This window comes from Neopsephotus bourkii, unplaced genomic scaffold, assembly GCF_033783945.1.
Source record: "Neopsephotus bourkii isolate Nb327-2 ecotype Australia unplaced genomic scaffold, CSIRO-AGI_Nbou_v1 NB_730, whole genome shotgun sequence".
Taxonomy (NCBI): domain Eukaryota; kingdom Metazoa; phylum Chordata; class Aves; order Psittaciformes; family Psittacidae; genus Neopsephotus; species Neopsephotus bourkii.
Window position 1 is genome coordinate 1790229 of NW_026901228.1, and position 1153433 is coordinate 2943661.

The 1153433-nt window shown below is 37.7% G+C and overlaps 1 protein-coding gene across 1 annotated transcript; it reads right to left on the reverse strand.

Moving 5' to 3' along the window:
• Window positions 1–178175: 178175 nt before the first annotated feature.
• Window positions 178176–917778, reverse strand: LRP1B (LDL receptor related protein 1B). Its single transcript, XM_061354354.1, has 90 exons — window positions 917513–917778; window positions 623301–623438; window positions 534217–534336; window positions 532763–532891; window positions 525344–525601; window positions 502849–503011; window positions 464741–464963; window positions 461677–461848; window positions 459557–459700; window positions 456221–456457; window positions 447086–447266; window positions 444053–444272; window positions 440632–440821; window positions 435833–435955; window positions 434071–434211; window positions 430661–430786; window positions 428652–428768; window positions 423399–423479; window positions 421417–421584; window positions 420196–420378; window positions 413353–413553; window positions 409476–409721; window positions 404309–404500; window positions 402576–402780; window positions 399088–399252; window positions 397929–398173; window positions 388061–388192; window positions 386783–387010; window positions 383281–383455; window positions 382880–382974; window positions 378297–378446; window positions 367421–367561; window positions 365304–365429; window positions 364102–364233; window positions 358897–359031; window positions 358346–358475; window positions 354904–355030; window positions 354598–354749; window positions 354182–354306; window positions 350635–351006; window positions 335170–335359; window positions 333542–333746; window positions 321340–321532; window positions 320759–320884; window positions 315106–315234; window positions 312485–312604; window positions 311378–311491; window positions 311035–311184; window positions 303774–303896; window positions 301878–301997; window positions 299492–299620; window positions 298412–298534; window positions 294399–294539; window positions 293095–293282; window positions 292687–292870; window positions 290637–290722; window positions 286425–286547; window positions 282923–283104; window positions 280679–280878; window positions 269555–269743; window positions 268857–269005; window positions 266020–266113; window positions 264314–264430; window positions 264025–264144; window positions 261237–261356; window positions 255199–255315; window positions 247233–247339; window positions 246394–246523; window positions 245932–246038; window positions 245019–245151; window positions 239671–239793; window positions 238994–239116; window positions 238598–238735; window positions 237967–238101; window positions 236817–236936; window positions 234320–234561; window positions 228372–228595; window positions 228009–228115; window positions 224580–224696; window positions 221996–222169; window positions 221390–221515; window positions 213113–213277; window positions 203484–203645; window positions 200960–201134; window positions 200270–200374; window positions 186542–186618; window positions 184164–184254; window positions 183636–183780; window positions 182486–182584; window positions 178176–180055 (listed from the first exon to the last, which is right to left on the reverse strand). Exons 1-90 carry the CDS (start codon window positions 917592–917594, stop codon window positions 179915–179917), a joined length of 13668 nt encoding a protein of 4555 aa, XP_061210338.1. The 5' UTR covers window positions 917595–917778; the 3' UTR covers window positions 178176–179914.
• Between the last annotated feature and the right edge of the window lie 235655 nt (window positions 917779–1153433).

The following is a 1153433-nucleotide window of genomic DNA, read 5'->3' on the forward strand; positions in this document are numbered from 1 at the left end:
CATTTGAAAGATATGGTTTCTGTACATATAGTCATAATTATCTTCAAAATTAATATGCATCAGTGCTTTTCTCCTATAGAAACAGGACAGTCACAGTTTCAACCAGCAGGTTCCCTCAGTCATGGTGGTATTTCAGGGGAATCTTGTACATCTAGCCCCTGTGTGTCTAGCACATGAATGATATCTGTTGTTGCCTACTCATGCCATGAAAGAGGAAGGCTTTTAGCTCCTATACATTAAACCCTCCAGATAATTGCATTTACTATTTTTATTTAGACAAATTTAGTACGCATTCATGGTTCTAATGTGCTAATTTTTCTGTTTGCTTAGGGTCATCTCTGCTTTGGTTGCTTCACAGATCTCTGCTTGTTTACGAGTAGTAGAAGCTTTCATGAAAATATCGAGGTTTCAGGAATCAATAAGGACTTCAGCTATAAGCTGCTTTTTCATAGAAAAGAAAATCCAGTTCAGCTGCTATCAGATGAGTGTTCATTACCTTTACAGCTGCTACCTGCCCAATCTTTTGGGATGTAATTATGATAATAAGAAAAAACATCTCCATAATTATATGTGTGTGAAGCAAAATACCTTTCTCTGGCCATCCAGCTAGAGATGCAGATACAGATATGCATGCTTACAGAGAACACAGGGGATTAAGGAGGCATAGAAATAAACATGAGGCAATTGTTGCCGCATATGGTGCATATTATAGGCAGATGTGTTTTGATCGAGATCAGCTATGCAGAAGATAAAACAACTGAATTTTTCTCATTTACACTGAACTAACTTTGATCACAGTGTAGTATCATGTGTTTTAAAATTTATGCTCTTTTGAAAACAACTCCAAATGTGCTGGAGGGATTTGTGTCTTTATAAAGTCGTCTGAGCCAGGAAATGAGCTCCACCCCTCAATAGCTGAGCAGGCTATGTGGAGAGTTTCTCATGCAGGGATGGGTTGGGATGGGATGGGGTTTTCCTCTGCCAAAGTCAGTGTGGTGCTGGTATTTTTTACAGCAGGTGTAGCAGTGGCACTTTCTAATCCTTTGGCAAATAAATAAAAGAAAACAAGATTACCAGACAGATTATTCTTAATGGGAACTATTCTCTTTCCTTCTTAGACACTGATGATGCAGTATAGGTAATTCTCACCAGACAAGATTAATCCTAGTAATTTTTTATTTCCGTGGAGCCATTTTCATGCTGAGCTTTCAGTTCTACTCCTCCACCTCCTTCCTGCCTGGTAACAGTGGGAATAGACTTTTAGTTTATAAAATAGTTATAACTTTTATTGAAAAAGATGGTTTAAAACTAGCATTACTGAAGGAGGAATTAACCAGAACTTAATTCTTTTGCTGGGGAATAATTCAACATAAAATGTTATAAACAAAACAGGGAGAGTACAGGAAAGCATGCATGTTTCAGGTTTTCTTCTATCTTTCTATTATCAAAATCAGACTCAGTTTTGCATTCTTACTTGGTAATTGGCTAATAACTGTAATTTTCATCTTAAGAAGATAGGCTAGAAACCGCTGTTCACAAAAGCCCTACAACATAACAGTTGATCAATTCTTCATTACACTTGCTGTATTCAGCTTACCACAGTAATTTCGTTTGCAATTTAAGCTAAAAAAACACACAAAAAAACAAACATCAAAAATCTAGTCAAGCAATTTCAGATTGGAAAGCCATAACACAAATTAGTACACAAAGAAACAGCAGGCAATCAATTTATCATTTGCTACTTTATTCTAGAGCAATTTGCAGTCATTGCCGAGTTGCTTTTGAAACTTGAAAAATTTGATTATGTGAAACCTGGTGAATGACAGGCTTTGGTCAGTTCTGTGTTGAGTTTTATGAGTCATTTAGAGAACAGAAAGTTTGTACAGGTAGATCTGTAAGGCATCTGCTAATATCCTGCACAAGCACATATAGCTAAACCTTAGAATGGAAGCCTGGCAGCTCTACTTCTTTTGTTTTCCAACCCAGTTTAGTGAAAGCTTACTTTTCACTAAAGCAGATATATGGCTTTTCAAAAGACACGCTGCAGACCTACATCTCCAAACCAGTGTGTGTCAGCTGTGGTCCCATGTGCAAGACTGATTATTGCATCTCCCACAGTATCCACTGCATGGGTGAATATTACAGAAACCTAAAGATGTTTTTAACCACATGGTTTGAACAACACACCTGTCAGCCCACTAATGAAAACGGGTTTCCTTGTGATAGACTGAGAAGTGGTGGTGACACATGCTGCTGTGCAGACCTTACACCTGCTCACATTTGTTCACAGGTGACCTCAAGAAGGCTTTCTATTTTTTATCCTCTACTATGTTCATCTTTCTGCATTTGGAAATGAGGATCCCCTTAACTTCTTTTAGCCTTTATGTTGAATTGAGTTGTATAGATATTGTTTGCAAGCAGTGGGTATGCTCAGAGAGGCACGTGCTCAGAGCACAGTCTGCAGCATAGACCAGGCAGAAGAGCAATGAAAGGCAAACAAACATGAGAGGGCAAGTGACTTGGGAACATCTTCTGCTGGGTTTGGGCTGTACTGGCAGATCTGGAGCTGGCTGGTTTTCCCTGACTTGAAACAAGGTCTGGCATGTGCTGGGGCAATGGCCTGAGCATTTGGATATTCTGTGACAGATTCCTCTCCCACTGAAAGTGCTCCCTTTGTTATAATTTTGTTAACTATGCATTGTTAACTATAAATAAGGATATGCCAACTTTTCCATCTTCCAAAGCTGTTTGCCTCCCTTTTTATTTTCTTTGCACTGATGCGTATTCAATTATGTTTACAAAATACATAATTTCATCAAGAAAACCTACAGGTCTGATACCAAAATATTCTGCTGCCTCATGATATCCCTGCAGAGCAGAAACAAGGGAGCAGGATATTAAAACCAGCTCTTTGCCACAACTTCTGCTTATTGATTGTAATAAGATGGAAAACTTTTTTTCCTAGGCAAGAGTTTCTGACAGAAGCACTTAGCTGTGGGAGAGTGTTTCACAGATGAGACTTCTGAAGTGGATAAGATAGGTGCAAAGTCCCTAAAAGGAAAGGTTTACCTGCCATCACCTGCTCCCATCAGTGGGAATTAAGACGTATCACTGCCCAGCCTCCCAGTTGTGGTGGCCTGTGCCCTCCTTCCTTTCTAATTCGTACACTGTGCAGCAAAGAAAATTGCTCCTCATGGACTATCAAACTGAACTGCTTTGCATAAGTGCATTTACTTGTTTTAGAGGTGGACCAGGTATGAGTAAACATCCTTACTTGACTCTCAAGCCTTGTTATGTAAGCAACCTTTACACTTAAAATCTCATTTGTGAATAGAGTTAGGAGACAAAGAGTAGTCAAAAATCATATCATATTTTCGTGTGTATAGTAGTATCAAAGTAGCAAAGTATCACAATCTCAAAGAATTTTCTTACCAGCATGATTCTTAAGTAATTCTGTTTCTTTTGAAAAATCATCACTGAATTGATCTTTTGGGTTTTAGGTTAGTGTTTGTGTTGTTTTTTGGAGTCTTTTCCACTGGCTAGACTAATTCTGCAGTTGATCATCTTTGGCATATTTCGTTCTCAGTGGTCCAAAAATCAGCTTTTCATCACAGCAGTATGCAGCATAAGGCTTATTGTCTCTCATTCAAAGCACACTGTGGACAGGTCTGTGTTTCTGTTTGACGAACACCAGAAGACCCAAAGCTCAAGCCTGCAAAGGTGAATCACACTGGTATCGCCAGTCTGAGATTAGCATTTTCTGTTTTCACTTCACCCTCCACCCTTACCCTGCCTCTAACTCACCCTTTGTGCAGGAACTGCAACTCTTTATTTTACCCCACATATTACTTTCAAAAATGGTGTGAAAGTAAAGTCAGGGTCCAAATTTACTGTGAAGGTCTCTGCTAGCTATATTTTAGCCTTTCATTCTTTTTCTGTTATACCACTGCAAAACTGTAGGCCTTGTCCTTAGAAAAGTTTCTTTCATCTGTTCTATTATTTGCTGAAACAAGTGTCTAGTGTAAAGGAAAACACTAACATTTAGGTTATTTCCTTACAGAACATGTAGGTTCAGCAGCATGGCTCAATATTAATAACAACTGAATGGCTAAATCCCTGCAAACTGGGATAAAAGCTTGCTCCTAGGGATCCAGCAAACACACGTAAACCACTGAATTATCTTAATTCTAAAATAGCCTTCCAGCAGTACCATGTGGGCAGGCTACACTTTGAGTTATTTTGCTGCATCTAGAATTTTGAGGCTATTCCAGAGGCAAACAGGCACAATGAAAAGCAGAGTTGGCCAAACATGTGAAGGCTTGAGGTATAAAAGGATTAACAGACGCTAATGTTCTACATTTTTGTGCTGCAATAAGTACAGACAGCACCCAGAGCTAACCAGAAAGCGAAGACTGCATGTAGGAGGAACAGAAAGACACAGCTATAACACTGTGCTGTAGTAAATTTTAAAAAGGCAACTGTTGAACAGATGTTACTGGCACATAGAAAATTTAGTGAGTAGATGATTTGCAATTCACCAGTCCATGAGGAAAAGCAACTTATTTGAATCTAAAATTAAACCTTTCAGTATACCCAGAGAAACAGAATCTCTAAAATCACCAAAAAAAAGACTGATAGTAATCAGAAGTCAGTCTAAATTCCTCTTCAACCTGAAATTAAATATCTTGGAAGCAGGAAACATTGAGTCATTTCATTTGCAAATGCACTGAAAGAAAATATTTAACTTTTAGAAAAATAGGCTTCTTTTTCTCTAGGCCAAGTTGGTCATGTTCAAAATGAAACTACGGTAGATCTTGCTGAGTAGAGAAAAATGTTGCCAATGCCATTTTAACATAAGCTCTGCTCACCTGAAACGTGCTCCTGAGGGTGATCAGTTCATGACGTTTGCTCCAAGGAGTACAATTTCTGTGCTTTTCCCTATCTCAGCTGCCTTCATTCACATGAGCTGCCCTGCATGACGATCCTGTATCTTCTATTTTTTTTATTCTGACTGTGGGACAGGCAAACCCAAAACACAGGTCTCCTTCGAAAAATATATCCCAATCACATTACAAGCTGGAAGTTACACAGCTGCTATTGCTCTGGTGTCAGGAAAACAATGCATGCACACAGCATAAATATATAAAAGAATGACATATGTCTTGGCATGGCACTTATCCCAACCCTGATTACCCAGTGCAGATCACAGAGGCATTTTGGCATAAACAGTGCTAAAAAGAGGGTCAGCCTACTGCTTTTCATGATAATCCTTCTTATCTCTAAACTGTTGGTATTGCATCTGCATGGGAACATTAGGCGGGGAGACTGCTTCAGTCTCCTGGTGGTTCTTCTGCAATAGTCATTTTCCTGCCCTTTATCTCAAGCAAGGATGTCTAATTCTGATTTATCTCCCATATTCCACATGAACAACCACATAAATAAATGACTCCCGTTACTGTGCATCCAAAACACTCTGGATTCATGTTTCTAGGTCATGAAATATGTCTATCTCAATGTCTCTACTCCATGTGATATTTCTATGTATTTCTTCAACAGGAAGACAGTCTTCATCTTCATCTGCTCTTAGAGATAACTGCCTTTCCTACACGTTTGCACCTTTTTAGTTTGCAGTTCTTCTTAGTTACCATGCAAATATGTTCATGTTGCCAGCAAGTCTGATCTGCCATTAGGGCCTCAATCACTGGCATGGATAACACAATGTAGGTCTGACTTGAAGTGGCCATCTGAACCAGTTAATTTCTGTACTTCTCTTGAACTTATTTCTTGGTATTTGTTACTTATTCATTATGACTCCTTGACTACAAAGAGTACATCAAAGCTGAATATTTCTCTTTAATCAGGGACCAAAAACATTATCACTCTGATCACAGGATTACAGCTTTCATATTTTCTTCTCAGACCTATTCTTGGAATGTGTCCAATCATTTAAAATCCTCTTCTAAGGAAGGAAAAATGACCTTTCTCTTTCGAGGCAAACCTTTTCTTAGGATAGTCCACAGAGTGCATGGGTATATGCCAAGAGTGAGATAGATTTTTATACAGATTGAATTTTATTTGCAATAATAATTTGCAGTATTTTTGCATTGCCAAAATCCTTTCAAAGATTTCTTAGAGCAGCAGGTTATTTTGGCTGTGATTTCACAAGAAACAATGCTCTAGCTCTTTGGAAAAGGCTCTGAAAATAGTCATTAGGCTAAGTCTCCTCTTCCAGGACAGCAGGATGTAAAGAACTGAGATGTCATCATACATTTGTGTGCATATATGTTGAAGCTCTGCTTTTCAGTCTTTTTATTAGATAGGTGTATATATATTTATAATAGCTAAAATAAGAGTTTATATTTTTCTGCCAAGTCAAGTAGGAGTTGGAGGTATTAACAAACAAGATTCAGATTAAAGAGAATAAACAAACCAATTAATCATTTATTCTGGCCCAAGTAAAATTAACACTACAGATGAGTCAGCCCCTCTTACACTGACAGGGGGAAAAAATCCTGTCTATGGGAAAAAACCTTGCTAGAAGGAGAAAGGAAGACATACAACTGGGAAAACAGACTTTGTGTCCCTGTTACCGTGAGGCCTAGCCTGAGCTGGGGGCAAAGAACTACATGACATTTGGGCAATGCAGTCAAAGGTCAAACCAAATAAGGCAGGAAAGGACTGGGAGGGTCATGTAATCCACATGCATTCAACAACATAGACCGCAGATTATACACAATCCCATTTTACATATACAGGATAACATTTGTGAACCTTAGAGACGTTACCACTTCTTGGTCTGTGCGCTTAGCAGTGTGATGTTTGATGCAGAACTTATCTTTCTGAACAGCTTCCAGAAATTCCCTAAAACCTTTGCAAACTCTTTTGCATTGCCGCAGGGGAATATCTTCAGGGTCCTTCTGAGAAGAGGCCTCTGAGCAGTCCCCTGATTCTCAACAACAAGGGGGAGCTTGGCACCCTTGTTTAGGGCTTGGCATGGATTTTAGATGTTTGTTTTACTCTCTGTCTACTAACAACTTGCCCCTGAGTATTTGGAATCAGTATAAAGTGAATAGAGTGAGATACCATATGTTAATTCTGGTATGTTTTTTGGATGATGAAAGTGAGAAGTATAAGCTTTTTGTGAAATTATTCCATATAAATGAGTTAAAGCAATTGTATGGATAAGCTAAAAAAGCAGTAGCTTTACCCATTAATATTTTATCTTAATGATCCAAATGTTATGAAGGAGGACAAAAAAATTGGAATGTTGGGTAGCAAGATCAAACTACCTAAATCTTACCTCTGGTCATGCAGAGGTTTTGAATATTATCATTTTTAGTAAGGCTAAGAGATGCTTAGTATGTGGTGGTGCATCAGAACCGTTACTTACTCTCTCGCTTGGTGGATGTGTGTATTTTCCTACTGCATGTATGTCTCGGGCAAACAAATAGAAGTGACAAAGGAAAGGATGTTATTCCTTGATGCAGTTCTCTTGACACTTCATACTATGAAATACACTGCAAATTTCCCAATAGAAAGAGACTAAAATTATGAGGAATAAGATTGACTGAAATGGATGACAGTGTTTAAAAAATGTTAGCTAGTATTGATGTTTTGGAGAAAAAAAATACTCTGAGAATGCTGCCCTGAAGAGGTGATTGATGCGGCTGCCACGGGGGCCTGTGTCATGCTGGATAAGTCACTCCAGCCATGTCAGAGGTGATCATTACTTTTATGCTCCTCATTTTCTGGGTGCCTGACTGACGACCCTGGTATGCAGAAATATGAGGCACTTAAAGCTTAGCTGCTCCTGAAATCTCAGTGTTGGAGCTGACTGCAAACTTTCTGATGAGAAATATTTATGTTGGAAAATGTTGACTTGCCACAGCTGAGATTTTCACAGAAGTGTGTTTTTCCACTGACGTTATCGTTGTGTGATTTTTAGTATGGAATTACTGGAGGGAAAAAAGGGAGCAAGTTAAGAAGCTCTGTGATTTGGAATAACCATAGCACACAAAAAGCCATAAAATGAGAGGCTTGGGCTCTGCTCTGGGTCTGCCCAAGCAAGACTTCCCAAATCAGTGTTGTTATCTCTTCGGCTGACCACTCTTAGGAAATGGAGGAAATGAGAAAAGGATCTTTCTCTCTTTCCCTCTCTTACTAAGTGCTTTTACTAAACATTTTAAAGGAGTTTTGTTTCAGCATGAAAAAAAAAAAAGGTTTCTGAAGGGGAGAGCAGTTACATGCCTGTCTCCCCTTTAGGCAGCTCTGGATTCACAGATCAGACACCTCAGCAGACGAGACACTTTTAACCTCATTTTTCTGCCTCTGAAACCATTAACTTGTTGGCCTTGAGATGCTGGTGAAGTCAGGATATACCACACCCCATAATCACCTTTTATTTACTAGACCAGTAACTGTCAGAGAAGAAAATCGGCTCATACAGTGCAATTTGTTCTTAATAATCTGTGTCAGCTCCCCCCCCCCCCCCCCCCCCCCCGTCACTTTATTTTGCCCTTTTAAGGCAGGATTTAATGCTAAACCACCAGCCTGTGGAGTTTGACTATCCCCTTCTCAGCTCCAGGTGAAGGGAGTTTTGTGGACACTGATCTCCCCAGACAAGGTGTCCCACCACTTAAGTCTCTCATGAAAGTGCCCAGCCTTCACCTCTGGTGAGGTCTGGCTGGTCTCCCTCTTCCTCTGCCTTACATGGATATGGGGAATGACCAACTGCTGCCTTCTCTGTTGTCCATGCTAGAAGATTAAATGCAACCCCTTCCAGTTCTCTTTTCTCTATGATAAACCTATTTCTTTTAACTTTCCTTGCAGGTCACTTTTCCAGGCCCCTTGTTAGTTCTCCTTTTGAACTGCCTCTAATTTGTCCAGCTTTATTTAAGTATGATGATCAAAATTAGACATAGTACTCCAGCTGTGGCCTCTCAAGTCCAAGAGCACAGGTTTAACGAGTTGCTGTGCTTTATGTGCACTACCCTCAGTAATAAATTTTATTCTCGTTAATTTTTCCTAATAACTCTGCCAGTTGTGATTCATTACGAACCTGCATTGAAGGTAGTCTGGAAGGTTTGTAGGTTCTCAAATAATCCTTTCTTCACTTTTTGATGTTAAGTACTGAGTTTGTACTTCTGTCTTTGTCCTTTGGACCTCAGAGGCTCTCCATAAGTTTTTGAAGATAATTTGATTCAAGTAATGATTTGACTATTACTCAAGGTGGATTGGCAGTTACCGACAAACTGGATATACCCATGTTTAGCTGTCTCACTTCTATTTGTGCCTTGTGTTTCTACTACAGCCTTGAAACTAACTGTGCTAAATAACTGATTGCAATTAGAATTTTCAAAGAGTTAAGCAACAAAGACTTCAAACGCATCTGTATTCGCTGTCATTTTACCTGCTCTTCTCCCCTGTTAATGGACTTTACTACTTTTCTTTGTCTGGAAAACATAAATAATATCTGCCCTTCACCCCACAAGGGCTGTGAAAGTAAACGAATAATTGTCCATTAAGCACCCAGTTGCTATAATAAAGAAGGAAGACAAGGTCCTTTGTGACCTGGTTTAGCGGTCAACTTGGCAGTGCTGGGGTAACAGTTGGACTTGACGATCTTAGGGGTATTTTCCACCCTAGATGATTCTAATGTTCTTTCAGGAAATGAATGGCACTTCCAGGATGGTTTTTGCTACTTTGTGGCATACATGCATTAAAGCCACGTATTCACAAATAAGAATGACTCAAAATACTGGCTCACTGCTTGGTAATGCAGTGCCATTTATCCTGGGCATCAAAGGAAGAGCCAGTCCTCAAGTAAATCAGTGTGCGATCTTGTCACAGAGACTAGATTCGAGTTTTCAAGCGCAGAGAGCAAAAAAGGCATTGTAAACAACCCTAGCTCTCAGGTTTCCTGGCTTGTGAGGGCTTCCCATCACAACTTTGTGTGTTTATAGATGGAAGGTGAGGTATTTGACCTGCCGCAAGAGCTGGGTAGTGTCCTGACGGCTTCTTCAAGGTGCTAACTGCTTCCTCACCTCAGAAGAAATGAAATCTTTCATTCCTGCTGGGACTGTAAATAGCACCCTGTTACTGTTCTCTGCTTTTGAAGTTCCTTTTCCAGAGAAGGCAAGTATAATATCCTCTTAGTAATTACATAAATCTGTGGCAATTTCTAACACCCACTTCTATAGTGTCTGATGACTTCATGATTTTACCAGGCAGTCTTGCTGTCTTCTGGGAACATTTGGAGATGGTAATTGTGACTTGCACAACTGTGAATGTATGCAATGATCTAACTTGTCAATGGAAATTGCTCTGAAGTGAACTCAGGCCTCAAGCCAAAACAGTGCCTGAAAATGAAAAACTGAAATAGCACCATGAAGATGACTACCAAAAGTGATTTTGCAAGCTGTTCCCCCAACATATTTGCTTGATATTATCGGGGACCAAATGCCACCCTGATAACGTTGTGACCCACAGCAGCCTCTGTACCAAACTGCAGAAGTTTCTAATGATTTTTTATGGATAATTTATTGTTTGGAGAGCTCCACAGTGCTGATACCCTGGTTGCTCTATGACTCATTTGACCAGCTGTTTTGTGACTTGTATATAGCATCATTCTACCTGGAAGGAACAATTTAAGGTAGACTATGTTTTATTTGTATCAACCAAGATTTCCTACAAAAATGATATTCTTACCTCCTAGCTTGTACCAAAATTAAGACCTTATTTTCTGCTGAAGACGTATGAACAATCACCAGAGTGGGTCCAGAGCTAACTCCAGTTTTCTCTCAAATACTCTCTTCTTTCTTCAATTCGCCAATTTGGCTGCTGGGGATTTTATTCACAGGCTGTCATCTGACCTTCTGCCCAGGACTGTATAATTAATTAAACATGCCTCTCTCCATGCATGCTTCCTAAACATTACAGCAGTAGTTAGTACAGCATTTACATCAATATTAACAGGGAATACCTAAATATGGAACATGAAAATTCTGCACTCTGCCTGCTGTTCAAAGCAGCTCATTGTACATCTCCTTTATGTGTAGCCTTTTGTCTAGTGTGTCCTTTCAACTTAATTTTAGGTTACCCTCTGCTTTCACCTCCATTACTGTGTTATACATGGGCAGTTGGCTATGTGACCTAATCATATCAGCCTCCTCCTGCTGTTCTGTTTCAATCATCTCCAACCTTTCCCCACTGAGCTGACAAAGATACTTTTTTCTGCACCATGAAAAAAATGATCTAAAACAATATGGCAGTGTTAGAGTTCTGCATGCATAGTTTCGATAATGTAACCAGTCACCTGGCTGGGTTTTTTAAATGAAATTGCTCTTGTTATCAGCCTGTTTTCATTTAGTTCTCACAAAAGGACTGCTCACAGTGTGAATCATGCCAGACATTTCAGTATCACTGTCAGGAAGTATTAAAGGTAATAAAAAGGTGTACATGCAGACAAATCTCTGGAAATGCAACATTTAAGAGCAGTGATGCTGCTGATAGCTTTCAGTCATTTTGCAGAACATTAAGGAAAAAAGAAAACAACCCTCCAGAGTAACATTTTCTTCATTAATACTTTTGTATTGCTCCCCACCCTGTTTATTTGCATTTATGTAACTCTAAGGTTTCCAACTTTATTTTTCATTTTAAGGTCTTCTGCTCTCAGAACTTTTTCTTGATAAGAATAATAGAATGCTCAGCAAAGTGAGCAAAGTCTCTCACCTAATCATGTAAGGCTGTGGATGAGCCTGCTGATGGCTCCTGCGTGGTGGTGTAAAAGGGTTCATAGAAATGTGCTGTCCTGTTCCTGCTGCTGCTCTTAGGTGGGAGGGTGAGCACTGATACCTCTGGCAAGGGAGCTGCTTTCTGGTCTCAGTCCCCTCCTGTCCAAATAAGAAAGGGATCAATACCACCTGCACATAAGTGTACACTGAGATCATCTGTTGTTTTTTGCCTACAAGTTTCTCTCCTGAAAAGAACATTTTTTTGCAAAGTCAGTTGGCAATATCTACATCATTATGAAGCTTTCCTGGCACTGCATCTGCTGATTGATTGCTGTGAAAATGCAGCATATTTCTTTTTATTTTTTGTTGGGGGTTTTTTTGTATGTTTTTTGTTTGTTTGTTTTGTTTTTTTTTTTCTAGACGTGAAGCCAGCTTCTAATGGTTCTCATAGGGTGAAGCTGGCAGCTGCAGGATCAGGTCTCAAGGCTCTAAAACGTACATTTGCTGAAGAGCCACCAGGGCTTTGGGCTGCTTCATTACTGGTCATTACTGCTCATAAGAAGTGATCTAAGCAAAATGGGTGCGAAACCTGGCTGTAAATTCTGGGTTTTCATTTGGGAAACCACAGTAATTAGCATTCAGATGGAAGTGATCTCAATGATCTTGAAACCTTTCTGTATGCTCCAAAAGCAAAAATACGATCAATCAGAACTTTCCTTCCAGGTAGGAAAGTCCTGTTTGCTTGATTTCTAAAAAAACAGACAAACAAACAAACAAAAAAAAAAAAAACAGAAAAAAAGAAAAGCATTCATAACTGTTAAGCAGCTGAAAAGTGTGCCTAGAGTGTACATCACTTTCTCCTATGAATCTATGTGGGCTGAATTCTCTCCCGTCAATGTGTGCCACAGAGGCTTTAGATAAGGAACTGGTGAAGAATAGCTGAATAGTGAAAGCAATTATCTGAAAAGACTGATATTTACTGGATTCTTGCTTTTTACCTTTCTACCTGATTCACAGAATTTCCTTTGTTGCTAGACATTCTTTTTCCTCCTTTCTCTAAAAAGTGCTATTGAATTGAGTATGCACAAGTCTAACATACTGTTATCTAGAATTATCTCCAAAAGCCCTTTTAAGTCCTGTTCGCATAGAAATGAGACTTGAACACTTCCAGGGCAAAGCAGTACATTAGCAAGCGTAAGAATTAGCAACAGAATTGTGTTAATAAAGGAAGGATATACTATCTGATCACAAGGTACTGATTCCACTGTAATGTGAAAAGCTACTTTCAGTGCTGACACTACAATAGAGCAACAGTTAACACCACTGCATAGAGCTCATTTGGATCACTGTGTACACGTTCAGTTTTGTGCAAGCAGAAACAATGGCTGTTAGGATAATCAGCAGAATGAAGAGCTTGCTGTTTAAGTAGACATTAAAATTAATTTGCTTAGCCTAGCAAAAGGGAGACTGAGGGTGCTTTTCATGTTGCTGATACGTACTTAGTGGGAAAGGGAACTCTGTAGGCCGAGGGAGAAGGCTGCTGTTAGAACATCCGTTTTAGGAGCAACATCTATACACATATTTGGGGTAGAAAACAGGTAATTTCTACCTACTGAAATATCTATGTGACTTGACCTATTTCTAAGATGGATATGAATGCTGCCTCTATAACAAGGGACTTGGACTAAGCAAGAGGACAATTGGAGAGACTTTTATAATGTAACTGAAGGAGCTCTGCACGATGATGTCTGCCAAATCCTCTTTCCAGTGTATCTTCCCAGAACCTGGGTATGCCCTGCAAAAAAGCCAAAGATGCCTCCAACTACACTGGGTGGACTGACAACTCTAGCCAACGATCCCTTTCTCTTGTGGATGTAACCCCTCAAAAACCTTCTGGAGGCTGAAAATGTGTATGATGCATAGAATCTTCCCTACAGGCTATTTAGGTATGTTTGATGAAGGGAAAATATCTGCATATTACTGCAGCTACTGAAGCAGCAAAGCTGGAAGGTTCTGGTTCAGGGGATCATGGAGCTATGAAAGCTTTGAAATGTTATTCTTGCTGCTCCCACTGCATATAGGATTTAATGCCTACAAGCCATATTATTGTTTATAATATTTCACTTTTTTGATAAGCTTTTTTTTTCTAAACTATTATCTATTTTTTCACTTGATCAGCAATTATTGTTGGGGGGGTTACATTCACCATCTTATCGTAAATATCCTGGAATATAAAAGGTCTGATTTGTAGACTGAATAAATCAAGTTGGATTTATGAGACTTATGGTCTGTTCTTTCTCTGTTCTTTGGAGGGTTTTATGAATCTGCTATGAGAGTTCTTATTTCTTATTATGGAATTTTATCACTACTGTGTAACTGGGTTAATACGAGAAGTATAAATAAGGATGTGCATTTGCCTGTGAGATGTTTTAATACGGAAAAGAGTATCTGAAGTTCAAAAACTATGAACCGGAGAACAGAATGTATATCTTACTCCATAAATAGGAAGAGAAACCATTTCAAGTGCTGAAGAAAGAATGTTGTATGAGCAAATTTTCTCCTAGGAAAGACAAAAAAGTAATCTCATTTTTTTAGGCTGTCTTGCTCTACTCTGAGACTACATTTTAGCAAATATCCTAAAATGCTGCAGTTGTTTCCTCCTGCTGGTCTCCTGCACAAACTTTCATAAAGTGAAAGAAAAGGCATAGAAAGCAAGAGGAGCTGGAAAGGTTTAACAGCCAGGGTATTTTGCCTTAGAATAGTTCTCTTCGTTTTGGTCTGCATGAACTTGGATGATGTTAGCTCATGTAGACTGAGAGACAGGCAATAAACACATCCTACTTTTAAAAGAACAACATGAAGCACTCTTTTTAGTGAAGAATACAAGCCGAATCCTTTGACTCTCCTGTGCATGAGCAGAAAACATTCTTATTTGTTCCTGTGCCATCTTCTCAGATTTACATATTTTGATGCTATTTTAATAGTATTAAGTCCACAAGGATACAGGTGATGCCCACACACAGAAATTAAGGGAAGGCAGAAGGCTGCTGCCAGCAGATGATGATGGAGCCGCACAGCTCTGCCTAAGGAGGTAGCAGCTGGAAAGAACTTAGGTGGCTACCAAAATAGAGAACAGCTGGAAAATCAAAAAAGTAGGTTTAAAGGAGGCACAAACAAACTGTCTCAACTGAGAGAAACAGGTCTTGAGTCTGGAGAGGCAAGACTGTCTGGGTAAGGAACAGTTACAGGAGATGGAAAGAAGGGGGAGTTTATGCTTCATACGGGTTGGGGAAAATTCCTTCCTGGAGGTTATGCAGCCTTTGGACTGCAGCAGTAAAAAGTCACAGGGAAGGAGTTTGGCATAAAAGGTCTTTTTAGTTTTCTATGGGTCCACAACACAAGAAGCACATAGATCAGCTGAAGGGAATCCAGAGGAGGGTCACAAAGATGCTCAGAGGGCTGAAGCACATCTCTGATGAAGACAGGATGAGAGGCTTGGGCCTGTTCAGCCTGGAGAAGTCTCTGGGGACAACCTAGAGCAGCCTTCCAGTGCCTAAAGGAGGCCTACAAGAAATCTGGAGAGGGACTTTTTACAAGGGCATATAGCAACAGGACCAGGTGGAATGGTTTTAAACAGGGCAAAGGTAGGTTTAGATTAGATATATAAAAAAAAGTTCTTCACTGTGAGGGTGGTGAGGCACTGCCCAGGTTGCCCAGAAGTTGTGGCTGCTCCATCCCTGGCAGTATTCAAGGCGAAGTTGGATGGGGCTTTGAGCAACCTGATCTAGTGGAAGGTGTTGCTGCTTCTCGCGGGGGGGGGGGGTGCAACTAGATGGTCTTCAAGATCCCTTCCAACGCAACCCATTCTGTGTTTCAGAAGAAACGACTGCTGGAAACCAGCATGAGGCTGCTGCTGCTACCAAAGGGCAACTGTTGCACTTAGTCCTCCTAGGCAGATTTCCTTCTGCTGGCAACAGGATTTGAAGTGGCTTACTGTAGGCACAGGATGGAGACAAGTTCACAGGCCAGGTGACCTTAAAGCTCAGTAGTTCATAGTAGCAGTTCATTGCTTTTTGCACAGTGCTATAGGTTATAACCTTTTTTTCTCTTTTTCAGGGTTGACAGACCCATCTTCCTTTGACTCTAAAGTGAGAGGGGAACAGGTATTCAAAACACAAGAGATATTTCATTTAAAAGATTAAAAATCACACTAACCTAGAACAAAACTATGTTTTCCCATTGTTCATCACTGCTGTAGCCACCTCTGCTGCTCTGTGCTGTTAAACAGAGAGCTAGTGAGTTATTACTATATTATGTTTCACTGTGAATTTCAGTCAGATTAATGACTTTGGGGTCACATGAGATTTACATAATTTATATTGATGACTTGCTGTTTAAAATGTGTTACAAAATCAGGAAATGAATTGTAGATTTTATAAAAATATAATTAAAAATTGACTTGTACTAACTGTTGGCTTCAGGGACATGCATGAGGTTCAAATATGATGGATTGTTTTGCTCCATGAAAACTGCAAAAAACAGAAGAGACTTATGATGATAAAAAGCATTTTTTTTTAGGTGGATACATTATCAATATTTATATTGAGCCAAATGCTGCTTACATTTCTTCTGTGCATATTTTATTGACTTCATTGTGACCAACTGTGGAAGGAGAGCAATATTTGCATTATAGTGAAGAAAAATGATGTTCAAAATCAAGATGTGTTTTCAAACCAAGTATAAAACTCCAGAAGCCAGAAATCAAACATTTGTATTAGTTATGTCTTTAATATGACTTAATCATTTCAGAATTTAGCAAGCTGTGATAAATCTTTATGCTATAAAAACCAAAAGAAATTTTCTTCCCTTTTCTCTGTAATGGATGGGAACCTGGCTGAGAGTTGATTCCCACTCATGACTAAGAGACTGAAGTATGTTTTTTTTGTCAGAGTGTATTCTGTAGAGTATATATGTTTATGTTCATTGTGACTGTGTCAGAAAGAGGCAGGAAAACGTAGGTATGCTACTGACGTTCGTACTTGGCCGCACCAGGGGTGCTTTGCCAATGCTCTCGGCATAAACAGTGAGATCATAAGAAACTACACAGGCCCACAAGTAAACAATTACAGAGCTAGCATAAAGATGGCTGTTTCCCTATGGGTATAAAACTAAGACCCTCTTGTAGCCGAATCTGAAAGCCTTACCTGTGGGTAGTGAACTTTCCCAATTGCCTGAGATTCCTGTCATTGGCTGCAATGGGGCTTCCCAGCCTGAGGTGTGGGCCTGGATGATGATTCATTGGTGACTGGTGATATATTTCTTCTTTGTCTCTGCTCTCTCTATGCATTAATGATTTGATGCATTCCTAATTTTCTTCTGTGCTTTACTTACATATATATATATCTGATTTGCTTTATTGTATTTTTTCACTGTATATGGAGACATATATACCTGATTCATGTTAGTGTATGTGTTTACTTTAGTGTGCTTATTTGCTTTAGAGAGCTTGTTTAATAAACTGTGCTTGTTATACAGCTAGTGTGTGGTCATTTTTTGAGTACTCTGCCTGTTAGCAGAATATCCTCACACTAACAATCAAAATATTCAGATAGCAAGTACTATCTTTTAAATAGTTTGTTCTGGAAAAAGCAGTGCAAAAATTATGTAACAAGAATCTGTGACACATGAGGTTGTTGTTGTTTGGTTTTTCTTTTAATGAAAATGGCTTTGAAGGCAGCCTGAATGAGCCAAGCTCTGCTCACAATATGACTGCTCTACTCCCAGTGAAAATGGACAGGACCAACAGCTTTGAATTTAACACATTATAACAAGTTCATAACATGAGATCCCTAAGAAATTAGAGGCACTCTTCCATTTTATTTGCTAATAAACTCAAACTCAGTAGTTTGAGCAGGATACTGAGATGTGCAAAAGTACTGCTAAAAATGTAAAGTCCTACCTTGTTGCTACAATTAGAGATGAACCAAGGAATGCTTTCCTACCACTCCCCTCTGGAAGAGGAGTGCTTGGGGAGACAAAATGCCCAAGCTCCAACCACTGTCCAGGAAAAGACCAACAGGACTGGGGGAAAGCAGAGTCCTGGGACAGTGATAGATGGCACAACAGCATCAAAACATCTTGCTATAGCTCATCTTACAATTATTAACTCAAGAGGAATGTATTGGGTAGACAAATGTCTCTTACTTGTGTGAGACATACCATACAATTGCAGAAGCAGAGTAGAGCCATCTGGAGACTCGCCCTTTTTAATCCAAACCTTTCTTGTAGTGCAGCACTGTATGCACAGCAAGGAGCGCTCTCTCATGAAATTATATGTTCAAAAAGCTACGCCTTGCAGTCACATTATATAATGGTTGCACAGGCAGGGAAAGTGACATCTTTCTGATGCACCCTTATGAAATGGGTCTGAAATAAGTTTTGATTTGTATGCCAGGTATCTATCATAATAAAAATGAAATTCCACTTATTGGCTGCTTTTCCCCTTGTTTTGCAACCTAATTCTGGTTTGCTTCACTATCTTACTTCACTGAGAGCCCTAAGAGAAGCCATAACATGATGGGAGTTTCTGTGAATATCAAACCAGAGTGTAAAGCAAAAAGGAAAATATGGGAAGATACATGTAAAGCTTCTTGATGGTAATCACATAGTGTTAAGTGGTATGTTAATTCCCAGAGACTAATTTTACACAGTGTCTGTCCTACAAATCCTCTTCTGCTGTTTGGTGCTGACTGTTACTGCCAGATGACATGTTCCTTCTCAGCTTCACTTGGGTTTCAAATGATCAATCACACGCTGATAAGTTTTCTGGGCCTTTATTTCCCAGTTCCCTGAATTATGGGCTAGTGGCAAAATCACACTGATAAAATCTTCCAGATGCCTTATCTGTGTTTCAGAAATAAATAACTTGTTGGGTTCACTCTTGAACTCTCTCAAAAAATACATCAGTGGGGGCCATGAGAAATAAGCAGAACTTTGTATTTAATCTGGAATGCTTGTAAAATTATGCAGTGTTTTTCACCTAATCTTTTAGAGGGGATAATTTAGTTTTCAAAAAACAAGACAAATTATTTTTCTACAGACAACAAGTATTTCCTACTAATGAAAATGCCATTATAGAAGGCACATTTAGAAAGCAAAAAAGGCTTGTGTGCAATTTCTTGCTCTCATAATTGCATGCTGATACTGAAAAGGCACTGTGATGTGAAATTTTACTCCAAGCTAAAGTAAGATGCTTTCCCTAATGGCTTAGTAACCTGTGTTAGAATACTAGCTAATACAGCAGTATGAATTTTAATTTTTCAGCTGGGCTTAAACAAAGCAGCAGTGATTCAGTTTTGGTAAAAAATCACTGCAATATCTTCAAGTTTTTAATTGCAGAAATATAGGTTACACTTTTTTCTGGATTTGCTCCAGCTCTATTTGCAAATCTTAAAAAAAATATTGCATGTGGTGATGAGAAGTTTGTCCAGGGATCATTGAAAGGACAGCCTGCTCAGATAGAAGAATATATTGGTATGTTTGGGGAGAAAAGAACAAAGCATGGGTGGAGTTCAGTGGGGATTCAGACAGAATTTTTTTCATTGCTCTTCTGTTCATTCTTAATGCTGACCAAATGCAAAATTTCCCTGTGAATATACAACCAATGGTCTGTTCGACTTTTACAAAAACTGAGAACAAGTCAAGGAACCTCATTCTGTATTTTGCCAGTGTCTTGTTGCCTGCCACAGGAGAGGCCAGTGTGTTCCAGGAGTGTTTGGATATAGTGAGAGCAGAAATCTGCCTGCACCCAGAAAAGCTGCATGGTTAAAACTTCTGTCAGTGCACATTCATGCATACTCTTCCATGCACTGTCTTGTCCTGCTTCAGTCTAGGAAAAACTGACGTTGCTTTACCCAACCTTCTTGATTGTATATATTTTCTAGATAATGAAAAAGCTCAGGAAATATAACTGTTCTTCGTATTGATTTTGCTTTTATATAGTGCCTTTTCCCCAGATGGAAGCCAGAGCGCACTCTTAAAATCAAACTATATAGAACAATAATTTCTACTACAATGGAAAAACATGGCAGCAGCTTAATAGTGCACTTTAGTGCTAGACAACATTTTAGGAAATGAAGGTGGCTTTAAATAACAGGAATAAGCTTATGGTTGTGAAGAAGTTATTAGATATAGTTATGGGGCAGGACCCAGAGCAGCTTTTCTCACTCCCACCTGCCTGCACTGGAATGTGTGTGTGGGAGAAATGTCTCACTAACCCCTTCTTTGAAACCTCTGATATTAGAGAATCGTGTTCCCAGGCATATAGAATCATAGAACCATAGAATAGTTAGTTGGAATAGAATAGTTGGAAAGGACCTTAAGATTACCTAGTTCCAACTGCCCTGCCATGGGCAGGTACACTTCACACTAAACCATGACACCCAAGGCTTCGTCCAACCTGGCCTTGAACACCATCAGGGATGGAGCATTCACAACCTCCCTGGGCAACCCATTCCAGTGCCTCACCACCCTTACAGTAAAGAACTTCTTCCTTATATCCATCTAAACCTTCCCTGTTTAAGTTTTAACCCGTTACCCCTTGTCCTATCATTACAGTCCCTAATGAATAGTCCGTCCCCAGCATCCTTATAGGCCCCCTTCAGATACTGGAAGGCTGCTATGAGGTCTCCACGCAGCCTTCTCTTCTCCAGGTTGAACAGCCGCAACTTTCTTAGGCTAAAATTCTAATATCTACATACCTTTTAGTTTGAAATACTATTTAAGCTACAAGGGCTCTTAAGATGCCAAATTTCAGTTCATGTAACAAATAGTGCAACTGTCCCCAGGCCTTCATGTAGAATTTATGCAAATATACCTCTGTTCAGATTTCTGCTCTGTGCCAGTGAGTACCTGCTGTCCCAGGCTCTGAGGCCCTCATCAGAGCATCTCAAATTAAGGACTTCTTTCTCTCCAGTAAAATTATTATTTTTTATAAAGTTCACTTTGTCTTGTTTTCTTTATGCAAAATATGCCTTCTCTTAAGTGTAAAACAACAGCAATACAGGTTACTCAGTGGCTTTATTTTTACTGAAAAGGACCTTTGATTAAACATAAGGTTGAAAAACAGTGTGTTAGAACATTGCTTCCTAAGCACAAATGAGCATAAATCACTCCTTTCTGCACTGTTGAGGACTCCAAACAAGTGTAATTACTAATATCAAAATTTACTGCCCCTTTTATTTAGCCTGTTCATTCTTCTAAAAAATATATGCTTGGGTTAGAACTGTTCAAGAATTTAAAGTGTTTATTATTTTAAATGCTGTTAATGAATTTTTATGGAAATGTACAAGTTTGGAGAAGACCTGTCCTTTTTCTGGTGCAGGTTTCACCTTAGGAAAGGAGGCATCTGGAGTCTCATGCACGTGGGCATATGGTTTTGAACAAAAAAGCCCCCATGTATTGATCAATTGAATGATCAGTCTATCTACCTGTCTAACTCTATACTGGAATTGCTTTGTTTTTATTTTTTTATAAATAGCAAATATATGTTATGCCATAGAATGAATGAAGCTGCTGTCCATCACTGCTATTTACACCTGTGCAGTAGATGAACACATGGGACTGTGTTCACAGACACAGACTGACACTGGGACACTTATTCCAAGATGTATTTAATTACTAATAGAAAGTGAAACAGTTCAAAGAAGAGATCTAAAGATATTCTCTCCAGTATAATCAATAGACTAGTTCTGAGGGCATTTATCTGTGACAGAAGAGATTGATTAAGCTCCTCTATCCTATAGCACAACATCTTTCCTGTCAGAAGTGATTAACAAAATATCAGGCTATCATTTAGCACTTTGGGGGTTTCCTGGTTCTGTCTCAGTGGGTAAGTTAATTTTTAATTGTTTTCAATTGTTAAAGCAATCAGACAGGAAAAAAACTTCTTGTGTAGATCAACAGAAGTTACTCAACCTGAAGTAGGTTATTTTTTGAGAAGTTGTATAGTCTATAAACTGTTGTGCAGACAATCACAGTGCAGAGTTGGGCTATAACAGCAGTGAGCCCCTGATGGAGTTCAAAGGCAAAATTCCCACTTAATGGATGGATTTGTGTGGTGCATTTTTTTGTGACAATCATATTTTTTTCTTGCAGCTTTTCTACAGCACTAATTTTAGCAATGATTACATGAACCATTCATAACAGTTGAGGCCAAAATGATGTTTCCTATGCTTATGTACATGTATGGCAACCTGTGCTACCTTTTACAGGATTGTAATGCTTTAGTGTTATCATCAATTTAGCCCCACTGAAAGCAACATCAGGATTAATGTATGTTAAGGTTGCCAAAGGCATACCCTTATTCCCGCGTGCTGACCAGCTGCAAGGTTTTAAATCTGAGAACCTTACAAAAGGGTCTTTCAGAAAGCCTGTGCTTTACTACCAAGGAAGGATTTCTCAGCAAACCTGATTTAAAGAAGCCAGAATAAAGTTGTGTGCATTAGAGGTCTTAAAAAACCAAAATCCAATACCACTGCAAAAACCAGACTTTCAGAAGCAGCTTGTTTTCCAGATAATCATTGTACATTCAAGTACTATTTAGCGTCTCTGCCACCAGCCTTTCTGAGTGGTAAAGAAGATCCTTCCAGTGCAGTTTTTTGGCCATGAAAATACTTCTGTGCCAGGGTTCACTGGTTGTTGCATAAACCTGACAAGGCACAGCTCATCATGTTACCTCGCATCCTGCTGGCACATAATGAGGATCCTTGGTATTCTCAGGAGGCAATCTGCAAGCTCAGACCTAAGAGAGAAGATGAAATTGCTTTGAAACAGCAGATGGATAGTATTATCAGGAATGTATTAATGAGAGAAAGTGTCTACACACCCGTGCAGACTATAGGTAATAGTAAACAGAACAAGAAATGTTAGTGGATGACAGACATTACGAAGCAGCAGGAAAAACTGTGGACGATTTTCATGACTAAGATATCAGTTGAGAAAATATGAGAAAAAATAAGTAAAGCAAAGGGGTTGGTAGTAGATTTATGATTTATGTCAGAGTTATTTGTATTGCAAGGCAGCAATCATGTCAAGAAGAGAAAATAGTTATAAAATTCTTCTGGGAGATGTGTAGCTTGTGCTGGGATCATAGTCTACAACTGAAATCCAGCTATCCTGAAGTACATTAGTATCTTTAAGACTAATGTCCTTATAAAAGCATACTCTGGGACACAGGGATTAAGTCAAACCTCAGCCCTCCACATCTGAGCATGAGTGCTCCCATGTGGCACTTGTCTTTGACTATGGTAACTTAAGGATATACCAAATGTTCACTCCTATGAGGTGTGTTGCAGTGGGCAGGATTACGCTGGTGCTGTGCTAGGAGGTAAGTGCTAGGCAGGCACAAGTGAATCCTGCCTGTTGCTGTTTCAGTATGTGCTGACACACCAGGTAGGACAGGTCATGTTCCTGCACAGGTACCCCCACTCAGGGAGTGGAGGTTGAACAAAACGCATCTTTGCTCCAGACTGGGAATGCTAGGAGCTACTCCAGCATTCCCAGTGTAACTGTTCACAGTGGTTTACTATGGATTTGTTTTACAGGATCTAATGGTATAACTAGTCCAGGCAAAGAACTGAAAGTTGCTTGAAACTGGATGATTTCTATATTCAACAATTATGAGTGAGACTTTTAAAGGACTTTATAGGAGAAAAGAAGCCCAGATACTTCAAGAGTTTATTGGGTATGGGTGGCTGAGTCCCACCGTCACATACAAGACTTTGTTGGAGAATAAAACAACTTCTGGGGTGATTATGGGCTGGCTCAGGGAGTAGGATAGGTTTCTTTTACCTATATTTTTATTCTGCTTTGTACATATTCAGAAAATGAAATGTCCACATATTTTAGCACTTAAAGAATGAGTTACAAGTACACTGGGGTAGGAAATAGCTTCCTCTTCATTTACCTTGTATTTCTTACAAAAGAGAAACAAGGAACTAATTCGATTTCACCCTGTTTATGTCTTTGTTGCTAGCTCTAATCTTAACATCTAATAAAAGAACAGAACAACTGGCTCTGTGAATTTCTATACTTTTTTTTCTCCAGCCCATTAAGAAACGAATAGAGCTGATGATAAGGTAGCCTGAGTGAATCAAAGTATCTATGCTGTCTTATTGAGGGAGGCTGAGTCACAGTCAACTAATTTTATAGCATACCATAGCTGATTATAAAGTAAATAATTGGAGAAAAGGGAAAAAGAAAAGTTTTAAAAATAATCTCTGAAAGGTGTTTGTGAATCTGCATGTTCTGGCGGCTGGACCAGTCAACAAATTACATATGACTAATGCAGTGAGGTTTAATAATGCTAATTCTAAAGAATTTATTAAGTTATGAATAACAAAACACTAACATAGCTATTAAATAAACTAGTGACTGAGTTTTACTTCCCTCTGTGTTTCATATAGGTCTGGAGAAAATCAATGAGATAAAAAATTTGCATGATAGTCAAACATCAGCAAAAGACAACTTTAAACAGAGATGGGAAGCAAGCAGGAGACGATATAAGACAGTCTCCTTCGTGTGAAGGAATTGTCTAGATGAGATCTCAAGTCATTCTCCATATTTACCATTAAATGAATTATAGAGCTATCAATTCAGGAAATTCTGAGAATCCTTTTGTCTCTGTATCATCTAGATTTTTTTTTTTTCCATAGAGTTTTTCTTTCTGAGACAAAAATAATCAGCCATTTCAAAAATTAAGAGCAAGTAAGACTGTGAGTCTGAGATGGGGAACGCCTTTTATGAGCATAAGGAGGAGGAAAGGTTGGGGTATCCACCAGTTTAGGGAAAGTGCAAGGAATACTGAACTGATGAGGCATTATCAAGATACTTCATGAGGGATCATTTATGGAAATTGTCAATACACAATGCTGTCAAGGGACAGTTGAGCTGTAAAATGCTCCAGCTACCACAGGAGAGGCAATACATTATTGCAGTATGCAGATAAACTGCTATCGAGCTCATGGAAGCTGCTTTGTGAACAAAATACAGGAATAAGATAAACTTGCTCTCAATCGATGAATTAATATAAAACCAGCAAAATGAGCAGAGCATACTACTACAATCCTTCAACTATATTAGGCAATCAATTTTTTTCTTTCAATATGTAGACTATTCCCTTGCGGCTCCCTGTGGATGCCATGCAGTGTGAACACAGCAATCAAAGTAATAGATGTCAGAATAATCAAAATAATATGTGTCAGAAAGAAGCAAATGAGTACATATATTCATTAAGTAAATCTCCTAAGAGCTTAACACACCAAACTCTTTCCAGAAAAGCTGTACAAACAACTGCATGCACTAATACATGGGTTTACTGCTGTTTCAAATTCAGATGAAAAAATATTCTTCAAACTAATCCACTTTTTTTCAGATTTATAGAATCATGAAATCATAGAATGGTTTGGGCTGGAAAGGACCTTAAGATCACCAAGTTCCAACTCCCCTGCCATAGGCAGGGATGGCTCTCCCTAGACGAAGCCCAAGGTTCTGTCCAGCCTGGCCCTGAACACTGCCAGGGATGGAGCGTTCACCACTTTTTTGGGTAGCCTGTTCCCGTGCCTCACCAACCTAACAGTAAAGAACTTCCTCCTTATATCCAATCTAAACTTCCGCTGTTTAAGTTTAAACCTGTTACCCCTTGTCCTATCACTACAGTCCCTAATGAAAAGTCCCTCTCTGGCATCCTTGCAAGTCCCCTGCAGATACTGGAGGGCTGCTATGAGGTCTCCACGCAGCCTTCTCTTCTCCAGGCTGAACAGCCCCAATTTTCTCAGCCTGTCTTCATACGGGAGGTGCTCTAGCCCCTTGATCATCCTTGTGGCACTCCTCTGGTCTTGCCCCAACAGCATTTCTACTGAGGGCAAAACACATAGTGTAGATGCCAGAATGAAATTAATAAATGTCATAACTGAAGGTAAAATACATTACTTTGAAGAAAACTTAAAAATCATGAAATGAGCAGTATATCCTGCCAACCAAGCATTAAAGACAATATCCATTCTTGTAGTGGATTGGGCATCAGCAATGTACAACACTAAACCTCCATCTGTGAGGTGACAAGAAAATTGCCTCATCCAGGAAGAAAGTAGCCAAAAAGTCAGAAAAACCCTGCAACTGTCCAAGGAAACAGATTTGTAGATAAAATCAGACAAACCAATAATCTGTCTGCCTTGAGAAATTTCCCAACTTTTTAAAGAGGTACAGTATAAATCAGTGAAAACTTAACAAAATGGTACTTCTTACAATATTCTCAGCCTTTTGAAGCAGTAAGCCTATGTCACCAAAAAAAAAAAGGGGGGGGGGGGAGGAGGGGAGAAATATATTGTCATGAAAGAGCCATTTCCAAAGCCAGAAACATTTTATTAGGCTAGAGAAGTGGTCTAGGAAGAAGTAGCAAACAGAAATGAAATTCTGTCCTTAGTGAGGTTAGTGCAGGATAGACTTTTCCTTCTTCTCTTCACCTATATTTATATGATAAAGAAGGTGTAACATTTTGGAAGTGAATGGATCCTTAGCTTGTTGAAACCAAAGTGTGAGATTTCAAGTATTGCTCAACTAAAATACAAGTAGTCTAAATCCCACCAGCAATACCTTGTATCCACTTGAGTCTGTGTGTGTAGTCATTTGACTTCAGAGTTTACAGGGAAGATGGAGAAAGATTCAGCATTTTTATTACACTCCTATTTCCTATATTGGCTTTTGTTCCAGTTATGAGTTGTACTGTAGTTAGTGGGTCTGGATTGTGAGCCATGAGGTCTCAGTACAGATCTCAGCTCCATCAAAACATTTTCTGCATGACCTTGAGCCACTTCACGTCTCCGTCCCATCAGTAAAACAGAATGATGATGCTTCCTCTCTGCAGCAATTTGTCTTGTCAATTTAGGAGCAAACACTGATTTGTGTTGACTACTTGCAGCTCCTATCGATTGCAAAGGAGGTTAGATGTATACAATACTTCTTCGGATTTGGCATTTGGAGACAAAATAACTTTGAAGAACTGGACCTGTAAAGCAAATATTTTGGCCACAAATATCCTTTATATACTGTTATGAACAGTGTCTAAGAAGAGGATCCTCAATTTTAGTACGGCACAGAGTAATAAATAGCTGTTAAGGAGTTTAAAAAGGACAACAGTGTACACACTGTTGGCAGGTCAACTGGAAATAGGCAGATCCTTGAGAGATGCAGTAGAAAGGCAGCTCTCTTACACCAAACACATCTTGTAAGCTGTATAACTTTGAAAACAATAATTAATTTTCATCAGAAGATTTAAAGGCAAATGCTAAAAATTATTTCCCTGCTAAATTTCAAAGTCCAAAAATCCAGTACTGACATACTGATACTGCTCAGGAAAGTCACAAACATACCCAGTTCTCCCACCTGCAGGCTGCAATAGTCGCCCACCTCTGCCTTCCTTATGAAAGAACTATCGCTGCAGTTCATTACTCTGTTGTCTTTAAGATAAAAAGGAGTGGAACAAAAAAGTTATCAGAAAACAGAAATAATTGTACAACCCTGCTATTAGCTTTGTTTTGACAGCACAAAATCAGATGAAATCAGACTTCACTTGTTCAAACAATATAAACTGGTTTAGTTCCAGACAATGAGGCCAATGGAGTTATTTGATTTTGACAAAAATGTAAATAAGGAGGAAATAAAATATTAACCTGTAAACAGCTTTTGGTAATTAAAGACAATATTGAGAAACATGTCGTAAAAGTTATGCCTCTCCCTTTGGGAGCTGTTACTGCTTACTTGCCATAGCCAGGGAGTGTTGGTTTTACTTCTGCAGGAAAGCATTCAGCATGGTATTCTTTGTTTGCACAGTGCTATGAGCACCTGTTCTGCTTTCCACAGAACAAAGATGTGGAGCCAGCATAAACCCAGTGTGATTTCTAAAGACACAGGAATCTCTGTGACCCAACCCAAGGCCAAGAGCCTGATCCCTGCAAGCTGTTTCCAGACCATGGCTTCCCCATGTGGGTGTTTGCACACCTCCTGTGCTTGGGGACCCAGAGGGTGACAGGTGTCCTGGGGTGCCAGGGGGTTCCTGGGAACATGAGTGTCATGTCTGAGGTCTGACCAAGGGAGGGCTTGCTGTCAGTTGTAGAGACATGAAGCAGGGAAGTGGAAAGGTCCTCAATTAGTCTTTTTGAAATACTCATGGGGAAATGTTTTCTCAGCTCCAGTAGATTTTTGCTTAAGGCATGGACATTCTAAGGCATTCAGACTTGTCAGCAGAAGCTCTGATTGAGATCATGGGTTGATTGCGGGCAGCACAAGCAGACAAAAGAGATTACATAGTGAAGGAAGACCAGGATTTACAAAATCGCAAGATACATTGAATAATTTTTGCCATGCTAGACTATTCTCATTTACTTTTTTTAATCAAAGTAGACCATTTGGATTGTTTGAAAATGAACTGTCTTTTCCTGCTGGCTGTAGGCACCTAGTCTTCTCCTCACACCATCTTTTCCACCTCGGGATATGCTCAAATATTTTCTTATGTGTTTCAGATTTGAGGAAAATCCAGTGGAGTGAATGTGCAAACAATTAATTATATCTCATTTTACTCTATATGTAACACCTTGCAGTGAAGCTCCAGGGGATTTCACTAGTTCCAAGGGAGGCTGGTACCTTTGCAGGAAGCTCATATCCCAGTGAAAAGCTTTTTCAATTGTATGCAGTGCAAAGGCTCCAGAGGAGATGGGGAGCAATTCCATCTTGAAGGTGATGTTTCAAGCAACTATCTTTTTAAGATAAATACTTTTGTCTAAAATGCCTCTGTAAAAAATCTATTGTCTTTTTCTTTTGATTGACTCGTTTACAGAAATTCTTCTGAGAAAAATCTGACAAACTCTATGTTGTTTCAACCCTCCCACATCTATGATTCACTGAGCTGCTTTTGTCCCTGATGCTTTACTTTATCTTCTACGAGACAGCAGCTACAGACATTACTGGCAACACTTTCATGTTTCTCAGTCACAGGAAATAATGTAAAACCCCCAAATAATGAGAATACCCTCTGTCATTGGGAGCTTCATTCCCTAAAACAAGACTGCAGAAGATTATAAAGTTCTTCCTTGGTCTTTAAAGGATTTTCTCATCTTCTCGTTCATAATAAGGCATCTGCAAAAAGCTGTTTGGTCAGACGTTCCTTATTCATGGTTAAATTCTTATGGGATTAGTAGGTTTGTTAAGAGTACAAAAGTAAACAGCATATGGCTCTGTTCATAACTTTATAATGTCACAAGACAATCTGTCAGAATTTAAACTTTATCTGAGCGGTTTCATTTACTTCAAGTTCATATTATAAAAAAAAAAAACAAAAACCCAACAAAAAATCCCCAAACAAAACCCCAGCCTTATGAATCCTTTTGCATCACCTAAGAGACAGCAAGCTATGTCTTAATTCTTGTTCTATGTTCCCGTCTTAATACCTACACATAGTACATTCAGGAACAAAAATACAGTGGAAAATACAGTTACTTAGCTACTAGGAGCTAAAAGGTCATTTCCCCTTGATGAAAAGCTTGTTCTATCAGATAAGTAGCTGCTACACTCCCTAAAACTGGCAACCCTTCAAAAGGTTTCGGAAATTAAAGGTATTGTCTGAGGATAAAGGGGATAGGTCATTTGCTTTGTGTTTAGTTCTGCAAAACCTCCTAGGTGACCCTTTGATATTGAAGTGAAGAGCATTTTAAATAGTGTTATCTTCATAGAGCTAACGAGTGTTGGCTTACAACCACTTTTAAGAGTCTAAGAAACTCCGCTGGAATTAAAATTTGTAAAATATTGCAATGTATTGCCATTAAAGGGGGAGTGCCTCCACAGAGTTTGCCAGAGCTGTATCCATAATCACTCACAGTACTATTCTCTGGTATCACCGCTTTTCTCATGTTTTCTTTTTTGGTTTTTATTAAGTCTGGTTTTACTAATTGAATAATGTCTATTATTTTACTAGTTTACTAATGATTTTCGATGTATTCCTGCAGTAGATTAATAAAGCTGTATAAACAAGCTACACATGCAAAATCTATGTCCTCTCGAACTCTGTGCTAGACTGAAATAAGCCTTACATTTAATGTGTACAATAGTAGAAAAATTATTCATGAACTTTTTATTGCCAGAGACTGTATAGCTGTGTATTATTATATGTGTAATTAAATAATCTATAATATTGCTGTGATATATCATGCATATACTTATGTCCTTAGAGGAACAGATTCTTAAAGTTTTTTCTGCTTTTATGCTTCACTTTCTATATCCCATTTTTGGGAAAATGCTATGAGTAATTTCTTGATTAAAAAAAAAAAATAAAAGGAAAAAAATCCACTAATGAACAATAATCACTGTGTGCTGTAAGCATGCTTGGTTATCACTGTGACCTTCTTCATTACCTTAGCTGTTTATTAACATTACTTCCATTCTATATTGGAGACTCCTTCTAATAATAGCCCTCTATCCCTCTAACCCACATTCAGAAGTTAATGTAAACAAGATCATCTCAGTTTAAAATACACATGAACTCTATCTCCCAAATAACTATCAAATAATTAAAAAGTACAAAAACCTTACCTAATGGAGCTGACTCAGTGCTAATGGCCAACAACAAAATCCAACAGAGGTAAGCAACAAGTTGGAGATGCTGAGGGGAAGGAAAGGGTCGCTTCATAGTGTCCAGGATAGGTTTTATCCATGCATCTGATGTTGCTTAGAAGTTAACTTTTGAAGTACTAAACTTTGCATGAAAAGCCATCAGCCTGCCTCTTTTTTTTTTTTTTATTTTTTTTTTTTTTTCCCTTTCATTCTTTTCAATCCACTTTCTTGGAGGGGGTTTAATGTGTCATTAATCCCACAATTCCAAGACGGAAGTCCTCCAGCCATACACAAACCACATTCGTCTGTCGTCTCCCCCCCCCCCCCCCAGTTCCCCCATCCCCCAAGCAGATCAGCAGAGACCAGGTGTCTTTGCAGCTGCTCTGGCTGCAGCTGCTCCGATTTACACACCAGTAACACACCCGAGCGCACACGCAGAGGATGAGGACATCATGTACCCTCAGCGTAGGTGGCTGGAAAAGGTCTGAGAGAAATTAGGCTGCTAAACCAGGCATGCCTCCTCATGGGGATTTTAAAGCAGTCAAGACTGACTTCAGAATATTGCAGTCATATCTGACATGTTTACATGAGAGGGGTTTAAAAAATGCTAAAATAGAAGCTTGCAAATTGTTTTTTGCGTCAGATTCCTGGAGGTTACACACATGCAAAATTGATACAGAAGTGGTCTGTGCAGTGCAAACAGCACCTGAAGGTTTGTATCTTGGGTGGCTGGCTGGTGAGAACAGTCCTTAGCTGCTGGGATAAAGTGCAGCAGCATTTGCTCTGCCAGCCCACCCTGAAAATGAGTTGTATGTTTCAGAAGGTCAGCTCACCAGCAACAGTAACATAAATAGAAAACAAGGTAGCAGCAGTGAAAGAATTCAATCACTCACGTTGCTCAATCACATTTTTCTGAGGTTTAGTCTCATTGGGAAATGCACTGTTGCTACCACGTGGGTCCTTTGTGCTACTTCTAGTAGGTGTGAACACTGTTAGTTGTCTGACAATGCATATTGCCAGTTTAATGCACAATATGAAGAATTTGCTATTAAATCATATGCTAGTCTGATATTCATGGCGTTTTATTTGGAAATTATTGTATCCCCACTGACTGTTCAGTGTTTTCCATAGCTGCCAGCGCTTCTTTTCTTTGACTTGTCAAGTTTGATTATTTTGTGTTTGCTTGTTTAAGTGAGGATATTGTGAATTATCTGATAACGGTGTAATACACAAGGCTGTAAACATTCCATGCAAATCACTGCGAGGAATATTTCATCTCAAACCATAAACAAAGCCATTAAAAATATTTTGCAGTACAGCCAATGAGTTTCAAATGTAGTTCATTTGGCATAACTACATCCCTTGAGGAGTTATACCACTGGATTCCTTGAGGGACATGTAGGTTATTTAAGAAGAAACTTCTAAAACTTTTTTCTTTATTTTGATTTTGGATTTCGATGTTGTAAAATCACTTCTTTTAGTAGTCTCATTAGACTAGCTGTGTCACAGGCCTGACTTGTAGCCCTTTGAGAGTCTCTGGGAGTCTTTACATTGATTTTACTGATGTTTAGATTATATTCTTTCAAAATCATTAAGACTCCAAGGCTAGTATTTCTGATATATTTTTTTTCCTGGGAGATCTCCATCCATTTCTTGAGTACAAATGTATGACAATGACAAAATTACAGTTTATTTTAAACAGGACACAATTTCTACATTTATATGGCATTCGCAGTTAATGCTTGAATTTATTTGTGGCAGTACCTACACACTGATAGGGGCCTAGTCTTCTTTGACTCTTAAGTTTTAGCCTAAAAGGCATAGCTTTAATGTTTAACATAAAGAAGACTGAAATCTGCTGTGGCTTGATATTTATCCTTGCCAAAATATTGGCAACCTAAGGCAAGACCTTGCTGATGTCAGAACAGCAGTGAACAATACCTTTTCCCTCCAAACATTAAGCTGAAGAAATCATGGGAAATTAAACCCATGTAGAACCTGCATAAAAATGCTGGAAAATACTCTCACAGTTTTCACACTGTTAACCTCAGTATAAGGAGAACCTGAAACTCCCCCCAAATTTGGTGTAGACAAATGTGGCTAGTGAACAGTTTAAACAATTAGCTTCACTCTACAAAAAGATAACACAACACTGAAGGCCTAACACCAGTCCATCTTCTATTAAATTAATTTTCAATGGTAAGGATGGATATGGTGGGTCAAAATAAGTCAAAAGACAACAGCTGGAAGTTGGCAGCAGCATTTCAGACTTCGCCAAAAATTGTCTGATGGATATGCATGTTAGGTATTCAGAGCTCTTCACTTTATAAGAAACAGTGTCTGCCTGAAATATCCTACTTGGCAAATTGGTGCTGCAATACTGGTGATGAGCTAGAGAAGCTGTGCTGTCTTGGGGCAGAGAGGAATGAGCAGCCCAAGGGGAACTGAGCAGATGTAGGAGGGTTGTGAGAAGAGTATTAAGAACAACAATCTTTGCTTTTTACTTCAGATGCAGAACCAAACCTCAGGATGGGACTGCATGATAGCATGATGATGAAATGCAAGTACCTTGAAGGCCTCCAAAGACTTGACTTTTTGACACTTTGTTCCAACAATGAAAAGCTCAGGCTTCTGAGTCAGTGTAGGAGGTTTAAGAGTTGCATGCGTAAGTCCTGGGATATAGTAAAGTTTTGAGGGATGAATCCATTACTCAGGTATCTTCTGAAGGTAATGTGGAAGTGTTCATCTGCCTCAATGTCCCCAGGAAGGAGAAAGGTATACCCTGTTCCTCTTCTTTCCTTTTGCACTTGAGCCAGCAAGAAGTTGTACAATCCTTTTAAGCTCTGACACACTCCTTAGAAACTGATCTAAAAATGACAGTCCAGGTTTATTTCCTTCTACTTCCTCTGAGGAATACCCTTGTTATGAGATTGTCCCTTGGAGTGGCTTTCTAAATAGAGAAGAGATTTATTATTCACGGGTGACAGAGAGAGAGCATGACCCTGCCTGTACACACATTTTCCTAGTAGTACGGAGTCCTTCAGAGGCAAAAGATGTCTTCACTAAATAGTATAAAATTTTATGAGTCTGAGTTTACACATTTATATGTGCCAAAACCCTCCTCTGTGCTTTTTTTTTTTTTTCCTTGTTTTGTCTGATCAAAAATAATGTGCCAAGTCCAGTGACAAGGAATAAACATGTCATGCTCCCAGGGCAATCCCTTCTCTGCTGATATGGAGCAGCTGTGTCCACATCTAGCAATACTTTCTGCAGATTCTGAGAAGGTGGGAAGGTTGGTATAATGGATTTTAGCTGAGTTCAGGCATCTCACACAAGATTTTTCTTAAAAAGGTTGAGAAGGAGTTCAGGCCTGGGATTCTTTCTCTCTGCTGTTGGCTTCCATGTTTTTTCAGTCATCTGTGTCCATATATTTTAGAGACATGCCAAACACACTTACTATAATCAAAGTGTGTTTATATTCATACACCTTGTTAGCCCAAACAACTACTCTATTTTACAACTCTCATTTCCATACTACTCAGCTGAGTGACATTAAATGGGAAGAACTTCATCTCAGTTTATGCCTAGTTTGGGGAAATAAAGAGTGGTCACAAAGTTATTAGAGTTTGGTTTTTCCTCTGTTTTGTGTTCTAGTGTACAGAGCACAGTATTTCTGTTTCTTCATAAAATAATATGAGAAATCCACATGCCCGCAGGGCTATGAACTTATTGGCATCATGGAGGCAAGGTGGGATGGCTCCTGTGACTGGAGTGAGGGAACAGAACGATATATGCTCTTCAGGAAGGACAGGCAGGGAAGACAAGGAGGGGGTGTGTCTCTCTATGTCAGTGACTATCTGGAGTGCATGGAGCTTTACCTGGGGATGGGTGAGGAACCGACTGAGAGCTTATGAGTCTATTACTCTGTCACCTGTCCCTGCTCTCCCTTTAATCCTGACTCATTCCTTATACAAAATCATAGTCACCCCAGCTCTGGGAGAATGGAGAGTGATTTGTACATCCAATCATTCAATGTGTTTATTTTTCAGGTTTTAAATCCCTTGTGGGAGAACTCTGATGGCTTTCAGTGTATCATCTCTCACTAGCCAGTGAGCCTAATAATGGGCATTCAAACTCTGAAGCAGAGATTAAGAGAAGAAACCTATTCATTATCTCCAGGTTTTTTAAGGATATACAGAGCATGAGTGTTTTACTCTGAGACAGTCTTAGTGAACCTACTAGTGAAATTAGATCAGTTCCTTGTTATTATGCTGTCCTTGGTATGGCTCAAAGTTGGATGTGACCCCTGATCTGATGTGGTGCACCCATAGCTCTGGGTGAGCAGGGGAATGAATGTCTGTTTTGCTCTCCTGACTGTTTTGCCATGTGTGTTGTCCTGCCCACCTGAACTTTAGCTGTGTGCAGCATGCCTTACTAAATTTGCAGCTTGCACCATCTGCCATTCTCAGGTGGAAACCTCTGGCAAAGTAGTTGAGCTATACATGAGCCAAGCACCCTGTTAGACTCGTGTGCTGGTGCATGGTCATGACTCATGTGTGCATTCTTCATACAAATTCCTTTCTTTGTTAGAAAACAGCAAACTATTGCAGAGGTGTCAATATAAATCGCATCTATAATTCACTTCTTCTCCAGAGTGCCCCAAGACATGTTTAAGAGAATGATTGTCATTGCTCAGCAGCTCAAACCAAAAAACTACTTTTCTATGTGAAGAGAGTGACAGTTAGCAAACAGTAATAAAAGTATGACACCTATGTCCAAACAGTGTATACTGGAACTGGCTTGAGATTTCTCATCAGAATCCATTTTTATAAAAGTATATGTTTTCCACAAAATCAGGAGGAAGGAGATAAATTTTTTAGAAATCTTTTTTTTTTTTTTGTCCTTAGATCCTTTAATTTTTTGTGAGGTGCCTTGGTGCCTGAATCAGTCATGGTCCTGTGTTCCACAAGAAACTGCTTCAGCTTCTGTGAACATAATCTATTGTGCAACCTGGGTAAAATGGACTACTTGATTTTTAAAAAGCCCTACATTTTTACTGTTCTGCTGCAAAATGCATATTAATAAGTCTGAAAGCATCAAAATGCTCTAATGGAGCGGAAAGTGTCAAAACACTTTCACATTGGTGGATTAGTCCAATAAGAGAGGATAGGAAAGAGGAAATGGACTTTTTCTGAAAAATTTCTTTGCTTGTTCTCCGGAAGTCTTGGCTTATCTTGACTGGATAGTAAAAGGAAAGAGTAAGAAATCATAGCCTTGATTTTGGACACATAACACTAATATGAAAATCACTACTGCCAAGAAAGAATGCAGACTGAATTTTCTCATTGAGTGAACTTCCCCATTTAGGAAACAGTTTCCTTTGAAATGACAGCAAAAAAGGTATTTCACAGGAGTATTGGCAGTGGAAAGGCAGGAAGTGGGAAGTTGTTACTCCTACTTTGAATCATTCATTCAGTATTTTCTGGAACTTTTCTTTTTGAAGAGATGAAAATTGTAAAGGGCAATCAGTGCAGTGTCTGTCCTTGCCCAATCTTCCACTCAGGAGTAATAATGAGAATCAAAGCAAAACCACCAAGTTTAATGACAAAAGTTGGGAATTTGGCTTGGATTACAAACAGTGTACAACTAGCATTAAAACTGACTATCCATGTATCTGACATTTCTTCTTTCATCCTCCTCCTTCTTGTCCATTACAATTTGATCTTTCAAGAGAGTCCATGTGATCAGGTATCGTAGTCAAAGAAAGCTGTATTACTGCAAGCGGCCTAGGCACTCTCGAATGAACCTGACAGTTGCTTCTGCTTCTTCCACACAGATATTGCCTCTTCAAGGCTTTTGGATTGCTGAACAAGCAAGGGATGCTAGAAGTAAATAAAAAACTATATCTATACCGAAAATCCGATATAAATGGTGCAAAAATGTAAAATCTGGCTAGCTAGTGAATGAACTAAAATAAGTGGCAGACAAATGTGAGTGATACAGCATAGATCACTTCCTTAATTTGATTCAATTGCCTTTCTGCATTCATTCAAGAAAGAAAAATATTACAAATATTAGTTGTTTTCAGAGACGATAGGTTAATCTAAGATTAATGCGGCATTTATAACTGTCAGGTTAACTCTAAAGATCAGTTTTAAGAGAAAGGCATTCCTGCAGATTTAATAAGGACAGTTAGATTTCTCCATAGGATGCTCCCTATAGTATATAATTTTAGGGTCTTTGATAAATTCCCTGGAGAAACCTCTCTGCATCACTGTAAAGAAAACCGAGGAAAAAAAACCCACAATTTTTTTCTTTTTAATTTTAAAATTCCCCCTTTCCTTCACACCATCAGTCTCATACATAAATAGGAAACGAGTTTTAACTGTTTTGTTAAAACATTTGCAGTGGATCAGATAAGAATTTTATTTCAAGTTCCCGGTAACATATGTTTCACTCTATAACCTTATCACAGGGTAGGTAGCTTTGAAGCAGACAGAGATTTATTCTGAAACATTTTTCTTTCATCTCTTTACAGTTCTGTTGATGATTTTAAATGTTTGTGCTATTGGTACTTACATACAGTAAATGATAAATGATATATTACAACAACAACACCATGAAGCTGAGTTGCTTTTTTTAGTGAATTTAGAGAATTTACTGCCTTGAAAGGTAACAGATTGATAGTACTAGTGAATTAAATCCTCTCTATCAGCAGAACAAGTATAATGTGGGCGTAGCAAATATTTTCGACCTATAAATCAGCCATGGCACCTCAACTATCATCCACAGGGACCTGCTGCTCCATGTGTTTCTCTTCTGTTTTTCGTTTGTTTCCCCCTCCCCCCCCCCCCCAAAAAAAAAAAGGTTCCTCTAGGGATCCAGATTACACAAATTTCAAGAACAGAAGGGTAGTGGTACATTACATGAGCTTCTCTTTTCTGTATTAAACAGTAATTATCACTTATTTATACAAGAAAAGGTATGTGGGAATATCATGTGTTGGTGGTTAGTGTTGCCTTGGACAGTGGAACAGGAGCTGCTGAAATACAGGTCATAAACAGTGAGCTTTCAGCCATGGATGGGACACTGTACCTCTTAAAGAAACTCTTTTTTTCAAAATCTCAGCTTTTTTACTGCTAATATTGTCATAAACCCTCTAAGTGCCTGATGGCATTAGCCCACCATAAAAATAAATGAAACTAGAGAAATGTTGGAAATACACGGCTGGATTATCTTGGATATATTTACTCGATTCTCTCAGTGGATTTATACACATCACCCCGTGGGAAAAGCATGTTTCCAACAGAGCTCAGAAAGACCTCACAGGAGTTACAGGCTAATTTATAGCCAGTCCAGTAATTTATTTTCCACAAGGCTTCCTCCATTCAGTATTCTCAACCAGACATTTTGCAAATTCCAGGTTTTCATCTTCTGATATGGTTAAAAATCAAGTAATTACTGAATTTTTCTGAAGAACAATGGAGGAAAGAGCAGGTGTGAAATAAAAACAGAAGCACTTCAAACACATTATTTCAGCTCTTATAAATAACAGTTGTCTCATAAATTCATCCCTTGTGAAAAGTTCACATGGAATACTAACCATTGAAAACCTAGTAATATAAAATTAATAGAATACTACTTATTGCTACAGACTAGTAACATTTTAGAGGTAAGGAAGGTTCTAGAATAGGTTTTATTTTGTCCAGGGTTTTTTGTTGTTTTTTTTTTTTTCACATAAACTGGAATCATAACTCTGCAAGCCTGTGTATCTTTCTGGGAAGTAGGTAATGGGATGCTCTTTTATATACATAATCTATAAATAGACTTCTCAGGCTATTTTTTTAATGCTTCTTTTCTTTTGGCCCAACCTTTTCTGTTGTCATCCATTTCAAGAAGCATGGATATTTTTATGACTTTACTTTGGATTAGTTGTTCTTAGGTGCTTTTTAAAGGGACATTTCACCTTCAGTAGAACAGCCCTTGGCTTTTGATATTCATAAAATTCAGATCTTGCCTGCAGTCAGTTATTCTCATTGTTCCTTTCTACTGTTGCTTTTTTATCCTTTCAGTTTTGCTGGCAACCTGAGATTTGCTGTTAAGCACCCAACAATTCTGCAATCACTGCTTCTTGAGGTTTTTGAAAACAGTATAAATGCAGCAGAGAAAATATTTCATTTTCTAGTTTTATTTTTTAACTTGACACAAACTAATGCAATGCAGGTATTCTAAATTAGTCTATCACAGCAAATCTCATACAAGCATTATTATATCTGTTTATATAAACCCCAGAAAAACATTTTTGCTTTGTTGGGGACTTTAATCACATTTACCTGTTTGGGTTTTAGAGCATCGGTGTCACATGATAGGTTTTACACAGCTCACTGCCTATTAATTGAATACTCTAATTCAACCTCTAGTTCTACCTTTTAATGGTTGAAAGCCCATTAAAGCAGTTATTTCTCTAATAGCTGTGTAGAAAAGGTGATGTTGTTGTTTCATCCTGAATAATTCTTCTTCTCATCCTCTGACTAATCAGCCTGATGGACTTGCCAGGCTCTTTCAGTTTGACTTCAGTGCCAGAGCAGCACAAAGCATTTTTTCAGAATTATGCTTGCAATGAAAGTAAGACAGATTTGCTCTGTGTACATTATCCACAATTAAACGTTCCTCTGTTTTCTGTTAGCATATACAATTAGTCTAATACTATTAACTAGCCTAAATAATAGGCTACAAGTCTCTTCTCAACATTCCATATACTTTCAGAAAATTTGTGCCAAACCCTTTGTCTACCCATCTGGGCAGACTGGATGAAGCTAAATAAGTTTGCACAGGAGCAAGGAAAGATTTTTTTCTTTCCCCGTCATGCAGAGAGCTTTGTAAAACTCTTGTCCAAGTTGAAACACATTAAGTTACAGGATGCTTTCCCTCCTCAGCTATAAAAAAAGAAGCAGGCATTTGCACCTGCCAAATTTGCTTTTGACTTCCATGCTGTGAACCTGTTATCACTGCAGGTAATGTCAGTTTAGTGAAGAGTTAACTCAGTAAGTAGCATTAAGGGACATGTTGCTTATGATTAATTTTGTTATGCACACAGTAGAACTGACTAAATATCAGTGGCTAAATTATGACTAAATACCAGTGGCTAAGTTTTCAAGGTACCTGATTTTATAACTCTATCTAAATGTTCTTTGCTCTTTTTTTAGGCTCTCTAATGTATTAGAAATTGTCCATTTTTAAAAATTATTCAGCAATATGTCAGCTTACATTGTTGCTTGGCTTAAAGTCAAATGCAACAAATGCTTTGTTAAACAATTGATCTAAGACTAGAGAACAAAGTCATCCATCATGAAGTAGCAGATTTTGTTTGTTTCCAAAATTGTTTGTCCTAGTTCTGTCTAGGATAGAGTTAATTTTCTTCTGAGTAGCTGGTACAGTTCGGTGTTTTGGGTTTAGTATGAGGATAATGTTGATAACACACCAATGTTTTTAGTTGTTGCTAAGTAATGCTTATTCTGATCAAGGTCTTTTCAGTCTCTCATGCTCTCCCAGTGAGGAGGGGCACAAGAAGCCAAGAGGGAGCAGAGACAGGACACCTGACCCAAACTAGCCAAAGAGGTATTCCATAACACAGCATGTTGTGCTCAGTATAGAAACTGAGGGGGAGTTGGCTGGGAGCTGCCGGTTGCTGCTTGGGGATGGGCTGGGCATTAGTCAGCAGGTGGTGAGCAGTTGTACATCATTGGGTCTCTTGTGTTTTATTTCTCTCTTTTTCATATAGTTGTTATTATTATTATTATATTATTTCAATTATGAAACTGTTATTTTAACCTGAGTATTTTACCTTTTCTAATTCTCCTCCCTGTCCCACCAGGAGGGGTAGGGGATCAAGGGAGTGGCTGCATGATATTTAGTTGCTGGCTGGGGTTAAATCACAACATTGTTTCACTGCCATTTCCTTTGGCGATACATCTTAAACCTGTGACATTCAATAGCATTACACAGCACTGAATCTACTATATGTGTTTAAATGCAGACTAAATACCTGTATGAAAACCAAGAGCTTACACAGACCTTTAACAGCATTTTTGAGTGTATAATGGACATAAATTATTTAAGACATAAGCCAACTACTGTTCAGTTGAAGAAGAAACTTCTGTTATTCCCCCAGTGCTCATTATCAAGTTTGCTGAGCTTTCCTCAGGAGCAGCTGGTGCTGGGCTATGCTCGACAAAATGAGCAACAATCTGGCTTGTTGCATTGCAAATAAATCTCTGAAGTTTAGAGTGGGTCAAAGAGCAGAAATTGGTTGTTTCATGGTGTAGGAACTGTTGCATTAGCCATATTTTTAGCCTTTGGATTAAAAAAAAAAAAAACCAACAAAAAACAAACAACAAGACAAAACTAGAAAACATTATTGCCCCTGACTGTGGATCCTGGCTCTAAAGAGCGGTGTACTAGGTGCTGGGGGTGAACGAATGAGGAATATGGCAAATCAGTGATATAAAGAAAATTCAGCAGCCATTTTGGGAAGGCACAGCCCATTTTTTTAGCATGACTCAGTAAATCTAATAATCTGATTCCTATTATATTACCCTTCTCTTATTAAAAAAAAAAAGAAAAAAAGAAAAAAATTACATAAATTTTTTGAAAGGTGAACTGACTTGTAGAGGGTTCAGTTTCACAAGCTCACAGACACATGAGAGTCCCTGTGATTCAATAAATTAAACAAAAAATGGAAATACCTTTGGGTATGTTCTGGGTTTCTCTATGTTTTAAAATGGAGGTGAGTCAAATGTTAACAAAGACAGTGAAATTTTGCAGGTTTTTTGTCAACATTCTTGAGACTTTTCCAGGTTCTGTAAGTTTTTTTGGATGAAATATGAAGACCATTTTAAAACAAGTTTTTTCTAAGACTGCCTTGTCAAAACTGAGTCCAGGTATAGCTGGAAAAGCTTGAGATTTTGTCCTAAAAGAGCAGTATGGATCCATGTTTTCTTGCCCAAAACCCACTAACAGTGCTACCAGGATGTGATAAAGCAGAGATATGACTCCAGAGAAATACATGACTGTCAGCTCTATGGATGTGTGTACAGACAGCTTCAAGCCTTTTCATGAGATTTACTATTATTTTGTAAGGTGAAGACAAGATATACATGATATCTGATACCGTGGCAGAAGATCCAACAGCATGTCAAAAGCAGTGAGTAAAGGCATTAACCACTTAAAAAAAAACCTCATCAGGAATTTCTGGAACACCAGCAGCTTTTCAGCAATGCTTGCAAATCAGAAATGTGACATTGTGATAGACTTCAAATAATTAAAAATGATTAAATATGCTGCCTGTAAATGGGCTTGTTGAAAACTTTGATCACAGACAGAAAGGAATCTTTTAAAAACCTACTGTTAACAGTAGGTAAAAAGTTAATGAGAAACATGTAAATAATTAATTCTTCCTCTAGAGCCAGGAAAGATTTGTTGTTGCTGCTAATGGCCTCACAATATAGGTTGTGTTGTCTTTTCTGAAGTAAGCAGAAAATAATTTATTGCACCAATAGCTTTATTAGTGTTTGTATTCCCAGTAAAGGATATTTCCTGGGTTAACTAAAGCAGCTTGCCTTGATGATGTACACAGGATGGCAGGGCTAAATTGACACTTCAAAATAAACAGCATACTTCAGATCAAAAAAACATTGAAGGAAAATATAAAAAAAAAATGTCTGGCACTTTGTGTTTGCAAGAAAGCAACTGCAAAGCACACAGAGCTAGTTGAGATGATCCAATTGTAATACTGCATTAAAGCATGTCGCCTTCATGTGATGTCCTTTGAAGCAGTATCGTCAAGAGAAGTAATGCCCTTCCTTTACTTATACATGTAGAGTATGCAGAGTTATCACAGCTTGATGTCACTCAGGTAAAAAATACTTACATGATCCCGGGTGTTCAGACATAGTTATTTCACAACTGAACTGAAAATATACTCTCCCTATATTATTTGATAAATATTTTGGCAACATTACAATAATCTCTCCTTTGACATTATGATACCAAGTAATGTGATAGCACTCAGCTGTCCTATTGAAAATAATTCCTACTTAGTTCTGCTGAACTTACAAATTTCATTCAAGCTTGCTGAATACATTCTCTGCATAGTGTTAGAAACTGTACTGTCTCAGGGACAATAAACCATCAGATAGCTTGGGGATAGGTAACAAGTTTAAAAAATGTGGAAAAATCATCTTCCAAGTTCTTTCTGTATAAGGTAGACAATCAGCTCCTGGCATGGCTTCATTCAAGTGTGACAGACACTGATAATATTTAATTATAATTAATGCACAGTTTCTACTGTTGCTTCTGCTACTGATAGAGAAAATGCACCATGGCTATCTGACGCTATTAATTTGTAAATATAAGTGAATGAATATATTAGAAAGAAGGATTTTTTTTTTTTTTTGAGGGGTAAAGTTGGTTTCTGACACTAGTGATTTACCACCATTCAGCTGTAAAAATATACATGAACATTAAACAGAATCTAATCTAATAGCCACCAAGAAAAAAACACACCCTTAAGTATCCCCAGTGAGTCTTTTCAACTGTGCTTGCATGGATCTTTACAGACCTGGCCTCTGGCAAGGCCCCAGCAGGGATGCTGCAGCCACACCTATGCCCATAATGTAATAGGACCTGGCCTAACCTTGCACCTATCCTCAGCCTTGCATTAATCAGCATTCCCCCAGTCTTCATATACCCTGTGACAAAATGGCAAAGTTCTTTATCCAAACTCACAATCCCCACCCAGCAGCATGTTGTTGTGTGTGGCACTGTCCTGTCTCTAGGCAAATCTTCGCAGCTCAGGTAAGAGATATCTCTTCTGGATATTTCTTCCTGAAGCAATTTAAAATTCAGTAGCACCCAGCAGGAGCACGAGAAGCTGAATGACTTCATCCTTTTTTTGTTTTACCCTGTAGGGGTCTGAAATAGCTACAGGCATTGATAGTTTTTATAACTTCATAAAAATTCAAAAGGATGATGGAGTTGAGGGAGTCTTGAATAGCTCTAGTAAGTCTTTCTCTGCAGAAAAAGGAAATCTCACAGTGTTTCATGCGAGGGCTGCTCCTCTTCTTCATTTAAGGGACAGTAACAGATTGTCTCCCCACATCAATGGATGCATGTTTAGCCTTGTTTCTGAGTCCTTTGAAAGCTATTCCTCTACTGATCCAATTGTTAGCAAGTCTCTGGTCATTTGGAGGGTGGAGGGCAGAAAAAATGCTCCATGTGATACCAGCCACATCATCCTTGTTTGTGCCTTAGGCCACAAAAAACGATATGCCTTAACCGTGTTTAGCTGAGTTGATCAGCTTGTGGCTTTTCAGCTCCTTTTTTGCAGAATGCCATCTATGTATCACAGACACATTGTTACTGGAAATGATTTGTATCAGAAATAAGTGTGGAAGGAGGCTACAATAAGTCTAATACACCCAACAGCAAGAAACTCTGCAGCATTTGTACTTCCTGCAAGAAAAAATTCTCCTTCTTTGTCACATGCTGTTTCCCACATCTGGCCATGGCGTGCATCTCAACTTGTCAGTGGACGTTGCTATTTCTAGGTTGCTGCTTTGCAGGCTTGATGTGGAACTGTGTGTGACCTAGCAACAGATCTGTAAGAGCAAATAATATCAATCCTGATGAGAATAAAATTAACACATCTTTTACAGGGCACAGCTGCTATACTGGTGCTGCTTCCTGCACAGAAATGTTATGAAAAATATTCCCTTTTTCCCTATTCATGCCGCGCAAGGCAGTCACTTTTTATTATGTATGTACCTATCTATTACATAGAAAGCAGCCTGGAAAAGCATCAGTCAACATTAATAATAAAAATAATGAAGAATTACATGGTGAGGGCTTACCAACCATGTTCTAGTATGTACCAAAGAAGCTGTGGCTGAGAGTCACACCCGCTTTCGTCTGTACAGCCTCTCTGATCACCGTATTAAACAGCTGTCCAGTAGATGGTGGTGTTATTTCAACTACTTTGCTCTGCACTCTCTGGGAAAGCAGTCAGACTGCACAAAACAGCTATGGGAAAAGCTGCTTCAGGATTTTGCAGCTCCTAGGGTGGCACTTACAGGTTGTTTCCTGCAGCATTGCAATATTCCTTCTTGTAGAAATAAATGTTACTGAGATCTATACTAAACTAAATGTTCTTACAATTGTATTGATGAAGATGCCAATGACAGGAGGAAGGGTGCCATCTCACAAACAGGAAGAAATATTCCTTTGAAGAATCTCTTTTCCAGAATTTTCAGTCTGCTACAAGCTGCACCCCAGCCCTGGTCTGGTAGTGTAATTGCCTCCTTCTGGGATTTCCAGTCTTCTCCAAAGTTTATGTGAGATAACTTAATTATTCATGCTCCTTTCAAGCAATACCCTCTCCTTTCTTTCTCAGTTCTTGTAACATTTTTATTCTTCCTTGCTCCTGTCCCCTCCTGAGCAGATACTTCATTAGATTTTCTCACTCTTGCGTCCCTTTTTGCACTCTATACTGTGTCCTTTTCCTTGTCAAGCTGCTGGCCACATCTAGATATATAATACTTCAGCTCCTGGCTCTTTGGCTGTCACGGAATAAGATCTCATGAAAGAGCAGTAAATCCCATCACAGATTTGACAGTGTTTCCCCTTTGGATGGGAGCTTGAGGGGTGAAATAGCATTTTAGGATGGAGTCTCTCTCTGCAAGCACTACAAGCACTAGATCAAGTTGTACTTAATCTTTTTGTTTACTTTTAAAACTGTCATAGCTGTTGCAGCATGACAGGGTCAGTCATCAGCTGGAAGTGATCATCCAAAGGCAGTTTGATATATTTGTGTGCTCAGTGGATAATATTCAGTCAATTGCAGTCTGACATAATATCTGGAGACTAGCTTATATTTGCGGTTTGGCATAACTCATACATTCAGTGCATACTTTTTGAGCTGTTCTGTGTATTTAGCTAGCTGGCATGTATCTTCATGAATACATAACATGAGCTCAAAGTCTGAAATACCATGCAAGTAATTTTCCTGAACCCAGCACAAGTGGGTATTTTTTATACTTGTTTAGGTCTCAGTGTTTCCATATTGTAATGCTAAAAATCCAATAACTGATTACAAATATTATATACTACCTAGAAAACTTAGGACCAAACCTGTTTCTTGGATATGGCAACACCTATAGGAAGACCTAGGAGTCCAAGCAATTTTTGACACTAGTGCCCTTGACCTACAGTAAAACAGAGTTAAAAAAAATGTATATCTATATCAACATACTTTTGCTCAAACTCTTTAATCATGAATTGAGCTGCTGCACTTCTTACACCACCACTAGCCCAGGCAGACCTGTGGCTGGGTGCAGGGGGAGGCTGGCACAGGTTGGCCCCCCTCCAGCCAGCTGGTCTCCTGCTGCTGCTGTATCCTGCATCTCCTGGGAACTGCAGAGACATGATGCACACCAAGATGTTTGTACGACAGACCAGCATCTCCTCAGTGTCACATACTGCAAACAGCAGCTGATCTCTCCAAGACAGTATGGCTGTTGCTGTGTGGCTGCAAACCTGTCCACCATTGGGCTGTTTCCTCCAAATGGTGCCAAAAGCAGGAGTCACCATCCTCTCATCATTCTTTAGGGTCTGACAGCTTCCATGGAGGAGTGCTCCTGCAGTTGCACTGCCTCATAGAGCTCCCACAAGCTTTCATTCCCATTTCCTGCCCTTCCCAGGGAGTGAAGAGATGGCTCCAAGTCAGCAGCTCACTTGCAGTGTGCTTTGCCTAAGGCTGCATTTGTTCCCATCAGCCAGGTTGCATGGAGATGGCAGTGGTCTTGCCACCTCTGGCACCTGTGGCCCTAGTAGGAGCTCCCAGAAATCTCAGTCTGAGGGCACCTGCAGTGGAGACACAGCTTAAATCTGTAGGCAGGACCCAAATTTCTGTTTCCAGTGTGTTTCCTCAGCCACCACAGCCCACACACAGTCAGGGGGCAGTTGTTAGTGTAGTGCTGTAGCTTGAGTTGCTGTTATCCCAAGAAGACAGCCATTCACATCCACTTATCCATGAAGGGTAAGGTATAAAGATGTAGAACAGATGAGAATGAGACTGCTTGAGAAGAACAGAATATATTTTTTTTTAATATGAGGAAATTTATATGTAAAATATTGGTAACAAAAAAAGCCTTAAATACAATATTCAAATTTTAGCAATAAAAATCCTGTATCTGACAATGATAAATCAGAGCATTAAAAACATGTCAGTCAGAGAGCAGATGGTTTTTGCAGGGGAAACAAGTTTTGTAATGTGGAGTTAAAACAGTGTTGACATAAACAGGATCAGTCATGTACAGCTGGTCGGTGTCCACAGCAGTGCCAGGATGGGAACTGAGGAGGTGCAGAAATACTTCACACTGCAGTGTGTTGCTATGGACACAAAGACTTCACCAGGGCTGCCAGGATTGTGTGTTTGCAGGGTCGGACCCCATACTGCCCTTAAAATGATGGGAGCTACTTGCTGGTCCAGTGGTAAATTCTATTGAATTGACTCTAATAGGAATATTCTAAGTATTTCTTTCTTTTTTTTGTGTTCCAGGACCCAAATTACTTCATTTCCAAATAGTCTAAAATAATTCATAAACTAAACAAGTCTTACCTAATTACCTCAGCGTACCCCTATAAGAAAATAGTCTTTGAATCACGTGTCCTGGTCTTTTGGATGGCTTTCCACTGCACTTCATTTCTACATGGATGATCTGAAAGTAGCTTTTCATGTAACCTGAGGAAAAAGAAGTGAAGAGATCTCTCAAAGTGGAATACATAAACACTTCCAATGCTTATAGAAAAAGCACCCCCAAAAAATCACTAAAGAGAGTAGAATAAGTGTATACCATACAGCCACAATCTCAGCCTGAAATGAACTTTTGGCAGCTATATAGGAATTGGGAAATTTCACTCATACAATACAAAGAACATTGTCAGAAGCTAAATTTCATGGGAATTAGACTTTTAAGTATTTTAAGTTTTGCTTGCTTAGAGAACTGGGCTGAAATACAAAAGGTTTCCTAGTTTCGTGGTTTTGGTTTTGTTTGTTGGTTGTTTCTTTTTTTTTCTATTTTTAGTTAAATCTATTTCTAAAGCAGTGATTTGGAGGGTTTAGATGCTGGAAACCAGCTATGACATCAAGCAGTCTCAGACACAGAAGATTTAAACATGTAATACAGTGTGCAATTTAACAGGATTATCAGAAAGTAATAGTTAAGGTTTTGTTCTACTAAACGTTCACCCATCCTTTGTCAAGTATTTCTAATTACCAGGATTTTAATGGTAATATTTAACAGCCCCAGAACTCTAGGGTCTTTTAATATCTGCCACAACAGAGTTTTTAATTATCACAATTCTGTCCTAAAATTCTGTCATCATAATTATCCTTCATTACAGCAACATTCTTAAATCTAACTCATCAAAGCAAATTTTTAACTTGTTTCACTCGACTTGCAGCTCAAACTGGGATTCAACCTCCTAAACAGTCATTTCACCCTAGTTTCAATGAATGAAAAACCCTGTCATGGTTTAAACCCAGCCAGAGAGCTTGTTCACTCACTCCCCCACCTCTTGCCCTCCCCCTGCTCCTGGAGGAATTGAGACGAGAAACGAAAAGAACACAACTCCCACGGGTTGAGATAAGAACAGTTTAGTAACTAAGGTATAACACAGATTACCACCGCTACCAGCATTAATAGTAATGATAAAGGAAATAACAAGGGAAGAGAATACAACACCTCAGCACCAGCCGACCGATAACTCGCGCCCCCCCCCCCCCTCCCCAGCCCGACCAAGCACCGACCAATACCTCCTCCAACCCCGCAGTCCCAGCCCTTCCGGGTAACTCTCAGTTACATCCTGGACATGACGTGCTGTGGTATGGAATACCTCTTTGGTCAGTTTGGGTCAGGTGTCCTGTCTCTGCTTCCTCCCGGCTTCCCCTCCTCCCTGGCAGAGCATGAGGCTCACAAAGTCCTTGGCCAAACCAAAACATCATTGTTATCAGCACTGCTACCAGGGCGAAAGTCAAAACACGGCACTGCACCAGCTACCAAGAAGGAGAAAAATGACTGCTACTGCTAAACCCAGGACAAACCCCTACTTCTCTGGTTTATCACACATGAATGAAAATTGCAGTTATCAGTATAAGGGACACACTCTACTTTTTGTCAAAACAAAGAGTCAAAGGATGAGTATTTATACAATTCTTATCATAATAACAGTAACAATACAGGATAGGAATCACTAATACTTGAAACAGTCACTCATACCATAGCATGGCTGACCTTCAGAAAACCTAACATGTTACAAAAAAGGTATTTGTAGAAGATAACAGCCATCTCTCCGGTAATTCACCTGTCTTAGAAGAGCAATCCATTTGATACGCTATTAATTACATAAAAAATACTGGAATACCAATAAGCTACAGATCTTAATTTATTTAAATTTCTTATATGCAGTTCACTTCAAAGTGCCTCAACATTTGCACTTGAAAAATGTGATCAGCCTACAAAAGATGTTCCCAGTGTCAGATGTTCTAGCCTCCACTGGCTCTGACTGACCTTAGTTTGATGGCAAACCAAGATAGAGTCTGTCTTCCTCAAAAAATTGCTTTCAAACCCACTGAAGTAGGATCACTGTAACCAGCAGTGCACCTCTGTATTGAGTTATTCCCTACCTCATTCTGGAATTACTGAAGTCAATTTTATTGCTGATTTTGTGGGAACAAATTCCAGACCTCTGTGTCTTTGCCAGTGTGGTTCCAAAGTCCCTTCTGCAGTGCTTTATCCAAGAATTCAATTTAACACCTTTAGACCAGGACTATAAAACAAATATAGCTGAAACAATCAGGTCATGGTAAAGGGTTAGCTACATTATATTGCTTCAAGTACTTGTATGGTATTTTCTCTCTTAAGTCTGTGCAGCAGCCTCAGCATAGAAAATTTGTGAATTAAAATCAGAATATAAGAAATACTACATCATGGGGCTTTAAAATAACTGGCAGTCTCACTGTCATCTTCTGTCACTGCCCTGTGGGAGGATGTGCGGTGTAAGGAGATTGTGTGGCATAATAGATGAAGCAAACCCTGGTAGTCAACTGAGACTTGGAGTGGCTATATAATTTTAGACAAGTCCCTTGACCTTCTTTTGCTTCACTCAAGGCAGCTGGAAAATTGGAGGTAACATAGAGCCAGAGTGAAAACTGGGCATTGCTTAAGCAGTATTTTCTAGAAAAATAAATTGAAAAAACAATTTCATAATGCTATTTTTTTCAGTGCTGTTATGTCTGTAGTACATGCAACTGACTGTATATATGCAATAGAATTGTATATAGTGTCTATATAGTGAAATAGAAATTTATGAGTCTTATAAACGCATGCTCTCAGATTTTAGCTATGTGTTATATACTAACGAGATCTGGCAACTGTCTAAAATCTACAGATAATAAAAAAGTAGTCCATACTCAATTGCTAATTAATCTAAGACCTTCTCTTTACATTTTTATTAATTTTAATGTAGTTGGTTAGTGGGCAAAAGACATGATCTATATAAATGCTGCAGTTAGTTTGTTGCAAGAGGCTGTCAGCTACAGCAAAAGAGGCCTGGAAACCTATCATCTGTATGCTGGCTCTCATTAATCCAGTGTCAACTGCACAGTCTCGCCAGAAGGAGGCAGTCATTCCTGTTTGACTACAGGTGGTATACTGGTCAGGCTCTGTTGAGAGATCCTGACTGAAAGGTGTAAAAAGTTTCAGCCTGAAGTGAGCATTAAAACCATTTCTTCATGTTTCACTGAGAAACCTGAAGCTGTTTGGGCACTTTGTGCATGTTCTCATATTATTGTGGCTGGTGGCCTTCAGTACCCACCTCTGTCTTCCTCCTCTGTCTTCCTCCTCTGCAGAAGCTCAGCCATCTCACCTTCCTCTCCAGCAGAAGTGGACTGCAGCTCCTCTTGCAGAGGTTTTCCAATATTTTACCCTGGCTGACCTCGTCCGGTTTAAATGATCACCCTGCTTCAAGCAGGCTGGAGTAGATAACCTCTAGATATTCCTTCAGCTGGCGTATCTAGGCTCTCCTGGTCCTGGCTGCTCCGTAATATAAAATCAGCTTAGGCACAATAGCATCTTCTATAATCATGGGCAACAGCTGAGCTTTAGGTGCCTCATTAACCAATTTAAGAGGTTGTCTTGGAAATCTTCAAGAGTTCGCATTGATTTGCATTCTCACATGAATTCTTCTGGGTGTGCAAGCCTGGATTACTCATAGTGCCTCTCAAATTATCAAATTGCCTTTGATCCAAAGTCTTCAACTGATGTAAATGGGAGATGGTGGAACATGTTTCTAAAAAGAATCGTGGATAATATAAAATGTATTGTCAATCTAAGATGATAGCTGAGTTATAATAAACTTTTCCATCTCAGATAACTGTTCGTAAGCAGCTGCTAATGCAAGAGTAGCAGCCTGAGAGTAGTTTTGTTCTTCCTTTTCAGTAAAACTCTTTCAGTTGTCACAAATGAAGGTGTAGGATAATATTAGCCTCAGGGCTAATCTAAATTTATCAGATGTACATGATTTAAAGTCTATATGTAGGTACTCCATTCATAACTATAGAAATATATATATTTAAAATCAAGTACAGTAAAGAAATATGGCTGGCAATAACTAAAATAATATATGAAGATACCAGTAATACCACATGTATGCATATGACAAAAGAAGTAAGTAATTACAAGGTACGGCTTATATAGTATTACTGTACTGGAAATTAGAGCCCTTTTATTATATTGCAAAGCAAAGATGTGTATCTTTATTTCCTGTTGGTATTTTGAGAACCACCCCCCATACAAGCTGGTGACCCTTAACTTAATATTGTTAATTACCATCAAGACTAATATAAATTTATGCACATGAAAAGACAAGCAAATATATGTGCTTGAATTTACATGGTTGTTTTCATTCAGTTCCAATTTAACTGCTTTTTGTGCCCATAACATTAAGCAAGATCATGACTTGACTGTTGCCCATTTAAAATCTTCAGAAACTATTAGCTATTTAGATGATGAGATGAAGAAATGTCATTTACATCTAGCTGGTCTTTGGACCCTGGTCTTCGGATCCTGGTCTTCGGGCCAGTTTTATGCTGGAATTCTTGCAATGTAGTGGAATGTATAATGAAAAATAATCTTATTAATTCTTTAAAAATATTTACTGAAAATATTTTTACTCACACGATGTTACCTATTGCTTTTCAACTTCGACTGCTAATGGTAACATGCTGAAATTCAGTGATGACCAAGAGAAGCAGCAGAAAACAGTGTCCCAAGTGAAAGCAAATTTATAAACAAGTTACATGTCCTTCATGAACTATCAGCCCTTGCTAGGCATTGAACACACAATTCTGGGTATGGACCACCTACCATTTAGCATGTTCTACCCAGTATCTTCTGTATGATGAAAGCAAAAAAAAAAAAAAAGCCAGTCTTTGCTTAGCCTCTACTGAAACACAGTCAATGCCTCATAAAAGCTCACAGCCTCGTCTGGAGAAGGAATCTGAACAAGCACTTGGAGTTATCTGTGTCGGAAAATGGTTGCATTTAAGAAGTCTTTCACAGCTGGAATTTGTATCTTGTCTAGTGGACCTGAATCTGTTAATTTCATCCAAGCAGTAATTCAAGCCCCCAGGTGAGCCAGGCAAGCAAATTCCATCAGAGAATTGAAATTTGGCTTTGCAAAAAAGACTCTGTCTGATCTTGAGTTACCTTTACATATGTAAAATATGCACATACAAGTGCATATTTCAAACTCTGAAATCATTGTTGTCAATTAGGCACCCCCTGACACGTCTTCAGAGTCAACAATTACAGTATCAGTAACCTTTGTCTAGGTAAAGAACAAATACAGTAAAGTTCCTTACTTAAAATTATTTACTTTGTTTATCATTTACAGAAGTCCAATCGTGCCATCATTTCACCTAATAAAATAATGTTGAAAAACCCATGACAGGTAGGTAAGAAGTAACAGCAAAAGCTCAACAAGATATTTTTTCTGTACTTTGATTACAATAATTTACTGGCCTGGCACAAAACCATTAAAGAGTATGGAAAACATTCATCCTGTTCACTTTTCTGTTAGCACAACTCTGCTTTGCCTTTTGTTTCCTCAGTGTCTTACCATAGAATCATAGAATAGGCTGGGTTGGAGTGGACCTTCAAAGACTATCTAGTCCAACCCCCCTGCAATAGCCAAGGACATCTTCAACTAGATCAGGTTGCACAGAGCCACATTCAGCCTGGCCTTGAATGTCTCTAGGAATGGCACATCAACCATCTCTCTAAGCAGCCTGTGTCAGTATTTTACTATTCTCATTGTAAATTTTTTTTTCCTCACATCCAGCCTGAATCTCTCATCTTTTAGTGTGAAACCATTACCCCTTGTCCTATTACAACAAGCCCTGCTAAAGTCCTGTATACTCTAGTCTCAAATGCTCCTGACTAGGATAATTCTGAAATAATTTAGCAATAAAATGGATACTACTGATAAAATCTCTTTGCTGTGTATTGATATTTGCCAGACATTTCATTCACTAACAAGAAGTGAATAAATGTAAAGCTTAACCACACCCTACTTCACAGGGCGTTTTTTATTAAACACAATGAAAACACAGGTTTATTTTAAAGTCATACTAAATTTAGAATTTTGTTATTATATTGATTTATGAAATTTAACTACTTTCATTTGCAACCTTTGAGCCAACACAAAAAGGAAGCCTACAGAGGGCAGAAGCAAGGACAGGCAGCCTTGGAGGAATGCAAAGAAATTTTCTGAGCAGCCAGGGAGTGGATTAGGAAAGCTAAATCCCTGATAGAACGGCCAGGAGTTAAAGCTGGCCAGGAGCATCAAGGGCACTTAGGAAAGCTTCTATAGGTATGTCAGTAATAGAAGGAAGACTAGGGAAAAAGTGGTTCCTCTCTGAAAGGAAATGGGAGACCTTGATGATCTTAAAGATCTTTTCCAACCTAAGCAATTCTATTCTATGAGAGTTGGCAGATTTAGACTAGATATTAGGAAGGATTTTTTTATTGTGACTGTGTTGAGACACTGGAGCAGGTTATTTAGAGAAGCTGTGGATGCCTCATTCCTGGAAGTGTTCAAGGCCAGGTTGGACAGGGCTTTGAGCAACCTGATCTAGTGGAATCTGTCTCTACCCTTGGCAGGGGGATTGGAACTAGATGAGCGTTACAGTCCCTTCCAACCCAAACCATTCTATGACTATAATTCTGGGATAATACCCATCTAATAAATCATATTTTTGTGTCCTTTATCTCATATTTCTATAATTGATAAGAAGTATCTACATATGTTAGCCATCAAATCTGTTATTCATAAGCATGTTTTCATGCTTATGAATGAAGCTGTAATGAACACTTTCAATGGCACTTTCTTTAAAAAAATTAATTGCATTTTTGCAAATTAAATTATGCATAAACAAAATAAGGGTAAAGGCAAATATGTCAAGCCACAGGCCAGTCAGTCCTGCCCTTGACTGACTGAGGGAAAGCTTTCTACTTTGGTAAATATTAAGAATAGAATTTAAAAAACACTAATTAATGTTCACAGCCCCTGTTGACTCTCAGAAAGACATGACTTTCAAGGTCACTTAGCTATTTTTAATTATTTCATCCTTAGCCTTAAACAGGAGACTCACATCACCATGGTATTCAAGCAAGAAAAAAAAAGAAAAAAAAAAGAGGTGCCATATCTTGGAAACTACTCTAATGACTGAAAAATCTAAATCCATTTTATTTAACTATTTAAAACCTCTCATTAGAAGAGATTTGCCTGGCATTTGGACAGGGGGTTCCAAATATTCCTTGAATGTTCAAGTGTATAATTCCCTCTGATAGTGAATGCAAAACAACTAATTTTTCTCTGACAATGAAATACCTTTGCCTGGGCACAAAGTGAGCTGTCATCAGGAAAAAATATCATAAATAAAATATGAGTTAACTGTACACAGAAAATAACATATATAACATGTATAATTTAGTAGCAACAGCAGACTGAATGACTGCTTGTAGAAAAAAAGTACTGTTATTACAATCATCATCAGAGTACACACAAGTGTCCCAAAATGGATTCCTTTTTTACTTGTTATTGGATAAAAAAAACCACTACCTGTCCTTCTCCAGGAATCCATAGATTGTTTGTTTATAACAGAAAAAGCCAAATGGCAATAAAGAGGAATCATACAGTCTGCCAGCAGTGCAAACACTGAAAACTGGATATGTACATTGCATAATGCTTTGTAAGCTGGCAGCTGATACTGGTAAATATCATCAGACCACACCTCTGTCCTCTCTCTCACTGCTCATCTTAATCTTGCCTAAAGAACATGGGAGTCTAGTCATAAGAACACAGAGATTCCTTTCCTGATAGAGTGGAGAGTCCGTGGTAGAGGGAAATTATGAGCTAAAAGTAGGATTTCATGAAAGAGAATTATTTTTATTATAATTGCATAAAAAGAGAAACTTATGTGAGTATCAATAGGATTTTTTTGAGTGGAAACAATGAAGTTTCAATTCATCCATATGATGGAGCCTTATAAAATCCTAATGTGGAAACACCTGTTTGAACTAATTGCCCTGTGTCTTGCTTTATAATCTAAACCAAAGGTCTATTTCAGCTTTGCAACTAGCACCACAGTGACTCAGGATGGGCCATACACCTCTCCTGTGTTTGTCTCCAGCTGTGAAGAATGGGTTAATAATTCCTATCTCACAGGAAAGTTGTGAACTTGCATTTTTAAGCCAGGCTGGGGATGGTAAGAAAGAATGTTGAGGTAATTGACTGATACTTGCAAAGTGTTTTGAATGCAAATATCAAGTAGCTTTTATTCAGGTTCTCTTATCTTTACTTTCCCATTTACAAACCAGTGCACATATGGCAAGATTCTTAGTTACAAAAGACATTTTTTAAGGAAGTTTACAAGCCATAATATATCAGAAGGTCTGAACAAGGTGTTTTTGTTTTGCTTCTTTCAGATTTACTGTTTACAGCTTTTGCCATTGAAGTTTGAAAAGTGCAAGAAAAGATCTATAAATGCCTATTTGGCTTTAAAAGCATTTGGAAGACTATAGCATGACTGTTTTCTTTACACACTGAAGAACCTGGTCTCCTTTGGTGACTTTAGCTCTTTCTGTTTCTGTCTTAATCTTGTACTTTGTTTTCACCTTTTTTTCATTTCTTCCCTTGAAAGCACACACACTTACCATCCATCTCTCACTTCCTTGTTCTCTCGAGGTGTGAAATGCACTGTGGCTGTCCAGTGCAACAGTTCTTATGTTGCTCAAGGTCAAAGTCTTGCAGTTCCCACAACTTGTGTGTGTTTTATAATTCCTCTTGTGTCCCTGAAAATGCTAATGCTGCTGCTGCACTGGGAGGCCATGAGCTGTGAGTGTGAAAGCTTCTGATGACAGCAAAAGTGTAACAGGTACCCCCAGAAAGAGGGCACAAGGTGGGACCCAGCAAAATCCACTAGCACCAACAACAGCTCTTACCCCACGGAAATTCTCCCAGGGAGCATCTGGTCTTCCTCATGGATTTTCAGAAGTGGGAGCCTCCTCTACCTCCTCCTTTCCCCAAGAGACTGAGCTATCACCACTGCCTCAGTTCATACAGGTCAATCTATGGATTTTGCAAAACAGAATGACCTGGCAGGTCTGGCCTTTGAAGAGTTGAAATGACCACATGGAAGTGCACTGAGGATCTTATGTGAACCTCATTAGCAGCAGCCTGCAGCCAGCACTGGAAGGAGCGGTCCTGAAGTTCACAATGACTTTCATTTTAATTTGTTTTCTAATCTGCTAAACAGTGTTCAATATGACCTGGGTTATGCTCCTGAATGCTTGCAGCCATTTTTGTTATTAAAACAACTACAGGAATTATTGTACTGATTAGTCAAATATTGATTCGCGTGCTGTTCCTCATGGATAAACATCGTACAGTCATAATTATATTTACAGAACAGGAGCAGGACATGTGGATCAAGTCCATTGCCATTCTACAGGCTGCTGTGTTTTCTGAAGGATATAATATTCCCTTTCGATGATCTACGACAAACTTTTAGGGGGTCTAAACAAGAGGCCTTTATAGCTCTAGTAGTATAAAAGACCCTTTTAAATACCCTACTGTTTTGTGGGCCTGATTCAAACATGTAAGTAAAAACCTATTAGCTGCAATAATAGGCCTCACCATGCTGAAGTACATTGGGTCTTCAGCAAAGCTCATAATTTCTACTGTATTTGCAAGCTCCAGAGATCTGAATTTCTGTCACTAGTTGCACAAACATTTAGCCTTTGATTTAAAATTGTAATGTTTTTTTTTGCTAAATGGAAGTCCTTTTCAGACAACTGTGTTCCTACCTCAGTAATCTCTGCAGTCACTTATTTCCACTGAACAGCTTTCTCTGTGCTGAGTGATTGAAATTTCTTCCAGTTCAGGAGCACTGGTAAAGGTAGAGACTGGTTAAAACTAGATCTGACATGCATGAAATTCTGATTCTTTTTTTCTGTGTGTTACTAATCGTCTTATTTGGTCTTTAAAACAAAGGTTCATTGTGCAACATTGTTCCAGAAGGATTCAAAGTCATTGATCAAGAAATATGAATCCATCACAATGTGTAACTGGGTGTGAACTTTCATCATCCCACAACAGGCACTTTGGAATCATCAGAAAGGATGCACTTTTACTTAAATAGTCATAGCAGGATCTTGTCTCTTGGTAACACAGCTTTTACTAACTAAGAATGCAGAAGATAATTTGACACAGCTGCTGAAAAAAGTTAGGAACAACCTTTGAGTGTATTTAACAGTCTCTCATGATACTGTAAGTCTTCTCCATTATTAAAATAGATGAATACATCGTAGTGTTTAATAGCCAAGTACTCACCAAATCAAAATCACTGCAGAACAGTAACCAGAGCTGTTAGCCTGTTTTCAGTTGGGTCTCAATGAAGTCGCATCACAGCAGGTAAACAAATATTTGAGCTGACCAGCTTCTGGGAGGAAGAGAGCTGCTGTGGCAGGGATATTAGGTGGGAATTTGAACTTGCTCCTTGAGAGAGGATTCTTCCTGGTTTTCTGTGAAAACCTGAAACACTGTCCTTTCTACTATATAGATTTTAATTCATGGTTTGACCTTCTTAGGTACACACTAAAAGTTCAGATGCTGTCCCACACTGAATTCTGTCTTATGTGCTCTATTGCTGTGCTGTGTACAGTGAATGAAGGCAACTGGTACGTAAACTCGTATTATTCCTTCTTTTTATTCCCTCTCTTTATCCTTCTTTGCTGTGAGATTTGCAGTTGAGAGAATGTATTTCTGAAGTGTTCAGAAACCATCACACTTGTAGGTAATGCTGCTGAAAATTAAATAGAGTAAAAATGGAACAGAGATTATTTTCAAACCCAGCTTGGTATACTTTATTGGCTCCCAGTAATCAATAGGATGTGCATGAAGAAATCATGTATGTATGTTATGCATACAGATGACATCAGAAATGGGAACATATAATTGCCTTCTAAACCAAGAGTGCATATAACTATTTGAAGTTGCATTCAGCTGGCCTGTATGTTTTAAAATGTACCTTGAATTCTTTTGTAATGTGAGTCAGGTCAAGTAAGGGTAGAGACCACTACTTTCTCTGATTTTAGCATTATTTTCTGGACAAAGTATTACCAAAATGCTATGGCAATGCATGGCAGGCTTTATATAACTGAGATTTAGAATGGATTTGCTGATGGGATCTTAGTGCAGCACTAGCCAACAAAGCTATGATAAAGAGCTTTATCTGGGATTAAAGCTTCCGGAATTACTCATTAATTGGATTAATGAACTGTAATTCATTATACATGTCATTCCTCTTTAGTCTAACTACGTCTTCCACATGTAACATTCATCCAAGGAAGACCTCTGTTCTGGGAAAGTTCAAGAACAATATTGAGACTTCCGTGATTTCACATTCATTTAAAATCCTTAATGTGATCAAAATTCCTTTTATTCCTTCACTCTATCACACCTCTGTAATTTTTCTTAATATAATACTTAAAGTATTTTTTAAAAACCCTCATTTCAGAGCTCAGGTGTAAATGATTGGGTTTTTTTAGATATTTTTAAATTTCAAGGCCACAGAAGTGTCTTCACTGGTCTTTTTCTTTTATTTTTTTTTAGGAAATTAAAACACTGGAAGTGCTTAACTTTGATTAAGGGTTTTTGATTGAAATGCAGTACATTTAATTAAAACATTTACTTAAGTAGAGTCAGAGATACAGTTTAAAAATTCCAGTAGTTTGTGGTTAAAAATTTTCTTTGTAAAATATGGTCTAGGTTTTATTTCCTCCCATTTTTTTCCCATGTGTTGATAAATGACCTAAAATTTTAAAATGGGTTTTTAGCTTTTTGCCTCAGATAAGGTATTCCATTTGCACTTTCAAATGACGCTTCTTCATTGAATATACAGAATACCAGTACTCAAGTGATGGCACTCTGAAACAGTAACATTTAGCCCTGCCTAGCTGTCAAAAGCTGAAAAACAGATTCTACAGATACCACTCCTCTGGAGTTGTTAATAAATTGCCTCAGAGTCTGGTTACAGAAGAATATGTGCATGGCAGGAAGTCAGAATTTGAAATGAAAATGTTTCTGAAGTTTGGAAGTTACCTAATTGCACATCTTCCCATTTGCTCTGTGTGTGTCAAAGCCCCTTGGCCTGAAACTCAAAAGGGTGAGGAGTTCTCTTTTTTCATATCTTGGTGGAGTAAAAGAGATGTTTCACATGCATATCCCAGCAATTCTCAGTTTTCTGCAGACAGAAGTTCCTGAGGGAAAGGAACTATCTACTGCCATTTATTTGTAGAGTGGAAGTCACAGTCACAGAGATGGTTTAATTCACATACACTTTCTATACAGAGCATTTGCTGTGAAACAGCAGGACTCGCCCTGCCTAAAATGAGTGCAGAATAGACTGAGGAGAGGAGCAAAAAGAGCTTTTGCTACTTTATATTAAGGACCTTTTTCTCTTCTCCTAGCCCCTTTGTGCTGGTGGGAGGATGCTTTGATGGGAAGTGGTGAAAGACTGCATCTCACTGAGATGCATTGTAAAGCCCTTCTGAAGGAGGGAATGTCAGAGATGAGCCAATGCCGGCAAGATCTCACCAGCTTCACCACTGAATATGAATCATGTCATTAAAGCTGGGTTAAGGTGCCTCAAGAGAGGGCCAGGCTCAGCAAATGGACTGGAAGATAGGTCAGGCTGGTTGCACCCAAACTCTACTATTATAATATTCCCTGGCACCAAAGGAGGGGCATAGCTTAGGCAAGGAAAAAGAGGGGGAAGTGATATCCAAAGTGACATTTTCCCACTTGCTTTTCACTTGGTCTGGGAGAATTGAGTTAATGAAATATTGACAATGTTTCTGGGAGTGAATGCATTACTTAACATTAAGAGAAATAACTTTTATGAGGAAAGGTAATGTCCCTTATTAAACCAACTAATTAGAAAACAGATAGACTTTCAAGCCAGAGTCCCTTTGTCAATCTGACAAGAAGAACAATATTCAAGCTAATGTAGGTCAGACACAGTAGCTCATAATTCAATCTAATTCTGTTAATCACTTTGTGGCGGAGAATGGAGCTGGCATCTTGGAGCAGCAAGGGGTCCTAACAGGGGACAGGGACCACCACCATAGTCTGGGGGAAATATGAAGGTGCTCAGTGTTGTGGAAAGGAAGATTGTAATGTAGTGTAAAACAAGAGCTCTTACAGATTTGTATTAACCAGTTGGCTTCTAAACTTTCAGTTCCTGGCTTGCCTTTCTAAGGTATTTTCCTGGGTCTTGTGTGTCAGCTCTGAGATGGCTCAAAGATCTGTTCAGAGGAAATGCCCTTCCACTGGAAAATAGGAATTGTGATTCATATGGCATTGTTGCCTTCCTAATAGGATTATTCGCTCTTTTGTATTCCTAAGTTTCCCTTGTTCTGTACACAAACTCATCACCAAAATTTAGCTGCCTTATATATGAGATAGCCATCACCCAGTTAAGGCAAAAACACTCCTCCAGAGAAAATTTCATGTTATTTACCTTCAGGAAAGGCTGATACTGGATTAACTTAATGCATTTGACAGAAAACATTCAATAGCTGTCATGTCATCTATGGTATCCTACAAAGGGGCAATGGCTCACAGAAGCCCTAGCTGGGGATGGAAACCATGGAGGTTATCCAACCTAAATTATTATTGATAATTCAGATATATTTTACAATGGGTTGGATCAGCCTTTACAGGTGGTGAAACAGAGGGCATCAAGGTAGCTTTAACCAGCCACCTTATCTGTGTAGCCATCCCAAGTTTAGGGCAATTATTTCACTGTTTGTAAGTAAGGTTTAGCAAATTACTATTAATCCAAGGAATTAACAGAGGCTGCTCAAGACAGAAGTAGTTTAGTTTTCTTTTAAAGATATTAGCTTGTTATTTGAATCTGGTCTTTGCTGCTAACAGTAGGATTTGAAAGATTAGCTATAAAGGCAAGAAGACATAAAATATTTGAAATAAAAATTATGGTTTTGTTTTAGCTTTTTGGTTTTGGTTTTATTTTTGTTTCGCTTTTTGTTTTTAATTTTAATGTTTTGTTTGTTTGTTTGTTTCTTTAATTACAAGGATAAAAGCTGGTTGGGCTGTGTCCAGTTGAACCATCTTCTTTAAGGCAACATGGGAAACTTACCATTGCTCTGAAGTTTCTTGACATGTGTAGAAGACCCAGACGAGCACAGTGAACCAACAGGATCCATTAAATATAAAAGACTGCACTTTCTGTATCAGTTAAAGGTATTTTGTCATGTTTTCTTCCTTGCAGGTGTAAACTGGGTTAGTGACAGATTGACATTCCCATGCCACAGATAATGAAGATAAAGGAGAGAGCCCAGGACTCCTGGGAAAATCAGCCTCTTGTAATGCAGGTTTCAAAACCTTGCTAAGCAGGTTGCAAGGTCTTGCAGTAAAGCACAAGAATGACTGCACTAAGCCTAAGCAACTGCTGTCTGAGGCTTAGCTGCAACCAAACTTGGTCTCATGTCTAGCCTGTGCAGTTTAGGTCCCACAGATAGCCTAAATGTGCAAATTGAAAACTGTGTGTTTTTATAGCTGCTACTAAAATCTTGATTTCCCTGTTTGTGAAGCAGAACACTGCAGTGAATAGATGTGTGGTTTGTTCTTATATATCCAGTACACAAGGTAATAGAAATACAGATTTATGCTATTGGTTATGCCAACATCTTCATGTCAAGAGCCAACATTGATTTCATGCTAAGGTGAAGAAGCATTGTGTGGGCTGCAGTCAGGATAGACATGTCTGAACTACTAAAGGCCCACAGAGATTAAAAGCTGTCTACAGTTACTGATAACAGTATCAGATATCCTCATTTATGAGCTGCCTTTTTGTGTCTGCAGACTCTAGGGTCTGTCTCTGATACCATCCATGCCAGCAGTGACTTGGCATGTGTCCTTGAAGCAGCTGACTCAAAGGCAGTGTCATCCAAGGCAAAACTGTCTACATCAACCTCAAAATCTGAGCAATTTATATGAAGTTTAACACACACCATTCAGCCTGTAAGCGTGACAATAAACAAGGATTGCATGGACACACTGCTGCATATATTAATATGCCAGGAAAGCATTGCACTGAATTGAAATTGTATTTCTGGCTATAATCACCTTAGGTGAAAATCGGGGTTGCACACCTCACAGGTCTACTCACAGTGGTAGCACATATCCATCCCACTTATCAGTGTCCTCTCTTTTGAAACCCTCATACAGGCTATGTAACTCTTTCTATCTTGAGATAAATCTCTGTAGCTTGTCTTTTCTTTATTTGAAACAGGTCTGGGGGCTTTTTTATAGCACAATATACAAGCAATACACTCTGCATCTGTTGCAATTGATCTCAGTGGCTTTGCTCTCCTAACCAAGTAAGCATTGATCTCATCCTGCTCCTGGATCACTTCTCCTCTTAGTTCTGTTCTGTGCTTCAGAGAGCCCTGATTCCCCATCCTAGGCATTACTCCAGTCAGATGATAACACTTCATTTTACTTGTATTTTAGGATGTAGTTTGAGGGCTAAGATTACTTCTATGAAAAATCCCACTTCTTCCACCTTTGTTGAGATTTTCTTCAACATAGCTGGCACCAATTCAAATTGAACATTTTTAGATGACTACCACAAAAACCATCAAACCTTCTGTTGAGTGTAAAAGTCAATGTCTGAAGCCCAGGAAAAGCTACTAAAATTGTCATTTAAAATGTCAGCAGTGGCTATAGTGAAAACTGAATTTTCACCTACTCCAAGAAGCACACTTACAAAGGGATTTTTCTAGAGTTTTGATAACTGTGATGTATGAGGGAGAAATCATCATTATATATATATAAAAATTAATTTCCAGAAGTACAGATTATACTACATTATTATTTTCTTAACACTTAATGAAAACTATGCTACCAGGAAGACGACAGTTACTGCAGTTTTGCAAAAAACAGGTGAGCCTAGCAAATAAAATTTGATTTTCAAATACTGCACAAGATAAATCACGATATGTAGTTTTACAAAAAGGTGGATGCCACAATATTACAGAAAGAGTTTATCACAGATAATTGCTTGCTCTGTTTATGCTGTTCCTGTAGAACTTGGCTAAGCAATTTAAGTTACAGAGATTTATAACAGTTTTCATGAAGATGTATGAAACTAAAAAAATTTCAAGCCTTTTTAATCCACCTATAAATCATTTTATACATTTAATTTCTTCCATATACATTTTATGGGTTCATATATAAAATAGAAGTTAAAATCGCTGCATGCTTTCAGATGAACCAGCTTTTGCGTTTATTTTCACCTATTATTACCTTATGTACTCTCTTCAAGTAGAATACATTAAAATTCCCACAGGTTACTTAATATTAAATATTTAATAGCTGTTATAATTCTGCATTTAAAAATATTTTTGTAGGGATGTCAGTGGTCGGTACTTGCATATCTTTCATCTTAATATTACTAAGTAATGTGTTCATTAGTTTGGAAACCAGAGTAATGGTGAGTGAGCCCCTTTTTGAAAACTAGCCAAAGCTGCTACAGAGTAATTGCTAAAGCAGGGGGAAACCAGGTCAGGAATGAGCAAGCCCCAGCAGCTCTGAACCCCAGTGATCTTGGGTCAGTCTAGTCTTCTACATTTCCCCTGGCTGATCCCTGACCTTGAGGCAAGTACTGGGGAGCTGCCACTTAAAGATTTTCTTTTTTCAATCTCTCTTGGAAAGATACAGAAAATTTCCTCTTTTTCTAACAAAGCTCTATGGATTTTATTTCTCAGCAGTGTGCACTTTCAGCCCAGAAAGCCAACCATGTCCTGGGCTGCATCGAAAGGAGCATGGCCAGCAGGTCAAGGGAGGTGATTCTCACCCTCTACTCCACTCTCGTGAAACCCCTCCTGGACCTGCATCCAGCTCTGAGGCTCCCTCCTTCTCATGGACATGGACCTATTGGATTGAGTCCAGAGAAGGGCCACAAGGATGCTCAGAGGGATGGAGCACCTCTCCTATGAAGACGGGCTGAGAGAGGGAGTTGTTCAGCCTGGAGAAGGCTGCAGGCAGACCTTAGAGCAGCTTCCAGTGCCTAAAGGGGCCAACAAGAAATCTGGAGAGAGACTTTTTATAACGGCATGCAGTGACAGGACAGGGAGGAATGGCTTTAAATTAAAAAAAGGTAGATTTAGATTAAATATTAAGAAGTTCTTTACTGTGAGGGTGGAGAGGCATTGGAACAAGTTGCCCAGAGGAACTGTGGGTGCCCCATCCCTAGAAGTGTTCAAGGTCAGGTTGGAGGGGGCTTTGTTCAAGCTGGTCTAGTGGATGGTGTCCCTGCATATAGGACTTCAAGGTCCCTTGCAATCCAAACCATTCTATGATTCTATGGTATAACTGAAAGCAAGTGGCAGGCACCAAGGCTCTTTCTCTTCCGTGCCCTTGGTAGCTCACACTGTCTCTTGGTCTCCCCCTTTCTTCTTGTTATACCCACTGTTCAGCTGGCATGAGGCCAGACCTGTTTCTGCAAAGTTTATGGAGGATTTGCTGTAATTTCAGTGGAAACAGGACCTTAAATTGTGAAATCTGCTGAAGAGCTTTCTATTAGTCTGCAGCATGACCATGTCACTTCTATGGCAACAACATGTTATTGTTCACTCCTAATTGTTCTGATTGCTTATTCGTATGAGTGGATTATTATGCACATTTGTGCTGAGAACCGTTTTCTGAAAAAATACCATTGAGGAAAGTAGATTTAAAATGTCCATTTAGCATAACATGCTACAGATAGGCCAAACACATACAGAAAATTTTAAATTATGTTCTTTATGTGCTTTTTATTTAACAATAGCAGAAAAATTCTGACTTCAGAAATGGGAAGATCTGATCATCAAGGTTTAAAATTTTTAAAGAATTAGAGACACAGTGGAGATAAAGTGTCCATTTCCCACAGAAGTTCAGTAGAAGATATCCAAAGAGCAAATTTCAGCTAAGCAGATCTAGCACAATTTCTAAGTGTGAAAACAGTTGGGACATCCTTTTTATTTTTTGTACAGAACTCCTTTTTTTCACTAAACAAGGGTAAAAATTGATCATACAGTGGAAAACCCTAGTATTGTGGCTACAGGCATGGTACCGAGGCAAGCAGCCCAAGTTGTCTTTTGCCACTTGACATCCAGCTGAAGTTCTGTGAAGTGTCTGAGCACCTCCTTCACATTGTACCTTCTCTTACAGTTGTCTCCTGATTATGTTGCTTGATGTTTCCCCTTGCTCCTTTTGTAATTTTCCTTATTTTTTAATTGTGTGTATGCATGTGGTTTTGGGGGTGTGCATGCAATATACAAAACAAATAATGCAAGGTGTTCCTTATTTCTGTGAAGGAGCCCTCCAGTACTCCTGTTTGCTTCAGCACTTCATATTCCAGCTGGTCCACCACCAGCTTACATTTTATTCTACCCTCCAGTAAACCCAGAGTCCTTATAGGTTATTCAATGATTTTTCAAATGACTTAGCAAGGTTATTGCCACTAATATGGCAGAGGACTGAGAAAAAGAAATACGCAACATAAGCCACAGAAGTTTACAAAGTGTTTGGAGAAAAATTGTCCATGAATTTTGGCATCTGGAACATATACCTTGATGATATGAAACTATTACCTATGTGCTGCTACATATATTCCAAATACGATAAGATTTCAGTTATAAATTACTTGTTTCTGTATTGTTTTGCTTGGTAGTTAAGAAGTTCAAAGTAATTTCATTACTACTGCAAAATTTATCTGTGGGGACATTAGAATAAAAAGTACTTATTTGCTTTGTGATTTGAATTGCACCATTGTGGGGTATCAGCTTGCATTTTAAAGCTGTGAATTCGTAAAATTACGTTATGTTTATAGTTGCATCAAAATATAAAAAAGAATATTAATCTCCTGAAATTTAATTTTGCCTGAATTTTAATTCCATTGTTTATTACCAGAGGGATTTATAGACTTTTTTTCTTAATATCTCTGACTTCACAAAGTTTATGTTTGAAAAATATTATATGGTACAGTACTAAAGTAATTTTCTAGTTGATAGCTTTAGTATTGCCCTTTTATTCTCTAATAATTTACAAACAAGTATTACATTACTCCATTTTTGTCCCAGTTCAATAGAGATCTTATGCCTGTAATATTTCAGGCCTCAGCTGAAACACAGTGCTGGGAACAAGGTCAGAATTTCCCAGGTTCTGCATCAACTGCTCACAGCTCTGCTCAGATTAAAGGTGAAACCAGATGCCCTACTGACAAAAGATGCTCTGATACTTCTTTTAGCTGTGAAGTTGGTTTTTCTTTTTATCATTAGACTGAGGTTCCTTTTCCAGCAAACTTTACCTTCCTGATATTAAATCTCCTCCAGTATGGGCTGGGTGTTGCTGAGGTGTCATACATCCCTGTGTGATCATTCATCTCAGTTACACAAATTAAATGAAAGAATAGAATGACCGAGTGCACATCCTCCTTTGAAAAAATAACATTGTTCTGTACTGATGCAGTTCAGAATAAATATAATTTGTTAATACCATGTTAATATTTATCCTCTATGAGAAAAAAATGGGGAATTATTTTTCCTTCATTTCTTTTCATAGGCAAATATTTTATTGAGCAGATGGGACTCTTGTACTCCTTTATCAGACAAAATATGTAAAACGTAATAACCCTGGTTGCCTTGTTCATGTGGAAATGACAGAAGCTCATTTTTTCCCACAGTTTTGCATGTCTTGCAGGAGATGTAAGTTGAGAAAGGTGTGCAACATGGCAGATGAACATTTATTTGTCTCATGACTAGATGTGGGAAGAGTAGCTGAAGTAGTAAGAAAATGCTACAGGAAGATGCTTCAACAGTTTAAGCTTGTTCTAGTTTTAGGTTTCTTAATAAAACAAAATAAACCAAGAAATTGAGAGAAATTACTTGCAGTGCTCATTGTTTGGTGTATCACTGAGGAAAACCCCATAAGTTACATTCCTTCTGGGGAGTCTGCCTCTATTTGCTGTGACTTCTGGGGTTGATCATTGTTTGCTGCTAAGCATCATGGCAAAGAGGTCAACAGTTGCTGAACTTCCCATTTGGGACAAATTTCTGATACTGGAAATTACTATGAACATCTAAGTTCAGGGGAAAAAAACTCTTTTACCTCTAATGAGAGAAAACCATCTTCTATATTATGAAACATTTTCACACAAGGAAGCTTAGACCTTCATGTGTTTCCTTGTGGATATTGGTTTTTCCGTTTTGCTCTACAAAAGCAGTCAGCAGATCCAGTTTCCAAAAAGCATGGTTCCGATGTTTGCTAACGTGCTTTGAGACCAGTTCTTTTGGAAGACAATGAATTACTTGCAGATATTAAAATCTCAAAAATTAGACTGAGATGTTAATTTAATAAAAGTCAGAACTTATAAATATTCCATGTGCTTGCGATTGTATATTGAATTTCTGCAGTTTTCATACTGTTATTATTTATTTTTATTATGCGCTTTATTCTATCATCAGCTCTGATAACTTCATTAAGAAGCTTATTTAAGAAAACAAATCCAAAAAGGTTTTCATTGTAGACAAAGTTAGTGGATTTTTAGACTGTCCGTCATTCTTATTTCTAGTTGGGATTTATAGCCTGTTTGTTACTTGTAGTCCACAGATTATACTTATCAGTAAACAAAGACCTATCTTTCATTATAGCTTGTGCATGTGAAGGATGATTTTTTACTTAGCTTAATATCAGACAAGCCAATTTCTGAGTATTATGCACCTCTGGTCTTTCAGTTCATGGGATGACATGACACCCCTGTTGTCATTGTTGAGGGTCTAGCTGTATTAAGTATTGTAAGTTAGTATCTAATTCATGAATCTGTGATGGAAGTTATAAAAGTGAACAAATTGTGATGGGTGGCTTGGTTATCATAAGTTCCTTAGGATTAATATGGTTTGGGGTTCAATTTAAACTCAAAATGAAGAAAAATGTGGTTGATTTCCATTTCAAGAGTTCTTTTTCTATGATCAGTTGCAAGACTATGTGTCAGGGAGGGAAGCTAAACAGGGAGATAATTCAGCTCTCTAATAAAAAAGAAACCCAGAATCTTTCTACTTGCCTACCTACACTGGTTAGAGAAGTTCCCTCTGAGGAGGAGGTATTTGCATGGTGCCACATCCTTCATATGTGTTTCAATCATACCAAATAAATAATACATCCATTACTAGTGTCTAAGCAGGGTGATCTTTCACCCTTTTGCTCTAGTCTCCAGGGAGCCATTGTAGTTACAGTTACAGTCATGCTCTTCTCATTTTTGAAAAGGTTAACACAGTTTTATCTCTAATAGCTGCTTGATCATTGCAGAAGCTAACAAGTCACGTTGGAAACATTAGTCAGGGAGACAAGGGAATATAACTGGATATCTTACACAATTATACAGAGAGTTAGTCTCTTGCTATTTTCACTACGTTACCATGGCTGGTATTGAAATTACATATTTATTAGGGAAGGGTATAGAAGCTTTGGGTGCCAGCCAGTAGTGGAGTGGACTCTGTCCTCCATCTGGTCATCTGCTTGTCCATACCATCTTGAGAAAATAGTCAGTCTATTGTTGCTTCTTCTATGTTCAAGGATCCCATGTTAGCACTTCATTTAAAAGGTATCGCCATGCTCACTGCCATAGTGATTTGATTAAATGACAGGGCACTGTTAAGTAGATAGCGAAATGAAACATTTTTCTTTTTTTTTTTTTTTATAAAGAATGTACCTAACTAAGCATATGCACCTCTGTGTAAATTTTCTTTGATAGATGAATTCAAATTTTTTGTTAATTTAAAAAAGTAATCTTGACAGTTTTCCCATGTATCATCTCTGACCATATCTAGGAAAGCTCTCTCTTTAGGAGGAACAAATAAAATCCCTCCATCTCTCCTGCTTTGGTTCTCATCTTCTCCGGATGGTCTGGTCAGTTGGGACCCATGCAATGACTTGGAAAATCAGAAGCTGTCATTTCTTCCCTGCTCCCCCAGCTCAGCATTCAAGGGCAGCCCATTAAATTTTGGCTGAATATAGGTTAATATTGCAGCATCTTTGTTAACAATTTTCACTAAAAAGTAGTATTTTAGTGGCAATATTTGTAGATAATTTGACATAAAACTACTATCATATTGTATTTAAGGTATTTTAGTGGCTTAGCATTACTACTGGACAATACTAGCTAGCCACAGTAATTGCCTGAAGATTCCATATTACATTTAAATGGGGAAAAAAAAGACTAATGAAGTTATACAATTAGAGTAATCATAGCTAATGGTTAAATAAGGATGTGAATTGTGTCTATGGAGCTGTTCTGGGTTCTGTGATGCCCTGGATTTAAGTACAGCTGAATCTGAAGAGCAGAAGCTTAAGAGAAAATAAACGTTCCCCATCTAGAGCTGATGACCTGAGAATATGCAACAGCTTAAAAAGATTAAAATTCTAGCTGAAAACCCAGCCTACATTTATTATAACACAGTTATTGCAATAACATTTTGATTTTTACTATATTATCTGAAATGTAATTAGGAAAAATCTATAGAAAAGGTAAAAGAGGCAGAAATAAAACTCTTTAGCTTGCACAATTTCAGGAGAGGTTTCTGACCTGACCTGGGGATACACACTTGGGGCAAACCTGAAGATTCTGTCTTGTGCTCACTTCCTGGTATGCAGGGTGAGAACCTGGCATTCCCAAGCAGATCTACAGTATGGAAGGTTCCTGAAACACTGACAACATCTCAAAGATGTTAGAAGCATCTTCACTAAAACTTCTTAGATCAATACCACTAGGCAAGAGAGAAATGCTTTAGCCTGAGGTGTCTGGAGGAAAGGCTGTAAATATTCTGGGCAGTCTTTGCAGCAAAACTAATGGCCAAACCAGAGTCCTGAGGAAAGAAGGTAAAATTGATATTTTTGAACATTTAAAGTGAGATCAAAATATGAAATTTTGAGCTAAAGCTTAAATTTATGGAAGATACTATTTTTTTTCCAGCAAAATACTATTTTTTTTCCAGCAAAACCACTCTCTTAATTTGGTTTATATAGACTGTTTGCACTCTCATATTTTGCAACATTGCAATGCTGTTTAATGTAAACATGGGGCAACATCTCGGTTATTTTATCAAGAGTGTCAGACTAAAAATGAATGTGTCAACATGAATAAACCTGGAAGAAATCAAGATAATGGGACAAGTAGCTTCTACTGAAGTTTCCAGTTGAATAAACTACTAGTAAATGAGAATGCCATGCTGAAAATTTTAGATGTACAATGCAGAAAACACATGAATAGCTAAATGATGATGAGGTTTCTTAATTATGGGACTTGAAGGAGGTACAGCAAGCATTGCTTCTCACACAGGCTTGTAGGCATTCATAGCACACCTGTAAAAATGTTTCAGGTTTCAGGAGGCCCACTGAGGAGCTGCATCCTGGAGGTGGTTTTATATCCCATGTATTTTTGGTACTGCCTTGTCAGAGAAGGCTCAGCTAGCACTAAGTTACTTTTGTTTGGTTTTGCAAGGAGAACACTCTTTAGCAGGATTATTCTATATTTTCTTTAGGACGTTTTACTCATCACTGCAATGTGCAAGAACTTCAAAACACAAAAACTTCAAGCACGTTTTATGCTTTCTAACATTGGTAACAATGCAACATTCTGGCAGATAATAATATATACAGAACTAATTGTATCAATGATCTTTAACTACAATGTCTGTATCATCCATGGTATCAATGATTTTGTGATCATCAATGAAGAATCAAGGAAAATCTGACACCAAATTACAAAAGTGGAACAAAACCCAGCTCCAGAAGAAGGAAAATGGAATGATGACAACAAAAACCACTGCTGTAACTTCTGATAGGCTTTGGCCATAATACGCCAACTAAATCTGCATGTGTGTCCAGTGAATCTTTGTATCTTATCCAGCGTGATAAGATACAAAGCCCAGCCTGCAGAATCCAAAAGAACAACTAAGGTAAATTAAATAAGTGGCCGCTTCTGCCTTTCTCAACAGGGCTGCTGGTACAAAAGCTCTGGAGCCACGTGAAACTTCTACCAGAGAGCAGAACCAGTGCTAAGCAGCTCACAGCCTGAGAAGAGGATCTCAAAAACTGTCTGCAGCTACCAAGACTGTCACTAAAATGGCTCTTTCAACATGTCAAGTTAAAAAAAAAAAAAAAAAAAAAAAGAAATAGGAACAAACTTCCAACAGATGTAGCTGTCATTTAAGATTAAAGCAAAAAGCTGTTGATACAAAACCTTCTGATGTGTGCAATCACGCTTGTTTCTACCAAAGCAAAAGGAGCAACATCTCTTAAAATATTTCAGTTAAAAGTACAGGAACAAAGTGCGCCAACAGTAAATATATCAGGACACTGAGTAGAAAAGCTCCACAATATGTCCACACTTGCATCCCATAAGCACCTCAAAGCCCTGTCCTCAAGGACCAACAATCCCTCCAAGAAATCATCTGCTTTCCTTATCAAAAAGCATGCTGAAACATGAAGTCATAAGTTTTCCTTCTGACAAGAGGAAAACATACCTGCTGTAAAAGTGAGAAAAATATAGAACAGGAATGGTTAACAAAACTCACATCACAAAGTGTCAAGTCTGGGCAGAGGAAAGCTGCCAGAGTCCTTGGCCCAGGATCAAGTGTTTAGAAAAGAAGCAAAGAAGATAGTTGTTTTAGGAAAATAGCCCCATTTTAAACCAAGCAGTCATCCTATCTAACACAAATTAGTAGCACTTCCAAAAACAAGCCTCCTGCTAACCTGGAAATAAAGTAATCTTCCCATATCAATCTGTACTGTGTCCAAACACTCCACATGTCCCCACAGCCAAATGTGCAAATGGTACAGATAGAGCCTCGTGTCATCAGGGCCTTTTTCAGCTTCTCAGGAACAGGGCGAATTGAAGAAATAGGCAATTGCATACACTAAATGGGGATAATTGCTTTCAGGTGAAAGAAGCTTACAGTCATATGCAAAATGCACTTCTACTTGACTAGAGCCAAGCTGTCTCTCTCTCTCTATTCATACGGGGGTGGGATGGAAGGGATTTGGTGATGCCTGGTGGGAAAAAGGTTTCATGGAAATGTGTCTAAACTCTTACGTATTTTCCTTAACTAAAAAAGACAAACCCGTAACTTTTTGCTCAGATTTATGTTTCAGAAATATCTTTCCTCTTTCCTGTGGTTTTGAGGTATCCTTTAAAACATTCTTCTATGCTGCTTCTGCCACACATATTAGAATTTCTTCACAAGTAAGTGAGATATTAATTTTTAAGAGCCTATCCAATTATTTATATTTTAAAAATCATCTTGGCTAGTCACTGACAAGCTGCACTGTACAACAAATCAGTTGAGTCCATATTTTTTAAAAGTACTACATAATCAAGACATTTAACCGAGCATTTTGTGTGTCTCAGGACAAAACAAACCTCTGTCAATAAAATTACAAGGCATATCACAATCTACAGCAGATGTTTTATTGAATTCTTTAAATATATTACTCCATTAACATCAGTTCATGTCACTGTTACACTTCAGGTGAAATATTCTTAAGTGAATACCAGATAAAGAATGGAATTGCAGCAATAGATTTACAGTTATGGATTTAAGAGGTCTCCACCGTATTCACGTTACTTTATTATCATTTAGCACATTCTAATTAAAAATAAAAAGACTTCTTCCCTTTGCTTTCTTCCCTTGTGCATTTTGAAGTGATTTAATTCAAAAAAGAAAGAGCAAATGACAGATCAAAAGAAAATGTTAGACTATAAATTACCTGCTTCCCTGGACATATGGACTATTCATTAAGTACAAGGTTGAAGGCTAGTTAAATTCCTTGCCTGTCAGCTATGCTAATTCCCCCAAGCCACTTTACACATCATGTAAGATATTCCCGTGGTGTGATTTAGGGAATTGGTTCTCAAATGGAAGTTCCCAGAGACTCTCCAGCCACATTTATGCTGCTACAGCAAAGGCTGGCACCAGTCACTTGGAAGGGCCACCCCCACGTTTAACTTTTAAGAATGGGAAAAAGTCTTTGTCCAGGAGTCCAGTGCCCAGATGTGGCTGCATCACCATGCCTTTCCAGCACAGCCCTGCAGACCTGCCAGTGCAAGCACCAGCTTGGGCTGCACCAAACACAAAGCAAAAGTCCTGGTTTTTGTACTGTAAAGACAGTAAGACATCCTTCCAATGAAGGTCCTTGTAAAATGGCTCAAGGGAAGAGAGGTGCAACTGAGGCATCAAAAACACATCTGCCTAGGCTACAGCTGGGAACCCGGGAAGCTGGCTGAGCCCAGACCTCCTTGGCGTGTGTGCAGATCAGGAAGGTAAGCCCAGGTAAGTGTCTGCTCTACCATTACAATTGAAACCCTCAAATTAACTTAATGAGCATTGTATCACATCCCAAGAAGGTAAATAATCACAGCAGAAAAAATAACAAAAAAATCACTAGGAATAGAAATGAGAGGTGTATGGAATTGTCTTTCTCTTGGAAAAACTTGAGTCTGCCTATATGGGAGTGGCACCAGTCAAATACGCAGCTCCCCCATATCTGAAAGTGTCCAAATATTTAAAGACAGCTTGTGTCCAGCAGTGCTCCTGTTTTCTACAGTTAGTTAAGGTAGGGAAATTGTATTCAAATAGAAATGGTATTGCAGAAAAACTGCTTTGCTGATAATCTAAAAGCATATTAATGGGAGAGTGTGCAACCCATGCCCTTTGTATATTGGGAATGGTTTGTAGTTAAAAAGAAGCACATAACCTTGATGCACATATAAAGCTGTAAAATACCTACATCAACATACATTTTATTATTTAATTTTTAAAAGGCCTATAGAATTTGAAATATTTATGCAAAATTCGGTTTGGCAAAATTGTATTTATTTATGGGTGAAGTCCTGAATGCTCATAGCTGCATTCTGTTTTAAAATGTTGATGATTCTTAATATTCACAAAAATAAAAATCCTAGCAAAACCCTGCCAGAATCAAAATAGCCTTCTCAGCAGAGCTGAGTGAATGAAGTTTAGAGTTCTTCAGCAATCCTTAGCACTTCCCAGGCTTCTTTTCATCAGAGACTTGACAAAGTATTTTGAACCACTTGCTTTTTTCTGACTTAGATAAACATCTTGTAGGAAATTAGCTCAATACTAGTTCACAATGGCAAACCCCTACAATCCTGTTTTATTACTACTGCTCAGATCATCATTCACATCATAAATAAAGATATAGAGCGCTGCTTATGAAAATACATTATGCTGCTAAAAGACTGTGCTGTTCCAAGCTACCTTTGCGTTGCTGGAAAGAAAGGAGTGGTGTTGAAGCAGGGTGTCTCAAAAAGCTTTCTCTGTTGCTAAAGTGAGACACAACAGCGAACTTCCAGAAGGGTGCATGACTTGGTGCTGGTCTCCAGCTTGCACTGGTGGATCAGGTCTGGTGATATCCTGTGTTTTGCTGGTACTGAGCTCACTTTGGCAAGGTGTGCTTCACTCAGCATGAGGTAGAGGATGCATAAACGGAACTAAGGTTATAAGAACAGGGACAAAGGCAGTCTCACTCCTCACCCTCTCTCCAGAAGTGCCAGCACTAAATGGCATAGTCTAAGGAAAGGAGATATTGCCTTAGACTAGATTTTTTCCTTTAAGTTCTTTAATAACATACCAGAGGCTCAGAGACCAGAGACTCAATTTTTTTTTCTAGTCATTAGACAGACAGATTAACATTGTACTTCAACATGTTTTTTCATGGGTGTATTTCCAAACTGAAGAGCACACTGCTAAAATTTATTTGGGCTGTTTTCCTGCACAGTAAGTTTACCAAAAGGAAGTCATTTCTGTGACAGAAGAGAAATTTTCTGTTAGAATTTTTCACTTTAGTCATTTTAGTTGTAATGAAAAATAAGTTATCCAGCTTCAACTGGATAGGCACATCAGAGAGTAGATTTTAACTATTAAGCAAGAATTTGGTTGTAGAATTCAGTGTTCTCACTGTCATTTTTGTGAAAGACACCACTGATAAATCATGTTGTGTCAGGAGTCACCAGGCAATTTTGTTTACAACAGTCTTAAAACTTGCTGGTTTGGGGTTTTGGTTTTTCTGTTTTTTTTTTCTTTTGGTTCTGTTTTTGTTCGGTTTGGGGTTTTTTTTGTTTTGTTTTATTTTGTTTTGTTTTCTGAGAGAAGGTAAAGCAGAATTTTTGTCTGGAAAAACAGCACAGTATTGTTGTTTGTTCTCCTAAAGAGCAGTCCTCAGAGAGAAATCATCAGATAGTTGAGAACTTGTTTTTTCTCCATCTTTTAAGATTTTATTCTCCATCTTTCAAGTCAACTCCCAGAGCAGAGTGGCTTTCTCTGTACTGAACCATGGTACATGAGTTAAAGTTTTCAAAAAAATAGATTGTGGATTGCCTGCATATGAATTTTTCCTATTATGACATTGGTGTGCATATGTACAAAGTAAGTTAAACTCAGACTATAGCCAGACTCTGCTTCACTGATTTCTCCTCCCTGACTGCTATTCTCAGAGCTTCTAAGAGCAGTTCCAGCCCTCAATGTACATGACTTATTAGAACGACAGTGAAAGTCTGGCCAATTAGTGACAGAATAAATCTGAATTAAAATTTCCAGTTATGAGGATTTTTGGTTGCTGACACTATTTGCAATCACTTTTGTTTATCACACCTCAAGAAGGAAATCGTGCAGTGGGTTTGCATGGCTTTATTTGTATATAACTGATATTGTGTCTTGTTGGCAGTGGGTACAGAAGATTTACAGTACTTGGAAACATAAGGGGAGAAGCCAGCAATTCACACTTAAGTAGTCAGAGCTGCTAAACTTGAAATTCAAACTACATTCCCATAAACGTGAAATATAAGGATGAGGACGGGACTTAAATTTATGAACAGGGAATAATGTTCTCCCTCTCTAAAACTCTCTTGTCATTTGCTGTAGCTAATGATGGAATGGTTTGCAAATTTACTTTGTGACTGACATACAGATTTAACAAATTCTGAGCTTTTAGGATATAAGAGTTGGATAGCAATTACAATAAGATATAATTGTCAATTATCACAATATATCCATAAAGACAAAGTCATTAAGCAGCAGTGAAACTGCAGATGGTTTGAAAGGTATCTAAATATTTCTAAATTTAGCCCAATTAAAATGATGGACTAGTGTAAAAAATAGTGTTTTAAGGAGTCTGGGGGAGGGAGAAAATGAGACTAGTGATCTAGTAGTCTGTGCTCTGTATAAATAAAGCTCTAAAGATTCAGAGACAAGAAACCTTAATTGAAGTCCATTAAAATCAATGAAGGAATAAAAACTAGACAGATATAGAACAGGAAGGAAAACATGCCAAGGGAGTTTCAAAGTACTGATTGTACCAAGGGAGTTTCAAAATACTGAGTTCCCACCTATAATTTCTACTGAATTAGCAAGGGTTTTTCATGATCAAGAACTCAGGAAATCTGTCTGCTGCTGAATTTTGGGATGAACTTCTTCTCTAAGGATGGTATTCCTCTGACCTCACTTAGCGTTTGATTTCACCCCTGCCCCTCCATTTTTCTTTTTTATGAGGTTTGAACTATAAATAAGTCTTCATGCTGAACCACACTCTTTCAGCACTGCAAAATTCACTGATGTGCTGCATTTGCTTCATCTGAAAGGGCAGAGAAAAATACTTGTGTCTGTCCCTAGGATTGTAACTGAGTACCCTGTGAGCATGCAATATCTCTAAAAATTTAACTGTCATTCAGGGAATACTTGTTTCCACCGTGTCCTCCTGTTTCTTGTGGCTGTGAGGATCCTGAGAAGTCTTGCCAAGGTATAGGGAATATATAACAGCACTGCTAATCTTCATGATCTGAATTCATGAGCCAGGCTTCAGCAGCAAAAGATTTTAGTTTTATTTATGTTTTCCATTCGTTTATTCAGCTGGAAGTATCATTTACAAGAGTTTCTTCCCATCTATGAAGAATGCCACTTTTCCCATTCAGGGAGATCCATTTTTAAAGAATGTGATTCTAAGTGTTGAAGCTTTAAGAAAACATTAAGTAGCATGAGATTTATAAGATATAATTAAATGAGATTTTATTCATGTACCTGATCAGGGAGATCCATTTTTAAAGAATGTGATTCGAAGTGTTGAAGCTTTAAGAAAACATTAAGTAGCATGAGATTTATAAGATATAATTGAATGAGATTTTATTCATGTACCTGAGGGGAAAATACCCCTCATTTGCCTGAATCTTCTTTGTATTAAAATAACAAAAAACAAACCAACCAACCAACAAATAAACAAAACACCAAAAAACCAAAACAAAGCAAACCAAACCAAACCAAAACATCTGCAGTATACGCATATAGTCATCATCTGAATTTACAGTGCTTTGGTACCTAGATGACCCATTAGTGATTATTGCTGCAGCCAGATAGTGATTATTTCAAGAATATCATCATATTTGATTATAAACTGCAAAATACACATAATATTAATATGCTATATTGGCCAGATTAACCAGCTCTTCTTATTGCAATATAAGTAGTAGCATTTATTTCAATATAACACAAAATTAAGTTAACGAAAAAAATAAAAGAGAGAATGGGTCAATTGAATAGTCGGGAGGCTGCACAGCCTGCACCACTTTCTGCTTCATTCAAGAGAGCCTGCTGTGATAATTTTAACTCTGCCCGGTCAATGATGATGCAAAATGGAAGCCAAATGCTGTACACCTTGTTAATGCCAGCAGTCCTACTGAACCCCAGTGTTTATAGCAGTTTCTGTGCTACACCAACCGGATGCCATGAAATGAAGTAGGATAGTCCATTAATTTCTTTTAGTGTAGGACTGGCAAACTGATAAGTGTGCCAACAAATGTGCTGAATAGGGGGCTGGGAGGTTAGAAATGAACATGATACTGAATATCTACAAAACAACTACAGTAAAAATTATCATTAATCAAAAAACAGCCAAATATATTTCTTTGCAGAGGAATATTTTCCAATAAGAAATTAGCTGCTAAAATGGTTGTCATAGGTAACATAGAAAAGGCTAGAAGCTTTCTCCTTTCAAGCGAGATGTTTGTATAAATTGGCTAATGAACAAAAACCCCAAGATTATTTGGCAGCCACCCTTAAAAGAAATTTTAGGCCCATCAAACAAAGAGGCGATGTGTTACTGTGACTATGAGTGCATTAACTCAGAATTTCCTTTACATTCATTTGATAGACTAATTAATTCCCATTCATGTTTAAGTAAATGATTCTTTGCAGCATTCACTGACTAAGTTCTTATGGGATAAACATAAACAAAATTTATGGGTAACTAAACCCAAGTCCTTGGACTGCTGAGAGGACTGTCTTGAGTTTTCAGCCTTCAATTTCTAACTTCTTAAAAAGTCCACAGTAAGTAATGATGCTCAGTATATCAGCCTGATACTGCCTCTGCACATTAGTGTTGGTTAGATGGTGTCCATAACTCTTGCAATGCTGAAACTCACAATAAAAACAAGTACCATCATGAGGCTTTTCTCCCTCAATAAAGATGTTTCCTTAAGTGTTTCCTATAAGTTTATATCAAAAGAACTTGTATAACAAAGTAACCATTTGCTCAACACGCTCTGAGGAGCAGAAAGGCAGTAGTTTCAGTGATCTGAGCTGCTCCTCTGGATTTCTTTCCTTCTGCTATCTTACAAAATGTAAGACAAAAGTTGGCTTATGTTTTATAAGTCACAGGAACTTGTACCTATGTATTATCGCAATTAAGCAATCTGGCATTTAAAAAATATCAGCAGGAGTGAAGTTTACTTTAGTAACATTCTTGCAAGGGCTTGTCTTTAGATCTTTAGGCAAGGACATAAAAAGTAATACTTATGAAATAAAGTAACAAATCTCTAATATTGCATCAATAATATGTAGCAATTGCATACTTCCCTTGCCTTTGGGCAAGTAAACTGAGAAAGGACCTGGCTGATACACCGCGATGGTGTGAGAAATCTGCTTAAGAAACAAAAGCAGACAGGTTTTTAAAAGAAACAATCAGGTAAACAAAGCTACATTTTCACTTAGAAAAAGAATTAAAAAAAGAGAAATGGGAAACAGGCTCTGAAAGAACATTTGTTCTTAGCGGACAGGCAGGCATTTTAGAGAATATCCAGACTATAAGGACAGTAAAGTAAAAATGAAGCTATTTAAAGAAGAGGACAAAACATTTCAAGATCACTGGAGATCACATTTTACATAATGAAAAATTCAAAGAAAAAGGAGGAAAAGAATGATTTTTAAATACCATTTTCAGTAGTAAAGTCCCTAATCAAAAAATGAAGCCTTTATACGGAGCACAGCAATTATAGCTATAAAATACTGTATAGTAGTTTCTTTTTTCTTTCATTTTTATTTCTTTTTTTTCTTCCCTTATTTCTGCATTTCTTTCTTTTTCTCTTACTTGCTGTCTTCTCTCTCATATGTGCACTCCATTCTTTTTTTTTTCATTTATTTTGAATGTTATTTCTAGAAAACTTTAATGAACATTTGAAGTGAAAGATGACAGTGAAAAAATGTGCAAAAAGCACTGTTTACTTGATTTCTTAAGGGCTGTAATACAGCCACTTTCTGAAAGTGTGTTTGAGCTTTGCCTGTGAATAATCATATTTAGGAACCAATTAGGTAACATGACCACTGTTGTGGTTTAAGCTCAACTGGTAACTCAGAACCATGCAGCCACTCACTCACTTCCCCCCCCCCCCCCTTTCCTCCCCCTGCTCCTGGGGGGATGGGGAGGAGAATCGAAAGAATGTAACTCCCACGGGGTGAGATAAGAACAGTCCAGTAACTAAGGTATAACACAAACCACTACTGACAAACCACTACTGCTGCCACCAATAATAATAATGATAAGGGAAACAGCAAGGGAACAGAATACAACCGCTCACCACCCACCCACTGATACCCAACCTGACCTGAGCAGTGACCTAGCCCTTCCGGGTAGCTGCCCTCAGTTTATATAGTGGGTATGACATGCTGTGGTATGGAATACCTCTTTGGTTAGTTTGGGTCAGGTGTCCTGTCTCTGCTTCCTCCCAGTTTCCCCTCCTCCCTGGCAGAGCATAAGACTCAGAAAGTCCTTGGTCAGAGTAAACATTACTGAGCAGCAACTAAAAACATCGGTGTTATCAACGTTGTTCTCAGGCTGAAAGTCAAAAACGCAGCACTGCACCAGCTACTGAGAAGGGGAAAAAAAGACTGCTACTGCTGAACCTAGGACAACCACAATGAGGCAATGTGCTTTGTCACCTGCTAAAACATGTTTTGTAGACACAAGCATGTCTCACAGACAATCACCAAAGTGATTTGCCATCAGAGTTTTGGCAACAAGGTAAAATAGGAAATTATGTAGATGAAAAAACAATTATACGTAGGTGGGCTCTATTTCCTGGGACTGCAGACTCTGAAATGGAGCCTATGGTTGTATCACCCTCATCAGGAACGGCATGATGATGAGAAGATGTCTAATAATATAAATAACGCCATATTTAACTACTTGCCAACAATGATTACAACCAAGAATTTCAACATCACACGTACAGCATATAGCCCTCCAACAAAAAGTCTGTGAAACTTTAAGTTATTATTCATTAGAGTGTTTTAGTTTATCATGCTCTGTTTGACGTTGTATCTCTTTCTTTTTTTTTTTTTTTAATTTACATATTTTTTCATTATAAACAACTGGGAATGAAAATGCCTCATTAGAAAAAAACCCAAACAAATAAGGCAGAAATTGTTGGTTTTTTTATTTGTGGAGCAGTGGTTCGGTAACATGAATTCTGATTTTCATGAGGGCCTGCACAACCCAGGATTAGAGCTGAGTGAGACAGCCTTGAACTCAGCTGAGCCGAGGAGGCCTGGAGTCGAAGAAATGTAAGCAGAACATTGAAACAGGAGCTTGCTGGCCACAAGGAATGCACTGCTTATCGCAAGGTATGCACCCTGCTGTTGCAGATATATGTGTGTAAAATTTATCTTAGCCAATAGCAATGTATAGACAGGCGGGTGGACAGGTTTATGCAGCCAATGAAAGATGTACAGCTGTCATGTAAACTATCGCCAATGGTATAAATTAGGTGAGCTTGTGCAATAAATGGAACAAGAAGCGTAACTCATATTGGGATTGCCTTCTTGATTCGGGTCGCTCCTCCGACATTTATTGTCAGAACTTACGGAAACACCAAAATCACAAAAATAGAAGGAACTTTTAAATCTCTTACCACTGCCCAATTTGGTTAAACAAAGCACAAACACAAGAAAACTGTGGATGGAAGTAGAAAAACTGCTGTTGTACAATTTAAAATGTAAAGAAACACATGCACATCTCACCTTTTTTTTTTCTTTTTTTCTAAATGAATCATTAAATCATAGAATAATCCATCTTGAATCTCCCCTCTTTTAGTTAGAAACCAGTACCCCTTGTCCTACCACAACAGGCCCTGCTAAAAAGTCTCTCCCCATCTTTCTCATAGGATCCTTTTAAGAGCTGAAAGGACTCAATAAGGTCCCTTGGAGCCTTCTCCAAGCTGAACAACTCCATTCTCTCAGCCTTTGTTTTTTGAAATAGCACATCTTGCTAGACATATCTGTATGTCATGTTACACAAAAAATTTTCTATAGAAGACAACCTAGACTGCTGCAACATTCTTACATGAAAATAATTTCTGTTTTTCTGCTATTATCAGGGCAGATGATTTTTTTGATACACACACTAGTTTCTAACATGGCTGATATGGGTAACACTATAAGCAACTCTGAGGAAATATGAAGCCTCAAAATTATTAATGCCTGCTGCATAATATCCTTTTCAAGTGAAACCTTAGAAATATTTTATAAAGCTGATACACTGAGCTTTTAAAAAGGCACTGCTTAAGACTAATGGTCCTCTATCTCTCTCTTGTCTGTAGCTTCGAAGTCTTCCAAACTGTTCATTTTCATCAAGATATATGAGAGAAAATTAAAGTTTTTAAGTTGAGTGTAAAGATTGTCTGATTACAAATAATAAACAAATTGTGAGTGCCTGAATACACTAAATTATTGGGTTTTTTAGGCTCACCTACATAAGCTTTTCTTTTATTTCTAATTCTACCACTTCTAGTAATTAAAGATTTAACCAGAAAAACATAAATCCATTCCTTGAAAAAAACTCTTGTAAACTGTTTTTTAAATACAACTTATATGTTTGTTTTTCAGCAAGATGCTTGGTATAACACATTTTTACTACACAGGTGTCAGTCTGTATCTTCCTCTATTGGGAAAAGACTTCAAAAAAATAATTATATTGCTTTAGTCTTTCCTCAGGCCTTAGGAAGCATCCTCATTTCCATTTCTTTCATGATACCTGAAGTCCCCAAAAAAGAATCACTTATGAGAGAAAAGAGAAGAAAACTAGAAGATGTTTTCTTTTAGCTTCTGCAGGCTACACCTTAAGTGAGAGTTGCCTCCATTTTTCAACCAGGAATCATTTTCACTCTGTTATCAATACGGACAATTTCACTTATTTAGGAAAGACATGATTGGTTTTGACAGGTCATTGCAGAGGGTGCACCAAATTGTGTGCAGCTCCCAACCTCTCTGCCTTAATTCCCATCCCAGAACATTAAATTTCTGTTTTTCTAGCCAGTCTGATGCTGTCGTCTTCTCCTGAGGAGATCAATTTCCTTGATGCCAGTAAATGAATGAATGAAGACACTGCTGTGTCAAAAATCGTTGTTGGATACTGGTAGGTCACACTAACAGGAGGAGAAAAGCTAGTGGGTGATTCCTGCAGTTAACCTTCACACATACACGTATGGGCCTGAGCAAAGGAAAATAACACATAGACCTAAGCTGTAAAGGCTTATCAGAAAGACAAATGTTCCTGATAGAAAACAATCTTTCACCACCAGGTCATTGGTTCGAATTTATTAAAAAACTGTAAGAATAACAAAGGTTAAAGAATTGAAGTTACTGAAAGACAGAGGTTTAAAAGCATTTCCCTGTCTTTTCTGTGTATTTAAAAAGACAAACACTAATACCTAAGTCTACCTAGTAAAAAATTCAATGAAACATGAAGAATGTCCTTTTAAAACTACAGAAAAGTTAATACATCTCTTAAATGGTCAGGTAACCTACTGCTAACAATAAAGAATTACCACAGGAAATAAAGGAGATAGATAAAAGTTGATTTAGAAAATGTACACTGCTTATAGTAACAATGTATGTTAACAAAGTAATGTATAGAAAGCAGTGATAATATTAAGTAAAAATTAATTATTGATGTATGCTTCAAAGATGATCCGAGAAGTGAATAGATAGAGGAGTGGTAGATGTAAGTAAAATAAATATTCATGATATAAAACTAGTATATGCTGCAAGGTCACCCAGCCAGCATATCAATTGCACCTCACACTTGAGCACACACTTGCCACAACATTCAAAACCCATTGGTGCTTAGACAGGAAAAGAAAAGACTATTAGAGATTGTCTATGAAAAATATTAACATAAGCAATATGAACACCTTTAAGTATGCCACTGAGAATACATACAAATAAAACCTGCACGGGTATCCACTTAAAATGCTTTTTTTACAGGAAATCCCAGGAAGTTAAAATGAAGTGCTTTTTCAGGCTGTTTCTCGTCTACTTATTCAATGCTTACTATCCTCAACATTCAAAATATCTTTAGTTATAGAGTTGGTTATAATCTTGTCTTTTCAAAAGACTGTGATTGCTACATCTTCTATACTGTTATGTCTGTCTTTTAGTAAGATTATTTCTGAAGCACCTGTATTAGAGAAATTTTCAGAATGTCCTAGACACGCTTAACCTGGGTAACACCTACAAACTGCATCAATTTGGGTGGCACAGGTTATAGCATATACCTTAAAAAGGAAATAAGTTGCATAATGGTAGTTACACGTTTGAGTCTACAGAAACAGAAATATCTACTTTTGCTTTGGTGCCTTTGGAGATTCTGAACTTTATGGCATTTTTAAATGTTGCCAATGAAATTTTTTGGAAAACAAATGAGAAAGAATAAACTTCCCATGTCAGATGTTAGTAAACTGATTAAGGTACTTCTGTAAGACATGCAGTTGGTATCAAATTAAGCTCATATAGGGACCTTTGCATAACAATACTTAAGCTCTTTTCCTAATATTCAATAATAAGTGTTCTCCACATGCAATGATCTATTCCAGTATTCACCATGTTGAAAAGTTATTAATTTATACCTCTTTTTTCCATTAGCATGAGGTTTTAATGTTGAATCCTGAGCTATGATGCATGGCTTATTGGATAGATGACAAACCCCAGCATGGTAATTAGCAAAGACAAGTATGAGGGAGCAGAATCAAGCTTTCTTGGCAGGTCAATGAGTGCTATGCCCTGATGGATGCATTTTCTCGTTTGCTTGAAAAAACAGCTGCACTATTTCCTCAGTCGAGTCTCAGTTAGAATTTAGGAGCAAATGTGGAGAAGCCATTGACAAGTTTCTTCCAGCACAGAAAGTTGATTTAATTTGCTAGTAGACTGGTTTTCATGCAACAGCATCATGACATCTAACAAAGTATGCTTTCTCCTGTGACTTAAGTTGTTTTCACGAATTCTTACACAATGATTTGCTTCATTCTCCTTAATAGTTCAGCTACCTAGTGAGGTAAAGTACTCTCATATCCCTTTAAAATGTCCAGGAATAATTAACCTTGAAAATAAACTTTTGCCCTACTTTTGAGGGAATCATAAAACAATAATGTAAACAATAGATTTTAAAATTAAAATTAAATGGGGAGGCAATTCTGATATCTGCTGAGTTCATAGGATGCCTTGATAGCATTTTCTAGTTTTGCTGGCATTTTACTACTCTTTCTCCCTGATTCTCCCTGAACTTTAGCTTTATTTTGGAAGTCGTGATGTTGACAAAGATGTTCCCAGCAAACTGAATTTTCGTCTCACTTGCAGATATTTTCTGGCTGCTAGTATCACCTTGTGCACTCCAAGCGCTTGTTGTTTGCTTCCTTTCTTATCTCAAAGTGGTGAATCAGGGAGTAGGGTGGGAAACATCCATCCTTTATTTTTTTCTTTGGGAGCTCCCTGCTCTTATTTTCTCATGAACCTGACTTCTCCAGGAGCAAGCCAGATTTCAGAAAGTATTTCCACTCTATTTCAAAGGGATAATCCCTTGAAATTTGAACCACCATTACTGACCACCTTACCCTCTGTTCATGGAGTGATTGGTACAAAATAATGCTTTGATGGAATCAACCTATAAAGGATCTGATGGGTAAAGGACCAGTAGAAGAAACACCAACACCAGCAACTCTAGATTTTCTCTCTTTTTGAATAGTCTGTTCAAGAGTACAGAAAAAGCAGATATATAGATAGTAAAAAGTGGACCAAAGAGGTAGATCAGTAAATGAAGATGTTTGAAGCAGTAAAGCATGATGGGTTTATGAAGTCTGTGTTAGACAAGTGTGATGCTTGAAATGAAGGAAAAAAAAGGTGATACATAAGGACACGTACTAAAAGAGTGGTTAGAGCTGAGCCTGTATTTAGAGCTTAGTGAGGGTCATAAGGTGTTAATAAGTTTTCAGTGTCTCAAAGAGTGAAAACTGGGTTTCGGGAGCTGAAACAAGAGAGCTCACACATACTTCCTAAAGGGAAAATAAAGAGGACTTATCTTCCATAGTGAATTTCAGTGCAACAAAAAGACAAATATTCTGCCAAACCATGTCATGTCAAAACATTTGCAAAGGCCCAACAATGAAGGCACTAATAAAAGTAAGTATCTGTTAGTAGCATAGCTCTCCTGAAAATTCTACTGCTGATTTCTTTGAAGTCTTGGATAGGCGATACCAGAGGCAAAGTCAGAAACAAGGGATACACCTCAGGCATCGTGAAACAGTTAGGCCTTCATCCCCAATCCAGTAAAAGAGTAAGAAAAGACCATATAAAGTCCATATGGGGAAATTCCAACCTGGGTTAGAAGATATGTCAAGATACCAATGGTAGAAAGATAAAAGGAAATGACTAAAAATTGTATAATTATATAATTATGAAAAGTGAGGTATGCATAATCTGTAATTGTCTGGATGTGCAGAAAACCTTGCCTGCAGAAATATCCAAATGAAACATTACTGTATTATGAAAACTACTTTCATAAGATCAATGCATATTTTAGCTGTCATATCCTTTTTTATGGTTATCCAAAACTTTCAGTTGCAACTCGTCCTTTGCACCTACAGTAATAATTGAAAATAAACTGGTGTTATCCTCTTTTACCACCTACTTAAAGAATGGCATTCAATTCTGATATAATAAATACAAAATATATAAATAATATGTTTGGGATTTTAATTTCAATTAAGAAAAAATATTTTGTTACTTGAAAACTACAGTTTTCAAGCACCAGGGCCTTAAATTTCTGATTACATGATTTTAATGGGAATCACATTGGACTACTGCCCTGCATTATAGGAAAAATATGCTCCTAAGTGTCTTCATTAAAATTACAAAAACACTGCAGTTCAGATAAATCTAAAAAACTTAACCCTAAGTAATCTTGCCAGGACTTTTCATCATGGCATATTAGTTTAAAGCACATATTGAACCTAGGCCAAATCAATACTTGATTTAAAAAGGAAAAATAGTGAGTTGTGTAAAACTCTAGAGGTGTCAGGATGTGTACATGACTTTTTTCCAAGAACCACCTACTACAATAATGGAATTCCTACCCTCAGTTATGTCACTGAGAAAACATTTGATTGGCATTTTCTACAGTCAGAAAAACAAGCCCATAAAGAACGCCTTAAGATAAAGTCTATTAATCCAGCTGAGAACCACAGCTGTATTAAGGTCATTTGAATAGCAGAATAAACAGGTGACCATTTTCTGACTGACCTGTTAATTTCTCAAGTGACATGATTTGATAAGGGAAGAGTTTTCCCTTTCAAACTTTCCATCGTCAAAAGTGTACCTTACAGAGACTGATCTAATGCTCCCAGGAGTGAATTTGCAGAGTTCAGCAAAATGTTTTCTATTTTCATCTTCTGTTTATAATATGAGCCTTTAGAATGGATTTCTAAGAATACAGCAGTTTTTGCATTATGTGTTTTTGTAGCTTATTCTAACATCTCAAATATTTTATTTTGAAATTTTGTTTTTATGCCTTTTCCAGTAATGTTAATAAATATTAATATTAAGTAAAATATTAACATTAAATTAATGTTAAATATCTGCATGATTTCTACTCTGAACTACACCTGCAGCCATCAGCATTATTGTCATATAACAGATATCAATACTTGGGAATTCTTGGGAGAAAGTTCAGTTTTTCTTCCTAATTTCTCCTTTACGCATTTTTTACTCTCAGAGTCATTCTGTGGCCTTTTGGGAGAATATTCTCCGTTCTGGACATATGTGTTACAGTGCTGTGTCCATGGAAACTGCAGTCCCAAACAGGCAAGAAAAACTAAACAGCAGTTTTTGCCTCCTCCAAGACTCAGCACTTAGCCCCAAATGATCTTCTGCACTTTCCTTATCTTCCAGATAATTGTTTGGTTTAAACCACCTTTTTTTTTTTTTTTTTCTGAAATGGTTTATTTTTTATCTTAGTTTTCAACCATTTTTAAAGGTATAAAGATTGATTACATTCTTCCCATTCCTTTTTTAGCTGCCATTTGTCACTGTTGTAAAAACATCAAAATGAAGGCTACTTCTATTAAAATGGAAAACACTATAATTCCCATGCAATTTGTCCTTGTATAAGAAAAAAGGAAGAAATAACCTTTCCTCCATGGCTAGATTTGATTTCCCCACATAAATTTACACCTTCACACACCCCACCCATGCATCATTTCATACTTGCTGCAAAGTTAGTGAAATGCCGCAGACTGCAAGCAAATATTTCAGAAACAATTACATTTATCTTGTGAATGGCACCCTCTGATTAGCTTTCTCACAATCAATCAACATTGATATCTGATTCACAGAAGTTCAATTATGCCTCTGTACAAGCAATTAGATGGAGACCTTAAAAGGACAGATTAAAATGTTGAATACTTGGAGAGTGTAATTTAAAAATATTAAAAGGAAATTACTTTTTAATATCATGTATTCATCTATTTGTAAGTTAATGAAATTAATGAGGCAAGAAATGAAATGGAAATTCCACAACTTTGCATTTCTATAGTTAGCTTGTTTGCCAGCAGCAATCCCAGAAAAGCCATATTTACTACCAGTTTACTGCTAAAAGTAATAAATAGTCTAATTGCAAGGGTATTTCTATCACGCATTTTGCCTTTTTTCTCTCATATAATCTACAAATATCCCAATGTCTCCCTGAAGGAATCTCTGCTGGCCAGCATGATGCTGAAACCCTATTGTAGAAGGGTGTAAAGTGACCCTGGAAAAAAATATGCATTGCTAGATTGTTTTTTCCCTTCTGCAAAGAATATCTGCTCAGCTTTCCATGTCAACATAGCTTTGAAATGTATCATTTGAAAAACTGAAATCTGTGGCCTAAGAACTGTGAAAAAAAACCCAACCCTGTTTTCAGAAGGTATCTGTGTACTTGAAGTGTGCTTTTTTCTTACTGCTACAGATGGGGAAAGATTTGTTCTTGTCTTTCATCTTAGCTTGGAAAAAATCACCACAATCAAAATAAATATAAGAAATGAGATGAAACTCAACCTGCAGTTCCTTTGCAATCATTGAACATCTGTAAATTTTGATCAAGCACCCAAGGATGACTTCCAGTGGCTGATTGGACCAGGTATTCTAGTAAGATAGCTGGCAGCATCCCCTGTTGCTGACATTTTCTTGATCTTTTTCAGTCTATGGATAGTTCTTGGTAGGCTGCAATCCTCAATCCTTTTCCTTAAAGAAAAATAAATTGTAATTCCCAATCCCAGCTATGGGACACACCAATATGTACAAGGAATTAATTTTTACAGTCTTAGAGACATAGGTTTGGTTATGTTGTTTATAGCTAGTTTTGCTGTAAGCAGGACCACTTATCTGGGTTAGGGTGGGCTATGCTAGAACATAGGAGGCTCCAATCAGGCAGTACCAGAAAGTTTTTGCTTCCTTAGGACCTAAAAACCATTGGCAGTGAGTGTAGACCCAGATTGAGGGGATAAAAACTGACAGCACTGAAGTGAAGCAGAAATGGTAACCACTGCTCTTGAAAATTCTCCTCAAAAATGTTAGGAAGGCTATTAAATAAAACCTTATTCAAATAGGTATTAATATCTGATAAAGATCTGAACCTCAAGATCTGATTTGGGGTGAATGGAATTAAGAAACTTGGGGTTTAGATAAGCAAAATATTACAATTCATTTAACACCTCACATGTATCAGAGAACTACAGAGTTTGGCTGGGCAGAAATCATAGAATCATAGAATAGTTAGGGTTGGAAAGTACCTTATGATCATCTAGTTCCAATCCCCCTGCGAGGGGCAGGGACACCTCCCACTAAACCATGTCACCCAAGGCTCTGCCCAACCTGGCCTTGAACACTGCCAGGGATGGAGCATTCATAGAATCAAGAATACCAGTTTGGAAGGGACTTCAAAGATCAATTTGGACTTTCTGCCTATGGCCTTAACCTCTAAACAAGCCTCTAAAAATCTGGTTAGAGCCCTGGTGACTGTTAATGTCTTTAATATTGAATGTGTATGTTAGCAATTGTAGAATGTAATTTAGAAGTAAAGAAAGACTGGAATTCTCAAAATTCTTCAAGCTTCCAAGATCATTTCCTAAAGAATTTGAAAGAAAAGCAAGTCTGATGCTACTGATCATGAAATTCCTGGGAATCACTTGGTTGAATCCTAAGCTCCTTTGGGAGCACCCTTGGAAGGAACAGGAAGGGGAACATGCAAAGCATCAAAATCTGAATTATTGTATCTAAAGTAAAAGGGATCCAGTAGAGTTGTTCAAAGAAAGTGATATTAGTAGCCTTTAGCTCTTGTGAGGAACAAAATGAGATGAAAGTTTTGAGAAAAGTAGTTAAAAATACATCATCAGTGCTGGTGTCCCAAACTAATATAACACCAACTCAGAACGTATGATGGAAAACATGAAATATTTAATTAAAAAGATCCTGTTGTCAAGAAGTATTTTTGTTAGCTATATCTCATCACAAGCAATTACTGTAGTATTCAGCATATAACATAACAAATGTGTCATTTGTTATGAGCTCTATTTAATAATACCAAAATGGTGATATAACAATAATGAATAAAGCATCAGCAGGAAGCTTGTGAAACCATTGTTCCGCTTGTCCTGCATAGAAGAAATCCATCTGGCAATTCCGGATCTCAAAAGGCACTGTTAGGGCTCAGCCAGATAGACAGTCACTAAGTTGCATCATTTGGGTCTCACCCCCATCAAATATGAATGTTTTAAAGCTTCTCTGTATCAAAGTGGGGTGTGTGATCAGCTCCTGCTGGATACTTGCTGTCAGTCCCCATCCTTGGAAGCCAGGATGCAACATGGGCTATTGCGTGGTTTGCTATAAAAGCATCTTTTCCAGGACCCAGCTTCTTCTCTTATTTTAACAGCTTGCATAGTTGAAAAAAGGCTGCCCATGGTTAAAATAGCCCTTTTTTTTTTTCTCCTCCAATCTAAAGCTTTTTTTTTTTTTAAATGCCTCACATTTAGAAAAAATGATTCTTACAAAAGGATCTTTCTTTTTATAATTTCAAGACCAATTTAAAAATAATACCAAGATCACTCTCAGCAGAGGAGTTAAGTGTTCCACTTCAATTTTGTCCCAAAGCAGCATGGCTATATTTCAGGTCTGATGGTATTCATGTGCTTGAATTGTCACCAAGCTTTAACAACTTCCTATTGTTTCTAGACAAAATTACACCAGTGTCAGACTGCATGGACTGTATATATCAAAGCATCCAATTAAGGGCCAATTTTAGACCTCTGTCCAGAATTCATAAATTCTGCATAAACAGATTCCCTGACCCATCACTGCTAATTCAGCTGTGAGTGTATGTGGGTAAGTGTAAGTGCTTGTGTAAGTGCTTATGTAAGTAAAATAAACAATAAAGTAGCAGATTACATTATAATTTTATTAACAGTAAAATAAATTTTTAAAATAAAATATGGATTCACTACATATTTATCTGAAGACAGAATTTGGCCTAAGATGTTAAAAAAACTTTAAGCATATTGATAATGCACAGCAGTAAAATACTTGATTTTCTTATTTGCAGCAGACCGCTAGCCGTACCTGAAATTTCAGGCTCTGCTTTGCAATTAACTTGAATTTGAGAGGGTTTTGGAGCTGACTGGAGTCAGTTGCAAGATAAAAATATGCTACCAGAAGAAGTCTATTATTGTATATTTTATTTTAGATTTGAAGGACATGTCCTTTAAAAGTTTAGACAAATTTTATACTTTCTTCATGATAATACTTTGTATTGTATTTATTATATTTATTAATTATATATTTATTAAATATATTTCTAGGAAGTGATTTTGATGTCAGTGTCTTTAAACCAACAAACCTTGATTTACTCACCTGCCCAAAATGCTATACATAAAGTCATGCAGTCTCCTTCGATGCTTTCTCATTGAAATTGGCATCAGTGGTATTAATTATATTGGCATCTTCTTGACTTAGGTACATTTGTGCATCCTCAGGTATTTATTAGTTTTGTATTTCTCATTGCTATCTCATGTTTTTCTTGGCAGCAGCTTTCTCACCTCTGCTGACACCATTGTCTAATAAAATTAATCAACAGGAAATGCTGGTCTGTACAGTCACTGATATAAAAGCTCTGTCATTGCACCCTGACAATATCAAAATAATGATATAAAAATGTATTTTTATTAATCATGCAGTTAGTTTTGTGGAACAGCAAATACATCTTTTCTTCACGGGTAAAAAAAAAAAAAAAAGACCTTTTTGGTAGAGTTTGATTTCCAGAGAAAGAATTTACTGCATCTCTCCAATTTTGCTTGTTCTTCATTTGCTTCATGGATAATTACATTCAGCATATGGATATTGTAATGACTGAGTCTTCATTTCAAAAACAGTTTGAGATGGAACTATCTGGATCTGCTCAACAGAAAATAAATTCACAGTCAATAACAAATTACCTTTGTCTTACAAATTAAAATAAAGAATTCAAAATGTATTGAGGAGTAGTATTGAATGTTTTCAAAATGTTAATTTTGAAAATTGGATGCTTACATTTATTTCATGCTTTTCAGGCTGATCTGTATTTGGAATCAGTTGTTAACCAAAGCAGAACAGAGAAGTAATAAATTTGCAGAAATACTCAGAGTAAACCTAAGCAAACCCCCCCATATTTTTCTCTCTAAAAATATTTAGTAATCGGGGGAGGAATCCATCTCAATTCCTGCTTTTCTGTTTTCCACTACACTGTAATCTTTTCCAATGTGATTTTAACCACATTGAAGTCCATAATAAAAAAAACCAGAAACTTCTCACTGGAGTAAAATCTAGCACTTTGTAAAAAAGTTGGCACTCTCAAAATTAAGACCTTGAAAACTGAAAACACTTTTTCCTTTGTCCTATTTTCTTATTATAGATCAGACATCTTGACAAATGCAGAAATGTACCTGTTCCATCAAGGTCTCAAAGACATCTCCTCTGCACCTTTTTGCTTTACCTCTGAAACTGGCAGATCTGACAGTGTAAGACTGCATCTGTAGTTTCTCTGTTTTCTGAAACTTTCTGCGTCCCAGAGCTTTTGTGTTCACAAATCTACAGTCTGATGCCATAAAATACTCTCCACCTTTACCTTATGGAAATCAAATATATGCATGTCTTAAAACTGTATTCCTTTCTCTGTCATCTCAAGATGGTCCAGTTGAGGTTGTTGCCATGAAATCAAATTATTCTTGGATTATTCACCTTGACAACAGAGAAATCAAGCTTCATATCTAGGCTTCCTATTGTTGACTACAGCTAGGTTTTAAGACAGCTTTTCTTAATGCTTATATCAATGAATCATAATTACTCTTTTGAGACAAGCTGGGTTTTGCTGTTCAGCTCTTTCATTTTCAAAATCAGCTGGTTGCCCTTGACAGTCACGTTTTCAAAAAGTTTGACAGATTTGCTTCAAATATTTGTTAAATATTACCTTGATTCATATGTGACACAGCGGAGTCCAGTACCACACACAGAGCAATGTTACACTTCACTTTTCCTTGCAAAGTGGTAATTTAGTTAATTATTGTCCTTAACTTCTGTAGTTTACTCCTGTTTTGGCCTTGACACAGTTCTTTCTCGCAAGAAAGCTGTTTCCTACACACATGAGATAAACAACTACAGAAGAAAGTTCCATTCATATTGGCAGAAAAATCAGTCAGTCATAGTGTTCCTCACTAAGTTTTAATTACTCTTTCAGATATATGGGCTTAAGTTGTCCTGACTACCTTGAAAGGAAACTCTAAAGTTTTAAATTTCTTTTTGTTTGCTTTTCACTGCAGTAATTTGAGGGTGGACACGTCTGAATTGTAGAGGAATCCTTGCACAGCTGAGAATTTAACTATTTGTACAGAAAACAATGAAATATTTTCTGAGTGCAAAAGCACTGCACATTTTTATCTTACTTGTTCAGGAGAATATAAATGAGTGGGTCAGATAGGAATCTTTATTCTTTCTTTTTAAATATCTACTATTAGAGCAATTGTCAGAAAGCTGAGTCATAATGTAAATGTGTTTCTGACCAAGGGTCTGACTATTCCAGCACACTTCAGAGTATCCAGAAAAGTACATATAATCTGTATCCACTTCAGTTATTCAGCAGGCTCCAGTAATTCTCTCCAGAGCACTGTTGGAAAGAAAGGAGCACACAGTGGGAGTTGGAGTAAATTTTGACCTAACTGAACTGAAGCTATTGCTTCTTTTAAAAGAAGAAAGATTCTTCACAGAGGCCAAAAAGCAAATACAATAAAAAATACTATAGTTTATTTTTGACATCAGAAAGATAACTAATGAGTATTTTCAGCATAACAACTGACTTCTAAAAGGATACTTCAGTCTATCCTTCTTGATATACTGGAGATGGAAAAGAGACACCGAAGGAGAGGTAAAAAATGAAGGAGAAAAGAGTGATTAGTACAAAGGAAAACCGGGGCATTTGGATCAGAGAGTTTAATAAGGCGTAAACTAACACAATTGTGTGAGCTGCAAGTTATATTTGAAATTATTAATACAAAGAGAAACCATGCAAGACATACGGCAAGAAGATTTAGCATTACTAACTTAAGTAGAAAATGTGTCAAGAACTACAATGTCCATTCACCTAGAGAGAATGTATCATTAATAATTGTTACTCAAATTTAAAGGATTCCATATAATTTTCTAACTACACTTTTTCCAGATGCATGGATGAAAAAAAGTCAGAGGTCTAATAAGTACATAAGAGAAGAAGGTACAGTTAGCAAACAAAAGGAGCAGACAGTGATGTTAAGATGTTAAACTAGTAAAAAGAGAGACTAGGATACTTAGTTGCTTTTCTCACCAATACAGAAATAGCTTGAAAAAAAGTTAAAGACCTTACATAAAAGTCTTTTTCAGAAGAAATGTATATTTGCGATTTGATCAAATCCTGAAATCAATCTGTACTTTCTTGTAGGTCTACACTTCTTTCCACAATTTCAAAAGGTATTAAAAAAATATCCTCAATATCTATTTCTTTAATGTTAATTGTTGTCGAAGTCTCTGATCTGTTTTGACAGTCACTGTATATTTATATGCAGACTCTCATCTGGAAAGGAACTGAAGCAGAATGAAGGATTTTTCTAGACCAGACTGCTAGGTCACAAGTTTTTGGTGTGCAAACAAGCAGGCTTTGATTCTCAAGTAACTATGCACATGTGCTTGCACAGTGTTTCAAATATTTTTAGCTTTGGATTACCACCAGCCTCTAAACTTCCCATGTGCTTGTGCACATTGATTCTTTTCCTTATTGTAAATTTCCTCACCTTTGGGCAAAAGAATGGCTTGATATTATATTAGGAAAGTAAACACACTTAGCCCTAGGTCTAGGTCAAACATTGACTCAAAGAAACAATAATCGTGTCAGTAAATTATTTCTGGCACAATATCAGTCATCTGTTTCAAAAGAGTTGAAGGCAAACATGCCCATTCCTCAGCTTAAACAAATCTGGCCTCCATGCTGCTGAGCTGGCAAGAGATAGCTACATTTCCTTTCTTCCTCTTTTTTTCTTTTTTTTTTTTCTTTTTGATCAAGTTTTAAAATATCCTTGTTGCCAGGTTTCAAAAACAGCCATTTTAAGCCCCAGTTTTGGTTGGTTGTTTTTTGTTGGGTTTTTTTTTTTTTGTTTTTTTTTTTTCTGCCAAATTCTGGTTTCTTCTTTGTTTTCTGAGGTGGGAATTTGTGGGCTCTGAAGAAAATTGGACAGTCACTTCTCTTGTGTTCATGGCTGATCTTCTGATGGAAATCAAATGTCTGGGAAGGATTTAAAACTTGGGGAATCGGTAATGACTAACAGTCAAAGTGCTCAATACAAGTATTTGTGTAAACGTTAGGAAATGATAATCCTACGTGTTACTAATACTGTTCTATAGGACAATTTTAATATTGAACAGATGTATCTCCACATCTGTTCTGGAGAGCTCACCTTAAAAATGTAGTTCAGGACTCTATGAATGCAATGACTTCTGTTGGTGCTTATATTAGTTTGAAGCTTAACTGCAGTGTTATTTTTAGTAGTTTTCCAGTTTTTTTCTTACTTTTCCCATTTCTGAAGTTTTCTAGATCTTGTTATTTTCCAAACTAAATGAAGACAACCAGATGGACAAGGTGAGTTGCAGACAGCCTTGAAATTATGCTGTATTCTCCAAGGAAGGGATGCAATCCTGCACTTTTATCGTTTACGAGTGGCTGTTTACTTTTACTACTTCATAACAAGACCTTTGGATTTATCAATGAGTAAAAATCAAAGACCCTGTAGCAAGCATTTATATAAGCCTTAGTGAGTAAAAAAAGAATCATATACATCTTATTGTGTAGGAGAATAATAATATCAAATAACCCAGAGTATGCTGCAATGTAAATGTATCAGCTGCAGGCCTGCATAAAAATAAAGAGACACATAAAACTTTTTAGCTGATGTCATTTTAATATTCTAAATTACCACATAAGTGTCAAAAATTACTTTGCCTATGTCCTGCTAGCCAAAGAGACCAGAGGTCTAACGTGTTATCCTATAAATTTATTTTAAGAAATAAAAGAAACTGTCTTTGAAAAGTATAGTGATGCAAAAATAATGATTACATGGAAAGCCCTTAGCATAAAATTAAATTAGAGAAGAAATAAGGGAAATGATACAATACTATTTGAATGATTAAATCAATTTAGGCTGGGGTCATGCTGCATTAAGGAGAGACATTATATAGGTAGGGCTATATTTTCCCTTCCTCTCTAGAGGATTGAAGTTCATTTGGCTCCCACACCTTAACAATATATGTAACACAGGGGAATGTTATTTTTCACTGCCATTTTAGTAGGAAATTAAAAGCTGTTCTTCTTGAATGCAAAACCTTGCCACTGTGACCCATGTATTCTTGAGTTTGGATTATTTTAAAGGGCTATACCACTAGTCACCTTAGCAAATTAAATTATCAAGGGCAGTCGTATCTCACCCATTCAGTGCTTTTGCAAAAAAAGTCTGATTTTGTGAACAAGCTTTCCTCATCTGCTGATCCACTTCCCCTTCCCTGTACCTATTCCAGTCTGGATTCACCTTATCTGAAGATGGACAACAGGCAATGTATGCAGCAACTCACTCCAGAGTCTTACTCAGTAATCTAAATATTTCATTATCTTCACTAGAGAGATGCTTCAGCGGCAGACCCACAGAACAGCTTATACACAGCATGCAGCTAAATACTGTACGTTATACTTTTATATGTATCAAACTGTTGACTTCATCTCTATCTGAACTAAAAATTTCCCTCTTGTACCAAACAAGATCTTTTGCTGAAAACCAAAACACAAGATATCCATTAACTTTTGTTTTTACTTTTCGAAAAATATATGATGTCTAAAAAAATCATGTTGATTTAAGTATAGTAAATTCATAGAGCATTTTACTCTATTTCCTTACATTGATTTTTTCATTCCAAATGCAGATGGAGGCGAGTTTAGCAGAAATATGGCAGTGGTTTCACATTTTGCTTCAAACCTTTTTTTCTCCAGGCCTCCTTCTACGAGTTGAAAAGGCTACATCAAAATGTCTAGACAAAGTTTGCATGAAGTTGCATGTCAATAGATAACAATTTAAGAATTTAACTTATTGTTTTGTTACATGGCTGGCATCACTTTAGTCATGAAAAATGCAAACTAAAATTAGGCTAATGAAATACTGCATTTTAAACCATGCATATGCAATTTGTTGAACTCACTGCTGTCAGATATTATGCAAGGAAGGAGTTTAGAAGGATTCAAATGAATGATTAGCTGTTGCTACCAATGGAGTTAATGTTGACTGAACATCAAATAAGGACATAATGAAGGGGTATAAGCGTTAGTGCTTCAGGCCATAACAGTTAACTGAAGTGTTCAGGAGGAAAATACTGGCATGACTGGGTCTTTCCATCACCAACAAGATTATTGTAGTTTCTTCTGAAATGTCAAATAATGCCTAAAGGAGCAGAAGATGCTGCAGTGGATGGACTGTAGGACAATTGTATTACAAGAAACAAACCCAGAAAAACAAAACTCATCATTTTAAACCTCTTAATCTACTCTATCATTTATTCTGCCTATTCTGCTTGTAAATTCCATTAAAGTGCATTAACAAACTATAATACTGAAGGCAGACAAGAAATCTAATTATCTTTTGTCGCAAAGCACCATATGCTTCTTTTAACTTCAAATAATAGACTGAAGAATAGCCTGTATTTTAAGTGAATCTTCGATGAACTTGAACAAGAAAGATGACAAAAATAGGTAAACCAATATGTTCCAGATACATTGGTTTTTACTAGATGGGTTTACCTTTTCACATACTTATTTTGAGCATACCAATGGATAAATGAAAACAGGTGACATGGTTAGTAGTTTTTATATCAGACATCATTTTGCTTCCAGCTGTGGCCCCTTGGAAGTTTTTGTTCAGGATTTTTTTTATTATTATTATATTTTTGGCATTCTTATCTAGTTGCAAAAGCACCAGGTGTGTTCATTGACTTTTTGAGTGAACAAGCAAACTAGAAAATACTAATAATTTTAAACCCTTCATAAATTGCACATATAAGGGATGGTCCTGTTCTTTGGGATTAATTTTTTACTCCAAAATGTTAGCCTGCAAAAAACTATAAAACAGACAGCACCGCAATCCAGAAAACCAAAACAACCCCCTAAATCAATACCTTCTTTTGGCTGACAACAGGTGTGGATCCACTGAACTGAAGATTAGTTATTTAAAAGTAGTGAAGCCAATGCATCCCCTCTCCATCCTGCTGGATCTCTGTGCGAGACGAGGAAATTGAGGCCATGTGGGTGCAAACTGGGGGCATCAGCCCACCCTAAGCCAGAGTTCAGCCAGGCCCAGCCAGGATCGCACACACTGGATTTGTGCTCTTGACAACATACAAGGGATTTCTCTAGTCCATATTTCAGAAGTACACACATTGCCCAAGGAGCCTGAACAGATGCACACAGAGATGCACAGAGCTCACTGTACTTTAATTCTTTTTCCAGTGGGATGGTGATCCATGTGTCAAATGCACAGCCCATTTCCCCAGGAATGTCTATAAGGAAGTGAATCTTGTTTTCAAATCGCAACCCTTCTGGTGATAAGAAAAACAGTATGGAAAAATAGTTGTTTAAAAATGTTTCTAATACCCATCTCTGAAATTTTCCTTTTCATCTTCCTTCTATGTTCCTGTGTTTTATATGAGAGTTTCTGAGATAATCAATGGAGCTGCGTAGCTCTTTCTATCATTGGCAGCTGCCATAAGTTTTTTTAAATGCATGACTCTTTTATTGAGTCTCCCATGAATAAACTTAAAAGATAAACAAATGTTTTTTACAGTATTGAAGTCAGAAGGAAAAAAAAAACAGCTATTTTTGATACTTGTCAAGACTAATGTACTTTGTTTCCAGCTAGAAAACAAACAGAAACTATTTGGTATGTCTGCAAGGGTAATGAAAGCATACACATAAAGCAGCACTGCTTCATGAACAGGTTGCATGCTCTTCCGGGTCATTAATACAAGCATGTAACTTTAACAGCGCATTTGAAAGGAAAGTGAAAAAATTGTTTGGATATTTTGGTGCCAGCCTTCTCTCCATTTCTCTATAGTTCCCAAAACATTGCTCAGTTTAAACTCATTTTATAACCCTTAGTTATGTGTGCTGAAATTACACTCCCATTTAGGAAAGTGGAGATTTGGTAGAAACCTCAGTGGGCTGATAGTTGCTCAGTTTTTACTCCTCTGCCTGTTTTTCGCCAGAGTTAGAGGCCATGTGTCTTGTAGGATCTAAATTTGTTTTCTATTTTAAACATATATTTCATCTTTATGTTACTGCTGTGACATGATGTGTCTTTGCCTTGATGTACAACACTAACAATCTACCTTTATACTTGAAATTTAGGACAAAGAAGAAAATGGTTTTCATACATGCACAGACATTCTCTCTGTTTTTTGTTGTTTTCCTTTTTTTAAAGAATTACATTCTTTCCAAAAGAAGCCAGCAATACTTTTTCTCAGAAAGGAAATTAATTGTAACAGCAACTTCTGCTTTCCTCAAATATATTAGCATTTTAATATTTGATACTGGGTTAAGATCTGAAAAGAGAAATAAAAGCTGTTAAATCTTTAACACATCACTTCAATTTCCTCAGAAGGTCTGGGAAAGCAATTCCATCTATTCTATTCATTAAATAACGCAAAAGAAGATTATTTTAAATGTATTCAGAGACCTTAACTATGCAATATCCTGGTGGAATTCACATGTAATGAGCATTTTTGACCAAATTCTGCTTTCATATAAAGCCATATTGCAGGATGGATTTGACTGAAAGCAAAAAGAGCAGATCTTGACCTGCTCTGTCAGGTTTTCGGGCAATGTCTCCTTCCCTGCTCAGAGAGCTGTTCATTTTGGTCAATTCTGCTCTGAATGGAGGCTCAGGTACCACTAGTCATCTGCAGTATGGTCTCATTCTGACTGCAGTCAGAAGTAACTGAGTAAAGGAATTTGGAAACTAGATAAATAAATATAATATTGACTAGCTAAATAAATTTACTCAAAGCAATAATCCATAAATTAAAATGTTTTTAAACAGTCTTACGAGTGCCCTTTTTCAGTTTCACCAACAGAAAGAGAGGTGCAGGTGGCTAATATAATTTCCAGACTGAAAAGAAATATTTTCTAGTGAAGCATTTCATTTGGATCCTGAATATTCGTTCAAATCCTTTGGGTTTTCATCTTTCCACTTCAAGTATATTATTCCAGATAATAGCTACAGTATTTACCATTTTTATCTCTTCCTTTCAGTGGTTCTATGGAAGTGCTATTTGCATATATTGGTCTAAAGTGTTTCTTGCAGGGGTTTTGAGTGCACTGAGGAGCACTCCAGCCAGCTGTGGCTGGAAGTGGGTGCTTAAGACAGCTTTTCCTTATTGTTTTTTTTGTTGGATTTGTTGTTTTTTGTTTGTTTGTTTATTTGTGGGGTTTTTTACCCTGTTATCAACTGCACTTTCATATACTAATTTTAGAATTAGTCCATCAATACTTGTCTTGATTGCGTTTCTTGATTCCTTCATTCTGTATTTGGTGATTCCTTTGCAGCTGGCCTTGTTTTTTTGGGCTGTATTTTCAATTTTCCTGGAATAATTAATCTTATATTAATTCTGAAATGATGGATAGTGACTTCATCCTCACCAAAAGCTGCTGAGAAAGACATGAATTTCATCCCAATTCTGGCTGAGAAGGTCTTCCAAACCCATCCTAAGGCTACTAGTCTAATCTCAGCCTACTACTAAAAAATGCAAAACTATCCCTCTTCTAAAAGTTCTGTTCCACATTTATCCAGGGATGTTGTTCTTAAGTAAGTCTTCATCATTTCCCCAAAAGAGAGTACATAGATACTTCCTTTCATTCAGTACTGTTAAGTGAGATACACATGGGTAACATCACATCTCTGGCGTCTCCAGTGAGAAACCTGTGCTGCAGTAGGGACAGCATGTAAGGGATTTTCTTTTTATGTCTTCCACTTACTTAAGTGAATATCTCCTTAACCATAAGGATGTGAATCCTAATAGTGGAGGATGTCTCCCCATTGCACACTTTTGGTTCCCAGATCCCAGATAATTTAGAGAAAGAATAGGATGCAAGTAACTGAAATCTACTTTTATTGCCATTATTATTTTCATTTTTTCTTTCAGTTGATGATCGTTGTAAGTCTCGTCCAACTGAAAATACTCTGTTCTCTTGTCCTGGGTTCAGCAGTAGCAATCATTTTTCTCCTTCTTAGTAGCTGGTACAGTGATGTTTTTTACTGTCAGCCTGGGAACAGCACTGGTAACACCGATGTTTTTAGTTATTGCTCAATAATGTTTACTCTGACCAAGGAATTCTTCAGTCTTATGCTTTGTTGGGGAGGAGAGGAAGCCGGGAGGAAGCAGAAGCTGGACACCTGAGCTAAACTAGCCACAGGGGTATTCCATACCACAGCACATCATGCCCACTGTATAAACTGGGGGCAGTTACCAGGAAAGGGTTGGATCACTGCTTGGGTCAGGCTGGGTATCAGTTGGCAGGTGGTGAGCGGCTGTATTCTCTTCCCTTGTTGTTTCCCTTATTATTATTATTATTGGTGGTAGCAGCAGTGGTTTGTGTTATACCTTAGTTACTGGACTGTTCTTATCTTAGCCTGTGGGAGTTCTTTTGATTCTCCTCCCCATCCCTCCAGGAGCAGGGGGAGAAAGTGGAGGGAGGGGGAGTGAGCGGGCGGCTGCATGGTTCTGAGTTACCAACTGGGCTTAAACCACAACATCTCTATTCTGTTCTTTTTAATGGCTTATCTTAAGCAACATTTACAATAGTATCTCCCCATCCTGTCTTCAGGCAACAGCTTTTCTAAGTTTCCTGTCTTCACTTCAGGGTGATTCTCTGATCACCAGGAAAGAAAAGACAAATGGACAGTCTCTCCTGAACCATAATAAATATTTCCTGCCAGGACCCTCATGATAAGACGGAACTAGTAATTTGCTTTTGCAGCTGCACCACAGAATGGGAAAAAGTAATCATACGGTGTTACAGCTTATAGAGCTCATAAAGCCCTAGCAAGATCTTTGTCTCCACATGCCCACACTAAAGAACAGATATGATAAAGTTTGGCTATCATCCAAACTCTGCTTTCTGTCTCCAGTTTACTGTTTTCAGCAGCCAAGCTTTTAAAATTTATACTAGAATAATGTGACCTCAGGAGATCTTTATCTAAACAAATAGTATTAGGTTGTATAGCTATGCTGCTAATGACAGTTCCTGAAACACACTGAACAGCAATTTGACGTTGTTATTACTATGGCTAAGTAGTTTTCATAAGGCCACAGTTAAATATTTCTCCACTAACTCATCAAGACAAAGAGTTGACCTCAACTTTTTCTCAGAGTCCATCAAAAGAGCTCCTTGGGAAGCAGAGGAGCCATTTAAATTAAAAAAAAAAATAAATTTCAAGAACTTCCACCTCCTCCTGTTCCATATCAACTAAATACACTGAGCCTGCAGGGCTGCCAATCCCCTGATAGGTCTGAAGAGCCATTTTCGTTCTATTTTTAATGGTAACGTTCTTCATAAAGGTGGGCTGCTTGCTGGGCTCCTGATGAATTTAAGATTGTGATATTCAGATTATGGTGGAAGTAGCTATAAAGGAAGGAAAATACATTCTAGTCTTGCTGTTGTGTTCAAGACAAGTCTAATTGCATTATCTTTTTTCTTAAAAAATAGCATTATTTGTGTTTAGCATTCATTACCACACCTTAGATTCAGAAGCCTGTTACAGTAAACCTTACACAAACTGGGATATGCTTTTTTTAAATGAAATACCATAAAAATCTCTTAAGCATCTCTACAACAGTTCCTAAGGGCTTCATATTTATAGGGATGCATGAACAGGATTAGAAAGGAAAAAACACACATGCTTTTGTGTGAATTTAATTTATATGAATAACATGAAGCTATTAGCTGGAAGGAAAAAAGATTCTGCCTACAAGGGAGTGTTACTGCACTTTGTCAGCATGATGAAAATGTTTTTTTACATGATATTTTCTTCAGAATATGCATATTGCAAAGCTCACCACTCCTGACATTGCCCTACAGTCTGGGCTCAGTGCCTCTCACGTTCAGAGGCATATGTTGCATACTGCTTTGTGCTCCTTTTAGTGTGGTGACCCTGGAAGAGCTCATTTGCCTGCTTTTCCTGTGAATAAGCAGCTGAGAAAGGACACCAGAAACACAGACAAATATTTCCTTCAAAACACAGCTACAAGAGACCTGTATGAATTTTTGAGGATGTCATACATATTATTTGGTGCTTGATGTCTCTGGTCTTAGAAAGCTCTCCTGAGTCTAGGGAAAGGTCAGGGTTGCCAGGCCCTCTGGTATCTCAGAGGTGGCCAACAAGTTCTCAGAAAGGTTTCTAGGTTACCTGAGGTTTGTATACTGCCAAGAAAAGTCCTTCTACCATGTGTCTTGCTGGCAGTAGCACTGCTGCTCATGTCAGCCTGCTAAGGTGTCTGTTATCCTGGATGTCCTTGTGCATGCCTTCGACTTGCCCTCTATACTTTTAAGCCTGAACTAATGTAAATGTACATTCTCCAAAACGTCAAGGCTCATTTCCTTCAATCTTCCTGTGCATTAACTCCTAAACAGCACGGGATACGTACAGTTTCCTGACTGGCACGCAGCTCTCTCTTCCAATTCCAGATAAAATTAACAGAGTGAGCTGCTCTTCCCTTTATTCAAGGACAGACTTGTGCACCAAGCCCTTGCAGTCTGGAGGCTAAAAAAGACATCAGAGACTTCTGGATGCAGTGCCTGGCTGCTGGTGGTCCAGCGACCATGTCAAAGTCTGCCGCAGCCTCTTAAGCATATGGCAATGTATCAATAAACAGAGCTGATGTAACAGCAGGATGAGTTAACCCAGCAGGACACTGGTATGGGAATTACCAGTTGCTCTCAATTATCTAAAGAAATAACTACATAAAAATAAAAATAAAATGCTTTAAAATTGTTTGAGATATGCTTGAAACTGCTCTATGGAGAATTTTAAAGCAACCAAAGGATGATACCAAGGCAGGGGGTCGGAACTAGAAGGTACTTTCCAGCCCTAATCATTCTATGATTCTATACTCTGAGTTTATAAGCAGGCCACTGTGTACTGCCTAAGACTGAGTCCTTTCAGCATCCACTGCAACGATGTGCATGTGTTGAAAAGTGAATAAGCAACATAAAGATTTTCCCTTTTGGGGAAACTCTAAAAGTACTTTTTCCTCTTTAATATACTAAGTAAGTGGTGTAAAAGATTTCATGATAATTTCAGATGTCAGCATCAGGTGAAGATGTGAAGACAGAGGATATAAGGTATTGCTGGACGGTAAAATGCCTCTGGCTCCAAGGAAATCTGTCTTTGTTAACTTTATCTCAACCCTATCTCTCTGATTTGTCACTGGCTCTGAATTCTTCAATTCCTTCTCTTCATAAAAATGTCTAGCTGTCTCTTAAATTCATTTATGTCATTGCCTTTTATGACCTTACTTCATAACTTACTCTTTGTGTTTTCCATTCTGAATAAAAAAAAAAGCCCTGCATGAGCTAATTTCTTCATTGGCCTTAATTTTCTAATTTTTAAGTTGTGTGGATGTCTACTCTAGTTATTCAATTCCTCACCATTATGAGCACTATATGTATGGGTGCTTATTTTGTCTCACTAGCTAAAAATATTGTTTTGATTTGGTCTGTGTTTAAATTACAGTTTATTTAGTAAAATACCTGTGGGCATTTTTCACATTTTTATGCTAGCTGTAAGTTTGAAAAAAGTTTTAAGGAACCTTACTTTTACACTATATATACATGTATTATAAATATAACAAGGGCTCATTCCGAGGGCTGCATGTGGGCCAGATAAACACAGCCCTGAGCCAGGTTGCTAGCTTTGGTATATTTCTTTCCCAACATACTAGTCTTTTCCCATTTCTGTAGGTTCTATATTTTAAACCATCCTCCCCTATTACGTTAACCATCAAAGAAATATGAGAACACAGCTTCTACAAAATCATTCCTTCAGGCTGTCTTAATAAATTTTTGCAGTGCTTAGAATATTAACAAACTTTAAGAAACAGTATTAAGAATACTAATTTCACATATATACCTTTACTCTTCACGCCTCAGCCTGGGTTATTTGTAAAACCCTCTTCTATGCATTTTCTATTTCGAGACTTTGTGCACCACCACCAGACTTTCGCCATTTTATTTCTGTGCAGATTTCATTGCCCGTCATGGTCAATATATCTTCCCTTAATCTTGACAGAGTCCAGCCAGGTAGGTCATGACCAGATTCTTCTATAATCTTTTTATATATTTAGACACTGTAATGAGATCATCATCCAACCTGCTTTTCCTTTCAGGCTAAATACGCTACACTTTTTGAGTCTTTTTCTCATCTGTAGCATAAATTTAACTCCTTACTTTAACCACACTGCTCTAAAGACTGACTAGTGTCAAAGCTGTAGGTGGTATTTCAACCTTTGTACTTTTGAGATAATAGATGATTTTTAAAATATGATGGGTTCAGTGTCGTTACAGTTCTTACATCTTTCTTAAGCAGAGAGATCTGCTTCCATGACACTGCTGAGTATTACAGAAACTGCCATTAAGGAGCACTAAGAAAAATAAAAAAAAGTGGTTATCCTTACCAGCATTCAGCCCACCAGACAGAGGGAAGGATAAAAGCTCAAGGCATTCTTGTTCCTTTATCATAATCAGACGACAGAGATTTAGTAAGAAATGAAGTAAATCTTCAGCAAAACAATACAAGGTCTGGTCTGGAACATATATCATGCTCTCTTACAAAGGCATTTTTTTGTTATAGATGTATTAATGAGATGAAACTGTGAAACAACTGAAGCCATGGATTCAGTGCAGCATTAAATAATAATCTGTTCTTCTAGTGTTATCTGTGGGCTAGTAATGAAATGACTATGTCCTTCCTCTGTTTAGCAATATTAATTCTTATGTCCCTGAGTTATGTGGAAAGTGTAAGTAGACAACCCAGAGGAAACGCTGCATTTATTTTTCAACGCTGTCTACAGTCTGGCATGGTTTGTACCAAGGAAAGATAATAATTTGTTCTACTTTCAAGGAAGTAAAAAAATAATGAAGGGAGGAGGGTATTTACTGTAGTTGTAAAGTCAGAATATTTTGGTGTTGATTTTGGAGGTAGATGTGATAGGAATTGTCAGATACATAAGAGTGCTGGAGCTGATACTCAATAGCTGGACAGGCAACAGCCACATGAAGGACAAGGTCACAGAAGCACAAGAAAGATTGGCTGCTGTATGTCCTTCTTTGGTGTTTTTACAAAAATAGAAAAATTTTCTCAGTGGAAGAGGACTATATAGTACATAAAGACCCACGAGAAAATATTTTAATATTAGCCAACTGGAGCTAGTCACAGATGATAGTTATGAGGAAAAAATGCTGTCATTGGCCTGATTTGCTCAAATGTGGCTGGTCGTATGTGTATAGAGTTACTCTTTCTCACATCCTCCACAGAATTCCTGAGATCTCGTCCTGAAATTGCATCCAAGTGCTATTCAGTAACAGTTTTGCCATGCATATTTATTTTGCACTGCAAATGATAATGTGTGAATGACACATTATGGAGGTGCAAGTAGCAGCTCTGTAGTTAAGAGCAAGTTTATGTTTTCATTCAAAGCCACACAGCATTTTCTGCTCCAAAGATTTGTCTGCATGATGTGTTTGTGTAAAATAGCAGACAGAAAAATTGGTTCAGGAAATTTAAATCTGAATCAAAGTAATTTCTATGCTAGTTAATAAAACATCATTTAAGTATCATCTTGCACTGTGCTTTTAATACAGATCTCCCACATTCAAGAAAATAGCTAAGGCAGAAGCAGAATTTAAGCCTTATCTGTCTCTACAGGAGTCAAACGGCAAGAGATGTAATCTAAGCAGCTCCCCCTGGAGATGGCAGAGCTGGCCAGATTTACAGAGATGACGTGTGTTTTGTCTTTGCCTGCCTTACTTGAGCAAAACTTTGGCACAAACCACTGTGCCAGGATCTGTATCAATAAGTATGGAAAGCCTTCAGGCCTCCATACAGCTGTCTTTTCTTTTTCACCACATGCAATAACACTGATATATCAGTTGAACTCCCTGGGTTTAGTAGCTCACAACTGCATGAAGAAAGGTGAGATTTTTTGAAGGAAATAAAAGCCATGCCCCGGGAAAGAAGATCTATAATGGCGCTGAGACTAATATGAGAATATGAAGAGGCAGGAAAATGTTAATATTTTACCCTAAGATGGGTCTGAAACCCATTTTTAAGGAAACAAAGATAATCAAAGAAAGTTAATATGCAGTTTTATATAGCCTTTTTTTTGTGAAAAAAAAAAAAAAGAAAAAGAAAGAAAGAGGCTGCTTGTGTATTTGTTACACATTAAAACGATGTATGTGCCTTGGGCATGCACAGGCTCCCTCGGTAATACAGCAGGAGCTGAGCTGTCCTGCCTTGAGACAAGAGCTGGTTGGTGCCACCCAGCCTTGAGGACTGATGGCACAAAGAAGGAGGCTGTGTCAGTACAAGCCACATTTGGGAATTTTTTTGACAAAAGGAATTGCTGTCAGTGGGAAAATAATTTATGATAGATGGACCTTTTTTTTTTTTTTTTTTGTTAGAAAAAGCAGTCTGAGCAAACCCTTTTGTCAGGAAATACTTTTTTAGCTGCAAGTTCTGCTCAGGATGAGAAATGCCTCCCCTGAAGTAACCAGCAAACTGATAACTACGATAATAGAGATGTGCAAGAGAAGGTCCCTTTTCTGGTGAATACACTTGTGAGGCTCAAAAAAAGATACTAAAAGCCCATTTTCTGTGCAATGGTCAATAACCCCATGGTGAGGGCTTGCTCTTGAGTTGGAGGAATAGCAGTGTAAGGACATCAGTGTGTGTCCTAAGCCTCCAAACACCAGATGTCAGATTTCCCTGGGAAAATTATTTATATATTTCTATGCACCCTAGGAAGGACAAATTCTTCCCATGAAGGAAATGCTTCTTTTTAGGAAAGAAGTGCTTGTTCCGTTGTACTTTCTTAGCATTGCATTGACACCTTTCAGCAGAACTTCTCAGGAGCCATTTAATCTGATTACTTTTTGCTTGTGCCATGTGCGTTTGCAGACTTTCCTCACCCTCAAGATAATCCACGGTGTCCTAGAAACCCTCAGCACTGAGAAAAAGAATTCCAGGTTGTTTTGTTTTGTTTTGTTTATGAAATACTGCAGTTTTCCTAATGATATAATAAATGAAGCACCTATTTAAACAAAAGGACAGCTTTCATTTTCTGTCTCTTCTCTCCAGCATGTTACAGTCCCTTTTCAGACAGCAGGAATTAGCTGAACTCAAATGAAACAACTGGAGACTTTGTGATAACTAGACAAGAAATAGCTTTCTTGTCTCAACAGATTTTTTCTGTCTTGGACATTTGTGGCTGCCAGGTGTGGGTGAGGTGACAAGGCCTCTCTCCCTGTTGTAAGAGGGCTCTGAGGCTGAGGGAGTTCTTGTGGTTCCAGTCAAAATTTTCATTTTTCTCAGGTTTCATTTCCGTTTTGATCTTCTGAAGTTTACTCTTCAGTAAGGGGTAATAAAGTATGAAAAACAGAACTCATTTCCAGACTTCAGAATGCAACCATGCTGGTTTAGAAAAAGGTTGCAATGAAACACTCCGACAACATGCAAGTCTTCTTCTCTGAAGAGTTTTGCATCAGTGTCTTTGTGGAAACATTTTCCTGATTTCAGCAGGCCAGTGTTTCTCCTTAAAATACCTTTCAAGTTTCTTGCCTAATTCAGACTACTGCACAGACCCCAACTCCTAGAAAAACTCTTTCTTTAGGGTTTTCAAAACCTCCTGAGAAAAAGCTACGATTTTCCATTCAATTTTCAGAAATAGGAAGACCTATGAAAAGTTGTAAATGTTTAACATTCACTGGACTTTTGCAGCAAAGCCCCAGACACAACAAATAGTTTCTTCTCAGGTTCTCCAAAACCCTACACTTCATTGTTGCGTGTCTAGAAGAGAACCAGAGACATTTTCTCAGTGTCCCCATCTGGTACTAGTGATGAGCACAGGCAAAAAGCTCCATGCAATTGGAATTGTACTCTAAAACCCAATCACTTTTGTGGGAAACTGAACATGCATCATTCAACTCCACCAACAGAAGGAAGGCAGCTTATCCATGAGCCAGCAGCTTCCTCATTTCACTCCCAGTGTATTCCTAAAAAGCCCAGTAAGTAACATAATTCTTGCTTTATTACCATCCTTCTATGTATGGATTAATACATTCACTATAGCCTTTTAGCAAGATGCCGAGCGCTCGCCTGCTCAAGTAATAGACGATAATGTCTCTGATACTTACAAGGAAACAACAGAATACAATTAAAACCAGAATATGTAATATTCACTGAAATAAAACAGATTTCCAATCAATTAAAGCAGACTCTCCTTCCAATAGCAGTGGACAAACAATAAATTTTAAAAACTAATCAGTTCTACACAAGCTCAGCTAATGAGTGTCATTTGGGTCACATCCTCAAATTGCAAATAAATGTTATCATTTATCAACCTAACACATTACTCAATAAATCTTCTGCACCATTGTTCATACTTATCAGCTGTGTCATTTAATATTCCTTTCTGGTTTAGAAAACTACTTTCTCTGGTGCCTGACCCCTTGTAATGGAAAACTACTGAAAACAGATAGTAGCTAATTCAAGAATTGTACAATTTAGAGCTAAACAGAGCTGTGGGCAGTGTTGAAATGCTCTAATATTCATTTTTTCAGTGAGTCTCCTCCCACCTTGGAAATATTACAGGCTGTTGAGATAAAAGCTTCATTTAAATAAGGTCAGACTGCAGGCAATGCAGTAAAAGCTTTCATGGTGTGTAAAATCATGAAAATGATTACACTCTGCTCAGACAAGGAGATCTGTTTTCTCATTTATGCAACAGAGAAATGTGGACACTCACAATTACAGGTATAAACCCTCCCCATCTCAGCCATCTATTTGATGTGCTGCACACTACCTTGAGTCTACACCAGTGGTTTTGGTGATTTCTGCATTTCCCATTTCAAGATGGGAATGAAAAAGGGGGGAGATCCCAGGCATTACCTGCTCACGGATACCTCTCCTCCCCTGCTGAAAACCACAAGCAAATAGCCCCCAGAGATGATGCCTGGTGGGTCCTTTTCTTCATCCCAGACTGCTTCCCCATCAGTGACATCCTTTCAAGGCTCAATACAGGCTTCTCTGTAGCATAAAGAAAGACCTTTTTCTGACATACCCATTCCAGAGCTAAATTACCTAGATTCATCTTCTTCATTGCAGACACATAAAAGCAAAAGCATACAGCCACTGGGACACATCTAAGAGGGACATCTTATGACTGACCTTCTTCAGAAATTTGTTTCTGTGTCTCAAGAGCCTGTTTATATTGACTGTTAAACAATAAACGAGTTATGAACTGCAGTGTCTTCTGTGCGCTTGCTTTACAACACACCACACAACTGTACACAGAATATGGGTGCAGGACTATATTTTACCAGAAGGGCCCTTACTAGCAGTGAATTTTACATCAGCTTGAGCCTTGTTGTGACAGAAACCCCAAAACGCAAAAAGATATGACTGCTCCCACAGCTGGAGGCATAACATGGGCAGGCTGAGGCACCCTTCAGTAGGAGAGGTGCGAGTATGGACTGTGCATGCCAAATACAAAGCTTTGCAGCAACGTTTTGCCAAGCTGGGGCACGCTGAGGTTTGCAAAGGTTTTCCTTTTGAGGAAGTCTGTATTAGAAAATCAGCAAAACCCACCTCTGATACAAGAGAATTCTGCCAAATAGCACGTTCTCATGGGTATAGCAGAAGAAATACAAAATACTGTGGCTTAAATTATGTAGCTAAAAGCAATCATAAGGGTGGGGACAGTAATAAGCAACTGAGGTTGATTGATTATGGGAACTGATAGGAAACCTTAACTTGAACATTTATATGTAATAAACATAAATATTTCTTCTAGATATGGATCCCATACTACTTATGATGAAATCTAAATCTAATGAAATACTCCAACATAAAATATTTTGCAATCCACATGAACTGGACATAGCATATTAAGTTCTAAATAAGCAAATCTGCCATTTATGATTTCCATACCAACAGAATTCAGACAAACACAGCAACACTTCAACTGCTTGTTTGACTTCTAGTTTTGATGTTACTGCTTTCAGTGAGTCTTCAACACTTAACACCACTGGAATATTCAAACTGGTCTTTGCTGTGCAGATCTAAGATGGAACTTTACACTTGACTGTTGCACCTACTTTAGTGGGTTTTTTTGTAATTTAAGAAATACGGAAGTACTATTGATGAAATCTAGCAATGTGTAAATACCTCAGAAATAGTACGCATAACATTTATGGCACAACATAGTCATAACATATCAACCACTATTAAAAGCACATTTACTTGAATTTTAGGATTGCACTTCAGACTGCAAAATGTCTTAGACATGTTTATCCAGCCATTTCTAATGTAACATGCAACGTTAAAGTAAATGCATTTGCAGTGCCTGTTGACCACTTTAACCAGTTTAATAAACTATTCATAGTAAGATGCATGTACTGAAGAGTTACATAAATATTGGATAAATCATAATTATCAAGATGCTAAGCCCTCTAACTAAGATAAATGCCTTTTTTTGGAATGATAATATGTTGAAATGCATCTGAGTTATAAAGTCTCTGCACTTTGAGTAAATATTTTGCTCTGTGAGCCTACTCCATGAGTCTTGTGTGTGATTGAACATTTCAGATTAATATTTTCTGGCAGTATTTGCATTCCTATATGCACAAAACCTGTAATGATAATCAACAGTTGTTAAGCATCTTGCAGAACTTTGTTGTTACTCTGGATTTCCTCTTGCACATAGACTGATGTTTCCCTAACTAACTGTGTTTCAGCATTTAGAACAAACAGCTTTCTAACCTGGAAATATTTTTATTCTGTCACGTTATCTACTTCAGGCAGCTTTTAGTTAGTCTCACATAAGGTGAACACACAGGCATGTGTCTATTTTCAAAAACATAGAGGCCACAGCTGAAAGCATTCACAAACCACACTTCTAGTATTTGCTATTGCACTCTAGTGCATATTTTTACATAGAAGTAGCAGGTAAATGTTCACAGGGTGTGAACTTCACACAAATCCACTGCCTGTTTATTCCATGAAGATATGTAATATATCTTTATTCTTTTGCTAAAACATTCCTCATTTAATGACCTCTTTTTGCTACGCGTACATTATACCCATGCACAAGCGATTTTCTCTTTGTGGTTTCTGTTTGCTCTTCTCCTATTCAGTAGTGTTCAGAGCCCCAGTCATTTTCTGTGCATATCACTCCTCTTCCTACTGCAGCTTCAGTAAAACCTAGCTTGCAGGCTGAAGAAAAACCAGTTTCAGAAAAAGAAATAAAAAAATTACCAACTGTTTAACAAGACTTTGAACACCAGTCATCTGGATTTACTCTGTGGGTCTTTAAGGTGGTATTGATAACAAAGAATAACTCTAAAATAGTAGGTTCTGGGCAAATAAATAGGAACAGCAGAGAGGTTTTTGTAACCCATGCTTCCAAGTATATAACGCTTCATTATGAGATTCACTCTGGTTTTAATTCCTCTCCTATCCTAACTTCTTTCTACTGCTTGCTGTTTTCAGTAAAACCAAATGAACAGTCTCGGTAAGGTTTCGTTTTCAAAGAGACAGAATAATGGTTGTAACTTCCCTAAGGTGCTTGTTCACCAGGGTTACCACGTCATGTTTCTGAGAGCTTTAGACCACAAAGATGTGGGCTGAAGGAGCCCCTATGAGGACAGGGAAGCAGCTTCTGGTCACCTAAGGCAGCAAAATAAATTAGAAGGTAATTACCACTGTGTAAGTAATGACGATTATTTACTTTTAAAAAATATACTGTAAGCCTTAATAAAACCCCACCCTTGGAAAGCCAGTCATATTAACTCAGATAGGTATGTAATAAGTTTCATCCTACAGTTGGTGGTAGTTATTGCAAAACTTCTGAACTTCCCCCCCCCCCCCCGATTTCAAAATTTTAACTCTGAGCTCTGCCATTTCTTAGCTTTATCTTTCTTAAACAATATTTATTAGATTTTAAAAAGACTTGCTCATTGCACTAAGAAGAAATCATAGGATGCAGAGTGAACTTTAAAAGTTGCATGCAAATTAGAGAGAAAAGAATGCATCAATATGCTACTGTTCTGAGAAATGACTGAAGTCTATCACCAATTTTATGGTTGTAGAAGTCTGACTTGTATGAAGGTACTATAAAATTATTTAGTTATACCATAGAGCAGGATGTGCTTTATATAGTGTAGTGCCTGCTGGATGAGTTTAAAAGATTAGTAAGTATTCTCTAAAGGTAAGATTCTGAAAAACATACGTCATCAGTGTGTTCTCTTGCCATGGATTTTATTACACATGCTAGTTGGCATTAGCAGTCTGTTTTACTTCAGGCTCTGAAACATTTTGGACATCTTTTGAAGTAATTTCAATAAAGTTTTGATAGAGAGCTCTGGGTGTTAAGCACATGTTTACCACTAACAATATTGGGAGTCATACACATACTGCTGTCAGGACTATGTTTACTAATTGCTTCCAAGGCTTTATATTCTAAACCAAATACATTAAATGCGGCATTTTCCAGAATGCCCTTGAGCTATTCAGATAATTAATCACACTCAGTATTTGTTGTGCATCTTATTATTATGCAAGCAGATTTCACACAGCATGTAGTTTGTTATCAGTTTGCAAGAAAACAGCTGATTACATTTCCCCTCATATTAACCGCAAACCCAGTTTCCTATCTCCATATACCTGTGACCACATGAAATATTTCAGGAAAGAGTCATCAGGAAAAGCAGAACAAGTGCAGTGAACCTGCAAAAGTAAAAAAAAAAAAAAACAACAAACAAAGCGAGTTTGGGACTCTCGTTTGGGAATGTGTTTTCTTCTTCCAGCCACCTCACAGCTCCCTCTGTCCTTTTAGTGTTCCCATCCTTGGCTAGCTCCATGTGTTCTCTGAGTAAGACGTAGGTATTTATTTCTGGAGAACCTAAAATAGAGGTGGGCCCCATTTGGACTTACATGCTTGAGATACAGCCACAGTTGGGCCTTTTAATGATGGGTAAAGCTAAATAGTTTCACATACATTTATTCTGCTGATGTGTATTTTTTAAAATGAACTAGAAGTGTTAGCTGGAGACTATTATTTTAATTTTATCTTGACAGAAAGTGTAATTTTTTTTTGTCATATTAGATTGCATGAAAATGAGCATATAAGATTTTAGCTTTCTTTTTTGAGCTCCCATAGTAGATATTTTACTTCATATTGAATCTGCATTGTATTATTAATAATTACGCTTTTTATCTGATAGTTTCCAGGAAAAGGAAGAAGAGTGGCTTAAATTCTATAAAGAAATTAAGAGCTTTGCTGGCAAAAGATTAACACTGTATTGATCCATTATACTGATCTTTTTAAGACTAACATTAAAGGAGAATTAATCATCTAACAATATTGAGCATTAGCCTGTCTCAGATATAGAAAAATATTGCTACTTTTCTTAAAAGTAATGGTAAACATAAACCACAGAAAACTTTCCTCAAGATGTTCTAATTGGCTTGATCCACCGAAAACAAACATAAAACTGCTTTGTGTGTGTGCAGTTTCTGCTGACTTCTATATATGGCTGACCAGGTAGATTTCATTCACTCAATATTTTGATAGGAAGGACTGCCAATCAAGCATTCATTTCCAGGAGGTGGATGAATCTATGCTAGTAAGGGTTGCTTAAAGGATATGGTTTCTTCTAAGTCTTTACAAGAATCATAGTATGACAGAATGGTTTGGGTTGGAAGGGATCTTAAATATCATCTAGTTCCAAACCCCCTTCCATTGGCAGGGACACCATCCACTAGACGAGGCTGCTCAAAGCCTTGTCCAATCTGGCCTGGAACACTTCCAGGGATTTGGCATCCACAGCTTCTCTGGGCAACCTGTTCCAGTGTCTCTCCACCCTCACAGTAAAGAGCTTCTTTCTTCTATCTAATCTCAGTCTACCTTCTCCCAGTATAAAGCCATTACCCTTTGTTCTGTCCCTACATTCCCTCGTAAAAAGTCCCTCTCCAGCTTTGTTGTCATGCCCTTTATGTACTGGAAGGCTGCTATAAGGTCTCCCCAAAACCTTTTCTTCTCCGAGCTCAACAACCCCAGCTCTCTCAGCCTGTCTTCATAGGAGAGATGCTCCATACCTCTCATCATCTTGGTGGCCCTTTTCTGGACTTGCTTGAGCAGATCCACGTCCTTTTTATGTTGGGGGCCCGAGAGCTGAACATGTACTCCAGGTACTCATGAGAGCAGAGGGGGAGAATCACCTCCCTTGACCTGCTGGGCATGCTCCTTTTGATGCAGCCCAGCATATCATAGAAACATAGAATCATAGAACAGTTAGGGTTGGAAAGGACCTTAAGATCATCAAGTTCCAACCCCCCTGCCATGGGCAGGGACACCTCGCTCTAAACCATAGTACCCAAGGCCTCGTCCAACCTAGCCTTGAACACCGCCAGGGATGAAGCATTCACAATCTCCCTGGACAACCTATTCCAGTGCCTCACCACCCTAACAGGAAAGGATTTCCTCCTTATACCCAATCTAAATTTGCCCTGTTTAAGTTTTGACCCATTTCCCCTTGTCTTACCACTATAGTCCCTAATGAAGAGTCCATCCCCAGCATCCCTATAGGCCCCCTTCAGATACTGGAAGGCCTATGAGGTCTCCACGCAGCCTTCTCTTCTCCAGGCTGAACAGTCCCAACGATCTCAGCCGATCTTCATATGGGAGGTGCTCCAGTCCCCTGATCATTCTCGTGGCCCTCCTCTGGACTTGTTCCAACAGATCCATGTCCTTTTTATGTTGAGGACAACAGAACTGTGCACAATACTCCAAGTGAAGTCTCACGAGAGCAGAATAAAGGGGCAGGATCACCTCTTTCGACCTGTTGGTCACACTCCTTTTGATGCAGCCCAGGATACGGTTGGCTTTCTGGGCTGCAAGTGCACACTGCTGGCTCATGTTCAGTTTCTCATCGACCAGCACCCCCAAGTCCTTCTCTGCAGGGCTGCTCTGAATCTCTTCTCTGCCCAGCCTGTAGCTGTGTCTGGGATTGCTCCGACCCAGGTGTAGGACCTCGCACTTGGCATGGTTAAACTTCATGAGATTGGCATCACCCCACCTCACAAGCATGTCAAGGTCCCTCTGGATGGCATTCCTTCCCTCCAGCGTATCAACTGAACCACACAGCTTGGTTGGCTTCTGGGCTGCAGGTGCACATTGTTGGCTCATGTTGACCTTCTCCATAACCAACACCCCCAAGTCCTTCTTCTCAGGACTACTCTCAATCCATTCTCCAGCTTGTGTTTGTGCTTGGGATTGCCCCAGTCAACGTGCAGGACCTTACACTTGGTCTTGTTGAACTTCATGAGGTTGGCATTGGCCCACCTCTTAATCCTATCAAGATTCCTCTGGGTGGCATTTCTTCCCTCCAGCATGTCAACTGCACCACACAGCTTGGTGTCATCAGCAGACTTGCTGAGGGTGCACTCAATCCCACTGTCCATGTCACTAGCAAAGATGTTAAACAGCACCAGTCCCAATATGGACCCCTGAGGAACTCCACTTGTCACTGATTTTCATCAAGCCTTTGAGAGCAGCCATCCAACCAATTCCTTATCCACTAAGTAGTCCATCCGTCTCCAGTTTAGAGAAAAGGATGTCATGTGGGACAGTGTCATATGCTTTGTTCAAGTTCTGGTTGATAGTATTGGTTGCTCTTCCCTTATCCAGCAATGCTGTAGCCCCATCACAGAAGGCCACCAGATTTTCAGGCACAGTTTGCCCTTAGTGAATCCATGTTGGCTGCCACCAATTACCCCGTTATTTTCCATGTGCCTTAGCATATTTTCCAGGAGGATCTGCTCCATGAACTCACCAGGCACTGAGATGAGACTGACTGCCCTTTAGTTCAGAGTTTTCCCTTGTTTTCCTTTTAGAAATGGGCGTTATATTTACCCTTTTCCAGTCAGTGGGAACTTCACTGGACTGACACTATTTCTCAAATATGCAACCCAGCCGCAGTCCAGGAGGTTCCTCCAGTGTATGGATGATAACTTCCTCATGCAAATGGTGGATGAGCCAACCAGGAGAGGTGCGCTGCTGGATCTCATCCTCACTAACAAGGAGGGTCTGATCGAAGCAGTGAAGGTTGAGGGCTGCCTTGGTTGCAGCGACCACGAGATGGTAGAATTCAGGATCTTGTGTGGTAGGGCCAGTAGAATAGCAAATAGAATTGCAACCCTGGACTTTAGCAGGGCAAACTTTGGCCTCTTCAAGCAATTGCTAGGGGAAATCCCATGGGCTAGGCTGCTTGAAGGTAAAGGGGCCCAAGATAATTGGTTGACGTTCAAGGACTGCTTTTTCCAAGCTCAAGATCAGAGCATCCCGACACGTAGGAAGTCAAGGAAGAGGGTCAGGAGACCTGAGTGGCTAAATAGGGAATTGATGGGTATGCTGAAGTGGAAGAGGAGAGTTTACAGGTCATGGAAGGAAGGGCTGGCCACTTGGGAAGAATATAAGGCTGCTGCTAGAGGATGTAGGAAAGCTGTTAGGATGACTAAGGCCTCCTTGGAATTAAAGCTGGTGAGAGGGGTCAAGGACAGCAGAAAGAGCTTTTTCAAATACATGGCAGATAAAACTAACACCAGAGGCAATGTAGGCCCGCTGATGAATGGGACAGGTGCCCTGGTGACAGAAGATACAGAGATGGCTGAGTTACTTAATGCCTTCTTTGCCTCTGTCTACTCTGCCGGAGGCAGTCCTGAAGAGCCCTGTACCGCTGAGACCTCAGATGAAGACAGGTCAACGGAGCGGTCTGCCTTAGTCGATGAGGAATGGGTTAAAGACCAGTTGAGCAATCTGGACATCCATAAATCCATGGGTCCAGATGGGATGCACCCGCGGGTGCTGAGGGAACTGGCAGAGGTCATTGCTAGACCGCTCTCCATCATCTTTACCAAGTCTTGGGAAACGGGAGAGGTGCCTGAGGACTGGAGGAAAGCAAATGTCACTCCTGTCTTCAAAAAGGGCAAGAAGGAGGACCCAGGTAACTATAGACCAGTCAGCCTCACCTCCATTCCTGGGAAAGTGATGGAACACCTTATCCTTGGTGCCATCTTAAGGCATATCAAGGATAAGAGGGTTATGAGGGGCAGTCAACATGGCTTCACCAAGGGGAAGTCATGCTTGACCAATCTTGTAGCCTTTTATGAGGAAATAACACGGTGGATGGATGATGGCAGAGCGGTGGATGTGGTCTACCTTGACTTCAGCAAAGCGTTTGACACGGTCTCCCACAGCATTCTCGCAGCTAAATTGAGGAAGGATGGTCTGGATGATTGGGTAGTGAGGTGGACTGTGAACTGGCTGAAGAAGAGAAGCCAGAGAGTTGTAGTCTATGGGGCGGAGTCTAGTTGGAGGCCTGTATCTAGTGGAGTGCATCAAGGGTCGGTACTGGGACCAGTATTATTTAATATATTCATCAATGATTTAGATGAGGGAATTGAGTGTACTATCAGCAAGTTTGCTGATGACACTAAGCTGGGAGGAGTGGCTGACACGCCAGAAGGCTGTGCTGCCATTCAGCAAGACCTGGACAAGCTGGAGAGTTGGGCAAGGAGTAACTTGATGAAATATAACAAGGGAAAGTGTAGAGTCCTGCATCTGGGCAGGAACAACCCCAGGTTCCAGTATAGGCTGGGGAACGACCTGTTAGAGAGCAGTGTAGGGGAGAGGGACCTGGGGGTCCTAGTGGACGACAGGGTGACCGTGAGCCGACACTGTGCCCTTGTGGCCAAGAAGGCCAATGGCATCCTGGGGTGTATTAGAAGGAGGGTGGTTAGTAGGTCGAGAGAGGTCCTCCTTCCCCTCTACTCTGCCCTGGTGAGACCTCATCTGGAATATTGTGTTCAGTTCTGGGCCCCTCAGTTTAAGAAGGGCAGGGACCTGCTGGAGAGAGTCCAGCACAGGGCAACTAAGATGATTAAGGGAGTGGAGCATCTCCCTTATGAGGAAAGACTGAGGGAGCTGGGTGTTATAGTTTGGAGAAGAGGAGATTGAGGGGTGACCTTATTACTGCATATAAATATATAAAGGGGGAGTGTCACGAGGATGGAGCCAGGCTCTTCTCAGTGGCAAACAATGATAGGACAAGGGGCAATGGGTACAAACTAGAACACAAGAGGTTCCACTTAAACTTGAGAAGAAACTTCTTCTCAGTGAGGGTGACAGAACACTGGAACAGGCTGCCCAGGGAGGTTGTGGAGTCTCCTTCTCTGGAGACATTCAAAACCCGCCTGGACACGTTCCTGTGTAACCTTATCTAGGTGTTCCTGCTCCGGCAGGGGGATTGGACTAGATGATCTTTTGAGGTCCCTTCCAATCTCTAATATACTGTGATACTGTGATAGTGGCTTATCCGATTCATCTGCCAGTTCCCTCAGGACCTGCAAATGCACCTCATAGGGTTGCATGGACTTTTACACCTTCACATTCTTTAGATGGTCTTGTACCTGATGTTCTCCCACAGTGGGCAGTTCTTCATCCTCCCAGTCCCTCCTTTTGCCTTCTGCGACTTAGGCAGTATGGCTGAAGTCGCAGAAGGTGAAGACTAAGGCAAAAAAATAGTGTGTACCTCGGCATTCTCCATATCCCAGGTAACCATGACTCCCGTTTTGTTCTGTAGAAGGCTCATGTTTTCCCTAGTCTTGTTATTCCTGAACAGATTCTTCAGTTCAATTCTGTCCCACAGTATATTTACAAATTCTTGTTTCTTACCACTCGTCTACTTTTGTTTGAAAAACAGAATGCTTGAGCAGTTAATATGCTTATTTGCATATGGGCATTTCACAGCACACACCAACAACCCTATGCCCTTACGTAATTATATCAGTTCAGCTTTTTCCTAAGGCTTTCTTGCTCTCATTATGCCTTCACCAGCACTAAACTTCTCTATGTATGCCTCTGTATTTTATTCTTGGCCCAATCAATGTTTAGAGCTTTAATCAAAGTCAATTCAGACTCCGCATCCTTTCTCATTAGTTTGGTTACACTTAAAAAAACTGCAGAGACAAATAACATTCATTTCAATTATGCTTTGAATTGCTTCTGGGATCAAATTATCTTTCACACCTGAATGAAGCTGTTGACTTCACTGGGATTGCATATGCAGATATGAAAATAGAATACAAGACCAGTAGATGCTTAATAAAATACCACTTTCAGAAAATTAGCTGCCCTTTTTGCTGGGATAAAGCAGTGGGACAAAATCAGCTATAAACACATATTTATAACTCAAATGCCTCACATATTTTCCAAAAGGATAATCCTTATTTGTCTGTAAATTTACTGTGAGTGTAATTCCCTCTAGCAGATCTTATGAAAATTTTATAAACCTTTTATTTTCTTATTAATGACTTCCCTCTTAGAATCATAGAATCATAGAATAGTTAGGGTTGGAAAGGACCTTAAGATCATCAAGTTCCAAACCCCCTGCCATGGACAGAGACACCTCGCACTAAACCATGTCACCCAAGGCCTCGTCCAACCTGGCCTTGAACACTGCCAGGGATGGAGCATGCGCAACTTCCCTGGGCAACACATTCCAGTGTCTCACCACCCTAACAGGAAAGAATTTCCTCCTTATATCCAATCTAAACTTGCCCTATTTAAGTTTCAACCCATTACCTCTTGTCCTATCACTACAGTCCCTAATGATGAGTCCCTCCCCAGCATACCTATAGGCCCCCTTCAGATACTGGAAGGCTGCTATGAGGTCTCCACGCAGCCTTCTCTTCTCCAGGCTGAACAGCCCCAACTTTCTCAGCCCATCTTCATGCGGGAGGTGCTCCAGTCCCCTGATCATTCTCGTGGCCCTCCTCTGGACTTGTTCCAACAGATCCATGTCCTTTTCATGTTGAGGACACCAGAACTGCACACAATACTCCAGGTGAGGTCTCACGAGAGCAGAATAAAGGGGCAGGATCACCTCCTTCGACCTGCTGGTCACACTCCTTTTGATGCAGCCCAGGATACGGTTGGCTTTCTGGGCTGCAAGTGCACACTGCCGGCTCATGTTCAGTTTCTCATCAACCAACACCCCCAAGTCCTTCTCTGCAGGGCTGCTCTGAATCTCTTCTCTGCCCAGCCTGTAGCTGTGTCTGGGATTGCTCCGACCCAGGTGTAGGACCTTGCACTTGGCATGGTTAAACTTCATGAGATTGGCATCACCCCACCTCACAAGCATGTCAAGGTCCCTCTGGATGGCATTCCTTCCCTCCAGCGTATCAACCGAACCACACAGCTTGGTGTCATCAGCAAACTTGCTGAGGGTACATTCAATCCCACTGGCCATGTCAGCGATGAAGATGCTAAACAAGACCAGTCCCAACACCGATCCCTGAGAGACACCACTTGTTACTGGTCTCCAGCCGGACATTGAGCCATTGACCACAACTCTTTCTGTGCGGCCATCCAGCCAGTTCTTTATCCACTGATTGGTCCATCCATCAAATTGATGTCTCTCCAATTTAAAGACAAAGATGTAATGTGGGACAGTGTCGGACACTTTGCACAAGTCCAGGTAGATGACATTGACTGCTCTACCCCTGTCCATCAGTTCCGTAGCCCCATCATAGAAGGCCACCAAATTGGTCAGGCAGGATTTCCCCTTAGTGAGGCCATGCTGGGTGTCACCAAGCACCTTGTTGTTTTTCATGTGCCTTAGCATGCCTTCCAGGAGAATCTGCTCCAAGATTTTGCCAGGCACAGAGGTGAGACTGACTGGTCTGTAATTCCAGTAAGTGAAGGTATCTCATTAATTTTGAACTACTTTGGTATGTCATATGTATGTTTAAATACTTCCTGCTTACACATACGTATTTCACCACTTGCAGCAAACAGGGAAACAAAACTTTCCATTAGCTTTCACAGTGCTAGGTTTTGTCTCATCACTGCCTTTAGACTTCTGTGAGGAAAAGAAATTGGTTTTCACTGTTAATTTCACATATTAAGGAGAATAGCCTTTGAAATGTCGACATGATTTTTGTACATATTTGCTATGAGCATGAATGCGTGTCATATTTTCACTGTTTAAATGTTAGAACTTTTTCAGATGGCAAATTGCCCACAGATTTTATTCTTGCAAACAAGAGCATCATTATTTTCTTTTCTTTTCTTTTTTTTTTCCAAAAATTAGTATATGAAAAGAACTGAAATCTATGCCCTCAGATAATTACTCAAGTAAACTAGTTTCATCTTATATCAAAAGCAAACCAATAACTATGTTGCAAGAAAAGACATAACCTAACATAAATAAAAGGCTTTTTAATTACTCTTATGATTATATGAGATGAAGGTAAAATTACAGCTTCAGTTTTCTGATGTGCAGGAGTTATATCTTGTCTTCTACTTGTTTGTGTAAATCCAGGATGTTTCCAGTTATGGCATTTTGGTTTATTATTTTTAATTTCAATCTTTACTGTTCTTTACCAACTATTTTACTAACAGCCAGAATTTAATTTCTTTAGAAGCCCAGCTTAGAGCAGTTTACTACATATGTGTTTATACTCTGGCCCGCTTTGAAAATGTGAGATGAAATACTATTGTTCACTTCCGATACTTCCTGGGACACAGCATTCTCTGACAAATACCATTTCAAGCTCAAATTATGGTATTTGAATTAGCAGAGTTTGCTGCATCCCAGAAGAAAAAGTCAATCTGAAGGTATCAGAGACATGTCCTCCTCTTCTTGCTGTGTCAGAAGAAAAACCTGGCTCAAAGAGTCTTGAAACCAACCAACCAACCTTGTGATGGAAGAACAGATGGACATCTACAATTTAAAATCTCTCTGTAATTCCTCTGGAATACTTAGCAGTTTTTCTTCTGTTGTTGTTCTTGTTTTATTAAACAGAACTAGATTAAAAAGTATCATCTTACTGAAGAAACTGAAAATTGTAATGAGTTTTGTGGACAGGCAGTAACTATATTAGCTTTCCCTAAAACTGGATACATTTAAACTCTCATCTAATTACATTTTCGAAATGAAGCAGAGGAGAGAAAGGTCATAGTATCTTAACCAACATATTTTGTTTTCCTCTGCAAATAGTACAAGAATATTTTCAATGGAAACAGTTTGAGACTATGCTTGATAATTTGTAATTAACTCTCCAGGGTGCTGTGAGGTCTAATTAATTACTTATTGGAAAGCATTTGTAGATCTTTGGATGAAAGTTACTATAGTAATGCCAAGAATTGTTACTGTTATCTTTAGGTATTTTCCATCCCCAAATGCAGTTAGGTGGAAAATGTACCTTTATTACCTTATAATATCTTACATCTAAGACTAATCTGATGAAAAGCAGTATTTAAAAGCTGACAATAATCCGTTCTGCAGGGGGAAGCTAAAGATGCTTATTCTAAATCTGTGAATATATTTATGAATAAACCAGATAGTTAAATTGCATTCATAAATTCCACAGTAATAACACACTTTATATTCTCCATCTGCAGATAAGCAGGTACATCTATTTGTAGAATTTGTCTTATGTTATGAAACTGTCTTCAGTGCTATGCAACTACTGTATCACAAATGCCTCCGTGTGCTTACCATCCAGCATTGGTTCTCAGTTCTATCTACACAAACATGTCACCCATGCAATTAACCCTAATAAATATAATACAGACAGGTCATGAAGATATTAGGACTCTTATTCAATTCGGGATGATAGCTTGGTGGAAAACATTGAGAAACCAATCCATTCCAATTTATTTTTTAAAGCACTCCGGTTTGCAGAGTAGAAGAGCTAGACATGTAAAAAAGAAGACAGGTGTTAGCTCTTCTCCCAGAACTTGCAGGAAGTTTGACTGGAGGAAGGAGTTTGCTTTTGCAGTATGGACTCTGCTGTTCAGCTGAGCTCTGAGCGGCAGAGGAGGGAAACTGTGAGCAACGGAATGAAAGTTATGCCCAAGGAACTAAGCGCTTTTTTTCTCCAGACAGAACTCAAAAGAATTTAGTCTTTGTATAGAAAATAAAAAAGCTATAGAGAATTTTCTCAAAATCACATAGAGACTTTTTTCTTACTCCCCCACCTCTTCCCCAGGTCTTGCTGTTTTATGGTGGCTAAATCTAAACAAATTGTTAAATTATGCTCTGTGACCCAAAACAATATCTATCAACCCCCCTTGAAAATACCTGCAGTTGTAAAAAATGGTTTGTGTTACACCAAGGAGTCCAAGGGTTAAGAAATATTCACGAGGTTACCCCATTGTGAAGAGCTAACAACTGAAGAGTCTAAGGTAGGATGCTTTGCTATACACTGTTTAGGCAAAGAAAAACCGAAGTTTGAAGCTAGTGTGTGTCTTCCAAATACAGACCTACCGTGGAGGAACTCTGCTGTAAAAATGTGGGCAAAAACAGACAGATAGGCATGCCACCTTTGGCACACATGATAACTATCTACAGAAATACTGCTTACTAATAGTAACTCTCCCTACTTTCTTCAGAAGATTTCAAAATTTATTGCTTTTAATATTTTCCCCGTGTTGTAATATATTTCTGAATAAATCTCAAGGTGGGCACATGATAAATATATAACACTATTTTTTATGGTTTTGAACTAGTGGTACCCTCAAGCATTAGCTCTCTCTAACAAGCAGGTTGTGGTGGCTCTCTGTTTACCTTGTCAGCAGTATTCATTTCTGTTATCACTCTTCTGGAAGAAAAAAGGTTCTAGCTATGCCTCAGAGGTGAACATAATTAGGCTGTTTACACTGTTAATCCTACAGGGATCATAAAATATCACTTAGAACAATGTTTACGATCATCAGTGAGGCAAAAATCAGTCTGTACATACCAGAAAGGCAGAAAACAATACTACGTGACTAATTTCAAATGGGACTGTGCTGAATAAACATCCCCCATCTCACATATGATCTGGGAGCAGGGTAGATTAGTAGCCTGAAGAGTCCAGCAATTACTCTGCTCATCAAATCCAAATTTCTCTAAGCTGTTTTCTTTTCACCAGAGCCCTGCAGATGATGTGACTTACCTAACTTTGTTCTCAAAGCAACAAAATTAGCCAAATGAAGAACGTCCTAATGCACCAAAATGCATTCTTCCTCAATGGCAAACATTTCTCTTTTTGCTAGGGTCAACAGGAACATTGAGTGAAGCCCATAAAAGAGTTTTCTTTAACTTCAGCATGGTTTCTACCAGAAGGTTGCAGTAGGGCTCACACAACACAGTGCGGTAGAAATCCCACTGCAGTGGGATTCACATGAAGGAAGCATGACTACTTGTCCTGCCCCCACCCTGTGAGCTGCCTTCCTCTGTGTGCATGTGTGCATTGAAAACAAAGCTACAGCAACACTTTTTAAAGTTACTTCTGTAAAATGTACAAGAAATACTGGTTTAAGACAGCATATCAAGGATAATTTGTGCATTGTTCACAGATGACAACTCAGAAGCAGCTGGGTTTTAGCACAGAAATGGGTATTTTCCTTATTTCTTGATTGCTAATCACCAGTCAGTCTGTTCCATTCAACATAAAGTAACTGTGATGTGATCTTATATTCACAGTGCTCCTATTGTAATATTAAGCTTTTCTTTGCTGACACTTTACATTCATCATTTGGCAACTTGGTAGTCAAATATCCTTGCTGTTTGCTGGAGGAAGAGGAAAGGTATCAGCTCCATCGCACATCCACGAGGATGTCAGTGACAGAAGTTCAAACTAATCAGCTAACATCATCAAGTATGCGTCATAACAACGCATAAGCTATCATTTTGGAGAGAAGAAAAATAGCAAAAGAACTACAGCATATGAAAAGCGTCATGGATACAGCAAACCCAATTTTTGTGGGAATCACTGGAACTTGTCAACACAGCACCATGTTTATGGAGGCAATTATGCTGATATAAACATATTGCTTATATTAAAGTGAAGCTTTAGAAGCTAACCACATGGAGGACATACTTTTATCTTGCTTAACCTGAACAGCATAAGGGTCTGGGGAGCACTGTGGGACAGTTGTGCCATGTTGCTGGCCCAACATGGGCACTTGTTGGTCACACTGAAACTGCAGCTTTGTACCATGAGGCTGGAGCTGAGGTGGACAGAGCCTCCCAGAACCAGGTTGGCAGTACAAGGACACTGGGGCACTATAGCTCATCTTGAGTACATAAACCATGCATTGGAAATTGCTGTCCAGAAACAGAAAAGAATTTTGAGCGGTTTGCAGTCATTTACAGGGTGGGTTGTTTTTTTTTTTTTTTTTTTTTATTTTAATCTGTGTATGGGAACTGGTGAAGTCATGGAACACATAATCATGCATGACAGCAAGGTCAAGGTTTCCACCAAGTTGTGGAGCTTATTTTTAGCGCAGCACTTCCAGCTGCAGAACACGGGCCAAATTCAGGGTTATTGCTGTCACACATATTTAGGAGGTGATAGTAACGAAAGAAAGGGCATAAGAGTCTGCCACAGGTACAATACATACATTATCAGTTCCACAACCCATCTGTTAAATCGTGATCTCTTTAGACCTATTTTCAGCTTGACAAAATAAAGCTCTAAGAAGACAGAGGCATATTCTAATCACTCAGAAGACTGAAATAAAACATTTCCACAGTATGGTTGGCAGTATCTTTTTTTGTCATTTATATGGCATGTTGCAGCTTCAGTTACTCTGATTTCTGCTCTTACTCTGTTTGAACTGAGACTGGAGCCAGTAGTGGCTGCCTTTCTCTTCAGAGTTTCAAACTAAAGACTTGTCAGGTCTCAAATACTTCCATATTGAATCTGTGTTCATATTACTACAAACAGGTTGTTTTGGTGTTCTTTTCTCTCCAGAATATTATTCGTATTAATCTTGCAAACGAGGAAGTATTTAGGAGCCTGCACAACCTCTAAAGCATTGACAAAATTTCTGATTTTTTTGGCATACATGAATTTTTTAACTATTTCTTATTTCATCTTAAGATCTAAATGTTCCAAGTTCAATAGCTATTCACAGATAGGTCATCTCACTGATTGTGATGGACTTCCTTCTGCATCTCTTAGTAAGAATGGATAAATGCTTCAAATTAATTATGTAATTAGCTATCCTCAGTATAATTATATAACTAGATTATGAATTTTTTAGACATCCATATTAGTGTGATTTAGAAATTAAGATCCACAGATTGAAAATAACAACTGAAAAGGAAAAGAAAGACAGGAACTGCACACAAACTTTCAGACACATGAAGAAAATGTGGCTGGAATCTGGGGGTAGCAAAGACAGAAAGCTCCAGCCTGGTGCTTTCAGGTGTCCAATATGACTTGCCCCTTTCTCTGGAGACCCTTTCTGATTGGAATGACTGCTTTGTTATGGCCCTGACGGCCCCTCTAGCAGAGCTAGCAGTGCTGATTAACCTTCAAGACAAAATGAGCAGGAGCAAGCAGCAGCTGTGCTCAAGTTTGTGGGGAGGCTTATGCACAGATTATGTCTGAGTGCCATGCTGATGTGAGGGGTCATGTCACCCTGACATATGCTCATCCCAACAAGGTCATCACCTGAGATAACACCTTGATGGTACCTGTTTGCATGGCTTGTCTCCCAAAATGAAACAAAATACCTCATACATGCAGGTGTTTATAAACATGTGCCTTTTCAATCCCTCGACAATATTTGCATATTAGTCATCTCTTAGTCATCTCTAAATCACCCCACACTTGTTTTTTTCTTCTCCGCCTTCCAAATGTTACCAAAATAATTGCACCCTTCTCACTGATCGTGTTTCAGCCTCTCTTTGCACACATCACTACTCCCTAAGAGTGCTTTCTTTTTTTTTCTTTCTTTGACACCAGAAAGGACTTTGGATGGATGTATCTGACCTTCCATAACGTGTATCAAACACCTGTCTTCCAGAAAGGCACTCATCCTTGAAATAAAGATGTTAAAATGAAATTTGTCATATCCATTGTTGTTTTCAATTGTATCTTACTTTCCTGAGTAACACCCTAAATTTATTTACTGCAATCATATTTTAATTTGTATATTGGTAAATTCATGCACAGTTTCTTAGGTGGACCAGGAAGACTAGAATATATTCAAGGGATCTGTTTCTGGGAAGCTCTAAATTACATTAGCAATACATTTTAGTAATAACAATCAAGACTGGCTCATTTCTTTGGGATAAACGACTAGCTGGGAGAGCTGATGGCCCCAAATAGTAGTCATTATTTTATTAGAGAATTTTTTTTTTTTTTAATTAGGCTAAGATCAGAAAAAATCCTTTCTTCCCTGTGTGTAAGAGGAATGAGAGTATCACAGGAGAAAAAGTATAATCACTCAGAGGGAAAAGGTCTCTATAAAATGTTTGATAACATTTGGTAAGATCTCCAGGTTAATACTTTAACACACCGGTATTTTCTGTGGGTTTCATCTGATCTCTTAGCGTTTGCATTTCTCTGCTCCCAGAGGGCTTTTTATTGATGTTTTGAAAAACAAAGCATGTAGATTTTTGAAGAATATTTGTAAATATATTGAGCACTTTTAGAAAATGTTTTACAACATAATATTCTGTGATGTGTGGCTCTGCCTGACTTCGAATCTGCCACCTGGAATGCATAGAAAATGGGAGAGGAAAAGGAAGACTGGATATGTCAAAGACCTTTAAAGCATAAATAACCCGAAATCCAAGGAAACAAACAAACAAACAAAAAGTCCAACCCAAAAAAACATAAAATAACAAAAGATCCAGAGGTTTCCAAAATCAATTTAACCTCTCTTACCAGAAAGATATTGGAATAATTGAATTAACTAATTGCAAACACCCAGAAGACAGCAGGGAAGTGGTTAACAGACAAGACAAGTTCATCAAGAACTGTGACGCTGTTGTGACAAGGTTTTTCATCAAGATTGTTGTCAACTATTTTCTTCTCCCACATTGCAAGAGGCTTGTGAGACTTCCAAAACATCTTCTTATGCTAACATGGCTCAGATGAGCTTGCTAGCGTGAGCAGTCAGAAACTGTCAGCAAATCCACACTGAAAAGGAAAGCAGGAGGGGCCTGAATGTCAGAAGGTGAGGACCTGGCAAGCAGCTCCTGAGAGAGCTGCTGCACCCTCAGCTTCCTGCAAATCCATCATGGTTTAACCCCAGCTGCCAGCCTAAGTACCACGCAGCCGCTTGTTCATCTTGCCACCCTGTGTGCTGGGGGGAAGAACTGGGAAAATGGGGTAAAACACATGGGTTGATATAATAAAAGTTTAATAATTGAAATAAAGCAAAATATTATAATAAAAATAACAACAAAAATAATAAAAGGTAAGAAAGAGAGAGAGAGATAAATAAAACCCAAGAAACCCAAGCAATGCACAGTACAGTTGCTTACCACCTGCTGAAAAATAACCAGCCCGACCCAAGCAGTGATCAGTCCCTCCAGGCCAATTCCCCCTGGTCTCTATTCTGAACATGACATTTTGTGGCATGGAATAGCCCTTTGGCTAATTCGGGTCAGCTTTCCCGGCTGTGCTCTCTCCTGGCTTACTTGTACCCCTCTTCTCTGGCACAGACGGGACACTGAAATGTCCTCATTGCTTAGCAACAACTGAAACATTGGTGTGTTACTGGCATTATTCTCAGACTAAAGCCAAACAACAGCACTGTACCAACTACTAGGAAGAAAATTAACTCTATGGCAGCTGAAACCAGGGCAAAATCCATATTTCACCAGTGACTGATGAAGGTCAAAGCACAGACTTATAAAATTTATACTTAACATGAAGCAGAAAGGAACTGTAAGCACACTAGAATATGAAAATACATTAAAAAAATCAAACTAGTCTTAATGAATTATATAGCTGATCTGGAAATAAAAATATAAGTGCTATTCAATAACAACAAATTTCAAGTTTAAACAGGAACAATCAGTTGCACAAATACAGGATGGTGAAGGGCACTTAGTTACAGGTGATGTTCATCAGAAGATATGGAGCTTAACCAACAGGCTGAGAAGAGCAGAAAGTGTGACCAGAGGTTTACAAAAATGTGCAGCTTACATAGGCACATACATGCAGCTACCATCTTTGATTTAGGGGAAAGAAGAGGCATGGTACTAAATGACAAAAGGATACAGACTGTGATTCATAGGTAAAGACAAGCGTAAAAATGAGATCATACTGATTCTGAGGACCAGTTTTTCTAACCATACCTGTCCAGGTTGCTCCTGGGTTTCTTTGCAGAGTTTGCACTTACCAAAAAAAGTTTTCAAGAAAAGGGAAACAGAAGAAGCCTTCTCAGTGTTCCTGATAAGCAAGAAATGCACCTCTTGAATAAGAGAAACCTAACACACCATACAAAAATCAGTGTGCAAAGTTTGACCCTCATTTTCAAAACAACTTATAAATTACCATCATCTTGTGGGTTGTCTCTCTCTTTAAATGTTGTAGCTAGAGAGAATTAGTGCCTGTGACAATGTTGTTTTCAGTTCAAGTAGACTCTTGATGACTTCATCTTTGTTAACTTATTTGTCTTTGCTTTGTGAAATTATCTGCCATTTACTCATCATGTTCTGTAAATCCTCTGCAGTAATAACTACATGCAACAGCCATTCTGTCTAGTCAGTTGAGATTTGACAGCCTCTGTTTGCTAAACGTATCACGTCACTGAGACTTTGGAACACACTTTTCCTCTCTCTACATTCTCATTATCCAGCTAAGGTCCTTTTAACATATGGTCCTATTTTCCTAATTGCATTCACTGTTATACGTCAAATCAAGCTAATCTTTCAAACCGTCAGGCTAATCAGTACAAAATGCATGGCCACTGTTTGCACACATGCTGGTAACAAGAGGGGAACAGGACCTACACAAATCAGAAGATGCCACTAAGTCCCAACTGGTTTATTCCTCCTTCATGAAGACCTTCACTATAAGGTTCGACTTTGGCTAGTAATTCCCATGAAATGGATCTTAAGGTGAAGAACCAATATTTTATAGTATGTTCTTATTATTCACAAGAAAATGCAGCATGTTATTTAACCACCTTCAAGGCAGCATAACTGTAGAAGTAGTGTGGTAATTACCAGTTGTAGGTTTCTTATTTGGCAAAAATAAAAGGTAACTTGCAGCCCATAATCTCTGACAGAATCACACCAAGACTGATCATTCCCCTAAAGCAGGTTAGCTGGGAACATGCAGAGAGAGGTTAGAGGAGATATTGATTTGTACATTTAAAAATACAGCTGTAGATTATAAGAAACAAAGACAAAGAAAAAGGTCCATGCTTGCATTTTAAAAACATTTTTGGTATCTGGTCCAACTGATACATCATAGACAATTCCATCAAAGCTGCATGAATTCAGTAGACCTGACCTAGCTTCTAAAGCATCTTCATTAAATGACTGAATTTCCTTTGATCTTGAATAAATGCATCAGAAACCTTAAGCCTGTGCCATCAGCACTCTCTTAAAAAACCTACATTAGCTAGATGCTTTGATTTAACCAAGAAAATTCCAACAGCTAAAAGCAGAATACGCACAAACAGAAGAAAGGAATACTCGCTGGGACAATTAGCAATTTTCTCTTTACAAGAAATTTTTCCTAATTCACCTTTAAAAATATTACAAGTTGTCCAATGCAGTAGCCCAGTGGAGGCAAGGCTGCTGCAACTCCGTGGGCTGAATTCCAGCTGGCAGTGAGGCTGAGCATGTATTTTCAACAGACACACCACAGACACACATATACAGGTGAGCACAGTAACATTCATGTTAACTCAGGTGGTACCAATGGTCTCATCCATATCTCTGGCTGATATGGATAATGGGCCATTCATGAGAAGTATATACACACAGCAGTGTGGATCCCTCCACCAGCTGGACTTAGACGCATAGTCTACCCAGTAGCTAGCTCCAGATGGTTCTCATGCTACCCTTGCACACAGACACACACGCATGCATACAAACAGGTCCTCAGTCAGCCTCCAGACATTATGATCTTCCCTGTGGCTAGTGTGAATCCCTGTCTCTTCAGTAGCCATCTCACAGATCTGCTGGTCTCCAGAGCCATCCCTGACACAACTTTCCACACCTTTGGTTCCACCCCTGCATCTTGTGCTCTGGGCCCCTTCAAGTGTGCATGAGGCTGAGCCTTTAACACCGCCCACAACAAAACCCAGCAATTTTTAAAGTTCAGTCCGCAAGCACTGCATTCATACCTGTGAGCAGCATTTGTCATGGTGTTGCTCCATTGAGCTTACATATATGCCAGAGGAACACCCTGAAAACATCTCAGTAGGCTGCATAAGAGATATAACCTCCTCTAAATTAAAATCTGGGTGCCAGGGGATGACTGCTTTATAAAATCAGATTAGGAACAATCTTAAAGTGCAAGTAAACATTTCAAACATAATTTGTACAAATCCTCAGAAGCCTTCTTGGAAAATTAGTACCTGTAAAAGCAATTTAAGAGGCACTTCCCCTTCCCACTCCCTGGACAATCCTGTAAATTGTTCCTAGTTACACAGATACAGGGTTAGGTGCTTTTGCAACAGCAAGGTATGTTGCCCAATCCATAATAATGAGCAGTGAACAAGGGAAAGGATTGTATCTTCTCATATAAAAGGAACAAATACAGAATTTAAGGGTCCTGCTCTCATACCTTGCACGTCTCAGACTTACTTGAAACAGGAATTGTGGAACTGTCTTCTGTCAAAGGAACCGGAGTACTGCTTCATGGAAACGTATGTATTCACACTGGGTCCCTATTTAGTGCTTTAGTTTGATCTCTAGTCTAAAGTTATATCTGAAGTAACATCAAAGCCTGATTTTAGAACAGTTTTTCTTACATGTATTACATAGAGTTGACTTTATACAATTCAACTGATACAGCTCAGACTAGAAACCAAGTAGGTAGCTATTTAATGTGAGATACGTGGTAGTGCTAGGAAAAGCATATAGAAGAAAGCTAAAGACTGTTAGATATAGGGAGCAGCCTCCATGTGGGGAGAGATTGAATAAATTTGTATGTAATCTGTTTGGTAAAGAGGTGGCTGAGGTGGGATGTCACAGGGGAAAGTTATCAACAACATAGGAAAAGTTAATAGGGAGCAATTATTCAGTATTTCTTATGACAGAATAGTTTGGGGTGGTGCACTAAAACAATTTATGTAATTTAAGAACAGGCAAAGGTCTGCTTTTTTCATGCATTCACAATTAAACTGTGGAACTGATTATTATAGGGTGCTACAGATGCTAAAAATCATAAAAAAGGTTCAAAAGCAATTAAACTAATACGGGGAAGAAAGGCACTTCTGGGATTAATCTACAGAAGAAGCTGATAAACCATCATTTCAAATCCCACCAAGCTATGAGGGTGAGAGCAGAAGTGCTACACTGCAGGTGTACTCTTATTCCTTAGCATTTGCTGATAATCACTGCCCAAGATGAAACTCTAAACTGGATGGCTTTATAACCTAGTCTGGGAAAGTCAGGTTTTTGTTTTACATTCTGAAATTTCTCTGTGCACAGAAGCCTGTCAGGGAGTAGTTCTCACCCTGGCCTCTACAGAACCCCTAGGAGGAGAGGGCAGTCATGTCCCTCTGGCAAAAACCGCAGGGTGCAGTGCTGAGCAGGCAGCAACCACCTAGCAATAATTAATGCTGGTCACGTAAACTATAAAATTACTTGCTTCTAAACACATTACTAAAGTTAAGTTAATGGCTGAAAGAAAACGAACTGTAATTAAGAAAATTATGTACTTTTCTGTATTTTTGAGGCGCTCACAAGAAGAGGAGGAAAAGGACGCTTAGGAGCTTGGATTTCCAGATTCAGATAATGAAGTTCTGCATTAGAGGTTGATTAAAATATATTGCCCAAGAGACAACAGAATGCAAAATGGCTGGGTACAAAACTCTCACAGATAGAGAGAACAAAGCTGCAAGGCCCGAATGACCTTTTACTATTCCTGAATATCTTATAATGTTTGAAAATTATGATTGTGAAACGGAGCTGTTAACTGGTTTACGAAACAAGAAGACATATGCTCTGAAGAGCTTTAGGAAAAAGCCTGCATTTTGTGTGAAATACTGTGGGTCACTTAAGGTTTGTTATTAACAGCCAGAAGATATAAAATCATGGTTTCAAATCAGCTGCGCCTTTTGTTCATCCAGATGATATTCCCCCACTGGCTGTGGTGGAACAGAAAAGGCTGCATATGTCTCAGAGAAAGGGAACTAAAGCTGGCAGGTGCATACCAGAGCTAACTGCAATGGTTTATGCCTAAATAAGTGAAATCAATCAAATTAATAAAAAATCTATGGATATTGCACCAGCAGTCAATAATTTCTTAAGAAAACAGCACTAGAAATTCAGACTTCTGTCTGAAAACTAAGTGCCTATGTTCAGTGCAACTTTTGAAGCATATTTTCCATGAAGAAAATTCAGCAAACTTTCTCTCCTTCCAGTAGAGTACTAGAATGTGTTTAACTTAGCTATTTACTGCTCACTGGAAAACACAGTTTTCAGTATGAAAACTGGTCTTAGGCCCTTTTAATTTCGTTCCATCCACCTGGAGAGTAACTTCCTACATCTTGGAGCACAGTAACTTGCTACACAGAGGATTGCCCAAGTTGTTGCTGTTACCTGCTGCTCTGCAATGCGTCCTCTCTAGCAGTGCATTTAGCTTTCTAAGCAATGCAGTTATCATGAGATCTGTGTCACCACAAAATCCATGATTGCCTATTGTACTTGCATTTAGGAAGAGTTTGAGGAAACTTCTCTGCTTATTTTTCAGGCTGGTCTAGCCTTGCAAAATGCATTTCTGGACAACAACACACAAAGTGGTAGCATGCTTTCGTGAAATGAAGCCACATACCTTATTGTCCCTCAATATCCTGAGATGATCTTTTATTTTTTAATGATGTTAGTATTTGATTTTATTGACTTCCTATAAGCCATTACTGGCAATTTTATTAAGTACAAGATCGAGGGGATCGGGGTGGAAAATTATAAAGAGGCTGCTTTCACAGCCACTGGCAAGGAGGATTGAATTCAGGATTGGTACCCAAGCCCCTGTGGTCAGTTAAGTTTATCTGCTACCAATTTCTTATTCAGGTTTATTTTTTTCCAAACTTACCATTTCACTGTATTTCCTTTCCCCTGGCAAAGGTTCGTTTGGTTTAAACCGCTCAGCCTGTTTTCCATGGTTGGAGAAAAACCTTCAAAAGGTTGAAGTAGTTTAGGGTCCCAGAAAAGTCTGGGTGAATGTTACTTTTATGTATCTCAGGTATTAAACAGTCTGTGTCTCTACAAACTGCACCTGACAGAAAGGTTAGACAAACTTTCGGTTACATTTCATACCCACCATACGCAAAATATAAATGTTAATTTATTAACATTTGTCATTAATATTTCAAAGTCAAGTATTCATAACCCAGGTTGTCTGGGCAAACTAAATTTTTGTTCTTTCATGCACTACAGGGATGTAATCTGTAATTACACTGTGACATCCTATTATTTCCATGGAACCTTTTACTCATTTGGTGCATGGATCAACCAGGACTCCTTTAATGAGTACAGATAGTCAATATATTATTTCAACCTCACTGTTAATCATGCAGGTGTAACATATTTCTAAGCACTGTTTAAGCACTGTGCAGAGGACAGATCTGCTAAACCCCTCACTGACTATCAAACCACATTCATTATTTCCCGAATTTTCTGTGGAGCGACAATTTGATCTTCCCATCCACATTACAATCACAGAATCGTAGAATGGTGAGGGTTGGAAAGGACTTTGGGTTCATCTATTTCCAACCCCCTGCCATAAGCAGAGGCATCTTCCACTAGACCAGGTTGCTCAAGGCCCTGTCCAACTTGGCCTTGAACGCTGCCAGGGGTGGAGCATTCACAGCTTCCCTAGGCAACCTGTGCCAGTGTCTCACCACCCTTACAGGAAAGAATTTCTTCCTTACATTGAAATTAAATCTTTCCTGTTTAAGTTTGAACCCACTCCCCCTTGTCCTGTCTCTACAGTCCCCTGATGAAAAGTCCCTCTCCAGCATCCTTGTAGGCCCCCTTCAGATACTGGAAGGCTGCTATGAGGTCTCCACGCAGCCTTCTCTTCTACAGGCTAAACAGCCCCCAGCTTTCTCAGCCTGTCTTAATACAGGAGGTGCTCCACCCCCTGATCATCCTCGTGGCCTTCCTCTGGACTTGTTCCAACAGTTCTATGTCCTTTTTATGTTGAGGACACCAGAACTGCAAGTGGGGTCTCATAGGAGCAGAGTAGAGGGGCAGGATCACCTCCTTAGACCTGCTGTGCCACACTTCCTTTGATGCAACCCAGTATACAGTTGGCTTTCTGGGTTGTGAGCACACAATGCCAGCTCATGTTCAATCAGTTTTCAATGTCAATTTTATTGTAGGAAACCAAAGTACAACCAGATGAAGGTCAGAACAGTTTGCTAATTTTGGATGCCTAGTCTGGGACCCCTGGGATCTGAATTTTTAGAGTGCTCAGCATTATGTGCTATTACATATGTGCAGTGCACCCCTGTCCTGGGTTCAATACAGCACCTCCCATTGAAATCAGCTGTGTCTGCAAGTGCTCAACTTTTCTACATCTACAGATCACACAAGAGAGTGTTGAGCTGCATACCTAGAAAACATTGGTACTGAGTAGGGCCAGCAACTATAATGCCTTATGAATAGTTTTGACTCATCTTCTACCTTTGTCTGGCAAAAACACAGAAGAGATACCTGAATTGTTTTCTCATAGAGTCTGGGGCAGAAGTGCCCTCAAATTTTCACTCAGATTTTATTAGCTGTGATTTGTATTTTTTTTTAACTTAGTGAAGTATTTTGGAAATATTTAATTTCAATACTTTCAAAAGAAAATATTTCTTTGGGACAAAACCCTGTTTTTCTTTCCAATCTAAAAATGTAACCAAAAAAGTAAAAAAAAAACCATAACTCAAAAATGCTAGAAGGCTTACCACATTAGGTTGAATTAAACAATTTCGATTGTCCGAATTATGTTGTGTTCAGTCTTGTTACTGTTTTGTGCTATTCAGACTTTCTTTCTCATCCCCTCATTGCTGGATCACCCCAGAAAACCAGAAAACTCACCCACTTTTGAAATTATCACCACTTGTGTTCAGGTGGGGGTCAGGCTTGCCTATTACAGGAGGATAAAACTCTGGGCACCTCTTTAACAAGAAGAAAGAAATGAGAGAATGAAAAAGGAAAAAAAAAATCAAACTCTTAACAGTGCGCTAGTAAGTTTTGGTTTGTTTGGGGGGGGTTTGGGTGGTTGTTGTGAAGGGTTTTTTGTTTGGTTTTTGTTTGCTTGGTGGGATTTTTGTGTTTCGTTTGTTTGTTTATTTTTCCAGTATAAAACCACTCGGTGCTCCAAGGCTTCTGACCATGCAGGAGCATGGCTGCAGCTTACAGGAGGTAGTTGACAGTTTCTGCATCTCTTACTCCAATGCAGTCTCATGCAGTTATATCCTGATATTCCTTTCATAGAAATATTCAGCAAACTTTTCAATGCTTTTAACAGAGCCAAGGTTGGCCTGAAAAGAACAATATCTAATGTTTTGTTCAATTTGGTAAATAATCTTATCTCATGATACTGAAAACAGGGATGAACTGATCCATGCAGTGACCTGTGTCCTCCTTCTCTCATTCCCCTAAATTCTGCGATGAAGCTAAACACATTAATACAACTTCAAGGCAACCAGGTTCAGAAAGGACATTAAATGGTGTATTCTCTTCCAAATCCAAAATAATCTACCATTGTTGCAGAACACCACCAAGAATCACTTTAATCTTTCTTTTCTTGGGGTATCTTTTCTATAAATTCCATCCTTCCTCAGCTGAACAGTGTCCATTCCCTTTGCATTTGAAAAATCCTTACATGAGGGTTTTAGTAATTTGCTTTTTATGAGTAATTGTGCTCATTTTCAGCCAGAAGACTGTTAACCTTTTGAGACAGTCAATTGCCCTCTCTATGTACCTATTGCTGTTCTTACTGGTAGTGTAAGACTAAAGCTTAATAACCTAGAAAAGATGAAACATTAACTTCTCTCTGACAAAAGCTCATTCTGAGTTTTAAGAAATTTTCAAGGGAACCTGAAGGACTTGGTTCTCAGGGAACTATAGTTTGTAGAGTTGGCAACCTGAATATTTTAGTACCTATTAAATCACAGTCTGAATGCCTCAGAATACATCCATAGTACCTTTTTTTTTACATTTGATTGCAATAACTACTTCAGTTCTAAAAATACTACTGAAAGAGATCATAAAATATAGGGAATGCACGGATGTATATATCCCTTTTATCAGTTAGAAAATCTTGGTTTGCTTTAGAGAAAGAACCCTGTGTAATTAAACGATAGGAATCTTTAACAAACACACAAGGAGACTGTGATTATCTATAAGCATATTTAACTGTACATATCTTTGTAAAGATTCCATTAAAAGAATCATTATATGCATTACATGTGCAAAACAAATGTTGCAACATTACACTCTTAGAATACTACATTTGATAGTAGCTTAATAAACTCCAAGACATAAAAGACTGTGCAAACACAGCAAAGCCATAAATTTTTAATAGCTTATATGCAAAACTCTACTCAGCTTTCTGGAAAGGCTCACAATTATCCAGAAGAAGCTCAAGGTTACCTTTAAAGATGAGAGCTGTAAAAATCAAGGGAGGGGATAGGCTCTACCGATGTGTTTGTATTGTGAGATGGGCTTTAAGCACCTACATTTCTTTCTGTTTTCTCTCCTCTTTACCCTGGAGGGCCAACAGAAGTGCAGACACCTGGAACAGAAAGAGACAGGAGGAGATCAGTGTGTGATTAGAGCCCTCCAGCATAGTGATGACAAGAAGGACAGGAGAGAACAGGAAAGATGGGAAAAGACCAAAGCCTGGCCTGGACAGTTACCTTGTGTTAGTCTTGGACTTCTAATACAGCATGGGCATAGTCAGAAATTCCAGGAGGTGGTTTTCAGGTGGAAGAGGTGGGAGAAAATGATGCTGTCTATGACATCTGGCAGGAGACACACTGGTAGAGTTCTCTGTCTGAAAGTAAAAGAGAGAAAAATAATTAGTTTTGGCTTTAGGGACTCTGTTGGTTTTGCTTTTATTTCTGCCTGTTGTATGAAGAGGGCTCATGGCGTTTCCTTTGGGTTTGGATGTAAAATGGTTCTATAAAATCATTCTTCACTTGACAGACTTGGTCTTCTGGGTGAAAATGGTGAAAGCTTTAAGAGATGGTTTGCAAAAAATTCTCCACCCCACTCCCCCCCCCAAAAAAAAAAAACAAACCAACAAACTGAACGCCAAAACCAAAACAAACTACAAAACCCCACAAAAATCCCAAGCAAAAGCTGCTTAAGATCTTGTTGAGTGTAAAATCTAACTGGCGCCATGTGAAGTGTGCTGACATTCCACCCCTGGCCAAGTATGCTAATGATGATGTTGCTGTCTCAAAGAGCAGGTGTAGAGCTGCATAGTGAAGTGACTCTCTGACTGACATACTTCGTTATTCCACTGTGCATCATGAAAATATCTGACACTAGGAGTATTATCTATGCTGTACAAAGCAGATGTCATCCTGCAGTTCTTCAGCTACTCTGGTCTTACCTCTGTGTCTTCTCACCTGCCGTGACATGGCCACCAAGCAGCCTGTGGCATGGACCTTGATTCCCTTCCTGCTCCAACAAGAGAACTGGCGTGCCCATGGCTCTTTCCTCATCTCCATTGGCAGGAAAAGATCTCATTTCTAGAAGAACTCTGTGTGAGTTTGAACAATTAGAAATAAAACTAATCCTTTTTTATAAGCATTATAAAGTCTTTATTCCTCATATGTTTAGAACATTTACTGCTGAGAAGTGTTTTGTAGAAAAAGTTTCTCACTGCAAATCCATCTGCCTGCTTAAAGGTGAAAAATCATATATTTCTTAACAGCCCCAAAATGAATTGTTCTTCTGACAAGTCTATTTTCAGATGTTTTGTGTTTTGCTGCAATCAAAATTAGAAAACTTTAAAAAATAGTAGCTCTGAAAGTTTTATTTTCATGTCATTTTGTTCTTCCTTCACCTGACTGCAGAGTCAAAAAGCTAAAACCCATTAATATTGTTTAAGGAGTCATTATCTGGAAATTTTTATGCAATTTCCCTGCCAAAACTAGAAAAAAATATCCCTACAAAGATACATAAAAAGAAACAATACCTGCTTTGGTGATCCTTCCGTTCACAGCCTTTGTGAGAACTGAATTTAAGAAGACATGCTTAAAGCTGGAAGTCTTTCTTTGTTCAAATAAGAATGAACCAACCTGAAACAGCATTCTTGCTCCTTTTCAAACCCTCAGACACTTAATGGTGTAGCTCAAGAAATGTCTTGTATGAAAAAATAAAATGGAAACTTCTACAATATTCAGTACTTTCTGCCGAAACAAAGGACATCAAGCTCAGTAAAAATTATAACACAGCTGCACATGTTGCAGCATATAAATTAATCATGACCTGATCCTGCTGGCATGGTCATTCTATGGAAACACTGAGTAAATGACGAAACAGAAAAGGAGGATTTTTATCAGCCAGTGCCTGGCAGAGGTAGTGTCTCATGCTGTGTGATATGTGGCAATGTCAGGTGAGTGCAAGTCCCTGTGTATAAGGGAGGAGTACGGCTGATACCTCCCAGCCCTGGCTCCTGAGCAGCAGAGATATCAGGACACAGCCTTGCCCAAACTTCCCTGCTGTTTCATCTGCCTTTTTTTACTGGTTTGGAAGAGGTTGAGTGGACCCAAGCTCTGTCAAACAGTTACATGCTAATGTGCCTTGTAATGCTTTTATGGAATTATTAGAGAATGATTTACGATAAAATATCATCAACTTATCTACCATACACTTCTCCTGTCTGCTTGAGGTAGGAGTACACAACCAGAAAGGAGCTGACAGTTAAATTGATAAATGTTAAGAAAAAGCTTTTTGCTATTTGCAATTGGAAGTTTGAAATTTCAACCTATTTGGCTGTTCTAAAACACTGCTTCCAAGACCTCCTGAATAATTGTTTTAATTATTTTCTTTGATTCCATAAGATTTAGTTGACTGTTTAACTTCGACCAATTCTAAAATTGTTTACTTAAAATGGTTTACTATATCAATAATAGTTCCTGCATCTTTACATGAAACTGTTCTATATCTTTATAACCAACTTCAGTTTCCTCTGTAACATCAGGGCAAGACACTCTGCAGCATAAGCCATTTTGGCCTTGTGTCTCCAAAGACACATGCCTGGTCAAGCACAGATCCACTAGGAAATCTGCAAACTTTGTCAAAATCTGTGCATTAAGATTCTTACAAAAGAGGTGGTAACTGATGTAATGTTTGCTTTGCTTCTTTTTTCTTCCCTATTGAAATAAAGATATGACTAGATGGATTATGCTAAGGTGGATCAAAGAAACAGAAGTGACCAAGGCGCATTTCTGAACTTTAGATAAAGTGAGCATTAGGATGAAATCTACCACACTACTCATGCATGTAGTGACATGACCATTCTCGTGAGTTGACCAAAGTAATGAAAAGGCTAAGGGTATAATTTCATAAATCATATGGAAACCACTGGAAATATCTCAGGCTTTTCAGTGTTGACCTGCATGAGAGAATTTGGCTTAGCTGTGACCATGCCCTGTAGCCACAGAAAAGTTTGTGTAGAGCACATTTGCTTTGCATGTTCATTGGATGAGCTCACAGATATGGCTGTACACTGAGCTCAGTGCAAGCCAGGGTCTTTTCTTGGTCCAGGGTACAAGATGTTGCTTGGAATGTAACAGCGGTGAAACTCAGTGCAAACAATCTGCACATGAACATTAGTTACACACTCTAAAATGCACAGAGATCAAGGCATCCATTGCATGCAATATACTTTGGCACAGCTGTGCAGAGGGTGTTCTTCAGCTCTGAGGACATGTGAAAGGAAGCTGTAGAGGCTATGTCTGCCTGTGCTTTCACAACCTGGGCATGTATTTCTTCTTGATGCTTTCATGTTTCAAATGTGGCAAGTTTATTTTCCATTCAGCACATCATCACTCTTTGAAAACCAGTAAAAACACATATATGATTTCTTTATGATCAATCACTTGCTCTCTGCTTTCTTAGATACTAAGAGACTATGGCTTTCTATAGGGTCCTTGTGTTAAGAGTCTTCAGTGTAGTCACATTTTTTATCATTATCTGTTGGGGTTTTTCAGCTACTCCTCCTTCAAGAAACATGAACACACTTGATTCTCCTAAGAAGCTTCAAATGCTTCCCCAGATTCCCAGCAAACCAAGCAACAATTATTATAAAATTTTCACAAATTTTAGAATATTCTAGAAAATCTTGCTTTCTTAACATAGTCACGATTCAAGAGAATGTTATCACTGCCAAGCCTTATTTTAGGGCTGCAGCTTTAACAGAGAGCCACTGTGATTTCGTTAGTAATCAATAAAAGAAGCAACAGAAGCCTCCCCTTTAAGCAGCCTAGTCACCGTGAAGGAATCTCCTAGTTTAAGGCAGAAATGTAATGTGAATGGATGATGACAACATCATTGGAAAGATCTACAGGCATTTACATATTTTTCTGATTCCAAAACCCATTAGAGATGTCAGGCACATTTTGCACTCACTTTTGAGCACTGTGAACACGATGAATTTAACACTAAGAGTTCCAAGTCACTGCTAGTGTAGTGTTAAATGCAACCTATATTTCTCATAGGTTTTTTTTCCTAAGTGACAATCTCAGCAAGTCTGGACAGACTTTTTCTTCCACATGCTAACTGAATTCCTCCCATTTCACTACTAAAAAATTTCCAGCAGCCACTGCAGTGAAACAATGCAGCCAAAACCAAACATATAACTGTGCTGTAAACCTTCAATGGATAGTTGCAGGGAAATAGTTTTTCTACAAAAACTGTATTTATAACTTGAGCATCTTGCTTTTCTATATCCAAGTAAAAATAAACTTATTCCCTGATGGTATCAGGGAATGGCTTGCAGCTGAATAGATACTGCTAACATTTTCCTGCTAAGACCATGATAATAGCATTGTAATAGCTGCGGTGGTCGCACAGTATAAGAGAGACAAGGTTTTCAAGGGGATAGGTAATACCTTTTATTAAACCAGTTGACATAGCTGGCAGAATGATGACTCTGTGCCCCTGGTAAAATTTTTATGTCTGAAAATACGTGTTGGTTTTTTGTTTAGCTTTTTTTTCCTCCACTGCAATTGGTCTTCTTCCTACACGTTACAATTCACACCAGCTGTGTTAGGGAATCCTCTAACCCTCGCCATCTCAGGCACTGCCACAGACAGACAATAAAAATCTGACTATAAAGCAACACCCAGAGCTTCTCCACAGCCTTTAGGGTGAAAATTGTCCGGAAAAGATGAGGAGGAAGACAGAAATGCAGTTTTGTGTCCTGGCTTACCTACTTGTGGAGGTAGGTGACACATAAAGAGAAATAAACCCAGACACAGGAGACGATAACAAAAAAAAAAAACAACAAACCAAAACAAAACAAAACAAGAAAGACAATGCACTGTGCAATCTCTATGTCAGTGTGTAGACTTAGGCTGAGTGAAGAAGCAGTCACAGTTTCTCATAGAGGAATCACTGACATCCCCAGGTCCCTTGCACCAGCTATGTCCACAGCATAGAGCAAGAAGCAGGATTGGCATGGGGCTGTGAGCTGGGGAGCCAGTCACCCTGGCTCATGTCCTGCAAAAACAAAGCAAGGTCAAAGAGAGGATAACCCACTTGAACCAGCAAAGCTTTCCGAAAAGGAGCGGTCAATATAAAAAAGACCAAGGAATTGGCTTAGTTGTCAAAAATGCCATCCCTGGCAAGCACAAAGTCACTTATTTTTCATGTATTATGTGGCAACACTTGTCTTGCAGTCAGGTATCACAGACATGTTTTCAGCACTGGTGTTTTAATGAGGTGCTTGATCCCTATGTAAAATCAGCACCACAGCCCTTATCCAGCACACACTAACAAGGAACTATAAATGGCCCAATTACCAGACTGAAATGTCATTCACACATTTGTTATCTCCCACACCAACAAGGAAAAATAACACAGAGATGCAGTAGCTGAAGGCAAATTGCAATTACTGTCAATTGAACTAGAACTTGTGAAGTTCTTCATGTAATTCAAAGCTTTAAAATTTAATGTGAACTATATTTAGTTTCAAACATCAGTTAGGCTCATTGATATCTTGTTTTAGGTTTGCCAAAAGTCACAATACCCTTATTAATCATATCAGCAGCTCTAAGTGTTACTTACATTTGTTTTTTAAATTGCAATGATACTACATTGACTTCTTAACTCTTTAGAGAAGTTATTCTGGAAAAAGCAGCAGTCGGGAGGGAAGATTTCTGTGATATGTGGTCCTGGATCTCAGATGCTCTTCCCCCAACTCATCAGCACTTCAGTGTAAGGCATGATACTTGAAGAAGAGATTTTGTGTGTCTTTAGTTTTTAATCTCAAATTTTTCATCTCAAACTTTAATCATTCTGTTCCTAAATCATATGCTAGTAGTCTTGGAAAAACAGATGCTAAGCCCATCTAATTTTTACATTTATATTATCAGTACTGCAATACTGGAGCACCAAAATAAAACCACTTTCCGTAAAAGAGGCTTGCTCATAATATCATAATCTTTAATATTATAATAGCATTATAGTAATATGAGCTATATCAGATAGTGGGAGTGACATGATCATGGCATGGTAACACTCAGCTCCTCCCAACTTTGCCCATTTCTCAGGCACATCATCTGATCCGAGAACTCTGAAATAAGACTTTTCTTTTAACTATCACAAGCAATTCCCAGTGAGTAGGCAGAATACAAACCCTTCACCACTTTCAGAAAAAAGTTTTTTCACTTTACTTTTCTGTGAACTGCATTATTACTGTTAGATACCTGGACAGGTATCAACAGGAGATGATGTGATCTTAGTAGATTTTCTAATTCTGGCTGCAAAATTGCTCATTGTTGGTGTTACCTGAAAAGCAAACAAGAGGTAGGGATAAGGACAGGAGCAGATCAGGTGCTGAAATGGAGGCTGCTGTTATGTGATTCACTCGACCCTAGACAGATCTTATACAGGTGTAAATCAAATGTTTGCAATATATTTTTGTTGACATCCAGCCAAGAAATATCAAGCAGATCTCAACACATGTGCTTAAATCTGCTTGCAAGAGCATGCTTACATTGCACTTTATATAAAAACTAATTATGGCAATACGTGTTGCTGAATGCAGAGAGCTATAAGCATTGAAAAGAATAAATATGTCATCTTCTCCCCTTTGTGAGTGAAAAGACTTCAGGGCTTAATAGTGAATAAGCATTTTTTACCTTTGGCATAGCTTGTTCATTCACTGGATTTCACTGAATATTGTTATACAGTATTTTTTGGTAAATCTCACTTTACCACCCATCTTCCAGAAAATACTGAATTCTTTTATAGACAGATCATATTATGGACTCTTTTGACTCCAAAATGCATTATTTGCAAATTAAAATTTGGGGAGTGAGGGGAAAACCAAACCAAAAAAGCTGGTTTCCGTCAAGACCATAGATAGCATGAAAGTTTGTCATGAGAATATTGCAATAAAATATAAGTAACTTTTATAATGCAATTAAAAAAATTCTCCTGAAATGTTGTTAATTTTGTTATTTTTGCTATTCTTAGTATTAAAAACACAAGAAGCCACTTACTGCCATCTAGTAGATCTTTCCTTTTTATCTTATGTTTTTACTTTTGTTCTGTTTTATTTTGGTGGTTGTTTTCTTGAGGCTTTTCAGGTGGGGGAGGTATTGTCAGGGTTTGGGGTTTTTTTTTGCATTGCAACTATTAGGATGAAAGATCAAGATAAATTACATTTTCTACCCATCATTTTTCTCCTGGAGTATCCTTAGTATCAGCACTTCCCTCAAGCTAAACTCATGCTTCGCTAGTTTTTTAAGCACAACAAGCAATCTTGGAGTTGCCATCTCATAGCAGAGTCAATCCAGCTCACAGGAGAGGATATTACATTATGTTTTCTACCCTCACACATCACTATTTGAAGTATATGCTCTTTTCTGCTGTTTACGAAGTGAAGCTTTGGCCTTTGGAGTAAATGCCACTTGCAATACCCATTGGAATAGTAGTTTGTTTATTATGGATTTGCTACAAAATCCACTATATTATGGAAATTTTTCTTAGGAACACAGTGGTCAGTGATTCCAGAAAAAAAAAACCAATAAACCAGAGACAAGCACATAGACAACCACTGGAGTGGACAAAGATACTTAATTTTATTACATTTTAAATATCACCTGAATGAAGGTGCCTGGATTTGGCTTGGAATGGCTGAACACTGCGATCAAGCCAGACTCAACAGCTTCTTTCTGCTGTCACGTAATGTACTGGCAATGGAAAGCTATAGCCAAACACTAATCCTGGCAGCACATGTTGCATGAACATCTGCTGTAAGTAACTGCTATAATTTACTCTCCTGATTCATCATGTAGTCAGGGTAGCAAGCCACCCCTCTCTTCCACTCCTCCTTCCCATGAAGCAAAGAAACAGAGTTGTCCAGCTTCCAAGGCTGTAAGTACAACACAAAAAAAGTTTCTTCTCTCCTCTGTTTTGCAGGTTTGTTGGGTTTTTTATAATAAGAAAGTTTTGCCCATTGTCTAGCTTAGTTATAAACAAATGAGCAGCAGTGTTTAAAATGCATCCTTACTGAACTCAAACAAGAACTTAATTGCTTTGCAGGAGTGGTCCCTTCATTACAGCTTTACTGGTATACAGGACAAGAATTTTCAAAGGGAGTAGATAAACCTATGGATATTCAAGGCTCCAAAGAAGCTGGAAGGAAATTTAAACATTTATGTTTCAGATATTAGTAGGCTGGATTGTATTTTGTATCTTTGCATCCTGAGTTTAGGGGAAGAGCTTCATTTTATTTTCAGGCATCTCACTGCTGACAGAGACAGATTACTGAAATAGATGGTCCTCATTCAGTTCCTAATCACTTGATCCTGTGAAGCAGTCAGCTAACATTTTTCTGTCCAAGCACATTACAATTTGTAGGCAAACTCAGTAACTTGTTTAAGATTTCTAATGTAGTTGTCATCTGGCTTATAAAATGTTTACCTTTACAGTGGTTTTCGTGTTCCTCTTGGTGAGTTTATTCTTTGGAAATTAAACCTATCCGTGATCCTGTGCAAAGATAATGCCAGTGCTGCTGACCAGAAGGAGTACTGAGTATCTTGAGGCCACTTTATAACTCCATTTTGGAATACAAATGAGTTTACTTCCTGAAGAAGATATTTCATTTGAATTCTTCGCAACTTAATTCCTTTTTTAAACTTCAAGATCCAGTGTTTGCAGTCTACCCACAAATTAAATAGTATTTTGTGACTGCTCGAAGTAGTTCTGGTGTGGAATTCTACCACAGAACCCAAAGCCTGTGCCAAGTGCAAAGTTAAGTTGTGCATCACACTGCAGTGATACCAAAATTGCAGATTCAGAGTCCCCGACTTGCACAGCTGTGAGTCAAATAAAACAAAACAGGCAGCAAAATTCAAGCGGATATTATCTCAGACCTCCCAGAGTCCCTCTGATGGAGTAATGCTGGAGTACTACTGTCAAGTTGTGACAGTTACTATTAAAGCTGCCCCACTGTGGGGATTTGCATCAAAAGTCTCTAGAAATGCCAGGTTATTCCCTATTTTGTATTATTCTTTTGTGATTCTGAAAGGCCTGAATAACAATACCCCCAACAGTTCAAAAGGGAGACTTACACAGCCTAATATATGCTCTGCCAAAAAAAAAAGGTTGCCACAAATAAATGGTGATTCTCTCCTTTTTGTATTCATACATTTTCTGTTGCTTTTTTGGTGATATATTCCCTTCTGTAACTACTAAAACACACACGCATGTCACAAGAGCTCCTTTGGTATTTCCCCCAGCACTGTGATACCCCAATCACCCCCAACTGGCCACCGTAAGCATCTGAAGAGGGGTTTTCCACTTTTTCCCCACATAAGCTGTGTCAGCACTTCATTATAGTTTTAACACACGGAATTCTTCCATTATCCATGTTTATATTCATTAAAAATTTCTAATCATGATATTCCAGCCAGTCTAGACATTGATAGCTTATTTTATCTCTCTGCACAGTGCATGCTTTGCTGACCTGAAAGCCATTTTTATAGCTTTTCTCTAAACTCCCTCCAAATTAGTCAACATCTTTCTGTTAATGATGCATTTGGAGTTAACATAAAGGTGAAAAAGCATCACTAAATGAGATCCTTTCTAGATTAGCAGTGGCTTGCATGAAAGCAAGTTCAAGTGAAAAAGCTGACTTTAATGGTACTAGCAGCTGAGTAGAAGTCTGCTTAGACTTGAAGCCACTAGGCAGATGGATGGTTACATTAGTTTCAACAGACCAATATGCTAATGTGTAGATGCCAATAAACAGAACCATTCAGATGGATATTTGATGGATTCAAGAAAGCTTCAGAAGGATTTCATTAAAGAAGTCTTGGAAACTAGAGAGAGACAGAAACATATTAAGAGTTTTAAACATGTATTCAGGGGAGTGTGTATAAGGAATATTTTCTTATGCATTTGAAAGACAGAGGTGGCTAACTCTAGCACCATATGTTTGTGGAAGCATTACTGCAGTCAATTATTTTATAGGAGAAACAGGAGGTGCTCTTGAACGATACTTCCAAGCTGTAGTGTACCTGATGCATGGAGTAAATTCAGGCAGTTGTAGCACTTGAGTACATCACCTCATTTCTGAAGAAGTGAAGGCTCCGAGGAGACCTTGGAGCAGCCTTCCAGTACCTAAAGGGTCTGACAAAAATCTGGATAGGAACTTTTTGCAAGGGCAAGTAGAGATAGAACAAGAGGTAATGGATTTAGACTGAAAGAGGGAAGATTTGGATTAGATATTAGGAAGAAACTCTTCACTGTGAGTGTCGTGAGACCCTGCCGTAGGTGGCCCAGGGAAGCTGTCTGCCCATCCCTGGCAGTGTTAAAGGCCAGGTTGGACAGGGCTTTGAGCAGCCTGCTCGAGTGGAAGGTGTCTCTGCCTGTGGGAGGGGGGGCTGCAGAATAATCATAGAATCATAGAATAGTTAGGGTTGGAAAGGACCTTTCCAACCCAAACCATCCTGTGATTCTTTGTTCTCTTCATGTTGCTTAAAGGGAATTGTGGTGTGTTTTTTCGATCCAACAATACAAAATTTTTAAGACAGTGAGTATGCAGTCTCTGTACTCAAAGAGGGGTTTAAGGAAATACTGAAATACTGATTCTGACTGCAGCAGAAGGGACATTTGGAGCAGAGGGCTTGAGGTAGAGAAGGAAGTTTTCAAAAATACTATCAGGGAAAACAAAGCATTGTGATGCATGATAGCTACATGCTATTCCTCTGCATCCATAGACGGCCATACAACTTTGGTGTTACTAGTGAACAGCAACATGGAATTATATGGATTTGCCCAGGTTCTTGTTGGTTGTGTAGAGAAATTGGTTTTAAAGTTAAATTTGTAAATAGTTCTGTACATGCCTTGCACATAGCACAGTGCAGAAATATAAGAAATTAACTATCCAGTTCTTAAAACATTCTGCTCAAGAAAAACAATAAATAGAATGATAAACATTAGAAAATATTCAATGCCAGAATCTAGATCCACAATTGCTAAAGCAAATTTTGTACCTTAATTACATGATTACTAATTCAATTACAAAGCGTCTCTGGCTGAGATAAGAGAAATATATGAGTAAAGCAACTTAGATTAATATCAAACCATGAGAAAACTCTGGATGCTTCCTGCAGCTGAGGTTTAAGCTCAAAACATTTATGGACATTCATAAGAAAATATAACTTCTAATGAAAAGGAAGAGGATCTTTGTAAATTTTTAATATGAAATATACTGACAATTACATTAATAGGGCTTAATTATACCATAAAATATTTAGTGTTTTTCTCTATGCTAAATATTATCTTGAACATAGTTCTAGAAAGATTGGAAAGTTTAATAGATACCTGGAAACAAACCAGGAACAAGTATTTAAAAAATAATGTTGACAGTGGCTTGACAGTATAGAGCAATGTTTCTGTCTTTCCTTAGAAAAATTTAAATATTTTGGTCAGCCATTGCCTTTTGTTCCCTTTATAAATAGAGGCATAACATAATAAATACTTTGTGCAATATGTTTAATTAGTAGAAAAGCAGGTCACATATTATAGATTTCATTTTAACGGCTATATCCCATCATCTACAATTAACAGAAAAGTTTTGGCAGAAATGCATAACTATTTATTAGAGTCTACATTTACTTTGCATTATGCCAAAACTAATCAGCCATATGTTTACTATCATACATAGTGTGACTAGCTAATTAATCCACTTGTGAAATGCTATTTCCTAAATTGTATGCTATTGCTGTCTTTTTATATGGCTCTTCGGTCTAACATTACTTCATAATTAATGGATGCCAAGTTTCCTGCAGGAAATACACTGGTTTCTCTTCATTCTAGTCCTCAGCACTGATCTTGCTTTAGTGTAGGCTACATTCACACTGACCCACTGACTGGGATCCTGTTCCCACCAGAACACTTGCCTTGGGTTCCCAAATGCCTGCCCATGGGTGCTGGGACTTAAAACTGTAATTTAAGTGTCACCAGAAGCAATGGAATACCCCTAGAAGCAGCTGTAATTGGATAAGCAGGTTATTATTCTTTAAACCAAACATTTCTCATGCCATGTCAGTCTCCCCTGCAGCATCTGAAGCACTGGACAACACATTTGTGTTTCATGCCCACTGATTTCTCTGAGATTCATCAGAATAAGGTGTTAGAACACCATCAGGTAAGGTTTTTCACACTAGCATGAACAAAATACATCATGTATTCAATACAGCCAATGTTCAAGTTTTATCTGATGGTTTACCTGGCTTCCAGGCGAGCATTGGGCAGGCAGAGCTTCCAAGGCAGTGTGCTGGAGGCCTGCCATCTCATCCTGGGTGGGAATGAGTGCTATGGAGCTGACCCTGAAAAAATAGGCATTTTTTTTTTTTTTTAATGGGAGTTCTGCGTTTACATTTAATACCATTAATCCACCTACTGGATCATATCTGTACACATTTTTAATATGTATATGCATAGCATATATAATTGCACATGCGTACACATCTCGCTATATATGCCTGCACACACACAATCTGTACAGAAGCAAAGCCTCCAATCTCTGCTTCCCCACACCCTCCAATTCAGAAATACAGATTATTCTTATTCCTGCAGGGAATGATCACCTTTTGTGGAGGAAAGAGGAGAGGATTTTGCACCACGGCTTGGCACAGAAGGTGTCAGTGCAAAGAGGATCTCAGCTGTCTTCCGGCCATCTCCACCTCGAGGGCACTGTGATCTAACTGCAGTGTTTGCAGCCTGCTCCCCTGCACTGCGGGGGTTTGACATACAAAAGCCGGAAGTGGTACTCAGCCCCAGCAATTCTTAATGTTTTATGTAATAATTTGTCAGAGGATGAGGTGCTACTGTTAATTTTCAATACAAAATGTACATGCCTTTTCACTGCATCAAGCTCTTTAAAAGTTCTGCTCGTAGCACACACAAGCTGTGATTTCCCACTCATCACAACCTGCCTGCCTACCTGGTCTCACAACAGCTGGGTCACCACAGCTTCTTCAAAACTTGCCTTTCTATTCTGTTTTATGGATTTTCTTTGTACTTTTCCACCACTTTCTCATGCCTCTCCCTTTTTTCTTTTTTTTTAATTCTCTCATTTTTATCTTTTTTTCCTTTTGCCCACAATACCTCATTAGCTTTAATTCTCTGAATGTAATTCTGATAGGCTGCAGTTTTGATTTATTTCTTTTCCATTTTATTTGGAGGCTAATAAAGGAGGTAGTAGAGCAAGCGGACCCACATGCAGAAAGGGCTGACACATTTGAGCTGCCTGCCCCACACGCCTCATGGTGGAGAGGCAGGAAAGAGAAATATTACAGACAAGCTCAAAGGGAGAAGCTGTATTAAAGCACAGGGAGCCAACAGCCTGGCCTAGGAGGAGATGAGCAAATAAACCCGCCCACAGATGAGAGATAGAACTGCACAGTTTGATGCAGCTCAGAAACTCTGAAGTAACCAAAACAAATCCCACAAGCCAGCATGGACCTGCAAATGCATGGCAGGGAAGTGAGGAGGAGATGCTCAGAAACCCTTTTCTGCTGTTGTTCTGTCTCAGCTCAGTTCTTTGAGGGTTTTTTGTTTTGTTTAGAAAGTAACTTGGTGAATTTGAACTTTGGGGGAAAAAATATTTTTTTGTGAGTTTTGGGGGGTTTTGTTTTGTTGGTCCTCTTTTTTTTTTTTTTTTTTTTAATTTTGAACACTCTGCTCTTTCTTGGAAACTCACAAACAGGAAGAGGCAAGTGCAGACCCCTCTCAGACTGAGATGGTTTCGGATATGTGGGGGACAGAGACAAGTATGTTCAGAGCTGGTTCCCTGGGTAGTGCACAGGACAGTGGAAGACATCCAATTTTGTCAGAGCAGAAAATAATTTAAACCTTCTCTCTATAAGAGAATATAACCCTATGAGGGTTATGCTATAAATTCCTCAAACTTTTGCATACTCAGGCAGCTTGTGGGGCACTGTGTCACACCTTGTATTTAGTGAAAGCTATGGCTTAGCTTTAAAATACACTCCCCACTTCTATTTCCAGTCTTCCAAGTGGTAAACAGGGCACAGTAGACCTCACCTTTTCTTTGTAACTTGTGACACATGCATCTCTCCCCACTGGCACGCAGCAAAGTTGCCCCCTTTGGACCAGCAGCCTGTGCAAATAAAAGGTCACCCACTGTATACCACAGTCTCCGTCAGGCTTTGCAACAAATTTCACAATATTTGGCATGCCTAAAGCTTGCAACTTCTCACCTCAGGCACACCACCATGTACACGCAAGCCTTTTCTAGAATGCTAACTCCTGATATAAATAAATTGAGTAGACGGGTGTCTGTGTTAACATTTCTGTTCCTTAAAGGAACTTCCATGGCACTAGATGTCTCCCATATTTTGGGAGATTATTCTCATTGCAATCATACCTAATCCTTAAAATGGGAACTGTCCTCTCTCAGTGCCTGGACAGCCATTTTAGTGGTGACCTCAGCTTCCAAGTTCTGTCTCTAAATACTAATACACATGGTTGTGTTTTTATTTATTTCACATTCTATCCTTAAAAGTCATCATCACTGCATCACAGGCTGATGTTTCTCCATCTCACTCAGAGAAGATAATCCTATAGCTGTGCCTCAGCTACATCTTCTCTGGCTGCTCTGTCTTAGTTGCATAGGGATTTTTACATGTAAAAAGATTAACCAAAACAAAGCTGCAGCAGAGAAAAGCAAAGAGAAAACAGAGTACCCTGCTGACAGCTTAGAGTGTGTCCACCCAGAAGGCCATGATAGTCTACACTTTTGCTGGATTCTAACAGCAGCTAGAGGATTTTTGTCATTAATAAAAACATCTGTAGCCACACCATGGAAACAAGGATAATAAAGGCAATGCAATCCCATGCTCCAGGCAGTGCAGAAAGCTATGGGTGCCTACCACTAACCCATGGATCTCTGCCAGGGAGGAAACCTGGAAGGGGTGAGAGGCTCTGTGATAGGACGGGGTCTCACCAAGCACAGCACATTTTGTGTTCTGAAAACAGAGGAAAATGAAAGTCAGTCAAGTGAAGAAAGAAGAATTAAAACCAGGATAATTTTGCAACTAGCAGAGGATAAACAAAAATAAGATTTGGCTAGAGATCAGCTTTAACTCGGAGGCAAATCCATCAAGCGCTAGTGATAGCATTTAGCTATTATCCCTACAGTGACAGAGGAAAACATCAAAATAGATCATTTCCTTTGTGTCTGAAATAGGCTTTTGTCCTAGCTCCACACACGTACAACCTGGACTGGATAATACAAGCACCCTTATCACAGCGCTGATGCTCTGAAAAGGAGTTTTGTGAGTAAAGCAAGGGAATGTTTATCACCACAGATCTAGTTATTCATCCTAAGAATACTTCCCATTTTTGTCTGGTCATTAAGATGGATTCACTCTGAAATTTTTCCTTAATACCAGGCTAAAAATAAGTTGATGTTTTTCCTTCACCCACACCATTTCTGTTCTTTGCATACACTTTTCAATAGCATACCAAATAGTTTTGACACACACACATATATACAAAATGGCATTTTCACACACAAAAAATTAAAGAAATCTCAGTTCTTTACAGCAACACCTGAGAAGCCCAAGATAAATATGCTGCTTGAATTTAGTATTAATTCTGCCATAGTAAAAAAACTTCCAGGGACAGATGCTCAGGTAAATCAGCATGGCTCTTCCAAACGGAACCATGACTGTGTACTCCAGCTACAGATTTGTCCATAGCAGATGCCTCTGCAAACTCATCCTGATCCTAGCAAAGTCAGCCATCAAATCCCATATATTTTCAGTAGGGCAGGACTGGTCCCAGTGTATACAGTTGAGTTGCCAAAAAGATGAAGGAAAAAAAAGAGATCGTAAAGTTCCTGGTTTGCTCAGCAGATGGGAGAAGGAAGGCAGATCATAGCGTAAAGCATCATTTCACTGAAAGAAGTGTGAGTGCTGGAAGAGCTCTCAACAGAGGGGATTTTGCTTTGCAATGGGTAGTCTCTGGGAAACAAAAGTAAGGGTGTGACTGAAATGAAGACAGGCAGAATGCAATATTTTCCTTTGATGTGTAAACAGATTTAATGCAACAAAAATCAATGAGGAAACTCTCCAAAGAAGAGTATTTTAATGTGTTATAATATTTCACAAAGATTTCATGAAAATTCAATTTCAATTATAGCACAGTTTACAAACAGAGGAAAGTGCTGTGCCTCCCTGGAAAACATATGGCCATCAAAACTTCAAACAAAATACTGCCAAAGTTGCTCATAAAAATAAATAGCCATAAGCCAGCATGTTGTTGTCCTTTTAATGGTTGTTGAATGCCTATAATTCTTCTTGTGTCCGCCTCGGCTGTCAGCTTTCTGACACTCAGGTCTCCCATTTGCACACCTCCCCTTGAAGATGTCTTGGAGCAGGAGCTATATTATGAGCAGTGCTTAATTATTTTGGATATTATCTTATGTCTCCAGCTGGGTTGCTGCAGAAAAAGAAATCAAACAACCACACACAGCCCCAAAATAGTGGTGTAACAGCAGCAGGGAGAGGCTGAGCCGAGACACGGGCCAACACATCAGCAGATGCTGAAAAGGAGAAATGGGCTCTACCCCAGACAGCAGCAAATGGTTTCCTGAGAACTCTGGACTCCATCCACCAGCTCCTGCTTTGAGAAATTAATAAGCTGCTCCATGGGTTGTTTTGCCCTAGTCAGGTGAGAAGGCTTGGCATGGGACACCTCATCTCCAGCTCTGCTACAAGAGGCAGGACAGAGCCTGGCTTTGGCCCTGTGCAAGGTCAAAGAAAGCATTATGCGCACAGGTAGGGACCTATTTTTTCACTTTTCTCAAAGGAGTAGATCAAAGGCAATTGTTAGCTTTTGCAGTGCTCGGTGCTGCTTAACACTGATTTTGAGCTTTTGCAGTGCTTGGTTGCTGCGCTGTGCAACAAAAGGACATTTACATCTTACAGAGAAGTTGCTGAAAATAGACCAAAATGTTCAGCATTGTCCTCACAGCTGGCTCTCTCACTTGGAATTGCAAGCTGGATCTGAATGAGGGTAAAAGTGTGGGCAGGAAAGCAAAGATGGCTTAAAAGCATCACACAGTTGGCAGAAGTGCAGTTTTGACGGCAGCACAACCTGTACTGTGATGCCCTCTCCTTGGATATGTATGTGACAAATCCCTTCTCATGCAATGGGATACAGGTACAATTTTATGGAAAAGAAGCAAACCCTTATTTTCTCACCTTTAACTTGAAGAAGATGTCACTGTTTTTCTGTGCACTTCCCAACTGAGCTTCTTCCATTAACAACCAAACCCTGCCCTTTTCTCAACAGAGATAGTTTCTTTTTTGTCCTTTAAGAGCTTCTTGCAGTTGGATGGAGACCAGTATGGACAAGTAAAATGACACCATGGCTACGGGAGAAGGCGTTCCATCCGTCACTGAGCTTTTATGCCTGAGCAGTTCCTGCAGAGGGTGAAAGGAGGGGTAGGGGGAAGCAGGACAAAGGCAGCCTTCAGGGAAGAGCCACCCTCCAGGGCAACATGAACTACCACCCTTAGGTCCAAGATACATTTGGGAATATGGTGGGGAGCTGATGGTTATACAGGTTTTGCAGTGTGCTGGGGCCAGAGAAGGAAGCTCGGCATGGAGGGAGGTGAATATAGAGCACATGCTGATAAAATACCAGAAATGCAGCAGAAGAAATGAAAGAAAGAAGAAAACAAGTAACCTATGGAAGAGGCAGGGCATTATTGGTAGCATTAATAAAGTGTAAGTGTGAGGGAAGAAAACACGATATACGCTGGCAATGGAGGAAGAGCTCACAAAACCAATGTATTCTAGCTGTGAAAAAGAGGACAGTGTTCAGAGCTATTATTTTTCCTCAGTACACACCTGTATAGCAAAGACTGTGTGATGTGATGGCAGGCAGCAGTGCCAGCTGCGCCTCTGCAAGGACGTTACAGCTGGTACCCACAAATTTTGCTCTGCTTTCACTGGAACAGAGAAGAGACATTCTACATAAGTATAAAGAAGAAGAAAATAATTTTTCCTTTCTTAACAGTAGCCTACACCTAGGCTAGAGATTTTTTTCAGAAAGGACAAAAATGTATCATTCCTACCCTCCCACTAGCATTAATGAGTTGTCTCAAAATATGCCCAATCCCAGTTTAGGATCTGTGCCCCTTGGATTAAAGCCAAACATCCACACATCTGCCATAAAGATTTTACAGGAAACCACTTAGCAGCAATGTTTTCCCAAAAGTAGTTTGTCTGCTCACTAAATAAGCCATTTTGACAGCTTCTCAACATTCTTTCTAGGTGAGCTCTTACTGGCAGTCTGATAGTATGACTCCTCAGCATAAAGAGCCACCAGCTGTGTGGCTTTGGTCACTTCTAGGATAATAAAGACAAAAAGGAAAAAATGAGTATTTTTTCTGTTGTTTTCCTATTACAAGCAGTAGTAGCTAACTTCACAAGAAGTTATCATAGGAATACTAAAACAGACCATTCCCCAAAGGCCTGAGAAAGTAGCAATAATTAAATGTTAAGTATAAAAGCATGACAGTTTCAAGGTAGTTCAAACCAGCTTCATCAATAAATATCGTTATACAGAAAGATAAGTCTCATAGCATTTCTCAGAACTTAAAAACTATGGGAAAACTTCAAACACAATTACAACAGCTATAGTATCATGGTGCATAAGAATGTACATTACTGAATATTAAATATTCTCCTTACAATCTACCATCTGGGTCATTCCTGTGAAGGCAAATTTATTCTGATATTTTCCAGGCATCTGTGTAGAGATTTGTAATGTCAAGTTAGCTTGAGCCCCTAAACCACAAATTCACACTGAGATGAAAGCCCTGGAGTGGGCATCGACTCAGCCACACCAATTGTCATGGTTCAAGACCAGTCGGTAACTCAGAATCGCGCAGCCACTCACTCCCTTCTTTCTTCCCCCCTGTTCCTGAAGGGATGTGGATGAGAATCGAAAGAATGTAAATCCCACGGTGTCCTGGGGTTGAGATAAAAACAGTCCAATAACTAGAGTATAATATAAAACTACTAATAATAATGATAATGATAAGGCAAATAAGGAGAGAGATTATAAAGCTAAAAAAGGAAGGGACACAATAAGCATAAGTGATACACAGTACAACTGTTCACCACCCGCCGACCAATACCCAGCCTGATCCAAGCAGCAATCTGGGGCTTCTGGGTGACTCTCCCTGGTTTATATACTGGATATGATGTGCTGTGGTGTGGAATACCCCTTTGGATAGTTTGGGTCAAGTGTCCTGTCTCTGCTCTCTCTTGTCCTCTTGTGCCCCTCCTCACTGGCAAGCATGAGAGACTGAGAAGTCCTCAATCAATGTAAACATTACTTAGCAACTAAAACATTGATGTGTTATCAGCACTGTTCTCAGCTGAAACACAGCACTGCACCAGCTACTAAGAAGGAGAAAAATAACTGCTACAGCTGAACCCAGGACAGCACTAAACACAAAACGCTTGAATCTGCAGCAGTTTTTAGGTCAGACATATATTTTTTTATTTTGGTTTCCTCCTATACTGTGGGGTGGGAGGCTTGGGTGTCAGGAGGGGAAGGGTTTGGGTCTGTGTGCTGTACAATACAACATGCACTGATATAGTGCATATACAGGAAATATATACATATGCATCATACAGTGATCTAGTGCATATACAGGAAATATATACATATACAACATACAGTGATTGAGTGCATATACAGGAAATTATTGGGCTGGTATCTAAGTGCTCTTAAATATTTAACAAAGAGTTGTGAAGAGGAAATTTGTCACCTTGCTAACCTATAAGCAGCCAGGCTGTGCTGACAGATAATAACAGTGAGTGTCTAAAATGCTAACAGGAAGGGAAAAATTAGGAAAAAAAAACATGAAGGTAATGGAGGCATGAAAGCATCTTTGTCAGAAGATAAATCAGTGGCCTTGCTTTGTGTGGGAGGTGGGACTGGAGCACTCCAGGGGACTGTACCATGAGCTGTGAAGAGCAATGGTGTTTAGAGGGCTCTTCAGAGAGCACTGCCTGTCCTCAGGGCAAGGCTGGGGGATAGCAGCTCAGATATGTCACCTCCAGTTTTCTAGCTGCTTCTGGCTAAAGAAACAGAGAAATATATCCTTTTCCCTTCCAAAAACTCTCCAAGGAACCACAACAGTAAAATTAGAAAGCTCTAACCTGACATTTATAAAGAGGAATACAAAATACTGTGCTGGTGGGTAAGCAGTTGGATAAATCAGGCTGAAAAGCCAGAAAAATTACATCCCATGTGATGAAGCACAGCCAGGAGGCCATATCAGTGGGCAAGAGGAGTGTGGAGCCCCAGAGTGGTGTGGAGGGAAAACCCACTGGCCGCCTGGAATGCTCTGGCATGCTTGAACAATACACCTCTGCCTTGGACATGCAAGGAGGGAAGAGAAAAAGGAGCAGAGGATGCAGCTGTGGACCTCCAGGCAAAGCAAGGGGGAAAAAAGTGGCTTTGCAAGACCAAGACAAACTTGAAAGAACCTGCAAGCTCTCAGGCATGCCCAGGGTAGACATTGCACTACCCTTATGGGAATTACTGGGGTTGTCTCCCTGGCATGAGACAGCTTTCAGGGAGCTGCAGTAACATCAGAAGAAGGTTGTGTTGGTGAGATCAGCCCTAGGCATGATCCCCAGCAGAGGAGAAAACAAGTTTGGGCAGAGCTTTCCCACCCCAGCTGAGGAGGTGGGAGAAATCACCGTCTAAGAAAGGTGTGATGGACTTTGATGAGGCTGCTTAGGAGCAAATGTGAAATAAATAAAAGACAGTTGATGGAAAGTAATTATTACTTAAAAAACTTCAGTACAGATGTGTTTAAGACACAGTTATGAAAGATGGGATTTAATATCTATTCCAATAAAACCTGTGTAGAATGACAGCCAAGCCCAACACAGTTAATTGAAGCATGGTGTTGAGACACTCACGTATAGAAAGCAATAAAGAGCTTCTGCAGTTGATTAAACTGCAAAAAAAAGCAAAGACTGGGACTTTTAAATTGGCACAGGAGATATCTGCTGTAGGTACACCTGAAAGTCACAGGTATTACTGCCCCAAACAGGAAGGTTTGTTCAGCTTACCTTCCCCCAACCAGCAGCAGCAATTGTGTGGGCACAGGCAAATAAATTACCATCTCACTGGAGCCTTGGTGAGGGTTGCAGTGGTCATAACAAGTTTGGGAAGTGTTGGTGCATGGAGAAAAGATGAGCTCAGCCTCTAAAAGCATCTAGAAGTCTTTGAAAATAGGCACTTGTTTCACTGCAGTTGTTTGGCTTTCCCTCTTTCATTTCACAAATGCTCCTGTTGGTTTTTAGACAGAGAAAAACTGTGCCAGATCTGAAAATTACTTTGGGATCACAGAGGCTCATTCTTAGAGTGCCTGGCTTCCATAGCTCATAACTTTCAGTCACTGCCCTCAGCAACAGCCAGTTGTGCTGTATGATAGTCAGGCTACCCATATACAATAGTGAAGTGCCTTACCCCAACTTATTTTTATATAAAAAAAAGGAAAAAAAAAAAGAAAAGCAAGAGGAGCTTTACACACATTTCACAACCTCCTGCAGCCTTTAACCCTCAGCAAATAGTTTTACTGAAAAATCTACTGGGGCCACAGAGAACTGAAACTGGGAGTGGGTGAACCTCACGGGGTTCACTAAGCACAAATAATCATCTACACAAGAGTGCCACCAGCTGTGCCTTTACACTGCTCTATCATCTGTGCTGCCACTGGTAGCCCAGGATTTGTGAGCATAGTTCATATTACTCATTGAGAGTCCCACACTTACAGAATGTACACATGGATAGGATATAGACATCCCAGATGAAAAACAGTAAAATGATAATGCAACATTTTTGTTATGCATTTTCTTCCCTTGTCAAGTGACAACACCATGTTTACAGTGGAACAGAACAGGACAGAACAGACAAGAACAGAAGAAAATAAATATAATGCAACAATACAGTGCAGTGAAATGCAGTGCAATGCAATCTGCATACTGTTCTGACAGCAAAGACAAAAGGTGCTGGATACAGGTCTCACCAACAAAGCTAATGATCCCTCATGAATGGATCTACCTATAAAACATTATTATTTGTATGGGATCTGGATTGCTGAAGGAGGATAAAAGCCTGGTTATGCCAGGAGAAGTGAAGGGCAGGGTGGGTGCAAAAGAAGGGGCACAGTTTTAATGACCTTGTGATGCTTTCAGCTAACAGCCCAAGTTGTCCAGGCTTGTGAACCAAGCAGGACTACATGTCAAATCTGTACTGAACTTCAAAGCAGCAACTCAAAATGAGTTTTAGTAATGAAGCTGCACTTAACTTTTCATAACAATGGATATTTTAAAAGGTATGTCAAAGATAATTGAATTTGCATCCATGAATACAACAGTAAACAATGCAACTCAAGTTAATTAAATTCTCTATCCCAAGAACTACATTTTTCCTTCTTCTAGCAGCTATACTCTGTATATTGTAGTTTTGGTTACATCTAAGCATCCACTTCCAATGTCTGAAAGGGGCCTACAAGGATTCCGGAGAAGGACTCTTTAGCAAAGACTGAGGTGATAGGACAAGGGGCAGTGGGTTTAAGCTTAAACACGGGAAGTTTAGGTTAGATATAAGGGAGAAGTTCTTCACTGTGGGGGTGGTTTGGCACAGGAACAGGTTGCCCAAGTTGTGAATGCTCCATCCTTGGTGGGGCTCAAGGCCAGGCTGGACAAATCCTTGGGTGACATGGTCTAGTGTGAAGCATCCTGCCCATGGCAGGGGGTTTGGTACTAGATGATCTTAAAGTCCTATCCAACCCTAACTATTTTAGGATTCTATGATCCTATGATCAACATGTTTTTCTAGTGAAAATATTCTGAATATGCTTTGAATATTTAAATATTCTCATGAGCAAAAGCTATTGAGAATTAAGATGATGGGAAAGCAGATACCATGTTAATCACTTTAAATTCTTTTCTGTTAAATTTTGGCATATGTATTAGAGTACTCCTTGCCACAACCAGCCTGTCTTAGCTGTGTCCCAGGAGGTAGGGTATTGCCAGTCTCTCCCCTTTGGGCAATACTAATTATGAGACAGCAAAAAGCTCCAGCAATGCACACAAGAGCCCATGGGACCAGTAAAAAGCCAAACTCTTACTTGAAGCTTTAAATCACAGAGTTTTGAAGTGTACATGGGATAGATATGATTTTCTCCAGGCTTTTTATAGAAGATGGTGCCACTCTGACAAGCAGCTCTTTTTTGGCCTATGGCCTGTGAGTATCACTTCACATCCAGATGCCCATCAGCAGTGTTCAAACAATGTTCATTACAGTGACATTATTATTGTTGTTGTTGAAAAATGAAAGTAAACAAGATGCATGTGTGTATCAGCAAACCATACGGCAACAGGGATTTACAAGCACTTTAAAATACATAATGTTTCTTTTTTTTCACTTGAGTACTCTCAATAGCAATATTGTAAGTATGTTCTTACAAGGGTTTCAGATGGCAGATTTATGCTTTAGTGCAAACTGCATTGCTACCTTCAGCAGTAAACTTGGTTCAGGAAAAAGAAATCTCACGTGTCCTGACTGCACAGGAAACCTAAAAACCAACCAAACAAAAAACAACCCAAAACCCAAAAATATACATTAGGACCAGGTTTCCTACATGGAAATCTGATCAGTCTTTGATTTGTGCTGTATGCTCTTACACACACTGGATGGTGAGCTCCAAGCTCACACACAAATCATCCAGAGACAGGATTTTAAATCATAGAGCACAAAGAAACTGATTTAATCAGCTCAAAGCATGCTGATAAAATAGTTAAGTAGGTTAGATGAAAATTTCACAATTGCAATGTTTCACAAGTAAAGCTGTTTAGTCCTACGGGTGGAATTTTTCTTTGCCATAATATCATTGACGCACCATAACTGCAAGGCTGCGGTAGGTTAGGTCAGATAGCATTTTCACAGGAAAAAAAAACAATTTCTATAAAGTCATAGCAATGAAAACTGAAATGCAAGATGCCTTGAGTATCTTAAACTTCTATGTATTCTGTGTAACACTATGTATTCTTTAGAAACTTGTCAGGGATTCTACTACCTTATAAGTTTACCATGATCTCCTGATCATCTTTGAGCAAATATGTATGTATATTTGCACAAAAAGCATGGGCAGCCTGCTCCTCGCAAGGGAAGTGAGCCAGACGAGCCAGCCATCCTTTGTAGCTCGTATGTCTGATCCCTGGAGGAGGTCAGCATGAAGTGGAAGTGAGAGTGAACACAAGAGCCACCAGGAGGAAACATGGCAGAATTTAAATTCCTTGGGGCCAGGAAACAGCGAGAGTCATGGTGAGGGTGAAGAGGGAGAGGAGGGAACTGGAGTGTAACTTCAGGGCTGCCAGGCTGCCAGAACTAGCTGGAGAGAAGAGTGTAATCGCAATGAGACTGAACAGACCTAATGCTTTATACAACAGCATTCACACAGAAACATTTCTCCCCTTCATGAAGGAAATGTGTGGTTGAGTCCTTCCTGGGGTTGCGCTGTATACTAGCATTCAACTTCTCTTGTCTTTTCTGACCTCGGAAATCCTCTTTTTAGCAGTGAGTGAAAGGGTGGGTGAGGGGAACACCCCCTAAAACTAACAAAAAAACCCCACTTCTCTAGAAGACCTAGGAACATGACAAAACACCAGCTATTTTAACCATCATCCTAGAGGGAGACTCTGTTTTATTCCAGCTACGTTATGGCCTGAGTTTTTGAACCAAATGAAAAATTGAGTCATTACCAGTTATATAGGAAGAGTAATACAAATGGTTTGGGGGGGTTTGGGTTTTTTTTCTGGGTACTTTTTACTTTTTCTTGAAGGTTAACATTATTTAGCCAATTCCTAAGCACCTTCCCTCTCCTCCCCCCTCCCCAAGCACAGTCCAGTGGTGCACCAAGCTCCTGGTATATTTGTTAATTTTCCACTGCCAGCAGCCCAATGTGCTCGGTAAATATCACAGATTGCTCTCCCTTAGTCTTCTTTTCTGCAGACAGTACTTGTACTTTCCAGTCAGTTGTTAGTGCTAAATTGTTAATGGACTCCCTCATCTCAGGAACTACAAATGGAGCACATCATTGCTTTCTTGCTGATGCTGTGAGTATCATCAGACAACTTAATCACACATGTACGTGTGGCCCTGCATTTAAAATTTAGTTGAATAATGTGCCCATTAAGTGCAGCCTGTTACATGAGTAAAATATGTGACTTGTAGATTATCTTCAGAATTGTTTATCCTAGAAAATGAAATGGTACTGATTTGAAATGAAACGTGGAAATGAATATTACTGGTGTTTGGTGGGTGGGTTTTGTGGTGAATTTTGCACCTCTCCAGAGATTTTCAACTGCTTAGGAACTGGTTTTGTAATGAGCCCACAGAATGATAGTCCCTGTGGCCTGAACATCATGAGTATTTAGACTGACCCCTTGAATAACGTAAGAACCACTTGAATTAAATCTTGGCTGAATTACAGCCTTATCTGCTTAGAAAAACATTTAGTTTTTATTTCAAGAATTGCAGTGGTGGTGACTGCAACAACAACGACCTTTTGTAATTTGATTGCTTGATAAACATCCTCACTGATAGAAAACAAAATGTCGGAACTAAACAAAACCACATTTCTACCCCAAACATCATAAAATTTCACTCATCTGATTCTAAATTAATCCCATCTATACTCCTCTATCCTGACTCATGGAGGGCTCTGTAAACTCTGATCAAATGACCCATTAAGCTGTTCCTTGTGGCAAGAAGTTTGCAAACCCGTGGGTATTTATTTAATCAATGACCCATTGCAGTCCCACAATTAGCTATGCCCTTCCTTCAGCAACCCCGTTCAAGATAATTTCATAGAGTTAGTATTTCAATTTATTACACTTAGATGTTTGGTTGCACTATTGGCTTTCCTGATTCATTATCTGCATTACTGACCTGGTGTTTTGACAGATACAGCCTGCTGCTGTAAAATAAGGCAGGGCAGGCCAGTGAGCAAAGAACCTCCTTCTAGCTAATGAAGCTCAGCAGTTTCTCTGGCAGACATGATTAGGAATTCTTTGTAGGAGCAAGTCTTGTTCTTATAGGTATAGACCTAATGAAATTAGATATATTGTCATATTAGATATATTAGATACCGAGTCTCTGTCCAGAGCTTTTCAGAGAAATTACCTCTTGCTTTTTCTAGAAATGAATGTATCCTTGGGTGGGTTTTTCTTCTGCTGAAATATGAAGATATTTTCTTGCTGTGCCACTTCAGTTTGAGGATTACTTTCTTACAGATTCTGCCTGGCATTAGCAAGTGATCGATGCATGCCTTCATTTACAGAGTAAGATTTACAAGAAAAGAAGTGTCAATTTAGAGTTCTTGGTTAATTGGATTGCATTAATAAGCAGACAGATAGGAAAGTGCCTCCATCGGTCCCATGTCACCCACCAGTATCTTCTGATACCATGCAGAGTCTACAGCTGCAGAGGACATCATGACACCTTCAGTCTTCATCCTGTCACCCATAGTCTGGTTGGAGATGCTATTCTAGTAGTCTCCTTCATGCTCCTGGGACATGAAGCAGGACCAAGATATGCACACCACAACAGGGTCATCTTCTCTGCTTCATTTTCATTTCAATGAGGATAGAACAAGCAGCTTTAAACTTCAGCAATGGAAACTCAATCATATGCTTGACAGGGAAAAAAAAAAAGGACAGCAAGTGCTGAAGTTGGTTGTTTCAGTACCTCCTTGTCACTCTTCAAAGCAGAAATGTCTATAGAGGCTTTCTGAGCTATAGCTGGTGCTGTCTGGGAAACATGGACAGGACTAGGCGGCCCCCAAGGTCCTGTCAAGCCCTGTGATTCCATATTTGTTATTCTTGCTTAAATAGACTTAGTCCTGTCTACAGGGTTTCTGTCATCTGTGATGAGTATGACTCTGGTATTGTCATTCAAATCTTGCAAAGACATCTCAAATTTTTAAATTCTAATGCAAACTTTAAAAATGTAATAAGTACAAATAAAAATAACAGTTCTGTACAAAGAATGCTGTTTCATATTATCTGTATCCATGGAAATCCAGTTAATTTCCGTGATATTTTTTTTTTTACCTCCTAGTGAACTGTTTCATATAGAGTAGAAAGTATAAAAAAGTCTATGAAACCAAAGAACTAGAAACATATTTGGGTACTTTGGAATATAACCAAGGACAGATTGAAAACAATTTAACAAATAAGACGCTGATGATGACTGAGTCCTACAGACTTTAGATAAACATAGATACTCTCTAAAATACCTGAAAACAAGAATATTATTTTAATATATATAGCATATAATGTGATTTACTGGCTAGACTCCATTTCTTGTTTAAATAGTCCAAGCAACTTGAAACAGAACACCCAGTTAGCCAAAATTGCTCACTAAATAGGCAAGTACTGCATGGAGTGCCTGGTTGTTATCTTGTTCCTTGACCTCCCTCTAAGCTCTGGCCAGCAAAGGGAAAATCTAAACAGAAGTAATTTTTCATAACACCAGCATTCAAAATAGACCACATAGTTACAAACAACCCCTAAAATCATAGTCTCATTGTTTCTCCTATGTTTTAAATTTTAGTTAACTTGCATGTAGCCTTCCACACACCTTCTGGAGTCTCCATCTTCCTGCATACCTCTGAAGTGACATCTTTGGAGACAGTCCCTTCTAGCACACAACACTTGCTCGTGTATTTTTCAAGTTCCCCAAAGGCTCATCCCAGATTTAAAACTCTGAAACTTGATATTATAAGACAGTGTATGTAGGTGGTGTTTTTAATTAATAAGCACATCATTTCACTACCTCTGAGACACAACTGTTACTTTGTTAGGTCAAGAGCCATCTCTTTTCCTGGTGGACCAATAAACTGCTCCTTCTCCCAGTGACTGGTAATGCTTCCTACACTCTTCCCTTTGGAGAATCGCTGAGCACATCTCATCATGAAGTGTCCTTTTCAGTGAACTTTCCTATTTTACATCACGCTGTACAAATAAACACACTTGGTGCAGCATCTAAGTGGAGTTTAAGTGTTCAAAGGTTATTGCTTGTTCCTGGCTGCCGTGGCAGCCATTAACCGCTCTGGAGTGACAATGAGTGACTGACCTCAACATTCTTCTCTTTAGTGAACTGTAACTATTGTTCGCAATAAATAGGACCTAGTACAGTGATATGTTACAAGATTCAGGCTGTCATACTGTATTTATTTGATATGACTATTTAAACAGACAATATAATTGCTGCTTTTTTATAACATTGTCATTATGGTCAATGTTTTGCTATTTCATTAAGCGTTAACGTACTTGTTAAACTATATTGTTTTAGTACTTCTTTAAAACATTAATTTTTCAAATAATATATATTTAAAAGTGTGTTTTATAAGGTATGAGAGAAGATTCTAAGTTGTTTTAAATTATTGAAATATGGTATTTGCATTTTAAAATACTAACATATAAAATAATTAAAAATGCTAATGGATGTAAGAACTTCTTAATATGAAAAAAATCGGTTTGCCCTACTGTTTGTTTAGATATTAGAATCATAGAATAGTTAGGGTTGGAAACAACCTTAAGACCATCAAGTTCCAAAGCTCCCACCATGAGCAGGGACACCTCCCACTAAACCATCTCACCCAAGGCTTCGTCCAACCTGGCCTTGAACACCACCAGGGATGGAGAATTCACAACTTCCCTGGGCAACCCATTCCAGTGCCTCACCACCCTTACAGTAAAGAACTTCTTCCTTATATCCAATCTAAACTTCCCCTGTTTAAGTTTTAACCTGTTACCCCTTGTCCTATCACTACAGTCCCTAATGAAGAGTCCCTCCCCAGCATCCCTATAGGCCCCCTTCAGATACTGAAAGGCTACTATGAGGTCTCCACGCAGCCTTCTCTTCTCCAGGCTGAACAGCCCCAACTTTCTCAGCCCATCTTCATATGAGAGGAGCTCCAGTCCCCTGATCATCCTCGTGGCCCTCCTCTGGACTTGTTCCAACAGTTCCATGTCCTTTTTATGTTGAGGACACCAGAACTGTACACAATACTCCAGGTGAGGTCTCACGAGAGCAGAGTAGAGGGACAGGATCACCTCCTTCAACCTGCTGGTCACACTCCTTTTGATGCAGCCCAGGATACAGTTGGCTTTCTGGGCTGCAAGTGCACACTGCCGGCTCATGTTCATTTTCTCATCAACCAACACCCCCAGGTCCTTCTCTGCAGGTCTGTTCTGAATCTCTTCTCTGCCCAACCTGTAGCTGTGTCTGGGATTGCTCTGACCCAGGTGCAGGACCTTGCACTTGGCATAGTTAAACTTCATGAGGTTGGCATCAGCCCACCTCACAAGCGTGTCAAGGTCCCTCTGGATGGCATTCCTTCCCTCCAGTGTATCAACCGAACCGCACAGCTTGGCGTCATTGGCAAACTTGCTGAGGGTGCACTCAGTCCCACTGTCCATGTCAGCGATGAAGATGTTGAACAAGACCAATCCCAACACCGATCCCTGAGGGACACCACTCATTACTGGTCTCCAGCCGAACATTGAGCCATTGACCACAGTTCTTTCTGTGCGGCCATCCAGCCAGGTCTTTATCCACCGAGTGATTCACCTATCAAATTGGTGTCTCTCCAATTTAGAGACAAGGATGTCATGTGGGACAGTGTCGAATGCTTTGCACAAGTACAGGTAGATGACATCAACTGCTCTACCCCTGTCCATCAGTTCCATAGCCCCATCATAGAAGGCCACCAAATTGGTCAGGCAGGATTTCTCCTTAGTGAAGCCATGCTGGCTGTCACCAAGCACCTTGCTGTTTTTCATGGGCCTTCCAGGAGAATCTGCCTCAAGATTTTGCCAGGCGCAGAGGTGAGACTGACTGGTCTGTAATTTCCCGGGTCATCCATTTTCCCCTTCTTGAAAATGGGGGTTATATTTCCCTTTTTCCAGTTGTTGCAAACTTCACCTCACTGCCATAATTTTTCAAATATGATGGCCAGTGGCTTAGCAACTTAATTCATCAGCTCCTTCAGGACCCGTGGATGGATTTCATCAGGTCCCATGGACTTGTGCATGTTCAAGTTCTGAAGATGGTCTCAAACCAGATCCTTTCCTACAGTGGGCCCAAGGTCTTCAATCTCACAGTCCCTGCGTCTGCCTTCCAAGATTTGGGTGGTGTGGTCAGAGCATTTGCCAGTGAAGACTGAGGCAAAGAAGTCATTAAGAACCTTAGCCTTCTCCAAATCCAGGGTAGCCAGTTCTCCTGATAGCTTACGGAGAGAGCCCACATTATCCCTAGTCTTTTATTTGCAGTGTACCTATAGAATCCCTTCCTGTTATCTTTCACATCCCAAAGTTTAATTCTAACTGGGCCTTAGCTTTTCTAACCTAGCTTCCCAGACAACATCTCTGTATGCTTTTGAGGCCGCTGGTCCTTGCTTCCACCTTTTATAAGCCTCTTTTTTTCCAGGTTTCCTCAGCAGCTCCTTATCCATCCAAGGAGGTCTCCTGGCCCTCCTGCTGCACTTCCTTCTAGTTGGGACGCAACACTCCTGAGCTTCTAGCAGGTGATCCTTGAATATCAACCAAGAGTCTTGGGCCCCCCGTGCCCTCTAGGGCTATATCCCATGGAACCTTACTAAGCAGGCTCCTGAAGAGGCCAAAGTCTGCTCTCTTGAAGTCCAGGCCAGTGAGCTTGCTGCACGCTCTTCTCACTGTCCTAAGGATCTCAAATTCAACCATCGCATGATCACTGCATCCAAGGCTGCCCTGGAGTGCCACATTTCCAGCGAGCCCTTCCCTGTTGGTGAGCACGAGGTCACGCATGGCACCTCTCCTTGTCAGCTCCTCTATTACTTGCAGAAGGAATTTGTCTTCCATACAATTGAGGAACCTCCTGGATTGCTTGTGCCGGGCCGTACCGTCATTCCAACAGATGTCAGAGTGGTTGAAGTCACCCATAAGGCTTGTGAGCGTGAGGCTGTTCCTATCTGTCTATAGAGCGCTCCATGCACAGATTCCTCTTGATCAGGCGGTCTGTAACAGATCCCCACAGTAATGTCTCCCATCGCTGTTCTCCCTTTAACCCTGACCCACAGACTCTCTATTGACTGCTCACCTGTCCCCAGACAAAGTTCCATACTCTCCAGCCTATCCCTAACATAAAGGGCAACTCCCCCTCCCCGCCTGCCAGGCCTGTCTTTTGTAATGAGCCTGTAGCCTTCCACTCCAACACTCCAGTCACAGGAGCCATCTAACCATATTTCTGTGATGCCTATTACATCATATCCCTGTAGACATGCACATATCTCTAATTCCTCTTGTCTGTTCCCCATGCTAGGGGTGTTTGTACAGAGGCATCTGAGCCTAGCTCCAAATGAAGCCAGCTCATTGGCTGGAGCAGCTGGAACATCTCTATGTTGCTCCAAGCATTTATTATAGGTGCTGGCAACTGACTGGGTGTGTTGGGATAGAATGATGCCCCCCTCCCCCAACACATCTAGTTTAAAGCTTTCTTGACCAATCTGGCAAGCCTCCTACCAAAACTGCTCTTTATCAGACCAGCTCCACCAGCCCCTAGTGGACATGGCCTACTAAATTGAGTCCCATGTTCTAGATACCCAAACCCCTTTGTTCTGTATACCCCATATAGATGTCTAAACCCCATGTTCTAGATACCCAAACTCCTTTGTTAAGAAGTATATTGATACTCCTTAACAAAGGGCATTGTTGTTCAATCATATGTCACTAATTAGGACTTTTCAGGGACAAGTGATGCTGTTCAATCCTTATTTTTTAATTTTATAGCAAAATGTGTGATGAGAGCAGTCATATAGTTTGACAGATATTCTTAAAACTGGGTAGACAAACATTTTGTTTAGGCCTATGGACAACTGTAACTGTCCAGTGTGATTCAGTTTTGCAAATAACAAGTTAAGCATTTTGCTGGTCCATAGAAGTAGGATCAAAACCACTGGTGTTATTGGTTTCCCTCTCCATCAGTCCTCCCCTTAGCACAGTGGGACATGATGACAGAATCCATATTTCTTGCACAGTCCTTCAGTGCATGACATTACTTCTTAACTGTTGCCACAGTAGTAGGGGATTACTTTCAGCTGTTCCACTTGGTGTGTCCCACTGACCTTGCATATTTAATAATAATTGGAAGTCAAGTGACTTTTATGAGACATGAATGTTAATTCATTTTCAAATTGCTGGAGAGGGTACTTTGTCTGGAGTTCCTCTGATGGTGATAATTAATTAGTTGTGCAAGGTCAGCCCCCTGTCTTGCACAGTTCATTGAACAGCATCTTTTCAAATATTTATAAAGATGTTTTAGTACCTATCACTGAGAGCTACATTAATGTTTCAATTTTAAGCAGAAAAAAGGACAACCTAATACACTCAGACACGACTTTAGTAGTATATATGAGAGCAATCTCAAATTAGCCATTTTATTACGTTTTATTTTATTCATGTCCATTAAGAATAGGTGAATAAGATTTTTGATTCTGCAAAATAGGCAACAAACTGAAAAAAAATAATTAAAGCAACAATTGTAGAATAATTTATATTAAAATACTTGTTCAGGGCAATGAACTATTGGGACTTCAGCAATTTCAAGATTATTAAAATAGCTAACTATATTCAGAAAATCATCACACATCTTTCACAATGGCTCAACATCTTCTGAAAAGGGTCAGGTGAGACACATCAGAACAGTACAATGTTTGAACCCAATCACACACTCACACAGACAAAACCCGAAGAAGGTCAATGTCTTACTAAAATGGACCTATTTCCAGCCTGCCTATTGAACTACAAAACCCACCAGGGTAGATATTTTTTTTTGAATCACGTTAGCTCATTACAGACAGTTGAAATGCCACCAAAAGACCATGGGATCTCCAGCCTGGGGAAGCATGGCACACTAGCCGTGGGGAGCTCAAATGAAGCACTGCTTTTACTGAACAGCTACTCTGATTCATGCTGTACAAAACACCCTGTTACAGTGTTATTACATAAAAGAAGCTCAAATGACTATCAAAGATCTATAACTGGAATATTGTGCCTCCTCCAGTAAAGACAGTGGTGCAGTGTTCCATACTTTCACATCTTATGATATTTCAACAAATGATCAGTGGAGGGATGCACTGGTCACCTTAGAACTACCCGGCTGCTACAATCCTCCAATGAAAAGTGGCAAGTAGAATCAGGTTTTTAAAGCTGAGCATTTATAAGCATACACGCTTACAGGTGCAGGATATGAACACATTATGGGTTTTGGGTGGTGTAGGAGGAAAAGCAAGGTGTTAGGGTCTACAGACATGCCTGGAGAAGGGCAACCTTAACTTGATACTCAAGACAGACCTCCCATCCTACTTCATTCTCATGAGTCTATTCTTCCTTAAGGACAGCTCTTCCAACATATTGTTATAAAATGTTGCAGCCCCCGTCCCTGTAACTGTGAATGTTACTTGAGCATTGCCTCCTTTGCCTTTTAAAAATAAAAGTGCTCGAGGACCTCTATCAGCTCAAACTAATAACACCATTCTAGCTACAACACTTACACTTCTGGAAGCTCAGGGTTCCTGATTTACAAAATACTTATTTTCATGATATTTCACCAAGTGTGCAGAATTTCTGTTGGGCAACTCTCAAACTGCCACTGAGCTCCTCCCTTCAACTATTTTCAAGGCTTCCAGGATATTTATCAAATTGTCGTGCCTGTGGGATCTAGCTCCCACAGGAGGTGAGGTTTGCTAACCATATGGCATCAAGTTCTGAATAAGGATGTCAGCTACACAACTCACACCAAAACTCTTAACAAGATCTGTCCTTCAGAATCAACAGACCAAAATTATTTTGTTGTTGTTTTTTTTTTTTCCTTTCTATTTTAATCTCACAGTGGCAGTAATTCCAGCAAAGGTCTATTTGCTAACATTGATAACTACCATTTGAAATTCAGGACTCATGTGAGTCACCAGGAATGATGTATCTCAGTAAAAAGGGCCACCTACAACCTCTGCAATGCCACTTGCTGACCTTAGAGGACACCTAAACTGAGTTATCAGCATGCTGCTGTCAGACACTGTGAAACAGCCATCACTGTGGTATCTCAGGGAAAGCTCTCTCCATTAAATCATCATGATACCCTCGGATACACAGGCAGAAAACCATTTTACAGACTTGCTCCAGCAAAGCACAGTGGGAAACAGACTCATTTTATCTAACAAAAACATAAGTTCCTGCTGGAAAGGTCACTTACATGGCACTGCTCCTCTTTTAGATGTTTTGCCTGTATGTATACTCATACTGGAAGCATGTCTATATACAAACACTGCAGGCACAGTATCCATAAAGTCATGTCTAAGCCTTCATTGCATTTATTTTTGAGATTTCATGAAAAGGGGAGTAAACCTCTTTTACTCTCAAATGAAGTCACAATGTTTTCTGTATCCTGTTCCTTGGCAGTGAAAAAAAAAAAAAAGGATGGGTCTGTGAACTACAATATAGACAACATGGCCCAGAGGAAAACCAGAGTTTATCCTCACCTGTATCAATTTCTCAGGGAATGGTGCAGCCTGCTTACCTAAATAAAGGGGAAGAGCAGCCTCCTGGTTGAAGTAAGACCTGCAACAAGTGTGAATGGTGCTCCAAACAGTGCTCTAGCCATCATGGGAGCTGACATATTTCGTTTGAGTCTGACACACCAGCCCAGATACAGTCAGTTACCCAGGGAAACAGTCTCTGGGTTGACAGTGCACCTCCCAACCCCTCAGCTGGAGGTACAGATGCTTAGTTATACTTTCTGAACAACACGAAAGAAAGGCACTGAATAGTAATGTCCACCAGTAGGGCATGATGCCTGGGACAGAAGACAGAAAGCTGTCTAGAATCATAGAATCAAACAGGTTGTGAAAGACGTTTAAGATCATCACACATGCTCTCTGCCATGACTTCCTTATCAGTTCTGTCTGCTCTCACACCCAGCAATGATGTACTCTCAGAAAGTTAATTCCTGTCATTCTAACAGACCAGGACTCCACCACCCTTATAGTGGGATATCCTACTAACCATGTGGGTGATGCTCAGACCTTACAGTCATCAATGGAATGAAAGCTTTGTATCTTCAAATTATCTCCTGCTCCTTGGACAGAGCAAGGCTTCTGGCCCGATTTAGATGGTGGCCTGTTACACAGCTCAGTGGGCAGCACAAACATGGGTCACCAGATTTAGACATCAGTACAGGCACATTGGTGCTGCTGGAAACCCATTCCCTGAAGCTCAAGTGTGACACCTTCATAATCTCATGAGCTATTCAAGTGGCTGAACACTGATCTGTTGAGTAGATCATCACTTCACCTAGAGCTGTCATGAATCTATACATGCTTATCTTATTCTGTTTAACGAATCATCAAATGCCTATTTCTGTGACACAATATTGCTGCTTGTGCATTACTGACATGAAACAAAAGTGAGAGACTCTTTGACTAGACAGCTTTTTTTTTTCCCGATAATCTTCTGAGGTGCCAACTTCAGTAACATGCAAAATTGTTTAATATTCAGAAAAATACAGTGACCAGCTTGTATAATTCTTTTTTTTTTTTTACTCCAAGTTGAACACTCACTTTTAAAAAAACTAAACAGTAATAGTAAAATAATATAATCGCTTGAATTTCAATGTCAATTTCGGACTTTCTTTTCTACTCACCTGTGAAAATGGAGTTTTTTACTCAGAGTATTCATATACTGAGTTATTTTCATGACTATATTTATGGAACCACACATCACTTTGATACTATACATCTTTTGTATATGTACATACCTTGATATTTAAAAATGACTTTTTTTTTTTACAAAAATGGCTTATTATTAGGTTTAATAGAAGTAGTGGAGGTGGTAGTATCATTATTTGCTTTGCAGGAAAACCTCATTCAATATGCTCTTGAGGCCAGCAGACAGTTCCTTCTATTCAGGTTCTGCTTTGAAGACCATTGTCAGAGGTCATGGGAGTCACTATATGTACTAAGTGATGTGCAGCTAGCCTAGGGAAGCAAAAAGATGCTTTATGCTTCTTTCATCCTTTTTTGTAAGCTTATAATTCAGGCAGTAAATTAGAAATCCTTATTTTCGTCAGATCTGTATTTCTCACATGTGGAGATGGTAAGCGCAATAAATTAGAGAACTCCGATGATAAATTATCATTCCCTCTATCAGCCATACTTCTGCCCATCTAAGAACTGAAAATTTCCAGTGTCTCAATATCTTTGTAGCGATGCCCCAGGCTAGCTAGACAAGATTCACTGTTGATCTCCTTGTTCTACATGAAATTTTTTTTTATTTTTACGCCTTGAGGACTTTTATTAACACTGACATTTCCTTCCTTTCTCATCTTCTCATCCTCCAAAGAGAGGGATACAGGAGAAGGTACTTGGTTTTATTCTGCTTTATTCTGTTTTATTCTTGGTTTTATTCTGTTTTATTCTATTTTTATTATGCACTGAAACAATTTTTCTGAAAAGTGTTTACACAAAATTTTATTAGATGTGTGACTACTCTGATTCTGGTCACTAAGAGCTTGATAAAAAATGTTATATTAATTATATATAATATTAATTATTCTGCTATTGATAATAAACGTGGGTAGAAGATTTGAAGGCATTCCACTACAGAACTTTCCTTCTAGAAACATCAAATGCCATGACTGTCTTGGAAATGAAAGACCAATTAAAAAACACACATCAAAAGAAATATTCTCAAATGTACTTCCTACTGTGTTTATCAACAGGATTGTTTTCACATTGTCAATCTATCTTAGTTGTGCAAAATGACTAATCAAAGTAGCAAGAGCATCATTGCGGAATGACAAATCAAAGTAGCAAAAACATTATCCATCTCAATTTGCTGTTTTGAGCTTCTATTGTCAAAATTTAGAGTTTATGCAAATTCTTGCATAGAACAGGAGGCCTATCACAAGGCAGAGACTCCAGTGCACTGTTGTTACGTGTGAATAGTATAACCTCTGAGGAAGAAAAAAAAACAACTAGACACAATTACATGAAGTTTGGCACAAATGCCTTTTTTTGCATGCTATGCATGAAGATTCTCCATTCAGCAAAGAATTTAAGAACCTAGTTTGTGGCGGAGCACATCATGTCACCCTTCAAGGTTATATGTTGTTGGCTTTTTTAAATGTAAATATGGGTAATGAAAAAAAGAGACATAGACCTGTATGGTGGCCACCCATGAACTTGGAAACATTCCTTAGCCTGAGAGTAAAAAGTAAATGAACAGTGTATTTGAGGGTTAGATTTGTCGGAAGTTATATTTTCCTGAATAATTTTAATACCTGATATTTATGGAACCCACAAACTGCTTCACACTGCTAAGAAAAACTATTAGTACTGTGGAAGAAAAAATTTACCCTGATGAATAGAGTGAAATAGTACACTACTGGCATTTCAAATGAAAAAACATTAGTATCTTCAAGAAAGCAACCAGAAAAAGCCTTGCAACTATACCTTGAAGAGACAGATGTTTTAATCAGAGATACAGGCACATTTATCCGATTTTTTTTCTTCTAAGCTTATGTCAACTTAAACCACATATGAATCTTTGGCATTAGTATCAACAAGAAGGCAGTGAAAAGTTAAAAATTTTAGTTGTTCCTTGCAAACGTTTATAGAAATTCCTGCCCAAAATTATTTTACTGAGCTTATAAGGATGCACATATAGGTTATTGATCAGGTTCTCAGTCCTTCCCCCCACCAGACCCTTGTGTGCACAGCTACGAAGCCTGGGGATTCTGATGAAGAAACAGTTCCTGCAGAGAACCTTGGTAAAGTAAAAACCAACCAACCAACCAATTCCACTGGGGATTATTACACCAATGTGTGATTTAAAGATCTTTAGGCATGGCAGTGGTAGAGCTCAATATCAAAACTCTGCCTATAAACTTAAGACTAGGTTCTGATCTACTATCCAGTATCTAATAGTTCTACTGATATCAACTGTGTATTTGTAAGAAAAGAAATTAAGTTCATGTTTTAAAAAGTAATTTACACTAAAGCAAGTGTGAAGTAAATAAAAACATCTCACTGAAAGGGAACATGAGACATCACAATAAATAAATTCCATTTGGTCTGTGTAAGAGTTCATGATTCAAACTCAGGTTACTTGTATAGCCACTAATTAAAGTTTAGCACTACTTGGGTATTAAAAGCATGAGATTCTCTGCCACAAAACATACTGCAATATTTCTGAAAAGCCCAACTACTTACACTTCATAAAACCTGGAATTATGCAAAAATTGAGGGCCAAACCAATCTCTGATGGTCAGCAGAATAAAAGCAGATCCTGTGGAATCATACCTGCATGGTATGAAACTATTTAATACAGTATTTTTATAAAAAATGAAATTATTTTAAAATTCTATTTACATAATATACAGCTATACACCTAAGTTACCCAAATGTGCAGAACTGCAAAAACATTTAAATAGAAGTTGTATAAAGGCAAAAATTGTCATTAAAAAAAAAAACAAGAAAAAGAAATTTAGGCATTTGTACAAAGTAATGTCCTTTCCCTTCAATTTGCTTTTGTCTAGTTTTCATTTTATAAGTTAAATTTAAAAATTAGTCAACACACTGAATTAAGTATGTAGATCTTCATTTAAATAAATCAGTCAACAATTTTTTTATAAAGTATTTAACACTTCATTGTAGAAACATAGGCAAAATGACTATTATAACCAAAATGAAAAATACTGTTCAATTTAAAAAAATGTACTTAAACAAGAACCTGAAAAAGTTTATGATATGCATAACATTGTTCAAGCAGAATTGCACTAGTATTACATAAATCAAGAGTTTTATAAAGGCCCCAATATGGCAAAGTTTAGAAATAGGTAGTATGCATGCACAATAGTACAACAAAAATCTTTTATAAAACAGCAGTTATTTTTGTAATGTTTGTACAAAGGGAATAAAGAGCAACCACAAACATATTTAATCTGTTAGATTAATATATTATGATACCTAAAAGTCAGTCATGTCTCACAGAGGAAAGGAAGAGTCCTCCACTGTATATATGTGAATACATCTTTTGTGCCTTTAAAGTTATGTATAAAATATTTTGATTCAGTTCAAACCTGAAAGAAATTGTATTCTTTATTCCTATTAAAATTAAAAAAGTTGAACCAGATTTTTTCTCTTAGCAACAACAGGAAGCAGACCAGGTCAGAGCAAGTGCTAGCAATTGTTACTGATGCTTTTCATTTTTGATAATTGGATTTTCATATTTAACCCAGAATACTGAAACTTAGTCTTAGGCAAGGTTTCCCTAATATACAATTTAGCTATGTTTTACCTCTGCAGCATCACAGTTTATCTTCATTTAGAGAAACTGCAGTGTTTTTTTATTCTTTAATATCATGAGTATGACTTTTTTGTGATTGTCAAAACTGAATGCTGTGATCATCTGTGTGTGCTTAAGATTTGGGGTTTGGTTTGTTCCCTACTGCTTGGCATGTGTTGGTGAATTATTAATCCATAAGTAATGAGTATGATTAAGCGAGTAAACATATAATGCATGTGGAGGCAATGCCCTCTTGTGCTCTAGGGTGGCTACTGTCCTACAGGACTGTTGGTGTTCATATGCTTTGTCCCACAGCAAGTAAGGTTTCAGCTTCCAAGATATACCGTTACTATGTTCTATAAGGTTTTAATAAATACAAAGCTTGTTTACATGGTATATATGTTTAGTATATCAGGTACAGTCACTGAATTTCTGAAACATAATCATTGTGTTCATGCAGATCATTAGATGTTTCATTTCTATAGTCTTGCTTACTTCTTGGCGACCTAAAGCTAATTTAAAAGCAAGTTATGTTTGTTTGTGAAAAGTTATCTAGCTTTACCAGGATCTGAAGAGAAATTCTAATGGGCACAAAGAAGAGAGTAGACCATTCAATCATTCTTTCACCATTTAAAATAAACAGAATTACACACTGTACTACAGCTTCCAGACTACATAATGAAAAAGTGCAGATATCATCTTCATCAATTAAGTAGAACCAAAAAAGTTCATAGAAAATAGATTGCTCATTTTCACGCTACAAATGAATATGTTGTTTGCAATTTTAACAATTTTAAAGGTGTGTTAATTCAGCAGCATTGTTGTAAATTGTACCGTAGTGCAGTTTCTTTTTCATAAAAATACCTTACAAATGGTCAGTCAAAAGTCATCAGCAAAAGAAAAACCCAGAAACCAATCAACCAAACAAAAAACAGAGGTAATGCTGATGCTGAAACAATTATAATACTGTTGGTACATAGAAAAGTAATCCTTATATTTTATACATTTATACAGAGTATAAAAGGTAACAGCAGATTATGCCACAGTCTCCCTTATCCCAATATCTATTTTCTTTGGAAGGAGTTCTCTTCTTTCATCAACACTTGCTAAGGAGTTTCGACAGTTTTGTCCATCCATATATAACTTTGCATATACTGGATTGGCATAATTTGTTGGCTGCAGAGAAATTAAGTATAAATTAGAGCAGTCAGATTAAACCAAAATTAACATTTATGGAAATGGAAATGGGTTTGTTAAAGCAAGACCAAGTACATGTAAAATATAATTGGCCATATTTAATAGATACCTGGACTTCTGAAAACCTGATGAGTTAATTATTTAGTTAAAAACTAAATTCAGGATGAGACATGCTATTAAAAGAATCAATGACATGACATGCAGGATATTATGATATTCAAACCATAAAGAACAATGATGAAAATTAAGACAAAAACCTTGAACAATGTCTCTGATGTTGACTTGTCCACCTTATTACACGGTAATATTTCAGAATAGGTATGAAGAAGTTTATAGAGAAGGTGCACTGTGAGACCATGTGACAAGTTTAACAGTAGAAAACTGCAAATAACAGTTTCCATATATTACCTGTTCTAAGACATCAGCATCCCATCAATAGCTGACCATGTTTTCGAATTCTGTGGCCCAAATATACAACATGATTTGACCAAAAATTAAATACTTCCAAAATGTAAATTTAACTTTAATAATAAACCAACATAATTGTTAATATATCATAGTAGTTACAGATTGAGAAATATTTTCTCAATAATTTTGGTAGTTTGGACTTTAACAAAAAAATCTATTGAAATTAACATAACTTCAGTACAGGACAAGTCCATTTTTAATTCTGCTAAGTACTTCAGTATGCGAGAAATCTCCTGAGTATGACAGCACAGAAGGATGTCTATAACATGGATGAAAACTTACTCTCCTGTCACTCATGCTAAGGATAAAGCAAGGTTTATCTTATCTATGTCTCCACTAATGCCTTCATACTTTGTGTCTTTATAGACTCCTAGAAGACCTTTGCTATCCAATTAGATGTTCAGCTTTTTACCTATAATAGCTGGAAAAAACATCCTGTATTCAAAATCTTCCTTTCTTAAAACTAACGAAACAGCACAGCTTTGCTCACACAAATACTGAGTGGAATACAAGCTACAAAGTGGGTAAATTAGTTTGGTGTACATAAGTGGCTAAACTTTAAATTACCCAAACCAAAAATGGATAGGTTTTCCTGACTTGCAAATATCCTCAGTACATTCTCAGCAACAAGGAATGAATGATGTCTAGAATCTAGGTCTTCCTTTCTCTGTTGATCAATATTTCTGGGCCCAGGATTCAGATATTCCTTAGGTTTGCTATCTACAGCAGCTACTCATTTAGTTAGTTACAAGCTAGTTTCACACCTCCCTGGAATGGAGGCAGGAAAGAAGGAAAAGATGAGTCACATTAAAAAAAATACTCTTTTGTATTAATGAAACATAAATATTCAATCAACTGCTGTAGTAATTTATGACAGCAAACACCAGTGACACCTGTCTGTCCCAACTGAATTAGAGATTGTTACATTTGTTGTAATGATTATAATCAGAAATTTAGGAAAACAGAAATGTACTTTTATTTCAATTGATAGGACTTCTTATTTCATTGACAATCATTATTAAGGATAATAACCACAACAGAAGAGAGCACTTGGCATCTATATAGTGCCTTATAGAGTTATTAAAATTATATATAATAGTAGTCTCTGTCTCATGATACCTCTTTGACTGGGTAATAACAGCATATTGCAGGAGCTACAGAAAGTAACTTAATTGATTTCTAATAACAGAAAGAGTTAATGTTAGAAATGGGCACATATTCTAGCTTTCATACCCTATACAAATTGTTAAATTTCCAAATACAGCATATTTCAACCATGTAAGAATGCAAATGGCACAAAAGGTGAATATATATATATATTGAAGCACATGAAATGTCATATTGATGTCCCTATAATACTTTAAATTTCAATGTTTGCAAACATCATGTTAAATTGTAGTCAAAATGTGATGTTTTAAAGTAAATAATAAAAATTGATTGAAAACTCAATAATAAAAAAAATGCACTGCAAATATTAAAGGAAATTGTTCATTTTAGTTTGTATCAAGTTTCTTTAAAATAAAAGCACTTGCTTTCGCTTATTTGGGAACTTCTTTCACTTTGACAAACTTCACTAAATGCCTGTAATTACATATAAATTATAAATGTATCAAGATACGTGGCGTGAATGTTATGGTAAACTTAAATAATGCCATGGAAAAGCACCACATTGGTTACAGATCTTGCATTCATTTGCAAAGACTCATTTGTAGCTTTAGTTCATGCTACAATCATGAGTACAGATGAAATTCTGGATGCAGAGAGGAACCCTTTATTTCAAATAGAAAGAGTATTAATGACTGTCATTCTTCTCTCCATTAAAAGAAGAAAACAAAACATAAAACTACACAGAAAACGCCTCTTATTTAAAAAATTAAAGACAAACTTTCTTTAGAAAGAGGCTGTGGTGGAATGAAATGGATTTGATTCATCATTTCTCACCCCTGTTGACAGTGGTCCTTTCAAGTCAGAGTTTAAGTAGATTGGTGGAGCTGTGTGGGGAAGCTTGAATGCAGTGGGCCCTCCCCCTATGTATCTGGCCTGTATAAACAGAAAAATTTAGTTTCTGTGCTGATAAAGCATTTTCCCTGTGTACTTATCAACACTGTTAAACAAACAGTGCATTGATTAAAAACCTTATTTTAGAGTGATTTAGAAGTAAAAAAAAAAATTAAAAAAAAAATCTAGTTACAGCTATTTTTCAATATGAAAAATTCTTACATTCAATAGAAGAATAAAATTCAGCATTTTAAAATAATTTTCCATTAATGATTAGAGCCAGACTTCACAATAAGCGTTGGTTCAGTTACTCTTCCTCCAGTGAGTAACTTCATTTTCAGCTTACTTCTTGTATTCAGCACACTGATTCAGCAATGACATTCCTAGAGCTATCAATAATCCGGTTATTGCTTTGCCAGAAATGCTACAGAATGATGGCTGCCCTTTGGTTTATGTCTGATTACAGAGCTCTAGGAAAGATATCACAGCATTACCCTGTTCATCCCATGTCATATCACTCAGAGAGTTCAATCACTGAAGAGTGGTGCTGCAGAAATGACAGCATCTTTTACAAGAAAATGATAATACTTACTAGCTTTAAGTAAACATTTAATCTATCTATCTATCCAGCCAGGACTCTGAATTCTTTATGCCTTTAGAATTTTTCATATAAGAAATAAGTTAGCCTCATATGTATGCATATACCCCTTCACACTTCAGACGGTAGACTGTACAATAACATATTTCCATTCAGTATTTGCAACTAGACTAAACCAATAGGTTGTAGTTTGGCGATTTAAGGCAATGTGTCTATGACAAAAAACACATTTCACCATTTAGTTCTAACTCTACTTTGGAAAAATACAGACACTGGGGAAAATATCCATCAGGATGCATCAGACTGCAAAACAGCTGTTGATATACACATGACATTTATTCTAATCTTAGATAATTCTAATCTAACTTGCCTTTACATTAACTAAATCTAAATGTCTTTATGTTTCTACTAATTACATTCAAAAATGTCAAAACCTTTGCAAGACATAAAATAAGTAGTGGCTTTGCCACCAGAAGAAGAAAAAAAAAAAATTACCTTTTCTGCATTTACAGTAAAATCTGAGGCTAAAAGACCACCTTCACTGTGATCGTGGCCCACCTCATACATGTTATATGATGGATTGCCAATTTCTACATTGATTCCTCCATTTATAATGGGTTGTCTTCGTATTGTTTTTGTCCTATTACGCATAAACACACACACAAAAAAGAAAACAGTGGGTTTTCAATTTATTTCTTGGATTCTGATTCCAATGACATACATTAATTCTGTTTAATAACTTCACTAAGTCTCTGGTTAAAATTATTAACACTTATATAGCCTTGACAAGTTTGAACAAACTGGATAAGAACAGAACTACATTTTTCTTATCTAGTGTATGTGGAATATAAGTATAAATAATAACTAAGTCACTGCAGCCACAAACAAGTTTGGTGCTGTTTGTTGCAGTGTTTTTTAAAAATCTCTCCTCAACATACATGAAGTGAACTTTTTATGGTGAAAAGATGCACATACTTTAAATATTTACTTTTTTACTTCATACATCAATATGAAACTACTTACCTTCGTTTCCTTTTGCAAAGAAATAATCCAATTACCAGAGTAGTGATCAAAGTCACCAGTAAAACAAGAGGAACAATGATTGCAATGCTTCCTAAACCAGGAAAAAGAAGTATCATTGAATACTCATGGCTATATCAAATAATTTCTTCACATGTGTAGAATGGTTAAATTATTAATGAAAAAAACCGTAAACCCTTACCAACAAGTGCAATTTCATGTGATGAGCTTTACTGATTGGAAATTTTAATGTTTATGAATAGTAAAAAAGAAATCATTATAGATAATGGTGTACACACCAGTATTTTTATCAACAAATCAGGATCTTCCTCCTTCTGGATACCAATATACTTTAGACTAATAATAAAATAAGAACCATGCTGCTCTCATGTGTAGTGGTACCATATGAAGGTATGTGGAATTGCTGAAAAATCAGGAGTGGCATGGCTACTGACTTTATCACCATCATCTTCAGTAGTATGTTTAAGTCACAGAACTATTAATTTAAAATATTCAGTAGGCATACCTGTGATTAAAGAATTCCATTATTAGCATTTATATGTATTTATTACTTTTATTTGTGGGAAAATGAAAAGTAATAAGCAATATACATTTTTAGATGGTTGGTGCATTAGAATCATAGAATAGTGATATCATTCCTGTATTTTACTGCATTGTACTCAGGAGCCAATTATTTTGTTATGTTGATATAGATAATCAAGGAAACTACAATAACGCTTAATGTAGCAGAAAAAGTGCACAGATCAGACAGTGATGTTAAAGGAGAGGAGGGAACAGGGAAGAAGAAAACAGGCTTAACATTTTGGCAGATAACTTCTGAAATCACACTACCTGCAAAAATAAGGTCAGCAACTGTACCCCTCTAAGAATTTCTCAGATTTAATGTAAGTATCTGGCAATAAAGAAATACATGTAACAATTTTATGTTATAAAAAAATGGCCCTTATAAACTGCAGGTCTTCAGTATAAAGCCAATACAGAATGACCTGCTTTTCCTTAGATATCACTGGTGGTTTTTCACTGTTTTTCACAGTTACTGACTTGTTAAAAAAAATAAGCTGTTTGCAGTCTCTGTCATACATTAAGCACAGTCTAAATAAAGGATTGAAAAAGATGCCTTGAATTCTGCCTGAAGGCTTCCTGAAAGCCAAGTCAGGTTGTCAGTGGCCTGAAACAAAGTACTACTAAATAAAAACTTGAAGCATCCCGAGTTCACTCCAGCTTATGAAGATTCAGTATGTAAATGACATTACAGCAATGCTATTTTAAGATAACATTTGGTAAATGACTGGATGAAGTTCTAACTTAAGAGTCAACCCTCTCCCCAAGAAAAGAAAAAAATAAAAAACCAAAACCCAAAACCAAACCAACAAACCAAAACACCAGAAAACCACCAGTTCATTTTGTCTTGGCAGGTAAACATTCAAGAAAAAAAACAAGCAACAGCCCACCATAGATGAATTGCCATCTAGTGCACATGGTGTAGCCTGGTCCTGTAGGAGCAGGCAGAAGATGAACACGCATTTCCCAAATCATAGGAGATATTCCCACAACATGAAGCACTGGTCTAGGTTCTGGCTGCTTTTTTGCCCATCTCCATCTTGTGCTCTTTCACTTATCTGGATCACTAGGAAGATTTCATCTAAGCATCAAGCCGACCTGAATAGAGGGTGATTCATTTTATTGCTCCAGTTGGGTTAAATGCGACCAAGAGACATATAGAAGGGTACCATCAGCATACTCTATGCACCACAGGGAACCTTGTCCAGTTTAAACCGCCAACAGTGTAGCAATACCATCCTTTTATGCTTACAGACATGTTTAAAAGAAAAATATGACTGGAGCTATTCTTACTTTCTGGGTGATTTTCACAGTAGGTAAAATCCAGACCTCTGCAGACAGCCAATACAAAAGTTATGAACTACTTACAATTCTATTTTTGATGCTTTCAGTAGGACTTAAATGGTCAGAAATCCCGTACTAGGTATCTACACGGCAATGATACCATCACTTTCTATTTAAGAAAAGTGCAGGTTAGCCCTTGAACCAGCGAGTGTATAGTTTATGGCTTGCATCCAAACCACCTCATGAAACACTGAATGCCAATCAAAAAGTTGGGACATCCCTACATTTACAGTTGTGGGGGGTTTGTGTTTGTGGGGGGTTTTGTGGGTTTTTGTGTGTGTGTGTGTGGGGGGGGGGTGGTGTTTGTTTGGTTGGTTTTTTTGTGTTTTTTTTTTTTTTAATAAGTATGGGTAAACCAGCACATTTCATGACACAGACTCACATTCTATTATCAGATCAAAATTTCTAAACTGAGCCAAATTTGACAAGCAACTGCAGTTATCTGAAGTACTTACTTGTACTGATATTGTCAGACTTGCTGCTTTTGGGAGCTGGCCTCTCACACTGTGTGCCTGACCAGTTGGCTGAACATCTAGAAGGATCCAATTAAGATGGTAAAGTTAATGTAAGTCATCTATTAACACACTAAACTATTAAAAAGACCATCAGCATCTTCTCAAGAGCTATGAGAATGACAACAGTGATTCTACTAAATAAACAATAAGCTTCATGGAAGGAGTCAGGAGTACTCTGACATGACACTTAAAACATTCTGAGTACATTTTTAGTTTAAAACTATAGCTTTGTACAGTCACATCCCTATCCACAAAGCATATCTGACTACATGCATCCAGTAAACTGCAGCCTCCATGCCAAATAGCTCCTTCCAAAGTTCTGCTGTCCCCCATTGCTCTGAATAAGGCTATAATTCCCCTTTTCTTTGCTTTCAGATTTAAACACTTTCCTGAAAATTCAACATTTTGATGGCTTTATCTTTTTCAATTCTGAACTATATAACTATGTTTGTATTTGAAGAAATAAATATGTGTGTGTAAGTAGGTGACAGAGTTAAAGCATAAAGAGCTGTCCTGAAGGGATGGGAGTATCTACTGGCTTCAGAGTGCCCTGAATACTGTTTATATTCTGAATGTACACTTCATGAACCAGATGCCTGGACGGGTACACAGTTATTCTGCTATAATTTCCCTCTAGGAATATCAGTATTGGAATATTTCTTCAATTTGGATTCAGAAAGCTCTCCATGAATACAAGCAAACACAAGGAGTCCAAGTATGCAGACTCAGCAAATCTGTCAAAAAATGGAAACAAATACCTCAATGAAAATCAATCGCTTATTCACCTTGCTGTAAATATGATTAAGTTTATTATAAAACCTCAAATTCTCCTTTTTGGGGCAGCGGGAAGTAGTCACTTTTTCTCTCTCCTGGTGCATATTGTGCAATGAATTATATCTTTTTCTAAGTGTTTTTTAATTATTTATGAATTTAAACATGGGTTATCTTTAGGAAAATGAAACAGAGCAGCACACTGCATTGCAGCTGTAAGAACTACAGTTTCCCAATGCCTTTCTAAAGCTTTAACAAATTGCAGAGGTGGACATGCTTAACAACTGACATTGTTCCATAGTACAAAAAAGTTTGGAAAGGTGCAAAATATTCCAGACAAAATTGTGGAATTCTTATATGAGAGCCCTAACCAACTGTGCTGGTGATGCTTTGGACTCTCTCTTTTCTTTGCAGATCACTGCAGAAGAATGGCTAGTTTCTCTTTTTGCTCCTAAGCCTATGCCAGCACAATCCTATACTCTAATGGAAGGCATCCCTGTCCATGGCAGGAGGGTTTGAGCTAGATGATCTTTAAGATCCCTTCCAATCCAAGCCATTCTATGATTCTACAATGATTTGGATAAAATTCTTTACTGGGTTTCATATTAGCTTTTAATTTTTCTGGGGGGACTCTTTTGGTTTTTTTGGTAGGTTATGTTATGAAGGTCATTAAAGTGAGACAGAGGTAAAGCAAAGAGGTAAGGCACAGATGGTCTTTAAAAACATGTTAATTAATTCAAGATTTTTCATGCAATAGATAAAACTGTAGTATAGCAGGCTCTTCATGTTTATTCAAATAAGTTTGTTTACTTAAACATGATAAATATACACTTAAATTTTCTCACTGCAAAGAAAACTACTTACTAGTTTTACATACTGATTGCATCTATATGATTTTATATATTTTAAAACTGAATCCACCGACATTTCCACTCCTGCTTTAGAAGATGCACATGTTCAATTTTATTTTTTTTTACAATCACTTTTTAATAATTATATCAAATGAAAATGATTACACTGACAGCATACCTCACTGAGATACTATTCAAGGAACTTGTTTTTTTGAAAGACCACTATTCAGCATATGGCTGCAAAATTAATATCTCCATTTTTTGTAGAGAAACACCATAGATCTTTATACTTAGAATATTCTACTGGGATCCAAACTGTTGGCATGTGACAACCATGAAATAAAGTCTTTATATTTCTTTCTGGAAGTTCTGCATCATTGCTGTGGGGATTCAGCTCATACAATTAAAGCTTGTTATGAGAGGCAATTTTCATCTAATACTACAGTATTGAAATGGAAAGATTTCTTTGAGTGATAGACATATCTTAACTTTGTGTCCAAATCCTTATATTGAAGGTTTCAAACACTTCTGCTGTGTAAGAGTACCATTACTATAAATCTGTCTTGAAACAGTTCAAAGAATATAGGATAGCATGACCAGCAAAAGAATCACTATGAAGCATGCAAACATAAGCTTATGAGAAAATTGTGTAAAATGTACAATTATGCTCTGCTAAATCTTTTTTTTATCATTACAGATACTGACACCATAACAGTTGGTGAAAAAGAAATCCTAGAGCTATACATGTAGTAAACAGAGGAGCAGATTAAGGTAAGAATATTAGAAGTTTTTTACCTATTTTGGCATTTTAACTGTAAAAGCAATATTGAAAAACTTCAGAGGCATTTCATAAGTCTCAAAAATGTGATAGCTAGTTGCCACTTCATTTTCATTTTTTCCAAATGCCTGCTGTCTCAAATAAACACACGAGGGACTGAAGCTGACAGGATGGCAGTCATTTCCTTCTGTCCTTAAAGGTAAAATGATTACCCTTTGATGGTTCATCACGCTAGTAAAAACGTGTCTTGGGAAGACAGAATAGAACAAGAAATATAGCCCAGGGGAAAGGTATGCTGTCTGCAAGGGAATTTGACACAGAAAATTAGCCATGAGCAGGCATATGAATAATGATGGGGTTGGGACATGGACAACTAACTGTTCATGAAGGAACATTGGAAATGAGCAGGACTTAACCTGTTTCCATTGTCTTCAGATATTGTAGACATAAAATGTTCTTAGTAAAAACAGTACCTATCATGGGTACTGACTTTTGGTTCAATCCGATGAACAGCGTTTTGTGCCTTTCCAAATCATTTGGTAGCAGGAACTTCTGTTCTGTACCATTCCCAATAGTTGCATGGTCAGACACAAGAGATTTGCAGTACAAGCAAACAAAAATGTGTTACTGAAGCAGAACCACAAAAAGACACTGGTTTTATTGGAGACATTGATACTGGCACGAACTGTGAACAGGAAGAACAGTGATAATGCCTGCTCTGAGCTACACATAAACAAATACAGATGGAAACAGATGGGGAGATTGACAGGGAAGGACAGGTTGGAGTCAGCTAATGGTGCAAGGCACTACAGTGAACATCTTACGGTGAAAATCTCCAGTTCTCCAACAGGAATTGGTGAACAGATCAAAGAGCAACAATACCACAGAAAATGCCAACAGAAAAACTGAAAAATGAATGTAATAAATAAAGGTTGTACATTGTCTGCTGCCAAGGTCATTAATAAAACTATGCTACAGCTTTCTCTATTACAGTTTAGTTCCACATTTAGAAAGACACTGCTTGGGAAACATGTTCTGAGATGCAGAATGCCTGTGTGACAAGAAATATTTATTTGAGGAAACAGTATTACAAAGAGAGAAATTTAAAATATTTGAAACCAAAAGGAGGAAGGTGTCCCACTTGTAATGAGGAATATTTAGAATTAAGATGTTTACATTCCAGAGACTGATCATGCTGTTGTTACAGAACTTATTCATGACAGAAAATGTCTCTCTCCTCTGTTTTTGTACAACCCTTACATATCAGTGCACTGAAACACTCGAAACTCAATTACCTGGGCTCTTAACCAAAAGGAATCAGTTGACTATGAAATGTCTGAACAAACAGAAAACAAAATAGTGAAGAGGCAGTGCGCAATGTTTTTATTTTTTTAAAGTTTGTTCCTTTTTTTCCCCACAGGCATTGTCATAAAAATATCATATAGGAAGCATAATAAGCAGTTAAAAGAGCTTTTTTAGACAACCTAATACACCAGTATGTATAAAAAAAAAATGACAGAAGGCAGCATTGAAAGATTAGTCTAGAAGTATAACTGAATCTGCGAAACAGCCATTACAAAATAGAGGTGGAAGGGGAATTGAAAATGTTTCTTACCTATAAATGATATTTCTTCATTATACAAAGTAATTTTCTAACTGCTTTTCTTTTTAGTCATGGCATGACAGTAATACATAGAAAAACATCTTCATGAAAATATCCAGCCTCACTATTTTATGAACACTTACACCAAAATTTGACTGGAACACATCATTACCATTACAACTATTTGTAACACAGGAGAAGAGAACATCTGGATTATAGTTATTTAGTATCTGTACTAATTTGCATTGGAAGTCAGAAAACAATGTAATCCCCTTTTCCTCAAAAAAATATGTAGGATGACACAGACCAACAAAATCCTTGCACTAAACCAAATCACTAAAATACTCCTCATATTAAATATAGCAGTACTTTTGGAAGCATGCTTTCTTCATAGAGGGAGCTGATATTATATAGCTATACCCACAGTAAAACTTCAAATATAGGAAGAACTTTTATAACAATGGAAGTAAAAAAAAAAAACACCCCAACTTTGATCAATAGCACATCTAGTACTTTCTCCTACATGGTAGGGCCTATTTATTTTCAAATAATAACAATAACTTTTCCATAATTATCTTATACATAAACAGACCACATTTTAGTATTTGTTTCTAATGAGCATCACTTGCTATCTTTACAAGGGAAAATGAAGTGAAGGAATTTGATTGAAACTTTACAAGATTCCTTAAAAAAGAAATACAGACAACCCTGCAATCAACAAATAAATAATAGGAAAACAAAATTCAAAACCAGGCAAAACAAAAATTACTTTTAAGGAACCCAAAGAACCTTGAATTTAGCTACAACATAAATGAAAAAGTAAAATGTGACTTTAAACATGATTTTTAATTTTAACATTGCGTTACTATATGCAAATCATCATTCACAACTCAACCTCTTATTATCCCAAGGTGAGAAAAAAAAGTAATTGAAGTCATTATACACCATGCTGTCAGCAATATGTGTACAGTACATATGCTATACAAGTATTAGTATTAACATAGAGCAAATATATAAAAATGAAACATGTCTAGATGACTGTTACTGTAGCTGAAAATACAGAGAGCAACATAGCAAAAGTAAAGAAGAGACTGAAATAGTAAAAAAAAAAAACAACCAAAACCAAGACATAGCTGGATCAATAGGTATATGACAAACTGTTTTTCTTTCTTTCTCAGAGGCAAAGTAAGCAGTGATGTATAATTGCAGCTAGTATGCAAGTTTTATCAAAACATTCTTAAACTCTTGATCAAAGGATATCCGCATTACAGCCTAGCCAGTAAATATTCAATGAAAAGTATATATACTCCTCTTTTGCAGGGTCTTCTCATCTCTTCCTTTGACAAACACTCTTCAAACATTTGTGCATTTAATTCTTGAACTACTACTAGTTTGAGATACAAACAGAATGAATGGTCTTCTATAATATAAAGTTAAAACCTGCTGACTTTGTTCAAATTCAAGACATTTATAACAAAGGTATTTCTAGTTGAAAAAGAAAGCTCTCATAGAACTAACATAATACTGTGAAATTCCTCTTGTAATAAAACTTGGGGAGCTCATTAAATACACCAGGAAATCATATGGAAAACATTTATGGCAAGACATATTGCCTGTCATGGTTACAACTGCCTTCTACTTTTAGGCAGTCTTCTCAATGCTCCAATTACTCTATGCTGCAGTGGGTTTTTTAATCAACCTTCAGCAAGTGCCAGTCAGGGGATTGCATGGTAAAGTCTCTTTCTTGTCCACAACTGGACCATGGATGTACCTTAACCTTTTCTTGAATAGAGGTTTGCTATAAGTTTTACATTCACTTATGAACTCTCATGTACTTACAGCATCTGTACAAGTCATGCATGTACTTACATAGAAACTGTTCATATTTGAAGATATTTCAACACAAAAGGAATGTCACGAGTAAGGTATAGCCTCACAGAAATATGAGCTGCAGGGAAGTTCCTCCATCAAGAACATACCCTTTTCCTTAAAAAATCCCATGACAAACACGTACACATGTGTACATGCTTTTGTACCACACAGACATGCACACAGTGTTTCTCTCCCGCCTACTGAAAATAAAGCTGACAAGAAAATCTCTCTTACTTATTTCACTCCTACAGGATTTATTGTTTCTAATTTATCCATGCCTCCACTTGCAAGTTGAAGATTTTTTTTATCACTTCTAGAGCAGTTCCATGACTTGTTCTCTCCCCATTTGTTCCCTACAGTCTTTAATCCTTATTACTGCACCAAAATTCTCAGTTTAGAAATGAAACAATTTATTTCTTCTGTATCCTTCACTTTTCAGTTTCCTCTGTTACCAAACTTACACTTTCTTTCAACCCATTGTATTATGAGCCTTTTAATTAATCTGCAAGACCACTGATATCTGTCTAATTTGCTTTTGAAATCATGCATCTGTTTACTGTGAGCAATTAACTATGCAGGATGACGTATTCATCATTATAGAAGAACTGATATTGTTCTAATGTAGAAATACAACACACACAACTTGAAGTCCTCAGAACAGTCAACATATCCAGCCTCAGGCAACTAATTTAACACTGTACATTGTCCTTTGAATTTCTCTTTCTGGGGACACCTAGGAAACGGAGGCTCTGAACTGTAGGCACACCGCATTGCACAAAGCTCTATGCAGAAAATAACCTAAGAAGAAATAAATTACTATCCTTTTAATTAGGCATCACAATGTAACCTTGTTTCTCCTTAAAGTTCTCAGCCATAGTCATGCAGCATTGCTCAAAAGCTCACTGAAGCATTTAAAAGCTCTCTATAAATTTAGTTGGCTTTAGATAAGGACCAATACGATTTATGTCTTCTACTGGTTTTGACTGTAAACTTGTAACAGAACTATTCTTCATTATATTTCTATAATGCCTAGTGTAAGGAGGTTATGACTTGATCACATTTATTTGCAGATGCTCCTAGTACTAATACACTAGACCACATTTATGAGCACAAAAAAAAAATATTACAGTAATACAAATAAAAAGATGGAATTATGACAACATGTACTTGTGATGAAGGTATAAAAGAAACAAAGGTGAGAAAGGGCAATATTTTGTACTAAAGAAATTGATACAGCACTGCCTATGTGACAATCAGTGACAATCTTGTGTACTTGAAGGTTGAAATTTTTTCCAACTTTCTTCATTGGTATCAGACAAGGTATAATCTATCCCTAAACCCTGCTTCTCTTGCATGAATGTATATGCAGTTAAGCAATAAGTGAGAAGGAAACAGAGAGGCAAATAAAGGTAATTATTAAAACAAATGACAGACTGATAGAAGAGATGGAACTGACTGTGAAACAAAAAGCACTCATTTCCCATGTGAATCTGCTATCCTGTTCACTTTGTTTTCAGTGGATTTGTTAAGTTACTGGAGCAATTCAGACATCTCTCATATGCTTCTAGTCTTATACACATCACTCCCAGACCATTAGTGAGTAGTACTGAATATATCCTTAAAAAATTTAGTATGTGAACGCTTAAAAGACAGTAACTATCTGTAAAATAATACTTCTTTAAAAGATATGCTCAGTCGTACATTTTTCAGAAAAGATCAGCACCTCAAAATACTAACATTCCCATAGTAAATTGTCTCACAGCCTTTCTTACTGAGCAAGAAGGACAATAATGGCGAGGGGGAGGAATGTTCTTTATATTACTAAAAATAATGCTAAGAATTAATAATCTATATTGTGTAGGACCTTATCTCCAAAGACAAATCATAGTATATTCTCTATCTTTTAAAACCCAACAAAGCATTAGTTGAAACTAGAGACCAACTTCACAAAACCTTCCTTTTTAGATGGCTTAATGACACAGTAAGGCTGTAATCCATTCCTAAACTGGTTAGCTGGAAAGCACAAGTTCTATTTCTAATATGCACCTAATATTTAGCATATTCAAGTTTAGAAAAAGTTTAAAATAAAACCCTTGAGATAGGAAGATAAGTGGAACCTAACAGTACAGGTTGATAAAAGGAGAGCATGTTCTTGCAGGCTTATAGTTCTTCTGTGTAATTATGGCTTTAGGATTGCCCTTTAGAACAGATAAACCTTATTCTCTATTGTCTTTACTGAATAATAATAGGAATTGATTATGTAAAAAGTTAGCATTCTCAACTGATCTGGCTGCGAGAGAGACAGGTGTTCCTGCTAAATGATAATAAACTCGGCCATTTCCTATTTCTTCTAAAAATCAGCCACTGATGAATTACAGACTGCTTTAAAAATATGTTAGCCTTTAGGTAATATGCCTCTCAGGGACCAGAGACAGACCTCATACATAGCATGGCCACATATGCAGGCTGGAAGGATAAAGCCTTTTTCCTGACACAGCAGCAGAACTTTTAGAAAAAACCTGTGAGTCTCCTGTTCCCTGAAACAATGAGTCTCATGGAGCATGAGATTATTTCACTCCTTCCTGAGGTCTTCTACTTACCAGTATCAGGTTGATAAAAATTATAAAATTATAAATAAGCTCCAGTTAAGAACTAATTTGGCACCAGAAAACCACAAGATATAGGGAACAACTGGACCTTGCGCTGAGACTGGCAAGGAAAACTGGGACATAGAGAGTTACACTTCTTCCTCTCTATCACCGTAACTGTCTTCAAATCTATCAAACAACTACTTGCTTCTCTTTCCTTTTCTCTAAGCCACCTTTGCTTTGTAAAGAAACAATTTGGAGGATTCTCTTAACAAAAAGTGGTGGACATACTAACCCAACAGTCAAAACAGACAACAGAAACACTAGTTCTATAGAAACACTATATTCTGCATGTGAAGAAATTCATTTTCTACTAAAGTTTCACTTACACTTCAAGTTCTGTTCTCAGTTTACCTAAAATGCTTCCTCACACTGAAGAGAAACTTGAATTTAATCTTTCTTTACCACCTTTTCTTCTGTTTCTTTTCCACAATAGATTTAATTAAAAAAAAAAAATCCCAAACTATATTCAAATAACTCTGCAAGATGAAAGTGAAAGGAACGTTCATTTCTGCTGAAAGGCATTATATTACGGATGTGCTTTGCTGCTTTTCCTTTTACTTGAGCTTGGATTATTCACCCTACTGTACAGCACAAGTGCAGTAAAAGCAGTATGGGGGATACTGTCAAAGTAAGAATAAACAATAAGTAAATAACTTAATCACTATGTTCAAAATGTTGCAATTCCTTGTTCATTTTTTTCTGTGGAAGACAAGTTTCTCACAGGGAGGAATCAGAACTGTTATCAACAAATAGTCTCTTTTGGGTATCAGCATTTCACTTTTTGGAAGGAAAAAAATGGAGACTAATACTACTTCTGCACAAGGCCATCTTTTCCTTTTTTGTTCTGTCTTCTTCAAGCCTTTTTCTTTTTTTTCATTTTTGTGTAATTCTATCTTTCAGACAGAAAGGAAGAGTCTCACTTTGTCCTAGAAAGCTAATACTCTTCCTTGGATTTTGGAAGCCTGTTTCATTACTTCCTACAGATGAGACCAAACTTTGACCAATGCATGTCCTGGGCAGTGGCTTTAAATATTTCTGAAGGAAAAACGTAACTTCATCTATCCAGAAGAAATGTTTAGCAGCACAGCTTTTCAGTATATTCTATTCTAACAATCCATCTCCATGCTTCACTCAATTATGCAGATAGAAAAGTAGGAAGAAATGATCACTGGGCCTTTAAATCCTATGAATTCTTGCCACTGTTGGCATCTGGCCTCACACAGAAACTCTGAGGTTAAAATTCATGTTATCACTTCAAAGACTAAGTAAGAGATTCAAACAAGATTTAAAATCCTTTAGCTTAATACTTGTTTTCGACAGTAAATATAGTTAGTCCAGATCAAAAGATCACATGAGGACAGGCAATGCCACAAACCCAAATATCAATGCTACTGAGAAAATTCCTAATTCAATTCGTTGAAATCCTATTGTCAGTATATGTCAGTCTTGGCTCCAGGTGAAACAGAAATTAAGCCTTATTGGCTAAAATTTCTTATTGAGAAAAACCTCCACACAATTATTTTTATGTATTTTTATGTAAAAATCCATAAATATATAAAAATGTTTACATAGAATCATAGTATAGTTAAGGTTGGAAAGGACCTTAAGATCATCTAGTTCCAACCCCCCTGTCATGGGCAGGGACACCTCACACTAACCCATGTCACCCAAGGCTCTGTCCAATCTGGCCTTGAAAGACTTTTAGCCTTACAGACTCAGAATTTTTTCACGTAAATCATCTGAATTGTGCAAGTAAAATTCAGAAGTGATTCCCTATGCTGTAGTTTTAGACTATTTTACCTATTAGAACGTATCACAAGAAATGTTGCACTCTTACCTTCTAGAGAGCATGTTAGATAAAAAGGAGGAAAGTCACTTGCAATACATGACCTTATATGAAGCAACAAGTTCTTCGTTTCATTATTTTGAAAATCCCAGTATGATACACAGAGATAGAAACTGTTCCAAACACCCATGTCCCATACAAACCACTTCATACTCTTCAAAGTTTAAGTAGTAGTCAGAACACTTATCTAGTTTCCAATGGATTTATAAAAGCTCAAGCTGTTGTTTCATTGCTTGAGGATGCTGAGAAAGGAATTGTGATAATCTTTTCTTTAAAAATAGATAATTATTCACCATACCTAGGCACTGCCATTGCTACCAACCAGACAACCACATCACACACAGAGCATTTCATATTTTCAGAAACCACACATTTACATGAGATAAGATTAAAGCTCTTCAAGTTTTTTACCCCAAGTCTAGGTCCTTGGATCTTGATTCCACTTCTGACTTTTACATCACAACTGTTGAGTAAAGCTATGTTCATAAGACTGCTATTTCACATCTCTCATTTTCAAAGACTACAGTTATTTCTTTTCCTGATGGGGATAAAATTTTCTGTTTAAGAAATAAGCCTAAATTCCTTTAGAGAAATACAGCCTACAAATACAACTATTTCATACCTTATTTTTATCGGAGAAGAAGTCAAAGTTATGATGTAGCTCGCATTTTTTATTAACAATTTCTATTTTACAGTATTATTTCTATAAAGTTAACAATGAGACTTATGAATACAAGCTTAACTCCTGAAGTGGTACCTAAATAGCTCCTCTGTTCCTTTACCAGTACAGATAAGAAATAGGAACTCAGGTTTGGACTACCAAACATGTTGCTAAGCTCTATGCTATGTAGGATTAACTTGGTAAAATATCTTAAAATGTGAACAATAAAAGCCAAGCAGCATTTTTAGTATTTTCAATTAGCTTATTAAAAGTAAAGCTCTTTATTTCTTCCTCCAATGATGCAAATACTCCAAAAGTATGTTTAAATAACTCATCAATGCAACTATCAAAGGGTAAGTGTGTATTATAGAAATGAGCCCCCAGATTAAGGATATATTGCGAAATGTATGCAAATGTGCATGACTTGAACCAATGAACTGTGGCCTGAAATGATGTCACAGAATGTGCAGCATTAAGTGGAAGGTTAAACCTACTTGCATCTCGGTTCATTAAACGTGGTTAAAGTGCAAATTCCCTCATTCTGACAGTAGTAATCACAAGGGTTCACTTTCTGGTCACAGCGCTGATTTTTAAACCCCACAGAGCATCTGCAGAATTTCAGTAAAATAGACCTATATAAATATTCTGCCTTTTGCTGAACAGAATTTAAACGCATTACATATAATGGCAAGACACACACACGTACACAGGCACACACCCACAGATAACAAAATTAATACTCTTTTTCACAGAAGGTCCAATCTGACTATGCTGAAAAGTTTGCTCATCACTCATAAAACAATGTGCCTACACTAACTGAGGATTCAGGAATCTAATGTTCTTAATGAAGCATTATTGGTAAATGTACTATACATTTGTATTGATTGATCCAGATTGCAATGGCCTTAAAAATGCTCATGACCTTTTTCTTGGCATTGTTAAGAGTGTTGGTGTATGCTGCAACATTTATGTATTGTAAACTCACAAATTAAGGTATTAAACTTTTTTTTACCTTGAGATCTATGGTGTTCTATATGAATTTTAAAAAGCATAAGTCAGTTTTATAAAGAAAAAGGGAAAATCACAGCTTCCAAAACAGCCATTCTAGATGTTTAAACAAATGAGTCACCAGGCTTAGTCATCATCTTTGCACTTCATATATTACATCTGTGACATTCTCCTTTTGCTGAGATTTTTAAGTCCTTCTAGTCCTCAACTAAAGACATTTAAGGAGATTCAAAGAACAGGTGTTAAAAGGGCTGGATCAAAATAATAATGAAAAAGAGGCACAGGCAACGAAAGCATTTTCAGCTGTATAAGGACTGCCATGCAGAACTGCATTCAACTGTCTCTAACCCCAAAGCTGCAAACATCTATTGACAACTTCTTTACAGTAGTACAGCTCCTACAGTTTTGCCCCTTTGCACATTCAGAAGTGCTTCAGCTCTCACAGGGAGGAAAAGTTGGTCCAACTTTACAGTGGTCATACTTTAAAATCTACGCAGTTCCCTAACTTCCCCAAGAGTCTGAACACAACAAGCACTCTCTTTTAAAATCACCTACCTCATACACATCAACAAAAGGAAGGGATGGCTGTATCTGTATTTACAAAGTTGTAATGCCAGATCCCTTTGGACAATAGCTTACTTATGTGACCCTAGACACTTGAGTCTAACTCTCTGTTTCAACACCTCAAATCTTCCTGGAGGATGCTCTGACCTCCAGGTTTTTCTGAAAAGTGGAAGACTAATCAACAATGAAGCTTTCCAGCAGTGCAGAAACAATCATAATGTTTATTAGGCAAATGTAAAGAAAAAAAAACCCCAACAAGGATTATGGCTAGGTAGCTCAGTGTAACTGAAAGCAGGAAAGAAATTAATTTCTTGCTACAATGGCTACTTCTGCATTTTATATTTAGCAGCTGGAAAAGAAGACACACCATAGCTCTCAAAAAAGGACTAGAACGTACGCCTTTCTACCTCTTAAAATGGTATTTCACTGTGTATAGACTACAGAATCACATTTCCTTCGGTATTTGACATCTGGGTTTAAGAAAAGCATCCTGAAATATTCTTTCAACCATGTTGCAAAAAGAGAGCAATCTTACCCCAGAGCAGCCAAGCTACTGTGAGCAGTGTGAAGGTTAGGGCAGAAACACGAGATATATAAGCATATCCTCAGACCCATAATGGAAATTAACACTGACATTATTCTTCCTATTTCCTAGCCACCAGGAGTGTATTTCCCGCTCTTCTGACCACCTTTACAGGAGAAAAAACTTAACACACCTTTGAAAAGCAGGGCAATAAGCCATCCTGTACCTCCATATTCTGTTCTGGAACAAATGCCTATATGGGTTTTGGATCTGGCCTGAAATTACTGTAAGTCTTAAACGATGTATCTTTGCATCTATATGCATCAAAATACATACCTTAGTTATATATTTCAGTATATAACATATTGCAAAAAGGCAAACGAATTATAGGTCATAGAACTAGCTAGAAAAAATACAGTAAGTTATGACTACAACCAGCCCATTATACATCCTGGAGAGAGAAAAAATACAGGCACATGCCTAATAATTTTGTTATTTTTTGGCACGCAAATACTTTAATGAGCAATTCAGGATACTCACAGACAGACAGGTATATTTGTCTCTGGATCCAGTTGACATGTACCACCATTGTAACAGTAGCCATCACACAACTGACAGGTAGAGGCAATCTTTCCATTAGTGCAACTGCCATGGTTAAAAAAACCCAAACAAATAACAATCAGTATTTTATTAATCTGGTGAATTCCTTTATAATTATCTATATACTAAAATAGTGATTTTGTGATGTGTGTGGCTTCCACTTTGAAAAGTTCCAGCCAGCAAGCTTATTACAAAAAATATTTTTTCTCCTTCCTTTTATGAAAATGAATTATACAAAATAATCACTCAGCAATATAGAAGTACATCTCACTACATGTTTTCATTAGCATAAAATCTATCTCAATCACTGTCATAGGCAATGCAGAATAAACAGATTTTGAGAGGCTGGTAAAACTTGGCTGTTAACTTGAAAGATTTCAGTTCTTCCAAGCAAAGACCCATTCAGTATCTTCCTACATTATGCTTCCCCCAGTGAGAAGTGCTCCAAAAGTTGGTTCAAAAAAGCAGGAACCAGAGAGTTTTGCCTGGGGAGTCACCAAGAAAAGGAACTGTTCTGATGTGATCAGTTCAGGAGCTAGCCACTGTGTAAGAGATTCAAAGGATAATGCAATATAATTACTATTAAATATATGATTTTGAACACAATCACACACACACCCCCTGACTTACTTGCATACTATATCATTACTGTCCTTGTTTATTATGCAGTGTCCCCCATGACATCTGATACACTTATCCACTTCACATTTTGGACCTTCAAATCGTACTGGACAGACACATTCTACACTTCCATCATCAGAAATGGTACATGATTCAGAATTCACACAATAATGGTGGCAAACATCTGTAAGCAACATGAAAGCTAATTACTAAAAGAAATTAAGGATTATCATAGAAAAAATACCTCACTTTTCTTTTATAAAGGTACTTTAATAAAACCAAAATGATAAATTAAGCTGGTGGCTCACGGGCAGCTACAAGAATCAAGAACTCTGCATAAACAGACACATAATATACTAAATGATGCAGTCCTGTGAAGTTAAACAGAAGGATAAACTCAGATTGTATTTCTTTCCTTCCAGATGTCTAACCATTTACGGCATCATCCCACATATTATAAAGACTACTGACAAAAAATGCAGAGCAAAGTTAATATATCTAATGGGACACTGGCTGAATAACAATCTTCTGATTCAACCACATTACCATTAACAGCACTATGCTAAACTGAAACGGAAACTATTTTGAAACAATTTTTGTAGTCATTTATCCATATATTAAAATTTCATTAAGTTCTAGTAACATATAAAAAAATAACCCATAATGTCTACAAAACCTACACCCCCCCCAAATTTACATTTAAATGAATTCTTCAAATAAATAAATAAATAAAAATGTTTGCAGGAGCATTCAAGTAGGAACAATTTTTTTGTTTGTTCTGGATAATCCTCAAGTAAATATTTTTTCTTAATCTATGTGCCTCTGCATGATTTACATATTATACTGTTTTCAAATACCCAGTTGTGTTTGCAGATAGTTATTTGTGGATCTATGCAGTTTGTTTAACACCAAATGGGAGGGAAGCACAATTATGGCTGGTTTTCCATTCAAAGGTTTCAATATATTTCATAAGTTTCCCAACCTATACATTCAGTTTGCTTCACGACAAATCCTATTTAAGATACACTAACCCTTTCCTTGTTTGACAGACAGACCATACAACTAAATACTTTTTGCATCTTGTAGATAATTCTAAACCAGATGTTTATATTAGCTGAGTTTGCTTCTATTTTGCTTAAATCTAGCCTTCTTCATCATATTCACTGAATTATGCACAAATGATGGCTTTTACATTTACTATTCTATTCTATATCAAGCAGTGTGCCAGTCCTTTATTTTAGAGTGTTATAGTCAAAGCAAAGCAGGAATAGCAAAAATAAGATTAAAATATAATTATGATCTCAGAAAAATATTCAGGTTTAGGTTAGGGTTGTGTCCTGTGTTCAGGAGTAGCAGTCATTTTTCTCCTTCTAAGTAGCTAGTGTACTGCTATGTTTTTTGACTTTCAGCCTGGGAACAATGCTGATAACACCAATGTTTTTAGCTGTTGCTTAGTAACGTTTATTCCAACCAAGGACTTTCTGAGTCTCTTTCTATCAGGGAGGAATGGAAACCGGGAGGAAGCAGAGACAGGACACCTGACCCAAACTAGCCAAAGGGGTATTCCATACCACAGCACGTCATGCCCAATATATAAACTAGGGGCAGTTACCCGGAAGACCCATATTGCTGCTCGGGTCGGGCTGGGTATTGATCAGCAGGTGGTTAGTGGTTGTATTCTCTTCCCTTGTTATTTCCGTTATCATTATTATTATTGGTGGTAGCAGCAGTGGTTTGTGTTATACCTTAGTTACTGGACTGCTCTTATCTCAACTTGCGGGAGTTACATTCTTTCAGTTCTCCTCCCAGTCCCTCCGACAGCAGGGGAAGGAAGACGGGGGGGCTGGGGGGAGTGAGCAAGCAGCTGCATGGTTCTGAGTTACCGGCTGGGCTTAAACCACGACAGGTTGCTAGTGAGTCACCATGTTGAAGAGATATGAGGAAGACAAACTGTAATTTTGAAATCAGTGGCCAAAAGAAGAAACTCAGGATTATGTTCAAATGTCTTGAATTAGTGATCCTCACTAAGACAATGCATGGAGAGAAAAGAAAGATTAATGGAGTAAGAACAGAAGGCCTGTTGGTTGATAATCTTCTTTTTCTCCTCCTCTATAAAATAAAAAACTTAAAGAAAATTCCAAAAAGTGAGAAGAGCTTTTCTGAAGGCATGGAAACTTTTGAATAACTATCTCAATGAGAGTGATGCGTCATTGTAATGAAGAATTAGGAGAACTTCAGCTGCAGAAGATAGAATCTTGAGAATGAAAGAAGAATACTACTAAGAAATCCTGACTTTTAATACCAGGATGGAGCAGAAACCTTACTCAAGGTGATCACTGATGGAACAAGATGAAGGAATATAGAGGTGTGAAATTCTGACTCCTTTGTCAGTATGAATAATTTTGGAGCTAAATTTAGCAACGTATGCCAAAAAAAAAAAATATTTAAAAAATCATTCTACTCATGTTGAACATCCATTTTGTAGAACTTTCATAATAAAATCCAGATTTAATAGTCTGTGGAGATTACTTACAATACTGACATCTGTCTCCAGTGTACTCAGGCAAGCAGTTGCAAAAGGGTTGGTTCCCTGCAGTGACACTGCAGGTCCCTCCATTTTGACAAAAATGCCCGCAGACCGTCTGATTGCAGTTAGGTCCTGTAAAACCCAGCGCGCAATTGCAGGTAGGCCTCCCTATTCAAAACAAAGAAAACTGTTTTATGACAAAAAAAATCAATAAACATAACCCAAATAATCACTTTTAAAATGATAACTTTTAAAAATACGGACTTCTCAAAAACTGCATTTATGCATATTACACTTGTGAATGTATGGTCATTTACTCTATTTGGAAATTATTTTAAAACAGTCTTAACTAGTAATTTAAGATAAGATTAAGCTCTTTATATCCTCCTGCCAGGTTGGGTTCCTCCACTTGCAGGGGATAAACATTTGTATAATCAACATTGATACTCTTCAGAATAATATTCTCAAACCTACAAACCTTTATATATCATCACAAGAATATACAAATACTTACTAAAGAGCCAGCTTTACACAACAGTTTTTAATAAAACACAAACATCTGGGCCTGTTTTGCTATCCTATTCCCTCAGTTAGTAAACACTTTAACACAAAAATTGCTGTCTTGCATCAAACCAAACATGCCTGTAACTTCAATATAGTGTCTGAAAAGTACTGAACACTCAGGGATGACCATTTGCACACAATGAACTCCTATCTTGTGCTTCTTTTCAAATGTTTTTTAAAAAGTGTTTAAAACCTGATGCATTGTCCTATGATTATTCCCTATTGCAATTTTTCTTTCCTTTTTTTTCCCCCATGTCTAAAGGATTTATAGCTTTGTTGCAATTCCACTGTTTATTAAACTCTTCCACTTTGCCCTGACCTTTTTCTTAACACTTACATAGTCAAATGAATACACATTTCAGAGTTACATAAAAATTCTCTCTCATCTTCACACTGATTACCAGGAAATCCTAACTGCTGCCTGATGTAGTGATGCAATATGATTAGGTGATTCCTTGCTGTCTTTTGTCTCATTGTTTCCTCATTTTAATACAATGTCTGGTGTAGGTATCCACAACTACATTCACATTTGCCTCCTGATATCTGTTACCACAGCTGCATCTAAACCACTGAAATGTGTAGCCCTTCTGACCTATTCTTTTAATTACTTCTCTATTTAGTTGGCTGCCTCATTAAATTAATGTAGATTATACGAAATATTCCATAAACCCCACAAATTAATTTTCTTCTGGTCTGGTTTCTCTTCTTTGTTTTCATACTATACAATCATTTAATGTAAATGAAGCACCTCCATTTTTCCTACTCTTTCCAATTCATGCTGAATGATTCTTTTCCCTTCACTTACTTCTTACTTGTCTTATATGAAACTCTTCACGCAATTCTTTTCCAGATTTTCTATTTTAAGCTATGCTAATTTAAAGTGTTTTGCAAATCATTCTAAAGGCCATGAGATCAGTTAGTCTCTTCCTCTAATGAGTACAGCAGGAACAAAACCATTGACTTAAAAATAGCTCCAACTAGTTTAATATGCATCAGCCTAGTTACTCATATCTGCCCCTTGTGATCTAAACATTAAATCAAAGATGTTGAACTCAGATGTTAGCTCAGAACTCTTTTTGTTTTTCCCCTTGTATACACTTATATTTAAATTTCTGCCCCCAAGCCATGGGGTTTCATATAACCCTGCATCTGAATCAGTGTTTCAATACAAAAGATAAAATAAAACATTAATAGAACATAGATCTGGAGGTCCAAAATCACTTTTTATTATTCATACTGCTCTATTTTTTAAAATGATGGGGAAATCATGTTTTCCCAGTTTATAGAAAAGATTATTCTATTCTTTGCTAATGCAGGCTTATAAATATGCCAAAGTGATGACCGTTATATGAAAATTTAATACAGTATAGACTAAACCCCATTTTTGTCACTCAATTTAACATAACTTTTAGTAATGTTAATAGTTCATTGCCTATTTATACACAGACTGTTGGCATCTAAAAAAAATCTATTACTGACATTTTAATCTGCCTTATAAATTATTTTTGATACAAAATGGTCCCAGGAACAGTTTAATAAAACTGGAGTATTAAACAATGAGAAATAATGCCATGAGGTTTTGTATTATATCAGAATATAGATTTATGTTTGCAAAGGAAATAGTGATGTTAACCAAGATGTCGCATATCCTACCTAATTACTATTTGTAGTCTCAAGCACAACACCTTTACTATGAAGAAAGGTTGAGAGAATTTGGCTTGTCCACCCTGAAGAAGAGATGACTCCAGTGAGATCTTAGACTAAGCCCTCCGGCCGTCTCTAAAGGGTGCCTGCAAGAAATCTGGAGAGGGACTTTTTACAAGGGCATGCAGGGATAAGACAAGGGGGAATGGCTTTAAATGTAAAGAGAGTACATTTGGATTAGATATTAGGAAGAAGTTCTTTACTGTGACAGTGATGAGGCACTGGAACAGGTTGCCTGGATGCGTGGATGCACTAGAAACTGTGGATATCCTATTCCTGGAAGTGTTCAAGGCTAGATTGGATGGAGCTTTCAGCAACCTGGTCTAGCGGAAGGTGTCATTGCCCATAGTAGGGGGTTGGAACTAGATGATCTTCAAGGACCCTTCTAACCCCAAACATTGTACGATTCTGTGATTTACACTGGTCATGAAGTTTTGGGATTAAAGCTATATAGGGACAGAAGTAAAATTGCCTAATTCCTGACCTTCACCACAGGAAAATGTTCACAACACATTACATTATAGAAAAATATTAATAAGGAAAGTGATTTACGGAAAGCTAAAATGCTCCAAATTCAGCTGATCATCTTTTGGTGTACTTTATGCAAAACTGAGCAAAATTATTTTCTGAAAGAAAATACACCAAAACATCAGGATTGAGCCCTTCCTTCTTAAGTGCAATCCTCAACTGGATTTATTGTATGAGACAGTCTTGTTTTTCTCTGCCTATTATAGATCAGGATCCTACCTCTCACCTATCCTCCTCTTTAGTTTCTTCCCTAACCTAATAATCCCAATGAAAAAACTCTTGTTTTCATTACCTATGTTGAAAAATGTTGACTGCCAAAGTGTCCAGGAGGACACGGTGCAGCACATTTTCAGCATCTCATGTGTAAATGTTTAATTTCAAAACCATAGTAATAATATCTAGAGAAGCAGCAGCACACCTTGTTTTTTCTATTCAGGATTTCTCCACTTATTCGTTTACAATGAATGTGCATGCATTTAGCTATTTACTGTCTCTAAGTTAGTTCTTGGATACCCTGAGTTTCGCACATTATATATATATATGCAAGTGGAAATACAATGCATGTTGGTCCTTTATTGATGTCAACATATTGAATATTTTATATTTAAAATAATTCTATATAACAACTCTAAGAAGTTGTTTGCAGAGAATACATTAAAGGATTTCTGGTAAGACATATAAAACAAGTAGCAAAAATAATAATGAAAATTCTGCAGGGAAGCTATATACTTGGAAGTCATTATTATCTCATGATTCTCTGTGTAACCTGTCTCTTAAAAAAATATACAATTTAATCTTAATTCCAGAGCTGATACAAATTGAAAAAAACTTACAAGATTCTCACATATTTTTTCAAATTTAGTAAATATATTTACAGAATTTAGTAAATTAAAGGAGAATACTTTATGGTGGCCCTTCTATGAAGTTATTTTGGCAATAATCCAGGAACAAAGTAAGTTTTTGGCATGAAGATGAAATGCAGTTTCCCCCTTTCTTACAAAACAAAATCATCCATAAGAAAATGACAGGGATAAAAATCCTATAAAGTTCAATTAGGTTTTGATTACAGAGGCTGCGGGTACTCCTGGTTTGTCAATATAATTTGCTATATAATAGCAAATAACTTTTCAAATAATCTTCAAAAATAGTTAATAAATATTTTAGTGCATTCTCTCATCTAGCTGCTTTCTTTTGAGAATCTAATAATATATCTTAAACTCCTATTTACATTTTGTAAAGAACAGAACAATAAGGAGATAAGCTCTGATTCATGCTATTCCCTAAACCATGTATTTTGCATGACTGCATATGGTATTTTGCAATTAAAATAAAAAAATAATAGGGGAAAAAAGCTCTATTTTTGTCAGCTTTCTGAAAGTTTTGAAAAAAACATCTTCCATATGAATGCACCAAGACACAGATTACTTCTTCCAGTCAATGGTAAGTTCACTACCAGCAATGTGTGTAAGTTTTTGTGTGTGAATTTAAACGCATATTTCCCTTGATGTCACTGTTAAAGAAAATAGTGCGGCAGAGTAACAGCCTACTATATGTAGTATCCTGTCTTCTGGAGTAATTATCAGCAGCTTGTAGGAATCACAATTATTAATTTCTGTGAACCTTAATTAACTTTACCAAATCAACAACATCATAGAAACATCATCACAGAATAGTTTGGGTTAGAAGGGGCCTTAAGATCATCTAGTTGCAACCACCCTGCCAAGGGCAGGGACAACTTCTACTAGACCAGGATGCTCAAGGCCCTGTCCAACCTGGCTTTGAACACTTCCAGGGATGGGACGTCCACAGTTTCTCTGGGCAACCTGTGCCAGTGCCTCACCACCCTCACATTCAGAAGTACAGAACTTCTTCCTAATATCTAATCTAAACCTTCCCTCGGTCAGTTTAAAGGCATTCCCCCTTGTCCTATCCCTACATGCTCTTGTAAAATGTCCCTCCTCAGCTTTCTTGTAGTGTCTCTTTAGGCACTGAAAGGCTGCTCTAAAGTCTCCCTGAAGCCTTTTCTTCTCCAGGCTGAACAAGTTCAACTCTCAGACTTTCTTCACAGGTAAAGTGCTCTAGCCCTCTGATCATCAAGGCCTCCTCTGGACTCGCTCCATTAAGTGGAGAGAGCCTGTACTACTGTACATAATTAGGAAGTGATCTGATTGAAATCAATCTCAATAGATATACATTGTCTCCATGTTGTGAAAAACAGTGAGGAAAGAAAAATCTTTAAATATGCTAGAATAGTCTCAAAGGCCCCTCTTAAGAGGGCTGGTTCTGGTGGTTCTGTGGGTTACCCTGAGATCAGCTGTGCACTGGTCAGACAGACCAACTGTCCTTCACATCTGGCTAAATACCAGCTCTTGCCCCTCCCCACATTCCCTGTCCCAGTAAGAAAATAATGTAGCATCCCCCTTTGAGACTACTGGGAATGATAAGACGTTAGCAAAGCAGAGTTCTTCACTGCCAGTGTCTTCACTCTGTGCCATCATGCCCCCAGATCAACTTGTTTTGCTTATAAAATATAAATATAATATATATTAACATATAAAACCAAATATATAGAGATTATATATATAAGATAAAATAATATCTACTTTACCTAAAATAATTTTTTGAAGAATATTTTATCAATTTTCATTTAGTAGAAAGAATTTTTTACTCATTTTGATACAAACATCACCAGTTCTATACGGTTAGATATACTCTTCATACTGTAACTATAGTACAAATATGTATTCATCTAATTTTGTAAATTAGTTAGATCTAGTTATTGTTTTCAAGACATTTTGTAAACTATTGCCCCAGCATTTTCACTTTAGACCATAAGGAAAGTAAGTGCATTTTTATGGTAACTAATTTTTTTTCCAAATTCCCATAAATTTGGCCTAGTGGAAAGTGTTCATTATTATACCCCAAACTTTTAATTACATGTCTCAGATATGTACATTTAATTAACTGATGACATTATTTCTCTGTCCAATTATTGTATTTCAATACAACTGTCATAAACTCACAAATTTTAATTAAAGTTGCCCCAATCTCTAGCTATATAATGTTAACATAGGAATTTGCCAAAAGGCTTAGCAGTGAATAAACCAACAGTGAATAATCCCTGAATTGCCAGTGGGATTTGTTTAACTAATTAACATTTGTGTGCAGATAATGAGGTTCTGCAACTTAACACATCCAGTGAAGATTTAGCACAATCCTGTTTTAAAAAATGAGTAATACTCTGCAATTTACTTAATTAGTTATCACATTACTATTGTGTATTAGGTAGTGAAAGAGAACAGCATTTACACATTGACTAGAGCACACACACTCACTAGAAGTGTATTTCACATGCTGGATCATTTTATTGACATCAGAATATGATGAAAATTTTGTTGTGAGGATACCTTCTCCTAGCTTTTTAAGCCAGAAGTCAAGAGTAGGGCTTTTGACTCCTAGGAAAGCCTCCCAGGAGTGAGGACTCTCAGAAGCTCATCTCCTTAAATTTACTGGCAGTCCCAAAGTTTTCTGAAGGGCATATGTGTAGAATGACACTCATTAGACAGACAGCATCAAAGCTGTTTGGGTTGAATAACATATTGGAATTAATGAGGGCAATCAGAGCTTCTAAGAAAGAGTCAAGCAAGCTGCAATTATTACAGGCCATTTATATCTTGCAGACAGGATTTGGATTGGTACTTGCACACATATAGCTTCTGCAGCTTCCAGAAGGAAAAGCTTCAGCATTTTGAACAAAAATTAATTAAAAGAAAAAAAAAGAAAAAAAAAGAAAAAAGACATAAAATTGGGAAAACAGGTGCAACCTGATTGCACAGTTTAGCAGGACAGTTTGATGAGCCTATTGTATAATGCATCAAAAGCTTTTGGAGGATCTGGATGTGAGCACTGTAGTACAAAAAGTGGTATATGCTGATAGCTTTCTACAACCATTAAGGAAAAACCGAGCAATTGCTGGTAATAGAGAAACTTTTTATTCCTACATGTAGCGATGTGGATGAATAAAGGAGCATACAATAATGACTCCCATATGAACCTGACAAAGCAGAGCAACTATGCCTTGAAGCCTGAGACAACGAGAAGGATGCGCGTGAATGAGTGCTGCTCTGCTCTGGATTTCACATCCTCAGTCCAAACCGTGAAAGATTTGCACAGCCCCTGCAGCTAAACATGTACTCACTGAATCCAGTAAGTGAATGACATGCTTTGCACAGTGCTGTATTTGACTGGAAAGAGGAAAGAGTTGTGGCAAAAACACTAGAGAAATTCAGCTTTGTTGACTTAATTACAGCTTTCAATGCTTTGGGGAAGTCCAGTTTAGCTTCCTTCTATAACATTTATAATGGCTTTAGTACATCATGGATTAGATTAAACTAGGATAAAGGAACATCTCACTAACATGCTAGTTTACTTCAGTAACATACTATTTATGGCCAGATATAGACAAGAAACACAGTCTAATAAGAAATACAGATTTCTCTTTAATAGAATATTTACAGGGTCCAAGAGCTAGGCATGCAAGGAAGATGAGATGTGGATCAATTTGAAAATTTTATCTGGAATGCTGGATGGATTCATATTGATTTAGAAAGATATGCAGTCATTTTCCACAGCTCCAGCACATGAAAGTTATGGCAAAAGCTTCAAGGCATGGCTACTTTCAAGAGCTGGAAACAGCAGATAGGAAATCTGGCTATTTTGAAATACGAGTTTTAAAAATTTGATGAAACTGGGAAAGAAAGCACAGCAGAAACATATTCCTATCTGCAGGTATGAGTAAGAGTCATCAGAACCAGTTCTGTGTCAGTCTTGGTTCATAATGGCTTGGCACACTTTGGCCATGTGTGGTACAGTAAACTTTAGTTGCAGTTAAAGGTCTGTATTCCCAAAAATCAGACAATTGAACAATGAAATGTGGACTGTGGAGATACCCACACTGGCTCTCCTGCTGCATTTTTTGTACAGGCACATTATCCTAAGACCAGCAGAAGTAAGGCTAATGGCTGCATCTCCAGACCCTCTGTAGCAGCTAGGCCATTATTAACTATTTGGACGGAATAGTGAAAAACCCTAGTAGACTACTTATTTCAGCAAGGCTGAGAGATTTCAGAGCCTGGATTTAGCAGGAAAATAAAAAATAAAAATATCCAGGAGACAGCACAGCTGTGTAAGCAAGCCAAGTGCTAGCTGCCTGGTAAAGAAAAAAATGAGCTGCTGGAAGTGAATGAACCCTATGGCTATTGCCAGAAGAAAAGGATTAAATAAACCCCTGGGGTCTCTGCAGGATTCAGAATGGAGCTAAGTTCCAGGAGTTAAGTTATTAATTTTATGAAGCCTTTTAACCCCACAAAAGAATCAATTAAGTGCCAGACATATAAAGATGTGGGAGTAAACATCCTCTCTTCCTCTCTTCAGATGACAAGGAAGTTCTGCAAGTCATTTAAATCAACCAGGACTCACTTTCATACAATTGCATGTCCTCACTAAGCATGCATTGATTTCACTTCCTGACAAAAGTCTCTGCTCATCGTTTGTGTCAATAGCTCCATCAGCTGCTAGAATCACTTTCAAGTATAATTAATGAACTTCAACGCAAGTAATTTTCATTTTCTAATATTGAGTTATTGTTACTGATGATAACTATAAACATTATTAACGCTCAAATAATCAGAACTGAAAAATCCTTTTTGGCATACAACAGGTTACTAGATTTGCATTCACTTAGATTTTTGCTATCACATCTCAATAAATGAGGTTCCAGAGAAGGCAGCAAGTGAAGCAAAACTCCTAAATTACATAAGCTAATTAGTAAGCAGTGATGAGGAAAACATTTAAGATCTAAACTCCCTCTGTCACAGAGACTAAGAAACATAACTCTTCCTTACAGGGAGCTCTCTCTGTGCTAAATAGTTAAAATTCCTCTTTTAAAAGTCAGGTGTTTGTACTTTTCTGTCAGAGATCAGTGTTGATCACTTCATCGCACAGGACAAAAACGATTCACACTACATTCAGCAGTTGACAGGCTTCTGAGAAGAGACTAGGCAGCAAACTGATTCAGCTCTTCTAATTTGAATCAATATTTAAATATTCCTTGGAGCAGAAAACAGAATCCATCTCCTCCTTTCTCACAGAATTACTAGATTTTAGAGTACTTCTTATCACACTTTCCCTCTCTAGCCCAAATACTGATTGCATTATACATGCTAGAACAGCTTATGTATTAGGGACAAAGATCAACTGTCAGATACCCACTTTTTGACAGCTAGGATAATCTCCCTGAAGATAAGAGATGTATGTTTAAATTCCCTCAGGACAACAAAGGATCTGAGTTCTGATCAACCAAATCTCCCTGAGAATTAGACGAGTAAAATGCCTATTCCATGAATCCCAGTAAGACAAAGGTAAAAGATTGAGGTCACACAACTCTATAATTTAAGGAAATATCTCTGTGTATGCACAAAACAGTTTAGAGAGAGAATTGAGATAAAGAGAAAACAAGATGTGTGGGATTGTTCCAGACAAAGTTTGACTGGATCTTATGTTTTACAATTCCATTACTACACCTCAAGGTTTGCATCTTTATACCGAATGCTTATTTATATGCTCCCTTTCTGGAATGCAGCTTAATTCATCTAAAACACCAACACACACAAATGAAAAGAACTAATGATTATAAAGTACATACACGATCTATACTGCTATTTTGCACATGGCAAGCAAGTAAGTTACAGGGAGAAAAAATATCACAAACAAGGAACAAATTGAAACATTTTAATTAAGGCAAGTATAATAGTAAGATACAGCTGCTCAGAAATATTTACCTAGGAGAGAGGCTCCACAGGTTCCTCCATTCTGGCAGTAATTGTAGCAATGATTAGTTTCACACTTTTCACCAGAGTAACTTGGCCAGCAGTGACATCGGGGATCCCCCTTCTCATTTATAATACACTTCCCTCCATTTTCACAGGTTAATTTACAGCTATCATCTGCAGCAAGAACACATACATAGAGGTGTTTTCAACAATCCAATTTCATGTAATGGGCAAAAGAGAACCTTGCATCTTAAATTATCTCTATTGATGGAGCTGGGGGAATCACTCTTCAAAATGGAGAAAGTATCACTTCTATTTCTATTGTGCTAGAAAAAAATTATACACTTAGGAAACCATAAGCACTGGATAGGCTTTCAAGAGCTACAGGCAGTGGGGGCTGCGCTACATTGTACAGCACGGCTGGGAGCTTGCACCCTACCAAAGTGGGGGCTTCTGCATAGTAGTTATGCTTCACCAATCATGGAATGGTTTGGGTTGGAAGGAACCTTAAAGATCAACTAGTTCCAACCCCCCCTGCCACAGGCAGGGTCTCCTTCCACTAGACCAGGTTGCTCAAAGCCCTCTCCAACATGGCCTTCATCCAAATGATGCCCCAGAAAAGGTGAGCTCCTTAGAAGGTAAGTTATAGAACCATAGAATAGTTAGGGTTGGAAAGGACCTTAAGATCATCTAGTTCCATCCCCCCTGCCATTGTCAGGGACAAGTCAGTAATGACTGTATGAATTCTGGTTTGAAATTGTCATTCTTAGTTAAAGAAATGAAAAAAATGAATCTCCCAAGTAATTTTCTGGTGACCTCAGCCTTTTTCTATTTTATTTTTTTTTGATCCTTCCTCCAGTGTCTCTATTAAGTAACACCCTTCTTAACTAAACCCTATCCAAAATACCAAAAAAAAAAAAAAAAAAAAAAATTCAGCCTTTAAACCCTCCTCAAAAAATATAGTTCCATACTAACTTGTTGTTTCTAAATTATATTTTCTGATTTATTTTTCTCATTTGCACAGTCTGCAAAATCACGGAGATGCTCTGCATTCACTAAGTGCTTACAACAGCAGTGCCACCGTCTTAGCTGTGAGGTATGAGGTAAGACAAATTCTGAGTAGGCCAGATTCAATCTTTCTATGAAACTATTTTGCAGTTAGAATTGTGCCTGTCTTGGAAACACTTTGAAAAATAAATCTCTACTCATTTCAGTGAACAAGATACAAAATCATTCAATGACACCAATAAGACATTAATTATACACTAGCACAAACAAAATGCTCAAACATCCAAATAACTGTAATCCTAAGGAAATAGACAAGCATCTTTCCAGCCCAAAACATATTTTTGGCAATAAGACCTTTCATTTTTCACACAGCAAAACAAATCCTGCAAAGCCAGACTGCTTCCTAACTAATTCAGCATTTGAGCACGCATGGCTTTCAACAAAAGAGATACCACAAACACTAAGAACTCTTCAGTAATATATTCACCAGCTGCAGATGTTTTGCTGAATTACCCTGTTTTAGTTAAATGGCTAATTGAAAAGAGCCAGTATTCCCATTTGTCCCATACTTGTTGAGCTCTAACATTGACTGACACAGGCACACCAACTCTTTGTTCTTTAAAGAAATACATTGTATTGTAAATGCAAAACTTAGGAACATCAGATATAGTTTCCTGCCTGTGTAACACACCTTGTTGTCAGGTTCTGGCTGCCTCCATTGACAGCCAGCTCCAAGATGCAGACATGTAACCTGGGATCAAACCTATCTAAACAAAACCTCTGGGAAGTGTTCATCATCTCTCAGGGAATTGCACCTCTCTTAAATTAAGCTGAAACTAAACAAGAAATAGAAAATTTCTCGTGGGGACTGAGTGGCACATGACTATTTCTGTTGTTTTACAATGAAAAAATGAAATACTGTATGTGTTTATTTTTTTTATATCCACCCTGCACATATAACAAAGCTACTTTGTATTTGGGAGTTTGAGGATGCGTCCATGTTCTGTTTATTTGGGTGGTCCATTAAATCCTTTGATGTTCCATGAACCATTCTTCAGTTACTCATAGAAGTTGTTTAAATAGTTTATGTAGCACATCTTATTGGAGAGAAGGTTTATTTTTGTTTTACTTATCTGTTTTACTTATCCTTAGTCATGAGTTTATAGAGCAGAACCTGGTAAAGATGGGATAAATAATACTGCAGTATTGACAAGTGCTCATTTTTATGAACCTTTCTGCTAGCACATCAAAAACGTGGTATTTCTTCTCTAGATCAATTCTGTGCAATTAAGATATGAAATTAAAAAGAAGAAATTATGAAATTATGACAGACTATGACTTTAAGAGAAAAACAGACTAATCAAAAAGCATATTTAGAACTACAAAACATGAACTACAAACTTGAAAGTTACCCTAACCACACCAAGAAATATATGCTTTCATATTTTCAGGAAAATATACTGAGGCAAAAAATGGCCCACAGTAGCAATTTTCTAATCAAATTGACTTTTAAAGATTGGGACACTCAGGTCACACTTTTAAAATGCAATATATGTTACAATTTAACATAATGGTCAACTGAGAAGGTTCCTGAAAAAAACATAAATGTTTGTAATATTTTCTGTCATCATAAGATTATTAAAAATTGTCTTTGATTTTGTTCTCTGTAAAACATTAAATTCAAGAGTTTCAACACAAATCTAATGTGAAACAGAGAAAAGTTACTACAACAATTTTGGATTCTAAATAAGCTAAGAAGTAGGATTGAAAGATTCAATAGACAAGCCAGTTTTAAAATACTATGGTAAACTTTTAACAATATAGGGGTTTTAATGCTGCTGCTTTGTTGTCTGAAGGTAAATACAATCTTGCTGATTCACAGCAACTAAGTACAAAAAAGGATCAGATTCTTTTGTATGGGAGACACGAACAGAATTATTCCATAGGAAGAAGAATAATATAGGAGAAAACCACAGAAGAACTGATACAGAAAGGTGAATACTCTTAATGTGAATTACTGAATAAAGGCCTCTCTGAGAAGAGCTGGGAACAACTCTAGTTAAGTACCCAATCTTGGAACAGAATTTAAAAATAAATAAATTCAGAAAGTTTCAATCTGGAGTCAATTCAATACTGCTTTGAGCTTGCTGGAACTTGGATTCAAAGACCCCTCAGCTACTCTTCATTTCTGAAATTACAGCAGTAAATCACTTCACTTGTTATCCCACTCCTAGTCTACTGGATCTAGTCTCCTAGTCTACTCCTAGCTATTTGATAGTGCACTAACATGAAAGGAAGGATAGGGCACAGGTTGTGTTCTTCCTACCCTGGCTATGTAGTCTTCAGCTGCCTTGATTTGTCTATTTCGATCTTAATATATTTCCAATAAAGAATCAAATAGCTTTTATTTTCAGGTTTTCTTCTTGATATGACTGCATGACACAATCATTAATGGACTTCTGCTCCACCTCTGACTCCTTCAAGTGAAGGTAAACGAAAATCTTACACAGAACGCTTTGTAAGCTCTACTGGCTTTTTTTTCTCCACTCATTCAATTCTTTGATATTCCATCCCTATCCCTCCAATCATACAAGCACACATCTTTTATTGGCATTTCTGTAACAACCCTTTCTTTCTTGAGAAAAATGAATCTTACTTTTTGATACTTTTTTCACTTTGAAATATCCACTGATTTCTGGAGTAGGCAGTTAAATGGAGATGACATTACAGAGCACAAGGATCGTGAACTACATTCTCTGGGACAAGAACAGTTTCCCTTCCAACACTGGAAAATACTCAACTCATGGGGCATAAATACATTTGTTCTTGCCTATGCTTCAGACTAGGGTGTAGATCATCCTTCCAAATGCAGAGCTCTAGCGTTACATTAAGGTCACATAAACGTTTCAGTCCCTCCAGGTGAGGGTCTTACTATCAGCCAGTTTTCCATATGCTGAGATTTATTAGAACAATGTGTAATCCCAAATTTTGCCTGAAAGCTGTAAGATCGTCTTCTTTGTTCTCCCTTCACATTTGTTTTCTTTTTCAAATGTTTGCTTTACAAAGTCAAATGGAAGAGAAGGGCTAAGTAAAGGATGCACAGTGAGAAAAACTAACCAACACCTGCTGCAATGTAACCCATTTTCTTCTGTTCTGGGAAATATCAGTCCCAATGGTAACCCTTTTGTAAATACAGAAGATACTGCTGTAAACAAATTTTTTTTTTTACAACCCAGAAGCAGATTTCTGTGTGAAGCCTGTTCTATTTGATGTCTAAAAAGACTGAAAGCAGGACAAAACCCAAGAAAGCATTGATTGAACTGCCATAGCTTCTTCTAGTACAGCTCCCCAAGGCAGACTTTGTGGGTGAAAAAGAAGGTATACAAGGATTAACCTCTACATCCCCAGCTAAAACACCTGGTCTGCCACCTAAGTGTGCAGTGGGCAGGTCCCCATAGAAATGTGCTGTAAAAAACACCATTAAACGTTTCTTCTCTTTTCATAAGCAACATCAGATCTGAGTCTTTGGAATTTTTCTCAGGCTTTTCCTTCAGCCAAGAGAGCACAAATATTCCCTCTTAAAATGAAAGTGATAAACATGCAGCTCTGGAATATGGAGCTCATCGAAGTGTTCATTACTTTTGCTCACTCAGCTGTGACGCACACTGTCTTCCTCCAGTACGTCTATTTTCATCCTCTTGGTACACTTTGAAATTCATTGTTTTACAGACAATTAGATGTAATAAACCTATCAGATGCAAATCCAGCGGTCTCTCTTAGGAAAATTAAGTGGTACTCTATCCATTTGAAAACTAAAAGTTATCTTCTAAACTGAGAAAGTCAGGGGCTGCTGTAGTCAATAAATAAAACAGAAATGAACTATGCTTTGTCAATCATAATAATTTAAGGAGAAATGAGATGTAAGTTTATCTAAGAACCCATAGAAACTTGCTTTAATTTTATTATAAAAACATTCTGAATGATACAACATGCATGTTGTGATAAGTCCTGCTTGAAAAAGCCAGATCAAACCCAAAAGCTGTTTCTCAGCAGTTGTGTGAGATGCTGGTGAAACAGCTGTTTGAAGCAATCTGAACTGCATCTTACAGAAAGCCCCTGAGGATTCAATATTTAGAATTCCTCACCTAGGACTTATGAAGAAATATCAACTCAATGGATCAAGCCAGTAGTACTATTTTATGCAGAATTTCAAGACTTAGCTCAGTATTCTTTCTTTAACTGCCACCTAACCCCGACCTCCCCCAACAATCCAAAGAACAAGACTGAGTAATTTTGTGGGATACAGTTTAAAGAAAAAGAGCAAGACTGGGATTACCTCCCTGTCACCGACCTTAAGGTAAACAGATTAATAAGAAATTATACAAAGCATGCAAGATGTCTTTACAATAGTCATGCCAAAACCTACCAAAACAAAGAATGTCATAAAAATGTTGAAAATAATCATTATTTGTTTGAAGGCATTTTTCAAAAGGATAGAGACATATGCATTGTCAAAAGAGAATCTTCAAACATAGACTCTCCTGAGGGCACTACTGAAGATGAATGGGAAGTGGAGATGAATGTCCCATTTTGGCTCTTTCAAGTCACGGAAATCTACTACTAGCTTCCTTACTGCATTTTAAGACCCAAACCATTTAAAAGACATTAAAAAGTATTACAAATGTTCCATATACTACTGTTGACTATTTTAACTTGAATTATATATCATTCAGAAAGTACAATTTAGTCACACTAGTTCTTGATATCCACAATTACTACCCATTTGTGACATTAAAAGTCTTCTTTCATAACTTGAAATAGCTACTGTGCAAATATAGAACAACCGGTATAGCTCACTTCTATTGTTACATGAATGATGTAAACTGAAACAGAGTTTTAAACTTTTGAGGTTTCAGGTGTATAAATTAGTGGCAGTACATTTTTGAACACATAACATACAACATATGTAAATTATTGTAACCTATCTAGTATACCAATATTGGATTATGATAAACCCACTTACAAAGCCAAATTAATACATCAGCTAAAAAGTGTTTCACAGATCCTCATGTCTCAAATAATAAAAATTTCTGGATTTCATTCTTTTAGAGACAAACCAAAAAACCCACCAAAATCAACAGGAATATTTAAATTGACTTTGAACCAGCATTTTACTGCAGGCAAACAAAAACCCCACCTATATAAACTCCCTTTGGATTGTAAGGTAACTCTTCTACAATATACAGGTTTTGACAGCCACGTAAGGCAGGAGTTGCTGGTTTTGTTTACTGACATCCATAACTGTGCCAAAAATGCTCTGAGACAATGAAGACTATATAATGCTAGATTAAAGCAAGCTGAATGAATATGGGTTGGAATATTTAATATATATTCTCTAGCATTTCCTAAGAAATTTTCCTAAGATTATATATATTTTTTTAATTGTCCCATATTATACAAACTCCTAAAAGAAAAGAACTTGGTTTAGAAATTGACTTGTCTTTTGCTTGCAGTGTATTGGCAACCTACTTGAAATATAACTGCAATCAGAAAACTAAGAAACACTGTTTCAGCTGCTGTTTAAACAGGTATAACAGTTGTGGGACAATACTGAAATCTAGCAATACATTAAAAATGATTCTCTAGGCATTTTCTGTCTATCCATAAAAATTTATAACCCACAGTGAAAAGAATTTAAAAGTTTCTTCAGATCTTTAATAGAAACATAATTTCCTCAAAACTATACAATGATGTAATCCTTTGCCCCCCTAGTAAAACTGTAGCATTACTGAAATGATGGGTTCAAATCACCACCAATCACCAGTGAAAAACAATATTCTTTTATGTCCTTCCTTCAACACCAAAGTAGTAACTATGGGCCATTTAAAATATTTTTAGGTAGTATTGTATCAGCAGAAAATCTTGACAAGAATTCATCTCAGATGAACCAAGAGTTGACACATGGAGGGGCTGGGAGGCAGGTTGTTCTTTGGAGACAGAAAGTGTCGAGACTGATTAGTCTCAAGAGTTAGAAGCCTCATTAGAAACATATACTAATGATTTCTATTACATCTACTTCAGTGGTATCGCTTCTACCCTAACAGTGGAAACTGTTGTAAACCAGCTGTAAACTACTTTATATACTTGCATAACTATTACATATATGTGCATTGATAGGTATTCAGTGAAGAGTGCACAGCAATAAAGCTTTATTTCTTCTATTTTTGACAGAGCATGGTGTAGTACATATAAAAGCTGGGTTAGTACTGTAAATACATTCCATACAATGTACGTCTACATAAGCAAAACCCATTAACAGGTTTGTTATCTAGTACAAGTTTCCTAGTATAGTTTTACTCTCTAAAATAAATATCTTGAGAAGACGGAATGCTGCTGGACAGGATAGTTTTATTTCATTAATACTAAATCATAAACCACTAAACCAGAGCCGAGTTAATTCAAGATTTAAAGACTAGACAGTATAAATAGGTGAGATTTCCTCCAAAGAATAATGACATTTCAGGTAAATTAAATTAATTGCTAAATTGAGCATTTTTAATACTGAGGATCTCATAAAAAAATGTATTACTTATACTTCTGAGCCTGGAATTAAATATTAGAAAAACATCCTACTACGTTCTGACTTCTCATACACATAAGAAATCCTATTGTATGATTTCTAGAACCTTTTAAAAGTCAAGCTCACTAAGAATCCTTTCCCCCAGTCGGACCACCTTAGGTTTGGCCTCAATTAGAGTGGAATAGTTTTAGACTATTTAATAATCTCTTTGGAAAAGAAGATTCCTCCTCACCCCCTCTGTGTGCCCTCGAATTTAGCAAGAACTTAGCACGTTTTTTACAAAGAAGTCTGCTTTCACATGTCTTGATATTAGTCATTATAAATGTTATTGAAAGATACAATTTTAGATAAAAATATTTCTTTTTTTTCCTTTTTTTTTGCCAGTTACTTCAAAGTCTTCATTATTATTTCCTATGTTGCTGTTATTGTCTTTTGACTACTGCTGCAGCCTAAACAGAGGTGTTTCTTGACAATCTTTAAGGTTAGTTTTGTTTTTTTTTCTGAATGGCTAATGTGTAATTTGGAATCCAAAACACTTCAGAGTTTTACAAATTTATTTTGATCCATACATATTTGTATTCCCTTTTAAATATCATCTTGTATCAGATAACTCTTGACTTGCTGACAGCCTAGTCTTCTGCAGAGAAAAAGTGACCATTTGTTTATTTTTTGGTTCTCATGCAGTTTCCAATACCTACCTAAGAGACTCTGGTCAATGCACGTTCCATTCACCAGTGATTTTCCTTCTGGACAAGCACATGTTGCACCAGAAGGGTTGAGTAAACAAATGAATTCACATGTAAGGTCCAAGCATGGATTTGGCACTGTTTAAAAACACAAAATATTAAAAATACTTATTTTTCTTTTAGAATTATGCTGTGTTCTAAAAGTAGGAAAAAATAAATAATCAGATTCAGACATTTTGATACACTTCTAGTTACCAGGATATCAAGAGCCTGAAGTCAGCGAGCACACTCATTTAACTGGCAGTGCAACACTCAATCAGGACAGAATTTATTCCAGTAACAAAAAATTTATTGGTAACAAGTAATAAAAAAACCTCATCTGATTGTGGCTAGAGGTACTTGTATTTAGCAAACATTTGTCCAATGTCCTTTCAAATGAGAGAAAATACATTAAAAAATCTAAATCAAAATTATAGAAAGAAATATGATTAAATGTATTTCCACTTTGTACGATCAGGTTCTGTTTCATACTTACACAACTTGGTTACTTCCTCCCCCTCCCACCTCCCCAAGGTGAACTTGTTCAATATTGAGTTTAAATTAATTATGCTTACTCACAGTCCATTTGTTTGTAGCGGTGAAAAATCAAGGCACTTTTTGCTTTATCAACATCCACACTTAGATATTCTACAAGGCTCCTGCCAAATTTGTGTACTCTAAATGGACCATTTTTAGGACCTGCTCCATATATGTAATCTTCAAAAATGTCAATTCTATGTGGATGCAGTAAACCTTAAATAAAAATGAATAATAAATACAAATATATATTCAAATGATCAACAACTTGGGTTTAATAATAACAACTTCAACTGCATTACTGCAGTTACCACCCAAAAGACATCATTATTCAGACAGCTTGTTTTGTAACCACAGAGATTGCCTTTAAAAAAAAGTCTGCTTAAAAGAAACACTTCTCATACTACAAGTGAAATCTAAAGCTTTGTATTAGCTTTCTACACAATTTAGCTTCAGAAACCAGTTGATTATTGAAAAGCAGGGAAAATCCACAGTAAACACTTGCTAATGAGAATGTACACTTGAACTAGAAATCTGCGCGGAAGAAACAGATTATTTTGCTGTACATAAAAGAAACTATTCTGATAAAACATTTCTTAAGCTCTTTCTTACTGTATTTCAAAGGTTAGCTTTCATGCTATGATTATTTTAATTCATAATGATTGTAAATTAATGCAAAATAAAATGTTAAGACTCTACCAGTGCCTCATTTTTAAGAGCTACAACTGCCGATTAGATTACATAGTTGGATTTTCCATGCACAACTGGCTGCGGAAATTCACACTGTTTACCCACATAGCAAGGCAATAGCTTCTTGACTAAAACGCTTTTGCCAGAGACATATCTTTTCTTGATTTGAAGCTATAAAGTAACAGAATCTATCATTCCCTGTGATACCTTGTTTTTACTGTTATCCCCATTTACTGTAAAAACAGTTTTATATTTCACTTCTTTTTCAGTTTCAATTATCAGCCTTTATTTGTTCCTATTGTTTTCCACTTATCAATACTTCGTAATCAATGAGAAAATATTTACGAATTCTAGTTCATTATTTTATGCTTGTTTAATCAAATGAGTTGCAGTGTTTAGTCTCGTTGCTAAGCAAGGTCTAATCTCCCCCAATTTTCCTTTTGTCCCATTTCCCTATTTTTTCCATAGTTACTACAAATGTCAACAGAAGACTTTGCTTCAGTTATCCTGTATTTCAGTATTAAGTGCTAGGTATGGAAGCAACAAAGACTCTACATTCCACTTTCCCTTTTATAAACCCCAGATCTGCTGTGTTCGGCAGCCCTTCATGCTATAAAAAAAAACAACAAAAACAACCAAACCCAACAAAACAATAAAACCCCTTCATGCTATAAATATTCTGAAAGTCATCAACTTAAATGCCTTCTATTCTGTAGCACTGCTGCGTGGTTGTTTTGGTTTTTTGGTTAGTTTTTTTTTTTTTTTTGAAGAATAACCTCCCATTTATTATTAAAATAAAAATAACTACTGACACACATTAAAACACAATCTAGGATACTCTGTCAATCTTTGTACCAGTCACAAACACTGAACATGAGTACGAAATGTGTGTTTTGTGACAGACTACAGCCAAGCCACAACGAAATACTACAACCGAAGGAAGTGGAAGCAAAGTCATGAGGAGTTACTCTCTTCTACAATCTCTTGTCAGGCATCTGTACAGAATGGTTCAGTGTTACAGGAGGTTTTAGTCAGATCCCTGCACCCAAAGTGATCCTTCTTGAGATGACTACTTCCCTGTATATTGATTCAAGTTGTGAAATAAAATGGTATTAAACTGGAGTAAGGTGATTTAAATCTTGTCCTGCTCAGTTTGAATTATGGCATATTTTTTTCCTAGTATCTTCCAGACCCCCCTGGTGAATTCTAGATGTTTAATTAACAGATTCAGTAGCATTAAATGTAGTATCATCCTGATTAAACTGTGTACCAACTGCCCACAAGCAATCCTCATAAAAAAGTCTGCTTTCAAATTTATTTTTTTTAGTATTTCCTCTCATTTCAACACAAATTTCATAAATTATTATATATATTATCAAATCGTTGAAAAGTCAACATGCAATTCTATAAAAAACAAAGTTTGCTTAACCAGAATCTCTTTTCTTATGAAAAGAACTTTCCTCATTCACATTCTGTTAGCAGAATTCTCTGATTACTTACTGACCTGAAAGCCAAACCCATTATTTTTCCCAGAACTTATTCAGATCCACTTCCTATAAATGATACAAGCCCTGCACAATGCAGACAGCTCTAATTTCTAACTAGTCAAAGTGCTCCTGTTGCTATATAACTCCAAGTGAAGCCAAGTTTAAATATTAATCACAATGTTATTTGATAATACCTAAAATATCAGATTAGTTAACAAACTTTTCACTTATCACTGAATCTTTGTTCCCCTAAAGTAAATATGTCAGATTATTTTAAAGCTAAAATTATCCTACCTTACATATCTGATTAGATAATATTTGAAATGTTATCTAACAAAAGCAATGAATATTACTTAATCACTGCTTTTTTGTTTATAGTTTCTCTGAATAGTGAAATTTAATTAAAATAAAGTAAAATATAAATCATGTTATATAAAAGCTATCCATACCTTGTTTAGAGCTCACAGACACAACAGAATCAGAACCATCAAAAAGAACGCTGCCAATAACAGATAACTCAAAATCAGCCCAAAACAAACGCTGACTGAACTGATCAACTACAAGACCTACAAAGAAAAAAAGTTCAAATCAGTATATAAAACCTGAAAAACAAATAATATTTTTCTATAACTGTACATTTTTATGCTATTCATATTCTTATGAATACAAAATATGGTGACAATGAAAAGACATGACTGGAAACTAAGAACAACAAAATTTAACACCTGCTGCTTTTTCCTTCCCTTTGAGCCAACTGCCGTTTTTCACTTTCTTTAATTTACTCTTCCAAGGTCAGTACCTTCTCAGACCCATCATCCTCAGGCGGTAGATATATATATACCAGGTGAAAATTAAACATAGACTCTAATCTGGTAATTTGCTCTACCAACAACAACAAAAAATCTATTATGACGGTAGATTACTAAGCAGTAGCACCATTTTAACCAAGTAGTAGCACCAGTTTGTGTGTTAAAAACAAGTCATTCAGATTTCATAGAGCCTTCCTAACCTATCCTGTTTTCACAAGTATATAATTGTGAGGTTTCTAATAATCAGTATTTCACAAGCAGTAATTAGTATGGAATTAAAAATCAAATTATTTTAATTACATTAATGCTGCAAGACTTAAAACAGCAGTGTTGACAGATGTATATATTCATATATATGAAAAGAAAGTACAAGGGTGATAGAGCTCAAATGAGAATAGCAGATAATGTGACTAACCAGCCTCCAGACAGTAATTAAATAGTTAAATCAAGCAGTCCATGTTTCATAGCAGATTATTACAAGATTAATATGCCATTTTAGGTCATCTCAAAAGTTTCAGCCTGAAAAAACACTGATTCCATAAAATAATTTAATTCTGAGCTTTTGAAGTCATAGTGTACTTTTAATAGGAATGGGAAAAAGTATCTTTCTATTTATGTAAGTAGGTAAATTCAGAAAAACTACATCAAAAGAAATTATACATAATAGCAAAAATATTCCTTTTAAGGTCATAAATTAATCAGCCACAGAGAGATGATGTACAGACCAGTGAAATATGCTTACATTTGCAACTCCATTAAAAAACAAAACAAAACAAAACAAAACAAAACAAAAACAACAAAAAAACCAAAGAAACAAAAAAAAAAAACAAAAAAAACAACCCACCCTCTTTAAAAGAAACAGTGGTATTCAGGCATACATGAGAATAATTTCTGGTAAAAGATAATCACAAGGTGTCAACTCTGTGTGATACATGGTACCGATAAAGGAGAGTATTTTAGAAGCAGTCTCTACGCGCCAGCTTTGAATCATTCATTTCATTTCAATAAGAATATTTAAATCTCAAATAACAAATAAGTAACATTCCCAATGCATCTTTCACAGTATCAGAGATAACATAACGTAAAAAAGTAGCTATATTTTGGTTTTTATGTATAGCAGTCCTATGATAGCTGTTATAATGTAAATCCTGTGAAATCAAGCCCAAATGCTCAAACTCTCATCCTCTCTTACTTGAAATAGGAAAGACATACTTAGTGATACATTTAAGAGCAGCGGAACACAGCTGTTTAGTAAAATCTTAAACTTCATCTAAACAATAATAGTAAAGTCTCATTTGGGAGGAAATATTAAAGGCTTGGGCTCTTTCTCTGCATTCAGTTTACAAAGACACGAACCTGTGTGAAATATAAGAAAAAAAAAACCAACAACTCCATAAACATCTGCTTTCTACCACAAAGCAACAGAAGATAAACACAGAATTATGCCACAATTGTGTTTTCAGGCAGAAGGGTTAGGAAAATGCAATACTGTGGCAAGGTGTTCCTGAAATTCTCTCTTTGCAAAGACTGTTCACTTTTGGTAACTCCGCTAATTTTCTTAATCTTCATTTTGTTCATCCTTGTAAGGAGGTAGAGGTCTGGCTAAATGCTTATATGAAACTTTGCCATGTAAAATATATGAAAGAAAATTCTATGAAGAAAAGCTTTTCATTTCTGCTTCTGGTAAGGTAAAAAGTAAATACTTGCATTTTCAGGTAGGGTTGATTCCCTACAAAATTCAGTAAATTCACTAATGCAACACTGATAGCCAAAAAAAAAAAGTAAGTGGGGGGAAAATGTTCAAATGCCTTTTTATGTTCATGAAAGTGATGGCTGGCTCTGTAGGACATAACCTTGGCAATAAACTAAACTATGAGACAAAAAAAACCCCAACAGTCCCACCAATTAGAACCAAATCTCATGATCTGATATGTTCACATCAGCAAAAAATATGTAACAACTCTGATCAACATAAATTTCTGTTGCCTTTCAATTTGAATAATCAGAAGTGTCTAACTAAATTTACTATTACGTATTTTTTATTGTTATTACTGTTGTGCTTCTTACTTACCTAAGGAGCATAAGTTTCCTATCCTCAAAGCTTTTATTATCACATATGTAATTTCTTAAATTCCTATATTTCAATCTAATCCTATCAATAATCCCCTTTAAGAGATGAGGATAAATTTACATACACCACACCTTAAGCCCACCTTACCATGGAACTTGATCAATGTTAAAATATTACTTGTTTCTGTGACAGTGGCAGTTTCTGAGACACCGAGATATTCAGACCTCACCCTCCTGAAAGAAGCCTATGTTTCAACAAATATGCGTACCAAAGTTGGAAAACCTCTAATTTGCAATGCAGTAACAAATTGTCATTGTAAGCCTGAAGAGACATCAAATACTGCATGAGAAAACAGGTCAGGACCAGATCAGTCACAGTTTCAAGGCAGGATGCTGCTACTTAAAAGAGATGTATTTCGTTCTGGGTTTATCATTTCCTTTGTCATATAAATTACTTTTATCCTGCCGTTGAAGTCTTAATGGTAATTCATGAGATCTCAACATGCATTGTCAAGCTTAAAAATAGTTTGGTAAAACACGGAGATAATTGAGTTGTTGCTTCTGTGAATACCTAAACCTTGTCTTATACCATTTTGCAGTGTATTCAGGAAAGTAACTAGAATAGGCTGTGAGATTTCAAGTACTTTCTTAAAAAATGTGTCTCACCACTAACTGGTGTTCCTTTAATTGATTTCGCTTGTTCAGTGTTACTGAAAAAATCATATTTTAACTGATTATATGTAGTCCTTTGGTATCACTTTGTAAAATCATCACATTAAACTTTGTATGAATTTTCAAGTCATATTAAGGTGTATTGTTTGAAAACAGAGGTAAGAATTTGATTAGTAACTGCCTATGAATAACCAGAATACATATTTTTTTTTAATTTTGTTTTTGTTTTTTTTTTCTTTTTTTGCAAACAGAGACACTGGAATTCCGCCAACAAATCTACATGTTAGGAAGTGCCACATAATTAGGAAAAATGGATAAGCTGTATACCTGTAGGTCTTTGCAAATTCTTTTGAACCAATATCCTTCTCAGAGTACCATCCATAGATGATTCCTCTATGTGAGAGCGATCTCCAATAACTGTCCAGTACATCATCCTGAAAGTATTAAACGCAAAAAATAAGCAGGATGCCTATGGAGAACCTCAAAACACTTCACTGATACTAAATTATCATGAGCCTTTAAACCTACCTGAAAGATGGCAGAGAACTGATCCTGATTTACATACAGGTAAATTGAGCAGAAAAGTTAAGTAAATGACTTGAAAAAGTTTAGACATTTGTAGACATAATTTTGTCTTAGTATGCTTTTTGTTTGGATTGCCAAAAGAGAGTAATGTTGACACATACATACCCCTTTTTAGGATTTACAGCAATTGCATATGGTTCTCCTGCCATGCTTGTAAGGAGTCTTGTACAGTTTGGCCCATTCAATTGACCTACGTTGATGGAGTATCTCAGACTAGTCCAATGAGTTGTATAATAGCTGAACCAATGCATCCTGGAATGATCAGTCCAGTAAACATTTCCAGCAATCCAGTCAACAGCAATACCCCTGGGTCTTTTGAATTCTGGACACTAAAAGGAAGAGATGTTTAAGTTAGATTTATGGAAATGATCTTTCACAGCAGCTGCAAAGTTACACATTTATGTAACTTTTTGCAGTTAAGTAACTTTTACCTTTAATGTGGTGAAATATCTTAAAATGCTGCATTGGAAATACATAAATTCTATCTGTAGAAGATAAGCTGTAAGTGATCTGCTGACAGTTCTATTCAATGCAGAAAAACAAGTCACTGTTTTGAAACAGCTTCCTTGAGTCTAAGGCTACCTACATTAAGAAAAAGGCACTTAGGCATGAACTATTTGAACTACAGATAATGAAGCAAATAAATGATACATACTGTAGCTCAAAAGAAAAGGAAAATCAAGAATTAAGGTTCTGCAGCTATTTTACTCCAAGCAGAACTATGCTATAATGTCCCATCCCAAAGCCTTAAGTAAAAATGGTGCTTGAGAGCATCCTGAGGTACAGCTACTCACAATGTGCCAAGGATAAATAAAATCACTGAGTTTAGATAACCGCAGTGAAGTACCCCTGTAATCTGACCAATACTAGTATGCAATTATAAGAATTTTTTTTACTTGTTTCTCTTCCCTTGCTGCTGTTCCCATGTTCCACCACTGTTTGAAACTAGTTAGTGCAATATTAAGCTTTACATGTCAAAGAGGATTGACTGATTGTAACTTCAAAATCATAAACTGTGGTACCTCTGTCTTTATACCCCAAAAAAATGTTCCTATGGATACAAGTTCATATTGCAAATAGGAAATATATATATATATGAACATGTTTCTCTAGTAGAATTTCTGCAGAGGAGTAAAATCTGTAAAATAGGACTATCCAACTATTTCTAACATGAATGCAGAATAACAAAAAATTCAACACCTGCATGAACTAAATACATATGCAATTGTTTGCCTGTTTATCTAGAATGACATCAAGTTAAATTATGAACAAAAATGTCTATAACTTGGCAAATGCAGTAACGGAATGCTACTAAGCTATGTTACTAAAAATCAGGGAAGAACTCCTAAAATAACTTGTCTTCCTCAGGTGCCAGAATTCCCTAATACTGCAAGATATTTGTACACTATTTTAATCATAATATAAAGGTCAGTTCATTCTCTAGGTGAAATAATAGAACTGCAAAGGTGAATTTAGATACTCCATTGTTCACAAACCTTTATTCTGCAAAAATGTCACAGAATGCATACTCTAAAGACATACAGAACCCTGACTTTCTATTTAGATGAGTATTAAAGAACCAAAATCAATCACTGCATTTAAAAAACAGTATTTTTTTTTTTATAAACAGGGTCATAGTCACTTTTTAATCAAGTAATTCTTTGTTATGATATTTGTAGCATATGGTTCCAGAGATACCACAAACATTTTTTTTTTTTTACATTATCCAAGCAACATTCATGTAAAGGACAAGATATCGAAAAATGTGGGTATTTGCAGATAAGGACAATTGTATTTTTAATCCAAACTCCTTTTAATTCTAAAAAGGTTAATGACACTGGCCTACAAGGAGGAACCAAACATTATTCTAAAGGGAAAACAGCTATCATGGATAGCACAGCCCCTTGTCCTTCTGTGGACTGTTAAAGAACCACTGTTGACAGTACAACTACATTTTCTGGTATCGGGTAAGGACATGATGGGAGTTACCATACAGAGTGAGAGACAGTTCCCCAAAAGCTGGTCTACAAGCAAATAAGACAAAAGAATGTCTTAAAAAGATTCCAGAACAAGGTTGGGCTGCTTATTAACACTGACTCTTTTTCATTCTTCTCAACAATACAGAAGTGAAATTCCAGTAATACTGCGGTGCATATTAAAGATCAAATGAACAAGGATATAACCAGAACGGTAAAGGAGCCATCTGGTGTAAGACATAAAAAAAGAGAATAAAAAGCACTAGCTGATGCTATGGCTGTGTAAATTCTCAGTTGTATTCATTAAATTTCATCCTAGCTACATCATATTTCTGATGTGTTATGCATCTTCTCATACTGTCTAGGAAAATTACTTACTGTAAATGAGCTTTTACCTAATGGCTTATTTGGATTATGCTAATTTTGAAGAATGTATTTGCATACAGAACACGGACGAAAACACATGAACAAAATCACATTATTATTTTCTAGTTATTTTAGCCCACTTTGATGCTGAATAAAATGTACTATAACTTATTAGAAAAATATGGGCTTGAAGCCTAATTGCCTTTTACAGTATGGTATATTATAGTCTAACTAAAGACTCTGTCAGCTTGGTGACTTTTGATCAGAATTGCTACCTATTGTAAAACCTGTTTTAAAGATAAAAAATTAAAAAAAAAAAAAAGAAAAAAAGATTATAATGAAACAAAAGAGGAAAGTAAAAAAAAAAAGGCAAAAAAAAAAGCTTGAAATTGGGAACCATGCAGATGTAACAGTAGATTACAGAAATATTTTCCACCCCAAAAGTTGAGTTTGAATGAAGAAAATATGTCACACATGCAGCAGAAACCCATCATCTTGATGCTTAGCATTTTAACACAGTAAGAATAAATCTACAGATCTAATTTATACCATAAGCAGGTGTTAAGCAATATTTTGTCTATTTACATTATTGACATTTTTGGTATGACATTGCTCTAGAATAGTAAACTAATGATTTTTTTGTTGCTTAAAATACCCTCATTAAAAAAAAAATGCATTATCTAATGACATATTATTGGAACGACAGAAAAAAAAAAAACAACCCAGAAACAATAATACTGGAAAACTTAGAGGCTTTTACTTGCTGAAACAGAAAATTTTCCTCAAGAGATGAGCAGCCCAGTAGATGCAATGCTTCATTAAACCATCATTTTTATTACATTAGTAGGATCATTTTAAAATCCCAACCAGCTGATTCTAGAAACAGACGGTTTCCTGAGAAAATAAAATTAATCCATACAGAACTATAGCTTTAAGATAAAACCACAAATTAGTGGTATTTAGAGAAAGCAGTCTAGAAATTGTTTCCATTCACAGTGATGCACTGAATTTCACTGGGCCCTGGGACAAATGTGAATATACATGTGAATATATCAAAGGAGTGGTTAAGGGTCCTTTTTAAGCTCTCAGAACACTGAGACTGGAGGAAGCTGCTAACACAGTGACTGGATACATTACAAAACCTATATTTTTCTTCCTATTATATGATACAATTATTTTAAAGTTCAACTTTATGTCCTCTTCCACGAAAAACAGCCCTTGAGTTCAAATGGCAAGGCACTCTGTTTTGAATATTGACATCAGGTAACTTATATCTCCTCCAAGGATTATTCCAGTAAACAGCTTCACCAGTTATCAGCAATTCATTTATACCATCATAACTCAATTAGAATGCATTCCTCTTCTGCCTCTGTCAATAAACTCTGAAGAGTTTATATTTACTGTTTCCTTTAATACTTCAATTTGTACCAAGCTTAAACTCTTTTTTGCAGAAAAATACAAGAGATACTTAAAGCTATTCTTTGAGGAAGGCTCTTGATATGCTAATTCCATGAAGCAATTGCAGTTGAGATGGATTTTTGCATTAATGTAATTACCTGAGAATGCAGGTGACTTTGCTCAAGTTTGTTGTCCTGATTTACATATCAAAGTGTAGATATAAAAGTTACAATGTGATCTTTGAAAACTTATCCATTAAAAAACTTGGGTTAAAAGTAAGGAATTCTCAAGCTTTTCAAAACCAAACCTAAATGACTGTATTAAAGCAACACTATAAAACCAATTAACCCACTGATCAGTTATATATATAAGGTAATAATATTTGAGTATGAATTAGAGAATGCTGAGAAAATATCCTGAATAGTTTAACACAGTGAGAAATAAATACCTCACAAATATAAATGAAATCTATCAAAGACATATTCAGATACAGTCTGTGCATTTTCCACATGCAGATTTGTAAAAAAGGTTTGTATGCCTTGGATCAAGAACATTCATGAGCAACTACCTGCACTGACAAAGGAAAAATAGTTTATAATGAAAATCATATTTTTTCCAATAATTCTGAATTGAGGGAGTGACTAGAAAGTATTCTTGCGTAATACTGAAACAGGGATATAAAAAGCAGAAAGTATTTCAGTACTTCAGGAAAATAACAGTAATTCAAACAACATTTTATTAAACAGGAAGACATTGTCACATCCTTATCCTTGCAGAAGGCATCTGCATATTAACCAAAAAGAAATGAAATAAATAACAATATCCCCCCCCCCCCAAGTTTAATATCACAAGACTTTACAAGTTCATTACTTTCTAATAATGAACTTGACAGAGATGTGTCTATCAGGATTTCCTAGGCACAGGTACATTTCAGTGAGAAAAGTCACAGTAAACTTCAATACATACAGAAGAATCCTTCCCCAAAACTCAAATGACATACCTGACCTACCAGACATGCTAGGAATAATTTTCTTAGAATCATAGAATAGTTAGGGTTGAAAAGGACCTTAAGATCATCAAGTTCCAATCCCCCTGCCATGGGCAGGGACACCTCACACCATGCCATGTCACTCAAGGCTCTGTCTAACCCAGCCTTGAACACTGCTAGGGATGGAGCATTCACAGCTTCCTTGGGCAACCCAGTCCATTGCCTCACTTTCTACTTTAGTTTTACTTCCATATACTTTCTATCAATAAAACCTGGACCATCTTGTGCTGGACAGGTGGAAGTGTTGTTTTTTAACCTGTCTTCCCATACATATGCCATCACAGACATTAGATATCTTCAGTCCATTGCTGTCTACATCCTCAGGTTTTTTTGCCGTTCTGGCATTGAAGGTCAGGAATGTCAGCTGTTTGCAAAGGAAATACCTCTGGATGAAAGGTACTTAGAAGTGCCTTCAGGTGTGTAAGAGTTGAATGATAGATGACAGCTTAGTCTACTGTTGCTACTGCTGTTTATTCTGCTGGGTATATACAAGTATTCATGTGATGTAAGGTCATCACTGCTAACTCACTGCTACCTCTCCTAAAGGAAACAGCCAGAAAGGTGATATTTCTAATCTGATTTATTACTGACCGAAAACTCTGCTATGTCACCACACCTAAGTAAAAAAAAAACAACCCCGAATTTACAGCATTATAGAAACATGAATTTAAAGAATCATCACATTGTTCTCAACTATCAGCCTGCATCTATTTTCAAGTAAAGAACACTTGAAAATACCCTAGGTTATAAAAACCCTAATTTCTGTTGTAAAGTGCAAAATTACATCAATGTTTATTGAAAAGAAGATACTGTACAGTTCAACATATAAAGGAATAAATACATATTGTTATAATTTTTATATGTTTGTCAGATCTTTCTTAATATTATTGTTTACATGGTCACTATAGAAACCAAGCTCGCTTTTGGCCTATCTGCATTTTCGGTCTTCCAAGCATTTTGCAACTCATGCCCTTCTTTAAACCATGTGTTGCTTACATACATCTATAATAGCATCTCTTGATGGTATAACCTTTCCAAGCTTCTCACATACTATTTCTCTGTAGAAAACTTTTTTAAATACTACAGTTGTGTTCTCTTAGAGACCCACATCTGTCAGTCTTCAATGAAAATGCCTTAGAAGATATATACTCCATTTGAATAAAACTGTTCTCAGGTAAACGTTTTAATGAGCACATATTATAGACAATTAGAAAAGAAAAATGTAATAAATTTGTATTCTGTAATCTTTGATTTTGACCACTTACTATCAAGCCGCTGTTACTTTGCCTTCTCTCCTGGTCATGAAATTTTCTGTAGAAAATCCCTCCTGGATTAAACTGAGTACTCCAAACGATCATGTCCCCTTGAAAATATGCATCTATTCCAGTTATCCTTGAATTATGTTCAATATGTGATATTTGCTGGCGAACATCACTATAGTTGAATGGATATGCAAAACCCACGATGTCAGTGTCATTAGCAACATAGAGAACTTGATCTTCAGAGCCTAGGGATTATTGTAATGAAACAAAAATAACGTAAGTATCAAGCAATGCAAAATCAGTAGTTTTCACTCCAGTAGCTTTTTGATGTTTATCTTATATAATTTGTGTTATAATTTCTTATGTTGAAATTATTTTCTGATTGTTGAAGACAGCAAAACCACTCACACTCTGGATGATAAATAGAACTCTTCATACTATGTGTATTATTTCAGTGCTCTCCAAGTTCACACTGTGACACTTAAGACTAAGTTTTGAGGAATATATAACAATTTGATCAACTTAAGCAGTATACAAAATTGAGGATATTATACATTAAGCCCAATATGAATCGCTATATATTTTTATATACATGCTGTGTCTAGAGGGTCCAAAATACATATTTATTAAGGGAACACAAAGTTGCAAATGAGCATTATTTGAAATTGCTTAATTGGAAATTAGAATTTGAATGATCCTGTATTTAGTGAAGGCAGTGAAATTCTGAAATTGTCTGCAATATGAGCAAATTGGATGAAAGTTGCTACAGAACATAGACAGTTGTGTCTTACATCTCCTTATATTGCAGATTGTGAACATTTATGGATACCTGTGAATGGATGGTACTAGTGGATACCTAGCTACTGTCTTGATTCACATGTTGTAAAGTATGTTATTCATTAAAAAATGCTCTCCAGTAACAAGTTTTGAGAAAGTTTCAAATCTGATGTAACCATTAAAATGTACTTGCAATTTTGTAATTTGCCTATTTATATCACATTTATCTATAGATAATCAACTTATAATAATGTCTGTCCAACACATTTCCTCCTTAGGAACATGAAATATCAAAAATAATTTGTTCCCTCACTCCTGCTAAATACAAGAAAAAAGAGGAGTTCATTAAAGCAAGTATCAACACGGGAAAGAGGGAAACATTAACTGTATTACAATGGAAATGAAGCTGTGAAAAATTCAGATGTAGGATAATGATTCCCAGATATTCAAATTATAACCCCTAGGAATTATGTCTGTATTTCTATAATAACAAGCCACTATCTACAAAGCTTGTTTGTTTCCATGCCATAATCTGACTGCTTTTGCCGCAATACACAATGATGCTATGTCCTGAAAAACCCCACATTATATAGAACAAATTACTAACAATTTAATGATATAATCTTCCCATGGTAAGTTTGATTCAAGAGAATGTGAACAATGCATGTTAGAAACCTATCACCATCTAACTACCCAGCATGGCCATACCTACATTACTGACTCGTGTGTTACAAAGATGGAAGAACTGGATTTAACATGATACAATCTATTATGGCTGTAGGATGCATGTCCACAATATGTGCTTACTGATCATAAGGTTCAGATCCTGTACTGCTCATAGCTGTGTACCAGTTATGCACAGAGACATATGAGGAGCCACATCTTCTAACTTCAACACTCATTCTGCACCGAAGACTCCAAGTGTAGGCATAAGTCAAATTCACATCAAAATCTCACTCGATTGCAGGTGAGACATTATGGTCATATTTACAGTCATTCAGATACAGATCCATAAAGATTAACTTTACTCAGGCAGCTGGATTATTGCTTGTTTCATTACAATTAGCAAGTTACCTAATACCCAGTCTTAATACCTCTAATACCTCTTAATACCAGTCTTAATACCTCTACTTTGTGCAATACCTCTGTCTTATGAAAGGCAGAAGTAACCTCTATATGTGTGTACTGCTTCACTTTCACTAGACCATGATCTAGGCAGCTGATTTATATGAGGAGTATATTCTTAGGTGACTGTACTTAGAAAAACTCTACTTAAATGACTTCTATATGATTTCTCAACAAGACAAAGCAAAATATATTAACTCCAAATACTACTTAACTTATTTCTAAAGTCCTAAAACATGTTTCTATGAAAGAGTTAATTCTTCTTCTCAAGCTCCTGAAACTTCACCAAAATGTTCACATGCTTGCCTATATAAAATCTCTGTTTTTCTTATCTATCTTTTTGAAAATAGAGATGTAGTAGAGATGAAGTTGGAAATGGACTTTCATATTAGATATGCTCATTTACACAGAAGTGCTAAGAATTTACTGCTTACTGAAATGAAAGGTAAACCTGAGTGGTTTTGGGAATTATTTCTGTGCACTATTCAATAAATATTTATATAAAAATAAACCATATATACAACACATCAGTGTTACCAATCTTGTTCATAACAAATTATTTAGTACTATCTCTCCAGTTTGATTTTTATAGCCTTACCTTTTGCTATGCAACTGTTATTCCTCTCCTTGTAATTTTTCTCACATGCACATTTGTATGACCCTTTAATATTATTGCAGTGTTGGGAGCAGGCACCGAATACCATACACTCATTGATATCTATGAGGAAAAGAATTGTAATTTATACACTTATAGTTTAATAAACTATTATTTAACATGTTCAGAAAAATCATGGAACAAAGCAGATGAACAAAAGGAGTCTCATAAACATTGGTGTTATCTTGCAACAGTATAAAGAAGCCTTCTGCAGTTATCACTGTTATTTCCACTGCAATCAAAGTATCCCAAAGATTTTTTATATTATTTCTTCATCCTTCCTACATCAACCTATTATCATCAGACCTTGAAATCAACTTTGAGAATGAAAATATCTGCTACAATTATCTCCAACATACCTGTCTCTGGTACTGTGAAAGCTACATGGTTATCCCTTACTGGAAAAAGCTCCTGTGTATACCTTTTGCTTAAGAGCCAAAGATGGAAATTTTTGACTGCAAGTATACATTCACTTTGATAGTCCCACTAAAGTGATGGCCACATTTTTTCTAAGTTTTTGATGACCAGTAAAGAAAATAAATTCACAACCCATTCTTTGGGAGAGTAGATTTATCTTGCCTTTCTGATAAGCTCTTTCATTATAACAACTGTGCCTCTTTTTTCCAACCAGTGCGCCATCATATATATTAAGACTACATTTTCTAAGGAATTTTACTTTCAATATGCTTATTTTTATTTGTTTTCGTTTATGCACCTTCATTATTTTAAACATCCCAAAATATTCTCATATACCAATTTAAACATCCCAAATTCTCAGTTAAATAACTCACTAGTTCTTAAACCATCCATTTACCCTTTAAATCATAAAATCACTTTACAGTCTACCAAACACCTTTAGACATTCCCAACCAATCTTAATATTTGATAACCTTTCATGATAAAATGCGGAAATCTACATCCTGTAAATCCTTTCCGTTTCTTTTCTTAATGGGATTTCTTAAACCCATAGCTATGAGTTTTTACTCTATAGAGAAAAACTATGTGATATGTATCCCTTTCTCCAGCATAGAAAACTGACAGTGCAGATGATGTTTAACACTGTACAGCAGGGGATGAAGGAAAAGACCCGTACCTTCACACTGCCTGTTCCTCTTGTTTCTCTGAAACCCAGGTTTACACTGACACAGAAGGGATGTTTTTGTTTGATTACAGTATGCATCATCTCCACAAGGATTCACATCATCTTCACATGTATATTCAGCAACACCTAAGCATAAACAAAATCTAAAAAACTGCTACAGATTTGTTTAACTGGTAAAAATGAGACCTAAGATAACAACAAATAATAATTTTAACTATCAAAAGAGTATCAGGTAAATTGTACATAAACCTATGATATTACAGTATATACTTACATATATACATAAATTGACTGTATTTAATTGAGATACTTCATTTCTCACCAAGAATTCACTACTAAAATTGATCTTGTTTCTAATATGAAATAAAATGCCATCAACTTACAGCTAAGCTATTTCAAAAATGCAAGAACTACTCTAAAAACTACTACTATCTCAATTGCTATAAAATTTGCCCTCCTCTTGCGGTAGGTCAAACAGAATGTACTTTTTCTTTAACTAAAACCCCCACAACTTCAACTCTAATTAACTTCTGTGTTGTTGAGTAAATTTTGCATGGATGAAAGTATCAGTTAATTATTTCTTTTCTGCTGCAACCACAAAAACATATCTTGTCAAACTCACTTATTTTGCAGTCTTTCTCATCTGAACCGTCTCCACAGTCATCAAACCAATCGCACTGTAACTCCATTGGAATACATTTCTTATCATTACAAGCAAACTCATCTTTTTTACATGGTCTTGCTTTATATGTGATTTTATCTATATAATTGCAAATTAATGAGAGAAAAATAAATCAGTATTTAAAAATCTTACATTACTTTAGATACATACAAATGGGAATGACCACAAAGCATTAAGGAACTGAAAATTATTTCAAGCTTAATTTGTTTCAATTTCAAATTCTGATCTACTAACCTCCAGTTAAGCTTTACTGAAGGACAAGCAGATCTCTGTAACACAGTTTGCCTTCAAGTTGTTTTCTTTGATCTGAATGCCTTGAAAGGTAATGTCACCTACCGCAGTGATCTTCATCCGAGTTATCACCACAGTCATCAACTTCATTGCAAATCTGCTCAGGTCGTAGACAAACCCTGTTGTTTTGACATCTGTATGGCCTTGTTGGAGGGCATGGAAACTTTACTGTACATTAAAAAAAAAAAAAAGAATCAGCTATTAAAAGCTAGTATTCTTGACACTTCTGTAATGTCTCCTTCTCAAAGTAATATGCAGATATGGGAACACTTATACATGGCATATGAACGGTACTTGGTTTTAACTTTAGTACCTAATGTAATAGCATTTTAATAATGCTTACAGTATAAGTTCTTCATTTAGAAAATGAAATTATTTTGTGTGATAAGCCTAATTACACTTCTTTTTGAAAATCAGCAGTATGACAGAAATAAAACAAAGGAAGTAGGAAGCTTAATGATGATCAGTATTTCAATGTAGAAGTGACTTTTTCTCATCTTCTACAAGTGACTTTTTCTCATCTTCTACAAAAAGATTAATTTCTCACAAAATACCTTATGTGAAATTACTTGAACAGCAACAACAGAAAGCGATATCCCACATTTCAAGCTAAGCTTCTAAAATAAAATAAACTTAGACACTGACGTCCTTATACATTTATGTACATTGAGTGTCAGTTCTTGCTTAGGCACATAAAAACACCGAAAAACATAATGTCATACCACACATTTCAGCAACTTCATCAGAGTTATCTCCACAGTCATCCTCTCCATCACAAACCCAAAAATGTAGTTTGCAAAGGGAATTGTTGCACAAAAATTCATCAGTTCTACATATATTTCCCCCTGGGAGGATGAAAAAACAGAAAAAAAAAAAACCAAACCAAAAAAAAACACAACAAACCAACCAAACAAAAAAATCAAACCAGAAAAATGAAAGACAAAAGAAAGAATGTTAGTTCTTGATAAACCCAGTACAATCACTTATCATATACTATCTGCAGAGAATGACACATTTAGCATAACTAAATGTACGAATACCAAATGAAAAGGTTCGAAAGGGAGAGAGGAGTTTTAATTCAAAAATGTCTTTCTTGACCTTACACTTCTTTCACTTTCTTTTCATGACTATCAGCTAGGAATTACCTATTTGGCCTGATTACAAAAAGCAGTTATCAAAGACAGACACTCAAAACTCAGTTACAAAAAAAGAAAACAAAACAAAACAAATCCACCCCCAAAATTCCATTAATTTGTGCTATTAAAAAGTGGTACAAATCAGAAGACATAATGTTGTGGTTTAAGACAAGCTGGTAACTCAGAACCACGCAGCTGTTTGCTCACTCCCCCTTCTTCCTTGCCCCCTGCTCCTCGAGGGATGGGGAGGAGAACTGAAAGAATGCAACTCCCACAGGTTGAGATAAGAGCAGTCCAGTAACTAAGGTATAACACAAACCACTGCTGCTACCACCAATAATAATAATGATAAGGGAAATAACAAGGGAAGAGAATACAACCACTCACCACCCACTGACGAATACCCAGCCTGACTTGGGCAGCAATCCAGCCCTTCTGGGTAACTGCCCCCAGTTTATATACTGGGCATGATATGCTGTGGTATGGAATACCCCTTTGGCTAGTCTGGGCCAGGTGTCCTGTCTCTGTTTCCTTATGACTTCCCCTCCCCCCTGGCAAAATATGAGACTCAGAAAGTCCTTGGTTGGAGTAAACATTGCTAAGCAACAACTGAAAACATCAGTATTATCAGTGGTGTCCCCAGGCTGAAAGTCAAAAACACAGCACTGCACCAGCTACTAAGAAGGAGAAAAATGACTGCTATAGTTGAACTCAGGACACAGAAATATGGTTAATCTTGTGAAAGACCACTTCAGTACAGGTTTGTTTTATATGAATGTCTGATCTTGCAGCTCCACCTCTCTAAGCAACAGCTTGTGCTCAGAAGAGACAAAGTGATTGCAGTCCCTTAGACATGGGGTAGCATCTTTTTCTTCTGAGGAGTAATAGGCTTGTCCAGACTTGTAACATCCCCATCAACTATAAATTCTGTAATTAGGGAAGATCTAGTCATGCAGGCACAGAACAGACAAAGACTAGGTGACCTCTAACAGTCTCTTCCTTTTTGTAACTTCTGAAATTTCTCGTTGGGATATTTACTTAACACAGAAGGCAGCTTCCATGGAAGAAAAAGCAAAGTTCTTCCATGTAACTTCAGAATTGATCTGATCATCTAATAAAATGAAACAGAGGGTGAGAGAAAATGCTTTAAGCTGGAGTGCTTAAGCTTTAAAAATTTGTTTAAGATGGATTCAGTTTTAATATGTGCAGCAGTAAGAAGGCATTTTGTTTCAAAATTATGACTAAATTTTACCGTTACCAATCAGCAAAGTTATGGAAACTTCTTGAAATAGATTTTCTGTATTACATATTTTCATGGTAACTGAATTCTCAGTTTCCTGAGAGGAGTGTAAAAGAAATAAAGCTGTGTACCTGCAGAGGAGGAAACAATGAAATTTTATATGTTAACACCAAACCTCTAGCTGTGGCTTACCTCAGTTGCATTACACCCACCCCAATATTTACATTAGGCTCCAGTGGCTTTTTACTTATTTATTCAGTGCCCTGTTCACACCTCATTAAAATAAAAAAAGTCACTTGTTTTACTATACAGAGTTCAGAATGTTTTAATTCTGCACCCCCCCCCCCAATATTGATTTGCATGAAATACCCACTGTGTAAGAGAATGTTGGGAACTCTCTGTTACCAAATATAATTAACTCCCATTGCAGATATAACTCAGGAACATTAACAGAAATATTCTTCATTATTATCCAAGAAAAATATATAAAATTCAAGTATTCTTCATTATGAAAGACATGAATATAAATAAGAGTGTGTGTGTAATGACAATATAACCATAATTCTAGCTGTATAATAAGATTGAAAAGAGCTAGGTTTATAAATATGAACATTGGGCTACAGATAAATATCATGGAGATTGTTTTAGAATGCTATAGAATGAAACTCCATTTGTGTTTGCTGTATTTCCAAAGACGAAAAAAATAGTTATCAGTGAGATAAACTGGCATTTGTTTCTTGTGATTGCTCTGCCTGTCATAATTCCTTTAGAAAACAGATTTCTGTAACAGAAATCATAATTGTGACATAAATACAAAGTATTACAGCAATAATCAACTAGGCAAAAGGCTTCTTATTGCATTATGAGCAATCTGTAGTTCACAGAAACTCCATTGTGCTAGCCAAAGAATAATGTGGGCTTCAGATAAAATGACCACTTTTCTATTTACTTACACTTCATTGGTTTTTAAAGAGGTACAGTCCAGTTTTAAACTCTAGTATAACTTTTTTAAAAACTTTATCTCAATCTTCTTAAAATAATTCATTCTTCAACACTTCAAAACATGATTTCTCTTTGTATCTAAACATATCTGGAATATTCTTCCTATTTTCTTCATTTTCTGATCTGTTTCAAAATTAATCATCCCATATAACTCCTTTTTTTCACAGTGGTAATTGTTGCTTAACAAACTTACAACAAAATAAGCAAAAGATATTTTACTTGGTAATTGCTGCTTCATCTCTGATTATTATTCTTACTTATTATTGTACTGTGCAATGCTTTTGAAGTTACACACATGTGACTGTAGATGACTAACACAGAGAACTGCTCACTCACTTACTTAAAAGAAAAGGAAATGAAAAATCTGGAGAAAACTAAGAAGCTGACAAAACACCGAGACAAATTTTGCTTTTAAAAAAATCTAAGAATTTCTGTTTGCCACAATTATCGAACTATGAAAATTAGATCAGGAGATGTATTTCTCAAATACATATTTGGAAGCTTAATCACAAGCATGAAGGTTTAAGCATAGTGTTTAATGTCCTATGAATGAACTTATGTGCATAGTTCTCTCTAAAGAGAGTGAGAATTCAAACTGCAGTTTTATGGGCTCTTATTAGTTGCAAAATTTCATTTCCCTAGACAAACAAAATAACATCCTAATGTCTGCTAGGGGGACAACACAGCAGGGCATAAACAAGCCAGAAGGTTCCTGGAATGTGTTGGTACCATCACCCTTCTCCAAGTGACAGAAGAGCCAAAAAAGCAAAGGTGGCATGCTAGACCTTGTTCTCAGCAACAGGGAGGAGCTGGTGAGAGATGTGGAACTCAAGGGCAGCCTTGGTTGAAGTTACCATGAAATGGTGGAGCTCAAGATCCATAGGGAAGCAAGGAAGGTGAAGAGCAAGCCCACTACCCTGGATTTCGGAAGAGCAGACTTTGGCACTTTCAGGCACCTGCTTGGTGAGTATCATGGCATAAAGCCCTGGAGGAAAGAGGAACCCAAGAAAGCTGGTTAATATTCAAGGATTACCTCTTGCAAGCTCAGAAGCGATGCTTCCCAACAAAGAAGCAGTCAGGCAAAAAGGCCAGGAGGCCTGCATGAATGAGCAAGTTTTCCCTGGACAAAATCAAACACAAAAAGGAAGCCTACAGAGGGTGGAAGCAAGAAAAGGCAGCCTGGAAGGAATATAGAGAAATTGTCCTAGCAGCCAGGGATCAGGTCAGCAAAGCTAAAGCCCTCATAGAATTAAGTCTGGCTGGGGACATCAAGGGCAACAAGAAAAGCTTCTATAGGTATGTCAGCAATAGAAGGAAAACTAGGCAAAATGTGGGCCTTCTCCAGAAGGAAACAGGTAACCCGGTTACCTGGGAAATAGAGGAACCTGAGATACTCCACATTCTTTTTCTGCCTTGGTCTTCACTGGCAAGTGTGCCAGCCATACTGCCCAAGTCACAGAAGGCAAAGGCAGGGACTAGGAGAATGAAGAACTGCCCTCAGTGGGAGAACATCTAAGGAACCTGAAGGTGCAGAAGACCACGGGACCTCAACAGATGCATCTGTGGGTCCCTGAACTGGGAGAATTGGGTTAGCCACTTTCCATTCTATTTGAGAAGTGGCAGTCCAGTGAAGTTCCCACTGACTGGAAAAATGGAAACATAATCCCCATATTTTAAAAGGGAAACAAGGGTAAAAAGGAAGACCTGGGAAAACTACAGGCCATTCAGCCTCATCTCAGCATTCAACAAGATAATGGAGCACTAAGGCACATGGAAAATAAGAAGGTGGTTGGCAACAGCCAACATGGCTTCACGAAGGGAAAACTGTGCCTGGCAAATTTGGTGCCCTTCTATGACAGGGTTACAGTACTGGTGGACAATACTGGAAGAGCATGTGAGGTGACCTACCTGGACTTGTGCAAAGCATCTGACACTATCCCGCATGACATCCTTGTCTCCAAACTGGGGACACATTGATTTTCACAGAAGAACCACTTGGTGGATAAGCAATTGCCTCGATGGTCACACTCAAAGAGCTCAGTCAATGGTTTGATGTCCAAGCAGAAACTGGTGACAAGTGCTGCTCCTCAGGGATTGCTACTGGGACCAGCACTGTTTAACATCCTTGTCAATGACATGGATGGTAAGATTGAGTGCACCCTCAGCAAGTTTGCCGAGGATACCAAATGGGTGACATGCGGGACGGAAGGGATGCCATCCAGAGGAACCTTGACTTCAGAAGCTGGCCCATGCAAATATCATGAAGTCCAACAAGTCCAAGTGCAAGGTCCTGCATGTGGGTTGGCACAATCCCAAGCACAAATACAACAAGGGCAAAGAATGGCTTGAGAGCAACCCGGAGGAGAAGGATTTGGGGGTGTTCGCTGATAAGTTCAACATGACCCAACAATGTGCACTTGCAGCCCAGAAAGCCAACCATGTCCTGGGCGCCATCAAAAGAAGCATGACCAGCAGGTTGAGGGATGTGATTCTTCCCCTCTACTCTTCTCTCTTGAGACCCCACTTTGGTACTTCAACCAGCTTTGGGGCCCCCAAAATCACAAGAATAAGGTCAAAAGAGGTCACAGAGCTTTCATTTCATCACTCAGAATGGCCAGGGCACCACTAAATTACAATGTGTGTTAATATAAAAAAAGATAAAGTAAGCCCTTTAAAGAAATGTGTCTCTTGCCTTGGTGACAATTTTCTTCATCACTGCCATCCACACAGTCATGGATCCCATCACAAAGCCATCTGACAGGTATACAGTAAGCCTTATTTTTGCATCGAAACTTATCTTCTTTACATTCTGTTACACAATCCATCTGTGTGAATACAGATACAAATGAAGTATTAATGAACAAGAGCTGCAACATACTTAAGACAAACTGAACAAAATTTACCAATGCTGGTTTTTATTGCATTGTGTATTTAATACAATAAAGTTGTCCCTGACAATACAATGTGCAATTTAAATAATTTCTTAAGTCCAAGTGAAACTGTAATCACAACTTATATGTGTTTTGGTATTACTTCTTTATCTTGCTTAATATTAGCAATGGGAACAATGGCTACATTTACATTTCTGAAGTCCTACAATAAATGATCCTTTATACTCTAACTGGCACCTTCATGGTTCTGAGAAATAACAGAATTGGTATTTTTTTTCCTGAAGTTGTTCATGAAAGTGATAATTTTTTTAAAACATATCAACAGTGCAACAGTAGAGCATGGCATGAAGGCCCATGCAGTCTGAGGTGCCTGCTAGGACTGTATGAAATGAATCTAGATGACAGAGGGAGGCAATTGTGACACAAATGTCTCCACTCTGCCAGTACAAAGCATTTCCTGAAGTAAACCCCCCCAGAACCACCATCAGGTTTTGACCTAAGGGACACAATTTTCTTTATTATAACAAACATAATGCAGTGTAACTACCAATGAACAAAAATCATGGGACTGTTATCTGGCAGTGTTCAACGATGCAAAAAAAATCCCAAAACATTTACCCTTTTAATTATTTTCAGATCTAAAACTGTTAACAAATTTCATGTCAGAGAGTAGGTGAGGAGAAAAAAAAAAATCAACAGAAATTTATCACCTACCTCATCAGATCCATCAGTACAGTCATACTCTCCATTGCATTTCAAAGATGCTGAAATACAGCCTCCACTTGCACACACGTACTCACTTGAAGAGCATGTTGGAGATGCTGATTACAGACACATATTTTAGCATTAAGAAGAAGACAATTTATATATAAGTTGTTTTATAATGTGTTTTCATCCGGTTAACATACTGAGTAAACATTATTTGTAGATGACCAGAGCTTTCCCAAAATATTTCGTAAACTACAACATATTTGACAAAACTGGATTGTTGCATCATAAGTAAATTGTATAATGATAGTGAAAGGATATTTGCATTTTATCACTAAGAATTGTTTTTTGCACTCCTTGCTACTTCTAGTGCCTAAGAAAATTTGATTTGTTGATTTTGTTTATCCTTATTTCATTCTGATTTAGTCCTTACTAAATTTTATTTCCGAACATTATTGAAAACAATACCTGGTTCACAATTTTTCTCATCCTCCCCAAGTTTGCAGTCTTCATGACCATCACATTTCCATTTTGCAGATATGCACTGACCGTTGGAACACTGGAACTGATCTCTAGAACAGCTTGTTTCACAATACCTCTAGTACAATTAAAAAAAAAAGTACATACAAGATAAGGAGTTTAATATAAACATTGGTAAATATACAGTTTATCACAGAAGCTACAGTCAATATTCCAGCACACTATGAAATACAGCCAGCCTTATTTAAAAATGTGTATTTATAGATACGATTTAAGAAAGGTAGCTTGCACTCTCTAAGTTGATGGGAAGCAGCTGAGCATGAAAGAAGGGACAAAAGTGACAGGAATGAACAGAAAAATGGCAAGGGACAAAAGTGACACGAATGAACAGAAAAATAGCAAAGTCTTATCTAGTGAATATATGCTAAACAACAAATAGTCTATATTGTTTTCTAGAAAAAAACAAAACAAAACCCAAACAAACCCCAAACAAAACCAAAACACTGCTATGTGTAGAAAGAACAGTTCCCCAACCAGGTCACAAAATATTTCCAGGATGGGAAGAGGTCCAAGTTATTGCTAGGATAAAAAGATGCAGACTATTGTTAAATGACTTGATTTTATTTGTACATTCTCTTTTTAGGATAGGTTCTCTTTTGTACATTCTCTTTTAGGTTTAGGTTTAATGAATTAAAGATATTTGTATATATGGATTGTGTAGAATCATCATTGCTGCTTTTTTTAAATATTCATGTGTGGGAATCCATTCTCCAAAAATATAAACCTAACTATATCCTAAAGAAGTATTTTTCCTGGAAGAAGCCTACCTCATCTGAGCCGTCTGCACAGTCATAGTCTCCGTCACACCAGAATCTTGCTGAAACACAGTCTCCATTTGCACAAAGAAAGTCTTTCAAAGTGCAGGTTTGAGGCTCTGAATAAAGAGAAGTAACAACCCTAGGTTTATTAGCATTTCCATAAAATATTTTACACATAAAACCCTGAATTACTTAATGAATGACTACATCAAAGTCAAAACTTGCAAACTGTGAGGGGTTTTGTTTCTTTTTTCTTTTTTTCCTGTAGGATAGAGTTTCAAATCAAAACCTGTTTTCCAGAAATCAAGTATGGGAGGAAGCATGACAATATTCTCCTGACTTAAATACTGACAAAAATGTTAGAGAGATTTAACAGAATGAGAAATTTGTAAAAGTCAACGGATAGTATAAGAGAAACCACTGTTGTCAACTTGTAAGAAAACAGAAAAGGAGGGAAAAAAAAAGAAAAGGTAAGGATAAGGATGGAATTTTCAAATAATTTTAAGGAAACAGCAGATGTTAAATTGGAAACAAAACAAAACAAAACAAAACAAACAAAACAAAACAAACAACACAAAACAACAAAAAAACCCCAACAAAAGAAAAAAAACCACCACAAAATTAAAAAAAAAAACCAAAACCCACAACAACAAAAAGCAACAAAACCCTAAGGAGTTTACAGATGGATAGAAGGCAGTAAAGATTGGAAGGTATGTAGGATATTTTGTAATAAATGGGTATGTTGTTCTACTCCCTGGGAAGAAACAAAACACAGGGAGGTCTGAAGTCATTATAAAAGGCAGGTGCAATAAATGGGAAGAGTAGGCACAAAATTAATTCAAGATACAGGCAAAGAAAACAGAAGCAGGCTGCAGGGAGTAAAGGAGTAATCCTGAGAAGGTGAGATTGTCTGTTTCAGCCTATTTACTTCACTGCACAACTGTGCTATTTTGGTATTGCTGCCACAAAAAAAGTGGCAAAGGGACCAGTGTGGAAGATTCCCCAGCAGAATAATATGTGCTTTCCTCCTAAAAATTAGGACAGCTACTGAAGACACTGGAAAAAAAACGTAGTTGATATCTGTCTGGACATTGGACCATTAGATTAAACAAAGGCAGAGAAGTAGTGGTGACTGAGTAGAACTTAAACTCTGCATGCAATTTAAACTTTGCCAGTCAGAGACCCTTTGGGAAAGCAGAACTGAAAAAGCAAACAAGGATTATTTATGGGATTATTTTCATTACAGTAAATCTTGTATTATGTAAATAATGTAAAATCAAGAATAAGGATCATTTAGTAAGACTTCAACAGAGAGATGGGAAAAGCTTCACGCATATAGTAAATGGCAGTGCCTAAATCAGTGGAGCAAGAGTAAAAAAGAAAGAGGAAAGATCTGAAAGGAAACAGTACCAATGGACAGTAATGGACTAAGTAATGCTAAAGGGTCCTTTGGCTTGTTATGGATGGTGCAAGTATGAATGCTTTTGAAAAATGCACCATTAGTGATCAAGGAAAGCAAACATAACATTAAAAGCTTCCAGATGAGATTTGTTAAGTACCAGTATGAGAAGATACTAGACACGAGTTGCACAGATCTAAAGTAAAGTTGAACTTAGTGTTTTTCCTGCATTTACAAAAATCAAAAACTGTTTCTAGAAAGGAACCATTTTAAAGAACCTTTCAGTCATTTTTCTTTTCTCTTGACTTCATAAAAAGTGTCAAAAGGACCCTGTTTGTTTGAAAGTTGTTGGGAGAAATTTCTTTTTTTTTTAGGTAGGAACAACTTTTCATTTTGAAGCTGTAGGAAAGTCACAATAAAGCAGATCTACAGCAATTGCATCAGTTCACCAGCAATATCGTATTTAAGTAAATCAAAGGCTGCCATTTATACAGATTCTTAGATTATACACATACTACTTCAAATTACTTTAAAAGCAAAAGCTAATTGTATAAGCATTATCAAATCACTGACACTTGATTCTTTTTGTTGTCAATAGGCCAGGAAGAGAAAGTTCACAATATGATATATTATGTAAAAGAAATAATTTGTGGGGAAAGTAATTCACATGCAAATACCTTTGTTATGTTTCTATACTGATTTGCAAAATATAAGCAAATACATTTTCTACACTGCTAATGAATTATTTATAAACAGATCTGATTCTGGAAAAATGTACACAATGAGCTAACTTCTCAATTCTCTGCTTGCAAGAAGTATTTCTCTGCGGCTGAAATACTTCTCTCTGATTTACATATGAACACAGCAGAGCACTTTCCCGTCATTGCTCAGACTTAAAGGAATAAGTATTAATAGACTTCTGTATAACCAATGAAGGACAGCATCATTCAGCTTTTGCTTTATAAAAACACTGAATCTCCTTCCTGAAAAAAAGCATTTTTGAATTATGAGAAAGAATTTCATTTGAAACACAGAACGTAAGATGATTGACTTCTTTCACATTTTAAAGTCTGAAAATAATCTGTAGTCAATAGACATTTGTCATCAACTTAAATGATAGCAAGAAAAGGATCTCATAAGAAACATTCAAAATGATTTCATATTTGGGGTTCAATTTCCCATTTAATAGACATAGATACTGCACTAAGTCATGAACTGAAAATAGTTTTTAGAAGACTGATGTACTGATATACAAGTCTAAGGGGAAAAAGACATAACTTTTTTTTCTTAAAACATGAAGTTTGAAGTTATAGTGTAATTTTTACCTACATTTGTACAGGATAAATGTGTTTGCTCCTTGTGAGCATTCTATGTCTTGTAACAGCTGTTATAAAGCAAACTTTTCGAGAAATAATTTGTATAATAGGAAAGGTACATAGAAAAAGTAACAGCAATACAAACATGGGATATGAGCACCTCAGCCAAAATGAGTAAGTGTACATTGACCTCCTGATTGATTCCTGCATTTGGCAGGAGATCACAATCACTTATAGAAACTGGGGGACATACATAGGCCACACTTTCTTGCGATGAATGAGCATTCATCAGATTTACTACTAGATAGTTGTGCTGGCTTTGAAATCTTTCAGTAAACTAAGCCAGAGTATCCAGTATGATAAACATAACAGCGAAACTGTAATATCATGAGTTAAGCCCACAGGGCAGCTAAGCCACATACAGCTACTCAGAAGGGTAAAGGTTTGAAAACTTTTTTTTTTTTTTTTTTACCCCTCATAAGGGTAAAGGTTTGAAAGGTAAAGCAAAAGTTGTGTGCACAAGCAAAGCAAAATATTCATTCATTCATTACTTCTCATCTGCAAGCTGGTGTTTATTTGCTTCCAGAAAAGCGTGTGTATGCTTCATCATGTATTACGGTTGAGAAGATGAATGCCATCATTCATCATTCATCAGAGTTCTGACCATCCCCCCTTCTTCCTTCTGTTCCCCGGCTTTTATTGCCAAGTGTGACATCCTATGGCATGAAACATCCCTTTGGTCTGTTGGGGTCAGCTGTCCTGGCTGTGTCCCCTCCCAGCTTCTTGTGCACTCCCAGCCTACTCACTGGTGGGGTGGGGTGAGGAGCATAAAAGGCCCTGACTGTGTAAGTGCTGCTCAGCAATAACTAAAACATCAGTTTGTCACCAACACTGCTTTGGTTACAAATACAAAACACAGCACCACAGGAGATACTATGAAGAAAATTAAAACTATCCTAGCCAAAACCAGTACATATGACAAAATAGTAGAGGAGGAAAAAACAAACCCACCATTCCTTATTGGAATTACAATGCCAGTAGTCTATTAGAATACTACTAAAAACTCTAACATGGACAATCCTGAAACATGAATGCCTGTAAAGACAATTAAAGTGGTCATAGATGTCTTTTTCACACACACTTAATGTGGCATTCAGTAAAGATTTTCTTTACTTCTTTTAAGTAACTTGCATTTATCATTGTATTTCACCAAAACAAAGACAACGCTTGTTCTTTGTTAATCTAGGCATTAGACTGGTAGGTGTAGATAAAAGAAAAAAACTTTGGTACACATCACTTTCTGATGTGAAGGTGACACATTCGCTTTTGGCAAGGTGACCTTATGAGACATTACAGGTTAGTTTCTTTCAATATGCTGGTTTAAAACATTTTCAATTAAACATTAAATAATTGCTAGTTCTCATTGCATTTTGGGATACAAACTTATTCCAGGATAAAATTAACTAATATGTTTTCTTGACAACTTGTAGGAGTAACACAAGAATGTTGAGAAGATTCTCCAACAACAGTAATATTTTTACAATGATTGAATTAATGTCTGTCTACAGCATTATTACATTTGCTTTGCTTCAGTGTTTATAGTATTATATTTTCTTTAATTATGTTTAATAAAATATTACTGCTGCTTTCTTTTCAGCAGCAATAAGACATTAATTACTACGGAATTTTCCTTTTTCCAGGTTCCCTGAATACTATTTTTGCTCTATTTTATTTCAAAAAATCCAAATAATCTCTGAAAGCAAATTTCCCCTCCAAAAGGATACTACCTCAGAAGAGTTAAAAATGCATTCTACTGTGCTTAGGGCTAACAGTACGGACCTATAACTTTCCTTACCTATTCAGGAGGGTCCAAATAGAGTTAAAGAACAATAGACTGTAAGACAACTACATTTAAATAACAAACTCATAACGGGCACAACTATTTGCATTATATCACTAATATTTTTTCATACCTATATGTGATACTCTTTAACATGCGTTCTGCTTCATTTCTGATAACATCAGCAGGAATCCGTGTGTGCATGTAAAGAAACTGTGTAGAGATACTTGCACTGAATTTCTATAATTCAATTAATTCAGTCTGCATTATTGAGAAACGACTCATTTTCAGATGTAGTTCCCTGACAACCTTTTGCATATTCATGTATGCTATGAACAACTTATCATAATGCACAATGTAATATATTTTGTCAAATGCTTTTGAAATTCTAATTTCATTTCATTACACTTTATAAGTGGCTTGACAGCCTATAAAGAATTTTATACATCCATTTCAAACAGCTAAACGGTATTATGTATTTTCACAATGCTTCTAAGATTTTAAATTTTACAGTTGTGTCAGTAAACACCTACCGTATTTACTCTAAACAGCAGAATATGGAATATTAACAAAAGTTAAGTGAATTATGCATTTGACAAAGAAAAAATAAAAGTAAAATTAAAAAGTCATTCTAGAGTTCACCACTCTGGCCTTTAGTCTGTTGCACCAGCTGTGTCTGTGTACTCTCAACTCACTAATTCCATCCATTGTAATTAACTACAGATGCCTTTATCTCCAAGTCTAGAGAACAGCCAAGAACTGAATATATAACTTAATTATTAATGTGAACAAAAAGATGGCAAGCTTAATATTTTTTTTTAAAAAAAGGAAACCAGGCAGATGATTGCTCCCTTGTTATTTTTTTTTTAAACTCACTTTCTACTATAATCTTAAGGAAGAAAATTATTAACACTGGGTGATAAAAGTAAATCCCATGTCACATATGACAGAATTCAAAGATGTCTGACACTTGTCCCTGCCCATGGCAGGGGGATTGGAACTAGATTATCTTAAGGTCTTTTTCAACCCTAACTACTCTACGATTTTATATGTTGTATTTTGGTATGACTTTTTTCTTCAAATTTTTAAAACATTTTCTAGACATGTAGATTAACACTGCTGCAGCAAAATAATGTCTATTTTACTATTATGTAAGAATCAAAGAATATGAAATAATTTCTCAGTATTTTAATATATATGAAAATCAAAAGAATACCACTAGCACTAATAACAAATTATTAAGTAAAATCTCTCACAAAGTTAAGAAATCTTGTGTGTCAACTCTACCCCCAGGGGTATAACAATAAATGGTTCTGAGTGAGTACTGAACCAGATGACATTTTCCCCTTTAGATGACTTGCATGGGAAAACTACAGCACTATTGCTTGCAGTAACTCACAGCATTTCAACCGTAAATAGTAATTAAAAGTGTCATGGTTTAAGTGAGTCAGTAACTCAGCATCACGCAGCCACTCACTCACCTCCCCTCCTTCCCCACTTCTGGGTGGGATGGAGAAGAGAATCGAAAGAATGTAAACACCAGGGGTTGAGGTAAGAGCAGTCCAATAACTAAAACATAATATAAAACTACTACTACTACTAAATAAGGGAAATAACAAGGGGAGAGAACGTAAAACTGAAAGGGGTAAGGAAAAAAACCCCAACAATAAATGCAAGTGATGCACAATACAATTGCTTACCACTCGCTGACCAATGCCCATCCTGACCCGAGCAGCAATCTGCCCCTTCTGGGTAACTTCCCCCACTTTATATACTGGGCGTGATGTACTGTGGTATGGAATACCTCTAGCTAGTTTGGGTCAGGAGCCCTGTCTCTGCTTCTTCACGACTTCCCATGCCCCTCCTAAGTGGCAGAGCATGAGACTGAAAAGTCCTTGATCAGAGTAAGCATTACTTTAGAAACAACTAAAACCACTGGTGTGTTAGCAGCGTTCTTCTCAGACTAAAGTCGAAAACACAGCACTGCATTAGCTACTAAGAAGGAGAAAAATAACTCTTGCAGCTGAACCCAGGACATGCCTTTTCCTCATTGGCAGAGCATGAGAGACTGATCACGGTAAGGGCTGGGTAAGCAACAACTTCAACATTGGTATTTTATCAGCACTGTTCGCAGACTAAAGCCAGAACTCAACCCTACACCAGCTACTAGGAAGGAAAAATAACGGTTACAGCTGAAACTAGGAGAAAAAGGAAGACAAATCCACTTTAACATTTCAAGCAGAAGAAACTATCCTTCAGACATCTTGTATTTATAGATACTGTATCTCAAATTGGAGAAAGGGACAGACAGCACATACTCAGCATTAGAATGCCTAATTTATTAAGATTTTTAGGTCATTACCTTCGAGACACTAAATACGCATTCATGGTATACTATTAGGAATATACATTCAAGATTATCTACACAAGAAGATATTAATTTATTGTATTTCTAAGTACAAACGAAATAAGGAACAGAAATAATCAACTGAAGACACTTGAGAAGTATTTTTAAAATTTCTCCCTTGAAATATTTTATAAAGGCAACAATCACGAGATAAAACCATGAAGAATTTGCCATTTCTTCCTGAGAAGCAGATCTAAATTAAATCACTGAAAGTGATATTATAGAGATTTATTAGGCATTCGGGTACTTCACTGTTAGGAGAGGACTAGGCTAACAGGTATGCTGAATAACAACTATTTCTTAATGCAGTTAAGTATTATAGAAATGAATGTCTTATGGTACAAAACAAAGCAAACCATCTCAGGAATATAATTAATGTAGGCCAAGGGGTAATGGCTTTAAACTGAAAGAGAGTAGATTTAGATTAGATACAAGGAAGGAATTCTTCACTGTGAAGGTGGTGAGGCACTGGCATAGACTGCCCAGAGATGCTGTGGCTGCCCCAGGCCTAGAAGCGTTCAAGGCCAGGTTGGATGGGACTTTGAGCAACATGGTCTAGTGGGAGGTGTCCCTGTCTGTGGCAGGGGCATTGGAACTAAAGGATTGTTAAGGTTCCTTCCAATCCAAACCGTCCTATGAATCTATGAATGTAAAGGGCAAACAGAGTTTGATTAAACTTTATGGTTAACACATGTTTATCACCTTATCACTGAGCAGTTTTTTATGATTCTTATCCAGAGATTAGAAATGTGATGCATAACTTACTGACAGATTGAGAAATCTTAGGTCAGGTGTTTTTCACTGCTAATATATAATTATAGCTCTTTATAAGAATGAATAAAATTAAAGAATTTCAGCAATGGTATTTTCTATTCTGGTCAACTGATTTTCAACAGATGAGATGACATATCAACACATACAAGTTCAGTTTATCAAAACTGAAAAGCTTCCTATTACACATTGCTAAACTGACTCCACTCCTTATAACATGCACTTTGGTAAAAGGTACTTACTACAGTTTTCTTCATCAGAATTATCACCACAATCATTTTGGCTGTCACATCTCCAGTGATCTGGAATACAGTTGTTATTTTTGCACTGGAATTCATGAGGCCCGCAAGTTTTTTTATCTGCAATTAAGATGAGTATTATTTACATTACTGAGGACAAATAGTCAAATTGGAAAGACTGCTACTAAAGTGTGACATGATAATATTGCTAAACACACTTAAGAAGGAGCAACCATTATCCTTGAAATGTTACTTGCTGAAACAATTCTCATACCACATTCTTTAAAATTCTATTTATCCATTCACATCAAAAGAGATAACACTTATAAATGTGATGATAAAATTAAAATACGGACTATATATACACTGTCATTTTAAGTAAAAAATTAAGAAGTGATCTCAAATTATTTTGGAGAGGGTATTATTTCACTGAAACTTAAAAATTGAATTGACTTTTCCTTGGATTTATCTGTAAGACTGTTTTACAAAGGATCAGATCACATTAAAACACAAGAATATTTATTGCAATATATACAAAATATATATTTCTAGAATGTTATGTTTAAAACTAATCAAACCTGACAGAAAACTTTGCATTTGATTTACATTTTCAGCTTCTGATGTCTTGGACTGTAAGTCTATTCATACAACGTAAGACATTATAAAGCATATAAAGCTAAATAGATTAATTTTCACAATGCCATCAATTTTCAATTAGCTTTCCTGTTTATAGAGTAGCATTGTAGCAAAGCCTCTTGGAGATGCACGAACATCCCGTATTCCTCCAGTAGGAAGGAGCTGCCTCTGTGTTTTATTTACAGCATCTCTTGAGTAATTTGTTCAGGTTTTAAGGACTGAGATAAAATTAAGTAAATTAAAAAGTTATCAGTGACATTTTCTTTGAAGAAAAAAAGAAAGCTTGCTTTGTAAAAGTCTCAATGACATATTTGAAATTATGTGTCACTGTGATGAAATTGCAATTAGAAAATTTTTAAATTTCTGTTAGGTTATTTCATAACATGTCGTGTTATTATCATAAGAACTCAATGTGTTCTAATGACTGACAGAATGAAGGAGGAATGAAACACTAGCTTAAATCAACCTGCATTCTCAGCCTGTGAAATGGAAAGGACCACAACCCACAGGTATTAGATTTGGTACTATGGCCCAAACTGCTGCTTACTGCGCTTTGTTTTGGGTGTGGTTCTAAAACTAGAGTGTTAAAACTACATTTGAATATTAAGAAGATGATGCAAATGGTGTTGCAGCTCAGTTGTGTGCACTCAAAAATTTGGTCATTATAATAATTCTTTCTGTATTTATTCCTTATGCACTGCCAATACTGTGAGTGTAAGTAGTTTTCTCCCACAGTAGTTTTTCCTGTGATGTTTTTAAGATGACAGCCTAAAATTTCAGTCATGACATTTCAAGCACGCACATTGGCAAGAACTTAAAAAATATCTAACATTACAAAACATGAAAAAAGAAAAGACACTGGTAATTTTTTTCTGTAGCTTTGTAAAAGATCAAGTTTCAAACCAGAAATCCTAGAATGGATTGAAGTACTAGTGATTGAAGTACTTCTACTAAAGTCTAAAATCTCCCATAAACATATCTGCCCACAAAATGAATCCTACAGACTAATGGCAGATTATATTATTTTTATCTTTATACATTCAGTAGAAATACCAAGATCTAATCAGTAACACACAGAAGCCTGTGATGAAGGATCCTTTTATTTCAACTACCTGCTAGGATGAAGAGAACATGAAGTATATGTTTTCTTATTCTGCATGAAGTATTATCTAGTCTCAAGGATGCATTTTCGAGCATTGCACCTTTACATTTGTGAAGAAAGGTGGATTTTATTTATTTTTTAGTTTACCCAAGCGCAGTTTAAACTTATGATTACCACTTTAACATTCATCTTTCCTTTTTCTTTTTTTACTCTATTTTTACCAAACACCAAGAAATATTTACTTTTCTTTCTATACAAAATATTTTGCATGTTTGTAAGGGTCTCTCTTCGTTTTATAAATCTGAAAGCTTCTTTTGGGTTGACTGATCTCTCATAGCAGCTTACACTTGACAATGCCTTATGAACCAGATTTGCTTCTCTTTTATTTCCTTCTTTACGTTAAGAGACAAGGAAAAAACTAGAATACTGGAACTAAGATATAACAAAGCTGAAGATTCAGGAACTTCTGTAACAAATGTCTAGTCTTTGAGAAAGACCAATTTACTCAGCTCGAAGGAACCAGAGCAAGCATTGTTTTTTTTTGTTTTTTTTTAATTGTGGAACCCTGAAAAGCATGCACAGGCCCACACACATTTTCATTGCTGTCTTCAGTATTAAACTGCTTTCCATTTTTCTTAAAATGAGACCACCTTAAAACATGACAGTTCAGGTAAGAATGGTACAAAGGCAAAGAATTTAACTACTGATAACTCAATTTTCATATTTCTATCTCCAAACTGTTATTAAGAGATTCACTGATCTACTGGAACAGACAAAGGCCGCATCTCAGAAATTTGTGTGACTGCCTGAGGCAGCAGCGGTTGGGGTTTGTCTTCCCTGCATACTGAACTGGGATTGTACTTTAGATAGTACAATCAAGATTTTGACTGAGTATGAAGAAAATGGGATGAAGGCTTAAAATGGAAAACAAAACACACCCCCAAAATTATATATGCATCCTAAAAGCATTTTCATTCAAACATAAATTGCTATGAATTAAAACATTATTTTGTCATTAATTGCACTGCATTACTGTTTGGGGATTTTCATTCCATACACATGCACATTTGCGCATTTGTCTGTGTGTGTGCCTCAGAAGGATAAAATCCAAAATGAGAAGAAACTCACTCTTGATCAAGGATCAGCTACCTATTCTAGCACTGGGCAGACTGTCACTGATGCCTGATACAGGAAATTATACGTCTGCTGAGGAAAGTTTAACTTTATACAGCATCCTCCATCACTAGGAAAAAACCTGCTTTGGCTCTTTAGGTTAAAAATAAAATTTTTTTTTTTTAATGTGAGGAAGCAGGATGCAGTCATACTAATGTTGAAAATTATGCTAATAAAGACCTGAAATACATAGAAGTTTTAAAGCAGATTATAGTAACTTTCGATGACCACACACAGCTTTCTTCAGATTCTGACTCAAACAGGGACTTTTCTGATGTAAAGTATTAAAAGTTGTGACCGAAGAATACCATAATATAATGTCTTCTTTTAATTTAATTACCTAGACAGAAAGCATGAATTAACTCTACCTACTGTTCTTTGAAAACCACCATACACTAATTAATAAACACACATTTCCTAATTCTATTACAGCTGTCTGAGTTGGAAAGTAAACACGGAAGACAAATTTACTCAACATAGTATCTCCAATAACATACAACACCATATGTTGACTAAGCAGAGTACATGTGACTATGTAGCACTGAAGCACAAAAGATTATACAAGTTTTGCATTGTAAGCATTCAAAATTAACTAGAGATGATACCTAGTACTACATCAACGTATGCAGATCTTTATTACACGTAGATCTTTATTATACTCAGCTTGCAGCTTCAGAATTTGATTCAACCAAAATTGTTCATTAAAATAGCCATCTGAAAAAAACCCAAAACAACGCTGAGGTCCAAACAGTGTTGGAACTACTGCTATAATTAGGTCATTTAAACAAATGCTAAAATTATGGGAAACTTTAAAATGTGATTAAACAGACCCCATTCTTGTGAAGATACGTGTACGTAATTATGTGAGGCAAAGAGATTGTGAATATGGATAAATTGTTCTGTTTCCTACCAACACAAAAACTAAAAGCATTACATGCAGCTAGCAGATTCAAAATAAAAATTTAGGTGTTTTTTCAGGGAAGTGTGTAATTAAGCTGCAGAACTCCTTGTTGAAGCATGCTGTAGAACTTTACAAAGGTTAAGAAAGGCTGAAATTCATCAGGGGTAGTTGTATACAGGGCTATATTTGACTCACAATATCCAGATTCTTAGATTGCTAGAGGGTGGAATAGTATGTTAGGGAGGTTTAAGTACAAGCCTGCATGGCTCACACATTCTTCCCTAGATACTAGCTTTCAGTCACTGCCAGAGACAGAACAAAAGGCAAGATAAGCCTTAGATATGAACCGCCATAAAACTAGTTGCATATATTGTGATTGAAAAAGTCTGTTTAACTTGGGGTTGCATGCATTGCGCCTCTATACCATTTTACTGTTCTTGGAAATTATTCTTTCTATTGACTGAAATGATGAATAACAGTGAACTATCTATTATAAATACACTTTTTCCTCTTCAGCATTAGCTTTGTTTTTCTGATTTTTTGCTTTTAAACTTTGTGTCTTGATGATATTATTAGCTTAATTATTTTAAGACTCTTTGTGTGGTGTCAGTTGGGCTTGCATGTGTTACTCAAAATACAAATTCATAGTTTGGAAGCGTGGAATGCTGTCCAAATCAGAAGAAAAAATATGTTGGGCATCAAGGTGATGGAAGACAGCACAGGAGAAAGCACCACTTATGAAGTAGATCGGAAGGTGAACAGTGCAAGGCTGGTTTTGTAATAGCCACGAAGGGGATATAAAGTGTATCTATGGCAAACGTTCATCTCTCTTGCACACACTGTTTTCTCAAGCCAAATGATTTCCTGGATTGTAACTTCTCTCCAGTTGATATGATTAACTAGTTTCCCCTTCTTGATAATTCAAATGATGGTCTTCTGATTTTCAGTGTTGTGGAAGAGTTCAGTTTCCTAGGCATATTTACCAGCTCCAACATTTTCATATATGTGCTCATGTCAATTGCTTGAAACATATCCATGGAAATTTGGCGCTCTCCACACTTTATTCTTGAATACAGCCTGTCATTTCTGCATTTGGTGAGTATGTGTCTTGCACTGACATCCATGTTCAGTGATTTTTCCAACAACACTGATCCACTTACTCCAACTGATTATCTGTAATCCATTTCCCAGATGGGTATTTATATTTATTATTTTATTTACTGCAAAAGTTGACTCAGTACTTTCCAACAACACAAGCAATGAATGACTGAGAACAGCTACTACTACTATACAGTATAATACCTTTTTTTTCCCAAGTGACGATAAATAGCATACTAGGTGTATACAATAAAATATCATGTACAACTTTGTGAGTAGTCTTAGTAATTTTAGTTGTTTCTGGAGAAATAGAATTAACTGTCAGTGAGAAGCATACTGAAAACTGTAGAGTTGTACTTGTGATCCAACAATGAATCTTCAAAAAAGCAATGAAGGAAAGTCTTGTATTCAGAGCTAGTACTTATGTTCTAAAAAATCTTAGCCAGTGGGGTAGAACACTGTGGTTCTGAATATTGTGCAAAATCTGACCAACATTAGGTCTTGGTTTGGTAATGGTGCAATTCTGTCCTTGATCTTCTCTGTAGAGTATCTGCCTCCTCAAACTATCAAATTTAACTACAGAAGTTTCATACCAGTTTCATTGGCGGTTCTTGGAGAATTCCTACAGGGATGCCGAGTTTGTGGGGTGGTGTGTTAGGGCATGTAACTACCTAGAGCTCACAGAAAGAAGCAGAAGTTGGTCATGTCAAGTTGGAATCTGCTCTGGACCCTTCTGCACAGTTAGTCTTAAATAACATAATTTACAAATTACTACATTTTTCACTATTTATGAACTCCGGCAACAACAAATTATGCAGAATAAATTGACAGTAGCTGAATAATACGGTGACAAGAATCAAGAATGTCATCCTATTATAATGAGATACACATTTACAGCTCCTGAAAATAACATAATAGTATAATATGAAGTTTGATGGGACTATATGAGACTACTTATATAAAGTTTTCCATTCAACAAGAACTGCATGAGCCAGACAGAGCTATCATATCAGATAGGTATTACCATATACTGAAAGAGGACATATTGAGGGGGTTGATTATATCCTTTCGTTAAGTTTTTTCAAAAATGCCAAGCTACAGCAATACATTCTAAACAACTGGCATACTCACCACAATTAGCTTCATCTGATCCATCAGCACAGTCTGGGTCTTCATCACATACCCACAGCTTAGAAATGCAGTGTTTTGTTGTTTTACACTGGAAATGGTCTGGAGAACAACTGTTTTCAGCTTTAAATAAAAGGATCCCAAATTAAAAATAGAAATTTCTGCTAATAGAAAAAAATATTTGTTTTAAAGAAAAAAATATTAAGGATTCAAAATTCAGATACTGTATATCTCTAGCATCACTTAAGTAACATCTGTGAGAAAATAGCATTCAGGTTTATCTTGTTTATAATTTTCTCCTTTTTAAAATGTATTATATTGTATATTACAGTAACGTCAAATGAATCTAATAAGCAAAATGTCTGTTGTGACTTTTTTTCCACAAACCACTTTAGTAAAAAGAAGGCATAGTTGTTTTTTTTTTTCTAACTTCCTAAAACACCAGTTATCAATTTTTAAAGTCAGTTTAGCAGAAAAATGCTTTCGACAAATCCTAGAGCAAGTTAAAGATGCAAAGATGCGGCTAACATTCATCTTATTCTTTCAGGATACTCTAAGTTAAAGCTTTAACTGCATTAATTTTAGAAACAGACACTTGGCAACAAAAAAGATCCTCAGTTCTCTAGATTGTCTAGAGATTGTTCTCTAGATTATATGTGGGATCTTACCGTTCCTTAAACTCTCACAACTGAAAGTATAGAGGCAAGATGAATACAGGACATGCAGGTGGACTAGACTGTGAGCAAGCTATTCGTGGTCAAATGCATAAGGATTTCTTTAGAGATATGCATAGGTACTAAAACCTCAAAACATTTCTAAGCTGAATTGTATTTATGTGGAAAACATTATGATCTATTCTTTGATAATGTTTTCCTACATGAATGTTTGTCCCACTTTTACCAAGGGAACTCCTTAAAGTTTTTAACAAACTTTTCCATCCTGATGTTTTGAAGTCATTTGCTTCTTGGTACTATCACTCTTGTTTCTTGTGTTTGGCAAGATGAAAAAATTTTACATTTGTTAGAAGTCATTGTATTATTTCATTAAGTGTCACGTTTCCATAGATAAATTTACAGCTCTGGAATTAAACAGCATTTAGACTTGGCGATGCTGCTAACTACACTTATGAAAAAATAATACTAATTCTCAGCTAGGACACCTCACAAGGGGATTTCAAAGTGTTTCCAGAGAAGACCAGCATAATTACCTCAATTTCACATATGGAAAGCCTTAACTATGAAATGTAACTTTTTCAAGGTCATTTGATATATAAAATCAGTGGTACGTCTGAAAAAAAAAACAAACCCGTATTTTATGAATCCTAATCCAGAGAAATTAGAATAAAATAGATAATATCCTCTGTTATCTGTCTTGTGACAGGAGCACAAGTCAATATGAACTTTCTGGCAGACTTACTTAAAACCTCTCCTTTTCATAATCTCCGCAAAGGCATCTGAAAAATTTTCAGAAGCCACAAGTGAGGTTATATTAAAATATAAACTAGCACACTTAACTTTCTTAAAAGAGAAGATAATAAAGTCTAGGTAAAAGAGAACAGAAACAAAAAATTAACCTCCAGCAGTCCTCACCGCGTCTTTGCAGGTGGGTTAACGGCTGAGTTCCAGACAATTAAAAAGCTTCCTTTATGTCACAGCAGACTCTCCAACCCCCAGTAATCCCCAGGAAGTTTTCAACTCCATCACCACTGATCCTGACCCCATCTCCCCACCACAGTCCTTAAGTACTGCTGTTCTGTAGGCTCTACTATTCTGACTTCATTTGTCAGCTACACCTCAAGCTTTTGGGAACCTTCCATGTCATGTGCAGTTCTTTATAGTGAAAAAGGCAGTCTCCCTTATCTTTCACAGGAGTTTCTTTGATCCAACTTAAAGTACTCAAAGAAACATTACATGCAAACCAGCATTTGATGCTGTTTGCCTAAGGCTATAGTTCTGCCAATATGTTTAGAAGATGGCCATTAAAAATGACCATCAACAAAGCTTTTGTGTCCTCAGCAATCCCTTGAAGGCCGTGTTCTTTGCAGAAATGAAGCATATACAAACCTTGAGAAAGCTAATTCAGAAAACAGAAGCAACCACATTAGATCAGCAGATCTGAATAACTGAACGAATGACAGAGATGTATTTCAAGGCAGCACCACCATTCTAATTACAAAATTATCAAAGCCACAAGCAACTCAATACATTTCCATTCTAAATCTGAAAATATTTGCTCTACTTACATCTAAGAAATAAGGAGTGAAAATGAATTTATGAGATGTGTTAACAGCTAAATAAATAGAAATCAAACTATATTGGCAAATTAATTCAGAAGTCCCCAGAAGAGAGGGAATAGAAAAGGTGAAAAATTCCATTAAAGGATATAAAAGCAGCTAGGGATCTACAACTTTTCCAAAAAAAGACACATAAAAATATCTTCCATTCAAATATGTTGCTGCAAGGCATGGCAGATGAAAGCCTCAAGAAGATGAGTCATCTGTGAGTTGGTTAACAGTAAAACGGATGTTTCAGCCTAAGTCAGAAACCCAATTAAATGCTTGAAATGAGCTGTTTACACACCTCTCCTCTTTGCAATGACTTTAAAAAATGAAGTTAGTACATGACATTTTAGTTTGTTCTTTTCTACATGAAGCACTGGACATCAATACATCCGTAAATTAACTGGTTTGCATGTGTTTTTTTACATAGAGGACATTTACAGTATTCTACTTCAGTTTCTTATTTAAAACCAGCTACAGTTATCAGCACAAATTTCTCTAAACATTACTTACGGCAGTCTCTTTCATCTTCTTCATCACCACAGTCATTCTGTCCATTGCATCTCAGATTTATTGGAATACACTTCTGATTCTTTGTGCACTTGAATTGACCTGACAGACACACATGTGTCTCTGAAAGTTAAAAGAATAAGAGTATCAAGTTAAAAAAAGTTAAGGATTAAAAGATTAAAAAATTAAAAAGTAAACAAAATATAAATGCAGTTTCTTGACATAATTTAAAGGGTGGTATTTGAATCTGTTTACCATTTTTCTGAAGTCTACAATGTCTATAATCGCCTACCACAGTTCAGTTCATCAGAATTGTCCCCACAATCATTCTCTCCATCACAGATGAAGGCTGGAAGAGCACAAAGCCCAGTGCCACATTGAAAACGTCCTGGTTGACATCTGAATTCAGCTAAGAAAAAAAAACACACATGAATACTGCCAGAGTAATGGTTAAAGTATCAGTAGTGTTGTTCTTCCTCTATGGACTAATCAAAAGAATTTATAAACTTTTGTGTTTGATTCTATAATCTCAATCTAAGTAGATATTAGGAACTGAAAGTACATGTACTATGTTAAAATTCATTTAAAAGTCTGAGATGTTAAATTTGTATAACTATAGTTATACCTTACTAATGATACAGAGTACAACCCTCTCCAGGTTGAGGCTTACTATTAGCGCAACAGAGACTTGCAATTTAGGATCTAAACACTTGAGTTAAAAGTCTGTGTTTAAGAAACCCACTATCCCACTCTATTTTCTATGAAAAGTCTAACACTGTTCCTTCTCACAGCCACTATTTGAGTGAATGAGCAATTATGCACCTCTATGCTGATACAATACATAAACATAGTGTAGCTTAAAATATAATTTAACGTAGAGTGATTACATATGCTAAAGCTTGCTTCAAAGACCTCTGCAGCAGAAAAAGAGAACTAATTATTGAATTGTAAAAATACAGATGAGAGATTTCAAAGCAAAAAAAAAAAAAAAAGTTAAATTAACTGTTACTTAACTGGAAGATTACAAAACATAGTATTTTATGTGTATCAGCTTAAGGGAAGAAGGGAAGAATCTTTTATGTAATTAATATAATAGTATTAAAGTAGTCAGGGACTGGGACTGAAAATTAGCATCATCAACATATATTACCATTACACTAGAAAGGTACTTTTCTAAGTAAACCTGCAGCCAGTTACCATTACAGCAACCAACCTTTAGGATGCTAAAAATACAATTATAATTGACTTCCAATTGTCTACAGTTCAATGGGAAAATACTACAGTAACCTACCTATTTGGACTATGTATGGATCTCGAGAAATACGCTGTATCTGCACCACCTTCAGGTTAGTGTGTCAAAGTTACATAAGATGCATAAAAAATGTTCATCGCATAAAACTGTTCACACTGGAGGGGTGTGATGTCACTCTCCAAACTTTTCTTTGGCAATATTTATATAACTAAAATATTTATATAAAACATACTGTGAGAAACACAGAAATGCTTAGTAGGAACCACATGGAAAACACTGTTGTTCAGAAAACTGCACTAAATAAGAATGTGTAGCTAAATTTGTATAATTGCAATGAAAAGCAAGCGAGATTAGAATTCCACATTCCTATTACGTACGAAAATAAACCTGGCAGAATTCTGTATTTATATATATAAAATAAGCAACCTCAGAACAGAGCTTTGAAATAAAGACCTTTAGCAAAAGCATAAATGGGATAAAGTACAGGTTAAAAACATAAAAAAAATGTTCTTATGATTTTCCAAAGACCTTAAAAGAACCTTAGTAGACATGAGTTAATGAAAATCTTTTACAGGCTGAAAAACAACAGCCTGTACCCTTGGCAAATTTGATGGAGACCAAGAACAGAAAACAGCACTGCAAACAAAAGCATCAAAAAAATCCATCTTCCTAATATCTATAAAGCATTATATTTTAGACTTTGACCATACTGACAAAATGGGGTTGCAAATTCTGAATGCACTTACGGCATTCCTCTGGCTCATCAGAGCCATCTCCACAGTCATCCACAGTGTCACATTTCCACCAAAATGGAATGCATTTGTCAGTTTTGCAACGGAACTGTAAAAGGAAGGAAAGAAGGAAGAAAAGCTTTGATATGAATATTTATTTATTTATCATTAAACAGAAAGTTTATGAGAGAGAAGACTGCTTTAAGTCATTGTTCTGTTAATCAACTGTGGATGTTAACCTCATAAAACTTAAAAAAAAAATTATTTTCTTTTTTTGGAGATGTTTGCACTGAGAATTCCATGGATACAAATGAATGTCATTTCACTGACATCACTATACTGACTTACAGTGCCCCTGATATAAACCACTCATTGGATTTTGCTGCATTCTATGATTTGATACCTTAAGATACTATTCAAAACAATCACTTCAATTCTTAAACAGTCTTTGTAGGCTCTTGAAGCAGATTTGATACCATTTTTCAGATACACCGAAAAGCCCACACTTACAGAAAAGGGCCCCTAATGTGCAGTGTTGTATACAGTACCACTTATATTTTTTTAATTAAATGAGGAAAACAGAAGCTAGGCCTTCCAATGTTTCAAAAGAAAAACCCTTTGTAAGACCTCGGCAGTTCCTTTACTCTGAACTCAGGCAACATTGTACCTTTGTTCTGACTGAAAGAGGAATGCAAATAAAAAAAGGATTAAAAATTACTTAATGCAATCTTTTCTGGCTAAATATAAAATCAGAGTTCATTATGTTGCTAATGCAAGGGAGAAAAATGCTGACAGATTATTAGCACCTTTTAAGAAATGTTGTGTTTTCCTACCTGGTGTCTATATGATCACAGAAATAAAAAAAACATAAAAAAAAAAAAACAACCCAAACCAAGAGGTTTCAAAGTGCAAGACACTTTATTTTTTGGGACAAGGCATAATTTTTTAATTCACATTTTTTAAATCATATTATTCAATAAAGCTGTATTTGAAAGCGAAATTAAATTTGGTGCAGTAGGTCAATTTTATCTTTTCCACCAAGAAAATTTAGGGTTTCATGGCCATTTATTTAGTAAGACTTATAGTTGGAACTACGTTCTTCTACCATGTTGAGGGACAGGCTGGGTTTGGAAGGCAGCTATTCTAAACTGTTAAATTGTTCCACAAAGGTATGCACAACAGAGTAGCTCAGCAGAAGGCCTCCAAACGTAGGAGGCAAACAAACTCAGACAATTCCCTTTCTTGGTATTTTCTACTTGCTAGTGAAGCCTTCCTGCTGCTTAATTGTTTTAAGGTACCAGCCTCACTCCGCTCACCACAAGGGATTTGATGCTGTTAAAATCACATTATGAATTTAATTATAGGAAACGGATACTAACTTTTAGATGCTGTTATGCTCTGCATGAAATGCATTCCCTTCTAAACTGGGGAGCCAGATACTTTGCAAAACCAGGGGTCAGAGTCATACGAGTGTGCCTGGAATGGCCTGAGTTTTTGGTGTTCTACAGTCTCATGTTTTGCACTAAACAATTTATTACGTCAGATTAGCCATCAAGGACACCTGAAAAGTCTGTAGATGTGCAAGACCAGCGTATCAGACATCCAACTCCTTTTCCTCAGAAATAGCTAATAGTGGGTATGTCGAGACTACATCACAGGAACAGCTCTGAGTTTACAGCTTTATCTGAAAATCTTCAGAAGCAAAGTATGTTTTTGCCACTGATCTCTGCATCTGATGCCACGAGACTGATGAATTATTAAACAGTAAACAGATTTCAAAATTGGAAGAAAATTACTAAGAACCAATGTCAACTTGTAACTATTTGAAGCAGCTTCTTCTATTTAACTCTGCTTTCCCTCATATGGAATCCACAAGTGATAAAAGACTGCTCCTTGAGGATCCAGGATACGATGCTACCCTTCAATTCAGACTAACAGTAAATTATTTGAAAAAGAATAGAGCCATTTAGTCAACTGGTAGCATATAAATTCACTGTGGAATAAGCTTCCAATGCCATTTGAAGAAACAAAACAAAACAAAACAAACCCCCCAAAATAAATAACACAACAAAACAAAATTAAAAAAAAAAACAAAACCAAGTGCTTTTTTTTTTTTTTTTAAACCAAACAAATCTGAGAAGCTAGATATGGGAGGAAAATAAGTAAGACATTATGCATTTTGCAAATGCTTTACTCTTTCTTTGTGTTCATCACTTAATGGGAAGTAGCAAACAGACAATCTAAACAGAAAATAGACAATGAATATAATAAAATCACACCAAAAACTACAATGAGGGATCAGAAGAAACTGAGGTTTCTTAAATAACAATATTACTTGAATGAAATTGTATATAATTTATTAATATCATCACTGTTCCCTAAAAATTAAGAATAAAATCCTTTCCTAGATGAGTACAGACATCATGATGTAGAATTTTGTAAGAGGTAATAAGCATTATATAATAAAAGTGGACTACTAGTAAAGCATAAATATTCCCAAATCATTGTTATATATACTTTCTGGTTTTATATTTCATATTTCATACAGATGCTTTTTTCAAAGCAATTTTTATGGATTTAGTAGCAGTACTTGTTCTAGTGACTGGCAGAAACATCCACATTTGAAAGGGAACAAGTTCTGCATTCTCTGGAAAAAAGGCATTTGTAAGCCTATTTTCAACTTAGAGCCTTGAAGATGAAATGCTTTAAAGGCACCAGAGTTGACTAGTCTTCAGCTCCTTTGACTGATGCTTCCACATTTTGTAAACACCAGCATTCCTTATTTAAAAGCAGGTGGGAACACAGTAAAATATTATCTCCACTCCCACTTCCCCCCCCACATATGCACTTACCTGACTGGCAGTGCAGTTTGATAAGCATGTCTTGTTGTCAGCAGCAAGGTAAAAGTTTGTGGGACAGGCACATGTATACATCTTGTCAGGGGCTAGAAGGCATAAATGACTGCAACCACCATTGTTTAGTGTACATAGATGTTTAGACACTGTGGACAGAACAGGAAAAGTGTATCAGAGCCCATTATTTCAGTATACTTCAGGGTATCTTCTTTATAGAGGAATAAAAATGTATTACCCATACTATTTTTACAACAAAACATCTCAAATAAAAACCCATAAGAGGCAAACTTTTCCTTCTGACTTTAAGCTCTTCTCTGTCGTATGCAAAATTACTACCATGAACATTGTTTCTTTTCTTTTTTTTTTTTTTTTTATTGTTCCCACCTTGAACAGTAACTTTTACTGTAATGCAATGTCAGATCTGCACCTCCGGTCAGTATTTGGGTTAATTTTTAAGCACTGAAACTGGTATCAAGCCACTGAACAGATATATCACATTTATTTAACCAGCTATACTTAGACCTTCAAGCACAGATTTAGGTTTAAATATGGTAATTTGAAAACTTCCAAAATTGGAAACAGAACAGAAATAAAAATAAATCACTGCAAATAAATGTGCTTCCATTAAGTCAGCAACTGGCTACTAAGTGAAATACATGAATGTTCTGTACAGAAAGCATAGACAGAATAATTACCATCAGGTTGCCTATAAGAGTGATACACCTGGATGTCTGTTATGGTATGCCATGAGTTAATCAGTGATAGTCTGTCTGATCCAGAGGTTTTGTGGGCACGGCTGAGTGATTTCGTCTTCCCATCTGTCCAGTAGATGTAGTCTTCAAACAATGTTAGTGCAATCACCCCTGGAATATCCTGATTAGGTACTGTAAGAAGAGATGCTAAGATTAATGTTCACTCTTGGAAGACTGCCAGTTAAAATATTCCATACTGCATGGGTTGAGAGCTAGAACTATTATATAATGTCTTGAGAATAATTGTCATGACAATATGTCAAGCCTAGGTGGTTCTTTATTACCATTTATGATAAAGATGGATGGGCTATGAGTTCTGCTTGCTTAGAATTAGCTGGGCCAATCAATGTTAAGGAAATGAAAGGATTTCATTTAACAAAAATCACCTATTCTATTAAACTAATGATGTGTTAAGCTTTAGAGCAGTATGCAACACAGATATAAGTTAACCTACTCTTTACAGAAGGCCAATATTCATTTTACAGTTTAGCGAAATAAAAGTTACTAGAAAATATCCGAAACAGATGCATCTCCAGATGCAATGTGTTTAACACCCTTTAAGACAATAGTATTTTATTTCAGCAAAATATACTGACAAGAGAGATGGGGGGGAGGGGAGGGGGAGCTTTGCATTAAAATAAACATAGCAACAAAAGGGCTTACTGCTTATTCTTGGCATAACTAACAATGTAATTTTAAAATATAAACAAAGTGATGATGATAACTCATTGTTACAATATCACAAAACTAGGAACCAACATAATTTTAAAAAGGATGGAAGGACAAAAGGAAGAAAAAGCTTTAGAACATTCTCTATTTTACTCTTTACTCTTAAATTGAACTATTTGTTCTTGGTAAATGTAAACTGAACTCTTTTTTCTTCTTTTAACATACATAGCTGTTATAAAAAAATGTCACAGGAGAATATCTGACTACAGTGATCAATTTGTATGTGCTAATTGTCACTAAAACATTCTAATTACTCAGCTGAAAAGGAAGATCTGAGCAGCTGAGTGTGCATTTTTAACAAGGAGATCCTTTACACCTTTACCTTGCTTTCTTAGATGATAATAGCTTAATCTTTTAACCTGGAATGTGCTTAAGTAGAGTAGGAAAATCTCAGATTCCAGTTGGAACATTTTGTAGTTCACTAACAACTGATGACTGACACTGAGCCTATGGAATGACAATTTAGCAAATTCTATTTTGCATACAATAGCCTAGCCTTGTGATACTTAACTTCAGTGGACAGTAAGCTGACATCTGGTCAAAGAAACCTTGCATCTCAGACCTGAAATTTTCCCTTCTTGTATGTTAACATATACCATAGCCCATCATACTGAAATAACAGTATGATATTCTTTTAAAAGGCGTCATAACAATCCCAAGAAATTAGTCGAAGTGCAAAGAAATCATCATTTCGGGACTTACTACATAGGCAGCTTTCTCATGGCTCCTTACACAGCATAGTACCCCCAAGAAAAGCTTTTATAATTGCCCTTATTTGTAGAATCACATTATGAAAAGAGGACCTACAAACTAGAAGTGAATCACATCCCATGGCAATTGTTTCTATCCTGTTCATCTGAGCAAGGAAGAGAAGTACTATTTTAAATTTGATGCCAAACTAACATATCAAGTACAACAAAATAAGAATACAGAAACTATAAGTACAGTTATTTCCATTATATTGGGTTTAACTCTTCCCCCCCCCTTTTTTTTTCCTCACCACCAGATTTATCAGAATAAATTGCAAAAAAACCTCCTAGATTAAGGAAAACACCCAAAGGCTAGAGCAGGAATAATTGCTCTCCTTTTCTTTGGTAAGCAGTGTAAAAATAGACTACTTTCTGTAAATTCAAAGTGAAGCCAGGTTAGTCATAACTGATAAGTACCTCTGCTTCTCCCATGTTACCTGTTTGAAAACATTTAATCAGGATGTATACTTGACAAAAATTACATTATACCAAGAGAAGGGTCAGATCTCAATCAGCAAATTCATGGAGAATTTAAATAGTTCTATTTTAACACAGAGCCATGAGAATTGCACTCAGTATTAATTACTTTCTAGAATTATCTATGTATTCATTCTATTTATTTCTTTCTTAAGGTTTGTCATAACAGTGTCACCCTATGGCCTCTATGAAAGCTTCCAAAGTTGGGTTAAGTAAGCTGAAGCACTATTGGTATTTCAAAGCACTCAGCAAAAATAACTACAAGAACACCTCACTTGCAGACCAATAACCTACTGGATACAGCTCTAGCAGTTTGTAAGTATTCCAGTAGACCAATAGCTACTACAAGTGCTTTTTCTCCTCATTGTTACAGCATCGAATCCTCAAAGAATCCCTTGTAAACCACGCATATTACTTTTTTCTCATATGGAAAAATCTCAACAAATACAGCTGAAGTGCAGTTCAATCAGAAAAGGAATAACTGCCCAGCTGCCACAGGACTCAGACTCCAACATCATGGACATGCACACTGGATAGCTTAAAGGAAGAGGTAGGAAGTGCCTTCAGCCTCTTCCGTAAGTCCTTTCCTGAATAGTGTTAATCAGCTGGCTGCTTCTACTGAGTTCCAAATAGTTATGTCAGTGACTCAATTTTCTTACAGCTTAGACATCGTAGATCTCAGAACACAGCTTTCATATAGTACAACATAGACTATGTATTACACAAGTAAAAAAATGTTCTACATTGTGCCAGCAACAGAATTGTATTGATTCAAACTGATGCTTCCTTTGATTTCCAAGACTCTACTCCTCTTATTTGCATAATAAAATGCATTATGGGAGCATATTCAACAAGTTACTCGACAACTCTGAAAGACAAAATCCATGGAATGCAAAATCACTACCCTAAGCAATTTCTGAAGAACTGAACCTGAAATTTGCTTTTGTGAGTCTTCTTCCTACCAAAGATGAGTGAATCCCTTGAAATCCCTCCTTTTCTAATAGGCCTTCTACTGCTACCTCTAGGTTTCTACTGGTGTTTCATTTTATACATAAACCATGGGTTCCTTCACACTGAATGCTAATCCCAAACAGGAAGATGACATATGTGATGGGAAGAGAAGGCAGAAAAGAGAAGGAATACATAGGCCTATCAGAAAGCCTATCATAAAGGAGTAATAAATACAGGTAGGTGGTGAAAGGGAAAAAAAGGGGAGGCTTGCAACAGATCAGAAGCAGTGAAAAATAAAAATTATTAGATACTTTAACAATAATAAAATGCAATAGATAACATAATTTAGGGAGATAAAGTGCTGCAAAACTTATGGGAAGAGCCACACATCTCCACAGGAGGGAACACCATTATGCAGACATATGAGAAGCATGCAGATATTTAAGATGTACGTCCATCTCTCTCTTGCACTTTGTACTTATTTGGATCTGAGAATATAAATTCATATGTTGGAAGTCATATCTGTGACAAAAATGTGAACTTTTCTCTTGTGTGAACTCTTTTTCCCTTATATTTTCTGAGTACATTTACTTAAGCATAAAAAAAAAAAAAAGTTCCTTTTTTTTTTCAGGGGTGGAAAACCTGCCATGTGGGATTACTTAACTACAAAATATGCTTCTTCAGAAGCCATACAGAAGAAGTGAAGCCCAGTCTCACTTGCCTTTTACTGAAACACAAATATTTCTAAAAGTAAAATCATATAGTGTAACTAATGTTAAGAAAAAATGAAAAAGTCTCATTGTCAGCCAGTAAAATTCATGTGCCAATAAGTACCCTTAAAAAACCCCAAAATGCTAACATCTTCTAACCAATAACCACTACAAAAATATCCATGCTCTATCATGTCCATGAAGGTTAGATTTTATTTGGTGTTCAGCTCCTGTTCAAGCTGAAGCTGACTGATTACTTCCAAGCTAGAAAGATACCTGCTCCTTCCCTTTCCAAAATGAAAGGACTACAGTCTTGCTATGCCCTTGTGCAAAGTCTACAAGAACAGAAGCGGTGAAAAGATTCCTGTCATGCTCTTCCCAAAAACACATTCGCAAAGCCAGAATTCCAGTGCTGGTAAGTAACTACTAAAGGTAATTAATGACTGCTAAGCATAATTTTAAATGGCCACCTTTCCCCTCTCTGGCAGTAGAGCAGTTTCTGTTTAAGAATTCTGGCACCCGAGGACAGAATATTTACATTGGTGATTAAACCCTAAAAACCAGGCTACATTACTTTGCATTACACTCTCTGAAACTCTAAATTGTCTGAACTGCAATAAAATAAAAATATAAAGCCTATTGACATCATGACCCAAATGAAACCAGTGATAAGCTCTTTTTTAACAATTCAGTACCCCTCCAACAACAAACAGCATCAAGGAAGCAAAACACTAAAAAAGAAAATAGCCATTATACTTACAATACTAAATGAACTTGGAAAATTGCTCATCTTCTCTTGGGTGGCAATTACTTGCCCATACTGTCCTCTTTCCATTTGAACTTCCTTGTAATAATTTTTATCTCATTTTACATTCAGCTTGTAATCTTTTTGAGATACAGTCAATCCCCTCTCTGCAGGGCTGCTCTGAATCTCTTTGCCCGACCTGTATCTGTGCCTGGGATTGCTATGACCCAGGTGGAGGACCTTGTACTTGCCATGGCTGAACATCCTGAGGTTGGCACTGGCCCATTTCTCAAGTGTGTCCAGGTCCCTCTGGATCCCATCCCTGCCCTCCAACGTATCAACCAAAACACATAACTTAATGTCGTTGGCAAACTTGCTGAAGGCACATCGATCCTACTGTCCATGTCACTGACAAAGATGTTGAACAGGATCTGTCCCCACACTGATCCCTGAGGGACACCACTCGTTACTGGTCTCTGCCTGGACATTGAGCTGTCGACCCCAACTCTGCATGTGGCCATCCAGCCAGTTCTCTAAGCACTGAGTGGTCCATCCATCAAATTGATGTCTCTCCAATTTAGAGACAAGGAAGCCATGCAGGACAGTATCAAACACTTTGCACAGTGCCAGGTAGATGACGTCAACTGCTCTACCCCTATCCATCATTCTGTAGCCCCATCACAGAAGGCCACCAAATTGGTCAGACAGGATTTCCCCTTACGGAAGCCATGCTGGCTGGCACCAACTACCTCATTGTTTTTCATGTGCCTTAGCATGCTTTCCAGGAGAATCTGCTTCAAGATTTTGCCAGGCACAGAGATCAGATTGACTTGTCTGTAGTTCTCCAGGTCTTCGATTTCCCCCTTCTTGAAAATGGGGCTTGTATTTCCTTTTTTCCAGTCACTGGGAACACACCTAACTGCCATGATTTTTCAAATATGATGGACAGTGGCATTAATATATATTTCCTTCTGCAAAGGTAATATATACATCACACATTAATACGGTAAGTATGGACAATACAAGTCCTAGCACTGAAGAGGCAAGATATGTTACAAATCAAAGAATGCAACTGAAATAGTAAAAACTGAGAATATTTCAGTATAAAGAAATCACACAGAAATTGTTATATATCCCAAAACTACTATCACAAAAGAAGTAGGAAATTTAGACTTAATTCTAAACATTTTAAGGTACGAATGTATCTGTGGTATTAAAGCTCTTACATATGACTTATAATGATGTCTCAGGAAGAGGTGGATAAAGTTTAAAAAAAAATCTACCTTTAAAATCAGCTGATCAGACCTAGAACTGAAATATTTTACTATCCCACTTTAAAATGCTTTATTGACTTTTGAATTTCAGTGTGAGCACTTGTTTATATGCCAGTTACTCTGCAGCAGTAGACGGCAGCATGCTCTCACACAAGTGATTATTCTCAAATATATACAAATCATCGTTTGAGTAGAATGACTCAACAGTTTGCTAATGAGTTTCAAAGATGCTTTAATCATTTTTCAGACTTACAGAGACCATTTACTTGCCTATCAGCCCCTATACCTTGGACTCATGTCCTGTTGCTCTTTTCAATATTCATTCATTCGCACTCTGCCCCGAAGCAACCCCTTCCTTTATCTTCGCCTCTCCATGCTCCTGCCTGTATTGTTGCCTGCCATCATCCAGCTATGAGCACATGAACTGTTAAGCCCCTTTGGTTTATCTCATTTATCATCTACTGCAATCATAGAAGCTGCTCAATACTATGCAACTTTCTTCATCAAAAACCTCCTGGTTTTGACTGTATTGATATAAACCAGGGGAGACCTTGTGACACAAGAAACACTGTATGCTCTCTTTTCTGATTACTTTCTGACAGGAACAACTGCATGGAAAGTAATGCCCATCCTTTAAAATTTTTGATGGCACATGTCCAGCTCATATGGAAATATGCATGAATGTCAGCTAAGTTCCTCATGAGTATGTAGAAAAATTATTTTCAGAAGTTTATAATCTAATCAAATTTGGGCATATTATCACAAGAATAGCGGAAGACACAAAAACCAACCTGTTGGCAATCTTCATAAACTGGGCTCCATAAACTGGAGACTGTGGAAGCTTACAGTAATGTAACTGTGTGAATAGCCTTTAATATAGGTATTTTTCCTGAATATTATCCTTTAAAAGAGATAGAATACAATAAAATAAAATGATCAGATTTAGGAAGACACATGAATTGGAGAATTTTATCTGAACAATTATAAAAACTGAACCTAGAATGCAATATTGGAATGAAGCAATTATCAGTTTGTGTTATCAGATGTGGCTACACTGAATAATTCTATAGATTCCTCAAAAGTTGGGAAAAAATCTCTCAATATCGGAACTACTGTTTATTCCTCATCTGCTGTGAAAAAGCTTCTTTTCAGGTTTCTCTAACTTTTGAGCTATGGAAAACACAGTATAAATATGGAACGAACTGGTTTCCATAATCTCTTAGGACGATTTCATTAATAACTGTATTTACTCTTTTAAAAAACTCTGGTGGCAAAGTTCAGAATTAGACATAAATACCCACTCTTCACCTACAAAGCCTGTATGAATGGAAATTTTTTAAAAAAGGTCATAATCTCCAAAGCTCTTATACTCGATACTTTCAAACTTGCATATATGTACACCAATTCTGAGGTTTGTAAAGACTCTGGCAGAAGCCAATCATGAAGAAAAGTGTTTTTCAAATTGAGATGCTATAGGGAAGTTTCTCTCTGCTAACCATATTACAGTTAAAGAAGTAATTTATGAATACTTAATTCATTAATGGTACAAACACCTTGTCATTGCTTAATTTTCCCACAGCTGTAAAATGAAGCAAAAAAGGTCTCAACTTTTGTTTTTACAGTATAAACATCAAAGAACTCAACACAGTTAAGGACTAAGCTCAGAGAACCTTCTTTATTTCTTAAACATTAAAAGAATGCACTTTTATGGTTTAATTATACTTCAGTTCTCATCTTCAAAGAGTGAAATGGGAAAATGGTAGGCACCTCTGGGTTTTAAGAGCTCTGAAGGATAGAAAAACTGCATGAGGCAATCAGATACCTAGGGAACTGTGAAGCTTACATCTCCTCTGGGCAGTGGGAACCAAAAGTAGCTGTAAAGTTTGACAAAAACTTAAATGCTGGGTTGCTTGGTTTTTTTTTGTTTTTTTTTTTTTTGAACACTCACAGAAGCAAACCAGCTTAGTGCTTAGCCAGATTAGTGCTTCAATGCTTGCTTAATCATTTACTGTGCATAACATTTGCAAATGCTGCAGTGGTAAACTGGCTAAGCTCTTAAAGAGTTTACATAATCAAGAATTAAACTTCAAATAGATAAGCAAGGTCTTGATGTTGCCCCTAGCATCAAGAAGAGCTCCCAAGTACGGTAAGAGTTCTGGCCTAGTTAGCATGTTTTCAAAGTTCTTACTAGGACTCTCTTGATAATTATAAAAGCCCATTTCTCTACTGAATTGCAGAAACTTTACAAGAGAAAAGCAGCAGATGTTCTCTTTTCCTGAAAAAAATCTGTAAGATTCATCATAAAAAAAAAAAACAACCAACACCAAAACCAGAATAAACACCTTGTTGCAAAGTGTTAATGCTAAGATCTAAATACATGTAAACTCCCATTGCATGGAAAAAATGGTCCTTGGTCTAATATACAGGATGTCAATAATTAGCATAAATTTGTTCTGTTTGTCCCCAAGAATTATTTAGTGCAGAGAACAGCACACTGCAGTCTATCTCATACAACAGTACCTCTTCAGGATATGAGATCAACCCATTCTGACAAGATAAGTTATTTGCTGAGTCTTGTGACATCTCTGTGACATTCTCAGATACGTTCTGTATCAGATAACTTAAGATCACAGGAGCATGTTCTCAGAAAAATTTGCCTTATCCTCAAAGGTCACAGAAACAGGCGGGAAATACTTCGCTTACAATAACTAGCAATACAGATTGCATTACTCACATGATTACCATTTATACTTTTTTTTTTCTGGTCTGTGAGTATGTATTTTATGGTCAGCATATCTATGCCTTTATGCTTCTCCATTTGAAAACACAAACTCAACCATCCTTTAGTTAACCTTGACAATAGTGTGTGTCTGAAAATGGGCGATGAAATCCACGTGAACAAAATGTCTTCAAGAAACACATCACAACATATAAACCTAATCTTTCTCATTAAGTGCTTATCAACATGGATTACAATTTCCTGTATCAGAAACCTAAAAGGGCTCACAGTTTCACTTCCTCTAAACCCCAAGCACTGCTGAACTCCCCTGAGTTTCCCTTATTAAGGCAATTAGTTTGCAGTGGTTAAACTGTATCTTCCAGAAATATTTTGATTCTTGTGTAGAAATATAAAGACATGCAAAATTCATTTGGTAGCTTGCTCCAGGAGAAGCAGGGAAAAAAATCTGATTAAAGGCAAATTGATCATTATGTAGGAGCTTTGCAAAATTTGCAAAGCACCCTTTGGAGTACCTACAAGCATATTCCATCCATTTCAGGCACCAAGAATACTACTGCTTTTACTGTAGAAACTTTTATACAACTTGATTTTGTTTTGATAACTACATTTTTGGTGCAGATTCTGACAACAGAAAGTGACAAACAGCATTAGCTAAGGAGAAAATCTTCCTCCCACATCATTTAAATACTTCAGGATTCCTCTCCTAAAGCGTGTTTCTTATTGCTTGAATATTCACAGATCATATTTACACAAAAGTAGTACGATAGCAGGTTTACACGAAGTCACTGTCACTTTTGGAGCTTGCCTGAGATATTTAACTGGTACCAAATATTTATAAATTTTCATTACAAGTGGAAATGGTAAAACTATCAGCTGTGAAAGCCTACAGAACTTCCAGTAATACCTGACACCTTGAGTGTAATACCTGGAGAGTTAGACATGCTCTTTAACAGTCATGAATGCAGTCAGCTGTCTAAAACTAGCAGTGGTGCTCCTCTCCTGAAGGAGAAAGAGAATTTGTTGTATGAAACACTGCTCTTCACTGGTACCAGCTGTGGCTTTCTGACAAATATTCTTCTTCTCTAGGTTCACATATCCTCAGGGGAAGACACTAACTCCATCAATATAGAAGAATTTTAAGCTAATTTTGCCACCTCAGGCAAAAGAAATCCATAGGCTGGAGATAAAAGCAGTGGACACCAAAGACAACATGACTGTAATTCTGCAGATAACTTCTGAAATTTAGTGATAGAAGAACATTTTCTAAGAAAGAAATATCTGAGACTTTCAGGCTGAAAGAGTAAATTCAGGAAAGGTTTGACCACTGTGGTCAGGGTGGGGCTAAGAGAGACACAGTGGCTATTCTTTCCTAAGAAAGATCCAGAAAGAAGAGTAAGAGAACAAGATAGCAGGATAGCAGCAGAGAGAATAACATGAAGAGAAGTACAAAGCTTTGCTTCATCTGTTTGACTGCCAAGAGGAATCCAGCTGGCACTCAAGGGTATGTCTTGGCAAGTACTGCTTAGGTGAGCAGGTTACGACTGTCCTGTGTTCATTAAAAAACCATGGAAGTTAATTCTGAGGTAAACAGGAATGTTTACAGCTCTCATAGCTATTGCTGGAGTATCTCCAATCTACTATCTCAAATAACTGTCCTTGAATTGTTCATTATGTTCAGCATTTATAACTTACTATTCATGAGGAAAAGGGCTAGAACTTTATTTTTTCCCTTTATTTCACAGAGAAGCTTCAATCTGAAAATAAAGTAGTTATTTCATGGACTTTGGTTTTGAGAAAACCTGGAGGCAGCCAGCAGGGAAAAAAAGCCTAAAATAAAGCCCAAATGTAAGTTTTACCAGGATAGACACAGTCCTGATGTATTGGTAAGGATTGTAGAAGGGAGTTTCAGTAAGAGATTCATCTCAAAGAAAAAAAGCACAAACAAAAAACCCTCAAAACGAGCACACTGATATTGAGTATTCCATATACTTGAATTAAAGTGAAAGATCTTTAATTATACCATTTGGAATATGAGAGCTATTCATCATAGTGTAAAACTTTTCTTAAAACACTTTATAGATAAAAGGTACCAGCTTTTTAATTATCTGTCACGTGAGAAGCAGAAAACAGGGATAACGATTACTTCACTACATACGCATTTCTGAAGTTATTATTTTCCCATCTAAAACCCCCAAAAGGAAAGCCCCAAATTACATCTGCAATACTGATCTCATTGACTCATGCTGAGCAGACTAATTGGCATTTCCAGGCCTTCTCAGGCTGGACAAATGGTTACTATTAGCCACATTCTGGCACAAGGTACACAGGGTTTATCTCTCCCCCTTTAAACAGCCAGGTTTCACTGGCTTTGTAACTTGGTTGAGAACATGTGTTGTGAACATACACTAGAGTACAGAACTGATGGTCCGACTGCTCAGTCTGTTCCTAGAGTTGCTATTTTCATTTGACAATTTTTCCATAGACATGTATTATTGCATGTTTAAAAAATATTCATAGTCACAACAGAGAAAGAATGGGAAAAGCAGCTTTTAAAATATTAATAAAAAAGAGACTGTATCAAGCCTGCAAAACTGTTTTAAAATAGTTGTTACATAAATACACTTAACATGCACACCATCTTCAATTTAAAAATTATGAAAAAGAAAAATAAATAAAAAAGCTGTTGACTAACCTTTGTGTCTGTGAGATCCATCCATGTCAGAAAACTCAATATGATTTTCATCAGCCCAATACAGTCTGTGGTTGACATAATCTATTGTAAGAGCCGTAGGTCTAGATATCTGTGTTTCTATGACAACTGTTTGACCAGAGCCATCCATACCAACACGGCCAATGTGAGGATACTCACAGCAATCAATCCAGTATAAATATCTATAAACAAAAACACAACCGCTATTTTGTTGACAGATGCAAAAATAACAGCAATTAAAAAATCAACTAAGTAAATTAATCTCAAGAACAAATCAGTAAATATTCTATAATGTTTTCATATTCCAGATAGATTTTGTGATTTTTCTAGATCCGTGTGCTAAATGAGAAGGATTTGACAAGGAGTGTCCTTACATTAGATATAATTTTGTCATATTAATTATGAACTAGAAAAAATGAAATTTAAACTGCTTAGTCTTGATACCTTAGAATGTGAAGTACAGCCAGACTGAATTTCACAAATCTCATATCCTGCAAAAATGGCACCAGTACTAAACCTATCACAAATACTGTATTTCAGTTACTATTTTTTACACATATTACAAACCCTCATTTTGTCATTAACAGTAATCTAATGCAAACTGTTACTTCAAGTACTAGTTCCAAAACATTAGAACTGTTTCTCACATAAAGGGCTTAAAAATGGACAAATCGCTGAGAAATAGCAATTTTCTTGTCTACGTTATTTAGCCACAATACAGAGCATGTTTGTCATAAAGAAGAGAAAGTCCTATTACATGGTATACGGATGCATGTTGCTATTGTATACACCATTACTTAGAACCCCAGGGCAGATCTTTCCAGCTGGGAAGCTGATGTGCTTCTACACTACAGGTTTTGGGCAGGCTATCAAAAACCCAGATGCAACTTATATTCTTAACAGCCACCTGGAATACTGTTTATCTGCAGGAGAAAATAGTGGCCCTAAGAACAGATACAGCTATCCTACAAAATGCAGGTGCAACATGTTGGCGCTTAGCCTGCTTCACATAAGCAGTAGAGAAAGGGAACTTCTCTCAGTGACTCCAACAGAAAACTTTATATTTGAAACATACCATTACTATTGAATGGCATCAGCAGTAGAGTTGATTTAGCATTTCTCATTTACAAAGAGAAGAAAAAAAAAAAAAAAGAAGAGACAATACTATTCCAAATGGCTGGGCAGCAGGAGGACTTAACTGTGCTCTGTGCGTGTGTCTGAGTGCTGAGAACTTCCGGGGACTAATTATAAACCCAAGATTGTTTAGAAACCCATAAGATATATCAACATTTTGCAGGCATGATTTACTTGCTGTGTTGCTGCTATTGATACTGAATGTACAGTTCACTGATTTCCATAGCTCCCTCACCAGTTAAGAAATCAAAAATGGTGGTGGTGCCCAAAACTGCATTCAGAATAACTGCACAGACTTTTATTAATTAATAAATAAATTATAAATCATGCAATAATTAACAAAACTAGCAATTAAAAGTATCAGTTAAAATAATTAAACTAACTAGGCATTTCTCACTTCTTATCACTGTGGTTGCAATAGATTTGTCAAGTATATCGATCATTTCAAATTTCTGAAAACTAAAGTTATAAACTAAGTCTCCTAAAAAATACCCTTGTATTCTAATAATTAATCAGTCCAGTTGTTAGATCTGTGTAAAACCCAAAACTTTAATTTTATAAACTAAAAAAGGTAAAAGCTACCTTCGAATTACATGGGAAAAAACATTTTCACTCCGATTATTATGAGAAATTATCAGAGTTTTCAAGTATGCAGTAGTTTAATGGCCTAAATTATTCTGGAAATCAGTAAACACAGAGAAGAGTACTAACAAGATAACTTACTTCAGTGAGCAAACAAAGCAAGATGTAAGAATTGTCTTCCATGTAACATGAACTTTTTGATATTTACTAACACATTTATTAAAACAGATGGTGATTTTTTTTAAATATATGATTTCCTCCTACCAAAATAAAACATTTGCAGAGTAGTAAATATAACAAAATGTGGTTTAGTACCTGCATTCATCTTTCTATTACACCAATTTTATATCTAATGATGAGACAGTAAGCATCAGTAATGCATTTTAGACTACTGACATCCAGTGTAGCTGAAAGTTAGATAATAAAAAACTAATTAGTACTTCCTATCTTCTGGTTTTAAATATAAAATTAGGATTAAATATGAATTAGTACAAAATGGCTGCTTCATACCCAGCCTGAGGATCTAAGGACAGATCTCTAGGAAATTTCACTCTTTTGCTCACAAGGACGGTAGGGTACAAGCCATTTAGTTTCGACACCTCAATTATTCTCTTCTCAGTATCAGACCAATAGAGATTCTTCCCAATCCAATCAACAGCCAGTGCATTAGGAACAGCTGTATTGTGGACAACCTAATAAAACAAAATTTACATAAATTACTGATCTAAATACTGGAAAAAGGAAAAACAATTCAAGAGTTACTAATACCAGCATATTGAGCGGTTGGATATATGATACAGTGACATACAAAATGCAAAGAAAAAAAAAAGGTATTATTTCCTGTTAAACAATTATACTTCCAAAGTAATGACACTTCTTGTGTAACTGAGACAACTTCGCTTATAGTAAGGGAGAATGGAGAATACTGTGATGTAGTAAATACCAACTTTTGAACTTCCTTGCATTATCCTCTAACTTTCTTTCATTTTATATCTAAAAATGAAAAAAAAAAAAAAGACTTTTTCATTTACTATTCTGTTTCTTTTTCAAAGAACCAAATGGACATGAGGCTTTTCTTGTCATAGCATGCTCTTGAACACATGTGTTTATTAGCTTACCATTTCTCCCACCAGCCCACATCAGCAATATCTTTCATTTTAATATCACAGTAGTGCCATGTCATCATGACACATATACCATAAGGGCACTCAGACAAACAGAAAAAAGACTACCTAGGTGGAAAGTAAATACTACACTCTTATTTCCAGCATTCATGTGGCAGAAGAAAGATGAGCTTTCCAAGAATCAGTTAAGTTTCAAAAAGACTGCGATATTAAGGAATGAACTATGGTACAGAAGCAATTTAGTGACCTACTGGAAAGCTTGTGCTCTACTGACAAGGATGTGTTAATCTCAAGGTTTCTGACGACTTCAGTAACTCTGACACTTAAACACCTCTAGATATACATGATTACAAATCCCATCATGATTGTATGACTCAGTCTTGCTTGGCTGGGAGTACTTATGTCAAGTGTCGAGTAACATTTGAATATTCTAAATCATCAGAATCTAACGTCTAGGCTTAAAAATCCTATTCCTGATAAAGTCTATGTTAACCTGTTCTATTCCTGATTAGGTCCTGGTTAGGTCTGTGCAACTAGAACCTAATTAAAAAAAACCACCAAACAACAACAAATAACAACATAAATCAGAGAGAGCAATACTTGGAAATATTTGAGATTTCTTAAGTATTAATGATGGATTTATTACTGTAGCATACATTCTAATTTATTGTCATCTTTACCACTAATAGCATGTGCAATAAAGTATAAATTTTACAGGTAACCCTGACTGTGTGCAACTGTGCTATTTCTAATTTTATTTACCATTTGAAGATACTGGAAAGCCTTCAAGATAAGAAGGGATACTGTGAGATACTTTAAACCAATTTTATAGTTATGAATATGTAAAAGTACCCTTTCAGGTTATTACATTATTTATCACCTTATAAAATCTTCTAAAAAATCCAGGCACGCAACAACTTCTTAATATGAATAAACCACTTTATTTTCTAATAGTTCAGCACTATCAGCTTCACTGTTTTATAAACTTGTAATTACAGTAAACATTGCACTGTAACATGGGACGTTTCAAGTAGAAATGGACAGCTCTGCAAACTTAGTGGTTTAGCTACACGATCATAGAATCATAGAAGCATCAACAAAAATAACTAAGTCTCTGATGGCTTTTCCTTTGAAGAGTCACTTCAAGCTTATGCCGGTAACTGAGATCACTAGTCTGACATTTCACGTACACAATCCAGCTTACTACAGCATTTTCCAATAACAGATTTTAACTGAATACAATACTATACACGAAACACTGTGCTAATGTTTGAACACATTATATGGACACATTAAGTTGAAAAGTTGTTGCTTCAATGGTGTAAATGTCTCCTACATGATCAGATACAGAAAAAAAATTAGATGTCATTAGGTTTCCCAGAGCAAGAAATCTTGGGCTGGTATGCAAAAAAGATGCTATCTTCTAAAAGGGAATTCCTAGGTAATATATCAAATATTATCGTTTAAGCAGGTTTGCTGGGAAACTAATTATTTGTAACAGTGCTAGGGTAACCCATTAAAATTTCAGAGAGATGTAAAGTTATCTGGCACCAAATAAAAGATTAATATAAAAATATCAGATAACTACAATATATATAATTCTTGATAAATTTTTCCACGTATTTTTAGCTTTCAGAAGTTAAACCTGGAATAAGTTTTTCAGTGAAACAAACCAAATATTCTTATGAAAATTAAATGCACTTCCCCCTCCCCCAATTTTTGCTTTGAATTTGGCATCTTATTTGAATAAAATCTCCATCAACATGGCACTAGTTCTGTAAATTGCAAAATATTAATGAAGGAAAAAAGAAATACCCTCTATGCCTCCCAACCTAAATTTCTTTTAATGTTTGTTCATAAAAAAATAGATTATTACATCGTTACAAAGCAATACCTGGTAACTACAACTTTTTGACTGGGAAAAGCATTCAAGGATTTAATGGATTACGGATTTTGAACCTCACACTTGCCTCTCTCCTATTTTTTTAGGCTTTAGTTTTACCTCAATGGAATCAGAGTGCCATAAGTTATGCTCATTCGCATGTTATTAAAGTTCTGAGAACAATTACTTCCATGTGAAGGATGCAAGCAAGGTTCACTGACGGTAATCAGTTTCACACTTAGCCCTTAAAAAGACTGAAGTTGGTGCGCACTGAGTATGTGCCAGCTCATGTACCAAACTGCAAATGAAAAATAGAAATCTTTTAATCTTTTCTCTCTCTGCAGAATTTGCTGGTGTACAATGAGGGTACAAAACTCCCAGGCTGCGTTTCTGCTTATTTGTTCCGTATTTAAGAAGGTCAGGTATAAGTGAATAAACAAAGAAGAATTCTTTACTGCTTCTCACAAATTCAAAGAAAATGTTTTGTGAACTTATTCCACTACAAAGAAAACAATAAAAACAAAACAAAACAAAACAAAACCACAACAAAACAGGCTGTACAGAAATTGGAGCACAATTTTGCTCTATATTATTCACAGCAAAGACATGGAATTATTTTCATTATCAGCATAGTGGAGGTGAGACAAACTGAAGACCATGGAAAATTGTATACAAAGAAATGATACATATTTAGACAACTTATACCTAATTATACCTCTTTTTTCTTTGGCATCTGGTAAACCGCACTGAACTGCCAATTCACTCAATTGTCATGTTCATAAGGAATTTAGCTTATAAATACAGTCCTCTTAATCCTTATCTGTACTTCAAATAAGAAACAAATGCAATTAAATTAATTTTTACTAGTACTTGCTAGCTTATGCTGTGTTTGTATGTATATACCAAAACCTTATAATTTGGGTTAAAAGCATGAAGGAGCATTTCCTCAAATTTGCAAAAAAAAAAAAAAAAATTTTAGTAGGGAAATTATTAAATCCCAATTTACCTTGATCTCACTTCCGTTTAAACACATTCTGTTTATGCGACTGCCATTTGGTCTGCTGGAATCAATCCAATAGATGAACTCTTCTCTATAGTCAAAGTCAATTGCAATCACATTGTTCAGCCCCTAAAACCAGGAAAAAAAAAAAAAAAAGACCATTTATTCAAATGTTTGAATACCAACTGTTGGATAGCATTCAGAATACAAGATACATTGCATGTAATACTCAAAATGCTTTATTTTACTGACTGCCTATATTTGAAGTATCTCTCCCATTTTCCATACGTTACCTGTAAATAATTAGAGTGAGAGAAAAATGTTTAACAGAAATATGGTGATGAAGAACTATCTCACTTCAAAAATGCAGATGACATGAAACTAAAGAAGCTTCTCCATTTTTCCTTCTTATTTTTAAATTGAACTTTAGCAGTAAATGCTTTAACTTTTGCTGCATTACTGTTAATTACTACCTTTGGTATTCCTTTGGAAAACTAGGTAGTATTCATTTTGTAACAAGAAACTTGGAAATTTATGAACTTTGTCTAATGACAACATTTCATTGTTAATATAAATTAATCAGGAATTCCAAACTGTGATGTTCAAAAAACTATTAATTTTTATTTTAAATTTAGTCTTAAATTTTTAGATGCTATATTACGGGTAGTGTGCACATATATATGTGCATATACACACACAGAGGTAGCATATACATAAAGTGTGAAAGTTAGGAGATCCAGGCATCTCGAAGTCTCCTATGGCTAAAATTACTAAGCCAAATCATTGCATGAAAGAGCAGTGATCATATTTGAGGTATTCCTATAGGTCAGAAAGAGCAGTCATATAATAATGACTTTTCATCTCAAATTGCAGATAAGAAAGGAAGGGATTGCATTCAGTCAATGGTTCTTACTTTCTTATCTAAGAATAGGAAAGCCTTGCCCCACAATCTGCTTAACATTCTGATATGTAGCGAAATCTACACTTAATATAAAAAGGTGTGCCTATCAATGAAAGTGGTAAAAAGAAGTAATACAGTTTGCACTCCTTTTAAAACAGCAAACTCAGTTAATCAATACCCTTATCAACTCAATGACATTCTACTCGTGCATGGATCAGAAACCTCCCTTGTTAATGCAATTCATAGCTGTAGAGGGGACTGTAGAGTGCTGGACTAGCAACTCTAAAATGAACAACTAAGAACAACAATATTTAATTGTACAGAAAGTGATGCATGGCTTATCTGCCGACTACTACTGTGTAATAATGTATATCTACCTTTTTATCAAAATGCAGAGGAAAAAGAGCGATTAGACTGCACAAATTATTATTAAAGAAAGGCTGAAACAATACAGTGTTGAAGGACCACTCTCATTTTCAAAACTCACACAGGATCATAGAATGGCTATGGCTGGAAAGGACTTTAAGATCATACAGTCCCAACCCCCCTGCCACGGGCACGGATGCCTCACACTAGACCATGTTGCTCAAGGCAAGGGGTAATGGGTGAAAACTTAAACGGGGGAAGTTTAGATTCCCCTTAAACAGGGGAAGTTTAGATTGGATATAAGGAGGAAATTCTTTCCTGTTAGGGTGGTGAGGCACTGGAATGGGTTGCCCAGGGAGGTTGTGAATGCTCCATCCCTGGCAGTGTTCAAGGCCAGGTTGGACAAGGCCTTGGGTGATATGGTTTAGAGAGAGGTATCCCTGCCCATGGCAGGGGGGTTGGAACTTGATGATCTTAAGGTCCTTTCCAACCCTAACTATTCTAAGATTCTGTTGCCAGGTGCAGTGTTCAAGTTGTGAATGGAGCATTCACAGCTTCCTTGGGCAGCCTGTTCCAGTGCCTCAGAACTCTGACAGTAAAAAACTTCTTCCTTATATCTAACCTAAATCTCCCCTGTTTAAGTTCGAACCCATTGCCCTTTGTCTTATCACTATAGTCCATGGTAAGAGTCCGTCTCTGGCATCCTTGCATACCATGTTTTAACAAAATTGACTGCAGCTCTGTCAGTCAAAACTGTGCTCCAAAATATTCTTCTGTCTTTTTTCTATTGTTAGCATAAATACACCTACAGATATACCCTAACTCCAAATTCTTAACAAAGGAGAAAACAGAGCAACAAATACAGAACACTGTAACACATTTATAACATACTAGAAATCAAGTCAGTAATTTGTGAAAAATTAGCTTTATATCTGTATACAACACTATAAAAGTTTCTTAAATATTGATACTTAAGAAAGAGAACTGACTGCCTGCAAGTCTTTCAAGTATTTTCTTTTAGTTCAGTTTTATTCCAGTATTTCTCAGGACATCAACTGTGGGTAAAATTATTTCTGTATATCTGCAATTGAGTTCTTTGTCTAGACATCTCGTCTTTGTGATCTACATGACACTTTAAAGTCCTCCTAGTATAACTGTTATTTCTCATATAATCTCGTTTTCAAACAACATCAGCTGCATTATTCTCTCATCTTAAACCTGTGGTTTTATTTCTGTTACAAATGGCATATGGTATCCCAGGCCACGTTTTGTGTTGTCCTGGTGCCCCAATTAGAAAATGGAGGTAAAAATCACAGCTAATGACAAAGAAGATTCTATCTATCTACTCTGTGGAAACCCTAAGGATTTTGATAATTAGGAGTGAAGGAAATGGAAAGCAAAGAACACACACGGGGCACAACTCAAACACTTGTACTGTTTTTGTATATTTGGAAGAAAAAAAAATCTCCTCAAAAAAGAAAACGAAAAGGCTGGCACATAAGAACTCGGCAACACCTGAATGTTCATATCTTATCAGCTCCTATACTCTTGAGTTTATATGCACAACTGCTAGAATGGCAAAGCACAGATCAAATACACAGAGAAGGGTGGGTCTGCTCCTTTGCCAGAGCAGCTCTCTTATTTGCTTCATCTGTTTAACTTCTAAGAAAGAGCTGACCCATCATAACATTGCAAGGACAAAAAAAGACGTCCTTATGATGAAGACAGTTCACCTGTTCTGCTGATATAGCTCCCTCTTTTGCTTTCAAATCTAGATGCTTTCAAAAATGCCTTATTTGTAGGATCAAAGGCCAGTAGGTTCAATAGCAGAGGTATTTATTAGACTCATGAATAAATATGATATGGAAAACACAGATTCTCTTCCATGGCTGGAGCTACATGGCCTCTAATATACTGAAGAGGAGACTATTAAACTCAAGACTAATGAAGCTCTGAGTCAATCTGTCAGCACCAACCATAAAGAAAAATTATTTTTGCTCCCCTCTTTTCACAGGCTTCTATCAATAGATATACCAGCAAAAGAGGAGAGGCAGTGAGATGTAAAAATGAGAGGTAGTCAGAAGGATTTCAGAAGAACAAACAGACTTTACCATAATGCTTGCTATGTTTAAATAAAGTCAATGTTTAATGCAAGATGGTTAATTTTGTAATTACTGTTGTGGAGACCTAAGTGTCTCTATTGTGACATTAAGATGCGCAACGTCCTGACACAGAAGTCACAAAAAGCCTCACGATATTCATTGGCAGTAACTGATTTTTCTAGTATTTCTACAATCGATTAATTAGTATTCAAGGAAGTAGATGTTTTTATTAAACATATTTTGGAACTTTTATCTATGGTAAGTAACTACACTTAGGTGAAGCATAGAAGCAGATGAGAAACTGCTAAAATGACAGCTCTGCATTTACTGGATGACCTTGCAATTTTTGTAGTTTTTTTTCACATTGTTTTTCCTGTCATAATAATTTAGAAAATGATTGAAAAAAACCCCAAATATTTAGCCAAAGATATAAATTCAAGTATTGCAATACTGTAAATCTTGTTATTGTCTATCTAAATAAAAAAAAAAAAGAAAAAAGTTGGGATTATGACAGTAAGTAGCCCAAATAATACAAGGCCGAATAGGGGCTTTTCTGGCTTTTTTTCTTTTTTTTTTTAAGTGAAATATACAAATTGCACAAAACATATTGTGACAGAAGAGGATCACAAATAACGTAAGTTTTTTAGTACATCAGAATGACTGATTAAACAACTGCCTGAGCTTTCACCACATCAAATTAAAATAAAATATTACAAAAACTGTGAAGATACTGCAGTTGTTCTATGGTGCATACAGTGCCAATTATAGGATGATGTTTCTGTCAGCTGCACACTTTAGAAAAGAATAAAAGTATCGAGTTAAACTTAGAGCATGGTACTATGATTATACCTGTTTCAACAAAGTGTAGTTGGATCCATCAGTGCTAATTTTTCTGATTTCATGATGATCAGCCAGAATTAAGAAAGGTTCCTCATCTAAACCCCGGGAGAAAGAATACATTAGACTAGCTTTACGTTAATTTATGGAAAATCAGGAATACAATGCTGAAATACAGATGGTTTGAAAAATAAATGTTACATGCTCTGATCAATGTTATGGATTAAAAGAATATTTAAAACATTCAAATGTTCCAAGAAAGATCAATGATGCAGTAAAAAAATGAACAAAGCAATCAATTAGTATATCTTTCAATGTAAGTTGTTTGGGTTCTTTTTTGCCTTTGTAAGATGGGAACCGTACTGTATTTTATCCTAACTTGATGTCAGAGATTGAATTTGAAATATATTTCATATCACTTGTTTTAATTTCAACATTTACTTTGAAATTTTCACTAAGGCCATTTGTTATGGCTGGAAACCAAACATATTTTGATCATTATTATTTTATTTTTTTAAGATTTTGACACCCTGAACAGTATGGACATAAAGAAACAACTGTTTGGACAAACCTCGATTCTCTAATTCTGAACTGAAATCAGATTCCGCTTTTTTTACCCCTGGCTTTCTAGCTTAAAAAAATATTTCTTTGGATTCTTATTCATGCCATCACTTACTTTGAAACAGCTCTGACAATGATATATGTAATAGTAAAAAGAATTAAAAAAACCTCTGTCTTTATTTGAGCTCTCTTAACAAAGACCTCAGCTAAAATTAATTAAAAAAAATACCAATAATAATTAAAAATGTGTAGTTTGTACCTACTGCTCATACATCCAGGAATGTAATATGTTGTCCAGCCTACTCTGCTCTTACATTGAATACATTGTATCACTGTGCTTGCATTTTATGTTCAACTCTTAAGCCATTCGGTTCTTAAAAGATCTGAGACATCATCCTCAGCACTAACTTAGTGTTTTGCAGAGAATGGCTGTAACACTCTGCTGTGTTGTAAGGATTTCAAAGCAATTTATGTCAGAAATCAGCATTAGGCCAAAGACCCACATGTTGGCACCTCCTTGCAGTATAACCACAGCATGGAGTACTTTGTCATGGTCATTTCTGAAATCTACTATATTACAACTCCAATAAACTCTATTCCAGCTCCCCTTCACGTTTGAGTGATCTATGGCTTCTAAACATAGAAGTGGCTTACAAGGTGTGACATGGGGAGCAAAGGAAAAACCAGATACTATATTTCTGCCCTCTGCTGTGTTTCCTCTGGTTACTTGGGGAAGCACTTGAGACAGAAATATAAGGTGGGCAGAGGTTCCAGTTTTGTCATTTAGAAAGAAAATATAAGGGGGTTTTACATTTAAAAAAAAACCCACCAAACAACTTTGTGCAAGGCTAGAATAAGTAGGAGTCTTCTCAAGCCAAAGATTGCCTGCAATATGAAGGAAATCCAGCAGAACACAGATATGGGGGGTTTGTTACTTTCCTGTTGACATTTTACTCTTCCTTTCACTGATCTAGCAAATCTCACTGGCTGAAGCACATAATAACATCAGTGGTATAGACAGAGGGGTGAAGAAGTAACCAACATTCTTATGTATCTTGAACTTCACTGTGTATTATATATGTCTAGTGGATTTAATATTCTACAGGAATAACAGATTTTGCAATTTCTACTATTTTTTCCTATTTCTCCTTTTCATACCAGGAAGTCTGAAAGTACAGTCTAATTTCTAAAGTTGATGAAATAAAACAACACGAGTATTTTAAACACTTATCATAAACACACTATTATGTGACCCATTAAGTGATGTATTTCAACCTTCCTAATACTTTTTCCTAATTAAGTTCCTTAGACTTTCATAATACACTGTAACTATCCACTACAAGTGATTAGCGCAGCATACGTACTAAAAATAGAACTTATTACTACATTCAGACATTGAATCATATTCCTATTGTTTCCTGAAGTAGTGCACTTCAAAGTAACTGTTTATCCTGCATAAAAGGGGTACAGAGACCATGGGGCTATAGTATTTCACAAATACCTGAAAGGGACTTGCAGCCATTTAGGTTATCAGGTTGTATTTCGTACCCATCTGCACACAAGCATTTGTAGGTTCCATATGTATTGATGCATTGCTGGCTGCAGGGAAATCCAGATGAACATTCATCAATATCTACACATGTTTTGCCATCATCCTTCAGCAGAAATCCGGGCCAGCATTTGCACTGGGAAAGAAAACCAAATACATACAATTTTAATTAATAATTCATTCTATTTGTTATCTTACGTACTTTCTTCTGAATATGCTACAATAATAAACTTTTTCATCTAGTCTCAGTTTTTCAAGTGTCATCTTAATTACTTTGCTGTTTACACTGTTTACAGGCAGATTCAGTAATTAAGAATTAAGAATTTGCATTATATTACACCACATTTTTTAATTATTCACCTTGTATCCAACAGGAAGATCCTGACAATCTTGAGAGCAGCCGCTAACTTTCTTACTGAGGCATTCATTAATGTGGCAGCTTTTCTCATCAGATCCATCACTACAATCTTCTTTGTTATCACAAACATCACTTTGAGGAATACATTTACCATTTTTGCACATGAAAAAAGAACTGTTACATGACTGCTCTGGAAAACAAAAAAGAGAACACAACTTGGTGTGGTCTGTTACTATTTGAAATAACCTTTCTCCTGGAACAGCTGCAATGTGAGCATGTGAGATGAAACAACTGTGTAAATTTCTTATTGATATTATTATAATACCATTTTACTTTGCAGCATTTTTAAAGGTTATCACTCTCCTAGAGAATGTGTGAATATGTCCACATTATTGCACCCTCCTGCACATTTGTTTTTGTATAATTGAGAATCCTCTACCTTATCTCTGCACAAAATATAATTCGACAGTTTACGAAACTTAAAAACCATGGCTTCTGTCCCCTGTGGATGCTGAGGGGTTCAGTAACGTGTCTGAGAACCACGCATACATGTTTTTTCCCATTTGGCAAAACTTGAATATGTCATTTCAGCTACATTCAGGTTCTTCAGATTAGAATTAGAATCCTTAAATATAAGGCAGGCATGTTGTTTTTCCTCAAAGCAAATGAGTGTTTTCCATCAAAATTAGTATAAAGGACTGGGCTACTGTCCTTTATCCTTCTTTTTGTAAGATTTAGACAAACTTCTAAATCTTTTGTAACAGTAGGTCTTTCAAAAGCTACAGAATAGAGTATTATAAGCAGACCAGGATTCATTTACCTCTCAAAAACCAGTCAGACCGTAGCAAACTTATTCATGTCATTAGAAAATACCAATAAGACCAATCATGTTTGGCCAGTAATTCACTAATAAAAATAAACGAGTGTTTATTATTTATAGAAAGAACAACTTTATGCCCCCTTTTGTATGATCTCCTTTTGTGTGGAGTATAATAAATATAGAAAACATTCTCAGGGCAAGCTACAAACTCTGGCAATCATTACACTAATATAATTGTATTTTACTACTAACAAAATTAATGCATTAAGGAAACAGCAATCATCTTACGCCACAGGAAATAGTGGCTTGATCTTTGTGAACTGAGGTTTTGGATGCTTAGGACTAACAACACACTCTTCTTGCAAGACATAAGGAATATCACCATGAAAGCACTGGAGAGTTAAGATACACGCTTTTACATATGCCTATCCACAATTCTAAACCACATATTTTTTTTTTTAAATATTAAAAAATTTAAAAACAAACCTGAACTTCTGCATTTTATGTTTATAGGTCCTTCATCAGAATGGTCTGGACAGTCAAAATCACCGTCACACTGCCATTGAGAATTCAAGAGGCATCTTCCATCAGCACAGGTGAACTCTCCAGGATGACAGTGACGATACCCTAGAAATACAGCAATCCATGGCTTCGTGCTTTGCTTCATACTTTTAGCATGAAGTTTTGCACATACCAGGCAATATAAGTATCTTTTGTTCCATAAAGAGATACATATATGCTTATACGTAAGCGTCTATCAGTGAGAGGACTCAAGCGTCTCTTATGCAGCACAGCATAGTCATGAAGCAATACCCACATACATAAAATGTGTTCATGATGCTCTCAATCATAAATACATTTTCTTTTAGGTGTAATTTAACTTTCTGCTGTTATTAGGACATTCTAGAAATTACTACAGCAAACGTTTGCCAGTATTCTTTACTATATGCTTTCCCTTCAAAACATGCAGAACCTTAGTATTTTAACCATGCCATACATGCATTTTCCAAGATGGTCACAAAATCGGTATGTATAAAATGCATACATTTCAAAAATTAAAGTGGATTTTTAACAGAAAATCATAATATATAATGAAGTACAGAAATCACAGACAGGCATTTGCTTCTTAGAACACAACTGTTTAGCCTGAAGTTAAAAAACAAAGCAGTACAAAAATTAAGAAAAGATAGCACAAGTTTTTTTGTTTTGTTTTTGTTTTTAGTTCAGTATTGAAACATGAAAGTTGAAAAATTCCCAGAGGGAAAATCACCTTCTATTTGTAAAACATTCACTTGTAAAATTCATCACACTAGACCAACTACTAAAAAACCTATGTTCCTGTTTGGGAAAGAAAAGTATAGCTTTCCCTGTATTCTATGTATATAAATTCTGCCTCAAAAAAATCTGTAGTCCTTTAGAAGATTCTTGAAAAGAAACCTTGATTTAGTTTAAAACTCAAGATAGTATCTCTTGTAGTTCAGTATTCTGTCTCTAACAGCAGCAATGGGGGATGCAATTTATGGATAATGTATTTTGTTCTCATGTTCACCCTAGCTTGAATCATTGATTTTTTGTTTGGGTTTTTTTTTGTTTGTTTACATGTAATTATTAAGATTTCAGTTAAAAGACAGGATTATACAATAGAATCAAAACTTGTATCAAAGAAATTTTGAAGGATTAGAATGACTGTGAACTTTCGAAATCTGTTTAGCTACAAATTCTGTAAAAAGTAAAATCTTGTTACTCTAATCACCAGTCCCAGTTTTATATTATATCTGAATAATATAATGATAATATACCTTTAACGGTATAAATTGGAACAAACAAACAAGCTAGGTTTGAAAATTGATTCCCTTAATTCAGCTTTTAGGAATGTATTTCAAACCAAATTTCATCCCATTCAGTAAACTGGCTGCTGAAGGGTATCTTTTTTCTTTTTTTTTGGATATCAAGATGCAAAGGTCTAGCTCTAGAATCTCACAGAGCTATGATCAGTTTGCACAGTCTGCAGTCAAATCAGAAATGAAAAGTTTAAAATCTTGGTAATTTTATACTTGTTGGTTTTCACATCCTGACACCTTGAAAAGTGCATTTTGGAATTTGATTCCTAGTCTTTACAAGCAGTTCCCTTTCTCATAAAAGAATGTAACGAGTTTACCATACTAGTCACACACTAAGATCTGTATTTGATTACCAGCTAACAGAAAATTGCATTGGAGCCATGCAACACGTAACAAATGTTGCTGTAGATTTCAGCTTGCTCAGTGGAAATTAAATAGAGACAGTGCCTGAAGGCAGGTCTATACCACAATTAGATCAGAGATTTGTACATCCTCTGCTTCTGTTGCTGTTTCCCCCTTTTGTCTCTTTTCAGAAGTATGTCAAACTATCACTATTTATTTGTCAATATTTTAAGAGACATCACATGTATACAATGTTGCAGTAAACAAATGAAATATACCATCAAAAAAATTACAGAAAAAACAACAAAACCCCCAAATCCCCACCTATATAAAGTTAGTGACTGTTTCATTTAAATACTTATTTAAGAATTACAGCCTGCTTCCAAGCAAAATCTCATCATCTCATTCTCTTACTCCCCTCACCATTCAAGTCAATCACATTGTAATAAACAGATGAACAAACCCAGGAGTCACTTTCTGTAAAGGGTTCTGGCTCGTATAAACTATTATTAATGGAAGAAATAGTTTACAATTTCATTATTCTGTGGATCCACACTCGGATCACACTTTTGGCAAAAGGGCCTGGAGAACCCATCTGTTAAGACAGCAAAATATAACTGCATGTGCCTTGAACCTGTCAGGATGGGCACTTCAAGTGGAGTTGCCTATATAAGCTCATGAGAGCTACAGCCTTCTGAGGATTAGTGGGCGCACATGCAAGGAATCCTGTGTCTTGGGTTGGCACAGCAGGTGTACTTAACTGTGCTCTGTGTGTGTGTCTGGGTGCTGAGAACTTCCGGGAACTAATTATAAACCCGAGATTGTTTAGAAACCCATAAGATATATCAACATTTTGCAGGCATGGTTTATTTGCTGTGTTGCTGCTATCGATACTGAATGTACAGTTCACTGATTTCCAAGTAGTTATCTTGCATCACTAAATCAACAACCTCCTTTGATCCTGATTTGGTTTAAACTACATGAACAAAGCAGGTTTTCCCTACAACAGCCTATTGTTGCAAGTGCTCCTTTCAAAACACCAGGTAGTTTACAGAAGTAAAAAACAAATGGAGTTTCCTAGGAGACATGTGTTTGTTCCCTTCTTTCTTCAAGGATCCAGAAGTCCATGCTGGCAAGTGGTGTGGCACAGTAAGAGAGAACCAGTAGACTGAGACAGCAAGTAACGAGAACCCACTATCCACACTGGATGTATTTCAGGTTTTTACTTCATAGAATCATAGAATGGTTTGGGTTTCAAGGGATCTTCAAGATCAGTTAGTTCCAATCCCTTGCCTTGGGAAGGGACACCTTCTATGAGATCAGGTTGTTCAAAGTCTCATACAACCTGGCCCTGAATACCTCTGCAGCTGGGACAGCCACAGCTTCTCTGGGTAACTTATGCCAGTGCCTCACCACCCTCACAGTAAATTATTTCTTCCTTGTATCTAATCTAAACCTCTCCTCTTTCATTCTAAAGCCATTGCCTCTTGTCCTGTCACTACCTGCCCTTGTAAAAAGTCCCTCTCCAGATTTCTTGTATACCCCTTTAGGAGGAAGGTTGCTCTAAGGTCTCCCTAAGCCTTCTGTTCTTCTCCAGGCTCAATAACCCATGCTCTTTCAGCCTGTACTCATAAGAGGTCATCTTCGTGGCCCTCCCCTGGACTTGCTCCAAAAGGCCCACATCTTTCTTATGTTGGGGCCCCCAGAGCTGAACACAGTTCTTTGGGGTCTCACGAGAACACAGTAGAGGGGGAGAATCACCTCCCTCGACCTGCTGGGCACACTCCTTCTGAGGAAGCCCAGCATACTGCTGGCTCCCTGGGCTGCAAGTGCACACTTGCCGGCTCATGTTGAGATTTTTATCAACCAACACCTTCTTCAGCAACCCCAAGTACTTCTCCTCAGGCCTGTTCTCAGTCAGTTCTATACCCTGCCTGTATCTGTGCTTTGGATTGCCCCAAACCAGACTCACATTAAGCTTCCTCTATTGTGGATTTCGTGCACACTACTGGCTGAAGTGTTTTAACTGGCTCGGCTTCAGAGGTTTTTCAAGGTTTGCAGGATATTTTTTCCACAGCAGTTCACTTGGCTTGGCACTGCCTATTATTTGAATCAACTATAAGACACAACTATAGCAAATAGTTTGTCACTGTAGCTCTAGCTCTGTGTTAACACCATGTTGTATTTGGTAATGCATAATTTAAAGTTGACTTTAAAACAATTTTAAAAAGCAAAGAGCCTTCTTTTTCAGTAGCAGAAGGTCTCACAGTTAACAGTTTGAGATTTGTCAATTTACTCTACTTTTGTTATACTTGCCACATTCCAGAGATTCATCTGATCCATCTCCACAGTCATCATCATGGTCACATACAAACTGTTTGGGAATGCAGACTTTGTTATGGCACATGAAAGCATTCTCGTCACAAGTGTTATTAGGAGCTATGGAAAATACAGTACATAAAGATAAATGAAATTGAGAAAAGTAAGATATAGACTAATTTTCTTACAGAAAGCTGAAATGAGAACTAGTTAGTCTGAGTGGATTCAATGGAAATAAATGTAACTTTTGAATCATACAAAGAGCACCATAGAATTGAATAGCAGACAAAGCTACTCATCTCCAGGAAGACAGTTAAAAAGTAAGATCTCATGTAATGCAAGACAGAGGTGTCAGAAGTTTATGCTGTCTATAAATAACCTAAAGTCTCTCTCCAAAGAAAATAACTTGGGAATTACAGATGTCCTTACTGTGTTCCTCTGCTCCTGAACAAAAGCTCTTTAAAATCCATAAATACTCAAAATATAACTCAGCCTAGAAATGGTATGTGATAGAATATGTATTCAGTGGTGAGAACATATTTCAGTATCTTTAACCTATACCATTTTTATAGACATTAATAAAATAAGCTCCCTAATGAAATTATTACTAAAATCCAGACACTTTTAATAGGAACATATCTCAGAAGACTGGAAGTAATAGCTTATAGGGCAAGAGATGTCAAGTTCCTAACAATTAGCCAGAGTAAATTGGAGACAGAACTGTGTCTCCCTTTTTGATGCACAACTCCCCTGACATGAAGAAGCATTTTCTTCAGGAAAAGCAATAAAACTACATGGTCAATAATGAGCTAATTTTCATTAGTAACCATGTTGTATAATGTCTGTGTTGTGGCATACATACTGATCTTCAGCTGATGTGTCTCAGTATCTATTAGTAAAATGGGAAGAAGTTAGGTTGATTAAAATATTGAAGAATCACGGTATGCATGCCCACATGTCGTCCATCAGTTTTTACTAACAGTCTTGACAGCATAAGAGTACGATGGCACAAACACAAACAGCATCTGGCTATTGTAAAGTACCAAGAAAATAAATATAATTTTTTAACATGCATACCACAGCCTGCTGTTGACAGCTCATCACTTCCATTAGGACAGTCTCTTTCACCATCACAAAGCCAGTGTTGGGGAACACAGGCATGCGAGCCCAAGCAACTGAACGTATCTGCTGCACAGGTCACTGAACCTGAAAAAGCATTACATGTGAGTCTTGAACAGGTTCTGATTTTTTTTTCTTTTTTGTTAAGGTAACAGGCAATGCCTAAGGTTTTTTTATTTTAAAATAAAACTGAAAGAAGATTTTGTTCTGCACAGTATGATAAACATATTGTCTGAGAATGTATGTTATAGTAAAATTTTGGCAATCTGCTATTTCTTCCATTCTTTTCATTTATTCAGTCTCTTAAATTTCTGCAAGGAAAATGTACTTACCGTACTTCATGGAAACTATCCAGCTGTATAACTTTTCAAACCAATTTTGACCTTTACATTTGACTGCATGTTTGAACCGACTGAAGGAACTAATCCTTTAAATCAAGTAACCTTTGCACCACTGTACTTTATGCCAGGAGGTGAGAGGTATCCAAAACCCGCATGAGTCAGCCCCATGTAGAGGAGAACAACGGGTACCAAGTACAATAGTAGTTGGAGTAAGGAAATATCTGACCGTTCTAATGCAAGTAACTCAATGTACTGTTTGTTTGGCTACTTTTTTTTTTTTAATAGGCTTTTCTGCAGATAAGAAAATTACATCCTAGGATTAGTTTTACCCTGTTTAAAGTGAACTTTTGTGAAATCTGTCATTTAATATATTCTCTTAGATAAGTTACATATACTTCACTGAAAAGGAAACAGTGTATATTTTACCAATTTTAATTAGAAATTAATAAAATAGTAAAGCAAATTAAAAATTGATTTTTTGTGCTATTCATGCAAGAGAGACAATTTTTGCTTGCTTATACTCATTTGCCATTTTTTGACACTTCTGAAGTTAAGCTTTATGTTAAGTAAATACTGATTTTTTAGGACTGAAAAATCTGAAGTCATCTTGATCTCTTTTTTCTTCTTGAAATTCAGATCTGCCCCTGCTCCTAGGGAGAGATACAGCCTTAACTCTCCCCTCCTCATAACTGGTGTGGAGTTTTACCTCTTTGAGAGATCGCCTACATTTCCATCGGTGGGCTTTCTTCTTATAAGAGATCTTCAATGTATTGCAAGACAAGATATCAAAAGCGGTAATTCTGAACAACCTTAGAAAAAATAAATTATTATGCTGTATCGGCACTTTGCAATTTGGTGGTCTTGATTTTCCTCTCCCTTTTTCTATTTCCTGCTCTAAGTTTCCTATTAAGCTTTGGGCCTTAATGTTTCTTACGGCTTCAGGTTGTTATAGAACAACCTGAACAACAGTCACCAATGACAACTGTCTTCTCAATTCACACCTTCTAATTTTCTTAGGGGAGAGAGGCAGAGAAAAATCTTCCTTTTCAAACAGATATGCCCCCAGTACTCCAGGCATAAGGACGACTTCAATATCATGCAAAAAAATGTATAAATGTATTGTAGATGGACGTCAACTTGAAGTTAACTTAGTAATTAATTCATACTTTGCAATAGTAGAACAGCGTAATTTCTACCTTCATCCTTTTCATTTGCTGGCATTTCTACATCTGTGTTTGATTAAGAAACTACTTTAACAAACCACAGTTCTGAACATCAGCTAAAGAGATTTCTTCTCTATCTACTTCTAGTAAAGTTATCAACAATATTTTTATTGTGGTATCACATATGAAATATGGAATAAAATACTCTGTGGGATGGACTTTAAGTAAGAGGGGCTTTGAAAAGAAAAAGCATTTAAAAGTGAAAATTTGTCATTTTACAAAGAAAATCCTAAAATACAATATAAATAAGGATGGAAACAATATTGAAACTATCATGAAACTGACAGTATGACTTGACACAATGTGATTTTCTTTTGAAAAGAATTCATCAACACTTTTCCAGTCAGCTGAGCCCCAGAATGAAAGTAAAATCTGAAATTCCTTATGCAATTTGAAGGTTTGGGGCATTTGAGACTAATATCATGCTATAATATGCTTATGGCTGTAAGTACAAAAATATAAAGGGAATAAGAGAAAGAACTGGAGAAGTCACTTTAGAGTCTTCAAGCACATACCACTAAAATGCAAAACTTGAATAGTGATACAGGGGTTTTACCTTAAGGATGGGAACTGAACAAAAGTTTGGTTCTTTTGCCCATACTGATGTGCCATTCCTACCTTCACTAACAGACTACACACAAATCATACAGCCCCCATAAAAAGTTATCTTTAAAGTATGTGCTCTTCAGAGATGTTGTACTTTCCACAACCTTTTCGGATCACTTGGTCTCTTTCAGAATGTATGATCTGACAATACAGAACCAAAATTCTTCTACTTACCACAGATTGCATCACTTTCATCTAAACCATCTCCACAGTCATCCTCACCATCACAAGTCCATTGCTTGGAGATGCATTTGTTTGCAGAGCAAGCAAACTGATTCCACGAACAAGACGAATCTGGGAATAACATCAGCCACTACATTTGTTAGCTTCATAAAAATACCGCATTCCCTGTATTTTCTAGCATAGTTTAGGAATCTCCACACTGTTCCTATCTGTCCTCCCAATTTTAATGTATGAAAACACTCAAACACAGTATAATCCTATTTAGGATTTACCAGTTTGTCTGAAAGTTTGCATTCACATTTATAAAAATAAGTAGGAAAATATCAAAACATTCAAAACACATTCACCTATTTATAAACATTTTGCTAATGGGATGGGGATATTTTAAAAGCACAAGTCGAGTTTGTGTATTTAACATGGATACCGTAACTATAGTGGCTTACTGTGGCTGCTTTATTTTGGTAGTAGGTCCAAATTTTCAAACACAGACTTCCTCAGCATTTAACTCCACCTTTAAAAGATGTTATTTTCTCTCACAAGAAAAATTACTGTGTGTTTGCATCCCTCCCAGAAAAACTGGCTAATGGGTTTTACAATATTGCACATAAGTATACATACGTTATTAAACCTGGAAACATAAACACTGAGTTACACTTTCAAAAGCAGTCTGCACAACTGTTCTAAATAAATGCTATTATTATGACCTTTTCTGAAAACTTCAAATTGCCCACTTCTCCAGGATTTTCTTTGAAAATAAAATTTATTTATTTTTAACTGATTATAACAAATTTAAATATTAAAAATAAAAAGAATTTTAGTTAATGCATTCTGAATTTATGAGTATTGTAACAACTACGTCAAAATGAGTAAGAGCAATAAGTAGGCAAAAAGTAATTGACTAAACCCCCTTCCCTTTCTCCCACAAAAACTGGCTAATACGTTGCATAGAAATAGGTATGTGTAATAGAACTTGGAAACATGCCAAGTTACAATTGATGAATGTTGTCAACAGAAAACCTTCTGATTTTCATAGTGCACAGTTGCTGATTTTGAAGTTAAGATATATATACACAATGCAAACTGCAAACTAAACATGTAAGCATGTTAGTAGAAAACTGGGTCATGAAGAGAGTACCGCATAACTTTCAGTCATGCTAAGCAGTGAAGCATGAAAAAAGAAAAAAAAAAGGAATAGACAAGTTTAGAATTTTATTTTCAGCTTTTATTTAAATAAGGAATAGGAAGACTTGATACTGCTTTTTGCTGTTCTTATAAAATTTAATTATAGTAATAATCCATTAAGTTAATCCATACAAATTTAAAAGACTAGAACCCCTATGAGCAAAACTGCACAACCAACCTGCACTGCTCCTCAGCTGGGTGGAGTTCAAGAATCTTGAAATTCCCTTGACCTTTAATATAGTTCACAGAGTTTATGCTGTATTTTATTCACATCACTTTTGTTATTTTAACTATACCTGTAAGGCCCCTGATGCAAAGAAATATCTATTTTTATGTCATAAAGGTGTATTCTGGTTACTTCCTGTTGAGGTAAAGATACTGATACAAACTGATTAATCTACATAACTGTCCTAATGAGGAGTTATAAAGAATTAGTGAAATTGTTAAATATTAAAACAATAGAAAAGTCTGCACACAAACAAATCCTTAGGAGGAAAAAAAAAAAAGATAGAGCTTTTATTCTGGCATGAGATTGGGTTTAAGATATTGGCAGCATGAAGCATTAGAGAGTTGAATCTGAAAATAAAGTATTAAAGCCTGTTTTATATAGCTCTATATTCAATCTCTGAGATATAAACACACACTTCTTTCTGTTTTCAAAGTGCGTTATTAATTACAGAAATACAAATAAAATGAAATGCTCACCACAGTGCAATTCATCTACTCCATCCTCACAGTCTTTCTGCCCATCACAAAGCCAGGTGGTCAGAATACATCTTCCACTAGGACAACCAAAATAATTTTCTTCACATGTGGGTTTGTTTTGAACTGTGATAAAATAAAGAATGTAATGTAAAATGGTCTCTACTAGTATGATTAGGAGCCTAATACATTTCTGCTAAATTGCTGAATGCTAATGGACAACAGTGTTTGTGTCTAAAAATGAAAAAAAAAAAAAAAACCAACCAAAACCCAAACTATTTATATTATTTGTATTCATACAAATTAGAAAATAGTGATAGCTAAGTAGTTTAGGGAGCTGTAAGAGTTCATTTATTTAGATAAGAATCAGAGCACAGCTTCAAACTAAATTAAAAGGACCTATAGAGAAAAGTAGTTCAGTTTACAGGTTTTGAGCTCAGGTAGAACACCACTGTTTGCTGGTTACACCAGCTAAAGAAATTGTCCTTCTGGTCTATCTGCCACCATCTACAGGATAGTGGTAGTATTTTTGTCACATTCACTGTATGTACATATTGACTAACTGAAGGCATACCACTGATGTTGGAGACAGAGATTTAGGCTTCATTGCAAATTTAAAAGAAGTTCTTCCTTGCCTTTTTACTTTGTAAAGCATGAAGGTCATTAAAGATTGTACTTCTATGAATGCTTAGAAAACAGATGTGAGGAAAATAAATATACCGTATATTAGTTTCATAACAGAAGCACAAATATTAATCTAATGAGTGACACAGGTTATTTTCAAAACCTTCAGCAAAGCATTTGCCTGGGAATATCCAGACAATATACTCCATAAAGTAGCATTGGAGATCACTGAAGCGCTCTGTCAAGGTTTCTATTATTCCATTAATGCACAGGGCTATTGACACTGTTTCCCCCCCCCCCCCCCACCAAAGAAAGGAAGTTATCATATTTATGGCTTTTAGAGATCTATGAATAGAAAAAAAAGAAATAAAGAAAGAAGTGAAATGTCTACGAAGATTGGGTAGATATTCAAGGTCGTCTAAGTATAGCCACCATTAAATAAGTATTTTGCTTTAATTTTCTGTAAGAACAATGACACTGAACAAAGACTGTTAATGGGAATTATATACATAATAGAAACACAACTACAAAACTTAATGTGCCAAAGTTGGTCAGTTTTGAATGAAATGGCAAAGGAAATAACATTTAGGTTGAATGGGAACAGTATTGCTTCAAAGTAAAGGGAGGAATGATCCAGGCAATTAGTCACACATGAAAACGATGGAACATTTTGGCACACATTTGAAAAACAGAATAAAGTAATACAAAAGAATGAATGATGGAATAAAATGCAACATTAATTTACTTACGCAACAATAGCTTACTAAAGCTATAGCACACTGCCTTCAAGAAACCCTATAGGTTTGGGGTTTTTTTGGTCTATACACAAAGGAAATACACTAAATCTAAGCTATTCTGAGCTCAATGAAACATTATACACAGCTAATTCAAAATAATTAATAGACAATCTGGAGAATATGGAGATTAGAATGGGAATCACAATTCAATATGCATCTGCCCTACAGGACAGATGGAAGTTCTCAATATCAGGTTCACTGACATTAGAGCTGAAGTCCTAGGTTCCTTCTGGATCCTGGTAATATTTTCACCAATAAAGTTGTCACAAAATATATGAGAATAGTAATAGGAGGTCCTGGTGACTTATTACACAGTAAAACCAGGATATTAAGTGGGAATAATCATAGAATGGTTGGGGTTGGAATCAGATGATACTAGTTACTTGGCAAAAATTGGAAGATATTTAAGAACATAAAAAGGGAAATTTTACAAACTTTTATTAATTAGTAAATATTTATTTTTACAAACACTAATCCTTAGAAAAAAAGAGAGGTACTGGTCACAGGAGGACACTTAGAAACTAGCATGAGTCAATTTAGTTTGAGGTGTCCCTGCACATGGTGGGAGGGGGTATGAACTAGATGATCTTAAGGTCCTTTCCAACCTAACTGTTCTATGATAATTACGAAAAAAAACCATGAAAAATTAAAATGTATTTGCACAGACAGAAAGCAAAAATAAGACTTCAGCTGCTATACTGGGTACTCGTCTGGATATTCAAGAGAGACGCACATAGACATAGAATAGAATCACAGAATCATAGAATAGTTAGGGCTAGAAAGGACCTTAAGATCGTCAAGTTCCAACCCCCCTGCCATGGGCAGGGACACCTCGCTCTAAACCGTATTACCCAAGGCCTCGTCCAACCTGGCCTTGAACACTGCCAGGGATGGAGCATTCACAACCTCCCTGGGCAACCTATTCCAGTGCCTCACCACCCTAACAGGAAAGAATTTCCTCCTTATATCCAATCTAAACTTCCCCTGTTTAAGTTTTAACCCATTACACCTTGTCCTACCACTACAGTCCCTAATGAAGAGTCCATCCCCAGCATCCCTATATGCCCCCTTCAGATACTGGAAGGCTGCTATGAGGTCTCCACGCAGCCTTCTCTTCTCCAGGCTTAACAGCCCCAACTTTCTCAGCCTATCTTCATATGGGAGGTGCTCCAGCCCCCTGATCATTCTTGTGGCCATCCTTTGGACTTGTTCCAACAGATCCATGTCCTTTTTATGTTGAGGACATCAGAACTGCACACAATACTTCAGGTGAGGCCTCACAAGAGCAGAAAAAAGGGGCAGGATCACCTCCTTCGACCTGCTGGTCACACTCCTTTTGATGCAGCCCAGGATACGATTGGCTTTCTGGGCTGTGAGCGCACACTGAAGCTGCCTCATGTTCAGTTTCTCATCGACCAGCACCCCCAAGTCCTTCTCCGCAGGGCTGCTCTGAATCTCTTCTCTGCCCAACCTGTAGCTGTGTCTGGGATTCCTCCGACCCTGGTGTAGGACCTTGTACTTGGCATGGTTAAACTTCATGAGGTTGGCATCAGCCCACCTCACAAGCGTGTCAAGGTCCCTCTGGATGGCATTCCTTCCCTCCAGCGTGTCAACCGAACCACACAGCTTGGTGTCATTGGCAAACTTGCTGAGGGCGCACTCAATCCCACTGTCCATGTCAGCAACGAAGATGTTAAACAAGACCGGTCCCAACACTGATCCCTGAGGGACACCACTTGTTACTGGTCTCCAGCCAGAAATTGAGCCATTGACCACAACTCTGTGTGCGGCCATCCAGCCAGTTCTTTATCCACCAAGTGGTCCATTCATCAAATTGATGTCTCTCCAATTTAGAGACAAGAATGTCATGTGGGACAGTGTCGAACGCTTTACACAAATCCAGGTAGATGACATCAACTGCTCTACCCCTGTCCATCAGTTCTGTAGCCCCATCATAGAAGGCCACCAAATTGGGCAGGCAGGATTTCCCCTTGGTGAAGCCATGCTGGCTGTCACCAAGCACCTTGTTGTTTTTCATGTGCCTTAGCATGCCTTCCAGGAGAATCTGCTCCAAGATTTTGCCAGGCACAGAGGTGAGACTGACTGGTCTGTAATTCCCAAGGTCTTCCATTTTCCCCTTCTTGAAAATGGGGGTTATATTTCCCTTTTTCCAGTCATCGGGAACTTCACCTGACTGTCATGATTTTTCAAATATGATGGCCAGTTGCTTAGCAACTTCATTTACCAGCTCCTTCAGGACCCGCGGATGGATTTCATCAGGACCCATGGACTTGTGCACATTCAGATTTTTAAGGTGGTCTCAGTCTAATTCCTCTCCTACAGTGGGCCCAAGGTCTTCATTCTCACAGTCCCTGCGTCTCCCTTCCAAGACTTGGGTGGTGCGGTCAGAGCCTTTGCTAGAGAAGACTGAGGCAAAGAAGTCATTCAGAACCTCAGCCTTCTCCAAATCCTGTGTAGCTAGTTCACCTGAGAGCTTCCTGAGGGGGCCTACATTCTCCCTAGTCTGTTTTTTTATTTGCTATGTACCTGTAGAATCCCTTCCTGTTATCCTTAATATCCCTAGCCAAGTTTAATTCTACCTGGGCCTTAGCTTTCCTAACCTGGTCCCTAGCTTCCCAGACAACATCCCTGTACTCTTCCCAGGCCGCCTGCCCTTGCTTCCACTTTCTATAAAACTCTTTTTTCATTTGATTTTTCCTCAGCAGCTCCTTATCCATCCAAGGAGGTCTCCTGACCCTCCTGCTGCACTTTCTTCTAGTTGGGATGCAACACTCCAGAGCTTGTAGCAGGTGATCCTTGAATATCAACCAAGAGTCTTGGGCCCCTCTGCCCTCTAGGGCTTTATCACAGTATCACAGTATGTTAGAGATTGGAAGGGACCTCAAAAGATCATCTAGTCCAATCCCCCTGCCGGAGCAGGAACACCTAGATAAGGTTACACAGGAACGTGTCCAGGCGGGTCTTGAATGTCTCCAGAGAAGGAGACTCCACAACCTCCCTGGGCAGCCTGTTCCAGTGTTCCGTCACCCTCACTGAGAAGAAGTTTCTTCTCAAGTTTAAGTGGAACCTCTTGTGTTCCAGTTTGTACCCATTTCCCCTTGTCCTATCATTGTTTGCCACTGAGAAGAGCCTGGCTCCATCCTCGTGACACTCCCCCTTTATATATTTATATACAATAATAAGGTCACCCCTCAATCTCCTCTTTTCCAAACTATAGAGACCCAGCTCCCTCAGCCTCTCCTCATAAGGGAGATGCTCCACTCCCTTAATCATCTTAGTTGCCCTGCGCTGGACTCTCTCCAGCAGGTCCCTGTCCTTCTTAAACTGAGGGGCCCAGAACTGGACACAATATTCCAGATGCGGTCTCACCAGGGCAGAGTAGAGGGGAAGGAGGACCTCTCTCGACCTACTAACCACCCCCCTTCTAATACACCCCAGGATGCCATTGGCCTTCTTGGCCACAAGGGCACAATGTCGGCTCATGGTCACCCTGTCGTCCACCAGGACCCCCAGGTCCCTCTCCCCTACACTGCTCTCTAACAGGTCGTTCCCCAACCTGTACTGGAACCTAGGGTTGTTCCTGCCCAGATGCAGGACTCTACACTTTCCCTTGTTATATTTCATCAAGTTATTCCCCTCCCAACTCTCCAGCCTGTCCAGGTCTCTCTGGATGGCAGCACAGCCTTCTGGCGTGTCGGCCACTCCTCCCAGCTTAGTGTCATCAGCAAACTTGCTGATAGTACACTCAATTCCCTCATCTAAATCATTGATGAATATATTAAATAATACTGGTCCCAGTACCGACCCTTGAGGCACTCCACTAGATACAGGCCTCCAACTAGACTCCGCCCCATAGACTACAACTCTCTGGCTTCTCTCCTTCAGCCAGTTCACAGTCCACCTCACTACCCGATCGTCCAGACCACACTTCCTCAATTTAGCTGCAAGGATGCTGTGGGAGACTGTGTCAAATGCTTTGCTGAAGTCAAGGTAGACCATATCCACCGCTCTGCCATCATCCATCCACCGTGTTATTTCCTCATAAAAGGCATGAGATTGGTCAAGCATGACTTCCCCTTGGTGAAGCCATGTTGACTGTCCCTCATAACTCTCTTATCCTTGATATGCCTTAAGATGGCACCAAGAATAAGGTGTTCCATCACTTTCCCAGGAATGGAGGTTGAAACCTTACTAAGCAGGTTCCTGAAGAGGCCAAAGCCTGCTCTTTTGAAGTCTAGGGCAGTGAGCTTGCTGCACGCTCTTCTCACTGTCCTAAGGATCTCAAATTCAACCATCGCATGGTTGCTGCAACCAAGGCTGCCCTGCAGTGCCACATTTCCAATGAGCCCTTCCCTGTTGGTGAGCACAAGGTCAAGCATGGCACCTCTCCTTGTCGGTTCCTCTATTACTTGCAGAATGAAATTGTCTTCCACACAATCGAGGAACCTCCTGAATTGCTTGTGCCGCACTGTACCGTCATTCCAACAGATGTCAGAGTGGTTGAAGTCACCCTTGAGAACGAGGGCCTGTGAGCCTATCTGCCTATAGAGTGCTTCATCTGCAGATTCCTCTTGATCAGGTGGTCTATAACATATCCCCACAGTAATGTCTCCCATCGCTGTTTTCCCTTTAACCCTGACCCACAAGCTCTCTGTTAACTGCTCACCTTTTCTCAGACAGAGTTCCATACTCTCCAGCCTATTCCTAACATGAAGGGCAATGACTAAGATGATGCAGACTGATAGCCCTATATTGAAAGCAGGAATTCTAAAATAACTTGGCTTATTTGCCACTGCAAGTAAAGATTATGGATATGATTACCAGAGGAGTACAAGGTCCTCCTCAGCGTAAGAACAGAGATAATCCAGGAGATGTGTAGACTAGAAATTAACAAATGAGGTTCTGGAAAATGATAGTAACAGGAATATTATGAACAAAAAATAATACTGATTTATTTTATAAATTTTTCTTTAAAAGTTCAAGGTAAAGTAGAGGAGGTACAGGCTTGAGGTCCCCAGAGTTTCCTTAGTGCACTGTCATCAGTTTGATGAGCATTTAGTAGGATAGGCCTAATCCTACAAACATCTATCAAGAAACTTGTGTTCATTAAATTATTCTCACTCCAAATACAATTTCTTGTTTATTTACTTCTAGGTATGTTTACATATTGCACTTAACATTCTCAAATGAGAGGTTCTGGATAATAAAGGAGCAATCCTATGCCATCCTTCACTGCTTAATACGAAATACAACATAAATCACCTCAGGGCTGGGACGGGGATTCAAGTGTACCACAATTGCTTTGCACTGGCTGAAGACCAGAACAAGTACAAAAGCAATAACCCTGGATTTTACCCTGGCAGCCTATCTCAAGTACCTCAACAAATTAAAAGAGGAAGTAAAAAAGTAAGCAAGAAAGCTACTAAAACAGTAGCTAATAGAAGTTCCTGAGTGATTGTGCTGATGCTTGATGAGCTTGATATTGTAATGACTAATGTTTTATTTAAATAAAAATGGTTAATGACAGAGCTAACCTGGATGAAATAGAAAGCTAGACATAGCCTGCCTCAGAGAAATGCAGTAGTAATTTTTACTAATTTGCATAATCGAATGAAATGCAAAATAAAGATTGGTGAAATAAAACCTGCATTCAGCATTATACCGATCTCTGTATTAAGTAAAACGGTATTGACTTAGTAAACATTTTGCACTGGAATTATAAAAAAGAACCAGAAATACAGCAATATAGTTTAAAAAAAAAAACAACAAAACAAAACAAATGTATTTTTTCTTTTCTTTTTTTTTTTTTTTTCCACAATTACCTGGACATTTTAGCTCATCTGTATAATCTCCACAGTCATTAGATCCATCACATATCCATTCTGGCAGTATACAAAGTGATGTTGAATTACAGCTAATAAATCCTGAAGATTTGATTCCAAGTTTATAGAAGTAAGCACAGCTTGTATTATCTGGAAAGAGAAGTAAATTACTTTATCACATGTAATACAGATTGAGAGCATCATAGTTTGGTTTTCAGGTTTAACTTCAGTTTGTGCAAAACATGATGCTGCTGGTACCCACTAGTAATGACTGAATTAGCTGCTCTATAACAAGGAATAATCATGGACCAGATGCTCTGAAGGAGCTCAAAAACAAACTTACTACAATTCTTTTCATCTGAAGCATCTGCACAGTCAATGATCTGGTTGCACTGTGCTGACTTTCCAATGCAAACCCCATCTGCACAACGGAATTCTGTTGAAGCACACGTTGAATCTGCAACATATGGTTAGAAAAGATGTAAATTTCTGTACTAAACAGATTCCTCAGATGCACAGTATCTGTACTATTTTTAAACCTTCTACCTTTGCATGAGGAATTCAGAACACACTGTACCTGCCATAGCTAAAAACTCAGCAGCAGTATAAGGGCTAATAAACTTGAAAGCATAAGTTACTGATTTTTTTATTTTTCTTCTTTTTGTTTTGGTTTTTTTTTTTTTTTTTTTCACCCAAATGTCTCTTGATATTTCAACTCAATTTGAGATAGTCCTATTGTTAGGAAGGAAGAAGCACTTTCAGGAACATCTATGAATTAGATCTCTTTCACGTAACATCAGGTTACAGCTTTTGCCTGTATGCTTTTCCCTCTACTCATATTCAGCTAAATGATTAAAACCCATGAGGTGCTTTAAAAAAATGCTAGTTACTACAGCTACATAGGTTTTATCTATATATTGTGGAACACTTTCCCCTCCAATCCTTTTGAACTGTAACTAAGGGTTTGTGTTTGCCAGCTTATTTTTATTCATTGGCTGAAGAACAGATATGCTCATGTTTTAAGACATAAAAAGCAAAACCAATTCTGATATAAAAAGAACAATTCTAGTAAGTTTTCCAAAGGACACAGATGTTGTCACATATCTGAGAAGCAAAGAAATAGAACACTGGTTATTTTAAAGAAACAGTGCAGCAGACAGAGAAGAAATCACCCATCTTTCAACCCTTCTGTCTGCAGTAAAGATTTTCTTCTCATTTATTACTTCATAAAACAAGCAGCAATGGTATTTCCACAGCCAAACCCACTCTATCAATCCCAACATATGCTTTTCCAAACATATTAATGTGCACCTCCTTGTTTCTGAATTATAACAAAACAAATCCCTGTAATATCAATAAAGTTCTATGCATTTTCTAGCTACTTCCATTTACATACTAAGTATTTACAGAAAAATATTCTGAAATCACTTTGGAAGTAACTGTCATTTACCTTTACAGTCGAATTCATCAGAATTGTCACCACAATCATTTACACCATCACATACTTTGTTACTTAAAACACAGCGACGATTAGAACATGGCTTGAAACCCTTCCGACAGCCTCTGTTTTCTGTTAAGTACAAGCACATAATTTCATTTAGATACTTGACCTCTAATAAAAATAGCCTTAATATTACAACCAGACAAACATTCCATAAAAACATTTTATATGAAAATGCATTTGAAGATACAGGAAAAAAAAAAAACCAGATATTGTTCACTTACTGTCCAGCAGAATTTGAAGTGATAAACAGAAAAAGAATAATAAATAAAAGCACAAAAAAAAGACAAAAAAATAAAAAGGGAAGCCTAATTCTCAGTTTTCATCATCTCATGGTATAAAAAGTCCATGTGCTTTATATCCGTTTTGACACACTTTTTTCAGGCATGTGACAATGTTTGAATATAGCACCAGCAATACTATCACATACAATGAAACATAGTGAATTTGCCCTAATTAGGACTAAATGGAGAGTAAAATAACAAAATATTAGGAAAAAAGTTTCTGGATTTCAGAATACGAACACTGCAAGCTATCTGCTCAAGTAGGGACACTATTGAAGAATGTTGAATGTTACAAATATAGATAAGCTGAAAATTTAGGAATGATTTACTAAACCCCTAACCACTGTAGAAATGATGCCACAATAATGAATAAATAATGTTCACTGAATTAGTTAATAATGAGTCCACCATCCTATAATTTATCAGATTCAGAAAAAGAGGTACTGTATATGACCTAGTGCATGACAGAACCACAGCTCTTTCTACTTTTGGGGGTTTGGAACTAGATGATCTTTAAGGTTCCTTCCAATCCAAACCATTGTATGATTCTATGAAAATGGACACTGTCACTCTACAAATTAAAGTCCTTCATAAACTTATGTGGCAAATGCACGAAAAAAAAAAATGTTGGGTCTCACTTATTTTTTCCATATTGTAGAATAAAGCATAAAAAGTTAATAGTAGCTCAGTTAACCTCTGACTACTGACATATTAGATAGCTTCTCCAGAAAGACAAAAAAGAGTATTGTGAGATTCCTCATCAGCTACAAGTTTCTTGTTTGTTCCTAGGTGACTTTCTCTCTATTCCTTCAACATACTCCCTACTAACAAAGTAAAAGAAACTGTATGAAACCTTAATCCTTTGTCCATTGACTGTGAATGAAATAAATGACTAAAATTAGAGACAAAGAGGCTTAATCCATATAACAAAATAATTGACTGAACATTTTGCTGGTGTTGGGTTTTGTGTGGGGTTTTTTGATGTGTGTGTTTGGATTTTTTTTTTAATCACTTCTTATGTCTAAGAAATATGCATACATAAATACAAATACATCAACACATCCTTAGTAAGAAAACCTTAGAAGGAATTCACAAACCTAAGTCATTTACTTTTCAGTGTTTTGAAGCTGTCACTTGCAATTCAAGGGCCACACCCCTACCCGGTTAACTAGCAATGTTTTGTGTTATCCAGATTCTTACTTCCTTGTCTGGGTTTTTTTTTTCAGATTCAAACAAACAAATCTCCTTCATTTCCTACATGTAGATGATCTGACGGAATGTTAGTTAGTTTTATATGGCACCATCAAAGCTATTATTACAAAGAAGTCTGACACAGGACACAGGTATCAGCTGCTATCCTCAAATTGGTGGTGTTTTTTTTTTAAGGGAAAAAAACCCAACAAAATAAACAAAATCAAGAAGAAAGCTATTCTGCTTCTTTTTCCACTACCAACCTCCTATTAAAATGTCAGAGGTGACCTTCAGGAATTAAAGCAGATATTTTCATAAAACTACAGAGGTGTCAGGTATAAACATATTGGGTGGGTTTGAAATTATATGAAATTGTTCATATGGGAAACAGAAGAGATAGAAAAATTATCAGGAAAATTATTTGAAGAGTTGTGTTTTAGACCCTGAGACAGGCAAACTCAGTTGGACACAAAAAATCCTGGAAGTGATTCAGTGATTACTAGGGAATAAAGAAACCCCAAACCTGATGAGGACATGAGTCCTTGGGAAATACATGAAAATAATGAGAAGACAAACTTGTGTCAAACTTGTTGCAAGATGAAAACTGACTGGTATGAAGAATAATGGTATTATAGACTTAAACAGAAAATTGGTTGGAAATATTACACAGGTATTTTTTGTATTTTATAATACTTTTATTTTAGTGCTTTCTATTCCCAGAGAAAATGTCTTTAAATACAGAAAAATTATGCGAAGATGCTATATTAAAATTGAAAATACTCTCATTTTCATCCTTGAAAAAGCAGCTAGCTGTGTTTTCCTTATTTTTGGTTTTAGAGACAGAAATATGAGGACATTTTAGATGCTTTTTACTCAATGTAAGTCGTCTAGTACATGAAGTCTGCAAGAAAACTATGTTCAGATATAAGTAATTCTAGTCATATAACATGAATTGTTTTCTTAATGTGCGAGTTGGCATTCTCGTGAATCTTGGTGAGCAGTTGGCATGAATAAGTAGATAAAGTCACAGAGTAACTAATGTCAGCATGTGTAACAAAATAAGAACATGAAGGTGAAACATCTGGAAATACTTACCACAGTAGAAAAGTTTTTCATCAGACTTGTCCTTACAATGAGCAATGCCATCACAAGTCAACTGATAATCAATGCATTCACTATTTCCACATTCAAACTCTGAATAAATGTTGCACGTAGAATTTTTTGCTAAAAATAGAACACATTAAAATGTAATTTTAGTAGCTTTTACACTTAGTGAAAACAAGAAAAAATGTTTGCTACATTTAAAATATCTCCTACAACGTTTTTGATAACCTAAGTACAAAAAAACCCCCAGCATGGCATCAGAACTTAAAAGTGTCTACACAGTGCTGGTCTGCAAGACTGCTATACTTCTCTGTAAATTTATTGATATTATATAGGATTGAGGATAGACATGTAAGCAGAAAACTGCTTTCAGAAATTTTATGTTGGAGTGAATTCCGAACCAAGGTAAGAAAGAGTCTGTAAAAGAAAAATACATAGCCAAATATCCATGAAGGAACATGCAGTAAAGCAGCTTGAAGGCAGTGATTCTGATAAGATGATGACTTTCATAGAACCATAGAATGGTTTGGATTTGAAGGGACGTTCTATATCATATATTTACAACCCCCCTGTCATCAGCAAGGCCAGCTTCCACTAGATCAAGCTGCTCAAAGCCCCGTCCAACCCAGCCTTGAACACTTCTAGGGATGGGGCAGCCACAGTTTCTCTGGGCAACCTGTGCCAGTGTCTCACCATCCTCACAGTGAAGAATTCCTTCCATCTAATCTAAATCTACTCTCTTTCAGTTTAAAGCCATTACCCCTTGTCCTATCCCTACCTGCCCTTGTAAAAAATCCCTCTCCATCTTTCTTGTAAGCCCCTTTAGGTGCTGGATGTTTCCTCTAAGGTATCTCTGCAGCTTTCTCTTTATGCTGAATGAATAACTTTGTAACTACTGTTCCCTGCTACCCTCTGCCCACACATGCTTCTCCACAACCCCAGCTTCTATGCAACTGTCTCTTAACAGGTGCCTAAAAATAATCTCTTCAAATAGCACATCCAAAATGAAGAACCAAACACTATTACCTCGCAGTTAATTTGAACTCTGGACTCTGCTCTGTGGCACTGTGCAGATACTCAGTACGTACACAGGTACTGGCATTCCTGTAGTACATCCAATATTGAAGATACAGCCTAACACCCAATGAAGAAAACCTGCTGTTTCTACTTTACTTATTTCTTTATATATAAAAATAAATAAAAAAATGAATTGGTAGTTTTTGTGTTCCCACCTTCTTAGGGTGAATGTTTTACCTATTAGTTTGGAAGAGAATAAGATGTACATTTAAAATTTTAACTTCTGTTTTTTTCTTGCATGTGGATTTTCTTTTAGTTCAGTTAGAAACTAGAAAAGTATCACAAAATTGACACATAATAGTAGGCATATTTGTTTCATGTGTATGGTTCTAAACAAAATATCAAACTTGAGAGAAAGGACAAGTATATACAACTCAGGAGAAAGAATAGGAAAATGATACCTAATAATTACGCTTTTTTTCTTGCTTCCATTATAATTACTTCAGCACAAATTCAGAAAGAACCAATGTCCACTATATGCAACAAGCCAACACAAACTGAAAACACTTATCAATTTGATGAAGTAAAATATAAAAGTGCTGAAAGTATAGATTCTGATCTATAGGTGAGGTCTGATCTTGTATATGATTTATACAGCCCTTTAAATTTTAATCTAGCTTATCACAGAAATTAGTTTTCCCTCTTCCCCCCCCCCCCCCTTTTTAAGCATTTTAAAAACTTAGATCTTGTGAAAAGTCATTCTCAATTACTGTTTTAGTTTATCTAGTTCAGTATCTTAGATTGCAATCTTTAGAGTAAGGGGGAGGGGGGGAAGTATGTATAGTATAATCTTTTCTCAGTTAAGTCCAACTGGAAACCATTGTAGGATTGCTTCAAACCCCAACTTTCAAGGTAAAAAAACTGGTGAGATAAAGCTCTTTAATTAAGGTTTAACTTCAGTCACTCATATGATACAGCCCTAACCAGACTCAATGAATGCATGTAGATACTTTTATCTATCTCAGTAGTAATTATGATAGATATGCAAAGATTGTAACTGTCACTAAGAAAGCAGTATCCTGCTACCATAATAGCAATTATGTTTTCCATCTTGGTTGTTTTTTTCAAACTCTTCTGGGATGCCAGCAGCCATCTTTCTCTCCCACCTCCAAAAAAAAACAGGCCATGGCATTCATGCAACAATTTTAAATCATTACACAAAATTGACAACAGCCATTACATTTAATTAAGGTAAAATGAGGATCAGTGAAAGATTTGTCTTCTTGCTACTCCAACTCTTCTTTGTATTTTCTCCAATTCTAATTAATCTAGGGAACTGAAATTTCCATGATGCAAATACCTGAACCAAGCACTGAAAAACTTGTAACCTGCTACGATTTGATCTCTTCTTTATCAGCAAATGAGGTTTTTGCTCTCCTGTGAGGCAGTAAAAAAAACAAACCAAACATTAGGCCCTCGCCACCATATCAATGAAGGAAAACTTCCTTGCCAGATTTAGAGAAGTTGGCAGCACCTACTTTAAGTCTTTAGCAATCCCTGTACTTTATCATACTAAATCTCACAGGTAAAGGGATGGGAGATTGCTAGCTGATCCCACAGGATCAAGTGCAAACTGGTAGGCAATGAAACTTATGGAAATTATCTAGCTCCACCTGAATGATCAAAATCAGTAAAACTTAGCAATATGGGAGGTGAAATAAGGTGATTGTAAAATTCCATCTGCAGGAAGCAGAAATATTTGGCTCTAGATGAAAATATCTTTTTGTGACGTTGTGAAGTCTTATTTATCTTTAAACCATTAACAATCAGATTCCTGTCCATACAAGCTCAATTGATCACTGGATTCTGTTACTAAACTAAAAGTCTGCTACTCTGAAAGTGCTAAAATTTAAATTGAAATCTTTATCACTGCAAATAATTTTTAAAATTCATTGTGTCTCAATTATACAACAAGACAAAGCAGTTGCTGAGTACGAGCTGTAAATGTAATACAGGTTAGTTATACATTACTTTACTACTGCATCTTGACTCTAGATCAGCTGTATATTCCCTGGTCTAAAGGATAAGAGTTTTAACCCTCACACTTCCATATACTCAATTTCAGAATGAGGTCCTCCTCTGAAATCTCAGTGGCCTTATAATGCACTATGTAAATACTTAAGAAATAATAACATATATGTGTGAGCCAAGGGTAAAGTTGGAGGCGGAACTATGAAGTGCGCGAAAGCATAGAAGAGAACCTTGGTAATTCACATATTTGTTCAGGATATGTTGGTAGCTTCTGCATGACTACACTGATTATGCATATGAATATGATATATATGCATATATCATATGATATGCATTATGAATATGCATAGTTAATGCATGCATCTGGTTTCATTTAATACCAATATTTTAGGAAACTGAGTAAAAGGCAAAGCTATGGATCAAAATAAATACGATCAAAATAAAGTCTTATACATGATAACCAAGCAACTAGCCTGGTATGGTATAAAACTACTTACAGGCTCCTCAGAGCTGTGTAGCTGAACTGCCAAGCCTAAGAATCAGATTCTAAAGGACTGGGGTCCAGTCTTAAGGATGCCTACAGCCAATTTAAAATAATGCCAGTACTTCAGGTGTATTTCTGCCCTTTACCTCATTACAGTCTTTTCACTAGTTCTCTCTAACTGGCTCTACTGATCTTAGAATCATAGAGTCATAGAATAGTTAGGGTTGGAAAGGACCTTAAGATCATCTAGTTCCAACCCCCCTGCCATGGGCAGGGACACCTCACACTAACCCATGTCACCCAAGGCTCTGTCCAACCTGGCCTTGAATACCACCAGGGATAGAGGATTCACAATTTCCCTGGGCAAAATCTTGCATCATCAAGTTGAATAGGCTCTGCTCACTGATCCAACCAAAACTGGGTCTAAAGCCCCCAGAAATCTAATTCCCAGTCAAAAAAATCAGTGAAGTCATCTTTTAGTTACGCAGCTGTTACTGCTGATAAAAGGCATACGATGGGAGGAAGAATAAGACAGAAGAACAGTTCTTGCTTTTCTTCAACTGATCAATAAACAACAGTATTTTGTCCTGTTATGAAAATACTGATATGAAAATACTATTGATTCAGATATACCAGGAAAGCCTAGTAACATTCTAGCATGAAAAATATCAGTGGCATGACTAAAATAAAATCCGTTAGCAAAGAAACAGGCTAGCAAAATAACCAGCATGTCAATGAGGAACTATATCTCTTCATATCCCACATCAACACAGTTCTCCACATACAGACCAGAGTTTTAAAAGCAACTCTGTATTGGTAGAAAAGAAGCCACTGTTAGGCTGTGCAGGAGCAACAGACTGTAACAGAAGAGTCTGAAGCAGGTAAACTGTCTACACTTCCTGCTTAATCATACCCAAAACTTAAACGTAATTTTTGTTTAATATTATAGTGTCTCTCTATGGTTATGATAAAAAAATTTGATTTAGAGAAAGCAGGTGGATCAAAGCTATGAAAATGAAGCAGCAGAACAGGCATACTTGGCAAATAAATACTGAAGTTGAAAACTTGATCCAAGAGTTCAGATTTCTGCCCCACACAGGTAAAGGTCTGATTAACCCCTGGAATTTGGAAGGGGTCTCTAACTTTGACAGAAGAGCTATAATACAGTGACATTAATCAAGACATAAGGAACCACATGTTTCCTTCCCCCCGGGCTTTTTTGTTCATTACAAATCCAAAAAGCTACACTTATTGAGGGGAGAAGCACAGTCATATTGCATGTTATGAATGTGGGTTATGCATAGGGAAACTGTGCAAAGCTTTCCAGTGAATTGACTCCTGCTAAGGCACAGCATTAGCAAAGCGACAGAGACTTTTTCCAAACTATTAGAAAAGCTGGAAGAGTGCAGAGTGTGTACATATATTGCACACTTCCAAATTATTAGCACATGTTTTATGTCCATAAACTTCAGTTCTGCACAAAGACAGTGTGATCTAAGGAAGCTGAAATGGATGACCACATATTCTTATTTTCTTCATCAGGTATTGAGACATTGGTTCAGAAGAAGCCTGAGAAGATACCAGGAGAACTTGAAACAGTGTAATACAGAACATTCAACAACAACATCAGTCTCAAGGAGTCTGCCAACTTAAAGTGATACATTTCCCTATTACTAATCCACAATTCTATATGATTAAATACAACAGCTGGTTAATAAGTCAAAATACTTTCACATGTCTAAGGGCAAGAAATGAAAATAATTGTACTCAACAGAAACAAACTGCAAAAAGGAAATGGTGAGCAGAACACAACTACCCAAACTAGAATTTAAGGAGCTTATTAACATATTTACCCTCAAATAAGAATTTATAATAAGTAGATACTTATGAATGTATTTTTACTCCCAAAGTAAATTTAAGTACTAATGCTTTTTTACCCTGAAAGCCTTGTAAGACGTGAAACAGAAAAAAGCCTCGCACATGCTGAATTGCCAGATCCATTTTTACAGTATATAAATCAAAAAAATTAACGGCTTGGGCCAACTGTCTTTGCTTATGATAGCTGAGTGTATCACACCATAGAAAAACATTGTGTCAGCTAGTATTACTTACTCACACATCTGTTATCATCTATCAGTATTCTATCCCCTCTACATGAGCAGTTTACTCGTCCATCAGGAGTCAGAAGGCATAAATCATGACAACCTCCATTCATTAGTGCACAAGGAGATAACTCACCTGAAAAACAAATGATAAAATATGAAGTCTGTTTATTAAATTTCCTTCAGTGGCCAATGCCTTTGAGAAAGCAGAGATCGACATAGCTCAGATTCATGGGCAACTGATTCAAGTTTTCTCAGTCAGATGAAAATCCTTCAGATACTAGCATACTAAAGATAAACAATGGAGTTACTCTAATAATTTAAAACTCAAAAAATATTCAAAACTGCTGATATTTGACAGGAAATTATTTGCCTCCTATCAAATGAGAGCAATGTCCACAGCAGAAAATGGTCATTCAATAACATTTACTTGGGGAAGAGGTTATAGCCAATCTTTTGTTAACATTTCCTACAATAAAATGCATTTATGAAACACCATGAAATGTGTTAACTTGGTTAAAATTAAGTAAAATTCTTGAAACAAATTATACTGGAATTAACAAAATAACATTATCTTGCTTTGTAACTTACAACTGTTAGTATCATTGGCAACAGCAATAATGCCCATTGGCTGATGTGGGATATCAGAACGAAGAACTTTTGTATCTCCTCCTGTATATTTACTGGAACGGAGAATAGCTCTCCTCACTCCATCTGACCAGAAGATATAATCATCATATACAGCCAGGCTGAGAAAGGTCCCTGGTCCAGATTTAACTATTACCTAAAATACATAAGTACAGAAGAGAAACATGAGAAGGAACGTTATTGCTAAACAAGAAGTTTTAAAAGTGCAAACTGACTCAAATAACTTCATAGTTTTAGACAAAACACTTAATTCTACTGTACTTAAAGCACCTGAAAAAAATTAAATAGGTGCACTTAAAGTGCATCAAAAGGATGCTACAAGAGTCCAAACATCAGAAATCCAGGCAGCTGTCTCTTAATTAAGAAAAAAATAAAAAATAAAACCACAGTTTATCTAAATGTGCCTGTAAAAATACCCACTCAACACACTACCTGCTGTCGTGGTTTAAGCCCAGCCGGTAACTCACAACCATGCAGCCGCTCGCTTGCTCACCCCACTTATTCTTCCCCCTGCTTCCGGAGGGATGGGGAGGAGAATTGAAAGAATGTAACTCCCACGGGTTGAGATAAGAACAGTCCAGCAGCTAAGGTATAACGCAAACCACTACTGCTGCCACCAATAATAGTAATGGTAAGGGAAACAACAAGGGAAGAGAATACAACTGCTCACCACCCGCCAACCAACACCCAGCCCAACCTGAGCAGCAATCTGGCCCTTCCAGGTTACTCCTTCCTAAAATCAAATCCCCTTGAGGTACACATTGGACTTCCCCATCTCCCTGCATTACCCACCAAGTATATCTAGGTCCCTGAGCAAAAGCAATACCACAAGTGGGTTTGCCTTTACCTGAAGCAGGAATAAGCCAGACTGTCTTCCCCAGCAAATTCTTTATGTTCACCACAGGAACTTTACCCTGTTCTACAGTATGTAAAAGTTCTGACTGGGCTGGGTCAGCCCTGTTGGCAGATCCTCTGGTGTTGACCAAGCAGGTGGCTTTTGGTGAATGTACATCCCAATGTTCAAAAGTTCCATCACCTCTCAGTGTAGCTTTTAACAGCCCATTGTACCATCCAATTTTCCCAGAGGCTGGTGCATGGTAGGGGATGTGATACACCCACTCAGTGCCATGCTCTTTGGCCCAAGTGTCTATAAGGTTGCTCCAGAAATTAGTCCCATTGTCTGAATCATTTTTCTCTGGGGTTCCGTGTCGCCACAAAATCTCTTTTTTTTTTTGTTTCTCAAGGCCCAGGACAGTGTTCTGGGCAGTGGTGTGGGGCACAGCGTATGTCTGCAGCCATCCGGTGGTTGCTTCCACCACGGTAAGCACATGGTGCTTACCTTGGCGGGTTGGTGGGAGTGTGATATAATCAATCTGCCAGGGCTCCCCACATTTGTACTTCAGCCATCATCCTTCATATCAGAGATGCTTTAACTGCTTGGCTTGCTTAACTGCAGCACATGTTTCGCAGTCATGAATAACCTGGGCAATACTGTCCATTGTTAAGTCAAACCCTCCATCACTACCCATCTGTATGTTGCATCTCTGCCCTGATGGCCTGAAGTGTCATGGGCCCATCAGGCCAAAAATAATTCACCCTTATGTTGCCAATCTAAGTCCATCCGAGCCACTTCAATCTTAGCAGCTTTATCTGCCTGTTGGTTGTTCTGGTGTTCCTCAGTGACTCGAATCTTGGGTACATGAGCATCTACATGGCATACCTTCACCACCAGGTTCTGCACCCGGGCAGTGATATCTTGCCACAGTGTAGCAGCCCAGATGGGTTTACCTCTTGCCAGTTGCTCTGCTTCCATTGCTGCAACCACCCCCACAGGGAATTTGCCACCATCTATGAGAGTATAGAGATACAGTAATGGCCACTTTTCTCGTTCAGCAATGTCCAAGGCCAGCTGGATGGCTTTCATCTCGGAAAACTGACTCGATTCACCCTCTCCTTCAGTAGTTTCTGCTACTTGTCACTGGGGATTCCATACAGCTGCCTTCCATCTCCGACACTTCCAAAGCACTGGTGGGGCCCACTGGACTAGATAGTTGCCCATACTGTCCCACACAACCTGCCACTCATGACTGTCCAGCCTTGGGGAAAATTTATTGGTGGTCCTCCTATATCGTTGTCTAAACCTAGACAAGACCCAAATCTGAACCTGCTTAACTTTCAAGATAAGAAAAAATGGGCCATTCCCAGGGTAGTATGGCTGTGGGTAAACACACTCAGTATGTGTGCCAACATGCTGATCCCCATCACAATCAATAGGCAGGTATCAAGGGTATTCAAAAGCCATCCAGTTTTCATCCCGCAAGTTGAGATAAGAACAGTCCAGCAACTAAGGTATAACACAAACTACTACTGCTGCCACCGATAATAATAACGGTAAGGGAAATAACAAGGGAAGAGAATACAACCACTCACCACCCTCCGATCGATACCCATGCTCACCCAAGCAGCAATATAGGTCTTCTGGGTAACTGCCCCCAGTTTACATACTGGGCATGACATCCTGTGGTACAGAATACCCCTTTAGTTACTTTGGGTCAGGTGTCCTGTCTCTGCTTCCTCCCAGCTTCCCCTCCTCCCTGGCAGAGCATGAGACTCAGAAAGTCCTTGATTAGAATAAACATTACTGAGCAACAACTAAAAACATCGGTGTTATCAGCGTTGTTCCCAGGCTGAAAGTAAAAAACATAGCACTGCACCAGCTACTAAGAAGCAGAAAAGACGACTGCTAGTGCTGAACCCAGGACACCTGCTTAATAGCTCAAATGAAAAAGAGAAGAAGAGGTACTGTAGCATGGCTGAAAGTCTAAAAATTCTTAGTCTTTATGAATCAAAGCAAAAAGCATGTTTCAGAATTGAAGACCTTTCACCATATGATCACATTAGAAACTTGAACCCAAGACAACATGTTTTGTTTTGTGTTTTTTTTTTTTAAACTCCTCAGTCACTATACTAATCATCAGTTTAAAATCTAGAAAGAAAATATTATTTGCAGTTCACTGTGGTAGGGTTTGAAAGCAAACTGCAGAAATACAATTAATCCCAGTCTAAATCACAGTCCCTGTGAAATATTTTCATACATGCTCTTTCTTTCTACACATCAGTATTAAATATGTAACACATGTACATTCTGAGGAATATAACACTTTTTAATCAGTTCTATAGTTGAAAAATTAATTTTGGCCAGAGTTAGTGAAATGGGATTATTATCCATTAGATAAATAATGGAAATAAATAATATTCTGAACATATTTATTGCATTGCATTCTTTCATGTTTCTCTGTGAAAACAGTTTATGTATATATATAAACCAGGAACAGTTCTGATCCAGACTGGCAAAAAACCTCTCTATATATCTAGCTGCTATTTATCGTAGGGAAATTGGGATTAAACCAGAAATGACAGCAACAACAACAATAATAATAATAATAATCTTCCTTTTAACTACCTAACAGAAATCACTCTTTTCATAATCATGAATGCTCAACCTATATCTCTATTTAGGTCACAGTGGTTTTTCATTTGCTTTATTTCCTTTACAAAAGCATAGAATAGTTAGGGTTGGAAATCACCTCAAGATCATCTAGTTCCAACCCCCCTGCCATGGGCAGGGACATCTCAAACTAAACCATGCCACCCAAGGCACCGTCCAACCCGGCCTTGAACACCGCCAGGGATGGAGCATTCACAACTTCCCTGGGCAACCCATTCCAGTGCCTCACCACCATCACAGTAAGGAACTTCTTCCTTATAGCCAATCTAAACTTTCCCTCTCTAAGTTTTAACCCATTACCCCTTGTCCTATGACTAAAGTCCCTAATGAATAGTCCATCCTCAGCATCCCTATAGCACCCCTTCAGATACTGGAAGGCTGCTATGAGGCCTCCCTAAGGACCTTTATAATAACAATTTGAGTTACTTGAAATATAAAGGATAATTATCTGCATATACACTGAACATCTGATGAATTTGAGCTATTGATGCTGTGTGCACACATGCACGTAGGTTGCACTGTGCATGCAGAGCGAACTGGTACACTGTTTAGCCTACTTGCAAGTGAACGTTGTGCACCACTTTTTTTTAAATGAAGAACTGAGAAATAAGTAGTAATGGACAATCCTATACTTAATAAATAAATAAGTAAGGGGGGGTGTGTGTCTTTCCCTTCATATACATAATTCACCTAATACATAGGATATCCAAATTCAAGTTTGTGGAATAACATCCCTCCCACTGCTCCTTTTTCCCTTATAATGCTTTGGAGATTAAGATGCCTTAGCTCTTCAGTATTCAATACCACGTAATGCTTCAATGTGAGTTTGTTCACACCTATGTCTGTTCACTGCCCAGGGTATTACAACAATGCTAACATAAATAATTGTAGTCCAGTGTATGGGAGTGTTTCTGGCCATGTTTAAATTCACTTATACAGATGAAGTGTCAAAATTACTTATATTAATCACATAATTATAACAAATTATGCATTACTATGTATATCATATATTTCCGCATATATGAAAAAAGGTCTGACCAGCATATCCCTTTATTCAGCAAAGAATTTTGCCACTGAAAAATGTACCAAGAGGACATTTTCTCTAACCAACATTTTTCCAAAATTAAAAGTATTAAAAGATTAATGAGAATGTATCAATAACAAAAAGGCCTCTTCTGTAACTGTGCACACTTACTGTAAGACACTTTGTGTACTACACTTTAAAACCTTTGTTATTCACATTCAGACACATTTCTGGGGGAAAGGGAATAAAGTTGATCATGTATGATTCTGAAAGTTCTGTACAAAATCTGGCCATGCAGATTATGCAACCCCACAGTTTTTTTCCTCCACGATAGTGTGAAATCGCACCAGTTTGAAAGACTTCATTGTCACAGCCGATGCTAAAGATACCACTATGTTCAGCTTTCTGTGTTCTGCAGCAATGTCATAATTTTTCTCCAGAAATTATTTGTTAAAGGAATTCTTTGTTAAAAGAATGTAAGTTCATTACAGAACTGATCATTATTATTTAACCTTGGGAGATTTGAGATTCAAATAAAGGGTCACAAAAGCTAACATCCAGGAACATTTGTTCACTAGTGCTCCATTCACGAAAGTCTCCTCAATTAAGTTACAGATTAACATCACTGGCTTTATTCACGCTTTCAAAATGAAGTATTCCTATTTCTACTAGGTTTTGGTCACCTTTACAGCCCTTTTAACTTTCTAGAGTTTTTGTTTGTTTGTTTTGCTTGTTGGGTTTTTTTTAATCTTGATGGCACAACTAGATGAGCAGAATTAACTGAAATCGAAAGACGATTTCTTTGAAAATATGTTCATCCTTTGGTTGCCTGCCAAATCATGTGGAAGGCCTGAGGATCCATTGTCAACCAAATTTACTATGTATCAGACCTGTTCTAAGTCATCTATGTTTCTAAATTTTGCAGTCTGTACAGCGTGCATGTCCATTTTCCCAGCAGTGTCTACAGCTCTGTTCAGAGGTAACTGTAGATTCACCAGCAGTATCATGTAACAAAAATTCAGGTTCTTACACTGTGACCCTTCTGAAATCTTCCCTGTGTGACACCATCTGGCTGGCCCAGGATGAGTACGAAGCACAGAACTTGCATTAAATTATCAGTAAGCAATAGGTTCATGGCAATTCTTACCATGACAACGTCTGACTTATAAAAAGACATTTTTTAAAAATGAGTTTATAAAGTTAACCCACCAGCTTAAAATATAAAGTTGCTGTCCTGGTTTCAGCTGAGAATTAACTGTCTTCCTAGTAGCTGGTACAGTACTCTGTTTTGGCTTTAGTCTGAGAACAATGCTGGTAACACAATGGTGTTTTAGTCATTGCTAAGTAGCATTTATGCTGATCAAGGACTTTTCAGTCTCTCATGTTCTGTAGTGAGGAGGGGCACGAGAAGCTGGGAGGAAGCAGAGACAGGACATCTGACCTAAACTAGCCGAACGGGTATTCCATACCACAGCACGTCATGCCGAGTATACAGACTGGGGGAAGTTACCTGGAAGGAACTGATCACAGCTTGGATCAGGCTGGGTATCAGTCAGTGAGTGGTGAGAAATTATGTGTGCATCACTTGTGTTTATAGGTTTTTTTCCTTTCCCCTTTTAGTTCATATTCTCTCCCCTTGTTATTTCCCTTATCTCTATTATTATTATATAGTATGATATTAGTATTATATTGTATTTTAGTTATTAAGATGTTCTTATCTCAACCCACAGGTTTTACACTCCTTTGATTGTCCTCCCTATCCCACCATTGAAGGGAAACTGGGGGCTAAGCGAGCGTTTGTGTGCTACTGAGTTACCTGCTGGGTTTAAAGTACAAAAGTTGCTTTTCATTAATTTAGCTCTAACAAATGGCTTATTGATAACACTTTTCTTTCAAAGTGATTAATAAATGGGCAGTGGCATCTAATAAAGCTTTTAAATGCCCTTAAAGGGTTCAAATACAAGCAGGGGCCTGCACTAGAATGACAAATCTAGTATACAGAACTATACTTACAAAGGTTTAAATTAATGGCAATTTAAAGCCAATTCTATAATAAATTATACAAGTATAAAGCAATACCAGTAAACTAAAAATAACATTTCAGATGAAAATCAGAAATTGCAGTCTGACAGAACCTTCTTATACACAACACCACATTAATCAAAATTAGCTAATGGATTTTATTGTTTCAAATAGAAGACACAGAATAGCATAACATTTATTATTCAGTTATGAATACTGTTTTTAAAAGATTATAGATATCTATAAAAAAAAAAAAAAGACACTGTGATACCAGGAATCAGCTGCGTAGCCAGAGGAAAAAAATCAAATAACCTAAGTAATAGCTTTTATTTATTTGACTTAGCCACCTAAAGAAATACACTTAAATCACACTCCATGTTTTGCCTTTTATTGATGTTACTGCTTTAATAAAAAAAAAAATGCTATCTCTTCCTAGATAAACAAATCTATCAGTCTTTACCTGGAGTATTCAAATTCTGATCTTCCAACACTGTGAAGTTATTGGGGAAAAAAAGTTATCTTAACCAGAGGAAAAAAACCACCACAAAACAAGTAAGATTTCCAGTGCCTGAAGGGGCTGACAAGAAAGCTGGAAAGGGACTTTTTACAAGGGCATGTAGGAACAGGAAGGGGAATGGCTTTAAACTAAAAGTGGGAAGATTTAGATTATGTGTTAGAAAGAAATACTTCACTGTGAGGGTAATAAGACACTGGAACAGGCTGAGACACTGTGGCTGCCCCATCCCTGGCAGTGTTCAAGGCCAGGTTGGAAGGGGCTGTGAGCAACCTGGTCTAGTGGAAGGTTTCCCTGCCCATGGCAGGGGTTGGAACTTGAGGGTCCCTTCAAACCCAAACCATTCTGTGATTTTATGAATAAAATAAATATTTGAGGTGGTGGGTGTGGCTGGGAATTGGAAAGGAAGGTTATAACCAGAAAAAGAACTTGTAATTGGTGAACTTGTGAGTTTACCAGTTACGCATTCCTTTTGCCACAAAAGAAACTAGAATTCATAGTCAACTTTTGTGTTGGATTTTGTGGAAGAATAGTGCCAATACCCCATTAAAAATAATCATGCTTTTTCTTGATTGGTCTGAATAAAGATTGTATTTTCATCATTGTCATACCTTTGATGAATGGATTTTCATTTATTGTCTCTTTCAAAAACACATAATAACTGGATTTGCAACCACACAGCAAGGGATACAAGGGACATGCCCCATTTACCAAGAATGGTAAAATCCTGTTTCAAGAGAAATGTCCAAGTGCAATGTAACAAAATCAGAAGTGCTTCCTGTTCAACAATTACTTTTTGTTTCTTCACGCTAGAAATGAATTTTACATTTCTAATTGTTAATATTTTGCATTACTTATATCTGTTCTGGCTACTTTTGCTAATGCTTTGGTGAGTTATTCAGCCACTTCTCGAGGTCACCATGAATACTTTCCAAGAATTGACCAAAATTACCCTGCCGTTCTCAATCATACTTGTACTAAAAATAAATACAATGCCAGGTCTAAAAAGTATTCTTAGATGTCAACCAAAGTCATGTTTTTCATAAATGCACAGCCAAATCTTTAACTCGCACTTCTGAAGAAGAGATCTGATAAAATGTTACTGAAGATAACAGAAGCTGAAAATCAACTTTGACATTTGTTTAATTGCTTAAATATAGAATCCCAACAAAATAAAACCATATATTCTAGAAATTTAAAATTATAATTACTGGAAGGTTGCAATTACACAAAGGTTATAATTACTGGAATCACCTCTAAAACCATACTGAGTTTTAAAATCACACCTACAGGTCCACAAAACCATAACTGAGACCAAAACATTTCAGCCTGAATGTTAGAAAATAACCAGACTTCTATTTCTAGGTTCTCAGTACACAAAATGTTACAGAATATTCAACACTGAAGAAGAAAAAAACACCAAGCCAAAACAAAGCAAAGCTAAAAAGCCCAAACAAAAAAAAAAGATGCAAAACAACAAGACACAAAAGAAAAAAAACAACCAACCCAAAACCAAACCACCAAGAAAACCAACATACACTCAAACAAAATAGGTCATGATTTATCGGAAAAATAAGTCCAAACATTAAATCAGGTTTATCTGCTGTTGGCTCACTCTGTGTTCAGGCACAAAATGTTATACTTAAAGCATTAAGCAGCTAAAACCAAGTGTGGCCACAATATTATGTCCAACTAAGGGCAGGAGAAAAAGAGAAGGGACTGTGAAAAATATAATTAGCACTTGTGTTTTTTTAAACAGCAAGATCTGACAGAGCAGAAGAAGAAACCCAAAAGCGAAAATTCAAAACCAAGCAACAACAAAACTGACTATCTTCTAAGTAATAAAAAAGAACACAACCCAAAAAAATCTTTCAAACTTGAAAGATTACTCCAGCAACCAAATACCAGTATTAAAATACCACCTTGACACAAAATCAATAAAATCTTACAGTCCACTTAAAAAAGTCAATTCGATACTCCTGCATTATTTTCTACCCATTCAATGTATTAGATTATTGTGGTGAACAGAATGAAGAAAGAAGCTGCTACCTAGAAGAAAATTCATTACGTTACCATTAGCATTTCATGTTCTACTATACAGTTTCTACCTTTGTTAACCTAACTGAAACTAGAAGCAATGACGCAGATAGAGGAGGAAAAGAGTAATCTGTTTAAACTGTTTTTGAGGGGTGTTTGATGGGAGGACCTTGCTGAAACACTCTAAAGAATCTCAGCTCACAAAAAACAGTGGAATGACTGTAGCTTGTATTCTCCTAATGTATCTTGTCCATCTGCGCAGCATATGAATGAAGAAAAACAACTGTCATGGAAATATTATTTCACTAGATCAAGAATACAATTTGCTGGTTGGATTCTAGCATACTTGTATTAGTACGCATGCATCTCCACGGTGATGAACAACTCTGCTGAAGCTCTGCTAGTAAAGCCAGTACAGTTAATTTGAATAAAGCAGCCTGGTGGGTTTTTTTCTGGTATGACAATCCCCATCTAACTAATGCAGAAAAAGTGCCTTCAAAACCCAGAAAATGCACACAACTCTGTTTCAAAGCTCATAGCATGTGGTAGATCAGTATTTTTGACAACAAATTCAACGGATTCTCCCAAAACCTAAGTTGGTGTAAGACAACCAACCATACACAGTACAGCTAAAGCTCCCCAAAAGCCCTCAGAAGGTCATGCTGGACTAAACTTACTGCTTTCAGGAACTTCTTTGTTACTGTAATGGGGAAGAAATAGCAACAGAGAAATAACTTTGTCGGTAGAGATGGTAATGCAGGTAATGTACTTCAGAAAAGCAAATCACAGGAATAAAACTGCATCTATGCAACAGTTTATATTCAAGCTCAAGCTCCAGGAACATAAAGAGTGTCTGAACTTTCTTTTAACTTGCAGGCAAACACAATGAAGTATCAGCCTCAGATCCTACTTATGAAGGAAATAGAAGTTGCGTATGTCTTTCATATAGACATTTTTATAGACCTTAAATCAATACACCGGTTTGTCATTTGCAATTATAATAAAGATGAATACATCAAGTGATGAAATAAAAAAAATAAAAAATAAAAAATCCTCTAATATACTGTCAATCATCAAAAATGACAATAAAATAGAAGACAAAGGACAGAAAGTCAAGAAGATGTCATTATGTATTAGAACTTTCAAATTGTGATCGAAGTCCTATAAAGGCAATAGTTAAGAAAGCTGAAAAGTATGAGAAAAACAGATAATTTCCTCTACCTGAATCTCCTGCACTTTTAAAATGGCAACAAGCCTCTCAGAAGTCCACTTGAAGAATACTTTAATGTGGTAGATAGAAAACTAAGGCACTTTCCAGACACATAATTATTCAGATTAGTCACTTGTAAGACACATTCGAGAACTGATGAATGAAGCAGGATGTAGAAAAAATTCAAATGGCAGAAATTCAAGTTTTTCATTTGAACTAACTATATCCCTTTGTAATTTAATTAGGAACTTCAAGCTCATTGCATGCAACCCACTTAAAACTTCTGATCACTTTATTCAGTAATGTAAGAGACAATTCTGCAAACACTGTTGAGCTTTTACATGGTTCAATATGGATCCGTTACATGTATATCGAGAACACCATGTGCTATTATGTTACATTTTCTAACACAAAAATGCAACAGCAACTGAATGACATACAGATCTAAACGGTATGAATCATCTGTGAAAGTATGGCCCGAATTTAATACTAGTAACTACAGGTTTTGTACAGCATTTCAAATCAAGATATAATTAACAGATAAAAAAAGGGAATTTATGAAAGAAGTAAAAGTAGTTTTTCTGTCTCCCAACTGACAAAACAAAACCCCAAAGAAAACCATCAAAGGGCCTACTGTATGTTATTCTCAGATACACAGGTGGATTTACTGAGGAAAAATCTCAGGGAGTTTATCAGTTTTGACAGTATATACTCAGAAACTGTAGACATTAGAATCCATATAGGTGTGGTTTGCCCAGTTTCTGATACAGTTACTGCACCTAAAAACATTGGTGAACTGTGGTTAATTTATAAAAAAGAAAACAAAAAGCCAAAGAAATGATGCAGACTATATGCATTGTCATGCTGATTTTACTTCTCCTGTTCTGCTATTACAAGCTTGGCTCTCTTATTTTGTTCTGATAAGGAAATTCTGCCTAAACAAAATATGTTGAACTTCTCATGGATAAGGCCGTTTTCATTTCAGATGCAAATATTTAAAAGCTTTTATACAGTGTATGATGAATTTACTAAAAAGTAATAGACACGAAAGTGAGCTGATGTACCAGATATTATCTTGTAGACCTGGGAACTGAAAATATGATTCAGAACATGCCCTTCATTGATTCTATCATGCACTTTGGGAGGTACAAAATCCCTAAAAGACTTCTTGAGATATGAGAAATGCAGAGCTAAACATGCAACAGAAACATGAACAAGGATAAACTGCCTTCAGCACATTCCAAGCAAAAGGTCGACTTGAGCTAAAACTAATAGAGCACGTAAGTAGTTTCTACTCAAGTAGAGTACAAAAATGTATTTATTATAAGGAAAGAGCAATGGAGTTGAATATATCTGAATGGCTGAATATATCTGAAAATGCATAGTCAGAAAAGAAAAAAGACTTGTACAGTAATACAGAAGCATTACACAAAAGAAATTCCGGTTTACCCAGATAAGTAGGGCACCGGAAGGAAAATTATAATCCTCCCATGCAAAGCTGAATATTTCTCTATCTCTTCCACTGAAGTTAGCTCTACATTTTTTTTTAAGCTGATATTACAGAACATTTAGGACAGTGATGCTTCAGGCTCAATACTAATGCCAACAGATTTCACAGTAAGGGTCTGCATCTCCAGAAGGTCATACAGAATCTGGAGTGTGTTGAGCATTACTTGTACTTCATAAGTGTTTCAGTTTTAAATCTCATATACAACTAATAGTAGGAGAAACTTAGTGACTAATAATCTTTCTGTAACATTTTCATTTTAAAGACGCTAAAAAACACAAACAGATTTACAATGAATATGTTCAGATTTTTGTTTTACTTACATATCTTTGTGATCCATCATATTCACACCTCTCAATTTTTCCCAAGCTGCCATCTGAAAAGTAAAGTTTCTCCGCCCTATGATCAATGGTAAGTCCATTTGGTGTCAGAATATCTGTACTAATGATAACCTGTGCATTTTTGCCTGAGAGAGTAGATCTCATGATGCTTGGGAGCTGCTCATTCCAGTTGGTCCAAAACATCAAGCTGTATTAAAATCAAAACAATAAACAAAAACATGAGATACATTTTATTATTTAATTCTCTATAAAATGAGCAACAAAAAAACCCCACATGCCTTTACAGACAATTATAAATGCCATCTGTCAATGAAGAAAATGTAATAGCCCAACATCCTAGAAATTATAGCTTCTTCCTAGTTCATTAACTCGTATACAAGTACACTTTTTTTTTTTTCTCTTCACAGGCCTGTTCAATTATGATCATACCACTAGAGAGAAATACAAACTGTGTAATGGTATAAACTTAATTGTGGTAATGTGTATATTAGTAATTTCTTACAGTGAAATTAGTCTGCAGCTTTTCCTGTATTAGAAATGTGATACAGACCAAAGGACTGGTAATGCAGAAGGTTGGTAATGGGGAATCAAATCACCTTAATATGCTTTACAGGAGGTTCAATTGGCCCCTTGCTACTGATAAATAATGGTGGACAAAATGTTACAGAATGAGCTGTGGCTGACATTTATACACTAATCAGAACCTGCTCATTCTCTCACTGCAACCTCCATCAGTATTTACTTGATTTATTTATGATACCTAGATAAATAGTATTTTACAATAGAGCATAAACTCTTAACTTGCATGAACTGTACATGAAGTCACACAGGGAAATAACCTACTTGACTACTACAACATTGTACGTTCAACAGTCACATCTTGAAAATAGAACTTCTAAGTCAGAAATGCAGCTTAGCCTCCCCAAAGGTGGAGAGTTATAAGCAGAAAAATCAGTTTGCCTTGCCTATCTTCCAGAACTAAGAGAGATCAACTCAGATTTGTAAGGCACTTATTAGCCAGAGGCTGAAGTAAAAATATAAACCCTTCTATTATCTTACTAGGAAACAGTCTGATTTGAGAGTGGCAGGAAAGGTACTAAATAAGACTTCTTTCAAGGATGATGTTCACAAACACTGTAAGTGGAGATCTTGCTATATAATTTTATACAACACTGATATTTGTGATAAATACCTGGGCCTATCAATTTACCACACAAGAAACTCAAGATTCCTTTTAGCAAATGCTTAAATTAATTTTGTTTTTTATTTATCAGTAAATACCATGTCTGACAAAAGAAATCAGTAAAATCATCACTTGATAGCTCACATTTAGCTCACTTTTCTCAAAACCAACTTGGTTTTTTTTTTAACATTACATGAAAATGAAGTGATTATTTCATCTGAAATGTAAGAAAAACATGTAAGATGTTGTATCTTAATTTTACAATTGCTTTAAAGACATTAATACTCAGATTTTTATTCTACACAAAGAAATATGCTTAACCCTTGTAGGGTCCAGCAGTATTACTTGACTCTGAAATAAAGAAGTGCTGCTGTATCCTTGACATTAGGCAAAAATTAGAATCTGATAAGAAAAATGTAACACATACTTTTGACATTCATCTAGAGCTAACACATGTGGATGATCATCTTCAGACATCGTTATTACTGCTTCCCGGTTGAATGCTCCTCGATGTCTCTGGTCAACAGAGTGTCTCGTGATTGAGGATGTGGTTGAACTGGTCCAATAGAGAGCATCCCAAGCTCTATGATAAGCAAGTCCCTCCACTGACCCAACATCTGGAAGACATGGTTACAGAGCAATTAAAACTCCTTTTAACAAGATGTCTGTTTTTCTTCAAAGTTGATCCTGCAGAATCACAGAGTTCAGCTATTTCAGCCTGTTGACTCTGCCAATTCTTTTCTTCTTTCACCTGTTTATTATTTTTATTGGAATCAAAGTCTTATTATTTTTTCATAAATTTAAATAACAAAAAAAGAGAGCAAGATCACTATTAATATCCCTGTACTATATTTGTCAATTCTAATACTCATTAAAATAGTATTTTTACTACAGTGTCCCCAGATAATACATTAGAAATAATAAGCTTTTATTCAAGACAACAATAATTTAGTCAACTTCAAACATCATTTAAGCTAAGTCTTGGGTATTTTCTCACTAATTACTTGTATTATGTAGCATTATCTTTCAATGTATTTTCTAACACAAATACAAATTACATTAATAGGGATTAAAGTGTTCAGTTGTTATTAACCAGTATATGCTTCTTTAAACACCTGAAAAATACTAACACCCCCCCACCAAACTCTGAAGTTCTCTGCATCAATACATCATTTTAATAAGCCAAAACCCACACTCTTTCATTCTACATAAAAAATTGTGAGCCAGAAACCAAAGCAAATATTAATAAGCAGTTAAAGCATATACTTAACATCCTGAAAAGATAAATTGTTTCTGATTCTAATATATAAAAGTGACAGGCTGAGAAATAGGAGTAATTATTTCCTACCATTATTTTTGAATTACTACAGAAATGTACGTTGATTTCTTCACTTATTATTTTGTTAGAAACAAATAATTTTAGACCAGAAGTTTCACGTAGCTTATTAATGAGCTACAGAAAGAAGAAAAATCTAGAAATATAGTAAGGATTACATTGCTCTGGTTATTGTAATTTATATTCAGCTTGCTAGAATTTTACCATGCAATTCATATATACAGAACAGAAAGTCCCAAATTAAGTTTGATCACACTGAAAGTACTAACACAAAATCAAAACTATGAGGCAAATAAATCAAAATTATGAGACAAGTGATTATTTATCAGGTTTTTATATCTCTAAATCATTTGGAAATCTTCTGACTACATTTTTATGACATATCTGTAAAGACAACTCAATGACTTGTCCTAAAGAAGAAAGAATACAAATAATGAGATGACACTTCCTAAAGGGAGGTGAATATACATAGAAAAAAATTTCCTTCTTATGAAGGAGAATTTAGGCAAAAAGATATCTTTACCACACTTACAAGTATCTCAAAAAAGCAACTGAATTTAATTTCAAAAATGGCATTGAAGGCAACTTGAAAATTTTAAAACTTCTGAGAATTGCAAAGATAACTCTTTTGATAGGATTTTTTTTCTTTTTCCAAAAGATTAATGGGTTACATGTATTCTTTCTTCGAATGCAATAGTTTGTTGCCTTATTACTTTACTCTGAATTTCAAGCATCAAAACCATATTGAGGTATAGTGAAGGTTTTAAAGGAAACTTGGACTGCACAAATTATCTTAGGGGCACCGGGCCAAACACTGCATACATGAACCACGCTGCTTCTGGCCCGGGCATTGCTATCAGGGGCAGAAGTCTGTACAGTTTAGATACAGCCTCCAATACAGTTCTTAGTTACTTCTTGCAAATCTTCCACTAAATGTGAAATTAAAAGAAATCTTAGTAAGTCGATACATGATAGAGAGCAAAAATACAATCTTAACTTAATCTACTAAGTTCCATTAAAATTATATACTGAATCCCAATTCATCAGTGCTTACAATTCTCAAATCTAAAACCATTGCTCTCAGATGTAATTTGGAATACGATCTTAGACACAGGGTTTAACTCTCAGGTCTCCCTGTGTGGAGTCAGGAATTGGTCTCAATGATCCTTATGGGTTCCTCCCAGCTCAGAATATTCTGTGACTTATAACAGAAAATATTGTCTGACCAATTCTGCACTTTATTTACAAGGAACAAAACAACAGAACATTTTTACTGTCTAGTTTACTGTCCAGAACATTAGCACTGTTTTTGCCTTTCATATCTGTGATGTTGAGTGTTTCTTCATCTTTTTTTACAGAAGTTTTTAGGGAAATTTAATCAAGTCTTTGCCTTGTGGTTAAAGACGCAACCCTTAGGAGGTGAGGATATAACTAAGATTTGCTGCAAATCATGCTCTCCATTTGAAAGACAACAATCAGAAAAAAAAAAATTACATCCCTCATGTAACCTCTTGAATATGTATCAACTTCAGCTTTGTTTCTTTAGCTTCTTGTCTGAATTTGTCAAGGTATTTGAAAGCAAACTGCTTACACAACATAGCCCCAAACTCCTCTGTAATAGACAAAAGATAATAATATTAAAAGATTATCATAAAAATAGTTAATTATTATTAAAAAAATGATACTGATGTTAACAATATTAATGGGAATTTCCAGTGAGTAAGATTGTGAATGAAAAGAAAAAAAAATCTGAAAATCACACTGCAACAGAATCAGGCTGTGAAAGCTGCCTGAAATCAAGTAACAGGTATGCAATTCAGGAAATGTTTTATTAGAAGTAAAACTTCAGGAACTGCTTCATGTATGTATGCTTTTTAAAGAAGAGAGGGTTCCTTACAAGGTGAGCAAATTAAATCTGAAAGCATCAAAAGGTTCAGGTGACAAGCCTGTGGATGATAATGGTTTCATAAAGACCACAAACACAAAAATTCAGAGTAAAAAAATATGCTTTTCATTTAGAAATAAAAATCAGTGTAACTCAATTGCCTTGATGTTAGAAAAAAACAAAGCAAAACAAAACAAACAAACAAAGAAAACCCCACAACCCAATCACTCATTAAATATAATACTCTCTCCTGCAAACGCATGGCAAGTGTACTTGCTTAGCTTCAGTAAAAGTATAAATCCTGGAGTATTTATAACGAGCACTCTCTTTTATTTTCCAAGAAACTTGTGGCTTTATCATATTACTTACTTATGGAGTTGACAACTCCACCAATACAGACAAGACTCATTTAATACTGGTAGAAATTTGTGAGTAACGTGGTTTTAAAGTCAATGGTGTAAGACTTTGAGAGTAGGTTTTGGAGTGATCCAACATTTAGACAAGTTCTTTCAACAGAAAATACAACTAACTTTCTTCTTATTAGCTTGAGTATGAAGTACCACCAGTACACTTCTCAGGCAAATCTTCAACATATTAAGTTATCAGTGCTAACAGGTTTTGTTAGTTTATGTTGTTTCTAAGTTAAAATAAACTTTTTGTTCTAGAGGTTAGTAAAGAATCACAAAATTCATATAAGCCCTTTTATCAATGATAAAATATGTGCCATAGAAATAGTCCCAGAATGACCTTCTAGCCACTAGCAGGTGGTTCCTTAAAAGCAAAATCTTCAAGCAACTTCATATTGCCCATACAGGACACTGGAGAAGATGCCAAAGCAACTGCATTCTACTGTTATATCATTACCAGTTTGCACTGATATTTTATATTTTCTTATTTCACACCCCCTTATGAAATATTGAAAGCACTTTTTTTTTTTTATGAATTTGTCATTAGCTATTCAGTTACTTTAAAAAATATCAGAAATACGGACTCATCCTCTCGGGTGCTATAATTGGGGGATTCAGTCGCTAAGTCTACTGACAGGATAAAACTTAGCAATTTGTCTACTCTCAGCTTCATATTTTCACAGCATCATATAACATTCTGAATTAGTAAAGCATAAAGAAACTGGAAATGAAAAGAAACACATTTGTTTCACTGACATATTGAATTAAAACACTGATGGCATTAGATGCCTACAGCACTGATTAAATTTATTCTACCCATGAAGAAACAGTTTATGATTTTCACAAGAATAGCATACTTAAATGAAAGGAACATTAATACAATATGATATTAATATACAAATACTCACATTATTCACCTGCCACTGACATTCTGAATTAAATCAGTAATGGGGTGTATAACTGATTAAATATCTACACAAGAGAATGCAACAGCTTATGATTTACAAAGGCAATGGTACAGTGATCACATCATTACGTTGCCAAACACTATCTATCACTTTTACTGAACTTAACGAAGATGGATTGCATCCCACAGATGAGATGCAGCCTATAAATATTGTCATGTTGATCTTCATCTGACTTTCCCAGGGAACAGACAAGCAACAAATCAATAACTGAAGAACTCAGATTAGAGCTCCCTCATTACTGCAAACAGAAAATAAAAATCCCACAGGACATGAAAGTTTAAATTATCTAATAGCTGTAGCCACTGAGTTTTGGTAATGTATAGACTATTTCTGTTTCCTACATTTTTATCGCCTCTTCCATCAGAACTATTGCAGTTGCACCAGTTAAATTACAATTTTTCTTTTATGTTTTTTTCCAACTTCTTTTCTTTAGCAAAGTTTTAAAGCAATAACAACTGTAAACATGATATTTTTTTTAATACTGAAAAGCCATCAAAGTAATATATTGAGAATAAACACCATTTCGATATAAGAATTTTGAGGACTTTGATGTTCAGTACTTAACATTAGACACCTGTTTGATCTTTATTCATTCTCTGCATCGGTTTTCACAGTTTACCTTTCAGGATACAGCCTGCAATTGTTATACAAGACTGGTCACAAGAGATGATACTGCTTTCTGTCAATCTGTTTTTGTAAGATTATGGTGATAGATAACAAGTGGTCACCATTACATCTGAGATGAAAAGAATTCCTTGCAAGCAATAAAGCACTGGAAGAAAAGAGTTTACGTCTACAAATCTGACTGCACAATTAGAACTCTAAATTATAATTTATCCTTCCGCTTTGCTTCACAAGTACTAGAAAGCAGGAAGCCACTTGCCAAACAAAATTTTCAAGACAATAACAAGTTGTAATGAAAATGAAAAAATTGTCTTAAAAAATAGAAAATTTAATTTTTTAATTGCTTCTGTCTGTCACATGTAAAATAAAGCCACCATATATTCTACCATAACAGAAATCTTAGATATCAAGTATGGCATGAACAACTCTGAACTATAATAACCATTTATTTCGTTGCCCTATTTAGACTATTATTTCAGAGCACATGTAAAGTTTGCTAAAGTGGGCAGATATTTGCATAATTTTTCTTCCTCTTCAAAATATAAACCCATGCTGTGCACTATTATGAATTAAATATCATTAATAAGGTAGTATAAACAAAGACTGCATTCTTCAAGGCAAAAACTGACTTAACTCAAGATACTGTTAATATCTCATGTATGTATTCCTTCAAACTTTCTTTAATTGCCACCACTGGAAAGAATAAACACTTGTTGGGAATAAAAAGAAATAAAATCATTTTAGAAAAGCGTAAGTTCTAAACTATGTTTTTAGAATCCAGAAAAAAATAGCCGTTTTTTTCTTACAAAGTATCTCACATCTCACAAAATGTTTGGTGTCTTCCTTAATGACAATTAATCAGTCTGCATGCAAATAAAGATGAAAATAGAAATACTGAATAATTGCCCAAGAAATATTTCTAACACATTCAGAAAATATCAGGCAAATAGCTCTCTGGCTTTATAACATTACTTTAGTCTGCACCAATGAAGATACATCAAATATTGTACATAATTTCTGTATTTGTGAAATAAGTACAGTGTTGAAGACAGGCAGATGCCTAAGTCACAGGATATTTACAGTCCAACAGTGAACTTATGAAGGTCTACACAAAACACCTGATGAATTGTATTATATCACAGAATGGTTTGGGTTGGAAGGGACCTTATAGGAAAGGCTAATTTGCAGTTCTCTCCAAATGCAGAAGCTTGAGTTCGTATCATAAAATGGTTTGGGTTGGAAGGGAGCACAAAGACCATCTAGTTCCAACCCCTCTGCCATGGGCAGGGACACCTTCCACTAGACCAGATTGTTCAAAGTCCCATCCATTTGAACACTTCCAGGGATGGGGCATCCACAGCTTCTCCAGGCAACCTGTTCCAGTGTCTCACCACCCTCAAGGGAAATAACTTCTTCCCAATATCAAATCCAAATTTTCCTTCTTCAAGTTGTAAAGACATTACCCCTTGTACTATCGCCACTTGCTCTTAGCGCAAAAAAGAGTATAAACCTAACCTGAAGTTGATGAGTTTAATCATACTTAGATGAACAACTAACCAAGTGAATAGTATGGAATAGATGGATGGTATTTCTATGCAGTGAAGTGCATTAGATATTGACTCAACACACCTGCGGTATGAGAGTGGTGATGCTCAGTTTTGAGCTAGACAAGGTAGGTCTGCACTTCTGGGCAAATCTGGATCTTTGAAAGCAGGTGATTTATCGGTGCTCTGTGAATACCTGCATGCTCACTACTTTGGGGTTAGAATTTAAGGAGTCCTGGTGATGCAAATAGGACAGAGATACCAGAAAGAAAAGTTGATCCTGAAAGGATCAATCAGCAGGTCATTCAGTGTTTCTAGAAAAATCCATTTTTTATTTCATTTTTGAGACTCACAGAAATACGTTATTCACTCTTATAACTTCTCAGATATTCAGGCAGAGACCTGCACAAGGTGCACACCAAGAAACTGATAATTCATAGCAGCATTTTGATTTTAGACTACCTGAATTTAAATTTTTTTTTTTTTTGTCCCCTACCAGCACTGGTGATTTTTCTACATTTTGCTATACAATTTAACTTACTCCTGGCTCAAACAGATGAGCTCAGAAACTCATGAGAGAACAGAAAATACACCACTACTTTTTTGGTCATTTTTACCTGAACATACTCTTTAAAATATGGAAAATAGTGACTTTGAAAACAGTAAGCTTGTTGCAGACCTATGCCTATTTAAACATAAATGCTGGGTTTCTTTTTTGCTCCCAAGTAACAGCATTTAAAAACCACATCAGTTAAGCCACAATAGATAGAATCATCTTAATTTGCCTTCGTAATCAGCTTTTTAAAATCAAGTTGTGTTTCTGTTGCTAAATACAATTATGCATTTAAGTCTATTGTCTTCATTCTTGCGGACTATAATATATTCCTTCAAAGAATGATTTATCCCTTTTTATCATGGGGGGAAAGGTAACCGACCGCTTTTTATGTGGAAATCTTTACCTACCTCAAATTGCTTTTTTCGCAACAAAGGATATAACCCTTCTGTAGCTGTTGCCTGGCAGCTTGTTGAAGAAAACCACAGAAATGTAAGCTTGCAATATACTGTCCTCTGTTACCTCAAATAGAACTTACTCTTTGATTACGTTTAGGGTCAGTGTGGAATAACGTGGCAAAAGAATAACGATATACCATATACTTCAGGAAATAAAGGGAACTCAACAACTCTTTTTTAGAAAAAGAATAGTCTTTTGTATAAATGCAATCTGTACCCCTCTCAGTATAGTTCAGAGTATCATTACCAGTTAACAAGTGTTATAATACCATAACTTCAGTACAGTTAATATATCCATGCACAAGAGGCTTTAAAAGCAGAAAGCCTTTTACAACGAATATCTAACATACAGAGACAGAAGTGTTTTATTAGATTTTTAAAAACATCAACAATTGTCACGGAAGATATTTTTCTAATTACAGGAGCCCACATTATCTTTTTATCTACCACATGTAGACTCAAAAAGAGTCTAACCCTAACCCTTACCACCTTTAAAATATTAGCATTTGAATGACTAACCTGACTACCCTAAACCGAATAAGCTTTCTAATGAATACATATAATCACACTTTTTTCCATTACTGTTGAAGTACAGTCAAACACTACAGAGATATTAGAAGCATTAATGGCAGACTTGCCTAATAAACAAATAATATTTGCTGGAGCACGTTATTCTTCAGAATAATAATAATAAAAAAGTAAAATATATTAAGTCAAGAGATGCTCCTCTGTATAGCTTTGAGAATTCACCAAATATGGTTTATCATTTAATGCAACTAAGCTACGGCTGCTGATGTAAAAGTTTTCATCAGCAAATACTTATATCAGTAAAAATCTAGGGGCAACATGTAAAGTTGAAGCTGTCACAAACAGTACTAATTCTTCATGAAAAACCTTAAGTTTAGTAGGGAGAAGCACCTTTCCTTAATACTGATGTTGGGAATGCTCAGGAAATACTGAATGGAAATATCAGTGTAAGTCAGCTCTCGTCAGGAGTGCATTTCAGAGTTTCAAACCCAGGAACAGCTAAACAAAGCATGAAATATTATAGAAATATTGTATTTCCGCACAATGACTGCTTAATAGAGTTAGTAAACTTTATCCATATATAGCAACAGCTCAAAAATTTTAACCTTTAATCATAATATGCAGCCACATTGAGAAAAAATATAGTGATAAACTAGACACTTTTCACTAATAAAGCTGCACTTGTAATAAATTTTAGTTTTTACTACTTAAATGTCCTAGGCCTTCACCATAGCCTTTCACTTTCCCTCCTTTGAAAAGTGAAAAATCATTGGACCTATATTCCTATACATAGAATTATAATGAATCCAATTCATTTACGAAATGAAAAGCAACAATTTTAAGTATTTATTTTTAACAGACTAAAAATTTCTTGGAGAAGAAAGCTTGAAAACTGAAAGGTTTTCATACAATGTTCCAAATTTAATGCTCTGTAAGAGAAATGGGAACATAAATGCCTTTTTGACAGTAAAATTGGACCCATTTAGTTAGAAAGAATAGTAGCACACATTGGAACACCTTTAAAAGATTCAGACTTGCAATACATCACAGGATGTGACATTTGAAGTTAGCAGTAAAAAGGTTTTTACCTTCTATACACAGGAGCGCCTAAGGTTCGAAACAGAAGGGGCATTTTCTCATGCAACACCTCCTTTTGTGTTGTGAAAAGACCTTACGCTGGCAGAATGTCACTGACGTTATTTACAGATAGAGAAAAAAAAAACAGCTCATTGAAACTATCTCATCTTAATACTTTTTCCTCCCTCTCGTTTGCATTAATTTGCCTTTCCTCCCCCTTTTTTTCTCCTCTCATTTCCGTAGTTTCTAACTCCCTCATTGGTCTTCTGTCTAAGGTTGTGCCACTATATTAAACTTACTTCACTGATGCACTGTTTTTTCTGCAGATGCACTGTGGCAGGCTTTGGCTAATGAATAGATTACCTCAAATTTTTACCTATGATAAAAGAAAGAAAAGAAAAAAAAAAAAAAATGAGACTGCACTATTAGCTTAGAAACTGAGGCTTAGTTTAAAAAAAAAAAAAATTGCCTTGTATAAACATCGGTTTTTACACAACTTCAGACAACAAAAAGCAGTCTCCATAAATGAAATGCTATGTGGCAACGTCTTGTTACCCACTGCAAATCAGCTATCCACTAGTACGTCATTCGCTGTCTAAAGCTACTCTTAATTTACATTTTTACTGGGATCGGAGGTAGATCACAAAGATGGTTTGTCACAGAGATGGCTTAAAATGGTCTTTTCTCCATTCTCAGCCAATAGAAATTTTAGGCTTTTTCAGAGCTGCTGTTACACAATGTCATGTTCACTAGGGAAGGAAGAATGAAAGTGATACTTCCTGGCACTCTGCTTCTAGTCAGGCAGAGAAGAAAGGATATCAAAGTAAAGAAGAGAAGTTTGTCAAGTGATTTGCAAATTAGGCCTCAATCTTGGGTACTGGAAAAGAAAAAAATGTATACTTTTATCCATGAAATGTACTGTACTTTTTAGCTTAATGGGTAAAGCCACAGTGGTAACCATCTTATGTGTAACGGGAAACAAGTTTAGCATACTGGTCTTCATGGCAGTAATTTAATGAGGCTCCCATTAGTTCTTTGCTCCATCAAAATCACAATGAATCAACTATTTGAGCAACATATCTTTCATAGACTTTCTCTGAGTCAATTTGAAACCTCTAATCCCAGGTGGAAGAAATCTCTGTTCAGATCATCACAACATTAAAAAAAAAGTTAACTTGTCATTTATCATTAGACATAACAAATAACACTCAGCGGGAGATGCAATATGAGAGGGTATAAGCATAAAATCTCATATATCAAATAGATGCTTCTGTTAAAAAAATTTCATTTTCAGGTGTTTTAAACTCCTTAAAAATTACTTACAGAGGGAAGATACATCTATTTAGAACCATAAAGATTTTTAAAGTACATGATGTGCTTATCACAATGCCTTTGAAATGGCTTCCAGTTTAAATACTATTCAAACTGGTTCAGAAGTTTGAAATAAGTGTTGGTCTGGCTAAAAGTGACTAACGACAAAGGAAACAAGAGCAAAATTCTCCCCGGACTTGCTTTCAGAGAAGAATAGACTATTGTTCCAAATGAAACTGATAAACTAGCAATTTTGAAGAGGTCAGATTTCAAAATCGCTCCTTACATAACTCTGTGCCTTAAACTGCTACTGATTTCTGTTTTTTTTTCTTTCTATATACTGATCCATTACGTCTCTTTAGCCTAGGTTTTCAGTAAGAAATTCTCCCAGAGAGACTGGGAACAGTTAGATGGTCTAGTCCTGGTAGGGCTGCACAGAAATTGTAAAGCTTATTCAGAGATGGCCACCCCAACATACGGATTTAAGCTCAGTGTCACTTCCATGTAAATTTGTTACCTTGTGTACCTCTTTTTTTATTTAATGCCTTCTTTCAATTTTCAATAAAACCTCCAGTCCAGTGGGGGCTACAATTAAATGTAAAGTTTCAAAGTACATGCAATCTTCCCAGATCTCCTTTAGACTACCAAATAAATTAGGATTTGATTTGCTGAGGCAGTGGTTCTCACTATCAAAAGCTCCAGAAAGCTTACGTTAAATGAAAAAAACCCCAACCTAAAACTCAACCGCTTTTTGCAGTTTGAATCCTGTATGATTCCTAAAACTGGAAGAACAAAGGATGTGTACGTATATATGTGTATATGTATATATATATATATAAAAATGAATTTTCCAACTATAATACCTGTGACTGTGTTCTATTTTACAAAGGGCTGCCATTAATGAAAAATATAAATGTCATGAAGGCTGTTGCAAATTTGCCTTAGCTTCATGAAGCTTTTGCAACACAGCAGGACACAATACCAAACATACAGTTAGCTTAGGTTACAGGTTAGAAGCAGAGGCTGCCTAGTCTGTGTAAAGTGCATTTGTATAGATGCAAAACGAAATAGCAGAAGGTTACAAAGAAATTAGTGGGTGTGGACTCCACAGTAAGTATCTCATTCCTTCAGTCTATTATTCCTCAAAGCTTGCACTTAAAGCAAGAAAGGGGATAAAACGTGATCTCTCACACTCTTTCTGGAAGGAAAGACTGAGACTAAAAGACTGTGACCAGACACGGTAATCATGTCATAACATATTTAAATAGGTTGCTCCACCAGTAAGTGAATTTTAAAAATGTCTACAGACTGGATTAAGCTGTATACGATGCTAGAGTAATGAAATGAAGATACTGAATTCACCACCCAAAAAGCTACTTGTGGAAAATCAAGCAAGAACGAGGTATTTTTTTTTTTTTAATTGGCAATCACAAAAAGATTGACCCTATGAAGTTACTTACAAGAAAGAAGAAGATCCTACTGACCAAAGGAAATAATGCTCATTCTAACACCAGAGTTCAGTGGTAAAAGAATCCACTCCAAAAACCTACTCCACACAAAAAAATAAATGTGTTAGGGTAGGGCATACTATGCACATGCTACATGTTGTTGTTATTTTTTCTTCCTGCTCAAGAAAGAACCCCACCAGGTACTGGGTTCTCCCTGAGCTTGAATCTGATTTCAGTGGACTGGAACAAGTTAGATAAAGTTGTTGATGTGCTGTAAATTTACTTTTCCTAAGCCGCAAATGTGCTAGCTAATAGGTTGTTTATGAGTTGCAAATCTGTTCAGTGAGGTGAAAATTTGTCAGATAATGGGTTGTTTATGAATTCTAAATCAATATTCAGTGAGTCGGAACTGTGTTGGATAATAGTTTGTGTATGGGTTGTAAATCTGTTTTCAGGGAACTCGAAACATGTTAGATAATGGGTTGTTTCTTAGTAGTAAATCTGTTCTCAGTGAGCTAAAAACATGCTAGATAATTGTTTGCTTGCAAGTTGTAAATCTTTTTAGTGTACTGGAAACGTGTTTAACAAAAGGCTCTATATATTTTAACTGCTTTTAGAGTGCAGAAAAGTTCACAAATGTGTTAGACTTGAGTGGGATACATATGATCTCAGTGAGATCAGCTGATGGTTTTTTTATGTGCAGATCTACATTCAGAGAAGTAAAAATCTGGGATAACAGTATCCTGTATACAGTGTGCTCTATTTTCTGAGTCAAATAATGAGTAAAGGTTTGCATGATTTCTAGACTTAGACTTAATGATGTGGGAAGTGAGTGTAAAATTGTAAGAACCACACTAAATACTTGCAATGTGGTTTTGAATCTCTTCCTAATAAAGTAAAACTTTATACAGATGCATACTAATAAGTTTGAGGAAAAAAAGCAAAATGGACATTTAAGATGTTATTTTTTTAATCTCTCAACTAGATTTCATTTAGTTTCTATGCAACACATATAGTTAAGATAGAAATCAGAAAGCCTCAAACTGCCTCCTGTTTACAGTGAGAAAAAATCATGTGCAGACTGTGGAAAGGAACAATATGCAGTACAAAAATACCAGTTTAAAATTAATGACTCAATATAAAGAAAAGGGATTTAAAACACATGAAGGAGAACAATAAGCTAACATACACTGGGATGTGTTATCCCTTGCAATTTACAGTGAAAAACAACTGAACCATTTCTAGAAAACAAAGACCATAGTTCACAAATACATCCCAAGAATCTATACAGTAAGTTTTTTGCAAGGATACAAAATTTCATCTGACATTCAATTATTCAGAGTGCTGGGTCTGCTAATGAAAAATGAAATCAGGCATATTAAGATTACAAGTAGAAACAACTTCCTAACAATTTCTTAAAACTGTAATTATCAACTATGAATTATGGGATGTGTTCAGCTCTTGTACAACCACCTATTATACAGTAATGAGGAACACTTTATTCTTCTTTTAAAAAATAATTTATATCTGCATTGGCGCTTCTCCAGTACCTTATTTCTTCTCTTTGCCTACTTCCAATGGCTTTTCATGTAATACTTTCAATCTCTTCCTATTACACAAGGATTAAGAATAATGGTTGTACATTAGCACTGCACATTTTGTGAGCTGTTAGTGTCTTTTGAACAGCTAACCACAAGCCTGAATCCCTATGTTTTGATGCTTCCCTGGGAGTAATGAGAACATTTTGACAACATTGTTTAGTTTCTTTTTACCATATCTTAATAGAGAGAACATTAATGCCTCTAAAATATGCAAAAAAACTCAAAGTAAAAAAAAAAGGATATTCTATCATATCTGAAAAATGCTTTTCATTACTGTCAACAGTTTTTCATGACCACGAATACTTTCCCAGAACCAAAATGCTGAGCTACATAATGATACAATTATCCAATGTCAGAATAATATTTTGTCAGTTTGCAGATGTTTAACTTCTTTTCTAAAAATATTTCATTAACATGCAACAGCAAAGGGTGGTAAGTTCCACATCAAGTGTACCAATATTCCTAGTCACTTTGTTTAGCCTTGTTATTATACTGTTTGACCCAAATAAATAGCTAAATGTAGCAGTGCCATAGGCAACATATGACATCAGAAATTCAGAGGAGAACCATCCACACACATAAGGAGCAAAAACTAGACAACACTTCAATTTTGGAAAACAGTTACTGAAATTAACTGCAGCATCCAAAAAACCCACACAGCAGTCAAAAATTACGTGGAAAAGAAGAAACACAGTAAATACATGAATCGGATGACTTACTACAGATGAATGAGGTTTACTGCATGTTTTACAACAATTAGATTGGAACAGAAATAAGAGACAAGAGAAGGTTTTAGAACTTAGGTATCTGTAGCACAGATTTTTGGATGTTTAGCATTAAGGATACGTTTCTTACACATTCACATTCAGATTTTCCTTGAATTCTAAATTTATGAAGATTAACCATGATAAATATTACTTACACATTGTATTAAAGTTACATTGGACTTTGTTGATAAAGATTTCAGTGCCGGATCCTCTGAAGATTTTACTGAGGCCTCAGCTGCAAAATCTTTTCTGTCTTGTCCTCAAGACCTGGGTGATGATACTGCTGGCAATTCCTTGACAGCAGTGTATCTACCTTCATGTATTCAAAGGCTAAAAAAATGTCAAGTTTCATACAACTCCTCCTACTAGTCTGGTGAATTAGTGCATATTAAATATGCAAAACTACCTAGTAAGCCTCTACTGAAGACTTTGCCTCTAATTATCAATGCGCACAAGTGACTTTTCTTGGGCTCACTATTAGAAGGGCGAGTCAACTGGACAAGGCCCTAATATTTTATACCAAGGAATAGTTATGTCAGCAGAGGTATCTTACAGTACTTCATTCCTGATAACTAGAAAAATAAACAGCAAATTAGTTAATGGAGTAAGGGGACTTCATCTCCAAGCACTGCAGATTGAGGTTTTGTTTCAACAGTAAAGCTCCTCAAAAATCTCAGGAATATAAATTAAGCACTGTCATTACTACTTCTGTTTTTCAGTAACAGACATCACCCATCACAAAATTATTACAAAATAAATTGCTTTGAAGTTGTAATTTAAAAAATAAGGTTTAAATGTATCTTACAAAACCCAGTAATTGTGTTATATACTTAAGTAAGGTAAAATTTTATTGACTTTTTTACTCTACAAAATCAATGGATTATCAGCACCAATAAAGTTTCATGGAATCATAGAACCATACAACAGTTAGGGTTGGAAATCACCTCAAGATCATCTAGTTCCAACCACCCTGCCATGGGTAGGGACACCTGACACTAAACCATCTCACTCAAGGCTCTGTCCAACCTGGCCTTGAACACCACCAGGGATGGAGCATTCACAACTTCCCTGGGCAAACCATTCCAGTGCCTCTCCACTCTAACAGTAAAAAATTTCTTCCTTATATCCAATCTAAACTTCCCCTGTCTAAGTTTTAACCCATTACCCCTTGTCCTATCACTACAGTCCCTAATGAATAGTCCATCCCCAGCACACCTATAGGCCCGCTTCAGATACTGGAAGGCTGCTATGAGGTCTCCATGCAGTCTTCTCTTCCCCAGGCTGAACAGCCCCAAATTTCTCAGCCTATCTTCATACAGGAGGTAAACTGAAAGAGAGTTTATCGAAATAAAATATATATTTAGGTATATATTTTCTTTACTTACTTTCAATAAGCACTTTTCTGCCAGTCCAGTTGTCTTTAATGACTTGTATATTTCCAAAGTGTGCATCACTGAAGAATATGCGATTTGTACCTCTTCCTTTCAGACTGTAGTCAAAAGCAAGAGCTATCACATTTTTGAAGTACTCTGGATTTTCATATGGCCTCACTGGTGAATTTAAGTTGTTTTCATCTGAAATATGTATACTTTTTAATATTGTCCTTCCTGAGTACAACAGGTACCCTTCATGTCTAAGGCAAGTAATTCCATCTTCTGCAAGATAGCCATGTGCACAAGCGCATGTTCTCCGTGCATTTCCCCGATAAAGGCAAAGTTGATGACATCCACCATTATTCTTGGAACAAATATTAGTACCTGTAAATCACAATAAAATTAAAAGAAAAAACTTTTATAATATTACACTTAGCTAACTTAAATCAAAACCTAATTTTATATATTCTGAGAATTCTTCCCATAAAATCGTTCCTATTAAATATTCAGAAGTAAAATGACGTAAATAGTAAATAATGTAAAATAGTAAAGAGTGTAACTTCAACCACAATGTAAAGAAGATTTTAAATACAGTTAATGTGCAAAAATAATTACTGTCTTTTCCAATTCATAAGAGTATGAATTTTAAGAGTAGAAAATAATAAAATGGGTTAATCTATAATAATGCGTTTAAGGTTTAGAGACCATTTCAAGTGCTTTGAAAGTTTTTTTATTTTTTTTTAAAACACCTGTTACTGGCAAAATATCAAATTTAGATACCATCAGAATACAGCACTGGTTTTAGACAATTTCTAGCAAAATGAAAACATACATATTGGCAGGTACAAAATTGTGTCAGTTCAGCTCCCAGATTTTGATAAAGATATTTCCTAACATTTTGTTCTAATTTACTTAAACCCTGTCTTTAAAAACTTACTCCCTGACAAATGCATACTATTAAGAAATCATTGTCAAATTAATAACTTCAGTGACTTCAACTACACTTCTTGCAAGCAATATTTAAAATTACAGTAATTGTCAATAATTAGGAGCTATTTTCCTATTTCTGTTTTGGACTATGTATGAATTATTATCATAGTTTAGATAATTTAGTTTCTGTTCCTGAAAGCACTTTCCGTACAATTCAGCTCTTTCAATGTAGCAATTTTCCCATTTCTGAAAATTTTTTACATTGTGAAGAAGAATAAAACATTTTAAATAGACTGTTTTCAGCTAGAAAACCATAATACTTGTTAGGGAATATGTAGTGTCTGAAAGCACTGTTGATTGTTTTTCCTAACTGCTACATTTGAAAGTAAAGATACTTTTAAAAAAAAATTAATGGAGGATGAGAGATAACTTGCTCTTAAAATTAGATGTGCTTTGTGTTCCTAGGCAACATTACATGAGACATTCCTCTACAGTTATGCAAAAAAAAATTGGAGATTTCACTGTATACATTTTTACATTTGCTTTGTTTTAAAGGTTTTTCTTAAAGTTTTATTAGGGTAGAAATGTTAATATCTGTTTGGAAGGATGAAAGATTGATAAGAGAAAGGAAAATATGTGAAAAAGATTCTCAAGCTTCTAAAATCGATCTTTGAAAACTTCAATGCTTCCACAGTTCACCAGCTGTAAATATCTTTGAAAATGGCCAATTCCAAAACCAGTGTAGTTAGGGCATGTCCATGTGCACAAGACAACAGCACTGAAGGATAGGAATCTGCTCGGGAATAGCACTGCAGGACTGGCTCATCAGGAAGGGTAAAACAGGTGTTTGAAAAAAAAAAAAAAGCATTAAATATTATCAGCAGAAGTTGTTTAGTTTCTGGGGATTTTTTTTTGGGGGGGGGGCGGGGGTTTTTTTTGTGTTTGTCTGATGGTTTATTTGGGTTTTGTTTGTTTGCTCTAATAATAGAAGGTCAGGAAGCTAGCTAATTACATTAAAAAAAATATCATTAACTACTAGTTCAATGAACTTAAAAGAAAAAAGTATATATATATATATATACACATATATATAATAGTGTGATATAGAAATACATTCCAAAAAACATTTTTCACCTGTTTTTTTCCCTTTTGTCCTTCTGGCTCACTGACATCCCCTCCCAAAGACATTAACCATTTGTACCCTAGTAAAATTTGAAAAATGTATTAAAAAAATCATTCAGCTATGTTTTTCAACATAGAAAGATTTTAAGCCTCAGTAGCTGCTTCTCCTACTCCTAATGTGAGAAAGTCTTTAAAGCTATCAATAAAAATAATTACATGTAAAGAAGCATTGTTTTAACCTACTGGTCTGTTTTCTTAATTCTAGAATATAAAGCACTTCCAAGAAAGCAGACATTAACTATTTCTAGCCTAGTTGAAAAAAACAGTACATTTTTTAGTGGATTTTATTTTTATCTACAAAATACAATGCCCACAGGTCTCTGACATCGCATGCAGAAATTCTTAGTAAAATCAATACACGTTTTCAAAATTTTGTGGTTTTTTTTTTTAGTATTTAATAAAAAATTTGAATAAAAAATGAAGATAGTTTTTCTTACTGATCATTACATATGTTTTCTTTAAAAATCAGATTTATTTTACATGTCATTTAATGCTGCTATTTAGGAAAGATGTACAAAAGAAGCAGGATCGTTGGGTATGTAATGCTGTGATGAAAGCAACTTTTGAGCACTACTAAGATGAAGGACACATTTATGTTAAAAAGTTATTTTTGTGTCACGGTAACATTCCCCCCCCCCCCCCCCCTTTTTGAATGTATTTACAGAAAATCTGTCTGTATGGACTTGTAACAATTTGTTCTGAGGAAATCATCTTCTTTTTTGGTAGACTTTTATCAACCTTTGCTCACTGAAACAAGTTTTTCAGGGTCTTTTCAAAACCAGAATTTTAAGAGGAAAAAGAGTTAAAAGCAAGATTATTCTTAGTAAGGTAGCAGAGAATAAAATCTTACCATTGATACCATAAATCACAGAGAGTATATGCTAACTTTTGTCTCTTGAATTTGCTAAATAAATCGAATATAAAGGAAATCTGATAATTTACAATGTCTCTTCCCACACACAAAAAGAAAAATTGAACTCAAACCCAAGTAATGATAGAAAACAAACATTTGAGACAGAAGCCGAGAATTCCTAGCTGTGTGGAAAAAAAATAATATATATAAATCTGGTTTGCTTTCAAATAGTGAAACAAACCTGAGATTATTGCTCTTTAAAGCATAGTTCAAGGCCCTTCTAAAACCTAAGACTGTTTTTTTTGCTTCCCCACCCCCCTTTTAATTTTCTTTAAAACAAAATAAAACTCACCAAACTTGGAACAATACAAAGAGGTTTTGTTTTCTACTTTCTCCTTAAAACACTCAGAATAAATATTATTAAAATTCTTCCATGTGTTTTCTTTAGTACAGTAATTTTAGCTAAGAAAAATACTTCAGGAGTAAAAAGTGGAAAAAAAATCAGTGATTACTTAACTTCTGGTATGCTTTAACATATATAAAAAATAGCAAATGGTATTACAACAATTAATAGCATCCTTAAGAACAGCCAACCTTTCTCTCGTGCTCTATTAAAGACTTTCACTTCCTTCAGGTTTATTCCAAGGCCAGTCCTCATGGTCACAGCATCCGTGGCCTCATTCTTGTGGCCTCTTCTAATAGAGCCATTTGCATGTGCTCTGCCAAAAAAGTTGAAGATGTCTCATCAACAATCCTCAACTAATTCACACCAAACAAATGACTGAAGGGCAGTGGAGAGCTCACCAAACAGAAGGTGAAGAAACCTGTTCTCATCTATGACACTGATATGCTTTAGCTTTCAGCATCAGAAATGCCCTTTCTTTGGAAATTGCATAGGTTTCTGTGATCCACTCTGTGACCTTGCTAAGGAATGGCTAATCCTACAAAGGTGAAGCACCTGGCACTGAAATAACATTTTGAGACTCAAATACTTATGAAAAATAAATTACCTGTCAGACCAGTAGATGTAAGCTCCAAACACCGCAACTGAAAACATATCCACATTGCTCCCTGACAGCACAATCTCCCGATTCCCTCCACTCTCAAGGTCAATTCTCTCTATCTTGTCGGTACGAGCATCACACCAATATAATTTATTTTCCTAAAGATTAATTTTAAAGAAAACATCAACAGTCTTTTCCAAGTATTTAATTAAGAACTATCAAGATTATATCAAAGTGGAAGTCCAGCTGGTTTAAATAAAACATAACAAATACTACACACTTCAACATATACTGGAAGACAGAGGAACTAACCTCATAATCAATGGAAATCCCATTAGGCCACGCAATCCCCAGGCTCACAAGCACAACCTTCTCAGATCCATCTAAGTGTGCCTTGCCTATGCAAGGAGTCTGTCCCCACTCTGTCCAAAATAAATACCTAAAATGTTGTAGAAATTACCAATTAAAATATATCATCAAAGTAAGAATTGAAAATATGTAATACTGTTCTTCAATTGCAAATAAAACACATCATAACCATTACATAGGTATTTAGAAAACAAGGTAAGGCTCATGTCTCTAAATAATCTTAAGAGATTGAATGTATAATACTTGTCTCATAGAAACTTTGTTGAGAGATGTATTGCAAATGATATACATGAAGTAATTCTTAAATAGTATTTGATCAATAAATAAGCAATTTTATTTCTTAAAGAATTAAGCTTTGAGTTTCAAAACATAAAAGGAAATAAAAAAAAAATACTTGAACAGAAGCTCCAGCAACTAAAAAATAACAAATGTAGGCTAATACAAGAGATGCATGTCTAACTTAAAAATGTTTTAAATATGAAGCAGTGAAGAATACTGCAGGAAATGGTAGAGCAAAGGGATTTTATTTGGGAAGAAAATACTTTTCCTACTCTCCTGAATGCTCATGGAAAGAATCTGTATCTTACCGAATTTTATGTCACTGTATACTTACTAGCACAGTAACATCGCTATTTCAGGATAAGGTGCTAGGTCAAACTTCTGCTTTAACCTCCTACTTCTCAGTCTGTTGTTATATGTATAGCAAAATCTGGCCAGTCAATCTACAAAGAGCACTTCCTTTACTGAACAGTAACCTACCAATACCATAAGTAAATGTCTATGTGTCTACAAATCTATGTATGCATGTATATTTGTATTAAAATATATTATAAACACACTCATAAATATATTCTAAGCAAGAAATCTTTAAGATAATTGAGGTCTAGCATGTTACTGAGTGCCTGAAGAGAATTATTTTCATTGCAGACATTCATAAGAACACATTAAAAAACAGTTTACTAACACACTGTACACAAAGTGAACAGAACATACAAAACAGCTCTCCATTGTTTTTTTGTGTGGAATGTACATATTGGCCTGTATTTAAGCAATACCAAAGTCTTCCGTACATTACTAAACAGTTCTCCCTTAAGACCGGTGATGGTGATATACTCATCTATTGTTAAATAGCTATATTTGATTGGATTACTGCAAATACATGAAATTAGGCTTTCTGGCTTTAATAAAAACTAATTTGTTCTCACACTTCTTGACATAACAAACTATGAAACTTGCACTACATTGGGAAATTGAACTGCTACATTAGATAAATGAAAAAATATGTCTTAGAGATGTTAAAACAGACAATATTAATCAGCTGGATATCAACAATCACTGCTGAAGTTTAATACAGCTTTAACCAGATAACTAACAGCAGCTCTAAACAGAACTGAACTGGCTTTCAGGCACCTAGTCAGATATACTTTGTTAACATAGGACATCAACTAAATCTTGACTACAAAAATGTAAGCATTCAATATACTTGAATTAAACATTCTGTACTCTTTCTTTGGACTAGCCACTCAGAGGAAAAAAGAAAAAAAGTAAAAACCATTACTAGCAGTTTAAATTAATCTAGAACCCTCCAGGGAAAATCCTGAAGAGCTGACAAAATGCAAAGTTATTTAATACTTTCATAAAGCATCACTGATTGTAAGTATTTTGATATATAAACTCACATAAACTATTCATATGGAAAAACTTGGCCTTCCTGTACCTTCTAATAAGATCAGGGAAGCACCATCTAAAATACTTGTTTCCTGGACCTTTGCAGGTAGCAATATGCTACCAACACATTTGCTGCATGTACTGCAATAATAGAATAACTACGACTCAACTTATTTCGGAACTATGCCATATAGAATTTATGTATCTGAAATGGAGATGCACATGGTGGAAATTTGATGCTGGCCTAGAATCTTTAAAAAAAAATCTCTGAAAAAAATTAAACTGGAGTTTAAGCTTGAAGCCCGCTGCTCCCCCTTAAACAAAGATGAAATTTCTGAAATGTTTTTAAATAAGGTATCTTCAAAGTCTAAGAATTATTTCAGTATGAGCTCAACCCCATATTTCAATCACATTTAATTGGGGGGTGTGTGTGGAGGGAATCAGCCAACTGTATGTTAACGTTAACAAGCATACCCGATGAGGGACAAAGATACTGGTTAACTTTTTCCCTTTTTAACAATAAATGACGTTACAAACCAGCTGAATGCTGGCTGCTCCACAAATTGGTATAACTGGAAGATTCAATGAGATCTAATAACTGCTATTTTTCTCTCTATTTTTCTGTCTGTCAACCCAAGCTTCAGAAGAAATGAAGACTGTGAAGTGAGGGCAAGGGAGGGAAGCATACCTTAGGAAGTTTTGCCTCGTAAAGGGAAAGAGAAATGACAATAACACGGAGGGTAAAAAGGCCACAATCTTCCCAAAGAAAGGTATGCTTGCACTTCACAAGCAAGCCATTCCTTCTCCTGAAGAAACCTGGAGACATCTCATGACATAATTTTGTGGCACAGTATATATATAAAAAAAAAGGTCAAGCTTAACTACCTTCAGAGAGAGGTGATACACTGTTCTACCAGGAAGGTAAAACAATTATTTATCTGTGATCCTCTCATCCCTCTATGATTAAGTATTCTGAACACACGCAAAAACTATAAACCTCTACATGATCAAAACATCTAAGGAATGTCGCACTACCAAATTCAGTTCTACATTTAACATTACTTTACTGTTTAGTTGTAGCTCTGCTAGGAATAGTTTTGGAGCTGCAATGGGACAGAACATTCTCTATTTCTGTTAATGCTGCAGTGTAATCTCTATTCTCAAACACCTGGATGAATACAGATGTAATTTCTGACAACCCTTACTCTCTTACGCACATGTTTCATCTCACACTACTTTCAGCTACCCTGGGCAATCTCCTTGGTTGCTTATTATAAATTCTAGTATCGTGATTATACATGATATTAGAATTTATAGCTACCAAGGATTATATTCTACAATTTCATCATGACATCGAGGTCACTATTAGCTAACGTGACTTCCCTGGATTTGCTGGAAGTTTGAGAACAGATTCAAGTATGCTTCCAAGCAATGTCTAAACTTCAGCTGAAATGGCTGCCTTAGAAAATAAAAACTGTTTTGCTAATAAAGTACAGTATGCCATCTACACAGAGGCCAATGAAAAAAAAATCAGCCTATGATAAGAATAACATTTCCTTTTACCACAGCTTGGTTACAGTATAATAGTTTCCAACACAATCCTTTTGGATTTCATTAAATGCTTATCTGTTATAACAAAGCTCTTGATTTTCTTATGCAAAATCCTCAGTACTAGCATGCAAACTTTATGAGAAGTGCAAGTTGCCAGTCATGTTACCCTTTTTCTGGGTGTACCGCAATAGATCTCGGCTGGTCCAAACCCTGGGATATAATTACATATCGGAATGAGCCGTTCAGCCGGGCAACTTCAATTAAGTTGAAGCCATGATCCGTCCAATATATGTTACCTAGAAAAAATACCTTCAAGTTACTGGAAAAAGAAAAGACTACATGAAAAGTGTTAAAATCTTCAGTGTGCCAGTTAGGACCAGAAACTAATGGCTGTATTTTAACTGATATGTATCTTTTACTTGTAATTTCTAGTCTTAGTCAGCCCTCTGTTTTAAAGAATAAGCTTGTATTAATGATTGTCACTTGTTAACTAATGATTGAGACTGGCTATCTAAGAAATAGCATAAAGATATTTAAATAATTTTTCTGTCTGCAATAAAACTGCAAAACCAGTGGTGGTATCTTCAAAGAAGACTACCTAGACATTTGGAATAAGAGAAATTAAAGCAGAAAGCAAAGCAAATTATTTAGTCTTCAGCTGAAGATGCAAGAACGTACTGTAAGAAATGACAAGTCTTGAAGCAGGTTAAGACCTACCTGCTATCCAGTCCACTGCAATGCCTTCAACTCTTCCCAAACCATTTGTAACAATGTCTTCTTTCCACGTTTGGTCTCGTTTAGATCTGCAAATTTTGTTGAAGCCCATGTCTGTCCAATAGATCGTATCATTTCCTAAAAAATACATGGCAACATTTCGTAAATTAATTCAGTTACTTCAAGTTTCTACATCAGCAAATGTAAAACCTGACAATTACAACTTTACCAGTATGTCTCAGAGTGAAGAATAGTATCTAAACCATCATCATTAATTCTTCTTTCATTTTCCTTTTATTTATTTAAAATAATTAAATTAGAATTCTAGGTTTTCTTCTGGTTATTTAGTACTGCATGTATTAGACAATAGGGCCATGTCAACAGATGGAAGCTACTACCCTTACTAAAATGACAGTAACTGTTGTCTTTTATTATTTTAACGGGATGTTTGAAAAACATTGTTTTGTTTATTAATCACCATTCCAAAATATCTACTAGTATGAAATACTACCTTTTGAAACTGCCTATACAGTCTTTTTCTTCAGTACTGGACTGCAGAAACTCGACTAGCAATATTAATATTATAATTATACAAACCTGTTTTATTTTCCCAATTGGACTCTTCACTAGAGACTGTAGTGACAGGACAAAAGGTAATGGGTTCAAATCTAAACAGGGGAAGTTTAGACTGGATATAACGAGAAAGTTCCTTGCTGTAAGGGTGGTGAGGCACTAGAATGGGTTGCCCAGGTAAGTAAGTTGTGAATGCTCACATTCAATTTATTCACAGCAATGGAAAATTTTTCAGTAACTGTTCTATGCATTACATTTGAGAATATTTTTTGATTTTTCAGGTACTTCATACTAGTAAGAAAAGAAAAAAGCCTATATTCCTTTGCTATATGGTTTGAAAAGATCTAAGTAATTAGTTGCCACCAAACTAATAAAGATCTCTGTGGGTTTCAAATGCAGATAATACTACAGAATTTGCTGAATTTCAGTTTGCACTTGGATACAGATGGTATGATCCAAATGACAGACCCCTCTCATTTTATAGACACAGCAATTATTATGGATTCCTTTTTGTTACTAATCAAAATTCTCCATATCTCAATAAAATATTTAGCAACATTCTCACAGTAGGGTTCAACCACTGCATATCCATGCCATTCAGAACAAGCTTATAGGAATTCAGATTAAGCAATTAGCCTTTAATTTGTTGTAGTTGTTCCCTTTAAAAAGTGGATACTGTTTTCACAGATTCGTGTGTCAAGGCTGTCTCTGTCAGGTAGCACTATTAACATTATAATTACACAAACCTATTTTATTTTTCTAATTACTTTGAAAATTAGAGACATGGAGATGAAAATTCCTTCAGCATCTAGTTCTTGAAGACAGTTCTGGCTTCAGGCAGATGAAAAGAAGGCCTATATTCAATTTGGAGCCTTCAGTATTTATTTACTTATTCTACTCTTGGAATCTGAAGAAAAGAGAATTACTACTTGGAAATTACAGTTGCCACAAAATGGGAAATAACAGTCTGTAACTTTGTACGGCTCCTACAAGCATTTTGCTAAGTGGTAAGCATTAGTAACCATGGCCACACATTGACTCTTACAGTACACAGGCTGCTTATCAGCAAACACTGCAAATTAATTCCATTAAATGCATTAGTATTTTGCCAATAAAATCCTGTAACTCAAAACTCCACATGCAAAGTATTTGCTGAACATTACCCCTTCTGTCAGGCTCTGTCAGCTTAGTCTGTAAATGTTCAAAATGCTTATTTCTACAAAGACAGTAAAATCTATTCTCTTCCCACCTATACACACCTGCACACCACAGATAAAATGCCTGAAGGCATAATGATAGCATGAGTAACAGGGTGACAGAAAATGGAGCCAGAAGTAGGGAAAAATATGTTACAGAACACCTCTGGATTCCCAGCTCCCACTAAGTTCAGCAAAACTCAGTGAGGGACTGGGAAAGACTTCTCTTTTCACAAAGGCAAAATCCTAAATTGTTTCTGGATTAGCTACTGCAGAAGTGAAAGGAGCTCAGCAGTAACACTGTATGATTTCAGATCTACCAACAAATCCATTACTCCACCTTTATGAAGGCTTTCTGACACATATGCATTCATGTAACTACATTTCATTTCTGTAATTTAAATAAGAAAACAAATGCTACTAATCATTAAGTAGCTTGCGTCCTCTAAGTCAGTAAGACTTAAGAGATAGTGTCTCCTGATGAACAGGATCACTTTTTCTTGGACACATAGCTCTACCCAATTTGATGCAAATAAACACAGTGAAACACAACATTCTTGTTTCTTCAATACTTTGAATGCCCTAGATGTCCTCAATAAAGTACTGTTTCTCTGCCATGCAGATTCTCCTCCAACTACACCAAGCTTAAGTAGAGTACTTCCAATGTGTGAAACAATTATTTCAACAAATACAAACCACATACTAATTTAAAAAGTATGGTGAGCTTCCTGGGACAATGTTGAGAGGAAAACAACAATGAGCATTTCCCTGAGGTATTGTGAAGAAGTGTGCAGCAGCAGGAAAGTATCAATGCCATTGTTCTTAACAAAACAGAAATGAAAGCCTACTAGGATGACACCCAATTTTATAAACCTATGTCATAAACAACGCTTGTAAGCCCTCTTCCCACTGACCTCTAAAAGAAGTCCAAAGGTCAAAACTACTCTTGTAGTTCTTTAAGGAAAACACAGATAAATGGCGTGGAGGGGGAAAGGTGCATTTATCTTCTATCACGTCTGCAGAAAATATTGCTGTCTTTAACTGCTATCCACTAACATATGTTAATGTATTTTAACCACTTTGCATACTTAAACATTACTGCAAGTAGATCAGAATTAGGGAATATTACACGATTAAGAATGAAATGCAAGCAATAGTCATTTTATTTTAAAAAAATCAAAACAAAAAAACAAAACCAACAATCAACAAAAACCAACCAAAACCCAAACCCAAAATAAAACAAACAAACAAAAAATCCAACAAGATGAAATCCGAAAATACATTCACTTGTCTTCTCAATCAGATTTGATGAACAAAGGTTTTAGGAATGAATTACTAAAATTCAAGGTACCAAAATAAGAAAAATAATTGCTTTTTAAGCTGAAATGCAGTTGAAAGTTGTACTGTAACTTTTTATAACACAGTATCTCCTTGTGATTTCACTGCTCCAGAAAATTTGCATTCATATTTAGCAATGTATTTGTCACTGTCAAACATATTCCTGTTCCCTGTGCTGTAACTCATCATCACACAACTTGGCGAACCCTACACAATTTCCTCCTTCCTCAATTCTCATTTTTAAAAGTTAAACATTAGTACCTGCATCTTATTCTCAAAAAACACTAATTTGATATTTTCTGCTGGCATCCAAAGCTCTGTAAAGTAGGAGCTATCATGTAAATAAACCATGCCAAAACCAAACCAAAACAAAACAAAAAAAAATCCCAAACCCAAAGAAAATAAAAGATGCAAAATCCCCAGTCCAAACCTGGTCTGGGACAAAACGTCAAATTTCAGACTTCTGTATTACATATCATAATCCTATAAAGCTTGTAAGACCTGAGTTCAAACACAGTATTTTTAAAGTATAGTATAATAAAATCTACAATCCCTGGAAAACCCCATTACATAGTCTTGGTACTTTGAGATGAATATGTGTACCTACCACTTCTCTATCATCCTGTGGCTTTCAAAGACTAGATGAAATCAGCTGCATCATAGCTATTCCCATCTAAGATATGTGTATAAAGCACTGGCTTTTAAGTAATTTTTAAGTCTCAGTAGACTGTGACGGACTTTGCCTATGATATAACAAAAACTCTGAACATTAGCTGTTACTGATTTTGAAAGCAAAATATACCAGTTTGAGTGCATTGTAAAATGTTGGGTGAATTTGGAATTTTACTAGGTAGAGTAGAAGTACAAGAGTGTCACTGTAAAAGGCAGGCCAAAAGAAAACGCATTAATGAATTTAACTCCTGACCTGTTAATAAGTTTATAGAGATATTTGAGTAATCAAGTAGTCAAACAGAACAAACAGGAAAACATCTGGTTTTAATATGAAGTCATATGTTAACATATAGTTAAGTAAAAAAAAAAAACAGAGGATCTCTTGGTGCTGAATTCCCAGGCAGAATTTATTTAAAAATTAAATACAATGGAGTATGACAAAATAATAACATTTCAAGAAGTCAATGTCCTTATGTATTTAACATAGCTAACTTAAAATTTTATGTCTAAACTACTAGTTTGTAAACTCTATGGGTAAAAAAACCTCCAAAACAGCTCATGCAAGCTTAGAAGGAAGGCTGGTCCAAGAGCTAATGGCTCAAAAATAAGGAGGTACAAGGTGTTTTCAGGTCACTACTTGGTCACAGATTTTTTACTTTCTGTAAGCTAACCAAAAATTCCTAATGTTTTTTAAGTTATTCAGACACACTTTAGTTCCAGTGGGAGATGTATCAAATTATTTTTCAGGACATGAACCTTAATTTTTTTCCACCTTCTTTCATACGCATGGAAGACAAAAACCTAATTTCATAGGACATTTGTGGAGGCTATGCAAACTAAAATCTGTTTCCTATTTATACAGTGCAGTGGAAAGGTAAGTAGTGTACTTGAGATAGACATGCCTGTTCTTCAGGCTGTTAGAGCTCCCACTTTTGAAGGGAAGGAACATACAAAATTGGCTTGTACACTGCAGTGAAGAGGCTGAGCTTTACTGGACAGAAAGAAAACTATGCCACTCAGCTGTCAAATCCACCTGTTAGGTTAGAAAATTCTGGGGGAAATATGTCATGACAGCAACAAGCTTTTTTCTATAAGAAGGGAACTAATAAAACCTGCTTTTCTACAGATTTGAGCACTTTCTGTAAAATCACCAGTTTTCTATTCAAGTTCTTAGTGATATCTCCATTGAAAAACAGCAGATAGTGCTGCTAATGCAGTCTACATATACATAACAAGTTTTTCTATTTACTGTAAATAATAAATAGCTACAGGTAAATAATAAATAGCTACAGGTTAACACTGTAGCACACAACTTCCAATTCTCTTAAATATAGTTGCAATTACTTAGAAGGTTTGATAACCTTATTTCATTTATAAGAAAAGTATACAATATTTACCATACATACAATAAACTATACATGACATTTACCTGCATGGAAGTCTATGCCCACAGCAAATGAAGCTCCAGATATAGGCATTAAAGCATCCATTTTATCACTTGGATCAAGAGGAATTCCTCTAATTCCTTCATGAACAGAATACATAAGAAATGATTCAATACCTATAGGAAAAATAAAATAGCTGATGGGAGCAAAGTGAAGACTTTCCCAATTAAAAAAACCTGAGGAAGTAACAAGCACTAGACACAGTTTTCCAGTACGGCTTCATAGTTTTCCAAAATGATAAAGCTATCCCTTTGAAAAAATACTTGTGAATTCATATGGTGTAGTTCTATTTAAATGATAAATGCATTCTCATGAAAAAAGGGAATAGCTGCCCATTTCAAGCATCACCTTCTTATTAAGTAATGAGCAGTAATGAAAATCAGAACTTAAGAAGTTGATTTTGAATTATGAGAAATTTAAGAATATTTTCAGTGCACATCTGCACTTCCTGTATATATTTAGCAAGTGACAATTTTAAAGAACTTGTGGAAAGCAGGACTCAAGACTGAAAATGGTCTTTTGAGGCACAGGATTCATCTCACCTCATTTAGCCATGCACACTTCCTTTATAGACAATAAATACACAGTTTTAGTGAACAATACAGTTGATATATTTGAAATGCCTACTTTCATGTTAGATTAATCATATTCCAGGTGCAATCTATTTCTATTAAGTGGTAAGAATTTCTATGTGTATTAAGTAGGAAGAAACTGTGTAGAGGTCTTGTAATTTTGTCATTCCCAGTTGAGATGAATCACATCTAATTGTTCACAACCAAGATCAGAACAAGTACTTTGTTGCCCTAATCTGTTCATATATTAGAAAACCTTTAAAAGAAATTATGCAGGGTGATGATACATAACTCATTATTGAAGAATTCTAACTACCATACACAAAATGTCCTATATTTTAAATACAGGATTCATATATTTTAAATACACACTGGATACCAATTTTACATTAATTAACAACTGAAAGTTATAAATAACCAAAGAAATAAATGTAAAAGTAAAAATTACTATTTAAGAAAAAGAAATAAAAAATGTTAAGAACATGTTATTGTCACATATGAAAAACACTGAAAAAATAGGAAAGCCACATTTATGTTGCATTAAAGAAAGTTTATATACCCATTACAGCGATAAAATTGAAGTTAGTGAAAATAAATACTGAACGTCATTTTACCTCTGCATGCCATCCGGTTTTTTTGAAGGTTGTAGCCTACTGTACACACACATGTCCTGGTGGTTTCTGATGTTGGTAAACAAAGCTGGGAGCATCCGCCATTGTTTAACTGACAGGAATTGCTACCTATTACATGATGGGAGAAGAGACAAGAAAAAAACAAAACTTGACCAGTGCAATCCTGACTAAAAATGAGTGTTGGCATCAATTTATTATCAAAACCAAATTTCGTCCAGCTAAATTCTTTAAAAAATTTAGATATGCATGTAACATTTCAGGTTTTGTTACTTTTCAATGTTTCACTCTTGCAGCATTTATCTGTGCACTTAGAATATTTTTTTTTCCTTAGAATATTTTTTAATACCTCAATTTTCTGAAGATGAATCTGCTCATTTTAAAGTAAATGATAAAACTGAAAATACCACACTGTATTTGATGAAATGAAATACCACACTGCAATGATGAAATCTCACTGACATAAGTCTAGAAGGCATTTTATTCTAAACGATGAGCAAGTCATCGATCATATTGTATTCATTCATCAAACGTTATACCAACCTCATTATCATCACGAACCAGCATTTGTTTAGTATATCTAAGATACACTTAAATGTGACCTCACAGATCCATACATCTATATCTTAACTAAAACAATATTTACTTTTAAGTAACAGGTAAACACTTTTTAGTAAGATTTATATGTGTAAATCTACTAAAACATTTGAAGAATTAGTAGATTACAAGTTACCAAGCACATATGAATCAGAGCACTACATATCACATATATTTTTGCATTCCTAATTTTGAAGTAAAAAAGCATTTCTTCATCTAAAATTATAACCATTTTTTTTAGTGATACAACCATACAAATGGAAAAGGCAGTTGAGCTTTCTAAGTCTCAGGTATCCGTAGAAAATTAGAGAAATTGTAAGGTAAAAATTAATCTAGAATGCCAAATTTGTATACAGAAATCTGTAAGTACCCTCATGTTATACTTGCTGTCATGTCACTTTGATTTATAGAAATGCAAGATGCAAATGAAATATGCAAAGATTCTTTAAAAAAGGTGCAAATCCCATCTATAGTGTTCTCCTCCTATAACCAAAACCCTGACATTGCTCTCTGTCAAAATATAGATCAGCAAAGTGACATTTCGCTGTAGTGAAATCACAGTTAAAAGTCCAGTAGCACAACAACCTGCAAATTTTCTTCACTTTTGTACACTGGAAGACACATCTTAATGCTACAGACACCAGATACTGTTAATATTTGGGTACTCATGAGGCTACCTCTATACCTCTATGATAGGGAGTTCAAGTATTTTAAAATGACAGACACATAACTGAATGCCTGAATTATTATTTGCTGCTCCATCACATTTAAAAGTAACGGCCAGGCTGGCAAAGCATCTCCAGTATCTCCTAGATTATGTCAAATGGCAAGTTCTCCCAAGAGCACTTACTATAGAACTGAACTAATGTACTCCATACACAGACTTTTTGTTACTGTTTTATTGTGGTAAAACATCCTGTGTTCTTTTGGAAGCTTCTCTGCAAAATGAAATAATTTGATTCACATGGTTCAGTAGCTGGAATCAGAAATAATATCTTTCTAAAGAATCACCCAAATGTTTTTATCTCTGATCTCCAAATTCATAAAACTGTGTGCATGATTCCAAATTACACTTTTTCATATTATCTTAGTTCCACTTTGCCACTAAACTTTGGCAGCATGTTTTTGCTTTTAGTGCACTTTTGATTTTTACTACTGTCACTTCATCAATTTAGATGAATTAAACTGTCTTAAAACGCATACGTAGTTAAGAATCTTAATGAATTAACTTATACTGCTTCTCTCAAGCTTTAAATAATTTGAGATAAGATCACACGCTTTTTTTTTTTTTACTAAAAACTTTAAACTTTAAATTCAATTAAAATACATTGGGCATATATGGTAAAGCCATTACTCTATTATATTAAATAATAAAAAAGTTTATTGTAATTTATCACTGAATTACAATGAAATACATGTTGTTCTATCCACATTTGGAGAATAATATGGGAAAAAGATACTATGCACTCTTGAAGTTGGTTAAACATGCTTAAAGTTTAACATACCTTGCTGTGCTGCTTTATCATACACTTTCATATGTACAACACCTGAAGTTTTATTTCTCAGGACTGTTGGGTTTCTTCCATCTCTTTTGTTACAGGTGCCAATCTGAGCTAAGTTCTGGTCTGCCCACCAAAGCTTTTTATCTGTAAAATTTTTAAATTTTAAAAATTAAGAGGATCACTATTAAGTTACATATGTTTGAAACCTAAGGTGGGAAAAGCATTTGCGGTTAATTCTCAGATCGATTTTAAGGAAAATTGCTGAAACATAAATAAATTAGGTTTGATTTTAATTCTGAACCCACAAAATTTAGGTTTATAGATTTACTTTTTTTCTTTAGATGACAGGCTTACATACATTTTTAAGTGGAAAAACTGTATTATGCACAACTCATAACTAAAAGTTACAAAAACTTATTCACAGATCATGTGCTACAACATAGGGTTTGCTCTTGAACTTTGCTATATCCATTCATTATGTATGTAGAGATGACAGAAACTCTGGCTCCAGGTTTTCATTACTTGAGTGTTCAAATTAAGCAGCATGACAATTACCATCAAAATAACTAAGAATTTTTTTACTGTCTTCAAGAAATTACTTAAATTCCCAACTTACATTGAAAGTAACTTTTAATCATAATTTACACAAGATTTTAAAATAACAGAAAAAGTGAGACATGCTATGCACACACAAGCGTAACATTTCAAACCATCCGTGTCAATTCATGCATGCAGAGTACTTGAATCATAGTATGAGGGACTTGCCAAAAAGTTAAGAAAAAGAATTCTCACTTGATATGTAATTCCAGTATACGCAATATTATTTTGCTGTGGCTAGATTTCAGGTGACTTTAGTCATAAAGATTTCACTTACATCTGGATTGGATTTTAACTGCTATGCGGACAGAAACATCAAGTTTGACCATATTGCTATGACTGTATTGGTTACTGTGGAACGTAAACATTCATTAAAAACAAAGTAAGATATAAATGTCAGTATTAATGTAAAGATAATCTTCACAACAATTTAAACAATTGTATATGAAGACAAACAAAGAAAATTTAACAATTTCAAGAAGCTGAAAGAAGGTGCATGTGACTTGTATATTCTCTACTTCATTTCACTTGCATCACTTCAGGAAAAAGTTATTTTTTAAGCCCCACTAACAATTTAAATATCAACAATAGGGATTACTTTAATTTTATTCAGAAATATACAACACTTATTACTGTTATCAGTTTGTCATTTTGAGAGTTTGATTCATTACCTTCTGGAATTAATGAAAAAGCTTCTTCAGTTAAAGTATTTGCTACTCTCTCGTTCATGAAACAAAAGATAATAAAATGCCTAGGTGTCAATGGATTATAATTTCTTTAAGGTAATAATCTTTACTACTTTTCCTCAAATCAGTATTTCTACCAAGTTCTGAATATTTCATGTTTCATCACTTGATATTGTACAGATGGACTATAAAGTAAGCCATAATAACTGCAAGACAAAAAAGAGAAAAGATGATTTATCTGGAAACACAACAAGAGGAAATAATGCAAACAGAATGAAAGATTATGAAATATACTCCCTTAAAATCCTTCTCAGCAGCCTTCACAGAAAATATTTATTCCTTATTGCTAAAGCTTGGATGGCAGAATAGGGTAAAATATGAGGTAAGCATATAATAATATGGTAAAATAAGAGGGAAGCAATTAAGAGCATCAGAAGAATGTTGGAAATGCCCCTTACACTCTTGCTATTTCATATACCCCTACACATATAAATGGACATGGTTATTGTCTTTACTATAGCTCTGAAGGATGACATCAAGATCACAGAACTGCTTTCTACAACAGCTACACCCTGTTTCAATGAAGATGCTGTGGTGACAGTGGAAAAGCTCTGTAGTATGGCACTGCTACTTGTAATGCCCATACTGCCAGGTACCACAGCCATGTGTCATCCATTGGGGGTGCCCAACGACTGTTCACACTTATGTCACACCTGAGACTATCAAGACTTGAGAATTGGGTCCTGCCATGACATGATTTTGTGACTTCCTATGTGTCAGATTTCACATATAAAAGCACCAACATTGCACACTCAAGGTGGAATCATTTGTTTAATGCCAACATATTCTACATAAACATATTCCATGAGAACATGGTGATGGTTCAGTCTAGAGGAAACTAATGAATGCAATGAAACTGCAGAAGTGCATTTCTGAAAGGTAAGCAAACTTTTGTCAGATCCAAAATAATAAACATAGTAATGATGCTTACTGCCTAATTCTAACAGACTAAACACTTGAGAATTTAAACTTACTTCTGAAACAAGGACTTAGGTAATTCAGTGACTGAATGTTCAGTGAAGAGCTCCTTACCTAACCAGGGTCAAGCCCTTCAGCTGTTCCCCGTATAACATAATCTTTTCATTTTTACCATAATTAATGTCAGCCAGCTTGTTCCCATTATTCACCAATCTCAATGGTTGCTGGAAGCAAAGCAAATCAGTCCTTTCCTGTGTGAGACTGAAACACAGACCATACCAAACATACAGAAAACAGCCAATGCTAATTCTTACTGTCATCCTTCAGATATAGCATTAAACCATTATTTCAGTGAAGAACTTCCTGATGTTTCTAGCTGTAGATAAATCCAACACAAAGCACTACCAGCTATTTCTACTAAGTGTAACGGGAACAACATCCTGCTTTATTCTACTTTTCACAGTAAAGTCATAAGATACTTCTGTTACCATAGGAAAAATCAATACACAGAGCTAACACAACCTCTGTCTAAAGATTTCTTTTTGAAGTGTAACTAAGAACATGCACATGTCATACATCCTTGACAAACTCAAAAGCCAACCCATACAAAATCTCATCTGACTGAGCTTCAGTAATTCTGGAAAAGAGCAGCATGATGGGCTGTCTGAATTGGTCCCTTTTTCGGTAGCCAGCTGGCCACACAACATGTGCTAGCCAAGATATCACTTCATGAGTAACTTCAGAGTGGCAACAGCCTCTGCTTTGTTTTGACACAAAGATGGGGAACGGAGTGGAGAGAAGAAAAAGGGAGAAATATAAGGAATATGTAAGAAAAATGGGGTATTGTACTAGTAAATCGCAGAATTGTGAATAGGGCAGAGCTCTAAAAGTGCTTGCAGTAGAGATATCTGTTGTGAAGAGCAGGAGAGAAACTGCAGTAAGATCTCAAGATTAAAAATGTGGGGTATTTCACTGGAGATATTATGGAGAGAAGGTTATAAAATACAGCTGAAGGTACTGTGTTATTAAGATTCAGGAGACATGAAAGCAGTCTGTACCAATTCTACTTTTGCTGAAACAACTGCTGGTTTGAGGCTACTTCCACAGAAAATCCTAAATTAAAATGCCACTTATAAATGGAAATTTAACAGACTTTAATTAGGAAGAAATTAATTTTCACGAGTGAACAAAATTGCTTGCAATGCTAAACATTAAAACCAAACTATAATCAAGAACTAAGAAATCATGGCAAGAAAAGGAGGGGATGGGGGAGAAAGCAAAGCAGGCTCTACCTCAAATGCATCAGATTGGATTTCAAACTCAAACTGCAGTAGACTAATAACCAAACACTGACACAGAAACCACGGTCATCTGATTTCAAGTCCTTAACATGTCAGTCCACATTGTCTCTAGAGCACACATGGATGAATAATGAATGCGATGGCCTCAATGTCCCAGGCAAACAAATTCCATAGTCCATAATATGTTTCACAGTGTCCGTTTCTTTTTTCCTTGAATTCCAGAACACCAAAGTCCTTACTACCTTCAAAAAACTTAAGCAGTACGACAATCTCCTTCCAACTCACTGTGGCTTATTTTTTTTGTTGGCTTAGTCAATAACCAAATAGAACAAATCAATCAATCAAATGAAATATAGTTCTGGCACTAGCCTTATAGGAAGTCTCAGTGAAGAAACAAGGTTTCAATTGCCCATCTCTGTTGTAGTCTCAAAGTTAACAAAAGTGTATAAAAATAAGCACAAGCAACTCCCTTTGCTCTCAGCCTTTTGGAAAAGTAATTATTTTAAACAAACTGAACTAGCTAACGATTCAATACCATATCATCTCAGATTTCACCAACAGTCTCAAAGACAGCACAATGTAGGCTTTGGGTGAATGTTAAAGTTAACCATGAAAGGGAAAACAACAGAAAAAAAGGACAAGAAATTATAGCAGCAATTTCAATTCAACTTTACCTTCAGTTTGTCACATGTATTTTTAAACTGGAACAATGTAAATGGCAATATATGGACAATAAAACATGCTTTGCAGTGAGTTAAAATTTCACTCATGACTACATTAAAAGTATTAATTAATGTGAAATACAATCTCTCAGCCATTTTCTACATGAGAAAGAAGTATGAACCTTTCTCTTTTTTTGCCCAGTTACATATCTTCTAATCATCTTAAATGAAATAACTAAATGGTGCAAGTCTATGTAATTATAGTTTAACATCATCAGCATTTTCATTTCAGACAGAGAACTGTAGATGAACCAAAAATAAAACCCCAGATGAAAAAGATTAAAAATCCTTGTTAGCATAACATGTGGATAAACATTTAATTAAAATTTTAAGTTACAAAATCTTATGGAACTCATATTTATTATTCGTTTACATCAAGGCTTTATATCCTGTTTTAGAAAGCTGTATGGGTAGCGTATGGAGAGTTAAACAACAAAGCCCATGCAAATCCTGACATTTCAGGTATTTAAAAAAACCCCAACAAAACAAACAATTAAACCCAAAACCCAATTTAAAACAACAACAACCAAAAAATAAAAAAAAACAACCAAAAACCCAAAAAACCCCAAACAAAAAAAAACCCAACAAAACCCAAAAAAGCCCCCCAAACCCCGAAACAAAAAAAAACAACAAAAAACCCCCACAAAACAAACAAACAAACAAACAAACAAACAAAAAACACCCAAAAAACCCAACATCAACAAACCTAGCAAAATCCACTACCACAACCAAAACCAAATCAACCTGAAACAACTCACAAGTTCTGAAGCACAGACATCTTAAGCTGGCCAGTTATGACTTAAGACCTATAGAATACAACTTTTAATTGTTCAGAAACTGCTGTGTGGCCTTTATATGCCACAACACAGTCCTATACCAAAGCAACTCAAATGTATTACACAGCTATTTTTGACAATAATTCTAAGCAGAGTCTTGGACTATTTTTCTCTGTGTTATTAACATATTTCCCTCAGTAGATAAGTCACTTATGACTTATAGTATCAGGATGAATTAATCTACTTTAATATTCATTTTAAAATATTACAGATTATTAAAAAAAACAGTTGACTTTAAAGACAATTTGCTTTCATGAACTAGGGAAGAAATAATGTTATTTAAAACCTTTAAATATCAAACTGAGGTTAAATTATTTATTTGCTTTATTATGCTAAGAAGAGTTGTTGGATCAGTAATGACAGTTTTGTTGCTGAAACTAGGTCATAACATATTAAAACTGTTGCATTTACCCATTTGTTGTGTAATCAGCGTTAAGCACAGCAACATATAGGGAAACAGCAATTTGAAATGCAAAAAATTTCTACACTAGCATTGTGGACAGTCCTTTGGAGATTTTAAGCAGTACTCTGAATGCAAATTTTGATGGGCCATTAGTTTCATTAATGGTGGCTTGAGTATTTATGGAAGCCAACTATGTACTATACTTAGAACTGGGCAAATTGCCTAAATATATTTCATATATTAATGCTAATGTAATGAATGGTGTTACGGCAATTAGAAGACTGATGACTTGGAAAATTAAGGTGTATACATGTGAAGCTTTCTGATCTAAGCAACCCCTTTCACTTCGCAATTACGTCCAGAAAAGTCACAGCTCCCACCATCTGAGCTACTAGAAACGCATTCTACTGTTAACTTTTGAAACTGTATTGCAAACTTATTTTGAAACATTTAACTGCATGATGAAAATAAATGGCAGCATGAATGTATTTTAGCAACATGAATCCATGTTTTCTGTCTAAAATGAAATACTATCAATGTTACTGTCTGTTTAGATTCTTTGATAATACACCTTGATGGCATATTATATAAAGTTTGTGCTCAAAAGACATTGGTCTAGTATCTGTACTCCTATTGAAAAGCCATCATATGCATCTGAGTTTGTTGTTATTGCTGATTGAATTTTTGTATATTAATGTCAACAGAAATAGCACTTATACATAGAATTATTCACTACATGAAGTTACTCTGTTATACTAGTAAAAAACAACTAATATCATGGAATACTTCCTTTGAGGTTTCTACCACAAGTATTTAAAAAAAGTAACCACCAATGCACAATTAATTACAAACTTATTATGCAACCTACACAATTACATTGTATTCCTATCTTGTATTTGACCTGATACAAAATCCAATCAAATACCTCCACCAAAACTGCTGACAGAAGACTTCAATATCTGTTTTAATTCTCAGCTACAAACTTACAGTAACTAATCAATACTTTTCTAACAATGCTCAGTTTATGATTCATAGCTATTTATCATTAAAGAAAATATACCAGTTTGGAAATGCAACAGACATTGCTGCAAGTCCCTTTGTAATTCAAATCTTGTAATATAATGACTCTTCATCAAAACAGTAATACATATAGTTCCCACAAAAATGTAGATTTCCAACTAGTTTCAGTTACAGTCAAGAAATCATTTTCATTAAGTAACTTGGAAGATAGGAAGTGAGACTTCATGCAAAATGCCAAATACATACATAAAATTTGATCACACTCAGACACTGGTAACCAGGAAAACTGCTAGAATCAGATACTGAATATGATATATTAAACTCAAACCTTAACACAATATAGGAAGGATTTTCTTAATGTTGAAAAGAGTATCACTGTACTGTATAAGAAAATCAGGTATTCTTTCCCATGGAACATCCTGAATTTCCAAAACAGTAGATGTATTTGTTATGAACTTATGTGAAATGGTGCCAGTAAAAGATGTAGAAAAATTATGCAGGGCATAGTGTGCCATGAAATAGGTAAGTTTCCAAAAGACCAGGAGAAACTTCAGAGGTTTTTGAACAAAATTTAAAGTTAATATAATAGCAGAAGAAAGTTACTGCGGACCAAATGCAAGACAACAAACAATGGCTGCTAGTAAACAAATTCACATTTTTGAACAGAAGTGAACTAAGAATGGCTGATGTTGAGTACACTGACACTTTACACAGTGAATGTGGATACAAAATTAAGAAAATGTTAAACAGAGCCTGGAAAGGACTAAACAACGGTAAACATCTAAAACTGTAGTGGTAACTTCCAGTTTACAAAGGCTAAACTGCAACAGTAAAATTGAGGGATAGAAAGATGTACAGTGAAGAGACTGAGGAATAGGACTAAATTGCCTGGTGAAGCTCTGAATTACTCCAGATAATGCACTAGAAAGCAAAACAAAATTTTACTGGCTTTGTAGCATTGTTTTTTGAGTTCATACTACAGTTGATAACCATGGAGTGCCAACTGCTTCTCATGTCTTTTCCCTTTTTTGAAATTAACAGAAACAAATATCAAGGTAACACAGAGATATTAGAACAGCAGAGAGATTACTAAAGCAAGAAAGAAGTCATTATTGGTCCTAGCTTCTGTCAGTCATTAATTTTTTATAGTTTTGAAAAATATTTTGGAACCTAGACTATAAGATATAGCAAAAACCATTGGAAACTGCCAAAAGATCTGTTAATTTTCTGCCCAAAGGCTGTCCAGGACAAAGGACAAAAGACACTAGCTGTTCATGTACACTACTGGATTATCCTTGGGTGTCTCCACTTGGGAGAAACATGCCGGTGCTTTGTGACAAGGAGACATTGATGGCTGCTTCCTCCCTGCTTCCTGTGACCCTCCTCACTGGCAGAGCATGAGACTTTGAAAAGTCCTTGATCAGAGTAAACATTACTTAGCAATAACTAAAAACATCGGTGTGTTATCACCATTGTTCCCAGGCTAAAGTTGAAAACACAGCACTGCACCAGCTATGAAGAAGGAGAAAAATGACTGCTATAGTTGAACCCAGGACAAACAAAGACCTAAAAAACCCTCAGAAGCAAGAACAACTGAGGTCTAAAAGAGATCACTGGTGTAGCAAATTTATTAGAAATTCAGCAATTTTTCAGAAAATACTTTCTCCCCAGTACACCTAACCTTGGGAAGGGAAAGGGTACATGGGAACCAGGGCTATCCCAGATCATAAATCCCATCCCTTCAACCCATGGAGGTTGCCAGCACTGCTTCTTTGGTTTTGGCCTCCAGTCCAATAAATGTTCCGATGATCGACAGCAACAGCCCAGCATATGACTTGGTGAGACTATGGTACAAAGGGAGTCTCGAAACACCACACTCTACCTCTTCTTTCTGCTCCAGTGGGAACATATGAACAATATGACAAAATCATACACTTAAAAAAAAAAAAAAAGAAAAAATATAAGCTAAATCACTGCTTTTACCTGGGGAGACACTAATGCAAAAGATGCAAAAATGCAAAAGACAGCAGGGGCCTAAAGGACTGTGGCACTCAGATGACTCTAAATGCCATAAACCAGGTATGTGTTTGGGCACAGATATCATGTCTGCTTTTTTCAAGTCACTGATGAATTCAAATGGTAAAAATGCTAGCTTAGCATATACACAGGGAAGAAACATTCCAGCTCATGTTGGGATTTATGTGTTTACTGCGGTTTTAGATAAAAACAGTCCAGAAAATTTATGAAATGGACGAAAAATTATGCAGTAAACATTGTAATTACTGTGATTCACCTACTAAAACTTCCTATTAAAACTTATAGGCAAACAGGTCAATAGAGATACTAAGTTTTCTCATACTATCATGTTAAATCTTACATTAGAACAAATTATTCATTGTTCTTTATTTATGTATTATTAGCTATGATCATTCACCAACTACAAATCTCTTATCTTGCTTCATATCCCACTGGATTTCCTGTTCTGATCCATTTTGCATGCACAAAAGCCTGACTATAAAGCCACGAGCATTTCAGGAAAATGGACAGCACTTATGTTGCCCCAATATGTTGCACAATATAAAAATACACAGGAAAATGAATCCAGAAACTTCTCATGTTTTTCAATCAGCACATGCAGAACTGTTAATAAAACTGTATTTGTTTGCACTTTACTCCAACAGATTTATATACAGAATTATACTGCAATGTCATACTGCAGTTTATCACAACTATTGCTCCAAAACGAAGACAAAACCCAAAACAAAAACCCAAACACACTGTAAGTCTTGTTTACTAATTCTGAATAGGAAGAGTTGTTACCACGCATAAAACCAAAGCATTCCAAAATTAGGAGTATTAGACATATAGATGTTTCAAAATTACACAGCAGAAATTCTCACATCTCCACACCTGAAAAAATTCAACTACTTTCAGGCAAAGAAGCATGAAACACTTTTCCGTTAAATGATAGTTATAAACCTTTCATTCAATATCCCAGATGGATCATCACTGCTGTAGCTACTGTGAATCACAGATGAAGACTTGATACCACAGAAATCGCAGTGAAAGTATGAACAAATACTCTTTACAACTTCTGATAATAAACGCTTCCAATAGCTCCCTAAAGTAAAGGCCATCTCTTTATTCTATTTCTAGTCACAATGAAATTAACGAAAGACAATTTGACTATACTACCATTCATGACTCCTTTGGGCACAAAACTTACTGCTGATGAATGCGTATGTAAAAGCATTTCCTCTCCAACAAATCTGAACAGCATTTAGAGTTCAATACTGGCCAAATATGTGTATAATAAAACTATTTTAGCAGTTACCACTTTAAAATATGACTTAATTTACACCATGTGCATAAAGTCTGTGCAGTTCATTTAGCATAACTTTCACAAGCACATCATCTACCTTCATATTTTATCAGATAAATATTTTATAAAAAGATTCTGGCAGTTGATGAGTCAACTATCCCAACAAAACTCTACTTATCATTTGAACTGTTTTTTTTGTAACATCCAAGATAAACATAAATAATGTTTAATTGAACCAGAACCAAGGTCAGCAAAGCATTGGGAGGAAATATGGACAGCTATAAAGTTATCTCCAGAATAATATAAATACCAATTCTGAGACAGACTGGAATTTCTTCAACACACTCTATCCTAGCTCAAGCAAGGGCCAAGAGCTGAAGATGCATACAAGAAAATGAGAATTCAAAACAGTTTTTTCATAATATTCAGCAATCTGCGACTTAAAGACTTCTTGAATTTTATAGTTTTTTCTTATGTTACTTTTATAATTCAGAAGTTTTTGAACATTCTAAAGATTTCTAACATGGAAAGTATAATAAACAACTTATTTCTTCAATCAATTTAATACACAGAATATCTGAAAAACCAAATCATCCACCAGCAATTCATAAAAGAAGTCTTCACAAAGTGCAAGCCAATCCAACAAACTCAGGCTATTCTGAATGAAGACAATAGAAGAGAGCAGCGGGAGAAAAGCCATAGATAATTCTCTGTAATGAAGAGTATAGCATATCTCCTTCCAGTATGCTTTACAAATAACTATAGCCAACAGTCTGTTACCTTAGTACTGTGTATATGTATGTCAAACTATACTTAGAAACATGTAATTGTAACAGAAATTGTAAATTGTTTAATAAAAGATAAAAAACATTTTTCCATAAACAAAAAAGTACCGCTAGTGAATGTACTCTATGTTTTATCTACACAAAAACAATAGCTCCTCCAAGCTTTTGATAGTTCATTATCAATTAGCTTCCAATCATTTAAAATCTAAGTTATTACCACTGGACTTACCCATAATGGTTAAAGCTGTGGCTTTTGTTAAGTCTTCTTTCATTGATTCAATTATTTCCAAATTACCACCGTCTAGGTTGCATCTATTTATTGTTCCATTTCCTGAACTGATCCAGTAAAGTTTGTTCTCTCCATAATCTATCGATAAACCTGTAATTCATATACACAACTTTAACAACTTTGGCTTGCATGGATAATACTCATTTAACATTACACTGTTTTCATAATATATGCACATTTAAAAATATAGACACATACAATGTGCTTCAAAATTAAGCTTTAAAAAACAAACAATATAAAACTAAACTTGGCCATTAATAGTAAACCCACTATGATTTTCAAAAGATTCCTGCCTTTTATTTCTCCCAACATTTACAGACATCAATTGGTGACTAACTGATAAAAGAGCATTATCTGGCAATGAACAAGTACTTGAGTGAACTGAGGTCCTTAGCAAGGTCCCTCGTAAATGCAAACCAGAAGCCATAATTTATATTCTAACATTATGAGTACATAAAGACTTAGAAAACAAGCTACTTTTTGGGATTCAAAACTAGGAAAAGTCTGTTCCTTCCCTATATGCACAGCCCTCTGCTTAGAATGCTGAAATACCGAAAGCTAATATTAATTCTCAATAAATTCATAGTATTCATTTTCATTTTGTTTCATAGTGAGGTGACCTCATGATCAACTCTTTGGAGTTACAAGCAAAATAACCATAGAAATAAAAATACTTGCAAAATAGCCTACTAAATGAGCACAGCATATAATTTTCTGAAATTAAGAACAAAGAACTAAGTAATCGTGTTTCAGACTTGTACAATCTTAAAAATGTTCAAGTAATTATAGCAGGAGATTTTCCACAGTAAATATTAGCTGGCAAACGAAGTTACTAAGCCACTGTTCATCGTACTTGAAAAATCATGGCAGTCAGGTTAAGTTCCTGATGAGTGAAAAAAGGGTAATATAACTCCAATCATATCCTGGGCTGCATCAAAAGGAGCGTGACCAGCAAGTTGAAGGAGGTGATCCTGCCCCTCTACTCTGCTCTTGTGAGAACTCACTTGGAGTATTGTGTGCAGTTCTGGTGTCCTCAACATAAGGACATAGAACTGTTGGAACAAGTCCAAAAAAGGGCCACAAGGATGATCAGGGGACTGGAGCACTTCCCGTATGAAGACAGGCTGAGACAGCTGGGGCCGTTCAGCCTGGAGAAGGCTGCATGGACACCTCACAGCAGCCTTCCAGTATCTGAAGGGGGGGCTATAGGGACACTGGGAAGGGACTCTTCATTAGGGACTGTAGCGATAGGACAAGGGGTAACGGGTTAAAACTTAAACAGGGGAAGTTTAGATTCGATATAAGGAAGAAGTTCTTTACTGTAAGGGTGGTGAGGCACTGGAATGGGTTGCCCAGGGAAGTTGTGAATGCTCCATCCCTGGCGGTGTTCAAGGCCAGGTTGGACAGAGCCTTGGGTGACATGGTTTAGTGAGGTGTCCCTGCCCATGGCAGGGTGGTTGGAACTAGATCTTACGGTCCTTTTCAACCCTAACTATTCTGTGACTCTATGATTCTATGAAATATGCTTAGCACCATGACAAGAGATGGCAGAATATTTTGCCTTGGTGCTAGACTTTTTCCAGGACTCATGTTAAGGTATCCAGCAGCAAGTTGTCAAAAAATACCGTATTTCACTCTATAGGTTAACCTCTAGATACTACACAGTATTCTTCTTCCACCCTGTAAACTGCTTCTCTGTGGAAAGCCTGACATATTTTCAATATCCTGACAGCAGAAAGCAGTGTCATGGGCCGCAGAACTTAAAGATGCCATCATGCCACCGCCATTTTAAGTACATTTGTCATAGTAGGCCAAAAGCTATCAGCTTTCCAAGCTTCTGGGAAACAGCTTTCCAGTTCCTTTAGTTACTGATATTTTCTCCCTTTCTGCAAGTGTATCACCCAGAAGAACGCAACACAGGCTTGCAGTGCTTATGCCTAAAACAGGAAACTTTCCTGAGAATATGGATTAACCTTGCCATGGGTTACAGAGGTAATATGCAAGTATAAAAGCTTGCTTTCTCCGAGATTAATAGCATTTGCTATTCTCTAACTCCTGACTGCTACCAGTCAGCTGCTCACTGATTTCACCTAGACAAATCTATTCATGGGGTTGCTGTGAATGCAGTCTACACAGCAATTGCAATGTTATCTTGTCAGGTTTTCTACTTCAGATATTAAACTGGTGTTTCTACCTGCAGATATTCCAATTACACAGCAGCACCTGGCCAGAAATAACATTCCTATTTCCTTTTACAGAAGTCTATCACATTTTTCTTCCCGAACTATTTTCCCATTGTGTTATTCTACCTTTATCAACCTTTGTAAAAACATGCTATTTCTAACGTAGGCAGAGCATGTTCATTTAGATTTTTCCAAGAATTGTCCTATTTGACTTCTTAGCCATAAGCACCACAAATACTCAGGATGCATTCCAGCATGCGTGACTGGCTTATACCTTATATCCTAGCTGCCAAAGTCAACCTGAACACGTGGATTGTAAAATAATAGTCTTGGAGAATTCTGTTGTGTTTTAAAAGCATTATTACCATGATCTTTTCACAGGCGTTTTCCAATTCCTTTACCCAATTTTCCAGAAATAAGCTACAATTTAAACTGTATATCACAAAGGTTATTCCAGCAATTCATACACTGAGGTTCCAATATCGAAGCTACAAATGTAATGAGATTTTAGCTTTCACTACCAGATAATTGAGTTTGATATTTTAATTTGGTGCATCCCTGAAATTCAAGGAAATGACTGTTGATAGCATTTATCGTATACTTACTGATTAAATGACATACATTCCTCTAACTTTATTTTTACCTGTGAAAATCTCTAAAAAGCAGTGGAAGCTTAAGGAAACAGTATGTTCCCAGAACATTAAAGATGGGATTCATTCTTACTACCTAAATCAATCAAATGTTGGACACTGCTATTACAGCTTAGATGAGTTATAAGAACAACATATAGATTTTTTTTTTTTCATGTTTCCCACCTTAGTGACTTAAGAAAGGGACTTTTACGTGTTTATGGCTAATTATATATTCAGGTGGAAAAAAAATGCTTGGAATTGGGAATTTATTTCTCTGCTAAATGCACATATACCTAAGAAATAACTAAATGACTTTTTTAAAAAAAATAAGCAAAGTAGTTTTAAGATGAAAATTTCAAGAGCCAGCCTAAAGAAGATTTTTGGTTCACATCTGCAATGATTTTGTTTGTAGGCTATGCTATAAATTCAAAAGAAAGTAATATTCAGATAGACATCCAAGAAAATGAAACGAGAACAGCTAAAACAGCAAATAGGACTGCGCTATAACCATTAGCAAAACAGAAACTCTGAGCTTGTTCAGAAGAAAGGATTGAACCTTATATTTAAAAAAAAAAACATGGGCAAGAAAATAAAAAAACAAACCCCCCCCCAAACCAAGAAATCCAGAGAACACTATCCCTAACTATAACTATGGAGTCCTCTGAATGTAGCTGAGACAGTAATTCACTTAAAAGTTATTTATCTAAGCTATTTTAAAAATTACTATAGCCATTTCCTTGAAAAGAAAAAAAAAGAATTAAAAAAAACAACCAAACAAAAAATAAACCAAACAGCAACAACAACAACAACAAACAACTAGAAACCACCTAAGTATGCAGCTTAATGGAACTAGAGTGACTAGTTTCTTTTTTACATGATCTATATGTGTTGGTATTTGAGCCTTTTAGAACACTTCCACAAAATTCTTTGAATTTAGCATCTAAAATGCATGCTGTGTTCCTGTTCTGTCAAATTTATGGAATTAAGCCATTTTTGCTTCTGCTTGCTTAACACATTTAGTTATGAAAACCTGTAAATGCTCTGAAATGTAATAATTTTATTGATGGGACATTAATAAGGCAGGAACAACTGACATAACCACTTTAACCTTCTAAAAAATGAAATTACAAAGAGACCAGAACCAAAAATAAATAAATAGTACATAAGTACACACAGAGTTGTTTTGGTTTTATGTTTTCTTTTTCCCCAGAAAGTGTCATGATTTATCATCAATTATATTCCCAAGTATACTAAAACTGAGGCTAAGTCATTATATATATCAACCACTCCTTTTTTCTGTATGTGAAAAGTTAAGAGCCAAATCCTGGTGAGGAAGGCTCTACATTTCCAGTCAAAGTATTCTCTCACACATATCCAGAACTTATTAAACCCTCTACATTATTTTACCCATGATCTAAAGATTGAGAAAAACAGATGGGTTCTCCTTCACTTTCAGTCTACTGTAACCCTAGAAGTTAATGATGTTACACTTAACCCACCTACAGAAGATAACAATAAGAATGGTCAAAAGATACCTTAAATTGTGAAACTGAAATGTACATTAAATGTTTTTCATGTCTTTATGCCTGTTCTTCTCACTGTTGTATAGTATACAAAAAACACCATAATATACTTAAGTAGCATTGCAAGATAATGACCATAATAAAGCACTATCAAATAAAAAAGCAACAGCAAAAAAGGTATTTACCGACAGGATCTTTTTGGTTCTGAAAAAGTATTTTGCTATTGCTGCCATCCATGTTTGCCATGTTAATTGTGTTACCATCCGTCCAGTAGAGTTTCCTGAAGAAGAAAATGAACATATTTAAATGTTGCTCTGTGTACAGTTTTTTCAACGCATCGGTAGTGAAAACATTTGTAAGTTTAGAACATGGCAAAATATTCAACTATTTATTACATGTACATGTAATCAGTAATGTTTGGTAGGGAAAGTACTTAGTTAGGAACTTCTCAGAAAAAATTTCCAAACACATGCATTTACTTTAAGTTTGAAAGAAAAAAGAATGGGCAAACTCAAAATCTGAACAAAGAAGAAATCTTCTGATGAGCTTTAATGTAGTTTATTTATTAAACCCACAATTATCTTACCCTTTTACTGGGTGAACTGCAAGACACTGGGGTTTATCAATCCCATGGATGATTGAAGTTTTCAAGGAACCATCTAAATGTGCCACATTAATTTGTGTTTCATCAAATTCTGAGCTAATCCAATATAAATTACGTGATATCCAATCCACTGCAAGACCTCTGATACTCTGAATATCTGCAAAACATGAAAGCAGTTATTTTGATTTTCCTTCTGGATTATTCTCAGTTTTGGAGGAAAAAAGACAATAATTTATTTTACAGTTTGTAACGACATTGCACAATATTCTGCTTAGATGTACTTATAAACAAGTTGCCAAGATTAATAATTATTCTCTTTTTTGGGGGGCTGATACTCTTGAAATAAGAACATAAAAACTTCACTGAAGATTCAGAAAAACATCCATAAATACTTTGTTAAAAATTAGCATAAAATCTATTTCCCCAAAATAACAGACACTGACTGCAGTGTATTTTTATACTTTGGAAAGCATTTGTTACTCAGTGCACTATTAAAAAGTGTGGTTTGTGGTGTTTTAAGGGTTGACGATGAATTTGTTACCTGAAATAGCAAAACATGAGTAAGGTATGGTTAATTTAGTAGCTTCATAGGTGTCTTCACATGTGATGGCTTTCCTTAGTAAGGTACTGATTAAAAAATGTTAATGTATATTAATATCTGCCTTAAATCCTGGGTATAAAGTCACTGCTCAAGATCTATATACCAATACGTCACTCTGCCTTGGCATAGCTGTGGTTCATATGGGCCAGCATCTTTGTAGACAAGGAAACAGGACAAGGGTATTTAATGATTTCATTCTACTTCATATTTTTTACACTACCACTTTGTCAACTTAATGTGGCTACTATGACTGACAGAATTACTGTAGCTAAGGCCTGACTTGCACATACATAAGGTCAAATGCTGACTGGGCATTACGAAGTTAGGATGTCAACTTTAAAGAATGCAACAAAGGACACTGAATACATAACCTTGACCCACTTTAAACCAATACCCTGCTTTTGGGGGGATTTTGGTTGCAGCAACAAGAAAACAAGAATTTCATGATTATAAAAAATTAAAGTATGACTGGCATCTTTATGACACTGGCATAAGACTTCATCCAAGCAGAATCCTGCTAATACGCACTTACAAAGCTTCTTATGTTCTTATAAAGAAGCATAAAAATATAACCAAGCAAATGAGATAATTTACGCACAAGTAGTCTTTATAATGTTTTGATGTGCCAGAAGATCATAATTTTGCAAATTTTATATTTAGTAAGTTACAACTGGCACAACCTTCCCACCCAAACCTTCACCACTGTAGCTACCATAATAAAATGAATACGAATGCTGATAACGAGAAACAGCCACACATTGTATGTTTCTTCACATTTCATTTTCTTGACAAGTTTTGTGATTTTACACCCTATATTTTATATAGGGAAAAAAAACTTCTATTCTCCTACCATTCTAAAACACAACAACTTTTCCTCTTTTGGGCATCTTGATTTAAAGAGCATCTCTAAAAGGAACTCTAGGCCTTTGTTGTGGTTTAAGTCCAGTCAGTAACTCAGCACTACACAGCCGCTCACTCACTTTCGCTGCTTCCTCCCCCCCTGCTCCTGGAGGGACGGGGAGGAGAACTCAAAGAATGTGGCTCCCACGAGCTAAGATAAGAGCAGTCCAGTAACTAAGGTGTAACACAAACCACTACTGCTACCACCAATAATAATAATGATGACAGAAATAACAAGGGAGGAGAATACAACCGCTCACCACCTCTGATTGATACCCAGCCCAACTGAGCAGTGATCTAACCCTTCGGGGTAACTCCTCCAGTTTATATAGTGGGCATGACATGCTGTGGTATGGAATGCCTCCTTGGTGAGTTTGGGTTAGATGTCCTGTCTGTACTTTATCCTGGCTTATCCTCCTCCCTGGCAGAGCATGAGACTCGGAAAGTCCTTGGTCAGACTAAACGTTATTGAGCAGCAACTAAAAACATCAGTGCTATCAGTGCTGTTGCCAGGCTGAAAGTCAAAACCACAGCACTGCACCAGCTACTAAGAAGGAGAAAAATGACTGCTACTGCTGAACCCTGGACAACCTTGTTCTGGTATTAAAAAATGTTTCCAATTGTTAATAAAGTTGTCTCTGAGATAGCAGGGGGAAAGATAAAAAAAGATACCCAAAGAAATAAATTCATCAATCTACATAGCCATGTGGGGATACTGGCCATATTTGTCCAATGATTTCCCAAAATATGCTGATACAGAACAAATCTCTTCTAAAGCAGCACCCAAATAAAGTTTCCAAATAACCAGGTACAGAAGTATTTTTTTTTTAATTTGTCCCCAAATTCAGAAAAGGTCCAATCTTACAGAACTTAATTATTTCTTTTCTCCTCTTTCCATTAAAACATATATTTAACAGTTGAGAAACCAGCAGTTGCAAAACCTGCTTCTGTAGAGTCCCTGTCAGACAGGACCTTTCCTATTTTCAAGCAGGTAGGTGTATCACAAAATAGAAGAACATCATGTTCTGCCAGGAGAGGAACTCTCAGTTGCTGGAAACAAACAAAAATTCACCAGTAGCAAGGACAAGAAAGGGTATCACTTTTAACATGCGACATAGGGCTGAAGACTCTGCAATCCATTCAGTTCGTGTCGTCCAAGTATAGAGCAAAAGTGTTGGAACAACGAATATGTTAACTGCAAAAATAGTTTAAGTTACTGCAACATTTTAATAATAAAACCTTAATATTTCAAATCCCTTTTATTGTTGTATACTTACCTATAATGAAAAAGCTCAGCAAAAAGCAAAACCTGAATTATTGTATCACAAGTAACTAAAGCAACAATGTCGAATATATTCAGGGTTCAAAGACAACAGATTCAAAAGGCTGCACTTCCTCATGGGACTCAAGTACTGCAAACAGTTTGTACATGACACATATCGCATATTGCAAGAAGACAACAGGTAAATGAATAACATCAGTATCACCAAAATAATAAAAACACCATATTGTGTTTCACCAATGGTGACAAAGCCAAAAGATCTACAAGGACTGGAGAAAAATAACTCTAATGGAGCTCATTTCTTTGCTATGTCAGCACAGATAGCCAAAGGACGTAAGAAAAGCACGTGAAAGTCTTCAGTGCAAAGCTATGTCAGGATATTGTTATTTTTCTGGTTTTAGTCTTTTTTTTGTTTTTACCTAACCCAGAAGACATTATTTCCATTGTTTGCTACACATCTTAATGTTGTATAAAAGCAACGTTACAATTACCTCCAAACGTATTTAAATAAAAATGGATTATTAATCAATAAGAGGAACTAGAATCTTGAACAAAGTCGTGCTTTCTTATTGTTTAGATCAATTATCCACTACCAGTGAAAGGTACACCTAAAAAGAACTTACATGCTCATATTTTAGAATGCTTATAAACACACATTTACCTATAATGGATTATTTTTATTTAAATGTTAAGCTACTTACCTCTTGAAATAATGGTTTCTAAGCCAGTCCCATTAATGAAGGCACGTTTGATGGTCTGTGTTTTCACATCAATCCAGTATAAGCGTTCCTCAAGAGCATCAAAATCTATCACTGTCACATCATCAATGTCAGGAGCAGTGAAGGCTGTGATGAAGTTGAAGTACGGGTTTTCTATGTCAACCCCCCTTATTTCTGAATGCCTTGCATAGAGAAGAAATTTCTTCCTTTCTGTTAGAAAAAGGTAAACATCACTCCTCATTCTCTTCACAACTTCACTAACAGAAGTCTACGTTATTAATTTGAGAACACTTGACAATGCATAAATAAAGTTTATATGAATGATTTAACATTTCTGAAAAACCTAAAGTCTTGTGACACTTGAGAAATAAAGTATGTTACAGAGCCCAAAAATCACAGGAAAATACATTAATTCTGGATGCTGGGCATGTTACTACACCACTTAATCAATATGGTCTTGTGAATGCCTACACAAAAATGTTAAAAATTGTATTCTAAAAATTTTACTCCACTTATCCCAATGAAAAAAAAAAATACTCTTTAACTTGCACATCATAACAGATATTAATATATGGTATCTCACGGGAACAAAGTATCACTAGAACACAGAAGCTTTGCAAACAACAAAACTGAGGAGAAATTTTCTAACATATGTGTAAGCAGTGAAATGCACACAGGCTGGAATTTTTATTTTTTTTTTTATTTCCTAAACATTATTTATCAACACTGCAAAAAGTTATGTAGTACAAGGTTTTACAGATAATAGACCATTATTTGACAGTTCAAGGGCTTTTATAACTTAAAAACTGTTTATTGAAATTTTTCATAAAACTCCCCTGCAAGGCTGCATGCCTAATATTTACTCTTTATTTCATTTTTTTAATCCTTGAAAATGAAACTAGTACAACTTTAGAAGAATAGGCAGAGATCTAAGCTAGTAAGTACCTTATTGTTATTCAGCTTACCTGACTCATCATTGTCTGATGACCCACTTTAAAGTATAAATCTTTCTGTTTTACAGAGATAAGTTTTACTCACATATCATACACATAAACAAGAGGAAAAAATGGTTGCAGTAATAAATATCAAAGCTCCACACACCTCATATTAGAGTAAGTTACCAGTTCTCAAGTGGATGTCCCTCTAAAATATATAATTAAAATGCACTGTGTAGATTGTTTTTAAGAGTACATTTTTTAATTTGTCCAGTTCAAAAATCGCAAATCAATACAATTGTCAGGCTTTAGGAGGAAAACTTACCGTAACAAGTTTTTTTGTCGAAAGATAGTTTCATCAGATGTGGACAGGCACATGCAGCACTTCTGTTGTAATTGATCAGACACATGTGAGAACATGGACCTCTGCCCTCATTAGCAGCACACGGATTGGAAGCTAAAATTGAATAACAAAACACACAAAATATAAAAACACCTTTCTGAAACTAGGGTTTGTCAAACTAGCATATGCTACATGGGTGAGAAAGCAGTGAAAATTCTGTTTGACAATAAACCCAACCTTACTGATTAACTGAGCTTGTGCTCTATAATCACTTTTTCTAGGCTGATATTCAACTGTTGTCCAGACATTTTTTTAAATTTTCTTTCATTAGGATGGCCAAAAGTCTATCATCATAACTTCCTGAAGCCTCTAGATAAAATTTCCCAGCACGATATTAATTTTGAAGTATTTTTATAGCATTTAAATGTAAAGAACCGTACACACCTAACCAGGACACGTGGGGAAAAATGTTAATATGGAACAATTCTAATTTTTGCAAAAAAATATTCTCCTAAGTGTAGCTTTGTTCAAGTAGCTTCCTGTAGTTCACTGATTGAATGTTATGTGCTAAAACTGCTTTAAAGAGCAGCAAGCAAGCTGACGAGAGAAGACTTTTTAGTCTTACAAAACTTAGAAACCATTATCTTCTTTCATTATATACACAGCTCCAGAGCACTGCTGAAGAGACATTCCGGGCATAAACAGAAAGTAATGTTGATTTTTCCATTTAGTAAAAGAAAACTTAGAAAATTAGTGATGAAAAGGGAAGTGGGAATGACTGACTCATAATGAGAAACTTATAATTAACAAAATCAGTTAGTTTAGAATATATTCCTCCAACGCTGTGCTAGCCTGCAATATAAGTAATTAGATAACTAGAGAAATCCAATGTATGAATTTCTTTGCCAAATAAATTTAGCTCAAACTCAAGCACTAAAATATTAAGACAAAGTCAGGGTTTGCTTTATTGAACCATTTCTTTTTCATCAATGCATGCCTCCTTAAATTTATCCAACAACTCCTGAATCCTTTAACTACTTCCTGGTCTGACCAGTGCAACAGGAAAAATGAAACTTTCAAAACTTGGATAAGTAGGTTAATGAAATTATATCCAGCATCTTCCATCATTCTATCAAAAATTTACAGTCTTTTACAGAGTTTTTGTAAATTCATTCCATTTGTCCCTTTAAAACACCTGCAGCACAGGAGGCCATGCTACACTCTTGCAGCCTTTGTGGTCTCTCCTGTTATTCAAACATTTATTACAAAGAAGAATCCCATACCCTCTCTGTCAGCTCTTCTAAACCAAAAACAAACAAAACCCCCAAAACTTATTATTCTTATGTGATGCCTATATTTGATTTTGTCTTTCCCAAAATTTACAATAGAGAAATGTTTACTTAACATCATCACTTTTCTTGTATATGTAGTAACAATGTGAAAAAATCTGGGGCGATGTCTTTTAATATGTTCCCAACTATCCCTATGAACTACACATAAAAAAGGAACATAATTTAGGGTTTTGACAATATTGTGAAGGGGGTCATAGAACCATTTAGGTTGTAAGGGATCTCAGCTCATCTAGTGATTCAACCTCCTGCACTGTTCATCATTCTCAACACTGGTGTCAAGTGATTTAAATTTTAGTCATACATTTTGTGAAACTGCATTTCCTTCAATTTATTTACCAATACAAAACAGTAATTTCAGTGGAAACTCAAACTTTTTATATGCATTCAACCATCTGTGGCAAGGATCTACTTAGGGACTAAGAATAATAATCTCCTGTCTTCCTGTGCTAAGAGTGCATAATGTTCTTCTCTACAGAAGTTGCTATTTCAGTATAGCATTCAAATAGAAGTACATACAGAAAAAATGCTGGTCAATGATCATGTGAAAGAAAGAGTTGTGGTTAAAGCTTGCTAGAAGCATCATCAAGAGGAGACAGTAAAATCTGTCTACTTTGTGTCCACATCACGATTCTTTTCATATATCACAGAATACAAAACTAGTGGAAAAAAATGTTATCAATCAGATGTGTTTGTTTCCACACACATGCACAATTAGAGAAGTAAATTACTATAATCTAAAAATTACTTATACCAGCACGTATTCCATACGCATTCCATATTCAGACCACTTTCACTGAGTAACAGCTAAGCCCATCCTTTACTTTCTAATAAAAACTAATCCGCTTGAAAGAAAATAGGTATGTCATTACTTTGACTCTCACAAAAATGAGCTTTTTCCTTGTGCTAGATCTAACAGTTCCTTCTATTTCTAATGTGAATAACCACATAACCATTCCTTATTCACCTTCTCCATGCCATTTATGATTTCACAGACCACCATCATACAGAAGCCTGTTTATAAGCTGTATTTCAAGAAGCATCAGCTTACCTGTCCTCATACAAAAACCTTTCCCATACTCTTGATCAGCCTGTCAACCTTTCTCAGTATCTTTTATATGAACTGTATACAGCACTCAAGATATGGGAGCAATATGGATTTATACAGCACCACAGTTCACTATCTGTGATTCTCTACTCCTTTCCTAATAATTTCCAGTAATCTATGTTCCTTTTGCTCACGGGAACCCATAGAACTGGCATTTTTACCAACTGACCAGCCCTCTGCATTATTTGTTTTCCACTGCTGACTGCTTTTCAATTTATTTATCTTACAGTACCATGCACAGATATGCATATGCCACTCTTCGTCATCCTGTCCCTCTTGACTGCTCTCCGAAAGACTGTCTAAACAAAATGTTTATTTTTCTTGACCATTAACCCTTGAAAAACCTCTACAGACATTCTACCACCAGTTAAAAGAACAGATACTCTGAGAACCTCTTAGTATGCATTCACTGTGAACCAACTTATCCTCCGTGTTAACACTGAACCTGTCTCTTCTTGGCATCAGATTTTAGCTAGGCAATTTTTTAATCTTACACTGTAATGGTGCACAACATGATTAAATTCAGCCTACATCTTCAGATATATGCACTACAGCTATATCAATATAATACTTTTAAGTTGCTGACGATCTATTCCTACTCATATTTAAAATGAGTTACAGATCTTATCCTCTGCTCACTGTCAACACTTTTCCAGGGCAAAAGATCCTTCTGCTGTACTCAGTCAAAATCTTTATATGACCTGATTACATCTGATTATTTTAGCATCAGTCTCTGGCATTTGCAAGTTAGGTCTGATCAGAGAATGCATTAGTTCTACAATACATATTTATTTCCTATATTCACTATTTCTATTTCAGTTTTTAACCATTCAGTTGAAGAGTTAGTCAGTCTACCATCTAACAAAAAAATTACATATTCAGCATGAACCAAAATAAACAAGAACACTGTTAGGTCAAAGTGAGTACAATTCTTCATGATACTCTATTGTATATGGTATGATGACTTTATGGTAATTCTGATGCTCTTGATAATGAATCTCTCAGTTTCCCACCCATCTCCAGTGTACAGTTTGGGGTACTGCAAAAAGCAAACAGAAAAACGCAAGTAATTACGTAAATTACAAAATAAGACAGGACTGCCCAAAATAGCTGACCTAAAAAAATCATATTGGCATACTAGGCAGATAAGAAAGGCAGATGTAAAAGAACAAGTGCTGTAATGCTATGGTATTCCCATGGGGAAAGGCCAAAGGTGATGGTACTTTTAGGAGCAGGTATTATGCTTTATAGAAAGCTTTCAGAAAAACCAGAAATGCACCATTCAAGTAAGTAAAAAAAAAAAAAAAAAGGTCAGTAACAAAGGATTAAATTAAATCCAAGTGTGAAAAGCTATGCAAGAGTTAAATGACAGTGACTGAGAAATAAAACATCTAATAAATTTCAATACATGTATATGAATACACAAGGGAAAAAAAAAAGAAACCAAACAAAAAAAGTCCCCAAAACCAACCCCCAAACCAATCTCAAGTTACGCACATGTGAATGAGCACTGAAATAGCATCATATCTACAAGATCCTTTTCTGAAGCAACAGATTAATTTATATTTATGAAACTGCTGTCCAATACCCCTCTTATTACAAGAGGTAGAACACACTGAAAAGAATTATCAGCATTATGGTTAAAACAAGCAGCACTAGGTCCTCTCTCACACAGTGCAGCTACCCACCAAAGCCAGCTGCCCAAAAAGTTATAGACACCAACAGTTTGTGTAAATTCTAAAGTCAACCAGATAAGTACATGCAAGAAGAATCAGTCAAAGGCTTTAAAGCCTTTGAAGCACATAGATACCATTTTAGGTTTAAAAATCACTGAGCTTGAGGTTACTGGAAGCTGACAAGGAGGACATGGGAGGAACGTGGATGTTACCTTTCCAAGGTCCATAATTTTGTAGGTGCTAATTAGCCCTTGTCAAAGACAGAATGCTGAGTCAAGACAAAGGTATTAAAGAATGCTATTAAAATTTCTAAAACAAAAATGGAACTTTCACAAGCCACAAAGGAATCTAATTTAAAGTTCAGAAAAATTACATATATTTTGCATGATCCGTAATACATATACCAAACTTGCTGCTGGCTTTGAAATAAAAATAATATATACAAGTAAGCTGTGATAAAATCTGAAAGCAACAAATTTTTTACATACACTCCCCCTCCCCCCCCCCAAAAAAGCCAACACTTTGCTCATGCATCTTAAGCTAACTTTCTGTAAACAAGTTATTTTAAACAGCTGGCAATTCATGCCTCTAGAGAATATGGTAACAAAACAGTGCTATCACATTAGATGTTTTTCATGCTTTGATTACTTTTTTTTTCATGTTTTAAATTACTTCAATTTAATTAATTGGAGCTCTGTGGCACCAATATACTTTATATTCAGCAGTTATTGTACTACTTGTCCTGATTTTTAGACTATAAAAATCGATCTACAAGAAGAAAAATAATGCCATGGCCATGGTTGATTTTGTATGATCCTTCCAATTTACTCATCGCTGTCCCCAGTAGTACAACTCTTGGTACAACTCCTAGTGCCTAAAACAGAAGACCTTGTTCTTTGTAGCTGGTAATTTTTAAAAATACAACGTTAGCTGGGAAAATATTCTTCCTAGAAAACTTGTGTATGCTATGTTAACAGCATTCTAATACAGATCTTTGATTCTGTGAAGATGAGTAGATCTCAAACTCGTATTTCTGAGATGTGACACCATTCTGCATTAGGTCACAAAGCTTTCCACAATCCCCTGTGGTTTACTGGCAGAGGAACGTATCACCCTTGAAAATATCTCACTATAACTTCATTACCTTAAATTAGCATCTGTCATAGAATAAGTGAAATAACATTGCTTTAGGCTACAGCAATTTATTTAGTGCTGCTCTATTTTATTTCAATCAAACTAAGCTGAATATTATATTTTAAAAGTTAATAATCTTTCATGAACAAAGGTGACCTAGATATATACCTATGGAGCTGAGAGTACAAAATGTCCTTCCGTGCTATATTCATATTGACATTTTGCAATGTAAATCTACTGTTAATTTTATTTTGGAATTCTAAACTGAATGCTATCTTATTTCATTTATTGCAAAATTGCTACATATTTGGAAGAAACAGTCAGAGCTAATCACACAGTATCACCATTTTTCCCTAGCTCCAACAAAGCTAGGTACTGGGAATTTATAAATTGTTTCCATTGAAAGACAATAATTTAAAGCCCAAAAGGCCACCATAAATTGGAATCTGATGTTGTCTACATCATAAAATAAAAGCTGCAATTACACAACTTGATATTTGATCTTCTTGATCCTGGTAAATAACCAGCTGAAAACTCTTCTACAGATTATACCTTGCCTTGAGGCCAAGGTATCTGTAACTATGGAATACTGACTCATGTCTTCCAGGCTGTAGTCTCTCCCTGAAGACATTGCCTGGCCCCAGTCCAAACAGAAAATTGTTTGCTTTTTTGCTGACAGCAAAAAATGGCTAATGGGAACTCTACTGCAGCTGTGAAAACACCAAATACAGAACACAGCTCCTCAAATCCCAAAGCTGAAGAAGGGATTAATTATAAAAATAGCAAAAATCATTACTTGAAGGAGGTGTCCAGAGATGAGCATTTACTCCACCCATATTTTAAGATCCTGGGCCTACGCACTCTTTTATCCAGAAGTAAGACAGCTTTGTTAGGATGGTACCCTGGCCTAAAAAGTAGATTCTCCTAAGAGGAGAAGCAATAAAGCCCGAGAACTTGACATCCACTGAAAAACATCAACATTCTTCTTTGATATAAGTTCATTATTATTTTAAAATAAAACCATCACAAAAGGTAACCTGACAACCTCACATATTGCAAGATAGATTAGTTGTTCACTGAGAGTCCTTATCACAGTAGTTGGTGAGTCTAAGCATGATGACAGTGCGTTGTATTCATTGCTCTCTTTTTTCCTGATGCAAGCTATTAGAGAGCATTCTTCAAATGTGCAGGGAGAATTTTACTTGCTGGTACTCATTTACATTAGAGCTATATCCATTTTTGTATGTATAAATAATGCAGAACTTGGTTCTAAGACATTTACAAAGCCAAACAAAATAGTCAGGATTTAATGCTTTTAAATTAATATTGCTCAGAACTAACAAAACAGTCTGAATAGCTTACTGAAAGTACAAGCATTGAGTGACAAGAAAAACAAAGTATAATTTCTCAACATAAAAAAAAAAAACAACAAGTATACGTGATACAAATTTTAAAGTAGTTTCTATTACCATGATCTCTTATCCAGAGATCACAGAAAATTCTGTAAGGAACTGGTGGTCATCCTCCAGTATCATTTTTTCCTTTCCTATATTTACATACAAATTAAGTCACTGTCTTTTGTTATATATCAAAATAAGAACATTCAATTTTCTTTTCAACATCTGTATTTTGTAGGGCACATCAAGAGCTTTTACAGCTCAAAGCTATAGCTTTATAGCTAGATATGGCCCAGATGTGTCCTTGTCCTGGTTTCAGCTGGGATAATTTTCTTCCTAGTAGCTGGTACAGTGCACTGTACAAACTTCTGCCACGAGTTGTGGACATCTGACTCCATCTGGATCTTTGCAAAACTGCCCAGGCCATCAAAAATCACCTCCAGCATAGCTAATTACCTCAGGCACTGGATACCTTTCTCCATGGCCATCCCTTTGCCTGCGTGATATGTAACATAATCCCCTTCTATAGCACATAAAAGTTTTGATTAGGCAGGGCCAGCTTGACTGGATCTTCAAGCAGTTGACCCAGGTTTTCCCCAATAGGGCTGCTGTGGTTTAACCTGCTAGGCAGCTAAACACTCTTGGTGGTATATTATGTATAACCAATAGGAGGGCAACTCGCCTCATTCATTAATCATTGCATGTTCTGTTTTGGATGATCTATTTTCTTGTTTACAGATAACCTATGAGTTATTGATATAAAAATACAAAAAGCCTGCAGAGATTTAATTCTTCCCGCCTGTGGCTGATACAAGTAATTAAATATTTGCTACATGTGTATAGGAAAGCTATATTGAAGAATTGGACTATCTTGAGAAAGCTGCCATTTTAGCCATGGTTGAGATCAAAACTCTAAAGCATGTATTTCAAAGAATGGATTTTGAAATTGTCACTAATCTCATAGTAATGTCATCCTGTCCTATACTTGGTTTTGTAATTTTAAATTTATTTTAAACATCAGTGTAACTATAGTTGTATCAAAAAATGTCACTTCATTCAGTTCTTCATTTTACATGGGGATTCACTGCAAGAACTGATCTCCAAGTATCCTTCCAACAAAATCAGACGTTTAATCAGGACCATTTTCTTCTACTCAGAATCCTACCTTACGCTGTCATTACTACTTAAGTAACGACCTCATCCTCATTATTTTACATTGAATAAAATAAAAAATCTGACTCAGAAGCTCAAGGATGCCTAGTAAATGACTATGTACCAGTGCTTACCAACTATTTCCATTAACCTTTACGGTTCCCAAAGCCAGCCGTAGAGAGACTTCAAAGGGGTAAACGTTTAAGAAGTCAGAAAATGAGGAACTATAAAGCCCAATTAAAATTCTCTTTTTTTATGATTGTAGAAGTGGAGATAACTGTAAGGAAGAAGAATATTGCCAGTTGTCTGCATTATAATAAGTATCTTGGATTCATCTCTCCTCAACTGGACAGCAGCTGGGGAAAAAAGGAAGTATGATGGGATGCAGGAAGATGTGTTTGGACCAGTAATAGTGGGTGCTACCAACAGGTAGTTATCAGGATGAAATCACAGCAAAATTTGCCAAGTCCCTCTAGAATTCCTTTGGATTTAATTATTTCTTATGGTATTAGCAACATGCTTAAATACAGTCTATATATTGCCATAACAAGACAGAAAATATAGAGTGGAAAATAATCTTACATCAGTTAAATAAAATCTCTGTATTTGCAATCCTCATAATCCTTAGAGAAGTAACAAATAGTTATACTCTAGAAAAATACTAGATGTGCAACTAATTGGATACTCTGATTTCTTTCTTGGTCCTTATAAATCTGCACACATAGGACTACTTAAATCAATAACTTTCTTGACCAAATATTTACTATCTGAATGAGCGATTCACTACTCAGTGACAAAAGTCATTTAAGGCTTCAGCTGAAGTTATAAGAAAATCATTAGTCTTTTTAGTTATGGGTCAGACACTGTAAATCTGTCTCAAGGAGCTAAGTTTTATCAGGTTCCTGCATTTTTCATTAAGAATTAAATAGAATTTTTATTAAACCAGAAAGATAAAATCTAGTCAGTTTTTATTTTCAAGACTGATACGGTTTTATCTTAAATTATAGTACCTGAAGATGACTAAATACACAACCACTGTTGTATTATTTACCTAATGACAAGGTCTATTGGGTTTTTGTATTGCTGTACAACTTACCGTAGTTGTACAGCACTCTGGTACAAACAGATGTTACACTATAAAAGCTGGCAAAAATTGAAATTGAAATACATACACATTAAGAGGTAAGCTTTATACAGACGAAAATGTGAAATTAAGTTACAAAATAACACAAGAAATAATTACAGAATTTCCTATTACTCAATCAATGTATATATCGTGAACTTCCCTTCAGTTTTGACTGTCACCGACACCAAAAATAAGTTTTGATGTTTCTGGAATTTTTAAGCTCCAAACTCATGCCTCCAGCAGGCCAAGTTCATTCTGCCATAAAAGACATACTGTGCTAATTTGAAATTGAAAATCGTAAATGTTATTTAAGATAAAAGTTGTTAAGGGAATAGGATATGTTTTGTAAAAGTGTCAGTTTATGAACACCCAGTTGGGGCTATTTAGGTAGAGAAGTAGATTCTGCCACTGCAGTCAGCTAAGTTATGCATCTTAAGAGTGAACAAGAAGACTGAAAAGCAAATAGACAAGTGAATGAAAAAAAAACCCTCATATTATAGCACAAAATTAATATTTACAACTAGAAATTGTATTCGCAGTTTATTTCAGAGAAAAGTTCATCATCCTCTGCAGAGAAGCAAGAGAAAACATTGAATTTTTCCTTCTGTTAGACTAGTTACTAGTTTATTTTTTTGAAGTTAAAAAAATAAGTTGGACCTTTTAAACAAATGTGGTTCTGCACTAGCTTTGTAGCTGATCAAGAGACCAAATGGGCAATATTCATAGGCACTGATCCTGTAAAGCTTCTGGTTTGAATATTCTATTACCACCCAAGGAACACTAGTGCTGAATACAACACTTACTTAAGAATTGACAGTTCAAGACAAATTCATATATTGTATATTAAATTAATATACTAAATTCCCCCCCCCCCCAAATAATAATTAATTATTCTACAAGTAGTTAACCTTGTGGTTGACGACTTGGATGATATATCTGAAGATCAAACGGCTGAGCACTTGTCTTTTGTATTACAGTGACATTTTGGCCAGTCCATTTATTGGCTTTTGCAAGTGTATTGGTCCGCCAATCTGTCCAATAAACTTCACTCCCGTACAAAGAAACGGCAAAAGGGTGAGAAAGATATTCATGACCCCTTATAATCTCTATCATGCTGGTTCCATCATATAGTGCAGAATAAATGGCATCTGACCTGCAAGATAATCCCAGATTTAAGATTACATAAAAATAAAATGAAAATCAACACAACCATTACGATATTATGCAAAATGTATAAAAACCTTACTCTTACATACTGATAAGACCAAAGAATGATTAAAGTGCAATCATTAACTTCAGAAATGATTTCGTTCATCTTATTTAACTGGGAATATGAAATACTGGTTTGCTTGTATACTGTTTCTAAACTTAAATTTACCTCCATGTTGTGAAAATACAGCAGAAAGATCAGTTTCCATTCAAACGAATTTACAGAAAAAACAGCAAAATAGCTTGGGTCTTCCACGTGTGTCAGAGAGGACACATGTACAGATGCTCTCTAAGGCCAAGAGCCACGGATGATACCACAGCTGGCAGGGCAGAAACTTTGCTGTTAAGGGGCACATCCTACTGACCCTGGGGCAAGGTGAGCAGAGCAGGCCACAGGAGTGGCAGCCTGGTTCAACCAATAGTCCAAATCACCAGAAAAGTTTACGATGACAAGACAGGACTGGACCAAGAGGGCCCATTGCCACACAGTGCTGTGGCCAGGCAGGAGACTGGTGGTGTCACCTGGACAGGGTGTGAGGTCCAGGGAGGAGCTGAAATGGTCTCTTGAGACCACAGGCTGGATGTGCACTGGAAGGTGCCCGAGAAGCCTGGTCAGGGCCATAAAAGTCTGCTGGTAGAGACCATGAAGAAATTATGCATACTAGTAACACAGCTAAAGAAATGTACATACTCTATATTTGTGCACCAGACTCTCTACATACATACTGTATATTCCACTTCCATACATAGTAACTTACATTCCTACACTATAAGCATACACTTACAGTGTAGTTCAAATTTCTGTATGTAAAAATAACGATATATAAACAGGTAATAGGAATACTGTTATCAGTTTACCTGGCATCTGTCCACACTATTCTTTTTTCAAAGTGATCTACAGTAAGGCCATTAGGCCAGGCTCCGGTATCCATATCTTTGTATATGATCTTTCTTTCTGCTCCACTCATGGAAGCAGATTCAATGCGAGGAAAATTTGCATCCCAGTCTGTCCAAAACAGGATTCTGGTGAGAGCAAAATGAAAATGAAAAGAGATACAAGAAAATATTAAATCAAGAAGAATAAACTGAAATCATTATGTAAGACAAAGAAAAAAGTTCAGTCAAATGTTTCAAACAAAATGAATAAACAGATTAATCTGGGCAACTATATAAATCCCTTGAAGTAACAGGGTAACATGGAGGTAGCATTTCTTAGTGTTAGAACAATCGTTTAGTCTCAAAAAGTTTTTTAAAAACTTGAAGTTTAATAGTGTTCCCTTTCATGCCCATTCATACACATAACAGCTTTTCTTGTCTTCTATAATTAGAAATCCATCACAACAAAAAAAAAAAAAAAAAACAGAAAAAAAAAAGGCAGCGATCCACAGATGAGGAGGGGATAAAGGAAGAAAAGTATTTTGAGGTAGCAGGGATTAAACAAGTCCAAACTAGAGACTTCCACTTAGTCTTCAGAGTGTTGCAGTCAAGACCCCCAGATTTTGGTATGTAGCTAGCAGATTTCATACAGATTAATCTTGCTAAGAAAACCGAAAAGACATGTTGCACAGTAGCCTGCATTATGTACTATCTGCAACTTTTTTCCAATAAGGTACACTTTCACTAGTACAGCCAAAGAAGTTACTAAAGTGACAGAAGCAGTGTCACCAAAAGGTCCAAAATACACTATTTACTGTTCTTACCCTATTAAATTTTTAACTTTTTTTATTTTACTTTTTGAAGGAAAAGAATGCCTTTGATATGAAAACTTTTGATTAGTTGTAAAGAGTTAACTGCAGAGAGTCAGACTGGAACAAAACTTTTGACAAGTAACACTGGCCAGAATTAGTCCTTATCATATATTATATAAGGACTCTCCATTTACTGTCTATGAACAGTAGCATAATCTATATATAAGCAATAAGGATAAGGGTATAAAAAGGCCTGTTCTACCAAATTCCATTTCTCTCTCCCTGGGTGAGGGTCTCTTCTCCATGTGCATGCTGTGTGGACAGACAGCCATGTGCCAATGACTGGAGCCAGACAACAGGTCACAGCACAGGGTGGAAGTGACCTGTGATGACAGATCACACATTTGGATGCATGCAAACAGAGCAACTGACACTGCACATGTCAGCATGTGATCGCTGTCAAAGAGGAAAGCCAGGCTTAACTGGTGTGTTAAGTGTCTAAACTCAGTTACTGGAGGAATCCACATTACACGTGTATATTTCCCATTAACAGACCTTCACCCTTAACAGCCAGAGCAGTTAAGAGGATGGTATCATTGGTGCTGCTCGTTTGTGCTGAGAGTTTCCACCTGTGTAGACCTATGTGGCTACATGTATTTACATTTATGTTTATTTATACATGCATCTCTGTGTGCGTGGACTGAGAATACATGCTCAGCCTCACTGGAGGCTGGAATGAAGCTTCTGCAGCTGTGCCTCCATTAGGACTTCACAAATCTTTTATCCCAACACAACCATCCACTCTGAATCATCCGTTTGCTCACATTTATTTGTGAGAAGATTGAGGAGCTGTTCCCATCTGAGTTTGAAAATTTTGTTCTTCTCTCACTTCTAATAAAATGTAGCATGCAATTGCTTCTAGCTTTTCAAAAGGCAGATTAAGATTTCAGTTTCAGGAAGAGTGGTGATCTGATTTTTTTTTTTCCCTCCCAGCCATTTAATTTGAGCAACTTATCTGCCAAGTCTTCTGCCAACAAGATGCCTCTTTTTAAAGACCTCTATAGATAAGTAATGCACTCTGTAAACAAGTTTTCTAGCATCTGAATTGAGAGGCCAGCATACTTACTTGCTAAAGCATATAGCTCATAATTAAGAATTTAGGTCCAGAAGGGACCTCAGGTTCCAGAATCTGGGGCCTTTATCTACTTTTATTCTTATGTCTAAAGCTGTGTTTCTGAAATAAACATTCAATGAAGACAGATAATAGATCATAGCAGGTTCTTGAGCAAAGCTGAATATCATAACTGCAAGATCTTTGAAATTTATATTATTGTTGGCCAATTTTTTTTTTCCCCTCTCAAAGAACAATAATTGCAAGAAGAGGACGTAGCTCCTGACCAATGCGTTTTAGCCTCCCTAAGAGGATCCACCTATACACAATATTGTATAATGATCTTTCTGTAATGAGTTTGCAATTTCATATAGCCTCAAAACACGCTCTGACTCCAAGAATCATAACATTTTTGTAGTGAACAACTGAATTTCAATACAGAATCAGAACTGACACGTAGCTCAGTAAGGAGTTTAGGTTCCATGAACAGTTTCACTTCCATACCACAACTTCAGTCAATTGACTTAAATTTGAATACAAATGGTTTATATGGCTCATTTTTGCCCTGCCAAAATATGAGGCTAATTTTACAAGAAAGAAAAAATACCCTAAGCAAAGTTTTGATGTTGGTGCTTTGTTTTACTGTGAAGATTTTCAAATGGAATTGTGAAATACTTTCACATATTTGATGACTGATGAAATTATTCTTTATGCTAACACAATAAAAAATGTTTTCCTGTATTACCAAATCAGACAATATTTTAGTCCAAGCATTCTTTTCTGAGGCACCCAATTTTGACCTGTTTTAATTAATATCTTGTTATATATTATGAAAATATTCTAATTTTTATTAGAAACATTTAATTATGACAGCACTAGATAAAATACATATTCATGGTAGTAGGCTGAATCTACTACACTCAGTTGGTTATGATGAAAAATATCCTAGTTTATAGACTATCCCTTATGAATAGGTAGAAAAAAATACTGACAGAAGTTGGCAAGCACTGTCTTCACTTTAAAGATGGAGAACCAAACACAAAAGGTGGGATTTACCTCACTCAACTTTTAGTGTTCCAGTAACCTCTAAACTATACTTTTATAACCCCACCAAAACCAAAACCCAGTCTGAATCTCTAGATGAGATGAATCACCTTGGCAATACCTAAATCTGTCCATTAACTGCACCGGAAAGTTAGACCAGGTTACTATCATCCACATCATGACACAGCCTTACTATCATCCAAGGCTCCAGTTACATCCACAGTAAAAAATTAAACAAACACATAGCAAGAGAAGTAATTTGCCAACAAACAGATCCCTGTATCCCCCAACTTAGCTTTTCTTGACCCTTTTCATTGGTGCAAAACACAGTAGCAATGCATTGTATTTCACTCAAAATATTCTTTCAAGAACCATTAAAAATAAGTTAAGAACTATAACTCACAGGAAAAAAAAAAAAGAAAAAGAAATAAAACCATCTCACATTTAAACCTCTGTCTTTAAAATACTTTGCAACACACACAAAAATATTTTTTTATAATTACCCATATCTGGGATCCAAAGCAATAGCCCTTGGATGCTCCATAGCTCCTGCTATTAATGTTGTTCTTAAAGTGCCATCTAGTTTCGCAACTTCAATTTGGTCCAAATTACTGTCTATCCAGTATATGTTTCCTGCAATCCAATCTACAGTGAGACCTTCAGGTGTGGCCAGGCCATGTTGAACTACCACCTCCACGGCACTAACACCTTAAAAAAAACAAACAACCAAAGATGGTGGGGGGTAAGTCCTAAAGAAGCAATGTAGAGTCTGATACAGTGAACATGGATATACAAGTCTATCATATGCTCTTGGAGAGAACTGCTGATTAATTTGATGGATGATAACACTTGTTCCATGTGACTTTTTGTTTTTACAAATGTGTAAAGAGTACAATTTCAGTAGTGTACAAATAAACATCCAAAGTAATCAAATGTTTGTTCGATGCTTTAAAAGTAAAGTTCTTAAACTTTCAATAAAGGTCAGAGATCACACACATAGTAACACAGGAAGATATGCCTTATTACCAATGACGTCTTTTGCAGCACCTGGAAAGTACGTGCTCATGCTTCATTTCCCAGTGACCAGACAATTAGACAGAACTCCTGCAGCTCTATTTCAGTTTTTTCTTAATCAGAAAATGCTAAAACCCACAGATTGTGATGAAGTTATAAATCACAGGGAGAACCCTGTTTGGACTACATATTGTGAAAAGCTCAAACAAACAGCCTTACTTAGTCACTATACTAACAGCTCTTCCCTACCAATACTTCCTCTGGAGGCTCTCAAAATTTTTCACATAAAGGGCAACTACATAAGCACTCTGGTAGCCCTCAGGACCTTCAGGAAGGCACAGTGCTGCTTGCAGATGCAAATCTTGACAGTTCTTGACAGCTGCAAGACTGAGGGAGTAAATTTTATTTTATTTTTTTAATACAGCACAGAAATTAGTTGGGTTCTGGTACAGTGTGATTATGTTACATGGTGACAGTAACACACGCAAACACCACAGCCATTAATGAAAAGTAGCAAGTCTTTGGATGTCTTTATATATTTAACATTGTAGGATATTTCTTTCTTGGGCTGGATCTGGTTCTAATACAATCTATTAAGGAGAAGAAAAACGCAGAAAAAAAACCCTAAAGGTATCAGAGAACATATGCATAAATGAACACAAACTTTTTCAGAAGCAAGATAAACATGTTTATCCTGTTAGCTCATGCAGAATGAAAACACCTGAATATACACTTCAACAAAGAACATTTTGTAGAAACCCTTTGTAAATATTATGAGATTATATCAAGTTATAGGCCATAATTATGTCACCAGGGCAAAGAACAATGCTATCTGAATGCTATAAAATTATGAAACAAAATCTTCCACCTAGCAGATGGATTATCAGACATCTGGTAAACTCTTACATATTTTTAATAAGGTGAAGGTGAATTACAAAAAAAAAAATTAAAAAAAAATCAATATTGCACTCATTGGAAAAGGAAGAAGTATCTATCAGGGTTTCTGCTCCCTACACACTATTCCAAGAGGAAACTTTTATATCTTTCTAATGTTTATAGAGTTGTTTTCTAAATCTACATCAAGCAGAATTTAGATATACACCTTTATAAAAGCAGTGTGTCATCACAAAATCTGTTTCTGTGTATGGTAGCTCAGTTATGAATTATCAGGTCTAACACCCTGTACTTGCAGTTGTTGAGAAATTAAAGATAAATTTCATACCTCCAGAGAGCTTGCCTCTGTAAATTTTGTCCTCTACCACATCTGTCCAGTACAGTAAACTCTGACTGAAATGAAAATCAAGTGCTATTGTGTTTCTTAAACCAGGAACTAAGAGGCTGTAGTCACGTTTGTGAAGATCAATTTTTCTGATCTCATGTCGAATAGAAAAAATTATGAAAGCTTCAAATGGATCTGGAAGCAGAAGATTATACATTTCAAAAGAATAATTGAAAAAGATATAGTTACATATTAATATAGATGACAACTGGAATAAAAACAAAACCAGAATACTACATACAGATGACTAAAACAATAATCTTTTGATAACCATTCTTTCAAATACAGTCAGTCCCACAGACTTCTCACTTCTCCCTTGTAGCATTATCTTTGATCCCAACTAAAGATGTTAAACATTAAATTCACCAAGATTGAACTCAACTATGGACCCATGCTTTGTAGCTCTACCACAAGTCCATAATTAGAGCCTTAAAAAGTCACGTTACCAAAAAATCAGAATGTTTTCTTAAAAGTTTCAGAAAAAAACAATCCATTAAATTGTACATTGCTTCAAATGCCTGTTAGTTGAAACAATTTGCTAAATATAAGTAATCTACTTTTAAATACAATATACCGTGTGTATTCAATTGAAGTGCTTAAAAAATGTCACTCCAAACTGCCAAGCAAGGAAGAAAATGAACATTTTATACACTTATTGATACACCCCATCACACATACAACTACCACTAAAGTTCTCCTTTGTTACTCAATTAATGCTAGACTATTTGTATCTGTGAGTTTTTATAAAATAGTATCTGTGAACATTCTCTGCACAGGCCAATCATACTATAAAATTCGCTTTTTATTATAGCTCTTACATATTTTAGATTAGGAAAAGTTTTTCAAATCAGTAGCTGCAATAATAACGAAAAGAAAAACTTGATTTTGCAAACTGTGGAATCAAATAATCAACTAGGTATATCCAGTTTAATAAAGAAATTTTTTCACACAATCCTTCTATGTGGGAAAGTAGCTTTCTTTCCTTCCCTCCCGCCTCCAGTCCCCCACTCCCCCAAACACCCCTGCCCCCAGTTCTTTCTCCTAGAGTGAAACACTAACTATACTGAGTTTACATTTTTCCATAAAATAAAACTTCCATTTTATACCAAAGACAGATTATTGGCAGTTTATAGCAATAGTCAATAATTCATTGTTCTAAAATGTTAAAATAAAGAGTTGCACAAAAGGATGAATATATACCTCTTTTCAGAAGGATTAATTTCATGTTCTTCTCTTGATAGCCACTACACACACAGATTAAATTATCTATGATGTTTTAAATTAATCAGGTACTTCAGCAGAGCTATATTTCTACTTTTGACATACTTGTTCACATTCTGGCTTGGGCTTTCCAAATGATACCCCTATTTGTTAAAGCAATGAATGACTTTCTGTAAAGCCAATTTTTCAAAGCTCTGCAGTAGTTAAAATAATTTAATGATGAATAGGATTACTGATACTAGTAGCTATTTCACACGTACCATTTATCTGAACCTGAGAAACACTTTAATAGCACTTTCCGATTTCTGATAAATTGGCAGCTATTATGCAGGCTACTGACATACATTGGCAATCCCAATGCATAAGAACACACATGATGGACATTACCAGTAGTTTCTTTAATGTTTCTCAGTAATTAAAAACACAATGCAAAAGGAAACCCAATAAATCTGTGCTATGTTGGATGGAGTTTTTCCATTTAAAGTAGAGGAAGTCTTATTTAAAATCTACATCAAGATGTACCTACAGTGCAAATTGTTAAGTACACCAATGAAAAGGACTAGAGTGCAATTGGATCTTGACAAATTTAAGGTACAGTAGTTAAGAATGTATATTAATGATAAGAAATGGGTAAGAAAACGCGTAGGCCAACTAATACTTTATAAACATTTCGTTTATTTGGAAATTTCGGTTTAATAAGAAGGTCATATCGTGCTTTTTTCACTTTCTTTCCCTTCCCATAATAACGCAAAGATTCAGATTCTTGGCTATTGTGGCTGACATACAGTGAAGTCATAGATATGATACCACAAAAAAGAATAACAGATATTGTGATAAACAAAAGACACCGCATTGCAGTGCAAAATTTCTCTGGAAAGAGTTCAGAAAGACAACGGAAACCATTTTACATAGGTTCCTCTATGATCCATGTGGCTAGCTAACTGATGCTAGCCACATGGATAGCATCAATTATTGCCTAGCTGGTGAGTTGTGATCCAGAGTTCAGCCACCACTTTGCTTTACATAATGTAGTAATCACCACAGTCTGGACAACCGGAGTCTAGAATTTTACTTATTACTGCCCTACTCTCCCTATTCTTGTACGTGCAGTAAGTATCACATTTCAAGGGTAATAAGCTGCATAAAATTGAGTATATAACTGATGGGATACCAGATCTGTAGAAAATAATTTAGAAAATTAGCTCAACAACGGCGCTGTAAATAAGGTCAACTAAATGCTTGCACCTGAAATAAATATGACATAATCCTTCCACTTCTTCCCCCTAAACTTTGGTGAATCCAGTCTACAATACTGTCCTCTGTCCTGAGTATGGCTCAAAGAAGAATATCAACTACAGGAATGCAAGAGGATATCATCAAGTGTTGTAAGAGGTCTAGAAAGCATGGCCTGTAAGGAAAGAATGAACAGTTTGGAATTGCTTAATCTAAAAAACAATGGAATAAAATGATGAGTGCAAGCACACAAAATTCTCCAAAGACATAAAAGCCTGATGAACTGAAAACAGGAAAATCTTGTTTTCTATATAAATAACAAGCAAGCCAAGGATTAAAGTCTGAAACTGGAGCAGGAAGACTCAGAAAGACTAGTGGGGAATGGAGGGGGGAATCTTAAGGACTGTGAAGCACTACAGCATCTCACCACTGAGAAACTTGGAGCTCACCACTGAAAGTGTCTTAAGATCTTTGAAAACAGATAACATCAGTATTAGCCTTTGATCTTCCTTCCACCTTATCATTCAATGACTATAAAATGAGCTATATTAAAGTGATTTAGAATTTTCAGACTGAATTGAAAGTTTTATTTAACATTATGCTTCAATCACGCCATAAAAGAAAATAAAGTATCAAATGGGCATAAGAAAAACTGAGAAACTGTTGTCTCACTTTTCTTAGTTTCCCGCACAAATGAATGTCACTGTGGGTTGTTTGGTTTTTTTTTCCCCTTAGATTCCAAATGCTGGCCATCTCTATTTGCTTCAACTTAAAGTTTGTTTCAACTTTGTTTCCTCCACCAAGTTCCTAACTCTGTCTTAAACACTTATTTTTTTCATTTTGTAACTCATTAAGAATGCACTTTTTGAATTACTGTAGATGTCTATAAGAAAACAAATAAGACCAGTCGAAAGTCACTAAGAGTAAGAAAAAAGCAATGTCATAAAATAAGAACTTTAACAGCAATGAATTAAAGTTCAGATATGCAGAACTGCAGCAATATGCCAGTAAAGGATGATTTGAGAGTCTACTATCTGAACAACATATGTTCCTGATCTCATACTGTATTAGTAACTATTAACATATGATAGTAACAATTACAGAGACACAAAGACTCAATTTAGAGATCATTCTGGAAATTACAACAACAGCCATTCCAGCCTGATGAATGTAAATCACATTCTTAATGAATTAAAAAATAGCTCTAAGGCACAAGTTGTAATTCACGAATGTTTGCTAAAAAGCTCTTTAGAAGAATATCCATGATACAAACATAAATTTTAATTACTGATTTTTTTTTTGCAGAAGAAAAATATTTTTCTTGCATCCAATAGATACTTCGGCAATAAGTAATTTACGGCCTTCATTACTACTGTAATGAAGCTCTAAAATGTTGTATAAAGTAGCTCATTGTCAAAGCAGATTGATTAGAATTTGCCTTTTCTGAAATAAGGACCATTAAGTTGGCTGCGAACTACTAAATCTCAGGTGACTAGCAACAGGAAACTTTGGTGTTTATTTCTAGCTTTCACACAATCATAGAATCATAGAATAGTTAGGGTTGGAAAGGACCTTAAGATCATCTAGTTCAAACCCCCCTTCCATGAGCAGGGACACCACACACCAAATCCTGTCACCCAAGGTTCTATCCAACCTGGCCTTGAAAGACTTAGCCTTACAGACTCAGAAGTTTTTCATGTAAATCATTTGAGGAAATGTTGAGTATCTGGAATAAATCAAGATGATCTTATTTATGGTATCTACTGAATAATGAACAATCTGAATAAGTGACAGTTTGGGAGACATTTCTACTAAGAGTTGATAAGATACTATCAAAGAATAAAAATAACAAAGAATAAAAACATAGAAAGAAATCCTTAACTAAAATTTTGAAAATCTAGAGAGCAAAATCAATGCTATTTGTAACTGTCTACAATGAGGTAAAGATATGGTGGCAGTTTCTATTGCACATACATGTTTGTATTTTATACACAAGACTGCACTTGAAAAATATACCCCTAATGTAGTTTCTAAATAATTTTGGAATCATTCACAGTAGTGAAAAATGAGGGGAATGCATTCCCCTCTCCTGTTTTGGTTTATGTTGGTTTCCTTCTTGATTAGTGAGCTGAAAGGCCTTACTAATGACCAAAACCAGGAACCAGAACGTCACAGGTGAAAAACCAGGTTAAACTGTGAATGCTAACAGGGAGTGGATAATTGACTATATGTGTGCGCATGACTGTTTAATATTACACTTCTGAACCCTCAAGTAACACTGATCAATACCATGATGTCACAGGCTGATCCACTTCTTCAAAATACATAGAAAATATACCATATTATACATATATATACACACACACTTATGTATATATATATCCCCTGTATATTAAATCTACATGAAAAATTATAAAACTCAAACAACTTAGGAATCATGTGATACTGATGTTCTTAGAAAGGCTTATATTGCCATACCACTTCATCCCGCATGAAGAATAGGGACAGCTTTAATTGAGTTCTTCATATTGCTGTCATCCATGCATTTGGACAATTCAGGCCTATATTTCTTTCAAAATTGAAATAACCTCTCACTAAAGGGACATAACAGCTATCAACATCTAGAATATTAAAAATACATTAAATTTCAACTCACCAGTACTAACACAGTTTTCTCCATCCTTACTGAGTTTCCAGCCTTCATAACAGGAACATTTGACAGTATTTTTATGCTGTTCGCAAACTTGACTACACTTAAGGTGCCTGGTACAGTAATCCATGATCTCACAAGTTTTGTTGTCTATACTAAGACTCAATCCTGTAGGGCAGGAGCACGCAATTCTTCCTCCAGGAATCACAGAACATTGATGGCTACATCCCCCATTGTTAAGTGAACATTCATCTGAAATAACACAGAAAAAAAATCCCAAACATTAAAGGCTGCAAGGCTAACAGGCGTCTAAGTAGCAGAAAATTAATTTTACATTTGTTAAACAGATTTCTAGATTCATTTTTTTATATTATCTAATTTATAAGTATTGGCATGGTAGCTTTACTGCACTACAATCTACATTATATTCATATATAATCTACATTATAAGCATTTGTCATAGTAGCTTTACTGCAACTTTCCAAGCTTGTAGCATGGCTGATGTACAATGTACATATATTTTCAGGCTTGCATGAGTATTATTTTATTCATTAATAATTAAAGTGTCCATACAGAGCCAGTTCAAAGACCTGATGCCCAGGGAAACAAGTGTACTTTCACAAATACTTCCCTACCTCCAGCCACTTGAGCTTTCAGGGAGAAGGCTTCAACTCTTAGTCCTACATATCCATATCACAAGTAACTTGTCAAAGAAATATGTACAAATTAGAAGTAAAAATCAGGATTTCTTTCTCCTTGTTTTCCAGTAAGATCAACTACAGGATACTACTGCTGCAATCTCTGTGTCATCACTCTCACACTATATTCTGCAGGTATTTGATGATTTACAAAGCTCTGCTAAGCAAATTGAAGTTGATTTAGGAAACCCTTAAAACACCTGAATTAAAAGCATGAAAATTGTGTCTGTGCGAAAGTCTGGGACCTTTAAAGCAAAGAAAAAAAAACAAACTACCAACCTATAGAACTATTCCTTACCTCATAGTACTACTGGTATCCAGCGTATCAATGGGAAGACCAAACTGACTTACTGTAGCTGGAAACTAGGCTTTTGTTTTGGGGTGTTTTTTCCTTTTTTTTTTTTTTTGGTGCCTTTTTATTATTTTGTTTGATTCTAACAAGTTCCTGAAAGCCTTGCTCGCTTACGGCAAGATGTATAAAATGCAGCAGATTCCTACAGAAGAAATATTTCCTTACCATTTAAAAAAACGCTGCACAAAAAACAACAAAATAAACAAACCAAAACAAAATAAAAAATACACCAATAAGAATAAGAACAACAAAGCCCTCTTCTAACAGTCCTTTGTTCAGATTTCAATTTTGGTCTTTTGCAGCTGTTTTTGTCACAAAGGATTCAAGTTCCTTTATGTTCCTAATGGCAAATGTGTTGTCCAACATCCCAACATCTCATCTTTCAGTTTATGGTTAGGTATGTTTTAAAGATAGCTAATTAAAAGCCACTGAAATACCTGTTGACTAATAACACACCAGCTAAAAGTTGGAACTATTATAATCCAAGCTTGGCCCTACATAGTAGCCAATAGGATAAAGGTGTCATAATGGGCTGCTACTAGTAGGAACATAATTGTCCAATCACAGAAATAGCAGAGAAATAATATAAATTATCTTACATTGTAATTTTTTTCACCTGGAGTCTAGACAGCATGAGATTCATGTGCAGCTCTCAGAGGATTTAGGTCTACAACACAATATATTCCAGAGGAGCACCGAATTTCAGGTCCTCCCCTGCAACACTAGCTGCAAGACTGACCAGCAGAACAGGACAGTGTGAAGATCTCTCTGACATACCCTGCAGCTGCTGTTGCCCAGCCAGTGAACTCTGCCTCCTGTGCTAAGCAACTGTGCTTAGTCCAGTGCAGGATCTCCTAGGAATGAAAGATCCTAGAGTGCAAAAATGCTTGTAAATATCTCCAAATGCTTTGCAACAGAATGTTGTAGCTTGGAAAACATCTTATGCAAAGCAAGGTCAGTGGCGAGAGGCAAACGATATAATAATAAAATAATAATTATAAAATCACCAAAATTTTTCCTAAAGCTGGGTAATGTTCAAGGATCACATCCTCCAAGCTCAGGAGTGGTGCATCCCAACATAGAGGAAGTCAGGCAAAAAGATGAGGTGACTTGCATGGATGAAGAAGAAGCTCCTGGAAAAACTCAGACACAAAAAGGAAGCCTAAAGAGGGTGGAAGCAAGGACAGGCAGCCTGAGAGGAATACAAAGAAACTGTCCAAGCAGCCAGGGATCAGGTCAGCAAAGCTAAAGCCCTCATAGAATTAAAGCTGACCAGAGATGTCAAGGGCAACAAGAAAAGCTTCCATAGGTATATCAGTGATAGAAGGAAAACGTGGGCCGTCTCCAGATTGAAATCGGAGACCTGGTTAGCTGGGATATGGAGAATGCTAAGGTATTCAATGACTTTTTTGCCTCAGTCTTCACTGTCAAGAGCTCCAAGTACACTGCTCAAGTCACAGAAGGCAAAGTCAGGGACTAGGAGAATGAAGAACTGCTCACTAAGGAAGCTGAAGGTACACAAATCCATGGGACCTGATGAGATGTATCTGTGGGATAAGAAAACTGGCAGATGAAGAGGCTAAGCCACTGGCTATCATATTCAAGAGGTTGTTGAAGTCTGAAGAAGTTCCCACTAACTGGAAAAGGGGAAAATAAATCCCAATTTTAAAAAGGGGAAAAAGGAAGACCTAAGGAACTACAGGCTGATCAGTCTCACCTCAGTGCCCAGCAAGATCATGGAGCAGATCCTCCTGAACACTGTGCTAAGGCACATGTAAAATAAGGAGGCAATAGGTGACAGCCAACACAGCTTCACTAAGGGTGAACTGTGCCTGACAAATTTGGTGACCTTATATGCATGCTGGGGTTACAGCACTGACATCCACCAAACCACAGCACTGGTGGATCAGGAAAGAGCAGCTGATGTCATATACCTGGACTTGTGCAAAATATTGGACACTGTCCAGCATCACATACTTGTCTAAAAAGGAGAAGCATGGATTTGATGGATGGACCACTCAGTGGGTAAGGAATTGCCTGGATGGTTGTGCTGAACAGCTGTGCTCAACAGCTCAATGTTCAAGTGAAGACCTGTGACGAGTGACATTCCTCAGGGGTCAGTATTGGGATTAGCGTCATTTAACATCTTTGTCAGTGACAGGGACAGTGGGACTCAGTGGAACCTCAGCAAGCTTTCTGGTGGCACCAGCTCATGTGGTGCATTTGACACACTGGAGAGAACAGATGCCATCCAGAGGGACCTTGACGTGGTTGAGAGGTGGGTCTGTGCAAACCTCAGGAAGTTCAACAAGGCCAAGTGTAAGGTCCTGCATGTGGGTCAGGGCAGTCCTAAGCACAGATACAGGGTGGGCACGGAACAGACTGAGAGCAGCCCTAAGGAGGAACACCTCTGGGTACTGAATGAAGAGAAACTGAACATGAGCCAGCCGCGCTCTGCATGCACACAGCCCAGAAAGCCAACTGTATACTGAGCTGCACCAAAAGGAGACCTTAAGCTTTTGTAGTTGGAGAGCTGAAAATTAGCTTATCCTTTCATATATAGCAGAGCCTTTAAAATTGTTTTTCTCTAGGAGTATTTTAAGGGGGTAGGAAATTAAGGAATTACCTAAGAATTATGTTTTCCCTTTTTTGAAGAGAACTAGTAATTCAAGCACAAACCCAGTATGACTGAAGTAAAAAAATCATCCTATAAGCTACTATAATAAAATTTCAGTAAGATAAACATGAGATCTGTTTTTTTAGGTAAAAAATATTATGACAAACAATAATAACAATAAAACAAGAATAATCAAGAAAATGTGTCTAAAAGTACCACAAAGGTCGCCTTCATCAGATCCATCAGGACAATCTCTTCTCCCATTGCAGAGCTTCTCAGGCTGTAGGCAGATGGAGGTATCATTAGCACAAGGGTATTTTGGTGGTCCACACATATAGCCCTCGCAATTATCCTCATCAGACTGATCCTCACAATCAATATCGCCATCACATAGCCACGCTTTGCTAATGCATCTCCCTTGGAGAAAAGAGACAATAAACACAGGGAATTAGACTGGAAGCAAACTTTAGGAAAAAAAAAAAACCTCAGTAGCATTACACAGATATTTGGTTTTATTATGCTTGCTATTAATAGCACTTTCCTCTTAGATGAAGAGAAAGAAGTCAACTTTTATGTATACTCTGAAGCAACATCCAGATCAATGTTGACAGTAATTTTCCAAACAACATCAATCCTAGCCATTCTATTCTAAACAGAACTGCATACAGGCAGGACACAGCCTCATAATCTGTTAAATATTACAAATTATAATAAAAAGCTTTACGTTTTGTTTCTTTTTAATTCTGCTTTTCTTCATCATTCTTCCTTTATCTTCTATTCCAAGAGCTTGCCATAGGAGCTACATTTCAATGTAAGTCTATTAGCATAGGTTTCAGAAACAAAATCTTTCCAGGAACTATACACAATACATTTCCACATTATGACAGGTAAATGATTATCCTTTAGACAAATCAATTACAGCAGATGAAACTTCCTATATGATTTCAGTTTTATCAAATCAGGGTTCAGATCCTTTCTTTCACTCCTCCAAAGATGGGGGGGAGGGAGAACTTTTCTGCTGATCATCAATGTCTAGAGGCAGCCTCTTAATTAGGAAAGGGGGAGTTGATCTTTAAAAAACATACAGGTATTAGATTAGCATCACCCAAAACAGGGATTTTATTAGGTGAAAAATAACTGAGATTAAGAATGCTACCACCTCCAGGTGTGCATCTGTGAGTGCTCTCTCTCGTGCCAAACTGATTTCCAGCTCTCAAGCATAAACTTGTTACTTGCTAGCTACAACCAGTATGGACTAGTTGTAAATTTTGACAACACCTAGACTGAAGTGGAATGTACCTTATTCTTTGAGTAATAAAGAGACAACAGGAAGAACCACAGGTTAGGAAGCTTGGGCTGTGCTTCTGCCTATAAACTATTTAGGTAGAGAAAAATCAGTCCGGAATGGGAAAGAAGATCCTGGAAATGTCTAGATCCATTGATGACAATGCTGGTGGATGCCCAGGGACTGACTAATGATGCCCGAGACTGGTAACTGCAAACGGTTGCACAGCGTGAAATTACACAACTTTTGGCCCCCTCTTCCCAGTTTAGCAACAATCCTCCAAACAGGAAGCTGAGACTGATCATGACTTTGTGGGGGGAGCAAGCGATTCATTGTGTGAAATAAACAATTGGAACAAAACGCTGTTTGCTCTTTAATGCACCTCAGTGTCACGTCTGCTACAGGCAGCCTTTTACTTCTGTACTATGACAATATAAAACCACCTCAAAAGGGATTCTTTATTGCTTTCCACACAGTGTAGCTAATGTCCCTAACTGTAACTATACTATCTGCTATAATACAGTAGCAGATTTCAGTTTTCTTTAAAGGAAATATTTGCTTGAGAGTAACATAACACTTTTCATTTTATATTTTAGTCATCTTTTAATGGGAAGGGTGCTAATGTCATCAAAGAGTGACAACAGGACAAAATATAGCAAAACAAGAACAATGAAAAATTTACGTTTCTGCAGCATATGTGAGACTGTTTTCACTTTCGATGAAGAAAACCAAGAACTGAAACTTTAGGATCAAACTACAGTGAGTGTGGTTTCAAACAACAGAACATCATTTTGCCAGTGCAATCACCTGGAAAACTTAAAAAGTGTCAATTAGAATGAAAATAAAAGGTGTCAATTAGAATGAAAAGCTTTCACCATTCTTTACAGTGGCCAAAGTCCCAAATATCCTACAATGAAAAAAACAGAATTGCACAGACACAAGAAAACAAAGCTGCATGCATGATGTGTTTGTGGTTTATCATTACATGAAATCACAAGTGTTTAAAAAAAAGTGCCCATATTCTTTATTATCTTGACATGATCATTGATTTTTATATATTATTATAACACAGCAGTAGAATGAAAGCTAATGGAAAATACCATCATCAAGCAAACTAACCAGATCCCAAAGTAAACTGGCATTGCTTCCAGTAGAGCTCCAAATCTGTTTTTTAATCTTTTATACATACAAATGTTTACAGAGCAAATCAGTTTTACTGCCTTCCTCTTACTCTAATGAAGATATGTTTTATAATGAAAGATTAATCTTCTACTACAATAGCTATGACATGTTCTTAAGTAGAATATATATTCAAGGAAATAATCTTTGCCAAAATTCTAAAGAGACGCACTTAATGACGTATTATGACCATCTTGAAATAATTCTTAATACTCACTTAAGTATTTTTGCTTTACTGACTGTTAGTGAAATTTACATTTTTGTTTTCCAGGAACATTTTTAGTAAAATTCCATCATATATTAACTGTCTCAATGCATCCATCTGTTCTTTTCCATGGCTTTTTCGTGTAACACAAAAATATACGTAAAGTAATGAATCAAAATTTCTGAAGCAAGTAGTATGTGGGAAAGCCAGATCAAAATGCTTTTCCAACATTTTCTATTTCCTACAAATATTAGCAAGTATATATACTGTTCAGTCTTTGTTGAGATACTGAGCACAGGAAGTTTTTCAACTGATTATATATTTTACTGTAGGAAAACTACTTTGATGGAGCGTTACTGCATTCAGCTTCATCTTACTCTTAATTCTTGCTGCCTACAGCTGTAATGCCTTCCTAACTTACAGAATGGTCTCAAGCTCATTTCCATCAAAATGAAAGAATGTTCTGACACATTTAACTAAATGTCGTGATGATAAATTGATGATCATCCTTGTCCTGAGACTTAGACTGAACTACATTCTTTCATGAAGATGGTAATTTCTGTGTCTTAAAAGCTATTAGTAGACAGCAGATATTTATGCATGTCTCCTGGAAGAGAAGGAAGAAAAAAACTCAAGGCCTAAATAAAACAGCTGTTGCCACAGAAAACAAAGGAACTATGAAATGAGAATAAAACCAGTACTGGAGCAACATGCACAATTTTCTCGTTTACTTGCTATGGTGTTTTCTTTTTATTTAAATTCTTAGTGTCAACGAAATCCACTTCTCAAGTTAGAAATTTCATCATTTTGAACAAGCAGTATGTTCAAAAGGGTTATTAAAGTAGTTGTACAAGATATACAGCTCTAAAGATCTAATGGTGAGAGAGGAGACAGAGCAGGCAGGGAACAAGTGGAAGCAATGCAACAGGGTAAAGACACCTTATGAGCAATACTCTTTCCACTCTTTGAACTCCTCCATGCATCCTGTTCTGATGTTCTTACTAAATCTTCTCCTTCTTAAAAACTCCTCTCATGCTGTATCTCTCCACGGTAACCCTTTCCTCCTCATGAGCACCGACAATCTGTAGGGCAGCCCTACCAATTTCTTCATCAGCTTCTTTTCAGTATTGACTTCTTTCCATTCTTCTCTATTTGTTGTATGCTGGTATCTTGACTCTTACACTTCCATCCATCCAGTACAATTGCTATTGCTCTCCTCTTCCAGTATCACTGTGATGACTACCCACCCCTTCACTTCCTCTCTATGTACTTATGTTCCACACCAAAAAAATCCTACTTCTTCCCTCATCTTCCCTGCCCCCCACTCCAGTATGTTATTAACATATGAGATCATGTGAGGAAAAAAAGGGTAAAATAATAGCCCACAGGGTAGCAATAAAAATGCTAAGATACAAAATTAAATGTTTCTTGAAATAAATATAAAAAGCAGCAAGTATGACAAATACACATTGCAGTTGAGATCAACTGCACTAAACTGAAGTATATATGGCTCTTGCATTTTTCTTAAAAAAGTACTTGATTATGATCATTAGAGTAATTAGATACTTTCTAACTGAGACTGCAGAGATTCTGTTCCTGGTCCAGTAATACAAACTTTAAAATAGTGAGATGGAATTAAAATGATAGATTTATGTAGTGCATAAAACTGAGCCTATAATTTTTGGAGGACAGAATCAGAATTTAAAATAGGAAGTTAGCTCTTCGTCTAATCTAATTATGTCTTGTCTAATGTAAAAGAATACTAATCTAATTTAAAAGTATAGAAAATAACTGTCTAGAAGCAGCCCAACAGTAGTCAATCACAATCGGGTATTTATTGCATCTCAGATACTACTGCTGTGCAAACTCTACTGTATTTTTCATCACACTTCACCAGAAACAACCATGTAACATTCTTGAAAAAATTAGAAATGTCACTCTGAAATCTGTTCACTCAAGTGCTGTGCAGCATTTTGGCTGACTTTGGACATCACAGCGCAAGAACTGCACAGGTCGGAAAGTTCCAGTGAGACCAACAAAAATACTAAAGGTTTAAAACGTCTAAAGTAAAACCAGAAGATATGCAAGCGGAAAAAAAGTATTTGTTTATTCAATAAATAATGTGGTTAAGGAGACACATGACAGACATCTTTCATATTCAAAAGACTTTTATACTGGTGAAAAGATGAAGAAAACTAAAATTGCAGTAAAGATTCAGATGACTTATTAGGAAAAAATGTTCAGCTATTTAGAGGCAAGTTAGAAGAAGGCTAGCTGTATAAGTTATAAAATATCCACTGTTGGATATCCTTAAGTGTGTATCAGAAAAGGGGCTAGATATGATGGGTTCTCAAGAGTACCATTAAACTAAAGCAGATAAATCTTTGGCTGAAGGCTGACAAATGCTGAAATTGCAATATGACATTCATGTCTGTGGCATTGTGACAGATTAACCACAGCCAACAAAAACTACAGTAAGAAAAGACCCTGCAGCTACTATTTACAGCCATAAACCTAAAAAAAAAGTAAGCAAAAAAGTGGGCAGTAACATTTCACTATTGCTGTTCTCACTGTCACTGCCCTCAAAATGTATTGGCTCTTCTCCCTCCCCACCCATACACATGTTCCTACCCAGACCCATCATATTCTTTATTAGGAAACCAGATGACACGACCAAGCACTCTAATCAAAGAATTTGCCATTTTCTCCTCGTATGAGCAATTCTCGTAAGTGTGGAAGCCAGACAGTATTATTTCTTTAAATAATCTACAGAGAAAATTATGTGTATTCTGAAACCTGAAAGAATCATGACAGAAACTATTTCTCAGAAACCCATTACTCCTTTATTCTACTATATGAATACTACTGAAAATTAGCTAAACAAGAATTTGCTTTTGCTGTTTTCTCTTCCAATGCATTACTAACATTCCTGCTCCAGAAAAGTGATTTTGCTCCTTCCCAGACTGACAGAAGAAAAACAGTGAAAGAAAAAAAAAAGGATTAAACTATTACAATTGATTTCTAAAGTGATGCTTTCACACAACCAATAAGCTTAATTTCATCTTCCTCTCAATCAAAACCATATACCATTGAATTTAACAAAAGCCTGATGACAATTTTATTGCTGTATTTATATGTGGCAGCCAGAGAAGTCGTATTTCATGCTTCTTCCTGTAAAATGACTGAGGTATTGCTGTCCTTGTGCACAACTACACATAGGTAGGTGTGTAATGAGGCAATGCAAGTTTGAGACTTTTTCCCCATTTACGCACCAGGAAAGAGAGAGTACCAGGGAAAATGTGTATTTCCTGTGTTAGGGTTCCTATTGGCCTACTTCAGAAAAACAGACCTATTATAAGTGAATAATCTTTTTACTTAGTGAAGCTGCTTCATTTAACAGCTTCTTGTTCTATACATCTTTATGGAAACTGTAAGAACACAAGGAAATGTTTTCTTTAGACAAGATTCAGTATTCCGTATTTATTTAACCATACATTATGATTTCTAGGATTTAAAAATCCAAGTAGCACCAAACCTCCAAGCATTTCTAAGACTTCCCAAAATAATTCACATATTAAAAATGCATTCTGTTCACACTGTAGATCTGAATAAAGTATCTTACATCCACACATATTCACATATACTTTTGGACAGAGTTCACATGAACAGCCTGCAACATCTACCATGCTTAACTGGAATACAGGCATTAGAATGGGTTCTTCTCTCCTGTAATAATTATAGTTGCCTAATGGCAACAATAGTACTGCTTATTATATTTTGAATTACATTTTGCTTTGAAAGTTATTTTACTTCTAATACTTCATTAAGCTTTGAAATAAATTATTAAAAGATTAACACATTGCTGACATGCATTAATTTCTTCCTAACTGGACTGCCCCTTCAGAAAATGTTCCATCAAAGCATTACTTTGCAAAATATCCTCATGTAAAGACATGTCACATTCTTTTCACAAGTTTTAATGCAGTACACTTAGCAAAATTTTATGGTCTCATTTCCAGTGCTGCAGTTCTAATTCTTTGAAGTCTTCTAGCTAATTTATACCATTTAAATCAACTCATTTTTAGAGCCAAAGTTGCAAAATAGAAGAAAATTCCTGGACTTTTAAGTACCAATAAATGGTAAATTTAAATATTTGGCTTGATGTATTATCACACACAACAGTTTCAGCTTTAAGTAATTTCAAACCCCATCCATTTTATATCACAAATCATTAAACAGGTTAGGAGAAGTATGTTAATAGTATTTTTCTGGTATGACTGCAATAAGTAACATCACCTCACTAGTATTAAGCAGTATTCAAATAGTATTCACACAGACAGATGCACACACAATGAGTGAATGACTGCAAAACTTATATCCAAGCTCATACCTGTACTCTTGCAGGAAAACTTTGTTTTTTCATCACACAGTCGTATAGTTCCATTACAGCCTTTTTCATCACTACCATCTTCACAGTCCTTTTCTCCATCACATCGCCACAACTCAGGAACACAGCTCCCATCAGGACTGCACTGAAACTCCTTCCCACTGCATCTTCCAGTAGAGGGAGTTTCTTAGAAAATAAGAAATTACATTGAAGAATTTGCTCATATGTGTTTCTTCCATGCCAAGACTACAGTGACTTAGAATCCCCCTTCCTAACAAAAGCCAAAATCAAATGTACTCAAGCATAACCCTCAAAACTCACTATTCCTTCTTAACTCATCACTCCAGCACAAGCTTCAAGATAAGCTCTTTCTTATTCTGCTCTTTCTCCTCACTGCCATTCCACCACAGACTCAAGGTAAATATCAATTTGTTGGTGGTTTGTTTTTTTTTTTTTTCACTGCTGTCAGACAAGAATGAATTTAGAGATGTAAGGAGGACCAAGGCTGATAAAAGTTTTCCGGGTGCTTTGTAAGCCCATCCTCACACCACATTCCCTTCATTCTACTCTTTCCCAAGAAGGTGTACGTCCTAGTGGACCAATAAAATTGTGTGTAATTACTTTGCTGTGGAAAAATCCCTATGAGAAAAATAAGAGAAAAACATTCTTCCACTCTTATCTGATTATTTATTATCCTTTGCTACAAGCATCCTCCCCTTCTCTCCCCATCCAAATTAATACAGTGCATGGCATTGAAATGGGACTGTAGTCTTGTTCCAACATCTTTATGCTTCAGTAAGACCACTGAAAAACAAAACAACAAAACCATCCCACACACAACAGAAAAATACAGATTAACAATAAGAGTGACTGCGTAAAAGCCCCAGAAAATATAAACAGCAAATGTATAAACAGGAATGTTGCTTACTGTCTCTTTATCTAGGCAGTATGCATCTCTGACAAGACAAACATCATGTTTAGTACAATTTAGTGAGGTAAAACTACAAAACTTCTCTCAGTACAATACCCAGTCCGCTTTCAAATGCATTCTTCTTCTATGATACGCTTCTCTATTACCATTTACACTTGACGTATTTTCCATACTAAGCTTTACCAAGGTTAAAAGCATTTTCTTTTTTTCATTGACTAAAGATGGGTCCTTTGTATTTATAACAAAGTATTCTCTGTGCCTGTATGTATGTAAGAAGAGAAAAAGCAACTAACCTTCCTTGCTGCAGTTTGTTTTGGTTTCATCACTGAAATCTCCACAGTCATTGTCTCCGTCACATGCCCAATGACTTGGAATACATCTACCATTATAACATCTGAACTGATCAGCAGAACACGAGTGAACACAGCTCAGTTCATCACTTCCATCACCACAGTCATCATCTGCAAATATTATTATTTTAAATATAATGATGATAAAAAGATAGAAAGAATATGAATAAAATATATGAGGAGAAAAATATTTCCAAGAAGGCAAGACAAAAAAATAACATCCAGTAAATAAAATAGCATGCTTGCTGCCCGCAGGCATAGGGTAAAATTATTTCCAATGCAAGTAATTCTTTAATTCACAAACAGAACTTCACTCTGCCACTTTGGATAATCTAAAATCTTACTTACAGTTATTCAGTCACAGACACCAGCAAGCACAAAAAGGCTGTGGATTTTCTTAATTTCTTTACTTGTGTTTAACTACCCAGGCTTCTAAACAATATTCTCAGTGATTCATTAAGTTAACTTGGACATTTAAGGACATTCACAAAGCACTTAGAATCATAGAATCGTTAAGTGTTGGAAAGGACCTTAAGATCATCAAGTTCCAACCCCCCTGCCATGAGCAGGGACACCTCGCACTAAACCATCTCACCCAAGGTCTCATCCAACCTGGCCTTGAACACTGGCCAGGGATGGCGCATTCACAACCTCCCTGGGGAAACTATTCCAGTGCCTTACCACCCTAACAGGAAAAAATTTCCTCCTTATATCCAATCTAAACTTCCCCTGTTTAAGTTTCAACCCATTACCCCTTGTCCTATCACTACAGCCCCTAATGAAGAGTCCCTCCCCTGCATCCCTATAGGCCCCCTTCAGATACTGGAAGGCTGCTATGAGGTCTCCACGCAGCCTTCTCTTCTCCAGGCTGAACAGCCCCAACTTTCTCAGCCTATCTTCATATGTGAGGTGCTCCAGCCCCCTGATCATCCTCGTGTCCCTCCTCTGGACTTGTTCCAACAGTTCCATGTCCTTGTTATGTTGAGGACACCAGAATTGCACACGATACTCCAAGTGAGGTCTCACAAGAGCATTTCATATAAACCAAAGTGAAAATCTGATGTCAGAACTTCTTTTCAATAGTACTGCAAATGTTATTTCCAGGTACTTGGAACAGTGCAAGGTGGAGGGAGATGGCAGCATATAAATAATAATGTTGGAATGTAGTTTCCAGTTACTCTATGTTTTAGTCATTACAAAAATCTTAAAGACAATTCCCACAATTTGGTTGTTATTGACAAGATAGGGAAAGACAAATATGTCAGGTAAACGCTAGAGGGTCTCCTTGCAGAGAATTTGAGCAAGCACACTGTGATAATTTGGAGAATCTGTCCATTTACAGCTATGAATTCCTGTCAGCCATATAAAATCTTAATAATAAATGCTATGGTGGATAAAGAACCAACCCAATGTTATTAGGACTGGCATGACATCACTCCGCCATCAAAAGCTCTGAAGAAAGGTTAATTTTAACAGCTGTCATTCAAATATGTAATCTGTCAGACAAAAGAACTACATTGCCTTAGCCATCCCTCTCGAGCTATAGTATTTATTAAATTAAACTCACAACAAAAAAAATCAGATACTTCAGTCCCTGGAACTATTTTGTTTTCTAAAACTAGAAAATACTTTCATAATCAACAGCATTTTTTTTTTTAAACAATCAAAGTTTAAATCACACTTTATGATACAGAAAATACTGTTTGTAACTATTACCATATCATTCACTGTACCATTCCTTCTGTGAAGCTTCAATATTGCTGCTTTCTAGGTCAGGTCAGCAATTTAAAAATGCTGCATTTATTCTTTGACCACTTACAAAACAAACTAGCAATATCAGCCTCAGAAGAAAAGAGTGGGTATCAAAGCAATATTTATGCAAGATCTACCATATCCATTGCAAATATAGAATACCTGATACTTGCCTGAATCACAGATCCATTTGCTGCTAATGCATCTTCCATTTTTGCATATAAATTGACTTAGTGGCTCACACGTTGGGAATTCTGTGGAAGTGTTAAAAAAGAAATAAAAACTATTTAATGTATATCCTCTTTAATAATATTCTTCCACCTTCTTACGTGCATACATTGCACAAGTGTATTGTATGAAATATTTTCAACTGACAGATATTTATCTAGAGAAGAGAAAAATGTGTAACACCAAAAAGAGAGGATAAAAAGGTTTTTAACTGTAAATACTAGTCCAAATGCTATCCTTCTTCAACACAGACCACTGAAATGCATTATTCTTTGACATATAATATGGTCCTACATTCCCATCAGACCAGGGCTGTCTTTGCCACTGAGCATGCTAATATTTATGAGCAATTACTAGGCTTGATGACTGATACAGGCCATATTTTCAATGTATGTATTTAAATAAAAAAGTTCTCCAACTGTAATAGCACTGCCATTATAAGATGGAAAATGGAAGACTACAAAATAAGAAAGTTCCGAGCAAAAAAACATTCAAGAAGAAGTTATTGTACACAGACATTAAAAATTTCCAAAACTGTGGTGTCAGTATTTACAATTATTTCCTCCAAGGATTCCACTAAAAGTAGTAGAAAACTGAGATAATATAATTCATAGGGACTGGTAAAAACACATCTCTGTGTAACATAGATATGTATTTAATATGCTTATGCACAGGAGAAATGTTTTTTTAGCTTTTTCTTCTAAAAACTATCATACAGCTCATACAATTAACGTGTTAAAGAGTGCTTGCACCCATTCAGTTTGGAAAACACAAAACCAACTTTACAAAACCTGGCAATTCGTAAGAAATAATGTGAAAGTCTAACTTGATTCAAAAGGAATAAGGAGGAGCCTAAATTCTCCATAACGACCGTCAGAACAGTCAGACACCTCTCAGTAACTGACACTAATGCAAACCAAAGATGACAACATGGCCAATCTGCCCGAACTGCTACTTAAAGGCAAGTTTGTCCTTCACTGAAGGGTTTCAGGTTGGAAGTTCTTAGACAGGACAACTCAAATGCAATAGAAATGTCCAAAACGGCGCACAGTCCTCCAGCCGCACCAAAACTGCCCAAGCTGAGAACAAATCCCCAAGTGTATTCCTCAGTAAGCTGCTCTAGCTACACTGGATTGTTCCTAGTGTTGCTACAACTGAAACAACAAGGATTTTGACAATTACGCCATGTAATTAGTAATGAAAAGGTTTTCTAAACTTTTAAACTATGCCACATAAATGTAAAATTTCCTTAGGACAAGAAATGAATTAGTCTCCAAAGTCAATAAATTTCTGTTTGCTCTCTTTGGTGCAGAAAATGTTTTAAAGTTAACCGAAAAGATGGCTTAGCTTTTGGTTTTGGTTTTTGTTGTGTTCTTTCGTTTTGTTTTAAAAATCCAGAGGGAGTTCTGGGTTACATTCATGCATGAACTACCAAACTAAATCAGCTGTATCAAATAGTAAAATTTACAGATCACCAAAAACATTGAAACACTAAAGTGATTAGTCTACTTCAACACAGAAAAGGGTGAGAAGTTGACAGTGATGACAATTACACTCTGTCAATTACTCCTGGAAAGTTTTGTAGGTTTTTTTGTGGAAAAAAATACACAATAAAATACCAAAACCCAGCACTTTTTGCTCTCAGGGGACAACAAAAATCTATTCTGAGACAAACAAGGCAAATGTGCAATTATGATAGTACTTAGCTACAGTATATGCTTTATGTGGTTCAAGCAAAGCTTGCAGCCATTTTTAATTCCGCTTTTTAGCTGTTGAATAATTTTTTCCATAAATTTAACTCATACATTAAATGTAATATTCCTGTTTGCCATACATAAATGCCTTCATGAATGACTACATGAATGACTTTCCATTCATCTAACCAAGACCTGTATAAAAGAGACAGAAACTAATTAAAATTAATTGTGATTATCCTGGCCACCACCCATGTCATGATTCTCAGCCCATTACAGTCTTTCTAAGGAAGTTCTGCAGTATCACCAGTGTTTGCTTCTCACAGCCCGTCTCCACCATCATCTGCAGCTCCCTCTCACACCCTAGAGGACCAGCACAATAATTTTCTCCTGTTGTCCCTATGGTCTCCTCAATACTCTTTTCCTTTCCTATGTTACAGAAAAGAGATGCACATCTTGTAGCTGATTTACAGCCATCTCTGTGCCAATGTCCTGAAAACAGAGAAAGCAAGAAAGGAGTCTCTTGAGCTCACAGAGTACCCTCTCTACAGTGTAGGAACCAGTCTCATTTCTGTCTGCTATCCAGCTGTATCGTAAAAGCTCCAGTTTTTGGTACTTCTTTCACCCTTCTATTTCTGAGTGCAAATGTTATAATAACAAACTGATAAACGTATGGACAGAAAAAATGATTATGACTTGTTTCCTTTAGGAAAGCAATAATAAAATAAGGATGGTCTCTTTTCAAATTTTCTTCAGGAATGTCATGCTTCTTCACAAATCTGGTTGTATCTTTAGAAAGAGTTTATGCATTTCATCTTTGCAGTCCTGCTCACCCCAACTATATGCCAATATAAACATGCTTAACTTATTGAATCAACAGGAGCCTAAAGTTTACATAGTTAAAAGCTTGTGCAGTTAAAAATCAACACTTTGCAATGGTAACAAAAAGCAAACCATTGTTTTACTTTTAATATTAAAACTTGTGAATGAAAGAATTTAAAACTGTTTCATAGAAGAAAATATATATCACTGAATAGAATAGCCAAATAAATGCCATTAGCATGCCCATTAGCCATCAAATCAAAAGGGACAATGAAAAATGAAGTATATGACACATTTGCACAACCACAGTATTTGAGGAAAAAGAGACAAGATTCTACAACATGAAACATACACAAAGTTTGGCCAAACTGAAAAACAGCAGCCCCCCAAAAAAGGTTTGCAAGTGTTGGTTGATGAGAAGCTCAAAATGACTAGGCAATGTGCACTCACAGCTCAGAAATCCAAAGGTATCCTGGGCTGCATCAAAAGTAGCATGACCAGCAGCTCAAGGGAGGTGATTCTCCCCATCTACTCTGCTCTCAGGAGACCATACCTGCAGTACTGAAGCTCTGAGGCCTCCAGCACTAGAGGGACATGGACCTGCTTGAGCAAGTCCAAAGTACCACCAGAAAGATGCTCAGAGGGCTGGAGCACCTCCCCTACGAGGACAGGCTGAGAGAGTTGGGGTTGTTCAGCCTGAAGAAGAGAAGGCTCTGGGGAGACCTTAGAGCAGGTTTCAGTACCTAAAGGGGATAACAAGAAAGCTGGAGAGAAGCTTTTTAGAAGGGTGGGTAGGGACAGGACAAGGGGGAATGGCATTAAACTGAAAGAAGGTAGATTTAGATTACATATAAGGAAAAAGTTCATTATTGTGAGGATGGTGAGACACTGGAACAGGTTGCCCTGGGAAGCTGTGGCTGCCCCATCCCTAAAAATATTCAAGCCCAGGTAGATGGATCTTTGAGCAACCTGGTGAAGCGAAATGTGTCCCTGCCCATGGAAGGGAAGTTTGAACTAGATGTTCTTTAAGGTTCAACCAAACTGTTTTTTGATTCTATGAACCAACTGCTGAATAAATGATCTGAAGAAATATTCTGTATCACTGACAGAATACCAAACAAAACTCGTAGGCAGAAATTACAAAAATGAAATTAACATCTTTGTACTGATAAGACGCCTGAGAACAAAGGGTAAAGCTAATCAGGTAACTATTATCGTACCCAGTGCCACACTGTACCATTGCATAGAATGCTATAAAGATTGAAAAATACATGTTCAGTGGGATCACCTAGTCTATATCTGTACGTAACAGAACTTACTTGATTTGAAACATGGCAATTAGATGTCTACCTTAATAATATCCACACTTTTAATATCATAATAGTTTTATTTTTATTTAGATTTCATCAAATATGTAATCTATTTTGAACTAACCTATCAGACACCTATTACTGTCAATGTAAAATCAGTTTGCTTTTTTCTGGTTATACCTCTACTAAGTAAAAGGAGGTCAGTAACAAAAAATAAGCCAAGAGAAAGCAGGTGAATGTTCCAGGAAACATAGCTTTTTAAATGTTAAAATCCTAAAAAATCCTGAATGCAATTAGACAAATAGGAGATGCTGAGTATTACTCATATGGAGCTAAAAAGGAACAATTCAGACTCAACTAAAAAGTATCATCTGGTTGTCAGTCATGAGCAACTTGTAATTAAACAGATTTAAGGGATTATGGATGGAGAGAATTTATTGATTGGATCCTACATGTTGCCTTCCATAGATTCTCAGGTAACTGAGGTCCTGGAGCTTTATATTTATGGAACACAGGGCATCATGGAGTCAACCTATGACTTTCGTCTATGCATTTAGTTTGTATTTTTTTCTTGCTCTCCACTGCCAGTGATTCATAGGTATTGAGATTTTTGAAGGAAAATTGTTACTGGTAATAGAACTCTAGTAACTCTACCAAAAAGTTTACAGCTAAGAAGTTTCAAAAAAAGAAAGACCATGCTTTTCCATCTACACTGCTTTCTCCCTGATTAAGAAACAGTCTCTTGTTATGTCTGAGTAAAATACAAGTTTAACTACTAAGCATCCTAAGAAGTACACCCTTGATTTCAATTTGTCTGTGCATAACCTGTCACTTCACTTTTACAGGACTGGTCCTAGTAAAATAATCAGTCTGTATTCTTTCTTGAAAATTCTTGAAAATTCATTTCAAACCATATCCTACTATATTGTGCTGCACTTACTATTCATATTAATAAGTCAAGTAATATCACAAACATTACCTTGTAAACAGGGAACACACCACGATACAGTATTCTGCAGACAGCTCATTAACCCTTTTGCTCTCAGACTCACAGCACTTACCTGAGCTGCCAAACAGATGAAGGCAGTCATGCTGACCTACAAAAACCTTAATTGTTTGGAAGCAGCTGATTAGAGAGAATACACCTCTTCTTGCAATATCTCAGTAAAGCAGCAATTAGCAGAGCTGCTGATACTCTCTTATGTTATAAAAAAAAAAAAAAAGACTACTTTTTCCTGCAAAATACATCAGAATAGCCTTCTATTCAGACCTGGCAATTCATGTGAGAGATCCTTAGATGTTTAACTTTTTAAAGAATAATTTTACTTTTTCCCTGAAAATAAACAAACACAAAACACCTCAAAACACTCACCACAGGATGTCATTTCATCAGTTTCATCTCCACAGTCATCCTCCCTGTCACACAGCCACGACACTGGAATACAGCGCCCATTCCCACATGAAAACTGGTCCACCTGACACGTTCTTGCTGTCAAGAAAAAACACTCCAAAAATACAAGGGAAATGGACTCAATCTGTTAGGGCTCTGTATGTAGAAGTTAGGTGTCTGTATATGGAAGCTGCAAGTCTGGAGGACATCTCTTGACCTACTGCACGTTTTACCAGATCTGACTACACATAATTAATCTCCGAGAAAATTGAGGTCCTCTGCAGTACTGTATTCTACCTATGTTAGGTAGATTTCTTAGTGGTTTCTCAAACATATGAGAACATGAATTTTTATATGTAATACAAAACTAAGTGGTAGAAGAGCATCAAAAAGAGCACAAAAATATTGTTAGTTGTAAAGTTGAAGTAAACAACAATCAGCATAAAAAAATCTAGCAACTGAAATATTAATAAACTGTATTTCATAAACAATGTTCTAGTAAAATTATTATTTACACAGAAAAAATGTAATATACAAAGTGTGTGATGTGCCTGGCCTCACCATTCTTATAATCCTTGCCTTTGCAAATACGCAACTGTAATGATCCATTAAACAAAATTAGGTATGTCTTTCTTCTGAAGAAATAAAGGTCACTAAAAGAAACCATGCTATCTAACTACATAAATTACTTTGAAAGCTGACGAACAGTAAAACTTCTATAAAAATAGCATATAGATGACATTACTTGTAATTTGTATTCAAAATGTGAACCTGTAACTACAATGCCAGTGACAGCAACATGGATTTGGATTTCAAATTTAAGCTTTTAAAGTTCATCCATATGTGGTTTCACACTTTAAAAAAAAAAAAAAAAAAAGAAAAAGAAAAAGAGGAAAGAAGACTGACACATCAGAAGCCCCAATAACCAAAAGAATATTTCTTCATTTGGTATTATCAATTGCCAGTTTCATTTTTCTTCACAGAAATAACACAAAATACAATAGAAGAATGTAAGTTTCAAATATTTCAAAGGAGTATTTTTTAAAACATGAATAGTGTTTGCCACAGCAGGAAAAAAAGGAAAAAACAAGAATACAGAATTCAATCCATAGCCAACTGACATTAGGATAAAAAGTATGGTCTTAAATCCAACTCTTACCTTACAAGAAAACAGTTGAGTATCAAAGGATATCAAGATGTATGGCAATCCACAATAATACCATAGAGGCAATATGTACACACTAGGTCTGCAGCTTTGCTAATGTGCTTTTACCTAAATTCCACAACTAACGACTAGACTGGTTTTTATATGCATGAAAATTTAAATTGTTCACGGAATATTTTAATACACAATGTATGCTGTCTATCCCTTCATTTCAGTTTAAAATAGTCATCAGCTCACTGATGTGTATTTTGTGTATCAGATATTTAACGATTGTTTAGTGTACTCTACCAAAAAGCACTAAACATCATTTCCATACAAGAAATGGACTGACTTCCATGATTTACTGCAGTGGAATCAGTAAACAATCTTCATCTTGACATTTCCTTAAAAATCCACTAAACAGTTAATAACTTAGAAATGAAAACAAATTCAAGGTACCAAGGGAAACTTAGCAACTAATTATGCTTTTGTCAGCATAAAATTAAATTTACTGGTGACATGGTACCAATCATATCATATCATATTAACAAAAAACCCCACCTAACTGCCAAAAAAAGACCGAGCAGGGAAAATTTTGTACCTAAGCAGTGCTTTGACAATCAACCCATATGGATAGACTAAGTGCTGAATTACTTTGGAAAGCACAGTCAAGAATAAAGATTAAGAAAATACAATTTAATTTCCAGCCTCAGTGGCATAAAAATCTGAATTAATTTAAAATGTCAATAATTAGATTACTAGTAGCAGACTGATTCAGCTCAGACCAGTTTTGAACTGTTTAGAGAACTGGAGTTTGAGAACTTGTTTACACAAGTAAAATTTTTACCTGCACAGGTTTTATTGGTTTCATCTTCATTATTACCACAATCATTGGCTCCATCACAAAGCCACCTCTTGGGAATGCAGCGATTATTTTGGCACTTAAAATGATCATCAGGACAACTATGATTGACTGGGAAGAAAAAAAAAAAAAAAGGTTTCCTCCTAAGAAAATGATTAGAGAAAAAACTGCTGAAAATAATACATTAATTCCCTGGTGATGCAGTTAGTATTGTTATCCTGTATATAAAGTCACCATGATACAAAGATTGTTGCAAACTAGTCAATTAAAAAATATTGTAGTATTTCAACCAAAATTAAGCAATACATAGTAAAGATTCTGCTGTCATACTAGCATCACTATGGAGATTCTCTTCTGCTAGCTACTAAGTGATAAAAGGTAGTGGCATTTTACAGTGTTGCTGTTTATTTAAAGAAAAATGTCCTCAATCCCATTTTAACAATATGATGAGGTTTGTAAACTGAAATGCATATAAAAAAAAAACCCAACACATTGAAGGAACAGGTGCAAGTTCTGTGCATATCCAAAATATTATATTACACTGAGCAGGGATTTTGACAGGTTATAAAATGCTTCTAAAATGATGCTAATTACTGTCAACGGCCACATACATATCTGTTATTTATTTACCACAGAATTGTAAGTGTCAGAAAGGGAAATACTCAACATAGTTTAAAACTGATGAAAAAATCTGGTATTCAGGAGTGAACAAGTACCTCACAAACATGTTTGTGCTAGGCCAGCATCATGGAAAGGATGAAGACCGAATGCATGGAAATTATGTAAATACTACTGGTACTGGCCTGCTCTTGCAGCTGTAGGAAGTATATTTGTTCTGCTTCTTTTATGCCAATAACAAGATCTGTTATTAGTGGATCTTGCTAATCTTGATCTACACAAGAGCAGTAAACTATACACTTTCAAATGCTGGGTTGAAAATAATCCTGGACTATTTTCCGCCTACTGGGCCATCCAGTCTTTTTAAAATTTAAGATGTATCTGAAAACTAACAGTATTTAAAATGAAAGGATGTCTTGCAATGTCCTTGACATTTCAGTAGCTTTTATCTTTGACCTTTCTACCCATCCATCGTACTGAAAACAGCACAGAGCAAACGTGGTATCAACAGCACACGAACCCTTCATGAGTATTTTGTGTGGAGGGTGCAAGAACATTGGAAGCAAAGATTTATAATCTGAGCAGAAAGGTGTTCCAAGTCTTAAATAGTTATGAAGCAACCTAGTTGGCAATGTAACTGGAGAATAAAACTTATCCATGTAATAGAATTATAAATTTAAGACTTCTTCACATCTGACTTTAATACTAGACATAGATATTGTTTTAAATGGTACTTTAACTTTTGCTTACATACATTTATTAACGTGTGTATTCTAGTCATAATTGCAAATATTTCCATCTAAAAAAAGAACTATTGAAGTTACTGTAGCAACGGCTGAAAAGAGATTAATGTTATCATACTGGCCACCTAAACTTTATATCACATAGATTTGGGACCAGATTATGATTTCATTTATATTTATACAAATTCTCTGAGAATTACAAGCTTTCATCAGTGAACTGGTCCACATTACATTAATTCAAATGAGAATCAAGTCAACCCTGCCAAAATATTTTCTTGTCAGTGTCATTATTAGTTATGCTCCTTATTTAAGTGTACCAACACCTGATACTAAAATAAAAATGTTAGTAAATCCTACATTTCAGAACTGGGCAAATGTTTTGAAAAGAATTAGAACTGAAATCAGTAAAGACTACTACAAGGAGTTATAAAAATACACAAATGCAAGGAAAAAACTCCACATTGGCCACGTAACAGCCATACAGAAAAAGACCTAGGTATTACAGAGGATCACCAGCTCAGTATTTATCAGCAACATTAGGCCAGTGTAAAGCAGAGAAGATTCACCCATGGATGTCTAAAAAGGACTGTCAAACCACATAAACACATTCTCTCCACCTGAACAGCTTCACAAAAGCCTCAGCAGATGTAATCCCTGGGATCCAATCTCTAGGATCAGTTGGCAAAGTTCAGAAAAGACCAATGACTGGGGAAAAAAAAAAAAAAAAAAAAAAAAAAAAAAAAAAAAAACAAACACCCCCCCAAAAAAAAACACACAAAAAAACCTAAACAAACAAAAACAAAAATCAAACCCAAAACCCTCAAACCAAACCAAATCAACATAATCTACTGGGCAAAAAAGAAAAAAAGATTTAAAAAAAAAAAGAAAAAGAAAAAAGAAAAAAGAAAAAAGTGAAAAAAAGGGAAAAAGGAAAAAGAAAAAAAACAGAAAAAGAGAAAAAAAAGAAGAAAGAAGAAAAAAAAAAAGAAAAAAGAAAAAGGATTAGAGTTGTGTTGCCTCAAAGACGTAAATCTGAGAAAATTATTCTATGGACTACCAGACACATAGAACAATGCTGCACAGTAGAAGAGCATATCAGTTCATGTCTACAATTGATAGGGAAAAAATAATGTATTTTCATTTCAGTAAAGCAGATGTGGTCTAGAGAAATGATTTTATATCAGAAATAGGAAGCATTGTTGCAAACCAAGAAAGGAAAGAAATTTTGACTGCTGCAATTCTGATTTTACAGCAGGCTATCCAAGTATCTTCCAGGAGTGACAGAGATACATAATTGATATATTTTTTATTATTTTTAATTTCAACAGCCACTTGGTCCGTAAGTCCCTGCCTTTCTCCTACTGGGGAACTCAGAACTAGGCAGCTCTCCAGGGTTAACCTAAATCCATTTCACTGTCCACATACGTAACTCATCCTTTGTCAGCTTGTTTTTTGGATGTTAACGAAGTGTCAAAAGCCATGCTAAAGTTAAAGTAAACAATATCTGCTGCTTTCCCATCATCCACCAAGCTAGTCATAGCACTGGCAAAGGCTATGAGGTTGGGTAAGTGCAATTTCTCCGTCACAAACCGATGCAGACTATTTCAGATCACCTTCTTGTCCTTGATGTCTTTGGAAATGGTTGCCAAGACTAATTGAACCATCAGCTTCCTACAGGGTGAGGTGAGGCTGGCTTTGCTTTATAAATGTTGGACTTAAAATATTCTAAGACCCCTTCCAACACAAGTTATCCTGCAACTCATATGAAAAAGTGCAAAAAATACAAACATCTAAAGAATTGTTAATGACAATGTCAAAACCAAAAGATGAATGCTCTTTTAGTATGCTATGAAATGAGTACACCAGTGCCATTTGAAAGTACTATTACTATATGCAGGAAAATAAGAAAATGAAAGATTTATATTAATTACTCCAGAATTATCACTTTGGTTTGACTCCCATCAGATTTACATTTTGTTTCCAACTGCTAAAATAAAGTATGAATTGTGGGTTAAAACATAAAAGCATACATACAGCAAATTTCAAAATGTTCATCACTGCCATCCAGACAGTCATCATCCCCATCACAGCGCCAGCGATCCTGGATACAACGTTTATTGTTACACTGAAACTGTTCAGCTTTGCATAACTGTGATAGCACTTCTCCATGTTTAACTAGGAAAAACATCCAAGAAGCACATCAATTTTATCAGCTTTATAGATACAGAATGCAATACTACCTTTACATAAATAAAGATTCCTGTTAGTACTTTTCAGAGCAGGGTTTTGCAGTAAACTTTGCATATTTGAGGAAATTCCCTCTGAAGACTGTAGCAGCATGCTTATCTGAGTGTATGGTTGAGGTAATACACTTTTAATAAGTAGAACTTTGAACAGAATGGCACTCAAACCAGGGTTTTTTTTTTAATTGATACTTAGATGATAGCATAAAAATACCAGTTTAAAATATTGCAATGCCTCATCATTTAACAGTGAAAAGAAGATATTCTTACAGACACAGAACAAATTCTGGTGCATGTTAAAGTGCTAAAAAGTGATTATTGAAAAGCTGATCCTTGTTTCCAAGCAACAACTCAAAACACCTGCATTATGCACTGGTACAGACTCAGCAAAGAGAGGATAAAATTCTGCTGAGGTAGAATTAAGTAGCAAGCTACAAGCTTATTGATAAATCCAGACAGATGAATTTCTCAACATAAGGTTTAGAATGCTTAATGTGTAAATACCACACATCACTCCAGGACCCTATAAGGAACACCAAAGTCCTTGGGAAGATCTGGGCAATGACATGCGTTGGGGAAAAAGCAGGAATCCTGCTTCCTTCAGATCTGAAAGTGTCTAACCTCTCTTTTCCTAACGTTTACATTCCATTTTACCAGTGAGAAGCTCACTTTCCAGTATTTTCTGCTAACAGAAAACCAGTTTTCTTTAGCAGCAGCTATGGCTCTGCAGCCATGTATATGGGTCAAATTCAAGTTAATTGCAAGCTCAATAATGTTCATCCTGTTACCAAATAATCCTTATATGTCATTCATCTCTATGAGGCTAACTGCTGGAGACCTGTGCACAGCTGCCTAGGTCTAAACATTTTTTAAAATACCTGTATTATCCGAGTTATTAATTTTAATAAAAAAAATCCACATTTTAATAACAACTTAATTTTTGCATGTTGTCATGAAGATATCCAAGGAAGATATGCAAAAAAAAAATAAATATATATATATACCCCTCCCCCCACCCCCAAGAAAACAACCCCTCAAAAAAAAGAAACAGAACCAAAAAGCCCCACCAAACAAGACTGCAAAATTTGCACAGTCTGTGTTAGGACCTACTATGCAAAAATATATCTGCTTGACATTTTATTAACAGTTCTAGCATGAATATTTTCAATGCCACGTTTCAATATAAGATACTTAGTCAATATTATAATCTGAAATGGGTTTATACAGATTTAATATAATTATATAGATTAATTTCTGGTATTTCTGATATACTTTAAAACAGGACAGTAAATATTCAGTGCTTTATCATATCAGACATTCTGAAATATTTTCCAATGCATTTTATCCTCAAATACTGTGTAGTTAATATTTTGTCTTCTCTGAAAAATCTTTAGTAAACTGTTTTCAATTAGAATCTTTATTCAAGGAATATTTCTTTGTCTTACAGAACTGCAACAAACCTTTAGGAGAGTACACTTTCTTGATTTATTTTTAGATCCGACTTGATCCCTTAACAGTAGTATCAACTCAGATATTCTTTAAAAAAATCTTACTCTTGCAGGTTGTACTGTTTTCCTCCAAAAGCTGATTATCAGCACAGGCACAAACTCTGCCTCCAGGAACAGCTAAACAAAGAGTGCTGCAGCCTCCGTTATTAACACGACATGCATTATCACCTGTGAAAATGAAAAAAAAAAAAAAAAAAAGCATCAACCTGAGCACCTGTGCTAGATTTTTATTATTTTTTTTAGGAACCTGAGCACATAAAGAATTTTTTACAATTATTTTCCTCTCATTTTAGGGACATGTTATTCTCATAGTTTGGTTATTACAGCTATGATATTCAAACTATTTTAGTTAGAGTTTGCAATAACCCGTAAGAAGAAAAAACAATTATACCATAAGCTCAAAACATTCCATATTCCTTTTTTATTAGGAGAATAAATACTCCAAAATATTTAATATGACACAGCGACATGCACATAGTAGTTTTAAGAAATTACACAGCATATAAAGGAATGTTCTGAAGTCCAATGGCATCTGCACATGTTAAAACAATGTGACTACAAATGCAGACCAAGAAAAAGAAAGGAAACAGAAATTAAAAATACAATGAGATCTGTAACAGACACAGTACAAGGCAGATATATTCCACTACTCTTTTCTGAATACATTTGCTATTTCTCTGCTTTCTTTTTCTGTTATTGCTTCTCACAAAAGCTGTATGCTGTTCACATAAAGATACTGACAGCTGTCAGGTGGTTTTAACTATCTGCCAAGGACTGCTTCATCCTTACTACCTCATTCTTTAGTCAAGGAGACTTGAAACCAAAGCCCTCTGAAGCAAATGTTACTAATTCTGTTTGTCACTTTGGTGACCTAATTACTTAGATAAGCACTGCTGAGGACATTCAACTTCTCATAATCAAAGCTCTGTTAATTTCAAGTGCTCGTGATAACTGACTATGAATAGGTAAGCTATAAAACTTCACATGAAATGTGAGGGCTGGATCATGATTTTAAGATAGCGCAGTTTCAACATACTTTGTTGGATCTTGCTTTCATGTTTTTAACTATGATGTAAAATACTGAACAAAAATCGACTCCTTCATTACATCTGTGTTCACCAAAACCCAGACAATACAAACAAAACACCAGAAGAGTAAGCGATATATTTGCATCTAAGTCTTGGAAAACCTAAGGTACACCACCACCTCAGGAAAAGTAGCCTTCAAACTCTCTGCATCTTTACAGGGCCACCTATTATGCAAATCAAAGAATGTCAGTAACACGAAGATTAAGCAGGTATTAGAAGCTGTCAAAACAAACCAATCCAAATATAATCTTCAAAAGTAAATCCAAAATTATAGAGCACAAGCCAAGTTAACTAACAAATATAAATTAGTTCATCAGATCACTAAAAAATACCTTTTATTCTACAGCTTTATTCTTTAAGACAAATACAGAAAGCACTTTGAAAACACACAATAATTCCAAAAGCCCAATGGAAAGTTAAAATAAAATCAAAATTAAAACACTAGATCAAAGTCAACTGGTCCATCTTGAAGATTAAAAGTTCCTACTTAGCCTTATAATTGAAATGACAAACTACAGCGCAGTATGTTACTTGCTAAGTAAGAGATAAAAGAGAGGATGATGACAAGGAAAATACAAGTACCAAGAGTTAAGAAGATCCTAGATAAAAAGCTTTATAAAGTGAGCTTTAAGGAAGTTTTCAACCTGAAGGTGCAATAAGACCTTCAGCCCCATCAGTGTCACTGAAGACATTCCTAGCCTAAAATGTCCCCTAAAATTCAGTGCAAAGAAACAGGTTAAATCTCTTTATTGAGCTGTGGAACTCATTTAGCTACCAATTATTTATGAAATTAAATTTCCTCAACTGCTACTCATAACAGCTATTTTGTATGGGTGTTTTTGAAACATTTCCAAAATTTTGAAACTACTTTCAAATGTACTATCATATTTTTCATATTTTACTGGCTTTTAAAACAGTTGCTGTCCTGCCACTGCATACATTTCAATCAGGCTATGTACTGCATCTCTGAAATCATTTTCAGAAAAAAATAAAAACCTTTGGAAACCATATACATCTGTTTAATCTTCTCATTTAAAAGACACATTGAAGTATTTATTGCTGCTTAGCAATCATCATACTTCTATGCTTTCATGAGTATTCATGTACACTCACACCTTCCTGTAATCTAACCTCAAATACTGCAAAAGTTGTGTAAGCCTACTTTTAGAATCATATGAAAGGCAGCAGCCTGGGGCTCAAGCAGCTCTTCTTTGCAATCTGAGGAGTTAAAATATCAACTTCAAAAGAGGCTATTTTAACCACTGTAAATGGACTTAGATAAGAAATACCCACATATGAACAGCAATCTGCCCCTTCATGGCAGTAAAAAACACCCACAGGTCTTGAGAGGTTCATATACTGGCAGTAAATCCAACTTTTAGGATTATTATGCCTCCCACCACCTCCCCATTTTTTAACGTATTCCTGACACAGAGACCCAAAGACTAAGCCTAAGAAAGTAAAATGAATTCTAATCTCTGAAAGCAAGAAAAAAAGTACTCCTCCGCAACAGGATCATGCCTATGAGATACCAAAGCAGTGAAAAACACCTCTGCTTAAGAAGACACCTAAAGCAGCTTAATGTTGCTACCAAGAGCACTAAGCAAAGCAGGATTGGCAGAGTCCAGTATCCTGTGAAGACCTCCTAATGAAAATACCAGTCTCAATACAACCATGCCAAATTGAACTGACATGATTTCTGCTTGTGTAGACAGTGACAATAACAGCAGCAACAAACAGAAACTTCAACATACCAGAGCCAAATGTTTCTAAGGTACGTGCACACAAACTATAAAATACAACTCATACCATAAAATGAACTACCATGGTTTTCTCTAGAACAGATAATTCAGCCTTGATCTTGCTTTTTTATAAGAAACTCACACAAATTAGCTTCACTTTAAAACAAATGTTTCAGCTCCTTTAGTAACAATACAAGGTCAACCTCACTGAGCATGATGAAAAGGGAAGGTCCTAAACGCTGCAGTTAGCTTACAAAATTTCAGTATAAATTTCAAACAAAGACTGCATTAATTAGCCAAATTCCCTTTCTTAAGATTTCAAAATGTACACTCATTCAGCTGAAAGTGTCTAAGAAGTCTTCTATCTCTGGTGTTAGCTCATATGGAAAATAACAGCAACCGCATTATTTTTTAAATTAATGAAATTTCACCAACTGATGAACTTGGTTTTGGGTCAGATTTTGCCTAGAAAAAAAAATAAATAAAACCTGTATTGTTATACTGACATAGCACAGTACTGCACATACTGCAGTTTGATTTAGATACTGAACATTTAGATGTTACAATATCAGAAAGGCAAAGGTTTCATCACTGCTTCCATATTCATAACACCAATTACAAGTTGGTTGCCTGCACCTCAGCACTCAATATTTAAGTATTAATCTCAATGGCTTTCACTGAGAAACCCTAGCTGGACATATAAAAATGTTATTCAGCAGGAAAGAGAAAATTTCGTATTAACCTGTTGTAAAGAAAATCACTAAGCTTTTCAGTAGGACCACAGATGGTTAAGTGAGACATTATAAAAAGTGTGTTTCCCAAAGAAAACAAAACTTGAAGACCTACTTTTAGACAGAAAAGTAGTCTTCCCAAAGAATATTAACTACATATCTAAATCTCTGAATACAGTAAATTTTAAAATAAAAACATAGAATCATAGAATAGTTAGGGTTGGAAATAAAGTTAAACAACACTATACGTGCAGATATTACATGCCAATTATGTGCCTGTACACATATTCACTTCACATTTTATACTTTAGCATAATTTTGAAAAGTAAACTCTTTCCTTTGTAATTCACCAGTTGCTGGATTAAAATAGAAAAAAAGGCAATTCTAGACAGAAGAAAATATTTAAAAAAAATAGTATGTATATGAAACTTCTGAACTGTTGAACTGTAACAGTTTTACATGTCCAAAATAATGATCTATAGAGATTAATGAGCTGTAGATATACATTAATATGGTCATTTTTTAAAGTATTTTATTTCTACTAATTTCTGAAGTTCAGTGTTATGTTTGGTAGCAGGCATTAACCAGAAATTAATTTTCATTAAAGAGAGCAAATATTCCACAACTCATCTGAACACTACATGGGGTAAATGGATTTCAAACTTTTATTCAGTAAAATACAATTGTAAATTTACCTCCAGAGTAGCAGTTGTGTTTACTACCACGCAAACCCTATGGCCATTACCTCACTTTTCTACTGATGTAAGTGGCAACAACTTTGGATATTTCCACTACTCACAATTCCAATGACTCTGATTCTGTGTAATAGCACCAAGTAACTTTCAGGAGATTAAGCTGAATGGTGCTAATATAGACCAAGATGGGGGAGAAAATTACAAAAGGGAAAAGACAGGTTCTACGATCTAATTTAAGAAAAGTTAAATGCAATAACAGATTTTATGCCTATGAGCCAACGTGTATGTTACCTATTCTATTTTGTACTTTCACGGTATCTTTTTGACACACATGAAAAATGGCAATAAATGGCAATAAGTACACAGATCAAAATTCACACAGGAATAATACCATGATTCGCACTTTAGTAGGCATAAGATGATCAATTTCAACATTAGTGGACGGAAACATTGTAAAGTATCTTATGCCAGAAGTCATATTCTATTTTTATATTGCTGTTTATCAACTCATCTCAAAATACTAAAGCGATTGTAAGGGAAGATATCCTTTTATAACAGACCTTCGGAGAAATGGTATGTTATACATACCTTGCTGTTTACGTGGATCATAAATCTGTAGTCCAAACAAAGGTGGTCTCTCACTTCTTAACAGCGTCACATTCCTTGTAACCAAGTCCAACTGGAAAATTGACCCATTCATATAATCTGTCCAGTAAACATAATTTCCATGATGTGACAGTCCAAAAGGATGATTCAAATCTTTTCCATTATAGACTACCTGCAATTAATCAGTGGAAAGTGAGTACTAGCAAGGTTAAAATATTTTTTTTTCAGCAAACACTGGAAAGAACATAAAACAGGAAACAGTATAACTGAGAGAAGTAGTGTGCCCAAACATAACCAAATAAAGAGTGTAAAGCCATTCTATGCATTCACCTCTCGTTATCTAACGTCAAAACTTTGTATAAACTCATTTTAAGTGTCCCCTGTCAGGTAACACAGAGGTATTGTAGGTGAACATGTAATCATTATACGCAGTAAGGAGGTGATCCTGCCCCTCTACTCTGCTCTCGTGAGACCTCACTTGGAGTATTGTGTGCAGTTCTGCTGTCTTCAACATAAAAAGGACATGGAACTGTTGGAACAAGTCCAGAGAAGGGCCACGAGGATGATCAGGGGAGTGGAGCACCTCCCATATGAAGACAGGCTGAGAAAGTTGGGGCTGTTCAGCCTGGAGAAGAGAAGGCTGCGTGGAGACCTCATAGCAGCTTTCCAGTATCTGAAGGGGTCCTATAGGGATGCTGGGGAGGGACTCCTCATTACGGACTGTAGTGACAGGATGAGGGGTAATGGATTCAAACATAAAACAGGGGAAGTTTAGATTGGATATAAGAAGGAAATTTTTTCCTGTTAGGGTGGTGAGGCACTGGAATGGGTTGCCCAGGGAGGTTGCGAATGCTCCATCCCTAGCAGTGTTCAAGGACAGGTTGGACGAATCCTTGGGTGAGACAGTTTAGTGTGAAGTGTCCCTGCCCATAGCAGGGTGGTTGGAACTAGATGATCTTAAGGTCCTTTCCAACCCTAACTATGCTATGATTCTATGATTCTAAATACCCACCTCCTTCCCTAGCAAGGAAGCACGGTTCTTACAGCTTTCAGTATTTGTCAATGTCTGACAAATCTGACAAACACCTGTTTCTTTTAAAGCAAAGAACAGCGTGTATGAGTTGCTAATTTTGTTTCAGTGTAAATTGCAGATTGCTTACTTGTTTCTGTGAACTTCCCACTTTGGGTTGTGAGAACGTAAGAAAAGCACACCACGGTTTCTTCCCAAAATAAGACAAACTTTCTTGAATGCACCTTCTACTTCCCATTTCTTAACTCATACATAAAGCTAAATTGCATCCCAAATCTTGTCTTTGTTTTATTAGCTGTAAAATGTTCTAATAACCATCTCACTTGTGACAGCTCCAGTCTCAGACTCCTTCACAAGAACTGCAACTACCTCTACACAAGAGCTGTCTGATAGACATTTTAAAAATGTTAAATCCCTGTAGAATGCACACAAAACATTAAAAAAAAAATAAAAAAGCCTAAAGTCATCAGCAAGGAAATTACAAGAATTAGAATTATTTACTTCACAAAGACACAGAAGACTGCAGAACTCTAAAACATTTACTGTTGGCATCCCTGCATCCCAGCGGCTGCAGTTTGGAATGACTGAATTCCACTTTTCTGCTGGCTGGAGCCCTTGCTTATGCTAACATCCAACATTTCATTTCTACCTTGTCTCTAGAAAAAAGGAAGCAGTTCATCAGATGCCCAACCTTGTGCCTATTTAGAGACATGAACCCAAAAGAACAAGGAGATAAAGTCACCTAAAATACAACTACTTTGAGATAACAAACATCATTCCCTTTTGCTCCTCAAATTTTCTCTTTGGGTTTGGAATATTTTTGGTCAAAACTCCTCATTCTCAATAATCTGCTTTTGATTAAAATATGCCTATCATTCAACTATCCACTCAACTACTGGTGGAATTCCTGCAGGACTTTCCCACTCCCCAAAATCTTCCCTGCACTGACACAGAATTAAAGATCCTACTGACCCAGTTATATTTTGACCAAAATATCCTATAATTAGCAACAAATGATTCAGAATCAAAAGTATCTTCTACTTATTTTTGGTTAGACACCTTTTATTAAAATAGTTCTGCATTTTATTAAAACCACAGGATTATGGAAAAACACTTTAAAAAAACCCACCAGAACCATTCTGTGTCACACTTCAAAATAAAACCTGTGAAGATAGGTGCTTATTATTTACTAGTTCTAGTAAGAGGCAAAACAAGCAAACCCAGCATTTTTCACTAGTAATCCACATGTAATCCATGTCAGCTGCATTTAACCTTCCTTGGCCTGTTCTGTCCAGGAACTCTCCAGGAAGCCTAGCATTGTTAGTGGACAAGGATCTCTAATTAAAAACTGTCTGCCAATGTGCTTAGCCCCATCCCTGCTTTGTTACAGGAGCATAATGGATGTGAAGCAAAAGCAGAAGCACCAAATGCAAATCCTAACCCAGCCATTATCACAAATGAAACACTACAGCATTAGTACAGGCTTAACAACAGATTACTCAATATAAAGGATTTTAAAAGTAACATTAAAGCAATATAAGCTTGTACATGAATGAGTTCCAGGGACTCTGTCTACAGTTACTACTTTGAGTACTAGAAATCTGCATATTGTTCTATTAAGGCCATCACACAGAGAGAATCATGAGTTGAGGACAAATGAAAAGTCACTAGACATACATTTTGTGACAAAATCCCCTCAGAGGAGAACTTAATGCCTGCCATTCTCAATTAACAGTGACTTTTTAGTTGTCAGGGTACTAATTTTATGGAGCAGATGGTAAAGCCTCCCAAATTATCAGACTCCAGTCTAAGCATTAACCGTTTTACAGATGTCTAGATGTCTATTCTCTGCTTGTTACTTCTACAAAACAAGACAGAGACTTGTATCTAGCTAGCTAGCACAGCCATCAGTAACAACTAAAACAATCTCTCTCCATCTCTGCCTGAACTGTTGAGTGCTTCTGCCCCCTGTATTACCAGAAATGCTCAACTTGGACATTGAGATTCATTGAAAACAGCTTATCCAGTGAAGTTAAATAAAAGCCTTTTGGTTCTGCCTGAGAGTGAAGGTTTATTTATACTGAAAAGCTCTTTGTAGCTTTGTAGCTCAAACAAAATGTAGCTCATTCTCATATCAGAAAAATAGATTAAAATAAATAAATAAACTTTTGTGTCACTTTCTAAAGATGAAAACTTTAAGCTGGATGATGGCGTTCTACAGGAGTCTGCCAACATTGCTTGTTTCAGAGACTACACTGGACATGCCACAGGGTTATGCAGACTTTAAAAAGCTTGAAAAGTATTTTTAACGTAACATAATAAAATCCAGAGAAAGAGAATGCCTGTGGCAAAACAGCAGTATTTTTCTTTTACCTTTCTGTCAGTTCCATTCAAAAATATCCTTTCAATGTGATCATAATAGGCATCACACCAGTATAACACACTGGCATGATAGTCTAGAGTTAAACCATTTGGCCATAGCATCTTTGATGTTACAAAAATCTGCCGACTGTAGCCATCCATCCATGCCTTCTCAATTCTTCCCACGTTGTCATCTATTTCATCTTCTTCCCAGTCTGTCCAATACATCCAGCTATGAAATTATAAAAATGAGCATTCAGATACCACTTAGTCACGTGAATTAGCAGACTTTCAGCAGCAGTTTGCAACAGCAGATCCACAAGACAAAGCCATTTTGACTTTCGCATGTTTCTTTTCACAACTGTATTTACTTTCCCTGTGTAATGGATGCTCCTGAAATGACACATTGTTTTGCCCTTACTGTAATAAATTACATGAATACCAAATGGGCTAACTGACAAGAAAAGTGAAAGAATTATTTAAGACCTTATTTAATCACACAAGAATGATGATTTTTTTTTTTTTTTAACCAGCAATTTTATTGACTTTGTCAAGGTTCAAACTTTTACTGTGGGTTTTTTTTTAATCCAAGTTCAATTTGCCTTTATGATGCAAATCTGATTCTTATTATAGTTAATACTATCACAAAAGCTGCAATACATGAATTAATTGTACTCTGACTTAATAGCTAAGGATAACCTTGACAGTCTGTGAACTTCAGATCTCACCTGAAAGCAGCCAAATTAGTCAAAAACCATATTACAAACACTCTATCCCTCACAACAAATGTTTAGAAAGATTGGCTATAAAATTATTTTAAAAATAGCCAGAAGGCAATTTTAGCATGGCTTTATGGTTTATAGTGCAGTGATGCGGGTAACAAACACCTCTGAAAAATGCTATTTGGAAAGGTTAAGCAAACACTGTAGTAAGTCATCTAAAAGTATTAGCTCAGATGAGTTCCCCAAGAGTTTTTCTCTACTGGACACTACAGAACACATGCTACAGGGTCTTCTTCAGTTGCCTTTTTTACCTTCTTGAATTAATCTCGTTATCATATTTTACTACAGAATTTGCTTGTGACAACTTTAATTTCAACTATTTAAAATACACACCTTGAATTTAAGCAAAAGCAGAGGGTAGAAAATATGCTAAGAAACACCACATTTTTCTTACTTTCTCCCCCCACAAAGCAAAAACAGATTGGTAAGAAACACAGAGAGTCCTGTGTTTAACCTATGAAGCAACTAAAAAGCATTTCTGCTTATATGACGCACAGCAATACCAATATGCTGAAACCATCTGCTAGCAAGGAAAAAAATATATCTTATACCGATCTTAAATAGATCCTACTTCTTGAAGATGTCATGATTTAATTGGTCTTTATGTGCCCTGGCCTTTGATTTTACCAGGTTTATGTTTCTGAAATAACTTGTATGACCCTAACCTACTCAACCTGTCTGTACTTTGAAGAATAAAGTCCTGGAATTTAAATTCTTAATTTACAAAGGAATGAAACATTGAAGTGAAAAATAGTTTTGTTATCAAATCTGGGTAAATCATGCCAAACCTACTGGTTAAAAAAAAAAAAAAAAATCAAATACACTTACATGTATAAGCATAATTTGATCCATTTTGGTTTAATGTAAGAAAATGGAAAAGATACAGAAAAAAATGCATCATTATTACACAGGTTTTACACATATGTATATGTATCATCTTTGTTTCTTTTCTCTCTTGTCCAAGTCACCCACCCGAAAGTAGTTTTGGGTTATTATTTTTGTAAATATATGTTAAGAACATCAACCAATTTTTGATCCAGGAGGCTCATACACTTCAGTGCATGTTTCACTAAAACACTAGGTTTAATCACGGAATTATAAAACCTGTGTATGCCCTACAGCTCAGAGAGACAAACAGGTCTGTATGGTATTTATTTTATTGGAATATAAAAATATGTTTCACAAATATTTACATGACTGCTCAACAGCAATAACTGAGCTTTTCTCCATTAACTTTTTGTCTGTACTTATTATAGTTATCATGTCATAAGCTAAAACATCCTTACGGTAACAGGCATTTACATTAATGTGTTTTAATTGTATCTCAAAACACAGCTAATGCTTCCACACTGGTTAAAACAAGACTAATATTTTCTAAATATAATTAAAATGCCATAATAAATGTTATCCCTCATGAAAAGCTCCCATGAGAAGTATAATCATGAAGGGCACACTTTTATTAGAAAATAGTTTTATATAATAGCCTTTTCAGACAATACATCTTCATATGCTATTTCCTGTGGCATGCATTTACTGAGCTGGAAAATTTAACAAAGTAATTGTAGGTATGGTTATGGTTTGTGGTCTGATTTTACATCCTTACTATGTGACCTCAATTAATTGTAGCCTTTCACAGTTACTTCCATTCCTCAAAGAACAAGCTCAGAAGTGAGAACCTGGTAGTGTAAATACATTCTAGCACTAGGAAAACAGCAATCAATTCAGCCACCCTAGAATTACCCACTACATCATTCTCTAGTGACAATTCCCTGAATAAATGTAACATTGAATTTTTACGTAAACCACAACTACACCACACTAATATAATGTTCTTTTTATTATGCAGCCTATCACAATTAATTACGCTATTAAGTAATGAAAAATACCTGTCTCATTTACTTTTGTAAACCAATCTGTACAAATATATGGCTATAATTATCTTCAGAAATTGAAACTTACAAAGAGAAAAATAAAGGAGAGCATTATAAAGTTCACTTAGTATTAAAAATACATACAGTCCGATACATTCAATTTGAGAAAAAGGTGAAACATATCCAGATCAACTGGACATAGGTTCAGCAGTGTCTGGGCATTCTTCTGAAGGCTTCAGGCAAGAATGCTGGAAAGGATTTACAGATATTATAGACCACTGCAGAACTACAGACTACTATATGACTCTATGAATCCCATCCTAAGTGAAATTCAATCCCATATTTATACTAAAAGACAAACATTAAACCACATAAATTAGTCTACTTCATACCCATTGACAGGATCAACCACAATTCCTCTGGGGTGCGACATGTCTCCCTCCAACAAAGTTTTTTTGCTCTGAGCAGCTTTTTCCAGCCTGGCTACAGCAATCGTTTTCCTGTGGCCATCATTTGTCCAATAAAGATTATTTCCAATCCAGTCCACTGCTATGCCTTCTACGTTATCAAGGTCTGTGGAGAGAAAAAGGTAGTAAGAAATTAATATCATATGTTTGTGTTCTAACTTTATCCATTAGTACAAGCAATGAAGAATATATGGTCCATATAGCTAAATTTTATACTATTTCCTTGAATCTGAGTAACATCTACTGTGCCAGTCAGAATTAGTTCTGCCGAAAGCACCCTATAAAAGACAAAGGCTGGTCATAAAACTTGGCTATTAAAATAACCTTTCATATGCTAACCATAGGTGGCCCTGGGCAAATCACTATTTAACAAAACCCTACTTAATTTAAAACCAAAATAGAAATATTACTCAAGTCAAGAAAAGCTTCTAGAATCAGTTCTAGTACCCCAAATAATCTTGTTTTTACCCAAATCACAAGATCCACTCTTATAAAAAAATAAACAAAATAGACCTTTGTTCCATTGTCCTCTGGCCTTTCAAAACACATAAGCAAAAACATCACAACAGTCCAAGTTACTCTCCATGGCTAAGCAAATATAAGAGCAAACTACTCAGTAAAAGGGTGGTGAAGCACTGGCACAGGTTACCCATAGAAGCTGTGGCTGCCCCATCCATGGCAGTGTTCAAGGACAGGTTGGATGGGGCTCTGAGCAACCCGGTCTAGTAGAAGGTGTGGTTGGAACTAGATGGTCTTTAAGAGTCCTTCCAATCCAAACCATTCTATGATTCTATTAAACTACTGACACTATAGAGCAATCATAGAATCATAGACCAGTTACTGTTGCAAAGGACCTAAACATCATCCAGTTCCAACCCCCCTGCAATGGTACCACTGGAGGCTCAGGAGTTTGACAGGAGCAGAGCTCTATGCAGAGCTGAAATAAGTCAACAATGTTTGCATGGAGGTTTTGCCATTTGAGAAGCAGCAAAACAATTCTCCAAGCAGCAAGTTCTGCCTCAAGCTTCCCCAACACCCTGTAACAATAACTGAGCTCTGCCTCCTCCCACACCATCCCAAGTCCTTAACTGACAATGTAGGATCTTTAAACAGTCTTTCATTAAACATCTCTCTTCCATTAAAGCCCCCCCCCCCCTTTTTTTAATTCTTCTTTCAGGAAAAGCTCAAATTCCAAGCATGTGGGTTGAAATACAGAGAATTTCCAATCATTTTCGCTGGGCCTTTGTAGTGTTGTGAGCATTGAGGCAACACAAGTTCAGGTATCACCCCTTGTCATGCAGGTAATCTTACCCTAGCCCTCTGGTACAGGTGTATTCACTCCTCATCTACAGGAGAATCCTACCTTTTGCTAGCTGACACAAAATGGTAGGATTACCAGAGGTGCTGTAAGGCCAACGGGAGCAATGGAGCTTGAGATGTAGCATGAGTGGCCACAACCTTCTTTACTCCTACTCCCTCACCTTTAAACAGGCTCCAGAAGCACAAACACCAGGCACTTGCTCGACCCTTTTCCTCAGTCCCTCCATGGCATATTTCGCTGGGCTGGACGGAGCTGTTGCTCCATGAGCCCCTCCACGAGCCGGGACCAAAGCTCGCCTGGGCTCAGCTGGGTTATGCTCACAATAACCAGCACACACCATCCTCCCCCCCCCCAGCAGCAGCTCGGCTCCCACCCTATTACAGGCCCAGTTCCAAGCTCGGAGCACTAACATCCCTATTCGCAGGCCAGCTCAGCTCAGCTCAGCTCGGCGGCTCCAGCTCCTCCCCAGCAGCGCGATTCGGCGCACACAGCGCGACGACAGCCCACTTCGCTTCCCTTGCACCCCTCGCCCTCTTGGCGCCCATTAAAAAGCCCTGTCAGAAACACCGACCCCTTCCCTACTCGCTTCCTCCGAGGCGGCTGGGAGCCAGCGCACTGCAACCGAGAGAGCGCTGAGGGACCGGCTACCAGCTGCTGCCTCCCGGCGCCCATTAAAAAGCCGTGTCAGAAGCACCAGCCGCTTCCCCATTCGCTTCCTCAGAAGCGGATGCCAGCCAGGGCACAGCACCCAAGAGAGTGCGGGGGGCAGGAGCGGGCTACCGGCTGCTGCCTCCCGCCGCCTTTCGGAGGTTGAGGGAGCCCCACCGGCTCGCTCTGGTATCCTTCTTAAGGGCAAACTGGGCATGGAACCGCTCGTTTCACTGTTAACCTTGTCTGGTACCTTGTCACCGGGATTAAAAACCGATAATGGGTTACAGCCGTGACTGCAGTGCTTCCACCGAGCCTGAGAGTTCACAGCACCGAATGGGTGCAAAAATGAAGGTCAGTATGGCTGGAAGGGCAAAAGGAAAAAACGCCATAGCAACTAAAAAAAAAAAAAAAAAGACACGGTAGGAAAATAAAAGTAAAACAAAATCAAAAAACCTTTACTAGGCTGCTTCTTGACAATATGGATGTTATTACTTATTTGTCATACTCAGATATACAATCCTACAGTACAATTTCCATGATAGGAATCATCAAGATGGGAAAAAAATGAATGCAAATTGCTTTTTCTGTTCACATTTATGGCAGCAATACCACCTAGACACAAGCCTTCATCAGTTTCATTCTTCTTCACCAGCATTGATGTCACTTGCTGATCAACACTGGAGTTTGGGGGTTTTTTAATTATTTTTTTAAGGATTTTCTCAGAACAAGTATAATGCAGAGATTTTCACTGTAATATACAAAAAGAAAAAAAGTATTACAATTTTCTGGGAGATGCTGATGTGACAAAAGTCACTGCTCCTACTTAAATCCTCCTTGTACCAGATAGGCTTGTGAAAATCTGCTAAACTGAACACAACACTCTAGTGTTTGAACTGTGCTGCCAGACCTCTGTAACTTAACTGCCAGCTTCCCAGACAGCAACTCCATGTGAACTCCTGAAGTGCTGGTTTGAGACATATTGTTACCAGTGATTTTAACTGCAGCAGATTTGTGCAGTGGTGCCGTGTTGCCATCGTTTAAACCTTTCTTCCCTCAGATTTCTCAACCCAAATTACTCCCCATAATACAATCTGTAAGTATTAATGGAAAGGTCTTACTAACATTCCTAACTTCAACAAACCTACAAATTTTCTTTTGCAACATCAGACATATTTTCCCTGGGACAAACTCTTCACCAGTAATATTTTATACCCCAAACACCTTTACTGACTATCCCTCTAATAAACTATCTCATTCTCTACAAGAAGTCAGTAAAATTCTTAGTGGTGGAGGGGAATGCAAAGCTCTCACTGAGTCACAGTCCACATAACTTATTTAGTGCAGCGCAGAAAAGTTTCTGCTTACTGTAACCCATAGATAACATATGGTATGTCATCAACAATACACTAAGAAAAAAAATGAGGAGTTTTACCAAAAAAATGAAATATTGGGCTCTTTATACACTTTGATGCAATAATAACATCTATAACAGGCACTGTTACAATCTCAGTAGCATTGGAACATGATGAATTACTTCACAGTGTATTTCTTGAACAATGTTTTTTAGTGATTGTAATACCATCATACTCCCTATCAAGTTGGCAGAGCTATACTATTTTCAAGTATCTTGTCACTGCAAAATGTTTCATGTTTTGTTAGTTTTATAACTATTTATTTTTAAAAAAGCAAAATGCATTTCAATGTTGAAGTATACGATGATATAAATTTGCACTGTATACTAAAATTTAAAAATAACAAGGATACTTAGTGTGCTTTCAGTGTTTAGAATATTAAAAGAATGTGGTGGCTACTGAAATTCATACATGACATCCATGCAATATTTTTTAAACTGCTTTTTTCCTCAGTATCCTCTGTCTGTGCACAAGGGCAATGAACAGTCAGCAAAGATGGATAATGCAAATGAGAGAAATGTTTTAAACATATCAGAAAAGAAATTCTTGACAATAACACAGAAAGTAATCAAGAAATGAGTTTACTTATCTTGAAATCAAGAAGGTCTAGAGTAGTTCAGGATTCTTTCTAACTTTAATGCTGTCTACAATTCCAAGTGTGTAATCATCCTATTGCATGCATATTGCTTATGTTAAATTAAACACTCATGGAGACATATGTATATATGTATGTATATGAAACTGTGATGAATTTTACACTTGCTAGGTTTTCTTTGGGTTGTTTTTTGTTGTTTTCTTTTGACACTTTAACTGCAAAGTATAATCTACCACCTGCAGTGAACAGTAACAGGAATTAAAGGTACATAACATATCCAGCTGCCATTTTTAAATGTGTAGTTCTTTGAACATGGGAGGAATTGAAGTCTGACTACTTATGTATTCATGTGCTCCTTTGGTTTTCGACTACTTAGCTGAAGAACAGTGATGTGTTTTTTTTTCCTTCCACTGTAATTCCATTTCACAATTTCTGTGTTTCCATTGCTATGCCCAGCTACAGAAATCAATAAGAGTGAACTAAATCATCAGTCCTTGATATTTCCTCTCCCTATTTTTACAAAATTACAAGATTTTAATTATAGTTTGACCTCTGCCCTATATATCAAATTAACTTGAAATCATTCTGCAGGTCTCAAAGATACTACAGAGAGACAAAGGTACCCACTGAAGTATCAACTAAACTCTGTTCACATAAGAAACTAGACCTAAATTTAATAAATTAAGTCATGGGTGTAAAGATGACACTGTACTGTGAGACACAATATGAGAAAGTTATGGGGGAAAAAAGTGTCATCTGCTGATGGGTTTTCCAAAATATGGTTAACATTTTAATTCGTATTTCTGATGCAGCTAAGCATCACTATATTTTGGGGAACTATTTTTCCTTGTGATTGAAGAAGCTTGAAGGAAACAAAGGTGTCAAAATTCACTTTCCAGGTGGAGGATATGAAACAACAAGATGAGATATACCTAACCCAGCAACCACCCACTCTGACAAGATTCAGCCATTCAAGTAGAAAACAACTGTGATCAGCCAGAGTGGGTGAGATCGGTGCCAGCAGTACATCCAGGTTTCCCAGGCTGATGGACTCTCAGTTTTATTTGATGTCTCTCAATCTGAGTGCCTTTGCTACATTCTTTTAAAATGGAAGTGCCAGAGTCAGCTGGAACTTGCTGAAAGTAGGTCTTGGAGTGATTAAGTATGTTGAGAAGAAAGAAGTTCAAAGTATAGTGGAAGGGAAGAGGGCATCTCACCAAGGACTTGGGAGCCAAAGGCTCTCAGAGAAAGTCTGCTGAACAGAACAGGCAACCAAGACAAGCTTCAGGAGGAAAGAAAAGTCCTTTAGGGTTCAGAGGGGTCTCAACAGATTCTGTTCCACTGAAGAAAACACCGACATGACTGAAATCAAGCTTTAGGACAAGGAATGATTTTTTCAAAACCCATTTTAGTTTTACTTTGCCTGACCTAGACATTTTGGGTTAAATTTAAGTTTTATACTGATGAGTTCAGCTTTTTTATGAAAACGTTTTGTTGGTTTTCTTTTTCTTCTTTGGGACACAAACCAGTCCAAGTATGTATCAACATCAAAGCTAAGTATTAAATTAGAATGCTAGAAACATCCTAAAACTTACAAGCATATTATCATCGAATCATAGAATAGTTAGGGTTGGAAAGGACCTTAAGATCATCTAGTTCCAAACCCCCCTGCCATGGGCAGGGACACCTCACACTAAACCATCTCACCCAAGGCTCTGTCCAATCCGGCCTTGAACACTGCCAGGGATGGAACATTCACAACCTCCCTGGGCAACCCATTCCAGTGCCTCACGACCCTTACAGTAAAGGATTTCTTCCTTATATCCAGTCTAAACTTCCCCTGTTTAAGTTTTAACCCGTTACCCCTTGTACTATCACTTCAGTCCCTAATAAAGAGTCCCTCCCCAGCGTCCCTATAGCCCCCCTTCAGATACTGGAAGACTGCTATGAGGTCTCCACATAACCCTCTCTTCTCCAGGCTGAACAGCCCCAGCTTTCTCCAAATTTCCCCCAGTATTGATCCAAGTCTATCCAGTTTCATGAAATAGCTACTCTATGTCACCTACTATGCCTTCTGTGGAAATTTTGGAGGATCTATGTTTCTAAACCAAATACAATCTCAATCAAAAAAATTCATGGTAATTAGATAGTAAATATATCATAAAGTTTTAAAATAAAGGAAAATTCTATAGCACAGTCCTATAGATACAGTTTATATTCTTTTTGTGAAGTTATGGTTTAAAGTTCACTTTATCTAAAAACTTTAAATACATTCTTTTTAGGTGGCTTTCATATCAAGTAAAAGAAACAAAATAATGGCCACTCTGATTAAACAGAATTGATTTGACTACAGCCCGATTTCTGCAGTTAAGCCCTTTCAAAATGAAAGGTATGAGGTGAATAAAATATAATTTTTATCATTTTTCACTTGATGATTAAAAAGGTAAGATTTCAATTCTGGAAATAATACTGGAATTTTATAATCCACAGTAGGGTGTGCCACATTGCTTTTAAATTTGTGATTTGGTAAAGCATGGCCTAGCTCGTCAATGTTGGTTAGATTATGTAGACTAATAGTGCCTAAAATACTACATGAACATGAAAACCAGCAAAAAAAATATTTCTTCTATACACCAACCACCTAAACAGCTTCCAAAGATCTTTACAGACTTACTTTGACCTTCTTAAAGCAAAAAAGTTAGCCCTTGACCATCTTTGCTAATATTTACAAATTAATAATATAATACCTTAAGTCTCACAGCATCCCCAAAACAGGGGACAAAGAGAAAAAAAAAGTCCCAGCAGAGTTTGAGTTTATGTTACTTCAACTGAACAATATTTAGATTCCTTTAAAAATGTCTGGTTTGTTCCAGTGTTTGGTTTAAAAAGAAAAAAAAAAATAATACATGCAAGTTTTAAAGATTAATTATGACAATTTCTGTTGCTGGCAAAAGTACACTACAATTGCAGTTGTGCCGCAACTCTAGGATAGGCAGTGCTGTGGGCTGTCAAATAGTTATCAGTATTACACAGCAGTTAGTTTCCTGAATTGAAGAATAAGAAATCACAGCTAAACTATATGGGAAATCAAACTCCAGCAGTGTTAGGTGCACAGCGTTCTCAATTCCCAGTCAACAGCTTGTAGGATAAGGCTCTCATGTAGGCAAACTGTAATTATCAGTTAGTGTTGTTTGAACTAGCATGTCTGCTCTTGCAAAACCTGACAGTCACAAAACCTGACAACTTCTAATCTAAGAAGTGACACCTACCACAGATACGAGTTCCTTAGCAGCATGCTGTTCAGAGCAAGTATTAAGCCACCTCCTGACACACCTGATTTTCTCTAGTAGCCTTCCACCAAGGAATGATTTAATCTATCCCTGCTGAGTTCTTGAGAGCTGACAAGAATAAAAGCTGAGGTGGTATGACTGGAGGACATATTAATTTTTTAAATCATAAAAAATACATTAACACATGTTCTCTAAACATACTTCAAAGTTATGAAACTACACCAAGTTCTAACAAACAATGTAAGCTCCTGGGGAAAGAGTGGGTGGGGAAGGAATGACAGTGACTTTTTTTGATCTTTGTAAATATTAGGACCACCAATAATACGTCATCAGGTAGTCCATAATTCTTTTGGCATGGCACTGTTATTTTTGCTATGTTGCGCTTACGACGAGCAGAAATTCCAGTTAAACATTGTTTAAAAGAGCCTCTTCAGTTTGCTGGTTTGCTATACAAAGTTCATTCATGTCTGCATGTTTGATTAGACTAACCCAAACCTATCTGACACCTTTCAGCAGGGATACGCCTTGGTGCTACCTTAAAATACTTAAACTGACATCCTTGTCTGCTCCTTCCTCTAATTACTTTGCTGTAAAATGCAATGTGTTTTGTTTAGTAAGAGGAAGTCAGCAGTGGAAGTTCTGTGATGTATATTATCCATTTCCATGTTTGAAGTGAAATGAAGATTTATGAGATTAACATCTGAGTATTTATTATTTGCTCAGACAGCTGCCTTCTATTAAGCAACCACCAATAGAGGGTAAAGAGCCATCTATTCCTTGCAACTACTGCTGAAGTGATTTTTGTGCAGACTCTGAGGACCCTTATTCCAAAACAGCACCATATCACTGCAAACTGGAGATAACTTCTCTGAGACATGTGGATTAAAACATAGGTTATGAATGCCAGGGAATAAAAATCCCTGTGATACAGCAACAGTATTTTAGTTAGAAGCCAAGATTAATATTCATCCTGCCTATTTTCTTGGGTACTAGAAAATAATTACTGTAGAATGGATTTCAACTGGGGCACTTATTACTTCCTGCTGAATCAGTCTTTCATAAAAAACAGTCCAGAAAAGAAAAAGAAATATGTGTTGACAAACCGGAGGTTTTATGACTGAAACAGAATTTTGTATGAAGTATGATTGTAAACCAGGGAGATTCGGGGAAGTGTGGTGGGAGAGGTGCAAACTAGAGAACTACTGCTATTTTCTCTCATTGCTATAATAAATAGTAAAAATACCTTAATTAAGCTTCTGAAAAATGTTTCCACCTTCCTGGTTTTTCCACATACACAATGGAAAACACATCAGGAAAGACAAAGCTTCTTTTTCAAATGAGTTTGCAAGAACTACAGGAAGTCTCACTCTGCCAAACTACTGGCATAAGCTCCAGAATCAACACTGTGACACAGTGAAGTCATAACATCCATAAGGATATGGGATGGATCAGAGAATGATTAAAAATAATTGTATTATGGATCCAATGTATCTTGCTACTGAAAGAATGCAGTGAAAACACAGGAGTTACTCACTGGTGGGTATAAGCTTAAATGGACAAAGTAAGAATTCACAACAGAGCAACTTAACTAAACTTTAATTTCTGCACTCAGGAAGAATAAACAGGAAGTTATAAAGGAACAGAAGTATCTCTAGCTCTGTTCGATGATTAGTTTAGGTCTGTTTTCCTTGGGAGATTTAAATTATCTGTATAAGCCTTAAATTATCTGTAAATGTCAGTTCAACTTCTGCTTAGTGAGATTCTGTGAATGTCACTATCAGCATTGCTTACCATCTTTGAGGATTGTTTCTCGCTCTGTGCCATCAATTTTCTGTCGTCCAATTAAGAAACTGGTAGTATCAGCAAAGTAAATGTAACTGGTTTCGGCATGGAAGTCCAGAGCACGAGGATTGACCAAGTCTTCTATAGGGATCATGTATTCATCAGACATTTTGGTGTTCAGGTCCATTCCCCGTATTATTCCTGGACGTCCCTTCCCATAAAAAAGAAACAATTCATTCTTTGGTCCTGCAAAAGAAAGATTACAAACATAAACAACTGATGCTGCCTAATCTTTTTGCAGAGCATAATGTCACTGTTTAATTAACCAGCACTATTAGTGGGGGAGCAGGAGTATTATTCAATACCAAAAATATAACTTTCATTTATTTTATTTCATTTCTGCCCTGGATTTGGAGAAGGCTGAGGTTCTTAATGACTTCTGTGCTTCAACCTTCACTGGCAAATGATCTGACCACACCACCCAAGTCTTGGAAGGTAGATGCAGGGACTGTGAGAATGAAAACCATGGGCCCACTGTAGGAGAGGAACTGGTTTGAGACCATCTTAAAAAGCTGAACGTGCACGAGTCCATGGGACCTCATGAAATTCATCGGCGGGTCCTTGAGGAGCTGGGAAATGAAGTTGCTAAGCCACTGTCCATCATATTTGAAAAATCATGGCAGTCAGGTGAAGTTCCCGACGACTGAAAAAAGGGAAATATAACCCCCATTTTCAAGAAGGGGAAAATGGATGACCCAGGGAATTACAGAGCAGTCAGTCTCACCTCTGTGCCTGGCAAAATCTTGGAGCAGTTTCTTCTGGAAAGCATGCTAAGGCACATGAAAAAAACAAGGTGACAGCCTTGGTGACAGCCAGCATGGCTTCAGTAAGGAGAAATCCTGCCTGACCAATTTGGTGGCCTTTTATGATGGGGCTACAGAACTGATGGACAGGGGTAGAGCAGTTGATGTCATCTACCTGGACTTGTGCAAAGTGTTCGACACTGTCCCACATGACATTCTTGTCTCTAAATTGGAGAGACATCAATTTGATGGATGGACCACTCCGTAAAGAACTGGCTGGATGGCCGCACACAAAGAGTTGTGGTCAATGGCTCAGTGTCCAGCTGGAGACCAGTAACAAGTGGTGTCCCTCAGGGATCGGTGTTGGGACCAGTCTTGTTCAATGCCTTTCTGACATGTGAGACAGTGGGATTGAGCGCACCCTCAGCAAGTTTGCCAATGCCACCAAGCTGTGTGGTTCGGTTGATAAGCTGGAGGGAAGGAATGCCATCCAGAGGGACCTTACCACGCTTGTGAGGTGGGCTGATGCCAACCTTACGAAGTTTAACCATGACAAGTGCATGGTCCTACATCTGGGTCGCAGCAATCCCAGGCACAGCTACACGCTGGGCAGAGAAGAGATTCAGAGCAGTCCCACAGAAAAGGACTTGGGGGTTTTGGTCAATGAGAAACTTAATATGAGCCAGCTTCAGTGTGCCCTTGCAGCCCAGAAAGCCAACTGTATCCTGGGCTGCATCAAAAGGAGCATGACCAGCAGGTCAAAGGAGGTGATCCTGCCCCTCTACTCTGCTCTCGTGAGACCTCACCTGGAGTATTATGTACAATTCTGGTGTCCTCAACATAAAAAGGACACGGAATTGTGGGAACAAGTCCAGAGGAGGACCATGAAAATGATCAGGGGACTGGAGCACCTCCCCTAGCAGCCTTCCAGTATCTGAAGTGGGCCTATAAGGATGCTGTGAAGGGACTCTTCATTAGGGACTATAGTGATAGGACAAGGGGTAATGGGTTAAAACTTAAACAGGGGAAGTTTAGATTGCTTATAAGGAGGAAGTTCTTTACTGTTAGGGTGGTGAGGCCCTAGAATGGGTTGCCCAAGGAAGTTGTGAATGCTCCATCCCTGGCGGTGTTCAAGGCCGGATTGGACAGAGCCTTGGGTGACATGGTTTAGTGTGAGGTGTCCCTGCCCATGGCAGGGGGTTTGGAATTTGATGATCTTAAGGTCCTTTCCAACCCTAACTATTCTATGATTCTGTGAGTCTATGATTCTATGATTTATTCCAAAGGTATCGAAACAAAAAAAATCTAGCTAATTATATTACCTTAATTAAAATGCAGATTACTTCAGTGAGCTGTGTATATCTAATTATTTTTTTTTCCATAAAAGTACAATTGAAAAACTATTCTAGGTTATAGAATAACTTTGCATCTACTGTGAAGTAGACATATACAGCTTCATGTATTTTTAATTTTACAATTCATTAAGATCTATCTGGGTATTGTACACCATGACTGAAGTAATCTTTATATCTAAGAAGATCATAAACTCCAGCAAACACAAAATACCGTTGTTTTCTTCACCTAAAGTTTCTCAGAAATGAGAAAAAAGATTACAGTAAATGTCTTTCAAATGGGAAGGAATACTACAAATCAATACATGCTGTTCTTTCATACTGAGATACAAAACATGGATACCAATATTTCCTATTTCTCAGGAGATTTTTACTATTTAGTTACGTAGGTTAATTACAAATGAAGCTTAGTAAATTTCTTTCCTTAGAGGTACTTAGAAATATCCTTAGATGCTTAATACTATCAATATACCTATTAAAAATCTCTAAAATATATACGTATTTTTTAATTGTTTGGGTTTCTTTGTTGGAATTGTTAGTGAAAACCATATGAGGTTTGACTGAGATCAATTATCTATCTACCACCTATCCATCAAAGTTATCTAATTGCATGCCTTTCATCTGAACTAGATCAATGCAATTTGATCAAGAAACCAAACAAAAGTTGGTGCTCCCCATGACTTTCAGGACTGTCCTTTTGGATGTAAGTGATTGTGTATACTTAACATTAGGTATAACTATATTTACACAACTCAAACTTGCTATCACAAGGCATTATTAGAAAAGCCTTGCTTGACTTACTCACATGAATAGTCAGCCTCTGAGTTACAAGTTGATTGTGTGGGTAAATATTGGATGTGACAAACTATTTAGAAGCTTTTCAGTACCTATATGCTGTGAGAGTGCATAATACATATAAAGAAAGACTAAGACTGACTAACATAAAACTTATGATAATTTTTAGAATTCTTTAAACAGCATTCCAGGTTTAATTTGTTACTTCTATGAACTAAGCCAAATCAAATCATTTTGAGGGAATGAAGGGATATATGAACAAGGTATCAGGTACACATTTTACTTAAAAGCAGCCTGTGTGTTTTTTACTGTTACTGATAAACATGTTAAATAAAACCCATATCTATACCCGGGAATATTCATGGCTGGCAGACTATTTGAGTTAAATGACATACTTTTGCATGACCTGCCATCACTCCCCAAGATGAAGCCAGTCCTGCAGCGACAAGTTCGTGCCTTGTAGTTGCTGCTGAGCAGACAGATGTGCGAACATCCTCCCGGCATTCCATATGGGTCCACTTCGCATGCATGGCTTCTGACTATGGCGAGTGAGAAACAGCATGATTCATATCCATTTAAAGCAAGATAATTATATGCATCAGCATGTAGAAAGTTTAGATAGCAAAAAAGGGAATCTATGTCACAATAAATCTTTCCTTAGAATGCAGCTATAAACTTTCTTGCAACTGTGTGTGTTTTAAAGATGATATCCGAACCAGACAAGTGATCCAAAGGGCCGTATTGTGGCTCTCAGGCTATACCTGTCAATGTGTGTGATCACCCTTTTTGAATAAGTTTCTGCACAGCATTTATCAGGAAGCACTCCCCTGGGTAGCTGACACTTTCCCTCTTTTTTGTTTATTGCTTTGGTTCATTTATTTGGGTTTTTTTTTTGTTTTTTTTTTTTTTGAGAATAGAGTGAATCCCATGCCAATGCAGTTTGCTATTTATTCAACTCCATTAGACAGCAACTTTCTGGGGCAGATACCTGGGCAAAACCTAAAGAATAGAACAAACCTTGTAGCGTTTTTCCATATCTGTACAGCTAGGATGTAAATCCAGCAGAAGAAGCCAAATAATTTCTTTCTCTGGATTTCGTATTTTCAAATTAAAGGTTGTAAATTATCAGACTAATATATCAAATCCATTTTTTAAACACTTTAAGGTAAATCTGATGAAAAAAAGAAATCTACCTTGCTATTGTTATATTTACCAAACTGGCTTACAATAAGCCAACAGTACCAACAGTATTTTAGCTCAAAAAAAGTTTGTATCTTCTTTCTCCTTTACCTCAAGCTTCTTAATTGTTTTTAAAAAAATATCAAGTGGCTTAAGATCGATATTGTTCAAGGCATACAGAAACTCAGCTAAGCTGAGACAGCCTTTACAGCAAATCCTGACAAGCAACAAACATGCCCATTCAAAACAAAAGAAGTAGCAGAGTGAACAAAGGGCAAGAGGAACCGACTAATCACAGGATGTAATAAAAGATTACATTGTGCTCCTGCCCGTCCTCTACTCAACCTCTCTGACTCCCTCAGGGGTATAAGAGGCCTATAGCAAGGGAAGAGTCTTTGCAGCCTCCTCCAGACACTGACATCTGCAAATCAATGCCCTCAGCTAGAAGATGAAATTTAGAGTTTGTTCGTACTTCAGAAATGGCTCTAACAGCAGTCAGTCTGTTTAATAACAACAGAATTGATGCATTAGCTTTTCTGGCTAAGCAGTCACGACAGTGATTTATTGTTATCAGTCATACAAAAAAGAATCTCATAAAATATCTCTGTAAGTGTTTTGGATCTTGTTATCTTTGCACAAAGTTCCCACAAATCACACTGCTGGTGCAAATGTAGAGAGTTTGCATCAGAGCCATGATTACAGCCATAGGACTATGTAGAGGACTATGGACCTCAGAAGTTGCTATTTTACCAAAAATGCTGAGATTACAGGAAGTTTTTCATTCTGGATGAAAATGAAGATTTTTTTCTACAGAAGGCAAAGATGATATTTATACAATCCAAGGAAAACTTACTTATCAGCAATTTTCTATTTTACCAGTTGCTGTGCTGGCAGTTAGGCAGGAAGGCAGCCTATGTCTCTGCTTTTTTGGCAGCCCTGAAGACAGGGGCTGACTGGAGGTTTGTAGTCTGTCTGAAAAGCAGGCCCAGAGAAACCAGGAATCTCTGAGGTCTGAGACCCAAGTGTATGGATAGTATTGGACATCTAACAATTCTGAAGGTGTTAAATTCTGAAAGCGGTAAGTGTGTGGAGCCAGAAAACTTGCAGACCAGGGCTCTCTGGCGGTTCTCCAATATGAATGCTCAGGGAGCCAAGCTTAGACATGCAAGAAAACTAGCAGTAAGCCCAAAGAAAACTGGGCAGAGGAAGAAGCAACAGTTTTGTCACAGTGACAGATTTTCACTGCATATTCTGATAGGTTTTTCTGGAAGAACCTTTTTAACACAACCACCTACTACCTGTGTTAATGTTTTCTAAGAATGAATGTTGATCTTACCTGCCATTTGAGATCTTTTCTGGTACACATGGATCTCTTTAGCATTGTCAAGACTGGAAAGAGACTGAATATCAGTGCCATTATATCTGTTTATTCGTAAAATGCTGAGGTTATCTGAATCAAATGTATATAAATAGTTTTCAAATACTGCCAAACCACAGAGGTGCCTAATCTGGAGAAGAAAAAAAAAATAAAAATCACCATTATTTTAGCTGACAGTGTTAGGTTTATCTATGATTTGAAAACATTAAACATTACTGTGAATTGTACAAAAGGATTTCTGAATATGTCAACAAATATTTGTAAATAATAAACACAAGCTATGCTGTAAGTATAGTTCACATTCGTGTAGTCTGAAGCTTATAATTAGAAAAGCTTTGTACAAAAAAGGCAGAAAATTGAAAATATTTAACAATCCAAATTAATTTATCCTCTAAATTTCCCAGTTTCTCTCTCATTTAAATTCAAATGTTCTGCATGTTATGTACAACTTATTTTAGTCTTAAATAATATTAATTAAACAATTATTATAAAGTTTGATTAACTTTTACTAACTAGCATTAACTAATGAATACACTGAATATAGATATTTAAAAGTGTTCATGGGATGAATTGATGTATTTTTTATAATGTTATAATCATAGCAAGGAAAATAGGGCAATATACACCCACCAGATATTTTCTTAAGTAAATAAATGAATAAATGAACAACTTCCCTTAACTATGCTTGTGTTCCTTTTGTGTCAGTGTCTTTGAGTTTGGTTGTATCCACACAGTACTGCTTGTTTCTCAAAAAGTGAATTCTAAAGTTGTAATAGTCCATGATGTGTCTGGGTACATTAAAACTTACCTAACGTTAGTTAGTTAGCCAGCCAATCACAGCTCAAACACGAGGTGTTCAATAATCTAGTGGGTGTGCTTGATTTATAGATTTAGGAAATGTAAAATATTTCATTGCCAGTTTTGAAAGATGAACAAATTTGTTGGCAGATATTCAGATATTCATGGACTGAATATCTTATTAGTTTAATCAATAAATTGATCACTACAAAGCATTTACTTATCTCATTTATCACAAATTCAGACGTGACACCAAAACCAACCAACCAACCAACCAAACCCCCCTGTTCTCCACCAAATATTTCAGTCCTTTCTGGAAATTACCCCCCAGTTGGCCAAACCTTGCCATTGTATTCAGACTTTTCCCAGAAAAATAATAATTAAAAAAAAAATAAATCAATGGAAGTGTTTTGTTAAGACCCAATAGAAATTCGATTCAATTACAGTAAGATGGAAAACAGCCTTGAAAATAATGATGTATCTGTACGTGGTATCATGTACATGACAGTCTGATGTATCTGCAATTTGGTATCTCTACCAAATTGTTGCATTAATCCTTTCTGCCCTTTTCCATTTGCACCCAGTTTAGATCTTTATTATTTAACTCCCAAGAGAGCTTTTCTATATTTACACTATGAAAACTATATGTGACTCTTTTTACAATGAATTTTATAATGACTTAATTATTTATATTTAATTTCTGCATTTATTTGGCTTTATATTTCACTAAGCTTGCCAGCTATCTTATGCATGAACGGAAATGTTGCTTGCTACAAAGAATAGTTGTTTGAAAGCCTATCAACCTAAAAAGCCTTTATCATGTGGAAGGCATGCCTTTGATATGCTTGTACTTACGAAATAGGCTTTAATCCCTAAGATTTCTTGAGAACAGTTTTCTGGTTTGCTATTCCCTTAGACTAATGAGAAGTAACTTGGAGTTGCAGTCATTCTGAATCCTGACAAATGTAGACACAAAACCTAGTGAAATTACCAATTTTTCATCTGAGTGCAAAGACAACCAATATGCTTCTCCTTTTGCAGTAACAATAACTGAGAGGCCGGACTTTTTAACACCATTCATATTGAAAAAAACAGACATCCTTCTCATTTCTTAGCTAGAGAAGAACATCATAAATAATAAACTCTTTTGCATCAAAGTTTAAGAAAGAAGGAACAAGCATCTCTCCTATGACACCAATACAACCCAGTTACAAGCCTGTAAAAGCATTTGTTAGTTGCTTCTGAAAATGGCTTTCTTTTTTTAGGTATCTAAGAAAAAAATGTTACCTGACGTTGTTTACAAGACCTGTTACTTCAGAAGAAGTGGCTAAAGACTGGCAGTAATTTGGTAAAAAGTAGAAAGGTATTTGCTCTTTAGCCAGGTGACCTAGACTGTTTTTTGTCATATCTTCTGCCTATTTTAAAATGGCAGTTATGCTAATCAGTTCTCTCTTACTAAAAAGTGATTACCTGGAAGCAAAGCAAAGAATGACAGCAGAACAGGTAAAGTGTTTATTCTGTCTGCACATTTTTACACACTGTGTTTAACGTCAAGCAGAAGCAGATGTAAACACGGTACCCACAAAAGATCTGGCAGTTCAAGTAGCAACAAGAAATAGTTTGGTCTTTGCTAATTTTCCTTCTTTTTACATAATCTTCACAATTGCCAGGGAACCCTCCCTTTCCCTCCATTTAACTTGCTCTCCAAGCTGAAGCAACAACAACAGATTGATATTCTCCAGCTCAAAGACTCAGTCTCTGCATTTGTATTTATGACTCCAGACATCTGGATCAACTGGAAAAAGCATCACTGCCATCAACAAAATATGAGTTAGAGGAATCTAGAAGAGTTTGAACAGGTGAATAGCCCTGGCTATTCTGTTTCTTTCACATTCTTGTGCCTCTTAGTCTCTCCTTCCTGAACTGGCAAGGACATCTTCTTGACATTAATAATTTATCCCCTAGTATCTTTCTATCACCCCGTATTTTCCCTCCTGAAGTCTTTTACAATAGGGGGTGTAACTTAAATGGTGTACAGTTAATGAGACACTGAATGGAAGCTTGTCCATAGGTTGCGAAATGAGCTAAATGGCAAATAAAACATCGTTCAACACATTTGAACTAAAACCAGAAAAAAATCTGAAATCACCGTTAAACTGTTAGCACTATATATGTTCATATATTTATGTCATTACTTTTAACTAATGTTCAAAGAAATACCTACTTGTCTGCCTTTAATTATCGTATGTCTTTTTCTCCCTTGATAGTCAACAACTTCCACACTATCCAGATATATGTCAACCCAGTACACATATTTATTGATGAGGTCTAGTGCAAGAGCAGTTGGCTGTTCAATTTTAGAGTCTACTATCCATGTCCTGTTCATTCCATCCATGTCACATCTCTCAACCTTGGCAGTATTCCCGTAGTCTGTAAAGAAAAGCTTTCTGTTGAAAGAAAATAAGATGTTGTAAGTTTTAAAGGGTGTGAGCAGAGTGCAAAGCTCCTTGTGGCTCTGTACAAAGTAAATTTCTGTTCTTCATCATGTCAGAGGGTTTATCCACCAATAACCCATATAGCCCATATTGATCATCATATATTTACAAAAAGAAATCTCTATATTGTCTAACAAATTCACAGTTACACAGAATTTTCTCTCAAATGACATGTACAGAAGTTCCAAATGCATTTGCTTACACTACAGATGCACCATATACTAGTTGCATTTTAAATGGATGGTATTCTTATGCAGAGACTACATTACAATTGTAAATATCTCTTTAACCATTGCCTATAAAAACAGCAAGATAGTTATAAGCAACAAAGTTTGGGAAGACCACAAGGGACTTACATGGTCTGGAGAACAATTCATTGTATATAAGGTATAGCAAATACAGTGATCCAAACTGTCAGGTTTTGAAAATACATTTCTAAAGACGATGCTTTAGTCTGCAGTGCATCTGTAACCTGCCTTGGAAGGATGTTCAGGTTTTAACATGTTTCTGCAAATCCAATGAGTCATTCCATCATGAATAATGGCAGACCATCAAAGACTTAAAATTGCCACAAAAGCTTCCTAACCCGATACTTGATTAGCAGTTGCTGGGTTTAGTACACACAAATCAATTTTGATTAACCTGACAATATTTTAACAAGATCACCTATTTGCAAGACTAAATTACACTTGAAAGATGACAACCACTTTGTCATGACTTTAACATGCAACAAAGAATAATCTAATTTGAATGTTACTATCAGAATGAATGTTACTAAAATGACTTTGAGAATCAGGATTGCATTTTCCAAATGAAGTTAGTTATCTGCAAGTTATTACCACTAATGGGAATAACACTGGATCAAAGCTAATAAACCCTGAGTTATCCTTATGTTAAAGAGTAGTAACTTACAGCCTTGTAATCTCTCACAGAAATTCAGCATTACAGGTTGTTTTAGGCTGGAAAGAAGACATGTTTGATAAATAGCCAGATGAGACTCATATCCTTTATTATGACCATCTTCTGATAGACAAGATTACATTTTAAAAGTAGTTAAAGTGTTTCATGTGCAAAATATGGGAATTTAAAAAAAAAAGCATTAAAATTATAAAGGTAGTAGAATTACCTATAGTATATTTACAGCACCTGTCAAATGCCAAAATGAATTGATCACAGAATCATAAAACAGGACTTGAGGAGAATTTGAAAGGTCATGTAGTCCATCACCAGGCCATAAGGCAGAATAAACTTTACCTATAATATTCCTGAGGGGTAACTCCATTCCTGACAGGGTTTTTTATTTATCAGAATAATTTTGTTCTTCATTGTAATTCTGTATACCAGCTGTACTTTAAGAACATTTTAAAATACACATACTTAACATTCAGGTCCATATAAATCAAAATGTGCATACTACAGAATACGTGCAAAGTAAAAATTATGTCTGCAAAGCCTATATTTAACTTGGAACAAAAACTAAGTACTGTGTGTATACAGGTGCATATACACATATACATATATATATGTAGGTAGTTCATCAGTAATAACAAGGCCAACACTTATTATATTTAAAGTAAGTTGTTAAAACATTACATGTACTCTAGTCTACAATCTGTCCTGGGGATTTGACTTAGGTTACTTCATGGAACTTTGTGTCTCAAAATTCAATAATTCAAACAAAGCTCGTTTTGCAATCATAGAACTAAACGGGTTTGCTGTGATGAGGCAAATGTGCAGACACATGCATCTGTGTGTATAAATACCTATACATATACATAGCAACTACAAAGGCCTGGAGCTTGACTTCAGACTGTCTTTACTTGATTGCTTAGTGCACAGCATTCTTATACAAGATTTAGCATTTCTACGTGGCATCATAAAACAGGCTAAAGTACAAGACAGAGATAAGAATTATTTGCTTTTTACAAGTATATTCTCTTTTCAGATCAGATAAATAAAATATTTGACAATAACAGATAAAGTAAGAATATCTAATTTAGGATGCTTCTCCAGCTTTCAGGGATGTGGCCTCATTTCTGCTTTCTAAATATCTGTTTTATATTAACATCATCTGTGCTAAGGAAGGTAGTGTGACTCCACATGTAAATGACATTATTTTCATTTTAAAAATCATTACTTTTCTGGAGACTGGCAATATTTATCTTTTAATGTAAAGGAAAAAGACTGAGCAAGAAAGTAGTTGCCTAACTGATGCTGTATGATCAAAGCATTCTGAAAATTAAATTAAGAAAATGAAATGCTTTACCATGTAATCTTGAAATGCAGTTCTCTATTTAAAGACTAGTGCAGAATTTTTAAAATGTGGAATTGCATTTGTACATATGAAGCTGACCTGCAATTACACTGTACTTCTTTTGCTTTGGGTGTTCTCAAGGACACACTGTAGCATTATTTATATCAGCTCAAGACTAATTTTTCTGCTCACAAACAGTGCTGGATTTGCCTATCCATTTTGAGCAGAGGGTGGTGAAATCTTTTATCAATTCACAGAGCAATTTCAAGCAGGAATACTGACCACATGCATTTATTTCCTTGTACAGCCCAAGCACTGTACATTAGTACTGACCTTGAGGGACCAGCTCTGACATGGGCAGGGGGAGAGCTGGGTTTGTTACAGCATTTTTTTCCTGAGGCTGCCAGTGAGGATGTTAATTGAGGTTGCTATGAAACAGTAAGATTTTGGCACTAAATTCAAATGTTAATTTTCAATTAATTGAAAATTGGTAATTTTCTTCCTAGTGGCTGGTGCAGTGCTGTGTTTTGGCTTTAGTCTGAGAACAATGCTGATAAGACCCAATGTTTCAATCATTGCTAAGTAGCACTTATCCTGATCAAGGACTTTTAAGTCTCCCATGTTCTGCCAGTGAGGAGGGGCATGGGAAGCTGTGAAGAAGCAGAGACAGGACACCTGACCCAAACTAACCAAAGGGGTATTCCATAACACAGCACGTCATGCCCCGTATATAAACTGGGGGGAATTGCCCAAAAGAGGCTGATAGCTGTTTGGGTCAGGCTGAGCACTGATCAGTGGGTGGTGAGCAATTGTACTGTGCATCACTTGGGTTTCTTGGGTTTGGTTCCTCTCCCTCTTTTTGTTGCCTCCCTTTTCATTACAAGTATATTATTATTATATTTTTTATTTGAATTATTAAACTGTTCTTAACCTACAAGTTTTACCTTTTTGCTGATTCCCTCACATTCCCACTGGGTAGGGAGGTGAGCAAGCAGCTGCATGGTACTTAGTTGCTGTATGGGGTTAAAATATGACAGAAAGCTATAAGACTCCTTCACACACAGAAATTCTGAATATCCCTAACTCTGTGAAACTGTTCAAACCCGATGTTCTCCCCACTGTGAATCAAGAGCAAAAAGGGCTATCTTCTTCAACAAGTCTGGGTGCTTTGCAGACATTCTGTACCAGTCTTTTTCAACCTTCTTAAACCCATAAAAGTACTTAGTTGTTTTGACACAATGTTCTATTCAGATGTTCTTCCAGGATGTTTTCATTGTTGTTCCAACAGTTAGGAATCTAAATCTAATAACTAATGATGATATCTTCAAGGCTAAATTGATTTCTACTGATCTCTGCAGTCCGCTTATGTGGCTGAAACAGTTCTTTTCACCTGTCTTGCCCTCCAAATGTATTTCTAGATAGCAATCAAATCCTTTCACTCTCTACACAGCAGCTAGAGATAACCAGAGAAAGTCAGTCTTTCTCATCTCCTAAGACAAGCTCTTCATGCTGGTCTTCTGTGCAGTTATTCCAATTTCGGGTCATGTAATCAAACAAGCATGGTCAGCACTGATGCACTGTTCCAGAGAGTTTACTGGTATCTGTGCAATGGCACTGTAACTTCCCTGCATCAGGTGGAGATTCAGCCATTACTGGGTGAAATTCACTATTTTCACACCTCTATTACAATGCTGATTTACAGTCATCCTCTCACCAGCTACTACATATATCCTCCTCCTTCTGCTGATTTCCCAGGGTTTAGCTGACTTTCTCCAGTCCATGAAATACAACTTGTTTCACAATTTAACAACTTAGTCTTAAGAAATTATGGTAGGAATATTTCCAACAAGAGTTTGGTTTCAACTAGAAAACACAGGGAATATTCCCTCCACATATGACCAATGAAATCTCTATATAACATTTTAAATACCCTCACTGACAAGCCCGCTCACTACAAATAGCCATCAAGTCATATTAGCAAATGAAACTAATTCCAGAGAAGAAGAATGCCATCACAAGATAAAAGTGAACTTGCCAGTCCATGTTCTTGTACCAGTGGTCACAGATTCATCTTTCCTTCACTATCAGGCACTGAAAACATGTAAGTAGAACCCCAAAAGTCCTGCTGTTCTTCTGACAAGCATCTGTCCTCAATAGCAACTTTCTTTCAGACCTGAATAGCTACTGTCTTAGACACATGCCTCCCTTATTACCATTGCTTTTGTCCAGCAACTTCTCTCTTGTCACTTCCTTTTTTTTTTTTCCAAGATTTCAGTCATCTAATTCCTAATCCACCTATTTAATTAGTCAAGAAACAAATATGTTTTCCTTGTAAAGCTACCTTTAGGCATTTGAATGACTGAAAGCTCTTAATTTCTAATGCATCTAAGATGCCAAATACTATATATACCACAATCAGATGTCTGGGGCAAAATTTCACCATTCTGCAACTCTTTGACAAAAAAACCCACCACCCATGTATGGAACAATATTACTAAGTTATCATTAAGTAGGTTTTGATTTTTTCCCTGACACATACAGCTGTGCTTCACAGTTGAGTGCATTCATACTATTATTTTTTTCTTCTTTATTTCCCTCCTCCATCTCTCAGTAGTCTCTGTAATAGGGAAGAAGTACACTTGTCACCATATTCAGAAGCCCATCTGTTCAGCTGCCAGGCCTCATTCTCTAAACTGTTCCCTGCATAACTCACAAACCAACCTATTCCTGGTTCCTATTGCTCCTTTAATTCCAGGCTGGCTTTTAAACCTCAAGTGCTGCTTCAGTGGACCTATGAAAGAGCAGTATGTTACTGCACACTATCCTCAATCCCTTATGAGGAGCAAAACATAATTTAAGGCAGGACAGCGGTATAGAAAATAGCCATCATACACCTGGTAGTACAGTGTGCAGTGAGAGCAAATACAAGAGTGGAAGCTAAATGAACTCAGGTACCAAAACACTTTAATCACAGACTTAATCAAATTATACACCCTCCCCACTCTGTAGGAGGGAAGATGTGGTAGCCTATAGAGTTACCTAAACTAATATGTTAGCACTACTGTCAAGGTGACCCAACCTGTGCCATTTGTCACATAGCAGTTGAATGGCAGTGCCAAGGAAAATACATTTTTATCTTTCCAGAACTACTTGGTAGGAAAAGGATAAAGATTACAGATACACACATAGTTAATGGGTAGCACCTACTTAAGCTGAAGAACTAGAAATGGTGTTCTTCTGAATTACAGGTCCACTAACTTAATCTGAAGAAGGTGAGAATTGCTGGGGTGGATTTTGAAGGGAAGAATGACAGAGCTTGGCAATTCACAGGGCAGAGTCAACAGCAATGCACTATTATTATAAATATAATGTAAATACAAATAATAATATAGCCTCCTATAGAAAGAAGGCTGCTCTCTTAGAAAACGTTACTGCTGTGGACCAGACCTATCTTAAGTAAAATAGTTGACGGTGTACCTCAAAAGGAGCTAAGAATAGCAAAAGAAGTATTTAATTTTCAGAAATCACACTGAAATTACACTAAGGAAGCTACTGAAGACATTCTGTTGATCTTGGGAAAATGAATGTCAACATGTTTGAGGCTTTCTTTTTTAATTGGATGCAACTTAATCTGTTTAAAACCTATTGAGAAGACTGTTGGCATTGAGTGGCTCAAGCCACATATACTGTAAGACAAATTATAAACACAGAAAGATATACTGTAGGATAACTAAAATTATGGGGACTGTGGTGAATAGGGAAGCTTCTTTGGAGCATGTGATCAAAACACCTAATTAAAAGGACTGAAAACATCTGTAGGATTCCCCACTTGTAAATTAAAGTTTATAGTATCAGGTGATCTACTCTATGGATTCTCAGAAGGGGACTGCCATGCAGTCCTGTATCTGATTTCTGCTGCACTTAACCAAAATGAATGTGATTTAATTTATATTACATTTAATTAATAGTATGCTTTATATAGATGTATTTTCATGGGCCATATATACCTACATGGCCCAGGAATATTTTTCCCTTTCTTGATGTTAGGGTTGATTTCTGGGTTAGGTAGTTTTCTTTAACCTCTAAAGCAAAACAGCCACACTCAAATTTAGCTGGTATTTGGTAGTAAATCAGCCATCCCACATTGTACCAAACACATCTTAGGTACTCAAGAGTACTCGAGGTACTCAAGGTAGTCAAAAGTACTACTTGCTGAAGAACCTATATTTAAACCAATTGCCAGGTTTAGGACAAAGGCAAATTTTTCCCCAGGGGAGGAATATCTATCATCTTGAGGAGAATTTCCTCTTGCATATCTACACTATTTTCAGGGGTGTTAGAAACAAGCAGGCTCTCCAGCAACATGCCTTAGTTTTCATAACTGATTTTAGAAGCAAACATTGCGTGGATGTTTTCTGTGCTACATAGAAGTGAAATTCTATTAAAGCTCCTCTGTGATTTCTGCAACATAAGGGAGGATGTATGTTCCAAATGTTCCTATTATTTTGGAATCCTATCATTGAGTGCCTAAGAGAAAATAATAATGGTTTCTTCTCAGAGACAGCTGCAGATTTAGTGCCATGTAGCACAGAACTGTGCTGCAGATAAACGTAAAACCCAGTTAGACAACTCATTCTCACCTCAAAAAGCCAAGTTCCAGTCACTTTTTGTTGTACAATGAAATATAGGCAAAATCTGTAAAATCTCAACCAGCTGCCTTTGGGGGTGGGGGGGGGGGGTGAGGGGGTGGTGGTATTTTGTAATTAAATACCTTTCTCTTTTCTGGAAATCAACAGTTCTAACAAAGGCTTTGTAAATGCAGTAACAGGGAGAGCAGCAAATGGTGAGTAGCTGTGAAATTTGGGAACAGGTTAAAAAAAGAGTGAGTATGGTTCACTTGCCAAAGTAGCTACACATTGCCATAATCTGTGGAGTTCATGCTAAATACAGCAGTGCAAGATGGAGGAAAAGAGAAAAATCTTGCAAATGGTTTTTCCTTTCCTCTTTCCTTGCTAAGAGACATGCTCTTGAAAAACTGCATCTTTAGACTATATCAAATTTACACTTGCTTAATCTGCTTTCTGTCTAAATACAATTCAATATCCTTTCATTAGAGCTATGTAATTACTGTGAGTAACTTTGTGCAGCAGTGGTGCATTTTCACTGTATTCCTCTTTCTTCTGAAAAAAAGGATGTTTTCTGAGTCAATCAAATTTTACCTTTTATGTCACTTCCTTCACAAATACGTGCAAAGTTTTAGTAAGTGTCATTTTAAACTGAGAGACACATTGCAGATGTAATTATGGATTCATTAAGGGCCCTGAACATTAATATTTATTTTGTCAAGTTACTGCTATTCATCATGGATTTCGATTTAAATTAGATCCAGAAGTCTGGAAGTAGCGACCTTTCAGACTGTATGTGTACTTCTCCATGTGTTACTACAAACTCATCAATTAGAATAAGAATGAAGAAACATCGATTTAGTCTTAGTTCATCACAAACCAGTTATGCCAAACTGCTGTGCTGATCCACTGAGAAAATTATTTTTTTAAAGACACTCAAACTGTCATGTAACACGGGTTTATATCATCACTTAAGTAGACTTTTAATGACAGCCAAATTGTACTAAAACCTCTTCATAATATTTTAAATACACTATATATAAACAAAAAAATATTTCACCAACTTATACATAGTCATAAAATGTGTTCTTACATCCAAATCATGCACACACTACTATGAGATACACTTAAATCTGTATCTCTGAGTCTGGAGAGAAGTTGCAGCCTGATGAAATGCTGGCTAATGGGAAAGCTGTCTGGAACTTGGTAGGTTTAAGTTTTCTCCTAGAGCTAAGCTCAGCTGTGGAGCAAATCAGGACAGGGTTAGCAGTAACTCCCTTTTTTAAAAATGACTGTCTAGAGGCAGAAGGTTATTATTTCCCAAACACTATGTCACTTCCCCAGTGGCTTTTCTTTCCCAGAATTTCAGACACAGTTCTTTCAGCCCAGTTTGAGAAATGATAGCTATATGGATCGTTCTGCACTATGAAATGCAAATAAATTGACCCATTCAGTTTGTCAGAGATTTGAAATCATGTTTTCTTCATCTTCTCCATCTATCACGATGTCTTTTTAAAAATAAGAATGCTTTGTCTTGAGATATGTGTTTTCTGTCAACCATTTTTTTTCTATTTAATTACAGAAGACAGGATTTTTACAACATTAATTTATTTAAAATTTATTATTAATGTGAAAATATATTGAAACTGTTCTTCCACCTTGGTATTTTATGACCTATACTAGATTAAATGTCAGTAATAGTTGGCATTTGAGAACCTATCCCATCCATCTTATTCAGAAAATGCTACAATAATTATCATTACATCGGATTATATTAAATTAATAAAAAATCCACAGTTTGAATGTTTTAGGACTCTCAGGGCTCCTCATTCACCAACAGACCTGAAGAAATGCTAGGATTATATTTAGAGGTGTACCTTTTAAATCTCAAATGCTTTAGACCCCAGTTTTGAAAACTGATTATTTAAGGTCATGATGAATTAGCAGTCAACAGCAAGGACTGGGAGTTCTTCAACAGATTCATGGAAGAATCAGTTGCTATTAAATGCAATGGTGTTTCTAACTCTGAAAATCACAGCACTGTACAAGGCTGGAAGATGACAGGTTTTCTGTGGGAACTACTCCTGTATGCTTGTTTTATACTTACTTTCTCAGCTGAGCATTTAACTCTGCTACAGTTAAGACAAGTCACAGTTAGGATTCTATGCTAAGGAACTGTGCTAGTATATTCTTCATTACCACTTCACAAAGCTCTTGGCTTTGATTTAAGTTAGTAAAATATATTTAATGACAACAAAGCTGAAGCTGATCTTGGATGAAGACACAGGCTATGCTGTAGAATAGGTAATTTGGCAAAAAATACATTTTATATTTTAAATATATCTGCAAAATTCTAATTATTTATAAAACATGTACTGTAAAGCAATCTTTACATATGCTGATAATTTCACCTTATGGCAAAGGGGAGCAAATATATTTCATATTTGATCTATGCAAGCAAACACTTCTTACACACTGAATCCTTAAGTTACTTTAAATTGTGCATATGGCTATTTAGCACAGTGTAGAATGGAAAATACAGAGCCTGCATTTGACTGCAACAGACAGAGCTGATTTTTATCTCAACATGTAGCTTTCCTTTGGGATGAAGCAGTGAACTTTGCAAGTCAAGGAACTATTTCAATCTAGTTGATGATTCCAGGTGTGAACAGCAATGAGGAGGTACTCAGGACTCACCAAGAAAGAATGAATTTACCCAAACTGTAACAACTGTGTAAAATTAAATAAACTTCTCATCTACCACTTCCATGTTCATGTTTAGAAATCCTCTTTCTTTAATGTTTTTTTCTAAGGTAATGAATTCTCAAGTGAATGTTAGAACTTCCCTTACATCTTGAGTTTCTGATCAAGTATCTTCTGCTGTAGAGATCGGTTTTGACACTGCCATAAACAAGCCTTGCCTTTCTGCAGGTCTGCAGGGCCTGTGGTCTCCCTGTGAGAAATTCCTAGCTGAAGCAGTATTTAATGTCAGCAACCACCAAATTATTTGAATGCATACCCCACGTTAGAATTTGACAGCACATAAAGAAAAAGAGGCAGTTCTGATTCTTCATTAACTGCCAACTAAACAAGTCATTTTCTCCCCTAACTTGCATTTGCAAGCTAAAAAAAAAGGTAGGGGAAAAAAAAAAAAGTCTGGTCTGAGAGAGATACCAGATAACAAATTGTCAAGTTAATAGAAAGTAAAAGCAAAGCATAATTTATACAGAATCATAATATTTGAAATTAGATTAGAAGCACTGTATTTGCATTATTTTCTGTCTTCTGAGATCAAAGACTCTTTAAATCTTCATAATATTTTTTTCTTAAGGCTTTACAAAACAGGACTCAGTTTCAATTGTGACACAAAATCGGTTGTATTCCACCATGGAGAAGGCTCTAGTGTTTTTGCTGTTGTTACTCTAGTCTTGATCTCGTAACTTTTAATTTTCAGCAGCCAGTCCTAGTGGGATACAGAATTATTCATACTACTACTAATAATTAGTGCCTAATCACTAGAACAAATATGAAACTGCTAGAAAACTGTCTATATATGCAGGATTTAAAGCCAATGAATGCCGATTTGAATCACAAATATACAAATGATGAAGGGGTTTCAATTTTGACTTCCAAAGGCTGCTACAGCTGCCCACAGATGATCTGTGACATTACTTGTTAGATTTCCACTAAGTTACACAAGTAGTAATTTTCATAGAATGCATGCATACTGCTCTAGTTAGCAAATATTTTCATAAACTTTTCCTCAAATTTTCACTGAATGCTGTGAAGAATATGAAGACAAAAAAAGTTCCTGTATGTGGCACTATCTAATAATAAGCAGATACTGACGGAACTGTAAAAGTTGTTTAATGGAGGTTTTGTATTTTGATGCTTAAAGTTATAAATACGTTTATTTATTTATTTGAGTTAATGGCTTGAAATTTCCCATTTTTTTTGAGTGGATCATTCTAATCCTTATCTACTTGAATCATCTGTCGCTATTTTCCACATGAAACTTGTCTCATTTCAAGAACAGTGAAAACCTGTGCTGGCATGACAAAGTTCTTTGTAGAAATGCCATATCAGTAATACACTTGCCATACTTGTCACAGAATTTTGACCACAAGGAATGAATGAAACAAAAGATTGCTGGAAGCAACCTTAGAATCATGGGTTTAAGGAAGCTGCCAGCTGATCCAGAAGCATAGCATCCATTTCTGCTCCAAACACACCTTTTTTTTTAAGACATTGGCAAATTGCATTAACACAGAATTAGGCATTATCTTCAATTACGGAAATTATTGAAGAGAGTAGCTGAAATAATAATAATTAGAAAAAACTAAATAGCCATCACACTGTCCTCCAAACAACCCACTAAACAACCACACATGGGAAAATTTAAGTTATGTGACAACAAAATAAAGGACTATTTCAAGGGAATACTGGGCAACCTTAGATTTAGATAGATAGATAGATAGATAGATAGATAGACAGACAGACAGACAGACATCTAAGGATGCTGGAGAGGGACTCTTCATTAGAGACTCAGACAATCAGACAAGGGGTAATGGATTCAAACTTAAACAGGGGAAGCTCAGCTTAGATACAAGGAAGAAGCTCTTTACTGTGAGGGTAGTGAGGCACTGAACAGGTTGCCCAAAGAAGTGGCAAATGCTCCATCCCTGGCAGTGTTCGAGGCCAGGTTGGACAGAGCCTTGGGTGATATGGTTTAGTGTGGGGTGTCCCTGCCCATGGCAGGGCAGATGGAACTTGATGATCTTAAGGTGCTTTCAAAACTGAACCATTCTATGATTCTATGACACTCTAAGCTATTGGATTGTGATTTCTGCTCCTCACCTACTTATCTCTGGGGGAAATGCACAGTGTGACAGCACATTCAGCATGGGAAGAGCTTCATAAAATCACAAACAATTACTGAATTAATAAAACAAAACTAAAGGCCACTATTACTTCCCCTCCTGCAGTATTCCATACATGGGCCTGGCACCTGCCCACACTCAGGCGGCCTCATGGAGAAGGGAGGACCTGCCTCAAGGAAGGAAACCTCTATCTGCAAAGCAGCTCTGACATGCGGCCATAGGTTAAAATCATCCAACTGCAGGGTCTTGCACTGGGCTGTGCACATTACTGAGGAACAAGACCACGTTGTAACATCTCAGCCCCCATTTCACTTCGCCACCTGCAATGGTCCAGTTCCTGGATTACCAAGTCAAGTAAGAAATTTCACAAGCAATTTCAAACCAAGTGCACAAATCTACTTCCTGCTTATTCTTCTGAAACACCAAAGATGTAGAGATGTATTAGCTGCACAGACTCCTGGGCACCATGAGGAGAAAGAGATGGCAGATTTGGAGGGGAAAGGGAAATCAGTATACCCTGGTGAATACCTGCATATACCATTTCTGTCATAATTTTTCAAATATCAACCTACCCTATGTAGAATTAGGTAAGAAGACAAATTTCTGAAAATGCCTTAACTGGAAAAAAATGAAGATGGAATTGCAGAAAAATAAAATAAAAATACTCTCCTGGCCAAGTGTAGGATTATACTAATGTGGAAAGTAATTCAATTGTGCCAGCATGAGCTGATAAATTGATAGCTCACAAATTTTACTACCAACTCTAAGACGATTTTCACACTCAAAGTAGTGATAGTTACGGCTCCTGTCATTAAAGCTATATAAAAAATAGGATTCCAATGTATTTGCAACCATCCCATCCTACAGGCATTTTTAAGCCAAATATACGTAAGCTGTCACTAAATCACGGTTCCACTGGTCCAAGTAGTACTGCTCCCCTAGGTTCTCAGGCCACCAGGCACACAGCAATGTATACAGTTCAATTTTAGAGCTAACTAATTAATTTTATTAACCAATTATCAATTTAATTTTAGGAAAATAATAAACAGTATAAATCCCAATAGCAATGTATAATATCACTGCATAATATGAATGTATAATGTGCTGTGGGGACAACAAAAATGGAGGTGCACACCTACTCTAACACTGTGCAGGGAGACAGCTACACATACCAGGCCAAGATTTATCAGTGGAGATATATTTTCTTAAAACAACTGATACAGTTTGAAGAGAAGTTTCCCTTTCTGGTAGACAACCCTTCATGTCTAAAATCATATCATGGTGTGCCTACATGTCAAGAAGGTTTAATTTCTTTATTTTGAATAAAGTTGATACACCCTGATGTGAGTTGAGACTGGATCAGAAAACAGCCTTATCGGTTTTGGAAGAGGGGACAGGAGACGGATTCCTTGCTTGCTTTAAAAAATGAAGCATTAGTCTACAGGCATAATTAACAAAATACATCTCAAGATTATTTTTTTGTTACATTTGTACATTATTTTATTTGCCATCAGAAAAATAACGAATATCTACTTTGCATATTACTTGCAATAGCAGTTAATTTACTCTAATCAGCCTGAGGTGAAGGGAGCACAGATTAACTTGAGGCTTTTTTCCCCCAATTTATTTCAACATAATTGTCCTGCTCTGACTTAATCTTGCAATCTCCAGCGCTCTTTTAATCATTCAAATTCCTTGCTGCTTTCTGTGACAAGGTGGAAGATAGCTTGGGTTGGGATGTACACAACACCACCTGCTGCAGAAGAGTTGTTTCCTTTCTTACCTTATTAAAAGATGTGTTCTGGTCTTGTCACTTGATATTCCAGGAGACAGAAAAGAGAAAAGCAGTGAAGATACTACTTTATTTCTTTAAAGGTGTCCTTGCTTTCAGCAGCCAATAAGTGGTTGACATAGCCTGCTTCTTGATGGTACCTAGCAAGGGATGTGCTTACTTGTCAAACTAATGGAGAGAGTTCAGTGGTGACAATCAGCATGGCAGATCATATGCTGCCCAAATCCCAGTGAAACCTATGGCAATTTAAGGATAAACCCCTGGGAATTAGTTGCACAGATGCTTTTGAAAATCCTGATTACTTTCTCCCCGTGTCTAAACATCCCTGAAATCTAGTCTTCATTCCTGTTAGATTCAAACAAGAATTCATAGCACAAATTATGAACCCTCAGTCCCTGCACAGCAACCAGAGGGAGCAGAGCACTTTGAACTAGGATTCATGGTAGCACAACTCTATTATTATGCAAAACTACATCCTTTCTGTTATTGTTGGCTTTCTCTTTTTTTCTCTTTTTTTTTTAAAGTTTTTATATTTTGATTAAACGGGTAATTGAGGCTGTCCCATGTGCTGAACTCAATTCCATATGTCAAGGTATGTTCAAAACATGCTCTCGAAATGCTGCTACTCAAAGTTCAGGGTGGAACATCTAATCTTCAAGTATCTGACAGCTGTAAACAGGAAATAAATTACCATCACAGCATCATGCTATTAAATATGGCTTGAAAAAGGCAGCACTTATCTCAGCATCTACATAATAGCTGAAAATTTAAGGTGAATTTCAATGGGAGGAAAAATTCAAAGTGAAGGAAGTGCACATTGGGGAGGGCAGGGCATTTCTTTTATTGGTTACATTGTTCCTCATTAGGAAATTTGGTTGAATGTTTTATCAAGCAGCAATCTTGGCATTGCACAAAATTTTCTGTGAAAAGGGCAGCATGGCGTAAGAGATACTCCTAGCTGGGTTAAATCTGTTCCTGACTAGGTGAATTTTTCAAATCTGCATGCACCTATTTCAACATAGAATCATAGAATAGTTAGAGTTGGAAAGGACCTTAAGATCATCGAGTTCCAACCCCCCTGCCATGGGCAGGGACACCTCACATTAAACTATCTCACCCAAGGATTTGTCCAACCTGTCCTTGAACACTGCCAGGGAGGGAGCATTCACAACCTCTCTGGGCAACCCATTCCAGTGCCTCACCACCCTAACAGGAAAGAATTTCCTCCTTATATCCAATCTAAACTTCCCTTGTTTAAGTTTTAACCCATTACCCCTTGTCCTATCACTACAGTCCCTAATGAAGAGTCCATCCCCAGCATCCCTATAGGCCCCCTTCAGATACTGGAAGGCTGCCATGATGTCTCCACGCAGACTTCTCTTCTCCAGGCTGAACAGCCCCAACTTTCTCAGCCTATCTTCATATGGGAGGTGCTCCAGTCCCCTGATCATTCTCATGGCCCTTCTCTGGACTTGTTCCAACAGTTCCATGTCCTTTTTATTTTCAGGGCACCAGAACTGTACACAGTACTCCAAGTGAGGTCTCACGAGAGCAGAGCAGAGGGGCAGGAGCACATACTTTGACATGCTGGTCACGCTCCTTTTGATGCAGCCCAGGATATGGTTGGCTTTCTGGGCTGCAAGCGCACACTGAAGCCGGCTCATGTTAAGTTTCTCATTGACCAACTCCCCCAAGTCCTTTTCTGTGGGACTGCTCTGAATCTCTTCTCTGCCCAACCTGTAGCTGTGCCTGGGATTGCTTCGACCCAGGTGTAGGACCTTGCACTTGTCATGGTTAAACTTCATGAGGTTGGCATCAGCCCACCTCACAAGCGTGTCAAGGTCCCTCTGGATGGCATTCTTTCCCTCCAGCGTATCATCCCATACACAGCTTGGTGTCATCAGCAAACTTGCTGAGGGCGCACTCAATCCCACTGTCCATGTCAGCAACGAAGATGTTAAACAAGACCGGTCCCAACACTAATCCCTGAGGGACACCACTTGTTACTGGTCTCCACCTGGACATTGAGCCATTGACCACAACTCTTTGTGTGCGGCCATCCAGCCAGTTCTTTATCCACCGAGTGGTCCATCTATCTAATTGATGTCTCTCCAATTTAGAGACAAGGATGTCATGCGGGACAGTGTTGAACGCTTTACACAAGTCCAGGTAGATGACATCAACTGCTCTACCCCTGTCTATCAGCTCCGTAGCCCCATCATAAAAGCCACCAAATTGGTCAGGCAGGATTTCCCCTTAGTGAAGCCCTGCTGGCTGTCACCAAGCACCTTGTTGTTTTTTCATGTGCCTTAGCATGCTTTCCAGGAGAATTTGCTCCAGGCTTTTGCCAGGCACAGAGGTGAAGCCTTTGTGCTTTCTATTACTAATTGAACATGCAAAACAGAAGTGTCCCTTTCCATGGCAGGGGGTTTGGAACTAGATGATCTTACTGTCCTTTCCAACCCTAACTATTCTATGATTCTATGATAATAGGAGCATACATGACAGACAGAAAAAAACCCCAAAAGTCATTTCTACTATGATAAAAATTATGTATTTGTACGCATATAGAAAGTTTCACTGAGAAAATATCTGGTGGCTAAACTCTTGTCTGGTGTATTGGAGAAGTGGAGACACCTGAAACTAGAAGTCCCATACATTATATGAGGATCTCCTGTGGCCATGGCTTTCCCAGGATGTTTCCTGTTTCATAGCAAGTCTGAAAGTTCCCAAGTTCACCTCATCTAGAACACAAAATCTTTTGCAGGACCCAAAAAGTTTTCCTCAGCATCTTTACATTTGAAACACTTAAACATAAAAATCATTAGACTTTCTTTACAAACAAAAATACCCAACCCATTTTGATGCTAGAAATCCTAGATATCAACTTATTCTTTATCCTTAAATGCTTTCCTTGGATCGTACTTAGGTGTAGCCTAAACTGAAGAAACTGAAGAAAGCAGCCCAGATTTGCAGCTGTTGTGCTGTTTGTCATGTTTTGTGTTTCCCTAATCCGTTAAGGATATCTAGCTATTCTCATATTCAGGAACAGAATAGCTGTTTCAAATCAATGCTCAGTATTATTTTAAACAGCACACTGCCATCACATATTTATGAAAACACTACCTATTTATAGAAAAAAATAATTGGACATAAAGCTGTTCAATGCTCATAACAGATCACTGGACATTAGTGAGATATTCATTAATCTTTGATTTGAACGGGAATGCATTCTGTTTGAAGTACAGGAATAGAAAGCATGTGTTTTATTAGCAGTTGTTTTTAGAATGCATTCTCTAATGTCACATAATGAAATCAGTGATCCAAGAAAGCTATGAAAATCACAGGGTAAAACGACTGAAAAGGATGATATTTATTAAGCCTCTTTTCAAGTTTTCCTAATAAAAATACTGTCACTAATCAGTCATTCATAACAAATACTCATTAATTTTCATCCTTCTCAAAGCATCTGGAAAAGTAAGGTATTTGTAGAGGTGGCAAGGTGGAGGTGTGGAGCAGTGCGCTCATAAAATTAGCAAGTATTAAAATCGGAAAAAGACAGGATTTTGGTTTTATCTGTCTGTTTATAGCTGGGCCTTTACTAAACACCAGTCAGGCAGCGTGCCTAGAGCTTAAATACATCATCAAGTGACAGAGATATATTCACATCTGTTTGCTAGGTGTAGCAAGTATTTGCTTTCGTTTCCCAATCCCTGAATTGATGTAAAATAATTTGTAAATCTATTGAGTATAAAACCTCAAAATTGTATAATTTGTCTCATGCAAAATTAATTTGATGTTACAGAAGGAGGACTATACATGGCTGTGACACACACAAAAATATAAAGAAACTAAGTGATCAGTTATGCCTTCTCCTGAACAGACAGCTACAAAACTTGATAACCAATCAGTTTTGGTAAGGTTTCATTAAGACATTCTTTACCTTTCTGGTAAAGGTGTCAAGCCTTTGCCACAGACAATACTGCATAGCCAAACAGTGGCGACTGCTGGAATTAAGAGAAGACGCTTAATTTTATCATCACAGCGCACGTACATTCTTTGCCTTCACCTGCTTCTCTGACAAATTTCCCAGGCATAATTCTGTGCAGAGGATTCACTTCAAGGGATTTATATTTTGCAATGACAATAGATATTCTAAGTATTTAGGTGTACCGCAGTTTCCCCATGAGCGCTGAACACTTGTGTCATTAAGTTACAGACTGAGTTTGTACCACCTACCCAAGGTTTCTTTTTGAAACCTTGGACTTTACATTTTTTCTTTATATCTACTCCAGTGTAAAATGAGACTCGCTCCATTTTGTACTTGGCCTAAATTCCCACCTCTCTCTAGCCATCTATTTTTTCACACTGAGTTACTTAGTTCCTCAACTGGATATTTAGCCTTACCCAAGTCACTCACCTCCCTGTTTTAAAGCACTGCCCCTTGACTGAAAGCCGCAATGGGTAAGCAGTGTCCGCTGTCTCCACTTGGGAGATAAAAGGTTCAATTCTTTCAGCTTGCTTTTGAGATTTTGAGTTTGGCATTCAATAGAGAAATTGTATATTTTTGAAAAGAACTCATGTTTCACTGTATTTTAAACACACATAGAATTTTAACTGCAATAAGGAATATTTCTTAATTTCTGTCACAAAGCTGCTTAATTTAATTTTTTTTTAATCTATCATGACCAGAGTTATAAATCCACTGATGGAAATTAAGCATTTTTATTTGATTAAGCATTTTTAAGCAGCACTGAGTTTGGGAACACTGTCTTGAAGCACAAAATGAAAAATGAAATGACACAAGAAAAGGTAAATGTCACCAATCTTATGATTTAAATACAATTACGGATAATTTCAATCTTATGACAAATTCTGTGTATGAATTTTTATTTTAAACTGTAACACATATGCAAATAGGCATGCTGCATAGACAATTTCACCTACAGAGGCCAGGGCATGGTCAGTACATGACCTCTGACAAGTACACTGTGAAATTCCTACTGCTAATAGCACTGCAGTCTGACCTTTGCCTTAGATGTATTATTTAGGAGAATGGTGGTAGAAACAGAAAACAGGAGTAAAAAAAATCACATAAACCAGAATTGGAGCAACCTTCAAAATCACATCTAGACTCAGCAGTAATGCAGCAAGGGCTCTCCACAGTGATTTTTCCACATTTCTTTAAGTCTATTTTTTTGCTATGAACAAATGAAGTAATAGGGCTATGCACAGACGTTTAAAGTTTCATGAGATTTCCTAGTTAGGAAAATAATTCATAGCCATAGACTAGATAAAGTATTTGTCTGCATGAAATCAGAACAGTTAGTGAGAGCCACCTCCAAGATAAAACTTTAGCATCTTACCTTTTTCCCCTGGTTTTATAGCATAATTCCTGTCAAAGTAGTTTCCAAGAACACCTAATCGTACAGAGAATCTGAAATTTAAAGTACAGTTTGCCTGACAATTAGATTAGGGAAATGGAGGAAGCAGAAAATATGGTCCATCAGTATCCCTTGAAGCTCAAGAGTTAGCTCTAACATGCACAGCACCAGTCTGTTTAGCACTTCAATAGATTGGACTTGACGGTACTGGGTTTAAAATGATACTATTTACATTCACAGAGAGGTAAACAAAATATGGAAACTATCAGACTGAGTACAGAGTTGTATACATAATGCCATTAGAGCGAGCCTAAGTGCCAGTACTACCCAGGCTAAAGGGGCTGCTGAACACCAGAAGAGCTAATTTACCTTTCCTCCTCTTCCATAATTCACAGTGGCTGGCATTACCATGCTTGCAGCTTCCCAGAAAAAAAAATCTATTCCATGATGGTACCACTTCCAGGAGTCAGGTAAAGCATTTTATTGGTACAAAAGGTGCTTGAGCAGCACTCGTTTTATTTATTTTGGTTGCAAACAAGTTGTGCTGAGAAGTGCTATATACATTTCTTTTCTCCCCAGTCTTTCCCAGCCCAAATAGAAACATCGTTCCCCAGATACTTGACACCAACAGTGACAGTCATTACCTTTAATACTGAAATACAGTGTCATCTCCAGTACCCATAAGATTACTTAGAAAAGGAAGTCTCCACAATCTTAATCCTGAGGTTTTCTTATCATTTGTAGAAATCTGTACCACATTGCTGTGGCAAAGCTTCCTATCAACACCTGTGGATTTCAAATTGCAAATTAGGGGCTGTATTTCTCTGAAGTACTACAGCAGCAAAATAAAATACAGCAGGGCACCAGATGTGAAAAAGCAAGGATTTGGGTCATCAAGAAAGATTTGGGTCCTATCTAAAGGTAAGGGAAAATTGAAAGCTTCTACAATTTTTTCCACTATTTTACATGAAATGGCAAATGGCACATTCATTGCTCTTATTTTCTCTTTACCTAAACAAAAGTCCGTTACTTAAATTTATATATAGTTCAATCAAAGACAGTTAAATAATGGAGATTTGTGCCACAGCCCTAGAAGAGATATCCCCCCCCCCAAAAAAAAAAAAAAAAAAAAATCCCTTCATTTTCCTTTCAGTCTTTGGATAGACACACATTTAGGAACATACAGATTGTGTGACAGTATCTTGGAAGATGTTGAGTAAACATGCCATTTACATAGGACCATAGTTGCCTTATAACTGCTTGGAAGACTGAAAATGTTACCAAGAACTATTTAGTACATGCACATAATTACATGACAGTAAGAAAGAAACTAAAGCTTCATAACATATGAAAGCTACTGTTACAGCTTTTCTATCTACCATATTCTCTTTCAGCAGACAGAAAATGGCTAAATTATAGAATCATAGAATAGTTAGGGTTGGAAAGGACCTTACGATCATCAAGTTCCAACTTCCCTGCCATGGGCAGGGACACCTCGCTCTAAACCATATCACCCAAGGCCTTGTCCAACCTGGCCTTGAACATCCATGGCAAAGTGTTACCTTTCTCATCCATGGCAAAGTGTTAATAGGAGCTCTCAAACCCACACCATGCTGAGAAGGAAATACAGCCCAGGCACCCCTGGTTATTACTAGCTATCATTTATTATTGGTTTTTAATTCTGAGAGGCCTGTAAAACTTCCTTATCTGATTTTACAGTGGTACTTTACTGGTAATGAGTAAAATTCGGGAAAAGAAAGCACAGATAAATGAAATTGTATGTGCTGCGAGGTGGTCATTTGGCCATCCTGAGAGTAGGATTCTCCACAGCAGACAGTCTGCCACAGAAACGTGGCCAACTTGTCTTGAGAACTATAAATCAAAAGAAAACCTGTGCCATGGGAACAATCCACAAATTGCGCAAATTTTCATGAATGTGTGGGATCAGGTCTTTTCTTTTTCCTAATAGCTATCCACATCATTTCCATCTGCAACATCCTAGTAGTAGTCTTCAACCTGAAGCTTTCTTCAGTTTCTGCATTCTTTCCGTTGACTGTTCTCCTTTTCTTTGTCCCACCTCACCCAATTTGCTCCTTCTGCATTTTCACCTGTATCTGCTTGTCTAAACTCAGATTATTTTTACTGCAGTGTCTACAACCTGGCATTCCATGTTGTCTTTTCCACATCTGTCCGTACTGATTTTAAGCACTAAAGTGTACCTTCTTTTCTACAACGCAGGATAAGAGAAAGGAAATGAAGCTTTCCAAAGTGATGATTCAAAACTGAAGAAGCAACGGCCTAGAGACACTAAAAAATAACCATTTAAACTTGAGCATAAGAGAAGACTCCGTAACTGTGAAGTTCACATCTTTATTATGGTCCCTGTTTCCCTCTGAAACTTCTCTGCAAAGAAATAACATGATAGAATAAAGTACCCATCATTAAACCCCAGTATGTGTGGATACGGAGGTAAGCCAAAACAGAAATGTTGGCAAGACAGTATTATGCATTTAATAAATGAAGTGGTAATCCGCACTGTATTTATTCAGTTGAGCATTTAAGGTGCATTTAAATGTGCAATTTAAATGTGCAAATGATAAACAGAAAGGAGCTATACAAACTGCAATCAAACTGTATCATATTCTAGGCCTAGGAATTATTAAAATGAGAATGAATACAGAGTGAGGTGTGTGACAGGTGTTACTATGAAGGATACTAATCATAATAGCTCTAGGGATTTACTTGTAGGTGCATTTTTTTTTTTCTCCCAGTGGAAATCCAGACCTCTAAGGCAGCTGTCTTGCACATCTCATCTCTGTACGGTACAATAGTCTATGTATGAGCTTGCTTTCCTCATTTACCTTTTTTACAAACCCTCAGATGCAATCCAAAAGTTTCTGCAGATTGCTGGTTAAAAGCCAGTGGAACAAACACAAACCCCTAAACCAGGCACTGCCTCAGAATAAACTCTCGTGATTGTATCACATTTATGTTTTTGGGAGTAATTTTTTGAGTTTTATACTGTCATATATCTGTGGTCTAGCTCCAGTAACTCGATTTCAGATTTGTTTTACCCCCATCTGTGATTCTAGGTATATTAATTGTCAGATATTTATACATTGTTTGTCATGTGTTTATATCATTATCTTCAGGTGACAGATGTTGAACAGCTGCAGAGGTGTATGATCTTTTGTATGTGTAAGCACTTAAGTTTGTATTTTTGCCTGGGATTCCAATCTTTCTTTGCAGGATACCCAAACTTATTTATCTTTCAGCAAGATGACATTTGCCATTTAATATATTAGAGGATAATCCGTGTTGTATTTGTTTAGTTGTGCTACTCGGAACATTAAAATCCAGGAATGTTTATTCTGCGATGTTCTCAATCGGTTGCAGATGCTGATAGCAGAATTTTCAGGAGATTTTAACTGCAACTGTTTCTATGTTTTGCTTTATGTAGCTTATTATGCATTACAGTCAGTGCTACAGCCCCGTTACTCATACGTTTACTTGAATGCAAATGCCCAAACTTGTTTGTGTGCAATTTTTTAACTAGCTGATGTTGTAGCCAGCTGAAGGAAAAGGAAAAGAAGTGTCAATATACACCCAGTATTACATTTCTCTAGCAAGCAAGAAAGAAAACTGTCAGTTTATTGAAATCCCAGTTTGACCTTGCTCATGCAGGGTACCTAGACTTTGTGGAATTCAGATCTTGACTTTGCTGGAGCCGGAAGGTCAGATCTATAGCTGAAAAAACGGAGCAGAATGCGTATTGCTTATTAGGGTATGATATATGTATAAATTCAGGCAGCCAAAACACAACACTTCTGTCCAGAAGACATATTTGTGGTCTCCATGACAATGTCAGCCACACAAGACCACTGCCTTAACATCAGTGACTTGAATACAGCTGCAATACTTCAGCTACTGACTTCAGGTCTTACACCCTCCTGCAGCCCTATTACCTGAGTTTGTTGGGGAAAAGCAGTATGTCTTAAACTGAATGCCACAACACGTATTCACTCCATATTAAAAGTGCTGATAATGATTGTATGTAGTTTTACAATGAAATGAAGAAAAGACCATGCTTAAGAGCAGTGAGAACAGTTAATGATGTTTTGTTTTGCTATCCCAGAATGGAAGCAAAACTTCACAGTAAAATATTAACATTTCATATACAGTGTCACCTGCCTCCCTTATCTGTTAGAGCCTTCAAGCTGATTTAGCTAATTGGGTCTTTGCACAATAAAAAAAATCCCAAACATTTTGTAATAACGATCTCATAGAAAACAAAAGCACCATCTGACAGGCAGCAGAGAAAGTGCCAGGGGCCACGGGAGGCACCAAGAGCCGCATCTGGTATAACTTGTATTGTCAGCAAGCACAGAGCACTCGCTCCTGGATACGTTACTGCTTACTCCTTGTAACTGGTCGATGATGTTAATTACAATTAGATGTTCATTGCAGAACTTTATAGCTTGTATGGGCAGATGAACATAGACTTGATTAAGTAGCTACAGACTAAATGGAAATATTTCTGAGGCTAATGTTTCCGAAAACTATAAACAGAATTTAGTCAAGTAGAATTTCCTGTTGCTAACTGGCAACAGGGAAACAGATCATACAGCCGTATCTCTAAGGGGTACATTAGATGAAGGATAGTAATATCCTTATCCATTCATGTGGTCTGTGTGTGGATATTCACAGTAATAAATCTGTCAAAAAGCTTTTGCATTGTATCTTTTAACATCTGTACTCCTCCTAAACCCGGTATTATTCTGTATATGTTTATTTTTTTTGCCTTTTATAAAGGGTCAAAACCTAGCTCACATGCTTTTGTGCTGATAGGCAACTGCTGCCAGCTTCAGTCTCCTGTAAGTTGTGTAATATTAAGGTGATGACAAGCAGGAGTTTGCACTCCCCACACTCTGGCAGCTGTGCCTCTCTGTACCTTCCAATATCACTTAAAAAATGGAAGTGGAAAGACTGTAGAAATAAGTTCTGATTGGCAGAAAAAAAAAATTACTAATAATGAGCAATGGATAACAGAAGACATCTCACTTTGAAACACAGCACCAAAAAGTAAGGGATGACAATCAATATTGAGAAGAGACTCAGACATCATACTGTTCCAACTGAAATAAGGTACAGTTGAGTAAGGATGCATAGGGAAAGCTGTATGTCCACTTTTGATTTCACTAGAAGCTGAATGAACCCATAGGCTCACACCTGTGTAAAATTTCCTCTGACCCTCTTTTCAATGATTATTGAATCATCAACACAGCTACATGACAGGGAGAACCTGGCTCAGCAGGAGGTCCTCTGGAAAGGATCTAAAGGGTGGGAGGATCTCAAAAGCAAACATAAAGGTGACAATCCTGTTAGTCTTCTCTTGACTGCAGCAGATGTAGCTTGAAATTGGTTTTATTCTCACACTGAGTCCATTGCATCTCCTCTAGCAGATGTTTACCCACTTCGTTTTGCCAAGTCACTGCCTGTTGTGACCAAGTTCTAGCACTAGTTTAAAACTGGGTTTTGTTTATCTTGCATTCTTTTATGGGTCTGGTTTAGTGTGTGGCAACACAAACCACTTTCTGTTAACTCCTCAGTTGAGGGAGTGACAGCTGGAATGGCACAGAAAAAACAGCTAAGGGCAGAAAAATGTAACTGGAAGAGGAAATCAGAATGACTATATCACTGTTACCAGGGTAACACCTACCCCAGAATCTAGCCTCAAGCCAGTGCTAAGGAAGAACTCCAGAAAGTTAGCAAGTAACACACTGAAATATTTACAACAGGACAAAACCAACCAACCTTTCCTGTTTCCCGTAGCTTCCTAGGAAAATGGAGACCAGAGCACAGCCACTAAGTAGTCAGAAGTTTGGATAAGGAGGTGCTGGTGGTGGGGAATATATAGGAAAATGCTCCAATAAATCACTTTTCTTAGTCTAGATTAAAAGAACGTCTGCTGGTTGCCCTGAAGTATCTAAAAAGTTGCTACAAGAGGAGGGAAATAAGCTATTCTTCATGCCATGTTGCAGCATAAAGACAATAACTTTAAGATGCAAGAGGTAAGGATCATATAGGTTCATGGAATCTCTTCTCTGACTATTACGAAACTGTTAGCCAAAACCTCCTTGGGCAATGTTGCAGGCTAGTTTGTTCTGCCTTCAGACAAGATGATAAATTAAATGCGTGACCCCTAAACTTCTAACTCTAATCTCTCTGCTCTTTTTCCACATAAACAGGAAAACGTACAGCCGGTGTGGATTTATGTAACTTATCTCCACACTGTGAGATAAGCAGAAACAAATAAAAGCTTGCATCAAAAGCGTTACAGGTATAAATTCAAGCATTCAGATGTTACCAAGTATTGCAATTCCTGTGTTGTCATAAATTATCCCATTATATGACCAATCTAAATTCTTTGATTACATCCATGCTTATTATTATTTCAAAACACACTGTCTCATGCCCTGAAGAGTGACTGTTGTGTTCTTACATTATGTGAATCCTCATGCCCTTCAACAGAAATGCATTTTGTTCAAATCCTGCTCTGAATACAAAACTGTTCATTTCCAAACGGGCCATTTAGCAGTGTTGGCACCATTTTCTCCTACTGCTTCTCATATCTTAATGAATTCTTCTTTGCAAAATCCTCCCAAGCTTAAATGAAGTAATCTCCCGTAGAATTTAAACCCAGAATTTGAAACCTACCCAGTACTTATGACTGCTCAACTTAAAATATGTTAAGCCTGATACTGCACAGCCTGATTTTGCCTTTGACACTGAGACATTAAATTTTCAAAACCTTATTTTAAATCATAGATAGTTGAACACAGTCAAAACTCCTGCATACCAAGGACACATGGCTCATGCTGGCTATTCAAACAGTATAAAATACATACACAGTAGTGTCTTGTAGAACATGTAGAACATGCTAAAATAATTAACTGACAACAGACAGGAATCCTCTCTTAAAATCTTGGACAAAATCCTAAGTAGAATCAGGTGGTTTTTCCCCAAGAAAGTATTTATCCTTTACATTATCCCTACCTCAGTCCTTGCTACCAAATGAAGACAACAGATGAGGAAAGCTTCATCAAGCCTGAGAGTCATTAATGGCCTACAATGTGCAAACTAGCTGTGATGAGAGACTTGAACCTCTGTGCATGTATATTTTATGTGTACATCATATACATACACACACATACTATATAAGCTGTCAAACAACTCTGAACAGTCTCAGCTGTTAGCTGAATTGGGTAGGACCTGTAGGCATTCAAATCTTTCAAAATAAAGCTTCCAGTACGTTGAATGTTTAAACATGCATTTAAGTGCCAATATTAAGGTTTTGCTTTTGAAAATGTTAGAGATAGATCATTTTTTTGAAATGTGAGCTGCAGACACAAGAATATTTCGATACACTAAATTCTTACTATAGTCGGAAAACTGTTCATATGGCAAAATGCAAAACAATAATTTAACAGGGAGACTAATACATAAAAAAAACAAACAAAAAAATTCCTTGAAATTTCAGAAGACACAACATGCACATCAGTAAACTATGTCATACACTCAGGAACACACGCAAGAGCTTGGCTTCGTGTACTCAACCAATTTTTGTTCCAGTTTAAATATTTTGGTTAGAGGACTGATTTTCTGCTGAAGTCAGTGTAATCCCGGTTGGAAAGCAGTTTGCTTGTTCTCCTTTCCTTATGCTCAGACAAATGAGCTGTGCCAGCAGAAGGTACCATGTATTATCATTCTGCTGGATAAGATCAGCCAAGAGGTGGTGCCTTAAGGTTTTTGTGTCTGAAGAAGTCTGTAAGCTAAATTGTATGTTTGTAAAACGTGCCAAACTGTAACCTTGTAAGTGGTTATTTTTCAGCAGGTAAATAAGGCAGTGAGGTTCAAATATCCTGCTATTAATAAAATGTTCTCATTTAAAATCTCTTAAATAGAAATCCCTGAGGATTATTTTAGTTTAGGTTTTGTAGATTTGCTGTGAAATCCTAATGAATAAAACCAACCTAAATCACAGTGAATCAGAGTCAGTGAGACCATTTTTTTTCTTTATGGCCTTCTACTATGCTAAAAGTTTGTCTCTTCAATTAGCTAATTATCCATTGATTCAAGGTAAACATGTTTTCAAGTGCCAGTTTGGATAATATCCAAACTCATAAATTCTGTAGCTTACAAACACTAAGGCTGAGACCACTGCAAACTTGGAGCAAATTCTGTGTGTCTGTGCATGTGTTTGTGTGTGTTATGCCTGGAAATGAGTTAACTAGCTCAAAGTAACTGGTGATGAGCAAACAGAGTAAAAAAACAAGTTTCTAGCAGCTCATCATACCCATTTCGAAAATTAAAGAGAGCAAGTGCTCCCACATGTTCAGTTATTTTGATGTTGTTTTCAATATGGTAAAGCAGCAATTGATTCTCTTCCTATTGCGGGTTGACATAGTTCTGTATTTTGATACATAACTTTAGGCAACTTGTTTAAGAGCTCTGTAACTGATCAAACAGGAGAAATTTTGTCAGTAAGTTGGAAACAGTCATCTCCAAAGAAAATAAACTCATCACCCACAAAGTACATAACCTGCTATCCAACACATTATTAGCCTTCTCAATCACAATAGGAGAAAGCTGCTCATACTGTGTTCTGGGCGCCAAACTAAATATGGCTTTTAAGCTTACAATTCTGTCACACTCTCTGTTCAAATCAAGGCAATTCTTAAAAGGAAAGGATGCATCCTGTGAATAGGAACTTTTACAGATCTCCCACTGTATTTTTTCTTTGATGACAAAATCTTTTTAAAACCTAGTTTTCAATTTCATTTGCAGCAAATGCTACCACCTCTAAAAGAAAAGAAAACAAAAAACCAACCAAAACAACCCTAAAATGTATTTTTTGACCCCTTTTCCTTACAATCTCTCCAGTCCCTTCAAGTGGTAAAACAAAGCATATCATTACTTTGGTAATGTTTCAGCCATACCTTTTCAATAGCAACACTGAAATGTTAGTAAATTTATTCATATTTATTTTCCTTGTATACCATTCTTTGCCATTATAAGCTTACAGATGCATACGCACATACAGCCTCTCACACTGAGGAAGTGTAACACAAGCCTAGAACGTCCCTGCCAGACATAGTCCTAAACGTCCCTAATGACAGAGATTACAGTTTTTTATATAAGTCATATACTAATGTCTCCTCAGCCTTGTAATTTTTTTCCGTATCTATCAAAGTCTCTGCTAACTAAAATTACTTTTTCCCTACCCTTTCATTAACAAGAATAATAAACCACCTTTCTATTTAAGCAGACTTTTATAGAAAATAGTTATTTTCTCAACCTTCTCTTTTCTAGATTAGATTGCAATGGTTCCTGCAAGTTTTACACAAGCCATGGATTTCTTATATCTTTTATCTTATTATTACCTCCAGCTTTCCTCCAGCTAGTGGTCACATTGCAGCTGAGCTTTAGCAAGGCACGTTCATGCTGCTTAGCATAGCAATGAGGGTACCAACATGCAAGAAGCCTCAGGACACCAAAAACTGGAAAAACAATGTGAAAAACTAATTATCCGTATAACCAGCCTTGAGCGAAGAGCAGTTTCTTTTAGGATGATATCATTGTGCTGCTGATGAATTAACTGAATGGGTTTTCTCATTTTTTTGTGAGTGTGGGTGTTTCTTGTTAATCCAAAACAAGAGCAATCCCAGTGTTTTTATACTTCAAACACTGCTTCTACACAGGCAGTGATTTATCATCAGCATAGAAAGAAATGAACAGCATGACAATAGCTTATTAGAAACCTGTGGTTTCCACAATTCTGTACTGCTACAATACAAAGACTGATGTAAAAACAACACAAGAAATGTGTGGTCATCACTAGGAAAACAGATTTGGGGAACTTCAAAACATAACATAGTGTTTGTGTTGAACATGAACTTTTAGTTACTATTTTCATTTTATTCATTATATAAGGAAAAAAACCCCTCCTTAAAAGTCTCTCTCACCACACATACACTCCCTGATAATGCAAGTACATCTTAAAACCTATGGGTCCTAAACAGATATTTTTGAAGACATTTTTCTTTGCTTCCATGCATACAGTGCTCTAATTCATATCAGAACCTGTCCTCAACATGAATGACCTTACAGAAGCTGGTTAGATAATAAGCCAATCAGGTAATAAAAAAAAATAAAAGGAGAATTCAAATGGATATGAACATAATGTATGTGCATTATAAAGCCTTAAATTCCCATTTATATTCTCATTCAGAAACAAAGTGGCTTCAAATCTCTCTAGCTTAATTGCTTTCAACTTGAAGAAAATCACTGATAGGGTGATTTAAGTCATGTAGCTTTTGCTTGGACATTTCAGTTATTAAATAAAGAAAAAAGAAAAAAAATACTTTGAGACTTCCCTACTAGGCAGAATAACAAGCCATTTTCCATCTCCTTCACAAATAACACATAATAACTCATGGTAATTTCAGTAAGAGATGAGCATTTTGACCAGAAGCTTAATTAGCTGAAGGACAGGGATCAGAGAGACATAAGAATAAATACACTAATGACAAAGAGTTTAAAATAGAAGTGAGAGTGTTGTTATCAGCTACAAATTGCCTCAATCCATCAAACTCACAGTTTTTTATCAGTGTTGTTGCTGTTCATGTGTTCAGTGTGGTTTGTTGGGATGGTTCGAATGGTTAATAACCAAAAGCACTTGGACACCCCATAAAAGAGCAAGTTGGGGAAATGAGGATGCTGTAGTGAGATGACAGCTGAATCCTTGAGGTGGGTTCAGGAGAACCTGAGCAAGTGAAAGGCATGAGGCTGCATCCAAGGTCCTCCGGACCCACTAGCTAAAAAAGTAACTTTTAATAAGTGAAAAGAGACTTACAATCTGTTTTATTTTTTCACATTTTTTTGTAAAAAACTGTGTTGTTTTTCTTCCCATTATTATTGACATTACTCAAATACTGTTCCTACTAGTAACAACACAGCTATGAAATCCATTATAAGGCACATGCTGCATACGAAAAAAACTTACTTAAGTTCCTGTTGCAGTGGATGATTCATCAGTATCACACTAGCTTTACTCTCCAGACAGCAGTAGCGATTATTAGATAATAATTAGACAATTAGATAATTACATCAGTATTCTTATTAACCCTGCCAGTGTCCACCTTGCCAACTTTTTCACAAAGTTTTATAATCACGCAGAGACTATCACTGCTATTAGTACCTGTTTTTTCTTTGAATGAAACGTGTCCTGAGTTCCAAGTACAGTGAACCTTCAAGTATATACAGAAGATTGTATATTAATGCTAGTCATCAATGATTAATATAATATTTGATTTATCAATCAAAAAGGTATGCCCAACAGCAAATACACTCACATAATTACTTGAAAACATGCATGCTTATACTATTTTGATTATCTTAATTATAGTATTCTCTTTGACCCAAACTATAACCTGATGTTGTTAACGAGTTCCCTTTTAATGCAGTACCTAATGTGCTGGAATTTTTTATTCCTTCAGTTTTGTCAGTGACTGTGAATACTTTTTACCTTTATTTGCCAACATTTTCATACCAGCCAGATTTCTCAGCGAGCAGAAATGTAATGTTGTGCAAGAAACTAAGTCTCAAAGAAGATGAGGTCCAGGGGAAATGTAAAGGTAGCAGGAGTTTATGCCTCAGTTTCAGTAGTGACAATTAAAACCAAAAAGAGGGAATAGCGCAGAACTGGAAGCAGTTTCCTGAAAACCTGAGATCAGTTTTTTCCTAAATGTTTAGGCAGTATTTGAGCCAATAGATGACAACACGGGTAAACACAATTTGAAAAGATTTTTTTTTTTTTTTGTCTGATTGAATAATACCTCCTCTCAGTTGTTTTGGCTCCACTATTACACCATTTCTAACCGTTCATAGCTTGAAAGAGGTTGTGGAAAGGGAGGAGGAGCAGCAAAACCTGAGTTCTTAATGAAAAATTTCCTATTATGATCAGCTGTGGTGGTTTTTTATTTGTTTGTTTGGTTTGCTTTGTTTTTTAGACTAAGGAGACTCTTTTTCAGGTCACCTTTAGAACCTTCTAGAAATTAAGTGTATCTTATATGTATCTTACAGCTCTTTGAAACTGCTTTGTGACAAGACAAGAAACAGCTTGTTTAATAATGGCATATTATTAAAATAGTAATGATTTTGCTGCTTAAAAGTGAGCCTAACACTCCTTTTTGATCAGCAGAAAATGGTGACTAATCTGAGATAGTAAAAAAAAAATAAATAATCAAGACTCAGAGATCTCCCCCAAGCCTTGCAGCTGCTATAAAAGCTCAGAGACAACAGAGTAAAAATAAACTAAAAAAGGCAGCAGCCAGTAAGTGTAGATGTTTTATTTTTACCCTGAAAGACTCCCCTGTCTAAATAACAATGAAGCAAATAAAGAAAAATACATACTGGTCTGACCTCCTTTGCTCTTTGAATTTCTGCTCTTTTCCTCCCCTGCTAGAACCCGATCTCTTCACTGATAATAAATTCCTTGACTTTGGCTCCCTTTTCCTTCTTTGGGAAATCACTCAAAATCCAACTGCAATTTATTGCACTGTCAGGGCATTCTGCCAAGCCAGGCCAAAGACTTTCTCTCTGCCTATCCGAGCAAGCCTGCAGGCATCACATTGTCTCCAGCTACTGTCTGAGAGCAGGCATGAAGCAGGAGGCTGTGCCTGTCTGCAGTCCAGACACGGGGACACTCGCAAGCTAAATAGGAGAAATTATTCAAACATTTCTAATTTAAAAAGAAAGAAAAAAGAAAAAAAACAAACAAAAAATAGGGGTTTAAAATACAGATACTTTTAATCCTCTCACTGAGGTCCAAACTGTTGAAATGCCATGCACAGCCCAGTCTGTGGCTACTTGCCTAGAGTTCCAGCAGTGCTACCCAGCACCTGAGTGCCAGCTCTCCTATTCATTGGGTCCCAGTACGGCACCCACTGTCTCACCCTCTGAATGCATAGGGGGAGGGTGATCTGTGGGAAACCCAGAATGCCTCCTGGTGCAGGCCAGGAACACACTTTACTCTGCAAATGTGTTTTGTTACCAATCCATTTACCTTACATTGTGCTTAACTCAAGGAAAATAAAAGGTAAATGCAAACTCTATCCATCATGTCTGTACTTATGATTTCTTTTCTTTTAAAGACACAGATACAGAAAATAAGAAAAAATTATAATTACTTTCAGAAAAGTTGATTTGGAAGGGTCTGTCTCTACCTTTTCATCAGCCCAAACATCACCTTATTTCCTTCACAGGGAAAAAAAAAAAAGGAAAAAAAAATCTCTTTGACCTCTTAAGGATTGTTTTCCATCTTCTGGGATGGCTTTTCCATACCCAGGCACTACCTCCTGTGTAATACCTCTCTGGCAAGGAAAAGTTATAATTCAATGATGTGTAAAAAGTTTCCCATTCCCTTAGCTTTTTAGTGTAAACTGCTCAGTGGACCTTACATTACATTTTGATCTGTCCAATAAAGGCAAACGTCCCAGAAGTACAGTTATACACAGCTTGAGTAAGAAGATACGCAACTAACTGCTCTGCATAACAGGGTTCACATGACCAACCTCCGACTTCCTCCTCTTACACCTACAGGAATTATGTCAAAATAAATTTACATGTGAAAAGAAAAATATTCAAAGGCAGGAAAACCTCTTTGTATGATTTTTTCTATATCTTCTCACAACTATGGTATTTTAAAAATGCTGCAATTCAAAATGTCATCTTACTCCTTAGCCTTTCTCCTATTTTCTGAAATTCTAGACTGAGGCAAATTTCCCTACTGTGTTTCAAAAATATCATGATGTATTTTTAATTATTATTTTCATACTGCAACATTGATTTTAGCCACAGAAAAATCTGTGCTTAGGATACTTACAATTGTTAGGGTTGGAAATCATAGAATGGTTTGGGTTGGAAAGGATCTTAAGATCATCTAGTTCCAACCCCCCTGCCATGGACAGGAACACCTCACTCTAGACCATGTCACCCAAGGCTCTGTTCAGTCTGGCCTTGAACACTATCAGAGATGGAGCATTTACCACTACTTTGGGCAGCCTGTTCCAGTGCCTCACCACTGTCACAGTAAAAAACTTCTTCCTTCTCAGGAAGGTATCAACTGATTGCTATGAGAAACTTAAAATGCTACTTTTTTTCTTTTCTTGTTTCTCTTTTCTCTTTTCTCTTTTCTTTTCTTTTCTTTTTTTTTCTTTTCTTTTCTTTCTCTTTTATTTTTATTTTTATTCTGTTAGAAATGGTACGTAACACTGTAGCACATTAATAGATGCTGTTCTTCTAACATCACCATATCACAATCTCTTCCTGTATGCATTTACAAATGTTGTGTGAAAGAAATAAGCAGGGCTTGTGGTGTTTTTTTCATTTCTGTAACACAGCAGAAGGAAAAGCTGATTAAAAGATTTATTCAAATATTTACATCACACACACACTGTTGCAGTATTAAAGTGTGAACTCGCTCCTTTTGCAAATCTTTTTATAGCAGTGCATCTTTTCTCCTCATTGTTACTGCTACCTTTTAAATAGTAGTTACAAATTTCAATGACTTCAGCCTCTAATTGGCCTCTCCAGTTCTTCTTTCCCTCCTCCACTTCTCCTCCATTATGCCTCGTCTTCATAGTAATTCATGTGGGAGGTGCCTAAACCATTTCCTCGCTCCCAATACTTCTCTACACTGCTCCATGCATCCTCCCACATGCCAGCTTTACTCTGCACATCATCTTTGTAATCTCACCATATGCACCCTTTCTCTATACATCTCTTTATGTTTGGAACAGTTTTGTAAGTGGGTGCTAGATCAATACCCTTCACATATCAAATGCTCTCATTAAAATTATCTTTTTCCAGAAGCCTATGAAATATAGTAGAAAATTATGATGAGCATCCTAAGTAGTATTTGAGCCACTGTTACAAGCTACATGTTTCTGGAACCAGCAGTACACCTGAATCAACAGCCGTCTCTGCTGTTCCTGCCTTTCCCTGTTTCCTGGCATTCCCAAAGAAAACAGAAAATGGGTCCTAGTTGAAATTAAGACACCCTGATATTTATATTACTCCACACTGATGTCTAACCAGTATGATCAGGACTGAACATTTCAAGTGCTCCTGTTGGGAGGGAACTGCAGTATCTCCCTTCTCCAATGCATTTTTTGGATGAAATGTCACTATACATTCTCCACTGCCAATGTGAGGCAGCGGAAGGCAACAGTTTACCTTGAGCACTGGACAGAATTAAGTATGTATATTTAGAGTATAAATATGGAGGTGTACACTATTAGCAGTGCATTCTACAGAATTAATTCCTAATGTTCCTGAATACATCCAAATATCAGATAATTGAAACAATATGCATTTTATGCTCTCTAGTAAAAACAAGGGATGCAGAGACATAAAGAAAATAAAATGCTTTGTCTATAGACATTTAGCTTGTTTGTGGCAGAGCTGGGAGAGAACCTAAATCTTATCTATGCTCTTGTGAGTTTTAAATGTATTACCTTCCCTATCATATACACATGGTGATCAAAGACTCGTGAATATGCATGTTGATTGCCAGGCTAGCTGGAGTCCTATAAAAAGTCATTCCTCCTGAGTACAGCAGACCTAGACTGAAGCCCTCAGCTAGAGATAAAATTGTTCTAACTCAGCTCATATTTGTTTCACGGTCATTGTATTTGTTGACAGTCATCAGCATCATCATCCATTTTACACGAGTTTCAGGGACCAGTAAAAGTAATAGCTTCTGTTTCTTAACCACTGGAGAAAAGAAGCCCTATATTAAGTTATCAAAACTATGAACTGCAGACATCTTACTTCAAATGCATTTGATAGATGATATATTATTGCAAAACAATTTATTCTCCATCTCTGTTTCTGATTGTCACTTTCTTTCCTACTAGCCTTGTTCTAGCTTTTTCTTCAATACATTGTTCACCAATGAGTCTGGAGTCTAGGAGGCCATTCCCTCTGGTGACAGCCTCCCTAACACAGGTCTGATACTTGCACTGTGCTACTCTTAACAGAAAATTAGTTGGTGTAACAGATTAGTATTAATACTGCAAAATCTCTAACTGGGCAAATTATTAGTTCCTTGTTTGGGGTGGGGGGGATTAGGCATCCATTAGACATAGTCTGGAATAACCGAAAAATGAAACACAGTTAAGGTTGACAAAAATGCTGAAATCCTAAGGCAAAGTAACATACCTTAGAAACATAACAATCTTGCTTGTTCAAGAGCTTTTTGAATAGCAGAATTTTTCTTCTCGCAATTTAAAGTTCAGTTATAGAAGAATTACAAAAGTTCTTTCATTCATTGTATGATAAGAAATAAGCTTAGTAGCTCAGGTTCCATTGTAAGCTCATAGAATAATATATAAAAGCTTCACCCCTAAACATCTGACAAAACTTGCAGGCACAGAGATGTAAAATTAATCACACCCAAAACATATTCATGAGTGCAGAGAGAAGACCCCTTCAGAATTAAGAAGTTTTCCACTAGTGCTTTAGTTGTTTTATTGATAAATGCAAAATTTCTGGATCATGAAACAACTAAATGCATAACAGCACAGATTTGAACATGCAGGAATAAACATGCAGAAGGGTTTGAACTTCTGCTGCTTTACGAGGTTTATCGTAGGCGTAAAGGGTTGTGGGTAAGCTTTGTATTCCTTAGCATAGGAAATAGTCTTCTCTGTGTGAGTGCAGCTTTGGCTTGTAGAAGAATGATGGGGCCAATGAGCATACCATGATAGCACTACGTGTTACAGGAGCAAACACAACGTAATAACATTTAACACATTAATATGTTATTCTTACAGGAGAGCAAACCTCCCAGAACAGCCTGGGCTTCATATTTAAAAACCAAAATAAAACCCCAAATGTGATTTATAATCATATGCTTACATTGTATAAACATGACTGCCTTAAGAAGCTATTGAACACACAGATGTATGCAACTCACTCATTTACTGCTCAAATTGGAACATTTTTTTTTAGTATCTAAAAACCATTCAGATGCTTGTGTGATTCTTTCGATGAATTGAAACCAGTGAGTTACCTAGACAGCAATATCATGCTAAGATTTTGACACAGAAATGTGTCTCTACTATTAGCATGAAAGAGTAAAATGAACGAAAAAAAAAACAAGAAAAAAAGTAACTAAACATTTTTAAATGGTCAGAATGCTTTTCGATTATCTTCTTGCATTCTGTACCAAACCCAGTCACAAATGAATATATAAGTTGGGGCTTATCAGTTAAAATGTATGTCAGATAGCCAATTAACAGAACAACATGTGTCAGATAATTAAGGAAACTGCCAATAAAACCAGTAAAGAAATAGCTGTCGAAATGCAAAACATGTATTCTGAGAAAAAATTCCACCCAGTGTTTTTATTGTGAAATAAACTGGTATTGCTACATGAAGAATCACACTGTGAAACATGATAATCACTTTTAGTCTTTCCTACAGGCCAGAGCTTAGATATATGCTACAACAGACACTATTATTCTCACATGTGGCACTGAAAAAGGCAGCTATCTGGATAAGAATGGTTTATAGCTAGCAGATAACAAATGAAGGAAAAAGTCTCTCTTCTTCTGTTCCACCCTTCCTCACAGAACCCATAGGGTTGGGTAAAAATTCTTACATCCCTGACAGGTAAGATGAGTTAAGACCACACTTGGGATTCATCTAGTAAATCCAGCAAGGTATACAGAAGCAAACATATAGAAAAGGACTGCTGATGGCAAATTTGAAAGCTTTTAAGTTCTTTCAGATCAGAACTTGCAGAAAATCGATTTATACATGATTTTTTATTTTTCTGTTAAAACAACTCTGGAGTCAGATCAAGTCAAGATCACCATCTGCTGCAGACAGAAATACAGCTATATTCAGGAACTACATTATAAAACTTCTTTGTAAACTTTACATGCAAGCTGTTCTTGTCAGAATTAAAGCCATGTGATAATGCATCTTAATATTCAATAAAGCTTTAAATAAAGAGTGACAAAAGTCCACATATGGATGACAAGCTGTTCTACAGTAAATATTTTTGTATTTACTGAGAAGGGGCTTATGGCAGTTTAGGACATATTCCGCCAGATATTTCAATCTAAATCACTTACAGTCTAATAAACCCAAGATAAAATCCTTGTTCTAAAATCCTCACCTAATTTAGCTTCTAAATTAACTTGGTACTGTTCCGATCTAGTTATGTTTTTGCTTCATCATTCACTTGAAAACTTTTCTCAGCTGGCAGCTGTTATAGAATGGAAGACTTTTAGTACCCTGTATTTTAAGCAAGGATTTACTCTCAGATGACTCTGAATGTATCTATAGGAAGGAAAAGCAAATACAGTTTAATTTTACCATTCTAGCTGACCCTCTAAAGCAGAGTGAAAATTCTTCTTTTTTTTTAATGCAATTAAAATTGTTAAAAACATTTCCAATATTCCTGCAACTGAGGGGATACAGCACAAAAAAAACCCCTCAATAGTTCTTTTCCACATACTCTAGATGGAAATACAATTTACAGAAAAACAGAGGTAAAAGAAATTCTTATGACAAGCAGGGATAAAACTGTTTCCTCATTTTCGAGTCCATTTCAACAAGATGCAAGGAACACGTTGGAATTAATACAGTTAACTACTTGCTATGATTCATTACACATCACAGTTTGGTTAGAGCAACTTTGCAAGTAACTCAATAAAGCAATGAAAAAGTAGTTTATAAAACACCTAAATGAAACAGATACACTATATGCAGTCACAGACAAGCACACATCATATAAAATAAATCCTAATGCAGATAAATAATCTTACCCTGATGCTGGATCAACAGCTATGGCCTTAGGGTTATTAAGGTCAAGCTCGATGAGGGTAATACACACTGATCCATTCTGGTTGCAAACGAAGATCCTGTCACTGACGTGATCCAAAAAGTAAAAATTTCCAGTGATCCAGTCGATTGCCATTTGTTGTACATCTGCCAGAAAGAAGGAAGGAAAAAAAAACTACCTCAGTAGTGCAATTGTAATACAAATAACTGAACTACTAGCTGCTTCACCAAGCAGATGCTCTTCTCGTTTAGAGAGTTGATGCTGTTTTCACATGTATTATGTGGTATATAACAAGGTATCCAATTCTCAACACGCAAATATTGGCTGGAGAGAATTTTTCCTTTGAAAGTACAAAAGTCTGATTGCAACTTCAAGGGCATGAAAGATACAGATTTGTCTGTAGTTCTCTTAAATATTATAAAGGTTGTCATGGTGAATTTTTTTCATGGCATATTCAGAAGCAACATCACTGAATGATGGTGGATCTGTGAAACAGGTACACAACGCTGCTGGTAGCACACTATGGTGGGAAGGTATCGTCTGAAGCCACTCAGGTTTTGAAGTCAGTGCTTAGGGATGTCTGTTAACCATGGGGATGCTACACTAATAAAGCTTGTAAAAGTTTATTTGTTGTGATTAAAGGGGACTAAAACCAGATAGCTAATACTTCAGAGAAAATCTAAAAAAGCTGTGGGTAGATAGGCGTGCCTAAGACCGTTGCATGTAATAGCTACATGCATATGCAAGTGTTCATTCTCATTTAAATGACCTTTTTTCTTTTTCTTTTGTAGTTCTGAGAAATCTCAATGCTGCCAGATTTCTGATTCAACTGCCACAATGAGTAACATTAAAGTAACTGTTTGCGTGATACTTGCATAAAGACGTTTCTTAATGATGCCGGGAGCTCTCCTTCCCTGCTTGAGATGCTTTGGCAGCTTCACAACTACCTAACACAGATGTTTTAAACCAGTCATTTTTCTTGTGGGATCCTGGAACCACTTTTCATAAATGTCTTCTAAATCCTGCGTTTTCCTTGTAAGTCAAGCTGCCTGCCCAAAGATAGCCTTACCGTTACAGTAAGCAACATATAAAGAAGCTCAAAGAACATAACACTGTCAACATAAATAAGATTTCTTTACTTTCTATTCTTGTTGACAGCGTTGTATTAATACCTGTTAGCCTTTTAGACAGTATTAGTTAATCTTAAACAAAGAAAAACTCAAATACCATAACAACATAGCAGTATAACAAACAACTATAACAATATTTCTGCTAAATGTTTTCAATGTTAAATATTAGCGGGTTTTTTTTTAATTTTAAAATATATATGTTTACTATATTAAAGAAGTTTCAAAATATCACCAACATAAGTTGCAATTCTTTAATGATGAGAGAAGCCAGATATGATAAAATATAATTTCACATACAAGGTTTAGTTTGGGGGGTTTTGTGTGTGTGTGTTGTTTTTGTGTTTTGGGGTTGTTTTTTTTGTTTTTTTTTTTTTTTGTTAATTTCAATTTTCTTCATTTCTGCCATAGAACCATAGAATAGTTAGGGTTGAAAAGGACCTTAAGATCATCCAGTTCCAACCCCCCTGCCATGGGCAGGGACACCTCAAACTAAATCATGCCATCCAAGGCTCTGTCCATCCTGGCCTTGAACACCGCCAGGGATGGAGCATTCACAACTTCCCTGGACAACCCGTTCCAGTGCCTCATCACCCTTACAGTAAAGAATGTCTTCCTTATATCCAACCTAAACTTCCCCTGTTTAAGTTTTATAGTCCAATTTTTAGGCTGTTTTTCTCACTCCAACTGTTGCTATGATCACATCCATGCTGCACTGGAGAATGTAAAGTAAACTTGAGTCAGAAAAATATCGTAGTCATTATGTTTTTGACAATAACGGAGTGCTTATGAGTCATGCATTTGCTAAATATTTAACACAGCAATAGAGACTCATGCATTGTCCTTCAAAGTGCAGGTAACATAAACAAGATTTACTCAATAAAATACTAGGAATAGTGGCCGTATTCCATCTCAGCTGTCCCATTACAGAGTTCACTGCTGTCTCTTCTAGATCAGATTTCTCCCCTTGTGCTATCCATTTTCCTTTTAATTCAAAGCGAATATTATGACTCTTCCATTCTGATAGTCCTATTACAAAGATATGCTGAGCCAGAATAAAGAAATGCTCCATTTAGTCCAGTATCCAACCTCCAGAGGAGGCCAATGTCAGGTGCACTATGAAACATAGTGTAGCACTAATACATTTTAGACAACAGGGAGGAAAAGTGTGGGGTTTTTATCCTTGCTCAAATAAAATATAGGATATGCTCTAAAAAAACAGAAGAAAAAAAACCCTCTGTCCCACTAGAAATCAGTAATAGTTTAAGCATTTTCAATGTGTCTGCTTGTCCATTTTCGGGAGTTGGATTCATGGAATTAAAGGTTTATGGCTCACTGATTCAATGAGACTTTTGAAAATTGAAGATAGGCTTTCATGTAACAGAAGCATTTCTGAAAATATAATTTATAAATTGGGATGACAGGGTTAAATTTTCAATATTTGTAGGGATAAATATTTGTGGGGATATTTACTAGTTGCAAATAAATTCCACAATAAGAGCTCTGGGAGACTGCTGTACATCAGGAAATGGCTGAAAAGGAGAAAGCTGCAGCAGTAGGCAACTGAAGGAGGGTACTGTTGTCTTGTTAATATGAGGGAAAAGTACCTATTTCTACATAAATGTGATAGATACATGAAAGGCATGTCACACACTGATTATTAGATCTGTTGTCATAAAAATACTTGCATTTATAAAATGCTGGCTCTATTCTTCCTTTATTTATTTGTTAACATAACACAAGAAATGGCACTAAGCAGATTTTTTATATGGGAAACAAAGGTTATTAATTGAAGGTCATACTAGGGATAACTATTTGCATCAGTAAGTCAAAACTGAGGTTGCTTATCAAGCCCAGGAAAGAGAGACATCCAGAACGAATTTCACACCATATTTGTGTCTAAGGCTTCAGAAGGCATTGGTGACTTTTAACACCTATTTACCCAATTTCACCTTCCCAGGAGATTGCCTTTGGGAAAGGCATGGAGGTACCAGCCCTGCAGGCTGTTACAGAGACTTAGGCTCATTGCAACTCCATTCCTTATAAAGCTGTTTCCTTATAAAGCATGCTATGCTTAAAGACTTTTAGAGTTTCCAGAAAAAGTGACACATTAATTCACATTTTCTTCATAAGTCTGCTGCCTGAAAGAGAGATCTCCCACTACATAAAGAGTAAAAATAGACCTGGGGCAATACATCACTGTAATCTAGTAATTAACCTACACATTTAATGCATGTGCATTTAACAGTTACAAACATGTTGTGTACTGCAGATACCATTGATCTGGCTTGGGTTTTGACTTCTTTGTATCATGCACTCTGCAGTGAATTGGACAAGCCCAGTTTCTCACAAGAGAAGTTTAAAAAGAATTGTTCAAGTCCACTCCCCCATAAAATTACATTCTACATGAAAAATCCACTTAGCCAGCAGATAACAGTTTTTATGAATCAGACTTTTCATCTCTATGGATTTGCTAGCAGCTATACATTAAGCTGTTTGAATGGCTCTCCAGTTATCACACAAGTTGAATGTGCTGTATACCATAGAGATAAAATTTGGGCTGCACTGGGGACTTTTAAAATACATACAACTTCTTATACTCAAGAATTTACTGAGTTAATTTCATGCCTATTTCTGGATTCATATATTAAACCCTGATATGTACAGATGTCTAGTCCACTCACATCTTTAAAGTAATTGTCTTTTTTTCCTTTCATTTATACAGTTTTGATCTACTAAAAGAAGTATCCCCCCTGTAAAAAATACATATTTATTCTGAGCAATCTTATATATATATTTGAGGTTTTTTTCCTATACAAACACCAGTTTCCTTGGAGCATTTCTGTTAAATGTGATCATCCTTCCTTTATTACTTTCTAAAAACTAGAATTTCTTCTGAAGGACTTCATAAAGAATAGTTAAGACATCATATAGTCTAAATTCTACTCTAGTTAATGACATTATGTAGACCCTGGGTACTAGCAAAAGCGTGACTAGTATTATACTTTTTCTATCTTTAAAACACACAAATATTATTATACCTTTAGAGAAAATAGCAATTTTATATGAGTGCCTAAATCTTCAAAGGGTACTGAAAATATGTCTTATAGCCAAACTATACTTTATGAAAATAACAGACACATTGAATGTCTGTCTTGTTTCACTTAATTTCCAAACATATATCTTGCATGGTATGCATTACTACATTTATTTCAACTTCAAATCAAGACTTGCATAAGAAGACTTCAGTTAACAGAAGAGAGGGGAAAAGCTGCACCATATTCTTGCATTTATACTACTGTTGTAACCAAGGATTAATCACACATAGTGCCTCCTAAAATTAATATTATGTTAACAGATTTCATTTTAAAGATGTTGAAGAAAGGCTAGGAATAGAAAAATTAGTAAGCTTTCTCCATTTATACACTTCAGTAAAAGCAATCTTTGTTTTTAATGTGAGAAATGACCTAAGCAAACTACTCAGTGGAACTTCAGAGGAGTTAGAGTCTTTTTTTAGAAACTTCTGCATAAAGTGGGCAATGGTTTTAGATGAAATATAATTAAAATTAAAAATCTTCATTGCACTCTCCATATGCTTCTGGTTAATAATGAAAAACACAGACAACTTCTCTTCATTTTAAGGAAAAGAACTTAGCTTCTACTGCCTTACATACTCAAAATTTTCCTTGCTCTGAACATGACTGCAATGAAGACTGCCAAAAGAAACCTGGAAATCTACTCAAGACTCAAGGTGGGACAGTTTCATTGACATTTACTACAGGAAATTAGGATCATGATTCATTCACTTTGAGCATGGTTTTGGGCGACTATATGTGTGTGCGTGTGTGTATATATACAGGTCAGGTTGGACGAGGCCTTGGGTGATATGGTTTAGAGCGAGGTGTCCCTGCTCATGGCAGGGGGGTTGGAACTTGATGATCTTAAGGTCCCTTCCAACCCTAACTATTCTATGATTCTATATATATACATCTATATACACTCTCGTTCTGTGTATACATATACATAAAGAGAGAGAGAGAACAATTCAGTATCTATTCTTTTTCCCAAATGTATATATTTGAAAATGGTTTAAAAAAACCAAAGCTATTTTGATTTACCTAAAAAACTAAAAAAAAAAAAAAAAAAAAAAAGGTACTAATCCATATTCGTACCTTCTGAATTCATGTAACATCCAGACTTCCACATAGGAATTTCATGCTGTATTCTGGGCTTGCTTGAGGAATATGAGATAAGAGGAAGTGGCTTTAAAAATTATTGCTTGCATCTTCAATAAAAGAGCACATGTGGGCAGGTACACTGACTCCCCATGAGCACAACCTTGAAACCACAGTTGTGGGAGGGAAGAATGTGTCTCTCTGGCTGCATCAACACATCAAGTGTTTATTTTACAGAAAACTTTCCACCTTACAAAGAGCAGCTCAGTTTTGTCACAGGTAGTCAGGTCGGCTGTTTAATTGATTCTGTTATACAAGCACGGGGGTTTTGAGGATTGTGCAACAGTTGTTTGGACGGTTTGCCATATGCTAGGGGAATAAATGTTTCGGAGAAACAAGAGAGGATCACTGTAATAAAACTTTCAGGATCTTAACATTTCTGTAATGAGCATCCCAGCACATGGAAGATGCCAGTATAGTCCCCAATTGAAGTGCAATGTAGGAGTGGAAGGGTGAAAGTGCTTAAGTGCCTTGTGCCAGGAAGAGTCACCTTCTGGTCCCCTGTCCCCCAAAGGCCAGGACAACAGATCTGCAGATCTACTAGGCATGTCCACACCCACTTACTCTACAACCCACTATGTCAGTAACTGTTTGCCACTGGGACTTGCTTTCATAAACCAGTGTGGAGTAAGTAAGAGTTTGCTTCACTGTAGTTTGACTAAGAAAGTGTCTCCTGCTTCCTGCCAAGTCAAACCAGACAGAAACAAAGGTAAAAAAAACCCAAAACAACACACCTAATCTGGAAGCCAAACCCATGAAAAATGTGATCACATAAAAAATAAGTAAAAATGGACAACATATTTGACACATATTTTAACTTTCCCTGTTTTCTCAGTCTTCAGGGTGGGTTTTTTTCCCCACATATATGCATTTTACTTCTCCACAGCTAGAAAGCTGCTTTAATTTTTTTTTTTTTTTGATTGAAAGCTGAGACTTTAGGAGGAGAGGCTTCATAAACTGTGTAAGGTAGACAAATGATAAAAGTGCCAGGCATGGCCAGAGCTGCTTAGTTTAATTTCCTATCTATTTAAAAAAAAATCTATCTAAAATTATATACGTATAAAGGAACAATTTTTATTCCAAAGAACAGCAAGCAAGTTGGAGATAGCATTTTGCCTCCACCTGAGTAAAAAGGCAAGTTTTTAATAATAAGACAAACAGTAACAAACCTTTCTTTTTCTAAAATAGCCAGTAATGGTGAGATCAGATAAACAGTAGTTAAAATATGCGTAAATGACAGGCTGGGACATCTTGCAGAAGCACTGCCTTTGCTGTGCCTCTATTCTGAGAGTAATGTTCCTAATTAGTATCCCAGACAACCTTATATTGACACCATGACTTAAGGAAGCTAAGCTTGCATGGATTTTATTGTGCCCCTTCTACTGACAGCAATTTGAGATAATTATATCTGCAATGCCATTTGCAAAATATGATTTTTATTAAAAATGTCACCATTCAATAAGTTAGGCACACTAATGTCCAAATTTTAACAGCCAAGTTCTGATTATTGCATATGTTTAAAAGTGAAAAATCAAATGAAAAATATCCATCTATCTTCTTCAAATGACTCATCCTCAAATATCTAATTCCTTTGAATTAAATCAGCCTTCTTAGATACTGTTTGTAAAGCTTATAATGTAAAATCTAAATCATACTAAATTTAAATAATCACTTTAAAGCATCCAGACTTCAAGTTCCTCAAAAATAAAAAAAAAAAGGCTTTAATCTTAGTTGCTGAGTAACATAAATTAAATTCCAACACACTGAATTAGTTTTGAAAATAAAATTTTTATTCTTCCAACTCTACAGGATATTAGAAGATACCGCTTTAAAAATCTATAAATGTGAATGAACATTTAGACAATAGCAGTTTCCCCAAGCTGAAGAGTTTTCAAAAATACGTGCTTAATCTAAATATTATGAGTACTTAATTAAAGTATCCTGATAGCTCACAAAGACACCTAGTCTCTCAGAGATACAGTCTATCCAGTCACTCAGAGATTAAAACGTTCAGCCTCCAACTAGGCACAGAAGAGAGCAACACCTTTAGGCATTTATTATATATGGGAATTTCTCTGTTTAGAATTAGACTTTTATCCTAATGGATGCAGCCATTTGTCAAGAAGAGAAGATCTAACACCTGAAACTTCCCACAATTTAGGAGTTAAAAGTTAGCATTTCCATACAACTCAAAGGAGTCCATGAAGACTATGACACTTCAGCATACAAAATCGTTGTCAATCCTCACATCTATGAATTATTATCTGGGCACTGATGATAAAATATGGTCAATAGAAGCCAGTTCTGGAGCATATTAAGCAGTTCAGCAGATCGCTGTGTATGTCTGCTGCTCAGCTCAAAATGCCATTTTAGCCCACCTGGTGGCCCTGTTCTACCTACACCTACCCTTGCAATAGTCCTGTTGCACACTTCTATTTCTACAAAAGCTAGACATTTTCAAGTTTTTATAGCTTAGTTCCTTAGGCTGCTATGAGGCATGCTACTACAAATGTAAGTCAGGCAACAAAGTTTTATTAAGATAGACAAGCTCTGGTATATTGACTGAGGTTGAACACTGAGCAGGTACTGAGAGAGAAATGTAGGTTTAATGATAAAACTTCTTCCTCACATTGGGAGCCCTTGGATCTACAGAACAGTAAGAACAAGAAAGGGCACCTTCCTCTTCTAACAAATCCCTTGGTTTACAGAGTATTCTGAAGAAATGTGATGATGGTGGATCCCAGGTATGCTTGGGCCTATGCCCTTGCCAGGAATTTCAAACCAGGGTAGCAAAAGCTGGTTCTGAATTCTCTAGCATATTTGTAATTCTACTCATGTTATAGAATGATCTACCACACAATTCACTGTACTCCGGAACAACTAAAACAAGTGAAATTTTCTATTGCTGGGTCTTCAGTCACGTATTTGGCTGTGATGCCAACAGATTAAACAAGTAAGGAAAAACGGTGGAACAATGAAATAAGGGCCTTATGAATGGCGCTATCTTTTAATCCTGAGTATCCAGATTTTTACAAGAAGCGAAATTTCTGACATCAATCTCATGTCATAAACAAGCAAGAATAGTTGAAAACCATATCAGTTCTAATTTCTGCTTTACTGAGTTTCAAACACATTGCCCAGCAACTGTAAACTTGTAATGGGGTCCCAGTAGCCTGCATACATGCTGAACAATAAAGACAGATTTATAGAGGTACATAGCTGTACCAGTCTCTCTCTTTTTTTTTTTCTTTTTTAACTACACAGTCAAAAGCTTCTTACAAATCTGCTGAGACTGTAAATCAAACCCAGTTATTTACTTCAAAGCAGCGAAGTAATCCACTGTTAAAATTAAAGCATAATTCAGCTACAATAGGCATCCCAGCAAGCATGTGGACTAAAAGAACTGCTGTGGGGAAAATGATGTGGCTGAATTAGGCTGTACTACTTGCCTCATTTAACAACCTTCCAAAGGCAAAAGCATACAGCCTTCCACCTTCCTAGGACTGCCTGATGCACATATTATGAACTTCATAAACCACTGTCACACAAAAATATGATCTCAAATATTTTCCCATAGAGATGCCAAACAGCAGATTATTGGAATTTTATAGATATGTCAATAAAATATGGAGTGACTTTTGCAATAAAAAGTATTTAAGGAAAATAAGCAGCTGCTATTGGGACTGATCCTGTTCAACATCTTTGTCAGTGATACAGATAGTGGGATCAAGTGCACCCTCAGTAAATCTGCTAACACCACCAAGCTGTGTGGTGTGGTCAGCACGTGGGAAGGGATGCCATCCAGAGGGATCTTTACATGCTTGAGAGGTGGAGGTGGGCCAGTGCTAACCCTATGAAGTTCGACAAGGCCAAGTACAAGGTCCTGCACCTGGGTTGGGGCAATCCCACGCACAACTACAGGCAGGACATCGACTGGATTGAGAGCAGCCCTGTAAAGGACGTGGGGGTGTTGCTTGATGAGAAACTGAATATGAGCCAGCAGGGTGTGCTCACAGTCCAGAAAGCAACTGCATCCTGGGCTGCAATAAAAAGAGCATGTTCAGCAGACCAAGGGAGGTGATTCTGCCCCTCTGCTCTGGTGAGACCCCCACCTGCAGTACTGAGTTCAGCTCTGGGGGCTCCGACACAAGAGGGACGTGGACCTGCTTGAGTGAGTCCAGAGAAGGCCATGAAGATGATTAGAGGGCTTGAGCACCTCTCCAATGACAAAAGGGCTGGAACAGAATGATCTTTAAGCTTCCTTCCAATCCAAACCATTCTATGATTCCATGAAGATAACTTCCAGAACATTTTAATACCAGAGATAGGCAATGATGCTTTAAGGAATGCTTTTGAGGGAATAATGTAGAAGTAGTTGTCTTTGCCAGCTCTTAAAGAAAGGGTTAAGGAACAAAAGAAAATAATATTGCACATCTCTGATAGAAGGTAACATTTGTCAGACAACACAGGTTCACAGGATCTGTAGCATGCTGCAGTTTCTTGCAGGTAAATGGTAGATTATAAATTGGTAGGGCAATTTAATTTTCAGGTCAATACAGTTGCTAGCAATATATGGTCTAGACAATATGAACATGCACTACATGACATGACTTAGTGCTATAAATCAATCTGTTTCTTTTCCCCAAAGGGCACTATTATATTCAATTTTAATCAGATGGTAATACTGACCATAGAGTATTTGATTCAGATACATAGATATATTCATATTGGGCACAAAAGTTTTTTCTCTTCATCTCAAACATATTAGGAGAGGACAAGACATTACACTTAAAAAACCCATGCTAAAATAATTTTATTACATAATTTGTTTAAAATAATATTAAAATATGCACACGGAGTCCAATTTAAATCCAGATTCAGAATTATGACTTATAGAATACTAGAAAATAAAATAAAAGTCTTAAATTATAAAAAATATACCCTGCACAGTTAGCAAATATATACCTCATAGTGTTTCTGAAACAACATGTCATATACCTTCCTAGATGAGATAGCATCTTTTTTGGGGGTTGCTAAGGAAAGAAAAAGAATAATTGCTTTATATATTAAAGCATATTATGCTGTTTCCTTGTTTGTTTCCCTCCCTCTAACAGAGGTATCACCTGATGCCATCAGCATGCTTGTACTTCATCAAAACACTCCAATCCACTGTAGAGTAGCCAGTAATGTTGCCTGCCTGAGATTTTAGTTCGAGCAAAACAAACAAAACCCTTCATGCCAACTGACTGTAACAAATGCATGCACATGTATTCATTGCCTCATCCTCCATTTCTTCCAATCTGTCCTTTTTTTTTTTCATTTATTTATTGCATCTTTTCAATATCAAAATAGTAATCTTTGAGAAGACTGTTATTAATTATACATGGCCTGACCAACATGCAGACAACTGCCCAGACTTAAAATACAGGCACTGCTGATGCACTAATGAAAAAAAAAGAAAAAAAGAAAAAAAGAAAAAAATGAAAAAAAAAAAAAATATTGCTTTTCTTACTAACGTATTTCCGTAATGCAAGAAATAAGAATAACTCATGGGTTTAGTTATGTATTCATTATTTTTCTATCCATTTTCAAACAGACAGCAGGACACTGGGTTTTTTGTTTGAGTCTACCACTATAGTGATGGGATCCAAGTGTTGGTCTACCTGAGCATTAACTTAAAATGATATACCACCATGGATCCCATTAAAAACCTCATGAAACACATAGCTATTGCTTCCAGCAGTATGGTTTAAACTCAGTGCTCTTTTATTTGCAGAACTTGAACTTTTCTGTCAGAAAGCTTCCAGCCCTTTCCGAAACTAGCCACTTTAGACAGATATAAGACCATAATCCCACCTCTCCTCAGCCACAAAAGTTTTGTGTACTTTGTGCTAACCACTCCTACCTTTTGTAACCCCTATCATTCTAGCATTTCAGTTGTTAAACCTCACAGCATCCCTATGCCATCTGGAAATACTGTTATACTCATTTTACATTTAGAGGCAAAAAGACAAGATTACTTGTTAAATGTCACTCTGTAAGTCTCAGGGAAAAACAGTGGTCTCCTGACTACCAGCATATTGCCTTTCTTCCTAAATCACTCCTCCTTTCACGTAAACAGTAAAAAGTTTCTCCCAACATCTGCAAAGAAATAGACAGGGAAGACATGAATATGCATTGCATCTCTCCTCCAGGTCCCCTCTGCAAGGTATGCTCTTGTCTTCCTTGTAGTAATTTTTTTTTTTTTGCCTACCCTAATGTTAAATTACTTCTGCGATGGGTAATCCCACAGCAAAATACATGGTGTTAATGTTCTCTGTGTTCAGGAGCATAGCGCCAGGTGCTGCCCTTGCTCTGCCTTCACCATACCGAGCATCATCTATCCAGCAGATGGCTCTGCCTTTCACAAGGCTCTCCAAACAATTTGACGGTTCATGATGATTAAAACGTATTTAAATCCTTGTCAGAGCAACCATCCTCAAATACAGTTTTTGCTCAGTCTACTTTGTGAAAGAATAATTGTCCAAATAAGTTTGCAAAAGGAAAAACAATGAAAAGCTCAAAATGTAACCAATTATTTTGGAAGACAAAGAGGATGACTACAGTGCATTCACAGACTGTTGTATGTTTTCCCATTACATCTTACTTGAGTTGCTTTTTCCAATGGCTTCATTTCTGAAGCTAATGCAATGGTTATGACTATTCAAAACAAATCTGAATCTTGCAACTAGTTGAACAGACTCAATGAATCTTCCAAAAAGTTTTAAAACAAAAATACTTAATTTCAGTGCATTCATAACTGGAAGAGAAACTGCACTGGTCTTTTTAAACACATTATACTTATCTGCTTATATATAAATATAAAAATATTCCCCCATATTATATGGTGAGGGTGGTGAGGCACTGAAACAGATTGTCCCAAGAAATTGTGGATGCCCAATCTCTGGAAGTGTTTGAGGCCAGGCTGGACGATGAGGCTTTGAGCAACCTGGTCTAGTGGAACATGTCCCCTGCTGTGGCAGGGGATTGGAACTAGATGATCTATAAGGTCCCTTCCAACCTGAATAATTCTGTGAATTATGATTCTATTATATTAAAAAATGGAATGATATACTTAAGTAAAATAGCAACAAATGACATAAAGCAAGTCCAAAAATATCAAATAGAGAGCCTCTGAAACTGCAAATTGTGGCAGGTATCCCCACACACTCCTCAATCAGCTCATTATTTTTGCTTATAGAGTGTGACAGAAATTTTACTCAATTACACATGCAAAGAATACCCAAACTTTAGCATCATCTTGAGAGATGTCATGGTGAATGCCTAACCCAAATCATCAAACTGCAGCTGCTTTGTGACATGTTGATAAAATACTGGGCTTCAGCTTTGCGAAAACAGACAAACCCTTCTGCATATTTTGTCCTTCTCATTTAATTACTTGCCCTAAAAATGCCTTTTTTTTCCTAAAAATATGAAATTTATATAGCTTAAGCCTGACTTTAGCAAAGGTGATTTACTCCCCTTAAAAGATGTTACATGTATTTTTTCAATTTCAGAATAAGTGCTTCACTAAAACCACCATTAAAATTTTAAACCAAACCCAAACTTTTATTTTATTCAACCTAACTGACAAATAGTGAAAGGGATAGGATTTGTTCTTTCTAATTATTCTCATTATTTCCTGATGCTGACATGATCTGCATTTCAAGTTCTACTCTGAAGCTGAAGTCAAAAGAAAGTTTTAAATCACACTTGATTCAGGGTAGAGATAAAAAATGAAAATTTTGTGGATTGAGAAGACAATATTTCTGTGCATTGGAGATAGTACTTTTTTGAGCAAGTCATTGCTTCTGTCATTCAAAGTAGTTAAAAACTGAAAAAAAGCAATCATATATTAAACCCCCAAATCAGACGGCTGTTTTTATTCGTCATGCCCACCACAGTGTAAATAATAATCACAGTTTTATCAACTTTTGCAAACATGCACTTCGTCTTTCTGCAAGAGCTGCTGATAAAGCACTGAGTAAAGAGTGAGCCCTTTATCTTATTCTGATGTGTGCAGACTCTTTGGCATGTCTGTCAGACTATAGCACAGCAAAAAAAACCCAGGCTACAGTGAGCACAGAAACCAGACTAGCCTATAATTTCTTAAAACACGGTGATAAAGATGCTGTAACTGTTTTCTATTTTATCAGATATGTAGCTTCTGATTTGAGATTTTCATGGATTAATGCAATTTCTCACTCATTTATGAAACATGTGATCTTTATTTACCCTTTTCCGCGTAGCACTACAAAGCATTATATCTAAATATGAGTTACAAACCACAGCAACTAGTAGGGGCCAACAGGTAGCCCACAATTTACAATGCCTGTGTTTTTATTCTCATACTCTTTTCACTGCAGAAGACATGTAAGAAGATATTTTTTCTTCCTGCTGTTTCCCCCAAAAATTATAGCAGGTGAAGGTTTGTTTTTCAGTTGACTTTTGGTGACCTCGAGGTTGTTTTTTTTATGAAGTCTGAATAAAATATTTTCATTAATAAGTAAGTATCTTAATGTATGTCTCAAATTTGCTCTCAATTAGTCTAATTGATGCAAACATGGTTATCATTCTATGTGACATGAATTTACAAATAAATCTCTCTGCTTAAGAAGAAAAGCAGAGCAATATCATGAAAAATGTGAAATTTATAAATCAAGTAATAAAGTACCAGTAGAAAATTAAAGCAGCTGATGCATATATAATTAGTTGAAGATATCTAATACCACAGTATAATCAGATGTTCTATTGCCACTGAAGATAGTTTCTGAGAGTGTGTACCTGAAGCCCCAAGTTCAATAACCGGTATACTGAAATGAGCAGGTCATAACTGTATGTCTCATATATATCCTATACACATCTTTCTTAAAAGAAAGGCAGAAGACAAGGTTATGTGAGAATGCTGAGAACATCTCAAGAGTCAAAGCATAAACAGCAGAGGACTTTTAACAACTGCTATAGTTAGACAGTTACTTAGGTCCTGCATTGGATCAGAAAAGGGTAGACATTTGGGTTGTAAAAGACAACACGATTCTGTTCTCGTTTCATTTGCAGCATGCTACAAAAAAAAAAGAAAAAGGACTTCCTGGTTTCAGCAGACAGAAAAAAAAAACTATTTAAACACTACTGCAACCAGAGGAATAAGGGAGCGTCTTTGCTGATCTCCAAGAAGGTGGCACTATGTCTGTGTGTCCCGGAACGTCTGCCCATTATTGAAATCCACAGTAAAGAAGTACAGCAAGTTCAGTCTGTGAAAATCATATCACAAATAGTTCCAGTGGATACGAAGTAAAAAATAAATCCAACATGGTGCATACAGACATCTAGTCCAATAAAATATCCATTATTAGTTCTGTTTTCTTCGTTTGGGTTTTTTGTTTTGTTTTGCTTTGGGTTTTTTTGAGTTTTGTTGCTGTTGTTTGGTTTGGTTTGGTTTTGATTTTAGTTTTGGTTTGTTTTTTTTTTTTTTTTGTTTTGGTTTAGTTTTACTGATATTTCATTATTCTTATATCTGGGGATACAAATGTTTTTTTTTAAAATATTCACTACAAAATTGTGCATTTTATATTTGTGGCAACCTAAGTATCTATAAATTAGATCTTTATAGTCCCCTCAGTTATTTTATTCTATCTTCAAAACCTTGTTAAAAATACAAATGTTACTGTTTCACAAGCAGAATAATACTTCAGTTTGACAGAAAGGAACAGTCCCCCAGAATAATGCCTGATAAAGATAAATTTACATGGTTACTGACACTACTGACAATGTGTTCATATTTTATTTACAAAATCATTCTGCTACTGTGGGAGATGGCTTGCTTGCTCTTGGATTACTTCTGCAGTGAAGAGCCTTTCTACCAGTGAGGGGTTGGGATGTAAGGAAGGCACAAATGATACAGTCGTACCCCACTGTTAGGACAAAAATGAAGCTAATTAAGACAGAAGTCCAAAAGTGGTCAGGTAGGAAGCTGGAAAATTGGTGAAAAAGGGTGTATGAAAATGCAGCACTGAGAATAAGGATATGAAGAGATGTAGTCTTTGCAGAGACAGCATTCAAGAGACTGTCCCAGGCATGGCCTAGTTTAAAGGAGGGTAGGGCTGGAGCAGGGAACAACACAACAATCAAAAATGTGCACTGAGAAATGCCATTGATAAAAGACATTTTACTTCCTATACCCAGTCTAAGTACAGGTATTACTACTGAATATATATATATATATTTATATACTGAAAACTATATAAAAAAAACCAGCAAGCCAGTTTTGCTAAGAACAGAATTTTGAGCTGATGTCAATGAAAGATTTATTGTGGAAGTTGCGTAAGTAACAACACTTGAAATATTAAACAGGAACTGCAGGTCCTCGAGCAACTGAGTGACTAAGCAATAAAAGCAGGTGGGAAATTCAAGCTGAATAAATATGAAATTGATGAGAAAAATATCCTAGTTTTGTGTTTTTAATGGTGGCTCTGTCTAGAGCACTTAAGAATGAGATATTGGCACTATAAATTAAAAAAACCAAGCAAACAAACAAACAAAAAAAACCCACCAGAAAACCAACCCCAAAACAACCCAAAACCAGCTTTGGACAAAATAAGAAAGGTCACTAATCCAAGAAAAATAATTTGTTGAGTCTTCCCAGAAATGCAAGAACACCAGTACAGTATCAGCCAGAGTTATAGGAGTGCTGAGTGGGTGCCATGTATCAGAGAAGTGTGCTGTGGTATTTCTCTAGTATATTCTTATTTTATTCTTATTATATACCCTATTCTGCCTCCCATTACTGTATCAGATGATCTAAGCACTACTGAAGTGCCATGTGAGGTATAACTGATCTTTGACATGCAGCCTTCTCATTTCTGCTCATCATCTAAGAGGTTTGTAAGCATGGGCTGCCTATCACAGAAGAAAAAGAAAACCACATTCTACAACTACATGATGGCTTATAATGTTTGTGTGGGGACAAGTTTTGGGCAGACTCTGTGTAAGAATAGACACCTCCCACAGATCTTCACAGTTGTACTCCTCTTGAGTAAGCCAAACTTTGATTTCTCACGAATATTCACAGAAACTTCACAGGAAAGATGCTGACAGAAGCATCTTCTCTAGGTCCTAGAGTTCCCTTCAATGACTGAGTCTCATCAATGCCAAGCTAAATAACTGTAGCTATTCTGAAGAGAGCACTAGTAGTTGTGGATAATCACTACTAGGAAGGGGGTTAGGCCAGAGGGTGGTGGGGCAACTAGGAGAACCAAAACCAGGGAAGAAAACAGAATGTAACCAAAAGACACAGTTGGATCCTGGTCAAAACATCTGGGCTCCCTCTCAGATGGTCCTCACAGCAACCACATCCAAAAAGCGGGAGAGCCAGTAAGTCAGCTTTGGCTTGTGATGGTGCGGGCAAGTCAAAGGTGCTTAGTTTCACAAGCAGAGAGGCAAATACTACCCATAGGAGACTGGCGACCCTCAATGCCCATCACTTGTTTCCAGTCTTGGAGTGATTTTTTCCCTTGTGTTGTGGTATGGCAGGCTAGGGAAGGCAGCTAGACTAAAACTGAATTAGCACAGAAGAAACAAGATGTTTCTTTTCATCCAGATAAGTCCTGCACAAGCACATCTGCCAACAGAAAAGCTTGTGTGCCTTCCAAGGCAATGTATGATCAACTGTCTGGAAGTATAAAACACCACATGGTAGGAAAGTTAAACACAGGCATTACAGGATTTGTACTGGTGTACTGTGATTAACTAAATCCCAAAGAAAACCTGAATCAAGTCTCAGCCAAGCAGAAAACATCCGCTGAAGCACTGTCTCAGAAGAGATTTTGTTATACTCTGCAGAAGAATAGTGGCTGCCTGGTGCTTGTCTGGAGAGCATGTAAGGTGCTTGGCACTTGTAATGAAGATGCAAAATGCCTATCAAAATGAGGAAGAAGGAGACTCTGCCATCCCTTCTGTCTTGCCACCCCCCACTCCAACACACAAAAGCATTAATGTAAGATACACATCACAGCTTTGGAAGGTAAGAAAATTGTAAGAGATTTTCTACATTCTTGCCATTAAAAAGAATTTCTGCTAGTTTGGTCCTAGAGGTAGCACTTTACATAAATGATTGCTCCTGAGAGTCTTGCTGTATTAACTGGAAGTGCACTATGAGCTAGTGTAAAGTGTCAAGAAGCATAACCAATATTATGAGCAGTGGTTGCATAAGCCTCCCTCATGGGAGAATCTTCCCTGAAATCCTATTTGGCTCTGACACTGCCTGCGTAAATCTTTCCAAAATTAAATTTTCCAGCTTCGCCTCCAAAAACTTCTAGGCTTTAAAAAGATGAAACAAAATGCCAGTGCCTGGCCTTGGCTAAGAAAGAATGGCTGCACTGACAGTAGCATGCCTACAGAAATGTATCCTTATTTAAAATGATAAACCTGTCAAATAAAACCTATCCATGATACAATAAATCTTACAAGGCTGAAACCTTAATAATTCAGCACATGGAATACCATCACTGCACCCTGCTCTCCTGCAGCAAGCAACACCCAAGCGCGGGATCACAATCTTCTTTACCCTTGTGCAGAATAAGGTACAGATATAGGCCAAGGTAACACTGCTCTTCAAAGCAATCTGTTTGTGTCCATTGATGTCACATGAGCACTGAAATGAAGGTTATTTCACCATCTTTTGAGGGAGAATCCTAAAGTACCGTAATTTCTTTCTTCTGTGAATCCAAAGCTTACGATCACTACCTGGAGCTGGTACTATCTGACCTATCATGAAAGCAAAGTAATTTTCATAGTCCCTGATTTCCTAAATGTAGTCTCCCATCTTAAAGTAAGATCTACATTGTCATTCATAAGTACAAGTCTTACTTGCCTTCACAAAAAAAAACACTTTGAATAAGACCAACTCAAGCAGTCCCAATCACTTTGTAGAGTGATTTATAAAAAAATGATTGGGACTGCTTGAGTTGGTCTTATTCAAAGTGAGTTTTTTCAGTGGAGACTAGTAACTCTTGTAGTGTCATATGTCACACTCTTTGTGTCATACGCAGGTAAGATGTTTTCTTCCTGTAACAGAAAGAATAGAGTAGAAGCCTGGGATTAAAAAAAAAAAAAAAATAAAAAAAAATCCACAAACACTTCTAAGAACACCTTTTGATTTTTATTTTTTCTTCCCCCCCCCCCCCAAAAAAAAATATTTTTCCTAATATTTTTAGGAACATCCTCTTTCTGGTTATACACAAACACAGAGAAGAAAATCTCGTATGAAGAACAGCCTTCCTTTTTTATGTGAATAACTCTATGGGCATGACCATTTATTTGGCTTGAGCTGTCAGAGAACATAATTACACTTGAAAAATGCTCAAGATGAAATTCTTGACAAAATTTATATATATGTAAATGTGTTTATGATGAAAAGAAACAACAGAAGTCATCTGATGAGTAACAGGAGGTGCAGGGAAGAGAATAAAGAATTTAAAAGCTAAAACTCAGTTTTGCAGTAGCTACAAAATGACCTATACATGTGTGCAGGCAAATATAACAGGTACAGCAACATGAGACTCCTGCCATGTCCTTGCATGCATAACTCAAGATCTATGTCTGGAAGAGAACATACTAATTGAGTGGGTAATTTCTACACTGAGTATTAGGGAAAAAAAAAAACCAAAACAACCGACAAATCTTCAGCAGATGAGTTCTGATTGAACCTTTGGAAGTTTTTATTCCCATACAGAGCAGCATGTTCATCTGAGTCCATGCTGTATCATGCCTCAGATGCTCAGTGGATCAGTCTGTTGAGACCATTCACTTCAGAGCTGTGAGCAGGAGAAGGACAAAATAAGCTTTCAGACTACTTCCCCCTCTCAGAAGTCATGCTGAGACCATGGGATTTGATGCTGCTCCACTGCAGCAACCTAAGAAGTACATCTGTGGATGCACATGCCTGGGAAAAACACCACAGCTAGATCTGCTAGATTTTGTCAGTTAGAACTCTAAATGTGATTGCGAATAATGTTTCTCTAAGTCTCCAAGCACTATTTCCCAAATTAAAATTAAACAAGAAGTTGAAACAAGTCTCTGCAGTCGATTCATATACATAGAAATTTCTGTTCTTCATTTAAACAAGACTGAACAATTGCAGTGAAGTTTCAGAAGAATGTTAGAGACCACAGGCTGATGTGTGTTACCACTATGAAAAATGATTAGCTCATTAATTCCAGGCACTGTATTCATTTAAAACCCATCATACAGACTTAATTTTGCAAACAGATGCACTATTGCAGATCTGAACACCACAGAGATTAGCAATTCTCTTCACATGCAGAGAACAGAGGGAGAGGAACCCAGGAAAGAATTACAAAACATAGTGCTAAGGTCCACTCTGATGATGAAGGTAAGTGACAAAACAAACACACATACAGTTCAATGAAAAACTAATTTTGCTAAGAACTGTAGTTAATTTGACTGTCCTTAATAAAGGGAAAATAAAATAAAATACCAATAACAGAGTGAAATAAAAAAGCACTATCAAATATTACCACCAAGAATTTTAGGTCATTTAGATATCTGAAGTGTGAAAAGCCCTCTAAAATACAACAGTAAAAACGCCTCATCTGAATAAAATAGGAAGAAGGCAAAAAAACCCCACCAACCAACATACCAAAAAACTATACATGCACGATAAAACCAAACACAACAAAACCTGGTTTTGCTTTTTAGTGTTTTTTTTTTCCTTTTTTTTTTTAATTTAATTTTCTAATCTAGTAAATATTTAATATATATAATAAGGAAAATAGGTATAGAAGAACCTTAATCTGCAGAAAGGGCTAAACCTCACAACAGTTATCTTGTAAGTCTAAAACTCAGTATCTATGAAGAATTTATCACATTGATATGCACCTTAAGAGCTATAATCAGATTTGTTATCTCCATATCCCTGATCTGGATGGTCAGAGTGCAGGATCTGTTCAGAGCTCTTCTTCAATGCTCTTCTCTCCTTAAAAAGATTTTTTCAAAATCATAGGTCCAATCTCAGGTTCAAGTCTTTTAGAAGCCTGTTATTGACACCACCACTGTGCTCCTCAGTGCTGTGGTTTATAAGCCAATCTATGGACAACTCTTCTGTAAAAGATGAAGCAAACTGTATTTTTCGGAGTGCATGCTTTTGTACAGTCTGTTCACATAAGAATGCTTAAGTGGATGAACACCTCTTTTACAAGATAAGAACACTCCACAAATTGAAAAGCTGATTGAGAAATAATGCTGTAATGCCGAAGACTAATTTAGTATGATGAGTTTAGGTCTTTTTAATTTATTTTTCCATAATTGCAAAAAAGGGCAGCAATTTATTTCCAGTAAGTCAGGAAACATTTTGTTATTTTCAAGAACTAACATACCTATGATATTGACAGTAAATGTAATAAGCATGTGTCTCTTTAATACGTTGTTAATATTGTCCCAGTAGAAAAGAATCATTTTAAAGCTTCATGTAGTACTACTTTTCCAGAGAAAAAGTAGCATTTTACATTACTTTTTCTGTTGCACTGCAGGTTTTGTAACTGTCCTGGGTTCAGCAGTAGCAGTCATTTTTTCTCCTTCTTAGTACCTGGTGCAGTGCTGTGTTTTTGACTTTCAGCCTGGGAACAACACTGATAACACCGATGGTTTTAGTTACTGCTCAGTAATGTTTACTCTGACAAAGGACTTTGTGAGTCTCATGCTCTGCCAGGGAGGAGGGGAAGCCGGAAGGAAGCAGAGACAGGACAACTGACCCAAACTAGGCAAAGGAGTATTCTATACCACAGCACGTCGTGCCCAGTATATAAATTGGGTGCAGTTACCCAGAAGTGTTAGATCACTGCTTGGTTGGGCTCGGTATCGGTTGGCGGGTGGTGAGCAGTTGTATTCTCTTCCCTTGTTATTTCCCTTATCATTATTATTATTGGTGGTAGCAGCAGTGGTTTGTGCTATACCTTAGTTACTGGACTGCTCTTATCTCAACTCGTGGGAGTTACATTCTTTCGATTCTCCTCCTTGTCCCTCTGGGAGTGGGGGGAGGAAGAAGGGGGAGTGAGCTAATGGCTGCGTGGTTTCTGAGCTAACTGGGCTTAAACCACAACAGTAACTTCCCCACATTATATTTAGTCTATGAAATTGTACATCATTAAAAACTTTGCATAGATATAAATATTGATCATAGAATCATAGTATAGTTTAGGTTGGAAAGGACCTTAAGATCAGCTAGTCCCAACCCCCTGCCCTGGGCAGGGACACCTCACCCTGGACAATGTCACCCAAGGCTCTGTCCACCCTGGCCTTGAACACTGACAGGGATTGGAGCATTTACCACCACATTTCTCCCTTTGGCCATAACCCATGGTTAGGGGCCCATCACTGATTCCCAGGGAGACTTCCAGGCTCCCCAGCCTATCACTGACATAAATAGTTACACCCCCTCCCTCTCTGCCTGGCCTGTCTTTCCTGAAGATTCTATAAGTTTCCATTCCAACACCCCAGTCATAGAAGCCACCCCACCATGTTTCCATGATGCCAGTGGTATCATATCCCTCTAGATGTGTGCACATATACGGGCATTTGTATAGAGACGGCTGAGCTGAGCTCTGCAGAAAGCATACTCATTGGCTGGAGTGGCTGGAGAAACTGCATTGCTCTGAGCATTCGTTATAGGTGCTGGCAACTGACTGGTAGTTTTGGGACGGATTGGTGTTCCCCTCCCCCAACACATCTAGTTTAAAGTTTCCTTGACCAGCTTGGCAAGTCTCCTACCAGTTCTCCTTCTCCAGTTCTCCTTCTTTGTCAGTCTGGCCTCATCAGCCTCCAGTAGATTAGCTTTCCAAAGCAAAGTCCACGGTCTAAGTAACCAAACTCCTGACTATGGCACCACCCCTCTAAGCATTTGTTAACCTGCCAGATTTGTCTAGTCTAGTTGATATATACTGGATATATATATGTACACATATATAGGAGTGAAAAACATAAAAGTGCTTCAGAATATTTCTGAAGGCTCCTGTGACAGTTCACCAAGACAGACACTATTTTGCTAAAACTGTCAAATACTTACTGTGAAGATACTGAGCAATGTTTATTATCCATTCATCTGTTAACTTCCCAGCTTTTGTTATCTTTGTACACTTCAGCTGACTTGAAAGATCTCTTGATTCAATCCAACAAACAGTGTCCTCTTTGTAGCTATAGTCTAGTGTCAAGATTGCAGACCCTTTTACAGGCGTTCGGGCAGACGTTTTGCTTCCATTAAGGTGCAATACCTCAATTGTTTCTGAGCTTCCAATCAGAAGAAGAGATGGTCTATCAGCAGGCTCTAAAAATAAAGGGAATTTAAAGGGTTAATGGACTGTGTTTACTATACTTTTTCAATGTAATTGTTAATGTTCTTACCTGCATATTTTAAGAGATATAATAAATTGGTTTTGTTTTTATTTTCATAACTATCATATATTCCAAATTACTAGTCTATTTTATCCTGTTGTTCTAATGGCTCACATCATTAAAGAAAATTAATTACCGTAGCCCCACAGCTTCTGTTTAATTCCAAGTACCATTATTGCAACATTTTTCATGCCTATGTCATAAAATGAAATACAACTCATGCAAATTACTTCTATCCAGACTGCTAGCATTTCTAAAGAATGAAGAACAGGAAAAGCTGCAGAACATATCAGTACACATGAAATGGCGAGGTACTTTCCATATTAGAATCTATATAATAAGACAAAAACTGAGGACTGGATGCTGCTGAAAAAATTAAACCCAATCTTACAAAATCCCAATGCAATGAAACCTGGCTACATCATAGAGATGATGGGCCTACTACCATGCATTATCAAGGAGAAAGCACCATGCAGTGGAGTTTCCCAGCAGCAGAAAGGGAACAGAGAATATATCTTTCCACTAGGTTACTATTAATGTTACAATAAACAAACAAAAATACGAAGAAGCAACTCATATTAAGATATTACATTCAATATAAGTGTCACATTCACCTGAATCACTTTGCCTAGAAATCCTACTAGTAATTTATAAAAATATTAGAGCAATGTGTGAATAATGAAAGGAACAATAATACCCCAAATGTGAGGAATATGCATCTTAAAATACAGAATGTTCCAGTTTAAGTTAAAACTTTAAAGAGTTACATTATCCACAAACAGGAACAAACAATTCTCATTGTGACAAAATATTGTTAGCACTATGACAAGTGCTATTTGGCACAAAAGCAGCTGTTCTTGTTTTATGTGTATCTTTAATTGTGTTTAAGACACAGGATAGAGAAACTGCTTTTTGAAAAATCTCCTTCTCATTAGATGGCATTCAGAATTCAGAGTTCTGCTCCAATCAAGACTGAGCTGATGAAGAAACGTATGAAAAGATTCCCTGCGAGAGAAAGATATTGTGACCCTAAAAAGCATTTCAGGTTTAAGTGGAAGAACAGGTTGTCTAATACTGCAATGAGGTATGTTCATGTGAATCACTTAATGGAAAGCTGGCCTTTGCAACAGGGTCAACATCACTACAACATATCTATTTGTCCCATTCATTTGTTAAATGAAATAATGTTGTCAAGTGGGCAAACTCTTGGATGTTGTATTGTAGAAAATTACCCTAAACCATAGAAACTTACACTTCATTGCAAGCTTATGTGAAAAATATTTCTGTTGCCAAGTCAAGAGCTCTCACCTCAGTGGAATCTGCTTGTATTCAAAGGAATAAATCAGTGTTTAAATGCTGCGTTGACATGTAGTACTTTCAATCAACATTCTACCTAATGAAGTTTTCAGAATTTTACTAAGCAATTACAGGTGTCTAAATGGAGAAAAAAGCATAAATACAAGGATTTGACAAATACTACTTCATCAGCAAGTCTGATTAAAAAGAAGAAAATGCTTCACTGAATAAAGTGCTCAGTGGTCGCACTCATCCACAGAAGCAGGCATTAAATTCTGTTCTTTGGTGCTATCTGCTTTTATTGAAACAGCTTGTTTGCTGATTTTTTTTATTTTATCGTGTAAATAACTTTTTTTTTTTTTTTCTATGAGGGATCAGCATGTATTCTTTCTAAAGTGGATTTGATTTAATCTTTTCCTATTGTTCCTCATTCCATGATGCATAGTCTACCTTGTAACCCTCTACCTTTTTCCCTCCCTGGTAGATCTCACACTGACATCTGCAAACCTACACTTCTGCAGCACTGCTTTCTAAACTCACTGACTGTCCCCATCAGCCTCACATTCACTTCCACCAATTCATGGACAGGACAGGACAGGACAGGATATGGATAAGATAGGATAGGATGGGATGGGATGGGATGGGATGGGATGGGACGGGACAGGACGGGACAGGACAGGATAGGATAGTTCAGGTTGGAAAGGACCTTAAGATCATCCAGTTCCAACCTCCATATCATGGGCAAGGATGCCTCAGCCTAGACCATGTCACCCAAGGCCGTGTCCAACCTGGCCTTGAACACTGATAGGGATGGAGCATTTACCACTCCTTGTGCAGCCTGTTCCAGTGCCTCACCACCCTCACAGTAAAGAACTTTTTCCTTATATCTAACCTTAACATCCCCTGTTTTAGTTTACACCCATCACCCCTCATCCTATCGCTACAGTCCCTGATGACGAGTCCTTCTCCAGCATCCTTGTAGGCCTCCTTCAGCTATTGGAAGGCTGCTGTGAGGTCTCCACCACCAGCCTTCTCTTCCCACACTCATCCTTTTTGTTTTTCTTCTTTTCATATTTTTTTTTTTTTATTCATGGAAGATACCTAACAACTGAAAAGATTGAACTAATTTCTGAAACAACTCCTTGTGTTGTAAGGCATGAATGAAGCTCCCCAGTCTTGGGGGAATCTCTCCAAATGAGAAAGCAGTGGAGGCTCTTACTATTATTTGAAACTGGCGAGGTAAGTCCATCTTCAGTCAACACATGGCTGGGTTATGTAAATCTCTCTTCCCTCCTTTCCTATCAACTTCTGCTACCCATCAGAAGAAGAAAGCCAGACTTAAGAGCTTCTTTCTGTCACCAACTCCCTCCAGAGACTTTCCACACTGAGGGGTACAAAGGAGTGTTTCTATATGCATCCTGCTATGTTTGGGGATTTTTTTCTTACATCTAACAGCTCTGTGCTCGGCTTCTCCCTTCCCACGAAGTAATACTACTGCCTAATTCTGGGTTCAAACACTCCTTTCCCAACCAGCAGCATTATGAAAAATCATTTATTATTATTTTTTCTTTTATACTTTACATCAGGTAAGATAATTCCATCCTTTGCGATCTACAAAAACTGCAAGAGAAGGCAGCTATATGGGAGCTGTTTGCAGTTACCAATCCAGCATGGTTGTTCAGTTGTCCAAGGCTGCAATAGAGAAACATATCCCTTCCTGCACTGTTTTAAACTGACCCATTGAAAACTGTAACAAGGATTTAATGCCTCATTAAACTCCAGAGAAAGGATGCATTTTAGTATTAATGTTTAAGACATAAGGGAATTTTGAAAAAGAATTACTGATAAGCCTCCTGAGCAACAGTTGTAATGAAACCTGGCTGCAGACAAAGGAATCGTGAGGACTCCTGGCACTGCTAAGAGGTTCTGCTCAGCAGGCAATATGACACATTAAAAATACATCTGCATTCTGGCAGAACTTATCCAGACACTAGATTACTGAGCTTGAAACTATACTTTTCAAACAGCCCATACATGAAATAATTCAATGGATTGAATCAGTTATTATATTTTCACAGTAGGATAGGTAACCTGCTTATTTCAGTGTTGCTCAGATAAAAGCTGATTTCATAATTATTTTTTTAAAAGAGTAAAATTATTTCAAGGACAAAAATATAGAAAAAATATTAAAAGTTACTACAAAAAATAAAATAAATATTAAAAGCATCTTACTGTATTGGAAAATGCATATGAAAAAACAAAAAAGAAGATGAATAACAAAATCAAAATCATGTCTTCTCCCTCACAAAAACTGCTTGTCTATTTCTCAAGAACAGAATCTGCAAAGCTTAAAGTTTAGTGGGCAGATCTAGGATGAGTTACCGTTAGCTGACAACAGCTTTTCAAATAACTGGACTTCATGGGTTATTTTTTCACAAGTTTTTTTTTTTTTTTTGTGGTGGTTTTATTTTGGCTTTTTTTGGGGGGGTGGGTTTTTTGTTTGGTTTGTTGTTTGTTTTTTTTCCATCGAAAGAAAAGCATTGAATAGCTCTGTAATCCAGGGAAGTTTTATGATTCATCCCTCTTGACTAAAATGAAAACATATTCCTTTGAATTATGTTTAAGAAAGAGTAGTGGAAAGGATGAAAGACTCGCATTTCCCTCCTACCTGATCTTGTCTAAAATACAGATCAATAAGTGATGTCGCAATAAATCAGAAACTAAGGCGTTTTCCTCTGCTAGCAGCCCTACTTCTATTCAGGAAGAAAAGATTCAGAAATACCTGCTTTTTTTCTTTTTTCTTTTTTTTTTTCCAGTGCAATGATATGAAGTATATAAAACTCAGAATTCAGTGCTTACAAGCAGCTTAAAACCCCTTCATCCTGAGGTATGCATTGTAAATAATAAGTACTTTGCCCTTACCAATGCAAACATTGTATAAAAATATGAAAAATGTTTTTATAGTGTTAAATAAAATGACGTGGACCCATTGGAGTGAATCCAGAGCAGGCTACAAAGATGGGCAGAGGGCTGGAGCACTTCTCCTATGAAGACAGGCTGAGAGCTGGGCTTGTTCAGCCTGGAGAAGGCTCCAGGGAGACCGTAGAGCAGCTTCCAGTACCTAAACAAGCCTATGGAAAATTTGGAGAGGGAATTTTTACAAAGGCAGGTAGGGGTAGGAAAAGGGAGAATGGCTCTAAAGTGGAAGAGGGCAGATTTAGATTAGATACTAAAACTCTTTACTATGAGGGTGTTGAGGCACTGGCGCAGGTTGCCCAGAGCTGTGGCTGCCTCATCCACGGAAATATTCACAGCCCAGTTGGATGGGGCTTTCAGCAGCCTGGTCTAGTAGAAGGTGTCCCTGCCCATTGCAGGGGGATTGGAAATGGATGACCTTTAAGGTCCCTTCCAATTCAAACCATTCTGTGATTCTATAAAAATGCAGTCCAGTTTAATTTTGAAATTAGTATTTGATGTTTATCCACAGTGTACCAAACATTTGGGCTGGTTTGTTTTTAAAGAATCAAAACTTAATTCCATAAGATTTTAGAAAACTCTGTTGTAAAATAAGTTTCAAAGTGATGGAATATTTTCTAAATATCAGAAAAAGCCTTTTGCTTAAGCCATTATCAGTTTATCCACCTTTATCTACATGACAAATGTTTCTTACCACATGGAATTTCTCTCTAAATAGGCTATACAGATATGAAACATACCAGGAACTTTTGGAAGAAAGATTTCTCAGTGAAATTTTTCTCAGCAAAAGATTTCTAGTTGTGTCTTTTTGTTTCCCTAAACACTGTTTTCATCAAATGCAGGCCTTGCAAACTAGGCATACAAACTTGGTAAACAAAGACGTTCTAAAACTCGGTTCAGCAGAGCTTTATTTTGTTCAATTTTCACCCCAGAAGAGGTAATTAACTGTTTCTTTATGCATAAAAGAATGTGTGGTTAAAAAGTCTGTGAAAAAACATGGTGTGCCCCCAGCTGTTTTGACAATTTTTTTAACATGCTTCCCAAAGGTACTGTGCAGCTAAAGTTTTCAGCTCCAAAGTTATTTAAATGTGCTGAGTAAGAAAATGCAAAATTGAATGAGGGAAAGACCTTACCACCTTCCCAGCCAAGCATCTGCCTGCCTGAAGGGTATGAAAAAAGTAGCTTCCCTGAAGTTCTTTGCCAATTGTACCATACCACATGCAGAAAGACAGTTATGCAGGCATGGGCTCTGAGGCTGTGCTAAAGCTGCTGGGGGGCATCGGAAGTAGACGATCTTAAGGTCCCTTCTAAACCAAACTATTCAACAATTCTGTAAGTCAGGACCAGTGAAGCAACACAAGCTGCTACAAGTCACTGCAGCTCTTTCAGAGCTCTGTGATAGAAATACCTTCATTACTATACCAGAAGTCTTTTTGACCTCTGTGCCCTAGGAAGTATTGGACCCAAATATTCATCATATTGATAATTTAATCCAGCAGTAATTCAACGAAAAGTTGTGTTTACACAAAAAAATAATGGCAGCACCATCACCTTGATTTGTACTGTCCTGCAGTGATTTCTCTGATTAACAAGGAGTGACTCTTCTCTGAAATTGCAAGAAAAGGTGAAAAATATTGTAAAATAAACACGATGAAGTATTAAGAAATACATGATGAAGTATTCAGAAATACAGAAGAGTTATTCTTTGTTAATCTGATTCATTTCATGAAGACCATCCAGCCACTGACAGCTCACTACAACACTGCTGGATCTAAGAAGGGAAACTCAAAGGCTCATCTCAAGCCCAGTATTGGTACCATGAGGATTTCCCGATCTAGAATTGAATTACTGATTTTCATGTAGTGGAGGAGGAAGAATATTAGAATATTTTTACTTCGTGTGGACTTTCTTATCTCACAATGCTTCTCTGTGGATTAAAAAAAAAATAATCTCAGCTATTGTGTGGATCAATATAAAAATTGGTACAAGAAGTAAAAGATCTGTAACTTACACTGTTGCCCAAGTCAGAACAATTTATTTAGCAATGTTCTTTATGTGAGGAAGCCTCAAAAAAACCCAGGATACCTTCCTATTTTCTGATGGCAAAATATCTACAAAGAAAAAAAGCTTTAAAAATATATAGCAAACACAGGTTTGCACTTGGGTGTTCAATCGTTGTGGATGTTGACTGATTTCTTAAGGGAATTCCAGGGCTTTTTAATATAAAAGCATTGTAAATTTAGTATGCTGAATAACAACATATTGTGTACAGTATCACTTCCTTAAACATAATTCACTGATTTCCTCAAATACCTAATTCACTATTACTAATGGAAATATGTAGTAAGCAGTAAAAAGCCTAGTATGAATATGTATATCATGAAATTCACCTATTGGGATATCGAAGGACAAAGCAGTCTCCTGTCTTTTTTATCCTAAGAGTACAATTACCTCATAATCATTTCCTCTGTATTCTCACTATCTCCGTTGTCTTCCCAGCATAAACAGCCTATTTTGTTTGTGTGAGGAAAAAAAGCTTTGATTTATTTATGAACAGGGAAACTGGGAACTCTTCTAATCTTGGCTGAATTGAGTCTTTCACTTCAATTAATAATAATCATATAATAACTTCTAACATTTCCCTTGGAGTACTGTTGTAATATATGAAAAGTTTTCCAAAGGTCGTTGTGTGGCTCTTTGTAGTAGAATGAAGGGAAGTCCACCTCTTACGTGTTTGTCTGTCTATCTTTTCATATGTATCCTCTAGATAGGACAAAACCACAAAACATTTTAATTAATGTAAAAAGGTGTTAAAACTTACTATTTTTGGCCTTGCAGGATTTGTTATCAGGCTGAAGCACGTAACCCTCCACACAGCTGCAAGAGTATGATCCATCTGTATTTACACACATCTGGCTACAGCTTCCATATGTGTTACATTCATTCAAATCTGAAGGGACATTAACAAGATGTCATTTATGATTGAAAAAAAAAAAACAAACAAAAATTCAACAATAAATCAGAATCCTAAGAGAAAAGTTTAAGTCATTAAGTCACTACGGTATGATGCTCTATGTTTTCCCCTTCTCAGGCCATGACTTTATCACAGATGTTGGCTGTTCAAATCACTCCAGTAACCAAACGGAAGGCTAAGAGATTTCAGTTTAACAGACATTAATTTTCAAAGATAAAACCTTCATTTTTTTCAAGTAGCATCCAATATCTACATCATGTTAGGGTTCTTGTTAGTATTAGAGACCACTGGTTATCAGGACTGATGAATGAAGCAACATTTCAAGAATGGGATTTTTTTATTATCTTTCTCAACCTATTTATGCTGGCAATGTCTTATATTTCCTTAAATGAACTGTCACAGCTTCTACATTAAACCATCATCCACTACATCAAAACCTATATATTTCTCTAATAAATATAAAGAACAATTTTCTCAACTAGGGTACATGGGCATACCATAAAATCAAGATATGCTATTTAACAGTGGTTGAGGGTTTAAACTGACATTTAAAAAAACTGCTGTTGAAATTATTTCCTCAGATATATTTTTAATCACAAAACATGACACCCATAGTGCAAAAGAACTTATAATAAATTACACTTATGAAGAATCTGGTTTAGCACCATTACTTAGAGAACGGAGTGACTGGTAGTGAGCACATACATAAGGCAACAGAACTGTAATACGATTATAAAAAGAGAAAAAATAAAACCAGAAACAAATACCTGGATAGAGAATTAAGAAGTTATATATTTAAAAAATGGAAAAGAACACCATTTTCAGTTTGCAATTAATTACACAAAGTAACATTCCCAGCTAAGTTGTATGATCTCGGAGTGTTCATTTATCAAATTCTAATCTAGGTGTGACTTTATGGGCATGAGGTGAAACACGACAAGTTTTACAGCATCTCCTGGTAGCCCAGTCTGGACAGCAGCTCATGTGAATGAGCTGTAAGCTTGTCTGAGCACGGGGAAATGCTCCCCACCTCCTCCAGCCTGGCTGAGGATGCTTTCCTTCCAGTAACTTAAGAATGTCTGCTGCTGGGGCACAGGAGCACCGAAGAGTCAGGAGTGGGCCCTGACTCTCATTTTGGAGAGGCACCCCTGATCATTCCTGACAAACACCTTTGAAGACAGGTGAGGAAGTGGATGTGCTGGACAGCCTGCCCTTTGACAGAGCCCAGAGCCAGCTCACTGTGCCTGACAGCTGCTATTAGGATACCTGGCTGTTAACGTCACAGTGCATTTCTTGTTTACCTGTGCAGCTTCTTCCATCACTGCTTGTTTCATATCCATCAGCACAGTAACATCTGGTGCCACTCCTGGTGATGGCACATTTGTATTGGCAATTCATCTGTTGGCATTTGGGTAGCAATTCTGTAAATAATATCAGTTACAGCAAAATATTACTAAACATTTTTATTACCGCTAAATTGTAAATTTTACAAAATTTTTGTTATATGTTAAGTGCATGCCTCAGGAAGGAAGCACCACCACCATTTGTATTAGCTGTTTTCGGAAAAATGACACATACATTACAAAAAGCTTGCTTTGAAAATTGTATTTCAGCAAGTTAATAAATAGAAGTCAGTATTTTATTGCTATAAAAAGTTGATCAGAGGTTTATTATTGAGGTCCACTGTTACTCTGCTTAGACATCCATTTTCTGCAAATCAGTCATTTTCAGTTAAACCAATGATTTTGAAAAAAAAACAAACCAACCAAGCAACCAAGCAAAAACCCCAGCAAAGATGAAACAGTGTGATTATACCTATAAAAACCAGCCAAGGTTATGAGAAAGGTTTCAACATCTATGTTTTACCTATTCCTCATATCAATTGATTTTCTATCTTTTTAAAGCTTGTTTTGATTTACTGATACACATATAACCTTCACAGCAATCAATGGGAATACATTCTGTCTTAATACTTTAACACCAGACACGTAAAGCTGGATAAACAGTGGCCATTACATATGTCATTACTACTGAAGTCCTTCCTAGAATCTGTTGCTTAAATACGTACCATCAGCACAACACTAAAAACCAGAAGAAATATTGTAGAAATATACACTGTCATGTTTTCAAGCATGAAACCCACCAAGCTTAAACACCCCCCCCACCAAATCTCAAACACTTCTCAGCATCAAGCTGTATGATGTGTATCAGTAATTTTACAGATATATATACATATATATAAATCCCTCAAGGAAAACAATAAAAGGATTGAGGAATATAGTGTAAGGAGTTCATCTCAAGATATTTTTCAATCCTTCATGCAGAAAATAACCTGTGAGTGTACAAGAAAGTTTCTGGCACAGGAGTATAACTGGCTATGTCGTAATGAAAAAGAGAAATCTGTGTTTTAATATGGGGGCAGTTTTAATTCACCTGATCATTATTCATTGAGTTCTACTTGGGAGTAGAATGCAAATGAATATGAAGAAGAGTACGCATCAACATTTGAGCTGTGGGGCTTCAATTCTGGATGCCTGCCGGTGCCAAAATAAAGCTGAAATTCTAGAAGAAACAGTGCCTGGATGTGGCTGGCACCCAAAGCTATTACTTACTATAATGCAACTATTCTAAAAAAGAGAGGTTTCATGCCATTATTTCAGGGCATTCCCTGGAATTCGTAATCTACAGACTGACTAGAGGCTGAAACACCATCCACTGTCTAAATCTGCCCATTTCCAAGTGTTTTCTTGGTTATTTCTCTGCTTTTTGTGCCATGGTGAATAGGAAGATGATATATTTTTTGGCCATATCTAGCTTTATTTGTTTCTTGTCCCTAGTCCAGTCCTCAAATTTGTTTTACCTTTCCAAGAACAAGTCCCAGGAAGGATGCACACCAGGTTACCTAAAGGTAACCTCACATGGGACTGCATGCTGAGGTGGGGAGCTGTAACCAAAGCTGATAAGGTGATATCTATTTATTTAATATTTCTATCTGTATAAAATCAACATCTACATTTAATTTTCTAAGCAAACATGGATCAATCACCCTTTGCAACCTATAATTGTCTTCCTTAAATGTTTGTCTGATGCTATACAGACAGGAGCTTTTACTGGATTATAACTATCTGACTCACAAACAGACTTGGCTTCTTTGCACTCTTTCCATAATGGATGCAGACAGCCAGCAGCTTAAAGCAGAATAGCGGGATCTGTACACAGCCAGTGAAGGCTGCTGAAGAACAGCAACAATAAATTAGAAAGTGATAGCCATTATAGGAAAATTATAGGATATAGGAATATAGGAAAACCAGTCAATCTGTTCATATTTTTTCACAAAAACTGATGCATTGCATTGATTTTAAATCTTTGCAGGATGGCTTCTAACAACAAAACAATTGCATTTTCCTTACAGTAAATATAACTGAAGTGATGTGAATACACCAATTCTGCCAAAAAACATTTCTTGTCACACATCTAAACCTTCATTCTTTCTGCACTTTTTTATTCTTCACACTGTCTCTCACAAATTCATTGATGCCCTCATCCATTCTGCTATACTTTTAGAAAGGGCTTCATTTGAAGAGGTATTCTGCTTACATTTCTTTCCCTTACATAAGTCTTTCCATTCACTTTACTGTGAATACTGTCTGGTCCTATCATTCAATTAATGAATTAATTTCAAATTTGTTTTCTCAAAATACATGCTTCAAGGCCCATTGTAAATAATGATTTCAGATCATTAAAACTGGCCCAGTGAGTAAACAAAATATTTTCTCTCCTTTTAACCAGCTAGGAAAAGAAGCAAACTCTCACTTGTCTCAAGTTTCACACTACAACTACTTTTTTGTGGAGGGTAAGAGCAGCCAGGGGGAGTTTTCAAAGAAACCAGACTTTCCCACAAATCCACTTAAGAAGCATTGTGGACCACTATGCTTCTGACTTTGAATTAACATTCCCACCCTCCCTCCTAAATTACCCATCAGATTATTAAAACTGTAATTTGCCACTATCCACAGCTCCAGTAAAGAGCTTTCTTATTGCCTGTGTGATAGAAACCTCTGTTCTCCAGATTTTTGCTCTATTATTGATCTGCTAAACCTGCTAGGTGAATCCACAAGGTGAAAAGCACAAAATACAATGACATCGAGGGTAATCAAATGGAATGGCATGGCATGGAATGGAACAGAATCTGGACCTACAGTGATCATTTAGTACAACTTTCTGATCACTTGAGGACCGACCAAAGTTAAGACGTTATTCAGGGCATTGTCAGATGCCCTTAATACAAAGAAAAATATAAAAACAAATAGTTTGAGTTTTAGTTTATACTAGCTATTTTGTCTTCTTTATTTTAAGTAACTGATCCTGAAATCTTGCTGACAAAGACAGGGTTTGATACCCTCTGGGGACATTTGAAATATTAAAGGATGTAGGACATGGTGTATATGTTCATGGTTTGGTCAGATTTGTAACAGGTTTCACAGGAAGAGGTGAGGAGGCAAAGAAAAATCATGAAGCAGAACTTCATGATTTTTAATGCTACAGATAGGAATTAAGCAATTATAAGCAGGGACACTCATTTCTTGTCCTTATTACCTTGCTTTCAGATCCAAGCAAAATTCTGTACCTAATTTGGTTTCCTTTTCTCGACATGAAACGGTTTACAAAGCACATATACAGTGGAGAACAAGCATCACTGAGCTTTCCATTTTTATCACAGCTACAGAAACCTCTGAATTTGTTCAAGCATGGTATTTCTGCTGCAAGATTTAAAGTAAGAAGGTGCACTTCTGGAAAGCAACAGGAGAGAGCTTTACAGCTCACAAGAAGACCAACAGTTCAAGACTTGGAGCTGCACAGCAAGCCATGAGATTTGCACAGATACAGCTTAGCAGAAGTAGTTCTGAGTAGCTTTAGGATGATCTATTTTCTCCAAGCCTAGAGCATACTTTAATTCATCCACCTCAGGTTTAGATCATTTTGTTCAGTGTTTTCTTTTTCCACAGGAGGTATTAATTTATTTTTTTTTCTTCCCCACATTCCCATAAATGAGCCCCTCTAATGTGCTCCAGGTCCAACCACAAAAGCACCCCTCCTTTCTCAAAGACATCCACGTCAATATTATGCTTCCTGACTTTCATATTCCTCTAACTCCCAGGTATCTAGTCCCAAAGAAGAGTAGTCAATCCGGCAAAGATGCTGCTGATCTCATTTCCCCAAAATTATATACCTTTGACCATGACTCAGGAGCTGTAAGTTTCTTGCTCACACTGCTCCTGCAGCACTTCATCCTAATAAAATCTTGGCTTCATTTACTCCTTCTGTATTCAAGGAAATACACCACTTATGATAGCTCATCCAAGATGAATGACATAAAGAACTATCTTCTCTTGAATGGCTTTTTAATGAAAGGATTAGCCAATTGACCTGACTATCCTTTTTGTCAGTTCCTACTGACCTGCAATGGGGCTTATACCACGTTCTTAAACTTCGATGTTTTGCCTGTTTCTGCTAACAAAAAAAGGAGTTCAGCTTGCAATTTCTTAATACTGAAAACTTTTTTAGCTCTTGGGACTGTCAAGCAATAGAGGAATTTATGAAGGTACCTCAGGTAGGTTTGTCTTTCCTGGCAGGATGAAAGAGGACTAGATTCACACCCAGCAAAATGCATGTGGATGTCATTATTTCTGAGCCATCTGAATGATAATAAGGCCTTCTGGCTGTAGTAGGTTACCAATTATGCTTTACAAGTACATCTGTAATATATAAGTCCTGTAGTGCTCTTTTTTTGTAATGTGCTGGAGAGTATAGACAAATTTAGAGCACTCTGTAGATTACGATTTACTGATTACATAATGTTGATAATCATCAATGATACAGAGCTGGAGTAAATAACAGAAATTGCCTGAAATGTACCAGTTCGAAGTGCAAGATAAAATGCCTAGGGAATAAGAGCTGAGCTTCTGCTGTCAGTTCAGGAATTCACAATTTAATACCACAAAGGATCCTTGTCAAACAGTTCATCAGAGAACGACTATTGGCTACTGGTGCAATGTTGCCTGGGAAAAATGTGAACGGATCACTGAGAGTACTGGGATAAGTCTTTTCCGCAGAGAAACTGTTAATATCAAGGCCCAGGATGCTCATGAGTCGTCTTCTTCCAAGAGGCAGCTGTTTGTGGCTGCACCTAACCCAGTGGATACCCGAAAGATAAACTCAGATTTTAGCAGGATCGGAGAATGGCCTCAGAGATTAGCAGGAGAACAGAGAGCTACAATCTGAAGGGAGACTGAAAGGTTTTGTGTTGATTAGTGCTAGGAGACAAAAAAGTAGAGGATTTATGACTGCTGTCTATGAATGTATCAGAGGATCAACAGCAGGGAAAGAGACAATTTAAACTAAAGGGCTATTGGCAGAAGCACAAATGGGTATAAATTGCCCATTAATAAATTCTGGCTCAATATGAGAATGTTGTTAGTGATTACCGTAATCAGGTTCTTGAACTCCTCTTTAAATTGGAACAGCAGGGCCAGAAAATAAATAAATGCTTTCAACATGGATCATGATAGATTCATGAAAGACAGCATATGGAAAGGCCCCTGAAAAAGCAGAAGCTGGGTTTGTGACCCCCGAGGTTCCTTCTAATACTGTATTCCTCAAGCAACACCATATCTTATGCTAAAACATCGTTATTCATTACGGAACTAAGATGAATCCTTTTTTCCTTGTCTCTGGAACACACCCAAAGGAAAACCTAGGGGAGCTTGTTACTGAAGTAGTCTCCTGATTGTACTCCACTCATATTCTTTTTTCTCTTAAATATTCACATTCTTTGTGGCAGCTTTGTGTTTCATGAATTTACTTGATCTTATCACTGTGTTATTCATTCAGTTTTTAGGATTCAATATTCATACACTGATGTCTAGACTATTCTTATCACACATACACTGTAAGCCTTATTTTTCTTTTCTACTTCATTTTCCGAGTTTTGAAGTACAATTCTTTTACAGATTAGGTTCTTTGATGTAATCTACCTGAAGTTTTTTGTTTGTTTGTTATTGGTGATGTTATATATGCAATATACAGTTGGCTTCTCCAGGAGAAAAAGGTAGCTTGATTGATAGAATTCAGTTGCTGCGCTGAAATAATACAGCATGGTTTTATCTTACATTTGTTGCTTATTTTATTAGTTTTGACTACTGTACTATTAAAAAAAAAAAGGACAAAAATGTAATGAACTTTGTCATACATCTAAGCCCATAACTCTGTTATGGTAGGTACACTACTGAAAAAGAGACATGGAAATCAGAAATCAGATTCATGACCTTACAGTCCCATGATGTGTGACCTCAGTCAAAGTTCAGCTGAGAAGCAGGAGTCAGATTTCGGAAAACTTGCAATATGTGGCTGATGTGCTCCATTATACTCAAATTGGGGGGAAAGAAAGGGAATACCTTAGGATAGCAAAAAAGATTCCTGTTTGCCCTTAGACAAGTGCTTAGATTAATATGTCCTCCACCTGTTTTGAGTTTCCCCATGGCTGGCCCATGTCAAGCTGCAGCCTCTGTGTCCAAGCATTATCCAAGTCACAGCTGCTTCCCAACTCATGGTAAGGAGGGTTGGAAAAACACATGAAAAATTTTACTAGTTCCCAAAATAAATCATCCATTCAGAAAAACTGTCTAAAATTCAGATGTGGTAAAGACTGAGACATTTATGGTTAGGGTCTGCAAGCCAGCCTCCAGCTGTGTAGCCTCAGAGATACGTTAGGCAGCTGTTCCTGAATTTTCCCTAAAATAGTTAATGGATAAAACACACTCACAGCCTTTGCAAATACTATAACCATCAGACAACAGAGTCATACTCAAATGTGCATTCTTTGAGCTCACAAAACTCCCTTTTTCCTCACAGTATTAATTCAACATGAGAACAACCTATACTGCATAAGATGAAGTGACTTGTGCATCCTACAGGGAAATGCTTGAGGTGTGAATACCCCTGAGGCTGAAGGCACACCTGGGTAATGCAGACTCCAATCTCCTAAGCAGGTGCTAAATGGACAACACTGTCACGTAGAAGCTGAGCAACAGCTTCTGTCATATTAGTTACTATTTATAATCAAATTTGTCTTAACTATACTGTATCAGAGCTCATACCCATCAGTACTGCCACATTGGGAAATCCTGGTCCATAACACCAAGTGATGAAGCATTTTGCTTGAACTAAGGTAGGTGTAAGGTGGGTTGTACTTCATAAATTCTATCTGACACACCTCAATTCTGTTCGATCTTTCTATACATCACTGTTGGCAATCGGTTGCTGAATAACTTATTTTAAATAAAAGTCCTTTCCAACCCTAACTATTCTATGATTCTATGATCCTATAATTATAGAACCATAAATGGGTTGGGTTGGAAGGAACCTTAAAGCTCATCTAGTTCCAATCACCCTGCAATGGGCAAGGACACCTTCCACTAGACCAGGTTGCTCAAAGCCCTGTCCAACCTGGCCTTGAATATTTCCATGAACAGGGCAGCCACAGCTTCTCCAGGCAACCTGTGCCAGTGCCTCAACAGCCTCACAGTGAAGAACTTCTTCCTTATATCTAATCTAAATCTCTCCCTTTCCAGTTTAACCAAATCAAATCTTCAAATCCATATCCCAGTCAGTATTCCCTTTTCAGATGTGAGTATATTCATCTTCAAAATTTTACCTAATGGTATCTCCCTAATATGTTCTTGGATAAACTTATTTTCCAAGGATGTACTACTGAAATTTCTTCCTGCCTAGATCTTGACCTACAATATTTGGATGAGGTTCAAAACAATTTTTTTATGTGTTGTTCTTCAACCATAGCATCACAAAACACTTTAAAAGATCACATCAGCAGGTAGTAGGCATGTAGTAAAATATTCACTTCACCAGTGGAAATGCCTCATTATTTCGACCTTTTATTGTTTTGGTTATACCTTGGCTGCCATACACAAGCATAAACATAAGCTAAAAGAAGTTCACATGGGAAAATTTAAACTGGGTAAGTGATTTCATAACTAAAGAGAAGAGAATAATTTATCTGGTTATTAACCTGGATACAAGATATATATTTAAAATAACTGATACCCTTCATATGAGAGGAAGACATCTTTCTTAAGTTATATTAACAAGTTTACAGTTTTAGGTATTTTATAGAATCATAGAATAGTTAGGGTTGGAAAGGGCCTTAAGATCATCTAGTTCCAACCCCCCTGCCATGGGCAGGGACACCTCACACTAAACCATGCCACCCAAGGCTTTGTCCAACCTGGCCTTGAACACCGCCAGGGATGGAGCACAGGGATTTTCACAGTATTGAATGCATACTGAAGCAGGTTCACTGAGTTACAGAGAATCATGATTAAATTGAGTATGTGTAATGAGATATAAAGCCTAACAATACTGAATGTGTTCATTAATAATTCAGAAATTAAAGTAATGAATAATAAAATTTGTGAATGGCCTTAAAGACTGGCAGATAAACTACAAAAAGGACCCTGTAGTCAACAGGAGCAGATCATGTGGTCTTCTTAGTAGTTTAGTTCTAGTCTTATAAAATGCATTTGCAGAGTTAGCTCATGATTTCTCTGCCTTATAAGTAAATTGCATTTCAGTGCCTGAAGAATGCTTGGAGAGAAAAAGTGTAACCTGGTGGCAGGAGCAGACCAGGATCCGGTCTGAAAAAAGTTCAGCAATGTTTTGGGGAGGTAAAGGATGTTAGGAAGGAAGCCTCTCAAGGGGAGTTCTGGAAATCTAAACATGTTAGAGGAGTCTGTTCTTGACAGGGCAGGTCTCCTCTCCTGGCTGTCCCTACACTAAGACTTATCCTTTATTATTCACATTCCAGAAGTATGAATCCTATTGACCTCCTATGAAAAAAGTCTTTACAGGATTTCCATGTGAGAACAAGAAAACACTTTTTCACTATTAGGGTGGTTGAACATTGGAACAGGTTAGCCAGAGAGGTTGTAGAACCTTCATCCATGGAGATAATCAAAACCTGACTGGAAACGGTGCGAGAAATTTGGTTAAGGTGACCCTGCTTTCAACACAGGGTTCATCAGCTAGACAGTCTCCAAAGGTCCCTGCTGACCTCAGAGCACATGTGGACCCTACAGGCTGTCTCTTCCTTGCAAAGACCTGCTACTACCACTTCAACCTGCAGCACTCTGAACCATACAACAGGGAAGGAGAACAACTAACTACCATCTGCAGAGGGTAGGCAGCAATGGGAAGAGAAAAAGACCAAGATGGAGAGCTGGGGAAGAGCTCTCTCTCTTCTCCCTTCTCCTGTAGACAAGATGGTATTGGGAAGAAAGATTGGGCAGTGACTCCTCCCTGTAGAAGCTGCTGTTGCCTCTCTCTCCCACATCTTTTCTAACCCCTAATTTCCCTCCAGCAGTGACAGCTACACAGAGCTGGCAGAACACAGCAGGCTGTTCATCCTTGCTCAGTAAATCACTGTTTCTTCAGGCAAAGAATACAGCATGTCACCTTCGAGACTTTTGCACTACTCAGCTATCTACTGGCAATAAATAGAGCAAGCTCTTGTATCTTAATTCAGTAAAGAGCAAAGTCACACACTAGGGAATAGGAAATGTTATGTTCACCAAATGAAGGAAAAAAAGGGGTAAAATTTCATAATCATCAGGCACACAAATGTAACATCCTATAGGATGCTGTTCTAAGCTGTTGTACATGTGCTGTTGTTAACCTTTGGATGTGAAAAGTAGCAAGCAGCTGTGGAGGAGAAATAACACTGACAGGACCAATGTGGCATACTCATACAGCCCTTGCATTGGTTATTTTTTAAAATCAAAAGCAACTGGAACGTCTGGACTCCATAATGTACAAGTGCTCACTGTGCTTTGCTGTGAGATCAACCAAATTAAGTTACAGAGACTTGATGTCCAAAAAGGTAATGCTATATATTTTAGAAGATGGGTTGCATAATCTTTCTCTGTGATGAAGCAAGATCTACTGCTTCTTAAATATAACTTACTTCGACCATCAAGTATTTCAATGATTGCGTTAATTCTCATGGTTAAATACTCAGCCTTATTGGCCATTCTGCTGATAATTTTAAACGTGCTTAAACATACTGCTATTCAATTCTCACAACATTCATTATTTAATAATGCTTTAGACTTTTGGCTTCTTTGTTAAAATGTGTGCACATGTGCAAATATACCTGAAGTTAGTAACTTCAAACATTCACTGAATGCTTTTTAAAGAAGTTATGTCAGAAGTAACAGTTTTAAGAATTTTTTGAATACAACAACCTCCAACTAAAGACTACTGAGTCTAGGAGTCCTCTGGAAACATCATTAATCAGTAACTGAAGGCCTACAGTCTCGTGTTGTAATACACGCACGCTCCTGTATATGATTCCATTTAGCTCATCTAGCCACTGGAAAACAAAAACTTCTAAGTGCAAGAAGTGTGTCTGTTACTGTTTTATACACGTTTTCCAGCTCTATTTAATGCTCACAGTATGTGACCATCGTTGCTCAGTGTCTCTCTTAAAACAGTCTCTTGTGGATGACTGAAATACCTGACTTCCTCATACATACCTTCTCATTCAAAAATGATTCCATTAAAGGTCACCTACATTAAGCAACATAAAGTTCATGTGAACTTGTTGTATAGCATCATGTAACATATGAATCAAGAAAAATTTCCTTTGTTAAAATATACTTTAGTACCAAAGCAATACTACATACTCCAAACAGCAATCCTGATGTGTTTCCCAGAAACTTAAAGCAAATATTTATGTTTTGAAACATTACTGATTGGGAAGCCAAAGTATAGAATTAAAATCTTTTTATTAAGGCTCTAAACTAAAACTTTCTAACATCTGACCCATGAAGACTCAGGACTGACACCATCATTGCCAAATTAATGTCTGTTGCAATTTTACACTGATTAGAGTTTGACACTAAAATAGACCAGGATATGACTCTGAAGGTTTTAATTGATGTTTTATTTACAATGAAATTACAGAAGGCTCTCCACACCAGTAACCTTTCTCCCTGCTTTGTGAACCCAAAGCAGCAGCTACACAACCAACACTTCCACATGTCTCAGTTCTAAGTGATCTCTGCAGTAGCTCTGAACAACTTGGTGTAAAGAGCAGCACTTGCACCAGTCTAAGACCAATTTAGATTCAGTGACCAAGGCAAGACACTAGAAAGTAGAAAGCTCTCTCCTATACTTAGATAACAGCAACTGATACTATGTGCTACACTGCAGGCCCAGATCATCACAAGAGTTTTCAGTTAACCAATCTCAGCCAATTTTCTTGTACAAAAAGCTTCCTCTGAAGTTAATACTGACATTTTAATCACTGCTATCTATACCTAATGAAATCAATAATAATAAGAATCATAGAGTCATTGAATTGTTTTGGTTAGAAAAGACCTTTAAGATCATGAAGTCTAAATGTTAACCTAGAACTGCCAAGTGCACCACTAAATCATGTGCCTAAATGCCACATCTACTTGTCTTTCAAATAATTCCACAGATGGTGACTCAACCACTTCCCTGGGCAGCTGTTCCAGTGCTTGACAGGCCTTTCATAGAATCATAGAATAGTTAGGGTTGGAAAGGACCTTAAAATCATCTAGTTCCAATCCCCCTGCTATGGGCAGGAATACCACATACTAAACCATGTCACCCAAGAGTCCATCCAACATGATCTTCACACTGCCAGGGATGGAGCATTCTCAGCCTCCTTGGGCAACCCGTTCCAGGCCTCACCACACTCACAATAAAGAACTTCTTCCTTATATCCGGTCTAAACTTCCCCTGTTTAAGTTTTAACCAGTTACCCCTTGTCCCATCACTACAGTTCCTAATAAAAGAGTTCTAATGGAGATTTCCTCTCCAGCACTCTTGTAGTGCCCCTTTGGAATTTTTCCTAATATCTAGTCTAAACCTCCCCTTGCAGCTGTTTCCTCTTGTCGTATCTCTTGTTACTTGGGAGAAGAAAATGACCACCACCTCACTACAACCTCCTTTCAGGTAGCTGTAGAGAGTGATAAGGTCTACCCTGAGCCTCCTATTCTCTAGACTAACAGCCCCAGATCCCTCAGCTGCTCCTCATAAGACTTGTGCTCTAGATCCTTCACCAGCTTCGTTGCCCTTCTCTGGACATGCTCTAGCACCTCAGTGTCTTTCTTGTAGTGAGGGGCCTAAAACTGAATGCAGTATTTGAGGGGCAGCCTCACCAGTGCTGAGTGCAGGGGAACAATCACTGCCCTAGTCCTGCTGGCCACACTATTTCTGATACCAGCTAGGATGCTATTGATTTTCTTGGACATCTGGGCACACTGCTAGCTCATATCCAGCTGTCTGTCAACCAACATCCCCCAGTTCCTTTTCCACCAGGCAGGTTCCCAGACACTCTTCCCTAAGCCTGTAGCATTGCATGGGGTTGTTGTGGCCCAAGTGCAGCACCCAGCACTTAGCCTTGCTGAACCTCATACAGTTGGTCTTGCCCTATCAATCCAGCCTGTCCAGATCCTTCTGTCGAGCCTTCCTACTCTCCAGCAGACCAACACTCCCATCCAGTTTGGTGTTGTCTGAACGCACTGAGGGTACGCTCGACCCCCTCATCCAGATCACTGATAAAGGTACTAAACAACTATCATCAATACAGAGCCCTGAGGAACAGCCCTTGTGACTGGCCACCAATAGGATTTAACTCCATTCACCACCACTTTTTGGGCTTGGCCCAAGGTTCCTGTTCCTCATCCTTTGTCACTGTTTTTCCCCTGCATCCAATGAAGGGTGGGGATTCCCCTTTATTGTTAATGTATTTGTAGAAACATTCTTTTTCCTTTACAGAAATAGCCAGGTTCTAGTTCTAGTTGGGCTTCAGTCATTCTAATTGCTGTACACCTTACCCCTGTCTCAACCTTGTGGAAATGAGATGTCCTGAAAGACAGTAGCATAGGTTAGAAAAAACTCAGCACAGCCGTTTTTGAAAGATAATTCAGAAATGGAAAAAATGCCACTGTTTAGGATTGATAATATCCCAGGTTATTCTCCATGCATGCACCTTTGAATAGTGGAGCCCAAGGTATCTGGGCTCAGGTATCACAAACATATGACCAGTTCACATTTTATCATGCACTAAATCCATCTAGACACAAGCAGATATTCTGCCCTAGCTCCTACATCTCAGTTCTGTCCTCGTAGTAAACTGCTGCTTGCTTTTTCATTATATCATGAATCAGAATCAACATATTTTTAAAATCAAGCCTCTATTAAAAATAGAATCAGTAAGGCTGTCACAGAACACAGACTGCTGTGAAACTATGGCATTTACAAGTGCTCCCCCTCACTAAGAGTCCCAGATTAGGGAGAAGGTGCATGTAAGGAGCAGAGCGCTATTATTTGGCACTTTAATTTGCTACTCTGAGTAAACGGGATGGCAACGTTGCCGGACTGACATTTACATGAGCAAAGCAGGATCCAAAGGGCATTTCACACAAACTGTAATAATGCTGGGGAGTACTATGCATGGTCACAAGTTCGCTATGGAGTGTAGAAGCTGTCATGTGTAGAAGCCCCTAGGCAATCTGACAATGTAAAGCAAGGAGTTTGTGTGTTTTCATATATTGATACATGCCAAGTGTCCAGTCAAATGGCCTGGTATGTTCAATTTATGATTTCTATTGTGCCTCAAGCAGGTACAACCTGGCAGTTGCAATGCCATGTTCCACTTATGTGGCACACCAAGGTCCCCTTCTGGAATGACGGTTTGCAGAAATAAATGTCTTTGTTCTGTTGTCTCAACTACTGCTGCAGATATAATGGTGCAATAGACCTGGGAAGGGCATCGGAGTTTTAAAACATTCCAGAGAGGCCAAGAGAATATTACTTTTTTTATCCAGATACCTCAGTAGGGGAGGGGGAAACAAAAACAAAAAGGGGAGGGCAAAAAAATAAAGCTAGCATTCTTAATTTACTTGGCTCAGTTCTCAGTTATGTGAAAAAACATAATTAAATCATTTGAAGTCATAAAAGACATCTATAATAGCTTTTCCAAAGTCCAATTTCATGCCTCTTCATGGAAGTAGTACCTCAGAAATTGCTTCTCTTCATGAATACAACTTCACTTGACAGATAAAATCCTCAAAAAATTGCCAAGCAGAAACCTCAGACTCACAAGGCAGTCCTTTCCTGGAAACTCAGCCAAGAACTAGGAATCAATTACATAAAAGGACTGAATAACAACAGATCCCAGAGAATGGAACATGTGATTCAGCAACTGATCTTCTTTTTTACGTGCACAACTAAACCCAGCCAAGGATAACAGAAAGGCCTTCAAGCTAGAAGAATTTAAAATTCTTAGCAAGGAAATATTATACTGGAGAAATAAAATTCTTATTCAATTGTCAATTTTTTTCATTTATTCTTCCTGGGAGACAGACAAGCACTTCTGAACTGTGGCAGGGGTTGGAATAAGTGAGACATTTTTCAGAAGCAGCATTTACGGTGTCTGCCAGCTAAAGAGGCTGAACGTTTAGATTTTTTCTTTGCAGTAAGTAGGGTTGGCTTGAAAGTTGCCTTCTGGAGTGTATTTGCCCCATTGGAGGTGCACAATTCATGACAAATTCCACTTAGAGTTGTATATTGCTGCTTGTGTCTGAAAAGACTCACAATTGCCAATTCTCAAAATACTGTTGCAAGTGGTTTTCTTAATGGCTCAAGTATTGGAGTGTTACAAATCTGAATCTTCTCTCATACGTGTATGTTACTGTGCATAAATACAGACATTCAGAGAAGCTAGAAAATATGAACCTTCAAATCACAAAGCTTAGAAAATCGCTGTGAATGAAACCTACTGTCCTGATGTCTGAGAGGAAACGCACCATGTATGTTTGGTGATTTGTCATCATCTCGCCATGCATCCAGCTAGGATTGCTTAGGGGTAATTTTTCTGGAAGAACTAAATTCACATAGAGCACCAGCTGAAAACATGATCAGCAATAAAACCATGAAGTATGGTAACATTTGATGCCATTTTACCATGACTCCTCTTTCTTCATTGCTTTTCTTATATTTTACTGAGCTAACGAGACTTTAGCCTTTGGCAATGTGCAATTGATTCAGTATCACTGAGTTTGAGTTGCAAAAAAAGCAAAAGTAATGCTTTTCATTCGTTGCTTCATTTAGGTGTAAGTCAGTGATCCACCCAGTGCAGCAGCTGCACTGCTCAAAACTGCATCATAATTGCCCATACATTCTCTTGAGATAGGCACAAGTAATACCTAGGAATTACTTTACTTTTTACTGAATATTTTCCCTAGGACAACATTTGTTATTTTCTCATTGTGTTTCAGCACCTTTTTCAAAGCATTTCAAATATCTAGAGCCCAAAATAAAACTCTTCCTTTAATCCATCCAATAAATCAGACAACTAACAAGTGGCATGTTCCAATAATGATTTTTTTCTGCCACATGTAGTTTTTATCGTTAGATAGCAATTATATTTTTGTATAGCTCTATGTCCCATTTCATCTACAGAAAAAGAAAAAATGAAGTATTTCACAGCAGATGTCATTGACACATTATATTAGTGGGAATAGTGTAAATAAATGTCATTTGTGTATCCTGCCCCTTTAGCTTTATTCTCTAAGGTGTAAGCTGAAAAGGCTGATAAATAAGTTAATAAAACATGATGTAAAAATTCTCAGCATCCCAGAGTCTGAGATTATTAGAGGCACAGCTGCAAAGGATAACACCAAAAATTAGTGACTCAGGTGATACGCTTTAGAGGTGAAACTGTACTACAAAGATCAGCTGTATTTCTAGCTACTGACAATACATAAGGAATCGCTATGGTATTTACACAAAGGCTTCATGTACTACATTTGGCTACTATATTCTGGCACATTAAAAGTTAACCTGGCTCTTCCCTGGCTTCTAGAGGGAGAAAAAGATGGGGGAAAAAAACTACCCATTTCTTTTTTTCTCCAGTTGCCATTTTAAAAGTTTCTGATATTTTTGAGAACAGTCCAACCGTGCCAAGTGCTTGGCTTAAGACAACGAAGACTGTGCAGGTTTCTTGGGGGCTGCTGCTTCTCTCAAACTCTATTTTGATATATCCTCTTCACAAAGTATAGAAAAATAACAGTATCTCTCAGTCTAGCTTTTCACTACTTCAAGTAGAAACATAGGACATGGATGTAACTCTAGTTGCTCTTGGCTCATTCCAAGCTTGGCGGAGAGCCTGATCATCTTCTCCTTAGAGAACTATCATGCTTCAACTACGTAGGATTCAGTGAGCAGAGCCCTCAACACCCAGATTAGGAAGGTAACAAAGAAATGCATCACCTTTGTTTACATTTGTAACTATTTCTTGCATCTCAGCATCACAAGAATTGTTTGGGTGTTTTTGTTTTTTTTGCAAGACTGGTCTAGTGGAAGGTGTCCCTGCCCATGGCAGGTGGGTAGACCTAGATGATCTTGAAGGGCCCTTCCAGCCAAAACCATTCGCACATTCTATGATCATCAGAAGCTACACATCAGAAGATAAACCTGGTTATAGGTCTTATTACTTGGAAAAATCAAGACTGTATTTACCTATCTGTAAATTGTTCTTACAGGACACTGTTTTCAGCATGGTATAAATTTTGCATGTCATTTAAAGACTTTCATAAAGCACTTTGTATTTTGAACTCATAAAATATGGTTATGAAATTTGGCAAAATTATACAGTCATTATGTAGTCTTCAGCAGTTCAAAGAACATGAAGCAAACCTTTCTCCTGAACCACATTTGTTGGTAATTTACTAGGTATGCAGTCAAAGAAATCTATAGCAGCTTTTATCATGGTCAAGAGTAACAAAATCGTTCAGTGTAAGAGCCCTCTGAAGGCAGGAAGCCTTTTACAAATGTGGAACATCTTTACTTGGGATTAGATGTCCTTTTACCTTGACTTAGTAGCAGAACTTTTGAAAGGATGATTAGATTTCAAAGAGAATTTTGCTCCACAGAGATAAATATTCCCACCATTTCTATAACATTCAGTCGTGCTAGGAGTTTGAACAGCAGTTACAAGAAATTCACAGTTATAGTATCAGCTTTTTTTTTTTTTCCTTGAAAATTAATAGACTAAAACCAGGATACAAGCATCTTTCCTGCAATATATTTGTATTACTAATGGGCTTGTGCCTGAAAAATTATGCTGTTTACATATTGATGATAGCTAAGTCCTTATGGCGTCATGAGAAGAGACATGTACAAATATATTTATAAAACATCAGTGAAACAAACTGATATATGACTGTTAGTTATCTTCTTGCCATTCCCTGTTTCCAAGCCTGGTAGAAAAGCTTTGAATGTGCAAAGTTAAAGATGAGATTGGAACAGCTGAGAAAAAAAAAATCCTTTATTTATTTAATGACTTTTAATAAAAGCCATTAAGTACATGGATTTCAGTACAGTCTGTACAGTAGAAAATCTGAATAGATGATTACTGTGAAAATAAAAAGGCAATTAAAGAGGCAATAATTTAAAACAGTTGCAGTGTAATTAGATTTTTCATGAACAAAATAAAAATTGAAAATTAAATTGGGAAAGCATTTTCAGCAGCAACTAAATTTAAGTGTGTACAGTTCACCTTCACTTTTTCTAACAACCAGGTTGTAATTCTATTTAAATTTAGAAAAGGCCTTTCTTTATTTTGTAAAGCCTATCAGCACAAACTGATTTCCCCCTTCTCACCCCTGCCAAGTGCAAGGCTACCTTGAGACTATACAGAAAGTATTAGAATTGATCGGTCACTGCTGCCAGGTAACTGAAGGGATGTCTTCATCAAAAGCAAAGAAGTATTTCTGCACTTGGCTTGTTACTAAAGGAGACCAACATATACACATTTCTTCAGATAAATTATTTCTAGCAACTTAATTCTGTAATACTACTTCTGAGTAGAAGACTGACTCTTAAGCAGCTTGGGTTTTAACCCTGCTCCTTGAATTCATTACTTCTGCTGCACATTTTGTATCTCCTGCACTCTTGCTTACAGTTTCTTCTGGCTGAAGATCAAATTTTCCTTCATCTCCCCACAACAGCTGCTGAAGGCATACTGGTAATTGATTTGTTATGGCTTCATTATATTTCCATATTTACAGTATAGCAGCCTTCCACTATCTGAAGGGGGCCTATAGGGATGTTGGGGAGGGACTCCTCATTAGGGACTGTAGTGATAGGACAGGGGGTAATGAGTTAAAACTTGGGGAAGTTTAGATTGGATATAAGGAGGACATTTCTTCCTGTTACGATGGTGAAGCACTGGAATGGATTGCCCAAGGAGGTTCAGTGTTCAAGACCAGGTTGGATGAGGCCTTGGGTGATATGGTTTAGTGTGAGGTATCCCTGCCTATGGCAGGGGGGTTGGAACTTGATGATCTTAAGGTCCTTTCCGACCCTAACTATTCTATGATTCTATGATAATATGTCTATTATAATATTATATACAACATGTGTATGATATTATATGTAAAATGTTACATATTGCATATTATATTTCTATCTTGATCTTCAAGAACATTACCTGAACCTCTATTTTTCTGCATGTATTTCAATAGATCGGTCTTGTTTTCAGCCCAGGGTTGGAGATGGAGTTTGAAAATTTATAAGTACAACTTCTAATACAGAAACAGCTATATATTGTTTTCAAAAACAAGCTGTGAGTTGCCAAACAAGATCCAAAGCAACACTTACAGGCCTGAGGGTTTCAATTTAAAAAAAAAAAAAAAAAAAAATTTTTTTTTTTACTAAATCTTTCATTTTGTCTAGTTCCTAAATTAAGTGGTTGAATTTCAGAAGCACTGGGCATTTTTTAACTCCAGCTGCTAGAAGGAATTGTCTCAATGGGAACTATAGCTATACACCATATCTCAGGAAAATATTTCATTTGTGCATCTAAATCTGAATGTAACTGATTAATTTAACTACCATCTCTACAAGCAAATGATAAGTGCTGCTGAAACAAGCAAAGTTCCTGTTTATTCAGTGCTCTTTCTTTAAAAGTTTCTGGGTCTTGCACTTGCAGTAAGGAAATCTCGACATCTTTTGGATCTCTCTCAAGTTTTTAATTTTGCTACATGTTCCTCATTTTCTCTCCCTCCAGCACACTACCAAAAGTTCTCCATTCTGAACACACGCAGTTATTCCCCCAAAAGAACCATTCCAAACTGTTTTACTGTCCTCAGCCCAGCATATAGAACAAAGAACTGTAGAAACAAAAAGCTTTTCTTTCTACCTGCTTCTAACGGACACAGTCTCTCCAACAACAACAACAACAACAACAAAATAACATGCAATACTTAGGGATCTGTGAAAAATAATTCTAATATCACATTTTAAAAAAGAGGAGTTTCAGAAGACAAAAAAATGTATTATTTTGCAGCATTTTCCCTTTCTTGTTTCTGTTAATGAGGTTTGACGGCAAGTCAGAATAGAAAATTCATTACTGCAAGCTCCTCACTGTTAAGCCAACTACAACTGTATTATTACTTAAAGCACTGTAATATACATTAAGCCTATATTATATTCTTTTTTCATGCTTTTATGACTACTGTGAATGAACTTCCTTACTTCTAACCATAGCTACTCTGCTTGCCTCTTTCTAGCAGCTATGGCCACCACCTCTGCTCAAGGCAGTTTACCACCAAACTCTTCTAGCCTGCTGTCATCTGAAGCATTGCAAATGCAAATGAACCTAATCAGATTTTTTGTGTGTGTGACAGCAACATTTCAGAGCTTTCAGGAAGCAGTAATTGTCATCCCCTGCAACAGCTCTTTCACAGTCCTTCCATGTCTTTCTCTGTAACTCTTACCAAACTCAGGTGAAGAAGGAAATTCAGCAGCCTTCAGTGGTTAAACTTCAGTTCACAAGCAGTTTTGATGATTTCTTTTAAATTAATTCTTCATTTAATATAAGAACATTAGTTCTATGGATGCCAACAAAAAAATTGCTGGATTCTTACTCCAATTCTGGTGATAAACTACTTCTTTGTCATGTTTCCCTTCCCTAAACCAATCTTTCCTTCCTGTTTTTTCCGCACAGTTATAGAAAAACACATACGAACTGATCCTATAATTCAGGCACATACCATTTTCAGAACCATACGATAAGAATCAACTGATAACAGACACAAATTTTAAGTGAATACGGTACATCACAAGATGAATCTGCAGTAGGAGGATAGCAACAGAGGGTTGCTTGGTTGTTTTGGTTTTCTTTCTGGAATTAACTTCATTATTGCATTGCATGGCTTTTCTATTTGCAATAATACTTAAATATCAGGAAAAAATCTTTCATCTCTGTGTACCGTAAAGCTATACTCTAATGACCTCAGTTACAAAATTATGCCATTTACTTAGTCCTACACTATACTACATAGAGTAACTTCAGAACTATGTTCCAACATATGGTATGGTTGTACTGTGTGAAAACAGCAGTTTAAACACGGTTTAATTATGTGAACATTTGAATATTTATAAATATGGGCATACATATTTAACACAGTTTCAGCACTCCTTCAACATCCATTGAAAACCTAAGCCAGAAAACAATCTAAACAAGTAGACAGTGTACACCCTAGCAGTCACAACCAGTTTCAAGTTATGTCCTTCAAGTAGCTGATGAATGGGCATTTATGTCTGTAAGACAGGTCTATCAGAGGAGCCCTGAATAAAATAAAAACTTCAAATACCATTAAAATTAATGAATCAGGTCATGTCAGGTAATTTGTCACCTGCCTAAACTGGAATCCAATCTGAGGCATCCTTTAAAAAAAGACACATTCAAATGAGGTAACAGTCACAGGGAAGTTCACAGTGAAGATAATAATTTAAATGAGAAGATGCCTGCATAGTTTTTGTGAAGTCTGACAGGGATTCTGTGCAAAAGCAGCATGGTAAGCAAAAGCAAATTTCCACAAATTAATTTGACCTTGATGAAAGGCACATATTTTTATCAATCAGACTTAACAAATATTGACTTAAGGCATTAACCAAAGGCATACATAAACATTCAGGTTGTTAAAACAGTTGTCAAGTTCACTTCTAAAATCACAGTTTGCTGATAAAGATCTAGATGAACTTAACCTCTTAAAAAAAACCACGACAACCTGTATTGCCTCATAAAGCAGAAGTCAGTTGGATTAGTCTTCTCTGCCTATCAATTGCTAAAAAAAGATATGTCACGCAGGCAGACTGAAATCTAGAGCCAGAGTGCTGGCTAGGATAGATGTATGAATACATAAACCTGGTATAATTATAACCACAACAGGCTCCATGGCCATGGCCCATCCTCCTACAGCAGCACCAGCCAGGAAGCTGGGGGCTGGGGGGAGCACAGAGGACACACTATTCATCGTGACTACCATTTATCACGGTGGTTTTATTTCCAGTGGAAGGCCAGCAGGGCAGCATACTTCAAGAAGCATGTTATGGGTCACCAAGTAGAGGACTTTCCTAGGAAAAGAGTAATAGTCAGTAACTGACTCATTTTCAAAAATATGAAAGATGAAAAGACACTTTAATGGTACTTTCCATATTTAGTGAAGTATTGGCCTTTGCCAAAAAGGGAGGATAGCAGCTTGTGTAAAATGGTGACGTCTTATTTCAAGCTACTCCAGCAGCAGAGTGAAGAATCAACCATCATTTTGAGAAAACCAAGATTTCCAATAAATTTCCCAAGCGAAGTGTGCCCACTAGCACTCACTGAGAAGGGATTAAGATTTGTACTGCCAAGCAAGGCAGGAGGTCCAAGCTAATGCTGGGCGTCCCTGCAGGAAAGGCTCCCCACCTGCAAGAATGGAGAGCTGTTGAACTTCTCTCTCCCCCAGGATCAAACTCTTCTCTGAACTGTCAGATTCTGTGGAAGGAGGGGAGAGCAGGGACCTCAGCAGAAGTCAGCCTTCAGCCAAGCATTTTCAAGCATTCAGTAACGTGAGTGCAAGATTAGATTTGAGTAGTACACAAAGGCTTTTTCTGTACCGTGATATTCAGACATCTATTTTGTGTCACATCCAGCCTTCACCAAAGAAACACCTTGAGGCATTTCATGACTATGTTGACATTTCAATTATGCTGCATTTAAATAGATTTGGTTGTGCTGAGTCTTATTTCTTGCTAAAATACTTCCCATTCTAAATATAGATTTTAAGAGTTATTTATTAAGTCAAATTCTGACAGGAAGCATACCAAGGAAGCAGCAAAGCAGAATGTCACAGTATTTGCCTCCTCTTTTAAAAAAATCCTTCTGTCTTTTTTCATCTGCTGCATGACTGGAGGCTGTGCACAGACAGCACTGCAATGACAGAAACAGAGCTCTGTAAGGAATCCTTACACTGGATTCAGAATGAGGAAAGGCAAAAGGTTTCTTTTCTCTGCAGCCTCCTAGAACTGGCTGTAAAATGAGCTGGAGATCAGCCTACCTGCTGGCCTGGCCAAAAAGAGTGCAGGCCAACATAAGAAATTCGTGAACAGCCTAGAAATGAACACTGTAAGTAACTCAGGAGCCACTTCACCAGCCAAGTTCACCAATACTTTTTCCTCAAATGTCCTCAAAGTTTATAGGAAGCAATAGTGGCAAAGAACTGCAAGATCAAAACTGCTTCCATAATTTAGCAGCCTCTCTGTAATGACTGACTTCTCTACAAGCCATGAAAATGTCAAAGCCTGCGCTAGCAGAGTTTGCAGAGGTCCGTTAAAGAGCTCACACACAGCAAGCTTGTAGGTTACAAAAACATAAGACAGTTTCATACTCTTTGCAGAAAGAAGAAAAACTAAGTCAGTTAAGTTTCATAAATGTCTCCTCTTCTGCCTATTTGTGGCTAAGTAAGTGAAAGAAGGCTAACACCAGACTCTCTAGGTATAAAAGGTTTACATTAACATTTTTCTAGCACAGATGGTGAATCTTTGCTGCTTTAGTTGTTCTGCAAGTGACAAGTGTTATAAAGCCTGAATATTTTTCTACATGTATATTTAAGATTTGTACTAACTGCTGCTTATCCGAAGAAAGTAATAGCTTTGAATACTGCTGAAAAGTATACCATAATATTGGCAAAGTTTTTACTGAATCTGTCTTTATGAGAAAGAATAAAACAAGGGTACATAGCTATTCAGCAATATCTACTACTCCCTTTTTTAACATGCCTGGAAGTATTTGAGAGAATGTGAAGGTGATCTCTTGAGAATATGACCAGTACTCACTGTTACCCTTAAAATCCCATGCTGAAACATCATTGCCAAAAATAGCCTCCTAAAGGTGACACTTCTATGAAGATGTCACAAGTTGCAGCAAAAGCCGCATGGGTATATAAGCAATACCTACAGTGCTACTTATTACAACTTGCACATTTATTTCATGCACTCCTTTTCCTATTTGATATTCCTTTCCCTACCTTACATGAAGTATTTTGGTTCGGAGATTTTTTATTTTTTTTTTTATTTTGAGATAAGATCTTGAAAAATCTCATTAGATGAAAATGTGAAATGTATCTACAAAACAGTGGGTTTGATCCAAAAACAAAGTTTGGAAACCAAGGAGCATGAGACCCCTGCTGTACACTACACTGTTATCCCATAAGAAAAAATTCTGCAAGGCAAAGAAAGCAAATTTTCCAACCAAAAATATTATTTAGTAAAAGAGGGGCAAATATAACTACTTCACACATAGCTTGACATGCATCAGGTAATAGATAGTAGCACATGTACTTAGGCAGAGACTTTGTATGTACTTTTTTACAGGTCAACAATATGTAGAACTATTTACATATATCCTTGGATCATCAGTGTAGAAATGATTTCTTACCAGCTGCCTGCCTCCCCTCAAACCATTCATGCACCAACTGAAACAGAGGGGACAGTGAGAGCACACTAGAACAAATTCCTTTGAAAATTCCCTGAAGGCTGCCTGTGCTCAGCCTGGGCTAGTTATTTTAGACAATACCCATCTCTAACGTAGCTTTTACAGCTGTGTGGAGCATGGCAGCTCTTGACGGCACCAAAGCCTGCCAAGAAAATCCTGGGAGTGATAACTCCCTGCTTCTGAGATCTTCTTCTGGTCCAGGCACATAGAGATCAGCATATTACTGAGCTAATCTGAAGCCACTTTACATTTTAAAAGTCAAAACCCCACCACAAGACTTTACTGCAGTATCTCCTGAAAACAGGCTTTTCATTACAGACACCATTTGTTGCTGCACTGTCTTGTACACTTAGCACAGCTGAGGCTCCAGATTCAGATTTTGGGATACTGTATCTGGCTACCAGTAAAAAAGTAAACTCCTACAGAATATTTACATACTGAATAATGATTATTCAGGTAACATAGAGGTTATATTGTTCTGTTCCAGGTGGGACTTGGAAGTGATGCTAATTTTAGGTCATATTGTGAACTGTAATGAACAGCTTATTTTCTATTTTTTATCACTTCCATTTGCTCTCCTTGTCACTGCAGTATGTAGATAAGCTGCAGGATAGTAGGTATAAGAAATATTTTCATGGTTTTACTATGATGCTTCGGACTCATTTCACAGCTATTACTATGAAACATGGGCAAACCCTGGATTGTTAAATTATTAACAAAGGAGTTGTGTAAATTAAGTAGTATCAGCATATCCCACCCCGTACTGTTTTTGTGGGGAGAAAAAGGTAATTTTTTAATAGTTTTAGTACAACCAAGGAAAATTTACATTTTAAAAAGAAGCTTGAAGAAAATACAAAGAAATGGAAAATCTAGGTTTCCTTCAAAACCAATTTGCTGTATTAGTAAAACACAACTGTTATGCTCCAAGGAGTTGTCGTGGGGGGGGGCCCCCCCCCCCATACAAAGTTCTTTTCATATGAGATAACGGGAACATTTATTAAAAATGTCAAACCTAGCAGCTTTTTTTGTTCTATAGTGATTTAAGCAGCTACTTTTTTGGAAAAAAAAAATAAATTGCAACCTAAGACAAACATATCCTCTTGACTCTGATGTTAAAGTTGATTAAAATTAGAGATGACCGAGTTCTTTAGTTTTGCATGGTTGGTATAAAAACAAAATGTATAGATTATTCTGAGAGGATACAAGCACCACAGTGATGAAGGGAGGAACATCCCACTGACTGAGCAAACAAATACATCCTTATACTCTGCTGATATGCTATGATATTAAAATCATGTCTGTTTAATCTGAGGTTAGATTGCAAAGGTTTATGTGCTTTATATACCTGGGGATTTGGTGCTGTTGGTTATTCTCTGTCCCAAAATATAGATAGGAACAGACTACCACTTACTCTTCGTCAGTTTACTAAAATATGGGTAAAGGACGTGTAAGGTGTGGGCTCCCACCATTTTCAGTGAAAAGGCAGTTCTTTTCTCTTGGTAGAGTTCTTCTTGTTTTTAATAAGCATCAGAAGTTGCATGATAGCTACACATGCCTGAAATCTGGGATTTTAAAGACATGTACTACCATTCGTTCTGTGTTCTGACCCACTAAATTGACATGGGAAAAGACCTTGGCTGGTGTCTAGGATTCACCCTAATATATTTAAACAAACTGCTAATCATTACAATAATATTGGCTTCTTGAAGTAGTGATAAATTGGAAAGGAAAGTCAATTTCCTCGTGAGAATGAGGCACAGTATCAAGCAGAGCTGTGCCAAAATTCAGAGTTCATCTTTTAAAGGCAACACCAGATCTTTATTTCAATCCAAAGAGAATAAAATAGGGATTATACTCAGATGTAAGGACTACTAACAAGTCTCCCAATCAAAATTATACCAGCAAAATGCAGCAACATATCAACTAGTAAGAAATCCAATTGTTCTGCAGACCTGGGCTGCCTACCAGGCTGAACTAGCAGAAAAAAATACAACTATATCCAAAACGATTTCAAAAAATTTGTATAGAGAACTTTTAAGGGAACAGTCTTATTTTCACGTACCTTTTCAATGTATAATGCTCTCTGAAGTGCCTTTATTAGTTCATTCAGGGTTTTAATAACTTGAGAGACCATCCAGGATCAGAGATTTACTTTCTTTCAAGCAGCACCTCCAAAACCCCTTCTAACGTTCAGAAGTTCAAACCAAATGCTGACTATCACAGTGTGCTTTTCCTGACCTGAATATTTCAAATTCAGAGTTTCCTAACGAAAATCTCCCATCAAACACTTTTTTATTGACAATGGTCTGCTCTTCAGAACAAAGGGAACTGCACCTTGAGAATAAGAAATGTGTATCTCTAACCCTCCATATTTTATTGGCCACAAAGTTATCTGACTTTATGCTTCCTCCATATTAAAAAAAAAAAAAAAAAAGAGAAAGCTGTGCCATTAAAATCATGAGAGAATCAAGACTGCACTAAGAGCCCATTATCGCTGCTAATGAGGCTGATACCGCTGTGTTGAGTTGCTCTTTTGCTACTGCTGCTCCACAATTCAGGCAGCCTGATGAACTTGGATCTGCATCGTAAAACGTCTAGAAGGCAATGCAGGAAGGTCACAAAGTCTATGTGGCATTTGGCACATTGGAAAAGACATAGGAACAAAGATTGTTCAGAAAACAGTGAATATGAAGATGGCCTTTTTTTATTAGCAGAATGTATCTCTAGCATGGAAAACTGCTGCTGTTTAAAAAAAAAAAAAAAAAGTAATGCTTCTGTGCTCCACCCAGGTAATTGCAGCTCCAACATATCACAACTTCCCACAGCTACTGCAATGTAACAAGAAGATGACTTAAAGAAGTTTTCAGAGAAAAGTGTCACTGCTTTCCATCAGCAACCTGAGATATGGTACACTCATGCATCCCATCCACACAATTTGTACAGCTTCCAACTCAGCATAAAAGCATGCCGTTTAAAATATGACAATCATAACTTCACATTTTCAGATGGTACCATTTGTTACAGGATGGTTGTCTGCTGTGTATTTTATCTTCTACATATGAAAAATTTATAGTCACTCTTGAAAATGTTTCTGAAAAATTCAAGGAACTCACAACCAACTTTCTCTATAAAACAGCTCACATGAAAAATTTCTTTCTAGTGACACTAACACATCAGTGTTATGTTAGAAAACAGGACTCCCAGAAGAAGCATAATCATATGGGAAAGGTTATACCGAACTCAGTATCCCTGTTCTCACTGAAAGAGTAAGATAGGAGGCACAACATTCCAAATACTGCTGTGTTAGGTAGGTCAAGAGACTAATATAATAGACTATCAGACCATATGGACAATACAAATACGGCTACTTATACCTAAAACATGATTCAAAACTAAAAAAAACCCCAACAAACCACCAAAAAACATAAAGCCAAATAACAACCACCAAAAAAACCCCAAAACCCAAAAACCCACAAGGCAGAAATGTATTCAATCCATAATTAAGATACTGATGTCTCCCAGACTTTCAGCAAACACTTGACATTTGGTTGTAATTTCCACAACTACATGGACATGTGCTACATTTACCATGTAATTCCAGATTTAACTGGATTATTGAATTTCATTCTTCAAAGATGGAGCTAGCATATATAAAAGATAGATATTGGCACAAATCTGTTGAAAAACAACTGAAAACTCGGGAGGGGGGGAGGGGGGGGGAAGTAGAACACCATAAATCCCGAGTTAAGAGAGCTGGTAAGATGACAATTACAACTGAAAAAGAAAAAGCTCATGTATTTTCCTGATCTTCCATCTCTTACAAGAATGACTATATCCCAGATAAAATTCAAATTAAATGACATTCAGAAAGCCCTTCAAGAACAACTGGCAGCAGCTGCAATATTCGTCTTTAGATTTTTAGACAGAGAAATGACCTCACTGCAATATGCTGTTCCAAAGAGAAGTGCTCCCTTACTGAGAAGAGTGGGTAGGAAGAATGTTCACCTATTCACTCTCAGGTAACAGGTGCCAGCTGAGATCTCTCAGGCAGCAAGCTTTCATTTTTTTCAAAGGGAAGTAGACCTCATTTAGATAATTTACAATAGAATCATAGAATAGAATCATAGAATAGTTAGGGTTGGAAAGGACCTTAAGATCATCTAGTCCCAACCCCCGTCCCAAGGGCAGGGACATCTCACAGTAAACCATGCCACCCAAAGCTTTTTCCAACCTAGCTCGTTGGATGCTTTTTTACCTTCTGAATAGAAACGGCTGAAAAATTGGCTGACTAATGCTGCAGAAGCTCTTCATAGCCATGAATATGGTTTTATTTTGCAAATGAAGAAGATCTTGATGCCTTTTCTGTGAGAAACAAACACTTGTGGGCACCCCCAGACTCTTCTCAAACTGGCCACTAATCCTAATTCTACAGTACTAACAAGTCTGTACTCTGATCTGTTTGAAGCTGTCTATAAAGACTCATCAAAGCATTTCAGAACAATTAGAGATAACAGTTCAATCCTTGTTTTAAATTACAAGATCTGCAAAGCAAAAAAAAAAAAAAAAAAAAAAGGGTGGGGACTGGATGGAAAGCTGATGGCATAATTTGGGCTGCTTTCCCTTGGCCCTGACAAGGAATGACACAGAACAGAGCGCCTGAGGTTAATTTGGGTTTCATAATTTAACGAATGGAGCCTGACAGTCACAGAGGAAAAGTGTTAACATAACCAAGTCAGGTACCAGGGGGCATTAGAATTCTCTTCTTGGCATAGGACTTTCAGTGTCCAAAGGCTATCATTCAGAATATTAAAACTAAAAGATGCTGATAAAACAGCTTACCATGTTTAGTAACTGGTGCACAAACACAATAATCATTTCCACACTGAGTGCAGAATCAATACAGCGGATTACTTCCAAATGCCTAACAGAGTGTTTTCAATGTCACCAAGAAAAGTTCTGTCTCAAATCTCGAAGTCTTTATCTCTTGCCAATATATTTCCCACTCACTTCCCTCTGTGACATTTTTTCTAGCTCTGAACATCTTCTGCCTTGTCTTTGACATCCTGCTCTTCTTCAGCTATACAACTTTTTCAAGTTTCATCTGCTCTGTTGCATCCTCACCATCCTCACCCACTTTGAACACTAGGGGAAACAGCAGATACTTTATTCTTAGGTTTCTCCACCTTAAAAAGAGAGGAAAAATTTGCCAAAAACACTTTCTGTTTCTTATTAGTTGCCTAACTTTTTTCATTTCCACCTCCAATTTAACAAAGAAAAAATAAATATCTGTGGCCAGTTTTTATCTTCTCTCTCTCTCCGGCTTTGTAATTCAGTTATTCACTTTCATAATGTCATCTTCCAGTAAATAATTTTATTTTTCTTTTAACCTTCAGCACTTTGTAGTTACTAACATAACTTCTACGTCCACTTGTTATTTTGACTTTCTATGAGTATTTTATTTTGGGGTCTCTCTGGCTGCTATATCTTCTGAGGTTTTAAAGAATTTGTTTTTGTTCATAAATCTTTTTTAAACTGTATATGACGAATCTACAACTCAGTGTTTTGTGTATCCCAAAGCAAAAAGCACCAACACCCCCCCCCCAAAAAAAAAAAAACCACCTCAACAGGTCAAGCACGTGAGAACTGTAATAATTAAATAACTGATCTATTTTTAGTTTTGATGAGCTAAATTAAAGAAAAATTAATGTGGTAAAGAATTCCACAGAAATGTTACATGAACACAGTCCACTTCAGTAAGACCAAAAATTAACAAAATGAGACATTGAAACAGAATGGGAGACTGCGTGGAGAACACCGCTGAATATCTATAAATAGAAAAGCAAGTAGAGACAACAAACAGGAATGAATACCAGACCTAGTGAGGTCTTAGACAGAAAGCACACAAAGAGCTGGAAAGGCCTAGAGGCTCTGAACGATGGACTCGGAATAGGAAAACGTAGAAGAAAGCAGTTTTATGCTCTACTGTTCTTTTCAGTATCGTGAATTATTTTCTGCTGTCTGCTGTGCATGCCCTTTCCTTTAACATCTCCTGCTATTTCATGATGTATTTTTGTGGCAAATAACCTATACTTCCCTTTTTCTTTTTTTTTTCTTTCCCCCCTGCTCCAACCCAGTTTTCATCTACCTCAAAATCTTTGCTTCTATGTAAATGGTGATACTTCTGAAATGTACTCTTCAGTTCCCAGGGCATCTAAAAGAACAGCAGCCCTCAGATCATTTAACTACCGAGCTGACTGATGGAGTCCTATGGTTCAGTGACAGTCAGTTTCATCTACTCAGTGTAGGATATTACTTTATGGATATTTCTACTTGGCTACACAAACTCTTACTGTAAAATACTTCTTAAAAGCAATGTTTTATATTAAAATGACATGATTAAATTTAATCCCTGACCTTTGGTGTTGTTTTACAAGGGTATATATTACCTGGGCATGGGTGAGGTGTTGACGCTTGTTACTTATATCCAGCACTTTGATAGCAGAACTACCATGATCCATATTTCATTGTTAAAGAAAAAAAAACACCAAACAAAAAAACAAGCCCCCGCACCTCTTCCATGCTATGCTTCAATATTTAATTGCCTACTCCTAATTATTTGCAACAATGTATTCCTTAATCACAAAGGTAAAAGGGAAAATAAATAAATAAATAAATGAAATGAAACACATACTATTGGGTTGTAAGATTAAAATTACTTTTAAAAAATTAGATCTAATTTCAGGTAAAAAATCTTTCAGTTCACTGGATATCTCTAAGGAACTCTCTTCATACAGCTGCATATTTAGCTCTTTAAGAATTTATGTTCTCTTACATTGAATCATGCTGCAAACAATACACACACAATTTTGTGTGAGTAGCAATCAGGAAAAGAATATAAAGAAAATCAATGCTTTCTGTATAAAAAACAAAGAACACTCCAGAAATAATAGAAGTTCTGATATCTATATTTGAATTTACTTTTTAAAGATGAAGCATGCATCTGCATTTGGTAAAACAGCTTCAAAATCAAAGAAAACTTCTAAGTAAATTGAATATATTTGTCCAGCTCATATATTAAAGTCAAAGTAGGACTAGTAACAACCAGTCGCCCTCCAGTTAAACATGTAAGACTCTGCAGAAGGGTAACTCCAAATTCTTTGGAATGTGGAGGTACATTCACAGTAAATAGCTAGTACAGACAATAATAGGTGGTTGTTATTATTTCACTTATCTGCTATTGCTCTCTGTGGAGTCAAATGTGCAAGCACTGCTCAACTGATTCAGAGCAAAGCCAGGTTGGTGGAAACGCTTTTTAACCCAAAAGAGCCATTCACCTCTGTGTATCTGTTCATGGCCACATGTTCAAAAACCATCCCATTAAAATCACTCCCCGCATATATAACAATTTGTGTACGTGTGCTGGATCATGTGCTCACTGTCTTTGGTCTTCCAGATTTTTCTTTAGAGTATCCTTTTCTTGCTTAAACATCACTTATTGAAACCTAACCAAGATCACATTGATAAGAGCTATCTAATACCGCAAAATAGTAATTAGTAATTGTGGCACAGGAGTAGACATGAAGGAAGAAAGAGACTAGGGGAGATCTAGTACACAATTTGAGTTCTAGTATGAAAACTACTGTTTCAGTGATTCTTCAGCCATTTACTATGCAAATTTATTGTTAAGTCTGTGTTTATTATTGGTATAAATCTACTTCTCTACAACTGTGTACAATTAAGCCTTTAAATCAGAAGAATAAAAAGTATGATTTCACACCCAGGAGCTTCCCCCTGTTAGGAAGCCTGCAGGCTCCTAAGTTTCTTCTGTAACCCCAGATATCTTGAAGGTTCTGCACTGCAAACTGTCCCATGACACAAGGGAGACAGCTCACGCATTTTCCAAAACAGCTGTAATTTCAATGTTACACAGAAGTACAGAACCACAGAATGATTTAGGTTGGAAGGGTCCTTAAAGATCATCTAGTTCCAACCCCCCTGCAATGGGCAGGGACACCTTCCACTAGACCATTTTGCTTCAAGCCCCATCAACCTGGCCCTGAACACTGTGAGGGATGGGACAGCCACAGCTTCTCTGGGCAACCTGTTCCAAAGTCTCACCACCCTCACAACGAAGTACTGTGAGATTAAGGTTGAAATATGGGGTTTGCTCTCTATCAGAATACCTTGTTTTTTGTGGCTGGAAGAAAAAATGGCATTCACCATCTAGCAGCAGGAATACTGTGACAACGATACAACAACAAGAACCTGGATTAGGTAGATTACTACAGGAAGAACAGAAAGGAGAACTTAAATAGTCAGAATAAAAATCAGCTGGTAAAGGATGCATGTACACTACTGGCTGTGTACCTGATGGTGTACTGCTACTTGCCCCAGTGTCTCTTGCTGACACTAGCATACTGTAAGAAATTCTCACAGCAATCTCCATTCTTAGAATTTTCAGGTTTGGGACAGTAGAAATGCCCTGTATGAAAGCTTTGTTCCTCTGGGAGCTATGCAAAAGGAAAGCGTTCATAGAGCAGCAAATTGACAAGGACAGGAGCTGGTGCTTAGCCCACCTGCAAAGGCACAGAGGTTGCATAATGCAAATTAAACTAAACCCCATAATTCCTGCAGAGTGGCTCTCTTCTGTATTGTGGTGATGATTGTCACTCATCTTGATGTGAACTGCTATGCTCCTCATTGCAAGCTGTTACTGTTTTTTCCCTATTTTTTCAGGCATGCGGAATGCCAAGTCTTTTACTGCCAAGCTACTGTTCTAAGGATCTTACCCTAACTTTACGTTTTTCTGCACATTTCAGTGTTTCTTCATTTGGTTCATGATGCAGTTGGTGCTAGCCTAGATCATGCCGTGTTTTTCTAGCAGTTTTCTTAGTTTTGATTTGGTCCCTTTTATGCAGAGCAAGATATTATTTTAATGAACATTTGTATTTCACATTTGATACTTGAAATCTTGGAACAAATAAAAATACCTGCTTTACTTGAGAAGCACCAGGTAGCCCTGTGTTGACCACACCTATTATTTTTAAGTTGTTCAAAACATATATTTTGATCCATGGAAGAGGGGAAATGGTTCCTTTCAAGTCTGATTTTGAAATACAATAGAAAATTAGAGGTAAATAAAACTAGGAAATATATCCCAGATTATTTTATTCCATTTCTACAATTAGAAGGATTTGGAAATTAGTTTAGGAATTAAGAGCAGTAAATCAAAATGTCTACTGCACAGCTGCTAACATTGGGCTCATACATGAGTTCTCGAGAGCAACTCAGAATGTGTAGTAGACTTCTCCGCAAGAATGAGATGTGTCTGCAGTCACACTCAAACTCTTTTTCTGAGCAAAAGGGACAATGCCATACACATGGAACAAATAATTTATTGTTAGCTCAATTCTTGCTTATAGAATAAAAGTCCACTAGCCCAAATTATACAACAAATGCAGAAAGGCCTCAATAATAATAGGGTACATCAAAGCTGAGACAGGTCAGGCAATACTCACTTGCTCACTGTGCAATTGCTGAAATGAAGTACAACCAGCTCAAGCACAGGAAAGCTCAGATGGGTGCTGAAACCTGGCTTTTACTGGGTAAAGCACTACCTATCTGGTTTGATCCTTGTCAGGTGATTCCAAACCAAGAAGGATAAATACCTAAATACTATTAATGATAATTTTGTTATTTTATTTGAAATATGTTTATGATAGCTTTATTGTACAGCCCTGCTTAATTGGTATTTGAGCTTAAAAAAAAAAAAAGGAAAAAACAAAAAAAAAAAAAAAAGGAAAAAACAAAAAAAACCCATTCTTTAAAACACTATTACATATGTAAGAACTCTTTCTACTATAAAATATTTTGCTAGGGTCACTAGAATAATTATCTTCTATTAAGAATGCTGGGTTTTGTTATGAGATGGTATTCTCATTTGAGACTCAGTAATTAATAAAATGTGAGATAGGCTGGTCACATAATTTAAGGTCCTTGAATTAAGGTCTTAGATACAGTGGTGGTGAAGTGTAGGAATCATACCAGCACAAAATATAGTTTCCTACAAAAAAGTATTATAACACATTATCCACATTTCTCTAAATTTTAGTTTGCACTTTGACTCCAATGAACACTTTCAAAACATAATTCTGTACAGCAAATACTTTAAAGTGCATAATTTAATGTGTGCTACCCTGTGACTACTCAACATAAATACAACCTTATTATACAAAATATTTTTTGCCAGTTACTGAGGGAAGAATTCCCTATAACTGTAATTTATCCATTTTCTTGGTTATGCATGAATAGCTCAATTTTTCTTACTGGCTCATACTGAAAAAATAGTAGAGATGTGCCTCTATTAAAAAAAGCAGCAGGCATTTTTCCTTGACTGTATTGAGTACAAGTAGGGGGCAGATTTAACTTGTAATCAGATTCTACCTTTACAGACCTGGATTTCAGAATAAACCCTATTTTTAAGTTGGTACTAGCTGATGATGCATATTGGATTTACCAAAAATTTAAGTATAAAGTGTTAATTAACAAAGGTGATGTTAACTAAATATAAATATTCTTGTGGCTTAGTGATAAAGAAAATTACTTTCAGATCACTTTTGGGTTATTCTTGACAGTACTACACAGAATGGAGCTACCTTTTTTTCCACTTGCTTAGATGTCTGATACTAGCTTTATTAGTAGCTTATATCCAGTGAGAAACTTTCATTTCTTATACTTTTATTAGATTTTTTTAAAACATAACTTACATTTCAAGCTCCTTTCTAATCTGATGTTTGGACCCTGGAAACTGAGAATTTTGGCCAAAGCCCCAGATGGTTAGGACTAAAGATGAATGAGAAAACAGAAGAAAACCTAGTAGGAAAGGAGACAACAGGCATATTTTTTTCTCTTCTTTCTTCCCATTCACATGAAGAAGGGTTGTGACATAGAAATCATAACAACAAAGAAAAGGCTACTCATTACTTTTGAGTAATGACACTACCTAAAGTTGGCACAAGTAAGCAACTGTACTGCATTTCAATTTCATTTTGTTGTACTGGAAGAGGACTGCTTAATGACACTCTTTAGGAAGGTCTTGTATTAAAGCAAAACAAACCTTTGCTAAAGTCTATAGCAATGTGTGTATCTTCTTACTTTTTTGCTTTGGCTCAGAATAAGAAGTGAAAAGTGAAATCACTTCACCAAGTTCACTTTTCCAACTGCTAAAATTCCTGCCCCTATATTACAATCCAAAGAAAAAGTGTTTTTTTTTTTTTTTTATATATGGTTAATGCTTACTCCATTTTCACAGGGAAATGGTGGAATGCTCATCAAAATTATACTACAGGGAGCAATCTTAAACTAAAATAGGGATGGCCAGAAGATAAAACATAAATATTTCATCTCAAATTTCTTAGGCTCACAGATAAATAACTCTGTGAGTTGATCAAAGTAATTTTTAAGAGTGTTTTATAAATGAGAAATAGACTGCTCAGTAGAACTGTGCCTATAATATAATAGTAGAAAATTCTCTACCCTTCGTTCAAAACCTAGAAATTGTTTTTTGCTTAACAGCAATTAATAGGGAGAGCTGCAGGATCACACCCTACTTGTTCAAAACTGATCATTACCACTTTAAGTGTTCCAGTGAATACATACTTACTTCTGTACTGGTTCCAGTAGATTACTAGATGAAAAAAATGAGTATTTGATCAATTTCATTTTTAAATTGAACATTCATATTGCATTTTGTCTGACTCTTCGACAGATACACTAAATTGAAATTTATACTGGAGTTCTACAGAGTGTGCCTAATTGATAATACTGGCTAATTAAATTTACAGCTATGCATATTAATTCTCCATTTTTATTTTGGCACTCTGAAATTCCATCACGCTCCAACTAATAAAGAATGCAAACATTAATATATAGCCAGTTCTGCTGCTTAGTATTACATCTGGAGTTTCAACACCCAGGACCTACTACTTCTAGTAAAAAAGACAGCTTTTGAGCTCACCTGAAATATGAAAGACTCTTCTGAACCTATGAAGATCAAAGTTGTGGTTTACTCAGAAAAGATAGCTATTTGAAATTTCTCAGATCAGTATACATATCATCGTAAATTAAAAGCCTTACAGGTCTGTTTTAATGCACAATATCAACTTACAGTTTCCTTCCCCTACATAATTCGTAAGAAAATATAATGCCCAGTTTTCACTATCAGTTAATGATGGATGCTCTTTGGACTAATCTAAACAAAATCAAAACATTTTGTGAATTGGCCCTCCAAAGCCTGTCCCTATGTGACTTTTACTCTAACTTTGTATATCATGTGATTTGGAAAATCCTCCTAATCTAGGGATTTGTTTTTTAGAAAGGATGCAGAGTTAGAACAGTATTTTTCCATACTAACAAACATGCGGCTTTTTATGCACACAGCAATTCAGTGAAGAGGGCCATATCTGTAATGCTGTAATTGTTACAATCAGTTCCATTTTGCCACCATTTTCATAGCTCTGACTTTTTCTCTTGGATAAAAATAGAACATTTATTCTTTCAAAAGCTCATGCTTATTCCGTATCAGCATCACCTCACACCACCTTAAAGGAAAGTAAAACAAGAAAGACCAGAAACAGACAACAACCTCCTGGGTTCATAGCAGGAGCAGGACTCCCACTGGGACTGTACATCTGTCCAATCCCCAACATATTCCAAATCCAGGATTACATTACTCACTTGAGTGGCTGACACATTTGACACCAGATAAGGAAAAAAAATCTGAGTTTTAGGGTGAGTGGGAGATTAAATTTTCCTCAGAATATTTTATCCTTTGATTCATCTTTCTATTTCAACAGAAAGTTATTTTCTGTGCTATTTTAAATTTTAAAAAAAAAGTAAGTATTACAGCACCATAAAGCAAAGGGATATTTTCGAAACTAACTTAGACCATTTAATTCAATAAACTACCTTATCTGAAGTCAGAGAAAAATGGTTTTGACAACCAATAATAAAACTTGGATGTTACTTGGATGTTTCAGACTGTTGTGTTAATAAGACTTGAATTTGATGGATGAATTTCTCTGACCTCACCATAAACCTTCTGCATTACGCAGATGTCATAAACAGCACTCAGTAAGAGTAAATGTGCTTGTTGGAACCAATTTGGATCCATTGACATTTATTAGTACATTGTTGTTTGTTTAGATTACACTTGTATTCTTGAAATTGTCATAGAATTCAGGTCATTGATAATAACCACCATTCACTCCTGAAGGATTTTTTTTACAGTGTCACCCCAGTGAACTTATACTGCTATCTGTAGCACACTCCAGATGTGTGCCACTAAATAAGCTGGAATTTACAGCCTTCAGGAGAAATTAGTAAGTAGAAAATTAAAATTAATAAACTATGTTTTTTCCATATGATAAATGATGGTTAATTGTAGGAAGATTTTCATTATTGCTAAGAATCTCAAGGAATATAGCAAAATATGTGACTGTTAGAACAGCTGAATTAGCAGTAATAAGTTATGATAGCTATCCTTCTGAGGGTTGCTAAAATCCACTCCTTCACAAGCGACAAGTCATGGCTTGACTTCACGAACGAAGATTTGGGAAGGGCTTTACCCATGCTTACTACAAGTGCGCTGATGACTAAAAAGGCCAATGTGGGATAGGTAAATCCGGTTGCAAAAAGCACAGCGACAGGACTCCTTGGGTGGTATAGGCGTGGTACGATTCTTTCTACATTGTCTTTTCTCCTCAAGACTAATTCTGCGTGAGTTCTCAAAGGAGTCAATGACATTATGGGTCCTGAACCGCTTGCATGCAGGGATGGGTGTGCAACTTCCAGTGCACCTTATCACCTGCTGTTTCGCTCCTCGCCTGTCCTTCAGGGCTTTGCAAGTGTGGGTAAACCCTTCGGGCCTGCGCAGTGATTTTTTAGGTGAGGCACAGTGCGCAGAACTGGCCCCACCCTTTACACCTGAGGTTTATCTGCCAGGGCCTAGCCAGCTTGGATGGTGACAGCAAAGTCCTCAGGTCGTAGGTTTGATTAGAGTATCCTCCTCTTAGATGGATGGCCTTGCAGGGCTATACAAGCTCCATCTGCCCGGGTTTGAAGTTAGAGTTGTCCTTCTTCTAGAAGGGTGGCCCGAAGGCTAGTGAGCCCATCCTGCCCATGGACACACTTTGTCTGACCCTTCAGTTGAGACCTGTCTGGCATGGGAGACACTAGCGGAGGCATGTGCCACCACCAGCATAGCTCCCAACCTCACAAGGGCACGCAAGCTCTTTCTCCACGACAAGGGGGTGTCCATGAAAGAGACAAGTGACAAGTAAAGACTAGGCAAACGGAGGAGGAGGATTTTCACCCTAGCTCAGACAAAACTGCTTCCAGCTCCTCTGTGGCCTTCCACAAATCCTCCCTGCCCTCAGGGATGACACCATTGCAGATCACAAGGTGTCCCTGCCCATGGGATGGGGGTTGGAACTAGATGATGTTAAGGTCCTTTCCAACCCTGTTCTATGATTCTAAGTGTTAAAGCTATTAGTTCTATACTTTTTAAGTTACCCTTCAGAATAGAAGGCATGGGAGAAGTTTGGTTTGATCCCTAAGGGGACAAAAGGCTTATTAATAAAGAGTATCAGATGTAGCTAGATGAAAAGAAGCCAACCATTCCAGCTTAAGAAGAGGAATACTTCATTCAGCAAAAACTGATACTTGCAATATGTGAACACGGCATTAGAATATTTCTGAAAATTTCATATTAAGAAATGCATTTATTAATAAATAAAATGAGCTATTTGGGAAAAAAAAATCTTAAAATTAGAATTTTTCAGAGAATCATGAACATGGAAAGCTTCTCTAGTTTTATCAATAAAAAAAATTGTAAGAGCATGTAGGGATAGAACAAGCGGAAATGGCTTTAAACTGAAAGAGAGCAGATTTAGATTAGATATTAGGAAGAAGTTCTTTACTGTGAGGGTGGTGAGACAATGGCACAGGTTCCCCAGAGAAGCTGTGGCTGCCCCATCTCTGTCAATGTTCAAGGCCAGGTTGGACAGGGCTTGGAGCAACCTGGTCTACTGGAAGGCACTCCAGCCAATGGCAGGGGGGGTTGGAACCAGATGATCTTTAAGGACTCTTCCAACCTAAACCATTCTGTATGTAATTCTATGATGATTAAACATGGGGTATTTTTAGTCTTTTATTTTTTATATTCATTAAATGAACCTCAGATGTCATACTGGGAATTTGAAAACGGTTATTCTTAGATGATCTTAAGGTCCTTTCTAGCCTTGGCTAGTCTACAATTCTATGATTCTAAATAATTTGATCTAGTAGGTCAAGATAGTGCATGCAATTCCCTAATGTGCTCTTACAATGTATGCACAAGAAGAATTTAGGCTGAATTGAAATTGTTGGAAAGACAACAGAATGACATATGATTGAAAAACAGTTGCCACTCCTGCTCTCTGTGTGAATTTACAGCCTGTTCCAGAAAGGCAGTTATACCTGCACAAGACTATACAACTACCATTGCATGGTAGCAAACTTTCTTACAAGAGCACTGTGGTTTATAAACCTCAACAAATGAGGTATATTTTAATTCTTTCATCTAAAAGCAATTCTCCTGAGTGGCTTATAAACAAGATAACTTATATTTGTTTGACAGAGAAACAGAAAGGAAGCGCAGGATTTTATTGATGATTTTAAAAAGTTATCAGTGTTCTGCAATTTGCATTCTAACAAATACGCTGTCCTGAACTGTGTTGTCACCAACTTTTAAAGATGTCTTATCACCCAGCCAAAATTATCATAACTTTGGTTTCTTAAATTCTATCACAGATTCATTTTATGTAGAGCTCAACAGGACTAATCTAACACTATTCTTGCTAATAACCAAGTGAGTAATACAAACCTAACTCATGGCAATATCACCACATTGTGTTGGTGGAAATTCACAGTGCTAAGGATTAAAACAGAATGGCAATGATTACCATAGGTATGTGGTTTGTATTTGCAAATTGCTTGTTAAATTTATCTCCTTATAGGAATAATTAAGCTTTTTCTTAGAAAGACTGAATAAAAGCCAAAAAGGACATAGACATAAATACATAAACAGCTGTGGGCTGCAATTAGTAGGAACATAACAGCTACATTACTTGATTCTTATAAACAGAAACATGTTGTGCAGCAACAGAAGGTGGTAATATGAAATGCAGGACCAGAGAGTTGAGAAAAAAGCCTCTTCCATTGCTTATTCCAGGATGTTCAAGTGCAGCAAATGCTACCTATGCTGTCCTCAGTAAAACTAAAAATCCGTTTGCCTCCATTTAAAACCAGTATGCCTTTCAACAGTATTGGCTGGAACAGGTGGGATTTTAAAGGGGTTTGGTTTGTTTTTTTTTTTAAATTTCACAGAGCAGTAACGTCACTATAAGTCTCCAGCTTTCCATTCAGCTTTGTTCCTGTGTACTAATGATAATGACCTTCAAAAGTAAAGGAACAACCAAGACCTTTGCTGAAGCCATGATCACCCTGAGCCTCTTTGCACAGAAGGGTCCCAAGGATACTATTAGCACAAGGTTTACGTTTGTGTGTATAACAGTTACTCAGAATTTAGTATTTTTCTTCTGCATATTTGCAATTAAGAATTTATTTAGGTGCTGCAGTTTATTTTCTTCTAGTACAAACAAAATAAAGAGTACAGTATCAATGTATCAACATCTACACCCAAGGGAATAATACCTTCAGCAAGAAACACCAGGCCCATCCATTTTCTGTAACAGCTGAATGGGAATGACTACTTAAACTAATAGGTTTTGAAATGTTTTCTGAGATAAAACAGCAGTACTCCAGCACTTTTTTTTTTTTTTTTCCCACTGTGATTCTGTTAGAGAACAGGTAGGCAGCAATAATTCAGTATGTAATTCCATTTACACATAACTCTGAATGTAGACTTGAGACTCCTTTATATAATTCAGGGCTCTGGAATTGTCACATTCAGTGCATCTCGCTAAAGCCTTGTATTAAAGATCGCAAATGCAAAACAGTTGTTAAGTTTCCCATCCCTTGGGAAAGTGCATGCACTGCAGATTCTGTCTGCAGGCAGGAGACAGCCAGCAGCTCCGTGCATCAGCTTTTCTCTCGACCAAGTTAAAAGTGACCTTATTCCCTGTCCTTCTTAGCTGGTTTGAAAGACATGGAAGAAACTGCATGAAATGTAATTATCAACAGAGGAGAGGAAGTGGTTGTATTATCCTTTTGGGCTGTAATGCAAATAAGCTCTGTAAGACTGTAAATACATGCATAACTATCTTTATGCTTTTTATCATTATTATTTTTTTTTCACATTCACCTTCTCTCTTCTGCCTTTCCTCTTGGGCAGGCTGTTATGTCTATAACCTCCCCATGGGACCAGGTGGCACTGACATGTAGAAGAAAGCAGCAGCAGCACTGATAAAGGATGCAGGTGCCACACAGATAATTATGTGCTGTGCCTAAGAGGAGGAGCAGTAAAACAATTGGCAGCCAACTCCTCTGTGTCTGTCAGCAGGTGCAGCAAGTATCTGTGAAGCTAAACTGTGCTGTGGGAATACAGGGGGTGGTTTAAAAATAATCTGCCAATAGACATAAAGTCTGCAGACTTCAGTACACTTATCTGCTCCAGTTATGCTGTTCAGCTGGGCAAGCTTCTGTGTGGTATTGAATTAATATATATTCATATACACCTATACATATACCCAGGTGTATATATGAGTGTGATATATATCTTGCACTGATCTCTACTGGATGTAAGTTAGAATCATTTGTGGTGCATGTCATCCTTCTCCTGTCCTGAAGTCCCACAGAGATGATCTTGTCTTTTCTAATAACGTATCTATCAAAGCAAATGTTATATTTCATATTATAATCTCATGATCTTCAAAATCAGAAGTCCTATATAAAAGTATTCAAGAGAAATGTTGGGACTTGACGTGACATCTTTTCATGGCAAAGTCATCAGGCATTCATTTTTGTTCATGTATAATTCAGAGCGGGAATTCAACCTGAAAGGAACATATTGTATGTGCAGTTACGCACTCACAGTAATGAAGAATTTAGGAATAATGTTTAAAAAAAAAAGGAGAGCATTCATCTTTAAAACACAGCTACATTTTTAAAGTTTTTTTTCCACTTGAACAGTCAGTTTATAATTTTTTAAGCTGTTGGCCTAGTTCAACCAAACTGAAGGTACTAAATTCTGACAAGACTTGTGAAAATCAGTCACTTGACAGGTGAGAAACTTATTTCTTGCCTCCACTAATAGGGAATCTGTGAAAAAATTCCCTTCCTGGCTTGTCCCAGAGAGCTTGGTGATCACCTCGCACATTCTGCCTTGCAATGAGCACAGGAATGGCATAGAAGAGGTACGGAAGAGGTACAGAACCCAAAACTACAGGCTTCCTGCCTATTGGGGTGAACAGTGAGGGGACAAGCAGGGCTTTGGGAGCATTCAGGGAGGCAGGCAGGGATCTGGAAAGCACATACGGGGAAAAGCAGACTGAGGCAGGAAGGACAGCAGCAGAGGCGGGTCTGGAAGGAAAGCTTGGCTTAGCACAGGAAGGGTAAAGGGTTTTTTGCTGAGTACTAGCCACACATCTTCCCACAAAACAGGTGTTTTCCTATCTACTGCAAAATACAGACGTACAGTTCTTCTGCCTCTTCCTTCCAACTTATTTTTATCTTTCCACTCCATAGCAGGAAAGCAAAGACAGGGCCAACACGGTGTCCCTGGTCTATTTGTCTAACAGCAGTCTACAGCCACTTCTAGGACTTTGATACTCATCAAACTTCTTGAATGGCTTGCAGCTGTTTTTCAACTGCTTTTACAAACGTCTTGAGGTGTTAAAGTGAATACAATTTCCTGCAGTTTTAATGGCATGGAATCAGTTATTCCTCTCCTATACCAAGAGTCAAATGTGTATTTGGTGTCTCTGGATGCTGTCTTTGTTCAGGGATTTATACGTGCCTGCTTGTAGACTGTTGTGGCATGATAAAAACCCAAGAAGCATTTAAAATATTAGTTGTATTCAACTGACAGCACATATATCTTAGTATTAACTATGAGCATATAAAGAGAATCAGCTTGTTTTATGAACAGGCTCTGCTGCAACTGCCATAATAGACCTGGTGCTATTAAAGAGTGACTGTTGTGTTTGCATTGCAACTGTCAAGTTTCAGAATTGTACAGACCTTTACATGATTGCCTCTAGTAGCATGCCATGCCTACGATGAGCATGAGAAGCAGAGCGGAAAGATTAACTGCAAATCAAACTGAATGAACTACACAGGTGAGGAAAAGTTTATAAAAGGGTAATGGCTCTGTGCTTCTGAGCAAGATGCAAGCTGTGAAGGGGAAAGTCTGTTTTCCAAGTCCAAGATGAGATCAGCAGTGTCAGAGATTTAACTGCAGTCACGAGATATCTGCTCATGCAATCTATTAACTTGCAGATACTCCAGCAGGATGTTGTGAGGTGCTCCATTAATATATGTAAAATGTTTGAAAATGAAATGCTAAGCATTAATCTTGGTATCATGAAAATCAGTGAGAATTATGCCAAAACCCTGTTTTTCAGCTACTCATAATTTCCCCCATAGATTCTCTTTTATAAAAGTTACAGTTGCTTGTCTGTGATTTTCCAGCTCCCATTTAATAAAAACTTCCCAGTAAATGCTTCTGCTTTCCCTATTTAAAAATGTAAATTCTTATCTCTCTCTTATGCTGTATTGCACAAATCCAAATCCCAATTAAAAGAAAAACAATAATTGTGTTGAAAGAGTATTATCAATATTTTTCAAGGAAAAAAACCCTCAACATAGCAATGACTACAAAGCACAAATATTTTTTACAATCAAAATGTAAATTCTTGGCCTTTGAGCTGAAACTCAGCATGTAAATTCTGTGTGACATAAGCTGGTCAAAACCAATATTACATACTGTTTATCACTTCATATAAACAGACCAGAAGAAATCTGGTCATTAAGTCTTTCTCAAATGTATGAAGAATTCTGCTGAGATCTGACACTCATCAGGATGCCCTGTGAAAACTTATTGTACTGCTAAGAGTGATTTATAGTGTTTCACATGGTGAGGTCTTGTTAGAATGCTGTTTTATTAAGAGGAAGTACCATCACCTCCTAAACTTAGCTGTGATAATATATAAAACCTGTCTTGGTGGCCATCTAGCTTCAGCATTGCCATCCATAAGAAACAGTACCTTTCATCTCCAAGGAGCTTTTCGTAACACAGCACCTTTCCTCACAGCTGACAATTTCTGATCAATCCCAAGAAGCCAAAATCAAATTAAGGAAAGGCATCTCATGCTTTCATCATTAAACAGAATCATCCCCTTGCCCCACCAGGTAAACCACTGTGTTTATTCTTAGTCTGATTCTTGTTTAAGTAGTTCTGGTTTTACAGTTGATGGCATTTCAGGGACTTAAGCAATGAAGAATATGTAATTTTAGTGTTGTGACTCTGCAATGGTTTCCCATTTGCTAATTAATTTTTTATTCACACACTGAGCCTTAACTGTAGGAAATTGCTCCTGTGGCAGCTAAAACTACGCAGCATAGCATTTTGGTTAATTTGTCTCTGAACTGTATTTTCATGATGGTTTAAACACCATATAGTAAGAATATGTAACGGCAGAATAACAAACTCTCTATAGTAAAATATTACATCCGTTCTAAAGGCACCGTCCAACCAAATTTCCCTTCTTCAATTACATGCATCTCTGGTATTTCATAAACAACTAAAACCTAACATAAATCTCCCTCTGATGCACACAGGACAATTACAGATTTCAGCCTCATTGCATAGCAGATATCAGAATGCAGATCAGCAAAAACTTACTGAACTGAATCAAGAAACAGTGAATTTTATTCCCAAGACATATGTTCTCTAGAGGCTGAGCACAGGCCCAAATCTTTGTCTAGCTGATGTACAGGCTTATATCTTAGCCATGGAAACTGTCTGAAAAAGCTTATAGAGAACAGAGAAATAGGGAAGCATTCAAGGTACTGCTTACGTCCATTAGTATGTTAATCAAGGAGTGGGATAATAAGCTTTTTGTTTTGTTTGAATTTAGCAATCAGACTGCTACATCTTATGTGTGAGCATATATATAGCAAAATTATCAAAGTTAGCAATCAAGTAGCTGAAAGAGATCACCCCATGCATCCAATGAGGCATGAAGGTTTATACATGAAGATGTTCGAGACAGGGTCTTTGGGTCCGTCCGCATTGCAGTAAAAAGGCCACTGCAGGGTAAGAAGCACTGATCACCCAAGTCTGCAGTGGCCAGCTGATCAAAGGAATGGCTAATTGATAGGGAAGTCATTTGGGTAATTATGATTTGGTTGTTGAGATCTTATACAGTTTTATTTAAATCTCTGCCTTGACAGATGGCTAGTAGTCTGGTATATCTTGAGGCTGAAAGGGTTGTTTCTGAATATCTAATTGGGGGTTATAGGAGTGAGGTAATAACGTTAACATCTGTAGCTCCCATTACCCAACGCAAGCACTAAGTTTCTAGTATCTCTGATACAGAGCAGGGTCAAGATTATTTTTTCATGTGGATGAGCTATTATTGGATGAACTATTTAGCAGTATTTCCAAAATTCCATAATTTGATGAAAATGAGTTTGACTCTACTATTAGATGAAAATGCCTTACAGCCAAAGTAGGGAATAAAAATATCAATATATGATTGGTTCTACTAAAGAAGAAAAGTTTGCAGTCAGTTGATCTTGCAGTCACAGGGAAAATCAGACACAGCTAAATACTTTCACTACTAATTTAAAACCTGGTATGTTATATACTGACTATTGAAACTGCACGGCCATGTTGAAAAAACACACGAAAATCATGATTACAGGTAAATTTTTAGTAAAATGAAAGGAAATTCTGAATAAGAGAGATCGCCCATATGATTTTTATTAGACTGCTAGCAGTTAAAGTTGGAAAGACCAGAGGGATATTTTTCTGTGCACTGGTTGGTAGAATGAGCGGATTTCTCTTGAACATAGGGAAGAATAGCGGACCTTTGCTGAATTTACCAGAAAAGAAAGACCTATGTTCTAACTATTTCCCTTTTTTATTGAAGAGCACCTCATCCAGACAGCTTTACTCTATCATAGCTCCTTTGAAAGGCAGCACATCCTTAGAATTCACTGAAGTTCCCTTTGGCCCTTCCAGTTGCTTTCAGTGGAAGTAACAACTACTGCTGTGCGGGATTTGACCCACTGTGACTTGCACTACTTGGGGAAATTACCAACATTCCTCCGTAAAAGCTTTTGAAACCCCAATTTTCTTCAGTTTTGATGCTATAATAAATAATGCAGTAGCAGAAAACTTTACAAAAAGATGCTATGAAATGTGAAGTGCAAAGAAAAACCAACCAAATGACTCTACTTGCATTGGAATTTTGATCCATTGAATAACGATAATGATTTTAATTGAAAGTGTTAACTCCTACATATAAACTATTTTCCTAGCCAAAAGCAGACTTAACCAAATAGCAGAAAGGAGAAGGAAATTATAGTAGTTTTTACAGTCAATGAAAATGTTAAAAAAACTTGTTTTAGGAGAAGCTATAGTAGGGAACATGATCATTTGCTCTTTCTATTCTTACCTTCAGCAGACAACTATTGATGTTAAAGAATAACATTTAGGGACAAGTGCTCCACAGGTACATATCCAATGTTTTCTGTATGTATTTGCTAAAAGAAAAGTGTGAGGTAGACTGTGATCTTTTCTCAGATGCAGCAGATCTTATTGCATTGTTTCTACAAGGCCATGTAGCTAATACAGCTTCAATTTATGGCCACAGCAAACTAAATAAATCTCTATTGTCAGCTAACTATAATCTTTTATTTACTTGGATTTAACACTAATTATAGTAAAGCTTTCATAGTGATAAATATATTCTAATACATTTATCAAGGACAAAATAACAAATTCTGTAATAAGACAGGGACTCTGTGTCAAATTCTCTTAATTTACACTGATATAAAACAAGATTAATTCTTTGGCTTTATACCATAATACAGAAAAAAAAGAAAAAAAAAGGTTTATGCTTTATATTTTGACTTTGTCCCTCTTGAATGAAATCAGTTTAGACTCCATTGTATGTGTCAGTCTTTCCATATATACCTCTAACACAAAACACTTCCATGAAACAATAAGGAAATCAAGGTCCTCATTGTTGCTCAGTGCTTCAAAATGTCTTTAGAAATGGAACTGTTAAGTACAGCTTATAGATCTGTAACAAAAATAGCTTATGCAATTGTATGCAGCACTCAGATTTTTAGCTGAATGTGCTCATAACAATCTGGTGTTTTTCAATCCTCTGCCAGAGCTCTTCTCATCAGATGTTCACCAGGTGTATGAGATACACAAGCAGACAGCATTTGGGGCAGATGCCTTCCATAGCAAATAGTCTGATACTTGAATGTGTAATAAGAGGTCTTCTAATTTCTTTCTAATTTCTTACATCTGTCAGCTCCCATCACAAATGAAATCTAAACCTCTGGAGTGAGATTTGCATGCACCCTTGAAATGCTGTGCCAAGGTGTTTAAACCAGAGATTTTGCACCAGGATGTGCTGTTTGCACTATAATTTAAATCATCATGTTACAAATGCAAAGATGGTTTTATTATTATTGCTATCAGTATGTTGAAAATTTGCTGAAGACAGCTATAGCTGGGGAAAAGAGGAGACATGCTGCTCTCATTGATTCCAATTTCAATGCATCTCATGGTGCAGGAAACCACTCTCTGCTCCAAACCCAGTACTTTTTTATAAAGGTAATGAATCTGATCCATCTTCAAGGTGAATTTTGGGCAGGTGCACAGGATAGCTGATAGCAGGCAGGCAGCAGATGGGCAGGTCAGTGGGAATGTAAGCCCAGGCTATCAGTAGATGGCCAGGATATGGAGGGCAGCCCTGTGAAATGATCAAGTGGATCAAACAGCAGAAAAACTTCACCTCTCGGTTCACAAGAAGTCATTAATCACACCGGTTGGGTCTTCTGAAAGTCTTTTTTTAAAATGTATTTAGGGGCATTGCCAGCCCTTCCTCATCACTTCAGTTTGCAGGATTAAACTGACATGTCACAACTTGAATACTGCATATTTCAGCAATGCCATTTGTCATTGGGGGGGGGGGGGGGGAGATTTTACTGACCCCTAGTGTTTGATCTGTCTATCAGCACTCCAGGAAAGCTGAGACCTTTGTGCCTAACCAGTCTGTCAGCGTCCCTTTATAGGGACCCTTCACTGAGCAATCCTGCTGGATCAGGAGGCGATTCAACTGACTTGTTGAGGGAAACACTCCAACAGCATAAGGGGGACCCCTCATCATGTCTTCCCCTTTATGTTATCCTCTGCTGGCAGCTGCTAGCACCCACACAGGGCCAACACTAACAGTTTACGGACTAACACTCTTTATCAATATAAAATCGTGACAAAATAATGTTCGTGATAGCCAGTGATAGGGGCTGTCTGCAAAATCAAGCTTAAAGTGATACACGACCACACTATAATTACTAATAACAGGTAGCATGAGTTAGCTAGCGTACATAAAGTTCTTACCCAACAGGCAGCCCTATGGGGGAGAAGACAGGTTCAGCCCATCAACTGACCCCAGAAGTTAAGACAGAGTCTTCCCTGCTTTCCCTTTCCTAATTTCACATATGTATACAGTTTGATTCAGGTTAGTAACTCCCTGTAACCCTCCCACCATGTATGGAGTGGTCAATTAATTTGCATAAGGTTGCATCATTTTCATTGAAAGGAAATCCTAAAGTTTTGCTGATGCGTGAAGCCATACGTTGACAATGTCCGTGTGCTTCCAAGATGTACCAGGCTTCAAGGGTAGTCTTTCCTGATTAAAGATTTGTTAGCTCTGTTTCTTAATATGCCTACACAAGGACAAAGCCTCCTCTCCCACTGCCAATTCTTTCTTTGTCAGTGCTGCTCACCCTGACCTTATAGGAGGCCCTTGGATCTGTCCAGGCTTCTCCATATTAACACAGGTTTCAGTTTTTTTAACTCTGTAGCTATGGAGCGTGAGTGACTCTGCTCACACAGACTTTGTTACTGATGGGTGTAAAATCCTCTCGCTTTGCTTTTCAAAATACAAATCTAGTTTGCTTGTCTGGCAGCTGCTGTACGCTTTACCAGTGCATGGTGCCTTCAAGTTCCCGATCCTGCAAGGGGTAACAGAGCCTGTCTGCAGGGCTTTTGCTCCACTCCACCCTTCGTTCAGCTCCTCTTAGCATATGCCAAGGTTGCAGGGTTGCCTGGGAAATGATTACTGGGTAGATTCTCTGCATGCCAACCGCATCCCATCCTGGAAGTTAATAGCTGCATTTTACCCCTACTCCTTTTACTGGAAAAAGGGTAATATAACCCCCATTTTCAAGAAGGGGAAAATGGATGACCTGGGGAATTACAGACCCGTCAGTCCCACGTCTGTGCCAGGCAAAATCTTGGAGCATATTCTCCTGGAAGTCATGCTAAGGCACATGAAAAACAGCAAGGTGCTTGGTGACAGTCAGCATGGCTTCACTAAGGGGAAATCCTGCCTGATCAATTTGGTGGCCTTCTATGATGGGGCTACAGAACTGATGGACAGAGTTAGAGCGGTTGATGTCATCTACCTGGACTTATGCAAAGCGTTCGACACTGTCCCACACAACATCTTTGTCTCTAAATTGGAGAGACATCAATTTGATGAATGAACCACTCGGTGGATAAGGAGGTGGCTGGATGGCCGCACACAAAGAGTTGTGGTAAACAGCTCAATGTCTAGCTGGAGACCAGTAGCGAGTGGTGTCCCTCAGGGATAGGTGTTGGGACCAGTCTTGTTTAACATCTTCGATGCTGATATGGACAGTGGGATTGAGCGCGCCCTCAGCAAGTTTGCCAATGACACCAAGCTGTGTGGTTCGGTTGATACGCTGGAGGGAAGGAATGCCATCCAGAGGGACCTTGACACGCTTGTGAGGTGGGCTGATGCCAACCTCATGAAGTTTAACCATGCCAAGTACAAGGCCCTACACCTGGGTTGGAACAATCCCAGGCACAGCTACAGGCTGGGCAGAGAAGAGATTCAGAGCAGCCCTGCGGAGAAGGACTTGGGGGTTTTGGTCGATGAGAAAATGAAAATGAGCCAGCTTCAGTGTGCGCTCGCAGCCCAGAAAGCCAACTGTATCCTGGGCTGCATCAAAAGGAGCGACCTAGCAGGTCGAAGGAGGCGATCCTGCCTCTCTACTCTGCTCTAATGAGACCTCACCTGGAGCATTGTGTACAGTTCTGGTGTCCTCAACATAAGAAGGACATGGAACTGTTGGAACAAGTCCAGAGGAGGGCCACGAGGATGATCAGGGGACTGAAGCACCTCCCGTACGAAGACAGGCTGAGAAAGTTCGGGCTGTTCAGCCTGGAGAAGAGAAGGCTGCGTGGAGACATCATGGCAGCCTTCCAGTATCTGAAGGTGACCTATAGGGATGCTGGGAAGGGACTCTTCATTATGGACTGTAGTGATAGGACAAGGGCCAATGGGTTCAAATTTAAACAGGGGAAGTTTAGATTGGTTATAAGGAAGAAATTATTTACTGTTAGGGTGTAAGGCATTGGAATGGGTTGCCCAGGGGATTTGTGAATGCTTCATCCCTGGCGGTGTTCAAGGCCAGGATGGACAGAGCCTTGGGTGGCATGGTTTAGTGTAAAGTGTCCTTGGCCATGGCAGGGGGCTTGGAACTAGATGATCTTAAGGTCTTTCTAACCCTAACTATTCTATGATTCTAAGTTTTCCTTAGTGCTTTCTATAACTTTGGGGGACTGGGAGGAGGTGGTCTCTGATTTGCCCCCTTTTCCCACATAGTTTTAGAAATGCGTATCTTACTTTCGTTGGGTTACATGAGTATCTTAGTTTAACGCCCTTCTGAAATAAAGATGTGACAGTACAAACTTGAAATAGAAAAGAACTGTTGAAGACTGTGCAGTCACTGTGACTGTAATGGTCATTGAAACACGGAGCTATAAGGGGTGAAGACAAGGAAAGCAATGGAAGAAGGTAAAGAAAACACACAGGCAACATTCACCTATCAAATATTACTTGTGAGACATACAGTGCAAAATATTAATGACATGAAGCCCTTAAAGTTGTTGGGTTGATTGGTTTTTAAATTCATTAAAGTAACACTATTTTATTGCAATGAAAATCATACAAATGCTATAAAAGACCAAATTCATCTGACGCACTTCAAATCCTCATTGCTGGTTGTTGTGGGTTTTTTTCCCCTCTGGCACGGCATTCAGATAATCTGTACTGGCTCAAAGTACTGTAATCTTTTTCTTTTCTTCTTTTTTTTTTTTTTTTTTTTCTGTAGAAATGCACTTGTGTTCAGAATTGCACAAATTATTAAACCTAGTTCTGTTGTTTGGTTGTTTTGGGGTTTGGTTTTTTTTTTTTACTTACTGATAATTTGGAAAACTGGATAGCACACACCAATGGCAACTTGTCTGTTTGGACACCAGTCGCTAATACAAATAGTAAGTATCCAATTTGCATTTCCATAAAAATAGAAAAAGAAAAGAACACTGCAACCGATTTAGCACCTCTTCCTGCTCCCACCTTTTTTTTTCCTGTCCCACTGCCCTTACAGACCTTTCCTGAGTGCAGCTGAAATTAGCCCATCTGCAAATACTACACTGACAGACATATTCAGAGATTCTTCTAGTTTGATTTGTATCAACTCAGCAGGAAAAATGTGAATCCTCACTGTATCTCCCCTGGGACCAACCAATTACACTCATTTGAACTCCCAAGCAGAGATGGATAAACAATTAACTATTTACTAGATGATTTAATATCCAATTTTTACTCATAAAAAGATTGATTTATTTTTTTATATTTGTTTATTATTGCCTTTGAAAATGCCCTGTGAACTATTTCTGTAAATAATTCTGCTAGGGTTTCTCTGGGGCATTTGTTACTCACCAAAAAGCATGTTAATTTGAAATATTAAAATTATGTGTGTAATCACGGTTTGCAATATTTCCGCAGTGTCATTGAAAAGTAAGGTATGAAATAGATATATGTTTGCATTCGCTGAGGCTTTATTCTACCTTGGTACTCTTCCGGCCTCAGGGGCAAGAGAGTCAAACACCAGCCTCAGATCTAAATGAAGTAAATGGGGATAAATCTCAATAGGCATGTAACCAAGAGCTAGCATCAGTAGGGAGGAACATGTAACTATGTTAAGAACAGAAAAAGATATGGAACCAAAAAGGAATGAAAGCAAGCATCCTCTGATAACAATGTATAGAATATTTAATGGTTTAGTTCCAAAACCTAAAGAGCTCTCTACATGAATAAAACATGTGCCTCTCTGTTTCACACATTATTCTTCCTGCTTTTAATATTTATCACATCTTTAGTCTGTCCAGAAACCAAGAAAATAAGAAGGAAATAAAGACATGGATATGCAGGCATGTATAGGTTAGAAAATATGCCCATATATAAATTCAGAGAGCTTTCAACTTGGAAGGCAAAAACTATCAGTGAATGGATTTAACCCATACTTAATTGACTCTATATTTAATTATTAAAATACCACAATATAGCAGTTTCAAAAATAGCTGCTTGGAGACTAGCCTTCTTTCCAAACTGTGTAATTACAAATTCCACAGTATTGAGTTCATCCTAATGGTACAAAAAAGTATATTCACCTACAAACAGAGCATGTTATGAATATTGCTAGATAACTGAAATTGTGCAAAAGTATTCACTAATAAAAAGAATTACAAAAGTATTCACATACATATTTCCTGTTAAACAAATATGAAGGCATACATTTTTTTCATAGGCAGGAAATATAAAGAAATAAAATTATATACTAACACATCAAAGAAAAACCAGTGAAATCCTTCAGGAGAATAAACAGTGCTAGGAAAGGAAGCCTCAGCTAAAAAGTCCTTTTTTTAAGAAAAGTTTTTTTCCCCCATTTCTATAGCTAAAATTTGAGACAGAAAATATCTGTGGTAAATATACATTAAGAATGAAGCTCAACAATTATTTTGACAATTATATCAGTATTCATTGTATCTATATTCAATAACAATTATATCTATACTCAAAAATAACTATCTCGTGTTTTAAATTGCTCTAATTTCTTTAAACAATTCTTTGTCTGCAGCCAATTTACAGAGGTGTTAAATACTCAATAATCCAAAAGTGAGCTGCTTTGATTATAACCTTGCTATGTTCTGCTTCTCGAGTTCATGAGAGGTCTTAGAATTAGCTGTTTGTGTGAATTCATTAAGATACTGGTAAGAAGCCAGTAAGCTCCTTTGTGGAACAAGGTAGCTGAAACAGTTTGAGACTTCCTTAAAACTCTGGCAGCAGTCACTATTCAGCTTGATGGCATATGCACAGGACATCTGGGAATAGGATTTTCACTGAGTATTATTATATGACCATTTTTGTATTAATGAGAAAGTAGTGTAAGAACTAGGGAAGCAGAATTAAAAAACTACAAATAAGCCTGGGGCACAGCCAAAGAGGCTCTGAAAGCTCTCTCCTTAAAACAAACTAAGAAGAAAAGCTTCTGGGCTGAATGCTGCAGAGCATCAGACATCATCTTTGTTGCAGTTTCTGGCTGAGGGAAAAGAGCCTTGGATGCTCTTTGTGACTAATAGGAGTGTGTAAAAAAAAAAAAAAAAAGAATTACTTAAAGCTTTTTTTTTTTTTTCTTCCTACCTCAAACAGACTCCAAGAGCATGAAGTTGGTTAACTGCTTTGAAGAAAAAGGTGCAATGTAAATGTTGCACATGGAATTCAGTTTACCAGGGAAGAAGGTGGGAACTGGTCCTCTCAATGATCCATGATGGAACAAACAGTCTAGGTACTTTCACAGCTCACTGATGTCTCAGAAAATGAAAAATCTGATTTAAACCAAGGCTGAACACATAAAATTGAATTAAAGTGGTGTCTGAAAGGTTTCCAGAAAACAGCTGAGGGACATCTTGCTTTTGGAGATCAAACACCTGTTAAAGTAACAACCAGACCATCTAGACAGATTATGAAGTCCGTTTGTCTCACAGTGGTAAGACAAATCAGGATGAAGTGACTAGTAATGCAATTATTACTGACAAAAATATTTTTAATAGCAGAATAATAGAAAAGTTAAAGGAAACTTGCAATTTCTTAATAGAAAAGAACCTCATATTAAGAAATTCTTAATAGAAAAGAACCGCATCAAGAACTCAAGCACCCAAGATGGGACTGGAAAGACAGCAGAGTTCTTGTTTGGTAATATTTGGAATACTGATAGAATAAAAAGTCCAATCCCATTTCCAGCAACCAACAAATGGTGCTAAAGAACTTAGAACTTCTATCACTATGACTCAGTTATTCCCGTTTAGTGTCTAGTCTTTTCGCAAGGCTCCCTTCCAGCCATTTGTCAGAGATGGGTAAGGCATAGGTGAAACCTAAAAGGGAATATAAAGAACAAACTCTAGTGAAACTGACAGAGGAACTTGGGAGATTTGCCTCATTGGCAAAATAGATTAATGGCTTCTAGGATAAACCAGAAATGACTTGGTTTATGGCTCCTGGGAAATCTGTCATGGAGCATGCAGTGATAACCAGGAGACAAGGAAGCAGGAAAAGAAAACTGTTTGCAATAGTCCCCAATACATCCTGATGTCTAAGATGTCCATGGGACAGAGGGTTCTTGCAGTTTAAGCACAGCCAGTAACTCAGAACAATGCAGCTGCTTGCTCACTGGCCTCTGTTCTTCCCCCCCCACTCCACTCCCAGAGGGATGAGGAGGGGAATCAAAAGAATGTAACTCCCACGAGTTAAGAACAGTCCAGTAACTAAGGTATAACACAAACCACTGCTGCTACCACCAATAATAATAATGATAATGGAAATAACAAGGGAAGAGAATACAACCGCTTACCACCTGCCAACCGATACCCAGCCTGACCTGAGCAGCAATCTAGCCCTTCTGGGTAGCTTCCCCTGGTTTATATACTGGGCATGACATGCTGTGGTATGGAATACCCTTTTGCCTATTTTGGGTCAGGTGTCCTGTCTCTGCTTCCTCCCGGCTTCCCCTCCTCCCTGGCAGAGCATGAGACTGAAAAGTCCTTTATCAGAGTCAACATTACTTAGCAACAACTAAAAACATCAGTGTGTTATCAGTGTTGTTCTCAGACTAAAGTTCAAAACACAGCACTGCACCAGCTACTAAGGAGAAAAATGACTGCTACTGCTGAACCCAGCACAGTTCTCATCTGCTCCATGACATTCTTGAACAAATATGATCAGTTTGTCAAATAAGAAAAACAAAAATTAGTGAAAAAAAGGAGGAAAGTAGCTCAAGGGAATACATGTAATACCATACTGGCTCAGTTACAAAATCCATCAACTCAGTGTCCTGTTTCTGAAAACTGCCAGAAGCAAATGCTTGAGGAAATATACTATCAACAAGCCATGTGCAGAATCACGTTTTCTCTGGTTTATCTTCCCAAGTACTGACAACCAGCGGCCACCGAATGTCTCAAGTTGACGGTTCTAACAGATACACTAAGTACTGATCAACATTATTACTAGGAATGTGACTAATCCCTTTTCTGCACCTACATTTTTTTGACTCATACAGATAATTTAACTATATCCTGAGTAAAAAAGTTTTGAAGAAAATGCCCACAAAAACCAATGTAGACATCCAGAAGTCTGGTTATACTGCAGACCAAGCACCAAACATAAACCAAACAATAGTTGAAAGTCACTTTCCTGTTGCAAGAAAAGGAGGCAACACAACTTGGAGGCATCATTCTATGAGTGTTGTTTACCTCTGGACCTCTGTTTGTTTTTGCTTACTACCAAGTAATAATAATGTTAATACTACAATTATGTATGGGAATAGTAGGTGTTTGCTGAAACTTAATATTTATCAGATCAGACATGCTGAGACAGCCTGGGGGAATATCTGCTGCAAAGGGAGAAATGTACCTATCATTACCTGCTGAACATTTTAGCTGTCAGAAAACGGTAAAGAAAGAAACACTGGAGCAAACCTAAAGTAGAAACCTTACTAAGTAGTGAGATACAAGAAATTACAAGAAGGTGGCATATCTTATCAAATAGCCAAGTCCATTTTTAAGACACTTTCCAGTTTGAGACAGCACTGGCACTATGCAATAAAGACAAACTTAACTGGCCCAGCCAAAAACTGAAATTGGAAAAATAAAGAAATATTTCTATGAGGATCTGCTTGAGCATTTAGCAAAGAAGGAAGAAACTTTTCAGGCCATTTGGTCATCTATAAAGTCTCTGAAATGTATGAAAGATGAGTAATTTTGCATAAACCTAGCCTAGACTGTGAACATAAGACACAAGTGAGAGTCTCCTTAATAAATGAAAACACTGACACTGTAGAACTGTCTTTGGCCAGACACTGCTGAAGTGTTGACTCTGCTCTTTGATAACAAAACTTTATTAATTTAGTGATTTCTTGGAATACATATATATTATATACTGAAAATATCTGTGTATTTTAAAGTTTACAAAGTTTTGGCATTCTTAAAAAATTGCTGTAAAACTGTAAAAAGCCACTGTCAGAATCTTAATTTCCAGTGGAGTAAAATTTTTAAAACTGCAGTTAAGACAGATTCTGTAGACCTCCATAGTGAAAGATGAAGTCAACTTAACTCTATCTTTTAGCTAAGACCTAATTATCATCTCACAAATCTCACATTAACATCTTAAATAGAAACTTGCATGGGGACCAATTCTGTTCTTTGAGCTGGCCATGAGCCAATTCCCTGCTGTGCAGTGTACAGGCGGGGTAGCACAGCTCCTGCGCAAGTTAGGAAATGCTGCTGAGATCCTGGGCCACATCAAAACACTTTGTGTGGGACCAGTGGAGAATGTAGGCAGAGAAGCTGTAAGAGTTGTAGAGATTTCTAATGCTATGAGAGTTCATCTTCACATGTTTTGCATGTGCTTAGAAATACGCAGTGTTCATTACAACTGTTTCATGAGTTATTCAGTAATGTTGTAAATTCCCAACTTCTGTCTTCCAAAAAAGTCTATACTGGATACTTTTAAGAAATACACAGCACTGAAATTCCCAGTGCTATCAGGACAATAAGCAATATCTCACCTACCAAATACAAAACACAATGAAAAGGTCAATTAAGAAATGCTGGGATCTTAGAATAGAGAAAGGTGCAGTATATTTGAAATCAAATAAAAGGAGAGATGAAAAAAATAATCAGAAACAGGTCTGATGGAAATTTCTTACTTTTACCTTGGAGTGGACCCTGTTAGAATTGGAAGCCAGTGAGCATTTGCAACTCATATTTAATTCAGCAGCTAAGGTCCTAACTGTTGGAAGCATTAAGCTCAGATGTCGGCATAAATGAAACAGAATGCTTAAAAACATACCCATATACTCCCGAACTTTAGCTGTATTTGGCCTATAATATGTGGTTAATATAGCAATGCTCTCAAGAGAGTTCTGGTGACTAAATACTACTTTGTAAAGGAGATCACGTTTCATTTATACCATGCACTCCTGAAAAATTATGCATGTGTCTTACAAAATATGAAGGTCAAATTATTAGCATGGAAAATTTCTTCATTCAAAGTCAGAGAGAAGAGCTGTCTGAATCTTTCTAATTCAATGTCTGTTCAAAGGTTTGGCTGTGTACTTCATAGGATATCTCAGATATCTTCAGATTGATAATATGCACTGTTCAACTTTAGTCATACAGTGCTTTCTAGAATGCAATATATGTGATTCTCATTTTGTTTGCTGTGAGAAGTTTTAGGTTAAGCATAGTTTCTCTGTTCTAGCACTATGAACATGTCTTTCTGTATTGCTTCTATAGATATATTATCTATGTACAATGATTTTAATGCCAACGTCAATTATGTGCAGGGTCACTGATTACTTGCACCTTTTTCTTAAGAACCATACAATTTTGACCTACCAACAAACTTTCCACTCTTATTTCCACTGAATCACGCCAGCAACAGAAGAGAAAAACAATCTGGCTGAACGCGTTCTGTCACTTCTTTAAAATATTGTATCACTCTCAGAAGTGATTTATGTGGCACATAAGATGAATGGGAGCGTATATCAATTGTGTAATCTAGGATGCATGTGCATCATGTATTGTGACAAAAAAATTGGTGGAACAATAAAATGCAATAAGTGCTGTAACAACAAACTAATATATTTGTTAAATGTTTTAAGGAATACCACAAATCAAAATATTTCATACATTTTAAAATTTAACAAATTGAAACAAAGTGAATATATGGGAAAAAGATGTACAGGAAAACTTGCTCCCACTTAACTCTCATGATGTTGTGACATATTTAGGTGTGACTTCCTTCATTTTACATTCTTTGCATTTTTCAGCGCGGAGCAAGAAGGACTACCACTGCAAGAAATTGGCATTTTTTGTCTACCAAAATCAGAAGCCAGACAAGGTACATACATTCAACTAGATGACCTTAAGGTTCTTTCCAACCCTAACTATTCTATGATTCTAAGTCATTCAAATAGCTAGTACCAGGATCTGGTATTCAATTTCTTTAGGTTCATGCCTTCTTAGGAAAATAAATAGTATGAGGATGTTTACTCTTACATAAATCATCGAATAATATAAAGCATCAAATAAATATAAAAGCATTTTGTCAAATAAATTAGCTACGCACTAATCTGTGGGTTAATGGACATCGGTATCCCACAGATACTAGCTACAGATCAAGAGAGATAAAATATCAGCTCCTTACAGTAAATGATTCCTGTAATAAAAACATATCTCCAAAACAAATTACTGTCCTTGCATTAGGCAGGAACACCTGACAAAGGATCTGTGAGAGACTTCTGCTTGTGTGGAGTAACAGCGCAAGAGTGGGTATCCTACAGCATATAAAAACTATTTGATATTTACATCTATTCTTTGAACCTTTCTCTTCATGGTGTCTGGATTCTTTGTCAGCCTACAGAATGTATACAGTGTATGCACATAAAATGATACAGATTGTTGCATTTAATGAAGTGCTCCAAAACTCCACTCTTGCATAACTTTAATAAAAGGGCAACCTCCATCATATTAACAAATCTACACTGCAAACCCAATAATTATTTATTTATTGCAATTTATACAAGGCAACAGGTACTTTCTCTCTACAACCACCTAAAATGAGAATGAAGCGAGAAGGTGGCTGGTCTCTTTTCCCAAGTAACAAGTATTAGGACAAAAGGTAACGATCTCCATCTGTACCAGGGAGGGATAATGCTGGATAGTAGGAAAAAAATATTCACCAAAAGAGTGGTCAGGCATTGGAACATGCTTCCCAGGGAAGTGGTGGAGCCACCATCCCTGGAAGTGTTCAAAAACCATGTAGATGAGGCGCTTAGTGACATGGTTTAGTGGTGGACTTGGTAGTCAATGAGTAATGGTTGGATTTGATGATCTTCAAGGTCTTTTCCAACCTAAAAACTTATAGCTATGATTCTATGATTATTTTAGTGGAATATATTTCAATCTGATATCTAAATTTCTATAAAATAAAAATAAAAAAACAAAACAAACTCTGACTTCAGATATTATGTAAGATCTTTCATGATCAAGAGCAAAATAAATAAAAGGGGACAAAATTACATTAGAAGATGTCTTCTCACTTATCTTACAATTTTCCCTAATGCTTTAAAAAAGAATTTTTTTAAATTAACTGTAGAATTCCTACAGTTATCCACAGGAATACACAAATAGCTAAAAAGTAAGAAATTGTCTGTGACCTCAGTTCCTTCCTAGCTCATGCTTTGACACAGAGCTTTTATTTTTATCTGGTTTCCTTAGCACTGATGACTCAGTTCCTACACTGTCATTTCCATCAGTGTGGTTGACACGTAAGGTAGGGTTGATACTTGGGCTGGGGTTGCTACTCAAGCTGAGGCTGATACACTCCAGCAGTAGCTCAAAAGAGCAAAGGAGTACATACTCTTGACACAAAGGAACATCAAACCTCTCAGAATTGGAGAAGCACTTGCAAGGTCTCAGTCTTTGGCCTCCCTGTCCCAGTATTTAAAATATCTGAGATTGCTAGGTTTCTAAAGTGGTGTGCGGAAGAAGAAAGACATTAACTAGTCATCGAAGTTCACAGATTTGATGCTACAGAATGCAGATATTTACAGGATGACTTTACACTTGTTGCTATAGTTTGACTGTTGTTTCATTTTCAGAATTAATTTTCTTCTGTATCTTGATTACATCTATGTGTATTCCCTTAATCTCGCTGTGTAATTTGGAATGTTATAATTTCCTTTGAATTTACTTCTCCTGTTTAGTGTCATTAGCAAACTTGATCATCCCATTGCATTGTTCTCAGAAACAAAATGCAGAAAACTGCCCTGTCTGAAGACACTCCTTTAGTCATTATCTTGCCTCAGAAGACCCATCTGCCATCAATATCTTTATTCACTGAAGTCCCTCCCAGTTCTACTCTTGATACATTCACCAATTAGTGTTTTGTAGGATACTTTATCAGAGCTTTCCATCAGGCAAGTACATTTACATAAATGTTACTGCCTGGAAAGCACACTCTCTATTGTCCAGTTCATATACCTTTTTCATGATCTTTAAGGGCCCTTTCAACCTGAACTATTCTCTGGTTCTGTGATTGCATGTTATGTGCTGTTTTCTATCTTCTTAATAAGAGTCCCATGGAATCCACTCAGTAGTTACATGCTTAGCAAAGATAGGCTTCTCCTTGACTGAATAAGAAGAAAGAATGTGTAATTGCTGAAATTATGGTCCCAGTGCTCTAGTTTGGGATAAAATACACAACATTATAATGAGAAAATTTAAATTAACTATTAAGTTCAGCACTAATTCTGTAAATAACACCGTAATTGCGGGAAATATAGAAAAGTGAGCAAGGCATATGTCTGACGTCTGACACGTGTCTAAGAGCTTCCCTAATGGCAGTCAGGATGACAGAACAACCAGCGACAGCTGTGCAGCTGGCCAGGTGGAACTGGACATACCCACACAACATGAGCCCACCTCAGCTGCTTCTAAACCACATTTCCCAAGGTCTCCTATTAAGGAGATTACATGTCTGTGTGCAAATGAGTCTGTCCTCAACACGAGAGCAGAGAGACCCTTGAAGGTACACTGGGAGGATCCTGCTCTTTTCACTCCCCTTTCCTTCACACACTTGCAGAGCAACTCTGCAGGCAAAACAATGTGCAATGATCATTGCTACTCCTTCCTCATGTAAGCTGAACTAAATGATTCCCTAGGTTTGTTTTTATGTTTGAATGTAACTTATTTCACCAATATAAAGCAGTTTCACCCTTTAAAATCAGTGATCAGATGGCTTCACACATTTAAATTTTTTCATCAATCTATTTAAAAGAAAGTTTGACCAACATGAAGTATTTTAATAGGGTTTTTTTTCTATGTTACATTTTCATAAGCAAGAAAACACTATATTTTCTTTAGTAGAATTTCTAACAGCTGAGATCTTAAGTGCCAAACATTATGTTTATAATGAAAATGCTTATACACATTAAATTTTTGCATTGCTAGTTGTGCTAATATGATAAAAGCAGCTTCATATATCCTGTGAATTTGCCTTGATTGTTCACGTCAGTTAGTCTTGTAAAAACAAGAATGGGCACAGCATGCTCTCCTGGTCTCTAAACGGCAACATGAATTGTGGTCATTAGAGCATTCATGATCTGTGTACAAAATAAGGTATCAGTGTTAGCACAAACTGAAGGATCCTCTGGGACACAAATAATTGCTCCTACTGGTATGGTATCAAATGCTGTCTTTGCTTCATGGGTTTATACGTTTCAAAGATGAGACATCTTTTCACTCTGAGGTTTAGGAATGATATTTGGTAAAGTATACTCTATTTTCTTTCCAGAAACGAGACCTACTGCTAAGTCAAGGATAAAATAAGGATGACACCAAAAAGAAAAAGAAACAAACCTAAACAGAAATCTAGTAGTTGGAATATGGCATAGATCTGACAACACTTAAAAGGAAATACACATCAAATTGTCAAATTGATCAATATGTCTTATTTATTCATGAAATAACATCTGCATGTGGAACCAATAACACTATATGTAAGCTTAAATGAGCCAACTGTGACTGTATCATGTTAATTATACCTCCTTCACCAAATCCCTTGAGCATACTAAAAAAAAAGAAACTAAAAAAATGCCTGAGTCAGACAAAAATGTAAATTCTCTAGAATTGATTTATTTACTTTTGGCAGAACCGCCTTTTCCCAGCTATTTTCTAATTCAGAATTAGGAAGGTATTTGGCCAATGGCCGATTCAACTTGGTGGCTAACAGTGACCATATCTGATGCCCACAGAAGAGTAAGAATGTGTATGTGACACTTCCCCCTTAGCAGTCTTTCAGACTCTAAATATATTAATGTCTGTGATTTTTCTAAGGGAACTGTATTTGTTATATATTTAATAATCTTCAATGGATTTTTCATCCCTACTTAGCCAGTTTGCCCTTGTGCCCATGTAAACTCATGCATTTACATTCTTTGGTGAAGAATTTCATAGGCTTCTTATCCAGCATGTTGAAGAACTACCTTCTTCCACTGATTGTTCTGAAATCTGCCACCCATCAGTTTTATCTGATGACCTCAACTTTTGTTACAGAAGAGATCCTGAACAACTGTCCCTATCCATATTATTTATGCTTTTATTAAACCCCCCAAATATTCCAAACTTGTGGCCCTTCACTATTCTTTCTCCAGTTCTACAAAGTATTTTACTTACATCATGGGCATTTTTAATAAAGTTAGCCAATACATTTTAAGGATAAATGTAGACATTTATTATCAAAACATACAGGAAGAATCCATCTTTCATACCCTATCTAGTCTCATTGATATCCAGTTTGTGGGTGATGGAAACAGAAATCCCACTTGCCTGACATGAAATTATGTCTTCCTGGGAAAAATCTTTGTGCGGATGTTCCACTTCAAGAAATTAAATGTATATTTTAACAAAGCATTACATATTTTAATAAAAATATAAAAATATAATTACTCTAGAACTCAGTGTCATCCCCCAGAAATGTACACCTAGACTCCATTTTTTCACTAAAGGCTATCTCAGTAATTTAATGAGAAATCAGTGTCAAAAGAGGCTGAGAACTGCCCACTCAAATCATCTTGCAGCACGATGATCTATCAAACTGTGTGAAGTGAGTCAGGAGGAAGTTCACATTGACCCAAGCAGCCAGAGTTTGAAACAATAACTTTGCTTTCTGATGAAATGATTCAAGCACAGACATTTTAGTTAAAGCAAGAGTCCCTCCTCCAAAATCTTGTGCATCTCAGGATAATATAGCATGAAGTTTTGATCAGAATTCACCATCATTTTCATATCGCGTTAAAATTTCAATTAAAAAGTCACCAAACCATTCACAGAGTTCTACTCTGTTGTAACACTGTTGTTTTCCAGGAAAAAAAGTAGTTTTCTTAAATTCCCATCATTCCAGTAGATTTATTCCCCACAATGCTTTAGAACTTTACAAAACTCAGTAACATGAAGGATTTCTCTTCTCACACAGGAATACAATGTTTTCACACAATGTATTTTGCAAGGCAGCAGCCAAGTGTAGTATGTAAACAAACACACTCCCACAATCTCTAGACCTGAACAATGCATTAAATCTGAAATTCAGAACAGAAGGAGTAAAATGTCAAAGTTGAGCTTTGAATAATGTGTGACAAAGAATTGATGGATGGAGCGAGAGGGAAATGCAATAATTACTTAGTGATGAGTCAAGTGAAGTAAGAAAATTAAGAAGTGTCACTAGTAGAGACGTGAAATGATGGGTTTGCATCAAGGCAATGGTTTTACAATAAGCTATAATATCAAAAATAGCAATTTAGGCGAGAAAAGAAGAAAAACTGCCACAGTTCATGTTCACCATTGGGCATGGGTGCACTGCCTACAACCCTACCAGAGTTCATGGGAATCTATGAGGTACTATAATAAGGTACTATTAATTGTGATGATGTCTGGTTACCCAGAAATAATTGCACATGACTTTCTACAGGCAGCTTTATAACTATAAAGTATTACATAGATATTATTTGTATTATGTTATCATTAAGAAGAAAATATGAGGCTTATGAATCAGCTTCTATTAGTTTTGGAAGCTTTAAAGGAAGCCAAATATAAGTCACAGAAGTCTCAAGTTTTCCCTAAGCCAACTTTTCAACTGGTAACACCCAGTTGTTTGTGTAGTGCTTTCAGATCCTCGAAAGCATCTTTGAAATGTACTGCTGTTGTTATGGCAAAGGTCACCAGATGGCACTGTTAAACATTTAAAGATTTAACTGATAAAGTTCTTTTAGATGAGTGAGGTTTTAGTATTAACAGAAAATACTATTGTGTTGCTTTTTTATAGCAAATCTTTGAGGAAGGTCTTTGAAAATTAATTTGGAAGTCTGCTGCCCATCTTGATTTCTCTAACTAGAATCAGTAATGGAGGAGAGTTCTCCTGAGATCTCTATTTTAAGTTCTCCAAGGGGAGGCAATTGCCCATGTGAGCTGCTTCTGGTTTCTTTGTTTTGAAGACCAATATAGGTAGTGTAAACTAAACTCGTGACATAAAGAGCATAAAGTTCTGATTATGTAGCATTATTTTTGTTCATTTGGAAGCAATCCACAAAATTTTGATATTCAGTACCACTTGTCAAGAAGGAGAAAATTATTATTTACCTTGGAAAGGGGAGGTGGGGAGGGTCCTCCCATCCCTTAATAAAGAATTCCTTCTATTTCTCTCCACAGATCCCATATTTTTTCCTAGAATGTTCGGTAAATCTTTTGTAATAACAAAAGGAGAACACACTTTGACAGAAATTTCTCAGCAATGCTTTATACTAATTGATACTTTTTAGTCAAGGAAAAAAAAACCTCATACTGATAATCTCTCAGTATTAGTCTGTTCTCAAGGGAAACACACAATATACCGAACAATGAAGATCTCTTCTTCCCAAAGATCGGTGGAGTTCCATAAATTTGTTAACCTGAAATCTTTATTTTCAAGCACTGGATGATATATGGATCATCACTTTTTCACAGGATATATATATACATCATATTTGTCTACTTAGATCTGATAGTAGTGGAAGGAGTGGGAATGTGCACAAACTGGCACATAAAATGATAAACAGCATAGTCATGTTTGACATGAATTTTATCACCTGGCTTGATGCTGAAGAGATTTATAAAGACAAGTTGTCTAACTGACCTGAAATGATACATCTCACTAGCTGGTCACTTCAGGCAGGGAAAGCTCTGAGGAATTCTGGACCATGCTTTTATATTTAGTGAATTTCCTTGTCACTTAACATGTCAGTATAAATACTGTGTTTTTAAAACTTCATCCTCAAGAGTATAAAACCATCAGCATGTATAAATTGTAATAGTGTATGACAGCAGTTTGGGCAAGTCAGCAAAACTGTACTTAGAATTAACCCAGTGATTAATTTCATTGGCATCAATTGGAAAGAAAGTCAGCAAATACACTACTTTTAGTGCCATGATGATAGAACAGACCTATAAACACATGTTTTAGGCGCTCTGAAATTTCATTTTATTTCACGGTGAAGAAAGAGACTTTCCAATAAGTCACTTATTTAAACTCTTTTCGTTTTCCTCCTTATCTATAAAATGGAAATAATTCTGTTTGTGGGGGTTTGTTTTTTTTTTGTTTGTTTGTTTTGTTTTGTTTTAGCTTTCTTCTGAAACATGATTAATTTTGGCATTTGGCCATGTTAGGGTATTGCTAATAACATTATCCTAATCACTTTTGTATTCTGGAACTTGCTGTCTCCTTTTATATCAAATGCAGATGTGCTTTATGAAAAAATGTGTTTTTCCTTCATCATAAACTTAAATTTGCTATGATATCTAGAAGCCTATCGAGAATTTAAAGAAAAATGACAAATTCAATCAACTGAATATCACAGTACATTTGACCATACAATAAAACTCCAGAAATCAGTTCAAAAGGAGAACACCCAAGTCCAGTTCTTTCAACTAAAATTCCAGGTCTTTTATACTTACTTTTTGTTTTTAATATTTAGACATTTATTTTCCAAGTACATAAAGCTACTGTTCATGCAGTAGAACAGATGGAAAAGGCTCCGTATCTCCCTTTGCAAGGACAGAAGTATGTATGTTTGGTTGCATTTTATTAGAACTTATCTAAGCAAGACTTGTTTGGTTACGTTCAGAAGCCAGTTCTAACAACTAGAATTCAAATAATTTCACTGAAATCAAATGAATTACACTGATTCAAAGTTCCAATAATATGAATTTAAATTCTGATAAAATTTCAGGATTATTGAGACTGTTATAGATAAAGTTTTTATCCCACTGATTATTCCTGTCTATACTTTTTCTTAATCAATGCATGAATAACTATAAAACCTAAGGAAATAAAAGGAAGACAGAATGCTATTTTAATCTACTGATTCAGAGGAGATGTCTGTATTATTTTCCTATGCATCTTTAATCAGTAAAATAACATTAAAATAACTACAATGCACAGACTTTTGGCTGGGGAATACTCATAATAAGTGCAACACCTGTTAAAGCTGTGGAAATGAACTAAGTTTAGTTTATACACTGTTAAATAGCATTCATGGAAGCAGGGGAAAGACAACCCTCCCCCCAGTCTAAACACCAAGAATCTAAAATAAAAATCATACAGGATTTTTTCTTTTGTTTTGCTCTTGTTCAGTCAATTTCCTTCCTGTCATGTGTGGCATTTATTTATTACACACAAACAGGAATGAAAATAGAATTTAAATGGGGATTTCATCTCCATTTGGAGTAGGCACTTCAGCTTTTGTTCGACAACCAAAGTGTATAAACTCAATCTGATTTTTTAACATTAACATCTGCATCAAATATATATTTGCTGCCTCCTGTAAATGTATTTACTGCTATTGCTGGCTCTTATCAGATCTCAGTCTCAGAAACTGATTATTATGGACAAGAAAAACTCTGGAACATGAAAGAAAGCAGATCAAAACAAAACTCTAAATACATTAATAGGAAAAGAGAGAACAAACTGGTACTGGAATGCAAGGGAAAAGGTAAATCTAGAGAAAAAAAAAGTTTTAAATGCTTTCTCACATAATTAATCTGATTTGGAGTATCAGTAGAAAAAGTCTCTCAAGTGGTGTTTATTAACAATGCATTATCACACATGAATTTACACACACACACACATAAGATCACTAAAAAAAAAAACCACACTTCTACTTTTAAAATTCTGTGCCAAATTTGAAAATGTAACTCAATCCAGTGGAAAAGTAAGTACCACATCTGTCTCCTTACCCCCAAACCAAGAAAGTGCAGTTTAGCAATAATTTAGCAGGTTTTTTTGACTGAGTATTTTGGTAGGACATAACACATCCCCAGTAGACAGCTACAGCCTTTTCTTCAAGTCTGCTAGATCTACCCAACGGAACGACTGACAATTATTTGAGCAAACCTAGGATTCAAGAAACTACAAAAAATGGGTGTTCACATAAGCTAGCAGATACCCCACTGATTGTGATAGTCTTGAGGCTTGACTACTGAGGAGAAATTTTGTTGTGTGCATCTATGTGCTTTTGGTTATGTTAATTACAACAAACTAACAGGAAGTGTCCTCTTGTAGTGTATGACATGAGATGTGTATGACATGTATGTCACATGTATGACAAGAACAGAAGAAACACAATGTTGCCAGGAACTGGTTTGATATTTATCTGTCTACATCCCCATAACTCACTCAACTCAGAAAAGCCATCTGCAAACAGACCACTGAATAGCACCTGTAGGAAAGACAGAAAATACAATTCTTAATGCCCCCTTTACATCTTCATTCAGTAAGTCTCATGTACAACTGAATGAAGCAGAGCAGACAAAGGTAAAAGACTTAGAAATTGCCTTGAAGTGAAAGGGCAGTTTATAGGTAGAATTATGCTCTTTTTAGTGGTAGCTATTGAGAGACTACTGGAACGAGCTAAGAAGAACGAAAAATCTAAAGATGTTTAAATGGAGAGCGAGGTATACAAATTAACCTACAATGCATTACAGTATGGAATAATCTGAGCTGTGAAAAATTAGAGCTCAGTAAGAGAGAGATAAGACAACTTGAAATGTGGTAAGAGGAAACTATGATCCACTTAAAAAACAGGAGAAAGGAAACAAAACAGGTTTGACGATATTTTGGTTGGGACAATCTGTAGAAAACATGACAATTCATGCAATTGCAGTGCTAGCCTGAATACAGTGCAAGGGACATACAATGGGCATTTGCTTGTGATTTCAGTACACAAATCTGCTTTGTAATCAAATGGAAAACTTAAGCCATAACATATTACACGGTATTTTTCCCTTTGAAGAAGCATATTATTTGCTATGGGCCATGAGGATGATCAGGGGGCTGGAGCACCTCCTGTACGAAGACAGGCTGAGAAAGCTGGGACTGTTCAGTCTGGAGAAGAGAAGGCTGCGTGGAGACCTCATAGCAGCCTTCCGGTATCTGAAGGGGGCATATAAGGATGCTGGGGAGGAACTATTTGTTAGAGACTGTAGCAATAGGACAAGTGGTAACAGGTTCAAACTTAAACAGAGGAAGTTTAGACTGGAAATAAGGAAGAAGTTCTTCACTGTGACAGTGGTGAGGCACTGCAATGGGTTGCCCAAGGAACTTGTGAATACTACATCCCTGGTGGTGTTCCAGGTCAGGTTGGACAAAGCCTTGGGTGACACTGTTTAGTGTGAGGTGTCTCTGCCCATGGCAGGAGGGTTGGAACTTGATTATCTTAAGGTCCTTTCCAACCCTTCTATGATTCTACTATTCTATACACCTGGAATCATGTCCAGTTTGAGATTAGAGATCATGGACTGGAAAAAAAAAATAAAAAAGTCCCAAAACAAAACTCAAAACAAAACAATGAACCCAGCATATATATCTTAGTAACAGAACTGTTCTCTCTTCAAGAACACAGGTGTACCCCAGTGAGTGCTCTTGACAGTATACTTTATCCTGTGCCCTTGCTTCCATGAATTTCCCTTAGCATGAGCAGCAGGTTGGAATTCTTCAGACGTAGGAGGAATATCAGTAGTGAAACCATTGTTTGTTTTCCCTCTGGAGTTCTGTCATTATAGAAAAAAATCAGTTAAAATTTTTAACAGTTCTCTGTAGCAGGAAAGACCCCGCAGCTTGTCCTTTAAGAAAGCACATCTGATATGAGTAAGTGTTGGGGTGTTCACAAGAAAAATGGAATATAATTAAAATAGTTTCTAATTTTGTGCAGTATGGAATATTAGAGCAGCACATTCCCCATTTGTTCTTGTCTTTGTGTTGGAGGGATCACTCTCAAGGTTAACACTCCTGCACAGGACAGACAATGGCCTACTTTCCGTTTCACCATGTCTTGTGCAGACTGCACAATTATTTTGTTCATTCAGGGGCAAGGAGGGGTTACTCAGTGTGAAATAGTGAATTGTGAATCCTTTTCTTGAAAGCAGACAGTAAGGAAGATTGACAAAATCAACATCAAGATTCTCAGTTGTTTAGCTGCTTTTCCTATGGCACATGCCTTTGGGAAAACGAAATGTGCTTAAGGGTTGTCATGTCACCTTAAATTTTGGTGACTCAAGCACTATAAATGACTTCCCTGAAGTACATAAAAAAACAGCAGGAACAGTAAAAGTAGCTAGTGAATGCCTCTGGATATTCAGCACAATTTAGACTCCATGAAATACAGTTTTTCAGTACAACTTATCCACAGCAATAACATGCTGATACTTACAACAATACATTTGATTATTTCTGAGTATTGTGTTAAAAAAGGAATAAAAAAAAATCAGGAGAGTGGATGGTGACTGCTTTTCATGCCTTGGCTGCTCTCCACTACCTTCATTACTCAGCTCAATGGGGTGCAAGATCAAGAAAGTCTGATTCCACCTCCAGGCCAGTGTGGCATAACTCTTGCAGGGTACAGCGCTCTTAGGGAAGCATATGAATTGTAATCATAAATTACAACCCCCTCTTCCACATAATAGCACTATTCTTTCAGAAGTCAATACCAAGGAAGAGGTAGAGAACGCAGAAGAAGGGGCAAAAACATGGATAGTGCAGTAATGAATATCAATTTTGTTTAAAAACTTTTGTGTAAAACCAGCCTACTTTCATTTATTGTCTTCTTAACATGCACCGTTGGACTTCTCTCATATTCATGCACTTTTGCCAGTATCAACTTATTTCCACTGAAACAGTACATACCTTTGTTGTACTGCTTCTAATGTGCAATTTATTTTGGTGAGAATAATCCTGTGCATTAGGCTAAGTCAGAGAACAAATAAAGCCAACATAATAAAAGCAATTTATTTTCTATTTGATTTCCATGCAGAAGATTGAAATGTGTTTGGGGGAAAAAGCATGAGGACTGAACAGATGCTGTTGTGGAGAAACTGTTGAAGGAAAAGATGCAGCAACCTCAGAGACCTGCATGCTGAACCTTTCCACTCCTATACATGCTAAGGACTGCCAGGAGAATAGCAGCTTCCAAGCCACACAAATCCTAGGGCTGGGTGCTGGTGCAATAAGCCCTCCTGAAATAAAAAGTATAAGCAGGACATTAGGATTTCATAACTGTTTTTTACAATCACTTCATACCATACCTCCTTGGTGTGGAAGGTTATGTTATTCCTCAATTTTGTTTCAAAGTGTCAAGCATTTGGATTAACATATAAGCAAATATTTAGATCCATGCTGAATAGTAATAATCTTCCATGCAAAAGAATCATGAAGTAATTGCAAGCTACCTAAGAGTCATCCTCAAACTGAAAGGCATCCCTGCCTGGGATGGAAGGCAGGGAATTTATTGCAGCAGTCTTAGTCCTAATAACAATAACTCAGGATAAAATGTAGCATCTATTGAAAGTTAAGTCTGTATTAAACTCACAGAACAAATATGGTCAAAATAACGAATGCAGGACACCTGGACTTTGGAATAAAATACTAGAGGAGCCAAGGGCTTTCCTAACTGGATACGTGGAGGTCTGGTTTTGTTTCTGACACATCCAGCATATGTGTGAAGGAGGAGGAGAGGTGACAGGCCCATCACCTGTTCATTCCTGAGACTCTGACATGACCATTCTTCTCTGGTTTTACTCACCAACCCAGTGAACTGCATTTTCACCATTAGCTCATAGCCATTTAGGAACACATGCATTTTTGGTGCCCTTCCTACAACCAAGGACATTGATGCAGGTTACACATAGGTTAAAACTGGGTTCAAGCCAAATTGTGCTCCATGCTACACAAAACACTCTATTTATTAATTTATTTTAGAAAAAAAAATGTTTAAAATTGACTGAATCTAACTTGAGCTTCCACTGTATGAATTGGTAAATGGTTCCTAGACCAAGTACTTAAGGGTCTGCACTGGCTTATCAACAGTCATACTCCTGCCATAACATGAAGGAAATAAGGCACAAGCAAGCTCTGAAGAAAAAAAAAAAAGATGAAAGAAGAGCTGTTAAAAGCAAACATTCTTCATCCATTGTGCTGTTAATTTTCTCCTTAGCAGATCACATTCCCAATCCACCCTGAGCCAGGCAACAGTCTCAGTGGTGGTGTATTTTGCAGATCTCTCAACAGTAGCATACATAAAGCTATACCTATATTGGACACAGCTGCTTGAAATTTCCAGGCAGCCGTCAGATTTGCTTTTGCCTGTGAGGATATCCCATCAATTGACGCACAGATGGAGAAGGCAGTTAACTAGCAACAATAATAATCATCCTCCATGACAGGCTTACAGCTGAATCCAAATCTAAGGATCTAAGGTGAGGAGCTGCAGGAGATTTTAAGGCATGGAGTCCATGCCCTCATCATTACTGAGAACTCTAGCACACAATGTAAGAAAGGCACAGCTCTCTGTTTCAGTTGCAGATGGACTCTTCTGTTTAAGCCTTTAAACCTAGATAGAGCTACTAGAACCATTTATTAACACACCTGCTGCAGTAGGGGATGCAAACCAAAGAGAAGCCACTGTTTCAAACAGCTATTAACCTTGGTGAGCAGGTGGATTCTGTAACCATAAAAATATGTTATCTCAGAAGCTTTCGGGGCAGGGATGGACAGTGTCTCTCATCTCCTAGTCTCTCATCTGATTCCAATTTAAATGATATAAAATCCTTCAGAAGTTAAGGGTTTGGTTTTTTTTTTTTTCCCCTTTGTTTTACACAATCCCATTATCCTTACAAAACTTTCATCACAGAAATGTTAGATCCATTATCTTATTAGTTATCATTATCATAATATTACTTACGGGAAGAAAGATTGATTAATTTGTCCTGGGTTTAGATACACGTTAATATATGAATGCTTAGTAAATTTAATTCACAACCTAAGATGAAGTCCGCTGAGGCGGGCTTTGAAGTGCTTCTGGCTCCACACTGGTGTAAAATATGAACTGTGGGTGAAAATTATATCAATGCACCAGAGTAACTTTTAACTGCAGTGAATATTAGAATTCAAACATTTTGGAGTACACCAAATTCTTGTTTTCAAAATGTTACATCAGCCTTTCCCTGCATACTGGAAACAAGGGCATCAAAATGTCCCACTCCCTCATGAATAACAACTCTATTATGCTAAGGTTTTTAATGCATGGAATACTGTAAAATAAAAGTAATCTTCTATTTTCAATCTATAGCACCAAATTAGAAATGAAAGGGTGTTGCAGAAATTTTGCAGTTAAACAAAAGCCAATTCATTTTGCTGTAAATAACTTCCAAAGCAGTAAGTGAAATAGAAAATATATATATATATAAAAATATATACAACATACCTAGATTATTAGTTTTAAAACCATTCAAAATATGATTTTAACAGTCCCAAACTGCAGTTTATGGGAATTTCTGATGGAAGAGCATATAACAGATCTTGTCTTGTGGAAGGTGTCCCTACCCATGGCAGGGGAGTTGGAAATAGATTATCTTTAAGGTTGCTTCCAACAAAAACAATTCTATCATTCTATGATTCTAGAGATGTCTAGTTCACCATGCTCCTTGACTAACCAGGTAGGTTCCACGCTGGACCATTTAATTGTGTTTGGTCCTTTGCCATCAGTCATGGCTGCAACCGCAGCAGAAAACTAGCTGTACCTAACTAAGATTTATGCTTCATGCAGTTCCACTGCAAAGCAAAAGTTTGGATTGTTTCTAATTTCATCCAGATGGTTTCAGCCAACCTTATATTGCAACTGTGTGAGCGAAAGACAAACAAGGTCAGAGAATAATGAAATTATAATTCAGTGACAAAATAATAAGCAGCAAATGAATGCATTAGCAAATCAAGCCCAACAATGGAACATTAGTCGAACAACAACAATGTGATTAATAGATTTATGTATTCCTGTCAATGATTAAAATACTTAACTCTTGTACTCAGGAACTTCATCATTTTCTCCCCTGAATAACACCAGCAATTACCAGCCATGTGGTAATTACTGCCTTCAAGTCACCAGTGCAGATTTAATGTGCTCAAAGTAAAGCTATCACTGCTTTAAGTCATGCAAAATGATTGCCACCGTTTTTGGAAGCTACCAATAAAAAATGGCTTTGTGGTGATATTAAAAGATGAAGATCACTTTCTTTTACTTACTGACATCACCTTTTTGAAGTTAACTTTATGAGTAAAAAGAGAACAGCCCCTGTTTGTCACTGTTGAAAGATGGATGGATTAAAAAGAGCACATATCACCACTGCAAACGGGCTACGCAACTTTATCAATATAAATCCATAAAGCATTTGACTGTACCACGGACACATATTCTGAGATTTTCATTCCACAAAGAGATTATGGGAACTTTAAAGGCAAATAGCCATTGATTCTTATTATACAAACTGTTAAAAGAAGGAGAAAAAGCAAACATTTAAACTATTCCTTTAAAACCTCTTCTTTAACTTGTGACTCTTATTAAATGCTAAACACTGCTAGCAATTTTGTGGAGTCTATCTTACATTTTCCCCTCTCAAACTTTCTTCTAGCTTGTAAATCAATCACATTTCATAAAAATGCTTTTGTTTTTTCACTGAAGCACAACTGGCAACATTTTCTCTACTCTTGTTAAGAGAGGGCCTGTTGAGTGTTCTGAATATAGCAATCATGTTGTTTGTGTTTTTTACTATAGTACCCTACAGGCTCATTGATCCTGACTCCATGTAATACCCAACTGGGTTTCCCCTATATGTATAGTTACGTATATGATAATTGCCTCTGGAGTGACTAGCTATAATTACTATAAGGCAATAATTATTACCTTAGTACCTAGGAGTTCAAGCCACAGATCAGATTCCCTCTATCCAGTCAGTTTTCTCTGTGACAGAAAACTTCCAATCCTTGGCAAACCAGCTACATGGGGAAACTGAAAGGGAAATAATGCATGACAGCAAATACGATGACCAGTAGGAAAGGCAAAAGCCCAATGTGCCATGGACTCCATTTCATACAGACTAATTAGACCTTTTTGTGACCTTCCAGAACAGCATCACATCTCTTGATTTTCTCAAAGATTTCAAATAGCCACAATTTTTAATACAAATTTCTTTAAAAAAAAAAAACAACTTTTTGACAACAGAGTTGAATATTATGAATTCTAATTAACTTCAAAAGAGTAATAAAAGCTTCATCCTGCAGTAGTTTGCATTATGTATCTCAGTTTTCCCTGAAAATATCCATCTTTATATGACTCTCTGAGGAGAAATTTTATCACTATATTCTAAAAGTAAAATACATTGCAGCTGTGACACACATCTCTTTAAAAAGAATATATATGGATTGAAATAAATAGAATTAGTAAGCTTCTTTACAATTGCATGGCTTTTTATTTCAGGTAACATTAGATGTGCTTTTGAAGGTTCCTACCAGTCATACCCATATCTCAGCATCACTGGTTATTTCCTGGCCGCTGAATGGTCTGTCCAGAGTAAACGAGGGGAGGACACCCCAGAAAGAATAACAATGCACCAGGAAGAGGATTCCCCACTGGGACTCTTATTTCAGGAAGAACCATGCTCTTCTTCATCCTTGGGGGTTTTCCTGCCTGGTCTCATACATCTCAGCACCACCTTCATATCCTCCACAGCCAGAATGTACTTGGTCAACTGTTACATTCTCCCAGATTCATCAACTAATTGTGCTTTGCAAGTAGCATTGAAGAGAAGAGTTACCATGAAAGTATGATAGAGACAAGGCACCTCTGATCCCAACACAGAGAATCTTAAATTAATTTTTAAAAAGCAATATTAATTTCCAATGATAATTTAAAATCTTTATAACAATTAGTAAATTCTATTTTTCCAAAATTCTAGATTCTAATTCGATAATATATTGTCTGAATTTTCTCAAAACTAAACATCTCTATGTACAGCACGAACTTATTGGAGATTTCTGCAACCCTCTCCTTAAAACACATCAGCATGAGAAAAAAACAAGAAAGACTATATTCTTCATATTTAATAAGGCAGGCTTTCTGTGACATTTTATTTAAAAGCTAATGCAAAATTGGTTTTAATATTCATCTTTTGTTTTTAATTTACAAATATTTGTCTTTTGTATGTAGCAAAATTTAAAACAATTTAATCAGCTTTTTCTTAAAAACTCTGCAAGTTGTTTGTTAGCATCTATTAAGAAGGAAAAAAATCAATTACCATGTTATTGCTTTCACACACGCAGTTTTGCACTCCAAAAATGTAATTTTTAACGTTCAGATGCAAATGTCTTCCTCCACAAAGTTGGCAATAAAATGTCAGAAATAAAAATTTCCATATTTGTTATGTTCAGAAAAAAACACTTATTGTGCCAAACAATATATGTAAGAGTCTTGCTCACTAGTAGCCCACCTGAGAAAAAATTAAGTAAAAGTTGACCAAGTGCTCAGGCCGTGCCTCAGAACAACTGCTGAATTCCAGCATCTACGAGAACTAGGTCCGTAAATTATCAGGTCTTTAGAAATACATATAGTATAACTGCAATAAAATATATAATATCCTAATTGTTACCTTACTACTAATGCTACAGTTTGATCTGATTACAGTTTCCAAAAGAGTGGAATTACAAATACGCAAGCTTGATTTATGGTCAAACTTTGAGGTATGACAGGACTTCCCAGAGTGAGAGGCAATGATCAGTAGCTGAACATCAGCATTGTCAGCTCCTTGGACATCTCTGATGTACTTTGCATAGCCCAAATTGACTTCCCATCTACATTAATAATTCTTTTACACAGGAAGGCAAGCCCTTGAACACAAATTCAAAATAGAGCATGTATTACAGCTAAAAAAGATTGCAGAACAGTAACATCTCTGCACCTAAGCAGCATGGGATGGCTGAGTAGTCCACCTCTCCCTCAGGCAAATGAGAGTACCAAGGATGAGAACATAAGGGAAACATAGTGAGCCTCTGGCTGCATACTCACCTTTTCCCTTGTTTGGGAGTAGGGTATGAGTAAGAAAAATCTAGCAGGTATCTGTTCAAACTAGGAAAGAACAAGCATAGTTAAAGGCTGTGCTTTTTCTCTTTTTTAGATCTCTCACAGCTGTCATTCAGTTAGCCCCAAAAATGTGTCCCACAGGAAGCGGCAGCGACAATCCAAAACCAGTACAACTTGCAGCAATGAATAAGAAATGGCGGGAAAAAAAAAAAAATCCAAAACCCAAAACAACCAAAACCCAAGAAACTCCAGTAATCTCTATTTGAACTAAATGTTTTCGGATTTTATGGGAGTGTGTGACTTGCTCTTCCCGACCTCAACATCAAATTGGAACAACATATAAATGCTGGAAGACACAAAGTTTTACTAAGCTGCTACATTTTTTCCGTGCTTCTATCACCAAAAATGCCCACAAAACCAAGACAATAAAAAATCTCACCACGAATTAGTCACTAACAACAACCCTTTTTGAAGGCAGATAAATTATTTTGGAAGTCTAGAATTCTTAATCACACTCTTTGTCAAGTCCCTAAATGCACAGCTGTGCCTTCATTAGGGGAAAAAGAAAGATATGAGAAGTACTTTCACAGCTGAAGTCAGAAGTAAAGGCCTGCAGATGTATCCGTTAACAAGAATTGTATTTCATTCACATTACTTTTTACTTGGAAGATGATTGTAACTAGTGCTAACACGAGCCAACAGCAATTTCTACTTTCATTTATACTCCACATATTGAAAAGGGCTTTCTGGATCCTGTAGTGAACACTAATAGCAGCTTTATTAAAATCAAAAGACTTTCCTTACACAATTACTGGAGGGCTAAACACTTTGAAAGCACTGTGGTTCCTTTTATATGTGTATCAGGGTGCACACAAATCTCTATAGAGCTGAGGTCCAACATAGCTGGGCAGCTCTATGTGAATTCCCATTACACACAGCTTCTCTCTCCTGCTGCATACTGGTATCTTGCATATGATTTATGTATATCCTTAAGGTTGTATCATATATATTATGCGTATCCTTAGGTATGTAGCATGGGTTCTTTCTGACTTTGTTATGAGTCTTAGCTTCCCAGTACCTGAAGAGGCCTACAAGAACACAGGAAAGGGACCTTTTACAAGGGTAGGTAGGGATAGAACAAGGGGAAATGGCTTTAAACTGAAAGACAGTAGATTTAGATTACATATAAGGAAAAAGTTCTTTACTGTGAGAGTGGTAAGACACTGACACAGGTTGCCCAGAGAATCTGTGGCTGCCCCATCCTTGGATGGAGTGTTCAAGGCCAGGTTGGATGGGTCTTTGAGCAACCTGGTCTACTGGAAGCTGTCTTTGCCCATGTCAGGGGCTTTGATGCTAAATGATCTTGAAGGTCCCTTCCAACCCATACCCTTCTGGGATTCTATGAAACTATGAGGCATTTTGCAAATGGCTCTTCCCAGATGCAGACTCTTTTGTCATCAGGAAGGAAAAAAATTCCTGGATTGGCAGAATGTTAACTGTAATGTATGAATTTTTCAAGGGATGTAAATAACGAGATTGTGAATGTCTGCATTTAAAAGGAAATACTCACTAGCTTTTACATCCCACAAATTTAATAGCATTAGTACTAGAATGATTCATGTTTTTCCAACAGTTTCAAGGTAGCATCAACTAACCTGGTACATAATGGTGGACTTCAAAACAAAAAGTTTACAAATAATACAAAGCCTGATTTTCTGTGAGGATCACATAAGGGTATCTTTTTATCTTTCATTTTGTCAGTTGTCCTTTGTAACCCTCCAAATAGGACACACACATAGAAACCAGTAACCTTTTCGGTAGTAGAGAAAGCATCCATGATCCCCATTTTACTTCATCTAAAAAATAATACACATCGTGTCACTAAAAGGTATGTTGCTATTTAAAGCATTTTTCCATTAAGCTCAAGAGGGGGAAATTACAGTTTGAAGATCACTGTGTTTTATCCATCCCTCTAATATCAGACATTGTGAGCGACATGAATTCAGTTCCGGTTTGTTTTCTTATCTCTCTAAAAATCAAAACATCCAGCTCCCATGTTAAGGGCAGGAAGCAAACCTTTGTTTTCCCGGAGGACTAGTATAGCACATTACATTTTTATGCATTGCAAGACATCCAAGTTTCCAGAACGCAGGAATATGGGCTCCACACTATGTCCATTTAAATTTGTGAGTAATTTTCTGATTATTTGTAATGTAAATTATGAACATCAATTCATGGCAGAAAGCAGAACAGCTGCACTTCACAGAAGTATTTTTAATTACAATGTACTTTAAATGCCAGTACTCAGGATGTCTGAACAGTTTTGGTTTTGTGTAACTGCACATTTCACAGAACATTTGTAGAACAGAACTTACTCCCATCCTGTTTTATCCTCTTGATGCCCCAGTGTGAAGTTAGTTTGAAAATTTAAAACTATACTGATGCTTTTCCTGTAGAAACCTAAGAAATACCTGCACATGTTTTCTGCTATTCCTCTACCACTTTGTTGTCTTTCAATGAAGTAAAAAAGCTCAAATTTCCTAAAAGACAACTGTTTCCCTACTTCTGAATTGTGAATTCTTCTTTTTAATCTGTCGGTCTATGTTGCTTTTTACAATGCCTTGATCCTAGATAGAACTGTTTTACCATAAATATTTCAAAATACAAAATAAATGTGATTTCACATTGGTTTTATTTTTGTTCAAGAATTTAGTTTGGCAAGTAAATCAAAATTTGAATACTCATTAAATGAACAAGTTTGGTTTTAATAAATAAACTATAAGAGTCAATATCAAATAATACAACTAAACAAATGTTTACGGAAATTAAAACACAACCAGACCAGGGAACAAGCTATTCTTTTGGGGCAGCTGCTGAAACTGTCTTAGAGTAACACTGAAGCAGCATGCCATGGCAGCACCTTATTATCATGTTCAAATTTAATAAAAAGATTGAGATTATTCCTTCAATACCAGAGCTTTACCTTAAGAGCAGGAAATAAAATTTGAAAGGAATAGTTTATGACTAAGCAGAGATCCCACAAAAAGGGGGCAGAGCCACTAACAGCTCCTGTCCTTCAGCAGAGGACATTTCCTCTCATACACATCTGCTTTGACAAAAGTACACAGGCCACAGCTCCAGTGCCCCTACTCTGAAAAGATCCTCTGGGGCTCAGCAGGCTTTGGCTGGGATCCCATCACCTTTATACATCATCTGACACAAAAAGCTGCCTTTTCAATATGTAGCTGGATTCACTTCTGCCAGAATTCTAGGAGATGCACATCATTAAAAGAGGGAAAAAAGTCAATTAAAAAAGTGGTAGGTCCTATATCTGATGCATAATTTTGAAAGAGGCTATCAAATATCAATGACCATTAGAAAATAAAAAGTACCTCAGACAGTAACAAACTGAACTGCCTGCTGATAATTAAAAAGTGCATTTGTTGAAAAGACCATATATAGTTCTTAATAAGTGAGTATATCGAGCTTCTATATACAAGGCAAAGATATGTGTCTGAGGCTTCAACTACTACAATTCAGTCTTTTATTTTAAAATAAAGATGTTTTCTCTTTGGTTGATCTTGTTCTGGGAACAAGACATCATCTCACATAAGTCTGGAAAACAAGCTGCATCACAATGAGGGCAGAAAAGCGCCACCGTGCATTGGATAAACCTATGTTTGGAATCATAACCTGTTCTGCTGTTAATTCATCCTCTTTAATGTCTGTGGTCATCACTTCCTTTGAAAAATGTGAGGGCTCACAATGGTCCATTTTCCCATAATCTTCCAGATATCATTTTTAATACTCTGGTAACTTTAAATGGATTTTTAGAATGACTGCATAGACATAAAATATTTTAGAAATATGCTAAACAGTCTCAGATGGTTTCACTTCATAGGATATGTTCTGCCACAATATTCCACAGTTAAAAAGGGACACTCAGAGAGCAGCCAATACAATGATAGCAGCCTTATACAACAGTTCTATGCCAGAAAACACTATTGCTTTGCACAGAATGGGTCACATTCACATCCTCATCTTTAAATATCCTTCACCCTTCTCCAAATGTAGCATTAAAAAAAAAAAAAAAATCCTTTTGCATATGTAAATGCGTAAATAGCTCCTGAATATAAGTGATTAAAAAAAAAAAAAAATTAAGCTCATTTGTTGGTTTGGATATGCCCAGTATAGAAGCCTAAGATTATGGAAGTGTTGCCATTAATTCCAGTAGGATTCAGGTCTCATCCTAATTTATTTTTTTATTATTGCACACTGCTTTTTCAATTTTTTTTTAATAAGAATTTTCACGCTTGAAGAGGTTGTTAATGAACTTAACTAGAGAGAACATTATCTACACAGAGAGCAGTAAATTAGGTCTGTATTTTCTTGGCATAATGTGTTGGGTTTAAAAAATAGTATTACTAGAAATTATTAATCTGTCTATTCTCTATGGAAACAGTATAGATTATATGCAATTCACATTCATTACAATTCTATTATATTTATTTAGTAACAGGACTGAAGCATACGGCAGTATCATGTCATCTAAAAATTTTCTGAACTTTACAGTTTGGAATTCAGGTGGATTTTTCTCTCTCCAAAGTTCAAGGAATGGAAGTTTGTAGAATGTAGTATGGAAGTAAGTAGTTTCTTCCATTCAATACCTGTAAGAACATGATGACAAATTGTAACTTTTGACTATTTAAAACATAGGTTGTGCACTATCTGCTAGAGAAGTAGTGTGTGGAGCAACTGTGGTAAGATTTATGATGTTCTAAAGGATAAGTACCAATAATCAGAAACACATAGGCAGACAGTGTAACAACCACAAAGAAACGCTGCTGAGCCATAGATTGATATTGCTGCATATGCACAGGAAGACAAAATATTCTTAGGTTAGAGAGTCTCCTGGCAAAGTTTTATTTTCTTACATGAGTCAGTGCAGTGGGAACATGTTCCTACTCTTTGATGCATGTATTTCCAGAGAATATTGACTTAAAACAGGTCTGTTTTACTAGTATTCATATAAATGATTTTATTGAACCTTGTTATTGACTGATCCCAGTATTGTCCCCAGTTGTGTTTTTTTCATAGAATCATAGAATAGTTAAGGTTGTAAAGGACCTTGAGATCATCTAGTTCCAAGCCCCCTGCCAAGGGGAGGGATGCCTCACACTAGACCATGTCACCCAAGGTCCTATCCAACCTGGCCTTGAACACTGTTAGGGATGGAGAATCTACCACTTTGGGCAACCTGTTCTTGATTACTTCCAGTGATTCTTTTCACTTGCCTTTTACTTCCTGCACTCTCCCATGGTAGCACTTTTTATTTTCTTTCTCCCACAACTTTTAATTATTTCCATCTCACATCACAGTATTTTAATGTGTACATTTCACAGATACCTCAAATTTTAGGCATTACTCCTGTGTTTTATAAAATAAGTTAAGTTTTCTTCACACAGATTTTTTTGTGGAGAAAAGATTACTAAAATTTTCCAGAGAGGATATAATGAATTCTGAAAACCAGTTTTTGTATGCTCTGTGCATACTCTTCCTTCCTAGTGGAAGACCAGGAGTTATTTCTCACACTGTCAAAGTGAACTTTTTCACACCAATGAATATTATCAATCTCACTTAAAACTGGTGACATCTTGTTTATCATAATCTAAGAAATAATGGCAACTTTAATTTTTAAACTGTATTACACAATTTGAAAAGTACTAAGACTTTTGATTATACAGTTTCATGAGCTCAAAATTGCAAAATGCAAGAAGTGGGATGCAGTAAGAAACTAAAGTTCTTGTTTAAAGGAAAAATTGTGAGTTCTTTTCAGCTATAACCTGTACTGTGTGAAAAGGCAAAATACAGTGTATGTAAATGGCCAGGCAAGTGGATGCAGTATAAAGGCATATGTGCTCCAAGTGGGACTCCCAGAATTAACCCTCTTTGGTTAACAATGCCAACTAATTGCTGAGATGGAAACAAGTGGCAGACCAAAAATGACTCTTTGTCATAAGAATTCAAATGAACACACTGGAACTTCAAGTATTTGCTACAATAAATGTCTAACTGTTCATTCCACAAAGAGTGCCATGAGGAACAAAAGCACCCCCCACATAGAACATCTTGTAGTTTGCTCATTTGTTTATTCACCTTGGGAAGATAAGGAGCTGGGAAGTCAAGTCCCCTCAGGCAGAGAGTGAAAAAACTTGAAACCGAGTTTCATAATTTAGCGTGGCTGAAGACTCCTGAGGCAGAAAACTAACAACTGCATTTCTGACAAATTATGTGATGCTAGCCCCAGAATTTGCTCTTTTCTGTCTTCAGTTTGATCCCATTCTGTAAATTTAGGTCGACTTAAACTGCTTTAGAACGACCAACACCACATTTTTCAGCATGTGAGTTTCACTTAATTTTCTTCCTCACTTCAAACATCAGGTTGACCAGTTATTTTAAAACTGTTGATATGAGCAATGAATAGGCAAATAATGTCACTGGAGTAAGAGACCATGAAAATTTAATAAACACATATTTTACTGATGGACAGGTGCCTCAGATACATTTTTTCCTCATCAATTTTACTATTAGTTAATGTAAGAAGTATTAATTGTTACTCTATAGATGTAAAGTATAAAGTTCCTGTATATTCTGAAAAAGAAAAAATACCTAAAAGGAAACTGAAGAAAAACCCATTACTTCTTCTAAATAAGATTTCAGTATGTCTAATGTATCCCCTGCACCCCAAATATTGGTGACAATAGCTAGATAAAAAATAAATAAATATAAACTGTGTGCTATGATTCTCCCTATGCCTCAAGGTTACTAACGTTTCATAAGCATTTGGTGTCAGCCCCTGGTTTCTCCTCCCTGAAAAGCTGTCTCTGACACGTATATATTGAAAATGCAGGTAAGATATACTCTGTGATGTGAACTAATGGGAGCCAGGCAGCAGCTACAACTCCTGCTTGTGGGGTGAGTTTACGAGTGTTGGGTTTTTTGTCATGTGACTGGAACTCCTGATATAGAGATTATGCCCAGAGTATTTATCTTCAAACAAATACTTTGAAATTTATTTGTAAAAAAGTATCTTACATTTCTCATGTAAGGTAATTCGCTAAAGAGTTTGATTAGCTCCAACAGGGAAGAATAATGATATAATTATACACAACATAAAGATAACAAAAAATATTGACTAAAACAGAAAAGACAATGCTCATAGAAAGAATATAAATGTTTGTTTTTTTCTCTCAATAGAGGGCAGCCTCAAAACAGTAAGAGCAGGGAAAAAAAGCAGCAGGAAAAAATAAATAACATTTAACTGAAATCCCTGGAAAGTAGAACAAAGCTTTCTCAGATCATTCCATCACATGCCCTTCAACACTGACTGTAGCTGTTTTCATCAGGTTTATGTAGCCCCTAACCTGAGCCGGTTAGCTACTGTTATCACTAACCGGCCCTCTTAACTACCATGATCGTGTTTAAAATATGACGTTAACATTCTACTACATTTTGTGCATTTTATGAGGCAAGAGGATCACAGAAAAACTGAAATATCTGACTTATAATATTTACTCCTCTCTCTCATAAGGAAGATCAAGAAGAACTACACAGTGCCACCATTCAACCCTGCATGTAAGTATGCTCTTCCTGTTGTAAACATGGTTTCCATTACATTGAAGAAAGTGTATGTATTTAAAACATGTATGCTAAATAGGAAGACTTATCAGTTACTTGTATTCAGGAAGGCCATACCTGACCAACACTTAATTCTGCCAGTAAGGAACAGTATCCAACATTTTCTCTCAAGAAAATGAATACTGCAACTTGAAATGGAAAACTTATTGGGAGGAGACAAGATATACATCACACCTTCAGTGGAAAAAAGCACAACAACATACACACTACATACTACATAATGATGTGTTATTGTATATTATTATCAATATGGTCAAATATTTAAATCCTATACTTGCTTTGTCATGTAGGCAATACTAATAGCTTAACAATGGTGTTCATTTGTGTATTCTGCCCTAAAAAATCTCTTCAGCAACAGCCCATAAAAGGTGGGATGAAATTAAATCACCCTAATGTCTTCTACAGCTCTATCACTGAGCTAGCCACCCTTAATTTGCTTTGCTGCAGTAAGATTTTTCTGACAGAAAGTTATTAAATCACCATGCCCATAACTTCTTTGTTTTGACAGCGGAATACACTAAATGACCTTGGCTAATTTCAATGATCTACATCATGTTCTATAAGGCAAAAAGATGGGAGAGTATTACATAAGAAACTGGCTATTTGGATGGTGAAATAAAAAGGAGATGCAATAAAATGGAAAAATGCAAAATAAGCCTTTGCTCAGGCAAATGTAGTTACTTACTAGCACTTCTATTCCAAAGCAAAAATACCTACAATCATCTTACTTTTAGTGCCTACACTTTTTTTCTCTATTCTGTCTTATAACAACAAGTGGAAGAGTTGATGCAAAACCCAGAGCAGTTGCAAAGGGAATAATTTTGAATGTTACCTGCTGGTTTAACAGCCCCACTGGTACATCAGGAGCATGGTGAGATTTCCTGGAGGTTCAAGGATTCAGCAACCTGATATGATGCTTTGTATATCCCAGTCTTAAAGGATGACTGAATTTAAAGCTTGTCAGAATAAACCAAATGAGTTTACAGGGAAAACTTCTGCGCTGCTTCTAGAAATAGTTTCATGAGAAAATGGTGGGAGCATTGATAATTCTAGACTGATTTAGCTTTTCTTTGTTATCTTCTTACACAACGCCATAAGAAAAATAAAAATCTATATGAAACTCCATAACTTTGTTTTATAATTTGGCTTCATTCTTGAAAGCCCTGAATTTTCCATAAAATTCTGAAATTTGTATTTTCCCCTCTGGTAAACACTACTTAAAATTTCCCAGTGTAGGAATTTCCAGCTGTAGAAATGCCAGAACAAAAACATGATTCAGTAACAGCAGCATTTATTGCTGTCCTATGATAAGAATTCATTCAAAAAGCCTAACCAGAAAAATAATACTCTGATTGTAAGCTGCTACAAACATTATTTTCAGTCAGATCTTCTGCATGTCTGTTCTGCAGTTTCCTAATACTAACTGATCCAGAGTTTGCCTTTGTATATTTTACTGACTAGAGATTATGGTTCAGATCACAGTATAAAAATATCCAAATAATATGAAGACATGGAAGGATTCTATGAGATCCGTTATGTTCAATCAAAAATTAAGTTTTAATTAAAAAAAGAAAATATCTTAACATCTGTGATCTCTCCTAGATTTTCTTAATTAACTTACTAAGTTATGTTGGGTTACATTCAGTTAATATGTCAAACAAAAATTTTAACTTATTTTCATAAGACAGTTGGTCTTAAGGTAATGCAAATTTCCCCTGTATGCCCAGGTTCATCTTGCCCACGGGACTAGCTAGGCAGACAGATAGACATTCAGGCAATTACTTTATGTCTGGTGACTCTCCAAATAGCAAGGGGCTTTATTGGGTGTTGCAGTGTTATTATTGCAATGACTTTTAATATGAGATGGTAAAAGCTATCTGAATAATCAGTATTTAGATGGGAATAGATAAAGCCACATTTTCATATAACCCTATCTTTAGTGGGGAGCTGCTGTGATGCAGAGCCAGAAAAAGCAATATCCTGAGCTCTGACAAGCCCTGGTCCAGTGACTCCTACATGTCAGAGCCAGGATACTGGTCAGATACTATTGGTAGCTAATCACTAACAGCTACTAGAATGACAGAAAGCATCCTCAAGAACCTCCTCAACTTTGCACTTCAGGGTTTTAGTGCAAATAGACTTCTAGGGAATCCCTACAACACTCCTACTTTCCCCTTCCCAAAGCCTTGGCTTTATCCTCAAACCAAAGAAGTACGGAGCATAGTCTATGTCAAGGCTGTGACAGTAAACTTATAAGATCCCAATGTACTTTATGGTGAAGTGTGCACCGGAGATGTGCACATGCAGACTGCTAATGATATTACCATTTTTTGTCAAATAGGACGGATAAATTTGCCATAGTATTCCCACTGTCCATAGAAATGCAATGGGCACTGCAGTATAATGCAAAATATGCTTCAATTTAAAGTCAGGGTATCAGTGTGTGATTCATGCCTTCACTGGGCTCTTACTTTGGCCTCTTAATTCTTTGTCAATTTTGCTTCTCTGTAATGGTTCCATTGATAAATTGGCATAAGCCAAAGATACGCAGAGTATTTGCTCTAGCATTTTTTTGTTTTTTTTTCCACTATTTAGTATTTTTATGGCTGGAATATCCAGAATTAGTATAATCCTTCAGCTATTAATAATTACTTATCCCTCAAGTTGTTTAGAAGAAGGAAATCTCTATATTCTGTGAAAGTTTTAGTTTTCAATAGCTCTAACTCAGAGACAGACCAAAACCTAATTTTTGCATGTCACCTGCTTTTTTTTTTTTTTTTGCCATATCTATCTATCTATATATCTATAGATATATAAAATGCTTATTTATAAAATTGTACAAATCACCTCTGCAGCCTTATAAAAAACCTTTTCTAAGATTCACGGGAATGTGACTGTCATTCTCATGAAGTGATCATAAGTACATTTCTAACCCTTCACATAACACAAGGCCAGGTTACTCCATCTAATCTGTTATGGATATTTGTCTAAGTTGCTCCTAAAACCTTTAGAATAAGTAAAAAATAGGTATTTTAACCTTCCAAAGATCACAGAATCAGAGGCTGGAGCAAGCTGTAGCACATGACATGTGCTTTACCTGACTTAGTCTCAGTCCCATACTGATAATGCCCCTGGTGAGCTCGTGGAGGGCTTACCAATACAGGACTGGGATGAACTGTGGACAGAAAAAACTTGGAGCTAAGTAATTTGGCTTGCAATAATTTGATGACTCCCTGTGAAACAAGACTTCTCAGCTTATTGCACGGCTGAGCTTTAAAAGTGTCTGAAAATGTGAGATGAAGACCTGGCTCTCAACAGAAACCTGAAGAACACTGTTAAAGAAAGAAGCTTACCTACCAAGAGCAACTCCAGATCTGTCTTCTACTAGAACTACTCAAGCTTTAGTCTAATTTTGGCATTGGTAAAATTTACCTGAACCTTATTAATACTCCAAATACCAGTGGGTACTAACTCCTCCATTCAGCAGTATTGGATCCTAGTGAAATAATCTGATGAATCTTGGAAAGCTGACCAGCCCCAGCCAATACTTTTTAGGAGGGGTTAGTATATACATTGATACCTTGCTTATTCAGCCTCTTTAAAGTATTAAGTAGTCAAAAAAACAGTAAAGAACCCAAAATTACCAAATACAGATGGCTTATCACTATTATATGCTGTGAGTTTCAGTTTCCATGAACTACACACCCCTTCTCTTCTGAAGGACACTGAAACACGAAATGTGAAGTATCTGTACATAATAAAACATTTTTTATTTCATATTGCCACAACCCCTCCTGAATTTATGCATTACATTCACCAGCAAAAATGCTTATGTGCCTGAAATAAAAGATGATGAGACAGGAATGTCATTGTATTTACTATTATTTCCTTGAAATTTCACATAGATTATCATTTCACACTGAAGATATAATCACACTTTTACTTGCCAGGGAAAGGTGCAAGCCTGAATATATCCCTAAAATATCATAATGTTAATGAACTAACATAAGTGTTAATTTTAGAGAAAGAAATTAGTCTAGTTCCAGTTACTGAATGCACATAGTCCATTAGTTCTTCAGTGTTACTAGAAGCTTTCACCCCTGTGTAGTCGTGACCTGTACACTGAAATAGTCTTTGCCATGGTGACCCCCCTCCCCCCACTTCTCTTCATATTATAACTTATTTTCCTGGTGTACAGACCATGACTTATTTACACAGCACCATCAGTGACGCTAGCGATAGCTTGTTTTAATATAATCAGCTCTGTAATCAACTGACATGTTTGCTATTAAATATTTAAAACTTATTGTCAATCAAATATTTCATATGAACAATGTTAATTAAAGAGGCAAGTACTTAAAATACTAGTTTTGTTACTAATATCAAGAAAAAAGGTAACTTTTTGGCTAGGTTTCTAAAGCCAGTTTGAAGCTTTTGGCTATGCAGATATCTAAACATGACTTGTGTATTCAGGTCATAGAAAGTGCAACAGAATGACCCAACAGTTACCCAAGCATTGTTCTGTTATATAGAAATATACAGAGAGAGAATAATTACAACTGTACTGCATTCATACCAAATGTCTAATACATAGGAATCTATCATAATAGAACATTAGTGGCACGTGTTAATACCAAACTACATGAACATAATGAAAAAATGTTGTTTCCTGTATTCTTTGGCTTTGTTGATATAAATGTTTCCATTAGTGATTTCAAGAACTGCCTCTTATAAGCAAGTCAGAATACATAACTGCTACAAAACCTAATATTACCAAGTTGTTAACCACTTACTAGATGAGCTGCTTGGAGACAACCTTACATTCTTAATAAAATATAATAAAAGAATTTCATTATCTATGTGCCCTGTGTGGTTTAGACACAGAGTAGTTGTAAAATAAACTTGAAATATATATTAAAATATGCCTCCATCAATTCACTTTTCTGTTTTGTTTTTTGGTTTTTTTTATTATGTATACATCTGTATATGCATTCCCAAAAAGAAGAAAGTGGTGGTTCTCTTTGAACTCGAAAAGAAAACAGAGTAGAAGATTTTGGGTTAAAGTGGTTTTTCCTCCACAAATTTACTTACCCCGGCAATGTACTCCTTCGTCATACCCATCATAACAGTCATAAACACCATTGCAGAGCTGGGACAAGTGAAGACATTTGTTCGTACCGATGCAGCTAATGTAATTCAGGCCACACTTAAAATCTGATTCCTCAGCACCTAAAAAAGAGACAGAAAATTTCTTATGCATATTTTTATATCCACAACAAGGCAAAGAACGTTCAATATTGCATTTCCACTTAAAAGCTAAGGGCAACACTCTATGTATTAGTTCATTTTGCAGATTTTAGGGCATTATCATAACTTTATTTAGGAGAATTAAAATAATCAGAAATGATTAATCCAATTAAAAGGAAATCAATGGGCCAGAAGATAATTTCCCCAACTACAAGTGTTTTGCAGAGGTTGAATTTAAGATATATATTTTTTTTTTAACATTAATAAATATCGTAAGATTTTCAATTGCTTTACGAATTTCATATTATATCAAGAGTCACATCAAGAGTAACAGGTACCACTATTTTCAGTCATTGTTGTTCTGTAGACATAATTGTAGCTATTTATGAAATTACACATGAATGTTACATATTTACGGCTGCATTAGGTCAGAGAAACTGCTTCTCCAGGCCAGGAATCTGCCTCTGAAACTGTGCAGTACAGAGTGGTAGGGAGAAGATAAGGATGCCGAGATTGCTCCCTCTGGGAAACCACTCTGTCTGCAATCATCTGTGTCCCCTTATCTCTGTGCGGGAGTATTTTAGGTACTCTTTTATCTTTAGAAAGGGCTCTGACTGATGAAAACCCCACAACATAATTTCACATGATAAAGACTGAGATTTTTAGAACACTGCAAAGATCATATAGAGGTCTGAAGGGTTTAGGTCATTTAGAGGATGAATCATAATTTATACACACTATACGATTAGATAAACAGAGACTGAAAGAGTTGAAATTTTTCAGAAAACAACTTAGAGCTCCTTGATTGCTCTTGCTGGAGCCTTGGATCTGTGCTTAGCTCTAACAGATTGTAACAGTTCTCAAGGGAAATACATCTTAGGATGCACTGTGCTAAGGTGCAATATGCTTTCACCTCCTTAGAGGTACTAACTCTAAGGCAAAGAACAGAAAACATAAGCAGTAGCTAGGAGTTCCCTGATAGGTGGGGGAAACTCAGCTTGGCAAATCTTGCATCCTGATGTCAGCAGGACAAAGCGAAGGAGAACTTTGGGGGGAGTTTATGATTTCTGTAATGAATACAGACAGCTTTTCAGCACAGCCCATTAAATAAAAATCCTAACTTACAAAACTTGTCCTAATTAAAAAACTTACATTAAAAATTCCCCCTGCTGTCAGGAAGCTGTCCACCATTCAGAGTGTGCACAACAAAATACTAATTTTTCATGGCTTACAGTGTTTTTTCATGGTTTTCATGGTTTACAATGCGTTTGCCTGTATTCTTTTAGGCAACTCCCATTGGCACAGGGTAGGTGTTTCCCTTCCCCAAGCAGACCATGTGCCCTAAAAAGCATGCACCTACTGTGCTATAGACATGAACAAAATGTAGCTTCTTCCTTTCACCTCTGATCTTTCCAGCCTTGCATCGGTGGAGTGACACCAGATACATCCTTGATGTACCACTGATTAACAGAAACAGGGCACACTGATACTAAGGATAAAAAAGGCTATGTATATGGGAATTAATGCACTCTGCCTCAACAATTTGTGTATTTCCAAGTGGGAAAAAACCCAAACAAACATTTTTTATTGTGGCTTCGATCTACATGCCATTTTTCAAGAAAACTGCATTCTTAAGCTAAGGGTAAGGGTCTAAATATCTTTTGAACACAAACAAAATAAACAACTGTTATGAATGCACTCTAGGTTAAATAATTGGTAAGTGAATGTAGAGGTATTAAACCACGTCACAAATAATATATTTTACCTGTTTTCCAGTAAAATGTAGAAGAATATTAACAATAGAAATCTGAGAGATGATTAAAACCTATCCTACATGTTTGATAGGAAGACCACAGTAAGAAAGGAGACAGGCGTGACCTCCTGGTGCTGGCAGAAACTGCTGCATCATGGGGGCAGTGTGGCTCCATACCCTTCCCAGGCTCGGTATTGAGGGTTTGGTGGTTTTTTTTTTGCTCGGGCTTCAGGTATTCTACTCCCTTTTCTGTTACCTGGATGTAGAACACTTTATCCCATGAAGCATTCTGTGCACATGTGCACATAAAGCTCCCTACAATATCAACAACCTCTGGCAGTGCCTAGCGTTCCTCCAGAACTGGTTTAACTCTGCTGAGCTTTCAAAGGACATAAATAAAGCAGCTTTGGAGAGCCAATGGCAGGTAGGTTTAATTTGATTTCCATTTCAGTTGCATCAGGACTCAAATACACCTAACACTTTACTAAACCAAACTAATTTTCTAATTTGCCATTTATAGCTTGGCTTGTTCACTGCATTAGCGCAACTGTGAACACAGCATGTGGAATGAAAAAAAAAAATTGTTTCTTCTACAGAAGAGAGCATTCATTAAAAAAACTTGGGTCTGTGAAGCATGTAAACCTGTATTACTTACATATTAACCCAAGACTGCTAGAGGGCTTTCAGCATTCATTCCTTATCAAACAGAAAACTGAGATCTGTGACCAAAAAACACGTAAGCATAAATATATAATCATAAATATTTATCCTCTAAACTTAATGAGTGAAAAGAATGAATCTCTTAACTAACGTCTAAACTCTCAGTAGTACTACTGAGTGTGATATTCTCCTGTCTACAGATTTCAGGATTTAATTTTGATTTTATGGTTCCTGCTTTAAAAATACAAGATTCCTTCAGGACACAAACATCCCGCAATTTTAAACATATTCTCTAAATTAAAATACTAGTAGGGAGCTTCCTAAATTAGATTTATTTGATTGCAAACTGCCTACGGGGGAAAACTGAAATATGCTCTAAGAAGTATTATTCACATTGTTTTGTTTTCAAGAGAAATGCTATGCATTGCTTGTGAAAACAGAAAGGTTAAGATTAAAAGAGATTAACTGATTCATGTGATTAAGATAAATTCATATCTACTTTCTGTTTCCTTACTAGCATGATACTTTGGAAGTCAACTTGATTTATCAATGAAGATGAATCTCTGTCAAAAAAAAGCCTTATCTTATAGAAGACTTGTGACCTATTTTGTCTGCAAAATGACTCTAAAAGGTCTCAATCATCCACAGGCAGTGGAACCAGGCAGCATGTCCCAAGCCCTCCCTGCCAACACTTCCTACCCCTTTCATTGAACAAAAAATTAAGCTAAACAAAACTTCATGTTCTGATATCCTTGAAGCAGCTTTTCCCAATGACTCCTACCCAGCAAATGCACTTTCTGAAACATCTAATGCAAATAAAGATGAGTGGCTTTTTATCTTGTTTACTCCTCTTCCCTCTTCCTTTAGCAGACAGCCACTTCTGGCAACGTTATCAAGTGAACTTTGGGAAAAGGAATTTAAAAGTGTTCTTCTTCGAAATAATCTCAGTGTATTTTACATCAGCGCAACAATGCTAAGAATATAAAAGACGGATGGTGCCTTTTCTTCCCTTAGAACGACACAATAATTCCCAGCCTTGCCGGTTGGTGGAAAAATTGTCAAAACTGCTGGCTGTAATTATGGTAATACAACATCTCGATGTTTCAAACACTCATACCAGGATACCACTTGGAGGGTGGAGAGGATGGAAGCAGCATTGCTTATGCAGTGCTGTGCTGCTCAAGAGATTCTGGCTCAGGAAGCAGAATATCTAACTCTCCCCTTGGTGTAACTGTCTGATGGCTAAACAGGAAATGGTAAAAAAGCCTAACTGCAGAAAGATGAGCCAGGGCCAGCGGGATCCCCCTGGGCTTGGCAGCTACAGGCATCCCACTCCAGCTGGTGGGTGGCTGGGGCAGCCTCAGCCTGCATTGTTGGGCACCTCCATAGCGATGAGTTACCATGTCTGCCCACAGAGGGGAGATCAGGATCAGGATAGCCATTTCTGATGTGGTCATACTGTATCAAGGCTCACTGCACCTTCCCAGCATCTGAGAAAACATGGAAGAAAACTGCACCATGTTTTCACAATACCTGTGCAGTGTACAGAGAATGTATCTGCAGCTCCTTCAATGAAAGTTCCCTTACTTCAATGGGGGTTGAGAAAAGAGACTTCTTATGACACCCTTCAGCAGGAGACAATGGGATCTATCCAGCACAACCTGTGGTTTCCCACTGAAGAAGCATCATAAGAAAGTATTAAAGGCCTCTATCAAAATTAGCAGAGAGATTTTACCCTGCACTTTTGTCATGGCATCTGTCTTGAGTTTGTGCTTAACGAAAAATCTACTTGTCCCACTTCAGGATCATGCTACACTTCATTTCAAAGAAGACAGTGCAAGTAGAATCTACAAGCTGATTATTTCCACTGGGTTTTGTTATCACAAGAAATATACAAGTGCTTATTAGCAAAAAATTATGGATGAACATTATTTCGTTATGTACATTTCCTTCTTCTAGAAACATTCCCCCAAATTTAATGTAAATTAAGGTATAAATTTGTATGCTAAGATTACTGTGAAGTTACAAAGTATGAATAAAAGATATTTGCAAAGACTGCAAAGAGAGCCAGACAAAAGAAGACTTATTGGAATACTCAGCACAAATTCAAGGTCCGCAAAAAGTTACTAAATTAAACTAAAACACCCCCCACACACTTCTTGCAAATTTATCTAGAGCTGCTCATATTTGACAACTGCTTATAAAAAGCATCAAAGCTGCTACTTCTAAATACCTTTTTTCACCATTGTCTTTCTCAACTAAGTTTTTAAAAAGTGCTTTATCTTGCAACATCTCAGGTAAGTAGTCAGACTTTTAAATAAGAGATTAGTCAGCCAAATGTAGTAGATGCCTTTTAAATCACTGCACCCAATTTACTTTAACACCAGCAATTTTCCAGCAGCTCTAATCCTGCACTGTCCTCAGTCACAAGAAACAAAGTATGAGATGCCTTCAAAAATTCTCATTTGTGTTGTACATCAGTGAGTTACAGATCCATTTTGTTCTCTTAAGTGTCTTTAAGGAATGAACCTTCTCCACAGTGAGCAGCTACCCTGAACAAAACCTTATTCCAGATTCAGTGGCTTTTAAATTCAACTCTGTTTGCATGCATAGGTGGGAACCCTTGAAAGGTATTTTGTACCTTTCCAGGTACTAAAGCACCAACACGCAGTGGATGAAATCTGGCCAAAAGACAAAACTGATAATTTTGATGAAAATATCAGAGTTGTCAAGAAATGTCTTTTACTGTTCTGACTGCAGCACATGTTCCTCTAGAGAAGTTTTGGTATAGCAACTATCATGGTCTTCTCTGTGGTATTATCAAATGAAGTTGATTAATGACTGTAAATAAGACAAAAAAGCCCAAAGTTAAGAAAGAATAATCCACAGAACTTGTAGGAACTCTCTGGATAAACATTGGCGTAAAGTGAAAATACTCCACTCTGGTACAATACAGTACAATTTCAATACAGATTGTGAGACCTGTTTCTCTCTGTTAGCTTGCGTCCTATGCACTCCAATACCCCATTTCTGCTGTGGACTCAAAATGCAGTATAGATATTTAATCTTGCAGAACTAATTAAAAAACTTAGTATTTATTCTCTAATGTAGCTCTTGGCAATAAGAAGCAACATGCCACATTCAGACAAGACTAACATAAAATATCTGATATCATTTTAAAAACGTCAGAAATCATCCTCACAAATGTTTTTTACATTTATTATGTTAAATGTATGAAAATTTTCAAAGAGGCTGGATGCTACATATTAATTTCTGTAGTTAGAGGTTAATGTGTAAAATGTAAACTAAATACACATGGTATCCCGTGGTATCAGAATTGCTCTAAAAAGTAATTTTTCACACAGACTAGATAGATGCACACTTTTAATATCAGGACTTTGAAAGATGGGGATAAATTTATGGAAAATACCTAAAATCTTTACTCTTTGATATTTATATATATGCAAAGAAATTATTTCATATTTAATAAGGACTGATGTATCATAAGTAACTTCTTATTCATTGCTACTTTTTTTCATATGCATTATTCAACCACGTAGACTACTAATGGATATAAATTTGAAGTAACCTTCAATTAAATCAGGTATTTCCTGGTCCATGAAAGAAGGAGAATAATAAACACATACGGTACGATGTGAACAACTGAAAAAAGAAGGAAAGTAGGCAAAATACTGTACTGTCTGCAGCAGAACAGTAGCTGTAACCTCTGACCTCACAGGCACTATGACAACATGCTTATTGTCACCAAAATAATATTTCACAATAAAGAATAAAACCTGTAGCAGCCAGTAGGTTTGTGAGGGTACAGAAGAATGAGTATAGTTACAGTGCACCCTCATAACTTCTGGCCAAATGTAAGAGATGAGCTAAAGAGTATAGAAAGCAACACTGAAACAAACAGAAACAACAGAGAAAATTAAGAACTTGAGAAAACAAAAGATGGCTTTGAGTCATCACAGCCTGAAAATCAGTCATCTGTGCTGATTCACAGTCCTCACATGTCTAGCACCAAGTGTCTCATCTCTCCTCTCCCTCTATAAACAGAGGAGTGTCGACATAAACAGCCCTCTGGTTTCTACTTCCCTTTTCAAGAACAGGCTTTGGTTCATTGTGTTTTGTATAGGAAGAAGAAACACAGCTCTTCAATCCAGAGTTTCCCAAGTCGAATCAAGGATTTGTACTGATCTCAGTCTGTGCCTGTGCTTAGAGTGCTGCACTCTCAGAATGCCTGTTTAAACCATATTAAGTTGGGTGGGAGTGTTGACCTGCTTGAGGGTAAGAAGGCTCAACTGAGGGATCTGGACAGGTTGGATTGACAGGTCGAAGCCAGCTATATGAGGTTAAACAAGGCTCAGTGCCGGGTCCTGCATCTGGGTCACTCCCTGCTGTGCAATGCTACAGGCTCATGGAAGAGCAGCTGGAAAGCTGCCTGGTGGAAAAGGACCTGGGGGTGTTGGTCAACAGTGGCTGAACATGATCCAGCTTGTGCCCAGGCAGCCAAGAAAGTCAAGAGCATCCTGGCTTGTGTCAGAAATAGCATAGCCAGCACGACTAGGGAAGTGATTATCCCCTGCACTCACCACTGGTGAGGCTGTGCCTTGAATACTGTGTTCACTTTTGGGCCACTCACTACAAGACAAACACTGAGGTGCTGGAAGACACCCAGAAAAGGGCAACAAAGCTGGTGAAGGGTCTGAAACATGACTTAAAAGGAGTGGCTGAGGTAACTGGGGTTGTTAGGCCTAAAGAGGCTGAGGGAAAGAGCCTTTATCGCTCACAACAACTACCTGAAAGGTGCAATGAGGTGGGGGTTGATCTCTTCTCCCAAGTAACAAGCGATAGGACAAAAGGAAAAGGCCTCAAGTTGACCCAGGGGAGGTTTAGACTGGATATTTCTTCACAGAAATGGTTGTCAAGCACTGGAACAGGCTGCCCAGGAAGTGGTAGAGTCACCATCCCTGGAGGGATTTAAGAGATGTCTAGATGTGTCACTTAGACACATGGCTAAGTGGTGGTCTGGCAGTGCTTAGTTAACAGCTAGACTTGATGATCTTAAAGGACTTTTGCCAACCTAAATGATATATAATTCAGCCAGTGAAAACCTCATAATTAAAAAATAATTAAAAAACAAACAATAACAACAAACACCCTGAAAATCACTTCAAAGGATGGTTTTCAATTTTGTGCGTTACTGTGGACAAAACAGACAAAACAGTTCAAAAGGTTATCTACTTCCAAAACTTAACAAGCCCTCTAAGGGTACACACTCCAGTTTCTACAGTCCTGTGATAGGCTTTTAGCACTGGCACTGATACTATGTACAAATGAATTCACAGGTGCAAAACACAGCATACAGATACTGGGTTTAGGATGCTCTACAGTTGCTTGCCTTTTTCTCTTTGTGTATTTTTGTAAGTACTACACAAAAGCAAACAGCAGAGAGTCTAAATCTAATATTGTATAACAACTGTAATTGTTTAAATGCTTCTTTTTGTTTAAAACATGAACACTGTTTTCATACTGCCACTATAATGACTCTGTCAGAATCTCTATTTGAGATGGTTCTCCAGCAAACACTTTCCCTTTGGCTATCTTTTTCCTGATCGCTGCTTTCCATGTGTCAGACACTTGCTCATCTTCACTACACAGCTGTAAATAATTAACAAAGCCACAGGACTCATCTTTTGTATTGCAATGTAGCTTATAGCCACTGGAGAGAAGTAGAAAAGCTATGCTGAAGGTTGCACAAAGGCTGATGAAGAGGAAAAAAAGGGGCAGAGGAAATTTTTTTCTAAATAGCTTAGGTTTGTATCACTCTACAAACATCTCTCTGGGCAGACATGGGCTAGGATGGGTCTGGAGTAAGAATACAGCTCTTTAGGTGGTCAGGCCAAGAGCACCCACCAGAATTGGGACTTGATCTAAAATTAGGTTTTGCCTAACATGAATCTACCTGCTTAAGCTATAAAAGATGTAGAGGTAATAGGACTGACAATACTAAAATCAGATCATAAGAGCAAAATCCACCTAGATTCTTAAATGCAGTTGAATATTTTGCATCCAAAAATTACCTCAAATAAAAAACTCACCAGGCTAAAGGGAGAAAAGACCACATCCTCAGCCAAAACCCATCTAATATACCAGTTCTACAAGACTGGGGTAATTTTTCACCAAACAGCTCTAAACTTAACCATTTCTGGATTGAACAGCATGAAAATGTGTTTGTATTTTTTTTTTTTATTTTTTTTTCAAACAAGGTTAAAGGTGGTCAGATAAATCAGTGGCCACAAAGGAACAGCAAACCTTACTTGCCCCCCATGTTTTCTGCAGCCTTTCTGGTTATTTAAAAAAACCCAAAGGACAAATTATGAGAGGCAAAAAGAAGTAGAGAGTAAATGATATTGGATTTGCCTGGAGTGTTCCAATATTTTTCCCACTGACTCAGAAGATTAATGTAATTAATCAGTTAATAAATATATAGTACTTAAAAACTGCCACACTGCATGAGAATAAAAATTAGTTTGGGGAAGAGGGCAATGCAGACACATAACTTTGTAGAACTGACAAGAACCTAAAGAACAAAAGAGGAATATGTCTTAATGTGACGATTTTTTTTTTTTTCCTTTAAGCTTTCATATTTTGGGATGCCAGTGAAAATATCTTTATGGATACCACCAACAGGGCTTCATCTTTATGCAATAAGGCATTAGAGTATACTTTGCATATCACACATTTCAAAGACATTCCCATCCCTACAGACCAGATTATAAAATTCTGGCCTTTAGTGAAGTTACAATAAATAGATTACTTTTTACCTATTGCTTAAATCAAAACCTTCTGTTCTCTCTACTGTTTCATTAGATGCTGGCAAACTCATCTTTTCTGTACACATTATCTGACTTTCATGGTCTAAGACTTAACAACTCTTTGTTTTATGAACTCTATAAATACAGGCCTTTGAACATATATAGAGTGCCTAAAAAAAGGAATCTATAACTTACTATCATGTTAAAACAGCAAATCACACTTTGTCATTAACTATACTAGAATACCCTAGAGTTGTGAATATAAATACATTAGGAATGGGTCTTGCACAGTGTTTAAACCTCAGATATTTCTTAAATATTTGTAAATTTCACCCTTAAAATTTTTATTTGGATTTGGCATAAAGATAAAAATGTAACCTTGCAAAATTACTTCGCATGGAAGAAAATGCATTATGCCATACAAATGTACAAAAAACACAAAAAACCCAATTCTTTGAGGACAGAAAATGCCAACAAAAATATCTAGCTGTAGAGAAAATGGGTTGATGTTTGGTAGTAAGAAGAATGAAGAACTCATAAAAGAACACATAGCATGAACACTTTGTAAAAATCAAGTCTCTATCTTGTCTTGCTAAACTGAGTGTGCCTGTGGCATCTGGTTAAAAACAACAATAAAACCATTCTCACCATTATAATCTTCCATCAAAACTGCCCATCATAATACAGTTATGCATCAATGAGTTTTAGTATTTTTTTATACTTGCTCAATGGCAGCAGCTTCAACTTGTGCAGTAAAAGTTACCATATAGACAACAAGAGAGGGAAAATTTCTCTTCTTTGTTGCAGTCCCTCAAATTAAAAGAAACCCTGAACTACACTTTTACTAAGCTTTTGCAGGTAGGATGTATCAGAATATAAAAGAAGCTCCTTCTGTGCATCTATACATAAAGAAAAACACTTGCAAATTTATATTCCACACTTATTTCTGAAGAAGCCCTGGTTATTTTTGAAAAACGGATTTGCAAACATTATCAACGAAGACCGTAGAAAGAGGAGGAAAAAAAAACCACTGTTTTCAGGAAGCTGCAATCATTAATATTCTTTGTACTTGCAGAGACAAACAAGCTTTGTTAATGGATTTTTTGTGTGTGTGTGTGATTTACTACAACACGCTAATGCAATACTTTATGATCAATGAAGTAAAAAATGAATATTGTCTCATGTAGATGGTCATTCCTCATTAGTTGTAAGGAAGCTATTTTGGAGATTTTTACTTAATTACTGTCACACATCTCAAGGCTGTCTTGTGTCAATTGTTGCAATGACTTGATGTCTCTGCACAATACAGAATGGGCTGCTAATAAGAGTCTCAGTTTGAGAAAAACGATAATGAGGCAAACAAAAGAAGTGTCAATTACTCACACAATTAAAAGTACCTAATACCAGCAATATCAACATAACACTTATATTTACATATCCAAAGTGTATAAATGTCAGTGGATAAATGCATGTAGGTGCTCTTTATAGCACAATATAGTGGTGTAATTTAACGGCTGGATACAGCACGCAAGTGCTGCTGAATCTCTGCAGTTTACTGTTCAACATTATAAAAATGTGTTTCACTATATTTACACACATCATCCCTCTCTGTATATTCCATTCTATTGTGTTACAGCTCGGCTCTTCGTTAAAGTACAGAATTCTACTAAAATAAAAGAACAGGAGTTATTTACTGGATCCTATCTGTAACAAGCTCTGGAAACTTTGATCGAAATCCTTCCAAGGCCCACATCTTAGGAACATTTATGAACCCACACAGAACGTCAGAAATGTCTGTGGGTTGAGAGTGAGTTTACTAAGCTCATGCTCACATCAGCAAAACTGGAATTCGAATCCAGAAACAGTTCTCAAGTCCAAAATAACATAACTTTTCACAGGTTTGATAAGATTTCCAACCTAAGACACAGTGTTTTAAAAAACAGAAAGGAGAATAACATGCACTGATACCTGAACTTATTTTAAAAAGCAAAATTTAATGAAGTTTCCATCTCATTTGCAATACATTAAGGTTTTTTAGCAGATGATATTAGTATCAACACACGTTCTATTCATGATTTTTGGGTAGCAATTTACCATAAAAATGTGTGACTATGTTCTACAACCACAGGAAAATTCAGCTTAGAGGGCTGACTTTTCTAAATATTTTTTCTTTAAAAAAAAAAAAAAAGTTATTAAATCTGCATTACTTATTCATTTTAAAAATTTTATATGTTTAATTCAGCCTTACTGCAGCAACTTAGAAATACATATTGTGCATTTTTAAACTGAGCTAGGTACTTTGCAATCATAAATATACTAATTTTTATTTTGTACAAACATAAAAGTAAATTACATCTAATTCAAATAAACTGTGTGATTTTTTCTTATACAGTCAAACACTGAAATGACAAGAATGAATTTTAATTGTTCTAAGAAAATTTAACATGATAAACGATTTAATCAGTTTTGTTGAAGTATATACTGTTTCATAAAGGTTAACATTACAGGGCTTTATATTGTATAGACACTGAAGATCTTATTTGATTCAGTGTTAGCCTATAACCGCAAACTGACCTGGAATACCTTTAATTTCAAACAAAACGTAACATGCTGTAGTGTGCATCAAAGTAAAACTTTCCATCTCTCCCAACATATCCACATCCTAACTTCCTTAGAAACAAATGCATGTGAACCAAAACTCATATGAACAAAAAATTAGAACAGCTGGTAAAGAATCCTATATTGCTTATAGGAGATGTTAAATGAGTAATTTCCAGAGACTTCTAAAAAGCTTTGTGGTGTGATAGGTACTACAATTCAGAGAGAAAATTAGTTTCATACGTTTCCCACCTACAAAATAAAATAACATTTTCTCCCCATTTCTGTACTCAGAATAATTCTAAAGCAACATTATTTAACATGATTCAGCCTTGTTTGAATCTTTTTCACAATACAAAACCCAAAGTGCCTTTAGATAACAGCACAGTGGAAGCAGACAAAGAACCCATGTAAGACACAAACACAGTATACCTTAGAAAGCAAGTCAACACTCTATCCCTTTCAAGACAGATCTGCCCCCATTATTGGACATGTACTAATGAAATTCATGGGAAAGTTCCAGCTCATTCACCTCCATTTCCTCTGAAACAAGATTTTGCTGAACTCAAGGCCAGGCCCCCTCAACTGCGATTGAATACAAACACCTAGAGACATGAGCCTTACCCACCAGAGGCTTCTGCTGGCATATACACAAGATTGCAAAGAGCTGAAGTGCTCATGATATATCTGAAGTAATGCTTTAAAATGTCAGTTTCAGTGTAATTGTATATAACAGTGTTTTTTTGAAGAAAAATTGGTAGTTCACCATTAAAATAATAGTTCAGCACACTGGAATTTTTTAGCAGCCTATGCCTGGCTCTTAACAGAATCCTCACTAAGAGCAGGGACAGAGGCATTATAGTCTGGTCAGCCTGCGGAAGGAAGAACAATTTCATGTGAAATATAGAGGAAAAACAGTGGGGAAAAAACGTGATTTGCCTGCTGAGTTCCAGTCCCTGAGAAGAGCTACAGACACTTTCTTCCTCATCAGCCAGTAACACAGTTTTTCAGAGTGGAACATTAAGGCTTTTCACTTCTTACAATGTATTCTAAGCTTTCCACCATGTCCTAGAAGAGCTGAACACTTCAGAGGACTCAGAGGAAAGGTAGTCCAGAAGCGCAGGGATTTCAGCAAAGGCAAAGGGAAGTGAATGGTAATACCTGAATGTTAATAACTACAATAACCCAAACCACATTCACCTTTTACCACATCTGGCACCATTACTTCTAAAAGAAAGAATGCCGTAAAACTGAGGAAACAACTTAGTTACATTGTTATGGTCTGACCAAAACCTGCTACACCTAAACGTGAATGATAACTACAATGTGAATAAGCACAACTCATGCAAGTCTCAGGTGTAACATTTTTAAAGGCTTTCCTACCTGGCAAGGCATGCTGTGAGAAGGTAATGTAGTGAGAAAAGAAAGGCACCTACTCCCAAGAAGGAACTTAAATGAGGAAAGAGAAGTAGCTGGGTTTTGTACTTCATCTTGTACTTCATAATGACAGATGCCACATCCCTGGAAACATTCAGGCTGGATGGGGCTATGAGCAACATGAGCTAGTTGAAGATGTCCCTGCTTTTTGCAGGGAGTTGGACCAGATGACCTTCAAAGGTTCCTTCCAACACAAAACTATGCTATGATTCTGTAATGCTCTCAGTCTCTTCTCCTTTCCTCAATAAGGTAGCATTCTTAAGCTATAGGATTCATCATCTGTGACTAGGGAAATCACTTCTATTAAGGGGAGCTTGAAACAGTTCTTCCTAAATAATCCAACCTTTACTGGTATTCATCAAGGTCTATCAGAAGGGTGTGTGTCATGTAAAATTCTTGATGCTTTCAACTCCAATTCTATATTCAGTTTTACCTGTATAGGCACAGAATCCTGTCCTTCAAGAACAGGGGTGACACTAATGTTAGCAAACTGATTATTATTATACATTAAAAAGCAAACAAACAACTAGCCCTTTAAGATGTGGTTCCTAAATACTACTGGTGAATCGGTGTTCAGCAATTCTTCCTGAAAATGAGCAGTATCTATAAAATGGATAGTCTTACTGCAGCTCAGAATAAGTGCTGCAATATAAATATCTTTCGACATTTACTGTTCATTTTAAATAAAAAGTGGAAAATTTCCAGGAAAGTGACAGTATGTAACAGATACTGTTGGGATACTGGTGTTTTTTTTAAAAGAAGTCTACAATGGTTGGCTAAATCATGGCAGAAAGTATATATCTGATAACTGCAGAATGGGTAAGTTTGAATGCTGTCAGAATTCTTTACACTCCTTACCATCACATTATAGGAGAAGTAGTTCATTTACTTGAATCTAATTTCAAGAAAATCGTTTTGTGGTTACTGAACCTATCTGCTTTGCTCTGGCATTTGGTGAAGCACAAAAGTCACTTTATTCTGCTGAAAGCAGCTCAGAAAGAAAAGATCGCAATATTCGTATTTTACCTGGATACATTTCTAAGGACTTTTAGGACATATATATTTAAAGGATTCCATTTACAGACTGCTGCATTGACAATTTTATCCTATTAATCTCAACAGTTTGCCTTTGTGCTGTATATTTCTGGGTTAGGACTTAAAAAGTAACATAATTGCGTTCCTTTTCTTAGCACTGCTTGGCTTTCATCCACGCTCAGCTCCTATTAACCTTAAGCAACATCCACAAGAGCAGGATGCAGTTATCATATTTTTTTAATGTTCGGTTTCTTACACCTCAATGTCTCATATTTCTTTCCTGAGTAAAGCAATCAATGGGGTCCACAGATATTTTCCTTTAAAAAGATTTGCAAACGTCTAATTTTATGTCTGGCCACTACCTCCCATAACTTCAGAAGTTCTGGGTCTCGATCCGGAGCATGTAATGCATGTAGAGTGAAATCAGCTGAAATTAGGACAATTGCATGAAATATTGAGACTGGAAAAGTCTTCTAAGCTCACCATTTCCACTTCCAAGCAGAAACACCTGAGAGAGCTCAAAGCACAGATGTTTGCACAGCATACTGAAGCATCATGGTAGGGATGCTAGCTCAGCTGCCACAAACAAACTTTAGATTATATTAATTTACCTTGATCATTAACTCCAGCTGGGATCAACCTGGGCTTTCAGTGCTGCAACTATATGAATGCTGGTTCTTATAGCCCTGAGGCAAAGAGGAAACTGAATATTGTTTATTATTTCTCAGCCAAAGAACTGGACTGAAGGTTAAAAGGATGGCAGTTGCTAATAGACTGAAGAATTTGTATTGCCTTTTTTGTGTTTTACTGGAAAAAGACAGGGCAAGTGGATTTCCCTGGTTGTCTTCTTAAGAACTGTTTGCTTGCTGCACAAATAGTATGCTGTTTGAACGTGCACAATACTTTAGTACAAAGCCTGTAGGGATCCAATACTGTGCCAAACTACCCAATTCTGCCTTGCTAGTCTTGCTTAAAAAAGAAAAAAAAAATATTGAAAGCTCTCCCGAGTGAAACCTGCATTTGTTCTCTGACTAAAAACAGGGACCAAAATTGGTAATGTTTGTTTTACTAGAATTTGTGGCAGATCATTTGCCCATTTGGTGTGAGAAGTTTTCAATACCCTTCTAAATCCAAAATCAGTTAAGAAGCTCCATAGCTGGGATGATATTTTATCCCCATTTTGCTATTTCAAAAATGATGGTTCATTCTTAGGCTATTGAAATTTGTTTCAACAGAATGACTTTTTTTTTTTTCTTTCCTGATCTTTGATTTCTGTGTCTCAATTACAAAAGAGTACAAGTCAATAATAGAGTTGGAGGGAAGTATTTTAAATGTAAGTTTCATTCCTGCTCTTTTTTTACAGACGCTTTTTGCCTTTTCTATGCGAGAAATGATAAAAAAAGAAAAACCCACACCATGAAGAACAGTCTCAGCCTCTGGACCTCTTAACTACTATGAATACTTCAAGAGTGATGTTTCCCTTTCTCTGTGTTGTTGTCCTGTAGACACTTCTATGGAAAAAAATAAAAAAAAAATAAAATATCAGTATGCTGTTTGGGAGACCTTCCACCCATCCTTTGTTATCTAAGTCTCCTGGCGGTCTTTGCTTTTTAAGTTTTTATTTTTTTTAAAATACCACTTTTAAGTGCTTCTTTAGTACTCGTTTTCTGCTGTTCACATTCCTTTCTCTGACAGTCACTGGTTTCACCCTGGTGCGTGTACTTTACACATTAAAGAAAAGGTATTGAAGCTGCAGTCACAATAAAAATATTGGCCCCATTTTTCCTTGCAAATGTTACCACCTAATTTTCAGATCTGTTCTTTGTAAATGTACTCCTAAAACCTCACTTGTATCAGGTTTGCTTCAAGGTAATTCTCTTTTATCAGAACAGTAACAAGTAAACCTCCCAGCCTATGAACTAGTATCCAAAAAATTTCAAGGACTTTATTTTATAGCTAAACAGAAGTGCTTTTCCTATTTACTTTCATAAAACAACAGTTGTGAGGCTCCTTGCCCCAGGCAGTGGGTTATGTTAATATTAGTTTAAAAAGTTTCTCCTCCTCGCACTGCCTACATAGTAGCCACAGAAGCTATCAGTAAGTACAGGTATCAAACATAAAAATACAAAGAGAAAAAGAAATGGTATTAGTACAAACCTATCTGCACAGTCAAAGTAACATTGGAAGTATAACCTAGAATCAGAGACAATAAATTAGCAGCAAATGGGGGAAGGAAAAAAGAATAAAAATCCCTCAAAAGCTACATTTGCTGTAAAATTTTTGTGCATTTCTTAAAGACCTAAAATGTTTGCTGAAGGGCTTCGTTTGATAAGTAAGAAAATAGCTTCATCCTTAATTTAAATTAGTTGGAAAAAAAAGGTCCTACATATCTATATATTCAAGAAATTTATTTTTATGTCTACAAACAGATATTTTATTCACTGCCATGAAGGCACCTTTATATGCAGAAAGATAACCAAAAGGAAGATTTGTAGAGCTCCCTAAAAATTCCAAACCCTCATCAATAATCATATTGTTTCCCTGATATATTTACTGGTGTGCAGACACAAGCAAGTGTTACTTGAAAGATTTTTCAATCAGACGTGTAATTTAACCTCTTTAGTTCCCAGTTAAGCTCTTAGAAAAACTGCAATGGCTTTTAAGCAAAGAAGCTCATAGACTTACGTGCCTAAAAGCAAAACCTTATTTTTAGGTACTTCAAATCTGAAAGATTCTGAGCTTCCAAAAGCTCAGTTTTCCATGAATTAATAAAATTTCCTTTCCACAAAATCAGTTTATCAACTTAGTGAAATGCTCTACATTTGCTACCTGGATTTTAACTGGTGTAAGAACTGGATTTCAAGACAAGCTCAACGCATTTTGTTCATCATCCAGACTACATTATTTGATGACTAATTGTTGTACTGAATATCCTCTTTCCTGTTACACAGTTTGACTTTTTCTCAGTTTTTGGGTAGTGTACAGTGAGCTTTGCTTCCAGAGCATCAGTGCCATAATGTTAATGGAATTCATGCTTGGCCTATTATGCAGAACTACTGATTTTGGTAATGCATGGCTATTTGATAGCATGACTATTTCACATCAGATCTCTTTCCTTTCTGAACAGGGACTGCACATTATACAACTAGCGTCCTTTTATATCTGAAGAAAGAAATCTAAATATTAACTAAATACATTTTTTTCCTCATGATGTGCATCTACAATGTCATCTCAATCTTCTTAGTCCACCAAACACACACTGCTAATAGATTTTTTTTCCTTCAGACTTTCTGTTTCATCTCACTTCTAAAACACTACCACCGAGATTTCAGTTTTCTGAACACTTTTGCATCTTCGCTTTCATCAGCTTCAGTTAGCCCCTGTGCCATAGCAATTCCAGGGAGACTGTATATTTTACCATCTTTCATCTTCTAGAGAAGTAGATTTCCTAACAGACCTCAGTAAAAGCAAAGATTTTTTTAATTTTTTTTTTTTTTAACAAATGCAGGCAGACTTTAGAATGACCCTTTTTGTCATTTATAGAGCTTTAGGCCCTTTTTTTAATTTGTTCTTTTTTATAATTGAGAAATTTCCTAGGTTTTCTGCTGATAATTTGCTAAAGATTACTTTTTTGTTTCCAAATAGAAATGAAATGGGAAGAAGAAATACGTTCTGGTTTTGCGAAAAGGGTCCCCCAAATGTTATAATACGGTTGTGATTTCTCAACTGGAGCAGAAGAAAGACACAAACTTGAATTTTCCACATATTTGATGAATACTCCACCCACTGAAACTCAGATATCATAACTTTGTCAATATCATTTAATGAAAACTGAGACTGTCCATGCAGGGCATTTGCTTCAACATTCAGCCTCTCCTGCTCACCAACAAAGTCCATATATTCCACCGGAACCACGTAACTCTTAGCATAATAGTGACTGGCTTACACCAGTTCATATTTTTGAGACTACAACTTAAGCGTCTGTCTCCATTACTGTAGCTCTTAGACAGTATCAGTAACCTCAGTAAGCAAAATAATTTTGTTTTGCTTTGGGTTTAATGTGCAAACTGAGAATTCTTCAGGCTGTAGCTGAAATTGTTCAGCATTTCAGATACCATCTGGTTTATGCTGGACACATGCCATAGACAGAAAAACACAGAAAGAGTCTGGGTTGTTGTTGCCACATTCATCCTTTGGCTCTGGTTTGTTGGGGTTTTTTTATACTGCAGGTTTTTTTCTGGTTCATAACCATATTTGCTTTCATTTGCACAAAACCATCATTTTTTAACTAACTATTTTACCTTTTTGTTTGTTCTAATACAACATGCATGTAAACTGAAGAAAACAAATCAATTTTCAAAAGGGCCCCAAACCTTCTGCTACCCCCCATCACTTCTCATATGAACTGCTGGTAGGCAACTTTTAGACCAAGAACAAGTGATGCAGCAAGAGTTATTTTAGCCATGACAGACAACTCCACCCCCCAGGCAGTCATGCACATTTTACAAGTCATTGAAATGAAAACAGTTTTCAGTGGGGAGAAATTGATTTTATGCCTGCAATGAACTTAGCAAAACTGCCTCATAAGGAGAGGAGTATTTATGATTTTTCTTCCAAGTTTGGAAAATGAGCTAAAACAAAAAATTTTTTTTTCACCACCTTCCTCTGGGTTTTATGAAAGGATGGTTCTCCCTGTCAAAAACTGTTTGAAATTTAGAGGCACAGTCACATGTTTACACTCACAGAGCTGGCAATCAAATACCTTAATTCTCACTGCATCTCCTAAGAGCTTTCCAGTAGAAAGCTGCAGGTAATTAAACCCCTTCTCCTTCCAGTATACAATTTAGCAAGCACTATGCTGTTCTGCTTTATCTTACAGGAACTTGGCAGGACCAAAATCCAGTAGTGTGGTGATGCTGGAAAGTCAGTGCAATCTCAGACATCCCTTGAGCATAGAAAAGTTTGATCATGTTCATCCTAGAACACAACAGTGCATTTCATGTTACAGAAATGGATTATCACTTTTGATTCTTCCAAGAGTCTTCCTTCTTATCATCCTTCAAACCCACACCTTTTTCCTGGCTGCAGTGCTGTAACTACTAATTCAATCCCTCAGATGAAGATTTCTAAAGCCATACTACTTGTTTGAAGGCCACATTGTCACAAGCAGCTGCATTAATTAAAGTAGAAAATCCAAATGCCTTGATAGATATTGATGCTTTGAAGAAATTAATCTTTTACAAGCTGCTTTTCCAGCTGTTACCTCACTTTTTTACCAAACTCTCCCTGTGCTTTCTCACAAATGATGAGACCTAAAGTGATTTACAACTTATCTATTTTCAACGACTGGGAAGGCTGCTTGAGTGACTTGACAATCGCTTCTATACAGCAAGAAATCTCTCTGTCACCCTTGATGTGAGGACAGTTGTTGACATGCACAGAGATTCAAATGATCATCAGGTCTGACTGTAATTGGTCTCTTGTAAAGCTCCAGTGAGCTACTGAATATAATCTCAGAATATAATCTCAGAATATGAATATAATCTCAGAAGCTTAAATTGCTCAGTGCACATGACCTCACTGACATTTATTCTTAGGCATAACAATCAGGCTTTGACCGTGTTTTGGTGCTTAAAACAAAAACAACTTTAAAAGAAAAGGGGAAAAATACTTATCACTCTCACCAAAAAAATACCATCCTCACCAAAAAAACAACCTACACACTCACCAACAAGCCAACAACAAAGATAAATAACAGTAAACTAAAAAAAAAACAACCACAAATGAACTCTTTAGGTAAACTGAAATTTACCAAACTTTTTAGTAAGTCAAAATTATCTCAGAGTCTCCCAGAACTATGAGATGGGATTCTCATTGAGCTCATTGACCTAATTTTATCAACCCCCCTCTCTGTCCTCTAAGAAATGAGCAAAATGTTAAACCTTGCAAACTGCAAGATGCGAGCAAAGGCCAGGATATCAACACTGGTCTTCAGAACATGGAACAAATCTTGTCATTCTGGTATGGAGGAAGATAAACTGGTAGGCAGATAGGTAGGTAGATGGGCTATTTCACTTATTTGTTACATTATCTGAATTTGTCCGAAAACCTGACATTATAGAAGGAAGAGTGAAGAGAGAAGTATACCCAGCACTGATTTTTCTCTTTCTGCTTTGGATGAGGCATCCAGACAGCATGCAAAACTACCATTTGACAATGACACAGAGAGATTTCAAAAAGAGGAAGGCAAATGTCAGTAAAAAGATACAAAATAATGTATGTGAAATTATTTCAAGAAGATGATGAACATTAAGAATAGGAAGGATGAAAAACAGTCATTACATTTATAACAGAAAAAAAAGCATTGAGAGCAGGGGGCTTGATATATCTTTAAGCAGATGTGTCTTCAAGAGCAAGAGCTGATTTTATGTTGCTGACCTGTTAAGGAAGTACTACCAACTTTTAGGCAGAGACACTGTTACAAAGTCACCAAGCAGAAACCCCTCCTCCTGTATTTGTAAATCATTTTTTTTACTATTATTTTTTTTTTTCTTCCATCCTTTGGCTAGACACACCTGATCTGGGTATTCATTAGTAAGCAAAATCTTTCCTCTGAGCAAGCAGATAACGTAATCAGATACCAAAAGTCACTAGCTGGGAAAAACAATGATAAAAATTAGATGAAACATCCAGAAAAGCCATAGTGGGAGGGAGGAGACAACACAGCGACAAAATATAGAAAACACCTGCACAAGAATCTGATGCAGGTCTGATGCAAGGATCCAGGGTTTCACAAACTAGATGACAATGTGCTTGTCAGTAACACTCTTTCCAAGATAGGTAATTATTTCAGTAAATGCAAAAGCATAAAGGTTCACACACCGTTCTCAGCCATGCCACTACATTAAGAAGAGCACACATTTTGTATTAGGTGTGGCACTGATTATTTATGCCAAAGAAACACTTTAACAGACTAGCTCAAGCTCAATATAGGGAGACAGACTGGAAAGCCATTAGAAAGTTCTGTCTGGGAATCCTGAACACATCACCTGCATGATGGCCTTCTTTTTTATTCTAGTTATTCAGAATTACTTAAAAGAAGTGAGAAATGGCAAATTCCCAATTTGAAACATCATATACAATTACCAGAGAAATCATTTACATGCATATATGGAATACACAGACTAGAACTGAATATTAGCAGAACCACAGCTCGTCTGACTTTCAATTAAACGTTGCTACTAGTTGTAGAGTACATAAGTGCAGCTGGCAGGTATCCTGCCATAATCTCTGGAACGTAACATCTACACTTACCTCACACATGAAATAAAAACAATGCAGTTTAATACAATTATGATCTCCACAGTCACCATTTGCTTCAAATAAAAAAAAAGTTTACTGTATTATGGCACCTGTATTTCTCTAGAATTGTATATATTTATATGTCATCATTTATATATATATATTTATAAAGTCATCAAAAAATATTAATGGAAAATTGTGAAAGTTTAACTTAAATAAATTCTTTAAACAAGATTCAGATGAAAATTTCAAGATTATTTTCATTCCTGTTGCTGAGTTCCAGGAAGAGATGTCAATATTTACATGCTGTCCTCATTTTTCTGAAATACATATTTAGCTCCATTTAACATAACCAAAAAGGCTTTAATTTGAAAAACATTAGATCAGGGTCTCAAGGGTATGTTGATGGAGAGACACCAGGCAAATTATCAAATTCAAGTAAGGGAATGTGCAGAAAAAGCAGAAAATGCATGGAAGATCATGCATAATTGACTACATACTATCTGCATGCACAACAAATTTTTGGGCAATTTATTAGACTATAATTGATTTTTTTCTTGTATTAGGTCTATATTACTATTCTCTAACCATAGTATCTCTGTCCTCCTTGCTTCCATTCCTTCCTCCCAAATTTTCTGAAACCTGTTACAGATGATAATCAAAAATAGAATTAACTTAAGGAACTAAGAGAGTTTGCACCACTTCAACATGGTCTCCCTCTATTTAAACAAATGCATGCAACAAAGATACAAATTTGCCAGAATAGAAAAAACTGGTTTTGAAAAATGTCTAATATTTAATTAATGAAGTTTGTTCAGAGGACTGGAAGATCTCCTTTATTCACTTCAGCAGTGCACATAGAATCATAGAATAGAATCACAGAATAGTTAGGGTTGGAAAGGACCCTAAGATCATCAAGTTCCAACCCCCCTGCCATGGGCAGGGACGCCTCACTCTAAACCATATGACCCAAGGCCTCATCCAACCTGGCCTTGAACACTGCCAGGCTGAGCTAAGATTAGTGCAGATGCAGCGTGGCAGTGAGGCAGAATCATTGCTGTCTTCATTGAGTAAAGTGCAGAAAACCAACAGGGTACACAAAACATGTGAAGATGCATTCTTACCCTCGCCACAGTAGAAATGTCAGCTCTCCGAGAGGTCAAGTGAAAGGGATGGTGGGGCATTTAAGGGGAATCACTTCAGTATCACATTGGATAAGCTAAAATCTTAACTGAACTTGTGCATATGACTTGTCATACTGTTCTTCACAATTCCAGTGGCAGGACACTTTGCAGTCAGAGCAAATGCTGCAGAATACTTTCAAATTATGCAAATTCAAGCCTAGGAGAACCAGTGCTGGGATTCAACCAGATGGTCTTTGAGGACAATTTGCTGAACATTGTTAGTCTGAGGCATCAGTGAATTAGGCAGAAAAAAAAATAAACTTTTTTTTTTTTTTTTTTAAATTTTAAGCTCCATTTTGAAATGTGATTCCAAATAAAAATAGAGGGGAAGTTTTTAAATGGTATTTTAAGGTCCATGTTAATTTTAATTCTGTACTCTCACACATTTAAATTTTTAACCTCCTTTAGTTTAAGTTCATACTACTGAAATCTAAGTAACTTCTCTGTGGACTATCCAGAAAGTAATAGATGACTCGAATCTGTATCCATATACACATTGAGAGAAGATTCATGTTGCTTATTTTTTTAACCCGAATTACAGACACTAAGATAGGAAGATTTTTCTGGTGTTGGTATCTGTCAAAGAACTTAACTAAAACTTGGGAGACTGTGCTGCATATTAATTTTCAACTAATATCAAAACCAAATATTTTTCTGGCCTACAGGCAAATTACTTCAAAACATAATGGTGTAAATGTGCCATTGTTGCAGTCTGAGAAACACTATGCTTTCAGCTACATTTTCCACTCTTGCACTTAAAATACACTGGCTTTATTCTTTAGCTGCTGCTGCTTTCGCTAATAGTCCACTGAACGCTACCTTACTAATTATTTAGATATTCCTGGTATGGTCACCTACTCTTAGATTTTACAGTGGTTTTTTCCACCTCCATTATCAGTTAACCTCTTTTTTCTTTAATATATAAATAAGCAAACAGGTTATCTCCGATAGTTCTTAATAACTTCTTAATCTGTTCTCTTAGCTTCCAATAGCATCTTTAATACAAGTCATTGGTGGTAGCTTGCCCACTCAGCTGAAATGTCAACAAGGTATGAATTTATTACTGCCCAATTACAAGGTCCTTTTGCAGATGATGTTCCACCTCAGAGAACCTTCATTGACGGTTTCTTCTGAGTTGATAAAGAAGTGAGTTAGTGACACACTCCATGGCTTGAACACAGACAGTTAATCTAATATCGATATAAATGGTTTGATTATTTGTTACACAGGTTCAGGAAAAATACGCAATATGTAGTGTCTATCTGATGTATCAATTAATATTTTAAAGTAGTCTGAACATAGTAAGAGTTAAATGAAAAATTCCTCACAGAACGGGGGGGGGGGGCCCTTATATGCAGGTCTTGACTTCTACAGATAATTTTTTACTATATGATTCTAGATGAATAAACTAAAAAACGATCCAAAAATCTTGTCTAAAAGAAACCCTACATGTTTGGTATGTCAGTATTTGACTCTCATTTTACTGTTTTGTTTTGGGTTTTTTTCCATTAAGCATACGGTTTCCACAAGTGTCTGCAGAAAAATTTCTGCATCTTTTCAGTGTTTTCTTTTGAAGAAACAAAGAAAACACTTGCCACAAAGAACTGTCGTGGTTTAAGCCCAGCCGGCAACTCAGAACCACGCAGCTGTTTGCTCACTCTCCCCACTTTCTTCCTTCCCCCCACTCTCGGAGGGATGGGGAGGAGAATGGAAAGAATGTAACTCCCATGGGCTGAGATAAGAACAGTCCAGTAACGAAGGTATAACACAAACCACTACTGCTGCCACCAATAATAATGATAAGGGAAATAACAAGGGAAGAGAATGCAACCACTCACCACCCGCCGACCAATACCCATCCTGACCTGAGCAGAGATCTAGCCCTTCCGGGTAACTGCCCCCAGTTTATATACTGGGCATGACGTGCTGCAGTATGGAATACCCCTTTGAGGTACACATCAGACTTCCCCATCATCCCGCATTACCCACTAAGTATATATGAATCCCTGAGCAAAAGCAATCCCATGAGTGGGTTTGACTTTACCTGAAGCAGGAATAACCCAGAGTGTCTTCCCTAGCAAATTTTGTATGTGTTCAACATCTTAAAGATATTCTTTATCTCCCTCCAACTGTAAAAATGCAGAATTGCACCAGAATTAAAAAACTATTCACAGCTCATTACTCTGCAGACTAGTAGTTTTAATTGGTCAAATAATTATTTCCTAAGAAAATTTCAGCCAATTATTTTCAAGTATGCTGTTGGTGGAGAGGGAGGATCATCCATCAAGAGGATGCAGCTGCAGAATGGGAGAGCATTCCATGTTCTCATTAAGATAACCTGGCTGTGTCTGCATAGGCCAAAGAACATTTATTTTTATTATTCCTTTTCGCTAAAGAGATGTCGAAGAATCCCTATGCCAGCTCTCCTTTTAATCCAAACCCCTCAATAACTTTTAATATTTCAAAACCAAATAAACCAGAAAGTGCTGTATGGGGATTCTGTCCCCTTTCACAAGAAAGCATTGGAAATTCCAGCAGAGCAGCTGTAGTTCCATGTGAAAGGCACTTGCATATCACCATAGAAAAGGTAAGGGAAAATATCCATTTAACATGTGTGTCCTACAGTGCTAACCAGCATAAATTATACTGGCGCTGTAGTAACTGTATACAGGACAACAAAGAAATTCTCAGCAGTCGGTTACAACCAAAATTTAATTTCTTTAGAACAGGATCCTTCTACACCTGATAACGTGACCTTATCGCTGCAGCTTTGTTTACTTCTCCCACTGATTTAAATCCAGAAGATAGAACTTATTTCAGTGATAAAGTTCTGAACACTATAGATGCAGTATTTATCTTCTTTTGTGAGATCTTCTTAAAAAACTCATAAAGCTTTTTTATTACAATCACACCTTCAAAATATTTCTGATTTCCTGAGGTGTGCCCCTTGCAGTGGATGTGTCTCAGTTTATGAGACATGCAGAATAGGAAAGTTCAGTTTTAAAGAAAAATATGCATGTTCTCAACTTCAAAAATATTAAGATCTTGTCAAAGAATAACAGCAGAAAATCAATCACAACAGTAATATTAATTTTTAAAGACAATTTGCCAATCTACTCTGAGCCTCCGTGGGGAAGTTCTAAACGACAACAATTTAGAAAATTGTAGAGCTGCAAAAGCTCATCTTTGGTATCTCCATTAAAAGGCTTTCAGCTATTCCTTAGGTTGCTGAATGTAGTTTTATTTTATTTACTTGTTTGGATGCAATTGCATGCAATTTGTAATTGTGCCTTCCCCTATAATTACATATGCCACTTTTCATAGTGAAAAAATGAAGTGGCAACCGACAAAGCATGGCAGTAGAAAGATATCTGTGGTGAAAATTGACAGGTTTTCACTATTACGTATGTTTTAAATGTGTATAGGTATCACGTAAAAGACTGAAGGCCTACTAATTTCTGTTGTGCATGCATTTCAAAGCCGCACCAATTTTTCAATGGAAATCTAAACCTAAGTTAAAATTCTGTTCATCTTATTGACCAGAGTGCAATAAATACTTTGCTAAATGAAAATCCTTTTGTTGTTTCAAATCTTTTTTTTTTTTTTTTTGAGATTACTATGTAGACTCACAACACTATAATTAACTGAAATAGCGGCATTTCACAAACGTCTGTATGGTGTCTAGTGATCCATGAGTGTTATAGTGTGCAGCATTTCACATTCTGTATTGCATTCATCTCTAAAAATAGGTCTAAAATACAGAAGCCTTTCAGTCACCAAATGGATGCTTTTGATAATCCCTTCAGACATTAACTGAAGAGTAAATTGTTTATAGAAAAAAGAGGACAAGGTATACAGCAGAATCGTACAGTAACAGAAACAGACGTCAATGCAGCTCACTGACACTAAACCCTAATCCAGAGTTTAAGAATCTAAACAATTCAAAATCCAGCCCTGAACTGAGTAAGAATGTTGCAACCATGGATGAGAAATTATGAGAAAGTAGAGAGGAAATTCTCATTGTCCTTCTCATCACTGGTCATGAGATGAAGAGGAGACGATACCCTGGGAGTCAGGTCATGCTGGTCCTTTCTCTCTCATAAAAGCTATGCTTAACCACTGCTTCATTTTTAACCCTTAGTTTCCTTTTCCTTCTAGCAGATCTTAGAACTAACAGTGGTGTAGCATCCACAATCAAGAATTAAGCACTGCAGTCTCTCCATCATACAGAAAATGTGACACTCCCAAAGGATCTTCTGAACACATGCACATGGTGTAAAGACGCACAGGGATATATTGGCTACATATCAGACACCTTTTAATTGGAAACTAAGAATGAAACAAAACTGAATACTCTAGTCCATAGCCTGTTGGGTAGGCATACATACGAGTCCTTCAGAAAGAAAAGGGTGCTCTGATCTCTAAGCTCTTATAGCGAGTGGGATGGCAGGAATAACATGAGCTCTTTTCCCTCAAGCACAAAGTTAATAAAAGTGTCCCAGAAGTTTTAATTATCACTATGCCTTACTTGTGGACTAGATCTGCTGAACTTAGACGAGACTTTGTCCCTAATTTCTCTAGCTAAGATGGATTTTGGATGCACAGAAAAGCAAAGCTTTTCCTGGTACACCTTCCTGTTAAAACAAGAACTGTTAAGAAAGTTTCAAGAGCTTCCCCCTTCAGTTACTCACTGAATGAGAGCTAATGGGACCACACACAGAGGTAGGTCACTGAGAGACTGATGAACTTTGCTTTAGTTAGGAAAAAGGCAACTTTTCTCCTAGTGCTTCAAATATACACCACCCAGCCTTCTAGACCACGTATAGGAATTTATTGCCCAAAAGTATGGGAAAGTGCATTGAACCAGTTTACCAAAAATTTTTTGCACTATTGACAGAACACTAGCAAGATATTTTCATTCCTTTAGTTTCACCTTTAAAAAAGCAAACTGAAGGAGTAAAATATCTCCATCAACTGACCACAATAAAAACATTTTAGTCACTTAGACAAATGGCTAAAATTTTAGCATCACTAACACTGGTTAAAACCTATGTGCATAAAACATGCTAACTAACAACAGTGTATGTGTACTCTAGCTTAAATATTCTCCTCTGGCATAAGAACATCTGCATATGGTGTGTGTCTGTGTATTTAGAAAACATGAATTAAAAAGCTGGTGAGGAGTGCTACAGTTCTGCATATGAACCATTGGTCACATTCACATTATGACAGTTAAATTATAGTTATCTGTCAAGCAACAGTCATTAACTCTCTGCGCGTGTGTGTGAATCTCAGTGTGTATGCAAAATACACTCCATCTCCTAAGTATAAGGCACATGGGTTAAGCTATCACATTTTATTTTGAAACAAGATGGAATATTCATCCATGTTTTGCTGATACTTTGATAAGCAGTAACTTTCTGAATCATTTCAATTTGTCTGCATGATCATATTATGATCAATCCACCAAACAGACGCCTTATTATCGTCATTTTACAGATAAGATTGCTGTGACATTACACTGACACACGAAAATGGTGACAAACTTCTGAGCCTTCATTCCTCATCTGCCCTTTCTGTTTCCACACTGTCTTCAAGATACAGCTAGTAGTCTTCCATATTTCGCTTTTACTGCTTTATCATCTTTTTGTTACTGCAACAGTTGCTATATATGTATATGTAGATCTTTTGTAGGTAAAAAAACTATTAAGAAACTTAAACTTTAGTAAAGTACTTAAGAAACTTTACTAAAAGGAAGCATGTCAGGTACTACAGAAGCTTCACTGATGAGATGACTGTTTTCCAATTTTATTCACATATTTTGCGCCTCCCAACCCCTATTCTTTTTCAGGGCACATTTTTGTAACGCTATGCTCAACCTTTTACTATTTTCATCAGGAGCTGGAAAGACTCAGAATGGATAAATACAGAAATACAAATGAATTTGTAGCTAGTGGAACTCCAGCAGTCTGTCTATACTTTCCATTAGCCAGTTATTTCTGATAACTGATTGTAGGGAAGAGAAGAATGAAAAAGGAAAGCCTTTTCAAAAGCCTCAGAAAATTTCCTCAAAAACTCAATCTCATTCTATTTCTTCATCAGCATTCCAATTGACCCCCCAGGAACAAACCTACTTCTTCTTCCTCCATCATCAAACAAGCATGAAAAGGAGAATGAAAACAACAGACACAACTGACAACGAACACTTCTCAGGCAGGGAAAGGAGGACAGGTGTCTTCTGATAATCCGCTCTGCTCCATCCCCACTTCCCACCCTCTCCCTTTACAATGCAAAAGCTGTTTGTGAACTGTGCACAGTTACAATTGCAATACTCATGCTCTGTAATTCAGGTAGCAATTTACTGATGAGCTGGTGTTAAGCTGCAGAGAGGATACTAAGAGAGGCTTCTGCAATGAAGTAGGCAGTGATGCCAGCAGTGAGTTTTCACTATATTTTTTCTCAGTTTGATACACTTTTTCCTGTACCTGGCTCAAACTCCTTAACAGTAGTTACCACTTCTGCTGCTATTACTGCCTACTGGGGAGTGCTTGTTCAGGGGCAACTGTGGTGTGGTGATTAATGACTACATCTCTGTACACATGAATTACTTATCAGATATTTAAATGACTGCTATCTGCTTCATTATGTGCAAAGTTTTGTGTTCCACTAATGAAGAACAGAGAGCAGAAAGTAAAGGCTAGGAAATAGTTATGAAATGAAGCAAAATGATTCTTACCCCAGCAGCAGTTCCTTCCCATGAGAACCCACCACATGTTTGCATGTGGAATACCACAGGAATGTCAGCATGAAACCACAGCTTGACAACAGCAAGGTGCATTACTGCCATGGGACCCTAGAAAACACAGCTGCAGCAGCTACACAAGAGGTTACCCAGCTAAAAGCAAAAGGCAGTCTGGAGAACTTCAAAGGCCAGTAGCTATACAACAGGGAAGGCACCTATGGGACCACACATACCCCTTTAACTGTGCATGCTGGAGTCAATGTATTGCTGCCAGAACACTGTTAACTCTATGGAGACCTTTTCAACAGGGTACGTCCACAGCAGAAATACTCCCCTCCCTCCTTAGTTTGTATTATCTTACCTTGAAGCCTTTTGAGTCACTTTTGTGCTTATTCTTCATTCTGTACTTTGTCCTCAAAATGAATAACTAGTCACCTGCATTCTAAAAACTGACATTATTAAAACAAAAAATCATATACGAAGCTACTGTTCCAATATATCCAATTTTATCCCACGCACTAGGAGCAAACCATCTAGAGAGACCTTGACATGCTTCAGAAGTTCGCCTATGCAAATCTCTTGAAGTTCAACAAGGCCAAGTGCAAGGTGCTGCACCTGGGTTGGGGCAATCCGCAGCACAAATACAGGCTGGGCAGGGAATGGGTTGAGAGCAGCCCTGAGGAGAAGGATGTGGGGGTGCTCACTGCCAAGAAGCTCAACATGAGCCAGCACTGGGCGCTTACAGCCCAGAAAGCCAACTGTGTCATTAACTGCGTCAAAAGAAAAGTGACTAGAAGGCCGAAGGAGGTGATTCTGCCCCTCTACTCTGCTCTGATCTGGTGAGACCCCACCTGGAATACTGAATCCAGCGCTGGGGCCCAAACACAAGAATGGACCTGTTGGAGTGAATCCAGAGGAGGCCACAAAGATGCTCCAAGGGCTGGAACGCCTCTCCTACAAAGACAGGCTGAGAGCACTGGAGTGGTTCAGCCTGGAGAAGACTCCGGGAAGACCTTAAAGCAGGTTTCCAGTACCTAAAGGGGCCCACAGGAAAGCTAGGAACAGACTTTTTACATGGGCATGGAGTGATAGGACAAGCAGGATTGGTTTTAAACTGACAGAGGGAAGATTCTGATTACTTATTAGGAAGGAAGAAGTTCTTTACTGTGAGGGTGGTGAGGCACTAGAACAGCTCGTCCACAGAAGCTGTGGCTGCCCCATTCCTGGCAGTGTTCAAGGCCAGGTTGGAGGGGGCTTTGAGCAACCTGGTCTAGTGGAAGGTGACCTGCTCATGGCAGGTGGGGTGGAACTAGGTGAGCTTTAAGGTCACTTCCAACCCAAATCATTCTATGATTCTATGAGACTATGAAAATCTAGTGAACCTATAAGCAAAAGAAACCTTTCAAGATTCCAAAAATCAAGCTAACACCAATAGTGCCCTGTCTCTGAGATCTGTATACACTCAAGTTATGTTCACAATACTATCTACTAACTGTAGATAAATCTGCATCATCAAGGTCGTGGGTATTTGGCATTCCAACCTGATCAGCATCGACTGTGGTGTCTTTGTGAAACTATTCGGGAGTAAACTGTGGTTTTGCAGCTATCAGATTCTCTAATGAAGACATGCTTTGTGAGTCACTTCTCTTCCACAGCAGGGCATCTATTCTGGGATGAACTAGCACTTCTCCAAGATGTCCTACTGCTGCAGATTTCCATAACCTATTAAAGATGCCTATTAAAAAAAAAACAAAAAAAAACCAACCAAACAAACAAACAAAAATGCTTGCAGCAGAAACAGCTCATGGTTTAAGCCATGACAGTTTCTTCCATGTACAGATACATGGAACAGTAGTTGCGAGCCTAACGCTGGAAACCAGGGTTGCAACTACTGTATGTATATTTCATTTAAATTCAGTAATTCTTTAGAAGGCTTATGACATCAAAATAAAACTGCTGGTATCATTTATATCTTTCTGAGAAATATATTACCTTATATATCACAAAAACTAATTAGAGCCAAGAACACTTTTTTTGTTTTCTGAATTGTACACAGCCTTTTTATTGGCTCAGTGAATTGTCCCTGGTTGAAAGTAATGATTCCTTCAGAGCTAAACACTTAAATCTTTATTTAATAGAGGAGCAAGCCCTGAAGAAACAATATTCCCATGTGTCAAAGTAGTATATTTTTGAAAATACAGCCTTCTGCACAAACAGATTTCAATTACAGTTCTTAATGCTTAAAATACAGTGACCTCAATGACTAATTTTCCCATCTAGTTTATACCTATGGAATATATAACAATATAACAACTTCAATACAACTGCAGCTGGCCATAACCAACAATAAAAATATTTACTTGAGAAATCAAACACTACATTGTAAGTCATTGCATAAATTGACTTTCTACACTCACAAATGTCACTAGTTCCAACCATGCCACAGCAATGACAAGTTACTATGGGAACTAATGTATTAATTATGTTTTAGAATAATTAAAGCATGCATTTACTTCAGCATTACGGTATTAGAGCTATGTAGAAAACAAACTATCTTGCACAAAAGGCACCTACCATCCCAGAACTGACTCCTGAACCTCAATGGAACTGAGACAGAATGTGTCTTTCTGTCAACAAAGTACATGATGGTTTATCTAACACTTGTCCTCTTTGAGAGGAATCATTATCTGTGGTTTGTCTCTCCGTCAGGTACCAAACTAAATGTAGAAACCAGACGCTGTGTACTCAGCTGTTACTTGTTAGGGAGATGAGGGCAAAGCAGACTTGAAGGAAGAGACAATTGCTTTCAATGCTCTGAATATTAGCAATGGAAAATATTTCTCAAGTTGCTGTATATCTTCTGACCTGTGTCCTCAAATGCAGCAATGTAACTAATCACACTCCCTCACATGGTAACAGTGATAAGTAAATGGAAGAACAAACACGAAAACCAATCAGACAAACCACAAACCCAACCAAAACAACAAACAAACAAAAAAAGTCAGCATCTTAGTCCCAAAAGATCAAATCCTTTGTTCTCTAGAGAATGTCAATGTACCTGTATAGGAATCTGTGACAGGGATGGGGTTAAATTGCTTTGTGAGTCCAACACACTGTTAATAGAAATTTCACCTGAATAAATACTGTGAAAATAGGAGGAGTAGAAAGTTCATTATTTTCTAATTTACCTTAATTTGCGTTCATTTTGAATTGCCAGAGCTGAATGTGCTCTGCTTCTCAGCTAACGAAGGAGTGTAGAAAACCTTTTCTCACCCTGGAAACCCAGGGGAGCTGAGGGGCAGGACACAAGTTCCCAGCCATCAGTGGTAAATACAACCTGCTGTGACTGTACACATGTGTGCAGCCTGGTCTGCAGTTTCCCGCTGCCAGGGATACAGTGGAGATCAAGTATTCCTGAGGATGTAAGCAAGGGTTTCCCACAGAGCAGAGGTGTAAAGCGCTCAGCCTGATGGATTCCTAGATCCCGTCACAAGATTAGGTCAGCTCTGGCTGATTTTTCACCTCACAGCCTGTCCTGGGGGAAAATGGTAAAAGGCCACATTTTGTGGTGGTGACTCCCATAAAAACATCTTTAGTGGGACTTGATTCTCCATTATTTTAGGCAGTGCCATCTCTTCTTCCAAGTGACAAATGTCTTCCATGCCTGCCCCTTCTCTTTGCTACTTCTTGTAACAAAATATATGTGCACATTCAAATAAAATAAAATAATAATTTAAAATTTTTTATAATTCTGATTTATTTTTGCTTTTAGGAAGAAGCATCCATGCTGTGAATTACACATCTATTTTTTTTTTTCTATTTTGACTAATCAAAATCGTATTCACTAATAAAGCTCTGGAGAAATAAAATAAAAATAAAAAAGTACATCTAAAGTAAATAAAATAAAATTCGAAGACCCCAAACCCTACCTCTTTGTTCACATTCAAAGTCTGGCTGACTGCAAGGGCAGCTGGGAAACAGAGACCTGTTTATGTACTGGAACAGCAAAGTTTCAGCAAGTCTCAATCTCCTCAACAGTCCCCTTTTCTATTGGTGTGATAACTTCACCTCTGTCGGTACTTATAGAATCATAGAATAGTTAGGGTTGGAAAGGACCTTAAGATCATCAAGTTCCAACCCCCCTGCCATGGGCAGGGACACCTCGCTCTAAACCATATCACCCAAGGCCTTCATTGTGTTTTGCCTCTTTGTGTCCATCACACATACCTCACCTCAGTGCCACTGAAGTAACATTCTGATACAAAGAAAACCCCTACCTCCATCAGAATTTTACTCACATTTACTCACTCTTCCCCTATGTTTAGCTAATTGAAGTTAACTGAATAGCAATCTGAGTGAAGTTTTAGTTGGTTTAATGTGGTTTGGTTTTAATAAAGTATTTGTGTCCAGTGATTAAGAGAGGGCCTGAAACTCAGGATTGCTTGGTTCTACCCCCACCTCGGTCTTCTGGTTCATGTTGTGAACTAGGGACAAACTACTGTTATTCCTAACTTTTGTTTTTCCTTAATACTACTTACATACTTATAATAGTAATATTTCAAAGCACAATTAATTACGTGTATATAACATCTGAACTCTCCCACTGAAAGGTGCTAAATAAGTGTTATTTAACCTTGAGTTTATTATCACTATTTATTATCACAAGTCTTATAATTAGAACTACTGAATAATCTTATTCTTACTAAGTCATCATCTAAATATCAATCATTAAGAAGGTTAGAAACATTATTAATACCAAATGTAACTTTTTGGCTTTACTGCGGAATTTACAAGGGAAAACATGGAGGGAGGAGGGGGCAGAAGCAGACATATTACATCTTCTCAAGAGCAGCATAGGTTACTGATTCCTCCACCTCACATCTGCTCAGGAACAAGTCAAAAATACACACTGTCTTTATGGCACTACACAGTAGAATTCCAGACAGCTTTGTGTCTTGAGAGCTGCTGTGTTAGTACATATTTCAGTGACAGAGAATCACCATTTGACACTAATCTCTAATTTCTCACTGCTGGGAACTCATTTAAGAAAGACAATGCATCAAAATATCTTTTTTACCTTATAGTGAGTAAGCTTTCTAGCAGTAATAAAAGAAAACATCAAATCCTGCTCTTCAAAATGCAGTACTACTCCACTTGTGGAAATTAACTTTGAACATTAGCTTCTAGACAACTGAAAACATTCTTTAAAGGAAAGCTTAGAACGACTTTTCTCTTTCTAGTGTCTTGGGGTCTGCATAGTGTCATATTTTAACTGTTTAATTTTCTTCCCCCCCATATAAGTTGATTATGGAAAGTTCATTAAATGGATTGAGATTTTCTAAGTAAGTTAAAACACAGTTTCACTCTATTGCTAAATTTAATCATGAAGGCTAAATTTATACAGAACAATCCTTCAGAGGCAAGTCATTTTCATAATGTCAGCTTAGTAAAACTCCAGATTAAAAAGATTGCTAAGGGATTTTTTTTTCTCCCCCTCATGTAAACAAAACCCCACAATCATAAAAAAATCCAGGTTTGTACACATATTCTTACAGTACCAGCTCAGGCATAGAAAACTGTCTTAGTTTTCTGCTTAAAAGGAATTACCACCTTGATCATTATGGGTTAAAAAAAAAGGGGGGGAAGGGGTGGCAAAGAGATATTCCCTGTTCAGATAGTCCCATTTTGTGCTACTATTAATCTGTCCTAAACTGTGTTCTCAGTATGCCTCTGTGACTGAATTCCAGCATTTCTGGTCACCTCCATTTTCAGCATTTTGTGCCATCAACAACAGGAGTCTAACCCGAATCAGAAAATGTGGGGTGGCTCTTCAAGGTAAGAGGAGTCCCCACATCCCTTTGAGCCTAATGAAGTAGTGTTAACAACTGAGGTTTATTTTTCTGGTTGACCTTGGCTCTCCTCAGCAGAAACATGAGTTCTGTGCTTATGTAAACACAAATAGAAACTGCACTAATACCGCTTAAGAAATGACACCCCCAAAGCAAAATTAACTCACTACAAGAAAATAAAGTATCTCACTTGATTTATTTTTTAGGACTTATGAACAACCTACATGTGACAGATCACACCCATGTCCCCTGAAGTATTACTAGTTGGTGCAGTATTACAGCAGTTAGTATCTTATTAGTATCTACATAAGAGAATTGGTATAGATACAAAAGAAAAAGACTTCTAATCTTAGAAAACAGATGGAAATTGTACACAAAAAAAAAAAAAAACAAAAAACCAGACATACTAAAGAATTATTAGGATACATAAAAATTGTATCCTAATGTAAAGAAATACTGTTTAAGTGCCTCTTAAGTGTACATGAGCCCATTGAAAAGGCAAGAAGGTTCTGGAAAAAAATAAGCTAAGTCTATATGATAACCGTTTTTGCTAGTGTCCCTTACAGAAGCATCTTAAAATAGTTGCATCATTATGAAATAAGAGAGAGTGTCATCTTGGGAATTAAAAAGCCCCTAAAAGATAAAAAGGATACGGTACAATTACTTTTTTATTATTATTATTCATAATATGAAAGAAGATGCAGGTTATTTGAAGGATCAGCACTCAGATCCATGTTATTCGACATTTAAGTAAATCATATGGCAAGTCTGAACATAAGTACATAAGTTTGATTGAAAAGACCCAGACAATACAGAATGCCTGGTGATGAAACACCAGACACAGCTCAATGGCAATGAGCTGCATGCAAGTAAAAATAACCCTACATAGTGCATTAATAAGCTCTTCAATAATAGGTAATACATTGCCACACTTAGAAGACATCTGGTGTCATAACGGACAACTCTCTAAAAATGTCAGCTTAATGCTCAGTAGCACTCAAAAAGGCAAAGAGAAAATTATTAAGAGTATCTCAAAAACATCATTATGCCATTGTATAAATTCCTGATGTACGATGTCTGGAAATCTCCATGCAATCCTAAACATCTTACCTCAAGAAAGACTTAGAGCAGAACTATTGAAAAGTACAAAAAAACAAGATACACTGTACAGAAGTTTCTAAGTAGGAAAGAAAAAATAAAATATATAAGAAAGGAAATAAACTCCACAAGCAGGGAACAATCTGCTAAAGAAAGAGGAACAAGACCAGAGAACATAAAATAATGAATCTTATGATGAAGTTGAAGAAAACATTATTATTCCATGTTCTTTCATACAAACAGGAGGATAAATTTAGGAAGACTCAATCTTGTAAACCCACAATTTAAACCCACAGGTTTGCAACACACTATTGTAGGATTTCATGAAAGTCAGTGGGTTCAAAAACAGGTTGGGGCAGTCTGTCATTGCCTATCAGTTATGATGGCACAGATACAACTCCCAGCTAAATAGCGCCTTTCTTCTCTTCTTAAGTCATGGTTAAAACCTGTGAGGCATCCCAAGGTTCAGGAAGTCTCCATTTGTCCTGTATCTTTTATGTTTTTCCCCAGTGGGCACTTTCCAAAAGACTTTATTCAATTGGTTGGACTCAATCTCACTAGCTTAGATGTTTTTATGATGCTGGACTATGTTTCTGTAAACCTTAAGCTTATTTTTCTGAAGTTTATTTTTATTGGTGTATACCTGATACAACTAAACTTTGATATGGCTACTATTTTATTTATTATTGGATAAGAGTTACCTAGTTGAAAAAGTTAGGACATTTCTCTCCTTCCTTCCCCCCCCGCCCATTTTGCATTCTCATAGCTTTCCAAAGAAGTTACTTAAACTCAGTTTTACATGATGGGACAGAAGGAAAGTGTTCCTTACCTCACTCAAAAATTTGCATCTCTGCAAAGGGGAGGTTAAGAGCACCCTGTGCAAGGTCAGCAGTGGGACAACATTTAAACCAGCATGAACCTACTCATGCAGAACTATCAGACAACTCAGAGCTGAAAATCTTTTGAAAATCTGCTGTACTGCAAAACATGAAAGACAGCATAATGGCAAAGGTCAAGGACTGAAATCAACAGAATGATACTCTGCCTGAGGCACTGGACGTTATTATCCTGTATTTTCCTCTAAAACAGATACTTACCCAGCTGACTGCTAAATTCCTCCCATTCAAGTCACACATCAGTCACACAAAACACCAGGACAGAAGTTCCATGGCACTTTAAAACATCTGCCCATTATCTTCCTCTACAGCCCAGACTTGGCTGTCCACCTCTTGTGTGCCAACACCACCACTTGCACAATCCAAGCCTGCTTACAGAGCTTGAACATGCACAAACTAACCCTACTGGGCCAAAAACTGAACAATTTGTACACATATTACCTCCCAACACAGCTCACTGCACCAAGGAACCAGCTTTAAGTGACAGCAAAGAAGGAAATAACAGAAACACTGCTGCTAGAGGAAACATATGCAAATAGTCTGATTCACTCTGTTTTTTATCATCGTCATTATTATTATTCAGTGTAAAACAAGAGCTTATACTTCCATAACATCTTATTTCCATGAAAAAAGTCCTTACTAAAGAGGAAAAAGTGGGAGTTTTCCTCATCTTTTCAGAACACTATTCACTTCTCTCTAAACAGATATTATTCTAAAGATAGTTAAAATTATTTTGGTCCCACAGATAACTAAAGACCTCCTTGTAGTAGAAAGAGATTCTAATTGACTAGCATTAGCAACTACATAAAAATAACTGGTCAATGAGGAATTGTCTCTGCTACTTGTGCAGTGCATTACAAGGGCATAGGAGACCCGGAAGAGTATGCTACTGTTAACGTTTCATGTCAGATTTATGTTTTCTTAAAGACTGTCGCAGCTGTCAGGCAGCTAAATATAATGCAATAGCTAAATACAATGTAGCACTGTTGGTCATTATGCATACCATCTTCAGTATGTTTTTCAGGGGTGGGATTCAGACTCAGCCAGCAATCTGAGTTTGAGCTATAGAGCTCCATCCTGAAATTTCATAGAATAGAATCATAGAATCATAGAATAGTTAGGGTTAGAAAAGACCTTAAGATCATCAAGTTCCAACACCCCTGCCATGGGCAGGGACACCTCGCTCTAAACCGTATCACCCAAGGCCTCGTCCAACCTGGCCTTGAACACCAACAGGGATGGAGCATTCACAACCTCCTTGGGCAACCTATTCCAGTGCCTCACCACCCTAACAGGAAAGAATTTCTTCCTTATATACAATTTAAACTTCCCCTGTTTAAGTTTTAACCCATTACCCCTTGTCCTATCTCTACAGTCCCTAATGAAGAGTCCATCCCCAGCATCCCTATAGGCCCCCTTCAGATACTGGAAGGCTGCTATGAGGTCTCCACACAGCCTTCTCTTCTCCAGGATGAACAGTCCCAACTTTCTCAGCCGATCTTCATACAGGTGGTGCTCCAGTCCCCTGATCATTCTTGTGGCCCTCCTCTGGACTTGTTCCAACAGATCCATGTCCTTTTTATGTTGAGGACACCAGTACTGCACACAATACTCCAAGTGAGGTCTCACAAGAGCAAAGGCAAAACTCATGACACGCCATGGGATACCACAGTTAACAATAACATCCTAAATTGATTAACTTAACAGTTACTGTTAGACAGAAAGCCACAAACAGGCAGGGGATTACACCCTTGCACAGCTGTAACAATACCCTAGCACAGCAGTTTCAGTATTTCAAAACCTATAGTTGTTTTAAATTGAGAAAAATAAAGTGTCCTGAATGGTTACCCAGTTATGGCATGCTGAAATGTCTTGTTTCAAACTACTACTTGCACTCCTTGGTTTCAGGAACTGTAAATGTAAGATGATGTTTGGGACTATAAAGACCATCACAGGCCACACTCAAGGCTCTGCTTTCCACCTCTCCCAGCACCTGATTCAGGGAACCCAAACACAAACATTTTAGAGGCTTTCAGCATAGTTCTTACCAACATACTATTTTGGGATATCCTTTTTCCCTTCCCCTTTTTGCCCAATATATCAAACTGAGAGATCCCTGCAAAATATTTTTGTTTCTCCAGCACCCTATCATTATCAAGGAAACAGATAATGGGGTTTTTTGCTTCTCTTCTGACATGTTTGTATACTGCAGAGGCATGCAGCGGCAAACCTATATCCTCCCATTTTGCACCTATTAGACTGTCAGTCATAAGTACAATGCATTTAATCAAATCCAAATAAACATCCCAGACACTAGCTAGGCTGAGGAAAGGCAAGAATGCTTCAAAAGGGGGTGCAACTCTTTCAAAATGACTCATTTTGTTACGCATTGCATTTCAATAGCTCAGATTTGGGATTTCTTTGCCAGTTCATGAGATGTCCAAGGTTTCCTCTCACATCTGCTCAGAGCTGGGTATCTTACATTTAGTGAATTTTACTCAGCTTCTCCAAAGGGAATTTATGTAATAATTTAATTAAGGCTTCCTTTTGTGCAGCTAGACAGCCTGGTCAGGGAACTAGAGGGATCCCAGGCCCAGGCAGGATGAGTATGCATTCATATTTAAGCTGTACTGGTGATGAATTACACCACAAGGATAGGGGAAAAGAAAAATTATCTCAAGACCATATGATACCACCAGGAACTTCCTGTACTTTCTTGAACCTCTTTCAGTAAGAATGGTGAAAAATTAAAAAGTACTTTTGTTGTCAACAAAATATTTCTTCAATACCAGTAAGAGACAAAGTTAATTGAGCCTGAGGCTCAGTTATGAGGAGGCCCTTGCCGTTTCAGATGTTTGACATAATTTCCTATTAACACAGAAGTTTTTGAAACTCAGAAGCCTGCCTGCAAAGACTTACAGCATTGCTTACACTTCCAAGCATTTCAAAAGGGAAAGTTTGCCTTAGATTATTCTCAGCAATTTCCCCATCACTCCAAAAACAGGTTATGCATCACAAGGATGCAGGTCTGTAAGACCAAAAATCTATTATTGCTATGTTAAGCACATTGGTCTTTAGGACCATTTAACTACACTTGCTTCAGGCTTACCTGAAATTGCGGTCTGGGGTTTACTAATGTTCTTGTTTTATTTTCCATTCTACTCTCCAGACAATCAGAATTTATCTAGCTTGATAGAGTAATGCACACTAAACAATAAGATAATGAAAAAAATATATATCAAAAGCACGACTGTCCTGAGGATGTGCACTACACACAGGGGCACATACCTGAACACAGATGTATAAAACCTACTATTTAAGCATATGAACAGTGAGTGAACTCTATCCATTTTTATGTGGTCACAAAGGTAGCAGCTGAGATGAAAAGCAATTTTAAGTGTGCTGAAAAACTAGATTTGGAACAATGTGTAGGATACTTTCAGGGACATATTTTAGTAAATTCCTTAAAACAAAAATTTATTTGGCATAGAAATACTGTCAATTCTATATTAAAAATTTGTACTTACTTTCCTAATGCCAGTTTCTCCTCATCTCGCAACATGACCAACTGCTACTTCTCCCCTTTCTCTAAAATGACCACTTTTAATTCTACAGCAAAACTTAAGACAATAATAATGATTTTAAAAAACCTTTCTTTGAAAATCATTCTCCCTTTCATCTCTTCTAGTTGTAAAATTCTAAATCTAGATCCTGTCAGGATGTTTACAATAGTCGAAATCAGGAAATTTAGGATTTTTTGTATTGAAGCATTTAGTCTCTTGATTTAAGAAATGAAAAGATGTAGACCACTTCCTTAAGGAAGATCAACTCTAATGGCTTCTTTTCATTTGCATTATGGAATGCTGATGAAATTTCAGCCTTCTCTGCCCTATTTCATTATCCTTCCACAGTTTTTAACAATATATGCTTTGTCAGCACTCTTATAGAATATTGCTCTATTCTCTACAGCTGTTTTACCTCCTTAAAAATAAAATTGGGAATTTGTCTTGCATAACTTGGATATAGGGCTGGTTCCATCTATCTCCTATTTTTTCTCACCTTCCAAAAACCTACTTGTCATTTATGTCTTAAAGCTTCTCAAAATAAAATACACCAGTAGGGGATATATGGGGATATATTGCTCTTCCTTGACAACTGCCAATGCCTTAGTCTGATAGAAATTTTTCCTGATCTTAAAGACATCAGTAGCACAGCCAAAATTCACCTGCTCCTCAGTTTGTGCACGGAATTTTGGCTATCAGAAATTTCTACTTCATTACTATTAAGACAGAAATGTTATGAGTTTCACCTTTACCTATATTACAGTGTTTGTAACTTTTTGCTGGAACAAGTTTTGACACCACCCCCCCTCAAGTCTCCACAAGTTTTGAATGTTTCGTTAGATAGTGGCTCAGCTGGCCTCACACATACACCCTATCCCCGTAATGATGATAATCCTTCAGTTTAAAATGGAAGGAATCACTGCAGTGAGATGGTTCAGTCAGCTCTATAACTAAGGACAAAAAGCACTTTAAATTTTCTACTATTTAGAAATTCAGCCCAAACCATCACTGAATGTCCTATTAAAACCTATGGTTCCAGCCTTTAGCTATTCTTAATTATTTGGAAGAGAAAATCCCCTTCCCCTCCCATTTGCTATCAAATTACAGTTCCTAGGAAAAAAAAATAAAATAAATAGCCAGCATATGCTTTGACCCATGGACAGAACTAGGTAACTTTCTGACAGTGTTTGTAAATAACAAAACTTAAGAAGTACTGGTTTTCCATTCTATTTGATACATCTTGTGTTCACATAGGAAGGGATAGCAGTAAGAACACATATTTAATTAATTTCCGTAAGAAATAACAGCGTGCAAGAGTAATGACTTCCTAGGTAGGATCTTCCTTTCTGAATGTTTGAATTTAATAAGGGGTTTTCTTCATGCTGCTTGTTTGCATAGGAGAAATTTTGGCCAGTCTGATCAGTCACTATCAGCATTAACCACATACCTAACACCTGTATATTCTGAACATTTCACGAATACTCATCTTCTACTTATTACACATGATAAAATGTCTTAAATAGTACAGAGAAAAGAACCTCAAAACATATCTACTCAGTGATGGCAAAATTATTTTAAATATAATTGTGTTTAAATATACCAGTTGCTTATTTTCAGTCTACTGCACTGTGTTAACTTCTGTTCTTAAGGTATCACATGCTACAGACATTTTTTCCAAGGCATATGACTAATCTCAACATCTTTGTTTTATCAATCAAGGTTGTAATCTCATCAAAACCAATATCAAGATAGCTTGGTAGGATCCATTTTCCCTCAGCCAATCCTGTTAGGCATTAATTACATTACCTTCCCTGTATTAACCACTGCATTATTTTGCTCCAGATCAATATCAGGCTAACAGGCCAGCATTTATTCTTTTTAAATATTGGCACAACATTATCCTTCTATCTGGCATCTGTACCTTTCCCGGATGAGTTATTTTAGTTATTTTAAAGACCAGTTCTATACAAACAGCAAAAATGCCATTGCTGAAGTAGCTTTACTTTAGCATTTTTGGTATAAAACTCCAGAATATATGTTCAAGAAACCTTAGGCACCTAAACCTATAAAGAGCATATATCCAACTTTCTAGTGATTATGGGTACCCAGAGCTCCTCTTACAGAGCAGGCATAAAAACGATGTTTGAAAATATTCAGATTTATTGTAAAGACCCATCAGGGCAAGACTACATTCAGCTCTTTCACTTGCCGGGCTCATCATGCAGATGAACTCTGATTATATCAAAGAAAAAAGAGAAAAAAAATGGTGCCCTCCTGCCTACTGCCTACCCTGCTGACAAAACACTTCCCAGGGGAGATCCTGGTCCATATCCTCCTCTGGCTGAGAAGACTTTAATCCCTATTACACATCTTCATGGAGGGTACCCAACTGTTACCCTGTCAGGTATTATGCAACTCCGTCTGTTTCTACTATCACTTTTTATATGTACTACATATGTAGTCACTGAGCTAAAAAGAGGGAAAAAGTAAACATGACTCTACAGTGTAGGTGGAGAGAAGAGCTACACTTTCAGACCCTGCTGCTAACTTTTCAGTATTTAAGTGGCATGCTCTAGGCAGTGAGTTAGTGGCTAAGAGACTTTTAAAGAGCAATGTAGCTAACTGACTGAAGAACACAGCATGGGATATGGCCAAAAATTATTGCAGAGCAGTCAGTAACAGAAAGCTAGTGATTAAAAACATCCAGAAAGAAACTGCTCCTACAATTTCTTAAATTATGTTTGCACAGTTATATTCATATATAGATATATATGAATGTATTCTTCTACTTATACACACACACACATATATTTATAAATTAAAAAAAAAAACAATGAAATTTAAATTGGTATCCCTACAGGCCATGAATTGCATTGAAAGTTCTAAAACAAATGAAATGCCATTTTATTTTTGTTCTACTTCTGGATGTTATACTGCACTGTGTTACATAGAATAAGCACCCATGTATCTTACTGAAAAACCTGCTGCTGTTACAATACAGATTTAACATAGTTTATATATCTAGATCAATGAAACAAAATTATTAAGAAAAAAGAAATTTTGCAGATGTCAAGATGAAAAGTTTTGACACTATCAACACAAAACATATTATGCAAACCTGCTGTTACTGAAGACAGCAGCGATATAGACGGGAGTCAGTAAGAGTCTTAGACCTTGAGCAAAGTTCACATTCTGGTCAAAAACTTGACTTAGAAAACTGGTGAAACTTCTTTACTACTCATACCTCTTTTAGAAATGTTTTTTTTTTTTTGTTTTATTTTATTTTTTAGAAAAATCCCCAAAACTACTTTTTGGGAATTAAGCTGTCTTCCTCAAACAATACAGTATTTCAAATCAATGAAGATTATTTAACTGTTTTCCCCTGAAATCGCAGTATCATTGACATAATTACAATTGTTCTTTATTTAGCTATTTTTTTCAAATTATGGAATATCACTCGATTATGACACTCAATTACACAGTGCTCAGCAGATTTCCTTTTTCTTTTTACAAAGCTTTTGAAGCAGCAATACCAATAAACAAAAGTACTGCTCCCACCAGGAGCAGTTTCTGTTCACTTCTTTTCTAACTTTACTACTAAAAGTACCCATATTCTTCGTAACTGCTAATCTGTGCCTAATTTATTTTTATTATTGTTTTTATTGACACTTCAGTGAATACAGCAGCAAAAGTGTATAACGGCTCTAAATCACATGAAATAATGTTCTGCACTGACACAAAAATTACAGCATCTTTGAAAATTGTACTTGTTTTCTAACTCTGCCTCAGAATACCTCAAAGAAAGAACAAGTGAGTTGGAAGTATCCCTGACATGTCTCTCAAAATAACAAGACTCTGCTCATTTTCTAAGAAATGCTCTGTAATCTACCAAAGAGGAAAATTTTTGTCTCCAACCCTTTCATTCACCCTATGTAAGAATGACAAGCTGTTTGCATTTAAGTGAATGTGCAGCACAGAAGCACTCCACGTGTCAATCCTCTTCTACCTGAGTGTGCTCTATATAGTGTTAAAATGCCATATGCTTATCCATTTCACTCACCACTATAACAAATATACATAAATAATGCATAACAAAAGCACAATATCAAGATTCTCCAAAGAATCCCTGTGTTAGGCAGTTTTATCTATTCTTAATGAATAAGGGAATGTGTAGTTTCTCACTGAGTACTCTGCTGGACCACAGCAGCTGATCCAAATAAAATGGAAGTGATGTCCTGAATAGAATCACAGAATGGTTTGGGTTAGAAGGCACCTTAAAGATCACCTAGTTCCAACTCCCTGCCATGGGCAGGGACAACTTCCAATAAACCAGCTTGCTCAAAGCCCCGTCCAACCTGGCCTTCAACACTTCCAGGAATGGAGCAGCCACAGTTTCTCTGAGCAACCTGTGCCACTGCCCCACCACTCTCATAGTGCAAATGAATTTCCACACACCAATGTGGAGATGAATAGCTGGTTCTGAGTGACATCAAACCTCATACAAATACTGAATTTTCAAGAAACCCATCCTTCCTCCAAATTAAAATAACAGTGGAAGCCATGTCTAGGCCACAACATTCTCATATAATTAAGAAAAAAAGAAAAAAAGGTATATAATTTAAGATTAGAAAGGGGGGGGGGAGAGGAGGACATACAAAAAACTTCACCAACAAAAACTGAAAAAAAAAGAAGTCTTCTAATTACTTGAGTTTTAGCCACAAAGAAATCCAGACAACAAGAGAGGAAGAAAAATGAAGAAAACCACTTATTCCAGAAACATTTGGGAGCATCTTATCAAACCCATATAAAAAAAAAAAAAAAGTATAAAACATTTCTTACAAAGCTTGTGTAGGTTAGGTTAGCCAAACCTAGTTATCCTAATTCTATACATAAATTATATACAAAGTCCCGTAACCTTTTAAAAAGAATGTATTAGTACAACTGCCTGGAAGCTTACTGCTAATTATGAATAGTTACAACTTTAACAAGCTTAGGGAACCAATATGGCTTAAGAAAAAAAAGCTCATATACATATTAAATATGCTGCAAAACTCTCGAATCCATTATACTTTGATACAGCCATTTTACGCTGTTTAGATGAACAGTTTGTATTGCCAGTCCTTAGCTGTTACCCTACTGTGTTCATAACGTTTATATTTGAATTTTCATCAGGTTGAGTCTAGTCAGGAAGCTGCCATATTCCATTATGGTCCAAAGCAAACAGTTACTTGTGGACTCGTTATTGCCTGGCTTTAACTAGCATAATGAGTTTGGAACAGATTTTCAGAGCACAAGCTTTTAAAAGTAAGTAGTGTGTGCCAGACACAAGGTTTGAAGTTCCTGCTGTGAATACCAGATCTCTTTGTGCCCTTGTTCTTTGTTTTCAAATGCTGGCTCACATACATTCACATTCTGAAAGCAAGAGACATTACCACGCTGCATGCAGTTAGCATGCAGGAAATAAAGTGGAATATTTGCCATCTTTGACTAACCAGTCTCCTACCATTTTTAAAAAAGTGTGGCCTCTCTTGATCAAACTCAGTTTGGGTAACTAATATAATTGCTTTAAATGCTCCTTTGTTGTCAGTTAGGAAAAAAAATAATAAATCTACTTTCATATAACATATCTTATCAATAATTTAACCTCACAACATGTCTCAGGTATGTTATGCACCTTGGGAATAGTCATATTTCGTTATTTCCCCTTTTCTGGTGGCCTATCCTTGTAAACAGAACAGGACAAAACCAAAGATAGGGGTAGTGCTGAGAGGAAGAGAGAGGATTTGTCTCAGTTGCTACATATTCTAGAAACAGAAAAGTTCGAGAGGGTAGATATGTAGATATTTAAGAAAAATAACCACTCTATCTCCACTGTGAAAGGATGCTCTGGGAAACATAATCCCACTGCAAGCAAGAGCAAAGAGTAGATGGGGGAAGAAAAAAACCCAATCATCTCAAACACTAAGTATACTTCAGTGGAAGAAAATCACAGAAAACTAATATGCCTTTTACCTGAATAAGCCCTGTACAGAGGAAAAGCCTGTAATTTGAATTATTTACCTAATAATTATATACAATTTTAAAGAGAAAAAAAGAAACATGACTGAGATCAAGTTTTCTGCTTTCTTGTCTCAGCCACTTTTTCTTTCAAAGTGAGAAAGTCTGAAGAGTCCTACTTGCAGCCTTGGTAGCAGCTCTATGTGCCACAATTTAAGTTAAACTGGAGCAGTAAACAATGCAAAAGGAAGTACATGCAAATTTTAGCCCACAATTAGTGGAGTTTATGAGCTCACTCAGAATGTTATTCTGTGAATTCATAGAAAAAAAACCTGTTATTCCTTTCATGAGCATTTGACATTTATGAACAAGGCACCAGACCATCAGGTGGCTAATTCAAGCATTAACAGTCCTTGGCAGGAAAGACAGCCAGACTGCATGCAGGCATTTATGACAGCATTTCTAAATGTAGGTTTTAGTCTGTAATCCTATAAATGAACATTCTTTTGTGCAATATTTTGACAAATCAAGGGAAAAAATGCCAGGAAAAATCCAGCAGATAGTATGAGTCACACCTTTCCTAAGCCATTTCAGGCATCTGTTACTATGGGACCATATGGATAAAACAGAAGATGCAGGTACCTTTTCCAGTCTCAAGCATTCTAAAGATACACATATGGGTAGGATAATGTTAAAAATGAGACCCTGATGTCACTGTCTGTTAATACTATGTGTTATGTTTACACCAGCTTTTCTCTTATCCCTGTTACGGTTAATTGTTATTCAGTGTTGCTCTTTACACTCTCTCACCCAAGTGCCAAACCAAAAGTCAAACTTTTCACTGTAAAAATTGTGGGATTTTTTTAATTTGTGGGTGGGTGTTGGAGCTGTTATGTGTCCAACAGTAAGCTCCTCAGTCCTCACCTACGATTCAAATTTTGCTATTTTATTACAAGCTTATTATACTGATAGCAAATATGCTGGTTCAGCAGAACAGGCTGGAATTGTGTTTATTTTCCTCATATTTTTTAGAAGGTCACTGAATGATGAATGTGAAAATAGCTGGGATACCATGGGTTAATGGATCATTACCTATATTTGCATAAAACAGATAATAAAATTAATCTCCACTGGTCTTCCATTTAATAGCCAAAGAAAACCAAAGAAATATCACCACTAAAGGAAAAAAAGCAATAAAAAACCTCACACATATTAAATACTATAAATAGCATTTGCTCACCTTATGTATTTTTATATACGGGTTCCAAAGTGTTAGCAGACCTATAAAGAATCAAAAACTTGGAGGCAGGATAGCCCCTGCTGGTACTACATATGTCTAACTGCTCTTTGGAGAGAGACGCCATGACTAAAATCCCAGTTTTTGAGGCAGATATGTGAATCAAGGAACAAATCTGGGGAGGGTTGTTCATCTTCCACATAAAGATCCTATGATAAAACAACCAAATTACAGTATATGAACTGCTTAACATTATGGTGCTTGCACTGTAATCATAGCATGATGTATCAGCTTAAAAGTTCTAAAAGTATATGCCTGGTTTACTGCCTTTCCTCATCTTGGGCATTTCAGGAATGTAGTGGTAAGAATTTTTCTGATCTCAAGGTGTGAATGAACTTGAGAAAGGGTAAAACCCGGAGAATTTAAAAATTAGAGAAAAGTGCCATTTTCAGGCACCTTGAAAACTATCAAAGCTAGAGAGCAAAGTCTAAAATAATATGCCTTTTAAAATGCAAAATCACATATAATTACATATAGATTTGTGTATCAGATTTTCAACCCAGTTGGGCTAAACTGGCTGCAGAAGGTAAATTAGTAACATTAAAGAAATTTGTCACAGTATTTTGAGAAATATCCAAGCCTTGTAATTATTTACCACTACATTGTTTGTTGTTTTGGTTTTTTTAATATGCATTTTTTCTTTTTTGAAGCCTTTTGAAGGGTTTCAAGCATTCTTTTGTTTTTCTTTGACCTGATTTTTTTTATTTGCATGCATCTTTTCGGCCCTGATGCAGGACTCTGCTGGTTTGGATCCAGCAGGAATGTTAACATTGTCAGAGCTTCCTTCTTCTCTTCCTTCCATCCTGAAAGTTTTAAAATACATTATTTCCTCTCCAACTTTCTTATCAGTAAACCATATGCAGTGCTCATGATGAAAGCTGTGTTATCACCTCCAGTCTTACAGTGACAGTTCTAAGAGAAATCAGCTTTAAATCAATTACAGCATCAATCAACCTCCGTGTACTTCAAATTCAACAGGATCTTGTTTTTGAAAATACCCACTGGAAAGATGGTCTGAAAACATACACAGACAACTATCTTCTTTCTCTCAGTTGCAATGTCTTTTTATCATAATGATAAGGAATGACACTTGAAATAAAAATCTGAATCGCGCAGGCTGAACAAAGTTACTGTCTCAGGACATTTAAAAAGGAAAAAAAAAAAGAAAATGAGAACCTAATGCTGCCTGTTTTATCTCCTGTGCTTCTTGTGAAAATCCACAGAATATAGAAGTAGAAAATGTTCTTTCATTGCCTGTACATCCCTTGCTGTCCCACACAGAAGGTAACTGCTCTTTAGTCAGGTATTGCTGAAAAATTAGAGAAGAAGCTGCAATAGGTAAGTGCATCTGTAAGCATAACACAGAAGTGACAAGGGTCCAACCTTGGAATGTGCTCTATTGCAAGACAGCATCCTCTCATTTATCCTTTCAAGTCTAGCTAGAAAAAAAGGTTATTTTTCTGCTAGAAATAATTTCCAGATCTAGTATATAAAGATTATATACACTGACATGAATATTTATTATCTGTCTTTTAAGACCATATTTCACTGAAATTCTAGTTCTGCATTTTTTCACTGGTAAAATGTATCAAGTAATTTTGACTTGCATAACCCTAAGCATCCCACCAAACTAGTGATAGCACTATGCTGCCTTCAGTTATGACCCAAGTGCTGCTGAGAATATTGCTAGAGCTGATCATACTTAATATGACCATAGGAATCTTTCAGTCATCCTTTGCAAACTATGTCAAAGGAAAAAAAGAAACAAAAGCCAACAAAACAACAACGTTCCTCTTGAGAAACCATTAAGTTACATTATTTAATGAGAAAAGACTGCAGGTCATCTGCCCATGTGTATAATCACAAAAGGTGAAATATTTCTTAGTGAGGAAAAGAAAGGAGGCAGAAATGAACGCCTAAATCTTGGTTTCAATCGTACAATAAGAGCATTTAAGAATGTTTGCTTTAATGAGAACAGGTTAACCTTAAATATGTGCAAGCATTTGTAAACAAAAAAAGTTGTTAAACTAAGCAAGCTACTATGGTTAGCAGCCTACCATACCTCTTTCTCACTAGGTAAGAGATACTAGATTCTGCCTTAGCATTCCTGTGGTTGGAATTTTCGTTCTACTTCAAAACAAAGAAAACAGGACAGAAATTTGGGTTATTTTTTCTTCAACATGCAGGGGTTAGCTCCTATTTTTTATCTGTATTCATGTGTATGTATGTATCTATCATAATAGCAAGAGAAATAAGCAGGAATAGAGATAATGGAGGGGGGTTTAGAAGTAAAAGGGTTATTTAACTCCCATCTCCTCTTTTTCCTTTCAATACAAAAGGAGGTCAAGGTTGAGCTAAAATAGTAATACTTTCAACTGTAAAGTCAGGTAATAACAAAAATAATGGCATTCCAAGGTAGCTGCCTTTTTCCATTTTATTAGCTACTCTGAGAGAACAATGTGAGATCACACTCTGAGAAGTACTAAGTTCAGTTGTTAACATCTTTTATTAAGAAACAAGAATGTGAAGTGAGGCATGATTAGGGTCAGGATACACAGCTCAGCTGCCCTGGTATTCAGGTGCAAGACCAACACCAGTGCTCCCAGTGTCTACATTCCTCTTAGCTGTAGGTTGTTAGGGTAGGATTCAGCAGAAAGCAACCTCTCCTCCGCAAGTGTTCTTAAAAGGGTCAAGTAGCAGCAAGTGAGAAAGGTGAAGCTCAGGAGATGATTTGGCAGGGTGGTTTAATAGACCGGCCTCAGCTGATTTAAACTCCTTGGAAATTTGTTTCTGAAGAAAACCACAGTTAGCAGATTTTCCGCAATGGACAGAAAAGGACTAACTGAGTAGTTTCACTCTGAAAGGACAGGACAGACCGGTGCGCATAATACAGAAACTTTTAAGAGCAAGGTGTTTCTGAATTTCAGATAGATCATAAAGCAGCTACAGGATGAGAAAGGAGACCATCTTTGCTGCTCATGGTGCCAGTAACAGTGGGCAATGTTTGTTCATATTACACCTGCCTGATAATGCTAACTGTGCTTCACAGCTGGACATAGAAAAGTTCTCAAATACTTGCTACAGTGATTTATCTCCAAATAGCTCTCATATAAGTACTTAACAGTTCAAGGGAAAATTCTGTCTCATGGCCAGTCTCTGCTATTGAGGCCAAATTTTATAATCATACAAGCTATATAATAAGCTGATGAAGGTGGCTCTACCTTAAAATTAGATGGGGCTTTTCTACCTGTGTTTCTATCAAAGGCAGTTGAAGGACCCAACTTTTAAGGTGGTTAGAAACCTTATTTTGCTTATTTGCTTGAAATAAGAAAATAAGTGTATGAAAAGAGGATCCAATGTGAGTCTTTGACCAAAACCAATTCCCACCCTGAACTGAAGGTTTTGTAAATGTTCTCCAACATTTTATTATAGCTATTTCACGTATCTTTCATCATCTTGTTTCATTCTGGTGTGATTTTTAAGTGTCAAAATAGAATAGAATAGAGTCAAGACCAGTCAAATAGTTCAGTTGGAAGGGGTCTACAATGATCACTGAATCCAACTGCCTGAACATTTCAGGGATGATTAGAAGCATATTATTAAGGCCTGTCAGGCATGGGACAAACCCTCAGCAAAAATACAGCGACGCTTACAAAGAAAGTCAACCCTCCTTCTAACAGGAATATCCAACCATATTAATTTTCTTCTTTTGGGGATATAGCAAACAAATACTAATGTCTCTCATTAAAGCTCGAAAACTGATGGCTAGTGTGGGATTTTTTAATTTGGGAAAGGAAATCATACTTTGTTACATGGAATAACTTTTTTGAGTTTACACATTCCTTTAGACAGACCGCAAACCAGGAATCATTTTTGATTCATTTAACAATGCAGACTTTCTCCCTCATTTTACCTCTGCGTAAATACACTGCATCTTTAGGCATCTGTTCCACTCAAGTCAGAGGCAAAGATAAGTGCTCTACAATAAGCAAAAAGATATATATATCTCTATACAGATGCATTAAAAGACTTAGAAAGGACATTATATGCTGCGAAGGGCAGCATTTATGGTTCATTATCCTAGCAATCTTTCCTTATTACTAAGTAATATTTACCAGTGGAGCATATTTAGAGCAAAACAGCAAAGCACATAACAGTGCGCTTATACTTAAGGATGTGCCCAAGTCCTTCTCTACTCAGCACTGACCCACATTCAGCAAAGCATTCACATGAAAGCACACACACATTTGAGAAACTGCAATGTGCATTACCATCAGTTTTGCTTAAAAGCAAGGAAATTGCCTACAAAATACTTAAATCATTGCCATGCTTGTAAAATACTCTTCTTCCTGTTCAACGTTATAAACTCTTCTCTCAGGAGTTAATAGTTTTGCTGTATTCAAAGCTAGAGAAGTGCACAGAAGTATGAGATACCCTATACTGACAATGAATGTTGTAATCTTCCTCTGTACCTGCAGCCTATCCAACAATGCAGTCCTCATTGGAATATAGTTAAACATTTAACAGTTAAATATGTTTGTCACTCACACTGTTGGCTTTGCAAAAACTTAAGCGAAATAGATGGCAACTCATAACTCTACTTAACATGATTGTGTGTGTGTGTGTTAGAGAATTAGTCTGGACTACAAAAACAGATCTGCTGCCCGCCACTAAAGACACTGACATTGATGTGATGCTATCCTATTAATCTTAATTCTCCCAATAAGTACAACCTTTACAACAAAATACACAGAAAACAGGCACAAGATCTGGCTTACTGTTTGGGAATGTACCCTGTAAATATCAGAATGACAGCTTTGATGTTTTGGAATCTGCTGAAAGACAGAGACTTCTGCAAAGTCTGTACTTTGGTTTGTTTTTTTTTTTTTTACATAATTTTCTATAAGGAAAAGAATCGGAAACTGATTGTATACACCTAAAATAGATTATGCTTGGCTCAAAGCTCCTAAGCCTACAAATGTTATTGCAGTTCAAAGCACATTTACCAGACTTTGTTCCATTCCTACTCATTTTTTAATATTTTCTTTTTTTTTTTTTTTCTGAAGTTGTTTTTTTTGGTAAATCAATAGATCTCAAAAATGAAAAAGTTTTAAGGAACTTGCTTTGAAGAATTATATCAGTAAGTTACAAAACACAAATAAAACTAACTTCAAGCACAGAACCTTCCAAAGCCACTTCTGGGAAGAAAAAACTGTACTTCGTATCTGAGGTTATTGTACAGAAAGCCCTGGGGAAATACGCATTTGCAAATCAGACAGCATTTGCATGCCATTTTATGAAGGCTGGCTTCTGAAAGGCAGTTGTCACCTAGAGGCTCTCTGATATTAACACCAAATCACTTCTGATAGTGTGTTTTTCATCAGAAGCAAGAACATGGTTATAGCATTTTGATCTTTTGCTAAATATTCATGTAATGGCCACAGGGTGAGTAGTAACTATTCTCCAATGAAATTATTTTTTGTATATAGGTGTCAATGTCACAGGAGCCAACGATTAATCTTTCCCTTTGGTTGGTAGAGAAATGAATGGGCAGGATATATGTGTTCTTAACACCGCCAACCCAGACTCACAGGTTTTGCCCAATAGTTCGTATTGTCCTCTCATGAAGTAGAAATCAATCTCAGCTTTACTGGATTCTTAAAAGCTGCACTGTTATTCCATTTTTGTTCATTTTTTTCCTCAACTACAGTGACCCAACACCACCTACTTTTTGAAACTTTTAGACTTTTTAATATTGAACTAACATGACATCAGGTAGAAGACAGTGATTTAAGGAAGCGATGGCAAATGATTCCATCATTTCTATTTTTTTTCTTCCCCTTCATTTTGCTTTAATTCCCATTTAAACTATGTTTAAACCAAACAGATCCAGACTTTGCTAATCAATCACTAGAATCAAAAAGTCTTCACCCTGCTTACCTAATATAGCTGTCTTGATGAGCTAAAGGCTGCTACCATGGAAAATATACTAGATGCATGCTAGTCTTGGATAGAAATATCTTAGATATGAGATTATTGCAACAGACAATTATTGAAATTGTAATTAAAACCGGTATTTAAGGTGTTGTGAAATAATGTAAGACTTAACGAATCTACTAGAGAGAAAGCAGAGTGTAAGTTCTTTATTTCTCTGTAATTGGAACATATTCTGTCTTTTAACGACCTGGTTTGAGTCCTTACCCTGTACAACAGCTGGAGAGAAAGGGGCTGATCTATCAAGCCTGTTCCGCTATTATCTTTTTACTGTTTATTTTCCTTGATAAGCATTTTGATCACAATCAGTGTCGGTGCAGCACATTAATATAGCATAGAAAAGTGAAATGGTGAAAGACAACTGGCTGGTTTATGGATTAAGGTTAGTTTTATCCAAACTCTCTTGGCAGGTCCTGTCACCATGCTGCAGTTAGCAGAGATCAGATACCAACTGGCAAAACCATACTGCAGGGATGGAGATACAGAGCATACAGAGAGGAAAAGGATCAGCCAGGATGGCTGATCTTTGTGCTGTCAGCTAACGACTTCTTAAGAGAACAACCATCAAGGTCCCTAAAAATACCTGAGCAAGACAAAAGGAATCGTTAAGTATCTTCTAAGGTTATGTTAAAAAGAATTAAATACGGGACTCAGATCTTGGAACAGCTCAAGGTAGCTTGCTTCTATTTCATGCCAAATAAAAGCTGTATGAATCACACAATAAAATGTTATGGCTGCTGGCACAATTAATTAGAGATGGAGGAGAGCATGACTTTCACCTCAAACAGAAATGTCATATTAGAAGAAAAGCTGCTAAAATATTGTGACCATTTGTAACTGAGTCAGTACAGAAATTAAGAGATGCTACGAAAATATGAACTTACAGGAAGTAATGAGAGAATGCATCATGCTAGCATTCCTACTACATGGTAATGTTTGCAAAACAACTGGAGATCGTATTGTGATGATGGTGGATCAGCACATCAGATGGAGAGATCTCAGTTTCTCTACTGCTACTTATGGTAATAAGAACTGCATCAGTATCTTCATGGGCCAATTAAGTCCATATATACTTTTAGGGACAACAAACTTCCACAACTGATGCAGTAATAAATAAGGTCCACCTTTGCACTCAGAAGTCTGAGCTTTCCTTCTACACTTCATTCAGACAGTTGTATTCTGAGCATTTCAGGAACAAAAACTATTTCAAAAATTAATCAGGATTGATCAAGAATGATTACCCAGTTGAAGAATTACTCAGGATTTCTACTGCAACGTAAATACCATTGTTTATTTTATTTATAGCTGGGTTCATGAAGTACTGTTTTTTAGGTAATTTGAGCATATGAAGTCCATATACTACATGCTATGCTGACCTACACTGCAAAAAAAAAGCCAGGGAATCCCATAATAATACAGTGAAGCAACACTTTTGAATCAATGAGAATAAATGTGACATTTTTCAAGGCATATTCCTATTTCAAGCACAGGTAATACCATGCATGCCTATTAAGTATACCTCCAGCTCCATTTGAATTGACAGTTACTGGTAAAACTGCTTAACCTGAATGAAACGCTTGCACTTCTTGCCATACATTCTACTTCTCTGAAGTCATATGGATGGTTGGTAAAAATAATAGTACTCAAGGAATCACCATAACAAAAAAAGGGAACAATGGCCAACACATTCTTTCCATTCACCAAATACTGCTGCAATCAGTTATTTTTATCAAAAGAGACATGAATGTAGGACCCAAGTTTTGTCAGGCAAGGATTACTCTATTTACGTCCCACTCATTTTAAACAAAATGATCAGTCAGCCTGAGCAGTATGTCACTGTGTGACTTGATGGATGACAGCCAAGATGCCAGTTGTAACCACTGATGCCTGATTCTGCCAATTAGCACAAACGCTATTTTAGAAAAACTTACATACACAATGCAATACAGCAGAGTTTGGGGATCCAGTTTTGACAAAAGCAGACAACGGTTACACAATCAGCTGCGTGCATGTCTCAGTTCTAACTTCCAATCATGCCCATTTAGAAGACTTATAGATTACATATCCCTATTTCAACTGTATGTAATTACTATATTTATGTATGTAATTGTATGTAATTACTAAATTCAAGGTTTGTTTTGGTCTCTTTAAGGTTTCTCTAAAGACAGTTGCTGTTTGCTACACAATCCAGGGAACTTTTTGTAAAACAAGCTTTAATAAATAAGACTTTTCATAGTCTTACATCCTGATATTATGGTTTGTATGGTTTGTTAGACAAGAGCTATGCTCGACTGACTTGATGCAAATTGCAGCACTACACTAACACACATACTGACATACTTCTGCCTCCACCAAACCCGATTAGCAATGATTGACAAGCAGCTATGTCTTAGAAATGAAACTTAACTAGGTTTTCTTCTGTGATGTTTACCCACAGGGAATAAGGAAAAATACGTACTCTTAGTTGGACTTTTTCCTCCTTGTATGTAAGAGCAACCAAGTTTCCTGTAGGTATACATCTTTATGTTTACGAACAGACGTAGGAAGGAAACATAGCTTATGCTATACTAGTTTTAAATTGACTCATTTGTGATTTCATTAAAATGCAGGATAACTTTGATATCCCCAGGCAATATTTCCCCAGAATTCTTTAAGTCAAGATTTTCTATTTCTCTAAAAAGAAAAATAAGATTTTCTAAAGGCTTCCTGATTCTATGTATCATTAAAACTGCTGTTGAAAAGGGAAGGGAGAAAAGAACAAACTTTGTTTCTCAACATTCTCCATTATTTCTTAAAACAGCATATGTTTCATGAACCTGTCAATACCTCTTAAATTCTATGATTAAAAAAAAAAATCTGTAGTTTAACATACTACACTCTATATAAAATTTAATCTTACAAGCTACTTAGATGATTGTGGAGACAGTGCTCTCACAGGAGAATGGATATTTGGTATATGAATTCTGAATAATCCCAAAAGATAAAGCAAGGCCATGAGAGGCCCAAGGAAGCTTAAGGAAGCAAGATAAGAAGAAGCTGGAATTCACCGAGTTATGAGAACTGTGGACTGTTGGCAAGCTTTTGAGGTCAAGTTCTCACACCTGTGCTTAACCAATTATATGTTAGTTGCTAAGGGTCTTCAAGACATGTATCCAATCATAATATGCAAAATCACTGTGTTTGTAAGCAGTAATATATAAGGAGTTAAGGCTTTGCAATAAATGGCTCTTGTCTGATCACACTGGTCTCTGATTGAGTCCATATTTTTTCTGCAGCAAATGGCGCCCAATGTGGGGCACCCCCTATTGATCTCTGACTGGGGCCATATATTTTCTGCAGCAGATGATGAACAATAAACTTTGATGAAGAATATAAAGCATTAACGTACTTCTGGTTAAATATTTATTAGGCCCAGATATTTTTTATCTTTCATGAAATTTCTATTAATGTCATTCAGGCACATTAGTGACCCTATAAGCTATCCTTGGACAATTATTGAGCTAATGCTTGAAAATCTGGCATGTACGGTATGCATCTGAAATGCCAAGATAAAAAATAATTTCAAAATCTTGTCACAAGAGATTTATTCCCAGCCAACTATACTGAGTTTTTACACAGGCAGTAAAATAGAACCCCAGACCTGTGCTGCAGCTGATCAAGGGATATTATTATTATTTGCAAAATATCCATTTCTTCAGTTGCAATCATGGTAATTAGCTGAGGTAGTGACATGCACATACTCTTGATTTTGGACTCCCATTATTAACTACTTCTGGCTTACTCTTCCTTACACACTACAATGTACTCAAGTATTGAATACATGGATTTTACTACTAATTGGTAAGTCTGTCAAATTAATAGTTGGACTTCTGGTCAATACGAGGAATTGCTTGCCAAAGGTAAGAGTTGCTGCTTACATAGGAGACATTCTATGTAGGTCATCAGAATCATGTTTTCTGGTCTGTAAAGCCACAGGGCAAACAGTATAATACAGTTGGTTCACTCCCCAATTAATTTGATCCACTGGGAGTCTTGGACTTCTCTAAAATTGGAATTCAGAAGGAAACACATAGCATGACCTAACTATCTGTAACTAGACTGATTGAGACTGCAAGAGCTGTGGGGGCAACTAGACAAATACTCTTCTCTCCAGTATAACACAGAAAGAATTAATGTAAAAGAAGGCAGCATTTCCCAAGCGGCTACCACAAGGTAAGTGTTGCAACCAAGGATTTTATTAATGCTGTCTCAACTGCTTATCTTCTCAAAAGCCATTTCACTTTCAAAGAGATGAACAGTTCATTGCAAAGTTATCTTGCTAGGTAACTGTATGGACCCACTGGGAACCTAAGGATGGAAACAGAAGGCAACATCACTAAGTATTTAATAAGCCCTATTTACCACATTGGGGTTTTGCTTTCAGTTTGGTGTTGTGTTGAAAAACTGTGAAAGAAGGAAAAAGCCAATCTCCAAAAACTTTAATTTACAAATAGCCCTGTGCTCTAGCCAGAGAGAATTGAAAAAAAAAAAAAAATAAATTATTCTACTTGATTAGGTTGGAACTTCTCTATTTAGAATTGCTCACTTCCAGATCACATACAGCTAATTGAAGATGTGTTACTTTTCCAAGGTTTCAGCTGTGATTAGTTATACTCGAAGGCATATGTGAAGACTAAATATCTATAAGTAGAATCTGCCTATCTAATAAGCAAATTGACGCATAGCAATTTGGATGAAGAATCCTGCTTTACCATGTGAGCTTCCTTGGTACAACACGTAAGACTGTGCTTGTGTCCTGGTTTTGGTTGGGATAGGATTAATTGTCTCTCTAGTAGCTGGTGCAGTGCTATGTTTTGGATTTAGTCTGGGAATAACGCTGACAGCAACAACTAAAGCATGAGTGTGTTAAGTAATGCTTACCCTGATCAAGGACTTTTTAGTCTCTCATGCTGTGCCAGTGAGGAGAGGCGCAAGAAGCCAGGAGGGAGCAGAGACAGAACATGTGATCCAAACTAGCCAAAAGGATATTTCCACACCACAGCAAGTCATACCCAGTATATAAGCTGGGGGGGGGAGTCACCTGGAAGGGACTGATAGCTGCTCAGGTTGGGCTGTGTATCTCTCAGTGGGTGACTGATGGTATTGTATTGTGCATCACTTGTGTTTTCTGAGCTTTCATTTCTTCTCATGTTATTTCCTATTATTGTAACTATTGTCATTGTTGGTATTCTATTATCACTGTATGTACTTTAGTTATTAAACTCTTCTTAACTCACACTTTTACATTCTGTCGGTTCTCTTCCCCATCCTGCCGAGGGAGAGGGGAAGGGAAGGGGTGGGTGAGCAAGCAGCTGCATGGTACTTAGCTGCCAGTTGGGTTTAAACCAGAAGAGCTTCCATTCCTCACTATTCTCTTGCTTACATTGGATCTCCCATCTCTGCTACTGAACCAGGAAACAACCACTTTCCCTGGCTCAGATCACTGAAAAAAACAAAAGGAAGGCTTCAGAGGAGGGACCGTATGGGAAAATCTGTTTGGCTACAAGCAGCTTCACTTTTTATGCTGCACCTACATGCAAGAGGTGAAAGAAGGAGCTCATGGTTGGCTTCTTTTCAGTACAGAGATAACATCTATTTGGTGGTGTTGAGGCAACGGCAAACAAAAAGGAAAGAGGGGGGGAATAACACTGCATGTTATACCCATTTGCATGGGTGTACGGAACGCTCTGTGCAAAAACAAAGGACCTTTACAGAAAGTAGATGCTAAAATGTAAGAAAATATCTAGTAAATATGCATGAATTTTTGGATTTATATGTAATAGTCAGTTAAACAATGTGCTTTCCTTTAATTTCTCTTAAATACTAGACATATTTCATAGACTGAAATATCCTAGCATTTAGTTTAACTTATATAATTGACATCGAAATTTCTGCCACTATATTTAAAGCTCAGCAGAAGATATATAACTGATATGGGAAAGCAGTAAACAACCTCACCCGTAACCCCTGTTGCAAGTTTTTCCAGTAACAGATACGAAGTTTTTCCCATAAGCCTCCAAATATGTTAGATTCTTTTCAAGTCAAATCAACAGAAGTAGTAGTCTCCAACCAAATTACAGACCTGTTTCTGATTGATCTGCTGATTTGCTATATCTTACGTGATAGAGCAAACATCTCTTCCAGAGAGCTTGCAGGAGCTGCACGCAAGAGACTTCTGACATCTCTAATATTTGCTTAGAGGAGTAACAGGAAAATTGGTCTGCCTGAACAGTATTCAATCCAAAAAGCAATTTACATAACAAAACAAAGTACATCATTGAATCACTTTTAAAACAGAAAGGGCACTTGCAAACAAAGTATTCAGCAGCTTGTCTATTTTAATTATAACTATATACACAAAGCATACACCGTAGGATAGAAATGGATGGCAATTCTCTCTCATTCTCCATCCTTGACCTGATTTCAAAACATTAGATAAGATGTCAGGAAACCATTCTGAAGGATAGTGAACACTTCCACTTCAAGACTTATATAATATTATTTTTTCAATATTTCATCTGCCTGTCCTATGTCTTCTTGGAATGTTCTTTATTAGCCTTCACATAGCAAGACTGAGTGCCAAAAATGCAAGCACTCTAAATGCCCAGGATATTTCTCTTTTTAAAATGGTAAGTATAATTGAATATAATTGAACACTACTTGCCTGAGGAGATTAGAGTTGCAATATGTCTTATATATCCTAACTGATTGTATAATATACTTAATGGAATATACCTGGGAAGATGAACTGCTTATCTAGTCATAGCATATGCCTCCAGGAAAGATAAGACACTTGACTTTTTTTCCTTCCTAACTGATAGTTCTTGATAATTCAGTTGTTTGTTCATTTGCATATACAAACTATTTTATGGAGTTCTGTACACCCACTAATCAAGACTAAAATGTGGAGAGGAGCAGCATGCAATCGTTAGCTCACTGTCAGCTCTGAGCTCCACTGACCCCCTTCTCCAGCAGGTTTCCATGGATAAAACACCAAATCAGGGGACCTTCCATACATCCTGTGCTCTGCAGAAGAGTTGCAGCAGGAAAAGCTGCAGCCAGGTGAGATCAGCCTTACAAGGGGCCTGGCCTGAACTGTAATCCCTCAGCCCAATGATTATCCATCCTGGCATAAAGTTAATTGTGTAGATCCCTCCTTCACCCCACAGCCCTCTACTACTGTCAGCCATTGTAAGAAAGACACCTCATACATGCACACTCCTATGACTTTTTATTAATCACCAATAATACCAAGAGTTCAAGTTTACAAGAACCTGCTTCACAGGCATAAGTAGAAAGGTAGGCCACAAAACACCCAGCACGCCAGCAACACTGTGCCTATGGCCAGAAGACAAAGTGCAGGTAAAAACAATTGAGATATCCAGCAATACTTTTTCCTGCAAGCTTTCCTTTGATGATGCTTAGCTGTCTCAGGAAGAACACTGCAAAGAGTACCACACATAATCATTTGATTTTATGATCCTTTTCAGCAAACCCTTTCCTTTAATGAACAGAGATGAGAGCTATTGCTCCATTTTTCCATGAAAGGAATTAGTCAGCCTGCTGTGCAGTTACACTTTGAGTAACTACATCCCAGGGCCTTACTGAAAAGGTAAGAACAAACTCAGCATTGGGAACAAGAGATAAGGTAGAAATAGGGTAGACTAATATTTGCTTAGAGAAGGGGATTTTAATCAGGGGAATCAGAGTGAGATCCTGTTCTGAACAAAAGCTTCTGTCTGGTGTATTTATGTACAAGCTCATGGCGCTGTTGAGTAAAGGCTGCGTCCTGTTTGGCTCTGGAAGGTAGGCAGGTGGGTATTCATTAATAGCATGGCTTCCTCTCAGACAAGACATTTGTGTGAACTGAGGTAGGAAACTTGCTGACACCATAAACACCATTTCTGAAGCTACTCGGCAGAGTCATGGACAAAGTCAAGAAAACAGTCATGCAAAAAAAGGGTTTACATAACTTTGAAAATCCTGAAGATTCTTTGGTGCATTTTGCTCCACCACACACAAATCATGAAGTAGCTACACCTCTAAGGATCAGAGAAGGAGACAGACCTTTTCCTTGAAGGGGTCAGAGTTCTACTGAAAGTTCTACTTCGGGAAGGAGAAAAAAAAAAGGGGGGGGGGGGGGAAGGCAAAGGAAAGATGTTGAAAAGGTTAGAGAAAGAAATTGGGTTTTGGCAAACTCCTTTTTACTTACATTACTAAGGACAGGGAACACAGTTTTTAATGCTAACAACCTTGCTATCCAGTAGTTCACAAGGAGATGACTTAATAGATTTAATAGGTGAATCATTTCTCATATTAAGTTACCAATAACTAGAAATATAGTTATGACAGCTGACGTTCTATAGTCTTGATAGCAGGTCACCCTAAGGCCACATTTTCTCATACTAGCTGGTTCCTGATTTAAAGATCAGGTTTACCAGCTCAACTTCAAGAACTGTGTTACTACAAGCATGGTAGAAACAGTTCATGGCTCAAAGACATGACATCACTTAAAATTTCTGACAATGCTTAAAACTTGGGGGGTGGAGGCAACCATGGGAGGGCACAACCAAAACCAAAAAAACAGCCCAACAAGGAGTGATATAAGCTTACTTGCAGCCCTTTATTTACTCAGTATAGATGCTATCGAAGGCTGAAGACTCACTCCAGTAAAGAATGGGTGTAAATCACCATAATCTTACATGAAGTTCAACTGCATTCCCATTAGGTTTGGTGAGAATGGTACTGGAATTTCATTTGTATCACACAGAAACATTTCCATACTGAAGACATTCCTATGCGATCAAGGAATGCACTATTCATACTTAAAATACTCTCCCCTTTGAACACTTTGATTTTCTTTCCATTTGCTGCAAGCTATCAAATGTTTTGAACAAAATAGTTATGATAAGCAGACTACAAGATCTAAAATGCAATGTCTTCCTACTTTTAGTATAGGTCAGTCTTTCAGAGCAGGATACAGCCTATGAAAAAAAACCTCTTTCCATGTTCCTTTTCTTATTCTTTGTTGTTGTTTTTCTCTTCTTTGTAATGGTATTTCATATAAAAATCTAACAAAGGAATTGTTAAGTATTACAGTCTACATCTAAAAATGGCTTTCAATAGACTAAATGTGTAGGTACAGAGCTCTAAAGAGAGAATCTCTTCCAACATGGATAAAATGATACAATTTTATCAGCATCAACAATAAAGAACAAAATCAAAAAATGGTGAAAAGGAAGTAAAACACTCATATGGCCATACTTTAAACCAGGTAATTATAGAACAGTAAAAGAGAGAAAAAACAGTAAATGAGTGAAGGAGAAATTTACCCTACTATGATATACTCTATTTATACTGATACTCGAGAAATTATTCCAGGCATTATGAAAACAGGGAGTTGACTTCACTTCTTTCTTGGAAGACTGCTCTTAAAAATATGGAGGTTATTTTTAGCTTTTGTTGTTGTTGTTGTTTATTTGTTTATTTACTGTCTAGTAACAGCAATAAAAATGGAGGAACCGATTCACTAATTCTCATGAACATCTTCCTTGGAGTCCAGCAGAAGGTAGTAAGTAGTTTAATGTCAACTGCATTATGCAATGAAAATGAAAATGCTTCAAAAGCAGTCAAACTGATACACAGCACTGATACTCCTGAACGTTAAATGCTAGCATAAAATGGACACCACCACACTAATCTGTACTAAAACATGCAGCAAAGTTTCACTGTGGGAACATGGAGGAGAGCCTCCATTTAAATATAAAGCCTAATTAAAACATACATCTCAAATGAAACATCCATGTGGCACAATAAATAATCTAAAGTTTGAAGTCATTTTGACCTGGGGGTTTGTTTAGAATGGTCAGCTGCATGAGCAACACAAGTTAATGCTTGACAATAAAGCAGTCAGAATATGAAGCACAATAGGCATGAATGCTTTCAGTGTTGACGTATACATTTCCCTGGAACTAAACTACATAATTGATTTATATTTTCATTCCTTTGTTTTCCACAATAAATCCTTAAAAATGTCTTAAGGACAAAAGTTCAAGGTCCAGTTGCTCTCACAATCAACTTTATCTTTCAGAACAGTTGAAACAAATTAGGATAAAATTATTGTCATGAATTTTACTGTGGTTGAGGGACATGCTGTTTCCAAGCATTCCAATTAATTATGTCCCTTTGAACTTTTCTTGGCCATCCTGTGGTACAAGTAACCCACATGTTTTAAGCAAGTGTATTTTTGTAAGGAGAAATATGCTAAGCTAACGGAAAAAAACTACACCTGAAAAGGTGAAAGCAAAAGGTAAATAAACTTAAATAACAAAAAATCTTCTGCTCCTTTGATGGTGAAGCATGTTCTCTGTTTTGCTTCACATCTTTCAGTGACTACAGACAGAAACTGAGGTTTCTGTTCTGATCTTTAAGAGAAGGATTAGGAAGATTTAGGAGTTGCAGTTTTTATTTTCATCTAGCTTCTCTCTTCCTGATTAAAACCAGTGAGATCACATGGATTCATGTGTCTTGACAGAGCTTTTCAAGCAATTAAAATCCTCAAGCCACAAAATACTTCATTTTGATGGACAGAAAAGATAACACAAAGATGTGCAAGAGAGCAAATCTGAGCATGTTACTGAGCTGACAAGAAGCTTTCCACTACCAGTCTTTTTTTATAAATATGCTCTATGTTTGCCTGGATGTGAATTGGTATATATTGCCCCTCCCCAGTTCAGTAACACATACTAATGATAAGACACTTCCCAAACAGTTGTCATCAATCAATTTTTCAGTGGTCTACCTTTGGTTACATAGTAAAATGAAAGGATTTTTTATAAACTCTCAGCACTAACATAACTGAGCTTGACAAGAAAATTTATTAGACTTCAGGTAAGAGAGCAGGAGGCCTGCCTCTGAAATCCCATATATATTAGGGTATAGTATGTGGCAGCTCCCATATACTGGTAGTGAGCAAAAACATAAGTTATCTTAATAACAATATTTTTTAATCACTTTTGAGTTACTACTTTTAGCGATTACCTAATCTGAAATGGTAGCATGTAGCATGTTCCAAGATCTTCTATCCATTTAGCATGCACATTCATATATCACTGACATTCATACACAATTTATAAAACATTCCTGCACAGTATCAGATTAAAAATGTGTTTCTACTTTTGTTTTAAAAACACTACAATAACAAACATTGAAGGACTTGAGAGACAGCCAAGGCGAAATCACAAAATAGTATTTGTGACCTTAACTGAATCCTACCTGCAAAATCCATCCGACTATTTGTTCTTTTGCTACTAACTTGACTAGATAAACCACATGGTAATAGACCATGACTCCATAAATCTTCTCATCACTTGTCAGCTTCGTACAAACATCAAAGCTTCGCAGCAACACAAAGTTCAGGAAAATGATTGGAGGCTATCTAAAGTTATAGTTTATCCAGCAATGCCTATAGGAACACCAGAATGATTTAAGAACCTACACCTTTGCTCTTTATCACAGAATCATAAAATGATTTGGGTTGGAAGGGACCTTAAAGAGATCATCTAGTTCCAAACCCATGCCATTAGACCAAGTTGCTCAAAGCCCCATCCAACCTGGCCTTGAACACTTCCAGGAATGCGACATCCACAGCTTCACTGGGCAACTGTGCCAGTGCCTCACCACCCTCACAGGGAAGAATTTCTTGCTAATATCTTAACTAAAACAGCCCTCTTTAACCTTAACTGCTCTTTCAGTTTAAAGCATGATGCATGCAGTTATATTTTCAGCGCTGAGGTGCTTTTGGAACACTGTCCCCTTAATGGTAGGCACTCACATCCTTGATGAAGTACTATAATCATCACATTGTTTAAGTTTGCTTGCACCACCTTCTCACAACCAGATTTTGGCATATGACAAACTCCAAGCACATCTGTGTTCACTAAGTAACTTCCAAGGAATTACTGTTATGGTAATTATCAACCATAATTTCTAGTAACAGAGATGTAAAGGGACAGATAACGAAAGGGTATCTTTAGGACATCCATTGGAAATGTTTCCACAGTTTGAAAACACAGAATATTTGAAGTTTGGGCTTTTCAAAGAAGCATGATATATATTTGCTGTAATTTCAGCTGTAGGAGTGACTAGGGTTGCTTGTTGTCTTGTTTCTTAAACCACAAGAATGAGAAAAAAGTGAACGAGAATATTTACACAAGTATGCTCATTAGAATAAAGTCACTGTTCCTTGCAAAATTTCACCCTTCTGTGAAACACTAATAGCTCAAGAAACAAGGTTAACATGATTATACATAGGACAACAAACACATCATTTTAAGCATCAGGACTGCATTGCTCCCAGTAGGCAGCTCCAGGCAGAGTATGGATCAAGTCTGGACCATCCACTGTTAAAAGAAGGAGGAAATGTAAATTAAAGTCAACATGTAAACTAACCTTTAGTGGAAAAGGGGGCAGCTGTGATACTGCAATGCATGCTAAAAGCATACCACTCCTTGGCTTTTGCGTGACCATGTAAAGAGAGACAATCTGCCCTCGCTGTAATGTGCAGAAGAATGATTTGTGTTTGTTTTCCTTTTCTTTGGAAGAAAGGCAACAGAAAGAGGGAAGATGGGTGTATGCTCCCTATTTTGCCACAGCATCTCAACACACTTGGTATCCACTTGCTTGAAAGATGGGCTGCACATCCCTTGTGAACAACAGGCAGCCCCAAGAGGGTGCACAACCCAGCAACACAATTTTTCGCATATGCCTTTTGAATTATGGGCGCTTTGGGACAACCACATCTTTTGGCTTTTATGCTGCTTGCATCTATCTGACCTCCCACCGCTGTAAGAAACACCTGCATACAAACCTCACCAATAAACAGTCTCACATACTGCTGTTATTTCTGGTTTGGATTTTACGCAACAAATTACTATTGTAAGATATAAGCTGGTTTTGCAATAATGTGCTTTTAACATATCTTTTGCAACTTTCAGCCCAAAAATAATTTGCATTTATTCCAAAAAGTCTACAGATCACTTTCTTTCCTGACTGCCAGCTTATGCCTGGAATTCTACAGGGATCTAATTTTTTTTCATTCTGAAGTCTTTTAATTCAACTTCCACACTGGAGCAACATCTCAAGCTTTTGAAATGAAGCTGAAAATCAACACAAGTGATTTCTGTTTCAGTGAGGCAGTCCATATCTGACATTCAGCAATTGCCCTTGCTAGACCCTTGAAGGGGATGGAGGGGCTTATAAGGTTGCTCAAGCTTGCCACACTGACTTGCAAATGAGCTGGCACCAGTTGCTTAAGTGACTACTTCAGCTTCCTGTAAGACCTTTTTTAAGGTGTATATTGGAAGAAAGCCATACCCTGGTTTTCCACCTTAAGTTTCTTTCACATTTGCCATTCAGCATGAAGACCTAACCTTGCCATTATTTTTTTGCACAGCACTTCCCCACTGATTTCAGGTAGATAGATAAAGCAGGCTGACAATTGGAAAACACAGGGCTGACTGCCAAGCCAGTGCCACACCAGTGGAGAGGAGCATCTGAGAGACAGTCAGTAATTTAAGGGGACACCCAGAGTCACACATAGTTCCAACAATATTTTAATTGAGTTGCTGAGAGTCTCCACCACCCCGTCTTCCTCTCTGTGGAAGAAACACATCAAGGAAATCAGTCATATAAAATATGTGGTGAATAAAAGTTGCTTCTAAGGAGAGACTTGGCAGAAAACAATCCTTTACTTCCACCAGCTATTTTTATTTATACCATGTCATCAGGACTCATATATTCCTATCCTGGATTACCTAGACAGAAACACATACCACCTGCATACATCACATTCAGTGTACCTTACTTGTTTGAGCTTACTGTAGAGCACAGGTGCTGATCTGTTGACCCACTGTGGTTCAAGAGCAGACCTGGATTTTTCCAGTCTAACCAAGGCAGTGGCTACAACGACACTACAGGATGTCTGGCCTGAAGTTTTCCAGTTCAGCCAAAAAAGATCCATGGAAAGGAAACACATTCAGGGAAATACAGACATACAGTAGTGCTACTTCTGCCAAATTAGAATGCAGGAAAAAATCCGCCTTCAAATGTACTTATGTTGGGTAATGTCAGATTGCAGTACATAATTTTCAGGAAGCAAACCAAATAATCAAAACCAAAATTGAAAATTAGAAATAGCTGAAGGATATAAACTACAATAGATTCAAACCTGATTAATGAAAAAATGCATACATTACATAAATCTCTTCCAGAAGATATAACTGAGACAGGATGCTCAGCAAAATACAGAATCAGTTTAGATACCTATATGAATGCCTAGAAGTTACAATCATAAAGAAAATTATTTATTTCATCAATAAACAGTTGTCAAGAGACCACTCCTTCTTTATGATGGATTGAATTATGGGTCAATATTTCACACAATTTCTGTGTAATGTGTGTTTCCATTGTATCTAGATGCAGCAATTGCCTGTAATTCTTATGGAGTCATCAAAAAGGTTGGAAAAGACCTTTAAGCTTATCAAGTCCAACCATTAACCTAGCACCATTAAGTCCACTACAAAATGATGTCCATAAGTACTACATCTACACATCTTTTAAATCCCTCCAGGGATGGGCTGACTCCATCACTTCCTTGGGGAGCTTGTTCTAATGCTTGACAACTCATTTTTTTCCAACATCCAGTCTAAACATTCCCAGCTGCAACTTGAGGCCATTTCTTCTGGTCCTATTACTTGTCACTTGGGAGACCGACCCCCACCTTGCTACAACCTCCTTTCTGGTAGCTGTAGAGAACATTAAGGTCTCCCCTGAGCCTTCTTTCTCTGCCCTCCTCTGGACCCACTCCAGCATCTCAATGTCTTTCCTGTAGTGAGGGGCCCAACACTGAACACAGTATTTGAAGTGCGACCTCACCAGAGCCAAGTAGAGGAGAACAATCACCTCCCTAGTCCTGCTGGCCCCACTTATTTCTGATACAATCCATGCTTCACTGTGACAGTGTAATCAGTCAATACTGTATGCTCATGCCATGACCACCTCTGGTTACGTAATGTTTTGGTGCAATACCAAGTTTGACCTTACTAATCATTTCTAACTGATGCTATTGATTCATTTGGAAAGAAAAGACACAAGCTTCCAAGGGAAGTCGAAACCTTGCAAACAGATTATTTGTGTAAGACTCTGAGGAAAAAAAAAGTGAAATCCATTGTTTGGAAGCATTAAAACACAATGTAACAAAATCCATTTTAAATATATCACCTGGAACATTATTGCCCTGCAGGGAAGATTAACTTCTCTGTCTTCTCTCCAGCAAGTCTAAGCTTATTTACTATGTATTGAGCTTTGCTTCATGTGTTATTCAAAGCAGCTTTGAGACAAATCACTTATCACTAATTGCTATCTGTTCATTGTGGTACAAATATGTACATATCAGTTTTTAGGGCACTTCTTCCTTATTTCATTTGTGATTTAAATTGACTCTCAAGTGAATTAAAAACATCCCTCAGTGACACACTCTTAACTATTTTTGTAGTGATAGAAGTCCTTAAAAAAAGAAATCCATGTTACTATTAAGACAAATACATTTTCTGTAAATCACAAAATACCAGTACAAGGTAGTCCCCTTTTAAATATGTGGTTTACTTTCTCAGTATTATAAAAACCCTTCTATTGAAAGTACAATTCAGTCCATTCATAAATCACAATCTATCTAGAAAGTTTTATAAGTGAACTAACTACACTTTGAGAAAACCTGCAGAATCAGGCAATGGGAAAGTCAACTTTTCAAGTGTAGGAATGACATGATTTTTTTTCTAAAGCAGAATTTAACTACACAAGTTTTACTAACACACAAGTCGTTTAAGAACCAAGAGATGACCCATCCTCACAAAGCACATTTCTCAGTCAAACCCCCACCACACTCATCAACTGCCTAAGCAGAAGTTAACTACAAAAAAGGCGCCATTTCTATTTCTGAATGTTACTTCCATGTCACATGGACATGGCTGCAGAAATATCATTATCACGCCATTAACTATTAGGAGTTGACTTAATCTACCGTGTTTCTGTGGACGAGAGGAAAAATAAGATATATTCTACCCTACATTTACATGCCACTTTTACACCAATATAGCCACAGTCTCAAGGAAAACAGGCTGCACTTTAGCGATTTACAGAATCTGAAGAAATAACATTCTGGGGAGCGGAATGAGACATACTGTGTGACGGTCATAGATGGGAAAGTGAGAGAGAGAAATTAAAATAAAAAAAATTAAAAATAAATAAATGAATAATAGAAAACTACAACAAGCAAAGAGGAAGAGCTTAGGAGACAGGGACTGTAACAGCAGTAAGCCACCAGGATCTGCCCTCACCCCTCACCCTGGTCCATGCTGCAGACAGTTTATGCAATATACTTATTTCTTAGCAAAGTGTGACTCAAAATGAATTTCCTAACTTTCTGACTAACTGGATACTGAAATAAGAAGCTGATGCATACTGGGGTTTGCTTTCCTATTTTGTTGCCTCGTGATATTGCATCCCTCATTCTGCTACAATTTAAACGTAAATCTATTTACGGTGTTTTGTGCTAGTAACTCTAGTATTGTAATACATACGAGTCCATTTTAAGTGCTAAGTGCTCCCAAAAGGTGTCTGTCCTACTGCCACGTTTTATTATGCTCAAACATCAGTGAGAGAAGGGAGAGGATGAATGCTTGCACATCACGAAGTTTTTTATCGAGGTTGTTTCCCTGGTTGTTCAGGAAATTGCAGAGCTATGCAGTTTTGGATAAGCTCTCAATTATATTGATATAAATGCTCATAAAGAAAAAGTAATTTTACTTTTAGGGTCATTAAAACTTAAATGTAAGGAATTTGATTCAAGCTACATCCTATTAAAGAAACAAAAATTATTTAAATAGATTTCTTTACACACTGCTTTCATCTCACAAAAATCTCCCCAACAACATACTAAACTTCGTAATGTTGCAGAAGTGCATTTTACAGATAGCTTATATATTGAGGCAGTTCAGCTTGCCTTGAAAGGGTCAGGTAATTCCCCACTGGCCCAGAACTCCTACCATCACAACCAGCTTTTTATTAGTGATTTTAAAATATCATCAGCCATCAAGGTCACCAGACAATGTTCAGAGTATCCATTTCACTGATAGGAGGCACAGGGAGATTTCAACAATATCTCCTTTTGTTGTGACAGAATATGTATGATGCAGATTTTGTTATTTAACACCAAGTATCATGTAAGTATTAAGATGTAAACAGCAAACCATTTATCTCACTTGATATGAACATAAAAGTTCTTAGGAATAAAACACTAGGTAGAAATTTATAATTCACAAGAATGCGAGTTCTGAAATTTCTCTTTATAAGTGAAAATTTAACTGATAATCTGTTTGATCCACATTAAGCAAACATTGTGGGAAAAAAGTGTTTCTGTACTCAGTACGCAATCACAAAGCAAGTTCATACAAAAGATTCTGAGAACACTGAACATACACCACAGATGGGTATATAGTAGGGTGATAGTGAAGGAAATCTTCGGATATTTATACATCTACTTTTAAAAACATAGAATAGGAAAATAATTCAGTTTATGGTATTATGACTTCTTTATATGGTACATTTTTCCTATATCTGATTGACAATCCCCTAAAGCCAAGTATATTTTGTAATATAAAATGCCTGTGGTAACATGCTGTGCTAAATTGTATGGGATGATTAAGACCTACAGAATTACTACTGCAAAGTAGTTCAGTTTATATGCTCTTTATCATCTACAGGATGGCAGGTAAACAGACACTTTTCCCCATACAAATATTGCTGATGATTATAAAAATAAATTTGTAATTCTGAATTCTTTCCTTCCAACCCAGAGTTTCAAGCCTTCAAGAAATATTCAGTAAAACATAAACAGACTTCTGAAGCCCGCCAGTCCATGTCTCACATGCTGAGTTGAGTTTCCAGCTCACTTTTGTTTAAGTTGGATTTCTGTGTTTCAGTGCTCACACAGCTCTAAGCAATATCTTCTCATTTGTATGTATCTGACCTAATTTGATTCCATTTTTTTCCTAAACCTTAGAGGTAAGATATAAATGTCAATACAAATTAAACTCTGGACAATGTAAATCTTTTTTAGTCTTTTATATCTTTCTAAAAGGAAAAAAATAAAAAAGGAACAAAGAGAAAAGCCTTCAGCTGGAAAATAACCAGGCAATTTAAAATAAGTATTATCCTGAGCTTAAACAGCTATATTGCCTTCAACTAATTTGTAAATGTAAAAATGACTGCTAATGGTTTGATATGCATGACTGAAAAGTCTACCTATGTTTTGGAAAATCATCAAGTCTAGCTTACGGTTTAATGTTTTTGCAAGATACCTGAATTAAAAAAATCCATGGAAGAGATTAGTGAAACTTAAATTTTATAATAAACACAATTCCAGATCCTTTAATTCTATTAACAGTTATTAAAACAAATAAAAAACTAGATTTTCTATGCAGCTAGAAGAGCAATATGTGGCATTTATACAGTATCTGTGTAGCATTTCAGTCTTCTCATAATCTGAAGGCAATATGAAGTCAGAACAGTCAAGTATAAACAGAAGTAGACGGAGCGTATGACTTCTCATTTTGAGCAAAAGAAAACTTATCCGCATCTTTTGCCCATGGCAGGGGGGTTGAAACTAGATAATTTTAAGGTCCTTTCCAAACCCTACCTATTCTACGATTTCATGATCTTTCTTAACAGAGTAGTCCATGGCTGCAATTTATATTTAATGCATATTGAAACAGGGGTAATTTTTATATCATAGAATCATGGAGGGTTTGGGTTGGAAGAAAACTTAAATAGATCATCTAGTACCAACCCCTCTGCCATCAGCAAGGACACCTTCCACTAGACCAGGTTGCTCAAAGCCCCATCCAGCCTGGCCATGAACACTTCCAGGGATGGGGCATCCAAAGCTTCTTTGGGCAGCCTCACCATCCTCACAGGAAAGAACTTCTTCCTAATATCTAATCTAAATCTACTTCTTCAAATTTTTGTTCAAACCACCCCCTCAAAAAAACCCCACAAACAACAACAACAACAACAACAAAACACACAAACAAAAAACCCAACAAAACAAGCAAACAAACAAACAAAAAAAAAAACCAAACCAAAAAAACCCACCCCCAAAAACACCACAACTCTGCAAAACAGACCATGTACGTGTGAAATTCGGGACTAGCTCTATTCTCTGCTTGCGTCCTCCCTCTTCCACTTGGATCTACTATGTTAACTCCCACCACACTGTTTTGCCCACAGCAGAAACCAGGCACATCTAGTCTTCAGCATTTATTTCTAATGCTTTTTAACAGCTCCTTGCTGTAAATTTTCTTTTTCTCCAAGAATTTAATCACACTTCGGCAGACATTCAGCAAACGTCAGCTGCCACATCAGAAGTGAAGGATATATTACAGGGGTTTTATCTTTATAAAGTTCTATAAAAGCCACATGCAAGATTGCTGTCTGCATTTTCCATCAATGCTGATAAATAAAGAGGTATAAAACAACGGCTGTCTGCTTTCTTGCTTACAGCTTCTGAATTTCCTAATGAATGAAAATGAAATGGCTCTGCTGGCAAAGGGCACAAGCTTTATTTCCGATTCCCTCTAGTTTCAACGATGAGGTGGACCCTCTTCCATATCAGCTCAGCAGTGCATACCCTGCTCAGAGGTACACAATTCCCCAGCTCTGCACTCCTGAAAGCTCCTAATCCTGCTTTCCCCTTCTCCTCTCAGCTACCTCTTAGGTGGCATTATTTTAATAAATAGCTACACCTTCACAATAACCACAGCTGCATACCCAAAATCCCACAGTTAAATGCCAAGGTTGTTCTTAGTTCCAGATTTATTCACAACTTAATTTTTATTTCTTGGCATTGGGAGAGAAGGAAAGAAAGGAAAGTGATGTAAATACACTCTTCGCAAGAGATTTTTCAAAAATATGTAACATTCATTGCTCAGAACACATTAAAGAAATTACATTCTAGAGCAGACTGCTAGCAGGAACTTGAAACAAATACTGCTAATTGTACTTTTCAGAAAAAAAAACCCTCCAGTTATGATAACTAATCAGCTGGGAATATTATAATTTGGCACAGAAAGCTGTCAATTGAAGGGGGAATTTTTAGCATGGCTTATGAGCCAGAATTAGGACAGCTACAAATGTCTCATAGTATTCGGCAATATCTGAGGAGAGGCTAAGTTTTAACTAGGTTAAAAAAATGAAATAAATTCAACTTAAACCCAACACCAACAAAATGAGACAGGTGGGGAAAGATAATATATATAAAAAATATTTTTAGCACTAAGTATATGTATATAAACACTATATTTTGACATTCATACGCACTATACATATATTTAGTGCTAAGTCCCAGGATTCCAAATGTTCCATTATTCTCGTTTCCACTGGAGAAACCACATAACCCCTTTGTGCCTCAGTGTATGTACTGAAAAAGCAAGGATAAAAGTGTTTATAAAGCTTTGAGGTATGCTGGGAGACTTCAGTGTCTCGAAATCCTCAGAAAACCAGAGTAAAAGCAACTGGTTGGTCAGTTAGGACAAACGGCTCAACAAACTGGATGTTCCCTGATGCGACTTTGCACTTCAATCTTTTAGTAAAACCCCAACTGCTATTTTCTTGTCTCAGTTCCCAGCTCCTCTGTTCTGTCCCATGCCCCATCAGAAGCCGACTGATTCATGCTGGTCATGGGTTTAGTGATTTTTCTGCCTTGTTATAGACCAATAAAAATCACTTATAATGAACATTTGGAATAATCCTGCCTGTGACTAGCATACTTGCCTTACCCTTACTTGTGAACTGAAACACCATGGTCTCTAACTGGGTAAAAGAGTTTTTTACTGGGAGGAACACGGTAGAAAAAAAGACAAAAAACCCAACCAATCAACCAACCAAATAACACCACTACATCCACACAAACACACACACAAATAATAAAAGGACCAAAAAAAATCCAACCCCACAAAGAAAAACCACCCCTACCACCATCAATAATGCAAAAACGAAGCCAGAAAAACAATAAATCTGTACAAGCCAAGGCAAGCAGTTAGTCAGCAGCTGTTCCGGAGTTTGAGTACCTTGTTGTAATACAACTCCAGAAAAGGAAAAAGCTGTAAAAGACAAGGATATTTCGACTTTCCTCTTGAACTCTAAGGAGAGGTAACAACTGTAACTACTATCATACTATCTGCAATTCCGAGAGTCCCTGTAAGTACAGTGTAGGATCCCAGGATTAAACACCTGCACTAGAGAGGACAAAACCATTTTAACATACAGACTGCACAAAAAGACAGAAATGATGAACATTTGAGAGTAATGAAAAAAATATGGAAAAATGTTATCAAAACTTCCAATCACCTCAGTTTTCAAATGATAGTCTCCATATAGAAGTATCGGGATGCTGGGCATGGACTCTTCATTAGGGACTGTAGTGACAGGACAAGGGGTAACGGGTTAAAACTTAAACAGGGGAAGCTTAAATTGGATATAAGGAAGAAATTATTTCCTGTTAGGGCGGTGAGGCACTGGAATGGGTTGCCCAGGGAGGTTGTGAATGCTCCATCCCTGGTAGTGTTCAAGGCCAGGTTGGACAGAGCCTTGGGTGGCATGGTTTAGTGTGAGGTGTCCCTGACCATGGCTGGGGGGTTGGAACTAGATGATGTTAAGGTCCTTTCCAACCCTAACTATCCTATGATTCTATGATTCTATGATCATCAAAACAATGCACTTTCAGATTTATCGTTTTTATATAATACATAGTTATGTCTTATTATCTGTCATCATAGATCAATAAAGAAAAAAGTGTCCTGGGACCACATTTGGACCTTACTAAAACAGTCCTACAAAAAAATACTGTAAGTCTTACAGTCTAAAGACTAGAAAGAGATACAATTTGTACAGAAATACAGTATCTTTCACAGGACTAAATACAATTTTGGGAAGAAAAAGACAACAAACAAATAAGCTTTTTCAGACAGTGTGTATGTTCAACACTTGCATGTGTTTCCCATTTACAGCAACAGTACACATTTCCCATCCATATAAAATATGATAGCCTTCAGCCTTACAACAGTAAAATTACCGCAGATTATGTTATATAGTGAACGTCACTTCACATTACTTCCTGCAAAGGAAAAAAAAAAAAAAAGACTAAAAATATCTTTGGATATCTGTGCTTATTTAAGGAGTTTCAAAGACTTAGTTATTCAGTGGGATATATGAAGTATTTGTGCTCAAGGCTAATAGGATCACCAGGAGAACAACCAGTAACGATTAGAAGTCAGAAAACAAAATTTACAGCAGTGAATGGCACTCAGGCTGAAGTGATCTGGCACATTTAGGAAAGATCACATACCAATTAACCAGCATATTTAAAGAGTTTATGGAAATGCGCAGTTCTGTTTCTTAAAAGGCAATAAATTCCGTATGATTAACAACTGGTGTATTTGCCTGTGTACATTTTATATTATCTTTTCTTTCCTCCTTTTTTTTTTTTTTTTAGAAATCACTATAGAACCTATAGCAAAACTAGAGATTCTAAATTAAAAAAAAAAAGGATAATAGATGAAAGGCAACTAATGGGTTGCATTAAGTAAAAGATTCACATGGGTACAGGCATAAATCAAAGGAAAAAATTTACTTCCAATTTACTTTAATCTAAAAGCAGTAATGCAGATCCATAGAAACAAAAATTACTCAGACTGGTGCTAGGACAGTGCCAAGCAGCACTTAGGGAAATGCTGATCAGAGAAAGTCTATGAAGGTCGTGTTCTAATTGAAGACTAATTGATCTCAGTCCACTGGAATCAATGGACCCTTTACCATGGACTTCAGTGACAGCAAAATGCATCTGGTGTAGCTTCTGCTCTCAGGTCACCACCAAACCTCCAGGCCTGAAATGGTTGCTCCTTACAGCTGAAGCAACGAGCAATGACAGTCATAGACAGCAACCCTAAATAACACACACGCTCATTGTGTATCCAATATGTATTCCTTTAGGCTTGATAGCGTGACTTAGTAAAAATCACAGAAGTGTGAGGTGCAAACTTCCTGTCAAATCTGGGATATGGCATTCACGTTGGAGTTATAAATAAAAAAATCTACAAAGTATCTTGAAAAAAAAAATCTGTATATGCTACCATAAACAACAAACAAGGAGATACAGTACATAAGGAACAATTCATTGGTCTGACACCCACACACAAATTTGGAAGTTCTTTGATGTCAGACAGGCCATTAGAGTAAGTGCCTTTTAAAGAATAGATTTTTATTTTGGATCACAATATATCAGCATACTCTCAAAAGACTTAGTTTAAGACTGCTCATAAATGACGAGTTTGATGCTTTAATTGCCTCAGTGAGTCCATTTTCCTCACTCCTGGTGACAGTCTGCGGTGCAAACTGACACCCAATGCACTTCTAAAGGACACCACCTCCAGATTTCAGACTCCAAAGGGCAACAAATGGAGCACAGACATTTAGGAACTGCCCACAGACAATAAAGTTAACAATGCCCTGGGCAAGAAATGTATTTCACATTCCATATGGTGACACTGGAAGCACTTTCACCATTACATGGACAGTGGGATTGACTGCACCCTCAGCAAGTCTGCCAATGATACCAAGCTGTGTGGTTCAGTTGATACACTGGAGGGAAGGAATGCCATCCAGAGGACACATGATATGCTTGTGAGGTGAGCTGATGACAACCTCATGAAGTTTAACCATGCCAAGTACAAGGCCCTACACCTGGGTTGGAGCAGTCCCAGACACAGCTACAGGCTGGGCAGAGAAGAGGTTCAGAGCAGCCCTATGGAGAACAACTTGGGGGTGTTGGTTGATGAGAAAATGAACATGAGCTGGCTTCAGTTTGTGCTCACAGCCCAGAAAGCAAAACGTATCCTGGGCTGCATCAAGAGGAGCGTGACCAGCAGGTCAAAGGAGGTGATCCTGCCCCTGCCCCTCTGCTCTCGTGAGACCTCACCTGGAGTATTGTGTGCAGTTCTGGTGTTCTCAACATAACAAGGACATGGAAGTGTTGGAACAAGTCCAGAGGAGGGCCATGAGGATGATCAGGGGGCTGGAGCACCTCCCGTGTGAAGACCGGCTGAGAAAGTTGGGGCTGTTCAGCCTGGAGAAGAGAAGGCTGCCTGGAGACCTCATAGAAGCCTTCCAGTATCTGAAGGGGGCCTATAGGGATGCTGGGGAGGGACTCTTCATTAGGGACTGTAGTGATAGGACAAGGGGTAATGGGATCAAACTTAAACAGCGGAAGTTTAGATTGGATATAAGGAGGAAGTTCTTTACTGTAAGGGTGGTGAGGCACTGGAATGTGTTGTCCAAGGAAGTTCTGAATGCTCCATCTCTGCCAGGTTGCACAAAGCCTTGGGTGACATGGTTTAGTGTGAGGGGTTGGAACTTGATGATCTTAAGGTCCTTTCCAACCCTAACTATTCTATGATTCTATGATTCTAGTGCTGGAGTGTTCCATTAGTGCTCCATGTATTGGTGGGAAATATTTTTATGCTATCACTGTGTTTTATTCATTTCTGGTTTTCTGAGCATGTAAGAAGTTCAATAAAGACTATTTCAGATCCAAACTCAGAACAGGGAAAAGAAAAAACAAAAAACAAAACCCCAGTACTGCACAACAGCCATCCCAAGTAGAACCACTCCCACCCGTAGATAGCCTTCAGCCTCATCCCAAAAGTGCAGTCCACTGCAAGGAGTTTTGAACTACTAGACACTTCATTGGTAAAGCCACACGAAGTGGATCACCTTGCAGAGACCTGCCAACTCAGATCAAGCATGGAGCAGAGTAGCTGTGGTCAGGGTGCTGTGCCTACCACAGCAGTCTCTGCACACCAGTGGGAGCTGACTCCCCTGTGGAAATCACAAATCTTTCTCCATTCAGACTCCCATTTCTGTTACTCCCAGGATAAAGGAAACAAAACCAGTTCGTGGTCTCTGTTCCCACAGTGCGATTCAGTGTTCCCAGAAAGTGATTCAGTGTGGAACTGAACCAATTAACTTGCAAGCCCCATAAGTAAATATCCATTAAAAAAAAAACAACACAAAACTCCCACAAAAAAACCCATACAATCAAACAAAAAAAAAAAAAAAAAAACCAACCAACAAACCAACCAAACAAAAAAGAAACAAAAAAAAAATACACCAAACAAAACAAAATCTCCCATTTCAGCAAGTTAATCTTTTTTCATTGAGAAATTTGTTGAGCACCGGGATGTGGTCAAAATAATTGGTGCCTGCATGGCCAGTGTTCTGGGAAGGAGAGGGCCAGGATGGGAGAGCAGTAGAGGCTGCAGGCCCCAATATCCCATGCTACATTCCCCCATAAACTGATGTGCTGTTGACAACACTATGGCACAAAGAACATTTCCCTGTGTTTCATAAGGTATTGGCAATAGCATTCAGCTATTCCATGGAAACATGGAATCCACATCTCAGGACCATAACCAGAAGCTAAAGGGAATCCATGTTAAAAGAATTATGTTGGTGAGTACAAACACATACCCAATCAATTGTCTAAGGTAGATCCTGCATATCTTATTCAGCTAGCCACTACATCATATTAAAAAGTTCAACGTTTTGGCATATAGTTTTTTAATATCCTCTAAATAAAACACTACATATGCATCACTGCTACAAATAAATTTCAGGGCATTCAGTAACGCTACTGTCTACTTAGGTTCTAAAACACTAGGGCGTTTTATATCTGTATTTGCTTCCTTTTTTCTGTCTCTATTGATTCTTGGACAATTACAACTACTTCTATTCCCTTCTTACAGTTATTATCCTTACACTGAGACACTGAAATAATGAAACCACCTCCAAAATGTAACAAGCATAAGAAAAAAAAAAAAAAGTGATTTACTACTAATTCAATGTGAAGACAAGAACATATATTTGAAGTCTTTTTGACAGGAAAATCTTAGTTCCAACACACTTGGTAGTTTTGAGGCTCAGCATACATAAGATGCAAAGTTCTGTGTCTCTGTTTTCAAGATATATACCACAGTCCTTGGCACCTTAGGTTTGCATGGAAAAGACTGCCATGCCCCATGGTTCTGGTGGAACAGAACTGGTTGAAACAACAGTAAGAAACTTATGAAGGAGTTGGAAAACAAGAAGAATAAAATAACCAACCTCAGGCACAATTAAATAAACTTTCAACAAACTCTCTTAAAATTAATGCGACAGCAAAGTATCTGCTCTGGGCTGCTAAGAAGCAATCAGAAGTGGCAGGATGGTTGGAAGTAGATGATCCTTATAGCTCCTTCCAGCCCAAATCATTCTACGATTCTATGATATCACAAACCATGGAGATAGTGTTTATAGAGAATCCACTGCTCACCCTCCAAGAGTATAATCATTTCTGGAGGGACCAGGGCATGCAAATGTATGAGCGCTGATTCCAAAACCATAGCCAGATGTTGTAGACTTATCATTAAAATCACATAGAGAGGCACTGTTTGCAAAACAATTTCATTCCAAAATCTCTTCACTGATGCTTGAATACAAGCTCAATTTGCAACCAGCAGCACGTTGGGAAGCTCTTGAGCAAACCAGCACATTGCTAGTTCTCACTAATGCAGCACACTCTCCAGTGAATCACAAATCCTGAATACGTTACAGAACATGAGGATAGCTGTGCAGTGTACCAAATCCCTGTATTTGAAAGCAGCCTCAGCCTTCCAACTGCTATTCCACAGCTTTCCCTGGTTTACTTAGCCTTTTCACAGCCAGTATTTTCAAGCAGCGTTAAAGCTTTCCCTGGCCTCTGTGGAGAGCAGCTAAGAAAGATCAGGGAGTGGAACCTGCTATGCTTTATCCTATTCTTTATTTTAGGGTAAGATTTTTCAATTTTATACACTAGATGGACTGTTAAAACTTCTGCAAAAGTTTATAATTTCTTTTACACAGCAGTGCCTACGTTCATGTCCCATAGGTTGAAGGAATTATTGTGTGCCTTATCCACCTTGGTGGGGTATTTTAAAACTACTTTTATTTTCTTCTCCACAAGCTTCAAGCAACAATAATACACAAAGACCTTTCCTTTTGAAAAGCTACTGTCTTGAATAAACTCACTAGACTTCATTGTTTTGTAACAAATTATAGGATCTACTCCCAGGCAGGATTTTCTTTTTTAAAATCAATGCCCTTTTACTAAATGACAGCTTAAGTGATAGGAGTATGGCAAAGCCACTAAGAGTATAGTTTTCCCACAGATAAAGCATTCAAACTATGACCTTAAAAATGAAGGACATTAGCTGCATTGGAATAGCAAGTTTTCTCTGATTCTAGTACAGTTCCCACTAAAACAGATTTCCTGAACTGAAAATTGCATAGTTGAGCAATGCTCTACTTGAAAACCTTTGAAGGCAATTTTGCAAAAGGAATCCCTCCATAAACCACATTCCTGCTCAAATAATCTTCATATAGTCACAAAAAATTGTAACACAATGATTAATTTTTACAAAGTTATTTTACTACAGAGACCTTATAATATTAAGTGTAGTATGATTCTTAGTATCTTTTTATTCAGTAGGTTCAATTCCTTTTCAAAGATTTAATCTCTGTGACACAGATACTATATTATAGGAAACAAATACACTAAAAAGATACAGGAAGGGAAAAGCCAGAAATTGAAAATACTACAATTAATCTCACAGTTTAGAGCCTAACTTTTTTTGTTCCCACATTACACTGAGAAAAGCTGTTTTTACTGAACTGCAGCACAGCTGCCTCCATGGGGCTTTACCTTGCCAGCCCAAGAAGCAGCTTGGCTGTCCCAGCTACTTTTGGGAAACTGAATTACAGATCTCTCCTTGGTCCATTTCATCACCTTCCCCAAGTAGGGCAGGATGAAAGGGAAGGCAGGGTCAAGAGAGGCCTTAGTTTAGCTTAAAAGATGCTACGTATGTCATACTCTAAAAGAATAGCAGCAAATGAACTGAAATGCTGAAGCAGGTGAAAGGCCATTTATGAGTAATAAGATCTCACATTTTTCATCTTTCCATAACTTTAATTAAAACACAAAAATATATGGAATACAGACCTTTACTTTGCAGGATTAAGACGAAAGCATATCACTACTCTCATTCACAATTCAGTGCCCTAATAGCACACCTCTGCAATAATTTGCTTTTCAAAAACTGTCCCAGACCACATCAGAAAGGTCTAAGTGCACATCTCCTGTTTCTCCTACTCCACACACTGCCCTGCTCAGCATCTTTCAGCAAGATGCAGCAGGCAACCTTATTCTGCTTGATAGCACTGCTCCATTTTACATATAAAATATCAATTGAGTCAGCATCAAAAAAGCATTTTGAGTCAAAACAACCATTCAAGAGCCAGGCAATGAGGACATTCAGCTACTGGCAACTGCCTCACTTGCAGTCCTGCTCCAATGAATGCCAAATACTTAATCTACAGCTGCCACAGTGTTTCCAACATAACCCAATCCATCACCCACACTCTGTATAGTGGAGCATGATTTCTTGGAAAGCATAAGCTGCTGGTGGAAACTGCCAGTTTGAGTGGCAGCTGAGCTGTTTGTTGAAGATCTAAAGCCTGGACTTACATTTCTTAAGTGACAGGCATCTGTCTTAACTCTGTGGATGTAATCTTTAATTGTTCCTGTGCCAGGCAGCCTAAGTGGACAAGATAATGGCTGTGTAAATGTCCTGCTCAACTACAGCGTATTCCCACCAAACTCATGCTGTACATGAGGGGTCTGTGCTGTGGATGACATTGTGAAACACAGAATGCCAAGCATAAAACAGCGAATTTCACTGCCAGTTTGAATTGTTAAACCTATACACAGCATAAAAAGTGAATCCTGGATACTTGGACCTTTCCTCGGGAGGCGTGGCAGTGTGCTCACCTCTACCCTCCCCAACCTGACCTTCAATTCCCAGCTCTCCTTAGGTGATAACACCAGTGGTGGTAGTAATGGATGCATCTGGGTTGTGACAGGCCTGCATCTGGCTCAAAGTGGATTCAGGGGAGAGAGGTAACAACACAATAGTCAGTAGCTAATCTCAGACACGTGAACACCACCCCACAATAGTTCCGATCAAGATTCAACTCAAGCCAAGCTTGGAAAAACCCCTAACTTCTGTAGTTAGTATGCGAACATGACCATGACTCAATTATGTTACTCCGTAAATAGTGGACAAGCCCAGGGCCCACTGAAATCTCCTACACAGCAGTAGGCTGCATGCCAGGTCACTCCTTGAGTAGGGACACCTCTCAAGGTTACTTCTTGAGGCTGAGAGATTCCTTGATGAAACAGACACTTGGTATGTGATTAATAGCTTGCTAAACTTTGAAATCTTAGCTAAGTGTCATAAAGGATTAATTGTGCCCATACAATCCTTTATACAAACCACTGACCAAGTCTGAGACTAAGTCTGGATCTAGCCACACCAAGACTCCTCTCTGAGATGGAGTTTAGAAAGCAAGAGGGTCCCTTCTGAACCGCATGACTCAATAGGAGGGCCTCCCTGATAGTTTTGTCTGACCCTGTACTCTAGGCAGTAAATACTCAAGTATACCTTGCTACTGAATCTTGTTAAACCACTACCACATTTACTATCAAACTTTGTTAAACCCTTATCTCAATAAACATATTGCTGCTTCTCTCTTATGAGTGAAGTGTGTCACTCCCCCTGCTACAGGAGGTAGGACAGTCTCTACTAGAAGTAGAAGAACAGCTCAAGTTTAATTCTGGTATGAGAAAAAAGCAAACAGCTGCTCTCTGAATGCTCTGCCTACTGCTCCCCTTTTATAGCTAGAAAGACAAGGAACCTCTTAACACAGCATAACAGATGCACTAAAAATCTGAAGGTAAAGTTACGGAATGCAAACCTGTAAAAACACTTTGATCCTATGACCCGCTATGGCCTAGTGCTGGAAGCAAAACTTCGCTTTTTGTATTTTCACCTACTATTAGTTCTGGGGCCAGTACACCAGTTTGTAATACAGCAATTTTTGCAATAACCTTCTTTTTAATTATATCAGCCTTCGCATTTTTTCAATATAAAAAGAATGAGTGCCTTGATGATTCAGGAGAATTTCTCTTGTGAACCTGACATTTCTTCATTGTACTATGAACACTGACACCTGGGAGATCTGGATAAAAAGTGAAGGAAAACCACAGTCTCTCAAGGGAATTTAGATTGCAAATTACAGATGTGCTAACAAGATGTGTTATGTACAACAGGAAGAAAGAAGAAGAAAAAAAGAATAGAGGCAATTTCTGTAGGATACATACATACAAACAAAATTAAATAATGCTGTGGGAGTAATCCTCTATAAAAAGAAAACATGCTTTGGGGCATTTTATTCTCTCCACTTAGTTAAACAAATTAATTGGCTAATAGAAAATCATAATCATGCCCTTTTTTAATTTAACTAATGCTGCATTTCTTTAATTGCTTAAAGAGTCTAATTATTCCAAAAGTACCTATACAATCAAATCTGCTGTAGCTACAATAATTCAGCCTAGTACTCTACAAAGGTCTGCTAAAATTTGGACAATAAAAATATGGAAAAAAGGGAGGAAATGCTGCTTTTAATTCCACTGCAACATGCTATATGTGTAGAGTTACTCAAGGTACTGAAAACCTGAAAAAATCCAAAAGAATGTACCTGTCCTTTTCTACCCTCAGTTTCTTAGCTCTGATTTTTCATTTTAGTTTATCAAACCTGTTCATAATTAGTTTTGGCTTTGTATTAAGAATATCTATTCCCATAATAGCACATGGGCTCAGGATACTGACCACATACACTCATTTTTAGGTTTTGTGGCATAAGGCAGACGCCTATTTCCACACATAAGCAGCAGCAAAAATCCTGCAAATACTTGGTCTTCTGACAAATATAATGCTGGGATAGAAATAATGAGAACAAATTCTATTTTGATAATTGAGCTTAAAATAAATAAATAAATAAATGTATTTGGAATAACGAACAATCACATCAGAGAGAATCTGATGTACAAATTGAAGGGGTGAAGGCCCCCCAAAACTCAAAAAAACCTGAGATGTTTCACCTTGCTGTATCCAAAGTGTTTCACTTTTTCTACTTTCAAGTAACATCAAGCACTTTTTTGCATTAAACATTAAAAAAAAATGACAAAAATTAAAAAGCTGAGAATGGGAGGCAGGCAGTTAATCAACACAAATGATTTAGGTTTCCTGTAAAAAAAAAATAAATTATTTACAGTGCTACTCTTATGATAATTTGTTATTTTCATTTCTTTATGGAATCACAAGAACATTAAACCAGAAGTGATGAGAAAGTTGATGACACGTTTCAAATCTACAGAGGAATTTTAATTTCTGAACTATGTTTCAGTCACTGGCTGTTACATAAAATCCAAGTTCCTAATTCTAAGAGCAGTAAGAAGTCTCTCTTTTAAAAAAGAGAAACTTCTCATTATGATTTCAGTTTTTTCTGTATGATTTCAATTTTTTCCTCCTTGGAACAGTGTATCAATGAGTGAGACTATTTATTTGGAAGTTTAAGAATGGATACATTTTATATGTTAGATAAATCAGAAAAAAAGATTAGAGCTCTTCTCAACAATATTTTTTTTTTTTGCCTAATTTTCAAGGGATTGAAAAGATCAAGTTTTCTAATACATAAAAGTTGTGAGAAAACATCTCACTTTTGTCAACATGCTATTTTTTTTTAACTATTTTCCACAAGTCTTCAACAATTTCACAGAATGGTCTGGGTTGGAAAGGATCTTCAAGGATCACTTAGCTCCAATTCCCCTGCCATTGTCAGGGACACCTTACATGGGCAGGGATACCTTCCACACTGTCAAACCTGGCCTTGAACACCTTCCAGGATTGTGTAGGCGGCCACAATTTCTCTGGGCAACCTGTGCCAGTGCCTCATCACCTGCACAGTGGAAAATTTGTAGTCTCATACTACTGTTATTGATCAGTCATAATACCATGTTAAAATGTCTGGATATAAAAGAAATTTCCTTTAGATACCAGAACTGCAAGCTAACTAGAAGTTACACACAGCATTTCCCACAAAAAAAAAAAACAACAAAACATATTTTTGTTGCTCAACTAAATACTGCAAATCCAGCTTGTGCTTTTTCTTTCTAATAAATAGCAATTATCTCGGTAGAAGAAAGGCATCTTTGGTAGGAAAAGGATTTAAAAGGCTTGGAAACATCAGTTTTCTGAATTCACTGCCCTTATTTAATGCTGAAGATTTTTTCTTTCAACTGCCTCCCACAGTCAGGTTCCTTTTTTCTCCGAGTCTCTGGAGTATCCTCTCATTTCAGCATCCTCTTCATTTTATATTTTTATTTTTTGGAGGAAAAAAAAAATAAAATCCTATGCAGCAGCAGAATTTCAACAGCTACTAAGCACTTCAAAGAAAAGCAATAGAAAGCAACAAGCCAAAATTGGAAGAATTTTAGTATTTAGCTCCCCAGCTACTCAGGACCAACTACTGTCACCACAGTTTGGAAGAGCAAGAATTTGCCAGGACAGAGAGCTGCAATAGGGAGCCCAAAGCTGCCCACTGGCTTCGAAATGATCAACAGCCACAGGGAGCTCACCAACATGAAATCTTGGCAGAAGCTCAGGAGTCCAGCAAAAGCTACACAACTGTTCATCAGCCTCCCTTGTCTGAGTTCAATATCCCTGTCCCAGTGCTGTATTACTCTTGTCTATGGGAGTGCTGAGAAATTCTACTGTTCAAAGGCAGTGATCAACAGGAAGGTCAGTTTCTTGTCTAACACACCCTTATTCTTACAATGAAACTTAGTGTTCACTTTCTCTGACTTTTCATGGGACTGACAGGGATTTTATACATTATTTAATAGGAATTTCAGAATGAGAAACAGTAACTCCCCAAGGCTCTTACAAAAAAGAAATGGAGATTAAGGAAACAGAAGACTAAAGCTAGAGGTGCTAAAAACGTCTTTTAAGAAAACCAGCAGGTTTTATGCCTGTCTGCAAGTTTTTTAGATTAACAATTTTTTAATATATTTTCCATTCCACTACATAGGTTTTGTGTGCAATTTGCTACATAATTAAGAGATACAAAACCATCATGTTACTGGTTTCAGTAGAACTTTGTTCAAATTCCAATTTAGTTCTTGGACAAAATACCCATTATACCTCCTAAAAATATTCTGCCTTCTATGCTACAACATATTGTAAACAATGAGCAACTATAATTAGCAGCTGAATGTCTAGATATGAGTTAAAATTACTGTGTGGTTAACATGGCACTGTAGCTGTAGATGATGTACCACTTCACATCTTACAGTAACTACTACTGCAAAAATTCTGTACTGATCAATTTAAAATAACCTTGTAAATTTAATTGCTATCTAACATGAATAATGAATTGAACAAATGTCAGATCCTTGTAACTGTGTCTTTTATAATAAATCAGTATTTCACATACAATAATTATCCCATTAATACCAAATTAAATGTTTATTGGGTGTATTTAGCATGCACTTTAAGTAGCTGAAATGACCAAGTATATGTAATAATTTCCAGACATAGTTAAAAAATAATTCAAAATCCCTTTGAAAGGCAAATTATTCTTATTAAAGGTACTACAGAGAAGATAACTTAGGATGGTATAGAGAAAATAACTTAGGACACTATGTCTTTGCCTCTATTAAAAGTTTTCTTTAACAGTTTCTGAGTTTAATAAATAAAAAAGGACAGGAATAACCTCCAGCATCTTCCTAAAGCAGGCTCTATGCCTCATTTGGGTTTAGTTCTGCTTTGTAAGATAAAGAATGACGTATGAGTAGTTGCCAATTTATCTAATTTAAAAAATGCCAGACTTGCCAAGTGTGTTGTGATAAACAGTTTTAACTATCTTCTGCTCCTCTTTTTATTATAGGACAAGTTTATTTGTAATAATTTACAGTAGAAAGCTGAAAAGGGCACTTAGTAGGTTTAGTGGGAAAAATAAGATTAAAAGGGTAAACAAACATCAAAACTCTATTTTACATTATCCAAGACATCTTAAGATCCTAAGATTATCTAAGGTTTTAGAAAAACCTTTGGAGAAAGCTCAGTGATATGACCACTGAGAAACACCATAAATAATTACAAATCTTCTTGCTTTGTTTCTGAAGTATGTTTTTATGGTTTCTGTCTACTTGAAAAACATGTGTAAATACCCTACTGTCTCAATCTGGTACACTCAGGAAAGAAGTCCTTTTCTGTCATATGTAAGAGGAAATTAAGTACAACGGGACCAATAAGCCAATTCAATATGCTCTGCACCACCCTGCTCTAACACTCCTAATGCTCAGAGATTCCCACAGTTAAAGGGCCACCATCAAAGCTTTGGTCTCCCTTTTCTGCCCCTATGCTCAACTCCATCACATACTTTTCTTGTGAATGTTTCGAAATGAGAACTCATCTTCAAATTTTTCTTTCTGAAAATCACTCTTGTACCTTTTTGAATCAGGCTGCCTGCAGGCAAGCACAAATATTTCAACAGATTAATAATTTTATGCTGCTCTGATCAAATGCATCTATATTTGCTACCTTGTAAATAAAAGGCTTAGGAAAGCTTAAGAGTTCACCAGTAATTTATGTGCTCCGGTACTAACCGTTATCATCGAATCATTATCATTAATCATTATCATTAAATGATCCTTGTCCCCATCCTCCATACCACATTAACCAATCCTGTATCATAACCTATTTTTTTCAACTCTTTTGATATATTTTGCACAGCATATCACATAGGTCACCTCATGTTGTGAGAAACCTTTTGCCTGATACTAAAGAGTAAGGAGTTGTCCAAGTTAGTGGGCAGATTAATTTACTATTTACGTGTTATAAACTGCAACTCTTTACTAACCATCTCATTAAAGCAGTGGTTCCTATCTGACAGCTTTAACCCCACATCCCAAAATGATGACTCTTGAAATACATGAGTACAAGACAGAAAGAATGATCAATAGTTTAATTATCATATCATTTTGCAATGAACATGACAGAAACCTGGCAGCTGTTACAGCCATCATCTAACAAACTGCTGTTCCAGAATCAACACAGATATGAAACTGAAGGTTTAGGATTCTTTTTTAAACCTACAAACAAGTATAGATGGGATAGGTACCTGCCAAATATGAAGTCACCATACGCACTACTTCTGCCTACTGTTTCTGACATCCAGTGTACATTGTTCTTGTCCTGTGTGTGTTTGGAACATTTTGAATACTGTTTTATCGGCCATTTTATAAAATAAATACCGCTAACTTTTTCATTTGAAGTGTGAAATAAAATTGATCATTGGAAAAACATTGGCCAACCATTTCACCGATTCAGGAAGGAGGGACCACAACAAAATTTGCCTTAAAGAGCAGTACCGATTACAATATAGTAATGTGCAAGGGATGGAAACAGCCTCCATTTGTATAGCCGAGTGTGCATTCTCACTGCTGCCTTTCCCTGCCTCGTTTCATAGACTTCAGAGCTCTCGACAGTTACATTGCTGACTCAGGCTATGGGCACCGACAGTCAAATACTGCCTTGTTTTAAATCCTCAAATACTGTATTTCTTCAAACAATTAAGGAACTGTGAGATACTTGCAAAATAAATCAGTCCCAAGAGATACAGCCATTCCCAAATGTATTTGTCTGCCAATTCAAGCCCAGAAACTGTTTTAACTTCAGTAGCATCTCAGCTTCTCTAACTCCCCCATACAGCAATATCCTAGGTTTCACACCATGCACTTTTTGGTGTTCCATGAGAACTGTGCTAATGCACCAAAGCATTTGTTTCTCTGCCCACAACACTAACTATGATGTTCACTCATGATATTATTATAAACCTCCTTCAAAATAACCTACCACTACAAGAGATCTTTTTTGTATGTATGTCTCTGTCCTCATGTGTATATATATTTCATTTTTATATGAATTATCACCTTTAGAAAGTTAAAATGCTTTATCTTTTAACTAAATCTACCATGTGATATCTGTGACATCTGTTGACAGAACTCTACATAAGTTATATAGCTATTTTTTTATTTAACAAGATTCTTTTCATATAGGTAGATAGATCTTTTCCAACAGATATTTATCACATGCCAATAGGCTGATAAACTAATTATAACACTACTCACCACAAAAGCTGATGATATTCTTTATTTTACCTTACTGTTAAAAAAAAATTAAAAAAGGAAAAATGAAAGGAAAAACACCCACTTTTTCCCCCTCAATGTTCAACAGACACAATCCCAGAAATAATGAAATATCACATGTATTTTTTTTCTCTTAAAATTTTCTCTTCTAGATAAACCTATATTCTTTATGTGCCACTTTGCATTTTAAAATTAAGCAAAGGTTATTTTATTGCACCTATTTAGGTTTCTCACTTCTACTCATGTTACAACACGCTTCACTGACTGAAGCTGGAAATCCTTATTAAAGATGAGGCTAAAACATTTTTATTATCTCACAATTCCTGGCACTTCTCAGAGCAGTCTGTGTATTTAAAAAAATCTCTAGGAAGATCAGTTGTTATTTTATGCCAGAGCTAATGCTGCAGTAGACTGGCCGCACCCAACCAACCTTTCTTCAGACCCTTCCTGACTGATTAAAGGATAACTTTTGTAACATGGCTGAAATAAAGCCCATTACAGGCTATACTGCCTTTCAAAACAAGGGGTGAAAATTCTGTTAAAGCATCAAAAATTTTTCAGTTGATCCACATTAGTAAAACAGGCTACGAAACTGAAGGACCATTGCATTCTTCCTCAATATGGAAAAACAGTGAGGTGTATTTCTCTTGTGTTACACGGTTCGAAAAGAAAGTAGAAACATAAAAGATATTCAAGGTAACATAAGACGGAAATGAAGAGCCACACTCCTCATGAGCGAAATGGACCTTAAATAAATATACGTTATGACATTCTGCACAAGCTAAAGATGCAAAATGATATATATGCCTGCAAGAAAGCTGGAGAGACTTCTTTTAAGAGCAAGTTGTGATAGAACAAGGGGGAATGGCTTTCATTTGAAAAAGGACAGATTTAGCTTAGATATTAGGAATCAGCTCTTTACTGTGAGGCACCAGAACAGGTTGCTCAGAGAAGCTGTAGCTGCCTAATTGTGGAAGTGTTCAAGGCCAGGCTGGATGGGGCCTTGAGCAAGTTGATCTAGTGGAAGGTGTCCCTTTCATTGCAGGAGGATTAGAAACAGATAAGCTTAAGGTCTCTTCCAACCCAAACCATTCTGTGTCTGTATAGAGATGCATGTATATATCTATATACATATGTATAAAACTCAAGCAAAAATGAACAGAAAAAAATGCCAAACTTAAGGACTACAATTTTTACATGGACAGGCAGCATTGATTAACATGTTGGAAGTAGCATACTATTAATCAAGCTATGCTGAGTATAAGGCAAAGCCTGTGCACCCCCAAGCTTATACCTGAGAATATAACAGAGGGATACAATCACCTTTCATCTCAAAACAACCTCCATTTGAGTGAGGCTCCAGGCAGCAGCATCAGCAACAATTCCTCCAGAGCTGGTTTGGGTTTTACCATGTTTCCACCATTCAAAGCAATGCCCAGGGGCGAGTAGTTGCCCCAGCATGAAGAAGTACTCTGGCAATCAGGATAAATCCATGACAAGGCACAGCTGAGGCTATGTCTGGCGTTTGCCAAAAAAAAACATTAAAAAAAAAAAAAAGAGATGAAAAAACTGAAATAATTTTGTAAGAGTTTACCAGATGATCTCTCAAGGTCCCTTCCAACCCTTGGGATTCCGTGATTCTCTATGTGGCATAGCAATGATCACTGAATCACCTCCTCAGAAGATAAATTCTTCACAGAAGTAACACGTAACACAGCACAGAATGAACTGACTATTAGCCTCCAGCAAATGGGGTATTTATTGTTTTTAAATTGTACATTAACGTTCAAGCAACAATGATATTTAGCCTGCACATCAAACTGTAAGAGTAAGACAGTAGTGAGCTAAAACTGATGACTTGGCTTAGTCATCTTGGATGCCCTGAGGGAGTATGAGAACTAAGCAGATGCACACATAAAGTAAATAAGATAAAATGATACTGGGGGAATAATGCCAACTGAGTCAGCAACATGAAAAAGCTATTGTTCAGAAACGTCCGACGGGTATCAGATCCCCATTTCAAAACACAGTTTGGAAATTGAAGAGATTTAATAAGTGACAATAATCCTGAAACAAGAGTAAGTACCAAGCTAAGAATATCTCCAGGAAAAGCACTGACCAATCCTTTCACAGCACCATGGCCAGAAAGCAGCATATGTACACAGCACTCAAAACAAGCTGGCATACACCAGAATGCTATATCATTATTTTATGTTTCTGTCTCTAAAAGTTTTCCTCAGAGAGTAAGCTGAAACATCAACACATCAGTATTAAAAATTCCTGTTTCCTCCTTCAGCTTTTAAGTTATAGATATTAACGAAGATTAAATGCTCTTCTATTTAAAATAAAAAGTTTTTTTTGACCTTAGTCTATTAGTGTAGAAACAAAATGTGTTGTTTTGATATTTACAAGGTGCCAGAATTAGCTGCACATCACAATCGGCCTCTTCCTAGCCTCCCTAAAACAGCCTTGCAAACACCCTCTGGAGGAGGAGGGCGGGGGGGCAGGGGGGGTAGGGTTCTGGCTCTTAACTGACGGCCAGAGCTGCTGAGGAGAATGAAATCTGCTGTCTAGGTGGCAATGGAGGGTGCCATGTAGATCACTGAGAAATCATTAGTGTGCACAAGCCATGTTCCACCTGTTTTGTCATACATCATTACACATGTCTGGTGAAATGTGAGGGGATTATTATTTTGAGATGTTCTGGCCATGTACAGATGTTGTTACATGGTTTATTAGTGAGCCACACTGAGCATTCAAAGCTCAGGCACAGCACTGAGCTCAGGCACTGAGCAAAGCAGAGATACAAAAGAGAGTGGTCTGAATTTAGGTCTGAGTAGTCAATAATAACAAGCAGTTGCAACACAGTAAGCACTGAAGTAGCATCAGTGACTGGCTGTGCTGTGGGTGACTGAAGGAGGTCCTAACAGCTACCAGGAAAACCATCTACACTGGTCTGAATTTTTATCTTAATAATCTTCTCTCAGTAATACACCAGTGTCTGGTCCTGTACAGCCTTCAAGGACTTCTAATTTTTAATTTATTCATTCCTTATCTCAATAGCATCATAAAATGGTTAGGGTTGGAAAGGACATTAAGATCACCTGGTTCCAACCCCCCTGCCATTGGCAAAGAAGACCAGGTTGCTCAAGGTCCTGTTCAGTCTGGCCTTGAACACTGCCAGGTAGGGAGCATTCACAACTTCGTGGGCAACCTGTTCCAGTGCCTCACCACTCTCATAATCCTGCCTGGCTTTGGAGAAATATTAATGATGCAGAAGATACAACCCTGAACCCTGTGAAAGCTATTACCATTCGCTAAGAGTAATTGGGCTGATGCCAGATGAGTCTATTATATCACTTTTGTTTTTTTCCCTAAAAACATGATGCTACAGTGAACCAGGGAATGTTAATGCATTTCCATGCCATGCTACATTTGTTTTTATTGTCAGAACTCCATACTTAACATAGCTGATACCTTCTAAGAGGGTAAGACATCTTAATGAGCTCAGCGCAACCATGCACAGAGGCTACACCACAGATCTCTCCTTCATGGGCAGTTTACTGGGGTGGGTATGGATCACTATCCAAATATTACTGCTAGCTGCAGACTATCTAATGCAGCTTTAACAAGCCAAAAAACATCTTGCTGAAGGAAATCTGTCATTATAAATAAGTGACAGTAAACGGGGCATATTGTGGTAATATATTTACCGGGGCATCACATGGTGGTAGGAATTACCTTTGGTATTTGGCATGTTTCTGTGATGATAATGGTTGGGAGCTTTGCGTATAATTTTTATTCTAGCAATTTCAGTTGCTAAAAAGTATGTAACTGTCAACTTGATATATATATTTGGTATAAGACAAAAACCCTTCAACATCCCAGTATCATTAAATTGTACCACTAATAAACCTGTGCCTGAGAAGGAATCCTGCCTACCCCTGTGCACCAAAACAGCATTATTCTGGGCAAACCCTCAAGATCTCAATCTTTAAAAGCATATGCAGTCCCTTACTAGAGTAATACCAACTTAGTACTACTCTGCTGGCCTGCTGTTTTACTAATGGTTCATGTACATATGCAGCTTAAATCAAGACAGTCAGATGCATTTCCTGAGAGATGAGATTCAGTCACATTGCACCAGAGTAGCACAAGATCTGCTTTCAGGCTTAAGCTGAATCTGAGAATGCACCTGTGCATTTTACAAGTACAGGGCTCCTTACCTGCTATACACAAGTAAACGTAGCTTTACTGTAGAAACACAGAAATACATACTTACAAGAAGGTTCTTTTGCAGTGCTCAGAGAATAAAAAGAAATCTCTGAATTCAAAGATAAATAAAAGTACGTCTGACACAGTGCTCCCCTGTGTAGCAGAGTAATGTAAGCAGAGCTCCAGAGCAGAGACAGCCATATAGAAGCACCTTAAGTTCAACACCTCCTTCAGCTTTGAGTAACTTTTTACACTGATTTTCCAAGCATTAGGAGTTTTTTTTTAGTAAGTTACCAACTGCTTCCAAGGAGGGTCATACATGCAAGGAGTCCAAACCTGGATTTAAAAAAAAAGAAAAAAAAAAAAAAAAAAAAAAGTCTGAGGTAATTACAGGTGCTGCATCACTGTTTTTTTCTACACAATTGACTCTCTCCAGTTGCAACTTTATACATTATCCTCCACAATGGAAAAGGAACAATTCTCTTGACTGTGCATGAAGTTTTTCAGCTACTTACTGTCACACACACACAAAAATCAGACTGAGAGAAGTAAAATTCTCTTAAAGAATCTCAGTCATTTTTATGCACTGAAAATTGTAATCCTGCTGACAACTAACATGTGGCCACAAATACAGATGAGTCACGGAAAAACAGAATAAAAACACACCACAATTTATGGTTTTATGATTTACCACAGAAAAGCAACTGAGCTGTCTGCATCACTGCAATTTTCCTTCCTAGGCTTGGATCACTCCCAATTAGAGCAAAGTATTTCATTTATTTCAGTTACTGTGGATATCAATTCCCTTAAAAAAAAACGTACACTGCAGACTGGACCACAAGATAATGCTGTTTTTAAGAAAGTGAGCTGACAAAAGCTTGATAGTACTTTAAGTGTCTGGCATATCTGGTAGGGGCAGGTGAATCACGAGTACAAGACTGTATATGTCACTATTTGGCAGCAGTGGTTCATAATTTGGGTAAAGGTGCAACTGTTGCATGGTTTGCAGGACTTGAGAACTGACTAGATCCTGTTGCTACTCCACCTAGCACTTCCACTTGCAAGGCCACGCGCTTTTCCTCAGCCATTTCTCACACACGGCCTTCTGAGGTTTTTCCAATGGGCAGATGCAGCAGATTATCGCACTGGCATTAGCTGTGCTTCCTATGTTACTAAACTGTGGCTGCATTAGAGATGCTGGGTGTGTAACTACTGTGTGTATCTTTCTGGGTACTATTTCTGACAATGGCAAGCCAAAAAAAACAAAACAACCCAGAGAGACCATGTCTTAAAGGTCAAGTAATATTATTTGCATCATTTCAGCCTATCATCAGCTCAAAAAAGTGCCAACCACCAGACCTCTTTAGGTTTAGCATAGTTAAAGTTAACCTTGTTCTAGCTTATTAAGAACCATCTATCTATTTCACATTTTTCCAGTACTTCTAGGGAAAAACAGAAGAATGTTAAATAAAATATTCAAATCCATAGCACATACTTCATAGAAACAGTAAATTAGCCATGCCCTTTCCTCCAACATCTTTTTCTGTGGCGGACTAAGGAACAGCGCTATGAAATGGCTTCTTTTTAATACTCTTGTTTATCTGTACCATTACTGTGAACAGTGTTCAGGAACAATGGAAGGGACACTTAGAGGTCAGCCCTATGCCCAAGCCCAGCACAAGGACTGTACTCTCTCACAAGCAGAAAGGGACATTATTTCATGGATTTCACAGAATCGTTTGGGTTGGAAGGGATCTTAAAGATCACCTGGTTCCCAGCCCCTGCCATGGGCACGGACATCTTCCACTAGACCAGGTTGTTCAAAGTCCTATCCAACCTGACCCTGAACACTTCCAGGGACGGGACAGCCACATCTTCTCTAGGCAACCCATACCAGTGCCTCACCACCTTCACCCTCTGAAGTAAAGAACTTCTCCCTTGTATCTAATCTAAATCTACCTCTTTCAGTTTCAAGCCATTACCCTTTCTCCTGTCACTACATGTCCTTGTGAAAAGTCCCTCTCCAGACTCTGGATGATCCTTGGATTGATCTTCTGCACAAATATGCATTCTACCTTGCTTATACATGAATTCATGCTACCTCCGAGCCATCTCCCATCTTTCCTGCGTTGGTGGCTTACCCCTGATTAACCAAGCTGAAGATTGCTGGAGAAATTCCTGTTCATTTTGAAAAGAAAGGGAAAGAAAAAAAAACCAAAACCCCAAACAAAACAACCCACCAAAACCCAAAAACCCCACAACAAAAAAAAACCCAAACAATCATATCAGTGGGAATTTTCCAATTTGGGGTTCAATATTCAGAAGTGTAGAAAGTGTACTCCATAATACTTTCTGTCAACAATACCAGATGCATTTCTAATAGAAATAACTTGTGGCATATTTATTCATCGACATTTCAGATAGGCAAGCATTTTTACATCTTGATCTTTATTACTTTCTGTATAATTTGGTATCTGAGCAAAGGTTAAGGACCACACCTGCCCCCTTTATTAAAGCTGTCAGCAGCATTTCATCATAGATTAGAATCCTGAGGTGGAATATGAAACTTAAGCTGAATTGCTACGGCACAACTGCAACTAAACAGTAGCACAAGACTCTGGGTTAGGTCAGTAGAAAAAAGCTTGCAGAGAGGGAAAAAGCATATAGCTAAATCTATACCAAAATAAAAATTGACAATATTTAAACCCCAAATATATCATTTAATCCTGAAGAATACCATCCTAAAATTCAGCACCAGTCTCTTAACAAATACTTGCTGTGAATGCAGGATTTTTCTCTGTCACATAACCTATGGACAGTTTTGGACAGGCAATTCACAACAGCCTGTTCCTGTGGCCTGGACACAGGAAGCACAGCTAAAGGGCCAGGGACCCTTCAAGAAACAAACCTTAATGTACATGGACAGAGAAGGAACAATTCATCAGCTAAACAGTTTCAACGCCACTCCTGGAGACAGTGGCTTTCCCATAGAGAGCAAATGTAAAGATCAGAGTTTCTGATGTAGTAGATTAGGCTCTTTCATGCATTTTGCTTGCTGTGCAAATCGATCATTAAGAATCTTTGTGCCAGTTCTAAATAAACATGTCCCTAATGTCAGGAGAGAAAATGATGCCTTTAAAAGAATTTTAAACCTTTTCAGGTTATTTATTTAATCACAAAAAAAATATTGTTACCAGTACTAGTAATATATTAACTGAAATAAATAAATCTGTTAATGTGTTTAATTAAGCATACAGAATTCTTTATTTGATGCTATTCGTATTTAAGATTTTTTGTCTTCCCTGAAGCATTTATTATCCGAGGTGTGATTCTTCTAATCTTAGACATACTCTGGGACTGAAGTACTATCTTATACCAGCATTTCTTAGCTGCTTTTATCATTAATAGATGTATTACAAACCATGTTAATGAGCTGTTTAGTATTCATATATTAGACTTTTCCCCATTTTATATGGAAATAATACTATAAAAATTCTAAGAATCCTAGTTTTATGTGCACAATAATGATAAGATTCAAAGCAAATAAGAAGGAGGAAATCTGTACTGGCAGTGAATATGAAATGGATTAGTACATCAATGTACTTTACATTGGTATAAAATTATTAAGCATGTAATTAAGTAGTATAACTTGCACTGTTTGCTTTTGGGTAATGTTTTAGCTATTTTAGATGTTTCATCTTTAAGAATTTAATTTCACACTTTAATGATCTTCTTGTAATTACCTCCTCCTGCTATGAAGTCACGTAGTCAGTATATGCATGAAATCTACTACATATCAAGAAGTGACTAGGGTGGAAGGCCAGCCCAAAGTCACTGAAAAGTAAGATAAGAACAAGGCAAATTAACTAATTTTGTAAGTACAAAAATAGTTAATTTCAACCAACCTTATTCATCAGACACATTCAAATCCCCAGGATTGTTACCAGGAAAGAAGTTACGCAGTCACTCACAACAACTTCAGCTTTGACCTTGTTGACCTCAGACACATCTCCAGAGCAGCCCAAGTGAAAAGAGATTTGACATTACAGGAGTCTAATGAGTAAAACCACCAGCCTTCAGTACGTTTACATCTGCATGTAGGTCACCCAAATAAATAAAAAAGCCTAAAAAATCCCTAAACCCCCAGCTCTGGGTAAGGTGGAAAAATAGAAGACTATTCTCTGTCTTGGGTGGAGAACTTAGTACTGTGTTACTGAATAAAAGCCTTACTGTGAAAATAAGCCTGATATTAAAGAGAACTGTCTCATTTTGAACAAGGAATTACATATCAGTGAAACAAAGCACTTAGTATTATGGAAAACAAGATGTCTGACTAGGTTCCCCTTATTAATTTATATGCTAGAAAAAAAGTGCTGCTCCTGCAGCCCCAGCTCTATGTAGATTCTCCTGTATGTGGCTTCCCGGGGATGCAAAGCAAGCTACGGATGCCAGCAACTTCCTGGGATGAAGAGGGTGAAATTCATTGAAAGGCAAAACAACAGGTGCTATATATTTTACTTAAAAAAAAAAGGGGGGGAGGGGAGAAAGAAGATGGATTTCAGTAAGAATAATGTATCTTTATTTTACTATTGTACTGAGCAGGTATTATACTATAAATTCTCTCTTTATAGTAGAGCAGATATCTATTATTTCTACTATCCATTATTTGTACCTGGGTTTTGTACTTGAACTTGGCATTGGCTTTAGGTTATGGAGCACACAGGAGAACTAAAATACCTCTTGTAACAAGACGGTAGAAAACCAAAGTCAGTGGCACATTAGAGATCTACATTAGACAGCTTCAGATAGTTTTTTGAATTACCTAAATATCAAATAGCCTGGTACAGATATAGAGCAGAAAAGGACAAAAAAAACCTTTTGTTTCCACCTACATTTTGTTTCAACACTGAAATAATGAAAAATAAGTTTGCCACATCTTTACTTTGAAGTAACTCATGTTATTAGAAAATACACTTAAGAGCTATATTTTTTTAAGAAACTGTACCTTTAATACTAAAGGTCAGATGGTAAAAATTAATTTAGCATTCTCTGTGGGGAAACAGACACACAGACTTGGGTCTAATCCTCTAAATGCCTATTCTCATAAATAGAAGTAACACATATTTTCATATATGTTTCATATTAGGCATATCCAAGCTTTATATATAATTTAAGACCTATTTCTGAGAGCAGAGTTCACAGTGCTACAAAGTAGATGAACACAGAAGTTGATGCATCTTCGAATTATGCAAGATGAAGGCATTAAGCAACGCAGACTTTAAGGTGTTTCATTTGACGCAGTTAAGTTTCACCCAGAATCACGGGCTAAAACATGGCCTTTCTGTTTAGACCTGTATATACATAAGCATAAGGACTGAAATCCTGAAGGATGCTATTTGAAATGAAATCTTCTCCACCATTTCCTTTTCTGCTTTATTAAAAAGCTGAAACATAGCACAGCTGAATATAGACTGCTGGCAACTGTGAGTTAACACTCCTTTGTCATAGTTATGCATTACTCTTTGTGACCAGAGGTTTTTGTCTTGCATTATTTCTTTGTCCACATAAAGTGCCCTCTTTGCCGACTAAAACTACTGTGCATTTTATCGCTAATAATACATCTAAATTCTTATTTTAATTCACAGCCCTATTTTCAGAAAGAGCAATTTTACTTTTCTTCCAGAAAGCCATCTGCTTCTAATGAGAGTTATTTTCATCAGTAATTTTGAGAAGAAAAATGGTTATTACACTTTAGTATTTTTTAAGTGACAAATAAAGAATACCATTCGGCTTACTATTTAAATACACTACATTTCTCCCAGCACAGGATCTACAGACGAGATGTATCATTGTAATTACAAACATTTGTAACGAGTCTCAGTGCAGTTGGGGCCCAGAGTGAAGTGGCACCACCTCAGATAAAAAACTTTCAACAAGAAATTTCATGCATAAGATTGCTGTAACTTATAAATCCCTGCATTATAAAAAACTACCTTCTAACACCAGCAAATCCAAAAAGGATTTTGATGACACTATGTAGTTATGGGTTGTTTTTTTCTAAATGTGTTTTTAAATTTTATCAATGCCTAATCAATAGACAATGCTGTGAGACGGTAATTTCTCTGCCTCCCTTTCATCAAAGCTATTCCTGGCAGAGAGTGCAATGACAGCCTAACAATCAACACTCTCACAATCATCTTGACATTGGCCTGAATTATCCTGTGCAAGGTGGACTTCCCATTTCCCAAAATACTATCTTTTCCTATCTTTTCCAGTCTTTTGCTGACAATTGAGCAGCAGTAGCATGACAAGACAGCAAGAGACAAATGACTGTTAATGGGAAGATAAAAAACTGAGAAATGAAGGGATAAGAATTAGGACATCAGTGAAAAGGATGAGACCTATGACAGAGGAAAGGGTTAGAGTTTCTGTTCAGAATGGTGAGAGAGGAGAAATAAAAGAACACAGTTTTCATAGTAGTTTTAGTAATTCTGTCAGCAGAATTAGAAAAAAAAAAAGGCAAGAAAAGTGGGAAAATAATGAATGAAGCAGTAATGAGGATTAGGGAGGATTAGAACTAAACAGAAAACTTGTGTGAAAGCACAGCGCTGGAATGAAAGAGTACCTGAAGTACAGAATGCTCTGAAAGAGTTTCAGTGACATAGATATGAAACAAGTAATAAAATTAAGCTGTGAAAGAGAATGCAAATTGAATGGACAAATGCACATGGAAATAGGGACAAAAACATAATGGAAATAAGTTCAAATCAGTACACATCAAATTATATAAAGAGCTTTAAAGAAAAAGAAAAAAACCAACAAAAAACTACACTAGGCTTAGCAGCAAGCACAACCCTATGAAAGAGAAACTCTGCCAAGTCTTCCCATCTCTTCTCACATACATGGACTTTTTTTGGTATAATTCATAGCTCAGCTGTGAAAATAAAATTGTTCTTGGTTAAAAACTTGAAAACAAAGTCTCGGTCAAAGTATGAATTACTTCTATAGGTGTTTCAAAAGACCAATCTTCATTTTCTTGTCTTGTGAGTATATATCCCATTAGATCTGCTTCTGTGTAAGACATGCAATTTTAGCAAGCAATTAATCCACAAATGAGCTGTTTCTGAGTGTTAAGTATTGGGCGTCATCCTTCAAAGGCTCTATCCTCGCCTTGTATTACACCTACATGTTTCCAAAGACCTTAAAAGAGGCTCTTTTTGGCAGCAATCATTTAATTGAATTCCCCATGAATCACTTGGGGAAAATCATGCACAAGATAATCAGCCACAGGGAAAAAAAAAAGAAAAAAAAAAGTCACATTTCTAATGATGATGTCACTGAGACACACAATGACCTTTAAGTCCTTCAGTACTGACTTCTTGTTGCAGAATTTATTCCAAAAGAAAATACGCAGCAGAGAAGTACAGAAATTCTACCTATTTGAATATGGACCTCTTGCCAGGGATGCTAAGTTTCTGTGCAACAACACGACTCCCTGTATAGTTCTCATCTTTCAGATAGACTGGAGATTGCATGATTTTGACACCACACATTCTCCTCCAAATTCATAAACAAACACTTTGAAAACTTTGCCCCATGTGGAAAGCAAAATGAAATCTTATGCTGCATTTTATGTACTCAGATGGTCACAAACTCTAGCGCTTTAGACAACATTTTCCCTTGTACTCAGGAAAGATCTTTCCATATTATGTGCTCAAACATTTAAAATACAAAGGAATCTTTCTTTCTTAAACTGTACATTTGCAAGGGATGAGTCACTGCTAGTAAACCATAAATGACCTAGCCTTGCAAACACTTACTGGCCTATGACAAAAGTTAGTGTAACTATATTGGCAAATTTTAAGTAACTGTTCAAATTTCTGCACATATAACACACTACAGACAATCAAAATCTATTGCAAAATCTTCAACTACCTTTCAAGGCAACTATGTTTGGCTGAAACAGGACTGGGTGTACACACTATGTCAAGGTCAATGTCAAACAACATTGATCAGACTGGAAACTAGAGTGAAAATGAATAAATGGATTTATATATATATATATATATATATATATATATATATATAAAGAGAGTTACTGAATGCTTCTATAGTCTTTAAAGTTCTTAAACTGCAGCCCCCTCCAAAACAAAAGCCAAGCCCCTGTTTCTAACCCTAAATGTATACCACAGCAGTGCCTGACAAGTCAGCAGGAAGGAGACTTGCTATGCTGCTGATACCAGCTGGACAGACTCACACTTTGCTCTTGCAAAATCCTCATGTTCACTACGGTGTATCAGTTCCTGCAGTGTTACCTGGCTGACAGGTGTAACATAGATACCTGTTCCATGTAACACAGCATTCCTCAAGCGCTTTGTTATTTAACCTTTCAAACATTCCTCCTTGTAGATCTGATCTTCCTGTCCTAATCCATTTCCCATAGTTATCATGGACATATACAGCCACTCTTTATGGTAAAAAAAAAAAAAAAAAAAAATCTATTAAAAAAATTTAAAAGAGGGCATGAGTGTAGTCATTCCATACTTCAGACAGCAAAATGTAATGCAGCGCTAGCAAAAGCCATGTAACATCCTTCTGGTGGGACTCATCAGCTCATGTTGAGCACTACACCAGTATTGTTACGCCAGCACATTTGCTTGGCTTCCATTCATTGCAAGTTTATGTCTATACATGGGCTGTATAGACACAGACCATATAAGACTGGGAACAGAGACAGTCCTGTGGCAGGTTAAGGCAGGTTAACTGTGGCCAGCTGCCAAGCCACCCACCCAGCTGCCCATTCGCTTCCCCCTTTAACAGGTTCTGGAGGAAAGTAAGATGGCAACTCTCTTAGTTCAAGGTAAAGCCAAGGAGCACTCACCCGTTACTGTCACAGGCAAAACACACTCAAGTTTGGGAAGACTGATTTAGTTCAGAGCTATACTATAATCCTTTCAGGACTGCTCCAGCAGTCCTCTCCACAGGCCCTAGTTTATTCATGAAATATCCACTTGCTCCTCCATGGTCTCCCCACAGGCTGCAGGGCAATCTGCTTCACCACCCACTGCACCTCCTTGGGCCTGGGTGTTCACAAGGCTTTTCGTTTCCTCATTCCTTTTGCCCTTTCTTTAACACATTGTCCCAGAGCTGCTGCCAGCATTGCTGACGGAACCAGCCATTGTGGAACCGGCTGGAACTGGCTGCGTCCGGCACAGGGCAGCTCTGCCTCTCCTCACAGAGACCCCCACAGCCCTGGCAGCCAACACCCAGTCAAACACACCTGGTAGGAATTCAGACCATAATAAGCTCCACAGTAGAGCCACAGGCATATATTTAATCACACAAAGTATTCAAAGTCACTCACGCAAAATGAACTAGTTTTATTTAGAGAAGGATAACGCATGTATTTCAGTAATTTGACAATGTGCTTATGTCTCAGAAGTAGTATTAGTGCCCACTGGGAGATCATAAAAAGGAATTGTCTCTAAATGTTCTCTAGGGCCAAAATACCATTGCTTATAAGTTGGCTGTGACAGAAAGTCAGTGCAAAATCATAAGGTTATTCCCCGGCCCAAGACGACTACTACCCCCTGCGCTCAACAACAGGGCAGTCTAGAGGGACAAGGAGCAGAATTAGTGGTGAGAAATGCAGGAACACCCCAAAGTATAAACCACTTCAGGAAGACAACTGTGCCTCATCACCACCAGTCCCAAACACCACAGTGGAACAATCTGAACTCCTCCAGACCAGCTGTAATGCAGGATTTGTCTCGATGGGGTACTTCTCTACAACCTTTCCAAAAGGCTTAGAGGGTATGAGCACCATTGACATTCATCCTTTCCAGACTGTTTGCTCTAATATTCTGTTAACTACCAGAAAATCAGCAATCCCATCTCACCAGAAAAATGACACTTCCTAGAGGGGCTGAGGATGGCAGATTTCCCAAATGACAGAGTAAGGAGAAAGCAGAGGTCAGAAGTTGGATTCTAGATAGCAGCCACAACCACGTTTACCACTCGGAAAGAGAACAGACAATGTCAAACTATCTAACAAGATCAAGCACAACAAACCTGAGAGGCTATGTGCCGGAAAGTAGGATGGCAAAACCACCATCCATAACAAATACATCTTTATACATCTCTTCTTGATGAGTGTTTACTAACTACAGTAACTTTGCCAGGGTGAACTGCCAGGAGACCCTCAGTGGGAAGTGTGGTTTCTTCTAGTCTGTAAAAATAGTATCAGGAAAGCTAATCCTATTTCAAAACACTTATTCTGTCAGAAGCACTTGTTTTCACCAGCTAACATAAAAGCATAGGAATATTGTATTGCTACATTAATCATTTAATTTTATGTAAACTAGCAGCAGTTTCATAAAATTTGTTGACATTTGTCATTTTGTTGCAGTTCATTTCCTGCAAGAGCTTTAGAGTTCAGTTTTATGCTACTTATATGAAACATTCTGATTCAGAGAGAAAAAAGCAAGTATACATTCACCACTTCAAAGCAGTTTAAATTCATATGACCAGCAACAGCAATTTTATGATCAGACTCTTTGTTCAATACAGACGGTAAAATTATAAAGAGCAAAAACACAAAACTGTATTTTTCCCTCATGTCCAGTATTTTCTTCATTTGCTTTTGGTAGCCTCATAGCAGCTCAGCCTCAACGCATACAAGTTACATAGTAATCTGGGATTTTCCAAAGCTACTCAAGAGTGGTTTGTGAACCTGGTCTCTGTTGAATTTCAATGAATCTACTTATAAAAGAATTAGGAGCTGTAGGAAATTTTATCTTCATTGTTCATACCACAGGAGCAACACAGCGTCCAATTATCTTATACTTTGCTGGTTGAAGAGGTACTATTGAGGTACTTAGTTAACAATTTTTAAACTTGTGAAACTAGTTTCACACTATTAGCATCCAGAGGATGAAAGGAGCTATTTTAGCAAACAAAGACTCAAGCTTTTAAAAAGGTATTTCTGGCTGCTGCCTTTCTTTTGCTCCTCCAACTTCAGCTTAATCATGATTATAGAAGATGATATTCCCCCAAAATCCCAGAGAAGGATCAATATCAGAGATAATTTCAACATGCTATGATAAGGCTAACTCTACTCAAACTTCTAGAGACAGGGACATTTCTAATTTGATGATCTGTTAACGGAAACTAGGGTTCTTTCAATTCAGGACCAGTTAGGTACAAATAAATAATGTGTGTGGCACATATGCAGACAGTCATTTGGATACCATTTAAGAAGGAGCATATACAAGAACAACAGTGTCAGGATTACAGAGAAAATGCAGTTGAAGACAGTGTGTGAGACAAAGTTGCAGCATAGCAGTACAAAGGGAATAATTTTCAGAATTTCTATTCTGCCAAATGTGTCTGGTACTTTCACAACTTGGTAGTAGATACCATATTCTACTGTGTTTTGTTTTGTTGGGTTTTTTTTTTCCTCTCATAAGATATTCATGGTATTCAAGCAATCGTTAGAGTCATAGATGATTCTAATAGACAACTGGGCTGGTGCAAAGCGCTGCTGCCTGCAGCATGCCACAGAATGATACAAAAAGTGCCCCGGGTATACTCGTGTCAGACTTCAAGTCTCTGTTCATGGGGCAAGTATCAGAGGGTATTACTAGCACCTTCCTCTTCCAATCACATGACTTATGCAGAGATTAGTGCGTTACTCAGAGGTACAACTGTGGAACATAACACATACTGGTATCCCAAAACTGACAGTGCTGTAAACTGGATCTTTGAGATACAATTAGTGAACTTCCCTACCTATGCCCCTATAAAAGTTGCTGAGATAGGTAAATGCTTACAACTTAAGACCTATACTAATGGCAAGAATGGAAAAATACCCCCCCCACAGATACAAAATAATAAAAAAAAAAAGTATTAAACAAGTGATTCCAACTACCGACTGCCTAAAGCAGGCAATGGTGATTACAAAAGGCTGTCATGATTTTCATGGGTTTGGTTTGGTTTTTGTTTTTGTTTTTTTGCGGGGCTTTTTTGTGTTTTTTTTTTTTTTGTTTGTTTGTTTTGTTTGGGTTTTTTTTCATTTGTTTGGTTTTAGTTTTTTTTTTTTACTTTGTGCGTTTTAACTATGTATTTTACTTTTGTAATTGCCCTGTCAAAATAGTCTGGCACATGAGTATACATTCCACAATTTTATTTCTTTAACAGGTTAAGGAAGTCCTCTAAACATTTGCATCAACCTCCAGGCCAAAAACTATCTGTAGAAGTCAAACATGCCTGACCAGATTCTGGGGCATCTGACAGAGTTCTATTGATTTCCAGTGTGCTTGCTGATTTAGCCTACTAAGGACCCTCGCATCATCCAGTTAGGTTTAGTAAACTGATTTTTAAATCCTAACGATTTGCAAGCAAACTTATGAACAACCTAGAGACCTACCACCCAAGAAAGGTAGAAATTAGTTGGTCAAAAGCTTTATTAATACTTTTTTTTTTCAAATCAATTCTGTCATTAACAACTTAGAAACAGAACAGCAACCAAATTTGCTCCCTAAATTATCAATTAGAAGTTACAGAACCAGGTTCTTTGTCTCTATAAAAAGCAGCAGCTTCACTGAGAGCAGAAAGAATTACAGCTGCTAAGAAACAGAGAGAACACAAGTACAGGTGCTGCAGGAATTCACTTCTGGTTTTACAATTATTTGTAAGACCATTTAGTGAAACACAAGTAGAAGAGGAACAAACACAGGAAGTGACAGGACACTTTCTTCACACTTGCTGAAAGCCCATGGAAGCTGGGCTTGCATAAAGCCCTGCCCCAAGGCAGAGCCTGAATTAAATAATAATAAGGAACACTACCTTTTTCTTTTTCCTGTCCAGTCCTAGAGCTCTTCACTAATGCTGGCTGAATAGACTAGATTGTACGATTTCAAGTGGATTCCTGAGGAAATGAAGCTGATACAGCTGTACCATATGTTTTTGGCCAGCCTAACAACTTTGAGGCTCTATTGCAAAACCTGGTTAAAATGCCACATGGAGACAGGTCATAAAGATATTTAGTGCCTAGAAGGTTTCTGCAAATGGTTGAATAATGAGACTAATAAGACTTCTCATATTCTTACCATGAGAAAAGCTGCAGCATGAAATTTTCTCTCCTTTTATGCACCTTGAAATCCCCACAGGATCAAGTAAAGAACTTCCACTTGAAGAAAAACCTTTGATCAATGCTTGCACATTATTAGAACCCAGAAAGTCCCATTACTAGGCACAAATCCACAGAAAATCAATCAAATTCCATTTGTTTATGGCTATAGAAACAACTAGCAATATCTGTCAGGCTACACCAAATAATTCATTGTACGTAAGTCAGGAAAGAGCTGACAAGTAGAGGCTGCATTCATCTATAAACAGACATGACTCAGTGCACTAAAACTGGAAGGTACTTCATCCCTGACATTAACACCACAGAGTCTTCAAATATTTCATATTTTTAACGTAATTTATAAATCCTTACTGAAAATATGATACAAAATATAAGCAGGAAAATTCAGGAACATATTCATCTCTAGTGAGAAACAACTTACCTGATGAAGCTAGAGTACATACACACATATTAGAAATACTACATTTGTCAGCAAATTATGCTAACTTAACAAATGAAGAAGAACCATCAGGACAAAAACATAATTGTAATAAAAGTGTAAGCAAATATGTAAGAAAGTTTTGCCCAGCATCCTAGTGCTGTTGCTTGGTTCTCACGCAAAGTCCTGGGCTGAGTTGAACTCGAAGGGTGACACAGGGCACCAGACCCGATATGATTATCATCTCACCCCATACAGTCGAGTGTTGCCCAGGCACCTCATTAACCTGCAGTTTCTCAGCAAAGGGCTATATATAAGCTGTACATGCATCTTCCTCCTCTACAACCAGAAAGGCAATAATGCTAACTCCTACCTTTGACTTAGGACAACCTAAGTAAGACACCCTACAGAAACTGTTAGCATTTACAGAGGTAAAGGCATTTCCAAGAGGTCCAGGCTGGCTGATGTTAGGAAGAGAACAGACTTTGCTTTCCCACCCCATCTCCCCTTCTTCAAGCCACCAGTAAACTTCAAAGGTTATATTTCAATAAGCTCTGGCTTTCAGTGGCATTACTGAACACAGATCATATGGCCCAGTACAATAAACATGGAAAGTTCTTGAGAGGAAAATACCTAGCCATCCACTTGATTTGGAACTACATGCTAAATATCAGGAGGCAAATTAAAAACTGCATGTGTGACCGGTTTTGTGTCCCTATCACAATATTCACTAGTTAGCAGAAAAACTCTTAATTGCAGGTACCATGTTTGAAAATACTGTGTTAGAGAACACAGTAATCAGTCATCAGTGCAGTAATAAAACCTTAACTGAACCTACTGCTTCCAGGACAAGTATGCATGTCTTTTAGAATTCTAAGGTGTTTCAAAGGTGTATAATCAGAGCACCCTCACCACAGCCCCAGAGGCAATTTTCCTGTCTGTTCCAGAGCACAAATGGTGGAGCAGGAAGCTTGCAATCATCAGTCCAATGTTTGTCCAGGCAACAATGGTTTCCAAATACCTCAAATTTTTGTCCCTCATTTTAAAGATTAGACTCCAAAATACTGTCTGATGTTTGATATTTTTCCTTTTCGTAGTAAACCACATTTCTAGCCTTCCTGAGATTCAGTGTTGCTTTGATACAAAATGCATGGTTCTTCTCTTACATTACGTGATTATCCTGGGGACAAAAATCAGGAAATTCCTTCATTTTTCTCAGAATGCAGGAAACAAGGGAACATTAAGATTTAATATCACCTCACCAGTAGTCTACAAGGCTGATAAAAAAGTCTGTAAGGTTGCTACTCCAGTCTTCAGAAGATCTTATCCACATTAAAAAAAACAAGGACTTTTACCATAATTAAGTATGTTTGATTAAAGCTTGATTAAAGCTTTCTCTCATTTCCTTTCTCTGCTTCTTTTCCCCTCCTAGTTTTTTCCATCTTCATTAATTCCTCCCTCTGATGTTTGCATGCTTTTCATACTTTCTTTGAAAGCATCTTGTACTGATCATTTCCAACCCACCTAAATGTATTTAAAGGAACGCATTTTCCCATTTGGTGGCCTTTTATGATGGGGCTACGAAACTGATGGACGGGGGTAAAGCAGTTGATGTCATCTACCTGGATTTGTGTAAAGCGTTGGACAATGTCCCACACGACATTCTTGTCTCTAAATTGGAGAGACATCAATTTGATGAATGGACCATTCGGTGGATAAAGAACTGGCTGGATGGCCGCACACAAAGAGTTGTGGTCAACGGCTCAGTGTCCAGCTGGAGACCAGTAATGAGTGGTGTCCCTCAGGGATCAGTGTTGGGACCCATCTTCTTTAACATCTTCGTCGCTGACATGGACAGCAGGATTGAGTGCACCCTCAGCAAGTTTGCCGATGACACCAAGCTGTGTGGTTCGGTTGATATGCTAGAGGGAAGGAATGCCACCCAGAGGGACCTTGACACGCTTGTGAGGTGGGCTGATGCCAATCTCATGAAGTTTAACCGTTCCAAGTGCAAGGTCCTACACCTGGGTCGAAGCAATCCCAGGCACAGCTACAGGCTGGGCAGAGAAGAGATTCAGAGCAGCCCTACAGAGAATGACTTGGGGGTGTTGGTCAATGAGAAAATGAACATGAGCCGGCAGTGTGCACTTGCAGCCCAGAAAGCCAACCGTACCCTGGGCTGCATCAAAAGGAGCGTGACCAGCAGGTCAAAGGAGGGGATCCTGCCCCTTTATTCTGCTCTTGTGAGACCTCACTTGGAGTATTGTGTGCAGTTCTGGTGTCCTCAACATAAAAAGGACATGGATCTGTTGGAACAAGTCCAGAGGAGGGCCACGAGGATGATCAGGGGACTGGAGCACCTCCCATATGAAGATCGGCTGAGAAAGTTGGGGCTGTTCAGCCTGGAGAAGAGAAGGTTGCCTGGAGACCTCACAGCAGCCTTCCAGTATCTGAAGGGGGCATATAGGGATGCTGGGGATGGACTCTTCATTAGGGACTGTAGTGATAGGACAAGGGGTAATGGGTTAAAACTTAAACAGGGGAAGTTTAGGTTGGATATAAGGAGGAAATTCTTTCCTGTTAGGGTGGTGAGGCACTGGAAAGTTGCCCAAAGAAGCTGTGAATCTCCACCCTGCAGTGTTCAGGGCCAGGTTGGACGAGGCCTTGGGTGATATGGTTTAGAGTGAGGTGTCCCTGCCCATGGTCTTAAGGTCCTTTCCAACCCTAACTATTCTGTGATTCTATGTCTGACTTGTGCCTCTGCCCTCTACAGCTCAGTAAGAGCATAGGGAACATATGCTCTGGCAAGAGCGCTCATTACACAGCAGCAGGTGAACAAAACACCTTCCATGACTTCCATTTCTATCGTCTCTCACCTACACAGTGAATGTAACCTGCTCGTCTTGATATGTGGATTTATTCAGGATTTATTAAAAAAGATAATAATTTGAATCTGTCCTTTCATTTGTGTAGTTAGTGCAACTATAAAGGTTACTGTTGAAAAGAAGATAAAATGAAAGTGGCTCTTTCTTTACTTACGTATGTCTAAAGCCTCATCTGAATCATCAGGACAATCAGGCTCTCCATTACACAGCCAGTGCTGGGAGACAATTCATGCAATCACACCACAGAAACCCTCCTATGTCACATAACTGATATTCTGCTGAAATCCAGAATTGTCTAGAACGCACCGATTAAGAATGAAGGAAAATAAAAGTGGCACAATGAAAAGTGAAAATAAAATTATTCTGAAATCATAGAACAAAGCAAAAAATTGAAACTACGTGAAATAATAATTTAATGGTATCTAATGCTGTGAGGCTGCAGAGCTGCAGTGCATTAGTGGGAGCATCCCATAACTGCTCCAATCAGACATGAATTGCATAAGCATAAACTACCTTATGAAACAGATCTGTAAACAATTCTATTTCTTTCTAACTATTTCACTACGGAGTAAATTTGTTCACTAGATAGAAACAAAAAGCTTTCATTTCACATTATCAGCAGGGAGTTACCCATTCTCCTCTCCTGCCTCAGAAAATAATTTCAAATTGTTGTTTCCAGTGGTCAGATCTTTAAGGATGTGTTTTTATAAGCAGTTAGGAGTATTTTAAAACAAACAAATTTTTTACTGTTTCTTTGGGTATATATTTTAATGACCAAATCCTACCACAGTTTTATACAAAAACTATTTTATATTTCATGTCACAAGTGTGCAAACAAAGGATTTAGTTATTTAAGGTCAACACTAAGTCACCTTGAAAACAAAGGCCTGAAAAAGATGGGAATTTTGGAAGCCTGGCACATGCAAATTACCTGCTGGATTCAACCACCAAACTCCGATGACCTTGAGATCTAGAATTAATTAACTCAAGACTATTCCATCATTAACTAATGTAAAACGATTCTAACATTAACTAAACCTCACAAAGCCTCTTTACAATATATTACATTCATTTTACCAATATATAAATTACAGTAGTGCTTTCCACAAGGTTATAGTGCTGATCACTGAGAAAAGGTTCCTTTATTATTCTTACACCAGGAAAAGTGAGAAATTACTTGACTGGAGCCAATGTTGTTACAAAGATATACAGCTGGGTGTAAGGAGAAAATTAACTCAAACTCCACTTGTAGATCTGTCCCTCGGTTTAGGTCACTCCAAAAGGCCATGAATGCGGTTACTTTTTTCTTAGCACCATGTAAGTCAGTGCTACTGAACAGAGATGTGCTCTGAAAGCTCTTCCTTTCTGCAACTTGTGCTTAAGTGCTTTGACTTTTCAAGAAGTGAACCAGCAACCACCGTAGTAATAAAAAACCTCACAACTTAACTGGCCTTCTGAACAAAATACCTATTTTGCAGACACTACACATACAATCTGCCACCTAATCACTGTACGACATGTTTCTAAACACACTTGTAAACCTGATGCAACTTCAAAGGAAAACCCTTATGGCACAGCTTTAATGCTACATTTAAGTATCATTACTCTATGAAATAACAAAGGAAGCACTTTGTTAAAATTAACCTATCATTTAATATGTGCAGACCTCATTTTGAAGATCAGTCTCTACAATTCCAAATGAGTCAAAGTTGCAACTGCTATGTAGCTATGTTTCATATTGCTTAACTAGCTGTATCAGGGCTTCCGATAACTCCATAGGAATCAAAGCATTTTTGTCATACTTTCATTCCTTGCATTTACTGAACAGAAAACAGCTCTCAGTCATTTAAATTATCTTCTCTGAAAAGAATGAATGATGATAAATAAAAGGGTAAGTATGCACATGAAAGTGGTTTTGCTTAAATCCTTCAGGTGACGATTAAAGGTCCTGCTTTAATAGCACTTCCTGAAGAACCATCTTGGAAGTCAGGAAGTGAGAGAGAGCTTGGCAAGTTTCAGCATTTCAGAGGTATGCAGTAGCATGAGCAAAATCTGTATGGCAAACTGTTTAATATTTGTTTTTATAATATTCTTGAAATCCACAACAGACTTCTGTTTCTCTATGGAAATCTTGTACAGTGTGACCTGACATTTTCTGTGTATTACACATCTGTGTGTAACAGACCTGGGGACATTAAAACTAGCACAAAACCAGTTATTTATCATGTCCACTTACTTATACCACTCAAGAACAATTACTTCTCAGAGCAAAAAGTAACTGAAATGAAATAAGTATTTCAAATTAGATTTTTCTAAATATTATTTTTTATAATTTCTGAACTGACAGCTAAGTGAGAAAAATGATAAAAAACTGCAAAATTGTGAAAACACTAACATAGTAAAGTTTGCACAAGTAACTGATTCTACATGAACCTCCTCAATTTCCTACATGCACAACACCTACAGACCTGTTTTTTTCCTAACTCCTAACTGACAATAATTGGGTAAAAGAAGAAATCAATGCTGCCATTTATGCCAAAATTAGATTCCAAGTCTAATTATATACAACAGCAAGCAGAGCCCAGTGTTAAGAAAAATCACATTTGAAGCTGATGAAGAATTTCAGTCTAGTTATTCAAGTCTGTAAACAAACCTTGCAGTGATGCCAATGAAGTCACTGTGAACTGCTCTTCTGCAGCTTCTCAGTTCTATAATAAACCCTATTTGTTAGCCCCGTGGCTGTCACCAAAGAAACCCCAGCAGTAAGGAAGAGAATATGAAAGGAAAAGATCTCTGTTCCACAGATTCCTTAACGTTGCTCCCTTGGAAATGCCAAATTTAGAGCACAGCATAAAACACCCAGTAGAGCCACACTACCATTAATTTAAAGATATTTCTCCACTGCAACATTCCCTTATGTTTTTATACTTCTGTCCGTAATAAAATCCCTTTTCACTAATTAGTGTCAACTGCCAGTCAAAACACATAAGAACAGTGCTACTGCCAGACGTAATGAACAGGAATCGAGCGGGAACCTCTGATAAATACCATAAATGTCTGAGTAAACGCCATTCAAACGAGGAAGCTATCTGGAACAGGGAAGCATCCTATCACCATGCTCAAGGGTAACGACAGTCTGAAACAAAAAACTGGTGGGTTTCTGATGGGAAATAAAATATCCAGCTTTTTCTTTCCCTTTTTTGGGGGAGGAACACAGATACAGGAGTCAGTAAGCACTACTGTAGGTGATTATCTCCTGCCTATTACTGCAGCAGGTTCTTCTAAATCTGCATATGGTCACATATGTCTACCCAAATAAGTCTTGCATTGTCCCTTGTTTTGTGGAAAGATTACAAAAATAGCCTAACTAACTAGACATAAGTAAGTTCTAAACATCTATTTTATATATAGCTCAGTTCTGAGTCTACGTGCTTGGGGAAAAAAGGCTTCTTTTCCACTTCTTTTTTTTTTTTTCAGTAATAATTTAGCTATTTCCATAAAATAAAATTCTTGGTTTGTATTTTATGCAACAGTTCAGGAATTATGAAGATCTAAGTTTTTTATATTCTGTCTTCAGAAAACTCCAGCAGAATAGGGGAAGAAAAGAATTAAGCCATTAACTTAAAAAGCACCTTGAAAAACTTATCTCGTTTAGAATAAAGCAGCTTAACATTAGCTGGGGGGTTTATGGGCTTTCAAAGTGCTTTTTCAAACTGTTTTCTTTTGCATACCCAATTTCAGCTGCCATCTTTATTTTCAGCTGCCACCTTTACAACATGAACTGGGCCTATTAATCATAAATATGCACTAATTAGTGAGAGCTTGTTTTTTTTTTAACATCACTTCCTAAAAATTGGCCATCTAAGATACCCTTATTAGTGAAGAAAACAATTATTTGGTACACCTCCCCACACATTGTTTCCTTGTGCATTATATGAGCTGCACAGGCAGGTTCCCAGTGGATGAGAAAATTCACATTTTTAACATACAAATTCTTTGAGATACAGAGCAGATGGTACGAAATCATCTCTCTTCGGGTAAATGAAAGATCTGCTTCCCTAAGGACAGTACCCCTATCCTATGCTGCAAACACCTGCCAATGCTTCTTAGAAGGAAAGGTTGGTTTGTTCTTTTTTTTTTATAAAAAGCCAGTGCCTTTGTTTTAAAGAAAATGTTTCTGGAGCCCAAAATATGGGAGGGGGGGTGTTATTAATTACTTTAAAGATGGACATATTTTTAAGTGGACAAAGCTAAAAGTTTCCATTAGAAAAGTAACTACAATCATAATTTGTGTAACTACACTGAAGTTGGAAAATAAAAAATCCATTATACTGTTAACAGACAAGGAGGGAGCAAGGGAGGGAAAGGCAAACAAACAACCTCCACACATACATTGACCAGTGTCTCTCTACCACAGGAATGCTCCTATTTTTATAAGAAAGCTTCCTTTGTAAATATGCATCCATCTGCTAAATGATGAGAGATAAAGATCACTCTCCATGGTCACATCGACTGGTAGAGGTCAAAATTATCTGGATCCTTCTTATTTGAGGGAATGCAATTATGAAAAGCAGGTCAACAGGGCTCCTGGAAAGAATTATATAGGAGATAACATTTATATAATTTTACATAATTGAGTGCTTCTTCGAGTGCTTCTTCTATCATGAGAATTCAAATGATTCCCCAATTAGTATCTGCCTTTGTCAAAGTATCTGATGAGCACATAAATGCTTTATTTCTAGAATTGTTTCTGCACACATTAGCACTGTCCCCACTTCCAGAATTCCATTGCTTGGGTGCTCTGCAGATCTGCCAGGCTTCTGCTATGGTCTAGGTGACCCCATCCCTCTGCTTGGATGGCAGTTGCTTGGTGTGTTGCCTTCTGAGCACTTCGATCTCCATCTGCTAAGAGCATCTGAGAACCCAAAAAAAACAACCTCCCATATGGCAGCACTCTTCAAAATGAAGAAAACGCAGCCTAATAAAGTCTTGATCCATTATAGCAGAGAGCCTGCTCATTAAGCTTTCACTAAATATTCTTAAAAACCACGTGAACAAATTAATCCAAAACCGACATTCACACAAAAGGTTTAAAATGGTATGATATAGCACTCCATGAATGAATGTTTAGGGATAACAGATCATCCTAACAATTTTTAAAATATTTCAAAAAAATAGCTTAAGATTAACTTGAAGAAAAAATGTTTCATGGATTTAATTTCAGTCATTAAAAAATGAGACACTTCAACCATGGTTCAAACAAAACTTTGGCACACATGGAATAGAGGGATATGCATTTATATATGCTTTCCTTTTCAGTTTAGGAATAGTGAGATCAAGGAAAGAACCATCAAAACCATGAATAAAAAAGGTAAACTCATACAAGTGCTCAGCTGGTTTGTCCCCAGCTGCATACCCAAACAAAGCTACCAAAAAGCAAGGGCTATTGCCTGCCAAAATACTATTTTTTTTCAGAAGCAAAAGAGCAGAAAGACTAAGAGCAATTGGAAAGGTCAACAGAGTGGTCAGAAAACTAAACCTGCTGTACGTTTTCATTCAGATCCACTGTATCAGTGACTGTATCACATGCCCGCATGACCAGGAACTTCTATCAGTGACAACGAACCCATTCTTCCATATTTCAGGGATATTAAGCAATCAAAACCTTGCACTTTCAAGTTCTTAATTAGTTTTGCTTTGATTTTAATTAAGCTATCTTCATTATAAGTATGTAAGAATTCACACTGTTTTCTCCCCCCTCTCAGAAGTATGTTTTCCATTTGGGATTTTCTTTGATCTCTCACTAAAACATGGAAGGCTTTGCAGATTAATTTCTAAAAAATTTACTCAAAAGTTGAAAAGTATATTCAGGTAATAATTTATGCTAGAATTCATCATATGCTAAAACCTAAATTACTGTAACTGAAAGGGAGATGGGAAGAAAGAGCATGCATAGCACATTCCATTTATGATTTTTCAGACTTTTATGCAATACTTTTCCAACCTCCTATACCTTTGGAGTTAAATCTCCGTTTTCAGAACCCAGCATTCAGTAAAGCAGTTAGGTTTTGGCTGCACTAAACTTCAGACAAAAACCTTGGAATGAGTCTTGCGAAACAGTAAATGCAGTTTTACATTCAGAGAATTAACAAAGTTATCATATATTTATGGCTTCTGGTTGCTCAGGTCATTAAAATGTTGTGTTCAAAGTCAGAAAGTAAAGTTTTATTCACAGGATCCAAAAATCTCCCTTAAGATCTACCAGACCCTGATTTGTGCTTTCATAGTGCAAGGGACTTTAATCAGCTCTGGGTAAGTTCACACATATAAAGCATTCCTAAATAGGAATATATGTGTTTTATGTGTATTTTTTCAGTTCCTAACATATTAGTTATCACTTACCATCTACCAATCAACTAATTGCTTCATTCATATGCAAAAAACATGCACAGGTATCAGTCACTAAAAGCACCATATGTTCAGTCTATGCCATGTATCTTCCAATGCCTCATGCAAGCTTTCCTCAGTCTGCCCATTTCTCACCCCCCCCCAGCAAAGTCACAAATGTCTTGTATAAAGCCTGGTCAGTTTTTTGATTGACATCAGACATCCTAGTTCTCAGCTCATAAAGTAGTCCATACATATTAATACTCAAATTTCTTACTTACATAACACAGCTGCAATAATTCTTCATATTTGAGACTTGCTCAGTTCTACTATAAGTTATGGACCAGGCTGAGCAAATTTTCTTAGCAACAGAATCCCAGAATTATAAAATAGTTAGGGCTAGAAAGGACCTTAAGATCACCTAGTCCCAACCTTCCTGACATAGGAAGGGACACCTCACACTAAACCGTGACACCCAAGACTTCGTCCAACCTGGCCTTGAACACCAACAGGGATGGAGCATTCACAGCTTCCTTGGGCAACACATTCCTGTGTCTCATCACCCTTACAGTAAACAACGTCTTCCTTATATCCAATCTAAAATTCCCCTGTTTAAGTTTGAACCTATTACCCCTTGTCCTATCGCTACAGTCCCTAATGAAGAGTCCCTTCCCAGCATCCCTATAGGTCACCTTCAGATACTGGAAGGCTGCCATGATGTCTCCACGCAGCCTTCTCTTCTCCAGGCTGAACAGCCCCAACTTTCTCAGCCGATCTTCATATGGGAGGTGCTCCAGTCCCCTGATCATTCTCGTGGCCCTCCTATGGATTTGTTCCAACACCTTCATGGCCTTTTTATGTTGAGGACACCAGAACTGCACACAATACTCCAAGTGAGGTCTCATGTGAGAAGAGTAGAGGGGCAGGATCACCTCCTTCGACCTGCTGGTCACACTCCTTTTGATGCAGCCCAGGATACGGTTGGCTTTCTGGGCTGCGAGTGCACACTGCCGGCTCATGCTCATTTTCTCATCGACCAATACTTACAAGTCCTTTTCAGCAGGGCTGCTCTGAATTTCTTCCCTGCCCAACCTGCAGCTGTGGCTGGAATTGCTCCGATCCAGACGTAGGACCTTGCACTTGGCATGGTTAAACTCCATAAGGCTGGCATCAGCCCACCTCACAAGTGTGTCAAGGTCCCTCTGGATGGCATTCCTTCCCTCCAGCGTATCAACCCAACCACACAGCTTGGTGTCATCAGCAAACCAGCAAACTTGCTGAAGGTGCACTCAATCCCACTGTCCATGTCACTGACAAAGACGTTGAACAAGACTGGTCCCATCACCAATACCTGAGGGACACCACTCGCTACTGGTCTCCAGCTGGACACTGAGCCATTGACCACAAGTCTTTGCATGCACCCATCTAGCCAGCTCTTTATTCACCAAGTGGCCCAGCTATCAAATTGATGTCTCTCCAATTTAGAGACAAGGATGTGGTGTGGGACAGTGTCAAACACTTTGCACAAGTCCAGGAAGATGACATCAACTGCTCTACCGCTGTCCATCAGTTCTGTAGCCCCATCATAGAAGGCCACCAAATTGATCAGGCAGGATTTCCCCTTAGTGAAGCCATGCTGGCTGTCACCAAGCACCTTGTTGTTTTTCATTAGCATGCCTTAGCATTTTGCCAGAGGTGAGACTGACTGGTCTTTTACAGTTGTTGGGAACTTCACCTGACTGCCATGATTTTTCAAATATGATGGACAGAGGCTTAGCAACTTCATTTGCCATCTCCTTCAGGACCTGCAGATGGATTTCATTAGGTCCCATGGACTTGTGCATATTCAGGTTCCTAAGATGGTCTCCAACCAGATCCTCTCCTACAGTGGGCCCAAGGTCTTCATTCTCACACTCCCTGTGTCTGCCTTCCAAGACTTGGGTGGTGTGGTCAGAGTATTTGCCAGTAAAGACTGAGGCAAAGAAGTCATAAAGAACTTCAGCCTTCTCCAAATCCAGGGTAGCCAGTTCTCCTGACAGCTTCCAGAGAGGGCCCACATTGTCCCTAGTCTGTCTTTTATTGGCAATGTACCTATAGAATCCCTTCCTCCTGTCTTTCACATCCCTAGCCAAGTTTAATTCTAACAGGACCTTAGCTTTCCTAACCTGGTCTCTAGCTTCCCAGACAATAACCCTGTATTCTTCCCAGGCTGCCTGTCCTTGCTTCCACCTTTTATAAGCTTCTTTTTTTCCTTTGAAGTTTCCTCAGCAGCTCCTTATCCATCCAAGGAGGTCTCCTGGCCCTCCTGCTGCACTCCCTTCTAGTTGGGATGCAACACTCCTGAGCTTGTAGCAGGTGATCCTTGAATATCAACCAACAGTCTTGGGCCCCCCTGCTCGCTAGGGTTATACCCCATGAAACCTTACTAAGCAGGTTCCTGAAGAGACCAAAGTCTGCTCTCTTGAAGTCCAGGGCAGTGAGCTTGCTGCACGCTCTTCTCACTGTTCTGAGGATCTCAAACTCAACCACATCATGATCGCTACAACCAAGGCTGCCCTGAAGCATCACATTTCCAACCAGCCCCTCCGTGTTGGTGAGCACAAGGTCAGTTTTAACAAGAAACACCCACTGTTTCATACAAATCCTAAGGTCTTTTTGTAGGTGGTAAGTCTAGTGGTAGTCTTGTTCCCCTAATTTCTGTTCTTCTTTGAACAAAAACCTGTTTCCATTAAGGGGGCTGATCCCGAGTTCCCCCTCTGGTGGACTTGAACCATAGAATGCTATTATTCAGCCTTAGTTTAACATACTTTATGGACAAAGAATTCTAAGAAAGATAATAAGACCCAAATATTCTCAAGAGAATTTTTACCTAATCAGCAATGGGTCACACAATAACACACATCTCAGCAAACTACAAAATGACATGATAGTGATGCTCTCTAATGACACAAAAATACTACAGGATAGCCAGGTGCTTCTTTAATATAATAGAGATATACTAATAAAAAACATTACCTGTAATCTTGTCATTTGCCAATCCCTACTCCAAGTAGCCCTACATAGAAATGAAGTTGAATTCCCAACAAGCTCATTATGAACCAGTTCCTCACAATTACCTTTTGCCTCCTTGAAAATTGGAAGAAACATGCAAACATGTTCCCCAGAGTGAAGATGTCCTTTCTGAACAGATGGATTTAGACTGAATGCTAATGTCAGGATGGAGGGTCAAAGTGGCCACCACTTACCCCTCTATGTAGGAAGAATGACAAGACCCATAACAGAGTCAACAATGTGCCCTTTCAGCTGCTGACAGCTAGACAGTGCCAGGGTGAACGTGAGTGAAAATACTCTCATCTGAGGAAAGCCCTCAAAGGTTTCCACTGACATAAAGTCATCTTTCTCTGCCATGTCACAGAACAATATGTCTTTGAAGAAACCATTTGTATGGAATGTGTAAATCTCCAGACCTCTCTACCTTGGACTGTACTATCATATGTGTTTATAATATAATCATTTAATTTGCTCTGAGGAAAGCTCCTCAGCAGGTGGAAATATGTTGTTTGGTTTTATATGTGTTGTTTGTCTTTATAAAGAATTGTGAGGATCTTGGCAGAAACCTTCAAAGGGCACCCAAGAGCTCAAATATGAGGACACTACATACTTCCTAGTCCAAGGAAGTCCACTACACAGTCCACTACACAGGAAGCTCCTTGATAAGCAATATAAACTTTCACATGCAAAAAAATTCTCGACGAGATGACTTACATACTACATATTTTGTATACATGCATGCTTGCTGCTGCTTCAGGAAGCTCAATGGAGAAAAGACAAAGGCTTTCAGCTACTCCCAGGATCAAATCTCAAAAAGGTCTAAAAGACAAAACTCCTGAAAAGCAGGAATGAGCAGAAGGACTGGGAGTGAGAACAAGTCACCAAGGCGATTTCAAACCCAATTCGACGCAGTGTGCCACTTGCTGTTCCTGCAAGCAGGACTTCAAATGGATCTGTTTCAGCTATCTGTGTTAGCAGTTTTAACTCAGCTATTTCCAATTTAAAACTGCAACTCTGCTAGTTGTAAAGCTTCCAAACAAAACTGTAATGTTTTAATGGCAAAATTGCTCCTTTATCTTAAAGCAGGATGGAAATCCAGACTTGAGACAAACTATTTAAATAAATGCCATATATAGTAATTTCTCTTTTGAAAGCTACAAAACATTACATAGCTTATTACAATACCTTTGATATGTCTTCTGTTGAGCAGCTGTTGTACCATTGTGAATATTCACATACTAACATTTTAGCAAATACTGAAAGATAATTTAGATAAATTCCATCTATCAAAGGGTAATCAATTACATCATTGTTTTAATTCAGTAGTGCTATCACAAGTAAAACATAAGCCCATTTCCTTTGAATTTTTCAAACTTACAGAACAACTGCCCAAGCAAGGAAGGAAAAGCACATAATAAACCACTGCAGTATTTTAAGATACTGTGAACACTGTGAGAATAAAAAAATCTGCTCTGTTTAGATCAGAGAATCAGAAAACCCAACGCATTATGGAAGGAACTATGAAGTACCTGAACTAAACTGAACCGTCTGCTTTGCTTTCTTTTTTATTTCCCTGGAGAAGGACACTGAGGCTGTGCTATCATTGGTGGCTAATACGTTCCTTTTACCAAACATTATGTTTTCAATACTGTACCAGAGAGTTTAATCCTGAAACTGTACAGTCTTCCTGAAACTAAATGGTTTGTTCAAGTAAAAGAGCTCATATAATGTATCACTTCTTAGGGATTCAGCGGGCCTTTCTCCTTTCCCTCCCACCTGAGTCAGGAACAACCACAAGTCATCAGCCTTTAGAGAATTTTGGAGAACCTCAAAATACAGAGGACTAGCTGTGACTTCATGAGGTTACACAGTCCAGCTCCTTCAGAGTAAATCACAGCTTTGTTTCCTAAGTTCTACATAGCACTGTTACTGACAAAGTTCTTAAATCCTGCAGTGAAATTTCTGTCCTTTGTAGCTCATCTATTCCAGTTCTCAGCTACTCTTATGGGGAGAACATTTGCTATAACGAGCAGCTTAGCTGTCATTACAGCAATCAGATAGTATTTACCCAGCTCTGAATTGCTGCTTACAGATCACACTTCAGCACAGTAGCACGGGGCTATCCATCTTTTCTGCCCACTCTTTTGTCGTTCCATTGCCAGTCATTTAATACTAACTGCTCTGCTAACCATGATCAGTGTCAGGGAGATAGTGGCAGAGCTTGATGGATAGCAAGATATCACACAGCGATTAATGTAATGGGCTGGGGGAGATGTATGGAAGGACTTCCAACTTGCACACAATCAGAGTACACAAACTGAGTGCATAATGACACGGAAGACGGCAAAGCAGAAGAGAACCAAACTCTTGGAGAAAACCTTATCAGAAGGCAATAAACATTAAGGTATTTTTGCACCTAGAAAGGAAGCTCTGTGCTACCATAATCTCATACTCAGGACTGGCAAGCTTGGTGTCACCAAGCATATCTCAGAATGATTCCACTGAAAATAACATGAAATAATGATGAACAGGTTTTGATAGCAGATGGAAACCTACTATATAATTAATTTTTAATGACCAGAGAAGTCTTATATATGAAGGTTTTGTTTTGTATGACAATTTATATGAAATGAAAGGCCAGAACTGCTACCTTAAGCAACTACATATGCTTAATACATGCTCATTTTGAACTGGAATAATTAATCTACAGGGAAATGGGTTTAAAACTGTAAGATATTGCCATGTTTTAACCCCACCCAGCAACTAAGTACCATGCAGCTGCTCGTTCACTGCCCCCCCCCCCCCAGTGGGATGGGAAGAAGAAAAACCAGAAAAAGGTAGAACCTGCGGATTGAGATAAGAACAGATTAATAACTTGAAATAAAAGTATAACATAGTAAGAATGATAAATTTGAACAAAACCCAAGAAACCCAAGTGATGCACAGTACAATTGCTCAACACCCACTGATCAACACCGAACCCATCCCCATGCAGTGATTGGCAGCAGCCAGCCAACTCTCCTCAGTTTATATACTGGGCATGACATACTGCAGTGTGGAATATCCCTTTGGCTAGTTCAGGTCAGCTGTCCTGGCTGTGCTCCCTTCCCAGTTTCTTGTGCCCCTCCTCACTGACACAGCCTGGGAAACTAAGAAGTCCTTGATTAGGGTAACCACTACTTAACAACTGAAACATCGCCATTTCTTTTATTCCCAGACTAAGCTGAAAACACAGCACTGCATAAGCTACTAGGAAGAAAGGTAACTCTATCCTGGCTGAATCCAGAACAGATACCCTAATATTAAAGCCAATGATTAGAAGGATAAAAAAAATAAGTAGAAAACCAAGCCAAAACTCCTTTCTAAATACAGTATACATAAGCAACTCACAGGAGAGTCTTCTTAGCAAGGTTAAATACTCAATTCAAATTGGATCCTGCATAACTTTAATATCAAAAAAAGCTCAGAAAAAAATAGTAAAGGCGTGTTAGTAACTTTAGGAACTCAAAACAAAAAAAAAAAAATATCTATTTTTCATATAAGTATTTTTAAAATTTACTCCAATCCTACAAATGGCTCCATATTTAAGTTTTGCCCTACTGAAGTCATAGCCATTATTTTAAATAACTTAAATAACAGTTCTAAGTCAAATTGTAAGAATTAAGTCAACGGCACATGAAAGGGGCACCTAATACAGGCTTAACTGCAATTTAATAGTCAGAAAAGTAGTTAAAATTCTGATCTTCTGTAGTTCAGGTCTGACTTTTTTGATAGCACGATCCAAGAGTGATAATTTAAGGTCTAATTTAGGAATGTATTCACTGATTAATAATTTTCACTAGACAACAATGCATTGTAATTTTAGCTGCTGCTGTTACTATGCCCTGAACGTGACTATATGAGGAGGCAAACATATTATTTAGAGGCAAAAAGATGTATTTAATATTTAGTAAATCATTACTACTGGGATATTTAAATGGTATTTATATGGGCAGCTTGTATTCTAAACCAGCACTGTTACAAGGAAGGATCACATCAAAATGATGGATTTCACATCTGAAATACCTTTTTCCTTTGTGAAAAAAATAAGCAATATGTATGCATATTGCATCATCTAGGAAAGCATGGTGACACCCAGATACTTACAAACAAGTTTTGAAACTGCCCCTGCTTGGATTTTTTTATCCCCCACAGGACAGCGGGAACAGCATAGGGTGAGCTATGTGAGCCTTGAGTAACGACAAGCAGGATTAATGAGCACACATGCCTATTACCTCCTTAGAAACAAGAAGGAAACAGTCAACACTTCGACACTAGGGAGGCCTCAAGTATGGACTGAGAATAAAAGCTTTCAATTTTAAAGGAAGCTAAGAATCACCCACCTCTGATGACAACATTTTTGCAGGAAGGAGCTCTTGTCTTAGGTTACATTCTGGGATCATTGTTAGCTCATCACACAAGGAAAACCAAGTACTATCACTATAAATTATTTAATGTTATAAAGAAACTAAAACCCCAATCAAACCACCAGAAATACAAACTCAGACTGTTCTTTGTCCCAACTCCCTTCTGTCCAAAAATCCTTAAGTTACTTTTGAAACTATCCACATGTGGGGAGCAATAATTAAAATGCAAATGATGGCTGAGAAGGCAAGAGAGGAAACTGAGAGCTTCCTATTCAGGAAAAAATGGCCAGCTTTAAATAAAAACCAAAAGACATCATCAGGTAGTAGGCTCAGAATAAAACCTGCAGATACCACCACTTTAGCAGGTCAAACTGAAGATCAATATTTAACTTTTGTTAGCAATAACCAGACCTCACTTCAGGAAGAAGGGTGTTGGGATTTTTTTGCCAGCTTTGCTAGATGTTGAGAGTAGGCTAAGAAAATCATGCCTTAGTTTTTACTACACATAAAGAGGGAAAAGAGACTGTCTTTGCATCAAGCTATCGTGGCTCTAAATACTTCTTACTGCTTGCCCTTAAGTGATTTCATGCATATCAAAGGTGAGCTATGCCATATACTGTTAAAAGACTTAAAATCTTGTAAACTGTCACTTTTTGACAGTGTTGCCACAGTCATTCCCAGCTACCTCCAGGTGATGTGAAAACATATGCTTGAATGATCTCTGCTGGGACTTATTAAACACTATGTTCTGTAGATTAAACAATAATTAGGTATGGTGTCAGTATAGTAAAAAGCACAGTAATTATGCCCTCACTTGTTCTACTAATTTCCTTAGCACTAAAAATGTAAATTCTCACAAGGCTAGCATAAAAGTTGTAGTTTGCAGTTCAGAAGTCTTTTCTCTTCTGATGGGTAAAAAGTCTTCTGTAAAACTAACAAAGCCATCAGGTTATTCTAAATATATATATATTTATTTTTAATGTAAATGCTTCACAGGACTTTGGATCAGGCCATAAATAAGGTTCTCTCATATCTCTGTGTAGTATGGACCACTAATAGAGTTAAGTGGCATTCATCCTTATACCATCTCCTCCCTTGAGAGTAGAGTAATAGCAGATGCCTACACAGGAAAAAAAAAAACAATATTAGGGAGCATGTATTTTTAGCAACTTTAATTATATTCTAGCAGCAGGAAAGAAAGAGATGCAGAACCGCACAACCAAGCAATTCTCCCCAGAAGACAGACGCAGCTTTGGAACTCTGCAGCAGAATGATTTCACTTGTGAATGCTTTCAAGTCAGGGCATTACTGAGAACACTGTTTCTTTGGCGCTGTGCTAGTTACTCTTTGCAGCTGTTCTACAGAATCTCAGTTACTAGGCTAAATCACTGAAGCAGACACAATCCTTATGATTCCTCGGAAACAATTCCATGAGCGCACACTCCAGAAAGAGGTGTTTGGCCTGATCTATGATTACAGTAATATGGTGATATAAAAAGCATTAATATAAAAATAATTTGATGTAAAAGCATAAAAGTAATACTTTTAGGGTTTGAGGAGGTATGGGGCATATGTGTGGTGCTTGGGATTGGTTTGGGGTTTTTTTGTTGTTGTTCGCTCAGGTTTTTCGGGTTTTGGCTTGGTTTTGCTTTTGTTGTGTTTCAGTTTTGTTTTCCTTTCTATGATGCCATATTTTTAAGTTTCCCCTTTTTCACTAAAAGCAGTCCACTCCATTTTAGGACACAGGCAAAAGCAGCTTTGCCTCTAAAAATCTATTGTGATTGAAAAGATGCAGACCTGAATGCCAACCTAGATCATTCATCCTAAGCAACTGATACTCCAGACATATAATGGTCAAAATAACACAAGGATATCCAGATAAACTGAGTTTTGAAATAACTAACTCGGTTCATGAACCCAGGAAACTTCTTTCAATACACTAACAAAGTGGTTTTTCTGGGCAGTTATCTGAAGGAAAGGCACAGGACAAAACATTTAAATCATTACTACTACTGATTGCATGCAATATTTTTTTCAGTATTCTCGTTACTTTTACTGTATGCAAGGCATGATATATAAATTTGGATTTTTGTTAAGATGCAAGTGAAAAAAAGAGCTTCACCCCATTCATAAAGATCCGATATTCCTGCTGCAAAGTCTGTACCTCTCACCAAGCAGCACAAAGACCTTCATGATTTGATAGAAGCTTGGCTTAGGAAATACACCACAAAGCTATATGTTTAGCTTGGTGGTTTAGTGCTTTATTAGTTTAGGCGAAAATAAAGCCTCATCTGTTGACAGTGGAAGGAGGCATTTGTGAAATAAATGAGGGCCCCTGCTTTGCTCTGTACAAGCCCACAATGCTGTCATTCGGACAGAACCCATTCTCTGTCATCAGAGGCTCCTGCCCAGAGACTGCTATCTGGTTTTAAAGATATCACAGATTTTAAACCTGTAATAGGAAATTAGTACTGTACCAAGCAATAGAGCATCCAGTGCATGTTGTCTTTTCAGGGAAGATGTTATCGGCATAGACAAAATTATACCTGCACTAGAGACTTCGTATTGTAGAAATAAATAACTGATGAAAGAAACCCTTGCTCAGGATATCAGCACTTTTTAGAACAGCATTTCAAAGCATGAGATTTACAGTCCCTATTAAAATAAGTGCTAATAAAACCCACACACTTAAAACATATGAATATACACTCTTGTGGTTGTATCTATTACAGTTTTAACCAGGACCAGAAGTAAATATTCCCCAAGCGCACAGCCCACTTACCGCATAACACCCCCAAAGAAGGGGATGCAGGAGGTGCTTGCTGCAGCACATCTTTGGTGTCTCACCCCCTCCCAGGTGCCACGGTGTGCATGGTACCAAGCACTTCAGTGGCCATTGCAATTTGGGGTTCTCTTCAGAGGAAGTATCCACAGAGATTTCTTACCACTCAGAAAAAATGTTTTAAGTGAAATGCAATGGGTTATGAAGACTGGGGTTGTTCAGCCTGGAGAAGAGAAGGCTCCAGGGAGACCTTAGAGAAGCTTCCAGTACCTAAAGGGGCATACAAGAAAGCTGGAGAGGAGCTTTTTACTAGGGTATGGAGTGATAGGACAAGGGAGAATGGCTTTAAACTGAAAGAGGGGAGATTTACGTTAGATAGAAGGAAAAGTTCTTTACTGTGGGGGTAGTGAGGCACTGGCACTGTTGCCCAAAAAAGCTGTGGCTGCCCCAACCCTGGAAGTGTTCAAGGCCAGGTCGGACAGGGCTTTAAGCAACCTTGTCTAGTAGAAAGTGGATTGGGACTAGATGATCTTGAAAGGTCCCTTCTAGCCCAAACCATTCTATGAGCCTGAGAATCGATGACCTAGGCAGAAGTCTCTTACACAATAGGACTTAACATGTTAGGGCACCATTAACACATCTTTGCATACTTCAACACTTCAAGACTGAACCTTGATATTTTCGCCAATAATCCAGGAGGATTATAATACTGCCTGTAAACCCTTAGCAAATGAAGTTGGCTCACTCAAAAATACTTTTTGTCTAAAACTCTGCCAGGCACATGCTCCACTAAATTCAATAGAATACCCTTTGCACATCACTGCTGGGACCAGTTCAAGTACCAGCTGTTATAAACCAACTCTTACAAAATATCAAATTAGTATTTATTTTATGCTAACAAAATCATGCATTATATTAACTGTTTAAATCATAATTTGAAAGCTTGTGTCATAAATATTTCAAATGTTTCATTTCTTAAAGAATATGTATTTCTTAAAAATAATTGCAGTATTATGGTGTGATAATCAAAACCCAGCAACTTTAGTTTCAGTTACTGTTTTGCAGATCAAGCTTGAATAAGGGTTCAGGGAATGGCATATTCAGTTTGTATAATCTAAATATATTTCCCAGGGAAAAAACAATTAATTATCTTTGTTACTGCTACTACTGCTGAGAACAGCTGCAATTCCTGGCTTGCCAAGTACACATCACTGAAGGTTATTCCTATTAATATCAATTAAGATCCAAACTGTTTGAGTTTCTTCAATAATGATGCTCAAGTAGATTTAAAGTGCCATTTCACAGAAAGCACACCTGTAGCAAAATGGTGGCACCTATTTTTGTCTATCTAAAAAGATCCGAACTATAGATATGTGTCACTGAAACATGTTCAAGCACCAGTAACTAAGGCACACTAAGTCCTAAGATAGCTCCGAAGACCTGTGTATGTACTTTCAGTTAAGAAATGCAGTAAAAACCTTGTTCCTTAATTGAATAAGAGATGTTATTACACCGTCACTTATGGACTGCAATTAAATCAGCCTGTGAAGTTGTGTCAAAGTGGTATCAAGTACATCGTGTGACTTCACTGCTGAGTGCACTTAGAGACTATCAAGACTAGAAGAAACTCTTCCCTTGCCTTTCATCTACCTAAGCTAGGTAGATCAGCAGAGAAATTAATCTTCTCACCCTAAGAGAAGTCCATGCCTTCCCTCACATAGCTTTTGACTTTCTTTCTGATGACTATTTTAAGCTATTCAAACATATTTCTCATTGAGCCATTGGGGGCTTATAAAAAACAATTATCACCTTCCAACAAGTTTCTTTAAACTACAGGCAAACAAGTTCAGATACCAGAAGAGTGATACCAATTGAACCAAGGTTAACTAAGCTGAGGCTTAGGAATGAACAAACTAATAATTTTTCATCATTTCACTTCTACTTGACTGATAACAATACAGGACACATTTTTCCCCATCCAATCCTCCCCCACAGAGCAAGGACACATTTTTAAACAACTTAGACTCATTTTATGCAGTGATATTAAAAAACAACAAACAACAAACAACCCACAGCAATGGTTTCAAAGATAGTTCTAGAAACTGCATTGTGAGACTAATGTAATTTATGATGGATTTAGAGGAAATAGTAAGAATAGTAAAATCCAGCAACATATACAGGATGTTTTGAAAGCTGCTTTCTGAACAAAGAAAATATTTTCTTCTGTTATTTGCTGCCTAGTAATGATCTCTATCATAAGTATAAAGAAAGTTTAAATAACAGCAAGTGTTCAAATCCTGGAAGATATAAATACCAAGAAAAATCCAAGAGATTGTAAGGGCAATTTGACAAGAAAAATAAAACATATGTTTCATTTACAAGAGAATCATATTATCACTGGGGACAAAAAAAAGTATTGCAGACTGAAGGCATGAATATTAAAGAAGACCTAAGGTAGTGAATGTACTGAATACACAGGGGAATACTTTTTTTTTTAAACTAATCCCACCTGTATAAAGATATTTTGATGATCTCTTGAGACACTGTCGTGGTTTAACCCAACCAAGACAGCTTGTGCACTTACTCCCAGTGAGTGGTGCCAGGCTGGAGGCAATCGAGGCCCACGTTAGTCCGCCCCCCCCCCCCCCCCTTCCCCAGGGGCTGCCACCCCCTTTCCCCGCTCCCAGAGGGGTGGGGAGGAGAATGCAACTCCCACGGGCTGAGATAAGAACAGTCTAGCAACTAATGTACAATACGAATCACCACCGCTACCACCAACGACAACAATGATAAGAGAAAATAGCAAAGGAAAGGAGTACAATACCACGCGCCGAACCACCAGTCCGACCCGGCCGACCCCCTCTCCTTCCGGGTACCTCCCAGTTCCCCCCTGGGCATGATGTGCTGTGGTATGGAATACCTCTTTGGTCAGTTTGGGTCAGGTGTCCTGTCTCTGCTTCCTCCCGGCCTCCCCTCCTCCCTGGCAGAGCATGAGACTCACAAAGTCCTTGGCCAAACCAAAACATCATTTTTATCAGCTTTGTTCCCAGCCCGAAAGTCAAAACACAGCACTGCACCAGCTACCAAGAAGGAGAAAAAATGACTGCTGCTGCTAAACCCAGGACAGACACGTTTTAAAATCACTGACTATTTGAACGTATTCTGGAAATCCACCTTTTGAGGAACTGGAAAGAAGATGACATTGTAATACATCAAACAGTTGATCCAAACTTCCATATATTTGAAGGCCAAGGTAGAAATCGGAATAAAAATAGGACAAGACGCTCTAGTCAACCAATATTTTGTTCAGTGCTTTGCTAAATGAACCAAAGACATTTTTAAATCAGTATTATTAGAATTTAACAGAGAAGATAGTAACTCAAATACACGTGGTTATGACTTTTCCAAACCTCCAGCTGGGAACACTAATGTGCTTAAAGCAGTCGCTGGAGGTGGCCAAGAAAGGTCATGTCAGGTCAGCTGTACTGCATTGGCCCAAACAGCTGAAGATTCAAGGCTCTGCTGAAATCTCTGCACCATTCCTTTCATCCCCAGGGACTGAGGCAGAAACATGCAAATTATTTATGTTAGGCTTCACAAAGGAAATAATTTTTTAACAATCTTGGCTTACATTAGCCCATCGGATCCATTTTTCTCTTTCCTGCTGTGTTGATGAAATCCACATCAGAACAGCATTCTACCCTAGCCTGGACCTTGGGCAGAACCTTGCCTGGCCTTTGTTCAATCAAAAATATCACACTGTGAATCAATTTTAGCTAAAATGGGCATGACACAATGCAGTCTATAAGAGAGAGGACGTAGAACCAGGTCCATAGTTCCTCTCTTTTGGCAGATGTGTGACTGGTTTAACCTCCCATGGAGATTTATCTGCCATTCCAAATGGATTTCACCTTCTGCAGAAGAAAAATGTGCATATATGTGAGCACTAGGGAGGACAAGTACAACCTCTCATGCTTTACGGAGATGAATGACTTTGAAATCCATGTTTCCACAGAACTCTTCCTAATGCAACTGATTTCACCCCAGAAAAATCAGGTCTTTAAGGCTTTTACTGGATACTGGCAAGAGAACCCCTTTGCATAATTTCCCTCTCCTACTGTGCCTGACAAAACCATGAGGACCAAGACAACAAATATATTGTTTGGTCCTCATGGTTTTCTATGCTGGCCGCAAAACATCAAGGGGCACCATCTCCCTTCTGATTTCTCCCAGGTGACATTACTTAATGATGCCCCCAAAAAGCTGCCAGGAAGAAAGAAAGGTGTCTCATTTGAAGAGAGAAAAGGCCAACAGCACCATGGGACTGCTGTTGAGTAAGCAAGAACAAGATGAAATTATGCTGGAAATAAGAAAGAGATGAAAACAAAGACAACTAAAACAAAAATTATCAAGACGAAGGCAAAAGAAAGAGCAGCCTAACGACTTACTAGTTTGTGTGAAACATGCTTTATAAACTTAGAAACTGAACCTCTGCACATTCAAGATCTGTAGAGAAAACAGGTTAGTCCAAAGCATCTTGTCAGCGTTACAATAAGTCTGCATCAAGTAGACAGAGAAAATAACCTTTGAAACTTGTCTATTCATCATTCAAAACCAAATGCAGTATTGCTCCTGTTTAACTCAATGCTGCTTCTAATAAAGTGGTTTAGACTCACTTTATTAGCTTACAAGTTTATTTTTATTCTGTCCAGATTCACTGATAGACACCGTTGTGCTTCCTCATCTTGTTGTAGGAACACAGGACCCAAGACAGTTTCAAGGCTGATATTTCAGTACATAATGGTACATTTATCATTCAAAAGCAAGCATTTTATTTAAAAAACATATCCCAACTAGCATCCTGTACCAGGTAAAAACTCTCTAAGTTCTTTCAATAACCATTTGGTCCAACACCACCAACATAAAAGAGACCACATACTGAAAAATTCCTGTTTTTCTCCCAAACCCTGAAGGTACGTGCTTTAAGCACTGCATGAATTAAAATTCAGCCAAAGCTGAACTTAACCCAGATAGTTACTTTACATAATATAGAAGTGAAAAATAACAGAAATCTGCAGAACTACATAGATTTTAGGAAAGTCATTTGAGTGCTCTACAAGTAACTATTTCTTTGAATAAACTCAAACTGTGTTCTTTTTTGCATTACCAGATACAAACTAGCATTTCCCACTCTGCATTTTCTAGCCTTCTTCAGATAGTTCATGAGAAAACCTGTTACCATTTTTCATCATTTTTGGTCAGGCTTTTCCTCCTCTAGTCATGCGATTATAACATTAACCCAGAGAGACATGCCTTTCCTGAGTTTTCTTGTGTACTTTTCACAGAAGGACATAAGAGCACAAAGCTCTATTTCTCCTTACAGTAATGCTACACTGGTATCACACAACTGTATTGGTATATGCAAAACCAATCCGTGTACAACACGAAGTATAATTTCTTCCTTCAGTATTAGTACACTCATGTAAAAAATGAAGAATTCCAGCTTGCTGAAATATGATCTGGGGAATAGAGATCACCAAGAGAAGACATTAAGTGAAATTTATTCATTTAGCAGAATAAAAAAAGGCTGAATGGAATATCATCACCACATAAGATGACACTGGAAGTGACACAGGAAAAAGGAATGTTTATAAAGGTGTCTTTGTGCATGAGTACCTGGACTGACCATGATTAAATGTAAAGGTGGTTTGAAAAGGTAGGTTTTGAGAGACTTTCCCTAATGACCAATAAAGGCATAAGCTAAAATTAAAAAATTCCAGTGGAGCTTAAAGTTATGAATGGAACATATAGCTGTTATATAAAATATATTCCACCCATTATTGATCCATAAAGGACAGGCAGTATAACAGATCTTTCCACAGTCTTCTTATGTTTATGCTTTAATGTGTTTACTCAGAGCTATTATCAATAGCATTTTTTCAGTGTGTTACAAAGACCAGAAGCTGGCATCAGCCAACTCGCATTTAAAAACAGCAGGCAAAAGGACTGCATAATGTAACTGTGCCATATCCCTTTTAAAATCTCTGTCCTCCACTTAACTGCAATGACCCTAGAGTAAGAAGAATTTCCTGAAACATACAAAGGTGCTTTTCTTTTGACAAGGACAGAATATATTTGTTTCCCAAATTAGGTGGAATCCTACAGATGTTGGCATTAAGGGTACTGATGGGAATCATGATCATCTGTCACAAAAACATATAAATCCTTTGGGCTCTATAACAAGTTGATGGCATTCATGTGAAATATTAACTAGACATAATGCAGACACTGACATTTAACTCTGTATTTCCACTGGATCTTTTCCCCAGCTCATTGCTGCTCTCCCCAGTTTTCTCATACTCTGTATTTTATAGAAATGACCAAATGTTTAGATTTGTATTTGATGACATAATTGCAAAACTGCAGAGAGCAAGTAGCTAGAGCTTTGCATGTTATGTGTTGTGTCCACAGAGCTGAAGAAACCACCTGCAATGCAGTGAAAGCCGCATGAACAACTAACTTCCAATTCTTAGCAATCAGATGGGTATTTACATTGTCAGCTATAGCAGAAGTATGAAACTATGCTCCCTGTAATATTAACTAGGTAACTTCGTTACTTTTACAGACAAAATAGAGGAAATGGTAAATTTTAACCTAAGTTTATGGTTTCTGTGGGAAAGAGGAGTTGGCCTTTCCACTGATCTATCATCATTCACAATACAGCAATATGGTATGACAAAAACTTCATGAATCTTTTATGAACTTGTAGGTGGTAGAAAACTGCTTCTTGCTCAAAAGAGCAAAATTAGAGTTATGATCTTTTTCTCTCCAAGAGTTCTTTCACAAACCCAAGAACCCTCTTCTTCTTAACAAGTTTCACGGGAAGTGGGATGCTTTCCACACATGTGCAAGATGTTGACAAACAGGCTTTTTTCTAATTAAGTCTACTTCACTAAAAAATTTTCCAACACCAACTTCTGAAACACTCAGAAGAGAACATGCTCAAAGAAGAGCAGCATGAGATGGGCATGGGGAGAAGGGATGTAACAATAATCCCAAGTATCCGTCTTGTTGTCTCATGTATAATTCATTAGATCGTCCATTCAGAAATCTCCAGAAGATAACAAGTCATCAGACCCAGGACAGTATTTTACTCTTGAATCACAACACAGCTTAAATCTTTCTGTTCCTGAGAATCTAAGCTGAGGATGTAATATGTGTTTTCAAGGCATTGAAGAAGCCCTGACCACTTTTGCCCTCTTCAGGTTGAACTCCAGACTATGAAAGCAGAAGGAAGTAACTGAAATTGAGACATTAACTGAAACCCTCTTCTGCAGTTTCACATTGCCTCTTACCAACTTCAAGGTTTCATTCACTCACCTGTACAGCAGAACTGTTCATATCTATCCTGTGTTGCACAAGTGTGATCCTTACCTAAAAGAAGAATCCCACTGAACAGAACCATTCTACACTAAAATGAAGCACCTCTGTAAATCTGCAGTATTTACTTGGACACAACTCCCATCTTTTGTCAGCATAAAATTCATAGCACTACCTTGGTACCAAACCCTTTCTGTAATGACAACTCATACATGCTTGGAAGTCATATAAGGAGTAAACATCACATGGGCAATAAACAAAGCAGAGGTGGCCAGAGAAGTAAGTGGAGCATATTTCTTCACAATATACAGTGCTGTGACTAAGGAAACGTTCTCCAGAGTCAGAATAGTGGCACTGGATGGGCTTGTGGACACAGCATGCCAGTTTGCCAGCCCTTGGGAAGCCAAGTACCCTCAGTCATCTCAGAGCTGTACTAGCAATACAGGTTTGCCCACTGGTGTTCCCCATAGGCGGGATCACTCCATGTTATACTTGGAGCACTCGCAACCTTTTGCTCAAATTGGTTCTCTTTTTCTGGATTTTTAATTTTTAAAACTGTAAATATGCTTTAAGATTACAACTAAAACCAATGGTAAGCATTTAGCTTTACTGATACTTCTAAAAATTTCTTTATAAGCATGTTTATACTTTAATGTGTTTACTCAGAGCTATTATCAATAGCATTTAAACTAGGAAATGCCTGATTTTCTTCAAATGCTACAGAAAGCCAAACTTTCAAATCTCACATGGAACAAAACTTCAGACCTCTGCATTCTTCTATCAGAATATTAAAAGTAATTAAAACTCATCCAAAGGTGCTAATTATTTTTTCAACAGAGGCACAGCCAAGATTCAAGATGGGAAGTTCTATTAAAAAAACCAAACAAACAAACAAAACAGAAAACACCCAACAAAAAACCAGACATACAATCAACACAGTCTTATAGTCTCTAGAAAAACATAACTGGTCTAACATGACATAGATGTACATTAGTTCTTGGACAGAAAAAACAAAGCTTGATTACAGGAGTAGAGAAAGCTATCATGATTATCCTAATTAAAAAATTGCCATATTTATATGACAAAAAATGACATTCATTATCCTGTAAACTATTAAACAAACCATTAAACACTAATAAAATCAATTTGCAAAAAGAAGTGCAATTATATTTGTACTTGTATAAACTCCTTAGTGAACTAAAACCAAAGCATCACTCAGTTCCTGCGTTCTTTGTACAAGCAGTGCAAAGGTGTTTGAGAGATAGAAATATATAAGTATCTCTTAATTAGCATACTAACAGTTGTTTAATCAGTTAACTTCCAATTTAGTAGCCAACTACACATCAGGTTTGCAGAACACTGAGTTCATAAGAAAAAGAAATTTAAAAAAAGCACTTAGCACTCAACAAAACATAAATACAAGCCTAAAACTATTTTACCACATTTTCAAATGTGTTGATTTATTCTTAATTAACTGATGAAGCAGTATTCTGAAGTCTTTCTATGACTACACACACAATTAACTCATAAGCAATCAAGGAAATTAGAAGAAAATTAGAAACAGGATTGTCATAAAGTGGTGTTGATCATGTACACCTGCGATGCACATCTGCTGGAATTAACTCACATCATGAAACAACTGGACCAGCCTTTTTTTTTTTTTTTAATATATATGCATTTTAAGCACAACACTTCCACAATCTGAACTGCTTGAGCAAAAGAAAATAATTGCCCAAGAGGTCAAACTTCCCTATTCATTGTAACAGTAAGAACCAATTTAGTTGAACTGGAATATATTGCACACAGGTAGAAGTGAATATGCCATAATTCACCAATATCTTTTCAGAGCTGATCTTATTGAAGCCCATTTACAAAGGCATTACACTACTATCCTATTAGTTCTACTTCCCTATTAATACCTCAAGGTGTGAAATAAAAGTTCATCACCCTTATTTCTATCAGTAAACCCTACTCCAGCTCCCACACCAAGCCCCAGACTGACCACTGGCTACACTTACAGAGACATATTACCTGCCAGGATTTCTTTCACATCAGCTAAGCTGGAGAGTGATCTCTTAGGGACCCATTGGCACAAAGGGTAATAAAATAATTTATTTTCTTTAAATTCAAAGTTTGGATAAGCACCTGCAAACCAAAATTAATTTCTGTGGGTTTGCCAACATAGATGCATTTGGAGAAGCAATTAATGTCTTTGATGTAGTGTGTTAGTGCAAGAAGAACTTTGCTTTGGTCTCATTAGTGGGAATGAATCACAACTAGAATCCACCAGGATAAATAAAACAAGGAGACTAAGCTCACATTCCATCTCACTGCTGTTTTTCTGCAGTAGGAGATGACTTCTTCACAATAACATACATTAATCTGCAGGGTGATCCTTTCATCTCAAAATGAGAATTAAAACAAAAATATAACCATATTTTATTATTTCTACGTAGCTTTTACACTCTTCCTTCATTCCAAGAGATCTTTAACAACTGATTTCCAAGAGCATGGATTGGAAATGTTTTCACCATATCTTACACCTGCTTAGTCCTCTGAATCAGATATGGAAATTAGCTGCACTTAACATTAAAACCCCCAAGCCTCTTAAAGCCATTTGCTAGATATTGTGTGTGCTCACAGCCCAGAAAGCCAACCATATCCTGGGCTGCATCAAAAGGAGCGTGACCAACAGGTCGAAGGAGGTGATCCTGCCCCTCTACTCTGCTCTCCATGAGGCCTCACTTGGAGTATTGTGTGCAGTTCTGGTGTCCTCAACATAAAAAGGACATGGATCTGTTGTAATGATTCCAGAGGAGGGCCACGAGGATGATCAGGGGACTGGGGCACCTCCCGTATGAAGACAGGCTGAGAAAGTTGGGGCTGTTCATCCTGGAGAAGAGAAGGCTGTGTGGAGACCTCATAGCAGCCTTCCAGTATCTGAAGGGGGCATATATAGATGCTGGGGAGGGACTCTTCATTACGGACTGTAGTGACAGGACAAGGGGTAATGGGTTAAAACTTAAACAGGGGAAGTTTAGATTGGATATAAGGAAGAAATTCTTTCCTGTTAGGGTGGTGAAGCACTGGAATGGGTTGCCCAGGGAAGCTGTGAATGCTCCATCCCTGGAGCTGTTCAAGGCCAGCCTGGATAGAGCCTTGGGTGATATGGCTTAGTGTGAGGTGTCCCTGCCCATGGCAGGGGGGTTGGAACTAGATGATCTTAAGTTCTATATTTCAACTCTTACGTGTATTTGCAAGAGACTCAAGTGTTCAGTTCTATTTACAAAATCCATTAGTTACACAAATAAATCTTATGCCCTGTATTAAGGCTATAAGGCACCCACAAATGCCAGCTCTCCCCACCTTCTGCCGTGTCCTGCTGCACGTACCACACACTGTATGAGCTGCCGGCATTTGCTGGCAGCAAGGAAAGCTGTAGTTGAAGCTTGTGGAAACAGCTGTTTTCTCTCTGGTAATGTGGAAACTAAGTTCCACATCACTTGCTCTCTCATGAGAAATATAGGCAATGAAATATCCAGTTTGTCCCTCTGTTTTTGGTCTCCAGCTGAGAAAAGGGACATCTGTTTGGGCTGAACACCCCCTGCCAGCTGACAGCCTTAAAAACACTCAGAGGAGCAAACACCAAATAGCAAATTTTGTTGTTTTCTTTCTCCATAATTAATACTTTTTCACTTGCAATAAGGTGTTTGTGTTTGTTTTTTATTATCATTGCCAGTGCACAGTGAAGAATGAACATGAAGAATTTACACCCACATAGTACAAGGGGGGAAAAGGGAAGAAAACCTAAGAGCAACATGTCTTCCCACATAGTAGTGATATCCTTCAGGTTTACAACGCAAGCAGTGATGCATGTTAAATGTTAGCATAACATTAATTAGAAGGGGGAACTGTAAGATATAAGCAACTGAGGCACCAGATTTAGAAGCAGATTTACAAGCAAAACCAGAAGACAGCTTCAAAGCCACCTGAAACGCCTCAGTGAAGTACCTGCTATCCAGCTGCAATAGTGGTTCCACCCTTCCTCAGTGCCCTTCCTGAAGGACCCAGTTAAAATCTGTTTCCTTTCCACAGAAGTTATAGATTTTCCACTAGGAATTCCTGAGCAAGTTCTTATATTCACAGATAGACACACATTTACATTACAGCTGAGTTTTCCTCATTTGGAAAGGACCTACAATGATCATCTACTCCAGCTGCAGTAAAACATAACCATGATCAGCTGGTCTTAAATTGCCATCACACACAACCAGCAATAGACTCAAAGGAACATGATTTAGCCCTTCAGAGTGAATCAGTGAAGCTTTGCATTTCTTGTCATGTGTTTTCCTTCATGTATTTTCGCTTCATGACATCTCATGCGCTGACAGCACTATGAAACTCAGCTGGAGAAGTACAAGGCAATTAAAATATTAGCTTCTTCCTTAAGCCTTCTAGAAAGTTTGAGCAGTGCCATTTCAGAAAGAAGGGGAGAAAAGCTCAACCTCACTCACTCCTCTTCCCAGTGAATATAAGTTAAGTTAATGGCTTTATTGGACTACATTTTACAGGGCAGATACTATGCAATGTGGCAAAATAACAAGGTCACAAATGAAGTTTAAACAAACAGAAACAGAACTAAATCTGTTTATCACCCTGCTTTTCCAAATGTACTCAGAGTTACACAGCATGGAATTTGCAGAGCCATTTGATCAGTCCCTTGGCTGTTAAGGCAGTCAGGGTTAGCAGCACAGAGCAGCAATAGATGCCATCAAAACAGATCTTGGAATTGCTGAGCAAAGAGGATGCATTTGGGGAAGAGAGCTAGGAAAAGCTAGATTGCCTGAGGTTTCGGAAAAGGGAAATTTACGGAACTATAAAGGAAGGAAACAAGTTCTCCATGAAACTAAACCACATTTCTTGTTTCAGTAAAATGTTAGAATGGTAGGAAACATTTTTAGTTTTAAGAAATGTTGATGGTGTTTTGTTTAATGTCACTGGGAGAAAAGATGACAGGGGGGATGAAGAAGAAGAATGTGGTACATGATAAATTCAGCGTGAGAACACATTCAGAGTGAAAAACCTCACTTATTCTGAATTCAAATGTCACAATGCAGCAGATACTCGCTATTTTTGCCCCACACAAACTTCACATCTTGTTTCTAAACAACTGATGACCTGTTTGTGATTGCAGCTGTTTGTCATGAGCCACAAAAGGGATCAGATAGTGTTTTCTCAAACTAGACTTAGGAAAGAATACTTCCAAACTCTAAAAACAGGATTAAGCACTCCCAATGCAGGTAGCATACAATCTTCCTGTTTGGCAAATGCAAGCCTACTGCCCCTTTTTAACTACTCAAGCAAAAACATATTTTCCTCTCTCTTCCATAATCCTACTGGAGGGTTACTTCTCTTATCATATATATTCCATTTCTGCTGAATAAATATTATTCCATTTTGCTTTTCCTATTCTTACGTTATTTCAACTTTTATTTACATTGAAGCACTTCTTTCCTCCTCTCTTCCTGCCCGCCCCCCCCCCCCTCCCCTACCCCCCCCAAAAGAAGCCAGCTCTTGTGAGACATCCCTGCGAAGTGACCACATTTCTCCCAAGGCTTGGTTTGGTAATGGCAACAGCAAGGGGCTGAAGTTCTTCATATATATAGACCCCAAATTACCTGCTGCTGTCTCTAAGCCCTCTAAAGAGATAAAGAAAATGAAGACAGGGAAAACATTTGATCTTTCATGTTATCTCCTGGTAGAAATTCCTTCCTATCTCTTAAACACATTTAAGGCAAGTCCTGCAGGAAAAGCATATACACAGGTGAAAGTAATTGTATGATACTGCAGAAGACTTGGCTTTGAAGAAAATTGGAATTCTTCAACACGTAAATAGTACAAATGCTGCATTTACCTGGTTTAAATGTTCTGTAAAAGCTGTGTGTGTGTAGTGAGGTTTAATTAAAGTCAAGGGAAAAGTTTATTTACTTTTACTGTCTTGTTGATACATAAAAGATTTACAGGCTGAACCAGTCAATGGCATTTTGCCACCAACTTCAAAAGATTTGGGATCTTCCCCATAGCAAAATTACATAAAAAAGAACCACAGAGTTGTTACTTCTACAGTACTTTCATAAGATTAGCATAAAATAAGCAAAGAGCTTTGCTCAACAGGACACAAACACTTGCCAGATTTCAATGCAAGAGCAACAGTATCCTGTTTCTAGGGGGTTTATTTGTAAAGAATAGAATGCACCTGAAAAAAACCATGGTGAACAGACCAAATGGATCTATCTCTTACTGTGTAGAGCTACTGAGCTGCCTATGTCATTGCCCCCTTCACAAATAAAATGGGACTTTATCATTACAGTTAGGTGAAACTGCAAACTGACTTTTTTATTTCATTTTAGTAGATTTTCAGAAATACATTTTAAAAAGGGAGATGAAAAATCAATGCCTTGTGCTTTCCAAACTAAGATACAGGATTAGCAGCATCTGAATTTTAGAGAAATCAGTCACCAGAAGAGGTAAAATAAAATAAAATAATAATAAAAAAAAAAAGATATGGCCACTCAGACTAATTGCTACAAGCTTCATGAAGTTAATGATGTGAGCAGGGCACACGCACTCAGTGAAGTGTCATAGCTTCTCGCTCATGCTGCCAGCATTGACCACACTTGTAGAGAAAAAAAAACATGCTGAAACAATAACAATGCTGTGCCCAAGCCAGAATATGCGTCATTACACAGACTCAGTCTCTGCTAGTGATATCAGGGATACCACAAAACGGGTCCAGAGTACTAGAGAAATTCCCAGCTATGGAAATAGGTCTCAGCACAGCAGGTCTCTGTTCAGAGACACCTGAAAAATTCCAACACTGGTGCTCCAAAGGATGGCACTGGGGAGAGACTGGACTACAATTAAGCTAATTAAAAATGTTACCCATACAGGCTTGAAGCCTTGCTTCTTCAGGAGCAGGGACTTCTGATTTAATACACTGGTGTGTGCCTCAATCCACACAAGTATCACAGAGTGGAGCCTTCTCCTTGAGGCTGGTATCAATGTCCATTAGATAAACAAGAAATGTCTCTCTGATTTCCTTTCACGCCATGCTGGAGGACTATTTCTATAGCAGTCAAGTGGTTAGAGTGTGTATGTCAAAGCAGTTGACGCATCTCAAATTCCTCAGCTAAGGAAGAAAGGCAATTCACACAAAATCATCAATAGGACCAACCAAACTAGGGCTTTCAGCTAAGGACACCACACTCTTCCTCTGAAAGCATGTCACCAAATAAGCTTCCTAGGATGCAAAAGAACATTTGTACCAAGGAGTATATCAGACCATGTGTTAGAACTGGGCTCTGGCCTCCAATTCTAGGATGGTTTACACCACTGTTCATTGAACAATTACTGAACAACAGTAAAATACAACCCAACAATTACCTTGTTAGGTCTGTTTTCCAATTATATCTCTTTACGATCTTTCCAAGAGGATGCTCAAACTGCCCTGAGAAGAAGTTTAATAAACCTGTGAAATCTATCTTGAGAAATCAACAGGAATTAATTGCCAAATAAAACAATCTTCTGTTAAAGAAACAATGATATGCCCAAAGGAACAAACCACTTGGGCATGGCACTTACGGACTTTTTGCAAAAAATTAGTCCTTTCAGACGTTCAGGAAATTATCTCCCACATATTACAGCAGCACACTGCTGACCTGTCTCCTACAGCTTATGATCACCACAAACTACATGCAACACTTAACACTTCAGAACAATGTCCAGATTATGCAATAACATCACAACTGCTGTAATCAGCAAACAGAAACACAGTCCCTTGCACTATGTTACATTCCCCAAGGAGTAGATGATGAAAGATGCTGGCAGCTGCTGAAAGGAGAAAAGCTCAATGAATTATACAAGCTGCATTAAAGCAGCTCTCATATTAGCTCCACAACCACAGTATCACAGTATCACAGTATGTTAGAGATTGGAAGGGACCTCAGAGGATCATCTAGTCCAATCCCCCTGCCGGAGCAGGAACGCCTAGATAAGGTTACACAGGAACGTGCCCAGGCGGGTTTTGAATGTCTCCAAAGAAGGAGATTCTACAACCTCCCTGGGCAGCCTGTTCCAGTGTTCCGTCACCCTCACTGAGAAGAAGTTTCTTCTCAGGTTTAAGTGGAACCTCTTGTGTTCCCGTTTCTACTCATTGCCCCTTGTCCTATCATTGTTTGCCACTGAGAAGAGCCTGGTTCCATCCTCGTGACACTCCCCCTTTATATATTTATATACACTAATAAGGTCACCCCTCAATCTCCTCTTCTCCAAACTATAGAGACCCAGCTCCCTCAGTCTTTCCTCATAAGGGAGATGCTCCACTCCCTTAATCATCTTAGTTGCCCTGCGCTGGACTCTCTCCAGCAGGTCCCTGTCCTTCTTAAACTGAGGGGCCCAGAACTGGACACAGTATTCCAGATGCGGTCTCACCAGGGCAGAGTAGAGGGGAAGGAGGACCTCTCTCGACCTACTAACCACCCCCCTTCTAATACACCCCAGGATGCCATTGGCCTTCTTGGCCACAAGGGCACAGTGTCGGCTCATGGTCACCCTGTCGTCCACCAGGACCCCCAGGTCCCTCTCCCCTACACTGCTCTCTAACAGGTCGTTCCCCAACCTATACTGGAACCTGGGGTTGTTCCTGCCCAGATGCAGGACTCTACACTTTCCCTTGTTATATTTCATCAAGTTATTCCCCGCCCAAATCTCCAGCCTGTCCAGGTCTCGCTGGATGGCAGCACAGCCTTCTGGCGTGTCGGCCATCCCTCCCAGCTTAGTGTCATCAGCAAACATGCTGATAGTACACTCAATTCCCTCATCTAAATCATTGATGAATATATTAAATAATACTGGTCCCAGTACTGACCCTTGAGGCACTCCACTAGATACAGGCCTCCAACTAGACTCCGCCCCATAGACTACAACTCTCTGGCTTCTCTCCTTCAGCCAGTTCACAGTCCACCTCACTACCCGATCATCCAGACCACACTTCCTCAATTTAGCCGCAAGGATGCTGTGGGAGACTGTGTCAAACGCTTTGCTGAAGTCAAGGTAGACCACATCCACCGCTCTACCATCATCCATCCACCGTGTTATTTCCTCATAAAAGGCTACGAGATTGGTCAAGCATGACTTCCCCTTGGTGAAGCCATGTTGACTGCTCCTCATAACCCTCTTATCCTTGATATGCCTTAAGATGGCACCAAGGATAAGGTGTTCCATCACTTTCCCAGGAATGGAGGTGAGGCTGACCGGTCTATAGTTACCCGGGTCCTCCTTCTTGCCCTTTCTGAAGACAGGAGTGACATTTGCTTTCCTCCAGTCCTCAGGCACCTCTCCCGTTTCCCAAGACTTGGTAAAGATGATGGAGAGCGGTCTAGCAATGACCTCCGCCAGCTCCCTCAGCACCCGCGGGTGCATCCCATCCAGACCCATGGATTTATGGATGTCCAGATTGCTCAACTGGTCTTTAACCCATTCCTCGTCAACTAAGGCAAACCGCTCCATTGACCTATCTTCATCCGAGGTCTCAGCAGTATAGGGCTCTTCAGGACTGCCTCCGGCAGAGTAGACAGAGACAAAGAAGGCATTAAGTAACTCTGCCATCTCTGTATCTTCTGTCACCAGGGCACCCGTCCCATTCATCAGCAGGCCTACATTGCCTCTGGTGTTAGTTTTATCTGCCATGTATTTGAAAAAGCTCTTTCTGCTGTCCTTGACCCCTCTTGCCAGCTTTAATTCCAAGGAGGCCTTAGTCATCCTAGCAGCTTTCCTACATCCTCTAGCAGCAGCCTTATATTCTTCCCAAGTGGCCAGCCCTTCCTTCCATGACCTGTAAACTCTCCTCTTCCACTTGAGCATACCCAGCAATTCCCTATTTAGCCACGCAGGGGACAAACGTTTTGATGTGGGAAACAGAATCTTAAAACTCAGTATTATTACGAAGTCTAATATATAGGGAGGTCAGGATTATTCCCCATCACTAACCTCTTGCTACATTAACTCTACAGCTGAAAACTCAGCATTTGAAATCTTGGCATTTCCCACTTGCTAACTGACTCCTACCGAACTTAAACATCAGCTACATGAAAGGAAGAAACAACTCTAAGAAAAGCAAAGACAAAGAAGAAAACATTACATATTATCTGTGACCATTTCATCCATTCAGGTTGCTTTTTAAAAACATATTTCACCTGTTCTTTTCATATCTATCTTTTGCTAGTGTAGCTATGTGGCAACAGCTGACAAGAAATCTAGTTACAATTTTCTAACATAACAGATTTACACAGGCTTCATGTTATCATCTTGTTTGGAAATGCCACTGGATACAGGCCAGATAATCAGGATTTTAATTAATGGCTAATTAGAGACAGGGGCCTTCTCCTGGAGACTCCCAATAATCTCTAGATATCTCCAAGGTGGTTATCACATCCTTTATAACAACTGTTTTGGACAAATTGGAGTGATGCTTCTTCACTTTTAACACTCCACCTTGGCTTTTATAAGTATAACACTTGCATTAACTGCAACACATAAGTATGGTCAGAAGTAGGAAAAAAATAAAAAAAAACAAGTTTCTTTAAATTAAAATATATTGAAAAAATTGGTTGGGTGGGGGGGTTTGTTGTTGTTGGGTTTTTTTTCCATAAATTTAAATAACATTTTTTATTCCATTTATTGAAAACTGGGTTTCAAAGTTTGCTAAACTTTCACTTTTTCAAATACCTAAATATACGACTACATTTGAGGGATGTTCCTTTGTCAACTGCACAAAACAGGAACTTCTTACAAGTTTTCAGATATTTTAGTGAAGGATTCCCCCAGTACTTCTGTTTAAATTCATACATGTCTATATGAACATGATATATATGTGAATATCATATATATATAAACATATATATACATATATGAATCTTGATATATCGCTCTTTATATATTTCAGTCAGTTAAATTTCCTTAAAAGGAAGGAAGTACTTGATACAAAACTCACCTTCTCCCTTACACACGCATATTTTTGATTAGCCCCAGCCTACAAAACTCAGTGCTGAATAGGTAGAAAAACAGAAGAGCAATTCATACTGTTCTGGGACACAAGAGAACACAACGCTCTGATACGTAACCCTGGGATTTTGAATTGCATAGTAGCATTGCAGCTGCCAGTCAGCCTTAAACACCAGACAGATATTTCTCAATTCACACTAAGAAGGGATCCACTGTGTGATGATGATTAGACTGATGTGTTTTGATGACATTGACAGAAACATTTATTTCTAATATAATGGAATAAGTAGCTAAGGCAAATTTAAATTTGACCTTGAAAAAAAACATTACGCAACAGATAGGCTCAGTATGCAGGGATGCATACAGACATGCAGGGAAATGAAAGCAGTTCACCTGTCAACCAAAATATTCACCCACGTGAATCAACGTAATTTGCCCTTATCTAACCAAATTCAGGATTGGGCCCCATGAATGCTCTAGATTGACTAAATTATGCTATTTCAGCATCAACTTTGCCTTCTATCTTTCCCTCTTCTCCAAATAAAACATGAGTGAGATCTTTGCTGGAAATTTGCATATTTATCATCCAGGTGTATGGATACAGCATGATGTCCCTGAAACTAAGAAATACACTGTCTTTGCTTTTCAAAGTGGCTGCATCAAGCCTCAAGAAATAAAATTGACATAACCCAGACACACAAATCACTTTCAAGTAGACAGTCAATCCTATTTATCTGTTTATTTCCAAGAATCTAAATGATTCTCCTCTTCTTTGATCAAGGATACAGTCCTAGCTTGGGAAAACTCTCTGACACAGCAGAACAACATACACGGGTATTTTTTAGTCCAAGTTGTTCTAAGTGTTATGTACATTTGATACGATTTGTTCCACAGGATAGACAGTATTTTTGTCATAAGGAGCCTTATCAATACACAACTAGACTTCAGAACCAGTTCCATGTCATACAGAATCCACCATGCTTTAACAGCCAAATTCAAAGAGACCATCAAGCAACATTTCTGAGGTTACAAACCTCATCAGTCCTGCATGGCTTTGTAAACCACTTCCATAAGCCCCGGTCAACACCAGCTCTATTCCAAATTCCCCCACCTGGGCAGTCCTTTTCTTTTTCCTATTGCATACCGAGATGTCTCCTGTTATTACAGTGTCACTGCTCTGTACAGTGCTCAGAAGTCACGGCTCAACTATAGCTAATAGTACACAATTTGAATGTGTCTCCTTTTTGCATTTAAACTTGCACAGGTCTTCTATAAAAATCCCCTTAGACCCTCACCCCATCTCACCCCCCACATGCATCTTCTCTCCCCCACACAAAATAAGCAAACAGCAGATTTTTCCTGTTAAACCTTTGCTCTTCCCCAAAATTCAACCTGAGACCCATTTTCAAGAATAATTCATAACCCAGGCAGTATCAGCACATTAAATTCTCAGAACAACTCTCACACCTCAGAGCACTGCAATCCCCTTGGTTTTCAGTCCTAGGGCATGAATACTGCAGAGATACCCCAGAGACAGTATCTCCTGCCTTACCTTTCTTACCTTCACAAAATTTGCTGTTCTTCCAGTGTAATCACTGCCCCAAGGCTTCTGTAAATAAGTGTCCTTTTCTATTTCATTTCCCAGACCCTTAACCAGCCTCACCCCCTCCAGACATAGAGAAACAACACTATTTCCAGACCCTAAGCTACCCTTAGTTCAAATACCCCTCTCCTATCACCCCCAAAATTGTATGTTTTATCTAAATACCCTTAAGCTCCTACCACTCACCCTGATCATGCAGTATTTCTGATTATCCATTCTTCTACATTAAATCCCAGAAGCTGTTTTTTCTTGCAGCACCATAAAAGCTGCTGCTTTTCTTTTTCCATCCTTGCCTTCTGAATTCTCACAAGGTCCAGGTGTTTTCCACCAAGTTGAAACGAGGCAACTGATTGATCACAGGTGACCTGAACTCCTCTTTAATCACATCTGACCTGAACTTTTACCATCTTTAAAATAAAAAAAAACCCAAATCCTGCAGGATACTATGTAGCTTTATCTATGGTCTTGTAAAAACTGTGGGATAGCCCATAAATACACATGAAACAAAAAAAAATGAACTACCTTGCCCTACTGCAGTGGTATGTATTTCTAGATTATGGGACTGTTAGAAGAAATCACTGCTTTCTGCTGTGTTTTTCTCACTGGCTTTTTGGCCTTGTTTTTCTTACCCAAGAAGAACATTTTTTAACAACCTCTCAAAGTTACACATCACCAGGATGGGGTATCATGGTTCTGAAAATTTGAAAAGCACGAGGTTGCTGGAACCCCGGGTTAAAGACTCACCTTCCAGTACTGCTTTTGACATCGCTTTTTCTTACTGCCTATTGCTATTTCCAACAAATTGCTTTTACACCACAGTCTGTGGGATGTATAGAGACCAGGGATGGACATCTCAAACCAACAGCTGGCAACGCTGTTTTCTCATTTTTGTATTTTTTCTGGGTTTTTTTTACATACACTATTTCTGTGCCAGCTGCACTTATTCTGACCATTTCCTGTACAGTTTTCTCAAAATTTCCTTTACCTGATACTAAATGAGCATTTATCTGAGTATTTTGAGTTTCATACTTACTAAGAAGTTAAAGTTTACAAATGAATACAAATATCATAACAACTCATGTACATATGACAGCAAAAGACTGTTACTTTAAAAACTGATTCTATGTAACTATATTGCCAAATAGAACAACAGAGTAAACCAAACAAAAGCACATATTTGAGTGTCAATATGATAATAAACTAAGCCTTTCTCGCGATATCGATACATTTCAGTTGTCTACGAAGGACACCTGCCCATGGCTGACCCAGAGACCTAATTCTTTTTTCCAATATTCATTTTTTCTTCTGCTCCTTTCTTTTGTCGTGGTGATGGTGAACAATGATGTGGGTCATCGTGGGTTTTTTTTCCATATACTTTATATTTTTCCAGAAGAACAGCTAATATCATACACAAAGTAGAATATAGTGAATAGGCCTATAATGCGACATTGTAATTTTGTATTGTATTTGCATATTAATGGCACTGATGGGAAGAACAAATTGCAAGCAGTTATTAGAACATGTAAGCTGAATTTTCTTGCATAAGCCATTTTCATATCATGTCACTATAAAAAAAAATTGTGATGAATGCTCCCCCTGAAGCTGACAAGTTACAAGGGCTTGTACTGAGGGAATAATAACTCCAAGATTCATAAAAACGGTAATTACTTTATCAACCTTCTAGTCACATTGCAGACACATATACTGAATCACTCCAAAATAACAATGACATAACAATTAGGCTATATGTTGATATTACACTTCCTACCTGAGGTTTCCCTTTAAAAACCAATAGGTCAAATATATTACTTATTGCCCCAAAACCAAAAAATCAGTTGTATGTCATGTATCTTTAAACACCAAGGTAAGGCTGGATGGAATAGTGAGAAAAAGGAGTTGACATCAGGAGGAGAGGATTCAAGTTTAAAGATGACATTACCAAGGAGTAAGTTACTATATATTTGGTCTAGGAATAGCAAAGCTGAAGAAGTTGACAGCTCATAAAATGCCATCTTCTTGGACAGCCTCCCAGGAAGGACACCAAAGACAAAAGTACACCATGAACCATATCATCTTAAAATGGAGTTTTATTAATTAGTATAAGAGATTATGTGGCCATGCCCCAGTCCAGGAAGACCTACCCTGTCCCATATCCCCCTTGGCTTCATCTATTCCACACCAGCTGTGAATCAAAATTGGTCCAAACAAATACTAAACCCATGTTTTATTTATCATATGAAATGGCCCAAAATACAACTGTGCAGGTGCAGAAATCACCAGAAATAGCTACATACATTGATATGTATGCAACTAGCATGTAAGCATTGATATATATCACAAAAATGATATTCTTGTGTCCAGAATGCCTCTGGAACCCACAGAGAAGGCAACCGAGAACAGTACTATCTCAATAAAGAAGACAAAATGCTAATTGTTATCACAGTTTATTACTGAGGAAGGTGAGGATCCCTGCACTCTGTTACTGAGCCCCATTTAGCTGTAAAACATCTTCAAAGTGGCAGAGTCCTGCTGACACCTTTGCCTTTACATGACAATTTACTACTTGGACAAGAGAGCAGCATGGCCTCTCACTGCAGGCAGCACTGCCGCCAACTCCACTTCCAGCACTTAACTCTCCTTGGGTGATCAATAAGGACAGCAAGCATTTCCATGGGACTGTGGATACTAAAAGATGGTGGGGTGCTTTGCTAACACCGTGCTGAGTTGTACAGCACTCAGGTCTTTTCCAAAAGCCTAATACTTAGCGCTTTGCACTGTTCAATGTCTTCATCGGCATCCCTGTGAGATAAACAATATTACCATTGAGGACAGGTGGTAAAAGCACTTAATTTCCTTTCTTAGAGTTGAGTGGATAAGTAGCATTTGTGCTGTGTTTCAGTAGCCGGGTGCAACTGTAAAAAAGAGGTGCTTGCTACTTCTTACTCATTACTTGTTGCTTACTACAGGCTGTTGTAGCAACTTGGAGGGTTAATAAGGTCACTAGACTGGAAATGAAGGGATGGTGTTCTCCCCCCTTTCTTTTATATATATATATATATATATATATGTATAATTTTTTTTTCTTTCAACATGCAACTTGTCTCATCCAGAAAAACAGAGTTTACCTTTTTCTAAATCACTAGGTTTCTGTTCTAATAAAACTTCACTTTAGAGATTGGAAGATTTATGGTTCTCGAAGCATTGATCAATTCTCCCTCAGAATCACTGGGCCCTGAAGCTCCCTATCTAGGGAGGAGAGAATGGAATTAAATGCATTTCAGTGCATAATGTCCATTGAAATGCATGGGATTACAAATGTATAGGATTAAAAACGTACAAAATTAGAAATGTAAATAAAATTACAATTTTTTAAAGACTGCTTACAAGACTGAGGCAGAAAACCATCCTCAAAATACTGCTGCAATTCTTGTGTCTTAGGTATAAAGTTACCTTGCTTGTTCTTGCTGTGTGAGCTTCAACTACTCTTTCTTAAACCATTCCTCACATTATTTTAATTTCTAATCATTCCTTATATCAGCGCATAAGTATGGCTGGACATTTCAGCCCTTTAGGAAGAGTGTCTTGCAGATGGAAATCTCCCTACAGAGTGACTGTATCCTCACTGTGAGTTTCCAGGCTCAATCTAGTCTGAAAAAAAGCAATAGCTCTGCCTTTGTTCTAGTCCAGTTCTTGACCTCCCTGTTTACAGCACTAATGGGGACAGCAGTTACTCAAGAGTCAAGACAGCATTTTTGAGATGTGAATAATCACGCAAGAAAATAGACTGAAACAGTCAGTACATTCACATCGCCTGCCTAACTCAGCTATTAGCTAGTTATGATGTTCAGCCGCTACTACTAATCTATATAGGAATAGAGACAGTGACATATAGGAAATATAATCTGTATCCCATTACCAACTCCAAGACACATTTTTTCCTTCTAAAGCCCATGTTTTTCAATGACATCCTTCTAAAAAGACCTTCTTTCATGTCACTTTTATCATTCTGACCTTGTTCTAGTGGGAATTTCAATTCTGTCCTTTGAGACATGCAAATGATGCAAAATTTCACTCTTCTCTTGCTGCACAAAGATCCAAAGAGTAAAACTCCAACTAATGATGTGAACTGTCCTGCCGGGCACAATGTGTGCTCCTGGTCACAATGCCCAGGCTGCCCATTCACTGCTGCAGAGTGTCCCTGCAGCACCAGCTGTACAGCCCAGAAACTGCAGCATAGGAAGGTTTGATATATTAAATAGAGATCATATACAAACTTTAGAGAACTGGTTTTGCAGAATGCAACATTCAAGACATTAACTGTCTCTGTTCTCCTTGGTAAACAAAGTCACAGATTACAATCCTGGAAATTTTAATACACCTCTTCAACATTTCCCTGTCGTGCTACTTGAATGGGCACAAAACACTCTACACTGAATCACTGTGGCCTAGATTTCCTTAATTATACTGGAATAAGATGAAGATTTCCCCAAAGCATGGCTGTGTCTCAAATGCACTCAGGATTTCCCAGCTAATAGGGTCAAAACCTCTGTGAACACCAGGTTCACAGGTACCATGCCCCAAGGGCTGTGCCTTTTAGCACTGTGCACTCAACAGAGTTGTAATTATAACACTTAAAAGATGACCAAAACCATTAATTAAGGAAAACCTGCAAGTAAAAAATACTATACAGACAGAAGATTGTCTGCCAGAGCTCATGGTTTTAAGCTTCCTAATTCATAACATACATCTCTTATACTTTGCACCCAACTTTTACAAGAAGACTGGTTCTTTTATGTATCCTGGTGCCAGCAACATACAGGAAAAGAGTATTTCGAGATTATCAAGGCTGTATTTACTCTAAATTTCTGATGCCATACTTCTTACTGTTCTTTGTTACAGCTCTGAAAAGCAAGATCCTTGATTAGCGGAGGAATTTGCGAGGTTCTACACAATGATTGGAGCATAAAAAAGCGTAATTATTTTTTCTAGTTTGTTTTTTTGAGCTTTGATCAATAAGCAGTAATCTTTCCTACAAACCTCAGAAAACACTTCTCTGTGTTGGTGGAATCACGGTCCTTTCTAAGTTGATTCACAGTATTAGTAAGTTCAGTCATCTGTTCTTCCAAGTCTCACTTGAATGTGGAGAAAAGCCTTAGTTTGATTGTTTACTCCAGGAAATGCCAGAGTGCAACATGTACAGCATATACAGTAATCATTTCCGTACAACATCACTAAGCTTACACGATTAAGAAATACTGTTTACAGTGTCCTGAATTTCACAGATGAAGACATCTGTGAATGAAGACAGGAACATGATCTGTCTACTGCAGCTCTTAACAGTCCTGTGAGATGCTTAGAAAAAAAATTAAATAATTTCCATAAGAAAAAAAGAGCTTCTGCTTCACCCTTTATTTCCTGTAGTTTCAATGTATTTAATTTACAGATTGAGTTTATGCAAAGAAACATGACATCTAGCCACCTGACTTTCTAAGCAAAGCTATAGCCATGAAAGATTACTGGAAATCATGTGGTTAAAGCACTGCAGTACATGCAAAAAAGGCAGCAAGTAAGGTCAAACTTGCAAGCAAATTTACATGATAAGGAAGAATTGCTTTGATGGCTTTTAAAACATCATAGTCACTATACTGGGTAACCCACACTAGCTTGAGTCTTTCTTTAAGTTATAGTAAATTGAAAAATCCAATTTCTTGGATGAAATATTTTTATTTTTAAGTCAAATTTGAGCTTGAAGGAAATGTACTCAAAGGATTTGCAAAGTAAGCCAAGTCTGTAAAGCAGTCAAGAAATTTTGATGTAGGTGGCTGGAATAGTGTCATACATGATCTCCAAGTCACCAACACAAAGTTTCCCAGCTATGCATGAAAGAGGGGAGCTTTGGTGTTCAGTATATCTGGTAGATATTATCTATTCTGGTGGAATCAATGTACTTAGTCCTAAAACTAAATGGGAAAGATTTAAACATGTATTTGAAAATACATTAAAAACTCCCCTAAAAAGCCATTTCTGATCAGAGGAGGTTGAAATAAAATAGTATTCACTTAATAGTATTATGATAGCTGCTACAGAAATGCTAATTTAAGCAAGTAATAGTGATTACACCAGTAATTTGGAGGAGCCCAATTAAATAAATTCTTGCACCTATTTGGGTGAGCCAGATCCAGAAGTGACATGTGATCTGGCCAGCCCATTCTGCTCACAAGACAAAGATAATACATATAGATTGTTGCACTTTGGGAAGCTCATCAGTACATTGCACTGTGCATACCTCAGCATGTAAAATTTCATATAACTGTTTTAAATCAGCTATCTGTAAACTAAATGGGTGATCTAGCATTTTTTCCTCTGTGTCTATTGGCTGCTCTTGGAAGATTTCTGGATATCAGCATACAATCAGCGTAATCAGACTTTTTCCTAAGAAACAAAAGTATTTTTTCTTATCTCCTTCTGGTTAGAATGTATCAGACCAGGGATTCAGTGTTATTTTATTGTCCAGCACCTTTAAGATAGAATTGAGATATTACATATCTGTTTTCTTGATAGCCTTTGCAAAAATTTGTCTTTGAGAGTGTACAAAGCTGCATTTCCTTTGGATCTCTCTCCATGAAGTGCTCTGACCTTTCTCTGCAGCAGCGTCCCTGCCCAATGCCTTGAAAGGAGGCCGTGGCACAGCATCCCGCAGATCAGCCTGCAGGGTGCTCAAGGCCAGACCTGCAGGGAAAAATACCTTGAAGGTTTAGGATCCTCCCCATGGAATTGGGGCTGGAATGTTAAAATAGAGAACCGAGAGATGGGCTAGGAAGAAATTTAAACAGCAGGCTATTTCTGGGTGAAGTGAACTGGAAAGAGCTTTTGTTTCTTTTAACAGTTGGCAGAGTCACAGCTTGCTGGCAGAGAAACCCCAGAGCAGGAGATGAGATTTCGGATGGAGGCAAAGCTCACACAGAACTCTTGTTTTCTGCAAAAGAAGGAGGGGTAAAGGGAATCATCTTCCAAAGAGACCCTAGCATACCCACTCCTGCAAGTTTTGCCCTGTACTGTTAACTCTGAAATAATACTACCTCATTTTCTGTATTATGTTAGGAAGGTGTAAAAATTAGTCAAGAACCCAGAGTACTTACTTCTGGACTACATCCCAGTTGCTGTAATCTCTGCTTTACAAGTAGCTGAAGTCCAGTACATACATCACGTCACAACACTACAGCTCCATGCACACACTGTGCAATGGCATGTGAGAGGCAAAACCCCTCCATTTCAAAAAACAGTGTAATGCTACCAGTAGCATTTTCTTTTGATGGGCTACCAAAGGACAAGGCATTTTTATATCTATATATTTCATATATATATATCTTGAGTGGAGCTTTTCTGCTCTTTTACTGTATCATTTTACCATATCATTACCATAGCAATTACTTCCAAAAGTTCAGAGAAATGAAAACTTAGGAGAGCACCTTTTACAACAGGATCAGCACAGGTTCTTCATTGCTCTTTACCCCTAAAATTGTTTTAAGCTGGCTTGCTGGGGCCAAACTGATTTTCCCCAAATCGTGCCTCCAGTTCTGCTGTGACTTTGGAGATGAAATACCTGGCAAACGTTATAAAACACCTGCTGTGTCCACAGGCTTTCTGGAAGGCTTGAAGCCGACTTCACTGCTAGAAACCCCACCTCTCAAGGGCTTTCTTAGTTATCATATGTTGATTACTGAAAAATCATTCCTACACTGTGTATACATGCTTTGTGTAAGAAATTGCTGGTGCAGGAGGCGCATTAGGGTAGTCAGGGGGACAGAAAGGTGTGCACACCTCCCTGCGCCTCCTTGTGCCCAACTACTATTAAGAGGGGGAGTCTTTCAGGGAGGAGGCTGGGATAATTGGAAAATTGTGGCTTCCCATCCCTGGCAGTGTTCAAGGCCAGGTTGGATGGAGCTTGGATCAACCTGGTCTGCTGGAAGGTGCCCCTGCCTGTAGCAGTGGGGCTGGAATCAGATTATCTTTAAGGTCCCTTCCAACCTAAACCATTCTATGATTCTGTGATATTTGTCACACCTTCATCATACCCCAAGGTACCCAGGGAAGGGCAGCTCACATGCAAAGACCACCAATATGTGGCCTTAGCCTTAAACTGCCTTTCACACTTCATACATACTGTTATAATTACTGGCATTTCTTGACTGTCATATGCTGATGCTCATTGCTGCAGAAGGATTTCCTTAACTTCCCCTTTAGTTTTGCTTCAAGGAAGAATAATACACTTTCCTTTTAAATACACTGATTCTAGAGGCAGCTCATACAAGTTTGGTTGGTTGGATGGTTTTTTAAACTACCTCCACTTCCTTTTTACATTTCAGTTGTACAACCACTCCCAAGCCCTCTCATTTTTTGCACTGAGACGCTTGTATCAATAATAGGTGCACAATGAGCTCTGTATTGATACAGTCTGCAATAAATTTGCAAAGGAAGATTTTCTTATTAAACAGCAGCTTTACATGATGACTTGGATGGTACAACAGCATGCAAACAATTTCCCTACCAAACACACCTACTAGCACACAGGATAAAGGCAACGGTTCTCCTCACAGAAAATTCACCAATGGTTAGGAAAAGATGAGAAGTACAAGTAATTGTACCAGTAAGAAACTAAATTACTTATACAATGTTACCAACATGTCATTTAAAAATGAGAAAACTTGAAACAGTAATAAACTAACACCAGAAGAAACAGTAAGAGAATAACGATGCTACACACCTGAGTGAAGCTGGCCACTAACAGAAATGTTAGCAGAAAATATGTATGCACAGCTACAGAAAGTATGAGATCTCTTAGTGTGGATAAGTAGATGGTGGATGATTTTTTTGCTGTTTTAAGATCACTAAACAGAGCTAAGTATTGAGAAGCCTACTAAAAACACCAAAGTGATAAACTAAATGTAAGATTCCAAGAAGCATTTATGCTGCCCATAGATATTGCACGTAAGAAACAAAAGGCTACTGAAAGATGTGACTGATGCCTGTAACCTTGGAAAAAAAAGACCTTATTAACAAGTAGAAATAAGTAATATAAAAAAAAATTAGATCCTGTATCAGTCTTCTAAGTTTTGACGTAAGGTGCAAAAAATTTAACTCTCATATGCATCATTATGTTGAAATTATTTTTAAATACAAGTCTTTGAAAGTTGTGGCTTCAATACAGTTTTAGTTTTTATTTATTATACTGCCAGTAGCTAATGACAATGTACAAGACTCTAAACATAATCCCACCATCACAATATGGGGAATAATTAAGGAGAATTTCTGATTTAGATGTTCTGCTTGTTTGGTTTTATTTCCAAGTAACAGCACAGAAACACATGAAAAATGGACCTGGTTGGAAGCACAGGGCACCTGAACAGACTGTTGTGAATGTCTACCATGATTTCATCTAGCACTCAGATATCCTGTAATGAAAGGAAGCTTCACTAAAGAAGAGGCAACACATTTGGATACTTTTTTGTTACAAGCTGGCAATGCAAAAGCTTTGTTATCATCTATAGTGAAAAGCTTTATCCTGTGATGATATGATCTCTGTCTAAATAAAGTAAACCATGATCTATCAGGACATTCAGCTCTTGCTCCTCAAGCAAACTGTAAAAATGTCAGCAAGGCATTTCAAACAGAGGGGCTTCACCTGATGAAGCTGCTTTTCTGTTCTGCTGGAACTAAATGTGACTTTGGGATGCAGGGCAGGTACACTTGCTCTGGCAGCCTTTTAATTGAAATCTCTTCTCTGGCAAAGAGGCAGCTCTTTTGTGTGACAGTGTTGTGGTTTAACCCAGCAGGCAGTTAAACACCACACAGCTGCTCACTTACTCCCCTCTGCAGTGGGATGGGGGAGAGAACTGGGAAAAACACAGTAAAATACAGAAAACAAGGGATGCACAATGCAATTGCTCACCAACTACTGACCGATGCCCAAACAGTTCCCAGGCAGTGGCCCCTGGCCAGCTTTGCCTCCAGTTTCTATACCAAGCATGAGGCTATGGTCCAGAATATCCCTTTGGTGAGCTGGGATCAGATGGTGGGGTGGGGTGAGAAGCTGGAAAGCCTCGCTTAGTGTAAGCATTGCTCAGCAATAAATAAAACATCAGTGTGTCATCAAAATTATTCTCATCCTAAATCCAAAACATGGCACTGTGCCAGCTAATAGGAAGAAAATTAACTCTATCCGAGCCGAAATCAGGAGAGTAATGCAGATTTATGGCAAATAATTTGATCAGTTGCCCTGCAGAGTTATTATTTTCATTCAAAAAAATAAGACATTAAGGCTAAACTGATGGCTTAAGGTATGCAATAACATGAGGTGTCTGTTTCATAGTTCAATAAAATCAATGGAAAAACTCACATTGCCTTCACTTACGGATCCATCAGCAAGTTTGAAGACAAGGCAGAACTAAAACTAGAAAGAAAAAAACCTAGTGCTAGATAAGTATCAGAACAGTAACTGGTTCATAAATAACCAGACTGTTAAAAGAATTTGACTGCATTCTTGTCCCTTTGTGTTGCCTGGGTTTCAATGGTCTAGGAAATTTGTTTAAGGCAGGATTAATCACCGAAGAAGTGAATTTAAGATGACTATCCCAGAATATCAATAGAATATCATTAGGACATGAATTTCAAATTTATAATCATGTTTATGCAAAAACAGCTTTTTTTTTCACTCATCTACCTTTTGAAAATAATCTCATCCTAATAATAAACTCTGTTAGATCAATAGAAGTTCTTGGAATTCACTGGGCATGTGAGCAGGCACTTAATCAAAGAATACAACATACTACGTGATCCCATGCGTCCAAGTAATGCTGCTCGTGTTTCAAGTATCAGTCTACAAAAACACTCTTCTATTCTGTCATTTGCAAAAATTCCCTGGAAAAAGACTATAGAATAATGAATACTAATGAGAAAACTTGTACAGCAGAAATTAGAGATAACGCAGTTAACACATATAGATTCTCATATTTTTTGTTAGTGTACAAGGAAATATCCAAGTTAGTAACTGTACTGTGTTCAGCAGTAGCAGTCATTTTTTTTTCTCCTTCTTAGTAGCTGGTGCAGTGCTGTGGTTTTGAGTTTCAGCCTGGGAACAGCACTGATAACACCGATGGTTTTAGTTACTGCTCAAAAGTTTATTCTGACCAAGGACTTTCTGAGTCTCATGCTCTGCCAGCGAGGAGGGGAAGCTGGAAGGAAGCAGAGACAGGATACCTGACCCAAACTAACCAAAGGGGTATTCCATACCACAGCACGTCATGCCCAGGATATAGAACTGGGGGCAGTTACCCGGAAGGGCTGGTTCACTGCTCAGTCGGGCTGGGTATCAGTTGGGGGGTAGTGAGCGGTTGTATTCTCTCCCCTTTGTTGTTTTCCTTATCATTATTATTATTGGTGGTAGCAGTAGTGGTTTGTGCTATACCTTAGTTACTGGACTGTTCTTATCTCAACTCGTGGGAGTTACATTCTTTCAATTCTCCTCCCCATCCCTCTGGGGGGAGGGATGCGTGGGTCTGAGTTACTGACTGCACTTAAACCATGACAGTAACGGAAAAATCCAGCTTTCTTCATGAATATAAAACTGTGGTTTTCACCAGAGTATCATCTAAAAAATATCCTTCTTTTAGCCACAAGCAAAATATCAAGGTCACAAAGGTGAAGTTGAAAAGAAAATACTTTTCCACCAGGATATAGGCTATCCAGTATTAACATGAAATGAGACCTTTCAGCTAAGCCCTTCTCCATTTGAATCTCATTTTGCAACAGAGTCCCTCAGAAGAAGCATTTCCACTGCTCCTTTTTAAACACAATAGCTCAATCCTGAGCTGTTCCATCACTGCATGATCTAGTAACAGGCATCAGCTTTTACATGGAGACTGTGCAACTGTGAACTGTTTGAGACACTGCTTAGGAGAAGGTATGTTGAGGTTTCAGATTTCACTCTAATAGGGCTCACGTGCATCCTTGCAAAACTCTGCCCCGCCATCAGAGCTCCAATGCAGACCCGCTGCACAGGCTGCACATACTTGAACCAGAGCAAAAAATACCAAAAGCAATCTCTGGTGAAGTAAATGCTACAGCAGCTGCTTTTTCTACTGAACTGTTTTTTTCTGTATGGAATGACAATGTCAAGTCTTTGAAACCAAAAAGCCCAAACTGTGCACCACCTTCTGAGCCTTTTCATAGACAGGAAAGTTCCTAACTGAAGCAAAAGTAATCTTATCTGTTCTCCATCTGATGCTTCGGCTTGATTGCAAAGCTTTTGGTGGTCTTTCTTCTTGATTTGTTTGTTGCTTTTTTTTTTTTTTTTTCCTCTTAGAAAACACATACAGCACATTTACGGTGAGTTCCAGCACTGTTATTTTACCACAACGTTGGTTAATCTTTGTAGACTTAATTGGGGTAAAGATAGAAAAGTAAATGAAATAGAAAGGTATGGCTAATGATGCTCGTTATTCCACTGTTCAAGTTGTACCAATTTACCTCTTGAGGTTTTGTTCCAGGTCTTATCCAACAGCCATATTTGATGAATGGGGAGGGTAACACCAGACAAGAACACAACTGCAGCACCACAAGACCACATGAGTGCTGGCTACATTAAAATGGAAGAGCCATCCTTTTTTTATTCACCTTTCCCCTCAACACCAGTGCATATCTTTGTCATTGAAAAATCCAGCTGAGAACACCTAAAATTGCTACCTGTTCCTTTTAACTGACTGCGCAGCTGAAATTTCTTACAGGGATAGAATCATAGAATCATAAAATCATAGAATCATAGAATAGTTAGGGTTGGAAAGGACCTTAAGATCATCAAGTTCCAACCCCCCTTCCATGGGCAGGGACACCTCACACTAAACCATGCCACCCAAGGCCTCATCCAATCTGGCCTTGAATGGATGAAGAGGGACAGTTACCAACAGGGATGAGCAATTACCCCAAGTGCACTGTGACATGAAATATTTTTCCCCTTTTCTCTGCAAATGTAAATGGCAGAAAATACTTGGGATTAAATTGTGCCACTTTAACTTATTCCATGAAACCTTAATATAGTCTAAAATCAGCGAAACTCGGATGTTGATACTGAAATACTTTCCTTCATTCAGTAAATCATAGGACAAAAATGTACAGTATCTCATATTCTTCATGGCAACAATAGTTGGAGTGGCAGAGGTTTTTTGTCCCTCTTCATTAGGCTTTTGAGTCCAATCCTGCCATTGATTAGCTCACCAATCTCCGACTGACTTCAATGCGAGTTCATATACAGCTCACTGGAAAAGTGGGATTTATTAACACACTGCTGAAGCTCACTGACTGCTGCTGCTACCTTATTGATCAGATCCTGTGAAATGGCATGTCTACCAAGGGACATTATGGATATAAAGCAAGCAGCATCAGACCAACTTCGTAAAGATACCAGACTGGTATCTTTACAAATTTCATATTGCTTGTTATTTTCCTGGTGCTGTGTGTGTGGAAACAGAAATACTAACAATACAGGAGGGAAATCATCTCTAAGAAGTGAATATAAAATGAATTTACAGAAACTAAGTGGTGTTTACCCTAGGCAAGAAAGGATTTTATGTGCCTTAGCAACAGTGCCTTCCAAGTATGAATTCTTCACAATAGAATTTCTTGGGTTTGTTTGTTTGGAGTTTTTTCCTCATGTATTTAAATTTTTCAGCCAATCTAGCCCTGAATTTTTTTTTTTTCTGCTAAAAAATCCCAGCCAACACAAGCTTGGGGTCTACCTAACCATTCTAGGATCTAGAAACCAAGTTTGTTTTCCCATTCAACAAGAAGTTCTTTACTGTGAGAGTGGTGAGGCACTGGAACAGGTTGTCCAACAAAGTGGCAAATATTCCATCCCTGGCAGTGTTCAAGGCCAGGTTGGACAAAGCCTTGGGCGACATGGTCTAGTGTGAGGCATTCCTGCCCATGGCAGGACGGTTGGAACTTACTGATCTTAAGGTCCTTTCAAACCCAAACAATTCTTTGATTCTATGATTCTGTGATTCTATGCCTCGGCTCAAGACTTCAAGTGGAATTTAATCAAAGCCACATTGGCTTTTGCTTAATCTGAACAATCAGATGAGAAAACTTCTCATTATGGCTTTTGTAAGAAGAAATAATAGCCTGTCTTCTTGTGAGCAAACACAATTTGAATGAACAAAATTAATGGCCATTTCTCTTAAGCTTTTCCTCCTACTGATGCGATAGGTTACATATGAGGTGCAATTACAATAACAATAACAAAGTTGCTGTTGAAAGAGTTAATCCACTAGGAACAATTCCCACTGGAAAAAAAAAAGAAATCTATGGTATGCAGATGAACTTTGCTTGGTAGCTCTTCTGTGATCAAAATGAAACAAAGCTGAACTGCTGAAACAATAAAAGTAAATTGTTACTAGGGGTTGGCAAGCCTCAATTAAATACTATGCAGTAAACAACATTCTGGATTTTAATTAGGATAAAACAACAGAAAAACTAGTTACCAACCATTTGTGTTTATCTCATAGTAACCTTCAAATACTTCTTACAAAACAATATAGAACAAAGAGGTTTAGTTTAAAAAAATTCACACAAGAAAACTCAAGTTTTACTTTCATCAGCATCAAAAAGTCATCTTAATATATATCTCTCCTCCTGAAAAGTTTATTTAAAACTTCAAATTATATAAAAGTGGGTACTGATGGTGGGTTTCTGGTCCCAGTGTTTCAATTACTTTTAAGAAAGCAAAGCATTTTGAAAATAATGTGATCAATTTGTTGCACTTGCTTGGAATAGCCATCTAATTATCCAGCCAAACAAAAATGAATGCTAACTGGGGGGTAACTAATTTTAAAAGGCAGGAACCAGGATGGAAAATCATGCCTCATTTTGCATTGTTTCTGGTAGGTATAATAATGCAATGCAATACAGTATTTTCATTATCCATTCGGGTTTTTTTGTAATGCTGTGCATTTTGTAATGGAGTTGAATTCCTTGCTGAGTTACCAGATTCCAGTATGTCTTTTGCAATGGAGGTAAAGCAGATTTCTGAAGAAAATGAAGACATGATTCACACTTTCATCTCTGACCAGCCTGTCCCAGCTCTGCACTGGGTTCCTACAGCAAACCGCAGCTCTCGTTTCATCACAGAGTGCAGTATGTAAGAAGAGTGCAAACTATAACATGCATTACTAGGGCTTAAAGGAGAGCAAAATGTCATGGGTCACCTAATTACTTCCACAAGAATGGCGACACATACATCACATGCACATCCACGGGGCCATAGAAGCGCAGCCTGACTGGCAGCACTGGGGCACTTAAGAGCACTAAGTGATGCATTACTCATGGATGCCACCAGATCTGTGCTCTCCCACCCCGATCATTATTTTTAAAGGGACTGTCTGAGAAGCTAAAAGAGAAAGAATATTGCCTGTGTCTAACAACAGGGTGAACCCTTGTCACCTAGGGGAATATGCATGTGTGAGCTCCCTGAAAAAAGGCCATGGCTGCAAGCTGCCTTACTCTTGAGGGAGCCTCAGAAGTGGCTGATAGCTGATGGCTAAAGGCCTATCAGCAAGGTGTCAGTCACATCTATGAGGACAGATGAAGCACCAAAGCCTACAGTTTCATGTGGGAGCTGTGTCAGTAGGAGATGCTATGCAAACCTCTCGCCTACCTCCAGCAGGCTGAAGAACATCACCTTCACACAAAAAAAGCCTGTTTATAATCTGGGACTGTTTAAGCGTCAATTGACATCAACAGGACTGTCTTCAAAATGCTGAAATTTTATCCTTCTTATAAATTTAGTTCCATTATTTAGCAGCAAGACATTAAATTAGATACTAGGAAGAAATTCTTGCTTGTGAGGGTGGTGAGGCACTGGCACAGCTTGTCCAGAGAAGGTGTGGATGCCCCATTCCTGGAAGTGTTCACGGCCAGGTTGAACGGGACTTTGAGCAACCTAGTCTAGTAGAAGGTGTCCCTGCCTTCCCATGGCAGGGGGTTGGATCTTAGGTGACCTTTAATGTCCCTTCCAATTCAAACCATTCTGTGACTCTGAGATTCTATGAAGACAGCACATTTTCACTGGACACAAAATTACTGGTCCAAAAATGAGACGTTAAGCTAGTAAAGAAATAGCAATGACATTTCTAGGGGCTGACGTTTCTGTACAACTGTCCAGGGTTCAGCAGTACCAGTCATTTTTCTCCTTCTTAGTAGCTGCTGCAGTGCTGTGTTTTTGACTTTCAGCCTGGGAACAGTGCTGATAACACCACTGGTTTTAGTTACTGCTCAAACGTTTATTCTGACCAAGGACTTTCTGAGTCTCATGCTCTGCCAGGGAGGAGGGGAAGCCAGGAGGAAGCAGAGACAGGACACCTGACCCAAACTAGCAAAAGAGGTATTACATACCACAGCATGTCTTGCCCACTATATAAACTGGGGGCAGTTACCCAGAAGGGTGAGATCACTGTTCGGTCAGGCTGGGTATCAGTCGGGGGGTGGTGAGCAGTTGTAGTCTCTCCCCTTGTTATTTCCCTTACCATTATTATTATCGGTGGCAGCAGAAGTGGTTTGTGTTATACCTGAGTTACTGGACTGCTCTTACCTCAGCCCGTGGGAGTTACATTCTTTCGATTCTCCTCCTCGTCCCTAAGGGAGCAGGGGGAGGAAGGGGGGGAAGTGAGCGAGCGGCTGCGTGGCTGAGTTGCCAACGAGCTTAAACCACAACAACAACATAGTGATCTATTAATTTTCCAAATTTCACATAACAATATTTATTTCAAGCAACAAATTGAACTCCACCTAAACATTAAAAAACTTGCCATAAAGGTTTGGATCCCTCTTTTTTTTTAGAGATGTTACACTACAATCTCTAAAGTAAATTAGCAGGCTCCATTTCTGTGTGTCTTGCTCAAGAGGAGAGGTGAGAACCCCAGTGGTCTGACCCTGGACTCCCTTGGAGCAACAGTCACAACTGCCATACAGTCTCTCTATGCTAGCAGAATTCATGTATTTTTACTAACTTTTGTATTCCCAAGAATGTGTCCAGAAGCACTTATTTTTTTTTCTTTTTTTTTTTTTCCCATTTCGCTCTCTCTACTTTTTAGCATGCTGTTGAAACACCTGCATTCACACCTGGAACAAGGCACTTGCTAGGGTGCTCTAAGACCTCTGCTGTACGAGGAGCTTGGGAACAGATCACACTTGTAGGTGTCAATACCATCTGCTGCACAATTCTTTAAGTGATGATTCCCTAAATCAGTTTTTAATTCCCCCTTATTAAAGAGCCAATGCCTTAAGAAATGTCATTTCCGCAGACCTCTGCTGCCAGGTAATTTTCATCAACCCACCATCCTGAAAGGGAGAATTTGGGTAGAAAAATTATTATTTTTTCCCCTAGCAGTCTGGAAGTGAAAAAATTCTTTTCCCCCAACAGAATGATCGAATGGCCTGTACACAGCAGGCCAAAGTGCAAAGTCAGATTTCTTATGTGATCTCCAGCTTTTCCTCAGACAAAACTCACATAACCATCTCCAATGAGCCAAGTCAACCCTACAGTCAAGCCTTCAGCTGTTGGCAGTTCTCTTGGCTCTCTTTTCATTCCCTAACTCTTACCTGCTCCCTTCCCTCTTACCCCACAGTCTCCTTGCTAGCTTTTTCCCCCTGCTTAGAGACAGGTCCCTAAAATAGGGTTCTTATCCCTCTTTAGAATCATAGGATCATAGAATAGTTAGGGTTAGAAAGGATCTTAAGATCATCTCATTTCAACCCCCCTGCCATGGGCAGGGACACCTCACACTAAACCATGTCACCCAAGGCTTTGTCCAACACCGACAGGCATGGAGCATTCACAACCTCCTTGGGCAACCCATTCCAGTGCCTCACCACCCTAACAGGAAAGAATTTCTTCCATATATCCAACCTAAACTTCCCCTGTTTAAATTTTAACTCATTACCCTTTGTCCTATCACTACAGTCCCTAATGAAGACTCCATCCCCAGCATCCTTATAAGCCCCCTTCAGATACTGGAAGGCTGCTATGAGGTCTCCACGCAGCCTTCTCTTCTCCAGGATGAACAGCCCCAACTTTCTCAGCCTATCTTCATATGGGAGGTGCTCCAGTCCCCTGATCATCCTCGTGGTACTCCTCTGGACTTGTTCCAACACTTCCATGTCCTTTTTATGTTGAGGACACCAGAACTGCAAACAATACTCCAGGTGAGGTCTCATGACAGCAGAGTAGAGGGGCAGGATCACCTCCTTCGACCTGCTGGTCACACTCCTTTTGATGCAGCCCAGGGTACAACTGGTTTTCTGGGCTGTAAGCGCACACTGAAGCCGGCTCATATTCATTGACCAACACCCCCAAATCGTTCTCCATAGGGCTGCTCTGAATCTCTTCTCTGCCCAACCTGTCGTTGTGCCTGGGATTGCTCTGACCCAGGTGCAGGACCTTGCACTTGGCATGGTTCACTTTCAGAGATCTTAGCAGAGACAAAGACCTTGTCCATCCCCAAGACCTCAGCAGTTTTGTTCTGTGCTACCAAGAGAACTGCTGAAAGTCAAAAGGAAAAATTTCCACTGCCTGTACATACATATGGCCTTCACTTCCATATGACTGAAAGATTTCAGGTTCACAGAAGAAAGATTAACAGTTCTGTGATGTGGAACATCAAGCTAAATTCAGCCCAATTCATTTAGAAGAAAATCTATTTTTTAATGCTTCAGTTGGTTGATTTTTTTTTTTTTAATCAGCACTACACAAAGCATAGTTTAGCATCCATAGCATAGCTAAATTCAGAAGTGACACTTGGGCTATTTCTTTCTCTCCTCTCATTCCCAGTTTCTCTACATTTTTTTGGCTAATGTGTATATAAAAGAAATGAAGAAAACAGCAAGGGGAAATTAGGCAGCTTGAAGTTACCTGGCAGTACACTACATTGCACATGCTCTGGAAGTCAGCTCTTCTCAAGTTCTCCAATGGTACCGAGCATCAGAAGAAAATCCAAGTCTGGATGATTGAGACTTCTTAATTATTCAATTCCTATTTCTGTATGTCACTTGAGGAATGCCATTTCCTGTGTAAATTATTTTTCTCCAACTGCAGCCACACCTCCCATGACCTAGGGAGCCTCACACTAGCCTTCAGCCAGCTACAGGCTCCTCCAAGACTCCTGCAAACACATGCACAGGTATCCCTTTGCCAATATGCAGGCAAAAAGCAATCAGTCATCTTCAAATGGACCTTTTAAAGGGCCATATTTGACCAATCTCCCTAGCTATATTCCTTAATGGAATGCTTATCTAAGTGTATATAGATGCGTATATGTGTGAGTGTATACTCATTATAACATCCACACAGAGAAGTTTAAGAAGCTTTCTTATACTTATCCCCAGACTCATTGCCTACATTTTCTTTCAATAGATACATGTTTAGGGTACATTAGAGAATGGGATTCATGTAACTAAAACCTTCTCTGTTCAAGCTATATTCATATGATCTAGGATGACTCCAGTGCTGTAAATTCTAGTCTAAACAGAAGTCTTTCATAAGACACCAGAAAGCTGTGATGTAGCAAGCTGCTATTAGCTGGCTGACGTCTTTTCCCCAGACTTCTTTGTTGCAGCCAAGCAGAAGCTCACAAAAAGACATGTCAGCCAACCTCCCTCTTCAGAGTCCTGGAAGGCTGCAAGTAATAGAGCATCCTCTGCAGAGCAGGATGCACAAACCTTGCTTATGGAGGTGCAGAGACAAGTTTCACATGAAATGCATATAAACAGACTGCTAGATCAAACAATGTGTTTACAAAATCTAACCTACAAAAAATTAACATTTAAGAAAAACACCGTGACCTAACATGTGCAACAGGAAGGCTGGGTGCCTATGGCCATTGAGAACCAGGAATGATGACTCTGAATCTGGGAGAGTGCCAGTACAAATTTATAGGAAATCACTGAAAGCTCACAAGGCTGCAAGTAAAAATTGACTTTCCTCCCGCAGTTTCTCAGTAGATCTTGCAGTGACATCTTACAGCTGCTAAGTGAACAAAGAAGCCCTGAATATATGGTTAAATCACACACAATAGCAAACATTAATTAGTTGATATTTGAATAGTGTAGTGAGAATGTAACAGTTGTACAAGTGGGATTTGGGGAGCATTCACTCAAATTTGACATCTCTGCTATTCTCAGTTCTCTTTTCAGCTCCCTGGTGCACTGAGAGCTGGGATTTACCAATACACGATGCCTGATGTAGTGGTTCCCGTGGCTGGGAGGTTGAGGTGGGGATGGCAGTAGCTTTCTCTTCCTTGTCACTGCTAGAAGTACTCATGCTTTCTGTGCACAATACACAGAGGATACACCTGTGAGGACGCAGGTGATCCTTTACTGTTAAAAGTCTCAAGACATGTATATTGTTACTCATTTTTCCTGAAAGGCCAGTACCATTCAGATCACTTATCAACAATACTTCCTTGCCTATGTATCATTTTTATACTGTGGCATCGGTTTTCCTGGTTCCACAGTCAGCTCCTAATAAAAGAGGATGACATGTATTAGAAGTAAAGAAAAATAGCTGTAATAACAGCACTCCAGTCCTACTTACTTCTCTTTCTTAACCTCTTTCTTTCAAAGGCTCCCACTCTGCAGTGCTCAGAAGAAAGTTACCATCGAATTATCTACCTGAAATCTATTCACATCTATTACTGCTTTGGTGCAGCAGTGTATGAGCAACAATAACAGATAAGTATTCTCAGATCCCTGCACCTCTTCCACCTCAAAGTATGGGTCTAGAAATAGAACCCATTGCAGACGCCAAATATTTCTTAAATTAAACTCATCGTTTCAGACAGATATCAGCTCTGACTGACAGCTGGGCCTCCCCGGACCTCAGCACTCACCCACTGCCTCCCTGCTCAAGACAACAGGCGTTGTTCTGAGGAAGCAGTTCTACAAAACTCTCACTGATCATGAAAGGCAAATGAAGTAAATCCCAGAAGCAAAGGTAAAAGCATCAATACAGTTTTCTCTAACAGCCCACTGCTATTTATACAAGTGACTGTGAACATTCGCACATCAAAAAAGTGGTATTTTGGCATATCTTCCAGGAGCAATTGTCTCCCTAATGGATAACACAGTAAATATGCTCTCCCTGATGAGGAAAAGATGCTCAAATCATTACAGCAATAGTCTGTAATGAAAAGGATGCAGGTTCAGCTCCCTGTCAGATATAAGAATTTTTAGAAATCTCACAGGTACCTTTGGATTTCAGTACAAGGATCTAGGTGGCTTTTAATGGCACAATTAAAATTTCTGTGCTTTTCTTAAATTCATAGAGGAATTACAAGATTGATACATTAAAGAATGAGGGGTTCATTAGGGAGCTGGCAGCACACAGCTTTGCTCTCTAAAGTGGATGGAAATTGGGACTGGGTGAACAAAGCCTCCAACCTAAAACTGAACCAGTTCCACAAATGGTTGGTTTAAGAGTGCAGAGGAATGGCTGTGAACTGCTCCCTTCATAAAGCACAGCAGCTAAATAATTGCGGAGTTATACCTCTGTCCCCCAAACCCCCTTTGAGAGTGGCCCAGAAAACTTCCTAGCAGATTACAGCTGGGTCTCTCTCTCTGCATGGAATGATGGCAGGGCTTCCCTCATTGTCGCTCTCTTTGCAACAGAGGTGGGACAAATCATTCAGTGTTTTTCATGGGCAGGCAAGACAATTTCACATATGTACTTTTTTAAAGTACGTCTCGTGCTGATCTTGCATCTGGGGCATTTGCACTGCAATCTGTGCTATCTCATTTCCAGAATTAAGCAGTTAAATAGTTTTGGCCTGGATCTTCTTAATCACACTGACACCACTTTTACAATGATCTGGGCTGAAAGGTTTACTACTAAGGACAATTGCCCTCTTCCTTTATTACCAGTTAACGCTAAGCCAGTTCATTTAATAGAAAAATCATCATAGGCTTCAGAAAGAATAAGATCAAGGTTAGACTCCTGTTGAAATAGAAATACTCAGAAAAGTCTATCAAGAAGTGTCCCAAGCACTAAAGCTCTCTGCATTACTCACTCATGTCTTAACGAAGACACTGCCACAAGTCAGAATTTGGACCTTGTCTTCCTGCTGAATTACAGTGAAGAGAATAAATAAGAATTAAGATCAATCAGATTCATTTTGGCACTAAACAAGCTAGTGTACTACATGTCCTTGGTAGTGCTCCCCAGTGTATCTGATAGGAATAGCTGCAAGGACTGGAGAAGCAGTAACTTTTGGAAAGTACTATATATGCTATACAGAAGTATCACATTAAGTAGACCATTTCCAATGAATCCCAAATGCTCATATTCATTAGTTTTTTGTGAAAGCAGTATACCATGCAAAATGTACATTGCACAGCATGACTTGTACTAGTGCCCTGACCGGGGAAAGAAGTCAAATTACATCCCCAGAGTAAACATGCACAGGAAAAAACCCACTATCGTAGCAAAAGAAACATTGTTCTGTGGAATTGCAATCAAACAGAACTGGGCAGACTGTGACTTCTTTACACAAGAGCATGAAGCACATGTATTTTAAAATCAAATAATGTCTCCTTTATAGACCTTTAAAACAGAAAATAATGTATTTTGCTATTACTTTAGATAAACAGTGTATGATGAGTCTGTTCAGCATGGAATAAACAGCAAATGTATCAGTTATTGACTCAAAGTCACAGACTTTATATATTAGATACTTTTTTTTTTATTAACTGGAAAGACAGTGCCTTATATAAACAACATTCTTCATAAGTAAGGGGCTATAGGAGCTGATTCTGAAAGAAGCAAGTGGAATCTCAAAGGCTTTGCTTAGACGCAGGAACCTGGTAATGGTTCCCAGTTTCTGCGATAGATGTGGCAGGATGAGGCCAAAGGCAGCCTCCCCTATTCCCCCCTCCATGCATCCTCTGAGTTGCAGCTAAAGAAACACCCACTGTGGCCCAAAAGACCTCCAACTTGGAAACCTGCTGGGAAAACTTGTTCTTTGGTAAATGTTAGGCATTTCTGCTTTTTACACAGACAAATCAATGTGTCAGGCATCAAGGACTTCACAAACAACACTTTGAACCAGTAGAGAAATTGAGTTCACTAAACAGGGTATGACAAATGTCATTGTTGACTGGAACAATTACTGGCTTTCCTCATACCTTTATAAAAAGTGCCATCTATCTCATAGCTAGAAGATGTATTTTTTTACCATGTAGGTGAGCTGGACTGAAGTAAAGAGTGGGTTTAAATTGGAATATTCACTTGTTTTTACCACTGCAATCACTGTATAAATTTTTCACGTGGTGAGCATCAGGATTCTCTTGATTACCGTGTGCTTATTGCTAAGGGTTTTTTTGTCCACTTATATAAAGTAAAAAATGAACAAAAATATTATCTAACTCACCAGAGAGTTATGAACTGTCACTGTTATTGATAACAACAGGAAATGAGATCTGCACCCGTTCCCCTTGCTCAGCATTGACGTGGTAAAACCATAAAGCAACTGGAAAATGCAGAGCCTGTGTTTTTAAATGCAAGGCAAGGGACCAGTTTTAGCGCCATGCCACCCCAGTGTGACATCTCTGTGACTCCAATAATTCCAACTGAATAATAGTTCAGTGGTGAATCAGACCCCTGCGGCAACTCCTTCATTTTCCAGTTCACCAAAGAACTTTGTCTATGGCAGTTCAGCAATACATTTTTACATGTCTCTGACTTTAATGTTTCAGTGTCTGCTGAGCTGTGGACCAGATGCATCACTATACAGTAAGGAAGATGTAAGTGATCTACTTAATCAACTTTGAGGCCACAACCAAGATGCTATATTTGATGTACAGAGGAAATGCTCCATAAGGAAGTTCATTTTGCAAAAGCACATTTAAATTTTATTTTAGATAAGAAGTCATGCTTTTGTCATGGAAATCTTTGACAAATTTAACTACATAGATATTTTTTATTAGCATTTTTAAAGGAGTTATGAATCTTTCCTAGTAGAAGCCCAGCAGTGCGATTCTTTGTAGAGGGGAGATAGTGCTACCAGCGTGGCCCATTGGCTTCTCCCACCTGGACACCTCAAGGTAAAAACATAGCCCCCTGTCCTACCAGTAGCCACCAGCATAACAGATCTGGAGCACATCTTACACATTCCTGCTATGGTCTTCCAGGTATCTGTTTGCAACATCTCCTTGGACCCTGGGAAGCACTGCAGACTTACTTATTCTGAACTCCAGTGGGTTCACACCCTGGTACACACCAGGGACAGAGCAAGAAGAGCAAGACAGGAAAAGGGACAGTGGGGAAAAAATACGATTTTGAGGAGAGAAGGAAGCCAGCACAGATAAAGAGAGAAGATCCCTGTTGAGTCATCAGGTGACACAAGTTATCAACATGAAGAGCAAACACCAGCAGCTGCTTCCCAGGTCTAGACACTCCACTTACACAGGGGTATTGGCCAAAGAAAAGCCCTCAAAACAGCCTTTAAAGGCAGCAATTCCAGGGCCTCAATGCGCTCTTGTCCTTCAGAATTTACAGAAAGCAAAGTGAAGTAACTCTATTAACTTGTCCTGGACTGCTGGAAATACCTGACAAATAGCCAGGACTATGTCACCAGGACCCAGAGAAAGAAGCTTAACAAGAGATGCAAAAGCTTAAGACAGCATTTAATGTTTAGTCCCTTTAAAACCTCCATGCTCTTGCAACAAACGCTCTTGCATGTGAACACCTTAGAGAATAGCACATTCCCTTGATTCTTCAAGGCTGATCACCTGAAGATTTATGTCAGGCCATGAAGTCAGAGTGACAGAGTTGTTCTGTTCCAGAAGAAAATGCTATACGTTAATCCCCAGCACCCTAGGTCAAAAAAGTCTAAAGACAAAGCAGTGCCCAGCAAAACCTTCCCTAACCTGCCAGCCTTTTCTCTCATTACTTCCTCAACTCATTTGCCCCATGACCCTCCATCAAGCTTCAGGCCCGCCATGTCAAAATACACTTTACTTCCAGGCAGGGCTCCTATCGCTCCTATTAAGCTTATACGTTGACCATGAAGAAAATCACAATTACCCCAAATCCTGCCAGAGGACTCCAGCCTTCCATTTGAGAAGTTTCCTCATGAATCTCTCAAACTGTTCTGAAGACCACCACCTGGATACCTCTATAAGGATGATACAGTGATGGCACAAGACTGGATGTGTGCTTCACGAAACATTAAAATCAAAAACAAACTTGGAAAGCTGGGCTTCCAGACAGCCTTATGAGCACAGCTTTCATGCTTCATGTAAGTACAGAAACTTCTGCTGCTGAAGAAATGAATCAAGAAAAATGGATTAAATGGAACAAGCAATAGCGCTTGAGGATGTTCTCAAGCATCGTTCGGTTCTTAAGTTCAGGCACTCCAGCAAGCACACAGGTAGAGTTGTGCTGTTTTCCATTACCAGGGTCCTCACATCATAACTACCAGCATCATCTCAAACTAACTGCCGAAAATGGCTTAATGTAGCCTAAGTGTAGCTGTTTCACCCTTTGTAAACCTTCTGGCATCTGCATATTGCTTCATATTCAAAAGGGAAAGAGGAAAAGGCAAGGGGAAAGCTGCAGATGTGCCCTGTCGCAATGCTGGGGCTGCAGCACATCTTCCTGCAGCATCCCTGACAGCCTCTGCCTGACATGAGCAGGTTTTGTGGCCAAGCTGCTGTGTCCTCTGACAACTTCAGCAGCACAAGGCTCTCAGAGGATGACATCCTGGAACTTAATAGCTTGCTGTTCTGCAAACAAATAGACATGTCATTGGCCTAAAAGAAAAACATCGGTGCTGCTTCTATCTGTACTTCAGCCTTTGAAATAAAATATTGGCTTTTTTCTTTCAAATCCAAATCCCATCAATGAGCCCTCAGGTTTTCATTTCCCATCAAAACCACAATGTGCACAGTGACTCATGTATAAAAGATTGGTAGCAAACTCACGCAATGCTTGTGCAGGTATACTCGATGAATAAGGCTAGAGATTTCCAATCTGTAAAGTTAGTATTCCGTTAGTGCAGTTTGCCGTGTACCAACTGTAAAATTCAGAAATATTTATTCAGATAAGATCTGATACTGATCTTCATTTCATTTCCATTTTGGCAGAGATTTTTAAGGACCTTACCCGTTATCTTCTCCCAATTACACCACCAGACCTCCATCTGTAAGGAAGCAAATCTATACTATCTGTGCAAGAGCACAACATATGAATCCCACTTCCACATGAATCCTTGAAAAAATTGATACAGCCTATGCAGTGCTAATAAAACAATTATCAGGCAAGCAGCACATTTTTTCTGTGATTTCCTAATTAACGTGACTATCAACTGCTCATTAATAAAGCAGTTTCCTATGCTTTGACTTGCAGCATATTGTAAACAAATTTAAGATGCCACATCCTGTTCTGTCATTTATATCACACTGTTAATTCACACTCGTATTTGTTTTTCCTATTTGTTGGTGCATTCCAGAGAAAACTGTACATAATGATGGGGGAGAAAAGCATTAGAAACAAAGCCACAAAAAGTAGATTGGTGATTATTTGCTATTAAATTATGCACCCCAGAATTTTACTCACAGTACATTAAACTACGTGACGGTATTCTGGACGAACTACCTCCTTCCACATCAGTATTTCATTTGCCTTTCTTCAACAGATGCTACCAACAGTTTACTAAATGGTGCACTGCTTAATATGTATTAGAGGAAAAAGAACATTTGTTTTCATATGAATTAGATCATGCATGAATCTATATTAACTGCCATGTTTAAGGCTTTGGTCCAGTAAACGAATATGAAAACAGGATTCCTACTTTTTCTGATGTTAACACCAAGCAACTTCCAGCATGACACATTCTTCTGATTTGCTGTTTCCTGTAAATGCCATCCCATGTTAAATTTTCCAGAGCCAGCAATTTAAATATCCAGCCCTTTGAAATAACATCTCTTCAGTTGTGCAGCTGTCTGCGACTAAGCACAATATGACTTTGATATACTCAGTGTTATAATAAGGGGTGGCTTTCTAAGAAAAACAACACACCTTTGCACATTCCTTTCTGACTGACGGACTAATGCGAGAGAACATTTCCCACTGAACTTCTGTTGAAGGTTGTACAAGCATTTAAAGGCTGGTGAAATAGTTTCCTGTAGTATATAACCTGCACTACCACAGGCTGACTAATGAGTCAGAGAGTGCTGAAACCCTCAGGTCCCATAAACATCCACTAATGAGATGAAACAAGATCTAAAGTGCTCAAATGTTGATAAGTACAGAATGTAGCTCACAATGCACTCTTCACAAATTAGTCAAGGGTTGCTATGGCTCCTTAATGAAATGTTATTACATTTTAAAACTGAAACCAGACATCTGGGGGGCTGGGAGGAGGAAATGGGAACGAGTGTTTGAACACCATTGTCTAGGATTCCTTTCATCAGCCAGCTGAATTTGCTTACTTGTCCTGAATGAGTGGATCCATTTCTTCAGCTGTTGCAGGGCCTTGCAATAAAGCCAAGCAGTGTGTGCTGTCTTCCGTTCCCTGGGAAGTAGAAATCTCTGGTATAGGAGAGGAGGCTTCTGTAGGAAATACTACACAAGCTGCTCTTTCCTGGCTGTAAAAGTCTCCCGCCCTCCCGCAACTATAAAAGAGCATCCAAAGGATCTGATGATTAACAATGAGCCAATATATTCAGCATATTCTCAAAACAACCAGTCAGATCTTAGAATATTTAAGCACTAAAGTGTTGGGAATCACTTGTGCCATACTAAACATGGATGTGAAAATATTCATTTTAAAGTTCTTTATATGACACCATATACGACAGGCAGGCAGGCAGATAAATAGGTGGGCAGGCAGGTAGGTAGGTAGATAAATAATACTGACAACACAGGCATACATAGATATATGTACATATATACATGTTTATATATGCACACAAACATATATACAAAATTTGAGTGAAAGACAAAGATGGGTCTAGCTCCAACTACAGAAAGCCCTAAGAATTCCCACCTCCTGGTAAACACTGACTTTTTAAACAGTGCCCAGCACACACAGCTATTTACATCATGAGTTACAGAGCAATCACTGTATTACAAGCTTCAATAAGAACTAAATATTTCATCTCTGGCATTAGGAGCGACTCTGAAATCATTTGTCTGTAGAGTAACAGGTTAAACTAAAGACAGAAGGTACCAAGAAGCACACTTCTTTGAGTGAGTCTTGGAAATACTTCTCTAAATGCATCATTTTAAACTTTCTTTTCAGAGGATAAAGTGAGGGAAGATCACACTGACAATGATTAAATGAGCTGACATTCACTCTCCAGCGTTCTGGGATGCAGAAGCCTACTGCTGGCACTGCATATCAACACCACATGTGGGCAGCAGGCGCAGCCCCTAAGGACGGCTTTGAGAACTGATGCCATCTTTCTTAACAAATAAGCACAAAAATATATATCAATTTCACATTTGATACAATTTAAATCAGTTCCAGTGAATCAATTTAATTCTCCTGCTCATCTCTTCTGCCTTACCTGTGGCAACACCTCCAGCCTGAGCCCCCTCTCCCTCATGAGGACATGACTTCAGATCCTGAATCACTATTTCCTTTTGAGGGTCCCTGTTTTCCAAACTGGGGATAGTTTTAATATTTCACACTGCCTTCTGCTGGCAACTCTGGCAACAGTTCTCAAGGGGAAAATTTAAAAAATGGGGAATAGAGCCATACAGTTCACATGCCCGACAGCTACTCCAGGCTTGCCAAGCCTACAAGTGGCACACTGGGGCCTGTGCACGCAGCTAATGACCATCAGCCAGAACTGCAGGACGGGGTTTGAATACCTTCATATCAATCTTTCTGGCTGCTGAATCAATTGAACCAATACATCAAAGCAGAGGCCCAACCTACTTCTTATTAGAGTCAGTGAGATATTTCTTAAATTAATGACTAAACTTTCCCTAAAAATACTTCAGCTGGACATAAAAAAGCAGATGACTTACTGTGGCCCACATTTTCCTGGACATCATTTTAGGGTACACTGGTGACTTCTTCCAACCTCAAAAACTTGAGTATAACTTCAGCATTTAAATGTAAATGTGAAATTGTAAAACATATCATTCAGCCTATTCAGCAGGACCCAGCTCTCAAGTGATGAGCAACAACCCACCATCCTCAGCAAATGTGATAACGCAACATTTGCAAGAAGAATAACACATCAGCATCTGATTTGACTTGAACATACAGCTTCCTGGGGGAAAAGTTCTACATGAAAACAAGCAATACAGTATGCAGAGTGAGGAATCAATTTTGCCACTCAAAACTAATGGTAAACAAAGTAGATTGGATTAAAATCAGCTTTACTTTATTAACATTACTATTTACTTCCTCTAATTACAGTGTTTACATCATATAATGCTATGCATAGATTTGCAACTTTTTAAAAGTATGAAGAAAATAAGGTTTGTGTGTGTGTGTGTATATACATATATACATGCTGTAATTATCTTTAAGTCATTCAAATATTGACCTCAACAACCTAGTACTAGAAAACTGAGATTGATACCACAATTCTGTAACCAACAGTTCCAGAGTAATTTACATTTCTATGAGAAAAAAAAAAAAAAAGGGGGGGATAGAGGGGAGCGAAACCCACACTGAAAGATTCGAAGTGATTTCAAAGTAAGTGATTCAGATATTATGTGATTTCTGTTTATTACTCCCTAATTTTCCTGATTTTTAATATCAACAGAGGTCCCAGGACAAAGTTTCAAACCAATTTGGTCTTCTTCTATTTGGCAAACACTGTGTCTAATGGAGCTTGAAATTAAACCAGCTTTTTTGGTTACTTCCTGCTTTGCAAAATCCCAGGAAAGATGATGGGCTCTCCTGTTCACGGCCTGCAGCAAAGGATGTCCAAAAGAAAAAAGCATGTTACTGTTGCTCTCATACATATGGATAAACCAGCCTGTGAGGTTCAAGACCGTGCATGAGGTCAGCAGCAGCTACGACATTAAAAATGGATAAAAGATAATAGTATAAAGTATTTTGATTTTTCCTGTAAGTAGAACTAACTGTGATTTTGACCGCCTATGCTGGGACAAATGCAAGTGCTGATCAGTCACTACAAATGGCAAAGCAGGAGATGTTACCACCTCACTTGGAATCTGACAATATCATCTTGGAAAAATCCCTGTCTCACCAGATTAGGAGCATGTGTAACTTAATTAAAAAGACTTCTTCAACCCTTATTGAGTGTTTCAGTGAGCCAAATAAATGCACTTACAGAAGTGTTTAAGTTTGTCTTATCCTTCTTGAGGGTATTTGATCTTTTCCTGCATCCCAGAATCTGGACAATCTAATCTGCCCAGAGAAGAGCAGTTACACAAGCCATGTTTTGAAACACCTGACAGCCACAACCTGGAATTTTCTTGTCCATTTGGTAAATTACATTGGTATTTAAGATGGAAGTTACTTATGGAGAGCTTAACAAATTAGTATTCATCCAGACATTTTGGTTTCACCCCCAAAGTAACAGTAATATCTGCATATATACTATAGCTCCAAAGGATATTTTAATTTGATTTACAGTCTGGCACTAGTAAAAGTATTTTGTTAATTTTTCCATTTGTTTACTCTGTGCTGTCTGTTAATTCTGCGTGAATATTTCATTCCACTGTTTCCTACAATGCAAATGTCTCCCCCTTTTCCAGTATACCCACAGTTAAGCATTCCAAAGGGGCTGGGTTTTGCACAAGCCATCCCTCATGGAACACATTCAAAGTCACTGAATTGACCAGCTGTGCTCTTTCAAACCATACAAATCTGCTGTAGGGCAGTGACAGACTGACATTGTCCAAGATTTATGCTCTATTTTCCAAACATTTCATGGGAGATCATGACCTTGTTGTGAATTTCTTGGGGGGAAAACTTAGAATTATTAACTTCACATGGTACGTAAACACATAGATCAATGCTTCTCTCAGCAGAGGATTGCCAGTCTATACAATGACTGCTTTTTTCGTACAAAGGAGACCATCAACTCTCTCCTTTCTTGAAAATCTCCCCATAAATGTCTCTGATGGCAGATCGTTAAATGCTGAGCTGTGGCACTTCCCTGAAGATATAATTATGAAGCAGTGGGAGGAAAAGAGACAACTCTTTAGACCACACTCTTCTTTCTTTTATGGTCATGCAGTTCAGTGGCTAATGTGTATACTGAATTTAATTTAATCACTTCTGTTATTTCTACTAGTTAGACAGCAGTCATTTCATTCAGGCATATTATTAAATTATTTATATGGGACCTTCTACTAGCTCAACTTCATTAAGATGGAGTTAAAAGTTTATAAGCTCAAAACCAGCATGAATGTCTGAGATCATGGCAAGAAAGCCGCAGTAGAAAATTAAATTTCCATGCCAGTATGCATATGCCTTTATATGAGCCAAATGCCTAAAATCCCATCAACACTGGAGATTCAGCACATGCAGGCAGAGGAATTTGCAGAGCAACACAATGGAGAGCCTGAATCCAGCCACTCCCCAGGGTTCATTGGCTTTATCGATCCAAGTCTCCACTGGCACAACAGATGAGACGCATGGGTTGCATGTAGATACGGACATGTAAGTTAGTTTCATACTGAAACTCACACAAACAGCCTGGAGTTGTGTCACTACTTAAGAAGCTTTTAAAAGTTGTGGAGTTTTTTTCTGGAAGAGAGCCTACACTTCTCACTGAATCTGTCTGAACTTCTTTTTCCTTAACATTAAATTGAATAGTGTTTGAATGCAGGAGGAGTGTTTGAGTAATACCATTGTATTATTTTTTTGCTAGGGGCATCACAGCTTTGTTTTAGAAGTTCAAAACAAGACAGGGATGGTATCCCAGGGAGGCTATCCATCCCACTCGCCTATACTACACAATTAATGTAACACAGGATTAGCAATCTTACCCATTCAGCCTTCTATGATGATTTTCCCACACTTTACTGACATAATCTATGTTTTTCACAGAAAAATAGAACGGTTTGAGTTGGAACAATCTTAGAGATCTAGTTCCAAACCCCTGCCACAGACATGGACGCCTTCCAGTCGACAAAGTTGCTCAAAGCCCCTTCGAACCTGGCCCTGAACACTGCCAGGGATGGAGCAACCACAACCAGTGGTTCTCTGGGCAACATGTGCCAGTGCCTCACCACCCTCACAGTAAAGAACTTCTTCCTAACATCTAATCTAAATCTCCCCTCTGTCAGTTTGAAGCCATTCCCCCTTGTCTTATCACTCCATGCCCTTGTCAAAAGCTCCTCTCCAGCTTTCTTGTTGGCCCCTTTAGGTAATGGAAACTGGTCTAAGGTCTCCCTGGAGCTTTCTCTTCTCCAGGCTGAACAACAACTCTCTCAGCCTGTCTTCATAGGAGGGGTGCTCTCACCCCATGATTATCTTTTGCTTGCTTTTATTCCACTGGTCCCAGACATAGTACAGTACCTATCCCAACCCCCCTGCAACATAAGCCTAGCTGGCCGGCATCCCAGCATGCTGCAGGCTGGACTGCTGTGCTGTGACAGACAGATCCCATCCTTGTCACTTCTGGCTCTGCTAAATGGAAGCAAAGCAGAGAATGATCAGCTCTCTTCAGCACTGATACCCACTACATGCAACTACCTGGAGTTAAGACTTCTTCCAAAATTACCTCTTTTTTTATATGCTCAACTAGAAATTGACTAGGTTCAACTGACAACGATTTTGTAGCCCTCTATTTATTTTCACTATATGAGCAGTTATTCAGTAATTATCTGCCCCATAGCCACATTCTTCCCATCACACATGCTTGATAAAATACATGTGCTAATAGCCTCAGAAACATTGTGAACTTTTTATACCAAGTTTCTGTCCACAGAACATTAGAGTTGTGCAGCAACGTTAGGATGGAGCCAAACTTTCCTTCCCAAATGTGGTATTACTAGAGTCAACAGAGTTATACCCAGTCACCCAAGCAAGGATGAAAATTAGAGCAATGTGGTTTGGATTTCAAAGACTGAGGTGTTTCCTAGCCATTCAGCTGACTGGGAATGTGGTCGATTTCCATGCTCTTTAGGCAGTATAGTAAGTACTGTTTTTACAACAGCAAGCTGCAACTATCTTCTTTCAAAAACCTGGCCATCACCCACAGCTGCTGGGAAAAGAGCTCAAAAGTTCTTGTTGTTAAATTGTATCAAACCTTGTCATGTAATATACACAGTCATAAGAGATTATAAGAACAAGGAACACGTGAAAGAGAAAAATAGGCAAAGAATAAGGGCTTATCTACCCGAAGTTGTTCTTTGACTTAGCGTGTTTTTAAATTAATCTAGCCAAACTAGTGAAAAAGCTTTGTAAACCTCATAAACCACTCTTACCGTAGTTTAAATCCATATAAAAAAAAGATTACAGTCTTGGACACAGGAACTTGTTACCATGAGTAACAGATTCCTGCACCACAGGAAATCTGGGGTAAAGTGGAATATGTCATATAAACTGAAATAACACTGTCTGTACAGACACTTGTTTTAATTCATCTGAATCACCTAAGCTTGTACCAAATGACCTCCTGCAAAAAAAGACCAGGAAAGGTGAAGTGACAAATGTTCTAGAAAAGAGGATGGATAGTGTTTCCAATTATATACTGCATGCATAGAGGTCTGGTGATAAACATTCATGTAACACAAATTTATAGCTCTGCTGAGGGCTCTTCATAACGTCAGAACACCAGAAGAACAAAGCTAGAGTGTTTTCTTGCCAAAATGGGATTTTCTAGCCTTTGCAGATTGCCTGTTTTTATAGACTATCAGTTTATTTGACTAGTTCGTCCTTCTGCATTGCAGCTTGTGAACTTAACCTACAGGAACAGCAGTGTTCAAAAACTTAGTTAAATATTGCAAACCACACCAAAGATCACTGCAGTGGGCAGAAAAAAATCACTATTAACCTCAGTGATCTTTTGCATATGCACTTTCTGCGCTCCAACGTCTAACATGCAAAGATGACACTTCATGATGTGGGAGGTGTAAGAAAGAGAGCTGCTCTCCATTCCAAAGTCAGCATCTTCACGTTCAAGAAATATTTACCATTAGAGGTGGACAAAAGTAATCAGTGAATCACATATATAATGATCCGTCTTCTGCAATTCTTTGTGAAGTATCACTAAAATCACTAAGTGATTAAAATAATACAATACACATAAGTTTAATATAAAATATATATAATAGTCTTAAGAACTGAGCAATTCAGTTCAGAAGAAACTCAACAACATACACTGCTTGCACAAACATATCAAACTTCTGGTTGTTTGCCATTTATTTCCTCTGCTGTTTATATTCGTAATTTATAAATAATATTGATTTACAAAATCAATCGGCTTAGGTGGCAAGTGTTCTTTCTGCTTTCTAATTGCTTAATGAGTTGGAAGAATTAGAAACAATTTCCATGACATAAGAGAGCAACGACAACACGTGCCACTAAAGTTTCTCTAAGCAACCTCTTTCCCCCTTTTGCGATGGAACTGCATACAAAAATTAATCACTAGGAATCCCATCAGAGTGGATTATGTCATGAAAGTCTGCAGATATTTTTGCCAGCATCTCTCTAAGTATACCTCCAACCCTGACCCCTATTCTCAAGACAGTTCAGCTGGACTCCTTTGAGAAAAGCATTTCATGTAATATTTTTAAAAGCAAGTGAAATGCTATGGTCTGGCTCCCCACCACAAAAACATTGAAAATCAAAAATTTCATTCCCGGCTTTTATACACAGTACCAGTTTCTTTCTCGATCTTATGCAGCAGACGTGCTTTGTCACTGACCTTTGTGGAGTTGCAGCAAGAAAGGTCTGACACAATAAATCATAATGTGATGCTTGGTGTAATTGTATAATACCAGAGGTGGTTTTTTTTCTTTAATCAAGGTGAAATATAGGGCTACCCTCTCTTTAGTGGGTTCAAGTAAACCCTAAATCCCAGGAAAAATTAATTTTCTTGTCCTAATGGAATCCCCAGTTGGCCATGAACAATCTGGGCTTGTGTTATCGTGCCAAACTGACTTTGGCACGATAACACACAGAAAATTGGGTGCAGGGAACATTAGAAAATGAGCTAAAAATTCGCATTACTCAAGCCCAGCTCATCATGTTTACCTGCAGTAAAATGCATTCTTAAAGAAACCCCTTACGCACTTAGGGCTAAATTACAAGCAACTTCATAGTCAGCCTGCTCCAATCCATTTTGAAGCTCATTAGCTTATTTCTAAGTCATAGCTCTAAGTTAACTCCAAGCAGAATTTCCCCTTTATGGGGTTAAATGAACTGGTGGAAGGATTGGGACCAAGACTAAAAGTTTTATGTCCTTTAACATTATTGTGTTTTATTCTATGAATATTTCATATTGAAGAAAAGCCTTATTTGTGTCTACCAGAAAATAAAGATCTCAAGGATCTGACATATAGCCAAGAAAAGAAGTAAGTCTATCAAAACTCCTCACTAGGGAGAAAAGAGGAAAATGCAGCCCCAGGAGCAAGAGTCGGGCACTTTAAACTGCTTCATCCTCCCAAATTTATATCCTCACCCAGCAGAAGAGCATGTTGCTGCTGCTGTATCACCACCAAAGCCTGAGGAGATCAATACTTAATGTGTAATTAATAACAAAGTTGTGCTTAAGGAACTTTCATTGATTGCACGCAAGTTTTCCAAATCAGGTCTCTGTATTTAAATCTTGTGGTTTGTTTATTTATGCAAAGATGAGCATTAAGAGGTAAACTCCCCATATCAGCTGTCCAGGGAATTTCTATAAATACTGTGATCAAACTCTTGGAAACCAGGGCAAGAAGACGATCCGAAAAAAAAACAACAACCAAGACAGGAGCAGCTAGAAAGAGGAGCAGCCCTAACAGCTGACTTGCAACACAGTCACAGACAGCTTTTGACAAACCCACTCGAGAGGGTCCAGTTTATAACCCAATTTGAACAGATTATTTCTGGCTTTACTTTCTTCAGTTTATTGAATTGAGTTGGTTTATTTTCCGACCTGTGAACAGATGGAAGATTGCACTGAAATTCAGACTCTGTCTTGTATGGTTTTACTCAAAGCCCATCTTCTGATGGTTTGTTTGAGGCAGACAGATTCTTAGCGTTTACACTTCACTGTCATTTAACAAAATTTTAACTCGTTAACTTTCATGTAAAGAATATTTCTAATGGCACCAAACACAAACATAATTTCAAGATCAATGGAGGCTTTGTTGGGTTGTATTTCAAATAAGAAGTAAATAATAGTGAAAGGATATAGATGTCAGGTTGGCTTGATCCTAAGTTCAAATTATGCATTAATGCAAACTTCTTACACATCTTCTTCAGGACTGAAATCACCACTATGCATGGGAAAGACTGTTTAGTACTGAAAAGTGATTCCAGGTCTCATTAATTTAATCCTGCTGCAATATTTAAATACTACCATAGTATTCTCATATCCCCTTCCTAATAAACATAAAATATATACATTTATATTCATTAGAAGGGGATGTGAACATATATTACACATTTTTGGAAAGCTATTTATATATTTGCAAACCAGCAACCCCAACTTTTTCATTTTTTTTTTCAATTAATAATGTGTGGTGAAGCCTTGATATTTACAGGTACAGGTTTTTCACAAGAAAATGTTAATTATATTCACCAGCCATGAGCAGAATATATGAGAAGCAATTTATAAACTAAACACAGTAGTTTGTGCTTCGCGGAAATCAGAGCTAAACTAAAATTATGTTTATATTCACGGATCAGAAACAGGTATGGATTCACTACAGTATATCAAAACATAATCAACAGGTGGCAGAGCGCTACTGGAGTTCAGCTTTTTTTTCTGTTTTTTTGTGGGTTTTTTTCTCAGCACAAATTTATCTACATTAGATTTATAAGACAACAGTGTCAGAGCTTAACAAGGCTTTGGGAATAAATGTGTGGTTTTGAAACGTGGCAATTAGAACACAGAAGAAAGAAGAAAGAGTTTAACCCATGCACTTGCCGGGTGGAAAAAGAAAACTCCTTATTTAGATACTGGGGTAATTCGGTCCTAGAAGGTAGAAAGATTCAGAAGAGGGCAAACTGCAATATCAGACTGACTTTTATATTAAAAAACTGGCACATGAGCAGGGAAAAACCTGATGCCACTTATTGCCCATATTTCCCCATTCAGGGAAATATAGCAGAAGTGTAGAACAAGAAGATCTTTTGAAGAAAACTCTACACTGGTGCTTAAGCTTGTAATTCTCCTAGGAGAAGTTGGAAGCACTTCCCCATGCTGGTCTGTGAAGGTACATTTCCCACGTGACACTGCTCAGTTAGCACCTAGCAGATTTTCTGCCTTCAACACTGTCATGTTAGTAAGCTAGCTAAAATCTCAGAAGTAAATACACATGAACATGTAAAAACCCGTATTTTTATAAGTAGCGACAGAACAAGGGGGAATGGCTTTAAAATAAAAGAGGGAGATTTAGATCAGGTATTAGGAAGAAGTTCCTTACCTGGAGGGTGGTGAGACACTGGCACAGGTTGCCCAGAGCAGCTGTGGCTGCCCCATTCCTGGAAGTGACCAAGGCCAGGTTGGACAGGACTTTGAGCAACCTGGTGTAGTGGAAGGCATCCCTGCCCATGCAGGTGGGTAGGAAATGGATGATCTTTAAGGAAACTTCCAACTCAAACTGTTGTATGATACTATGATTTTATGATATACACATCTGTGCTCTCAACTGCCCATATGAAATACACCACTGCCATCACCGGAACTATCTTAGGACATAAAGTAGAGCGTGTTCTTGGATTCAGTGGCTGAATTATTCCATATTTAGGAATAAACACCTGTGAGATTCATAGCAAATACATGGCATTATAAAACAGAAATACTTAATATGATGAAAACTGAAGTTGAATGCTGTTTGCTGCAGCAGCTCATACCAGGTCACTGTGGCTTTTTACTCATGTCCTAAGCCCTAAATTGAGACGTTTGGGCATGCCACTGGGATGGGTAATGCAGGGAATCTACCCACTGCTCATTCCCCAGGCGACCCTGCAACTTTCACACTTGCTAAGAGAAGCTGAATGGAGGGTGGAGTGGAGCAAAAGCCCTGCAGACAGGCTCTGTTACCCCTTGCAGGATCGGGAACTTGAAGGCACCATGCACTGATAAAGCGTACAGCAGCTGACAAACAAGCAAACTAGATTTGTATTTTGAAAAGCAAAGCGAGAGGATTTTACACCCATCAGTAACAAAGTCTGTGTGAGCAGAGTCACTCACGCTCCATAGCTACAGAGTTAAAAAATGGAAACCTGTGTTAATATGGAGAAGCCTGGACAGATCCAAGGGCCTCCTATAAGGTCAGGGTGAGCAGCACTGACAAAGAAAGAATTGGCAGTGGGAGAGGAGGCTTTGTCCTTGTGTAGGTATATTAAGAAGCACAGCTAACAAATCTTTAATCAGGAAAGACTACCCTTGAAGCCTGGTACATCTTGGAAGCACACGGATATTGTCAACGTATGGCTTCACGCATCAGCAAAACTTTAGGATTTCCTTTCAATGAAAATGATGCAACCTTATGCAAATTAATTGACCACTCCATACATGGTGGGAGGGTTAAAGGGAGTTACTAACCTGAATCAAACTGTATACATATGTGAAATTAGGAAAGGGAAAGCAGGGAAGACTCTGTCTTAACTTCTGGGGTCAGTTGATGGGCTGAACCTGTCTTCTCCCCCATAGGGCTGCCTGTTGGGTAAGAACTTTATGTATGCTAACTAACTCATGCTACCTGTTATTAGTAATTATAGTGTGGTCGTGTATCACTTTAAGCTTGATTTTGCAGACAGCCCCTATCACTGGCTATCACGAACAGTATTTTGTCACGATTTTATATTAATAAAGAGTGTTAGTCCGTAAACTGTTAGTGTTGGCCCTGTGTGGGCGCTAGCAGCTGCCAGCAGAGGATAACATAAAGGGGAAGACCTGATGAGAGGTCCCCCTTATGCTGTTGGAGTGTTTCCCTCAACAAGTCAGTTGAATTGTCTCCTGATCCAGCAGGATTGTTCAGTGAAGGGTCCCTATAACGGGACGCTGACAGACTGGTTAGGCACAGGAGTCTCAGCTTTCCTGAGGTTCTCAAACACTAGGGCTTGGGAAAATCTCTTCCCCTTTACATGACACTGGTGTAATCCCAGGCTTTCTGGAGGCCTGCTGCAGGGCCCAGGGGCTGCAGGGCTCCTCTGTCTTGAGGAGACACATGCTGAGGGTCCTGGACCTTGCACGGATATTTTTTTGGTGTTTAGAAGATGGCAATTGCCATACTTCAGCAAAGTAAGCACAATTCTTCCCATCGCAGATACAGTGCCTTGATAACATATATGTGCTAATGTCCTCAGAAACTTCCTGAGCTTTTTATACAATGTTTCCATCCACATGTGGGTTGTGCAGCAACATTAGGATGGAGGCAACCTTCTTTCCTTCCCAAATGTAGTATTACTAAATCAAGTTACACGCAGTTACTCAAGCAAGAATGAACTTAGAGCAACATGGCTTGGATTTCAAACACTGAGGTGTTTTCTAGCCATTCAGCTGACAGGGCATGTGGTTAGTTTCCATAATGTTTAGGCACTATAATAAATACTACTTTTACAACAGCAAGCTGCAGGTTTCAAAATCCTGGCCAAAAAGAAAACAGTCTTCAGCTGCCCAAGTTCAGAATACCATCATAAGCCCAGAGAAAACAAACCACGGCACTTGAGAAAGCACTCAGAAGAGATAAATAATAATATACACTATTATATATTATTATATAATATTATAATATTTATTGGGTGGCGAGAGAGAGGGAGAAAGAGAGAAGGAAACCCACTTGGAACAAACTTGCTCCCAAGAGAGAACTGCAGGTAAATGCACCTGCGCAGCAGGAATAAATCAGAAAAGTTAATGAAGAAAAACACTTTTTGTCTCCATCTATTGGTCAAAAGTTAATTTAGCTGCTGTTTGGGTATACATTTTGCAACACTGTTCCAGAAAGGACATCTGCATACCGAATACCCTAATATCCCCATCTTTTCTACCTTGTGATAAGCCTTTCTGATGCCCTAGAGCACATTCTCCATCTGCCTTATAAAAGCCTTTTTGTACAGAATGCAGGTGTCCAACTTCATTATTTGCTCGGAGGGCTGCAATAGTGCAGCATTCTCTAACAAAATGTGTTCCTCCCTGAAAAATAAAGTATGTGCCATTACAAAACGAGAAGATTACAAATAGCATCATAAACTGAAGAGGTAATTTGGGTTGTTAACTAAGCACAGGAGTCAGAATAGCATACCACAGGATGATCTTGATTTCTGGTGACCTGGAAATCAGAATCATCGGGGTCTTTCCTATAATAAACATAAATGCAAGAATCTGGACCAAAAAGAACTGGTTTGGGAATTTTTCAGTCATGAAAGACCATCAGCACTTCAAGAGAGAATGTGCAAAGCGAATAAGCAGCTATTTAAATGTCAGCAGCATGGTGTGTTTTTTTCCTTATTTTTAACATTAGCATTCACAACAAAACAACCTGCATGTAAGTTAATATTGGCATACTGTCTCTGCTCAGAAAGCATTCCTGCTGCATTGTAGAAGGCAGCTGGGTGGCACAGTAAATGTGTCATTTGCTATTTAACATCTCTGTGACCTGGATTTAAATTCAGAGTCTCACAAAATGAGACCACAGTTCCCTCAGAAGGCTATTAAGACACACACAAAAAGACTTGTGAGGCATCCAAAGACAGCGGGAACGCGCTCCCTGTGCTTGCCCCTCTGGACACACACCCTCAGGGGCTGCAAGGGAAGGGGGAGCTGGATAATTTTTATTAAAAGGATGCCTTCAGTTTGGAAGAAAGGCACCCAACTGCTATGAATAAACCTTCTGTTTATTTAAAAGTTTACCCACAGTGCTTTAACCGCCCCATGAGAAAAGGCATTTGATATGTTGCTGCCCATCTTAGTGCCTCACTACAGAGCTTTACAGGTCTAATTGTCTTCCTATCCACAAGCAAAAAAGGAGAGCTGTGAAAAGATCAACAATTCTATATTCTCTCTCTTAAAGCATCATTATCCACCATCTACTGCATAATATTCCTAGCCTTGCTGGTGCATCTGCATATGAGAATGAATTGCCTGCCTTACCTTTAAGAGGCTTATCTCCATATTAAGCTCAAAACTCTCTCTTTTATTAGTTTTACATGAAACACCTTAAAAGTATTAAAAATTCAGCTTCAGCATGATTCAATCTTTCATTATTGGACCCAATTATTACCTTTTTGAGAACTGGCCCAGCAAGACCTGGGTACCAACAGACAGGTGTGCCGGCATCTCTTCACCATCACATACCACAAATTATATGAACCCAGCCCCTCTGCCCAAATTTCTGTGCCCTCTATTCCACCCCCAGTGTAAGGACATGATTTAACCCTCATTACATACCAGACTAGATCCCTGCAGCTGCTGCAGTCATCCTGTCCTCTGCAACCAGGCGCATCCAGCAGCTATCCCAGCTGAACTTGAAATCTTCTCCTATTTCATATATACTTTTTTTTTTCCCCTTTTTGTTTAATGCATTCAGAGTGATTCCTTGGTTCCCTGATTACCAAGTCGGAGCCCATGGTGGTGCTGGCATAGAGAAGGAAGTACAAACGCATCATCTATGTACAGGCTTAAATTAATCCTGACCAAACCCTAGACACAAACTCCAGAAACTCAGCTGAAAGCAGAGGTACTTGTAACATCTCCGGGTAAATAAAGTTTACATAGAATTTGATTTTGCCATAATTTCCTTGAAAAATTGGAACAATTTTGTTTCAGATAGCACAAATTTAACTAAAGTATCTCAATTGCCAACCTGAATCAAATCATTCAATAGTAACGAACACCTGTCTTAACTGCCACGGGGTCTTTTCATTTTTATTTAAAAAACTTATTGTGAGGCATTTCTAAATATAACAAAGAATGAGATGAGTTGTGAGTAATGCTGAGAGGTTCTTGAGAAAGCAGCAATCAGAACCACAGCTATGTATCTCAGGACACTTTTATTGGTCTTTTTACTTTTCTATCTGGAAGGTAGGACCAAAATTAACTCTCAAAAAACTCCCTGGACCCACTGATATCTGTGTCTATATCTCACAAAGTAGCCTGGCCAGCTTTTGCTCCCTTCCTCACTGCTGCCCTGCCCTGCTGCAGGGGCCAGTACCTTGTCCACTTTCAGCACGAACCTCCTTCCCCAAAGCACGTTATTACTATTTTTCTTATTATATGAAGTGTCTCCTCCAACACAGACAGGTCCCAGAGCAATCTGAGGTCTGAGAGCACTACACCAGGCTGCGCCGCAGCTGTCCCTGCTCCCCACATCCAGGTCTGAAGGTGCTACCTGTTCCCTCAGTCTCGCACTCTCCCACTCTTTTCCTATTTTATTGCATTAACCATTCCAGTATGCTATGCAAAAGAACAGATCTTAGCAGGAGACCCAGCCTTCAAGCTTTGGCCATGCCAGGTATTTTCTGCTGGTAGCTAGCATAAGGAGATCCCACACTCTGTGGACCTCATGTTGACCCAACTAAGACTCCTTGCATCTCTCCATAGTGTGAGTGTATACACATACAGAGTTAAACCCACATAGTTGTCTGCTTACATCCTCAATTTTATTTGTATTTTGTCACTGTCACCAAGAGGTATATGTGCTAAAACACAGACAAGCCCCAGGTTTCATCACAGATCTCTTTCTTCTAGAGTTTCTTTTGTTTATTTTATTTTCCTGCAGAAACCTCTCACTGGGATGATAACCACTGTTTGGGACTAGGGAGAGCAACAAATCATGTGCTTTAGAATAAATCAAAGCATAAAATTACGCTGTCTCTGGCAAGAAGAAGATTTGATTATCTTCATTTCCATACAAAGAAATTAGAGAACTTGCGTTTGAGTTTAAAGGCCTGACTTGTTCTCAGTTGAAATGTAGCAAGCAAACAGATATGTCCAATCTTATCCTGATAGGAATCAGTTCGAACAGATTTGTCCCCTCCCTGGTGACAGGGACTGAATGCTCAGCACCTGCAATTGCAGATGTAGGCTATTTCGTTCTGTGCGGCAAATCAGTGGGGATTTTATGTGTAGCAGGAATTGAACTGTGCATCTCTCCCAAATGATGGGAAAATCACTCCCCATGAAGGTAAGGCTGTAGAAGGAATCAAAGTACATCACAAAGAGCGCTATAAATAAAGGTCAGCCTCTCTATATAGTTTTCTCCAGAGAAAGAATAAACTTGGAGACATGTTGAAAACAGCTAATTGCATTGTCTGATGCACATTTGCAGTCTATAAAAACTTGTATTTCAAAAATATCATCGAAGCTAAAAATGGGCTATATAGGAATTAGCTATAAAAGTCAGTAGTTAATGATTCACCATAATGCATGATTTAGCTGTAAGCCAGAAAAACATAAAAATAGCTCAAGAAACTAATTTCTTATGCTGTTTCAGGCATTCAGATGATTTAAACTCAGGCATGTCCATATTTTTCAGATCCCTGAGCAATGGCATCTGATAAGAAACCGATCTGTTTAGACATTCTCTTTCCAGGGTAAATAACGACACTTTATGACATCCTGGAAAAGATTGTGTAGTTCTATAATTGGTAATTTTGTACAGCTTGCATGAGGTTTGTATCATCTCACAAGTTTCACAAAGCAACTGCTCTGACGAAGGTGCTATAATTGATTACACAAAATTGCCAGGGTAGAGAAACGAGCACACTATCAATTACATTGATAGAAAATTGGTGGAACCGAAGAGCGATTTATAGCAACCACAACTGAACTCCTAATGGCAGGGAGAGGTATAATACTCACGTCTTAGGCTCACTGTTAAGTTACAAATCACGTAAGAAGTGATTCTGGATATATCGTCTGTGCCAGTGGATCAGCCTGGGGTAATTTCCAATGGGACAGCAGAGCTTTCTAGTGTGTATCGCAGGGAAAAGCCAGAGCTCAGCATTTAAATGACAGCATTTCGTTCCATGAAGCTGAATCCTGAGCTGTTTCCTTGGATCTCCGTTAGTGATGCCAGCCTGATACCAGCTTTGTTATTGCCATCTTTACTCTCCTGTTCACCTCATTCAGGAGGCTCAGCCCTCAGTCATAGGGCAAACCTCTGCAAACACAGTATCTGCTTTTGAATTCCCTAACATTTCTCTCTGTGAGTGAATGAGGTTTTTAGCCATCATGTTCAGCTCTTGACAGATTTATCTCTGAGTAGAGAGTTTGTGATTTCACAGGCTCAGGTGACAAGGCTCAAATGAGCTCAAATGATTTTCCGTATGTTACAGTGAAAGAGGGTCCATACTGCCCTTATTTCACCACAGCAGCTCAGGTCCTGTGAGGAGTCTTTCTGCTTTTCAGCTACTGGAAAGAGAAGACTAGACAGACAATATAGCAGCAAACATTCTGTCCTCCTCATGTATTTTGGATGAAGTCTGCATCTATATCCACTATTTTCCTGGCATCGGCACAGAAAATAACAAGCTTGTTACATGATCTTCTGAAATTTTACCCTATTGCCATTAGTGGTACAAGAACAGAAGATTTCTTACACAGATGAAAATGTACAGCTAATTCATGTTTCACCTGTCAGTGTTTCAGACAGACACACTACTACATATGTCATACCACAGTCCCAGCCACCTTTCCTCACCCACTGCTGGGAGCCCTAAGTGTTAATTGAAACGTTGCTATTGCGGAAGCTGTGAGACAATTAATAAGCAGAACTCTGCTGATAAACTAGTAGAAAAAAAATAACGAAGAAAATTCTTACACTTAAGATATAAAGTGCACATATATCATAAAATATATATATATATACACACACTACACTTCTTCCATATATATGTGTATACTTTATACAGCTGCTTCTCAGACTGACATCAGCAGGAGCCATGCCAGTTCTTGAACTCAGGCTTCAGTGTTTTTGTAAACACCACAAAATAACTGAAAGTGCTTGTTATATCAAATTCTTACACCAAAATCTTTTATGTAGCTTCGGAGCTTCCCATAAAGACATTAAGCACAGTTATGAAAAACAAGTCTTCCAGGAACTGCACTACAATGACTCTTTTCTGAAAACAGTCATCAGAGAATCTCTTTAAGATGTTCGATGTGGGAAAATATGTAAATGACATACAGTTGCTAGGAGATAAAAAACTATGTGAATTTGTGAAAATATTGCAATCTGTTGCTTTGAATCTGCAAGGTCAGCTGTATTTTTCATGAGGATAACTTATTTTGTGTCCATGCTAAAAATGAGTTTCTATGCAGGTTACCTCTTTACTTAATGCTAGCTGACCAACTGTATCTATAAATTGGTATTTATTACAAAGTTGGTTAGCTTCCTCAAAGAGTTTACAGCCCTATAATTATGTTTTGCCAAACTAATTAATAAATACACTGCACACTGCTCCCTTCTGCTGAAACATGCAAAGGGTCTATAGTCAACACTTCTGTATCCATTTATTTAAGCATTTCATTAAATGTTAGATATGTCTCTTCTTAATGAAAAATGCTGTAACATGAGAATGAAAGTGTGGCTTACTGTCCAATTAACAAATCTAGTAGCTTACTCTGTCACTCAATAAATGATAATGCATTGGTCATAAATCAGGGAGAGAACTACTTAGGCATAGACCTTGCAATCAATGCTACAACAATTGGCTGCTCTCCACATAATCCAGTGCTAAATGGGCAGCATGATTTTATTCCAGTAACACATTAACAGAATGTAAAACCATTTTAACTTTTGTAAATGGTCTAACGGCGTCACAGCAAAAAGCATTTGACCATTTTTTAAAACAAATGTATCCTGATGACGAATGTGTTTAGCAATTTTAGTGATGATCCAGCAACATGAACTAACTATAGCCTTTTAGTGCTTTTTCATCCCTATGTTTCTGATGGGCTTTCCATGCACTTAGGTGCACTGGCTAGGATTCAATTCTTATGGATATTAATTATTCTGTGCTTTCATGGATATTCATAGACTCACAGAATGGTTTGGGTTGGAAGGGGCCTTAAAGACCATCTAGTTCCTGCCCCCAAACCCTGGGCAGGGATAGCTTCCACTAGACCAGGTTACTCAAAGCCCCGTCCAACCTGGCCTTGAATACTTCCAGGAATGGGGCAGGCACAGCTTCTCTGGCCAACCTGTGCCAGTACCTCTCCACTCTCACAGTAAAGAATTTTCCTGGGATTCCTTTACTGTTGCATCTGCAGATGAAGACACTGCTTTTATGGGTACCATCAGTTGCACTGTTTAAACACAAAAAAGATGCCAGAAAGCTGTAGGTTGTTGGGGCAATGGCCAGAGGCTTTCGAATATCATTGTGTCAGTAAGCTCAGAATAAAAGCAGCAGCTTTCCCACTAACATGGCCACTAATGACTTCCAGGCATTATCCCAGTGTGAGGATTTTCCACTCCACTGTGGAAAGACGGCAACATTTCACTTCTTGGACTTAGTTCTATAAACCTTTTCTGATGTAAAGTTGTTGTGCTCTGAAAGCTCAGAGGGTATTAAACAGGGTAAGTGCCAAAAGCATCTCATGGGAAATAAAACAGAAATGTGCTAAAAGACTACAGATATATTGATAGAAAGCAGAGAGCAAGATACATAGTTTATGTCACTTTTTGTTTGACAACCCATTTCTGCTGACGCTGATGCAGACGCTATGACGAACTGAAGGAAGTGGAGACCCCAGTAAAATGATATGTGGTACTGATATGTCAAACATAAAAGCCTGGTGAATCCAGCAATTTTTTTCTAAAGTGAGCTCACTTCTTTGCTAAGCAGCTTTGCTTGAGCTTTCACGGCTAGAGCTGCAGAGGAACAGTAACTGAATTATGAAAGATCCCCCTGGGATATTTGAAAGGGTGAGAAGGTTCCAGAGTAATGGAAGAATAAATCCTAATTCTTACCCAAAAGAGAGAGAATGGGATAATCATGAAAATATTAGCAGAATAAGCGTGCTGAATAACAGCCAGAGGATCCTTACCAAAGTCATCCTAAGTAGGACTGAGGAAACAAATTAATAATATGTGGATTAGTACAGTTTCAGGATAAAATGGTGTTTATGTATCAAATTTTCCGATCGCACAAATTGAAGAAATAGAGGGATTTTGTGCAACTTTTTTGCAGAAGTTTCTTCACTAAAAGAAATTATCTAGATGCACAATAAAAGAAAATTTTTGAAACAAGAGAAAACAGGCTTGACTGTTCTGCTGTACTGTCTACACAGGTACTGAAGCAGATAATTTAGATTGGTTTAGAAATATAATAAAAATACAATATGTTTTTCCCATTCTCTTCTCTTCCTGGAAGAAGCAATGCATTTCCTAAGGGAAATAGCTGATGTACTGCCAAGGTGATGTTGGCACTACCAGTAAAGAAAAATCAACACGTGTTATTGTGAGAGCTAATGGGAAATGGGAGGATGGAGAAAAAGAGATGTCTCTGAAACTTATCTGAATGAAAGGAAATACTAACAAAGAAAATAAATATTCTGTTACCAAAAGAAAAAAAAAAGAAGATGAATAATGTGACAGCCTGCCCCTCTGCTCTTGTGAGAGCCCTCTTAGAGTAATGTGTGTAGTTCTGGTATCCTCAACATAAGGACATGGAGCTGTCAGAGCAAGTCCAGGAGGGCCACAAGGATGGTCAGGGGGCTGGAGCACCTTCTGTAAGAAGACAGGCTGAGAAAGTTGGGCGCTGTTCAGCCTGAAGAATAGAAGGCTGTGTGAAGACCTCATAGCAGCCTTCCAGGATCTGAAGGGTGTCTACAAGGATGCTGGAGAGGGACTCTTCATCAGGGACTGTAGCAATAGGACAAGGAGAAATTGGTTGTCCTGCGTTCAGCCATTCTATGATTCTATGAAATGGAATGCAAGAAACTTCTCAACAAAGTCTCTGCCACTGACTGATGAAGAAGGACTGAACCTTCCTTCTGCAGCAGTGGAGTTGTCACTCAGGGAAACTTACCACACTACAGACAGACAAACTTACCACACTACAGACAGACTGGAGATTTCACATTTTTTCAAGCTATACCCAAACAAGATTTTAGTCAGTCATTAAGGCACAATTTCATTGAGATTTATCATGCTGGATATGTCTTGTGAAAACTACCATCTCTCCCTAGCAGCAGGCAGTATAATAATTAAACATAAACATAAAATAATTATGCAAAGACCAATAGTTAGTGAAGCAGGAGAATGATTACTTATCATCAACAGTGGCCAAACAGGCATGAGATGAAACACAAACTTTCTTAAGTGTTTTAACAGCTCCAGTGTTGCTCGAGTGTTGGGGAATGATCTTAATGTCAACAGGCATGTATCTGGCCTCATCTGATCTCAGGCTCCATTACGAGCTCCATTTGGGAGGACACTGTCATGAATTGCAGTGGAATAGCCCAACCAGTATATTTTCCCAGAAAACTCAAGAATTCTAGGGAATGAGGTGAGCTTTCATTTGTCTCCTCCAGACCCCACCATTCTCCCTTCCCTTAACCCTGTGAAGGTATAATCCCACTGCCTTTTAAAGTGTCTTTGCTCTCCAGTTGCCATATTTGATGGAAATATGTATAGGCTGAAGGTGTGGTGTTACCTTCCTTACTTCTTAATCAAGATATGTAAGCAATATACCTCAAGGGCAGGTGGTTCATTCAGGCACTGGTGTTAACCGCCTGCAGTTTTCAGTCCTGTGGCTCTATCCCTGTGAGAGGAATATGCTGGAACTGAACACATTTGAAATTACTTGCTTTAACAGGAGAGCCAAGACAAAACAAATTAGGCAAACAGTAAAACTGGAACAACAAACAAAAAAAATGCAAAATCCATTTTAATGCTTTCCATTGATAATATGAATATCAAAACCACTGATACCACATGGGTATCACCTGTGTCAATGGCTTTCAGCAAGTTCTAGTTGGAAGTGTCTTCTCCAGCAGACCACCTAAGGAAGCCAGCTCACAAATGCTGTAGTGTCTAGTGCTCATAACTGATCATACTAAGGCCTCCGGCACGCAGATGCAAGTTAGAAGAATAAAGAAAAGACTCCTTGGGCTTTCTGGACTTGTCCACCTTAATGACTACTAAACTAACTGTAAGATTTGTGACCTCACCTGATTTTACAAAATCGCCTCTATCTCAGTTTGCAAATTCCTGCAAAATACAAATATGTAATTTTTGTTTCCCCACATTTTTTCCACTTAATAATTTTACTTCTGAGATTGAAATGGTCATTATGTTTAGAACTAAAAAGCCTGGCAAAGTTTGATATAATTATTGCACTTTTCTAATTAGGTCATTCACAACAGTGAGGTTTTTTCCTCAGTGCACCTATCTTTCAGAGCAAGCTTTTTTCCCTTTTCCTGTTTTTAAGCAAAAGGCAGATTTAATATTTTACCTAAACAGACTAATTAGTTGGTTAGATGCTTGTAGGCTGACTGCTGAAGGAATAAGTAGATTGCATTTCATTAATCAAAATCAGCTTTAAAACCCTATTACTCATAAAACATTCACATTTTACAAATCAGCTGATATATTTGCAGACTATCCATTAGAGGTTTGCTTGTGCCTATCTAGGATTCAACTTCTTATCAAGGTTGCTGTGTATCTAATGAGTACAATGCGTTCCAGTGACCTTCAGAATGTAAAAATGCTGCCCTTGTTTAGACACAAATTGCTTTTCTCCATTTTACTCAGTGAACATGAAAGTAGTTAACATGCTATTGTGCCATGCATAATTTAATGTGATATTTATTATTCTTCCGTTCTGCTTATACGGACTTGGGGTGGAAAACTTCCAATATTTATGTACTGAACTCAAAGATAACACTAGAACAGAAGCCACAAACAATACCCCCTGAAAAAAAAACCCAACCCAAACCCAAAACCCAACATATTAAGTAAGAGAAGGTTGTCTGTGAACAGTGGTTATGGGGTAATATATAAGGGACTTTGCAACCATGAGAAAAAAATTGTCAAAGGACTTAAGCAGGAGTTTTTCATTACTTGAACCATAACACCGAGTATTTCCAAAAAGCAAAGGCAGAAAAGGTACACCTTAAAAAAGCACAACAGTTAAACTGTTGCCAACAAACTATTGACTGGATTTCTGCTTTGCTTACTAATAGCAGAGAAATGCTCTGCCTTAGACTCCTCAGGAGCCATTTCCCAAATTGCTCCATCTCTCTAAATCTCTAAAATGAGAATAACAATTACTTTAAAATGCTGTGAAGATCTCCTGTCAGGTGTTTGTACAAAGACTTCCATGGTGGCTCTGAGCAAAATTGAAATCTCTGGACACTGCTGAAATTTCAATAAAATTATTACTAGTGACTGTTACTAATGATCAGCATCTCACAAAACTTAACCATCAGCTGCCATTTGAATATGGCAATTGCACGCCACCCTATTCCAGAAGTGATTTCTATCTCTAATTTATATAGCTATAAAATTTAAATGGCTCAGCCTTTCCTCCTCTGAGTCTGCAATACCTCAATGAAGACATGGCATGCCCAACATTGAAAAGATGTTATAGACTTCTATAGACGTAATAGACTTCTTTTTTTCTCTCCTTCCTTCCAGGGCACAGTTTCACAAGAATTTGATCCTACTCCCAAGGAGGTATGCCTCTGCTTTCAAAAGATGGAGGAAGCAGCATGGGCTTTATTCACAATAGTAGAGGCCAGACTAACAGGTTGAATGTTATATCCTACTGTTACCTGATACATGCACAACTTCTCCCTCAAAGCCAAGCAAACCCTGAATTCATTATAATATCATGAGCTTTAAATAAATTAACACCCAGCTTGTGTTGGGACTCGCTGCATGCTGGGCAATTTGCATTCTGTACTTCCATGGATGTTTTTTTTCTCCTTTGCAACTTTCCTGTTGGCAGAAATCAAATCAGGACATGAAGGATTTCACCTAATGCTAATTATTTACATCTTCTACTTGAACATTGCTTAAAACTGACATGAAAATTGCAAATTGAAGTTTTAATAAAAGTTTATATTAAGTAAGGCAGAAATTAATAAATCAAGTGTGACAGAATACCCGTCAGACCAGACTGAACTTGGCTGTCCTAATGGCCTGGGTTAATTATCAGTCCCTTCTCCCCAGGCAGTATGCCTCATGCACTGAGAATTGCAGAGTTCGTGTCTCGCCAACAGCATGGAAATCACAAAAATTCAACACAGTGATGAATGCTGGAGTATCAGCATAACTGCAGACTCCTGGACCCTTTCTGTAGCATACCTTGGCGCAGCCTCAATATGTGAAGTATATTATCCGCTTTCAACTGGTTATATTTTCTCACAAAGCAGCCCCGGCATTCTCCAGATGTAATTTAGAACTGAACATGTCTTATATTACTTGCTGAAGAGTTTTTATGTTTATTACACTCAGGTTTTCCTCATTTCAAATGCTTTTTACTTGCCTCACTGCTCACCGCATTAACTTGGTGCAGTCTTGCAGAGAGGAAGGAAAAACACATGAAGGGTTTTTTTTCCTGCAGGTACCCCATATGTACCCTCACGCACTGCACACATGCACAAGCATGCCAATCCTGTCTGCCCTTTGTGATTCTTAAACAAAGAACTTACAGTTCTTATGAACTTTTTAAATTACGTTACTGAAGAAAATTATTTCCTAATTACGTAGAATGAAAATTGACAAGGCAAAGATACAAATAAATTAAATTAATGGTTATTCTTTCAGTTAATGTAGGGCCTAGCCTGCATTTTGGTTACAAAATCTCAAAATAAATAAAATAATTCTTTCCTAACTTTAAAAATAAATACAATTCTCCTAGCGTACAACCAAATATCGGAAGTACAAAGTCATGCAGGTCATCTCAGTGACCTTCTGATGACTCATCTGGGAAAGTGTGCCCAGCACAATACCAATGAAAGAACCATAACTTTCCAAAAAGAAAGAGATGTCCTCAACTATTAACAAATTTAGGGATGAAAAAAATGCAAACCTTCCTCACACACTGAAGTAACAGAACTACTCAGTGTGATGACTCGTTCCACAGCCAGCTCTGTTTCTTATTCCATCATGACAACTGTGTGCAAAGACCCTCCTGCAGCTCTGGTTTTTACCTGTCAAAGGTAAATTAAGAAAGGTGGCAGTATTTGGAGTGCCCCTTCCAAACAGTCACTGAATAGAAGAACTGCCAGGTTTTGCTAACATTCGGCTATTGTTTTCCTGTGGCACTAAGATGTCTTCATGACCATAAGTTTTGAAGTTTTGGGGAAATACTCTCTGATTTATCTCGGTTTAAATTTAATTGAATTCAGTTATTTATAACTCTGTTAGCCTCGACCCTTCTCATCCTACTGTACCACAGTTCTGTTGATTAAAGATCCATCTATTCCACAGCAAGGTCAACTCACCCATGAAAGCTATTTATGTATGGGATGCAAGCTCAGGACATATTGATCCACAGGATGGAGAGAGATCATAGGGCAAAATGCCTTGACTATTTTTAGTTGTGTTAATTGTTTTCCTCCCCTATCAGATAGAAGGAAATGACTGCTTTAACACATTGTGCTGGCTCCCTTACTTTTCAAAGGAAAAGCCATATATGTCTGTATGTGCTGCAGTTTCACCGTCAGCCTTATTATACTACAGGCTTTACATCAGCGACATCAAGACAGGATCTGAATGCTGGCCATTAGGTCAGATTGATGGTCCATGCTCAGCATGCTCAAAGCAGCTCTGAAATCACCAGGGTGACAATGTGACTTCAGGCTGGAGAACGACAACATGCAAAATATCTGATCCATCCAGCACTGCTTCTCTTGTGAGCCACTGGTATGAGGCTTTGTGGTTTTGAAGGCCAGTGCTGTGGTAAAACACAGGCGAGAATTTCTAGCTCCTAACACTTTCACTCCTGGACATTCAGAGCTGGTTCATGACGTTTAAATGGTATCTGAAAACTATTTGCAAAAGCTGCCGAACGATAGGGTGAAGTCGCCTAATAGAAAATATATATTTAGCAAAAAGCTTCAGTTCTCCCATTTACCTTCTGTTTGCAAATAAAAACACTTCAATTTATTTGCTGAAGCATTTCCATAAAATATTAAAGCAAACACCAACATCAATTTTCCTCATATTGCATAAAAAAATTGCAACTCTATACAACTCCAGTTAGAAAGCTTTTATTGCATTTATTTCCATAAGATAAAATCAGAATCTGCTCTCTTTTACAAATCTGATTGCTTTTGCCTTCTGGTTTGCTTTATCTCTTTAATGTTTATTCTTCCAGTCAGCACTTTGCGGCACTGATTGCTTCAGCTTTTTTCCCCATTAGACAGAACTTTTTCACAAGTCACAAGCTCAGAGCTGGGTTTGGTGCCACTGCTAATTCTTACCTGCATCATGCAGGGCTGCACCACCTTCTGCTCACAAGTAATGTATTTCTTAAATAATTTGTCATATTCAGCATTCATATTTATAACAACCTTCTCATTTTTCCCTCCCATGCGCTTAAATATCAGTTAGTTTGGATGGACAATAGAGAGGTTGGTCCCACAGCCACCCGGCAACAGGGGCAGGAGTGGAGGGCTCCGCAGGTCCAGTGTGCCAGGACACAAAGCACCGGCTATGGGACAGGTGGTTTAAGAAAAGGACTGTCAGACATAGCATGATTGAACACTTTGGGTGAGGAATATCATCTTGTGCCATCATCTCCTATTTCTCTCTGTCTGATTACCTGCCTGTTTGGGGTTAAGTCTTTGGTCCCTGAATGCCTGTGCTGTTTCTTATGAAGCCACTAGCTGACATGAGATGAAAATTAACTTGAAAAAGCAATCCTCAGGAGCTGCTCTGCCACGAAACAGTCAGAAGGAAGAGACACAGAGAAATTTTCAGGCAAGAGGAATGGAGAGAGATTGTACTGTTAGCCCCATGGCGAACTTGTTTCCGGGCTTTCAGGCAGGTAACGCTGAAGAAGTTTGTTGCAGGTATTGGTCTATGCTCTGCAGAAAATGTAACAGAGGTCTAGATTTCCTACAAGCACCTTGTTTTAGAGAAGCAGTAAAGACTGTTTGAACCTGCAGACAGAAAGAAGTAAAAGAGAAACCATTATCAACAGTGCTGCATCTCAGTATTTCAGTCTGGGGATGGGCTACACATAACTGAAGATACTGCCTTCTTACTAGAAGCTGCACGCAGATTCTCTGTGCCTCACAGTAATAAAAATCCAACCACTTTCCCACAACTTACGCCCATCTAGAGACCTGGGCACATAACAAAATATGGCAATTGCATTCAGCACAGATATGCACAAGTTTTGGTCTAAAAGAGGTGAAGCAGATTTCCTTTTCCTGTTTATCCTGAACTTTATGTGTAGTACAGCTGTTTAGGGAAACTTTTCATGATGGAAGGTTAACTGCCTTTTCTATCATTAGCCCAAAATAAATTAAAAATAAAAGTTTTTGAGATGTTAAGAACTAAACCATCTGTGCTCTTCATGCTTACAGCAACCCATTGTTCTCTCCACTCCCAGAGAAGATGTAGGAGCTGCTGCCTGATCTCTGTAGAGCTTGTGGAAAAAAGCATGGAGATGGATGGAGTGACTGCTGCCCACTCAGCAGATGCACAGGGGACTTATGAAACTCGATGCAAATCAGAGCAGTCCCCAAGTTGTGATAACTATGGTTCATCTAGGAATGGTCTAAGACAAAAGTAAGAAGTATGAAACTTTCTGTCACGCTGCATGTCTCTTACACAACAAAGCAACAGCTACTGCAGAACAGATCCTTTTGTTTTGTGAGTATAAAAATGCCTGACATTAAGCAGCTGAGCATCCACAAAGGGAAAGCCAAATAGCATTGCAAATGCTCTGCTCTGTATAACAGAGCCTTCTACATTCATTACAGGATACCTTTCCCCGTGTATCTGTTTTGCTTATCACTATAATCAATCCTTAATTTAAAAAAACAAACCACAGAACAATCTAAGTACATGGCTTCTTTCACACTCACAGAGTTAAAATCATCATAGCCTGCGTACATTTGGCATCAAAGCTCTTGTGCTTCTATGTGAATATATTTCAGAAATCATTCCCTGCATCACACAGTGATCTTGCTGCAGAAGAAACACTGTCTTTGAAGGATGCTTTCATTTCCTCCTTTGTGTGTGAAAGAGCTACTGCTCATAGATGGCATACACCAAGTCATGTCTGACTTTCTGTACTGTTGACTTTAAAGCTCCCATTCATACAACAGTGTCATAGAGGAAAAAACTCACTTTGAGAAAACTAAGCATAAGCAAATCAAAACAAATAAATGAATGTGGCAAATCATACCTCACAGCCCATGACTCTGTCAGAATCAAACTTACATATATCCTGTTGTTCAGAAAAGCTCCACTAATATTATTCTCTTTATTTCTGCTTTCCAGAACAATTTTGAACTAGAAGGGATTAAATGACTGCATCAGTCTTGCTGCACAGTATTTCAGTCTGCAGCTGGATCAGGCTGCAGTATGTGAAGGAGGCAGGTGAGTTAAATGTCAGAAGCGGAGAAGCATCCGGGACTTGCGAAAGAACTTAGGGTGAGACACAGAAATACTTTGAGCTACACGCTGCTGATCCTTCTTGGTAGGGAAGGTCCTACTGTCACTGTGCATCTGGATGAGGCTGCTCACTGAGCACAGGGCTGCCACAATGAGAAGCATGTAAATGCCCATGATTTATAAAAACACTTAGGGATTAGCTTCTGAATAACTCAGCCAAATTTCGCCAGCAAAATCTACAAAAATAGGAACTGCTGATATTTCTCATAATTGCAAAATAAAAAATAGACATGTTTTCTGCTACAGATTGTGCCAGAACTTGCAATCTGTTCATAGGAAGCATGAAGTCATAGGATGGAAAGTTCTTGTTATTGTATCTGCATTGCCCTCTTTCTGTGGTAGCGTTTACAAACCACTATGAATTTACTAAACTTTAAATTCTTTATCCTCTATTACCAGCCATAAAGGTCTTAGCTTCATTATGCAATTGTAATTTTGATTAATTTTTTGAGACTTCAACATAATTTTCTTCATGCAGAAAAAGTTATTGAAAATGACAACTCTTAATTGGGTTGAATGAGCATCTCTCCATCGCTTGGCTAGTTATAATTTTTGCTTCCTAATACGGAAACCTACCTGGTTTTTGTCTAAATTCGAAATGAAGGCACATTTACTTTTATTTTTGCAAGTATATTTTAGGTAAAACAACATGAAGCATTCTAGAAGCAGTCAGATCTTTTTGAATCTAACTTGCATTTGAGCTTATTTACTGTATAGCAAAAAAAAGCATAAGCAAAAATAACTCTACATGCATCATCTAGCAACTTTCAAGAAAAACTTTTAAGATAGAAAAAACTTTTAAGAAAACCTTGGAGAAAAGAATCTCCAATGTTTAAAAGAAATCATTATTGTAATAGGCTTTGTTATTTACGGGGACACTTAAATTTCAGGTAAGCCTGTGGCCCACCCAGCTTGTTTAAGGAAGGTAGTCTGGGTACACCGGGCAAAATGAGAACCACAAAACTGTCTTGATCCATCTTTTGGCTAGTTCTGCAGGAGCCACAACTTAGTATGCCTTGGTCTGCAGGATGCTTTTAAGGTCTTCTATGAATTCTCCACGCACAGTTAAGAACAGCTCCTCTGTCACAGCCCAAGGTACAGATCTGGCCACAAAAACGACTGTGGTCTATATTTTGACTGAAACCTTGCCTTGAATCTTGAGCTTGCAGATATTGTCAAGCTTCTCATAAAGATGAGCATGAGCTAATTAACACGGACACCTCTTCTGATGTCAACCAATTGATTTTTATAGGTGAAAGCTTGCCATGAGAAAATGCTGCACAAGCACCCTCCAAGCCTGTACATCTTCCCAAAGTTTTGGTGCAGTGGTATTAAACACTCCCATTGCACAAGAGCAATCCGGCAGCAGAGGACATCTGTCAGTGAGGGATCAGCTTCAGCCAAACAAGACACCATTCAAACTGGAAAACTTTTACTGAGCTGTGCTGGGGACACTACAGCCAACTCCTCAACAACCTTCAGTGCATCCACAGGGACCACCTCAGCCTTCCACTGCTGGCACCCCAAAACCACAGCGAGTCATTTTAGTAACCAACCCACACAGTTACAGGGAACTGAAACCTAAGGGAAAAGTAAGGTTTTAATGTAATGCACTTGAATTATTAATTTCTCCTTTATTTTCCATTGCTAATGACATATGCAGGAAAATGGAATTTTGTTTCTTAGAACCCCAAAGTTCTGATACTTTCCACCATGTTGTTTAATTAGAAGCTATGATTGTTCAATCTTTATAATTTCTACAGCACAGGGCTACAAGTAAATATAAGCTTTTTGGAACACACACATGTATAATGCCCTAACACCAGTGAATAAAAGGAAATGTTGGAAATGCATTTCATGAACAGAATACTCCCCAAAGTCTTAATGGCTACTGATTTAGTTTTAGCAGCTCTTGAACAGTTAAACACTCTTGAGGCTTCATATGCCACAAAAACAAACCCACCCACCCCACCCCCACCCCCCCAAAAAAACAAGAAACCACTGATTTGCAAACAATCCTCTAAAGACAAAAAGTTGAAACATTCTGAGATTCTGAGCTGGGAAAAAGTCAGGAAGGCAGAAGAGACATGTTACAATGTGCCATCCCATCCTTTCCATTTCTGCATATTCACTTTGCTTACATAGATAAGAGAACACTTTTCAGGGTAAAAGGAAAGTGCAAGAAAGGATAAAGGTAGGTCAAGATGCACAAAGCAAGATAAACCACCTCAGTTTAATGAAGACTGTCAAAAAACTTGGAAACTATCTTACAAAAAGGAGGCAAATGAAGCCAAACTTTGTTCTCGCACGCTCCCTGTGCTAGGTATGTCTTTCCCCACCTTGTCTCCCAACATTTTCAATCTATCGGACTAGATAAGCAATGCTTCCCTGTCTTTAATATATCTTTTTCTTCTGAAAAAGACAGACAATGTATTCTGAGTAGGTGAAATCTAAAATATTAACTCTATTTGTCTGCTCTGGTTTTTGAACTCATACATTTTGTGTGCATATTGTCTATGACTACACTGGTAAATTTAGACAAATTACTTCAACAGCTAGCAGAAGGGCTGGGATATGGGACCTTCTTTGCCTATACCCTGCATCTCTGCAGAGCTCCTCTGAAGATGTGGCAAGAGCTAATTTAAGTGTATATAACACTCTAGGTAAGTTGTATTTACATTTTTTTACAATTATTTTATTATTACTATTGAATGAAAAGCATCTGTTGCTTTTGGGGTTTAGATTTGATAATGTATAATTTGTATGATCTTGTGTTTGTATAAATCATAGAACAGTTAGGGTTGGAAAGGACCTTAAGATCATCTAGTTCCAACTCCCCTGCCATGGGCAGGGACACCTCACACGAAACCATGTCACCCAAGGCTCTGACCATCCTGGCCTTGAACACCACCAGGGACGGAACATTCACAGCTTCCTTGGGCAACTCATTCCAGTGCCTCACCACTCTAAAAGTAAAGAACTTCTTCCTTATATCTAGTCTAAACTTCCCCTGTTTAAGTTTTAACCCATTACCCTTTGGCCTATCACTACAGTCCCTAAATGAAGAGTCCATCCCCAGCATCCTTATAGGACCCCTTCAGATGAAAGGCTGCTATGAGGTCTGCACACTGAACAGCTGCAGGCTGCACAGCCCCAACTTTCTCATCCTGTCTTTATACAGGAGGTGCTCGAGTCCTGTAATCATCCTCGTGGCCCTCCTCTAGACTTGTTCCAACATCCTTTTTATGGTGAGGACACCAGAACTCTACACCGTATTCCAAGTGAGGTCTCAGATGTTATACAGGCTTTAATTTTAATGAAACAAAAATATTCTTAACATGAATCCTCTTACCCTCCCAAAAAAAAAATGTAAAACACGGGCTATACTGGAACTATTTTAAGTCATTGTATGAAAATAAGCATGAAAGCTCAGTTGTACATCTCAAAATAGCAAGCCAGTACTGTAACAGCTGGAGCCAGTTTTGCTTAGTGCATCCATCTGGCAAAAAGTGTCAGTCTGTCTTCTTCTCCTTCGCTTGAACTCTGGCAGGTCAGGATTTAAAATACTAAACCCTTCCCAAGAATTTGACACTTTTTTCACCCCACCATGTGCCGACATGGGAATTTACACTTTCAAAACCTGCACATGTAGGTGTTAATGACTGCCAGGTACCAAGCATGAGTGACGTCTGTTGTGGTGGTATTATGCCCTTGCACAGGTCTGAAAAATACCCACTGCAAGGTGAGGACTAGGAGAAAACAAAGCCTTTGACCTCGTGCAGACCCAGACATTTCTCCAGCTGCAAGTCTTCTGTTTCTGTTTTTCAAGACCACCACAGAAATAACTGCTACACCTCTCCCACTCTTTTTCTCTTTGCCCTTGGATGAAGGCTGCTCTTCCTGCAGATCTCCCAAACCACAACAGGTGGGCAGAGACATTTAGATGGCCTCTGCAATTATTCTGACAGCATTATAAAAAATTGCTACATTGCAGGAACGCAAGTTTGGCCTCTCAAGTCCATTACGCTTTGACTGTGTAAGAGTTGCCAGCAGTCAGCATTTGCAAGCAATTAATATAAAGCACTGTGAGATTCAAGATACCATTACTCTTCCCTCATTAGCCTTATATACTTGCCTTTGACAAGTCTGTGGTTGGCAAAATCTGACTTTTAAGAGCTTCTACAGTACAGTTTTACCTTCTAGTATGTTGAAATTTCCAGAGTGCACGTTGAAAAAACAATACATCAATAACAAGGAGCACCCTGTCTATCCTGAAAGGATTACTGAGCATGGAGGGGGTCACAGGCTGCTTAACAAAACCTGACACACGCAATTAGGACAGTCCTGGAATACTATGCTGATAGGAAATACAAAAATGCTAACTCTCGGAGAGATGGATTGTTCCTAAGAGACTAGATGAAACCTTTAAAGGTAAAAAAATCAAGATGCTCTTACCAGCATTTCCCATACATATTTCCTATATATATAGTCCTACATAAAAAGCCAAGTTTCATAAGTGAGCACATACATGAGTCCACCATTAGTGACATACAAAATGTCTTTGGGGAGAAAGAGACACACAGCAGGGAAGGACAGAGAGTAAACACTTGTCCATTATTCTATCCCATCCCAAGTATTGGCCACAGCAGGTAAAAGAGGAAAAAGATGCAAATATTATCATGCCATGTTCATCCAAACCTGGTAATTCTGGGAATAAATACTTGTAACATTCTTGTTAATTTTTTAGAACCAGTATGTCGTAATTATTTATTAATGAAAATTGGTTGAAATATGTCCTTCAGGGACTACAAATACTCAAAAACCTCTATTCTAATCGGCACACCCATTCTTTGAAGTACACAATTATTTAAGATGAGAATTTCTGGAACAATTTACAGGCCCCTTGCAAATGGATATAACAGATTTTATTAGTTTGTTTTTATTAAGCAATGAAGTCACTGGTTTCAGCAGATAACACAAGTAGCATTGTAGCAATGGGCAGTCATTATTTCCACGTCGATGTTTATCAAGTGCCGTGTTTCACAGACAGGTGCTGCAGATCCACCAGGAAAACAACTTAATAACAGCTAGTTTAGGAATCTGCATTTATTCCCCAGTGTTTTACTTAAAGGAAGCTCTTTCTAAAAACAAAAGCATAACATTCAAAGATCAGCAAATCAGAAGAACTCAAAGGCCTATTTATGTTTTGAACCACTAAATCCTTTAAGTAAAAGGCACTAAGGCTGCAAAGGCTGACCCTGTGTGCAGGGATCCAGAATGGAGTATCAGGCAGAGTGAGGAGGAATGAGCAAAGTGATGATTCTTTGATTGACGGCAGGGGTAACAGTGTTGCCTTGACCTTGAAATAATGTCCAGAAAGCTCAAACTGCTGAAAGAGTAAACCACAGCATCCGAACGTTAACAGTGAGTCTCCGCGCTACTTCATACAGTTACTGACATGTAAAAGCATTTTTACATACAAAGTTACTCTCTCCTTTTCTTCCTCAAAAGCTTGATGAGAACTGGTGCTACTGCTTAAAACTTATCTGCATCCATCCTGCTACCATCTGTCCCCATAGCTGCTTCTGTCCAGGCTTTTTCTTTGCAATAACGTTTTTCCCAAAAAAATATCTTTATGTATTTGTTCAAATTAACCCAGAGATGGTCTAACAGGGGCTTATCATTACTGAGTGACATCTTATCAGAATTCTTAATTTCATTTTTGAAAAGTGCTTAAGGGCTTCACAAATTTCACAAACAGGGATCACATTGCTAGAATACAGCCCCCGTGGTGAGCTCCTTGGCAGCCTCTTCACTGGCATAGCAACACCGTGCAATGCTGACAACAGCAACAACAACTGTCTGTGCACACCCTTGATGGCTTTATGAAGGCAGAACAATCAGTAGGAGTTATTTTTGGCTTACTCCTGCAAATATTGTTTGTATTATTATGTTCTCCTTTGAGGCACAGATAGATCATGATCAAAGATAGTGTCGAGCGATTTCTCACTTTTTACAGCTTTCCGTTTCATCACTTATAATAGAGATGTCCATTCGTCCACAGTTGAACAGGGTTTTCTTCAATCACACTAAGGCTGATCAAACTTAGTCTGAAGAGAAGTATTATGGATAACAGATCACTGCCTCTTTCTCCATCCCACAGAACTTGATGTTTGAGATAAGAGATTCTCCTCATCTCATCTTAAAAATACTTAGCACTTTACAAGCTCTGCTTCAAAGCATTATACAGACATGAATTGCCAAAAAGCTGCAGCAAGACAGCAAGGTATTATCATCATGCAAAAGATTTTATAAATAAATAAATAGACCTAGTGAGATTCAGTGACAGCTCATGATGGACAGAAACTGTGGGTCACAGCTGGAATTAGATCATGGAGGTTCTTTGCTGGCAGCTCAATCTCTAAATATCATTTTACCCCGTCTGCCTCCTCTGGGTATTAACTATTTATAGAAGTAATGTCTCCTCCTCCCTCTACCCAGATTCTTCATTTTCAATGTTACTAGCATGATAATTACACAAAATTGAACTATTAGCACCAATTTTTATTCAAATCTACAAACTGTGAAGCATAGCCTCAGTGTCACATTGTCTACATGAGAAAAAGGGCATGATTTAATTGAATATGACTTTTCATCTTTACCTAATTCGTTTCTTAACAACCTCATGGCACTTGTAATATTTCTCCTCTCTTAAGGGGTGGAAAAAGTGCCAGTTCCTCTGATTTGGTCCCTGCTGTGCTCTCTTCTTACAGCAATAACTTGTATGTGACTGGGACTACCCAGCCCACTCACACAGGCAGTCCCCAGAGAATGGCAACAGACCAGAGGAGCTTGAGACAGCTCCCACAGTTGGCCCTGTTTGCAGCATCTTGCATCTGGTGCCCTGCCTTGGCCACCAAATTTATTGGCAGTAGGAAAGAGAGCAACCGGATGATACAATTCCCCAGCCATCTGGCTATGGTGCTGGTTTTCTTAACCTTGTATATGCTAAATAGTATAATAAATTTTGAAATAAGACTTTGAGATGGCTCAAGGGATCCTTTATTATGACAGGATGAGTCTGCTGTGAACAAACATTGCCAGTGATATGTTATGTATTCCTGAGTGTACCTGCACCCTGTTATTTCAGTTTTAGGTTTTCTAGGCAAGTGTCTCTCTTTGTAAACTACTTTTTGCTGTGTAACCCTGCTCTGTGCACTCAGAGCTATGGCTGTGAAATAAATACATCAGTTGGGGAACTGTAACCACATGATATACAGAGAGCAGCCTTCTTGGGGAGTTGGGAAACTTGAAAGTAATTTTTGCTTTCCCCACTGATCTGACCCTATTATTTCAGCAGATGAGAAAGCAAGCAAAATGAATTCCCCTGCACGATGAGACTCTTGTTTCAGGACAAGGTAAGTAGGGAGGCTGTGCCATGAATTGCTCCCGCTCATCAGTACCAGAGATGGCTCACCACAGGGTCTGCAGCATACCCAGAGGTAAGAGAGTGATGCAGCAGTCCTAGTTTTCAGGCCACCAGGTAAGGGCTTCCCACTGAAGAATGGTTCAAGTGGCTGGCTCAAACGCTGTGATCATGGTAGACAAGAGGCAGACAGAATGATGAAAGAGGGAACACCACACTAATATGAAGGGAGTGGGTTCTGGGTTTGTTTTTAATTTTGCCACTGACTTTGGTCTTGAAGAAATCACTTAATCTTCTACCAACTCCATCCCCTACCTTGTATACTGATGAACAGCCTGGGTTAGAAACTGTCTCCTAACAGTTGCAAACAAGATTTGGTTGGAGCTTCTTAGTGCCACCTTAAAGCTAATAAAACAATAGTCTCTTCAGAGCACTAAATTGGAAAGAGAAGATGGAAAAAGTGATCCCAATCTCCTGCAGTGACTATTCCAGTCCTGTTTCTGTACTCCACAACACACACTCTCCTGAGGAACCACCAAAACCAGTCAGTTCATTTTCCAAGAAGATTCTTCTTCTAGAACAACTGAAAGCAGAAAAAAAAAGATCCTTTTATTCTTTTTACTACTGATTCAGTATCCATTTTAATCTAAATGGAAATGGCCCAAAATCAAGGGACATACTCATCTGAAGTCACCCTTTTTTTTGTGAGACGCATGGGTAAAGTCTTGCTTGTTGAATCCTTCACAGAATTGCCAGTCTTAACTTTGCTAATGAAAACATTTTATTCTTTCCAAGACACTGCACAGGTCCTTAATTAATTCTCTGCTGTAATTATATTTGTAAATTGTCTGAGTTATGTTTGCAAAGTGAACCTACCGAGAGGAAAGGAAAAAGCACATCTGCAAGCTAACGATTGTTCCATAAGGGTTTTTCCTTGTTTCTTCCTATTTTTTTCAGGGTTTTTTGTTTTCATTACCAAATTCAAAGCTACTGTTCATTGCAGTACTTCACAATTAATTGCAATTAATCAACCTTTGAGAAAACCTGTAAGTTGCTGTTACAAGCTCCTTTTTTCCTGGTCTGCTTTTCTCACAAGACTGTTCTGAGGAGCTGCTAGGCTAAGGAAGGACAAAAAAAATCCCTGATACCAAGACTGAATGCTAATTCACTTGAGATTTCATCTGAATTTCCCCACCTTAAGCTGCTGTCCTTCCCCTTTCTAAAAACTCAGAAAGCACAATCATGAAGAAAAATAAAGGAAATAATTTCTTTTTGTTGATTTCTTCACTTCATCTTTCTGTAACTAACATATGCTGTAACTGCTCTTTTCTAGAGAAAGAGCCTAATCAGCAAATACAGACTTAATGGAAACCTGGCTAGGAGCGGAGATATGAGAAAATTGGTGCCATTTACCCATTACAGAGCCCATGGGGAGAAATCCTGCTCAACATAGAACCCTGTGAAAGTGGGACACGATGACCTTTCACTGCGCATCTGTAATGCTGTGTACTAGGCTCCTCTTCAGCAGAATTGCCTGCAGATCCTCAAAACCAACACCTTTTTAAAAAACGTCCATCCCTGCCTGATGAGCTCCCCAGAGCTAACCTTGTGCACAGCCCCAGTGCAGTGCTCCCACACGAGCACATGCTGAGTGAAAACACATCGAGTTTAAGGTAGGCAGAGTCCTTCACAGCACAGAGGAGAAGAGCGATTAATCCCATAATGGGTGTTCTTCTACAAATCCTAATCACAACTGGCATTACCTTACACCATTACTTACTTCTGCTATCTACAATATTCCTCTGGGGAAAAAGTCTCCGACGCTTTTCCCTAAGGGCTCAAACCTTGATGCGCGGTGCCCACCAGTGACCACACACATCACAGGATGACCAGGATTTTATCTGGTACCAATGGGATGCAAGTACATCTGGACTCAAATAAACGCAAGCATCCTCTGCAATGGTCTGTCAACAGACTAAGCTTAGGAAAATAATTTAATTAAAATAGGGGACGCAGGAAAATAGTCAGTTTTCTATGTTAAAATTGCAAGCAGGGACACTTCTCACTTGTCTTTCTGAAAGACACCCTGGCTTGCTGCAGAACAATAAGAACTTAAGGGCTCCCAGACATGTTTTTATGTAAATCAGACTTCACGCATTATTTGAAGACACGTTTTGGAATGTCATTTATTAGTGCGTCACTTTTTCCTAAAACCTGAGATTTTATTTCATGGAAGACTGGCTTTTGTCAAAGCCTTTCTTTGTATCTCAACTTCCACTACTGTTTTACCTCCCTAATATGAACAGAAGGAGAGGAAGGCTCATTAGCAAGCATAAAGAAATTACACGAGACAATGCTATCAGTTTTAAATGCACCAGCCATTTCACCTAACCTTTTCAATTATGGTAGCCTGCAAAGTATGCTTCAGAACCCTGGGGAAAACAGTTGCTAGGCACTCACAGATGGACAAAGGAAAAGGAGTCCTTTACCCATGACTGCTGGCATGAGGACCATCCATCATCACAACTGTGGGGTTTGCCAAATGTGTGGAATATGTAGGACGAGGACCCCAAAGCAGTACCCAAGGAGTCTCCCAAGCCATGTGGGAACCAATCCACATCTCAGCTATGCTCACTAGCTTGGAGACATCATTGAATAATATATGGCACCAGCAATAAACTAAAATATTAACTTAAATAGGAGAGAGAAGTGAGTAAAAGCCCACAGAACTGAAGCCCTGGAGACACATGGAGGGCAAGTGAGGGCAGATAAATAGTGTTTCTCTCTATAACTAAAGGACACTTACATAGAGAAATTCAGTCAAAAGGTAGCTTTAATTTTCATAACAGCAGGCCTGACCTTGTCAATGTATTTGTGTCACAGCAACAATTAAAAGCTTTGGATTGTGATCAGGACTGGAGCATTCTAAATGCTATATAATAGCAATCCCAGACAGACAATCCCCACAACAACAATTTCATAACAAAGCATAAGGTGAGGTAGAAACAACAGATGGATACAACAAGAGGTTAAAGCCACACACCGTGACAATGAAATGGTGATCATCAGTATCACAGTTAGCTTCTACAGCACACAAATGCACAGCTGTTATTCAGGATGCTGTAAGTACCACACCAGGAGCAAGTGTAAGGAAAGGAGCCGTGTGTGCATGTCTAATCGTGGCAGGACCTCTACAGAGCAGCCAACAGTGGAGAACTGCTTTAAGAAAAATTGAATAAACCTTGTGGACAATGATCTATAACTAAAGACATAGGTGGCAGCAAAAAAAGGAGAATGACAGCATACAGGTAGTAGAAGAACCTCTTAAAGATTAATAGTTGGCATTTAGTGACCCCATTTTCCTCCACTAGTGGGATGACTTCTTCCAGACACACCAGCCCCTGATATCTGATGTCTTTTATCCATGAAGTTTTCAATGGAAAACACACACTTCTTTAAATATTCTGGATAAAGTTACAACTAATTGCAGAAAAAAAAAAAACCCTAACTGCTCTAGTGTATTGGTTGTCATTCTTTGAGATTCACATAATACCTGACTAAAAAAATCCATCTGATAGCGGTGCATTTTAGTCTAAAGGAGAATGTACTTCCAAATAATCAGTGCAACAGAACACAGCCTGTCAATACGGTCTTTCAAAAAGAAACAGTATTTCTTAAGGCTACTTTCAGACTGAGGGCTTTGGCACTTAATGCATATATGCTCTTCTGAATATTTTTTCCAATTGTAGTTTCACAATGAAGCCTTCAGATACATAAATCACAAAATCAGCTACACTCATCTGTGGGGAGTTGATTCCAGCTTGCCTTTTGAGAGGGATTGCAGTTATGATGTTGGGGAAAAAAATCTACATTTTACTATTTCAAAATAAATTATATAGTCTTTAATAGCCGTTCTGTTACCCTGCACACATAAAAATGTCACATACACTGCAGAAAAACAGAACCACTTATCAAGTGAATCAAGTTGGGTAGCCTTTGGGGCTAGTTTGGAAGAAGGTTATTTCCATCTCTTACATACCTTCATGCATGTGTTCTTACAGGAAATATTCGAACTGCCTTTGCTCAACCAGCACCTAATCCCCTGCATGTTTCTCTAACACTCTTCTAACATCCATTTATAGCAAATGGTATGACATGTCTTCAAATGTCACATTTTCTGCATATTATGGAAAAGCAGGTACCCCTGCATAGGTACCTTCTCACAACCCCTGGGGAGGAAGTCCAACGTGCCATTTAATAGCAGGTGGGGAAAACCATACTGACATCCAGAGACATCTCCAGCGTCTCCAGCAGCCCATCATTAAGATCACAAGGAACATTCAAAGAACAGAACTTTTCTGTCAATAACCTGAGAGGTGGCAGAGAAAGTGCTATTTCCAACCTGAAAAATCCATCTCTTTTCAGGTGTGATTCTACCAAGGCGTGCATCCCCAAAACTGGCTTGATTATCCTACATGAAATTCACACTTCTTAAATGTTTAGTCTGTGGATTTTTGAGGCATGTACTCCATGATTAATTTTATAAAAATAGAAAGCTACTGGTTCAGAAAGCACCCTGACTTGTATCTTCTGGTCAGCTAGTGAACTGTGATTTCATGATAAAGAGTGGATTCAATTTCTTCACAACAGCCACCACAAAAGAATAACAGTGAAGTGGCTGCTTTCAGATCATTTAAGACAAGAGTTAAAGATGACTGAAATTAATGAGCATCCTTCCACTGATACTGGGCACAGTGGAGAGGATAGGGCAGACACAGCTCACTGTAACAATGGTGTCCATTCAGGCAGAGAGGAAACCCTGGTTTGATGTTAAAAATACCTCTGCTCCCAACAGTGGACAGATCAGCAGCACAATCTATTGAGAAGTATTGGTCCAATATAGAATGCTGAAGGCTCAGATTTCATTTCTGACAAAGCATATAACTTTCGATAACATAAATACAATTTCACAAGTCTTTTCGATCTGCAAGAGAGGGAATGCAAAGGAGCATTTCACCTAGTGCCAGTCTCTAATAAAAAGACGAATAATCTCATTCATTCATCAGAATAATACCACATTTTGCATTATTCTGCCAGCAGAATAATACTGCCTTTTAACTCAGTCACCTACTGTCACCAGTCCATGGGTGACCTTGTGGCTGTTCACAGTCAGGTTTCCTCCATCCCTGTGTTCTGATGTGTCCTTTCCCCAGCCTAGCGCACACAGGCAATCATGCCTTGTCACAGCTAAGCCCAACCTGCCACAGACGAGGTACCAGTTCACTCTTTTTACCTTAAAGGTCAGTCATTTGAACTCTCATCTTAACCAGAATGGAGATCCAGGAAGATGCATGGCCAGAGATAAAGCACAAGGCTAGAAGTCTGAAGACACCCACAGACCTGCCATGTGTCCTGAATAAGTGTCACAAATTCTGTTGCTCTGCAACATGCTTCTTCAGAAACTGATAAAATTCCATGTGTTTTCTCTGAGCCACTTACCGCAATACCTTCACCTTCAGCACAAAGACCACCAAGGTCCAGGCAAAGGGACCGCGAGTTATCATCTCAGCTCTTCCTCTGACTGCTTGTAATATTTCCCTGATCTTTATAATTCCTAATAACCAAGGTCCCCAGCCCCTGCCAAAGGACAGATAACTGTCATTTACCAAATGTATAGCTACGGTGAGAGAGATTGAGCAGGTCATGGCAGGCAGACCTGGGAACAGAGCCTACACTACTGCTAGCCAGACTCGCCTCTTACCCTTTTAGTCTTTCAGAAGCAGAGGGAAAATTATAAGATCACTGAATGGCCATCTAGCTGGCTGAAAAGTCATCTAAGGATCACAAAATCAGATCACAGAAGGAGATTTATGAGTTTGGTTTTCTGCATTTCTAATATTATGCACTGTACTTGACACCCAAGATTCTAATACTTATTCACAAATATTTGTATAATTTGCAACACCATAAATGACAAGTTTCACTGCACTGGATGATAATCATAGAACCATAGAATAGTTAGGGTTGGAAAGGACCTTAAGATTATCAAGTTCCAGCCCCCCTGTATTGGGAAGGGACACTTCACACTAAACCATGTTACCCAAGGCTCTGCCCAGCCCAGCCTTGAACACTGCCAGGGATGAAGCATTCACAACTTCTCTGGGCAACCCATTCCAGTGCCTCACCACCCTCACAGTAAAGAACTTCTTCCTTATATCTAACTTTAACTTCCCCTGTTTAAATTTTAACCTGTTACCCCTTGTCCTATCACTACAGTCACTAATGAGGAGTCTCTCCCCAGTATCCTTATAATCCCAGAGGACAAAAGAAGGACTACAATGAATTGTGGTTAACAACCCAAATGCCAAAAAAATTGTATTTCAATTAATTTGATAAACCAGGTGAGGCGTCAAAAGGAGCGTAAACTGCAAAATGAGCAATATGTAGGCAAAACTGGAAGCTTACAGATCTTAGCATGTGCTGAAGAACTTGTCTTACACCATGGTTGATGAAACTGGGAAGGCCAGCACATGAGGTTTTATTTTGTTTATAGCAAGTGGAAGCCTGCTTAGGATGTCTTTAGGGTAGTTATGATTCAACGTAAAAATGGCATTGTTATGGTAGAGATGCCTCTTTCTTGAGCAGACCGCAATAAAACTAGTTAGAGAAATCAGGGTCCTCGGAAATTTTTGCATGTTTCACTGCAAAGACTTGAGTCCAACCCAAGCAACTAGGCACTGACAGGCATTGCCATCAAACAGATAATTCCTGACCCTGATAAGATGTAAGTTTTTTGAAACTAACTTATGAGTACATTTTCTTATATGCAGAATTTAGTAACAGATAACTCATGAAGGTAAGCTTTAAGCAGAGACAAGACTGCCACGTGAAGCATTAGCAGGATGTGATGCAGAATACTGCAAACTATTCTACATACCTTGGTTTGAAAAAGTACAACTAAGTCCTAGTAGAATGATTAAAGAGGAGGAAATTAAAAGGAGCTTGGTCTGTTTAGCTTAGCAAAATGAAGTCTGAGAAGCAATACAATTATTCTTTATGGGTATATTTGGAAGTAAACAGCAGGGAGGAAGAAGAATTATTTAACTTCAAAGGCTGATACTCATACAAGACCAAGTGGCTATAAATTGTTCATGAATAAATTTAGACTGGAATTTAGGAGATTCCTGACAATTTGCAGACCTTCCAAAGAAATGGGCATACGCAAATTGATTTGAAAAGAAGTTTGATATGTTTTTGGAAAAAAAATAAGATAGAGCAGATATGATCTTGGAGGCAGAAATCAAAGTTTTCGATACAGGATTCAGGAGTTTGATTTGCTGTGACTGTTCAGATTTGACTAAAGCACACTTGGTAGCCTTGTGTGACCTTTTCAGTGGAAGTCCCTGATAGTTTGATCTTGTTGACCATATAAGACAGCTGGACTGAGTGTCAAATGCTCAAGAACAAAAAAGAGGTTTAGAATCACAGAATAGTTAGGGTTGGAAAGGACTTTAAGATCATCTAGTTCCAACCCCCTGCCATGGGCAGGGACACCTCGCACAAAATGAAATGCTGTGTCTTGGATGAAAGTAGCAAGTTAGTTTGGGGAGTGATGCTTGCTGGGCTTTGGTATCTTTGTAAAGACATGATTTTATCTACTGTATCTGAAATTCTCCTGCTTTTAGTGATCAAGGCAAACTGGACAGTTGGTCATTCATGGATGAAACACAAAGATTATTTTTTTATGGTTATGTATGTATTTTCCACAAATGTGTTAATTAATATATGAAACCAAATACTGGCAAATCTTACATTTGCCACCAACATACCGCATGAACTAAAAGTTCATTTACTTTGATCCTGTGCTTTGTTCCTTCTCAGTTTTAGATACAAATTTTCCTTCTACAAAACCATCTGCATGTACAATGCTCACTATAAGTAATACTAAGAAACTCCATATTTTAAATTTACTGACAAGCCCTTTGATTACCTCCTGTAAAGGCTTTTGTTAGAGAGCGCTGCAGTTTTCCCAAAGACTGTCCACAACACAGTACATTTTTTATTATAAATTACAAAAATTAAAACTATAAGAGAGGTGCATATGCAAAAATGCCACTTTTTTCAAGCTCGGTAAACAACTTTTAATTTCACAATTTACATATTTGTTCAAATTATGCTTTTTCCTGATATTCCCACATCACTTCTAAATCCAGCACATTTCACCAAAACACCTTTAAATATTCTTGCATGCCTCTGCACTAAAAGCTGTTTCCTTTTCCAATGCATTTCCAAATGGGCCACTGCCACAGTGAAAATTTTAGTGTAATCCATCAATCTCACTACATTATGAACATCAGTAATGACAGAAAAACCTTCCTGGAATTTTTCATGCTTATTTAGGGAGAGGATCCGATGAATATCATGATACGTTTGAGCACTGCATTCAGGAATTGGTTAAGGCAACTAGACAGCAAAGGCTGACTCAGGTTTGCAATACCCCACCCTAACCTCTGGAAGGGCTTGAGGAATGATCCTCAGCTGGTACAAATCCTCATAGTGCTACTGAAGTTGATGGATTATTCTAATTTATGCAACACAAGATCCTTCCATTACTAACCCTGAAAAGGGGAAAAAATTGTAAAAGACCTTAGGAAGAAAGGGAGCAGTACTGAGTTTATCCTGTTCTCCTTTCCTCCAGCAACAACGTGGGTCACATTGGTCTGAAGGAGCCTCCCACATGAGGGTATGGGATGTAACACCCATCTGTCTTCCCCAGTTTACACAGTCATCCTCTAGAGACTTGTTCTTTCATGTCTCCCCTCTTTTCTTCCTTGAGTTTATTTAAAAAGTGCGGAGGCACATAATGATAGAAATAATTCTCCTGTAACCTCTACAGCACATTTGGTACCTATCAATGTCAGCCTGTGTGTTCAAGGTCTGCAGTGCAGCAATTGAATAATATGTCTGATAACATGATCTAAATATGAAATTATCTGTCAATCTACCTAAAAAGTGTTAACATAGTGATAGCAGAATCTGACTTTTACACCTATTAATATATGGTAACATTACACATTGTAATTTAAAATGTAGGCATGCTTTATTTACAGACATCTGGAAAATGCACAGACATTTTTAGTACTATAAACGAGATACTGTAGCCTATGAATTTAGAATAGAGCAGAAGGAAAGTAAAAAAAAAAGTTACACCTCTGACTTTCACTTCAAACCAGGTACAGATGGATGTCAGTCTCTGGGATGCAGAAGAAAATACATTTAACATAATTTACTATACTACCTCTGCAGAAAGAGAAGCAAACTAAATGCAGCACTAACAACATTAACACTGCAACAGTTTTAAGGACTTATTACAGAAAATGCATCCCTTTCAACTGTCAGCCCTTCAGCACTCCAGGTCCTTATATCAGTGTTATTGCTAACTTCTATTATTATCCTGGATTCAGCTGCACAATAGAGAAAACCAATTAAGTAACAAAAGATCCATACATTTTTTTCTGCCATCATGTTAAAGATGTGACCATGCCATCATTGTTTAAATATGTAAGATGAAGAGCCTGATCTCCTTTGCTCACTTTGCTAAACGGAGAGTAAAGAGGCTCCTCCAAAGGCCCATCACCAGGCCTTCTCTAGAGAGAACAAGGGGGAGGCAGAAAACACAAGCATTGTTCTGCCTGCCTAAGTAGGAGCAGACATACTGGCTTTTATTTTTCTACCCAATTCCATTTCACCTTTTTACTACCATTAATATTAAATGCCTATTAAGCCAAAAGGTAGGAGGCGAGACTCATTTACTTTAAAATAACCACTTAAACAGTTTTGCTCATTCTCTGTATTAATTATTCTCGTAGAGCTGTATTTGAAACTGTTATGATTATAAAGCCTACACAAAACCATAGATTTGCAATAGGATGCATGGCCTTCATGTAGTCTGTGAGTTTAAGGCCTGTGGTCACTGTTCCTGATAACAGGAGGCTCCTGACAGGACAATCATTGCCAGGGCATAGGCACTCATCAAGGAAAGGACATTCACATGGAGGATGCTGGGAGTAATGGAAGATACCCAGCTGTCTCCCTCAGCTGCAGTTAAAAGGAAAGTACAAGCATGATAAACACTGACTTTCTAAATTGTCACTCTTTATTTTGCAACTAACACCCTGGAAGGAAATGCGCTGGGCAATGACCCTCCAGCATCAGAATGCAAAGCCCTCCTCCTTGTACTGATTTTATCCTTAAAGTGCATTCCTACGCACCACATAGGGATCATCTCTATGTCATAAGTAGAAAACACTACTTGTGAAATATCTACTCAGACCAAGCATATTTCACCACATTTTGAGAAATAAATAGGTAAAAATAGCAGCTAAATACTTAAAGCAGGATCAGGATTCACTAATGCGACATAGATGATGTTAGTGAAAGCTACACAGCTAACTGCTGCAAACCACTGATGACACTTACCACATGTTGCTTGGAGAAATACTGAAATAAACTAATTGAATTGAACAAGAAAATGACTGGTTAAATGCATAGGTGCCGTACAAAAAAAAAATATCTACCTTTGTATAACAGGATCTCTTCTGCAGACTTAAGAGGAGAGGGCGGACACAAGGCTTCTTCCATAAAACTGAGAATTCATGGCCTTACTTACTCACTAAAGAAGAAAACTTCTTTGTTTGTGGCATGTACGGGAAGTCTTGAATGTGGTCAGAAGGGAATAACTCTGTTTGAGAGGGTTCAGAAGCAAAAACACAGGGACCTGATGCTGCAACACCCATCTCTGTCCTGTTCTGGCCAGCATCCACTCACCAAGTACAGGCAAAATGTTTCTGTCCCATGTTATCACCCACATGTAACTACTCAGTAGCAGGGAATACGTGCTCAGTAGTTGGCTCTGTTCCCAGGATACTAGCTCTTGGGAGACTGCCTCTTGAAAAATCACTGGCTACCAGAATCAGAGCAATTAATCAGTTATTACAGTACTACAAACTCCCATCACTAAATGCTGCTGTGACACACCACTAAAAACTGCATGCTTTTCAGTAGACTATTAATATCATATCACAGGCAAAAAAGCATTAATCTAGAAATGGTTTCAAATGGGTAGGACTATAAGATCTGAACTAATGATTCATAAAATCATTTGCAGCTATTAGTCTACAAGGGTAAGTGCTGCTAGTGCTTTCATTTCAGTGCTTGGTGTGGTACCATCAATTTAAAATCTATCTCATACAGTGTGATGGATTTATGTATGCTGTGGAACCCATAGCAGCCCTGTCAGGATTTTGAAATCTAGATTGCTATATACAATTACAAGTGTGACAAAACAAAATAACCAACAAAGACACTTGGAGGAAAACTCTGAAAATTCATGTGCATACCATGCAGGAAGACAGCTGGTTTAATATTCCTGTATCATACTGTGATTATTTCACTTGATGGAAGCAATGTATTTTTACATAACTTAATCTGAGGTTACATCTCTCATGAAAATGATTTGCAGTCTTGAAATCCCCAAGGACAAGGAAAAGTAAGAGGGAGATTTTTAATGGGCAGATGTCATTTCTATGAACATTTCTCCAGCTGCCAATACAAGATCTGTCAGCTGGACTCCACCCTGAAAAATCAGTAGAAAAGACCTTAGTTGGCATATATTTCCATTCTTAACCTTTTTCTTGAGTAGCAAAAGGGCAGAAATATGCACTGTCAGGCATACCTAGAAACGTTCATTTTATGTAGGTGAAAAGTCACCAAGCCAAAAGGAGTGAGCTGGTTTAAGGATAAACCTCTCGGAGGATGTGCTGTGCTCCCTCTGGATGGAGGTTGGGTCTCCAAGACCTCACAGCACACAGGAGCACATTTGCTCCAACTCCCCAGTGCAATCTGACTGCAGGACTTCCTTTCCATTTGTGTAATAAATTAGGTAAAATAGTTGAGGTGTTGCGGGACTCATGAGCCCAAGGGATTGCTAACTTGACGAAGACTTTAAGTCATTAATCGACATCCAATTATAGGGAGAGTAATAAAGAAATCATAGTTGTCTGGAGACCACATAGGGCTAAAAGACACTGAACCAATCATTTTCAGTAGGACAGCCATGTGAAATGCAACACAGTATTGCAATTTACACTGTTATACAGGGCAACAGCAGTCTTTCCAGGAGGGGGATTGAACCGGCACAGAGACATGAATCATTTCAGCATTTCAATGCAATGGCCATCTAGGGGAATTGCATGTCTTACAATAAGAGCATTTGACCCCCTTCTTACCAGTGCAATGGGTCCTCATGAGGTTTTGGGGTTTTTTTTTGCTGTTCCCGTTCCCTACACTTCCTTGTGCTGACTACACTGAAAAAAAAAATCTCTAGTGAAGACCTAGCCTGGCAGTGTAAAAATGGTAAAACTGCTTTCTGAGGACTTTAATTTACCAATGTTTAAACTTAATTAAGTTATTTGCATTGTACAATTAATTATGCTAAGCTGCCTAAGCCTCCAATGAATGTACTTAGCTTTTTAATCTAAATAAAACACGCACATAGCAAACCAGCAACAATGAAGAAGTCCACAGCTGGTATCAAGATGAGCAGAATTTGAGACTCAACTGCCCTTTCATAAACAATGCTGAAAACCCCCAAACAAATGGGGGGGGGAGGGGGGAGCAAACAAATAATAAAAAAAAAAATACAACCAAACCACCAAACTAAACCCAAAGTGCTAAGAAACCAGAAAATGCATATGACATTTTCTTAGAATATAGAGCATCTTGTTATTTGGTCACCAGGAGAAGTAACTGGATTGTACTGGATACTTCACACTGCCTGGAAAGTTCTTTCCACTGTTAACTTTTCCAGTTAAAGAAGCAGTAAGGAAACCAAAGCTGCTTTTGAGGTTCATCATCACTGCCCCTTACAGTTCACCCAGTGAAGGAAACCCAGAATGACAGAGTTCTCGAGCTGCCTTCTTAAACTAGCTGGTTTGCTGGGAATGAGCTACCACTGATTCAGAGTTTGGCTGCACTATATAACATAGGACTCAATGTTTACCTTGGGGCATATGAAAGATTTTGCAAGCCTCTTATTTTTTTTGAGTGGGAGGAATGAATCAGTATGTGCAGGTCTGTATCTGATTTTAAATTACAGAAGAGTTATATACACATACAACCTCATTAGCCTTTTACAAGACTAACTGTCATTTTTATTCTAATATTATGACTGTAATTTTGTGGCTGGTTAATGCTTCTGATACTTAATCACAGAGTACAAACCATAATTGTGCTACGTCTAATACATCTCTGACCTCTATCCTCCAGATGATAAACTATCTGGTTTTCAAAATACATAAATGTCTGTAGATTTTCACATCCACTTACTTGCAACAAATCCGTGAAAATATTTTAAGATCTTACATTAAGCACTTCTAGTAAGACAAAAATTCTGCAAGATTTGAGCTACACATGAAGACATTACCTCAAAATGTTTAAGACTACTGGTTAAGAAATGAAAATGATATTTGCATACTGAAATGTCCATTTCTATATAGGCTGTTAGGGCATGGTATTAAACAGCATGGTATTAAAAATGCCCTCTGGTTGCTCTAAAACAGACATAAGTAGGTTTAATAAAAAATGCTAAGATCCAGTAAAGTCTTTCATTTTCCTAGGCACACTTGGATCTTGCAACCAGTATTGATTCACTGAGTAAAAGCCTCTCTAACATCTCATTCATTTGATAGGTCCTTTGGGGCATAGTATTGTTCCTTCTGCTATCATGGACCATTGCCCTCAAATACCGCAACATCTGTGGTACATGATTACCAACTTCTCGGGCCAAATTAATCCCTGGTGTAGCTTCACCAAAACTGATCGAATTGTGCTAGGGTGAGTCTGATTCTTTGCCTTTTCCACATTTCGCTCTTCACATTTATAGTCCAAATGGTACAATCCCTCACCTAAACTTTTTTTCTTAAACAAATAAGCTAAGAAAATTTAAGTGGCCTGGAAAGAGTAATACAGGTAAAATCAAGAATAATAACAATATTATTACTATTATCCTTTTTATATAATTCCAAGTTTTAGATACGGCAGAGGTCATTATGATTTCTCCCTATCTCAGAACATGAAGCTGGAAAAAAAAATATCCCATGAAGTTTAAGACTAATTTGAACTCAATGTTTCTCTAACTCTTTGGAAAGAAGCCTAATACCCCAGCTGTGCTTTCAAATGTGGATTCTTTGGGAGACAAAATGAATCACAGAAATCCAGATGGGAAAGAAGACAAGATACTTCTTGCATCTTTAGGGAATCTTACATATCACTTTAAAGATTTGGGGGGGAGGGAGGGTGGGCAGGAGAGAGAGAAGGAAAGAAAAGGCTGTAGTTGGAACCATACAATAATTTAGGTTGTAAGGACCTTAGGAGGTTCAACCCCCTGCCCAAGCAATGCTTGACTTTAATGTTAGATCAGCTGGTAAATCTCTGTCCCACCATTCAATCCCATCCTGGGGTTATCACTACAGACAGCCAAAGTAAAGAAGGAATCCTCAATGGGGTTGTAATAGTCATTAATTGCAATGGCTGGCTCATCAGGAGGGGTATTTTCCACACCTGGAAATTGACAGAAATGTGAGTTACTGCAAAGCTGACATGTAAAACCTGTGGCATGGCTGCAATGAGAATGGACCATATTGGAGAGCAAAATAAAAAGGATTAATGCCCAGGGCCAAGCACAGCCTTGAGTTGTACACGACCAGAGAAAATATGAGAGGCTGAAGAAGGTATCATTCATCCAGAAGAGAAAGGAAAAATGAGAGAAATAAAACACAGCAGAGAAATTTGTTAGAAATGGCAAAGAAGCATCACAGAGGAAGCAGAAAAGAGGTGAGATACAGATTCTCTGCCACACAGCATGCACTGACTCCAAGTTTCTCATCAGTCCTGTCTTCTAGATTTACAACATTAAAGAGAAAGATACAAATCTAGAACATAATTCATAGGATTCATCTAAATACATATATATGTATATGGCAAAGTATTCCAGACTGAAGTGATATCACAATCATAAATCCACCCAATATAAAAGAGACCCAACTGGATTGTTTTATGAAGTCACCAGAGACATGTGCAAGCAAAGATGTCAAAAGAAATACAAAAAACTTTGCAGAGGAAAAGTATGAAGATGAGTAAATAGGATGGAAGGAATCAGATTCAGACTGGTCATGATTTTGCAGAAACCACCAAGATGCCACCAGAGCACTGCTACTCAGAGGGGAGATTTCTGTCTGCAGATAAACGGTCTCAATTGCCATAGGCACTGAAAAACTGTCCCTTCTTTCACCACCCAGTTTTGAATGGAGCTAGAAATGAGCTGCACTGATATAAAAATCAGACTGATAATCAATAAGACTTTCTTACTGGGCACATGAGAAAGGCATATAAAATTAACTCATACTGAAGTTTACCCTACCATAAATTATGATAATGATTTTCCTTTTTCAAATAAATACATACTAAATATCGCAAACCATGCAATATTTGAGAAACACATTTTTCCAGCAAATATCCCTCACCTTATTTCCAGTAGATACAATTCAGAATCCCTATTACTGCTGTAAAAGTCATGGGTCTCTCTTTCAGCCAACATGATATTTTAAGTGTTATTAACATAAATGATGGTTGCTCACAATCAGTGACAAGACACCAGCTCCTTGTTTCTTAATTATGCTCCTATTCTACCTATATTATTTAATGCTGTCAGATACTTCCATAAAGGACTAATAATTTTGCACACTTGTAATGATGGATAAAAGTAATCTATGATTTACTAGGAATTACACTGTTATTGATTAAATCAGGTTACCAAAATCCCATGATTAATTTTTTTCACAGCATGCAGAAAATAATCTATCAGTCGCACAATCTTGTCTTTTTATATCTCTAATGTAATTTAACTTTCATTGCTAGGAAGAATCTTCTAGAGCAGTTTATAACCTTGGCTAGTAACATCTAGAAATAAAACCACTTAATTTGTTGGAATTTACATACTTTTTCTAAAAATAGAATATGTGCTACATAATGCGCAGATAATATATGCTGAACAAGATTAAGTAACTTTCAGAGAAGAAAGGTTTTCATTTAAATAATTAAAAAAAAATTTAACTTCTTAAAGATCTGGGATGCAGAACAGCAATTCACAAATTCCTTGTGACTTTTTTTAACCGATGCTTCCATTTAAAAGGCATATGGAAAGGAGCTGGGATACAGAGGAAATGAAACAAAACTGGTTTGCTGAAAACCCAAGTCTTCCCAACAGCAACAGCACTTCCACTTGCTTTAGCAGATGCTCGTGATTTATTTTTTTGTTGATGCCTCTGAAATGATCAAACCTTTTGATATTGTTTTTAAGCCTAATTTCATTGGCAACAAGTAAGAGTTAACAGAACAATTTTTATAAAAACATTATGCATTTGCTTAAAATACAAAACTTTTTCATGACAAGAAGTTTGTCATACTTTTGGCAAGGTTATACATGACTGCCTTTTTATTTTTGGCTGTTAGGCTAATGGCATACTAAAATCTTCTTTCATGTACAAATTAATTGTGTCCTTTTGCAATTCATATTAGCCTGCCTTACTTTCCATTTTGTGGCTTTTAAAAGGCTTATATGGAACCAGTGCATGTTCTCATTTATTGTGCACACCACTTCAATTACCCACTTTCCACAAGTTGAAAGCAGAAAGACAATAAACGCTGGACACAGCCCAATGTCAACATGTGGTAATGTGGCAGCAAAATTTACAAAAGTTCTCTTCAAAATAAAGGAAAAAAATTAAACTCTTAGAAAGCTTTGGAGATTGTTGGCAAATTATTTTTATATTTAGTAACTACAAATACATGTATGCTCCTGAATGATGGAATTGTGTGTAAGCAATTTGCAAAGCCACAAATTTCAGCCCTGTTTCTCAGAAATACATATCATCTGCTGTTCTCTCACCATCAGCTGAAGTTCAGTGTTTTCCTTTCTGCACACCATTCTTTGCAAAAGGGAAAAAATTTTCTTTTACACATTAAAAAGCCTATGGCAAGCTGGTGCCTTGTTAGGAACAGCAGAACAGCACTTGTTGAACACACTGCAGTGAGCACAAACATCACACTGGTGGCACAGACGAGCGTGGCCATTCACAGTGTTCAGCTGAGAGATCTCATAGACATGTTAAGCTCATATTGCTGTGTTTGGGCTTGGTATACAGAGAAATTTGTTATGACCTTGAGATTTATGGAAGAGCTGATGGTATTTCAATGAGTACACAGAAACAGGATAGCATGAAATACGACAATGAAAAAGTTTGCCACCATAAGCAGTTTTGAAACTCTGCAAATTAATAATACACCTCAACATGGCCCATTTAAACACCTCCAGAAACGTGCAACCCTTAAACCTATCCCCAGAGTTGGAGTCTCTGCAAGTTCACCTCCAGCACTGCCTAGTACTAAGCTTTTACCAAGCAAAGTGAAACCACCCTTTAATTTATGCTGGTCACTGAAATACTGCACTGCTGTAAGCACAGCTAGAAAAGCAAAGGAAAAAAACAAAACAAAACAAACCTATGCTTAAAAGGCATTTATTTTCTTTGGATTCAAAATGCAAATTCTCCAGGCATATACTGACTACAGTAAAAAGAAACTTAAGTCATTTTTTTTTTTTCTTTCCCTTTTTCCTAAATAATACCTTGCCTGTTCTAAATAATATTACCAGTTTCTCAGCATACTTTTTCATGTGCTCCATAGTACCAGGTAGGCTAAGTTGCAGGGATGAAGAAGTTGCCTTCCACCCAGCTGTGACTGCTGCAGACGCATCGGCAGGAAATTTTGGAAACTGGATTCATACAGGTAGAAGGAGCCATTGCCCACCACTCTTGGTAATTACGTGTCAGGGTATGAGATCCTGAGTACCAGGTAAGTGTGATTTCGAGTAAGTTATATTATTAGAAGCTAGCACTGGGTTGTCTCATTTTCTGTTCTCTGGAGATTTGAAAAAAGAAAAAAAAAAAGTACTCCAAACATACATAGTATCACATTTCACTTTCTTCTCATTTTTACCTTCACGAAAAAATTAAAAAAATTGTACAAAAATGTTGACAGTTTTAAGGAAGGAAAAACAAAAAAATCTGTTTCTTTTCCTCAGCATTTCATGCTTTGTTTCATTTGATAATATACATGACTAGGTTTAATACTCAATCGTTTCCCAAATCCAATTTGACTATCTAACAGAGTTTAATTTACATGATGATACAATTTCTCACACCAGAAAGCATAGTAACCCTTCTTCTTTGGAGGTTAATGGTGACCTAGCTTAAAGCCTGAAAGATAATTACAAGGAATGTGCTTCAGGTGACAAAGTACTTTTGACAATCCCAGACTGTTGGTAGCTTTTAATTATACTTCTTCCCACCATAGGAAACACTATGCTTTCTCCTAAATAGTTTGAAGGGATTTGGGGTTTATTTATTTATTTTTCAGTAAACTGCTATGCACTGTAATCAATATTTTAACTGACTGTTACCCCAGGCTCTGCTCTCTTTATTTGGAGGAGAGATTAAACTTTGGGTTAATTTTTTTCCATATAAAATGAAATACAAAAGAGCATCAAGAGAAGAATACAAACATTTATTGACTTGCTTCTTATCTTCTGCACCCATCTGATATTTTGTGACATTTAGAAATTGAAACTTTGCAGGATTCTTAGGTGCGAGCTTTGCTAACAGAGAAGGTCAGGTTCTTAAGCAACAAGGCAGTTTATGATTATTAAATATGACCAACTAAGAAGCAAAAAAAAGGAAAATCCCATAGCTGCTTTTGCATATTACCGTGTTTTCTGAATATTTTTCTGCCCCTGTTTTACTCTGTTGATTAAAAAAAACCCTGTTTTGGTGAAGAGAAGAAAGTAATTGCTGTAAATGAATGCAGTACATAGCAGAGCTGTATCATGCAGAAGTACCCTTTTTCCATTTACTTCATATGCAAGACTTGATTGGGTTTTATGCCACTGAAATTAGTTTACCACTAGTATTTATGTGTCTTTCAGCAAATTGTTTGCTGCTTCCCCTGATTAAGTATGCTCTTAATAACATCAAACTTCAAAAGTCTTTTCAATTTGGAGCCTACAGTTCAATCATGATGCCTGAACCTCCCAGCACCTCTTATTTGCCCTTAAATAAACAACTCTATTATTTAAAAAGAACAGCAGAAAAGTAAAAAATTAGACCTAGATGCAAGTGCTTCTAAAATAAAGTTTAGAATAGAACCAAAAATGCAGGAAAACAACAACTTCTGTATAAATTAATTAAAAGAGTGACACCACCTCCTCCCTCAAACACTCACTGCATATTATTAGTCTCCCTGCGTGATAATATTAATATGCACAGAGAAAATGAAGTCTTCTGTCAGGCAATAGGAAGTGAATGAAACCAAGCACAAAACAAATCTCTGAATGGTCAGATTTAAGACAAGCATTTTCTTACTTTTGGTGTGTGCTTTTGTTAGTCCCATCCCTTGTTTAGCTCAGATTCAAAGGGATTTCCAAGCCCTTGAAGAAATACATAATTTTAAGGTAATGGCATGAATTCTTAAATCTGCAACAGTAAAGCTGAATTTAGTTTTGTCCCAATAATTTTGAATCCATGTACTTAATCCCTGGTGTATCACTGAGTATCTGACAGCAGCAGGTGGGAAGGACCTGTGGGCAAGTTTCCATGGCTTTACAAAGCAAGTGCCTGTGCCCTTGCTCCCATGCTAGGCCAGCTTCACACTGAGGACTCTTGTTAGCAGCAATTACAGCAGCACAGTCCTGCTAGAAAAGCCTCTAAACATCACTTTAAGTACCCTAGCTTTTCTGTTCATTTTAAATTTTTTCCCCTCCAGATATAGCTTAGATGGCTGAGTAAAATCAGTGTTCCTGAAAAAAAAAAAAAAAAAAAAACTTTAAAAAAACTCAGCCTACCCCCAGAAGATGGCAGCTGCCATCTAGCTGGACCAGCTCCCCTTATGCTAGGATTGAATAGGAACACCTTCTTAAAGAAGCCACAGTGTATTTTTTCCATGAAATTTATGAAGCATAGTATTTGTTGATAAACAAATAGTTAAAGATACTCTACCCTTATGAAAGCTAGGCTGGAACAAACTCCCTCAAAAAACTTCTGGGCACATCTTTGCTGAGGATTTACCATATATTTACATTCTTGTCATAAATGACCTTTATATTTTATTGTGCGATGTTTGCTCTTACTAAAGCTCAGTGACAGTGGAGGGTAGTATTGTAAAAGCATGTCACAATTCAAAATATTCAGTATGTCTATTTCCAAAAACAAAAGGAGCTTTGCATACAGTATTGATCGTACCTCAAAAGACATTTTATTGCCTAGAGTACAGGTACAACGAAGTGCATTATCACTAATGCTACATTTTAATCTGAAAATAATAAAAGCACCTCTATAAATACATTGCAATTACTGCACTGAGTGCTCTGATACTTACTCCCTGTGAAACCTTGCTGTGTGTGGTGCTGTTAGAAATCATAGTGGTCTTATTCTGTCTGATCTATTAGAAGTTTCAAGGACAGACTGAAATAGCAAATGGCATCTTAGATTTCCACCCTTTTCCAAGTATTGACATATATAGGTTAATAGAGAAATTGGGACTGAAACACATTATGCAAGTTTAAAATGTACTGAGTATGGGATTTTTTTCAGGGCCTCAAAACAAAGCATTGTACAGACAGCCAGTACTGGAGTTCATGTTTCCCTCCTGACTCTGGAGATAGAGTAGCATCTCTGCAGTAAGTAAGGATAAAATTAATTTCCGGTAATTTGCAATTACTAGAGTAAATGAGATGAAGTTTAGGCCAGGACACTGTATCACTTTTGGTTTGGGTTGTTTTTTTTTTTTCCTCCTTCTTCTCAGGTAGCCCATGGATCCTCTATCAAGCTTTTGTATCACTAGTGAATCTCAAAACACAGTAAATGCATTACATGAATTACAGGAGTCCTGAGTTTGGGTTTGGTTTTGCTTTTCCTTAAGCAGTCTAACCTAAAAGCAAAATGTCAGAATTGTACCAATTTTCTAAAATCCTTCCAGTTTTTCCTATCTTCTGCCCTTTCTCCAAATTCTGTTTCCTCTTCCTACATGAGATTGTCAAATGCTCTGATCCGGTCATCACAAGGCATTACATCTGATTTACCTCCCTTCAACAGTTTATTTGCTACACAGGTCAACATTTTCACTTTTTTTTTTCCTGTCATATTATCATCATGTTTTCAAATAACTTAATGACATTATAGTCAATGTATGATTTTGCTGCAATAAAAACCCCTTCTAAAAGAGATTTCAAATATAATGGCTTTCTATGTCACTTCTTCTGACACCAGACAGTTGTGAAATCTGCATGAGATGTTTTTATTCTCTCTAGACAGCTCTACAGTTAAAAAGCTAAGAAGCTACATAAACAGCTTGGGTCAAAGTAGTATGTAGTGAAATTGTAAGAATACTAGATTTCTAAAAAATGATTTTAATTTAAGGTATTTGTATAGCTGCTTTGTATTATTTATCAAAAAAAAAAAAAAGTTTGCTTTATCTGAGCTGTGCTTATGAAAAGATCTTTAAGTTTTACATGTTTACTCAAGGTCCCACCACAAGCTGCAGCACAGCTTTCCCTTTAGAGACCAACTCTTCCCAAGACCATCACCAACTTAAAGCTTTGCTTTCCAAAGGTTCAACAGATGCTCAGCAACAAGATGCTGAGTAAAGTGCTCTCTAGGTATGCCTATTTAATTTGTGAAGGATAAGACTAGCAGCTGTCTAACTGTGAGACACAGACATGGTCTTATTAAAAATCACAGAATGATAGAATCGCACAATGTTTTGGGCTGGAAGGGACTTCAGAGATCATCCACTTCCAACCCCTCTGCCATGAGCAGGGACACCTTTCACTAGACCATGTTGCTCCAACCCAGCCTTGAACACTTCCAGGGACGGGGCAGACACAACTCCTCTGAGCAACCTGTACTAGTGTCTCATCACCCTCACAATGAACAATTTAGAAAGCTTGAAAATAAAGAAGCTTCTTTGGCAGGTGACCAAACAGCAAATGGCGTAAGAAAGCAAGTGTTTAATGTAAGAAAGCTGAAGAAACAGAATCCCTCTCACTTACACATTAGTAATAAGAGGCAGCCATACAAACTTTAATAAAGGCTGATTTGTATTTTCATTCTCATCTCAAACATAAGGATCACATCTGTTGAGTCATGATCCTTATGTCTGCACAAATCCATGTTTGAGTCAAATTGTATCTTTTCTGTTTTGGGCTTTTTTTGTTTCTCTGCCATATGCATAATGAAATGGTGACAGCTAAAAAGAGGATAGGATGACATGCTCATCACTGTGACGGATGGCCTCCTGTCATCTCAGCTGTGACAGAACGGTCACAGCCTGAAAGTGTTTAATGAATAAGGAAGGATGTATTTTGTCCTTCCTTTGTGAAAAGTTGCAAGAGTGCCTTTTTTTCCAATTAATGCAGCTATGCAATATTACAACAAGCAATATTGCACAAATCTGTTTCCTTGAGATATTCATTATCTATTTTTATGAAACTGTAGAGTTTAGTAAAACGCAAGCAGCAAACTTCAGGCTGCTACTTATCACAAGAAAAACATACAGGATAAATATGGCAAATGTCAATTTTTACCCAAGCTACCCAAAGAGGCCAAGCAAAATATGCAATGCTCCCCCATTCAAATGGCAAATGTAAACACCCACTTGTATTCAAGGATACCTTTCCTGGAGCTATTAAAGCCAGAAAAAGGTCATTTGTCAAGGCACAATCCAATAATAAATCTTATCATTCTAATAAGAAGGATTCCTTTTATACCATGACAGTGAAAGAGAAACAGAAGTACTGAGCTAAAATTTCTCAAATTGACAGTAACTATGACTTTTATGGGTGCTCTAAGAATATGATCTATACACTTGCAGTAGGTAGAAAAGATTTTGTAATTCATCTGGTACGACAGAAGGTCAACCTTCTCCAGATGAAGTGGATTCACTTTGTCCTTATGAATACATGATTATAGCTGTGCATTTGTATACATACATATGCATTTTGGTTTGTGCTTTACATCTATAGCATATACATACTACACATAATAGAATATATTATGTCACTGCTAATGACTCACCATATGTAGTTCCACATACAAGTCATGACCAATTTGGGACAGTAGGAGTTGGAAGGATGGTAGAAATTAAAACTCGCTATTGCCTCATAAGGAAATTGATATACTCTTCAAATACAGGAAGATTATGAAATGCTAGATGTAGAACTACTTTTGCTTTTTCAATTAAGTTATCAATCAGTCAATGAGCGTAGATGCAAGTCAGACATGACCAATGATTTTTCTTCTTCTTGATTAAGAAAACTCAATTTACATTGCTTATTTAGTAAAAAGTTACAAATATATGATGGTGAAAGCAGTTTATTAACTTGGTTGAGGGGGCCTGGTATCATATGCATTCAGCGTAGTATTTTAGTCAAATCAGATATGAAGTTCAGAACTAGTATCCTATACGACATAGACACATCAAATCTTATTTTTGCTCTAATTCTAGACAAGGCCTCATCTTCAAAATGTGCATGAATGAACACCCTGGGGAGAAAAAAAAAATATAGTAAGTGGGTCCAAATATTTTTTTTTAAATCAGGCCTGACCTTCATGCACTTCTATCACCTTGCAAATGCAAAATAAACCACTTAATAAGTAAAGCTTCAAACTGAAAACCTGAAATACTTAGAAAAACAAAATCAAATGGGATATTTCAGCATTGTCTCTTAGGAAAAACTTTTCAGGACTTCCCTTTGAAACAGTCTCCCAGCACAGGATAAATTCACACAGCCTAAGCCAGCGGAGACAGCAACACCTGGGAGCAATGAAAGTCATTTGGTGTCTTCTCTGTGTGGTGCCCAGTGGAATCAGACAGAGACATCCCCTTGGCATTTCTGCTTCTCCCTGTGCAGTTTTCGCATCCCAGGAACTCAAGCCCTGTAATCCTCTCTCCTGGAGCTGCAGCCCCAGGTTCAGCACAGACACTATGTTTGTATTTTCTTGGGCACTGCAAAACTAGTTCAAGTTTAGCTTGTCCTACTTGCTGCAGCAGTGTGATTTCCAGCTGCTATTTCTGAAAGAAAGCTACACTAGCTCTTTATGTGGAACACATGACAACTCCTCTAGGCTGTGGAAGAGCCTCCTAAACCTCCCTCTGTAGCTTCCAGCATGTTAACGATGTGCAAGCATCCTTCCTAACATCTTGCTGAGGCAACCCAAGAGGACTGAACTGAGCACTGCAAGTCTCCACAAATCTAATAACACCTTGTACAGCCGTGTGCCAAACGCACCTATAAGTAACAGGTTTTTTTCAAAATTGACCTAGTTAAATTACTGCTGTTATAAAATTGAACTCCCAGTCTCTGCTTGTGAAATTGTGAAAGTTTGAAGATGTTCAAGGTTAGACGAAGAGAGACTGAACCCAAACTGCTGTGCAGGTGGAGAACCAAAGATCAAGCCCAAATCACAGTTCTCCAAATGTGAGCCTGAGATGCTTCAGTGTATAGCATAAGGGGAATTGTAGAAATTAATTCAATTGCTTCATTCCTTCTATCCATTAAAACTGCTTTTGGATCCATAAAAACTGCCTCTGGAGTAGCTTTCAGCACTGGACTAACATTAAACAGAATTAAGTCTACCAATTAGCTGGGATACAGCCAGCTTAACGGTGTTTTGTTGGTTTTTTTTTTGCAGTTCTTATACATACTAGTTTTTCCCCATTTAACATATTTCAGGACATTAAGTGTGGATGGCAAGTTCTTTACCAAGCAAACAGTCCTATAAATGTATATTGTGCTTTAAAATCAGAAGAAGCATTACCTAATGCTTTAAAGATCTGAAAATCCAGGCCCTGTGCCTTCCAGCTGTTTCCAGCAGCTGTGACCCCTTACCTGCACCAAAAGCAAGGAATTTCCATGGGAACACACGTGGATCACTACAATGCACTATGCACTGCAGTGCACATAGAATCATAGAATAGTTAGGGTTGGAAAGGACCTTAAGAACATCTAGTTCCAACCCCCATGCCATGGGCAAGGACACCTCATCACTGCTTTCAAAGCAAGAAAAAGCAGTAGCCAAATAAAGGGATGAAATAAAATTTTATTTTGCAACAAATCCTTGAAAACATAAGGATTTTGCCTATAAAGAACTTACTTGCAGATGTTGTTTTTAAAAAGGGAATTAAAAACAGAGGATGTGGGCAATATACTGCTCAATGTGTAAATTACTTATGTGTACTTCAGTAACTTGCTATATACATAAAATGTGTAATTAAAGACTTACATAGGCTATTTATATATAAGCTTGGAAGCAATGTATCCACTGTGTTGAAAATGCCAGGGATTACACAAACTAGAAATGTGTTAATCTTCACTTCATCTGCACACCAATTTTACCTAGAAATGCTGCATGGAGGAGCTAGACTGGATGCTACTACAGCACAGCACCGCAGGCTGCTTAAGTTCCTCAACATGTAAGGGGCTGTTTTGCAAACCCCTAGTGTGGCAATTAGAAAGGAGTTTTAGGAAAACTGACAGACAGGTTGGCAAGTCATTAATTTTTGCTGGAAGACAAACTATGATATTTAATCACCCTGTTGTCTAAATATGAAGAATTATTCCCTTCCCTACACATCTCCTACGAGGAGGAAACTGAAGTCAGAGAAATAAGTTGATGCTGGGGGACTGCCCAGGCTCCTGGTAGCCAGCAGCTCTTCTGCTGATTCAACAAGGAACACTGCGGCTGAGCAAACTGGCAGAAAACAATCAATTCTGTCTCAACTGCATCTCCATTTTGTTGAAATCAAATTACTGCTGCTAAATGTTTCCATTCTGACAATTCAGTCATCTTTTGCTTTTACAAAACACCCGAAGCAAGTAAATTTCCAGCTGCATTTTGCCACCACTTAAAAACCTGTATGATTTGGCAGCCACCTTTTTGGATTGCACTGCTGTTGTTTTAGCATGATAATTACTTTAACAAACATGTTCAACAACAGGTGTTAGGTATTAAGAATAACTACTGCTGGCCATCCGGCTTGTGATAGCACAGATTCATTGGGTAGAACACTGTGAAAGACACAGGACAGCATTCTCAGGCTGAGACCCTCTGCAAGTATATCGCGGTATGGAATTTGTCCATACTACCTCAAATGATTTCATATTTTTTCAAATACCAATTATCAAGCTAATTCAAGTCCAAGACTCAGTTGAATTCATAAATTCCTTTTTTAAAGGAGAATGCAATCTTGTCTCCATCACTGTTTACTTCTAGCTTCCCTAATCATTCTTGGTGGATGAAGTGATTTTTTTTTTCCACCATTATTTCCAAACCATTGGTAAACAAACTAACTGTACAGAAAAAAGATAAATTACCTTTAAACAGGACATGTGAACTGTCAAAAAAAAAGTTACTTTGCATGAAAAATCATGCTGCAAACATGATATGATTTGGTACACAAACTTCACACACAAGGGAAAGTCTGTAAAACAGCAAATCAGAACATTCTTAGTGTGCGCATTTTCGTGTGCAACAGAAATTAATGTCTTGTATTTCACCTTTATTTTTATGTGGTTCTAAAAATTAACAAAGGCAAGGGATGACCAGGATTTTCAGTGCACTTAAAATTTTAGAAAATTTTTTAAAACTTGGGTTTCATAAAATTATATCCCAAATTTTGATAATATTATGTGATATATAAAAGTCTGGTACACACCAGACTGAAATCTTCAGATTTAGAAAGTCACAGGTTTAACAGCATTGGGAATTGGTGTTATTACATATACACCTGTGGGTGTCTGAGGTAGTGAGGCAGCTGAGATAAGGTCTTTTTTAAATTTGATTAAGAGCAAAAAGTGTGGAAGTCAACAGCAAATACAATGGAGACACTGTGGTACAAAAGCAGCAATAACCATTACTTTTACGGGGGTTTGTAGGAACAATACGAAACTCTCTTGTCTTCCCGCACTTCCTACAAAGGCTTACGAAGAACCTTTGGCATACCATTGCAAATCAAGTCTGTTAATACGTACGTATCTTAGCTCTCCTTTCTAATTACATAAGAAAAGTTTTTCTCAGGAAACAAAAGAGCACAGAAATGCAAATGGAAAGAACTGACAAATAAAGCTAACAGCCTGCTTCCACAAACATCAAAGAGCTCCCTAAGTGACATTTTGTACACTATTGCGATTTTGTACTGATTATATCAGAATCTCACTACTGTTTCTTGCTCTGGGTTGTGTACAAATCTGACACTACCCAGAATGAAGAGCATAAAGTCAACAGACCTAACGTGTAACCAACATGGCTCAGCCATTTATCAGACCTTTGACAAAGGGAGTGAAAGTTTTCAAATAGTAGAATAGTCTTGAGGTTCTATTACACAGCATTTTATTCCCTATTTATAGTAGTGTTCATTCTTACAGGTATTTAATTGTTCTTTTCTCACCAATGGACCAACAACTCTGTCCATTTCAGATTTATACTCTTAATTTGGAAGCTTCTGGTTTGTATCTGAAAGAATAAATAAATAAATAAATAGATAAATAAATCAACCCTTCCTCCACCATACCCCTCCACCGCACACCCCCCCCCAAAAAAAGAAACCCAAAAACCAAAAAAAACGACCTTCGCTTAAAAGTTGACTACATCATGCCACTATCTAGTCTTTCAGCTACATAATCTTTCAAACATGGGGAGGGGGGTTTATAGTTAAAAATTAAATAATGGAATTTTAAAACTATGACCACAAAATACTATTTAAAATACACTGTGTGCTTTGAGGTGTTCTTCATCGTTTTCTTAACAACTGGTGCCATATTTGATCTCCACCCTGCATACAAGCAAACTGGACTAAAGCATTTCAGCCTTCAGTGAATTCTGCTCTACATGCAGCATACCACAACCACTGCATACTAATAATCACCTTTGATTGACAGTTCTTTAAATTAACGGCATTTGGACAGCAGTAGTAAAGATGATCAAGTTTAAAAACAACATAAAAATTAACTGGCAGAAAGTTCAGCCTGCTGTAAAAACCCCTAAGTGCCTCATAATGTCCAATATAAGCTTCTTTGCTTCTGCTGGTGTTTGAATTAACTAGCATGTTAATTTATAGACCATTTTGCAGCATGGTATTTTGGCCAAGACCTCTCTCTTTATGGCTTTCCTTCCATAGCTTATCTTATTTACCATTTCATTATTTCATTTACTATTTGCCATTATCAAGTGTCTATAATGTCTGATGATGTAAGAGGCCACTGAGATCTTTTTCACTGCCACCAAAATTCCCTTGGGAGAATCACCTTTGACGAAACGGTAGAGAAGAAAGGGGAGAACGAGACTTTTCTCACCAGAGCAGACCACCACCAGCTGAGATAACACAACAGCTTTATTACTACTAACAGCACAGTGGCTGCAACATGCAGACAAGTAGGTTTAACACTACATTAGCTCTGCTGGGAGAGCTGAGTTTGCAAGACAGCATCCAGCATCCCCCTGTTTATCTAGACTCAAACTCTATACAGAAAACAGCTAAACACCACCGAGCCCAAGCACCCAAACCTCTTGTATGCTCAACAGGATGAATTCAGTTCTGTAACCCAGTTTCAACCTATGGTTTGAAAGAAATGCTTCTGTCGTGTAAGTGCCGGTTTACATCTGTCCTTTGGCACATTGCCAGTCCATCCTGCTGACAGCATCAATTGCAGTCATAGGAGATACTTAGTTCATCACTCCAAGCTGAGCTACTGTGTGAGTTGTTTGCTAAAGCTGCTGGGGTCTGATCATAAACAGGGTTAGAAGCAAACTGGAATAAACAGCATCCACAGATAGTTCAGTGAGAAGTGAGGCATTTCCTCAAGCCCTTTCAACAGACAGAGAAGAACAGCCTGTACTTTGTTTTTTACCTAGTTTTTATCTAGTTCATCGCTATTCCTAACTAATTCAGCCGTCAGAATTTCATAAGCAATTTAAGCTCTGCAAGGTCACTATTTCCCTAAAGGGATTTTAATTTTTAAAATTTTACAGATGGTTATTCAATTCAGACCTGAGTTCATAAACAATTTTTGAAATACATGGTTTACAGTTGTATTCTAATCGCAGCAAGATGAAAGAGGAACAGGCCTGACTTCTTTTTTTCCTAGTTCAGGCAGAGTATTTTTCCTTTGAGCTATACATTTCAGACTTCGTAAAAGCATCTGAAAGGTGGGAGAGCCAATATAAATACGATTTTCTCCCTGCAACTCAATAGCAAGTCTTTCCACCCGACACCATGTGTCATATTAAAGTTTATAGGTATTTGGAAAATACCTCTCTTTTCCTTGACACTAACGCATACCTGGCTTCATTATTTAATTACACATGCTTTCAGTTAAAGTGTCAGTGGGTAGGTGTGAATAGTAATCAAGAGCACTAGTACTGCACCTCTCCTACGGAAGTGCACAACCACATTTATTCCAGTTAAACTTCACATCTCTGCCATTTTTAATTTATCTGAAAGTAATGCTGACTAGCAGACAAACGATCAATCAAAGAATGAATCCATTAAAACATACTAATTGTATCTACGTTCATTCCATTTCTTAGTGTTTTTATTATTTTTGCTGAACTGGTAATATCTTCATTAACTGGGAACATTTACAAAATTCTCCTTGGGTTCAATCTGCCCTAACCAGAATGCCATTACTCAGTTATTGCTCACTGGGGATGACATCCAACCAGCTGAGGCACTATTCCCCTCTAAAGTGATCTGATCACAGTAATTTATGGCATTTAATGACAAACAATCTTTCACTTCTACCCTTCTTGGCCAATTGCACCCAGGTTCTTACATAAGACACCATTTAATTTTGGTTAAATGGAAACGTGTTATCCTTTCACCAGCAGGCCTTACAGATCTATCTCCTGATGTTTCACATAGAGCCTCACTCATAACACAGAACTTAGTATTTTCATTGTGAAATATGCACATTTATGAGCATAACCTTCTTTTCTGTAATAAACACTACAAAGAAAGTATCTCCTTATAGAGTACTTAAAAAAGGGCTTCCCCCCAAATTATCTTCCTCTACCCCAGCCCAGCAGCTTCCTTCAGTTTTGTACTCAAAATGACTAGTCTAGTACATCCAAAATTCCACCATCACCCCCATTTTTGCAGCCATTTCCAACTCTACAATCTCTACATCTTAAACAAGAATTAGTGGGGCAACCTACTTAATTTGTCTTCTAGGACGTAAAAGAACCTGATTTTTTCCTAGAGAAATTCTGTGCTCCATAATTAGGGCACTGTCTTTTAATGGTAAGCCAATAGTCTGTATTTTTAATTTTATTTTATACATGTATTACTGTGCATTTTAAAATACATGCATAAGATAATGTCAGCACTTTTTGCAGTGAGTCACCAGCTTCACAGTTGCTGTTCTGAAATAGTATTTTTAAGCTTCAGTTTCTCCCAGCTGTGTCCAACAGACCACTGCTCTTATGCTGAAATCCCTTCACTTTAATGCACATATTCCCATCAGGGGCAGACTGCAAAATAAAGTCTCAGGCTGGATGCCTTTTGTAAGTGTCAGGCTCTCACAGACCTATAGAGGTGAAAATTGCAAGAATTAGAAAAAAATGATGTCGTTGACATCCTGGACACAGATATAACCTCTGAAAGCATGAGTAGAGGATTGTAAAAATAATTGATTAATTGGATTGCAGGCTAATCATGTGTCCTAAAACAGTCAGATCATCTCCTCCTCTACCAAGAGCAAGTGGCTGTCCTGATTTCCTTTCCAACAAACTCCCTTCCCTGCGATTAAGAACAAGTTGAATGCAAAGACTGTTTGCCCACTGTCTTCTTCCTGCAGAGGGTGAAATACATTAGACAGTAAAAGTCAATGAGCCTGCGCAACACAAGGCCAATTCCAGTGCTGTCTCAGAGGGGTTATGACAGACTGCAGCAATCTGAGATGCTGATGGTATAAACTTATACAGCCCACTAGGAATATTTACTCTCCATTTCATATCTGCAACAAAGCCTTAAAACCTGTCTGCTGAATGTCACTGTTTCAGTTCATCAACACCCAACACAATGATCAAACTCTATTCAGTAGGGACCTGATATTTCCTCTGCCTTTTCTCTGCTGAGCAGCATGGGTTAATAAACTGTGAAATGAGTAATGACATCCTTTCCATGAATAATAATCTCTCTGCCTTTTAAAATTTTTAGTTTCAAAATTGAGCACAATTATTTAAATAGATCTACATTCACTTGGAGGCACAGTATTTCCAGCCAGGTTTAATTATTCCTTATTTTTCAGTTCCCTTCTAAGTCATCAAGCTTATTAGAAACTGTCTAAAGCAGAATGTTTCAATAGCTGCTGCCTTAAAAATAAATATTATTTCTCCATTTCTACAATAAAAATTAAAAAAAAAAAAAAAAAGAATTAGACTACAAGACTACAAATAAGCTAAATAGAACTGTCAAAATATCTTCTCACCTTTAGGAAGTTTCATGATATCGATGATTAAAAATAAAAGAAAATTTAGAAGATCAGGTATTGCTGTTTTATTTACAGAGTTTTCTTTATTATCTGCAGTGATTTGTTAGGGAAATCTGAAATTAAAAATAAGTATACTTGAATGTCTACTGAAAATATAGTGACACGGCCAAGAGGGCTTGTTGCACCAAGTGAAGGCTGCCCTTGTGGGACCTTTGGCTGTGTTTTATTCACCCAACCCCTATGTCACTCCTTCCCATGCTTTAGCAAAACAATGATATTAATAACATCTCACTTGTGCTGCTGCTGCTACATTTGTTTTTAATTTGGGATTGGGCAGCTACCAGCACATGCTGCTGTCAACATTCCTTGCCTCAGTATGTTCTGGTGCCAGTTCAGTATCTTCTTAATGCTAGAAGAAACCATGGGGTTCACTGCCCATTATGTGCTTTTCTGCTTTGTGCTCTCCTGGACTAGAAGGATTCCTACCAATAACCATATGCAGACAGATAAATGAGAATACAATTTTTAACAAACAAAAACAAACAAAAAAAAAAAAAAAAACAAAACCAAACCAAGCTTCTTTATCTCAGTGTAGCAAGCATGGCCTGCTTTGTAAATCTGGGCCAATTTAGGCATAGTCACCAGCACAAAAAATGCTTGAGGGAGGCTTCAAGAGAAACTCCTGAAAAGATATATATGCCTGCTTCAAAACAGGCCCAGAGAGGCCCAGCAAACAGCTTAGAAGCTCTGGCACTTGGCTGCTTCTGATGCAAGGAGTACCAGACCTGGAACCACCACGGATGGCCCTGAGCATGCTGATTTGGCAGCAAATGAGAGATGTACCCAGAGCCTCCATCTCTGCACGTATGCTGTGCTACTCCAGCACAAACTTCGTCAGTACATAAAGGACATTCATCTCAAGGAGAAGGGGAGGGGGTGGGGATGGTGTCAGGGAACCCACACCACATAAAGAACAGTTACAAGTGCTCATACAGCACAGGCTGGAACTAAGCCTTTTTTGAGCTACCCCAATAAAACAATGATGTGTCAGCACCTCTCCTGATGAGAATCCTTGAAGAAAACAGGCAAGGAAACCCCAGAAGCCTCACTAATTGATTTTCCATATAAACAAATAAGTTATTAAATAAGCAACTCAGTGATTTTACTTGCATGAAGCTAAGAGCTACAGGCTCAAAAGGAAGCACACCAAAGATCTGGTTAATTCTTAAATCTATATATGCTGCAAACTAACATATGCAAGTCAGGAATAACTACAGCAAATAAAAATATTTATTTCCTGTATTTATGTGAAACAAAAACAAATGGAGCTATTTGTCATAACAAAACTAGATGTTCTAGAATAAACAAAGCCAACTGCCTATATTTTAGAGTTACTGGGGGAGGCATTTCAATAAAAGACACACTACATTTTAACGTGCAGAAATTCACAAATTAAGTGAAATGTAGTCTACCAGAAAGGAGCTAAGTGCCAGCCTGAGCCAAGGATCTCTAACACCCAAGAGATTTCTGGAGTGCAGAGGTATTCTGATTTTACTCTCAGGAAAACCTCAAGCACTGGGGAGCCTTCACCAATGCACTAGCTTAATCTATTCACTGCAAACACAGCAACATCAAACCACTTTTCCTCCCAATCCCTCCTTTCAGTCTTTTTTATCCCAATAATTTTCTGGACTCTCAATATTCACAATTCTAATTTTCTACGTTCTCAGCATCCAAGTTTCTCTTGGATCAACTACCAACTCACAAGCTATTAAATCCATTCCTCAGCACAGTGTTTTATTACTAAATGCTTTTCTTCTCCAGGTCTTTGGCTTGCTTTCAGTTGCCTATTTCAGTTTGTAGTGCCACCTGTTTTAGTTCGCAACAGTTTAGTTCGCCCTTTCTATCCACCAACCAGTCCCTCCCTACAGCAACAGCTCCTGCTCTTACCACTATAAGCATCCTCTTCTAGACCAGCTTTACTGTATTTCTTTCACCAGCAGTATTTTCTTTAAGTCCACATCGTCCAAACATTTTGTTTCTGCAAAGATCTCGGACCCTTTCGAATGAGCAACACTTTTGCTCTTTAGTTGTAGCTTATGGTAGCCAGTATTTTATTGAGTTTCAGAATTAAGTCTTGTAACTCTTACCAACAAGAAAGAAAACAAAACCACAGAGTATACAAGCTCACAAATATATTTATTTAATACATATGAAATTTTGTGGAATAGCTACAACCTTCTCATATATGTTATAGTTTAAAGCTCGGTCTGTGCCCATACTGGGAACTGGGATGATGCTATAGGGTAAGTGCTACTGTGGACCTGAACTAACACCTACGACAGACACATCCCAGCCCTGCACCCAAACACTGGAAAAATACTGCCTTTTTCACTTATATTAAAAAAAAAAAAAAAAGCAATAAAGGAACAAACAGAAGTCAAATATGCAAATATTAATAATTCACATAGGTAAGACTTTGCTGAGATACCATATTCCACCACCTCCCCAGTACCACTAAAATTCCACAATTTGTTCCCACATCATCACAATTTGGAAGACAAACATATTTCAATACTGCAAGAAACATGCACAAAAAAAATGGAAAGCAAAATGCTTCTTCATTTCAACGTTAATAATATTTCTAATAACTGGTTTCATTCTAAGTATCTTGAAATATTAACTTTTTTACAAAACTCATTAATTTTATGAACTATACATTAAGGCAGTAACTCCCAAACAACTACCTCTGCTAATTTCTACTGTATTAGCAATTCTGCACTACTTGAATATTTTTTTTTCATTGACTGCAACAGCAACAGGGTAGGATTATAAATTTTTTAAGTACTGGGGTATTGGGGTTTGAAGAATTAAAACTAAATGAGGTATCTTGGGAATACTGATAAGACTTTGGCACTTCATAAAGATACTGTTTTCACAGCGGGCAGACAGAGGATGTTTTTCTATTTATTTGAGTCACTAAAATGTAGGGTCAAATAGACTAAAACATGTCTGTTTTCAAAATTCAATGCAAATTCTTGCAACTCCAAAGACAGAGTAGAACATGGAAATTCAAACTCCTTCCAGCTTGGCATGGATTAGTTTGGTCCTCAAACACAACTCAGAGCCTAAGAGATGACAAGCCACTGTCAGTAACCAAAAGCCATAAGGTAATAGATACAGAAGGTGTTAAGAAATAAATTGCATCTTAGCCCTAGAAGATTTCCCTCTGCTGTGAAAATCTGCCAGGACTGGCCTGGCAGCAGAGTACCAACTGTTCCCAGCACAGAACAGTCCCAGATCCCAACAACCCGCATCAGAGGTGATCCTCAAGGGCACCTGGCTGAGAATTTCAGAAGACAGCTGCTTATTGCAAGATTTCTTAGAGGCTTGCTAGCCTGAAGCCATTTTCAATAGAATAAATAAATTCATACAAGAATACTTATTTAAGCAGAATATGAATTTGTGGTACCTATAGAGGTTAACCCACCACTGAGCTCAACACTTTTCAAGGATGATACTCTTAAGCAATCATTCTTTAATTTGACATTTGTTACTAAATGCCATAATGTACAGGTCTTCATATTCCTAGCAAAAAAAAAACGTTGCACAAACCCTGAACAGACCTTTTCCTTTTTTAGTCACTCAGTGCAAAGAAATGGAGCAAATACATATTTTCTACTTGAAAACTTGTATTACAGGACCAGCACTAAAGCAAGAATGGTGATAATACATCAACTATAGTATGTCAACAATAAAATCCAAATTCCTTTCTCCTTCAAAGTCCTGCAGTGCCTGACTTGAACAGCAGATTAAGATCCATGAAGTATTAAAACAGGAGTTTAAATTACAGTTTAATTTATTAGAAATTCAGTTTTATTTAACAGTCTATAAACTCTGGCAAAAATTCTACAACTTTGGTTATATTCAGTTTTTTAATTAGTTTTCAGAAAGATTACATTACATAGAAATTCTAATGAAATATTTCTTGGTTGATGTCCTCCTCTGTTACCTATCCCAGATTTTCTGGTCATTAGGTATTTCTCATGCATGTCGGGCCTTTCATTTTTAATGCTCAGAATGATCAAGAAGCCTGATGTTTTGTCATTTATTTTAAAATTAAGATGACCCTGAAAACTAGCTCAGTTAGTCATTTCTGCACAGTAGTCCCTTATCATTAAAGCAGCAACATTTTCCCAACCTCCATAATTAACCTTTTTGTACAACCGACAGCAATAGCAATCTATCCTTCGAAAGCCCTTCTGGGTCTACTTAGCACATTCTCTAACAACTAAACAGAAATAAGCCAGCAAAGATGGATAAAAGGGAAAAAAAAAATGCAGAACCACCCTGCCTAGAATAAAATTATCTACTTGGTTACTTTGTTCTGTATCAGTCATAAAAATATTACAAATCAGAATTAAAACCTCATTTAACTTTTTTTTGTCCACCTCCCCCCTCGGTCATAAATGCTCTATTTTTTTCTCTCTATACACCCATCAGATACTGGTTAAATTTGTATTATTAAATTGCTTTTAGCATAAGATTATTTCCTCTTTTATGCAATTGTTTGCTCCTACTCACTATTTAAAAATCAATTTTTATTGATCCAGACAGTGGCTTGCACACTGTTTCCAGCAAAAAAGGAAAACTACGTCATGCAAATTCAAGACATTACAGAGGCACCAGGTCCACAATGGTATCTGCCCTTCTTTTTCAGAAAAGACCCTTATAGGTTTTCTGCTTCAGACAGGGAGAGAAATAATAATAAACACAGGCTTACTTCATAGAACTGGATGCAGTGTTAAAAAGGAAAGCTAACAGCAAGAGAACTTTGGCTTATGTTGACAGGCATTAAAGTAACAGTGCGGATTTACCCTAAAAGCTTGCGTCTTGCATATAGAGACAGGACAATAATGCTGGCAAAGTTTTATTTACCATTTTAGAGCTACTTGGCGTTTGGGATTGCAGAGGCACTCATAAATGACAAAGCTGAGATACACACCAGGCAGCCCATGCGCACATCAATTAGCCATTCCAGCACCATCACATACACCACAGAAAGCCTCTCCTTTGAGAGACTGAAATATTATTCAAATTATCAGAGTAATTTAAAGTTTCCCTCTTGGAAAGCAAACAACTGCACATAAAATACAGGAAATTATACTTATCTGTTACTTTAGAAGACCACTATTTTAAAGTTAGTGTTTGAAGACCTACCTACCCGTTTTTCATTGTTTGGCTGAAATCCTCTATTCCTGTAGTTACAGTGAAAGGGAACATTAACTATATAAATTTGCCACAGTAGCAGAGATTCAACTCAAGTTTGTCGGAGTTAAACGAATCAAGGTCTTGGCAGATGGGGTTTTGTTTGTTTGTTTGTTGTTTGCTGTTTTCATTTTTTCCTGGCAGCTATCTGAAGCAGTTGAAGAGTTTTGAATGACTGCATAAATCTCAGTAGAGATATAGCGAGGAAAAGCAGGTGAAGTGAACAAAGCTGAAATTTAATCACACTTCTATTATAATCAAATATGTATTCACAGTTGTGTACAACATATTATAAAAACACACAATGAGCTAAACTGTGAATTCAGCAGTGTAAATAGCCGAGAAAATGCATTGATCTCAGGAGAGTACTTCTGGCTTCTCACTGGTATAACCAAGAAGAATTTTGAACAACATATGCTAATTATATACAATATAATCTGGCAATCTGTACAGCCAGTGTTGAAACTCAACTTTGATCACCCTGCCAGAAGGCTCATTGTTCTGAAACTTTGCTGCAGAAAGAAATATAACCTTGGTTTTGTCAGGCAGCAAGTCAAACTTTGAGTCAGATTAAAATACAAGACATCAATACACACGCAGCAAAATATCTACATATTAGTTTGCCTTCCCAACTCCATTTGTGGATAAAGTATGATTTTGTAACACAATGACTCACCACAACCGCAAACAAAACCACTCTGCAAATATATCTTTCCATTCTCAATTTTACATAATTTATTTGATTAGTAGAAGCATATAATTAAAAAAAAAAAAAAAGGCCAGGTAATTAAATTAGGAATGGATTTATTTCTAAGTTGTATTCCTTATGGTTAGGAAGCGAGCAACAAAACTCAGCCTACATTTAGAGAGAATGCCCATAAGAAAGCACACCCATTAAAAAGCCCGGGAGAAAATGCAGGCTAGTGAAGGCAGGCAACACCCTTAACTTTTTCTATAGAAGTTGTAGGGTTTATCTTAGCTATAATACACATGTAGTCACAGCTTATCGATTGGTTTTCTTTAACAGAGAGAAAGAGCCCCATAATATTGATATTTTACCCACTGTCTTTATCTCCTTGTCCCCAAACTGGCTTTTAACAGGCTTAGTGAAATTGAATATCTTGTCTCATTTTCATCTGCTCTAACTGGAATCACTGTAGTTTCACTGACACCTGAAGTACTTTAAAACTTACTTACTCTTACCTCTAGCAAGGAGCGGAATGCCTTTGCCTCATCACAGGGACTGCTCTTCAAGCCTATGGAAACCCTCCCGGGCACGTGCCTGCAGCTTGGCAAAGAGCCCAGCAAACAACATGGAAAACTGTCCCACTGCTTTTTAAAGTGCACTGGACTGGGTTCTTCCTGCTCAACTGATATATGAATATTGACCACAGTTTTCATGTTTCTGGATGCCATCCAAGAACAGTGTGGAAAACTGTCTTGCAAACATTTTAACACTTGTAGACTTTGATGAATATGAGTATTCCCCCTACAGGTAGGTATGCAACAAATACCTTCCCTGTATGCATTTTAACATCCACTCAATGAACTCTTCTTTCAAATCATCTGACTTGAACGTGAGGTTACAAGTAAACCATAGTACATATGAACATTTGTTGCTCCTGACATCATCCCTTTTTTTCCTCACTTGAAAAACTAGTCATCTTAATATCAAAGAAAGTTTGTATTAACATAAATCTATTCCACTTAAGCATTGGCTTGGAAATCAAATTATTAACTCTTGACAAAAAAATATTTATGAGATACAGAAGAGCCTTTTGACATGGAGAAATCAATATTTTTTTTCCCCTCAGAATTCTCAGACTCATCAAAAAGATAGTATTTATATAGAAAAAAGAACCCTAAGGCAATGACAAGCATGGTAGTCAGTGCAATAAAATAAACAAGAGAAGAAATTAATTAATTAAAATCTAAAGAAAGATCCTATAGTATGTCAAAAGGACATACAAGTTTATATACTAGGGAAAAAAGTCATCAGCAAGTTTGCTGATGACACTAAGCTGGGAGGGGTGGCCGACACACCAGAAGGCTGTGCTGCCATCCAGAGGGACCTGGACAGGCTGGAGAGCTGGGAGGGGAATAACTTGATGAAATATAACAAGGGAAAGTGTAGAGTCCTGCATCTGGGCAGGAACAACCCCAGGTTCCAGTATAGGCTGGGGAACGACCTGTTAGAGAGCAGTGTAGGGGAGAGGGACCTGGGGGTCCTGGTGGACGACAGGGTGACCATGAGCCGACACTGTGCCCTTGTGGCCAAGAAGGCCAATGGCATCCTGGGGTGTATTAGAAGGGGGGTGGTTAGTAGGTCGAGAGAGGTCCTCCTTCCCCTCTACTCTGCCCTGGTGAGACCTCATCTGGAATATTGTGTCCAGTTCTGGGCCCCTCAGTTTAAAAAGGACAGGGACCTGCTGGAGAGAGTCCAGCGCAGGGCAACTAAGATGATCAAGGGAGTGGAGCATCTCCCGTATGAGGAAAGACTGAGGGAGCTGGGTCTCTATAGTTTGGAGAAGAGGAGATTGAGGGGTGACCTTATTAGTGTATATAAATATATAAAGGGGGAGTGTCACGAGGATGGAGCCAGGCTCTTCTCAGTGGCAAACAATGAAAGGACAAGGGGTAATGGGTACAAATTGGAGCACAAGAGGTTCCACTTAAACCTGAGAAGAAACTTCTTCTCAGTGAGGGTGACGGAACACTGGAACAGGCTGCCCAGGGAGGTTGTGGAATCTCCTTCTTTGGAGACATTCAAGACCCGCCTGGACACGTTCCTGTGTAACCTTATCTAGGTGTTCCTGCTCCGGCAGGGGGATTGGACTAGATGATCTTTTGAGGTCCCTTCCAATCTCTAACCTACTGTGATACTGTGATACTGTGATACTGATACTGAAAAAGGAGAGTTCTCACAGCTCCAGAGGGCATGCTGCCACCAGCATGTGGAGTTGCACCCACAACCACAATTTAAAAATTGTACTATAAAGGGACACACGAAGCTTCTCTTTCAGAATTTACATTACTGTGTATTCACACTGAACACCAGCATTAATCCATGCTGTTAACATGTATACAAAATAAGCTAAAACTCCATCTCGTTACCAGCAAAACGTCCATTAAAATGCATTGCCTTAAGTGCAGCCCACTATCTAAGAGCTGGTCTTGCATCAAACATGGGAAAGTCTAGGCACTGCTTCAGCACCCATCTACAACTCACGCCACTGTTGTGCTAGGTGTGGGTGGGAGAGCCAGCTGCCTTTATTGATGATTTGAGGTTTCCTTGCACCCCAGGATTTGAAGACCTGTCCTTCCTTCAGCTGGATCCTTGCAATTTCTTAAAACCCCAGCCATGCTTATCCTTCTATATTCTAGTTATCACAAGCTCTGAAACAGGAACAGTCTTACTTTTTTCATACTTATTTTTAAAGGTTAATTAATGTTCGTATACTACCTTGTTACATGCTTTGATGGCTAAATTCCATTATTATTGATTTTCTCATACATGAGTGCACAAGACAGCACGATTGGCATTTTTTGCTTCAAACTGATGCACCACTGCAATGGTATTGATGCTCATGCTTGAGCTGTTGTAGAAGACCCTCTTCAGAACTGCACATATTACCTTCCTAAAGCTGACCCTACCCAGCACTGTTCATTAATTTCACCTGTTAAAAAATCAGATGTAAAAAAACAACTAGTTTCCTCACTTCTAATTCATGCTGCGCTTATTTTCTTCTGCCTATTATATGGCTTAACGATTTTAAAAGGTACAAGCACTCATATGGCCATTTTTCAAACTCACTGATTTATATATTCAGGTGGATTTACATACAAGTTTTCTCTGAGAGCTTTAGGCTCCTGAAAAATGCAGACCACCCCCAGGTAAGAAAGGGCAGAAGAGCACCCCACTGCAAGCACTCACCTACCATGAAGAGAAATGTCCATGTTAGGAAATCATAAGATGAATCTGAGATCAGACAGCCTGTGATATTTGTAGTGTTTGAACTTGGAAGGGAAAGAAAATTAATTTCTCCTGTTTTCACATACCAGAGTTAAAATGTCCAATTGCTCTACTATGACACTGATTTTATTCCTAGATTTACCATTCACTGTATTTCTAACCTGGGATAAATGAGGACAGAACCCTATTTCTAGCACTTTTAAAGGGACATAATCAAGCCTCCCTTAATGGGATATTAAAATTAGTTGCAATGTGTAACTGTCAAAGAAAAACACCCGGAGATCTTCCAGTGAAAGGCATTAAATACCAGAAAGCATTATTATTTTTGCAGCATTTGAGTGCATTCATCTGCCAATGCCTTTCCTTTTAGAAAAGAAAAGCTCAGAGGAGCTCAGCTGACCTAAGTGTTATATATTTCCCTCTTATGCTCCGTGGCTCTGTTCAGGTCCATTATGTAACTTAAATGGTAGTTCTTATTGTTCAAAAGAAACTATACTTCTGAGATGCTTCTGATAGAAGATTATTTTCATTTCATTTTGTGGTAGTTTGAATTCTGGTCAATCTTTTGTGTCTCTTCTGTTCAGTGCCAGCTGCTTTGTATGTTAGCTGGTAGTGAGTTTTACATTCCAGTGTTACAGGAAGGGACTGTAGGAAAAGATCATCTTCCTTTTGTACCGCAAAAGGAACAGTATTTCATATGAGACAGAAAGAGTACATGTTAAAGTCAAATAACAGTTGATACTGTAGCATAACATCCACTTTTTTCAGACATGTACAAGCCAAACCTCTGGGAACATGCAGTACTTGGCATAAGAGGGCAGGGCAGTAAATAACTTGGCACTGGTTTATGCTAGGCCAACTTAATGCCATGCTATTAATATTAAAAATAGTGTGACTGCATTCACCAAGAGACTGAGGAAAGTAACTAAAGCAGGGTCTAAAAGCTATTCATTAAAGAAAAAAAAAAAAGAAACAGATTCCTTTTAACTGGATGTGGAGTTGGAGAAAGAACAGCACCATGACAATGCACATGTATGGAATGTTGGAGAAAAGAAGGGTTTTTTTTCTTTTAATCTGTGCCTGCTCACTCTTTTTTGTCTATGACACAGGTAAAGGTTTACAATTGTCATATGTTTGTAATTTCAAATATGCTCACCAACTTAAAAAGTATTATTCTGGCCACAACATTAAAAACACATTAGCTGACAAGCCAGACTCCTACAGGGTAGCAGGTTACCTGAGCAGAGTCTTCTGCATTTGCTTCATGAACTTTCCTGAAGTTGTTAAAGGGTACACCTGTCCCATGCCTGCTTGGGTCTCTAATAATCTTCCCCTTGAGACTATTCACAGCTGCTACATAGTGAACAGTTTTCAAAACCCAGCCATCTATCTATGAAAAAAAAAAATAAACCCAAACCTCATAATGCACAAAAGAGGTCTATGGAGAGACACAGTCTATGAAATCTTCTGATTTCATCTTCAAACCTAGATTTGGATGATAGCAACAACATCAAAATAAGAACTTGATTGATAATATCCTGAAAGCCAAATTTACGTTCTTTAAACTGTTTGATGAAGTCACAAAACAAGTCCCTTTGCCTCCTCTTCCAGAATTTCCTACAATACCTTGTGAAGAAATTATGCATTTATCATAATTTTATGCAAAGAGGAAAAAAAAAAAAAGAAAGAAAACCACACTTTTGGGTCTCTGATTTTGAAGCTATGATTAAATAGTTAAAACGTACCTTCTGGAGTATGTAAAATGTTGCCTTTCATACATCATAGTCCTTATTGTTTAGATGTCAATACTTTCAAACATTATTCACACAAAGCTTGACATTAAAGCACAGCTCTGAGGAAGAAGTAAGAGGACTTCTGTGGCCCTAGCAAATTCAAAGATGCTTCACGTCATCCAAACCAACCATGACCCCCTTCTCTGCCTACTATCTTATGGGTGAGAGGAGATTCAGTTTACTTGGAAAGACCATTTTAATCAGTGTAACAAATGCATAAGGGTATGAAAAACATGTATTTAGAAATTGCCTTTTCCCATCTAATTTGCTTTGCCTTAAGGCACTGTTGTAATGGGGTTTAACCACACTGGCCTCTAAACTCAATACATGTGAGGCAGCACTAGTATGTTTAGATGTTTTTACTGTCAAGGATTTTTTGCTTGGGCCATAGGTGCTATAGGTGAAACCAAGACCAAAGAATAAAATCCCACCATTCATATACATACACCTAACCCCAGCTATCTTATTTAGGAAAAAAACCATGATGCAAGTACAAAAGTATAAAGCTGTGTACTGAGTTTACACTGCATTAGAAATCATGCTTCTAAAGCACAGATTCTGACTGGCAGGGTGGAGATCTGTACATTTAAGACACAGAAGCCTCCCAGGTGTTCAGAGGGTGCAGCTACTCTTGGTATTACCCAGCACCCCTTGTTGGATCCATCTGATATTGAACAATCACCAAGATTACACAATACAGGCACTTGAAAGGAAGAAGCCTTTCATGGAAGGCTTTCTAAAAATGGTAAGAAAAAATGTTTTCTGATCTCTCATGAAATGCATCCTTTCTGTGGTGATTAACATAGCTACTCCAAGCACGGTCAGCAGAGCTGGTCTAAGGGCACCAGACTGAGATCATTTCTATTTCAGGAATCTGAAGGAGTGAATATTGCTACACAAAAATTTTTACTAAAACTGTGAACTTTGAAGATTTCAGGAAAAGAATCACTCATTTTGCTTCAGTGAAACCTTGCAGCTTCCTTCCTAATTTACGCATAGGGAAGTGAAGGAAGAAGCAAGATTCACTCTGCAGAAACAGCCTCAGCTCTCAGATCTGAAGCAGAAGAACGTACAAGATTCATGCTACTCCCAGCCCTAACATGCCCAACCGCACAGGTCAAACCTGGTGCCCTCAAGCTACCTGCTTCTGTTTTCCAGACTGAAAGTTTAACTTTTATTCAATGCCTGGAAATAACAGTTAAATGAGAGCTTTCATTTATATCAGCCCCACACAATGCAACTGCCCTAAAGCAAAAACATCTCAATCCTGGTCACAAAGTACTGACAGATTTTTGTCACATAATAATCATCACATTTTTATATGCCATTCTGGAAGTCATATGTTAATAGGCAGATGCATATATGATGTGTCCCATCTGAAGGTAAAATGAACAAACATTTCAATAACATTCAATAAACATTCTACATTCATACTAAATTGACCACAAGAAAGTTGTAAGACTTCCTGACACTGAGCCACTCTTCCTCACGAATGTTTTTAAAGGACTGGCATAATGATAATAAATTAAGAAATAAAAGTACTCTTCATTCATTCCACAACAAGCCTGCAGACATGGCAGATTCTGATTATTCTGCTTACAACACATGACACAAATCCTCACCTGTTAGTTGTTTTATTACAATACTGAGTATGGTTGCAATGACACAGCATCCCATTTTCTCCCAACCCCTCCTGAACGCTGATGACAATGCTGTATTTTATAAACACTTCCCAATTATTTCCCTCAGCCTGGACAAGACACACCCTGATGAGCACTTAAAAGTTCAGCATCTTCTCAGAGATCTGAAATCAGTGCCTACTTGAAAGATGGCTCTCCAGGACACAGTGGATTTGAAACACAGATTCCTCAGCTCCCTGCAGGATCTCACAAATATATCTCCCCAAGGAACTTGGCTCTCCACAAATAGACAAGGTTTACATTTTCCTACAAGGTCCTTCAAGTGCCCAAATGCTGATGGTAGGTCACATAAAGAAAAAACCTTCAACTATCTAATTACTATGCCAAAGCATACATTTGCCTAAGAGCTCTATGCAAATACTCTACACCTTGTATTTTAGTAACAATCATTGGATGCAATGAATAATAATATCATGTTATGTGGACAATGATGTTTAAGAGATAATAGTCCTTTGAATTTCTATGACAGCCTGTATTCACTCCATCCATACTAAAGGAAGCAATAAACACACCCCATGTAGATATTTCAGCAATACCACTCCATCCAAGCCTGACATATCTAAAAGAAAATTTGGATCTGGGAACACACTGCATACAGAGCAAAAAAAGAAATGCTGAGACGAGTCTCATTTTGAGCCAGTAATTTACATTCTGGTTCTGCACTGCAAGGTGATTTGATAAGCCAAAATTAAGTACTTTAGTAAGTCTTCTAATGGAAGTTAAAACCAGTGAAATCCATTTTTTTTTCTTTCACAACCCACATACTCCAAGAGCAGTCACAGACCCATCTGAGAGCTAAGTGTCCCTGATGCTCCATTCAGACATCTCTGACTAATTGAAAGAAGTGCTAAAACCATATACTATCAAGACTTAATAAGAAAATGTCAGGGAACTAGGGAAATCCTTACAAGCACCCAGACAGGTCACACTGCTGTTTTGAAAGATTGCATACATCTTGCTAAAAGAAGCGATTTGCAACAAAACAGACCATTTTTTCAGTTTAAAAAAAAAGTGTCATAGAAAAATCCCTGAAAAATACTACCAAATTGTAATGTGTATCCTTATCTCTAGAAAAATCACATGCCAGATGAAAGGGAGGATCTAAACATGGAGATATCTGTTAGAGCACCTGAGTTTGCTACAGCAAAGAGATCAGAAGTATTGCTATATCCCATTTCGGGACTCATTTTTGGTCTTGTTAATTATCCAGAAGCATTCAGCAGTCAGGGTTCAACCCTTACTTTTGATTCTTGCAGAAATGAGCTAGAATTGTGCATTCAGAACAAGTACAACATATGCACAAATTTATCTTCATTATCAGTCTGTTTTCAATGACAAGAACAGTTGAAACACGGCAGTTTGGTCTTATTTATGATACTCGCGAGAGTCCAGATATGCATCTAAATATTCACATCCATATCACTAACACATCGCTAATTTCATTTCTTCAATTGTAAAACGGGAATAATAATGCTTAACAGTCCACATTGCTCATTTAATGAAATAATTAACTAGAGACAATTTATGTTCCAATTTAGATACCCCTTATAACTACAGAATAATAAGAGAATTTCACAGCAAGTCATGGCATGGTGCCTTCAAGGCAATTAAGTGCCACCAGCACCTGCTGAGGCACAGTGCCACAATGGAAGGGCCACTGCTCAGGTTGTGACCTGGAATCTGTGCATAAGATAAGATAAAATAAAATGCAAAGCCACGTGACTTAGCATGGAAAGCTTTCCCATCAGTGAGTGCATTTCAGTGTGTTCAGATCAGCAGAGCCTAAAAACTGTCTAGTCAACCTTCATGCAGATTAGAAAGCTTCACTTAGATTCATCTTATTTTGCAAGGTCTACAAAGCTCAGCCTAAATACCCGTTACTGGACATAGAAATGTTTCACATTAATTGACATTATCAGTAATCAATTACCTTTCCCTAGGTCTCTATGGAGTTACACACCTATACAAATGTAGCTTCCACCTGAAGAGACTTTTTTCTTTTAATGTCTGGTTTGGTAAGGAGAAGAACATGAGAGGCAGGACCCCAGGAAGAACTTCGTGTGACTGCAGGTGGGCTATCACAAGAGTCAGGGTACATTTACCCTAATACCAACCTATGAAAACACAGTACTGACTGGATGAAGGTTACCATTCAATGCTACTTCTGCTTCAGCTTTCAAGATCACCATAACATACAGTGAAGAACATTTCCATGCACATTTTTCTTTATGCTAACCGTCAGTAGAGTACTTTGCCAAGGGTAAAGTAGAATTCAGTAGAACTCAGTCATTTAATAATTTATGCTTCAGATTCTTTGTGAGCCATTTGCAGCTATGAACTTGAACACAGGAGTTTAGGGATACCTTCAGGAGCTATTAGCATAAAGATCCTTTGTTAAGGATCCTCAAAGCTAGAATTCTCAAATTGCCTTCTTCAATCATAAGGTCAGAACAAACATGCAATCAAATTGCTAAATCTGTCATGCACAGGAGCCAAACATCTGCGTTCCTATGGAAACCGCTTCAATTATGTTTGGGGTTGACATTTATTAATCTTTCTATTATTTTACCATCTCTCAAAACTCACCTGTTTATCCAAAAATTTCAACTTCTGAAGGCTGATCTCAGTACTGGGAACACTTTCTTTGATGCAGACTTCAGAATAAAATGGCTCTTCATTCATGAATATTGAACGAATGGTGGTTTGGTTGGGATTAGTATGTATGTCACACAATCTGAAAAGAAACTGAATGCCTAAAGTTTGCAATTTATGAAATCTCATCTGAGCCACTCTAGTCCTTCACACTTCCTCTCCACGCCTTCAAAAAGGATACTACCGTACTTCTGCAACTAGTTTACACAGACTACTTTTTTTAACTTTTATTGCCAGTTGACTGCTTAGCCAGGATTTTCCCCCTGGATGTACCCATCTTATCTGATTTTCCTTGCTGCATTTATAAAAAAGTCCATAGACATGTTCTGCTTCACAGAACTTTTATATGTGCAGAAGTCTGTATTAGCATAGATTGGGAAGACAGAACCAATTTAGCTAAGAACAGAAATTGACCCAAAATCCTGTCAAAACCTTAAAATCTGAGTTTCTTTAATCTTTTAGGTGAACTTACCAATTTTATAAAAAGTGCCATTCTTCTGAACTTCCTTAAAAAGCAAATAAAAACTTATTCATAGGAGATTACAGACCCAAAGTGAGGAAACCAAAGAAACAGTAGTTCCCGTACAGGTGGGGTGCGGCCATCACTCATTAAACAGCAAAATCTTATACAACTATTTTGGTTAATTGAAGACATTACAACCAGCAAAAATATATCTTGGTATTTATTATTATAATAGCCATTAAAAAAAGAAAAAAAGAAAACTATGATAGGGAGTTCTAAACGAGAGACCAAACACTTTCAAATAGGCAAACTGTGTAATTAGACAATCATAACAAGATAAATTAATTTCCAGCTTCTTTTTAACACAAGAAGAAAACAAGAAACCAAAACAAGGCCACTGCTAAAGTCAGACTATTCCAGAAAAACATAAAAGCTGGTATTTCTTAACCTCTACAGACTTTCAGACAAACATCTATTAAAATTTGCCCCTCTCACCCGCTCTCTTGCCCTGGGGTGGACTACTACTATTTACAGACACTTTTTAACATTACTATCCATTCCCAGAGAACTATTTCCTGCTCTTGCACCCTGCAGTCCTTAATGCAATCCCTGCAACTGTGCAGAACTGTCATGTATCAGCTTTTGAGCATGTTACAGCCATTTGTTGAACTTACTAAGCACTAAGTCAGAAGACGCTGGGGTTTTTCCTCAAATTCCTCTTCTTAATTCCACACATACCACCACCCAGTGCATGTCAAGTTAATTAATACTACTGCTCCAACTAGAAATCTGGAGAGAACACCTTTATTTTTTACTTCTAATCCTGCCTTCTCAATATACGATTCACTTCTTCTACTTCTTCTAAAGTTACTCCTGTATCTCCCAGAATACAGACTGGGCGTACTTCTGCAGCTCTAAGGCACCTTTTTTTTTTTTTTTTTTTAACCAATTTCTGATTATTGATACAGTAATGAAAACAGCTTTGTCCCTCCAGCACAAAACATATTTCCTCCTGAACAGGCAGAACCTGCCATGGGCAGTGAGGGACACCTAACACCCAGTGTTGCCCAAGACGCTGTCCAGCCTGGCCCTGAACACTGCCAGAGATTGAGCATTCACAACTTCCTTGGGCAACCTCACCACCCTCACAGTAAGAAACATCTTCCTTATATCCAAACTAAACTTCCCCTCTTTAAATTTTAACCCATTCCCCCTTGCCCTATCACTACAGTCCCTGATGAAAAGTCCCTCTTCAGCATCCTTGTAGGCTCCCTTCAGATATCAGAAGGCTGTTATGAAGTCTCCATGCAGCCTTCTCTTCTCCAACTTGAAGAGCCCCAACTTTCTTTACATTCGTGGTCTTACAGAACCATAGAATGGGTAGGGTTGGAAAGGACCTTAAGATCATCTAGTTCCAACCACCCTGCCATGGGCAGGGACACCTCGCACTACACCATGTCACCCAAGGCTTTGTCCAACCTGGCCTTGAACACCGACAGGCATGGAGCATTCACAACTTCCCTGGGCAACCCATTCCAGTGCCTCACCACCCTAACAGTAACAGTAAAGAACTTCTTCCTTATGTCCAATCTATACTTCCCCTGTTTAAGTCTGAACCCATTTCACCTTGTTCTATCACTACAGTCCCTAATAAATAGTCCATCCCTACCATCCCTATAGCCCCCCTTCAGATACTAGAAGGCTGCTATGAGGTCTCCACGCAGCCTTCTCTTCTCCAGCCTGAACAGCCCAAACTTTCTCAGCCTATCTTCATACGGGAGGTGCTCCAGTCCCCTGATCACCCTCATGGCCCTCCTCTGGACTTGTTCCAACAGTTCCATGTCCTTGTTATGTTGAGGACACCAGAACTACATACAATACTCCAAGTGAGGTCTCACAATAGCAGAGTAGAGGGGCAGCATCACCTCCCTCGACCTGCTGGTCACACTCCTCTTGATGCAGCCCAGGATATGGTTGGCTTTCCAGGCTGCAAGCACACACTGAAGCCGGCTCATGTTAAGTTTCTCATCGACCAATACTCCTAAGTCCTTTTCTGCAGGAACGTCTGAATTTCTTCTCTGCCCAACCTGTAGCTGTGCCTGGGATTGCTCCAACCCAGGTGTAGGACCTTGCACTTGGCATGGTTGAACTTCATGAGGTTGGCATCAGCCCACCTCACAAGAATTTCAAGGTCCCTCTGGATGGCATTCCTTCCCTCCAGTGTATCAACCAAACCACACAGCTTGGTGTCATCAGCAAAACTGCTGAGGGCGCACTCAATCCCACTGTCCATGTCATCAACAAAGATGTTGAACAAGACCAGTCCCAACACCAATCCCTGAGGGACACCACTCATTGCTGGTCTCCAGGCTGATATTGAGCCATTGACCACAACTGTTTGTGTGCAGCCATCCAGCCACCTCCTTACCCACCGAGTGGTCCATCCATCAAATTGACATCTATCCAGTTTAGAGACAAGAATGTCGTGTGGGACAGTGTCGAACGCTTTACACAAATCCAGGCAGATGACATCAACTGCTCTACCCCTGTCCATCAGTTCCGTAGCGCCATCATAGAAGGCCACCAGATTGGTCAGGCAGGATTTCCCCTTAGTGAAGCCATGCTGGCTGTCACCAAGCACCTTGTTGATTTTCATGTGCCTTAGCATGCCTTCCAGGAGAATCTGCTCCAAGATTTTGCCAGGCACAGAGGTGAGACTGACTGGTCTGTACTTCCTTGGGTCATCCATTTTCCCCGTCTTGAAAATGGGGGTTATATTTCCCTTTTTCCAGTCGTTGGGAACTTCACCTGACTGCCATGATTTTTCAAATATGATGGCCAGCGGCTTGGCAACTTCATTTGCCGCTCCTTCAGGACCCATGGGTGGATTTCATCAGGTCCCATGGACTTGTGCACATTCAGGTTCCTAAGATGGTCTTGAACCAGATCCTCTCCTACAGTGGGCCCAACATCTTCATTCTCACAGTCCCAGTGTCTGCCTTCCAAGACGTGGGTGGTGTGGTCAGAGCATTTGTTACTGAAGACTGAGGCAAATAAGTCATAAAGAACCTCATCTTTTTCCAAATCCAGTGTAGCCAGTTCTCCTTCCAGAGAGGGCCCACATTGTCCCTGGTCTGTCTTTTATTTGCAATGTACCTATAGAATCCCTTCCTCTTGTCTTTCACATCCCTAGCCAAGTTTAATTCTAACTGGGCCTTAGCTTTCCTAACCTGGTCCCTATCTTCCCAGACCCATCCCTGTTTTCTTCCCAGGCCGCCTGTCCTTGCTTCCACTTTTTATAAGCCTCTTTTTTCCTTTGAATTTTCCTCAGCAGCTCCTTATCCACCCAAGGAGGTCTCCTGGCCCTCCTGCTGTACTTCCTTCTAGTTGGGATGCAACACTCCTGAGCTTGTAGCAGGTGATCCTTGAATAGCAACCAGCAGTCTTGGGCCCCTTGCCCTCTAGGGCTATATCCCATGGAACCTTACTAAGCAGGCTCCTGAAGAGGCCAAAGTCTGCTCTCTTGAAATCCAGGGCAGTGATCTCACTGCATGCTCTTCTCACTGTCCTGAGGATCTCAAATTTGACCATCTCATGATCACTGAAACCAAGGCTGCCCTGGAAAGACACATTTCCAACCAGCCCTTCCCATTGGTGAGCACAAGGTCAAGCTTGGCACTTCTCCTTGTCAGCTCGTCTATTACTTGCAGAAGACTTGACAAGTCACTGTCAAGGCTACATTACCTGATAATCATCACCACTTTTGACTAGCCCAGACTGAACCTTACTGTTTAGCAGCTTTTATTTTCCCATCTGTTTTGCATCAGCAAAGCTCAGAGATCTTTGTAAAATTCCCAAGTCTGATCAATGTCACTGTGCAAAGCAAACCCTATATTTCTCCACTTTATCAAGCTGCTCATTGTGTGTACCTTAACCTGTTTTTCAACCCAAAAATTAGTTTTCAGTGAAAAATCACTTCTGAGGTTGACATTGCATTACAGTGTCGTCACTGTATTATCAGCTACCCTCCATATGTCCTGTGGCAGTTACTGCACTGGTTAGAAACACTTCCACAGACTAAAAAGCTTTTCTAAAGAAAAGCCTTTTATATTCTGAAATTTTCCTTTGCGGATTTACTTAGTGGCTCCTTCCTGAACTTTTGATATTTTGTGTTATCTAACAATAATTGTTTGCTCAAATACCATCACTTTCACATGTTTTTTTTTAATAAAACATGATTTAAGCTGACTGGAAATATGTGTATATCCAGCCTCAACTATGGGACTGCCTCTTCAAGGATCCTACTATTTTGGTGCAATTTTCAGGTAAATTTTGAAGGCTTCTTTCTCAGACCCTGCCTTTCTCAGTGGCTGACAAATGTACCTTTTCTTTTTTAAGTACTTCACTGGGGAAGTGGTTCAAAGTCTTTTAAGACTATAATACTGTTTGAACCTTCCTGTTTTGGAAATTATACACTACTGCAAGTCAGAATAGACCTCCAAAGGTCCCTGTCCAACTCCGTTGGGCAGAGACGAATTAGATACATAATTAAATAAGCTTGCCATGGTGTCAGCTGGGATAGTTAATTTTCTTCCTAGTAACTGGTACAGTGCTGTGGTTTGGATTTAGTATGAGAATAATGCTGGTAACACAGCAATGTTTTATTTGTTGCTAAGTAGCACCTACCCTGAGCAAGGGCTTTTCAGCCTCTCACGCTCTTCCAGTGAGGAGGGGCAAAAGAAGCAGGGAGGGAGCAGAGACAGGACACCTGACCCAAACTAGCCAAAGCGGTATTCCATACCAGAGAACATTATGCTCAGCATATAAACCAGGGGGACTTGGCCAAGAGCCACCAGTCACTGCTCAGGGACAGACCTGCATTACTTGGGTTTCTTAGGCTTCATTTCTCTCTCACTTTTTGTTGTCTATCTTTCCATTACAATTATCATTATATAGTTATTACTATATTTTATTTCAATTATGTCAACCAATGAAGCTAGCCTTCTTTTTCTCCTCCCCATCCCACTGTGGGGTGGCAGGAGTGAGTGTGCAGCTGCATGGTATTTAGTTGCCAGCTGGGGTTAAACCCCAACAATACTGTTGAATATTTCTAAGGATGGAGATATCACACTCCCTCTGGGTATGAGTGCCACCACTAAGCAGCCTCTCACAGTGAAAATTTGTTCTGTTCGGCTGGAGTTTCCCTTGCTTCAATTCACAACCATTTCCTAATGTTGTTTCACTGCGTAGTGCCAAAAAAGAGTCTCACCCCCCCCGCCCCCCCACCAGGTAGAACCACTGGGCTCAAACCAGTACTCCTCTCTACCCAGCCCCTAACTGATCAGGGGCAGTGTTCAAACCACTGTACTTCATTTTTCAGACACACGTGAACACTACTTATAGGGGGACGCTTGCTGCCTTTTCTTGGGGTTTTCTTAGTTTGCTGGTCTCATCAAAATACCCAGGCACCAACTACCAACCACACTGGCAATACCAGCTCTGGGATGAACCATCTCCACTCCCCTGCTATTTTTGAGAAGACTCAGAAAGCCCTTTGCACAAGTAATACTTCCCCCCCCTCTCCCCCCCAAACGAGCATTTTGCTGATTATTACACTGATATTCAGAACTTTTAAAGACAACTGGGGGAGTATTGGCATGCAGTGGTAGAGCAACTGTTAACACTGCCAACATAAAATAATAGACTTTGCAGGTTTGCCAGCACATAGTGCCAACAGTGTGTTCCATGATACATTGAAAGCTCAACATCAACCACTGAAACATCATCTGATACTGCAGGTTCCTTCCAAGACAGGCAGGCAGACAGACTACCTAACCCTATTGGCCAGGCAAAAGCGAGAACCTAGACCATCATTTCAAAACCAGACATACAAACAAACACCCAGCCTGCTAAATTCAAGCCCCCTGAATAACAATGCCTGACTTTGTAGAAAGCATAGGAAACTTTCAATTCTGACAAATCAAATTACTTATTCTGGTACTTAAGCATGAATTTATATGCGTAGCTTCAGAGCAGATTTCTGAAAATCCAGGCTCCAGATTCAGGCGAATCTGATAGTAAATCAAGTAATCTATATTGCTTCTGGAATAGTCACCCCGGCTTGGGGTGTAAAGCCCGAGCACTGCTTAGTTTTTATTTATTCCCTAGACGGTATGAAGTTAAAAAAAAAAAAACAACAACAACAAAAAAAAACAAAACCAAAACAAAAACACAAAAGGGAAAATTGATATGCAAAACTCCATAAAATGAGCTATAGAACAGCAAAGGGGGTAACTTTGTAATTAGCATAAAGATAACGACTCTGAAAGCTATCTGACATGAAAACAGACGCACAAGCAACATTAACAACTTTCCAGAGTAACGTACATATGGGCGTGTTTTCTTAGGATTTAAAATTAACTACTTGATAGGCTGAGCAGAATAACAATCTGTCATAAAGATCTTTCAAACAAGGTACGTATCCACCATAACACTTTAATTGTATATCTCTGTACTTTGGAAACATACCTGACCTTCTGCATACTAAGAATTCATTGATTTTCAATAATTCTTAGTGCTCAGCAGGATCCTTGATTCTCAGAGCAAGCCAACAGTGACTACTTGTAAATCTGTCTGTTAAATTGTAGAGTGCCTTAACAAAAGGTATCTGAGCTATGTTTTAGCAAACTGATCTTTTGAAAATTTGAAAAAGTTACATGTACATCTGTCACTGTAGTGCTCAGTCCTTGTGACTACAGTTTTATGAAAATAACAGCTAGGTTGTCACCCAATTTCTTCAAATACTAAAAAAATATTTTTAGCATTTTACCGTCAAAAAATGGCTTTAACACAAGGGTTACGAAGTTTCTTGAATTATAATGAAATAGTCCTCGGTGGTTCTGGGCCTGGACATCACATTACCATGCACGTAACAAAGGAAAAATAACATGTAAAAAGTTCTCCCTTTTGTCCTTGTCAGCTATGATCCAGCTAGCAGAGACATGTGTCAACAGGATCAGCTTTTGCCTACAAGTTCTTGTTTTTCCAACCCTGGGTCTCACTCAAGTTAAACAGGCAACACGCTACAACTGCAGGACCACTCTTACAGATGCTAGGATGACTGGAAAGAGATTGCCTTAAGATCAAGATGTCAAAATACTCCCTTTATTTTTCTTATTTTGCTTACTGTTCCCTTGACTGCTTTTGTCAATCTGTTGTCTGCCTTCCCCTTGGTTTGATTTGCTTCCCATCACATTTTCCCTTAGTTTTCAGACTTCTGAAGAAAGTCTTGTAGAGAATATCAGAGATGTCATTTTCACACAAATTTGTTGTTGGATTTAAAGACTGGCTATTTTGACTTTTGAATAATGCTCAGCTCAACTTCACATATTCTCTTTGAAAAGTTACATCAATTTCTGAGTTTTGTAGGGGATGTTTGGGGTTTGTTTTTTTGGTTGGAGGAGGAGGCGGAGAAAAGAGGTTGTCAGGGGTGACCTTCTTTTAGTTTTAATAACTTGCAGGGTTTTTTTGAAGTTACCCAACAGTCTTTTCCTGTAATCATAGATTCACAATGACGCAGCAAATACTCCACAGTGAACATCACAGACTGTATGCCTTCCAAACAAAATTAAATGAGGTAAAAAATGCCAAGACTGGGATAGAAACTAAATAACAGGTACATGCTTCAACATATAAATTTCCAGTGGTCTGCAGCACAGTCTGCTGTCTTTTCAGTAAACACAACCTGGCAGTTACTTTTACTTCATTAGTAAAATACCACACTTTTCCATTGCATTCTTATGCATTTCTTTTTTAAACAGCATTTATCTACTGGGACAAAGAAAAAGCATGAACATTCTCATGCTGAAAAATGTTATTAGAAAAAAAATTAGGAATAAAAGCAAGATGTGCTAGTATAAAAGGACATTATCTCCCCTTGGCTAAAATGACCTTTTTAAAACCAAGGGAAAACTTTTAATTAAATCTGAGTTGCTTCTACGACTGTGTCAAAAGTAGGAACTTTTCATTAAATTGAGGTGACTATGAAGTACCAAATGCATCATAAATAAAAGTAGGTTACATATATCACACTGATTTATATATGATATATACATTTTATAACAAGCAGATTGATGTAAGAATAGTTATTTAAAAAATAAGACATTAAATCTATGCCCTTGTTACAGATTGGTTTACAAATACATGTTGTAGCATGTCCGTTTTACTTGTATACGAAATACTGGTTCATTTATAACAAACTGATTAATGTATACATTGGCTTGCAGTTGCAGAATATTAAATATAGCAGAATGGCTTTTGGTTTTCAAGGCATTAATTTGTTGACAGCCATACAAGCTGGAATTAAACACATAAGTATTTGCCTTTGTTTAACTTTGAGTAACAACCACTAGAGTTGATAGGACTTACGTAGCTAAACTCTCAATACTTTAAAAAATATTCTTATGCTTACATGAATTAAAGGCAGCTGTAGCCAAACTGGATTATCAACCTACTGCTTATATGAGATTTGCAATAGCTGAGCAGCCAAATACGGAAAAAATAGTTCTGTTCGCAAGCTATACATAAGTAAAACAACGTTTATGTAACAGGTGTGTGTTGCACATCTTATTCACAGGTATTACACGTTTAGATATATATGGGGGGGGAGAGAGAGACATCTGCTTTCATAAAAATGTTGTGGTTGGCTTAAGGACAATTTTAAGCAATCTTTGAACCTCATGTCATTTTCCTTATACTATGGACACAGATTTACTGCGGGAGGGGTATTTGGCAGGAAGAAAGGAGCAAAAGGAGGGCTTCTGTGCCCTCCTCAACGTGGCCAAACAGAAGACTGCAGTAGTTTATAGTCACAGCACAGATTTTTCTTTTACAGAAGTAATGGCTTACAAAGCCATTTCTAGCATAGCCTGCTTGCTCCATCTGTGTTATAGCTCATCACATCCACTGTGGAAAAGACCACCACAAAAAATACAAATCATGCATTTTACTTCTGAACCCAGGACCAGACTGCCAGGAGTCAAGCAACAACTGTGCTGCCCAGTCAGTGAGGCAGTTTCAGCTTTGGCAATGGAGCAGAGGTCCATTGGAGCTCCACCTGCTGACTCAGACAACAAACTCAGCCAGAGCTCATTGGAATTATCACATCCATAATTTCCACAGATCTTTCTTCTCTGGCAGAAACCTGTCAAAACTCTGAGCCAGTGACTAAATCATGGAAAAGGGAGCAAGACCAACTTTTCCCTGTTGGTGATAACTGGTGGAGAATTACAAGGGAATCCAAAACAAGGTGGGGGAAGACACTCCCCACAAAAAAAAAATATGCAGATTTCCTCTGCCAAAACCTTTTCCATGGACTTCAGTGTGGGAACTGAAAGTAAAGGTCTATGTATGTAGGTTTATTCATATATATATGCATATTACATGTGTATTAAAATATATATATGCGCCAAGGACCACAGCAAAGGGTTTGCATAATAAGCTGTACACAAGGAACAGCAATTTGCTGAAAAAAAAAAAATACAGGGAGTCACTGGTTTGAGCTTCAATACTGGGTCTTGATCCTGGTTCAAATGTGGTAGTTTGTTACACAAGGGTACTTGTTTCCAGTGAACTTCACTCTATACAAAGTGACAAAGCTTCAGACTCTTGATAGCACCACAAAGCTCTGTAATTTATAATACTTTTCAAACATTATAATTTATTCTTTGCCATACAAGATGGGAAAGTATTTCCATTTTAAATGCAGAAAAGAAGACACAGAGAAAACAGTAACTTTAGACTAGCAGAGACTCCAAAGAGGGGTTACAGCACACATGGCAGAAATGGTGGAAATCAGTGTCAAATCAATAGGTACAACTGATTACCTGCTATCACAGATAATGTTGGTAGCACTGCTTCAGGCCAGAAACTTGAAGGCTCTTGTTTGATGATAGGTTAAAGACATTGCATTCACATCTCACTTCAATTACGTTGCAAGGTAAGAGAAATTAAATAGGCATTAGTCAGCCAACCTTATCTCAAGTGAAGAGAGAGACAGAAATCACTAATATAAACACATTTTAGTGAGGCAAACACCGCATTACACAAAACATTTACAATTACATACATCAAAATAGGATTAATAGAGTAAGACCAGAAAGCATTCTTTGAAGCATCAATGTTTTACATGTTAGACAGAATGGTACGTTTGAAAATATGATGCCTGACTGATTAATGTCTACTTAATCTTCTAAAATGTTACATTTGCTTTTAAATGGAAATGTATTTGCTGAAACACAAGAGCTCTACTGACTCCAGTGCCCTCCTAACCAGAACAAATGCATTCACCCAGAAGGCCAAATATTTCAGCCACAAAAAAAAAAAAAAAAAAAAAATATGCATTTTAACACAGCCAATAAAATTATATTTGAGATGAAACACTCTTATTAAAACCAATACATTTCCTGTGAAATGTATGTAACATTACAGAAACCATTGTGGAGTCATTGGAACTCTTAAGTTAAAGTTTAGCCTTTTAAGGCTAAAAAGGGAAAAAAAAAAAAAAAAAAAAAGAGACAGAAACAATAAAACCAAACCAAAACTATTACCAGTGCTCCAAACCTTGCTAAGTATCAGAAAACATGGAACATTTCTATTTCTTCATCACCACTCTTAACCTCATTCATCTTGCACAATTTAATGCAATGTCAACAGCTACTGGAAAAACATATTTTAGATCGCAGCAATCTTACTTAGTTTGGCAATAGCTTTCCTTAATAATACAGTAAGTGTACAGAACATCATAGTACTTTCTCTCCCTCCCTCCCTCCCTCCCCGGGCCTTTTTATTTACCTATGTGTTTTAGAAATTTCCTTTTAAAATCTCCCAATCCATATGGATAGTATGGTTTTGGGGGGGGTTCCTGTGATGGGACAAAGAAAACCCTAAGAACTGTGGGAAACAATGGCTTAGCAGAAGAGAAGGCAAAAGTTGGTAATGCCTCCCTTTCACATCTAACCATGCATCAGTGTTGACTGAAAAACAGTATATGCCTGAAATCTGCCTATACCGCCTTGTCACTTCGTGCCTCATTTGTATTTTAAACTATGCTGGACAGCACATGGTGCCACTTTTGCATCCTAGAAAAAGTGAGAAATTTCATTATTTTTAAGGGAAGATTTTTCAAAAAATGTTCTGTCTTTGCATGTCTTCCTCTTGAAAAGTGATCCAAGTATACAAACTGTAGTAGTAATATCATATATATGTATAATATATTGTCGCCTGAATAGATTATACTAGTTGGATAAGACTAACATTTCCAAGTTCTTGAAACAATGTACTCCCTCTAGTGTCCACAAAAATCCACTCCAAATGGCAAATGCATAGAACCAGAGCTAAGTCATATTCAATGTTAAAATAAAGGCATATAGAAAACAATACATGGCTTGAGAATTAGTAGACACCAAATTAAATCTCACCAACTCACATTTCAAACGGGTTAAAATTTTATGAAGAGAATTAAGGCTGAATACCAACCTGGTCAGGAAAAGACCCATATCATTGTGGAGACAGGAGTGTTTCATTGTTTGGCTAAAAATATCTGATAAATTTCTATTTGGTCACAAATCAGTACATTTACACTGATACACTAGTCAAGCAATTTGTCTCCAAGAAAACAGCTAACACTATAAATTCACAATAAGATTAAAATCAATTATTTAAATTTAAGTTTTCTGCTTGCTGGTTTAAATCAGAGCTAAACCACTTTGATGCAAGTCAATTCACCTTATTGAACCCTGTAATCTTTAAGTCAATGACAAAACTGCCACTGACATCAAGAGGATGGTTTAGGAGGATTCCCTGAGGCTATGCAAACCAAGCTCTCACCTGGTTTTGCCAGAATCACATTTAAGCCATTACTAGCCACATTTGATAAATCTGTGTTACAGACTGACATAGGAAAGCATCAAGAACTATGCAATCTCATCCTGTAAGACTAAGGGAATATGCAGTCAGAAAGCTTTCCCCATGTTGTACCCCACGTTTATCTTATACTGGCCCTGTTTGAAAGCTAACTTTATTTCTTCTCCAGGAGCATTAAAACCTGGATTCAGCAGCATGTACATAGAGCTGCCTGAACCAGTGCAAAACTCTGTTTACATAAAATCAGGCAACATCTGTCCACTCACACAGGGTATGTTAGCAAATCAGGGTCTAAGAGTCTTCTGCACTTGAACTGTTCTTTTCTGGGGCATATCGCAAGTACAGCATTTTTAATAAAAAGCTGGCTAATATTTTACTGCCATTGCCATGCAAGAGAAAGACCCCATATTCATTATTCACAACTCCCTCTGAAGTCCCAGCTGGACTTCGCCAACACATTAATTCTCACTATTTTTCTGAGGAAAAAGAAACAATCTTTGGAGGAGGACCAACATAGTGAGCATACACAACAAACACACACATGAATCCAAATCAGAAAATGTTTTCAGCTAAAAAATGGTTGCAATATAAACAGAAAGGCAATTAAAACTATCAAACTAAATAGCAAACTGATTTATGTATTCCCATGGGTGTCTTGATGAGCTCTAACTGTAGGACTAAGTTAACTTAAATAGGACTATTAATGTAACACAACAACATAATGATCTTGTGCCCCCCCTGCCCCCAAATGGCTGTTTTCCTAGATATCCCATCTTTGTATTTGAACTATTCCTTTCTTAAAAGCCATTTCTGAGTATCCAAAGGGCTTTTGTGACTGGTTAAATTTGTTCTGGGAACCACATGTAGTTCTGATAAACACTGATGTAATAAAATCAGAATCTACCACCCATAATGAAGCAATTATCTTGCAAGCTAAGAATAAAGAAGAAAAATCCAATTAAATTACTTTATTCTCACTAATACTGACCAGTCGTTTCTTTCCTGAAACTTTTCCTCTGAAAACGTACACAAGTTATTATGTATTTTCACCCAGAAACATGCTTGCGCTGATGTATAAATATATCTGGAACCTAACTTCACATCTTATGGAGAGACCATTAAGAAAAATGGAACCCTAATTCAATAATTTTTACATTTTCTTCAACTCTTCTGAGAAGCATCATCAACGGCAATATTACCATAACACCAAGGCAGTCAAGAAATTGCTAGCTTATTACTCATGATGATACCAAACTGCGGATGACTTGTATAACTTGTCTTTACAGGTCCATTATGGTGACTACACTTGCATTGTCTCCATAGTTACACCTGGATCAATTCCTGCATTATTTTTAGAACTTTAGCACAAGCAGCTGCTCGGCAGAAATCCCATGTAAACAACATACCCTACTTACCTGGGATATCCTACTGAATTACCTTTTATTGTACCACCAGAAGGCTATTAATAGTGACACCTATTAATAGTGACAGTCTCAATAAACTGGATTTTCAAAAGTATACTAGAAATCAACACAGTAGGAAGACATTTAGAAGTTATTGCTATACCACTGAAGAAATACAAATACAGTTATTAAATGTATTTTTAAAGGGAGAATTTTTTACTATATGATTTTTTGCAACTGCACTCACAGTTTTAGGTCTTAAGTTGTTGCCTTGCAAAACAAGGGCAGTGCTAACTTTGCAAGGAAATTCTAATTGATGACAACAAGTATAGCATATTCAGTACATACCAGTAGGGCTTTAAAGACTAACAGGAAATAAATGTCTAACCACAGAGAACCACACAGGGTAGAGGTGCATCAGCCCAGTGTGATGGCAGACCAGTCCAGACGCAACTGCACAGCAGTAAAAAAAAAAAAAAAAAATGAGGCTGTGTTCACAGAGTTTTCCAATCATAAAACTATGGGTGTTGCATTGGAAAGGGAAACTTTTTTTAAGCCTGTTTAAGATGTAAAGATAAGGCTCACAAGAGACACCAATACTGTCTCAGAAAGTTCAGGTGCACCCAAACCACCTAAAACACAATTCAGGGGAAAAAGAGAGACAGGGAAGGAGGGCGGGCAGACACAAAATAAGAAAATTAAAATAAATAGAGTAGATCGGGTGGATGCCCTTCTAGATTTTCCAGATTTTGCCCTGCATCTATGCAGAATCAGACACATGGATTTGCGCCAAGAAACACAGTTATGATTTTATTGAACCATCTTTATTGGAGGAAAGGGGTTGTTAAACTTTCATTTAGAGCTTTTTTTTAAAGGTAGTTTAGTAAAAAGGTTGAAGCTCTGGGGACGGTTATTCTAAGATAAGCATGAGAGTTTTACAAACCCAGAATAAGCCTGCTTACGTAGAACAAGGGAAGAAAAAGAAAACATTCTCAAAAAAATTAAGGTCATCCCATTTTTCATTTGTCCTTTGCTTCCCCAACTAATTTTTTTTACATCAAAATTTAAGAACTCTTCTGGCCACTTTACCCCTGCAATGCACCTGAGTCAGACCTCCCACCCTTCCCTTTCTCATGCTAACAGAGCCTTTTATGTTTATATTTTTTAAACACCTACTCAAGCCGCTTTACAGTGGGTTCACCTTTGCATCACCCTTCCCACTACATGACCGCTTAATTGCTGACATGGCAATTTCCAAGCCTGGAAATTACTCATGTTCACAGAGGGGGTGTCCCGACTGACCTCTTTTGAAGAGAAACTTTATCTGCATTCTCTCTTCCTAAATGCATCCTTTTCCCTACACAAAATGACTCACTATACATCCAATATGAAATTTGTAATTTTTTTTGTAACTGATCCTTTACTTAAGAAGGAACTCAGCTTTGCAGGTTCAAGAAAAATCAACTTCCAGAAACAAAGTGAAAATCATATTATTCTTGAGAATGCAATTGTTGTACAACCCCCTCATTTATAAGATTATTCACTGAATAATGACTTTGGGAATATCTTGGGAACATCAGTTTTACATATCTATTAGTTGCCAGTTCTGAGCCTTATCACAGCCTGTTCTCTCAAAGATGAGTACTGTAATATCAGGTTTGTCTTTTGGTTTTGTTAGTCCAAGCCTACAACACATGAGAAAAAGGAAACAGTTCTTAATCTGCTCCATCTAGCTAAGAACAAAAGGAAGTAATACACTTGAGGCACAAGTGAACTTGCTGTAGAGCCCCAGCCACCCACCTGTGTTAAGCAGAGCAGACATTAGGAGACGATGGAGATCGGTTTTCAAGCAGGTTGCAGAAAAAAAAAGTATTCTAGGTGATAAGATGGCATGGTTTCACCAGGTAGCAGAACTTCACATTTATTACTAAAGACAGTTTAAAGACTCAAAAGGGAAAAAGACAAGAGCTTCCCCAGGAGCCTGGATGGATCAGCTGGCACAGGTTATTCTTGACAGGGCTCTGCCCGGCCAAGTTGCACAGCTCAGAAACACCACCTCACCTTGAAAAAGTGGCAGAGCTTGGACATTTTTTAGAGGTATTCTGGTCTTGTAAGTAACTAAACTGAATACAGCTTTATGCAGGCAGGCAGACTGCCTCTCCTGGTGGCAGTGGCTGGTTTTCTTGCCTGAAAACAAGTTATAAATAGCAGTATTACTCATGCATCAATAGCAGATACTCAAACATGCCTCAAAGACAGAGTGACTGCAAACCACGCCAAAGCAATACATACAAATCTATACCATTCCCAAAATAACCTCTTTTTTTGTAGCTCTTGGCCAAGGAGCAGCTGCATCCTCCTGGTACAGCAAAAATGTCAAAGGCATCTTCCTCTTTATCCATTTGGATGAACTTGCTAAGAGAAGCTGTGCTGCTGGAGCAAATCAGGTACAGTTTCAAACAGAGATTAAGTGACTCTCACAGGCTAGAAAGAGCACTGGAATAAGGGGAATGAAAGGGAGGAAAGATTAAAAGAAAGGTGAAGAGGTGACCTTCTTTGATGAAACAATGAACAGGTTAAAAAAAAAATATTAAAAAAAGCACATCCAAAACCCAAAAGCTCAAGCTTTTCCAATGGTATCCACACAAACCCCAAATAAGAGCAGATTGTTAAGACTTCTGAAATCAAGAAACATATCTTAAGGTCCTTTCCAGCCCTAACTATTCTATGATTTTGTGATTTTTGTTAAACAGTGTGTGGTAATAGTTAACAGTTCACATATATTTGGGGTAGTTTTTTTCCTTTCAGATTTCAGGAAAGGAAATTTTTAAAGGTTATTGTTAAAAGCCTACTTATTAGTATACACTTCGTACAAAGTGAGACATTAATGATTATTTTCTAATGAAAAAAATTAACAGATGGCACTCTATAGGCAAGTCTCTGTTTTCCCCATTTAATATGAGCTTTGACTAAAGCATCGTGTCCAAAGAGTATGTGATTGAACATGACTACCCCAAAAAAGTTGTGTGAAACATGTTTAAATTATACTAACAATTTCTGATCTGCCATTAATAAGATAGATATGTACAAGCCAAAAGATCTGAATGAATTTCAGAGGTACAAAGCACTGTATGTTATTCCATTCAGGAATTAAGAATTCCCTAATACCTTACATAACAAATTTTCAGCCACTAAGATTGTATTATCTTCTTTGACTTCAACTGATCACTGAATTCAAGTCCCCTACCCCGCAAAGACTTACTGGTTGCAGTTACGTATATAACTTTGCAGAGAGAATCACAGGATTATTACTTCACAAGTGTGAAATGCTGTAACTCCACTTGCTTAATTCCCTGTATGGTGCATTAAAAAGGAAACCAGTAAATTAACTAAACTGCACAGACTGTATCTCAGTGACAAAAACGCAAGAGGGAGTTTTCCTCACCACACTCCTAATGCACTTCTTACACAAGTACAACCTTCGTCTAGCTAACTTTACCTTCCACAACCCTTGGCTGGAAAACAAGATTTAAAGGGTCTGACTTCTGAAATATACTGCTCAGACACAGAAGGATTTTTGTTCTGTACTACATAGAAAACATGAGTTCAGCAGTGTTTTCTAGCTAAGGGACAAAGTGAGGCAGCTTCAGCCACCACAGCACTAGCATAACCCCTTCTGTGCAACCCCTTCTGGCTGACACCCTCCCCACCCCGCCCCCCCAAAAATAAAAGATAAAAAATAAAAAATCAGGCCTTACTTTGACCCAAGTAGGATTTTTTAACTAGCACTAAATTAACTCACACACACACACACACCTTCTCTCCTACTTTGGGGAGACAATTCATACAGTAACACAACAGTAAGCATTTCGTTGGTTATCACTGATTAAAGATGACTACAGTGTAATTCAGAAGAACAGACTGCCATCTAATTGCACGTTTTTTTATCCTTGTGCAAATAAGGCACAGTTTCCTGAAGGCTGATTTTATGTGTAATATCTGGATTAGCAATTAACATTTTAATTAAAGATGGATTAAGCAGTATTAGGAAAATTATGTCCGGAACTGTTCAATTTAAAATCCACCATACATACACAGATAAACATATCTAAGTGCAAGTCATTTTCTGGTCTGCGTAAAAATGACAATTTATAACAGAGACAGCATAATAATTATTATACATGGAGATAGCTACTGTACAAATATAATACATAAGGAAATTTTTTTTTTAGAAGCTGTATAATTACCATTAAATTAAGTGTTAGATGTTCATTTAGTGAAATGTTCTGACTGCAGTTCAATAAGCTCTGCCGATAGACTAGTTCCATTATGCTCGGTCTAAGCAGAGCATAATGGCAAAGGAGGACACACTGTTCTAAATGTAACTTGTATTAGCAACAACGTATGGAGATTTTTGTACTTCTTGTTCCATTTGCAGCTTTTTGCCACAAGAATAAATCACAGCGTGTTTTCTGTTCTTGTAGCAATCTTTGCAGGAAGAAGCCAGAATCCATACCATGTGCCTTTCACTCGACATCTGGTCTCCTTTTGTCAATGCATCCTGGGTGCTGGGTTTACTTTTCCTGTTTTGTTTTGGGTTGGATTTTTTTGGGGGAGGGGGTTTCTTCTTTTTTTGGGGTGGGGGGAAGGGGAAGGGACACAGATGCTAATCCCCACCTCACCTTCTTTCCAAACATGACAAAATTATGATCAGGGAATAAGTGACACTAACGGCCAAGCAAGTCAAACAGCAGGAAAAAATATGTGTGCAATATCTGAACCTATTTACTGCTCATTAAAATTATACAATTGCACTTTCAGTTCAGTCACAGAAAGAAACTGGGACAAGCACACTCACAGCAAACAGTATTACCAGAACCTGCAAAGACCTTAAATGTTCTCATCAGCATCTTCTGAACCAATTTGGTTATAGCTGAATGATTCTGCACTTATAAAAATTTAGTATACTTGGAGGTCTAGTAAATAGCACAATAAACACAATGAAGCATTGATTTATATAGCTAGCCTCTCTACTTTTCAGTACCAAGGTATTTTTGCTTACAATAAAAAACTCAAAAAAAAAATAAAACCAGATTTTTATAGTGCGCTGTTTCTAAAGCAACAGGGAAGTTAAAAAAAAATAAAATAGTTCTTATAAGCCAATTAGTTTCAAAGAGGCAAAGCTTTCTGGGGCTGAATACATAGCTCCTGAACATCTATCTCCTGGGTTTAATTTCACTGACATGAGCAGTGATAAAAGAGTTTGTTTCCAAAATGTAGTGAGGTGGCAGAGCACCCACTGGTGGGTGAGGCACATGTCAGATGAGAAGTGACTGCAGCAATTCACAGCTAAGCAGACAAGAAAACTGAACACCTTACGGAAAGGGAATAAGCCTTTTCATCCAACTCTATGTTTAAGGCAGTATTTATATAGGTCATGTCAAATTTGAGTACAATTCCTTTCTGTACGTCAAAGTCACATATATAAAACTCACTTTTAAAGCTTAGAAAGAAAAGGAGACTGAAAAAACAGTTACCCATGTCTACAGAGCAACTGGAAAGCACTGAGACAGCAGAAATGTATTTTAGGGCTGCTTTTTTAAGTTTAAACAGGACATTAAGGAGTGGTGTTCCTCAGGGGTTGGTATTGGAACCAGCACTTTTCAACATTCTTGTCAGCGACATGGACAGTGGTGTTGAGTGCACCCTCAGCAAGTTTGCTGACAATACCAAGCTGTTTGGTGCTGTCAACACGCTGGAAGGAAGGGATGCAATCCAGAGGGACCTGGACAGGCTGGAGAGATGGGCCAGTGCCAACCTCATGAAGTCCAACAAGGCCAAGTGCAAGGTCCTGAATCTGGGTCAGGGCAATCCCAAGCACAACCACAGGCTGGGTAGAGACTGCACTGAAAGCAGTCCTGAGAAGGATTTGGGGGTATTGGTTAACGAGAAGCTCAACATGAGCAAGAAATGTATGCTCACATCCCAGAATGCCAACCGTATGCTGGGGTGCATCAAAAGAAGGTGATCCTGCCCCTCTACCCTGCTCTCTCAAGACCCCACCTTAAGTACTGTGTTCAACTCTGAGGCCCTCAACATAAGGACAGAGCTGTTGGGCTGAATCCAGAGGAGGACTACAAAGATGCTCAGAGGGCTGGAGCACCTCTCCTATGGAGACAGGCTGAGATAATTGGGGTTGTTCAGGCTGGAGAAGAGAAGGCTCTCAGACTGTAGAGCAGCTTCCAGTACCTGAAGGGGCCAATGAGAAAGCTGGAGAGGGACTTTTACAATGGGGTGTAGGGACAGAACAAGGGGGCATGGCTTTAAACTGACAGAGGGTAGATTTAGATATTGGGAAGAAATTCCTTACTGTGAAGGTGGTGAGGCACATTGTTAAATTCAGGTATTTGCTACTGTCCTGTGTTCAGCAGTAGCAGCCATTTTTCTCCTTCTTAGTATAGCTGGTGCAGTGCTGTGGTTTTGAGTTTCAGCCTGAGAACAGCGCTGATAACACTGATGTTTTTAGTTACTGCTCAAATGTTTAGTCTGACCAAGGAATTTCTGAGTCTCATGCTCTGCCAAGGATGACGGGAAGCCAGGAGGAAGCATAGACAGGACACCTGACCCAAACTAGCCAAAGAGGTATTCCATACCACAACACATCATGCCCAGGATGTAGAACTGGGGGCAGTTACACAGAATGGCTAGGTCGCTGCTCAGTTGGGCTGGGTATCAGTCGGCAGGTGGTGAGTGGTTGTATTCTCTTCCCTTGTTATTTCCCTTATTATTATTATTGGTGATAGCAGCAGTGGTTTGTGTTATACCTTAGTTACTGGACTGTTCTTACCTCAACCCGTGGGAGTTACATTCGTTCAATTCTCCTCCCCATCCCTCCAGGAGCTGAGGGAGGAGGGGGCCCGGAGTGAGCAAACGGGCTGCATGGCTCAGTTGCTGACTGGGCTTAAACCATGACAGCTACTTTTTTTTTTTCTTTTTTTTTTTTTTAGATATTAGCATCATTATTCTGGACTATGTTGAGGTTCAAAGCCTTGGGCTTGTATCTACCTTAGCCACATTTAACCATGCAAACACTGGTATTACACAAGAACAGAGTCAGTGGAGAAAAGCAGGGATGGGATGAATTGGTTTCTGAGAGGACAGGCTCCTTTCTCTCCTAGCCAGGGAACCTACATGACATGGACAGGAGCAGCAGTAAAGCAAATACAGCCTCAGTACCTGCCCAGGCATCACAACAGCTGACACCTCTTGCACTGCAGGCAGCAGAAGCAGCCTGACTGCTGGCTCCTATACTGGGATTTGCTTCCGTATTAACCTCTCAGACTCAATGAATGCCTTTCTGAAAGATATAATTGCACGATTTAACATCTTTTGAGATATTGATACACATTATACGCAGCACTGCCACAGACAACAGCCAGCTGCTCTGAAGAGGCAAATCATTGTGGCCACGTACATGGCTGCATTGTAATATGAGTTTCCTTAGTACATAGTAAACAATTTCTACCTATTGAGAAGTTCTCCAACATGAATTTAAGGACAAAAAAAAAAAACAAAAAAAACCCCCGCAGTGTATGTGCCTGTTCTTTCTGTAAATCTTCTTAGTCCTTAGAGCATCATTCAAAATCGCCACTGAGTTGACACCTTGTTGTTTCTTTAACTTGTCAAACCATGAATTGCTATTAACATTTCAGAAATAAAAGCAGAAATAAACAGTGCAGACTGACAAAACCTCAGCTGCGTTATTGGGAGAATAGAAATACAAAGGGCTGGACATAAATTCTACTAAAAGGAAAGTTTTGAAATGCACTTACAGAAGTTGTTGTAATATGTGAGATGACAGAGGGTATTTCGAAGTGGCATGTGTGCTGCCTGAAGCTGATCTGTCATAGCAACAGCCTCATTAAAGCACCCCTCTTGGGAGTGTTAACCTGTATTCTGACTGTTGGAAAGATGTCATTTATAATAGAACTTAATTCAGTTAAGAGTCAAAGTACAGCAGACTTGCAGAAAAGCGAAACTGTTATGGAAATCACAAAGGAGCACGAACACTATACCAAATGCCTGTGAAAAATTCGGCTTTTACCCTTGTAATCTTTCATTCCCTGAAACCACCACCAGAATTTCAGTCTTTCAGGCCTATGGTTTGCAAGTTATTGGCAATTCCTTTACTCCTCATAACCCCCCTAATTAGTGCTCAGGATGTGGCTCTTCTTATCTTCTATTACCCATACAAACAAGGGGTCACCATGTCACCTGCTCACCCTGATTTTCTCCAGCTCTCACACTGAGCTCCTACTGCAGCAATTCACAACCCACAGCCAATACTGCAGCTGGATCTGCTCCTTTCCTCTACTCCACCATTCTTAAGGCTCTTCCTTTGGTGCCCATCTTTCCCCTAGACCCCCCACAAAATGGTTATTCATGCAAACATTTTGATCTTTAGAAAGAAACATCTGCTAGTGTTCAGAGTTGCCTTGACACAGTACTTGCCACTTCTACAAGAGTGGCTAAGCAGCAACCAAATATATTAATACATATTTGGATTGCACTTTTTAAAGCTCTATGATTTAATAACTTTAATTGACAGCAATAATGCATAAGTACAATGCATTTTGGAAGGCCCTTTCAGTTCTTAAAGGAGTACAGAAAACAGTAGATGAAAAATGAAAGAACACTGCTTAGTAAATGAGTCATTAACCTTTCAACATGAGCGCTACCACTGGAAGCCTGAACAGAGGGACTACAAGAGCTCCAGCAGTTGTGAGAGATACCAAAGTTAATTCAGTAGGTTTATGTTTCTTTTAGTTGCCTTTTAAACTCTTCTAAACTTGGTCTCAATCTTCTAAAAACACAGGATGTTTTGATGTGCATGTGATGATGATGCATATGACCTGTCACTGATGTGTCACCAAGCAGGCTTAGACTTTTTTGGTAGGTCTTACCAAAAACATGAACTTTACATAATCCATGCCCATAAAATGCTGTTGGCAGCACAATAACCTAAACCTAAGCTATTCATCTGATGTCAGCGATGTGACCTTGAGTGACAAATACTGAATTTCTGTTTTATGCTAGCAGCTCCCAGACACCTGCAGCAGCCTTGGAGCCCATGGATCAGCACTCCCAAGGGAATCGGGGAGAAGGACCACCTCCAGTAAGGCACAGAAATTTCTAGTCTAAACTTCTAGGCATCCTGGAAAGAGTCAGGGCTCACAGGTTACACATTCTAACTCAAGATTGCCTGACATATTATATGAAAGTCTAAATTTAAACTAGTTCTTCAGAAAGACACTATATTTTTTTCTTTATTAAATCTTGTGAGGCTTTAACCAACAAACTTGATTCAAACTCCTGTAAAATTTTTAAGACCTGCAGCTCCTGTATTTTGATCACAGCTTACAGTGTCACTTCGAATAACAGAGGGAATAAGTAATAAAAGTGTCTGTGCAGTGCGACTTGCATAAAATAAGTTACTTACATTGGGCTGGCAGTATGTCTTAATTTTAAAAGAAAAAAACTGCTCATATTTTCACTAATCTCATAGCTGTCCCACACAGACACACTTACCAGAAGATTTCCCTGCTATGCTTATAAAAATAAGTACTAATTTTTTTCTAATCACTTCCTTTTAACTACAAAATGCAGTTATATTCTGGTTTGTTACAAGAAACCATCTCCACAGTTCAAGGTATGATTTTATCAGGTACATGTGAAGCTGTGCAGGCTTTCTGTATTTTAATGTGCTTATTTGCTGTTGGCAGAATTGCACAAGAGCGTGCTTGAAGCCAGTTGCAACTTACAGATTTTTCAATTAAAAGAGAGAAATATTGGCCAGTTAGTTAATTAAATGGCACAGAGACATTTGTTTTTCCTCCTTTCACAAATTCCAGTTAGTATTCCAAAGCTGTATTAGGTGCCCCAACGACACCAAAAACAGTAAGTCTTCATTTATTGCCAGTAGATTTTTAACCTGGTTGTTTTAAACAGCATGATAAACATATTTTAGCACAATATATTAGCTGTGCCAATTTAATAAGAGGGATAATGATGGAGCTTTTCTTTTTGTTCCTTCATACAGGGCAGAGCCCAGCTGTGAGCACACTCAGGGGAAGGAAATCCCTTGGGGTTTCCTTTTTCAGCAGTATTCCTGCTTTTCCTGAGACACACTTTCTCCTGCCTGGGCTATTACTAGCCAGTCTTTTTCAAATTTCTGCCATAAAAACTTAAGGGTGATCTCAAGATTTCGTATTCTCCACCAGATGGGAGCATGGAAAAAAGAGTAACCTCAGCTCCAAGGGCTATATTACCATGTTCAAGGTCTGCTCACCTTTCCCCTCCCTGTTTTACTCTTCATTTGGTTCAAAGTCAACATAAAGATGGTCACCTGGCAGGTGACAAGGAAAGAGGTGTGAAGAGTGGGCACCTGCCCCAGGCAAGAGCCAGAATATGGCACAGATGGGCATATCACAGATGTGCATCCTCACTGCAGGAACAACATTACCAGCATACCACTTCGGCACAGAATGTATTCCTGTGTCTCAGACCAGATTATTTGTCAATCATAGGAATGCTAAGGACCAAGAAAGAAGAAAAAAAAAAAAAGGAGATACTTTCTCCCCCCCTCTATAACCCTTAAAATTGACCTAAACATGCTGCTTTTTTTTTTCTTAAGAATGCATTTAAACACATTTATCTTTGTTCTAAGAACTAAGCCTGGTCCTGATGCCTACCTCACTCGTGCAACAAACTTGAAGACATGCCCATGAGCAACCTTGTTCCACCAGCATGGGCAGAAGCCCAATTCTAATGTTTCCTGCCATTCTTTATTTAATTCCAGCTGTTCATGCATTTTCCTTTAAAAAGTATATTGCCCCAGCCTCTTCCTCAGAAAAGCCTGCAACAGGAAGGCAGAAGGCCTAAACTTGGAAAGTATATGAGCCCTACTGATCTAGTGGCAATTACACGTTTTAAGTGGTGTTTTTTCCTCCAGGTATGGGTATGCATATTGTTACCAGGTAATGAAATTCATACACATACCTCCTACTCACTGCTTTTGAGGGATACCCTTTGGGTTGATTTGTGTTCCATCAGACTTTGACATCCAATAACATATTAATCTGCTTTTAATTCCCTCTTCTAATTAGAACCAATGTTAATGTTATCGAGAGAATTAAGATCAATATCAATGAGCTTTTGGACTATGTTATTATACAATCTCAGCCCACAGCTGTAAAGTTCTCTGGCTTAGTTTGCCAGGGTTTTGGTTTTGTCTGTGGTTTTAAACACTAACCAATTTCTCTTTAAGAATACTATGTCTAACTATGCATTCAAACTGACCAATTTTGAAAACTAAATTTGTACCAGCAGTTACACACACCTGCCCCTAAAAAAAAAAAAAAAAGAGCTATAAAGATTACTGTACAAAATATAGTTTTGAGGGATGTGCTTATGTTAAATATAACCAATTGCTTTAAAGGGCAAGGATTTCCACAGCACAAAGTTCACAGATTTACCCACAAGTCCCAAATGCAAACATTATCTGCAAAGTCCATATGCTTTGTATTTCACAAAAGCTTTACAGAATATATTTAACATAAGAGAAAACAGACTTAGGTTTTATTCTTCATCTTTTTGACAGAAAGGTGTCAATAGTAAGATGGCAACAAGAAATCTAACTGCAGCTCATGCGACTTTATTACTGAAGTATAAGGGGATTACTTTGTGTTATTAAAACATCAGTGCACTACTACTGATTTTTTTTTTTTTTTCCTTACAGTGGCAGCAGTTCCCAGTGGGATGAGCTGCTTTAAACCTTCAGTTATTTATCAGTGGGGAAAAAGAAAAAAAAGAAAAGGCAAAAATTAAAGTTGGAGTCAAGAATAAGGCAGGTAAATGTAAAATACACCCATGCAGACCTGAAGTCCCAAAGTGTGTTACCATTCATTTCTATAAAAATTAGATCTTTGTCACCCATGAATTCTTCACTAATACATTCACCCCTAAAAGCAAGTGCTTCAAGGAGGCTCCACTATCTTCAGGAAAGAGGAAGTTAATTTCCCCATGGTTTATAAAAAACAGTACTTGCACAAGCCAAATGTTACTGTTTATCTCTTCACCTACTTACCAATACAAGCTCTTTCTGGTTCAGAAGCACTGTGGAAACTGCTAGGGTTTCTTTGTACTGGACATGGCTTTTCTTGGTCGCTACTAAATAAAACAACCTTGTAATTTAACTAGTAATCCTCCCCATCATCCACTTCTGGTCTGTTTCCCTGAGACTGAAATCCCAAATGAAAGCAGCATTCATGAGGCACCTGTATCTTCAAATGCTGTTACTGTCTGATAAACGCTGCAGCACCTGGTCACCTGAAGCTATTTTGAAGAGTCTTTCCCAGGTATGAAGTTTGTAAATTTGATAGAAGAAAAAAATAATATTCCTATTCAAAGTACCAATGTGAAATCAGAAGCAAACAAGTAGAATTCCAACTCTAGTTGCCCACAGCAGGAGCACTAAGCCCATGGCCAGGGTATGCTTCTCAGGTGTCACATGAAAGACAAACATCTAAAGACTTTCACTTACTTGGGGCAAATTCCCCATTCAACACAAAACAATAGCAAACAGAATGATACATAAAAGGATTATTTTTCTTTTTAATAAAAATGTATACACAATCAGGCAGTGGTTACCACTCTAGGATGACCATCCTTAGCAGAGAGGTATTTCTGCCAAAAAAAACCCAGAAGAAGCGTCATTGGCTGGCTCCAAGAGCAAGCACTCTGCAGTGTTAATTTATTCCTAGGGCTACCAAGGATAGGGTGTGCTATCTTTAGAAAACAAAAAAGTAGTAAAACTGGCTACTGTGGGGCTAAACAGACTGGTGATCCATTAAGTTCTTACATTTTTCATTAAGATATATAAACTTGTAGAAGACTCTGAAATCTGCATATTTGTATCACGCTTTTCATAGACACAAACAGCCTTTTATAATGCACTTAAATTACTTTGAGTGGCTGAATTAGCAAATGCAATGCAGAATCCAAGTTTTGCCATACCTACTAGCTCTTTAGCACTTATTTTATGCAAATGCTTTTAGTTGTTTTTCCTAAGATTCACAGCCACTTAAAGTTCTCCTGAATTCCACTCTTTTACTGGTTGTCTTCTGAGCACCAGTCAACAGCAGAATGGCAATCATCAAGCTTAGCTGTATTACAACTTCTTGCAAGGCATTTTTGACACAGCATGATAGTACTGTGAGAAGACAGGCCACTGTAAATCAGTGCAGATTCACTGAGGAGCATTTAACAATTCTGACAAAAATCATAACATGGTTCATAGTGCTTTACTCATTACTGAATACTGCTAGCTGGTTAGAGGTTCTGCTGTTTTCAATAAAAGAAACAAATGTTATCATGGAAAGTATGAATTGTACCAAGAATTTTCCACAGCAAAGGTTACAGATCAGCTGACAACAATTCTCCAGAGAAGTATAATCTACGGAGTAAATAGGTAACAGTGTACTGTCAACTCTGTTCAAGTCACAGCCATGCAAAACCCAGAGAAAGAAATGCAATGTAGCGAGTGCAAGCTGAGGAATTCATTCAGATGGGTCTGGACATACACGCTGACCTGAATAGCTTGCTCCAATTTGAAGAAATGTGATAATGGGCCACTGGAGTCAGGGCATAAGATTTTGTACTTACTTGCTGTACTTAGCAATAGTACCTTTCACAGCTCTCCCTATCTATCCAAAGTTTTATATACACATATATGTATACCTGCAGCACATTCTCGTAAAAGTGGCTAACAGCAGCCCCACACCATTAACTGCTGGAGCTCAGGTTAGACCCCAAGACACTGCCTGCAAAATACCTTCTTGCTCCAACATGGTCATGCTCTGATTCTATCAAAGGCATAAAGGTAATTCAACCCACCAAGATGCAAGCTGGGGACAGTGCTTTAGTTTCCACACTTCTGTAGTCTCAACTTGCTCTACCTCCCTGTATATGGTTTAATATTGCAGCTTCGAGTGTTTTACCTAAGACTACTATATTAAGACACTACCATGAAAAAAATATTCACTGTTCACCATTCTTTCTATAATCTGAATGTATGAATAAGCCACTTGCTTATAACATGGAACCTAAAAGGAATTAGCTCAGTTTTGCAGCCTTTTTCCCTTGCTCCAGTGCCTAACTCCGCTGTCCACAAATACCCCTATAAAAACAACTTTGATACAGTTACATAAGTGCATTTTAAACAAAATGTTTCTGATGAACCTGGAAGACAGGCCACCTCCCCTCCAGGCAATACATGATTATCACTAGTTGAGAGCACACAGGTTTGACCCATCCCTAGACTACTGGGAAAAAAAAAAAAAAAAAAAAAGCTACTTTAAGATAGGACTCAGACAGAAGTCAAGTGTTCTCATCCCTGGATAACTCTGCAAAGGTTCATAGGGAACTGACATGCTGCATGAAAAAGTATCATCTTGCCATTCTTTTCACATCACCATAACCAAGACAAATTCTTCACGATGAATAGTGCAGCACGTCACCTAGTAGCTCTGTATTACACAGAACTAGGTTTAACTAACCTAATGACTTCCAAGGAGTAGACCATACACACCTTTGCATACTGATCTGTCTAGAATTTCCTCTGGTTTTCAGACCTCATGGTCTCTTGCAAAAAGTGTTTTTACATAAGAAATTATCAATTGAAATTTCAATTTCAACTATTATAATTTATTAAAAATAGATTATGTAGTTACATCTTCTAGAGGATTATTACAAACTGAGAAATGAAAAGTAATAACAACTTTGATCCATGCATGTTAAAGTTAGATGTGGGAAAAATAAAAGTGGGTTTAGTTTAAGGAATACAGGTAAAACTGAAACAAAAAGATTGCAAGATGTACTTCCTGTAGGAAAATCATAGGACAATGCAGACAATATAATTTAATTCAAGGTCCTCTAAAACTTTAATATTTTTAGACCATTTTAATAAACTTGTCCAAAGTTCCCACACACTTACGTGTAGCCGGATCATACTACCACCAAGGACACAAAGAATCCACTGACTTCAGTGGTGTTGATTCAGGTTTGCAATCTGTTTGTTAGCACAGTAAAACATAAATAAAAACTGTTCTTCTCCAGAGAAGAAAAAAGTCTCACTGGCAAATACATACTTGCATTCCATAAGCACACAGTTTTACACAAATACCAATATACTTTGGGTAAATCAGTGTGTGTTTGCATATGCAAAAGAGCATCCAACTAGCTATAATCTTGCTTTGCTTTCTCATCTTCACAATATTTGCAAGCAAAAAGAGGCAGGTGTTTTGGGGAAACCTATCTTTCATCTAGAAAATTACTGTGACTTTTCATTACCTTTTTGTATTAGTGTAACTTCTTTTTACTTGTATTTTAATAACTAAAAAACACTACAGTGTTTCTCTGAAAAGGTTCATTGGAACAAGGAGGAATCAGAACTTGTAGTATTGTGGTACTTCCAGTACCTTAGAATTATTCAGAACTATGAGGAAAAAATACTTCCCTGCATGTTAAGGGAGGTGGAAACCCATGTGCTCTTCACCATGTCAGAGCCCCTGAGAATAGTGTGCTATTAGAATAATTAGCTAATAAAATAATTAGTGCTAATAGAATCATTAGCAGCCCAAGCTATTTGACAATATCAGAATTGTATTTTTTAAACTGCTGATGAGTATTCTTGCTAGTTTGCACATAGACAAATTAAAATCATAAAGCACTATATGAAAATCACATGGGTATTTTTGTGGGAGTATGTATGTTAACAGAACAGTGTCTCCTTGACAGGACACTTCTTCTTACGTCTTCAGTGAAGCAGAGTTTCAACAGTTTGGCTCCTCTGGAAGGCAACATCATTTCGTGGGATGCAGGACATGAGGTGTTCAGGAATATCCAGCAGGTGTTGAAAGCATGTTTTGAATTCAACATACCATATCTAGAACTGGTAATACTGTTATCTATTTTTCCACCTCATAGAATTAGACTGTATTTCTAGCTGAACAGAAATAAAAATATCAAACTTTACCTTACTTCCTGACTGGCATTACGTCATCATTAAAAAGACCTACTACTTAGTAGGTTCTATGTACTGCAATGTTCTGTTTTTAATACACCACCGTGACTTTTGCAATAAGTCAGTAAAAACATGGTTGCTAATGACATACAACCTTCTTTTGAGCATCCAACTCTATCCTTGGATTGGTAGGGCTCATAAACACCGCATAAAGCCTAATTCTAATCCTGTATTTATATACTGCTTGGGATGCAAAGATACATATAATAACAAAACATAATACACCACATAGCACTTTCCAGGTACATATAAAGATCTTACTCCTGCTATGAGCATCTCCCAAATTCAATCAGATTAATAATATAGTGAACGTATTACTGGCAAAAGCATGTGTTTGCCTCCCTAATGATCCTTCCCAGTTCCCATTAAATCTAATTAAAAGGCACTGAATGAGTTTTATTGGAATTCCATTACAGAGGTCCAATCCTGCTTGCGCACAGCCTGTAACCTACAGGAAAAGGCCCTTGCCCAGCCCACAGAGGCTCCGGAGTGTCCTCACACGCACAAAGGAAATGCACCCTTTTCAGCAGGATCACAGCTGCACCGGATGGCTGATTTTACAGTAGCAAGTCCTGGTTATTTCATTTTAGCAACTACCTAAAAATTAAGATTCTGCTTCACAGCACTAGAAGTTTTGATGTTTCTGGAAATTTTCTGCATTATGGTCAACTGACTAGCTAGCTGGAATACAGCTAAATTTACAAATAATTTACAAATATCTTTTCAGTAGACGTGTCTTTTCCCTTAAATTCTAACTAATTTAATTGAAAACCTAACTAGTGGGTTGGCCAGAAGGTGCACAGTCATTTGACTATTTTTTTAAATCCAATTAGACCTTAATTGACTTACAAATTTAGAACCTAGTTCTACAATATGTACGCTTAGCCCAAACTCACACTAAATACAGACTCAATAGTCTATATGGCTTGCATAATAATAACTAAGCTTTGATATTTTCTTCATCATTAAGAATGTTTTGGCTAAGTGCAATTAAAAAGAATTCTCAAAACAATTTTTTTTTAATTGCATTTGAAGGAACAAGACTATTAAAGAAGAGATTAACGCATATGAGCCAGGCAAAAGCAACAACATCCTGGGATTCAAAGTATGCTATTTCAACAAAACCAATGTCCTACTATCTAAGTTACTAGCATTTCTACAGATAGCCAGAATTCTAAAGTCACAAATTAAAATTGCATAAACACATTATTTAGAGTCAATAAGATAAAGAGAAACCTATTTTCTTTCACTGCAAACAACAGATAAAGGGCTTGTAATGAGGCACTAGAGGAACAGCATTTCCAAGCTGCAGACTGAAGTCAGTGTGAGGTTTGCCACTTTCTTTAAATGCAGAATGATTTGGGTCCATATGAACCTCAAAGGTATGACATATGCTCGAATTTACGCAGCAGCAGTCATGTAACACTTCAATAGAACCACTGTGTGAAGCAAGAGCTTTTCTCTAAGTCTTTGGAGGACAACTACTGCAACCTGCAGGAATATCAGCAGAAACTCTAGAACTTAGCAAAAAGGTTTGCAACAGAACAAGTCCACAGATCTTTTTACATCAAAAACCTAGTTTTGAAAACGCATTTTACCGTTTTAAATAGTTCGTATGTTTCTACACCACTTTTCCTTATATTAAAGGTCTCCAAAACCACTGAACTTAAAGTAACAATCTGGGTAAGAAAAAACGTGCAAGTCAGTTCACAGAAAACCACAAATACATTTTGCTCAAATTTCAGAAGCATCAGGATTTTGTGCATGTAATCACATACTCAGAGGACATCTATGCATCATCAATTGCCTGTAAAACCAGTCACTGAAATTGCATCTGTGGACATCTCCCCACAATTTCTGTCTTTAATTACCTCTTATCAGACATACTTCTAATTATTGTCCTAAATTCCTCATATTTTCACCCTCCTCCATAGTTTTACCTCTCCAGTGATAGCTTAAGCAATATTATTCTTTTGAATAAATAAATGGCAATGTCACTGTGACCTTAGAAGCATCTTTGCATGTAAGATACTAATACTTATTATGTATGTTCAAGACATAACTTAAGTACAAGAACATATACTTCCGTAAGTATAGCACTGAAACAGCTTTTTTTTTTTTTTTTTAAGATTACTTTCCAACAGATGGCCAAGCTGGAGCTCAGCCTGGTGAAGTAGAGCAGTGCTTGGTACACCCAGTTTCAAGCACTAAACTACAATAACAAGATAGTTGTAAAGCCTTATAGTGGAGGCACTGTTGCCTGCTGTGACACCTTACCAGGGACTGAAGGCCATCAGCAGTCATCACAGAGACATTTATTTCACCTGGTTTGTGTTCCTGCTACCAGGGTGAGTAATCCAAAGTCACATTAGCTGAACCTTAAACCTGAAAATTCCATTTAAACGTAATTTGTTTCCAGCCTTCACTTAAATATGGTCAAAGGACACAGTGAAAACAATAAATTCCCTGCTAAGTAGAAAAAAGACAGAAGTTTTTGAAGCATTTGTGACTCTAGAGAGGAGTGATGTTCATTAAAAAAAATTAAAAAAAGATTTCCTCCTTTACAACATCTTAAAAGTTTAAAAAAAAAAAAAAAATGTGATTCCACGGTTCAGGGAACTGGAGTTTTGCTTTACCTGACATTTTCCCATTCAGTATAAAGTCTACAGGAGGATGCCTTGCAAGACTTTGCTGGCTAGCTGCTTCACCACACCAGCACCTAAACAACAGATTCAGAACACTAAAACCACACATTAGCAAGTTATCACTTGAGTGCTGCCAACACCAGTGATCTGCCACCAAACCCAAACAAACTGACAGCTTCACCACAGACCGTAAGTCAATTAATAACAAGCAATGCACTCAAGAGCATTGTGGTACACATTTCACTGACACCACCACACATTTGTAAAGATTATCTAAATCAAGCTCTGTTATCTGAGGCACCTATGCGATTTGGAAAATCTCTAGGCAATCATGCCAGTCAGCACACTGGATTCATGTAATTCTGTTCTGCAGCAGCAGAGACACAAAAGCCAAACAAGTATAACAACAAAAAAAAAGAGAAGAGAGAAAAAAAGGGGGTGGAGGAGCCTAGGCATGAAGCCAAGGTGAAGCTCCAAGGGTGAAGAGAGCTGTGGGAAGGAAATTCGCCCACCAGAGCAACAGAGCACCTTCAGCTCAAGAGCACCCAGGAGGCGGAGATGGGACCTGTGAAGTTCCCCCCATGCCTTTAGGAAGAGCAGGTAACAAGTGCAGTCTTCTCAGCTTTGTAAGCTGTCAGCAAGGTCTTTCTCAGGCTTCCAAAATTCATTTTTTCCAAGACTTGCAACACCTTCACAGGATAACTGCAAGAAAATCTGGGTCCATGAGGTACTGCAGGAAGAGACCAAGCGAAGCATAAGGAAATCATACCTCTCTATGGCTTAAATTGTACAACCTCAACTGCAGAACTTCTTTCTTACCTGTCAACCTCCTGTCTGGATTCCCTTCTCCTTACTTTTTTTTCCATTCATTTCAAACACCCCTATCATTTTCTCCTCCCAATTATATATATATATGTATATATACACATACAACAACAGTTGTAACCTGGCTCAGGACAGACCTGAGAGACTGGAAGATTCTCTCTGTATTTCCCCAACCTTTCTTTTTTTTTCTCCCTGATGTTATCCACTGGTCTAATAGAAGGTGTTACCTCTCCCTACAGCACCTCACTAATATTTTATATTACCATGGCTACCACAACACTGCTATTAACACAACCCATGACATTTTCCCAATTCTCTTATTACCAGTGGTGAGCCACAGTGCAGTCCAAATTTCACTGCCTTTCACATACATTAAGCTGAGCATGCTCCAGTGACTCAGAATTTCCTCCTGTACAGGAAAATCAGCTTGGTATGGTCAATAATTTTTGAAGTGTATCATAAAGTTTATCTGATGTCCAAATGTAATTCTCTTGCTGGGTGCCTCATCCTGAATCCCTTTCAGGTTGAAACCACTTGACATTTTTTAAACAAAATGACTTTTAAATCCTAATTTGTACTCCACTCAGTTTTGATAAGACATGACATTATGATATGATGAGTTAGTTGATTCTAAGTAAATTTGATTTATCCCACTTTTTGGTCTGGTATGATTTACAAGGATGTCACCTTTTAAGATGGGATTGATTTTAATGTAAGCTGACAGCTTTTTTTTTTTTTGTGAAACACTACATCAGAGCAAGGTAACAATGAAAACAAAACAAAGGGAAAATGAAGCAAAATTTAAATACCAGAAATTAGTATTTGTGAATAATTGGCACCTGCTTATTCCCGTCAAGAAAAACTGAGTGACAAATCAGTTTCCAGAACATTTCCACTAATCGTTTGAAAGTTTGATTTTTATTCATAAGATCAGACGCATGCTACAGCTGCTGTAATGTAATCTGACTATTTTGTGAACACTGTGGAAAGTTCTTGAAATATTTTCCATCAAACAAGCACTAGCACAAACACGAATCTTCATGTACTAAAGTAAAAGCATATGTACCCTTCATAAAACTGAAAGACCTTCTAAGCCCCTTTCTTATCTGGTTGTTCAGTTGCTATTATATGAAATACTACCCTCATTTCTTTGCAATATCCTTGTACCTTAGGATGTAGCGTTTTAAACACGCAAGTTTGTGATGCTGCAGCTATACTTCTCTTTGCTAAGCAGTTATTTCCCATTTTTTAAGTATGGATCTCTTATGTAATTTTGACAGCTAGGTGGGAAAGGGACCAGAGAGGTTTGGTAGTTCGACTGAAGCAAAGATCTATACCCAAGACTGACTGACTACCTAGAGGCATCCGCACTCGCCCAAACGAGTTGTAGGCAGTTAGTAAACAATTTAGGAGGTAGTGTGTACGTGACGGAAAGGAGTTGGATGTGTAAAGGTGAGAAATCAATGCTTTACAGAGTTTCATTTCTACTTAAACCTAGCTAAATCCTCGCAGACTGGGTATAACAATATTCAGAGCAGTCTCATTCATGAGACCAGGCAGTTTTAAAGCTGAAGGGCTGCAAACAAGTCGACAGACTATTTTCTGGTTAGCAGCGTTTTCTACAGCGGTAGAAAAGCCTGAGCCAGAGCGGCACGCTGCCGTGCCTGCACCTGAGCAGAGCAGAAGCAGAGCTTAGTCTGTACTTAGAAAATCTTCGATTTAAACACTTCCAAGGAAAAAGGGGAAGGACTGGGAAGCGCACAAAATGCGACAAGAAACCCTGAGACTAAGCCCGGCAGGAGGACCATTAGCTACCCTCTGCTCACAGACGACTTCCAAGAAAAGAATTAAAAAAAAAAAAAAAAAAAAAAACAAAAAAAACCCAACAAGCTGCAACTTCGGAAATTTCCCGCACCTGGGCTAAGGGCTCCTGAGCTCTTTCTTCCCTACCGCTGTCCCCGAGCCCGGCAGGGACCTGCTGCCTAAATACAAGCCCAGCTATCAAGCTCGCGGCAACTTCGCAGGTTAAAAAAGAAGGAACTTTCTCCGCGCTCGGGAGGGCTGCGGGCGCCGGCCGTGCCCTCGGTACCCAGCCGCGGGAGCTGGCACCGCTCCCGCTAGCAACGGGGACCCCACGGACGGGCCGGACCTCGCAGCTAATTAACTCCTCGCAGTGAAGCGCTATGTAGGCGCCTGTGCCTTCAAGCCGATCACCGTGAGGCACACCCCTCTGCCAAAAAACTGTCCCTGTTCACCTGTCGCCGCTTTGGGGCTAGCCCCGTCCTTGTTCCACCGGGAGCCGCAGCCTAGCTCGGTGCTGCCGGCACCGAAGTTTGCACGCAGCGCTCCGCGGCCGAGCAGCGCGAAGGGGCAGGGAGGCGCGCAAAGAGCCGCGGGATAAAAACTTCCCGGGGAGAAGCCGACAGCGGCGGAAAGTTCAGTGGGCAGCGCGCAAAGGTGAGCTCCGGCGCCCTGCTGCGCGCCTCACCACGGACGCGCCTTACCTCCGCGGGCTCCCGCTGCAAGCGCCTCGGCGACGGGCGGTAATCCCCAGAGCATCGCCAGGGCCAAGAGGAGAGCGGACATCGCGGCGACCGCGACGCGGCAAGAGCAAACCTGCCCGCCCTTCGACCGGCCGCAGGCGCGGAGCCTCTGCGGGAGCCGCCGCTGCGCCGTCACTTTTCAGCGCGGAGTGCGGCTGGGCTCGCCTCTCGCAGCGAGCGGGCAGCGCGGGGCGCCGGCGGCCCGCAGCGCCGCGCTCCGCCCCGCACCGCCCCGCGCCCCACCCACCTCCGCCGCCGGCCCGCCCCCCCGTACCGCGCCCGCGGAGCGCCAGGCGCGAAGCCAGTGTGCGCGCGCGGGAGCCGTGGCCGCGTGCTGGTCCCGTCTGTCCCGCGTCGGTGGGGTTGTCTTTTAGCGGGTTTTGAGGTAATTTTTCTAAATCCCCAACGACAAACGGCCCGGAGGTGCGGGCGGCACGGCGGTGAGTCAGCAGAAATTGAAATAGCTCTAAAAAGCACCTCCACAAACCCTCGTGCTTCATTAAACTGCCGTGAGTTCATTAAAGTGCCGTGAGACCGCTGCAGATGTCTGTAAACACAAAGTTGTCATCCAGAGCAGCTGAGGAACGCTTGGCTTCAGTTAACGGTGCTTCCTGAGGTACTTCTACGCAGGCCACGAGCTCACACCTCATGTTTGGTCCCTGCTTCGTGCTGCCGAATTGTAAGTTTAATTTTATGTAAGAGTATTACCTTGCATGTGTCACAGAACACAGAAAGGGTTTGCTTATCACATTTTCACATAAATGGCTTTTTTTTTTAAACTAGGCCCTCTAACAGATGAAAGGTGATAAAGCTTTTTACATCATCTTCAGATACGGGTTTCCTCCAAAGACAGCAAGGTGCTAAAATCAGCTGCTGAGACCTTTACTTTCAAGGGTAAAGCCTCAGTCCTTCTAACTTCATGTTTATATTCCCCAACACAAAACCTAAATACCTTTTATATGAAGCAGTATAGCCAAGAGGCTTCTGGGGCAGAAAGACCAGGCAGTGTTGAAGGGCAGAGTAACACACAACCTAGGAGAAATATGAAATATTTAATTATTTCTGCTGAAAAAGGGGAAGGACCCCAGGATACACTTTCCCAAGAACTCAATAGTCCATTCCTGGTCCCAGGGCCTGGTGGAACTCAAGGGGTTGCTGTTACCTTTATTACTGCATACAGTTTACAGCTGAGGATTAAAATCCAGTTGGATCCAATTCTGCATTTATCTACTCTCTTTAAAGGCTATGTAATTCCCCTACACTAAATTAGTATTTATGCAGCTGTAACTGAGCAGAATTATAGATCCCAGTGTAGAAAACTTTTGCTGATACAGAGATGAGCAAGTCTGAATTCAGGTGAAAAAATCTGGCAGTGACCATGGTCGTGGAAATCAGTTCCTTTCATAACCAAAATGAAGTCATGCAGGTGTCACACTGAAATGTTATTCCACTGCATATACTGATGAGATCGCTTTGCTTCCTTCTGTAAACCACCAGAGCCACCTATGTGGCTCTTACATATTAATTACAATTTTATTTGAGCAACCTTTTACATTTCAGGTATGAAAGTGTGTAGGTATTAGAGCCAAATGAGATATGTCGGAGGGAAAACCGGGGAATACCAAGCTGGGAGGAACTCCAGCTCAAATCAGTGATATTTCCCACATGTTAGTCCTGTCACATGGTATAAAGAAACACATATTTTCAGGTGAACATGCCGTCCTTGTATTCCTGGGATATGGAATAGCCTTCTTTCATCTTGACTTCTTGCATCTTCTACAAAAGCCGCAAGGTCTGCAACGTTACAGGTGGTTATGCTTTTCCCCCAAACATTCTCTCTCAATTGGCATGCTGCCTTTTCACAAAGGCACCTCAACTAAAATACTTCTTTTCGACCATCTGATGCTTTATTTCTAATTTGCTCCCTTTTCTCATTCCATACTTATTTAACAACAGTCCTTCTATTCTTCTTGAATAATTGCCTTTAATGATACGGTGCAATTTACTGCCCATTTTAAACATTAACATTTATGAGAGTCTTTGAAGGATTAACTGATCTTGGTTTCAATACTGCATATCACATATGCACATACACTTATTAAAATATTGAAATAATATTCATAATAAAAGTCAATGGCCTCCTTGTTTACGGGACAGAAAGTGTCAATACAGACTATACAGTCAGAATTATGACTAAAAATGCAATTACCTGTAAGTATTCATTTGTCAAATTGCTGCCTAAAAGTGTAGCTTGCTTTAAGATAGTGCTGTGAGGCAATAATTATCCTAGAAGCCTGGTTTTAAAATACAGGCTGTTGAACAAATAAAAGTTGACCTTTGATAAATCACTCTCAGCTTCATTTCCATTAAACATTACTCACTATCAAGTGATGGGATGGTAGGACATCTCTATATGATGGGATGGAACGACTTCAACAGTACAATAAAAATACATAGGAGTATAACTGGCATTCTCATATTTCCTTCACACCTCAAAATAAAATAAAGCAGCATGGAGACCTGTATGAAAGTTTTAATGTGTATCTTCTATGAATAAACCTAAAAACATTTGCTGAAGGGACCAGAGGGAAAATTCAAGCCAGTATGTATGCATATAATTCAAACACTTAAAGAAATCACCTGCTGTATAACATGCTCTTTCTGTACCTCAGACCTCTTTCTGTACCTCAGACCTGAGGAAAACATACAGAAAATGGCGATTTTAGCTGTATACAGTTTCTGTGATTCCAGCCTCCTGCTGTTGTTTGTCTGCACACAACTTCATTTAGATTTCTGCATGATAGGTGAACACAGAGACTAATGCAGGACTAGTGGCAGATACACAAATTGGGAACTAGATCAGTTTTCAAATATTTATTGAAGTCTCCAGCCACTTCCATTTGAAAAAAAATTAACCAGAAACACCGGGGAGTTGAGCTGAGAACAAATAGAGAGGAGAGAGACAGAAAGGAATTGAGCCTGTAGAAATGTCTTTTCCTTACTACAGCCAAAAAAGTTAATTATATAGGAGACTAGAGTGAAGAACATGCTGCACAGAAAAATCAAAGTTAAAACTGATGTTAGAGATCTGTTGCTCCTACAGTGCTTTATAACTTCTTCCTCCTAATCAGAATTATTAACACTGACAGGTTAAATAAATGAATTCATCAAGCTATAGAATATTATGAAAACTCTTATTGAGATAAATTAAACAAAGTAGAACCAATCATTTGTGCTTGCTGATGTAGCACAACACAGGAATGTTAATTATCAGCCAAAGGTAATTCTGACTTTAGTCAGTATGAAACTACTTCCATTGCCTCACTGAAAACTGAGTTATGCCATTACTTATTTACTGTATATCAGCCATGCCCTTTGAGAAGGTGCATGGGCAGGTAGGGATGATGGCATCAAGGATTCTGATGCTGAAGATGCGACCTGGTAGGTATGGATGTTGCTGGCGATATGTGCAGTCGTTTGGAGAGCATCGCGGGCACCTAGCCGAGTTGCTAGGGGATGGTGCTGGCAGCCTGTCTGAAGGCAGTCAGAGTGCCCTGCCCTGTCCCATCAGACAGAGAAAAGTTGCCAGGCAGCAGCTGACACAGGAGCAGAAATAATAAAGTATTCGCAAGGAGCAAGAAGGGAAAAAAAACAAAGATTAGAAAAAAAAAACAACCCATCCTACCAGAATTCAGGGTTTTGCATTACAACCTGTCCCTACTGGAGAAAACGTCCCTAAAGGAATTTTTCATTACTGCAGTGCAACAGTGGCTTCATTATTAAAGGCTTTCTAAATGTACATCTTCAACAGCTGCTGGAAAAGTTCTTCCTGTGTGAGCTGTAATGTGTATATTTGCATACCAAGTGCCATGGGTGGAAACTGTTGCCTGGCATTTGAGATGTTTTGGCATGGTTTTAATATATGAATTGGAAGGAATTAGAAAACACATGAAAATGAATCTATGGGAAGACGTGCCGCACAAGTGCAGCAATAAATGGAACAAGAAAAACCCGAAGTCCTAAACCTGGAAAGCATCATCTTGATCTGTTCCTAATCTCCATCTTCCGACTGTTGTAAAGAAATTCCATTCTATCATTTTGCTTTCAAATGCTTGAGAGATGGTAGTGGACCGTATGCCAGATCAAGTGAAATGCAATGAACTGATGTGAGTCTGTTAAAGACAAGGCAGCTGAACACCGGCGTCTGGTATCTAGACATCTGCTTGGGAGAAGTGACATTTCACAGTTAACTGGATATGCTTTAGCAAAGACATAAATGGGAGATCTTAATGCTGATTGCAAGGTTTGTTTCTCATAAAAATAGGCTCATAAAAGTTATTACAACAGAAAAGATCTCATCACCTTTTGAAGTCTGCTTAAAGGACAATTCTGAAGAAAAAGTTTAAAAAAAAATCCCTTTCCAAAGAAACTTTCAAATCATTTTATTACCCAAAAAATTAAGTTGCTTATATAAAACAGGGCAACTTCCTTACCTGGCATCCTTGTGTACTCAGAGGTGCTGCACTAGTGTTCAGGAACAGATTAAATTTATTTCCAGTAAGTGAAGTAGAAATTCTTTGTCCAAAAAAACATAATGTTTATGGCCGATGCTAAGAAAAAGTAGAAAAAAGAGAGAAAAATATCTGTTTAAATCTATTTCAACCTCCCATGGTAAAGTTTGTCTCCAGACCATGTGACATATTAACCAGTTTGAAGTACTTGTTCATCCAGTTTACCCCAAAATAAATATGCTCTGTAACTGCAGGTACCATAAAAAAAAAATTACCTTTGTTTAATAAAAAGTGATTTTCCAAGACAGTGGACACCTTGAGTTCATCATACAAATACCTGTGAGCGCATCCTTAAAGGTAAATACAAATTTGTTCTACATCATTAGTCCTGAAGGTCCAATTACTGAAATGGTTGGGATTTGGACACCTGAGTACCTCTACAGTACTACCAAGGGCCAGCAGAAGTAACCAGTCCTACCAGTAATAACTTTTTGTTAATTCCATAGATTATAACATTCATGCATTTTAGATTCCAATGCAACTAATTTATGAAATTTTCAATTTCATTATTCAAGTATTGTGAAGTAAAGCATACAGATTCATCTACCTCTTTTTTTTTTCTTTTTTTTTTCTTTTTTTTTTTTCTACTAAATATGGCATCAGGATAAACCTAGTGAGATCTGTCTCGACATTATAGATGCTTTTCCCAAGGGAAGTGCTTCCTTTCCATCCCAAAGATACCTCTACATTGCTTGATCCATCAGTATTATAAACTTACAAAATTTACCATTCTTGATAAATGTTGGAAACATGCATTATAGAAGTTTGTATGGATGGTTTTCTTCTGGAACAACCTTTTGTTCTCCAGAGAAGCTGAATTTTAGTACTTAGATGGGGTTTAGCCCTACAGCTACCAGTGCATCATACCAATCTCTGTCCCAGCCCTGTTGCATTGCAGCGGCATCAGTGCTGCTGGCCAGGCATGAGAGCTCCTGTTTACTATTCAAACTTCTTTTAACATTTCCTTTAGGAGAAATTAGTAGTATTTACCAGTTTGAGATGTTTGGAAAATTATCCTGCCAACAGCTATTATATTCAATTTTACTGTCTTTTCCTCCAAAATCTGTTGGAAAGAAAACTTATGGTTCTGCACAACAGCACTTTAAAGATTAAATGAGCCTTCCCCCCACTTCAAAGCAAATTATTGTGTTATGGCAGCCAGGTGCTATAGCAGGATTTTCATTCTGGTTTTCAGTTAAATCTGATTAATCATAAAAACCAGATCAAATAAGGGAACACCTGGTATAAGGCTTTTGCCATCGGATAAAGGCTTTACAATAGCAGTCCCAATGACTGCTGTGGCAAACAGCCATGACTACAACAGTAGGCAACATTTTCCTTTGGGGGGGGGGTGGGGGGGGGTGGGAGGGAATTGAAATAATTTGAATAAATGTTTTGCTCTACAAAATCAGAACATGTGAATGTCATTAAATTTAAAATAATCCCAAAAACTCAGCAGGCAAATAATAATTTTGTCTACCATTGAAACATAATGGACAAGGTACCTTGTTTAGGATTTAAAAACTGCAGACAAGCTCCACTGTCTGTGTAATGCTTTCATGCTTTTAGCATAATCAGGTTCTGAATGTCATTTAAATTCACCTTTTAATATCACTTTGTCTTTCATCGGGGAATAGTAAGGCTGCGACAAAAAAGGTTTAGTTTATTTTACCCACTTTTGTTCTCTGCATAAAAGGTAATGTGAAAATGTGCCCCAGGGTCTGCCCCATTCCGTCGCAGCAAAATCCGACTAGTTCGAGAGGAAAAGGTTCTGTTTGCAGTACTTGAGTGCCCCCCATAGGCTACTGCTCAAATAATTGTTTTAAACTAGGCATAAAGTAAAAAAAAAACAAAACTTTCAATCTTGAGGAAAAGGAGCCTAAAACCTTAAAAACAAACAGCTTCCCCCAGTCAAGATACAGCTCACAAAGGAAAACTACAGTCGTTGACATAATTCTAGTGCCAATCACTATTGACATTATATTTTATTTTTTGAAAGCTATGTGTGTTTAGTAGGGTTAAATTGGTACATTGTCTTCCCTCATAGATACAAGTATTTTAAAAAGCGAAATAGCTGCTTTTCCAAGAAACCAAATTCAAGGTTTATAGGAATAGAAACTGCAAAAGGATAATATAACTTGAAATTATGTGGTTCCCAAAATAAAAGAATTGACACAAATTCATGAATTTTATCAGACAAAAAAAAAAAAATCTCTGAGTTAATTATGGTGCATACTTTAAAAGTAGAAATTTTAAAGTTAGATTAATGTCTCTTTTTATAACTGCCTTCCACTTACCTTTGGCAGGACATTAAAATATATTGTCCTTTTATCTGCTGGTTGATGTTAAACATTGTGCTTTGGAGCTGATGAGACTTCGTGGGTATGACCTTGGGGGTGTCAAATACCTCCTTGTCGAATTCCTGCGTATCTCTGGAGCATCTTATGTCTGCATAAATACCCTTATGGATCATGAAGAAGGAAGGTGGTAGAAGGGTCAAAGGAAACTACTGGGGAAAAAAAATCAACCATGATATGAGAAAATAGTTCAAGAGGTGCAGTCAGTGTCAAACATGTTACTGTGTGCTTCACAACGGAACAGAAAACTCCCAAGGGGTTAATTTCCCCAGGCTGATTCAGCTAATGCCGTTAGGGAATCACAGCATTTCCCTTTTCATGTCAGGAGATGGAATAGCAATGAAAGTCTGAAGTTGCTACATGGAGGAGAAGAGCTAGAAATGAGAAAACACAGTGCATGATGCTGTGTAAAACAAGGTATAAAAAAAATCTAATTCGAATTCGAATTTAATAAAGATAGCATGGGTACATTAAATTTAATACCTGTCTTAACACTGCAGAATGACTCTTCCCATAGAATGACTTTGCCCCTCCTCAGTCTGAAGTCCAGCTCACCTGCTGTTGGCCTTTCCACTCAGGGAGGACTTTTGCTAACTTGGGTATAGCTGATCTAGTGGGACACTGAGAAGCCTGTTTCGCTTTCCAAGCTCTGCAGCGTACGCTGAGTAGAGGTGGAAGATGTTTCCTTAAGCAATTTGCTAGATATGTCTTCATTGATAATAGTTTTACTGGGCTTTAGATAGATTCCTCTTGAACAATGTGATTCTAATTCAAAATGCTGAATTGCTCCTTTTTCCCTCTCCCTCTCTCATCTCCTCCTCTGGGCAGTACAAATTCTGCCTTGTTCTTTCCCTGGGAGGAGCATATAAGCAGTGGAGGAAAAGAACAAGAATAGAGAGATTAAAGGCCTTTATGATAAACCAATCCCTTGTTCCAGTGATCCTGGTTCATATGGGTACTCACTTCAATAACCTAAGAAACTCTTTCATGGCTGTGTGCTACATGCCTATCTAAAGGGAAAGCAGCAGCAGGCTGTGCACTCATACTGAAATAAAAGGATACTCAATATTAGGTGATATCCAATACCAGTTACATGTGCAAAATAACTTTAAGGGCCTTAAAATTTCTGTTCAATACTGGAACTGCAGCAAAAGAGGGCAGATGATATCAAAACATATGTGATGTCTATGGCTGTGAGGGACCTGGCCTGAGATACTGAGACTTCACTTTGGGGGTTCATCACAAGGATATGAATATGGACCTGTGGTTCTCCAGCCCTTTTTCCTTGATGACAGCATGACAGCTGCTCTCCCCACACATAGAAAAATAGAGCTCAGCTGCTCTTCTCCATGCAAGAGGGACACAGTTCAACATCTCTGTGTACAAATGTCTTTCAAGGATTCCTGTCAAAAAAAGTTTTAAAAGAAAATTGCAGCAGGATGAGAGAGAAAATTCTTTCATGGACAGATAACTAACAGATAAGAAACAAAGAGTAGCAGCAAGTTATTATTATTTTCTCAGAGGAGAAATATGAAGTCACTGCTGGAGTCCCCAAGGAGTCTGAATATTTCTGCAATATCACATGCAAGCCAAGAAGATATCCACTTTGTGGTTTACACTTTGTCTATCTTAATGCATGCCTTGTGTAAGCCAGTAACCCAGGGCCCTTCCTCTAAATAAGAATGCAGGAGATAGACTGAAGAAGACTGAGCAAATGGTACAGGGAGTGAGAAAAGATAGAAAGGGTAACCCAAGAAATTAACTTGCTGAAAGCTGGACCATTTGGCAGTACTGGTCCTGGTGGAAACCTTTTCCATCTAATCTTAAAAGCTTATTGAAATAATTTTTTTATTGTAAAAAGGGAAGGAGAGGCAGTAATGGGAATGACTTATCTGACCAAAAGAGGTGTTAGATAGCCAGTGACCCACAGGATGATTATTGAATGGAGGGGTCCTGCAACTTTCAAAATCAGAACTGACATATTTCTTTATCAGTAAGGCTTTTTCTTTCTAGTGGTGTACATCCTGAAGCTGGCATTTGGCCTATACTTTCAGGTAATGAAAATAAAATTGCAATCACAGATTCCCCCCATCAACTTGTACTGAGCACCATTTCTTCAGGGTATATGTATGTGCAAAAAAACCAAAACCAAAACAACCAAAACAAACCAACTCCCACCACCACCCAAAAAAAGAAAACAAACAAAAAACCCCCAAACAAACAAACAAAAAGCCCCATACAAAACAAAAACCACCCAAACCCCCCAGATTCCGGGGACTGTATTTGTCTTTTCTCAAAGTGAACAGAAGTATCTCTGTAAACTCATAAACAAGGAAGGAGTCAAAACCATTTAATAAATGTTCATAGTAAGTGCATTTTGATAGAAAGCTTCATTTCTTTTTCCTGAAAAAAAAAATCTACAAGGATAACACTGTAGGACAAGTGGTTGGGATTATTTAAAATGAAGGCAGGAAGGTCTTGTAGTGCCCTATGGCAATCCATCTGGGGAAGATTTCAGAAATATCCAACACTTACTTTAATATAGCATGTCCCAAAGGCAAAACTATTTGCTTTTCACAAGCATTTTTATGAGCTACATCTTAAAAGTAATCACTGGCAGAGATAATTTATTGTTAGCCAGAGAGGATATTGAAAGGCAGGAGAGCTATTAATCATCTATGCAGATATGGGTGAGATCGTGGCCCTATGGAAGTCAATAGTAAAATTCCCATTGAAATCTGTGAAGCCAGTCTATTACTCTGTGTGCTGGAGGTTTAAGTATTTGCACTATCTATTAGGTCCAGTTTCTCACTTGCACAGTGCTGCTGATCTACAAACAGTTACATCACAGTTTGGGGAAATATCTTCAGTATACTGAAATAAATGCTTTTCTGCAAGAGTCGATACTTCTAACATTAATAATAGGGTTTTTTCTGTATTAAAGTGAGATTCAGGTATGCTGGAAGAGGCTACATGTAGAGGTATGGTTGTCCTTTGTAAAGAGTTGCAAGGAGGCTATGGTTCAGATCTTGATGAGACAATGTCACACTGTCTGCCTAGCAAGTCCATTTCTATTTAATTCCGCTTCCCTTGGTAGAAGTTCACAATAGAGCTGTCAGCCATCACAAACCAACAGCAAGGTCAATACAATTTAAACAATTTCAGAAATACCCACTCTTGAAATGCTTACATACAAGTACATATATCCTTTAGAATAATCTATGCCTTTTATGTAAAATGGTTACGTGAGTCGCAAAAGTTAACTGCAACAAAAAAAAAAAGTAAGCCAGAAAAGAATATACAGTGTTAATCAAGCTTTCCGAATATACAGTGTTAATCAAGCAAATCACTGTTCTGTTGGAGATGATATGTTTCACAGCAGGTCACTTGGTGATATTACACCACTTAGATATCATGATCAACACACTCTTGCTTCTACTCAGCATTTAGTTCCTCCAAGAAATATGTTGCTGATACTTCATACAGCTCCATCTCCTTTGCAGCCGTAAAGGATGTGATCAAATTTTTGCTACCTGCTTGTAGACAAAGTGGTCTGGAGATGTCATTTTTAGTCTCAGCCCAGGGGAACAGAAGTGATTAAGCAATTGCTGTTTAAAGGTAACATCACACATCACCAACAGTCCATATAGCAGTCAACTGCAAACTACCAGCAGCAATGATATTTGGTTTTATCCTCTTCTGGGCTGCCATGGCTGCCAAAATATTCCCTTTCTTTGAACTGATTTGTTTTGAATGACCAAGTATATTTGTTTTCCTGAGCAAATCTTCATGAATAATAATAGTAGGTAAGAGTTATTTTGTGTGCTTTATTTTAATGAATAAAACCCAAAGCCTGGGAAAGTTTGTGTTCAAATAAAACTTGAACAACATTCAGTTGTTCACATTTTAGTTTTTCCTGTGTTTGGTGTTCAGGATTCAAACCTGTAGTAAAAACTGTGTAAATCCCTATATGGGAAAAGAAGGGTCTGACCCCAGCAGTGGATTAAATCTCACTACCTAGAATATTTGGAACTACTATGTTTTGTTCAGAAGCACAGGGCGGGTATGAGGAATGATAGCCTTGTCTATATATTTGGTTTTATGTATGTTCAAAAGGGGCTGAAAAGCCCGAGCTTAATTAAATCATGAATAAATATGAGATTTCCTTCCTTTAAAGCCCAGCCTGCTGCCTGAGCTCAGACTTTGCATACCAGGCAGAGTTTTACCCTGTAGATTCAGCTTTCTGAACCTTGTTGTCAGCATCTTGAGTGATACATTCAAAGTGCAAGATCTGGTCCGGTGCATAGAGAATGAGATTTAGCAAAATACTGGCAGCCTAAAGCCTTAAATTCAGATTCAAGAGACACACTGGCTTCCTTCCCAGGGCCGCAGGATGTCAGTCCTGGCATTCAGCACTGTGATCCCACTTCCTGGGACCTGCATTCCTTATTACTGCCTCAGGAAGAAGCGTGTGCTCCTCTCCAAGGAGGTGGCAGCACAAGGTGAAACCCCCAGCTTCATGCTTGTCTGAGTTTCCTAAAGATGCAGCCCCATCACATTTTTTTCTGGGGGAGTGAGTTCATGGAGCAGCAAAGAAGCTGGGTCAGCAAGTCTGGCCCAGCATCAAGACCTGCTAGGAGCATGCCCAGATCTCAGAGGTTTTGGCATCCAGTGTCTTCCCTACCCTTAGGTCCTACGCATGAGATGCGTTCTGTCTGTTGCCTGTCATACTGCTGCTTGCCATCCATCCATCCATCCCAGATTTTGGATGGGAGATGCTCCCGATTATGGAGCATATGTTGCCCTTCCCTGCACAGGTGCAGAAGGCAGCCAGCACAAGCAGAGGTGGGTGGGGGATGGCACAGGAAGAAGCAGGGGGATGATCCAGGAAATGTGATCTGTGTTCGGTACGCAGAAAGACATCAGATGCAAAAAGCATCTTAATTATGGCAATTCAAAACAGAGGTATAATTGCTTTCCAAATTTTGTGGAGCACTGATAGGAAATACACAACTCAGTGAGGCTGTAGCACAGGTGGAGCCAGACTGCCAGTGATAAAGTCATTCAAGGGGGAATGTGAACAGGACAATACCTATGGGGCAGGCTCCTGCTCTTACACCTGTTGCTGGTTTTGTGCTAAATTTCTCAGGCATTGCCTTTGGTTGCCCCACTTGTTTACCAGTTCTCCAGGAGAAGAATTAGTGAACATCGTGGATCACAAGATCAAATATTCTCCATTTTTCTGGGGTTTTTTAAAGAGCAGCTGATTTCAGTGTCTGCATGGGTCTGTAAAATAGCTGTAGAAAAAGGATTGTGATAATGTGTTCCTGTGGCATTTCCATGCAATGCTGAAACACCTTTTCCACTTTACCAAATATCCTTAGGAAGGTATCAGAAGCCAGTATTCATATAGACTTCCAGTGCATGGCAGTTTCCTCGGAGGGGACTGGGTTTTCCTAAGGGAAGTGACTAACCATGATTTTCTAACCAAACATCAGAGTTGTAAAGCAGAGATTCAGATATCACCTTCACATCCCGCTCCCTGGTGTATTAACTTTTACTAGCACCTCACCCATCCATGGACTGCAGAAAGAAGTGCAAGAAGAGCCATGCTCTTTCTTGCTTGTTTTCCTGCTTGCTTGCTTGCCTGCCTGCCTTGCCCTCCACTGTTGAAGATAATGCTCATTCTGCTGGGTTGTAGAAAGATGATTTGTGAGCTTGCCAGGAGCGTATAAATGCCAGTACTGGAGCAAGAACACCAGAACAGAGTGAAGAAAACATGAGACAACCTGAAGAAAAGGGCTGAATAAGGATAGTAGCTCCCTTTTTTAAGTGAGTTAATGCAGAGTGCATGAAGAATAGGTAAGATTTTGAAGTTGAACCATTAAACCCATGCTCTGCCACATGCTATACCAGTTCCAGGCACCTAAAAAGACGTTGTGGAATAAGTGTACATATGAAGAGGTGTGAGCATGCCTCTGTACAAACACAATGTTTGGTAGAAATGAAGGCAGGGTATGGGGAACTAGTTAAACATAATTTTATGCTATACTAAAATACTCAAAACGAGGAAATTGAGGTCACATTTTTTGTGTGCATTCTTCAAGTCCAGGCGACATTTAAGAGATGAATTTTGACTTATTTTCTCCCTCATGGTTCCGGGATAGAAACCTCGCAGATTTCTTGCAACAGATTATGTAATGGCTTTATTTTCATGTAGACGGAATCACCTCAGTACTTTGCACACTGCTCCAAACCAATATCTCACTGTCAGGGGTTTGATACAGCGTGTATCAATTTATATTTTGTACATTAATTAGGCCAATTCAAGACACTCACTGTCAGCAGCACAGTACAAATTTCAAATAAGCTTTCTAAGTAATCAACAATTCATAATTTATTTATGCATCCTTTTTATACCTAGCTGAACATTTAAGCAATAATGTAAAAAAGTCTTTGAGTTTACTACTGCATTTTACTCTGGATAATTGAAAGTATGAATCTTTTTTGTTTGATATATAGAACTCTTGTGATGGGTGTAATTTATAAAATCATAAAATCATAGAATATTTAGGGTTGGAAAGGACCTTAAGGTCATCTAGTTCTAACCCTCCTGCCACGGGCAGGGACACCTCACACTAAACCACGACACCCAAGGCTCTGTCCAACCTGGCCTGGAACACCGACAAGGATCGAGCACTCGCAGCTTCCCTGGGCAACTCATTCCAGTGCCTCACCACCCTAAAAGTAAAGAACTTCCTCCTTATATCCAATCTAAACTTCCCCTATTTAAGTTTTAACCCATTACCCCTTGTCCTATCATTACAGTCCCTAATGAATAGTCCTTCCCCAGCATCTTTATGGGCCCCCTTCAGATACTGGAAGGCTGCTATGAGGTCTCCACGCAGCCTTCTCTTCTCCAGACTGAACAACCCCAATTTTCTCAGCCTATCTTCAGACCGGAGGTGGTCCAGCCCCCTGATTGTCCTCGTGGTCCTCCTCTGGACTTGTTCTAACACTTCCATGTCCTTTTTATGTTGAGGACACCAGAACTGCACACAGTACTCCAAGTGAGGTCTCACAAGAGCAGAATAAAGAGGCAGGATCCCCTCCTTCGACCTGCTGGTCACACTCCTTTTGATGCAGCCCAGGATACGGTTGGCTTTCTGGGCTACGAGCACACACTGGAGCTGGCTCATGTTCATTTTCTCATCGACCAGCATGTCGAAGTCCTTCTCTGCAGTGCTGCTCTGAATCTCTTCTCTGCCCAACCTGTAGCTGTGCCTGGGATTGCTCCAACCCAGGTGTAGGACCTTGCACTTGGCACGGTTAAACTTCATGAGGTTGGCATCAGCCCACCACACAAGCGTGTCAAGGTCCCTCTGGATGGCATTCCTTCCCTCCAGCATTTCAACTGAAACACAAAGCTTGATGTCATTGGCAAACTTGCTGAGGGTGCATTCAATCCCAGTGTCCATGTCAGCGACAATGATGTTAAACAAGACTGGTCCCAACACTGATCCCTGAGGGACACCACTCATTACTGGTCTCCAGCCGGACATTGAGCCATTGACCACAACTCTTTGCGTGTGGTCATCCAGCCAGTTCTTTATCCACCGAGTGGTCCATCTATCAAATTGATGTCTCTCCAATTTCGAGACAAGGATGTTGTGTGGGACAGTGTCGAACGCTTTGCACAAGTCCAGGTAGATGGCGTCAACTGCTCTACCCTTGTTCAGTTGATATTCAGCTAACATCTGCTTTTAGTACACCTTTATTCCAGTATTCCACTAAAGGGAGTGGAAAAAACATAGATGTGTTTTTAAATTTTGGAATTCATAATCCTTATAGGACCATAGCATAAATGATGCATCATCAAGTTATGCATCATCTGTGGCACATACCTGACACTGACGGAAAAGCAGCTTTCCTAAGTAGTACTTTCATACGGTCAGATTGAAGGAGCTCTGCTGTCCTAGGCAAAACTATCAGTCACCTGTACAAACAGGTACTGCATGTTTTGTGAGAGCAACTCTCAAGACTTTTAAGTTCACCCTTTTCCTATGACCCATGTTACAGCCACTTTTCAGGAACAAGGCTGGTGCCATGACTATTTTGTCTGAAAATGGAAAATAACATCAGTTCTGTGCTTTCCCACCTTTTTTTTTTTTTCATTTATTTATGTATATTAAGCTTTTCCTGCCTCCCTCCACTTCCCATTCCTAGTCTCATCATGGCTCCCACTGGCTCAGCAGAGGCTAACAGCATTCCTGCTGCTATGGCAGAAAGGTGCAAAGACTTGCCATCTGGCATTGATCTGTTCACCTGAAAATGTCAGGCAACCAAAGCTGGTCCTTGTCAGCTACACCAGGAGCCATGAACTACCTAGAAGTCACCTAAAATGCAGTCTTCACAACAGAGCAACAACAAAACAAGAGGGATTTGCTGTATATGTTGGTGGCTGTTGCTTGACAATGGAGGAATTACATTAAATTCAGAAACTTTGAAGTAAGAAAGTGTCTGGAGAGAAAAGAAAACCTTGAACCTTTTACAGGTTAAAAATGAAAAAAAGAGAACAGGGAGAACAATATCCAAACCAAACACCTAGGAATACTGGGTATTAGAGAGTTATTTGGTGATGGAGAGGAAAACTTATTAGAGTTCCAGTAATAGCTTTCTATAACAACCACAGAAATATGAGATTTGGACAAAAGGAAATGGAGAAAAAAGAATTCTTTTGCCTCTGCTGATGAAGACAACATTTTTTCCTTGAATAAGGCTGGATAAATTGGTCAAAAGCCATTATTCATAATATGCTCAACAGGGGAATATGAAAATATCTTACAATGTAATAAGCAGGTGCATTCTTGCCCAGTATTCTTTTCCACCTAATGATGGGGAGAAAAAAATTGGTTTAATTATTAGTTGTACTTCTTTGCTGAATGAAAAATGGCTTACTGAGAGGGATTTGCATTTTGGACCATGTTAAGAAGCCAGTACACACTTGTACAATCAGACACTGAAGTTCTTAGATGGGAGGATTAAACTGTGCTACAATTTCAAGATAGAATTTGCATGTTCCTGTCCTTAAGTAGCAAAGACATAACCATAGCTATGGCAACTATATACTTCTTATTTCCCAAACTAAAAAATGAAGGATGCAAAAAAAGTGGATACAGAAGAGTAAAACCTGATCTCACGCCTCACCCAGATTAAACAGGGGAGTGTGCTTTTAATGCCTAAATCTAAAGACACTTAAACACTAGGTCTGTTTTGAAATATCTTTTATATTCAGAGATACCCTTGGTTTATTTTTGTGCTTCTTACAGACAAAACTTATTTAGTTTGGTTCTAATAATTATTAGTTAACTTACAGTTCCCTTGCTTCAACCATATTTTAAATTTAAATGAAATTTATGTAAGGGATGAACAGAAAAATGAGGAAAAGGAAATCCTTAGTCCCAAACTTGAACCTGCCACTTGCTAAATTCTTTGACATGGTTGCTTATAGGTCAGAGAGACAAAATTTCTGTTGGTCCTGTCTTACGATGGAAGGATCCTCCCAGCTTCTTTCATCCTCTTCACCTTAGCACCTATTTTCATACCTTCTCATCACTGCCTTAGCCTGTCCCCATTACTCACTTAGTTCAATCTTTACTCAAGCCTGGAGAAAATAGATCGCAGTCCTAGCAGATTTGCTGCTATCATCCTCAGTCCTGTCTGCCATGACCTTATGTAAATTCTTGTTCTCCCTATTTGTGCCACAGTTCGTATTTTGTTCAGGTCTTGAGATGCCACTAATAATAGATATGAATACTGACAGTAATAAAAAGCAACACTCTACAGGAAAGAACAAGAGTTTTTCTTGTTTTTCTAGCCATTTGAATCTCTGCTTTAGCCAGAAGCACCGACAGCTTCAGTTTCCCCTTGCAAATATACCTGTCTCAGCTGAAAGGTAGCATTATGTAAGACATATATGTTGCAATTATAAAGTATTATTTTAGACTTTTATCCAGCATTACATTTCAGCCAAAATCTAAAGTTGTGTAAAAAAGCACTCAAAATGTAAACCTTAAAATGCAATTTTAATAGTGTCCTCAGCTTGGCAGCAATCCAGCGTAGTATTGCTCCACTCCCATACCAGTAAAAGCAATAAACTATGTAAAGGCTATGGATGGGCAACACAATCAGGAGGCACTCATACATATATACTGGTTTCTGCTCTGCCCATCAGAAATGCCAAGAACATCCCATTCACAGCTTCGACAGTCAGAGCTTTGATCCTGTGATTAAGGATTTAATCCACACCCCAGTATTGGGGTGCATCTGTATATATGTCAAAACTGCACCTGTCTCTCACCTGAGAAATGCCAGAAACTAGAGTCACCACATCCCTGTCTCTCTCCTCCCCTAGACACTCCCTGTCCTCACAAAGAAGTTATTGAGAGAGAAAAAGGAAAAAAAAAAAATACCTCTTAGTTCAAATCTTAATTCCTTACACTTTTATCCAGCTTATTCTGTGCTGCAGAGTGTGCTCAGGTATCAGTTATCCCTTTGTGCAGAAGTAATAGGTTTACCTTGCAGTACCCAAGTATTCATGAAGAAAAACAGACTTACATGTCACAAAACACCATCTTTCTTTCTTTCTTTTTTCTTTTTTTTTTCCCTTGTCTCATGGTTGTACTCTTTCTTGTTATGTCTGATAACACTATGTTAATCAGTTATTTCCATGTATATCTGATAACTATTTATAGTATGAAGAATTAGGTGTACGGAAGCAAGACATGGAACCGCAGAGCTCCTTTCTACCAGCTGAAAGCCCAAAACGTTAAACTCGGAAAGTCATGTTCCGCCCCACTTCTGGTCCTCTGGCAAGTTAAGATAGGAGACCTGGAGGATGTCTCTCTGACCAGAAACTCCCCAGCACAAAAGGTGTTCACATCTTCTGGGAGTGGGTCTAGAAATGGGTCTTTTCTTCAGAAGCTCTTACACTGTGTATGGTCAGTAGTAGCACATTATCCATCTGGGTTTTAAAAGGAAACAGCCTTACCTGGAAAGGCATTGATGGGCCTTTACAAAATGCCTCTGGGGTTCCTTCCAGGCAATATAGGTACTGTGCTGTCAGCCTCAGCTCAGGGAGCTGAGCTTAGGACAGCAATTGAGTTTTAGGCTTACTTCTGTTATTGGTATTTCTTTGCAAATCAGAGTGTATCCCTGCTTATTGCATGTTTAGTGCATGTATTGGGTCTGTGTAGCAAGATTTTGGTAGCAGGGGAGCTACAGGTGTGGCTTCTGTGAGAAGCTGCTGGAAGCTTCCCCTGCGTCAAATGGAGCCAATGCCAGCCAGCTCTAAACTAGACCCGCCGCTGGCCAAGGCTGAGCCAACACCGACAGTGGTAGTGCCTCTGGGATAACACATTTAAGAAGGGGAAAAAGTTACTGCAGAGGAGCAACTGCAGCCAGGGTGATGAGTGAGAATAAGTGAGAAACAGCTTTGCAGCAGACACCAAGATCAGTGAGGAAGAAGGTGATGAGGTGCTCCAGCCTGTGATGCAGCCCATGGTGAGGCAGCCTGTGCCCCTGCAGCCCATGGAGGTTTACAATGGAGCAGATCTTCACCTGCAGCCTAGGGATGACCCTCTGTTGGAGCAGGGTGATGCCTGAATCAGGCTGTGACCCTGTGGCAAGCCTGCACTGGAGCAAGCTTCTGGCAGGACCTGTGGCCCCATGAAAAGAGGAGGCCCCTCTGGAGCAGGTTTGCTGCAGGAGTTGTGACCCCGCAAGGGACCCACACTGGAGCAGTTAATGAAAAGCTGCAGCTTGTGGGAAGTCCATGGAGGACTGTCTCCTGTGGGAGGGACCTCACGCTGGAGCAGGGGAAGACTTTGAGGAGTAATCCCCTCAGGAGGGAGGAGTGGAAGAGACAAGCCATGATGAACTGACATGGGGGGAAAGTGTTTTTAAGATCTGGATTTATTTCTCATTATCCTACTCTGATTGATTGCTAATAAATTTAACTAATTTCCCCAAGTCTGTTTTGCCTATGATAGTAATTGGTGAGTGATCTCTCTCTGTCCTTATTTTAACCCACAAGTGTTTTGTTACATTTTCTCTCCCCTTTCCAGTTGAGGAGTGGAGTGATAGAGAAGCTTTAGTGGGCACCTGGCATCCAACTGCCAGAGTGCCTTGGTGATTTTAGTTCAGACTTCTGAAGCATTCAACTTTTAGTCCAACTTCCTAATAACTAGAACTTTGAGTCCTGCTATTTCTCACCATTTTTAATTCTAGACTTCAGTGACTTGTGGCTGTTTAGCAAGATGTATTTGCATTTCTGCAGAAGTGTCCTCTTGCTGAGCCATCCTCCCGCACCATCTCAGGAAGACAGGCCTTTGCATCATAGCAGCACTCGAGCACTCACAGATCCCATGTGTTTCCATATGAAACCAGTTTCTGTGAACTTCATTCTGCTCCTACATAATGGCTGCTCTGCCTACTGCAGTATAAAATTAACTCCAAGGTGAGAGCTTAAACTGAAACTGTGTGCATCGGCACAAAAAGAACCCACCACAAAGTTATCAGCAAGAATATATTGTAAGAGATTATGCTGCAGAAAAATAGCTGCTGCTGCTCCTTCCATCCTATTTCTGGTGCAATCTCATCTTGACTCATGTAGCTCAAATTTGTTTAAAGGAATAAGTGAAATTATATTACAATAGCGATATGCAGTCATGATTCAAGTTGCACCTTTATCTTCTGCTTATAATGAGAACCTGAAAATGTTAGAAAATTATTACTTTATTAGCATGGGTTCAATTTTATTGACATTTTTTAATTTATGCAAGGTCTTGCTACTATGGACCTTATAGATGTCATCCATTAATAGCAGCATTAAATTTATTTAAGTCTGAATCTCAGACTAGAACTATGGGATTCTATTGGTAAAACAATGTTAAATTTAGTAATAGGAAAAAGGGACTCACGGTAGTTGCATGTATTTTTAGTGATTTCCTGGACAGGATGAGTATGCATGAATAAAGAAAGTAGGTTTGGTAACAGTGATTTTTTAAAAACACAACTGTAGATTTATAGAATTATAAAACTGTACTGAGGGATGATGTCTCATATAGCTCCCGACAGAAAAGGCTGGTTTGTCTTGTCTGTCTGCTGATGCATGTACACTACTCCGTTTGGCATTCGAGAGAAGCTGTGGGTGTCTTTCTGGAAAAATAGAGCCACAAATGAATATGCTAGCAATTTTAGAATTATTGGGTTTATTTCCTTTCTCTTTAAAGCTCTCTAGAACTGTTTTCTGTTTCTTTGAACTTTTTCAAAGTTGACTGTTAGAGCAATAGAGGTTTTAGTCTACCATCAGCTTCATCCTTCTCTCTCTCCCCCTTCCAATCTTTTTTTTTTTTTTTCTCCTGTCTATTAAGCAGAGATTTCAGGATATTTTCTTTTACTGTTCTGATTTTAGAAGAAACTCCAAATGTGAATAATCTTACCAGCTAGGCTAATAACTTTGTGCTCACACTGCAATGGGCATCAAATTTGTTTGCAATTATCAGTGATCTGTAAAACTCACCAGATTTGAAAGATAATACCCTAAAAACCCAAATGCAAAAAAATCATTTGTTTTTAGAGCCATTATGAATATACAGAGATTGATTCCTTAGTTTTTATTTTAAAAGCCTTTTTATTTTTAGCTCAAAATATAATTCACATAGTTTAGGAGTTATTATAAAATAAATGGTTAATAGCTGTCCTGGGTTCAGCACTGGGTTCAGTCATTTTTTCTCCTTTTTGGTAGCTGGTGCAGCACTGTGTTTTTCACTTTTGGCCCGGGAACGGTGCTGGTAGCACCTATGTTTTTAGTTACTGCTCAAATGCTTGGTCTGACCAAGGTCTTTCTGAGCCTCATGCTCTGCCAGGGAGGAGGGGAAGCCGGGAGGAAGCAGGGACAGGACACCTGACCCAAACTGACCAAAGAGGTATTCCATGCCACAGCACATCATGCCCAGAATGTAACCGAGAGTTACCCAGAAGGGCTAGGACACTGCAGGGTTGGACTAGGTATCGGTCAGTGCTCGGGTGGGCGGGGGCAGTGAGTGGTATCGTATTCTCTTCCCTGGTTATTTCCTTTATCATTATTATTATTGGTGGTAGCAGTAGTGATTTGTGTTATACCTTAGTTACTGGACTGCTCTTAACTCATGGGAGTTAACATTCTTTCAGTTCTCCTCACCATCCCTCCAAGAGCAGAGAGGGGGGGTGGGGAAGGAAAGAAAGGGGGGGGGGGGGGCTAGAAACTGTGTGGCTGACAGGGTTTAAACCGTGGCATAGCTTTTCATTTTCCTTTCATTTAGTGTGACTTAGGCAGCTTTGGACTTCGTCCATTAAGCCATAATATCTGCTACATGAAAACTACAAATATTCTAAAGTTTCCAAAACAAACAAATCCAAACCTAAAAATTACTCAAACTCAGAAATCAGCCTGAGGGAAGCTCAAGGAAATGAATAAAAATATCCAGAAGGAATTAGAATCAGCACTGAAGAGACAGTAATTGGGTTGACTTTAGGCTAACTAATTCACACACTGAAAGTCTCATGATCTGAGGGGTTGGGGGTTTTCTTTAGTGTGCTTAGACTTCTCTTCAGTCTTTTTCTTGGCCTTACTAGAGAGGTACCACTTATGCATATTTCCCACACTGCCTTTTTCTTATTTCCTTAATATATACACGTGCATATATGTGTGTGCATGTATATGATATATATGTATATGTATATTTCCAGATTTATATTGAAAAGTATTTCTTTTAAATGAACTACACCACAACCAAACCACTGCAAGCCAGGAAACTAATTACTGCAGTATGCAGTCCTGTGCTCATATGTGACATTTCCCTAGCAACTGTGTGGCACAAGAGCTTAAACTTCAAGTTCAAATATAGGGCTAATGCCTCATTCTTCACCATTAAATTGTAAGTTACAATATTCTTCCTTTTTTAGTAGTGAAAAATGCATACTAGTGCAGTGTGGCTAAATTCTGAGCCTTTAGCCCAAGGTAATACAAAAATAAATTCACTTACTTCAATAAAGAGATTTCAAATCTACACTGGAGTAACTGTAAATAAGCATTTTGCACTTGAACTCAAAGTTTCGTCATAACTGAAGGGCTCAAGGAGAGCCTATATTTTCACCCAACACCATGTAGGGAGAGCTTTTTTCCACCTTTTTGAAAAAAGTGAAAACTTCCCTTTCTATATTAACTACCTAGATATTCATACAGTCAGCACAAATTACTGGGATGACTCTGCTGAGGAGAGATGTATTTGCAGTCAGCAATCTCTTCTCCTCAGATGTCAGTGGTCATATCAAGAAAGAAAACAAAATTAGAAATCAGACTGAGAGGAAAAATAACAGCAAAAAACTTCAGTTTGCTACTTCTAGTAAAGTAAAAGCTCCCCTTCCTGGGAAACTTTCTGGGCTATTTGTATAGCTTCTAAATGACCGCAGAACCTGACACATGATACATATGGTATGTGCAGCTCCTCATGCATCCAGCGCTTTGCAGAAAAAAGCCTTAAATAAGAAACAAGCTAGAAATAAGAAACAAGCTAGAAATTTTGACCAACTTGGACAAACTAATGTAAGAAGTTGGAAGCAAAACAAGGATCAGTACCTCAATTTTCTTAGTGTTGCAGTGCTCCTCCAGAAAGTAGTGATGAAGGGGCACTTTTGTCGGACATCTGGAAACCTGTAAGGAGAAAAGACAGTGTCTAGAAAACCAGCTGGAATTCATCCTTTGCAATTAGAGATTGTGTTTGTCCCTCAGACTGGCTCATAGAGCTACAGCTTCCAGTTTACATGCCTGGATTTTCTGGAGAAAATAGATTTAATGAAAGCCTTCACCTGAACTCCTATCCATTCAAATCACTACATTTCTTCAGGTTCTTTTGTGGAGCAATATAGTACCAATGCAGAGTAATACAGCTTGGCCTCTGGATTGCTCCAGGAGCTTTCAGAATGATTATGAGCCAGTATTTCTACTTCTAACATCTATGAGAGTCAGGATACTTATCAGCTTAGGTGATTCTATGATTGCAAAAGAACAAAAAAACCCACTAAATTTGCACCTTTTAACCAGAAAGTACCTTTTAAAAGCATTGCAGTTGCTGGTAAAAATAAATATGTCTATTTTAATCTATTCCTTCAGATTTTTTGAGTTATCTAGTGGAACATATAATACTGTATCTGGTCATAATGGTAGAATGAAAAGCAAACAAAATACTAGGATATTTTTCTGCTGCATTTTTTACTACTTCAGAGGTTAGAGTATTAATAAACTATCTCAGTGGCATGGTCTCACCTGTAATTAGGTCTTCAATTTTGGTTATTTCTTCAAATATGAGACCCTAATAAAGGGATATACTGAGCAAAGAGGCAAACTGTAAAAATATAAACCTTTAGATAATTTTGGTCTTATATGTGGATAGATAGGAAAGAATAAGGTGGTTTAACTTGTGCAGCAATGATAGAAAAGAAAGCAGTAAATAAGATCCTAAGCGCTATATGTTACTTACCAGGAGGTAAACTCTGAGATCATACAAACTTTCCTAATGTAAGAGGGATAAAACATTCAATAAAACTGAAAGTGCTCTCCTTTCAAACACATAGGAAAACTTAAAATTATACATCTTACTTCCCACATTCTTCTCCCACTATTAACCTCTGGAACTCAATGTTAGTTACTTGTTGGGATTCTAAAGAATAAAGGTTTGTATAGATAGTAAGAGCAGCTACTGTCAAACGTATAGTGACAACTTCACATGATGCTCACATTTCATGGAATTAGCCAGCCACGTACTGAACTTACTTAGAAAAAACTGCCACATTGTCTCTTCTGAGATGTCTTTGTGTCTTTCTTGGAAGTGCTAGAGACAAGAAAATTCCTGTTTTTTTGACCATACCAAGGTCTGTAGTGAGGTTACAACATCTGAAACAATAAAATTTTGATTTTTTTCTTCATTCAAAGTAATTAGCAACATTGCACAGGATCCGTGCACCCCTAGGAATATGAATAATTTCCTATTTCATGGAATTCAGGTCTTCTGTTAAAAAATTAATTTTTCCCAGCATTTTGCTCTCTAGCACTACCTTTCACTGAAGTTTATATTTGCAGATGGGAGGAAACCCATAAATGAAGAGACGAGAGGCAATGTTTGTTTGAGTTTTGTCTTGCCACTATATTAATACAGTCTCTTTGGCTTGCACCTAAGTAAATGGGTCCTTCAGTACTCTCCAAAATGCATCATGCTATATTCCCCGCAAATAATCTCATATGAAACCATGATCAGGTGATATTATTCTCCTTCTGCCTGCTGGTTTTGCTGTCAAATTTAATGTGTGCTGCAAGCAGGGGCCTAGGGAATGAACATCCTATAAGCACTTACAAAAGGCATGGGAGGGAGAAGGAGGATAGTTCATGTTGTAGTTAAACAGTACTTGCTATTGAATCATTTAAAGATTTCCCAGTTTTCAGAAGCTTTTAGTTACCACGGTTCAATATGACATGATACATACATAGTTGTATACAAGGTCACGTCAGCCAAAGAAATGTCTTGTCAGTTCTTGCAATATCTGAATGGAGGATAATTTGCTAACGTCATATAATGAGGTGTTAGGTCACTGGTGCAGCAGAAGGAGGCCTGTGCTACAATGACGTTGACTTTACCTTTTCCTGCCATTGAGGGAAGAGGAGCAGTAGCAGCTGTCAGGTTGCAGGTTTCCCCTCCATCCTCCTGCCAGTCCTGAGGGACTCATGCTTGGCAGGAGTGGCTGCTGAAGCATCTGCCTGCTCCACACAAGGGAGAAGGCAGATGCAGGAACGTCTGCAGAAATGCATAAATTTCCTGGAGTGAGCGCCAAGGGGTAGTCCTCTTTGCTGGAGAGAGCTGCATATAATTTATTTTCATTTACAGTCTTTTCGCTTCATGCTAGCAGATAAGTAATTTTCCTCTTCTCAGCTACATCCTTAATTATAGTAGTCAGAAGATCATTTACCACATTGCAATTTCTTTCAGAAATCCAGTTTGCTCAATGTACAGCTAACCATGGCATTCCTTTCCTTTGACAGTGTTATTATGAAAGGGTTTGCTAATACACAAAAGCACCATGACAGGGTAATAATGCTCAAACCGTAGCATCTACCCTAGCCATGTTTTAAAGGGTTAGGAAGATGTAATAACAATATACCTTGAATTTCAACTGTCCACCCTACAGAATAATCAGAAGACTTTAATAATAATAATTGATACAGTAATCTTGGAAAGCACTTTTGAAATGTGACTATATTAAGTTTATTATCATATAACAGAACTATATAATAGGTCATTAACTGGAATATTGTTATAGATTGAAGAGAGAACCTGATTTAAAAAAATATCCATTATTTTTACTTTTATTATTATTTCAATAGTCAAGTGTGTCTTATAAAATGTGCCTTGAAATATTTGAAGATGGATTTTATAATGCATTCAAAGTAGACACCTTCAGGACCAATAAGCTGGTTACTTTAATATATTTCTATGCTCTTATCTATAGCCTTGATGGTTGAAAAAATATGTTTTGCTCTCTTTTTTCATTTTAAAAGGAATGCTTTCCACATGATTCCTGAAAGTGGGGCTTTTAAGTCAGCAACTTTAGAGTTCACATCACTCCATATCAAGATGTATATAGTGAACAAGGAGTACTAAGGTAGTGCACAGAGCTAAACAAACTATTCCAAAGGGCAAGAGCTGAGCAGTTGGCCATGTTATATGGTGAATAAAGCAGTGAGAAAGACAGTGGCTCCTTAGGTTCCGTTTGTGCCATACCATGATGCCAACCAGTCAGACCATTGTTTTGTGGCCTGGTTGTTTTTATCCCATTAACATTTTCAAGACATCTTATAAATGTGTTAAAAAAATAAAAAATGTCCTGCTATGAACTCAAACCCCCAAAATGTACCAGTAAGATCTTCTCATCTTGTACTCTTTAAAATGACAAAAAGAAAGCTGAAACCATATTTTGCAACCGCAGGAGCCTGTTTTCCAGGCAGGGATCCTTTCTGTTGCCCCCAGACATCTCACTAGATTCCTCCCTGGCTTTGGAAGAGGATTAAGCTTTTTTCACATAACTGTGCACTAGTGTTGAACTCTCCTCTTAGGAGAAACAGCACAAGTCATTTATCTCTTTCACCTCCCAGCTGAACTGTGGGAACAATCTCCTGTGTTTCTCCACCTCACAGCAATCCCCTCCATCCTATGTCCTTACTATCAGCAGAGGACTTGCTGCCTGTGAAAGAAGGTTTTTTTGTCTCTGGGAAGCACACGCAGGCATCCTTAGAAAGACAGCATATCCCTGTGATGTGTTACGAATTGCTGCAATGCAAGGCACATTGTAAAATCCTGAGGCTTTAATATCAGTGTTGACTTTCCCTCATTACCTGTTTGTTTTTTTTCCTTCACAACACTGAAGGAAATATTTGCACAAATTGCAATTTTCTTTCTTTCTTTCTTTCTTTCTTTCTTTCTTTCTTCCTTCCTTCCTTCCTTCCTTCCTTCCTTCCTTCCTTCCTTCTTTCTTTTCTTTTCTTTTCTTTTCTTTTCTTTTCTTTTCTTTTCTTTTCTTTTCTTTTCTTTTCTTTTCTTTTCTTTTCTTTTCTTTTCTTTTCTTTTCTTTTCTTTTCTTTTCTTTTCTTTTCTTTTCTTTTCTTTTCTTTTCTTTTCTTTTCTTTTCTTTTCTTTTCTTTTTTCTTTTCTTTTCTTTTTTCTTTTCTTTTCTTTTCTTTTTTCTTTTCTTTTCTTTTCTTTTCTTTTCTTTTCTTTTCTTTTCTTTTCTTTTCTTTTCTTTTCTTTTCTTTTTTCTTTTCTTTTCTTTTCTTTTCTTTTCTTTTCTTTTCTTTTCTTTTCTTTTCTTTTCTTTTCTTTTCTTTTCTTTTCTTTTCTTTTCTTTTCTTTTCTTTTCTTTTCTTTTCTTTTCTTTTCTTTTCTTTTCTTTTCTTTTCTTTTCTTTTCTTTTCTCTTTCCTTTCCTTTCCTTTCCTGTCCTTTCCTTTCCTTTCCTTTCCTTTCCTTTCCTTTCCTTTCCTTTCCTTTCCTTTCCTTTCCTTTCCTTTCCTTTCCTTTCCTTCTTTCCTTCCTTCCCTTCTTTCCTTCCTTCCTTTCTTTTCTTTTCTTCCTTTCTTTCCTTCCTTCCCTTCTTTCCTTCCTTCCTTTCTTTTCTTTTCTTCCTTTCTTTCTCTCTCTCTTTCTTTCTTTTCTTTCTTTCTTTATTTCTCTCTCTCTCTCCCTTCCTCCCTTCCTCCTTTCCTCCCTTTCTTCCCTTTATAGACCTAGTAATAATCACCTATTTTTAATTGCTGGTTTTGATCTTTTGTGTGGCAGTTCAGGTTTTAGATTAGTTACTGGGGTAGTGAAATTAATGAAATCTCTGCTGCTTAGACTGATAATAATAGGAATATGGCCAAAGGGAAGTTAAGTTTGAATGGAAAAAAAAGAAGAACAATTTGTTACAGAAACAATTGTTTTGCATTGATTTGAAATTTACTATTTCTTTAGCTCCCCACTCATTCAGTTCTCTGCCTGCTGTTACCCCAGGACCTGACATTTAACAAGCCTTTCAGATGAATTCTGCATTCCTGCTTTTCACAAATATTATTTCAGACTTGGAAAACTTAGGGATATGTTGTTATAATTTTACCATCAGCTGCATTTTACAAGCTCTTCTGTGTAACCGGAATGACTAGCAGCAAAGCATTTAAAACCCATAACCTGAGACTCCAGAAGATGATTTCACAGTAAAGAACAGGTTTCCATGCAAATTCTGGTGTAGAGCACAGTCAGGTTTGGCAATATTCTATTCAGTGTTTTTATTTGCAGCTTGCTAACATCAATAAGGTGACTTCAGGTGATTTCTGCAGGCTGTGTCTGTCCTGGGTTCAGCAGTAGCAGTCATTTTTCTCCTTCTTAGTAGCTGGTGCAGTGCTGTGGTTTTGACTCTCAGCCTGAGAACAACGCTGATAACACAGATATTTTCAGTTGTTTCTCAGTAATGTTTACTCTCACCAAGGACTTTCTGAGTCTCATGCTCTGCCAGGGATGGCGGGAAGCTGGAAGGAAGCAGGGACAGGACACCTGACCCAAACTGACCAAAGAGGTATTCCATACCACAGCTCATCATGCCCAGGATGTAGAACTGGGGGCAGTTACGCTGAAGGGCTAGATCACTTCTCGGATTGGGCTGGGTATCGGTTGGCGGGTGGTGAGTGGTTGTATTCTCTTCCTTTGTTATTTCCCTTATCATTATTATATTGGTGATAGCAGCAGTGATTTGTGTTATACCTTAGTTACTGGACTGTTCTTATCTCAGCCCGTGGGAGTTACATTCTTTCGATTCTCCTCTTCATCCCTCCAGGAGTCAGGGGGGAGGAAGGCAGGAAAGTGAGTGAGCGGCTGCGTGGCTGACTGGGCTTAAACCACAACAGTGTCTCAAGCCCATATATATTAGCTATCTGTATGACAGGCCAACTTGTTACTCATGTTAGTCCTAGATCCCCTGGTCATATGCAGTATTTCATAATTATTGACTCATTGATTTAGTTAAATCTGAGTTTAAACTTAGTTTTTCTAACATCTTAATTGAAAAAGTAAAAAGCTGTTTGAAGGAACAGCCGCTATTATTACCTTGAGGGTAACTTTCAGACATGGTTTTAAAAAAAAATATGCCCTTGTGTGATATGTGACTTCTGATTTTTCTTTCTTTTTTGAAATATAGCTGACTTTTCAGACATGTCTTTCTCTGATAAGCCTTAGAGCACTACTGTTAATAGGCATTCTGAATTAACATAACTGTCTGGTTTTGTTGGTTTTGGTGTGTTTTTTTTTTAATGAAACAAACAAATTAAAGATCAAAACGAGTATCGGAATAATGCAACACATTTCTTCACTCAAGGGAGTGACCTCATTTGCCACTCTGCTTTACAGGAGCCATGTGCCAGCAATGCTAACAAAGTGCTATCAATTCATATGCTTTCTCAGTTAAATACTTTTGACTTCAAGAAGTGACATGTCTTAAATTCTGTAGTACTGTTTGATACACAATAAACACACACAAAAGCACGTGTGATACAGTGCTTGACTGCTTAACACAGTATTGATCAAGGAGTGGGATAGAACATAGTGCTGGGACTATGGCTCTTAGCTGAGTGGTGATTCAGCTTTGGGTTCCTATGTGCAGAAATGTAAGGATCGAAATATTGTATTATGACTCATGAAAGGGAATCTCATTCCTATCATATTTGGCCTCCTATCACCTAGACAAGATAGTACGAGGCTACAAAAATGTGCATGAATGCAAATTTCCCTTGTTTTTTTTTCTGACACATGAACCTGGAACAGGGGAGCTGGGGGAAATTACAGCATGTGTTTTGATGTGAGCTAGGAGTTTCAAGCTCCCAGTTACTAATCCACACTGGACTGTTTGTCTTTGTTCCCAGTGTTACCAGTGACTGCTAAATTAGAGTTAACCTGGGTGCACCTTCTTTACTGAAATCCTAACTCAGTTTTTCTGCGTAAACACCCATTTAGTATCTATATCTCACTCCCACCTTGTAAAGTAAAATAATAATATTCCTTTGCCTCATATAGTATAACGAAGTTTAATACATTAAAGACAGTGAGACACTAGTTGCTATAGTAATGTACTATTTAAATAACTAAGGGGAAAAAACTCCAACCAGAGAAGTATTTCAACAAATGCAGTTTATTGAGGGCTACTTGTTTTTTCATGAAACATCTTTTGGATGGTGAATACACCATGTGGAAAGTCTCCAAGAGGCTATTCTGCAAAGGAGCCTGGCAAGGGTGGTGAGGTGTCCAGTGGTAGTAAACACTGAGCATGTAGAATGCTTCCCCATTCTGTCCACATCCAGCCTTAGCTGTCTGTTGGTGAGGTGACAGCCATGGAGGGTGAATTGTTCATCTGATACTCTCAGCCTGGGAGAGGTACCTCTGACCATCCCTTCACAGACCAAATGAGGTTCATGGTTTGTTTTAGGAAGGATCAGCAGTCGCATCTAGTTCCTGTGAAACAGCCAACTGGTTTGATCATTTGTACAGACACAGAAGCCTGGAGTGCAGCTCCCTTCCTGGTCAGAAGCAATTAAAATCTCTGCTGCAATATTAAACTGTCTTTAGAAAATACCTCTGATCCTGAAATGAGAAACCCACCAGTAGCTTGTAGTGCAATGGTTTAGGAACTATACTGTGGAACTGGAAATGTGGTCTTGAACTTTCCTGGCAGAAGGTGAAATTAAATATATATTCTCCATTTCTTGGATGAACACTGTAAGAAATAGCTAGCATATATAACATGTAAGCACTACTACCAATCATGCTCTTGAGGGCCAAGTTTTAAAAATAAAGAGACTTCATCTGTATTCTTCACATGTTTGTTGGCTGTGATCTCTGAACGACTATTAGATCGAATTCCTCAAGAGATATAGGGAAAAGAATGCTGATTTCCAAGAGTCCTGATTAGCCTGACGGACGGAGTAAGCACTGCCTTACTGAGAGGGGTGATGCTGTGGACAGCAGAGGAAGATAAACCCTAGATGCCCAGGGAGGTACCTAGCAACCAGGACATTTTGAGCAACACTTTTGACTTATTAGATGCTTCAGTTTCACCTAAATCACACATAAGGCACTTGCATCATTTTTAGATCTTGTCCACATTAACACTGAATAATTTAAGTCAGGCCATAGGTGGAAGAAGAAAATTAGAAACTTGTTCCATTCTTTAAAGATGATCCTCCATTATGAAAGCAAGGGTAATTATTTTAATTCTATTTTTGATCATGATACAGAAAAGATGAATGCAACAAAGAAAATGACAGGGGTTTAGGAACATTTTTAAAGTTGTATATTCTCTAATTTGGCTTTTAAAAAGAAGGGTTTTTTTAATTAGGTGCTCTATTCCTTTGTAAGATTTTGTTTCTATTAAAATGCATGGATAGAAATGGAGAAAACTGGTAAAAATATATTTTGGTAACAGGTCAAATGCAACTTCAAACCTTAAAGCACTCTGCTGAAGTCAATTGGAGCTGAGATGGCTGATTGAGCAGAAAGTGGGGGAAAAAAAAGTTTGTTGCTTTTCTGTAGCAAAGATAAGTCAAGTCAGTCCACCATGACCTGTGTATATAGCAGACTTTGTACTTAAATGGGTTATTTTACAATGGTCTTCTAGCCTTGACTCCAGCATGCACCAGATTCCACTAGCAGCATTACTGATGGAAGATAAAAATAATGAGTTTTTTAAGCAGAATATTTTAATCAAAAAACTGTGATTCACTGTAGTAGAGTGAAGTGCTTCAGGGGCAAATACCATTTTTGAGAAAACTTTTACCTCAAATGGTTTACAAATTGAGGGTGAAAATCCTGATTATAATAATATAGAAAAAAATTGTCTCTAAAAATAAGTGATGGTTTTTAACTGATGCAGAGAATCCCAACCTTCTCCAAATATCATATGAGTGTGTATCCGCACTGGGGTATAGTCTCATTCTTTTTCCTACTCAATAGCATTTATACAAAGAGAAACTGCCACGATAAAGACTTCTGAACAATTTGTTATGGTCCCCACCTGGGAAAAAGATCATGCCATTGTTTTGAGTCATGTAGTCAGTGTCCTTTCCTCATCATTACACCTCTGCTTGCTCAAAACTATTTATCTCTGAAAAGTAGACTCAGCCAAGAGAAGCACAGGAATATGTAAAAGGCTGGCAGGCACCAGTCTCCAGGAGGAGCCCCAGACTTGAGTCCCTGAATGAGATGGGGAGAGCTAACTTGGCTCAGTACACCTCAGGTGAATGTTTCCAACAATGAGTTTCTGTAATTTCACTTTGTGCTGAAAACTTTTGAAACCTCTTGGTTATACCTCCCCTCAGAACAGGACTACTGTAACCTGAAAATGTTTTATAGGATGAGGAAATTGCTTCCTGTCTTGGGATACTTTTCAAATTGGACCCAAAGCACCATTACTGAATAGTTTTTAAGTGTTCTGGCTGGTAACTGCACTGACTCCATCATGATAAAGCTTTTATACCTTTAAAAAAAAAAAAAAAATTGGCAGTAATTGCCTGAATAAACTGAAGGGAATTTCAGGCCTTGGATGCTCTTATATTCAGTGAATTGTAGGACTTTTTTTAGCCTTCTGCTGGTATTAATTAGTTAGGAAAGAACATTAACACTTTATTCACACTCTCAAATACCTGCTCATGCTAATCAATATCTGCTCATGCAAATCATGATATTGATCTCCTTTTTAGCATCTTAAATAAACAGTTAACAAAACAGCTTTAATGATTTCATGTCAAGCAAGTGTTCTCCCTGTTTCAGAGGAAAGTGTTTGAAACATTATGGGGTAAAATTAAATTATTTGACCAGCACAGAAAGGCACTTTCAAAGGTGAAATCATAAAGCAGTAGACCTTACTTAAACCACATCCGCAGAGGTTTAAGCTAAAGTGTTATGGTTGTCATTGTAAAAAGAAGCCCAAATTATATACAAAGTCAGCAGCAGTCACTCAGCTAATAAGTGTAATCTGTTAAACTGTTATAACTCAGACGTATTTGATTATGTGCACAGCAGCAGTGGCTCTAATGCTTGTCAGCTGGTGGAGTTCTCAGCAAACCTTGCAGTTGATGTGTGCCTGTGCATGTGTGTGCATGCAGCAGAGGTTTGAAAGACTGCTAGTGTACAAAGCAAAACCAGGATGAATTTTCAATATAGTTTGAGCAGGACAAGAATATTTAGCTCTATTTGGGAGAACAGGATACATTTCTTCGTAAATGTCATTGCAGTCTCTTTCTCTGCAGCACTTTTTGTAGGTAGCTGGAGTTACTACATGCACCTTTGCAAGGTTAGAGCAGAAATCACTTCTGAGAGCTGGTGCTTGATTTCACCAGAATCCACTAATACATTCACTGAACTCTTCCAACACAAAACTTCAGCATTAAAAAGAGAGTTAAAGAGCCCAATTGCACAATTAATGTGTACATCTGACCCCACAAATAAATGCAGGATATGGAAGGGAGGACCCCTCTCTCTCTCCCCCTGAGAGAGCTCAGGCTGCTGCACAGCACCTGAATTCAATGTCCCCCTCTCTAACTCATGCTCTCAGAAATCCTACCAAGCTATGTTTTTTCATGAAGCAAGGAAGACATCAGGAGATAGTAGACTGCTTGAGTCTGCCCCAGTTTTACCAGGGGTGAAATGACCCAACTTATATACTTGCAGAAAATGAAGGTGTGTAAGGTCAGATTTAAAAAATTTCAGAAACTTTTTAGAGCTGATTTTATGTGCAGTTGGTAACTTTGATATATAAGAGTCATTGTACATAGAAGAAGATGGAAAATTAAAAAAAATAGACTCATAATTGACCTTTCTAGGATGCATATGTCAAAGGCAAGAAACTGCAAATGCTAGTTTGTAGGCTCGGTGTATAGCTATGTGAATGGCAGCCTGTCTGGCTACAAACTGGAAAAACCCATACAGACCTTCAAAATCTCATGATATATAATTATTATTAAAAGAAAAACCTAAGTACTGAGAATGTATGAGATTCCTTTTTATTTTGGGTAATGCACTTCGAAGATATGGGAAGTATACATTACTTTCATCGCTCATGCCTCCCACCTGTGAGGAGAGTAAGGTAGGAGCTGGCATGATAACACAGAAGAGACTAACAGTTATTTTTCTCCTTCCTAGTAGCTGGTGCAGTGCTGTGTTTCAGCTTCAGTAGGAGTGCAATGCTGATAACAAACCAATGTTTTATTTGTTGCTAAGTAATGCCTACCCTGATCAAGGACTTTTCTGTCTCTCATGCTCTGCCAGTGAGGAAGGGCACAAGAAGCTGGTAAGGAGCAGAGACAGGACATCTGTCCCAAACTAAACAAAGTAGTATTCCATACCACAGCACATCATGCCCAGTATGTAAACTGGGGGGAAGGGACCCTGCTTGGATCAGGCTGGGTTATCAGTTGGCGGGTGGTAAGCAGTGGTATTGTGCATCACTTGTGTGTATTTTTTTGTTTGTTTTTCTTTTTCCGTTTCCCATTTTAATTTTATATTCTCTCCCCTTGTTATTTTCTTTATCATTATTATTAATAGTAGTAGTTTAATATTATTCTTTAGTAATTTGGACTGTTCTTAGCTCAACTGGTGGGGTTTGCATATCTTCAATTCTCCTCCTCATCCTGCCTGGAGGTGGGGGAGAAGGGAGAACTAAGGAACGAGCAAACAGCTGTGTGGTTCTGAGTTACCGTCTGGGCTTAAATCATGACAGTAGTATGCATACTTTTATGGCCAAAATGCAATCTTCTTCCTTCTGGAATATTGTGGATCAATTTTATGCTGAATTTAAATATTTGCAGAATCATAGGTTTAATATAGATAATGTATTTTGTAAGTTGTTCTGATTTAATTTCTTGGCACTGTTTCTCTGTACACTATAGGCTTTGTTATATAACAGCCTCTAGATGATAGATAAAAATATTATAATGAAATGTGAATTAACACTAATTCAATTTGTTGGATTTTGGAGATTATATCGATATATGGATTTTCTTGTTCTAAAGGAATATACAGTCAATAGCATTAAAATTGGGATTGTCAAATGAATTTTCTTATTGATGTATGTAACTGCTTTCGCAACTCATAATTTTCTTAAAGATTCATAAAATTTTAAGAATGACAGTTATCATAATAAGTCAATGTCAGTCTACATTATTATGGCTGTACTAGAGTCAGCAGTTTAGCTCAGACCTTATCATGGCTTCCAGTGAGCACCAGAAGTTATCTGAGGAAGTGCAGAAGTGCACAGATGGGGATGGAGAAGTACATGAAAAACAGTGAACTCAGGGAGCAACTAACACTTATTCGCAGCTACTGTGGCCACCCACTGCCAGCCACTGAGTTGGCTGGCTCAGTCCTGTGTCATGTTCATTTCAATTTTGCCAATCTGTAAAATGTGATTTCCTGCATAATGTGGACTAAAGATCAAATAAACGTGGAAGGTCAAACACATGCGATAGCATTAGTCTAGCTTTTTTGTTGAATTTATTTGACATGCATGATTACAAATTTCTCTCTTCAATAGATCAGAAATAGTAGCCAAGCCAATGCAAAAGAATACCTCAACCAATCAAAACCACAAAACCAAACAAAACCACCAACTTTCAGTATTTTTCAGTAAATAGCTTTGCCATATTTGGTATCACTGACACTGGAAAATAAACATAATTCTCAGGTTAGCATGCACATGAAAGGAAAACTTACAAAAGAAGAAAAGAAATCAGGTCTAATTAACCAGTTGTCACAACATATTGTATGTTACTTTCATACCATTAAAAAGTTCAAAGCCATTTAAAGAATGTGTTTGTTTATGAAGATAGATCTAACTATATCAGCTGCAACAATAGATTGTGAATAAAAGATCGTATATGCTGGTTATTACATCTTCAAACAGGGAGTGCCACAATGTGCTTCCAAGATGGCAGAAGGATGTATTTCAAATTCAGGATCCTTTCCAAGGTCCTCTAAAGTCAATTTAAAATAATTCCTCTAGAATCTGACTCTTCCTCAAGTCACTGTGGTAAAAAGCATCTAAAAAATCCCAGCAACTTAGTGGTCCAGTTAGGAGTAACAACATGCAAAGCATAAGAAGCATGTTATCACCAAGAGAACTGGAACATTTCCATTAAGTAGACTATCCCTCTAGCATCTTCTGGAATGGAGAATGAAGGTGGCAAATGAAGAGAAAGCCCTACCTGGTTTATTTGATTTTGTTTCAGTGGGTTCCAAATAACTTTCACAGCACAGTGTCACACCAAAAAAGCTTTATTTTCTCACAGATCCAGATGGTGAGATTCCAGAAAAGGAGGAGCTTTCCAGGCCCATCAACAGGCTGTGTGAATCATGTTATTTACATGAACTTTTGTCTCCAGGTAATTCTGGGGATTATTTAGGTGTCCTTAAAAATGTAAGAAAACTCCAAATTGATTGAATGATGACATTAAAGGCATCTGTGAAATGATTAATACAGCTCAATCAATGCACCATATTGCATTCAGCTCCCGAGGTTCAGTGATGTGCTGTCAGTAGCAATGCTAGCCTTGTTCAGGGCTCTCAGTCTGTGCACCCCTCTTGGCTTGCCCTTTTTGACTGACAGGAGTCAGGCAATGGCTACTGGGAAAACAAAATGAACTCAGCTCCCCGTGCCCACTGCGGCTCATCGTTCAGCAGTAAGCTCCAGATGTTGCAACATCTGTCCCAGGAGTGGGTGTCTGTGGCAGTACAGCCACAATTCTGAAGTGTGGGAACTGCTGGCTCTGAGCAGAAAGACTACACAAGTGATAGCCTTCATTTAGCTCTATTTCTTCAGTTTTCCCAACGGATGGGGCCAAAGAGCTAATTGTCTTCTGAAAATGAGGCAGTTCTGCTTCTGGCTTACCAGCATAAGCTTAAAACAGAGGGGGAAGATGGAGCTTACATATGCTTACATATGTTTTTTGTCTCTCCTCCTCCAAATAATTTTCTGGGTTTTGTATTATTTCTTCAGGTTGTCATGGCAGAGGAAAGGCTTTTAAAGGGGATTTAAGTTAGGAGGGGTTTTTTTGCCAGATCAGTACAGGGCTGCCATTCAGTATGTAAGGGGAAAAGTGCAAGTATGAAACGCTTGTGAGGGAACTGGGCAAGCAGTTAATAGCTGAGGAGATAGGCAACAGGTTAAAGAATTATTTGATCTTGTAAAATATGTTCTCATATTTTTATTTACAATGGACTATATCCTAAAATGTAAGAAATCTGCTAAATTAATAGCTAAGAGAAAAACTTTAGGTAATTTCAACTTCAGTGACCTACAGGAAGAAAGGCAAAACTCTGGTTCCTCCAACACCTGTCTTCTTTAAAAAAAAAAAAAAAAAAGGGTATTTTTCTTTCTTTAATGTAAATTAATATCAGCCCAGAATGGATATCCACATTCAATCCTATATAGGTACAATTCACTTGAGGTCTTCTTTAAATCCAGCCACCTCTGATGCTGAAAGGAGACTGTTATTACCCTATCTCCATTGATCCACCATGCTCTCTGCTGATGTTCACAGCCTGTGTTATGATGGAACAATGTTCGCACTGAATAATCACTGGTGGCCAGCCTTGCAGAAAGCGAAAAGGCAAGAATTTCATAGCTAAAATTACTTTGTCTCTCTTTGAGATGGATCCCATCAAATCAGTGTTGTGAGAGGTAAAAGAGTTTGAGTGGCCTTTCAGTGTCACTGAACAAATTGTTGCTATTCTTTGTGGTAAAATGACAATGCCATTTTCAGAGCTCTCAGTCAAGGCAACATTGTTCACAGTCACTGAATCCTAATTGTTAGATTCCTTTATTTTATTTTGAGGTAAGTTGACGGTGAATAGAAAAGAGACAAAATACGGGAAATTGAATTTGGCTAGTAAAGAATGTATGTTAAAACGGTAACATTTCCACAAGTGGGGAAAAAAAAATACATCATGAATTTATCAGACTATCATGAAAATTTTTATGATCTAGCTATAGGAAAAAAACATCTAGTTCCTCCTATTCTCTCCAAATGAAAAGAAACAGGCTACATAACTGGTGTTGACACAGAATACATGGTAAACTGTGTGCTGTATTGGTGGCTATAGTGGATGTATCTGCATTAGCCTGCTGTGATGACCATGAGCAGACCTCCATAGTAGAGCAGTTGGTGCAGAAGTCAATCTCAATTAAAGTGGAGGGTGTAGTGCAGAACGAGGCTGGACTACAGGAGGTGGATTCTTAGTGCCTGTTGAAGGCTCTGCAGCCAGCCCTGGCCAGGCAGCACACCCAGAGTCCCCAGTGTGCTCATTCATTTTGGGTCCCACTTGAACGTGCAGCTAGAGACACTCTTGAGATAAAATTTAAATTAGCTGAATACTTGCTCAATGAAACTGATTATGAGTAGAGGCTGATTATAGTAATTTCCACATCTCTGAACAAGTTTTATATGTCTCTGATGAGTGCATATTCCTTCCCGTGCAAAATGGAGGCACTAGAAATCAGTGAACACTTAACAATATGGAAAATCTTCTCTTCTGTAGTGAGTTTTTTGAACAAAGGCTTTAATGCACTTTTGTTTCACACAGATGCTGAAAGGATTAAGTACAAACAAGGCCCGGACTGAAGCAACACACTAAATGTGGTTGAAAAGACACCTTTGGTGTGACACTATAGCACGTTATCAATTTGGGGTAGATGGTCGATCAAGATCATGTACAGCCACAGAGATTTTAAGAGGATATTAAGAGATTTTAAGGATAACAGGAAGGGATTCTACAGGTACATAGCAAATAAAAAACAGACTAGGGAGAATGTAGGCCCCCTATGGAAGCTCTCAGGAGAACTAGCTACACAGGATTTGGAGAAGGCTGAGGTTCTCAATGACTTCTTTGCCTCATTCTTCATTGGCAAATGCTCTGACTGCACCACCCAAGTCTTAGAAAGTAGACACAGGGACTGTGAAAATGAAGACCTTGGGCCCACTGTAGGAGAGGATCTGGTTCGAGACCGTCTTAAAAACTTGAACGTGCACAAGTCCATGGGACCTGATGAAATCCATCCGCGGGTCCTGAAGGAGCTGGCGAATGAAGTTGCTAAGCCGCTGGCCATCATATTTGAAAAATCATGACAGTCAGGTGAAGTTCCCAACAACTGGAAAAAAGATAATATATCCCCCATTTTCAAGACGGGGAAAATGGATGACCCAGGGAATTACAGACCAGTCAGTCTCACCTCTGTGCCTGGATAAATCTTGGAGCAGATTCTCCTGGAAGGCATGCTAAGACACATGAAAAACAGCAAGGTGCTTAGTGACAGCCAGCATGGCTTCACTAAGGGGAAATCCTGCCTGACCAATTTGGTGGCCTTCTATGATGGCGCTACGGAACTGATGGACAGGGGTAGAGCAGTTGATGTCATCTACCTGTACTTCTGCAAAGCATTTGACACTGTCCCACACATCCTTGTCTCGAAATTGGAGAGACATCAATTTGATGAATGGACCACTTAGTGGATAAAGAACTGGCTGGATGGCTGCATGCAAAGAGTTGTGGTCAATGGCTCAATGTCCGGCTGGAGACCAGTAACGAGTGGTGTCCGTCAGGGACTGGTGTTGGGACCGGTCTTGTTTAACATCTTTGTCACTGACATGGACAGTGGGATCGAGTGTGCCCTCAGCAGGTTTGCCGATGACACCGAGCTGTGTGTTTCGGTTGATACACTGAAGGGAAGGAATGCCATCCAGAGGGACCTTGATACGCTTGTGAGGTGGGCTGATACCAACCTCATGAAGTTTAACCGTGCCAAGTGCAAGGTACTACACCTGGGTTGGAGCAATCCCAGGCACAGCTACAGGTTGGGCAGAGAAGAGATTCAGAGCAACCCTGCGGAGAGGGACATCGAGGTGGTGGTTGATGAGAAAATGAACATGAACCAGCAGTGTGCACTTGCAGCCCAGAAAGCCAACCGTATCCTGGGCTGCATCAAGAGGAGCTTGACCAGCAGGTCCAAAGAGGTGATCCTGCCCCTTTATTCTGTTCTCGTGAGACCTCACTTGGAGTATTGTGTGCAGTTCTGGTGTCCTCAGCATAACAAGGACATGGAACTGTTGGAACAAGTCCAAAGGAGGACCACGAGGATGACCAGGGGGCTGGAGCACCTTCCATAGGAAGATAGGCTGAGAAAGTTGGGGCTGTTCAGCCTGGAGAAGAGAAGGCTGCCTGGAGACCTCATAGCAGCCTTCCAGTATCTGAAGGGAGCCTATAGGGATGCTGGGGAGAGACTCTTCATTAGGGGCTGTAGTGACAGGACAAGGGGTAATGGGTTAAAACTTAAACAGGGGAAGTTTAGATTGGATATAAGGAGGAAGTTCTTTACTTTTAGGGTGGTGAGGCACTGGAACGAGTTGCTTAGGGAGGTTGTGAATGCTCCATCTCTGGCAGTGTTCAAGGCCAGGTTGGATGAAGCCTTGGTTTATTGTGAGGTGTCCCTGCCTATGGCAGGGGGGTTGGAACTGGATGATCTTAAGGTCCTTTCCAACCCTAACTATTCTATGATTCTATGACTCTATATTCATGATTCAGAAGGTCTTCAGCTCCCTAAATAGCTGCAATCTGTGTCTCCCAGAAAAATGTCCTTCCTAAGCATTAACGTTTCTTTATAGAAAAAGAAATAGTTGAAAAAAAAAAAAAACCAACAAAACACAAAACACAACAGAACACCATTTTAAGCCTTGATTCAGATCCATCACAATACTCAATTTACTGAAATAATATGACAGAAGAATAACTGACATTGTTTCATTATTGACTTTTATGTCCAGTAGACTTTGACCAGGAAGATAAATCATAGTATCATTTGCACTGTGCAAAAATATTCTGTAGGGAGATAAATAGCATATTCATACCCTGTGTCATGGGTTTAGCAGTATCAGTCATTTTTCTCTTTCTTGGTAGCTGGTGCAGTGCTGTGTGTTGACTTTTGGGCTGGGAACAGAGCTGAAAACAATGATGTTTTGGTTTAACCAAGGACTTTGTGAGCCTCATGCTCTGCCAGGGAGGTGGGAAGCTGGGAGGAAGCAGAGACAGGACACTTGACCCAAGCTGACCAAAGAGGTATTCCATACCACAGCACGTCATGCCCTGGATGTAACTGGGAGTTACCCGGAAGGGAGGGTGGACTGCAGGGTTGGAGGAGGTATCGGTCGGTGCTTGGTCGGGCTGGGGGGGCGAGTTCAGCTGGTGATGAAGTCTTGTATTCTCTTCCCTTGTTATTTCCTTTAGCATTACTATTATCGGTGATAGCAGTAGTGATTTGTGTTATACCTTAGTTACTAAACTGTTCTTATCTCAACCCATGGGAGTTGCATTCTTTCTGATTCTCCTCTCCGTCCCTCCAGGATTAGGGGGAGGGCAAGAAGGGGGGAGTGGGTGAACAAGCTGTCTGGCTGGGGTTAAACCACGACACACTGGAAACATTAATGCAAGTTACTATACATCAAAACCTGGTTGTCATTCAAGCAGACCTTACCTCCTACCTCCTCGTAGGCACAGAAAATTCTCCAAAAACTTCCTGTCAGCAATCTGTTATGGCATTTTGTTGAAAAATATAAACAGTTGCTCAAGTGAGAATAGGATGTGTATCCACTACTTAAATCAAGGGTTTACAAAATAAATTTAGGAAATCCTGTAGAAGTTCAAGATTTAGAATAGCTTTAAAATTTTGAAGTGCTTCTATGACTTGTGCTGGATTATTGAAGAAAGTTATGGTGCAGCATGATAGGTTTCAGAAACCAAAGAGAGATCCTTTTTATTAATCTTGGTCTATCCAAGTCCAAGTAGTGACTGCTGATTTGCCATGTTCCCTGAAAAGATCTCTAGAGCCTGAAAATATAAGAATGGACTACAAAATTCGTAATCATCTAGGGTTGGTCATGTCCCTGATTAATGAGAAGACAACACAATGACTTCCAAACACAGGAAATCAATGCTCTGTATTTTCCTTCTCCCTTGCCCCAAAAGGAAAGAAAAATTATGTACATGACAATACTCAGCTCTAATGAGTTTTGCAGACATATGATATACGCACAATGAATGCCCAGAGATCCCAAATATAAACACCTGTAAACTTAGTCAACTTCACCAAAAAAAACAGAAAGTGGTTTTCATGCACAGTTTGGAAATGTTTTCTATTGTTTCTTTTATTTTGTTTTTCTTTTTTGTCTGTATAACATTTGAGAATGATTCTTGAAGATTCCTGTTACATACCATATTAAACTCTTATTTAGACCAGATTTAAATTAGGTACATTATACGTGGTAATTAAACTTACTCTCGTAATAGTTTTGGGTGTAAGAAGTAAACATGAATTTCCACAATACTAAACCAACCTTTTTATCTCTTATACTGCTGCCTTTCTTTTAGGTCATATAATTACATCTACAGAATTGATGAAACCAAGCTCTTTACCTTCCCTTTTTCTGTCCATACAGAATCATGAACCAATTTTGCAGAAATTATCACAACATTTCAGATAGCTGGGTTGCTTTTTTCACCTAAATTAAATTTTCTAGATGTATTTATTTATTTATTTGTTTCCTATTCTTGCATTATGTTCTGCTCTGGAGATTATAGCGGCTTATCTTGCTTATCAAAAGCTCACTGACATTTATTGAGCTGGAAAAACTGTTTGCTATTCACTGTCAATCAAAATCTTGACTCCTACTTCTAGCTATCCATTCTACTTTAGGGTTTTGATTGATATTGGAAAAATATCATTCCTGGAGGAAATTTAACACAGAAGTAGCTAGTGGATATGGCACTGTGTTGAAGAACCAGCATCTGTACACCCACCTGCTGTCAGTATTTAGAAAAGTCACCCAAAAGCAAACTGGCTGTGTTACTTAAACTTTTCTGCTTTTAATTAAGAAGATTTAATGAAAACTTAATACTAGGAGAGACTCAAGGCAAAAACAAACAAACAAACAAACAAACAAAAAAAACCAAAACCAAAACAAAACAAAAACCAAAAACCAAAAACAAACAGCAACCAACCAACCAGTACAAATAATTGGACAAATTCACCTACTCATGATGAGACTTCTATGGTTTCAGTGAAGCATCCTTTGGCTTCAGAATGAAGAGCATCAATCTTTTTGCTTGTTAACATTTCAGGTATGAGAATGACAGAGTAGGTAAGAAATAGTTCAGAAGTGTTTCAAAGGGACAACAATGACAAAATAGGGGAAAGACACAGTCCCTTCCAAAGTTTGAGAAACTGGGTGTAATAAGCAGCCTATACTGTTAACATCCTACGGATCTAACAAGGTATATCATATGAATGCTCACATCACTGACAACATGGTCAGTTCCTCAGAGATGTTAGATTTATCTATATGAAAATGTTTTCATGTTTTAATGTGGTTTAGGAGCCCACTGAGGAAAGCAACTTTAGAGTGATAGTGTTGCAAACATGAATAGAGGGCTGAGAGTTCCCATGACTCTAGGGAAACAGGAGTCACCATCCCACCACCCCAGTACTCTCCATTTAGGCACTTAGGATAACCACTTAAATGACTTCATTTCCTTCCGCTTCAATGGACAGAAACAGGGACCTTAGAAGATGATGTCTGTGCTTGAACACAGTCTTCACTGTAACTCCTGTGCTAAATGTGGTCTTGGGCTTTGCAATGAGGTTATCTTAATCTTTACTTAGTTGATCAGATACTGAACCAAAATCATTTCCCTAGTGAGTTCTTCCTTTCACGTTAACTTAGTCCCACACTCCTCTACTTAGCATACAAGTTGGTTCCTATATAAGGTTTTCTCTGGGATGAACTCAAGGGTTCCTTCTTTGGGAACTCTGAACTCTGTCCAATTAGGCAAGGATTATCCCATGTAGGCTCACTGTCTGAGCTGAGCTGCATATTTTGTCACTCCCATGCCTTGTGATAACAGATTGGAATGACCTAGGTGATACTTCCATGTTATTTCATAAAAGATACAATTAAAAAGGAGCACTGACAATACACTTGCAAGAATATAGCCACCTTCCTATTAGCATCATTCTGCATAAATATTAAGTCCAGCACTGTTAGATCAATGGAGCACATTTCAGGGAGCAGGCCAGCTAGATAAACCAAATTGTGTCGTGAACATACATAGTAGATTCAAATCGTCTTAGCTCCTCCTCTAAGTCTCATGAACAGAGGAAGCAGGAACTTCACTGCAATGGTCAATGTACAGGACCAGCCCTGACTTGCCAGGCTTGGAAGAGACAGCGTACATTAGGTTCACTAAACATGGTAGATCAAGACGTATTTCTCTTTCCTATAACCTATAACAAATCAAGAAAACAGTAGTGCTTCCTGTGACATGTATTCTATGGCATATAATCAGTTGGAGATGGCCAATTTAAATTTAACAAAATTTTAAATTTAACAAATCATCATCCTGTGATGGGCTCCTTTGATGTGTAAAACTAGGACCTTAATTTTTTTTTTTTTTCAAAGCAGATAGCATTGTTTATGCAGCTCAATTTCATTACCACTCTCAGGGTCACTGTGGGAAAAAAACTAGCAATTATATTAAATAGGAGAATAAAATAAAAACCTGACTGTTCTGTTTACTTGAATCCTGCCATTCTGTCATTCCAACATGAAAACTGTCCTTGAAGTCTAGTACAACCTACAAAGGCAAGCGGTGGAGCTAGTTTATATAAATCAAATTGGTGTCATATGATCCCCAAGTCCTGATGTGTTTCTATAAAGTTAGAAGCAAAGTCTATTTTAAGCACCAGAGGACTCTGTGCCATCTCTTCTTTTTGTTTTGTCATTTGCCAGGGCATGCACCTAAATAAAAAAATATCTTTATCAATAAAGGCACTCTCCCTGTGGTGATGTACAGCCCAAGCTAAACTCCAGTAAATGACCTGCTCATAAGTCGTAAGCAAGAGCAAAACCTCAGTCATTCAGTTGTCACACCTGACTCTTAACACTGAGTGATACTTCCAACCCAGAGAAAAACAACCCATGCATAGAGTCTGCCAAAATATGAATCCTAAAACCTCAGCACTGAAACTCGTAATGTCATTATGGAAAATGGGCTTGGACACTTGTATTGCTTCTGCTTTGTATGCAGAAAAATCCCCACAAACGAAAAACCTAAAATGGGTACCTTTTTCTATCCAGGGGAAAAGCTCATAGTGAGAACGAAGCAACAAAAGGTTGCTTTGAAAGGGCAAAGAGACATCTATTCTGAGGCGAATATTTCTTCCAGTATTATAGGAACCTAAGGTTAAGGTGGAAGAATTAATAGCAGTAAAAATAAAAGAAGACAAAAAAAAATATTTTTATGGTAAGGCTCATTTTTCTATCACCCTCTGCTGCTCTCTTTCATTCTTCCTCCTTCCCTCTAAACCTTTTTGTTAGACATAAAAATATTATTTTTAGGTTGCAATTAAAAAAAAATTAAGAAATCAAAGTGACTACTACTTCTGACTCAGGTTATGCCTTTAGATACAGATTGAGAAGAAAGCCTTCCTATGGAAAAATAAATATGTCTTTTTCTGTCAAAATGTATCAGATAAAATATCCAGTTTCCTGGCAAAAGAAGTGAAACCACAATAATTTAAATTTTTCTGAAAAACAGACATTCTGAGCCTATTATTTGCTCGGCACCAGTTTCATTATCTATAAAATTATATGATCTTAGCTTTAAAAACCTCTGTAATATGGACTACATAAAAAAATCCCCTTCCCTTAAGCAGGTTTTGTGTGTTTTTCCTGTAGCTCATACATTTGTACTTTCAACATTTCTCTAGTAACTCCTTTGAGATGACAGTCTCTTGTACACTGACTGCGCTGGTTAAAATTCACATTTGTTTCAGAAATACTTAGAAATAAAATACATACACACATTTATAATTTTTTTAAATTATTTTTTCTTTCCTTCAGGTAGCATCAGGTTCTGTCTCAGCTTTAGTATAAATAGTCTTTGCTGGTAACCTTTCAGTAACAAAGAATTCAGCATTCAGACCTATCAATCTTTCAAAGCAGAGCTGCCAAATCTCATAACAAAGGAGTATTTTCTTTGAAGGGCAGACCATATTGACTTGTGTTGCCAACAAATGTAATGTCCAGGTTCTTATCACTATTAATAAGAAAATGCAAATTAGATTCCCATCAAAAGATGAAAAAAAGTTGAAAAGAACACTACAAGCAGTAAATTGCTTGCAGTATGCTATTATATTCAAATTCTTACTTTCAGCCATACAGTAGTTTACTTTAGGTGAACAAAAAGAGCAACTAATGAAAAAAGGCCAAGTGCTCCAAATCTGAATTCTAAATATGAGCAAACAGAAGAACATAATGGATTATTGTACCAGAAACAATAATATATATCAATACATAAAGCACAAATAGGTTAACCATTATTCTGTTTATTGAGATTTTTATTTAGAACAAAAACAAAGCTACTAATAAATATGCAAGAGTTTAGAAATTCTGAGCTACTCTTGGAAAGTTATCAACATTTAGTGAGTCAATTTTCTGTCTGCTTGTGAAAACAACTTCTGCTTTATTGCTTTATGAAAACAAAATTAAAGTGAAGGCTTATAAAAGCTATTAAAAGAGAGCACTTGTTGCCCCCTCTGACTAAATTATATCATTCTGTTTCTCATTTGATTACCTAATATTATTCAGAAAGTGATGGACTTAGTAATTTTTTGCTTGTATGAATTAAATATCTGTTAGATTAAAATTCAGCTTTTTCTCTAATGTGGTTGAAAAGACAAGAAATCACCATGCATCAAGACTGTGTATAAGGGTCAAATATGGTCAAAATGTAACTTTCATTAATGTGTGACAGGAACCTGGGGATGTGTAATCAAAGGACAGGTTAGAGGTTAGCTTTAAAGACTTTATTCTTTTAGAGAACAGATGGTGTTAAGTAAAATGTTCAATCTATTAGTTGTTTACCTTCTTTTCAGGGTAACCTTCAATTTAATTTCCATTAGGCACAACTACCCTGGTTTGCAAAGTAAGGATAGAATGAAAAAAATTTGAAATATCTTTCTGCTGTTAACATTACTTACCTTTGTAGATATAAACCAATTGAGGGGATCAGTGTTAGACCATGTTTTCTCTTACCTCTGAAGAACAATATGGGTATGTTAAATGTTCATAAACATGGAAGTCATTAGAAAGTTCTTATTTGAATGGAGTACTTATAATGACTTTTGAAGGGTTTACTGTGCTCAGGAAGATACTGCTCAGGAAGTGATGCATTCCTTCCAAGAGGCAGATCAGGTGGCATTCAGGAATTAATAGATGACAAATTTTCACCCCAGTTCCAAACCAGAGCACATTAGAAAAACTCGTACAACACTGGTATATACTTACAAGCAGACTGAAGGCACATTTGCATTAGGAGCACTTTGCAAGAATCTAATCTCGAAACGACTGAGGCAGAGAGGTTGGAAACCTAAATTGTACTATTAGTGAGATGCACATGTGAAAAAGCAAATTCAGACCACAGACATCACCTGATAATGTAAGGGCAATTTAAATCGTGAATCAGACAAATTCACTGTTTATATTCTTCTCAAGCTATAATATAAACTATTCAAAATTTCTGTGTATTGCAAACACTTCAAAGGAGACTTGACACATTCTGTCATCCTTTGCCATGAGTAGAAGAACAGAATGAAAGGAAATTTTGGCCAGACCACAGGTGATATCCCATTTTGCTGATCTTCATTTATTAGGACTCTTCCATTCTTCTCTGCTTTTTTCTATTCATTCAGGTTGTGCAGGTATCATGGATCTGTGCAGTGATACAACATTGTGGTATACGTTTTGTCTCAGAAGGATAGAGAGCTCATCCCTCCATCTGAAACATCTGACATACATTTGAACTCATCAGTTCAAAAGGACCTTGATTTTGTATGAATAAATTAAAAGTGCTTGTAACAAACTCACATTTTCCTTAATTAAATAAAATGGTATCTGTTGTCAAAAATACTTCATTGAAACTAGAATCTCCAATCATATGTGAATTAGATTATTTTTATTTTGCTGTTTTTGTTTGGGTTTTTTTTTTTGTTTATTTCTGAATTACATCTATAAGGAATAAACTCTGGAAATTCATGCTGATCCAAAGTAGAAGCAAACAGTTTAATTCTTGCCCTAATTCCATCCCTAAGTGCAGGTAAGAAATGCTGTCAGACTTTTGTAAATATGTGATCTGCCACCCTTATCCCATTCATCTACTGGCCAATTCTTATGAGTATCTAATTCACTTAAGTAAATTAAACCTCTAAAATTCACTCTGATGACTCCTGACCTCGCCTCAGAAAATGAACACAGATGTAAAACTTGGGAAACACTCTGAAACTAAAAGTGTATTTGTGTAATTGAATAGCTGAATTTGAATTAATTTGTCTTTGACTCAGTTTTAATTCCTAGAATTTGTAGGAATATAGTTTAAACCTTTGAAGTCAGTGAATTTAAGTGTGTTGAGGATTTTATTTATGTCAAAATAGCCTGACGTTATCTAAAGTGATTGAAAGAGTATCAGATAATTATAAATAGTTTAGCTAGACCAGCTTTTTAATTCCCTATGTCCTTTATTTTAAAGCTGGTTTGAATGAAGAAGATATTTTCACATTTCCTCATCTCTTGTATTATTATAATCTGACTTTTAAATGTTCAGATAATTCATTTCTCGGTAATCAAAAAGCCCATGAATATATCAATTCAAATTTCCTGTAAAATTTCAAAAGACTTTCCATAGTAAATGCCAAAACTAATGGCAGCACTTCACAAGAAGAGGTTAATCACAGTTCATTGTTTTGCTATTCACTGCAATGACGATCCTCATTATAAATGCATTTGGTATGTATGTAGATGTAATATGCAATTTTCATAGATCCACTACTCAACTATTACAGCAAGACATTTACAATTCTTTCTGTTGACAGCTGTTTGCAGAAGAACCAGGTACTTAATGAGTCTGCTCGAAATCATGGCTACAGTGCATCTCTGGAGTGACTGAAAAAATTTTTGAAGGCTAATTCCTGCAAAGCCAGGCAATGCAAAGTGTTAAGCATGACTGAGGAAGGGACAAAAATTCTCAATTCCATTTGAAAACTGAACTTCATTCTTTGGAGGACTGGAGGTGGCTTTTGAAAAGTATGTGGATTGTTGTGGAACTTGTCAATATACTGACTGTTGTGGATGGTTGTACATAGACGAATGTCTGGGATTAAAAGGAAATTTCTCTTATTCTTTAAAGGTAAAATTCTCTTTATGATGGCCCACACAAAAATATTTACATAAATTTGCATCACTTCTCATGTGAGTAATAAGCCCTCTGTTCTCTCAATATTGCAAAAGAAGTTCTGCTTAGCAAACCTAACAGAATTTGTTGCTCTCTTGATTCACCAAATGCACAAAAATTCTCACCTCATAGTGATTAAATCTGTTCACAATACGTTAAAAAATGCAGTCCATCAGGACTATTTACTGTGCTTGTTCACACCTCAGAAATCTAGCTCTATACAGCCTTGAGAATAAATGGAATTTTAGTTTCAGATTTCATGTCTGGTCCCCTAGTTCTTCTTTATAAGAATCATAAATTATACTGGCCAAAATATTTTCTGCATGCCATTAATTCCATTGACGGTATCTCATGATATACATTGCAGTCACTGCGTCCATGCTCAGAAAGAGAAGATGAAAGAGATTGCTTATCTTACAAAAAGCTAACCTGCAACCTGCAGCTTTATGTTAAATTTTCTAGAGCTCATTGTCAGAAGGCACATAATTTAGCACAAGATTGTGAGTCAGGCCATGTGAGATCACCATGTATCACAGCGACAGAATTACTCTCTTATACAGTCTTTCTCATGAAAATAATGGGTAGACTACTGCTGAGCATTGCTTTGACAGTTGGTGATCTTTGTAAAGGACACTCAATGGCTTGCAAGGAAACAGCACTAATGCTTGTTAAGAAAAAAATAGATAATTCTAGCACAGCTCTCCACAGTTTTCATTCTGCTCATGTGTTGTGCAGTTCAAAAGGACGTCACCTTCTTTAGTATCTTCCCTACTTCTGCCAAAATTCCCCTGTCAGCATAAACAGCAGTATTGTCAGCATAAACAGATATGACTATCCTGGTGACCAAGGGAAAGTGAATGATCATCCAGAGAGAGAACAACTTTAGGCACTGGCCACAAATATGTTTCCCTATATATTGCATGGCAAAGGAGAGAGAAGGTGCTCTTGACAGAAGGGAGCTTCTCTGCAAAAACTCTAAAGAAATAAGGCTCCTTGGTAGTGGCACATTTTTTACACAGTTGTCTTCCAGAAAAAGTCTCAGTTGTCCTCAAATATTAATACCTGTAATGAAATGCTCAGGTTAGCTATTGCATATATCCTTTCCTCAGATGGAAGTTTCAGTCTGTGGGACCACGGCCTATTAAAAAGACTGTTTCAGCCACAGTCACCTTTACTTCAGCTGATGCCAGGTGCTATCATTCAAGTTAGAAGTCAACACAGTATGCAAAATATGTGTCTCTGAGGGACAAAATCTGACGCATATTATTCTTTGCATACCAGTGTGATGGGTGTGAAAGAAGACACTGTGGGACTAGAGAATAAGGGCAAATTGTGGCAGGGAGGATAAAAGGGATTCATGAAACCTTTTAATAAGTTTTAAATAAGAGACTTCAGTCTGTGTCTTGTTCTCAATTTTGTAGTAACATTTATGGGGTTTTAAAAGAAAGCAGATTTTCCGTGTTCTTAATTTATGCCACTTATCAAAGATCCCTGGGGTCAAATCTCTGCTAATTTGTGCAATACAAATCCTCCAAAGTCAATGGGCTGCATTGTAAATCAGACCATAAATCAGATCAGAATTTGGTCCCTGACAAAGAGCCAATGAAAAGATGTTGCTTAAATGATTCAAAACAAGCAGTTAAACTTGTTGATTTTTATTTAAATTATTTTTTTGGATTAGATCTCAAAATGTTATTAAAAATTGAAACAGAATTATCTTTATTCTAGACGATGAAAGCATTTAGCATAGCTATTTGCTTAGGACCTAAGAGAGAACCTGTAGTACTGATAGCTAGAACTGATTCCTAAACATGAATGACAGAATCAAAATTTGGTGCTAACTATCTAGATAAATTTGAAATACCTAAGCAAAGGAGGGATAAAGAACAACTTCTTTTTTTTTTTTTTAATGCTAAGATCTTCATGATGTACTACAGCATTTGTTCCAAGGCCCTGGATATCTTTGCTATCTCTACATATTCATAATATATCATTTTGGATTAGATTAATGGCTACTTTTCATAGGTACAGTCACATTGATTTCACACCTCTGAATTTAGCTCTTTGCTGTGTATCTGGAGACCATTAATATTTTCAGAAAACTGGCTTGCTCCCTTCTCAAGAAATAACCATACCAGCCTCTGATATTTTCAGCTAGAACAAATTCTACTTTGTAGCTTCCATTTCTATATGTATATTATTCTAGATACAGGAAATATTCTAGCAGATGGAAAGCAGGGTGTATATGAGTTTCTATAAATTGGTTTTGTGAGAAGTCCTTCTAAGCTGGTTATTGCATCAATAAATCAAGAAGTGTCAAATCTGTTAACATTAATCAGATTTTGATAACATCTTCTAGAGTCATTTAGAGCAGCTGACATAAAATAGCTATAATTACACATTGTGCTATTGTATTATGTGTTTCGTATTTCATAACATTTATTCTTAGTGAATGTCTCAACAGTCTGCTATTAATGGAAGACCATTATCCTTTGACAATGGCCTACTTTTTTTATTCTACTGACATTAGCTCTTAATTATTTATTTTTATTTTTTTTAACAATAATAGATTAAAGTCAATGAAAATTATGGAAATCTCTCTGACTAATACCCTGTGACTGTTATCTTAAATGCTTAGGGCTACAAAATGAAATTTAGTGTGTATGAGCTCAAAGAAGCTATTTACTACTTTAACATTTTACAAGTCATACATTAACATTTAGCAAGTCATAAAAAATTTACATCTTTAAGTGATTTGTACTTAATAGGTTAGTGATATGCATTTTATTCAGGTTGCAGTGGGAGAGAATCTATACAATAAAGGCATTTTGCATTGTCTGCAAATCATTTGTATTGCTGGTGGGTGTACCATCAAATCCCAGAAAGAGACAGGCTTTCTCCTGTTTAGTTAGAAGCTATTCTCCATGTGAATAATATCCCCCATTAACAAACTGATACGAACTGTCTGAAAGTTATTCAGCTACTAGTAAAGTGGTTGCAATTTAAGGAAAAAAATTAACAAGTGATGGACTCAGGTTATTGTGATTACATTGGAATAAATATTGCTATATAATGGCTGTGAATATCTGCCCTATTTCTTTTCAGAAGGTGACTGCAGTAATTTTTGGTTACTTCCTTTATACACTGAAAAGATCAGTCATTAAAGACATAAACTTCATCTCATAATCCTGGTAACCAAACTCTGGGCTGCTCTGTAATTAAAAAGTTAAACAAGTTGGTGCCACTAGGTGGTACCCAAGAGTACGATGCATAGGCAGCCACTTTCGAAGTATTCCTCAGGTTTTGCAAGGGAAGAAGTTTCCGTTGTGCTTCTTGAAAAAGATTGTGATATTCCCATCACCTTTCAGGTGAATATTAGAGACACAGAGAAACTAAAGCCAAATCTCTCACAGATATAATCGTGTTCTTCCAGTTCCCAGGCAGTAGCGCTGAGCACGAACACAGCTTTCTTTCCAGACATAGATTATTAAAACCTAACAAAGAGGCATTCAAGGTAAAAATGAAAGCTAAAAATTCTCCCTACAAAAGCCAGAATATGAATTAATTCATGTAAATTCTGAAACCTTTTCAAATGTACTTTTAATAGAAAAAAATAAATATAGGTTTTCCAGATACATGGTTCCTATTAAATTATTTACTCTGCTCTACTCATTATCATACAAGCTAATTTGGATGTTCCACTATTTTGCTATTTGCGTGTCTTTGGCACTGAAACCTGAAAAATTAATATGATGACAGAACAGAACAGGATGTTTAGACAGCAAAATACTGCAACAATAACTGATAAGGTGGCTCATTCAAAATACCCATATATTGGAGAGCTTTAAACTAGATTCGAAGGGGGATGGGGTTGTAGCTGGGCGTGCCCCAGTGGGGCAGCACTCCAGAATTGATGAAGACTGGAGGCCTCCTGTAATCCTAGGGTGAAATCGGTATGCTCAGCTCGCTCCCTGAAATGCACGCAGCATGGGAAATAAGCAGGAGGAGCTAGAAACCTGTGTTAAATCAGGAGATTATGACCTGGTGGCAATTACAGAGACGTGGTGGGACAGCTCACATGACTGGAATATAGTCATGGAGGGCTATGTCCTTTTCAGAAAAGACAGGCCAGCCAGGCGGGGTGGTGGGGTTGCTCTTTATGTGCGAGAGCAGCTACAATGCGTTGAGTTCTGTCCAGGGACAGATGATGAGTGAGTTGAGAGTCTGTGGGTGAGAATTAAGGGGCAGGTTGGCAGGGGCGATACTGTTGTGGGGGTCTGTTACACGCCACCGGATCAGGGTGAGGAAGTTGACGAGGCCTTCTACAGGCAGCTGAGAGCAGCCTCACAGTCACAGGCTGTGGTTGTCGTGGGGGATTTTAACTTCCCTGATGTTTGCTGGAAGGACTACTCAGCAACCCAGCTGCAGTCCAGGAGGTTCCTCCAGTGTATGGATGATAACTTCCTCATGCAAATGGTGGATGAGCCAACCAGGAGAGGTGCGCTGCTGGATCTCATCTTCACTAACAAGGAGGGTCTGCTCGAAGCAGTGAAGGTTGAGGGCTGCCTTGGTTGCAGTGACCACGAGATGGTGAAATTCAGGATCTTGTGTGGTAGGACCAGTAGAATAGCAAGTAGAATTGCAACCCTTGACTTTAGCAGGGCAAACTTTGGCGTTTTCAAGGAATTGCTAGGGGAAATCCCATGGGCTAGGCTGCTTGAAGGTAAAGGGGCCCAAGATAGTTGGTTGGCATTCAAGGACTGCTTTTTCTGAGCTCAAGATCAGAGCATCCCGACACGTAGGAAGTCAAGGAAGAGGGGCAGGAGACCTGCGTGGCTAAATAGGGAATTGCTGGGTATGCTAAAGTGGAAGAGGAGAGTTTACAGGTCATGGAAGAAGGGGCTGGCCACTTGGGAGGAGTCTAGTTGGAGGCCTGTATCTAGTGGAGTGCCTCAAGGGTCAGTACTGGGACCAGTATTATTTAATATATTCATCAATGATTTAGATGAGGGAATTGAGTGTACTATCAGCATGTTTGCTGATGACACTAAGCTGGGAGGGGTGGCCCACACGCCAGAAGGCTGTGCTGCCATTCAGCGAGACCTGGACAGGCTGGAGAGTTGGGCGGGGAATAACTTGATGAAATATAACAAGGGAAAGTGTAGAGTCCTGCATCTGGGCAGGAACTACCCCAGGTTCCAGTATAGGTTGGGGAACGACCTGTTAGAGAGCAGTGTAGGGGAGAGGGACCTGGGGGTCCTAGTGGACGACAGGGTGACCATGAGCCAGCACTGTGCCCTTGTGGCCAAGAAGGCCAATGGCATCCCGGGGTGTATTAGAAGGGGGGTGGTTAGTAGGTCGAGAGAGATCCTCCTTCCCCTCTACTCTGCCCTGGTGAGACCTCATCTGGAATATTGTGTCCAGTTCTGGGCCCCTCAGTTTAAGAAGGACAGGGACCTGCTGGAGAGAGTCCAGCGCAGGGCAACTAAGATGATTAAGGGAGTGGAGCATCTCCCTTATGAGGAGAGGCTGAGGGAGCTGGGTCTCTATAGTTTGGAGAAGAGGAGATTGAGGGGTGACCTTATTAGTGTATATAAATATATAAAGGGGGAGTGTCACGAGGATGGAGCCAGTCTCTTCTCAGTGGCAAACAATGATAGGACAAGGGGTAATGGGTACAAACTGGAACACAAGAGGTTCCACTTAAACTTGAGAAGAAACTTCTTCTCAGTGAGGGTGACGGAACACTGGAACAGGCTGCCCAGGGAGGTTGTGGAGTCTCCTTCTCTGGAGACATTCAAAACCCCCCTGGATACGTTCCTGTGTAACCTTATCTAGGTGTTCCTGCTCCGGCAGGGGGGTTGGACTAGATGATCTTTTGAGGTCCCTTCCAATCTCTAGCATCCTGTGACACTGTGATACTGTGATAAAATATTGCAGTTTGTTTTAAAATAATTAATTTCAGACATGGCTCGTACTTCCATGACATTTCTCTCTTTTATGATACAATTGTGTATTACTTTATCCTTTAAATAGAACGCATTTTAAACTCATGGAAAGTCTTGAATTGAAATCCACAGGATAGTTTGGCTTTTCCTTTGGGAGATCTCCCAGGAAGCAGGTTGGTGTTGCAATATCTCTTCAGTGGAGTTTCTGTCACATTGCACTGCTGCGGAATGATCTGCATGGCATATGTGGCATTTAAAAAGTGTAAAGTTACTGTGATAACAGGGAATATGTGCTTCAATCCTGATGCTCAGGAGAGGCATTAAGAAAAGTTCTTCAAAGAGTTAATAACATCATGTGACTAAGAAAAATTTTGTCATTGTGTGATAATTAATAGTAATGCTTTTGATTTTTTTTTTCAGATAATCTTTAAAACAATATTGGTTAGATAAGCCCATATTTCCTCCAAAATAAGGAACTTTTTTAATGCACTTTGATAAAATCTGTCCTTGTCCCTCATAACTTGCTTTTCGTCTGAGTCATTCCCTTCTGTCTAGCTTATATTTGGAGAGCAAAGGAAAAAAGGTATTATAAGCACTCTCAGATTTTTCTTGTACTTTTGCATTGTAGATTAAAAAGTACCCAGTTCCATTAACATACAAACACAGAAGTACTTCTCAGGTCTTGAATGTAAACAGTACTATAGATGCTTCTGCATCAACTTCGTGTCCCTCCCATCTCCTCTCCAATCTTGCCTGCCTTTCATGGAATAAAATCATAGAATTGTTTAGGTTGTAAAAGACCTTTAAGATGATAGAGTCTAACCACAAACCCTGCACTGCCAAGTCCGCCACAAAACCATGTCCCTAAGCACCACACTTACATGTCTTTTAAATCCCTCCAGAGATGGTGACTCCACCACTTCTGGGGGCAGCCTGTTCCAACGCTTGACAACCCTTTTGGTGAAGAACTTTTTTTCTAGTATAAAAGGCTGTTTCCTCTTGTCCTATCACTTGTTATCTGAGAGAAGAGTTTTGTCTCAGCCCCACCTTACTACAACCTCTTTTCAGATAGTTGTAGAGATCAATAATGTCTCCCCTCAGCCTCCTTTTCTCCAGGCTGAACAACCCCAGTACCCTTAGCTGCTCCTCACAGAACTTGTGCTCCAGACCCTTCACCCTTCATTGCCCTGCTTTGGACATGCATGTCAGGAAGCATGAAATGCAGCATTTTTAAAACTATTCCTTTTATTAGATGGGGAGTACTGCTATTTCAATGTACAATATAACATAAACAAATATTGTTCTAAAATGTTTGAAAAGAAACATTTTTTCCCTACCAGTTACAGAACAAGTAAACATTTGCATGTTTTGATCCTGAGCTAGCTTTCCAACTGTTGGGTCAATACATATATATATATACACACACATATATATACACGCAATAGTTGCAATTTCCTTTGGGGTTAGAAACATTTTTTTTCTCAACTGATCATTTTGAGCATGTCCTAAAGCTCACAAAACCCCAGGAAAAATATAATACAACGTCTTATTACGACTAGTGCTGCTGGTAGCACACAGTTACATTTTTCATGTGGTTGCTTCTCAGGTTTGCTTTTTTCCCCAGGGTGCTGTACTCTCTGCCTCTCGAGAGGATGACAGAGTTAAGACCCATCACTCCTTCATCTTCCATAGGTAATTCAGCACCTGTAACTTTCAAGTTAAAAGACCGTGGGGAATTTGAGGAAGAAGTATCACAGTTAATGTTCCAGCTGATTTCAAACCACAGTAGGTTAAACCTGCTCGTATGGGTAATGAAGCAGCTTAAAGACAGGTTAATGGAAGTTTAGAAATTGAGAGCTGTACTGTTTGCTGGGTTTTTCACTATGAAAACTCTCATCACAGACACCTCAGACACCCTTCATTCATCCTTGCTGGCACAGTGGGTTTTCTAATTAAATGCTCAGCACATGTGCTCTATTTTCACTTAAAATCCAAGAAGAAAAACAGAAGACAAATTAATATGAAATGGTCATAATACGATTGTTTTGTTGAACTTTTTTATGGTTTAATATATTGAATGTAATATGAAATATCAGTATAGTTCCTCTGGCACTGGGTGCTGACAACATTTCTCATGTCTTTGTGCAAAGTACTACAGGAAAGAGAACACAATGATATTGTATTTTGCTTATTTTTACTAGTATGTTTTAGCGTATCCTGATTGTATAGTTTGAAAAGATCTTAACTGGGGAGAGGTTGTATAAAAACTCATGCCTGAGGAGGTAGCTATAACTACCCTACATATCTATCTCAATTTAATGACTGCAGTTGAAGAGAGGAAAGAGACAAAATTCTTTTCAATGGATTTTACACATAACTTGACATCCAATCGAGTGCATCAACATTAACAATCAATTAGTAACTCAATGCATAGTTTTGAGTAGCTGTAAATTGCTATATATGCTAACAGGTCTTAAGCAAACCTCCAGAGCAGGTTCAGCTTTTCACTACTAAAGCAGCTAAAGCCATAAAGCTACAACTGGGAAAAATGTTCAAATTAACTTAATCTATTTTAATTTAAAAATACACAAATCTTACTTTGAGTGAAAGCAGCAACAAAAGCAGCACAATTCTTTCCAAATCTCTCTAGACCATTTAAAATAGTTCTAGTTGATGTTATAAAGCAGAAAATCCTTCTCTCCATCTCTTTCTCTCTTTTAATCTGAAATGTCTGTCACTCCAGTTGCACTTGGAGACTCCTATGGATTTTTTTTTCTGTTTGATTCTGTTTTCCTTTTGCACTACAACTACAGCTTATTTAAGTGATAATAACTCCCTTATTTCTCCATCCCCATAAACTTGCCTCATTCTCACTGAAGTCCCTAAGAAAATATACTATGAAAAAAATGGCATTAAACATTTTTCTTTATTGACTTTCGGCAACTCTGAGGCACATATGTTTTCAAGTCAAGTATATATCTGACAGATTCCTGGTCATCATCAGGAACTGATCTGCTAAGTAAGAGAATGTGATTTTAAGCCTATTCTCTTCGCTTTATATCATTAATGGTACATAATTCACTGGAATTTTCTTTAGAAACATTATGTCAAATGCTGACTTCACTGCATATATGTCATGCACTGATATTATTATTATTACTCAAGTCTTACTGCAAAGAAGTTGGGGCCAAAGTATTTAATTTGCTTAATTAATTACTAACTGTTTGACCAAGTATGTCTTCCACAGAGAAGATGGGAGTACAATGAAGTGAGTAAAATTTCAGAGGGCTTTGAATCAGGCATTAAGTAAAGCAGTTATACCTTTTGGAAAAAATTAATGTCATCTAATACAAAACTTCTTTCTTTTACTCAGAAAATTTGTTAATATAGCTGCTTATGCTGAAATACAAGCGAAAGCATCACAAAGGCACTCAGCATTCCTTTTCCCTCCATTTTCAGTATGCATAATTCACCTTTAAAATCGGGTTGTTTAGAAAAACGTCAGTATATCGATGAAAATTCTACTACCTTGTACACCGGGATAGTGAAATGAGTGTCCCTTGCTATGGTCCTGAAGAAATATCATATGGCTGATTTCTCTCTTCTGCAGGTATTTACAGAGAAAGTAATTCTACTCAGAAGTTTCATTAAATGCTTGTATTTATTCAGGCAGTTTTACCAAAGAATTTACTAAAGAATGGATTGATTATGAATGGGGCCTTAGTAAATATACGTATTTATGTCTATTTCTCTCTCTTATCTCTCTAAGTAGCCAATATATCCATCTGTCTTTCAAAGTCAATATTAGTTTACTCATAGCTTCCTTAGTTATAATTAAGAAGTGGAAGAGAATGTTAGTCTTCATTATTGTAATTTACAACACTTACTTAAAAATATAAAACTGTTGAAAGACAGAACATCCTCTTTCTCTGAGTACACATCCTACCTTTTCTTACAGATCAAGAGCACAATGATGTGCACCCACTTAGACTTCATTCCAAAAATGCAACTTCTAAGACACATTGGTTTGCTTATTTAGAAACTTGCAGAGGGTCACGAGGACAGCAAGGGTTTGTGTAGGTAATTTACACATCTAAAATTCGTTGGGAGCCAGTTCTGCTTCTTGAGGCAGCAACAAAACTTTCTCTGCCCTTTAGCACATATGAATATGCAAAACTATGGAGTTGAGCCACTGAATGAGTTTATCCTGGGAATTTCTTTTGGCTTCTCTAGCGGCTGCTTGTCTCTGTGCTGCCTGGGAAAGCTAAGGCATTGGTGGTTTGGGATGCTCCTCAACTACCTGCCAGCCTCTCCATGTTGTTTCTCACTACTTGCTTACAGTTATTCCTCAAGAGATAAAGCTGTATGAAAGCTGTATTTACCAAAAATTTGCCATTCCTTTCTAGTTAAAGGATAGGAAGTTCACTCGTATCATACAGCCCATTTTAACTCCTCGAATCTGAACTATGAAAAGGAAATTTAATTAAGAGCTGAGTCAGTCAGAATTATACATTTCATTCACAAAATGTATAATAAAATTCATAACTCTATATTACATTAAAACAAATAATAGTAATGTTAAGTTAGCAAAATCAAACACTTAGAAGCTTGGAAATGCCATAAAATCATTGCTACGTCATGCCACGTCTAACTAAGACTTCTGCATATGAAATATAATACAGACTTTAATAATAATTAGCTTTTCATAATAAGTTTTTCATGGCTTTTCCCACAAAACTTCTCCCTCACTCCTTCAAAATATTAGTTTCCTTTTGCTTTATCTCACCTGTCCTTAAATCTTACTTCTTCATTCACCCTTACTTTTCTCTTGATTTTTTCTACCTCTCTGAAACCATTGAAATCTCCTCTCCGGTCAGTCCTCAGAAAAATTAATTCTTGTTAAGTATCAGGCAATATGGAGTACATGATGAAGGGTGGGCTTTAACCCACAGGGACTTAGACAGGATGCAACATCAGGCAAGGGAGGTAATAATTAATTTAACTCTGCCTCTTGCAGATTTTTTCAACAGACACTACTGAAAGTTTGCACTATAGTTTATCCTGTATTTGAACTAACGGCAGATTGTCACCTTGACAGGTATTCACTTAGGGAAAATGAAATCTATTTAAAGCTAGAGCAGCTATACTGCAGCCTGAGTCCCAGTTGGAGACATCAGTGCATCTCATTGCAGGATCTGGCCTAGGTGAGTTAGGAAGAAAACCAGTAAAATGGATGATATCCAAAATACTGTCAAAGGAGATATTTTCTCGCAAATGCCTTTGAAGTATACAACTTTAGGGCTTACTCCTAACAACAGAAGGTAAAAGATTTTTGAACAGACGTGCAGTTTTAAAATTGACAGTGTCCCTTTAACAACTTCAACAGTTGGAGAGTTCTATGTAGGTGAGCGAATCTGATGCTAAATAGTTAAACTTGTTTTAACTAAGAACTTGTGATTTCCAAAAAAAATCTTGTCTGTAGAAAAAAGTAACAGCAATTGGGAAAAAAGCACAAAGGAATAGGACTGATCTAATTTATTCATGTTCAAGACAGCCTCTCTACAGGCTTGATTTTACTTGTTTTTTAAAAATGCAAAGCATTAGGTCAAGATTCTGCTATGTGTCTCTGTCAGAACAAAGTGTTTTCACTACAGTTACACAGTGAGTTCAGAGATGTTGGGAAACACCCACTGACAACACAGTGCTTGGCAAGTACATAATAAGTGCATAGGAAAACCTATTATAATAGTATATGTAATTTTAATATCAAATTCATGCCACCTCTCCTACCATCTTGTTCTCATTCATGATTTTTAAGGATGAACAGGTGCTGTAACTGTTCATAGAGCTGTTCTTGTATGCTGCCTGCACAGGGTATTTCAGCCTTCTCCTCTGTACAAATCCTCTTCTTCACCTTCCAAGACTACAACTTCTGTCTGCTAATCATAGACTCATAGAAACATAAAATGGTTTGGGTTGTAAGGGAACTTAAAGATCATCTAGTTCTAACCCACCTACCAAAAACCACTAAACCAGGTTGCTCAAAGCCCTGTGAATCCTGGCCTTGAACAACTGCCAGGGATGGGTGTTGTGGGGCCTCATCTTGAATATGGTGAACAGCACTGCACCAGCTACTAAGGAGGAGAAAAATGACTGCTACAGCTGAACTCAGGACAATCGGGCAGCCACAGCTTCTTTGGGCAACCTGTGCCAGACCCTTATGGGGAAGAACTTCTTCCTAACATTTAATCTGAATCTCCCCTCTTTCAGTTTAAAGCCATTTCCTCCTTGTCCTATCTCTTCTGCCTTTGTAAAAAGTTCCTCCACAGATTTGCTGTAGGCCCCACCAGGTACTAGAAGGCTGCTCATGTGTTTGACACCTTTAAGCTCTCCAAATGACAGAAGCGCAATGCATCTCAATAATGCCTGTTGTTACAGTAGCTAAGACATGGAACTGATCTGCAATCAGTGTAAGGAGGTCTGGGGCCTCCGGTACGAGGTACCTAACGATGTTGTGCATTGACCAGTGTGTACTGTGCTTCACTGGCACATATCTGTGCACCATGTAAAGCCACTATGGGCTGTTTCTGGGCTTGAAAAAGCTTATATTACATGTAAATGTATTCCCATTAATTAGAATAAATGACCACATGGTTGAATGGTTAACTGAGTTCCCAAACTCCCAGAGAAGAAAGAACTTGCATTGTCAAGCATTGGAGAATTTGCATCTAAGGGAAACATTTTAGGTTTCTATATTTTAGCAACAATTAAAGAATTGAGCTGATGCTTTCCTTGCACATTTGCAATTTAAATCTAAAATTTTAGACCACCACAACATACTCTGGTTCCCATCATTTACAGTGATTCACAGGAACGGAGAGAGTGACCTTGGGTGTGATGATGGTAGAATTTAGAACAAGAATTAGCTACATGACCTCACAGAAATTGTTTGGCTAGTGAGAATAATTTTTTGGCCAGCCTCAGCCACTGTACAGCATAAGGCAATATTACATGCGACTGTGTGTAACCAGAGGGGAGTGAAGCAAAGGAGCCAGGCCAACAAAACCGTGTGAAGAAGCCATGAGGCTTGGATTCAACAGTCCACAATCATCTCCGCCAAAGGAGAGTGCAATTAAAACTTGGACTGCATTTTTACATATCACCCTGTAGTTAATCAGCCAAGGAAAGCTGGTAGCACAAACAGCCTTCTCTGCAGGGCAGCACTGCCAGAGAGACACTGTTCCTTCTGGGTCAAAACCAAACCAGTGCCTCAAATAATTAAAAAAAAACCCAGTGATCACCATAATCCAAAATTACAACAGCCAATTCCACTTCCTCTTCTTCTGTGTCCAGAAAGGAGCCCCTACTATTGTTCAGCCCAGCTGTGTGCTCTTGAAGAGCAACCACTGGCCATGGGGGAAAGCCAAGAGAATACACAACCACAGAGCACAGTCACATTCATAAAACTGAGGAACAATCATCCCAGGAATTCATTTGGGAAAAAACTTCAACCAAAGGGAGCTTCTCTAAGTCATCCTTTCCTCACAGGCCACTGCGCTGAAGGAGGGCTGGTCTCCTGGTCACAGGCTGCTGTGTTCTCCTGTGGTAGGGATGCTCTCTGACAAAGCAGTAAGTCCTTTAAAATGAACTGTATTTAATATATTTAATAAATTGACTACATATTTATGTCCAACATTTTAATCTGCTTCACCTCTGTGAAAGTACTGTATCAAGTGCTCTCACACCCATACTGTTATGGGTATACCTGTAGTACCCTGTTATCACATAATTTAAAAGCTTTTGACTAGACTACATAGAAGTTTATATATTAGAAACGGTTTACACTTAAGAACATTAAGGATGATTGTAATATTTGTGTTTTGTTGAAGATTATTTGTTGTGATTTTTGCTGTCTCTTGGTATGAGACAGTAGGTGTCAGATCTGTGAAAATACCTAGTTAAAAATATGAAGGAAATAAATTATGTAAATTGAAATATTAAGGGTTTCACCATGACTGTTTTGAATCTACAACATACCAACAGTTTTCATATAGCTGAGATGGTATGATTTTTAACTTTCCACTCAGACCAAATTTAATTTCCACATTTCTCAAGCTTCTTTCAAGTCAGGCTGGCCACCAAATCACTCCCTTTTCTTGGAAGTCTCATAGTGACAAAAGTCAGTACTACACTTTAAACAAACTAGATATGTGGAATCAGGAGTGGTAAAAGTTATGCTCCTCGTTAATAATATTTTGGAATACACCATTATTCTGTCAATTTAATGAAATCTTTGTAACTGTGCATCATCTGCTGCATAAAATTTTTGTGAGAAGTGATATGAGATGGCCATCTGAAGAAGAGGAATGCTGTTGTTGGTTTAGCTTTGTGGCTATTAGAACAAATTAATACCAACATGAACAACCAACAACACCCTGTTGTGGAAACCTTTGTGGATACGATGAAAATGATATCCCCTCAAAAGAAATGAAAAGCTAGTAGCCGTAATCCTGATGATTGCTTCAGAGGAACAGGATTGGTACTGTACCATTTTCATGGAGATATTCCACTGTAGCCAAGGACAAATCTGCTCAGAGCAGCTTGGCAGGATCAGACTTAAAGTTTTCAAAAACAGTTCCATGACAGATGATAAAAAACTCTGTTATAACTCACATAACAATAAAAAAGATGATGGGAAGAGAAAACAACTCATGAGACACCTATTATCCAAAGATATTTCCAATTACAAATTGCAGCACAGCTTGAGCACCTGGGCTATTCATGTACAGTATCCCAGAAGCCGATTACAACATCATGATATGAGTGGTACAATGACTAACACAATATCAGTGCCACCATCTCTCACTCTATTCTTTCAGTATCATGCAAGTGGGAAGTGTTTAATTAGAAAGCTTTCAGTATTCATTTTATAGCTTAATAGGCTTTTCTAGTTGATAACAACCTTATTATATGTTGAGAATAGATGCTTAGCCAATTAAAAAATATTTTTTCCCCCTTGTCTTTTAAGAAAAACAGGCAAATATATTTCACATCCATTTAAGTGCTGTTATTAGATTGTATGGATTTTAATAGAGCTGCATCAATTCAGTTAGTGTAAGGGCAAGAGATCTTAAATTATTTTCTAATTTTGTGAATGTAATATCATGGATGAAACAGGGTAATTACAGGTTACAGATGCAATTTTTGCTGGTGCTTTCGTGTCACTCCAGTCAAATGTGTGAGCAGCAAAATTTCTTGTGTACAGCAATGCTTAATCAAATTATTAGCATTTCATCCAAATGAAGTTCTTGCATTAATATTCAACATATGTACTCATTTCTTGCAACTTCAGCAAAGTCACTGATTCCCTACCTGGTACCTCTTGAATAAGTTAAAAGTATTACAGTTTCATGCTGGAATTCCTCTTTTTGAGTTCTTTGACATGAGAGTTGAAAAGAATTACACCACACAGAAAGTGAAGTACTCATCAAACAAAAAGCTTTCATTTATGTTTCAAGGAAACTTGTAGTGTAGGTGATGGTGTTTGTATCTTTTATGTTCCAAAAATCTTTCCCTTGCCTTTCTTAATAGCTATTGGGAAGTAAGAGAATTTACCTAAAAGGGACTCCTTGACTCCCTAAAGTATTAATCAACTTTTTCCTCAGAATATCTATTCAAGATATGGGTGTATTTTCGAAAATTAAAATCTGGAGCTTGCTTTGGGTTACCCTTATAGGTAAGGACAGACAAAAATATTATAAATACTAACACCCTTTTTTTAGAGGAAAATATTGCATACTAAAAGTTTTTTTAATATATTATGAGGGTTTTCAGTATTAGGGAGGGTTTTTTACATAATACCTGAATAAAATTTATTTGATTTAGTTTTATAAGGTTCTAACATGCTCTGGAATGTGTAACTTTAGCTGGAAATCTCATCCCTGCCAAGTATTATCACTGCTATGCTGAACTTCTACTGTGTAATGTGCTTTAGGATGGCTACCTGTCAGATATGATCCCACAATTGATACCTAGGAGTATAAGGCAAGTTTCAAAACGTAACAGCTTGGAATTTCAACTCACTTTTGTCTGAGGATAATTAACCTCAAATTTGCACTGAAATGGTAAAAGGTAAAAAGACAAATTAAAAAAAAATAGAGCCCCTTTGTTTTCTCAAAGCAGCATAGGGCCTTAAAAGTGTCAGGAACTAATGGGTGCTACATGGAATTTTTTTACAACTTTTTCACATAAAAAAAATTATTATCCTTTTATCCATAGTGTTCTGGAGGAGCATGTGTATTGGAGGAGGGTGAGTTCTTGTCTGCACTCCTGCATCGCCTCCCCCTTTCTCATCCTCAGACATTAACTTTCTTCCTACTCTGGGTTCTGCCAGCCACTGTTATGAATGCCAGTACCTTTGAGACTCCTCTTTCAGAGCTGCTAGTGCCTATTTTCCTCATTATCAGCTTCTGCTCTGTGTTTTCCAGGGAAGTTTTGTGTAGCTGCCACTCCAGAAAAAGAGTTTTTTGGTTGTGGTTAAAATGTTAAAACATAACTTTATGTTGCAATGTGGTACGTTCAGCCATAACTGTGGAGGATAAAAAAAATCCTTTGCAAAAGCTTAAAGCATTTCTGCCAGTGCAGTGAAAGCAAGTACAGTCATTAGGTTTTTGTGGGCAGGTTAACTCACAGCAGTGCTTTGCTTATAAGAAATTAAGGGCAGTAGTGATGAAATGTTTAATATGTAATCTACAGCCATAAGAATAGAATGCATAGTGATTTTTCTTAGGGTTTGTTTCTGGAACTACTTTCACGTTCTGTTTTCATCATCATTATAAAGAAGGTAAAAATAGAAGTAAGAACCAGCATTTTTAATGTTGCTGACCTGACATGAGGAAAACTGGTCCTTAAGTGTTTAGAGAGCTACTTGATCCTTTAATTTCAGTATTAATTTCCAGTAGGTCAAAGTCCTACTGCCTTTCCTAATAAACAGATTTATATTTTTATGTCATTTGAAGCATGTGGTAGTAAATAAAATTAATTGTGTATTAAGGTATTCTGTTTGTGATGCACACTGACTTGTTAAATGTGAGGTACCACGTGAGTTTTTCAAAAGGGAAGAGAATAAGAAAGGAAAAAGAAAAAATTGTAAGTTTTGGTGGAGAAAAGCCTGAGAAAGACATTTCTGTGATCCTAAAGGTTTAACAGCAGAAGTCATTTGTGAGAACTCTCATTTTTTCAGGAGGCTAATCTAATGATCAGGCCTGGTTTACCATTTTAACAGCTGCATCTTTCCTGACACCCATAGAATTATTCATAAGGCCAATGTCAGGCTAATCCAATGTAAGTAACATTGGTACGATTAGGCCATTATGAGCCAATCTCATGCCTACTGGAAACACAATTTCGCTATTAGCAGGAAAGGTATACAGATAGGCCTTTTGATTGCATTTAAAATATTCTGGTTTATATTTGTAATTTGGTTTGTGTACATTCTACTCTGTGTAAATCAGGTAATTTTGTAGTGTCTATTCCTATGACTGTGAATATGCCTGTATAAATGAAACATAATATGTTATTTTGAACACATAATGAAAGCTTGCACATTGTTCCATAAGTTTTAGATTTATGCAAGTCGCACTGACTTTTCTTATGAATTCTTTGAATATATTTAGCATATATTATTTTGTATAAGAATCCTAATTTGCCCATATTTGTTTGTTTGTTTTTTTCTTCTTGTTTTCATCTGTATTGCTCTCTACTTCTCTTTGCTATTTGATTGATATCTGCAGGCTCTCTCTGAAAGCAAATAAACAGCCCTGGTGTACTGCACTGGAAGGTTACAGATGAATAGCAAGAGACATATACAGGACATAGGTAGCATTACAATAGAGAAAAAAATCTGATGCATTACTATTGTCTGCATGACCTCTCTCTGAAGCAATGCGAGCACCAACTTTGATATAATTATTCCTGAATGTGCCAAAGCAGTACTTTCTGAAATAGCCCCAGTGTCAAACATGATGAATGACCAATTCTGTAATGTCAGTCCCAGTGGTAATTCCAACAATGGCACAACCTACCCAGCCCTGGGTTGTCTGCAAATGTAGCTGGGGAGAGGGGCTGAGAGGGACTATGGGCGTCAGCTCTTGTCTGCGTAACACAGGACGTCGATTTCCTCGGGTTCTGTCCTGCTTCCGTTCAAAGAAGAGGCACTTGGAGCAAGTAATCCAAAATAAGTAATTAATGAAGTAGATTTTACATATATATATTTTCAAACTAACCACCAAAATATAAACAGGCTTTCACACAATTACAAAATTTCCATTTCTGTTAGTTACAGCTTTTTATGGTATTTTTAAGAGAAGTATATGAGTATTTTACACTAAATTCACTTTTGTGATTAAGTTTGCACAAAGTTAAAAATTCTTTGTGCCTGGGGGTGGCATTCAGTAATTTGTCTGGGTTATAAAGACACTTGCCTGAAACAGTCACAGTTTCCATTTCTGCCACTGAACACCTACTTCTGCAGAGTCCCATCACCAGACTTGCTGCATCCCAGGAGCTAAATCTTGCAAGAATATCACCTCAGTGCTACAAAGGGAATTCCTGGTGGAATGAACTGGTGCAGTGCAGCACTTTGCCTCTCAATATGCATCTATCTGGACTGATTGACTATGCTGCTACTCATCAAAGAGGAGTCCCATAGGGTTTAAAAGATATGGTATTTATCTTATGTTGATGACTCACCTTTATCATTTCAGTGTCTGTGGTGTCACAAAATTCCTTTGTTTAATCTATTCTGAGCTTCTGTTTACAGGTTTCCATTTCAGTAATACCCCATTTCACTTTTAGTTCACCTAAAAAAACTTTGCTTACTTCCAGAAAAACACAAAGAATATGTGGAATGTAAGGAGCCTAACAGGATTTAAATAAAATAATAATTTCTCAGACTTATCTTGGTATTTTCTTTGTAAATGTTCATTTTCAGTTATTTTTATAATAAAAGTCAAGCCCGGTCATAAAAACTCTTCTTCTTATGCTGTCTTATGCAAATTCTTCTACCTCCAGATTTCATATGAATTTCCACATAAAGCATACAAACAATGATAAATGACATATTTAATACAGATACGTTTTTTGGAAAGTTGGTTTTGTTTCACTAATTAACTATTCCAAAGCTTCAGCTGAAGATGTGTTAAAAAAGGCATTAACACTGGAGGTAAATAAATAAAGATACATAATAAAGCTTTATTTAGGGTTTGAAAACTGAAACTTTTCTGTTCATCAGATTTAAATGAGGAATTATTCCTTTTCTTTTGCTTGCATGTCCTGTTTGCAAATCTCAGACTGAAAACTGGCCGATCTCCCTGCTGTTCTCCTTCCACACTAACCAATGTTTGAGGACGGTTTTTAAGCTTCTAGGTTCTTACGGAGAGATTTTATTCAAAGAGTGAAAACATTTCAAAGATTACTTTTTCTATAGCCAGTGGTAAATATAAAATTTGAAGCATACCAGTCAGATTTAAGATCTAATATAATATTTCAATCTTAAGCCATCATTGTTTCAAAGAACAATGTAATTGATTAGAGTAACAAACCAGGCTATAATGGACTCAAATCAATATAATACAATTAAACCACATTAAATATGCAAAGCACAATGGCATTTTGGCTCTTCTAACTACTTTATTCTTATACTCATATTCAGTGCTGTCTCAAAGCATGGGTCCAGGGGGACCATCTCACAGTGCCCTGATTTGAAAGGTATCCTGTAAGCACTGCTCACTACCTAATGCACATGCATCAATGCCCATCTCACTTCTCTTGGTACTCGGTGAATAAGATGTGGAGTCTGCACAAAAGTTCAAGATGCTCAAGATAGCTACGTTCGTTCATATGAAGAGGAGATCTTAATACATTGTTCTTTAGAATAAATGAATTAGAAGTAGTTTAGTAAGAAGAGAAATTACAAAAAAAAGACAAAACCTTTTGCAAATGATACAAAAGGAGTTTTAAAGGCTTAAAAATAAAGCTAATTATTTAAAATAATTCATAACACTTCCCACTATCAAAATCCTGCATAAAGCAAATGTTTCATGCACAGTAGTGAAATGCAGAATACCCTTATCTGAATACAAAAGGCATTTGAAGCATCTAATGCTTTTAGGCTGTGGTCTTGCAAGGTGCATAGCATCCGTGTTTGCTAATAACATATCAACATTGAGGATTGGTCTTTTAATGAGTCTTTCCTCAAACTTTTTTCTCTAATTCCCTTCTGATCATAAGACTTCTTTTATTATGCACATTAGCCCTGGAGTAGATAACTACATTGTGGGGTTTCCCAGTATAAATAGCTTTAATACTGTCAGTTTAGCTTTATTCAGATGATACACTAAAGTCAAAGATACGGTATTCTGTTATAAACCCTTTGAAAATATCTGACATTTAAGCTTTTGGAAATTCTTTAAAGTTTCTGGGAATAAAACAACCTCCCACCAACTTAATTTTCACCAGATGGTTGCTATTAACACAAAGCATGTCTGGTCATTTTAAAATGATAGGCTACAAAAAAATTGTGCCTGAGCCTTCTCTGGGAATGTAGACTGTCATATAAATTTTTAATGGTGGCTTCTAGTGGTGATCCAAAGGTCAGGAGACTGTGTTATGTTTAATGACAGGTGTACAACGGAAGTATTGTGGTCCTTAAATACGAAGGACTAGAAAGTATGTGCTACCCAAATAACATCTATAGACTTGAAAAGAAAGAGCTGGTTTAGAGATGAGTGCCTCAATCCAAGTATCATGTTTCCATGAGTTTCTAAAGGAAAAAATATATGTCTCGAACTGAGTCTTATCTTCAGCTGCTGTAAAGACCCATCCACTCTGTGCAACATGGCTGAGCCACTGCAGCTGAACTTATAGTTGTGAATACAAATTCCCAATGTATCTAATACCACAACTGAGCATACAACACAGGCCCCAAAGTGTTATGTTTTGGGGTTGGTTGTTGCTTTTATTTTTTGATAGGATTGAAATGTTTTTTTGAAATTGTACGCTTCTCTCCAAAATATGTGATTCTCAGAACTATGAAATGCATTGGTCTGCTTGGGTTTTGTTTGTGTATTTGATTTACTTGCAATAGAGCTTTCTTATTTATTTTACTTGAAATAGAACTTTGTTATTTCACCTTTTCATTAATTTGAGACAGTAGATGTGGTCTGGCTTTGTTTCAGAGATGTCTGACAGGCTCAGACAGTGGAAAAATTAGGAAATAAGCTATTGAGGAGAAATCTTCAACAATAAATTAAAAATTGCAAAATTGTGAACTGAAATGAATGCATACTCCTTTCCTAGATCCTTTTATGTCTGTGGCTCACGCAGATAACCCAAATCCAATGGTTCAGGCAGTCAAAACAGGCTTTTGCCTGAAACTCTGATACTTTTTCTCAGCACATGGTGGGGATTTGGTGCTAGGCAGTTTGGAGCCCGTATGCCAGCAGTCCTGATTTTTATATTTGCTGCAGTATTTGGTTTGCTGGAGGCACCTTTGAATAGGATAGGTCTACACTGCATAAACTCAGTACCATGTTGCTTGGTCCAGAAAGAGGGCCTCTGTTAGGGAATTTCTTGATGCATTGACATTCCAGCTAGGCCTACGTGATCTTGTTTTGCCAAGGAGTTGAACAGTAGCCTCTGGAGGTGCTTAACCCCTTATGAAATTTATTTTCCAGTGCCAATATACCTTTCAAACTGGGACAGGGAAAGGTGACTTAGCCTTGAATCTCTCTTTTTCTCTATTTTTTTTTTTTTGCTACAGTAAATTTCTTCAGAACAACTTTTGCAGAGCTGAGGGCTTTTTCAGTCTATAGATGTAATTTGTTTATTCATTGGATTTCTTGTCACGCATGTATGCAAAGTCCCTTTTACTACAGGCTCAAATATTTGTCTCCTTCCAGTGACTGCTTTTGTGAAATCTCTCATTACTTTGAGACCTCTGGCTAAAATGTCTGTCTGGGATGGAGCTAGCTAAGCCCTCACAGGCACCTGCTTTTTGTTGTTAAACTGAGTCATGAAATTTGTGCTTTCCTTCAACTGTAAAAGACAAATTTCAGTCCCTTGAGTTATTTCATCTGTGCTATTTGGTTTTGGGAGACGACATGTGTTAGTCTTCTGTCAGCTTTCTTGGTGGGAAAGAAAACAAACATAGGGAAAAAGAAAAGGATTTAGGGATTTTTCAAGAAATCTGCAAAACAAGACCTTTCCAAGAAGTTCTCAATTTTTAGAAGTCTTATTTTTGTGGTACTAAGTGTAGGGATGACTGATTTTTAATGTCCTCATGTTTTTGTTTGTTTACGTGTGTTTATTATTATATTACGTGATGTCTATGTGCTGTCAAGAACCTTTGAATCTTGTTAACACTTTTCTGTCTTAATACAAACTGCATCCACCATCTTGATGGTGATCCTAACTGTTGATCAGCTGATTGTTCATGATCTCATTAACATTTCTGGAATTACTTGATTTCAGATTATACCTTAAACTCTAACAAACCATCAAACCCAGTATAAATATACTTTACTTTACCAAGTTAACAATAAGAATTACATTCTGCTTAGGCTAGAATAACATATGTTAGCTAATATATAAAACCAAATACTTTCCCCTGGCGTGGATCTGATTGTCAGATTCTTTTGGAGCAGCGGAGGGTTTTCACACCCAACAGCCTTGCTGCCATTAGGCCACTAGAAGTGGTCAGCTGCTGCTCACTTTCTGCAGAAGCTCACATTTCTGGGTCTTGCAGATTAACTTCTGGGTAGACTTACTGAACAGTTTGACTGTGTGTAATTCCTATGGAAATAAAAAAAAAAATCAATAGTGAGTGACAAAACGGTATCAGCTAGGCAGAGAAGGTTTCTGCTGATAGTACCCATCTCTGTGTACTCTGAGTACTCAGTCAAAATTAATTAGACTGAATAGATAGATACACAAGGCAGCTAAGGCATATTATTCCTAGGTTATAGATGTGAAATTTGAGGCAAAGTAAAAATTAAAAAATCTGCACCTGGGCACAACAACAAATCTGGGAAATGATAGTCAAGAAAATGTGGCCTTGTCCTTTTGCTTTACTGACATTAACTTTACTCTTTCCAGCACTTGAATTATGCTTGTGCCATGGCAGACGCTGCTTGAGACAGCCTTCCCCTTTAGTTTTGTAAGATCAGTGATCAAAGTATTGGTGAACTGTGTTGGCTTTGCTTTAAGCACTGTTGTAATCACAGTTTACTTAAGGGTGATGTGACAATATTTCTCATTTCCCTTAAATAAAATAAAAAAAATTACTGATGAGACTTTATAAAATAATTATTTGTATTTTTCTTCCTCTGGTTTCCAACGTTTCAAGGCATTTCTTCTTTGAGTGGGGAATTTCTTTCCACAGAGAAAACTAAATGCTGTTGAAATAGCAGTATTGAGGTTAATGTCAGAGGTTTCTTATAGTGCTGAAGCCAAGTAGCATTCATGCTTCATTAAACAGTCTCTCTTGCATTTAGCTTATAATTTTTGGACAATACAGAAACTTGCCCAATCTGTCCCACTACATATTATTAGATTTGGAGATATGACATGCTCAGAAAAAGATTTCCTTTTTTCTTTCTCTTTTCCCTACATTGAAATGGCTTGCTGAAATATGCGGTCAGCTGGACTCTGGCCAAAAGCACTTTGAGGCCATGTATTTATAATGGTTTTGTTATGAAGAATAGCATTTGGCTAATGGACCCATACAACTGCTAGAAGAATATTGATATACATTCAAACCACAGGTCATATATGAGGGAATAAAGTCATTAAAATCTTACAGAGGTTAGCTTCCTGTGCTTAGGAATTTTCTTGCAATATTTCTGTTTATTATGTTTGCTGCTTTAAACTGAGTTCAGTGACATACCAGATATGTACTGTATTTTCTGAGATCTTTTCTATTCACTCTTTTGGTACAAGATACACTTAGAATTCTGTCATCCAGTTCAGGCTTTCATTAAAATGCATTAAACCTTTTCAGTGAACTCACTTATTCTGCCAAGGATGCTTCTGTGAAGTACATTTTTCACGCTTTTTCCACTATGGCACTTCGCAAAGATTAGGTCGTTTGTGTCAACTTGTAAACAGTCTTTTGGCTTATGATTCTTTTCTGTTATTATTATAAAGTGGTCTTAGCACAGTACTGTAATGTTGAAAGATAATTAGAATGTCCCAGTTTCAGGAGGATAGGAATTATTATAAGCCAAAGCAGTGCTTAAAGTAGGGTTTTGACAATAACCCATACCAGGTGCTTCAGAGAAAGGTGGAAAACTCTATACAGTGCAACAATGTAACAGCTAAATGGGAAGTTTCTTGTTATACCTAATGGCTAGGTGCTTGAATGCCCTAAAATATAATACACAAAATGTTTCAATTCCTATTTTAGCTACAGTTGTTATATATATTTAAAACCAGGTATGAATCTTTACCTTGTCTGTGTATTACAGTAAGCCAACTTTTCTTGAAAGACTCTTAGTACTCTCCCACTATCACAAATAGCTCTGAAATACTAGCTACTCACAACTCTCCTTTGGTTATTCAAAAAATTCTTCATTCTATGTGATTGGGAGCCATTACTTACTTTTAGCTCGCACACAGAGGATATAGGACATAATACCAATGTGTATTTTGGAAAAGTATCCTTCAATGTGGGTTTAGTGTGGTTAGAGACGAAACTTTAACGCTATAGTCTGAAATACTAATATGTATCATGAGTCTATTTTGCCAAAACACCTTGTTTATGTACATGAGAGTGCTGTTCATCATTAGCTCAGGAGATACACCACATAATTCACTGCAGATGCCAATAAGAATTGTTACCCGAATGAGCTACTTCAAAATCTCACTGCTTTATCTGCTTTATTAGGGCATGCACTCTGCCTGGATACCTAACTAAAGCCCCAACACTGTGATACAAATGTCTCCAATCACAGGATTTTTTTTTGTCCAAGTGCAATTGGTCTATTTTCCCGATAGATTGATTCCAGTTCTTTCTAACTTTTTGTAAGTGGTACTTCAAGAGAAAATAAGAAAAGGAATGTATGGAAAATATTTCAGCAAGTTGGTTTCTGTGCTCATGGATAGAATATTTGGTGAAGAGGTAAACTCTCAGGCAGATACTTACAAGTATGTACATTACATAAAGTTACATGAAAGGCAAAAAAATGTTCAATGACTGACCAAAACAATGTAACAAGTGATATTTGTAACAAGTACAATGTAGAAAAAAGGTCGTTAGATGTTTGAAAGCAGTATTTGCAATTATTCTCAAATCATTTAATTCGAGTTATACTGGACAGCAAGGATCTATATAATCCCAGAAGCAACATGAAGAAACATGGCCAAGTAGTACTGATGTGTAGTAAAATATTCTGAGACTAGTGAGAAAGTGGAGAGTACCTGGAAAAATCCAGCAAGTGTAATATACACTGCTTATCTAAACTCATGTTTGCCTGAAGTAGAGTCACAAGACTAGAGGCTGCTCAACAGTATGGCAATAGATCAGTGTAAGCTGTGAGCTTACTGAATAAACCATGCAGTGCTCAGCTTGAGAGGAAAGTCACCCTCTGCTGAGCCTACTGAAAGTACACACTGATTTCAGGGACTCCTGGAGAACAAGCAGGACTTACTTAGAAATAACAAACTTCCATCCACAGTTGTCTTCCCAAGAGTGACTTGAAAGACAACTGAAATGCGGACTTTAACCAATTCTAGAAAAATCCAACAGAAGCAAAGTTGGAAACAATCAAGAAAAGGCAAAATACGTCTACTGAAGGTATTGAAAACCAGATTGTTTTCTGGGTAGGCTGGTTTTGAATTCATCCATTATCACTGAACAAAGAGCAAACAGAAATAACTATTAATTGTCAGTTTTGGTGTTCAGACTGTCTGACCTATGCAGAACAAACATATTTCTTCTTTGTAACTTCCGACCTATTGATCTTCTGGAGTCGTAGAACCACTTGACAGCATCTTCCAAGATCCCTCATTTGGCATATGTGCCAATGGGTTCAGGGAGCTCTTGCAGAAGCTCTGTCCTTGGAAGACTTCTATTTCCCTTGTAGTTCAAGCTATAGTTAGTGTCATTTTGACTGCAAGGAGAACAGAGTGCAATACAGGAATATAATAACAAATTCCTTTGATTCTTATAGAGGTCCCCTATGCAGGACATCTTCTGACTTCTGAAGGGCTGTGCTGACAGTCCAGAAAACAGAGACAAAAAGATGAAAGGAGTCCGGTTCCGGTTCCTGCCTACTCTCCAGATGGATATGGTGCAAACACAATTGTATGCACATAATGATGCAACCTAAAAAAAGTCAGAGATACAAAAATAAATTTTCAAGAGTGAAGAAACTAATAATTTCAGACATGAGTGTCTTTTCTGTCACTTGGGAGATCAGTGGCTTTAAAAAATGAATCTTCATTGAGTTATGAAAGTTCTGTTCCCAGCAGATATTTGTGTGAAATAGAAATAAATCTTAGGAATTTGTATCAGCCAACAAGGAGCTTAAGCAAGAGTACAGGTTAGCAGAGAAAAGAGGTTTGGGGGTAATCAGAAAGTCAGTGTGTAGTATGTGGAGGGTGCAGTTTTTCTGTAAGTAGTCATCATAATTAAAAAAACTCCACAACAGTTTAGTTTTAGAAACAGAGTTTTTTCAGGTTATTATTCAATGTGTAGTATGTGAAAGAGAATCTGCAGAGCAAGTTATAGCAAATATTTGAATTCGGTTTTGAAATCCCATTCATATGGGTATATTCTTACCTCCAAACCACAGTGAATCTGTATAAACTCATCTGAAATGTGACATCTTGTTCTTGTTGAGATTATGGAAGCATGCTGAAAAAAAGGAATAAAGATGGAAATGCTTTTTTTTATATATATGACTTTCACAAGAAAACAAAATATAAATAATAAAAAAATCCCTCAGCAGCAGCATATATCTGGGTTTGCTGTGAGACTTAGCCTGAAAAGTCATAGATGGACTTGATAGCTGAATGATTTCTAAATATGAAGGATTGTGGTTATATCACTTCCAACAAGTTTCTGATTCATAATTTTTTCTTTTTGATTATTTTTCTTTTCCCAGATCTTTAAGAACATAAGAAAATCCATTGGTAATTTAGTTTTGTAATTGACAAGTCCCCCAACTAATTAGGCGTGCAATATAAATGAGTACAACACAAAAGTAAATGTGTGGGAGGCTGATGAGATTATAATTCTAATGCAGCTGGTTTATTGAATTCTCAGTGAATCTGAAGTCTGTGGAGCTGTCAAACATTTTTTTTTTATCACGTCAAGGAGAAAAAATAAATTGCTGGGATTCATACAGAAGAAACTGTGTAGTTGAAGTCTCTCTGCTTCTGCTATACACTATTTATAACATCCAAACTGATACTAAAGTGATACGACAATGGGTAATGAGTTTAAACCAAAACAGGGGAAGTTCATCTTAGATATAAGGAACAAGTTCTTTACTGTAAGGGTAGTGAGGCACTGGAACAGGCTGCTCAAAGAAGTGGTAAATGCTTCATCCCTGGCAGTGTTCAAGACCAGGTTGGACAGAGCCTTGGGTGACATGGTTTAGTGTGAGGTGTCCCTGCCTGTGGCAGGAGGGTTAGAACTAAATGATCTTAAGGTCCTTTCCAACACTAACCATTCTATGATTATGACACTATGGGCATTGTGGGTTCATATTCCAGAGAAGAAATGGATCATGGCCACTGGATGTGTGAAGAACTCATGCTCTAGCTGCCAGGTTCTCTCCAGGTAGGAAGGAAACAAAATGACTGGCGAAGATGCTACTGCTCATTCTGATATAATTTCTGCTGTAGAATAAACACTGATGGCCCAGGATAGGGAATGGAGTCAATCCGCTTAAGAAGCTAGAAAGACCCTAAGAAAGGGTCTTTGCCACTTATCAGTGCTAAAGTGGAGTTCTGCTCTGTCATTTACTTGTGTGGTACCTAATGCATACCTCAACAGTAATCTGAATAAAATCGATAGACTAATTGCAGAGAAAAGTGTTACCCAATGGCAGTAATGATTGTCAGAAATTTACCTTTACCAGATTGATATTTTCAGCATCTTTCTTATGAACTAATTTCAAGAAACAATAGCAATTACATATCTGTCCAAAAGTGTGGTTTTCAGAACAGTAAGTAGCAACAGTTCATGTGCTCTCCTTTACATACCTTTACCTATGCCCCTGCCATGACTGCTAGAGATGTGTAATGCTCACCTGTGTGTTCCCTAATACTTAGCAAAATTTTTATAATTTATAAGCTACTTTGTAAAAGCTGCCTTTACTTGCCCTGGCTGAATAATGCCTACCTCTGCACCAAAAGCCTCTCCCAGCTAATTATACTAGTTTCTTCGGAAAAGTTTCCTGCTCATTTGGTCACATCCATTCAATACACCACACAAGTGGAAAACTCATTTAAGTAACACATGATCATGGAATCTGGGTAAAATCATTGAAAATGAATATGTGTTTAAAGAAGTGATTAAATATCGAAATCATTCAATGAAATTTCCATATACCAAATGGTGAGATATAATAGCTATCTGCTCTGTTAAAAGGAAAAACCTTTTAAACTAATCGATCTTCTGCACAACAATTTATGTCAGTCCCTTTTAAGATGATCCGTTCTTAAATGGGTAGCTGACAAAGAAATATATCTGATACAACTACTAAATTAATAGATTTGCAATGTGCTAAGGCAATACATTTAAGAGGTCTTTCATGTATTTTAAGAAGAGGTTAGAAATCCTGGCAGCTCTTATAAAGCAGATTCTTAAGTGGTGTACTTTTTGTGCAATAACAATATGACTGAACATGGTAACACCATTACAGCAAAACATGGTTTCTCTCCTTTTTATACTCAAGGCCTTATTTTCAAATGAACTATGTAAAAATGCTGGGCTTTGTTTTCACTCTGGAAAAAGAAACTAAACAAAAAACTAAGCACATTTTTAAAAAGGGAGAGACTGTCTACTGTAGTTTTGCAAAGCCTGGAAGTAGTACCCCATTTCCACACATTCATCCACCCATCATGGCCTTGTCCAAATTATCTAGTCTCTGGCTGGCCTCCAGGACAGGCTGATGAAAGTTTTGTTTGCATGATTTTCTTTGGCATTCTATCATTTGTACATGTAAAGAAACATTAAAAAATATTGGAACTTGCTGCTTTTTTGTCGTTAAGAGAAAAAAGGGGGCTTCATCATCACCATCTCAACAAGTGCATTTTAGTCAATAATATATTTTAAAGTTTTGTCTCTAAAAAGTATTACAAGGATGCATCCTGTGTCTCCTGTTATACCTCTCCTATGTTAATTATTATGAAAAACAGTGCAAGATGGGAAAAAAACTGCTATTTTTCATTATAATGGTTGCAGACAGTGACTGATAAAAGGTGAGAAGTCTTGTACTACTTGTTTCTGCATATTCAAGTACATATGCTACATTGTATGTGGTAATGAACCAGGATACATCTGTCCTGAGGAAGAGGAAAAAAAACATTGCCAGAATTTGTTTCCTTATCTGTTTCCAGAAACAAGTGCTAAAGTATTACCCCTTTATGGGGGTGGAATGTGAAACGCTGGTCTCATGAAGACTGGTAGATATATTTACCTAGAGGTAAATCCTTGCAAGGATCAATACTTTTCTCCTGTAAAACTGAGCTAAGGCATGGCTATAACTCAAAGTATACTTAATGAGAAATCACATGCTGCTCACCAGTAGGTCTTCATCCAAGTCTAGGTGCATCATCTTTTTAAAATTGAAGAACAGTTGAGATTTAACGTTCACCAGTAAATTTCCACTCTGCTCCCTATAGGAGAATGCTTCCGATTCACAGACATCTTTATATGCCTATAACTCTTTATTTTTAGTGTCAGTATATTACCTACGAGGCCTCATTGTAGGGGTGGGCAGCTATCTAAATAAGGTGAACATTCAGGAATAAAAGATGATTTTCTAATCTCAGAGCAAAACAGGCAAGAATGTAGAAATAAATAAAAGAGAATGGGTGAATATGAGAAAGCAATGAGGTAATATTGGTCAACATGGTATGTAGTGCATCTCAGTGTGCCCATAGCAGATGAAAAACAGTAATTTCAAGAAAAGAGAGGTTTGAGGGACATTCTGGAGGAGTAGTAGTTATTTTTTCTTATGTTTATAGGGAGCTCCTGCAAAGAGGGAGTGATCATATGGAAGAAGACATTAAAGTGCCAACTTGAAAAATGAACATTTTAAAAATGGAGTTTAGTGATATGATCTGGTTGGAGATGGGGATGCATCCAACATGGCTTTGGAGGAGTAAACTAGAAGCTTGTTTGACACAGCAGAGGAAACAGGAGGAGTAATAAGAACAAGATGGAGGATTAAGAGTAATATTCTGCTTGAGGCAGGCGTGTACTGATAATGATGAAGAGTATGCAGAAGCTGAAATTCATGATGAAAAGGTTCTGGGTTGATTTCTAGCTGTTTTGATATTTATAAAAGCTATGCAGAAAATATCTGCAAGATTTCATCAGAGGAAAAGCTAGAAACTGCTGAAACGACTGTGTGATGGTTTTGTCCACAGTACTCAAGGAGAAGAAAGCTTTTTATTCAAATGAAGCAACATCTGAGGCCAGAAAATGTTATGTGTTAACAGAAGTGATGGGACATTCTGTGTGGCTAATGTGTTTTATGCCAAAAGGAATTGTCAGCAACCAACATGAGAAGAGCGTGTTTTTTTCTGAGGTGTACCTTAACAAATGGATGATGCGTTTGTCAGCTGCTGAGTGGGTTAGCATTTAAAGTGACATTTAGAGGGTCAGATTTTGCTGCTTATCATATGATTTGTCATAAGATCACTGCAGAGGTTGCTACTTGGCCAAACATGGTACTAATAACACGGGCAGAGGAGGAGGCACCTTCTCCATGCAAACAGCCAGAGAGGCTGAACCTGGGGGGAAGGTGCTTATCTCTCTCCTTCCTTGCTGTGGTCCCCAAGAGTCAGGATGTGACTGTGGCCCAGCAACATCACTCCATGCCTCGTCCTCTGCACTGTTATGTTTTGGCCAAAAGTAGCAATACAGGTGATTTTATTTAAATCCATGGATAGGACAGACGATGCAACACTTTGAAGAGCTAGAAGGACCTGGCCAAGGTTGCAAGGACTTAGAGGCTTGGGGAAAGTGCATAGATATTCCACAAAATATGGAGCACACATGAAATTCAGATAACCTGAAGGATGGAGTTGCAAGTGCAAAGAGGATACTCATCAGGAGCAAATTAATAGAGAGGTTAAAGATGGCTTCTCTGGTTACTGTATATATTGCCAATATACTAGAGAGAGATATTATAGAAATCGAGATATAAGATAGACTGCCCTCAAGTGAAGAGCAAATAATGTTCTTCAAAGTAAAAATGGGTGATAAAATTTCTGACTTTATGCTATACATCCCATTTTCTAATAGACTAGTGTGCACAGGATACCTGTCTAAAAGATTTTCCAAGAACATGAAATAGGATCCTTCCTTAGTGGAAACCCAAGATTTAATTAACCACTCGTATTTATCCTTTTTTTATGGATGCAAAGTATTCCAAGACCTTAGTCAAGACTTAAAGCCCAGTTTTGGCACTGGAAGAGGTTGTCCAGAGAAGCTGTGGCTGCACCATTCCTGGAAGTGTTCAAGACCAGGTTGGAAGAGGCTTTGAGCAACCCGGTCAAGTGAAAGGTGTCCCTGTCTATGGCAAGGGGATTGCACTAGATGGCCTTTAAGGTCCCCCTCAACCCAAATCAGTCAGTGATTCTGATTCTTTTTAACAGGTACAGAAGAAAATAATCTGCCATTTACTTTAATCTGTGACAAATCATGTAATGCCTAGGATAAAGTAATTTCATTATTGTAGTTTTTATCATGTAATTTTCATACTCATATGCCATGGGCCAGCCCCCTGAGTAACCTGCTGGTATACATGTATGCATGTTCTGATGTGGGGCAGCCACTAGGGCATTGTGGGAAGGAGGGCAGCATATTGTTCTGTGGCTGCCACCTCATTGAGCCATGGATTGCATCTCTGAACAGATTGAGCAGGAGCTCCCAGGTTCTGTCAATTTTCAAAAGAGTCAGGCTCAAAAACTCATGTATGAATATTTAAACAGAAGGCGTTAACAAACCTGCCTGGGAAATGCAATAAGAACATGTTTTCGAAGAAAACATGCTACCAAAATGACAAATAGCCACATTTTTCACCTCTTCGGTTCCAGGTGCTCTTAGTGCTGATTTGTGAATTATGGTTTCTAATGAAAGTAGTACTTTCTGCAGTCCACATGGTATTATATTTTCTTAATCTATTTTACAGAAGCTATTTTGTTGTTTAGGTTGTTCTTATTTAAAAGCTAAGGCTTGTTTTGTATCTCACTGCCTGTTGTCAGCTTGCTGACAAAAATAAAGGCTATGAATTTGTTAGATCCTACTTTATAATATATTCTGTTTATCATCATTTGTTTTTCATTATGGTAGTGTTATTTTCACCACTGTACTGATGGTACTGTCAAAATTTCCATTATAAAAACTGTTTTTGAGGAGTTTGTAAGTCTAAGAGCTCCATATTAGAATTCTCTCTGACTGAAATTCGTCATGCAAGTCTCAGTAAAGAAATGTTTTCTTTACACGCAGCTTGAATTGGCTTAGTCATCTTTGTAAAAGAAATTTGCATGTAAGTATCAGGAGCTGCACATATAGTACAGTCTCATATATTTAAATAACAACAAAATAAACATCTGTTTATACAAAATGTTTCTGAATTTCAATAGGTATCAGTCTACTACCACTAAAAGGTACAGTAGAAAAAGCCCTAATAAAATACACCTACTCCATAAGTACACATTAGCAGTTTTGTGGCTTCTAGGTTGTTATAGTAGATTTACACAGTAATGAGTAAAGATGCTGTGTTCAGTGTTTGACAGAGATGCAATGCAAAAATGTAGAAGTTAGTAATGGAGGAATAGATACATCACCATAGCATCACCATAGCACAAGACAGGTATTTGTTTTTGAAGGGATCCTGTTGGCACAAGCTAGAGCAACCTTTTAGTGACCTCTTATTTCATGAGACATTCAAGATGTTTGGTCAGAGTTTCTCTACATTTTAATTTCTAAAACCTAATTTGTCCTGTCTTTACTCTGCTTTTCCTGACTTCTCAGGGATGATACACCTGTCTGATGCACATCCCTGTTGTAATACCTTGTTGCAGGCTCTTTCCATGGCTCAGTTTACCCACTCACTTCAAGAACTCATGGTTACTGCTTTTCCTCCTCTAAATTTCAATAACCTTAAAATGGCACTAAAAATAATCAGCACTCTAAGAGTAAATGGTAGAAGAAATATTTCTAATTTTAAAAGTGCAAAATATATCAATAAAATATGTGTAGGATTTGCATAAGCACAATACTCATAGGATAACTCTTCTGCAAAAACGAGGAAACAGAAGCTTCTTATGCCTTGATTTCTGGCAGTGTGCAGTTTTCTTAAAATAAAATTAAGGCATGACAAGAAGATGGAAAATGAGTGATTTTTTTTTCCCAATTTGTTCTATGCTTTTCCTGTTCCCCACTGAGCCCCAAGAAGAAGCACTATGGACACCTGCCTGCAGTACAAAGCTCTGCCTTCTTTCAGTCTTGTATACTAAACACATACTGGAGAGGATCCATCCAGAGCTGCATTGTGCTGTAACCTTCTGAGAATGACAGTGGAAAAACTTGAAACGCATGCTTACAGTGTTTGTTTCAAAGCAAAAGCGTAGTTGAAATCCAGCAGAATAATGGTTATGCAGCTGGCTATTGTGCCTCAGTGCCATTCACTGCCGTGTGAGCGTGACACACAGTAACCTCCCCAGTGAGACCTAGTGTGTTATGGGTTTCCTTTGATGAGCATGCTGAGGAAGCAGTGCTCCCTGTTGCCTTTCAGAGACCTCCAGAAATCTTCATAAATTTCTTTCTGAAGGTGTGACAGTTTGAGGTTCTTGTTTTGGGTTTGGTTTGTTGTTTTTTTTTTCTTGTTTTTTTTTTCTTTTTAATAATGATTACAACTTCTATAACTCTTTATTTGGAGACTAAAGATTCCATTGCTTGGAGCATATACAATATGCTTAGTTAATATCAGTATATATCTATGTGTGTGAGTCTAATTTTTTTTAAAGAGATGGTTCATTAAAGAAAAAGTCCCAAGAGATTAAATTACGCAAGAGATACTATGTATGTTTGTTGACAGAGTTAGAAGAGACTATAGCGGCAATATATAGGAGGGCTGATACTACCACCCCTCTCTGTGGCCCATCTCCCTTGTATTTCTCTAGCCCCAGAAATACCCAGCAGCTAGAGGCATACAGCTCTAACGAACCCAGAGGCATGCACTGGGGAGGCAGATCCTGCTCTGGACTTGTGTGCTTACTGAAGCAGATCCAGAAATATGCATAGCAATGGCAATGCAGCGGCAAGACACTAAACTCATTTTTAACATCTTTAGCTGAAACACCTGCACAAGCTCCCATGTCCTTCATTCAAGTAGTAATTCACAGACTATGAAGAAGAGTAACTTAGATAATCCTTCAAGTCAAAAAGCAGCAAAGGTGCAAAAATGCCCATTTGTTATTTATTTAGGGGAAAACAATTTTATATATTGACCCAATATCATAAATGTGCATTTTGCTTCATGTATGTACACAAATGACTGTACTTCAGGGACATTCACAGGTGAAGCTTAATCTTTCCTAGAAGCCACTATGTGAAATGAGTGATAGTGTAATTAATTCCCTCTTATATGTCTTAAAGTCCAAAAAATTAAGTAGTCGTATGCACTGTCAGCAAGGTGAATTATTGTGGTTTCATTTTTATATACTAGATAATGATAGAGCAGGTTCTTTCAAGTTCTCTCTCCTTCAAAATCCTTTCTATATTGACATATTTTACAAAAAAGCAAATTTGTTCAATTTTAGAAACTACACTGTAGTACTGAGTTTCAGTGAAGAACCTGGGAGTATAAATAGAATGGTAATTTTGCCTTTTGAAAAATAATTTAGTTATTCTTTGAACGATATTGCATATAGAAATATAAGAAAAGGAAAAAAAAAAGAACAAATGTGCAAATCTAACAATAAAATCCAGGTGGGTAAGTGGAGCTACACTTAGTTCTCTGCAGGAAACAGCAGGCACATGGAACTCACACCATGTCAATACAGAATTTCTATAAGTCATTTTTTCATTTTCTGTTTCAAGAAAGGAATGAAACAACTTGGATAAATACTGCGGGGTCTTCTCTGGGAATAAGAGTCTGCTGATATGTGTACCTATATCTAAAGATGTTTCCATAACTTGACTCCTGTAATGGTTAAAAACCTTCCAATATCCAGTTCTATTTATTAATGTATGCTTTATTCTTTTTGTTTTAGTCTTCTGCCAATATTGCCTTTAAGCTAAGCAGTTCTTCCTCCTTCCCAGTGTGGATCTCCATGCTGTGTTCAGAAAGGAGATCATGTCCCTTCGTAGCCTTTCAGCAGTGCAAAATTGCTTCATTCAGTTATTTGTGGGTATGCTTTGAACAGAAGTACACTGAACTCGTCCCTTCTCTCCAAACACTAGCTTAAAAGTTGGCTTCCTGCCACTTGTCACTCAAAAAACAAATGCAAGAGTGGTTGAAATTTCACAAATGTCTCTATTATGGCTCAACTTGGTTTACCTATACCTCTGGTGAGCAGAGCTAAGCAGTAATTCCTGATGCAGCTGGCAAAGACCTGCAGTACACAGAAAAAACTGACCAGACCTAGCATACAGGTATACTTGTGTCAACCTTAGAAACCTCAGGAATTTTTATAAACAATATTTTCACAATTTCTACTATTAATCAAGGTAGAATTGTGCCTAAAGCCTAATCCTTTTTTTTTTTTTTTCCCCTCTTTTTTTCTTTTATTACCTCCAGTTTCTTGTAGAAAGCTAAGATTTCCATTTGGATGTTTCTTCAAGAGTGATGTCCAACATGCTCCAGTATTGGAGGACCCCGTGGAGGGTGCAGCAATAATAGTTCTAACTTATTACAGGACAGACATCAATAACTTTGTGTCTGTGTCCAGATTGCTATTTCCTTCATATGACACTTTGTGTTGGTTGCGTTACTCATTCCAACAAAGACACAGGTGCAGTGGGTTCAGTGCCAGTGAGCTTAATGCGGTGCAATAAAGTCAAGGCAAAGCAACTAATCAATTTTGGATGAAACACACAAATCCATCCAAGAAAAATAAAGCCTAAAGTTAATTTACTTAATCATCATCTTCATCAATTGTATATACAGCATGTTTAATATTAATTGATGCTGTGAAAATATTAGGCTCGTCTTTCTTTATAAAATAATCTATACTCCCTAAATACAAAAAAAGATGCAAACCAAAGTTGTTCTGCTGTATGTACAGATACTGCTTGTCTTTAGTGGACCAAAAATCAAGTATCTAGATCTTTAAACTGGAATTTTGAAACTCAAATCCAAAAGAAACTTTTCCCATATTTCAATATTCTTGCTTGTTAGAGGGATGCTTTGACAGCACAGGCCTGGATTGAAAGCTAGAGTTTAGGTCCAGGCTTTTGGCTTGAGACTAACTCTTAACAGTAAAAATCAAGCAACCTCTAAATATACAACCTCTGCTTCTGTCACATGAGTTAGATCAAGAGAGAATCCTTTCTTAATGACCCAGAATAGCTGTGAGCCGGCTTAAAACTCTGCTTTACCATTTAGGAAAATTTATGACACTGTAAGGACAGAACAGTTGGTCACAGCACTTTCACTATAGGTCTGCCTAATGAGTCTGCAATCATCATCTTTTTGTTGAGGATTTTTATCCCAACAGGGTTAGTCTGACATTCACCGAGGCGCTCACATTTATTAGGAGGAAGAACCCTGCAGCGAAGAGGCAGTGGTAAGAGCAATTAGGAAATGCTGGCAGGAGTGGTGGTCAGTGGGAGGGCAGCCACTGCACAGGGGGTCTGCAGCTGGGACCCTCTGGAAGGGAAAAGCAGGCTGGTGTGAAATATCCCTATGCCACTACCACTCGTATTGCTCATACTGTGCATTGTGAAACTGGGTTTAATGTCTAATTTGAAAACTGTAGAAGTTTAGTGATAAATATATCCCATTTAAGGTGCATGTATATATTCAATTGGGCAGAAAAAAAGAATATTTAATCTGCGATGTTCAAAAGCATTATGGGTGTCTCACTTTTTTTTCAGAGTCCTGACTCCCCTGAACTGCTACAAATATGTTCCAAATACTTTGAAAACAGCATAAAGTTGTTGAAAGTACATTTTGTAGAAAGGTGACCTCAAAAGTAAACCATTGCCAGAGGCAAAAGCACATTATTAGGAACTCCTCAAAGGCACGGGTCTAATTCCTCCCATCCTTAGGTGGTTTTTACACCCAAGCATCTCTTTGTATCCTGCTGGAGCTACGATTTACACCAGAGAATGAAGGCAGAGCCAGTATCCATCAATATATAATTATAAAATACCCAGGACAAATAGTATAAATGGGTATATCTACCTTCAAGCACTGGGTGCCATTTCCAGCAGTGGGCAGGAAGCACAGGCAGTGAAGAAAGCACCCTGCCCTGTAGGGTGGAGGCTCTAGAAAGGCTCGAGTGTGCTCATGAAGTAGGGATAAATGACGCCACTGACATCTCCTCTTGCACTAATTTTTAAAGAAAAACAACTGTCTTCAGCCCGAACTGCAGCTCACTCTAGCCCTTAAAGATGCTAAATATTTTAACACTAAAATATTGTTAAAAAAAGCATTCTTATTCAAGGAGATGACTGCTGTAGGAAACAGAAGCTTTTTAAAATCTAGGTTTAGTGACTTTAAAGTGTCTTTTCATTCAATATCCTTTGGCCACATGCACTTCTGTTGCACAGTAGTAGTGCTCATAAAGATATCATGATAATATTTTCACATTGCAAAGTACAACACAAATCTAGGGTTTTTTTAATGAAATTTGTTCATCACAAGCTCCTCAGAGAGACCAAAGCAAATTTGTTAACTGCTTCATAGTCACCAAATTTCATTCTTCTGCCCCCAAAAAAAACCTTTTCCTGTCAAAGAATTATCAGCCAGCTGTCAACAGATATCACTTTTCTTGTAGGAAAGCAAGAACCCAACCTGCAAACAAGCCTACCACAAATTCACATCAGCTTGAATCTCAGAGGAAGTAGAAGAAAAAATACAGTAACAATTTTGCCCTTTTTTCCTTCTGTTTTGGCTCTTGGCAGTGGAATGATGGCAACAGGTGCACTCTGTCTCTGGGTGCATTTATGGACATGGGAGATTGTTGGAGTGTAAATATGCTGCAAGGAGAATGGTACTACCAGTTCTCATAGGTTATATAAATGTTATTGTAGAAATAGCATGGAAAAAAAAATCTAATTAAAGACTTCTATCTGACAAGAATTTTGACTGTACTCAGCGAAACCTGAAAGTAAGTACTTGTGTTGACACAGACTTAAATATTCCTGAATGCATACTTAAACTTATTGACTTCGAGACAGTATTTCTTTTCATGTTGGTGCATGCATCTGGAAAATAAAGGCTGGATAAGTTGACTTCAAGGTTGGATGACTTGGCTATGTTATTTAGGCACCTTGGAGATGGCAAAGAAAAATTAAAAGGTTCCTTTAAAATAAAGCATCCATTCCTTTTGGCTGTGTGGGAAAAGGCTATGATGCTCTGTGTCACACAGAGATGTAAGAAGCAGAGTTGGAGACACATGATACCTAAAGAAGTTGTTTTTGCTGCATTTCTGGACAGAAGCCAGCTCTTACTTTGCTGTTTTGGAAGCTCTTTCTTTAAATACATACGAACTACATTGGAGCACGATGAAATTCACAGCTGTGCAGATAGCAAACATAAGAGTTACTTACGTTCAACTTAAGACCTACTTGAAATTACAGGAATAGAAATAAACCTTCTTAAAGTGCTGCTAACAGCATTGCATATCTCAGTTGTCAGCTGGCACAAGACTCATGTGTATTACGTCCTCTCCCTCAGAGTTTATAACACCTCCCTTAAATATAACTTGTGGTAAAGTATGCTTAATTATTAAACTTCTTGTTCATACTCCCATTCTCTACCTATCAATCAGCCATGTACCACCAGCACAGCAGTCTGGTGCAAAGGCAGAGTGTAATGGAAAACATCTCATCACCCTGAAGAAAATATGAAAGCAGATTTAGAAAACACATTCTAATTTGTCATAAAAGCAACATTATCACTGTTGGCACGGATACTAATGTTTGGATAATAATTAGTTAAAATTCTTTCTGACTACATTGGCATTGAAATACTGTGTCTTCAATAGCAACCTTATCTGTGCAAAGCTGCCAAGCCTTTGAAAGAAAATCCAAACAAGGCAAATAAGGAGGTTCAGGGAACGGCAAATCCATTTTAAAACAGGTCCATAACAATGGCAGAAGGAACAGGAAGGACTATTTAACAGACTCAGATAAATGTAAGTAGTCATGAAAAAGGTCATGAAACTTGCATTGTGTATAGATTGCAAAGGCAGGCAACTGTTTTAGGATGGATTTGTATCCAAGCTCGAACACAATATACCAGCAATACCATATCATGCAGATGATTGAGCAAAAACTGCAGAGAATCATTTAGTCTCTAACTTTGCAAGCCTTTACTGAGCTAATTAAACACACCAAAGGCTAACTGTTTGGACTGTTCCTGCCCAACAAATATGTTGATATGTTGAGTTGCATTGCTCCTGGTTTTGTTTAAGTGATGTGCAACATAACAGTTCTTTTGTTCTTGCATAAAATACCTTTTAGAACAGCTCCCACAATCAGTCACCATACCATTGATTTAACTCCTAACAAGGTTGAAACCAAATATAGTTTCAAATATGTCCTTGCTACTGAAGTCGCGTCATCAAAGTGAAAAACAATAAAACATTTCTGCCCTTATTTCATCAAGATATTTTCCAGAGGCAGCTTTGCTAGGTGGTTATGATGTGTCACATCATCTAGCTGCCCTTCTTGCTGTCTGGGCATGACTATCTCCCTTGATTTTTAAGAAATGTGGGCTATAATATAACTTACTGCACAACACCGAGAATGATAGAGCTTTTGAGTTTTTCCCTTCACTATGCATTCAGATCTGAAGCAGCCCGCAGTTGTTGCATGTGTTGAGTCTAAGGGGAAAAGGCCTATTTCACAATGTACAAGTGCTCACTAAAAAGTGCTGGTTTTGGCTGGGATAGAATTAATTTTGTTCACTGTACATCATATGGGGCAATGTTTTAGATTTGTGATGAATATAGTGTTGACGACACACTGATGTTTTAGTTACTGCTGAGCAGTGCTTACAAACAGTCAAGGCTTTTTCTGCTCCTTACCTCACCCCACCAGTGGGTAGTGTGGAGTCCACAAGAAGTTGTGGGGGGACATAGCCAGGACAGCTGACCCTCAACTGACCAAAGGGATAATTCATGCCATAGGACATCATGCTCAGCACTGAAAAGCTGGGGCAAGAAGAAGGAAGGGGTAGTATTTGGAGTGATGGTGCTTATCTTCCCAAGTAACTGCTATGCATGAGAGAGCCCTGCTTTCCTGGACATGGCTGAATATCTGCCTGCAGGTTGGAAGTGGTTAATGAATTCCTTGTTTTGTTTTTCTTTGCTTTGCTTGTGTGCACAGCTTTTGCTTTACCTATTAAACTGCCTTTGTCTCACTTCTACATTTTTTAGTACACTTTTTAGTAAACCTTTTTTTACACCTTTTTTCCTACTTTTTCTTGCTTTTACACTTCCAATTCTCTCTCCCCATCCCACTTTGGGGAGAGTGAGTGAACAGCCATGTGGAGTTAGTTGCCACCTGCGGTTACACTATGACAGAAGAAAAGCAGAGAAGAGAAACAAAGACCAAGCTGAATGTCTCAGAGTAGCAATCGGAAGGAAGTCTGAGAAGCTAAAATACCCTTGCTGATTGCAGAAAACAGCCTTCAGTTGATAAAGACCTTGCCAATATGGATCTTTTTTTTTCGATCTAGAGTAGTCAGGGACAGCTCTTTCCTATTGATAAACCTTTTTATCTGCTTTGTAATACAAGGAATGCGTACATTATCTACGGTTTTACACCTTTACAGGTGTAAGATTCTCAATATTGCTGCACACTGCCACTCTTTTTATAATCTGGCACTGCAGGCTCACAAATGTCCATAGCAACAGTCCATGCAGTTGATCCACCAACACTAAATTAACTGTGCAGTATCAGCCATTGGAAGTGATAGACTAATTAAAGGTCCTGTAATGACAGCAAGTTGGTGACTGGCCACAGGCTTCTCCATGTTTTGGCCAGGTAGTTAGATTGTCCATAACATTAATTGAGCAATCTTCTGATGAGTGATTCCTCTGCTCAAATCTTCTGTTGAGATTGGCACACCAACACACTACCACACTCTGGTATCATCAGCTCTGCTTTATCATTGCAAGTCCTGAATTGCAATCCAAATATTTCCTCTTTGCAATATAGGAAACTGCTGTAAACCACTTGTTCCAGGTGCTAGGATCAATGCACATAAGGCATTTGGCAAAGGATGCTTATGATCTGAAATTTTCAGTCAGTAAGCATAGCAATACAGTGATAGTTCTGACTAAAGACATTTTAATTACAATTGAAAAATTGTTTAATAGGCAACCTGGTTCTGTCAGACTATGGAAAAAAGAAAAAACAGTTTACAGGACTACCAAAGTTCCCGCAGTGTTACATATCTGATACCAATTCGAACCTCTACTTCTTGTCATTAGTTTTCCCCTGCTTAAGAAAAAGAAGAGAAAGAAATGCATCATTTTTACAGTTCTCCCTTTTTGTACCACTGCATATGACAGGAAATGGATTCTAAAAAGCTGCCAAGAAAACTGTAAAAATGACGTTCAGAAGTACTTCTGTAAAATTCTGATTACACTTTACATCTGGTGAAAAGACTTGAAGGCTTCATTGCTATAAGAACAATCCATCAGCTTTCACTCTGCATAATTATTCCTTGTGAAAGTGGTGCTCAGGGAAGAGGGCTGGAAAATGCCCTTAAATTTGACTGACATCCAGATGTGGCAAGAGTTACTACTAGTGTTAATATTGCTGACAACTTCTTGTCTCCTACGTTGGAGATATTCAAGGCCCTCCTGGACAAGTTCCTGTGTGATGTACTCCAGGTTACCCTGCTCTTGCAGGGGGGTTGGATTAGATGATCTTTTGAGGTCCCTTCCAACCCTTGGGATTCTGTGATTCTGTGAAAGTATGAAATCCTGGTTGTAATGGGATTAATTGCAATGCCTTATGGACTTCATTAAGCATAAGATTTCCCCTGATATATTTGTTTTTAAATGAGATTTAGATTACACTTACTCTTATAATGTGCTGTTTGCTAAAGATTAAGTCAGACACCACTAGTTAATTTTTAGTACACTTGTAATATTCATCTTTGAGTATATCATATCCATCTATGAGTTCACCTTCATTTGTTAGGATGTGCTGTCTGAGGGAGAAATTAAAATGTTTCCAGAAACTGCATATTCAGAATGAGCTCACTACTCACCTGATTACCAACAGCTCATGTCCTGGACATCATAGTGGCTACTGAAATGTGAAGCCTATACCTTCCATGCTGACTGCAGCTCTGCTCCAGATAGAAAGAGAAGCTGTGTGAAAACAGCAGCAGCATGCTCCATGGATATTGTTGGAGGCTGGATTGTGCAGTCCAGCAGGTCCCTCTGCTTTTGCTTCATGTTGGCTGGGTGTACATCAGCTCAATCCATAACACAGGGTTACGCGGTACATCTTGGATCAGCACATAGGCAAAGGCCTTCTCTCGCTGGGGTGGGAGCAGATCGTGGTGGCATCTCTGTGCAGTCCTGCCTAGAAATGCATGGCTGGTTGTGTATAGAAAGTGCCTGAATGCAAGGATGCTCTTTCTAAATTTCAGGTCAGTAAACTCGACTGCAGGAGGGTTTTTTGTGTTTTAATAACATTTTTCAGTGTTTTCAGACCACCATGGGCTTCATTTTGTGTTCTAGAAGTCTTGATTTTGTTTCAGTTTCATCAAGTGGCTTTTAACACACAACCCCACTGAGAAGCCCAGTCCACTATGTAGCTCCTCCTTTTCCCTTCTCTGATTCTGAAGTTTCTACTAGGAAAGCAGATGCAGGGACTTTGACAGGCAGACACAGGGACTGTGAAAATGACAACCACGGGCATGCTGTAGGAGAGGATCTGGTTCGAGACCATCTTAAGAACCTGAACATGCACAAGTCCATGGGACCTGATAAAACCTATCCGCAGGTCCTGAAGGAGCTGGCGAATGAAGTTCCTAAGCCACTGGCCATCATATTTGAAAAATCATAGCAGTCAGGTGAAGTTCCCAATGACTGGAAAAAGAGAAATATAACCCCCATTTTCAAGAAGGCGAAAATGGTTGACCCAAGGAACTACAGAGCAGTCAGTCTCACCTCTGTGCCTGGCAAAATCTTGGAGCAGATTCTCCTGGAAGGCATGCTAAGGCACATGAAAATCAACAAGGTGCTTGGTGACAGTCAGCATGGCTTCACAAAGGGGAAATCCTGCCTGACCAATCTGGTGTCCTTCTATGATGGGGCTACAGAACTGATGGACAGGGGTAGAGCAGTTGATGTCATCTACCTGGACTTATGCAAAGCGTTCGACACTGTCCCGCATGACATCCTTGTCTCTAAATTGGAGAGACATCAATTTGATAGATGGACCACTCCATGGATAAAGAACTGGCTGATGGCCGCATGCAAAGTGTTGTGGTCAATGGCTCAATGTCCAGTTGGAGACCAGTAACGAGTGGTGTCCCTCAGGGATCAGTGTTGCGACCGATCTTGTTCAACATTTTTGTCAATGACATGGACAGTGGGATAGAGTGTGCCCTCAGCAAGTTTGCTGATGACAACAAGCTGTGTGGTCCAGTATATATGCTGGAGGGAAGGAATGCCATCCAGAGGGACCTTGACATGCTTGTGTGGTGGGCTGATGCCAACCTCATGAAGTTTAACCGTGCCAAGTGCAAGGTCCTACACCTGGGTTGGAGCAATCCCAGGCACAGCTACAGGCTGGGTAGAGAAGAGATTCAGAGCCGTCCTGTGGAGAAGGACTTGGGGGTGTTGGTCGATGAGAAACTGGACATGAGCTGGCTTCAGTGTGCACTTGCAGCCCAGAAAGCCAACCATATCCTGGGCTGCATCAAGAGGAGCAAGACCAGCAAGTCGAAGGAGATGATCCTGACCCTTTACTCTGCTCTTGTGAGACCTCCCCTGGAGTATTGTGTGCAGTTCTGGTGTCCTCAACATAAAAAGGACATGGAACTGTTGGAACAAGTCCAGAGGAGGGCCACGAGGATGATCAGGGGGCTGGAGCACCTCCCTTATGAAGATAGGCTGAAAAAGTTGGGGCTGTTCAGCCTGGAGAAGAGAAGGCTGCGTGAAGACCTCATAGCAGCCTTCCAGTATCTGAAGGGGGGCTATAGGGATGCTGGGGATGGACTCTTCATTAGGGACTGTAGCGATAGGACAAGGGGTATTGGGTTAAAACTTAAACAGGGGAAGTTTAGGTTGGATATAAGGAAGAAATTCTTTCCTGTTAGGGTAGTGAGGCACTGGAATGTGTTGCCCAGGGAGGTTGTGAATGCCTCACCCCTGCCAGTGTTCAAGGCCAGGTTGAACGAAGCCTTGGGTGGCATGGTTTAGTGTGAGGTGCCCCTGCCCATGGCAGGGGGGTTGGAACTAGATGATCTTAAGGCCCTTTCCAACCCTAACTATTCTATGATTCTATGATTCTATGAAATAAGATGCCCTGCAGTTGTAATTTTGGAGCCTACTTGAATACAATAAAGAGGGGTAGTGAGAAAGAATTTCCCTTTCAGAGTAGTTTCCATGTCCAAGCTATATGTACCCACCTATATTTTACATACACACGGACACACACATATGTTTATATACAAATACATAACTACAGCGATTAGTACCCTTCACCAGTCATCATCTGCCACTGTTCCAGAGATTAAAGATAGCTCATGACAGCAGTGATGGCATCCTTTAACAAACTCAGTATAAAGAGAATACATGTATATGCTGTAAAAGACCTACCAGATTGTGGAGGCCATTTCATGTTGACTGTGCTTTTTAGGTTTTCTGGGAAACTGTGAGTTTCTAGGTTTTTATTCAATCTATTAAAAAAAATAATCTTTTATTAAATTTTTATGTTCCTTTTTGGAAAAATAAATAAATATGCAACCTTGCAAGTATACTTAAAGTCTTATGGTAGTGTTTATTTATTTTATAATGTGATTAAGCTGCATTTTATATGTAAGCTACTACTCATGAATCAGCATATCCTGGGTTCTGGCACTTTTCACAATGTTCTCTTAACTTGATCAGTTTGTCCATACTCTGTTAGTAACACAACACTGTACACTGATGATCTATTTGAAAGCTATTTTGAAGATCAGAGCATTTCACAAGTAGGCACACATTCCATAAGCAATAGATCTTCCTTCAGTTTATTATTTCTACTTTATTTATTGCTATCAGAAAGAAGCAGGTGATCTTCCCTTTAAGTCAGGAGCTGTTCTCCTTCCCAGATGTCTCAGACGCTTACTAGGTAGTTCAAGTATCAGTAGTATCCATCCACATTCTATTCTTTCTTTTTTTTTTTTTTTGCTTTGTGAGAGTAGACATCCATTTGTAAATATCACCCCTACACATTTACAATGTATAAGATAGGGAAGGAATCCATGTGATTTAGACCAAACTACAATGTTTTTGACAACTCTAAATCTGCACTATTGCTGAAACTGTTGCTATGTTACATAAAGACATTTTTTGGCTCCATAAATTATTGAAGAGACTGAAGATCTAAGCCAGGTGAAACACAGTGTGATTCTAGTATGTCCTTTTCACTCTTTTTTTTTCTTTCCCCAAAATTGGAAAGGTTACTACAGAAATTTCCTCCACAGTAGAGAAAAATCCTTTGCTTGGAGCTTAATTGTGAGAAATATAAATTTCAACATATTCTCCAAGGGTTATTTTTCAGTTGCTTGGGTCTTTTATTAAAAAAAAAAAAAAAAAAAGAAAGAAACAAACTTGAAATACTCTTCTTTTAAATACTTCTGTTTAAAAGCCATGCTAACACAATATACTACATACTTAATAATGCTATAAAACTCACAGAATTATTATACTTACATGGATTTTCAGTTTCCCATTTCATTTGTTTTGCATGTAAAAGCCTAGAAGATAGGTTCCTGCTTTGTTTCTTGAGTCAGGACATCTCAGGAAGCAGACAGTACTATTAAATTCATTGGGCTTTGTATTGGAGAATACAAATCTTGAAGATTTGAGAGGTACATTTCCATAACAGAAATAGTTATACCAACCCAAAACACACAAAATAACAGTGACCTTCCATTCCTTCTGTGTCTGCTGATGGAACTGGTTGTGACGTCCATTTGAACATGATGCTGTCTTTAGGGTGAACAGAACAAACACTTTTTCCTTCTCATTTGCAGAGACTGAATAGGAAGTTCCTATTCCATAAGGTCTGTCAGAAGTGACAGCAATATCTAAGTGATAATTCCGTTCTTGTTGGTGTTTGGGTTTGTTTCATGTGAAAACAAGCATAGGACAAAGTTGCTATTGTAGACAGGAAAAGCAGAAAATCTTTCCTACTCAGCAATAGTGAGCCTATTGTCTAAAAAGTCATGCAATGAGAACAGCAACAGCAATGCAGCGAGTGATTTCCCTATAGATTTTATTAGAGAGGGCTCCAGTAAGCCTGTCAAAAGTCCATTGTGTAATATCTTTTAGATTTTCAGCAAGACTGCAGTTTTGCTAGTATACTAGATTATTTACCAAATAATCTTATTAAGGATTGGGATTAGGCTGTTATTTGTAAATCATGTTAAGTAAAGAGTAGCCTGTAAGGCATGACCTGAAAACAGGGTAAAATTCAAAATGAAAACATAGGAAAATCACAGTTCCTGCTTCATTCAGTTTGGAGGTACCAGTGCATGAGTTCACATATTTTCACAGGGCAGCACGATGGGTACCCTGAGCTCAGTTAATTTTTCTGAGTCATTGCCTGGAGCCTTCTGTCTTCATTCTCCTCCCTCAACATTGCTTGCCTCTCTTTTTCTGCCTCATTCTTGCTACCTAAGCACAATCTCCAAAACGTAAGAGGTTAAATAAGAGATGTGACAGTGATTAGCAGAAAAACACTTAGCAATTAAAAGGAAAAGGATGTACATCACAGAGCCTGATTTAAAACTTATCACAGTATTAACAGTTTGGTGCTATGCCAGTCACCAAATGCTCAAGGTACCAAAGACATTAAGCTTCTTCCTGTTCATCCCTGAGATGGCTGCTGCATTCCCCCATAGCAACGTGGTTACAGGTAAATACAACAGGGGGTTAAAATGCTAAATATAAGGAAATTTAACTCCTGCCAAACCCCTATTGTAAGAAACTATCTTACAGAGCATTTCAATTTCCATATGAATTTCAAATGATATGAGGAAGGGATGAAATTCTAACAATTCCTAATGTCCAATAACTGGGACAGATATACATAATTGTTCTAGTCTCCACAAATGATATATCCATAAATGATATATCTTGATTTAGAAGGAACTTGTGAGTGTCCCAGCAGTATTGATGAAATGCTATGAGCCTCATATTAATATCAGTAAGTTTTGGAACTGCCCAAGAAACCAAAGGATTCACCCATGGCTTCTTGGACTTGAGAGAGCAGTGTGGTAACCAGAAGCACAACACAACTGTAAGCAAGGACCTGAAAACTTTCTCTCTTTTACTGCCATCACCAATGATAAATTGTTTCCAAACACAGAATAAGTATCTTTGGTTATTGTTGTTTGGTTTTTTTTTTTTTTTTTTGGGGAGGGGGGTGTTTTGGTGGTTTGGTTTGTGTTTTTTTTCAGCTCCACAGAGAAGTTCAGAATTCAATTCATGTTCCTGTGTCAGTAGTAATAAAGACTTTTCCCCTCACAGAAAAAAAATGGCTGCAATTCACAGGCAACAGAGATAGGGTGAGGAGAAGAGTGATGTCAATCTGTATAGATTCTTATAACCTCTGAAGAGGTGCAGAAAGTGTAAAACAAAATTTGTTTGTATGTATAAAGAAAAAAACCTTTCTAGGCAGCAATTTTGTCTTTGATGTTGTTTAGATTTACAGGGCTTCTTCTGAGTTTTTTTTTGTGTGCTGCATTTCTTAATGATCGACTTGCTGCAGTAAATAATTCAGGAAACCATACTGTAGTCCATTGTTCTTCAGGTATATGGATTTTTTCCTCTTCAAAGCTTGAGTTTCTACTGCATGTTGAAAATTTCAAAGCTCTCTGAGGAACTGAATACAGGTTTTATAATTATAACAATTTCTAGCCTAGCACCTGTACATCTGCTGTAACCTTTAAGGAACAGAGCAAAACAAAATGTATTAATTCCCTCTGGATAAAATGTGACAGGATTTCCATTTTCTGCTTTTCCAGATCACCTAAGCTTATTATTTTTAGAACATTATGGATTGTTATTAAGAAATAATAGTGGATTGTTTTAAAAACACAGACAAGATGCATAGCACAGCACTTCTAAACAAAACCACACAAGTACAACTCCTTCTGCAGCTGTGCAAGTGGATTTTCATAGACCATGGCAGAAAAGATATACAGGACTTTACAGTACCAGCCTTTTATAAAAAGATAGCTTGAGGTCTTCAGCAAGAAACTGGTATTAACTGCTTTTGGTTACATGGAAACACATTTCAAAAGAAACCTTTTAAAAATGTTCTAGTCCTGTAAAAGTAACAAATCCTGCAAATTTACAATTTTTTTTCTTTATTTTTTTTCCTGAAAAAAAACTTACACTGTGTATGCACATATGCATAGGCAATATAAGCCATTATGTGCAATTGAACTTTGTGAAATATATTTATAACACTTTTCTGTGTCACTGGGTGGCATGCATATTATTTCATGTAACATGTAATTCTGAAATAGTGCACTGAGCTATCAAATGCATATTAAGCTCTAAAATGAAAATACTATTTTTCTCGGGGACAACTTTCTTTTTTTTTTTTTTAAATATAACACAATAAAAGTAATCTCCCTGATTTTCACCTGTGTAGCTCCTAATAACTACAAAAATTAGGTTGGACACCCAGGAAGGTGTTAAATTTGTGGGGGAAGCCTAGCCCTAGCTAAGTTAATGGAAAAAACCCCATTTCACCTTGGTGTTTTCACAAATCACCTTTGAAGACTGGTTAACTTTCTGCCTCTGTCATCATTTTAATTATGCTGCTACTGTTTTTTAATTATATGCACACATTGAGTTGTGTCTCTTGTGCAGCTTCTACATATTTCCCCATTCAGGATTTGAAAGCTAGAGAAGAACACCTGGTAAAAAACAATATCTGAGTATTGTCTTCACTGATCCTACTCTGCTTTCTTGAACATTTCAGTGTGAGGGTGCACCAAGAGCATCACATCTTCCTCTAGTTTGTGCTGCACTGGCACTTTGCAGTTGGTTGAGCAAGAACAGCAAGAACATGAGCACCACTGTAGCCCTGCTCCCCTGTTTTGTCTGTGGCAAACAGAGCACTCTTCAACCTAAATCAAGCTTGATACATTCGTTGTCTTTTGTGTGGGCAAAATTATGTGGCTTTATTATTATTATTATTGCATATTATTGCTGCAGAATAAATTAGTAGGTCTCCAAGGTGCTGAAGTGTGTACATGTTTGGGATGTGACCAGCAAAAAGGAGAGGACCCAGTCTAACCTGCACAGCTCCTGGGCACAGTTATGTGGACCAGCAGATTAAGCCCTTCTATAACCCACCACAGTGATAACAAGGAATTCCGTGAGATTTGCAGTGAAATATTTTGAAAGAATTTATGATTCATGGAAAACTGATTAAGGGTGTATGGGGTTATAGTCAGATTTAAGATGGAACTCTGAGTCTGAATTTCAGGCTGAATATATGAGAAATATTAAGTCTATTTCAGATAGACCAACAATGTTGTAGGTGTTTCTTAAAGCAAATGTGATTGAGGCTGAATTGATACAAAAATGAGCCAGAAATTAGAAAGAAAAATATCAATCTAACACTTACAATTGTTACCAAGACAGCTGTTAATAATTTACACCATAACACCAGCCTATTCACAGCTGCTATCCTTCTCTAGGAGCTATTCTCTCTGTCTTCGACCAAACAGATGGCATTTTTCAACACTGAATCAGGCTCAGATGTCACCTGCCCATATAGAGGGACAGGAGGATGAAGAGCAGCTGCAGTTATGTCCAGCTGTACTACCACTTTTTTCAAAGTCCTATTCCTCCCTTGATGCCAAGTCCCTTGGTCCTGCCCTCTGACACTCTGGTTTTTAACAATCATACTTTTTTCTTGAACACCAGGGAATTGGCCTGAGCTGTTCCTGAGAAAGATACAGCTTGGATGGTGGATTGAATGACAGAGTCATAAAGAAACAAGAAGATAAGAACAACTAAAAGCTAAGAAGTGTCAAGGACAGCTTTTTAAATCTCTCCTCAGCTGTAGATGGCTTGACGGTAAAAGGCTGTTCCTGATTCAATTCTGTTTGGTTTAAATGACTGCTGGTGAATGGTTTAAACTGCTCTGCTCACCTTTGAACTCAGCTGGACTAATATCACTTACACAGTCAACCACTGAGTTGCAGCTAGAAACATTGGGAGTTCAGGGCACAGCCCAAACTGAGACAGCTCTAGAGCTGCCATAGTCCCCCTCCATGCAAGAACATACAAAGCAGCTAGACTCCTACCTCCTGATAATCCAGCCCAATGTCTTTGTTTTCACACAAGCCATATTTTAGGAATTGTTTGCTTCCTCATCCACTGCAAAGCCTTGGGCTCTTGATTGCCCACCTTGCATGTATGCTGCTTTTCTCCTATGATCTCATTCCAAATTTAGGTTGTTGAGCTGTGCGGACATGCACACAGTGAGCTCAAGTACTGACTTGAACACAATACGACCTAGTAGTTGCACTTGTACGGGCATGCTTTACCTAAATTTACCCAATGAATGAAAACTCTTTGGTTACTTTAATCATTCCCTTCAGTGAACAAGTTATAGACACTGCTTCCTCCTGTAACACATGAACTCCTTTTGAAGTTCAGGGAAAGCCATTTGTAACAAAATGTTGCCAAGCAGCACCTCTAAAAGAGAAGCAATCAGTACTGTTTGGTGTTCCCAAATTACTAGGACTCTGAGGGTAGGATTGCTGCAAAATCTTATACTGAGAAAATGCTGTAAAGAACTGGTTGCTGTTTTTAAATGCATTTACAATTCATCATATAGCTATGAAAAATATAGTTTTTAATGCTTTCTACAAAAAAAGTGCCACCAATTTGTAAAAGGTCTTTTTGATTTTTTGTTGTTGTTTTTTTTTTTTTTTTTCATTTCAAAGTAGTATAAAACATTGCACATCAATGCCCATTTCCTTGCATAAATAACGATCCCAGGCACCAGGTCAAGTTTTACTCAGACCCAGGATGTAAAGGAAGGTTTATGCAAATAGTCATTTGCCCTCTTTCAAAGAGGATTGAAGCCTGCACTGTTTTGTTTCACACTTTGCTCCAAAGCCCTGCTCTCTGGGCAGTCCATGTTATGTGCATACTAGTTTCTTCCCCTGATCCCTGCTTAGCCATGAGATATATGCAGTCCATGGGAATAAACCAAGTATTCTGCAGTTTAGACCTGGCCAGTCTGTTCCAAGGAGCACACACTAAGAGAGTGATGCCACATACCTCCATTGGCCTTGAAGGTCCTTGGCAGGGTCTGCCAAGACAGAAGCAATTTTCACTTTCCTCCACTGAAGGGAACTCCAGGAACTAGTGCTGTTGGCATAGTATAGGCAGCAATTGCTGATTAATGCAAATAGAAAATTAGGGAGATCCTGGGTTTTAACAATATTGCTGTAGTAAGCTGGCTTGCAATCTGGAGTATGAAAGGACTGTTACGTTCCCTCCATCCAAAGCTTCATAATGCAACTCTCTGCCTCAGATGACATTGTACAATTGCTTTCTAACCTATGTATTTCATATCATTCCTGTCACTTTGACATTTGCAATACAAGCCCAGGATGGTGTAAACAGACCTTTTAGATAAAAGGGATGGCTAAAAGGGATTGATAATATAAAAAATGGATCCTGCAGCAATGCTCTTTTTCTTTTCCCCTCTTTTGCCTTAAAGCCCTTTATGTCTTCCTTATGCCAAGCACAGAGCTTCTTAGTTTCTGCTATTTACATTAAAGGTCTTTCAGCAGTTAGTTAAACATGAGGAAACATGGATCTTTTGTGTGGATCAGTAAAACTCTCATGTTGTTAACTATTAATACAGCACTCACACTGTTATTTAGGGTTTTCTCATATGGAATCACAATGTCTAAAGGCATAGCAACCACAGTGCCAGAGGAATAATGAAAAACATGACCTCAGAAAACCGGCTGGGGAGGGGGATGTTTGAGAAAGTGCAGAATGTTTGAACACACACTTGGAAGAGATGTTTTTAACCTTTTCATTCATTTTTAAAAGTTTTTCACAGATATGGTGTCCTTGACAATAAACAGAAAGGCAATGCTTTGGAGAAATGCATCAGATCAAAACCAGGGCTAACTGCATTGACAAGTTAGTGATGAAAGCTTGTGTTCTTTTCAGAAATAAAAGATGCTTTAGACAGCATTTACTGTGTTCTACTAATTGAAAATATTGAATACCTTCTAAAAATAAAAGTGGGAAATAATATTGTTATTTTCTATCTCAAGAGTTAAACCTGAAAAGAAAAATGTTTAAAAGGAGGAGGAAAGAGCCATCAGAAATTTAATTTAATGTAGGGTATCAAGGGTTATGTAACAGCACTCTGGACAGAGATGATCTGCAGATTAAATGTTGACATATTTTTAAGGTTTTCCTACCTCAATTTTTATTCCTCTTCCTGTCTTGTCAGTGGACACAAAATAAACAGTTAGAGTAATATAGGAGAACAGCCTCAGGATCTTCACCAACAAAAAAAGTAAAATTGAATAGCATTTCTATGTCCATAAAGAAGAGAGGGCAAATAGTTTCTTTCCTGGATTGTACTGGCAGCAAGTTGATGGCAATTGCTCTCCTTTTCTGTAGAGGATGATGGATCTTAATCTGCAGTTCAGATGTTCTCTGATAGTTTTAAACTAATTTTCTCATTCTGAATGCTCACAATGTTCTGAGTATAAAGTACATCTTAAACAAACCAGTTTAGTAGTTGAGCATGCACACTAATGTTTAATCAGTGTGGGTGCTCCATTTCTTACTAATAATTTTCCCTGTATATTTTCAAAATTACACCCTTTTTAAGAAATAAAAGAGTCTATAATTCTCCTACAGGGGTTTTAAAATGAAAAGGACTACACAGATAGTGTTTTTAACTGGCAATAGAGAAAAGAAAAAGCAGGGTATTATACTGAACTATTTCTTTGGGTTTAAGACAGAATAGGAAAAAATGCCACAGCCAGGCAGGAAATAACAGGAAAATCTGTTTTAACTCTACACAAAACAGAAAAAAAAAAGATATTTTGATTTAATAATAATCTTACTTAATTTTAGTTTGAGCATGGTAAATGTGATTACGTTTAATTTTACTTAGCAAGTGCAGAAGGGGCTAAAATCAGATTGATGCTTTAGAAGATAAACCTCGTATTTTATTCTAGGTGAAATAATAGTGAGATTGTCTTGCCATGTTTGATAAAGTCAGAGTGAGCAATCTATAGTACAGATGCTAATTTCAGACTGCTTGGATTTGGGTGCTCAAACCTGAGGCCGAAAAGAACATTCGGCATTGTTACTATTACATGCTAGATTAAGAAGATGAGCACTTAATGAATAAATTCTTAGCATTTCTAATTTCTTTTCAAAGCCCAGTGGAATATATTAATTGAAATTTTTAACACAAGTCAAGCAATTGAGTTAGTTAAGTGATTATGTAAGTTACATTAGTATTTGTGTATATATTTTAGGTTGTTGAATAACTCCACAGTCTCACCACAGGTCATTTAAAAAACTTGAGCTGGAGGCAAGATTATGTGGAAATATCTAGGTGCTTTTAAAAATCCACTGGGATTCTTCTGTATATGTCTAGTCACTTGAATAACTTAATAGATTTGATCATTAGGCACTTTTACAGAATTTAGCTTGGTTTTGTTCTGTAAATTAAATTATTTGTCTCATTCACATTGATGGTCCAAGCTGAGTTACAATTCCGTTTCATCATATGTGGGTTTAAGATTATTAAATCACACTTGGGATCACACTCAAAATTTCTTGTGCTTTCTGCCTTTTCCTCTGTTGTTCATTGGCTGTTTGCTGAACTGTGCAAATGTTTCTTCTCCAGTAATGAATACTTAGCCTCCATTGACTTCTTAGAGCAAATACTCCCATGTGCTTGTTATCTTTTTTTTTTTTTCTTCTCCCTGCTCTAAACATGTTTTTCTTACATAAACAGCCTGTATTGCTCTGAATCCTTTGATCTGGAGATAAAAATTCCCACACCAATGATTCTTCTGATTTCCCTTATGATTTTCAGGGGCACATTTCTCCTCTGTATCTTAGGTATCGGTAAACCTTTTTTTCCTTTCTGTAGCTTCTGTCTCTATGAACCAGAATTTTACAGTCTGCAAGAGGGCTTAACATATCTTGTCTGTACAGGACATGCCAAGTCTCACTCACTTTGAAGGAGAGACGTGTTCATTCTCATTTTAAAATTGCCTTAAAATTAAATGGCTCCACTTTTGTGGCAGATGATTTTGCATCATGTTTCAATAAGACATTCAGAAGTGTTCTTCTGAAATTTAAATTGTCATATCTTGAGTCTTGCACCAGACTCCCCAGATTTTGAGCTCTTGCCAGTGAGAAACCCCTCTCTTATCTTTTCACCATCTTCTTCTGTGTTTGCTGTTGTTTGTAAAGAAGAGATGTGAAAAAAACTGCACTGGTACTGTCTCGTGTTCTCAGCATGGATAATTCTTGGTGTTCCATACCTCATCCTTCATGGTTTAAGATGTACTCAGAATTATACTGTAAAATCTGAAGTGAAAGCCATGTACTTTTCACTGGCTGTCTTCAATGTGAAAAGAAAAAAATAAAAATTTAATAAAAAGAAGGAAAAGAATAAAAAAAAAACATGGAGTAGAAGCTGGTTCTATTTTGTTCCTTTTTGTACAGCAATTACTATGTCATCATCATCTATATAACAATAATTATTTTTTTTTTATTGTGAATTCCTAACAATTTAACTGAACTCAACACCTGGTATTTTACTGCTAATATATACTCTGCTCCTTCCATACTCTAGTGCATCCTCTGAAGAAGGAGCTACACTGTATTGCCAAGGTCTGAAAGAGATTAAGCAGGATCAAGAAAAATCCAAACCTCATGTACTGAACCCCAGCAAAGTTATCATAACAAAAGCTCCCTTCTATCTACCTCACCAACTTCAAACTTCAGCTAACTCCCAACCTTTCACCATTCTATTAACAAATCTATGTGAAGCAAAATGCAGCTTTGGATTCAAGAGTAGTTGATCTAAATAAAAGGAAATTGATGGTACAGAAGGCACAGGATCAGCAGAACATTTAAGATTTCTTGCCTTTTTTGTGGCAGACAAATGATAGTCATCACAGTTAACAGTTGATTTTACCAGCCTTTTTTTGTTTGTTTTCAAAGTTTAAACTATGAAAAATTCCCATAAGGCTCTAGATCAGAGGTTGATATTTCAGCAGTGGATGCTTTTTTTTTTTCCCCCTATATCATAAGGATGTGCTGCATGAGGACAAAAGGCAGACATGAGTTTCCTGTCCTTTAAAAAAAAATAATTATAATTATATTGAGTAGCAAGGCTGATAACTTTGACTATCTCATGCTGCCAGAATAAGCTACTGCAATGCTAATTATAGGATTAAAACCTAGACATTATAAACCCAGAGAGATAGTTCTCTCTCTCACTTTCTGTTTTTTGTTTGTTTGGTTGATTTTTTTCCACTAAGGAAAGTAATTCAATTAGGCGCTAACTGCTCTAGAATATTGTGTACAACTAGACAGTGATCTGCAGAGGTCCTGCTGGTTATCTATGAGCTTAAGTTATTTCAGCTCTTGAATTGCATTAAAAGACCACATGCTCAGTACCTTCCTTAAGTAGTTGTTTTATTAATGAGATTAGTTTTCATATCAGGGATAACAGTTCTCACATAATTTAAAAAAAAGTATATTATGATTAGATGACATTCTGAAAAGCTTTCTGTTATTTTTTTTTAAATAGCTTTTCAGTGAAAATCTAAATTTAAAAAAAATCAGGCACAAATGCAGAACAGCAGCAAATATATAGACATATGGATCTTGGATGAGTTTCGTTCATGTCTGAAAGATCATGAAGGATACAAAAGGGAATTGTGACATACGGAGGAAGCAGATTAATTAATTTGAAAACAACCTTTGTACAAGGAACAGTTTCAGCTAAAGTAATTAAATTTAAAATGTTGTATAGTTGTCAAGGTTTATGTAAGGAGGTGGACTCCAAACTATTATCAGGTTCTGAGAAAGTGCTGTAAAATCTCATAATCTAATAAGGTAGGAAACATTGATGTGCAATACTTAACAGCCTATTTTATTTGCAGAAATATCGCATGTAACCAGGAATAAACACATAATTCTGTCTGTAACATATGCACTGATTATTATTTACTGTTTCTTCTCTTTGCCCTGCTGCAAGTTCAGCTTTGGGAAACTTGCACCACTTTCTCTATCATCATAGTCATTCTCCTTCTTCATGTCTGACAGGATTTTTCTGTTTCTGCTTTCTGCTGCTGACAGACTGAAACTATGTTCTTTCTACTAGGTACCACATCTGTCACAGCTGGTGATGTACTTGCTCAGCTAACTCTCATCAAACACCTTGCTTGACACTGACGATGTTATAATCACCTCTTTGCATATTCTGCAGTTTCACGACTTAATCATGGGTCTGTAAATAACTGTAGAGCAAAAAGCTATTATTTTAGATCTTCTTGACCATTATTTGTTTTGAGGACAATACCCTTAAGCCATCTAGTGAGGAGATAAAATATTAAGAACCATTTTGTCAATGTAAACTATGAAATATTGAAAGGGTTATGATGTGGTTTGGTTGTTGTTTTTTTTTTTTTTTTCCTTTGTGAATCTCAGATGCCAAGTAACCCTTGCCTTGAGCAAAGAAAGTTTGTTTCCTAGGCAGAAAGGTAGGCTGTGCATGGCTTTTACCATATTAACAGCACTCTATCTCAGCAAAATGAGATCTGATTTTTGCCTTAGGTTTTCGGGGAAATTCCAATACCACATTAAGCAAATATTGATAGATCCTCCTTGAACACATCTAGGAAAGAATTTTGAATTACCTTAAACAGTAGCATAATTTAGTCTGCCTCGGTGGGAAGGTAAAAGAGAGGACAATTTGTATTGCCTACCTTGTACAGCAAAAATAGTGTTTAAGATACAAGGCTAATAAACCATTCAGGTTTTGTGTTTGACATGCATTTAAGACTTCTTGAGATTAGCTAAGCAATCCCAAATGAAAAAAAGAACTCAAAAAAACCAGTATCTGAATGCTTTAAGTATATATCCTCTGAATTCCCTGTCAGAGTCATTTCAGTTATCAGACTCACACAGAAATGATATGCATGCATTCTTACAAGCAATTGCCTTTTCCTTTCAAATATTTCCGAAGAAAAAAAGTAGTTTAATTATGATGAGATAACAAGAGGTGTTGCCCTCAGAATTTAATTATTATTTGATTATATTTCAGAAAACACAACTAAGCTATGACAGGGGCAGAAAGTATAGTAAAATGGTAATTATGAAATAGGAGATATGAATTAAGATAAGTTAGGAAACATTATTAAAGTATATGCCTGTGGGAAGAGGAATAAAATAAGTCAATATTCTCTCATTCTTATAAAACATTAACATTTTGAGTTAGAAGATGGATTAATTGATGTCATCTACTGAAAAGATATGGAAACCATGCTATACTTTATCTTTTGGAATACCTTTCTGTGAAAGAAGTGGGGTGTTAAAGTTATAAGGTGGACTTGACTGTAAAAGCTGCATGCAGTGTTTCTTTGGAGGGGTATTCTACTAACAAGACACATGAAAACTGTATTTGGATTGTGTCAGTACAGTTCAACCTCTCTGAAGACAGCGGCTTCTTCAGGAATTGGTCCTGTATTTTGAAATACACAGTTTGATAATAAAAATCAAACAATTATGGTGGCATGCACCAATCATGAACCAAAGGTAAAAGACCGAGAGTGAACTTTACACCGCAGAAGCAGGCTAATGTATAAATTAATGTGGCTTCTACAATTTACTCTTATAGCCCTGCAGTTGCAGTTAATGCTAACATATTTTGAGCAGCTGGAATTTTAGTCTGCTGGTTTCCTGAAGACAACAAAATTAAACTTGCTTTCGAGGCTTCATATTAATGATGGATTGTCTCATATGTTTATTTCAATTGTCAAGCTGTTTCTTAGCATAGAGAATTGCCTGCTTGCAGTGGAGAGAGCAGAGAGCTGAGCATTGGTATTAGTGCTTAACCTTCCTGCTCTTGAACACATCTGCTTAGGAGGCAGTTAACTGGAGGACAGGCTGAACTGGAGGCAGTGCTGAGCTCCGGGTGCAGGATGTCCGTGCCCATGGCAGGGTAGTTGGAACTGGATGATCTTTAATGTCCCTTCCAACCCAAACTGTTCTACTGTTCTATGATGGAACACCAGCCCAGCATCTGTGCTGGGGGTTTGCAGTCCTCACTATCCCTTCCTCGTTCCCCCAGAAAGGGCAATACAAAGCTTCTTCTCAGTCCATCTGTCCATCCCACCTTCCTAGTTACATAAATGCTCACTGAGGGGTCTTCTGAAATGGCAGCAACTCAATATTTAGCTTCCAAGACTCGATTCAAAGGTAATAACCCAGGGATGTATGCTGGGAGGTTAGCCTTGCAAATACTTATACAAGCAAAAATCCATACACACAGAATATTCCCCCTAAAACTGGGATTAATTTCACATTAAGGCAAGTCTTGCTTCCCCAGATATAATTTATAGTAAAACTAATCAGTTTTGTTAGATTTTACTTCCTAAAGAGATAAAGCCCCCCAGCTAATCACTTGCTTTTGCTTCTCAAATCTTTAGCACCTGAACTCCTTTATCAATTTGGAGTTTGCATTTTGGTATTACATTAATTTTATTGCCAGATTGTGAAGACACATCTGAGGAATGCATCTAATCCTGAAGTTAATTAACCACAGAACCATAGAATGGTTTGTGTTGGAAAGGACCTTAAGATCACCTAGTTCCAACCACCCTGCCATGGGGAGGGATGCCTCACACTAGACCATGTTGCCCAAGGCTCTTTCCAACCTGGCCTTGGACACTGTCAGGGTTACAGTATTTTTCACTTCTTTTGGCAACCTGTTCCAGTGCCTCACCACCGTCACAGTAAAGAACTTCTTCCTTATATCTAAACTGAACTTCCCCTGTTGAAGTTTAAACCCATTGCCCCTTGTCCTATCACTACAGTCCCTGACGAAGAGTCCCTCTCCAGTATCCTTGTAGGCCCCCTCCATTCCAACAGCAATCTTACTAGAACTGGAGAGAGGAGAAATACTTTTTTATGTGTGCCTGCTGAGAACCCTTTGTACTGTCCTTTAATTAAGAATGTAGCGTCTTAAAATTATCCAACTGTCTTTTCCCTGCGTTAACTAGTTTTCTTACTGCCCTTAGCAAAATATCAGGTTTTTCTTCCTAGCACACCAAGTGGGAGTTTTGCTTGAGTGCAAAACCAAATCTGCCATTGAGGTTCCATTTTTATTTTTCTGGAAGGATGAGCAAGTGCTGCAGTCTTTTGGTACAATTTTAATTCAAACCATGGATGATTTCTACTGATACTTTGCTTTTCAGTGGAAATATGCTGCTTTTTTGCTAATGACACTTTATTTTCTAGGCACTGTGCCTAATTGTTAAAGGAATAGGCTGGAAGGTAGAAGAAATGATGGAAATGGTACATTTATTCATTTGTGGTCTCATTTCAGTTTCACATATAAAAAATGTATAAGGAGGACATTCTACTATCAAATTTTCTGATCATATCAGACAGGAACTCAAACATATATTTACTTGCAGTTTCTGGAACAGTGGACATTAATTGCAAATACAGTTGGTCTGTGTGCTGAAAAAAAAAAAAAAAAAAGGAGTATTGCCTTACTTTTCCCACTCTTCTAATTTGTGCAGTACCTAGAAGGGTACAGAATATATACCAAAAATCTCTGAAATTTAACCTGGCATCCTTTAAGAAATATTTTAACCAAGTAATTACTGCAAATTTTAAATCAAACTGCTAGAATTTTAAGAAATTTCTTACTTTTCTTATTTTCATCAAGTCTACAGAAGCTTGCCTAACCCAATGCCTAATCTCAGGAACATACATGTGAGAAGTGCCTGTATGCTATAGACCTCTGTGCACATTCATGAATGGGAAAGTAAGAATCCTAATACTTGACACCACGCAAAAATGCAAAGATGTTTCTCCTATGGCAAAGTACTTGTGGTCCCCCTTTGCCTGTTGCTAGGAAACCTATTAAAGAATTAGTCAGGCAAACATCACAAATGCTGCTAAATCATGCGCCACACTACAGACTGAGCTGCTTCAAAGAGATGAGAAAACTTGCTTTTTCTGTTAACCTGGCACAGACTGGTATGCAGCACAATTTTCTTCAGTAAGTACACTGCTGTACAAGTGCAAAATATTTACACTGTGTCTCCAGCAAAGTTGACAGTTATGTCTAGCCAAGAACTACTTGTACAACAAGGACAAACATAGGCATATTAGAAACTGAAGATGGAAGAATATGCTCAGCCAGCTCCAGGGCATGCTAGAAGTTCAAAGTTGGATTATTGATTACATTTATTCTAAAAAGACCTGGAGAGTATAACAGAGGATTGGTAGGCACTGTCTACCCTACCTTGAGACCTGGCGTGGGGACTGAAAGATGCTAAATGTGACAAATGCAGAGATTGAGTTGTCATGACAAGGGGTGATGCTACAAACTTGGAGAAAAGCACTGGGAGCTCCAGGAGCTTGCACCACTTTACCTCTGTTGGCACAGATCCGATTATTCCAGTGTAACTATGCTTTTTCAGACCATTCCAGTTCCTGGGTGGAAAGGCAAATAAGCTGCTCCTGTATCAGGCACTTTCAAATCAGTCTGGCGTGTTCCTGTAAAGGAATTGTGCAGAAAAGTGTACACACACCCTTCAACTAGACACTTAAACCATTGCCAAAACCATATTTAGAACAGACATGAGATTAGGGCTGGCACAGAAAGGAGGTGAAAGCTGGCACTTTATGCACAAACTGGGACCTGAGGGCTCAGAAAAGGATGCTAGGGCTCAGAAGCATTAAAAATGATGGAGTGGAGGGTCAGATACCCTGTGCTGCATTTTACAGAATATGTTTCATAACTGCTCAGCCTCAAATTGTAGAAATCAGATCTAAGATTCCTGCCATCAAAAAGCAAAGTTTTACAAAAAAAGCTTTTCTTGTGGGAATGTAAGCGTGTCTTAACTGAGGAGTAGGTCCATTGTGGTTTGGACCTAGCAGCAGGTTTGTGTTCTGATCCAAGGGATTTACACTTCAGCTTTAGGTTCCAGTTTTAGGATATACTTAACTGGGATTTCATTTTATTCAGAAAAATTTAAATTTTATCCAGGCTGGAACTATGACAGGGGCTGAAATTTTTCCAGTACCTTTTGGAAAACAAAAATGAGGCCTTGGAGTAACACTTTAACATAGACTCCATGGAAAGAAGAACAGGCTATTTTGCTTTTAAAGGGTTGTGCTGCATTCTGGGGCATTTCTTATGCCAAATGAAAGATAAAGAACATTTTTTAGAAACAGATAGGAAATTTCAGAGCACTTGTAATGGAACTGAGAAAATCTCGACTTTTCTTTTAGTCCTTGGAGGTTACTGGCTTGAAGTCAGCATGTGGGACTGCAACTGCTGCTCTGCTCATGGTCTTGGCCAAGTTGCCATTGGGCAGATGTCTCTCTTGCAAACCCCCTACTGTAGCTGGTAACCTAGTTGTAGATTACTGATATTCATAAAGCTGGTTTAGTTAAAGGTGCCATTAAATACAGAGAAGAATCAGTCTTAGTGAAGGAGCCAAAAACTGAAGTGGTGTGGAAAGCAAGCTACTTGCACTTCTCAGTATGTGGCCTCCCCCCCTTCAGGATAGGGACACGTTGGCAGAATGAACAAACAGAGCTGCTGCTGCAGCTCATACTCTCAATCTGAAGAAAAAAAAAATTGTTTTCTGGGTCTTGAAGCCTGACCTCGGAAGTCACTGAGTACATTTTCAACTGAACAAAAAACAAAAAGCTATTACAAACCAATCTTCTTCCCAGCCCCAAAGTACAGCACACATTATGTTAGCTCCCTTCTGTCAAAGGGTTCTTTTGGGGGGCATTTAATAATTAGAATGGAAAAGAGTAGAGTAAAGTAGAGTAGAATAGAACAGAAACATAGAATCACAAAATCATAGAATAGTATAATTGTAGAATCAGAGAATGGTTAAGGTTGGAAAGGTCCTTAATACCATCTAGTTCCAACCCCCTGCCATGAGCAGGGACATCTTCCACTAGACCATGTTGCCCAAGGCTCTGTCCAGCCTGGCCTTGAATACTAACAGGAATACTCCAGGGATGGAGCATTTATCACTACTTCAGGCAACCCACCCCAGTACCTCACCACCCTCACAGAAAAAACTGCTTCCTTATATCTAACCTGGACTTCCCTTGTTTACGTTTCAACCCATTACCCCTAGTCCTTCTCCAGCATCCTTGCAGGCCCCTTTCAGATACTTGTAAGGCTGCTATGAGGTCTCCATGCAGCCTTCTCTTCTCCGGGCTGAACAACACCATCTTTCTCAGACTGTCTTCATATGGGAGGTGTTCCTGTCCCCTGACCATTCTTATGGTCTGGATGTGCTCCAAGAGCTCCATGCCCTTCTTATGTTGAGGACACCAGAACTGCATGCAGTACTCCAAGTGGGGTCCCACAAGAGCAGAGTAGTGGGGGCAGGATCACCTCCTTCGACCTGCTGGTCACGCTCCTTTTGATGCAGCCCAGGATACAGTTGGCTTTCTGGGCTGCAAGCGCACACTGCTGGCTTATGTTCATTTTCTTATCTACCAGCATCCCCAAATACTTTTCTACAGGGCTGCTCTGAATCTTCTCTGCCCAACCTGGAGCTGTGCCAGGGATTGCCATGACACAGGTGTAGGACCTTGCACTTAGCTTTGTTGAACTTCATGAAGTTAGCATTGGCCCACCTCACAAGCATGTCAAGGTCCCTGTGGAAGGCATCCTTTCCCTCCAGCATATGAACCAAAACGCACAGGTTAGTGTTTCCAGCAGACTTGCTGAGGGTGCATCAATGCTACCTTCCACATTGCTGACAAAGATGTTGAACAGGATTGGTCTCAACACTGATCCCTGAGGGATATCACTCATTACCCATCTCCAGTTGGACACTGAGCTGTTGACCTCAACTCTCTGCATGCAGCCATCCAGCCAATTCTTTAACCACTGGGTGGTTCATCCATCAAATTTATGTCCCTCCAGTATAGAGACAAGGATGCCATGTGGGACAGTTGTCAGTTACATAGCTATAGAAGCCCTTCCTGTTATCTTTGACATCTCTGGCCACACTCAATTCTGACTGGGCCTTAGCTTTCCTGACCTGATCCCTAGCTTCCTGGACACCGTCCCTGTACTCCTCCCAGGCCATCTGTCCTCACTTCCATTTTCAATAAGCTTTTTTCCTTCTAAGTTTTCTCAGATGCTCGTTAGCTATCTATGGAGGCCTCTTGGCCTTGCCCCATTTTCTTCTCGTAGGGACACAAATCTCCTGAGTTTGTGGGTCATCCTTGAATATCAGCCAGCATACTTGGGCTCTTTTGCCCTCTAGGGGTTTATCCCATGGAACCTTACTGAGCAGGTTTGTGAAGAGGCCAAAGTCTTCTCTTTTGAAGTCCAGGGCAGTGAGCTCCCTGCATGCCCTTCTCGCTGTCCTGAAGGATCTTGAACTCAACCATCTCACGATCACTACAGTCAAGACTGCCCTTTCCAACCAGCCTCTCTCTGTTGGTGAGCATTAGATCAAGCATGTGACCTCTTCTTGTTGGTTCCTCTATTACTTGCAGAAGGAAATTGTCTTCCACGCAATCGGAGAACCTCCTGGATTGCTTGTGCAGGGCCGTACCATCCTTCCAGCACATAACAGGATTGTCAAAGTCCCCATGAGTACAAGAGCCTGTGAGTGTGAGGCTGCTCCTATCTCTCTGTAGAGCGTTTCATCCAGAGTCCTCCTGATTGGGTGGCCTGTAGCAGACCCCCAAAGTAATGTCCCCCATTGCTGTTCTTCCTTTGACCCTAACCCACAAACTCTGAATTGGCCCATCACTCATCCCCAGGTAGAGTTCCATACTCTCACAGCCTAACACTGACATAATAGCTACACCCCCTCCATGTCTGCCAGATGCATCTTTCCTAAAGAGCTTATAACCTTCCATTCCAACACTCTAGTCATAGGAGTCATCCCACCATGTTTCTGTGATATCAATGATATTGTATCCCTGTAGACATGTACACATCTCTAATTCCTCTTGTTTACTCCTCATGTATCTGAGCTGAATAGAATTGAATCAAACCAAACCAGACAGAACAGAATATTATATTTTCAGTTAGAAGGGACCTACATAACATGTATTCTTATTCTGGTGAATTTACAAGAGGACAAGAAAATGAAGTTCCATTTTGCTTCTATGTGCTAGAGAAAGCCTTTCCCTCCAGGTAGTGCGGGGGGTCCCCTTGCTGTGCCAGTTCTTTAACCACTTTAATTAGTAGGTAAGTGGGAAGACAAGCATGCCACACCAAACACAAGAGGGTATGAGAATCAAACAGTTCTTTAAAGGATATTTGGAGCTACAGCAAACCGTCTCCTCAGCTGTGCCCACCGTTCGTCAGCCCACTGTCTCAGAGAGGCTCCAGCAGGCACTCAGTTCTTGCTTGCAAGCGTTGTGCACACCTCAGACTACATGACTTTGATCACAACTTCATTGCAACTAGCATAAAGTCGTAAAAATCCACACCTGCAGAAACACCTCTTCATCCCACACATGACACCAGCAGCAGTCTCCCTGATGTCAATGGGAGCAGGATAAGATGTCTGTGCTCCAGGTTTTCAGAGCAGTATGCCTGGTTTTACAGCATCTTCTTCGATGCATTCTTTAATATAACATACTGAGCTGCAGTGACACCAGTTCAGCCTTACAGATAATAGTGGGGAAGCTTACTAAAATTAAAAAAATATTAGAAAAATATATTTGAAATAACACAAAAATATCCCATTAAAATGTCTGCAGTTACATTGAGAGAATAGAAATATATGAGGGTCGTAAGTCCTTGCACACCACAAAAGAAATTATCTGGCTGCTTAGGGTCAGGTAGAGCAGCTGTTATAAACATATCCAAGAACTATTTGAGCAGTGACAGATTCTAATATTAGACCCTGTTGATAGATGGATCTTGCATTAGGTTAATCTGATCTGTCAGGGTGAATCTGAGATTCCTAATATACATAAAATATATATTGGCTTTTCATGTACAAGACCTACAAAACTAAAGCTAACTTCACCAGGTTTCAGTAACATATCTATTTATTTCCATTGGTTAAACTCTAAATCGCTTCTGAAAACAGAGTGCTAAAACTGGAAAAATGTCTCTGGTCATACACAGCCAAGGAAATCCTCTTTCTTCCATCAGGAAACCCAGTCACTACTCCATCAGTATCCCATCCCTCTCTAAGACATGCTCCATTCCCTGCAATGGGTTTTGCTATGTGCCTTTCAGGCTGATTAGCTGGTAATTTTTTGTTGAAGCTCTTCATTTTCCTTTTCCTCTTGCATGCTGATCCAGGCAAACAGATGTCTGAACACCTTGAAATATGCCCATTCTCACTCCCAGTCCTTCTTTCCAAACAGTAATTGTTCCAGCATCAGAAGAGATAAAAGGCATTAAAAGTAATGACCCTTGTTCTGATTTCATGTATGGCTGGGCCTTACCCAACAAAATCCTAATGCCTCTTGTACAGATAATTATGTATCAGAAGTGATAAATGTTCCGTGACAACAATATATTACCCAGAAAATACTAAAATACTTGTGTATAAAAATAATATAAATGTGTATAAAAATAAAGTTTATGTGCGTGTGTTTTGCATGTGGTGTTTTGACAAACACACATCTAATGTAATGTTTGTAGAAACATTTCGGTTTTGGGGAACTGGATAATAATTTTGTATAACATTCAACTGAAATTTTGAAGGCAATTCTGTGTGTATTCAGCACTATTGCTTTTCTGCAGTTAAATTTTATAAGGGTAGATTAGCCTTTAATATCTATTAAAAGGAATTCATAATCAGTTTGATAAGAGATGACTACAAAGATGGTGCAATGCTGCTTTAAATTATTGATTAGATCAGTAAAAACATATTAAAAGTAAGCATGAATAGCAAGCTTATTAAATAATATTGCCATGTCTCCTTCAGCAGCAGCTCCTGAAGTAACTTTAAGCAATGTAAAATATATTAACACAGTACTAATTTAAAGGAAGAAAAGACAGCACACTAAATCCAGAATGAAAGCTGATCAAAATTAGCAGGCTCTGGAGGTCAGGAACCAAAGGATTTTAAATGTGAAAGCAGAGGAAAACAAAGAAAAAAGTGTCAGCTATTTAATTATTTTAGCTTTAAAAGCTCTTTAATAAAGCAGAGTTCAATCTGAGAAATTATTATTGTTCCAGAGAAATAATTGACAGCTATAACTTCAGCATATTTAAAACAGTTTGAAACCAATTAGCTTCTCACCTAGACTTGAAGGAAGGCCAGTGCTTCTTCTGTAGTATAATGTAATCAAATTCACGTTGAAGTGTAATAGGAACTATCCTGATACAAGTTGGATTTTTTCAAGTTTAGAAACAAAATTAATTGGACAAATGCAGAGAGTCACCATACACTCACCATAAATTCATCAGTGGAAAAATCTTTTGTGCAGCAATTCAATCTCCATCCTTCAGCCAACACAAAGCAACTTTTTAATAGGTTTAATTTACTATTCAGTAATGCACAGATGTGGGAACAGAATGGCAAGTATCCAAATAAATTTTAAGAGCTGGATTAAAGCACATTTAACATTACTAAGATTTCATATGTAATTCTATATTTGCGTATTTGACTGACTGGCTTTGGGAAAAGTTGTGCACTCCAATTCTCTAGTTTTGCATACTGACAATAATTTCACCGCCATGATAGACCTGCATCTATGCGTTTATGCTTTGGTCTTCAGAGGATCTGTAGTTCTGAAAATCATGTCAGCTCTTATTCTTGGGTTTTGGCTGTTTGATCTCCCTAGTGCTTGGGCTTGCTAGATCCAGGTCTAGCACTGCCTCAGCGCCCTTCCATTCTGATGTGAATGGGAATAATGTCTGCAGACTAAGAAAGGCTAAGACCATGAATACGATAGACCACAAATATGACAGACCACAGAGTACCCAGGATCTCCACTCAGTCATCATCTGGCAGGACTTCTGCTACCAGGTTAGAGCCACTGTGGCCAGATAATACAGAGTACTAGCCTGGCCTGAACCCATTCAGCTGATTCAAATGTGTTCAGGAATTTTTTTGTGGGTTAACTTTTATGAAAAGATGCTATGCACATCATTATCATCATTGTGATTGGATGCTGAGACTTCCAATATTTTCTTCCTTCAGTGTCATAACCCTGACACAAAATCCATGTTTTTTGTACTAGTCACTTTGAAAGAGAAATGGAGACACCATGTCAGATCTGTTGTAAAGATCTGGTATTAATAATATATGGTCTGTGCTTGACAGGACCCAGAGACTTTCATCACTTAAAGGATGTATCTGACCCACGGCATCCAGTGTCAAACCTTTGGGGCCATCTTAGATTACAAGATTCTTCTAGATGCTGCACAGGCTGCAGTATTTAACTTTTTTTTTTTTTTTTCTGAAACATTTGCAACTCTTTTTCACTCGATGCAAACTTAGCTAGTTACACATGCGTTTTCACTCCAGCTCAGACTACCTTTCTCTGCACAATGACATATGTCTTGAGACGGTTGATGGGAATGTGGGGCTGGAAGGGAACACCTGCTTCCTACAGGCCAGGCCCTACTGCTAAAATCATATCATCTCTTCCACATAGTGACAAAGAAAATCTTAAAGAAAGTTACACTTGTGAAAAATAAACTTTTTTGCCAAGTGAGCCCATTGAAGAGCAGTTCTTTGCATAGAGCTCACATTGCAGCTGCCAACCCACTTCTGAAGTGCACTACCTTTTACTGAAAAACTAGCGTGGGCATGGTGGATTTGAGAGTGCTGGTGCAGCCAGGCAGGTAGCTCCTGTCCATTCCAAGCAGCTTTAATCAGTGTTACTCCAGATTTTGTGCCAGTGGGTGTGAGGACATGGGATGCTCCCACTGTGCTATGAAATACTGGCCCTGCTGGGGCTGTGGATTTGTACCTTTACAGGCATTTGGACAGGCAGGGAGATGAGCTAGAGCTAGATCCAATGCAAAAACAAGCCTGAAGACAATAATGTATAAACAAAGAGCAATTGTAATGTTTCCTAGATGGTGGGGATGCCCACGAGGGCTGAACAGAGTTACTCCTGTAGACTGTAGGCTCCAGTAGGCTCTATGTGCACCTACTGCTCCAGTACCATTGTGGGGTTGTTATGTCCTCTGCCCTGGGAGAAATGAGGCTTGGAAAGATTTTATTAATAGGAATAAGGTTGGTGAGGATGGACCTCATTACCCCCAAGGAAAGAGTTGCCTGTGCTACAGACTATATTTAGTTTAAATGGTGTTATTTTATTACATATATATACTATATCATAACTTGGTGCTATGTATAAACATGAAGACATGAACAACATCATTTACATGACGCCAAGAGCAGTATTACTGCTGGATAAAGACACATGCAAAACCAGAAAATAGAACTTTTAAGTGTAGTGGCTAGAGGATGTTGTTAATGAAGAAATAAAACGTATTTTCTTTTCCAGTATTGTCACTGATGCTTTAATTTCTGATATCTTAAACATATCTTCCCCTGAATAATATTTTCACTTCCTGAAAACAATTTGTTATCCAGAAAACATTAAACACTAGCAAAATCAAGCTGTACTGACTTTGATGGATTATCTACAGTTACAAGTATGTATATTCAGTAAACAGAAAGATGAACCTTCATACAAAAAGAATAAAACTACTTTTTTAATAAATGTGACATTTTATTGATAAAAATAGAAAAACAAAGAAGACCAACCGGAATGAGACACAAAGCTTCCTGCTAGGAGTTGCGTGCCAGTTTGACAATTAATTGATTCAGACTGATTGGTGACTTGGCAGGTACAATCAACACAGTTTCCTGCAATCTGCCAGTCCAACCATCCAAACGATGTTACTGGATGATTCTGCCCCACTCTGTTCTCTCTCCCATCTGCTGTGTTATGCAAGATGAGATACAGCAGTCCTGGAGAATTTAGAAAGTATTACAGAGAAAAGAAAAAACACCTTCCACCTTCCACTCAACGTAACACTGTAGAATCACGATACATTGAAAATGAAGATATAGTAAGGGAAATTCCTGTCCATTTTTTGAAAACTTGAGAAGCTTTTACTGCACAGAAATTGGAGGGGAACAACTGCATTTTTTTCAGTGTAATAATCAATAATGCAATAATAAATTTTATCAGGTTCTCTACATATTTATTGTGGTTTCTTAGTGGAAACTATGTATTTTTAAAGCTTACTAATACACTGGCTTTCCTAATATAAATAAGTAATCTCTGCAGTTCTTAAACAACCACATTCTTTTTTAACCCCCTTAAGATGAAGTACCTTTTCCTGACTTGTGAGAGTGTCCATGGTGTTGGTAAAAATTATTTACTTTTTTTAGCAAGGGGAGCACCTCTGGAACAGACATGAAGGCATGCCAGTAGATGTACCCATTGAGTTCTCCAAAAATAGTCAATATGAAGTGCCTCAAGCCTGCCAGAAAATTCAGTGGGAGATCTATGTCTTACTAGACCCAGTCACACAACCTCCCAGGAAATCTTCTGAAAAGGTCCCAGCAAATGCCTGAATGCAAACAAATCCAGATGCTGAATGCACAGGACATGTATACACTAGCAGGACCTATCAAAAATCATGCTGTGTATGTGAATGAAAAATACCTGACAAAATGGGTAAATCAAGGTCCAGTAGGCTAGGGACAATCCTACTCAGTTGTGGTGTGGCTGCCCCAGCAGTCACTGAATCTGCAGTTTCAGATGCATTTACTTGCCTCATGGAGAAGACACATGGGTTCCTGTGTAGTTTCTTTCTACAGTGTTATAGAGATATGTTGGTTCTGTGCACTGAGATTTCATTTAATGCTGAGTCTCATAACAGAGGGTGCTAATGTCGTGTCTCTTCAGGAAAGGTGGTGATGCAGCTTACAAGATCTTCATGGATCAAAAAGATCCTGTACAGCAGAAAGGCTAGAAAGATCTAAAGGAGCACTGTTGCATGATACCTGCAGCATTACAGTCTCCGTGCAGTGCAGAAGGGAATGGTATGCTCCAGGAGTGACCTTAGCCTGTGATGTGTAGGAAAGTTTGATACTGCATCCTATCCTGCTGAATGATGGATAGCATTTGGGGGTGCTCTGGGGGAGTCACCTTACCCAGTAAGACTTTCCATCAACTCTTATAGACTTGTACTCTTCAAACATTTTTAATATTTGCACTGGATGACTTCCTGAGGGTCTAGAAAAGAGACTGTAACCATGAGTTGCAGACTGATATTCTAGTTTTACAAATAATGGAGCTGAGGAAGAAAGAAATTAATTTGGCATTTTATTTTGGCTAAAATTTTCTGCAGCATAAAATGAAGATCTGTTTATAACAGAATTCAACCTACAGATTTTCATTATTTCTTGCCTGTTCTTGTTGGTATTTATCTGGAAAGTATTCTCCCCAGAAAATATGTCTAAATATAGTCTTCACAAGAGTGAAACACTAATGTTTTAAATTATCTATGAAAGAGCTGAAAAGGTAAAAAGGGAGAAATTGTTCTTTACATAAGGGATGGATTGAATGAAAACACGCTACAGGCACTCACAGGTGATGCGTATGGGTGGATGGGCAGAATTTGTATCACCACTGGAAGACAGAACAGAGATCTTGGATGACTTCCACTGAAGGGAGGATAGATGGCTTCTCTTAGAAGTCCTCTTTTTATTCACTCATTCATACCTTGTTTTCAGTAGATTTTGTATCATCTTCAAGAAATTTATTGAAGCAGAAAGGAACAAATGAGGCTACTGAAGTGCCACTTTCCCATCCCTGTGCTGAAGCAGCCCTTTCAGCTTCACAAAGAGACACATCTGTTGAAAAACAAATTTATTTAGCAGACTATGCATAAAATGTAGGCAACTCTTAGCATAATTACTTAAACAATTACCCTCACAGACAAACACAGGATCACAGATGAACTTCAGAGAGCTGTTTCTTCCCATAAAGACTTTTAGTTTGTAATTCAGTACTTCTGGCTCTTCCTCCACAGTTTCACATGTGTGTGATTAGTCATTCGGTTGCTGAACTTGTTTGTTGGTTCTGCTAAATACATAATGAGGCACAATAATCTGCAGTAATCTTGCAGGGTGGAATAGGATGCAGAATTAAAGCTTGTTGTTCTACATTGTACATTTTAACAGACAAACCCAACATTTAAATGACTATATTTTAAATTATTTTTTTAAATTTTGTACAGAATTTTCAATCTCCATATGCACAAGAAGCAAACATTTCATCCTGTAAAGCTACTTCAGCCATGTAAGCCCAAAGCTTGATTAAATATTTTACTAGATAGCTGGGCATCTTTTGAGCTTGTCTGTTTATTCAAAGGGCTTCTGCGCCAATGACAAAGATGGAAAACAAGTATCTTCAAAGTTACAAAATGTTTATACTCATATTAATGACTGCAAATTCACTAAGTCTTGCCAGTTGTGAGAAATAGTAAGAATATAATTTTCTACCCTAGACCTGAAGACATGAGGTGCAGAGAAAATCATAGCTAAAATCTGTAGCAGAAAAAAAGAAGGAGCAGGAGATTCAAGCAGAAACTAAGAGAAATATAAAAGAGTCTCACAGGGAGATTTTAAATTTCCCCCATGGTATTAGTGGAGCTGTGTTCAAAGAAAAATTATTTAATTGTTTCAGCCATAAATGAGGAGCACTTATATGTCTGTATGTCCAGTGTTCAATTATATGCAAGGATAAGCTTAAAGATTCTGTCCAATTGAACATTTTCTAAGTATTTCCTCCCTGGTCTGGGCATGAAGCTGTCTGGTGATGCTAATATTATTTCTGTAGTGTAATTTATTTCCCAATGAAAGTTGATGTAATACTTAAATGCCATTAAAACTTTCTTTTTACTTATTATCATTGTGATGTTCATTCATTCTAGTTGGAATTAGATAAAATTTCCAGTTCGCTTCATTGAGGAAGATTTTCTCACATAGATGAAATCTGTCATCTTTCTTCTTTTCAAGTAACTGAAAATCTACCAAGGGAGAGAGATCATCATGCCAGAAATTAAATCAAGCAACACATTGCATAAAAAACTTCTATGCCAATTCCAAAAAGACCAGAGAATGGTTCCTGGTGAAGTATTTCACTTTATCAGACAGGTGATGCCTAACAAGATCAGAGATTGGTTCACCGGGAGATATGGAAAATGTAGCTACATTTCCATTAATTTTTGCTTTTTGCAGCCTTAGATAATTACTCTTAAAATGTTCTTTCTAATGGTGATCTAGCACTGCACCATCCATTTGAAATGTACTGAAAATATTGCCTTTGACTTGTGCAGCTCCAAGATCTGTCACAGGAATTGCAGCACGCAGGATAGTACAATACAGTAGAGGTACACTTTCTGTTTGAAAAATCTGTGTCATCAGTAACAGAAGTTACTTGAAAAATAGTTGTTTTCTTGCAATCTTATCAGGCTACCACTAGAAATTTGCTTTTAAATGGTCTGAATTTTAGGCTGTACTTAAGGAACACAAAGAAAAAAGCAACCTACATTAATATCCATAAAAACTCAGTTCTTCAAAGGTGTTTTTATCTCTAGCCTACCACTGAATGGGAAACAAATAAAATTGTTATGAATACATTGAAATTGAACCATACTAAAAATATTGAGGGACCGCTGAAAACAAGCTTCTTGCTAAATCTTCAGTCTTCTGATAAATCTTCAAAGCTCCACAGCTGAGTTCTGAGACTCTTCCTTTAAAAAAAAAAATAGTGAGTGTCATATAGTTAAATAAGACATTCGAAAGTAAAAAGCCAAATCAAGCCAAGCCAACAAAATCCAAAAAAGCCCCCATACTTTTATGTATCATTTCCAGATTAAAATCCCTCACACACACACCCTCCTTTTTTTCTCTTCCTTGTAGAATGAAATGCAGTATAAAAGGTTTGCATGTGTCAAGGAACAAATGTGGTTTACTTGGAAAGGAGCTGTAGCACTGTGACCTCAGGTGAGCTGCCAACCAAGACCCCATTGAGTCTGGCCCTATGGGACCTGCTGAGCACCAGCTGTCTTCTGGCCCCAGCATGGCCAGGGCACAGCTCACCTGGGTACAACCTCTTCTATAGCTACTACTGTCTAAACATGGACTTAGGTTTCCTTCTCCTTGATAGGTAGACTATCCACTACAGCTTGAGTTTTGTATCCCACCTTGCTGATTCTAAGTCCTGAACTCCTCCATCTTGTGCCATACAGTGAGCCCACAGCTGTGTAAGTACTGCCTATCTGTAGTGAAAAATGCATGTTTCATTTGGGGTGAAAAATGCATGGTTTATCTTCTTACCCAGAGGAGGGAATTAAGTCATGGTACTTATGCCAGGCTTTTTCCCTGAAGTTGAGACTTTTGCAAAGTTAAACTTTTTAAACTTTTGATTTAAACACTTGGGAATACACTGCAGACTGTGCAGACTGGAGGGAATGGGTGTGCTTTTTTTCCAACCTGATTCAGCCTCGCATTTAATCTCCAGAGAGGACTGAGACTTCCAATGCAGTTATGTGTTTAGCATTTCCTAATAGTATCTCCTAGTAATGCCCCACACAATGCAAAGTTTTCTAGCTTGCTCTTAGGGGCTTTAGATACATAACTCTAAGTTTTGAATCTGTTTTGAGTTTTAAATTCTGCTGTCAATTAGTTTTTTTTTTTTTTTTTTGCATAGGTCTTGTGGTATCTAACATATCCAAATGCTTGTTTGGAAACAGACCCTGGTCTGCTCTGGTGCGAAGTCAGATCTCAAGCTGAAATAACGGTTTTTCAGAAAGGTTAACCTTTTGCTTAGTCCAGGTCAATCTTGACTGATTACTCTTCCAACTTCTATTCTATATGTATTCGAAGAAAGAATTCTTGAACATTTCTAGGAAAAACCAGGGGTCCAGCTTAGTTACCTTTCACTGATACTGCTTGTGCTCTTAAAAAGAAGTATCTGGGTAAATGTATTTGGATTTAAGGTTGTCATGCTTCTTCTGAGCACAGTATTTCCAGCTTGCACTGCTGGAATTCTGAATCTAAGGTCTGATGAAAAGAAAAAAATCCAACTCTTCTCCACAATCTGCACAGAGACAGTTGAAGAGATATTTTGTGCTGTAACAAAGCTATTCTTCCAGTGTCTGAGAGGGTCAGATATCACTGAGGGTGCTATACTCCTGATTATTTAATAATAACTTCATTTTTTGGGTTTAAACAGTGATTTACCACTTCAAATTATGGAACAGAAAACATATCAAGCAATCAAATATGGAGTTGTTAATAAAGTGCTTGAATGCAATAGCTTCACAAAAACTGCTGCAGCCATTTCAGCAAGATATTTGCCCCAGAACACCCTGTGGAAATGGACAACCTTTACAGTCTTTTCCCTTTCTCCTTTTACACCAGGACTGGCTGTAGCAGAGCTGAGCTGAGCTATAACTTCCCTTGTGCCCATTTTGCCCTTCTATCTTCAGCAATGTTCTGTGGAAAACTGAACTTCATACAAAATACAACTATATTCTCTGTTGTCTTTTGGAATAGGTGGTACTATGTCCCCTCTTACTCATTCGTCATCATGGAGGGCGCTTGCTTGAGGTGAAAGCAACACGCTGAATTCCCAGACTTGCCTGGCAAGACCTGAATCTGCCTCTTTGTGCAGCGTGTACCAGACACCAGCCTACAGGCTGTGCAGTCTTAAGACATCCATCATCTCTCTTTCTCAGGCTGTCTCACTCTCCATCAAATACTTTAAAATATACTAGGATAAAAATAAAAACTACAAAAGAAGCTTATCTAGGCTTGTGGTTTGGGTGCTAAGGAGCAATGGATCTTGGAGTGTAGTCCTTGTCTCAAAGGCCAGCTACTTATGCAGTGGAATTTCATGTAATCTGTTTAATCATTCCCCTGAAGCAGAGATTCATGTTCAGGACTCAACTAGGACATGGAGCTGTAACAACTAAGTAGGAGCCAGGCTGCATGCTGCCAAGCAGGTAATTAAAATGATTGAATGGTATCAGGACTGGGATGCTTCTTGCACATTTTGGGGAAGTGCTGTAGCTACAACTTTCTTTAGGAAGATGTGTCATGCCAGCCTCAGTCTGTGGTTTTAGTGAAAATAATAATGTGAGCTTTTGCTACATTCCCCTAGGAATCCAGCTGAGGTGTCTGCAGAAGGGTATGTGACATTAATACCAAACTGGTGACTCTTGCCGAACACAGCCCTGAGTGGCTGTGCTCAGGTTATGCTGGTTCTCCCTCTTGGCAGCTTCAGTTTAAGAGTATCAATTTTAGCTTACTCTCTTGTGCTAGCTGTTTTAGACTCTGACAAAACACTGCTTTAGAGAGGAGTAGACTGAAAGATACTACAGCAATTAAATGCCTGTGAGTGCATTTCTGTAAGGTGAGCTGACATAAGAACTTACTGCTTCTTGAAAGGGGAGACCTCACTCTTCCCGTCCTCTGTTCCCTGTTACATCCTCCAGCTGTATATTTTGTACCAGTTTTGTTGCCCATCAGGCCCTCCATGAGCTAACTCAACTACATAAGCTGGCGGAAAATGCACCCAGCAAAAAAATATGTTCCTGCTAGGTGATGCAGACAACTGGACTCACAGGCAAGCCCAGCAAGAGCAGAGCTGGCAGGAGACAGCAGGGACTACAGGGCTGACCAAGCAGAGGAGACAAGACCTCCAACCTAGGAGCAACAAAGCATCACAGCACATTAGCTTGTGTGTAGCCACAGCCCTTAATTTTTTTTTTAAATAACACAAGATTTCATAAACAGTCATTCAAAGCACTGAGTTAAAATACTGGTAAGTAGGAAAGAGAAAAACCTGACAGACCAGCACCAGCTGGCCTTGATGTACAGACAGCTGTGTAAAGACAGCAACAGAAAGCAAAGGTGAGTGACAAAACAACTGCCAGGAGTCAAACAGCCACTACATCGACTTCTATTAGGGATCTTACTGGATTTTACTAGAATGCTTATGGTACTAGGAGGGCTCAGCTGAGGTTTGGGCAGTCTGGACTTGCTTGCCTAAATCAAAGTGGCACTTCTGAGCTCACAGGAATGCAAGTATCTGCAAGGATCAGCAAGTGAATTATGCAATCATCTGGATGCTCAAGATACTACTTCTAAAAGGTTTTTCATTTTTTACCTTTCTTTCAACATCTAGTTAGCTTCATCCATTGTTGTCCTGAAGCTGCCTGGTTTATCCCATACTGAAATTTTATACCTTATACTTTGAAATTAAAAGTTCTTTCTGTGGGAAAAGCAAAGCTGTTCTGCTGAGTTGAATGACTATCACCAAATTAGAGGACCTATTCTTGATAGGTTTTATTTAGAGATGCTCTTATTCCATAAGACTATATTCTGTAAGACTGTCTCGAGGCAAGTCATTGGCTCAGTTTTAGCTCATTTCTTCATTCAACAATTAGCAACCAAATGTGTGATTGCTCTCACATCACTTTTTGACTCTCAAACTTTTTCTGAAGTCTGTTGTAATGAATGGGAAGATGGACACAAGCAGTTGCTGGATCAGACATTACAATGAAACAGTTGTGACTTCACAAAATAATCCAAGACACTGAACTCCAGCTTAGTGATACATTAACTATCCTATTGCTAAAGAAGCATCAAGACAGAACTAAGGCCATTCAGGACACCAGGCTGACTAGAATGAGACTGAGATACTGAACCTCATAAGCTGTAATTTCTTCCCTCCAGTATACTTCTAAGTATAACCTAGAGGCAGATGGCTTGCAAGCAACTTCACAGTTTAGTGCAAATAAAAAGATAAAGTTAGGTGGGTTACAAACACTTTGTCACTGCATTGTATTAAACCACACTAATTTTCATATTGAAAATAATAATCTTAAAATTCCAATTTCACCTCAAGTTGAGCTCAGTTACAGGTATTCCAAATAATATCTGGCAAAATAGGACTGCTGTTAAGACTGGCCAAAGAAGCCGAATATCCTATGTGTGAGTCACACCAATATAGTACTGTGCATGTAGCATTAAATTTACAGATGCATACACTTTCTTCTTCAAAGCAAATTCTACAGAGTCCTCAGAAACTCTGCCTTCTCACTATTTTTGTTCTTTCTTCTCTGGAAGTATTGCTAAAAGGTAGATTAGCTAGGAAAATATTTGGAACTGAAATGACTGATAATGCTTGGATCATGAATATACCAACACGATTGTCAGAACTGAGGTATAGTATTTTATTTGCTGATTGCATGAAAGTTATAAATGCCTTAGTGTGTCCTGACAGTTGCTAACAGAAGAAAACAATTCTTTAGTTATGAATCCATGTTAATATAAAGCCCATATGAGCAAGTACCTCAACAGAAACACTGTTCATAGAAATACCATTGCCATATCACCAATACATCTGTAATCACAGAACTTAATAATATTTCTATAGCATTTCCAGAGGCAAGGAGGTGATAAGAAGACCATTAATGAACATATATAAAACTACACTCATAAATCACCTACATAACATTTTAAATAGCTCCTTCAGAATTTGATCCTTTACCACTAAAGTCAATGGAATTTTTTCCTTTATTTTCATTTAGGTAAGATCAAATTCAAAGCTTTAATGTCCCACTGTGTCACTTTGGGGAAAATCTCTCTTTATTATAAGAGAGTCTTGTAATTTGGTTTCCAGCTGCAGAAGATTACTTCTTTCCTTTTTCCTTTGTTTGCATTTTATGACAGAAATAAAACACTGCACAATCACAGTGCAAAACAGAAGCCCCAAGGGCATCTTACAAACAGTAGTGGCTCCTTAGGAAATCCTTAAAATCTCCAAAGCCACTGTGATTGCTTTGTACTACTTACTAAAGAATACAACTGCTAAATAATATGATACTCTGAAGTGTACTGAAAATGCTCAGAGAAGATCAGCTGCATACACTCACTCAGAATCAGTCTTGTTATACCACATGAGATACAATGGAAATTTTACATCTTTAATAGCCAATACTGTATGGGGGGATGACAAATGTATGTGCTGTCCCAGTGTCTGGCTCAAATTTTATTTTTTTTTTTTTTTTGTGTGTGTGTCTGTTTTCCTTTGTTTTGTTTTAATTTTTAGTAGGAGCCCATCTGGAGAAAAGAAATTAAAAAGTTCTGCTGTGAATATTCAGGTCTATACAGAAAAGCTAGGAAAAAGCTTAAAAAAAAACCAAACCAAAACACAGAGGCCTTATCCCCCTTTCTCTGGGGCAGCAGAGAGCTGCATATATGCTCCATGAAGCAGGGCTGCAGCTGAAGGGCACTGTGGCTTTCCAGCCTGTGAGTTGGCAGCACTGGCACAAGAGCAGGAGCTGCATCAAGCCAGGTAAATCATGCATAAAACTGACATCTGCAGGAACAGATTGGCTAAATCCTATGGATATCACAGAGCTTGCACAGAACCACCATGTCTTGACAGCGGTTCCTCCCTCCTCTTAGTGCTGGCACCAAGGCTAGCACCACTGCTGTACATTTTTCTTTCCTGTTCTTACCCCCCCATGCAAGTCAATAAAAAAAAAAAAGAACCAAACCAACATTGTAGAGACAAACTTGGCAGTCTTCACTGCTCGTTTTCCTTCAGACACTTCTTGTTACCCCTGTTTAGTCCTGATAACAGAATACACTGAGTAGTACTTTCATTTTTCTTGTTAAAGATTTCACATGCAAAGCTCATTCTCGGAGTATTCCAGCCTTTAAAATCAAATGTTTGTTGTACGTTGTTCTAACAAGCAGTGTACATAAAGCATATGTATTTGACAAGAAAAATAATCTATTCTTCCCAATCAGAGGCAATTTGCACATCTTATGTTACACGACAACTCAATAAAATGCATCTGTTCTTTTATCGCATTCACTCCAGCAAGATGGGAGGTACATATAGCATATGATATTAGCAATTTAAGATAGGCTCATACTGAGGTATATGCATATGCTGAACTTTGAAACATATATAAAAACTAAGGCTCAGAACACAGAGAAATAGCAATTAGAAAGAAATTACTAAAAGGAGAAGGAAGAGAAATAATGCAAGGGGTTTATCATTCAGGTAGTTCTGAGGATAATCTTCACTTTGTGGGATGAAAATGCAGAGTCAAAACATCCAAGCTGCTTCCAGTAAGGGCACAATTTAAGTTAGGTCTGAAAACTTTGTACAAATTTTATGTGGAGCAGTTTTCCACATACTACAGTGGAACTGTGAATATTGTTTCCCTGGATATTACATACAATAACTTAGGAGTTTCCCTGAAGGAAGAAGAAGAAAAAAGGGGATTAACTGATCAGTCAGTGGCCAAGAAACACTGATCTTAGTAGGAAATAGATTATGTTGATAGTTAGGTTCAACCTCTCTGGTGTTCACGCTCAGCAACTCTTTCTTTTTCTGGTCTTGTTTCTTCTTTTTGTCAAACCTAGTCTATATAGTTCTGCTTTGCAGAGTCAGGATTCCAGAAATTGGTCAGTGGTGTACGCAGTTTCTGAAGACTGTCAGGCTCTCTGTCACTGGAAGCAGGACTGGGGACTTCCCATGACTATGACCTGCAAGATGCTCTCCCAGGTGACCACTGGCAGAAAGCAAACTCTTACTTCATCTCCAAGAGCACATTGGTTGTCCAAAAGTCACTCCAGACTCTTGCCAGGATTTGACGATGTAAATAGCATTGATGACTTGAAGCTCACTTCAAAATTGCCCCTGGTGAGTAAAGAAGTGACAGCCTGCTCCTACAGATCTCTATGAGATGCTGCTGTGACAGGTGGCAGTGAAGATGACCCTGAGGACATTCACTGTTAGGAGCCCAAGTACCTCTGACACACCACTTGCAGCACCAGGTTTTCCCTTAGTGTGTGGCTGCTGTTTTCAAAATCACCAGACTCAGATGTTGTGTGGCAAACAGCAAGGAACTATGTGATTTGGCTGAATTCTCAGTTCATTGAATGGACACTACAATATGTCTGCTGGAGTCTATATACCTATCCTGGATCCATAAATGTCCCAGGCCAGAAAGCTTATCTTCTTCACTTGGGTGGATTTACAAAATTAATGTAACACAGAAATTTCTAGTATTTGTTTTCTTTTCTCCATAAACTTTATTCTTAGAAGAGGTCCAAGACTCTAGCCAGTATTTGATACTTATGGTTGAAAATATTTAGGACTTTCATTTGGTCTGTCTCACCTTTCCAGCCTGTATTCAGTTCGCAAGCAGTAGCCTTTGCACTCTTTTTTGCCAGAAGTGTTTTTAAGAGTCTTACAAAGAACAACTAAGTATGCTTAAATAAAAAATTCTAAAGGACAAAAATTTTTCTGAACAAAGTGCTCAGTTTGCCAAGTGATAATGAATTCACCCAAGCAAGCCTCTGCAGGTACTGCCTTACTGATGCTTTGTGTTGCCTCCCACTGATCCTGATGTTATATTTAAAGATGCTCTAACAAAAAAAAGGAAAACAACTTTCAAACAGTTCACATACATATTCTGTCATATTTTTATTTAGGATGAAAATGGTGGTGGCTTGTATGTTATAAAATTTGCTTTAGCTAAATCAATGTAATAAAGGTAGTTTGAATGAATGAATTGTTCCACTAAGTATCCAGGCTTAAGAATTGCTTAGTTGATCTGTGTATCTTAAAGTTAATTCCCCCAGAATGAATGCTTAACATTAGCTGAAATCTACAGCCACTTGCAGTCTGTCTATCTGAACTTGAGCTTGGTTCACAGTGATAAGGGTAAGCTTTGCCTCCTCTGTGGAGGTAGGTATCTGGAATATATATTCATTATTTTCCAGTGATCAAAAGTACAGAGAAGAGATAATTCCTAATTTCCTGTGGTGCTGGAAGAATGCTTAAGCCCTTTTAAAGCACTTCAAAATTCCTGATTAACCCCTAAACAAAAAAACAAAAAACAAACAAAAAAAACCCCAAACCCCTGATTACTCCTAATTCCACTTTTCTTGCCCTTGTATAGGCAAGAACTTGCTGACTGTAACATGAGTATTTCTATCTGTCTTTCTTGCTGGTCCATTTAGTTACAGGTCCACCACTTAGAAAGACCTGCTGAATTTTAAGAGCACTTGGTGTAGAATTTATTGTAAATTATTGTAAACTGTGACACTTCACCTAAGGCAAGGTTGAAGAAGAAGTGGAGTCTGTCTCCATGAAGAGTCTTCCAGGATGTCCTTGGTCACACTGGCGTGTCTTCTGTGGGTATTAGTGGCTTGTGGCTGCACACATTATTTGTACTGGTTTCTTTTTAAATGCTGTAATAGTTAAACCATGAGACTGAAGAGACCAGATTTTTGGAGTTCTATCACCTGCATTAAATGAAGCCGTGAGTATTAATTTTCGAAGATATATTTCCTTCTTGTAGACACCTGGCTCAGGCGGGGGGGCAGAGCACTGTAGAAAACATGAAAGCACAAGCATAATTACTGAGTAATGTTTTCCAAGAACACACTATAAAAAGATAGAAATATTATAATCTTTCCCTGTTTTTCAGAAAGTTGTATTTTACTATGAATGTTACTGGCAGAACCAATGTCTGGTCACATTAAAAATGATATACGGAAGTTTTATGTTGTGAAGTATTAAAAATACTAGTAAGGATGATATCCTGAGAGGCTTAGTACCTTTTTAGGATATGTGCCAGTTTTTCATACTCTCCATGGGATGCTATTCTTGATATTCTTTTTTTGATTAAAAATTGTTGGATAACTTGCATTACCAAACATTGTATTTACAGACTTAAAGCTTGAAGTTTTGTTGCTTTATAGTAATTCTATGCCTATAAATAATAATACTTGATTTATAGGCACATAAAGGCTGCTTAGTTTGAGACGTGTGAGAGGAGTCAGCTCCCTAAAGAACAAGGGGAAGCAGAGGCTGCTCCAAATAGTAAAGATTTTTGGGACAGAGTTGCAAACCACCTTTCCCTCAGACCAACGTGTTCATGTTTTCCTCATCACTTGTCAGATGAGTCAGAACTCTGAGGCTTTCTTTTCCTTTCTATAAAGAAAACCTTGAATAAGGTGCAATAATGTAATTTAAGAGTGAGAACTTTCTTGATGTAATTCTGCCTTTATTATCACAATTTGGTGTCAGCTATTGACACATATTTAGTTATGGCATGACTATGAACAGGAAGGAACTCTTGTCTCAACGTTTGTGGCTTAGCACAGTGAAAATTTCACTCTAAATATACACATGAATATAGCATAAACCAAGTGAGTGGAAAACCAGGCTGGTTACATGAGGAGTAACTTCTGCAGCTTTAAGAGAGTCATGTTGTATGTCTCTCTTGCAACATCATTGTAATTTCTGTTTGTGCCTAGAAGTTAATTGATTAATTTCAGCTCCTCTGGTTACTCAATATGTTTCCAGATATAGAGTACCTCAGGGGCACTAAAACCAGCCACTTAAATTCTACTTTCCTTCATTCAGCCTAGGTGTCCCAGATAGTACTTCCTTGCATTTTTTTAAAATGCACGTTTTGTTTTTTTTCTCTGTAATGTCCTTTCATTGTTTGTCCTGTTTAAAGTAGAGTTGCTCCCCTCCTGTCCCCCGCCCCCCATGCCCCCTCTTCTTGTATTGCTTTCCCCATTTCTAAGATTCTGGTGCTTTTGCTGATGACATGAAATTGTGTGTCATGCCGTTAACATGCTGGAGGGAAGGGATGCCACCCAGAGGGATGCTAAAACATGGACCCAAGCAGATCTCACAAGATCAGCAAGGCCAAGTACAAGTACCTGGGGCAAGTGCCGCAAACCCACCTGGGCTGGGGAAATCCCAAGCACATATAAAAGAAGAGTAGAGAATGGATTGAGAGCAGCCCTGAGGAGAAAGACTTGGGGATGCTGATTGACAAGAAGCTCAACATGACCAAGCAATGTGTGCTTGTAGCCCAGAAAGCCAACAGGAAGCTGGGCTGCATTAAAATAAATGTTATGAGCAGGTTGAAGAAGGCGATTTCAGCCCCTCCACTCCAAGCAAGATCCCGCTTGGTGTATTGCATCTAGGTCTTTGGACCCCAATAGAAGAAGGACATAGAGATGCTGAAGTAAGTCTGGAGGAGGTCCACAAAGATGCTCAGAGGGTTGGAGCACCTCTTCTATGAAGTTGGTCTGAGAGACTTGGGCTTGTTCAGCCTGGAGAAGAGAAGGCTCCAGTGACACCCTAGAGCAGTCTTCAAGTACCTAAACCGAGGAAAGCTGGAGAGGGGTGTTTTACCAGACCATGTAGTGATAGGACAAGGGTCTTACAAGGAGCCATAGGCTTTAAACTGAAAGAGGATAGATAGAGATTAGACATTAGAAAGAGCTCTTTCACTGTGAGGGTGATGAGACAATGGCACAGGTTCCCCAGAGAAGCTGTGGCTGCCCCATCCCTGGCAGTGTGCAAGGCCAGACTGGACAGGGCTTTGAGCAACCTGGTCTAGTGAAAGGTGTCCCTGCCCATAGCAGGGGAGTTGGAACTGGATGATCTTTAAAGTCACTTCCAACCCAAACCATTCCAGGATTCTATGGCAGTGGATTACTTCTTTTTATTACATTTGAATCACTGTAAACATAGCATAGTATTATAGAGTTGCCAAAGAGCAACTTGATATTAAAGCCAAAGTAGTTATCCTTAGTGTGAACACCTTTTATGTGAGAAGTCATCAGCTCTAGGTTTAAACAGAGTATCCAAGGTCTTCTCCCATGACAATGTTGAGTCTAGTGTGTTTTCATAGAATTGTTTGGGTTGGAAGGGACCTTAATGGTTGTTTAGTTCCACTCCCACTGCCATGGGCAGGTGAAATAGTTTCTCTGTTTCTTTAGGTTTGTTTTTAATTCACCTATTAAAAAGGCCGTGCAGGATCATTTTTAGATAGAGGGATAGTAAAACCAAGAAACTAACCAAGATGTTAATCTGTTTTCCAGGAGTAAAAAAAAAAATAATTTTGTTTTACTGAGTGTGATTCCAGACAGTGTAGTGGTAGGAAGGACGGCAGTGATGCAAAGTACACTTTTGCTGAGTATCTAAATATGTGTTAGTCAGTGCTGGTTTCAATATATTGGCATGTGAACTTGTAGGTTGCAAGAGATGATACTTCCTGTCTTTGCATTCAACTGGCTGAGAACAAAAAATGCCTGTCTTTCACTTCCACTTTGCAAAATCATTGTACCTGTTCTTTATCAGAATATGGCTTCTTGAGGAGCTGGACTTGAGTTGGTGTGTCCACACAAAGGCTCAATGATCCACAATACAACCTCCACCACCATTTTCATAGAATCATAGAGTCATAGAATAGTTAGGGTTGGAAAGGACATTAAGATCACCTAGTTCCAACACCCCTGCCATGAGCAGGGACACCTCACAATAAACCATCTCACCCAAGGCTCTGTCCAGCCTGGCCTTGAACACTGGCAGGGATGGAGCACTTACAGCCTCCTTGGGCAATCCGGTCAAGTGCCTCACCACCCTTACAGTGAAGAACTTCTTCCTTATATCCAGTCTAAACTTCCCCTGTTTAAGTTTTAACCCATTACCCTTTGTCCTATCACTACAGTCCCTAATGAATAGTTCCTCCCCCGCATCCTTACAGGCCCCCCTTCAGATACTGGAAGGCTGCTATGAGGTCTCCAGGCAGCCTTCTCTTCTCCAGGCTGAACAGCCCCAACTTTCTCAGCCTATCTTCATATGTGAGGTGCTCCAACCCCCTGATCATCCTCGTGGCCCTCCTCTGGACTTGTTCCAACAGTTCCATGTCCTTTTTATGTTGAGGACACCAGAACTGCACACAATACTCCAGGGGAGGTCTCACAAGAGCAGAGTAGAGGGGAAGGATCACCTCCTTTGACCTGCTGGTCAAGCTCCTTTTGATGCAGCCCAGGATATGGTTGGCCTTCTAAGCTGTGTGCACACACTGCCGGCTCATGTTATGTTTCTCATCTACCAACACCCCCAAGTCCTCCTCCACAGGGCTGCTCTGAATTTCTTCTCTGCCCAGCCTGTAGCTGTGCCTGGGATTGCTCCGACCCAGGTGTAGGACCTTGCACTTGGCAGGTTAAACTTCATGAGGTTGTCATCAGCCCACCTCACAAGTGTGTCAAGGTCCCTCTGGATGGCATTCCTTCCCTCCAGTGTATCAACTGAACCACACAGCTTGGTGTCATCAGCAAACTTGCTGAGGGCGCACTCAATCCCATTGTCCATGTCATCGACCAAAATGTTGAACAAGACCGGTCCCAACACCGATCCCTGAGGGACACCACTCGTTACTGGTCTCCAACTGGACATTGATCCATTATCCACAACACTTTGCATGCTGCCATCAGCCAGTTCTTTATCCACGGAGTGGTCCATCTATCAAATTGATGTCTCTCCAATTTAGAGACAAGGATGTCATGCGGGACAGTGTCGAACGCTTTGCATAAGTCCAGGTAGATGACATCAACTGCTCTACCCCTGTCCATCAGTTCCATAGCCCCATCATAAAAGGACACCAGATTGGTCAGGCAGGATTTCCCCTTTGTGAAACCATGCTGACTGTCACCAAGCACCTTGTTGATCTTCATGTACCTTAGCATGCCTTCCAGGAGAATCTGCTCCAAGATTTATCCAGGCACAGAGGTGAGACTGACTGGTCTGTAGTTCCTTGGGTCAACCATTTTCACCTTCTTGAAAATGGGGGTTATATTTCTCTTTCTCCAGTCATCGGGAACTTCACCTGATTGCCATGATTTTTCAAATATGATGATATCATGATTTAAGCCCAGATGGCAACCCAGACCCACAAAGCCGCTTGCTCACTTACCCCCCCTTACTCCCCAGCTCCCAGAGGGCTAGTGAGGAGAATCGAAAGAATGTAACTCCCATGTGTTAAGATAGAACAGTCCGGTAACTAAGGTATAATACAAAACCACTGCTGCTACCAGCGATAATAATGACGATAAGGGAATGTTGTGGTTTAAACCCAGCCAGCCAGTTTGTGCACTCACTCCCAGTGAGTGGCGCCAGGCTGGAAGCAGTCGAGGCCTGATTCCCCCCAGGGCGCTCCCCCCCTTCCCCGCTCCCGGAGGGATGGGGTGGAGAATTGAAAGAATGCAACTCCCACGGGTTGAGATAAGAACAGTCCAGCAACCAATGTACAGCACAAATCACCACTGCTACCAACAACAACAATGATAAGAGAAAATAACAAGGGAAGAGAAGACGATACCACCCACCGAAAAATGAGTCCGACCCAGAAGATCCCCAGTCCTTTCAGGTAACTCCCAGAACATCCAGGGCATGACGTGCTGTGGTATGGAATACCTCTTTGGTCAGTTTGGGTCAGGTGTCCTGTCTCTGCTTCCTCCCAGCTTCCCCTCCTCCCTGGCAGAGCATGAGGCTCACAAAGTCCTTGGCCAAACCAAAACATCATTGTTATTAGCTCTGTTCCCAGCCCAAAAGTCAAAACACAGCACTGCACCAGCTACCAAGAAGGAGAAAAATGACTGCTACTGCTAAACCCAGGAAATAACAAGGTAACAGAATGCAACCACTCACCACCCACTGACCAATGTGAAGCCTGACCTAAGCAGTGACCATCACTGTGGTTGAAGTAGCTGCAGCATCTGTTGTTGGGGTTTGGGTAGTTGCTGTGTTTGGAGTTGGGGTTGGTGTAGCTGCTGTGTTTGGAGCTGGAGTAGCTGCACTGTATGTTGTGGTCAGAGTTTGAGTAGCTGCTGTACCTGTTGCTGGGACTCCATACAGCTGCCTTCTGTTTCCAATGCTTTTCCACAATACAGAAGGACCCATCAGTAATCAAGGCATATTGCTTTTCACTTTCTGACAGTTTATTATATGGTGGGGCCTCTTCAGCACACATCAGCTCCTCCTCTGGTGACATTCCAAAATTTTTGCCCTCTGGCCCGTCCATGATGACTTATAGAATTCCAGGTTCTGCACCCTGGCAGCGATATCTTGCCACAGTGCAGCAGCCCAGATGGGTTTCCTCTGCATTGCCAGTTGCTCTGCTTCCATTGCTGCTGAGTTCATCTGGTCCATGATGCCGGGCTCCATCTCCTGTAACAGTCTTTCAGAGCAGGAGAGGCTGTGTGCAGTGTTGGATTGTTGCCTGCTGATGATATTGCAGAACTCATCTGGTTTCATCAAAGTTCATTCTTTGTTGGGATGATAGTTGGACGGAAGTCAGGGCCAGTCGCTGGTGACCTGAAGACATCTAGTTGATGGGCTATGAAAGTGCTACATAGCAGACAACAGCATACAATTGAGTTCATTGGCTGTTTTCCCCTAAAATCAAATCCCCTTGAAGTAAACATTAGACTTCCCCATCTTCCTGCATTACCCACCAAGTATATCCAGGTCCCTGAGAAAAAGCAATCCCACGGGTGTCTTCCCCAACAAATTCTTTATGTGCACCAGAGGAACTTTATCCCTTTCTACAGTATGCAAAAGTTCTGGCAGTGGTTTAGCAACTTCATTTGCCAGCTCCTACAGGACCTGCAGATGGATTTCATCAGGTCCCGTGGACTCGTGCACATTCAGGTTCTTAAGATGGTCTTGACCCAGATCCTCTCCTACAGTGGGCCTAGGGTCCTCATTCTCACAGTCCCTGTGTCTGCCTTCCAAGACTTGGGTGGTGTGGTCAGAGCATTTGCCAGTAAAGACTGAGGCAAAGAAGTCATTGAGAACCTCATCCTTCTCCAAATCCAGAGTAGCCAGTTCTCCTGACAGCGTCCAGAGAGGGCCCACGTTGTCCCTAGTCTGTCTTTTATTTGCAGTGTATCTACAGAACCCCTTCTTGTTATCTTTCACATCCCTGGCCAAGTTTAATTCTAACTGGGCCTTAGTTTTCCTAACCTGGTCCCTAGCTTCCCAGACCACATCCCTGCATTCTTCCCAGGCCACCTGTCCTTGCTTCCACCTTTTATAAGCCTCTTTTTTCCTTTGAAGTTTCCTCAGCAGCTCCTTATCCATCCAAGGGGGTCTCCTGGTCCTCCTGCTGCACTCCCTTCTAGTTGGGATGCAGCACTCCTGAGCTTGTAGCAGGTGATCCTTGAATATTAACCAACAGTCCTGGGAACCCCTGTCTTCTAGGGCTATATCCCATGGAACCTTACTAAGCAGGTTCCTGAAGAGGCCAAAGTCTGCTCTCTTGAAGTCCAGGGCAGTGAGCTTGCTGCACGCTCTTCTCACTGTTCTGAGGATCTCGAACTTGACCATCTCATGATCGCGTTTTCTTCTATTGTACCTCTTCTAGGCTAGCCTAGGTTACTGAAACAAAAAAATGCCACCTGATTATTTTGGGGTGATTTGTTTTGACTGATCTGTCTTGTCAGTCTTACTGACTATACAGTAACTTGGATTAATCAAAGCACTGAATCTATCTGGTGAGAAGAACTAACTAGCCTGTACAGCTGTGAAAGGGCATGGTCAGAAATGCATTTTTCCATGTGCTGGTTTTTTTCCTGGCCTTGATTACTGTCCACACAAGTCTAAACTTGAAAGATTCACAAGCTGCACTTGCTGAAAACACTCTGTTAAGAGATATAAACAAAATGGATCAAGGAGTTGAATTCTTTTATCAGTGCATTTGGAGTAGTTCTATTTCTTGTTTCTTTTAAATTTAACAAAGGGCCTCTTAAAAAAAAAAAAAAAATCAACGAAGTATGAACCTTCCTTGGCAGCATTTTATATGTACAACTCCTAATGTTATCAGAAAAGACAACTGATTGCAGCTGTCATTTCCAAAAGTGAAAAAAAAAAAAAAAGGCAAAAATATATGGGGTTAGGAGTTACTCCTTATATTTGAAAAGCTGCAGTATAATAATATGGTGAGACAGTTTGAAAGCAGTGTTTACAAGGATGCTCTTTGGCCCCACAACACTTCACAATAATTGTGTATTGGGAGCTTACTGCAGGTCCCTTAATGCTAGCTCTCAGTTTCTTTTCCATGTAGGCTTTTAAATTTAAGGGATTTCTTTTGAACCAGAAACTGTGCATTATCCACTGAAGTATAACACATTACCTATTTGTAAATGCAAATACAACCATGGAAAGAGGATGCTGGACAAGAGATAACAATTCCTATTCAGTATTATTGGAACCCCCTAAAATATTAGTTTCCTGGAAAGCTCCATTAGAAAATAAGTGTTACCTCTGAAGGGTCAAACAGTTTATCAGGAGTATCATCTAGTTTGACTCTAAGAAAATAGAGTAAGGGTAAATTTGCAGGAGAGATACAGGGACAAGCTGAGAGAATACCTATGAAACAGCACAGGGAAAACCATTCACTTATAATCAGTCTCTAATAAAGGCATCACTTTTTCAGAAGAACACGCTGAGTAACAGAACTGATTGATAAGGTTCTATTAGCTTCTTATTAGCATAACTTTGTAAAATGTAGGTCCTTGTAAAAATGTTTGCAGCATGGCAAACAGAAAAGAAATCATTGACCTCGCTTGGTGACACAAATGTGTATTTTCAGTACTTGTCCTCTGTGGAGAAGAGTTTATTGATTATGTCAAGATAGGCCTGAAATGCCCCCGTAAGGCAACAATTGCATACCACCAGTATGCTCAGTGGACTAAGCCTGAATGTTTGACTAGTAACTTGAATATAAGCATTAAGTGTTTGTCTTGAGAAAGTCTGGATAGTCAAACTAACTCTGTGATTCAGAAAATATAGAACAAATTTATTTGCATATGCCTAATTACTTAGCTGTGACATCTACAGTACATGAGCATAAAAAACCAAATAAATTAGACCAGCCAGCTGATGAATTAACTCTTCTAGTAGAAATTCATGTCTAGAAAAGCATTGTAGATCTACATGTTTCACGATACTTTGCCTTTAGACAATGAAAATGCACACACTTTCCTTGACTTAGTAAAGTGCACATTTAGCATTAGAGCTAGACAGTGAAATGGTTTTCTTAAAATCTGAGCTACCTGTTTATACATTCATGATCACTGGAGTCTTTAGAGATGAGCTCAACTTCCTACATAAGTCAATTTTGTATCAAGGATTGCTATCTTGTGCACATACTTGAAGTCTGTGCTACTTCATGATACATCTATATGAATATATGAATGGATAAAGTCAGGAATTCTTGGTTTGTATAAAATACCCAAATAACACTCCAAAGTTTGCTTAAGGTTATCTTCCTTTTCTCCTCTGTGGTTTTATTCCTGATGTGTCTAGAGTGTTACTAGATTATGACCTGTATATGTACTTTTATCTGGAATTCTGTTTTGTTCTAGCCCGAGTGCTATTAGCATTAAAAGATCCATAGAGCCCATTAGTGTGGCTCATGATATGTAAATTAGTAAACATTAAGTACTTGTCAAAAGAGTTTTGACAGAACTCTTAATATCTCATCATTGTGAACATTATTACACATACTATATTTCTTCGAACAATTAAATTCTTTGGTTTGGCAACATTCAAAGACAAGGTTATGCACCAGCCATTTTCCCCAAAAATGAGTAATCAAGAATTGTTAAATAAATTGGTTTAAAGTTTATAAATTTCTAAAGTATAATTGTCTGTACATTCTATGCACCTGGCTGACTGGAAAAATTCAGCACTTAGGTTTGTGCATGGTGTGAACAGGTTAGAAAGCCTTTTATGGGTCAATGAGCTTACAGTCAGTCAAATACAAAAAAAAAAAAAGGATCTGCCAAAGTGAAATTTGTATTTCCAAATAGGTGATGTTTCGAAGGAAAAGTACTTCTTTGAACAGATGAAGTATGAGCAAATCAGCAAACCTAGCTGAGAGCTTATGGGGTCCCTCTGTCTAGAATTTGTGCCTGTGAAAACAACTGTGGGGATAAGGATGTGATTTAAAACTTTTAAGTTTATTTTATAAATATTTAATGTAACCCAAGTCTGACTACTTAGGTTAAATAGGAGTCTAAAACTTGGCTGCTAGATTCAGAACAGAAAGGTCTTTTATGCTTAACCTTGGAGTAACAGGATTAAATGAGACTCGCTATTCCCTGCTTTGCATCCCTCTAAGGCTTTGTTCTTGTTTGGACTTTGAAGAAGTGTCTTTCTTTATCCAAGTCTTGTTAAGGTAGAAACAGATTTTGAAATTTTCAAGTATTTTGAAAATAAGGAACAAAATATGAGATCATAGTCTGTATGTAGCTATAGGGCTTGTCAGAGATACTCTTCAATGTGACAGTGCTTTAGGAGCTGGTATCAAACATAAGAGTGGAACAAGCACTTCTCAGTGACTGGTGTAAAGCAATTTACACTCAACATCAGGGTAGTAGTGAAAATGTTTGAGCTCTGAGCTTCCCAAGGGGTCTCAGAAAACCTTCTTCAGTTCCTGAGCTAATTGCTGGCAAACATGCCACACAGCCACTCTTCAAGAGTCATTAATAATTTATGTAATCTACTTAGAAAAAGCATTTTGAGGATTTTGTCAGGGTTGACTGTAGAGTTTTGTTTTCAGCTATAACATGTTCAGAGTTGCTGCAGGCATTTCTGCTTGCAACAGAATTTTTAGATGAAATTTTTATATGTCACTTTCAGCTTAGGTAATATAACTGAGGTGCAACTTTAAGGCTGGACTTTAAGTCATCTATTGAGTTACCCAAGAGATGCTTATGCTAGATCCTATCAATGTATTATTGTAATACATCATGCCTTGGCTGATATTATCTCGGTATTCAGCATCTTGGAGGTAGGAGCAGAGGATACCAGTATGCCTGGAAGGAAAAAATCTTGTTTACTTTAGTGGTACAATGTGTTGGGGAATTGCGAGTAACTTGGGCTTGAACTTTACAGTGGCAGCTTTCATTGTATGACTAATCTTTTAGAATAAGCACGACTCACTATTCAGTCTGGAATTTGCTTTATAACCATTGTTCTACTTAAGGCAATTAATTATTTCTCCATGGTTTGTTGCTCAAAACTCACAGAATTGAGTTGATGCAACAGTGAACCATATATGTAATTTATATATATGTTTCATGCAGAAGGAGAAACACTGGATGTAGTATTAAGCAGGTGACTATAGCAGGACTGAAGAAAAATAAAATATCCTTGACAGCTGCTTGCTGAACAGATGTATGCCACCATGCACTGAGTGCTGGTGTCTGAACAATTGTATGACTTAGGTATTGTGGAAAGACTTATGATTGAAAGTTTTCATGTGTCCATCTTAAAATCTTTTTGACCTTTCTTTTCATTGGTATAACTTTAAGAAAATATCCTGACAGCATATGGTACCTTTTGAAGTATGATCAGCTAAACAGTCAAAGAAAAAGATGCTAAATGAATCATGTGAAAAATGGTTCTGTAGACTTGAAATGTTCTCATTTAAATTGGGTCAGCCCATTATGACTAGTAAATTCAAAGCAACCCACAAGCTTTGATTTCTTAGGAAACAAAAACTTGAACTGAAACAAATTATTCAGTGTGCATCCTATGCTTATCTTTATGTACATAATTTTCCCTGTCCAAATAATTTAACAATATAAAGGCCATGCTTCTGATGCTTTTTTTAGAACATCATATTTTTTCACTGGGTATACCAGTTAACCTGCTGTGCTTTTGATAAGTTTATCCCAATAATTCATATACATGTCTATAAAAATGGATTTAGCTATGTTTACTGCTGTGTGTTTTCCACTCAGGTAGCTATTATAAAATTGGTGTTACTTCAGCATTTTTGTGAACCTACCAAATATTACCATTGTTATAAACTTGTCTATAGTTTCTATGACCTTATAGAAGACATTTTACAAACACAGGGCAAGATGCCCTCCAAAATCTGGCTACTGTTCCAAAGTGCTTCACAGCAGTTGGAATATAAAGAGTTTTGAAGGGGAATAATGAAGTATCTTTACAGGTACAGCAAGAAGGTGCTTGTTTGAAAAACCTGAGCAATGAAAGCTGATATTGTGAATGGGGAAAGGCTGAGCTCTTTGTATGGCAAGAAGGGTGTTAGAGCAGATGTTATTTTGCTAAGGGCTGTAAAAGCAGATAAACAACTTGTTTGATCCTTTTAGGAAGGGGTGCATAAAGAGGAGCAGTGTAGTCAGCACCATGGGTTAGTAAAATGCTTTTTACATCATCAGGGCTATGAATGCAGATCACTAAAGCAGAATTGCTCCTGCTTCTATTGGGGCTTAAGGAGAGAGGTGCTGTAACTGGGGCCTAATAGTTTTGAGTATGGCCTTAAGGCAAGACGAAGAGCAGTATTGCTGAAGTATCTTGTGGGTAAGTTCTGCATAACTTTAAATTCAAGGTTATTAATAGCTGCTTTTCTTTATTTTCCCAACCATCTTTTGAGAATTAAAGTCTAAAAAGAGTCCTAACATGTAGAGTGGGCTCTCTGCCTCTGGGTAGGTGTTGTGGTTTGCATATAATGTCATTGCTCACCAGTTAGTATTTCTTCCAAGCTGCCCTGCCATCTGTAATGGACAGTAAATAAATGGTTATGCTTCCTAAATCACCTTTTTTTTCCTCTTTAAAACTGTTTTTAACATTTTTTTCCTGATACTGCTAGTGAATGAAACTATAATTAGCAAAGAAAATTATACAAAGTGGTACCTTCTCACTTACCCTACGTTCTATTGAGAAACAATTCTATGAAGTCACCTCTTTATATGCATGCTAAATAAGAATTCAGATATTCAGATTTATGACCTACCTTGAGTGTTTATAATAAATGTACCATTATTATTAATAGGTAATGTTTTATACTGTGTTTACATAGGATTCCTTAAGAAATCAGGAAACTGATGCAAGTAAAATGAGCTAAAATTGAGAAGTTGGAAACAGCACTGGTAGCTGGCATAGGAAAAAGGACTACAGCTACAGCCCAACTTGAATAGTAGGGGGTTGATTTTGTGTATGGTTTGGGTTTGGGATTTTTTATTTATTTTGTGTGTGTGTGTGTGTGTGGCTTTTTGGTTTTGTTTTTTTTAAAGGACTTTCTGAATTAAAATACAAAGATCTTAGACCAAGGGCAGAGTTCTTAGGGTAATTCAATCTGGTGTTTTTAATAGTTGACAAACTTCAGAAAATACCCAATGCTGCTTCTGTAGGGGAGGAAAGTATATTTGTCCAATAACTATAACATGTTTTTTCCTCGTAATTCCTAAATGTGGTATCACTACAGGAATACTGTGGGTGTAGAAATCAAAGGATGACTCCTGTTGCTCCTTGAGGAACAGGATAGCTTGATATCTTGGCTAATTCTAGATATCTTCAAACGCTATTTAACAGCTAGTTATCAAAGTCTGCTGATTCAGAATACATAAAAGGAAATATTTAACATCCAAATGAAATGCTTACAAATCAACAACAAAAATAATTCCAGCAGTAAATGAATCAAAGATGATATCTTTCTATTTTAGAGCAAGAGTAAGAAAATCAGTTTAATGGAATGCTACAACTAGAGTGCTCAAAAGTACCCTTACTTAGAATCAATGTTTTCTGTCTGTAACCCCCACTGACACTTCAGTTGTAAACACTTTTCAAAGTGGGTAAGGAGCTGATTAACAGTACAGGTTTATAGAGACAAACTCGTGTCAATTAAGCCCCAGGAGGGATCATCAGTTAGTGCCAGTCAGGAAACCCTTTTACCACTTAAATTAGCATAATGAAAAATGGTACTTAGTCATTCAAGGTTCAAGAAACTTTTGTCATCAAAAAATATGTTCTATTGCAATAAAAATGGTGCAGCCATGAAAAAATTATTGCAACATAATAATATGAAGAATTGTGTCTCCCTATTTTTTTTAACTATTGTTTTAGTAAATTATTTCTTTTTTATTAATGACTTAAGACAGTGTTCAGAAACCTTGGCAATGCTATTTTAGGTTTTTTTACTTGGTTCTACAATGCACAGTTAGGTTGTGGAAGTCACTGTGGTGACAGGATTAAAGCAAATAATCTGACAAGATGAAAACAGAGCAATTAAACCAAACCCTTAGGACATGCATTTAACAATTCTGTGCTTTAAGGCTCCTCGGTGTAAACAATAACAACTAAACAAAAAAAGTCAGTGCTTCTGTACTTTGTCATCCTTTCAGTTTCTGGCTTTTGCTAATTGGTTAGAATAATGAAGATTGGGTTTGGATAGGAAGATACTTGATAAGGAGTTGGTCTGATGCAACAAGTCCAGTCTATTTAAAATATTTGAGGAGTCCATGATAAATTTTTATGTGCAATATTGAGACATGGCTATCAAATTCAGATTCGCCCTACAACTTGCATTGGGAGATTGCTTTAAAAATCAGATGATTGCCAAATAGACAGGGAGGATTGTTTTTTGTTTTCCTTCTATACAGCAATCAGGTGAAATGTTGGCAGTGTTGCATGAAATTAATCCCATGGTGACAGCAAAGAGAGGTGAGAAGCATGGGAGGAACAAGAAGCTTTCACTTTTTGGAAATGGAAATTCTACTTTTTAAAGTGTTAATTTTTGTTTTACACTTGCACTGTTTACTTTTGGAAGATATTGTGCTATGCCACTCTGAAAGCTCAAGGCCACAATGCAGAAGCCCGTAGGACTCTGTTCAGATCTGTCCTCTCCTCCCTGTGGCTTTTGACTGTGGGAGGTTACAAAGCTTTCTGGCTTATACGGCCCCCCATACATCACCATGCAAGCATTACTGATCATCACCTTCTAGGGAGTAGCTCTGGGGTGCCTGGTCTATCTGTAGGACTGTAATATATAAGAAACTTCACTTTTTTTCAGAAAGGCCTTTTCATTACAAAGTTAACTTTGAAGGCTTATCATTGTATACCAATCACTAAGGCCGCAAGGATTTTCTTTTTGTTTTAAGGCAGATACTGTTCTGCTTCTTTGAGGACACTGGTTTTAGAATATATATCTTACTGAACTGTGTTGCTTTGAAAATATTTCCATTATGTATGTTGCAGTCCATGCTGCAGCCTGTGGTTAAGTCACATTAGTAAGCATATTGCTATTGATTTTTTTTGTCTCTTTTCCTATGTGCAGATGAATTTTAAATATTTGTGTGAAATCTGTCCCTTACAGTCATCTGTTTGACTTCTGTGGTTTGTGAAAACTGATTGTGCTGTTGAGGCATGGAAAGTGGGTGGTGTCTATTCATGACTTCAGTGAACTGCAGAGTCCCATTAACTGTTGGGGGGGTGATGAGTTGGTACATCAGAAAATGGCTAAATCTGGGGTGATGAGCTAGTTTGGATAAGAAAATAGTCACTATATATGCTATACCTTCTACCTCTTAGTTCCTGGCCCTAGAATGGATTCTAGAAATCATGTGTTGCACTGATGTCCCCTATAACTTTTGCACCCAAGATGTCCAAGTCTAAGTTTACCATAAGGTAACCATATGTACACTGCTATATTTTTATGTAAATATTCAGCCTGGAGAAGAGAACGCTCTGGGGAGACCTTATAATACTCTAGCAGTACCTAAAGTGAGCCTACAAGAGATCTGGAGGACTTTTTACAAGGGCATGTAGTGACAGGACCGGGGGAATGGCTTTAAACTGACAGAGGGGGGATTTAGATTAGACATTAAGAAGAAGTTCACTATGAGGGTGGTGAAGTGCTGGCACAGATTGCCCAGAGAAGCTGTGATTGCCCCATCAGTGAAAGTGTTTAAGGCCAGGTTGAATGGGGCTTTTAGCAACCTTGTCTAGCGGAAGGTATCCCTGCTTATGGTAGGGGGTTAGAGCTAGATGTTCTTTAAAGTCACTTCCAATCCAACTGATTCTGTGATTGTGCATGTAAAAGAATGCTTCATCAGTGGTATCAACAGTTAGACAAGGCAGTGGTGCAGAGGAGTGTTTGCTGTGGCCAGGTCCTGGGGACCGGTTAGGTGACACCTAGCCCCTGTGATTAGCCCAAAAGCTACCTAAGATAAGGTCTGTTTCCACTGGTCCTCAGTGCCTGCAGCCATGTAAACATGGTATTAATGTAACACCACAAAAAAAATGATAACAAATTTACTATTTTCTGCACAGCTGTTCCACTATGAAGATTACTGAGTTTTATGCAGCCATCAAAAGACTTTTTTAATTAGCTTCAACAGTGTATTTAATTACAAGCACTTAGCCACAAGGAATATTTGAATCTTGTAACCTTGGAAAGAGAGAGTGCACAAGCTATAACATGACACAGGAATTTACATGTGTGAAAAGGCATGGAAGGCTAAAAGTTTTCTCACATAGAGAGCTGTGTTAATGTCATACATCATGAAGCAAGAACTGAAGTAACACGGCTGAAGAATTTCTGCTGCAAGGTGCCTAAGCTCCATATATGGTTGAATTTCAGCATACATTTGTCTCAAATTGTTTTTACAAAATCATAACGAATAGTAGGCTAACTTTAAGATTCCTACTTATTGCAAGGTAACAATTATATTAATGATGGAGAATTGTTTATTGTTTCTCTCACTACTTTAAGCATATTTTTTTGTCCCAATAGTGTGATAGATCATAACCCTTTAACTTCTGTGGTACTAAATATAAGCAGTTCTTCATCACCTTCATCACCTTCATCATCTTTGAAGCTTCAACGGATAGTTAGTAACAAAATCTGGCAGGCATTATCATAGAATCATAGAATAGTTAGGGTTGGAAAGGACATTAAGATCATCAAGTTCCAACCCCCCTGCCATGGGCAGGGACACCTCGCTCTAAACCATATCACCCAAGGCCTTGTTCAACCTGGTCTTGAACACTGCCAGGGATGAAGCATTCACAACCTCCCTGGGCAACACATTCCAGTGCCTCACCACCCTAACAGGAAAGAATTTCCTCCTTATATCCAATCTAAACTTCCCCTGTTTACTTTTAACCCATTACCCCTTGTCCTATCACTACAGTCCTTAATGAAGAGTCCATCCCCAGCATCCCTATAGGCCCCCTTCAGATACTGGAAGGCTGCTATGAGGTCTCCACGCAGCCTTCTCTTCTCCAGGCTGAACAGCCCCAACTTTCTCAGCCTATCTTCCTATGGAAGGTGCTCCAGTCCCCTGACAATCCTCATGGCTCTCCTCTGGACTTGTTCTAACAGTTCCATGTCCTTTTTATGTAGAGGAGACCAGAACTGTACACAATACTCTGGGTGAGGTCTCACGAGAGCAGAATAAAGGGGCAGGATCCCTTGACCTGCTGGTGACACTCCTTTTGATATACGAGCTGTGGATGTTCTGTGTATGGTACTAACCACAAAAGATAATATGACAATTTCTCCTTCCAAGCTATGTAGGAGAATCTATCATCTTTTAGAATGTGGGTCTCGGGTCTCCCTGCTCCAGTGTGGCTTTGAGACCAGTGAATAATAAATGTAAGTATATAGGTGTATGCACCAATGGTTAAGGTATGTAATGTTTTTTCCTCATATGCAAGGGAGAATGTGAAAGTGACTTCTTACCTTTTCTCCTTTAACTGTTTCTTCCCCTTGACTTTTACAAGTTTCCTGAAAGCTTAAGAACAGTATTGGCCATAATTTGAGTCTGTTTTTACCAAGATACTGTCTGTTTAATGGCAGGAGGTAAATATGCTTAAAAAAATCATAAAAAGCACACTATTTCTCAGCTTGAAACGTCCAATTTTAACTGGTGGTTGCAGAGGAGATTTCAGAAATGCATAGCTTTTGAGAGTGCTCCTGGGCAACAGCCAGGTATAGCACTGATTATGCAGGAGTCTGAAATATATTGGCTAGACAAGTAAAGCAGGAGTTTTCTCATTTTGTTCATGGCCTAAGATCTGCAGTGTTATATTGGAGTCATTAGTCACAATTCAGTGAGCTCGGCTGAAAAAGTGAAAAGTGTTCACTTCAGGTTGTATTTCCCAAATCCAGCACTCAGGGGGCCACATGTGTCTTGCACTGGGGGGAGGGAGAGGTGGGGGTGGTAGGAGGAAAAGCTCTTCAACAGAAGTGATTTTGTATCCCCCATAGGCATTTTCACCTACACTGACAGCTATTATGCAGAGCGTCTCTGAAGCTGCAGAAACAAGCTATCTTCTCAGCCATCCTATTTGTCTATAGAAAGGTGTGTGGTCTCTGCTTCTCCGAAGCCCTCAGCACCAGGTCTGGAAGCTGTGCTGTGGAAGGACATGTTGTCCTTATTCTCTTAGACCATGTTTCAGGTTATTTCAAAACAAATAGTTGAGTTCATGATGCCTTAACATTTAGACTTCATTTACAAGGCAAAAAGCCTCAAATGGATTTCTGGCATACATGTGGATCTTCAGAGATATTTGTGAAAGGTGTTTTACCAGCATTCATAAATTGCTTTCCTAAAGCAAACTAAAGATAAACTACTTAAAGTAGCTTACCCTTGTTTGCATCCAAACCTAACAACAATGGACACAATTCAAGCACTTACCAAACCATTAGCTCCATTTATTTGATGTGTTTCAATACCACTTGAACTTGTCAGCTACTCAGAGGACCAGCTTCTTTTATTGAGATGGGAAGTGTCCTTAGATGCAGTCATTTAACCTGTTACCGTTGTTGGCCATACCAAACCACCTAAAAAAAAACCCAACCCAAACAAAAAAAAATGAGCTCTGTTTGTCTCCTTCGAAGGATGTTGTCATTGCCCAATCTTCAGTGCCTGTACACAAATGAACATATTTTGCTCACTTTCCTGAAATGACTATTGGGTGTATCCCACTCTTAGTTCTTTCCATCCTCTAATGGAGAGAGGTTTGGAGCCTGTTTTCCTTTTAACTGTTGATAGCTTGCTTTTCTCTTTGTGTTCCCTAGTCAAAAAAACACATTTCTGTGGTATGCAGTAATTTTCAGAAGTTACTAATAGTTACTTTTGCTTAGCTGGCTTCCACTGAGATAATTTATTCAGTGACAAATTAAATACTTTTATTGAGTTAAACTGCTACCAGATGTGAGGTATTTTGGATGACATTACTGGTCTCTGCTACCTATAGTAAAAGAAACACAATGAACTTCTGGCTCTTAGGTCAAGAAGTTGCCTTACTTTGGTGTTAACGATCTCCTGTCTTCCAGGGTGTGAATGGGCTTGTACATATTGTTTTATTGTTTCGCAGATTCTTTTAGCAAAAGCATTGAAATCTGCTCATCATGAGCTTGGTTGGTTGTTGTTCCTTCTGCATTGGACAAAATAACTATTAAATATTTTCTACTGCCCAACTTGAATGTTGGGATAGTTGTCACACACAAGTTTATTGAATGAATATCTGAGAGAAGTGCTTTTTCAGTCTTGGCCATTTTCCAGCAGCATTTTTTTTTCTTTTGTTTTCCACTTTCTCCCTACCTTCTCTATTAGTTTTCTTTTGCCTCTTAGCTCCACTGGAGAGCCTTAGGAATTGAGCAACATTGAGCATGCAAAGTTGGCTCTGCTGGATGATCACATGCAGGTAAAGCAAGTTTGCAGTAGGTATACCCTGTTTCCCTTAACAGCTTTTGCATATTTTGCTGTTGGAATTAGCCAGATGAGACCTGAAACAGATGAAAACTGAGTTCCTTGTTTAGCCACCAAGTAGAGTGGATGTTGCACCTGACACAAAATGAACTTTTCTTGTGCACCTCTGATTGGGGTGGAAACTCCATATACTTGGTGCAGTTTCATTGAATTGTGCTAAAGGTGGTTGTCAGGGGAGTCTGATGGGCAGCAATACCAGTTTTAATTAAGGTAACTACTTGAGGCATAGCAGGAGAGTCTGAGTCAGTCTGGAAAATTATCACAGAACTCAAAGCAGATGTGGTTCATCTGAGTACAGGCACATAGACCTCAGCATTGGCCTTGAATGCTGCTGGATAGTAGGGCTCAATTAAAGTCCTTCAAATGCAGCAAAAGCCAATGAAGTTATTAAAAGCAGTAGTGTAGTGGTTTCTACATAGAATCTTTGAAAAAGTGTAAATTTGACATCCTGCATGTTTTAATATAGTTATTTCATAATTCTTATGAATTGAACTTCAATTAAAATAGGAAAATAATATTTTCAGTTTTCAATTAAAATGTAAAAACTTTTGACTTATAATTTTCTTTGGTTTTAAATGTCAAAAAACCCCAAGCCTTCAAGTATGTTTGTCAAAAGAGTATTTTGATGAAGCTGAAATTATTTTTAAAAACATTAACCTTTTATTTCAAATCAGAACTTAGTTAGAACTTTCAGTGACTAATCTTGTTTCCTTGCTTAGAACCATTTAATATCCATACTGTTTCAGTTCTTCACCAAACTTGCTATGTAATCAATTTTCCATTAGAAGGATCACCTGCTTAGCCTGTTGCCATGGATTAATAGTTTAGAACAAAGTTCATCCTTAAACCACCAGCAATAATCAAAAAGTTGAACTGTATTGCAGAAGAAAGGTGACTGGAAAGCTGAGTCTTGCTCTCTCCTGCATCAACCGAAGCAGAATTGCAAACTGGCTAGTTTTCAATCCTAGTAGAAACAGTCTGCTGTTTCTACTAGCATTTGTTTCAGTAAATTCTTCATTTCTTTTTTGCAGTAACTAAGTGATTATGAGGCTCCAGAACCCATTCCTCCTGCCCACTGTCCCCTAAAAATCCATTTCTGATGTTGGGAGCCTGCAAATACATGAGACTTGTATGCCCTGACACACAGGTATGGTTTAACCTTCTCTGCAAGAGCCATAAGACAGATGTTCCTTTTGAGTGAATGGGGATCGTGATAGAGGCCAGTATATCTGAGTGAAAAAGGAGGGTGAATTAAGTACAGTATTTAAAACATCTTATTTCACTTGTTTCTTCACTATTTGCTTTCCTGTGCAGTGTTTCGCTCTACCTAGAGGTGTAGGTGGTGTATTGAATTCTGATGAGAAAGGCTGAAACCCCAGGTGTGGCATCGCTGGTTTTGGAAGTTGTTTTTCAGTGGAAAACACCTGTCCATATTTGACTTGTTGGGTCTAGTCACCTCTGTTCACACTTCTTCCTTTAGCAGTTGAGTACAGTGGACTAATTTAGGATGAAATTTAAAACTACAGTGAACCAGCACTTCAGCTGCTCTACCCACTGGTGGCAAGGGCAAGGTAGTTTCATTGGACTGGTAGGGGCTGCAGAAATTCAGGCAGGTCAGTTCTGCTGGCAGGAGTGTACTTGGGATGTATTTGTAGTAAGGTAAAGCTGTTGCATTTATTGTTCTCTATTTCTGGAAAGAAGCATGTGCTCAGGTGTGTGGTGAGTCATGTGCAGTGTGTCCAATACATCTGTGGTGTAAATGTGTAATAAATCCTCTGCTATCAGGGCTTTTATATTTGCTGAGATATTAAAATAAATTTTAAAACAGGCAAAGAGTAGCTTGGACAATCCTTAGTGGCAGTGAGCATGTGCTGAGGTCTTGATTTGTGTATGGTGGAGAACAAGCAAAGGGTTTCTGGGCACCCATGTCCAGAAACCTCAGATGAACCTGAAGAACCTATAATTCAAAAGGGCAAAACCCACCACCAGCCTTCCTTATGGCAGCTGTATAATGAACAGCTCTCTGTGGTCATTTGAATAACTCCCTGGACTGCGACAAACCTCTCTGGTTACTGCATGAGCATCATCATCACCTGGTGTGTTTTAAATGATCTTCTACTTATAAATGTGCATTGGGTTAATTTTAGAAGTTATCTTTAAATGGCAGTGGTGTTGAAAGTAAGGAGTTACTGTGTGTTGGGAATTTCTTGGGGGTTACTTGTTAGTCTAGATTAGGGGGGAAGGTAAGGTTCCTAGTGATACAGTGGGAAGCTTCACTGATGGGCAATAGGTGATTAGCCCAAGACTGTCCTTGGTATTTTGGAAATTCTTAGGCAATTATGAATATGCAGCTTTTTTAAGGCAACTTAATCTGGCAATACTCAAATTGGAAATTACCCTCTAGGTAAAGAAATCAGGTACAGAGACAACATAAGCAGGTCAGTGGGTAAGTAACACAGCTGGAAAAGAACAGGGGTTTCTCTAGAGCTAGTCCAGGAAATTATTGTTTCCTTAAGTTGGACAAAATACAATAAACTTTGAATTTTCTTCAAATTGCGCTTGTTCCAGTCTATGCAATGAAATTGTGCAGGAAGTGGCATTGGTAAGAATTAATTCATTGCATAAAATGTAATGAATTAATTGGGATCTAGTTTTGATAAAGTAATTTCATCACACAGGATGTCCAATGTAATCACATGCTGCTTCTCTGTAAAGTAACTCCAGTGTGTTTTTTTCCATGTTACCGTGAAGGACAAATTGCCATTCTGATTAAATGCTCAGGCTGGTGCCTCAGCAGTGTTTGCCATTGCTGGACCTTAAAGGTTTGTTAAAGGAGGATCAAAACCTGGCCTTGATGAGATCTGTAGTTTTGGAGGCAAGAAAGGACACTTTAAAAAGTGCTTTTAAGAAGAGCTTTGAATCTATGAAAAGCTACTAGTGAGACTTCCTGGTCTGCCTCCTGGCCTGGTGGATGGGGGAAATAAGTAGCTGTTAGCCAATTTTTATTTTCCTGTTTTCTAAGGTATATTTAATTATGACTATTGGTTCTAATGAAAGCAAGAAAACACTTTGGGGAAAACAAAATACCAAACTAGCTTGGAAGCCTGCTGAAAATCTCGTCCTTGAATAAATGTCTAGATGAGTCCTCTACAGAAAGATGAGTACTGCAGACAGATTTTCAGCCAAATAAACATACACAGACAGGGAGGGAGATGCAGAGAGGGCTGATTTGGAATTGGATTTTAAATATCATTAGCACTTCTTAACTTTTAACATAGAGAGAGTATCTGCATAATAACAGCAGCAGAGGTGAGCATAGCACATTGCTGTAGCACTGCTGGAGTGAGAGAAGCAGATGCATCCCCATTAGATTTTCAAGGTTTTCTTTTAGGTGTCAGACCTCTGTAGCTCTTCTTAGTTTGTAATTCAAGGCTATGCTCAGGAGGGAAGTGTATTCATCTCTTTCTTAATGGGTTTGCACAGCTCCCATAAGTGTTGGTGGGAATTATAAACAGACTTTGAAGAAAAATATACCTTTTAGTGCTCTATTGTAGTTTCAAGTCTCAGTGCACAGCAGGATCTGTGCATGTGTGTCTATATAAAATGCCTTGGGGATATACCTTTGAAACACTATTACTTGGACAAAAAATGATGGTGACCTGTCTTGCTGCTTTGTATTAGAGTTGAAATATTTGTGCAGAAGTGGGGGAGAAGTCTGCTTGTTTTATGATAGAAGTCTGGTCTCATTGGTGTTGGATGATCCTGTAGTAACCAAATCATTGGTGCAGGGAGAAATGCTGACCACATAAAAGTAGAGCATTTTAGGGAAATAACTTAATTGTTTTTCTGTGGAGTCAGAGGTCCAGTGAGTTTTTAGAAAATTTAGTTTATTAAAGTTTAACCTCTCAACCCACCAATCTTTTAAGAGCATTCATGCAAATACCCTTGTGTCCCCAAACCTGGCTGATTGACTAACCTTAATTCCACATGGAGAAAAAAGCTTGCAGAAAATACTTTCAGAGAAGAAAAGCACAGGCCTTACTTTTCCCTTGCTGTTCTCTTTCCAAAATATCATGTGTTTATACCCTCATTGGCTTGCTGAGATGTCTGCAAGTAGAGAAGTAATAGCCTTAATCTTATCCATTGTTTCTTTTGTGTCTGTACTGTTGATTCTGTTCTGGTCATCAGGCCTTAGAGACAGTGCATGTGGAAGAGCACAGGCAAGGAAGAGCTCTTAACACAGTTCTTAATGTCCCTTTATGTGAAACTAATTTAACTCAACATGCAAGGCCCCAGTGATTTTTTTCTTATTAATATGCAACGCTCACATCAACAATTTAAATTTACTTTATCATGCTTAGCTGTATCTTAAGGTGTGCTGTGAAGGCATGTATTCCTTGAATTCGTATGCTTGGGGGTCAAGCTACATTATACATAAAAATATCTGAGTCCCTTGGAAGGGGAAAGAGGTGTACAGTCTGCTTTTAACACTAGAGGCACAGGGAAAACTTTCTGTAGATCACATCTAATATTGAGCCATTCAAGTTCCTCAGTGTTTTTATTCCCCTTTTAAAAAAGGGACAGTCCCATACAGGTGTTTTCCCAAGGCAGTATATCTTGTCTGCAGTACATTTTTCCTGTTACTGTGACTAGACGGTCTTCAACTACTTGTGACTTTCTTCCAAACTTGTTTAATAATTTAAAAAGGCACCTTGATTTCATGAGGGAGAGCATGTTCCTTACATGTTCTATAGGAAACAGTGAAGGAAATCTACCAAAATGGATAAAATATTTTCTGATTTCCGTAGTCTTGAGTAAGATATGCTTTGAAGTATCAAGAGCATTATTGCTGTACTAGATGAGCATACCATCTAGATAACATGGCTGGCTGAAAGAAAAGGTATTCCTGTATAGGTAGCATTGCACTGCTGGTTCAGTTATGGTGGGGACTATGAGCTTCTTGCATTCCTGAAGTCTGAAGTAAGGTTTGGATCAAACTGCTGCTGTTTCTTTATGACTATTTTTTCCCTGAATGAGGTATGAATACAACCACATTGCTAGTGTTTAAATTGGAAGTGAACTGGAGCTGATAAATGCAGCATTCCCAGCAATTTGTAGCTAGCTTTTACCCCCTGGTCTAGAGGAGAAGGCTATGCAGTTGCTCAACCACAGTGATTGTAACTAATGAGGAAGCCAAAGCCACTTATCTCAGCTGAAAAATCCTCGTCGCCTTACATTTGTGTTCAGCACTGTCACTTGAGTGCTCGGCTCTGTTACAGGACTTTCAGAAGCAGTAGGTAAGCTTAGACTTGCATGAAATGCTGTATGTAGTTACTGTGCTCAGCAAGACAACCTTTACAGGAATGTCTTCAACTTAAAATAACTGTTCCCAGTCCCCCAGGAAAATGCTACTGTGTTACCTATATTTACTGTGTTGGGACACAGTTGCATTTGTGAAAACATGCATCTTTTGCTAAAGAACCTTTGTGGTTAATCCCAGACAGCAACTAAATTTCACACAGCTGCTCACTCACCCCCCTTCAGTGAGATGGGGAGAGAATCGAAAGGGTAGAAATTGAGAACTCCTGGTTTGAGGTAAAGACAATTTAATAGATAAAGCAAAAAATGCACACAAAGCAAAGCAAATTAAGGAATTCATTCCCACCATCCAACAGTTGTTCAGCCATATCCAGGAACACAAGGCTTTGTCGTGTAATGGTTACTTGAGAAGACAAAATGCCATAATGCCAAATGTCCCCCCCTTCTTTTTCCCCTCTCTCCTTCCACTCCCCGCCCAGCTTTATATGCTGATCATGACATCCTATGGTATACATTATCCTTTGGGTCAGACAGGATCAGCTGTTCCATCTGTGTGTTCTCTCCCCCTCAAACTCCTTGTGCACCCCCAGGTTACTCACTGGTGGTGGGGTGTGAGGTATAGAAAAGGCCTTGATTCAAAGCACTGCTCAGCGACAGCTAAAACACCAGTGTGTCAAAACTGCAGCACAGATCCAAAATATCACCCCATACCAGCTACTATGAAGAAAATTAACTCTATTCCAGTTGAAATCAGCACAAGGACATGATTTCTCAGTCCTGTGAAGTAGTCAATTCCATGTCCCAGGATGAAAATACAAAACAGAACAAAGTCCAGGGAAGACCTCCTCTGGTATGTCCCTGGAAGCATCTTCCCATTCTGTTGGATGATCAAAGCTAATAGTGTTAAGTGCTATTTTTTAAACTGTCTATAACTTTGTAATAACTTAATTTAAGCCATATCAAAAGGCTTACTGGAGTTATGTCTGCAACTTTCCATGTACTCATCAGTGTCAGGAATACCTATTTTTGGTGACTGGGTTAATTTGTTCTAAAGACATTCATAGAGATTATGTTCACATTTTTGTCCCATCATTTTAAGCACTGTTCTAATACACTTCTAAGTATAAAATCAAGGTTGACTGATCTTTAAGTCTTTGGACCTTCCTTCTGTCTTCTCTTCTAAGAGTTGATGTTCTCTTTACCCTTCTCTGGTCCCCCAGGATTTGTGTCCTCTGAGTTCTCAAAGATAATTGCTAATGGTTCTTACATGGTTCAAGTTAATTCCTTGAGTACTTGAAAGTGCATTTCATTTGTCCCTAGAACTTGACTGTGTATAACTTAAATATTCTTCAACCTGTCCTTTTCGTATTCCTGTCCTATGCTTTCATCTCTCAGTTAAAATTAATTGTTCAAGTATCTGGCTGTAATTAATCTTAGAGAAAATGAAGAAAGGCAGAATTTGGACACTTGAGTTTTCTGCATTTGCCATTGTTTGTTTGACTAAAATAAGGGAACAGGATGGTTCTTTGTCTTTGATTAAATATGATTAATTTCTAGAACTTTGTTCTTGGTTTCATTTACATTAATAGCTGGTTAACTTGCTTTGTGCCTCCACCCTTTAAATTCTATGCCTACATACTTGTCCTTAATTCTACCTTTACTTTCAGCACAATTTAAATATAGTTTGCTTTTATCCGGATTGTTAAAGTGTTCCCGAGTCTCTTTATTTCTTTTATTTTCCCTGCATTGGGATTACTTTATATTGTGCCCTTAATAGGCTGTCCTTTAACAGCTGCTGTCCTGTACTTTATTCCTCCAAACTTGCTGATACTTCCTTTTAATGTACATTTTCCTTTTTCTGTAGAGTTATGAACATAATAGTTCTGTGAATGTTTATATCTTCTACCTTCAGATTTACAGCCAGCAATTCTTATTCTCATTCCTTCATTTTCTTGCTTCTCAGGATAGTTAAAGCAAAAAGACCTAGGGGCAGCAGTTCAAAGTGCGGAAGCTGAGAGTACTAATGGTGTTCTTTAAAGCCTGTTTTGATGGTCAAGTCCATCTACAGTTTGGTCATACCTCTCCATTGATATAAGCAAAGAAGCATTGCTTTAGGTGTTTAAACTGGCTGCATAAGAAGTACAGTTGTCATGGATCAGCATATACAAAGCATGAAAAGCTGTCCTATGAGTTCAGCAAGCGTGACATCCTGTTCAGTACCGTGCTATGGTATATAATTGTTCCATGAAGTGAGTACATGTCTTGGGTTTGCTTCTTGTTTGCAAGATGTTACATGCAGTTAATACCCAGCTATGTGGAGAAGACTGTGAATGGGTCAAACAGCAGGGCTGAACAGGGAGATGAACTTGTGTCAGTCTTGGCCCTGGTCTGAACATTACTTCTTGATTCATTACAGTATGAAACAGGAACACAATGAAATAGTCTGCTGATGCACATCACGTCCCCTTTTCCTGGAGACTTCTGCTGATCTGAAGAATCCTTGTCCTTCCCATGCTTTTCCTATGCATGCTCCCACCAGCTCCTCTGTGCTGCAGCTCTTCCTCTTCCCTTCCTTCCCCACCTTATAGCCCACAGCTAGCCGAGCAAGAGTTACTTCAATAACTGCAGCTTCCCACTAAATTGTAACTTTGAGTTTTTCATTGCAAAAGTAAATAGAGATACGCCTAATGATCCCACGAGGAGGATCTCCCAGCACAGCAAAATCTAACTAATTTTGAGTAGCAATCTAGTGGGGGCAGCAAATGAAGCAGTGCTGGAAATCCATGGTCGCAACAACAGCTCAAATTTAAAACATTTCTTGTTCCATGTACGTGCATTTCACACAGCTATCAGTATCAGCTTTTTCTTTTTTTTTTGGAAGTTTAGCTAGCTCTTATCTTTCTCTTTAAAATTCCTCCCAGAAGCTCCTTGCTGCAGCCCTATTTGCCAATTAACCTCCTGTTCCTGTTGTGTGCAGTGACATTTTAGGAAAATTCAGTGCTTTTTTGTTCCATCTCTAGGAATGAGCTACCCTATTTTTGACATGCCTAAGCAGGGTCTTTGGCACCCCAGGACCACAGTTCTCCTGTCTCCCATCCACAACTGCATTGCAAGCAGTTCAGCAGAGGCAAAGCAGCCATTTCATCATGGACCATTGTCGTGGTTTACCACCAGACGCTTTTACCACTCCCCCCCTTCTTGCCCTCCCCTACTCGGGGAGGAGAGAGAATCAAAAGAATGCAACTCCCACGGGTTGAGATAAGAACAGTTTAGTAACTAGGTATAACACAAATCACTACTGCTACCACCAATAATAGTAATGATAAAGGAAATAACAAGGGAAGAAATACAACACCCCATCACCAGGCGACGATAACTCGCCCCCCCCAGCCCACCAAGCACCGACCATACCTCCTCCAACCCTGCAGTCCACTCAGCCCTTCCGGCTAACCCCAGTTACTCCTGGGCATGACGTGCTGTGGTATGGAATACCTCTTTGGTCAGTTTGGGTCAGGTGTCCTGTCTCTGCTTCCTCCCGGCTCCCCTCCTCCCTGGCAGAGCATGAGGCCCACAAAGTCCTTGGCCAAACCAAAACATCATTGTTTTTCAGCTTGTTCCCAGCTGAAAGTCAAAACACAGCCTGCACCAGCTACCAAGAAAGAAAAAATGACTGCACTGCTAACCCAGGACATGTTTTGGGAGAGGCTGTGTGCGTGTTCACACACATGAATAACTGGGCATAGTGTCCATTGTTAGGTCCACCCCTGATCATGAGTCCATCTCGATGTTGATCTCTGCTCTGTTGGCCTTAAGGGTCATGGGCCCACCAGGTCAAAATAATTCATTGTCCTTCCATCTCCAATGTTTCCAAAGCACTGGAGGGGCCCAGTGGACTAGATACTTGCCCATACTGTCCCCATGCCCTGCCACTCATGGCTGTCCAGCTTGGGGAAACCTCTTGGTCCTCCCATATTGTTGTCTAACCCCAGACAAGACCCAAACCGACTCTGCTTAAATTTTGGGATCAGACACAATGGTGGTGGGTAAAACACACTCTGTTGTGCCAACATAGTGACACCATCACAATCAGCAGGCAGGTCCCAAGGGTACCCAAAGGCCATTCAAAACCAGAACTCTCAACATGCTGCTGTGTTGGTAGTGCTGTGCTTGCCGGCTCTACCAGCTTCTCTTTTCTGAGTCAGTCTTCCTCCTGCCTTGCTGGGAATGCTCCTGCTCTCCTGGGCTCGGGCTTCCGGGGAATGCTTGGCGTGGGGCTGGCCGGCCGCGGGTGGCTCCGCGCCTCTCCCTCCTCGCGCCCCGACCTTACCGGCAGCCGTCCCCTGCGGCCTCCGCCCGCTCGCTTGGTCCCGGGGCGCTTCCCGGGCCGCTTCGGCCGCCGGTCCGGGGCCGCCCCCTCGGCTCCCCAGGCCTCGCAGACGGAGGGAGGGCGAGGGCCAGGACGGTGAGGAGCAGCCGGACGGCAGGACCAGTCCACGGCCAGTCCGTCCCGCCCTGCTGCTGGAGCCGCCCGTATTACAAGTATTGCCATAAAGTACAGTGAGACAGAACCTTAGCCCAAGCCCCACACTTGATAAACACTAACACAGCAAATACCGGCTCTAAGTAAGTTACAACATTCTGAATCTCTGAGATCCAATAAGTCATCATTGTGACGGTCAGATCTGTCGTTATCTCAACCCCTCGTGCCCAACGTTGGGCGCCAAAAAGAACTGTCGTGGTTTAACCCAACCAGACCGCTTGTTACCCACTCCCCCCCGTTTCTTGCCCTCCCCTTACTCTCGGAGGGACGGAGAGGAGAATCAGAAAGAATGCAACTCCCACGGGTTGAGATAAGAACAGTTTAGTAACTAAGGTATAACACAAATCACTACTGCTACCACCAATAATAGTAATGATAAAGGAAATAACAAGGGAAGAAAATACAACACCCCATCACCAGGCGACTGATAACTCGCCCCCCCCAGCCCCACCAAGCACCGACCCATACCTCCTCCAACCCTGCAGTCCACTCAGCCCTTCCGGCTAACCCCAGTTACATCCTGGGCATGACGTGCTGTGGTATGGAATACCTCTTTGGTCAGTTTGGGTCAGGTGTCCTGTCTCTGCTTCCTCCCGGCTCCCCTCCTCCCTGGCAGAGCATGAGGCCCACAAAGTCCTTGGCCAAACCAAAACATCATTGTTTTTCAGCTCTGTTCCCAGCTGAAAGTCAAAACACAGCACTGCACCAGCTACCAAGAAAGACAAAAATGACTGCTACTGCTGAACCCAGGACAACCATTCAGTCCATTCTGTTACCCTACCAAAATAGGATTGCTGTGCCCCTGGAGATCCGTGACAGATGTGTAGACATGTCTTCATCCATATTGGCCTTTTGATGAAGGTGACTCTGGTCCAAAACAATAATGCTGCCTCACTCCTTTTTCTGCCCCCAGGAAAACAAAATAAAAAAGACCATTTACTTTCCCATTTGCACTGAGCTACAGAAGATGTAGGGAGGAGGAGAGCCTCCTTTGAGGTAGTGCCACAGGCTGCATGGTTGTTGTTTGTCTTAGGAAAAACCATGGAGCTGGAAGTGAGAACTGAGTCACACCTTTCCTGTCAGTCTCATAGAAGAGATATGTCTCTCTTCCATGACACCAAAGGTGGTAAAGAGTCTCATTACCATCTTTGGGATTTTATGGAAGAGAAAGTGCTACAGAGGGAAGTGCTTTTCCCACTTTTTTGTGCACAAAAGTTTTTCCCCTTCTTGTGCAAGGCCACCTTCACATTGGTGGACTGAGAGCCAATGTGGTCCAGATAACACATAGTCAATTCTACTGGCACACAGGGAGGAAATCACTGTGCAAGACTTGGATTTATTCCTACAGATGAACTAAATGTAGTTGTGTCTATCTATAGCTTTATAGACTGACCAGAAGGAAATAGTTTGACCAGATGGATGGGGAGAGAGAGCAATTTATAAATTACAAGGGAAAACGTTTTAATTTCCATAAACTGGCACAGATGTATAAGCAATATTTTTCATCCTGTAGAAGCTGAAAAAGAATGTCCATTCCCAAAATATATTAAATTACAGAGATAACCATATATTCTGTATTTTGCTATATGTACCTTTCTCTTCTCTTTCAAATTCTTCAATCCAGTGCCCATTAGATCAGCTTCCCAACTGGGTTAGTGATAGGTAAATCTGTAGTTGTAATTAGCTGATGTTATCTTTTTTCTTGCACCTGTATGGCATATAGCCACATCTTTCAGTAGGCTGCTACAAGGAGGTTTGTATTTATAATTTGCATATTGGAAGATGAAATGGGAAGATGTTTAATGCTCCCTGTTAGTTTTTTAATTAGGAAATTAATGACAAGCTGAAAAAGATCTTGGATATTGCATTTGTGCTAAGTACAGATACGGATAGAAATTATTTTTGAGTTTTTACCTGTCATGCTTGTCTCTTTCCCACTGTTATCAACCAGGAAGTCCTGGAAACACTAATGTAACTGATTTTACTTAGGTGAATAGATTATATTGATTGGGATTGGTGTTAGGTTAATTTTGAGGCTCTGGGGCACTCAGGAGCTCTTAGGAAATTAGGATTTTTTGCTTACACTGGGTTTGCTCTTTGGCAAGGCCTTTCCAAAGACCAGTGTTAACTTGTATGGCTCATTGAGTTTTTTTCAAGCACAGTCACACAAGAACAGAGAGGATGGCTTGGTATTGTCTGTATCTTTTGTAGGGTTTTTAGCATATATTTGCATAGCAAAAATAACTTCTAAAGTCTCAACTGATTAATTTTTCTGCAGTCTTTGTGTAGTTGTAAGTATGTAGGAGAAAATCTCATGAAATTGTATGTGGATTTGTCTGGAGGCTGTTTTGGCTGGGCCATATCAAATGAATCAAAATAAATCTAGTTAAATCAAACCTAAATCTGATGTCTGGTTATTGGTTTATAGCAGAAATCAAACTGCATGTGCTCACTATATCTGAGAAACAAAATCGTTGGAGTTAGTGTCTACAAATGGAGCTATGACATGGATTTTTGGAGTATGAATACATAGGAGAACTACATGCATACCCAGTAACTGATTTTTCTAAGAAGCCTTTCTAAGGTGGCAATCGTCATTACAGATAAAAAAATGACAAATAGAACCACTTAAGCCTAGAAATTGATATTTTTAGTATATTTAAATTATTAAAATCTTGTTACTTCTAGTATTAACCTGCTGCCATGGCAATACAGCTATATATTAATAGTCCTCAGCATGTGGCTGACTAATCAGATGTGAAGTCTGCCCACAGCCTGTGGGGTTTTTGTGCAGCCAGCTCCTTGCATTTTGCAAGAAACAAGTGGTGTAGAGACATCCAGTCCAGTTCAGCCAGGCTGAAAAAAAACCCTCAATTCCCTGAATTGAACAGTAAGCCAGCTGAAGTCAAAAGATTAAAAATAAACCTATAAAAGTCTTGACCCTGATGATTTAGGTCATTAGTTGAAAATTATTTATGCTGTACACCAACTTTTCTTTCGTCATGTCAAAAATAACAGATCTAAAAGAGTGAACTGTACTTTCAATCTTCCAGCAGTTTACCTAGGCCTGTGAAAGCTTCTTATTCACAGTACTCAAAAGCATTTGTTAAGCAGGTGGAACCACATTCCTTCTTCCCAAAATTTGTGAATAATAATTAGTGCAAAAGTGTCAGTTTAAAAGGTTTTTGGAATTTTTCCAGTAGTGATCAATATTTATGTACTCCTTACCAAAACTAAGGCACTAAGCAATCTTGTTAGTTCAGATTGTCCAGCACAGGCAAAAGGACAAAGTGAATATGTATGAAGGAAAAACATTTAGGGCTGATTTCCTAATGACACCTCTGCCCTTGCCCCCCGGGAGCTTTCAAACAGGCTGCTTGACTTCTTACCCAGTCTGGTCCTGCAACATGAGTATATGAGACTGAAGTTCTATTTACTTTAATAGGACTCTTATACCAGCATGGATAAAAATTCATGAATCAAGGCGTTAGCTGATATTTGTGGCTCCTCTGAGAATTGATTTCTTACAGACCACAGCCAGATCTGGATATGCTGGGAAATGTCAAGACAGCTTGATATTAAGACATTTCTCCTCTCTTGTTTGTTCCAGTGAATAGCTGCATGATTTTCTGACAACTTCTGACTCCTAACTGCATATTCATATGTTCGAACGGTGAGCTCTACATCTCAGATGAAAATCTTAAGACAGTTTTAAGGATGTTCCCCTCTGCCCAGCTAAGGGTTGAGGTGACCTAGGTGTTCACAACACCTAGCTTAAGCAAACCTGAAAGCATTTAGAAATGAAAATACAGGTTCTGCCAGTTGATGTTAAGGACCTCTTTGAGTATGTGACAGCAGTAGACTGCATGTCAGAAGACAGTCATGATGCTGAGTCACAGACATAAACAGAGGCCGCTGGTCTGCCTTCACAGCCAGTACTTCCAATGACACCTGTAGGGACACACTTGTGGCATGCATTTCAAAACTTCTGCAAAACACTTCCTGTTTTTCTAGCATTTATTTTAGTTTTCAGATGAATACATTGATGTTTCTCTTCCACCTGCCTCTGAGCTTTCTATAACATGTAGGTTTATTGATGATAATATTAACTGGAACAAAGCCTTTGTAAATGCATAGCAGTATGTACATGAGTTTCTGTTCTGCATTTGGTATAGGAGCCCTAACTCTGAATATCATCCCAGCAGAGCAAGGGAATAGACACTTCATGCTTTCTGCCTAAAGAAAAGGGCTGAACTCTGCAAGTGGGTCAAATTCTTGACTGTATGAAAAATAATTTAAGAAAATCTTTAAGGCTCTTTACTTGTACAGTATCAGTAATGTACCATCTATGTCAGTGAGAGCAATAGCCTTTGATTAATAACTGCAAAGCCTTTGAACATAAACAGCCCAAAGACATTGTCTGGTCTTTATGGTAAATGCAGACCTATGGCTTATGTTCCTCACTGAGCATTTGCTCTGCTTTTCTACAAGTTTGAGGACCAATAAAATAACCTTTATTTTTTCTCTTCTATCCTGTTTCTGGAGGTTTTTTATTTTATCTTCATTTATGGCACTGATGTTGAATGCAGATCAGTCATTGCTTTGTTCTTGATTTTTTATTTTTTTATTATTTTTTTTTTAGATAATTAACTAATGTATCAAATAACCATTCTAGAATTTTGTGGATGTTTTGTGTGATGGGTCTATTCTTGCTTCAGTTCCTGACCGCAAAGAAACATAAAGAAGATGCTATGCAGTTGATTCTGAAGTGGCATCTTAGCTTCTTTTGACTGGAAAAAAAATCCACAACTAAAGAATTGAGAGTCATATTGTTCAAGCATCTAAACCTTGGTGCAGTACAAGCGTTTGGTGTAATTATTACTTGTAAAGTACAGTAGCAAGTATAGGAGCAGCAGCAAATTCTGCTGAGGGATATTTGACTCCCTATACAAAACACAGGTGAAAAAATGTTGCTAATTAATGCTTATGAAGTATTTACTTATATCTGTCTCCAAAGACTGCATTTTCGTTTTGCTTCGTGGTGCTGGCTCTGACTCTAGAAAGGAAGGGAAAATGTGCTCTTTATGGCTAAAAGTGCTTTTCTAAAGTGAATATTTAGTGCTGTTCTTGACAGGAACTTACTCATCTAGAGAAAGTCAATAGGACAACTGCAACAGACCCAGCAGACTACTGGCAATGAGGCTTAGTTTGGAAAAGCAAAAGCACAGAGTAGCTTCTAATATTAGAGGTTACATTTTATTTCTGAACTTTGACTTTTGTCTCTTCTACATTGCACTGCACTGAATGTGATAAAAGGCAAAACCAAGGGGTGTGGAAGAGTAATGAGTGTAGAGAAAGTGGAAAAGTGTCAAAATTACTATTGCTGACAAGTACAGTAAATAGTTAAAGAGGCCGTTTCACTAGGGAGTTGAGTATGTAGAATGTATTGCTTTTTCCCTTAAAATATCTACAAAATAAAACTTGAGGTGTTATTCAAATGCTGTTTTGCCAACTCCTACTGAAGAAAGCACTCCACTTTTGTTGATTTTCTTTCCTTACTGTTTACCCTGAGCTTTCTGCAGGTAGCAGCTTGGTTTACGTTTTTGCCTTCTGGGTCTGGACATACTGGAAGAACATGGCAAAAGCCAAATTTCCCACTCTTTTTTTTTCTGTGCACATGTGATCATGGAACTGTAGTCTGCATGGACTGCTCTCAGCTTTGAGAACATAACTCTAAACGTAAGCTGCTTCTGTGGTCTGCATGCTGGCTGCATAATTTAAATATTACAAGACTGGAAGGAAGCAAAGGTTCAGAAATCAATTCTTCAGTCAAATGGCTCAAGGGACTTTATTTCTCTGAAAAAGAGAAGCAGCTCTTCATGTAGTAGGGCTGGCATGGAGGGGAATGCTCAGCAGAGGAGAGCGACTCAGCAGAGGAGAGTGAAGGGGCCTGGAGCTTTTATTCCTTAGGAGAAAAAAATAGTCAAGCACTCGTAAATCCAGCCAGCCTTTGCTTACTTCTATATAATTCTTCTTTCAGCTCCTGCAAGAAGAGCCTAGAGCCAAGGTTTTACCTTTTTTTGTAGTGTTTAAGAGCTCCTCTTCACTCTTGCAGCCCATTGGGATCAGCTTTTCTCTTGCTGCATTAAACATAATGGGCCTCTGTGAGGGTTGTCATACTTTAAATACCACAAAATCTGGTTGCAGTGACTTTCTGCATGTTATGAGTGAGTTTGCAACCCAAGGAAAGAGGGGGGAAGTAACTCAGCACTCATAGTGCCAAAGTTTTCCTGTGGAGCCAAGTTAAAATGGGGAGAGGGAAAAGGAGGGGGAGATGAAGGGAAGGAGGCAGCAGAGCCGTGCACGAGGATAACAGAAAAGTGGTTTCCTTAGCAACAACAGCACTTTGGATGGTTTCAGAGAAGAGTACAACTGGGTACAAAGTATCTGATTAAAATTTATTGCAGGGGATAGAAGCAGCGCAAGCCATAGCGGATCCAACATGTGTGCAGAAGAGCAGGTGCTGGAGACATAGTTGTTTGAATGATTTCTGTGCTGTCTGGGCTATCTTCTGCACACACAGAGAAGAAAAGAGGTTTGTGAAGTGGCAGGTGGGTGAAGGTGGCATGACCAAACTCTGAAGGCACAAAAAATCAAAATGAAATGCATGCCCTGGGCTCACAGTGTAGGGAAAATAAAGCTTTTTTTCACATATAAAAAGAAGTCTTGAAGAATTTCCTGCTACAGAAAACTACAAAAGCTGTGTTTAATAAGGAGAGACATGTTTGCTTTCATCTATTGAGGTGGACCAAATTTTGGCAATAGTAGTTGCTAACTGTCCTACTGTGCTTCTATTTGTGAATTGAATTTTTTCATTCACCACGGTGATAAGTAAACATTCCAGCCACACACCCCTAAACCAAAAATAATTGCTTCTTTTTACGGTAATACTAGGTCCAGTGTCAAAAGAACTGCAGTTAATGTTTAGACTTCTGCTTTCCACCTAGGGTTGGTGTTTGAAAATTTACCAGGTAGTTGTTTTCTATTTATGACTTTTAATTAATCTGTTGACTAGGTTATTTTAAATATTTTATATATTTTATATTTGACAACTCCTGTGTTTTAGTTGGAAAAGATGCTCATTTATCATTGTGAATATTTAAGCCATTATTTAGATGCCTGAAAGTCTATTTTAGATCTTGAAAGTCAATTGATAGTTATGTACTTTGCTCTGTACTTAAGTTTCCTCATCTGTAAAATGATGCTGCTACATTTCTATTCACAGGGTTGTTGCAAAATTTATTTTTGTAGGAAAATATAAAACATTTTGAGTTTCTTGTATGGCTGTGTAAGTGTAAAATACCATTACAAGGAGAACTTCAAAGCTTCAAATTTTTATCTGAACTCTTAAGTTTTCGATACTGGACTCAGACTTACGACAGTGCCCTTTCATGCAGTACTCCCATTAGATTTGTCTTGTGTGAGCATACTGTGGTGCATAGAAAATGTCTGATGCAACTTAGTCAAACATATCTTGGTTCATTTTTGGTTTTAGATCCCTCAGGTGATGCAGCTCAGAGTCGATAGGATGAGTACATGGGGAGCTCAGCTGACCTGTGAAGCATAGACTATAAACCAAAGACCATATGAGTTGTCATTGGAGCAAACATCCCAGGAATTGTAAAATTGTAGGAAAACTCACTTGGTCTTTCTAAACACCTAACATCTGGCATGGAAGGAAGGGGGTCTTGTAAAGATGTCATTGTCCTAATGCAAAACTGTATGTGTGTAGATAAATACAAACCATTAGGAAGGTGTCATGAGTTACTGAAAGTCAGTAGGTGTATGAGCCCTGAGCAACAACCATCCTGATGAACATATTAGAATTTCCAGCCAAAGGGGAAGGATGCACAGCCCAAAACACTTGGACAGGGCCATCCATGTAGCACCTCACTCTATTCCACTTCAGACATTGCCTTAGAAGAATTATCACTGCCCTTTGTGGTCATGAAGACGATGAGTTTAATGGATCGACACCAATGATGCATTTTACCAGCTGATGTTGAGGTAAGCTTCTGAATCCAGAAGTACCAGTAAGAAATACATCAGGCAGAAATGTATGCTAGTAATGAAATAGCCAGGTTCTGGACTAATCAGTGGATACAGACCATGTCTGAATGTTTTCAACATGTATATTTCTTTGAATAGGCTGGTTTTGTTTAAAAATAGATTAAAAAGTTTCTTAGAGTTACTTTTTCCATCTAATACCAACAGTTTTGAAAACAACTGTTGCTTTGATTTTTTCATTGCTTAAAAACTGTCCATTAACATGCTCAAAAAAGTTAACAGAATTGCATTTTCCCAAATTAATATGGTGATAGTAAGATAGAGTTCAAAATAACTAGTATGTCGACAGCAAACCAATAGAGCTCTGTGCTTCACAATCTTGCTGATAATAATAGTATGGGGATAACTAACAACTAAATGTTCCCTAAATTTGAGGAAACAGCCTGTTCCTTACACTCCTCAAAGCAACTGGAATGGGTTGATGCTATCTTTGGTACTGTCAGCCTCTGTACCATAATATGAATCTGACATTCTTCATTTGGGTTTGTTATACTCCTTCTAGGCTGACTGGACTACCCAGTCTACTGCCATGTATTTAGGTATTCCTACTGGACTGCCTTTTGCAAGCACAGGGCTTAGAAACCTCACCAGGGAGTGGGGAAGAGTATGGGAGAAGCTTCTGGCAAACACTGAAAGTGTGCAAGCTGCTACAAATGCTGACATCTCTTTGTGTCACTTTTCACAATGCAATGCCAACATAAGTTCCCCCTTCCCACTTGTGAAGAAGTTGTGGCCCATAATTCCTCTACATTCTCCTCTATAACTTCTCTCCCACTCCAAGCCACCTAGCTCTGAATGAACACAAGATGACTTTCATAAAGCTTTTAATGTTACTTCTCGTGGTGTTGTGGTACCATGTATGATAGATTGATACAGCAGGATTAAGAAATAATTTATTATAATCTTCATCAATTTAAAGTCTCCATTTGATTTAATGAATTGAGAGTTTATCGGAAAAGCTTTTATCCACGGTCATTGACTTGAGCTCCCTTGGCCTGGCTTCTGGCGGAGATGCACTCTAACTGGTTTGAGATCAGGAGAAGTGGTGCAGGTCAATTCTTGTTTGCATTTCTAACTAGGGAAAGTAGCAGGCAGGGCTGCTGTCTGACATGTCTCCTATTTATCTTGTGGGTATTTTTTTCTAAGTGGTATGGGATAGGAGATAACATGATCTGTTGGGAAGGCATTGGTGTTAGAAAGCTGTAAAATGCATACTCAGTCCCTGTCTTTACCTATGAGTTCCTACATACTCATCTAGACAATCTCAGGCAAATTAATTTTCTGCTAACCTCCTTCCTATCTATACAACGATGAAGAAAAAAGAGCATTTTGAAATCATTTCCTTGTCAATGGTGAGCTAATTTTTGAGGCTATGTCAGTAGAGCAACCTGCTATGGGGGCCACATATCAGTAGGTGCTTCGTCTATATGTTTTATAGGTTATTTTAAATGAAAAGGTCTACTATACTGAAAGTCTATTTTAAATAAGACTAGCTCTAAAACTCAATGTAAACTAAATCTTTAAATTAAAATTCTGTAGCTTTAACTTTTATAAAGCTGGCACAAAGTATATGAGAAAATTAATGTTAGAATGCAAAATTAATGTTTTATATTTAACTGTTCATGATATGTAAATGCTTCTATTTTGGGTAACCACCTAAACAAAATAAAAAGAAAATGAAGAGCAGAAGTTGAAAAAGATTGAGATATACCACAGAAGTTGATTCACTGTGTGTGTATACATGTACAAAATTTAGAAGTAAAAGCATATGCGCTATATTATTTAAGTTTCATTTTGGATGTAGATTTTGAGATACTGGATAAAAAAATAAATGGATGTTGTTTAAAATACATGTTGTTTTATTAATATCAATATTTATAAATTAATACTAATATTAATTAATTAATATTAAATAATGTTTCCAATAGATTTTTATTAAATTTGATTCTTGGATGAGATCTGAGCTATATTACACTGTTAAAAAGTAAACTCTAACTTTATGAATTCAGAACCTTAAAAATTGTAGAGGTATTTCTCATAGGCAATGTCCCACAGTTCTAGTCAACTATTAGAACAGATTTTTGATTTTTAAAATGATTTTACTTTATTATTGGATTTAATATTTTGGGATAACAGCACTCTCCTTTCCGGAGGCATCCCATGGAACTCTGTTTTCCTGCTTATGTGGTCCCAGGGGAATAGATGAGAGAAATATATTTTCCCTTCATCAAAACAGGAATAAACTTATATCTTCCAGTTTGCACCACAGGTCTGTGTTGCATATTTTATGCACCTCCCTACCAGAAATCAGTAGAGAATAGCAGAAGTGCAGAATGTACAGCAGAGACCTAAACCATGCTTGAATGCGGATGAGAGAGATTTATCTTCATCTATAGTGATGTTAGTAACACCAAATTTAACAATCATTTCAGGATGGGCAATGCTGATTCCTCCCTCTCTCCAAGTACAAATATTTGGTATTAGCTTTCTTTGCCACTTCTAATTATATTGTTTCTTAACACACTAAGCAAATTCGTCTAGGTGGGTTTTTTTTATGTGTAGGAGAGACAGTCCTCTTTAAACTTGAACAAGGATTCTCATTCTTAATAGTCTGTATAAAGTTGAACACATGTCATGGAAGGACTCAATTTCAAGTTAAAACATACCAGCCCTGAGTGTGGAGCAGGGACAGGTCCTCTCTACTGTTTAGGGACCATGGTTATTCAGGTGGCTTGCACAGGAATTGCTCTATATGAGCATTATGGAGGTGAATTGAAGAAAAAGTTACTCAAGCAAGGTGTGTTTTGGCAGGCAAGGAGGGGGATGGGGGTAAAAATGAAGAACTGGAAAGGAATGAAGACTGCCAAAATAGCAAAAGACAATGTTTTTCAGCAGAGCAGAAGAAATACCTTGTTAGCAGAGGATATGTAGAACACCTGGCAGTGCAAATAGTGATCAGGGCTGGCAGGCAAAGGAAAAGTCCTTGAGCCAGAAAGCAGGATATGCCTGGGGTGCAGGAGGAGGGTGACCTGGCAGGAAGACACAGAAAGGCATGGGGTATCTTGGGTGGCTTAACTCCTGCACAGTCTAGTGACTGGGAGGGACTGGTTACACTGAAGGTCCTATTTGAATTTTCATCTTTATGTTTATTATTGTAATACAATCTTCATAATTTTTATATGTGTGCCTGTGTATTAACCATATGCATATATATCTAATTTCTTAAGGAAAAAGGTGTTTCCTCAATTTTCAGGAGGAACTTCTAATCGTTCTTTAAAAGGTAACTTGAAAAATAAGTGTGAAATCAATGTGTCTTCAGGCCCTCTTCCTTCTGAATAAAATAGAGCATATCCTTCCTGTACCACTCCTATTTTGCTCCTACAGCAAAATTACTGTGCAGTGGAGGAATTCAGCTTTCAGGGTGTCACCATCTATAGTTCTAAATATTGAGCGGTTTATTTATAATTCCAGCATTAATCCTTACACGAAGGCACCATTGTATTGGACATAAAATCCTAAGGGATGGAAATATAAAAAATATTTCATGGAACTAGGAAGCATTTTATATGAGAAATACTTCATAAAATCAGAAAAGCCTTATAATTTAAAAGATGAATCACACTGAGTTGTAACTGCCTTGCTATGCTTTGAATTCTGTCTGATGATATCTAGTATTTCAAATGCATATATCATCAACCTCCTTATTTTTACTTTACAATCCTTTCTGGTTGTTTTGGGGTTTGTTTTTTTTTTTCTGGTATGTTTTTGCAAAAGTTTTGCTGATTGCTAGTCTTTAAATTTACTTTTGGAAGCGTTGAATGGTTAATTTGAAGTATGCTTAAGGTAGCATTTAAACTCAAATTGCTGTTCTGGGATTTCTAGGATGTGAGGAGGAAAACTTTATTTTATATACTGTCTTTTGCTTGAAAAGCATCAGGGAAAACAGATCTCTGGTACAATCCACACATATGACAAGAAAAGATATCGGGTTTTCTCAGTAATTTATCATCTTCTGTATGATGTAAAGCCTAGTTTTCCAAAAGAAATATAAGGCAAGGAAAAAACCAACCCTGAAATTCATATTCCAACACAGGTGATAAACTTGGTGACTGAAAGACAAGCTTATTTTCTGTATTTTTGATGGACTTTGGTCTACTATTTACAAGTTCTAATGGGGATCCTAAGATATGACCCTGCTGCATAATGATTTTCTAGTTTGTGGTAGATTTTTGGGAAAGATGTTATTCCATGAAAAATCTGTTTAGACATTTCATAACACATCTGAAATGAACACCATTTTCTAGTGTGTTTTCAACCAAGCAAAATGTGACATGTCATCGTGACTGTAACAGAGAACCATATTTTTAAACAGATGTCATTTTTCTTATGATTACTGTATTATGAATCACCTCTGTTGGTGGGGAAAATAATCTCTAAATGTACAAAGCCTTATACCTGAAATACACTGTGTTCTGAAAACTGTAATGATAGGACCCAGTAGTCCTCCTGTGCCAGCCTCAAATGCCATTCACTCTTCAAACAAGAAATGCTCTGGTCTTGACAGATATCAATAGGTATTATAGATATGAATTTTTATATCAAAATCAGCATGTTGTGATACCCATGAAGCCTTTCAGTATAAGCAAACATAACTGACAGTGTTTGGTGTCAAATGATCTATAAAGTAATCTATTTCATACACAACGGCTGCAGAGATTTAATAGGCAGCAGCAAGTTGCTATAAAATGCCATGATGTTGCACATAAGAGAGCTGCTAATTAGAATTGTCAATCAGAGACTGATCACTAACTCATAAACTGCATAAGATGTTGCTGCATCCAAGCAATTGTGTTATCTTAAGGGTACAAGAAACTGCACTTTTCAGCTCCTAGCTGTCAGCAGGATTTCACAGAGTGAAGGTCTGTTCTATCATCACAGTCTGTTCAGCAGCCCTTCTGAGAACACCTAGAGCATTGTGAGATTTGCAGGCTGCTGATAGAAAAGAATGCTGAGCTGTAACGTAGCATATATATCAGACTTCTTTTTTAATTTAGAAAAATAAATTGTAGTGTCATAAAATCATAGAATGGTTGGGTTGGGAGAGGCATTAAAGATCATCTAGTTCCAACCCCCTGCCATGGGCAGGGGAATCTTCCATTAGGTTGCTCAAAGCCCCCTCCAACCTGTCCTTGAACACTTCCAGGGATGGGGCAGCCAAAGCTTCTCTGGGCAACCTGTTCCTTCATAGTGAATATTTTTTTTTCCTAATCCCTAATCTAAATATCTTCTCTCTTCCACCTTAAAGCCATTTTATGTTATATTCTGTATATCCCTATATGTCTTTGTAAAAAGCCCCTCTCTAGCTTTCTTGGAAGCCCCTTTATGCACTGGAAGACTACTCTTCTTCTCACAGGAATCTTCTCTTCTCCAAGGTGAACAATCCCGACTCTCTCAGCCTGTCTTCATGGGAGAAGTGATCCAGCCCTCTCATCGTCTTGGTGGCCCTGCTCTGGACTCACTTGAGCAGGCCCATGTCCCTTTTGTATTTAGGGCCCCAGAGCTGGACGCAATACTCCAGGTGTGATCTCATGAGAGCTGAGTACAGGGGGAGAATCACCTCCCTCGACCTGCTAGCCACACTCCTTTTGATGCATCCCAGCATCTGGTTGGCTTTCTGGATTGTGAGCACACACTGCTAGCTCATGTTGAGCTTCTTGTCAACCAGTACCCCCAAGTCCTTCTTCTCTCCCATCCTGTCATTGTGCTTAGGACTGCCTAAACCGAGGTGCAGGGCCTTGCACTTGGTCTTGTTGAATTTCATGAGGTTTGCACTGGTCCACCTCTTCAGCCTATCAGACCCCCTTCAGTGTGTCAACCGCATCACGCAGCTTGGTTTTGCCAGAAATTTTGCTGAAGGTGTACTCAGTCCCACTGTCCACATTGGCGAAAAAGATACTAAACAGCACTCATCCCAATACTGATCCCACTGGTCTCCACTTGAACACTGAACTGTTGACCACAACTGAGTTGTGTGTTCCTTATTCACCAAGTAGTGCATCCAAGAAATCCATGTCTCTTCAGTTTAGGACAGCAATGTCTTGTGGGGCAGTGTCATGCTTTGCACAAGTCCAGGTAGATTATCAGTTGCTCTTCCCTTGTCCACCAATGCTGTGGTCCCATCATATTTCTCAGGCAAATATGTCGTGTTCAGTTTTCTTGTTTTGCATAGTGACACATAAAAGGAAGACCTTAACAAAGAGGCTCTTTCCACCCCATGTGGCCATTTCTTCCCTAAAGTTTACATACTGCTTTCTCTTAGAATTGCTTTGGCCCTTGTGTATTTTTTTCTTTTTCCTTTTTTTTTTTTTTATGTGTTTGTTTGTTTGTGCATCGTATTGGGAAGAAATTGTTCCTTCTGCAGCTGAATGCCAATAGGTGAACACTCTTGGCTGTAGAGCATTCTTGCATCATGGAGGATAAAAGACGTATTGGAGAGCATACACATGTCTTAAGTGTCTTAATAAAGATCTATAGGAAATACAGCATGAAGAGGACTGATGTCTGTTACTTTCAAAATAAACTGAAGAATAATTTTATTGTAGATTAACAGGGGCCTGATGTTATAATATTCTTTCCCTTTGAATTTTCAGCATTGTCTGGTTCTCTCTCTGTAAACTGTGTCCTCAGACTAGGAAACTGTCTCCCCAGTCACTTGTAGCTGTTCAAAAAGAGGCTGGTTACAGTTTGCTGTAAAGGTTCAGGATGGCAATGGTATGTAGTTATTGAAGGGCACAATATATGGAAATAATTGTATCCAAACTATTTGTATTTTTCCATGTGACACTGCTATCAATCAAAATATCTGTAAAGTGTTTGGAAGGAAGAATTTCTAGGAAAGCAGTATTTTCTCTCTTTAGAAAAGCCTGATGTGGTAGGTTACCGTCAGCTCTGCTGAAGAGGAAGGAGCAGAGATCAGGGTTGTAGTTAGTTTGGCGGGAACTGACACAATATAATGATTCTGCCTTAAACTTGTCGAGGACAGTTGGGGTATCTGAGATAAGGCAGGGTCAGCCTAATGTCTTGTCCTGTATTTAGCTGTAGCAGTCATTTTTATTCTTCTTAGTAGCTGGTGCAGCGCTTAAACCATGGCATGTCTATAAATTGTAACTATTGAATATTGAGTATAAGTTGACTATTTTGGGATTCAGGTGTTGCAGAGTAATTTAGGTGGGAAGGGGCAGCAGGACATCCCCTGTCAAACCTCCTGTCCCAGCAGGGTCATCTCTGGGGTCTGACCTGCTTGCTTAGGGCTTCATCTGTTTGGATCTTGCAAACCTATGTGGTTGGAGGCGGTGCGAAATATCTGGGCAAGCTGTTCTCCTGCTTTATTGCTCTCATGCAGGAAAAAGGTTTTCCTCATAACTGCTCTGTCACTCACTCTTCTTTACTTTTGAATGATTAGTGTAATAAATGCAAAGATAATGGTAATTTGTTACCAAAAATAGAATCACCTTAGGATATTGTCTTAAAGAAAGACAATAAAACTCATCCAGATCCCAGCTTTATTTTATAGCAGCTAGACATGGGAAACAACTTGCACTTGAGGTTTGTCTGCAATGTTTTGCAAGGGAGTTCTCAAACTATAAGCATTAGGAAGGCTAATTTAATACAGCTTTAACAAGGAGTCTCATCCTCCCTAGTGTTAATAATTCAAAACATCTTTACTTGATAACTGACCACTGTCAATTATAATATCTAAGATGCTGAATAGGTAGTATCTCGTATGCTGATTCTTGTCAGTATTTTAGGAAATAGCATCTCATTCATAAAGCTTGAAATTGGAAAGCACAAAAAACCCCTTTTAGAACAGATGGTTTCTGTGATTGATGCCCTAATGCAGTTTCAACTCTGTCTAGTCATTTTAACAAGAAAGTGTTTTAAGGATTCAACAGTTGGCTTGCCAAATTAACATCAAGGACCAGTTTGGGTGTAAAATTACAAGTATAAGTCTTTTGGTGACCTGAGGGTAGGTGAAATATTAGCTAAAAGGAAACTTGAAGAAAAGCCTTTTCTGTGCTCTGACAAACATCAAGCAGAGCCGCTGACTGGTTGGACTTGACCTCTTTTGTGTGGGGTATGTGTCTTTCTACATTGAAGTCATGGAAGTACTACTGCTCTACCATGAAATAAGGATAGGTCTAAGAAAAGCTATTTGTGAGTCTTTAATGCCAGGGTCTGATGCCCCCATGATCTAACTACAGTTAAGATTCTGTCTCCAGACCGTCCTTGATAGAAGGCTGTTCAGAAAGCCACGTTTAACTGAACTGACATGAATGGTGGAATAACATTTTATAATGAAGTTCATTAAGTCTAACATCAGATCCTTTGTACTGTTTTTATTACTTTGTACTTGGGAAATTTGACTTCCATGTATTAGAAAAGTTTGGCTTAGGTGATCTGTTTAGGTCTTTTTGTTGTATAGAAACTCTTTAGCACAGAGGGAGGGAGGGGAAGATGTGGCAAACCAACTATTTTAGTTCACTGAAAAAAGATCCCAAAAAGTAGTTATTTATTCAATACAATTCTGCATTCTGAGTAGGGGCACAAGACTCTTTTGAAAAGAATAAGACCTATAAGAAATCCTGCCTCTTAGGAGATGTGTTTTTCCAATTCCTGCTTAATTTTGCAGAAAATATTTCTATGCCAATAATACATGCATGACTTAAGAACGAGAGCTGGAGGGAAAAATAAAGGCAGGGAAGGAGAAGGAGGAAAGAGTAGGGATAAAGTGAAAAAGAAATAGTAAATAACAAGGGAAGGGGAAAGGGGAAAAAAAATATTTCAGGTGGTTAAAGATAAAGAGAGGGATGAGTAGGAGGTGGACAGGTTCAAAACAAACAAGCTATAAAGCGTGGGGGTAAGGGCCGAAACTCCTGCCACAGGATGTTGGGAGAATATGTACTCTAGCAGACAATATTAGTTCCATATGCTGTATATGTTTAGCTTAGATGCCTTTAGCATAGAGGAGATAATAAAAAATGCATAGTAAAGAGACTTTAATTTCAGGTAATATCTAGACATATTAATTGAAGAAAAGTCCCTTAACTATTTGGAAAGCACATCTGATGGGTGGCGGGATGGGCAGGGGAAGGTTTTGACTCTTGCCCACTGTTGGAGATGGGACCTGGGATCTGGCACTGCTGCTCTGGCCCTGTGGGGCTGTTCCTATGTCAGAAAAGACAGCAGTGCTGGCAGAAAACTGTGATCAGTTCATGCTGCGAAGGAAAGTTTGTGAGCTCTAAAAAGAAGTGTGCAAACAGAGCCAGAAAATTTCCAAAGGGTTAATATCTAATTCTTTTGCCTCTTATGGCACTCCTCTTCCTTGTCTCTCATCCACTTTCCTTACTCCTGCTAAGGTGGCTTCCACTTGCCATTGTCTTTATGACATTGCTGAAATCCATCATTCTCCTTAAGTACACTATTGTCCTTATGGCTCCCCAGGCAGGTATTATCTCTCACCACTCAGTATTTAGACTTATGCTGTGCTCAAGTATGGTTTGTGCTAATCTCCTTCACTCTGAGGAATTCCTAATATTTATCTAGAGCATATGCAAGCCTTTCTTTGGAAAGATGAACATGAGGTACATTTCTTTGAATTAGATACGTTGTTCAAAGGTGTTTCTGTACAATTTAGCTGTGTGAAACAAACATTTGAAATGAGAGGACCTTGTAAAATTGCAGTTTGTTTGATGCTGAGATGCCTTAAGGCTGTGCTGGTGGGACTCTTACCAGCACTTCAGTACAGGTCCTATGCCACTGTTAATAACCCATCCTCAGCAGGATGAGCAGGAAACTGGAGCCTGCTTAATTCCCTGTCAAATCTTGGTCAGTTGACACAATGCAGGGGTATGAGGCAGAACAGGAGCATAGGTGGTACACCCCTGGGTTAGATTGAAAAGGACCCAGTCTGTGGCTTTTTGAATCACGACTTTTTCTTCCTTGTTAGTAGGTCAGTTCTCTCCATGTACCCTTTACAGAGGACAGCATTGTGCTCCAAGGTTTTTTAATTTTTTTTTTCTCTCTCATTTTTGGGTTTCTCTGGTATGCAAAGTGTAACCTTGCAAGTGATGGGCAGGCTTTCTTTTAAACTGATTAATTTTTTCTGTGGTGAACTATGGAAAATTAATCAACACATCACACTTAAAATTTAAAAGTACTGTAATGGTGCACAAATGGTTTGCAAAATGTCATCTCTGCTTAGTCTGAGAACAATTATTTGACTTTTGTATCTGTGTAGGAGATACAGTGCTCCTAATACAATGTAAAGTATTCCAAAGTCCCATATCTAACATGCAGTCAAAATGAAGAGATTATATGTGCCTATAATACAGAAAAAATTTTCTTTGCTCCTTTAAGATAATTTTACATAATTTAACATATATAGAGTATAATTATAAGCTGGACGTGTTTAATTTGAAATCTGAAGTGATAAAACCCCACACAGTTTGAAATGAATAATTGGTGCAAGTTTGCAGTTTGCAATTCTTTCTAACTACTTCTCTGTAACAGCATTGCGTCAGAGGGAATGCTTTATCGTTCATTGCATAAGGGAATTAAGTCACTCTTATTGAAAGAACAGGTGACTGTTTACCTCTGACAAAATTACAAGGTAATAACTATGAGTAATGTCAAAGTTTAACTACCCAAACCATTGTCGATTACCCATTTCTAGATGATTGTTAGGGGGAAAAAATGAAATAATAATAAAATACTGTTTCCCTGCATGAAAAGCTTGAAAGAAACTTCAAATGAGAATAGTATAAGAGTGCCTCCAAGTGGCACCTGCCTAAATTCCACTTCAAAGCAAAAGTTGAAACACACTTAAGGAACTAGCTTGCAAAACCAAACTAAACAAATCCTTTTTTTTTTTTTTTCTTCCCTTAGTCCATTTCATTCCTTACACAATTATAAACATTATTTTGTACTAGCTAGTGGGACTTGATGTATGTTAAGAAACCACTAGAGAAGGATATGTAATCGAAGTCAGCGCTCTTAGAAAAATGCCTTTGCTTCCTTGTTTGCAATGGTCATTCTTACATTAATGGTTAAGATAAGCTTATTGACACTGCAGGTTGCTATATCTGTTTCCTGGGAACTATCGCTTTACAGAAGTTGTGTTTTCCTTTGCTTTTGTGGTGCTTCCCCATTAAGGGATCCCCAGTTGGCATCGGAGCAAGGGCAAAGTGACAATGTCTTTGTCGTGACTTCAAAGTGGCAACAATCTGCACCATGCATGGCTTTGTGGGTCTCTGCCATGTGTTCAGGCTTCACTGCTGCCATTGATGTCTGCACAAGGAGGAGAGGTAGACTACGCAACACGGAGACTTTTTGCCCTATAGCTGAAGGAGTGGAGTGACTGACTCAAAGAGAAGACCTATGGATTCAGTCAGCTGTGATGTGGTAGTGCTAAAAAGACTAGAAGATCCCGTATGCTTGCTAACACACGACAGTGAATTTTGCAGGTACGGTCATGTACCAGAAAAACATGTGAAAAGACCGAAGTGTGTTCTCCTGTACTCTCTGAGGTCTGGGCTTTGGATGGACCAAAGGAACATCTTAATATCAAACCCTTCTTGGTTTTGAAACATAGTAGAACTAAAAGAAAATCAGTTAGAAATATACCTGAGAAAAGTACTTTTTTTCCTCACTGTGGAAATGAAGTTCTGGAATTGACTGTTTCAGGAGGTTGTGAAGACAGGCAGCATCAATCCACTCAAAACGTGATTAGACAAATTCATGGATAATAAGCCCACACAAAACACTATACTGCTGAAAGGCGTCATGCACACGTCTGCATGAAAATCCCTAATCCAAGATATATGGATGTTGGAGTGTTAGAGAAAACTGTGGACCATGGAATGTCATGCAGGCTTTCCCAGCTGGACTAGATGGATCAAGGGTCTCACTCAGCAGGCAAATTCTTTTGCCATTAACAAAGCTTATACCCCAAATAATGAAGAGAATTGACTACAGAGTGGTTTATGTTTGTTTTATTTCTTAGGTCTTTTTTAGTTTTGCTTTTTGTTTGTTTGTTTGGGGTTTTTTTGTTTGGTAGTTTTTGGGGTTTTTCTGCATTTTTTTGTGGCTTGGTTTGGTGGTGGTTTTGTTTGTTTGTTTGGTTTTTTGAGGGTTTTTTGTTTGTTTTGGGTTTGTTTTTTTCTGTAGTAGAAAATCTAGTCCTGAAGTTTTAATCACCAAAGATGAAAATCACTCACATAGAATTTAGGAATGACACAAAATTATACATGGGAACAAATCTTCAAGTTCCATGAGCTTCATGTGGCTTTTCCATATAGGTGTCTGAAGTTGTAGTATCCTTTTTAAGAAGGAAATAACTTGCTATCTGGTAGAAAATAATTCTCTAAGAAACCTATTAATTTAAATAGTCTTCCATGATTTACAGGTTAGAACACCCCCAACTAATACATAGGTATTTGATGGCAGACTTCACAGTTTACAGATAGATCGAAAGAATGCAGGAAACCAGTTTTTTACTTTGGAGTGAAATAGTATAGTATATACTCAGCACTCCTTTGAATAAGCAATCCATTTGTTAAGAGAGAAAATCAGCTGATATACATTAGAAGAAAATAGAAAATACAAATAAATGTTGTACTTATATTAGTACTTATATTAGTTTTTGTAGAGGTCTTTATAAAGACAATAGCATTTAACACCTATCTTTACAAGTCTGTCTACACATTAAAGAGCTGGGATTTAAGTTTAGACACGAAAAAAATAACACCAACAGTACAGCCTGGGAAAACACAAGTGGAGATATCTGGTGTTTCTAACCTGCACCAAGATGTAGTTTTGCTTTAAGGGAATGGTTGCACTTTTTGCTGAATGTTTTCTTTGTCTATCTTAAAACTGTTGTTTTTTCATTTTTTAAAGATAAATCATGTTTTGCTTACTCCAAGTTTTATGTGAGAAACACTTTAATTTCTCTTCAATAGTGATTTGCAGTTTAGTAATCCTTGGAATGGCTTTCTCTGAGGAAAGATCTTTGTCAGAGATCAGTCTGCGGGAAAAAGAAAGGAGATTTAAGAAACTAGCTAAAATAGCAGGGAAATTCAGGAAAACATATCTGAGCAACCTATCTGAGAACAAAAGAACAGTAAATGAGAAAAAGTACTGACAGAATTTCTCAGATTATAATACGTAGTTTGTGCAGCTGGCACATAGTAGTACAGACCTTGATCCATAGGAAGCTCAAAGCAAGTTGAAGACGAGTAGGCAGAACTGAGCTGTCTGAAGCTGAAGGTCCTCAGAAAGAATGTGTACTATTTAATACTGGTATGGAGAGTATTGTCCCAGATGGCAAGCATTTTAAAATTATCTTAACAGTAATGGTATGCTTTGGGTTTTGCCCATTAGCTCTCTCAGTTCTTTTAAACACTCCTCAGAAGTGGTTTCTCTGTATTTAAAATTCTTATTTTTTTCTTCTTTTTCTAATATGGGGCTTTTTACTTCTCCAGGAGAGCTAGTGACCTGTCAACAAATAAGAACTAATTATATCATATTATCAAAATATTATGTATTTTCCAGGAAGGTGTAAGTATATGTTACCTGTTAACTGCATTTTCTGTAATAAAGCGCCAGCTTAACAAAAAAAAAAAGTTTCATAGCTGGAACTAAACCACCTTTTTAAAATCCATCCATTGAAAGCATAGGCACATGTCAACAAATGAGCACATAAAGGAGAACTCAAAAGCATGTGTAGGCATAAGCATTCACTCCCTTTTGAAGTAGGGATGAGACATCTGCATCTCAGGTTTAGTGCAGTAGGTATTTTGCAAGGACAATACCATTCCACTTGTTAACTGTCAAAAAGTTTTTTGTGGCTTTTCTTTCTTCTTCAAGTCCTCCTCTAGAAGTGTCTGCTGGTGTCATCATGAGCTCATGACACAGTGACTAGCCAGCGAATACACTGAAGCCAGAATGGTGATATAGCTGATGACAGTGGCCATGGCAGTGGACTGACATTTTTGTGAAAACCTTTAAGCACAATGAATCATAAAGCTTTGGGACAGGTTCAGCACAGCTGATTTAGGATGATATGATTTATGCCCCTTCCAGCTCTTGTCTCAGTATGTCTTGGAGGACAAGAATCTTCTGCTGAAGTATTGTCTAATTAAAATTACCACAGAAAGAGAGAGAATCTGTTACTCGGTGGTTAGAAAACAGAGGGTATGCAGGCCACCCATGTTCAAGCATCTACTTTGAAACAATCAAGTATTTGCTCTCCAACCAACTATTATGGAAGAGGGAAGCTCCTACTGCTTTGCTGCCCACCAGTGCTGGACCTGTGAAGTAGCCAAAGCCTCCTTATTCTACTTTCTGCCAGCACCTCTGCGTTGTATCAGTTTGATCCTCAGTTTTGTTCTTTTTATCATCTTTCAAAGAAAAAAGTTCAAGAGATTTTTGTGATGGTTACACTCCATCTCTAGGCACAGAGAAGATTACTCCTCCAGCTTTTAAAACTCTTTTATTTCAAAAGATTATCTGCTAACGACCTTTATCTCTATAATCTTATCAAAAGCAATTGTTCAGAAATGCCTTAGAAGGCAATAATTTAGAATGAGATAACTCTTTAGAGAATGTATCAAACTCACAAGTATATAATGAGGTGGGTTTTTTGTACAAAATTAATCTTAGTTTGTAGCTTTCTGAAAGCAGTGTTTGTAGCTCTTTCACTAGAAAATCATTAAATATCATTGCCAGCATGATTCAGCATTAGCCAGGAGCATCACCATTGCTAAGAAAATGTGAGTTGGGTTCTACCATGCATTACAGTTAGAGGAGATGGACCTATATACTAATCCTGCAGTACCATTTAAAAGTACAATAACCCAACACGTAACTGGGGTCAGAGCCACATTTTGCACCCAAGAAAAGTAGATATGTAAGCTTTTAGTCAAAAGCTGAAGATATAATTAGAAGTATCCTTATAAACAAATAGTGGTCCCTTAATATTTCACATTTTTAGACACTAGTTTCACAGACAGGCTGAAGGTTAACCTCAAAGTGTAGAAAATAGCAACAGGAGAATGCCTTTCCTCCTTGATTTTCTTTGGTTAGCTGTTCTCTCAAATGAAAGGAAATCAGTCTGGTGACCTGGCTCTTTCTCTTCCTGGATTATCCCCCTTCTTTCATGAAGGTGAGTGGGAGTTTCAAACATGAGGTTTCTGTCCAGCAGCACCCTTGGTAAAGCTTGACTACATCTTTCCTTGGCTGTTCAGCACTTCTGTGTACTCTGTGAGATGGTTAGTGACTCAGAAGGTACCCAGAAAACTGATGCTTTCACTGCTTTTGCTCTCTGGAACCTCAAAGGAAGAAGCAGGTGGGTATTTCCCCTGCAATGCCAGAAAAGGGGGTACTGGCAAGGTCAGCTGTCATTTGTGCAGAGTTTTGGAGACAGCCCTGAGAGCCAGACCAGTCAGTCACCTTCTCTCTTTTTTGTAGGAATTACTGATATTTGAAGAAATGCTCAAACCGTCTTTCCACTTTTTATCCTGGGTTCCCAGGTCTGTAAAGGACAAAAGATTAAGAAGGCATCTTCCCAATGAGAGAAAATCCACTGTAGCAGTTTGGTTAGAAAACAGATAGCCCCACGCATTCCATGCCTTCCCATATTATCTCTGGTTTACCTTAAGGTTCATGACCATCTGCTCATACTATTTGTCTATATTTATTTGTGTGTAAACATACTGGTGAATGTACCTCACATAACCACCTTTTCCTTAAGTGACATCCCCTGAAACATGGCAGCAGAAGCTTCACTTGTTAAGACAATTGTCACCTACCAGTGTAGAGGAAGATCTGGTCCTAGCAATTTTTAGAGGTGTGAATGTGGCTTAATAGTGTCATCTTGGAGCACAATAAATCTGCAGTAATGCCTGCCAAATTATTACATTCTGAAAATTCTATACTAAGGGAGTTAATAAAATTGATATGTGTGCAAATGGCATTTGTAAGTTGCACATTACCAATAGTCTGCTCAGTCCCATTCCAATAAAAATCAGTTGCAAAATTCTCGTTGACTTTATGATGTTCAAGATGAGGCCCAATATCCAGCTGTGATTAAGTATGCAGTCTTGACAATTTGATGAAGATAAAAAGCAATGTTCCTATGGAGAACAAAGCTTCTTGTCTATTTATCAACAAATGCATTCAAAATCTTCTATCATTAAATTATACATCAATAACATTATAAAATGGAAAGGAAAAAAGCAAGTATCTAACTAAATCTTTGATGTAAAAACTTGTGCAAGATGATGAAAAGCAAAGCCCAATATCTAATAAAAATGCCTAATAAAATCTGCTGGGTGTATAAAATAAAACTTTTCTCTACTATATGATTTTATGTCTAAAGCTAAATCATTTGTTCTTATAGTTAGTAATGATTAAATAATTATCTTTAGCAAAATTGTGAAATATACACTTACAACACTTTTGCAGTTTTTACATATTAGTGTTATGGACCAAAAGGTCAGTAAGGGTTTTAAAAAAATGTTCAGCCTGTATCAGTTGTAAGGCAAATGCAAATTAATTTAATTGCTTATAAATCAATAATTTTACCTGCTTCCCCTCCTACCCCATCCTTCTCCTTCTTCTCCTTCTCTTCCTCCTCCACCTCCTTTCCTTTTCCTTTCTTTTTCTTTTTCTTTTTCCTCCTTTTTTATTTTTTTTAATTTAATATGCTATCTCATTTATTCTGTGCTGCATCTTTAGTTTTTCTTCTTTATGAAGTTGTTGATACTCACCAGTCTGCTCCCCAATGCACTGTTGTCAAGGTGTACCAGAGCATGCTAAGGCACTGTAGGTGGATGGAATTACTGACTAATTTTTAAACTGTAGCTTTATTGGTAGAAAAAGTTACATGTGTTAATTTGCAGTGTGCTCAGTCACATGTTTCTGCACGGTAAATATTGGTATGTCGCCAGCCAAATTTTGCAAATACATGGCTAGTTATTTTATTTCAAGAATCCAAGCAATTATAACTTTATCCCTTTCTATAAAGCAGTCTATCCCACACTGCAACTTACCTGATAAGCTACCAGTCAACACATTTACTATGTATCAAGGTCATTCCTTATTGCAGTAATCAAAAGACTAAATAAAAACAAAAAAAAAATTGTGAGACTGAAATATTCTGGACAGATACTCTTTAATTATATGAACTTGGTCCTGTCTTTTAAAATTATATAGCAATGTGTCATGCTTGCTTTGCAGTTTTTGCTTTTAAGTGGGTAGACATTGAGGATGTGTTTCTTCTTGCAGTGGGAAAAGAATCCAGAAAAGAACAGGGGCAGAAATACTACAACCACTAGGGAGGTCCAGGGTCACCAGAGAGATGGCGCCTGCAGCAGAGTGACTAACTTAATCTCAGAAAATCTTACAAGACTTTGCAACCATTTCAGCAGGAATTATGTGTCAGGTTGTATGGTTTATTTTATGTTATGAAGTTCATATAAGCACAGATTGACTTTCATCTCATTTTACCTTCTCATGCTTATTTAACTCAGCTAAGCATGAACCTCAGCCTCCCTTTGTTTCTCAAGAAAAGGTTGGAGCTAGTTGCCAGCAATTATTCAGAAATAAAGCAGATCAGCATAGCAAAGTTAAAGTAATAAAATAACAGTACAGACAGGAAAAATATTGCATGATGGATTCTGATCTCCTGTGTTTCAGCATTAATCACTGTATTGATTTTAGCAGGGATGACTTCTCAGCATAGTGACTGCAGCTGCTTTTTGTCCTTTTTATTTTACTGCAGCTGATTAGTATCTCTCCTTCCCTGTCCACTGCAGAACCATTCTCTGGAGAGAGTGCTTTAAGGGATACTTTTTTTTTTTTTCCTTAGTAAAATAATTACTTGAACAGATTAGACCTAATAACTGCAGTTGAGTCATCTGGTGTTATTATTGGATCATTATGGAAAATCTAAAGGTATATATATACTGAATTTGCTAAAAGGCATGCTCGTAAACTGTAGATTATTTCAGTTCAAAACATTTTGAAAAAATTCTTACAGGAAAATATCAGGTTATGGCATAGGTACTCCACAAAAATGAGTAAGAGGACAAGAAAAACAAGGTACCAAGTAGTCTGAAGAGGAACAAATGCCCGGAGCCAATGAACTGAATAAAAAAATTCTTTGTGATTAGCATGCTCCACAGTAAGAATAGTTGAGTTATTCTATTGTACTGGACATCTAATTTTTATTTCTGTGCACTGAATTAAATCCTGTATTAGCAACATTGATATCCTTGCCTTCCTATCACATGTAAATATGCAAATGTACGTGTACAGCATGAACACTAGTATTTCCCAGCATGTCACAATATTTCTTCTATTTGGTGTCCTGTTAAACTGCTCCTATACAAGTATATCTTTGCACAGGCTGTTTCCCGTGAAAGGAATACTTCCTCTAAATAGCAATAGCAAAGTCACTTTTCTGTTCTTTCATGACCCTTGTTAATATTTCTTTTTTTCTTTAATTTTATTTTTATTTTGAAACTCCTTCCAGGCAATGTCAGTCTCAATTATTACTGACTTCAGTGGTGCCACTTACAAATTAGATTACTCGAACATTTTAATAGTTGAGCTGTAGCTGAATAATGAGATACTGCTATTCAGCCCCTTGATACTTATATATTCTTCAGTCCCTGTACATTCTTGATTTGGGACAGTACAGGTATTTTGCTGCCTCAGTTCAGTAGACCCTTTGGAGGTGGATGTCACAAACTGGATGCAGGGGGTGCATGGCATAGTCGTTTCAATGGCAGCACAAGCCTAACAGCCTGTGCAAAGCTATGGTATTGCAGGTATTTGTTTCTGTGAAACCATGACTCACTGATGTGCGTGAGGTAAGTTTGCATAAAAAAGCTCTTAAACCCCCAAAAGAGCTGCAGAGTCTGTGTCTCAGTGGGAACTGGGAGAGCTGAGAGGGTATGTGCAGCTATGCTATGCCTAGCATTGTCGTTCTGCTACAGCTATCTCATCTTTTAATATTTACATCTCTATATTTAGCATAGAAGATGACTATGAAAGTGATGGTTCTTCATACATAAACTACTACAATTCGTGTTCTTTACTATAAGAATGATTGCAACTGACTTCAGTGCAGTGTTTTTTATCATTATTAAGGCTCCCCATTTTTGTTAGTTCTTCTACTGCCTAATCACTGTCCTAAGTATTCCTGCAAATGTATCTTGGCTTCTCTGGATGGGTACTTTAACCTCTGGAAAACTATTTTTCTTAAACTAATGTGCAATTCTCATTTGATCAGGGGTGGCTAGGCTTGACTTTGTAACCTCCTGAATGCAGTAAAATCACTAGAGTATTACTTAATGACACATGGGCCTGAAAATATATTTTAAGATTTGCTGGGCTGTTATTTTCTCAATTTCAAATTTACCAGACAATTAAAATAATTAAATATTCAGTCTCTGTTTAACTTAAGAGATGTTGGGCCTACTTAACAGACTTTATTAACCTCATGGGTCAAAATTAATTTGTCAAAACTACTTAATGCAGGAGATACTGTCCTGTATTACAACTATTTAATGCTAATCTACAAAGAAGCCACATACCAGATTTCTAATTCCATGCTTACCAGTCTTTAGAACATTGTTTCAATCCATTTTACTGAGTAAATTTGACTGTGGCAAAATCAAATAACAAAGACAAATTAGTTGCATCTTCTGTTAATCATTGATTATAAATTAGGCATGCTAGCTCAACTGAAATGTCTCTGAGGATGTGAATATTAGAGTTAATTGTTTAATTTAGAAAAGAGCTAGAAAGTTTGTTTCCATTTGTACTGGTTGTAATCCTTTGAGATTAACCTGTTTGGGCTATCTCTTTACTTAATAAGTGATAGCGCCTTTCAAATGGATGGATGTCTTTCAAAATTAGGTGGACCACTGTTTAGAGAGTAGCTAATACCTGAAAAGCCAACGTATTTCTTTCACTGTAGTGTTGACTCTCCTTTATTGGTGTGCTTTCCATGATTGCACTTCTTGCATAAAAACATTACACGGCTTATAAATATTTGTAGACCTATTAAATAGGACCTGATTCAAGAAATAAGTATGAACATTAAGTCCAATGAAGTAAAATATATTAAAATCAGATTTTTGCTTAAGAAGTTTCTTAGGAAAGCAGAATTAATAATTCTTCAGCTGGCAGAAAAATGAGGAAGCTTTAGATAGCATTTAAAGACATTCCAGTCATTTATTTCAAACACCTTAACAGCTCTGCATAGGAAAATTATTCTGTAATTTTGTGTCAGTATAATGCCTAGCACAATGGAAATAGGTTCTTGGCTTTGTAGACCTGGGTGCTACTTGTATTATAAATAAACAAGTTGAAACCCTTTTATGACATGATTTCCTATAGTTTCATCTTCAAAGCCTCAGAGTCCAACTTGCTCCAATCTGCTTATTACTAATGGAAGGCAATGGGGCTCTTAGAAACAGTACTGGATACATGCTGAGTGTTCATCCTTATTATTTTAATGACAGGAATGGTAGTCAACTATGAAAAAAAATACCCAAACCCTAGTGAAGAGACTTTAATGCAAAGATACGGTAATGACTTTGTTTACTCAAGAGCTCAGTCAGAGGAAGCAGAGATGTGCATCAAAATGAGCACTATCACCAATTCGGTGGAGAACACTTGGAGCTTTTCCTTAGCACTTTATATGAGAAAATTCTCTGAGGAATTTTATTAAGAGCATTTAGCTCTGTGAATCCCAGAGGAACAGTGAAAAAAAAATAAAAAATTCTAGAGCTCTGAAAGGACAACAGGCAGCAGCGAAAATCAAGAATATTGTTTAAATGAACTTTAATCCTTGGTAAATAGCAAAGTCTTCCCCTTTCCCTCTGCTATTTATGGCAGCATTTAGATGGGTGTATGCTGTAGATTGGCAGATTGACATGTCACCTGAGTGTGCTGGCCTGCCAAGAGAAGGGTTTCTGGTTTTTGTTTGGTTTGGTTTGGTTTGTGAAATGAAACAAACTAGTGGACTTCACAAAAGCAAAAAATTCTGCTCATTTGATTGACATAATGTTTAAGATTTGTCCAGTTATTTTTCTGTTTTCCAAAATACAGCTTCGGTTTTACAGGTGCATCTTAGACTTAGCCCTTAATATAAAGAAAGACATTTAAGCTAATGAAATACATTTTTGTTATTTCATTAACAAATATTATTTCATTTCATAACATTCAAGTTATGAATGTTTTAATAGTGCAAGGGGAACACAACCCTGGTGAGGGCAGGCTGTGTCAGGGAGCAGGCTACTCCAGCAGTACCAGGGAGTCAGGAGCTGCAGGTGACAGCAAGGCCAGCTGCAATCTTCTATAAAAAGTGCTGATACTGAGTTTTCTATGCAGAAGGCATTTAAGTGCATCATTTAAATGCTTTCATGCTTTCAGTAGATGCTTAAAATCAAAGTAAATACATGTTTAACACTAGGCACAGATCCTTTCCTGAGCTGGTGCCTAACTCTAAGTGGGTAAAAAAAAAAAAAAACAACAAAATAATGCTCCTAATGGCAAAAAACACTGTCTCACTGAAATCAATATAAACATTGGAATAACCTCTCCAGGGAAGTGGTGGATTCTTCAACATTGGACACTTTTAAGATTCAGCTGGACAGAATGCTGGGTCATTTCGTCTAGACGGTGCTTTTGCCAAGGAAGGTTGTACCATATGATCCTTGAGATTCCTTCCAGACTGGTGTTCTGATTCCATAATTTATCTTGCCATTTCAAATTAGTATAATGATCAGAATGAACAAGCAAGTTTAGAGAGCATAACCTATCAGTGCAATGATAAATTGGACAGGCTTCATAATATCTGGTCAGCCTTCCTTGTGATTTATGAATGTCAAAGGCTTAATAACCAAAAAAAAATTGAGTCTTTCTACCTTCCTGTTCATCTTTGCTGCAATTTGTGTTTGAAAATAATATCTGTATTTGTATCAGTATTATAAAGTATTAAACTAAATATAGAGATAAATCTAAATTGATGTAATCTACCTCCATTTCTGGTTACTTTCCCCACATCCATCTCAAAACCTCATAAAATCTTTCTACTAGTATACATACGTTTTCTTTTGTATTGCATTAATTTTTGTACACAATACTTCTTAAAATTTATATTTCTCTCATACTCTATGCACTTCTAACAGCAGAAGTATATCTATCAAAAGGAGCATACATGATGAAAAAATGTAAAGGAGAAATGACACTGCAGTTAGCTGCATCTCCTCAGAGTATATCTGCTACCAGTCTCAAACACAAAATTAGATAAGCTGGACCTTACCCAAGCTATGAATGATATAAAATACAAAAGCTGAGTGGAAGATACCTCTGCATTTCTGACTGTGAATATTGCCAACATATCAGTTAAAATATATTAGTCAAGATTTAGCCAAAGAACCAAGGGTTTGATACTGCTGTTTTCTTACATAGAATTCTTCTCTTAACTTCTGAAGAAAGCTTTCAATGGTAGTTATGCACATCCATTTTTTGCATATATGATGATTAATATGATGCTAAACAATGTGTAAATTATATTCAAGCAACCACACCATATACTGCAATAGAGTGCAAAAATATTAGACACAGCACTTCAACTAGATTATCTCTTTATAAACCCTGAAGAGGAGAACGTTTTTTAAATTATTTTAAATATAGCATCAGAGAAGAGTTAGCTGGGGTAATTTTCACCTGTTTTAAAATTGGACTAGTTAATAGTCATCTGTCTAAATTGGGAAATGTCAGTAGAACAGTGCTGAATTCTGGAATGAAAAGTTACGTAAGTACAGCTGTGGGACATTTTAGTCTTTGCAATGTAGATGTTGCAAAATCCAGACCAAAATGGGAGTTAAATCTGGTGGCAGTGTATCTTCTTTGCTACTTCTTAAATGCTGAGGATTTTACAAAAAGTTTACATTCCTTTTCAGATATTCCTAGTAAGCTGATATGCTCTGCCACACTGGTGCTTATCATGAACTGAGATTATTTCTGTAGCCTCACAAAGGTTGGCCTCATATAGTCATGCCAAGTGGTAACAGGTCTGCATAAGATGTTTCATTTTTTTGCACAAAGTTTAAGCTGATCCCCTCCCTCCTCAGTAAATTAGACACTAAAGCTTTCAGGAAATCAAACACTTAATACACAGAATAATCAAACACTTAATACACAGAATAATCAAACACTTAATACAAAATGCATCATGGTGCGCCAGCCTATGTTATCCACTTGGGAAAAAAAGCAGTATAAAAATGCTCACACAATAATGATTTTCATGAATATAAACATTAATGCTAACTTCAATGTCATTGTACTTCTGAAATGTTTAAACCCTCTACCAGATTAGATTTTCTTCAAACCTTTTTGACAAATAGTACTTCAATGAAAAAAACCCACACAAGTTGATAAATGATTATAAATGAGCAGATTATGAATATGGAGTGAAATCAGGTCACATCAAAGATATCTGTACTGTGCACATTTGTAAATATTTATCAGAATCCCATCATTGTCACTGATAGAATCCACTGAACAAGGTGGCTCCATATCTTCCTGCGCAATTCTTTGTTTTAAACCAGATAGAACAGCAAGACATACTCTTGCAAAGACTTTAACCTTACTTTTCAGTAGAAGAGTCCTTCTGTATTTCTTCAGAATTGAAGAGAAGGTATTTAGAGTTTTAGGTGCTGACTTATGAGGGGAAAAAAAAAATAAAATTATCCTTGTCTATGAAAAATGTAAGTTCAGTCATTCAAATGTGATACAGTGCTGTTTTCAATGTAAGAAATTTCACAAATGTGAAATGTGAATAATTAATTTTTTTACATATATATTGTATGTATAAGAGTCTCCTTAAAATATGTCGTTAGTATCAGCTTAAGATTTTTACTTCAGTTCCCATTATTTTGAGCTGTTTATGAAAGAACTTCAATCTTATCTAGTATGTAGCGTATACCCATATATATAATTTAGATATACATGGCATTTATAGCATAGAACTATACAGAACAATCGTATGAGCAATGACAAATTTCTCTTTATATTTGCAAACTAAATTTTGTGGTTTTATAGTATTTGATTTCTATGTAATACTTTATTGAAACACAAGCAGGTTACTGTCCCTATCAGGAAATGGCTAACAATATTTCTAACAAAAGAAACCATGATGATGATGTTCTGGGACAGTATGAGAAGTTGCTATGGAATTAATACTTTTTATATTCTGTATATGACATTTACATTCAGTCCATCTCATGGTGGGCCATGAAGATCCATGGATAAGGTCTGTAACAAGTAGCAAAGCATTTTAATTTGCCTTTTTACTTCCAACAAAAAGAGGAAAAAAAAGTAAACATTTATGACTCATATGCTGGAAGGTCATTTTCCTCCTTAATACAAAGTTTAATTTTCCCATGTTTCATCAAGCCAGTTTCTCAAAGGTGTCCATAGAAGCTTATACCTAGTAAGGACCTAAGTTGCAGTGAATGTTGCATTACATATATTCAGTCTTGAGTTAACTTTAATGCAGTATTTTATAGTAAGGGTTTTTTTACAGTGCATCATTTAGCTAATGAGATAAAACATTAGATTAATACTCTTCTTTTCAAAATTTATTTTACTGATTTTTTTTTTTTTTTTTAAAAAAAAAGGTAAATTTGCAGGGACAGAGTCATATGAAACAGAGTGCCTAGCTTGGCAGATACGTTTAAGATGCTCAAGTATCAGTGGCCATCAACTGACTGGTAGCTAATGTTGCTTTGAAAGCAGTTGTTTTACAAGGGAAAAGAACAATACATGTGTAAAAAGTTTGTTGTGCCTAGCAGCACTTTAAAGTGCCTGTCAAACTAGTTGTAACAATAATACCAATGACATCTGAAGCGAACAGGTACACTATAAAAGTACTAATAAAGTTCCCCTGTGTTCATTAATGTCCCTTGTAATAGACCAATTAGAAGACGATTTGTTCTTTCTTTCATGCAAATAGTTCTATTAATGGAGCAAAGAGAATGATGAACATTTAAAAGTTACTAATACACTCGAGTGAATATATGGGCTGAGCAGCATTTCTGTGGCTGGGATACTGAGCGAAAATACAATATTAATGTGCGTGGTATTACCATTGCTATGAATCAGTTCAGCCCTCGGTCTAGATTGGTTTAGGTACTTAGCAAAAAAAAAAAAAATTACATTGCTAAAAAAGTTGTTTCCACTGTTATTATATGGCTAGACAAATGATTTGGGGATTAGTACAGAACCAAATACATCCATAGTGTAAATGGTTATTAACTCCATTCAGTGCAATAAATTTGTACCGATGTGGAATAGTGGAGGGTTTGACTTGATCTTTTGTTGTTGACTGAGGATGGGCTCACCACATATTTCTGATTCTTTAGACGTATAACTTAGATATTAACCTACAAGGGTGCTTGAGAGAGACTCTTCTTCAGGTACTCTAGTGATAAGACAAGGAGTAAGGGGTTCAAACTTGAACAGGGTAGAATTAGATAAGATATAGGGAAGGAATTCTTTACTGTAAGGGTGGTGAGGCACTGGAATAGCTTCCCCAAAGAAGTGGCAAATGCTCCATCCCTGGCGGTATTCAAGGCCAGGCTGGACAGAGCCTTGGGTGCCATGCCTTAGTGTGAGGCGTCCCTGCCCATGGCAGGGGGGTTGGAACTGGATAATCTTAAGGTCCTTTCCAACCCCAACCATTCTATGATTCTATATTTTTGCTATCTGAATCTAGGAACCTGAGTAGGCTATACAGGCAAGACTGGTATCTGCAGTATTTATTCAAAATATATCCATGAGTTAAGAGAATTTTAACTGCATGAAGAAAAGCCTACAAGATACCAGAAGTTAAACCATTTGAAGAAGAGCCTATGGTTGCAGGTTTCTGAAGTATGATAATAGACATGGAATATTCCTGTCAGATTGTTGAAACTTTTACTTATCTTTGAATATAATTTTGAGGTACTCATTCCGAGTCTTTCCACTGTGCAAAGGAAGCTTATTGGAGAAGTCATATCTGTGTTTTATAGCTTAACATATACCTTAATCTGGAATGGGATTTGTATACATAATGTTAGACTCATCAGATTTAATAGAATTATTTGTACACTTAAAATTCAGCACTGGCTTTATTATCTAGCTGAATCAGGATTAAATGAGTCAAAGTCTAAGTTCTTACTGACTGTAGGTAAGTTTGGATCAGGTCCTGCACTGCTGTCATCACTCAAACTTCTTGAAAGGTTTTAAGAATACCACTAAACAGAAATGAAATAAGAATAACTTTGTGGTGCACTTAGAGTTGTTACTGTTGCATATTTTGTGAGTCATCAGCTCATCGGAATATGCCATTACAGGAGGAAACCTTACACAGAAACGTAACCTGCTTTGTTCTGGGAATTCCTTCCAAGACATAAATAGAGAAACACTGGTGACTCCGTGAAAGAGCTGAAGCATCTGCTTATTTTCTGAAAGGGCTTGATGCAGCATGGTATCTCAGAAATTGCTTTGGAAAATTGAAACTCAGAGATCTCAAGCTATCTGGAGAAATAAAAGCCTCAAGATTCTAATATCTCACATCATTTTTATATCTTCCCTTTTGAAGCATGATGCACGCTCTGGAAGAGTGTTCTATGAATCCTTCAGGAAGGAACTCCTCTGACGGCTGAGTTTTTCCTCTGCATTTACACTTCAAGGATACATTCAGAGCTAAAGTGACACCTTGCCTTCAGCCCTTGTAGGTTATAAGACAATCTACAATGAAAAAGCAAACAAGCTTTTTACCTTTTTGATAATTATTAGATTCTTTGCCCTAGAAAGGCCCTATGGAGATATTATCACTTTCTATTATATCTGATGGTTCTTGCAGTGATTTCTGTAGGTTCCTCTTACAATTTCATAGTGTCCTATTGATTTTGTTTCTATTAAGGGCTTTCACATGAAAAGATTGTATATCATAAAAAGGACAATAAAAGAAATTGCTAAGCACTAAGGATTATTATTCTCTGTGTTTACTATTGCACCAACTGTATAAAAGAAAAAAAGATAAAAGGCTGAGGCAGTGTACTTATGACTACTGGTATTTGTAGTTTGTCCCATGTAAACAAGCATATGCTGACCTCCAAGTATCTGAGATTGTAAAATCAGTAATGCGAAATCTACCCACCATTTATTATATTGAAATTGTTATGTTGGATATATATTAAGAGAGAAAGTTTCATTTACAGAGTGTACTGCATCATGTTACATATCTGTACTTTTTTGAAAGCACCTATCATGTCTGTGCAGATATTATATTACTCTGGCACATTAGCATTGCACTTGCAATCCAAATTCAAAATTTTTTCCTTCAAAGCTGTATTTATGGGCAAAATAGCCACATTTTTCTTCACATAAAATATGAAGTGTAGTCTAATCCTTCTCTTCCTCATAGAAGAGTATTGTAATTCTATTCTGTCTTCAGCCATTCTTTAAAAAGACTGACAATGGAATCTTGGATTAAATACAATAATTATTTTTAAAATAAAATTGATGGATGTTTTCTCACTTATGACAGTAATTGTACTATTGTAACAAATATTACTGCCACTCCTTTAAACTTTTTTTAGTGACATGACTAATTCTTACTCAAGTGAGGTACCTCACTAAATGTGGATTTGCATCAGTCATTGTAATGAAGATTGTTTTGTGTTTCTTCTGCAACAAAATCTGTTGGACAAGAACTTCTCAAAAACTATTGTTATATGCATTGTGACTGATGGTACTGATGAAACTTAAACTTTTCCAATGTCATGAGAATTTACAGACTTGAATGTGGTACTACTGATTCATCAGTAGAACTCAGGTTGACATCAGTGATGCCAAGAAAGAAGTCTTACAGGGGTTTGGATTCTGAAAACTGATGAACATCTCCAATTTTAAATAAGACCAGTGGTTGTCCTTTACAGATCCAGCATCTGTAGTTATCATACAATGACCAAATCAACCAAAATACATAGATATTTTTGAAAACATTGTTCTTAGTATATAACCAAAATTATGACAGTATTCCCTTTGGTATCATATGGAAAAACTCATTAAATATTATTGTGAACCACATGGCTTTGCAACTTTGTACAGCTAAGAAATTAAATGTACAATGCAACTAAATGCCAAAATGAAATGCTAGGATAAGCACAATATATTCTTTTAACAATAAGTGCTATGTTTACTCACAAACTACAGAACTAAAACCCCTTTGGTTATTAACAACATGAAAGTTGCCTTTTTAGTTTCTCAGGAAAGGAAGTGCAGATAAACAGTTTCAAACTTCAGAATCCAGGAAAAGAAAAAAAAAAAATCAGAGTGGAGTAATAACAAAATGACCTCATTATTGAGACAGAAACACACAGTTTACCTTTTGATGTAAAGAATTTCCTCCTCCTTTCAAATGAGGACATATTTTTTTTATTTCCAGGTTTGTGAAGACAGAGAAGTAAGGAATGGGCAGAAAATTCACAGATTTGGTAACACACACACACAAAAAAATAATTAAAAAATAAACGTTTGATTCAGTTTAGAATATTTTCTTAAAAAAGATCGTTGTATTATTAGTTTTTCAGGGCTTCATTGTAGCTTATACGTAAGGCATAACTCAGCACAAAAATCAGAGGCAACAAGATGATATTGTTATTATACTTTTCTGCATCTCTGCCTCTTTTTTATTTAATTGGGTAATTGAATATGTGCTATAACCAAACTGGTATAAAAGGTCAGAGCATGAATTAGTCTCCTCTTGGGACATTTTACCATGTGTCCTTGCAGCTTTTAATGACATTTCCACTATGTTTAAAGAAATAGAGTGTAAACCTGGGCATTGACCATTTATTTTAGGTTGAATCTGCCTCCTTGGTTTGTCCTCCACAACACAACAGGAAACCCAGGCAGCCATTAGCCTACAAAGGAATTCTGATAAATAATGTTTGCTGAATTTGCTTGTTGTAAGTGGGCAATGTGTAATGAATCAACTGCACAGAAATGGAAACCTTTAGAAAAAAAGATTAAAAATATGGCCTAAGGTTAATGATACATTATCCAAAGTTTCTCTTCTTCCAAGACATATCTTGGCTGTCATACTCTGTAGTTATTGAAATTACAATAGAAGAAAATATTTCGGTGAAGGAATTATTGCCAATATTTAAATTCAGAGACAATATGAAGTATAACATGCAATTTAAAACTCATTATAATTATCTTACTAGTTATTTCTTTTACAAAAGGATTTGGACTGGATTAATTATACCATGACCAAAAGTAAAGAGGCCATTGGAATGTTTTGCTGATACTGTTCTTTATGGTTATGTTGTACCTTTTTACTTTTGCTGCTCTGTATTCTTCCTGTCTTCAAATTTTATTTTAAATCTTTGTCTTAGTTTGTGTATGTAAAAATGTCAGTAAGAACAGACTCATGATTACTACGCTCTTTGTAGAAAAGAGTTGCCTGAAAAAAGATAACACTTTTTTACTTATTGGTGTACTATTCATGACATGAATGAGTGCTTTTTCCCATATAAAGACCTGAGTGTTTTAAAGAAATCTGGCCCACAACTTGCATTTGGGCCCCTTTCTGTGGACAAGGATAACATGAGGAATCCTGTATCAGGAGGACTTTGCATCCTTGATAATGGGTTTTATTGTATTGACTAAGTTAAAAAAGAAATACAAAAGAGAAGTGTTGCTGTAAATGTTAGTTCTTGGGCATAAGGAATACAAATATGCGTTGAGCTTGATGGCCAGCAAAGGCTTCTGGAGAGGCTGGGGTCAAGGGTGAAGTCAGTACGTCTGCTGGCTCTTGCCATACCAACTTAGAGCTGAAAAGTTTAAAAACTTCAATGCATTAAAATCTTTTCATTCCGTTACCTACCTTGATATTCAAAAAGTATTCAAGTCTATTTAAACCTAAGAATAAAACAGGTTAAAAACAGAATGGGGAAAAGAAGGTTGCTTTCACATACAACCCAGCCAACATATACGAGTCACCGTGGAAGTCTCGCAATTTTCTGCTAAACAATAAATTATTACCTTAGCCTTCATTGGAAATGTGGAAAAAGTTAGCTAAGGGGTTTGAGAAAAACAATACTTTCTACTTTTTTGCTGCATAATAGTAGACACAGCTATCTTAAATAAGTCATGTTATGGTCAGTTATGGTGGAAACTGAATGCTGAACAAGCTGTATTGATTCAGTATTGAATTTAAAATAAAATGCTTCAATTATTCTAAATAAATATATGTTTTCCCCATTTGGGAATATTTTCAGATATTCTTTTAAAGGTAAGTATTTTACAAGGGATTCAAACTGCATGAATAAGTAATATGTCATAATAACATATCATTAACTTTGTACTTGACATCTGAAGGGAAAAGAGAAAATAGCGCTGTTATTATTCAGACTTAAGTTTAGAAAAAGAGAATTTAAAAAAATGAAATAATCTACCACTGGATGTGGAAATGTGTGTTTGGTTAAAAAACCCAAGAAAACATTAAATACTAATGAATTACTTATTTGCTGTAAAAAATAAGTATTTTTATATCGTTACATTACAGTATGACAGGCAAGGCTTTTTTTGCTGCCGTTTTAAAATTTTGCAAAAGCAATATTTTTATTTTTTTTGTGCAATTGTACCATAATGGCTGAAGTCTTTTGATCAGTAATTTAATTTTCCTTTTTCAGTTTCACTTCTTCCCTTTCTCTCTCTCTTCCTTTTATACATCCGTTTTAAAAAAAAGACCCACTACCAACAAAAGAGAAAATGGAATAACCAATATCTCAAACTTCTCACTGTTAAAAAGTAATTTATTTTAGTTTTCTGCTAAATTTAAATATTTTAAGGTCAGTCAACCTTTTTGGAATTCCAGTTTCCCCTGGGAAGTGTATAATTTTCCCAGCTCAAATCATAATACATCTAGTAAATATAAATCTGCATCACCAGTCTCAAGCATTCAAACTGGGGAGATACCATTTATGTGAACAGCTATTCTGAAGTTCTTATTTGCTGTTTAGTTTTTCCAAGTGGATGGATTTTTAAACCACTGGGATAATTTAATCCAGTTTCAGTGGAGGTGTTCAGCCTCGAGGGCAATAAATACTTCCCACAGGTTTTGTGAAATAGGCAGCTGGATAAGAAAGAGATAGTAAAACACCTTATGAGACACCCACGTCCACCATTCAGTTACAGTTTCTTCCCACCTGCATCCCCTGCAGACTTGCACTGATTTGTGTCTGTAAGGCAGCCTAATGTTTCTCCCATTGCAGACTCAGGCACAGAAAAAAAGTAAACCACTGATGTAATTCAGTTAAAAAGCCAATGCCTTGCAACACACAAATCAGTTTCTTCAGGTGCTCATGAACTTGTGTTACAGGTGATCTATCAGAGGTAGAGGAAACTTTAGGTTAGGAGCCCCATGTTGCACAAGGGCTCTGTGGTATGGATGGAAGAAGAGAGGAGAAGGGGTTGACTAGCTCTGAAAGTAACTTTATCAGTTTCTAATGAATTCAGTGAAAAAAAAAAATCAATATTTTTTTTGACATAGCTGAAGTCATCAACACTAAAGGTAATTTAAAAAAAAAAGAAAAAAAAAAAGAAAAAAAAACCCCATTGACTCAATCTTGGAAAAAATAAGCCTTTGATCTTAACTTCCATGATCTTGACTCAAATTGACATCAGATGCTAGATGCAGAGTCCCATCTCAACACTGAAAGCCTGTTGAGGATCTGGCCTAAAATTTTTCAACACTAAGGAAAAGGGCATTGGACTGTGACACTGAAAAAGTTTAAAAGTGTTTAAAGAAGGTGCCAAAGTGTATACTGCAGGTTTTAAATAATTTTTCCATTCTAGGTACATGCAGTTGAACAAAATTCATAGAAGCTCAAAAATATCATGGTTTATAATTTTTGAAGTTATATAGGAAAAAAAGTATGTGCTATCTCTTATTATTAAGAAACTGATGATTATAAGACACCTTAGTCTTTATACAAATTTTTGTATCACATGAAAGTTCAATTATTATTCAGCACATTGACCAATCATTAAAAAAACAAAACAAAAAACAACAACAAACCCCACAAAACCAACAAAACCAAGGAAACTGCACTGAACATCTGTCTCAAAAATATTTAAATCAATAGCAAAAGAAAACTTTATTTGACTTGTACTCACAGTCTAATTCCATTCCCATATTTTCCACAGGCTAAGTAATTACAATTAACCAGTGATTAATGTTTTAATTAATAAGAATTTTGTTGAGGAACTGAATATAACATACTCTCAAAAAATTATGGAGAAAAGCAGATTAAAGGGGTATTTCATAGGTATAGCTGCAGACATATCTATAGCAGAAAATAAATTATTTAATAGTTTCTGAAATTTGTCTTATGTTTGATTTATGACTTTATACTTTACAATCTTATTTTATTAGGCTTTTATGCTCATAGATAAAATTGAACATGAGCCAGATTCACTGTGCGCTCACAGCCCAGAAAGCCAACTGTATTCTGGGCTGCATCAAAAGTGTGACCAGCAGGTTGGAGGAGGTGATCCTGCACCTCTGCACTGCTCTCATAAGACCTCACCTGGAGTATTGTGTGCAGTTCTAGTGTCCTCAACATAAAAAGGACATGGAGTTGTCTGAGATAAGACTTTGGTATTCCTGTTCTCTTCCCTGCCTGTTTTCCTTTGGAGCCTGGCTTTCCTCTGCCAGACCTGGGCTTGCAGGTGACCTAAATGATCCATTACATGTGCACAAACTCAGACACCCATTAAGACAAAACAATGGAGTTGAGAGATTCTGATATTACTGACTGAAATCAACCTGCAATAAGTCCTTTGGACATTTTCAGACGAACGTCAAGGACACAACTTTGTCCAGCTCATCATAGAATCTAGAATCATAGAATAGTTAGGGTTGGAAAGGACCTTAAGATCATCAAGTTCCAATCCCCCTGCCATGGGCAGGGACACCTCAAACTAAACCATGTCACCCAAGGCTCTGTCCAACCTGGCTTTGAACACCGCCAGGGATGGAGCATTCACAACTTTCCTGGGCAACCTATTCCAGTGCCTCACCACCCTTACAGTAAACAGCCTTCTCCTTATATCCAAAACTTCTGTTTAAGTTTTTAACCCATTACCCCTTGTGCTATCACTACAGTCCGTAATGAAATGTCCCTCCACAGCACCCTTATAGGTCCTCTTCAGATACTGGAATCTCTTGGGAATCACCAAGACACTACAGCTTTCTTAAAACTGGGATTTTTGTCAGACACATGCAATTGAGCTAAAAGAAAAAAATACATTCATTAAATGCTGCTGCTATTGCTACAGAAGAGATCAGACAAATTTAGACCCCGCATATTACATTGCACATTCACTGTACATTTGTATAGGTATTGTATGTGGTAACAAACAGCAATTTCTAGTAGCATGGAAAATTTTCCCTGTCCACGTACCAAGCCTGTTGGGTTTTTTATTATTTTAGGGCCTACTACTATTTCTGAAACAGTTAATAGGTTTTACTTTTTAAGTTCAGTAGTTGCTTAATATTAACAATATATATATTTTTTTATTTTAATTCTGTGCATACTTTGAAAGTTTAAGCAGTATTCTAATGAGTTGCATGGTTGCTGATTCCTCTGTTGCAGAATAACTTCCACTGAAAAACTTGAAAGGCACCTCTAATTTCTGCTGCTGTCAAAATCTGGGTAGGCCCAACATTTTACTTTGAAATTATGTTTGTCTTATGAACTGCTTATTAGGCAATTATATGTGCTGTTTAAGCTAGCACTAGCTAGAAACTGAAATAAAATTATTTTTAAAAGACTCGGTGGTAGTTCTTGTTGAAAGGCAGTTATGACTGTGCGGCTGTCAGAGAGGGTTTACAATAATGAGACACACAGGTAATCAGCATGAACTGGCAGGAACATTTTTTCCATTATTTTATTCCAAGGGGACCTGATTAGAAAAAATACTTCTCTTATTACTGAACGAACATTTTAAGTAGGCTTGGTTAGAAAGAGAATTACATATGGCATTACTGTTTCAGGCAAAAATAAAATATAAGTAAGAAGAGGAAAATTATTATTTCAAGAACTGTCATTTTAGCAGGCCAGCTAGCCAAACATTTTTTTACTACTTACAACTTAAACGTGCTATTCTAAAATTACGAGATACATTCTAGGTGTGGTGAAGCTCCACTATTTGAAAAAAGATTCAAACAAATTAAATACAAGACAAGGTATACAACTGTAATTTCCATCTTGCCTCTACAGACTAGTGCTTCTTTGTTTGCTCTAAAATGTTCATTCTACCCTTTGCTTATCATTTCTTATTTCAAGGCTCCCTTCATTTAAGTAGACATCAAAACACTCTACAAACTACTTTGTGTGATGAACTCTTCTGATGTATTAGGAAGTTCTTGTTAACTTTGAAAACACATAAAACGTAACATAAGCTAGATTAAATAACAACAAAAGCATCTGAGTCTGTAATACTGTAAGTAGACTACTTTAGCATGGCGTAGGGAAGATGAAGTAATGTCTCTGCAACCTCTTGTTCCCCTTAGCACTTGTATTGCAGTAGAGCTCTGAAATACAGCAGAGTGTGATAGAGAAGCTAGCTCAAAAATTTACACTTTTTTCAGCAAGGAAAGACAGAAGATCATTAGCAGAAGTGAAGGAATAGCTGGCATCTCTTGATTCAGCATGCCCTGAGCACCGTGCCAGGCTCCTTGGTCATGGATATTGTGATAATTGAACTTGTGCTGCTGCAGTAATGGAGAGCTTTTGGCTCTTTTGATACTGAATGGTTCAGAAATTTCTTTCACTCATATTTGTGTATGTGGAAATGAAGCTAAAAGGTAAACAAAGCTGCAATATTTTGGCTCTTAGGCCAATTATTAAAGTTGTTTTAGGAGATTAAACTTTTACATCTTTATACAATCCAGTTTAGACTCCATGTCACTCATTTTACATTACTGAAACCTGATGAAGTTTTTGCAACTAGCCACCACATGCTACTTTGTTATCTTTGTAGATTCAGGCTAGAGTAAGTAAGAATAAAGTCTGATTACTTCCTTTTGACTTTTCAAAGAAAAAAAAGCATGATGTAAGGAATCATCAGAGCTCCCACAGATTCTCTTGAATCTGACAAGTGACAAGTTTGGAAACGTGAAGCTAAGCTACAAAGCCCCATCCTTTTCTAAATTTGTGGATGTAACTCAAGAATACTTTTAAAACTGAAATTGCAATTATAAATTAAAACAGCTCACAAAGGGGAAAAAATGGGTTGTTCAACATCAGCTGTCTACCTGGAGTTATGAAAAGAGTGCCATCATTCATTTTAAGACATAATGAGATGCCAAATTTAAAGAATATTTATTTGGTAGTCATATCCTATATGATTTTCTATTAGTTTAAGCTGAATAAACTTAACAGACCAACATTAGTAACAAGCCAACAGAGTGTCAGCTGCCTGGAGCATTATACGGGTGACAAAATTAGTCTCAACAGACACATATGTTGCCATTCCACTTTTTAACCAAGTAACTTTGTAATGCTGTTGGTAAGCCCAAACTGTTCTTCATACAAAGAAATAAAAAGGCTTTTTAAAATGCTGGACCAGACCACTGGAGAAGGAAAGAAGGAAGGTATAGCTGGCATCCCCTCAGTATAGGTGTCTACTTATATACAATCCACTTTACCCAGTGAACTCTATGTAAGAGCATTTTCAGTCCCCAGTTCCCTGGCACACCAGCCAAACAAGTTTGCGCTTTGCTTGTGCAGATGAACAAGGCTGAAATGAAACACAAAAAGAAAACACCTTGTAACAGCCAGACAGACGCAGAAGTATGTGGAGATTTAAAAAATGAACCGTAAAACGGTAACCACTGACCCCAGCCAGGAACGGCCGGACTAGTTCAGAACTAGTGCTGTGGTCTCTGGCGGGAAGCACGCCTCGGAGAGAGAGGACTGCTGACATCTAGTGTTTACTACTTGAACGAATGGTGTGCTTGAGATCTTGAGGAGCAAAAAAGTCTGTTGGGTTACAGCCCCTGGGTTGATCAGCGAGCACAGGGTGCAAGGATCCATAAGATTAATTTAGTGAGGGGGTTGCAGAGGATGCAGACTTGAAATTTCTTATCTCTGATGCCTGTCCACATTAGCCGTGTTTCTAATATGCCTATCATTTATACACCGAGGTAAGGAGGACTGCAGGGGGAGCTGCATTTGAGCATATACTTTTTTTTTTCTCCACTAATCTTCTTTTCTTGAACCAAAGAGCAATCTCTGAAACCAAGATCACCAATCAACGCAAGCAAAAGTCATAAGAAGACACTAGGAAAAGTTTTTGCCTCACTTCCTAAGCCCAACAATCAAATTTTACTGTATTTGCTCTACATACAAAACAAAAAAAGCTGGAAAAAGAATACTCACAGATATTGTAGATTAAGTAAGAGCACATAAATATTGTATATCTTCACTGTGACTGTCACTATGTTTCTTTTTAACCAAACATAATTCTATAATAGGTTCATTGGAGAATATGTTTTGCCTCCCTATGCAAGTTCATTCTCTTTATTTACAGTTAGTGCATGCTGCCTGATTATGTTAGGACTGTCATTTTCTGCTGTCATTATTATCTGGATTGTTTTGTTAGCTCTGTCGCTCTTAGACTCATTATTCTCAGCCTGCTAAATGCCCTGACCTAGATTTGATTGCCTACCAGGTGACTCATTATTTAAATTAACTGGTGTATTTACATCAGACATTACAACCTAATTCCTTGAATTTGATTGCCTGCTGATTCTTCCTCTCCAGATGATTGATAGTTTGAATTATTACCATTTATGAAAAAAAAACCAAACCAACCCAAAACCTCCACAACCACCCCCCAGGTTTCTAAATATGGATCAGTATTTAACTATTCCTTTTCTTCTATACTTCAGCCTCAAATTTGTTCTTGAGCCCTCAAAAAAGATGTGAGGATGTGGCCTATAATGATTTTACAGTGGAAAATACTTATAATTTAATATTTTGCCTGTAATAACCTTTATTCTAGAAAGATATTGTCTGGCTACAATTGAAGCTCTCTTTACATATGTTGCAGATACATTTATACACCAGCTGCAGGGAGACCTTTGTTCTAAATGTGGGAGGAGATAGTAACTTCTGTAAATATCTCATGCAATCTAAAGGTTACATTGAGAATGTCTTTTTTTTTTTTTTCTTTGCAGTGATGGATGACTGCTGGTATGAGCTGTATCATTATTTTGTATGGGACAACTAGTGCAAGTGCTACTCATCAGCAAGAGTAAGTGGCTCATGATCTGTCTCTCAAAGATAAGATGCGAAAGGGACATAGACCTTGGAAATTATTCCCAATCTATTACCTTAACCATAAGGCCATTCTGATGAGGATATCACCTTGTCTTAATGTGTTTGTCTACAGAAGACACTGCATTAAAAAAAAATGAACAATTTAAAAAACCCTGTAATTGTTATCCTCTATAAAATGTTTTTAAGTCATCATTCTTGCATCATGAAATTGATATTTTTTCCAGCTAACAATGGTTTTTGACTCTGCAAGGTCAACTGTTAAATTGCTGCAGTCACACTAACATCTAAGCCTGTTAGTGTTACACAGGACAGGAGTTATTTCCATGAAGTTTCTGTGTTTACAGTGGAAGGGGTAAGATCTCCTTGTTGCTCTACTAAAGGTTGCTCTAGCTCTTCTTTTTCTCTGGAGTATTTATTCTCTTTGTTTTAGTTTGACAGTTTTGAGTGAGGTTAGAAGAGTTCCTCTTTTACACAACTTCTCTGGAACAAAAGTAATGTATGTGTATATTCACTAAAGATGTAAAAGGTTTATGTTTTGTGGTTAGTTTGCTAGTTTTCTCATTGAGAAATCTTTGTCTCTGTACATGGTCACAAGGCACTAAGAAAAGGAATAATGCTTTTATTTTTGTAGTTGACTCTGTAAAAAGAAGGGAATCCATCATTACTTCTTACAAGGGCATGTAGTGACAGGACAAGGGGGAATGGCTTTAAGATGAAAGAGGGGAGACTTAGATTAGATATTAGGAAAAAATGCTTTACTATGAGGGTAGTGAGACACTGGCACAGGTTGCCCAGAGAAGCTGTGGATGCCCCATCCCTGGAAGTGCTCAAGGTCAGGTTGGACAGGGCTTTGAGCAACCTGTTCTAGTGGAAGGTGTCTTTGCCTATGGCAGGGGGGTTGGAACCAGTTTATTTTTAAGGTTCTTTTCAACCCAAAGCATTCTATGATTCTATGATTATGGCAAGACTAATAGAAACCCCTCAGCATTGCAGATGTAGCAACTTTTGTTATTCAAAATGAGTGTAGGTAGGGAGTACGCAAGCAGTCAGGCTCATTGCCGAATTTTCTCAGCTCAGTGAATATGGAATCACAGGCCTAATTGTAATCAAATAAGTAATCCAAGCTTCAATCCATAAAACACATAAGGGTATAATTAACATTAAAGAAGTGCCTAGTCCTATTAGTTTAATGGAAGGTAAGAATGGGCTAATGTAACAAGTTGTCCAAAGTTGTAGTTGCCAGATGCCTGGAAGTGTCCAAAGCCAGGCTGGATGGGTCTTCGAGCAACCTGGTCTAGTGGAAGGTGTCCCGTGGCAAGGGGATTGGAACCAGATGATCTTTAAGGTCCCTTCCAACCCAAACTATTCTGTGATTCTATGATATATTTTGTTGAATCAGGACCTACTGAGCTCCACGTACTTCAGAGTAACAGCCTTAAAACTCTTCTAGAGTAAAAAAGGATTTGCTTCGGTGTGGACTCTAACAAATATAAAAAAATGGAGTGTTCAAGAAATGTATGTGCATAAGATGTATAAATGTAGACAGAGGATATGAAAAAAAAAAAAAAAGCAGTGCATTTAAGCTAACTTAAATTCCCCTGGGGAGCATGTGTCAATGCATAAGGCACCCCATGTTTTATTTTGTCTGATATGAAGTGTGAGAGAGGGTTAAGATATTGTTAGTGCTTGTTAAAACAAGAATAATTCTTGTGTCACACTGCTCTGTGGAAAAAAACCTATTCACAACACAAAGGATTGATGTGATTAAAGCCCTTGGTGGCTAAGGGATAACCACAGAAACAAGTAGGCAGACCACCGCATGTATGCTTGAGCAATCTGATTCAAAAGCATCCCATGAACCCCAGCATCCAAAGGGCGGACGGAGAGCCTGTGTACTTCAGCATTTACATTACTGGCTTTCAAAATCACCTGTTATTTAAAAATTATGTGGGTAATAATCAAGTAGAAATTACAGGAGGAAGAAACAGGGAAAATAGATTAGAGAGATTGGCAACTTACTATCAATGAAGTCTAGAATACAGGAATATGTGTTAGCTGCTAATTGCAAAAGACAGAAACTATCAAACTGTTCTGCACAGCCAGGGTAAAGACTGCAGAATTAAACATTAATGCTAAGCTGCTTAAGATGAATGCTGTGACTCCAGACTGTGTACATTAGAAAGGTTGACAGAAGACTAATTTCTGAAGGAGAAAATGTTTTAAAAATTAAGCACAGCCATCAATAAATCAGCCAAGCTTAAAATAAAATTAGGGGTTTGGATATTTATTCTGACATTTGACTATAATATAGCTATAAGAATAAAGGGTTTAGAGAACTCTGTTCTGAAGTAGTCACTATTTCTTACACTTAATACCTTTATGCTGGAGATTGTGGTTAAAGAATTGCAACCAATGGTATAGTTCATGGATTTGTATCAAACTTCATATGGTACTAACACGACCATAATGATTTCTCTTAGATCATATATAACAGTGAAGATCTTCAGAATGCTTTACCAGCATTATTTAATGACATGCACAATAGCCCTTTGAGGTAAGTATTGTAGAGAAGGAAAAGCTGAGGCATGGCAAGATATTTCTTAAAGCTATTTTGTGAATAAGCTGAAGGGTAAGAATAAGGATTTAAGAGGACTTAGTTCCTCAAAATGACTAGGAAGCGTCTCCGTACAATGTTTTTCAAAAGTGATTAAACTATTAAAATGCTTTCATTCAAAATGCAAATAACACATGTGAGCTCTAACCCACTGATGTCTTTGGCCTAAACTACTTCTTTTCATTGTTGAGGGCTAGATCTTCAAAGAGGCTTTGTAATCTGGACCCTTTTAGTGAAGTGCTTACATCAATAAGACTACACATACAGAGTTTAAGTACATGCATTAATGCCTCTGTGGACTAAATCCATACGGTTCAGCACCTTAAAAGAGCTGCAAATTTATGTTTTAATGCTATAAACTGCTTAAGACAATTAATTTTTAATAGCAAAGGCATTGTTTTTGACACACTTCCTCCAGCATTAAAATTAAGATCTCACTGGTCCAATCCTTTTGCTTGGACTCATTCAGCACCACCAAACCGCCTTTGTGTTAGGTTGCTTGCTGGGTAATGCACAGCTGTTTGGGGACATCATGCAAACAAAAGTCACTCTAGGGCCCTTTTTGAACTGTGCTGAACTCTGTTCCTCTGAACTCTGGCTGGGGAACCTGAAGGTTCCTGTTCCTGGGAAATTAAACCCAAGTTAATGCAATTGTTCACACAAGGCCTTAACGTGAATGTTGGGGCTTTTCACATGAACAATAAAAGAAGAGGAGGGGTGGGGTGATCTGTTTTGAGATAACACAGTTTCCCTTTTATCTGATTTATGGACCTTGACTCCAGGCCACACTTCACTGTAATGATGAAAATTGTGTGTATATGTATACACACATGCACACACGCATAAAAAAAAATGTCATTAACTTGTTTTCATAAGTAAAATATTTTTGTTCCTACTTTACAGTTAGCCCATCAATATTTTAACTGTATACATTTATCAGCATTTCTTAAGCAGTTATCAATATGGTATCTAAGCTAGCATATGGATTCTAGCAGACAATGAGGACTGTTTCAAAGCCTCTCAGTTCTATGTCTTAAGTTTTAATTACAGCAAGCAGACATTACTTGTCATGTTTTGGTTTAATTGTTCTTTTTTATCATGATCTGTTGCATTTGATTATGATTTTCATTTTTCTTCTCTCTGGAAATGAAGCAGCAAAGAAGCATGCCTTTCCATCTGACCTGTGACTTAAGGTATGACTTTCTGATTTCCTCTTCTGGTAAGATTTTTTCAGATCTTGTATCTTGCTTTTGAGAAGATTGTACTTAAAAATTGCAATACTCATAGGTTTCCAACGCAAGATGTTGCAAGTGCAACTGACTTGGCAGACAAGATGACAGTAGCTGGTTTTAGCTCTCCATGGAGAAAAAATGAAGATAACACAGAGTCATTCTACTTTTCAATCATAGATGAAAAATGTGATTCAACAGTACATGAATTTGAACACTTCAGGGATTATTTTATTCACTGGCTCATCTAGAGGATGATCATCTGTGTTGGAATTTACAAGTTTCTTGTTAAATATTCAGCAATCTTAATGTTCAGTAAACTCCAGTCTAATTTATGGTTATCAACATAGCTGCTTTTGTGAACAGATCCTGAGTTCAGTGAGCTCCTAGAGCACTCATGTATGTGGTATTTACAGTGATCCTTACAGTAACCACTAATATTTGATTTTGAAAAACAATGAAGTTTCTCTTTTGATCAGGGATTCATGCTGTTCTAAGGAACTATTTTCATGTCAAATCCAAAGTGTTTGCTTTTGACTGATGAGCAACATTCTTTTTCCTTTTATTTGTGTGTGTGTGTGTTAATTTATTTGTACTTGAAATAAGTTCCAAATCAAAGTGAGAAAGCAAAACACAAAAGTTGAAATAAAACAAAACAAGAATATTCAGTTGGAGACCATCGAACAGTAATACTGTTGTGTTTCAAAATACATTGATAATATTATTCCAGTGCATTCTATTTTTAATCATATTCCAGTATTGTACAAAATTTGCTAAGTACACAGCATGTTAATTCTTTTATATATTTATAGATCTCTATATGAGTGTGATGTTGTCATCTGCATTTTGCCTGTTGCAATCTGGAGGAGAGTGTTCAGCAGTAATATTCTGAAGGTGGAAACTCCTCTCCTTCACCTGGTACATATGACCTGCCATATGGTCATGTGTCCAGATGGTCACTGTGCTGTTCTTGGACACAGTCATATTTCAGGGTATGAGTTCCCCAGTACAAAATGTTCTCTGATGTCTTTTCCAATGCAGGAATGTAAGATGACAAAGTGACTCACAACTCTTCCCGTAAGTCTCCCACCTTTCTTGTCCATTACACACATTTATATTAAGGTCTGTATCTGCTTGAGGAGCTAAGGCTCCCTCTTAACCAATTCTCTGGGATGTTCCAAGGCACAGTCCCTAATTAGGTGAAGTATAGGTATAGCTGTACCTACCTCTAGTTACATACAAATTGGTGGAATTGGTTTCCAGGCTTCCATGTCCTAGCTGTGTCCTGAAAATGACAGGAAGGTTTAGACACTCAGAGCTTTCCTCCCCCTGATTTAGTTTCTGTGAAGGAAAACCCATACACAGTTTGGAATGGAGTATACCCTTCTGTAGTTTAAATTATGAGAAAAGTGAGATCCTTGGGAATGCCAGGGTACAGCAGCACTATAAGCTTGGTAGCAACCTTTCATGAGTTCTGGTGTCCCATGACGCAATTCTAAAGCTATTTGTCCTCTATAAAGAGATGACATCTGCAGGGACCATCCTCTGAAAGGATAGTGGACTACATCCTAGATCAGATCCAAAATAAAGGCATATGTTACACTGGTATGCTAAGGATACAACAAAACCTGAAAGTTGGTATCCTGTGTTCAGCAGTAGCAGTCGTTTTTCTCCTTCTTAGTAGCTGGTGCAGTGCTGTGTTTTTGACTTTCAGCCTGGGAACAATGCTGATAACACCGATGTCTTTAGTTGTTGCTAAGTAATGTTTACTCTGACCAAGGACTTTCTGAGTCCCATGCTCTGCCAGGGAGGAGGGGAAGCCGGGAGGAAGCAGAGACAGGACACCTGACCCAAACTAACTAAAGGGGTATTCCATACCACAGCATGTCATGCCCACTATATAAACTGGGGGCAGTTACCTGGAAGGGCTCAGGTTGGGCTGGGTATCAGTCGGCAGGTGGTGAGTGGTTGTATTCTCTTCCCTTGTTATTTCCCTTATTATTATTATTGGTGGCAGCAGTAGTGATTTGTGTTATACCTTAGTTACTGGACTGTTCTTATCTCAACCTGTGGGGTTACATTCTTTCGATTCTCCTCCTCATCCCTCCGGGAGCAGGGAGAGGAAGAAGGTGGGGAGAGCGGATGCATGGCTCTGAGTTGCCAGCTGGGCTTAAATCAAACGGTTAGCCGTTATTCTCTTGGCTGTATTTGGCCAGTTCCTGGTATCTTAATCATCTCAGAAATGATGGGTGTGGTGGCAGACCTGAATCCAGCAAAAGAATTTTGTCCCAGTATGTAGTATTCTCTATAAAAGTGTCACCCATCACAAAGCAGAAGCAGTTTTACAACAACAGAGAATTTATTAGGAAAAGGAATTTCTTTATTTATGTAGGAATATTTCAAAGACATTTTCAACATTTTTGTATGTATTTTTGCTCAGGTCTAAATCTTTCTGTAGGACCTGCACTTGCTAGTGTAATTAGTCAAAGCCTGCAGCAGTAGCCAGTTAAGCTATCAGGTTTCAGAAGGACTGAATATATTTTAGCCTCCTCAATCCATTTCTGAAAATGTGCAAAAATGGGATTACAGGGAGGCTTTGTATGAGTTGCTTTAGCTGTAATTCCCGGAGAGTTTTTAGAGCTGCTAATCTAAGAATTTGTCTCCAGAGGCTGATGACTCTTAAATCTATTTTACAGATTTAAATACCTCAACTTTAATATCCAGGGTTGAGGTTAGAAATGCCACTTACCCTTTCCATCCCCTCTCTGCTCTCTGAGAAGGATGATAAAATTACCAGGAGAGACAGAAAAAGATGAGCAGAAGGGTTAGGGAGAAAGAGAGGCATTTTTCCTTGCTTAGCTCAGCTTGCACTCTAACAGGTATTTACAGTCTCTGGCTCGTGGTGCTTGTACTCAGCTGTGTCAATCTGCTTCTATCCACAGGCTGACTGTAGCTAGGAGCAAGATAATTTATCTTTCTTGGTCTTACCCTTGTCCGTGTTCCCACACATTAAGGATATTTTTCAGACAGCACAAACGTGTGAAATCTCTTGACTGCCTTTGCTCCTTGTGAGCATTGTATGCTCTGTTCTTCACCAGGTATTGGTATGACTTTACAGTTGGTTGATGAATTCTCAGAGCACAAGGACAAATTTTGAAGGAGTGAAAAAAAAAAAGAAAAATAAAAAAGAAAAATACATATGGTCCGTCCTGGAAGGGCACAGCTCTTGGTAATACTGCCTGCCAGAGAGGTTCTATGCGTTGGATTTTCATATTCATGGGCTACCTTCTTAGCAGCTCGTCCCAGATGCTTACGGACTGCATCTACCCTCTATCTTTGCAGATTAGTGGTTTTGGGTGGGCAAGGAAGGTGCTGTATGCTTCTGCTTCCCATAAAGATCACTGTTCCCAAAAGGATCAGCAGCATCACTGCTACCATTACCCTTGCACAAGGTATTCCCAGTTCTCCAAAACATAATGGCTGATTTATTTATATTTATATTTATATTTATATTTATATTTATATTTATATTTATATTTATATTTATATTTATATTTATACCTTTTAAATGTGCAGAATTTCTGTGAGCATTTTTTACAATAGGTAGATATTTCTTAGGAAAAGACTAAGTGGAGGGGGGAGGGGGGAGAGATACAAATTATTTTCAAGTGGTCGTGTTCCTCATTGTCTGCTTGATCCCTAAAACAAAAGGAGCCTTCCCCAGATATTTCTCACCCTAAAAAGAGGTTTTGGTGTGCTGGTAGACTATTCATAAAGCAGGATCATGCATGTGGTAATTTTATATTTAACATCTCTCAAGTGATAAAATATAACATCTTCAATTTTAGAGAAAGACACTGATAATAAAGTATGATCTAGAGATTACAGAGGAATAATCTGTAAACAAAAGTATAACTAAGTCACCTTTGGGACACTACTACATCATTCTGTCATTGCCTCAAAATATTTAGTTGTAAGCTTACTGGGACATTCTGTACAATGGAGACTCCCCTTCTTCTGGCTCATAATGAGTGGAATTGGCAAAAGATGTCAGGTTTCTGATTAATAAAAAAAAAAGTACCAGAAAATCAGCTTCAATATATGATGATTTTAGCTCTTAAAAGCAGTTATTTAAACCAAAAGGGTTCAAGCACAGCCAAAGATAAGAGATAGGAAGCCTTTTGGTTTTTCTACATCAATGTGCATGGAACAGTGTCATTTTATATCAGGAGAACATGTGTTTATCAGCTACTACAGATTCAAAATCCAAGGTTTGACCAAATTAATAAATTTTTAATTTGAGGAAAAATGTCTGTGAAGTATCACATAGCACAGACATTAGTATGTGCTATGTTTCCGAAATTCTCACTTCTTTTTCAAGTATATTGGGAAGAGCATTACAGATTTCATCCTAATGCTGTCTTCAAAAGAATTGTAAGCTAATTTGCATTTTACAACTATAATCAACAGAGGCCTATAAAGATATGCAGAAATACTGGATAAATATTGGGAAATAGTAAAGAAATACCTTTTCAGATTGACAAATATACAAAAAAATATTCCAAGGCTGCATAAAGTCACCACATATTTCAAATTCTTAATACAAGTAATAAAGTTTTAATTGGGAGAAAGTCCTGTAAATTCTGTGCAACTCTTTCAAATTTTGCTTCTGTTTTTTTTTTTTTTTTTTTTTTTTTTACAGTATAAGAGCCTTCTTCAGTAGGTATATTTTGAGAACAGTTGCTGGCAATATATGCTTCATGCATTCCCAGCAAAGCATTTTTGCAAATGTACAGCCATAATTCAAATTAAAGATGAAAACAAGGCATAATTGATTCCAAAGCAGAGGCAACAGGAATATGTGAAGTGCCATTTTAAGTAGGGGGATAACCAAATATATGGCAGCTGGAGCCAAGAAGAAAAATATAAGAATATTTGCATGTGCATTTAGCAAATGTAGAAAAAAGCTAAGGAGAAGTAGTCAGAGTTCAAGTCAAATGTGAGACATCTGTATTAGGGAAGCCTAGGCTTGCAACATGAAGGAAGTCCATGAAACCTTGGGTTTAGACTTTATCTACTGACATGATCTTATAAGCACAAAAAATGCACCCACCAGATTGAATATTTTCCTGTAAGTCAATGACAAATTGGTATAAGCTCTGTGCTGACTGTGACGTGTTACAGTACTGGTTCAGTACAGTCAGATGGATAATGGAGAGAAGTGACCCCCAGGATACTGAATTTGAATTGAAAATCTCTATGACTCTTATATATATGAATATTCACGCATTCCTCAATCTGAGTGGTAGAGAGCAAAGGAAAATAATCCACATAACTAAAACTCCCCCATTTCACGTCTGGTGAAATAGCCCACTGCTTTCCACACAGGACCTGAAAGAAAGGAGACTTTGTTTATTTATGAAGCAACAGTGTGAATCATATATTTCCACCCAAGCTTTTCGTTACTTTTGGAAAAGTTTTGCCATATTAAAAATATTTGAACCTCAATTTGTATTTTCAATTTTTATTGTAAACTGTTTTTGTTGTTTCCCAAAATTGTGTTGCTCTCCCATCACCTTATTTGATGTCTGTCGAAAGCATGTGTTGGCTTTAGATGTATGTGCAGCTCTTCTCGAATTCAGTGTCACTCCTTAACAACAAGGATTCAATTATCTGCTGTTAATGGCCCATCCATTTAGAAAGCATCTATTGCTTTCTCTAAGTATTCTCTTAACTCATCCTAGTATTGAGTAGGCTTATCTGGAGAAGGTGTCTGCTGAGCATGCTGTCAGGATGCCACTTACCAGTGTATCTCTTTTGTCATTTGATGTTCTCTAATTCTTATTTTAATAAATTCTTATTTTTTAGTACAATAGTGCATGTACCTCTGTGACCGTGTCTGTGCATGAATCTTAGAAAAACTTGCAAAACTTCAACTTCAGTGATATGCCTTAGAAAACACTGTCAGAATTTGAAGTAATACCTCTGGGAGAAGCCAGGAAGACTATTGTCAACTGCAGCTTGTAACCAAAATGCAACCAGCTTTTAAATACTCAGATGGAACAGACATGATTCACCATTTTAATATCACTCAAAAGAACATCAGCAACCTTTAGTAGACAAAAGATTAAAAACTGAGTCAGTGCTGCTGGGATTGTTAACTTTTCAGTACAGGGAGTGTGATGTTATCAGAGTGGGTGCCTGGGCCACAGTAAAGAAACAACGTTGGTTCTTCCCTTCACACAACAAAGAAAACCATGATTTCCCATGTCTTGTCTTAGCAGCAATCCCTCCATGTGGGCACCTGGCAGCTGAATCCTCAAGCTATATGTACGAAGTTGAAAATGTTACGTATTCAAACACCAGCTGAAAGCTTACTGACTCCCTGATGGCAGCAGCTTAGCATGGATAGCACATAATTTTCCTCCTCCAACCAGCCTATGAAAAATTGAAGTCTTTCAAATGTTCACCTTGACAGATCTAGGTTAGCAGAATCCCTGACAGCCCAGCTGTGTCCTTATGTCCCTATGTCTCTATTTGGACATAGCATATTTTAGGAGGGGCAGAAAGAACAAGAACAGCTAATTTGCCCTTCTGAAAGAGTTGTGGGTTTACAAAATCCTGCTAAAAGAGCGGTGCCATGCTTGCTGCTGCTACCTGATCACTATCAAACAGGTTTATACTTCTGAGCTGTGGCTGTCAGCCCGAGATGCCGAAACAGAAGATGTCCCTTTTTCAGTTTACATGTTTTATGTACTTGCTAATTACTTCAGAAGATAGTTAAATTTTACTTTGCAAGTCATATTATGCAAGGTATTGGTTTTGTCTTTGTTCCTGGCAAATGCAGTATGCTGTTTCTTTCCGCACACAACATCAGCAGCTCTCTCTGCTAGCTGTTATTATTTATTTATCAGTTCAGTGATACCACTATGCTAAGGAAAATAAAGGCTGTTGTCTTTGGCCATAAGGGACAACATTGTGTTTGAATGCTTTTGTTTACTGATTTATCCTCATTAATAAAAATTTCTAGGTTTAGTCAGAACATTTACCCATTGATTAAAAATGCACAGTAAAAAATCCCAATTGCACATGGTACTTCAAATAAGGTGTTTCCAGATATAGGACAGATAGAAGTTTTTATGGGATATTTGTTCATTTTGCGGATACCAAGCAGCCCCAGACCTCAGGTCATGGTATCTCTGTGCAACACACAAAAGTTTCCTTGAGTACATATAACTGAACGTGCACACATGCAAACTACTATTTCAGTTGTTTGTCAGTTCAAACAATGGAAGCATGACATTCTTCATCCCATTCCAGTGTTATGTGCTGGCACACTCTGTGAGCAATGAACAATGTTAATACAATCTAATTTTGGCCTGCACAAACTTTTCATAGATTAACCAAGGGTGTAAAATTCTCCTTTGGCACTGCTGGCACAATCCCAAGGTGTTAACACACACAGATATAAAAGTTCTTTAGCACACAGTAGCACTTCCCACACAGGAACAAATTCCTCTAGAACACAAATGTGTCAGTTTCTGTTTGCTCACACTTTCTCCACAATTGTTTTACATTCCTCTAAGAAGATGTGACAGAGCCCAGTGACACCTGCTGAAGAGAGGGGAGACTGGCTTATCTCAGCAGCAATAGAGGCAGGCACAGGGATGGGCACCAGAGCCTCTGTAAGGTTTTGGGGTAAAGAAAGACATGCACACTAAGGGTTGATAAAGATGTACCTTTAGTTTAGCCTCCATGGAAATATTGCACAGTCTGGGTTTTTTTTTCTTTTCTTTTTTTTTTTTTTTTCTCTAATTGCTGTAATATATGGAACTGAGTAAGTCTACTTTGTTATTCTACCATGAAGTATCTTTCTCATTAATGGTTGTGTCTCTGTGGCCCACTAATGCCCTTATGCTAATTTGAATTACTCACTCTTTTCTAGGTAGGTATATCATGGTATAGTCTTTCATTTTTCCTATAATTTGTTTTGGTTTGTTGTTTGGGTTTTTTAGTCTTCAGATGTACGGGAGATCGTAAACAGAAGCTGAGGGTAAACAGACAGCCATAGATCACATATGCATTAGTTTCTCAGCTATGTTCATAAATTGCTCAATAGTGTGGAAGATGCAGTGGCTGCACCTTTAGTGCAGCAAGCATCATGCAAGTGAGATGGTGCACCGGTGTTTGAACCCTAACAAAGGGAGGTATTTCTTTTTGCTGTTCCAGTAGGATGTTTGATTTCTGAATCCACTGGAGGAATGTGTTAAAATAAACCTGTTATGTTCTTGACAGCACTGATCTGATGTAGCTTAGTGGGTGAGGCAAAATGGCTGAGTTCACTGGTAAGAAAGAATGATGACACAAACTGCTCACTGGTGGCTGAAATTAGGTTTAAGAAGGTCTGTTTTCTTAAAGACCTTTGATGAGCTCATCTGTGTTTTGTAGCAGCAAAACAGTGATCTAAGACTTCACCTCAGCATAAAGCAGTGAGTTGCTCTTGTCATGGGTTTCTGGCTATTTGAGTAGGAAAACCCCTGTGTTTAGAGATCCCAAGTAGGCATAATTAGATGGAAAACTGGCTTGTACACAGCAGCCTTTACTGATCTATGGGATGCAAGGTAGAAAAGCTTGATGGGCAACAACAACTCAGCTTTGCAATGAGCTGATGTAGGGTTTATGATTGCATCTATTCTCTTTCAGGCAGTTCTTACTGAGGGCTCTTGCGTGAATCTGCATGGAAATACAGAAGGGCTCTGACTAAAAAGCAAACCACTCTTTCCCTGGTAGCATTACCCAGGTAGAACAGGAGGGCAAATAGATATCTATCATTCAGAGCTCTGCTAAGCACCTTCCAAGCCCTGATGGCAGTGCCCCCACCACATTGTACACCCTGACTCTCCAGAAGCATTCAGTGCCTAGGAAATTAGCAGACTTTTATAGTCATATTACGAAGTCTTTACCCTGAGATTAACCTTAATGTCTGTTCTGAAAAGCCTTCATTGCACAGTCAGGATTATTTGCCTTGTAAAAAGCAAATACATTATAAGTAGTTGCCAGTGCATTTTTCTTCCCCTTTATTCTGTTCACTTAGGGAAAGATGTTCATCTTGTGATGTGTTTCATCTGAAGACCGATGTAGCTGACAGCTTGCATGGAGGCTAATGGCACTGAGAGTCAGAGAGGGAGAATGAGCAGGAGCAGCTGGGAACAAAGGAGGTGTCCCCTTACCTGACAGGGAACAGGGCAACAACATGGTAAATAATGGTATTCCACACATATTTAAACACTCTGGAAAAGGAGATCAGATGTCTCATGTGTGGGAGTTAGTGTCCACATTGATATTTTTGTATTTCGCATAGCATTTAAATTTGGTGAATCATACAGTTAATGACTATGTAGGATATTTCTGGTTGGTGTGGGCTTTGAAGGCCCATGCTTCTAACAAATCTTACAAGAGTGAATTCTTATGTTGAATTAACTCCTACTAATTATTGCATGGGAGGAAGTGGTCTGACAGAGAAGCATTCAGTCAAGGGGATTCTCACACATTTTCTCATCTCCCCTTGTAGAAGCGGAACTTACACAGTACTAAGGTCCTTTTCATGTGCACCACTGAAGCATAATGTGACTTGCAGAAATCATGCCTGAATAAAGCTGTTTGGGGGAATTTGATACTTTTCAAGCTCATTGCCCTTTATACCATACTATATATAGGCCCAACAGCCTGTTTGGTCAACTGGATGCAAACTCTGTATTTTAGCTAAGGATACTTTTACATCTGCATGTTCAAAATCTTGCTCAGAAAGGTCTGGTAAACTTTGGTTAGGCAGACCACTTTCTGAAGACTTTCAAATTACTAATTCCACTATAATCTTTTGAAAAAGGTTTGTTAAATAGGTCACTGCACTTGCAAAGCCTTTTTTGTTCTGACATTTCTGAGTAATTCATATTGAGTTTCAGTCTACTGGACTTATTTGCATTTCAAAGACCCATAAGGTGAGCTGCAGAGCTGACACTCCTAGAGGCTGGGACTTAAAGAAAACCCAACACAAACCTGCAATTGTTAGGGGAAATGCTGACTCATCAGTGATGTTACACTTCTGTAACCTGCCTCGGTGTCTAATTAGGGATTTCTAAACAAAAAACAGTTCAAAATGGAGAAAGCAAGGAGAATTTGACTGACAGGATTAGCAAAAAGCAGAGCTGGATCTAAAGGGAACATTATCCTCCACATGTCCCTGAAATGCCTGACTGCAGATCAGAGAGCTGTAGGAGTGTACCTGCTTGTTGGGACCATTTATGAGAGCATAGGATTTATAATAAACTGCCAGGTCTACTATATCTTTCATTACCTGATTGGGTATTTTTTGCTCTCAAGTGAAGATGACACAGAGCTAATACTCTGCTAACCCATATCCTGCCTTGGAGCTGACAATAAGCTGCCGAGACTTGATGAAGGGCTACAAAAAAAATTAAGCCTGAATTCCAGTAGCAACAAAGGAAAATGAAGGAAAAAGCCTAGAAAAGCTGTTAATTTCTTTTTTTTTTTAATTTTAGTTTTGAATTTACAGAACTGAACACAACCCATCACTGAGCATGGTTCCCTTTAGATCTCTGATTCCATGTCCGATCCCTGGACTGTACCAGCTTCATACAGATTCTTCAAATAGCTGTAGATACTGTTAATGATGGGATAGTAAACACACCCTTATTCATGTATTTTATGATTTAAGATACCTTCACTGATAAAGCAAATCAATAGTACTTGAATTTTCCAGTTTAAATATCGAATGTATTTAACTATCTGATCTTAGCATAATTGAGGAGCACTCGTAAATATGTTCACAGAATCACAGAATCCCAAGGGTTGGAAGTGACCTCAAAAGATCATCTAGTCCAACCCCCCTGCAAGAGCAGAGTAACCTAGAGTACATCACACAGGAACTTGTCCAGGAGGGCCTTGAATATCTCCAACGCAGGAGACCCCTGGGCAACCTGTTCCAGTGCTCTGTCACTCTCACAGTAAAGACGTTTCTCCTGATGTCCACATGGAACCTCCTATGCTCCAGTTTACACCCACTGCACCTGGCCCTATCACTGGGCATCACTGAAGAAAACCTAGCTCCATTATCCTGACACTCACCTGTTACATAGTTGTAAACACTGATGAGGTCACCCCGCAGTCTCCTCATCTCCAAGCTAAAAAGACTCAGCTCCCTCAGCCTCTCCTCATAAGGGAGATGCTCCACTCCCTTAATCATTTTTGTGGCTCTGCGCTGGACTCTTTCAAATGATTCCCTGTCCTTCTTGAGCTGAGGGGCCCAGAACTGGACACAGTATTCCAGATGCTGCCTCACCAAGGCAGAGTAGGGGGGAAGGAGGACCTCTCTCGACCTACTAACCACACTCTTTCTAATGCACCCTAGGATGCCATTGGCCTTCTTGGCCGCAAAGGCACATTGCTGGCTCATGGTCATCCGCCTATCCATCAGGACCCCCAGGTCCCTTTCCCCTTCATTACTTTCCGTCAGGTCAACCCCCAACCTGTACTGGTACATGGGGTTGTTCTCCCCCAGATGCAAGACTCTACATTTGCCCTTGTTGAATTTCATCAAGTTTCTCCCCACCCAACTCTCCAGCCTCTCCAGGTCTTGCTGAAATGTTTTTATAGATTGATGGTGTAGTGTAGTAAAACCCCCAATTTTGGTGCCATTAGGCAAGTAGATTGAGCCTAGAATCAAAGGCTCAGGAATTACACAGACGATCCTACGCTCTCTGTTAAGATTTCTTCTGGTCATTTAGAATATCCCTGAAATATTCTAACACTGTATTATATTAATATAATAATGAATACTTACAAATGTAAGTTATATTAATGGTTATGATATCCACTTTCCCAGACATTTAAAACTCTGGAATGGAACTAACACCACCACCCCCCCTTTTTTTTTTTCTAATTATCTTGATTACTGCAGGAATGAAACCAGTGCTGTATGATTTTCAGAAAATCAAAGGACATCTTAATCTCAGATATATTAGACAAAATAATAGCATTTATAGAGGAAAAGTTCTTTCTATGAATTTCAGAATATTTTTTTGTTACTTTTTCTTTTTTTTCAAAAAACATTTATCCAAAGTTCACATTATACAGCCTCACTATGAACAGAAGCTGTCCTTTCTTTCTAGTCTATGCTTTTTTCCCAGTCTCTTACTAGGATGAATTAAAAAAATCAACCCAGATTTCCCAAGAAATTTACTTCATATTAGACTAAAATTTTTACTTTCATAGAATCATAGAATCAGAATGGCTTGGATTGGAAGGGACCTTCAAAGACCAACCACCTTGACATATTTGGATTTGTTTCATTTTTATTGTTTATTTTCTAGTCTTTAGACTCTTTTGTCACAACATGAAATTTGAAAAGGCATTTTGGAATAGAAAACTAAAAATGAAAAGAGTAAAAATATACCCTTCCCTTTATTTCAAGTTTAAAAATAAATAATTTATATTGATAAAAAATGTGACTGTTTAAAAGTTTTTCCTTTTACAGTTTTTATATTTAAGAACAATTAAAAACATTTGCAAATTCCAGTAAGCAGTGAAGACAAACTCATCACATTTTTCTGTGTGAGCTTTTCTGAGTCATATTTTGCATCTTCTTTTTTCTTCCCTCCGCCCCCCCTTTTTTTTCTCCATCTACATGGCATCTGCTAATGAGAGTGCAGACTTAGCACTGCGCAGCACACCAACTGAGAACTGATTGAGATACTCTAAGTGAAAAGACAGGCACAAAACTGCTGGGGGAGTATTATAGTTTAATTAAAGAATGAAACTGGAACTAATGCTACAATTTTAAAGTGGTTTGTAGAGTTCACTAACACAGTAAGTTTGACTAAACACTCATGGTTCGATTTGGCAAAATACAAGGTAATTCACCAGTCAGTAACAAGACACCTTAACCATGCCAAGTGCAAGGTCCTACACCTGGGTCAGAGCAATCCCAGGCACAGCTACAGGTTGGGCAAAGAGGAGATTCAGAGCAGCCCTGTGGCTGTGGAGAAGGACTTGGGGGTGTTGGTCCATGAGAAAATAAATGTGAGCTGGCTTCAGTGTGCGCTTGCAGCCTGGAAAGCCAACCGTATACTGGGCTGCACCAAAAGGAGAGAGACCAGCAGGTAGAAGGAGGGGATCCTGCCCCTCCACTCTGCTCTTGTGAGACCTCACTTGGGAGTATTGTGTGCAGTTCTGGTGTCCTCAACATAAAAAGGACATGGAACTGTCGGAGCAAGTCCAGAGGAGGGCCATGAGAATGATCAGGGACTGGAGCACCTCCCATATGAAGATCAGCTGAGAAAGTTGGGGCTGTTCAGCCTGGAGAAGAGAAGGCTGAGTGGAGAGCTCATAGCAGCCTTCCAGTATCTGAAGGGGGGCTACAGGGATGTTGGGGATGGACTATTTCATTAGGGAATGTAGTGACAGGACAAGGGGTAATGGGTTAAAACTTAAACAGGGGAAGTTTAGATTGGATATAAGGAAGACATTCTTTACCGTGAGGGTGGTGAGGCACTGGAATGGGTTGCCCAGGGAGGTTGTGAATGCTCCATCCCTGGCGGTGTTCCAGGCCAAACTGGACTAAGCCTTGGGTGACATGGTTTAGCGTGAGTGTCCCTGCCCATGGCAGGGGGGTTGGAACTAGATGATCTTAAGGTCCTTTCCAACCCTAACTATTCTATGATTATATGATTCTATGGTCTCTTGAAAATAGAACTGATGGCGATAGATAACAATTTGGGTAATCAACTTTTCACCTTTGAGTGCAAATAAGTCTTTAAGAGAAAGAAAAAATAGTCGTTTATGGCTCTCAACATCATAAATTTACTTACAATTTGTAATTATTATTGCACAGTCTCAAGTCCTGAACGTGAATATGACTTTCAATGGAGGAAACTGAACAGGAATCAAAGATGTGTGGTGGTAAAATCATAAATATTAAAGATTTGAGAGATCTGGCTAAGAAGTTTATCCTAACTAAAAGAACATTCATTGAAACTGAAAGCTGTGATTTTTTTCCAGCACCCCTTGAGCCATCTTGCTGTATTGGCACATTATTTATTGTCTGGTTTCTTGATTCCTTCCTGGAATTGTGGCAGTTAGCAAAGTCCTTAAGGAGTCTGGCTTTGTTAACATTGAAATTATTGGTTTTCCTCTCCTTATTAGTTTTGGTGGGTTTTGTTTTGTTTTTTTTTTTTTTTTTGTTTGTTTGTTTTTTGTTTGTTTCTTTTTTTCTTTTTTTTTTTTTTCCTGAAACAAGATCAGGCTGCATCTTTCCAATCTCTTGGGAGATATCAGGGCAGCAGAGGGGGAGATGCTGCCAAATGTTCTCTCACTGTGGTCATAGTTAATAAAGCTTCTGTCCTACCTGTCCTATATTGTACTTGTGTTATTATGCACTTGGAGTTCACAGATCTCCAACATACACCAACATATTTGTCCTGGTGTTGTTCAAGTGTATTTCCAGTTCCATCGATGTTTTCCATTTTCCAGGAACTAACTGGAGAAACCGAGCTTAATTATTTCTGTCTACTGATTTGGCGAAAACCCCAGGGACAAACTTGCCAACAAAGTTTTCAAGTTGACAAGCAGGTATTCTTTACTGCAGCACCCAGAGACACGGGGGATAGCTCCTCCTAACATGTGTCCCCATATTGCTACAGAACCCATCCTTATATAGCCACTGGGAGTATATACATATTCATGAGGCTATGTATGGATTGCATCATTTTCCAGAAAGTTCCCCACATGCATACAAAAATGTGGTGATGGTCTCTGAGGGTCATTTACTTCTTCCAACAATCTTCATAACTTCTGGCAGTCTTTGAAGCATGCAGTAGACGTTTATACCATCTTAACTGTTTTGTTAACACCACCTACATAACAAATCATCCTGTCCTACTTATCAGTTAGTTTAACTGCAGCCCATCCTCAACACCTGCCATTCCCAGATACTCCTTATCCTTACATCCTATTCTCCTAGCCATTTTGTACTAAGGTCATAAGGGCCTAAAACTATCTCAACTACAGTGGATGATCTTGTACAAAAATTCTCAGTATGTTCTCTAACTGTACTCTATTCTTTTTTTTCCTGTGAATCAGCCACCTCAGTAATTTTCCATTACTACTGTTACAAAGCCTTGAAACTTAATATTACTTAAAACTAATGTTAAAGGTTCATATATTTCATTTTGTGATTTTGTGTCCCCCCCTTGTCTCACTACACATTTCTTTTCTAAACCGTACAAACTTGTTATTTAGAGTCCTACAAGTGCAGGAGGCACTTTCCAGGAGGTGTTACTGTGTCCAAGAACAAGTCACAGAATACATCTGATTTTATAAAGCAACTTTTATTTGGTGTTTAAGTTCTGGAATACTTAAGAAAACCTTTTTCAAGCACAAGCATATTATTAACATTAAAGGACAAAAATTGCTATTACATTAACACAGGAAAGACAAGTATTATGAGGAAAGCATTAATGATTGTGCTTAATAGTCTTGCTGCTCTAGTTTTTGGATGAAGTTGTTCTCATGGCAGGATTAAGAAACATACATTGAAATAAAGGGCAGAAGTATCTGACGGATATTAACAAACCTCAGACAGCCCCAGGTATAAGCAATGACTACCCTGCTTGCTTTGCCTATGCCAAAGCCCTAGAAAATCAGGCTTACTGCTTCTGCACACACGATGTCAAGGTTTATGCAGCATAAATTACTAATGGAGTCATAGCCAGACTGTGTAAAACACACTGACGAAACATAATAACAGCTCCTGCAGTGCTATGTGTAGGATGACTGAAATGTTTTATTCATATGTCTCAATCATTAACCATGTTATATTTTCACATAAGTTAAATAAAAATTTTGAGAACAGCAACACTGGTTTACCTACAGGTCAAGTTCTTCACCAGGAAGTCTCACCTTGGTCAAGTCTGTCTTTTTTCATTGATTTACCTTTTGTAATTAATTTGAGACAAAATAATTTGTGTTTTTACTAATAAAATTATTAGTGGTCCATAAACATTCTGGCATGGGATTAGTGTCTTTTAATGCACTGCATTAAAAATTCAGCATATATTTATATTTACAGATTATAGTTCTATGAGAAAAATTAGAATTTTACCTATCTTCTCACAGAAGCGAAGAGTCAAAGAAGGAACATTTTCTGAACTTCTCTGAAAATATCTTCAATGGCATTGAGAATCCAGTTTTGAGATTTTGAGATACATAGAGTGAAGTCCTGGCTTGGCTGAGGGAGTTTCACTGTGGAACTCAAGGCTTCTCTTCAACACCCCTGCAAAATGGTTAGATATGTACTAAGATATAGCAAGAACAATAACCCTTAGGCCAGTCTGAATGGAGATGTTTATGGGGAAGGAATGGGAAAGATTAATATAGAGAGTCTTTTACCTCCCTAGATGCCCAACTGCCCCTTTACCACCTGCAGAGTAGCTGAGAAGTGGGTGACACTATGCCAATCAGTAATCTATAGCCATGCTTGACCTTTAATTTGTGCTTTCAGTGCCTTACTCCAGTCTTGGTTAACGCACAGGGATCAGAGTGGGTGCTTCTACCTGAGCCTCTTAATGGCCTTCATCCACTGTAACCATGGAAAAGCAGCCATTGTGCCTGCGTGGGGAACTAGAAAAAGTTGCAACTGCACTTTATATTCATAACACAGCTTGTTCTGTGCTGACCTCCCTGTGTAGACAAGCTCTTTATGAGATCATCTGCAGTTTTGATGATAATGGAGGCTTTATTTTCTTCTATTGGGCCTCAGGGTGCAAGAGCTATTGTAAATCCTCTTGCACTCGTGCATGCTATTTCTCTTTATTCCTATCCTAATTTACAATTCCTATCCCCTAGACCAAAATACCGATGTAAATAAGCTTTTTATTTTCATTTTTCAAAGTTATAACTCTACACAGTCTGGCACACAAAAAAATAATTCACTTTCCTTTTTCTTTTTAAGGAAAGTGGTTTTTTGTTTCTTTTTGTGGTTTTTTTTTTTCAGGGGAGGAGGGGGCTTTACATAAGAAAGGTCAAATGCTCCATCTCACATTTTATTCAGTTAATAGCAGGATGCTCTTTCTGGCCATCTGCTTATTGTTGAATTAATTGACAATTAATTGTATCTTAATTGAAGCATTTGTTTCCAATTTTCAAAGATTAGCAGGGTATTAAACAAGAGAGGTCAACACAATTTAGGAGAATGTTTTAAATTTTGAGTATAGAAGCTGGGAATTGTAGCTTTCATTAAACATCAGTCTGGTATAATTTGTGTCATTAAAAGTGGCAATTTCAGCCAATTACTGCAGCTGTTTTGAATTTACTTGCTTGAATGATTCCTGATTCCAGAACTCAAGAAGAGCTGAACTCTCACTAGTGCTTGCTACTTTTATGTCATTTTAAATATAGAATTAAAAATATAAAGTAAAACTATAAAAATTATTATGTTTTACTGGAAAATATGACTCTTTAATAATAAAACCCAAACATATACTAATATTTGTTCTTAAAGCCAGACTTGTAAAAGAAAAGACTGGTGGTGGTGGAAGCAAGACTAAAGCCTTGCATGAGGGCATGTGAAATGGTCCCGTATGCTCAAGGGTGATCTCTGCAGACCAGAATCCAGCACGGAGCACAAAGACAGAGTTAGTTATATCTGATGTAATTACACTGGGCAGATTATAAGAAGCCTTTAATATACAAGAACTGAGCTCTGAAGCCTGTGTGAGACCATTAGATCTGAACCTCGGCACTCTACCAGCCACTGACTTTTTATGTCATGAAGTATTCAGGTGAACCCTGAAAGTCATGTTTCACTGATTAGTATTGTCAAGAATATACTCAATTGAGTCCATGTCAGCTCAGGACTGCTGATAGCCATCAGTTTAACTTTTGCTTCTGGTTTACATTCCATTAAGTAATTTAAATGCTTAGATTGAATAAGGCTGTGGTCCCTTAATGCATCTGCTTTATTAAATGGAAATACTAGTTTTGGAGGGTATGTTTTTGAAAGAACTTTTGTGTTTTATTCTCCAGAAAGTTACATACTAAGGAAAAAAATCATGCCTTAGTTTAATTCAATCCAATCTGTAGCTTTATTAAACAGTGATTCCGCAGGTTCTGGGGAGAATTTTTTCTCTTACATTTGGGTTTTGATATTGCATGTATTTTTGTACTGAGTAACTTTAGATAAATTTTAGTAAATTTAGATTTGGAAAAGTAGAGCATGTTCCCCAATTTGGTGTTACTTTATTTAACAGACCACTGCCTTCTGCCCAGATTTTGGGATGCAGACCAGAAGGGGTCTGTTTTTCCCAGTATTAATGCCTAGAAATCAGAAGTTGTGCATGTGAACTGATACAAGCATTCATTTGATGACATTATATCCACTATCTAATCACAGAGAAATATCTTCCAAAGCCCAAGCTAACAGAGTTTAGGAGATCAGAAGTATCAGTGCCTGAGTAGATAATACTGATTGCTTAAAGAATACAGTATGCTCTATCTTGTTTGATAGAGAAGAAATTGAATTTGATTTTGATGTTTGCCTGGACTCAGTCTGTAGGAGGATGAATGTATATTCATCTGTCACTGTGTGTGGAAACTCTATAAATCCCACCCTTATCCAGCCAAGATAGTCTTTATTTCTCTTTTCTCAGACATATAAAATAATTATGTTCAGAATAGCCTCAAGATGAACCAGGTTTCATCAGACAGACTGTGATTAGCATGTTTTAAAGACAAAGAAATAAGATATCAAGAAATGTAAAATGTTTTTTCATACTGCCCTTCAACCCTGTGGCACGATGTCTTATGGCTTTTCTCTGAGACCTGCTGATCCATGCGACAGCGTGTGAAGGGCAGCTATGAGACAGATGGTGTAGGAAAAATGCAGTGGAAAAAAGGATCAGGTAGTTGAAGCTGCTCGGGATCATAAATTTAGCTTAAAACCTGAAGAAATTAATCCAAAAGAATGATAAGATACAGATACATAATTTTTCTCCTTGGCTTTGCAGTTTGTCAGTAAATTGCCTCTATTGTGTGTGATAAGTGTGAAAAAGAGGATGTTCAGGTGTCAGTAGGATGCCAGTGAGTATTGTTTGAATGGGAACACAACTCCTTCTACTCACAGTAATTGACTGCATATATTCAGAGAAAAATAAAGTGTTAACCTGTGCAACAAAAGCCCAAATTCCAGACATGTTCTATAAACCAGAAGCAAAGATAAATCTCCTGTTTACTTGGATTTAGTGTAAACCATAGAATCCAACAAATCTTTCCTGACTCAGCCCATATTTAACAGCTGGGAATCTGTTCTCACTGGGTCATGCCTGCTGGCTTCAAATGATTTATTTTTGATTTACTTAAGCATGAGTGGAAAATATGGCCTGATTGCTTTTACTGAATACTGTTGTAGAGGTGTGTTACAGTAAAAATAATTTAGTGGTTCTACACCAAGGTCCTTAAAAAAAAAGTAATAACTTTGTTAATGGTATCTACACAAATTCACAGTAGCACTGAAATAGGGGATATTTTTATTTTTAAATAATAAGCTTTGTGTAGATCCTCACCAAATGCCGTGCAGAATAATGTTGCAGAGAAAGTGGAATACTTAAAGTAAAATTTAAAATGAATAGGACTGTGCAGATGAAAAATAAGGGTTATGTAAACTGGAAAATAATATATATTCTCTTTGGTTGAACAGTCATAAAAGTCCATGTTAATTTCTATATTTATTCATTTAATATGAAAATAATTTTGGACACTATACATCAAAGTTCAGAATAAGACTTCCACTACAGAAACTTAGGTCACTGGAGAATTGTTGCATATGTGCTTCTGGATTATTTTTCTGTCTGAATCCTTTTATAGAATCATAGAATCATAGAATAGTTAGGGTTGGAAAGGACCTTAAGATCATCTAGTTCCAATTCCCCTGCCATGGGCAGGGACACCTCACACTAATCTGTATTACCCAAGGCTCTGTCAAATTTGGCCTTGAACACCGCCAGGGATGGAGCATTTGCAACTTCCTTGGGCAACCCATTCAAGTGCTTCACCATCCTCACAGTAAAGAACTTCCTCCTTATACCCAATTTAAACTTCCCCTGTTTAAGTTTTAACCCATTACCTCTTGTCCTATCACTACAGTCCCTAATGAAGACTCCCTTCCCAGCATCCTTATAAGCCCCCTTCATATATTGGAAGGCTGCTATGAGGTCTCCACGCAGCCTTCTCTTCTCCAGGCTGAACAGCCCCAACTTTCTCAGCCTGCCTTCATATGGGAGGTGCTCCAGTCCCCTGATCATCCTCGTGGCCCTCCTCTGGACTTGTTCCAACAGTTCCATGTCCTTTTTATGTTGAGGACACCAGAACTGGACACAATACTCGGGTGAGGTCTCACGAGAGCAGAGTAGAGGGGCAGGATCAGCTCCTCCTACCTGCTGGTCTCTCTCCTTTTGGTGCAGCTCAGGGTCCGGTTGGCTTTCTGGGCTGCGAGCGCACACTGAAGCTGGCTCATGTTCATTTTCTCATCAACTAGCACCCCCAAATCCTTCTCCGCAGGGCTGCTCTGAATTTCTTCTCTGCCCAGCCTGTAGCTGTGCCTGGGATTGACCCAGGTGTAGGACCTTGCACTTGGCATGGATAAACTTCACAAAGTTGGCATCAGCCCACCTCACAAGCGTGTCAAGGTCCCTCTGGATGGCATTCCTTCCCTCCGAACCTCAAACCGAACCACACAGCTTGGTGTCATCAGCAAACTTGCTGAAGGGTGCACTCAATCCCACTGTCCATGTCACCAACAAAGATGCTGAACAAGACCGGTCCCAGCACCGATCCCTGAGGGACACCACTTGTTACTGGTCTCCAACTGGACTTTGATCCATTGACCACAACACTTTGAGTGCGGCCATCCAGCCAGTTCTTTATCCACCGAGTGGTCCATCTATGAAACTGATGTCTCTCCAATTTCGAGACAAGGATGTCATGTGGGGCAGTGTTGAATGCTTTGCACAAGTCCAGGTAGATGATGTCAACTGCTCTACCCCTATCCATCAGTTCTGTAGCCCCATCATAGAAGGCCACCAAATTGGTCAGGCAGTATTTCCCCTTAGTGAAGCCATGCTTGCTGTCACCAAGCACCTTGTTGTTTTTCATGTACCTTAGCATGATTTCCAGAAGAACCTGCTCCAAGATTTTGCCAGGCACAGAGGTGAGACTGACTGGTCTGTATTTCCCCAGGTCTTCCATTTTCCCCTTCTTGAAAATGGGGGCTATATTTCCCTTTTTCCAGTCGTCAGAAACTTCACCTGACTGCCATGATTTTTCAAATATGAAGGACAGTGGCTTAGCAAGTTCATTTGCCAGCTTCTTCAGGACCCGTGGATGAATTTCATTAGGTCCCATGGACTTGTGCACGCTCAGGTTCTTAAGATGGTCTTGAACCAGATCCTCTCCTACAGTGGGCCTAGGGTCTTCATTCTCACAGTCCCAGCGTCTGCCTTCCAAGACTTGGGTGGTGTGCTCAGAGCATTTGCCAGTAAAGACTGAGGCAAAGAAGTCACTGAGAACTTCAGCCTTCTCCAAATCTAGGGCAGCCAGTTCTCCTGACAGCTTCCAAAGAGGGCCCATGCTGTCTCTAGTCTGTCTTTTATTTGCAATGAATTTCACTGACTAATTGCAAAAATTAAAAGGTTTGCTATGCAAAACCTAACCAATTGTTTTGCACTCCATGTCCTAAACCCCAAATAGTTGTCTATGTCATGTCACTGAAGCAACACACAAGATGAACACCAACCCTTTTTATTTTTCTACTTTTATAACTTTATCTGGCCTGGTATGTTGAGATGCTATTGTGTCAATAGACACAGGCCAGGGAAAGCTCCAAATAAATACTCTCAGATGCTTTTATTAACTATGTATTCTTGAAAGCACATCTTTGCTAAAATTGCTCTCATATTTTCCTCAAATTGATATCGGTAATTTTCATCTTATTAGCAAAATTTAAGTATGAACATAATTTCTAACAAACAGAATTCCTGCAGATACTCTAAATGTTTTTAAATATCATTGTTTTCCTTTCTAACAGGTAAGGCTATTAATAAAGTCCTCACAGACTTTGATCAATGAATCTCCACCACTCATTCCCTTATGCCAAGCAAATTTCTGACACCTGTATTTTTCTTCTTGCAATTTGGCAAAACTTAATCTTACATAAAATCAATGCATATCACAGCTAGTTAAATGTTACTTCTTCCTCAAATTCATTTGAACTGGCAAACTGCTCAGCAAGATACGGAGCCACGTGGGTTGCACTTAGTTTAAATGCTCAGAATCTCATTTCATTCCTTGTTAAATTGAACAGAAAAATTTGTGAGTTTTACCCTGGATGATATGAAATAGGTGTCTTGTTCCCACTGTGAGTGAAACCCTTGCAGAAGAGAAAAATGTGGGATGTGTAATGTGCCACCACAGTGTAAAAATTATCTGGCTTGTGTTACAAATGGTTTTATCTGTTTCAATTCCATTGAAGAGAAAAATAATTTTAAATTTTTGTGGAGTAATGTTCTAGCATATAAAATAAGTGTCAGCTCCAGACCACCAAATGTAACAGGTCTCTTAAAACATCTGTCAGTAATACTGGGGGAAAATGATGTGCTGCCAAAAACGACTTCAGTTTGTGTGGAGTAATACTGGTGGTCTCAAAGTGTCCTTGAAATTTACAAATATTATCAATGGCAAATTTCTATAAAACTGTTACACTTGGAGGCATGATATATCTCATACTGAAAGCAAAATAGATACTCATCACAGAAATAAAAATTAGTTTTTGAATTACTGAAAATAATCCTAACCTGAATGTCTTGGATATGTACAAAAACTTCAACTCCTTATTACTGTTAATGCTCTCAAACAGAGTCTTGGTACATCACATCATTGACACTTTGCAAGGAGTATCTTCGCAGTTTGGAATTGGTCATGAGCTTGATCAAAGCAGGACAAAAAAGAAAAGAATAACTAAGAAGGGACATTAAATTGAAATGCACAGATATAGACATAGTGATTAGCAGATCCACTGGCTTCATTTAATTAAAAAAAAGTATTTTTGAGATGTTTGAATTGATTTTTAGTATCATAGCTCCATATGTATTCAAAGCATATATTGCATACAAAATAAATTATTGGTTAAGCAGTATATTAATTGTGAAGCTAAATGCTTCAGAAATAAGAAATGCCAAGTATGCAATTGTCTGTGCAATTTTATCTTTGTTCTTTTGCATATCTACCCTACAACGACTCACCTAGGTATTGCTGCAGGGGTAGTGGCAGTGGCCAGAGTGCTTACATGGGTCGTGACAGTCCCCTTGTGGTTACGGGCACAGCAAAAAGCTGATCTTGCTTCTGCTCAGTCTCTCAACCATCCTTATTATTGCTCTTCACAAAAACAAGTTTTACACTATTATGAAGACTCTTCCAAGCACAGCCACAACTTTATTTTCTGATTTGAAGTGAAACCTACATTAGAAAACCAGTTAATGTTTCAGAGCTTATTCAGATTAAGAATGAGAGGCATACCTGATAAAGTTTCTAATCTAAGAAATTTTATTAATACCAACATTTCATGCAGTGGTGATAATATTTCCTTAGAAGTACTCTTAAGTCTCATTTTTCAGCTTTATACTTTTGTATTCCTCCTGCTCAGGACATGCTCAGTCTTTGGAAAGAGGTAGCAATGTGATCCTGAGATCTATAGCTCTTCTGTGAATGCTCAGATTCTGCTCTGGCAAGAATATTAAATTAGACAGAATTTTCAGGGTTTTTTTATTTTTTGCCACTGTTTCCTTGAAGAGTTGTAGACCCAGAAAAGCTACTGTCTGTGCTACAGGTACACTCAAGCCATTATGTTTGCTCCAGTCCTGCAGCTGACGCACTTCTGCAAGCTCAGCCAGCCGCTTTTCTTGCTTGGTGAGCTGTTTTATAATTCCCCACATCAGCTCATTTTGGAAATAGGTGAGTGTTAATGCAGGTTCGAGAAAGGAAGCAGAAGCATGTGAGACATCAGCTCATAATGCTTTAAATTCTCATAACACACTGATGAAGCAGTGCTGTCGCTGTGACTTGCAGATGTGAATAAGCTGCAGGTTATGTGATCCGTTGTGGCCAGGTAAAAGGAAAATATGCTGTATGTAACATGTACTGTATAGAAATGCCCACATTACAGATTATAATTTTGCAAAGAAGGTACGGAAGCCTCCAACCATTTCCTGATGGATTCCCTGACATTGTGATTGGGTTTCCAGAAATATTTCAGAAAGATGTATTTCTGATATTTTATTTCGTTAATAAGAAGTGTTATCGTAATTACCAGTGCCATAGTACAAAAAGCACTGTGCTGTAAAATAACTCATCAGGAAATAGCATCTATGACATGAAGACTGCATTAACAGTAAAGTTCCTTCCCTATGTTCAACTGGTGTATTAGTTAGAGGACATATAAGGCTCTGATTTAAATGTATCATTATTGTATGTTTGTTTTCTTAGTCTCATTATAAAGTTAAAGAAATACTACTGTCAAGGTCATTTGGCTAGAGCCAAACAAGGGCAATCCCAAGAAACTTACTCTTTTTTTACCTACTGTGATTGATCTTAAACTATGCTAGAGGAAGTGCCTCCATTTCCTTTATTTAGAATTAAAGGACATTTCTATCACAGAATCACCAGTGTACTACAGCACTAACTTCATTTTTATAGTCATCAGATGGAGAAGGTAACAGGGAAGAGGAGGCTTGAGATTTTTAATTGAGTCCTTTACTGGAACCTCTATTGAGAGCCAAGCAAAGCAATTTCTTGAAGGGATTCAAAGACTGTGAGAGAAGTATGTTTATTAGATGTGTTCAATAGCTACTTTTGAAACTCAACAAAAGGAGAGCATCCCTGTGGGTTCACTATCTGAACCAGCAAGAAGCAGAGGTGGGAACAGAGTTTATAGTACGTGTATTAAAGCTGTTTCACAGATGTTAGCCCCCTTACCGTCCTTGTGGCCCTCCTCTGGACTTGCTCCAAATGCTCCATGCCCTTTTTATGTTGAGGACATCAGAACTGCACACAGTACACCAAGTGGGATCTCATGAGAGCAGAGTAGAGGGACAGGATCACCTCCTTCGACCTGCTGGTCATGCTCCTTTTGATGCAGCCCAGTATATAGCTGGTTTTCTGGGCTGCATGCGCACACTGCTAGCTCATGTTCAGTTTCTCATTAACCAGCACACCCAAGTCCTTCTCTGCAGGGCTGCTCTGAATCACTTCTCTGCCCAACCTGTAGCTGTGTCTGGGGGTGCCTTGACCCAGGTATAGGACCTTGCACTTGGCTTGGCTGAACTTCATGAGGCTGGCATTGGCCCACTTCTCAAGTGTGTCAAGGTCCTTCTAGATCCTATCCCCTCCTCCAGCTTGTAAACCAGATCACATAACTTAGTGTTGTCAGCAAACTTGTTGAGGGTGCACTCAATCCCACTGTCCGTGTCACCGACAAAGATGTTGAACAGGATCGGTCCCAACACTGACCCTTGAGGGACACCGCTTGTTACTGGTCTCCAGCTGGACATCGAGCTGTTGAGTACAACTGTTTGCATGTGGACATCCAGCCAATTCTTTATCCACTGAGTGGTCCATCCAGCAAGTTGATGTCTCTCCAGTTTAGGGACAAGGATGTTGTGTGAGACAGTGTCAAACTCTTCCCACAAGTCCAGGTAGATGACATCAACTGCTCTGCCCCTATCTATCTACAGTTCTGTAGCCCCATCACAGGAGGCCACCAAATTGCTCAGGCATGATTTGCCCTTAATGAAGCCATGCTGGCTGTCACCAACCTCCTCATTATCTTTCACATCCCTAGCCAAATTTAATTCTAATTGGCCCTTAGCTTTCCTGACCTGAACCCTAGCTTCCCGGACAACATTCCTGTATTCTTCTCAGGCCACCTGTCCTCGTTTACAGGTTTTACTCCTTCTAAGTTTTCTCAGCAGCTCCTTATCCATCCATGGAGATCTCCTGGCCCTCCTGCTGTATTTCCTTCTTAGGAGCTTCCTAGGAGCAAAGGTCCTAAGGTTGGAGCAAGTGATCCTTGAATATCAACCAACAGTCTTGGGCCTCCCTGCCCTCTAGGGCTTTATCCCATGCAACTTCACTAAGGAGGTTCCTGAAGAGGCCAAATCTGCTCTTAAAGTCCAGGACAGTGAGCTTG

Coding starts and splice junctions, on each gene's coding strand:
- LRP1B (XM_061354354.1), bottom strand. CDS start 917,594: ATGTCCGCTCTCCTCTTGGCCCTGGCGATGCTCTGGGGATTACCGCCC. Junction 228,596..234,319: donor AAAGTAACAGCGGCTTGATA/GTAAGTGGTCAA, acceptor TCTTCCTTTTAG/TGTCCAGAATTCAAAAGACC. Junction 203,646..213,112: donor CTGTGGAGCCTCTCTCCTAG/GTAAATATTTCT, acceptor TGTTTTGAATAG/GGAGGCCTACCTGCAATTGC.